The sequence below is a fragment of the Grus americana genome, chromosome 14 (assembly GCF_028858705.1).
Source record: "Grus americana isolate bGruAme1 chromosome 14, bGruAme1.mat, whole genome shotgun sequence".
In the NCBI taxonomy this organism is placed as follows: Eukaryota; Metazoa; Chordata; class Aves; order Gruiformes; family Gruidae; genus Grus; species Grus americana.
Window position 1 is genome coordinate 16,756,582 of NC_072865.1, and position 1,153,433 is coordinate 17,910,014.

A 1,153,433-nucleotide genomic window follows, 5' to 3' on the forward strand; every position below is an offset into this window, starting at 1 on the left:
GGTTAGATTTCTTCTAAAACAGGCACCAGAGGCAGCTAAATCAGAAATTCATTTAGGGCAATAGTACTGCTGCCGTTACGCAGTATGCACACTGTAGCACCACGAAGGCTCCTGCTCCGCACGTAACCGAGCATCCTTCCATAACCGAGCATCCTTCCACGGAGCGCGGGAGTGGGCAGCGCTGGCTCTAGCCGGCGAGTCCCTCGATGTTCACACGGTGCCCGTGGCATCTCTCTCGCACTGCCAGAGCCCTTCTCACCACCAACGGCCTGGTTCGCTTCCACGTGAACTAACACCTCTGCATCGTCTGGCGAGGGGCGCGCACCCAGCAGGTGCAGAGAAGGGGGAACGCAGAGGGATGCTCTTTTCCTCGGGCACCCCCCCGCCGCCTCTCGCTGCTCCCACTGCTGCCCAGGAATGCGCGCGGCTCTCCCCTTTCTCACGCACCGCATCCGTTCCCGGACGGACAGAAGGACAAATGAAAAGCGATCGCAGAGCACCGGGGCCCCCCGGCAGGAAAAAGGAACAACCCCTCCCCGTCGGGGAATCGAACCCCGGTCTCCCGCGTGACAGGCGGGGATACTCACCACTATACTAACGAGGAGCGGGAGCGGCTCCCACTAGCTCATTATTTGAGCGGGCCGGGGGAACACCCGCCCGCCCCACCCCGTTCCCCAGCCTGTTAATTAGCCGCTCTTGCTCCGTTAATGGGGAACACCGCCCCCCCCAAGCCTGTTAATTAGCCGCTCTTGCTCCGTTACTGATGCCCGCGCCGTGGCCGCCGGTTTCCCGTCCTGTCCCTCGGCTGCTCTCGCTGCAGGTCACAGCGGTTGCTCTGGCTGCAACGCTCCAGCCTTGGCAGCACCGAGAGGCCGCCCAAAATGCCGGGGTAGCGGCTACCCCGCCTCGGCCTCTCTCAGGTGTGCAAGCTCTGCTCACACCAGCTGCGTCAAGAGTGGAACCATCTGTGCTATTTCCAAAAGAGTGCTCACCACAAAACTTCTTGTGCAAGGGCCAAGCTCGGGCTTCAATATTTACCTTACAAACACACCCGCACACACATACTATGTCTGTAGGATATACGCTTTAAAGAACATGTAAGCTCAGCTCTAATACTTATTGCAGCAGTCTAAATCCAGAATCACTGCTCTGTTGCTATCAAAGCACATCAGGAGATTGCATTTATGTACGTAAGAACGCAATGCTGCATCGCATCCACTTCCACAGAAGAAGAATGTCAGAGTTTAAGATTCATCTCTAACAGCAAAAACTTAGCAGCAGCCTTCCAATACCTGAAGGGGCCTACAAAAAAGCTGAAGAGGGACTGTTTACAGGGGCATGGAGTGACAGGACAGGGGGTAATGGCTTTAAGCTGAAGGAGGGGATATTTAAATTAGGTATTAGAAAGGAATTCCTCCCTGTGAGGGTGGTGAGGCCCTGGCCCAGGTTGCCCAGAGAGGTTGTGGAGGCCCCATCCCTGGAAGTGTTCGAGGCCAGGTTGGATGGGGCTTTGGGCAACGTGGTCTAATGGAGGGTGTCCCTGCCCATGGGGCTTTAAGGTCCCCTTCAACCCAAACTATTCTGTGATTCTATGACAAAAACCCACATGGAGAGAGCATCTAGTGTCACTGTCATGGGCTACAGGCAAGAGGGGACTCCGACTTGTCCTGATCAACCGTACCCAGCTGTAGGTAGGGGAAACTGCCACACCGAGGCAGCGCCTGCAGAACCATGGGTGGGAAATGAGCCATTATTTTTGTGTCAAGGTTAATTTAGGGTTTGTTAGTTAATACAGAGGAAATGGACACAGAGCTGAAGCACAACCACAGCTAGCGTACTGTCACCAAACAGCTTAAAATTAATACTACATTAATTTCCCAGGCTGGAACATGCTGTGGAGTGTTGTGTAACCGTATCTGTGTACTAAGGGAGCCACCCACATACTGCAATGTTTGCCTAAAGCTCCTCTCTGTGTCTGGCAGCAGAGCTGTTTGCATTGGCAGCTCTCTGCCCCGCTTCTCCATGCAAGGTCCCAGCACAAGGGAGAAGAGCAGCTGAAAATGGAGAACTTGAAATCACACACCTTTTATGAGATCCCAAGAGGTCCTGTTCTCATCCCATCAGAGCAAAGAGCAGCCATATTCGGTGCGAAAGATGCTTATAACATCTACGATACATTCCTGGTGGAAGCTGAAAGTGATTTTTTTTTTTTTTTTTAAGACTGTCCCCTACCAGAACTTAATATCTATTTGTCTGAAGGTTTTTTTACTCCATCCTTCTCCATGTCATCAGTTTTCCTGTGGCAGCAGAATCAAACCCTAATCCTCAAAGGACATGAGAGCTGCAGGAGTGAAGTGTTTTCCTGTCTCACGGAGGTCTCAGTTTGAGCTGACAAACAAATACCCAAAATGCTAGAGACAGCCGGGGTGTTAACACAGAGGTAGTAATGGATTAATTGAGAAAAGCTGAAACACCTATGGCCTCTAGCTGTCATCAGTGCAACACCTCATGCAAATGATGGCTAAAGAGGCTGGCAGGCTTCTGAACTGATCCCATTTATAAGTTTATAAGGAAAAGGTCTCATGCTGTTGAAATTCGTCACCTTTCCTGGTAGATCAGAAGCTGATGTGAAGTAGTGCAGGACCTCTGGCCACAAGGCCCTGCCTGTGAGTCACCAACACCCATCAGAGAATGACTTTGGGAAGGGCAGCGGGTAATGTAAAGCAGACCAGTATCCAGAGGACAGTGAATGGTGACTCCCTTAAAAACTGACTGCCCTTAAATATCCCAAACTGAAAGATGAATCAACTGCAATCTTAAAATAAATACATTTCACAGCCAGAAGAGAGATCAAGTTATTAGATGTTGAACACTTGCAATTCCCCCATACCAACTTACAAAGTAGGGGGTCTTACTGACCACAGGGGTTTTGTTTGTTCGGGTTGTGGCTTTTTCCTCCCTTATCCTCTCCAGTAGGAACAGGTGTGCTCTACTCTTGGGGTATTTGTGCACACCATTAGCTCAGCAACGTCCCCTTCATGAAAGGTAAATCCTTTACTAAAGTCTCTGCTTAACCCAGGGACAAATGAGGAACAGCAAGATACTCGGTGGACAGAAGGAAGACAGACATCCACATGCAGGTTTGTGTTGTCCAGCCCCAGCCACATCAGAAGTCCCAGAGCTGGCTTCTAAACAGCAATTCAGCATTCCCCATACCCTGTGTGCAGCTCTCCAATGGTGACCTGAAAGGCCTGTCTTAAGTAGTAATGCCTTTTCCTCTTAGTTTTAAATTATTGATGTAAACCATTGTGTTTTCTACCCATTCCCTGGGAAAACTGTATTGTCTGCTATCAAATGACATCAGTAACTCTCAGCAGATAGCAAACCAGACCAAAGCCTGTGATATAAAAAGTACATGAACAGGTTACATCAGAGACAACTGGATAATTTGCATATCTGGACACATGTGGGTTATGAAAGTCTCACCACCTTTTGTATATTTAATATAGTCCCTCCAGAAAAGTGAGGAGGACACTGTGTTACTCACAGATTGCAGGCTGACCTCCAAGCTAGTAAGCAGCCATAAACCTGTAGATCCTGGTTAAGATTTTAAGAGATTCATCCATTGCAGAGTGTTCCTTAAGTGAAATGCAACTCCATGGAAATTAAACACAGAACTGAGCAAAGCCTCTCAGCTTTCCCTAGAAGAGTTTACACTTCTCCAGTGTATCCATCAGCCTGAGATGCTGAAACAAAATGTTCTTTCTAGTAAGAAAAGTTACAGACAGGTAGGTGATAGGACTGCTAGGGATTGTCCTGGAAAGAGGTATATCTACCCAAAATGAGAAAATGCAGAATGTTCTTGTTCCTGGTTTCCTGAGCTAACTGTTCGGAACATAAGGCCTCTGGCAGGACCTTGCCAGGGAAATCAAGTGAAGTGATAAGCTATAATAAATTGATCACAACAAAACAGTGATAAGGGGTTATAAACTCAAAAAAAAGTCAAATACTGCAGATGACATCAGTTCTGGGGTTAACAGGTAGCACTGCTTCCAGGTCAGTGACACTGACTTCGAGTACTTGTCAAAAGCAGTAAACTGCTGCAGCCAGTTCCTCCAGTGACATCTCTCTCCTACATCTCTGATGCCACCGACTTGGGTATTAGCTCTTTGCATTTGCTGTGCAAAGCACCTCTCCTTGCATGCCCTTGCTAGCAACACCTGCTGTCTTGCTGCCACCAGTCTCTGATAACCAATCTCGGGCCAAAACTCAGGGCCATTCACCTTGATACACTGGTGTCCTTCAGCAGAACCACCCCGTTTTGTTTGTTAAGTTCTGTGATCCCCAGTAACAAGAGACAGAAAAGGCTACAGCAGTTGGTACCGTGTTTGCCTCAGGTTCTCACTTCTAAGCTTTGTGGTGGGAGCGATGCATTCCCCACTGGAGAGGAAAACAGTTAAGGAGCCCTGGAGCTGGTGGGGCACACATGGTCTGTGGGACCAGACAGGCTCTGTCTGAGGGCAAGGATGGCAGGTCATGGCCACCAAGGAAGGTTCCTGATGACGGAAGAAAGGCAAATGTCACACTCACCCTCAGGAAGGTGTATGTGGGGTACTACAGGCTGGCCAGCTTCACCCCAGTGCCCAGGAAGGCTACGGAGCAAGTCTTGCAGTAAGACACATGCAGGCACACGAAGGACAAGGCAGTGACGAGAACAGCACGGCCTTACCAGGGGCAAATTGTGCCTGACCAACCCAATAGCTCTCTGTGACGACTGGCTCTGTAGCTAATGGAGGAGCATCAGATGCTGTTTATCCTGACTTCAGCAAGGCCTTTGACATCATCTCTCAGTTACCTTAGAGCCAAATTGGTGAAATACAGAGTGAACAGGTGGACAACAGGGTAGATGGAAAACTGGCTGAACCACCAAACTCAAAGGGCTATGACAAGCAGTACAGAAACTACTCAATTTAATTTGAAAGTAAATTTCTTAGGTGCTTACTCTGCCTTAATATCGCACAGGCTGCAGAGCCTTTACCTTTCAGGACTTGCAGAGTCTGGCGTTTGGCTATGAATCTTCACTCTTCATATTTCTTGCCCCTCAGTTGATGGAATGTATTTCATCATCTGCTTGAAATATGCTGTCATTTTGGATCTCTCTTCCATTCGGATTTCATCATGCAATAATCTGCTAGAACACTTCCCCTACTCATTGCTCAACGTGTAAGCTGCTTTAGGGAAAATAATTATATGTAAATCTCCTTTATAATTACATAAACAATGTAGAATGCTGCAATAAACCATGGCCAAAAGCTTCTCGCAATCAACACTGCTCAGCCAGAATCTAAAGGGTTGATAGTGTCTGTGCACCATGGACGTATCTGTCCTGTTAAAAAGTTGCTCATCAACTCCAGCATGCTTCTGAAACCTTAAGCACCCCAGTGCACATGTTCCCTTTCTACACAGCATAGCTTTATGTCTTCCCCAAGAAAGGCACCTTCAGGACATGAAGAGCTTTGCTGTGTCCTTGAAGAAAAATTTTTGCCTACAGAAAGTTGATACTGCTTCTTCTGTAACTGCTTACGACCCTGCCGTAACAACTACTCTCACCATTTCCCTTGCATCCAGCTTCCAGGGCCCACACCAGGAGACCGGGCCAGCCACAGTTACTGCAGCCTCCCGAAGGCGAGCTGCCCCGTGACCCTGTAAGGCCACAAAAGGAGCCACTGTTGCCAAATTAACTCTCTCATCTACGGACTTACAGGTTGCACAAAAATTCTCTCCCCATCCTGCCTGTGGAGGCAAAGCAACGCCAATCGCTCTGTAGCCCCAAATGATGCATCTCCCCGCAGCAGAGATGCTGGTGGTGCTGAGTCCCCAGGAAGCGGTGCTGTCTGCTCCCTCCAGACTGGAAACAGGAGAACGTGCTCAACCACCCAGGTACCTCCCACGCACTGTGCACGAGGTGACTGCTACTGCTCTACCCTTTTCGTGCTGTAGCCTGAAATGGCAGAAACTGGATATACTTATGGAATACCTGTCGACGGACAGAAATGCCTTTACAGCAGGGGGGTTCACTCTGGGAGAAAGGCAAACTTCATTTTCAATCTACAGCTCCAAAAAGAGAGATGTTACAAGGATTATTAAATTAGAGGTTTGCATTTCTGAGTCCAATAAAAATTCAAATACAGTTGTCTGGATAGTCTTACAGTAAGAGGAAGTCACTTGTTTCATACAAACATTTTTTTTAAAGCAGAGGCACAGATAAGATAGAACTAAACGAAGCTCACGCAGCTTACTGCACCCCAAGCTTGCACACAGGCTGCACCAGGAAGCAGTTGAGGACCACAGCTGAAATGCAAACCAGCTTCCACAAAAGGCTACTACAGTGCAAAGAAAGAAGATATTTCTGCATTAAAAAATGGCAAACCAAAAAAATCAACACCCCATAAATCTGTAAAGGATCTTGCTTTTCTTACAAGGTCATTTCCCCTAGGTAAAAAGAATCACTGTGGTGCAGCGCTCCCCTTTGCCAGACTCGATGCAACACAGAATGGAATTTTCAGGGTTTCACTTTGGCAGTTTAAAGCAAAGATTTGTAGTTTGGATGACTAAAGTATTTGTACGGTGAGGAACAGTCTGACACAGAATGCTTGTCACAAGATGCATTGCCAGCATGCTGTTGTTGCACAGACTTTATTCCTGACAACTTCTTGCTTGTTAGGCATTGAGTCAGAACAACTTCAGGACAATGTAATTTGGCTTTTCCAAAACATAAGCAAAGAACAATTCCAACAGAGGAGCAACTGCAGTTTATACATAACATACAGTTTATAAACAAAGTATTTTATTCAACAGGAAAATATCACTCTGAGTCACCTGTGTGCATGAATCAGCACATGCTCTCATATGAATTTGGAAGGCAAAAGCTTACAGTAGCCTCACGGCATGCTTACAACTTCACAACCACAAAACTAGCGTTCTTTAGGACATCAGAGGTTTTTAAAAACAGGACCTGAATCTAAGAACTGTGAAGTATAGGCTCTTATTAAATGAGAGGAAGAAAAGAGCATGAAAACCATACCAGCCATGCTTCCTTAGTATAAAATGTTATGCAACAACCCCCAGTATCAAGTACCACAGCATGTATGACACTCAAGGGAAAAAACCACACCCAGAAATCCCTCCCCCAAAACCCACAAATGTAGGCAAACAAGGAACAATCTCAAATTATTTATTAGGAAAAGACAAAGCACTGTTTCAACATTCATACAGAACAAATAGTAATAAAACCAGAAAAATAAACTGTAAAAAGTAGGCCCATCACAGAGGAGTTGGGTTATGACAAAGTAAATGAAATCCCAACTTCATTCATGCAAACAAGCAGTAAAGAATTATTTACAGTTTTGATGGGATGAATTACAGCATTGGCCATATTTGGACCCCAATCAAATTACTCAGTGACATATTAAAGGGATCTAATCTGTACATTCAATAATGAGAATCTATAAAAAGAAAAATAATTTAAACACTTTACAAGAGCTGTATTACAGATGGCATAAGGGTATCATTTACAAGAGCTGTATTAACAGGTGACACAAAGGTATTAATCAGTAATTTCTGAATAAAAATTTGTATCACGTATTTTTACATCACATCTTCAGTGTCTGAACAGTAAACAAGAAAGTGGAGACATAACGCAAGTGCAATGTAATAGAATAAGGCAACTTAACCAAATGGCTCTTCAGAGAACTTCCATCCTACAAGGGTTTACAATTTATAAATTTGCCTGTCCATTTTGCTAACTAAAACAAATATTTGAAGACAGCAATTGGTGATCAGAAGGCCTGCAGATGACAAGACAGTAGATAAAAATTAAATACTCATTTGTTAAAATGCCAAACTCGGGAATGTAAAAAAGTACAGATTATCAAAAGCCCTCTATATCCTATAACATCAACACACTAATTTTCATGTTCTAGATGTCATAATTTAATATGTCTCAAAATACTAATTCACTAGTCTTATAATTAAATTCTTTTGTAATGCATAATCTGTAAACTAATATATCCTCCTCCCAAAGCTTGTATTTACAATGTTCTTAAATTGATGCTAGAAGAATTGTGAAATGCTAGCAATTTATAGCAAAGATTAGCAACAGACACACCATATTCCAGTTTATTTTATAGGCAAGACTAATTAACACGTTTAACTTTTAAAATTATTTTTAACAGGTATTTTTGCATTTTCAACAACTTCCCCAAATGCTTACTGTAATGGCTGATTTTTTTGAAGTTTTAGCAGAGAACAAATGCCAATCATATTCTACTTGACATTATTTGTTTAAACAGCTACAATGACAAAACAAGATGAAGGATAACACTGAAATCCAGCAATGACAAGTCATCCGTATCATAACACACAACAGGAATGTTATGGGCCTTACAGAAAGCAGCAGAGGAAACCAAACCTGCCAGTGGCTTGCCACATTAACAAACACAGTCCACATATTGGAAAAAAAACAACAAAAAACAAAAACAAAAAAGGGAAACTTGAAATAAGGCCAAAACATTTTTGCTAATGATAAATTTTAAGTCTGTCAAAAGGACCAGTCCATAAATATTTTATTTACAATTTCTATTTAGAATCTTTATTTTCAACAAATGATTTAGCACCAGCAGGAATATGCAAAGTAGCATTACTGTGTTCCCCAGGCAGAAGACCTTGAGGCCAAATCTTGCTCATTTTAAGAGAATCATCTACTCAAGTAACTAAAGTGAGCAGGATTTGGCATTCAGATATGCAAACCTAGACTGCTGAAACATATTCCATTAGCACATTAATAATTACAAATATATTACAGCATCTTTTGAGATGTTTTCAGAAAACGTGTTTTTGAGAGTACTTAATATGCTTTACATGTGTGAAGTAAACAAAACTAATAAAACAGGCTTCTTTGCAGACTTTTTTAAACTTAAAGAATTAGTAATTTTATCACAGATGACAATACTGGTGATGTACTTTGGACTGTATCAGTAAAACTTAGAGAACGTAAGTAGGGAATTATCCCTCTATACTGTGATAAAGCTTTTTTTTTTTTTTATCTCCCATGGTCATGTCTGAGGACTTAATTCACCCATTTTACCCACAACAATTAAGTCTGCACTCTCTCACTGTGCGTTAACAGGAAATGGAAAAATTAATACAACCAAAACAGTAACTGTATGTGTCAAGCATGTTCCTAGTTCTGCACTGTGACCTACAGGTCCTTGGTCAAATACTTCTAATCTGACCCAGAGATTTTTGTTCACTTTTTAACCTAAACAAAGCTCTATTACATATTACATGTTTTCTAAGCCTACGTAATAATAAAACAAACAAAAAAAATAGGATGTAGAAAGCCCTGTTGCTAGGAAAACACCGACAAGGGAAAGAACTAATCTCATTACGCGTGCAAACGGACTCAGGATAAAAAGCTGACCACAACTAGCTCAACAGAACCGCGCTGACCTTCATCTCTGTTCTGATCTCAACTAAACAGTTTCCTCAGGATTACAGCCATCTAGTATCCAGAATGTGAACAGTGAAAGTGATATTTAAAAATAGGTCAAATGTAAATTTAGGCATTAACATAAGTTAACAACTGAATGTGTAAGACACCATCTAGTCTTTAAGCAGCACAGATTTGCTCTGGATAAGAGACACTTTAATTAGTTCCAAATGTTAAAATCCCACTGTTATTCTGAAATATTTAAAAATCAGAAGTTATTGCAACTTATCTGGAAGTAGGTATTTCCTGAAGACCTATACTGGATAGAGACAAAGAGTTAGGATTACAACTCTTAAAGGCAATTATAATCACCTCGTGTATACTACGAGCAACTCAAATGCAAGTAGGAATCTTGCTATACTACTGAAGCAATATTTAATCTGTTACGAGAAGCCAGAACGGAACTTTTCTTCTTAATATACAGGTTGAGAGTAAGTGGGACAGCATGGTCTCATATTCTTTCCATGTTGTCACTCTCAAATTATGAATGGAGGTGTTGGTAGAATCACAGAGGTGCTTGCTCGCAGAATACTAGAGAGATAGGGAAAGATCTTCAAAAGGCAGGTCAGACATCTGAACACCCTTTGAAAATCTCGACCAAATTATAAGTCAAAGTATATCAGTGCTGCTTCTCTCCGATCTGTTAAATTTATTGAGGCTTTACTGAAAAGAATGAAAAAGTACTTATACTTAAACCTCTGCTAGCTTCAGTAAAGAACGCTGATGATGCGTTCATTCCAGCTTGCTAAATATTCAAAATGTATTGTAGAAGTTCCCTTCTCATTCGAATTGCAGTTACCCTACGTAGAACTAGAAAGGTGACAGTGGTTAAGTTTAATAGCCATACCAAGTTGGAATAGCTTCATCTAAAAATGAACTTCTTTGGCCAAAAATAATCTGCACTTATCTGACTAAAAACTTGCATGATTTTTAGGGAGATATTGACACAATAAAACTGTGCGTAATACTTAAAAAGACCAAGCTGGAGGAATGAGACCAAGAAATGCAAAAGCATTACCCCAAGATAAGGACTACGAGAACAGGGAGCCAGAAACCTGATGCTATTTTCCTAGCATCTCTAGCTACACTGGATTGAAGAGATCACCTCCACGGCCAATAAAATTATCTGCCATTTTTCTGGTAAGCAACACTAGTTCGGAAACATCATGGGTAAGGTCCCAGTACCAGCAACATTGGCATTATATGAAAAAATTAAAAGGCACTCACATGGCTGATTGAGCTGAAAATTATTACACATTCAAAATGACCGTTACATTTTACTTTAGAAGAAGAACTATCACACAACTTTCCTCTAGAGAAGTGGTTCCACTTGAGAACAACAGTAGCCCATAGCGAACCCCAAGTTTTCTCTACTGTGGTACATCACGCTGAAGCAATTCATCCTAAAGCTGCTTCAACCAGTTCGCTTTGAGGAAAAGAAATTGTCAGGGTGAAAGTAAAAACAGAGACGATCAGGAAAAAGCAAGTTACTTCAGTGATTTGTAAAAAGAAACAAGCCTTTTCAACCTATTTAGAAGCAAATTTAGATGAAAAGACTTTAAGGCTTATATTGCAACTATTTGTGATGCCTAGCATTTCTACTGGTCGTAGAGTCAATCTTTGGAGACTCTAGTAACAAGTTCTAAGTTGAGAGAAAACAAGATGAAACCCAAAGATGTGGCTTAAATACAGGACCCCAGGCTTTACAGTAGGGCTTGAAAACTTCTCTGGTTGCTCTTGTAATGAAGTAACAATTGTGCTGATTAAACTAGCAAAAGAAAAGGAAGTCAATTTTTTTTAGAAGCTCAAGGGAAGTAAAATAGAGGTAGGGCATACTTTTTGATTCTCACAGTAGTTTCTATACAGTACAGCTATTCAAGAATTACTCCATTAATTTATTCTGTAACTCTGTACAATTTACTTTAAAAATGTATCTTAGGTCATATCAACTTCAAATGGTTTAAATTAACCATGGTCATTAGGTAATCATCTTCTACATGCGCTTCCGGTTAAATATACACGTAACTTCTAACCACTGCTTCAAAAGCAGCGCTCTCAGTATCACAAAATGAGAAGTGAAGTATCAATAAATATGGTCTAAAGGAACTGTTTCTAATCAAGCTGAGGTTTGTGTCTTAAAGTACCTCACTTTGCAAGAAAAATATGCAGTTGGTTTGCAAAATTTTCAGGAGGCTGTCAAAACATCCAAAAAATTAAGTTTTTACAAAGTTTTGTAACCAAATAAAGGTTACTTTCTATAGTCAATTATAATGCAAAAGAACATTACACAGCATTTATAAAGACATTCTATAAAAACCATATTCACTTATTTTCTGAAGTGCTCTGATTTAGCATTAGATCAGTTCAGCTGTGAGTGTAATTTTTGTTTGTTTTTTCATGTCTAAAATGAAACATCAAAGCAAGCAGAATAGAAACGTAATACCAGTACCAGGAAAACCAACAATAAATGGAACTGCATTTGCAATTGGCATTAGACTTAAAGAACCGGCTACTCTAAATTACTGTGCTCTTAAAGGACCACAGAAATTTGTTTTTAAAAACCTATGATGTTAGTATGGCGCTTCGAATTTTAAGAAAAGAGAAGACTGAAAATAGCACATAGAGGCTTCTAACACACTAGGTGGATGTGTCTGTGAATACAACACAGCCATGCTGTGGAATACTTGAGCGATCAGTTTTAAAAATACCTTAAAACCCAAGATATGAATGTGTTTAGTCTGGTTGCTCCTCGTGCACTTATACGAAATATTTAACATTAAAATGATATCATAAAGTTGGGTAGCTCTCTAGTCCACAAAGAGTCGTATAGCTAATGACTGTATAATATTCATACAAGTTTAAGATCCCATGCCCTGGCTTCAGGACTAAACTTATTACAATAATCACAGCTGTAAATTCTAAAAGTAGACAGAAAAACCCAAAGATCAGTTCCAGAGTACGGATTTTATCCCAAGGCCACAATTTGATGAATGGTTCCATATTGCAAGTGTACTAAATATTGGTCCATTTGGTGCTGCAATACAAACTCTGATGCTATCCTCAGCTTGCAAAAACAAACTTCCAAATCCAAAAGCAAGCTAACAACCTTTCGTTTTCAACATCTAAATAGATTCTAATCAACTCTTATAAAATTAAGGAATAATCACATTTTCACATTAGTAGGATGGGGCAGAAATTTTCCAAACCTCCACAGAAATGAGCCAAAGCATCAGAATTATAAGGTCCCATATTTAGTCTATTTTATAAGGATTTCTTCAATTTTGTGGTACCTTTACAAACAATGATGCATAACGTCAGAATTTATGAGACCAAAAAAAACCCAACCAGAAGGCATTTTGGAAGTCATGTCCTCAAAACAACCATCTCAACCCCAAAAGCCTGCTGTCATTAATCATTAAATTCTTTTCCAAATCCAACCAACGACAGAGGGGATCATCCCAAAATACCAGCTGCATCTTCAAATAAATGAAGAGAAGTGACTATCCTCACAAAAGCTTCAAAACATCAACTGCTTAATCTGCTGCTTTGGCTGATTTTTTGTGTTTCTATTCTTCCCACTGAAAATTAAAGGATTAATATTATTTCCACTACACATAAAAATAATTACTATTCTTACTGTGGGAAGAATTTGTCTACAGTTTCCTCATCTTGTAGATAGTACCTTACTGTTTTTAAAGTTGTTGTCTGTAAGCACAGATGGAAAATTGTGCTCATGATATAGTATAACTATGGAAAATAATTTTTCATTCATCAATTATGTACAAAACTGATGGGCCTAAAGCCTCAGGAGTAAACTTGCAGTATTTTCATGCTCAGCACTTAAAGATTTGGCATTCCTTCTTCTGGAAGCTTGTTTTCGGAGGATGTATTGCATATTAAAAGTTCAACACTGGCTACATTTACCAAAGAACATAAACGATATCCCCAAACAGTTCACTTTTCAATGCCCAACAGAGTGAAAACCCCTTCCTTATAATGGCAATATTCAGTAGCTAATCACTTCTTAAAAACAATTACAGAAAATCTGCTATTTTCTTCTCTCCTCCCCAGATTTAGTTCCCAATGCCATACACAAGCGTCATTCAGGTGGAAAAGAGTGCAGTGTAGTGACATCTGGTATCTCAACTGAAATTTGGCAGCCCAAGAAGAGCACCAACAGCTCCAAAGTATCCCTGTTCAAAACAAACAAAAAATATTTCAGGTTCAAGTAGGGTATTAAACTCTGCACCGATCACATTTCAATGACAACAAAGCATCTGGTAGATCAATGCTACAGAAAGAACACCATACACTTTTAATCTATAATCTTTCATAATAATTTTTTAAAGCTTGTGAAACAAACATTTTATCCTTATCTAGCTTAACTTTAGGAGATTTCACCCCAAGCCTCGCCATAAACTGCACCACTTTGAAGCCATGTATCAGTGACTCCTAAAGCCTGGAAATGAGGTTTAGTTTGTTTTTCCTAGAGGAGCTGCATATTTTGGTTGCCAAAGGATCTTCAATATCCATAGCAACACTATTCCTAAGGTACAAGTCAAAAATTTCTTAAATTACCTGCACCTTACATTTTTAAAGAATTGTGTCTAAGCTTCAACGTCATTTTTTTTGATCATATACTTAGCTGCATACAAAGAACCACGTTCTCCTGTTGTATTACGTCTCCCTCCTGGGGAAGCAAGATGCTCCCCCTCCCTTAAAACTATGAAATACAGAAGTATTTGAAATCTACACTTGACCAAACGTAAGAATTTAAAATTTACCCAAGAAAAATCTGCAGGGAGCAGAACTAACAAGGAACCATTCTGCTATTAGTGCAGACACTAGCACCAAGACAGACTACTGTCAGTCTCAGGATAAGCAATAAAGGAAAGAAGTTGTGAGAATTAACTGAAGGGGAACAGACATAATGCTGTAATATTTGCAGACCAACAAACTGAGGACAAAAATTGCCAGACCACTGCCAAGAAGCTACAAGGCTCCCAACTGTTGTCCCTGGAATTAATACTGGTTGCCTATATATTAGGTTTAGGTCAACACTCTCAGCATTACACACTGATTGAGATTGCAGAAGCTGCCCAAAAGCAGGTTAGTCTCAGAGCATAAAATTACTACAACTCTAAGGTGTATCTGTGATGATATGAAAGCAGTCTCAACTTTCAGGATGTTGCTCAAGCTCAGTTGAGAATAATGTAAGTATTCCAAAGGCCCATCTTTAGAACCCTCTGCAGTTTTTTGAAATACAATACTTACTATTGTTTCCACCCAAAACCAAGGAAAGACTGTTGAACCTTAGTGCAGAGCTTAATATTTTCTTGTCCCTCTCCATCTATAGCATGAACTGAGATACCCTGAAGTGAATGAAGTACTTCCCTGGCAGAGACACCTGTCCCCAGAGAACCAATACAGTATGGCTGCAGTGACCACGAAATGGTGGAATTCAGGATCCTCAGGGCAGTGAGGAGGGCATGCAGCAAGCTCACTACCTTGGACTTCAGCAGAGCAGACTTTGGCCTCTTCAGGGATCTGCTTGGTAGAATACCATGGGACAAAGCCCTGGAAGGAAGAAGAGGGGCCGAAGACAGCTGGCTAATATTCAAGGGTCACCTCCTCCAAGCTCAGGAGCGATGCATCCCAACAAAGAGGAAGTCAAGCAAAAACACCAAGAGGCCCCTGTGGATGAACAAGGAGCTCCTGGCCAAAGTCAAGCAAAAAAAGGAAGCCTACAGAGGGTGGAAGCAAGGACAGGTAGCCTGGGAGGAATACAGAGAAACCGTCCGAGCAGCCACGCATCAGGTTAGGAAAGCCAAAGCCCTGACAGAAATTAGTCTGGCCAGGGATGTCAAGGACAACAAGAAAAGCTTCTGTAGGTGTGTTAGTGATAAGAGGAGGACGAGGGAAAATGTGGGTCCCCTCCAGAATGAAACAGGTGACCTGGTTACCCAGGATACGGAGAAGGCTGAGGTACTCAACAACTTCTTTGCCTCAGCCTTCACTGGCAAATGCTTGAGCCACACTGCCCAGCTCACAGAAGGCAGGGACTGGGAGAATGCAGAGCCGCCCACTGTAGGAGAAGGTCAGGTTCGAGAATATCTAAGGAACCTGAAGGTGCACAAGTCCATGGGACCTGATGAGATGCATCCGCGGGTCTTGAGGGAACTGGCAGATGAAGTGGCCAGGCCACTTGCCATCATATTTGAGAAGTCCTGACAGTCTGGCGAAGTTCCCGCCGACCGGAAAAGGGGAAACATAACCCCCATCTTTAAGAAGGGGAAAAAGGAAGACCCAGGGAACTACAGGCCGGTCAGTCTCACCTCCGTACCTGGCAAGGTTATGGAGCAGACCCTCCTGGAGACTATGCTCAGGCACATGGAAAATAAGGAGGTGACTGGTGACAGTCAACATGGCTTCACTAAGGGCAAATCATGCCTGACAAACTTGGTGGCCTTCTATGATGGGGTTACAGCGTCGGTGGATAAGGGAAGGGCAAATGACGTCATCTACCTGGACTTGTGCAAGGCATTTGACACTGTCCCACACGACATCCTTGTCTCTAAATTGGAGAGACATGGATTCAACGGGTGGACCACTCAGTGGACAAGGAATTGGCTGGATGGTCGCACTCAAAGAGTTGTGGTCAACAGCTCAATGCCCAGGTGGAGAAGGGTGACGAGTGGCATTCCTCAGGGGTCGGTACTGGGACTAGCACTGGTCAACATCTTTGTCGGCGACATGGACAGTAGGATCGAGTGCACCCTCAGCAAGTTTGCCGACGACACCAAGCTGTGTGGTGTGGTCGACACGCTGGAGGGAAGGGATGCCATCCAGAGGGACCTTGACAGGCTGGAGAGGTGGGCCCATGCAAACCACATGAAGTTCAACAAGGCCAAGTGCAAGGTCCTGCACATGGGTCAGCGCAATCCCAAGCATGACTATAGGCTGGGCGAGGAATGGATTGAAAGCAGCCCTGAGGAGAAGGACTTGAGGGCATTGATTGATGAGAAGCTCAACATGAGCTGGCAGTGTGTGCTTGCAGCCCAGAAAGCCAACCACATCCTGGGCTGCATCAAAAGAGGCGTGACCAGCTCTGGTGAGACCCCACCTGGAGTACTGCGTCCAGCTCTGGGGGCCCCAGGACAGGGGAGACATGGAGCTGTTGGAGAGAGTCCAGAGGAGGCCACGAAGCTGATGGGAGGGATGGAGCACCTCTCCTATGAGGACAGGCTGAGAGAGTTGGGATTGTTCAGCCTGGAGAAAAGGCAGCTCCAGGGAGATCTAATTGCGGCCTTCCAGTACCTGAAGGGGCCTACAGGAAAGATGGTGAGGGACTGTTTATGAGGGAGTGTAGTGACAGGACAAGGGGTAATGGGTTTAAGCTGAAGGAGGGTCGATTTAGATTAGACGTTAGAAAGGAATTCTTTACTGTTAGAGTGGTGAGGCACTGGCACAGGTTGCCCAGAGAGGTTGTGGAGGCCCCATCCCTGGAAGTGTTCGAGGCCAGGTTGGACGAGGCTTCGGGCAACATGGTCTAGTGGAGGGTGTCCCTGCCTGTGGCAGGGGAGTTGTAACTAGATGATCTTTAAGGTCCCTTCCACCCCAAACCATTCTATGATTCTATGACAAACCTCTTATTTTCAACGGTTACTGAGTATTTGGTGTCTCAGGATATTACACACAAGAGCTACTCAATAAATACATTTCTGATTTATGGTAAAACAATACACACAGATAAATGAACTGCAGCTTACCTCATGTTCTAAGAACAAAGCCTTCAGCTGGCCTTTTGACCAGTAATCCAGTGCATATGCAAGAAGCTTCATTGACAAAGTATTCACACGTAAAAAATTACCAACAAACACAACTCTGTTTATTTTCTAAAAAGAAGAGAAAAACAGCAAAGGATTAAGTCTTTTCACTGTTCCACACAGCTTTGAAACGTCAACCTATGAAAGAACAGACTGTCTTGAGCAAGAAGAAAAACAACCCACAATTAAAACATGGTTCCAAAATTTAAAACGCAGCATACCTGGGCAAAAGGAAGAACCATACAACTCTCAAGAATTAACGGACTTAATTTACAGAGAAGTAGCATTTGTATTTCAAATTAAGTGACCATTTTCAGTAACTAAGCCAAAGAAACAGCCCCGTTAAAAGTGAAATTAAATGAAAAATACTTCTATTTGGTAGAGAAGACTCAATGCCTTCATAGCCCTGTACAATGCTGCTTGATCCATATGCAACAAGGCAGCACTGTAAAGAAGCCGAAGACAGTAAGACATAACAGATGCTCCTTTCATCTTCAGAACTCAATACACCTCAGTATAAGATTAGACTAAGACTTAAATACTAGAAGTGAGCTGTGAATATTAATGAAGTCAAATGTAAAAAAAGCAAAAACTGTTTAATTTTCCCCATTCACTGAAATAAATCCAACATTAAGTGGAAGCAACATTAAACACTGGTTTAATGATATAAGAGCAAGAACCAAAGAAAATTTAATTGTGTTAGTGCTTAACACAGTGCTTCAATAAGCGCTTAATTATGTTAGATGAATACACGTATCCAAGTTGCTACAAAAACTAGTATGACAATTCAACCTGTATTCAAATGACTAACATGCAACTGGTTTTCCCCATCTTGATTAGTTCACAGTGAAGACAAAACAAACACACTCTTAAGGCACCCAAACATAATTCTGTTGTATAGCAGGAAGCCAAAATAATTAATTCCATTTTCTGTTTCTACATTAGTTCAAGATACTAGTTTGTGGACCCCTATTAATCATTTCTTACGATTTGTAGTTCTGTGACATAGTTGGAATTAGACCAAAACCCATTGGAATAAAGCTAATTTGTGCTGTTTACAATTTTTGATTTGTATTCACTTACCCCCACCCTTAAATATAAATTGCATACGTTTGACTCAGACTATTAGTATGTACTTTCAGCTTCACCCTCATTTTACCTCTTTTTTTACCAAGCTTTCCCATAAAGCAAAAAAGTAAAAATTAATTCAATACCCACAAAATTAACTTTCTTCTCCAAGACAGACATGAAAGACAGAGAAGAAAATTGAGGGAGAACTTGCAATACTAAACCAAGAAAAATGTATTAGTCTGGTTCCTAAGCAAAACGAGGGTTGCTGCAGCCAGCAATGTTGTTGTTATTTCTGAGACTATCACATCCATAGATTTTAAGCAGAGCTCGAAATACAGTTACCCTTAGACTTCTCTAAGCAAGCTGTTACTGAACCTCACTTTATCCAGTTTGTTGACAATGAATGAGGAAATCCCTAGTGCTCAGACACCCGTATCTTCTATGCCTCAATTCAGTATTCTTCCATAGATTCTTAACTGTCTATGCTAATCATATTAAAACTGAATGCGTACTGGTTCTGTTTAGCAGAGCTTTGAGAAACAGAAGATGGCAGGAAATTGTCTCTGTATCAAGCAGTAAGAAGACAAGTGTCAAAACAATTTGAAGTCTCAAGAGTTGGTACAAATTAAAAATAATGCTTAACTAGAAAAGCAAAGCTTTCTATGAGCTTTAATCAGAAAATCATTTCAGCTTGAAGAAACTGCTGGAGGCCATCAGGTCCTATGCACTGCTCAAAGCGGGTCTTTCAGCAATTTCAAATATTTAAGTTCCTAAAGTCACATGTCTTGAAACTCTCCAAGGACACAGAGTCCACAGTCTCTAAGTCCATGTTTCAGGGCTTAACTACTCTTATTGTGAGCATCTTTTTTCCCTTACACCAATCAGTATCTTTGCTACAAGTTGTATCCATCACTTCTTGTTCTTCTGCTGTGCATGGCCGTACCTGGCAGTGTCTTCCCTGTAACCCTCTCTAGATAGTGACAGCCATTTCAGGCTTCAGCTTCTTCTTCAGGCTTAACCCAGATCCCTCAGTGTCTCCTCATACGTCAGGTGCTCCATGGCAGAGCTCTGTCTTGGTAACCTGTCTGTTCGACTTGTTCTAGTTCGTCAGTGTTTCACTTTTGGTGGTGGTGGTTGGGGAGGAGGGGGAAAGAGGTCATACCCAAAGTATCACCTCCTCTGACCTGCTGGCTATGTCCTTGCTAATGCATCTCAGTACAAGGTTAGCCTTCACCACTGCATGTGTACACTGCTGATTCATGTTCAGTTCAACTCGTCTGCCAGCACCCTCCTCTTTTCTGTAATGCTTCTCCCTAGCCAGTCTGTATCCCACCTTCTGCTTTTGCTGTGAGGATGTTATCTTGAAAGATCAAAGAACTCCTCTGGGCTCCTTATGCCATTAGGACAACCTCCCACAAGATCCTGATTCCTAAATCCCCCCAAACCAGAATCCTTTTCTACTCAAGTCCAACTAGAGTCTCCATTCTGCTACCTGCCTTCTTCACTTTCCTCAGAACCTTAAACTCTACCATTTCAAAGCTGTCACTGAAATCCATGACCAGGTCTTCACTCATGAATACCTGGTCCAGCAGCATGCTTGCCTACTCAGCCTGCCTAGCATTTGTGTCAGAAAATTGTCCCCACAACACTGAGAAGTATGGATTGCTTGTGATCTGCCATGTTACCCTTCCAATGGAGGCTGGGATAATCCCTCATGAGAACCAGGACTTACAGGTCCTCTGGTATCCCATGCTGCATGTGTTTTGTGTACAGAGACTTAAGTTGGGCCCACAACCATCCTGTTTTCACAAGGGGACTTCAAGTCCTTTCCTCACAACATCCTCTGCTCCCTCACTTATCTGCAGGCTTTGGGCTCCATTCCCTAACAAATCTAGTTTGAAGCCCTCCTTATCAGGCTACCCTCCTCATTGGCAAAGATATCTTTGCCCAGCTTCTCCAAAGACAGTCAAAATATTTTGAACCAATTCCTAGTTGTTTAATACTATGTGAATTTCTTCATTTCATTTGAGAACATACTAAAAGGTTTAAAATGGTACATCATTTCAGCAGTCATTTAATGTGAAACCAAATAATAGACCTCTAGATAGATCATTTCCTTGTCAGAAGTTTTTACCTCATTTACTGCACACATCCGAGCAATAGACCCAATGTTATTGGTGATGGTGACCAATATGGCTCTTGCAAGATCTTCTTTACTAACAGACTCTCTCTTCTCTTTGTAGATCATATTCCCAAAACTAGAACAGGAAAAATTTCCATTAAGTACAAAGTGATTCATGTGCATTTGAAGTAATTTCAGAATGTAGTTTTTATGCTATAAGAGAACTTACGTCTCATGTTTGTTCTTAAGAAGCTTCCTTTTTAAGTTTGTATTAAATACAGCAGTTTGACAACTGATAGCATGATGTGTGTATCTATTCCTTCACAGCAAACAGTCGATCTTGTTACAATAATGATGCCCAACAAAATATTTTTGTTTAGATTGGTGACTTCCATGAAGAAGCATCTACAGCAAAAAGTAGTCTTATTCTTAGGCAAGACTACTCTGCAAACCTGGTCACTGTAAATTAAGTCAATGCCTGTCTGGTGAATCCTCCAACTCCTCCTGCTTGCCTCCTCACTCCCCAGTATCTATCTAATCCTCTACTGTCAAAGTAGAAGTAAACCAGAGATAAGTTGAATCATTTTATGATGGGACACAACCCTCAAACAGAAAATAAACACCTGACAGACTGCTATTCAGGTTGTATAAATGAAGACTTCTAGATTAGAAGGACATCTCCATTACTATGCACAGTAGATAATATCTTAAGAAAAAAACAAGACAAGAATTCACAGCTATGCATGACATTTTACTACTAAGAACTCTGTGCCATAGCTAAGTCAGTTCGGAGAGCCAAAATCCTGATTATTGTAAAACTCAAATAGTCATTAAAGATCCTAAGGGTCTTAAAAAGTAAATGAGAACAAAAAGTATCCATATAGAGAGCGAGTTAAGATGTATTGACTAAAAGTGTAAAGTTTGCACACAGTAAAACCTCTCAGCATATGCTCTCTGAAGAGGCTTGGACTCAGCTGGCTGGAGAAGATTCAAGTCACTGTGAACTAAGACCTCTTACTACTGAGTAAGAGGAAAGATTCAACAAGCTGTCTTATGTACATGTTAGTTTCACTCCTAAAGTTTACTCTCCTTACATTTCTTAAGGGTAGAGAAGCTGTAACATCACCAATAATCTTCTCCAGTGAAAATAAAACTTGCAGCTATGACGAAAATCCTCTGTAATTGGCAGTAAAATACATTCATTCTCATGGTGCAAACTGTTTACGTTCAACAGCTTTCAGAGGTGAGAAAAGTAGTTAAAACATTATGCCAGGTGCCTGTACTGACACCCATGTATCAAAAAAAGAAGCAGTCATAAAAAAAAAAAAAGAAATACTACTGTAAGAGCAACAAAAATGCCTTCTACTCACATTCCCTCTGGACAACAGCCCTACTAAGACTCTAGAAGTCATAAAGCAATCTGCTTTGTTTTTCCTCTGCACTTTGTTCTTGCCACTCCTATCATCACCTCACATTCTCTCTGACTCACATAAAGCTGTGTATGACATACCACATGACATACCCAGCTAGCAGACACCTGCAGCTGCATGTGGCTTTAAATCTTCAGGAAAACTGAGTATATATATACTTTTACGATTAAACATAACTTGACTACAATATAAATATGCAAAAAGCAGTTTTCTTTGTATTAATAGTTTAAGTCTTGTTTTTGAAGCCCCCCCAAACCAGCAAAAGAACCAACAAAAAGATCTCTTGCTTACCTGGATGCTACAGCCCATCCTGGCAAGCCAAATCTTTCATAGTCTCCTCCGTAAATATCACGAACCAACTTGTCAGCATGCGTACTGTCTCCTTTGGATGCCATTTCCAGAGCTTCTTCAAAGCTTTCACAGCCCGTCAACAAACTGCATAAACCAAGAAAGGTCCCTCCTCCTAGACTAAGAAGAAAGAAAACTAGTTGCTTTTCAATAGTATTTCCTCACATCAAAGATTCTTATGTTTGACTAACAAAATAAACAAATAAAGCCCTCCAACTTAGATACCAAGCTGTCTGCTTTCTTGCGCAAGGTTCACTACACAAACAGCTGTCAATCAAGTTAACATTTTTATAAGTCACTTACAAGAAGATAACTACACAGTAAGAGCTAACAAAGAGTTATAACTCTCAAAACGTAATATGGAACACTTAATCAGTCTAGAACTCCCTAACTACCCACATCATGCCACTGACTCTGATCCTTGATCATTTTCTGTAAAATGTGTAGCTGTATTTATTCTTATGGAACAAGAGAAATACAAGTTCACCGAACACATCATCAAAATTTAAGACAAAACCTATAAAACTCATCACGGAGCACTTCTAGCACTCATTGATTGACAAAGAAATTACTGGCTAAATCTCCTCAATAACAGAACTATGGGTACGGGCTTCAACAAATGCAGCTGTAAATTAAAGATGAAATACTTTTCCATACTACAGAGTGAGGGAAAGGCAACTTAGGTTTTTAAGTTACCTTGTTCCAGTTACTCTTTTATAGTTGTCTTTGGAATGGACTGATAAAATACTGACTCCTGAACCAATGTTAACAACCAGCAATGGATATGGATCATCCAGGTTAAAAGGCATCTTTTGGCATCTCTCAGGATCTGAGGCATTTTCAAAATAATAGCACTCTGCCTGGCCATTGAAGCTGACAGAGTCTATATACAATAAGCCTTTGACAAGGCAGTCAAGCTCATCCAGTTTGTGCAGCTGGAGGTTTCCAATCTGTGTTAAAAAAGAAAAAAAAGACAGTGTCAACATGTTCTAACACCACTTAAATATGCTACAAATTTATGAGTATATTTGTACTGCTAACTTTAAGAAGCTATCTCAAGTGACTAATTCAGGTACTTCTATCCCACTATAGAGCCAACAAAAAATTCAGAGGTAAATTCTGAATAAATCAATTAGCAAATTACTCTGACTATAAATCTAGATCTCAGACTTGAATCAAGAACAGGCAGGCAGTATAAACATCTGCTTTGGTAAGCCCAAAGATAACTTTTGAGGTCCTAAGACATTAATCCACTGAAATTCAGCAACATTTTTCATCAATCCAAATCAAAAAAGGTCACCAAATACCCTCAAGGCCCCATCAAGCGTCATCATGGTGAAACTCACACATATGTACATCTTTTCAAGGTTTGTGGGTTTCCTTCCCCATCTAAGAAGTCAAACAGTCATTTCTAAGATATCAGCAGATAAAAACCTTAGATAAAAACCTCAGTGTCATGGTACACTATATCCTTGCAAATTTATTAATATTCCAAGGATCAAAAGAAAACCACAGGATGGAAATTCTATGGGACTTTAGGCTTCTTACAATTCTTCCTCAATTTTGCACATGACATTTAAGCTGCCATTCTCTCATAAAGCACAATTTTAGGGATGCTGTGGATTCCAGAAGACTGTAATTTCACACCATACTTAATCTAATTTAACTCTGGGCTTTCACAAAAAGCGTGATCACGGTCTCTCCCTTACTGTGGCAGGGAGTTCCAACAGTCAGAGTGTCCAATTAGGCAGCTAATCCAAGAAAAAGCACTCAGAGCCTATCTCCGAATCAGGTGAGACCACATTTAGAAAGCAGCCTGCAGTCAGATTACAAAGTTGCACAATCAGACCGGATTGCACACTGCTGACTGACATCGGTACCAGATCACAGCACTGCCAGCCCCCTCCTCTTCCCCCAGGTCCCTTCAGCTTTTCTTGCCATGGCACAGCTGTGAAGCTTCAGCGTTGAGCAGATCAGGGAACTGTTCCAACAGAAAATAGTTCTGTGGGGTTTTAGATAATGAATTAGTTCTGCTGTACAAATTGTGATCCTACCCCACAAACAGTTGTACCAGCTCAATGCAAGACTGCTTGTCTTTCCATTCCAGTGCCAGAGTTTTGAAACCAAACATTTTGTGCTATTCAAAATCTCCTTGTCTCTAGAAGCACAAGAGGTCTGTAGGCACTTAAGAACTAGGACATGTGCACACTGGATACTGTGATAAGATTCTCAGTTAGTAACAACTATCTTTGGATAGAAACTGCGTCTAAACAAGTGCTCAATTTTGACCATCAGAGTCAGAATACCTTGGGAAAATCCCAGACTGCTCTGCAGTTGAAAAAAGACTGAGATACCCGTTTTGTCATAGATCTCTAAACAATGCACTGAACTAAACTGATGAGGATAACCCCACCTGCAAACAACAAAAACCTATCATCAAAGAATGCTTAGGAAAGAAAATCCAAATTGAGACAAGCACCTCAGCAGTTTAAGCACATTTCTCATCAGCGAAAACACAGATTAGAAAATGGTTAACTCCCATAAAGGCATCCCGCAACTGACTGCATTAATGGCAGTTTCTAATTAGCTGCTAGCATTAGATCTTCATGTTTATTATGATGCTGTCACAAAGCATATTTCTAGATTATCATACTTAAGACTGAAAAAGAAATTACTAATTAATAATCTTTGAGCATTCCACAGTTTTTCAAAGTACTGCTTCTTTTAACCCATCATCAGCAATGCTTTTAGCATCAGCTTCAGTACGAGGAAAGATAGGCTACCTACTGTGCGAAAGTCTTCTTCAAACTTGTAAGCGCCACCACCAGTGGCACAGAGCACCGTATGTAGTGTTGAAAAGTTTTTATTTCTTCCCATTTGGATAAAAGTAGGCAAATCATGAGTTGGGAATCGAATAAAGTGCAAGTTTCCTCTTCGAGCAAAAATCGTTAAGTCTTTCAGCTCAAGGTGGACATCTCGAATGCCAGTGGATCCATAGGCTACATTGGAAGTCAGGTATTTGCGGATGCTTTTCAAGCTTTCAACTTCCTCCTGCTCCTCCTCTGCAGTGATATCAATAGGTTCAAAATATGCCAGTTTCACCAAAGTTCCCCCAATGTCCATGCCAAACCATGGAAAAGCTGTGAAGATACAAGAATTGATCGATTAGCTTTGTTAAAGAGCAAAAGCAATACATGTAACTTAAAACTCAATGCTATACTTTTCAACAAGACAGACATTAACAAAAATCCTCAGAGGAACAAAGAATTAGTACTCATTTCCATTCCATGACCTTAAATATCCCTCTGGCCATAGGAAAATGGAAAAATAAGCAACTGTATTTACACATTTAAATGCTGCCACATGTGCTCAGAAAGCCCAACTAAAAACTCCCCAAACCATATTGCATCTTTCATACCAACTCATAAACAAAATCCATTTTTTTTTTTTAAGAACAAAGGATTAAAATAACCTTAACTCCTAAGATAATAGTTTTGATATAGTTTAGCAATGCACACTTATGAAAAAGCAGGTTATATATTATAGCTGGGAACAATGGCAGGACGGGTATTCCTCCTTTAACAGTTATCTTTTGCTCACATAATAGGTTTTGTTTGAGGGAAGCATTAATTTATTTGCATGTGTTTTAAAAATTGAAACAGTTAAGAAGCCAAATTTATTGGGCTGAAGAGAGCTGCTCATGTATCCCTTGGAGTTACAAAGGGCTAACAAAAATTACTATTAAGAAGTACATGCAAGATAGAAAATGCATATTGCTGAATCTTAGTTCCTTTTTTTTTTAGCAATTTCTGTACTACAAAACAACAACACTAAAACACAAGTATTTTGTCTTTGTCACTTTTGTGGGATGACTGCAATTCCGAACAGGGATTTTACGGTTTATGTCATCTAGGACCATGATTTGAATATGCCTGTATCAATAAACCTTCCTAACAGTGTGTGGTGAAACAGAAACTCAGCAACCCTACAGCAAAGATAACATCTTCATCTGAAAGTTTCCCCACTGTCATCTCCCAGAAACAGTGTTTAAAACTTAATTTGTAAGTTTAAGAAAGATCCTGAACATCCAGCTGGTCCTATTTTTATTTCCTAATTGACTATCACATGCTGAGCTGTTTGTTTTGGTTTGGGTTTGTTTTGGGATTTTTTTTTTTTAATATTCTGTAGAGTTCCAATTTATTTCTTCAGATGCAATTCATATATTATAGAAGCATGACACTCAGGAACAAAACCGAGAAGATGTTAACATGTTCATCACGAGTAAGATGTAATTATCTTGATTTATAGTACCAGTGGGGATCTGTCCTTGAGAAGAATGGTCTACCAAAATATTTTAATGTATTTATTCAAGGCTGTCTGCATGCCGCTTCATTTATAACATGAAAAAGTTAAAAACTTAGAAGCAAAATTTAAAAAAAGAAAAGAAACTTAAAAGTTGCCTCAACTTTCAGGCATGGATGTCCAGAGAATGTTGTCCGATATTAACAAAAAAGATTGACTCAGTAACCTTACTCATATTGAAAAACAAAATTTAAATACAAGGATGAGTTCTGTGAGTAAAATCTAGCTCCAATCGGGAATAAAGAAGTTCTATAAACCTGATATCTGTTCTATAATGCTGAGATCTAAGCACAAGACTAAGCACAAGTCACATATGAATTGACTGTACAACTGCACACCCGACTTCTTTGTACTGTGACTCCAGACATAAGAAAATCTGTCATCTTACTGTGAGACTAGCTGATGATTTATTAAGAGATCTCACTAAGTTTCAGCCTCTTGTGGTAAACAATGTCACAAGACCAAAAACGAAGAAAGGAAGTTGATTCACCCAGCAGATCTGAAAGTGTCTGCAGGAGTCAATACAACCCATTCAGAATTTAAGGACACAGCAAGCCAAGCACTACCTAAAATACTTGGGATTCTTCCTGCTCAGTGGGCCTACTGAATAACTAGTATCTAGTCTTCCAACAAGAAACAGGGGGAAACAGCTGAAAGTTCAAGTGATGAGCTAAAGAAAGATTTGGTGCAAGTCATGCCTGTTTGTCAGAAAATCCACTGCATCCCATGCTAAATGATCCAAAAGACTTTTGCAAATACAGCATTAGTCACATCTCAGAATCTTAAGGCTTGTATACCGAGTAAAAAACAAGAACAGTTGAACTGTAAGGAAGTGTATTCCATAACTCAAATGAGAACATATTTTATCCTGAAAGATGGGATCATGCTGTACGATACCAGTTTTCTGGGTTGAGTGATCTTAACAGCAATTTAGAGATTTTGAGACTGACGAAATAGGTCAGTTTTCACCTCTGTGACAAACCCCAAGAAGTTTCACATTTTTCTGTTGAAAATTTGTCAAGATTTGGCTGGTAAGTACATTGCTCAAGTTTCATTTGCAAGGTGGAGGAGTTCTGACAAGTAACTGGGCCCACATACTGTTAACTTACCCCTTACACCAGCAACCCAGAAGAAGATATTACACAAGGATTCTTGTGTATGTAAGCCACTCTTGATTGATTTATATACAGGCGTAGCCAGGAAAATTAATGCCTTTTTTTTCCAAACACAGAAGGAGACACATATACACACAGGTATATATGGCAAGCGCACACTCAGTTGAACCGTAGCTGCAATTTTGGGACTGCAAGGATATGAGATTTATCTGTGCTTCAGCTACCTTTAAACATTAGAAATACATTGATTCTACAGAGTTAGAATGTAATTGTATGTGGACAGAACATGGAAACCTTGTGAAACCTCCTCCTATTGCTGCAGCCTTCAAATCAGTTTGCTTTGGGTGGATCTTGGCTCAGGATCCATCCTATCTGCATGCAGGAGGAATGGAGAAAACAGGAACCCATGTGCAAACACCAGATCCTCTTCCAATTACTGAAAAAGTTATTTCATTTGCAGGGTTAAAATAAAGCCATAGAGAGATTCGGGATGGAAGATTACTCAGAAAACATAGTATGGAGACCGTGCTCAACTTTCCTACAAGACTTCATCCCCAGAGGGCAGCCAGACTAATTGTGGCAATGGCTGAGGATGACACATCTACTTTACCTCATGCCATACAAGGAACCTGTGCATTACTTTACACCACATATATGAGCACTCTGCTTAAGGCGATGTTGCTACTCTGAGGCATGTTCCAAGCACAAGAGTTTTCGGTCTTACATATAGTATCTGCAGCACATATACCAGCATCTGCAGCTGGTATAGTCTCTAAAATCCATAAAAAACTTAATTGAGGCAGTCTTATATTCGAAAGCTGTCTTGGAACACAACAAAAATAGTACGGCACACACCTTGGGCTGAGGATATATGAATGATTCTATAAAAATTGTTTTGATACTCTTATCTGTGCATCTTTGAGTAAGAGATTTAGGAGCAGAATGATGGCAGCACAATCTTTTGGGAACAAAAAAAATCCCCAGATGTCAGCTTGATCCTTACAGCAGTCACAGCTAAAGAAATGTGCCTGGATGAGACCAATACCAACTATCATTCTGCAGCTTTAATTCATAAGGAGTCAATGCACCTGCATTAAAACTGGGCTTTTCCTGCAGCTCTATGGGGATTTGGTAATGAAAAGAGTTTTCTCAGTTCTTCATCTTTATAACTGCTCTTATTCCTAGGAAGACTTTACAAAAAGTGATGTACAGCTCAGAAGTATTCCTTGCTAAGAATTTAACTGCTATTCACAGATCAAATCCCAGTGCCTTGTCTTTTCAAAGTTCAGGTCCTCTCTGCAGAGGTCTGCTGCAATTTGAAAAAAAGAAAAGCAGGAATCAAGCTTTTACTCAACAAGCCCAATTGCCTTGGACAGACTACATAAAACTGCTTCAAAAACATGCATTCTGTTTTTAGGAAGTCAAGCCAGGCTCTATTTAAGAATACATAAAATACGTATTTTTACTATCTGAGAAGAGACAAATATGCAAAGTAGAACACAAATTGGGAAGTTAAAACCCATATGGTTTAACGGGATACTTCACACCAAATTGAACTGTTTCCAACAGGTCAGCAAGAGGAGTATCACAATATCCAATCTCTATAATTCCAAAGCCAGATTTCCTTTCACTCCCCAGCTGTGCCAGGAGCCACTATGATCCCTATGTAGACACAGGAACCAGGAACCTTTGCTATAAAGCAACAGATTGTTCCGTACATGCTGTGAAGATAGCTCTGAGAGGCAACCTGCTCAGAGTTTAAAAAATAATGATGTTTAAGAGGATTCTTTAGAATTGCTTCATGCAATGTAGAAAAGCACTTCTCACACCGCAAGAGTGCTCTCACAAGGTTCTGTGGTCAAGTAATGATGTAGCAGTTCTGACTAGTAAGAAAACCTGAGCTGAAAGCTGTTGGTTATTAAGTTGTTCTTTAGAATTACACAGAGGCGCCTCATTCTCTTGTATTTGCACTTCTCAAGTTCTTGGCGTACATAGTTTCCTGCAGCAATCTTAAGGTTACTTATATCTTATCACATAAGGTCTTTATATGCCAAAAGGAAATAATTAGAGTAAAAAGTCTCCCTCATGCCAATACAAGCACAAAGGTTGAAGTGTTTTCCTTTTCTATGGGTTCTGCTTCAGCAGAGCAGAGGTTCTCCACCCAGATCACATACTAGTATTTTGACTTTGTACACCTGTTCTGGATCCAAAGCTGCAGGAAGTACATACTTAAAGACTTAACTACTTCCCCCTTATTCAGCACAAGATTCCTCAGTTTAATGCTCTATTTGTATTTAGCTTTTAAAGACTGAGAAAGAGATTACTGGCAAACTCTTTTCTATGAATGTAACGACACATTTGAAACACAAACATCTTTAAAATACTTCCTTCTCACTTTAAGATAAAATAACAGTCTGGGTCAACCCTGCATTAAATTAACAAGAACTAACCTTCGAAGAAGAGCAGCTACCTCCTAATTCAAGCAGGGAGCTTGGCGCCATAAAAAAAAATACACAGCTGTCAGTGACAGCAGAGAACAGGCTACCAGATTTTGTCATCTTTGTAAGAAAGCTTATGTATTAAGATGTAAGACTGTTGCACTTCAAGTACAAACATGGCTTGCGTAACAACTGCCAAAGAGTGCTACAATTCATGATTCTATATTTGCTTAAAATACAAGAAAGTGATCATGAAATCACATGAAAACTTAAGTTTACTTCTGCCAGCACTGCAACAGTTCTTTATGAAAATATGCTGTATTATCAGTTCTGATGCACAAAACTTATCTTCTAATTCAGGTTAGTACTTAGTCTTTGATAACAAAACTAACCTTGATCCCATTCTTATCCAATTGCTGACAAGACAAACAAGTTAACTATATAAAAGGTACACTGAACTATTACACAGCTAGTGTTTATAAACACAGAAACTTAAATTAAATGTATCTCGCAGTTTCTCCCAATGCATTTTCCTCTATGTACATGCGTATATTATTAACACTTCCAGCATTTCCCTAAAACATCTGCATAGTAAAAATTAATGGTAAACTAACACCTACATCAGATAGCAGTCTAAAATAGCTAACGTGTCCGATGGGACAAGTTAAGAGAAAACACATCAAAGGTTGTTGAACTGCTAAATCATGTAGGATTAACCTGACGGCTAGGCAGCAAAGTGCCTTGCCTGTACCCATGTTACACGGGTGCGTGCCTATGAGCCTCTACAGAGCAAAACTGCACATCAAGTGTCCTTAGCCCTTGAGAAATCAGAGAGTTTCTCTGCTTAACTAGTTTTGTAACAGGTGTTTCATTCAAATATCCCAAGTCCAGCTCACAATAGATTTGGGCTGGACAGAATTAACACCCAAATTAAATGTATCTGACATGCACTGTCACATCCTCCCACTGCTCTCATGGGAAAACTTCCCCATCAAACTGTAAACTCACCACACTTTCCCACTCAGCCACCTCCAATCACGCTACAGAAAGGCCACGTTTACCAGTGGGAGGACAGGTGGTAATCGGCAATTACTCTTAACTGCTCTTCATTAGCTTTATCACATCTGCCAGTGGATACCATGTAAAGTTAATACAAGACAAAATATCACTGCTTTCATTTTCTCCCTCCTTGCTCATTCTGTTAATTTTGTTGACATTTCAGCAGCAATCTCTTTGGGGATAGGTGTTTTTATTACAGCGAGATACAGCATGTAGAGGCATAATCTAACACTTATAGATGCAAACACAGTATAAACTGTGCCTGGCTGTGTTAACCCATTATTAGAAATACCTTTTTCAACTGCAGTGAAATGACAGCCTTTAACATCTGCTATGGGCTAATAATCAGCTTCCAAGGACTAACAAGAAAAAACTAGGATACTGCAAGACTAAGTAGCAAGTTCTATGAACAGAAAAATCAATTTAAAAGAGATTCTCCAACAACCTAAATGGATTTTTCATCAATTTTACTACACAAATCCTGCTTGGGATCACTGTGTCCACAATGACTACATGTGTCTGTAGAATGACATTAGAGAAAATAAAATTTTCATCTTTTCTTTATATTGATACAGCATTCTGCAAATCTCTATTTTCATGATGTATTTTCATACATCAATGTGTCTCAATTCACCTCAAGGGAAATGCAAGCATTTGTTCTCAAACTAATTGTTATAAACAATTAAAAGAAACAAACTGTAAACAGTAGCATCCGCTGCATTATATTAGAAGTCTCTGCCTTTCCTTCAGCGGTTCATTACACTCCATAGCCAAGACGAAGAACCACCTCCCCCGAAGAGCACAGCACACTGGCACTTTGCTCCTTCCCCCGCCAACATGAAGAGCTCTCTCTGAACGAGTGGTTCCTGTCTTCCCTTTAGGCAGATCTCACGCAGTAGTAGTTCTGCAAGACTCTTTGCTCTCACGCATATCATCTCCACCCCAAAATAACCTTTGGAAGTTTCTCTTACAAGAGTCAGCCATTCTTCCCCATAGGCATTTCCTCAGAAGAGCTACCACAGAGCTGCTGCTTGAAAGGGTCCTCTGGAGGTCATCTAGTCCAGCCTCTCAGTCACACTAGCAGGAAAATTGCCAACACTAGATGAGGTCATCCGCAGCTTTGTCCAGCCAAGATTTGAAGACCTTTGAAGTTTTTCAAGAATCCTCCGAGGATGGAGACTCCAAAACCTCTCCAGCTTCCACCACTACACTAAGAACTTAGTACAAAGTTTTCCTAATTTGGATTTCTATTATCGTCCTTTAAAATGCCTATCACCTCCCATCACCTGCAAAAGACATTTAAATGGCCCTTTATGAGTCTTTTTCAAGACAGCCAATCTCAGAAGCCATGTTCTGTAAATTCAGCTGCATTTCTCACCATTTTTACAACAAAGTAGCAACGGCGCTGGCCAGGCTGAAGATTTGAAAGGGAGGACAGCACGAGTGTATTCACAACAGAAATTCTGACCTTGCTAGGTGTCTCCATTTTACCCTCACCTCTCTTATGACAGAGATGGCACTTGGTGCAATCATGCTTTCTTTCATGATGCTAAACATCACAGATAGAAGTACAGGTAGGCTAAAACAATCTTCTCAATTCCACTGTGCAGGCTGTTAGAACAGACTAATGACCCCTTGTTAAGGAATGATTAACCATTTTTCCTCTGCATCAAATTTGGCTCTAACACAGATGATTAAATATTCGCTTTGCCTAAGAGATGTATATCCACTCAACAATTGTATTGAAAAATGTCTACAATTGTCTTAGCCAAATAATTTGTAACTAGACAGTCTAAAAGTGGTATTGTGAGCCCAAGTCAGCTTTCAGGTCAATTGGAGCATATAAGACAATTGACAGCAGTATTTGCGCACCCAAGCCCCTAAACATCAATGACTTTTCCATCTTCAGTGTTTTTGAGGATCTGCTCTGCTTCGAACATCCAGCTGCTCTCCCACTTCAGTCAGTGTGACTAACCAGGAGCACAGATCTGCAGAATGAGTCTAAAGTTCATTACCTAAGAAACTTAGTACTATTATCTTTAAAAAAGTCACCAGCTTCAAAATATGTTAAAGAGTCAAGATGAAATAAACAACGTAGTTTAACACTGTATTCTTCCCCTCCACTGCTTATGCAGTTCCAATTGTTTTTGATTCCCATCATCAAACCAACAAAGTTCAGTTTTAAGAACCTGAAGAGTGCAACTACAACCTTAGCTCATTAAAGCAGTTAAAGCTTCTTGATAACATATGGCATTGTTATTTAAACATGACATTTAAATCCACCACTACAGAAAATGAGTCTTTGAGGCCCAGCAGAGACATTCCTGAAATTAGCAGTTTTCTGCAATACAAGCAGCCATACTCTCACCATTTCAAATTACCAAACCACTGTAACATCTCACAGCCAATTACTGCTTTGGAGTCTTGATATCGTTCCTTATATATCACACCAGGGAAAAAACTGCTGTCTGAACTGCACTCTTCATAAACATGATTACAGTCAATTCAGCAATTTCCACACACTGGCACTAATAAGAGGTGATGGCTAATTGTATGCTACAAGATGCATATTTAGGGTTTCCCTAGCACACCACAACAAACAAAGTATTTTCACAGCCAAACTCAATTTTCAAGTTCATAGCTATTTCTAGAGCTACACTAATAATACTTCCTGTGTTAAATACACGTTTAGTATTTTTCTTCTTGTTGGGCTGCTCAAACAATATAATTAAAGTATACATTTTTAATATATTGTCTTAGTTGTATGTTCTTCATTAGACAGGCATGTCTGAGAATAACAGAAGGCCTAGCTCTTTAGGACTAGCCATCTTTTCCATGTAGTAACTCACCCTGAAAATAAGTCTTTAAGTATGATGACCAAAAATAAATAGCCTCAGCACAGTAATGCCTGCACCCCTTCCAGCTAAGGTACACCTGTGTAAGTTTGACAGGTCTCCCTAGTGTGCTGACTTAAACAGTCACACTGGGGAAGCACTGCTTGTACGTAGGCTAACTTTACCCAATCCAATTCTTTCTTCCCATCAAAAAGTATCGGTAGTCTTAGACATTTTGTTCGTATTGACCTGAGTCTGAACCATGTTTGCGACCTCCACAACAAAGACGGTAATCCAAAAGAATAAATAGGAATAACTATTATTACAGCTGTGCTTAAAGAGGAGCACTCAGCACAGTTTAATGAAAGACTTGTACCCAAACATTAACAAATATCCTCTCTAAAAAAAATCAAAAGTTGATTAGCCCTTAAAAACCAAAACTGTAGCAACTGCAGCCCGCCTGCGCCGGTGTTCAGCACACTCATTAAGTGCCATCTTCATTAAAAACAGCGCCCACCCCCAAAAAAATCGATTATATTACTTTCTGTCCCAAGAGAAGCCCTCCCAGCGCAGACACAGGTCTATAAGATGACCTGAACCCCGAATCCCTAAAGGGATGCACGGGAGCGAGAAGAGGCTCGGAAGGCAGCTTCCAAATCCACAGCTCAGCACAACCTGCCGAACCAGCCCCCGGTGCCCCCGCGCCACGCCGGCTATGCACGCCGCCTCCCTCCGGCCCGCGCTGCGGCAGCCCGCGGCCTTACACGGCTTCTTGGCATCCTTGATCTTCATGGTGCGGCGGCGGCGGCCCGGTTCGCTTGCCGGCTGGGGCGGGCGGGGCGCTGCGCCGCGCTCGGGGTGGATCTCCTGCCCCTCGCCTGATGGGGCGGGAAGCGGCGGCAGCTCCTCGGGGCCGGCCCTCGGTCTCCTGATCCGCGGCCGGTGGGCGGCGGGCGCCCGCCTCCTCGGGAGCGGCGCTGGCAGCGCTCACCGCTACGCCCGGGGCCCCGGCAGGTGCTCGTCCAGCGGCGGCATCGGCTTTCGGACTGGGGCGGGGAGACGAGGCGGGAGGCGACGCGGCCCTCACGCCCGGCCCGGAGTGGCGGCCGCGTCCCGCTGCGAGGGGCCGGGCGTCAGCCCCGGGGCCGCCGCGTCGCGGAGGGCTGCCCTTCCCGCCGCCTCGGGGCACGGCAGCGGCCAGGGAGAGCGGCCCGGGGCGGCCGCTGGGGGCGGAGGCGCGGGGAGAGGCCCCGCTCGGGCGCGGCCGGCGCGCAGGGGCTGCCCGGCCGCCGCCGCGGCCCCTCTCGGCAGGAGGGCGGCCCCAGCCCCCTGCGGAGGCCCCGGCCGAGACGGACGCGGCGGCCTGACGCGAACCCCCTCCGGCACAAGATGGCGGCCGGCACCGGGGAGCCGCGGCCGCGCCACACAATGGGGCCGAGGCAGCGCAGCGGCTCCCGCCCGCTCCGCCGCATCCGCAGCGCTGCCCCCCGCCCCGTCACGGGACGGCGCGAGGCGCGCCGGGAGCCGCAGTCCGGCCCTGCCCGCGCGGCCGCGCTCTGCCTACAGCTCCCGGCGTGCCGCGCGGCGCCCTCCGCCCGCCGGTCACCCCACGGCCTCGCGCCAATCGGGAGCCGCCACCGCCGGGCGGGGGGCGGAGCCAAGGCAGCACGCGCGGGCGGAGGCGGCTGAGGAAGGCTGGGGCGCGCGGGCAAGCTTCTCCTGTCAGCCCTGAAGCGGCCGCCGCCCCTCCACCGCCCTGGGACGCGGCGGTTGCGTTGGTCGTGTGGGAGGGAGGCACGCAAAGAGGGGACAGGGCAAGAGCGGCCTGCGCTGCCGTGGCAGCTGCCATTGTGGAACCGGGGTCTCCGAGTAAGCGGGTGCCGGCCCAGAGTGTGCCCCTTGCGCGGCTCTTGAGGTACAAGTACCAATGAACGCTCTCTCAGTAAAGGAGCTGAAGTTTTTCATTTCCCCTGACCGGGACTGGAAGCGCTCCCGCAATTACACACCAGAGCTAGTTTAGGAAACTGCTCCTTTTATTTGCTGGTGCCTGGACTCCCAATAACTGCACGAATAACTTCAGTGCTCAGGAAGTTTTCCCTCGCAGCACGAGGACAGGCTGACATTTAATGCCCCGTTATGAGGGTTATGGAGAGTCTCCGTGCAGCGGGCAGCTGGAGGGAAGCCAGCTGACAATGGCAGGACATGGCGACATCTCTGACCTACTGCTCACAACTAACGAGTTTTCCAGCAATTTCCTTCCCACCCCTGTGGTTAAGTGCCATGTAATTCTAGATCAATTACTGTGACCTAGGATGGCTATAAAAGCTGTGGTCCAGAAGGAGGATTTGGGCATCAGCTCTGTCTTGGAAGCTGAAGCTTCCTGATGTGTCCAGAGTTATGCTTCAGCAAAAGTCTCTGTTGAAGCCACCCTTCGCAAACCGAGGAAAGACTAAATCCTCAGCTTCCTGGGCAAGTGGTTTACTTGCAAACCTATTGGGTAGAAACAGGAACCACAGTCTCTTCATCCTCCATTCCTCTGCCGCCCCTGAACACGTACCGAAAAGCCTTTTACCCCATACCAAGTGAGCTTTGCTTAGTCCAGAGCACACTACCTTCCTTCGGGAAAGGATTTTGGATATTGGATCCCAGAGGACAACAGTGTTTGCTTACAGTTCTACTACAAGGAAAGGTTTCAGATGTAGACCTGTCCTCGGTTCTGCTCAGTAGGTCCAGCAGAGCTTTGCCCCCCACACTGGTCACTTCTGTGCATGGCGGGGGAGCCCAGATGTCTCATTTTGGGTTTCTCTGTCTGCTTTGAGCACAAGTATTTTGTTTGGTCTCATTCTAAAACCTGTCATAAAAGGATTTCTTTTGCATCCAGAATCTTACATTAAAAAGAAGTGAAATTCTCTTGTGGATGCCGTCTTCCATTTATAATGTTTCCTTTCTTAAAGGAGACTTATTCTGAAGTCTTCTTAGTGTTTACTTATTGTTTACTTTAAAGGAAGTTGAGTATATTAACAAGGCTGCAGAACTTCTCTCTTCCTGTAAGCTATATGTAATTGTGGAAATTCCCATGTGTTATTCTTAAAAAGTGGAAATTTTGGTGTGGCTCTGTGGTTCCCCCTGCAACGTAGTTTACTATTAACATTTTAAACAACCATTTACATACATATTGGGGAATACAAGAATTTAGCTGCTACCTGTTAACTTGTGCCTGTTCACAAATATACACTGTGATCATAAGATACAGTCTTTAATTTCCTGCCTGTCACCAGAATATGCAGTGTGGAATGTTTAGTGTAAAATGAGCTATCCTGTCTGGCGCAGGCATCTCTGGTGGGCTTGGGGAAAACAGATCTGCAGTGAGATTTTTCAGTACTTTAATCCTGAGGCATTTTTTCCAGCGCCTGCACTCTGACTGTTTCCTACACACCTTCTAACGCTAGAGGAAATGAAATGCCATCTCTGGGAAGTGCCAGTAATAAACATTAAATGCAACCCAGAAAAACAAGAAAAACCTAGTCCACAGCCTGACAGCTGTCCAGTTCCTGCTCTCTTGAAACAGGCAGAAAACTTCCTGTCCCAGCCTTTCACTGAGGAAATTACAATTTTCCCTTGCCAGCAACGCAGATTCGGTGATTGCTTTCCTAGCCTCTGACTTCAGTCAGGGACAAAAAACAGATCTTTTGTACATGGGTTTCTTGGGAGCAAGTTCTGAATTTGAATACCCTGGATGCTCACTTTAAGCTATTTACCTAGCAAACCTTCTTCATTCATCTGCCTGTGTAAAAAAAATGGGAATAAGTAAAGGGCTCAGTGATAATTAATGAACTGAGGGCTGTTCAATTAAAAAACAACATCAGCAAAGCTGAAAGTTTGGTTTAAGCACTGCTTAACAAGAAGGTGAAATGCTTTAGCTAAACATCATTCCCAGCTAAGACAGAATATATGAAGAAAACAAGCTAAGCTCAACTCATAGCCATCTTTAGTCTGTCTCAGAGTAGAGGTTTACCTCAAACTATAAGTTTGGCCTGTGAGAGGCTCAGAACATTCCTTAATTTTCAGATCAAGTTGATTTATAGGTTATGAGCACTTTTAGATTGCAGTTATTTGTACATCAGCCAGCACGCTGCTTTGAATATCCCATAAGTAAGAATAAATAAATCTGAAGGTGAATGTATGAATGGCTATATAAATATGTGTGTGTATATATATTTATATAACCAATTCCAAGTGAAAGTTGTTAATGACTATCCTAAAGTACTCTACAGTATCTGTGTGGGATAAAATCATGTGAGGGATTCTATAGGAATGATATACTGGAAGGCAACAAATTTTTTTTTAAACCAGTGTTACTTACAAAGATGTTTTGGGGTGAGACAAAAATTGGTTTATTGCTATATTAGAATCTCATTTATTTATTGGTATGACCAACTTGATGTATCTGGATCTTAGTGTCTTAAACTATACTTTGGTATTTACCTCTACATACTAAAAAAAAAAAACAAACCCCAAACATAATATTTTAAAAAAACCAACCACCTCAACAATTTAACGAGTGGTTTACCCAGAAGAAACTAGGGTAGTTTAAGTGATGCAAAATATGGTGTATAACTAAGGAAGTTAAGCGCCTCTATAGTAGCTGCCTGTTGTGCATGTTCTTACCACATGCTAGGTTAAAGCGTGATAGTATCTGTGTGCTGCAAAGTCCCAACGTAAATTACCTTGTGGTATTTGGTTCCTGTAACCTTGCTCTGTATGGAAAGTGTCTAAGGCAGGGCTGAGTCATTTGTCACTAACAACCCTTCTCAGTGGAGGACCATGCCTTCAGTTGCTTCTCACTTCACAAAATTTCAGTTTCCTCAAGTGAAAAATCTCATGTTTATTGTGTGCCTTTTGTTATTTCTTCTGCCGTATTTTTAAGTTTCAGATGACACAATTTCAAGGGTGAGGCTGGGAATAGCCCTGCGCTGGACCAAAGCCTCTTCCTATTTTGCCAGGGTGGTGAAATCTCTACCTAAGTTTTGGCTTTTCTGTCTTTGCAGGAATTCATCCCCTGCGCTAGTGCAGGATCTGGGTCTCAGCAGGAGAGATAAGGCAGCAGGGCAGGATAAAGGTGCCAGTGCAGGAACATGGGACAGCAGTGTAGTGGTGCAGGATCAGGTTCACCTGTCCTCTGCAGGAGGCAAAGGAGCTGCCTGGTTAAATGCTGCTGGTAGAAGATTCAGAAGGTTTAGCTGGAAGACTGTGGACCACTGAGAATGTAACAGATCAATTCCTCGTGAGTTTTGAGCTATCCCCTGAGCACAAAAGCCATTGATCTTGTGGGACTCATTTAACTCTCTTTCCTCCCTTGCACACATCTCTGAGGTAGGATGTGTACTCTTTCTCCCTGTGTAAGACACAACAGTTGTAAAAGATTATTTTTAGGGAAAAGGAGTGATCCTTGTGCCATGGGGACAAGAGTCAAGGACAGTAGAAGGCAGCGTCATGCCCAGACTTCCTTGGGCATCACTTTACTTTGAATGCACAGAAGCCCTGGGAAAGGAGAAGGTCAAGAGATCATGTAGGAACAAGATGCAAAGCTATGCAAGTCCCACAGCAGCTTCTGTTCCTGCTGCTTGTGAGACTGTGGGATGCCCCTATGCGTCAGTTTAAGCTTCCTCATACTAATAAGTACTGCCTGTACCGTGTGCGTGTGCTCCCTGCATGCCCAGCCTGTACCGTGTGTGTGCTCCCTCCATGCCCAAGGAGTTTCTTGCTGCTGCAGGGAGCTCTGAGGGCTGAGGGTGCTTGGGGCAACAGCTGTGCTTTCTTGCATAGAGAAGAGGTATCAGGGCTGCAGGGCTGCGCACCTGCCAGCCTGGAATAGGGCCCTGCTGGGCAATGAACTCTGCAGGTACGCAGTGCTTGTGCCTCAGCACGTGTGAGCAAACGGCAGCAGAATTAGGGTAGAAATTGCAGAATCAGCTGTTATTCCCTAAGATGCTAGCTCCAAACTAACAGTAGTACCATCAACAGCAGCCTTGTGATGCTGCCGTCATGATACTGTCCTGAGGCTGCCACAGTGCGTAGGCACCAGCTGCCCCGTCCGCCAGCACTCGGAGCCATCGTCCTGCTGTGGAGGGATGGTGCCAAAGCAGTGTTGGACACCCTTGGGGCTCGGCAGGGTCATCCTCCTACTGCTGGTTCCTGCAGGTTCCTGGGGTGAACTGTGGGGCCCTGACCGCTGTGACCCCATGATGAGTTGCAGCTCCTGGGGACAGCAGGCACTCCTTTCCTCACAGGACCGATGTGAACAGCGCTAGGAAGTTGATGGCACAGGATCGATAAAACCTGAGAAATTATTATTTAAAATTCCCCAGAAAATCCACGTATCACATATACATACGGTCGTATGAGCAGCAGCTAAGAACTTTGGGCTTCTATAGTTTGGAGGAAAGGAGGCTGAGGGGTGACCTCATGGCTCTCTGCAGCTTCCTGGGGAGGGGGCGTGGAGAGGGAGGTGCTGAGCTCTCTGCCCTGGGATCCAGTGACAGGACACATGGGAACGGCTCAAAGCTGTGCCATGGGAGAGTCAGACTGGACGTGAGGAAATATTTCTTTACCGAGAGGGTGGTCACACACTGGAACAGGCTTCCTAGAGAGGGGGTCGATGCCCCAAGCCTGTCAGGGTTTGACAGGCATTTGGACAATGTCCTTAACAACGTGCTGTAACTTTTGGTCAGGCAGTTGGACTGGATGATTGGTGTAGCTCCCTGCCAACTGAAATAGTCCAGGCCAGTCTATGCCATGCCGTGCCGTGCCCCTTCCAGGCAGCCCGCCGAGCCGAGCGGGACCGGCCGCGCCCTGCAGCGCCACCTGCTGCCCGAGCCCGCGCAGCGCCGCGTCCGGCGCCGGAGGGCCTGGGGGGGCTGTTCTGGTCGTGGCGTTTGTCCGCGCTCGCTTTGTGGTTTAGATACCGTACCTGCAAGGGAGGAAACAAACCTCCGCCAGCTCAGCAGCGGGGGCGGGAGTAGAGGAGCCTCAGCCGGGGGCAGTGACTTGCCTGGAGATCCCGACACGGGTGGCCGAGGAACCCGCGTGCTGCAAAGCCACGAGCAATACAAGTAACTGTTGTGCGAGCCAGTTACTTCAGTAAGCAGCTATTTGAATTTTTGAATAGTTCCCGCTAGCTTTTTTAGTGGGCTCAGCTGGGTTTGCTTTAGGTGAAAATGCTACCATCTGCTACAATTATGTAATTAACCTTCATAGTTCAGGCTTAATGATGCTCATTAAGGTTGAGTGGTTTTATTGGCTGAGTGCTGTCACCAGTTTTGCATGGAATGGCAAAGGTACCTCTAAGGGCCGTGCTCTGAAGCATAATTAGCAATGTGTGAGCGTTACAGAGGGGCATGGGTGAGGAAGGGCTGAGGACTTGGTAGGAGCTTCATTTTACTCTGTGCTAAGGATGGAATGCAATGGGCAGAGGACGCCTGTCACAAATAACGCCCAGCTACAGCGGTGTGGCAGCAAATTTGGAAATTATGTGTGTCAGGACATCATGAGATTCCCTGTCATCCACTGTTGGCTGGGTGACTGCCACTTCCTCAGTCAGACCTCCTCTGATCCCAATTCCCAATATCGCTTCATTTATTTTGTCATTAGTTAATAAGTGTATTTTTGCTGCAGGCCTTTCTCAAACAGTTTAAAAAAAAAAAGCGGCAAATAAAGTATTTAATTGAAAAAAATGCCCAGGCTCAAAAACTATCTGGCTTAAGTCATCTGGGTGTGTAAGACTCCTAAAAGATTAGGTTGTGATGTCATAAAATATGTAACCACTGTTCATATTGTGTTTAACTACAGCCGTTCTCTGACTAGATTTTTCCAAGAGGAACGTGTCTAGTGCTCGCATCATTTTCTGTGAACCACCTCCCTGCTGCTCTCTATACTCATGTACTCTAAAAGGTCAGACTCAACAGCTCAAATACACATAGAAATAATCTGCATGACAACACAAGGTATGTGACAATCTTCCATAACCCAACAATTTATTTAAACTTACATCACAATGAGAATCTATTAATAAAATACATCAGTTCACACCAGTCTGCATTGCCATTTTTTTAAGGGTAAGCATCTTTCTTCACTTTATATTAAAACTTTATAGAGGTAAAAACTACTGCATTGTACCCACAGTTTTTGAAATCTATTGTAACATTAGGCAGGTTACAGAGGAACTTTCAGAGCTAATTATACTTCAGTTAACCGCACATTTTTGGCACATCTGAATTCTTTTTATTTTCTTCTTAACATAAAATAATGCTATAGCAATTCAGAGAATCATTGACATAAAGCATCACTATCCAATGGCAAGTGCTGCCTAAAAGCATACAAAAATTGCATCATTTGGTTACAAAACAGATATTCTTAGATCTTTATCCCAACACTTAACATGGAAGTGCTGCGACAGAAAGAAGCCAGGAACAGGGCCAGCCTTGCTGCATTGTTGCTGGTCACTTTGCTGCAAGGCTTTGCTTAAATAAATCCCAGAGTGATGTGCTAACACGATGTTGATGGCTTTTGCCTCGCCAGCCAATGTCATTCCTTTTAAAGCAGGCACGAGGCCACGAGTAAATGTCACCTTCTTTCTTGCACACGTTGCTGCTCGAGGGACAAGGTGACCACAGTTTGGGTGGCGTTGGAGAGGAGCCGTGTTTCTGCAGGCCCTGGCAGTTCAGTGGCCACAAATCATGCAGGAGAGCACACGGAGGGCTTGTAAGCCACTGCTCGGTCTGGGTTTCTTCTGCCTGGCATCACAGCAGCTGCTGCTTTGCAGATTAAAGTGTTCTAAGCAGGAATGGAACATTAATGGTAGTGGTGTGCCAGGCACATCTTTGCACAAGCGTCTGCAGTTACTTGCACAAATTTTTAAAACCTGCAGGTTGTGGGTTTGGGCGATTTTTGCTGTACACCACAAATTCCAGCTGCTCTGAGCGTCTGATGTTATACTCGAACTAAAAAGCAGCCCATAGCACTGGCATCCAGGGTTAGTTTTTCCCTGGCTCTTGAGCTGTACTGTTTCAATCAGATTTTGGCACATTAACTAGTGACTGTTTTATGTTCCACTGATTGCAGGCTCTACTGATACTTATTTTGCGAGACGGCTATTACATTGGTTATGTCCCTTCTGCTCAAGATGCTCTGGTAGTAACAAAGAAGCATGGATGAACTGCTGCAGTTAAGGAGATTGAAGTAGCAGAAGAATGCTACGCACGTTAGAGCTTTTTGGTTGCATGATGGCTAGATGGTCACTTTTCTTTAACGGGAAGTAAACATTTACACTTTTCATGGCAGGACTGCATTCTGTGCATCTTTCCAAAGCCCTAAGCAAAAAAAAAAAAGCTGTTTATTTGGTTCAGCTTTCCTTCCCATCCTTTGCTGAAGCCTCTGGTCTGAAATCTTTTTGGTGAGACCAGTGAGCTTTCCCAAAAGGAGCTTATGGCTGCTAGGAATCATCTCTGACTTCACCTCTCTTGGAGAAAGAGAAATTGAAGAAAGGACCATAGTACTTGCTATATTAGGGAAAGACGTTACGCTGATAATGAAACAGTTGTTGATGGGGATGTTTGAAATTTACAGTAAGAGAAACTTTAAGGTATCTATGGTACTCTTTGCACGTACTTGCTGACCCAAAAGGTAGCCCTGCCAAAAACCCTCCAAAAATCAAACTCACTCCCAGAGTCAATTTTTGCCTCACCTTCATAGTGAGAATTTATCCCTGCCTTGATTTCCATTTCCTTTGCAGCATTTGCTCTGAACGCAGCCAAAGCTAACGGGAGTCCTTTGGGAGACACAAGTGCAGGATATGAGAGAGTACCGAGGAAAAGCTTTGGCTGAATCGGTCAATCTGCACCAAAGGCGAGAACGGGATGGGCTGGAGCTGTGACGTCTCTCCCTGTGCAGAGAAGAGCGCTGCTAAGGTGGACACATGCGGCTGAATACCTTCACATGGATATAGTGCAACTTCTGCTCGTTTAAAAAGCTGTGGAAAAGTAGCCGACTGCTCGGTACCAGAGTGTGGATGAACAGGCAGCTACAGCCCAGCTGACACCTGTGGCTGAGGTGACAGTGGGAGTACAAGCCGCTCCATTGCAGGTACGTTCTGGCACCTGCAAGATTTTTCATGCTCTTTACAACCTTTGCAAGTTAAAGTGTCAAGGCGTGACAAACTATGTAGCAGTGCATTCCTTATATTTCATATACAAAAAAGGGCTCAAGGCTGGGAGCAAGAAGGCACAAACTTGGGAAATAACATAGCTGAGGAGTTTACACAAACGTTCTATGTCATTTATTAGGCATTACTTAGCACTTATTTCACATTTTGCCCCCAAATTTCCCAAAGCAACATATATTTCCCTACTTCCTTTCCCTTCGTCCCCTTCTTTTGGATAAAGCTGCCCGTGCTCTATAGATACAGTTGCTGAAGAATATATTGCAAACACAGATAAATACATCATACACAGCAAAAAATGTATTATAGTATTACAATAGTCAAATAATGTCGTTAGCCTTAAGCTACGGCAGTGCCTATGTGCTATAGGGAACCAGTTCAAGAACAGCAAGCGGAGCCACTGTACAGGAACAAAATGGTGTCGGCAGTGTTAGGCAGAGCAGGGGAGCAAGGGGGAGGCTTTCTCGGGGTGCCTGAGCAGGCGAGATGGCTGTCGGTCATGGGGATCCGCTCTGAGGAGACCCGCCCAGAGCCTCGGAGATTCTTCAGCCCGTATCAGTTCTGTGGCAGGTCCTTGGAACGCCTTTACATTTGTTCATTGTGCATACACATCGAGTCACCCCCACATTTCTCCTGTTAGGCTATGTTTTCTTTATATTTTTTTTTTAACTTTTAACTTTTTAATTTTTTTTTCTTACAACTGTTAAAAAAGTTTCATGGTAAAAATAACTCACTATATGATACATATGCCCAAAGTGGTGCGATACTTTATATAATAAAAGATGAAAATAGTCACTTTCCATAATAAAAATAAGTTCTATTTTTTGTTTATTTTACAATATACTTAATAATTCTTTTCTTCTTCTTCACTCTGCAAGTAAATAGGTCCCATTTTGATAGCACTTCTGAGTCGATTAAAGTGGCAAGAGACTGGAGAATGGCTTACAAGCATTTTGAGCAGCCGCATTCCACGTGTCTCTCCAGTTCTTCTGTGAAGGTGGAGCCATCCACGCACTGGAAGAAGTATTTCCGCCTTTTGCTCCGGAGAGGGACGCAGCACTGCCCGTTGCTGCAGCCGCCGCGGCACTCCAGGCGAGGTACTTTGGAGGCAGTGGCACACGACGTGTAGCCCTGCTGCTTACGGACCACTTCTCGAATTATCTCTCCTTGGCAGAGATTCTCTGGTAAGACAGCAGGGAAAAAAACCCCAAAAAACCAGTGGTAACTATTTTGCCAGATATTCCCCAAACATCAGCAGAGAGCCCTGTACTTGTAATGATACTCAAGGCAAACAGATGGCAGATGGCATGAGAAGGACCTTCATCTTTTACTGCTTTGTACCTGCCATCAAACCAGAGCTTGTGTTACACAAATGTGTAATATCCGGCACAAGGCAGAGGCCAAGCAGGCCTGCTGGCTTTGATCAGCAGTTCTGGAAGTGCTTTAATGAATGCTGAGTGTTGAATCCTGCAACACTCCTGCAAAATATGAATTACTTTTACTGTGTCTGCTTCTCAGGATTAAAGGTCAGCCTGCTCTGTGTGACATTAGCAATCTGGGATACCTGAAAATGTCTGTGCTGTTCTGCAGTCATGTTGCAGCAGCCAGATACATTTTGGTGAGGCTGTATATGTGTATAATTTGGAAAGTCTGTGGTTCATTCACAGGAAAGGCACAACCTAAATAAAAATAATACAAGCCAGCTCCTTCCTTCTGTACAGGAACAAAAAGAGGCAGAAGGGATGAAGTTAGAACTTGCTGAGTTTCCAGTGAGTCTTTTCAGGTCAGGGCAGAAAAGCTGGGCCCCTGCCCTCATAGGAAAGTCCAGCCTGACTTGTGGGATTTCCCAGGAAAGCCACCCAGCTGCACCAGAGAGAGCAGGCTGAGAATCTTTCCTGCCACTTCAGACGAGCAGTACTACCTGCTTCCAGTTCCTGCTCACGTCACCTACAGAAGCTGTTGGTATGCAGGGTAGGATCTCCTTTCCCAGCACTGCAATTAACTGATCACTGCTTGCTGAGGGTAAACCTCACAACAGCCTCTCCTTTAAAACATCCCACCAGAATCTTGGGAGCAACAAACCTTGAGGATTAAGAGAATAAAAGCCTTTGCTACACTTCTGCCTTTCCATACGTTTGGATAGTAGCTAGCTAGCTGTTGTACTGTTCTTTTCTCCTCCCTGTATTGCTCTGCAGAGGCTGACTTAGCTTTATCTTCTGCTATTTGCCATTTACCCCCAAGTACGAGTCACATGGAAGAGAGGTAAAAACGATGGCATAACCCAGAAGTGCAGCAGCCCTGGGCCCTCTGGCCAAGCATACCTCTGTCACAATGTTCTCCACTATAGTTAGGATCGCATTCGCAGTAGGGTTCCCCGTGCTCGGAAATTTTACACTGCCCGTGGTTGCATTTCAAAATCCTGCAGGGATTTGAGGAATTGCTCTTCTTGTCACAGTATGTGCCTGTGTAGCCCTCCATGCACTTACAGGTGTAAGCAACATTGGCCACCATGCACTTACCATGCAGACACCTGCAGAAAGAGAAGCATTTAGAGCTGGCCTGTGTTAGATGGGAAAGTTCCTTTTCCCAGGGATGTTTGCTTTTGGCATTTCTGCCCAATTTAATTCCAGGATACTAATCCAAAAACAGCGGTTCAGTGTCAAACACTCTGAAGAAACTGTGAGTTTTCAGTGAATACTGGATAAAGTTCAGAGAACACATTTAGAATTTGTGATCTTAACTGATCTCTTTGGAAAACATCAGGCTGCTCCGTGAGAATGGACCAACGCTTGGCATCCACACAAGACAGCTCACATTTACAGCATCAGCATGTGGAACTAAGTGCCAACAATCAAGCTGCATGCCCAGGCTTCCTTAGTGGAATTACTCTACAAATAATATCAGGTGATGAAAAACTGTGTGATAAATGAAGGTGCTTGTGGAAAAGCTATGCACAGACTTATTCACGGCAGTTGCAGTTGAAGGGTTCCCTGGCTCATGTGGTGTGCAGTGAGCTTTGGTATTTCTGAGTACCACAGGGAGGGGTGTGGATCCTTAGCAGGTTCTCTGACACCATCCCCACTTCTGGCACAGGGACAGACTTGAAATGGACTGAGGACAGGGAAGAAGGCAACACTGTCCAGCCACGGAAGAACTGCTTGGGGCTTATAAACCTTTGCTATATCTGGTCCTACTTGACATAAACCCATATCTTTATCTCACTTTCATTTATTTTCTTTCTGGTACTTTAAAATTGTTCCCTGCTTATGTTGAATCCTTGTGCATTTCATTTTTAAGCTTTGAACTAAAAAGCACAAATAATAAAAGAGGTTTCAGTCAGGTCAAGACATACAAAATACTGTAATACCTGGAGTCACAGTCTATATAAAGCAGTAATTTCTGCCCCGCTAACGAAAGGTGTGCTTGGATAGTAACTCTTGTTATCATCAACTACCTGTTCTTTACGTTTGCATGTCCTCACTGAGATTAATCTGTGAGTGTTGGGGCAGGCACCTGCCAGCAGGGCTCTGTGCTGCCCTGGACACAAAGGGCTTGACTTTAAGGAGACAACTCCAAAAAGCTGAAGTGATTTAATGAAAGGTGGGACAATATGCAAGCATTAAAAATACACACAGCTCCTTTCCTTAGCAAGGGGGCTACTTTCATGATTGCATCACCCTCCTTGGATTATGAGAGAAGCAATCCCTCATCTTGTAAACATCTGGAACTCCCTTATTTTTCTCTGTCCAACCACCACAGCTTGATGTTGGAAATTCAAGGAAACATTTGGGTCTCTGAGTGTTTCTTCACTTGGGTCTTCATGCCTTTGGTCTGTAAACTGTCAGGTGCTTCTCAACACCTTCCAGGGTTCAGTGCATTGCAGAGTTAGACCCAGAATGAAGTTTAAGATGGTACTTCTGCCAAGTTAAATTTCTGCCCTTAAGAGAGTGATTATTCACTGTGTCAATTTACCTGTCAAAAGTATGTGCTTGTGAAAAGCACACGGATAGCGCAACCAAAGCAGCTTCTAAAACAAAAGTACTTCCATCTGCTTATGAAACAGCACTGAACTCTGCAGACTGCTGCTCTGCGCTGGACCGTTTCCTTATGTACTCACCATAACTAAGCTATTCATCCAGCCTTTCTGATGGAGATGTGGTTATTGAACCTTTGAACTGTGAATGCTTTGCACTCATGTTCCCTTCACATGCAACTCCATGCTATCCTATAAACTTGCACTTTAAAGGGGTGTTTCAGAGTGTAATATTAAAGGCAGTTATTTGGGAAATTTAAAACTGTTCACATTGGAGTGCATAATGGTCTTCAGGGAATTAGTTTGAATACTGGATCCGACGCTGCAGAGAGCGTATCCCTACAACATGTACCTCCCGCTCGCAGGTAGCTCTGCTCTGGATAAGTGCAGGCACTCACCACCTCAGAGGTAACCCATACCCATTAACAGGAGTTTTTGTGTTTTAATGCGTAGAGTCACAGCTGAAAGCATGACCTGCAGTATTAACGCCTTAGCTCCTCCAGGACAAAGAGCTCATTTGGAGTGTGAGCAGCATCAGAACAAGAAGTGGAAGTTGGGAGTTGCCACGGATGCTGACTCACAACTGTCAATAATTTCATGTGGGAGCTCAGCACCTCCAAAAATAGTAGTTTTACAAGATGAAACACAAAATACGTATTAGCTGTAAAGCTTCCACCCTCCCATCAGCATTTCTTTGAGCTTACTTGTGGTTAAGACATGGGTCTCCCATTTCCTGGTCACACAGGGGGCCCATCCAGCCTGGGTGACATTCACAAATCACACTTGTTTTCTCTAGGGACCGGCAAATACCGTGCTTGCAGATGTTACAGGATTTGCAGCCAGGGAGGACTCCTAGTGACTGCTGTGGTAAATCCTTGAAATCCTGCAGCTCGTTATTGATGCGGACATCGTGAATACATCCATGAAAACCATTTGGTGTCTTATCTGCACCCTGGCGCAGTGAAGATAATCCAGTAGAGGTCGGGATCCCTTCAGATAAAAACAAAAAGGGAAGGCTTACTCACAGCTACAATGCTAGCACATAAATTATAATTGCCAACGTTTCTTTTGTCACAGCCCCTCATAATCTTTAAAGAATTAATTTGCATAGGACCTTTGTAAGGTAGCACAGTCTCGTTGTCCTCACTCTGGAAATGGAAAGAAACAAAAATAAAATCCCTTGCCCAAGCTTACGTAAGAAGTATATGACAAAAAAAAACAAGCCCTTTTTTTTCTTGGCCAATGGCTATGTGTTCTTGTCCTTAGATAATGCTCCTTCTGTCTATAGTTTAATAGCAATTATCTTTCTGAAAGATTTAAGAATGTCTTTACTTGCCAGCAGGCAGCTATCACCTCTGGGATACAGCAATAGTTAAGCTTTACCAGATCACAGTGCTGAGTGCACCCCGTCAAAACTAGTGCAGGAGAACTCGAGAGACAGGGAACAGCACTTCAGGAGGCCAGGCCGAGTCTTGGGGACAAGTATTCTCCATCTTGTTGAAGCACTTGGAAGAGTTCACAAGAGTTCATCTGATGGCCAGCAGATTCTTTTGGATGCTGTGTCAGGCTCTCCCCACTGACATCCGCTTGGGCTGTGTAGCTGCATAGGCAAGTGCTTCCATGTTCAACTGCATAAGGCCTCTGAATTTGCCATCCATAAGTAACTCCACTCTTAAAGATAGTTTTAAACCAAACCCAACATTTTTCTTTGTGCATTAGGAGGGAAGTTGATACACCAGGTATTTGGAGAGATGGACAAAATTGTGGGCACGTAGAGGCTCAGGTCTGCCTTAAAGTTTAGTGTAGGTTAGAAACAATTGCTGTGGGGTAATTTAATGAATTACTTTTTAACTAAACAGGCTGAAGTGGAAGGGCAGCTGGCATCCAGGGAAATGCTATGTGCAGAGAGGTGGCACATACAGAACATGAGAGTTTAGAAAGAAGCCAGAAGAAATATAATGGGCAATAAGTCCCCATGAGCCTATTGCTTCTGGTATCCAACAGTCCTTCATTTCAGGTCTCAGATTTGCCCTGTGAATGCATTTTGGTAGGTACCTTTTGAGAATTAGTATTGATCCACAATGCTCATCCACTACCAAACTTTTCCACATGATTACTTCCCAAGTTCCCTGTGTATAAATTGCTGTGGGGTTGGTATCTTTTATGCTGTGCTAGAGGAAGAAATTGTGATGGCCTCGCCAGCAGATTATCTTTGATGCATAATGCTCTTTAATAGCCTGTGACATTCTTAATAGGAGACAATTATAAAAGTTCAGTGCTGTACAAAACAAGATTAGCCAGTTTTCTGATTTACAAGGGCAATATTCAGGGTTCTTTTAGGAAAGTGTTATTAAAGGGAATTATTTACAAAAGGCTTGACCAGCACCAAGTGAAATTGTGTTTCTACTATTGGCTTCAATGATCTGGTTAGAAAAAGCCCAAAGACTTTCTATTATTGTTCTGTTGACTTGTGCATTTAGAATAGGCTGACTAAAAATTCAAGAACTCCATGTCACTGAAAAGGAGAAATTTCAACATTCAGTCCAGAATAGAGATGGGAGAGTTCTGGCAAAACCAAATCAATTGGGCAGACAGAGCACAGCCTTCATTCTCTCTCTCACATCCAGACACCTGATCAGTGGAATACTCATTCTTCTGGGCATCTGTTCCCCACCCACTTGGCCCCTCCTTCCCCCAAAATTCAGTGCTGAAAGGGAAAAACCTTCTTAACTGAAGTTTGGTCAGTTCTAGTATCTTTCTAATATTGAAGCTCTGGCTTCAGTTTCTAATGAGAAGGCTATTAGCCAAGAAGTTCTTAGTCAGCTTGTGTGTTGATATGGTTTGGAGGTTTTAATCTTTTTTGCTTCGGAGAAGACTTGTTAAAATCTCAAAGTCCAGAGCAACTCACTATACCTCCAATGTAGAGGGGTGTGTTGAGGCTGACAGAAGACTGTTTCTGGAGTTTTCCTAGGCTCTTGGGAGTCCCCTTGTCCACCACCAGGTTCAGAGTTTGATTCAGCATCACGAGTTCCACACTGTGAAACTGCCCATCGTTCACTGTTTCCACACTAAAAGAAAAAAGAGAATTAGAAGCTGACGTTAACAATGAACTGCCTCTGCTTCTGCGACACCCTATGTCCCTGTATTACACCTTGCAAGGCACAGCTCCCACTCCACACTCCTTTATGGTCACCAGGTTCTTGACATTTCCTCTAGCGTGAGCCTCCAAGGTACCAATTTAACCATTGCTGATGCCTGTGCAGGCAGTACCTACACAGATGTAACACTTGGCAGGACGGCTAATCAGGATAGTAGCTACTCTAGTTGTGTTTCCCAGGGCAGAAAAGCAAGGGTGTAGGTATGTGATATATTTGCTTTGGTGACAAAATTACTGAAAATCCCCAGTTCTGGGCTCTCAGCCACAGCTTGCTGCCCCTCTGTCACACTGCTTGGTGCCCATGCTGCAAGCCAGATCACTGAAATGACTTCTTATTGTACAGTTAAACTCAAATTATTTCACAGGGGTAGGGAGGGACTGCAGTTTGGGGCAAGAGACAGCAGGGGCCCCTGAAACTAGCATTTCCTCACAGCAGAAGTATCTTGTAACTCATGTGCAGAGGCATGAGGACAGGCTGAGTTACTTAAAGCCAGACAAGGAATTTGGGAGTTCTTGGCTTATGAATGACTGGGGTACTTTGCTCAATACAGTCCTACCTGAACACACGGAAAATGGACAAATTGCTGTTCCTCTTTGAGAAACATTTAGGTGTAGATTGAGACTTAAGAACAAGACAGCAGGAATTGTGTGGGGGACAGGGAGCAAGTAGCCATCGGAGCAGACAAGATATTAAAAGCACCGTGTATTTATTGCTCAGGTGTTTTGAACACTGATTTTTCAAATGCATGAAGCCTGCAGTGAGTCAGGTGACTCAACAGCTCTTTGCTAGGCTGCACCATGTACAGTCTTCACTTTCATCCTCAGTTCAGTCTCCCAGAAATTAAAAGATGCAATGGTACAATTCAATTTACATCACACTATATTTTTTTATTTTCAGGGCAACTTCAGCTCTCAAGCCTTTATGCTGCATGTTGAAATTCTCTAAAACAACTTGATAGCTTCATGCACTCCAAAAACAAGGAAAGGCAAGGGTGGGATTACCTGCTCTTGAGCAAAGAGGGTTTCAAATTAGGCTGGTAGTTATAGACGTGATGGAACTTTTCCACTGCTGCAGATGTAATTAAATGGTACAGCCTCTGCTCTGTATGCATGCAAACACCAATGCATAATGAGAATCTAATAGCAGTAGCGGTTACAGCCAAAATTAGACTGTGGGCTATGTAAACTGCCCACACGCCAGTGTTACCAACACATCTGAAGCTTGGCCTGCGAGCGCCCTTTTCCAAATTCCTCCCGGCAGGCTTGCTAGCTGGGTGGTGGTTTCTGTTACATAAGAATAAAGACAGAAAACACCAACTGTGGGATTTAGGCATCCTGAGATACTGCTTAGCCAACAATCTGGATTTGGGATTGCTGCACAAGTGGTAAATACCATATTAAAATGTAAAAGGTTAGTTCTAAGAATGGGTTTCCGCTCATTCAAATGGCCCAGAAGCTCAGCATCCACTCTCAGTAAGTTACAAAGTCATAGGTCAGGATCCTTTCAGGTGTTTTGTCAAGCTGCAATGTAGCCATCTCTGAGCTGTTTACCCAGATTTTCTTTACTGTCAGTGGAGAGGAACAGGCATGCTTAAGGAGTGACTCATTTTTAAGGATGAATCACCTTTAAGATGCACCCATCTCTCAACCTAGATGACATGCTGCCCATCTTTAGCGCCCACTCCTGAATAACTATGTGTAAGGCCATTGTAGCATGAAAATAGGACCTCAACTTCAGAAACAAATTACATTTACTTGGAAATTACCAGAATTCAGTTGCTCCTGGAAGAAGTTTCATTTTTATAGTGTTTTACAGTAGACCTGACATAACCAATTATACATGAGCAATGTCAGGCAGAAAGTCAGCATTGCAGCATTTCGGAGGATGCGCTTGTTTAGGATGAGCTGTTTCAGAACTGAGCTAATGTGCCTCTACAGTGCTGCTGTCCCCACAGGTTTTGGGGATGAATCACAAACACATGTGCCTTTAAAAGTTTACACAGGTTATGAGATGAGAGCAGTATATGAGCACCTTTACTGCGTGGTTTTATATAAACATGAGGTAAGCTAGTTCTGCCACAGAACAGCTCCTGGGAAAGTTCTGGCTGAACCGCTTGGCCTTGACCTGCAGGAAAGCAGCTGGGCTGCAGCTGCTGCCCATCCTCAGGACGGCAAGAGAGCCCCAGGGAGCCAGATCTCAAGAACCTGGAGCTGATGGCACCGTCTGAAGTGTTTTTAAGAAAAAAAATAAAGGCTTGACATTGTACAAAAATCCAGATCTAGTTGATCCAGTAGACAGTCTGGCTCTAAATACAGTTATATCAGGGCCACGGCCAGGGCAGTGAGTTTTGTGGGCCGGGATAAGAGGCTGAGGACTTCTGCTAGACTCGTTGCCAAAGGTGAGGTAGTGCATGCACCTCAGAAAAGCAAGCCTATCCTCACGGAACCGGAGTCCACTGCATTGGGGCCCACACCTCTAGCAGAAGACTTTATGGATTGACAACTCAAATAAGTTTGAAAACAGCTGCTCCAAACTTTCTGTTTAGATATTCTTGAATTCTGCTAAGTATCTGCCACATTACAAGAAACAGCTGTGTTACGGCAACACGCCGACTGGGTGATCCCTACGTACTCCCTGCATATCTAACTGTTGTGTCGCAATGCTTAATTCATACGGGTGAAGTACTCAGACTCCCAGCTGAAAGGTGCGAGATAAATGGAAATGCATATTTGTAATTGTCAGTCTACGCAGAAGTGCCAATGAAAGGAAGAAGCACAGCCAAAACCCATCGGCTCCGAGAGCTAAGCACCGAGGAGGTGGGACGGATGGCTGTACGACAGGGAGCCCTTCCCTGGTGGGATCAGTATCTGAAAAGCACACTGTTATCTGAAGAAGGCCAAGCTATGACCATTTGTCAGAGGACAACATTATCGCATCTGGCAGGGCTGGCTCTTCCTTGGGCCAGGATTTCACAGGCATTAATCCCCTACTCCTCCACAGCGTGTGCTTTTTCCAGATTATGCCTTGACTAACAGGCAAACAAAAGTCTGTGTGTCCCGGTGAAGGAAGCAGCCACCCCAAGCAGTGCTCACGCCTTTCAGCATCCCCAGGGCTGGTATTTTTATGGGAAGGGGAGTGAGAAGTCCCTGTCTGTAGGTACACGTGGATGAATGTTGCTCAGTTCTGACTCTTTCACTTTTTAACTTGGAATTAAAATCATCTATGCCTGGACTTTGGGAAACAAAGTAACTTACAGCCATCACCCAACACTGCAGTTTTGTAAAGCAGATAAAGCCAAAACAGGCAAAGCACTCATTTGCTTTTTGAGAGGGCACAAACGTACGATAGAAAAGCTGAATGTGGACAGCCAGGATGGCAGAAAATCCCCAGCCAGGAGGTACTTGTGTTAAAGGCCTTACTGCTGTTGCTGACAGAAAGATGTTAAGATGCCTTTGGATTGTGAGAGAGATGGAGACAACATTGGGGGAGAAACCAGTGATGAGAGAAATGCTGCACAAACTCTCCTCAGCGCCTCTTATGTAGCTGGGCCTTTAGGAGACTCAGCAATCGTCTGAGACAGTTGGAGACAGTGGCTTGGCTGGAGATGAAGGGAAGAAAGCCACAGACGCTGAACAGTGCATCACGACGCAGCTCGCAGCACAAACTTGCTGTGCTCGGCTTTTTTTCAAGGGGCCTCTTCCTGACCCAGCTCTCTGCAAAGGTTTTATTAAAATCTTAATTGAATTCTTATTGGGGATCAGGTGGTCCTACAGAGCTCTTCCTTGCGAAACAGCCCGTGGTGTGTAAATACCTGCCTCGGAATCAGGGGTTTACTGTGTTTCATCAGCAACCCCGCGCTGCAGGGCACCGTGCGCAGCCAGGGGCGCGGGGCTGCGAGCTATCAACCTGCCGGGTTGTCACGGGCAGCGGTGTGCAGAACACGGGCCGTGGGACCGAGCCCGGACCGCGGACGTGGAAACACGGGGCCGGGCTGCGCGGGGCCCCGCGGCCGAGGCTGAGCGGCGGGCGGGCACCAGAGGGCGATGGAGCATCGCGGAGCGGGGCGCTCGGCAACAGGCGGCGGGGCTGCGCCTTCCTCCCCGCGGCCCCGGAGGGATTCCTCCAGCTTCATTCACAGCCGAGCACGGCGCTCGCTTACTCACTCAGGATACCGAGTCAGAGGAGCTCCTATACGCTGATACGGCGGGTTTGTTTTGGCTCGCTGCTCAGGAGTTATTTACTGAAACAGATCTCGCCGTGTCACACACCTGACAGCTGGCTTGACATTACCCAACTCCTTTCTTTTGCAAAGGGGTTCATGCTTTATGGTTAAATCAAAAGAATATGTCTGAGCGCAGCAAGAGAGAGAGGAAAGGAACTGCAGAAAGAAGCCAAAGGGCTGCTAGGTTTGAGCCAACTGCTTTTCTCGGGGGCACTAGCAAACCAAGTCCCAGCTTTTGAGATTTTTCCAAGCTATTAAGACAGACAGTCATGAATTTTTAGCCAACTTCCAACTGCAGTATTCTGGGCCAACACTGCTGCATATTACATAGTTTATAATATATTCTTGTTGAAAAAAAGGGAGGAATTATGTTTGAAGTGTAAACATTTGAAGTGTAAGCAAGGATTTCAGGAATTTAATAATTAAACTTGCTAAAAAAGTAAGCAGTAAAAGGAATCAAAAGAACAGTTTCATATAACACAGAAAGATTCTTCAGGACCCAGGAATTGCTTCTCGTACTGTGATAAGCGGAAGGCGAGAGCCCGTCCTGTCAGACATTTCATAGTCTCTACAGGACCTTCGCTTGAGTCTTGTTACAAATTTGATGCTGAGAAACCATTTCCAAGAGTAATCACTTCTGGTCCCTCAAAGTACCCATCTTGAGGGAAAGGAAGTAACGCATGGTCAGACGCTGAGGGTCGGCGGGAGGATTTCTCTAGATCGGCAACGCAGCAAACAGATCCCAGTCGGAGCTGGCTGCCCCAGGAGCCCCCCGGGTGCCGAGGAGGGGCAGCTGCCGGCGCACACTGCCCTGCCTCCCTGGCAAAGGGGACGCACTTGCTGCTCCCCAACCAGCAGCACCCCTCACCTTTCTCTTACACTCATCTTTTCACAGTCGAGGCTACACGTCTTGCACGATCCATTGCATTGCTTTCATCAAGGTTACCCTCACTGAGAGCTGGCCATGGCGTCTGATCAAATTTGGCCAAAAGAAAGAGGAAAATACTGGGCACGTGAGGAGAGACCCTGGGTCCAGCACCTTCTGTTCCCTCTGTGCCCAGGTGGGAAGCTCGGAGCTGCCCTCACAGGGAAGGCTCTACAAAAATGTCATTAACATTTCATATCACAGGGAGCTGGCCTCATCTCTCAGAGCAATTCCAGCAAGATGAGAACGGACCCATTGCACAGGGCACTGCACACAGGCCATGGGCACAGCCTCTGCCGGCAGGCTTAGACTCCAGAATGCAAAGAAATGAAGGGAAAAGGATGTGTATTAAACACAGAACCCCAGGAAATATACGAAAGAACTAATTTCCACTCTCATTTTTGGTGTCTCTTCTTCCTCTTATATTTTCTTTCCCCTCTTCTCCAGCCCCGAGCACACACAGGTGTTACAATCAGTGCCTCCCCTTGCTCTAATACCCATGAGATTTAAAGCTGAGCCAATGTAAATATGCCAGTGAACAGAAATGCATTAAAGGATTAAAGCATTCAATTTGAACTTGCAAAATTTGGGCTTTGGCGTTAGTTTCTTTCACTGACGCGTAATATACCTTTAGTGTAGACAGCAGAGAACAGCAGGGCAGAGAAGTCAAAAACAAAAATAGCTTTAAGTATCACAGCAAACCATGTCACTGAGGAAATGTATAACCATCAATTATGCAAATGAGGACATCAATTCATTAGCTACAGTCTCCAGATTTTCCTGACCTCTGTCTTAATGGGGACATGCCTCATTTGAAGCACAGAACAAAGCAAACACAAGGATGGTAAGTGACTGGGGAGTGAAGGCCACGGGGAACACTGAACTTAGATAATCTTTGAAAACATTTGAAGTAGAAGAGAATAAGCAGAAATATATACCCAAAAGAGCTTACGGAGCGTACAAGACACGGGAAGAGCAGGCACCAGAGAAGAGGCACCAAAATCAAGAAAGACAACGTGAGAGGTGGAGGGAACTGCATTGAGGTGTTAGTGATTTGGGAGTTAAAATCTCATTCTGTGCCAGGCTGACTTCAGGTATCAGTGGTGATGGTTTTTCACCTTTCCAAGCTGCAGTTACCTCCTGCCCTTAGTTCCAGTTCTAATCAGTCCTTGGCCTAAAATAGATTTAAACTTCTCCATGGCAACAAAGGCAAAATCATAATTGGAGCAGTGTTTGTGCTACCTCTACAATAACACATCACTTCAAGCACTATCATCTTCAGAAGCCAAATAAAAACCACATGTTGAGAAAAAAGTATGAAAAATGCTAATGAAACACAAGACTAGGGAAATAAGAGGTGAAAGAGATACATTAAAACACTCAAGTTCACTTTCAGCTTAAAATATACTCTCTTTTGTTATGTTCAATCCTGTTTTACATGACTCAAGCGCTAGGTCTCCTAGGCTGAGAGCAGTCAACATTAAGATTTTTCTTCCTTGATACCTCCATTTTCATTTGCTTGGTTTTATACCTTTTCTCCTACTTACAACTCTGCAGACCACCCAAAAAACCATCTTTCTCTTCTTAGTGTTTACAGCCCTTAAACACTGGCAGCTGATCACCATATCTCCCCTAATGATCGTTTGGCCAGGCTATGCATATCTGATTTCCAGTCATAATTCCTGCAGCACCCCTGCCAACAGTGAAAGTTATTGTATTACAGCCCTTCTAAGGGAAAAGCAAGGACCTTTTTTATACCCCTGCAACATGCAATCCACACAATCCTGAGCCCCTTCCCCACATTATTCACAAGAGGGTCAGATTCACGGCCAGGGTAAATCCTCCTTGTTTGCAGTGAATTCTCACAGCGTCCCTGACATGGGCGAGAGGTCTGACACCTCCCTCCAACCCCACTGCTGGGGACCTGAAACCTGCACCCGTCTCCTACAGCATCTCTGCAGAGCTGAATACTTCATTCTGCCAACTGAGAGTTTGTTAAACGCAAGCGTAATAGCGGTGAAAATAGCTTGAGCAAACTCTTCAAGCCCAAGGCCTCTCCTGAATGACAGGTCACAGTGCTACTCCCTTCCCACCTTACTCCACCAGAACGAGTTTGCACATCATGGCACGCAGCGTATTGCGGTGCAACGAGCTATTGCATCTCGGTGTCTTTACTGTAACATGCCTCATATAAAATAACAAACCCAGTAAATACAGAGTGTAAAACCAATCACGTATAGATTTTGTAATGCTATTGGGACTCATTCAGTTGTCCTTAAAAACCCCGGACACCGCAAACAGCCCAGAGGAAGGCAAGCCCGGCACAGCAGCAGGGCCAGGGACAGCACCGAGTGCCACGTCCTCCCCAGCGCAGCGGCGGCGCTGCGTGTGCGCGGCTGTGACACACAGCAGGACAGGCAGCATCACAGCCCCCTGCCCCGCCAGGACTCGGAACAAACAAGGTGCTTGGGTTCACTTTTTAGCACTGGTATCAAACACTACTGAAAACAGCTCTGCCAGTCAACTGGATATCAAACCTCAGGTTCTGATGAGGAAATCCATCGAGTGTCTTCACAGTCATTTCATCAGGGGGAACACTTTACACCATCTAGCCCCTTTTCAGCTCTGGAAAATATGAAGCTATCTGCCATTTAGCAGCAGGGAGCAGGGCCACTGCAGAATACAATTAAAAGTGTTTCCAATTAGGACAGAGAAAAATGAGTTTATCTGAAATTGGAGGCTAAGCCCAAGAAAAAAAAAAAGCTGTGTCTATTTAGAAACCCGAGGCACAGTCAGGAAATGAGATTGTTTCCACCTCATCTGTGGCAACATACCTACAGTTGTATGCCTCCCCTTCCATAAAGATGAACAAAATCCACTGCTATTTGACAACCAGAAGAGCAGCTGCCATCCCCAGCTTTTCCAGGAGCACTGGGGCACGCTGGTGATTGCAGAGCTGTGGGTCACATCTCTATACTGGGAAGAAACACTGAAATAATTGTGCACAGAACCGTGCCGCACCTCCGTGATCACCCTCGGTGCCAGTTCTGCAGGCACTTCGCCCAACAGAGACTGTATCTATTGAATCCAGAGCCTGGCGCTTGGTATAAACGGGATCTAAATCTATCACACATGGTACACATCTAAACTTTGTGTTAGTCATCATGTTTACAAGAAATTTACAGGCAGAAAAAAATAAACATGTTTTATTAGCTTGCTACATGTTGTTGTAAGGCAAAACCCTCCCAATTCAAGACATGAGCCAGCCATTAGTGCATAGGAAGTTTATAAAGTCATTTTGACTGTGATTAGGTTTATTCCATCATTGTCTATTATGAGAATACTTCAACCTTCCTCTGATGTAATCAGTATTAACCAACTTTCGCAATATACTATTGGACTAACGACCTGTGGTATAGCAAGAAAATACCTTTTAAAATACATTTGCACACCTTTTTCCTAGTTCCTCACTGGAAACAGAGTTCAGCACGAGAGCGTGTTTCCAACAGGCAGAAACCAAACTGACTGCTCAGAAGGTGGATTAACATCAGCACTAATTTATGACGGCTCAGGAGCTGCCAGGACCACTCTCATGGTTTCACCGATGCTCTCACTAGAAGAAACAGTGAGGCCATGTTACGGACAAACTAATGACTGCATCAGGTTATCTGCTGGAGTGGAAGAAATCGTTCTTATTTCACAATTACTTTGGGTTTGGCTGGGCAGTTTTAAGGCTTGAACTGAACTGGCTAAAAGTTAACCCAGCTACTGACTTTAACAAATAGAGGGAATCCTTCATTTATAATGTGAGTTTCTGCATCCTCAGCAGCAATTTTCTTCTGAAAATAGAGCTACATTATTTTTAGTCATAGTCAAATCACTGTAGAGAACAACTTTTGGCTTCACCATTAATTTTTACAAAAACCCAAGACTACTTTGTACATGAAAACCAGCAAGTACCCGCAAGGCGCTGAGCTACTTCTTGAGTTCAGCAAACATCTTCCTTCCTGATGCTCTTGAAAATACTTTTGAATGGTTAACACCTCCACTGCGAAGTAAAATGTCATAACTGTGAAGGATTTGCTTTCCACCTTTAGGCTCTGAAGTGTTCAACAGAGTCAGGAGAGAGGAGCTGCATGGGGCCAGTACGCTGTGAAGTTAGACTCTAACTAGAGGCTGTACTCAGAGTATTTTACTACATTGATTCTTTTGGGGTCTCATTGTCTCCCCCTGCTTTTGTTTAGTTCTGAACTATCCCCATCTCATCACCTCTCATTTCTTCTTGCAATTAACACCGGCGTCTTGCTGACTTGAGTACCTTTTTTTTATTATTCTGTGCTGAAAGAAATAAGCATTGTAATGTTCCTGTATTAAAGTTATGTGTACACGTGTGCTGCACTCCTCTGTTCTGCATAACTCTTCCTGTAAGGCTGCCGATCAGCAAAGCAACCAGCGGGGATGGACACAGCGTATCTGCTCCAGCTTCCCTCCTGTCCCCTTCAGCTGGGAGAGAGCTGCTGGGAGATACAGGTGGAGCCGTGCAGAGGACAGGTAGGCAGGGACTAAAGTAACGGGGTACACACCAGCTTATGGGTGTCTGGTTTAGAAAACAACATCAAAACAATTTGCTTAACAAAATACACAGATTACTAACAATTTGCTTATATGTTGTCTATGTATTAAAGGCAGTGCAGTCTGCTTAAAAAATGATTTGGGAAGAGGAGGAGGAGGACTGTCTTCTGCCACCTGTTTGAAGTTGATTTGGGTCTGCAGCAGTGTTCTGATTTAAAAAAACCAAACAACCAGTGATAAAGGTGACAGTGATGGTGTAGATGGCCACATTCCTAGGCCAAAGGATACAAATAACATCTCTGCTTTAACTCCAAGTGTCCATAATACAAGTTAATTAAGAATTAGTTAAAATGGCACAAAACCCTGTGTGGCAGAGGAGCAGCTACTGAGGTTATTGCCTTTTCAGACTGTGGCATAAGTTCTCCAGAATTCAACGGTGAGCGCTGAGGGGAAGACAAAGCCAAGCATGCCTCTGCCTCAGTCGCGGGGCTGTGGGCAAGTCAGCAGCCTGAGCATCCTGGCAGCACCCGCGTGTACTGGGGCAGCCCGGCCTCTGTTGACAGGGGACATCAGAGCACAACTTAGACCCATAGCCCCAGATTTTAGGCCCTGAAGAAGGTGACCTGGGACTCAGAGAATGTAACTTCTATTTCTGTCACTACCACAGGGCGAGTGGCTTTAGATGACCTATTTCTAACCTCCCGTACCTGGTACACAGACATGCCAACTTGCTTTGTGAAAGGTTTTACCACCTTCTGATGAAACTTCTACTCTGCTCTGGTGAGACCCCACCTGGAGTACTGCGTCCAGCTCTGGGGGCCCCAGTACAGGGGAGACATGGAGCTGTTGGAGAGAGTCCAGAGGAAGCCATGAAGCTGACTGGAGGGATGGAGCACCTCTCCTATGAGGATGGGCTGGGAGAGTTGGGCTTGTTCAGCCTGGAGAAAAGGCGGCTCCGGGGAGATCTAATTGCGGCCTTCCAGTACCTGAAGGGGCCTACAGGAAAGATGGTGAGGGACTGTTTATCAGGGAGTACAGTGACAGGACAAGGGGTAATGGGTTTAAGCTGAAGGAGGGTCGATTTAGATTAGATGTCAGAAAGGAATTCTTCCCTGTGAGGGTGGTGAGGCACTGGCACAGGTTGCCCAGAGAGGTTGTGGAGGCCCCATCCCTGGAAGTGTTCGAGGCCAGGTTGGACGAGGCTTTGGGCAACGTGGTCTAGTGGAGGGTGTCCCTGCCCATGGCAGGGGGGTTGGAACTAGATGGGCTTTGAGGTCCCTTCTAACCCAAACCATTCTATGATTCTATGAAACATCTCACTCTGAAACACCCTACACGTATGTGTAAGGTTAGACATAAAGCTGTGGGTCTGCAGCACAGTGTTTCTGGGTACTCAGATATTACACTGAAAAGAATGAGCTGGGTGGAGGCAAGAAGAGAGCAAAGATATGAGAAACTACCATTCTTGCAAGAGATCCTGAAGAGATTTACAAAGAAAAAAATTAATTCAGCTTAACAAGATTTTGCCTGCCAAGTCCTCAGGCAGCCTGAAGGACAAAACTTTACCCTTCTTAAGGTTCACGTCAGCAGAAGAAAGTTTCTGATTTTCATGAAAGCAAATATTTGATTCTGAACCTAATGTTAAAAGTTAGATGATATTTTAAGGTCTTGGCCTTACATTTTCACTGTCCTACTACACAAAAATCCAAGAAAAACTAGGGAAACACGATGTTTGCAGTTTGACAAGAACTTACACACTTGTCTTTTTTGTCCCATTTGAATACCCCAGAGCCCTTTCTAAAGGCACAAAATAATTCATCTGTCCTTTGCCTTGGCTTATGCAAGATGTATAAGTACATTCAAATTTTACAACTTTTACTGTGCAGGTCAGAGATTAATACTGGTTTCTTTCCTTATATTTGATGCAAAATCCCTAAGGAGTACCTGAAAAAATAAGAGTGTGTGATAGAAAGAATAAAATGAATTGCAAATATGCAGAATTATTAAAAGCTCAGTGACGTCTCATGGAAATCTCTGAAAAACAGTCTATTTAGAGACCATCCAGAAGTATCAAACAGGAATCCCACCGGGGAGAGGCACAGCACCAGCTGCAGACTATGAAGGTATTAGGAAGAAAAGGACCAGTCATGCAGTGAGCTCTGCAAAGAGATTTGTGGTAAAAACTGAGTTTGACAAGCTCTAATAACGATCCCAAGAATAATTAATGCTTTCACTCCTCCAGCACATTCCTTCCTAGAAGGCAGTGAATTAATGGTGAAGCCTCACAGGCTTTTTGCAGATAAGCAATTACAGCTAAAGAGAGGCAATTACACAAAAATCCCATCTCCCGCATCTTTGGAAGATGTGGAAATTCTTCCATCACCAAAGCAACTGTTCAATCTCAGCACCAGAAGAGCAGAGGAGAAGTCTATGAGATCTGAGTAGAGGATCAAAGTCCTTGAGTACAACCAAGTTCAGTTCAGGAGCGGCACAGTCAGGAACCTGTTGTTGGAAACAAGTGCTGGTGGCCGTGGGCTGCTCCCCGGGCTCCGGCCACCACGGGCAGAGCCTGCGTGATGTGGAACGGCACGGGCAGTTCACACATGCACCCGGGGTAAGAGCCTTGTGCTGCTCCCCAGCCTGGAGGGAGAAGGAACCTCACCCTCCGGAGACCTGCAGCACATTTCTGAAACATGTTTTCTATTTTTTGTGCATTTCTGTACTTTTTGTGCACAGAGAACCAGATTTAATTTGTCATCCCACAGTCATCACGTATGAGGCAGATACAGTAAGAATTTAAGCTCCCTTACTTCAGGCCTTTTGCTTTAACCACAAGAACATCCATCTGTGCTACCTAAGAATTAGCCAGACCATGAGAACTGCATGATACAATCTATCTGTAAGAAATATTTTTAATCATGTAGCATTTTTGAAAACAGATTACACAAGGATACTTTTAAAAGGAATTAGAAGGTAATTTGGGTGTAGGCTCTGCAGAAAGACAAATACAATTAATTCTGTTTTCCTAACTGCCTCCTTTTTCACTGCTGTCAGGAAGCCTGCATGAAAACACATGATTTTACACCAATGATGTCTGCATCTTGCTCTTTACCAGATATGACAGTCTGTATGCAACATGGCAATCTGGGATCTCTGGAGGGAATTGCATCAGTAGTTTGTGTCAAATTTCTATTTTCCATTTCTATTAGGAAAGATTAATTTAGCATCCAAATCAATATGACTGTATAGTAGCATAAAACTTATCAGAAAAAAAAATTGCAGGTCAGGTCTTACCTCTGGTTCAAGGAACAGAGGAAGGAAAAGACACTGAAAATAGGAAGCTCTCCCTACAGAATACAGTTAAAGAGAGACCAGTATCAATGGCTGAATGCTGAAACTACAGAATTGCACACTCTTTGTTAATTCAAACATTTAACAATTGGAGCATGGTGGTAAATAAAAGCAGCACGCTCCTCATCAGTTGGTATCTTTAAATTAAGGCAGGGTAGCTGTGTAAAAGATTTACTTTATTTCAAGAACTCACTGTTGGCTCAGTACTATGTACTGGCATGGCATGGAAGAGTAAGTCTCACCAGTGCAGAAACCAGGAGGTCAATAAAGCCCTCAGAAACAGATTTCTGTTCTCATTTGAGCATCTGAAGAATAATTAAATAGAATAAAAGAAACAACACATAGGAATCCTACTTCAAAAATGGATCTTGTACAAGATGTTTACTATGATGCCCAGGAAACGGTTACTCTGCAGCTTACAAGCGAGGAGTTCCCATAAGAGACCAGTGAGCTTTTCTTTTAAAAGGGCGAGTTCAATCATTGCATATTCATGCATTAACTTGTATTTCTTTCTAACTTGATGATAAATGACAATGTATTTTAGGTACTCTTTTCCATCGGACATTTGCTGACCTTTATCTGACTAGAATGAAAGAAAAGTCCAATGTCAACTTTAACCTTTCTATCCAAACATACCATAGGAATGAATACATGTAAAGCAAATCTGAATGTACAGCGAGTTAATCTTGGGCTTTTCCAGACTAACTTTGTACTTAAATCTGCTCAAAGGAGCAAACGAGATACAGGAACAGGTCCACTCCCATAGCCAGACACAACCTGCCTTCACAGGGCAGATAAAATGAATTGCTCTTCCCGGCACGCCTGCAGTCTGCTGTTACACCACGTCCCTGCCCTCAGTCTCCTAGAAGAGTTTTGCCAAGTGAGCCCACCCGCAGAGCACACCACAGCAGCAAGTTCAGAGCTCACACACCCCGTGTCTGGTACAAACCTTCACCCTGGCTGGGGGAGAGTTCTGCAATGGAACCCACTGTGTCCTTCACCCTTCCAGCACCCTTCCACTGAATACTACTGCAAACTACCACCAAGTAGGTCTTACTCACTGCTGGCTTCCAAACCTGCCTGATGACAGGCTTTATCTTATCCCTACAGGGTACTACCTGTAGTAGTAGCCAAGTACTGTGCTAATTTTAGTGCTCTGAAGTACTGTTAATAAATCTTATCATGGAGACTGATGAAGAATTACAGATAATATGACTTGCCAATGACTTCCCACATCCCGTCATGGGAGTACCTGAAATAGCCAGCAAAACATCTCAGTTACAGCACAGGACCAGGTCAGTTATAGATTTCCTGCAGCTGTAGCTGGCACGGTTCCCACCAGGCAGCATTTTAAGGCCTCCTCCTCTTTTGGCAGACACTTCTGAGGAGAAACAAAAGCCAAAGCACTGCTCATCTCTTCCAAGAAGTGGATCCCTTTGGAGGATAGCAATGCCTGATATTGCCCATGAAAATTAATCTAATAGTCTTTCAAGAGAGCTTCTCAAAGGCAAACAGTCCACTTTTGCTGAGAATGAGATTTAAATGAGGCTTCTAAACAAGACAGCAAGGACTAGGCAATAGAGAAGGCAAACTCTTTTACCAACGGTGAGGCTAAAATTTGAATGTTTCAGGTTCTCCTAGTAACCTTATTTTTAATGAAAAATTGTAGAAGTTGCAGAAAAGAGTTCCCCAAATTCTTAAGGTTTAGGTAAAATGCATCACACTGAATCAGCTATTCATTTCATCAAAATGCAAGTGAGGAGATAACACAATTAAACATACAGATAAATTCATGGGGGGCAGTGCCAATGATCAAAGGACTTTCATTTCCCTGGAGAAAGCCTCTAAAACATCCAGAAGGTATTAGTGACACAACTTAGACATTATGGCCAATGCCTGAATAATAGAAATGATTGTCCATTGTCCAAGCTACCAAAGGAAATGGGGGAATTTCCATTATTTGGCATTTTCCAAACTTGGTGTCAAGCTGGAAGTTATATCTTAGCCACACAGAGTTTACGCCTAAGCAAAAAGTCAAACAGAATATACAGGCAGGTCAAACCAGATCCACTCACACCTTCTGCCCTTAAATCCTATGATTGTAAGCAGAGAAGCAGGTTTCCTCCCCCTTCCTCAGCCCTTAAGGAAAACAAGTCTTTTAATCTATTTAGAGGCCCTTTTTGACATTCTTTAGCTGCAGTTTTTCTCAATCAACCTAATCTTTTCCCATCAAGCTCCATGCTAATCCCATTTTGCTCCACTCCTTAAACTAATAAAAGATTAGAGTGACATTTCAGAAAGGGCATCGTATTAAGCAGCTTCTTTCCCATCTCAACAGATCACACAGTACAAAATGTAGTGAACAGGCCATTAATCCTATGCTAATGAGGTGTCAGTCTGAATGGAGACCTCCTCCTTGATCAATATGAAGGGCGCAGGAATAATGAGGACACTGCCGCTTGCCATCTCTGGCAACTTTGCCAGAAGGCAGCAGATCCATAAAGTGTTGTGATGGTGGCAACAGCTCTTGTCACCACACCGCTCTGCCCTTGACAACGGAGAGCAAGCATCCACACCGATCCGTCACCCCTTGTGCTGCCCGCACATAACAAGCTTTTCCCTATGTTCTAATTAGTGGCGTAAAACTGTTTAACAACTTCAGCTTCGCTCTAACATGAAATCAATTAAGATTAGGAGCCACACACAGAGAAATTTTTCACACCTTTCCAGCTGGTGAAAATCACGAACAAACTACTGTCTTCATTCCCACAGTGGACAAGTCATTGCTCCTCCTGGTGACATCCCTGCATTGGTATTATCCAATTTGCTTTTATACAGAAAGAATTTTCTCATTTCCCCTTAAAGAAAGCTCTGCACAGCTACCATACTCCTGAAAGACTCAAGTTTTACCAACTGCCAAGAAGACTTGCCAGAAAAAGTACAAGGCCCATCCTGGCTCGTGATACTTCGTGGCGTCCTTCAACTTGCTCTAACAGGATGCTCTTTCTTAAAGAGCGAGGGGGGCTGGGAAATCCAGCTCTTCTGCACGAAAACACGATGCCATGAAGCTGCACTGAACCTGAATGGGCCCCGTGTGGTCACAACAGCATGTTTACACAGAACAAACTGGAGCAACAGGCCTTAAAAATAATCAGAAGGGCGTTACGTGGGGAGAGGGCTGCTAGAGGAACAGTGGGAGACGTGAGCAGCACATCTCTCATTCCTAGAGAAACACCTCTGTGCATGGGTTTCACTTTTACATTTGCTTTTCTTTCTTGTGACTAATGAATAAAAACTGTGGGTTTGGTATCCCCAAAAGTCAAGTGTCTGAGGGTCAAATTGACCTACAGTTTACCATTGTAATTTGTGCTTTTTCATGGTTTGTGTCGTTACTACTGATATAGGTAAGAGTTCTTCCAAAGAGATTCACCTTGTAGAGGAATTCAGCCCTTCTGCCCCTATTTGACACAGTCTGATCCTGCAGTTGCACAGTCACTGTTCTGTCTTGGTACACTAAATTAATACTAAATATCAGCATCAGAGAAACTGATTACTTGGAACTATTTCAAGGACAACATTCAGCAGAAACTAAATCTTTACAGCAGATGAGAAAACACAACATTTTTCTGCCATCACAATAGGACACAGTATCACTGGTATTGCAAATAAATGCCAATTTTTGACCATGCAACCTCTAGCTAAGTCTTTAGTCTGATTTTCCTATCTAATTACATACATGAGAGAGATACAGTGAAGTAAAATAAAAGATTCTTCTCCCATGCACATTTCTTAGAAAAAACCTACCTCTCCGTCTTCCTTGGAAATCAACTGTCTTGGTAAGGCTTAGCTATTTACCTGTATACTGTGGTAGGTGGCGAATTCAGGGTGTCATAGATGAGCCTCACGTGTCCTTGGTACAACTCCAGAGCCAAAGGATCGTTGTCTCCTTTGTATAATAAGATGCCATTGTCCTTGTCCGTTGCTACCTGTGAAACATTAATAACCAGGTAAGGATGCTTGAGAATGATTAAAAAAGAAATAACCTTATATTAAAAATCAAACCAAAATCATATATGCAATTCAAATATGATTTAATAAATCATATATATGAACAACAATGAGAGCAAGAGCCACGAGACACAAAAAGGTCCTGGTGACATTGAGAGGGTCATACACAAGCAGGTCAGCCTCCCACTAAGGGATGGCTCCTTGTTTCAAATGAGAACTAGTTTTCAGGAAGTGAAAAGTGCAATTTATTTGATCCCTGTCAATAGACTGTTGCTGTATTTTTGGCGACACATGAATTTATTTCTCAGCTGCTACTCCAGCTCAAAGTGAAGGTTTAGAAAATCAACTCTGGCAGTAGAAGGAGTGTGTCACAATTATAAGCAAACAAATTTCAGCAGGTGCTGATCTGTTCATAGATTTTTTTATGAACACAAAGAAGGAAAGAAGGACCTGTCCCCACATCTAGCATAACCATGAATTATTCACTCTATCCAAGTTATTAGTAAGTCATGCTGAGTTCAAATGGGACATTTAAAGAGTCAGGAAGAATAGAGTAGCCCTCGTCCCTCTAGCTTTGATGTACATCAAGGAAAAAAAAAATCTTGAACACTGAAAAGACATGAACTCCACTTTCCCAGTCTGCAGCTCTCAAATGTCCCTGTAGTACAAAAGGGGGGGGAAAAAAAAAAAGAAGAAGAGACAAAATGCGATTTTTGGATACAACCTGCCTGCTATTTCAACAGTACATATTTCTTGGATTTCTTATTTTTTATAATGGCTGTTACATGCCAAAACTAAACAGTACATTTAAAAATCTGTCTGCATTTTTATATATATATATATTTTTAAATACTGTCATCCTTTCGCCCTGAAAAGATTTTTTTTCTTGAACACTTTTTAATAAGATTTCCTCTATCTGTTCTTAATAATCAATGTTGTATTCTAATTTTAATTCACTAGTGATTAATTACTGGATGCAAGAATAATACTCAGCCTGGGAAACAAGAAGCAAAGAGAAAGTCATCTGCATGTGCTTTTTATAATAATCAGTTTTATTTTGCAGGCTATGGCTGATGTAATGTGTTTTGTACATTTAAGAAGACAATGTCCAGATTTTCAGCTTTCAAGTCGACCTAAAGTACTTGGAGCCTTTGGGAGCCATGTTCTAGAGTGCCTATATTTTAGAGTGCCCATATTTTGGAATCTCTTTTGTGATATTAAATAAATGGGAATTTTGAAGAAAAACTGGAGTTTCAAATATACGTGAATCAGCTTCATTTTCATATGAACTGTATACTCAAGCCATTAAGGAAAAGATAAAGAAATATTACAGAATTTTCTCATTAGAATAAACTTTGCAGGAACCACCCTTTAAAAATCTATTTTAAATGTGGAAATTTGGTCCTTTTTCCCCATGTCTTGACATTTGTGTTTTAATTACAACCAAACTCTATCAAGTAAGTCTAGAATTTTAAATATTTCCAACTGTGGAATACAATCTCTTCAAACTGAGAAAATAAACGCAATAAAATAAACATAGAGGGATGATTTTTTCCTCTCACATCTTTTGAAATGTTATGCTTCACTTGTAGGATGAATCTACCATAGAAATATTAACACTGATTAACAATCAGTGGCCTAAGAAAGAGGTGTGTCACGTCATATATGTGCTCCACACAGCTCTTTATTAGAAAAAGTCTAAAGCTAGAAATTATTCCCTCATTTCCTTCGGGATATTAAGGGAAAAAAAAAGATCGATTTAATGCCTACTAGATTGTGAATGCAAATAACTACCAAATCACTTAAATGTCATATTGGACTAAGTATCCACAACCACAAAGATGGCAGCCTTAGACCTCAAACCAAATTTAAGTGTAACAACAGGACTGTAACAAAATCCCAGGCCTTTTATCTACTGAATGTTCACAGTAAGAGAGTAAGCAAAATATTGTGTGGCAAGGCCATTTAGAGCAGCCTCTTTTAATAAGTCTCCTAATATTAAGCATTAATTTCTACAGGATGAAACACAATGCTGGAAATCAGTAAGAAGACAGGGAGGTTTGCTGAATCACCTCTAGTGACATTGCCAGTCTGGGAATAAGAGAGTGGTGAGATTCTGGAGGCAGGATGTGTGTCCACAAAGGTACAGCGGTGCCTTAGTTGCTTCTTAATGTTTCAGTAATTTTAGAGCAGACAACTGGCTCACAAGTTGTCTCTGCCTTTGTCAGCATCTTGGCCACTAGAGTGTGTTCCTTCAGAATATAAAAATATATACGTGTATATGCATTATTGCTTAGAAGAGTACTGGGCTGGCAACTGATGTTCTGCGTGACGTACCTGGAGGGAGATGTTTGCTTGAGGGCGAATTTTGGCTGATGGCAGCTCCACATAGGAATCCTTCCCAACAAAGTTGACTGTGATGAGCTTCTCGCACTTCTGCCCAGCAAAGCCAGCGAGGCAGCGACAGACGGGCTCACTGTGCGCGACAATGCACTGGGCCCCGTTCTGGCACTCGTAGTTATCACATGGGCTCGTCTGGAGCAGAACCATCGGCGGAGGAGTTTCACAGAAAAGTCCGCTGTAGAAGGTAAAAGAAACAAGAAGCAGCCTCAATTAATGCCATTTTTTTAAGGAAGGAAACACTTTCAGATGCTGATGTTATACTATTACTGTGGTATAGTGACTCTGAGATTCAGCTACCATGTGCCTACTTCACTGTGTGAAAGCTGTCCAGAGAAGTGCTGCACAGAAATTCCCACAATCAGTCTGAACGAGCCAGTTCAAATACTGAAAGCAATTTGTGCTGCACTTTGCTGTGGTTATTTAGCTCTGCAAGGTACAGCAGTCTGTCTAAAATAGCTTTCATCTCACACTGTGCCGTGCAGACGTTCCCAGCAAAAACTGGGAGCCATTTAAGCTCAAAACATGAAATTTCCTCACCTGCTTTCCCAGCCATCCAGAAACACGCACCACTCCTCAGCCAAAAATCCCCATCCTAGGCTTTGTGACTTGAGTCTGCCTCTGCTGGTGGTAAGCAAGGGGAAAATCCTCTGCTTTTAGTGTTTCTTACAGCCTCCTCACTTGATTTACTGTATATCGGCAAGTGTGTCATCGACAGATGGGCAACTGCTAAAAAGTCTCAGAAGGAACACACTGATCCCATGCTATTTGATGGGCAGCTGCCATGAATTGGTTGTTTCTAACAGCATCAGGATCACCAGTTTTATTTTAGCTGAGTTTGTGGTTGGCAATGTCCTGGATCAGAAGAATGCAAAGGAAAGGAAGATCTCCCAGAGTCAGAGGTAACTGAAAACCAAATGCCAGATCTGAGGACTTGCGAACTCGAATCATAGTCAGATCTGGAGGAAAGCGCGGTGGTTTTGTCTGAACTATACGAGAGGCTGAGCAAAACCCACATGTTGGAACCTCTAATCTCTGAGGCTTGGGCCACATCTCCCAGGGGCAGCGATGGCTCAGTCCCCAGGCTGCCTTCCTGGATCTGGCACGGCTGCACGCTTCACAGGTTATTTGTCAGAATGACTCAGCTACACCGAAATATTGACACCAGCATAGAAGGAGCAGGGAAAAGGGAGAAAGTGCAAAAAGCTGCAGTCATCTTTCAGTGATGTCGTGTGTCAGACTAAACTGCAAAAAGTAAATGAAAAATCTCTGCCCGGTACACCCATGGTGTGTACACCCATTGTACACAATCAGCGGGTACTGCAGAGGGAGCGGGCCAGGCTCTCTGGCTGCGCACGGCATGCCCCTGCACCCATGCCCCAAATTTCTCATCGCAACCACTGTCCAAACCCAACAAACCCTTTTTGGACTGATGAGAGAACATAAATTCTTCACGTCGAGTTCTGTGACTGCTTGAAAATGTGTAGACAGTAAAATGATGAAAAATTGGTAGCTGGTGAGTAGGGAGCGTGCGTCAGGCTGTGCTGCGGGGAGGACCGTGGGGATAGCTGCAGCGAGGGCTGTGGGCTCAGGCTCCCGCACCATCTCTCTGTGTTACGCAGCGCTTGTCAGCACGGGGGCAGAGGGCTTGCCAGGAGAGGATTGTGGCAGAGCCATTCATGCAGTGAATAACCCATCAGCCCAGTCCTGGAACGGTGAAATCCCACTTGTCCCACTAGGAATTTCCTGCCATTCAGGGAGCACTTTATGGAATAATAGCACTCTTGTAAAAACAAAGCAAAAAAAAATGCCAAAACCCTCACTCCTCTCCAGTAAAGCAGGTGAGACTTGGAAACTCAGTGAATTTCTAGGCAACGTTCCTAGATACAATCAGAACAGAAACCCAAGCCGCTACCCTACAGTAAATAGTACTGATACAAGACGTGCAAGAACAGCAAATAAAGCAGCCACAACATACTCCAGACCAATCTTGCTTAGCCACAGAGACCAGAACCTGCTGCCTCTGTAACAGAAGGAAATGGAGATGACTGCTTTCCTTTTTGCATTTTCTCATGTGAAACTTTACACAGAGTACCACGGCTCTATCTTTAGCACTGTGTGGAATGAGAGCCCAACCCTCTCCCTGCCCCTGTTCTCCCAACACGCACCACCCTCCGGTCTGCCTCTGGGAAACACGAGAGAGAAATACACAACAAAATACGGACGGGCTAAATCCTGAACCACATCAAAAGCAATGGAGTTCCTCTGCTTTTCTATCACGTCTGAGAGAAGAGACACAGGGTTTTACACTACTACTTTTACAAAAGGCAAACTTGAAGAATGCCTTGAAAGACACAAACGTTCAGGATTTGCACCTGGGAGAAGGCTGGAAAAGCTCTCCTTTCCCCACAGCTGTTATACAGCATGGAACACCCTAACCAGCTGCCTAACTTTGCCCAAATCTGTATGTTGGCTTTGTACCTGGTGATGTGGGTATGGCAAACAAAAACCCATTACACAGGAATAAGCATGAGGAGGGGGAAAAACATGGCTGGGGATTTCCAAGGCCTAAAGCCCAGTGCTGCGCCAGCCTCTCGCCGCTGCCCGTGTGCACGCCCTGCAGGGACTGTCCTGCTCCGGCCCTGGCGTCACTTGGGGTTGGCTGTGCTCGTGTACATAAACATGCGGATGTTCCCTTCTGAGTCAGAACTTTTCAGGATAAATTGCATTTCAACACTTTTCTCCTTGCATTGCCCTAAACTTCCTTTATCCACCACAAGGATGGAGTGATGTTTCACAGCCAGCCTCCCCGCGCCCATCCAGCGCTGTGGTTAACAGGGACCCCTTATCCCCCTCACTGCCCGGGTGACACTTAGTGCTGTGAGTGGGCAGAGCCATAGGCCGTTAGTACTATCAGCAAAGGGTTTGGAGAGAAAGGGGGAGCAAAGCACTTCACGTCAGCCAAGTGGTTAATATCCTCTCCCAGAATAGCATAATCTTACATAGGGACAAGCCAATCTAGTCCTTTAGACACACGTATCTCAAAAGCGTAATCTGGCAGGCAATACTGTTGGCAATCAATAGACCCCATTTTCTTTGCTCGAGGACTATTCGGAGGAGACGTACCGGGTTGGTACAGTGTCCAGCCTGCTGTGGGCAGCAGCGGAAATGGGAGCACGGCAGGCAGCATGGTGTGGCGGAATAACTGTGCATGGGAAACGGTTATCTTTGCTCAGTCTGTTATGTTTCTCAATGTAAATTTGTTCTTGGGAACATTTCTTTGTGAATACACCTGAACTATGAATTAATTATAGACTAAGAGAACTTTCCCTTCCTGAGTGAGACCCTTTGCTGCAGCTTCTTGGCAGAGCCCCAGAGGCCACCCTGTTCCTCACGCAGTACCTTGGGGGGCACAGCACCACTCAGCAAGAGATGGTTTGGATTCCCCTTTCCAAAAAAACAAAGGAATTTTAAAAAATAGCAACAACCTCATGGGAAGACAGATACACAGAAAGCAATTCTTGCCAATTTAAGGTAGTTACTGCAGTAGCTGCCTACCGGCACAGCAGTCAGATCCAGCCAGAGCTGATGAGCTGAGGACACATCAGCGCCACGTCCCCATTGCTAGCCAGGCACCAAAGTGGACTGCCCGACTGGAACACTTTCCTATTCAAAGCCTGGTTTCGTTAAGTGTCTCATCTCTCTCTCCAGTGCAGGGCTTTGTGGCTGGCTAGCAAACATGTCAGGAGAGCCAGCAATGGGATCAAACTAGGATCGACCCCACAGATGGCTGTCACCCCTGGCCTGATGTCAGGTACAATTTGTTTTCCAGAGGTGACTAGCAGAAAGGAGCACTGCTGACCCAGCACATTAGCTTTGTTCTACCTAATGCCAACCATTTTGTTTTGTCTGTGAGCAACAACTAGAAAGCAGAAGGAAAGTCAGTGTAAATAATTCTAATTTCATGGAAGTTAAAAATAATAGTAATAAAAAAATCCATGTGACCCACAACAGCCTCGACTAACAGAAAGCAAATGTTGCAGGAAGCCAGTGTGTCTGTGCTTGGTGCTGCTTGGAAAGATTCCCTGAGCTCCCAGTACAGCTCCAGTGCAACCCTCCCTTGCCAGGAAACCCCTTCAGTGGGCGGCTTTACAAGTGCAGCTGCCCTGCTACTGGCATCGAGGAGAGACATTAGCAACAGTGTCTGGGAAGGCCTTTTCTTCTGTATTTTAAAATATTCTTAAAAATATATTTTTAGAAATAATTAGTACTATTTATTTCCCCAGCAGCGGAATGTGGAGCACAGCCTGACTTGCATAGCTTGGCCAAGTCCATTCTGCCTGGTTCAATCTCATTTATTTAAATAATCACTGCTGAGTTTCTTGCAGCAAACTATCCCAGTGGGGAACTCTGAAGCATCCACACAATGGAGGAACAGCGCTTTCTATCAAGTTCAGCAGCCTTAATGTGTGCTTCCCCGCTAGAGCAACATTTATCAGGACAACACTACTGCGAGGCTGATTGCTAGAGGGAAGGTTTGATAAGTTAGGTTTTCTCCGATGGGATTCACAAATCCTCAGAAATGTTTTCATCTACAGGGGGTAAATGAATGTTATTTTGGGAAGAAAACACTGAAAACTTTTCAGGAAGAAAGTGGATTATACAATTGCAAAAGGTTGCTGAGTGATAAGGAAAGGTGCTGCGTGGAGGACAACTACACATGAACAGCGAATAGGAAATGCTAAGATGGGAAAACAGGTGTGTGCATGTTGGTACTATCGCTTTTTGGGGCTGCCATCAGGGGGGCGTCATTGTGCATATGAGGCCCTACACTGTTAAGAATTACTGGAGTGCCATTGTTCAACTGTACGAGGATGTAAGTTTTAACATTCTTATTAACGTGTGACTCCAAGTGGCTTTGACGTACAGCATGGTGACAACCATAAAATTGTTGCAGGTCTATGCATTTATTACAACAGCGTAAGCTCCTGATAACCGGGTGGTCACTCAGCAAACTCACTGCTGAGAAATAATTCCTGATACTTAGCCAAAAAACTTTATTAATCATCATTTTAGGTCTCCTAGTTACCTGTCAGCCTACCCCTTGTGTTCTCTCCTTTTCATCAACACTTGCAGCCTTCAAATACTTGCAAAGTTATCTCCTTGCCGCACAGCCCAGTGCCTGAGGCACGCTTCGTGAACAGTTGAGTCTATAGCCCCGAACATCAGAAACCTGAACTCCATCAATCACCATCTTTGCAATTGCAATCTTAAGAGGGGAGAAAAAAATCAACCAGAACCCCCTTCAGAGCAGCAGGCCTTTAAACTACAGAAGGCTGGAGTCATGGAAAGAATAATAAGCAGATCATATTTTGTTAGCAGAATTTTAATCCTGAACTCAAACAAGATCAGGGACTATTCTGCATGGGGAACACAAGGGGCTTCAGCTTGCTCTCTGCCTTGGCAGACAGAGCCTGTTAGTGCCCTGTTTTTCATAGAATCATAGAATGGTTTGGGTTGGAAGGGACCTCAAAGATGATCTAGTTCCAACCCCCCTGTCACCAGCAGGGACACCCTCCACTAGACTAGGTTGCCCTAGACTAGGTTTTAGGTTTCTCCTAAAAGACCCTTGCTCCCTTGCATCTTGCACAGGAGATTTAGGGAGGTGCCATGGAGTAGTAAAAAACAAAAAACCAACCAACCAAACAAAAACCCCACAAAAAACCAAAAAAAACCCCCCAAAACCCCCCCATAAAAACAAAACAAAAAAAACCCCCGCAAGCAGGCAGGAAACCATGTTAATCCTGGCTCTGCTGCTATTGACAGGCAGCAGGATTACTTTGCTCACCCAAGTCTACCTTGGGCTATGAAGTGCTGTCTAAGCTAGTAGCAGAGTTTTGGAACTTTGTGTAGAAAGATGTTTCCTGTTCTTGGAGGACTTGTGGTGGAATAAAACCCCCTCATTTGAGCGAGGGAGCAGGCTGGGCTGTTCCAGGTTCTGCTCTTGAAGTCCCTGGTGTGAGATCAGCCAACCCAGGGCACTGCCCCAATTGCCAGTGGAGCAGCTTGGTACACAGGAAGGGACCCAGGCCAGCCTTCCACCTAGCCCTGCTGCTCCGCTCAACTGTGTCACAGCTCAAAACATCTCTGCCAAACACTGTGACCCTGCACTCCCGGGAAGAAAGTACCTCTCAGTCATCACTGCCTAGTACTGGCTACTGGCATGCCTTACAAATCAGAGGACCTGCAGCAGAAGTCTCCCGGTCACTACCATCTGATGACAGGCTCGAGTTACCCTTGACTCCAGATACGGCTTTGCAATCCCATTTCTCAACTCTAACAATTAGATAACACCGAGCATTTACAATTCCACTGTGGGACAGCCACTTGTTATCCTTGCCAGTCACCAATCTGCAAGATCCCTAAGGCCATCAAAGGGATTGAAGCAGAGAACGAAACACAGAGAAAAGGGTATGAATTTGAAATTCAGAGGATATCTGATATCCTGTAAATAACAAGTCTGATTCTGTGAAACCATGGGCTGACATTATGTTATAAATCAATGCCTATTCAGGGAAGTCTGTCTGCTTTGCAATAAAAATGTGTGTTGAGAGGGAAAAAATCCCAAAAACCAGCAAGGATGAAAGCAAGAAGAATGAAAACAGTTGCAGATACAAAGCAGAGAAAATGATTTATAAGTGATCATGCAATTTCTGCTTTGTCAAGACTGATCTTTTCAGGTACTCCTTCTTTGTCTCGTGTGTATTTCAAACACAGAAAAGGTTTAGCTGGAAGGAAGCCAGTATCCAGCCTCAGGCAATGATTAGTGAATCCATTTGGAGCAGCACACTTATCTTTGACAGACAGAGAGATTTCCAGGAGTCAGATATATTGGCAGCTGTCAGAATCAGAGACTGGAAATTTACAGCCCAAATTGTACTGAGCCCATCCACCAACAGGCACAGAGATACTGGCACAGAACCTTCAGACTCATGGTTTCGTGCAGCCAGGTCCGAGGGTTCATATATGTAATTTTATTATCCTTCACTCTCTCTCATGTATGCAGAGTTTTTCCCCATATAATTTATGTGAAGGTATTACCCAGTGTTTTACCAGGAAAGGCTGGGCAGGCAGGCAGGCAAACTAACGCAGCACTACACAAAAGGCAAATTGCTGTTTTCAAAGCAAGAATCATCAATCCCTTGTATTCAGTTAATTCGTTAAAACCTACTTCAGCTACAACATTTGAAGCACTGAGCCATTCATTCACGTAGGAATGACAGATCGATACCATACCTAGAGGCTGCTCAGCTCTGAGGATGAAAGCAATTAAAGAAAGCGCCCTGACACTATGTACAGAAGACAGTCCAGGGGAGGAGCTGAGTCTCACGTACCTGAAACCCTGAGGACAGACGCAGGTGTAGCCATTGACTGCATCTACGCAGACAGCTCCATGGCGACACTTATGGCCCACGCAGTCATCATCATCTATTTCACAGTGTTTTCCACTGTAACCCGGCAAGCACTCGCATCTGAAATACAAGAGATCGCTGTTAATAGCTTGTTTCAACATTCACAACAATAGCGCACACAGGCAGCCTAGCACCAATCTGATTTGAGATGGAAAGGTGTTAGCAATTATTCTTGGAAACATCAAGCACAATTCCTGCCATCAGAAATGCTCAAGTCCCTCCTGCCTGTCTGCAGCTGAGGTTCTGCAATCTGCTTAAATCCAAGCCGAGCAAAGCAATACCACACTACTGCTTTTCCTCAGTCAGGTCTGTGGAGAAGGGTGATCATATAGTGGTCTCAAAATTACGTTAAAGATGACAACACGTCCCCTAACCTTACAGACTCAAAGGGCAATATTCTGCAAGGGCAGTTGCTCTGGTGTCTCGGAGTATGATTTTGCCAATGTCTGCACACTGCTGAGTGTCTGAGGTTGGCCCTGTGCAGCTACACAGAGCACAGTAAGGTTCTACCTTCCAAATGGAAGCAATCTGCAAGCAAGTCATAAAACTCAGCCAATTTAAAGGAAAAGACCATCAGTTTTGAGATCACCACCTGTTTGTCATTCATTTGCAAGGCACAGCAAATGTTGCTGCAAACTATGGAAAGTTGTCTTTGAAGCCTGTCCCTTCCCGTGGTGACACTGGGACGAAGCATGTACCTCCTGCTACGGGGTAACACCACTCATAGGAGCCACACGATGGGATGCACCCAAACCTGCAGACATTGGCATTTTATTTTGTTTTATACAATTGTCAAGTTTCTTGTACGAAGGCTGCGTCAGCATTTCTGTTATAAGCCTTGCAGAAGTTTATAACCTGACAATAGAAAATGCATCCCAAAGTCTCTGACTTGGAACAGATCTTTTGGGATTTCTGAACAGCTTCTTTTTGAATCTATAGCGTAGACAATGCTTAGTCATGAACACGCTTTAGTCCATAAAACACGTTTTACTCTTCCCAGCTGGATGTTACTGCACATCTGGAAAACAAAAGGCGGATCACTTAAACCAAAACAAGGGAAGAGCTACAGTTAACTTCAGCAATAAAAAAAGAGGTCTGCGCTCTTGCTAGAGCCCCTTGTTTGGATGCAGCGTGCTTGCCACCAAGAGCTGGATGAGGAGAGACATCATAAAGTTGATGGAGGCGGCATCAGGAGAGAAACTGCTGCTCCACCAACCTATTCTGCTTGCCGCCTCCTCCTCCTACCTGCCAGCAGCCTGGTGGGGTACGTGCAGGAGGAAGCTCCTTGTGGAAACCCTCTTCAGAGGAACTGGACACATGGGAGCTGATGAGGAAAGATATTTCCACTTTCCAGGCAGCAGTCATTGTGCTGAATTTGGTTCCGAGAGACAGCATGTTTTGGCTCCTGGCTGCTCCCCAGCTCATCAGGGCAAGTGAGTTGGGAGAAACTTGCCAGAGCGCAACAGCAGGTCCTGTGTGTGCTAATGACCAGAGAAGGGCTGCCCCAGCATCAGGACTTCAGCAACCACCTAGCTCAAGCACTGAGACGAATGTGACCTTCAACCTCCATTTCAAAGCATGGCTTGTGACTGGCTAAAAAGGGAGGAAATAGGGCAAAGCCTATTAACCTGCAGGCTGTAGGATGGATAACGTTACGTAGATGCATATACTTTCTTTCTCCGTGCTCCCCATCGGAGAGGTCCCCGCCGTGACCCTCTGCAAGCCACAGGATGGTTGGTGTTCCAGCTCTGCACACCTGAATTGCTTTTTTACACCTTGGTGGCTCAGGGAATACTGTGATTAACATAACGGAGATAACAAAACAGAGCAAACCCAGAAAGTGTTCCTTCCCCAAACCATAAGAATCAGGCAACATTTTTTGGCAACATTTTAGCCAGACCTTCAAGCAAATAATGTCAATCAAAAGACTTTGTGGGGGGAATTGGCAGCATTTAATCCTGTTGCTTTTTATTGATCCCTGCAGTCCTAATATGAAGTGATGTAATAATGAACGATGTGCAGTTCCTTATTCAGGGCTGCCATGCATCAATTTTATGATGTGTATTGGCTATCTCAGTAATGACAGAACCACCACTTTTCTCTGCAGGGCTGTGTTAAATCAGCATTTTAAGCTGTCAGGTAATAATTCCAAGCTTTAGAATAATAAAGTATATTTATACCATGCTCCAACATCAATACAGTGAATGGAAAAACATGCTCCTTTCCTGAAGTTATATTTTAGAAGTCATTTAATTGTGTTAAATGGTATTTTTTTGTTGAGTTTTGTTTTGTTTTCTGGCATACAGAAAGCTACTCTTCTTCTATAGTAACAGCACAATAAAGCTGCGGAGGCTGGAAGTGAGGAAAGCCACCTGCAATTTTAGCTTAGAAAGCAAAGAGCTCTGTGCAGCCAAACACACACCGGAATAGTTCGGTTTGCTTCCAAGCTTGGCTTTCCCTTTAGAAACATGGAATTCCTTTTGGGTCAGTCATGGCGGAGCTCTTTGTGTGTCACATCTAGGCTGAAGCTACCAAAAATGCATGCCTGGAGTATAGCAGGTGAGAAACTCAGCCACGTGAGTGCCTCACCCAACCTCCTCCTGGAAACCCAAGGTCTCTGCCGTCAGGGAATGATGGCATGTCAGCTCCCTCCCTGTCCCACATTGTGCCAGCAAGTGACTGAGTATCAGCAAAAGTATGCAGTAAAAAAGGCAGCAAAGAAACTTTCATATTCAAATCCTGCTAAGAGTTATTTGTGCAATTAGATCAGTTATCTCATTTCCCAGTGACCATCTGACACCAGTACAGTTAAAATCATCTTTTCTGCTACAGCCCTGTAGTGATGGCAGCATTCCCAGTACTAGAGAGAGCCTAAAAACATGTCTAGTGGTATTTAAAAATGTTGGCCTATCCAAGGGGATTTGCATCTGCATGCACTCAATGTCTATTGTATTAAAGCCGTGAATCATGGCTTCTATTGCAGGGCCAGAATGGAATTTCCCTCCCCATACCAATAAATAACTTGGCTTCCTATTTTTTTTCCTGTCTTTGTCATCTTTTCCTCCCTCTGCAGAGCTGCAGATTGACTAGAGCTGAAGGCAGGACAGACAGACTGGTGTCCTTGCTGCTATGATATTCTTCGCTGGTGTCCCCTACTCACTTGCCCAGGGCACAAGCCTGACAAGTGGATGGTCAGCTCAGGAACAATCTGAATCCTGCCATTAATATTCCCACCTCTGTAAGCAGAGCACAGGACTGGTGCATGAGTCTGGCTCATTCCGCATGTGGCATTATACTGCGGCATTGCGTGCCAAATGTATGGTACATCACGGATCAGGAGATCAGACTGCTCCAGGGATCAGCAACAGCACAGGACCAGAAATGGTTGTGGTTTTCAATGAGACCCAGCAGCAACCACACATGACTGCAAAAGCTGCTGAGGGCTCTCAGCCCATTTCTGAATGGTTTGGTGCAACTAAAGTATGAAAGAAAAACCAATACTTGGACAAATCTACATTCAAGGCTGGGCAGGCTCCTTCACCTCTCAAGTCCGGCCTGCTAGAAAGCAAAATGGGACAGAAGTAGTAAAGAAATTCTGGATTTTTGTGTAGCATTTGGTGAATAGTGGGAAAATAACACAACAAACAGTAGTAGAAAATATTTACAAGTAGTTATTTAGGCTCCCATCAAGGGTTAATAGCACCACTGTGAAAAACACTCTTCTAGCAAGCAAGCAAGCAAGCAAAAGTGTCTTATTTACTGATTTTTTTTGGGGTAGTAGGTATGAAAATGCTTCCAGCAAGGGGAAGACCATTCAGGACCACAACTGTCTCCATCCCTTCATACATCTAGCAACATAAGGTAATTTGAGTTACAAGCCTTTGCCTCGTAACATGATGTAGCTGAATGATGGATTAACTAGGAATGAAAGCTGGAAAGAACAGCAGGGGCTATTTATGTACCAGTACACGTGTCCTTATCCAGTCCCTGTGCATCACTTCAGGAACTGTCCTAATAATTTAAGTTTCATCTTCCTCAAGAGTTGGAAACATTTCTGTGTGGTGGTTTTGCACCCAAAAGAAAGGCATGAGTTGTACAGACTGACTGTCTAGCACAGATTCAGCTGCCCTTGAGATAGTCAGCATCTCTGAAATTTTGGGTTCCTTCTTCTTAACTATCCCAAAATGTTCTATGTATTAGTTTACACTATTCTGACATGCTGGTTGCTTCACAGGTCACAATCCGAACCCAACTGCAAGTTACCAGGAAGACCAAAGAGTCCCACCGCAGCAACATGCTGGGTGTGCTGGGTGAGGGTGTCCCTCACAAAACCCCAGCTCTCCCTCCTAGGAGGGAATCAGCGAGCCCCCAGGATTGCATCACAGCTGTGAAAACAGCCTTAGTGGAAAGTGCAGAACACAGCTCACAGCTGCACAGAACTCTCTTGAATTTGTCTTCCTTTCTTACTTCTTTGATTCAAAGATCTTTTCTTGACAAGCTTTCCACAGAGCTTGACTTTTCAATTGACTGTCTCTATTCGCTAAATTGCTCTGAAATTCCCTCTTCAGACAAGTGATGAACGTTGCTACTGCGCGCCTCTCAAAACACCCCAACCTCCAAATCTCCAGATGTTGTACTGCCATTTAAAACATGAAGCTTTCCTTTGCCTCTGTGAAAGTCAGTGTCATTCCCAATACGTAAATGCAAACACAGGAGACTTCACAAAATCTCACATGAGCCAAGCGAGACTCGCCTCTGTAGCCAACAGAAGGCGGCGGCTCCCGAGTGAGAGCCGTCCAGTTCAGCTGTTTTCTGCTGCCACCCGGGTGAGGAAGGTGGGGAGAGGAGCCCCACTGCGATCAAGGCTGGCCTTGGCGAGCACAGCCCAAGACCATCAGCTATCCCAGAAGACAACAGCTAAAGTGGGAATACATCAGAAAACTGATCCCCAGCTTTATGCGCTGGCCACAAGTTTATCCTTCCTTTCTCAGTAGTTACAATGGGGACTGCATTTTAAACTCTAAGCCAGCACGGGTTGAGGAGAGCTGAGTTACATCTGTTAAGGCTCCTGTTATGCTGCTTGAATTGATGGATGCCCTAAGGCAAACGTAAGGAAACTGTCCTTAGTTTCTGATGCAGGATAAGGTACTTTGCAGAACTTCCAGAAGCACTCCTTTTGCCATGCTCTATTCCAGAATAATTTCTCTGCTCTGGGGGTACATCCATTATTTTCAAGAAAACCTTGAAAAAAACCAACCCAAACTTCTTCACTCTGAGGGTGACAGAGCACTGGAACAGGCTGCCCAGAGAGGTTGTGGAGTCTCCTTCTCTGCAGATATTCAAAACCCACCTGGACGCAATCCTGTGCAACCTGCTCTAGGTGATCCTGCTTTAGCAGGAGGGTTGGACTAGATGGTCTCCAGAGGTCCCTTCCAACCCCTACTGTTCTCTGATTCTGTGAAACCACAGAAAGCTAGAAAAGTATGTATGGTTGCATTAAAATTAAAACGTAACTGCATATAAAGTATATATAGTCTTGCACTATTTGCATTAATTTTGATGATTTCTACCCCAAACTCATTGCCAGTTCAACCTAGTCAAGCCAATGGATGTATCTGCCCAGTGTGTGGAGACCAACATACGCACACACTCACCTGGTTCCTTTGTCAAGGGGAAGGCATTTGGACTCATGTTGGCATGGATTTAGATCAGGAACACAGTGGTTAATCACCTCATCACACAGTTCACCTGAGGCAAAAGAAAAAGCAATAAAGCGGTTAACGCAACTTGGATAATCCTCAAGTAGCTCTAACCATGATGTTCAGGGATGGTGAATCTGCCTAAATGGAGACAGCTCAGTAGCTCAGCAGGAAGCGACAAGATTGCTTGTGAGGGCGCATGAGACTTCATTAAATTGGGCTCCTTTGACCTACAGTGACTGTACTGTTTCTGTCACACGAATTTGAAAGGCTGGTATCAAAAGCACTGACATATAAACTCCACTTGGAGACAGACTAAGGATCAAATGGGCAGTTCCTGACCCAGAACCTCTTATATCAAAGCAAGAAAGTGACACAAAAGTGAAGTTGCTCATTAAACCGTAACATTTTCACACTGAAACATATTTTAGCCGTAGTTAATACTCTGCCAAAGAAGCTGATTGGACATAATTCTGGAAAAGAACAACAACCCACAAACCCTTCCCCCCAAACCTCTGCAACTCTCAATAATAGGAACCAGCTTTAGGACTGCGTGCAATTATAAAACATTTACTATTTATAAGAAAAGTACTAGCTCTATTGTGCTCACAGGAGATGATGTCTTTTCAGAAAAAAACCCATCACATGTAAGCTCAGCTCAGCTGTTTCTAGGTATGGTGTGTTACATGCCATGCACCTCCCTGGATTTGTATAAATTGTAATAATTAATAGTTCTAGAATGTTCAAAACCAGATAGTTTATTTAAATACCACTGTTCTCTGAGTCCTAAATTATTAGGTCACACTTCAGTACCCCAGGATTTGAGATCCAGCCAAAGACCACAGAATCCCTTGCCTTCCCAAGAAACCAACAGAACCCTACCCCACACCTCCCAAAGCCTTGCAGGAAAAGCAAAGGTCAGGCACTCTCAACACGGAAACCCCCAAAAGCTACAGTCCCAAAGTCCCCTACACAGCTATACCAGAAGACCACATCTGTGGGGTTTCAAGGTTATGCATATTTTGTGTGCCTATACACGATACATACCATCACATGAACAACAAGCTATGTGGATGGTGTGGGAAGAGGGATGACGTGGGACGCACTGGTGGACTGGCAATGTTTTAGCAGTATTTTCATGAAGCTGCAGCTCCACCTGTCTTGTGAGAAACTCCATTTTCAAAAACCCTTACATTTCTAACTCTAGTGGCTACACAGAAACACTTGAAAGCACAAGCCAAGCAAAACACAAAGATCAAAATTTGAATGGAAATTGCAAATCAGAACTGTCCATCTTTTATCAGTCTTGTGACCTAGCAGGGATGACAGCACAATTTTAAGGCTGACTCTGGTGGAGACGGGTATGGTTTAAGTTGTTAACACCCCCAGCTCACTCCTTCAAGTGATTTCTCCAACATCTCCAGCCTCCCTACAGTACAAGCTACACAGCTCTTTATTTGACTCTTCATATTAGCATGGAAGTATAATATGTATTTGCAAAAATTACTCTTTTTTTTTTTCTTCCAAACATGAAACATCTAATATATTTGCTTTTGAGAGTTGTCAAGCATAAGTAAGAAAGAGGGGCAAGAATACAAGTTGTGCAGACATGAGAGAGGGTACTACCATTGTAAACCCTGCATTCATGTGGCACACATACCCTCCTGACTTTTAGTGGGCTGGGCTTGGCAATACCGGAGAAGTTTGGCATGGCAATCTGCAGTTGGACAGCTTGTTGTTCATAGTATCAGTCATAAGACAACCAATTCCATCTGGAGCCAAGGAATCCCAAGAAGTCACCACTATTAAATACTACCAAGTCTTTTTACAGCCCTGGACAAAGCTTGGGCATATGTAATGAATGTATCCAGCCCAAGAAGGAGGACATGCCAATGAAATCAAATGCTGCAAATCCATGGGAACCAGGGAAATAGATCATTCTCTGGACTTGAGGTTTGCCATTGTACTTTCTTCCTCCTCAAAAGCAACTAGAGATGTTCAAGTCTTACAAATATGAACACGGCTGTCATTGGGGACAGCTATTAACATATTTTTGAGGTGGCAGAACTGGAGATAGGTCTGCTTACTAAGCAATTCCCAAATTCACAGCCCACCAACCGTCCCAAATACTAACAAGCAAAGCAACGCCCTTGGCCTTTGGGCAGACATGAACACAAGCAGGTCAGAACTTGCTATGAGGTTTGGACAACTTGCCAGTTCATCCTCTTGGTATCCCTCATATCTCTTGTGTGCTACAAATCTTATGTGAAAATAAACATGAAAAAAAAGTAACTGGCTGGTGACATTAAAAGAACTCAATGATCTAAAGCTGGAAATATTTTTGGAAGACCATTTAATCATATAATAACTGAATACAGTGTGGATAGATGCCTTCAACTATCCTTTCACTAAAAATGGTCAATATATGCTTTTGAAGTTTCTATTTTTTTTTTTGTTGTTGTTGTTTTGAAGAGAAGGAAACAGGCTTTAAAAAAATAAGAACAGTTTCATAAACTCTCAAAGGAAATCATAATTCTTCTTAAAGTATTCTTCTCAAGTCTTGACAAGTGTTTAGAGATCCAGTAAAAATCTCCCCGAGTGTCAAATATTATGACTCACTGCATCATTCTGAAGGCACCACTATCAAAATGTAGGAGAATTCTAGGCTAGGTACCAAACATAGCATCCCCCCAAAATTATCATTTTTCATGCAAAACTTGGAACGTTTAAGGATCCTTCCTGTTATTTGTCCCATCTATCACTCATTAGGGAGCTCACTTGGGAATGCCTTGCAACTAGAGCAGCCTCATCTCAGGAAGAAAATTCTTGATACATTATTTCAGGCTCCACCAATGTTCACTAGATGTTGCAGAAAGCATGCCAGGGAAATAAAACACTTTGTGAAAAGCAAAACCCAAGGCACCAGCTACACAAAGACTTTCTCATATTTTATCCACTCAGAAAGTATCTGGGCCAAAAAATCTGCCCTCAGACCTGCGAGTGCAACTTTCATTGGCCTCTTTAATGTCAGTATTGGAGGAAAAATCTGATCCTGTTTTTTTGGAGTGACACAGGGCTGCTTCTCTGTGCAGCAATTAAAGGTCCAGTCCAAATTTCTCATTGGATAGCTATGTGAACCTAAAAACAAACTGGACATTAATATCAAGCCAACTTCTAGCAGCACTGATTCTCTTTGTGGAGGATATTTGATCATGCTAAAACAACAGAAAACTTCAGGGTAATGCTTTCCCAAATGTAGAAAAACAATCCAACCTCCCCCGTTTTCCTCTCTCCTATGTATTCTCAAATCAGAGCTCCAGTATGGGTACACAAGGGTTTCTGAACTGCTTATATAAAAGACAGGAAAATGACAACTGTATTCCTTTTCTAATCAGCTAAGCAATTTTTTTATCCCACATAATGTTTTTGTTTCATCAAGGCACACTCACTCTCATCAAAGCCGAAGAGAATAGATCAACATGCAATGCACCCCAATGAAGATTAAGACTATGATGTCAGCTTTACAAGAGGAAAACCACTTACACCATCAGATTTTACTTTTCATAGTAGCTGGAGGTATCAGGTCAATAATGTCCTGTGGTCTGTAGAACTGAGGTATGATATGAAGAGGGTACCTTTATAAAGAAAGGCACATCCTCAGCTGCGTAGGCACTGCATTTCAAACTTCTTAAGGTGGTAACGTGCTGGTAATTTGTGCTTGTTTAGGAGAAGCAAGCATTAGACAGATGAAGGAAGCAGTCTGATCTGCCACAAGAAATGCAACTTTCAGATTAGAACTAAGTCGTACTGACCAGTGGAATACTAACAGGTGGATCTCCCACTGATGCTGTCTCATGCATTTAAAAAAAAAAAAAAAAAGAAAATCCCAAAACAATAGAAAAGGTATTTTGCCCCTTTGAAACTACTCCCCTCATCCCCTTCAGCAGGATTGCTCATTGTTTTTCAAAAAAACACAGCAAAATATATTTTTTGTCTCATGCAACATTTTCCTGCTCTTATTTTTTCAGCAAAATCATGAATTTCATGGGGCTTTCCACATTCACTTTTCACAGGGCTCACTGCTTATGAAGAGCTGCCAAGAAACATGCTTAGGCTTTTCTGTAGCCTTCCACACGTCTCAGAACGAAGCCAAAACAACAATAGAGCAATAAAGATGACTTTTACACACAGTTTAATAATCATCTTTCTTTTTTCCGTTCTGTGCTGTCAAGAGAGCTATTTATTTCATGCCACATTAGACTTTTAAAACCAGGATCCAAGTTACACTATTTCTCCTTAATCGGTAAAAGAGATTGGATGCAGTAACAGTATTTTACTTATTTATCTCTAAGTAAAACTGCAGTTCTGAAAAGACAATCTAGACCACCAATTTGCAACCAATAAGTTCAATGATTTTTCTTTCGTTTCCTATGTCAGTTGGGTGATACTTTGCTCTCTCATTCTGGGTATTCATGAAATAATTGATTAAGCAACATAGAAAATATTCTCATCCTTAACGTGAGAGAAACTTTTGTAGGGCCTGGAAGACTAAAAGCAAAACTGCTGTCACGAATTTCACAATATTACTTGAGAAAAGGAAAGCTCTTACAGTGAAGAAAGGATGAAGAAAGCCTAGCCTTTATCCACAGAGCAAACTTTTACAGGCTGCACAGGGCGAAGTTATGTATTTGAGTGGTTATACAGCATGTTGCAATTTTCCAAACTTTGCCAGGTAAGTCAGAATGGAACTCTTCTCTTTACTGCTAATAAAGAGTACTGTACTGTTTTTCTCATAACAGACTACTCATTTTATATCTAATAACTTGTATCGGAAGAAATGGTTTTTGTATTGTGTTTTCCCCTTCTCTCTTTTCAGTTATTAAAATGAAGTCAGTGCCAATTGGAAATTTCAGGAGAACACAGAACCAAAAAATTGTTGGGTGGAACAGACATAGGATGTTCCTCCAATATACTAGTAGAGATGTTGCCAAGAAAAAAATTCAGTTAGGAATGTTGTTGATGTTTGATGAAAAAGATTTGAGGCTCATCTTAGAAAAATAATTTTTTTTCTTCCAAACTGTTTGAACTTGCGAGGAAGAAGAGAGAAACTCGGTCAAAATCCTTCAGTAGCAAATGCACTCAGCTGCCAGGTTGGATACCAAAACATAAAAGAAATTACCTGGAATGCACTGTAGCAGAATTCTATGACTGGATTATTAATTAAGTTTGCTCTTGCCTGATGAACACTGCCCACAATACTTAATAGGCAAAGAACTAAAAGTTACTTTATGCTTTTTATTCTGTTAATACTTTAAAAACTTCTATCTGAGTTTTCATGTATCAGGTTTTGGCCTATTAAGTGGAAACTTGAAGTTAGACTCCACATTGAGATTCCCAAAGTAGTTAGTTTTTCAGAATTAAGGAGCAATTATCTCTAATCTTGAGGTTAAACAAGGGGCTAACTGACTAAACAACAAGATCTGGGTAGAGAAATAATGATCCTTTCACGATTTCTGAATCTTGAACAAGGAATATATTCCAGTTCTACGCACTGCCAAAGTACAAAAAAATCATATTCAACATCACAAATGCCACAATGACACAGTATGTAGAACATGAACTAAACCAGACGATTTCCAGTGTTCTTACAAGGTGGAAACCTGCATATAGCATTATCCCTCAGAACCACTGTGTCTGGAATACATCCTAATTTTGCTGGACCCTCTACATTTTTGAGTGGTATTACTTCATATGGATGTTTTCCAATTATGTGATTTGTCTGGAATCTATTAGGGATCAGTTCAGTTATTTGCACAATCTAGTGCATCCAGCCACATCTGAGTTGCCATACATTTTCTAAGACGTCCTTTCAGGGCTGGCAGATAGGACCCCAGACATGCTGTAGACCCGTGCCTGTCTGAATGGGGGAATGGGGTTGCGGTCAGTTCACAACGCTTTGTCTCTGCCACTCCTTCCTCCTCACGCTGTTCCCCTGCTCCAGTGTGGGCTCCCTCCCATGGGATACAGTCCTTCATGAACTTCTGCAACGTAAGTCTTTCCCATGGGCTGCAGTTCTTCAAGAACTGCTCCAGCATAGGTCCTTTCCATGGGATACCATCCTTCAGAAACAAGACTGAAGTGACACAATTCCTGCCAGAAAACCTGCTCCTACATGGGGTCTCCATGGGCTGCAGCTTCTTTCAGGGCACATCCACTTGCTCCAGCATGGGGTCCTCCACAGGCTGCAGTGTGGATATCCGCTCTGACGTGGTTCTTCATGGGCTGCAGGGGGACAGCCTGCCTCAACTTGGTCTTCTTCATGGGCTGCAGGGGAATTTCTGCTCCAGCACCTGCAATACTGCTTCCCCCTTCTTCTTCACTGACCTTGGTGTCTGCATAGTTGCTTCTCTCACTTTTTTTCATCAGCATTGCCGATGGGCTCAGCTTTGGGCAGTGGCAGGTCTGACGGGAACAGCTCCTAATCAATTCTCACAGAAGCCACCCCTACGGCCCCCCCTCCTCCCCTGCTACCAAACCCTTGCACATAAACCCAATATGGCCCTTGAACAATACCTGATGTGCAGACAGATTTACTTACTTCCTACTGGCAGTTCTAACATGCCCATCGCTGTGGTGTCGGGGTGCTGAATACACTGAGTGTCCATAGGTGGATTCTGCTCATCCCGGCTTTATTAGTTATGCAGTACGTACCACCTGCCACTAAGCAGGTATGTAATGGGCTTGTGGTTAACTTCTAATCTGATGTGTTTCTTCACAAATTGGATTTAATGAATCATGAATCCCCTTTGTGGATGATATTCACTCCACCCATCCTTTAAGACAGTAGTGGCTGAGATTACATTTTCTTAGAGATACACTGTGGTCCTGGCAAACAAAGAGAAATTCTCCCTTATATCTGGTTCCCCAAACATGGCATATTACATTTTACAACTGGAGAAGAAGAAATCCTGGAGCCAAGAGCTCCAACATGAGAGGACACCCATACTGCGACTAAAGACAGGCTGCAGCACTGCCAGTTACTGTGCTATTTCCTTCTTCAGTCCCAGCACAATGAGATAAGAGAGTCCAATCTCATAGCAATGACATGTGGTTCTCTCTTAATGAAACAGGGCTGGTGGGCTCAGGCTCCTGAACAAAGCTAAAAACTTCCAACTCTTCCAGCACTTCTCATTCATAGTTATACAAAAGTGGGAAGTGTGGGTGCCTTTTTATTTTTTGCTCAGAAAGCAAACACTCTTCACATTTGCTAAGTAACTAAAACTGAGAAACTTCCATGTAAGGCAGAACTCCTTCAAATAAAAGGAAGAAACTACACCAAACTTTGACCACAATTTTCTCTGTCTCGAGGAAATTATGGCTTAAGTTCCAATGTTTTAAAAGAGGCTGATGGTTAAGCACTGTTTTAAGCCTCCAGTGTTTATTAGGTAGTCCAGATCCTCGTGGAACCACAAGGCTGAACCACGCTACCTAAAAACTTCCTGTTCCTATGTCAAACACATAGTTAAAAACAACCTACAGTGCACTGATCCACTTCAGCTTCGCTCAGCTGTCACTGGTGCCCATCTCAGGGATTGCTGCAAATCAGCCTCACAATGGTTAGCAATGGGAAGCGGGCTGGAGAGCTCCAGCAAAGAGTGTCAGCCACAAGTCACCACACAACTTCTTTCTTCCAGAGTTGTTTGGCTTGACTAAGTGCTTGGCTTTGGCCATGCAACATTGCCACAATCAGATACGCCAGAAGAAGGGACCATAATCACTAACAGTGAATAGTGCTCTGTCTAAAAGTAGCGTAACTGCAAAAGTCTCAGATACCATCTACCACAGGACACCACAAGGTCCCCTAAGGTAAAATAGATCTTAGCCTTCTCTTCAGAAATAGTTTCTAGCTTTTTTTTTTTTTAAGATTTTGTTTTCTGTGATACAAAGTGCTTACAGCTTTTTCCCAGGGAAACAAACTATTTTAAAACGCTTCCCCTCCTCCACACCATGGGATGCCATGTATTTTAGAAAAGACCTATTTTAGAAAAGCCACTGATTTTTTTTTTTTTTTTTTTTTTAGGTTTCAGAACAAAGAGGTGTGGCTATTTGCCACAGGCTTTTTAGGATCCTTAGCAAAAACTGAAATATTTCCTGATTTTTTTGTGTGTGTAAGCACTACATATTTCTGCTTCTGGCTAAAATCAAATAGATAGGAGGAAGGAAAAGTCACAGCAAACAAACTAAACTAAATAAACTAGCAAGTAAAACATAAAACCATTCAAAGTGCATAGTACGTGCTTGGCACAGCCCATTTGGTCCCTTAGGTATGTTTGGACACCTCTTCAAGTGACAGCACAGAGGATAGTGAGACTGAGAAGATCTCTCTTTGGAGGTATGAAATTCTATATTTGGATCTAGATCTATAAGCAAAACAGTGATGGTTCTCAAGAAGGTCTATGACAGTAGTGAAGAGAAAAAAGAAATGGAAGGGAAAAATTGTATGAATTTTGTCCCACATTTCTAAACCACAAAGGTAGGGAGACAGTGGAATGTTTATGTCAATAGCTGGAGACAGACCATGTTAAAGCCAAAACGACAAAAAGGAAAAGAACCGGGGTGACTGTTCTAATTCCTAGCTTCCTCTTTTGATGTTCCTATACATATGTTTCTTTTTGAAGAGGAGGAAAGCCTACAAAACCGTAAGGAGGAGCTGTAATCCATCAAGGGGTCCGACCAGGCTGTAAACCAGCCCGCGGACCGCGCAGGCTTTAGAGCTGGCTGGATTTTGGGTACATGATTATCCTGGAGGATAGACATGTTTATAATTTAGCTTCAGGATTAAAATAACCACTTGGGAAGAGGAAAAATAAGACATCAACTGACAATAAAAGCCATCAGGACTCTGCTACACAGCATGAGTATTAATTTGGTTACGTAAATACAGGCAACAAACATTGAAAACGTAGACTTTAGAGATGGTGAGGAAACCTGGTGGTGCAGGTAAGGGCTTGAGTCTTTTTTACGGCAGTCAGCTATCTGCCTACCCTCCCTCTCAGTTTTGTCGTCTTTAACTTACGTTTACCTAACTCAGAGAATCCATTTATATTTGCACATTGTTTTAAAGTTATTAGATGGAAAGGAACTAGGAAGGAGGTTATTCTGTGAGTGTGGGTTGGTTTTTGGTGTGGGTTTGTTTAAAATGAAAGTGAAATGGGGCTGGAGTGTGGGAAATTCCTTCCCTCAGCAGTCACTTAACAAATTGGCTATTTTTCATCCACTTTGAGTGGGGGAAAAGACTGTCAAAGAATTTTAAAGGAAAACACTGCAAAAAGTTATTAATTGAAGAAAGATCTTTGGCCTTCACTATTCCAACCAATGAAAGGAAAATTTATGCATCATTATTTGGGATATGGTTTCCTAAAAAGGCTACAACAAGTAAAACTAGGCAGACAGAAGATAAAGCAGGAAAATACTAAGGTATGGAAAAATCAAACCCTGGATACTGTAACTCTGTCAATAGTCAACATTTCCAACACATGCATTTTTAATTTGCATTTCATTTAGGAACATAAGATTTACTATCATGATTTAACCATTAGTCAACTAAACCAAGGGGGATCCTAAATACTTCTTACAGAACACCACACATACACGATCTTGGATCTTCTTCCTCCCTGTATGCAGACTCTTCTTTGTATTACAACATACATTTATTTCATCCATGCAGTGTTTACTGTAATATCATTGCAGTCTTATCAGACTACCTACTTCACAGTGCTACCAGAGCCTGCCTGCCTCTACAGTCGAGAAAAGAAGGAATCTGCAATAACTGAGCTGGGCATCTATAACCAACAGTCTGAATATTTCTTAAAACATCACAGATTATCAGCACAGAAACATCTAGTCTGATCTCCAGTGTAACAGAGACTGCTCCTAAATTAACTTGTGTTTTAACTACAGCATCTGCTGAGAAATCCAGTTTGTATCTAGAACCCACAACTCTTGTATAATTACACTGATAAAAATGTACAGTCTGGATTTGTTCAGCCACAAAGGCCAGCCAATGAACCTTTTAAAGAAATTCCTATTCTCCATACAGGCGTTTGTGAAGGGGTCAAAAAAAACCTCACAGCAAAACCAAATCTTGCTCTGTCTGCCCACTCTTTGTTAAGCCAAATAAGATTTTTCTTGAGATCTTCAAACCTATTCTCAATCCTCCAGTGTTTTTTTTTTATGTTTCACCTCTAATCCTCTTTCTCATCTCTCAACTTGCTCCTTGAATTCTGAACAACAGAACTAAGTACACTGTTTGGGCACAACACAAAGAGCTGTTACCTACATTGTCTGTCCTACTAGATACACCCTGTCTATAGCTATCACTGCCCTTTTAGGCAAAGTACCACACCGAGAGCTCATTGTTCCCCAGACTACTTCACTGAAAAACTGCTTCCCTGGAAAGTACCCTCCGTCATCCATTCTTTATTCCTATAAATATAGATAAAATCCATACACTTGACAACTCTGAAGCACACACAGTTTGCTAACACAGTGTTTAGCGCAGTCAGCACCTGAGAGGGATGCACAATTCTCACAACTGTAGCTCAAAGCACAATTCTGAGCACAGGAATAAGTATTCCTGACTCCTCCAGTGACCCGCTTTCTCACTGAAATGTTAGCATTCACTATTCTTAGCATCATCAACACAATATTAAAGTCATCTGCACCTACTTCTTTTTCTCCTTTTTTATAGATACTGCCATAGTAGCTTCAGGTATTGCTTCATTATGAAAAGAGAATACACAGAGATGCCCTGGATGTCACAGGAGACTTCAGTCAAACTCTTAGGTCAATAGAGCCCTCTCTTTTCAGGTCAGGCACACTAATCCTTTTAAAGTACTTCTTGTGCTTCCATGGCATTTCCTTAGCTGCTGTTCATTTAACCAAGCAACTTCAGATGATGCCCAATTTCTTGTGTTTGGATTCAACTCTTAGAGGACCCTGAAAACCATGACTCAGATTTGCTTGGCTTGTATGTAACTTTTGTTTGGCTGATGGCTTCAATTCTTCTAGCCATTTTACACTGGTCGCTGTCTTTCAGCTCTGAGGGGCCAGGTGTACCTCTGAGGGATATTTCAGCCCAGCCAGCTGCACTGCAGTGAGTCCTTCCAGGTGACTGATCAGGTTTGATGAAATACCCTCCTCCAAAATGGAGGCAAAGCAGGTTAAGGCAATTCTTTTATCACAGTTCACTAAACTCTTCCTATTTTTAAGCAACATGAACTATTGTAACCCTTCAGATTTCTAATTTAAGCCACGCCCCCATTTTTGCAAACTTTTTCACTTATGATTAATATTATAGTTTCCAGAAGTAGTTCCTGCTCTTCTTCAAAGATTCAGTCTGTTTCAACTGCAGTCAAAGCTATTGCCTGCACCGTGATAGCAAATGCTTATCATGTGGTATACACAATTGTGTGTATCTCACGTTGCAAAACTGGGGTCTAGTGTTTTACAAACTCCTACCAAAAAGCATAAGCACAGCACAGACAATATTCAGGTTAAACAAAAAGCTGGAAGTTGATTAAAAATATTTCAAAACTGATTCTGAAGTATCGTATGAGTTGTCTGGCCCCTATCCATACTGCCATTTGAAAAGAAATTCCAATCTAGCTCTTTACTACCTTTTTTTGTCTGAAAAAAAAATAAAGCTCTGCAATATGCCTGTGAAAAGGAAAGTGCATTTGCATATATACTGGATTCAGTTCCTTACTAGATATGTCTTTTCTTGGCTGGGCAAATATATTTCCTCTCATAAATGTAAAGACTCTGCCTCCTTGTATAGCGTTTTGTTTGAAACCACCCAAGAACAGCTCACATAAATAGTGCACAAGTAAGCACAATGGGCTCAACATCCTATAAGCAAAACTCTTTACTCTGCTCAACTGAAGTTTTTCAGTTTTTGGCAGAAAGACCATTTTAGAACTTCAATAAATGTACATTCAAGTCATAAGGCTTTTCTCAGCTAAAGATTTACATGGGCCTCCTTTGTATCCGCCACAAAAGTATTTTAAGAGTTTGGAAATTCTAGAAGCTTTCCTCCTGCCTTACTCAGCCACTCAAGCTTGATCCTCATTAAATCCCCTGACATGTAATATATTCCAGTGTACAAGAAGCCCTTCATTACTTCTCCATGCTTAGAAGGTAATAAACCCATTTCAAAGGATGGAAGTAGGAACTATTGCAGGTGTTTCCTTACCACTCCATGCTGAGCCAGGAAGGTCGTGCTAATGCAGTTTGAATGAGTCAACGGTATGCTCCAGTAAGGACTTGAGAAAAAGCATTTTTAGATTCAAGTTAGGAGGGTTTCTGCTCTTTGCAAGCAGGTTTAGGAAGGAATTTATCCGAAATGCAAGATGGGCGCTGGAGATACTAATTCCATTCCTAACTCAGTTACCAACTTCTGTCACCGCGGGCTTAGCAGGTGACTGCACATCTGCTGAGCTGGGCTAACTGCCATGGGTGCACTCTGACGACGACAACTGAGCCTACAGTTTCTTACACTGCCTTTGCTTCTCCGCTTGTGAAATGGAGATAATGAATTTAAACAGCACATTGTCAGGCTCATTTTATTTAATAAATGTGGACCTCTGAGATCTCAGGTGAAAGGCGTGTCCCAAAAGCTATTTTCCTACCATAATTTAAACAGGAACTATTTTTATTTTCCAAGATTCAGAACAGATGTATATCAGACTCAGCTCAGTACTGGGAATATTTCTGAAATTTATCTAGAGAATGTTCATGCACAACTATGAATTTCTCTGACACCTTAAACTTCAGTATTTTTTAATGTATTTTACCACGAAGCATCAGTATTTTGACTCAGAAAAGTGGCCATGTTTGTGAGCACGAGTACTGCAATATTGGTAGAACTACTTCCAGTAAGACAACCAGGTTGCTTTAAAATGGGACTAGATTCTTGGTTAATTATACACTCACGGACAAAGTAAACATGCAGTTGGACTCTTCTCTTCTGGCGCTGAAAGGACTCCTCATGGATTCCTGTTCTTTGGTTGTGGCCCATTCTTACCTGTGTAATTAGGAGGGCAGAGACAGACATAGTTGTTGATCCCATCCACACATGTAGAGTTATTCTCGCAGTCGTTATCTTCGCAGTCATCTGGGTTTATTTCACACCGCTCCCCCTCATACCCAAGGAGACACGAACAGCTTTGAAGAAAGTAAAAAATTAATAAAAGTTAGCATGGATCTGAAGGGGCAGGAGGTTTGAAGTATAAAACCGAAATTAAAACATATAAAAGTGAGTTGCTGGAACCAAATTCATCGCTGCTGTGAAGTACAGAGCACTTTAACCCTATGTGTTTGGTGAAGGATGCAGTCTGACATTTCATGGGGTCATGTAATTATTTACATCAGACATAAAAGCATCAGCAGGAGACAGCTCTGTTGTGCTTCTCTTTGCTTTCTTTGCTGATAACCCTAGCCCTGAACTGCAGTAAGCAACTCCAGGGCAGGAGAGTAAACACTCATCACAATATTCAAATCCTTGGCTTCTCTGTTAATGATTTTCTGCGTATGTGGATACTTGCCTACCAAGGACTGCACAATCATGGGGCAACTTGGCAGCTTTTAGATAGCTCACTCTCTTTAAAGAACAACGGCTTGAACTGAGTTTACAGACATGAACATTTTCTTCTCATTACCACTTTGTCACTTGTCCAAACAAGAAATGTTTGGGAATGATTGCTTTTACAAGTGCAGTAAGGTTTCAGTACTTCTGCAGCTCTTCCAATATCTATTTGTAGAAGAGCTGATGATGTCTAGATAATTCAACTAAAACACAAACAAACAATGGCAGAGCTAGTAATGGTTCTGTGAAGATGTGGACACTATTGAAGAATAACTGCACTAAATATTTTATCTCACAAGACTGTGATGTATGATCCCTAGAGGGAGTGTATGAAACTAAGTGGTTGAAGAATGACTTTAATTTTTTTCAATCTCCGCTTCCTCTCTAGATCTAGAAGTTATGGTTGCTACGAGAACCTTTATATTTTAAACTAGCTGTAAGTGATGAAGAGGTGGAGGCCACAGTTTCCTAAAAGAGAGTCTAAAAACATGTGTCAAGTGCTCCAGTCATTTCAGTGGCTTCTAAGAAGCCAGCAATGACATTTGAAGTGTCAGTATTGTGTGTGTGTGGAAGGGAAGGGCTGTTTCGAGTCCCAGTCCAAACTACGCATTCACTCAGCTGTTCATTTCCTTTCCCATGCAAGTTCTGGTGGCACAAAAAACCCCCTGAGCAAATGTAAAGCACTACTGATTGTTGAGGATGAAAACCACAAAGCACTAGAGCAGTCACACTAATTGCCATCCACTGCTTTCTGAAGCCAGGAGAATTTTCAATGCAGAGACAGCTGCAGGGGACTTTTTTCAGCTCAGATGATAGAAAAAGTGAACATGAGGCGGTTATCCTGCTTTACGTAGGTGTCATGGGGTTGAGGTGGGGAATGCCCTGGAGAAAGAGGAGATCTTCAGAATTTGTGAAGAAAACTGCAGCACTTTTGGGCTGGTTGCTCAACCAGCTTCTCTTTTTGCTACTCTTCTTCCTGTGTGCCACAGACTGAGCAGAGCGTGGGGACTCCCAAGGGAGGGATGGCACAGAGCTCCACCTGCATCCACCTTCAGTAGATCCTAGGTTGGACCCTGAGGATAAGGTCAGATTCCTCATGACATGGGCAACCTCAGAAACTAAGGGAATAACAAAGAGGAAGAAAAAAGGGTAGGGAATGTGTCTTGAGCCACCACAACAGTAAGATCTTCTAGATGCGTACAGAACAGGCATATAGGTCACATGCTAAACAGTCATCTTCATTCAGTTCTGCAGGGACCATTCACAGGTCGTGAGAGTTAGAAAACCTTCACCGTGAATAACCAAAACCAAACTGCTCAAATAAATCCAATTTAGGACACAATAAATCAATAAGAAATATTTTCTTTTCCTGTCTCAAGCTCAGTATTGCTAATAAAATATGTCCTCTTGCTGACCCTGCAATGATCTAGAGGATCACAGGAGACAGATAAGAAAGAAGAGCTGGCACACCATCTTTTGTGGCAATGCAAGTGTCAGGGAGGGGGTTAAAGACATCTAATTAAATACAGTGGCACATTCATCATGTCTCCCTTTTCGATTACAAAACCCCATTTTCAGGGGTTTATAACTCAGCCATAAAAATATGCTCCAGGCTGCAACTTGGCATCCAAGGTCTCAGTTTGGGAGCACAATTTTTTCTCTCCATTTAAAGAAAAGCAACAAGAGTGGCTTTGTGCTGGTTATTTTTATGTGAATGTAACACCATTTTCCTTCCACAAAAGGACTGGGACAGCTTGGATGTATGCAATTAAAAATGACATTATTAAATACTATCACAGTAATGGTTCAAGTCAGTAGAGTTACCATTAGTAACAATACATATGGGATTGTTAACATACAATTGCTCAGTATTAGGACACATTCCATACTGAAGGAAATGTCAGCATAATTGATGACATTTGGCTACTGGTCCCTATGTATTATAGGGAGTCTTTACATTATTGCTTACGTATGATTCTTTATTTTGATTTGCATTCAAATGTGCCAAATATGAGAACTGAAATTAAAAGATAAAACATACAATTTGGGACCCGGATTGAACCATATGTTGAAAGAGTTGCAGTTTGGGACTGTTTGTATGTATTTTCCCAGAAAAAGCTTAGAAGAAAAATGAAGTTTGCAGAGTGACTGGAAGGTCATCAAACTTGGGTTCCAGCTGACCGAGAGAGAAAATTAATTCCAGAGACAACGATGAAAACTTTGTACTGACTAAATAGTGAAGCAGTGTGAGACAGCATTTCGTTTGGACCTCGGAAACAATGGAGCCACGCAGGGAAGAACTATTTTCTAAGACATTGTGATTGCATAAAGGTCCAAATTCCCTACTCCTCCAGTTTGGAGATATTCTGTTAGCGTTGTGTTTTCCTAAAAATAAAGAACTAAATAAAACCCCATTATCTTCATGAAGGCGCAAGGGAACACTGAACTTAATGACAACATTTTGGGGGTAAACTTTTGGAGCTGCAGGATATTGACAATTTTATAAGTTTACTATATTCAAAATCATTTTTTTCATAAACTCTAATGAAACAGTTTATCATCTGTTTATTAAAATAGACATACATACAGTGTATCATGTTTCAAAAAAATCAACTGTTAAGCAGAGATAGTAAATTCTTTCAGGAATATTACAGTTTCTTGGTAAAGGAGCTTTTTACATCTACATCCCAATGGAGCAGCCTGTAATTCTGGAAGTGCAATGTTTTTCCTTGAACTAGACAGAATTAACACTAGGGAGTTAATCAGTTCCAGGATTTTACATTTATGAGGGAACTTAAAGTTTGTGGAAAATGCTAAAGAAAACGGTCTGGAAAATGGAGGGGGGTTTATATGGAGAAAAGTTAAAATAATCCAGAGACTTTGTTTCCCAACACTGTAGGTTATCAAAGATCAGGTGGTTGCTTATGGCTAGCTGAAGGAGAGCTGACAGCTCTGCCTCCTTTGTCAAAGTCTCACTTACAGGCATGCTAAATGACCAGGACATGTCTGATTGAGCATCTCATTTTACCAGTCTCAATAAGCACCTTTTTTGGCAATCTTTTGTCAAAGAAAACATTAGATTAGAATAGATTAGAATGAGCAATTCAAAGGGAGAAAAAACTTGATGTTTCTAATCCCCTGAGCCACACGATGTCCCTTAACTATTCTTTAACATGGAAGTAGTCCCTGAAAAAAAGAGAATGTGTAAATTACTCAGCATCGAAAAAGTGCAAGAATGAAAGATGCCAAGAAGGACTGAAGAACTCCAGCTGAACCTTTGCCCTTCAGCTGCCCCACCAGGACCTGCTATTACAACAAATCTGAGCGGCTCAGTCCCCTGCTGCTTCGAGTCCTTGTGGGTACCGGGCACAGCAGGCAAGTCAGGCTGGAACCTCAGTCATAACTATGGATTTCCTGTCTTTGCTTAGGGAACATCACCACCTTAACATTATTTAAAAGGTAATTTTCTTGTCTAAGACTACAGAAACTTGAGAGTTAAACTGCTTGGCATTTCATAAGGAGAGAGCTTTGGCTTAAGTTTCCTTTTTACAAGAGTAAAGATTTGACAAGTTTGGCAGCAGAGCTTGTGTATGAATATATTTCCCTAGGGAAGAGAATATACAGAAGATATAATTTCTTTTACAGGCCACACAACAGAAAAATCCAAGGAGGCCTCTCATGAAAATGTTTTTGACATCCACTTCCTCACAACATATAATCTAAGGCAACATTTTCCCATCTTGATGAACGCAATTTATATGCACGTAACTCTGACTGCTGCCATCCACTGGAGACAAAATTTCCCACCAAAAAAACCCCAAACCAACCAACCAAATTCAATCTCAAAATGTTTCTTTATCTCCCCCTTCACTGCCTGTTCCATCCCTACATCACATTTCTCTAAGACATGCCGAAGCCCCACGCTCTTGTTCTCCAGAGCAGCTGGGGCTATGGACTGCCTGAATTAAAAACATGGAGAGAAAACAGAGCAATGCATAAGCTGAACATTCAATTTTATGAAGCAAGATTTTGATGAGATATGGTTTTATGTGTCTTTTTATTAGACCAACTGAAACTATATAAATAACTATAAAAGCAGAAACCTTCCCTAAAAAGCCTAAAAAGTTGTTACGCAACAAAACCACCCCTGCAGTTTTGCAAAGGATCTCAAGAACGACGTCCATTTGGAACGGAGGCAAAGCCTCTGAAATTGTAAAATTCTTCACGAGAAAAATTCAGAAGTAGCTTTCATTTCAGGTCATTCAAAACTTTTTACTTTCTACCGTAGAACAAAACAAAAATGCTAAAGAAAAACCTGATCCAAAATATAAGCTGAAGCCTTTCATTCCAGTATTACGGATATTATAAAATGCTTTACTTGCATATTTTTAATATCAGCTAGATCTTTGAAAAATGAGTACTGAGTGACAGAAAACAGATATTCTAATATGGTACAATTTTGCTTTGGCACAAGCTTGAAAAAGCTATCTAAACAGTATTACATGAGGGTGACCAGAAGGGAACCCAAACCGAAGACCACCAGACCTTTAGTTCTCTAAAGCAGAAACCAAACTAGAACTTTTACTCCAAAAATTTCTGGGCTTGCTAAAATCTGAATCAAGAAGAGGTATATCAGATGACAAGAGCAGAGTAGTGGTTTCACCAAAATCTCGGAGGTCCTGTCCAGCAGCATGACCGTTTGCATGTGCTACGATCCGCAGAGTCTCCTCATCCTCTCCCACCACCATACACCAGCAAGACCCTCCAGATGCATCTCTACGCAGGAGATGCGCTCTTCTGCTCTGCTCAGGGCCTTGTCACAGCTGCTCATGCTGAGCTCTAAACTGCCCCTCATGGAAATATGGTCACATGTATTTTACTCCTATTCTCCATGTTGGAAAGCCTCAGATTGTTATTTGTAACAGCCTGAGAGCATCCCTTCATCCCCATCAACCTGCACGTTTCCATTGTGATATTGTCAGTGTCCCTCTGTGTCCAGCATGTGCCGGAGCTGTTTCTGTAAGGGAGGAATTCTTGAGGGTGGGCAGCACAGAGACAGAGAGAAGCTCTGAGGCATTTCTTTTGTTTTTTCTTCCCCACTCATCCCACCCGCAGAGCAAAATGGAAGCTCTTTTGTGCCTCATTTCCACTGGAGGGATTTGAGGAGTCAAAAAGAAGCCACAATGCTTTGCTGGAAATATAAAAAGCATCCTACCATTGGTAGGGGAACAGGAGGGGGGTGCTAAACTCCCACTGCACCTAAAGTCCTGTCAGTCACCCAAACTTACACCAGGCCCTTTCTTTTTTGAAAAAAATCCCATTTTCTGACGTAAGATGATATGGGTTTGCTGACTTGGTTAACCAACAGTTAACCTTAGTTGGAACAGTCTTAATCACAGCTGAAACTAAACTGGAATCAAACTGAAAAAAATGTACTGGTTTGATTCTCTGCTTACACCATTTATAAACCTTGCAATTCTGTGCCTCCCTCCAGCTGTTGCTGATAGGAAGCTATATATAGGAGAAGAAAAAGCAGCAGCCTCAGTAATATATAAAAGCTTTTAGAAGCAATGCTTTCATATATGCAACTGAAACAACAGCATGGTGTACTTTTGTTCATATTTTGTTGAAGAAATAGCATAAAAACTGAGGACCAATCGATGAAACTTCATCAGCTCTTTAAAAAAAAAAAATTCTATCAACTTTAATGACAACTAGGGGTCAAAGCCTCAAACTTGTATTTTCTTGGCTGTAAAGTAGTGCCTGTAGCTGCACAAATCTCCCAGTTTCCTCACAAAAATTTCTGGACTTCTCTGGGAGTATCCCCACCTACGCTACCTCTTTCTTATGTGGGAAACGTCCAGCTGTAAAGGTTACTCTCTTGCAGGCACAATGCCCAAGATGTGGCAATCTCTCCATGTTTTTTAATTCTTTCTTTAAAGTCTGTTTGTCTACAAGATTCTTCAGTATGAAAACATTTTGCATCTGGTTGTCAAGCAACAGATGCTTACTTTACAAATAGAAAAAAGGGTATATATGAGTTTGAAATACCCCAAGGAAAATTAGCATACAGATAACACAATGCAGATCAGGGAGACCACTCAAAATAGCTTTTAAAAGTATACTCCATTATGAGAAAATAAGGAGGCCTGATTCAGAGGAAACAATATGTCACCAGTGAAACCAGATTATTTTTTTTGTATGGTAAATAGAAGTGTCACATGCAGCAGCTTTCATAAAGTAGCCATTATAGTTCACTATTGCAAAGTAGAAACACATTTAATTTTATAATCTCATTTTAAAGGAGCTTTGTGTTACTACCTGAATCCATCTTTATTTGCCTCGGTGAGGTGGCAGGTTCCTCCATTCTGACACGGATTTTGAATGCAAGAATTAATGGGCACACTGCAGTCTCGACCCTATTTGGGAAAATGCAAAAGAAACAAGGTTAGTAAGACTCGTCATCTGAATCAATCTCTGCTGCTCCCTCACCCTACGTATGACACCACTTACAGGAGGTCTGTGGTCCTCAGAGCCATCACATCACCTAATGTTATTTATTGATGGACAGATATATTCATCACTCAGGTGAGAATTTGGGTAGCGCAACTGTTCTGACCAAGGGGCCTGGTGGGTATCTTGGTATCATTTCAGTTTCAAGATTTTAGTTAACTCTTTCATTTAACTGTTTTAAAGAAACAGGTGGTTTCATCATTACTCTAACACACTTTTATCTCTAATATTAGTTACAATGAAAAGAATTAATCATGACCAAAGGTAAGCAGAGGGCCACACACAGTCAGCACAAGACCACATAGAGTCAGCACTCATTCAACCGCATTTACCAAGCGCTCAGTTAAACACTGCAACAGTACACCATACTCCTTACTACGCATTGTCAAAACCTAAAGGGGGAAATTAACTTTTATTGTGGGAGCTGAGTTTGAATTTCTCTGCAGAACACACTGAATCCTTTTGAGATATCATCGTTGAATCAGTTCCCTTCTTAAAGGTTGCCCCAAAATATACATCAGTTCCAATTGAACTTCACTAGCTTGAACTACCTCTACTGTTACCAGCTGACTTTTTATTGGCTCTTGAAGGCATAGCCATATTTCTCTGATCTTTATATTCTGCTGATTAGAACAAGCTATTTGTAAATTTGACAGATACATCAAAGACTTTGGTCTGGCTTTTCAGTTACACAGTAGGGTGGAATAAAGACACCTGAAAGCCTCAGTGCTCAAGGGATCTGTGCAATCACAAGACGTTCAAGAAATCTCTCTACTCTTCCTACCAAAGATCACATTAGCAGTGGCCCTCTGCCAGCTCATCTACTGGAAAGCTAATACATGACTGCAATCAAGATAAGAACAGCATCTCAGGAGATACATTAATTCAGTCAAGGTTGCTGGTTTTTTTCACCTTGGTTTAAAAAACATTATTTACTTTGTATTTCAGAGAAATAACAATGGTATATCTATTTGTAAGTCTCTAAACAAAGAGGGCAGATGCCAGTCTGTGACATCAGTTTGTAACAGCTGTAACGTTGGTGTATTAGTATTAAACACTGTCCTACCACTGCCAACTTTCCTTGCTGACAACACTCATCAGAAGTCATTCCTTTCTCCACCTATTTTGCAACAGCTTCTGACCCTTTTCAGACTTTATGTACCTAGTGTGATGTACTAGAGCTGGGGACACTCAAATAGTTTCTATAGTCTCATATTTTTTATGATGGCTGTGTTGTCAAAATGATGCTTGACAGTGCTTTGCTTGCCTCAGGATGAATGCAGTGGGGTTAAAAAATGTCATAGAAAAGGACTACCAAAATTTTCAAGGAGATGGAGCTTTAGAAGAAGATACTATAAGGACTAGGACTCTTTAGTCTGGAGAAAAGAAAGCTGATGGGGGTGATATGATTGAGGTTTACAAAATCATGAAAGTGGTGAATGCAGAATTTGTCACACACTGAATCCCTCACCTGTAGAGGGACACTTACTGATGTTAGAAGATGAGCTTAATACAGATAAAACTTCTTCCAAACTATGAACTTCTGGGATGTTTTTGCCACAAGAGGTTGTGAAATCAGATAGTATAAAAGTCATTAGACAAATTCATGGACAATAGGTTCAAACCAGATATGAAAGGCACCAGGCAGACATCAACATCCCCAGTTGGATGATGGTGGGTGCTGGGAGAACTGGAGAGGGGTGGTGGCCAGGCTTGTATACTCTCCTCAAACAGTAAAGATTTCCTGCTGCCCCTGTGACACAGAGAATGCTGCAGTAAATGCACTACAGACCTATTATGGCATTTCTCATGTTCTTCTGTCAAAGTTGTTTGAAAAGCTTATTTGGTTCTCAACAAGGAGAACATTCCCTACCTTTTTTTCAAAAGAACCCAGCTGCTCCCTGAACCAAGACTATGTGGGTTTGTGCACTACAAGGGAACAGATCTCTCGGGAAAACCACACCAGGATGGGTTTGATCAGTTTGTCTATGGCTGCATGTTTGTATGGGAAATCTCGCTTTTGAGTGAAGAACAAATAGGCTGCTGACATCTTTCCAACCCTTGTTCATCATTGTCCACCTCTCTCTTAGATCCTACATTGATCAGAATTCCATGCCCAGCTCTTGACTGGTGTGCCCACTTCCAGCAAGGTGCCCAGCTTGGAGGTGGCAAGCCAGCAGAACAGGGCCTGTGCTGGGTCTGTGACAGCTCAAGCTCCATTCATGCTTTAAGTACTATATAAATAATCATAGCAATGTTAATTTAAAATTTTGTCTCTGGAGTGCTGATCTTGAAACTGGTGCAGCCTCAAGTAAGCTTAATCAAGGCATTTATAAACCCCAAACCAGCTTATAAATGTGAACTTTTCTAGAGAGTTCATTTGTTCTGGTCTCTCTACTCATGGCGCTAGGCTCTCCCATTCACCCGTCATACAGTTCAGTCCTCCAAATACTACTGAAGTCTTCAGGATTTTGTCAGGTAGGACATACTGCCATCGTACTGCGAGAACCACCGAGACACGCAGTAATTATACTTTCATCCAACACCACAGAGGAGCTTTGTTACAGAAATGGGAGACAAAGCTGTATTTCTTGAGGCTCTGTCCCCAGCATTCCCCAGGGAGAGGAGAAGCAGCTTTGCATTCTAAAATTTGTGCAAATACAAGGAAACAGGGACATCTTTTTCCTTGGTTGAATCAGAAGAGAAACATTTCCAAACAACAACAGAAAAACCTGGCCAACCCCCTGCCTCACTGTGAGCTCCTTCCCCCAACACAGCAGTGCAGGCAGCACGCAAAGACCTCACCCAAGACCTGGCAGAGAGGGTTTCTGCTTAATACATGCTGCGTTTGCCAAACAGCCTGTCCTTCTCCATTTGAAATCCTCAGCCCCCAAATGTCTCAGGGAAGAGCTGGGAAGGCGCCTAGGGAAGCTCACGCAGGTTTTATTTTGGCACCGTGTGGTCCGCAGCACTTCACGGATGTGAGCCATGCAGCATCAACACTAATCTGCTGCCACCATTCTGCAACATTACCTGTGTTTGTCCATCTGTGTGTGAATCCTGTGTGTTTACCACGTTATCCTAGTGAAGCTGGAAGATGCCATTTTTTATATTTCTAATATCACAAATACTTTTCCTTTGTCCCTGAAGAATTGACTATTTTATAGATACTTCACAAACATCAGTTATTTGTGTTTCATTTGAACTCTCCATCCCTCTGTCACTAAATATTAAACCCTTTGCAGCTAAGCATAGCAAGAAGCAAAGCAGAAACCACAGCACCTGCTTTTCTGAAGGTTTTGTCACAGTTGAACACCATGTACAACAGGCCCATCAATTCTACTGTAATTACTCAGATTATTTTGAATCTTCTTGTAAAAATTTAATAAAGAGAAATGTTAAAATGAGAGCAAGGCATTTTCAGTCTCTCTCACTGGCACATGAAATTTTTCATGACTTAGCTCTCATTTCTGTACTGAACATGGCTGAATTATTGGCTTCTTGGGCCTCAGGCACCATGGAAACCGATTAGTATGTGCTGCTGAATCAGACTTAATTACAACAACAAGTTGCTGTGTGGCTACAGGAAAATTAGAGTCTCTCTGACTCAGTTTACTCATTGTAATAAATAGGCAAACAGTATTTAATCTTTCTCTGAGGATTATCTTCTCTGAGTTGACTTTATCAATAGCACATTGAGAGCCCACAAAACAAGTACAATTTCTCTAACACAGAAGACTATGAAAAACGAAGACTTCTGAAAGGACAGAAGCTGCAGAAAATATTCGTACTAATAAATCTAGAGCAAAGCAAGGCCATTTTACTTCTGTACAAGACTGTCACTACCCAGAAGAGCTTAAAGACATTCTAGAAACATCTTTCAAATGAATAATGCAATTCTCTAGTCTCAATTTACAGTAAGACTGTTCTTACCAGAAAAATGGAATTGCTGTCAAGCATCACTAAAATGAATTTATCTGTGAGTTGGGAAAAACTCTTTGAATTACGTTCTCTGGAAATAACTGTTGTTATTTGTTCCACTACAAAGGAGAATATTGTATATTTGCTTCAAGACTAAAGAGTCTTTTAATAAAGTCTGAACCAGAAAAAGAGGTGCAGACTTTGTTTCAAGGACAGGCAGGAAGATATGACTGTCTCAGCAATTCACAGAAAGAGGATGAAGGTCCCTCTGTGGGCAATATTTTATTTCTAGAGCTTTTTTAAGCTGCAATAAATTTGTGTTTACTCTGATGCGAAAGCATCAGATCAAAACCACTCTTATATAATTTCTCTCATTTTCTGCAGGAGAGGAAAGGATTAGGCGTTGAAACATAAAATTTCTGCAACTAATGAGAAGATATATATGTTCAGAGTCCAGCTGTTTTTTTTAAATCTGAAGTACCTCAGCTGGTCCAGATTTTATCTGAGCTGCTCCAGCTCCATATTTCAGTGAATGAGAACAGAAACTATCCACCACACTTAGAAAGTGTCAGTTCTTCATTTCATACTCAACAGTAATTAAACATACTGGGCATGAGTGTTATATACAAGCTATTCCTCGGTACTGCTGTGCCAAATACTAGCCTTTACAAGTGTCCAAGACTGGAAAACATTACATCATGATTAGTAAAACACTCAAGAACAAGTAGCAAAAACTAATAAGGACCTTGACAGGAAGAACAAAGAATAATAGGAAAAAAAAAAGCACTCATTTGCTTGGACACTGTTTCAACCACTGCAGTGATTTTTTTTTTTTAATTAATTTTCACAAATTAGTATTGTCTATGGACTGAAAACTTCATTCAAGGTCACATGGCAGAGTTTTGAGCTCTGTCCATTTTAATGTGATCCTTCACCCCGTTTCTAACAGCAGCGGGCACAGATAAGAGGCAGCAGCATGGAGCTTGCCACAGGCACAAGGTAGAAACCTCCCGGTGTAGAAAACTATCGCTGCTGACTGCAGTAGAAGCGTGATCCAGCCAGTGATGAAGACACCTGCAGACAGGCAGAAGCTTATGCAACTTCAATGGTTTGTGAATAGGGAGACTTCTTTCCAGCTAATTAGAGCCTTGTTCAATGACTACAATGTTTTAAAGCATGCTGGAAAAATGAGCTATGCAAAAGAAATACCAAAGTTTGAGTTGTTAAAAATATACAATGTGTTCATAAATTTTATTTACATGGTATATGTAGAGAACAGATGGTAGTGTTCATGTGTTTAGTAAAAATACTAGACGGAGACAAATATAGTTGATAGAGACTTTAAATTAAGAACTAGGAAATTTTCATAAAGAACTTAATTTTCAAGCTCTAAATACAGCTAAAGCTTTTAGGGAAATCAGACAAAATTACCCGCTACAAAGACACTGTATTGCAAACCTAGTCCTTTGCATTCCTAATAGCAGAAGTAACCCATCCACATCCAACTCTCAGTCTCACAAACATTAATATACTTGTCTTATGGGTGTCCTGGTCAGAAGTAAATAAGCAATCATTGCATTACGGGAAAAGGCTAGGTAAATCTTCCACTTCACAATAGGCTTGAAGGAAAATTCACAGAAAGAGAAACTGAGACGTACACTGTGTTGTACAACTGTGTATTCAGGAATGTTATTCAAACTTACAAGTATCTGCCAGCTTTAAAATTTTAACCTCCTAATGTTGTGAAATTAAGAAAAAATGGACACTTACAGCCACTACGTATAGTTTTGCTCTGCTTCCACAGAGTTTGGGAAGTATTTTATTAAACAGTTTTCTGAGGTATGCCGATTGCTTGAGTGTTAAAAGAACGTCTGCATGTACCAGCGGGACTCACTCATACGTTCAGACCTGCAAAGTTCTGATAGCAGAATGAAGGGCTAAATGTGCTGTGTCAACAAGCCATGAGTCCTGATGCTTCAGATAAAAGAATGAGATGAGCTGGGATGAGAGGAGAGGGGGAAAAAACATCCCAAAATAACAGAAGACACAGACACTCAGCACAGAAAGATAATGCAGTTTAAACTCTTGAATGGATTTTTTACTTCAGTTTTGCTTCTTTCATGCTTAGTAAAATGAGAACTATGATCGAAGGTTTTCCTGAAGTTATGGCATACAGCTTTCCAATAAGGTATAAACTCATGCTCCGGTCTTTTAGCTAGTGGCATCTTTATCAGTGTCGTCTTTTGCCATTTGAAACCTCTATCCCTCTGTCATAGATAGTCAAAATTGGAGAGTAAATTGAAATATTCCCAGGGCAGGAAGGGAAAGAGATGTCTCATGAATAAAGTTTTATCACATAAACCTCAATTCCACTAGAAAATTAACCTAGGAAGTAAGAATGAGATATTCAGCAGTTTATCTGTATTAAATATATTTAGTAGCCATAAATACAAAGGAGAAACAAGAAGAATTTTGCACAATTGACCAAGGAAACACGATGCTATGAATTCAGCTACACAGCTAATACACCCAGTTACAAGTTTGGTAGGAAAAATTCTCTAAAGTTATATACATGATTGTATATTTCAGAGCCTTTCATTGCAAAGAAACCCAGTATTTGCCACAGTGAGATCATGAAAAGAAAAAGCTTTACGTGTACTGCAAATCTTAACACAAGTTATGAAAGTTAGCATGCCATCTTATGCTAATTACAGCATGATGGACTTGATGGACACCTCAGCCATCACTGCAAATACAGCTGCTCAGCTTTCTGAAGGGAATACTTGGTTATTAAATAGAGATGTTACAATCTGAGTGAAGAACAAAACTAACTTTAAAATATAAAATTAATCTAAATTCTTTTGCAGGAAGGGCTAAAAAAATATAGCATTGTAATTGCTCTACTATTATTTTACCAATGGAACCATTTGAAACTGATTTCCTAATTGATTGCACTGATACTAAGATATATGTAGACAGCTTACACACTTGTATCTATATACAGTCAGTAGATCCAGGTGATCCCTTGTTTATGCTCTTTCTGGCCATGGACATAATGGCTAAGCCTCAATCTGGAAAAGATGTAGAAGACACTCATTGGCAAGGTCAAACAACTACAGGAGCTGGCAGGGTGCACGTTAGATCCATCTGCTTAGGCATATATACAAATTATTTGGCAAGGTATCGATAATATCACAGTAGTTTTGGATCAGACTGCTTTTAGATTGCCAGGTGGAAGCTGAAAGATTTTGATCATCTGCTGTTCACAAAAAGGCTGTGACTCCTCCTTCTGAATGCAGACCTTGCCAGACATCCACGCCTCGGATGCCTCTAGGTTAGGGTACACACAGTGGTGATGAATTAACTATTTCTCTTTAGTCCTCTGCCCCAATGGGGTAATAAAAATGTTCCTTCTGAGGATTGCTGTTTACAAGCCTATTAACATGAAAAAGTAACTCATTTATCCATTTCTAGTTTTGAAAAAGTTTTAAAATAAATTTGAATTTACCTAGACAATTCTGATTTCTTTTTTTTAGTTCATTATCGTTGTTTATACAGCTGTACTTACATTGACACAACAATACAACAAAAAAGTTGCCGGCTGCTCACAACCATCATGAGAAATACTGTTTGCTAAATGGCATAGAAGCTAGATTATGAAAAGAAGATACATTGATATTGGTTTTCTTGCTGCCTCCCTCCCCATTAGGCTGATTTAACTCCCTCTGAAAACTTTCACAGTGTTAGTGTCTGTAAAAATACAGATAACAATTATTTATACCCCACCATCTTCAGCAGTGTATAGTTATCTTCTATGCCAGTCTAGCTTCATCTGGCATCTGATTAAACAATAATTGGGCATGGCAGCAGCACTTCTTAGTGACTTCCTTGTCCTTGTTAATAAATCACAATTGTCAATTTATAGCAAATTAGGCGAACTCTGCTCTCTTAAGCCTCATTTTATTTAAATCAGAAAGATTTATGATCCTCCAGGGTATAATACACCTTCCATTACCTCTGTAGCTAGTAATCAAGAATATGCCTGTCAAAGTCAAAGTGCAAGGATTCATCATATTATTTTTTAAAATCTCTGGTGGTTCTCCTATGAGTACGAAATTTAATTCTCAGCGGACATCTGAGGTTTATTTTGCAATTATATTAATTACCACGTAAATCCTGATTGTCCTTCTAAACCTCTCCTTACATAAGGACTTTGGGTTTCAATAGTCTTTTGGGCTTTTAATCAATGACAGAAGATACCTCATTTGTCTATCATGGAGTCAATTCATATAGCACATTGTATCTGTACTGGGTCCAGTGGTGCCAGACTGGATGGGGCAGGTGTTCTAGAGCTTCCAAGGTTACCTGATCAACTGTCTGATGCAGATCACTCTGTGAATGTTTTGAGAGATTTAGGAGAAAACTAGGGACACTGAAAATAGTTGATTTTGCCCAGGGTTGCCTCTGTACACAGAATCCAACCCAAAATATTTGATGTAAAAAAGACATTGAATATTTTATATGTAGTCTTGAATTCAACCAATATTCATGAATGAGAACAATGTTTTCATTACCCTCAAAACTCTTAAGGGCCTATTTATTTTCAAATACATGTTGCGGTGACAACAAAACTTTTCCTCTTAGGCTATCAAAAGCCAGTGGCTCTTTTTTAACTTGAACACTGTAGAGAAAGTTATAAAGACTGGGCATTTGTATAGAAAACACAATTCCTATTAATAAGAAATAAAAGAAAATATATTTGTTGTATTTTAAACTTATTGCTCAAGACAATTAACCTATGCCTAACACTTCAGCTACTGAACGCAGCCTGGATGAGAGGAGGGACACACCGCATGCAGGAATCCAGTGAAACCTAACATGAGACAGGGCTTATGTGATTAAAAAACCTCTCCAAAGCACTCACTACATTTCTGAAATAAATAGAGCTAAAGATGCTGGGACAGTCACAGTCCATTCAAAGAAACTTTTCCTGGTGTACCCCTGCCTGTTAAGGATGCAGGCTTTTGGTGTGGAACAGTTCTGTCCTGATAAAAGGTCTCACACCCAAATACGTGTTATATCAGCAAAAATGCCAGTATAATCTGTTTCGCTTGCGGAAGCTGTGTAAAGCTTCCCCTACAAGGCTTGCCAGCTCAGATACCAGCAACCCTTTCTGGCCTAAACCAAGTCTGTAATTTGATAGTGACAGGTAACGCAGGCGGGCAGTGATGTTTTCAGAAGCAAACATGCAAACGAATGTTTCAGACTACTAAAGAAATCAAACATGGCCACTCTGATAATGAGCAAGAGCACAACATTTATTTTAGAGGCACTCAGAAGTGCGAGGAAGGGACCCCTGAAGGGCCAAGGAGGCAGATGTCTGCCCTGCACCAGCTCAGCGTTGGAGCCTGACACTGTCAGCAAGGGAGTGCAGAGCGCTTTGGTACTTTACCCTGCAGGGTATGTGCACTTACCCTACAGAGTAATCTACTAATTCTCGAGCTAGTCTGGCCTTACAGAATTTCTGTTAACAGGGGAGAGTTTACTCTTACACAATAAATGAAGTTTTCTTTTCAGCTTAGTGTGCTTACAGTAACTTGCACCAATTCCATCATCCCCAAAGGAAAGGGGAAAATAAGGCAATTAACCTCCTAGGACAATCTCTGTTCATGTTCTTGGACAACAAAAGAAACCCAAAAGCCATATTGTCAAGTACAGTCAATGCCAAGAAAGCCTCAAGGATAACAGATGACGGACAATCACAAGAAAATCTAACAATAAGGATTTTCAGCTGTGACCAACTACTTCAACTGATTCAATTTTGTGGAAATGGTGGGATGCAGAAAATTAAGAGCTGGTTAAAGAGAACTTGATTAGGCAGAGTTATAGCAACCAGCAATCACCTGAAAGACAGACAAACCACAGAGGAAGAAAAATTATTATTTAGTGTAATAGGGCCAGGCAAACATAAGAACAAGAGCCTGAAATTCAGACTAAGCGCCAATAAAAACTTCTTCTTTACCCTGGGAAAAAAAAGATTGGAAGCCTGGTCTCTTAAGGCATTTAGAACTAGGCTAGGAAAACAGTAGTAAAAACAAAGCGGGGGGAATGATCCACATTGACAAAAGAATGAATACGACGGTGTGCACCTGTGGGTATGGCTTACTATTCACCTTAACTGCTCAGCTACTTCTCCTGATGCAGCACCGAACAAACAGAGCAAATGCCTGAAGCTGCTCAACATCTGCTTTCTTGCTGGCCAAACAAAAATGGAAACACTTCTTCAGAGTTGGCTTTATTGTTAAAGCCCTCATTAGGGCATGCCACAATACATTACTATGTTTTTTACAGGGCTTGCGGTGGGTGTATGCATGCCTACCACCTTCAGCCAGCAACTGTGGTGGTAATCCCTCCTTAAGCCTTTCATTTTTATGCTTTTCTAGATGTAAATCTCCATTTTCTTTAGACCTACTATAACAGAAAGGGCAACAAGAAAGAAACAAAAATCTGATTGATGCATAGTAAGTTTTAAGGAATAAGCATACACAGGAAAATACTGTGATTTCTGCAGGTTTTATCTGCCCTAGGAGCATTATATGAAATTATAAACACCTACTGCTGACACTCGTGTTTGCCCTAAAAATCCGTACATAAATATAGGTCTACTCATTTTACGTGGCCACCCATTATTTCTCATCCCTAGAGGCTTTCTGCTTTATTATATTCAGAGTTGAAAATGCTTCTTCGACATTCATTAATAAGTATTTAAAGTATGGTTAAAACAAACAAATACAAAATAAACCAGCCCAGATCACATAAACACACGCTCCAGGAGAATTTATCAGAATGAAAGTTCAAGGCAGAATCAGCTGCACTGATTTCTTCACACAAAAACTTGGCATTGAGCTTACATTCCACTGTCTGTCCCTCCGACCCTGACACTGGGAGAGGAAAAAGGCCAAGACAGAGTAACACGTGAAGGCAGAGATGTTTGCTCTCCTGTCTCACGTGGATGAGGGCAGGCTGGTTTAAGAGTTTCTTCCAATTTCTCCTCCTTTTGCAATTCCAACTCAGGGATTTATTTGTGCACTGACTGATGTATATGGGGACTTATATGCATATGTTAATAGATCCAAAGAAACAAAAGCATGGAGTTACATTTTCAAACAGTATTAGCCTAACAAACTAGGCACGGACTCTCACACAGCTGGCATGCATCAGCAGCCAAACTCTACACTCGGTTACATTCATGTAACCCCACCCAAATCAGCATAACTGAGAAACTGGTCCATTGGAATAAACTTGCACTGTCTTGGCCTTGAGCTGTAAGAGCTGGCCAGAATATCTGTACATGAGCAAACACTACCATATCTACGTTTTAAGATCAGTTCTATGTTGAATACTCCTAAACCAGCCATTTTTCTAGGATTCTGACAGATTATTATGTAACACTGCAGAAGTACATCTACATGGCAAATTGCAAATACAGCAAACGTCATTTGCCCGTGCTCCAAGCAAATGCAAGGCCATGTGCACCCCCATGAGCAGCACTGAGTCCGTGCTAATGGTATGGGGTCTGTACTGATACAACCTGCTTATTAACTCTGTGCTGAGCAGTCACAGCTTCTTCTGCTCAGCTACCTCTATCTGCTCAAGTGCCGGCACATTAGTTGTATCTGTGTACATGTGATAGACACAAATCCCGCATATCCCAGAGACACTTTGTTCTGAGATTCTCAATTTCTAACCCTGTTTTCAGGGACAAAAACCTGGCGCAGGGGGTGGGGAGGAGGAAAAGCCAAATTCCTCACAGAACTTTGGAGCCAGCTTCCTCACTAAATATCATTCTGGCTTCACTATAATGCCTCCCACCACAAGAGTCTGGCTGCAAAGAATTCTGTCTCTCCAAAGCCCAAGAGCTTTACCCAGGATTTTTCCAATCGTTATCTGTCATTCTGGATGACTGGTGAAATTGCTTGAACCCTCAAGATACGGCAGTGCTGCTAGAAAAGTCAGGACACTGGCTGAACTCAACAGGGAGGTGAATGGAGTTGGATAAAATTTACAGAGCAACTCTACCACAGACATGCATCAGCATCTGTTGCCTGACGCGTGGGCGATGTGCTCTACTGATTTTACCTATCTCCACTTTCCATTTCTGACAGCTTTTGGTAACAGCAGAACCCAGAGCTGACAAACATCCTTCATCCCAACAGCTCCGGCACCCATTTATCCGAGGAATCAAAGAGGCTGTGGCGATGCCTAGGTAAGTACTGCATTTCATATGCCAGGTTGGCAATGTTCTTTCTCTTCATATAAAGCACAGATGTATTTTAAACTCTCCTTCCTCCATTCTACAAATAACTCTTTTTGGAAGAAAGAAAATTATTCTCCTTCATTTGCTGTTACCTCAGTTTTAAGGAAAAAAAGTGTGAAAGACACAAAAATCAGCCAAAAAAGCCAAAAGGGCATTTTCAGAATACAGCAACAGCAAAGTACACCGAGCGCTGGTTTCACTCACCTTAGTTTTTACTACAGCTATTCAAGAAAATCCTTTCTCAATGGCTTATTGATTGCAAGTTTGATGATTCTCTTGAATTCTAACACCCATAGACTCGATTTTACAATATCAATGGGAATACATAAAAGCCACACACTGCAGGATAAATGAATTAGTACGGTACCGTTATCTATTTACCAGCCACCAGCTGCACTCACACACTTGCACTGCAGGTGGCCAGCAGCATTTAAAGCAGAAGAAAGCTTCATTTCTCTACTTGTAATCATACTTCACAATCTGAACCACACATATTATTTAAATAATCTTCCAAAGAATGCTATGGAGAAGAAAAAAAAAAGTATCACTGGATAATTACACCTATGTCTGTGTTTAATATGAAAACAGAAGTTCCATAACATTAAGAGACATTTCCTGCCAGCACTGGTGGCACCCCGGAGCTCTAGCTTGTGCAGCCTGCCAGTCGCCGTAGGTGGCACTCTCACACCATCTCCCAGTGTCTTTGGGGCTTTGTCCCCAAAGAACAACCAAAAAACCACTGTTTCAACCGTGGTTTATCTATAGCAAACACATTCATCACCCATTTTAAGGAAAGAGCAGCAGCAGCGAAGATAGCTATCAGCACATCGCCTTCCCATTCCTAAGTGAGCAATCTATATTTCTGTCATCAAACACAACTGCCTGGGCCCCTGGCCTCTCAGCTCAGGTGGTCCATGAGTTATCTCACTTTTACGTTTACTCAAACTCATCATGGGCAGCATTACACATTGCTAAGAGCCCCATAAGGTATACATTCAATCACAAAAACATTCCTGTGATCCTGAAAAATAAGAGACTGAGCCATCATCAATGAGACAGTGAAAAACAACGCTACAGCCTTTTGCGACTACAGTTAACTGGTAGAAATTCCTGATTCCATCAGGCACCAGTTGGGCAACTGGTAATTTAGGTGGCTTTCTGCTAATTGGCCTACTGGTTTTTTTTTTTCTGAAGATTAGCATGAGCAAAGGAACCCCAGAAAGCCATCTGTAACTGTCTGTCCCTTTCCAGGGAACACTGTAAAGCCAACAGCTCATTTGAATGAGCTTACATTTGAAAAAAGGGTGGGTTTTTCACTTTATTGATGCACTCTTCCACACAGGATTTCTTCAAAATCTACATCAAACAAGGAAAAACAAATGCTGAGAGGGCAGATTTAGGGCAATTTATCAAGGTCTGGGAAATAGCTTCCAGATGGATAGAGCTGTTTGGTGCTGGCTGGTGAGAAGGAAGCAAGGTATTGTTATTGAATTAGCATGAATCTCTGGTGGAGAACTGCGTGGTAGATAGAGTGCTCCTTTCATATGGTTTGCATTTGGACCTGTCAAATTTCATTTTTATTCAAAAACCTGTGGTAAAGACACGCAGTTCTTTTTTGCTTATTAAATTTCCACCAATTCTACCCGTACTGTTATCCAGTCAGTATTTTTAAACTCTGCTCCAAGTGCCATGCCTGGGTCTGTTTGCTCTTTGCCATGCTTGGATGGCAGCTTGGTGCTTAGGAGCACACGAGTGGGTTTAGGTTTGACGTTCACACACTGAATGCCACCTGAGGAAGTAGGTGAGAGGAGAAAAGCTGGATGCTCTATGAAATGTTTAAACTGAGTCACTTCAAGAGTTTATCAGAACCTAAGTAAAACTATGCATACTGAGGTCTAATGTACACTAGAAAGTGCTTGCTAATATAACTAAAGGATTATTCTTGATTATTCTTTTAACAAATCCTCCCTTTGTAAACGTGTCTTCTAGTGGTATAAATGCATCTATATTAGTGCATTTGCTAATACAGAAATATTATTAAAAAAAAGAATAAAAAAACAAGGAAAAAAAAATGCTCATAACAAACACATTTCTACTTTGAACTACCTGGATATCTGTTCCACAATATGTGGAAGACATACACAAAGACTTATGTATTTTCCTGCTAGTTTTGAAAACTTTTACTTTTCAAGTTATCCCAACAGTCACCTAGTTCCATCTGAAGAATTCAGCCTAGTTTGTGTTAAACGTCAAATAAAATGACTGTTCCATTAACCTGAGGAGATAAACAGCCACAGTTTCCCTCATTGCAAAGACAAATCAATTGTAACCAAGTAGTTAGTTTCAGTTGAATGAATTTTTGACAATGTGGTCTTATAAGATCCTAGAAAAGTTGCTGATTGATATGCCAATGGGTAGAAGAATTTTTAATGAGAGGAAATTTCCAATGGCTTTTTCAATTATTTAGGAGAGTTGTTATTATTCTTGAGCACCAAGCGTGGGGGCACTGGGGTGAAATAAGAGAAATGAGTTTTAAATCTTCCCTTTTCCAATGTTTCAGGGATCTACGACAATTATTCTGTTACCATTTGGGGTGTATCCTAGGCAAACAGAGAAGGGAAACAGTGATATCATCAGAACCAACTAATTCCTAAATCCTACCTGAAATGTAAGACATGTATACTTGTGCTTACATCCCACACGTATGTCTGGTTTTGCCTTTCTTTTTTTCCCCTATAGTTCTTACTACTCTGTGTTTTATGAGCATCTGCTTCAACTGACCACGACTCTTGTAAGAAATATCCAATGAGGCAAATAAAATCACAGTCTACAGGATGCAACCTACTTCTTTGGCCATAACATCCGATCCCCCTCAGGCTGTGAACAGATCATATGCCTCATTTATGACTTATACTTAATCCTTCAGCTACCAACTATTGAGTTAGGTTTCCAGTTATATCAAGTCTGAAACAAAGCCTTGGTAGCCTTAAGCTCTCATGATGCAGTGTTAACAATGGGAGTTACACATCACTACTGAAGAAATTGCATTCCTCAATGACACGATTCCGATTTTCAAATGTGTTATCAAGAATCTGACACCGCATACTCACAACGTTTGGCATCTACAGGATTTCACATTTGCAGATGACTCTATGGACTTTAATACTCAGAAATCAGAGGCAGCTGAGCTAGTGGTTGTGTTATCGCCTTTCTGCTGATCAGTCTGTGTGAGATGGATGTAAGCTAGCAAGTATCAATATTCTGTCATCGTGGACTAAACTGGCCCTTAATTCTCATCTGAATTGCCTCCCCTTTGGCCTGGCAGCCTAGGAAATGGTTATCTGGTTGCTGGAAAGAGAAAAGAAATGAAAAGGAAGGTAAAATCAACTTGCAATTTCATATGGATATCTACATCACAGAATCAGAGAGTGCCAAAGGTTAGAAGCAACCTCTGATCGAACCACCCTGCTGAAAGTAGGGTCGGCGACTGCAAGTTGCTCAGGAAGACCTGTATAGTCATGGCACAGAGAGAAAGAACACCTTTCCTGTTGCACAGGATAAAATTTGTAGTGGGGCGCAGTTGAAAGGTCACACACAATCTGCTTGAGTAAGGAATCTTTTGAGCTCAGTTGCCTGCAAAATTGACTTCTCATGGTACAACAATTAAGAAAACAGAAGGGATCTGTTCATGTAGTTCATTTGTAGTCATACCTTGAAGCCAAAAGGGCAAGTGCATTGATAAAACTCCACTGGATCGTTGTTGCATGTCCCATTGTTCTTACATGGATTGGAGAGGCAGGGGTTACACTTGGACACAACACTGATATCTACTGGCTCTGGAAAGGCAAAACACAGTGTATTAATAGAGAACTGGATTACAAAATTAATACTTCCCGTACTCACACATACATTTTTTCCTAATGCAGTATTCACCCTGTGTTGGCACAAACACACATGCCGTGGGTGCAACTTTACACAACAGCATTGGATTCCCAGGGATTAGAGAGATTTTAAGTACTTAAATCAAGTGCTAGGCAAGTCTCAATGATGCTTATATTCTCCTGGACGTGCAAATATCAGCTCTGAAAAAAACATGTTGGGAATCTCTGGAGAGTGGGCTTATATATATGGCTTTCAGCAATTTTTCCTTCTCTCAGTGCTGGAAATTCTGCAATAGCAACCCCTAGGGAACTATAACATGACAATTCTATGGCTGGTAACAAGAATGAAAGTGCAGATGCAACAGCAGAAATGAAAAACATGCATAAGAAAGATTTAGTTAGAGGCTTATGGGAATATTTAGGTGCAAAGTGTTCTACCATCCTTAATTCTAGCAGAGTTCAAAACTTATTTTCTTCCTGTTCTGCCCAGAAGAATGATTGATTATCAACATTCGACTATCTCAGCAAAATGCAACAAAGACAAATAAGCAAAGATGTAAATATATGCAGGTATATATACATGGCCATACTTAGACCATTTAATAAACCACATTTTTTAACAGAATTCTTCCAGAGAAGTAGTGATGTTTGTGGTGAGCAGGAAAATTAACACAGACCAAAACAATACTAAGTACTTTGAGGTACCAAGTCAATCAGTATTTTATTGTTGAGATTTTACAGAAAGCTAATTTAGACAGCTATATGTACAGTTAAAGAAATGGTGATTTTGAAGTGGCTAAATTTCAAATATTAGTGAGTTAACAGCTTTTACATGTAAAAAATAAAAACTAACACTTTAAAAGGCCTTAAATCAGGCAGCGAAGACTCTAAAATAATTTTATTTCATTTTTAAGGAAATACATTTTAAAATAACTTAAAATTGGTCTTGTGCTAATCAGAAGCAGGCACAGAGCTTCTGTTATTGCATGATAAATGATAAGAAGGAGTAAATTGTGAAACAGCCTGAAAGTGAAGAAAAGAAGCATATACTTGACGTTAGAGAGAAGGTGGAGCTGTAGAAGGATACCAAAACTAGGGATGAAAAAACCCCTTCCAGTCAAGGATTTGCTTTGGACCATCCTGTATGAGACATAAACCCTCACTATTAACTTTGAATACTCACACAGCACCAACAGGAGGTAAGAACATGACAGAAATGGGTACTGAGGAGTCTCAACTGAAAAGCACCTGCAACGTCAAGGCTATATCCTGATCCTGTACTGATGGTGGCATTATCAGGGCCACTGACTGCGGAGTACAACATGCAATGGTCTGTTAACAGGGCACAGTTGATTGCAGAGTGCAACGTGCAATAATGACGAAAAATACACAAGAAGTAACAAATCCAAAAAATGAAATAAAAGACTGTTGTTGTCCTCTTCTATCTTTGTATTTATGTCTAACTGAATGCCATACATGTTCTTAACTTGGAGTTAGGACAGCAAGAGGAAATAACATCTGGATTTCTGGCACTGCAGGGGGTAAAATGTGACATATCTGAGCCCCTTTTGTCTTGAAGGTAGAATATATGAAGAATATATGAAGGTAGCTCCTCGGAGAGCTCATGGAACACGCAGCAGTGCTGCTCTTCTAGATTTAGAGGTCAGTAAGCCAGATTTTGTTCTATTATTTATTTATTTCATAATACACACACGCTCATTTTCCATTTATTCCTATGGCATAGATCAAAGCTAACCAATGTAGGAGCTAATAAGAACAGCGTTAGTTCCTAGCAGTTAGGTAGTTCATTAGGTTGCCCTTGTGGATTTGATTTATAAATCGATATAGCAAAATGCCCTCAGCCCAGCGCATTCCTTTCCTCTACTGCATAACTAGGAGGGCAATTTAATAAAAAGCAGAGCTGAGTTTGCATGACTTGCACATTACATACTTTTTATTTTCTTAGCTCTGCTGAGACATAACCTTCTGTGCAGTCACAGACTAAAACCATAATTTTAACAAGACAAAGCTAAACACTACTTTATTTTAATGTAAAAGTTACTGGAGGTCACAGAGGACATCTATGCACTACCTTTATACAAGCATCTCCAGGTACCAAGCTCAGCACGGGCTGATTTCTGCAGTGATGACCCAGGCTTTTAGCAGGGCGGGAGTTTCAGCCCACCCTGAGCTCCATGTTAGCCGTACTTGAGCTAGGACTGAGTCTACACAGGCGGAAATACAGGCATATCCTTGGACATTGTGTGTCACCCCACAGACGGTCTCGCTCTTCTGCTGAAAGGCACGTGTCAAAGCTACAGCTCAGTGGCGAGAGGGGATGCAGCTGCAGGACAAACTGAGGCTGCACTGTACCCTGTCACAGGCCATGCACTTGGCTCCAGCCCGTGGGTAAACCTGCACATGACACTGTAATAAATCCTGTTGCTTTATCATAAAAGAGCATCACCGATGTCCAGACAGAATAGCACGAGGCATTGGATCTTGTACATGCACATGGGAAATGGGTTCAGTTGGACTACCAAATCATGCCTTGCTTTTTCAAAATACATCTATTGTGATGAGAAAAGGTCAATTTTGCTAGGGCCTGGAGCTTCCTGGAGTATACTGCCACTCGTCCAGACCATCAACAGTTTCTGCTTGTCCAAGGACCATCTCCAAATCAACGCTTTTTTCTCCTTTTCTATTCAGATAAAGGGAGTCATGGAGACAGCTGGGATAGTAGAAAGCTCACTAGATTTCTAGTGGACCAAACTAATATTTACATAAAAAAAATACAGCTGTTTTTAATTGTTTGGATCACAGGCCTTCTTATCTCTTGTCTAAGAGTTGCTTCCTCAGTTTTGAGAGGAAGTGAGCATAACTATTGATATATCACAGTTTCAGAATGAAGAAGTCATCTAGCTTCTCTTTCTGGATTAATTTTCAGACCCCGTTTAATATGTAAATACAAACATTTTCTTTGTTCCACTTTGTGTGAAGAAGTACATTATTTGGTATTTTTAGTATTTAGGGTATATTTATACTCCACATTTGAGACACTATTATAAAGTCTGTAGTTCTGATAATTATAGTCAGAGTTCTGATAGTTTTGAGACTGACATTTCAAAGTAATTAAATTATAAGGTTACAGTTATTAAAAATATTTCAAAGGCCATAAAATTCAGCTCAGGCTTGGGAACTTGTGTTCTAAACCCACCTCCACACCATCATTTGTTTGTTCAGCGGTTTAATCCCAGCCTCTATAAAATCATGCTGCCAAGCAGAACTGTAAATGTGCACGGCACTCTGAGAGACATAAAAACAGGCTTTATGCCCTCATTTCCATTTCTAAGAGAGGCTACTGACCCATCTTTTCCACCATAAATATAGCTTCGTCTTCACATACTTACTAGTAACTTAAGTGAACCTCCAAAACTTTTTTCACAATAAGAATATACAGGTATATCCTAATCTACAGTCAGCAATAAGCTACTTACTTTATCCACAAAAAAAGTGTGCTCCTTATCATTTGTCTATCTGTTCTCTAATGCAGCACGCTCCCTTCATTGACTACGCTTAATCATTAATAGCTGCACCTCAACCCTCTCCTGAATGAATGTACACTGTATTCAGACAGGAAACATTTTCCATAATTTACGGTTTCTGATACAGAGCTGATGAGGACAGTTTACAGATCTTCAAATGAAAATGTACTTTTGGTAAATATTTGCTTTCCAGAAGAATACTCAGTTTCTCAGTTTTCAAGTAAATGTACATAATAACTACAGTGCTCTATATTTTTAAACTAACCCTTATTTTACCAAAGTTTTCTGGGGTAGGTGGAAGGCCAAAACCAATTTATTTGCTCAAATAAGTTCTAACACCATGCTAGATGCTAACTTGCCTTTATATAATCTGGTGTGAGCAATAGGAATACTAATTCTTCTGAGGTTTGCTGGTTTTCCTTCCAGTGGTGCAGCTAACTGCACTTTGTGGAAGAACACTTGAAAATGCAACTTGAATGTAATGTGATGGTTCAGAACATGAAAGCCAAACCAACTCCTCCCCAAACTCACTTTAAAACCAAAGAGCTTCCAAGAGTATAAAAATAAAGCAGTGTGTATGAGGAAAAGCAACAGGACAGAACAGAGAGCCTCCCAGTTTGCTCCTACCCTTGCACTGGAAGTGGTGAGTCGGTGTTGTGAGCAGCAGCCTGTCCACCATGGCGTCAGGCCCGCCGCAGCGGGCTATCCCGGGCTCTTTGTACCCTGCCTTCACCCACTCGGAAAGCCAGCGGAGGTTGCAATCACAATGCAGAGGGTTGGTACCTAGAGCCCTGGTGGTGTAAAACAATTAACAACAGTTATTTTGGCTTGCAGCAAAGACAAATCCCTGATCTCATTGAGGCACATTTTATTTTATATTTTTACAGGAATGCTTTACTTCAAAATGTGGGAAAGATCTTCTGAGTATTCAGGAAGTCTTTAGGATTTATCTTTTCCAGTATTCCCACTCTTTTCCTTTTTTCCCATCATTAGTTAGGGAGGTTGTATAAATACCTAATAACAAATCACTTTTTCAAACAATAAATCATTTTTTCAAACAATTGTGCTTGAGCAGTGTCCCCTTGCCAGACATATTGCTTTCATCAAATTTATCACATTGCTTCTTTTATTTAAGTCTTTGGCCTTCATGGGCATATTCTAGCAGTGAATTGTGTAATTCAGTTTGAATCTGTTGACTCACGTTAATGTCTCCTCCCTAGATGAAACACGCACACAGAGGATATCTCTGTATTCAAAACTGCAGCCTGGTGTCTGCAAAGTTTGTTTATGGCTTTGAAAAGACATTTGCTGGTTAACCCATCACTTGAGTTAGGTCATATGGTTGAAGTAGATACATTCACATAGTGTAATTATAATTCACAGAACTTTTTCATTTATCATGGAGATCTATCCAAAAGAGAAAAAACCTTTTTACCTTAAATTAGGTGCTGCCTTAACTCATTTGTACTATTTTTTTCTCTTAAAGAAAGTGTCTTTTCAGGCAATCAGTCAATCGCAAAATCCAGACTTCAAAAAAGTCAGTTTAAAAACAATTTTTTGAAAGTGTGAAGAAATGCATGTTGGAAGTCTGAATTTATTTTGCTGAAAGTAGAATCATAGAATCATAGAATCATAGAATGGTTGGGGTTGGAAGGGACCTCAAAGATCATCTAGTTCCAACCCCCCTGAAGTAAATGTAAGGCTTTAGCTGTACATCACCTGATTTGCCTGGGAAGAAAATTAACTCAATAAAGACTAGCATAGGGAAGAGATACTAAAGAAACCAATAATCAAAATTAGGTTTTAGACTTTTCTATTTCTGCATTTTTACTATTTTTAAGATGGTATTTTAAACTCAAGCTTCTTTCAAATAAAAACATATCAGACAGGATATTAAGATAGAAACCTCAGTAAATTTGTTGATACATTTCTATTCGAGTGACTAATGAACCCACTGTGCCCTAGACAGATTCATAATGAGAGTTCATAGGTTCAAACCCTGTCTAGGGCTCATTCATCAAAATTAAATGTGTACTGCAGCACAGTATTAAAAAATATCCATCCATTCCTTCTGTAAATCCATTGCTTACAATGGAAAAAAACTACTGGGTTGACTTTTTGACCCTGTAACTGTGATCAGCTGGCTCACTTGTCCAAGGTCAAACAAAATGCAGCAGCGAAAGTTGGACCGAGGAATTAACTTTAGCATTGAGCAACTGCCACATATAAAATGGGAGTGGGAGGACAACGGAAAGCTAGTTACCGTGTTAATTAACCTTTATAAACTACATTAGAAATAAAGCTGCTTTATAGACACTAGAAATGATTACCAATAACATTGCTGTACAACTGCAGATGTATCACAGGTATCTTTCTCTTCTTTTGTTTGTGCTTTTGATTTTTTTTCTTCATTTCCAGGAACTATAGGGAATTCTTGTATTTTCATTCATGAGTTCTAACATACTCTCTCTTTTTCTTTGCCCATTATAGCAAAATATTTCCAGAAGGTAAAAATATTTTGTGCTGTAATGAAACACTACCATTTTCAAAATGATGTATGTGCAGATACTTCTGGTCAGACACTTTTTTTTTTTTTTTTTAGGCAACTTAGAATAGAATCAATTAAACTAACTCTACTCATAATAATGTGGACAAACAGAGGAAGGGACAGCTTATTTTTATAGGTAACAAACATAAATTTGAGTGAAGATGAGATGATTCAACAGGATTAGCAATCTGAGCAGTTTATCAAAACTATATTTGACAGGAATGCCTGCTGCACACAGCATCCATTACCAAGGGTTTCTTGGAGTCCTGGGAGGGCCAAGAGGTTCATTAGGTGAGGGCAGTTTGGGAAACTGAGCCAGTTACCGAGTTGTGCGTCAGTGACTGGTAAGGACAGCAAATGCAGGAACTGACCTAACTGAGGTCTCAGTTCTACCCCAACAGATTTTGGGTTATTTTTAAGTGCTAATACATGTCATCCTTCAGTAGTGCTGTAACATTTTTATCACTGCCCTGGGCTAGACAAGTTAGTAGAGTCATGGCTTAAATAGGTGATTATATGATTCAAGTAAATGAAGTAATAAATACTAAACAAAACGAGGGTGTCTAATACCATATACAAACCTCCCTTTGTCTTTAGTGAGGTATATCAGCTACAGAGTTTGTTATAATAGTTACATTACAACAATATGATGTTTACAATGTAAACGAAATTTGGCGAACATTTTCCTGTAGGCTTTAAACAGCCATGGAGAAAGTGATTGAAGTATCTAGATCTCAGTTTTGTTCTTCCAATTACAAACCAATTTAAAGCTATTACAAAAGACTCTGACTAAAATCGATAGTTTTGGCTACAGTACACAAATACTTCTTTGCAATTCTAAAGGTTAATTCGATGCCCTTCCTCTTCCCCCCACCCCAAACTGTACTGATGCCAAAGGCCCAGGCTTATCATCCTGCTCAACACCTTGGTAGTCAGCTTTCGCCAGCCATAACACCAATCCTACTCTTAGCCACACAGCTTGTAAATTGAACATAAAATTTTGTTCTCCCATGCATTACGAGTTTGATGAGTAGCACCCCCCTGTATGATTTTCTAAATTATTCCAAGTGCATGCTTTCTCCTTGAAGATCCATATATCAGGAAGAGCTCAGAATGAATTTATTTTCAATTATGTATGATTTTGTTTGAATAAGCACAGCTTTTTCTGGCATGTGAAGAGCAAAATCATTGTGGTTGCTAAAAGTTTCAGAATCCTCTTGAAGAAATTGGAGAGCACAATTGCACTGTAAAATTCAATTGTTCAACTGTGCAAATTACACCCCAGACAGGTCCTATTTATTTTATGGCTCCTATTTATTACTGTTCATTTGAGCTTTGTGTATTTTACATTTCTGGCAGCACATACATCTAAACAGATAGACGGCAGTGATTGTATTGGGCCAAAGGGGTCTTTATCACTCCCTAAGGTGAACGGTTTATCCAGGAAAATTGTATCTCCGCTTCATTTAAAGTAAACCCTGAGGAAAATCCAAACAAATGGGGCATGATACATTTATCTCTTGAGTTTTAAAATTACCCTCAGAAGCCAGATTCCCAGTATGCAAGGTGTCACCGTGCTTCCAAAAGGAGATACAGGGCTTCAGCACAGTCAGACTTTAATTCCAAAACAACATGTGAAATGACTTGACTTATACTGGGAATATGATGAAGAAATACCCTTTGTGCAAGACGAATATTTACTCTGACTTAGCTAGCAAGGTGTAAGCTTGAAACAGAGAAGGTTATTTCTCAGATGACGTTGAAATTGCCTAAGTTGCTCACATATGATTTCTGTCCCTACCAATCTGAGGAACTGAGACACTAAGCTGTTACACAGAAGTAAACAGTCCAAGGACATATTTGCTATCCAGAAAATACGTAAATACGAACTGAGCCTTGTGTTCAGGTAAGTGTTCTAGTGGGCATGTTTAAGGTTGCAAAGAGAGAAACAGAGATATAAAATCTATGTTAAATGCACACGTATCTGTTTGCACGTCTCGATGTGCATACATCAACATCAACTCGCATGCATGAGGGCAGCACCAGAGCAGAAGATATCCGTATGAACTTGTGAAACTAGTCACCTTACAAAACGACCAAGACATACCCAACCCTCTGATTACTTGAGGGCAGTAATCAAGAAACATGCTACACAAAATTACTTTTCCTTTACATCGATTGTCTAATAATATGCAGTATCACACATTATCTCAATAAAAAACCATTTTCTGTTCACTCCTTGGCACCAACTGTTACACTTCAGGTTTATTTTGTAACAATTGCAGCTATTTGTCTTTACAGTTCTTTCTTCAGCTGAACTGCATTTAAAAATATCCTGGACCTCCAGCAATACGACAGTAATTTCCTGAAATATCTAAAACTTCTAATAATTTTTGCAAATTATGGAATGAAGTATTAATGCTGTGAAATGGCCAGTTTCCATATGATTAAATATATATGCCTGAAGCAGTGATTCATCAACAAGTTTATATCCTGACAACATTTCAGTATGCAAAACATATGACACTTATTAAGCACAGAATTCACATTTGCTTAATATTTGCTCTTTGTGGGAGGTTTCCTGTCTCGCTCTCAGACCATAACACACTCTGCATTTCACACAGACAACGCTGAAAGAAAGCCTTAAACACAAAGTCCACAGAAAAGGAAACTGTCACACTTCTCATTTGGTTTTCCTTAAGAAAATATTTCAGTAACTAATAACAACAGGTTCTAGTATTTTTATTTCCTTTGAACAGATGTGCTATGAATATCCAGAGCAGAATATAGAAAGTGAGCAGGAAAAACCAAAAAGCTATACAATCTTGAATTCGTAATAATATTATTGGTTTATAAATCTGAAACAGTCAATCAAACAGGTGAACCAAGACAGAAGTACTTACAGATGGGACAGGGATACCAGGTCGTTGAAAGAACCTTCGGGAACACTGGAAATATCGTTTCCATGGAGTGTCCTAGAAGAGGGGAGAAGCAGGAAGGTATCACACCACAGTATTTTAGCTGCTCCCCACAAGTGAAGGAATTGGTGCTTAAGAAAGATATTTAATTTTATTTTATTTCTTTGAGAGTTTCTATGAGCTTCACAACTCACAAGCTTCCATGCTTTATTACTTCTACTTCTAGATGTTGACACTGAAAATAATTATACAATCGGAATTGTTGGTGACTAATGCTTTAAATTAAAAAGGTGACATACTATTTATGCTGTTAAAAGTATATTGATGACAAGCAGACCCTCACATACAGACCTGTATGCTTTTATAGAATCCCATTAGCTGGAAACATGGAAAAAACAGACGAGGGAAAATAGGAACTGTGGAAGTTAAATTAAATATTGACTTCAGAGAGAGCCGAGGAGAGAGCAAGGGTCCATGAGGGCAAATATATCTGCACTTTCACATTCTAGTTTCCCATTCTTACAGTAGGAAATACCTCTTTGTGTGGTATTTTAAAAATCCATTTGACAAATACAATTATGGTATCAAGGAAAATACTTGAAATTAGTTGGTTTAGGACATTATATATTCACCCTGCACAAAGAAACTACCATTTTTCTAGCAGAGTTTTCAGGATTCTTGTGAAAGGGTTCCTCACAGTTTCCAGAACAATTTAAGCAGCCACTTTATCTCTTTTCTAAGAAATACATTTATGTGTGTGTTACATAGGCAAGCATAAATGGAAAGATTTTTCTTGCAGCTTGTAGAGCGCAATACTTGTATTCAAAGAGTAAAAATCATTATTTGTGATAACTTTTGGTTTTCATTGCAATTGCAACTGAAGGCCCTGCTACAAAGTCACAACAAGAGGTTGTGACAGGCAGACAGAGAGGAAGAGCACTTCTTGCAGCACCAAGGCTATGATCAGACAGGAAAACATGCAGCAACAAAAGTGTGCAGGAGGGCGCAGGATGCTGGGGGTGATAACTGCATAAAAACCATCCAGAACATGCACCACAGAAGATACACAATCACGTGAGATTTTATTTTATAAATAAATAAAATCAGCTATCCAGCTGATGCACCCTCTGCCTCACTAGGTAATTATCTGGCAAAAAATAGCATAGAGAAAAATATTTATAGTTTATTGTAACTTTTCTAGTTTGCATGTCACTGAATATCAGTTTACTACTTTATAGTAACAGATAGAAAAAACTCATGGGAGGCCAATAGGAGCTGGATCTCATTAGCAGTTTCTTAAAAAAAAAGTTGGTAGAAAACTTGCAAGGAAAAGGGCATCAATATTTTAAAATTATATTTTCTTTTGCACTTCTCCCCTGAGCTCATTCAGTTATAGCAAACTGCTGTACTGTTTATGCCCTCTTTCCCAGGTCCAGGAATTACTGTCAGTGCTCCAGACATGGCAGAGGAAGGTGGAAAACAGAAACCTGCTGTGTGTCAGTTTTGTAGCAGCTCTTTCCCTTGAGTCATTTATTTTCTAATTTACCTGGTGATTTGCGGAACATAGCAATCACATCTTATTTTTTATTTTTGTGTCTGTACAGATGCTTGAAACAGTGCAGATTGAGTTTGTTTGAAACAAACCAAACAGCCCATGGATATACACAATAGCCCCAGATGAAAAGAAAAGCATCTCTTTTTGCACCCTTTCTTCCCTTTCTCCACCCCAACACCACTATAAGCTTCACCAGGATCTACATGATGCCTTATAACTCTTCTGAGTTCTACGTTTACATACTGCCTCACACCAGCACACCTAGCAAGGAAAGCCAAACTTGCCAGGGGAAGATACACCTTGTCCTGTCTCCCGTGAGCCTGGGTCCTGCCATGGGGCTGTGAGCTACGTGAGCATAAGCAATGTTACCACAATCACGTTTCACAGCTGCTCACTGCAGCAAAGTTTGCTCATTGTACTGCAAAGTTTTTCTACAGAGCATGAAACCACAAAAGCTACAGCAGAGTTATCCTGCTGGCATCTCTCTCCAGTTCTTGATGCAAGTATACCAAAAACTTCCCCTCCCAACATCCTGATTCTGCAATTTTCCTTTAAGCATACCTAGGTTTTGGCTATTAATAATAATATTTGGCCTATATAAGGATGGATCTCCAAGCAATTAATCTGAACAGGAACAGGAAATATATGAGCTCCCACACGGTAACACCAGAAAAAGCACACTCACTAATTCTATACAGAATGACCAACTGACTGAGACATACCCTACAGCTATTAAATAAGGAGTATTTTTGTTCATATGAGGATGCAAGATCAGGCCTGGTCAACAACTTGTCATCAAAATGTTCCCTCCTTCAATGGAATGAGCAAATTTAAATAAGCCGACATTCTTACGAGCTTATGAGCTTATATTCTGATCTTTTAAACTACTGAGAGATGAGCGATTCTCTCTGAATCAGCAGAACTTCTATTTATCTTCATGTTATATCAATTGTGTCTATTCTGTGAAGGGATGCATTTTCTTTTCTAAATGTCTTGGAAACTTCTTCCAAGAGAAGCTGAAGAATGACAAAGCCATTTATCTGTAAGAAGGTAAAACCATCAAAAATACAGAACCATTTGGAACAAATGGCTTGACTACGTATCTTAAACACTGAGGTATGTTTCATTGTCTGCCTTTTAATAAAAAAAATCACATCAGGCAGATCATCACCCATGCAGCTAAAATGAAATGATAAATGCTAAAAAACTTGAAACCCGACGTAATAAATAGTGGCAAGAGAATTCAACAGTGCAATAAAATCTTCTTCCTCTTGGATCAACAACAGGAACACATTTTTATACCATAAAATCTTATAAACAAATGGTCAAATAAATCTATAACATTTGGACAGTTAAAGCACACAGATTGATGTGTGTGTTCTCCCTCAAAAGCACAACTTCTAGGTATCCTCTTGTCTAAAAATTGGTAAACAGCTGGAGTATGAATTTAGGGTGATGGGGATCTCTTCCCAGAGCACAGAGTAACGAAACACTTGAATTCTTGAAATAAAAACTTTCTTCTCCATGTAATCTCAGTAACTTATTACTTTGTCTTCAGGTAAGGAAATGAACTAAACATATCCTTTTGGGTTGGGTTTTTCTGGTTGTTTGTTGGGGTTTTTTTACTAACTGTTCCTGCCTCCTTTGTTCTCATAACATTGGGTTACCATAGACACAAAGGGGATGCTTTTTCAGTAAACAATGATCTACCCTGTAAAGAGAGAAATGTGGCTAAAAGCTTGGCTGAGCTTACAAGGCCACATCCCATGGAGGACAAACACCTACGATGAACCCCAAAGGATGCCAAACCCTGCAGGAACCAACACAACTCAGATGACAGAGGAACTGGGAAGCCACAGTGTCACTGCTCAATGCTCGTAACAGCAGCACCTTTTACAGGTTTACTGGGTAAGTCATTCTGCAATGCAAAACCCAACCAACCAACCAACCAAAAAAAAAAAAACCCAAAACAAAGAAAGCCAAATAATATTCCTGTTCAGTCGATCCAATGCAGCATCCAACAATGAAAATATATTGCAAAAATTGGTTCCAAGGTTGTGCCTTAAGAGTGTTTGCGGCAGCTTTATCATCACACAGATTACTATGTGTGAGCTTTGAACTGCAGTAAATATCCATCAAGTTTCAGTAAAACTAGCACATCTCATGCTAGTAGAATTTTATAATTTTTTTCAAAAATATAACATGGAAATCTTTTTAGTGATCCGAGAAAGTATTTTTCTTTCTGGACTTTGCCTCTTAATTACATCAGGGCAAAATGTCAGAAGTTACAACATTGTCGCACAATAAAAATGGCCTTTAAAATAATCATTTCAGGTGTACCAGAGTTTTCTAATATTTATAATTGCTTTGTCTCAATCTCAGCTTTTAAAATCTGTTTACATTTAGCTAAGATGCTTTTAGCTAAGATACATTTAGCTAAAAGACTAGCTTTGGACCAAAAACCCTCAAAATAAAACCAAAACCATAATAGTTTTGGTGCAAAAAGCTACTGATACCAACTTTTGATTATTAAAAAAAATTCTGAAGACTCTATGTTGAAATTGCTCCCCAGCACATTGTGGCTGCCAGTATGGATACACCAGGTGAAGGCTGAAGATTAAAGGCCTGATTGTGTAAACACTGATATATATTCAGGCGTAAACATAAACATCTCGACTCTGCAGTTTTCTCAGTTGGGCTTGTGCTGAAAAGTGTAAGAGAGAGGACAGAACCAGATATCTGTCAAAGATCACCTTCATCATACATCTATGATTATTCTAATTTTCAAATACTTATTTACTTTATTTACTAGAGAGAGGCAAAAAGTAAAGAAAACATAAGGGATTTGGAAGACACAGAAGCCTGTATGAGAAGGGTCTGCTACCTTCAAAGGCATGCACAGCCAAAGGTAATGAGATCTCTACATTCTTTTTAGGAAAAAAAAAGTGGAAATTGTTTTGCTGATGTTTTCTCTTCTAAATTCCCCTGAGAATATGGATAATAAATAACTGACACTAACAGATTTCACACTGTCACTCGGAAGCCATTTTCTCTCTGGAGAATTGATTTTTAATAACAACATAGATGACATGTGGCAAAAGTTGTAGCTGATACCAGAGTTTTGTGGGCCATAATAAATCAAATCAATCTGGAGGCTTCCAAATGCATGAAGCAGAGGCAGAGATTCCCATTCAGGCTTCATTTCACTTGTGCTGCTCTGTGCAAGACAGGGAGGGCTTCTCCCTCGAAGGAGGAAGGTTTGTTTTTTTTTTCCAATTTGATTAGCAGATCAATTTAAAAAGCCAAAAGATAACAGTTGTTATTAAAATATTGCCCTTTGTTTCTGTCCATATGTGGTCTGCAAGAACAGAAGTGAAAAGACATATTGTAGCTATTGGAAAGAGTGAGGCATGATAGATCGACACTGTAATTCAGGGTAGAGAGTCCCAAACTAGCTTTAATCGAGCGAGCTTGCATATCAGAAGCAGGCCAGAAGACAGCTCCATATGGAATAATTTATTGGGCCATGAAACTGAATATATTCATCTGTGGCTGAATTTCAGGACTCATGTAACAGCTCAAATGTGACCATCCTGGTGTGCTAGAAATCAGAGTCCCAAGCCAAACTTAAAACAACAAATCCAAATCACGTATCTTTCTTGTTTTTAATAATGAAAACTCAGAATCTAAAGTTGTCTTGTAAGTTAGGAGGTTGAAACCTAGATCTCTATTTTACCACTCAAACCACAGTGAAAGTGCTTGGCCAAACAGGATTGCCTTATGGCTTCCACAGTTGCAGTACTGACCGTGTTGACACTGTAATTCCACACTTACAGAGTCAGCACACAGCAGCCATTGCTCTTTAAATTCACAGGAACTTCTGCATGTGAATGACATCTAACTTTTCAAAAAAATAGAAAATACTAATTTGAAGTTTCATAGCAATCAGGACATGTTCTCCAACTCCTCCGTCCTGACCTTCTAGTGTTCGAAGGTCCTCCTCCTGCAGCACACCAAATAATCTCATCACAGACGAGCTATTTATTTATTTGCTTTCAGTTTACTGGGCAAGTAATGAAGACCCACTTGTGTTGCTGGGCAGCAGGGAGGAAGATGGCTTCACCTTGTCCTGACAGCTGCACATGGGGTTATGTGTCCACCCAAACAACTGAGCAAATCTAACTCAGGGTTTGTTTCTCATGGGGCAGGTAGGGGAGTGAGAGACAGTAAATACGAGACTGAAGCAGGAGTCAGTCTAGCAGATGCCCAAGAAAAGCTGGGGGGGCTGCTTGCTGTAAGGAACAGGCCCATAGCCCACACTGTGAGACAATATAAAGAAGATGACTTTCAGAAGAGATTGTAAGCAAATTGTTCAATCCAGAAAGCTGCTCAAAGCAGCTACAGTGGAAAGAAAGAATGCAGAAAAGGATCTCCAAAGAAAGAAACCACACATGAACATCTCTGAGTGTGCCACCAGTCAACATGAAGTGAAATTTAATTCACAACTTAAAGACATTTGAGACAGGCATCTCAGCATTACTGGCACCCAGCCTCTGGCTTGACTTACTCATTGTTTTAGTGTTGGGACTTATAATGTCCCTTCAGATTGCATTCTTTTATGTAAAAACTTGCTGGCAGAAATATAAATTAATAGAAAATACTCTAGAAATGCACAAGTTTTCAGTAAAGACACTCTTGCTGAAGCATCCAAGGGAAACGTATGCTCTAAAATATGATCAAGTTTTTACAGACAACGAGAAAAGTCCTTTCCTGTAGGGCACCCAAACATTGTTCAAGCAGAAGAAACAAGCAGACTCTACGCTGTCTCCTGAAGGCCTGTTTTCATCATAGTTCTTGTCCCTGAACTATCAGAGAAAAGTCATTCATCCTGCAAATATGTAATTGCTTCTTTTCAAAGTTTAGCATTCACCTGCTCTATTCATTACCAGACATATTGCACCTAAGTACAAGTACATTGAAGCTAATTGTGTGAAAATATTTATGACTACTGGATCAAGTGAAAGCCATCTGCTCATTAAAAACCAACCTGCCATCAACAGCATTCTAATAAGCTGCAACTCAGCTGCATCGAAGTGGTAGTACTTACAGCACTCGAAGAGACCTGAGCCCATTGAACGCGTGGACTGGAATGCACCGAAGTCTATTATAACTCAAGATGCTGGGAAAATGAGGGAACAGAGTCACAACAATTGTATTTTCTTTGATCATTTCACTACCAGTTCAACCACAAAGAAGCATGGAAAGCCACATGCTTAAGTAACAAGATATATATTGTTCAACTAAGATGGTGTCTGAAAAGCAATTAAAACTGTTATCAAAACTTTGGACTACTTACAGTGTTGATAACTGAGTCATGTTGCTGAAGGTGTAATTGGCCAATACACTTATGCTGTTGTTGCTCAGATCACTGAAGAAACACACACAGAAAATATCATTTATATGTACGAATTGAGAAGTCTTTTTTTAAAGATTACATAACATCTGTACTGCAAAATGCCTGAAGCAATTGAAAAGTCACATATTACCAATTGATATAATATTTTCTAACCAACTTTGAATAAGCTCTAAAAGCAAAGCACATCAGACTCCCCTAAAAAGCCTCAGACTCAGAAATACTAAGGCATACTTCCAGCATATAGCATTCAAAAAAAAAAAAAAAAATCAGTGAATGCAAGCAAAATTCTTGAAGAAGGATAAATTAATAAATGATACAAGCACAGGTGAATTTACTGTTCCAGGTTGCTTTGCAATGTATTATATGAATACCATTTCCATATACTCTTCACATTGACACCTACTAGAATAAAATTTCATTTTTCATTAAAAAAAAGTCTTTTATGCTCAAACAGAACATTTTGTTTCACTGTTGCTCTCCCTTGAATAGGACACTCTTTTAAAACAGAGGATTCCAGTTTTCCCTCCACGTTGTTTTTGTCTGAGGTTGTTCTGCCCATTTGACTTGAGTATCTACACAGCCGATTCAAACAGCATTTGAAAATTTCTGATAAATTGTTCAGCCAAGAAATTTCACTCCTCTGTATTTCAGGGAGCAATTTACTGAACAAAGTCTGGTTATGTTTCTATCTGCATGACTGTTCATAGCAGAAACAGCTATGCAAATTTTCATTGCCTTAGCATTATAAATACTGCCTCACCTAGAACAAATTAATGCCGTCTCCTCTGTTAATGACCTTTACAACTTTGCACAGATAAATCTGCCAAGTGAAACTCTAGCAGCCTGCGTGAGAGTGTAGTCCTCTCACAGAGGCTGGAAGCTCCTGCACAGGAAGGGTCTTTGGTGCTCTCAGTCACCTCACTCTTTCTCCACCCTTTATGAACATTTATTGGCAGCAGTGGCCACTGTGAAATTCTTTTCAAATTCAAACTGCAGAAGGTTTTTGAGTTCTGTGGGTTTTTTTTTTCCCAAATACTAATTATTTATGTTCCACCTACAACATAGTGCAGAAAGAGTCATGTAATTTTCTTGACATTGAAACCACGTGTTTCTTACATCAGTGTCAGGTGTCTGAAGGTGGAGAGCCCCTTCGGCACAGCAGTCAGATGGTTTCCTTCCAAGTATCTGAAAAAAGTCAGATTTGACAATTACACAAACATGTTAGCAAGAACTCCTGTCACTCAATCTGCGCCAGGAATGAGGAAAATATAAAGTCAGTCACTAAGGAAATTATCTTTGATTCATTGCTCTGAAATTATAACAGTTTCTCCTTTACAAGTGAATTATCCCACATGCAAAGCAGGACAGTAGGTTATTGATTTATTCTTTTTTTAAGACTTGGAAGCGAACAAAGGATCTCTGGCGTACAGCAAACACAAATAACCATTTGGTTGTTCTATGACAGCAACTGAAGAGGGGGAGAAAAATTGTATGGCTTGTGCCCTGAACTTAAAGTTACCTTTAACAAGTTTCTATAAGAACGCTGAGTGCTGACTAACTCTGTTAGGAAAGTTTTTGTCTTTGCATGTAAGCTCCTTGTACAGCCAGTACAAGTTTGAAGCCACATTCATTACAGCAATTCCTACCAAGGTATATACACCTTCCTTACCTTTCCTTTGCCAAGCATGCTGCTACGGGAGGAAACCTTGGTACAAATTGAAGACCAAAGACCAAGTTCTCTTTGAATACAGGCTCCTCCTACAAGCACTAAGTGTATTTAATAAAATAGCTTGTCTTTCCAGGGTGGAAGTTGTTTGAGACACCACTGAATGTGTCTCTATTCAGACACATGCACAGTAGGGCTGAAGCCTTTTGGGATAATCCTATGTCCTCATACAAGGCATATAGTGCCTGTTTTTTGCAGTTTTTCTCCACTTAAGAAACATGAACATTCAGTAACCAAGGGAGAACCCCTGAACAAATATAATACTTTCCAAAAGTTTGCCCAGAAGAGAGCATGGGTACTCAAGACTCCACAGCTGACCTGTGGAGCAATGGGATGAGGGGCTTTTCCTGTTTATTATAAAATAATAGAGACAGAGCTGGAGTTATTTTCCTTAACCTTGGCTTTTGGGTGAAACTGCATCCCTGAAAGATACCAAAGTAATAAGGCTCCAATGGAAACTGTCCACTGTGGTGCCATGACACTGTCAAGATGATTCTCCAGCCATCTGCCAGAAGTGGTATCTACATGGGAAACAAACCCAACCTTCTCAGAAAGTACCATGTAGGAGGAAGGCATTTCTCCCTCCACAGGGGAGGACAAGAGATGAAATAATTCCCTTCCTTACAAGATACTTTGGGGGACTTAGTTCCTGAGGTAGACATGGGACAATGCAATTGATGTGGTATGTTTTGAAAGATAATCAAGTGTAGCGAGGAAATGCAGCCCACAGACACCAGAACACTCAATGTGTTGCCTCTACTGCTGAAAATATAATCCGATAATCATGTTAAGAATTTTTATCCCACACATACAATTTCCTTTTCTTTGGCAACAGACCTCTTTATTCTGCATTTACTATAGCAAACAACAATAATAATAGATTATTACTGTGCTGTATGTTCCCACTCTACATTAACTGTAACAACACAGAGATATTTGTGTAAACTGAATCCAAGAAAATTTTCCCACAACTTTATTTTTACATCATTTAAAAATAAAATCTATAAACACTAACAGAATTTCTTACATAATACATTTTATAACTGCCTGTGCTGGTTTTGGCTGGGATAGAGTTAATTTTCTTCGTAGTAGCAAGTACAGAGCTATGCTTTGGATTTGTACTGGAAACAGGGTTGATAAGAGGGATGGTTTTGTTCCTGCTGAACAGTGCTTGCACAGAGCCAAGGGCTTTCCTGCTCCTCACCCCACCCCACCAGCGAGTAGCTGGGGGTGCACAAGGAGTTGGGAGGGGACACAGCCGGGACAGCTGACCCCAATGACCATACGGATATCCCATACCATATGATGTCATGGTCAGCATATAAAGCTGGGGGAAGAAGGAGGAAGGGGGGGATGTTCAGAGTGATGTCATTTGCCTTCCCAAGTCACCGTTACTCATGATGGAGCCCTGCTGTCCTGGAGACAGCTGAACACCTGCCTGCGATGGGAAGTGGGGAATGAATTCCTTGGTTTGCTTTGCCTGCGCGTATGGCTTTTGCTTTACCTATTAAACTGTCTTCATCTCAATTCACAAGTTTTCTAACTTTTCCTCTTCCAATTCTCTCCCCTATCCAGCTGTGGGGAGAATGAGTGAGCAGCTGCACGGGGCTTAGCTGCTGGCTGAGCTTAAACTGTGACAGTGTCACATTTTTCCCCTCCCTTCTATTTCGACATAATGCCCTCTCACCATTTTCTGCTGCTTCAGCTCTCTCTTCAACTCAACTACTCCAACTAAACTACCCCAGCCCCATGGTTATCCATTCTGCCGGTGCACAGGATCACATCAAGGCAGAGTTACCTTAGAGCATGTGGTGGCGCTGACCTAGCTCCTGCTAGGATTAGGCTAGACAATCTGGACTACGGGCTTTTGAATTTGTAACAAAAGCAAAATCCTTCCTTAATGAAGAAACCTATTGAACAAATTATTCTCTCCATTCACAAAGATCACAAGCATCGAATGACAGTGTTGCACAGTAAACAGTTATCCCTTGCAAAGTAGTGACAGCTGCTCTGCTGACGCAGATTATCACAAACCGGAGTATGAGTTACACCACATTTACACCTCCCATGGATATTCATATTCAGCAAGTGTAAAGCCACTTCCTTCACTTTGACTAAATTTGTTATAAATTATTTTGAAAATGGAGTTCCTTGGTGAATTATCACCATACATTGTTATGTAGAAGATCCTCAGAATTCAGCTACATATGTTACTATTTAAACAGGGAAAATCATGTCTCATTTCCCCAAGTCATGGTCTGCTATGGCCACAGGAAGCTGCTGGGAGTCTGCGCCTTCTCTTTCATCCCAGAAAGTCACAAATCTTAAACCCATGCGTAAGGGTAGGTTAAGGTTCCAGTCTTTATTCCTAATGTAAAATCCAAAGAATTTCCAAAGGAAATCAAAAGCGGGTCATGTATTATGTATTTGGAAGCTATACATGATTTTATTTCAGGAAAGGAGACTCAGCTCGTGCAATGTGTTGAAATCTTCAGAAACAGATTTTCAGGATATTCTCTTGTTGATCCCAGTATGAAACACCCTGCAATTTGAACAACCTGATGGTGGCTAGCCAAGGTTTCTTCCCCATTTTGCCTTCTGGTGCAATCAAAAGTCAAGGGTGCACATTTTAATCCACTGCTTCATTATTCAGACTAATGTAGACATGCAGACCCCAGGAGCTAAACTCCTACAGAAGATCTGCTTTGAATAGCTTTGGATTTGTACTGCAAGCAATTTGAGGGTTATATATATGTGCTAGCAGAAAGCTGCAATACTTATACCAGTGGTATAATTTCTGAACAAACACCATTTTACATTGAAAAATTACCGATAATATACTTTTCACGCATGCATAAGAACAATTCACCGTTAAATCTTTCACCACATTGTAAAAAGAATGGCAGTATTTTCTAAGCAAAAGCCATTCATTTTGAAAGCACATTTAAGTGCAATGAATTTGAAATAACCAGAGCTTTTAGGGCATAAGAGCATGCCAAGAATCAGGGGGATCTGAGATGCAACATTTGAAGAAACTAATTCCTGCAGGTGAGCTGCTCCCCACCGCAGGCCAGGCCTCCATCAGAGCAGGGAGGGGATGTGGGGGCAGCAGCTCTGCACCTTGCTGGGCTGGAGACGATGCAAGAGAGCTGGAAGCTGGACACAGTGAATATTCCTGAGGGTGAAGGGGTAAAGCCCAGTTACAAAACTCTGTATATTTATGTATACGTATATATAAATTAAAAACCATGGATGAAGCTACAGATGCCCTGCTCAAAGACAAACCAGGCCATAACAGAATGATGTGGAGGAAAGACTGTATTTTCAATTCTTTTCAATCCTTAGCCAAAGGAAGATGATGTACATGGCATCTAGTGTGCAAAGGAATTCTGGCATGAATGAAAAAAATGTATGTCTAATTTTAATGTTCAGAGTCAGGTTAGTAAAATACAGCCAGAGTCAAGAGCGGGTGTCAGCTGCCTTAATGCAGACACACTAACTAGTATCCAAAACAACTTCATTTGCTTCCTAAAGTCTCTAGACTCTTTAGTTTAAATATCAGATTAGAAATTGTTTTTTACCCCATGAATGCTGCTGGGAATCCTGAAATCTCAGTGATGACTTGTAACCAACAAGCAATTACCTGAGCCAAAACTGAAAAAAACCCCAAAACATGTGTTGATGTTCTCAGAAAATGCCACCAACTACCCTCCAGTTCTGAAACATGACCAAGTGCTGGCAACAGGTAACTGTTGGGCCAGGATGGCTGGCGCTGCGGGGCATAGCCATGCCTTGCTCCGGTCCTGCACCAATCGTGCCGGCTCTCGGAGCCCAGTGCCTGCAGCAGCCCCGGGGCTCATCCAGCACCTTCCACACACGCTAACATCACATATAAAAAATTGAAAACTATGCATAAAAGATGACAGCTGTTCTTTTTCCAACTTGTCTATTTTTATACTGAAACCACTTGGATTGGAGGTGATATAACCAGCACAAGGTGCCAAAGCATCATGTAACGGTTTGAATCACTTGGAACCCTTTTTGTACTGAAATGTCTAGTCAGCCATGAAGTCAAGTTCACAGCGGCAATCTGTGCTAAAAGAAACTGGAGAGAGAAATCAGTTCTCAGGCAGTAATTGAAAAGGCATAAAACCTTTCCTTTAATTTCTTTAAATATTTCATATAGAATGTTACATTACAAAAAAAGATGACACTTGACAATTTTATGCAGCTCTAACATTAAATTATAGTCTAAATTTTAATGCAGATACTTAATATCCTAAAATTTTGAGGCAAGTTTCATTTCCTAAAAACAGTGGTCTAGAAGAGAATTGGTCTGTGAAAGATGAAACACCTGCAAAGCATGAATTTTAAGAGCTTCAATTACAGTTTCTTGAGAAGAAACAAAATTCAAGTATGGATCTAGGTACAAATCTGGATCTCCAATTTTCTTAAATTTTGGCAAATTTGGACTCTGGATTTTGCTGCATATGTATGTCAGACCACAACCTACAGGTCTGACACACAGCAGCGTGACTGCGTTTGAGAAAAAAGTGAAGGTCCTAAAGTTAAACTTACCTTTAGTCTCTATTAGTGATAGAGTCACCTTTCTGATATGTGCTCAAACTTCATCAATCATTGAACGCATTATTTGATGGTATTGATACTATTTACTTTTTCTAAACTATCAGATTTGAAATACAGATTTAAGTCCTCTATTTCAGCTGTTACTAAAATAGCCTTCTACAGAGCTATCCGTTCTCTCAATGGGAGAATTTTCCTCCTCAGTGAATTAAGCAGGCTGTAAAACCTTTTATGACACAGGACCATGTAAGCCTAAGCTTTGATCTAATTTGTTTCTCTCCTTTATTATCAAAGGAAAATTCACTGAAGTCTGTGTTAAGGGTCAGTGTATACAATAGTGCAGATTGCCAGACAAGCAAAAGCATTTGCACTCTCAAGCAGATGATTTTCATCAGATATCTCACTTCTGAGTTATCCCTTTGATCAACAGCAACATAGGCATACTGAAACATGGCACTAAATTGTTACAATATTCTACATGTATCAAAACTAACTGCTGAGAGCGTATTTATTACAACAATTTGCATGGACCAGGTACGAGCCACTATTTTTAGTCACGAGTCAAGAAAAATCACAAGTGCCTTGGAAGATGGAAAGGTGGGTTGAGATTGGTGGCAAATACCTCCACAAGTAGATGTGGTAGCAAATGTATGGGAAGCAATCGTCAAAATCATCTCGGCCACTGAAGATTCAGCTGACTCAAGGTGCCATGCTAAGGCCGAGGCAGCAACAGGCAGCAGACTAGGGGTGAGGAATAAAGAGCTAAAAGACAGGTCAGTGGGATCCCCCTGCTTGTAAGCAGGTCAGCGGCTTGTGTAAACTGTTGTGCCAAGTACTGAATGAGCTTGCAGGCTAAATGAACCTAACACACAGAACAAAAAAACACAAATGGGAGAGAGAAGGTTTGTGAGGAGAGAAAGAGAAATGGCAAAAGCAATGCAAATATTAATATGTATTAATACAACTGGAAAGAAAAATAATCACTAACAATGATATATGGATGCAGGTTTTCCTAACAATCCCATCAGTGCTATCATATAGCTCAGCATCATGACAACATTTGGAGTCTAGAGATGACATGATTAGTACATATTTATTCTAAAATACACCATGCTCATTATGTTACAGCTTATGCACACGCCATCCACATAATTGCCTCCAATGTTTTTCCCCAGTGCAAAATATTATTTGCTGTAGGTCCATAAAAGCAGCTGGATGCTGTCAGATAAGACTTTATTAGGAATAGACTATACTTCTGTGAAAAAAAGAAAAAACTAGTGTTCACACACTGAGGTAATATGTAAAAGGGAAAAGAGCATGGGAAACTTAGTTCAAACAGATTTTGGGGGGGGGAAAAAAGAAGAAGAAGAAGAAGAAGAAAAGGAAGGCCTAAAACACTAGGCAGCGGTGAGGCTAAGCTCCAAACTAGCTCATTGCATGAACACTTTACTTCTGAACATCTGGACTAGAAAGCTGAGTATGTTCAAAAAAATCAAGGCTTCTCTTCAGAGCAAGCAAACAGTGGGAAAAAATGTAGTCAGTATGTAAATATATTGCAAAGGAATTTGCAAGAAACAACATCGTATTTCCCTATTCCCAAGAAGCTGAAAGAAGGCTTGCCCATGATGACGGGGTTTTGTGAAGGAATAGCTGGGAAATCAAAATTTCTTGCATCATCATGCCTCTAAAAAGCCAGGAGACTTAGTGATCTTTTCAACTCTATTCTACATGGAAGCTTTCCCTGCCAAGGTAATCCCGCCTCCCAAGGGTGGTACAAACCAAACACGGGGATGTCTCCTGTCATTCCAAGCTCTAAATATGAAGGAGATAATGGTTTTCACATGTTTTGTCTATATACACATCCAAAACAGAGATTCAGGAAGAAAGTTGGAAGGAGTGAGCCTATGTCTCCAGTCCACCATGTAATAAAACACTGATGGTGATCTTTTTTGCTGAGCTAAGGTACAGTGAAATTTGACCCAGCAAAGGTAACGTTTCCCTATGTGCCTGTGCAAGAGGTATGTTCATTTTTGCACATTGCTATTTAATACATGCGGCAATGAAAGAATTCTTCTTTTAAGACTATTTTAAGACCTCTAAAAGAATTTAAAAGAACTTCTGAGAAGGCTATATTCAGCCATAACAGACTGGTTTATCTAGATACATGGCAGCTCTTTTTCTTGAACCATGTTGTATAAAAACACATTGCAGTTTAATAAAAACTACTGCAGCTAACATGCCTTCTCAATGAATATATCAGTAATGGAAGTTTATAAATGTCAGACTGGTGCATTCATAAAAATGCCACTAAAATGCTCCCCTGCATCATATCACAGTTCAGGCCTCCCGCAAGGAGGGAGCTGTGGGCTACCTCATTACGCCCTTGTCCTCTCCTTGGCATGCCCTCCATCCTTAGGGACCGTGGGTTTGTGCGAGTGCCTGGTGGGAGCACGGAGACCCCAGCACACTGCCCAGAGGTCTCTGACATGAGAGCGTGGAAGGGGAGAAAGGCAGCGCAGGCTGTGGTGACACAGGGGAAGGGGTTTTAATCTATCTGAGCACCTGTGACTGCGGTACCAATGAGAAAGGTGAAGGCATCGCTGCTCAGAGACTGCTGTGGCGCTCTCTAGCCATGCCAAAGCCGTGGTATCTTCTGCAGCTGGTTTCAAGTGCTAAACAGATATCCACTGCTACCACAGAAACAAAACAGCTTTAAGAAGATGTTCCAGCCTTAGGGCACAGTTCAAGGGATCTAGGACTGCCCTAGGGAAATGGGGGTATTTTGGTGTGAGGAGTGTAAATAGATTGAACAAGATAAATCTCTTTCACCCAGTGCCCAGAAATCTATTGGGTTCTCTCTGCCAAGTTTTAGCCGCCCTCAAAATGAGGCAAGAGATGGGGTTCCACAGGACATGCCACTTACCACAGCAGCAATGACAATTCTCAAACACAGAACAATAAAACTACTGAAGTTCACATTAGCAGCTTGGGACCTAGATGATACAGTTCCTTCTACATTATGGGCAACATCTTTATCTCAATTTGGAAACAGAAGGAAGGCAAGTAAGATTGATTATTATTTATTTATTTCATTCTTGTCACAGTTTCCACAAACACATGAAATTGCTAGCTTCGGTACCTGCAGCTCATCTTTTGGTACAGTTACAAATAAGGAGCTCAGTTTATGCTGGTTGAGAGGAGAGTGAGATCAGGGTTGAATTTTGAGACAGCTGGGACAGATTCAAGGTTATATTTGCAGAACATGAAATATTCAGAGCCAGCCAGCCCGTGGCTGACTGTGTTCTGCTGACACATTTCTGGATTGAAAGCAGAAAGCCGAACTAGAGGCTTGCACAGCCAAGATGCTCCTACTGAAGACGACAGTCACGTAAACTCCTATGAACTCAAATTGCTCAGTTCCAGGCTGAGCATTTGCCAAGAAATAGCTTAAGAAATATAGCAGTTTTCAAGAATGTGAGATTAATTTCACTCTTTTTCTGAAAGTTATGTCGTCAGCATATCAGATAGTATCAGTAAAACTCAATATGCAAAATTTAAACATAAAAATTCCTCATTGTGGCAGTGGAAATCAAAGTAACATCTGTGATATCTTATTGTTGGCAAGTCATATTTGAATGCAATGAAACCTGAACGAGAATAGCGCAGAAACCACCTTGCAGAATTTTTTATCACTCATGGCAATATATAAGGGAATGCAGGCCAGGACTTGACTTTTAATTCAAACCACTATTAACTATGCCCTGGTTAACAGTGTTCCAAGGATGTTAATTTCCACGTTAATTTGAGTTACCACATACACTTTCACCACACTCCTCAGTCAGCAACAGAGTCTTGTATTTGACTACAACACTGGTAAAAACAGTGCAAACCCCATTCTCCCACTGTGAAGGGAGTAAAAAGATATGTATCTCATTCATCAGCTGCCTTGTTACTAAACAGTAAAAATATACTAGATACTAAAAAATAGCAGAAGTAGATTTTAATTCATTACAAAATTCACTGAACATACCAACTAACTCAATCAATTACTTTCATAGAATCATAGAATCATAGAATGGGTTGGGTTGGAAGGGACCTCAAAGATCATCTAGTTCCAACCCCCCTGCCATGGGCAGGGACACCCTCCACTAGACCACGTTGCCCAAAGCCTCATCCAACCTGGACTTAAACACTTCCAGGGATGGGGCCTCCACAACCTCTCTGGGCAACCTGTGCCAGTGCCTCACCACTCTAACAGTAAAGAATTCCTTGCTAACATCTAATCTAAATCGACCCTCCTTCAGCTTAAACACATAGGTTGATGAGATTGTAACAAGTTTCAGTAACGACTCACCTGGGACAGATTTGAATGAGGACGTAAAGGGGAAAAGCTCAGTATTTCTACTGCCAACTGTTTAAGCCTAGAAATTCCACCAGTGTATTTTCTTTCCATGGAAAGAACCAAAGTCATAGCACAGGGCAGATGAAAAGACGACTAGAAAGATGGTTCTCAACTAGGATGAATTTACTTTACAATTTAATCTAATTATCTGTTATTTTAGCCATGTCATGAGGTTTGGAGAAAAGAATTCATTGTTTGTTTCCACCACTGGCTTTCATTTTTTTTAATCTCCTCAGAGCATAATTAGCTCACAGCTGCGTAAGTCAGGAACATATTTTCATCATCCTTTCAAACTGCCTGTTGTGAGCTTAGGCTTCTCAGAAGCACTACAGGATTACTGGATACTAATATATGCATTTGTTCCCTACACACAGAATTTATGAGTACTAGCGTAGATAAACTCTATTCCCATTACAGAGCAATGTATTCAGTCAAGGGACAAATAAGTATAAAAATTACAGTCAAAACATATGGAAAGCACCAACGCGCAAAACCCCCCGTCACTAAAGTCAAAGGCAAAATCCCCAAGGACCTACAAAGCCTCACTATGATGTAATTTCACGAACTTCTCATGAAAGGAGCTATGTAAAAGGTAACTTACAGCTCAGTCACATCTTTGGGAATTCCTTTTGGCAATATCCGCAGCCCTTTGTTGCTGCAGCGTACCACTGAGTCCACACAGGTACACTGGGAAGGACAAGGAGGTGAAAGCAAGCAGCTGCTTTCATCATTACCTGCAGAGGGAGAGAAACAGAATATTAGGAAGCCAGCATTACAGCCCACAGTCATGCACTTTGCAGACAACTGCTTATAAGGACCAAGGAGGGACATCCCTGAATCCATGGTAACCATCACAAGATTTTAAAGTAGATCCAATGCTTTGGATCAACCTGCTGTCGTGCAGGTTCTTTAGGTGACGTGGACAACAGTTCAAAACTGAATAGCAGTATTTTTAAATAAATATTTTTTTCTAAGGAGTATCTGCTTCTCTGTAATTTTGCAAATTACAGTAAAATCAGTTATGTGAATCCCAAATCCTCCCCCCATCCCCAATATACTAGCTGAAATGGAGAACTTGACCAGAACATTGCCCTTATATTCATCTAGACAGAAGATATTCACTATCTACTCCTTCAGGAAGATTTTGTTTAAATTCAGCTTTTAGACGATAATTTTTTACTTTTTAAAGTCAGCCTGGCACTTCATTTATCATCTCAGTTGTAAAACCTCATTGTCTTTGACAAGGATAACCAGGCAAACAACAAACTGAGCAGTATACTTCCAACTGCTGGTGATCCATCTGTGCTCACATAAAAATATCTACTTTCTCCAAAAATGGTTTCAAAGCTTCATAAACAGCAGATTAAATCTTGTAATTGAAGAACAATAGAGTTTCTGCAGAAGAAACCAACTCTTTGAAGTTAAGAACGTTAAAGCACGGATTTTCCCCAAAAGCAACAGGCTTTGCAAAACATAAGGCAAATGCATGCTACAGTATCATGATGTATATGAAAGGAAGCAGTTGCACATTCTCTAGATGACAGTGAGAGGAACCACAAAACTGTTTGTGAGTGCAGGCAGCCTGAGCTGACCAGCACAGAGACAAAGTGCTGCAATCCAAGAGTGCACACCCAGCTATCGTTATGTGCCGCCTTTTTTTTAAAAAAAAAAAAAAAACAACCTGATGCAAGGACTAATTGAGACAGATCTGTTTCTTTCTTCTCTCTGCTGGATGTACCCATGAGCACTGTGATTAAAGAATAAGACTGGAAGTCCTGATACAAGATAACAAAATTACTCATAAATGTACGGGTAGGAAATCATTTGTATTCAGAGGGATGGAGAAGCACGACCAGCCTACAGAACAGGGAAGATATTTTTTCTTTTTCTCCCCAGCTGAGCTTAATGAGCTTAATGACTGGAAACAAAATTCAAAGTCTTTCATAAACCTGCAGAAAAAGCATGTTTCTTCAGCATATTCAATTTTCCCCTATGTTCTGTGTCTTACTCCCTGCCACCATCTACCTTCCACTCACCATGGCTGGCTGAATGACTGTACAACAGAGAAAGCTCCCAAGCAAGGAATGTCATTTTGTGGACCAGGATTTTTTTTTTTCTCCCAAACTAAAAGTGAATTATTCTTTTATGACTAAACGTGGGTCCCTTGAGCTCTGAGCCAAAGGACCTGGGCCTGTTGCCAGATTGCTCGACTAGGACAGGAATCAATTTCTATTCTAGGTAGGAAACTTCTATCACTCTTATGGTCTCTTAAGAGGTATGACTAACTGCAGCTCCAGCATATCTGGTCTTAACAGGCAATCACAGCCTACAAGTCAAGTTAGCAGTGTATTCATCAGTCAGTTTTTCTCCTATTTTCTCCAAAATCTGCTGGATCAGAAGACAAAGAACTACCTGGAGAATGAAAGAAATGTCAGGATACATATTTTTTAAAACCTATCTGGACCCTGCAAAGCATTAAGCATTGCTGAGTCATTTTAAACAATATCTAAGGTTTTTTATTTCCCAGTAATTTATACCTGTTATTGGTGAAATGGAACAGTATTCAAAAGCAAAAGACTTTCCAAGCAAACACCATTCCCACTGGCTTGAGAGTGGTAACTAAGTGCATGAATAAGGAAGTGGGAGGAACGGCCAGGATTACATTAGGATTACACAAAACAGAGCAATTGTCTATAAGAAATTCATTTTTATATTTAGATGTAGATAGCAGAAATTCAGAATAAAAATAAACTCCTGATAGGGAAAAATGATCTTCAGCTCTAGATGGCTGTCTTCCTCATCACTAAACTGAAATGTTTACCATGGAGTATTGCTTGATAGAAAGGGAGGTCCTCACAGAGGTGCCGACATTATCATAAATGCCAAATCAAATTGGATTTTCTTACCATCGCAGGTGAAGTCCTGGACATCTACATCTTGGATTGGAATATCCTTTAAGAAAAAGGGTTTCAAGCAGCGTGGATTTCCACTGACAATTCTCTTCTTCCTCAACCATTTTCCCAGCCAGGCCAAGTGGCAGTTACAATTAAAAGAGTTAGCCAGCAAATTACTGAAACGGAACAAGACATAATTGCATCAAACATGAACATAGAGAAATACTGAAATAACTACAGAAAGATGATAAGTTCCAAGTCCAAGCTCTTTCCTGCCATCTGTTTCTGTGAGATCCTCCTCTGTTCTACAGATCAGGGAAGTTCTAGGCAGGTTTTATACTAGCAGTAGGGTTGCAATTAAAATATATATATGTGTATATTCTTATGCATAAAACAAAGTACTCACTACTACAACTATTATTTAGACAAACATCACTACCAGGGCTGTATTTATAGAGGATTTCAACCCAAGCTACAGCTGACACCCAAGTCTAAACTCACCTCACACACTGCACCCATGTAAGCATGATCTTCAATGTGATTACTCGGGGTAATGCCATGGAAAAGTTTAGCACTGCTAGCCCTTAGCACAGACCTACATGTGTCACACCTTTGTGTGCCGCCAAGCTGGCTTAGCACATTGTTCCTTGCCCCAGTATGCTCATGCTTTCTACTCGCCTGTGTTAAGACCCATACAAACCAGTGCCAGGTGGGAGCCACTGGCAACCTGAATTTTGGTTTCCTACTGAAATAGCAAGGATATCACTCTGTATGTACATATATAAAGCAGCACTGTCAAGTTGAGCCGCTTATGAAGCTTTCTAAGGACTGTATATCCGTAGTGAAAAGCATCTGCTCTACTGCCTTGTGAACTTTGAGAGCTCTGCCTCAAATCTTGCTGCAGCTCCCAAAATATCTTTCAAATCTAGTTGCAGCCTAGCTGTGGTATTGTGGTGTGCAGTACTCAAAGCAACCACACAATAGCTTCCGTGAGAGGGATGGATTCTTAACGTAGCTTGGGTTAGCAGCGTTTAAAAAAGGAAAGCCCTATCCATCCTGTGGTCAAGCATGAAAACATAGATGTATAGCAATTTCTCAGTGGAGCACCTGTAAAATAGTCAGTATAGAAAAGATATGATTCATTTCTATTTCTTAATAGGTTGTGATCCTTTGAATGACAGGAGTGTAAGGTGACAGTTATTTCTAAGCTAACTAGAAGTAGTGCTGAGAATCTTGGAAAAAAACTTTAGTTTTCTAGAGTCCTGTACTGAACTGCCTATCCATACCCATGTGTGTAAGCTTTTTTATGACTAAACTTCAGATGAAGAAAGAGGCTGATATCCCTGGTAAAAAAAGAAGGCTGACTATCTTATGTACGAAGACAGGGAGAATCAATAGCCTCAGTCTGAGGTTGCCTCATCGAAGAAAAATGAGCTGTCAGAGCCCCATGTATCGAAAATGAAGTATATAAACTAACATTGATGGAATTCTCACATCATATGTGAATATGTCCAAGAGTTACTATTTTGGTAGTACAAAAAAAAAAGACGATAATGAAATTTTTCTAAAGCATAGCATATCTTAAAGAAAAAAATTTCAAAGAAAAAGGCACTTCAAGTGCATGCATAGTAGCTGAAGACCTTGTAAGGCTTCACTTGCAACATCTATAAACCTGTAGTCAAAATCACATTAGGTTTTCAGCCAGGCTTTTTCTTCAGAAAACAATAGCACTGAAGACAAAAACATCCGGCACATTTGAGGTGTGGCAGGAAGAAAACAAACCCAAATAAATTCCTAAATTATATAGGTTCTAGGCCAACATCACATACGCACAATATGATTTACAGCTGCTCTCTGCATTGTAAAAAAAGCATACTTCAATCACTGCACTAGCCTGGAGCTCTGGGCGTGTAATTACATGTGGATCTAGCACAGACTATTGCACGTGGTGTAGAGGGAGAACTGGGGGAGAGGAGAAAAGTCAGCGTAATGTTCAATAATAAAAATAATCTACTGCACGCTGCCTAGGATTCAAAGGCAAGGCTAACTTGCTGTACAAAGGTGAGAAAACGAACAGGTTACATAGGGGCTTTCAGACAGAATGGGCAGAAAAGCACTGAAAGCATGACTCTAATCCTAGCTACTTTCCTTCTGAATGGTTTTCCATCTTCTTTAATCCATAATGGGACCACATGCAGGATGCCTTGTATATTTTCCATACTGACATACTTTGGCATGAACAGAGCATTTAAATCAAATGTTTAAACCTCCAGCGCTAAGTGAACCAATGCTTCAAAGGCCATTTGTTCCACTGATGGAAGAGAGTGAGATCATATTCACAGAACAACTTCCGTGACACAAATCCTTCAAATGAAATAATCCACAATTGGAAACAAACAGCAGGTGTATATAATCAGGTTTCTGGAAAACCAGCAGCTCTGAATGTAAAGAACATTTTGCACATTCAGAGAGCATCTTACTGGGATATATCAAAAACTTTCAGAAACATTCAAACGTTCACTCATCCAAACAGTAATTATCCCTTTCTACAGAGGAGAAGTTGCTTTGACTTAATGTGTTACTGCTCACTAGTGGAGCAGCAGTAACTATCCATAAACCCTCATTTTCTTCTTGCAAACATGGGTTAACATATGACCTAAAACTTATTAAATCATTGGATTAGAATTTGGACTACGCTTTTCTTAGGAACTAAGAAATAAATAAGTTGCTACATATAAAATTAATAAACAAATCTACTGTTCTGAAATTCAATAACTCTGGATAAAAAAAGGACAAATTTATCTTGTCACATATTACACGCATCCTCCTGCCACTTTAGCAACACACAAATTTTGTCCTTTGTCCAACTGCAGAGCAGTAATTTTTTGCTTTAATGTAGTATGAAGTTTATACATGTCCCTACATACATGTTCTTTCCATGGCAAGACTGTGAGGCAACTTTTGGAAAAAACATAAGATCACGGCTCTCTATAAAGCATCATGTGGGACAAGAGATTCCCTACTCCACTTGAAAAGCAATTGAAAGTCTGGAAAGACCAATTATTTGCAAAAGCTTTATTTTGGAATCTGGAGTGGAGTTCTCAAATCAGAAACAGTAACATCGGCCAGACAATGTTATTAAAATTCTTAATTAGTAATCAGAGTTCCTACATGTAAGATAGTGATTTAACCACTCAAACAGAAACAAAGCAACCAAGCTTTTAGCAAAGATGCTATACTAACGTTAAATTCAGAAGTGGTTACTCAAGGACACAGACATATTTTTAAAATCAAGGGGAAACAAAAGTCTTGAGGAAATAAATATGCATATCCTACTACAGGAGTCTCTTAAAAACTGCAGAGAAGCCATAGAATATGAACTACTTCAATGGATTCAAGTGACCTGTTAGAAAAACATGCTGAAACGTATCTGGATATTGTTGAAATTAGGTTGAAAATATATCCTGGAATTCATGTTAAGTTTATACTAGACTAGCTGCATGTCATTCTGATGAACCAGTTATCATTCTGGCATTAGCTCCAAGCAGCTATTGTAATATAATTCATGGAAAATCAGTGCTGCTTGCAAATATGCTCACGTGACTGTGTAAGGACTGAAAGACATGACTGAACTCTCTGTATGCAGAAGTGCAAGCACACTTCAAATTAGGATGCTACAGTACTTAGTTTGACTAGTAACAAAAAAAATCTGCTATTTTTTTACCAATAAGTTACAAAATAGATGTTCTGCCTCTACTGAAAACCATTAGTCAGGGCATTATTTTCAGAGCTGTCCGTGTTTTGATAATATCAATGAGGCTGACTCACAAAGCGTCATAACAAAAGAAGCAGTATTTTTTAGTGCTGTAAATATGCCAAGATAAAAATGGAAATGTTAAACTTTGTATGAATTTCTGGCTCACATTAATAGATGCAAAAATAAGTCATTACAATACCCGATTAACTCACAAAGAGTGGGTTGAACAGGAAAAGCAGTCATACTATGTGTCTTCAGTAGTGTTGTCATCTAATACATCCACCTACAATGGAGTACTGCTAGGAAATGAATACATCTGAATTTTGCATTTATATGTGAAATATCACCATGGCCTTAAACCAAGGTCTAAAGAAGTCAAAAGCACACCTCCTGTCTGTAGATCAAGCACAGAGTGAAAATGTGTCAAAGAAAAACTTTTTCATCAAGACACAGCTAGGACCCTGCCGTGACCAACACGATTACAAGTCAGTGCCAAAGGAATGCATTCTAATTAGCAGCAGCTTTAACTGCTGTTGCTAGAAATTGTAATAATCCTTATCCACAGCTGAAAGAAGAGGAAAATGGGCTATCTTCTAACAAAACATGACAAAGACGCTTCTATGCAGACAAGGTAGGGACTTTATAGACTGATTCAGACAGTCACATCTATTAAGGGATCCACTGAAGGAAGCACAGAGGGAAATGCATGAGAAGCAGCAGGCATTCCTTGCAGCACAGTGAAAACAAGCTTTCAGCGAGTACCACTCACTTTGACCAGTGACTTGAAAACAGTCAATAAAAATAATCTGGTTGTGTTTTTTTCTTTGTTCATCAACTTCAAGGAGGCTTTTGGGACTACAGAAAGTAAGTGGAAGAAAAGTCTGGGTTCTTTTTGCTGCATGGAGCTAATGTCGAAATGATAACTGATTTGCTGGTGAAAAGTTATAACAACAAAATGAAAGTGTGAGCAACAAAACAGCTGAGATTCAAAACTTCTTTCTTCCCTTAAACATGATGGGGAGAATGCTTTCAAAACCTGAAATGCAATAGCACCAATAGTTTATTTTGACTGGACAATTAGGATGCATTTTCAGGGCAGTGTGAAGGGAATTAAGCAGACAACTTCCATGGACAGCAACATCAGCGTCCCCATTCACAGCTGGAAACAGAGCAGACTTTCTTTCCATATTTATCAGTCTGTACTTTATTAAAATGGACACACTACAAAAAGTGTGTAAGAAGCAAGGGAAACACTTCAAAGAAGGATTGAGAAATATAAGAGAATTATCAGAAAAGCTTAGGTTGGGATTTTCAAATTCACATTCAGTAGGACTTGAGTATTTTGTCCTCTTAGGCTCTTCTGAAAATCTAAGCATTAGCTAGTAGATTTCTTCTCATATTTAACTAATTTAACTGAAATCCAAGAAAGCTGTTCTTACAAAATTAGACTGTACTGAAACTAAAGCAACTTCAGGGAGCTAAAGTGTATGATAAGCTATGCACTTCCGAATCTGCAGAGACTGTTTTACATTAACTTCTACTGTGCACTGCACTAGGCTATCACACGGCAAAACAAACACTCATCCTGCCTGAGGCTGGCAACCTCAAAGGTTTTTCAGCCACTCCAGCTGAAGCAATTCAAATGTTTTTCTAAATCACACCCTGAATCCTCCAAACCTGCGATTTCAGTAGGATGGGGTTTTCTTTCCCTAAATGAGATTTTACATATATTAACAATAAGTAGTTTGATTTTGAAACCCAAACATTGTCTTCTTAAAAGGAAAGCACAGAATAACAGCATCATGACATGTCTGTACCATAAAAAGATAACTTACATTGTAGACAAAGAAACTAATGTGCTGAAGGCTCCAGGGGTGATAGTGCTGATGTGATTGTCATACAGAGAAAGAAGCCTCACTGAGCTCAGTCCAGCAAAGGTGTCATTGTTTATACAGCTGATAGAGTTGCTCCTCAGCATCCTGCAAGGATTAAAACAGTGAATTAGGAACTACTGGGAGGGGGTATAATTTCAGGATAGGCAGTCCTTTATCTACGGCATCGACAGATGCTTTGGCAAGCCTGTACTCTATTTTTATTAATTGCTGAAGCACAACACAGCTATAGGAGGGCTAGATTCATGTAAACATTGTCTCGTGAATTTAATACACATTTCTACCACACAACATTAGAGGCTGATGGGAGCTCCACATCTGAAAGTAGTATGCAATTAAAATTATGAATAGTGGCAAACTTAAAATAAAAACTAAAGTCTTAATTTAATAAACATCTGAGACTAAGTGAAGATGTATTTCAGAGACCAGTTGAGAAAGACTGCCAGAAATGTGTGACAGTTACAATACTAGCTGCATTACTTCTACTCCTATCATGGATGTTTTTTGTAATCCACACTGCAAAAGCATGGAAGGAAACAGCATCCTCAGCAGAAATCAAGGAATAGCCTAGGAAAGATTTCCAGACTTAACACAAGCTCTGAAATGTCATTATAATCATTAATTGACAAGACAGAAAGCAGTAACCATCCTATAAAATGGTCTTTGCTCACTGCTTGTACCAGATGAATCAGTACTGTGTTTTGGAAGATACATCTCTCTGAGTTGTTATGGTAACAATGAACTCGATGATAAAGCCCAATTAATCTGAAAGACTGTACTATCTTGTTTCACTCCATAGCAAAAAGGCTCGTGTATTTGTTACACTGCATGCCAATCAACATCTGGGTCTGTAAACATCACTACACAGTTGTGATATTCCTACTTAGGTGAAAAATTATTCAGTAATTAAAGCATACTACCAAAAATCCACAAAATATATGCGGCTCACGATGCTGTTCCAGTGAATTGATCCTCCAAATTGAGGAGGCTTAATTCCTTGGTATCAAATTCATGCACTGAACAATGAAAATTCAGACTGCCTTAGAAGTCTGGATTTAAATCTCAGATTAGCATCCGCCAGTTGGGCATTTAGATGTTACATCAATAGATACTTGAAAAACACCAAAGACAGATTAGATATGGCTGGGAAGAAATTCACAGTGTAATCACAAACACTCAGTGTTTAAGACCTGAACATTATGTTGCTTTTGCATTACTGTTCTCTACACACAGTTACTATCACAGGCACTATGGCCTCCATTGTTTTGGTATTGCAACTGGGGTGAAACTATGTCAGAAAAGAGTCACAGGGCACAGACACACGCACCTTGCACATGGAGTACTAAGGTGCCTGAAAGCCAGGTCAAGACCACAAGCTCTGAAATGAATAGGGTAGTAAATATGAGAAGTAAGGCCCTTAGTGGCTTAGCAGTGGGAAACATTTTCTCAATTCTGTATATAAAGTATCAGGCAGTAGTACTGCAAGATGGGATGACTGAATTTGGATGCCAATATTTCTTGAACAGTGATTTATTACATTTCAGGAAACATACAGTCTTTTAGAAACTGGACCATGACCCTGTCCACTGTGGACACTCTGTAAAAGACCACAATTTTAATGCTCAAAGTCAATTAATGGACAGAAATATATATCCCTCAAGCTAAAACCTTTGGTTTCATATCATGGTTCACCATGCACTGCGTGCCCTTCCTGAAGGAAAACTTATACTTACAGATCCTCCTATCATGCTGTGTATATTTAGACTGCTTTATCAGCTAGGGGGAAATGTAGGTCAGGTCAGCAGGATAGCTTGAATGTTAAGCATCTTTTTATTAAAAAATGCTGAATTTTGTTTAGGAGCACTGCCACAGGCTGCTTTACAGTATAAAAATTAATTTAGTATCTATGGCCAGTATTTTCAAATCCCTTAGTAGAGTGCATACATTAAAGAACAGATGGCTGTAATCCACAAAAAAAAAATGTTAAAGGAACAGCAAAAGAAAAGTTCTGTATTTGCCATTACAGAGCAAAGTCTTTGAAGTAAAACTTGGATTTCTTTTTACACTTGAGTAAGGGCTGAATTAATTGTGCCATGATACTTTGCAACATAAGTATTTGCTGCTGATGAATAAATTGCAGGTTTTAAATTGCATTTTGATTCCTAGAGTCTATTTCCTGACAGCATCCACCTAGTCAAGTGCTTTCTTTCTACAGCAGGGAAGACTCTGCAAGAGAGGTATTTTTCCCGTACAGATCATACATGTCGTCTGGCACAAGCCTTTGCTGGCACCAGAAGCCTAGCCCCTGACTGCTTCTCAGGATGGTGGATGGGGTGGATTAGACACTATCTTGAAATCTTGTCGGTGATCCTTCTTCGAATATAATTTTTAACACGAAAATAAATTGTTAAGTACTATGAGTTTACGTGTAAGTGTTAGTTCTCAGAAATAAATTACAAAGGTTGTCTAAGCATAAAAGTAATATCAAACTGATTTCTTATGCATTTGGGCTCTATGCCTCCTTCACACTCTCCCCAACCACAACCACATTAATAGTATACTTACACATAATTTTTATGGTACTTGGTGTGGGCCAGAAAGAGGAGGCTGTGCCTGTGCTCGTGGCCTACTACACCTGGTGGAGAGTGGCCAGCTACTTTCTGTCAGCAGGACCTGTAACAGTTTGGTTATACCTGCCTTAAAGTTACTTAGCTGTACCTGTTTTAGTGGCAGCTATAACTCGAACCTTTCTTCTCTCCCTACCTGCTGATCTCATATAGTTTGTAGGAGATTAAAAATCTTTTTGGCTCCTAGCCTACTCTGAGGTTTGGTTTAAGCAGGCCAACAATTCCAGTTTGGGCGGAGGTGGAGTGGGAGGATGGACTAATAGATAGCAAACATTTTCCTACATGCCTTGTTTCTATAGTCAATAACAAAATAAAAGTATTAAATGATTAAAAGTGCCCAAATTTGAACCATGATAGTTTCCACATCACGTTACTCCTGAAATTATTGAAAACCTGTTTTTTCACAGAAATAGCAGATAAATCTCAAACCTATCCAGGACTAAAAATATATTGAAGACTTCGTTGCAGTGATACAAGACCCTGCCTTGGAGCCTGTTGTCTAGTAACAGATATTTTAGCAGGCGTTGCTGAACTTTAGTGCTCCCACTCAACTTACGGAGGAACAGAGAAAGACAGATCTTTGCACTTACAATGTCTTCAGCCCTGTAAGGCCTCTAAACATCCGTCCATGCACTGATTCCAGTTGATTCTCTGTCAGAATCAGTTCCTGCACTGCTGAAGCTCCGTCAAATGCACCTTCTCGGATCTCCTTGATCTTATTGTTGCTTAGATTTCTGGAAGGACACAACCAGTCACAATAAGAAAATTATTAGTGTTTTATTCCAAACATACGTCATCACACTGGAAGGAGGAAGACAGGAAGAATATGTGCCTTTTAGTGGTTATCTAGAGAGACATTCATTTAGCAAGGAGAGCATACAGAAGTTCAAAAATATACTTACTGTGCTTACAAATAGCTCCCCTTCACTCATCAAAACCACAATTATATCGGATACATCAAAAGTATTTAAATTAATGGAATTACCAGCTCTTACACCTCATGTCATTCTTGCTTATACAGGTCTTGCAATAAGTGGGGGGTTCTAACATCTGATTTATGTCCATGAAGTTATTGACCATGCTTGGGACTGGGTGCTCATCCGGCAAGAATCAGTTAATGTTCCTGCCATTGAAATAGGTACCACACACTGAAATATGGAGCACTTCTACTCAGTGTACCAGGGCCTTTACTCTTTTTAAACTCAACACTGGAGTAACATACAAAACTGTGTGACTGCATGTATTTGACACAAATTTTAATATGTGCACTCATGAACTCCCAGACACTTATATTTAACACCACCACACAAAATGAAATGAGTATCACTTAATTCTCAATTCACAGCTACTGCAATATACAGCATTATTTTCTAAATATTTACTCTGCCTATACAGTCTCAAGATGTTTGCTTACAGATCAACATTGGAAAACTTCAATCTACACAGTCAAATGAAGTTCTGATGAAAAGCAAAATTAATCTTTTGAATATTTCATATTTGTGAAAAACCCAGTGAATAGAAAACTTCTGAATGATAAAATGCCATTAGAGATACATAAAAGTAAATGACATTTAATTATTTAAAGAATTTATATAAAAGGCCTTATGCACATTAAAACGTTGGGCCTCAGTCCTTCAAGCATCTCCTATGCTGCCCTGTATAGATGATGATGAATAATCCTATTTGTTTAGATTTGACAGGAAACACTATTTTTTCTTTTAGTGTCTACAAAAAAAAGTAAAAGATATGCTCTTGCTCCCAAGAAGATGCCAAATTCCAACACTATTACTCATACTGAATAGCACTTTATTCCAGAAATGATCCCAGTGCACATGCAGCATCAGTAATAGTTTCAAAATCCAATTCCAGGTGATATAAAACAAATGACAAGGTATCAGATTAACACCTGGGCTACTCTCCTCAGAAGAACAGGCAATCTTGTTGGGATAAAAGTTGACAGAAGACATGGCAACAGGACAGCTTGGCCTCAGAGAGAAATAATGTGGGTCTTGCTCTTTGCAGAAGTCATCACATAATAAAAAAAGAAAAAAAAAAAGTTGAGTCTTGGAGATATGTTCCATGTGGGAAACTTGAGTACCCTGGTTTATGTCTGCTGAACAACTGTCAGATAGTGGGCCCTACAGCATGTGGCCCATCACCTCTTGTGCATTCTGTGATCAGAAAGAATAGAGTATGCCAGCAATCAGCCAAAAATAACATAAAAACATATAGAAATACTTACATGCAGATTTTGCTTTCCAGAAGTTTAGTACTTTGTGCTAACACGCACATGAAGAGTTTATGTTCAGTGTCAAAGCAAGTCAAGGAAGGATATTCTGGCATATGCATTTAATTTTGGGGCTCAGCTATTTCTCTAGTGGAAATGTTTATAGCTCAGCATCTCTTTCAAATGCTGGCATAAATAAATGCTCCCAATGATCCCTTTCCTGATAAAGATTATGCCGTGATGCATATTTGCACAAAAATACATTAATAAATAAGTAAATGTTTGTGGTGGGAAGGGAGGGTGAGTTACTATAATAAACAAAGACTTTGACTTTCAATTCACAGATTGCAAAGTGACCTATACTTGTAGTTCCAAAGTTTTATTAGTTAGGTTTTACCATCTAAAAGACATTTAGTCACATATATTAAAACATCGGTGCAATTTTAATGGATGATTAGATACTCAATGCAAAAAAGAGCAAATATTGGACAAAAAGGCTGGCCATAATTTGCAAAGGAATTGGAACCTTTATACAATCCAAACCATCTGACTTTTAATTGCTGCCAAAGAACTTTTGTAGATAGGGAACTTCACTCATTTGAGTTAATAATGCCTGATCATTTCAACAACACAAAATTACCCAAAAGTATGCTAGCGGTTTCGGAAGAAGCCAATTATATATACCTTTACCATGCACAAGATTTGAAAATCCACAATTAAATGCTATGATGAAATCAAAGCTCCAAGACAGAGAAAAGACAAGCTTTACAATAATAAGTAGGTAAAGATGACGTTGCCCTGCAATCCTACTTGGAGTATTGCCAAAGCAGATGTTCTGCCAACCTGGATTTCTTTATTTGTCTTCCTGAATTAAAGCTTCCCATATCAGAATGCAACAAAAAAAAGGTAGATAACAGCACTCATTCACTAAAATAAAAAGTATCCTCCTTAAAGTCTGACCTACTAGAATAATAAACATGAGAAATTACATGCTGTTCAGTCTAGAATTACCAGCAAAAATAATCAGCTGATACCAACCTTGAAAAATGAAAGCAGTGAAACTTTGGCCTGCTCTGCAACTCAGAGAGCTTTACTTCATCCTTCCCAGCACTAAAAGAATCTTTCTTATATGATCATAGCACTTGACAAGGAATTTATTTTTTTTTTAAATCAGAAAAAGACTTGTGATAGACTTTACGGCAAACTCCCATTACAGAAAAGCCCCATCCTCTTGCAATGCTAAGCTTCTATAAGGAATTCTTGAAATACTGGAAGACAGTGGAAAAGAAAATGAGTCTTGAGTATTTCCCAAGATACCTATGCCCTCTGGCAGGACCCAAATGGGAACCTATATTCCACCTGGTCATTCAGAAAGGTTATTGTTTCCATAAGGACTCCCTGATTTACCCTGGTGATAACATTCAATCCTATTTGCAGACTTTTATTTTGGGCAAGAGGTCAAAAGAAATTTTCAGAAAGCCTGGGTTTACTTTATGTGAGGCTGTGAATAGGAAATGATCTAAGAAACTATCAAGGTGACATTGTTTACACAGCTCACTTTTCAGTCAGATTTTATTTACTTTATGGCTAAAGTTTATAATAATATTATTTCTGTTGATCTTATAACTTCAACACAGAACAAGCTGGATTCTATTCAGACTTACCAGAACCATTCATCCTGCTCTACCTCCTGGGTCAGTTTTAACATTCCAGCATGCTATTCATCGCTGTGTTACCGACACACCTTCCCACAAGAACAACCACCAGAGCACAGTCCAACTGCAAAGGCTCTGCTTGGTCTCACCTTGAACCTTGTACTTTTATCATACAAACAGTCTGTTCGGGGTGGGGGGCATCTCCTAGACTATTTTGGTCTGTTGGTGATGTGTTTGGAATTTTTAAGTATATGTTAGGAGGAAAACCCCAATGCTGTTGCATTCTTCTGGAGGATGCTGAGAAGGTTTTACAGCTTTTACCAACAATCTGGCTGACTTTTATAGAGTGAGTTTTTCTCAGAAGCAGGATGGCACTGAAAGTCGTAAATACTACAGACAGACAGTGAGGTACACCGGATGACACTCCTACATTCATTCAGCAGAGCAGACTGATGGCTTCACTGGAAAACAAGGGAGGCACATGATGAGCCCAAATGCCATGTACCACAACACTCTCTACAATTATCATTTCCAGAAAATAAAGGCCGTTTCTGTATAACAAGTGACAGATGACTGCAACCTCAGCTGCCATGGCAAAATTTAGTCTCAGGGGAAAGAACAGCAGGTAACAGCTGTTTCCAAAGACACAAACTACTTTTACCTCCCCAGAAACTTGAGATTGTATTTTTTAAACTTACTTCTAGTATGCAAACTTTATCGTTATTCAATTTTATTTTGCACGTAAAATGTGCTAAATCCTGGGCTGACACTCCATACAATTCAATGTAGGAGAAATATTTAAGACAAATTAACCCCCAAAGGCAATTATATACTAGAGGTGGGGTTGGCAGTACCAGCCGTTGCCAAGACAGCCTGACACTTTCCTATTATAAGACCATATTTTACGTTGACTTTGCAACTTTCGCAAGATTTAACAGAATGAACTGTCAGATGCCCCTTTCAGGTTTTGAGGTAAGTATTTTTATTGTTCTTGTTCTCCAAGAAAAGAAGTCAGTCCTTCTCCCCAGCAGTGCACAAAGTATGGCACTTTATCCTTTTACTTTGAATATGAGCTCATTGTCACTTTTTTCTCTGCATAAACAGCTGCCAGGACCTCAGTGGGAATGGCCAGTCCCACTGATTTCCTGGAGGCACCGGGGAGTGAGCAGGCTCTGGAGCTGCAGCCTCTCCCGACGTGTCAGCATCCCATTTCAGCAAGCAAGTGTATCGCCCTGCTCCTGCTGAGTTAGGTATGCAGGGGGTTTTGGAGCTTGAACCTGTCTGCCATGGCCAGAAGACCCCTCCAGGCTCCCACTGCCATGGGAGTCCCCAAGCACTGGAGGGTTTTTTTCACTGATTAACAACTTGAGGTAGCCCCAGGGAGTCGTGGGGTCCGCAGTGTTTGCTTCATGCTGAATTTGGTAGTTGCTGCGAGCAAAGAACTGCTCCCTTCGACAAAAGTCAAAACCTTGCCTCTGTGAATGGTAGTGTCGCCTCTCACCCCTGCCTGATTCAAGATCTTGCTGTGTTGAGTGAGAAGATCTCCCATGGGCAAGATATTCTTCTGTGAAGGCAGAAGTTTCCAGCTGCCAGGGCTGGAGAGCAGCAGGTTTCTATCTCACACCCCCAAAACCCCAAGTCATGGAGCTGCTCTCACTCTCATGGAGCTCAGAAAGGCACCCTTGTATTTCTCCCGCATTTCACGCAGATTCACACTGATCTTTTCTAACCACCCTGCAAAATACTTTCTTGGAGCCTGAAAGTCACTGCAATGTGACTTTAGCTTTCAGAGACAAGTCCTACCTTTACACTTGCAAGATCAGGTGAGGTAATATGGTAAGAATGCAATGAAAGCAACACAGAGTTCAGGGTATTTTGCAAAACCCACTGGAGAACCCAGTAAATTACTTCTGGATCAAGTTAGATCTGTCTACAAGAATCTACATCAACCTTTTTATTCTACTGTAAAGAGCATTAGACATAAAGATGGATTAAAATTTAGGTTATGTAAATAGCATTATGTATATGGGATTTTGCAGCTAATCATTGAAGTTGATGTTTGGTTGTTTGGGTTTTTTTTAAAGGCATATGCAGACACATTAACCTTTTAAAAACTAGCAGGGTAATCTTAGCAATTTAATTCCTAAATAAAATGTGGCATAACTTTGCATTATGGATCTGTGACCTTTAAATTTCTCTATCAAGAATTCAATTTTCTTTCGCATCAAAATGTATTAAATCCTGGGCTGACACATCATACAATAAAGATGCAGCTTAGGAGGAATATTTACAGACAAATTACACCCTAAAAGCTAATTATATATTAGAGGTGGGGTTGGCAGCACCACCTATTGCAAAGGTGGTCTGAGACCATTTTTTTTAATGTTTACTTTATAACATTGGCAAGATTTAACAGAATGAACTGTCAGATGCTCCTTTCATTTTAAGAGGTAGATACTTTTTAGGGGTTTTTTTTGTTTTGTTGGTTTTTGGTTTTTTTTTTTAAACAAAAGAAGGAAGTTGACCTATTCCAGGAAGCAAAGCTAACCAATATACCATTTTTGTCATATCTCAAAACTCTGATAATCTTTTTGTGAAAAGCCCAAAGCACTCAAATACATTCTGATTTCAAATTTGTTAACTGGTGTCGTGGTTTAGGCCCAGCCGGTAGCTGGGTGCCACGCGGCCGCTCACTCACCCCTCCCCCAGCGGGATGGAAGAGGAGAAGTCTAACAAAAGGCTTGGGTCGAGATAAGGACAGGGGGAGATCACTCGCTAATTACCGTCAGGAGCAAAACAGACTGAATGTAGAGAGGAGATTCATCTAATTTATTACTAGGCAAAACAGAGTAGAGCAATGAGAAAATACAATCAAGTCTTAAAACACCTCCCCCCACCCCTCCCATCTTCTCGGGCTCAACTTCACTCCCGGCTTCAACCTCCTCCCCCCTCAGCGGCACAAGGGGGCAGGGAATGGGGGTTGCGGTCAGTTCAGCACACATTGTCTCTGCCGCTTCTTTGTCCTCAGAGGGAGGACTCCTCTCAACATTCCCCTGCTCCAACATGGAGTCTCTCCCACGGGCTACAGTCCTTCACGAACTGCTCCAGCGTAGTCTCTCCCACAGGGTGCAGACCTTCAGGAGCAGACTGCTCCAGCGTGGGGTCTCTCCCACAGGGTGCAGACCTTCAGGAGCAGACTGCTCCAGCGTGGGGTCCCTCCCACAGGGTCACAAGTCCTGCCAGCAAACCTGCCCTGGCGTGGGCTCCCCTCTTCGCGGGTCTACCGGTCCGGCCCGGACTTGCTCCAGCGTGGGCTTCCCACGGGCCACAGCCTCCTTCAGGTGCCTCCACCTGCTCCAGCGTGGGGTCCTCCACGGGCTGCAGGTGGAATCTCTACACCCCCTCATCCTTCCTCCATGGGCTGCAGGGGACAGCCTGCCTCACCATGGTTTTCACCACGGGCTGCAGGGGGATCTTTGCTCTGGTGTCTGGAGCACCTCCTCCCCCTCCTTCCTCACTGACCTTAGTGTCTGCAGAGTTTCTTACATCTTCTCGCTCCTCTCTCTGGTTGCAAAAACTTTAACTCCTTTGTTTTCCTTCTTAAATATGTTATCACAGAGGCGCTGATTGGCTTGGCCTTGGCCAGGGGCGGATCCATCTTGGAGCCGGCTGGCATTGGCTCTATCAGACACAGGGGAAGCTTCTAGCAACTTCTCACAGAAGCCACCCCTGTAGCCCCTCCCGCTACCAAAACCTTGCCACACAAAACCCAACACAACTGGTAACTACCATGTAGGTGTATTATTTAAAGGATACATCTTCCCTGTGAAAATCTGTTAGGATTTTGCTGAATACTTTGTCTTTAACAAAGAGATTTAAGATTCCTGCCACAATCCAAGGAGACTGCAAGACATGTTTTTTGGAAAATTTTAATTTTAGGAGCTAATTTACCAGCAGTTTTTCCACTTCAGATTCTTCTTTAGATGACATCTTCCAATGTGTCTCAGGACAGTGCAGGACTGTGCAAAGTTTGGGACTGGGCACATTTCTCTATCCAAGTATCTACTCTACCAATCCCAGGCAGTACTGAGAAGTAATGTCCTTGGCTGGATAGAGAGGGGGCCCCAGAGATCTGTGAAGGCTATAAAAACAGCTCAAGGCAATGCAGTGGGGTAACTGTGTGTGAGGGCTAGGAAGGGAGCCTGAGTGAGAAGAGCAGGAGTCAGTGGCTAGAGAGAGGTAGCAAGAATAGGGAAAGGACACTGGTCTTACACTGAGCCAAAACATGGTGAGAATAGAAACTGCACTCAATCAGGAGATGAGGAACCTCTGCAACAAGAGTCCAACTGAAAATTATTATGTGAATATATAATTAAAGACTATTTTCACATATAGACACTGGAGCAACCCTACTATGTCAATGCCAAATCTATGAGTACTTCCCTTTGGAAAGTATTAGAAAACCCAAGAGACTGCGATACGCAACAACACACATACAGACATGGACAACTGACAGAGCTTGAATGACAGAAGAACAAATGTGAGTGTACACCTAGAACACAAGTAAAATCTGAATGCTCCTTAAGGTCCAATTTACAGACCACCTCAGAGTGTTTATGTTATAAAACAAAGCTACACTTAAGCATAATGTAAGATGAGGAGGCACCAAACTGAAACACACATCAAGAGGAAGGAAGAGCTAATTCTTTTATCTCTGGAACTATGCTGGAGCTTTACTAGCCACGCTGGAAAGTAGTTTGTTTGTAAATTTCCTTGACAATCAGAGGGCAATCATTCAAATGCCCATTCAGATATCCAGATTCCAGATATTCAGATTCATTTCAGAAGAACAAGAATTACAGAGATTAAATACAGAAAAAAAAGAAAAAAAAGGTGATTTAGGTTAATGGCCTGCCACTGCGAAGCTCTGAACTGTTTTCTTAAGCCTAGGAAGCAATGCAATTTCCAGACAGATTCCTCCACCTGCTTTTTTCCTTTAACACTTGAACGGAAAAGGAATATGATGAGACAGAGTCAATATTGCCAATAAAATAACAGTAAAATTTCTTGTCCTGTATACACACTGAAAAATGGGGCTTTGATCAATATTCTTCCTCCTTGATTTAATTGCTTGATTTAAGCAGTAAGACTTAATGCAGAGCACGTGCATCACATTCCTGACACACACACAGAGCTGCCGCATTAGGACCATTAGCAGCAGCAATCCCATCCACTGTTATTTCCCTACATTTCCCTTCTTGCATGATGGAAAGAGGCCTATTAATTAGCAGAAGGATATGTAGTAAAGGCCAAATAAAAACACAGAAAGCAAGAGATGTTTGTTTGCTTATTTGTTTTTTCCTGGTAAATCCTTCCCTTCACAAAAATGGAACTAGGAGAATTAGAAAAAAGAAGTCTAATCTGGCTTTTTAAGGCTCAAGCCTTAAAAAGTAAGGTCATGGTTGAAATGGTGCTCTGCTTATATGAAAAAACACCCTTTTCAGAAAATCTCTTTATTCCAATTGAGATACTTCCTTACAACACCAGGTAGAACAAAAGAAATTAGCTCAACTATTAAGATTACCTAAAGAGCCTCTGCTTGGAGGCTGCCACTAAAAATCCATGAGAGACACTTTTATGAGGTGTAGGGCACAACTACTTCTTTTTGCTATCCGTTTGAACTGCACCTGTACGCCTCAGTTCTCATCGCCTGCCAAGAACAGAGTAGAAAGATTTTTTTGTTTCACAGGAAACAAACTCTTAAAAACCTCTCATAACTGTTTCATGCTGCAGTTATGCATAACAATACAGCCCTGTGAGGCATCCCTCCCACCTGAGTGATGGATGGAAACAGGAAGGGCAGCACCATAACTTGCCTACAGTAAGTTTTAAATAAAATGAAAGACATTATTCCAGCTATTACACCTCTCCAATTTTCAAAACATAAATCCTTAAGGTTTGATGAGGACAGATGCTTTAACTGTTTGTGTATACTTTTATATACCATGCATTTTTCATTCCCATTTACTATCTACTTATATAGACAACAAAGCACTTCAACAATGTCAACAACTTCTTTTAAGTGCGCTGTAGCTACAACTTATGGATCATTTATAAAATACGAGGTTAGTGTATATGATTAATTCCCCAAGTCTGATGGCCTGTACTTACACAAATACTACTCCCACTCCCAAACCTGCAGTGCTGCAGCTGAAACTCTTGCAGAAATAAAACTGACATAAGAATCCCACTACAGTTGTCTCCAAAACCCTTGAGATCTTATATGGCTTCAAATGGCTAGGAAGCTCCAGATGGCAGAAACCACATGCAATGAATGCAGAGTAGAAAGCCTGATTGGTTTCCCCAAATTACCTTGACTCTCACAATAAAATCTTACTAAAAGTAAACAGTTAGATGAGATATTAGCAATGGGGCCATAGGTTTAAAACTTTAAATAACTGCAGAAAGACCCATTTAGAATATTATCAGGAGGTATCTAACATATGATCCTCATTCCAAAATACAGCTCTTATTAAGTATGTACATTGTACAGTGCCAGAACTCAGGCTGTTACAGAATTATACAGATATATTCGAATGACTGATCTCTAAATTAGCTAATTGATTCTCCTCTCTAAAACAACAATGATCAAAAGAAGCTGTCTTGTAATTTATATCTTTCCTTTGACTATTTTAAACAATCACACTAGTTGGAGTCACACAATACATTCAGAAGACAAAACCAAAATGCTAAACTTTGTAGCCATCTCTAACAATAAGCATACATCTGAATAAATACTGGGACCGAATTCCCTTCAGTCTCCATGAGTCAAAGACTTTAAGAAATATAGCCTAAAGAATACTGAAATGTCAGCCTAGGGATCTTCATCTGTCACTATGGCTTAACCGGGCCTGTCCATCTAACAGGCAACTCATTCAGTTTCTTTAAATTCACATTAAAAAAGTGATTTCTGCTACTGCAGTACTAAACAATAAAAAAGAAAAAAATCACCCCTTCCTCCTTCCTTATAACCCAAGGCAGCATGTGTTCTAACAAGCAAGAGACTCAAACTTACATTTTTCTGAGGTTGGGCAATTTCTTGAAGAGTCCAATAGCTTCCAAAACAGAAATATCATTGTCATTCAAACGCCTGATAGGAACAAAGAGAAAGACATTTAATACTTAACAGATGTCTGTAGATATATCTCTGTGTCATACAGGGCTGCCACACAGAGAACTATGACCTTTGTTAAGCAAGACACTATCTGCCATCTCTCTCAGACTGCTAGAGTGAAAAGAGTTTAGGTTCGAAGGAAAGGGAATGAAACATTGAAGACTATTTACAGTAAAAGCTTAGGATGTCTTTATGAGTGTAATGCCAAAGGACAGTGTCAGAATGCCACCTTCTTTCAGTGCACAGGATATGGCATTATTAACGTTAACCATTAAAAAGCCTTGTTTGTGTGACTAAACCTCCCTCACGCATTCTGCTACAGAAGACACGCAATTGGAGGTGTGGTCCATGGGGATGTGATTTCAGATCCTTCCCCATCAAAGTCTACTGGTCTTCAAAATTAATGCAAAGGCCACTGTCTTGGCAGGTTTGGGATGCAAAATTCTTTCTCTGATCATATGTATCTCCATTTTTTTATGTAGAGACTTTGCTCTGTTTCTGGATGTCTGTTTCTCATATTTTTCTGTCTTAACTTTAGATCAACAATTTTTATGAGGGTTTAAATAGAATATCTTAAGTTCAATAGATAGAATACTAACACAAAAAGAGAAGTGTGTTTGAACAGGCTACTAATGTAACAAAAGAACAAGATTTTTAAGTTACTAGGTAATAAGCATGTTCTCACACTCTGTTTAGCAGTATATTATAATTCCTAAGAATCTCTAAAAGCAAATAAATTTCATAAAATCACTTACAGCTTAACAATACATTAGTTTTAGTGAGAGCCATTTCACCCAAGTAGCAGGCATTGCTGAGATGGAATGAGTTCCTGATCACAGACTTAGCTCAAAAGGATTAATCCCTGAAATAAAAATGACCAGATGCAAAGACAAAGAACTCAAAGGTAGAATGGAATCATAGAGCTTGGGCCATGTAACGGGTCAACACTTCAAGAAGATCGACCCAGGCAGTTGATGCACAGGGCCATTGCTCCTTTCTCATCCCCACAGTTGGCATGAATGACTAGGAAATAAGGGAGTTGTGGTGCTCCTTTGAAATAAAGTTAACTTCCCCTTTGTCACGCAGAGATTAAAGTAGAAGGTGCCTGAGTCCCTTTTACAGCCTTTAAAAACTAGGAAAAACAACATGCCCTGCTGAGCACATCCTGGAGAGCCAGCACTTACAGATCAGTAGTATATTCAGGCAGGTGACTGGGTAATCGGGTGAGTTTTTGGTTAGAACAGTCTACAATTGTTCCCTCGCAACGACACTTCTCAGGACAGACAAGGTCCATGAAACACTTCCCGGTGAATTTACTTCTGTAATCCTCTGACCCTGCAATAAAAGGAAAATATATTCAGCAAACAGCTCCTGATAACTGCAGCAATAAGAGATTTTATGGAATCTATTCTCAACATTGCCTCCTGTCAGCTCCCAGCTCTTGCACACAATTTTAATACTTGCCAAAGATTTTTGTTCAGCAATTTTTCATATTACTCCCAAATCTAGCCTCTGTATTTTCACTCTTCCCTTGATAGATTAATTCCTTGTCTAACAAGCCTACCTGTTAAGGTATTTTTTGAAGCACGTCTAATTAGCTGTTGGGTCTGCTTCAAAGGAGCTCAAAGTCACTTTTTCCCATTTGGAGCTTGGTCCAGCAACAAGGAAAAGGGATCTCATGAAAGCAGGAGCTATCAGGGGCATTCAAATGACAAAGGATTTTTAAAGATACAATTCAAAATTTTCAGACCTCAGCTATTAGAGTTATTTCTGAGATCAATTCTTTATGAGAGAACCTTGTCAGTTTTCCAACAATTAGATATCTTTATTAACTATGTTAAACAAACAGCAGAGGAAAGTAAAGCAGTTTAAATCATTTTCATTTTAATTAAGGAACGGGTAGACCATACTTAGTGAGAAGCACTCCCTAATGTACCATTATACCATGATTGCCAGACCTCTTTGACTAGGTTTTTGACCCGTTCTAATGAAATGCTTTTCCAATTAGGCTCAGTGAACTAATCTGTCCTTTTCAGGTTTGGTTTTTCTCTTTTAATAACAGCAGGTTGGAAACTTGATCTCTGTGCTTGAAGGAACCAGGAGTATTAATAAATGTGTATGTAAGCAAAGTGTTGCCAAGACCCTGCCGTGCAATACCTGCCCACTCACTTCATATTTCATAATGGAAGCACCAGAACTGTCTCGGGAACCTTGTGTAATGTCCAGTGATCATAACTACCAAGAAGTATTTTTTAACTTTTCCAGAGCTTTAAAAGTCAATTGCAAGGCTTTCTCAGGAATGATCTGAGCAAGTTCAGTTTTTAAGAACCTGAAAACATCAATAAAAATTTAAACCTGAGCTGAAATTTGGTTTTAGAGACTTGATGACATTCATCACCTGCGTCCCCTTCCCAGATTGATAAATATACCACCACTCATTTTATGACGGCATACTATTTTCTGTAAGAAAAAAAAAGTCACCTAACCCCACTATTATTTTAATTTATGTTACACATTACCTCCACAGGGTGATGCAGTGAAAGCAAGCAATTCTGCGGGCAATCTAACATTTTGATTCCATAGACATGCTTCAGTTTAGTTTTGTAAGTCCGAACTAGATTATGAGAAACATCACATACAGCTTTGTACGTTACCATTTCTGTGGTGCTAAACACTTTGCAGGTTATCATGCTTATTGTAAATTATACATCTAAAGTGAGACTTGGCTACCATTTTTTAGCTTGACAGCACAGAACTTAAAATATTAGGACCACTGGGCATTTTAAAGTAGTATAAAAATACACTCTAGGTCTTTCCCCACACCACCATCATTTAAACTCTATCCTTTCAAAAAAACCTCATCTGATTTCCAGTCCTAAAAATTCCATTCTTGGTAGTCAGGCTAAAATGTCAACTGATGAGTGTATCATAGCTTGATTACAAGAACATACAGCTATTCTTTCTTAGGTCTATGAGCCAGTACATTTGTTTGTTTATGTTTCCTTGGAAATAATGCCAAAGATGAACAGTTATCAGGACCAGAGTTTATTAAAACTGGTACAATTACAGTATGCCTTGAAAAACCCACAATTTTTTTCAGTGATCAGAAAGCGTCTTGGAAATTCCCAAATTAACCCTTGGAGGAGCACTTCTAAGTTTCATTGTAAAAACTTTTTTTGAAAGAGTAATCACAAACGTCATGAAGTTACACAGGGTAAAAATTTATTAAGTATAATTTTAGTTTACTGATGGATACAAGATTCATCTTCATATGGGAAAAAAGAAGGATGGGAATGTAAGTGGAATGCTTTATGAAGGAGAAAAAGTAGTATATAACATTAGCAGGTAAAAAAACAGTCTTTGGTTTTCTCTCAAGCTTTCTGGCAAAGTAAATAAAGAATATTTACCACATTCTGACTTAGCAGTCTCACTCTCTTGATGGCATACAACTTTTCACACTGCATCAGCTATAAGAAGTTGATCTTGCCTGGGCATCAGTCCACTGCTTCCATGCTTGCAGCAGGGAAAAGCCCTCTCAGCTCAGCAGGAGAGGAAGGCAACAAACATCACCTTTGTACTTTTCTTTTTTTTTTTTTCTTTTCTTTTTTTTCTTCTCAATGAGTTTAAATAAGAGTTATCCAGGTAAGCATTGAATCAAAAGTAATCAACAGTGTGTATATGGTCAGCAAGTACTCAGTCATCCGTTGGACTGTGACGCAGCAGGAATCACTTGCCAAAGACTAGATAAAATTTACTATTTGACCTGAGCCTTGAGATCACTTGGACAGGTGGCTGCTCTATTAAGATATTCCCATCTGGGATACTAATGTGAAATTCAGCCATCTGCTTGCAGAACTATTTAAGTGTGTATATCTATTTCTACACAACAGGGCTTTATCGGTGTACTACTGCAGGGTTCTGAGTGAACATGACAGGATGCACGTAGTACTTCTTGCATGCTATAAAATCACCTGTGGAAAGCCATGGAAAAGAGATGCAGGACAGGCACAGAAGAAACACTTGGCTTCATTTTACTATTTCAGGCTAACTGTTTGGTTATTTTATTATACCTGAAAGCGTGTGTGCACTGTAGCTGAGAACTCTGTGAAGCTTGGCTGAATTTAAAACATAACCTGGGAGTTTCTAGTAATTTCCAAAATTAAAAAGAAACAAGTTTGTTGTAAAATGAGCAGCCAAGGTAACAGCAAGGCCTGTGTTTAACTGAGGGCAACTGTGTTTATCTGAATTGCTAGTTACTCTGATAACATTTTAATTTCATGACCTATGTGACAACACTATCAAACAGGGCATTGCAATTCCTCAGTATCATAAAACAAACACACACGCCATTTTACAAAACAGCAGTACTGAGATAAAGAAACATCATATTTCCAAGTGCCCAAAATTTTTAGGTCCCTTTCTAATACCCACATGGAGAAATTAAGCAACAGAGGCAAATACTTTTGTATCCTGTTCTTCTTTTTAAGCATTGTTTAGCAAACCTGATTTCAGTTTTGAAAACAGCTTTGCCCAAAGGACTTAAAAGGAGTGCTGGATGATCTGTTCTGGAAAAAATCAAGCTGTCTCAACAGGGGGCTTGAATACTGACCTGATATATTAATTCTAGAAGAGATGGATCCAACTGCCTCAAATTTGGCACCAAGTTTTAGATCACTTGGTCTAAAACTTGGACAAAAAGCAGGAATCCTGACACTCAACTTCTTCATGACCACTTGATCACAATTTTCATAGGTTTTCAGGAAAAAAAGGAGGTACATTGTTTGTCATAATTTCACATTGGTAGTATTAATTCTTATCAGTAATTACAGAGAAAATCTAAGAATCTCAGACATCCTTCTTCTGATGGCTCCACAACAGATATATAACAAATTTGCTAGATTAGGCAGTATTTCCGTATAAGAAAACTTCTGTATGAGGCTCTCAAAGTCCTTTATGAATGGGTGTAGTTATCTCTGCTTTATGTAGGGGGGAAGTTAGGCAGAAGCATGTTAAAGACCTTATCTAAGGTGTCAAAGCTATAATGGCCCATTTGGCATGCCGACTCAGCTTTGTGCTCCCTACCTACAGGACAATACTGTTGTCATACAGGCTGTGTTACCCAAGTCACTTCAAGAGATAAAAGACAATGTTTTGCAGACTCTTCTAAAGTTCTTTTGCAGTATACTACTCATAATGAAATGCCAGCACATTAAGACTGCTCAGATCAAGTCCAAAGTTACGTTAAGTAGCAGGCATCTTATTACAGAAACGGCATCCAAAGTGTACCTCACATAGAACGACTCACTGGACAGCTCAAATAGAGAGATGTAGCTTACATTATTTATAAGATAAGAAGACAAAAATTATTTTTCATCTCTGTAGGTATTGCTGGAATCACCCTTGGATCATATTAATCAACAGGATGCCCAACTTCTTCATTCTAAGAGCAATTAAACAGATAAATTACTTAGAAATGGTTATTCTGCATGCAAGCCCTCTGAAAAATCTGTCACAAACATCACTAGCGCTCCCCCCTGCAGTGTCCAGGAGTATGGTTAAGCAACACTTCACCTTTTTCATTTTTCCTGTGAGAAAAGGGGAATCTCTCACCTTTTGATGCTTCTGAAAACAGCAGAAGTATCCCAGCATGCCATGCGGCAGGGAGTATGCAGCCTTCCATGGTGCTTGACAGAACCATGTTCAATTTGTATTGTTCTACCACATGGTTAAATCAAGCACAAAGGAAAACCCCATGAACAGCCAGAGTCAGAGTTAGGCAGCGCCAAAGAGAGAAGAGCGTTGAGAGGAAGCAGCATGGAGAAGCACAAGCTGAAGGTTCACGGAGACCTGCTCTCCACTCCACCCATGCAAAAAGGTGCTGGATACAAGAAGTCATCCTTTATGCTATAACTGCAGGAACACCCTGGAGCACAATCGGGGTTAGTGTACAAGAACAGAGCCCAGGTGAATTCAGAGACAGACTACGAAAGCACTGCAAACAGCTCCTTCCAGCAAGGATGTACAACTTCCATCACGTATTGAATGCCTGATCTACGCTGCTAGCTACTTCATTAGCTACTTACTCTCTCCTGGTGTCTCCTTCCAGTATAAATGACATTTTGGTTTGCTCCATTTATTTAAATGCAATATTAGAAATACTGAAGCTAATATTAACAATAGTAAACTCTGAGCTGATGGCCAAGCTCTGGCATTAAATGCTCCCCAAGCTCCCTTTGAGCTTGATTTCAGCTCCCAGAGGTCTTTCATGCTGGTGGCACTTACAGTGACAATCTATAATTACAACTACTTTGCTTTTTTTTTCCAACTGCACTTTACAGCAAGGTAGCACACCCATACTACTACAGACATATTAGGGCAAACAGGAGTATTTTGTTATTCTGTTTCTTGGCATAATATTTGTTGGGTTTTGCACATCATTTGCTGATGGGAGCATTCTCTCTTTCTGACATCCTGGATTATTTCAAACAGCTTTACTTCCTGTAACTCATTCCTGCAACTTTGACATATTATGAAGTTGGGCATTCAGTTTTGGCTTGACTGCTCCCACTGAAATAAAACTCCCATTGACTTTAATGTCTGCAGAGCTATGCCACGGAGAGTGCTTTTGAAAGTCTCATCTCAAATGTTCTTGCAGGCTTCATGACCAAGAGAGAAAGTGGCTGGCTGTCCTCTGCAACTGCTGAGAACATTTTGCTGGACTTCAGTGAAGGTCAATGCTTGTGTTTTTAAAAAAAAAAGAAAATCACTTTCCTTAGTAAGGGGTTTGCATTGCCCAAAGAACAAAGTCAGCATCAAGCAGATTATTCATTGCCTACATGGAGAACAATGCAAGTACTTGAGCAGAGATGACAGATAATACAGCAAGGGGCTCTGCTTCACCATTTTGCTATGAACCAGCATTATTACGCAGAAATTCAACACACAATTACGTGGGAACACCAGAAAATAAGTTCAGTGTTAACTTAGTCACCTCATACTGTGGGTTTGCGTAAAGCAATGAAAGTAAGACAATTTGATCTACTGTCTATCTTTACAATCTAAGAAAGAAACTAAAGCAGCTTTTTAGGGGAACCTAACACAATAAACCTTCAGTCCCCACGAGCTGCCAAACTAGCCAGAGTCCTAACTGATACAAAAACTAGATTATTAATTTTCTTTTGTGACTCATGCAACATGGGACAGAGAGGCATTAATTTTCTTCCATGATGCATTTAAAGTATGCATAACCCTGGAATCCACACCTCATTTATTTAGAAATTATACCTATAACTAGCATTTGTGCCAATAATTTTGTATGGCTCTAGTGAAGAAGGATGCAGAGTTCCATATCCTTATTCCAACACTGGTTTACTAATGCAGCAATTCTGGCACATGCTCTTCAAATAAATTCATCCACAGTACTCTGTTAAGCAATGAGAAGTAATAGTTCATATCTTCCAAAGACTTTTATATTATATGCTGTTTTTCAGTATTAAGTAGAATATCTGTAATAAACTCAGTAATTTCAGTGTCAATGAACTCTTTCAGTCCTACTGGAAACAACTCCAGTCAGAGCCCTGCAAACGTCTTCCTGAGAAACCCCGAGAGACTATTTTGAACAAGTCTCTATTCCTCTGCTGCACTAATTAAACATCACTTACAATAACCGCCTAAGCTAATCATCAACTACAGTGAACAAGAGGTACCAGCACACAAAGAAAAGTCTGCCAAAACCCTAATTTATGTCCCCAGAATACATAAGAGGTAAAATACTCCACAGGCATATTCTGGCCTTTCTGCTTGTTGCAGACTATTGCAAAAAATATGCAGGAATATAGCCTCCTCGGGTTTGGGTTTGGTTTTTTTTTTGACAAATAAAACAGATAAAAAACAGGGAAGCATACTATTTTGTAAATTACATTTGAAAAAAAAAAAATCCGTAAGTCTTTGGATGTACGTAAGATCATTCTGCATACATGTTTGTAAAAAAAACCCCAAAAAGTTGAAAAGGAACAATCATATCTCCAGATATTTGTCAGGTTTCATGAAAAACCCCACCCTTTTGATATACTCTATATCCAAGCAGCAGTGTACGGTTCGCTCTTAGTGTTAATTCACCTCCAGTAATCTGAAATCCGTTTGGTTTTCAGTCACTGAATCTGTAAGTTTGCTAAAAACTTGTATATAGGACTCTGTTTTTATCTGTCCCATCAAGCTGTAACACCTCAAGAGGCTGCCGCAGTCTCAGAATAGTCAGATGAAAACTTACTGTCCAGTTGCAGGCTCAAACATTCTTGCACAAGTTTTAGCTGACTAGCTCTCTTCATGCCAATATCTCTCCAATTATTTTCTTTATCCTATTCAAGTGACCGCTATACACACAAAAAAAGTGCTAACTTTGCATCTCTGGTAAATGCCACTCAGCTTAATCTCAGCGCACACAATGGCAATGTGAGAGAAGAGAACAAACTTTGTCCCACCTTAGTTTTTGAGGTATCTGAGCTTTCTGCCACAGCTAATGAAGATACCTCCAGAGGACAATCCAGATCTCAAGCAAGGAATCTCTATTGCTCTGTACTCCGCCTATACGGGGAATCTAGGATAACTATGCTGTTTGGATGCCAAAGTGATATGGATGCATCTGTGATTCAACATTCCTTCTCTATCTTTTCGTTGCATTTTTACTATAATTGCAAATAAGGATGCTGACTGATAACAAAGCAGTTCAGATATTTAGTTTTTTTGAAGACTATTTCAACTTAAAAATAAAACGAGGCACAGCCTTAAAATAGACATTTTAACTGGGACATGTCAATTTACTTTCTTACTAAGAACCATACTCTCTGCCAAACAGACCCACCTGCTCTATGTTAAGCTTATATGCTTCCCTGAGTTCCATTCTACCTACTTTCCCCCTAATGCAGGGCAGGAAACCTTCACCATAGTGTTCATCACAAGCTAGTGAAGGATTACAGTAACTAACACAAATATTAACATAAAGATCTGAATTGCTATCAAAGATTTGCAGAAAAGGGAGAGCTATAATCTGTATACAGTACAGAGGAGTTACTTTTTCAACAGAAACATTTCTACAGTAGAAGAGAATTTAGCTCCATTACTATTAGACATAGCAGTTGTGCTGTGATCTTTAATGACTTCAACTTCAGAAAAAATTCATGCAAACCAAAGCTCAAATACACTCAGTTACAGTGTATAGTGAAGACTTCAGGTTCATAATTTTGAATTTAGTCTAGGATTTAATCTGCAGGTGATTTATTGCTGTTAGACAAGCTTCCATTCAGATAGAATTATTCTTATCCACAACAAACACATATCCTCAGTTTCGCTATATTCAGAGAGTTTCTGAAGGTACTTTTGCTGAGTCTTTGTGTCTTTCAGGGGAAAAAAAGGTAGAACACACAGCGTTTAACTGAATAAAACCAAAACAAAACACACAAACAAACCCCAGAGAAAGAAATCCGCATGTAGTTAATCTTCCAATTGTCCAGATCATAGGCAATGTTTCATATTCCTTTCCTCACTCTGCTCTAAGCAACAACCCTGATGAGCAAAAGTGCTGGAGCTTGGCCTCAGACAAGATTTCCTGCAAACGTGACCAGGCCTAGAGCACCCTGTGCAGGACTGCCAATGCCCACCACTTTCACCTCCAGCACGGGCAAACCTACAAGCTGTCATGGCTTGGTGCCTCCACAGACAGGAGCTGCTGGAGACTAGCACGCTAAGGGCAGACATAATCGCGAATCCCTGAGCACGTGTCACTGCAGCACTGTAACAAGGCAGACAAGAGCAGGTGGAGATCAGCGCTTTTCATCAAACAGAAAATGCTAAGGGCAGGAATAGGAATACATAGTCTATAAATGGCTATTTGCTTTCTAAAAACGGAAGGAATTTGCAAAATTATTATCAGAGTGATTGGCAAATTCTGGGAACAACTATTTCAATCAGATAAATTATTTAAGATCTGGATTAAATTCATTTGCCTTTCATGACTTTTAAACACTGGTTGAGGAGTAACAATACATTGCACCTTTCATTTTGAGAATTCAAAGAGCTTAAATAGTGTTTACATGTCGCTAAGAGCAGAGAAGGGGATAAACTAGGCACACCAAGGGACAGGAAATGTGTGAACAGCTGTAGGGCCTGGACAAAAAGCCCTGATGTGCAGCCTGTGTTCTCCTGACTGGGAACACTCTGTCCATTGCAGTTCTATGCTTCTAAGGCTGAAACAACACAGAGGAGAGAGAAGTAAATTTCAGGTGATCACAAGTGGTAGGAACTCTGTCCAAAGTAGACAGGTAACCCAAGAAAGGTGAGTATGTATGAAGACAGAGGCTGGAAAAGACACATAAAAATTAGGAGGAAAACTGCAAATAGTAAGAAGAGGTTTTAACAAATGCCTTTGAAAATTATGAGTGAACAAACAGACACTACATTACTATCTAATAACAGGGGATAACACAAGAGATATGAAACTAGCCCTAAACATGCAAGCTCTGGATCCATAGGTACCACAGAGGTTGACTTTGATTTGGGTTGGGTTAACAAGAAACAGTGTCCAAAAAGGAGAGAATTGTGCTGGCAGATGGTTCATTGTCCTCCTCCTGTTATTTCCTGTGCTTTTGATTTGTACAGCACTATCTGGAAGTGAAGCAACTAATTAAAGTCAGTTAGATACAATGTATGCCTCAATGCAAGAGGAAGCAGCAAGACAGGTTTACTTCACAGTATTTCAAATAGTAACCTTATTTCTATGAATTAGAAGATAAAGAGCTTTTGTGGTGTGATGCTCGTAGATATACATATGCTTTGATCATTATCAGGAATGGTTTGTGTAGGTACAGCAGGTGGAACTTTCATTGCTTTTGAAATACATAATATACTGAAAAATGCAAACATATCACAGGCAAAAAAAGATATACAGCTGATACAAGGGCAGCTCTCTGCAAAAGCTATTTCATACATAGTGTCACACAGCAATCAAGTATCCTGCCAACTCTTGAGGTGACAATAAGCTACCACGGAGACAACACAATCTGCTCATAGATTCATTTCCCTTCCTCCTAAAGCCCAGCACTGCTTTAGAAAACAAAACTGCTGTGTAGTGAACTTAATCAAATGCTACTGGGCAGAAGATTTTTGTTAGACTTTTTTCCCCCTTGTTCCTACTAAGAATGGAGCCTCCAGTGACCTAAGGCTGGCAAGTACCACTGGATCCTTGGGTGCTCATAGTGGGCAGATGCAGCCAAAAGAAAATGATCATCAGAATTCCGCTATTGCCACTGAAAACGACAGTATTTCACTTTTCTAAACAGAGGAGAGAGAGAATTAGTCACAGTTTGTTCCTCCAGTTTCTCTTTCAAGAAAAACCTTTTTTAGTCTCAAAATCTATAGCTGTAGGGAGAGAGTTGAGCAAGGGGGGGGGGGCGGTATTATTATTATTATTTTGGTGCATCACATTAAATGGAAGGCAGAAAAACACAGGAAATAGTATCTATTGCAATCTGAGGCTTAAGCATATTCGACAGTATTTTCAACAGCTTTGTCTGTCTCACAGCCCCAGGCAAAAACATGCCCCTTTCCCTGCTGTTCCTTCATTTCATGCTATAATGCTTCCAATACTCCTTTTAAAAAGAATTATGCACATTATCTACCTGTTGCACAGAAACTCCTTCCTATGCCCACTCATAACCTTTGCAGATGTTGCTCCATCATTATCAGTAAAAGTTTGAGTCATTTGGTTCAGGGAGGAAATGGCATCTGGGAATAAATAGTGCCTCGATGGTGAATTGAAAAAAAAAGGCAAGTTCTTCTTGCTAAATACTAAAAGGATGGGGGGGAGCTGGAATAAAAACTGAAGGAAACAATATGCAGAATGAAGTTTTCTAGATCTGATTTTTTAAATTTTGGTTGTTTTGGGCTTGGTTTTTTTTGGTTTTGTTTTTTTTTTTTTACTATGCTGCATAGTTTTGTCTTCACGGTTTCAATTAATTAATCAAATACAGTTCTATTTAGCACATCTGCATCTCTGAATGTGTCCTCTTGACATTACCTTCTTGATGTTCCTCTACCATTTCAGACTGATGAATCTTCAAACATCTCACCTTTTCTTCCCCATTCCTGATAACCACTCCTCTTCTCCTATCCTCTTACAGAAAGCACTTCTCTTTCTTCTCTTCATTTACTGAACAATCACATTTTTTCTCATAACAGGTCTTTCACAACAGTCCCCTTTATGATACTTTGTAGAATCCAAACAAATGTGGAAAACACACAGATTGCTTCAGGACAACCTCAGAATTTTATGACTTCATAAATACTAGTCCTTTCTCTGATGTCCGAGTATGAAGCTCACCTAAGTTGAACTAGTTATGGGTGTGATCCTTACACTGGCTGAGTACCTCTACTCCCACAGAGCTCACACTTTCTGTACATCCTCATCACTTCTCAAAGGTAAAGACCAGGTGTCATGGTTTAACTACAGCCAGCAACTAAGCCCCACGCAGCCGCTCACTCGCTCCCCCCACAGCAGGGTAGGGGGGAGAACTGGAAGAGGAAAAGTGGGAAAACTCATGGGTTGAGATAAAGACAGTTTAATAGGTAAAGCAAAAGCTGCACACACAAGCAATGCAAGATAAGGAATCTAGTCACCACTTCCCATCGCAGGCAGGTGTTCAGCCATCTCCAGGACAGCAGGGCTCCATCATGAGTAATGGCGACTTGGGAAGGCAAATGCCATTACTCCGAATGCCCCCCCTTCCTCCTTCTTCCTCCAGCTTTATATGCTGACCATGACGTCATATGGTATGGGATATCCCTATGGTCATTGGGATCAGCTGTCCCAGCTTTGTCCCCTCCCAACTCCTTGTGCACCCCCAGCTACTCACTGGTGGGGTGGGGTGAGGAGCAGAAAAGCCTTTGGCTCTGTGCAAGCACTGTTCAGCAGGAACAAAAACATCCCTCTGTTATCAACACTGTTTCCAGCACAAATCCAAAGCATAGCTCCGTACTAGCTACTATGAAGAAAATTAACTCCATCCCAGCCAAAACCAGCACACCAGGTCAGGATAAAATCCCTCACATTAATTCCTTAACTAACCCCTCACATTCACCGCGTTTCCCCCCTACAAAACCATCTTTCTGCCCACTGACATGTACTAAATGTATTAAACAAACTACATGAAAATATCAGTATCCTGAAACAAGAACCCTTTGAGAAGAGAGATACGCATTTACAAAAGGATTTTAAATAAAAATTCTTTTCTCATGCACTGAGCAAAAGATGTAAAAACTAGACCAGGAGAATCCCACAGCCAGCAAGAACCCTGACAAGTTACTAAGCATTGCCATCCCAGTGGGACTGTACAGGCTCATCCCTGGATAACAAAAAGCACTACTCAATAGTCTGACTGTGAGTGATGAAGATTCATACCTCAGACTTTTCTGCACAGAGACGTGCTGCATTAAATCCTGGGATGAAACATATTCCTCAAAATGAAAACATGGAAAATTCCTGCTAAATGCCAAGTCTGAAGCAGCCATGATTCAAAGGGACAACATGAGCAGAACAGGTGCCAGGGATGCCTGTTCTCTGGATTGATTTACAAACTAAGATTCTTCTAAACAATTAGACGTCCCCCCTGTCTCATGTGAGCAGACAGTGAGTCAAGTTCAATATATGTCATCACCATCTGGAAACTCCACAGGCAAAGATACCTTCTCTATTGAGCTTTTGAATAGAATTAGTTTTCATCCAGCTGAAATCTTTGTTCTGAAGCTGTACTATCCCTGCTCTCTTCCTTCATAAGTCAGGTTTATGCTTTTTTCATGTGGTTTTGATATACTCGTAGAACTGGAGACCAAGGAAAAAACAGCCTAATGCCTCAAGGAAAGGACACCCAAGATAAGAACTCACACAAAGTATTATTCTCAACATCACTACGTACTGTGTTCTGCATGGTTGCTCTTCTTAGCTACAACCTTTCATAAATGATATCAGATGGTGTTTGCCTTATCCAATAGCCTGTACCATTGTCCAAGACGTGCATGCACATACATAACATTAATTTCTCTAGCTTATTAACAGAAGCAGAAGAAAATAACAATGGCAAATTTGGTACAGATTTATACTGATCTGTTTCTGCAGTCTACTTTCAAATTGTATTTATGCATTTTCATTTCTAATGTCTTTAAATATGAATATTACTGAATAATTATCTTGTTACTATTATGGACACAATCCAAAAACCTAGATAAAAGTATCTCATAATTTCAGTTCAGGTTATAAATTTTGTGGCTCGAGTCACAAGTGATTGAAGAATTTAACAAGCATGCCTAAGAAAACCTGACTGCAAATGAAGTTTATCTTTATTTTATTTTCCCCATAAAGAGAAGGTTTAGCTCAGCATATTGCTCACAGAAAAAGCACAACGGCTTGTTTCGGGCTGCTGCCATTCAGTTTCATGCAGCATCCCCATCAAGAGTCATTAATCTTTTACCACCAGGAACACAATTAATCATGTTGGTTGGTTGGGTTTTTTTTTTTCTTTCCAGAGGAAAAAGAAAAAATCATAGTAATTTTTATAGAAAACACTGCAAGGTACTCCATCAATAACAGTAATTTTTCTTCTCAATACACACTAATAGATTTGCTCACTGAAACCTGCTTGTCTTTACAGTATACAAAAATGCAGTAATCTAAAATACATATAACCAATAGAAAAAACACATGAAGAAGCAGTCTGCTCAGTTGTACTGTATAAGGCAATATATGTCCTTTTACTGATAGCTGGACCGTAAATCTTCAATGGATAGGGCTGAGAAAAAGGTGTTTATGTTACTTAGGAGGTTATTTTTAGGTGGAAACATTTTTCCATCTAGGTCAGAATGCAAAATCTTCACCTAAACTATGATGCAAGTTTTGATTCAAAACTTATTACAACCAAAAATCTTACCAACTTCGATGGCAGTTTTACCTGAATTAGTGCATGTTACTTGTGGACATAAAAAAAAAAAAAATCTATGAAAGTATGTGAATCAATGCCATCCCCTCACCTCCAGTTTCATTCACCTCCTAGGTCAGAAATGCCCACTGCCAGTTGTAGAAAAATCTCACTCACACTCTTTACATCTGAGAACTTACTTGAACTCAGCTCCCATTAAGGTCAACAAGAGTTCTGCCTGAATACAAATGATGATCCATCCACCTTCCACCCCTTCAAAATAAGGCATTTGCCACATGGATTCATATACATCTTCACTGTTTTACTCAGATGTTTTATAACCTAGTAATTCGTAAAAATTAAATGTCACAAGCTTTTCTCTTTTTTCTTTGTTTTTAAGTGACACACAGGAGACAGCTATAGACTGCCCTTTTTTTTTTTTTTCCTATTTTCTTCTTTTTTTTCTTTTTTAATCCATAAGGTAATTGGCTTTCTGGAGAACTAACAGAATTTTCCAAATTTAATTTTAAAAGATGCTCCATAATATCCATTATAGCAAACACTGTCCTGCAGATTCGATTAGGAGGCTCTCTGGACCTGCTTATTTCTGAATTGAAAGTGCAGTACAGCCTGGATAAATGAATTACCTGAGCAGCGGAACTTCTTGCTCTTGATCTGGCTGATTCGTTTGTTGGCAAGGCGACGCGGATTGCTGCATCGAGCGCCGCTGGTTTCTATCGGATTATCCTGCAGGTAATCAGCCAGCCACTTCAAATGGCAGTCGCACACAAATGGATTCTGAGCTAAATGTCTGCGAGAAGGATGGGATGTTTAATCAGAAGTGACCTGTGACACTGTACTCCATCACTGTTTTTCACAAACGCAAACCTGAAGAGTAGAGTAATTGAATAAGCTTCCAAAAACCCGGGCCTGGCAGAAAACACACAGAGCAGCACATGAATGGGAGAATTCTCTGAGCTATCGCATTTCATAGCTCATTAAGACTGCTGTAAGTCCTTTCACAGAGGAAACAAAAATTAAGATAGCAAACCTGCTTTAAAGGACACAGACCTCCTGTCTACAAAGTCCAATGTTTTCTCCTGAGAGCTTGTTATGCTGCCTTTTGAGAGAAATGCGCCTTTTTAGATGCACCTGACCTGAAGATCATTTTGTATCCTGGTTTAAAATAAATTTTATTGGCAAGCTCAGTTTCTTAGGGATTAAAATGTGAATTAGTAAAGTGCCTTGGATCTGTGGGCAAAACCAGACGTGATCGAGAGGTCTTTTCTCCAAAGTGAAATTGATATTTGCATATACTCATCATGCATAATAGTATACCCTTCTATGTATTTTTTCCTGGACCAAAAATTTTTACTTTTGAGACTGAACTGTTTATGCAAGGTAGATTTTGACTCTATCATTCATCAAAATTTGTGCAGCATATTTCCCACAAATTGGAAATACATATTATAGCATTGATTTTAACTGGATATTTAGACTTTGTTAACAGAAATCTGCTGGAGTGTCTTAGAGAGAAACAGCATTTCTCTGCTGCTCTTATGATTCATTCTGTTTGAAGAAGTTGAGCACTGTATCAGGAAAGTTTGTCAGGTCTTTCTCAGAGCCTGATTCTAATCTCAGTTAAGTTAACTTGCACCACTCCCTCTAACTTCCAAGGGAGCAGGACATGACTCTTCAATAACTGCCAAGTCAGTTTAAAAAAGAGACAGATGTTTAAATTTGGTTTGGACCAAAGGTGTAAAGGTGTAAAGTTACAGCCTCACAAGAACTCTGTTCTGTTACTGTTAGTGTGGTTTTTCCACCTGTAGGAACTTTTCTTTTCTGTTTGCAGTTATATTTATGAACTGTCACTTCACAGAATAAGTATAAAATACAACAGGGCAAGGGCTGTTGAGGACTGGGAAGTGAAAGCATACATAGCAGAAAGTGCCTGAAGAATCTAAAGATTACTGTTGTAGTAGAGCCCTTACTGGTGTGAAAGGTCCAAAGAACAAACAAGCATATAGAGACAGGATATGGGACTGGTTTTGCGGCTCCAGAAAAAAGGCAGACAATGGAAATCACTTGGAGTACTAAAAATGGGAGAATGAATCAAAACATTTCATGAAAAAGTGTCTCGGTGTGAAGCAAGAAGTCCATTCTAAGTAACAGCCACCAGCAGTGCCAATGAAACCCTATGGAAACAAAGGAGAATTTTTTATACCTTAAGGGTGTCACCTGTTTTTTAACTTGACAAATCTTATATACCTCTGTAAATGAACCTTCTCTGTTGCTCTTGTTTACATATATATCTATGTACATATATAGCATGTTGCAGCAGAAGAAAGCATGGTGAGGGGGGCAGGAGTGGGGCGGGTTGTACATGATTATTCTAATGCCTTAATGTTTTGTAGCAACATATACTGGCCAGATATCTGTTGGAAATTAAGATTGTGCTTGTGGCTGCTGAGGAGGTAGCAGGTACCCTGCTGCTAGAAATCATCTCTATTAGTTCATTTTTATGTGAATTAACACATTTATAAAACTAATTTGGCCAAAGCATTTCCAGTATTACAATATATATGTGTATACATACATTTCCAGTACAACAGTATGTGTTTGTATATACATCTATAATGTGCATATATATTCCAGTATGTGTATATATATGCATACACAGATATTTTTTAATACTGGAAATGCATATACTTACATACTACATAAACACACAAAGCCTTATATCTATATATGCACACACAAATATATATATATATATATATATAAACACACTTAGACAATATTGGGTGAGTTCTTCCTTGTTTTTCATTTCTATCAGGCTGCCAACTCCAGCTCCGAAGGAGTACTATTTACCTTATCATTTTACTCTCACAGCTTTAGGATAAAACTTTCTATAAAATATTGAGTCATTTCTACACTTTTGCTTCCAATTTTGCTTCTGATCCCTCTTCTCCTAGGGCCTCCCATTCAAAGACTCTCAGAAAATGTTCAGTGGATTTTCTTAATGGATCAAATAACACAACATATCCCTTCCCTTAAGTGGCATGTCAGCTGAAATATGGTTTCAGAAGTCAGGAACTGTACAGCAGGACTCAGACCCAGTAAGGAGAGATGCCAACTCCCAACTAGCACATTAAAAACTGTTAGGCAATGGTTTTAATAGAATCTGCTGTTCTTATATTGTACAGAGTCAAATTTATGTAGTATCTTCCCAACAAACATTATGAATTAATTACGCCGGGAGCTTAATGCACTTATGACATTTACGTCCCTATGGGCAGGCTGTACCGATAGCTGGCCGTGATGAATTTATGCAATACTACTTTTATTTCTGTCAGACAAGGAGGGGTTACCACCATGGGGTCTCTTCCAAATTGTCTTAACGTCAGATGTAAAGCCTGTGCAAAGACAGGCGACGTCTTTGGGGGAAAAAAGAGAGAGCTGTCATTTATGATGTGCCTGCGTACTCACAGAGTCTGGATCGATCGGAGAGGTGCAAAGAGCCCCTTGCTGATGGTCTGCAGTTTGTTGTCATAAAGAGATAGCAGTTTGAGATTATGCAGACCTTGGAACGTGTTTACCCTCAGGCAGTTGATCTTATTGGCATTGAGAAGCCTGAAAACAGAGGAAAGGTTTATAATTCATTAATCTTGAAATAATCAAATAAAGATAGACTGAACTTTGGGGTTAAATCTAAAAAAAATATTAATGCAGTCACCAAAGCCAACCCACATTTAAAGGTCTTCATTTGCCTGTTACATTAAAAAGGTGAAAAACCGCAGTCAACATTAGTACTCTCATAGCTGGGGAATATACAGACATATAACAGTGCTAGCTATCTTAAAATAATCAAAAGATATTGACAAGGCTGAGAAAAACAGTATATTGCAATTAGTATATGCTGTTGACTCAGTTCTCTTGGCCACAAAACTCTTGCTACTCTGTCAATGAGTTTGAAGGGCTAAACATTGCAACAATGGGGCTCTCTGAGGCACCACACTAACACTAAATCAGAAGACAAATGTGTTTATAGGTAAACAGGGAAAGACATCCTCCATTCCTCAGCAAGCAAATATGCCACCTTAAACACACCTCTAAGAGCACAGGGAGCTTCCCTTTTCAACAAAGTGCATGTACACCACTACAGACAACAGGGCAAGCTACCAGGGAAGAAATGCATGCTGCTTAGCTGCACATGCTTTTCTTTTGCTCCAAAAAACAACTTCAGAAGGTGTTTCCTCTGCATAGCACCTTGCCTTTGCATTGCTGAAACCTTTGGAACGTTGTACACTCGTTACAGCTCTCTGCTCCTACTGTCATTTTGGCAGAGCCTCACTACAGCAGTAAATGGCTACAGTAATTGTGATATGTAAAAGATGGACGCATGCTTGAGTAGAGCCCTTTTCTCAAGGGGAACAGGAGTGCAGTGCTTTGGAATGAGAGGGCGTCAGAGCAGAACTCACCTTCCTAGCCAACAGAAAAGTCGATATCAATTTACACAAATTTTCTTCTTTATATGTCGTGGAAAAAGAAGTTTGACATTAGATAAGAGAAAGTCTCATAGAAGGCAATGATGTATAAGTGAGGTTACATTTTTGCATGAACTAATAGCTAAAATAATTTTATGAAATCATAAGCAGCACTAGTATGACCCCTCTGTAACCTGTATTTCTGTGACTGATAATTATGTGACACCTAATCCACACTCCTGTTGACTCCACCAGAAGTAACCGGTAATTTTCGTATTAGGCTATAGGAACAGTTCTTCCCATGCATTCAGTATCTGAGATTTTGCTCCAACAGCAAACATGAACGTCATCTCTTACTACTTGCTTCTCATAGGCATTCGTGTGTCCAAGTCAAAGCAATCTTCATTCTCTCTCGTTTCTTGTGCATTATGCATTTCTCTTTCAAGCTTGTACATTATCTTTTCCATAAAGAACAGGTTAACAAGTTATTAGAAGACAGAATCAGCTACCGAGTTTTGAACAATATCCTAACATGCATTTAGGCATTACGAGTCCTTTGGTTTCTACCCCTTGTCCTTGTGCGCTGGTCCCACGTTGTTTTTAGGTAATGCACATTAGCTTAGATTGGTTGTTCCATGACAGAGACTTGGTATCTAAGTTATAGATGAAGAAAACTGAAAGCAAGTATGTAGTTCAATTTGTTTTGCTAGATACTATTTTTTTCTAATATTATAGCAATATTTTATGTTGCAAGTAACATAATATTTTATGTTGCAAGTACTTGTAACAAAGCACAAAGAAAAAATTAAAATAATCTCAGTGATAAGAGAATTTACAACTGAACTACAGTTGTATTTGTATACTTGTGGACAACCAGCAGCTCTTTTTGTGATGCTTAAGTGGTGCACACATAGCAGAGCTGTGTTGTGCAGATGCTATTCACTCCTGTGCAAAGAGTGGGCTTGAAGTCTAACCATCATTGATCCCACTTAATAATCCCTCAGAGCAAAGCTGACCTAGAACTGCAGTGAATTCACAGGATTTGAATTAATTCTCTGATTAGTTTCAACAAAACACAAATAAACCCAATGCTGGAAATCAGAATTTACAATGTGTTAAGTTTTTCTGGCATAAATTTTCAATTACTAGATTCATAGTGATATAATCTGTGACATTCCTGGAAGAGCCAAATACCAAAAATGAGAGAAACTGATGCTATATACAGGCACAAAGAGAGAGGCATACTCTCTCCTTTAAGCATCAGAGAAAGTAATTTGGAACAGGAAAGTGCTTGTGCAGACTGTTTAGAAGTGAGAATTCAGGTACTACACAGCTTTTCTGAGCTGACAACACCTATTCTGTGTATCATCTACACAAGATATGTGCAGTACCTAAATCTAAAGAGGACCAATAGCGTGCTCAAGAGTAACACAGATGTAGCCATACTTGGTGGATCATGAGTTAGATTAACGTCCTATTTCTAATAAGAATTGGGGCTGGGGGTGGGAAGTGAAAACCTGTGACAAAGCAGAATAAATAATCCCTAAAAATTTTTTCCTCCTCCTTACTGTGAGCTAGAGGATGACTTTTGGCTGAAGCATTAAGGTTTATATTCCTTTCAAAACTCTTGGTTATTTTAAAATATCCCCTGTATGGCTATTCCCCTACATAAATTCCAATTCTTTGCTTAATCTTCAAGGTCACAGCCTCCCTAACGGCATCTAATTATTATTTAGGTATACAGGGCTGGTCTCACATGGAGTTAAAAGTGGTTGTAAGAATTTTTTTTTTTTCTTTAAAATAACACAAAGGCAGATGAGAAAAATGTATTCTAGGAAGCAGAAACACTGATCTTCCTTAAACACTGAACCATGCTGTAGAACATACTAAGGGTTCCTTTTCATTGAACTCACACCAAAAGAAGGGACAATATTAAAAGCTGAGTTTTATTTTAGCAAGAACTACATGGTTTTTATTTTGCACCAATTTATGGTGAAAGTAAATTCCACTAATTTTCCTATTTTGTTATCGGCTTGATTGGATGAGATTTACACACTGCCTCCAGATGTGGTACAGCATTTAAAAGGAGGTTAAAAATTCAAGTAGAAATAAAACCGCCTGCTACCCAGAGGGATGATGGATTATTAACTCAAGTCTCCATTTTCATCCCTCTGGATATGTTAAAAACATGAAGAAATCTCTTGCAAGCCCAGGACCACCAGAGAATACAGGAGAATGGTTAAAGACCTTGTGGTTCACACGCCACTGAAAGCAATGAGCAGAGCAGTATTCCAATTCCATGAGCCCATTTCCTGAAAAAGTGAATTTGTCCACACACATTGAAATAATAACGTGTTTCAGCTAAGCCCTTTGAATGAATGTGTACTGAATTGGCACTGTAATTGTATCAGATGCTCATAAGCACCATCTGCATAATTAAGATGGTCCCATAATTGAATTATATGCCCAAGCACAGTTTCAAGTGATTAACATTTAAATAACATTTTGAACTCCAAACCCAAAATGACTGAAAAAATTGTTTTTTAAGAGCAAATGGGGATGTTTATATGGCTTTTACCCTTAGCAATGTTTGCACTTTCAGCTCAGTGAAGTAATCAAACTATCAGCAAATAACTACATAACTCTGAGAATGAAACAGCAGTCTAGCAACCTTAACGCATGCTGGAGACTGCAGGTTGATTTCTGTTGCTACAGGATGGACCAGAAAGCATCCTACATTAATGAGCCAAAATGAAAGTGTCAGGGAGAATAGCTGCACAGAGCCACTGGAAAACTTCTCCTTCTTTTCCACTAGCTTTGTGTTTTGACAGCAACGACAACATGATGAGAATGAAAATGTACGGCATCCCATGAGCTGGCTGGCACATCCCACATGCCAGACTCCACTGGGGAACACGAGAACTCACCAGAAAAAGGCAGATGAAAGACATAGGAGACTTGTAAGGGAGAGGAGAACTGAAGTTATTTGCACAGCTAACAGCAGAATACAAATTGAATATACATTACTTAATCAAAGGCTAATAGTCAAAGGCTTCACCTACATTCAAAGGCACTATAGGGCAGCAAAGAAAGGACTCTTGGCAGAAAGAATTCTTTAGGATATACAATACCTGTTACAAAATGTCAAAACTTTCTGGCATTCTTTTTCAGCATTTTCTCTTGAAACGTATAGGGAATCAAGCATCATCTTTGACTGAACACGAGTTATCACAGGAGAACAGCTGAAGTGCCAATATGGAAGTATCTAGTCAAGTACTCCATCATCCCAGCAGTCAATGGCAAGCAACGTCTAACGACAGAATTGTGTGTGCCCCTGATTACTTACTGGCAAAATAATTACATTAGGTTCCAGGAATGTTTTAAAATGGCCTGAAGTGTAGGGGAGCAGTCTGACTGCCTCTCACTGTGTCAAGATATTTAGACATCTATTAAAATTTACATTTTCTAATGTGATGACTGACCACTGAAGAGTCTGTCAGTGCTTTAATTGATAATAATCAGTATGAAATCACCATCATGCTTGCTTGAACCAGCTTCAAGTGTTTCTCCATGTTCAGGAAACTGGATGATGGGGATGAGAAATTCATTCAACGTAAATTAAAATGGAAAAGTCACAAGCTAATAATGAGTCAAGAAGGAAGCACAGAGCACAGTCTGACAGTCCTGTTTTGGAGAGATTTTAAAGGCCTCCTTTCATTCCTGATCCAAAAGACTGCAACTCTAGTTGAACACCATCCATAAAACAACCCTGTGGTATCCGTGTTACTACCTGGAGAATTATAAGCACGTGTTGTCATAGCATCTGGACTTCTGTTATTCAAAATTTAATATTGTCCAACTTATGCCTGCAGATAAGGTCACAGCCAATTTTAGGTAACCACATGATAACTCAGATGCACAGCAGAATAAACACATTTTCTCGACTCCCTGTGCTATCAGGGAGTTAGTTTCTCGTGTAATAATAGCTAGGAGAGTTTCTGTCAGGTAAGTCCGGCTTGGAGCACTGGCGTCAGAAGTGCTAATAAATTACACACTGACGTACAAACTAGTGGTTGGTTTTGGGAAGTTGCATGCAGATAGGTTACAGAAGTGACACAGAAAAGGCAGATGCTGTTGCAGTCTTTCATTAGTGCTTGACTATAATTGTATTTCTGTGTCTGGCAGATGCCACTCCCTCACTTTAACAGCAGTCATTGAGTTTTGTAATATTATCACAATAGCGGCCTATAATGCAGAAATCTGAAGGAAAAGAAGCTTCAGGCAAATGACTTGAAAATAATTCAAAAGCTATTAGAGAGGTCTGTGCAGAGAGTATTCTGTCCTGGACCAGAAGGACAAGGGTTGCACAGTATCTCTGCTGTAGCCAGAAATATTTTGAGTAATCAAGGGAAAAGGTTCATGAGTCAGTTTGCTAAGAATCACAGAACCCAGAAATTACATGGGTTGCAAAGGACCTCCAGAGATCATCTGGCTGAACGCCACTCAAAGCATGACCAATTTATAGATATTTAATGCAGATATTTGCTTTATCTCAGAAATAATTACTTCATCAGATCACAGGATAATTCCAAATGGCGGGAAGCTTGAGAGATCTCTTGTCTTGTTGCTTAGAGTTTTATTCAGTCTGGTCTTTAAAATCTTCAAGGACGGAGAAGGCACAACTTCTCTGGGCAGGCTCCTCCACTGCTTGACTTGTCACTGTGAAAATATTTCCCCTTACATATAGTCAGAAGGTCTCTTTTTTTAATGCCTGTTGTCTCTTCTCCCTGAGAAAAATGAACTCCTCCATGGAACAAGATTTTATACATCACTTAAAGCTCAGAAGATTGCTATGAGGAGGAGGAGGCACTACTGTGCTATAAAAGACTTGGAAATGGAAAGCTGTAATTTCTTTATTCTGGCACTCATATACTGTTTGCATCACTGTTTAATGATACTTATGTATATAACAGTGTAATGTATACAATACAAAATATTGGAATTGATGTACATTCTTTAGAGTAATTTTGTATTTTTGTTATTTTTTTTTTAAATACTTTGTATGAGTTTGTGCTTCACTGGATTTTCTTTGAGCTTCTAACAAGCTCCAAAAGTATACAATAAATAATTGGTAGATCCTATTTTAAGCTCTTAAGTACTGTGATTCAATCTACAATTACAAATCAACACAAGCACTTCAAACTTGGCAAATGTGCCATAGAGATATTTTCCAAGCCACCTCACCAGAAGAGCTATGGGAGTACCACATATCTCCTTATTCATCCAAGGAGAAACAGCATAAAAAGCAGGTTAAAAAGGAGAATTACTCAAAGCAAAATTTGAGTGGTTGAATTTTGGGAAGACTGATAATAGCAGTTTCTGAAAGCATACATGACTTGTCACTTCATACAAGTTTATTTTCAATAAAGGTCAGCTGAGGTTGTAAATATTAGACCTAGTTCCACTTTTAGCTCAGGTTAGACGATTGGATCTGGAAGTCTAATTTTTCACTACTTTTGAAGTTACTTTATCTGTCAATATGTCAAACCAGGCACCAATATGATTATTGGTCTTTTCCAACTACAATGTTGAGTTTTCACTAAGTATCAGACATTAGGAAAAGGAGGAGAAGGCTGTAAGCTTTTGGCTTCATTTTATGAGAGAGGAAGACAACAAACTTCTGATTTCAATATATATGTACCCCAGGTGTACATCTACCTTTAGCAACATCAAAACAGAGTCCACTATAAGGATTCTTTCTTGCCCAGTAAGCTATGGAGATCTCAACCTTAAGAAGCCTGAGCACTTGTATGATTAATAACTATGCAAAATAAATTTCCTCAAGGAAAATGATTTATTTAAAACTGATACTTGCCAGACATTTGAAAAATGAGATTTCATCCCCCTATATTATTTTGCTATACAATCTCCTTAAACTGTAGAGATTTTATGATACCTTCTTGTTCCAGGAAATAGAGCACTGTGAAGCACACAGTGTATAACTGTAATAAAAAGGCTCCAGGAATGTTTGTTTTAATATGGTTGCAGAGAGGAAAGGGTATTACTTAGATATGAAAACTACGGGTTAACAAACTTGGTGCCCACTATGCTCAGTCTTGAGCCACTTGACTCCTGGTTCCACTGCAGACTGGCTCTGCACATTTGCTCATTTGGGAGCAAGCAGAGCAACCGCCAGGTTTATCTGTCACAGGGCTGCTGAAAAAGAGCAAGCTGTGCAGTGTTACGTTGTGCCCCCTGCGCAGAGACTGGCAGACAGTTTGGCAAACTCAAGGGCTCCTGAAAGAGCTTGTCCACATTCCAGGCAAAAAGAAAGACAGGTGAGAAGGACATTTAAATATATTCCAGTTTCTTGACAGACTAAGGTTAACTTAAGGCCACCTGGACAGGAGTTCCAACTGGCCACAGCTAATGGTTACTTGAAAACTTCCACCTTAAACCGAAACCCCTTCCATTCTTTTGATACTCAAATGCAAGTTACACAAACAACAATAATTAATCAAACATTATTTCACAACTTGCATGGATTGTTGCCCCAATTAAATGAAAGTTTCAGTTTACTGAAAAAAAAAAAAAAAAAAAAAAAAGGATCAGACTCCAGTTATCCCTTTCTGGAAAACAATGTAGAGCTCTCTAAAATCCAAATTGACCTGAAATTCTCCAAAGACACTTGATCTTGTCTGCTGAAGAGTGTATGCAGAGAGGGTACAGTAGCTTTCTAGCATCCTCTCTCCTGGAAACTTCAAATGGGATAAAGAAAATGACATGGTCCAAGAAAAGCTTCTGTTCCACAGAACGGATGTGTAGTTGGACTTGTACAATAATGTTTGCTGCTGTGTTGGTTACAATTGCATGTTGAGGAAGACACAAGATTTGTGAAATAAGCAATTTAACAGAAATCCAATTGTGATTATTTATGTGGGGAATGTTAACTACTTAAGATAGGTAATTATAATGAAGACTTCAGAAGCAACATTTTAAATTAAACCAATTGGGTTTAAAAAAAACCACCCCAAAACACTACACACACAACACCACCCCCCTCAACAAAAAACCCTCTTTATTATTTAACCATGCCTGGTTATTTTCTTGCCAAATATAATATAATATTGGCTTACCCACCTCTGTCTTATATGACAGAAATGCAGAATTCTAATGCTAGCCAGGTGGTCTAAAACTTGTTCTGAATTCTCCATTTTCCATGCACCAAAGTCAAACGGGGCAGTTTAAGGTGCTGTCATGCCTGAGCTGAGCATTACTTTACCCAGCTACAGTGTTTCTGACATCAGTGGTACTGTCTGCAGATGTAAGGCACTTACACAAAACAATTCTGCCAGAATAAAAGCGGAATAATCTGGGCCTGTATTATGACAGTATATTTAAATAGAAGGATAATGACATTTCTCAGAAACTCTGTTAAGTCTTATCCAAAACAGTAAATAACAATATTATCTGCTCTGTAATTTCACAGTAATTATTTTTCCCTTCTAAATACAATCTCAACAATTTATACAGGACCCACAACAACTCCTTTTTTCTGATTGTGTACTGCCTTACCATAACACCAGTGTATTTTCAAAAATGCTCCAGCTCAAGCTTAGGAAATTATACTGACTACCAGGATACCTTAATCAGAGCGTTCTTATCAGTGTGTCTCCAGACTAATAAGAAGAAATCCAATCTAGAGTCCACTGAACACTAAATTACATCTAATCGTAGGGCACTCTTCCAACTGTTCAACAGCAGGTCTAAAACCAATGAATGCCATTTATTTTTTTGGTATCCATTAAAATACCACAAGCAATCCCATAATAGCTGCTTCAAAGCCACGATCAGAAAAGCGCACAGGCACTTGTTTGCATTTAAAGTATGATCCTTCAACGCTGTCCTTGCCAAGAACTACTTTATATTCAAATAATTTCAAGACGACCCTGAAAGGCTCCAGAGCCAAAATACTCTTGGAAACCCAAAATAGGGCAACTGACTTATTCTTCTCGGCTTGAGAATGTTTAAATGGTTGAAGTACCACACCTTGTAATGGTTCTCTGGCATATAGATTTTGCCTCCTTAACAAAAAGGCATCACTTGAGCTAATTGAAACTGGAAAATTACTGTATCTGGGCTTATATATGTAATTCACTGAAAGCCTGCACTACATGCACACAAGGACTGTAGTATAAAGATGTTGAAACCTACTTAATGCTTTATTGAAAAGTTCTAGACCCACATTTTATAGGACACCCTGTGAGCCACGTGTTGAGTGATTTTCTTCTACTGGGAAAGATCCTATCTGTAAAGTGTCTGGGGTCAGACAGAACAACTGTGTAACACTTCAAACTTGTAACCATAAAATATTTGGCGGGGGGGGGGCACGGAAGGCATTTGATAAAACTCAGATTGTTTTAACACACTTTCTTTCTCAGAGGTCAAAATGACAAGTTAAGTTTTAGCTCTCCTTTTGCTTGCAGTGTCTTCATTGTACCGAACACAACCCAAGTCTGACAATGACTAACACGCCAGTTATCTCAACATGTACTGAGTCCCAACTTCTGAGCACTTTCATGCTTAGCTGCCAGAAAATGTATGTGCAAAAGGTGAAGACAAAATAATTGGCTGTGTGCAGGAGGAGATGAACAGCTTCCCACTGTTGCAGCTCAAGGATTCTCATAACCAAACCCGATGTGCTCTTGCTCGTCCTCCACAACAGGGTGATCCATGTTTGCAAATAAGATCTTATGGATAAATTACATCTGAATAGTCCTTCACTTAACATATAAAGCAATTTCCACTATTTCATATTTTAGTTCTTTGACTTTGCTCATGGATCTCTAATCTAAATCTATACTTATTTTTATATTGCATGCAAGTGCAGCAAAGACTGTAATCAGTGTGACACATTCAATGGTAATAATGAACTTTTGGATATTCACTTCCAGTTATGTCAACACAGTCACAAAGACTTAAAATAACATGTCTAAAAGCTACTTTTTATTTTATATTTTATATAATTTATTGTTTGGGGGTGGAGGGTTGTGTGTGATATAAACCAGAATTGATTAATTTAGCATATATCACCTTTCTGAGTGCACCATCCATGACGGTAATCAGAACGTTAGGAATACATATTAAACTCACTTCACTTCTGCTCCCTCTACTGACTGGCTGAAATAGTAGCTGATTTCCTTCTCTGTGAAGAAGCTACTGGTTCCTAGTGTGATTATGGAGACAAGAGTGAGTGAAATTTGCCATTTCACATTTGGCTTATGAAATTTTTTATGCTACATTAATAAATACTGAAGAGAGTATGACATATATCTTACCCCGATCACGACTGTGTGTTAAATCACACATGGCATAAAATACTCAAATACACATAATAATCTAAAATAATTTCTCTTGCAACTGAGGCACATTTGGCATAAGAAGAATATGGAACTGAACATGGCTCGCAACAATAAAATCTTTCATTCTCTCATTTTGCTTGCAGGTGCTACACAGTAGCCCTCAATTGAGGATCTAAATATTCAATGACAAATGCTAAATGTGTAAAAACAATCGGATGGCATCCCCACCCGCACATCAGCCAATGACCAGATTTCCTTCCTTGGACTTCACCAAGTCTCTCATTTCCTCCCCACAGTTAAATCCTCTGTGTCTATTACCCATTATACACACTGTGCTACAAAACTGTTGGCACCTTCCTTTTGTTTTTCAGCCCTTGCTTCCCTCTTGCCTGACACAGAAACAATAGAAACAACAAACTAGCACATCCCCGTGAGTTTTCAGTGAAGGTGATTATATTAATGCCAGAAGCTGAAAAAAACAGTAAATCTAGCTAGTCTGTAAAATAAAGAGGAAGGGATCGTACTCACAGCAGCTGCAGAGACACAAGATCATCAAAAAGGCCCTGGGGAATCTCTGTGATCTTGTTTCCATAGAGCACTCTGAAAGATACAGGAAGACAAAATAAATCTTAAGTAACAGACCAGTTTAGTGTCCTCCCACATCTCTGCATTATCATCTTTATTGATCTTGTGCACCATGCCCAGGATCTGCGGGCATTTCATTTAACTACTGATCTCATTTTCTTTTCAGAGAGCACATGGTATTAAATGAGTCGTTATGATTCAGGCTTCGTCTGGTGTTGGAAAGCGTTTTTAATGTAGAAACTGGACATCATCCAAAAACTGTATCTGAAATATTTTTCATTCTGTTGAGGGATTTTTTTTCCACCCTTTTTAGAGATATTTTAACCATTGAAAGGTACATTGTCTGATGCAAAAACTTAGAATTCTGCTCAGTGATACTGAATTTAAAAGCCAGGGAGCACAAGCTGGTTGTAGATAAAATTTCATACAACTGAATCTCATAAGATATAATAATTGGCACGAAATGTGACACAGGCATCATTGGATGAAATAGTATGGCTTCACCAGCGCTGTTGCAATTTCAACTAGCTAAGATGAAGAAATTTAGCCTCAACTGGAAATAGACATATGTTTCAGAAACTCAAAAATAATTTAGGTATAGCTTAGTTACAAAAATAACCAAAGATTTAATAACACAAATGACAGTCACTGTATTTATTTAGTCAACCATAAATATGTATGACCTGATATCCATGATTCAGTTTTAATATTAAAAATACTTCCTTTTTTAATAGAAAAAATGTACATATAGTATCATCAGAAATTGAACTAAAGGGAAAAACTGACAAAACCACCGTTATGCTAAGATGTGTTACCTAGGGATCAGAGCAAAATCATATATGACAGGAACACCTGAATTTCAATCATGACTAAAGTATTTACTCATGTCATTTCTGTAAGTTAATAAAGTTTGTCAAAACCAGAAAGTGATTTAGGAGCTTGTAAGGGTCGTGGTAGAAGGGAAGAAAATTAGGCTCCCTCTGAAAATTTTATGCCTTACCTAAACATTTTAATAGACTTCAAATTGGGGAAAACAGTATATATGTAATTTCTATGCTCTACATAGGACATGGTAAATGGTTATAAACCAGCTCATGCCAAAACTTTGTTGCTCGTGTGTCACTAAACTGGTTAATTCTCTAATTTTTTAACATGGAATACTATGCTAGCAATGAATCAGTCATGTGAGGCTTGGACGCTGGCTGCAACCCTGGCTTACACTGTCTTTCAACATTTAAAATACTACGGTGAGTTGAACATAGTGAAAAACAAGCACTTAGCATGATGGACAATTTACAATACCCTCTGGCCTTCCCAGAGTATTGCCACTTCTGTTTACTCTTCATCAGTCATTGGAAGTGTACCACCTCTGTGGGAGAGTTCCCAGATCAGCTCATTTCTGAGCTTAAATAAAATGAATCTAAATAAAATAATACCACTTTGCTAAGAAAATCTAAACTTGAAACTTCATTTTTCATTACTTTTGTAGTTTAGTAGGAACCAAACTGCTACCCAAGAAACTAATGATCATCTAGTATTATATTTTCTCTAAACAAATGTAACATAATGTCTATTTATCTGTTGTGGAATCAGGAGGTTGGCTTTTAATGCGCTGCTGCATTTAGTGTTTTTTGTGAGTAATGAATGCTAGTACCGCTAAATTTATCTAATTGTTTCCCAATTTCAGCTGCAGAAGACGTACAATTTCCTACTTCAACAAAATTTCATGCAACATATGTAGATTTCTATACCCAAACCTAGATAGAAATGATGCCTGAACTTCGAAAGATCTAACAGGTCCATTTAGATAGCAGTTTCAAAATATGGGATAATATTCAAGTCACTAGAATTTCACTGGGCTCTAAAACAACATCCAAACGGCTGACTCTCAGATTTCTTTCTGAACAGAGTAACTAATGTGAGTGCTTGTATCAGGAAGCAAAAGCAAAACCTCGGTAAAGAAAATATTTATAAAAGTTTTAAATATTAAGTTAACGCCCACAGTTTCCACTCTTTCTCAACAACATTTCTTTAGCAAGTGCACCATCTGTATACAAAGGTTAGATGATAAGCTCTGTGATGTTAGATGAACATCTTCCTCAGTTTTGTGAAGTAGCAGGAGCACCAGTGCTGATCAGTAATGCAGAATACTATTGCATATAAGAAAGAGGTCAGAAGGTAAGCTTTACAAAATGCCCACAGAAAGAAGAAAATTGCTCCTCCTGACTAAGGGGTATTCTGGCTGTAGAGGTAAACACACTTATGTAAAAGTAAAACCTTAGAGAAATCTCAGCACTCACAGCCAGTGCAGTTGCTACTTATGGGACTACTAAATGCAAATAGCAAAATAAGACTCTTATTGGAGTAATTTTCCATTTACTTTAAATTTAAGAGTCAGAAGGTCATAGTGCAGTGTTCCACTGAATCTGAAATCTTGGATGTGTTTATACATCCTCTTTATCATTTTGAGCAAAATAAAACTGATTAAAATAGCTTATAAAACAAAACAAAGCTTCAATTTTTAGAAGCCATGAAAAGAAAATAAGCATTTTCAAACCTAATTGGGCTTATGTGCATGTGGCACATTAACATTCAAACAAATTAACAGCTAAACAAAAGTCAGTATGAGAGCTCAGGCACTTGTCTCTAATTCATATTCATGTTCAGCACTACACGGAGCCAAATTAGCTAATGCCATTGTCTGCCTGCCACACCAGAGCTGAAGTCAAATGGTCCTACAGAAAGAAGCAAAGAGGAGAGATACATAATGCATTGCATCTCATTTCCCGGGTTCCTTATTTCCATTTACTCTAATAGGAAGCACAGAAACTTTTGCTTTCCTCACAGTTCTCATTTTTTCCTGCATACTCATACCAACAACTATGAATATTGGTCAAGTTCTTGATCCAAGATGCTTTTGTTTTGAATGTACCAACTGCTGCACTCCTAATAGTACTACGAATGCATAAGCTTGCAGAAAAGACCGGCCAGGTTAGGTACACGCCATTATTGCAGCCACTTCTCTCTATGTCCTGCCATTCTGCCTATCTCACTAGCATGCACTGCAATGTTTCCAGAAGAGCAGCTTTGGGGGAAAAAGAAACCAAACAAAAAAATAAATTCAAAAAGGCCATATAACAGGAAACTCAGCCAAGTCAATTCAAGAACTCCATTTAAATCTGCAATGCTTTAAATTTTCGGAGATTTGCCTATGGCATTACAAGTTCTAAAAATGTATGTTCACTTGTATTCCTCACATATGTTGCAGGACATGCAGGTGTCCTGGCTCCTGTGCAAGCTTGGCAGAGGAACACAACCCGCTTTCTATCCCCTAGCACCTGGAATTTTAGACCCAAAATATTTTTTATTAAAAATACACTAACAAAGTTAATATTTAATAAAAATAAAATCAGCTCAGTAATGGCTGCCAATAGACAATGAATCAGTGAATCAGAACAACATTTATTAGGACACAAAAAAATTATTAAAATTTTTATTGTGTTCCTGATTATTCATTTGCTTCTCCACTTTGCTGGGAGACCAAGTTAGCCACAGGTCTGACAAATGCCATTTACTGTCAGGTGGAGAAGGTATTACCCTAAACATGATGTACATTTTGGGACATAGAGAAAAGTGAGCTATAGCTTAATTCTATATTCAAGATGCTAATCTTAAAAGTAGTAACTAGAGACTAAGTAAAAGCTGACTGAGACACCAGTAGGTGTCCTTTTTCTTACTGTTCCTTTCTTTCTCTTCTCACCGCACACGGGAGTCTCTTATACAAGGAAGGAAACCAATCCAAATGGAGAAAAGAACCATAAAGATGTGCAAACACACCAGACTTGCCAGTGCATGAATTTTATTCTTGTCTTTTCCACAAGGCAGGGATATCTAACACCAGACTGGCCAGTGCAAAGAATCATTCACTATATTTTTAACTCAAGCACACTTTTCTCAAATTTTTTGCAGGTAGCTTTCTAACATCAGAGAGTTGCTGGTATGGCAGAGGTGCAGCTGAGCTATCTGAGGGCTATATTCTTAGTGGCACATAGAGCCATCAGCTTGACAGCTAAATGCTTTCAGTATGGCCACAAACCACAATCTGCAGCTCTTCAAAATTACGTGGCAGACTGGCTCACAACTTGCAGCAGTTTTCAGGATGCCATCAACCTTCCAAACAATGGGAAGGACAACACACATAAAGCACAGACCCCTGGCTGCACTGCAAACATTGGAGGAGATCCCTGGAAGAAGAACCTTATTCAGCCGAAGAGTTATAATGGATCTGCAATAAGAAATTATACAAATATATAAAAGTCATAATGAGGAGTTATGTTTCTTCAGCCTGATTCTGGCATCATATTTTAATATTCTACCAAAAATGTATCTATTCCAAGACAGAATTAAATATTAAATTTCCAGTTAAACAACGAATTGTTACTACTAAACTTTGAGTTTTGTAGATTAATCCAACTGATGTTCTAAGTAGTTAAAAATAAAGATTAAACAGTGAAAATAATCACTGCATAGATTCATCTAAAAGCTTGGGACATACCAGACAAAGAAAGCACTGGAAGCACACATAGCACCAAGTATGTTATCTCGGGTGAGAATGTAATTAAAGCATGTAACAAACCTTCAGGGTCTTGAAACATAAAAGTCTCACTGATTCTTCATGTTCTCTAGACATTCTGACCTCTTGAACAATGTTAAAATTAAAGAATTTGCAGAGACTTTACCAACACATAGCCTTTCATATGCACTGAAATTTAGCATACCACCTTCTAAGGGTGTGAAACAGTAATTGCTGTGTTGTCTTTATTTTACAGTTGTCAGTCTACCTTGCAAATGTAGTTGTGGTTTAGCTGCTTCATTAAGTCAGATCCCACAATATAGAGATTTTTCCCCTGGCAGGTGACACAGAACTTTTGGAAGTATGAAAGCCTAGCACAGAATCTCTTACTCTAGACCATATGGTTTCCACCTAAGTGTTCCTTTATTTTGGCTTGGCTGAAACATTCTTACTGAAGTGTCAAATTTTGACTTTATGCAATGTCTTTTTCAGTCCTCAGAATGCTTTTAACTTTCCTTCAGACTGTGAAAACAATTCTTGCTAGGAAGAATTATATATCCCAAGCTATGTACAATGGCACAGGCTCAATAAGGATTCAAGTTTTCAAAAAAGGAGGAATTGATAGGGGTAAAAACAGCAATAAATTTCTAATATCTGAAAGAAACTTAGACATGTAATTTTTTTCCCTGCACTATTTCATATTTCTTCAGAACAAGTTAGGCTAAATAAATCACAGTAAAACTATCCAAAGTAATTTGTTACCTTAAAATAAGTTTGGCAGTTATTGCAATAGACAGTGTTTTATTGCAGATTTCAAATCAACATGAATGAACACCACATACATCATCACCCAGGAGATGATGGTCTAAATGGGACTGCTATGTCAAAATCTAAGCTGTCTCTTGTCTTTGTGCCCAGGCTGATCTAAGCTTTTAAATTGTTCACTAGCTTAATTCAGTATGTGAACAAAAGCAAAGGAATTCTCCCTCTGCAGTGGTCTAAAATTTGTTCATTCCGTTTTACACACTGAAGGCTTAGACTATTTTGTCATATCTCATAAAATGTCCCCAGACAGTGTGGATACAGCCTTCCAAACCTACATTTCTGGGAAGTTTACTGACCCCAAGAATACCATTTCTCTTTGATACTATTAACAATAACCAAATGCTGATACAATCCTCTCACTGATATTAGACAGATTTTGAGTTGATTAAATGAAAAAATAATTTACTTCAGAAAATGCATGCAGCAATCTTGAAAGATGAGACTACTCATAACTTAGCCCTCATGTTCTGTGCTGAGTTATTACCCTCTCCAACTCCAGTAAAGTGCAATTCTAACTATATAATGCAAACGCAATGTACTACAAATAGAGCATTTCTCAAACTTTAGCTTAAAATTAAGATAACACATTCTTTTGCAATCAACCAATTTTGCCACACTTCTCAATGCAAGGGTACTATTTGCTCTCATGTTTATATGGAAAGAAGTATTGGATGGCAAGACTAATCCCTCCAACACAAAAGCCATGGCTACATTACCATGGCTCACTCACATCTGTGCTGCTTACTGTGTTTTTAGATTCAAATCATTCTAATTATTTGTTTCTCATCTTGGATATGTCATATGGTCCCAAGTAACTGCAGTATCACTACATCTCACAGCCTTCAATGTATACACCCTTGTATCATCTCTTTGAGACAAATACTTCCATTTTTCAAGAGGGGAGACTTTGGTATAGACAAGCAATTTATTTGTCCAACAGCTATCACTGAAGTTACGCAACATAACTTCTTCCTCCCAAATCCCATAGTAGCATCTTTAATACTAAAGCCCCTTTTTCTCAGGCCTTGATCCACAACACCCTCCATTCTCCTCAATGGCTTTATAGTAAACTCTCCACAACCCTGTTTGCTCAAAACCAGAGGCTGGATCTTACTGTATCTTCAGTTTTGTCCATAAACAGCTTTGAAGTTTGGTTCATATCAAAAATATGCTAAGGATCTAAGCCCTAGTACCTAAATATTGAAAGGGAACTTCAGACACTGTAACAGAATTAAAACCACAGAACATACAGACCGAGAACTGACCAGTGACTCACAGTGCCACCTGCATGAGACAACGAGGGGAAAAGGCAAAGCCAGAAAACTCTGGGAAGAAGAAGAAAAAAATTCTTAAAGAATGATTCTGGTTCCTTAATTGTTGTCACAACCAGGGAAGAAAAAAAACAGTTATGTACATGCCCAAATATTTCTAATAAATATGGAGTAGAAATTCCTTTTCCCACACAGTCATTGTATGAATAGGGAACAAAATCCCACTGAAAATAGGTATGGAGAAAACATTTTTTTTTCCCTGTGTGTGGGCAATGGAGAGGTCTTGAGTCCTGACAAGAACAAGCTTGCCTTTCTTTTGCTAAATGCAGAGAAAACCTAAGGTAGAAATGGCTTATTTAAAGCGTTAAGATTTTGTGGCCTGTTTGACTCCTATAGGTGGATTTCTTGTTCGAGAAAATATATAGATTTAAAATAAAAACTTATGACCTGCTAGCACATGGATCACTTAGCACTTTTAAAAGACTTAAGTTTTATGCATTTTAGGGGAAACTGCTTCTGTAATAAACATTCCGGTGTTTTGAAAACTATAATACACCATTTTTTCTTCCATCTCAACATAGGTATGATAGGCAGAGTATGCTGAGAAACACTTCTGCCTGGAAACACTAACCTAAGTTAACTTCAGAAGAAAGCAGAGTAGCAACCCACTATATATAGGCCTCCATTAGCCAGCCAGACTAACAATGTTGGCTGTCTTCCAGACAAGCACTTTCACTCTCCTGGACCCATAGGGAGCTCTGCAATTGCATGCAAGCAGGGAGTAAAGGGAGGAGCAGAAAATGGGAATAATGCAGGGGGGAAAAAAAGCAAGGATTTTAGGCAGTACAGCAGTACTTCATTTTTAATGGAAACAAAGTTGCTTACTTTCATTTGTGCATTAATATTTTCCCCTCCTTTTTTTTGTTTTAACTCAGCTAGCTGAAAAGTCCAGCTGCTCTGTGCACAGATTAAACCTCAATGCTGTCTTATTAAAATGTATGCCACCAATCGCATTTGACTTACATATATGAAAAATAGAAGTTACTCTCAGCTGAGCTGAAGCATTGTATGCAGAGCAGCGTTCCTTCAGGGCATGCAGATGACTAAAGTTATTGGGGCCTCAGGCACCAAAAAGACGGAGCCAGTTAAAAGAGAAAACACTAGTAAGCAAACTGTCTTACTTCATTCCCACCTCCTTGTTCTTTCCCCTTTGGCAGTTTCATTGGGAGGGCTGGCACTTCAAAGGAGTCATCTTCTCTTGCACTTGTCTTTCTGCGGTTGACAGAACTGGACTGGTGGCTATTGCAGGGATCAGATGAAAGAAGATCCTCTACTTCTCAGAAGTAGAAACCTGGGGAAGGTTTCTTTAGAGAAACCCAGATTCTGCAGAACAGCAGATAATCTTGCTCCATAAGGATATCTAGGGCTCAGAAACTGAATCAACTACAGAAATGACCAGAAGGGAAAATCCTGCCAGAGGTCTGGGTGACAGGTCATGAAAGATCAGGGAACTAACTCTGGCCTATCAGCCATACGGAAAACATTTGTAAAATCTACCTGCAATGAACGGCAAGAGAAAAACCTTTCAAAAGAAAGTAAAAGCCAATGGCAAGCATAATGGACAACTGAACCTAGAAGAGGCTGACAATTTCAAGGTTGGAGTTGATACTGTCCTAGAAACCAGTCTGCCAAAGAGAGGGGAAACAGTGTTATAACAGCTTTGTGTGGCTGTGGTAGAAGGAAACTGAGGCAGAGATAAACACTGAACAAAGGAAAGACTGCTCAGAGGCAGTTCTCTTACTATAGCCCTTTCTGTGCTGCATCTCATCTCTCTGCTCTCTCTCTCCCTCCTTGTTACCTCTTGACATTAACTTAAGTACTGTTTTACCCACTTGGATATAAACATATTTAAACATAATTTAGTTAAAATACCGTTCTGGATGACTAGACAGAGAATATACAGTCATTTCACTTGCTTCTGTGTGTAAGTCAAATCACTATCAATTCTCACTCAGTTTATATTCTCATTTCCTCTCTGTCCACTCTGATGTGTTCTGTCCCACTCCCGGGCCACCTCGCGGGCATTTGAATTATCTATAAGCTAAAGCTGAATAACTTCTGACTTGGGAAGACAACCCCAGTAGAAATGTCTTGCCTGTCCAGCTTGCTCCTAGCCAGGAGGTTTGCTGAGACCAGAAAGCTGTAGCATTGCAGCATCAGCAGTAGTTTCATACTAAGCCAAAAGTGTAGTGTTCAGTAAATGTCATTCTCTTACTGAATCATTTCCAGAGAACATTGAGGAATTTGACCATTTCCACAGAATGTTGAATAACACTGCCCTAACTACTCAACAAGGTTTAGCAACACTTAATATATATTTCTGGCATTCTCCCAGTTGGATTCAGGGCACATCCTTCTGCATTCTGGCTCAGAAGTTTACTGCAACATATATGTTTAGTATTGAATAGCCTTCTAATATTAGCACTAGTGGACAAGTTATATAGGTTGTTAGAATTATCCAGTATTCAGAGAATAAAATATGGCAGCTTTTAGAAATAACTACACTCTTAAAAATCAAACTGTGTTATATGAACATTACTGAGCTAAATGTTTTAAAACTAGTTTAAAATTAACGCAGGTAAATATCATTCCAGTGGAGCTTACCCTCTTCTCTCAACCTGGGGCTCTTTCTAACACTCTATTCTGGTTCATTCTCCATATGCAGCTTCTGACCTTGTATCTCTTTTTACCCATTAAAAGCTCCACTGTTTTAGTAGTGCTGTGGGTAGCTAGGTTGAAATATAGATGCATTATATTCAACTTGGTGCTAAAATATTTTCTGTGTTCTATCAAGAGAAACAAATGGTTATCAAGAGATCTTACCTTCCTTTTATCTTCTGTATGAAGGCATATTTTAGTCCCTTTCCAGCTTAATAAAGTAGTAATTACAGCTAAGAAATATAAACATTTTCTTAAGAGCTTAGGTTCTTCCCTAACTAGTTCGGAAAAAACTTCCAAAACCAAATAAACCAAAAAACTCACAAGAGAGTGCAATCTCAGTTCTTTAATACAGAAGAAAAATTCAGTATGGAATCATTTTCCCTAAACTCCTCCCTGATTAACCCAACCAAAAAGTGTCTGAGCTATGATGAGGGTTTTGTGTGCCACAATGAGTTGGGGGCCACGAATTAGCCTGCAGGTGCACGTGCACAGTAGGTCAACTAATGCACTGGCTGTGAAGAAGTGAACAAGTCAGTAACCTTGGGGGTGTTCCATCTATAAAAGAACTTACTAGAGATGTGTAAACAGTTTCTCCTTCTAACCTTCATGACCAATTTTTCATTTACAAAAGATTAGATGCTTCACGCAAACTGGCAATTGCACACAGAAACATAAGTTCTCCCAGACAGCACATTATCGTTTTTATTTCTCTTACATGCAAGCTCTCCCCAAATGCCCATTCAGTTCTATTTTCTACTTACAATGAAATGAGAGATTTCAAGCCTTTGAATGCATCAGGCGCAATGTCAGATATTTGATTCTTGCTGATGTCTCTGTAAAGAGAAGGAAGGATTAAAAAAAAATTGTAAACAGGAATTTGATGAAAATATTGTAGCTGTAGTTTATTGGAAGAATATACTTGACACAAAAGCAGAACTAAAAGATCATATTACCTCAGAGCAATTGTGAACTATATAAGGACACAGATAGACAAATTTCAGGAATGATCAGAAAACATTAGTAAGTACAACAGGCCATAGCCTCAATAAATTGTCAGCTCCCCTGTTAATAAGGTCTTTCATTTTATGGACATTGAAACAAAGAATTTTACGAAGAGCTTTAAAGAACAGTGAGGTAGCCCATTGAATAAAAACTGTTAATAAAATCATCTTAAGAACTATTAATAATGGAAATCACATTGTGACTCTGTGGGGTGGCCCTCAAGCATAAGGAGCAACCTGCGACAAAGCAAAAAGGTTGTCTGAATACTTAAATGCAGGCATTGGAGGCTAACTTTATAACAGTACAGACGATAATATTTTGATTATAAGTGAAATGATAGATAAGGTAAAGAGAGGTTCTAAGGTAGTTGGAAAGTGCTGGCAGAACATGCATTAAGGAGGACAGTGGGATTAATGGTGTCAGCATGGTGTAGGCACCAGGGGAATGGCTTCTGAGGCAGCAAAACTGTGTTTGTCTAAGAGAAGAAACCTTGTGGTAAATGAGACGTAAAGATGAACATATTCATAAATACCAGAAATATGTAGTATAGTCAAACAAAATTCCCACCAAACCCCTAGGAAACTCCACTAAGGGTTAGTCTCAACTTATATGAAACAATAATTCTTAGGATGATAAAATTCTTCTGAAGAAAGACTTTTCCCACACCACCTCTCTTTAATACCAAAGGGAAAGGGGATGGGAAACAGACTACTCAGCCCACAATCCCAAAGCAGGCACCAGTGTCCCTGAGGAGTTTGGCACTGTACCAGTGATGTTTGGTTTTTAACAGCCTAGAGAAAACAAGCAGCACAAAATTCTATCATAACCTTGATCTGGTGAGGCAGGCGAGAAGTGAGTCAACACAGCACTGGCCAGTCTGCCTGGAGTTTTCAGACTCTAGGGAAAGCCTTCAAGCATCTAAATGGAAATCATGGACCTTTGAAGCCAGCAGCGCTGTGAGGAACACTCAGCATGTTGCAGACCCTGTCAGGGAGCCCCAGTGAGATTCCACCATCTCAGCTATGATGTGAGTGGAATTCAGTTACAGCCTGCTGTCATTTTCAAGGGAAAGTGTGTTCCTGGTTTAGAAAATACCCTTCAATTTTAATCATAACCAACCAAGTACACAAAGACAAATATAGACTACGCCACAATTTCTTTATACATGGAGCCAAATTTACTCCACTTGGGACCCAGATGCTCAGAACTGGGAGCCTTTATCATGACTGTCACTGCAATCCAATCTTTCTGTCAATCAGTTCAACCAGGTGCTTAGCTACAGGCAGAACTTTCAGCCACCTTGTTGCATTCACTGACAGTCAGTATCAGCTTGTATCAGTAATACAAAATCTTTTCACTGATAGCTGAAGCTGGAGTAATACAGTATTTCATGCACATCTTCACTGTTATTTCTGCTGAGGCACACGCTAAGGATCCCAGGCAGACCCTAATAAACATCACTTGAACAAGAACGTAGAAATCAGAAAGTAAGAAGGTTCTCCATTCTATACATGTTTCAAGCTACAAATTCTATTAGTTAAAATTTTACTGAAGTCCTCTAACTGTTTTCAAATCTAGCCACATAAAGTGGGATTTTCTTTCGTTCTTTTATAAGGCTCATGAAACAACTGCTCTGCAATCTACTGAGGTTTTCTATTACAACATTCTGCCTACAAGGACAGCATTCAGTGAACGTTTCTGGTTCTTCAGCTCAACTCACAGCAGCAAAATTTGTGACAACGAAAGTAGGAATACTTATTTTTATATAGGTTTTTGTGGAACTTGTTTAGACTGCCTGGTAGCATTTGCTGCTTTTTATCTAGTAATTCTCATGTAAGCAGAAGTCTGATGTGTATCTGTGTTATCTATTTATTGAGGAACATATTAAAGCCTATTACAATGACATGAAATCATGAGTTTGCTGAACAATGACAAGCATCTGAAAAGGGGCATCTAGTTTTTGAAACAAGTATTTCAGCACTATTTTATTGATTTGCTAAATTTGAACATTTCCATCCTTTCTCTCTCCACATGTCCGGACATTAATAAGTATATAACTAATGGTGTCTGAATGTGCATAAATGCCATGCTGGATGATGACACTCACTCACTTCATGCAGATGCACTACAATCAGCATTAGAAGATAATTAGACACATTATTTCCTTTCCATTAGAGCCCAAGCTCCACTGCTGTTGGATAAGGAGACTCCATCTCCTTCTGACTTGACTGAGGCAAAGAGATTCAATTATACCCTTGTGGTTTTGTTCCTTTCCTTTAGTCTGCTTTGGTAAGATCATCCAATTCTGTGCTTGATTTACATCAAGACAAAAAGATGTGGGTTTTTCTAACCTGCACAACTAAGTCGATTTAGATCACATAAGGCTCATTTTCATAGTTTTGGGTATCTCTGACTCACTCAGTGGGAAGGTAGCTCTTTAGCCAGAAATGTAATAAACTTACCAGGATTCCACCCAGGCAGGGAATACATTAGTCACCTCATACTAGTCTCCCTGCACCTCTGTCAGCACAGTAGAGATCTTCTTTCCAAAGGTAGTTTAACACACCTTGGAGGGTGACTGTGCTCAGTTACCCGGTAGGAACGTAAATTGTTTTTGACTTTGCACCAGGGGAGCAAGGATACCCTGTGAGTCACTCTATAACATATGACTGTATGGCTTAAATGTCTTTACTGTAAAAGGTTTTGAAACAAACCAGATTTATTTTTAGATGCAGCCAAATGCAAAACTATTAATAGCACTGGATAAATATTCTCTTTGTCGACTAACGTTATTAGAAACAGATTACTTGATTATCTCTAACATGTAAAATGAACTGTTCTCATTTGACAACAGTACTCAGCAAAAATCCATGTCATATATGGTTTAGTTTTTAGAAGCTGCTTAACAAAAGTAGCAATGCCACACAGCTACTGGGAAGACTGTGAAATCTCGATGTGTTTTCTGCTAATGTATGGTAAAATTAATTTGACAACATGAAATTCCACTACAATCGTCACAGCTAGAGAGGTACAATCACATCTTTCAAAGTGGCTCTATGTACTTGGCTCTTACTCTTGTGCTAGAAACTTGTTAGTTAAAAGCCTCAGAAAAGCAAAGACAAAATGGGAGGCACTGCCATAAACTTTGGAACTTGTAGGCTAGAAGTTACAGAACTATGGTACAAACACAACTGCTACATAAATGAATTCAAAATGGCATGTCTGGGCTTGGATACTTCATGCAATAATGACAACCACCATCTCTTGAGATGGGATGTATCTCCTTCAAGCCCCTCAAACCTCTTCTAAAGCCCTTGATTGAGGGCTAGCTACCCAGCTAGTACCTGTTACATTCATCCCAAAATCAGGTGAACCATCATCCCAGATTATATAATTCAACTGCATATTTGAATCCTACAGGAGCCAAATCTTCCTTCCGAGATAGATACATTTAGCTTCATGTAATTAATCGTGTGAGAAGGTGTGGGCAATTATGATGAAGTCCAAGACACAAAAGATTTCAGCTCCTTTGCTAAAACCCAATCACCAAAATAACTCTCCCACTCTGGAAGCTATTGAAGAGACATTCTAAACAGCAAACTTCAGCTAGATGCACATACAACACTTGAATTAATATACAGACATCTTCTGCTATCATCTTGACCTATCACTATCAAGTCATATAAAGATTATCTTGGACAACTGGCTCTTACCTAAAAGTTAATCTCAGTTATCCAATTATTTAAGAAAAGGAAACTGCATAATCTTGCAGGAAATACTCAGTAAACATTCAAAATACTGAGTGTGCTGCAAGTGAGCAGTCTATTATCTGTAACATTCTTGCATATTTATTCACCAGGAGAAAAATACAATCAAATTCACAATGTTATGCTAATACTATCCTCTGAATTATATCAAAGTAGTAGTAGTAATAATAATAATGTTCTTAATTTGTACCCTGGATAGGGCATCAATTAATTAAATCAATAATCTTCATGCTATTGCACTGCTCATTGAAATCAAAGTGACAAAAATTAAGAACGGCTGAAGACTTCAGTGATACCGAACATGTCCTTCCTCTATAAAGAAAAGGATGGATAATTCTTTTGTTTTAAGAGGTAGTCTTTTGATCAAAGTATATTTTTGTGTTAATGATACTAAGAATCTTGCCCACTGAGAAGATGATGTCAATCATCTCTTCAAATAGTGGAACAAATGTCCTCAATTAAACTTTATGTAACAACAGTGATGCCCAATTTAGAGTGTCACTGTCCAGCAGGAATAAAACTTTAACAAGGAGACAGGTTAATAAGCAAATGGCAAAACATCACATTTGTTATGGGATATTCTGCAGTCTGTCTATCCCAAGTTCTTCCACACAATGCTGTCACGTTAACTAAGCTCTGATACAGATCATCTGGCATAGTAACTCACTATTAACTATGAGTTCAGATCTCAATGAGTATGCCAATTATACTCCAGAAAGCTGTTAACACAACTTACTAATGGAATTCTGCTGTGAAATTCTAACATTAATCATTTCACATAGTAAGTGTTGCATTGGGTTGAGCAGCTAGTCAAGTTAAAGAACAGGTTTTTTGGTCAACTCCCATAAAACTAGAGCTCACCAATCATGAAAAATGAAAGGACAGTAAAACATTGCCAAAATCTAAAATTAGTCATACCTCAGAAAGAACTAAGTATGACTTTAATAATGAAAAAGTTACAAGTTAGGTCACTGAAAAGGGATCCATCATTTTTCACTGAAATTACCGTCTTGCTATCTAATACAGTACTTCTTTAAAAATACATACAGCTATATTGGAAGTGAGACAGAAGAATAGAGACTCTATAAGATTGATGATTTAACGTGTTAAATATTAAGATCCATATTTACAGCTCTTCAGCTCTAGGAACTTGATAAGTTTGGACTGGCAAACACAGTAATTTTACCTTTAAATCCGAAGGTACAGCACAAGCTCTTTTCTGGTTCCAAAAGCATTAGCTATCTATTAATCCAATGTCTTCTGTGAAATGAGCTGACAGTTTCTTAATTCCAGTAAGTATTGTTCACATCAGAAAACAAGAACTGTAATGGCACCTTTTTAGCAGTCTTAGCACTGAGCTACAAAGCCTGAATGACTTCTGGAAGTCACTGGTCCAGTGGTACCCATCAACATCTTGATACTATGGTGAAGCAGGAGTAACTTGTTTTACCATTGTCTGTATTGTTGTACCACTGTCACAACATCTCTCACATATCACTTAAAAATGAAAAGAAAGACTGACCATGGGGAATGAGAGTGCTGCGACAAATCACAATCTTTTTTTTAAATCCAAAGAGAAAACACAAGAGCTAATAAGGAAAGAATTGTCTGGGTATCTACTGGTGATTAAGAAACAGAGAAAACAAGCTCCAGCAAGTTTCTTTGTTTTCTTGTAAACAGTCAAACTATTTCAACATCAGGACATTGAATGCACTACAATAACAACAAAAAAATCTTAACTACTGCAAGAACATGCACTCCTGCTGTAACTAGGGTCAACTAAATTGAAGTGGTGCAAACACACACCAGAATGAGAGAAAAAAATAGAACTTAAAATCTTTTCCGAAGAAACAGATTTGAAGTTCAAACAGACTACCAACTAATTAGCTCACATCGTTTATAATAGGAAGTGAAATTAAGCATTATTAAGGATTTCATGCACTGTTAGGCATCCTGAACCAAATTCCATTGTTGCTTACACTTTGAAGAGATTATTTGTGCAATCCCCAGTGATTTCAACATGGAAATTGCCAATATGTTTTTAAAATAAAGATACTGAACTTCAAGCTAGAAGATTCATGATTGCTCTTGCACGTTGGTCTTATTAAAACTTACATTCTCTTAAGCTTCTTGTACTGGGTAAAAGCTCCAGGGGGGATGATTTTGATGAGGTTTTGTTCCAAACGTCTAAAAAAAACCAAATTAATATACACGTTAACTACACAATTATAGGACAGGAATAACATTAAACATGATAGTAGGTTTTTATATAAATACAAAACAATTTTATAGAGTTTTTATGCAAAACAGATTTTTCTTTTGAAAGTTACTAAATGGAGAAAATACTGAGAAAATAACTTAGAAAATAAAATAATCTCATTGATTACACTAAATCTGTATAGAAAAAAGTCACAGGCTATAGAAATTGCACCTTTAAAGCACATGGAATTAATAAAAAAATAGTAGGCATATTTTATTACTACTTAATCGAAGTTAATGTAGAAAATACAGATGCTTTCCTTTACTAGCTATTGTAAATAGAACGTAGATATCTAAACTGAAAGTTATGCTATGTTGTGACAGCTTAATAAGCAGATTAATAATATTATCAGAACAAGTCAGGAGCACCAATCTGTGAGAACATGCTGAAAACCAAAGTGGAATTCACTGCAATATGAATCCAGATTTTTTTTTTTTTTTTTTTTTTTGGGGGGGGGAGCAGGGGGGGAAGATTCTGTGTTAAAGCAGAGCAAAAAAGGACTGTATCTTCCTATTCTAACTACAAAATACTGAAGGTGTTTTAAAATATGGTCCAGACGACATAAAACGCTGTTGTTTTCATTTCTGAGATTTGGTTTGAAAGAAGTATTCTTTATGAAGTATCATAAATGCATGTATCACTAACATAAAATGTAAGCAGCTTTAAGATACAACATACAGTAACCATTAAGATTAATTTCTGTTCCTTCCCAGAAGTATTTTCAAGTCTTTGTCAGCAAGTTCCCCAAATTCGTGCTAAAAGGACTGTCGCCTTCTCAGATGAACCCTAAATATTCATCTCAATTAGAAATGTAAAAGTGGATGCCCATACAACAAATTCAAATGACCATGGCAGCTAAAACTCTACAATCAGAGCTGGAACCCAAGTAAAATTTGATTTTACCCAGCTCTAACTTATTATTCAAATGTTGTGCATTTTTTCCAAAAATCTCATAAAAAGAAACAGTTTCAATAGCAAAAATCTGTGGTGGGAAGTGGTTTAGAAACGAAATACAAAAACATACCGGAATGATGAAATGAATCATTCTAGTCATTTAGAGCTGCTGCAGCAATGCAGAGGGGAGAAAAAATTTTAAAACCAGGAATGGAGATAAAATGAGATGCAGGGAGAAGTAAATCACATTTTTTAAAGGACTTGGGAATAACGTAGAGAAAATGTGTAAGGCCCACCAGCTCACTACTGCACAGCGTATCCTTCAATAGACAAAAGAAAAATCCCCTTGAAAATAAGATATTTTGCCAGCTCAGTTATACTCTAAGCAGCTATTTAAGTCATGAATATTGTGATACTTACACAGTCAACTTGTACAGTCAATGTGCATGCACTCTTTTATTTCTGTAGCAGTCTATTTTAATGGTTGTGATCAGAGTTAATTCTATTCCTTGTTTTGTGATTTGAATTAGTGTCTGAGATTTCCCTTCCAGTTGGTCTAAATATAATGTGCTTCATTTCTGGCAAGTCCACAGTGAAATGCAAATTGCTGTAAGCTTCAGCACGCTACTATTGTTGGGTGTTTGTCACCAGAATTAGCAGTAGACATACTCTTCCCATAAAGGCTTTTTGTCAGCTTGCCAGTTTGGTGTGTAACTCCTCCCAAGTGTTTCTACGCAGACACTTCTAGGAACAAAAGAGGGCCCTGCCTGTCCAATTCCCTGCCTTATGGATGGAAATTGGGGGTACGCACATGCTGCACATCGGCGCAGCATAGCAGTCCTTACAGGGAAACTCAAATATAGTGATGGGGGGAAACACGGCCCCTTTTTATAATCACTTAAAATTCCAAAAGAATTTTAGTGACTCAGGGGTGGAAATATACACAGAAATTTTGCCCAAAGGGCAAAAAAAAGAATGGCCACAGATCCCAAGTAATAAGAAAAAATGAAATCTCTAGAAAAGGTGGAGAGGAATACAGAAAGAGTTGTTTCAGAGAGCTACCTTCTGAAGCAGTACTGAATTCTTCACCCTTTTCTACAAAATTTGCAGCAGATGGCCTGTACAGAAATAGATGGACAAGGCTGTTGTCATCTGCTGCTATATTTCACCTTAGCACCTTACATTTTTTTTGATTGTATGAAGCTCTTTGTAAATGAAGGACTAAAGACTACACATAACACATTATGCTTAGTGCACTACATTTTGCAGATGCTACCAGAGAAGCAACGAACAGTACCGTGCGTTCTCATCAGGGTGTGTTTGCAAGTGGATTCTAACTTGGGCACAAAATGCAGCTGATCTTGAGCATTAAATAAAGTACAGCATTAAATAAGCAAGTATTTTAAAAGTACAAAGTACTAATCTGATTTCTGTTCATTTCTTTCATAAATGCATGTTATAGATTGGCAGGCACAGGCTGAAAAACACAATGCAGTTACACATCTGAAATAGTGGAAAACAAATTATTTGTATTGTGCTTTCACCTCACCCGAGCTCATAAATGACATGTGAAGGACAGTACAGGATTAAAAATCTCTAGGAAACACTAGGTTTTGCCAGAAGGGGTGTTAGCAATTTCAAGGTGACGAAGGCTTAATTATAAACCAGTGTTATTCATGATATAATGGGAAACTGCTGCTAGAGGTGCCATCTTTCAAATAACGTGAAAAACAGAGTTCTTACCTAGTGTTGTAATTTTTTCTGCAAAAAGTTAAAAGATAATCTAAATTTTACGGCCACATTTTATTTCAGAGAAAATTACCCAGTTTACCTAAAGCACGACCTCTGGAAAACTGTATTTCTCATGGTCTATCCCTGCATACTATGAAGTGTTGTCATACACTATAAAACCACCTGTGCTAGTGCAAAGCAACATCAGTGACTTCATTTTTTTTTTTGTCCACCACCAGAATATACTATAAAATAATTTTATAACACATTTGAGAACTCTGTACAAGAGACACAGTCCTAAAGGGCTAAAATTTTGATAACTTGAACTACTACCCCCTACAATTAAAATTTCATACAACTCAAAATTTTCCGTGATTTTCTTCTAGTATTTCATAATAAGTTCTGTTTGAAAGACTCCACAAAAAGAATTCACAAAACTGATAAAATAAATTGGCCATGTTCAAACCTCTCAGGGGCTTTTGTTCCTCCTTTCCAACTACCCATGTCACTGTGCCATGTCGCCTGCTGCCAGCTGTATCGTTTAGATGAATTGAAGCATATCTCCCCCCTTCTGACAGGCAGCAATGCTCTGTCTGCCTCTCAAAGCTGTATTTTAGAGTCTTTGACAACAACATGAAAGGACAAGAACAATTTCCTTTCTCTTCTCTAACATATTATCAGAGATTGGAAAGTATGAGGGCCCAATAGATTCAGATGCATTTTTCTTGTAATAACATGATGTTAGACAGGATAAAGTCCTCCTTCTTCCCACTCTCTTTAAATGACTTCACAGCCATAAAAGCAAACATACCAGAGGAAAAAAAAACCACACAAACAAAACAAACAAACAAAAACAAATGGGGGGAAACTATGCAGTTAAATATGATAAACGATCCCAGAGTAAAGAATAAGCACTCAAATTCCCATGCTAATCCATCTGAAAGTTCACTGAGGTGCAAATCTTTTCATCATCTCCTCATCTGGCGCCTGTACTGCTCACATCCAGGATGGCAAAACACAAAGGATAAAAGCGCTGTCTAATGCAGCCTTGGTAGAGCTAGCTCACACTCTCAGGAGTGACGAAGCCATTTGTCTTGAAGAGTGATTCTCCCTGCAGAGTCGGGGAGACAGACGTATTAATTTGGGCCTCAACTATCTCTCTCTCATTCAGGAAAAGAAAGAATTTGTTATTTGGGTCTCTAATGGAGCAGTTTGCTAGCAATTTTCCCATTTCAAACACCGTCTCAGCTGCTAATGTGTAATGTTTTGTCAAGCTTACCTACCCATAACATAGACAAATCACTAGCTTAGAGAAAAAGAGAGTGAAGCATCAGTACTGATAATTCTTAGCTGTCAGATGAATAGAGCCTACAAATGAGACAGCCACGCTCTATTAACAGTGCCACCGAGCTCCTGCCTGAGACGTGTCAGAAACGTCCCTCTGCATTGGGCAGTCATGAACTTCCCTGCTGGGAGAGACGGAAAGCGAGCGAATGAGCCAGACTGCTCCCTGGATCACGTCGCTCTGCTCCCAGTGCTGGGGCTCTTTCGGGCTTGCATGACTCAGGCAGCCAATAACCAAAAGCAGTCTCCGAGAGAAAGCATAAGATCAGATTAGTGTGCAGCAGTAACCTGTAGCATGCTCACGTCTGGCAGGACGCATACCACCTGTGTGAAGGTTGTTGGGAAGGGCAAACCCCTCACTTTTCTCCTGCCCCATAAGCAGGGGTTTGCAGGGAGCTGGGTAAGGACTGTTTGGGAGAAATAAGCAGCATGTGTATCCCCCCACAGTAACAAAGCCCAGGGCTGGGGAGAATCATTTATATTGGGAAGGAGGAAACTTCTAGAGCACATAGCAATCAAGAGAGACACTGTTCCTCCTTGCCAAGGAGTGAGAACAACTGGATTATAAAAGCTACTTGGACCATTATATTACATTTATCTCATATTTTGGACTTACATATCTTATTGGACATTTTGGACTCTGATGCAGAAAAGTTCACAGATATATTTTCAGTATTTAAGAGGAATAAATCATACATAAAATCTGGTCATCTTACTAAAAATATAGGCTAAATCTGATCCCTGTTCCTGACCCCTTTCTTGCCTTTTTATTTGAAAAATAGGCTTTATTCCTACCATGCACAGCAGGTTTGGGGAGCTGCACTGAAGTATTTACCCAAAGACAGCCCTGGATAGGAGGCAACCTTGGAAGGAAGGAAGGAAGGAAGGAAGGAAGGAAGGAAGGAAGGAAGGAAGGAAGGAAGGAAGGAAGGAAGGAAGGAAGGAAGGAAGGAAGGAAGGAAGGAAGGAAGGAAGGAAGGAGGAAGGAAGGAAGGAAGGAGGGAGGGAGGGAGGGAGGGAGGGAGGGAGGGAGGGAGGGAGGGAGGGAGGAAGGAAGGAAGGAAGGAAGGAAGGAAGGAAGGAAGGAAGGAAGGAAGGAAGGAAGGAAGGAAGGAAGGAAGGAAGGAAGGAAGGAATGCTGCCCTGCAGTTACACAGTCAGAACCTGCAGCTTATTCTGCAGTGAAAAACGCAGAAGTCACAGTCATTGCCCTTTACACCGCAGCACTGCAACAGTGCACTTCTCTGCAAAGTGCAAGGCAAAAAACCTGCAGTCCTGTTGCTTCACAAAGTGTTTATGGATCTATATTACCAAGGAACAGTCTTTTTGCGGCTCTGTCGACCCTCAGTTCTCTGACAAGTAGAAAACAACGTGCTTTGGGATGGCAGGACATTCAGCATTTTAAATGTCTGTGCTTACTGCTTGTTCCAACAGTTAAACCTTCAATTTCTACCTCAGCCAAAGACTCTACCACCACTATAAAAACCCTAAACACATGTGGTTCTCCAAGACTTTTATACTGCTGCCTTTCATCGCAGTGCCTGAATGACTTCCAAATAAAATTAATAATACGTATTATAAATCCCTCTCATTGAGTCTGCTTTAGGAAGTGGAGAGCTGAGAGCCAGTAAATTGTCCGCCTATATTAATAAAAGGTGACAACTAGAGTTTCCCTTCATATTCTGACATTTGGTGGTGATTTTCAGAGTCTAGCTGTTGAGCTCCTGCTATAGATTTAAAAAGGACTGCTTCTTAACTATTCACCTAAAGGTAGATCTTCAACAGACAAAATTCTGTCAAGAACAGAGTGAGTTTTCAAAATAAATCTACCTAGGAAGCTACATAGATAATTCTACTCATCAAAAGACATATTTCAGGATGAAACCAGATGTTTTGATATGTTCCCTGATACCATGGTGTGTTCACCTAAAAGTAGTGCTAGTGATATTGGATTTTCTGGCATACCACAGTGAATTTAGTTTAAGCTGACACAACTCTGTAGTTGAGCATTTGGTCAGGTATCTGCTGGTAAACACTGAATTTGTAATGGCAGTCACATTATGAATCCACCAGCTCTGTTGTGGGATGTTAATTTTGCATCAAATGCGGTACAGACAAACAGGAAGACATCAGAGAAACCTCCAGACTGGTATTTTGCAAAACAGTTTTCGACATAACACCAATGTCTCTATCAACATAAACAGCCAGAATGCAGTAATATACTGCCAAACCTCAAGGTTTCTCCATCTACCACTGTGATATTCCACATTCCCAAGCAGAATTTTTGGCACTTCTCATCACCTTTCATTGTTTTCTCTTGCCAGTCTCATTCATTTATTCTCCTTGCTTCATCCTTGGAGCGAGGGTGCAGGCATCCACCGAGCATACTGCTGGTGCCTGAGCTCCCTCTCATGCAATGCCACAATTGCATGAACTGTTTGTGGGCTGTGCCCAGACGTAAAAGCAGGGCTTTCAAGTCAGCTTCCCTGTGAGCCATCATCAGTGGGGTACGATCAGCAAGGATGTTAAACAGAAGCTGTTTTGGGGTAGAATACAAAATCACATCTCCCCACTCTTCTAGACTAGACAGAGATAATTTCTCATCTCAGCAGATTTTATTGGGTCATATGGACTTGGGATTAGAGTTTGCAGGAAGATTTTATCTGTATACAGGCATGTGGCTGTCAACACAAATCCAGGAAAGAGAGTCATTAGGCTGGAGAGATTTGGCAATTTCCAACTCCCTACTGCTGAAATGCAGCCTAATTGCATACTTCATTCAACCAGCATGCACGTGTTGATGCATGTTTGTGTTTCTGAGATGCTCTGGCGTAGTAAACTCAGCAGAAACATGGATCCCACTCTTGGTGTTTCTGACACTCAGTGATTCCAGTTCAGTCCCAGTGATTCCAGTTCAGAAGGTTCCAAGGAGACCAGCTCACAAGGTGCTACGTAGCAGACGAGGTTCTTGCATTCACTTCAACAACGCAGAGTGAGAAGGCTCACTCAACCTTAGACCTCTGCTGAGCACTTTTTGTTGTTATTTATTGGTTTGGTTTGGGGGTGTGTGTTGGTTTTGTTTTATCTGAAGCGTGAAGTAGACACATGGTTTCTACAGTGCCTACTGGAAAGTAACAGCTGGTTACATGTCATAAATATAAACAAGGAGGAATGGTTTTTAACAAACCAAACTCTTGACGTTTGCTTTACTGAGAGTAAGTTTCTGTTCTGTTGGGTCCCAGAAAGACTAACAAATCATACTGCTATTTCCCTGTTACTTTAGTCAGTCAGTCCCGCCCAACCTCAGTTCGTTTCCAATCACTTCAAGAACCTTCCAGCCCTTTGGATCACTTTCCAAATTTTCTAACAATGCAATAACTAGCTCAGGCATCTGAGGATTTCAAGTTGGTTTGCATTATATTTGTCAACTTGTAACGCAAAAATGTATTTTTAGACTTAGTGGAAATGGAAGCAGTAACTGAGAGAAAGGAAAAAAAGTAACTGTTTAATCAGTAATTAACTTAATGTGAAGAGCTCTGTACATTCTGTAACACCTATTTTTAGCACACATTTACAAATACTGACAAGGGAAAGGTAAAACACAAGAAATAAGTAGGAAAATTAAATAGGTTTCTGATAGTTGAAGTTCTGTCACCTGTAATAATTTGTCAACAAAACAGATTCTGGAATTTGAACATAAACATTCCTCTTTACCTATTTTTTTTAGCAAAATAAACAGAAGAACATGTGTTAGCCAAAAGACATTTAGTGTTTCATGCAGTAAAAATATCTGATTAGTATATTTTATTTCAAAGTTATGATTTTATGCTCCCTATTTTATTTTCTGCAATTCCTTCTACACTTTCGTAATTAGCTTTCAGGATATATAAACTCATTATACATTACAACCTCCTCATTTTGGTTAGCAAAACAGGAGCTTTTGAGTGACATTTGTATTAGATAAAAAAGATACATGCCTTTTGGATCATACCATTAATTTTTATTAATAAGGCTAAATTTAGGTTCCTGCTGGACTAAAGTGACATCTCTGGAAAAAAAGAACATGCACCAAAAAAAGACCCAACCCAAACCCCCCAAACAACAACAACAACAAAAAACAACTAAAACAACCCCAACAACCCAAAGCCTACAAACCTTGTAAGGTTACTAACTCCTACACAACTTGACTGAGTAAAATCCACCTGCACATAACCTTTTTTTTTTTAAAATAGAAATTTCACAATTACAAAGAGGAGAGAAGGTAAAAATGATGCAGTCCAAATGAAAATTATCATGTGCATGAAATCTAGATTTATCAAAACAAAACCATCTTCTTATGCCTATAGGTGACATTAGTTATACTTAATTTTAGAAATAAAAGATGTAAGAAATAAATCCTGCCTTCATCTTACAGCAGAAACTCCCTGCCGTTACTGCTTGTTTCTAAAACTGTGAAACACACCTTTCTGTTTTCCTTAATCTGTCTCAGCACAGAAAACACCTTTATGCTTGACATTTCCCATATATTGATATTTTCTCTACTGACTCTCAATCTAAAATATTTCCTTTATTATTTCTTTATTATTTTTGTGTCTTGTCCTCCTAGAACAGAAGATTTTCTACACATTTTTGGCCTGACAATAGAAATCTCTTTTTCATGCAAGGAATGAATGACACAGTTTGCCTAGTGAGATCCAGAAAATAGTAGTCAAATTTGACATGTGAAGCTGTCCAGAGCCAATTTACAGCAGTGAATGAAAATCATATTATATGATTTAACTACAGGAGCCAACCTGATTCCCTAGCCAGAGAACTTGCCACCAGAGGCAATTATGGAACATTTATTACAGTATTCAAAAATACTCTGCTGGCTTCAGCTGCAGTATTTACTGGAAGCCTGGGAAAATTATTATAATTTTCTTTTAGGAGGAAGAACAATGTTAAATGCAGAACTGTCTTTCCTCTATCCCTAAAGTTTATAGTTTCTATACACTTATATTCTTGAAAAAAAGAAAAAACTCTTGCCTTTAAGAAGCTGAGAACTTCAAAGCCAATTGTTAATATACATGAAATTGTTATGGTGCAATTAATTTATAATTTATATAAGAAAGAATTAATTTTATAACAATAAATAGAGTTACCAGTGCTAATCTTTTTATAATAGCTTTTCTGACTTTATTTTAATCAGTGGAAAATTGATTTTGAATATACCAGTAATTTAAATGCCCAGAACTTGTTGATCACTTTCCTCAAATCACAAAAGCTTCATCAAGATTCATAACGGACATCCCAGCTCTCCTATAATACACACTCCTACAGGTACTGAAGAACAGAGAAGGTAATTTCTTCCCAAAAGAATCACTGAAGCAACAAAAGCAACACACTCATCTACACGTGTGTCTGCCATCCAGCAACACTGCCCAGAACAGTGGTAGTCTCATGAGAGCAATTGTCTAAGTATTATATTTGTCAGAAAAGCATTAATTGAAGGTGGAACAAGTCAAATATTACATTTCAAAGTGATTCTCTTGCAGAAAAGTAGATTCATTTTCATTTTGTCAGAACCACGAGAAAACCAACAGTTAAGTGCATTAGATTTTTTCCTTAGTACTCAAACTTGAGCATTTTTCCTAAGAGTAGAAATTAGGCACCAAAACCAAGTACTACTCATACTTAGAAAAATATCAGTCACCAATTCAACTATCTATAGTGAGAACGGTAAACTAAACCAACACAGAACAAGTGACTCAAAACTGACCTTAAGCCAAACCTAGATGCTGGTAGAAGGGCTGCCATCCTATTTTACTCTTACTCTGCTCAGAAGCCAGACGGGAAGCTGTGTTTATTATCTCACCAGATATGGGTGCCTCAGCAGCACTTTTCCTTGAGAGACTGTCAGTCTCTCTACTCTGTCTGGTGCAATTACATCAGCATTTAAACAAAAGGTCCTCATTTCTGATTTAGATACATCCTATCTAGCATTACTCTTGGTTTATACAATTATATTTCTCTTAATCTCACCAGACAGAGTATTGTAAAGGTTAAGTAACAGTGATAAAGTAAGCTTGATATGAAAAAGTACAGGTTTGAAATCTAAGATCAGTTTCAAGATCTAAGGATATACTTTAGATTCTGGAGTTTGATTTATAAGTCTGCAGATGATTGGGACTTGGCTTTTCAAAGTAATTAGCGTTGCACAGCACAACATGTTCAAAGCACAGCTTCTATTGACTTTTGCTGCAGCTGTAAGTCCTCAGCACTTCTGAATATCTCAGCTGAGTCAGCCAGAAACCGAGGATTACATCACTAGTGACCACCCATGCAAAGTTTGTGCAAGTCACTTGCCCAGAATCCATTAATAAAACCACTGGCAAGAAGAGATACAACCCAATTCTCTGAACAGCATTCATGAGATTATCTTCCCCACAGTCCCCATTTTAGAATTTTCCTGTTTCTGCAACAAATAAACAGATCCTATATACACAGGCTCCCCCACTACCCAACCCTGATGCATCCCTAGACATTAAGAAACTAATCCAGTTTTTAACAGCAACATGAGACTATGCTGTAATTAAAGTGCATACCACAACAAATATAAACAGCAGCACTGAATTAAGACTGCAGCTACAAACATTAGCTTTGGCATTTCCTTATTGTCCTGGTTTCAGCTGGGATAGAGTTAATTTTCTTCCTAGCAGCTGGTATAGTGTTGTGTTTTGATTTAAGATGCAAATAATATTGATAACACACTAATACGTTAGTTGTTGCAAGCAGTTGAGGACTTTCCAGCTTCTCCTACTGGCCTGCCAACAAGAAGGCAGGGGGCACCCAAGCAGCTGAGAGGGCACACAGACAGGACGGCTGACCCAAACTGGCCAAAGGGATATTCCATACCATATAACATCGTGCTCAGTATATAACTGAGGGAGCTGGCCAGGAGGCAGCGTGGCTCTGGAACTAGCTGAGCATCGGTGGTGAGAAATTGTGCTGTGCGTCACTTGTTTTGTATATATTATTATTATTATCTTCCTTTTTCTGGTCTATTAAAATGTCTTTATCTCATCCCACAAGTTTTACCTTTTTCTTTTAAATTCTTTTCCCCATCCCACTGGGGTGGGGTGAGTGAGCAAATGGCTGTGTGCTTGTTTCAGGCACCTGAAACAAACCCCGCCACTAATTTCTTCTTGTTTTTTATAATCTATTTAATTTTGTGGATTCAAAAACAAAAGCTGAAATAACTAATTCCATCAGAAGGAAACTCATGTGTAACAAGAGTACACCACCCAGACCTCTGCATTAATGTCTAACTGGAATAGCAGCAGTTAAAACAGTAAATCCCTGTGTAGTCTAATAATTAATCTCTGTGTAGATGGTCACTAGTGCACAGGGACAAAGATACACAAATTGTTGTTGGGTTTCTCAAGTACACAGTGACAAGGAAGGAAGACTGTGGAAGATACGTGTGTTTTCTGGTGGGAAAAGACTCCTCGGCTCCATCTTCACCTGCACCACTCTGTCCTGGCCTCGCAGCCTGCCCAGCCCCCATCCATGCCATCCAGCATCACAGCCCTCCTGCCACATCCCCAAAGCCCACCCTGCAGAGCTTGTGTCCCAGGCATACTACCAGTAATCTCAGGCCTTATCACCAAATATTCCTCACTTTCTCTGACTCATAGCACTTTTATCAAACTGTCTTGATTTCCTTTGTTCCCAGTCTTTCTCGTCATATGTTTTGTTGTTTTCTCATTTGAGTTCAGCCTTCTTTTCCCAACAGCTCCTGTACTGGGCCCAGCAACTCTTTATTCTCTCAAGTGTCTGTCCCAACCCATAATCCAGCCCGAAGCCCTAACAATTAATCAAGTCCTTCTTTTACACAATCTGAAGATTCTTCAGAGAAGCAGTGTCCAGTGCTAGTGCTGGTGCCAGTTGATGCTGCTCCAGCAGCGCAGGAGCCTGCCTGTCTCTGGGCACCACGGCGTGACACCCTCCACCATGCACTCTGGACCAGACAGGAGCGGGAGAGCCAGCCTTTGGGGGCTGTTCCCTGCTTTCACTCAGGAAGGTCTTACACAAACATTTATGAAACACAAAGGCAGAAGCAGTAGTCCCTGCGCTATTGTTTTAAGGTGTACAAAATTCTCAGACAGAAGCTGTCCAGAATTAATATCCTAAAATACAGCCTTGTTCACAGTGATAAATAAATTAAAAAAAAAAAAAAAAAGAAAAAAAAAAGAAGTAGATCCATCTGAGACAGACAAACAGCATGAAAAATTCATTCTAAAGAAGGGACAGAGGAAAAGTGAGGTGAGGTGGGGAAAAGATTAACAGGGAGTTACTGATCACTCTCCATAACTGGGAGGCATCACCCCAACCTGGCAGGCAGCATGTTGAAACTCTTTGAAACGCTACAGATAGGCCTAGCAACACCGTTACTCCCAGTGCCACACATTTGCAAGTGCAGGAAAGCTGTCCTTTCCCTGGCATAAACGCAACCAAACACTAATGATTGAGAATGGACAGACAGCACCAAAGCTCAGATCCATTCAGCCCAATGATGTGAGCCAACAACAGCTCAAACCACATGCTGAGTGAAAACTGCTGTTGTGGCACGTGTTTCTCACAAGACCCTTCCAAGCTCCCACAAGCTGCAGGGTAGTGACCCTCGCAGGCACAGCTGGTAGCTTTGGGTTTAATAGGTCTCCACTATATCCTGGCTTTGCTGCCATTATGGGCTGAGCTGGTATTCAGTCTGGCAGGCACTGGTTGTGAGGTTGTGATGAAGACTGATCAGAAAAACAGATTCTTTCGTGACTTTGTCTCCTGTTAGTTTGTAGGTCATCCCTCCCTCCCTATATCCCTCCAAGGTCAAGTCCATTCTTCATTCACACTGTGTTCTCTATTTATCTTGCATGCATTTTCTCCCACCCTTTCTAAATCAATGCAAACTTCTCCTTTTATTGCAGATGCTGTTCTAATGTAGTGAAATGACTATATCCTTCATTTACCAGCAAACCATCAAGCCATATTTGCTTTGGTATTTCTTTTTCAGTAAATGCCTCCAGGTGCTTAACGACTTTTGTTTTCATCCAAATATTCATGCAAAACTTTTCTGTGCTTATTCTCATGTGTTTCTCTATAACATACACTGTTCATTTTTCCTCTGAAAAAAAGCAGAACCACTTTGTAAGCAGAGAATCTTTTATAATATACAACACACTCTGTATTCCTCAGCTTCAATTTCCTGTAACTCATTTTTCCTCAGTCAATTTGGATGCTGATGTCAGCTCCCCACTGAACAAGAAGCTTTATAAAAAAATGAATTGCCTTCTGTACATTCTAGCTACCTGTTTTACGAAATTATAAAAAAGCAAGGCTGGGATACAGATTTCTAGCTTTCCTGAATTCCTTTATTTAATAATGAACATTCTTGCAATGAGGGCCTTCAGGATAATGCACCTCAGGGAGTAGCACAACAGACTTCCTAAGTCACATGTGGCAGAGGTCAGTAGCAAGGGAAAATTAGTGTCATATGATGCCTGTTTTATGCTCTGTGACAAGCGAGTTGCCTGTTTTGTGATATGTTTTTATCAACAAAAACAAATTTAGGACTTGTTGGCAGCTTTGTCAGAGAAGGTTCTGCCTACCCATGTTAATGAAGAAAGGCAGGAAAGCTGAGTAAAAGATCTTTAATTAATACTGAAACAGAGAGTGAAATGTAGGTCACCTTTAATAACCATGTTAGAGTAACAGCTGTGTGTTTCAGTTGTGTAGAACAGTTTTGTCAGTCAAGAGTTCTTCCTGGATACAATTTGACTTACAAAGAAATACTGAGTTAAGGGGAAATACAAGAACTAGAAAGCTGTAACTGAATGCAACTAATAACCAAGGAAAGGAACTTGGAAATGTCCCAAGTGGAACCGAGGAAGGCACAGCATTTTAATACTATCATATAAATATTATGAATGGACTAGAGTCTATAGGGGGAAATGTCTTTTAGTGGAATGAGTATATACAGTGCTAGATAGAAACATCTGAATGAAAAATACACCATCTCAAGTAATATCCCTTAGAATTCTACGTAAGAGCAGCCCAGCCATGTAGTTCATCAGTACCCCATATTCCATAGGAGGAATCTCATCTCTAGTAAGAGTTAGATCTCTTAAAGATGATGAGGATCAGATCATAGCATTAGAGTCCAGAAAGAAGTGTTCAGGCAGCAGCACTACATAGCCACCTTTTATACAGAGGGTCTGACTAAATGCCAACCATGGGAGATAAATCCCGAGGGAAAAAATCCCAACAGTACTGCTGTGAGAGCAAGAGATGTGGGTTGCAGCATATAGAGAGAGTTTACTTGACCCCATTGCTATAACATTACAGCAAATCAGTATTATTCTGCCCATCATATCAAATCAAAAGACAGTCGTCATTCCACATGTAGCTGGAACCAGACCTCTGGATGGATTTTATATTGAATAAGCCCAGAGCAGCCTCAGACAAACTGAATTTCTGAGCAGTATGACAGACTTCTGCATAAAGCAGAATGGCTCTCTTGGTCAAAGAAATTTGTTAGGAGTTTTCAGGGGAAACACTGTGGCAGCTTCTTCCATCTTTCCAGAAACATTTTTCTATGTGACTATATCCTTTACTCTATGTCAGAATATGTAATACTTTGCCCTTGGCTCTAAGGTTAATTGCTCTTTTTTACCAGTACTTTTACAAAATGAAAACATCATTTTACCAGTAGGAAAACCCGTATGCAAGTGATGTCACTTGCTAAAACTTATTCTGATAGAACTACTACAATTCCTTAATAGATATATTCCATAAAAATGAAATCTTCACAGGATCGATTCCCACAGAAAGTGAACAATAAATGTTTTCATGAGGGTTACACTCTGAAGTTCTGCAGAACTACTCCCACCTGAAGTGCCTGGGAATGGCAAAGGATATGTGCAGGATTAGATCTGCAATGTAAGAGGTCTATCTACAGACAAAGACTCAAGTAAATACTGCCTAAAATGCAAGAAGTCTGTCAGATCTAAATGATTAAACAGTGTGCTATGAGGTTTATGTGGTGTTCTATGGATCTAAAAGGTTTATAACCTCTAGGTTATAAAAATTTCTTAAAATGTTACATGCATCTTGACTTGCTATCTCATCGTCTAACTTAAAGGCTCTCCAAGTCTTCCTTCACTTTCTGCTCTCCTAAGGAGATCTTCTAAGTTGCTTTTACTACAGGTTACAAGAGCTAGGTTTGTGGACTGGAGTAACCAAAATGGAGACAGGACTTGGATACTCGATGCTTTTATAAACACATATGTTTATAAACATTGAATATGCTTAGTATGGCAAACACCATTTATATTTTCAGGATAATTTTAACCAACTTTCATGTTTCCATATACACGAAACGAACACAACCAATACATTCAGACCTTTGCCGGAAAGTGAGCAAGCAGGTAATGGGCATTCAGAACAGCTTGGACAAGAGTTTCTATTTCCTGTAAACATTTTTACATACTTTAGATACATTCTCAACAATATTAATTTTAAGATGCTGTCTATTCTTTGCATTTACTGAACTAATTTTTTCATTTCTAATATAACTTTTCCATGGAAATGCACAATCAAGCATAAGCTACCTCTAACTGTTATGCCAAGACAGCAATCCAAACAAATTTGAGGTGAATCTTAAATTACAAAAGCAACTGATAAAGTGACTTAGAGGAGTGGTGGTGTAGAGCAGATCACCAGCACACAATATAGCACATCATCTTCATGGGCCATAACTGTCACATTCCTGGCGTATCATAGTGGGCCAGGCTACATATGAGCAATTCAACTTATGCTTTATCCTAGTGAATTTTCCTATGTAGCAGTACTTCTGCAGCAGCGAAAAGCTGAATGAGTCCAGTGATTATACAAATATTTGAATCTATACTATGTAGACCGTAAAAGCTGGTTGAATGTCACTAACCTCTGAATGACAAGCACCTAAGCAGGAAAAGAACTGATCTGCATTCCCTATGACTAACCAAAAGCAACTTGGTTTAATGTAACAGTATTTCAGGACCAGAGTAGTATGAAGCCATGGACTCAAAACCAGATGATAACAATTGTAGTAAAGACAAACAAGCCTGTAAAACCAGCATCTGATTTCACAACATAAAAAAGTCACAAAAGTGTTAAAGAATTGGGAATAACAAAATGTGGGAGACAAGAAATAGAAAGTAAAATCTACAGGGACAACGCGTTCTGATGTCATACTTTACTTCATTACAAATGCATCCTGTCAAGCTAACAAGAAATCCCTTCATCTCTTGGGGAATTCACCAACTAAAAACAAAACAATTCTATTTTTTAAAAAAAAAAAGGATGGTGGATGGTGCATTTCCTTTTCCTGACAATAGAACTGTAATTCCAGATTTGTGAGATATAAACACAATCTGAACATAATACACCAAGACCTTCATCTTGCTTTGGGGTAGGGCAACTTCAAACAGTATCTTAATTTACACTAACGAATGGTTTGAGCCCTTAGATCAAAAGAAGTAAACTAAGAGGACAAGTACAATATACCTGATAACTGCTCAGAACACAGTTTTCAAAACACGTGCCTTTCTTCCACACAGGAGGCTGACATGGGCTAAAAATAGAGAGACATGGAAAAGAATGGTGCGTTACATTGGCACTTACATTTCCCAAATGTCCTCTGGTAGGTTAGCTGGAATTTCTGTTAAGCTCCTTCCTCGACAATCCACTACATTGTTGCTGCAGGTGCAGGCAGATGGGCAAGTGATGGAACTGGCACTGCACGATGGAGATTCAGACTGGGAACCTGAGACATGAAGAATGTTAAATGTTAGTTTTGAAAAATGATCGGCTGAGATTTTAACAACAAAATACATCAGCCACAGATCCTTTTACTATATTAAGTAATAATTTTACTATATTAAGTATTAATTTATTTGGATTCAGTGAATATAATGTGCTACAAATCAACTGCAGAGAAAATGTGTAAAAGATGACGGTGTTCTTACTCCTTCTCAGTCTCCACTCTATCAATCTCTCTCCCTCATGAACACTTCTTTGGTCCCCTCCATGATCAGCCATATCAATTTATTCAAAGATTTAAAAAATAAGCCTTGAGATCAAGCAGTATTTCCAAAAGTTATCTTTGCCTAGAAGTTTCCATTACACAAACACTCCTTGAGTATTTCTACGTACTGAGAGAAGACTGTCATCAAAGATGACTTACGTTTTTGAAGTGAGGTAACCTGTTATGGCATAAAGACTGGAAATATAAAGCTAGTTTTTTCAAGACAATACAGTAACTGGAAAAACAAAAAGAATTCAGAAAAATATGAGTTCAAACCTTCAAATCCTTGCTTAATCTAATAATTCCACTGAAAGACAAGAAGCTACTTACAGAGCAAAGCTTTAGCATAAAGATGTTGCTCTATATACATTTCTAGTCAATCCATTAGATTCAGGCTTAATTAAGTATCATTAAGGTTTTTTGAAACTGTAGCAATTATGTCAATTTTACTCAAATGGTTATGATTCTTATATTTAAAATTTTGAGATATATATACACACAGACACAGATAAAACTGTTTTGCTACACTAATTGATGTTATCAAGATGTAGCAGTTATTCACTTATTTATGGTGAGTCATATTTCCAAAATACATGTAACACAAGAAACCTCAAGTATCTTTTTGACTAGACACAGAGGGCTGAATGTGAAGGCTCGTGTTGGTAAGAAGTGACAAAATCACAATAGAAACAGGAAAAAATGGTATTTTTCTAGATTACAGTAGATTATAATCACAAAACATATTTGGTCTTTTGGTTGGAAAAATCAAATCATCATCATTGCCAAATCACAAATACATGTGAAAACATGGAAAACTATACACAAAGCTTTACATTCTTGGGGTTTGTCTTGGAAAAGACACATGATCGATACTTTCATAAATCATAACTGCAGGTGACAAAAAGTCAAAAAATAGTTGTTTGCATCAATTTGCAATCCAGTATCATGATGACAATTAAAATTTTATAACAATGGAACATTCTCATAAATTTTCTCTCTTGATTTATGACTACATACCCTCTGGTTTAGCCCTGAATTATGCACAAAGTGAACTCGTATAGCAAGCCTACGTATGTTCCTATGTTTTCAAACACATGTAAACGACAATGAAAAGCTAACATCAGAAAGGCATTCAGTGGAACCTCTAAGTATCATTATTTTGAAAAGCAGATACAGTTTGAAAAGATGTCAGCTGAAAGCTTCTACAGGCTGACTTTACACTTCCAGAGGGAGACCTCCTGGAAAGCAAAAGACAATTACTGCAAAATCATGCCTTCCATTAGAAAGGTATTGAATTCTGATGTGAATTAATTTCTGTTTGTCTGAATTTACCTTAGTTCAAGCAAGCTGTCAAACCCTTTAAATATTATTTTGTAGCCAGGGATGTCAGAACTGCATTATTTTAAAGTATATTGCCTAGTTTCAGGATAAGATCACCATTTCAACTGTGTATAAAATGTTGCCAAATTAAAGTATTGGGTTGGAAATTTTTTTTATTGGATCATCAGCTAACTGTCAGGACAGCAGGAAAAAAATGTGGGTTTCATAGCACTGTATGTGTTTTAAAGATAGCTTTCATCGATGCTAATCAGAGCTATGAGTGACTGTATTTTGGCAGACCAGACCTCAGAACTCCAGTTCAGGCATCCAGAAATTAGATTTTCAGAGGTAAGGACCATCTTGAAATAAATGGATCTCACAGGACATTTGTGGCATGGGTAGGAGTCAAATTCATTCTTTATGTGCGTGGGCAGCTGCTTTCATCATGACATGATCCTAATGATCCTTTCTCTTTGCTAAAATATCCTGTCTCATTTATAGTCCACTTTCCAACTTCTGTGACAGCTGCAGATAAGGAGTTTACCAGCAACAGTCTTTTATCTCAACACAGAGCTGGTTTCAGTACTAGAGCGGCTTCACCCTATGGAACCAACTGCGCAAAAAATCCACCATTAAAAAAATAATTTAATAATGTAATTAAAATCTAAATCCTAACACATATGGCCTAAACAATCAAATTCATATTTATCAGGCAACCTGAATTTTGAGTTGTTCCAGTTTCAAAATCTTATTAGACATTGTCTTAACAAAGTCTACATATGTGACCATGTGCTAATAAGTTGTAGCTATTTGAACTAAACAAACAAAAAAACCCTTCACTAATTAAATATGCGTAACAGGCAGGACAAGCAGCTCTCTTGAGTCTGTCTTCTGGCTATAGCAATGCAGGGCAGACATACCATCATTGTGAATTAATAGAATTCGTTCAAAATTAATGGTGCTTTGCCGCATATCACCAACAGCACTGCCAGCTCAGCCTTTCATGGAGTCTAATGTTTCTGTAAGATTTTAACTGTGACTGCTTCCAAAAGTAGCTTATATTGCTCCAAGATGCACACAGGCCTCTGTTATCTTTGCATAAGAACAAGAGGATTGTTCTTACAACCTGATCACATACATTTTACATTTTCTCTTTGTCTGCCTACATTGTGGTGCAATGCCCAAAACAAAATGAAGAATGAGGGAAGTGCAAACAAGCTATTGCAAGCTTTTAGGGACAGAGAGAAATTATCAAACTGGGAAGAAACACCTCAGAGCAATCCTTGCTCTCTGGGAGGCAAAAAGAAAGTTGGCAGCAAGGTCAAGTCTTCCACACACTCTTTATCATCACAGATCTGACGTGCTTTCTGAAGAGGCTTTGTAGCAAGGGGAAAACACATTGTGCACAGTTATAACACTACAAGGTATTCCTGTGGGTTCAAGAGGCAGTAATACACTCCCTTTGCATTAGGGCACAAGATCAAAAAACCCGACATACTGCCAGTTGGAGTTTTAAGAGTCTGTTCCTGACTCTACTGAATCTAAATCAACAGTGGAAGATTCAGTGGAAATCAGCTTGTTACCTCCACATTTTGTGTGACACAGCATTGCAGAATACTCTACACTACACTCTACACTAAAGGAATAGTTTGAAAGTAGGTTGTTATGTAAAGTCCTCTGAAAAGGGAGAGAAAAGACAGAAACACCAGTCTTCCTCGCACAAAAAGCAGGTAGCAGCAGTAACAAGGTGATAATTAATATCATACTACAGTTAAATATCGCGGAACTTTCCAGCAACTTTTTGAATGGAAAGGCCAAAAGGTAAGAAAGAACATTATTTGTGCTGCCCACTAAGTCTTTTGGATCCTCTCCAAACAAACACCTGATATATAGTTGAGTCCTTTTATTTACCCTGAATTTGGACCAGAAAGCATTTACCTGTGATTTTCCACTACAAAAGAGGAACTTTTATGTGAACAGAATTTTGATTTATGGGGCTAGTGAGTAAAACAAATAACCAATTAATTTACCAAGGAAGTACATGATGTCAAAATAGAGAGAGAAAGCAATATAATGTCCTTATTCTTAGCACAGATGCAACCGAAATAGGATGAAAAAATAACATCTCACACTGAAAGAAAGTAAAGTAAAAAGTAAAGAAAGAGGCTGACTTTGTGTGGACTCTATTTTCAACATATAATGAGTGATCAGTTTTCTCATTTCACTTAAAATAGGATGGAAAAAGGAGTATTTTTATAAACTTAATTTCTCATTATAAGCTTGAATTCTCTGAGTGCTCCAAAATCTCTGGTACTCCTGCCAGAATAGACTGATATTTATCAGAGTTGACTGATATTTAGTGCTCAGAGTAAAAATACTTTTGATTCCATGCTGAATACAGCCCATTATATTTGGTGATTTTCTTTCTTCTTCATGATCAAAAGTAGATCCAGACCGTAGATTTCTGAAAACTTTAATGAAATAAAAAGACTTTATGCATAAACTGTTACCATTATTATCAAATGCTTTTGCTTATGTTATTCCTTTGCAAAGAACAAAATACTGCATTACACACCCACACTCAGCAGGCATCTAGCACGTATTCCATCAGCTCTCACACAAATGTCATCTGTTAAGGTAAAGTTTTCTTGAATAATCCTATAAACAGAATTTCAAATCTGATTTGGATCTAACTGCTTCAATTAAATGAGTATCTATTGTTAGCTCCATTGCAGATCTATAGAATTAAAGCACAAAAAAATCCAAGACGGTTTAATCAGTTTAATGTTTGTATAGTTGTGGAGAGCTGGTAAAGAGAGGACTGGTCAAGAAAAGAAGTCTAAGTAGGCTATGGAATTTAAAGTTCTTAAAATTAAAATTTGGGTATGATTTTCATAGGTATGCAGAGTATAAGCATACAGATAGATGAAGGGCCCCAAGTCAATACAGTCTCTAAAGCAGGATATTTGACATCTAAAAATGAATTTTCCTTTTGCTGCCAATACTTCTTCAAAAGAAAAGACACAGGAAAAGCAAAAATATTTCAGAATTCTTGTTTGTGTCCTTCACAAGTGCAGTAAACTCCTTACAGAGTGAACGCAACAAAAGGAAATGGCCATGCACAAGCCAGCTGCATTTATATTCTCTCCCTTCTGAAGTTGTTCTTACTATCTGTCATCTTGTCATTTCAGATTTTTTCTTACACAGCAGCACTAGTTCACCATGTTAATTATATTTTTCTCTAAGAGATAAAAATCATCAACTCAATTATACATTTTGCTATAAAAAACTAACAAAATGTGGAAGCTAGGATAGGAACACAATTAACAAAATTACTATGCTTTTCGTGCCCGATGTAATGGAATGACAGCCTGAATGATTACAGTAGTTAATATCTGGCATACCATTAGCCTGCACCACTTTATTTTATAGTCTCAGACTATGGGTTAGGGGGAGAGAGGAGACAGGGGAGAGACTTAGGACCCAGCAGTTTACAGTGAAATTCAGTGCTTTTTTCAAATAAGCATCTTATTGGCCTCTAGCCTTTTAAGAGCAGCAAATAGACTGATACTACAATTAGAATAAAATGGTTATGGTGTATAAATGAACAGTTTAAATGTCACAGGCATTTAAAATAAATTTTACAATGACTAAATAAACCAAATAATCTCATTTGCACTGACACCCAATTACGGCACATTAAGTAGTGTGCTTTATTACCTCCGCACCTAACCAACTGCCTTTGCAGCCGTTCTTTTCCACCAGCAAAATGTTAGTTATTTGCAAAAAATATTAATGGATTTTAAGATAAATCTGACAGGATTTACCGGCTAAAAATTTGTGGTGATGCTAAATCATTTTAAATATAGCAGACATGAAATTATCGATCGATAAACAAAACACTACCAGTATTGCAGATTTGTGGATATATTATGACCTTTTGTGGTTTAATTAAATAACCCATTGGAACTTCTTACTATGCTAGACCATCTGAAATCAATTACTACTACAGGAGCTACAGTTTTCACAGTCATACAATCTCAAAAAGATACCTAAAGCAGATATATTGCTCCTGATTGGTGTTTGCATCCCAGTACTACAACACACTCCTGTGTGCACAGTTCTGCAGAGAGATATGGGCAAGTCAATCACACTAAATATGTGCAAAGTTAACATTCCTTATTGATGGCAAATATTCCACTAATGGAGAAAAATGTGTACAAATGCGTTTATTCTACAGGAATGTGCAGCAAATGGTTTATGCAAATATTTCCATCTATGGTTGTTCAACAGCTTTTTGCTGAGCACAGCATTAAGTATTTATGATTAGTGACTTGAGCCCCCAATTGATGATGTTAATACCATCAAGTTCATGATATGCAAAAATTTGCTAGTCATGAATATTCATTATTGGATTCAAGTTCACTGTTTTGCTAAACATTCCCAAACAGTAAATTTATCTGTTAAAAATTCGTGACACATGAACACAAATGTTCTGCAGGCAAAGTCAACATCAATTGGTTTACAAACAAATATTGAGGTATGAAAAAGGAAATACCCAATTGTAGTTTAAGGAAGGTCTAGTGTAATGAATGAAGCCTATTTTAATGTACAAAACTTACTTTGCATGTTTCAAAATATATCAGTAAAATAACACCATTGAAAATCAGACCTAACTTCCCATTGTTTTACCTAAAAGCACTAATATTGCAATTATTTAATTAACAGTAATAGCACCAAAATTGTATGGAACACTTCTAAACAAAATGGAAGAAAGCAGAACAAAGAAGCAGGCTCACCTGAGATCTAATAGGTAGATTTGCTCTTCTGAAGGATTAACAAAACAGAATCTGTGACACAAGTCCTTTCAAAACTATGACAAAGTTGTTTTTCTTTCAGAGAAACTATATTCCATTTAAGTCTTCCATAGGAGGGATTGAAAAGGTAGAGTTTGAACATCTCCTGTGCCCTATGCCCACTGTGAGCCTTTCTCCAGCCTTGTCAACACAGGCATTTTCTCCTAAAAGCAGCCAGAACTTTCTGACTATTGCACCATAAGGAAGGCTGTTAGCATGTCTTTGGTTCTGTGGGTTTGTATACTATTTGCTCTTCCAAAACAGGCTAAAGTCTAAAAAAATAATGCTACTAGATAGTCATAAGAGATGTAGTGCTTCTGCAGTTCAAACAGCATCTATGCACAGTAATGTCATTAAAACCAATTCCACAATTTGTATCAGCAGTCTGGAAGGTGCATACGAAATGACATTTAAAAATAGGTCCAGAAATAATACAGTGAACTTATAAATATATTCAAGCTTAAAAATGAAGAGGAAGACAAATTATTTAAGTGAAAGGATACCACCTGTACAAGGTTAAATGATAGATAACGGTCATGATCAATTGTAAGCCTATGAAGTGAGTGCAGTTCTGGAATGGTCTTCTGAACACGTTATCCATTAAAGAACCTGAACTGTTTCGCAACAAAGTTTGATAAAAGTCACGGAAGGGATGGGAATAGTTTAAGACTATGCTTTGAATCCCAGGGTTTGATTTGCTGGCATTTGAAGACGAGTTCTAAACACGACTTGATTTTGTTGGACTGCATGTTTGCCTTTGCTCCCTGTGTCCTGCCACAGCTAACACAGGACTTTTCCCTGCCTCAGCCCAAATGCTGGTCTCTTCAGGAAGAGGAGGAAGCTAGGATTCACTTCAGTCAGAAGCACTACAGCGTGGCACAGCTATTCAGAAGATGTCAGGCAGAATGTGACATTTCTCCTGATAAGGACACCTGAGGGGTCCAGCCTGGTCATGAGTTCACCCAACGGCCAGATCTGGAGTGAGGAAACACTTTTTTCCAGATGAATGGGCAAGGACTGAAGAGAGTGAGGAATCGTCCCCTTCCCAGAGCCACCTCAGAATTCCTTGGACCAAATTCTTTGGCATTTGGGACACACTAAGGAACGCAGGGCAATAGCAACCTTTCTCACCTTTTTCCTGAGACACGCTGAGGCTGCTGCCTTTGGTCTTTTGCAAGAGACCTCTGGTGCATTCAAGCTCTTTATGGTACCTGGAACTTTTAGAATAAAATTCTTACAGATCTTCTGAGCTAAACACATTTGCCTGCATTTACAAGGAGGCAGGAGATCCCTTCAGTTTTGGTACAGGGTATTTGTGCCCAGGCGCTGGCAGCGGGGCTGCAGGGGCCTCTCTGAGGAGAGGCTGGGGCTGCCCCGGGCCAGTTCTGGCCAGTTCCAGCTGGTTCCAGCCAGTTCCGGATGGTTCCAAGCAGCCCTGCTGCAGGCACAGCTGAGCGGGTCAGTGAAGCTGGTGGTACCTCTGTGAAAGTGTATTTGAGAAAGGGCAAAAAGGTGTCAGGCAGGAAGGAGTGAGGAAAAAAGTGTGAGAAACAGCTCTGCGAGCAGAGTCAGAGAACAAGAAAGGGGAGGAGGCGCTGGAGCAGATCTTGTTTTCTCCCTGAGGAAGCGGAGTGAGAGCAGCTGGGTGGGCGTCCGGCAGCTGGCCACTGTCCGCCCACCACAGTTTTAATGCAACTATATAACATCACTAAATTTCATTGGCAATAAAACAGAAATTCACATGAACCTGATATTGACTGAATGCAACTTTGTATTTGCCACCTATTCATTTATGGAATTCTGCAGTCATTTTATAAGCAGCTCTATGCTTTTTTTAATTACTCTTACTGAGTATCCATAAACATGTTGCCAATCATATACGTGGATCGAACAGAAGAAGTCTACAGATTTCATACAAAGGCTTGGCTACGTACTCCAAGTCAACCCTGTTCCTTCGTATTTAACACCGCCGCTCTCTGTGAACTAGCTCAGAGCAAGGCTGTGGTACTGAGCCGTGCCATGACAGACCACCATGATGCATTTCCGTTGTATACCAAAATATGACCAACTTACTAGGAATAAAACCAGCCACCGGTTTTGGACATTAACATAAAACCTAAGTACTTTATTATTCTTACAGCAACAGTTCAAAAGCTCAATGGCTGAATAATTACAGCCCAATTCACCATCATTAAAGCAGCATTAAAGAACTACACGCCCTGCTTTGGGGAAAAGAGAATGCCAGAACAAAGGTAATTATACTGAAAAGGTACGACATCATTTTCGGATAGTAAAAATAAACTTACAGTAATTCAAAGCAAATACTTGACGTTGGTCTTCAAAGAAATATTAAGTGCCTTAATAAATACATATTTATCCCTCAGACTTGCAAGATAGTCCCCCAAATAAAAAACACCATATGTGGCATCTTACATATGAAGCAATTCAAGAAGTAAATTCTTACAGTATGAAACAATGTAACTGCTAGTGCCAGAGCCAATTTAAAATTGTAAGAAGAAACTTAATGGAAACAGAAAACAAAGAAACTCTGATAAATAGCAATTAGTACCTCTCCAAACCTCCTATAGGGCGTCATTCAAGGAGCAACTACCAAATGCACAGTATTGAAACGTTTCCTTAGACCATGTATCAGTGTAAGTTTGTGGTAGCAAGTTATAATGGGAGGTAAAAATTCCATCAGAGTTCTACAAAAAGTTTCTAGAACCAAATTTAAAGCACAATTTTTACCAAAAAGCTTTAAAAGTCCTACAACGCTGAAAGTCCTGCATAAACTCCATCTTAAGAATACTTATTGAGTCTGTTGATGGTCACAAAAAGCATGAACCAACTTAACAGTGAGGAAAAATATATTATTTGTCTAATATGACTCACGGGTCACTCTTTTGGGAAGAGGTCAGAGTTCGGTGAAATGGTGAAGCTCACTTCCAGAAGCAATAAAACGGCTCTACAATGAGGATGTCCCACACGGCAGAAAGTGACCACTGACAGGCATAGAGAAAAAGGCCACTGCCTCCCACTTTGTTTATCCAGCTTCCTGTGGCCATTAAAGCTAAGGGGCATTAGCAGCCCTTCTCTGCATGAACTGGGATGGACTGCATGGAGAGAAACTGCTCTGCTCCCTCAGGAGCAATTGCTACTGCCCAGCACGAGCAAAATCTGCGTCATTAGCAAATAGTCCGCCCTCCTCTTTAGCTTCCAGGGAGCACCGATCTTCCCTGTTGGCAGTACCTCCACGTCCCATGTTGAAAGCAGCAGACCTGCTGCTAGTTATGCAGATATACTATTGCACAGTCTTTTAAATAGGAGCAGATGGGGGGAGTTCCTTTCCCCACACACTTTCTCTTTGGCATCTTCTGAATGTTCTCATTAAGATACTAAGCTTGAGGAGTGCTGTTTTATTAGTTACTCATTGTTGGTTTTCTCCTCAACAACATGCTATGAAGTTATTAGGAGAAAAATGGAGCAAGACAATCTACTGAATTTTGTGTTCTGGGCCAGAGAGTAACAGCTATGTTTTAAGACGGCTTGACCTCACCTAAAAAAATAAATCTGCTTCCTCATTAGGGCTTCCAGTGTGCATTAAGCAGCAGGAAGCTAACATATTTTCCTCTTTATTATACCTCAGCTGCAGTCTCACCATATGAATCAGAAACTCTAGATCTTCAACTGAGATTTGGATCAATCCACTATTTTCTTCAAATCAGTATCAGTTTATTTAGCCAGAAATCACTAGACACTTGGCTCTGGTAATGATTTCTCTCATGCATCAATTTCAGACTGAATTTTAACTTATTTAATCCAAATTATGCATCTTGATTTTCTTCAGGTTCATGTAGATCCTCTGAATGAGAACTGAAGATCAAGAACCAGAGAAAATGGTTTCTAATGAAAAAGAAAATGATGTATGAATCCAACTTCCTTCTCCACAATGCTTGTTTCATTATTAAAGAAAACTATCATAGAAAAGTACTTAAAATCACATATTTTACACTTAAACTTTGCTAAATTTCATATCGCAAGACATACAGGACAAATCAGCTCCAAATAATTTCCAGTATTTTAGAATCTGGTGCTTCTTACATGAGAACAGCATGAAATCATTAACTATTAGAAATATCAATCTCTGGTCCAGTCTAAGAAATCTCATCCAATCTTCATACTCCATTGTAAACGCTGTCCACTGTAAAATCCCTCAAGCTACTGGCCCAAACTATAACAAATCTGTATCAGCCCGCACCTTCAGAGTCAACACTGAGTCCTAACATACTGCCTCAGAATTGGCAGCAACAGCACAAGAGAAAAATCATCTTCCACCACCCTCCAAAATCAACCCGCAGGCTCTGCCTGCTTATCTACCAGATAGTCTCTCCGCAAGCACCCAGTCGAGAACTGATGGCATTGGTGTGAGCTGTTCTGACAGCAGCTAGCTGAGGACAGCAGTGGCTGAAGTATGCTACACGTCACAGTATGAGATACAATGCTCCTGAATGCATCTGCTTTATTCTTAGATACGCAGTTCAGATGCGTATTTATTTTCTCATGTATATACTTAGGAAAAACAGAATGATTCATCATTGTAAAAAAAATCCAAATGGGGTTGCTCAGTGGGTCCTGCACAGAGCTCTGAAGAGACCCAGGTGCTGCTGATGGTACAACTTCATGAACCCACTGCCTCAGTTTGCAAAGCTTTACAGCCACACTAATGCAGGTGAGAAACACATTATAACTTGACATAAATGATCAATATGTAGATTAATTTAAACTTCAGTAAAAGCAGATAGAAGAAAAACCAAAAAGCCATAATAAAACTTACATGAGAGGAAAATGAAATAAAATTACTATCCTGAGGAGGTCAGAGGAGGACAACAGACAGACAAATAGGCAGAGAGAGAGTGTGTGTTTGAGAGACAGGCTTAGAGTTAGAGAAAGAGAAGCCAGTTCAACAGTGAAACATCTGAACATGGGAAGGAAGCTGGGTTTGATCCAGGCAAAGACTGGAAGGCTCTAAGAGGTACCGAGCATAAGCCAGCACCCCCAGATGCTTCTCTGCTAGCTAAGGGAATATAGAAATAAACTTCCCAAGGATGAGAGTGCAGGTGGCATTTCAACTGACATTAAGTCTTTGCTTAGTGCACTGTTTCTCTTCTCATGGCAACATGACAGTGCATTGCAAGGTTATGGTGGAGAGGATAAATACATCATGCTACCTGCAGCACACCAACAGGGGTGCTTATCCTCGGGTGCCACACAATTTCCCTTTCTAGAGCATACTGACCTGTAGGAGACTGTCTCACCAAACACATCCTGGAGCTCAATAAGCGGCTCTGCAGGAGGAAGAGTCTGCTTGGAGATGTCTTTGGGAGCAGATGGCTCTAAGGCAAAGGCCCAGGAAGGCTGCTCTGTCAGGGGTGACTCTGGAGGAAAGACTCTTCTACGAGGAGGGGACAGCTTGCTGAAGAAGCCAGCCAGAAGGCTCTGGTGGGTGACAGGACTGCCAGCAGTATTCACTGCTCTCCCCTGATGGTGAGGGGCCATCCAGTTCCAACCCTGCTCAGTTCTGTTAATGACCTCTTCCCTGCCTCCTCAGCAACACAAATCCAATTAGACATATTTGCAAACCTTTCTCCAGGCAACTGTGCACTATTTAATCCTACAAATTTACCTATGGTTCTGAGCCAAATGCTCATGGGCATGAAGAAATGAAACCTGGAATAGCTCTTCCACTGCCTACAATTTGCCTACAAGTGCTGTTTGAATTAGCATTTTTATAATTTATGTGCACAAGCTGAACAACATTTTAGAAAGACTCTCAGTTTACACAAGTATATCTACATAACTCTGACTTCAGCAACATTATCTTGAGAGACTTTGCACCTAGTGCTTACAAACATCACTGTACAGGACTGGTAGCATAGTGTCCAGGATGAATCAAGCAACTGCGCTCCAGTTATGGCACTTCTCTATCAGTGGTTCACTTTTTCTTTTCCAACTTATGCTATTCCTTGATATGCAGCATTCAAAATTTGTTTCCAAAGGAACATTTGTCATAAAATTATAAAAAAACTCAACCCTATTTTTGCATAAAGAATAACCAGAAGTCAGCTTTTCAAGGATGTTTTTCTTCTTTCCCCAAATTATTTGATTGATTCTCCTCTTTCTGCTTTGAAGCATGCAAAGGCACAAGTTTTGAACTGGAGTGCTCTGATGAAACCATTTTACAGTGAGGAAAAGCTGGGTTTTCTTTTGCAGTGATGATATTCCCACTGCCATAAAAACACAAGTGCTTGAAATGTTGAGCCGATGTTTAAACAGAGTAGTTCACTACATTGTATTTTAGCTCTGTTAAAAACCTTTTCTCTTTTGGAATTCATAGTCTGCCCAGAAAACTCTGTTTAGATGAGTTCTGTCCACATTACATTTCTCATTCAGCAATTATGATCTCCTCTCCTGATTTGAACAATGCTTTTTCCTTCACTTCATCAAAAACCCAAATAGCTGAACTCATGTCCCATCTAAAACTCTTCATTTCATAAGAAAGAAATGCTGTGGTTACATCTTTGGTAAAATTAGATTGTGCTAATAGCTTAATTAATTTATCCATTTCTTTTATCCTTTCTCTCCAAGACTGTTAGACTTCTAAACTTTTCTTTTAGTTAAACTTCTGATGTAATTTATCAGCTATTCTGGGCATCCTCAAATCTGCACAACTGCATAGAAGCTGCTCAGCACTCTTGAAAACCATGTCACAAAAGTCACTGATGCCCAACTTCATTTTCCATGTGTCCATAAGATCTCCTGCACACCTCCAGGGCTAGGCATTAATTTACCACCCATGATACAGCTAAGGGGATCAAACCCTTATTCTCTAAGTACAACTGTTTCTCTCTGTCACGTGTAAATGAAACTATAGAAAAAAGGCATCCCTGAAAACATTTCTAGCACGAGCACTTGTACTGTATTTCTGCCAGTCAACCCCTGTATCAGGAGGATAAAGTTTCAGGGCTCACAGGCTGTAAGAGATAAAGAACACAATACTACAAGACTCACAATCTATCAAGACGAGGACTCTCATCCACTTCATAACAAGCTCCCTGTGTTACTTACCAATTGGCCTGCAAAACTGTCTCCAAACTTGTGTCTGGTATCTTCCTTTTTTTTTTTTTTTCCCCCACAGCATACACACTGCCATGCCTCTCTGCCAGATCTCTTCCTTTCAGCCAAATTCAGAGATTTCTTTTTCCAATTTTTCTCTATTTCTTTCTTTCTTTTTCTTCTTCTTTTAAGAAAATGCATTTCTATCACAAAAGAGCCAAGTGCGGTTCCAGAGACTTGATGAATAGGCCCAACATATAGACACATGGTTTTTGAGTTGGCCATGTATCATCAGCCTCATTTATCAGTGTGGAAACTTGTAGAACAGAGAAGTGCATTGGCTCCCTGAGAATCCTGTTTCAGTCCCTGGGATAAAATCTGCTCCTCCTGTTCTATAGTCCAATCATTTATCAACAGACTCAGATTAGCATTTTCTATTTCCTTTCTTTTGTACTCCAGTCAGCTGTAGAGCTCTTCCCTTGAGAAATACCAAATTATCCACGCTTAACTGATTTCTTATGTTGATATCATTGCCAATGCTAAAGTAGAAAAAATAATTTGAGAACTGAACGATTAACTGGAATCCAATAATTCTTATAAGCCTGAAAAAATTAACAATTTGATCTACTCCCACACAGTTTAGCAATGATAAAAACAAACAGGACTGCTACAGAACGGCATTCAAACACAACATAATAATTTTCCACTCACTGTTTTTATGTGAATATCAATATAAAGCCATCAGCTGATAGATAAATGAATAACTGGCATCATTACCAGAGCAGACAAAGTCCTTCTTCTGAACCTCTGCCACAAGAAAACCCCGCAGATTTACAGGCGCCAAGCAGAAGGTGAACTGCCCGATGGTGCGCCTCTGCCGCAGCCAGTCAGACAGCCAAGCCAGGTGGCAGTCGCAGTGCAGGAAGTTGGAGTGAAGCCGCCTACAAAAGACAGAACAACCCTAAAGTTATCAGTAGTTTTTTAAACAGAAGGCACAAACCAGAGCAATCAAGTACGAGTCAGCCTGGCTCGTCACTACAATCTCAGTAGGATCATTGCAGGTTAGTGGTTACGGTTGGGCCAGGTCTTGACTGTCTGCCATACAATAAACAAATGCCCACATATAAATTAGTGTTATCATTTATAAGGTCTTGCAAGAATGAAGTTAAGGAATTACCCACCTACAGGTAATCATGAGCTGGCCACTCGAGAGAAAAGAACATGCAGAATTTAAGATTCCTCCAAGTAATCCCTTTGCCTGTGATTCCACATCAGAAATAACTGTATGAATGTGATGTCGATGAGTGAATTCCAAGGATGGCTTGTCTAAACATGAGGACCAGACTGAAAACCAGGATGATAGGTGATTCTCCCCTCTTGTCTCTCCTTTGGAGAGAGAGAGAGAACGACCCCACACACCAGAGGCTATTGATACCTTGTATGTTCCTGTGCTGCCTGTACGAATTCACCAATGCTCTTTTTACAGGGGCAATTTAGCACAAGTGTGCAGGTTCTAGACAGAAATTTTCAACTCCTGATGAAGAAGGGGACCACGACAAAGTCATGCCACACAGCAGTGCCTGGGCTGTTCTTTGTAGTGGAAGATCTAGCCACACAGCTCTCTTCCCAGTCTGCTTCATGCCTGGCACTAGAGACTTGCAGAAGCATTATCACATTGCGGAGGGAAGTCTGCAAAATGATGATGTGTTCAGGGAGTGAATCTGGTAATTTTAATAGCTACCAAACTTTAGGTCAAAACAAAAAGCCCAGGACATTAATTATTTCATTCCTTGTAATGAGTCATACATTTGCAGTGCTATACCAAAGATGCAATGATAAACCAGATTGAAAATCCTGTCAGAAATGGTTAGACAAAGCATTATTCACTAGTATTACAGGCATTACATTTAAAAAAACCCACACAATTGGTGTGCACAGGATTTAGCCCTGTCCATCCACCAAAGAAATTAACTGTCTATCTGTGAGATCTTCATATCGCGCAATAGCAGAGCAGGTCAGCAGAGGCGTCTGGGCTGACAGCCCCCAGATTTGTATGTCTGGGGTGGGCAGTCACAGTAAAAGGCCGCAAATCTGGAACTGAGAGTTTATCCCATAGCGATGGAGGAGGCTAGTCTCTTGGGAGCACTGTAAAACGTAATTGTTTAGAAGAACACTAGAAGACCTGGGTTTTAGGGATTATGAAGCTATTTAATTGACACTGCAGTAAGTTAGATTTCTAGTAAAATGTTTTGTTATTATGAACCATTAATCTGTTGATTGAAAGAACAAATACAATTACAAAGAAAAGAGAACAATATAATCCAGCCAGAAAGTAAAACTTTGTTCTAACTTGGAGAGTAAGCATTTCATTTAAATCCTCAAACTATTATCCCCTCCCACCACAGCAGTCAACAACAATATTTAGAATCATCTTTTCATCTTTCAGGAACTGAAAGAGAGCTCATCCCATGCCATTCCCTGCATCCTCTGTATGGATGTAGGCAGGCAGGAGTAATATAACTGCAATTTCACAAAAAGGGGCAGCTTTCCAATTCTGTGAGGAGTTTTCTCCCCTCACTAAATTCATGTAGGTGGTTTCTGGGGTTTCCCATTTTAGGAGTGTGAACTGTCACCTCTTTGCCACCTCGCCTGCCTCAGCAGAGCCCTACCTTGTCATTTGCTCAAGTTTTTTGCATGGATATTCTACAGTTTGCTTTTGAGAGGAGACCATTTAGAGACCCTATCAAGCTTAACAAAGCAGCCTATTAGAAAGTATTTTTGATAATTATATTGATGAATATAGCCACGACAAGACTTTTCAAGGTACTTCAAAAGCATAATACACCAATTCCCTGTGAACGTGAAAAGTACTGAAGCAATTTTTCACCATTTTCAGTGTAGCCTTAAATAAAAAAATTAAAAGAAAGTATGTAATCACCTATCTCAGCAGTCACTCGCACAGGCAAAGACAACAGGACACTTACCATTAAGCAAATAGGCATGGGGAACATGCTTTAACATAAATAAAGCTGTTTCAAGCAAAGGAAAGCAGATCAATAAAAACTAATTCCTGTCACTTCCAATCAAGGCTAAAAGATCAATGAAACTTAGCAACAGAAAAGACAGTTAAATAAAAGAAGTTAGCACAGAACTGATTTTTTTTTAAGGAATTCTTCAAGTGCTTCAAACCTTACAAGCACTTTTCTCTTTTTTTTTTTTCAGTATTAGACTAAATTCTGAACAGAAGATATTCAGAAAGTATTGAGTAATATGTAGCTATGCAAACTTGTTTTATTAATAATTATAATTGTGGAAAGTGCTAAGATGGCTTGGGGATAGAAGAAGAATCTTTAATAGGAAAAAGAAATCATGAAATGCTGTTTGATTCCTGTATTTATCTTACATTAAATGCTATTTTGATGACTTTTCTGCCTCTGTTGAAACAGATGGAAGGAAATATAGAAAACTAAATCATTTTACTGTATTTCCACCTGTCTATGTAGGATTTTTTAATCCCTACATCGAACTGCTAAGAAGGGTACTGCGTCTTATTTGGCAGTCTTTGCAGACTGAAACATGCCACTTGATATTGCTGAAACTGCCTTTACAGAACACGAGGTGAATGAATACGAATGCAAGTTTGCAAAGGTGCCCTTTTAACCATAGACCCTAAATTAAATTTCCAGCAAATCCTTTTAGAGTGGGTCAGCATTCATGTTCTATAAAATGTGGCTCTCAGAATTCAATATAAAAGCTTCCCTTTATAAATCCTATTTATGACTTCCTTCCCTTTTTTTTTTTCTTTTTTATTTTTTTCCTTAATTACAGCAGAGGGGGATTAGTCAGTGTAAGTCTCCAGGGAGCTATATACAAAGCCATCTCCGAAATTAAACTAAAAGGAAAATGGCAGAAGGCATTGAGCTCTGGTAACAGACAAGACTGACTAATCTGAAGAAGCCAGGCAAATTTTCTGGACCACTGTGACTGAATGAGAAAAGGCAAAACTCCAGGAACCTTAACCCTACCTTTATCTTCTTTACCCATTCTCTTCTAAAAGACAAACATCTAATTTCCATTTAATTACTTACATTAAGGTCTATGAATGTCACCATTTTATGAGGAATGTAAATTTAAATCAGAGGCTAGACTTACATGGACTGACATGAGTAATTCTTCTTCAGTTCTGTTAACTTATCTAATATTATTTTACACATGTATATGTAGCATCCTTGAAGCATTTTATTTTTTCAATGCCATAGAAAATTTTCAGGCTAGCTACTATTTCTCTTTCTTTGCTTTCAGGACTAAATACATCTTGGTTGAGTTTGAGATTTTGGAGGAAAAAACAGTCTTTGTTTAAACATGACTTTTTCCTCAAGTTGTGTATTCCCTAAAGGAATTTAAAGGAATAGATTTTTTTTTTAAAGAAAATGGTTTTGGTAGGCTATGGCTAAATTATACAAATGCACACAGTCTAATTTCACAATCTTTGTATTTTGGTCTACTAAAGCCGATCAGAGCTTTTCTAGTGGAATGGTGTCTGCTGTAGAAAAATGGATTTGATGTAAGAGAAGCTTTTATAAAAAATGCATCAGAATGAGTGACATTTTGTTTCAGAAAGCATCTGGAAGAGAAGCTTTTTTCAAGTTCTTTAAAAAATTTCTTGTTTAATAAATTAGTATTCTGAATCTGAAAAGAAGAAACAGGATTTAAATGCAGGATGTTAACAAGATTAAATAATTTGATCCATCTGAGGAGTTTTCTCAATTTTGATGATATTCCAGCTTGGAACATATTTTCACATTACGGATTTTTCTCATGGGAAAAAATTTCCAGATTCAGTTCCCGTTAAATTCAAAATCAAACCTGAATCTTACTTAACCCTGGGTAAATCCAATGAACTCGCTGCCAGGGCCCCGAGGGCACCAGCAGCCTTCACAACCCTGCCTGGCCTCCCCAGCCCAGCCCTGGCCCAGGACCCCAGCGCAGCCCGGGGCTCCCAGCCCTGCCCCAGTGAGGCCATAGTGGTGCGGGTCTCCAGTCCTGCCCCAGCCCACCCCTGTGGCCACTGGCCCCCTCTGAGCAGGTCCCCACCCATGGGCTGATGTCCCTGTCCCCACAGAGGAGCCCGAGGCTGCCCCCACCACAGCCCTCGGTGTCAGGCTGCTTCACTGACCTCCTTGTGCAACAGAGTAGGGGGAAGAGACTAAAATAAGATTATCATAAAATGACAAATATCCACGGATTTGGCTTACACCATCATCTTTTTTTTGTTTCTGAAGATATTACTCACAGAGTCCTGATCTTTGGCATGTGATTGAAACTGGTAACAGGAATGCGGGTGATGTTGTTATTGTTGAGAGTACTGTTAAGAGGGGAAAAAAAAGAGAAAGAGAATAATTGATCAATTATTTACATTTCTTCACCAACACAGTATTTACAGAAACACTGCTAAAACTCTTGGTAATAAATCTGCCAGGCTGCAAGCAGTAAGACATGCTGACCGATACCTCAGACAATTTGTGACATATCATGAAAGATATTGTTAGGGCAAAGCAACCAACAGCTGCATAAAATGGATAAAGGTTATTATTTACCATGTCTGAGAACCAAGGAGCACAGGAGATGAGTTTTTATCAACTACTAGAACAGAGTCAGACTTTTTGGTTAAGCCACCACTTTGCTTGAAAACCTGGCGCAACTTGAGTGGAGGAACTTCAAACTCAAATGCCGCAACACGGAAGCTTTGCACTTAGAGCGCTCGTTCTCATGCAAAAAGAGAGCTGTTGACTCTCACAGGCTTGTTAACGCAGCCAGCTTACATGGACAGACAGCTCAAATTGCCCTTTTGAAAACACTCGCACGGGTACCCTTTCTTTGGTTTCCTTATGAAAAAATATATGGGTAGTGGAACAGACTGTAAGAAAACAGGTTGTGACCCAGGCATGTAACGATTTCTGCTGCTCTATCAAAGCAGAGCTTAAAGAGAAAATGACCTCAGCTGCTGGTAGGGACCCCCTTAGTGCTTCTTATGAAAAATGAACTGATTTGATTATCATCAGCTGAGTGTGCTGCTCCCATTTATGTTGCTCCTAATTATATCAATGACTCTCTAGCAAATTAGAGGCTATAAAGTTTATCAAGATGGCACAGGAAATGGAAAGCACTCCAACAGGGCATAATGGCCATGTTCCAAGTGCACCAAATACAGTAGCCCGGTTTGTCACGAGAATTGATGGGGCTGGTGATGGCTCCAGGTCCTGCTGCTGGCTGCAGCTGCCTATTTGAAAGGTGAGATGTCCATAGCAGCACCGCATAGAGCTACCTCTGCCTTGTACGAGGGCCACGGCACTCCACAGCATCACTTTGGTAGAAGATAGTGCTTTTGTGCGTTTGTGTACGTGTTGAAGAAAATACCTGCTGAAGCAACCCAAAGCCATGTTACTCTTTTCCCTGAACTATTTAGTTGTTCCAATGTTATGTATTTACATAGGACATTTAATCAAAAGCTCTTGAAGACACTTACAGATGTTAAGTAGCCCTCTTGGTCATCTGCCAATTTAAAAACATTTTTACAATTCTGCCTAGAAGTCCCTTGGCAAAACTATCGTCTACAACATCAGCAGATTAAAGCTAAATTAGATTACACCCTATTAAGACTGTTTTTCTGGTACATAGGAGGACACATAAGCATACTGGCAAAGCCAGGAGGTTGGAGGGTAACACCGCTGTGCGCAGGCACGCTCAGGAGAGGTGTGTGAGTGGGCTCTGACACTGGCAGCAGTGTGTTTGTGTTGCCGCTGCACCGCAGCCCAGCAGGACAGAACACGCCTGCTTTGTTACTAGGACCGTAGCTGGTATTTCAGCATAGCCCTGCACCAGATGGATGCACTATCGATCTGGAGCCAGCTTGGGGGCTGTCAACTTACCTATGACAGCAAACTGCACCAACAGAGCAAAATTACCTATCCTTTCCAAATGCATAAGCAGAGTGAGTTATGTTAATAAAAACAAAGTTTTGGAAATCTGGAGTCTGCATGTGAGATCTGTTCCCAGAGATCTGTGTCAGTCCAGTCACACACATTCGCAGACCAGGCTGATAAGAGCTGTAGGGCCTTAGTGCATCTTGGCTTAGAGTATAATATATAGTATTCATTCCAGACCCTCTAGAAAACTTGATGATGCCAAACATTGGACTAGAATCACATAGCTAAGTATTGGGATCAACAGGTATACAAAATTACGGGTTTGTGTATTCAATTTCTCAATATGCAAAGACTCAAACAGTCTATTATAAAATTAGGAGATAAGATGACGCGGAAAATCCTGTCAACTTCAGAAGTAAACCTGAAAGTAAGCTATCAGCCATGTCGTTTCATCAGCCGTGCATCACAATCTGCACACGCCACTGCTTCAGCTGGGAGTGAACGCAATGAGTATGAGAGTATTTCTGTAGTGCTGAAAAGCTCTACCTTGGAATTCCTGCTAATGTCACGATGACAACATAAATGTCCCACTGTGGCAGTTTATATGGCGCAAAATGAACTGCTTTGTCATATAATTGCTACTGCTTGAGTCCCTTATTTAGCCAGTGATGCAAACCAAAGTCTTTTGTGGACAGTTAGCCAATGTAAGCACGTACAACAATTTCAGAAAGTGAACAAAACCTCTTATAAGGGTGCATACATATATACATCAACACACTCATTCCTCAATATCTATATTTATTTGCTAGTTGCATTTGCACATGCATGTTGGGAAGTTCAAACAGGGCTCACAAATGGAATTTCTAGTTGCACCACTATTTGTTCTCTCTAAACATAAAAATATAATTCACCCTCTGCCTCAGTTGTCTGTTACATAAAAATGAGCTATGCACGTGGTTGGAAGATTTTAGGTATACACTTATAAATAAAAGCCACATGTAAAGTCAGCTCACAAAAATGAAATCACATCCATAGCTGATGTCTGAATAGGTCACGCATGGCACTGTAGGAGTCAATAGAAACCATAGGAATTCAAGGAAGACTTCCTATTGATTTCAAAAGGACATGGATTAGATTTAGGCAGAACAGGACGTGACAGCAAGCTTCCTCCTGCGCTAACTGAGGGTAGAGAACAAATCCCTGTCTCCCAGAGCAATTCTTCATCTGGATGTGGAAAGGTCAGCCTTTACTGTCTGATTTGATGATTCAAAAATATTTTTTAATTTCTTAAAATATTTCTGTTTAACAGACAAAGCATTATTCCAATCACACAGTATTTCTACTCACACTGTGTCAGATGAGAGTGGCTCAGGTTTTGCCCCTAATAAGCAAAAGTTTCCCATAATTCATCACTAAATATATAACCCTCCTTCTAAGAATCCTAAGTCAGTGCTGAATTAATATACTCCTTAAACACAAATTTCAGGGATAACTCTAGCAGATAGCTATTGCACAGATGACTTAGTAGCATACTATTTCATTGATATTTAAATGTTAACCATAATGAAGGCAATAAAACATCTATGATAACCTCAATTATTTCAGGACAAATAAGGCCAAACACTGCAAAGGGCACTAATTGACAGTGAACTGTCTGCATTACAGCCCACTCGTAGCTGCAGGAATTTAACCCTGCTGCTCTGGTTGTGCAGAGCACGCAGCTCCCACACAGCAAGAGGTCTTTGGCTTTTCAATGGGGACGATTTCAGGTAGAGGTGTGCTCCAGAGGCATTTTGCAAAGCTTTCTGTCATGCGCACAAAGCCTTCCCAGCAACGATTTTCAAGAGTATGTGATGGGTAAGCACACAATACAGTGACATTTTTAACACATTAAGGGGAAAAAATAAATTGTGCTCCAGTCAACTGCCAGCTGCTTCAAGACCCTGGTCTCATTTTGATCCAACTAAGATTCAAATCCATAGAAACAGATGCACAAACACCAGGAAGCTGTGAGAAGCAGAAAACTTCCAGAATCTTCTGACTCCTCCAACATTCGATGGGGAAACTTGTATTCTGCTGGTTTCTCCCCAGCCTTATACCTCCCACCTCTTCCAAAGCCCAATATACCCTTGTCCCTTGAAAAAGCACTGTCCTCTCATTTAGAAGTCCTCTCCCTGTAAACTGTTCACATCCAAAATGCTGAATCAGGAAACTAAGGTTATAGACAATATTATTTATGCCAGGAAACCTCCCACCTTGGGCCGTGATCCTTGTCAGATTTTGCCAGCTAAGCAGAAGCAGACTGCAGCAGTCCTAAGGATCCTCCAAGGACTACTTGGAAGACGCATAACGTGGGATCAGCAGTCTTCGAGGTGGTACATCCTCCGCTGGTATGAACTGTCATAGTCCCATTGACTTCAATTTACAACCCCAGAGGAACTGCTCTACTAACTCACTCCTCTGCCAGTTGCCCAAACTGGTTAGAGGCACGCATGGAGCTGCTTTCTTCTTTCAGAAGAATAAAGTTGATTTATAGCCCCTACTAATCAGATTTTTTTTTAAAGGAAAGAACGCTCACTCTGCAATCCTGTCACGATTTGAAAACAATCACCTATCTCCTTCCTCCAACTCCTTGTTCAAATTTAACTATGTGCAGTTGCATTTCTGTTCTCTTCTGACTTGCTCCAAATTCATGTGTACCACTGTAGTTCCCTGACAAGGAGCTGTTAATTCCAGACTCAATGTAATTACATTAAAATCTTTAACCTGTAGAAATTACTGTCATGTGTGTATTTTTTAAATAATATTTATGCATTATTCTTTACTCCTTTCTCCACCCTCTTAAACAGGAATACAGGTATTCAGGACTACAGGAGAGTCAGAAGAAAAATATACTCCTAATGCTAGAAGAAATCATACAACTTTTATGGAAAAAAAAGGAAGGGATTTAAATTTTGCACCCTACTATTAACACAAGTATTTTATTTTAAAAACTCAGGAACTCTAAGCATCCCTTCGTGTTCCTTGGACTAATTCAGAGAGCAGAAATCCCAGGCTGTCAGATCAATAGTCAAACACTCTCAATTCCGTAAATTACAGAGTACACAGATTTTGTTTCCCTTACTTGGAGTTCAATAAATGATATCATTAAAAGCATATCATGAATATCAGAATGCCTGGTGACTTATTCATCTGAAATAATAATACTTTCATTACAATATTCTGTTCCAGTTAAGTACTAGATATGAAGAAAATCTTCTGGCAATGATGCCAGAAAAAGTTAAGCAACATAACAGAATTATCTGAAATATTAACTATTTCATTTCTTCAATTAGTACTTCAGGAAGTACACTGTAAAATAGTAACTGTCTTAATGTTTTCCAGTCACATTTCAAGTGGGAAAATACATAGGAGGGTTGGGTTTTTTGTTAAACACATAACACTGATGACAATACCACCTGCTACATCCCAGCTTAAAAAAGTTATGGGATCCTGTTTTATCATTGGCAAAGGAAAAACCATTATGCAAATGTCTTTTTTTCTGAGTACAAGGCATTTTCATAATGTACGCAGATTACTAGCTACGCATCAGTACTACATCCACAGCGATGCTTCTTGTTTACAATCTGAATGGATTAAAATGAAAGGGGAAGGGGCGAACATGTGGTATGCTGAAGACATCCTTTGTTTTTTGATGGTAACAGAGACTGATTCTTTCACATTCCATTTCTGCAGCTGATTAGCACAAACAGCTAATCAAATTGAGAAATTATATGGTAGATTAAATTTTTGATTAACACTTTTCCCCAAGCCTTAATAAGCACCTATCATAGTTACTAGAGGTCTGCTGTGCTGGCCATTCAGGTTTTTGATACATGCCAGGCTGCTTTTGTGTCACATTTGGCTGATCACCGGACGTTGCAGCATTTGCAAAATTCTCAGTTAGAAAGAAATATTCAGACCCATTTACTGATAGGTAAATGAAGAGAGAGAGATCTGAAAAGGCACCAGCTCATTTATTATATTTCTAGGTTTGAATGCCTTTTACGTTTGGGCACTGGAGATTCTTTCCAGGCTTCTAACATAGATGATTTGATTCTGCAAACAACAGTCCTCATTTGGCAGCACATACTTCTATGTGTCTATGGGCTTTCGCTCTCAGTTAAGCAATGATGTTTCATTTCCTTTTCCCCACTGAAAATTCTCTAAATACCCCGTGGAAAGAGCAAGGTGCTGAGTTAGCTCACTCTGTGATAAACCTATATTTTGAAAGTGAGACTTGGAAACGGAGCAGAAAAGCAAATGGGCAAGGCTGGTGCGGAACAGCCGTATCGGGTGCTGCAGCACTGAGCGCTAACAAGTCTAACATTTCCTTCTGTCTCCTTCAATTACACCACTGCTTTATCACAGTCTGCTCGTTGGCTGTGTATGTAATCTGTGTGTTGTGTGTCCATAACACCATGTAATTGGGCCTAATGCAAGATTATTATCTATGTGCATGCAATGGATAGCTACAAATGGTGCATCTGCAGGCTTGTGACATTCCCAAGAGTGAATTACTGTCATACTCCCCGATTACAACTGCCACAGTTTCCAGGCTTCCTATCCCCAGTGCAACTATACATCCAGTAAATGAGACTGGAAAATTTATTAAGACTTAACCAAGACAGCTCCAAGCATAACTAAGCCTCTCATGTAAATAGTTTTGTTGATATGTTATTTCTGTTCAGAAGTGGGTGAACTGATTAAAAAAAAAAAAAAAAAAGATTGAGCAGCTCACTCCAAGTTGCCAGCGGAGCTCAGAAGGGGACACAACAGTCTGGCTCTGGAGGTCACAGAAAGACAACTTCTCCGAGACCCCAAAGCTTTGGGGGGCAATGGAGTGGTGGTAAATAAAAATATGCGAAGGGATCTTTTCACAGTGTACATGTGGACTGAAACTGTTGAACACATGCAAGATTGTGGCTGACCAGTACCTGAAGGGGCCTACAGGAAAGATGGTGAGGGACTGTTTATGAGGGAGTGTAGTGACAGGACAAGGGGTAATGGGTTTAAGCTGAAGGAGGATCCATTTAGATTAGATGTTAGAAAGGAATTCTTTACTGTTAGAGTGGTGAGGCACTGGCACAGGTTGCCCAGAGAGGTTGTGGAGGCCCCATCCCTGGAAGTGTTTAAGACCAGGTTGGATGAGGCTTTGGGCAACGTGGTCTAGTGGAGGGTGTCCCTGCCCACAGCAGGGGGTTGGAACTAGATGATCTTTGAGGTCCCTTCCAACCCAAACCATTCTATGATTAGACATCTCCATCGGTATTTATGAACACAAAGAGGAGGATATTGGGGTCTGTCTGAAATACTAGAGATGAAACATGAATTTGCATGACTGCATTAGCAGCAAAATTTAACACTAACAGTGACAGAACCGTAGACCTCTACGTTAGCAGTCATATCACTCTTAAACCTCTCTCAACTACAGAAAAAGTCATTGCAAAGGGAAAAGAAATTCTCCATTCCTTGTATTCAACAAGGGTTAAGCAAAGCAGTAACTGGTTAGAATTTCAGAAAGGGGAATTTTGATTATATATAGGGGAAATATTTCTTACAATAAGAACAGGAAAAATACAGCAAAGAGCTGCTACAGAGTGCGCAGCCATCAGCAGCGGAAGCCTGTAATAAGACTAAACAAATCCCTGGCACGAATAGCATGGGACTCTATGGTCTTGCCCTAGGGAGAGACTCAAGATGACAACTTCAGACCCCTTCCAGCCTTTACGTACCTCCTAATATAACTAACAGCAGGGGCATTTTACCAATTCGAAAAAAGTGAATCTAAATCTAAATCTATTTTTAGCAGTAAAGCCAAGACTTGAATTTTATATGCTGCCATAATTAATGTTTGTAATTAACTTTGAGATTGTAGGGTAAAAGGAGCTATATTTTCAATAGCTGTAAAACAGAGCTATTTTTCACACAGGTCAGAAGGAATTTGCATTAAATTAAATATTTACTGCTTCTCATGGCCTCTGATGAAAAAGCAAAATGGCTTTGGCACTCTATACCCCAGCTCTGAGCATGGTCCTCACCCTTGTCTTTGAAGGCCTCCAAGATTTGCTTGTTAGGCAAGGTCCAAAACCCAACTGGATCTCTTCAGAGTTTTGGTGAGTCCTGAGTGCCTCTTGTACTCAATCCTGTGATCTCTGCACAGATTGTTTAGCTTAAAGCCCGTAACTACCACGTGGGCATATAATGAAAGCAACTGATGCTGCACTGATTAATCCATTACTCTGAACTGTTAGGAAACATAATGATCTCACAAGGCGCCTTATTCACTGACATACAGCAGTACAGCTCTGATCTGACACCTCAAATTAGCAGCAAAAGCAATAACAGCTGGGGTTTTGTCTCAATATTTGTACCCAACTCTAAAGTGAGTTGGGACTATATATGTGCTATTTTTAAGCACAATGTTAGCCCAGGCAAATAATCTTCTAAATAGTCTCCAGGTGACATGTAAAATCCACTGAAATAAATAAAAACAACTAGCTGCCAATTTCTGTGGTTTCTGTTCTAGTATTAGTCTTTTGCCGATGTGTTCACAAATGTTCTCATCAGAGCAACGTGAGAGGCTCTAGCATTGTTAACTTGGGAAGCTGACATCAGAAACACGACTAGTCAGAGGAAAGAAAATGTTCTTTTTAGAAATGTATGAAAAAAATAAATAAGCTTAGTATGGAACTACGCACAAAATTGCCAGCAGCGTTTACTGCTACAATTGCCCATTCTGTGGCTGATTTTAATTTGCATATAACTGTCAGATTTTAACTATTTAAGCTCATTATAAAGGCCAGATGTTTATGGCAGATTCTTTTCTCCCCCTTGAAGGAGTGAGATTACTTTCAAAAACATCAGGCTTTGGGGAAACTGGGTTATTATAATAACAAATTCTTTGTTTAAAATCCCTGTTTTGTCACCCAGCAAGAACCAGGGTGATTACATTTGCCTATAGCGATAACTTTAGGGCATATTAACTTAAGTCCTGTAATTGCTGCATTAACTGTCCCTAGAGACTGGCTGTGCCTTGGCTGGAGTCTGTGGGCCTGGCGAGGTCAGGAGCTGAGGCTCAGAGCAGACGAGAGGGAAAGGCAGGACCTGCAGCTAAGAAAATGCTCGGGCAAGCTATCTCAGTAAAGAGATTGGGACTAGGAACCAGTGCAAATGGGTAAAAGAGGCCAGAAAAAAATCGTACGTGCCTGTACAATCAAAGATTGTATTGTCGTTTGTACATAAGCGGGACAAAAAGAAAAGATTCTGGTGACCAATGCTCAAACGTTTCCAATGTTACCTTTAGCCCGGCATTTATTTTGTATGTGCACGTACGTATCATTATGCCTGAATTTACTTATTTACATTGACATGCAAATAAATAAAATATGCTAAAACAAGATAAAGTAGAAAACAGAATAAAATAAAATAGGCCAAGCCAAGATAAGGTAAAATAACATATAATAAAGGTTATACAGAGAATGAGGGTAGACAATTCATTTAGGTTGTGGACTTTGTTAGATGTTAAGTCAAGAATGCCATTCTCATGGTCTTTCATGAAACGTCTTACCGCTTCCCCTTAAGGAAGTCTGCTCTTTCTGTATACAGAAAGACACATCTATTTTCCCACACGATCAAATCACCTCTATCAGCTGTACAAAATACAGGTATGAGTTGCACCTCTTAATTCTTTCTAACGCCTATGCCCGGTCAGAGTTTAAAAAGCTTTTTTTTTTTTTTTTTTAAGAGAAATTTCAATCAACTTTTTAGTCTTTTACATGACATTCTAATTCTAGGCAGAAAATACAAATTCAATTCAGCCTGAATGGAAATTTTAGTTGTAAAAGTATTGGTACAAAGACAAAAGAATGCAGACTGAAATTATTCTGCCACTGCTTTGTTTTTAAATTAAGGATTCTCCAATGAGTTATTTTGCTAAACTCAAAGATGGCACAGGAAACATTGCCTTTACTTTTTTTTGAATCGAGAAATTTTCTCACGTCTTTGCCCAAAGGCTACACATTTTTCAGTACACTCTACCAGGAATGACTGCTGTGGCTCTATGTCCCAATTACATCCATAATTTTCTGGAAGTATTTGGACTCAGAGAAATAAAAGTATTTCTGCAAACACCAAATAAATGTTTTATATCATCAGGGTGGTTTTGATGTTCCTCTATGGTACCCAGTTTCCGGGGCTGATACTATTGTCTAGAACCACTGGGAACAAGTCCAGTTATCATAATACCCAGACCAATGTCCACTGAAGTCAGTGCAAATCCTGTTGCTGATTTCAGCAGGGAGTGAATCTAGTCCCTGCAATCTATTTATTTAGGCACAGATTTTTACAGGAGCCACAGCGATCAAAAATATAATTGTATCCAATTTCAACTCACCTAGATTTTGGGTTGTAGATTCATTAAAAAAATCTCTTGTTCAATGAATTAATATAATTAAATTAATAACAGAATTATATTACTTTCATAGAAAATAATTGTTAAATAGATACAGAGGTTATACAGAGATGTCTCTTACTAAAAATGGCTCTTGGTGTTACCCAGCTGCATGCCTGTCAGGTACTGTAGTTTATGGATTCTGTGCTACACCTGCCAAAATCAATGGAAACTGGATTGGGTTCTCGATGCATACAGAGGTCTGAAAGCCCACGAGAGTGTGTTTATGGAAAGGATGAAAAAGAATCAACAATTCAGACTCAGATCATACAAACCTTAGCTTCAATGCATCAGAACTTCAGCAAAATTAAACGGTTTTTCAGGTTCCTGCCTGAACAGTTGTTTCTGGTTAGTCCTTTCTGAAGCTAAAGCAGTCTTATAGACATAATCCAATTCAAACTAACACAGTCCAACTCTCTAATTTGAAAGGAGCAAGCAACTTTTGCCATGTGTTCAGGCTAAAGGCATTTAATGATGGAGACTTCCAAGGTAAAAGGTTTCAGCATTCAGTCAGCTGAGCACAGTGGTTTCCTTACAGGACTCCACCAAAAGAAATTCTAAAGAAACTGATTAAATTTGGATCAGAAAGGAACAGTATCATTCTTCAAAACCATGTTTCAATTTGTCCCATCCTGAGTACACTGCAACCTTAATGCTCTAACCTTATGGTCAAAGCCTCTATTTTGATAGATTTCCCTACCATAAGAAACAAGTCCTTTAATATTTGTTGGTGTAACACACCCAGGAACAGAAAAGTCATTCCAAGTGAGAAATAGAAATTAGTTGTCTTTTCAGAGCTAGAGAAAGTGACAAAAACTAGACTTCTGCATCCATTAAAGGGACTATGTGGCAATAGTCAGTCTCTTTGGGACAGTCATTGTGCCAGCCCGTTGCCACTTCATCAGCTGCCGCAATGCGCCACTGCCTGAGGGACTGCGGATTCCTGCTAGTCCTACGTTGACCGCTAGGACCAAAGCAGGGACGAGCTGGCAAACCCCGTGTTTGCAGCGGACAGCTGCTTGGGAAGCATGAATACAACATTGAATGGAAATGGCACTGGCAGCAGTTTAGCCTGAGTGTCTGGGTGTCAGCGCACGAGGTTTTACAAAAGCCTTTTGGGAGGCAGGCGACTGGCATCCATGGAGAGCGGGCTGCCAGAACCCCTGGTTTCCATTTCCCTCCGACGGCAGACCAACCGGGTCCTGCAGGCAAAATAATGCCCCTTACTCCTCCTGCCAGAGCAGCCCCCTGATTTCAGGAGCCCGGTGTCTCAGCTGCCCCTCGGATCCCAAGGCCACTGGCATTCCCACTGGGAAAGGGCAGCCGGAAGAGATCTTTCCTAGCTCTGGCAACATGACAATGGGCACGGCGTGGCACGGAACTGCAAAGGCAATTCGCAACTTTTGACAGCAGAGGAAGGAAAAGAAGCAAATGCTTTAAAGAGGGAACTTTAAGTGGGAAGGAACTTTAAATGGGAGGGAACTCCCCAAAATGCAAGAAATGCAACCACATTTGTGGAATAATTTCATATTCAAACGGTATGTGATGTCCCTACCTCCAATTCATACATGCTGGAAATTAAGGCTAATATATAGGCTAATATAAATCCACATGAATGAAATAGGGAATGTGTGATATACACATTCTGTGAATTCAGACTTGCATGTATGAACAGCTGTTAAGGAAAAGTCACGTTTATAGAGGAAAGAAACGTTTTGAAAGAACAAAGACAACACGTAGCTCCTAGACAAGGGCAATTACGTGTTCCTTGGTGAAGCTGGAAAGGGATCTGCTTTCCATCAGGAATTAAACATTGAGTTTTTCTTTTAATAATACATTAGACAGCGTTTGTGTGCATCACACAAGAAAAAGGTCAATATGTTTAAAAAACCCTATCTTTCCAATTTTTAAATTTCTCCCAAACACCACCTGCCCATGAGAAGCAGCAATACCTGCTTATATTCATGCATGCGTATGCAATACAGCTAAGAAACCGTAACAATTTGAATAGCAAATACTCACAGTGTTTCATTTGCGTTCAGTCCACAGAGTGAAAAAGTGCAAAATAAAATACACACAGAAAAAAATTCGAAGCACTCATGATCTGTTCAGGAATATTCTACAAGCACAAGAAGTAGCTAAATAAAAGGAGTCAATTGTTCTCCATACACGGCTGTTTCTCTGTAACATCTGCATGCATACAAAATAAAATATAACTGCCATTGTGGATAGTCTGTCCTAACTGTTTCAGCCTAAGTATTAGCTGAAGTGCCTCACCTGTTTTCTAACACCCTAGCCGTGGACGGGAAGACGGTGTGTCTCGCAGATAAAATGGATCCAACCCTTTTAAGACATCACTGAAATTGCCCGAGGAGCCAGTAAGAAGCTCGGGTGCTCGCGGAGTGGACTACCCCCCTCCCCAGAGCCCGCCCAGCCCGCAACTGCCTTTTGCACCAACGAGGGCTTCTCAGCGGCCTTCAAGCATCGTCGCAGAGATGCTGCATTGCGGCAATTTATCGATCACGGTAGCCATGTCCAAAGCTGAAAGCCATGAACAAGGTCTGCTTTCCCACCCTCCCTTCTCCCAAAAAAGCACTTTTGGTGACAGGAACAATCTAAGATTCTAATGGCAAAAGATGTAAAAGCAAATCTAAATTACCAATCTGGTGAACAAAGACCTTGTTCAGTACATGCTCCTACATCCCTTTATCACTGCCACCAACCTGTCTTCTACAATGTTCTCTTCTATTTTACCCTCAAATAAATCCCAATCTCAGCCACAGTCTGGCACTAGCAAACCACAGATATCTCACACCACCTAGTACTGTGAAGACAAGAGGGATGCGAGCAATTTTTAAAAATTAATGGCACTACTGTTCGTTGTTTCCTTCAGTGGCTTTATGCAGCCATGTCACTTGATGTTCTTTCAACTGACCAAGCTATTTTCTGAGGTACCTCTAAAATACTCAAGAGCAACATGGCATATCACAGCAAAGGTTTCTGGATGACCTTACAGCATTTTAAAATTTGTTTCTAGGGACCTGCAGATGTCCTAAGCGTGGCCATCCGTCGGTCATACTAAAACAATGCATTCGGATTTTCACCTCAAAACAGAAACTTAAGAAATGTAATTCCACTTCAAAAGTATTGAACCAGTTAACATGAAATTGCTTCATTTATGATAACTAAATTAACATAGAAATTGTGATTATTTGGCTTCAAATTACTTTAAAATTGTTTCATACTTCCGCCTTTAAGGCAGCTCTTAAATTTTCTTTTTTCTTAAACACAGAACTGTATACACTACATAAAAAAAGTCTAATTTACACTAATCATATGCCTTTCTTTTCAAGGATCTAAAGATTATTTTTCCTGATTTAAACATACATGCTCTTTTCATGATATATACTTACACACATATATACTTACATTATAGGCATAACCTTGCGAACAGCAGGAAAAAGAGACACTACTTGATTTTTAGATCAGAAGAAGCTTTTACCTATGCATTTTTTTTCAGTGCAGATATAATTATCTACCTCACTTGCAAGCTAACTATCTCCATATTACTGTTTTGATTTCTAATTTACTACAGATACAACATTATTGTCCCAGCTACAAATATTGGATAATGCTAATAATAAGTAACGCCTAGTACCCTGATCCCAGTGGCTACTGTTTGAGGTTAAATATCTGACACAACACTTGAAGTGGCAGACCAACAATTCTGGTATAAAGAGCTCCCATGATAATTTTATTCTCTCTTTCCAGAGAAACCAGGCTTTTGAGTCCTCTCTTGTACAAAGGCTGGCTACAGCGCAGAGCCTTTGTCTATGTCGTTCTACCAGCACAGCAGAGGGACAAACGCAACCTCTGAAAAAGACAAAGCATTTCTATCCCTATAGTCATAAACAATAACTTTAATCGCACACAGAAAAAAAAGAAGGTAACCATTGTGCCTTTTGAAACATTTTTTTTTAAATCATCATTTTTTTGCTCTTGTGGGGACTGACCCCAAAGCAAGCAGGAGTTCCCACATTCACCTTCAGTTCTGGACCCCAGATGGTGTCACAGAAGGGCTGAGGACATCCAGGTATATTTGAGATTGATATCGATATCGCAGAAACCTGCGCCACACAGGTGTGACGCTTCCTCCCCCAGCCAAACAGGCCTTACTAATGCCGACAGGATTACACCCAGCTACCGTAATATCGTCATCCAGCTGCTTTGGGGAGTCACATAAACAATGAATTGCAAGCTATGGCATAAAATGACTACTCATCTACCTTGAACTTGTAACTTCCCCTCAGAACTCTGTCATCACTTCAACTTTATCTGCGAGGACTTTTATTCCCATCGTAGTCTTCAGCTCAGCTTTCAGTTAAAGTGTTGAGCTGCACGTCTGCGTTAAATATACTGTTGAGTGTCCTCTGGATTAAGTCGTTCACATTCATTTGACTTTCAACAGCCAAAATGCTTGTTCTACATCTTTTATATTACTGACGAAGAAACTATATTAGTCAAAGGGGAGGGAGGGCAGGTCACAAGATGAGCAAAGCATGCAAATGAAACAATTAATATCATGGGAGAGAAGGTTTGCCAGAAATCTCTGTGTCTTCTGGAGTTTTGACTTTGGAGTCTCTCAGAGCAGTGACTGCAGCACCAATAAAGGGCTTATACTATACAAGCCATAAACCCAAGCTTCCTCAAAAAACATATTGGTCAGTGATTCATGAAACTAATATTTCTAACCTGGCACTGCTCTTATCTTGGTAAGTTCTGCAGCCTGCACGGCTCCAGGCTATTCTTAAAGGGAAAAAAACCCTCCAACCTAATAGGAGCAGGAAAGGAGAATGAGCACAGCATTCAACTACTACATATGCTCCAGGAGAGGAAAAATCCATCTTTTCTAAATATGTAATACAATTAGGCATCCACACTGAGGATTGATAGAAATGTTCATCAATTTGCTGGGACATGCCTGAAATACTGCAGGATTAGCAAAATCATTGATCAATGAATTTATGCAAATGTATTCTCTCTATAAAGAGAGAGTTACATTACAGCATCAGTGATTTTCAGAGGCCCTCTCTTGCCCGCTCTTATTTTACCTCAGCTGCTCTTTGATATAAAGCCTGTCACCACGGTGCCATCTGGATAGTGTTCCTTTCACTATGCTGTACTTCCAACCTCACATTTTGTACTATGTTATAGAACAGAGGTTATCTCAGATTTCATTTCCATATCTTCAGCAATGACACCAGATCTCTCACCAACATGTATCAGCAAATAAAAACAATTCTTATCAAGCAACAATGTGAGCACCCCATCTTTCCTCCATCAATTCTTTATGCTAATTATGCACTTCATTTTACTAGGGTCCACTGGGGGTGCAGTACCTTTCTAAAAAGTTCTCCAGAAAAAGGCATTTCCGTACTTAATCGTATCTCCAACTGATTTATATAACAGAAACCTTGTAGTAACAGCAGCCAGGTTCTTCAGGAGCACTTCTCCTTCCCGTAAAGGCCTACAGCGATACAGGAGGCAGGAAGAATGGGAAGGGTATAAACTACAGCACAGTCTAATAAGCAATGGAGAAAAGAAAAATGGGAATTATCATTTGTCCGCTGATACCTCTCTACTCTGGGTGCACCATTTCTCCATTGCCAAACCGACTTTTGTTCTCCCTCTGGCAAAACTTGATTGCCTGAGACACAAGCTCCACACGGAAAACTGAGGGTACTCTTAGAAAAGCCAAACTCCTTGGTTTTCACCTAATTTCACCTAACTGGTAGATACTTCAATTACTCATATACTGCCAATGGTGGTTCCCTCCAGTTTTGTTTTTATGACAGGTATCATGTACATGCTGACTGATGAAATAACTAAAGATATTAAAATCATTTTATTCATTTACATACATTTGAGCTAACATATAGCCTTGGGTAAAAACAAACAAACCCCAATCATTTTAATTTTACTGTACTCAAGTATGAGTAAGTAAAACAGCTATGCAGAACATTTTGAATAGAAATCTCATTTTCATTACTGTATTTAGGTATTTTGGTATCAGTTATAGGAACACAATTTACAGAGTTCAAATTTGATCCTGATTGCCTCAACTGACCATAATTTCCAGCAAAATAGAGGAGGAAATCACATTTGTGTGGCATTTTCAGGCTTTCATTAAGCAATGACATCTCATATATTTAGAATTATGTCATGACTTTCGCTCCCTGCCTCTCCAGGTTGGGAAAGCAAATAAAAATCTTCTATCTAGTTAAGACATGCCCAGAATAGCATTTTGCAAATAAGTAAAACTGACTATATAACTGAATGCTCAGCATACAGAAGACCACCTTAGGAACAATTAAATCCTGACTGTAGCACAAAGTAACGAATTATGTTCAGAAAAGTTTGCTAGGACAAAAGGTAGTGTGTATTATAAGCACACACATCCATGACCTCTGTATCAGAAATTGCACAGATTACTATTTTTTTTTATGAAACAGAATCCTTTATAACAGGAACGTATTGGATTGAAAAAAGGAAAGCACGAATAACCCTATTCCAGCTGTAAAATGCTTGCAATGACTGGATGCACCAGTGTAGGGACGAACAGGGGATGCAGACCAGAACTGGTCTGACAGATTGCGCTGTGTCCCGCCGAACACGACTCGGCGCCAACTCACAGTTCGAAAGAAACCAGTGCCTGGCACTTGCAGCCGTGTGCTTTTCTGGGCGTTTGTGGTGGGGCAGGAAGAATAGTGAGGCACAAACATTTGGAGAGAAAAAGGTTACATATAAAACACTGATAGAACAATTTTAATTTCTAAGATTTCGGGGATGGTAGGGTGGTGCGTTTTCATTTACGTTTACATCTTACAATCTGAAAAACTAACTTTTTTATTTTTTTTTAAGATCAAATATGTCGGGCTCATTTGGAATTGAAGTTACAACTTAAAATTGCTGTGAACATTTGGGTGAGTGTACATGCACTTCTTCAGTATTACTTGTGAGTGAATTTTCCACACTAAAACACCCAGAGTTGAATGGCGTTTGTTGCTACAGACTCAATGACAGAGTCAGTGCTCATTCATTTCAAAAAGCAGGTGAAACTCAGGAAAGAGGATTTTCAGGCTGAGATACTACATGAAAGACCTACAACAATTAACATGACTAACAACAAAAAAAAAACCCAAATCATTCCGTACAAGCTCTGTACAGCAAGAATTCATTTACCTTCTTTAACAGAATACTATCCCCAGACCTCCTAGGATTAGCTCTTGGTATAAAATCTTTTTGGTTTCGGATTTTTTTTTTTTTTTTTTAACGGAAAATCTGCAATGAACAAAATGCGTTCAAGCTCCAGCCTCTCTGGCTATCATTATAAAATAGGAGGAAAAACAGCTTTTACAATATAAACCAAGGAAAACTCTCCACCTAAGTTGCCAACAGTGACTCGTAATTCTTTGTGTCCTGTCCACATGGCACAACTGCCATGTCACCACAGAGTTTTCAAGCTACCCCAGTGAGGGAAAACAATAATAGATAATTTAAAAGGGGTTTTTGCTAAATCGAGTTCTGTATCTTACTGAGAAATGGATCCTAAAATCACAAGTATTGTTCAGCACTTCCAGTCTATTGACAATAGCATGATCATTCACTCAATATTACCAGTTTATCCAGTTTGACTGGGCTTGTTGAACCACCTTGAAATTAATTCCTTTTAGTCGCGTATCCTAAGAGACTGAAGGTGAAATTCTAAGCTCTGAAAGAGTTTTATTTCCTATGCTTCATAATTTTAGACATTTGGAAATAAAGCTATGGACTAATTTCTAATCTACAAAGGATATGAACATCGTGTTGCCGCACACCATAAGGGATACTGGACATTTATTTTTTAGAATTCTTTGGGTTTTTTTTTTTTTAATAATCTTTAAACGTGTTTACAGCTACACTAATACATATTTCTCAATCATACTGTCATTGCCAGATATTGCCACAGGACATAACTAAAAATTAAGCAGAGCAGAAAACCTTCTCCTACTAGAAATGACACTTTAGTTAGTGAAATTTTCACACCAATTTTCTTTGGCTTTTCTATGCATTTCTATTCCAACAGGTCCTAAGTTAGTTAATAACTTTTTCATCCCTTTACAAATACATGCCCCTTTTACATTTCACGACTGTTTCAGGGGTTGCACACATCTTTCTGTGTCTCGGAATGCAAGACAAACCCACTGAAATATGTTTTATCGCCTTACTAAAAGGGGGAAAGGAAGTATGTCAACAAGAAAAATCCCTATTTTCTCAACAGATTAAACCAAAAACCTTTATGGGAAGCCATACAGGAAATCTGATGCACAAATGAACAGAAACCAGCCCCAATGCAAAACTACCGAGAAAGGATGTTTAAGTAAGCATGTCAGTTCTGCATGTAATTTCTCAGACCTTATCTTCACCTTGCTGGAGGCGCAAAGACAATCAACAGAAGGCACCAAAGCACTTTATACTTAGTATTTCTGCAGCTTTTTAACCCGAAACTCAGAGTCACCAGCAGCACCTGCATTACAGTCTACATAGTTCAGCTCATAGGATCAGGGACACCTTTTGGGACATTCGAAACACGGGAGCTCATAAAAGAAGTGACCAAAAGCCAGTGTTTGTACTGGGAGCCGCAGTCAGTGCCTTGGTCTGGTCCAGGCTTCGGCTGAAGTTAGCAACTCATTGCACCACATCAAGTACTGAAATTAGCCTCAAATATCAATCTTGTTTTCATCTCTGCCTCTGTGCTATTTGGTGGTACAGGAATGTATCAGTAACACAGAAAAAGAAAACAAAAGTAGTAAATGAAAACAGCAGAAATAAGTAACATGGATGATGGAGTGCTCTTCATTTTGAAGGATAACTGCACAACTTCTATTCCTACATCTGCCACATCACCAAGCTCCTTGCACTCATGTTGTTTGAGGAATTCAAGATGAATGAAAAGTGCAATCCAGAAACCAAAGTGCTTTTAAAGAAAGTGTTCTTAATTTATTTTTTGGGGTAATGCTAAGCGTTTTGTCTCTGCCCTGAGTTATCTACAGAATTTAGAATTCTGTAGACAGGCAGGTGTGCAGAGAAAAGATGCAGAAATGTAAATGTTTGATATCAGAAAGGTCACAAAATTTCAGTAAGGTAAGGAAGAAATACATTATTTGGTACCCCTGCAAACTGTTCAAATACATACTTAGATTAATTTTTGCCAGAATCATTAAATATTTTCTATATTTGCATTACAGGATAAAATATATCTGCATAAAATACATAGTAGGTCTGAAATGATGAAATTTGGTTTCACTTGTTAATATTCTTTGATGGTTCAAATCGCTTTAATTTTTTAACATTTATGACTTTTACAACTGAAGATATGATATTCTCTAGGGCATTAAGCAAATTTATTTTGATAGATTTAAATACTCAAACTTTCTTTGAAGAAGAACTTGGAAAAAAATTCAGATTAGGTTGGAAGTATAAAACTCACATTTTGTTACTGCAAGAAAAATACCTTTAGAAATAGATACTATCAATCTATTTTCTCATCTTTTAGAATTAAGAGTCATTTTTAGCATAGCAGTATGTCTGTGCTGATAATTAAAAATGTATTAAAGAACTGATTATGATGTATTTTACATATCCTCCTCTTCTCCCACCCACAAATAACTCGCATAGAATTAACCAATTCAAAGCAGAGAGGTAAATAAACATTAATTCAACATTTACTATATCCTGGGCAGAAGGAATGCATTCCCAGCAACTTTTTCAGAGCCTCCAGAACTTGGAATATTACAAAAAAGGCTCCATTTATTGTCCAGCCTATTTTAGTGAAAGTTATAGCACAGTCTACTGTCAGTGGAGGACTGATTCACTCTCTGTGGGTATGGAAAATCAATCCATCAAAAGAAAAAGAAGTCAATTTTATAGGACTTCATGATTTTTTTTCTTTCCTTCCTTTCTTTCACCATACAGGAGACTTCTCAATCTGACAGACAAGTAAAACTTTATAGTGGTAACACATTACTTTTCCTGAAAAGTGCTATTAATACAGAATTCAAACAATAGTCTTGACCCAGATAAGAAACTCTGCAAATACCTACTATTAGCTCAATAGGAGTGACACACACTATCTGATCAACATCAGCATCCCAGCCTGAAAGAGGGGGGCCAAAGGTGTCTCAGAGGACTGTGGCAGACCAACACGCAGAGCCACCACCCCCAGGTCCCTCAGAAAGCCGAACTTGCTTCTGCTGAAACTGATGGCAAAACTCCTTTGAGGATCAGTACAAAGCAGGTAGAGCTCTTGGGGAAGAATTCCCTATGTTATCACACGTGTATTCAAACCACTGTGGTGCGTGACACAGCACTGTCTATAAAGCCCATGGTTTTGCCTGTTCCAGAAGCCAAAGGCAATGTCTTGAGTCTGCTGAATCTCCAGGTGCCAGGGCTGTGTGAGGCAGGTGCTTACTGTAACCACCTACCATTTGCTGTTTCATAGCACGTAACTTAAGGGCAAGATTTTCAGCAGTCTGAGCAGGCCTTCCCTGCTGTATTTCAGTCTGTATGATTTCAGTGCTGGACCGGTATTAACTCCAGTTCAGATGTTGAGGGTCTGAATTTTGAAGGGGTCTCCCCCTGCTCTCTCTCCATTTTGGCTTAGGACTGTATGCTTTCACAAGTATTAACTCTTTCAGCTTTGCAGTATTAACTTTCAGCTAACAGGGAAAGCTTTATATCAGTTCATATAATCAAAACCTATTCCAGAAAAGGTCTCCAAGTGAACAAGTAACTGTTAGTAATAAGCAAATTATCTGCTCAGATACCTATTTCTGGGTAATATTGGATTTTACATTACAATGACAGTGCTCTAAATCTAACGTGCTTTTTCTCTGTTAGAGTCAACTTTCACTGTCAAATCCTTTTTTTTTCTTTTGTCTGTGCTGCAGCTTTAACAGCCGATGTGTAAAGTTTGTGGTACATGAAGAGCACAACGTGGTGTTATTTCAGCCCTCAGAGAAGGATCCTCCCCAAAAGCCAATGACTGCACTGAAAAGCCTGCCAAACGCCCGTCTCTCCTCCCTCTTACATACCAAACACCTTTTAAGCAGCTTTTTGTCTAGGGCAATTGTCAGATATCTCATAATATTGTTCCCCACGAACCTGTTACCCATCCGCTACTCAACATTACGCAGACCTGGCCAGGTTTCTGGCTGCAGAGCATACATCGGACGCACTTTGAATACTGCTGAACCCCATCTGTTCCACGCAGCAGCAAGCACGGCAATATCCCTGCTCCTCAGGAGCGGTAGCAGAGAAGTCGTCTATTGTGGTTTAATTAGCGGTAGCCCCCAGCCTGGGGGAAGTGTGAGATTTCACTTTGCTACCTACACGACCAGTCTGAGGTGGGAAGGAAGGATATTGAGCCCCCGGCTTCGCCCAGCACTGCAGCGTGGGGAGAGCCACCCCCCCGCCGCCCCAGCACAGCACCAAGTCAACTCACAGGATCTCCAGGTCGCGCAGGGCTCGGAAGGCTCCATCTTCGATGCAGCTGATCTGGTTGTTGTCCAGTTGCCTGCAGAAAGGAAGGGAGAGGATGAAGGCTGGCCGGTACGGGCAGATCTGCCTCGGAGTGCCAGGTTGGGGGCTTCCCTGTCACCGAGGTGTCCCTCCACCCCCTCGCAGCGCCTGCTCGCCACCCCGGCGCAGGGCTGCTCAGCTGCCACGCTGCTCCGGCTCTGCTCGCTGCTGTCTGACAGCGCTGCACGCTACCGCACACTGAAGCCTGTCAGGTCTCAGTAAATATTAATTGCGCCTTTTTTTTTTTTTTTTTTTAAAGGCAGAAGGGAGTAATTTCATTACATTAGGGCATCCAATCCATTATGAGCTTTTACCGTCATGTCACTGAAACAATTTCATTAAGCTAAAGGCCTGTAAATCATTGGAGGTCACTATGCTGCCCTCCGTGACCTCCCAGAATGCCTTTTTTTCTTTTACTGGAAGTTGGAGTCCTCTGTCCTGACAGTACTAAATCTCCAGGCTTTATCTGCCCAAGAGCTGTGAGAGTGCATAGGGAATATACCAATTCCAAATTAGACTCAACTAATCTAATTTTATAGTCTTTTTATTATTCTAAGCACCAAATGTCTGTGGTGGTTCGATGCCTCTCTGCATTGTTACTGGTCCCATCTGGTAGCCCGTTCTATTGAAAGATTTCTGACTAAATACAGATTCTCTCTAACTGCATCAGGGAGGGCAATCCAGTGACAGAAAGCATTATACACACGTACACTTAAGACACTATTTTGCTTCAAAATGTGTAATTTAATATTTGGATGGTGGAGTTCTCTCATTTGTCTCCCTGCATACGCAGGATTTAAGTATATTTTACAATATACGTGGATACAGCAGTACAGCTACATCTGTCTCTCTTGCTTCGAAAATTAAAGTTGTAAGTTGTAATTTAAAATTCAGTGATTATATTTTCGGACATCCGATCTCTTAAATTTTACACCTAGAGAAATAAAATTATGTATCTACCCACATGTAAGTACAATATCTGCATTTCATAAAAAAAAATAGATGCAGGCTCCCGACTCTATGTTGTACTGTCCTTTGCACAGCACAGACTTCAGATTTGGTGAGGCAGGGACCATTTGTCCTGTGTGTGTAAAGTATCATGAACAAAGACACCAAGATTGCATTGCAGTTTCTGGTTGCTATTAAAAACAATAAATATATACACAGAGAAAGCAAAAATATTACACCCCTGTATTATATATCTGCATACTTTTACCAACTTCTTTCCAATTATTTGCCATACCTAATTTTTGGTCTAAATAGACATTTGTCACAACTTACTTATTATATAGCAATAAAGCACAGACAGAGCAAATATTAATCTTTACACACCCCTTTAAAGATTGAGTTTGATCCACTAACATTGAGCATCTTGACTATGTATATATTTGAAGACTATGGGAAACTTATCCTCTATAACATAGTCTGGTCTCGATGAATATCATGCTTTTTATGATTTAAAGTGCATGAAAAACCATACGCACTATAAGGTCTACTAAAAAGCTTAGCAAGCATAAATCCCAGCTAAGGTTTCTCATAGCTCTCATAACTTTGGAGAACGTGCTGAATTTGGCAAAACTTCAGTGACATCTCCTATACTGACAGATACCGGGATGTACAATCATCCAAATAGATTTTTCTGTAGCATGAGCGTTCACGCATAGTATATATACTTATGTATATAAGTATATACATACATATTTATTTATGTTCTCTCAGTTTCTCCCACCACCTAGCAAAGATGCTAAAAACTATATATTTTTGACTGCTGGGAGGACCAGTGGCTGCTGAGTGGCTTTTTCCGAGATCCCTGTTTAATTGTGTGGGTTGTTAAAAATTTGTTGCTCAAACAGAAAGGATGGTGCCTTGCAGGAGGGATAAACTTCAAATGAGTTAAATATAATGCTCGTTGCATGACTAAGTACTTTACACTTCAGCTGGCTTTATTAAGCATAAAGTTGGCATGATGAAGAGAGAGCAGGCGCAACTTCAGAATCACCTCTCTCTTTTCTTCTATGGGAAGTACTATATATTGCCTATTTTTGAGTTATACTATAATATTGATTTTTCTGCCAAATACACTAAAATAAGCAAATAAACCCAGTGTGCTAGTCACAAAGTCTTCTGGTTAAAGGGCTTCATATGCTGTGTATTTTTTTTTACATGCTACTCTCACAGATTGATTTTTGTTGAAAAAGCATAACGACAATCTTGATCATATTTCTATAGGTTCAGTCACGCTAGTGCTAACAACCAAGCTTAGTCCATGTGACTAATCCACAGGACCACAGCAAGGGAAACCTCTAGATGCCCAGAAGACAGGCACTTAGCGGGACAGTCAGTAAACAGGGAAAATATTCGGTAGAGATACACCCTGATTCTGTGTGCCCCATAAACTAAACCTGCACAGTCTCTGGGAGATATCCACACCTTTAATGCTTCTTTGTAACAGAGCTCATGTCTCCTGATATCTATCATGCCAAAACATTCACAGCTGTGTTTAAGCATGAGAATGTCTTCTCAAAAGGAATAGAACTATTAGTTGTCTTAAAATTAGGCATGGCTGTTTTTAAGACCCTTCACCTCCCCATTTATTTCTCTCTGTGCAAAGATGGAAATTCTATTTCTTTGCATCTGTACAGCACCCTGGTGAGTGGTTAAGCAGAGACTAGAGATTTGAGAGTTTAAAGTCCAAATAACGTCTTCCTTCCAAGACAATGTGTTAGGTTAAAGTTTTGAGAAAACTTCAGGTAAAGCCTTAAAGAAAGGCAAAGCCAGGTGTTCAACACATACTTTTATACCCGTGAAGACAAAATAAAAATCCTGTGATGTGGGCTAGCAGCCAGATCACATACTCAATGTGGGTAAGCTGTGCGTGCAGCTCTTCAACATGCAGAATAGACATGTCTAACATTTCTTGGAAAGAACATCTTACCTGAATAAAACTAATCATATGCAGAGAAAAGTAAAAATTCAACTTAAAAAAAAAAAAAAAGAGAAACCCCCCCACTATTTCAGAACAGGTGGCACACACATTTCCTTGAGGAACATGCAACACTGCGCTCATTTCTTCACTGCTGCCTTCTGAACAGAGCCCTCGGTCACACTCAGAGCACTGCTACCTGAGGCACAGATCAGCTCCAGGCTTACAGGTAAATTTAAAAAATGGTCTCAGCCAGCAGAAGCATTTATTCAGACTTAAATGCCATCTCTATTTGTCAGTGTTCATACGCTTTCCAGAAGATCTTTTTCTCCTAAATATTACAAACAGGATGATATGCATGTAATGGTGTAATGTAATGGGGAAAAAAGGTCAGACAACACAAACTCAGATTTAAGACACAATTTTAAAATGCACAAAGTCACTTTTTATACCTCCATTTACTCCTGCCTTTTGAAGGAATGCAGCACTAAGCTCAGACTTCATCTAAAACTATTGATTCAACTGCCTCTGAAGAAAGTAAGGGCTCTCACACAGAAAAAGTGAGCCTCTGTATTTAAAAAAGGCTAAAGGATGAATAAAACCGCAATAACCAAGCTGTGTGAAATAGCCATACAATACACATGGCACATCGTAAGAGCTACAAGCCAAGGCATGAGCAAATAAACACCGTCAAACTCGGAACTTCCAAGTTTTTGCTAAGTTAGATAGATATCTAACTTTTATTTGGGTTAAAGTGTTTGGGTTGAATGCTGAATCTCTCACACCTTAGACACAATCCTCGGTGACATTGTCAGAAAGGGTTCTTGCTCCAACGTCAGTGAGCTCAGATCCCAGCCTGGGAAACCCAGCAGCTCGTGTGTGATTGAATTACCTACTCTGACCTCACCTAAGAGGCTCCAGGGATCCAAGATCTCCGTGACAGGCAATTAGCAACCAGACAGTACTAACAGATACAAAGAGCAATACCAGAAGATCTCAGAGAAAAAACACATGAGCAGGGAAAATATTGAATAGGTGTATGGGATTTAGGTGAAGTCTGACACAGACAAATGCTTATAAACAATGTGAGAATTTATAAAACTCTTTGGAGAAAAAGGCATCTTGCATATGGTAGAGCATATGGCATACATAATGCCATAGGTATTATTATAATCTGACTCTAACCATGACTCAAGAGCTAGTCTCAGTTTTTATTAAAAAGCAAGAAAATTACGTGACTAAATTATATGCAACTGATTGATCATTGTCTATCTTTAAAATTGATGTTTTAAAGAAAAGAACTGAGATGCAAATCACCTTTCTGTGAAATCAGAAATAACACTGCATCCTAATAGATTTATATCACTGGAATAGTCTGTGCTTTGGCCAAGACCCCGCTTTAACTGTTTAAAACACAATTCCCCTGACAGTGTGTAACTCCGGCTTATCCGCTTAGATTTGTACATTATCTATCATACATGAGAGTTAAATTTCAAATAACATTTGGAAGGAATAGGATTTTACAATGTTGGTATTATTTTGCCATTTGAAATAATCCTTTAAATACCAAGGCTTGGAGGTTTTGCTCACAACAATAAGGAATATTTAAGTTTTCAAATGCATTTGAGAGATAAAAATCCCCAGCAACAAAGCTGATGTAATTTTTATCATGCTACTAGATTTAAGGTTTTAAAAAAACAAAACCACAAAACTCTTCTAAAATACTGAAGAATTTAATTCATTTAGGGTGAAATTTTCCAAACTGAAATAATCTAATCTTTTACTAACATTACAACTTAGTTAATGTTTAAAACTCTCCATTTATATTTCTAGCAATGTTTCTTCATATTGTAACAACTAACCTGATCCCATATATAGGAGCTTTCAATATTTTTTCTGCAATTATCCATACTCACATTCATGAAGAAGAGGTCCTTCCAGTATCAACATTTCTCAATAATGAGCTATATAATCAGTGTTTTGTACATTATTTTTTTCAGTGAGGGGTTGGGTTTTTTTTCCATTTACAAACATTACCAAGGCCACTGCAGAGCTCAAGTATTAATCTGGTTTTTAATTATACTGTGACAGTAGTTTAATTACTATAACCTCTTTATATATTTTGTCCAGAATCTAGTTAAATATATAAATAAAAGCCTGTATTAACAAGTACTGTAATAAATACTTTTCAGATTTCTTTATTTCTCATATTTTACATGTTTAGTGTAAAAAGAAGTGTTAGAGTACTTGCATATTTGAGAAAGTTCTGCTGTTATAGATAGGAAATTACTACTGTTATAGATATCTACTGTTACAGAACCACAAGTAAGCAAGAGCTATTTCCTCTTTAATAAGACTTGCATATTTAACCAGAAGTATCCATATGAAAAGTATTGTATTACTTAAGAATTTAAAGGAATTTTCAATAGCCATTTCACAGGAAAGTAAATTCACTGTAACTTACTATGAAATTGTTTAAAGAAAAATAGATTTTGTTAATTACATCTCCACAAGAACATCAGTTTGGACATTTTTCCCAAACCTTGTCCAGTTTTTTTCTAATACAAACTGCTGGGTCTATGCCGTCACTTTCCTGTAAGTTTACAACCTTGTACTGAAACTCTTCAATAACCTGTAAGAATTAGAGAGACACTCTATAACATTCATTGTCCAGCCTCCAATCCAGTCCTTAATAACTTTGAGAATGTTAAAATTTCAAAGGAAAGTGACCCAAAACATCTATGTAAAATTTCTCACCTACCAAACTAAAGTCCTTATCCTTAAATTAAAGTGATAAGGAAGCACCACCAATGGTAACAGATGGTCCTTTGAACTAATACTAAATTGAATTAAACTGAAATAATATAAAGTTATTCCAAAGTAGCTTTTAATGCATTTTTCATGTTTAATGTTTACTCTATATTGATGCTTTACTGAAATCACTCTATAAGATCTTACTTCTATTAGAAAATTTAAAGAATTGATACATTAAATTCACCATTTAAATAATTCTCAAGTGGAGTAGATCGGTGGTGCAAAACACAAATGACAGAGCTGTTGTGATCAACCTGAAATCTCCCTCTGGGATTTTCACAAGTGTTCCAAAATTCCTTTTTTTGTTTGTTCCCTAAAGGTGTGGTTTTGCCAAAAGCTATGGTTGAAGCGTTGTGCAGAAAGAGCTCATCTGCATGAAATAATTGGGCACAGTCATATTCTCTGTCTTCAGTTTTCATACCCGACCTATGATGTTTTTAAATAAGGAGGGAGGGATATCTGATGTGGAGGGGAAGAGTTGCTTATAAATAATTACTCTGCAGACTATTCAAAAGTATTAAGTATTTACTGTAAGTTTTTTTATTACATTAACTCACAATTCAAAATGTTGCTGTCAAAAGATAGACATCATATTAGCTTAATGCAAAACTTAAGTGACAAATGAACAAGTAGACTACTGCTGCCTCTTCCCACAAGTATACATACACACAAACCCAAGATTTCCTTTCAATAAAGGGGATTTAGAACAATTTTTTTTTCTTTTTTTAACTCTCTCTGGTTGCTGATGTAACAAATAGTGCATACTAAGCACAGAAATGGCTGTCTCCATAGCAATTGGGCAGGTTTTGCGGTTTCCCTAGTTACTCTTGACTGATAACCATCTGTTGTTCTCCTCTGCCATAGCCCCAAAGGGGAAAAGGGGAAGAAATGAGGAAGATAAAACGGGTGTTAGAGAATATGAAAGTTATTTACTGTAGTGGTTTTTACGTTTTCAGAAGGTTTGCACTTACTTAAATCTTTGTTTTATTTATTGTTATTTTCACTTGACAGGTACCAAATACCACATGTAATGGAAAGTTCTAATTCCAAAATGTTACTAATCATTCACCTTATTAATAGGAAATCTTACCAGGAAATCATATTAGGAATATCAATAGGAAAACATATCAGTAGGGATATTACTATGAAACTGTGGAAAATCTGAAACGAAGGCACTTACATAGAAAAATATGCAGATATTTAATCTAAATAATTAGTAGAAATTTGTAATATACCAAGAGAATGGGGTAGAGGAAGTGCAGCAGGTTAATCCACCTGGCTGCTGCAGGTGGAATGGGATCACTAAGGAAATGCTCCTTGCCACCCTGACCTGCACTAAGGGCTGGAATTACCTCTGTTTACACGTTTGTGGTCGGCACTTCCATCAAACCTTGAGCCCTTTTCTCCCCTTCAGTGTGCCTGTGCGGTGCTCTGGGGGAGAAAGAGGTACAGCGCACCTGCAGGGACCAGGCTCCGCTGCCCGCATCCTTCCTCGAGGACAGCAGCACCGCAGAACTTGCACCACGGGGAGCCCCCGATGGCCCTGCTGCCGGAGGCACGTGTCAAGATGCGTATTATAAGCAAGGGCAACGTTTACATAGGCTCATGTACCATCATGGAATTACTTACATGGAACTAATAGCACATAAGTCATGCTAGTTTTGAAGGAAAAACAAATAAGCCTCCACAGGCTAGCTGTTATGGTAGAGCAATACAGCAGAACGCAAATGGGGTTTGGGTTTTTTCCTTAAAAACGATTCTGTGTGTATGTTCCCTGTAGTAACAAATTCATTACAGAACCAAAACTTAAAGACAGACACAGAATGCTTCATCCTTAATATTAAAATTTACATCAGTTGTCAGCTATCAAAGACAAAATTTGTTTGGAACTACCGGTATTTCTAAAATATGGCTTCAGTAGGCCAGAGCACTGCTAGAAACTCTATAGAGCGATGCAACAAGGCAGAGTTGTTGCTCTGCTGGTTCTTACGCACAACGCAGGACAGGAGACGATCTGGACACAGATGACACTCGTGCTGCCCCAAGGACACCACCCAAGGGCTTCCCCGGGGCTGCGCAGAGCTCACTGGGACAAGGGACTAAAGATGCCCACCTGTACTGCCAGGATAAAGGTGGGATGTAACAAAGCAAGGTGGTTATTTAACAAGGTTGCTTAGCAAAAATCTTATTAATTCTGGTGTTTCATTGTTTACACATTTTTATTATTAATAATTTACTAAATTCAGCTTTGAGAGGAAAACTCAGGCTCTCCTGCCTTTAAGAGGCTTAGACTTTTTCAGCTAACATGAAAATTGCATGACGAGATAGAGGCTGTGCCAGAGAGCAAATGCGATAGACCCTGACAATTAAGGGAAGGTAAATGCGCCCAAGGGCCAGACACCAGAAGCACCTCTTCTACACAGTTAGGGAGATGACAGAGCAAAAAGGAATCTTGACATTCGATCTCCAGACATGTGTCCCCTTTGAAATCACATATTACATTAGATTAATTCTATCACCCGCAGTCATACAATGACTTGATGTATGTTTTCTAGCTCTTAAGACAAAAATTAGGAGGAAATAATACCAAAATAGTAAATGCTGTGAATAAAGTCACAGCACTGTCAACCTTGTTACATGGTGGTAAATTTGGGCAAACCGTTCTTTTGGTTTGGTGACTTTTTTTTTTTTTTTTAATTAGAAAATTAACATCAATACCTACTGAACGAATACCCAAACAACTAACATCTTGCACTTATGAACTGTAGTATCTTAGTATAACACACCAATGATTTTTTCAATCAGATCCTGATTTCTTGGGGGTTTTTTGGGGGGTTGGGGTTTTTTTGGGTTTTTTGGACACAGTTGTATTCAGCTCCTCAACATCCAAGAAGTGCTAAAATAATAACTAAAACCCACAGTCACTGGAGCATAGTTAACGGGCACTACATATTTTAAGATGCTGCATTAGTTTTAAATCACTCTGAAACAGGTTCCCAGAGTTGATGCTCCTTAGCACAGGCTCACAAGCTTTTCTATGGGCAGAGAAAGAGTAGGCCATTTCACCTTTCAAACAGCTGTGGGCTCCGATTTTAGGATGAGTAAGTGGCACTCCAGATGATGAAAGGTCTGTGTGGGGTGCTGCTTCCAGGTTTGTTTCATTTTATTCATTTTCTCTTATACTGATCTGGCAACAGCAACTCACCTCTGAGACATGAAATTTAAATTATTCTAGTAATTCCCACTGTAAAACTGGCCACTGAAAAATAACCAATGAAAAATAAGTGGTTTCAATTACTTTAAGACAAGGAGCCATTTGGCTTAGTTACAGCTTTCTCTTGGTCACTGCCTACCTGTCTGGGCATTATCAGAGATTGTGTTTTTAACATGCAAATGCTCCTAAATGGCTGAGGTTCACATGCAGCTTCAAATTCTGACTCCTCACTCTGAATACAAGTTTCTCTGCTTTGCAGGTTTGTGACTTCTCAGGCCTCCTGAAAACGAGCAGCAGACTCACATACATCATATAACTATGCTCCTAAGGCTGTTGCCCTCTTACTGATATAAAACAAGGCCAGCAATGGATACTATAAAAACATTTGAGAATTGTTTTCCAGTCGTTGCTTCAATGCACATGCAATGTCCTGATCCTCTGTTTTTATGAGTTTTTATATTTGTCATTTCTTGGCATCACATCTCATTTTCTACGTCAGACGTGTGGTTGACTAGTAATCAATGCTAGATAAACATACGGGCGAGTTTAGATGAGTCGGTGCTAAGGGTGGGAAAGAGACCTTGCAATTCATCGTCAAGCTTCTGAGATTTTAAGGCATGTACATCAAACTTCATTCTCGCTACCGAAGGTAATGAATGCAAGTTCCACATCCAAATTCCCACAGGAATTACTTCTTATGGTTACAGCTCTGACTCTATACTTCATTGCCCCAAATTTCCTTGTTCGCTTATGTGATTTCAAAGAAATAAGTTAACATAACACATGCTTTGGATTTCTGCATTACCAAATTACGCTACAAAAGCTTTGATGAAGGGGTGAGTTCTTGCTGTATGCTGTTATATATTTATTGATATTTGTACTATGTTCATAAAAATAATACTCTGCAGTGTAGATCCTTCAGTGAAAAAGCAGTGACTGACCGTGGCTCCAGGACCGGAGAGTGCTGGGTCACTGTCTTACCCAGGAGCTAGGACGCTAGTGATGTGAAAGCACCTTTGTCACAAAGACCCCAAAACATTAGAAGATCATATCTGTAGGGAAGGGGTAAGCTGTGAGCAATTGCAGGATGGAAAACACTCGACTGGAGCCTGCTCTGGGCAATACACTGTACATACTGAGCTTTGACTGCTGAACTTTCACCAAACAGCCTTTTCCAAACTCATAACCTTTCGTTTCAAGAGATGTGAGTGGTGTCATGTCCTGTCTGGTGTATGATGAGGTCCTTGGGGGAGAAAACCCCATTTCTGTGTGGATTCAGAGCCTCGTGCAAGAGTCTTGAGCAGGCCAGCCTAAAGGTGACTTCTCATTATCAGCATTGCCAAAGTCCACTCACAGACATGAAATGTTTGTCAAGCAGTTATATATGAATTTGAAGACCTATCCATCTTCCTCCAGTAGTTATCCAGATTCAAGTTAATAATCTCATGACATAGTTCAAAAAGAAAATGTCACATGAACTATGCCTCTGTGACTTGTGTCCTCCTCTGCCATCTGCTCCTTTGCCCAAGTCTACACCATTTCCGGAACACTTGCAAAATTCACTTATGCTGTCAGTGAAACACCTGTGCATAACAAATGAAAACCCAAAACACTTAACAAGGCACCTACAGAACAAGGGGGGTTAGGAAAGAATAACTAGTTTCTATGCAGAAAAAAACCCCCACAACTTTAAAGAAAAGTCAATCAAAAGAAAACTCAGAAAAGATGGTAGGAAAAGAAAGCAAATAAAAGACCTGACATATTAAATGGGAACCAAAAATAACATTGCTCTTGGTCATCTTGGGACCTAGTAATTACATCAATTTTGAAATACAAGTGCTATGGAAATACACAGCAAACCAAATCACAGTTGACAAAAAAAAGTAATTTTGTTTTATTGTTTTCAAGCCAGCCAAATTCATGTCATCTGTGAAATGTTTATCACCCAGAGTAAGGACAGCAATCCATCCTGCAGATTTATGTTTACAAGCATTTTGGAGCAAATGTTCCAATTCGAACACCCATATGAACCATAAGCATCCAATATGTTTGGATTACTACATTCAGTTTTTGTTAGCAGATCTTTAACTTTCCGAACAATGTTTTATCAAATCAATGTGGCATTACTATATATCCTGCGGGAACAGGGCACAGAGCATATGTGACAACTCTTTCGCATATTCACCAGGGAGTGTTTCTTTCCACCTACATGAAACCATAGGTCTATTTCTTTTAATTCATAAAAGCAAATGGCATCCATCTATTTTTGGCATTTATGTGATTGCTGTAGTATTCGAGTCCCTCACCCTCTAATATAATTATTCATCCGCCCCGCAGATGCACAGCTGTCAGCAGCATAAGGAGGTTTTACAAAATTTCAGGAACTGAATGCAACACTTCCAGTTCCACTAACCCACATAATTTCTAAAATAAAATGTGATTCCCTAGCCTCAGGACGTGGAAAGTACCAACCTAAAACACCGAACAAGGAGAGTTTATATCAAAAGTGCTGAACACACTCACTGCAATTGTTACTGATAATGTTACTATTGTCACAGAGTACTTTTATAAAGATATAGGTAAAACATGTATCACAGCACTAATGTTTTACTGAATTGCAGTACTTGAAAGTAAAACTATCATCAAAACCCCTATTGGTACCTGGTATCATCATGTAAGCTTAGTTCTGGGTAGAATTTAAAAGCGGCCTAACAGGTGCTGAAGTCTCTCAGCTTTCCTTGTAGATCACTGCTCACTCGGAGAGATTAACTGCTGGACAAGGAATAACTTGACCCTGGATCTGAAACTTCACAGTTTAGAAATCCCAGTACCAGGGACAACCATAATCTCTAAGACAACATGCGCGGCAAAACCAGGATGATAGGTCACCCCCAAAGGGCTTTATTCCATCGTGTGGGAAACTCAAGTAAGGTAACTTAAAAATCTGTATTTATCTAGAAATGCAGGACTTCTAATGAATGGAAATGTGAAACAATTATACCATTTAAAACTGGTAAAAACAGCATCATGAAATAACTGCATCCCTAATTTAAAAAGAAAAAAAATAGATATAGATGGAAGATGGCTTATTATTAGAAAAATGGTTTGCATTATTAACTAATTTTTACACCTTACATCTAACATCAACAGGAAATATTGCAGAAGCAAGTTTATATACAGAATTTCCTAGAAGTTATAAACTTGAATAGTTTTCTCCGCAAATTGCTAAGTTTCTACTACTTTAAGAAAAATATTTCATTTTGAAATGAATAACATGAACCTTCACTTTAGACACTGTGATTTCTTAAATATAAATAGTTACATGTCTAAACTGTTCATTCACATTTACTTACTAGCCATCAAATAATAATTCTACAAGCCTTACAAAATTGAAGCCATTAACAAAGAATCTTAAAAGTTAACTTAATACCTAAAACTTTGAAACTTTCTTGTTAGGTGGTATTTTTTTTTTTTTTTCCTGACATTAGTCCATAAATATATTTGTAGCAGAGCCAGCTGCTTCCCCTGCCAGGATTGTCATAACTAAAAGGCAGTCATGTGCAAGAAAACTTTTACTCCCTAGTAGGATTAGGCAGCAAGTTTGGATCCAAAGAGCATACCAGTTACCTTCCCCAACCCTTTAAACAAAATCTCAAACATCTAATTCATACTGAAATGTGACAGCACTTAAATAAAATGGCCAGAGAAAAGCCCTGCCCCAAAGTTTTCTTTCTTGCAATCAAAGCAACAAATCTTTTGTAAGTAGGTAAAGAGGATACCTGCACAATTGGCTTCACAGTACATTTCTCCCATCCTTCTCAGCCATTCTCCAGAGAGTGCTGTTTGCCTAACTTATTGCCAAGAGCTTGCTGCTTATCCCCCCGCCTGGCCATTAACCCTTAATTAGGCTTTCCAGCTGCTCCACAAGAAGTGAGCGCGCCACGTCTTGTCTTTGCAAGGCAACAGGAGCTCGAGACAGAGAGCTAAAAACCAAACAAAACCCCACCACCGCCACCAAAACCCCCACCAAAACGGTTCAGATAACTGCGAGCCTCCTTTCTCAGTGAAGCATTCCAGGCGAACTGCTTGACCTCCTTGCAGCACTCATCTTCCTTATAAGACTGGTTTTAAAAGCAGGACCTAATCAATAGCTGATGCTGCATATGACCTGAGCTTAAGTATATAAATTAAATACAAAATAAAGCAGGTTGAAGGGTGAAACTCACATACAGGGCTACTGAGAGGTCACCAAAAAGTAGAAGGAAGAAGAAAAAAAGAAAAGAAAAAAATCTCATTTCGAAAGCCACTTTTTACACCAGAAACATCCATTTCCCACCAAATGTCATGACAAGCAATTTTTAACAAGTATGAAAAAGAATAATGTTTCGCTGCACAGAGAAGTAGCCTGGACGTGGTGATTCGTATGTTGTGTGCCTGGAAATGCAGCAAGAACTGCTTACAGGGATCTTAATGCAAACCATTTGCCTTAAATCTTGTGCACCACCTCACAGTTTCATACCATTAGCTTATCTGTTTAAATGAGTTAAATTCTGGGGTTTGGTCTATGGGGTTTTTTTGGACAAATATCATTCTATATTCCCGTATTAACTATCATGACTGCCTTATAGGCAATTTCTGACTGACAACATATTATATAGGCAGAATTATATAGGGAAATAATCTTGATCATTCTTGAAAGTCTCATGTTTCTTCAAAAGAACAATTAAGAAAACCTCACTTTCCCTACTAAAACAAAAGCCAGAAAGAAGAATTCCAAGTGAAAATAGCACTGTGGACAAGCTGTGTATGCATATTATCACAGTGTTACTGTACTACTGTTCAATGATTTGGAAAAATAACTCCAAAAAGAGCTTTAAAAAAAACCACAAAAGACTGGAGCAGAGGTTACTTGCACATGAAGATAGAATTCTCTCATTTGTTTCTTTGACATTTATGGGACTACCAAAGGGTAAACAAAAGCAAAATTAAATCCCACAGGCTTTTGGTAGGGAAAAAAGTGGAGGAAAATGATATTCAGTAGCAGAAATCAGTTGTACAAATGAGACCATCATCTAACAGCCCTTTCCAATGCTGCCATCGCACATTTGCCCGATGTCATCAGATCTTAAACAAAAGGGGTTTTATTCTTGCCTACCTCAAAGCTATTTTACTAAAGCCATTCTCAGATTTACACCTAGATAATCAACTTTACGCTATTTCTATTAATCCCATAACAGATATTTGAGTGCCTGAGGATTCCCTTTGTGCCTCACTTAAGCGTTAGATCCTTATTTTATATTGGAAGAAAACATTGCAGATTCAAGCAGAAACATGATTTTTTTAAAATAAAAGAAAATGAGGATCCTCCACAGGATCTTCTTAATACCTATGTAGAATTTACATGATCTGAGCTTCTTTTGAGGAAATTTTCAAATGATACAGCAATTTAGCTGTTTAAAAGGACTGTGTAACATCCCTTGCTGTATAAACACAGTGAACATATGTTCATATAAAACCAATTTATGATGAAAAGGCTGTAAAATACAATTATATCATTACACAGTTTAATTCTTTTTTCCTGCAAAAATGTTTTCCTTTCAAGGCATAACAATTTTGGATTGAACTGAATTGCAGGTGGCTTCATTTTCCTACAGCCACTTTATCTCATGGAGCCACCCAACTGCAAGATAGTGAAGCCTTATAACAAGCTGAATCACTGAATGGGAAACATAATCATTCCCTTCTGTGCTCTAAATGTGGCAAGAAACTATACAGGCTTTGTCATTGTCGTCATCGTCGTTTTAAATACCCGGTTCTGCTCTCTCACAGAAAGCTGCAGCTGAGTTGAGGACTGACAATAACCAAGCAGCAGCATTGCTGAGGTGGGGTCAAGGTGGGAGGACATCCATCTTATTTGGTGGTCAAGGAAGAGTGGTGCAGGAAATCTAGTCCCCCAGTCAATTACTGAAAATAATTTTTAAGCCTAAGTCATTGCCTTTTAGAGAAAACAAGAATCCATTTACTTACCTGTTTTGCACCAGTGTTTTCATCACTTTTTTTTTTTTAAACGAAGTTAGATTAATAATAATTGTCTTATCCAGAAAAAAGTGATGCAGTATTAATTAAGAACTGAGGAAGTTTTATTCACTTTAAAAGCTACAAGAAATCCAGGAACACTGTTGCCTATTTACAAATTGAAATATCAAAACTTAATCCCAGTGAACTGGTGAAACAACCTGAGACTCCAGAGACCCACAGTATCTCTGCCTTGAAAGCCAAAAAGCACATTGGTTCTTCAAAACAGACTCCGCGAGCAGGTCAGCATTCCCTGCAGATCCCCTCGCTGGAGGCAAGATTTCCATTTTGCACAGAACTGGTCCTGCCACTCAAGTCCCTGGGCAAAGCATGGCATTGCCACAGAACAAGCAGGCACTGCCCGACTCCTGCTCTCGTGCCAAAAGACTTTTTGTCTCTAGCTAAAAGACATGTGTTGCGCGGACTGAAGAGCTGAGCTGAAACACAGGAGGAGAAAAAAAAAGGTATGGTTTTAACTTTGTCCAGCTGGAAAGGTCAAGAGGAGAAGGCAAACTTTGTTCTGCTGGTGGACAGTATTTACAACCCCCATTTATGCATGGAGTCTGCACTAAAATGATATTGCTATGCTGTTTTGGCTAGAGACTGCGTACGCTGACCCCTGCGTGCCCAGCACAGCACCAGAATAATTCCATACAAAAGGTTTGCATTAAATGTAATGAAGCAAATGACAAAATCAATAAACCTGCAATGGTGTGGCTATCATAAAAATGATGTAAATTCAGGGTTCACAGTGGTTATGAAGCTATTTAGAATTATAATTAAAACCAGTACTACTTTTTTTTTCAGAATAAAAGCTCCTTTTGACAATCATAGATGAACGCTACAGGAAATTTTCAACAAATGCATTCGAAATTAAGGTATGGCACAAAGACAGCATAAATTATCCAAAGATAAACTGTAGGCATAGGTTAGCCTAAAAAAGTACAAAATAAAGAAAATTTTATTTTCATACTTTTTTAATTGATGTCACATCCCATTTTAATCAAACTTTTTATCAAAAGGACAGTAAGAATACCACATAGCCTTTTTGTAAATCATGGTATTTTCTGGAGTTTGTTTCTGTCAAAGAGACTTTTGTAAGACTATTAAAACAGAAAAGGGCCAAATCTGCTATTCATTACCCCTCATACAAAAGCAGTGCTGCAGCATGGGTGCTGCATCAAAATTTATCTATGCTTTATTAGCATAAAAGAATAATGAGCCCAGAAAGCACTGAGTGGAGCTCAGCGACACAAGCAAGCAGATAAGTAATCCCTGGAAATATCAATAGTCACCCTGACTTTTTGTAGCAGATTTCAAACCCCAGATAACAGATCCCATTCAAACTTCGGGGTGAGGTTTTCCTTTGTCAAGCTCTGGACATGGAGCTTGTGGTTTCATTTAAAAATTTACACCAATGTCACATTTAGGCAAGTGAATTATAGACAACTTAAATCTCTAGATTCCTGAAACTGGGTTTTAAACTATTTCCCACCTAATCAAACAGAAAATTCGCTACAAATGTTAAAAGTGACCATCAAAGCCTGCGGTTCTCACACCCAAATACAGAACTTTTTCAGTCTCCTATGCATACTGTTCACATGTTTTCCTGGTGGGAATGACACATCCATGTCACTCTGCAAAACCCCCACTGATGACCAAGTTACAGAGCTGCATTGCTAACAGCTGTAGGAGAAGCCCTCTTAGGCAGGAGAAGGCAATAAATTATGTAAAATAGCATGGGGAAGATCAAAACAGAATTTGAAGTAGATGGAAAAGATGACTTAGGTCAATATGGTACACTTGGTCTTTCTTGTCATCAGCATTTTACCATAAGAACAAGGAAAGTGCAGCCTTTAAATGGTGCTTGAAATACATTTCCAGAAAAGGAGAAAACAATTGGTATTTATGCTTGTCTTACTCCTACAAGAAATATTTAGAAATGTATAGTTTGCCCAAAAATTGATATTGAAAACAATATATACTGCAGTGGATACACTGAATACAGAAATTGGGTAAATCAAAATTATGTATAACCTTATTATGGAGGTAGTCAGCTCTGATTCACATCAGAAAAATGAAAATTATAAAAATACTACATGCCACCAACCACACATCCTCCTACTACTAAATACTGCTGGCTTATGTACTTCTATTTTATAGGTAGAGCACACTTAAGAGATATTTCAGCTTTTATTTATCTGACATTTTATTCAGGGGAAAGCAACCTTTAGAGTGAGGAAATCTGTTTCTCAGGAGTGATGGTTTGGCTTTTAATGAGTTGTCCGTGACAGATCCCTTGTGGCTAGTTGAGCCCACAACTACGGGCATCCATGAAACAAATCCTTCCTGAAATGCAACTGGACAGGAGAACAGGGCAGACATCCACTCTACTTAATGCAGATGTTTTCGTTTAAAAAAAAAAGAAAATCAGCAGTACATTTTCAATCTGTGAAATCAATCTCAAATGAAGTACAAGTGGTAGTTTAGCACATTCAACAGATTTAAGATCTGGTTAGTCCACCTGGTGTTTTATTTATTAGCAAGGGACATGGGAAAGGGGATTACATAAACCAAAATGTGTTTAAAAAATGCAAGTATAGTCTAATCACACTACCAAATATGACATACGTTTAAATACTTCATGAAATGGTTCTGGAGTTTTCCAGTATTTATCACATGTATTGCAGAATTTGCAGGTTATTGTAAGTCTGCACATGTTTCTGCCATTGCTCCCCGATGCATCTGGGACCATCCCAAGTTGTTCAGGAATAAAGCAGGGAAGCAGCATTCCCTTTAGCAGCTCTTCTCATAAAATACAGGAATATCCTGCAGGTTGGGACCAAACCCTGCAGTTCTCCATGTGAAGAGCTGACATAAGACTACTGCAGAGCATTTACAAAAATGTGCTATCAAGACAGAAATTTGCTCACTAGCTAGCAAGAGTACTGCTGAATTGGCATCTTTTAGCATCAGTGGACAGTGCCACTTTCTTGCCAAGAAGGTAATTTTGAATAATGACTACCCCTTATGATGTGAAAAGAGATATATGTACAGTTTCAGGATTGTAATGACACTTGAAAAACAGTATTTCTTGACAATCATGATAAACTGGTGGGGAGCAGAGCTATTTAGAAGGCACTGCCTATGTGTACCATACTCTAAAACAACGCAGAATTGACTCCTTATTCAAGACACTTTGCTCACCCTCAGCCATCCTGCACGAGGCTCTTCTGCGAGGGAAGGGATATAGACCTATATGTCCCTATAGACAGGGCACGCACCCTTGTGCCCAAGATGCTGCGCTTCAATTACCATCAGGCAGTACAGATGGCACAGGTGTTGCCTACCCTTCACTGCAGCACAAACAACAAGAAAAAAGGCTACACCTATTCACTGCAGGCAGAGAAGAAACTGCGATTAAAAGGATGTGGTCTCTGAATTAAAATTAAAGTTTTAATCTCTACATTGTTGCCTATGGCTGCAGCAGCTATGATGTTCCTGATGGAAATGGACAGGGCGAGCAGTAAGGCACCTTCAGCTGAGGGCTAATGAAAATAACATTCCTCTCTACACCTACCTATCTGCCTGCCAGAAGTCAGACTGCACAGCATTTAGGGTTTCTTGCTTTTTTCTCTGATTTTTACTATATAACAGACAAGAGAAATTATTTCAAAAGATCAGGGTAGGTAGATTTTAAAGGTTAGTGATTCAGCACCTGATACACTAGAAGAGAGAAAAGGCAAAGGGATGATATATGCCAAACTGTCCTTAGACAGTATAGCCTGCAGCAGTTTCCCAAGCAAAGCTGCGATACACAGCCCATCAGTCCCTGCAAAGGTGGGCCACGACTCTCAAGAGGCAAGCAAAGCAACCAACTTGGGTGCCACTTGGTGTGTTGGCCCTCCGCATGAGGCCAGTTGAAGATGTAAAGAAATAAACATTACTGCATCACAAAATGTCCACTGCTAAGACTCAGACACTCTGCTTGGTTTGTTTTGCATATCTCACCTTAAATGCATTCTGCATTGTGGAGGGAGCATGCATGTGCATTTCAATCAATCATATCTTTTTAATGAGTTAATTGTGAAATATATGCTTTTTGCATTTATTATAAGGGGTAGAACAGATGGCAAAAGCTCAAACTAATATATTCATAAAATTAACTTAGGCTGCAGGTGATGTTTCTCCATAGAAGGTGGTAAGTTGGTAATGTGTTATTTTAATGTTATAATAATGCTGCATTACAACGGAATTTCTAGGAAAGCACATGTGATGGCCACAGAGATCTCTCTTGAATTCATTATGGTCACTATCACAATGAATACCAATTACAGGAGATAGAAGGGAATACACTGCTGGAATACATTGAGTGCAGTGTGAATTTACTGATAAGGAGGAGGAGAATTATTGGCAAATTTTTAAGGTTGAAGTAATATCTTTTCACCCCCTAAAGAGTGCCAAAGTCTTGTCTCTAACGAGTATTTTCAAATAGCTCACTGTTTCAATACCTCTGACCTGTTTGTCAGCTCTGAAAACACTTAAGAATACCAGCTGAGATCAAAGCAACCTGAAATCTGTCCTCTCAGAGAAATTTATCCTTTCTTTAAATTTTCATGTATTCATATTAAAATATACTGTGCCTTTCATGCACATCATCAAATAGAGACATATATTGTTCAGTCTATTGAAAGATACATAAGGAAATACACAAGCCAACATGTGATAGTAAATTCTCCTCTAGCTATTTCATTGGTTTTATTTGAGGCCAACCACTGACTTCAGTAGACTTATTCCAGATTTTACACCAAACGAGTGGAAAATCTGGCCAACTGTTTATCTTCCTCCTTTTGTTTTATTTTACTGCAAACTGCAATAGTAACACTGAATACTGTACACAAATGTCAAGAAACTAAGGCCAGGAATTTCAGAGTGCTCCGGATAATAGCTTCCCTTGAGAACCCAGACTAAAGGAGTTAAGTTTTCTAGCGTAACATTTCATTAAGATATACTGCATATTTATGTACAGCAAATAATTCACAATCACTTGCTTTCTGCTAGTGAAATGGCTACACACAAATCAATCATTATTTCCTGGGGTTTATTCATTATTTTAACTTGACAGGTATGTTTAATTATTTCTGTTCTATGGCTGAATAGCAAAAACTACAAATATGCTCTGCAGTGCTGGTTGTGATGGATAAAAAAATGACATAGGAACATTTTTATATTTTGTGTAGGTGAATGCAAAATACTTCTCAACGTAAAGAGCAAATTCAGCTTTTTCCCAAATCTGAATGTGCAATCTAGATGTTTAATTTTTGTAAAAGTCACATGGATCAATGCTAATAGTAGATGCATGCAGAAAAAGTAAGAGTATCTTCCAGGAAAAGCCATTTAGCAAATAAGAAACTGAAACTAATAGTCACAATAATATTTTGCAGTACTCGCACAGGTTTGATTTTTTTACATGGCATAGGTAACGTAACCACTAGGAAAATAAATGTGTACTGACTTACAGATGCGTTAAATGTTACATATGTGCTGATGTATTTCTCATTTTTTAAAAAAATCTAAATGCTTAATTTCTTCCTCCAAAGGAAGATTTAGGGCTATAAAGAAGGATATGACCCACAATTTCCTAAGTGGCCCCAGGATGCAAGGAAAGCAGCTTGCAGGTCTAGTAGCATGAGCTATTATCTTATGCGCGGCTGAGAAATATTTAGATAGAAATGCAATGAGCCTGTATTATGATGACAGATGAATGTGTTAGTTTGTGTTTTTCTGAATCCCAATGCTACAAAATTCTATCTTATCGTCAAAGCCTACAAAAAGAAAAAGGCAGAAGCTGAATGTGCACAGAACTGAGTTCCAGTGAATTGAGAACATGAAATGGCAGCAACTCCTCACAGAAAAAGCGGTAACTGTGTCATTTCGCGTGGCTCTAGCTCTGTGTGGTGTTCAAACAGGGTGTCTGCACTGCCAGGTTGGCTCCCCCTCTGCTCTGCTGCTCTGTCCTTCTCCCCACGCATCCACACTGCATACGTACTCGTGTTTTCCTTTCAGTGAATTCGTTAGTTTCCTTGGCTGGGAGATGTTAATGTGAAAGAGAGGACCATGCACAGCAGAGCTTGAACCTTATAGATAGTATGGACGTGGGCCAGTTCCTACCACCCAGCCCTACTACCCAGCACTTACTCCTTGATGTGAGTCATGGAGGATGCATTGGCACAGACACTGCCACCACGTCTGTGCACTCTGTATATACATGAGATGTACGTTTGCACCCTCGCTGCTTACAGAAATAGCTTTTCCTTCAGTCTGAAAGGTGCAAAATAGGAATGGGTGACAAAGGAGCAAAGGCTTAGGGAAACACACAACCAGAGTCTTGCCATTTTAGTGTCAGACAGATTTCTGCTTGCTGATAAGTCTTGGGCTATTGATTTTCCTTACTGCAATGCTGCAAAACAAAGGAATAAACTTCTGTCAAGAGACGGCAAAAGGACACAGGGCAGCAACTTGCCAGGAAGAGTAATTCTTCGAAATCTATCCTGTGCATTTCTTATGGGGGAATGATCCCTGCAACACAAAAAGCCCCGACAGCACCACGCCTCCAAGAATCACGTTCCTACAATGCTTTGCGATCCTCACACAACATTGAGCTTCACAGTCCTGAAGAAAGCACAGCGAGGGGAAGAGCTGGGAGCATACTGCCGATAACCACAAACACCACCTTAAAAGAACAGTTGCTGCTGTTACAGGATCTTTGTTTGAGTCAACCTCTGCATATTCCTATTCTGGGAATCTGGCTGCCCTCGATAAGGTGGGCAGGCTCATTCAACAGAAACTGCAGGAATGCCTCACCAGAGAAACACTCATCTGAATGCCAAGATGTGATACAAGCTGGGTAAACATGCAGAAATCCAAGCAGCAGCTCTATATATTTTTATGATGGAAGGCCGTGGCTGACAGTGCTGAGTTAGCCCAAAGCTCAACAAGACCCAAATCCATATACTTTAATTCTTGAAATAAATGTGCTTACTTGGGGCTAGATTCCTGCAAGAAACATTTCCTGTTCTCTAAGTAATAAGTAACAGAAATTGAATACAGGTGCACACTGCAAGCTGGCCCTCTCTTGCCCCTGCTTGCTCAACTCTTTTAGAACCACTGAGTAGCATTTATGCATTTATTCTACAATATGTTCAAAGTGTCAGTTGACACTAAATTCCCATGTAAGTTCAGTGTTGGTAATGGACATTATGTGTTCGTGAAACTTTCTAAAAGCTGTATAATTATGTCTATATTTTAATTAGAAATAGACTAACTTATTCTTTGTGCGCAGATACTTCAATTTTATACTCAAAAATCAGAAAACACTTCATATGAAAATAATTCACACAACAAAATTTCCCCCACTTGGGAGTTTTAAAGCCTCACCTTGCCAGCCTCTGCTTTGGCTTTGTCTTGTGCAAAAACATTGGCATCCCTGACATTTAAAAGCTCTTCTTTAGCACAGCCCTTATGCAAGCCCATTTTCCTGGGCTCACTGCTCTGCTAAGAGAATGAGAACAGATAGAATGCTTTTGCCATTTAAAAAGAAAGGCATGGTGAAAAATATCCTGAAGCACTGCTTTCTATAACACTTTTTTTTTCTTTCCTATCATCTTAACATGTGTTTTTTTAAAGGACCAAAATCGTATTGGTACCAAGCCAGTTCTGCAGTCCTGGTGCTAGACGGACATCACCAAAGACTCTCATCACTTTGCACATGAAGCAGCACTTCTCTTAAATTCAGGAAATTTTTTTTTTTTTTTTACACCAGTACGCTCCAACCGGACACAGCCTGCCACTCTCTGTTGCTTACTGCTATGGCCATGCTGACACAGGGTACTTCTCACAGGGTTTCCAAATGGCACCCACTGTAATTTATATTAAGCCCTGAGGCTGCGTACTTCAGAGCTTGTATCCAAAAGGAATTCGTGCCCTGGCTTCCTGTATTGCATCAGCTTCTCTGCATTTTTTCCTGAGGGAAGCTTTCCAAGCTGCTGTTAAAGACAACATTCATCTGGAGACTTTCATGTGGTCTAGCACTTGCTGTGTCCCTATTATAATATCTACAAAGTTATTATTTTTGCCACCACATTTAGACACTTTATGTAGAAACGGGAAGAATTTGATGCCATGTTAAATGTCAAGCCATGAAAACAGAGACAATTCCATGCCAGCCTTTCCCTATATGAATTTTAAAGATAAATTGGAAAGGCTTGGGGAGTGTGAGAGAATATGTAGCTCTATTTCTTATGTCTAAAAGTCTCCAACATCCCTCAAAACATGCTTTATAAGATGGAAGAACTCTGAGATAGTACAATAAATCCACAAAGCGATACCCATAGAAATGGCCAACCCTGCTGCTATCATGTTAGCGCATATGTGTCAGAGAGTCACCAGGCGATTCACAGGGCAGGTGTTCGAACAGCTGAATGGCACTGAAAGGCAAAGACTCATTCTCCTCCTCCAGGTGCTTGAACACTCGCGCTCATTGGCATGGTCATTTCTGTGACTCAGAAGGGAGCAATTTGGCTGCCAAATCTAGACTAAGAATGGGAATTGGCATGTTTAAGCTTACTTCTTAAAGCTTTAAGAGCTTTAAATATTAACTTGGTTCAACTTGCATCACACCCTTACAGTTATTGCTGCAGAAATTTTAACGCGTTTCCAGCTGCAAGTTGGCTCAACATTTTGTCAAATTTTTCTCAGCAATTCATAGACCACTAGTCTGCATCTGGAAGCAACAGCCATCTGATCTAATGAACCACCCTGGATACACAATTCATCCATTTCTTACCAAGAAAAAATGGCTACAGATCTGACTGAAAAGTCTTCTTCTGCTATTTATCTAAACATTCAGTACTTGTGGCTCACATCAGCAATTCTATTAATTGGACTACTACGCTTTGTACTCCTGCTGAGTCGGAGGTTGGACTAGATGACCTCCAGAGGTCACTTCCAACCACAATTATTTTATGATTCTGTGATAACTTCAGTATTCCTGAAAGACAGAAGCAGTGGCTACAGGGAAGCATTTCTGATACTGTGTCTTTTAATAGATACTGCCTAACTTGACAGTCATGATTTTTTGTTAAAGCTTTACATCCCAACATTTAGAGTCCAACTCCAGTCATCCATCCCTTGATATCAGCTCCTGTAAAGGTGAGACCCTGGTTCCTCTTCTGCACTGAGACTGGGTGCATAAATCAAAGAACACCTGTGATTTTTCTGACAGCTTGCCAGAGATGAAATCAACTCTGAATGCAAACTTGGCTATTTTAAATGAAGTTAGACAACTAACAGTGAATTATAGCTGGGAAAGTTAGATTTGTCTGAAACAGAACACCATCTATTGTTCCTCCAGATTACACAAAGTAAGTAAAGTTGATGCTAACATAACAAAAAAGCCACACTTCTGTTTAAAATGCGCAAACTTCTTCCCACTATAAACTGTATTCTGCAATATTTTCCTGTATCTTAAAAAGTAGACCTGCTCACCTCTGATGCTCCTCCACCGAAGAGGAACATTAGAGTACAGGCTTAGACAAGTTTAACTGGCTCCTCAACACATGTTTTCTCAGGCTGACATTCAGGTAAAAAAGCCTTCATACATGAAAAGCTAAAGTCACTGTTGAATATACACGAAGTAAGTAACAAACCATTGAAGAAACAGAAGCTTAGCATGCTGAGACCCTGCAGAAACAGCTGTAAATGTTATAGGACGTGTAAAAGTCTTCACGTTCTGTCTGTCCCAAAGTCTCCAAAGGAACCTTGCACATTGCTCAGAGAGAGCAGGGGGCATCTCACAGTTCCTGTGCCTGTGTGTTCCACTTTGGGGGAAGTCCTGCTTTGGTCTTTTGCAGTACTGTCTCCCTTGCACGAACCCCAGTGATGTGATACTCCTTGCAACACAGCTTCACCAGAGAGAGTACATGATCTGGGCTTTGCCCTGGGATGCAGATGCGGCCATGCTCTGAGTCATGTGGACTGCCCTTAACAGTTTCCATGCTGCCTATGGAAAAAAATTTAGTCTGGAAGCTAAAGAGGTTGATCATTGGGGCAAGAAATGGAAACAGAGCACAGGTATATTGCAAGACTGTTCACAGAAAAATGCTTCTTTTTAGATCTCCTTCAGCTGATTCTTCTATGAAATAAACCAAAAAATCCACACTATTTATGTTATGCGTACAATATTTAACACAGTGGGGTATCAGATTTCAGCTCCTGGTGTGGTAACACAGTGGTAATTCTAATGGCTCAGAAACAGTTCCGGGGGTGGCTGCAAGTTTTCTCAGGACATCTGACTCTCTGCCAACTTGCTGGCTGCTATTTCCTTTTTCAATTCACCTTGTCTTGACTCTAATGATGCCAATGGTGTGTTAGTGTGTGGGTGCGCATAAAAAATACATTTCTGGTACGGAACATGTAAGCAGCCTCTAGCAGCTCTGGAAATATAGAGCTGAAAATCTTTTTTTCCACATATTTCAGACTGTATGTTATATAAAGTGGCTAGGACAGACTAACTTCATTAGCACAAACAGCAAAACCTGCTTTTCTCTCCTTAATGGCTGTTAAAAACTGTTGTAAATGTCAATACAGACTGTCAGAGCATGCATAGTTGATTTCCCACATTATCTTTTCATTTTCTGATATTTGTGCTCAACTACTGTGCCTGGGTGACACATTTTGCCACAGTTACTTCCCACCAAAGTGGTGGGACAGAAAATTTCATCTAAGGGAACTATTTCAATGTCAACCCCAAACTCTACCAGCTCTTTTCTTATGAATATCTTGCTTTAAGGCTTGGACCGTGATTTCACTGGATTTTGCAGGACAATACTGCCGGGAAGGGTAAAGCCTTTAATTATACTTTTTTTCTTTGCTCAAAACTTCCCCAGGTGTGTCGCACAGTGTACACGCGGACCAAAGTAGCACTGAGGTCCTTGACAATAACGTGCTGCACACAGCAGGGTCCACAGCTCCCTTCTGTGTTGCACAGAGCTAACCACACGGTACTCAAACAAATCCTAACAGCCAGATATAACCTAGGGAGAATGTTTTTCACCACAAATATTAATGAAGTCGTCACTTACAAGTTCTTCACATCAATGATTCCTCGAAAGGCCTTTCTAGGGATTCCTTTTATCTGGTTTTCACTCAGGTCTCTGAATAAGGGAAGAGAAAAAAATACATTGTGTTAACAAAGAGAACACATTTCTCAAATCTACATGAGATAACGGCACATAAACATGCTTGCAAAAGTAGATGTTTCTAGATTTGTTATACCACACGATGTTTTCAATTTTCTTTATCTCCTCTAGAGGTCTGTGGCATAAGTTGAAAAACCCAACAGAATTCGTGATACAAATGAGAGACCATCCAGGAAACATCACTCAAATGTGGTCATGATGCTGGCACAATGACATGACTTGCTGTCAGAGTACCTGCAGCCAAAGCTGACGCCTTGAAATTGCAACTCTGTAGTGTAAATGTAATTTTCTCACCATGCTCCTGCTTGTTTACCAACTGCAAAAATACTTGGCTACCCCTGCTCAGATGACAGCCCCTTATTTGAAATCAATATTCAGGAAAAACATGACAATCACTCTTTTACTAGTTTTGTAAATTTACATTGAAAAGATCTTGATCCACTGCATAAAAAACCCACTGCATTGCGTATCAATGGGAACAACAGAATTCTTAACCTTGTTTAAAAAAAACAAACCAAAAAATACAACAGCAGTTCAAAATGTCTTTCTAGTACTTAAAACATTACAAAAAGTTTCTATTTAAATCATTACATCTGCATTGCAAGTACAGGTAGAGCAAGAAGCACTGCAGGTTATGGTTTTCTGTTACAAAACCTGCATTCAGTTGCTTTTTCCTTTGATGCACTATAAGTATTTCCACTGGAATTTCCAAGTTCACAACCCCTTACCAGCACCAACGGAGGCAGGAAGGAGGGCATCAGGAATGGGAGGGAAACGGACACAAAATCAGAAAGCTGGGATGTTTTCAGGCTAAGGAAAAGCAGCACCGACAATGATTTCTTAACTGGTGCCCTGACAGCATGGAAAAGGAGGAGCAATTTCACTCTGGTTCAGGGTACAAAGTTGGGGGAAGAGAGAAGTGTAGGAAGATGAAAAGAAGGCAAAAGAGTGGGAAAGAAAAATGGAAGAAATAAGCAAACGGAGGAAATGGAAGGCACAGGGATAGTTGGAGAAAAGGACAAAGAAAGGTGGTATCACGGTGCAGGATATTACGCAGTGCATCATTTGGTGTGACTGTTCCTGTGCTACACAAGCCCAAGACTTTCTCCCATTTTCAGAAAGAAACTCTGACTTTCTAATGATTATTAAGATGGAATGGCAGTCATCCGTACTCACCACCAGATACTCTTTGCTGTAAGTACATTTTGTGTTGCAGCAAGCCTCCTTTCTAGTCTCCACCAAATTGGCTTTATCAAATGAGAGGCCAGAAATCAGAGCCTGTCACAAAAGCCCACAGTGACACTGTGGGTCAAGACCTGTTACGCAGGGCTTTCTTCTGCTTTCCATCAGGCAGATAGAAAAAAAAGGGGACTATGTCCTTGCCATGAGACTAATTCAATTTATACCAGTCATGCAGTCTACATCAAATTCTCAAAGTAGCCACAATTGTCCATTCAGACTATCACAAACAAAAATGTGCTGCTGGATACAAGTCTCTTTTTCAAGCCAGATTAAAATTCTTTGTGACCTTCACAATTTGTTTAACACTGATCCACACTCTGACCCTTCCTTCACCTCCCCTTTTTTTTGCCAGCAACAAAATATTAGTTCTTTAAAGACAGACCTTCAACCCAGACAAATGATCAGGCAACCCGAACGGAGAAGAGTCACAAGTAAAGTGTATTTCAGACCTGCAAGAAGGAAGTCTTAGGCTAAAGACTGATTTCATGGCAGGGAGTCACTTTGGTGTGACAGCAAGGCACAGCAGAGCTACAGACAATGGTGAAAGTGTGACAAAATGGCTTAGGAAGACAAAAATTAGTCAGGTCTGAAAGCAAGAGACACACAAAGTAGAACAAAAAGCACATGAAAAAGTAGAATTGTGTGATCAAATAAAACCATACTAAACCCACCAATACCTCAAGCTGCATTTGCCTGGTGTTGTATTGTGCATTATTTCAAATCAGGTTTGAAAATAAATTAGGTTTTCAAGTATTTTTTCTAATATTATTGTGGTCTAAAAGGGCTAATTTATATTTTTGCTTTCTGCTTTGTCTTTATGCTCAGCTCTCACTTGCAGTCAGGCAAAACCAGGGGACTGTAGGAAATTCATCCATTTTCTATGACAATCTTCTTGCAAATTGTATTAATTTTATTTTCCATTTAGGCACTCTCCTCTAGCTAACAATACTGCCTCTCTAAACCTCCAGGATCGTGGACTGATTTAATAAATATCTGTAGCGGTCCGAAGAACTGACAGCCTGCATGGCATTAGTGACGCAGCATGGAAGAATATTCACAACCACGTGCTTCATTTTCCGTAACTGCCTTCTCCCAATTACAATTCTCCCTTTTTGGAGACTGTTAGGAATAGTTTTCGTCTCTGCTTCCAAACACCGTGCCAAACTTTTGTTAAGCATCTTTCATAAGCAAGCAAACACCAATCTGGCTCAGCCCGTGCTCTCCACAAAATTTGCTCTATGGGAGCAGAACGCTGTTAACAAGCAACTTGTCTACGTAGTTTATCTTGAAGTTTTGGCTTTTCATTCCCTACTTCTCATAACAGACATAATGGGAAGCTCTTACTGACAGTATGTAAAATAACTATTAGTTATTAATAGTAACTGCATAAAATCAGATAAACCAATGTGAGGCCAAATCAAAACAAAGCCCTAAAAAACCAGACAGGAAAAACAGAATTGTGGTATTCAAGCAAAAAGAAACAATGTATCTGATGAAATATAAATTCTGATTACTAATACATTTCCTATTTCTAAGACAGAGGTTTCGAGTCATCTATTTCTGTAATGGAAGACAAGTCCAATGCCTGGGTGCATGATGGATCCTAAGGAGGAAATCTGAAAAATTCCAGCTTTAGAGAAACATAGACTTCCAAAAATCCTCACCCTAACAATGTTAGAGAGCTGACCAAAAGTTCTTGACCTAAGGACAAACTAAAATGTGCTAAGTCATCAGCAGCACCCTCCTTCATAAAGGTTCCTCTGTACAGAAAGCAGCAAGTCCAACAACAACAGAAATGTGTTCATTTGCATCCTGATAAAACAGGCATGTTGAACTAAAGGGATGTTTTTGGATTAAAGTATTCTTCCCGTTATTTTGATAAATACAGGCAAGTTCCATTCCAGTTCCACCTGCCACACAGCTTTCAAGCAGTGTGAATGGCACAGAGATTCTGCCACCAGGCACTGCCTACATAAAGTGCAGTCTCCTTTCGGAAGTGCCCCCTTGCCTCCTTCATAGCGGGGTCCCAGCTGACAGAAACACTCTTGAAAAGGCCTCAGCAGCAGATCACAGAGGAACCAACTAGGTGAAAAGCACAGCAGGCGACGATACTGGATACGTTCAACCAACAGCTTCCACAGCCAGCAGCGTGCGGTGAACGTCCCTAAGGAAACAGCAGTCTTGTTTCAGAGATGGACAAACAGAGCCACAGAGATATTAAAGACCTCTGACTTCAAGTTTGCACAGCTCAGAGACACAGGAGCTAACAAAATCCAGCAGCTGTGGCTCACGTGCCCTCACAGCACAGCAGACCACACGTTAGTCTAACCCAGACTCAAACAAGAGTTGGCACAAGTCAATAGATTTTTTTAGGTTTTATTTTAAGTTAACTAAAATGCTTTGGACACAGATTAACTCCCTCTGCAAGTACAATGTTGTTTTCCTGATCTTCAAATGTGTATTGCAAGAGCCTCACTGATAAAAGGATTGGAAAGGGGAAAAAAAACCCCAAACAACCCAAAACTGCCCATGTTTCTAAGTGCGTCTCCAGTCTTCACTATAATGCTGGTTTTAGCTTCCTGCTTTAATGCTGGTTACTGCATCCTAAGTGAAATTTCAACTATCTAACATAGCAATAAAATACATTAAGACTCTTTTTTTTTTTTTTTTTTTTAAATTTGCCAGTGAGGGAACATAATTAGTTAATTGGAACACAGGCCGTATTAACATTCATAAAATAAGAGTCTTCACTTGAACTTCAGTTCTAAAACATTAAAATAGCTACTTTAATACAACTTGCAAATTACAGTGGTAGTGAAAAGAAGATGCATTATATGAAAATAAAAAAATCAAACCTGATAGCATTATGCTTAGGTTGTCTCCCTTTTCAAAACAAAATAAAAAACTCTGAAAAAATACCTTTGTGTATTTACCAGTTCTATACAGATTCTAAAATTTAAAAAGACTATTTCTAAACAAAGAACTGCCTGAAAAGCAGCTTGATTAAGAAGTATTGAACACTACTCTTTTTTAATTTCTCCTGCTCAAATGGGCTAAAAGACAGACCACCATTCGGTGTTATCCAATAAAGAACTAGACTTGCCTTTAATGTCTGAAAAGTTTAATGCAAAGACTTAAAGAACTAGTCATCAAGAGCAAATGCTTCACAGGCAAACATGTATCTTTCCCAGTATGTTATTGTATGTTGATTCCATAATAAAACTCAGAGAGTTAACCGTTACCACATGGAACCAATGTTCAGCTAAAATGAAGGAATAAATCGAGAATAACTAACCTGATTCCTTCAGTTACCTTCTAGCTTATCCACAACTCCATTGCTTCTTGCAACAGGAGAGAAGAGCTCACAAACAACTCTTAGGTTAGCTGATACCAAACCGTAAAACGAACACTGATTGATTCAACTGTGTGTGGCTTGAAAGTGCAAAATAACCAATTGTTTCCCATCATCTCTTCCTGACACAATAATATTAGAAAGTTGATGTTGTTTAGTTTTATTCTGCAAAGCAAACAGCAGAAAGGTATGAATGCTGATTTTCAGAAAGAGTGTCAACTGCCACCAATGCTAGGAAATAAGTACTTTAACCACTAGCTTCACTCCAGGTGTAGCATGTGCACCTGAGAAAAATGAGAATTGGTTATCTATGATGGTAGCTTGTTTACATTCTTTTACCAAATCAGATTTCTGCATTAAAAACATTTCAGTCTTATCCATTTACCCAAATAAAGCCCCTACCCCAAAACAACACGTTGTTGAGGTTTTGTGCACTATGGAAGTTTAGTGACTATTCTTCAACCCAACATTTCTTTACAACCAGACTACACCCAGACTGAACTACTCTTCAAAAGTCACATACGTAACACAACCTGGTCACTGCAATTTGTGTCATTAGAATTAGTTTTAACTTGTACAATACGTTACACACAAACTCTATCCTACAATGTTTTACTGAATTAAATAACACAATTAAGGAGTTAAAGAGTAGCAGATGGGGGGAAATTAGAGAGTATAATCCAAAGAGAATAGGTATCTCTAAATAACACGTAATAAAAGATAAGCAAGTCAGTGAAGTGGGGAATGACACAAGTCAGCTTTATCATAGAGCAAGAGCTGGAGGGAAGATAACGTCTACAGACAGTGAAGGGAGAGGGCAAAGGGAGCAATGCTTACTAAGGGAAGGGTTTGCAAGACAACATAGGGTAATGTGTAAAGAGATAGAAAGACAAAGGGAAAAAAAGAAGTTTACTCAATTATAACTGTAAAAATCCCAGTTCAGAACATTAATATTCACAGTGTCTTTTTATTTTAACTAAAAGCTTGACGATCCCAAGGAAGCTTTGGTATCTACCAGAGTTTCTATTAGAATCCACAACGTTTTGCAATGCCTCAAACCCTGCTTAACCTCAAGTATGGCATAACCAGGCTCATAAAACCATCAGCAGCTTGGCTGCAGCACAGATTCCCTTCTAATTGCAACAATTTCTTCTTACCCATCAATACAATGTCCCTTCAAAGAAGTAAGCAATATTACAGTTTATCTGGTCACATCGACTTACGCAGCTCCAGCCACTCCTCAGGAAGCAGGGCAGAAGGATGCAGATCTGTCTCCTTTGCAGTAAGCATGCACTTGCCAAGGCTGCTGTGCCTTAAAAGTGTGTTAAGAAGCGTGAGCCAAGAGAGCCATCACCATGTTTGAGGTATGCAAGAGAGGGATCTGAATTACTTGCATGGTAAATGTGTCTGGAGTTGTAAGAGCCAGTATGCACAAGCTCAAGGATGCAGACATTGAAATCAGATAAAAAAAGACTCTATAAATATATTAAACCACTTTTTAAAAAATGTTTTTGTATCACATTAAGCTGACCTTTCCTTTACAGCAAAGAACAAAAGAATTTTTCCTGCTTTTCCAAAATTGTGTGGCAGTTTTTTAATGGTTAAAATCAATATTTAACATTTTTAACAGCTAAATAGTATTCTTTTCTAGGAGCTATTGTCCTAGTATTTCCCAAACAGTTCAATATTAGAGGTTTTCCTGTTCTATAGATGGATTAACAAATAATTGAGTTAGCTGTTGAGGACAATTCGGTAACTTTAAGCCTTGTAAATATGCAAGATAAATGCAAGATATTTATAATCTTCCAGGTGGGAAAAGCATTGAGCAAATCAGCTCACTACAATAGTAATAAGAACAAGCTGTGGCAAGTCTGACACTCACATCAGCACCTCTATACCCAGGAGGGGCCTTACGCACTCAGTGAAGCCATGGCTTCTCCCTTCCTGTATGTTCAGCATAAAAGACGGTACTGACCATAAAGTAGCAGTTATACCTCTCTGTCTAAAAGTAAAAATGGATAAGTCTTGCTGCTGATGGGCTACAAGGCAAGAGCTTAAGAACAATAGTATTGTATGGCATTTATTCTGTAGAAACTTGGCATCACTGCTGATTTTCTAAAAGGAAAAAATTTCTTCCTACTACTAATGCAATAAAAGTATAGATGTTGACAGCATCTGAGTTCTGCAAAACAAAAGCAGGTCCTATGGAAGTTTTGTACCCTGGACAATGCAAGGTGATTGTGTTTTTGCTAAATATAATACAGCTGGCTCTCAATTCATGCTCTGGGAAGTCACTGAGAAACTCTTTCTAGTTTTGTTTTGTTTGTTTTAAGGAAGGGAATTTAGCTCAAAAATTCCAATTAAAGCAGTCCTCTCTGCTTTCACACAGTCATGCACTACGGCACAAGTACTACTGCTACGCTTCCAGAAGATAAACACCATGATTTCTTTGTTGATCTGGTTCTGCTGTGAGGTGATAGATGCTAACTCTATACTTCTATTCTTCAACATTCACTCAAAGCTTCACGTAGCCTAATTAACCAAAGTCACATACACAAACTCTCCTTGTGAAGAACAAGACAGTGAACAGAGGTCAAGCTTAAAGACTGGGGAAGGGTGTTCAGTAAGCAATCAAAGAGGAAAAAGATCTCAGCAGTAGATAATTATTTTAGCATCACCTTCTGCCTTCTCCAAAGCCAAATTAAAAATCATCTGTTAATAAAGACCCTTCAAGAGATCCAACCTGCATGGACTTTGACAGATTCATGACTTCTGTCCTGACACAAGTAGAGGGATCCCTCAGTAAATGGCGAAGTCTTTCTAAATGCTTAAAAGAACAGAGGATGCACATTTGTGCAAGCTTCATAAGAGTTTTTTAAAATTTCTTAGTCACTTCAAATGAAAACCAAAAAATCCCTCTCTGTTTCACTAAATTAAACACAGTGCTACAACATTTGGCTGTCAATGCAACCAAGACAAAACCAGAACAAAATTTCATCTACCAGAATATCTCTTACAAGATTAGTAAATATTTTTATATTATTTTAAATGAACTGTAAAAATAATCTATGTGTCAATGCCCAATTAAATGCAACATTTGTCTTTATGACTTTTACAATTCTCCCTCTCTCCTCCTGCCATTTCCAAAATGCTGAGCAAATACTGATCAGACAGCATTTAGGAGACTTTTATTTTAAAACCACCCATCTTGAGATAGATCAGAGTTTTCATTTTAGAAAGCAGCATCTGTTTTGTCTTTTGGAACATACGCACAAAAATTAAATTTTACCTCAATGTCTTTATACTCAAGTTTGGATACGTCCAGGAGCAGGAATTGGAAAGTGACAGTGGACTCAGAGGAAACACTTGAAGAGAAGCACCCCTCCGGAAATACGATAAAGCTTCTCACTAATAAATGACAATAAGGCTTCTTTATTGGTTGTATTTAATGTATTTCTTCAGTGCTTTACAAAATGGAATCCACGTAATTAATTCTTCCTTTTTATAGAGGGGAAAATGATACACAATTAGAGGCAGTATGACTAGAGCAAGGTACTCTAACGGGGTGTGGGAAGAGACAAAAAAGACCCCTTGAAAGTCATATACATTAGGTACACCGTTTTATGAAATTTATATACTAAGTTTTACGGCATGTGGTGAGATGCACATGCTATTTCTCTGCTGGCGCGCCAAATTCTGACAATGTATTTAAGAGAGATTCATTTTGATAGAAAAATCTCTTTGACTGTGGAATAGAACTACTATGCATTTGCATCTGAATCCCTGACAAAACAAAGTAATCCCAATGTGATGTTGTTCCTATGCAATACCAAATTCTACCAATGCATTTCTATTACACTGTTCTCTGACCAAGTGAGATTACAACACAGAGACACTAAAATGATTTCGTAGGAGCAACATACACCTCAAAGAGGTAGGAGAGAAGCACTGACATCAGTGGAAAGAAATTAATCTTCCAGTGATTTTCCATTTTTGTAAATATTTGCCTGCTGCTAAACCAATGTGAATTCAAAAAGCTCTCACTGCTTATTAATGTTGATACTTTCTAAAGTGGAAATTCAGCTATATGGAAGGTCTTTAATTTTAAGCTACTAAAAAAAACCCCCACCACAATGTTTTTTATACTGTTGGCCTGTTTGTTTTATAATTTTGTCTGTTGAGCTGTACTGGAAAAAAATCCGATGCATTTTCAAATTCTAAAAATCAGTAGGCAATATTACCCTCCTCTGACCTCCACAGACCAAAAATGAACCCCTGTTTAAGCCCTGCCTGATCAATTAGCAAAAAGATATTTGCAGTTTATTGGTTATGTTTTTTTTTAAATATGGCGAGTTTTAATTTTAAGAGATAAATATGTGAAATCATAAATTCTGTAACATGAGCTACTAACCTGCACTGCCACTGCCTAACTGATCAACATCTGGACGAAGACTCATTCATTCTGGTTCACTTAACCATCACAAAGTAGAATGAAAATGTTGGTCATAATAGTATTTAATTCAGGCTGTGATCCTGTACTTTAGGTATGAAAATAGACTCTTTTTGTAGGAGTAAGTAGCAATTGCATGTGTAAAGTTCTAGGCTTTATTTTTTACGAACTTCTCCTGAAAGAGGCCAATTATTTAATTTGTTTGCATGATCACCGTAGGCATTTCTGTGGCTATATAAAAGTAATAAAAACTAAACAGAATCCATGGATAGTAAAAACAACTACAGTGACATCCCATTTATTCTAGTGAAGTAGAAATGAATTGCAAATTATTTGAATGCACTGCAGTGAGAAAAACAACATTCTGGTTATAGCTAAGCCCTGGTTATCTACAGGCTACTACTCTGTGGTAAAAAGTGTACCAGTGTAAGAGAGGCACACTGTTGCTTTAGCTGTCATAGAAGTTTTGCAAATAAATTATAATATTGGACCATTATAATATAATAGATATTATAATATCTATTGCAGTGATACTCAGCATTCTGTACTCCATTAACAGGTACTGAAGACAAAGGACGAAAGAGTTTTATGCATCTTGTCCCTTTTTTCTTTCATAACATTTCAGCTTCTATTTTTCTTCCACAACTTCACCTTTATATATCTTTCCTGCTATGAATCGTTTAGTCCCTGAAAGCCTCTGTGAAATGCTGCACATATAAGAAGATACAGTTCAGGCTCGTTTGTAGCCTTAACTCATTTTTCTATGTGGATATGACATCTAGATTTATTAAACCAAGATGTAATATCACAAAGTGGTTAATTCTATTGGGAATATTCATGCAAGATGTAACTGTTTAATACTAGTTTCTCCTTTTTACGGTAGGCTCCGTGAACCCACAAGCTATTCTATTCTTTCAGAGCAGGTCCACCCTGACCATTACAGCTGAATGATACCTACAAACCTCATTCTGGTACCTTATCCACACATACAAGAAAAGATTCACTGAAGCATAACCACATAATTTATTTTTTTTCAATGACTATCCAGGTAAGCAAAGCACCTTCAAGCATCCCACTCCATGCACAGAAAGTTTATCATTAAGTACTGCTATGCTTCAGAAAAAAAGCATCTAGATAGCAGATGGGTGCTTTAAATACAGAAAACAAAAATAAAGTATACTAGTAGAACAAACATGCTAACTAACCAAATATAGACCTAAACCTAAATTGCCTTTCAGCTAATGTGTACACAAAATGATAAATCCTCAAAAAAAAAAAAAAAGAAATTAAACTTGTAATCATGTCACTCAGCCTATTGAGTGTTTTGTTGTTTTAATACTTTGGCAGATCTCCTACCAATGAGCTAAAACCTTAGTGAAGATGAAGCTAAAATCAAGACAATTCACAAGAATTAACACTCTCCCTACAACTTCACTGCCGCTTACAAACGAGCCTGGCCTGAGCAAGTTACAAGCTGAGTTAAGCTCCTTGAAGCCAACCAAACACTGCATTATGAAAACCTCCAGATTCGACTTTGAAAACAAATTCAGTTTTTACCTCCAAACACCCAAAATACTCATAGGGAGATGTAGGCATGTGTGAATTGTTTACAGTAAGTCTCAAAGATTCTTGTGGCACATTTTGAGCATTATTCCTGAAGAAGACAAGGAAACAAGGGCACTACTCTGATTCATCAGCAAATGCCTTGCTTCAGCGATCTGCACAAGGATTTATTTGCATAAAGCCACTTCCAGAAATGAACTCGGCTTTCCTCTGACTCACTGTCAAGCATGTTGCTGAATTTCAGATTGACAATGTCAGCTCAGAAAATTAAATTAAATGTAAAAAAGCTGATAGCTGATGGGGGAGAGGGAGGAGGGCCTCCTGCACAACAGGCTCCAAAGGGAAGCAGCAAGAAGTCTACACATTGCTGTTTCATCATTGAAGCACTCTCAAATCAAAGAATATCAAATTCCAGAGTGATCTGATTTCATCACTGCTGGGAAGGATGATGACTGTCCACTACAGCTATGCAAGTCTGCAGAAGAAACTATGCATGAAGGCAACACTTGGTTTTCAATTATCCCAAACTTAAAGTTTCTTCAATTAATGACACTTTTGTTCAACTACTTTAGCAAGCTTTTGGAAAAAACCCAAACAATTAGCTAAGGAGTGTCATCTACATGTAGCACTAAACACAAAATTATTCACAGGAATGTTTTTGATGGTAAAGATATTCTGCTTTACTTTCAAAATACACTTGGAAAAAATTACATTCAAATGCAAAGGTAGGAGAACTCGCGTCACCCAGACAGTGGAAGCCTCTGTGTTTGCAGCTTCAGATGATGTATTACATTCAAATCACAATGAAAAGACAAACAAGGTAAGTGGTAATGGTATCTCACTGCTCCCCGCCCCGGCCCGGCACTGATCTGACTAAGCTTCTGACCAGGAAACTGGCATCCAGAATTATCATTCTCTTTTAAATAAAATCGATGCACACTACCAAAGTGAAAAAATAAATAAATAAAAAGTAACAACTCATAAGTAAACTGATTGCCCAAGAACACTGAAACTAGACATTGCGCAAGAACACTGAAACAGCCGTTGCCAGTAATGAACAAGGAGGCACGTTATCTTGCAAACTGCTCTACGTTACACAGTCACACGCAATTTAAAGACTATGATTTCGCCTTAAATCTTGTATTTGATACTATAAAATTTAAACCCTTTTCATATGACACAAACAGTTCTATCTTATCAAAACCCCCAAACTTAACTTCATTATAAAACTTCGAAAGTTTACATTCTGATATTATTTATTCACATCATTACTTCCAGATGTACATACAGAAAACCAACAACCACGAAGCAGAAACTAAGAGTCAGTCAGAAAAATACAACAATTTCTGCATCGCAGCTCCATACACAAAGGGTTTTGTTTGGTTCCAGAAAGTAATTCATGGTGGAATCTGGTTTTATCCCAGCTCAGATGCAATCACTTGCCCTTTCTTTGAACAGTTAATTTCTGGAAAGACAACTCTAAATACTGGGGAACTATGTGTAACTCAGAAAGTGGTTTTCTATCTAAACCTATCCCACCCTGTTAAATTTATATGATTATGCTATAGATTATATACAACTATAACACATATGGTTCCAATGTTGTTTCTAGCTTGCACTCTTTGTTCAGTCGTTCTAAATCATAGAACATAAGAATGATATAAAAGAAGAAAGGCAAAACAAATTCTGAATGGTACGGTTGGGATGCATTACCAACACTTTACCAAAGTAAGATACATGCTTTGATTAGTAATATTAGACATGAGCCAAAGTATATTTCTCCATATATGAAGCATATTTGGAAGTGTTAAACACACCAAATATATATGACTTTTTCAGAAGTTTCTATATTAATACAAAAATAGAAACAAACCCAAGTATTTTCACTAAATGCTGAAATGCTGATATTAGCTACTGGAAGACAAAATTCAGTATAAGACAGAGGAGACTATTCCTTCAGCTTTTCCACTGTGCCTGGTAATTAGAAATATTTTCACCAGTTGAAAATCATTCATCACAGGAAAATATCAGCGCCATTTTCCTGCAACAGCCCAGAACTACTACTACTGAATATTTTAATAATTTCTGTACATTAATCCATATACTACCTCCCTGTGCGTTTACATGATGATTTTGTTCAGTTCGTATGGTAGACAGCATCTCTCATAGAGAAGTTGGCAAAGAACAGGCTCATTGAAATCTTCCATTCCGATACTGACCCCAGGTTACGGTCATAAGACATTCAATAATCACTGCACGCTCAGCAACAACTGCTGTGCAGCTCAGCACATCTGAGTTTTTAAAAATGAGAAGGCCCAAATGACCACGCTTTAATCTCCTCAGTTTTAACTCATCACCTTCAAACCAACACTGAGAAGTGCAAGAGGGGAGCAGGAAGGAACCTAGGGCCGGCCAGCAAAGCTTGCGGGCAGGAACGCTCCGCTCTCCACCTTCACTGAGGGCTTTGGCACACAACTGCTCACCTCTGGACCAGAGGTGACAGCATTTTTAGCAATGTTGTGCTGCCCCTGACTAAACAGATGGTAACATATTTACACAGAACAAGTTCTAAGGTGACTGAATAACCTATTAGTACTGAATTAAGATTTTCTTTTCCTTGCATGCATCTCCTTTGGTTATCAAAGTCAGGCATTCTCTTAAGCTGCATTCTTATTTACAGAAACATTTTTCACTTTATTGTATTGAACTGGAGCCTTAAAATGCAGATAAAAGGTAGAATAAAGTGGTATCTGTGCACTGCAACGGTACCTGGAGGTACTGGCTTCCTTCAAATGCCAAACAACATCAATGCCACAAGGACAGTGGAATTTGTTTTTTCAGAGCAAAATTATGATGTGAATTTATGACTGAGAGTTACGATTACATTTCTTAGAGGAGTAGGTTCCCACAGTGGTCAGAAGTGACCCACTCATGTAGAAACCTCTCTCCCAGCTCTGAGTGGGTTGCAGCAGAGGCACGGCAGCATGGCCCCTGTGTGCTCCACCGTTCGTCCCCCTATCCATGGGGGCGGCTGCTGGAGCAGGCTGAAGAACAGTTGCCCTTTTGGCTGAAACATATAATACACTAGAACTAAACACGCTCATGAGTGGCCAAGTGATTTTAATGGTAATTTTAAAAAAATTCTTTAGAGTATTTTCTTCAAAAACAATATAGGTGGCCTCTGACCCTTCACTGTCACTGATAAACTCTTACTTGGCAGTTTCTCGTGCATGCTCCTTCTCTGGCAAGGCTGGAATGCAAAAATACCTACTTGACTGTGTCCAGTCCCGACCCAAAAGAAAGGATTTCCAATGTGTTTGTAGGAATGAAGAGAATAGTCACAGGTGCCAAACAGATCCAAGGGGGTGTTTTTTTGTTTGTTTTTTTTTTCTCTAACTTAATAAGCAAATCCTGCACAAGACACTTAGGAGCTTTCCGCACTGGGAGTTTCTGTGCATCTGAGACTTCCACATTGCAAGCATCTTTGCTAAGATAACATAAAATTTCAGAGCACATAGTTAATGTTCAAATGGCAGAATATATTGATTCTCTGCCCATCCCCTAGTATCTTAAGTTTACCCAGAAGACTATTTTATTTAATTAACTTGGTGCTTTATTAATATAAATATTCCGCTATTGATCATAAGAGAAGCTGACGCATGTTTGAGTCAGGCATACATCAGATCCATTTAATGGAGCTCCACTTAGAAGAGTAGTTGGCTCTAAATCAAGGTAAATGGTAGCAAGTGCTCCTTTGGGATGACAGGGCTTAGCTGAATCTATAACATTTTTACGGAGCTAGTTTTTCTAAAAGCAGAAAGCATATGGAAATTAGATATAAAAATGGTCTCTCCTTGCACGTATCAATTAAGCATGTCAATACCTTAATTAAATTGCTCAACTTAATGAGATTTATACCAATGAATATGTTTTATAGTTATAATAGCTTTTTTGGCTACTGTTCAAGATGTCAAATAAATTGTGAAAAGAGGATTAAAAAAGTAGTAATTGACATTCTGAACTGAAGCCAGTATTTTTTTCCCTAATTTTTTTCCTTCATTCATGTGATTTTGGAGAACATATAAATAAAGTAATGAACCCTGTAATAGCTTTGCTTTTAAAAATGTCTGTCTTTTCCAGTTCTAATCCTTCTTATCAAATTCTCTAAGTAGCACACCATTTGAATTAAGAAGCACTTCAACCTAAATGATTATAGGCCTTTTTCCCCTTTGAGGCTCACTACTATGCCTTTCCTCCAAGTAAAAAGGAAGCAAAACTTCTCTATCCAGACATGCAGTTACTATAAAGACTTCTGTATCAGACTACGTTAGCCTAACATCTCAATGTGCATGGATCTTACTCCACCAGCAATGGGGACTTTTACTCCCATCCTGGACTTGCTTCAATTTTATATCCACTGTCTCTGGTCAAGCAGAAATTTCCAAACTCTAGACCCTACCTGAAGAAGTTGTGTAGAAGTATCAGAAAATATATTTTGGAGAAGCAGCTCTTCCAGTCCTTTGATGCTTCACAGTGCTCTAACTTGCTATTGCAAGCATCATTAAAATAAATACATACATACTAAACCACTACTATTAAAACATATATATATATATATAAAAAGAAAGAAAGAAAGAAAAAAAAGAAAAAAAAGATAATTTGTTTGCAAGCTGCCACCCCAGGTCTCCCTGGCCTCACTAGTTTCCCAGTGAAAGGCAAATCTCAGAAATACCTGCTGTATTGGAAACTCCGGAATACTGAATCTCAATTTTGCAGGTTGCCAGCTCAGAAGTACAAAAAAATACAACACAGTCTTAGAACAAGACAGAACCAAAACAAGGGTCTCTTGCAGTCAGAAGGTTGGACAATTCTCATCTGGGGGTTAAAGGAAAGTGTTGGATGTTACCTTTCCTGGCATAAGTCCTGGCTCCATCCTGAATATACTTTTGCAACAAAGTCATTGCCTGTCTCAGTGATTCAGTTCTCTGGTATATGTCAAGGGACATGTGACTTTATGGATGAGAAGTACCTAACTCTCACGTCGAAATGCATATATATTGTCAAAAGAGAAGTGTTACAAAAGTGCCTTCCCTGTAATTGCTAGCAGACCCCCTCAGCAGCACTGCAGGTGACCAGACAACACAAAGCACCCTTTCCTGTGCCAAAAACAGACTAAGGAAAAACCTCTGTTCACGTGTGATTCTCACTATCATTGCCTAGTAACAAATACAGAAAAACTGAAGATAACAAAAATCATCCTGGGGGAGCTTCACATACAAAAAACCTAAATAAAATAGGAGCATTTATTATTCCTTCACTTTTTTTTTCAGCTGAACGATTTACTGAATTTTGTTTGAAAAATAATGTACAGCTTAAACATTTGAATAATTTAAATTTCAGGTTTCTATACATTACACTCCAGGTGGGAGATTTTGCCTGTAAATATTTCAAGCAAGTATTTATTTTACAGCCATTCTATGATCTGTACTGGGCATTGTAAAAACCCTTACTAAACTATACTTAAAAGGCAAGTATGACTTGACAATTGTCATTCAGAACTAAGAAATGTAGCAGCTATATGCTTTTTCACGTAAATCAAACATCTGGTCAGCTTCCCCAGACTTTGCCCACTCCAAAGTTACCAACAGTATTTTAAATGATACACTTAAACAACACAGAGATGCAATACAAGTGCTTTGACTTTATTTCTTGTCCTTATTAAATGTTTCTCTGTAATGCCAATCTAATTCTTCTCCTTTGTCAAACCATTAAATTGATTTCCTTAGCTGAATTCCATGGCAGCATCTTCTGTGACAGTGAAGGATAAACTCCTTGATATATATCAGTTTGTTAGGTTAAAAAAAATCCTAAGAATGATGACTGAAATGTCAGGAAAGAATAGCAGGAATAATTTATATAAGCCTGATCCTACCTCTCTCTGCTATTCTTACAAATATTGAAGATTTATACTGATTTTCAGTTGGTTAACACAAGCAGAATTTGCTGTCTTTACAGCAATGTTTTTCATATACTGAAGTACCATTATTTAAATAAAATAGAAAATAATTTCTTACTTGATTAGGGTACCCACTGTTTACTTCATATAGTTGAACTACAACCAATTGTTTTCTGTTGAAACTGCATTATTCCACTTCAATTGTTCAATTACATTCTGAACATCACAGCCAATCTTTTCAGTGTAGCTTTTTATCCTTTTACTGTGGTAGTTGACAGGTAAGGCTAAAGAAATACCAAACATGAATTCATCATACATTTCTAAATTTATATCTAATAAAATACATTTCAAGAAAAAATAACTCATTCCAGCAAGCTGACGGCCTAAATAAGATGTTACAATACACAAAAGTCAAAGTTTTTCCACTTGATTTATCTGCTGCAACCTCTCATTAGCAGAGTCTCTTCATTATATGTTTGTGAATGTGTGTAAATCCACAACCGGTTTACACCTAACCGGAAATCCGAGACCAACGTGTCAGAATTGGTGTCTTACACTGTTGCTAACTTTCAAGGTGAGTCTGCTTTCTCTGCAAATGAAGAGCAGCTTTGTGATATTCTTTTTCCCTAGTTAAATGCAAAATTTGACAGACGAGCAAAGCGTCATTAGATTTGTCAAGAGCAGCAACAGTTTGTGTGCTATGCTGTTGCTGGAGGCTTTGAGCTAGGGAATGAAAAAAATGACAACACTCTCACATACTATTTGCATATAATGCCATTCATGCTTATAAAGGAAAAAAGTTAATTCTTTTAACAGTTGACTTGAAGCACTAACATGCTATTTTAAATACTGGTTCCAAAACTGCGACCATGATGAATGTGTTCTCTTCTCAATATTCAGAATTGCTTTTTTTCCCCCTTTGTCTGCACTGATGACATTCAATTGGTTTCTTATCCCATGGTGCATTCGTGAAATATCTCCCCTCTTTCATTTATACCTAAATTTCATTCTCATGGTCATTCGTGAAACTGCAGATATAAGGGTAATATTTTTAACTTAACTAAAAACTATTAAAGTTTCACTTTTGACTTCATTTTACGTAAAAATGGCTGACAGATGTGACATCTCAATATATTGCTCTTAGGAGACAGCAGTATCTACATGATTATCAGAACTTTAATTTTTAGCTTTCCTAGGGAATGTCAGAACTCAAGAAATAAAGAAACAGAATATAACAAATTGATAGGTTATATGTAACTTTCAAACAGGCATTTATTTCCCAAGTTTTTCATTCACTAAAACTGAAAAGCGGCACTAGTTTCAGTTTAGGCAATACTAAGAAGCAAAGCTGAAACCCCCTGATAATTACTGAAGTGTTCCACATTTACGGAACAATGCAGGGGGCATTTGATTGGTGATGAGAGAGTAAATTTAATTTTTGTTCATGGTATTTGCTCTAAGCCAACTATAAAATATGTTGTGTTCTTCTTGGAAAAAGATGCACAGAGAGGGACATGTATTCAAAGAAAAGAAAACCATCTAATCAAAAGACCTTATGCAGGACCAGATCATCAGTCATCCTTAATAGGAAAGTCATATTAGACTATTTAAATGTTTGATTGATTAAACCTAAACATTTGAGAAAAAGATTGTTTTTACCTCAGTGTTAGTGAAACCTAAGATTTGGGCAGCTGACACCAAATCACAGAAACTATAGGATCAAAGCTGGAATGCCCTAATGAGCAGATTTTTTCATTACTAAAGAAGTTGCTCAGGACTTTTTTTTTTTTTTTTAAATAAAAAAGAAGCTGCAAGGGTTTTTTGACAACTCAGATGGCAGACATGATACTCAACTACTTAGATGTCGTAATATTTTAGGTCAGTATCTCAAAGGCAGCATTCTCTGGAAATGACAAATTGTAGGAAACACCAAAATACACTATCTTTCATGCAGGATGTCAGAAAATATTTTCTGGATAAGTTCTTCCAGTCCTTTGATGCTGCACAGTACTCTAATTTGCAATTGCAAGCATCAGCAATATATATAAAAAAAAAAAAACTAATCCACCTCTATTACTATTAAAACATACCTTCAAAAAAGAAAATGATATTCCATTTACAAGTTGCCTCCCAAGATCTCCCTGGCCTCCCAGTGCACCACCACTCATGCCACTCAACAACTTTGCTGCAGTAAACTTGAAATTAAGACCTCCAAATGGAACACTTCAATTTTATAAACAGAGAACAGGGTTAATTTACTTTAAAACGAGGCTTACAACACCTTCCAAAAGAAATAACGGTTCTTCAAATAAAACAGAAGTACTGCTTTAATTAGTTATTACTTTAAGCTTTACAAGATAAGGCGGAATATTTTAATGCCAAATTATTATTAAAAACATACCTTCCAAGGGAGAATAATTAGAGAATATGTATCTTTTTAATATACTTACATTTAAGATAATAAAGATGTTTCTTCAAATCTAAGCGTGCTATTATACAGAAGAGAAAGTCACTAATATACAAGTTGTTAGCATATAATGCTCTATTATTCTTTCACTTAACTAGTGTTCTGTAGGCTGAAATAGAAAACATATTACAAATATTGTCTAAAACTAAGAAAATATTTTTAATGTGCAACAGTAATACTAAATACTTTATTTTTAATCAAATCAGCTAAGATTAAATGAGCCAAGGATGCATACAGTCAATGTCTATCGGATAAGGAATTGACTTAATGCTTACTAATGTGAAAAGGAAGAAGGTTACCCAATATGCTCCACCTTTCTGGTGGGTCTGGTCACAGTTACTATACGTCAAAGAGTTTCTCCATGTACGACACAGGTATAACTCTTGCCTACCTGTGCCAAAGTGAAGTCCATTCTGTCCTACCATCACAACAGTAGCACAGCACATCTAAAACTTGGATAACATTTATTATTTTCCACTCCAAAGGGGAACTTTTAGCAGTTAAACCACAGTCAGAAGTGCAAGCCCAGCACTACTCAATTTGCATTAGAGCAGTGTATATCAGGGTACCTTAAAATTCAACATGTCATTTTTTCAGCATGCAATAAAGATGTTACAAAATACCAGACAGATACATCTAGTGGTTACCAGAGTCCTTTTTTCATGAGGTCCTGGTTATGAGCAAAAAAGATTTCCTGACATACTTTCGGCAGGCCTAAATTAAAAAAAAATTCAGCTCCTTCTGTGACAGAAGGCATTAAAAAAGTGCACCTAATTAAAAAAGGTTTTTAAGGCAGGTTGACCTGCCACATTCCACTTTGGTGGGGAAGAAGAGTTCAGCATTTGTGCTTCTTTCTGTCTCCTCACCCTTTCTTTCACACTGCTTATAAATCAACGAACAACTCTAAAGCAGGCGTAACATTTTCTAAAGGCAAGGCTGTCTCTCACTGTGGTCATAACGATAGAAACCTCCATGCGCTTCAGGCCTAGGTTAAAGATGATGTTCTTTAAGATCCTGAGCTTTGTTGTCTTAAGGACAGCTGAGGCTTAGGCAGCTTCATCCAGCTCCACTGCACACCAATAGACCGCTTTAAGCAGAGGCGCATCACATCACGAATGCTACAAAGCCTCCAAAAGAAATAGGAAACAATCCCCATGTCTTGGGAAAAGATCTTTTTGGTGATAGCTGCTGGAGAACATGGGACGGGTAACGTTTGCTGCTTGAGTGGTGGCAGCTTTTCTTTCCTCTCTCCCTCTTGTTTTGAAAGGGAAAAATATGAGTCTGTAGGGGATTCACAATTGCTTTTTCAGCTTGGTATAATGACAAAGGTTGGCAAGCCTCATTTCCAAAAGCAAACTTGCTTTTCTCAAGGAAATGGATGATTTTTCAGGTGACTTTAACTTTAAAAATAAGATTTATCCAAAATAACCTTGAAAACCTCCATCCTTTTGCCAAGATTGCCAGGGCTCAGTGAAATCTCAGCGGTCAACTTTTATTGTTTTTTATTTGCAATCTATTTTATTAAGCAAACAATGTACTTTCTAAAGTCTGAAAGCCCATCTTTATGGTTTTAATTTGCTGACAATGTCGATTGTTTGGGTGAATTTGTTAGGACTATGTATTTACCTAGTATTTTAGGATAAAGCAATTGTTGCTGAAGGTATTGTCTCTAAGCAAATATTATCCAAGTGGAGACAGGAGAAAGAAATAATTAAAGTCACTCAACTATGAAACTCATAACTTCCTTTGTTGTTCATAATTTAAGAGTGGTTTACATTCTCATGCTTAAGTTAGAGTTAGGTCCTTATCTCCTTTCAAGGAAGATTATACTGAAGTGTCATCTGGTCAGTATTCTTTGGAGTACATGCAGCTGTACATATATGCATTTTTAATAAACTGAAATTAAATTAGTGAAATTTTATGTTAGAAATATGTCATTATATGAGAAAGAAGAACAATATCAACACACACATGCCCTACATGCATACCAAACCTCACTGCCACATTAATAATTAATGAGAATAGGGAAGAAAATCAAGAGGATTAGAAATTCTCTCAGTTTGAATCCAACTATGATGACCAGTAAGAAATGCAATATTTTATTCTCAATGACCACTATCTTAGATTGAATGCCTGTAGCATAGAATATGCTTTTTTTTTTCCCCTGCTCTTTCATCATATATGAGTCAGCCTGATCATTGTCACTATCATTTTTAACTTAAGACATTGGGACTTCTCATTATAAGTAACTAAACAATGTAATGGGGCTGAAGAAGTCATAGAACCAAGCAGCCTATTTCATTTGCTTCTGATGTTCTCTGGGCTCTAACCAGCCTCGCATCCCACCACAGAGGAACAATAACAGTAACTAAGAGACCCACAGAGATGGCACTCTCAGTCCCACCCCACATTCTCAGACAGTGTCTATGTATTCCTCTCTGGTCACCTTTCCTTCCTTCCACCTCTTGTATGCTGCTTTGTTACGTTCGAGTTTTGTCAGAGACTCCTTGCTCCCTCTTGCCACCCTTTGCTTGAGTTGCTGCTCGTTGGGATGGACTAGTCGAGCTTGGAGATCCTTGAATCAACACATTGTGCTGCTGGTACACTAAATGTCACCCCGAGCCAGTCAAAACTTTTTGATTAACTGGAGTTTAAAACATGTTCATGTAAGGGCTCTCTAGAAACATTTTGTTGTATTTTATGTCTTGGCAATACCTCCTTATGGCAGCAGTCAACTAAACTCCTTATGTGACTAGGCAAATGGGGTTTGTCCTCTTTTCTGTAAAGAATTAGAAATTTTATGTTTTACCAATGAGAAGAGGGAGAAAAGGGAGAGGAGGGAAGAATGGAAATGGGAAAAGTGGGACTGCAACTCACTGTATATTGAAAATATTTCTCAAGCAGTCTCGCTGCTGTTAGTTATCACTACTTCCTTTTATCTTACGGGAACTACGAATGCAGTGACAGTACCATGGTATATCCCAACACAGCATGGAGCAGGGGACATGTTCTCATCTGTGTATATGCATCATTTACTGTACTCTCCACAAAGCATTACTGACTGCCCTTCATTACTGCTAATGGAATCTCAAGGTCAATGACCAGTCATAAATGTCCATTCTAAATAAAATGTATTGAAGACACCCTGCCCAATGTCTTTTACACAGGTTTCTGGTGAGACTAGAAGTGTCAAAAACCCATTTGACCTTTCAAGATAAAACATTATCAGCTGCATGGATTTAGATTTTAATCTTTTTCAATTAAGTGTACCCACTGAGATTATATATTTCCTGTGGGCTATTCACAGTTTGTGACATGTTTTATCAATATTCATTTTCTCCCCCCCATGCTCATAGTATTTCTCCCACGTGGTGGTCTCCTATCATGCATATGTATAAGGCCTCTGGTGGGAGTACTGGTATCATAACAGTGCTGTAACACTCTTTGGCATTTTGTTATTAAAAAAACATATCTTTTGTATGTTTAGTTTGCATGTCTCTCCCTTCTGGCACAGAACAGCTGTAAGTCATTAAGAATAACTCCACAGTCCTCATTGGCAGGATAATATGTTTGAATCCATAGATAAAGAAGAAAAAAGAACACCATGTGACAGAAAAGTAAAAAAAAAGCAACCAAGAAAAACCCCACAAACGAACAAAAAGATTCTCCCCTAACTCTTCTGCTCAGAAAGCTGCCGCACTGGATAGACTCGGAGCATCAGCAGTGATACAGCAGTGTGTCCTCTGCGCTAAGCAACATGGAAACTCATCCCAAGGTCCTAGCAAGCACTGATTTTGATCACATTCAAAATGAACTGCTGTCTCAAATATTTCATAGCTTTTTGTTATCACAGAGAGGAATTGATTTTCTGGAAGAGGGAGAAGAAGGAAGAACTGAACAGGTTGCCAAGACAGAACTATGTGTTGGTTTTCTCCACTTCACTGAAAATAAGTAATGTGAAAATAAATTTTTGTACCCGGTAGAAGGTGATATTGAGTAGCTATCAGATCTTCTCTTCAGAAGGAAGGGCCTTTTAATAACAAGTTGGCTTTAAACTCTGAAGAAGAGAAGCAGAGGTGTGACAAAGCACCAGACAATGGATCCTCTGATGGAGCACGAGGCCATTACAGCAGACAGCCAGTTCAAGAATAAATGAAGAAGGAAAATCTTAGCAATGGCAGAATAGACGATTAGAAAAAAAGACAGCTTAAAAAACCCCAAACCAAAATACTACAACTTCCACCCTTCCTCCCCCCAAAAAAAAACCAACCCAGAAAAAAAGAGGTACATCCTAGAATTACATGGGAAAAACCCCAATGCTATCTGCATTTCTGATAGGATGGTCAACCCCGCTGTAGGCCATTCATATGCTGACACATTACTTTATGTATCTATAAAAAGGGCGTAAGACTACACATGTAGTACTTTCCATGCTCTGACCATAGGATATACTTCTGGTATAGTTCTTTTTGCCCATTTGAAGGCCAAATAGCAATCTGCTAGCAGAGGTCACAACAGAGGGTGAGAGAACGCCTTGAAACAGCGATATTAGCTGACAACACAGAAGAGGAAAACTGTAAATGGACATTGAATTAAATATCATCTAGAATTGTTCCTGAATGCTCATCTGTCAAATTCTAGCCCTTCTGACAGAAGCTTTAACCAAACAAAATAACCCTTTTCTCATCATTGTAGTCACTACTTATACTTATTTACCCCAAGGTCAGTTAGTTCAGAGAGAATAATGAAGGTCCTGTTCCGGAACACATAACAACTGGGAATTAGAGGCCCTAGCACATTTGTGCTACTCAGTCTTTGATCATAGGTATACATATTTAATTTCGTATGACACTAGTCACTTCTGCATGAACATACGTTACATTCAGAAGTCTGACCAGTTTGAGTGATACTTCAAACATCAGCAACTGCATAAGGATTTATAACTTCCCCTAGAACATAAGTTATAGCACAGGGATTTACAACTTTTCCAAACAAGACTGAAACTTCTTTATTCATAATGCAGATCTGCAAAGTTCTTTCTAGTTTTGGGGGTTTTTTTCTTCAGTATAAGAAAGAAACTTCTTTTGACAGCAGAACGTACTGGATGATGTAAAAATACTGCATGCAAAAGTGGTTTGAAAATGTTGTTAAACATTTCATACATTGGATGGGAACATGTTAACAAGAGAACACAGAAACATTTTCGTTCGGCTAAGTAATTTTTACAGAGCAAGAACTAGTCATACTGAATATGCACCAGTCTGTTTAGGGTTAATTTTATAGGGTTTTTTCCAAGCATATTGTTTGTTTCAAATGAGCTACATTAGCCAGATGCCAAGCTGATACAATAAACAGCCATGCCAAATCTAATGAATTAAGAAAAAGAGAACCACATGAAGAAATTTTCACATGAAATCAGGTAATGACAGGAAAGAAAAAATAAGATATATTAATATAAGTTTAAAAAGTCCAGCATTCAAGTTGTAGAGAGATTCTAAACATGAGGACTGGTATATTGCTGCCTTTATCATAACTATGCATTTTACTCTAGTAAGTAAAAAATAATTTATTTTAACATGGAAGTACTGGGACTTTAAATAAATCCATACACAAGTAAATATTCCGGTCAAAGAATTCATTTTCAGTCGAAGGATCAGAATAAATGACAAGATTAATTAAAATTTTATCATACTGTTTCTTAGAACAAAATTTAGGATTTAACTACATTGCTCACATCAAACAGGCTTACAGAGGCTTCTTGAATACAGGCAAGAAAAGAGCAGAAAAGAGATGTCTGGGCTCATTACAGATACTAATGCAGTTTAATGACCAATTTTATTTTTTTTTTTTAAACAAGGTGAAAGTGATGTAGGAGTCCAACCGTGTTGCTAACAGAAGCTAAACGAACCGCAAAACGATAGAGTGTTGTGATGTGCATTATTAACCCAGTGCAAGATAAGCCTCTATCAAGAAAAGTATTAACGGTTCAGAAAAACTCACTACTCTTTCAGCTTCTGCTATCTGAAATTATTTGTATTTTCAATCCCTTTCCATACAGATTAGTTAGAAGTGGATAAGTACCTGAAAGAAAATAGCCAGTGAAACAATATATACAGTATATATTGCAAGGGGCAATATAGATTTTTTCATATATTGACTGCATAGCTGTTGTCTTTATGTGAAGACAGGCGGCTCTGCTGAATGTTACACTGATGTACCCTACTAGCTTGGGTTGATCCAATATGGGCTTTCGTCAGTCAACAGCCCTGCTGCCAGTATAGTAAAACTAAACGGGACCATCATTACCACCGCAGTAACCAATGCTTAGAATGAAACACTCGGCAAAAGGATAAATGTTACCATTAATGTATAACTTCCTACTGCTTTACAAGATGCAAGAGAACTTAAACTGCCCCAAAATCACCAAAACTCAGTCATATGAGCCCTTCACTGTATGTTACAACATTATTAGATGGTGACAAGATGATTAAAATTCAGGTCAGGATTGGATCAGCTCAGTAACACTAGCTCCCACATCTTCCCTCTACTTATAACATATGTGTGCAGGAATACATAAACATCATATTAACTATAAGATTATATATATAAATTATATATATTTCAAATGTTATCACTAAAACACAGACCGCATTTGATTAATTAGTTGCAGAAGCTCTAAAATACACATAATATATTCAAAATAAACACAGAACAGCTGCATTTCATGAAGGAGCAACCATTATTTAGGAAAACTAACAGTCCATTACCAACTTTGCAGGTTTAAGCCTAAAGGTGCTACAAAAGTTCAAATTATTACTATCATTGGAGAATAATTTTTTAAATCAAGAATAATGATACCATGTTATTGTAAGACTTCAGAGTAGACATAACTATGTCTATGTAAAAATTCAGCTCCGATGTACTGGAACAACTTGGTTATTCAGAATTTTGATTCCTAAACCATCCCTTTGTAATCAGGTTTCATGTATAAGAATCATTCAGGGTTTTTTCAGATTTCTTTTGGATTTTATAATACCAGGCAACTAAAATAATATGGGTTAGAAGGATATGTGCAGTTGTAGTGGGACAAAAATGTGTATCAGTTTGGCTCATGTACTGTATAACTACACCCAAAACCCCAAAAGCTTTTAAAATGAGTACGTATTTTGGAACTTGCAAACTTAGAAATCAACTAAAATATATTTTATATTTGCCAGAATGAAGCTTCTCTTTCACAGCATGGCTGATCTCCCAGCCTTTGACATTACTGTAAAAGCCCTATGAAGTTAAGCAGTGGCTGCGCAGTGCTGTAGTTTGAACAAACTCTTCTCTGTATTTAAGCGAACTTAGAAATTCTGTCTCTCAGAACACATAGCTCACACCTCAGCCTTAACCACTTTTGCAAGAATGGTTTTAAAAGTTAACGGAAGGTCTGTATGAAGTTTCTCTGTTAAAGATAATGTAACTTAGCAATGGCTTTGTCCTACATAATGGCACATATGATCGTTCAGAAGATTCATTTGAAAATTCCAATGGAATCACTTTTTTCAGTCCTAGCAAATCCATATCGCAAATGTCAGCCAACGATCCCACTGTAAAATGTTACCTGGTTTTCTCCAAGGGAGGCAGCCAAATTACCAATACACCATGCAGAAGTCACTGCTCTGAAATACCTTCTTAATCTGCAGTACCGCAACACTGATAATGAATTATATCATTTGTGGTTTTGATATTAGATGGAAGATAATAAAAAGTAAATTGTAGCACACAAAAGGAAAAAAGATATCTTCTCAAGGAGTAGATGATGTTTAAATTCAATACAGTAATAAAGACTACTTGTATAGCAAGCAGGCAAATCCCTAGTAAATATAACAAATGAATCCTGACATAAGTCCATTTAATATACTCTCTCACATATCTCTTTACTCATGCTCTTTCCACTAAAACTCCATTATCCCGATCAACTTTAACGTTACCTTATACTGAAACTACTGCTATGCCTTCCAGATAATTCTTAGGAATTGGGGATTTTGCACATCTGCCTCTCTGTTATTAAGGAATAAAACAGAAAACATTTTTAAAAGGTGACTCTAGAAATATTAAGGATTAAGCATAATCAAAACTGTACCCTTTAGCGTTTGAGAACACTACCTGGGGATGGCATGAAGCAAAATACAGGCACACCTTGTAGATCAAAGGTGCGTGTGAAAATACATGAACCTGTTTGGGAAAATGAAGGTGTAGAGTTCCTAAAGTAAATGGCCACCCTTCCTCTGTAAAAGACTATGTAAATATTATATAGAAGCTACATTACAAAGAAGTCTACTGAAGTAGAAACTGCCACCTTGCAAAACCCATGATCTTTACCCACGCCAACATCCTTTGTCTTAGTACCCTTTGCTCACAGAGAATATGAAGAAGCTACTGAATGCAAATGAGATGGATAGAACAAAATGACCTCAAGTTCAAATCCTATAAAATACCTCTAGCTACGTTTTTACAAGCTCTTCTTAGAGATATGTTTAATTAAAATAAAAGCATGATATATGCCAGTGTGGAAGGCTATTCTTATAACCAGAGTAGCAAAGAAATAACGACATAAAAGTTCCCCTTAAGAGAGTTATTTTAGAAAGGCACACAGATTACTGCATCTGCGGCTTGTGGCCAATTTATCATGTGCCTACTAATTTTTTCATGCTTCAAGCATCTTCCGTTTCAGGAAGAGTTTATGGAAAAAGATAGATATTTTTTCTAATCTTTTCTTCGCTGGGAGACAGAAAAAGGTATTATTCATGCTATCTTTTTGTTCTAAGGAAAATTTAAAAAGGAGAATCAGTACTTGAGCCTGCTGGACTTTAACTGATGTTCAATATGCTTGTAGTTAGAAAATACACATTTCTTATTTGCCAGGGCAGGCTTGACATGAAAAAAATATTATGGAATCATAGAATCATAGAATGGTTTGGGTTGGAAGGGACCTCAAAGCCCATCTAGTTCCAACCCCCCTGCCACGGGCACGGACACCCTCCACTAGACCACGTTGCCCAAAGCCCCATCCAACCTGGCCTTGAACACTGCCAGGGACGGGGCCTCCACAACCTGTGCCAGTGCCTCACCACTCTAACAGTAAAGAATTCCTTTCTAACATCTAATCTAAATCGACCCTCCTTCAGCTTAAACCCATTACCCCTTGTGCTGTCACTGCACTCCCTCATAAACAGTCCCTCACCATCCTTCCTGCAGGCCCATCAGGTACTGGAAGGCCACAATTAGACCTCCCCGGAGCCGCCTTTTCTCCAGGCTGAACAAGCCCAACTCTCTCAGCCTGTCCTCATAGGAGAAGTGCTCCAGCCCTCTGATCAGCTTCGTGGCCCTCCTCTGGACTCGCTCCCACAGCTCCATGTCTCTCCTGTCCTGGGGCCCCCAGAGCTGGACACAGTACTCCAGGTGGGGTCTCACCAGAGCAGAGTAGAGGGGCAGGATCCCCTCCCTCGACCTGCTGGTCACACCTCTTTTGATGCAGCCCAGGACACGGTTGGCTTTCTGGGCTGCAAGCGCACACTGCCAGCTCATGTTGAGCTTCTCATCAATCAACACCCTCAAGTCCTCCTCCTCAGGGCAAGGGGAAAACACCTTTACTTCCTAAAGGTGTTTGCAGAGGTAGTATATGCCACACCAGACATACCAGTAGCTGCTCCTTATCCAAACGCTGTGACAAATACAAAGCACACGAAAAAATGGAAGGACCCTCCGCCTCTTCGTGGTGATAGCAAAGTACTTCCCTGGCTGGATCCTAAACGCTTCAAGACACCTTTCTTTCATCTTTTTTATTGAGGGGAAAATGGAAGAAGATGGATTATATTAGCCATGTAAACGCTTACATAGATGCTAATTTTGTAGACAGAAAGTTAAGTTGAAAACCAAGTAATTTTCATCTATAACCTTCAACGTAGTAACATACTCTTTGGGATGGTAAGCAAGCTCCTCTCTGGTGTGTAGGATGGAAATGAAGGAAAGCCACAGTCAATGTAAACCAGCAGATTTTCCTCCAGCAGGGTTTGCAGGCCATGGGGCTCCTCCTCGCCTTCTCTCCCTGCAATATATTTTCAAGTCCTGACTTGGTCTGTCCTTATTTTGTATTCAGCAAAGAGTTTATTCTTTGCTGCTCCTTATGCCATCTGATTATTCAAGTCTCCTTATCTTTTGCGTGCCTTCAGGAAATCAGACTACAAATAACAGTCCCTTCACAAACACAGCAAGAAGGATTGCTTTACGAGACTATTATGGATTGCCAACTATTAGACATAGCTTTCCAAACAGGGGTGGCCCCTGACCCTCACAGCCCTGGCCACACAACAACCTTGCAGGGCTGTCACCACCTCTTGGCAGTAACTAATGTGCTGAAGTCACAGCTGGAGTTCACAGGTTTAAGCAGCCTCCTTTGCACAACATAATGATGTCCCACAGCAACTGCAGTGACGCATTGTTTAGAGCAATGCCTTTTAATACTATGAAAGATCATTGCAAAGGCATAGGTCTGAAACTCCCACTGAAACTTAATGAATACAGAGGTACTAATTAATAGCATACACAATGCAGCCTACTGCCAACCTCAGCATTCAGAATCTTTCCTTTGTGGTTTGTCAAAATTTCCAACTTGCTTTATGACAATTCTGACCTGCATAAATTTGTCACAACCACTGCACCTAGTTATGAGGCAGGTAAGCAAATGTTTTTCTGCAGTGATTACTTTCGGGGTGAGGACGGACACAGGGTGAGGTTCGTTTTTTCAACAGCAGCTGTGCTGCTCACTATTGCTGTCCCATCAGACATTACTGCCCCTACTGGAATGCCACCAGGGTGGTTCAGGTAAGCTCTTCCAGACCCATGGCCATTGAAATGAGCCAAATTAACCTTGCCATTATTTATACAGGTTAAGCTAACACTGCTGAATCAGGCAATAGACAAATGCCACGAACAGCTTAACCAGTAGACCCGAAAGCACCCCTGATGGGCATCTGGAAACAGACTTTGAGGTGAAGACTAAGCAAGGGTCATAAAATTGCTACAAAATTAGGATTTTTTTTTTTAAAGAAATCTTAGGCAATCAGCAGTAGTTATACAGCTGGTGGCTGGCTGAACACAGAAGGACCATTCCTGAACTGGCAGGCCAAGCTTCCCACTCTTCATCAAGGCCATAAAGCAATAAAAAATATTTAGAGGAGGACTCCTTAGAAAAACAAGCCTTCAGGGCAGGAGATATGGATGAACTCTGACTAGCAGCATGCTACTACAGTCTTAGGCCACGACATGACCTCAACACATGCTAGGATCATCAAACTTGGGGCAAAGTTTCAGAAGCCACGGTAAGAGCAAGGGCCAGCCCTCTGAGCCAATGCTGAACATGGATGTGTGTTTTTAAATTCAACTAGAGATTCCAGTTTCTCTCAGCAACTAAAGGCCAAGATATCTTTGCTCTCATCTAATCATACATGTTTCCTGCATGTATGGATGTCCACGTAGGCGTTCAGCTCTATAAATCAAGAAAGCAACAGAGAGTTGATGCTTAAAAATTTATCACATATGTTCTGTCAGTGATTCTTTGGGAATCCCCTTCTCTAAAAGCCAGATACATTTCAGACACATTTTTCCGGTTTGTATGGCCTTAGGAAACATACTCTAAAAACCTCAAGTACAACACATCATAGTACACAAGCACAGTATGTGTATGGCACTTGTGCTATTAACCTTGCTCAAGCCTGTACTTAAACATGTGCAGTAATTCAGAGATACTGATGCCTATTTCCAGGAAACATTCCAGGTCAAATTTTTCCTTTTAGTTAAATTTTGTCTTAGTAATTTGAAAAGGTTTTCTTCCACCACTTCTCATGGAGGCAAGTCTCAACTTTAATCCCCTACTATGGCACTGCTGCTACCAAAAAGACTTTGGAAAGTCACTCACCTCCTGCAAAATTCTTAATAAAGTATCAATATAAATATACATTTATACATCAATAAAAATGATATAATGGCTAGATTACATCAGTTAACTCAAAACAAGAATGTCTTCAAAGGCACCAAGGAAATAGATGCTTCTAATACAAGTTCTTTAACACTGCTGGCCTTAAAGCCTGACAGAATATTGATATAAATTGCATGTAATTAGCCTTATTAAAACCTATAGTACAATAAAGCTGGTAAATTAAAGAACTCACTACATTAACTGTCAAGTTATAACCCATACTTTTACAGAAGATTTCCTGGCCTGATACAATAATTTGACTGTGTACAGTCCTTGTCTTGCAGGAAGACAAGAATCTGTCCATAGAGGCAGTCTGTCATCAGTTTTATATCAGCTCCTTTCTGCTGCAAGGCAAAACACATGTATTGCACAAGATGCAAAGACTACCCCAGCAGAATAAAGTTAGTTTTTAAGCACCTTCCATGCTCAATGATATCTGAGAGGAGCCAAGAACATATAGAATAAAATTTTGAGCGCCAATGTGCATTGAAAAATGTATGTATACATTATCAGAAATTGAGATACAAGATTTTTCATGAGGAGAGGAATGCTGTCTCTCTCCCACATTTTGACAAATGAGCATCATTAGCTAGCAAGAAATCAAGAGAAACCTCTGTTGTTACAATTATTTTCTTTGCTCCCATGGGTATGACAGCTCCACACAGAACATCTCAAATATAGCAGTCAGTTTTCCCTTTCCCAATATCTAAATGTAACACTATTTCAAAGATCACCTGTGAACTTATTTATAACCAGCATGTGGCTTTTTATTTTTATTAAAAACATTTGAATAAAGAGGTGAAAAACAAAGCCTGGTTACAGATTCCAGTTGCGCACCACCTTTCCTGTCTTTTCCTTTTACATTTACCCTCCACGTCTTCCCTTTGAAGCAGGAGAAAGCACTCTTTCAGCGAAAGGAGAAGGAAGATGCAGCTTTCCATTCTTCTCTTCTCTAAGACAGCTTGGAAAGCAGGTGACTAGCATCAGACCTTCTGTTCTGTTTGAATGGGTTCAAAACCTGCCTTTTCCCATCAGAAGAGAGAGTCATCAACATCAAACTAGAGGCTCTGCTGGGGAAGGCAGTCTCTTCTCAGCCTCCCTCTTGAAGTTGTGCCATTGACAGAAAGAAAAATACACTTTCCAGAAAGATAGAATGAGAAAGAAGCAGGACTAAAGAGCAGTAGTTAAAAGAGTTGCCTGGAGGAAGGGAAACCTGGGTTGCCAATTCATGCTGTAAAGCTATTTATATGCTTTAACCAGTGACACACATGCAAAAGTAAAACGTGAAAGTGATCTCTTGGAGCAGAGAGTAGAAGCCAGTGGTTTCACAGACACTGGATTTAGCCCTCATCTCCCCACCACCACTATAATGATTTCATGCAACTGACTTTCAAGATGAATTGCTTCTGATTCATGCCTGCGTGAAGTCAGAGTAAACCACTTAATTAGATTAACTGATCTAATAAGCAGGGAGCTGCACAAAGATCTTAAAGCTCCAGTTTTCCTCCCCCAGGGACACCCTTCATACATGTGCCCAAAGGGACTTTTTATGATAATGACAAACAAATTCTCCCAAAGATGCACCCAAATCACCTCAGCAATAACCTCTCTAGAGGTCTTAAAATCCTTTAGCATCAATATTCAGCCTTAAAAAATAAAAAAATGAGCCAGTAACATGTATTAAAACATCAGATGTGTTTCACTGTATGTGAAGTACATAGTCCATTCCTTTAAATTACAACAAAAGACATTTCCTTCCCCTCCTTTGCCTGTTCCCTCTCTTTTTAAAGAGTAGGATAGGTCATGCTGCTTTTTCCTTAAGAAGCACACCAGATTTCCTGTCTTAAACACACTCTATAATTAACAACCAGCAAATAATGAGTACCCAGGATATATAAGTCTATTAGAGTGCTGGCAGTGCTAAAGACTCATGCTGTTTCACTGTGGGCTCCACTTGAAGAGGTGATTTATGGAGGACATTTTTTCATTAAGTAATAGCAAATGGTTTCCACCCTCACAGTACCCAGCAATCTTCTGGGAACAGAACAGCGATATTGAGTCCTTTTCTGGAGAGGAACATTTCAAGGACTTTGGCTAGAACATAAAACGACAATCATTTACTCAAGGTCAGGAAAAAATAAGGGCAAATACAACCAGAGGTTAAGCATGAGGCGCTTGGTTGCATAAAATGTGTCAGAGAAATAATACAATTGCTTTCAAAACTACCAAAGGCTGTAACTATACCTTGCAGAAATAAAGAGAGGGCCAGATTGTCACCAGATATCTCAAATTATCATTACTATTGCTACTTCTTCTATAGCCATTATTACCCCTAAACAGCTAAGCTCTTATTTCCCTTAATAACTCTAAATACTTGTACCTTGAGTGAATCATATAGAAAGCTCCACTATAAAGTGACAAAGCTTTGAGTTCTGCCTGTGTACCAGCTAATACCACAATAATATTGGTACCTAATCATTTCAATTATCAACTTCCTTCTCCCCGAGGAGTAGCCATACAGAAGAACAAAATATAATTACATTGGCACTCCTGCTATTGCACATCTACTTTCTCTGCAATTCTCCAGTGCTATTTACTACAAGACTGTGCCTGCTAATAGGGATTTCTCCAGTGTATGGACATGCAAGAAGCAAAATATCATAATTATAATACCTTGCCTTCCTAGGCAACTAAATTAAGGCATTCAGATATTCAATATAAACTTTATGACATTCATGGGAATTGTTCTTCACATATCATGGATACAGATGCCGAATGATAAATGACAGCACACCAAACTACTGGCAGAGGTATGGAAAGTACAATGGAGTCTTAGCTTCCAAAGATCCAACACTGATTTTCTCAAATCTTTTCTCCCCCTTGCATTAGTTAAAAAATACTGCCTACATTGAAAGAACTCACTTGAGGAGTCCAAATAGGTACATACAGCTACCAACACTGCTTAATTTTCTGAGCTGCCAAGAACAGATGTTGTTGTGACCTGGTCCCACAAAAGAGAAATACCAGGCTAAAAAATTCCCTCCATATATTAAATTCATTTAATACCCCTTTGTAGTATAATACAGTTTTTTCTTATGAATCAGTACAGTCTTACAATAAAGTATGACAACAGGACAGAAAATCTTATGTCCCAATGTAAGCCAAGGAGTGAGCTGAACACTGGAAAAGTGGTTTATTTCAAACACCCACCAGAGCCTTGAAAGAACGTCCCTCCCTCCCTATAATCCACCACAGCATGGCAAAGGGGAGAATGAAAACAGTGTGCAGGCAACACCAACACACAGAAGTACAGTTACATGGTTGTTCTTTGGCCAAGGACACGCACTTCTGCAGCACACACTGGAAACACAGGCAAAGATACAGATTCATCCCACTCCTGAAAGCACCATAAATTGGAAAGCACTGCTGTAGTGATCTGTGTTATACGCACACGATTTTCTCTCAACATACATAACAGTTGGCTATGTGCTTAATTTTTCCATTTAAATTGACTTTGTAATTGCCTGAACATGAGAGAAAAGCAAGTACAGAGCCCAACAATTTGTTCAGTCATCATCACTTTACTACTACTCTTAATTTCTTTCCTTCAGTACCTCATATAATGGAGGAGATTTTGCAAAAACTACAGCTTTGCTCTGGAACAAAAGCTGTTTCCTCAGAGGTCAAAAGAGCATGAATGCTTAGTTGTAATAAAAGAGGGGCTCTGCTTTCTGAGCTTGGTGAAGAGGGTGAAATCGGAGGCATTCCATATCTACACCTCACTTTGAGAGATGACAAGCAGTCCCCAGGGGCTCTCTGAAACACATGGCAGGCAGGGCTCCTCACGTGGGGCATGCCTGGGGGTTGCCTGGGAGATACCATGAATACGATGAATATATGCATTTTGTGGACGTTCTGATCCCAAGAGCTCTTCGACCAGTTCTGCACACTGAGTGTCACCTCCTGCCTTCTGGATACGATAACATAACCCTCGGAGCAGAGAAGCACTCTGCCTGTCATTGCTATAGCTGGGATTTGCTGTTGAAATCCAACAGGCCCAAATCACACAAAACACTTAGACGGTTATTATAAATCTTACATGGCAAAACACGCTTTCCATAATGTATCTGGGAAAACACTCCCAAAGTCTTCAGTGAGAATCTTAATCTATCTCTCTTAAAAACACAGAAACTGCTCTGTGTGCTCCCTAGGAAAAAAAGGAGCGTATTTGTCGTTGTCTTCTGCTCATTTTCCCACTTGAAAGGAGCCATATTTTCAAAAATCCAAAGGATTTTTGAATCCTAGAGGAGCCAAAAGATGTGCTACATACTATTTTTACTCACATGAAAGCCCTAGGCCCTCTAATATCACCTATATAACATGCTACGATGTGCCATGCACACAAGTCACCTCCCAGGAGCAGCATCAACAATCAGATAAAATCACACTACAGCAATTTTAACATTAATATTAATGTACACAGAGAGTTTACACAGGAACATGTTTCAAAAATAACAATGTTTCATAAATAATTCCTCATTTATTAACTAAAACTTTTGTTTAATGCCACCACCCTTTTCTGTCATCTCTCTACTCATGACATTTTCTCAAAATTTAATTGGTCACAACCTGTGCTTTTCCATGCATGGCAAGGGATACATTTTAGCTAACAAACAACAAATAAACCTTCCACCTGCCCAAATTTCTGTTCTCCTTAACACTAGAAATCCTCATGTTAAGTCATTTGATAGTTTGCTAAAGAGAAAAAGATATCTTTTTAAAGGTATACAAACTGCCCTGCAAAATAATCAGTTTGCAAAAGCAAATCTTTCAGTTTTATATTTATATTTTATATATAGTATTCATTAATACCCCGCCCTTAACAGTAATTTTTGTTATCTAAAACAGTCTGTGCTGCGCAGAAAAAAAGAAGCAAAAGGGTAGTTAGTACAACTACACACATTTATTTTATGGGAATCCATGCAGTACTCAGTGTTCCTTAAACTGGACAACTACAGATACAAGCAAGAGTTCAGAGTCTGCACTCCTTGTCTTATTTGCAACTGAATTCTATTAATCTTAATTACTTTAATTGATGATGTTTAAAGCTAAAGTGTAGATTAGAGGGAAAGCTCAGATGTTTCAGCGGTCCTATATCGCAATGCTGCCCTTGGGTTTTAAAAAGAAGGAAGGATTTGGAGAATTCATTTTTAGCCCAAGTTTTCAAAAACCCAAAAGCCTGGATTTCATCCTACCAGAAGAGTGCGCAATACTCATTTTACTTAAACAGGGAGATCCCTGCTTACAAAAGGCAACACCTTTCAAGATGAAGACTTCCATTTATACTGTTACTATAGTATAAATACTATTTGTATCATTAAGTATAAATACTATAATTAGCAGCCAAGTTAATAAGTGCTGCTTGTTAGTCTAACTATTAAAAAATGCAGCTTAACTAAAGTCTGTTGGAAAGTGTATTTCCATAGAGTTCCAATAAACCGTCTGCCTTCCCCACATTCACAGCTTAAGAATTTTCCTAATGTTTAGCAATATTGCAAAGGGTAGAAGAGGACGCAAAACATCATTTTGCAGCTGTCACATAATTCTTCAGCACTATCACTCCCTTCCACTCAACTTGATTCTGCTTAATGTTAAAGATGAAAAGAGCAAAACCATCCATTATTGCAGGTCTGGTTCAGCATCTCTACAATTTTAAGTACTTTTATGTAACACAAGTGCATGTAGGAAAAAGTTGGATTTGTTTCCACTTATGCTGATACATAAATATTTAAGGTCTTTTTCTCACTATTATTCTTGGGAGAAAGAAAACTACGAGTTTGACTGGGATCTATCTTTAGCAAGTGTTACTTGATGCGCAATCACTAAACAATATTTGAATTTTCACACAGGATGGAGCAGGCCCTCCAAGCAGAATGACAACATGTCATTTCATTGTGGGGCACTTTCCTTGGTGGTAGGAGATGTGCTTTAAAACTTGCTCAGTCACAAGCAGGTCTGATGTGCATGTCCCACGCCCTACATTAGTGCCCTGGCCACTTGACTTTTGCTTAAAAGGAAGAACTAGTCCGAAAAAATTCTGCTAAAAGGAAGTCAAATTCTCAAGTAGTTTCAGGTTTGCTATGTAATCTATCTAGTCTTCATGTATAGTATCTGAATAAATAATTTACACAATGCTACCTAATCAAGGACTCTGGTCAAGCAGAAGACACGTTAAGTTTAGTACTTCCCAGTATCTCAAGCATTTTTTTAGCTGTTTAGATACAAAGAATCCATCAGGTAAATAGAACTTACTACTGTTTGAAAGGGGTAGAATTTGTCAATAAGGGAATCCAGCTTACGTTGGAACAACGCTGGGTTTAAGCACTCTCATTCCAGGGAAATGAAAAGACAGTGTTATACCAAGTGCCAGGAGGAGCAAGGTAAAGAAAATTATAAATTCTCTCAGGGAGCCAAGTAACAATATTGGAAATCGTCACCACTGGTCTCTTTTTTCAGTATTCATCTGAGTATTATTGACCTGAAAAGATTAGTATGAACAAGGAGTTCAGACATGGCATCAAATGAGAGCTGTCAATACAGCACTGACTGTCCTCGCTGACTAATGCAGACACTGTATATGAGCTACAGAAAATCAAGAGATTGGTCACAGGAAAAGGCTGAAGATAGGAGGCTTTCACCATATCAACATAACTGACACAAAAATCACAAAAAAGGTCTTATTACTGTAAGAGAACTAACTCGATATTCACCAGGGGCTATACCGCTGAATCACCTGTACATTTCCAGCATGCTTAACAAGAGAACAGAAATAAATAATGACAGTGTCAGACATTTAGCTGGAGGTACAGGAATGGGTTGGTAAACTTGCAAACATTTGAATTGACCCTGAACAAGAGACAGCAAAACAAATGGTATTACACATAGTAAAACATGATCTGCAGCCTATGAACTCCTGGATTAAAAAGTCAAACTCTTACAGTGAGAAAACCAAATAAATATTAATATAATAGCTTGCTTTATCATATTAAAATCCACTGTAGCTTGCTCATTAACTACCAGTGGTCTAGTTCTTCAATTGTGTTGCCTCACCTATTTGTCATGCATAACAGCGTTTCTGTTGCCTCATTTCCTCTTTACCACCTTTAGGAAGGGACACAAAAATTACTTAATAGTTTATGTCATTTTCTAAAAATTGTCTATAGCTTAAGAACTAAAATCGTGGTATTAAATCTATGCTGGATGATAGAATGTTATATTCAATATATGCAAAGTTTAAAACTATACTGAATGAAAGCTGTTGGTATAAAAAAAATACAAACTCATGTCTCAAAGAAGTAAGTCTTAGTCTTGATCAAATCTATCGAGTTTTCTTTGTTATTTTAAGTAAAATAAAGATATGTCTCCTAAAGTAATTAGATGCTCCTAAAGTAATTAGATGCTTCAGAATACATGATTTTGAAGGACAATCTCTACAAACCAGGTAAATAGACTGCAAATCCCATTGACACCCCACAATCAACATACTTCCTCTTCCAAAAGTACCCCAAAAGTCCCTCATATAGAAAAATCATGGAAGGCCTTAATTCCATGCTTAGCAGTAACGGAAAAGTTTCATGAAAATGAAACTGCTGAGACACCAAAAAGGATTAAATAACATTCTTGGTAATAAAAAGTTACTTAATTCATTTCTTTGATTTCAGCATTTCAAGTTAAAAGTCTTTACTCTTCCAAAAAGTTTAGATTTCATATAAACACTACATTGTTAAATTGCCCTTTAGCTTTATTTCTTTATATCACTCTGCTAACTTCCAGTGAAATCTCATTAGAGATGGATTTTCCAGCAGTACAATATAGTTCAAACATTCAGCTGTGCAATGTATTTAATACAAGATCCACCCTATTAAACCAGATGATTAAAACATGTATGTATCCATTAGATTTTATGGCAAATCTGCTTTAAGACCTGCCGCGAAATCAGCAATGGAGTGAAACTTAGAACAGTTTTAGAACATGCTTTAATGGCTCCCCAGAAAGTAACCTTCTCTATACATCTGGCTGATGCTGGGCAGCCTGAGAGGATACCTGCCAGCAGGGCTCTGACGCTGGGTATCAGTGAAACAAAAGACAGCGATGCCTCTTCTGGAAACAGGCATATTCCCTACTCATTCATTACTTGGAAATTTAGGGAAGAGATTAACATAAAATTACTTCATTACTAACAAAAAAAAAAAAGGATAAATAAAAGACAAAGAAAGATTTTAAATGCACACAATTATACTCCAGTTTCAGACACACAGAAGTTGAGGGAAAAGTTACAGAAAAATAGCAAATACTATTGTAATGCAAAATACTACAGTAATTCATGCTAGGAACCAGTGAGGTCAAGTACCACATTAGATAGGAGAGTCTGTTCACTAAAGCTTTCCTTTACTGGTGGAAAATGTCTTTTCCACACATTTACAGATCACGCAGCATACCAATAGCTGTGAAATGCTGCCATCCAGTTTGTCCATCTAATACCTTTACCAGAAAAGTCTGGTTTCTCATAGAAATGAAAATTCCTCATGGAGATGGAAAGTCTACCCTCCTCATGGAGATGGAAAGTAGACAGGAAATTAACTGATATATAAAAGCTGGCATTCTGCACTCGAATCTACTACGGACAACCACCTCTTTCCTTGCAGAGTCCTGTTGGCCTGGGAAGAGCCAGGGAGAAGCAGAGCAAGTTTCCCTCCAGGCTTAAATCTCTACCCGACTCCCGCTCACCCAGCGGTGCAGCTGCTACGTTCCCCTTGACTACCCTATAGCACAGACTCGAGAGATAGCATTAAGATGACACGGCACAAAACAGCCAGAAAATTATATGACTTGAGGTCAAATACCTAGCCCAGGAGCAGGAGGGACACTCATCCTGTAGCTGCCTCCTGACAACAGCCTGGTTTTTAAACAAGCGCAAATGCATGTGCTACTATTAAGGTGAAAAGATCCTGCTCTGAATGCTTTGTAATCCATAGTCTTAAGACATCCAAATATGGTTATCCAAGACAGCATTTTATAATAAGAATAATAAAAGCTACTATCTGTTCTTCAGAAGAGAGGATTATATAAAAAAATATAATCATATTTTATATTCAGGACATAACAAATAGAATTCAGACTTTCAGCTGGCTGGGTAAGCAGCGAGCCGTAGTGACTCCATTGAGTAAAGTCCATTAAGTACATCCTCAAACAAAAACACCCCTGAAAACACTGCTGTCTTGAATAAGTGTAAGGTAATACTTTGTGTTTGCATGCAGAAGTGGTATTTTCCTATTGGCAACAATACTACTGTAGAATTTTAGATTTTTCTTAAGAAGCATTTTCAAAGGAGGTGGTTTTTTTAAGACGTTATTTTCTAAAAGCCAAAGGTGGTATCCGTTCATACGTAAAATATAACTAAGCCAAAATAAATGAGGAAAAATATGAAGACTGAAGCATGGTAAGAACTCTACTTGCAATTACTTTTTGTGATACAGCTAAAATTTAATTCAACAGATGACACAATGCGCACTTCAGAATGAAGGAGCTGCTTTTAACACAAGGATAATCTTTTGCATTCAGTAAAAGATTAAAACAAAACTAGTTTTCCATATCAACTACAAAGATTGACAATATAAATATGCCCCTCAATGGCTAAATCCAATTCTCACAACAAAAAGGCATATGCATTCATGTGCATTTTTTATTTTACAGCTAACAAGAAATCTGGTTATTAACCACCGATAACATTATGTAACGTCTGATATTCTGTGACCAAATATCTCTGAACATGATGAAAATTAAGTGATCTCAGTGGAAAACTTCTACCTTTCTCCCACTCTAGTAGATTAATCCAATTTTTCATTGTGTATTTTTAAAAGAAAAAATTAAATACCATATGTCATGATATTGTACATACCAAAACTGTTATTCTATATACTGAAAACTAAAGTGGCATGCAAACAGGAAAAAAAAGAAAAAACGTCTTATTTTCATGCCATTAGAGTAAGGTTGATACAGAGAGTTTTGAACCTTGCTTTACAATGCTTTTGCAAACTTAAAAAGCATCGTTGCTTTGAGGAAATAACTGGTACTGCACATGGGAGAAATGTCATGTGCACATGGGCTTCGACTCTGCAGTGCTCCTCTTCAGGGTTGAAAGATACTGAACATAACTAGAAGGAAAAGAACTGCTTTATAAAAAGTTGCTGTAAACTTCAGAGAAAACATGGCATTGAATAAAAATGCAAAAGGACAGGAAAAAGAATGTGAGCCACTGTTCCTTTAAGATAGGATACAAAAGGAGACATGCTACTTGTAGCAGGTAATTTCAACATGAATATTAATGTATGTTTTAAGAAAAAAAATACAAGGAATCCCAAATAGCTCCATAACGACAGATTTTTATCACTATGTACTAAAATATGAAACTTCTAATATACAAAAAGCATTTATGCATGCCTTAATAAGGTTTGCACATAGTGTCTGGGGAAAACAGTGCAAATTAATCATGTTGTAAGATGACACTGTCTAAGCATCCAACCCAGGAGCAACTAAAAACATTGCACAAAATAATTGCAGCATGTTCAAATCCTCATAAAAATATTTTAACATCAAGTAAATATTGCTGACAAGTTGAAGTTAAGAAGACTGAGCATAGGAATCAGGAAGATGTGACCTTACTCTTAAAGATTTAACTTTTTTTTTTTTATGTTGCCTTGGACAAACAATGTACCATCACCTATACCTTAGCTTAATCCTTCTCTGATAATGATCACATATGTCAATCACAAATACTGTATGTTATACACATATGCCATAAATACAGAGTAACGATTGTCAACATACTTCAAGAAACACAAAAGTATTATCAGCTTATGTAAAAAATTAATGCTATAGTAGCAGGGCAATAAAGTACATTATTATTTTTAATTAAACCAGAAAATATTCAGTTTTTAAGATGAAAAATGTTCATTGTAAAGATATAAAAGTTGAGGATAGGTGCAAAAGTACCTGGAATTCTGAGACCTCCCGAATACTGTTTTTCTTTGATTCACTCTTAAATTTACATATACCTATGCTAACCCTTCTTAATTTCAGTGAAGAAAGAATTAAGCTTCAAGTTTTCCTCCCTTGAAATAAAAGACTTGCAGAACTGAATTACAACCCCCTGAAAACAGAGATTTAATAGAACCATCAAAAGGACCACAGCTGCACTATTGGATACCACCCTAATTAATATTACATAATCCATACAACACATGTGATCAATTTAGAGGTCCCAGGCGGTTCTTAAGTGAATGAATGCAATTTGTAAGCTCTGATCTGTCACTTCCACTTAGAGCAGAAGTGTCTACATTTCATATTACATTGTAATGCATGCTGTAAGCCTGTATCAGAACTCCAATTACTCATATAATGATCGAGTTCTACGGACATAATTAGGAAATGGGGAAGACAGGATCCGTAAAATGATGAGATGATGGCAGAGAAAAGGTACGGAGAAAGGTAGGAAAAAAGTTACAAAAGGGTCAAGTGTAACCTGCTTGGAAAGGCTACAGTTATTGACCATTGGTTGGCACTGTGAGGAGGAATTTGTCAAAATGTGCTATATTTTAGAGTTATCTTCCATGAAGTGGAATAATGTAGCAGCTTAAGCTGTATACTTTAAAGGAACATTAGATGCTGAATCTGGGAAAACTTCAACAGAAAGCTTTCTGCATGTCTTATTTCCTACGCCTATTCTATTACAGAAGTTAAAAGGAAATACAGTTTCAGTACTTTAGCAATTCACCTAGTAAAAGACAAAATATGCATAAATTCAGTGCTGATTGGCTTTGATCAGGAAATGAATACTAAAGCATAAGCAAGAGCTGCACAGTAAATTTTATAAATTCCAAAATTTGAACTACTGAACTATAGCCCCATTTAGGAAGACTAAAAGGTTATGCTTAGTTAAGCTTGAAACCTGTCTCCGTAGTAGAAATTGGATAACTGAAATGTAATAGATCTGAAATCTTCCTAATAGGATAAGCTTCTGATTTAAAAAAAAACCCAAACCCTAAACAGATACAACAGGAATAGTTTCGTTTTTGCAAACTTAAATTAAACAACAAAGCAAGTGCTGAAGCACTTTTAAAACCTACTTAGAAATTGCCCCAGAAATTATACATAATTAAAAGTTTGAAAATGTCTAAATTTCCTAGAAAAGAAAGCTTACAAGCCATTGTTGCTAGTGAATAATCAAATCCAAACACTACCACCAAGGAGATCTCTAAGACAATTCCATTTTGTCCCCAGCCAGACTTCACATTCAAGTAACATTGTTTTGAATGAAAACCAGTTACAGCAGAAGTCTGGGAAGGAAGGTTGCGGGCTGGCAACCCTGGCTCTGATATGTGCACAAAAATCTTGTGTGTAGCTGTTAACCTTTTTTATAAGATGCTGAAACAATGAATGTAATTTTAAAATCCTTTAGTATTGCCTACAGAATAGTAAATCTTATCCAGAACTAAAATAAACCAGATTTAACATTTTAGAGTAAATATATATGAAAAAAGATACTATAATTACACTCACTAAATATGGCTCCAGATAATTATTATGCCGGCTTTCGTTGAAAGAAAAAAATAAAAATTAAAGAAGGGAAGAAAACCATTTTAGGAAGGGGAGGGGAAAAGCCACCAGGGCAGTGACGTTAGCAATGTTCCATTACATCCTTATTTAATTCTGTGGCAAAGATCCCATTGACTTCAATGAGAGTACGATTTGGCAGGAAAGAGACAAGCAGAATTAAATAGTTTCAAAACAATTTCAATACACTGTTTTCGTTTCTCAACTCTGACAAGCCCATTTCCTTTTTTTTTTTCTTTTTTTATTGTTGCTGTTGCAGTTCCTGTACTTCAATAGAGAAAGTGGTTCTTCGGCAGCCTCTGAAATGTTGGATTTTGTGCAGAGAAAACACACCAAGGCCCATCATGCATGGAAGATCATAATAATCAAAGCAAAAATGTATTTAGTGACAGTGTGGTTAATGTGAGTGAAGTGTAAAACTGGAAATGGAAATCTGCAGAGTCTGACTGGTGAATAACCACCATTGCTCATAATGTTTATGCTGATCCAAATTGGAAAACAAGAAGAGAGAAACAAAGGGGAAAAAAATGCAAGTGAAAAAACTGTGTGTTATGGAAGTATCAAACCTGCTGCGATGTAAATAACTGAAATGATTCCTAATGTCTAATATTTTTAAAAACAGATCTTTCAGAGAGAAGGCATAGCATTGCACCAACTATTACATGTAAAATGAACTCCAACGTTTCAAATACAGAAAGATTTAGGACGTTTCGTTACTCTAGAAAATGGACATTAACTACTGTGGCAACATATATGGTGATAGGCAGCAATTATAAAGACAAAATGGTCAGAGAAACACTTCTTTTCCACTACCCTGAATTATTTATTAGAAAAACCTTTCTCAAGGATGCACAAGACTTCCACCACACTGTTGAAGGTTTTTAATACTTTGCGTTATCCCACGCAATTAGTTACTTCACCACTGGGCCAGTGCAGAGTACTACAGGCAGCCACCCCACCACCCCGGCCCACAGGGGCTGTGCATCCCCAGCACTGGGCCTGTGCAGCGCAGGCGCCTCGCTCCCTTATGCTCAGCTCTATTCCACAGCTAATCTTTTTACAATGAACTTAATCCAGTTAACGGCAAAGAATGGCGAATGTCAGAGTAATTGGATAACAGCCTGAGATTCTGTAATTATTTCATTACGGCAGCAGACACTGTTTAAAGTGGGGGACGCCCACCAGCACTGATGGGCCATGGCAGCCCTTGGCCGCTCCCTGCCTGCGCTCCTGAGGGTGACCAGCGTAACGCCACTGGTGGCCTCACAAAAACTAAAACCGTATTTAGGACAAATTTAATTTGCATTATATTTTTGTCAACCACAAGCCAAGTAGCTTACCTTACCAGCTTTAGGATACTGCACAATATCCCAACAGACTTGTCTTTCCCACACGTTTTCTACAATCTCTTCAGCTTTGGTTCCTCAGCAGCCCTGGGACTGCCCAAGTTCACCTTCCCTCCTTTTTGTCCCTTTGCTGTCAGCTGTGTGCCCTCAGCAAAGAGGAGGGGAACGCCCTGGCTGCCATGCCAGGTGGGCCGGGGGCCAGCACCCTGCCAGGGCCCGGCACCTGAGAGAACGGGTTGGCGGGAAGGCATCCCGGGGAGAGGCAGCTCTGCTGTGGGGAGCAGCTGCCCCCACAGGGACACAGCTGCCAGGACAGCGGCTGCAAAGCCTCGGGCCCCGCTCTGCGCCACCCGGCCTCTGCTGAGAGAGGGAAGCACGCTGCCCTGTGTGGTACTGCCACGCTACACTTGGCCTTCTGAGGAGATCAGTACAGGGGAGTAAAGGCGGCCTGGGCACAGCCACGTACATGAGGTCCCACCTCAGACCTACCAGTTCTGTCAGAAGTTCAGTTCTGGGACACATGGACAGTGGGAGTATTTAAGAATGGAAAACAACACTTCTATTGAGGAGAAGAGTGTCATTTCAAACGTATAATAAAATACCCTGCGATATCTCCGTGGCTATCACCTAATACTCACCACAACGTTACCAGATGAAGTGCCCTGTCTCAGATCTCTACCAACACCTGCCTCTTTGCCACAGGCAGAGGTACACCAGGGCGATAAAGCCAGATGAGAGGTGTCTGATACTCACTCGTGTGGACCAACAGTGACACCTTGGGGAGAGAGAGGTGGGATGAGCAGAGCTTGCTCCCTTCCCTCAGGTATCCGGAGCAGCTGACCAGATCATCCGTAACCAACCACCCACCCTACACACCAGGCGTTCACTTCTTGGTGAGTTCTAACTCATTTTTGAAAAGTAAGGAACTTCTTAAATTTTAAGCTCTGGCTATCTATTCGTTGCCAGCAGATCTGAGCATCTTGTGTTCAACTGCGGAGCAGCATTGGCTTATGAGGAGCCAGTGAGGTCACCCAGCATGGTTTCATGCCCAAAGTCAGAAAAGCAGACAGATATTTGTATGCTTATGGTTGGTAATGCAAATTTTAAACTTTGCTTATAACAGGTGTAAGATTCTTTTCATGAAAACATTTATATTGTCTTAAAAGGAAATAAGGTGCCATGAGAGGAATTATAGCATCATTTTGGACTAAAAGAATAAGATTTTTAAAAGAAAGAATGAGATTTTTAAAGTTGTTTTGGGATTTAAAACTCCCCATGAAAAACTCTGTGGTTTGTATGAACTACAGAGTGAAAAAGCAAACTTAATGGTGCACTCAACAAAGGAATAAATGACATCCCACACTTTCTTCTTCCCTCCTCCCAATCTGCACCAGCCTCTCAACTCCCACACTTGACTTCTTGCCTCCCTTCTGAACAACCTGTCTCCCTGACCACAGTGTCACTATTTATTTATTCGCCCTTATCTTCAGGGCAAAGGGCTGGAGAGGGTTCCTGCCTGCACTGAATTATCCCTTGACTTTTCTCCACTGTGACAGAGGAAGCGAAGTGGCTTCAGCAGACTTGGAGGTGGGAATCTCAGCCACGGTGAGATTCCCTCCATGGTGCTGCTTTGGATGGTGCAGGCTGGGCACCAGGGTGGGGCAGCGGCAGGTTCTGTGGCCTTGCACACATTAGAAATAAAAAAAGAGAATGAGCAGTTCCAGTTAGTCACTGGCATTGCATCACTCTGTGGGTGGCCCTAATGATAAGGTCTAATTCTCAAAAAATAAACTGTAGATCTTGAACAACTATGTCAGCATTCCAATGAATTGCAGAGATACCTCTGATAACACATTGTCATCTCAAATGTTTATCCTGAGTTACTATAAATCTGATTAACAAAAATCATAGACAATTGCTCAATAGTAAGTTTACTTGACAACAGCAGTTTCCTTCTCTCTGACTTCATTTGCTGTCCATAGCTCAAAACTATGTTGTTTCAGGGCTTTTGCATAAAGCATTTGATTTTTTTTTTCCCTGTTCTCAAGTGAATACCAAATGGCTGTCAGGAGCCATTACTTTTTTTGACTCACACTCTTCTGGAGAATGTTTTTGTACAAGCACTTCAGAGAAGTGGCTCGTTACAATCCTGTAACAGTTTTTTTCCCTCCAACACCTATTTCCTCTCCCTTATATGACTATTCTGTTATTTCTTCTCTTTAGAAATACAGTATTCCATATACTCTTTCTAGACGAACTCATGAGATCAACACTTCAGGGCAGGTTCATGGCACTGCTCAAGTTGCATGACATGACATGACATGACATGACATAAGAAGGGATTTGAGCAGAACACCCCTCCAAGAGCAACAACCACAGCTACCTGACAGTGCTGCAGCCTCTCCCCTTCGCAGCCATGAGCTGGACACAGAGGAGAGGCGAGCCTGATCGCAGATGTGTAGGGCACACGGGGTTTGGGAAAGGATACACCATGGCATAGGGTCGAATATGAGCAAGAGAAGTGTGAGGAGGAAGCTACTGAACGATCGACGCTTACATACAGTAGGAAGTATCTGGCAGGTTCTGCTTCTTATTGCTGTAGCAGCAATGTGCAAAAGCCTTTCTTCCTCCTGAAAATCCTTTTCCTGTTTTAAGACTGCCTCTTCTATATACTTAAAGTTAGGAAGCAGAAACCAATGCAGGTAGTTGAAAAGCTTCCCAGACAGAACTGGTGATCTTATTTTGCATGAAGCAGTAATAGTAAGGAATCTTAAATCACTAATAGGAAAATTGACTGTTTCTGAAGCATGACTCAAAAATTTGAATTACTGAACGCACTTCATGTAATCAGTGTGGAGGAGATAGAATAAGGAAATCTACTTTAACAGTGTACCGATATACCCGTAGAAGTCACAAATTTCAGATCTCATTTCATCTTAGGAGAAGAGTACATCTCCGAAACAGTGACCACGTGGTTAGTCGTAACAGCAAATCAAACCATCACAGGCAAAAGCAACACCTAGCATACGCGCACAGACGAGTAAGCAGACATAATCTTGCTGCTCTCTACATCTCTTCTTGACAGCAACACTTCTCATGTACTGCAAGAATGAAATCCTGCTGCAGTCATGCTAACGGTACACAGTCATCTCAGCTAATCTAGCCAAACGCAAAGCTGAATCCTTCCTGATGGAAACCATCATGATATTTTTGCCTGTACCTTAGGATATTTCCCACTTGAATGCAAATAAAGGATACTGCCAACAAATCAAAACAAAAGATAGGAAGTATTTATGCCATGATAAGGATGGAGAGAATACATGTGAATGAAATGCTGAAGGTGAGTGCAACAACATCTGTCAGATAACAACCTTATAAGCTTCCTTACTAAATAAGGAAAGGACTGAACAACACCGTATAATAATCAGAACTGGAAATTCCATGCACTATTACAACGTATCCACTCCCTGTAAATTCAGAGTATACCTTTACAAACTAGCTTATTAAAAATATTTCCCTTTAATCATATATACAAAAGCCCATAAAGTAAGAGAAGTGTGGTGCAAACTCAGTGAACCAACCCTCCCAAACCATAAAAAAGAAGTATTTTTTTGCACAGTTACATGCAAAATTTACAGCTCTTACAACAGCCAGATGAATTTTTAATCTTTCACAGTCAGGATGTATTTGGACTCACTAGCCTGATTTGTTTTAATTATTAGGGAGTCCCAAAAAGCTATTGGTCATGGAAAAATCGAAAGTCCCCAAAATTTTCATCATTAATAATAAATGATCCAAACGCTATTACATTATTAAAGCTAGGAAGACTCACGAGATCAATAGAAAACAAACCCTAATGATCAAATACTGAATCACTAAATTCATAACTAGTGAAAAACAAAGCTTTCTGCAGGCATGGATCACTCCATACTGAATACACAAATTCAATAGTCTTTTGAAAAATTACATTTGTAAGGTAGAGTTGCATATGAAAAATAAATAAATTTTAAAAAGTATAAGGACTCCCCTGTTCCTACAGTTGATGAGAAAATAAGGTTTGTCCTTAAAACAGTCACCCTGTTGTCAACAGGTTTTACAGTGTTGTCAGGGCAGAGTACTGCATATCTGGGAGAGAAGACAAGCGATTTAAAGTCTTGGTCAGGTAGTCCATGGGAGCCACAAATCCACTGGAGCAAGAGTCATGGTTGACTTACGGCCTCGTGGGTGGCCTACATCTATCACATCTATCCACTTTGCCAGCATCGCTGGGCACTGCAGGTCAAGAAGCTGTTACACAGTAGAGAAAGAGAGGCGGCACACGCATGCATGTGTGTTTGCAGGGGTGCAGAGAAAGACAGGTCTAGTCTTAAGCCTTACAGGTTAATTGAATGGGATGAATTTTCAAATGCTTCCATGCACTTAGAAATTTAATTGGTTGTGAAATATGCTGAAGACTTTAAAAGTGTTCCTCGATATAAATACAATCATTTATTGTGAATTATGTTGGCAGTATCGTATTTTACTTTTATACAAAATGTTGGAAATGGTCTCTAAGAAATTTTAGTGAAGATGGATCGCTATTCTAAAAGGATGAAATGGACAAGGGGAAAAATAAATATAAGTAGAGGCCAGAGCCTGATATAGATGAAGTTAAAAAGAGAGACCTCATTTTTCTTTCCATCCTGAACATTACAGCTGTAACAGCTTTATTACTACAGCTTTATGTATGTTTACATTTTTTGCTGATTGTTGGCATTACAGCCACATCTGGTATCATTTTTCTTAACTTGCCTTATTACCATTTGTAATGTGTTTCCCCCCACTCCCTGAGCCTCTCAAGGATCAATCTTGCCTTGCCATTCCACCCCGTCTTGCCCTCCTACCTTCTCTTCTAAGTGTCATACTTTCTAAGACCTTCTTTCAAGAGGTAACAACAACATGAACAAATCTTTTTCCCTTTTTTTTTTTTTTTAAAAGTAAGGAAGAATGCAAATAGAAGGGCTGATTTGACAGCCTGACTGTTTGGCTGTGCTAGCTCCACTCTCATAACCCTAATTCCAGCTCCCACTCTGATCTGCTAGCCAAACAACATATTTAATTATATCATGCTGGTAGTACCAGGCCCAGCTAACTTTTGCTGGCAGCGTTTTCCTAAACTGATCCTATGGCCAATATCTCAGCTTCCACGGCTTAAAATAAATTTCAGGCTGCGGAGTACAAATTTATCACCTGGGAGACACCCCCCTCCTTCATTCAGCACTGAGTTATGGGGAAGCTGCTGTCCTCTGAAGCACGTCCACATCAAAGAAAAACTACAGGGCCTCCTTTCCTTCTTCCATGTTTCTAGTTGCAAGCAATTAACAATCTGTGACATTTGCACATTTTCACACTAATTGAGAACATGCAAAATAAACTTTTATTTTAAGTACAGTTTTAAAACCTGAGGGAATCTGCCACTCCTACTATTAATGAAAAACAAAGTGCTGGATTTTTTAGGGTTGGAGGAGTCAAATTTGTCATGATAATAGAATATATCTTCCTTACTGGCAAACAAAAAAAAATAGTTTAAACTTTCTCAGTTAATCAGAAAAAACTTGTTTCACACTAGCATTAATACATGAAATGAAATCTTATAGAGCAAAATGAAAATTATATAACTGCCAGAGAAATTGTCGGGGCAGAGCATGGGGAATGTTCCTATCACAAAGGCAACAAATCTAAATTTGGAAAATTTTATTTTACTAGTGTCCTTGTAGGCATCTAATAGATATTTATTCAGTTAAGAAAAAAGATATCTAGTTAAAGCTACTATGTATGAACAAAAAACTGCTAATGCTCTCTAGCGAGACTTAGAAAATGGGACACTTTCTTCTGGGATGGTTGTGGTACTGTCTAAAGAGAAGTCTTGTTGGGGTGGTCTCGCAGCTGTTAGAGAAGGTTGGATTTGGTGGCTAATGGATGAAATCATAGCATCAGCACATGAAATCAATAATCCCATCACAAAACCAGTGGAGACCAGTGACAAGTGACATTCCTCAGGGGTCGGTATTCAGACCAGAGCTGTTTAACATCTTTGTCGGTGACACGGACAGTGGGATCGAGCGCACCCTCTGCAAGTTTGCTGATAACACCATGCTGTGTGGCACGGTCGACACACTGGAGGGAAGGGATGCTATCCAGAGGGACCTTGACAGGCTTGAGAGGTAAGCCTGTGAGAACCTCATGAAGTTCAACAAGGCCAAGTGCAAGGTCCTGCACATGGGTCGGGGCAATCCCAAGCACAACTACAGGCTGGACAGAGAACAGACTGAGAACCTGAGGAGAAGGACTTAAGGGTGTGGGTTGATGAAAATTTCATCATAAGCCAGCAATGTGGAAGAAATTCTTCACTATGAGGGTGGTGAGACACTGAACAGGTTGCCCAGAGAAGTTCTGGATGCCCCATCCCTGGAAGTGTTCAAGGCCAGGTTGGATGGGGCTTTGAGCAACCTGGGCTAGTGGAAGGTGCCCCTGCCCATGGTGGGGGAGTTGGAGCTAGATGGGCTTTAAGGTCCCTTCCAACTCAAACCATTCTATGATTCTATGAAAACTAAGTATTTATATCACAGTGGAGGTTTGGTGTCTCAGTAAAGGGGAAGAACTCCACTGTGCAATAAGTACCAAGGAAAAGGACCCTGTTCCAAAGACATTCTCATACAAAGATGGACCCTGCTAAGGTAACAGTTACCAAGCTCAGAGTTTTGCAAGGACTTCAATGCCAACCTCCCCCATGAGCTGCCCATTACAGAAAATTTACTGAACATCGAGTGGGGCCATAAATTAAGAAAAAAATTTAACAACTGAAAAGTTAATAGTTTTGTTAATACATTTTGCTCTACTCTATCACAGTGTTTAAAGGTCAAATAATATAAATGTTTCTAGGGGTAATGAAAAACACAGGTGTGGTTCCTTACACAGATTTGCGAAAAACTGGCTATGTTTGAGGAAGTCTTGAAAGGTGGATAGAAGATGACTCCACCTGGGGAAGCTGCAGCATCTCCTTGTGTTCACGTCACAGTCAATAACTGCATTTTGGGGTTTTTTTTTTCCTCCAAAGTGTGGTAATTCCAATGCAGGAAATTACAAATGGAGAGATCTTTTCAGCACAGACTTGTTGACATTTAATCCCATTTGGAGTGCATTACATAAAGTTTTAACTCTGACACTCTATTTACTCCTGCCACTTAGAGGCACTCATGGTCTTTGAAAAGACGTGTCAGAACAGGCAGGTGGTTTTTATTTCATTTTGACATTTTAAGAAAAGGAAATTATGAGAATGACATTGTCTCCGGTAGTATGTATGGTTTCTAAAGTTGGACATGTGCTGCCAAAACATAACAGATTTCAAAGAATGATGCTTTTTTCTTCTTTATATACAACAATTACGCCTATTTGGTGAGAACCCAGCTCCGAGCATTTTCTTTTCCCTCCACAAACTATTATGGCTCTCAGCTACCTATGAAGAAACATTCTTTTTGGCACAATATATTGAAAAAGAAGGTGTAAAAAGCATAGTGTTTACTTCACTTTCCAGTGCCAAGGTTTAAAAAAAAAAAGTATGTTTTAAGAAAATGGCAACTGTGTACCTATGAAAGTTTTGCACTGGAACAAGCCTCTCAGCTATCTTTTCTGGATCAACTGTCCTTGGTGAAGCTCGGAGGGGACACGGCCAGGACAATCAACAAATGTTTGTAGACTCCTACAACATCTTCAGCTCCCTATTTTCTTCTCTGGACCTGCATACCTCCCACCTAGCAGCACTGAAATAGGTGCAAGCTCAGGCTATCAGTCTTGTGCTGCAGTGAAGTCACTTTAACTCTGGCTGTGATCATTTTCAACTGAGGCATTTCAGCAGGAAATTGAACATTCAAAGGTTTGTTGTATCGGTTTTGGTTTTGAGTGTAATACGTACGTTTATAGATAGGTATTATATACATGCTATACATAATACCTGGCACCCTTGCTAAAATGATTAAGAAAAAACCCAAGCAAGTGGAAGCCCTGCATGATTAGCTATTTCAAATAGCCTCCAAAAATTTTCAGTGCAGAAAAGGTGTTCTATGTAGAACAAAGAAAAATAATTTAAGGTTTTTGTAACTGCCTTTTTATCCAAAATGTATTTTCTCTTTTCTAACTCTGTAATAAGTTTTGTTTACACACAGAAATGAGAAATCATTGGCAGCTCTGGAAGAAAGTCATTATTTCAAATTAAGATAAAAATATGCATATAGTTGATCAAGAGGATGTATTTCCATTTCTCCTTTCTATCCTGTACTTATGTACCTGTAAACCTAGAGACCAATCAGTTTTCAAGAAAGTAATTAATAGTTTTTCAATAGCATATAAAATCACCAATACTGGGAACTCAAGTACATCATTTTCTGCCTCGGTTGATACAGGTAGCAAAGCCAGCCATACCATACAGGGGACACTTTGTAGGCCAGAAGCTGGAACTGGATGCTAAGAGTAAGATACATACGTTTGCAAGAAACATGTTCCATTTTTCAGGGTTCAAGTTTATGGCTTTCCCTTGACAGAAGGGAGATAGTATTAATTTTATTTAAATTGTTATAATTGACTGTGCGTTAGAGGGTCATTGGACCTCCAGATGTCCCTTCCAGCTTAAATTATTCTATAGTTCTAATTAAGATTGTTAGATATTTTTGTCTTTTCTAGCTTTCTAAATTTCAACACACAAAAATGATGTCAATTCTAACCTAAAATAAACATGGCTTTTTGTGACAGTTTAAGGATAAAGGTAAGACAAGGTTTCTTGACAGATAAAAATATTAATCATTAAACAAATTAGCATAGTCAGGAAAACAAGATAACTTGTCTGACCTGAAGAACGGTCTGCGTTCTCCAAAGCCTATCTACTTCTTCCAGCTCTACCAGTTAATCTAAAAATAACAAACTTAGGAATTTTTTTTAAGCCATACTGAAGGGATTTATTTCCAAGATCACACGTAAGAAAGCACAGTTGTACATGGCTGTGCTGAGCGGCTCTGGGTCAGCACAATCTCAAAACACCAGTGACTGAGCCACCAGCCCTGTTGCCAGCATCCAGCCCAGGCTCACCTGATCTTGCATTCAAATACTGAAGGCGCAAGCTCTGCTTAGTTTGAAACATCAAAAAAATCTCAGCTTGAATTGACATGGTTTCATGAGGCAGAAATTAAGAGACAAATCAAGTGAAATTTTTGAAACAATTGAGGAAATAGGAAAACAGGCTTTTCTCTATTCCCCGCCCCCCCCCCCCCCCCCCAAAACACACTACATTTAGAAAATTTAGAAAAGAAAATCCAGGTGTATTTAAAGAGAATTACAGTGAGTATGCAAACTAGTGATAGAGGAAAAGAATACAGAGGACCACCACCCTTGGGACAGTTCTCTCTCTGAGGTGGTTTAATGTCCCCTGCCTTGGCACAGGCGTCTCCAGAGATGGAGGAACTACAGTGCTACAGCTGAATGCAATCATTCAACTGGTGATGTAAAAATGTGCACAGTTCTGACCTCTTAAAACTTTTCGTCCCCTGTTGCTTTGTAGTAGATGCATGGTGGTATTTTTTGTTTTACTTTTAACAAAAATAAAGAGTTACCCAAAAAATGAGCAAAGACATTTTTTGGAAAGTCCAGTTATCATGAAATCTAGAAAGCCACTGCGGCTTACACTAACTGTGACAACTCTATAAAAGGCAACAGGTGTTGTAAATAAAAAAAGCTTGGCCTCAGTTCCACATGCCTTGATTATTTATTCTTATTTTCTGAATTAGTGTCTGGAGTTGGACAGATAAAGGAGTGGGACAGCAGACAATATAACTGGCTAGTGGTAATGACAGCTGTTATCCATATGCTGACAGGAGGACTTTGTTTATAGCAACTGGGACCAAAAATATGTTTTTTCTGTGAGTACCTAAGGATAGATAGGTAAGAATTATCGGTCCACTGAATAGGAAGTTTCTTACAACAGTCCCCATGGCAAAAGGAGGTCAAGCTGTTAAATGAGATACTGTATACATTTTCATTGGGAATATAAGAGTTCTTTTTTGGTTGGGTTTTTTGGGTTTTGGTTTTGGTTTTTTTTTTTTGAGGGGGAAATCTTTCATTTTATGGATTAAATGTTTTCAATGTCTTAATATTTGAATATTTGTGCACCCAGAGGTATATGAATATTGTACTGACACAGTCCCAACCAATCATGCACTCCAAAGAGCATGCCAAGTCTGCAAGGCATATTGAGCATGTTCGACAATGACATCATAATGGTTCCTGCAATGGGAAACATATGGCACCAATTCCTTGAATTCCCTAACCAAGACGCATAAAGCTTCATTCACCTCTGATCACTTCAGTGACAAAAATCAAAAGACATTAGGACCTAAAATAAAGAAAATAACCAAATCAGGGCACCTGAATTTCACACACTAATCCTATATTGGGATATACATTTTTTCAAAACCCCAGGTGTATCCTCAACTGATAAGTAGCATTAGTCTGAAATTCAGGATAACATTTTGAGTTCACTCCTGATGCAAAAATGTAAGGCGTGATCTGAAGTTGTTTATTACCAAGTGTGTCTCAGAAGGGATGACATTAAAGCAAACTCCTTTCTCCAATATAAACATACATATGTTCATTGAAATACTGAAAAATCTGGCAAAAGAATTCTATAAAAGCTAAGTTACCAGATGTAAGTGCTATTGTAGCTGCTACAGCTCCATGGAAGCACTTAATCATGCTGAGAAATAATGCCTCTTCCCTGGGAGCTGAAGTGCTATCTCCTTTGTCTTCCTGTGTGTTGTACACCCTCAGGAGCTATTCATCGTGTCTTCTGCTACTCATACTTGCTGCAGTTTGTATCCTTTCACATTCATCTTTGACAGAGTTCACGGGAATTGTGCTGTCAGTAGGGAGCCATACTAGATGGAGATAGAGACATATTTGAAATGGCAGAGAACGAATCCCTAACACCAAACTTTCTGTACCAAGGGTTTGCTACATCGTGTTTTGGAAAAGCTTATTCAAAGAAATTCATCCATGTCTCTGAGATGCAGAATTAGGCAATATGGAAGGGAAAAGTGTTTGCTGGCAAAAATGATGTATGAAAACAGCTTCCATGAATGTGGTCGGAGAATAAAATTCTCTCTTTGCCTGCTGAGAGAAATCACACATCTCTCAGAAAACTTTTAAAGCCTTTTTTTTTTTTTTTGTCTCTGAAATTTACAAAATACCTTCAGTTCAGACAGCATTTTTTACTACTACGACAAGAAGATATGTGATACTTCCACAGGCATCTTATCCAAGTTGAGAAGAAAATTCTCAAGACAACTTATTTGTTGTCAGGAAATGCACCTTAGTTCACTAGCACATAGATTTTACTTATTGATTTTCATGAACAAATTTCTATTTTACTTCAATGGAAGTAGCAGTATTGTTATTCCCACTTTATACATGAGATGAACACAAAGTGACTTATTCAGGAGAAAACCAGAAAAGAATAGACTAGGGCTAAAACCCAAGCTGTCAGAGTATTGGTTCAGTGTGCTGTCCCCAGAGAACTTATCAACATCTTACAGATTAGAAGGAAGGAATAAACACTGTTATAAAAAAAGGCAGAAAGCCACAACTTTCCACACTGATATTTCAAGCCTTTCTTTAACAAAGAAAAAAAATAAATCTGGTAGTTTTACTTGAAATTTAACTGCATTTGTTTAGAGTGTATAAACCGCTCTTGTACGAAGTATCATCCTGTATCATTCTAAATAAAAGCTCACTTGATTATTAAAAACGTGTAAACAAAATGAAAGTCAAAACCAGAAAAAAAATAAATCACACAGTCAATGTATCTTGGAATAGTCACTCTAATTTAAAAAATGTGTCATACAATTTCAGCTCCCCATATGTCACCTTCTATAGAAGGTCCAGACATGCTGAGAACACAGCCACTATTTCCCCGACTGCTGAACACGCTTTGTAGATACACGCACTTTTATGTCACAAAATAATGGTCTCTTCTTCAGTGACTATTATGAACCTGCATAGCAAATTTATTTTCAATGCCAGAAAGACAGAGCAGAAGAGAGGGCTAAACCAGAACTATCCAGCACAATGAGCTCATCTGCAGCGTCAGCAGATTGCAATGAAAATGCCGGTATCTGCAACAAATTAAAATCAAACAGGTGATCTCATGAAAACCTTTAAAACATTCTGAGATCACTCAGAAACCTTTTAAATATGTATCACACCTGTCTTTTTTACATATTGAGATGTATCTATATGGAGTCACTTTGCTCCATCTGGCCACCTCTTCTCAAAGGATTTGGAGGCCTGGGCAAGCACGTGTGGGTCTAGACAGAGGTGTAGTGGGAAGGTTCACATTATGCCTGCCTCCAGTTGGTTGGCTCTAGCCAGAGCTATAAAGATATATAGATCCAAATGCATACGTATATACACATACAATATATATGGTTTTTATATAGATTCATATGAAATGATGTCTTTAGAAAAGAAATTTAAAAACTTTTTTCAAAAGCTCTTTAAATAAAAATAAATCTCTCTGCTCTTCCTTGCTATTAAGGAATACACAATGAAAAAAACCATATGCATCTTTTCTTGAGGCACTTTAACAACTCCTCTCTCCTTTCTCTTTAGTTTTTTTCTTCAATGGTTTATGTATAGCTTCCCGTAAGAAAGAAAATACTATGAGACGAATGCTCACCTTCATATCTGGAAGCATGTTAACAGGATGCTTGTTCTCTTAGCTGTGGATGCTGCAGCTCCAAGTATGTTATCACTATAATTACAGTATTTATCCTGACAAGGAGCTTCCTTACTGGCAAATCAAAATGGTGCATAAATAATAAATGCTGGAGACTTCATCTTCTAGAGACATAGTGATTTATGGCCTGTTTTCTCACATGCTTTTCACTTTAGAAACACTTGGCATGTGGTTTTACGTAACCTGACATTTCTCAAGGACTCTGTTTAACCCTTGCTTTGGTTGGCCATATCTGACAAATAAAACATACTTCAGGGCTTTCTACTTTGAGTATTCATAGAATATTGACTAAAATATATACTCTAGTCATCAAAAAAATCTCTAACAGCACAATAAAAATACCAACTCAGAGAAATTTCCAGTTCTTCTGTTGAGCTTCATGCGATGAGGTGGTTTTGAGATTTTTTTTTTTTTAAATGAGAAAGATGAAGGTCATTCTTTAGTTCCTAAATACATAAGAAAGTTAAATAGCCCACAAAGTTTCTCCTTTTAACAGACAGTTTCACAGCAGAAAAAAGGAAGTCCTACTTTAGAAGACACTTTGGATGCATACACAAAACTGTAGGCATCATTAACTCTGATGCATGAGGCACACATTAGTGCTTCAGCCATAACAGCAGCTAATGACCCCGGATACTCTTCCTGAACCAATTGATATTGGTTCCTAATGGACAGAGACATAAGATCTGCTCGATTTCTCTTTAAAATTTCTTTGTGACAGATGGCACAGCCCTGGTTAACCATTAATCAATAAAGCATTTGAGGGGCCTCTTTTTTATGGAATAACTATTTATCAAAATTGCCAAGTCATTTAAACATACTAATAACAGTGTGGAAGTATGCTTGGAAGCTCAGTTCCACCTGGCTTGAGTGTTTCCTTTCATTTGTTTAGAGAAAAAAACCCCAAGAATCCCAAGGCAAGGGAGTTTTCTGACTTTATTAATGATTTTAACTTTTCTAGTGAATGACCAAAAAAATCCCACCTGAAAAATACTTAAAACAAACGTAGCTTATCAAGAACAAAAGATTTCCCCTTTCCCATATGTGATTCTTAAGTCAGAGACACACAGGCTAGATTTGAAAATTTCTCCAATATCAAGACTGCAGTTTTCTCTTGTTACTGAACAAGTTGAGAAGACAAACGTATGTTGTGGAAACCTTATGCAAGTTGTGAATGTGCATTCACCAACTGAACATACAGGAATAACATGGTTGACATGAGCCCTTGTAAAGTCTGACCCACCCATCATAAAGCAAGTACTTCAGGCACTAGTAGACATATCAAAGACAAACTGGACCAAATGTGTTTCTCCAGGGATCTTGAGGGGACCACACCATGGAAATGGCAACATATATTGTCCTGGTTAAAAATCATTCAGACATGGACAAGGCTTCCTAATCATGAGCTTCTGATCCATAATACCAGAGGAACATTCAAGATCAGGATCTAGGAAAGGATGGTTGATATGCAAACAGGATCTTGCTGGCAGCTCAGAAAGTCGATATATCTGAGCATCTACAGAAAAATCATAGAATCATAGAAGGGTTTGGGTTCAAAGTGACCTTGAAGATGATCTAGTTCCAACCCCCCTGCCATGGGCAGGGACACTCTCCACTAGACCAGGAATAATTGTATTTCACTGTCAACATATTCAGTCTAATTTTTTTTTCTAGCAATTCAAATTCCAAGTTGTGTCTTTCCATAGTGTTGGAATACAATGGAATTAAACCAAGGCTTTATTTCCTTATTGACTTGTCTAGATTTCATTTTGGATTTATTTTGGATGAGGAAGTCATGTAATTCATAGTCAGCATAACAACTTCCCATGGCAAATTAAAGCATTGTTTCAAGACACATTCACACCTTGACACATTATCTATTCAGAGTACTTTTGATGAAAATACCTGTCTATATCAAAAGATTTAGTAGGAAAGTATTTCTTTAAGAATTCAATTTATGTGTTTCTATGAAAGATTGCATTTTATATTAAATTCAGTCCTTGAAATACTGTAAGTACTGTATAGGCTATAGTTTCCACTCTGTAACTTCTAATATTAAATTAATATTTGTTTAGCAAAGTGTCTTAAAGGTGTAAGAATTCTCAAGTCTATAGCCCAAGCCAGCAGTCTAAAGAAAGAGTAGAACTGCAGTATAGTAGTTGGTAAATTACTTAACTAACACGATTTTAATCCCATGTCTAGCCTATTGCTCTCCTGACAGTCATCAGTGGGTGTAATATAAGGAAAATAAAATTTCAATTGTACACTTTTCAGCATTAACTTTTAAATTAAACCAAGATTTTAAAATAGATTTTTCTTTGTTTTCCCCTTAAATTTGCTGACGTCTTTAACTGAGACTAGCACTTTTCAAAGCAACACTAATGATTTCTGAAATATAGTAATGCAGTAATATATCTGTATGCTTTAGTTATAGCTACCTGATTTATCAAAATTGTCTCTATAACTATGCTATAGAACATTCCATAAACAATTAACTAGATTTAGTATTGTCATAGTTTAAAAATATAATTTGATGGGAACAATTTGCATGGAGTTATGAGACTGAATCAGGCAACCGATTATAACCAACACTAACAGAAGACAAATAAGACAAACTCTCTTAAAATGACTCATTATATTAGTAAGTTGTCCTGGTTTTAGCTGAGAGGGTTGATTTTCTTCATAGTAGCTAGTGTGAGGATATGTTTTGGATTTGTGCTGGAGACAGTGTTGATAATATAGAGATGTTTTTGTTCTATGGACTTATTGTTGAGCAGTGTTTACACAGGGCCAAGGCCTTTTCTGCTTCTTGCACTGCCCTGCCAGCGGGATGGCTGGGAGTGCACAAGAAGTTGGGAGGAGACAGACAGGACAGGTGACCCAAACTGACCAAAGGGATATTCCATACCATATGACGTCATGCTCAGTTTATAAGGAGCTTGGGGGGAAGAGAAGGGGGGGGCGGCGGCGTTCGGAGTGATGGCGTTTGTCTTCCCAAGTAACCGTTACGCGTGACAGGGCCCTGCTTCCCTGGAGATGGCTGAACACCTGCCTGCCCATGGGGAGTGGTGAATGAATTCCTTGCTTTGTTTTGCTTGTGCGCGCGGCTTTTGCTTTACCTATTATAATGTCTTTATCTCAACCTATGAGTTTTCTCACTTTAACTTTTCCAATTCTCTCCCCCATCCCGATGGCGGGGGGAGCGAGTGAGCGGCTGCGTGGTGCTTAGCTGCCGGCTGGGGTAAAACCACGACATAAGTGAATGATCATTTGCTGATGGCAAAAAAATAAACTGCTTAGTAATCAGAACTGTTAGGAAAAGCACCATATTCATAGAATGTTTTCAGATAGTACATCTATAAGAAAAGAGTGAAAAAGCCCTTAGTAATACAGACAAGTTTACAATGAATTAATAAAACAAAACAGCGCATGACTATTCTAGGCGGTAAGACCAAAACATCTAAGATTAAGTCAAGCTGATGGAGCTGTAAGTCTGGATAAAACAACTCACAGAAAATCACTTACATTAGCCATATACTGAATAGGCCTAAAAAGATGCAGGATAAAGAGGATGCAGAAGTCCATGTAATCACTGCTCAGTTTCTGGCTCCAGTAAAGAAGGATATTAGAACATGTAAATGTAACCAAATATCACTAGTCAAAGCATGGCTTTCCTTCTACTGGAAAACCATCTAGGTATTCATGGGATAACATTCTAACTGACACCTTCAGAAGAACTTTTTCCTTAGGGAGAGCTAGAAGTAGCCACATCAGACTAAGGGAAGGATTAAAGAATATCTGTAGGAAAGACGAATGTATTTTAACGTAACTAGAGAGGAGACACTAAAATCACCAGCTGGAAGCATTTTGACTTGGATGTTCCAAAGGGGACGGATATTGATTCCCTCAGATTGCTACGGAAACAGTTGCTTTCAAAAATTATAAAGGAATTATAAAGGGTGTTGGTGGAAGAGAAGCTCAACATGAGCTGGCAATGTGCCCTTGCAGCCCAGAAAGCCAACCGTGTCCTGGGCTGCATCAAAAGCAGCATGGCCAGCAGGTCAAGGGAGGAGATTCTCCCCCTCTACTCCACTCTCATGAGACTCCACCTGGACCTGCATCCAGGTCTGGGGTTCCCAGTACAAGACAGACATGAAGCTGTTGGAGTGAGTCCAGAGGAGGCCACAAAGATAGTCAGAGAGCTGGAGCACCTCTTCTATGAGGACAGGCTGAGAGAGTTGGGATTGTTCAGCATGGAGAAAAGAAAGCTCCGGGGAGACCTTACAGCAGCCTTCCAGTACCTGAAGGAGCCTACGAGAAAGGTGGAGGGGGACTGTTTATCAGGGATTGTAGTGGTAGGACAAGGGGCAATGGCTTTAAACTAAAAGAGGGGAGATTTAGATTAGATATTAGGAAGAAATTCTTCACTGTGAGGGTGGTGAGGCCCTGGCACAGGTTGCCCAGAGACGCTTTGGGTGCCCCGTCCCTGGCAGTGTTCAAGGCCAGGTTGAATGGGGCTTTGGGCAACGTGGTCTAGTGGAGGGTGTCCCTGCCCATGGCAGGGGGTTGGAACTAGATGGGCTTTGAGGTCCCTTCTAACCCAAACCATTCTATGATTCTAGTTTGAACAGGTGAAAAAAAATCTAGAGCAGAAGCCACAGAGGCAGAAATATATGAAGAGTCTGGAATGTACAGAGTCACAAAAGGCTTTAGTGAGCTGAAACCCCTGTTTCTTACAGTTGCCCACAGCAGATATCTAGAGAGAAGTTTACAAACAGGGCACACATGCAGTGATACTTATCCAGCCAACACACGTTTGCCAGTAAGAAATACATAAAATAAATAGTCCATTGACATCAACACTTCATTTAATTAGATTTAAGAATAAAAAGGAAATAGCAGAAACAAAGTAGATTATTTGGAAAGAGCTCTGAAGAGAAAGCTCTCACGAAGACACCCTGAACATTCCTTGTTCAACTCTTTTCCTTGCTCTTAGGGCACTCCCTACAATCCTATAAACAAGCAGTGAAAATCAGAATGTGTGAAGCACAGCTAAAATTTGCTTTAAAATACACTAGAAAACTAAGAGTTGGAGTTATTGTTTAAGGTGGATTTTGAGTTTATTGTCTGTATCATCTTCAGTTTACTCAGAACTAACCTATGTCAGTGAAATAATACCAATGCCAAATGAAAATGGCTGGAACCTTGGCTTTGAAACATTTATGGCAATATGCAGCAGCTGAAGCCACGCCAAAAGGTGTATCTTTTGCTTGGATAATTAATTCTGTTTACCACCCAGCCAAAATGAATTACCATATATTCATCCAGTGCAGAATATTTTCCCTCCTTCTTTTTTGCACTGGTACAAATCATAAATTTATTTCCAAAGGGATCCAGATGCAAACCTTCCACATTTCTGTAGGCAAAATAAACTACGACGTATGTTCTTCTTGGCAAATACAACATGCAAAAGGTGCCTGGAGATATGCTATACTGATTATGAGATATTATTGTGAGGTTTTATTATCCTTCTAAACAATAAAACAAGAAAAGAAACCAACATAAAAGCAAGCAGTTCTGCACCAGATGTAAGAATTTAATGCTATCCATCCCTGACTAGCATTTGGAACATGTGCTTCAAATATGAAACTTTTCTAGTCTCCCCAGGTGAGCAGTTGATCTTATCTTACAATTTCTGCTTCTTTTCAAACAGTGCACAGCACAACCCAGCAGCTGAGTGATCCTAAGAATGGTAAAGCTAAAAAAAAGGGGGGAGATTTTTTTTCTTCAACACCATGTTCCTAAAGTAAATATTACATTTGGAAGAAAAATTTCACACAGTATCAACTCAGAATCTTAGGAGGGAAAAAAAAGAGTATGGAATAGTCTGGGGCTTGTCCTCTCCCCATCCCTTTCTTTTTTAAGCCCTCTCTCCTATGATCCTTCTTGCAGTTAGCATAAAATCTTCACTCAGTCTTAAAATCCCAGAATTTAAAAATACTTTTTGATCACATATGGAGAAAAAGGCTTTCAAAGACATAGTAAAATGGTCAATCCAGAAGAATGGGGCCAAGCTTCTCTTCTTCAATAGGTCTGAACACATTTCTTGCAAACATCTAGTTCTAAAACTGGGGGGTTGATATCTCTGAAGGAGACATATACAAAGATAGCAACTTCCTACTATATTTATAGTGACTTTAACATAAACAAAATGATATGCAAATTCATGAAAAAAGAGCATTTCCTGGAAAAGTTTTTCAGATGGACAGTGTCTTTCCTTTATTAGATTCTCTTACATAACGTCTACCTTGAGGGAAGAAAAGCATCTGTAAAAAAAGTTATTTTAGAATCTCAGCTTATTATTTTCTTTGAAGTAGCCATGATGGAGACAGTTAAATGAAAGTAACATATACATGAACAAGTAGCAAATCAGCTTTCACTTGTGATAAATAAATTATGAAGATGTTTGTTCTCCTCAGCTGACATCTGTAAAGGCTTAACTGCTAAAAGGAGCATTTAGCTCACTTCAGAGAAATCTGAAGTATCCTGCTACTAAATTCTGTTTTCCAACTGGTTCTTATTTACAGTAGAGTTATTAAATATTTATTATAGCAGAAAGCAAGTATTTTCAGTTGTCCTAACTTGATGTTTTTCAGTGAAGTAATAGGTTGCTTAGATTTTTTATATGAACCTACAGTGTCATTGCCAAGAAGACGCAAACGAGCCTCCACCACTCGACAAGGCCTGTATACAAAAATACATTTGCCTGATTTTCTGACCATTTATTGGTTGACAGCTTGCTAAATGAGGAAGAGCAACACTACAATAATAGTTGACAGATGCTGTTTCCACTAACTTTCCAATTCCTTAAACCTTTCCAAAAAACACATGCAGAAACTGCTCTGCTTGTCTGTCGACTTTCGATTCCAAGCAGCGATGTTCTGATACCACTGGCCTATCAGTTTACATGGGATATTTGCACATTATTCAAATGCACATGAACCACAAATGACAGAAAGAACATTCAGCAGAACTACTTGTATTTCTCCTTACAAAACATACTACTTTGAAGTGACACCTGTAGAAGGTTTCTAGAACCTAAATTTAAAATATGAGCACAGTGTTAAATTACACTTGCCAAATAATCAAGTCTCTTCCATTTTCTGGCACCCGGCTATGAGAAAGTCCGCACCATCCCGTTTGTCATTCTGTGCTGATTTGTATCTTGTTCACATGGGTTTTTTTCATTTTATATGGGCTAGTCATATTGGAATGAAGGGTAAAAACGCTACTGTTGAAGAACACCTAACCTAGCCCATAGGTCTAAAACACTGGTGTTGATTTCTTATGAAGTGCCTCATCTATTAGCTTTCAATTTCATAAATGCCATACGACATAGAAGTCATGCTCTTAGTAATTAATGCCATTTGCACAAGCTTGTTGGCAAAATCTAAAACGTTTGCCTTTAGCAAAGATTTTTTCATTGCTCATGTGCTCTACCCTTTGAACTGGAACACTGGTAGATTTTTTACTATTTATTTGGAAGCCGTAAGCAAGAACGGATCCTAAACTGTATGCTCAAGCTCATGAGCTGTTGATGTCATTTCTTTCTAGTGAGTCACTGGAATTCAGTACAGAGAGATATGATTAATGTCCTTATGTCAGCTACCTAAATAGTGAGCTTGGAAAATAATACCAATTTTGGGGGATCCCAAACAAAACAAAACACCTTCCGTTTTGTATCATGTCTTTACCATAACTGAGAGATTTGCTTTTTTTGAGAGTCCAGACCTGTAAAAATCTTAATGCTCTAACAAAGAGAAGATGCCAGACTCACTATGCCAAACTTGAGATCACCAGTGAAACTGCAATGCCATGGGGAGGCTCTGCCCTTAAATGCAGCACATTACTAAGAGAAAGAATGCACAGCAGCTGAACTTGTGGAGAGGGTGATCTTCATTAAAACATCTCCACCCAGGCATAATTAGTGGTGTGAATTGCTGCAGCATGGGATAGAGTAAGTTTGAAGTTTCGGTGCCTTCTCCTCAAGTCTAGGACATACACAGGTACACTACCTGATACTCTCTTTGAATAAACAGATGGTTTTCTCCACCTCACTCACTGACTTAATTTTTCCTTCCACATTACCACCACATATAAAATCTCAGTAGTACCATACACAGAACTCACAGTCCAGGATAGGTAACTTTATCCTGCAGAGGGAGAAAAACTATCCTATAGGACATATATAGCATGAATGTTCTGACATTCAAAAAACTCTGACTTTTACATAGATGTTCCGTGCTGGCACATGAACCAGGACACGGGTCAACAAAAAAAGTAAAAATACAATGGAAATCTGGACAAACTCGACTGTTACTGTTATTCTCCACTGAAAAGCACAGAAAGAATATTTCTCATCCCATCCATTACTAGATAAGTGGCAAACAAAAAAGAAACAAAACAAAAAATCAAACAAGAATTTTTTTCCTTATTTCCCTCTTCTCATAGTGATACTGTAAGCACATGCATCACTGTGCTGCATTTCCTTTTCAGGCTATTCGAAATCCTTTCTTCTGGGGAAATGTTAATCATGGCCCAAAGGTAAACAAGGTTTATAGGTAACGTAGTTCCTTTGGGAAGGCAGGAAATAGTTTTTAATTTGATCTCTGGTATTCAGAGTTGGTGTGCAGACTACAGCAGAAAATGTCTCAGTGCTTACCTAAACAAGTAGTTCATAAAAAAAGGTCTGCAAGACTTAACACTCTATAGCTGCTCCACAGAACCCTTTTGAAGGGTAACATTTAGCACCTGATCTGTTCCATCTGGCTCTACTGATGTTTCATGAGAAAGCCTGAAGGATATTGTGGTCCCCCAGTTACTTTAATCATTGTTTAATTTCATTGGGCAAGACTTCAATGGTCTGACTGCTGTAGGTAGGCAATTATTAATTTTTAAACATTATTTATATAATGGGGGGTGGGGGAGATTATGTACCGGTATCTTAAGCACTTTACATATTTCTGTCACTGACTTGTTTCTGTTCGAAGCAGTCAGGGAAGAACAAGTAAAATGATTTCAGGATAAATCTAGAAGCATACTTGATTGCTTAATGGCCATGGTTACACAGTCTAAGATTTGGTAGTCTTCAACTTGCCATCAACCTCCAGTGCCAACATCACATGCATTAAGAACGCCCTCCTGCGCCAGACCTGTATCAACCCGTGCTACTCTGCTGAAAAATATTTCCTTAAGAGACAACAGCGAAGGGAGGGAAGCTGGCAATGTGTACCTCCCACAACTGAACACCAAAGTTATTTAAAAACGCCTAGCTTACACTGGGATTTTTAAATTCCTGAGACTTTAGCCTTCTGAAAAATATTTTGAGAGGAATACAAGGCAGAGCAGAAGCTAACCTATAAGCAAGAAAGCTGATCTAGGACAGAAAACAGATTTTCATATTTACTGTAAGTGACAGCTGGATGAATTACACAAATCATCTGTCTCTCTCCATTTCCTTCTATCCATCAGACTGTATTTATCCATCTCGTCTTCTGCCTATCTTCAGCTTTAGAAAATACATACAGTACAGTTTAAATTATTAATTTTCTGTTCAGTTCCTTCTAACACCAGTTTCAGTTCATTGACCTGTATAACTCATTGATTTAACTAATGCATTATCTACAACATTATGTATTATTAACTAAGTTAGGTCTCTTAAAACATTTCCATGACAATGTATCAAAATAACACACTCACATTTGTCCGGCATATAAAATGATTTCTTCCTTTTCATATCATCCTCAGAAAAAGTAAATTAAATAGACATTGCTCTGTTCCTGTAGCAGTGGCCAGATTAGCAACTGATACCCTAAATCTTGCTCTCCCTGAATAAACTGCAAATCTCTCAGACCCTGTATTCCCCCACCATAGGTGTTATTAATCAAAGTTTTCTGCCACACTGACATACACTAGTAAAAAATGTAAGGTCTCTGAGGATATAAAATGGTCTCAACTTTCACCAATTCCAAAAAGAAAGGCAAGAAGCATTTCATGCAAAGACTAAATAAAAGCCTTTTTCAGAGTCACAACAAATACAGAAATGCACTGAACCACTGCCAGGAAAAACGGCAAACTCTTTGCCCTCTCTCACCTAACTCAAATGTCTCGTACCTCCAGGGAAGGGAATCCCAGCCAACATCACATTCTATGTTTTCTGCAAAGTCATCACTGAATCTAATATGTAGGACTGCAACAGATTACAGAAGAAATGAGAACATCATTAGTAAAGCTATAAAAAGCTTGAGAAATTATGTGGGGTGATGCACTTTGGTAAAAACATTAAAGCTAACTTGTGTAGTTTGAAAAACACGGTTGATACCTGTAGCTTCGTTGCCTACTCATCCTTTCCTTTTTTGTATTAGAAAAGCTTCAACATTTTGTTCCACCAAGAGAGTAACTTATGTCAGTTAAACACTTGCCTGGGCTTTAGGAATAGTAAGAAGGAGCTGAGGACATCTTGCCGTACTGTGAGAGGGAAGGAAGGGTTGGGCCACTGCAGGGCTGGCACCTTCCAATAAAACCTGTGAGCATTTTGCTAATTAAATACTTGTTTTCCTAATGAAATCATTTGTTTTCATCAATCTTTTTTCTTGCTCTTTCAGGGGTTAATGTCAATAAAATTAAATTTCTTTGCAAAAAGCAAGCCAGAGGCTGCTAAGTTTTAGAGAAAGCTTTGTTCATTAATTTTCTGATATCTTTTCTCATGCAGCAACTCTGGCAATATGAAATTAATACCATCTTCACTTTTCAATCAATCATGTCCTGTTGGTCTGTTTCAACCTTCCTCCATTAAAAAAAGAAGAAACTTTTTTCCTTGGTTTTAGAATTTTAAGTCATAACTGAATAATCTTATTCCATCTGAAATCACAGAGCAGGGCAGCTGTGCTTCCAAAGGCTCTGAGTACATAGCTAGGAGCCCCACAGCCTTTGGGAAGGAGATACTGGAACAGGTTACTCACCAGAAATTTTCTTTTTAAAAATATACTGTAAGATTGAAATAATGCCACTTTACCATCTAAAAGCCTTAAAGGAAAGCACGTAGAAAGTATTAAAACCATTGAACTTCAATCTCTGCTGAAGATCAAAGTCATAATGTAATTCTTAAAATGTAGTAAGGCAAACCTGAATTCATCCTTTCACACAGGTAGGGAGCTGTGTTGACAGGGTATGGTGCCCTCTGCTGACGCTGATATCTCAGCCTGATAGTAACCACAACAGCAGCCACTCCATTAATTGTTTTTCTAGTTGCTTTAGGCAGAGAGGACGTGAATTGGTGTCCTTTTAAAAGAAGTTTTAATGGTCCAGATGCATGGCCCCGCATCGCTCGGTTGCCACGGAGCCTTGCGCACCTTGCTGCTTTCATGGTGAGAATGCGAGAAAGATGGAGATGGCAGGCATCAATCCTCCAGCGAGTCCTCACCAGTCCTCCTCACTTTCAGATGCTGCTGAGCAAAAGCAGATTAAAGCAGCCCAGTTCCAAGTACCAGGACAGAGCAGCCTATTTCTGGAGCAACGCTGGCCTCCTGCAGCTCCTTAGAGAAAGAACCACCCTGACTTGCTGTTGTACTGCCACTTCTTTTCTGCCAGCAAAACGCTGGGGCTCCTTCCCTGGTAATGAACTAGAATGAAGTCCCATTAAAGTACAGCACTGACAACTGATCGAATGCAGGGCTCACAGTTTTCATCCACTACTGAAATCTGGACAGACTCATTACTCACAGCCGCTACTGGCACCCGAGGTGAGAATTAAAGATAACAAAATCCAAAAGCCATGAAACAACGTATTTTTAAGCTCTTACTCTACAGATAATTCTGCTTCCTATGGCTAAATAAGCAAAATGCAAATGCCATATTCACGGTGTTAAACTGGCAGCTTCATTCGGACCTCATATTCTACAATGACTAGACTCTCATTCTCGAGAACAAACCGTTCCATTGCAGTAGGTTATAAAGGTTCCTATCAGCACTGACAACAAATAAATTTTCTGATATTTCATTTCTATATGCCCGGACTATCAAATAGAAAAAAAATTGCCAATTACATTCCATAAATAACATTTTTAACACTGACATTGTTAAATGTTGAAAGCATTTTATCAATTGCTTCAAAAATTTATTCCATACATGATTCCGGCTAGAACCTGTGAATGGCTCCATGTTCAAAAACTGGAACATCTCCTTTTAAAATTAGGTTCTCAGAACAAATAATCACAAATAAATTCTTTATTATTTGTCTTTGGGCATTTTCTAATTTGGATTAACATCTGTTCTTCACACAATTATTCACAGGAAGAATTTTAGTCTAAGAATATTTGTGTAAAGTGAACACCTCTTTTTTCTAACTCTCAAATTAAGGCTTCTACAACATCATGGTTGTACTTAAGAAAGGTATTCCACATGTATCCTTTGCCATATCAACCAGTTTAAAAAACTCTGTCATATGCTGTCTTGACCATTGGCAGAGTTAAAAATAGGATTCCAATATATTTTGATTTTGCTTCTCTAACTAGAACACTAAAATATGCAAGATAACTATTTCTCTGTATCATAATAAACATACAATTTTGCTATTAGAAATCTCACTCTGAACAAAATACAATGTCTATCTACCTACACTGCCTGAAAAAATTGACAGTACATGACAGATAATGATTTGGCTTGCCATGCCGAGGAGAAAACCAATGTGTCTAGCAAATAAACATATGAGATTCATTTAAAAAAAAAGCATATGCAAAACTGTTGTTAGATTCATCTTCTGTTATTGTAGGTTCTGTCAGTGAAGGAAGCAGCCTTGCTCTGTTAGATAAAACCCTGTCCTCACCTTGCCTTTTCCAGCTCCCGACCACGAGATGCTGTTTATTCCACCTAACAAAGCTCATAGGTAACGTTTGATTCAGATCTAGCAACAGAAATCTCTTTATCAACCCATCACAATACAATTTACATCGTTGGTTCATTTAGGTTTTTGTAAGCAGAATGCCACCCCCTCGCTCTCCAGTGATGACCAAAGCTCAACCTCAGCACATCTGTTGCGACATCAACACGTTGAGAAGAAACTAAGCTCAGGTCATGCCGGACACGCCTATACTTATTCTATGAGTCAGTGCCCACACGCTGCCATTTCGTACATCACACATTCTGGAGAAAGCTGGGTCCAACGTACCATCATTCAAATGTAATATGATATTTTCACCACCCAGTTTGTTAAAGAAAGGCTCTGGGATAAATGAAAGGTAAAATCCTTGGAAAAATAAATTCAAGTCTGTAAAATATTAGCCAATGTTTTCATAACTTTTCCAGCACCTATAGTTTCTAATAGATCAACTGTGACTATATAAAGCTACACGGAGAAGTCTGAGCGACAGAAATGGATGTATTGCAACTTTTCCTATAACACACAGATATCACATCCTCCAAACTTGCTGAAAAGTACTACTTTGCTTATAATTTGTATTTTATATACTTAAAGGTGAACCATAATGGGAAACTTTATATCAAGTTTTTCAGCTGTGTTATTTCAGGGAAATTTTTTGACCTCTGTAGTTGTGAAGGTATGAAAAAAAATGCGTATTTTTCCCATGTTAAAGCAATTGAAAGCATCTTTTTCATACTAGTAGCTCAAATACACAGTTAAAACTGAAATATTTTTCAGACAGTTCTCACAGAGAGCATAGGTTCACTGCTCACTATATATTCGCCACAGAAATATTCTAACTACTGAAAAAATTAACATCTCCAGTGACATTAAGTTACATACTATTTTTGTTTGTGTCTCTTTTCCAATTAAACTTTTGTTTGCACCAGGAAAATGTTTATCCTCTCCCTACCTTGCACTGTTGGCCATAGCTCCATCTCTTTCCTTCCCTAAGTTATTATTTACACTCTGCACTGCATTTTCCACTACTAGTATAAACACAAAACACTGTTTTTACAAAAATAATTTAAATCAAGTCCATGCAGAGGTTAACATGAAAGATCTGAAAGAAAAATTCAATGAAGAAAGCTAAGACTGACTGGATGGCTAAGAGTATTAGCAAAAATAAGGTCAGTCTCTCTGTACTTTCAAAACTTGCAGTTACCTTCTTCCATCCCAGCTGTCAAGAGCTCTTCAGCTTGCGATGAGAAGTCCAAGAAAGATAACGTGAGGGCTGAAGAGCCTGTTCCATGCAACACCTATTGCTCACAAACCTAATAGTCCTTGTTCAGCTATTGAACAAGCCCACAAACCATTTCTTCTATAATTTAAAGAAGAAATCACACTCTGAATATTATAGTTTGATTTCCATCATATTTACAGTGCTCAAGATGTGACGGGCACTGTAAATACTGTCACAAACACACGTGAACTCATACAAAGCAAAGCAACCATGCGTTTGATGTGGTTTCAGATCATGCTCTATACGTTGCCCTGATGAAGCTGAAAGGCCCCCTAAAGGAGACCAGCTTCTCTGTAAAAGCTTTACCTTTACATTTAAAACCTTGCTGAAGGTAAGGCATTTCTGTAGAAAAGGCTATTGCTTTTTTAATTTATTTTTTAATTTCAAATGGCGTATGGAAAAATCCCTAATTTTTGGGCCTAATTTACTTTTACACTAGGATCCCTCCACATTGCCAGAGAATTATGAAAGGGACTTAGTGAGAAAACTCCCTTTTAAGTAACTTTGTGAGGGACAAAGCAGGACAAAAGCCGACGGTAACAAGGGGCTAAAATTACATCCTAGCTTATGAAAATACGTTGCGAACATTTCTTCAGCTCTTCACAGTATTTGTAGGGTGCCTCAGGAATGCTGAGTCACTTGCTTTTGTTTCTCTCTTCAGAAAACCCGTGTGCTTCAGTGTGTTACCCAATTAATGACAGAAGTCCAGGCAGGGGAGCAGAATAAAATCTGCATGAAGGTTTTAATATTTTCAGCAATTTTGCTTGGCTTCTTTTGCTTTAAAAGAATTTAAGAAAAAAAGAAAACAAAAGACCCACTTTTTCTATTAGAAATAGGTTTTGATTTTGTCTGGATAATAAGAATTTATAGTCTTGGTGAAAGGCCCTGGAGACAGTCCTGGAGACTGCAGTCATTTATTTACTCATAGAACGAGCACAAACTATACGAGCACCTGCCCCAGGAGCCCAGTTAAATCCCCTTGGACCTGACCTGGAGAGACAACTGGCAGAGGTGAAGTAGGGTGCCTCGTTTCCCATTCCACCTGTGACTTTTTTCTTCTTTGAGAAAGAGAGAGAGCATGTGAAAAGGGAGTTTACCATCTAGCAACAGTTCAAAGAATTCTTCAGAAACGTGATTTGAAAGTGTGCCTGCTTTGAATGAAGGATCGGACCTCCTTGAGGTCGCTGATGTGCCTTTCGGTCTTTGTACTAAACAAACAGGTCACTGTGGAACCTTCAAAAAATGGGGGGAAAAATAGAATATGAATTCACACAGACAGACAGCAACTCAGAAATAATAGCTACATTCATGAGAATAGCAGTTACTATTTAGATTTATAGAGTGTGATGTACTAATGTGTATAATGAAGCAGACAATTTAATGACTCAGAGTGCTAAAAAGGGGGGAAAAATAAATCCACAGAAGTCACAAGTTTGATTTTCAAGATTAATGGGGATAAGCCAAACATTCCAGATGTTCTAATCCAGTGTTCTTGTCTCTATGCTACAGAAAATCACCTTTCCCAATGAAAAAACACCATCTTTCTTTCAACCTGCACTTTTGTTCCCATTACCATTCATGAATAGTCAATTTTCATCTATCTTCTGTTTCTTCCACTTACACTATCAAAATGAAGGAGTAAATGTACTCTGTATATAAAATATTTTAATAAAAGTCTCTCTGAAGACAAAATACTATAGAGGCATCCATAATATGTAATTATCAAGATGAAGCAAAACAGTATTTTTTTTCATAATTGCTGTTTAAATTATACAAAAATACTAGAATCAGTTCTAAAACTGCCATTGTCACCATTTTTCTTCTGCTGTAAAAACAGCACTATCACAGCTAAGTACGTGTTCTATTTACTGGACAAAATTTACTGTTCTAATTACTTGGACCTGTTACAGCTAATGGAAAATAAGAGTTATGGGATTTTGCTCTGAAGAGGAAAGCTGTTCAACAACAAGGTAACGGTAGGACGTAAAAGAGATTGAGGAATCTGATGAGTCTATGACTTGCTGTTACTATGGAAATCAGTGATTGTAACAAAATATTCACATTTATCATGTTCCCTAGAGGACTGACATCCCTAAATTAATTCTATTTTTAAATCCAAGATTTTGCTAATCTACTAATCCAATATTAACCACAAAAAAGTCACCTAGAAAGTCACAGAAGAGCCACACTTGTTCACGCATGCCTGATACACAAAGCTCAGGCTGCACAGCCAGTATCAAGCAGCACAGTTCCACTTCAGTTATTGCAAACCCATCACTACCTTCACTGAGCATCTGGACTCCAGTATACAAGGATGCTGAATTTGAGTTCCATGTTTTCAAAAAGAAAGGACTGTCCTCTCTGTTAATACTAGTAATTTTCGTTTTAGCGCTCAGAATAACGTGCTGCGTTAGCTATGCCCAGGTTTCCTAAAGCACCTTTTTGAAAAGGACTGGATAACAAACTGCATAAGCTGTGCAACCACACTGCAAGGCACTCAAACTCCCACACCTCCGCATTATCAGCAAAGCAAACAGAAGCGAACAGAACACGAACTGAACACAGGATACAGCAACCCGGAAGATTAAAAAGAAAGTAACCACTTCAACTCTTTCTAGTTTCAAGAGATGCCTGCTTAGAACTGAGCTTCTGGGAGGTGTGAAAATAATTTCTTAACCACTGTCAAGACTATACTTTGATTTTTGAGAGGTATCTAAGAATTTTCGTGCATGGCTACTTACAAGCCCTGCATTATTCTAATTCAGTCTCCAAAATACACTGTGACAAATCTGAAATTCATCTCCTTTCATGTTTGGTCCTTTCATAATACAAAAAAAACCAAAGTAAAAACTCTGAAGCCAAAAATAAGTTATATGAAAAGGCTTTTTACAGAAAGAGCACGGTAAACAGGCTTATGTAGGAAGCAGAATCTCAGAAGTGCTGTGAAGATCACAGATACGTGTCTCTGACGAGCAGAGACTGGTCGGTTTGTACTGACGGAGCTTCACGGCTGCTGGAGACAGCCTTGGGACAGAGGTCCTTAGGAGAGGCCTCAACACAGACCTGAATTTCAGACAGACCTTTAGGAAAGGACTCTGTTATTTTTCCTTTTGTATTTTGTTTCTAATGTTGCAGTTGGAAGGCCTACACCTTGTGCGTTGCTATAGTTTACTAACACACAGTGAGAAAAGAGATCTCAGCGTGACCTGCCGCCACGTTCCTTGGGAGTAACAACTTTTCACGCTGATGTTCAGGCCCACAGAGTGATTTATAATTAAAGCAGATTTTGGGGCTCCCAAGGGTTGAGGAGAGCTTTTTCCAGCGAAGCGCAGAGGCCTGAGTGGCTTGGCAAAGCCAACGTGTCAGGTCAGCGGTGCGGCACTTCCCCAGCAGCTGTAATCACTGCCACATGAGAAGCAGCCGGTTGGAGGGAGGAGGACAACTTCTATGATTTGAGAGCTAATTATGCATGTGGTTACCACATTTGAAACCCCACTCTGCTTCCCACATAACAATCATTCCCTGCTACAGAAAGTCACACGCCAGCTTTGGGTCTCCCGCCTCTGTCTACCCCAGTCAGATGGAATCCGGTGATGATGCGGAGCCAAGAATGTGCAAACAGCATGCCTGACTCTGCTTCTCATCTCCGCATTTCAACAGAGATGCTGAGAGATAAACAACTGTGCTCCCAAATGAGGACTATAACAAATACTTTGCAAGTACGTTATTGTCCCCAATTAAATAAAAATCCAACTCCATTTTTAAAAACCTTAAAATGCAAAATCCTGAACTGTGTTTTTCAGAAGAGCCATAAAAAACAGTTTAATCAGCTTCCAAATCAGATAAAGAAACCAGCCTTTATGAAATTATATGGAAGGGGGTCAGAGATTAAAAATCCTCTGCCTCTCATTATTAGACTTGAGATGACAGATTCATTCCAGAGGAGAGAAGAAAATACATTATCCCAAAACAGGATATGAAGTTCAGTCCCAGTAGATCAGTCTCTATTAAGTAAATTTATTGTCTAAACTTTTAGCTCTCCCCCCCCAAGCTGCTGCCCAAGAACTATCAGTATTAAATCCCCTTTCCTTCCCTCTCCAAGCCTACCCCCAACGCTCCCCAACAACTTTGCTCTCTGGTCTCATTCCCGCTAGGACTTTGATGGTGCATGAACCTCACAGAAAAACAAGAAGTGATGGGAGTAGAAGGGAATGGCTTACAACTGCAATCAACCAACTAATAAAACCATGCTGTGCTCTGAATTGTTAGGCAGAAGAGAAAAGCAGGATAAATGTTTTGCTTGCTTTAAACAACAGCAGAAAGCCTGGTGGTGAGCTCTTTTTGTGTGTTTGTGTGTGTGTGCCTAGTAACCACTTTGTAATTTGGATGCAGACATTGAAGAAAACCTTCAAAAGAGCTGTTTTAGTATGAGAGTACTTTCTGGGAAGAATTAAATGTACTATGTGAAGCTAGAAGGCACATCAAACAAAGAGCAACTCTATCCCCTTTTTGTTTACCAAGGCAGAAGCAATCTTCCATACAATGATACGTTTCTAATACACTGTTTAGTCTAAGTTTAGACTCCATGAAATTATTTGCAAAGACAGGGATTCCCAAAAAATTCCAGTAGAAACAGGCAGTTGTGCCCTCATCCTCCCTTTCCCTCCCTTTAATTGCATGAAATTTAATTGTATGATTTAATTCCTTGAAAGAGACACACTATGACAAAACCAAAACAACGACGAGAGAATGCACTGTCAGAGTGGTGCAGCTACAAATATTTCTTTAGGGGCTCTAAGATGGTTCCTTCACCAGGGAGGACAAATATTTCACAAAGATCAGAAATACAACATGCAATACTCTTAGAATCACTGATTGATTCAATTTGTAAGATTGCTCGTGTTGTCTTCCTTGAACAGTAAGTCATAAAAATGCCTGTCAGGTACTTAACCTCAGCCCTCTGCAGATTTTCACGTAGCAGAGCTGCGATGTACCATCTTTAGGCACAGAAAAAATTGCGCAGAGCTTGGTTTCACCCACAGAGCGTGCTGTCAGTTCGTCATTAAACTGAGGGCAGCACCATTCAGAGAGACTTTTTTATTGTTTTATCTGGAGATCTGTTGCAAATAATCAGTTCTATAATAAGATGTTTAAAGAGCTATCTCCACTTACAACTGTTGATTTTCACAGCATCTGCTACGAAATGCCATTCTTGGCTACGACTTGCCTTGCTGATGATGTACAGTCCCAAACTGCACAACTGTTTCTTTGCAAAGCCTCCTCTTATTTACTTTGGGGTTTTTCTGTTTCTCTTTAGACTCTGGGCGGAGAAGGCATGGGAATCACAAACAACACGTTTGGTGAGCCTTCACAGTACCCATGGTAAAGATAACCATTCCTAGCCATAAAAGTACTCTTGCTAAGACTACTTTTTCCTCAAATTGACTAATTCTAAGATTGTTACTCCCTTAAATACCTACCATTTCAGTTTACTGTATTTTCACAACGTACAATACACTACTTTTATTACTGAAATTTATTTCTAAAAAAAATTACTGTGGAACAAGTTCAGGTTAAAACAATAATTCAAGGAAGGAATCCTGCTGTATTTTCTATATAGCTTTGGGTTAGTTTTAAGCCATAACTTCTTTTTAATGTTTGCACTGATCTTTAATAGATGTAATGTTATCTCAATGACAGACACACAAGGTGTTACTCATAAGGGTTCACTGAAAATGAACCTAACACCACTCTCCAGAAAAAGAAAGCTCTGTATTCTTCTCATTGCACCTGAATGAAAATAAGAAGATATACGTACAGCGAAGCCTCAAGGTCTCCGGCCAGAAGCCTGCATAATCCATTATACGTATATTCAACTTCCCTTTCCCTGAAAATTCATTCTTCAAATGGTTAGGCATTTGTAAGGAACCGAAAATACATTTGTTTCTTTCGATTGATATTAGCCAGGCAGCAAGCCGCTTCCCTCTCTTTTGTGTACGCAAGCATCACTTTGAAAACAGGCTTGGAGTCGTCTGGAGAAAGAGTGGACGGGGCTACAAAGTAAACTCATCTACCAGACATCTGTAAATTACTCCCAATGCAATCTACAGGAGACGCTTACATCTGCATAGAAATATTTACGGGGACGTACAACAGGGGTGCGCACACACACCGAGCAAGCTCCAGCACTGCTCAGCAACCTCGTCACGGTCCTCTTAGCACGTTTCTGATTTCCTCCAATAAGCCTTACGCTCAATGGAAGAAGCTACATAGGCTCTACCCAGAGAAATTCCTGGGTATTCAGAGCACCGGGAGAATTGAACACATCTATTGTTAATGTAAATAAGATGACGTTAATATAGTTCTAAAGTAAGTTATCCAAATAGGATGCTTCCCCCAAAAGTCCTAAGGATACTGTCTGTCCCTGTCCAGACATATCCAGCAGTACCACACAGTTCTGACTGAACTAGAAAAAGGCTGAAATATTTATTTTTGTCAACTAAAAGAAGAATACTAAGAATCATCTACAGGAAAAGACAAAGCAGGACAGCAGTCCTAGTGCTTGCCTGACTCCTCCTGCACCTCCCAGAATCAAATCCCCCAGTCCTATTTCATGGCAGAATACATGAAAGGAATCATCATTTCCATTGAACACGAGCAAAAGAAACTAATTTTTCTTTGTACTATAAATAGTTGGCTAAACTGAACATTTAATGCAAGAATTCTCAGATTACAAGGGCAGGAGAAAGGAGAACAAATGCTAATGCTACTTAAGTCAAAATTCAGATGCACGACACAAACCTAAAACCCAGAAAGCGAAGGAGCATCTGTCCATAGATTTAGACCAGAATGGACTCCTGCATTCATGAAGTCTGATGTCTGGTACAACACAGACTAGACTTATCTACTACTAACTTTTATGAACTATTAATACTACAGTGCTTCTAGTCTGAGCCTTTAAAAAGGATATACATTCTATATTAAACACTCAATGATTATTCACACATGCAGGGTAAAGAGTGCATGATCACTGATATTTTTACGCTGTGCCCTCCAATGAGCGTTGCACCATGGTTCAGAGGTGGCCAGAAATATTAACTACATCGAAACTATGGAAAGCTTTAGTCTACCCAGGTTGAAATGTTTCGTTCACGGGACCGTCTGCTGTCGAAGGTGATATTGATATCAGTAGTATTACACCATCATTCAACCCAGCTGCTTGAAATAAAGCCAAGGACTTGATGCCATGTGAACATTACTAAAACCCAAACAGGATTTTCTGGGGAACTGCCACCATCACCCTGAGCAAAACCAAACAAACAGAAAAAACAAAACAAACCCCCACCAACCAAACCAAACTGCCACTCCAACAAAACGTCACTTTTAAATCAGTCGTTCTACCCTTTTCATTAGGCAAAACCTGATTTTACTGGCTCCTCTTGATCTTCACCTATTGTACCAGACTGCAACATACTGAAAAACAACAATACTTTAAAAGTGAGCTCAATTACAGCCAAAGTATTTAAGCTGACTCATTAACACACAGGAAGGTGCCCAGATATGACAAATTCACACACCTCTCTCCATTTAATCCCACGGGAAATGACGAGTGTACAAACACGGAAAGAAATTAATCAGAATTGTAATGCCTGGAGTTATTCATTGTTTCCCTACTCTTAAGCACAATCAGTCACTGAATTAGATACTCGTTTGAATTCCAAATGACTGATACGTTCTCAATGATACATACTGCACTGCCCCGAAAAAATGATCATAGTATAAAGTACAAAGTTTGCTACGTGTGAGTGTTCAAGCAAACATGCCATTCTAACGGGGTAATCTCCAGCACAAGCGTTCTTTCTAATTGTGTGCCTGTGCATTTGATACACTGACTCAGAACAGATAATCATCGTGTATTTGAGTAATTCTTTAAACAAAACTTCACAAAACACATGTAGACAACTGACGGAAAAAGTGAAATTTATTTTGGAAGTATACTCCAAAAAAAGAAGTTATCATCCTACTAGCTTTGGACTAAAAAAGAGTGCTAATTTCATAATGAAAGCCAAACATACTGAGAAGGCAAGACAGAAATCCTTACTGGGAAGGATTTCTTTAAAAATCAGTTTCTGAGTTCCGAATCTAATTAGTTCAGAAACTAATTTAAATCTCAGTGCACTATAAACCCAGATTCACTGGCCATTTCTCTGTTTCTCTCAGAATGAAAATGGCTTGTTTCAGAAGAGTCACAACAAAATAAGCAAAGGAAAATGTAAGGAAATCTCTTCATACAATAAAAATGGAGTGACTAATGTGGATGACTCAGTTAATTGCATGACTTTCTACTAAGTGTATTCACAGGGACAGAAATAACACTAAATCACAAGGAATATATGGGGAAATTATTTTGGACCAGTAAAAAAAGTTATGCCAGAACAAATGTCTGGGTCTCCAGAGCAGTATCTTCTTGTGCATACTGCAGCTAACAACGGCAGAAGTAGGGTCTCTGTCTCCTCCCACTCTTCACCCAAGACCCTAAAGGCATGGGATAATTCAGGTTGGAAGGGAAACCTGGACTGTCCCTAGGCTAAACCAGGGTCAGCTCTGAGGTCAGACCTGGATGCCCGTGGCTTTATCCAGCCCGGTCGTCAAAACCTCCAAGGGCAGAGACTGCACAACCCGTATGGGCAGCCTGGGGTCTGCTGCTCAGCTGCCTTCAAGGAAAACGAGTTTCTCCTTGTATCCAGATACCAAGATACAGGGTGTAACAGAGCAACGAAGCGTCCTGAAGATGAGTCTGGTTTTGTAGCAAAATTCGGAAGTCGGTTTTAAACTGAAAACATCACTTAACATCTAACGGCGTTTATGCTGTGTGGCCTACAGCAAGTTATTGGTATCTATCTTTTGTAGAAAACATCAAGGAAAGGTGCTCATGTGACAATTCGGGTGCCAGATCTGAATGGAAGCAATTTGGGATTGAGAACAGTTGGTGTAGTAATAAGAGCTGAATTAGCACTAATTTGGGTCTACTTGACCTCTTCACATGGCTTAATGGAGAGTACAAACCCCAGATCTGTGACGCACGTGAACAAGAAATATCCAGCGTGCACCCTAGGGATTCCAGGGCCACTGGGAATAGCAGAATTCCCTGAGGAGTATCATATCCTTGTCAGTCATTCAGAAACACGCACAATTCTGCACAAGCACGAAGGAGAAGGGGAAGGAAATTCAGGAGGATGTGGCTATTGCCATAGTACATACATATGTTTCTATATGTACTTCATATATAGTAAATATATTTGTATATATAATAAATATGATTAAATAGCATTCCAGTGTCCTTTACAAGTCTTTCAAGATGCTAAAATATCTGATACCCAAATGAATTATGAAGCAGCTCTTCTTTTTTCCCTTTAGTAGCTACTAAAACCTGGAAACATTCACCATTTTAGAATGTATAAAGTAATTAAAATACAGCAAGATACTAAAAAGCCATGACCATAAATCCACAATCCTCATAGCTGTTGCATTTGGCTGCGCATATTGCACTGTAAAATAATGAAATTGTGAACGTTATCATGAATTTGGTAACAAATGTAATTGTTTGTCTTAGAGAAAACTATTAGAGTGGTAACTGACTTTCTTGTCATCCCCGTTCTGTATTAAGCAAAAGAAAGAAAAAAATAAAATGCAATTGATGTAATGGTTTTTGCAACAAGTATCTAATTGATTTTTCTGCTGCTACTATAATTTACAAATAGTCCTATAGTAATTGTTTGGTTTAACTGAAAATATCACACAAATGCTCCTGTAGTGGTACTAATCGTGTCACATTTTAATTATAGAGAAATTATTTAAAGCTAGACAATGTATTCTATAAATGAAACACATCTTACAATAGAAAAACTAAAACGCACTAATACTACAGCAGGAAAATAATGCCAAATCATGTGTTTTAATTTTGGATGTCACTCTCGCCTCACTACAATTTAACAGAGCATCAGTAGGCAGTACAAATCGAGGACTGGATAGGCTCGGCACACTTTCAGCATACGTTCTTTCTTTCAGGTTTCAAGAGATGATTTTTATCGCTAATGCAGGCATGCATAATTGGAGCCCCCATCCATTTTGTTGCTTTTCCAAGAAAAGCCGTCTGATTGTACCATCATTCATTTCTTACTGAGATTTTTACAGGAGAAGTTGGGATAGCCTTCGTCCTTACCCAACTCTGTAGGAGACAGTGTCTATGACGAGTTAATAAAACCCTAAAGCAGCCGGTCCCTGTGTTCAGCCCCCTCAAGCCAGCACCATCCACCCAGCTGCCGGCTGTGCCGCCCTGCTCCGTGGGCCTGCCCAGGGAGCGCCCTGCTCTCCTGAGGGTAACGCTCAGTCCTCACCACCACCACCTCCCGTATTCGGGAGGAGATTATTCATTTTTAGGCTCAAGACATGAAGTATGTTCACAAACAATGGAAATTTCTAGTCAGTGACTGGAATACAGATCTTCAGAGAAACTTCTATCACAACCACATGAAGGAATTCTCTTTCTTAACCAAGAATTATATATTAACTGAATTCAACCTAGAAAACATTAGGTTTTGGTCTTCATGCAGAGAAGTATTGGTGTCTGGTTTCTTTCAATATTTATTTAGTGAGGCTATCACCATCACTGAAAGCAAAAAATAATACATTTCTGTTGGTTTTACCTCCATTTCTAGCACAGGGTGGTCCATGACACAACACGGGTAATGTACCATCTGATCAGCAATGACTACAAATGTTGGAGGCCACCTGTTAATTAGTAACACTTCTCACTTGTCAGCTATGAATCTCTCTCTACTGGAGCCCCTCTGGAAGGAGCAAGCTTGCTCCTGAGAGATGCAACATTTTGCATGGGAAAGACAGATGGTGTCTTTTCTATCAGAATCAGGTGGTGGTGATTATTTAGTTCTGCTTATTCTGTATTTCAAACGCTGTATTTGCTAATTCACTGTTAGGACCCAAAGACACCTAATTCAGGCACTTACGCTGCTGCTGTCGCAAGTGTATACATTCAAAAGAATGCTTTAAACAGATGATTTTGCTCCAAAAATCCCTGAAACATCAGTAGTGCGGCATGCATGCTCACACAGAAGTAAGCAGCTGAGCGAACACCACACTTGACACCGACCCGTGAAACGACCAAGTAACTGCTTGCGAGTCCAACAGAAAACTGTTGGCAATGACACGAGCAGACTTGCTATCGAAGCTTGGCTTGGCCTTTGAGTTCTATCATGTATTATGTCAAGAATGTCAACATCTTTCTAGTTTCATATTTCTCAATTTTTCAACTGAGCCAATAACATGAAAGAACATTAAATTTGCCAAACAACTGGGGCAATCCCAAGGAAAAATGATGATTGAGCCACAGGCTAACCACAGAGATTCATTTTTGTTTGTTTACCTTAAACACATCTAAGATCCTTCTCATGATACTTCGCTATAAACAAATAAGTTTTCCAACTGCATTATGTTTACAACAAAATCTTGACCCCTTATAGCCTATAATAATTGCAGTACTCTATAATAATTACAGTACTCCACCTTAACTTCTCAGAAGGGTAAGAAAATATAGCATCCAAGTGTGGACCACATTTGTGGAAAGCACCTGATATAAAACATGCTCAGCTCTGGTTCCACAAGTTTTTGGTTTTTTTTTTTTTTTTTTAAAGAACAAAACCCCTGGGTTTTTTGTATGCCAGATCTATTCCTCAATACACACTGGCATATGGTTGCACAGTCGAGCCAGCACAACACTGAGCAAAATGCCATGGAATGTGAAATCAGTGTCAAAATGACTTTCATGGCCCATGCGATCCATTTTTTATATTCAGAACCACATTTCATTTTTCCTTTAGGAAAAAAACCACGTAATTTAAAAAACATATTCCTGAAAGAAACCATTCTGGCAAACCACAACTTTCCTGACTCAGTTTTTTTAAAACCAAAGTATTGATGTTACACCTTTTTCAGATGGTGAGACAGATATAAAAATGCAAGAAAAGAGTTAAAAAAAAAAAATGTTTGTGAAAACAGCTCCACTTCTCTCAGGGAAAACCCTTCCAACACATCTGCCAATCTACTTACACAAGAAGAAGGTCAAAATCTTTAACAGGTGTGGAGAAAAAGACTTTATTAGATTATTCTGCACATTTTAGATTTTTTTAGAGATTCTTAAACACAGGAAGGTAAAGAATCGTCCCTGAACCCACTCTGGGATCCAATTTTCGGTTGCTTCACCAGCCTGGTAACTGATAGTGATTGAGACTAAAAGTTCTAAACTTTAGAACAAGGTCTGGCAGTGATTTTCAATAGCCAAGTGTGCTACAAGCAGTACTCAGTTTAATTGCTATTGAAAAATCCTTGGAAAAACTACATGGATTCTGGAATGATGTATTAGGATGTTAAAGCAATGTTATAGAATGTTTCTTCCAAGTAAAAACATACAACTTTTTTTTTTTTTTTTTTTTTTAAGAAAAGGTATTTCGTCAATACAGAGCATTTATTTTGCCAAACACAGACTTTAATCAAAAAGCTATCCTTTGGTATAGCTGTGGCTTCGTTACTGAATTAGCTCACTAGAAAGCAAGCATCACTGACACCTTGCAGCACTTGCAAGTGAAACACAGCAAATAGGAACATCAATGGAGGACAATCGATGTAAATCAAGTTTTCCCAATATTTTCTTGAAAGCGTAGCACAGGAAGGGAAGAGATTTGGTTGTTAAGGAGAAGGAGGATTGCTGAAAGAGTTATTGAACAAACAACTGTTTGTGTTTACTAAGACAAATAACTACTTCACATATGTTTTAACAAAGTCTAGTTGCATGCTAATTATACCCGTCCGTTTTGCATCAGCCATTTAACATTTTCTTCATTCACATCAGCATAGCAGGCCATAGATAATTCCTCATACTTCACCCACAAATATTAGAGATTACAGAAACCCGCATTGAAATTATTCAACGATTATCATTTCACTCCTCACTGAACATCTAGATTAGTGTTTTCATCTCCTCTACCTGATTAACAGCTAAATCAGCAAAGTCTAGACACACACTCACAGCCCTTGCAGTGCTGAGAAGTTGCCCTACAGCTATGCTCTCGCTTGCTGGTTTCTTTTGATAGCAGCGTGGCACCACAAGTTATCCCACCAAAGATCAACTTCTTGTATTTATATAGTCTTTCCCTTTTCAAGCCAAAGAGAAATGAAGTTGAAGGCAGCATCTACAGGACAAACCATAGTCACAGCCTTAAAGGATTAGAAGAAGCCATTGTTTTCATGTCAGACATGTTTTTATAATATAGACCATGTCTATTCTTGTTATTTCATTTTCATCATCACACCAGCTTTTCAGCAGTCAGCCGACCCTTTCCCACACCACAGTTTTAAAGGCTCATAAACATTATCTTTATTATATTAAGAGAGATTCAAAAATTTTAAAACAGATGTGAAGTCACTCCTGCCAAGAGCCTACACACAGTGTGATTCAATAGGATGTGGGTGCTGTAATGTACTCAAGTCATTCGAAAACTCTGAGCTCAACTTGCTGAACAATTATTTTCAACCTGGAAAACAAACGCTTAAAACAAATTAAGAGCTTCCATCTGCCTGGGACTACGAGCGATCCGATGACCTGACTATGGACGCTCCTCAAAGATGCTTCCATCAACAGCATCTGCGGACAAAGGAGCGATGAAAAACCACAGATGAATCTTTTTCTTTGCCTCTTAAAGAAGCTGTATAAGGCAGACAGCATCCATCACATCTGCCAGTGAAGAGAGACAACAGAAATTCCATCACTCACTGTGCGTAGCTTCAGGTTGGCCAAGTTTTTCCTTCATGCCACTAGCCGGCTCACAGGGGCTTAAATTACTGCTACGTACCTAACAGCCAGGAGCCCAGCACGACAGCTTTGCCGGGGCCGTGTGCTGCTCGGATTTCCCTTGCCTCCCTCCCCGGCATTTGCTGTAAGCTCTTTCCCTCGGCGCCACAGCTCCTGGAGCGCTCGTGGCTTTTTCTCCTCACCATTTGGGGCTCAGTCAACATTTTTCCCACAATGCAGAGTTGATGCATGTGGCATCAGTACTTCTTTTTCCATTTCCTCTTGGCAGCCAGTAGCTTTGGGTTTCTAACTTTTTAATGTAAAAATCTCTGTGTGGTGATATCCACAGGAGTTTTTCCTGCTTGTGTCTCTTGGAATTTACCACACTCATCTGCAGGCAGTCAGCTTAATGTTTGAAAAAGTTGAGAACTTGACACAAAACAAATACAGAGTAGTCTCAAGAAATAGCCTTTCCTTAGATAAGGCCAGTCTTGGCTGTTGGGTTGTTTTGTTGTTTTTTTAAATTTGCTCCAACACAATCCCACACCTCTTGTTAGTAGAGAGAGAACGTCTTTCAGTGGGTGTCCAGGAGAGGGGACCCACTATGGCTGATTCATTGGCAGGACTCTGGAGATAAAAGTACCACAGCTCCGCTTTGAGACACCTCGCTTGCAAGTGCAGTGGCACAAAGGGAAAGCGAAGAACAAGGAGTTAATGAGCGTCACGGTATCGAGTGTCCCACTTCAGAGGCCGTGATTCATCAGGACTGCCTCCTCAATAGGTACTCCAGCAAGGCTCCCCAGCTGCTGTGCCAAGACCTCACACCAGGACAAGCTGAGAACATAAAGGGTTATTATAGTCCTGTTCTTGTTGGCTACTTAGAGGTATTAAGCTCACAGTTCATCTTTTTAAGTGCTTATCTCTCCCCCATGTCACATTCCCCAGGTTTCCTCTTCCCACTACAGTCTAGTCTGCAGTTGCATTCAGGCAGTTGTGGCCACAAGTAAATGAAAGTAAAGGAAAAGGAACTATTTTGTCATTTCCACTATTTGTCTAATAGATAACACAGACAGCAGTGTAATAAGATGTGAACTCTTGTAAAGTGTTCCGTATATGCAGCTCTTAAATACTCTGAATGGCACCGAGCACAAGCAATCAAATCCTACGTGGTTTGAAGACTAGCGACAGCTCAGCAGTATTTGCCATCTGGACAGATAAAGCGAGGAAGTGAGCAGGAGCAGTTTCCAGGGTGTTTAGGTTGGCAGTGAGATGGCAACACGAGCCATCCTGTTTGCCAGGAGAGGGCAGGCAGTCCCACAGCCTTCTCCTCTGGAAGTTCCGCTGGAAATAAGAGGATCTGCACAACTGCAGGAACATCTGAACATAACACACCAAAAGCGAGCATAAATTCACTTACGAAACAAGATTTGCATTTGTAAGTAGACAACAGCTATTTCAAAAGGAAATATTGTCTAAAAATACAGTGTAAGCAATGCACTCTGCATAGTCATATACAGGCAATAAATGCACGGAGACGGACTACAGGAATTACACCGGGCCATGGAACAGGCATGTGTCCAGGTCAAGTACTCCCAGCTCAAGGGACCCCCGCTTCCCAGCTAACACCTCAAGTACTATGTTCATCAGTGAGGATTTTTACACAAGTTACAATGAAGAGGAAAACGCAAACACAAGTCCAGTATGTTAACTAGGATTAAAGTTACTTACTCACGTAGTGCAGACAAAACATACGCTTACTTCTGTACAACTAGTAGGTACCCAGGCAAATCTTACCCGTGAAAGAGCTTTAATTGTGTTGGAAGACAGAACCTGCTGGGCTCCCGTTTTCACTAGCATGTCACAAACAGGACCATACAGAGAAAGGGACCATACAGATCTCTTCTTCTGTACACTGCGGACAATACGGACACTAGTACTCATGATGCCTCACCAAGCAGCTGGCGCCTGAAGGCTACCATCAATGCTATGTATGACACTACTGCCCTCTCCTGGAAGCAGCTCAACTTCTACAATCAGCCTTCAACATTTTTTTCCTTCTAAAATTGGTAAAGATTTGAATTTTCCAAGCAACAGTATACAGATGGGATATTAGACTAATATTAAACAAGACGATAACAATGCAGTTATTTATAGGTTATTGTAACCAACGTTTTGTATTTCAGAAACAAAGATATAGTACTAGGAAGTTGATACAAACTTTCTCCAAAGCCAGCCAAAGAAACTTGCCTTTGGATCAGTCAGTATAACTTGAAACGCTTCAGCTAGGAAACTTCGATGCATACAAACCCATTAAAGCAGATGGTCTGCTCTACGGAGCACCCTCCAGATATCGGGCGACACTAAAAAGCAACTTTCATTTCTTATTTAAGACCAAAGTAAACAGCAATATAGAATCCCAATATAACAAACTCACTGTGTGAGTAGGGATGTGCCTGGAGCAAAATTTCCTAATTTTCCCGAAAATATGCATTTTGCTCTTTGGACTAATGCCATCTCTTTTTCTGTTGGCTCTGCCCCCTCAGGGCCACGCACTATTCAGCTCAATAACTGTAAGGTTCTCACTTGCAGGCAAATAGGAAGGAGTTTAATGAATCACAACATTTTGTTCATATTTTGCTTGGAGGAAGCATTTTCCATATTTTATCCCTCTTAGTGAAGTTCAGAGAAATTCCACCCAAACCCTGTATAACTGCTTTATTGAGACCAAAAGTTCACTGTCAAGTCCTAGGGTTTCCCTACCAACCAAAAAGAAAGAGAAAAGGGGGCAGGGAAAATAAATGCTTGTATGGAGAGAATTAACTAATGAGCTTGCTGAGGCTTACTTATATTCCTCCAGAGACCTATGAAGACCAAGGCTGTGAACGGTGCTTGCGCAGACGTACAATCATAGCTCACATGCTGTGGAATGCTCTTTCAACTATAAAAAAATTCTTTTGAAATTCCTTTTCAGTGATACGGGATTCATTGGAACTCAAATTCCCATTGCTGTTCAATGTCAAATGAAGAGAAAGATTCGTGGGAGAAAACAGAAGAGATTTGTGCGACAGAAAGTCTGACTTTCAGGGGGCCTGCCAGCAGAGTAACTGACACAGCCCTTGCCAATTGCTTTTATCATCTCAAGTGAAGGTTGGCAAAAATGGCAATCAATGCACAGATACTCGCTGTTGTTGCTTTGATTCCTCCGTTGCTCTTTCTTGGCACAAAGAACTGTAAGGGCTTGGGGGAGAGCTGGCAGTTTTGGTCCCCCCAGATGGCCACTCGAGAGAAGCATGGCCAAGGAGGCAAAATCATAGTTTGACTTCTAAACCGGGCACTGGGCTTATGGAAATAACTTTACAAAACGAGAGAGTCATTTCAAGAATAAGAGGTCCCTTATTTTGACTCTGTGGAGTTGAAAGAAAAGCTAGATGCAGCACAAATTTACTGAAAAACAACTGTACTACCTCTGCTAAAATGGGACGGTAAGGATGCAGAGATGTGTACAGTTTAACATGATTTTTTTTCATAAAGAATTTAATTTTCTAATTTTACTTATTTCAAACTTTTAATTAAATGTTCAGCAATGTGGGATTTTAAACAGAGGATATTAGCTTGAATACATGTTCATTTGTAATATAAAAGGGTCTTTCATTAATCCCTAATTAAATATTTCTCCACACTTAAATCAGCTAGACATTGAAATAAGAAAGAATGAAAAGACAAATAATTTCCAAGGAAGTGCTATATGCAGTTCAAGAAAGAAAAAAAAGTGTTCAGTTCTATTTTTCCTTCTTTTTTGCTCCTCTAATACCTTTTCTTCCCAGGCAACTGCTCCTGAATGCCCTGATGAACAATTTACTCTCGTTTCCAAAAGACATTAAAAATAAAACAAGGAGATTTGGCTACTTTAGAAATAGCTCCTCTCTCCACATTTACTAATATACTTTCAGAAAAAGACCTCAGACCGAAGGAGAAGAAAGGGCTAATGCAGATGTATGCGGAAAAAAATATAAAACCAAAGCTCTAGATAGGTGGAACAAAAGCTGCTGATGTTCACACAGAATTCATATATTAATTTTTATAAAAAGTAGTGCGAGTAAAGAAGCTAAAAGAGGTAGAGGAGTTTCCAGGAAATCTGTGTTACTAGTAATTTTTTTCAAGCATAGCTTTTCTTAATAAAAGCACAATAAGGGCAAATTACATTCAGTAGCAAAGAAGATTAAAATACCAACCCTTCTTTCGCATTTTTCCATCTTGCTTTTACCTCAACAGATCAAACAAACTACATTAACAGCATTACAAAGTTACCCGACAAACAAAAAGCATGAAAAAACATGTTCTAAAGAAAGACATTTTATATTTAGAGAACAGCTTAGCATATTAGTGGGATAAAGGAAAATCATTTTTGCACCAAATTTGATGCAAAGAAAATTCACAAGTATAAAACAAACAGTTTCATATTATAAAAATTAATGAGATGTGCAGACATCTTCAGCATGAGCCTCATCTCTCAACCTCTTTTCTTACTCGTTTTTTGGTTCTTTTTCCCTTACCAAACTTTGATCTTGTACTTGAGCTTGACGACACGGATGTTATTAACCAGCAAAGCAATCTGTGACTGCGGCTCCCCCCGTCCCGCTCGCGGGGGTGACAGAGAGGTGTAATGGCTGGAACCAGCCAGGCTGGCCGGGCCGCACCGCAGGCCTGAACCGGCTGCCTCTGCAAAAGCAGGTTAAGTAATTATGCTCTAAAGGAAAATATAATTTTGGATTTTGTCTTCTTTTTCAGGAAAATTTTCAAAATTAAATACGAAGCTGAGATCATCAGGAACTGAAAGTGTACAGTTGTTCTGGTTTTAATTGCAAATTACGTTCTTCAGTTCCTTCACCTGTCCATGGAAGAAAACTTGTGTTCAGATTCTGTGTTTCCTAGTCTGTCCCTCTTGAAGTTTGTCCAACTTCAGAGAGAGTTGCAAACAGCAGAGAAAAATAAGCCAAGTAAATTACCACTCCTGTCTTCTAAACAGGGAAAAAAAGGAAAAGCAGAAGCAAAGGCAGCGTATTTCTGTAACAGAAGTAAAAGCCCCTCTTCTCTTGGCCATGACTGCGTCCCTCCTGCCTGCCTGTTCTTGCTGTGTTAGCAAGCCAGACTCAAAGGAACTTTTTTCAGCAGTTGTAGCATTTAAAAAGTAGATTCCCTGTTGCTTAAGAAAACCGAGCTCTTGATATAGCCCTTTCCTAATTCTGGTCAGTTCTGAAGCTGGTCTCTTCCAGCTATCTCATCTAATTTTCTCTTAGAGGTGTCAGTCCCTCTGGGAGACGATCAGAAGCAACCGCTGTCCTCCCACGGAGCGAGGATACGGCAGGGTAAACTTGGTTTCCACAGAAAGCCACGTTACCAAAGGTAAATCAAAATCCTTACACAGCATTACACATACGCAATGTTTTCACAAACAGGTAGAGAAACATCAACTTTATTAAGTAATGTCTCGATTAAACAATATCCTATGCAGTACAAACTGCCTTGCCCAGCACGCAGCACACACGCGCACCCACGGGTGCCCGGCACAGAGAGGAGGCGGCTCTACACCACGCTCCCCCCACACAGGGAAATTCTCCTCCTCCGCCATTCATCTCCCTCCCCAGCCTCTTTTTTCCTGCGTCGCACTTCTTTTAATTTCTTTGTAGATTTCTAACGTGTTTTATTTAGTGGCTCGCACCCGGGCTGCCGTCACATCACCCACAGCTCCCAACACAAGACCAGAAAGGAAGGAGGCTGAACTCCCCCAAACCCACCCGAGCTCCGCGGCCCCACGGCAGAGTACTATTACAGGAAACACTTACTGGTAGCCGCGGTGTTGGATAATGCTGATTGACGAGCAATGACAGCACTTTCCAAAGTTTGGCGTACGTGGACATGCAACAAAAGTAGCATGAGACCGGGGAAGCACAGCAGCAATCACTGTTTAGAAATGAATTATCAGATAATTCTGCTATTTCCTGGGTTAGGGAGAATGTATGACTGTGTCCTGTAACTTAGCTTTAGTTAATATGCTCCATCTCTTACCTAAATTTAAATCTTTTGAAAGCCCCTTGAAATACAACCAGAGGTTGCACCAGAAGTCCAAGTCGTATATGGATTTTTCTGGGTATTTTTTAAAAATATCTGACATTGCTGTGCCAGCAGTAGCAACAGCAAGCACAGAAATAGAAGCGTGTAAGTAGATACAGGAAGAAAGCAGAAACATTGCAAAGGATGAAAACACAACAGTAATGGGAACCTTCCATTACCTCCATGGAAACTAGATAACGTCACATCAGGAGGCACTGCAAAGCCTACATCCAAGGATATGATTAGCAGCAGCCTCCCGGAGCAGCTAGGGCAGGAAGCCCACAAACAGAAAAGCAACAGTTCCCTGAACCTCGAGCACTGTGCGGTACCTGGGTAAATGTCAGCACGAGAACTGCTCTGCAGTACCGACCACTGCATACTCAAACGCAACATCCACGTAGGGACGCAAGAATGTAGCTTAGTGGAAGTTTTTTTTTTGTTTAACTTCAAGAGCAGAAACTGCAGGAAAGTAAGAAAAGTTTCTTAAATTCTTAAAAAGGAGTTAAAAGAGGCAGTTGACACACTAAACCCTTGGTGGGCAGCACAGAAACTAAAGACACCACACAGAAGACTCAGAGAAAATATCACTTATCAAAAAAAACTTTGGAAGGACCAAGAGAAAGCCATCGCAGCTGGAAAATATGGTGAAGGACACCACAAAAAAAGAAAACATATTTCAAAAGGCATCAAAAGCTCCAAACAGCACAGGAAGTATCATGAAGTCCAACAGGTCAAGTGTGAAAAGACAAAAATAGTTGGGGTTAAAAAACCCACAAACACACCACTTGCAAAAGAACTCACAGAAGACCTCAAAACAAGTAATATGCTCCTTTATCAAAAGTGAGAACCCTGTCAGAAAGCCTCAAGGACCACGAGATGATCAAAGCAAACAAGTAACGTTCAGAGATAACGCCAGAACAAAACTGGAAAAAGCTTTCTTTGTATCCATGCTCCTGCTGAAGGGAAGGTCTCATTCCAGGACACCTCTGTTTGGTGAATGCCACAGAAGCATCATTAGACTATGGAAGATATCAGCAAAGTGAACAGCAAGATACTGTCAGGATGAGAGGTTATCTACCTAAAATTCTACAGGGTCTCTAGGATTAAAAAGTCAAAGTCATGGAAACATCAGCTCAATAGCATTTTATTTTTTAAAAAAGGGAAGAGATATTAACAGGAGTAAAGCAAAACACAAAGAATGAGTCACTGTATCACCCTTTAAATCCCAGATGTGCTTTCCACCTCCAGTGCAACCTTTGGCATTGTTATTCTTGCTACAGAAAGGTCTGAAGAACACCTGGGGAAGATCCTACTGGTAGAACTGGGAAAGGTTCAGAGAAGGGCAACTCGGAAGAAACAGCTTCCCCATCGGAATGACGAAATAAGCCAGGACTATTTGAGACAGAAAAGAAGCAACCGAGAGGGAATACAATAGGGGTCTACAAATTCATGTGTGACAGACTGATAGGGTGCAAACATTCACTGCTTCTTATCCAAAGAGCTAGCTGCCATCAAACAAACCGAAGCCAGGGCAAAAATAAGCAGTGGAGGCAGTTCTTCAAACAGGGTGAAGCTGTGCCAACTTCGTGCTGAAATATATATAGTTGCAAAAGTTAACATGAATTCGAACAGAATTGTCATGGAATTATTATCAACTACGAAGACACTTGCTGCCTCGGATGCAAAAGGGCTGGAGACTGGCAGCGCAGGGCAGGGACTGTAGGCACTACATTCCTACTCGCCCCTTACACGCAGCTCCAGGCACGTAACAACCACAGGCAGAAATCCAATGTTGGGCTTGACAAACCACTGCCCTGATCTGATGTATTTTCATGTAACACTCATTAAGTTAGAGTGGAGTGGCTGCTGGTTCTTCACATACTTGACCAGGCAACCTCGGAAAAGGATTAAAAAAAAAAATAAATCTTAAAGCATCTGAGGCCTTGTCTATCTGCTCTGAAACATATTTCACACCAGAGGCTTAGTTAGTGAAGACTTATTACAAAGACTGCCCTACATTATCTGCTCCATCAAAGTTGGACAGAACTGTAACTTCAGTGTTCCTGTGATCCTGTTGCACTACAATGAAGCAATAGCAACAAGTGTCTAGAGAAAGTTAATCTTTATCCCAAGCCAAGTAATTTAGCACAAACTTCAAATCTATAGTTACACAAACACACCACACTCTTCCCTCCTTAGTTCTTACAAAACCCCCAACAGGGCTAACCAAATCTTGGGAGGAGATTCAGATAAAATCATGACCCAAAGATCACGTCTCACTTGCTCAGGATTCTTGGCTTTAACACATTGTATCCTCACTGTGACTATAGGCTTAGACACAGTGGTAGGAGACCGAGTTCATACGCATTATGAAACCTCATATGAAACCTCAGGACAACTAGGATTTTCAAGTACAAAAGGAGCCTGCATTTCCAATCTCTCTGATGCTCTTCACACCACATTTAAAGGTGAGTGGGATGAGGGAGGTGCACTCAAAGTGATGGCAAACGAAGACAGATTCTCCAAGTCAGAGAGAAGGGCAATATTTAATAGAGGAGAACACATCAAATGCAGTGAACAGAAGATGGTAGGACTGGCAAAGAACCCTATATGATGTGGTAGCCAAGTCCCATTATTTTTTAATGCCGTTTGGTTCCTCAGTTGCATCTGTAAATCCCATCCAAGGAGAACATGAAATACAGGAACAGAGGTAAAGTTGGAAGATTCTGGGAAGAAGAAACCAAAAATTGTGGTGACAACAGGTTCAGCCAAGTAAAGCAGATTTTAAGTTCAAGTGAAGGAGATTCAGCTTGACTGCACTTGAGATACTTAAAACAACTGATGCTTTAGATGAGAATTAGCTGAAAAGTATTTGTTGAATTTTATGTTGGACTTCAGAAAGAAAAAAGGTCTCAAAAATTTTTTAAAAATGAGTTAAAAGCTCACTCAACACATATTTCACTGTACTTAAAAAAAAAGAGAAAGAAAGAAAAAAAGAACTTCCTTTTTACACAGAGAAGTTGACCTCAGTCAACCCAATCCAGCTGGCTGGATTTTGACTGATAATATGCTTTGAATGACATCTTCCTGTGGGTTGTGTAACCCAGGATTGCCAAATTATTCTACTTCCAAATTGACACCACTAATACTTGAATTTCACTGCCCCAAATCAATGGAAAAGTGAAATGACAACACGAATAATTTCCTACCGTGAATGAGTATTGTGGGTTTTGGAAGCATTTCTTCCATATAAATCAACCTGGTGTGTTCTTACTCTCTTCCCTGCAAGTTCTTCTCAAGCCATACGTGCAATGGAGGTAACACCATTTCTTTGGAAACATCCTTGCAGCCAGGTGCAAGCCAATCTGCAACTCAGCTTACAAATTACTATTTGCCAAAAGCTTAGCACTGTGAGCACGCAGGAAAATACAGATCTGCCAAATGAACTGGACCGTAAGGTACAGGAGAACTGTGTGTGTCATTCAGTTTTCATTCCTTCTTTCTTTTGCAATTTAATTTCCTAAATTGTATGAGATGCATGAAAGGAAGTGCCAGAAACCTTACCCGTCTTTTAGGCAAGTGAGATGGAAAAATAACAAAAATACATATATATTCTTATACAGAAATTATTAAATATCCAAACCTTAATCCAAAATTTTCTACAGATCACCTTGAAATCATTTCATCATATCAAAGCAAAGGTGTAATTTTTGTTCTGCTTACAAAGATTTAGGAAATCTGGAGAAAGAACGTTTGAGTTACATTCAGCGGGGACCTACAAGACCACTGTGTGTACAGTGCACACTAATTTACACATTTACATACAGCGACTAGGAAAAAAGCAAGCAACTGAAAAGCTGACTGTATCTTTCTTCCCTAGTGCTGAGAAAATAGTTGGGTCTGGCTTTAGACCTGTGAATGCTCTGTCAAATCAATCAAAGGATTACTGGAATCAAAGACACTGGAGCTGAGCAGCACCAACAGGGGACTTCTTAAAGCCTCTTGCCAGATGTAACAAGAGTAAATATGAAAGGTTTAATATTCCAGGAATGAACTAGTGTCAAGTCTGCAACCAGTAAACACCCAATACCTCACCAGCCTCAGACGTACTGTGCGGACCAAGGAGCCTGCCCTCTCCCTGGAAGGCTTCTTCCACTGGAGTTATCACATCTTGCTCTCTGGGAGCGATTTCTCGCTCAAAAAGCCACAGCAGCCTGTAACTACCCCTTGCTTTAACAAAACTTCTAGCTTACAAACGTTAAGGACTGACTCATTTTTCCACTGCAAAATTCCATTTATTTGTTTCCTTCTTTCTTTCGCACTGTGGCTATCACGCTACTTTGAGCACAGTCTTGGTTTTCAGACTACCACCAGTACAAGGAAGAAAGGAGAAATGGGGCTGGCCCTGATGACCTCCCCACAGTTCCTTCCAACCTGAGTGACTCTGTGATCTCTTTAGTTTTGGTAGTGGCATCTAGATTTTGTGTTCTTATTCCAGTTAACAAATTAATTGCCTTTCAGCTCTCCGTCAGAGTCTGGGCTGACCCTCACTTTAACACCTATATTTTGCTTGGTTCCACACCAGTCCAGGCTCATCTCACCGTTACTGCTGTAAATCACTGACGCAGAACATCAACGGGTTAGACCTCTAACAAAGCAACAGGTTTAGTAGGCTTCGTATAAAATTTTCTTCATTTTTAAGCTTCTGCCCAAAGTAATGTTTTAAGCATGACAACTTCAAAAAAGAAAAATATTATGAGACAAAACAAAACAATAAAGCTTTCAAGAAAAGCATAGCTTGGCAAAAGATATCATTGATTTAATTGATACAGTTCTGGAAAAAAGCAAAAGGACTCAAGCCAGCAAGACGCTAACGTGCAAGCAGAAAGCTAGCAGCCCAACGACAGAATTGCTGTGCTTTTCACCAGCTGTAAGAGTGGCCTTCCTTGTTCATGGCCTGTTCTTCTAGTCTAAAATCTGAACTTCTCCTTTTCATTTAAATTAAATTACAGTCTCATTCAAATACTCAAGTCCCAAATAAAGACTTTAGAGTAAGCTAAAGTTGTATAAAGATTTTCATCACTCTACATCAAAGAGCTAACAAGATTTTCTCAACAGCGAAGCCATTTACCATTCAATCACAATTGGCACGCTACTATCAGTCCACAACCTATTCCCAGCACCTCTGCTACAGTTTGCAATTAACCCCTAGTAGTATAGGGTAATACTTAGAGCAGGGCAAAGGATGCATCATAACTGAATGCATACAAAAGGGAGGAGGGAGGCAGAAATGGCAGCAATTAATAATATAGGCATTTTTAAAGAAATCAAATACATTTTTAATACATTCTTAATGTATTCCTTAATCTCAGTCTTTGGAAGTCTTCTAGAACATGATCCCAGAGAACGGGGTGTGGGATTAGATAGTGCTGGCAGTCCTCACTGAGATCTGTTACCTGGGAGCACAGTGAGGTGAAATGCAGGCACCGTTTCGTGATACCACGACAAAATAGTTTATTTGCCTGTTACAGCTGGAGTAACACAAAACATGGCCTCGAAGAGCCTGCGGGGAGTAAGCTACACAGAGTCTACCACCTCCAGGGACTACGACCCCAGAGGTTTTGTGGACAGAGCTAACTGGGGCTCTAACACTTCCCTCAGAGTTTGCCATCGACTCCCTATCCCTTACCACCAAAGTACAGAAACCCTGCAATTTTCCTGTTTTAAGAAAAACTATTTCATAGTTACTTCTTTGTAAGCTACAGCCTAGTTCAGCCATTCCAATAAGCACTGAATCTCCTCAGTAAAAAATAAGAGCAACCAGATACTACACAGATTTCTTTTGATTGCTCTGTCATACCTGTAATTCAAAAAACATACGTCTCTTCCTTCTTTCAAACAGACCTTCCCCAGCTGGGAACGAGCTACTCAAACCTCCACCCGCTCACGTTCTCTCTCTGAAGGCTTCCTATGTATCACCAGTGACGATGACAAGCGAAGGAGAGACTACCTTGAAAGCTCCTGCTCATTACATCTTAGCTTTAATTATGGTCTATCATAACATTACATTGAGGCCCCATCTGTAAGGAAAGACAATAATTTTACTTAGTAACTGACACAACTGGGGGGGAAAAAGAAGCCACTTTCATCCTTCAAAGTATCTGAAGCTCAAAACTTGTGTGTTTCCCAGTGGTACCAGCTTCCTAGCTTCTCTTTTTAGACTATCACAGTTAAAACATAGTCATTCTTAAATAGGATAACATTAATCATTAGCTTTCGTACATATAAAAAAATATTTTCATTACTCTTCTAGTAGGAATATAAACATCATATACAACTGTGGGAGGAAAAGATTTAATACGGTATGCAGTCAGTGGTGCAGAAACCTGAACAATAACGCAAGAACAGCAGGGATAACAGCAGGGATCGATCTCTTTCCATACGACCTTCAAGCATTCCAGTTTCAGGAAGCGCCCTAATCATAACCCATATAATACTCTAGGAGTACAAAAGTGAGATTAGAAAGGATATACACAGGCTAGCATTAAATTTTGGTCTAAAATATGCTGGGATATCTACCATAAAAACAGTAACCATCAATTAGATTTACCACAAATGTCAAACATATGTTTAAGCCATACCAAATCCTATCATAACTGTATAAAAACTTGGGAGCAAACCAGTCCAATTTTATATAAAACTTAATTCACACGACTTGAGATGCTGCCTGAAAGAGCTTTGTAAAGGTACATCTTTACAGAAAGTTAACTGAAAGTATAACAAATTCCCCCAATCCCAACTTTAGAGTCCCTCTCTGGAGGGAAACCCCGTTTGCTCAGACAGAACCCGTGTGTTCTGGGGCCCGCAGGCTTTTTGCACTGGTGCGGGTAGATGCATCTTCCAGTGAGGCACTGCCGTACGCGAGGAGCAGCAGCTGTCAATCCAGAACGTAAAGCAGCATCGCAGGTTTATGTACAGACGCGCTGGTGTCGTTACGCCCACCTACTCGCTCATGGTCTCGAGGCCATGTAGTGCCCAATTTTATCTGTGCTTTTATTATCTGCCAAGCTGTGTTTTCTCTGGGTAAAAGTGAACTAATCCCGGTGATGTGTTATTCCAGTAATATTGCAAAACTGTTGCAAAAATGGCTCACAAAATACCCAAGTACTTTTATTAAGTTATTTGTGATAAAAATTTGAAAGTTGCAAGTCATCGGCATCGGCTGCTCATTTTTCTTCTTTTAGGAAGCATTAGCAGTATTTGGTTTCCATACCGTTCCCACTGCAAACCAGCTATTTTCTTTCTCAGTGCCAGATCCAACATTCCTTGCAGCCTTTGAGGATTAAGTCACTTTTACTCTTTAGCCCACACAGGAAAAATAAAACCAAATCTGTGCAGCAAGCCAAGCAATCAATATTTTAGATAAAGCTTTATGAATGGTGCAGAGAAGAAATAAAATGCAAAGTAAATTCCAATAATGCATTAACATCACGTTTAAAAGTTCTGATATTTGCACATTCATGTTTAGCAAATATTTCTCCTGGATACTCTTCCAATCCCACTTTGCAACTGATGTGAAATCCTGGTCTAGGAATCTCCTTTCCCAAGTCCCACAAATGGGGACTTGGCTTTGTGTATTGTTTATCAAAGATGATGATAATCACCTAAGAGTTCAACAGCATCAAATGTGGGGCGGAAAAATTATTAGTTAGACCTCTCAGAAAAAGTCTTATTATTGATTTTATAACATCTCATTCACCAAATTATTTTTCAACCTTGGCACATGTAAGCATTCAGGTTTTCAAGCTTTACATCCATTAGAACTTTAAAGCTTCATTTTTTCTTCCAAATGAAAGCTTTATTCATAAGTAATGATTTGATTCTTCATAATGAGAATTTTATGAAAACTACTTCTGTGAGATGAGAATTAAGATCACCAAATGGGTTTTAGCAATAACCCTCCTTTTCTACTCTAATGCCGTGAGAGTTGTGTGTAAATCTCACCGAGTTAACGTATGTCACACAGCCAGCGTTGGCAGCAGGATGGACTTTGAACCATAGGAGATGCTGTCCCCACCACACGTAAGCACCTGGTTGGCTTTTGCTCTTTCTTTCTTCCTCCTGTGGCCAGGAGTGGAAAATGACTGTCCTGTAGCTGCATTCCTGGCAAGATAGTGGGGATTATTTCTGAACTCAAGTGTATGATTTCATACATACGTATTGCAGCGTATGGGACTGCGATAACACAGTCACCTCTGCCTTTATTACGGGAGTCATCACATTAGGAACTCTGACTCTGGCTTCGTTACTCAGTATCACAGACGCTTTTCTCTATTTTTACTTGGAAATAATGACAACTTTACAGTTCTAACTACAAGACTGTTTCAACCGCACACAAACATACAATGTTAACATAGGATTCCGCAATTCTAAAGGCTCATTAATGGGATTATCAGAGTACAGACCATGTCTTGCAGCTTAGCACTTATGGCTTACCATTAACAGACTCCAATAAGTATTTATAAAAGAAACAAATAACAAACAAACCTCAGAGCACAGCAGTTCTGAGGGACCAGATATTGCTAATAATACTTACATTCAAATACTTCATAAAATGTTTTTCTATTATTATTCTAAGAGCCACACTCCAGAAACAAAACTTAACTCCATTTCATACCAACAGCACTTGCCAGGTGAAGAGCTCAAGAGCAGGCTGCACAGGAGATGCTGAGGCTGCTAAACTGCTATGAGAAACCAACACGTGCGGTGGCTGGGCAGCTGGAAGCCACCTCTGCTGCAGCTGAGATAGCGCCATGAAGCTATTGAGCAACGCGTCCTCGCTGGTCTGCCAAGGTGATCAGTAGGAACCTCTACCACAGTCGCTGCTCACTCATGTTTATCAGTCCAAGTTTCTAAACAATTTGGGTGGCTTGGCTTCAAAAGGAAATCATAAACAGATCCGTGTTTCTCTCTTATTTGAAGAGGAGAGGCTGCTCGCCTTTCCCACCGCCAAACTGAGCAACCTGCTCAGAAATAGGAAGGGAAGAAGCCTGGGACTGACGGGGGAGCAGGTGCAAGAACGGCTCAAACCAATTCCTGACCTTTGGTGAGGCTGAGTGATACCCCATTTTCACTGCAACAACTGTCTGAACCATGAGCACATTACTCGGCTCCGAGCAAAGCATGTGTTGCCAGAGCTGGTTCTTGTTGAATGTATTGCTCTAGCACTGCGAGAAGACAGGCTCAGAATGCTCAAGATTAAATGAAGCATTCTTGTACAGATACAGTTTGATGCAAGTATCTGGAGAAAGGGGGAAAGCAACACTCTTCCTCAAAAATCACTGAACCCAACTTTTGGAAATTGCCACTGCTACAACACGGATTACCAACTCAACAGATTTGTTGCCATATGCTCAGTGAATCACTGATCTCTTTAATAAGGCAGAGGACCTACTGGAAGCAGGAAGGGAAGAGGAAATGTACTCGTAAATCTTTTTTTTCCTCTCTACACTCATTTTAAAACCTTTTATTTCTGTTCGTGAAACTGGTTTCAGATTTAGTAATGACCATCTTTTGCTAGGACACCTAAACAGGAGCAAGCCTTTGTCTCGTAACTCTATTGTCAATGAAATTACCAACTGATATAAAAAAATTCTCTTCATACAAATGCTTTTGCATCTGATGACTGAAAAGACTAACACCGTAGAAACAACAAGATTCACAGACGCCACTACGCAGCATTTATAGAATGGTCCCAAACTAACCTACCATCTATAAGCTTTCAGTCTTCAAGCCTCATAAAAAGGAAAAAAGGTCTGTAAAACTGCCTTCGCTGTGTATAAAGCGTAGAAAGAGGCTACCAGAGGGGTGCAAATCCCACACTATCGCGTGGTGATGCTTGACCGTGGGCTACCACAGTGGCGTAATACCGAAATCTTTTGGAGAGGCCGCCGAAAGCGCTGCCACCACAGCCGAGCTGGTTAGGATGCGCTGCAGGATGTCGAAGGAGGTAGAAAACAGTTATTCAGAAAATAGAAAAGGCACACACATGATGGAATGATATTTAGATGCTTAAAAATGAGATTTGTATTAAAAAAGGAGAGCAAAGCAGCTGATGAAATCTGCTTGAGGCAGCGCTGCAGACGACTCAGCTGTGCTAAAAGGCCTGTGAGAGCTGCCGCTAGGATCTCAGCGAGTCTCCCCCAGCCCAGAAGTAATTCACATCCCGCCTTTGCTCAGCAGGTCCTGAGCTGGAAAGCCAAAACACGCTGCTGGACCCAAGTGTGCTCTACTGCTTGTAAGCCGCCAAGCACAAAGGTAGTTCCATAAATCACAACCTGCCCGGTAACTCAGAGGGAATATTCTGGCATTTAAACGCTTTAATGGTGTACGAGCGAAGATGTTGCTTGGCATTACCGCCATTTCAGACATCCCATCCTGAATTCAGGGAAGGCAGTATACACACTCGCCTCTAACCACTTTACAGTGCATATCCTCATTTACGTCTGAAAGGTTAATTTATTTGCCAGAACTTCTGGATAAGAATTCTGAAAATGATCATCTTTTTCCCCTCAGCAGAAATGCTTTGAGATGACTTAAAACTCATATAAGTAAAAAAAAATAATAAAATGCATTGCTCACTGAGTAACTACCATTCCCTGTATTTGTTCTACGTGTGCATCCATTAAAGCATCCAGACTCTGAAGTCTAAGAGGACCTTTAGAAAAATATTTCCCTGAAGACACGGGTGCAAATGGCCAAAACAAAGGGCTCTAGTCGAAATATTTAAATAAATGCGAAGTCACAAAACCCAAAACTTCATTCATCAAAGTTTTTTCTGTCAATTTGACAAAGGAGAATAAATAAATACGCCTTTACAGACTTAAGTATCGAATGCTGAATCATCCAGAAAATAAATGGCAATTTACAGGATATACATTATTACTCTAATAAGATGTTATAATGGTTTTCCATCAAATAAAGGACTGGTTTAGGTAAGAATGTACATGAATTTCTCTCATTATTTTCACTTCCACTCAGCATTTCCTTCTCCCAATCTGCCCCAATGTACTTTTACACACTGAAAAATTCTAAATTGATTTTTAAACCAAAAGAGTCCTCATCTTTAAAGTCGGTGTGAGATCAATACAGCTCACCTACTCCCATAAGTGGAAGAAGGGGAAAACAAACATCCACCACTTAGAGAAATAACACTCCTTTACTATTAAATATTTACTACTGGTATTCTAAGAGGCTTGCGAGCTGAACTGCAGTGGAAGGTGTTTTTTGTGACTGACTAGACAATGAAATATTTTCACTGACAGATACAGTACTTGCCATTAGAGATTTGTGTTGCAATAAAAACAAATGGCCCCCACTGGGTTTTGTTGGGGTTTTTGCTGTTGGGGTTTTTTTTGTTTGTTTCTTTTGCTTTGTTTTCCTCTGTTCTGGGTCTGTTTGTTTGTTTCTTTGTTTTGGGGGTTCTGTTTTGGTTTGGTTTTACTGTGCAGTGTCCTTTGTCTCCTCATTAATATCAACCCTGCGTTCACTACTGAATGCTTCACCAGCACTGGAACTTCAACCGCACACAACGTCACAAGGATTTCAGCGTGTATCGGAGCATGACTGCGGTTGGACGTCAAAGCTCAGGAGGTCTCTAGTCCAAGCTCATGCTTGGAGCAGGGTCAGCTCCAAGGTCCAGTTTGGTCTGGGAAACCTCCAAGCTGGGGGATTCTGCTGCCTCTCTGCGCAGGCTGTTCCAGCTCGGTTATCCTCACAGTGACGTTTTCTGTCCCTATGCTTGGTTCAGCTCTTGCCCCGTTCCAATGCACGACTGTTGTAGCTCATCCTCCGCCCACGTTCCCCAGCAAAGTCCCTGGCTCTGGCCCTTTGGGACTGGCAGGCTGTTGTCCGGCCCCTGAAGATGTCTGTTCTCCAGGCTGGACGAGGCATCATAGTTCTGCCTCCACTGGCAGGCTTCATTTTGAAGAAGAAAGTAGTACCAATCCTACACCTCACAAAGGCCAAGAGTAATGGAGTTCTTGTCCCCATTTGATACCTCCTTGCTAACACAGGCTGCACGTATAAGCTCGAAACCAGTACATTTATGGATTTAGGAAACCTGAGATCTGGGGATGCTACACAAAGCTTAGTGTTCTACTGTGCAAGTTTGGTGAGCGAACCAGAAACACAAATAAACCTCAAAGCCGTACGATCCCTAGAATATCTTCATTCCTTGTTGTTTCTGGAAAAAGCATAGCATGTTGGACTACTTTTTTTGGTTCATCATCTTTTTCTGTACCACGGACACCCGCTAAGAGACAATAAGCTCACTTGGTTGACGAGCCCCAAGTTAAAATGCTGACACTGATTTATGAAGCAGCAAGCCATGCAAAGAGTGAGACTGTCCCCTTGTGAATTTTCTCTTAAGCCATGGAAAAATATAATTATAAGGAATATATGTTAGTAGGAAACTGTGGTCTGATGGTTCAATTATTGCTTTTACTATGGCATGCTACCATAGCACATCATCGTATGCTGAAACTTCAGCAGGAGAATCAAAGTCATGTGACAGGTTTCATTTATACATTCTAATTATGCAATTAATAATCTTGATAGAACTGTTTTAGCAATCACAGCAGATATTTGCCATATGCACACCAGGGGATCACACAGAGAAGTTTGTAATCCTGCAGAAAACACCTTTCCCCTCTCTACAGAAAATACAGCAATCTGTGCGAAGGCCATTCCGTGTGGTCCGGGCAGGAGATGGCTACTGTAGAAACAACACGAGAGCTTCATGTCTCATTACAGCCAGTCGCCCACCTGAGATTCAAAGGAAATGACTCTTGCTCTTAGACGTCTCCAGGTTTCGGTACTTTAGTTACTGGTCAAAAACAAACATGAAAACACGGGAAGGCACAACCTTCTATTTTTAAATGTTGCTTGGAGCTGGTTTGAGCATCAGATGGAAGAACGCACTGAGCTCAGTAAGAAAAAAGGAAAATCGTAACCACGCTGCTTATGAAACTCAGCTGCTGACCTCATTTATTTGATAGGCAAACAACTACTTTTTGCACAGTTGAAAATAAATGTTGACACAGCAATGAAATTTTACCTGTGTATTACACAAACATAACCTCCAGCATAGGAGATATAAAGATCAAACTAACCTGGCTTTATCAAAGGTCAACAGGTAGTAATGTAGCACTAGAATGAGAAAAGCTGAGGTAGAAGCCAAGGCAGCAACAGGTAACTTTTAAATGAAGAGCCATTACTAAAAGAATACCCAGGTTTTGTTAAGAGTTTCATTAAAATTTACATCAACTACATCACAGGAAAGGTAAAAGCAGCTGAAAATTCTTTTCTGCAATTTCTTTTTAAACCAGAAGTACCTACAGGCTGTACTGAACCAAGCAGTGGCACTTGATTCAATTTGGCTTGAAAATCTTTTATCTTGGTACTAGAGAGCAGCAGCAGCAGAGCAGACAGCTGATCCTTCCAGACATATTTTGCAGGAGCTTTGCAACTTGCAGGTAGCGTGGTCTGGTCACTTGTGTGCATGTGATCCTCAAATCTGCACGTGCTCTATTGATAGAGTCCCTATAAGTATTATTTTATATACACTGCTAGATTGCACAGAGATATTTTAAAGATCATTCTGTTTAGGGAAATAACAAAGATATGATCATGAAATTATCTAAATAGATAATTATACACTCTCCAATTGATTCTAAATGGTAAGCATCCTAAATTAATGGGTCCTGAAACTTCCAACCACTGAAACAATTTCTTTGACCAATGGACATTTCAGCTAGTAATTCTGCAGCGTCCTAATTTAATGTATAACCAAAATGAATAAGCAGAGGAGACTGGAGGCAAGCACCAGTTAATCGCTCATTTAAGAAGAGCAAAATTACCACAAGCAACCAGACCAAAATCAAAAGCATGTTCATATATATACTGGCAGTAGAAATTATCCTAATATAGATCAGTTAGTTTGTGTGATGGGAAGTAATTTTTAGACGCTATACATTTTTAGATATCATACATTAAAAAAAAATAGATGTTGCAAGTAGCATAAGGATTGATTAAAGACATAGAAGGATCTCGGAGCAGAGAAATACCATCTTTCCAATAATAAATAAAAAATAATGAGACAAGTCAAGACAAATTCTGAGGAATGACTTGCTAAAGATATAAAAAGTACTATTATATTTATTCTCACAGATTGCAAAAGCAAGAAAACTGACAGAGAATTAAGGGGAGGGGGGAATGATGCAATATAGATGCAATAGGTTAAGGCTACAGCAGGAAAGTTAAGTATAAGTAATTACACTGGAGCTCAGCAAGTTCCCACTCTGGAGCTTTTCCTTAAACTAGGTGAGAGTCAGAGGAACTGTCAGAAACGAAAGAGGCAGGGGTAGAAGCTTTACAGCAAGTGATAAAATTCACAGAAAAATCACCTGGAATAGTGTCATTCAGAGAGCAGTTAGTTCTGACCCAAAGCGACAAATATCTTTCCGTGTGTTACCTCAGGATAAGCACCACGTTACTCTACCCAGCTGCTTTCGGGTCTTTGTAACCAGCACAAAATTTCTCCCTTAGCTACTACGGAGCAAGACCGACTTCAGCAGAAAACAAGTAGAAGGTGACGAATGCAAAGACAATATTCAGAAGCAGCTTAGAGGAGAAAAGATGGACTCATGAAATCTTCATATTCAATTACGATTCGTATTAGTCGGGATTAATAGACTTATATCTTGACTTATACGGTGCAGAGCTGCTAGCATGGCTTCTATCGAGTTCAGTCTTACCTCAAACTAAAAGAATTATTTGAAGCGGCCAACAAGTAAATTATTCAGGGTGACCTTGTTACAGCGTATTTTAATTTCTGAAAAGCTTTTTGCAAGGTCCTTCAAAGACACTTGCAAAGACTAAGTAGTCACGGGATAAACGGAAAGGCGCTCTGTGTGCATTAATAATATTAAAAAAGCAAGGCAGAGAAGATGGGAACAAACGGGCAGTTTTCACAGTGACGGGGAGTTCGCAGTATGGTTCCAAAGGCAGCTGGTGCTGCTCAGAGTATTCCTGACGTGAACAGAGTATGTGAGGCAACGACGTTTGCAGATGATTCGGATTTTTTCACTCTTGTAAAACCAAGTTAATTGCAAAGGGCAGCTGGAAGCCTCCCCGTACAAAGCGACTAAGGATAAAGCGAAAGATGCGTTTATCAAAGTTGAGAAATGCAATGTAACACACATCCAAAACCAAGATAATGATGAGAAAGCTCAGAAAGATGGAACGCTCTCTGAACAAGGACAGAGGCAGCTGTGGACTTCCATCTGGAAAAAAGCTGGAATGGATATATTGAAATTGCTTGAAACATTAAGCAGAAAACAAGAACAATTTTTTACCACTTCTCACAAGTGGAGAATTAATGTCAAATAAAATTACCAGGAAATGCACCTGAAACCAGAGAGATGTACTTTTTGATACAGCATTTAGTAGCGTGGAACTTCTTGCTGGAAGACCTTGTGAAGATAAAATTAAAAAAAATACTACTTGTTCTCTAAACCAGGAAGGAAAATATTTGTGGGGAAAAGAAGTATACCAATGATAATTAAAAACCCAAACCAAACCAATGAAACTTGCAGCTACTATTTGCCAATATGGAATATCTTCAGTATCGCGCTTGTGGATGCCGTAAAGCTAGCAGCCAGGTGAGCCCAGCGCTCCCTCGCCCCAGTCTGACACACGAAACACGTGGCACTCAGCTTGCCGGACCAGAATGATCTCTGGTCTGACCAGTTGGACAATGACTACAGTTTTGTTTGCTCAATAAAGCCTTAGCCACACAAATCATCCCTGATAGCAATATTTTAACAAGATCAATTCAGCAAAACAAAATAAAGTTCAAATCACTTGCTGATTACTGCATACTTTGAAACATAATTGAGGTTAAAACTTCAAAGTCAGCACTTGAAACAAGATTTTGTAAGTTTAGGCAAGTGTGTTTGAATGTTTTATTCTTTGAAACAGCTGTTCTTGAGATTGCCTACAGTTTTATTAACAAACCAAAACACATGAAGATTTAACCAAGCTAACATCTTTTCTGCTTATATTTTGTATGAAACACAAAGCCAGGACAAATCTCCAAGATTTTTCTCACCTGAAAATCACCTACACAGTGGATTTACAGGCAGAAGCCTCACATTCAAAAATCTGCTTTTTCATCACAGAATCATTGGGTTGGAAGAGACGTTAAAGCCCATCTAGTTCCAACCCCCCTGCTGCGGGCAGGGACACCCTCCACTAGCCCAGGTTCCCAAAACCCCATCCAGCTTGGCCTGGAACGTTTCCAGGGAGGGGGCATCCACAGCTTCTCTGGGCAACCTGGGCCAGTGCCTCACCATGTTTCTTTTGATGCGGTCCAGGACACAGTTGGCTTTCTGGGCTGCAAGCACACAGTGCCAGCTCATGGTGAGCTTCTCGTCCCCCAACACCCCCAAGTCCTTCTCCTCAGGGCTGCTCTCAATCCATTCCCTGCCCAGCCTGCAATTGGATTGCCCCAACCCACATGCAGGACCTTGCACTTTGCTTTATTGAACTTCATACGGTTTGCAGGGACCCACCTCTCCAGCCTGTCAAGGTCCCTCTGGATGGCATCCCTTCCCTCCAATGTGTCCATCGTGCCACACAGCTTGGTGTTGCTGGCAAACTTGCAGAGGGTGCACTTGATCCCACTGTCCATGTCACCGACAGAGATGTTAAACAGCGCTGGTCCCAAGACCAATCCCCAAGGAACACTTCTTGTCACTGGTCTCCACTTGGACGTTGAGCCGTTGACCACAACTCTGAGTGCAACCATCGGGCCAATTCCTTATCCAAGCGGTCCATCCATCGAATCCACGTCTCTCCAATTTAGAGACAAGGATGTTGCGCAGGACAGCATCAAATGCTCTGCACGAATCCAGGTAGATGATGTCAGTTGCTCTTCTTATCCACCAACACTGTATCCCCGTCGTAGAAGGCCACCGAGTTTGTCAGGCACGATTTGCCCTTAGTGAAGCCATGTCGGCTGTCACCCGTCACCTCCTTATTTTCCATGTGCCTGAGCACAGTTTCCAGGAGGGTCTGCTCCACGATCTTGCCAGGCATGGAGGTGAGACTGACCGGCCTGTAGTTCCCTGGGTCTTCCTTTTTCCCCCCTTTTTAAAAATGGGGGTTATGTTTCCCCTTTTCCAGTCAGTGCAAACTTCACTGAACTGCCAGGACTTCCCAAATACGACGGAGTGGTTTCGCAACTTCATCTGCCAGTTCTCTGAGGACACGTGGATGCATCTCATCAGGTCCCATGGACTTGTGCACCTTCAGGTTCCTTAGATATTCTCGAACCTGACCTTCTCCTACAGTGGGCGGCTCTGCATTCTCCCAGTCCCTGCCTTCTGTGACCTGGGCAGTGTGGCTGGAGCACTTGCCAGTGAAGACCGAGGCACAAAAGTTGCCGAGTACCTCAGCCTTCTCCATATCCTGGGTAACCAGGTCTCCCATTTCCTTCCAGAGAGGGCCCACATTTTCCCTGGTCTTCCTTTTATCACTGACATACCTACAGAAGCTTTTCATATTGCCCTTCATGTCCTTGGTTGGATTTAACTCATCACAATGGGATGAGTTATCCCAAATATTCTAGAACTGAATAAAATATAGATTCAAGGTTGAACTGTGAACCAAAGGAGACTCACTTTCCGGTTGAAGGTCACATGGGGCAGATGTTGTTACACCTTAGAAGTGCACATAAATCTCAGGATGTGGGGGAAAATGAGAATAAATGATTTTCCTATCAGTTTTTATTACAGCACCATTCTGATCTCTTGGATCTGAGGTACAAAGCTATCCATCATCACTGTAGCTTAAAAACTGTAAATTATACACCAAGACTCCAAGCAGCTAAAGATAAAAAGAGATAAAGATGATATTCAGATGGCAAAAGACTCGCCATACCACAAGTGAACAAGACGACAGATCAAATGCATACAAGGAAGACAGTTGAGAGACTTCTAAGGAAACAACAGACTCAGCCAGGTCAGCGTGACAGGAAGTGTGTTTAGCAGGTTAGCAGACGGCTGCAGACATGTTTTCATCAGGAAACACGTCAAGAAAGAATTTGAAGGGCAGATGTGGAGGAGCAAAAATGAAGGGCTCAGCAGGTGTTTACAGGGAATTCAATTCCTTCCCAGCATAAGGGAAGCAGGGGGGGGCGGGGGGGAACAACAACTTGTTTAAAAACTTCAAAACTGAAGGAGACGAAGTTTTGTATCACAAGCTAAGTGGGTGATGGATTGCACCCTCAGCTTTGAGGATGAGTTCCGGAACTGAAGACAAACAGCTTCTGCATCACACGCGTCCAGGGATTCCACCTCCCTGTCACGGCAAACAAATTGTTACGTGTGAAGCAACAGATTTTGAAAGTGACCTTTGCAGCAGCATCCTAGATTGACACCAGAAAGCAAAACTGTATTTTTCAACCCTAGAAAAAGGAATGATGCAATAATAAACATGGAAATCTCAGTCCGAATCAGTATTTATGAATGTGAATCTAAATAGAAGGGTGAATTTAGAAATAACGCACACAGATAATCATGCTCAAGGATATCACAGGCACAGCACCCAAGTCTTGTTTGCTCTTTTCTTTTGACTCGGTAACAGAGTCTATACATCCTGAGCATGTACTACTTACATTCTAGGCTCTTTAAAGAAGTAGGTCAGTAGCCTCCAAAACACTTTTTAAAATATTTTCAGATATTTGTCTTTTTAATCTGTACCTGAAGGATATTCTCACATACAGAATCAAAGCTGAACGCAGCTCATTATACCTTCCTACAGCTTGCAAAACTTGAGGATAGAGGTCTCTGGTTTCGTAATTAAAACTGAAAGATGAACCCTTTCTTTCTGGAGTCTCAACTCCCAGCTCCAATTTCAAACCGTTTACCTTGATGTTTATTAAAATCTCAACATGTCCAAAGTATTGAATTACTCAACACTCAGCAGCTGCTTGACCTCTCTCATTTAATCTCCTCCCTAGGTGAATACCCAAATTGAATTAAATGTTTACTAAATACGTGACTCAGGGTGGAAATCTATGCCAGTTCTGAGCCTTATGCTACAAAGGATGTTGTTGGTGACCAGCAAATAAGGAATTCAGTTTTCTTTACAACAGGCAGCTTTGCTGTAAGAAATATAAAACAACGTGCCAAATTCATGGCAGAACACGCAGAAGGGAAAATACTTCTAAGATGCTTAACAGATTCTCTTAGAACGTATTTAACTACTGTCTTTCTATGCTTTGTTATTTTGACTTTAGATTAGCACTCTTCAGTACAGCGATACCTATAACTTCAATAGCAGACCTTCCACAACGCACCAGCATCTTTACTCAGCCTGCCCCTGTTAAAGCGGCTCTCTCCAGGTCCTCGTGTTTTATACGGTTATGCATCCAATTAAGTCTCGAGACCTCTGCTTTTCTTTTAACCTTTGAAATGAAGAAATACCAGCTCTGTGAGCTTGTGATTCTTGAGTTTACCAGCTAATTTGCTTCATTTTATCTAAATCTATACCTTTAAACAGAAAACTTCAGAGATGATCTCAGCCATGCTTCCTTCCCATATGCTGAATCAACTCAGAGAGAGGAAAGTAATCCGGAGAGTTACTCTCACTGACAAGGTTCCTATAGCGTGTTCATTACATAGCAAAACTCAAGTCAGGAGAGCTTCCTTTTCGTTTGATTCGTTTCGCTGTTTGTGAGATCGCCTGCTAGCTGCTGCCGTCAGGAACGGCTGGGCCATACCTTTAGCTGCCCTTTGCTGTCCCCCGCTACACATCAGGGAACGGGAAATCCCTTACAATGCTACGTGCTCCTGGCAAAGCTTACCGAACGAGGCAAGACAGTGCTCGATCCAGGCCCATCTATATCAGACCTCTAACGCTGGACTGGGAGACCTTTTTTTATTATTTATTATTCCTGTGTTATTTTACACACATAATTTCTTATTTCTTTACGCTCTACATTGTCAATTGAAATACGCTACTTTTTTTTTTTCCCCCAAGACCGGCACTTGTGTCAAGTGTAAATACGTACAGTCATCCTACCACATCCTTACCCACTCCTCAACTGCCATTGCAAAGGAACCAGTAGCTACACCAAAAACAGACAAAAAGGAAGCTGCTGTTACAGGAGCAAGTCCAAATCTTAGACCACACACGTCTCCTCTGGCAGCTAACAACGAGCTACATGCTGCCGTCTATTAGGTCCTTTATTCTCTGTGTAGGCCAACGGCTGTTCTCAAATAAAAGCCATGGTACGACCCAATTTTATACCCTCAGACCAAATTAAATAACTGTTCTGCCCTCTGGTTTGTAAGCATTTCATGAGTATGAAAGCCATACTTGCAGTTGCTAGCCAAGTTAACATGTTTAGTGCCTTTCTCCAAATCAAATTACCAGCTAGCTTGCGTTCATCAGTAGCTTTATTTATAACATTGACGTATAAGTCATGGCAAAAACACTGAATAAAAAAATACAAGATGATAATAAAGCAAAAGTACACGCACACTAACTAAATTAAGTTTAACTGAAAATGGATCACCGACTTCAGAGAATTCATATGACAGCACCTCCCAGTCAAATATTAAGCATCCATTTGGTACACAGCATCCCAAAATTCTGTGAGAAAACTCACAGCTCCAGTCAGAGACCTGCTGAGCTCCTCTATGTTCCTGTTGCAGCACATTTTCTATTGATTAAATTTAAATTAACAAAGCAATGCCATTTACCCGACATGTAGCTTTCCAAGGAAATCACATGCCACATGAATTCTGAAATAAGATTAGGAATATAATAAATCAAGCTAACAAGAAGTCCAGTAAAATGTGGGCAAGAGGAAAAAATCTTGGAATTATTATACAGAAGTGCAGATGCCAAATTGCTTATACTAGAAGAGGAACAATTAAAGACATTGACAATTCTAGTAAACAAAATAGAGTTCAGTCACAGAATTAGGAGTCATTTGGAAGCACCTACTACATCAGAGCATCTTCATAATTCAGATCACTCCTAGCTCTGTTACCAAAATTATCCAAACCAAATAAATTAATTTCTCCACCTCAAAATGCCAGAGGGGAAGCATTTAGCTACCATTTTTCTAGCTATAGTATATATTGAACTTCTATTTCTCTCACTATCAAGCTGCTGGGTGGATAAGCGAGTACGTGCATTGAGAAAAATCCAACTGCCTTCCAGAATTTCTGAATCCACGGGGAATCCGGTATGGGGTGCTGCTCTGCAAGCCCTAGCAAGGCTTCTGTTCCTGGCGGCTCGCTCTGTCCTCTGACCCCTCTAAGTGCAGAAATCCTTATTCTTTCTCTAACTCTCCCTGCGTCTGGAAAACAAAATATTTAAGTCTGAGGCAAAGCTGGTCATGAACTTGAAAGAAGCCAGGACTATTAAATGTAAAGTTGAACAAACACATCTGTGTTACTTAAATAAAAACTTCACTCTTTGAACTACATTGATAAGTCTGTCAAAATGGCGCAAGAAATAATAAAACACACTGAATTTCAGATGCTTCCATTCAGAGGAAGCAGTAATTTCATGCACAGAGAATAAGCAGATTTAGAAATGGAGAGACTAAATCCCTCTGTATCATACTAGCAATTTATCTCAGCATAAATCACCACAACAGCAACTTTGTGTTTAATATATCATAACGATATTTAAAGGAAAACAATAACCCGTGGAATGAGATTTCAATATTGTAAACCAGGCTAATGTAGAGGTCAACAGTTCTCAGCAGCAGCAATTGCTAAAGTGACGCAAACAAATGTGCTTTCCTCTCAGACTGTATCAAAGGAACGACTTTTGCAAAACCAGTGCCCTGCCCACAGGCAGCAACCCCACGAGAGGCTGACCCCGCCAACCTCCTCAAGGACACTGGCAAAGCAAAACCCAGCGTTACTGGGGAGGGATGCAGAGCGCACCTAGGGAGAGACAAGAAAAACCAGGACGCACGAGGCAGGAGACAGCGCTGCAGCCCCACACGGCAGTGCCAGTACCTGACCTTCAGCTGCGGGCTCCTCGCAGTGCAGGGACAGCGTGCCGCAGGACAGCCAGGTCCCCAGTGCAGCCAGGCAGGATCCAGGCTGTGCATCAAACCTGTCCCAGACGTCGTTTTAGCGGAGCATAAGAGAGCGGGGCTCGCTGTGGTCTAATGAGTGAGCCCCAAGATGTCACATCCACCCTATCACCACACAGCGACCAAAAAGCCAGACAGAAGACATCACTTAATCCTATTCCTGTACATGTTTCCAAGCAAAACCAGCCAAACCATAATCTACATTCCACAGAAAAAAAAAAAAGAAAAAAAGAAAAAAAATTACCATCAGGTATCTGTCTCCTCTTCTGGAGCTGTGGCAAATGTAAGAACACACCACACCTCTCACATGGCAACATTATCTAAGCTGTCTGCAAAAGACATTAGGTATCAAAGCTAAAATACTTCTACATTTGAAGCAGTGACTAACTAAGCATATGCTAGATTATCCCACAATGCTTAAAACAGAGGAACAGACAGGGAGGCTTTAGACTTGCTAAATCCTCTGCTTGCTTCATCATAAATTACGCTCCAGGACACAGGCTGTTATAAATTGCCATTACCAACAGTCTTTTTCAAGCTATAACTTTTAAATCTAGTGGAGAATGGGCAAGAAGAAATCTCACATACTTAACTAAAGTATACATCCCAGATAATCCCACAAACCATTTCAGATTTGTAGAAGTCTTCTAGCAGTTTTCTGAAGTATGTTTAAGAATAACAAAGCTAAGCATGAAGCGGGAGCCAAAGGAAAATCAAGCAACACCACTTCAAGTTTTCTTTTCAAGACAAGCAGCAGGCACAGTAGTAAAAAGCACCCTGCGAGCTAACAGATAAACATAATCCAGCCCGGGGTCTGCAGCACGACCGCTAGCTGAGGTAAGAAGCGCCGAAGCGTCCCAGGGCTGCCCAAATGACGCTCTTCATTTGTCGAGCATGGGAAGACGCATCTTCATCAAAAGCGCATACAAACATTTCAGAACCCAACCCCATGGGCCAGGCCAGGGTCTCGCTGCAAACACATCATCTGTTACTTGCGACTGCACTAAATAACCCCGGGGGATACGTGCCCCGAGCTGAAGGAATAGCGGGAAAGCTTTACAAAGAAAACAGAGCTTTTATGACTTGGGCTACCAGGGATATTTAACAGCGCTTCCATCTGGCCTTACTTCACTTCTCATCTAGGCTTCATTTCACCCTAAGAGCACATGTGTAAGCCTTTCCACCACTTCTCTCTCTTCAGGCACCAAGAAATGCCTAATCCACTATCAACTGTGGTTTAAGTCAGAAGCTGCTGCTATATAAAGAAACCCGGAATTGAAGCTAAAAGTCCACATGGAATTAAGATGAGGGGAATTAATTGTTAAGGGCCAAAGAACAGCATTTGTCATGGGGAAAAGGCGACATAATCCAGACATTACGTGTACCTTGAATCACTCAAGTGACTTGCTACATGGACATCCCTTCCACTTCTGTTAATCCTATAGACTAGCAACACTCTGGGGACAAAAGCCTGCTCTTTATATGTGGTTGGAAGGTACCTATGGCATAGGAAATACCATTTCTGTGTAAAAAACACATCGAAATAGAGTCCACCTAAAGAGACCATACGTTGGTCTATCTTGGCAGACCAAAAGGACATCTCAAACATCTTTTCTCTTACACTGGCCACACGCAGATGGATCAGGAAGAGACAAAAGTAGAGCAAAGGAAGTTAGAATAAAGTCAAAGATTAGAGGGTCGGTATGAAGAACTACCATATACAAAGTGGTACAAAGATTGCAAAGATCAGAGCATCACAAAGCCAACAACAAAATTTTAATTTAACAGAAAGCGGCACAGCACCAAAGTGTTAGTAATCATGAAATAATTACAAAGTCAATTATTTTAACAAATTGCCCAGTAAATATGCAAAGCTATCAATGCATGAAATCTGTACACTCACTGTAAATAAGATGTTAGAAATTACTGGCTTTTAATTAAATTTATTCTGTAAATTTAATAAAATTCTTCTCCAAAAAAACCCCTACCTCTGCAAACATGGCAGTTTGCTGGAATTCCTTAAAACTGTTTAGCAGTATAACCATAACAAATTCAATACCTTTGCCAAACCTAAGCAAAATTGCTTTAAAGCAAATAGCGCTATTTCCAACTTCAGTAAACCCAGGAAGAGTTAAAAATCGTATGCCTCAGCGTTAGACCACCCAGCGTTAAACAACGCCCTATTTTCGGGAAATCCTTGTATAAAAATCTCATCAACGCTAATATGAAGAAGGCAGCAAACAAGTCCTTATGAATTTGTTTTGATAGCAACAGATCAGGACTGATTTTTGCAGGTTTGCGTCAAGGTGAGGACGCTCTAGAGCCCACGGCTGGTGAGGGTCGTTGGGGATCCACTCAGGTTAGCACTCTCCCCGTTGAATGAACTGTGCTTCTTTACAAGATTATCATTTTGCTCAAGAAATCTTCGACAACCCCAGAACAACCTGGCACCTCCCTAAAAAGTGTAAAGCCCCTCTGAAACAGGATCTACTAAAGCTCCCTATAAAGGGATGTATTTTATTAAGGATTTTTCCGCACGCGTATACTCCAAAGCTGAACACAGGGCTTTGTTTGCTCGGAGGAGGAGGTCAGAAATTAAGCGTTGGCCCAGGATGTGAATTCAGGTGCGCAGGTGACAAACCGTGATCTCCGACATGCCACAGTCTGGCCTCCTGTCCTGCACATCTCCAGCTGCAAGCATCTTGGTGACCGTCCTACGGGCACTGTGTGGCTGCTGTGGCCTCGGCGCGTTGCCAGGGCAACGCAGCAGCGGATGGGGATGCGGCAGGATGCGTGCGCTGACCGTGCAATCTGGGCAGGCAAAGGGGGAGGAATAACATGCTTGTAAACATGATGCTTTTCATTTCCATAGCAGCGCTTCAGTTTTGAGCTCGTACAATGCAGCAGGAGTTCAACGGTATGTGATACTCACATCTGGACACATCGTTATTCCTACGCCAGATTATAAATTCATTTTCCAATCACCATGGCAAGAACATGACTGCACTTTATAGTCAAATACTTTATAGGAAAACGTATATTCCAAACCTCAGTGAAAACAGGGTGGTTAAAATACAACACCAAAATATTTAGGCTGTTGCATAAGTTCAAACACATACAGTAGATTAAACACCGAATTCAGAGGCAGTTGGAAATTCCTAGAGGCATATCTAGGTACATCAAAGCTGCACTGCTTGCTCTTTACTCATTTCAATTCCTGTGCTACGCCGTGTTGGCGTCATAATGCATCTCGAAGGTGTTTGCTTTTTAACAGTTCAAATGAATTAGGATTGATTCATCGAGAGTAGGAAGAGCCCACAGCTAGACTGCATGCACCGAGATCTGCTGGTTACATACAGCAACCCTGCTGCAAGTCTCACAGCATTTGATGGCTTAAAACTTCAGTTTCGGGAGTCGTGAATTCACATTAAATTGTTGGCTTTCATTTTAAAAAAGATTCTAAGAGTGGTTGGTTTTTTACATGGAAAAACTGAAAATCGAACTAAATCATGAAAAAATAAAAGGAATGAGAAATAAAGGAAAAACACATTTTATTTTCAGTGCTTGACAAGCCAATTTTATGTCACTTCAATGAAATGGTAATTTTTCATTTTTAAAAAAGAGCGCTTATATACGAAGTGCTAGGAAATTCTGCAGCTGTTTTTCCTATCATTCTCCTTGAGATTCAGAATTCAGTTCCCTGCTAAGTTTGCCTCTAATGGGCTTTGAAATCCAGCAGCACGTTGATCACAAGCTCCCTCTCCTTAAGGCTTCTGTACACGGGAGCCACCGGCGCTGGAGCGGGAGCTGCATGCTGGGCGGCAGCGAAGCCGTGAGCACGCAGCCCCAGCCGCCGGCTTCAGAGGCCTAGCTGGGCCTGCCGCTGCTCTGCGAGGGGACGCCGTTGCAACGCGGGGCTGGCAAGAGCAGCACCGAGAACTTTCTAAACAAACCTAATATCCAAAAAAACCTAATCAAGGCACGGAACTAGTATTTAAGTTCAAGAGAAACCCAGTGGCAGCCTGGTTACTGAGAAACGTTGTCCATAGCCAGTAATTCCAAGGTTGGTTGGTTGTTTTGCAGACACACCAAATAGCCATTTTGTTCTAAACACTGAGATATACGTAAAGATTGCTTTCCAGGCTCACAGGGAAAGGTAACCCAGAAAACAGTCGCTGAATAACAGGCTACCGATGCAACGCTAGCAAGAATGCGCCGGAATTGCTCCCGTAATTATTTCAGGTTGAAGTTAACAGTTGTGGACTCCTTGGAAGCTGTCGGGGTGCTGAAGAGTCAGAAGATGTCCAGGACACAAGCATCGCCATCCCTCCCGGCGCCGCGCAGGCGCAGCCCCAATTCCTTTCTTACCAGGTCGCAGCACGGTGCTGGGTAGAAATGGGAACGTAGACAGCCATCGCTTTCTCACAAGTATTCAGAGCACAATGGCATAATTATGTCTAAAACACCTGCTGAATTGAACACTTTTTCAAACTAGGTTCTAATATCATTAAAAAACACAAAGTAAAAAAGTAAACATTCAGCATTGTTTAACATTAAACAGCTACCCACAAAAGAAGAAAAATTTTCATTATTATAGGAGCAAACTTGATTAAAGGAATTAAATCCTTAGAAGAGATAATTTCTAATGATTTCCAATAATTAAAAGTGTATTTTAAAGTCCAAAAGTTAGTTGTTTGTTTTAATGGGAGAGAGGCTTTAAAAACTCTGATTTATGTCCTTAAATGGAAGTTACTAAATGAAAAAATAACCCTCTCATAATAACAAATACCAATACTGATGCTGAAAAAAATCCATACTTCTAAAATTATAAAAATGTTTTTAAAACTCATGTAGCACAAGCAATGCCCAAGAGCCACTGGCACAAATGGAGAACGGACTGCAGAAATTCCCAGCTCCAAATTGTTGGGTTTGGGGGTTTACTTCCTTTTTAATACCAGTCATTTTAATGCCCATTTATAAATTCAACACATAATGATGAAAAGTAAAATAAATAAATCCTTCCACAGATGCCAGCAGTTGGTCCTGACACAAGTTACCCGCTCAAACAAGAGGAGATTCTTCAGAGCAAGGGAAGATCTTTCTGCCCCATCACCCAGACTTTCCAATCCGGAGGAGGAGAAATGAAACACAGACATTTTTTACTACGCATTTAAGTCCTCCTGGTCTTTCCAAGTTAAGTGGAGTTTAATATTTTCTCTGGACTGCCAAGTAACTCCTGTCAGAAAACCACATGCACTTCGACATAATAAGCAGCCTCTGCTCAAGATCTCTGCTCCGAGAAAGAATTACACACCTCACGCACGGGCAGGGTGGTCTGTCACATTAATGCTGAAGTCTTTTTGGCAGGGCAGAGAGCATGGACGAGTGCCTGGCGTGCAGATAAAAATAAAAATAAGAAAAAAGAAGAATTCTGCAGCACTTCCAGCACTTCATAGCCCAAAGCTAAAAACATTAAAAAGCCCCTCCCAAATAAACCCCCTCTCATCTTTTGTGTCTGCAAACCCCCACTCGCCCTGCTGAGTATCGTAAACATGTCTTTACTAAGCCACGTAAACCTGAGCGAATGCTGAACTCGAGATACTATTACTAATATTTGTGAGTGTAAAGCGAATATATAAAGCTTAACAAAAAAATCCAGCTGTGGAATATATCACAAACTGTCACATCGTGAAATCCTGGCTCGGTTGTCTCACCGTGGAGACACCCCCGCGCTGGGAAGCTGCCAGTTCACCGAGGGGTTTCCTGGTGGGGTCTGGCAGGACAGATCACCCAGGCAGGTGCCACAGGGTCCTTCGGCCGCCCTCCCTGCTCCGTCCCTACGGAACGGCTCTGACAGGCAAAGGCACGACCAGCCTCTGCCCTCAGCAGGTCGGGGCTCTCCAACACGCACCGCCAAACCCCCGCGTCCTGCCTGCTTTGCTGCCTGCCTTGTGAATGCCGTGATAGTCAAACGTGGTCAAAATAGCCCTTTCTGAATGCGTGCTGTCGTGCAACATTATCACATTCCCCTCAAACAAGGGGTCCAAATGAATAATGTATCTTCGTTGCAACTACTCTCACTGAGAGGCGGTATGAAACCAGGCTCGATTTCCTTTGCTTGCTGAACATGGAGGTGTTCGGATTAGATTCCATTTCAGAAGTTTACTTTTTCCTCTGAAATAAATGGATACTAGATGCTACTTAACTGCTTTTTTAAAATAAAAAAAATTAAAAAACCCAAAACAAAAAAAAAATCCAACCACCCACACAACACAACACCAAACCCAAACCAACCCACCAACAACAAACCACTTGCTTTCTTAAAAGATAAAATTAACATAAAATCCATTAATCGTAAGTGATAAAATGATTCAGGATACCAGGGGGCCAGGATGCAGCTGGGACCTACAACGTTAGACTGCTACAGAAGAGAAATTGCTGTTTACAGACTCTCACTAATAAGCTGTGATATTTGGATTTCAGTTTCTTTCAACACTTAAACAGAGGTTTCAGCCGAAGTGTGGTTGTTCGTCTGTCTGTATCCCACCACAGAAACCGGGTGACCTCATCCAGTTCTCTGCCCCAAACGACTGCAGCTTCTGCCTCCATCCCCTCCGTGGGCACGTGGGCAAGAGCGCTGTTGTAAAAGAGGCTGATGGGACTTCCTACAAAACACTGCTTCCAGTTCCTGTCACCACGCTGCTCGGGAAAGACCACGTGTAGGCCGCTAGAGAAAGCTGGGAACAGTGCCTTGCCTGAGGGAAAACTAAGAGATCATGACTCGACTGAGTAACCGGGGTTACATGAATTCAACAGCCATTTTGACACTCAACAGCAGAGGGTTTGTGTTAAGAGATCAGAACGTGTATCCTAAATTCTGTGGAATGATCAAAGAAAAATAGCAAGGGAAAAGAAAAGGCAGAACTAATTTCAAAGCCCACTGAAGGAGTGGGCACTCCCTACTGCTGCTGCTTTGCAAACCGCAGCTACACCAGTTCTGCCAAACGCTCCTCCCCATCATCTCGTGATGCCTGACCTCTTGCAGTTTTACCTTGCTCTGAACACCCGTATTTCCAGTCTCCTGCATGGATTTAGAGGATGCAATAATGCACAGCATCACCTGAATGATGAGAAAATTTCTCACAGAAAACCAGATTTTTTTTTAATTTTTTTTTTTTTTTTACCCTGTTACACTTCCAGGCAACCAAATCAGAAACTTTGAGCATCTTCCACTCATTTACATCTCTTAACTCAGACTCAACACTTACTTCTTGCATTTTTCAGTCAAAACCGTATAAAATGACATATTCTGATACATTATTCACAAGCGATATTTGGAGGAAGCAGCAGGCAATTGCATTATGGGACTAGGAGCTCTCTACACCATTTGGCTAAGAGAGCCAAGCACCCCCAGAAAAAGACTTTGCAGTAAGGCCGGAGAGAATTAGCCAGGGAAACGGGACTTCAACTTGATGCGGAAGAACTATTTGTCCAACCAGCTGTCCGAACCCCATGCCATTTAATTGGAGCTCATCAGAAATTTCCATATAAAACAAGGCTTTGTTAAAGAAAAAGGTAGCGGGTTGAGTTACAGACTTCTTGGTTTACAACACTGAGTTCAGGATATGGTTCTGGAGGCCCAGGCAGAGTCCCAATGGCATTGGAAGCCGGCTTAGGCGAGAGCAGGTCCTGGGGGTGCTGCCGCCTGTGGAGCTGCCCACTGACCCTGGCAGAACCTGGGACCTCCCAGCTCATCAGGCATTTTAAGAAGGTATTTTTGGATCAATCTGGAACATCACTTTTTAAGTACACTTCGTGCAGCATCTAAAAAAGTGTAATCAACCGTAACTGTGCGCTGTATTCTGTAATATCTGCTAATGCTTTCAGATAGCCTGGAGCCAGAGTAAGGGCTCCCCAGGAGACAATTCTAGCTGACCCCAGGGAAGCCCAGGCTACGGTAAGCAAAACCGGAGGAGGAACAGGAAAGGAGAGCACTCACCGCCTCTCAACATGAGGAACGCAATCAGAAAATATCAATCCAAAACTGGTTTTTAATGTATACGTAACAGAAAATAAAGCAACCTTACTTTCAAAACTAACAGATTGCCCATGCAACCATTTACTGTAAAATTGTGGACTCTGACTCAAAGTGCAGGAGGAAGAGTTCAACCGGTTTCTTTCAATGAGAAAACAAGTTCAGGCATTTGCACACATAACATTTTTATGACTGCTAACACACGGGAAACCCACCTGAATGTATAGACACATTGAAAAACCTGGGGTGATCACTTAAGCATTTGTCTATACGCAGTTGAGACTTCTTATTATTGATAACAGTTGAGATTTTTATCCATCCCATGCTACAGAAGGAAAAGACAAACAGGAAGAACAAACAATTACCCTTTAGTTCTCACTGCTTTTGTTGTGCACTCTGATATAGGAACCTTTCTATTTAGTTGCCTTTGTACCTCTATATTCCCTGGTAAAAAAATTACAGATACACTTCTGCAACCATCACTGGTTATTCACTGGCACTTTTACAAGTAGTGGAAGTACACATAACATTTTAATTAATCACATTCCTCTTACAGTTAAGAAATGGATGCTAGAAGCACATTCTACCCTATTTCCCAGAAACGTCCAGAATTTCCTAAAATATCCTCCAATATTACAGCAGTTAATTTTTTGCAGCCTTCTGGCCCTTATTGATCAAATAACAAAGCTGTGCTTTCCATTCTAAAATATGTTCCAACACAATTATTCATTTCTTATACAAATCCACTTTTTTTATATATATATGCAGTGAAGATAGTTGTATATATTAGTATTATATATGCATATTTTTATACAATTCTAATAGGACTGGGAGAAAGGAAATGATAACCTGCATCACACTGTCTCATGGCTCTGTTAAATAGGTAAGAATTATAAGCCTCTTGTGGAAACCTCCACAATTTGTAAAATCCCAGTGAGAACTGAAATTTCCTCAAACACTCCAGGAAATAAGCAGTCCAAGACAGTACTCCCCACTACTTCAGCAGAAAAAACAACGTCACAGTAAGACTTAACACAGTATTTCATATATATTTCCTACTGTTCTGTTCAAACCGCAATACCAAGAAGAGGTCAGAAGAGAATTATATAAAGGCTTTGTTATACTTTTATCAGCATTTCTAACAGGAGTACTTCTGTGCTGCACAAATGTTTTGATCTGGGCAAAGACAGCACCGTTATTTGGTTAGATTCTTGGATATTCTACATTTAACTTTTTTTTGACAGGAAGCCTCTGATCTGGCCAAACACTATTAAAATAAGCGGAGAGATCCAAATCCAACAACCAGGTGTTTTTTTCAGCTGCTGTTTGACTGCTGTATACACGAGCAGCTTACAGCTGGTTTCGTGTTGATCGTACGTCGGGCATCCCTTCCCAACACTCCCGGACTCTCCAACAGACTCTGACAAACGTTTCAGCTGCTGCTTCATCCGCTCCCGTTACGTTACACTTTTGCCGTTCTGTTGCACTGAGGAGCCTGTCCAAAAACTAGCACTAATATTTCATTTTTCAGTTCTTGTATTCCTGCATGAGAGCTCTATAAAAATGCATGACCACATGAACCTCCTCCACGAAAACAGGACCCATGCCACAGAACCCTTCTACCCTCTATTTTTTACAAATATTGATGCATTGAAGCAAATCAATGAATTATATTGTGATATCAATGCATTTTAGCTTTCTCCAAGTATACTAATACAAAGGGATAGATTATTACAGTCTAACAATCACATGAATACAGCAGAAGAGATTTTGTACTCAATACTCAACATTTCACAGCATCTAATTTTAGAAAAGAAAGAGGATAAAACCTTTCTCCTAGTGTGAGTATTGGTTTTCAAATCTATTCCTTCTTCTTCTATGCTTTATAAAAACCTCTTCAGATTTAGTTTCTTTATGTGACTTCTAAAAATAGGTCGACTGTAACTTTCTGCAATAGAAACAATAATAAAATGATTCTGCAGAGAGATGTATTATTTACTCTGCGTAAAGTTCCTCCAAAGAGGCTAAGAATATTGTGGTCCTGGTGCACCAGAGGAAATGACACTAAAATATTCTGAAGTCATCTAAAAATCAGTTATGAGAACGGTCTGCTGAAGCCCCTGTGAAGACAGTAGACATAAAGATTAAATAAATCAGAAGCAAGGAAGCCTCCTTCTTAAGTATGGTTTATGAAATAACAACAACAGCTTCTATCCAAATTCCAGGCTTGGGACATACGTGGGAATAAAATAAAGCTGCTTCAAGCTGGCCTCTGGCTGTGGTGGTGTCAGCTCAGTACTGCTGAGAACCCTCAACGTTCATTTACGCCAACAGGCTGGGACAGTTCTCAGAGCAGGACCAAGTGCTTTCACTGCTGGCCTCTTCACCACTCGGACACCAAACGCAGGGCGTTGCAGATGGTATGCTTGGTACCCCGTAAGAAACAACACGCTCATCCATGTGAAAAAACAGGACAGCTCTGATATTCAGCACCACAGTGCTTAGTTCTTTAAAAACAAGAACAAAATAAAACAAAAAAACCCCCACCAAAACCAACAGCCCTCTGACGTAGAAATCTGGGGCTGCGCACTGCCGTGCCCACCCCAGTTATGACTGTTCTGATCTGAAACAGTAGGTGAAAGATCTCCGCGACATAAGGACCGACTGAAAACACTTCCTTGGGAGGGGGGGGAGGAACTAAAAAAGAACTGGGTGGGGTTTTCCAGCCTAAAATGCAGTTGGTTCCCAGATTCAGGTGCTGTAAGTGCTGGTCTGGACTCCAAACTATTTCAAAACTATGTATCTCGGGTCTCTTGGAGACCTTGCCTAGATCACCACTACCAAATTTCTTGGCATAACAGAGATCAAAGTGCTTTATAACATCTGCTAATGCTCTTTGTGCTCTAATAATTTAAAGATGACAGTCTCAATTGCTCTCAAAAACTCCATTTAGTGTGTAGTTTGATACAAATTTACAGTCTATGTAAGAAAGAAAAACCCTACAAAAAATAAAAAAAATCTTGGCTGAAGAGTCTGTAGAAGTAAAAAAACCAAAACATCCAAAACCAGAAATTAAAAATAAAAAATAAAAAAACCCAATCAACCCTTGGCTGAAGATCCAAGGGAAGCAATGGATCTTAAACATGCAAGGGAAAACAAATCTCTTTTTATTATGGAAAATACAACTGGAGAGTTGACTAAAGAGTGTGAAATCAAATGTCAGTTAAGCAAAAGAGAATGCAGTGGAATGACTTCATTCCTTCTCATTTCATAAAGAAAATGTAAATATAGAGCAATTAATTTCTCAATAGAGAAATGTTCTTTTTATTGAAATGTTAAGCAGGGATTAAAGATACAATAGGTTATAACTCAATCCTTAGTTATGTTTGGTTTTCTTGAAGCATCATGGGATATTTTGGCAGGAGCAGTTTTTTTCTTGGTTACCTCCTCAAAAATCAGGTTCCTTTAATTATACACAGTTTTTGTCATTCAAAATAAATTCAGTTTATTACTGTCTTTTTAATTCTACTTGAAATACAGTTGAACAATACTCAGAAATAGCGAAAATCACAGCTTGAATTGCTAAACGGCACGTTCTCACAAAAGAGCTGAGGGTGTCAGAGGCCACACATTCAAAATCCTAATATTAAGATAGGCATCTGAGTCTTTGCACGGTTTACTTTTCTTTCTCTGAGAAAATACTCTCAGAAGTAAAGTTATACCCCATGCAACATCAACGATAATGCGAGCCTTTTCTGTAAAAAGCCCCTGTGCATCCAAGCAGGATTTAATGCCTGCGTTGAGCATGTATTGCTCTCCTGGCTGATCCCAACAAATAGCACTGCAAACCATTTGTGCGCCTCCAACCCAAGTAAACACATCAACAAACTGAGTAGAAAATAGTTCCCGTGAGTTTGCTGTTACCACAGAACATCAAACCAACCGACTGCTGACTGCAAACATCAAGCTGCCAAAGCAACCTTTTTTTTTTTTTCCCCTCCTGTTAAAATGGTCATGTAAAACCCACTTAGCAATATTTCACGAGCACGTTCAGGCCAGACAAAAGACGGGAGCGGGAATTTACGCAGGACACTTTAATTGAGTCGTTACAGTCAGAGCAAAAGGGCTGTTCGGAGACGCAGCGGGTACAGTCCGAGTCTCAGGCTCCCAGTGCGGTGAGTCAACACGCTACGCAGAACTGGGGCCTCCAGTTAAACACCTTCCAGGTTTTTGGGGGGTTTTGTTTTTTCTTTGGCTGGGACAGGTATGCACGCACACCACAGATGGACAGGCAGCGTCACCTGGGGCAGGAGAGACAGTTTTGCAAGCCGAACTGCTCTTGGCCCCGAGATGGACCACTGGTTCCCCCAGGCCTCTGTCGCAGACTGATACAGGGTGTCTCTGGGTAGGTGTGGTTTTATTTCACAGCCTCGTCAGCAACCCTTCAGTCCGGCTCCTGGAAAAACTCTTCCCACAGGGGAACTATCCAACTCTGAAAATGGACCAGCAGCTCATGCTCCTACCTTGTCATTTCAACTGGAAACACTGATTAGAGAAAGGCTTTAGATTAGAGATGGCAATCCAGAATAACTGAACACAAAAGTAAGTATTTTTTCCCTCAGACAAACCTCCATCTGTTCACTGGCAGGCCACGCTACAAGTTCAAGTCCAAACATCACTTCTGTTAAGAATGTCATCTTCACAAAACCTCCATCAGTCAAGTGAGTAAGACCAGTTCAGGATCTTTAATGTCATCCATCAAACAACTGTCAGCGTCTTTTCCTCTGAAAGGAGACTCTTAGGAGCACCGTAAGATGTTTCTCCAGGGGGTGTATTTATCAGGCGGGTGAAGAGACACCCAGCACCCCTCACACTGAACACTGCGGTTCCCCTCCGCCTCCGTATCCACACGCCAGCTTTAAGAAGATACGGAAGCGCAGCGGGACGTTGCCGACCCGCGTGTGGCCCAGGGGAGCCAGGGAGGTTCTCTGAGGAAGTGTAAGGCTTTCTTCGACGAGCACACGCCACGCAGCAGACGTGCTGCAGCCGAGAGGGACAGGGCAGTGCCAGGAGCCAGCGGGGAGTCCCGGCCCTGCGCTTTCCACCGCTGCTGCCCACCCCTGGACACAGCCCCTTTCTAGTACCTTTAACAGTTACTACTCAAGGCTGTTTCTTACCATTGCCTGCCTTAAGCAGCCGTGTTCAACGCAGATAAAAATTGCAATGTCCCAACCTCAGCATCATCCGCTCCCAAATCTGACGCATTTGTGAACAATTTCTGAATTAAATGGTTTCTAGAAGTCACGGCTCAGTTACTACTTTTTTGCCTAAAAGCCCCGTTAGTGAATCAAAAGTCAATTCGCTGTCACAAATACCTTCTGTGACTACAATTTTCTGGTACTTCAGTTATTGTGGTGGCTAAAATCAAACAAATCTCCTGTAATATCCTGCTAAAGGACTGGAGCTGCTTGGCAGAGTAGGCTGCTGCTTGGTGGCTTCATAATTACACTGCATTATTTGCAGACTCTTTTCTCTGAAAATTAATTTTAAGCCACACTAAGAGTGAAAACACTCACCAGCAAATTGCTGTCACAGTTGCATCATTACAAACATACAATTTTGTGATCAGAAGACAGGTGGTTCTCAAGCCAAATGACTTTGTTATTCCACTGTACAGAACGAAAGGATAGCCGACGTCAAAAGGACACTGAAACCGTTAATCTGAGCAAAGCCTGGGTAAGGAACGAGAAAACACATACATCCCAAAATAGTAAATGGGTGTACAGAAGGGAAGGTCAAAGCAAACAAGAAATAGATGGCAATAGTTCTCTGAAAGCCTTTCTATCAGACATAGATACCCACGAGGAAAACCAAAGCTCCATCTGCTTCAGGAACGTGTCTCGTCCGGTGGCCAGGAGCACTTGCCTCAGGTATTTCCCTCCAAGTATGGAGAACACGGAACACACTTGTCTCTGCGCTAAAGGTTAGATCTGAACTCCTATGATTAATAGCCCCTGACAAAGAGAACAGAGCCACCACGCTAGCATTTAGAAGGTAATAAAGAGACATACAGACCTAAGAAAGAGTTGAACAGCATATGACCTATTACATCACCTATCAGAGACATCCAACTAAACATCCAAAGAGAAAAGGAAGGTCAACTTGGACGCATTTCAGTTGTTGAAAATCCTAAGTAATCCTTTGGCTGTAAGCACAGTCCTAGTATGATGTTTTAAGGACAATATGAAAAATAATCGTCAGCTTTAGCAGCCATAGTTTGTGAAATACGGGAAATTACAAACTAATTTGACAGCAAAACAGACCAGGGACAAAGCCCAATACTTTGAATAAGATAATCCTATTTTCAGTTGCTTTTCTTTTTTGCAAAACAAGCTAAAAACTTCAGCAAAAGTGATTCTACAATTTCCCAGCAGGTTGTTAGAGAGAAATAGTTTGCCCATATGACGCATTCTTCAACAACTCTTTTGATATGAACCAGTGGGACCTGTGCAGCCAAAAGACCTGCGCACCTCCAGCACTAACAGAACCACATGAAGAAAGAGCACATATGCCATCAGTCATATTAACGGTGCACATTTATCTCTCCTTCCCCTCACCCCATCCAAGTTCATCCTCACGTTGGAATCCAGAGCATGAACTCTGAGAGAATCCCTGCCCCAGCGCCATCTTTTCTCTTTGCTTTTAAACTTAGCAAATACAAGAAATAGCCGAGCCTCAAAAAGATCTGGGCGTACACGTGTTCGCACATCTGTTTGGAGTTTGTCTGAGGAATGCTCTGAAGGCTGCGTGCACCGGGCAGTCTTTAGCCAAAGGCTGCTAAAACGAATACGATTTCTCCTATGAGTGATGTTTAGCTAGCGGGAGACACCCTGGTCCTCCTGCTCTCCTCTCCAGCACCCGAGCGCGCTGCGGCAGCGCCGGCTGGACAGGTGACACTCGCAAATAGGAAACACACTTCAGTTGCTCTTGTTCCAGCGATGGCTGCTCTGACAGATTACCTCTCGCTGTAGTTTGCAACCATACTGAATTCAAAAGAAATGTAAAGAAAAGAACGCCACGTGTCGAGATTTTCTGCATCTTTGGCAGAAATATTCAAACCTGCCTTTTTGTGTATGTGACAGTGTTTCCTAACTAGGCCACTCATTTTAATATGTTTTCACGTAACTAACACTAACCAGAAATTATGTAAAGCTCAGCTCTTCTTAATGCATGTAACATCAAAAAATGTGTCAGGTATCTCAACAACAATCTGTTGGGAATAGCAGAATCTATATATAGTTTAATATCTCCTGAGCTCAGATGCATATTAGCAGCCCGTTTTAGCTGTAGCTACCACAGGATTTATCATGCTGTCGTCAGAAAGTTTGCCCACTCTTTACATATTTGGAATTTTATCCATTATATATATATGATATGATGTTCAGGGAACACTGGGGGTTTTATACACAGTGTACACTCCATCACGTTCAACAACAGCAAGCTGCTTTAGTATTCCCTATTTCAAAGTTACAAGTCTAAAGAGCAAAATGTTACCCTTTCAGAAATGAATACTGACTTGGACTATTTTCACAGGACATCACTGAATAAATCTTGGAGCTGATTTACAGAGACATCCTTTCCACACAGCTCCTATCAAAAACAAGCAAAACCTAAGCCTGGTTTGGTCCACGCTGTTTATATTAATTTCCAGTTTGCATCACAAAAATAGATGATCTGTAATCATGGCCTGTCAGCTTGGTTCAACAAAATGAACATTTCTTTTAGTTTGAGTATACCTCCAGCATCTCTGTATATTGGTTTAATAAAACAGTAGTTAATCTAAATAAGAATGTTAGCCTTCTGTCTCAAAATAATACACCCAAGTTTCAGGAACGCTTAATTTTAGAAGCTATATGGATGATGAATGACACAAATATTTACAAGTTTCAAAATAAATTAAACTGGAAAAAAAATACTTTGCAACTGAGCTGTTTGATCCTCCTCACAGAGCCACAGTCTGTGGGTTCGTAGGAATACGCTTTCTCTCCGCACAAAACCTCCTTTCCCTCGACACTGTCATTTCCTGCGCTCTGAGACAGAAGATGAATGTTTAGTGCAGAGCATGACTGTGATTAAGCTCCCAGTGCATTCTTCATCTGTAGTCCAGCTGGTAGAGCATCTCCAGTGCTCCTCTCCTAGGGGATAAATCCCTAATTGATGTATAGAACTTTGCAGAAAGGTGTTGGATTGAAAACCTCAGAAGACCCTCCAAAACTTATGATCTCAATATGTTATCCCTTACTATGGATAAAAAGTGAAAAGTGGGCTGTGCCAAATCTCAGCAATTGTCTTCTACAGAAAAATGCATTAAAACAAAAAATTGAGATTGTATCTGTCTGTTATGTTTTGATATTGAATTCATAATTGAGAGAATTGTTTCTCTGAACTTTATGAAACAGCAAAATATGTTTTTATAAAGATAAAAAAAAACCACCTTGGTTTTCACCTCCTCTCCCTCAAACCCTCTGAAACAGGCACCACAGCCACATCCCCTCGTGCAAAACTCAGCAGTAACACACCAAAGCACAAGGAAGTTCTGTTTCTTTTCATGCCAGTATTTACCCTACCGCTCCACAAACAGAACTTTTACAAACTGGTAGCACTCAACTCTCCCATGTAACCATCACAGGGTGGCAGTAAGGAGTACTGAAGGCAGGGTGGACCTATTCTACTATTTCACAAAGCACAGGAGAAACAAGTCCCAGTTAAAGTTCTCAACCAGAAATTAGCTCATCCTATCTCCCAGAACTACAAGCCATTTACAGTCTCACATGAGTGGATTATAAATTACATTAAAATGTCAGTTTTCAAAAGCTGTATGGTTTTTAACCTGTGCTGCCCAAGTAGCACATTCCACAGCCAGGATATCAATCATCTACACAGCTGTCTGCGCTGAGGACAAAGGCTGCCCAAGTGCAAAGTGTCTCTCGTATCTCTGTGTGTCCAGGAAAAATTGAAGTCCCTTCTCAAAAAATCTCCCAAACATCTGCACATTCTCAACCTTGAACAAATGTTTTCCTTCTAGCAGTTGTGCCTGTCACATGCTCTTTCTTCTCTTGCTAGTTTGGCATCCTTGCAATTTCCACAGAGTCACAGGGTGGGTGACATTGGAAGATGACAGGTGGGTGACGCCTGGAGATGTAGTCCAACACCCTGCTCAAGTAGAGGCAGCTGCAGCATGTGGCTCAGGATCATGTCCAGTCAGATTTTGACTATTTCCAAGGTGATCTCCATCACCTCTCTGGGCAGCCTGTTCTGGTGTTCTACCACCCTTGCAGGTAAAAAATGGATTTTCTTGTTTCAATTCATGTCCTTTTCCTCTTGCTCTGTCACTGGTCACTACTGAGAAGAACCTGGCTCTGCCTTCCTTAGTCCCCCCATCAGGTATTTATACACACTGGTAAGATCCCCTGAGTTTTCTCTGCTCCAGACTTAACAGTCCCGTCTCTCTCAGCCTCTCCCCATGTGTCAGACACTCCAATCCTTTAATCAACCTCATGGCCCTTTGCTGGATTCACTCCAGTAAGTTCATACGTCTCCTGTACTGGGGACCTCAGCACTGGGCACGATGCATCGCACCACTGCTCAACAGAAGGTAAGGCTCACCTCCCACAACCTGCTGGCGATGCTCTGCCTAACGCAGCCCAGGGTGCTGCTGGCTGCCTGTGCCACGAGGGCATGTTGCTGGCTTACGGTCATCTTGTCCCCCAGGACCCTCAGGTCCTTTTCTGCAAAGCGGCTCTCCACCTGGCCAGTCCCCAGCATGTACTGGTGCAGGGGGTAGTTCCTCCCCAGGTGCAGGATGTTGCTGAGCTCCATGAACACGTTAGCCTATTTCTCCAGGCTGGCGAGGTCCCTTCAAAGAGTAGCAAAACCATCTGGTGTATCAAACACTCCTCTCAGTTCTGTATCTCAAAATTTTCACCTTCCGAATTTGGAGGCTACAGCAAAGTTAGATGCACAAACTAAGGGGACGTTCTGTTAAAGTAAATCCATAGTCTGCAGCTCAACATATTTCCTTTCCACACTACCAGAATGTCTTTCACAGAAATGAAAGATTTCCTTAAGCTTAAATTTGCTCATATAACCACTCAACTTCAGCGTAATCACTAGAATAAGTTTATGCTGAGAAGGCTCTCTTCAGGTCTAGCTTCCATCTGGGATTTTTGTTTTACATTTTCCAGTTGCCTGCAGAAGGAATATCTGTTACAGACACAGAAGAACTACATCTAGCAACACGCAGTTATTCAACTGACAGACTTCTGCTTTGCAGGGAAAAGGTTAGTGGTAATCCAGATAACATTTATTTTACGACTGGCTATAGTATATTCTACACAGAACACAAAGACTATCAGACACGCATTCCTATTCCCCAATTAAGCTCTATGAACTACCTTTAAAAACCAGGCAACTTGAAATTTCACTCATCCAGTCTTGATTTGCCCCCCTTCTCTATCACTAGTGTCTGTTAAAGCTGTCAAATATTCCCCTTCCTGGTGCTTCCTAACTTCACAAACTCCTGTCGTTTCTAATCTCCAACCAGGTCCCTTACATTTGCAGCCATGCATTGCTATACATACATAGACCTTACTTTTTAAGGTAAATTTATGCATTGCTGTCTTGCAAAAAAGTTTCCACATTTGCACGTGTCTCCTAAAGGGTCTACAATTCACAAGTTGGAAGTTTTCCTCCTTATACAAGCACGTATCCAAAGCTGCAGTACAGCAAGATTGCAGCCCAAGCTGGCAGCCCAAATCCCACTACGTAGCAGAGAATGCCCTATTTAATAAGCCACAAAAAAAAAAAAAAAATCTCATTTAAGCAATCCATAATGGTCAGCAAGATCACACAAATTACCAAATTGTTTCCAGCAATCCTGTATAACATGCAGCAGGAGTAAACTCCTGTGCTAGAATGCAGACAACTTTTCCAAATACTATTGCCTACAAAGTTTCTTCTTTTTTTTTTTCCTCTTCACACTGTCTTGTGTGGTTGCATAAAATCCTTCTGTGAAACTGAATCTAACACCCCTTCCATCCGCCCGTTAATTAAGGAAAAACAGAAAATGTGGAAAGATTGCATTATGTTAAAGCAGAATGTACCAGTTGTATAAGAGCCTTTGGAGAATTTCCAACTCTATTGAAACTTCCCTCTTTAGAGAAAGAAAAAAAAAAGGGGTCAGAAAAGGCCTAAATTACCTTTCTGATTATGGAAAGGCTTTACACAATTCACATCACACATTAAAAAAAAATCCTCAGAAGCTAAGCAAGGTTTCACAGGAGCCTGAAGCACTGTGAATTCATGAAAAATGAATTTAATCGTCAAAGCGGAGACTATGAAGAACTGTTCTACATAACAAAAAAGTTCTCAGCTGTATTATTAAAATCATTGCTTAAAAGATCAATTTATTTCAAAGAGTTGACTCCCTGCATTAGAAGTTATCAAAGACACATGATCTAAAAGGAGTCTTTATCAAACACAGTGCCCATCTGCTATAACTCCAACTCTGTTATAATCGCAATGCTTACGATCATTTTATGTATTTGTGGTTTTATTTTTTTATCTAAATGTAGACAAAAGATGGCTGCAAAGCCTGTTAAAGACAGAAAATGGCAGGGCTGATAATACCAACAAACAACTTCCCTAACTATAGTAATGTTCATATTTCTTTAAACTTTTGATATAAGCCGTCAGATCCCATTTAGTTCCCATTCTAAGCCAAAACCTGTAACCTGAAGCACACAAAATAAACCGTACGTACCCAACAGCTTTAATCAAAATACACTCTTCAACGGTTGCCGATAGGTTCCAGAAGACTAATACCAAACACGAAGGTAAGTCTGAAAGTGAAAAATCACTCCTCCCCTTGCCAGCAACAATTTCTCCCCCACACGGAAGGAAGCCTATGCTACATATGCCCATGCGTTCTGCGTGATGCTCGTGTGAGAATGAGAATAATTAGGGACTGAACCGGATTCTCTGCCTCTTCTCAGAAAGTATATAGAAAACCAAAGAATCAGAAGGTGTAAGAGCTTTGCTTCTTGGCTCCACACTTCTTTCGGCCCCCCTTCACTTCCTATGTTCTGCTGATAAGAGGTCAAATTAAAAAAAAAAAAAAAAAAAGAGAAAAAGAAAGAAAAAAGCCAAATTTAAACAATTATACCCAACTGAAAGAAGAAATAAAGGATCCACAAAAGGAAATAATTTTTTTTTCTCCTGTCTAGACCATAATCAGATTAATATAGACATTTGGCCTACAGATTCTGCTTATATATGTAATCTACACAACCAAGAAAAGCGACTTAATTTAAGTCCATGCTGCTTCACAGTATCTACCACATTTTCTGACTCCCCTTTAAAAAAGTCATCACTCAATATGATTTATGTGTCTCCAGTTTTCTCTCTCCTTTTAAAAGCACATCCAGTCACTAAGGCACTTGACAATGGACTGCCCAGCGCCTTTAATATCCCACCATCTGTATTTGCCTCCGCTTAGAAGATGCCATTCTGAGTCTACTGTTTCTGAAACACTGGGATAGAAATCTTTACAATGATGTTTTGGACCTATAAATAACAGAAGAGCCCCCCTTGCTGCTTCGCTAACTGCACTATCGCTTCCCAGTAACTATGGGAAACCAGAGGAAATCTGAACCCATTCATCAAAACAGAGAAAATACTCCTCCTTGCACGTAGGGAGACTGTGCCTGTAGTATCTGAAGCAGTAAACGGTGTGCCATTTCCCACTGTTACAATGTTAGATCATTTATTATACCTGCTGACAGCAAGCCAAAAACGAGTCAAAAAGGAAAACAACAGCGGCCCAAAATACTAATGATAGAAAGGAAGTGTCTTTATCCTTCCATCGACATTTCTGAAACAGAATAGCAAGCGTTTGCCATGACAATTCCTGCTATATATGTCGTGTAACGGGGACTAACTGTTAAACTGAAGTCTCCAATACACGACAACGTGCAATAATCTGTTTTGAAATAGAAGAGGCATATACTCAAAATGGCAACTCTAGTTTGATAAATTTAGGCTTACTAATTTGGAGATGTGTGCACAAATCTGTTTACTGTAGTATTTCAAGTTCCTAATAATTAGCTACAAGTGAAATGCTAGGAACGCAACAGTGACAAAAGACTGCAAAGTTTTTACATAATACGGTTTTAATTGCAATATAGGCCCTCAAATAAGTATGCAGAAGTGACAAGTGTTTAATATCTACTCATTTATAAAGAAATGTTCTCTAAAGTTTGTACTAAACAACAGCTCCTCCTCCAAATTTTACCAGCCTGTTTCTTCTGGTTCTCTGGTAGCTACTCTCTGAATTGGAAAGCTCCAATAAAGGCTGCCTTTATTTTAACATCTGTTATCAAAGTTTGCCAGCCATAATAATTGCAGTCATGCTCCAAAAATAAGGAAAGGAAAAATCAAAGGCTAACTCCTCATCCTCAATTTGCTACTACTACGGAAGACATCGCTTGGCTAAGTTACTACGGACAGTGCAATACTTTCTATTACGTTGTGAAATACCAGGGCATACTCTAGAAACGAAAATAAACAGCTGGACTATAAAGATCTCAAGCTAAACATACAGAGTGCTCAAATACTTCAAGATTCACGCCTTCACTGCTCAGTGGCTAAGAGTAACGATTGCAACCGCAGTGCCAGTGGCATTTTCTGCAGGACCGGCTGTCAGTATCCAGGTCCTGAGTTCTGCGGTCAGGAAGAGGAAAGCCTTTTATCTCACGTCACGGCATTTAATTCACAAATGCTGATGCAACAACCAGGTTAAGCATAAATCTGATTTCAAGTTAAATTAGAGCTTTGTTCAATTTAACTTCAGTTTTCAACTGGGAATAACAAAACTTAAAATTCATGCAAGATCACAGTTACTCCAAGTAAACAATTCACCTGGAATTTTACCAGCTCTTGAAACACAGGTGACCATTCCATAGCCTATTATTTGCAGACAGGAATTTTCACATGGAAATTAGAGACAAACGGGCTTGTAGGTAATAAATCTTTCATAATTTATAACAACTTTATAAGAAGCCAGGAGACAGAAGAACTAGTTAGCAAGACTCAGTTTGGTGACAGATCTTGTAATGTGGTCCTCATAATACTTGCACAATAGTTCATTGTATACCTGTTGTACATACTAAGTATGGTCAAGAAGGAAAAACAAGCCAAGTAAAATCACTATGCTTGTTGCTGTTGTGGACATCATGATGTGATTGGAAGACAGAAACATAGCAGACATCGCCAACTAAAATGCATAAAGCCACACCGATGGTAACTAGGTTGTTAGTACGTTCTGGATTTGTTTCTCACACAGTGCCCCTTTGGCTCAAGATTTACAAAAGTGCTTAAGTAAGGTAAAGGAAAAAAGTCACTTGCAAACAGCACTATCATTGACGGGTCCGGTCCTACAGTAGTGAGCATCATTCCTACATGGGTACACTAGAGCTCTGCAGGCAGAAAAACAAACAGCACAGAAAACCAAACAGTGCAGATCTGTAGCTCATACAAGGAGCCGAGCTTCCTAAGTCTTTAACTAGGAAATTATTAAAACCCAGCAATTTTTACCTCCAGAGGGTATCAGCCTTATCTGGGGGCTGAGCAGTGTTTTCTCTATTTGCTGCTTGTCACAATTACAAACATTCAGTAAGGAACTGGACCAGTCATGGTAATTTAGTATGAGATAAAGATCCATGCAGCCAGATGGTAGCTCACATTCTAACAGCTACAAATTGCTAAATTGGCATGGGAAATCAAGATACTTATCAATTCACTATTATTATTCCAGGTTTCTCATTCCTTCTCTATTTCTATCTTAACTATTTAAACCAACCTAGACAGGCATTTTAGCCCATGGTTGCTAATTTTCATAGCTAAAGCTCGTGCCAAACGTAGTGATCTAAGTTGGGACGGCAGTTTCAGACAATCTGAACACGTGCTGAACATGTACTGCTGCCAGGCTTAGCTGCTTTGTACTCACGAGGATATTCAGCCATTTCAACTACAGTCACCAACTTTAGACTACAAATGTAAACCTTTTGTCCATCATACGTACTAATGAGTTCAGAAAGTCTCTCCTTCGGTGACCTTTGTTTCTACTGCCCCAAAAATAATTCTCTCAGACATTCACGTTTCATATCCAAAGCACAAATATAAAAATTGATGCCACCACCATAGACAAAACCTCCCATTGTTTCATTTGAGTCACTGCTTAACTGAAAAACATATTTGACCAAGTCTGATGACCTCTTCCAGCACTAATCAAGGTAGAAGGAAAAGGTGGCTTGTTTGACCTTCCAAAAGCGTATCAACTTTATTTGGCCAGGACAGCTTTAAAAAAGCTATTTTGGTTTCCAAGGCCTAGACTTGTTGCACAGACTGGACATGTCTGCGCAGCGCCTGCATTAGTCTCTTTAAACGCTCAACTGAACAGGACAAGCTCGGAGGAGGAAATGAATTCACAACAGGGGATCCTCTAGTTGATTAACTTCACCCTCAGTGGTGGATGTCAGTCATGTTAATTGGAATCAATACACAGCAGTTAAGGGGGCACCGGGATAATCAGGCAGGGCAGAGCGACAGGCCCATCAGTTCTTAAAATAAGCTATCTGTTAACAACTTACAGTGGCACATGACAAACCTGCCCTGAAAAGGAATGCAAAGCATCTCTAAAACTCCAATTTAACACACACACACAAAAAAGATAATTTGGCAACACTTAGCTTACAATCTAGCAATAAAGGAAACAGCCATTACAAATTGAACCGATGTTAAACTGATCAAAGTAGTAAAATGAGAAATTAGGCTCCCAGAAAAGCTTATACGAAATCCTTGATCCAACTTCTACACAGAATAAAAAGAGAAGCTAAGGTCTTAAAATCCTGCCATAGATAATTTTAATTACGCCCAGCTGCCATTTTATTGTACACCTAAGGCTGAAAGTCAATGCACGATTTCAAAAGTGGTAACAAGTCACAAGATGAAAAAGGAATAAAATCCCAATGATTTTCTACTCTTTAAATGAGAAATCACTCGGGACGCCCAATAGAATAGTCACACCCAAAGCATTTCTTTCTCTCTCGCATCTACAGTCTAGCACCATGCCTTCTTCCTCCCACTTCACAACCCAGCACACTATCTTGATCTGGAAGGGCACCGTTGGCAATGTCTGATACATGGGGTGTTGGAACAGGACACATCTAAGTGTTCTGCCATACAGAGAAAAGTCTTTTGGATGGATCCCACCAGAAATCGCAGCAGAGGAACACAGTCCTGTCCGTAGCACCATCAGTTCCTCAAAACATGGCCTGGTACTGGCACACAGTCATGATACCCCAGATGTCAAACCCCGCTGCATAACCTCACATACAAAGTTGAGAAATCAGTTTCAATGCAATAGTAAGACAAATAATGCACCTGTAAGAAAATGTATCTTCATTCTTTTAGAATACAAAATACCACTGAATTTGAGCTTTGCAAGACAATTTTTTCTTAGCCTTTTAAATACAATACAATACAAAAGGGAGTAAATTAACCTTTGGCCAAAGGCTTTTGTATCTTTCCTCTACTCCTTTAGGGAGTGAAATGAATGCCAGATGTTTTATTGCAATGTCTTCATACTCTGAACTACAGCAAATATCTCCAAGACAGCATCAGGGTATTTTATTTATTATTACAAAGGCAGCAAATCATATTTAACAGATTTATGTAAAATCTATAGCCATCTACATACTATCATCCTTCCCATTAAACTTAACCTAGCCTAACCAATTAAGTGCACAGATTAAGATCACAGGTTTTTTCTTCCTCAGACCTACACAAAGGACTTTGTGAAATCTGTTTAAGCGCTTCAAGGCGGGAGGTTTTCTGTTTGCCTCCTTATTCATTAGAAAGTTTAACAAAAGGAAAGGAAATATGGGCATCCTATTCTTTATTGTCAATATCAACTGGTCATCCCCTCTGCAAATAAACACATTTTACAGAGCCCAAAATTGTTAAAAGAGGTTTTCAGTGAACAAAAGCAATGATTTCTCCTTCAAAATCACAGCTCTGCCTTCTGAGTTGCTGTCCTAAAATATTAATCCCATTATCGAGCAGGCCAGTCCTGCTGTTGTACATAATGGTGGCGTTCCATCCACCATAAGCTCACCTGGCTATCAAGGGAAGGAGAGACATTCAGTTTTCTAATGCAGAGAAAGCGGCTTTTTCAAGCTGTCAGGCTCAAAGCCATGAGCACATTGCAATGAATCCTTGTTTTAAATTAATTACAGATTCTGATATCTGATATCACTCTGTACTTTGAGAACTCTAAAAGCATAATTTCCCAGTTCACTGGGGTTATGCATCAATGTGTCCTCTGTTTCTGTAAAACTACGTATCAAAATATCAACCTTAGGAGATAAACCCAGTGCATGTGAAAGACATTCCAACCAAATATGGGACTACTTAGGGTTCTCAAGGCTTTTTTTAGGAAGTAATCTTCCCGCACCACTTTATGCAAAGCAGCAGATCTGGTGTTGAGGCTTTTTTAATCATACTATTTGCTTAATGTAAGGTACCTGTGTGTTTTTCTGAAAATGGTTCTATCTTCACTAAGAACGTGAACACAAAGAGTGGCAGAGGCCACGCAGGCCCAATACCCACAGAGAGTTACGCTATGTCCTCCTCAGAACAGGGTTTCCAGGCCCATATTACATGGTGTCTAGCCCAACGTCAAGTTTCTGAGTGCTCTGGCCAGAATAACCCACTGCATGACCTAGTGAAAGTCCATACTATCTCTTGACTTTCAGTTTCTTTGTATACAAAAACCACTAAAATTACCACACCCAACTGAGTACTTTCTAAAGTTTGTGATCTTCAAAAGAAATGTTGTACTTAATACGTATCTTACAAAAAAAAAGGTCTGTCCACACAGCAGCAATATCTGAATGTAAACCAGACATTACAGCACTGTGCTTCTTTGGGCACCTAGCTTAATTTCATTCATGTTCCCACATCAACTACCTCAACAACAGACAGAATCATCACTTGCCAAGAGAAGACTCAGATGTCAAACCAAGAGACTTGCCTACACAGGCTATATAATAGCACTGAAGGTACAGGGTATACTATAACACTGACTGGATTTCATCACCTCACTACACTCTTAAACTTCCAGCAAACAAAACAGATAGTTGGACGCTTCTCAAGCTTACTGTTATGTATTGGCATAACTGGTATGATTTTTTCCCTGGTTAAATGAAGTTGCTTTGGCTTCAGCAAGTAATCCTTTCAGACAAAATTCATATGCAAAAGTCTCAATATTCACATTATTTATTCTATTCTTTTAGTTTAATAACTGTTTTTATCAACTAATAGAAGTGATCTGGTAAGTTAAAATAGCTGGGCTGATATTGTTAGCACTCGTTTGGGTGAAAAGAACAAAAAAGTTCTCCTTTCCTCCTGTAGAAAGCTAACTTATTTTCTTATATTTCCCTAATTAACTTAATAGCTTCAGGCATTTCAGTGTAATAGGATCACATGCGAAGCACTACCCTAGATCCTATACCCTTTCTTTATTGCAGGGATCGGCAAAGCAAAGCATGACGATCAAGTGCAGCACCAAAATTCAAGTAGCATCCTCTATGGCAAGCAGGTTGAAATCCCTACAGCAGACGTGAGATCCTGGATGCAAACGGGACACTCCGCTGGTAAGAAAATCGAACGCCTTTACGTGAAAGCACCATCAGCCCTGTGCTGACTGGTGGCCACACTCACATTTTCAAGCTGCAGAACTCTGACCCACCCAATTTCCATTTATATATTGATGCGCTCAAACACGGAGCATTTTATTATTACGGCGAGTGCAAGTTTGACTGTTATATGCACAATGAAGATAAGTTAGTTCAAACAAAGTATAGTTTAACTCTTAATTGCATACATCTTGGCATAGTACTGAGACTGCCTAGGTCAGCATTACGGGTCTTGACCACATGTAGAGATGTGAAGAGACTTATGGGGTAAGCCGTCCCACGGCTCCTTGGGACTGGGAGAGTGAGAATTAGCTGTCATTACTGGCTGCAAACATTTAAATTACCTTGGGAACTGTTAAATGCCTCTAATTGATGGATGAAGCCTGTTTCTCCCAAGGCAAGGGCATTTGCACCTCTGGCCTATAATTGCATTGATGTTTCATTCTAGAAGAACTGAGCCTGTTGTTGACATAAGGAGTCACACAAAAGCAGTTAACTGAGAAATTCCTACTCTCAAAAAAAAGTTTGAAAAGCACACAATTAGATGAGCCATGTTTCTTATTAAGTGAATCCACACAGTACGAACAGTCGTTAATGTAAAGTACATTAAACATTTAATTGAAAATTGGCAAAGATGTTCCAAGTCATTTCCCATCCACAAAAGGCTGTAAACATGAATAAGGGCAGAGTCTCCTAGCAAGAGCGTACCTGAACGTGATGTTTCCTGGAATAACAGTAAGAGACCTGGCCCTAGCATCATGTGAGCAAACTGCCAAACGTGACTTAGTCAAAGTGTTGCTGCTGCTACACACTCTAACCAGGCAGTTTCTTCAGAGGTTCCACATAACAGAAGACTACATTTAATTCAAACTGAGCAACCTGAAAACCCACGATGTTACCTTTTTAATAAGATGAACACAGGACTGAGGTCTAAAGCTGAAAGGAACAAGACCCTTCTCAAAGGGCTTGAGAACTGTGGAGTTTTTTCCTAATTTATTTCCTTGAGACACAAAACATTTTTATTCAATACATATGGTACTCCATTCTTCACTGGAGTATCTAAATATTATCTTAATAAAAGCAATACAACTAAACCCAAACATGATTTTTTTGTAGTTCTTCTGAAATATATGAGAAACCAGCTAAAGTATGAAGAGCTGCAAAGTACAGGATTACGTGAGACTCAAGTGTATACAATTTGCACTCTTACAGATTACAGTGCATCAGCATTACAAAGATCACATGCCCTAAATTGCTCTTCTTTAAATTTCTTTTCATCTCAGCATTAATGTGTCAGCTACATATTTTAGACACAAAGTAAATCAATCAACAGGTAAGTATTGTTGGGATTTCAGGGCTTGTCTGTTGTCATTTCATTAAATCCCATCTTTAGTTCTTCTTTTGGGATTACAAAGTTTCTCTCAGTTATTTTTGCCTTACCCCAGTTAATACTGAAGCTAAACAGAAATAACACTGACAGTCCAGAATACAACAGACTCAGTCACACCACTATCAGTCTTCCTATACCCTCTTCTCCCCTGTCAGGATTACAAACCAAGTTTTACAGAAGGACAACTGCAAGGGATAGTGGTCTAGAAAGAAAAAATAAATACAGAAATTTCCTCAGTCAGGTAGGTAATAGGAGTTTGACAAAACAGTCTTCAGGGAAGGGTAAGGTACCTCTGAAAGTAAAAGTTGAACACATTCCTCAAAGAGGGAGTCCAGTAGGAAGAAGTGATGAGAAACAGCAATATTCCATGTAAAAAGCTAATTGGGACTGAGAGCTGGTAGGAGAGAACAGAGACTGAAGAAAGGCAGAAGCAGCAGCTCAAGCCTGTCTTCTGGTAAATGAATCCACAAATGCAAGACATCAGCATTCAGAATTCCAATCCTAAACTCAATTAACAATTCTTAGTAAAGAACAGGAAAATAGAGAAAACCTGCCTGCATGATTAACATCAGATAGCAGTTGGTCACCTTCCTGCACCCTCAGAAACTCAACAGGCTGACTTCATGCCTGCAAGACAGCACGGCTTCAGCACACACGCTGAGGCTTCGGTTCCTGCAAGGATGCTGGGGCAACACAAAGAGAACGGAGCAGCATCTCACACCAAATCCAGAGATTTTCCTACAAACGCTGAGAGGGGCTGGGGAGGTCAATTCCTGGTATGAGAGAAGCCAACTGCTGGAAACACAGGCTGGAGAACTGTCAGGCAAAGGAAAATCCTGTGCATGTGGCAAATGCAGTTTCTACAAGCTTTTGGTCTGACAAATCCTAGCTTAGACACCGTTTTTTTTCCCTGTGGATTAGTAAATCAGACAAATGCTTGCCCTATGACAATGACATCTAGGTTTGTTATCTCTAAATATTCTCAAAGTCTAGTCAGCCTGAAATAACATACATTAGGGTTGTATTCCCTTTAACACGCACATTTTCTCTGTGAAAGATGGATTGATGGCAAAAATTGATCTAGAGCATCCTAGGACTACTGCTGAAAAGTGTTTAAGTGCAATATCAGGATTAGGATCCCTTAGAGCCAAGACATGAATGTCTTGCAGAAGCTGCTCGGCCAAAACCACAATAATTACACTTCGTGCTTAAAGGAACTAAAAGAGAAAAACGATGCTATCAGATTACTGATACACTCATCATCCAGTCAAAACCAGATGCCTTCTGCTTACCTAGATGCAAAGACCTTAAAGAAGGTTAAAAAAACAAAAAAAGTTTTCAGTGTGGCTTAAGTAGTCACAGAATTCTTGCATGCACATCATTAATTTATTAGCTACAGCTCAACCACAACATTAACCGTTCATGTCTTTACCTGGTTATTCATGGCAACATGCAACTAAATATTAGATTTTACTCACTGCAGACTTTGATTTTTGTACTCGGCTGCTGCCAATTTAACAATGATGAGTTAGTTAAAAAGCAAGACACAGCAGGCCAAGCTGGACACAAAACAACAATCCACAACACTTTGAAATGATAACAGAGGAAAATGTTTAAAGTAGACAAAGGCAAGTGTCATTAAAACAGCCCCAAAAGCCATTTTATTTTTTTGAGTCAGATTGTGGCTCTTAAAGAGTAGAAATTTGCCTGACAAATATGGAATATATATCCTTTTCCAAATGACTGGTAAATTTGGGCCTACTAAATAACGAGAATGTTCAACGGCTGAATTCATATAAGTACCAAACAGCTAAACTCTTGGAAGTAGCAGTCGCTACGAAGGTGGGTATACACTGCAAATGACATTAAACCGCCGTTGTATCGAAAAGCCGATTGACAAAGAAGGTTGTTAACTCCAGTGCTTCAAAGCTTTCAATCACTTTTATATCAAACTGAAATATTTTAAATGAGTCGAGCATGGGGCTTTTTTGGTGGACGAGTGGGGTTTTTGTTGTTTTGGTTTTTTTAATCAGTCTACAATTCATTTTTATTCAAGTACTTCATATATTTATTATTCTTTAAAGGTAAAACTACTTATATTCACAATATATTTGCTTAAGAGTAACAAGCACTTTATTTTGGAAAGATCACCACTATCAATGGCAAAACTTAGGAGACAATGAAAATTGGAAGGGCTCAGCCTTACTACTACTTGACGTTCTTTAAATAGTTTTCTTGGTCCTACAAACACTTTCCTGGGGCAAGCAGGGGGTGGAATTTCTCATGCTATTTAAATACTTCAGTATTGATAATTTTAGGAGAATTGTTACCTTCCACTCCCTTCGATGCCCAACCCTGTTACACACTGCCTTGGACTTCTTGCTTTACACTAAAACCCACTTGCAGCCAAGCTGGATACGTATGGCACGCAAGAATTAGTGAGAGTATTGCATTGAAAGTTTTGTGCGATGTCTTGCATTGTAAATCTGAATCCCTGTCAGTGTTCAAATCTGTGAAATACAGAGGGAATTTAAATAACGATTCAGTTATGGGAGCAGGTGGTTGTTCAACTTGCTGAATGTTCATCCTGCTGTTAACAGCTTACACATTTATACTACAGTACATGAAACAGTAAAGCACTAGAAAGAATATAAGGTGTTAACAACCACTACAAAATATTTCTGTAAGGGTACATTTCCTCCATTTCCCATCAACATAAATTCTGACAACAAAAAACAATATTAATCCATGCATTCATTCATCTTTAGCATGTGCTTTTAATTTACACATTAATAGAAGGCTACATTTCATTATTGTTTTTCTTATTAGTGATTGAATCAATATTTCTGCCCCCTTGGAAGTGTCAATTCATTAGTTTCCTGAAGCTGATTAAGTTTATTCGGATATTTCAAAAGGAGCCCATATTCTATTTAAACAAACAGACAACACAGAACGCGCAGCTTCACAGAGACTTCATGGCACATCTGCATCTCCTTAAGCGGAATCACTTCATTAGCAGCATGGCCTTCCGTTCCCATCTAACAGGCTGAAGCAAGTTTACCCCACCAGTAATCACACCATACTGGTGGGTACTCAGGTACGCTCACATAACCGAAGATCATTTAAGTGGAAAAAACACACAAAGCCCATGGCAATGCAACAGTCCATATTCTGTCACCCAAAATAATTTTTTCTACCCCTTGCTGAAATGCACTGTATATTTATAACTATAGGTGCAAATTCTCCATAGTTATAAAGTCTTTGGTAGTATCAAGTAGCACGTAAATTGGCAAGCCTCTCAGATAACATACCAAAACACACAGGTTCATATTTAGTAACACAGTGTAAACACAGGGGTGTTGCTAATGCCTTTTTCATTCAAATATGAAAACCGATAACAAACGGTGGAAAAAACCCCTGACAGCAGCCTTTCTTACTAGTGCTCAACTGGTATTGTCAAAAAATAATGCAGACATATTTTGCAGCCAGAAAGCCTTTAGGCAGCAGCTTTACACCTAGGGGCACGCAGAGCTGTGCTGACAGATCTGTCTCATTGACCAAGGAAACTTTACGCTACGCTGAAATTCCTCTGCAGTTCTGAGAGTTAGGAAAGAAGGTGAAATACAAATTCACGATGATGGGAGGGATTGAGGACCTGATCCCTTTGGAAATAATTTGCAGCGGTTAGATATACTGTCCTTTTGCCCCAGCCAGTGATTAGAGCCCTGAGAGCAAAAATTATCACGGGAGTACTCCATAATCCCTTCCACTGCAAAGACAACTGGGTTTGGTCAAGTTCTCTTTATTGGCTGACTTTCCACTGAAGCACAGTAGGGAACACCGAAAAAGTCCTGCCTCCGCTGAGCCTGGCATGCAAAACAAATTGCAATGTCTTAATCATGATTGCTAAATTGGGGGCAGGGGGAGACTCAACAACAAAACATTCTTACTATGCTGTATTAGAAGAGCAGCAATGACTCTTTTTCCTTTCAGCACAAGATTTCCTATCAGTAACCTCTCAGAGAAGGCAATGAGGTGTACACTGCATTGCATTTGGGAACATATAGATACTATGGACTATTACACTGTGATTATTCATTCATCTCTTTGCAGACAATTTTTCACCTAGAATTCTACATTCAGGATTTCCAAGTTGGTTTTTTCTTTTTTTTTTTTTTTAAAGAATTTTCATAGATATCTAAATGAAAGTTAAACTAATTGAATTATTGCAGTTGTCAAGCAAATAGTAAGTGTAAATGATGAACAATATTCTTTAGTAACTTTGAAGCCCGGGAAATACGTGAAAGGCAGTTTATACAAACAACAGCTTCTGTAGCTGCATAAAGGGAGTGAAACAGCTGACAAAAACATATCACTTCTGTACTTTTGAATAATCTGTTTTGACAGTGTCACAGTAGAACACATACATTAGTGATTTCTCATTTGTATCAGCTTCACTGGTGGAGAATCAGAGTTAATTTCCTAACTAAAGAAAACCACATGCGTGTTTTACCACTTCCTGCCTTTTGGAAAAGCCTAAGTCTACCTACGATTCCCAGCTTATGAACCAACTTCACTGTTTCCTTTGGAAGATGACAGGAATCCACTAATGATGTTAATGACTACAAAGTTTTAAAAATTGAGACAATTACCTCTTTCAGTCTCTAAACAGGTAATCAGTTGTGACCAACTTTTCTCAATTTGCTAACAATCAGTAAGTCTTAACTAAACATTTAAAAGCATAAGGACTTCATTTAAAAGTTTAAGTTGAATCAGTATAAAACTTAAATGACACCATCTGTTCTTAGCAGACCACATTCTTTAAGTGTTGTAAGCAGAATGGAGCTGTATAGCTCATCAAAAAATAGAAAACTGCATGCTAAAATTAAGCAAATCTTTTCAAATTCAACTCCAGAAATATTCTGAAGCACCTTCTTAATCATTATCTACCACCAAAAGGCAACATGTTGATTCATTTAGTGACTATCGCATATAGAACCATAGAATCATTTAGGTTGGAAAAGACCTTTAAGATCACCAAGTCCAACCATTAACCTAGCACTGCCAAGCCCACCACTAAGCCATGTCCCTAAGCACCACATCTATGTGTCTTTTAAATACCTCCAGGGATGGTGACTCCACCACGTCTCTGGGCAGCCTGTTCCAGTGCTTGACAACCCTTTGGGTGAAGAATTTTTCCTAATACACGATCTAAACCTCCCCTGGCACAACTTGAGGCAGTTTCTTCTCATTCTATCACTCCTTACTTGGGAAAAGAGACCAACACCCACCTGGCTACAACCTCCTTTCAGGTAGCTGTAGAGAGCAATCAGGTCTCCCCTCAGTCTCCTTTTCTCCAGACTAAACAACCCCAGTTCCCTCAGCTGCTCCTCATCAGACTTGTATTCTAGACCCTTCACCACTTCATTGCCCTTCTCTGGACATGCTCCAGCACCTCAACGTCCTTCTTGTTGGACAAGGGGCCCAAAACTGAACATAGTACTCAAGGTACGGCCTCACCAGTGCCGAGTACAGGGGGACAATCACTGCCCTGGTCCTGCTGGCCACACTATTTCTGATACAAGCCAGGATGCTGTCGGCCTTCTTGGCCACCTGGGCACACAGCTGGTTCACATTCAGCTGGCTGTCAACTAACACCCCAGGTCCTTTTCCCCTGGGCAGCTTTCCAGCTACTCTTCCCCAAGGCTGTAGCATTGCATAGGGTTGTTGCGACAATTGTGCTAATGTATTTCTAGTAACAGTTTATTATTATCTTTTACAGCAGTAGCTGATTAAGTTCTAGTTGGGATTTGGCCCTTCTAATTTTCTCCCTATATAACCTCAGGACATCCTTGTAGTCCTCCTGAGCTACCTGCCCCTTCTTCCAAAGGCCATAAACTCTCCTTTTTATCCTGACTTGCCACCAAAGCTCTCTGTTCAGCAAGGCCAGTTGTCTTCCCCAATGGCTTGTCTTTCAACACATGGGGATGGCCTGCTCCTGTATCTTTAAGATTTCCTTCCTGAAGAATGTCCAGCCTTCCTGGACTCCTTTGCCCTTCAGGACTGGCTCCCAAGGGACTCTGCCAACCAGGCTCCTAAACAGGCCAAAATCTGCCCTCCAGCAGTCCCAGGTAGCAGTTCTGCTGAGCCCCCTCCTTACTTCTCCAAGAATCAAAAACTCTATCATTTAGTGATCACTATGTCCAAGACAGCCTCCGACCATCACATCACCCACAAGTCCTTCTCTGTTTGCAAACAACAGGTCCAGTGGGGTACCTTCCCTAGTTGGGTCACTCACCAGCTGTGTCAGGAAGTTCTCTTCCACATACTCCGGGAACCTCCTAGACTGTTTTCTTTCTCCAGGTATTGTATTTCCAGCAGGCATCTGGTAAGTTGAAGTCCTCCACAAGAACAAGGGCTAGCGATTGGGAGACTTCTCCCAGCTGCTTACAGACTATTTCATCTGCCTCTTCATCCTGGTTGGGTGGTCTATAACAGACTCCCACCATGATACCTGCCTTGCTGGCCTTCCCCCTGATTCTTGCCCACAAACACTCAACCCTATCATCACTATCATTAAGCTGTAGACAATCAAAACACTCCCTAACATACAGGGCCACTCCACCACCTCTTCTTCCTTGCCTGTCCCTCTGAAAAGTTTATAGCCATCCACTGCAGCACTCCAGTTGTGTGAGTCATCACACCATGTTTCCACAATGGGAACTGTATCGTAGTTTTCCTGCTGCACAACAGCTTCCAGCTCCTCCTGTTTGCTGCCCATGCTGTGTGCAGTTGTGTAGATGCACTTCAGTCAGGCTATTAATCCTGCCACCTTTTTGGAGGGAGAAGCCCTAAAAACTACACGACCATTCTCAGGCACTTCCGTGGTTTCTAACACATCAATAACTCTTGCGTCTTTCCGGCCACATGGATCTCCATCCTCTACATCCACTGAGATGGCAGACCGAAGGACATCGCTAGCACAACGTCCCTCATATTTGCACGCCGCCCCCAGGCTCATCTCTAGCAAGCCTGATTTTCCCCCTTTCCCCCTCCAAATCTAGTTTACAGCTCCTTCAACGTGCCCTGCTTTTTCAAGATGACATCCTTCATGTTGACATGACAAGGGGTAAGAAGTTAAGTTTTTCACAAACTAGAGACACGTTAACATCAACCATAGAAAAATAGATATACTAAAAATGAAAGTTGTGCATATTTGTACTACAGTTGCAATACAAAAACATGTGGCATATTCTATAACATTACAATTTGGTGTTTTGAAAAACAGTCCTGTCTAAACCACCTTGAAAACCAGCTGCAGCATATGTCCCACATGAAGTTGTCAGGAACTTGCATGCCTCCTCCATTATGGTGCAAACTCATATGCACACACCACAAACCATTCTTCTTCTACTCTAAGATTTTACTTAAATGAATATGGAAGTTCAAGTTCTAATACTAGCTAGACTCTTGTCTCACTAGTCAGACTAACTCTTCCATTATTCAGAGCACTTGCAGGGGAATACTTTAATTCCCTTTCCCTCTAGTATTTCTTTTCTTATTTACCAACTTTGCTGGAGAATGGTTTTGGGGGGAAGAAACCCCCAATCATTCTTTGCTAAAAGTTTGTTTCTAAAGACTGCCTGAACCACTCATCCCTCACCTGAAATCATCACGCTAAAGATTTGAACTCAACAGAGAATTTGCAGCTGATGATGATAGGAAGCAATGTACAAAACCCTGTCCCGATCTTTCGGTGTTTTAGTGAGAGTTTCTGAACAGAGTAAACGACATAAATCACGATTTAGAAGGCTGGGGTGAGAGGGGTGAAGATCGCAACACTCCCACTGGAGCACCGAAACATTCCAGGGTAGTTTGGGGTGACAGCAGGGGCAAGGGGCTGCAGGTGCAGTCTAATTCTAGTGACTCAGGAGACGAGTCACTTTATAAACCTTTGCTCTCACTCTGTCATCTGTAAAATTTGTAAAAAAGCCTAAGTGATTTTCAGTACAGTGTTAGGATACACACTACATCCCAGTTACAGCAGCTGTTATTTCTGCAAATGGAAAATGATCTGAAGACACATTTGAAATCTAGAAGTGGTTTGGTTTAGATTTATGAACCTACCTTACGTCACTCCAAGGCACTATTGCACTCACATGTATAAAGCTTTCCAGGAGCACAAAGTCTCAAAATAAATGAATAGTACAAAAATTTGTGCTATGAATGTGTATTTAATATCACAGCTTTGATACCAACTCAGCCAAATCACAGTTTGCAATGGTTTGGGTTTTTCCAAGTTGAGCCTTCTGAGTTTTCACCATATACTCATGCTGGAAAACCTCCCATACCAAAATTACGGAGAATACAATACAGACTTGAATCTATTCTAAATTCCTGTCACATTTACTATCATAAAGAACTGGACACTTAAAATACATCAACACCAGTACTCAATACCCACCTAATAACACTTTCTTTAGGCACATCAGAGAAACTGGATTAGGGAGAGGTTTATTAGCCTCAAGAAACCAGCACCAAATTTCCATCCAAACAGATCTTGACATTACAAAATCTCACAAAGAAATTATTCTCAGAAATTCTGCAGACTACACAAATTTAGTACCAACATGTTTAAGGGCCCCAATCTCAACCTTCAGGGTGGCAAGTCTGCACATGCACAGGCACGTGCAGAGAAAGAACAGTGACAGATGACCTGGGAAGCTTCAGGAACAGCTCTTGCACAGCTAAGATTATACCCCTTTTCCTGCTCTCACAACTTAGCTATGAAGCATCAGTTCCCTCCCCGTATCAACAAAAACCCTCCTTGCAACCTCAGACTGGTCTCTTCCACTGGACAAGAAATGAGCCCTCACTCAGTTACCATGTTTCTTTTACAAACATGATAATATATTATTGAACTCTTAGTAATGATCACACCAAGAAAAACCATTATCAGCTCCACTTCTGAAATACTTTTGATTTATCTAGGGTCTATTACATGAAAATAGAGTCATTTAATCTCTGCCTTGGTTTGCCATTCTGTAGCATACAAACTTCGGGAGCTGAGACTGAAAATTAATTCTTCCAAGCATTTTTGTTTCTCAGTTCTCATTCCAGTGAATCTGAAGGTATCTACTGCTATAGAAGAGTATTATATTCTCATTCAGAAATGGAAAAGAACAAATTTCATACTCATTACATCATTTTCAATGCTGGTACGCATATAATCTTTATAGATGACATTATTGATTTTCACTTTTGTTTTATAGAGAGGAAGACATTTAAGTTACTATCACTTCATTTGTAGAAAGGCTATAAAAGTGTCACAGTTTAACCCAGGCCAGTAACTAAGCACCATGCAGCCGCTCGCTCTCCCCGTCCCCTCAGGGGATGGGGAGGAAAATGGACAAAAAAACTCCTTGTGGGTTGAGATAAAGACAGTTTAATAGGATAACAAAGGAAGAGAATAACAATAATAGTAATAACAATAATAATATTATATAGGTAGATATAGATATAAAATACAAGTGAGGCACAAATGCAATTGCTCACCACACGTGGGAGGGAAAAACAACCCGAAGCCCAGTCTGTTTCTGGGCAGTGATCCTGCATCCTGGCTAGCTTCCCCAGTTATATCCGGAGCCTGGCATTACATGGCAGGGAATATCCCTTTGCCCAGTCTGGGTGAGCTGTCGTGGCTGTGCTCTCCCAGTTTCTTGTGCACCTGGCAGGGCGTGAGCATCTCAAAAGTCTCTGACATACTGTAAGCACTTCAACTACCTAGCACCAGCTAAAAACATCCCCGTGTTACCAACATTATTCTCATACTAAATCCAAAACACAGCACTATACCATCTACCAGAAAGACAGTTAACTCTGTCTCAGCTGAAAACAGGACAAAATGAGACACAAGTGAGATGCATTGTCTGGAAACTGCTAATGTGAGAATCAAAATGTGCTTAAATACTCAAATGCAATTATTTAGCTATGATTGTAATTAGCTACTTCGAAATCATAGTAATGAGCTAATGGAGTAGTACTCATGCAGAGGAAGTCAATGTGACTCTGTTACAAAGCTAATTAAAAGATAGTCTTTACAACGACCCATGAGGTTTTTTTTCCTTATTAGGTCACACAAACCAGTGAACTGTGCACTTGGAAAATTCCTGCCAGCCAGGCTGGGAAGCACCACCCCCCTTGTGCCTCTAAAACCACAATGAATTTTGCTTTAAGGGGAACCTTCTACTTCAACAAGAGACAGGAAAACGTTTTATTCTATTTTATGTGCGAACAGAATAAAAATAGGAGAGGTGTAATTAAGAGTAAAGACATACGCTGCACTCATGCTTACTTGCTGAACGTGTATGCCGCACTAACAATGAAGAGAAATGCCAAACAACTGGGTAAGTTAGAAGTTAGCCAACTCTTTCACCAGTACTTCAACGCTGCTCTTCCTCCAGCCCCAGTGGCTCATTCATACCGCTTTGCCAGCCAGAACGAAAATTTCAAGCAAGAAAACAACGTACAGTTGTTCACAATTTAACAATATTAACTTTACTGAAGCCTATAATGAATTATTTTAGTAATGACTTGTAATTGACCTGACAGATAAAGATTTATGGAAGATTCCACAAGAAAAGTAGAAGCAAATACCTGAGCAAAATTGCATTGCTATTTTGGGTTAGGGGGAAAGAAAAAAAAAAAGGGAAAAAAAAAAGAAAAAAGATGCCTAGAAGGAAAACACAGCTCCTAACACATTGGTTACAGCAACGAGCAGAATGATGAATGACTATGCTGTGCTGAAAGGGCACATGACAAGAGGATATTGTTCTCACCTGTGGACCTCTACTTCACTCAGATTTTAATGAAACATAGTCCTTTCAGTTCACTTACAAGTCTCAGCTCTTTACTCTCTGTACAAGACTTTAACATTTCTGTTCCCAGCATTTGTAGAACTACTGTTGACTGAAGAATTTATTACTCAATCCAGTTGACAGTATGCTGGAAACAGAAGAGATTTAGTCTGTCTTTATATACAGTCCCAACAACATCTCATTTTTACTCAGGAAATATTCATCATTTTCTAAAATGTCCCCCCTGCTCCTTTAGCTGCAACATGGCCAAGGAGTCAAAGAATAAAACTGTGCTACACATATAAAGAACACATACTTACTGAAAGGTTTTATTTAAAGCTTTTATTATAACTGTAGTCACAGCATGAAAAGTTCAGTATACCATCCCTAATGCAAAAATTCAATTTCAGGGCACAATAAACACTTTACACACCTCTCCTTTAAACTGCATTTAACAGACACATCTTTCTGCACCTATCAAAGCCCTAGCATCTCATGAGGACTCCTAATGTTTTGCTATTCTATTGCACTTGACAAATAAGCAACTGTCAGATAACCCAACAATCTACACATCGGTGTTTAACCACCCTCAAAGGTTGAAGGCAAAGATTAAAGACTGTAAAGTAAAAGTTGATTTAAGCCTTTCCTTAGTTTCTAATAAAAAAAAAAAAGAAGTAACATCTTTGATGCAACAAACACATCAACTGTTTATTTTAAAAATCTGTGCGGTGGTGTACAGTCAATTCCGTGCTACTCACAGAAGCAAACCCTTGCTTCCAGGTATCTCCCTGTATTCCAACGGAAAAGCTGCACCTCTGCAGCCATTTGCAGTGTTTCATGCTCAGTATTTCTTGACAACAGTCACAGTTTTTATTATACCAATAGTAGAGGTTCCAACTAAACTTTGTGTAAGACAAAGAGATGCTCTACACTGAAGTATTCAATAGAAGAATAGTAAATAATGATGCAACAACAATTATTAGTAAGAAATTTTTGCCTGTGACCACACAGCTAAATACCAGTAAATCTGTTACAAAAACAAGTTTTCTGAACCCCAGTGCAGTGCTTTGTATGGATTCAAGTTGCTTCCTACTTGATATTTAAGACTTATGACTCCTAATACACCTTACGTTGGTACTGGAAGGTGTAAGTACACCTTCGTGGTGGAAGCCAAGCATTTTCCATGATAAACTCCTGCTTTTAGAAGGTTAGAACTTCATTAAACCTAAAAGGTTAGGTTCAGACTCCAGCAATTCAGCTTTACCACAAAAAAATCAGATTGAAACGTTTTAGTTTGAGAACTGACATGGTACGCGTGATTATGATGCAGGTGCTAATGTGCAACTTTAAGTGATTCTTTTGAATTTAGTTTTTACTTTTTGAATAGAAAATAGAGTTCATTCTAAGTCACCAAATGAGTCATCTTTTCTCTCATCTGGAAACAACACAGTGACTTAATTAAAAGTGTGTGTGGTGGGGGAGGGTCTTCAACCATTATACTCATAGCTTTCTGGTTTTATATTTTAAAGCTCAAGACATTTGTTTTATTCTAACTGAAGCTTTTGGGGGCAGGGAGGCAGGAGATACAATTGAAAGACCAAGTTCTCAGTAGTGGTTAAAATACTTCCACCACTTACGTTAAAGTAGGTTTTCAAAAACCTTTTGCATACAACTGGAGATACTTAGAGTACAAGCTGTACTTTGCGATGGCCATGCTAGTTGATTCCTCACACAAAGGCCTTTACTTCAATGCTTACAACTCACCTAATATCAATAAATCCTCAGGAGGACAACCTGTATATAGTAGCTTTCAATTCACAGACCACTCATACAAAATATATGCCTACACTATAGATTCTCAGGTCATAACAATGATCGATATTAGATTTTTTTTCTAAATAAATACCCTAGTGATTTGGTACTTTATTTTTTATACCCCAAAGGCCTTAACATTACAGTGGGTAGCAATGCTAATGGCCCTACATCTGACAACATACAAACTGGGCAAAAAATCCTAGAGCAAAGGCAAGTGAAAGAAAATAATCTTCAGCTAAACGTACGCGATAAGAAAAGCAATAGATGTGATGGTGAAAACCTTTTTCCACAAAAGACTTCGCCACCAGTGATGCCTGTACTACAGTCATGGCCTAGTTTCTGATCAATCATCCTCTAAGTCATGTTTTACTTTCTCTTGAACATAAATCCAAAAACCTGATTTGAAAAGATGAGTTTTTGGGGAACACACTGGTTCTTAGGGTTCAAACCCCCATAACAAAATCTGACAATTGATACTCCCTTCTGATTTTTTTTTTAAAACCAATATTCACAAACACTAAGTACCTTAGCTTAAAAACTAATGGATTTTTAATTCAAACCATGTTAAATATTTGCCCATCACTAAAATAATGACACTCAAAGACTTAATATGTCAGTTCACACATTAAAAATGTAACGTATTTTTATGCTGCTACTGACCCCTTAAATCAATAATCTGAATTTAAGTCAATTGGAGGCACTGCTTTGTCTGTATGACACTTCTAGCATATGGAATAACTTTAGCAATTGAAAAATAAACCACAGGACAAAAAACTATCAGAAGCAAGACCATGCTCAAGATGATACATCACTTAAGCACATTTAAAGGCAGGATCAGGTATCAGACTTTTTCTTAACTGAGATTTATCTCCCTTGTTCTTTCCAGCATACTTTTAACTGCATATAGGACTACTTTGATTCAAATCAGGCAGTCTGACTGTTCCAAGGCAATGCTTTTAATTCCTCTTACATAATTAAATTCCAAAAGCTGGAGATGGAATTATATATACCATTTTTACGTGTCCTAGAACTTCTTAGGACTCCTATGCACCAAAAGGAAATGTGACAGGACATCACTCACTCTTAGCTTCTAGTTCCATTGAAATTATTGTGTTCCACTCAAAATTATTGTGTTCTTAATTAATTTTACTACAGAAGAAGTTATATATCTGAAGTCAAGTTTCCTGTGGACAATGAAACATCCTCTCTTGAAAATGACGGGGGGAAAAAATATTTACAAGATGTTCTGTATTAGAAAATCCTCAATGACTGCAGATTTAAAAATTACATTTAAAAAATATTAACATCATTTCTGAACTAAAACTCATGTGATCATATATTCACCACCACACTGGTGTCTTCCAATTTATGAAAAGCTTTTAAACATCGCAAAGTTTTCCCACATTCTGAACAACCAGCACCTCAATCCTGTAAACTCACTCAGTGCTTTCAGCAGTCTATATCCTCTACAGTCTTGAGTTTCCACATCAAATTGGCATGTGCTGTAGTCAAATTACTATCAACAGTAAAGCTAATGAAGCTATCAATATGAGCAATCCAAAACAAGCTTTGTGAGCAAGGCAGGAACTTACCCATGCATGACTGTTATTTTTCCTAATACAAAGTCATTCCAGAGCCTTGAAGCAGTTTCAGAGATTTAATCACTGAAACTGACTGCACTTTCATTTCAGATGGGTGTTACTTAGGAAAAAAAAAAGTTATATCTGTCTATCAATCTGGTATTCCAAATGAATTTTTTTTTTTTAAAACAGTCTCAAAAGTAATTATCTATGCCTTCCTAGCATAATTTGGAAACACTTCCTTATACTCAACCTCATAAAACTCTTTTCATGTTACTAAACCTGAATAACTGCTCTGTGCTGAAACCAGAGTTACAGCTCACTACAAAGCTTTTAAGCAACTGAACGGTATGAACTCAAAAATATTCTGACCTTTGTATTCTGTTGAGTTGAATAATTAGTGCTTTTCTTTTGGACCTATCCATATTATATAGTGTGTTTAAAAGGACAATGCTTTGGTCTACTTCATCAAAAGGTGAGCAGTTACTTATCTGTGACCGTAATTTCTCTTATTTCCACCAAAGCAAAACCATGGATGGATAATTCTGCAGTATGTTACCACCTCCAACATGCGCTCATGAAGGATCATTTCTTCTGCCATCCTCAGACAGGAAGCGTGTGACAAGGGGCTAGGCCCTTTTGTTTATCTACCTGTGGTGGTTTTGTTTAAGTGGAGAGGGGAGAATTGGGCCTGGCCTGCAGAAAATGTGTTCTCTTGTGCGTCTTGTCTTGGCTGCCGTATTCTGGTTCAGCTGGAACCTTCTAGAGAAAGTGCTGAGCCTTCTGTAGGAGGCGGCACAAATCTGGAGAACAAATAGAGATTAAAAGAATCCTGAAAGGACCATCTAAATCCTAACAACCCTGTCTAATGCAAAGAGTAAGGTGAAAAATCTACTATTGGAGCTGATAGAGGAGGAAACTTTTCTAAAGGACAAGAACAAGTTACATGACATTTGTGGAAAGGCAGGAGCTCTCCGACAGAACTAGTGAAGAAAAGGATTCACTCACCCGGGAGTAAGTAGTGACAGGAGGAAAATGCCTTGGTCTCAAAGTTAAATGGAGCTCTGGAAATAAGATTCCAGGGTATATTACTGGTTACATCAGTGAAACTTAGGGACACCTTTACAACATTTTGGACCAACCATGCAGATCTCCTGAGCAGCTGGCATTACCGTTATCATCAAGAGTAGAGGGGCAAATATCAGGACGACGATTTCTTCAGTTCTATAAACTGAAGGACACTAATATTTTCTGCCTTTAATTCATTCTTGGAAACACCACTGCAGAAAAGCATAATTTATTATCATGTCTACTACAATTACTTAGATGTTTCAATAATGGTTAAAAAAATATTATTTTTTTTTTTCTACTAAATGCATTCCTCAGTCATCAAAAAGTATCAAAAAAAAAACCCAAAAGAAAAAATCTGCGTTTAACAGTGAACTTGGATAGCATTGCTATGCTCAGCTTCAGAAGGAAACTTATATTATGGTGAAGCCTGACGATGTATGTGCACATGCAAATAATTTAGTCAGAATTTCATACCATCCCTTGCTAATCTATTACAGCTCCCAACAGAAAGTTTTCAAATTTGTGTACCAACCAGGGTACAGCGCTCCAGGTAGTGCCGCATCCCGGGCAGCGTGTGAAGGCAAACAGGGATACCTGCAGGAGCGTGTACCAGCCTCGCTGCTGGAAAAACACGCAGAGTTTTACAGGCTGCAAGAGCTAGCTACGTATATGCTGCACGTTATAAATTCTTTTACTGTTATGGAAATTCCTAATGCTGTGTGGCCTTGAGAACTAATATGATCCCCTTTCAAAGGCCTTTCTTCAGAGTTTCCAGCTCTGGCTTTTTCCTACCATCTTTCCCAGCTTTTCTGAATTCACCTTTGCAGAGCTGCAGCTTAGCCAGGACTTTAGGATGGGGTGGGGGGCACGAAGGAAGGAGTTCTCCCAGAGTAATGCATTCCATACATTTTACTCGAGTAATGGCACTGTAGTTTGGGTTTGGGTCTAATTCCCTTCCACCTCATTTAAAATATCAATTCTTAGTTATGTTAGTTCCTGCAGAAAACTCGCAATGTTTCATTGTTAATTCCCTCAACCCCCATTTCTCCTGAGCACCAAAGGGAAAAACCCTAACTAGCTGGGTTTAGTCACAGCTTTAATGTCTTGTGAATTCCTTCGGCTGTGTAATGCAAACCGAATATTTTATAAATAGCTTGGGAGAGGTTTCTCAGGTAGTAAAAACCACTGAGTGAAATTTAGATTTCTTTCTTTCTTGCCTCCCACCACCATTTTCTTCTTGTTCTCTCTGTTAAAAAGGTGATCGCTCCTTTAAAAGATCTGTTGTTTCATTACTATCTCCAGACACCCTGCTTGTGCACCAGAGCTGATTTCAAAGTACTTTAAAGAACAGACCCCAAGAAGAGACAAGATACATCAGACACATCGGCAGAAAGAGGTGCCAGTTCTGGGTGTCACAAATCCTGTGCCTGATTTCAAGCTGCTAAACAGCTGATATTTTAAAAGCTAAGAAGATGCTTCTCTAAATCACTACATTCCGATTCACAAATTTTTTTCCTTCTAAGACAATCTTCTTAAACCCAAAGCCAGGTAGATGATAGTATGTTAGTTCCTCTGAGGACTTAATAACAGGCTTTGAAAAATCTTAATTTTTAGATGTTTAGTGATTCATTTTTGGGAGGTTTCTGATCCTTGGTAAGTAACAGCATCTTTGTCCTCCACCCATACATACAAAAGAAGAAAGTTATATTACACTAACAAGCTCTATGAAAAATTACAAATAACAGAAAACACATACTGACCAAACAAACAAAAATCTCAAGAATTGCAAACCGTCATCTGAGTGCCCAGCACTACCTCAAAATAACAACATTGTATTAAAAAAAAACCTCCAAAAAGTTTAAGCATCCAAGATGCCACTGCTCTATTAAATGAGGTTTTTTACTTAGATTTTGCAGCATATTGATTTTAAATTAAGCCTACAGATTTTTTCCTACTGATATTTTCAAATGTCACGGATGATATCTCTGTAGATTCATAATTTGACCCATATACTGAGACACAATCAAACCTCAGGATGCACTTCTCTTCAGGTTAATTACTGTTTGCCAGTAAATTGCTTTTTAGCTGAAAAAGTGCTCAGAGGTTAAAAAGTCTTCAGGCATTAGGAGGTCACATCTTGCCTTGAAGTTAAAAAGGAAGGAAAAAAAAGAAAACAACACTCAGCTGGGCTATGAAATTCTCTCATTCTATCCCAGACACTAGACAATTATCTCAACCATGCAGTACAAAAATAGATGTTTTCAGTTGATTCAGCTTTAAACGAAGCACACCAAAGGTGCAGTACTGTAGTCACTGTCTGAACACGAGGCATTTCATGTGGTACGGTCTTGAGCCTGTTGTCACTCTCACTGGCTTGATGCTGCCTGTCTGCTTGCTTACCAGATGGATAACACCAAGGACATTTGCAGCCACCACCACCACCCACTTGCTGGTTTCTCAAACAAGAATTCTCAAGCTCCGTGCTGACTTGCTAATTGCCAGGGGGCAATGGCAGGCATAGGTTTTACACTCAAACCACAAAGAATTTCAGGCCACATTCAAACAACAAAGGGTCAGCCAGGTGTTGTTCCATACAAGAAAACAATTTTCTGGTTCTGAACTTTACCTTCTGCTCTCGAGTTCTCCCCAGGGATATCGTTTCTTTTTGATTCATTAGAAAAACTACCAATGGAAGGTAGAAGAGAAAAGAATAGAAGCCAATAGAGCTGTGTTAAAACAAAGAGATTATTCTTATCTATACACAGTAAACGTGAGCCAGGAAACTATAAATTCTTAATGAAAGTTTACTGTGTACCCTCAAATTCCTTTACAAAGTCAACAGGAAGCCTGTGTTAATCTATACAGACATTTATTCCTGCAACATATTTCTAAGGGAAGTAAAAAAATTTCTGACTGATCTATTTATTTGGAGAACGATCTTCCTGACATTGAATAATACAAAACTTTGGTATAACCTCAAAGTTCTTAACAGTAAACAAAAATTCTCCCCTTGGATCCAAAAATACTTTATAGTGCATTTGCACTGAGCAGAGTGTCCTTCGGGACTGATATTTTAAGTGTTGTTATAAAGTGTGTGTGTGTACGTATAAATATACACATGGTGTATTTGTGTATTTGAAAGTGAACTTTACTGTCTCTACAGAGGATCACTTCTGTGCAAGTACTCTAATACCGTCAAGGTAACAGAGAAATATTTGAGGTAACGAGTTTGGGATGGTAGACCATCTACCTTCCCAGAGATCATGATGTTACCTGCTAAGTAATTGTCAGACAACATGTTCGTATATAAAGCTTCATTTGTATGATTAAAGTAGTTATATTAGTATCAAAAAGACTGCATTCTCATATTTTTAGTCTGATTTGCGTCCAATTTTGTCCCAAGATAAAACAGTGAAAGGGTATTGGTTCTTCTACCTATAAATTTAGAGACGTTAATCCTAATGATGTAATATAGGCAAATTTAATTGTTTTATGTTTTAGCAAAGATTATAAAAAGATCACTGGAAACAGGAACATATTGCATCGCAGTACAAATCACCTCACTCGATTCAGGAAAAATCCTTAATGAATCTGACCCTAGTTACAAAAGGATAAAAACGTGTGCTTGTGTGTTGTATTTGCTCATCACACAGCAATCAACTTGCTGCTGGATGCCAGGAGCAGGCTTAGTCTGAGTTAACACAGTCGAGCCTCCACGTGAAGCTGTATCTGAAGCAAAGCAACTAACAGGAAATTGTTCTTGTGATCTCCTGCTCTTCAAAGCACCAGCCTCTCAAATCTGTTTATTGGTTCAAAGTTTAATTACCCATCTATACGCACTCAATCCGTGCACAGCGGGGAAGACAAAACACTGTCAAGATTGCCTTGAAGTATCCCAGGCTACTGGAGAACACAAAGCCTGTCTGATGGAGCCACCTCCTTGGGCAGGCCCACATTCCGTAGGTATTCCACGGATACCTAGGAACCCCTCCAACCCAGACACCATACTCCTCATCTTAAATCCATAAGATTTCTATAAAAATGAGAATGCCAGCTGATTATGTAACAAACACACCGAGGGAAAAGGATATTTTATGTATCGATAATCTGACCACCCTAAGAGCTCCCATACTAATTGCCAGGTTCTTAAGCTTCTGCCTCATTTGCCCTGGAAGGTTTTGCAAAGCAGCAACACTGGTTTCCTCTCTTCCCAGCAGTAGATGTTCAGTTCAGAAATTACTTGACAAAGTAACAGCATAATTTTATGTAGGAGAAATTATGAGCTTAAAATACTTGTATTGGACTAGCGAAATATTGTACCGATTATTTTGTGATAGACAACAATACTCCAATACCACAAACATGTTTTAGAGAATAAAAATATACTAAATGTTTGGAAAAACCCCAAGTACAGCTCAAAGTTTTTACAAAGTTTGTGTGAAGTCATACAATTCAACTGTGTTACAGCTGAGAAATGTTTTCAGATCTATAGAGAAATTAATCTAAAAAGTAGTAGCAAAAAGTTTAAGTTTACTAAAATGTTTGAGAATATATTTCCTGTATGAAAATGGATGAGGGTGAAAGAAGAAAAATCTCCAGATTCAAATTCCATAGAATCAGCCCAGAGAAAAGTAATTATTACTTTGATGGCATCAGCTCAGATTGATAAGAAATGAATAGCATGTCCCATATCTTATCAGCTGCTATTTTTAGGATTTTGATAGATCTGTAGTCAATTACCCAGAGCAAAGATAATGACTTCAAACCAAGCCCATATTTATGGAGCGATAAAAACAAATTTTCACATCACGATTGACAGAATTATTGCTGTGAGTTTACTCATCCTAAAACTGCATAAGGGCACCAAGGCTGTTAGCAGCTTCTCTGCAGAGATGTTTCCCTCTCCGACAATCATTACCTGGCTTCTGCAAAAGGCAGTAGAGGACTGTGGCAATAACGTACTGACCCAGGCATTTATAGGAGAGGTTCACTTAGTACTGGATCTCGCTACTGACAGTGAAGCAATTGCTATCTAGTTACCCTAGTCAAAAGACATGAAGGATGGAAAAAAAATTAATTACATAGTTCTTAGGGGCACTGATACACTGACTGGCACAACCAAATCCCATATGTAGAGCACTTATGCGCATCACGCTACACAATAAAAACCTGATTTTTTTCACAGACCTACTTGGAGTCTAAGACTCAAGTCACCAATTCTGGGAGCTAACTCAATTCCTTACACAAATAGGAAAAACAAAACTTTAGGGTGGGGAAGGAAGCTTTCTTAGCAGACTCTCAGTGTACTTGCCTATGTATCAAGTGACAGATCCAGAAAGCCTCTGACTCCCCCAAACTACCATCACATTTTGGGATTCCGTGTGAGGACAGGCAGCTGCATGAATCCTCAGAGTGAGCATGATGTCTATTAGTTTGCTAATGGAAAGAAACGCAGAAAACAACTGAGGCCAATTTAGTTGGACGTAGTTGTACCAAAAAAAAAATTAACTAGATAATCAAAACACTTTGACCAATACTGACTCCCACTGAATGAAGTCATAAACATAAGGACCGCAACACAGCACAAATATGGTATGCAGTCAAGTTACACGTGGTCTCAGCTGCACCACGGTGCTAAGGATCACAGGGCTTCACTCATGCATTTACTAAAGACCACAAATCGCCACAGTTTAAAACATACGTGGCATCAACGTTTAGCAGTCCCTGGCTTTCTTCCCCCTGGACACTCAATTATTACTGTCATTTACACACACACACAACAGTTTCTGCAGTCATCTAAAATAACCTCAAGATGTGCCTGAAGCTACTGCCTGCTGCGACAAGGGCGCATCGATGTACATCCACAGAAGTGAATGGATTGGTTCCCACGGAAAAGGGAGCAAAGTGTTACGTCTGATGCAACAGGCTTTCACACATGGTTTTACTTCTAATTTCTCATTCCGGTGGATTCCCATTTTGAGATTTAAGATGATTCAAATATTTTGTTTCATGTTTTAATTGTTTTTAATCAATTATAAATCAGTCCACTGATGCACCTAACTTTTTCAGAACCTGCAGGTGCACACCATCTCCTAGGTTTGACAACCAGAGATGAGCATGAGGTGCAGAAGCTGTAATTATTCAACAGCCATTGAAGCAGCCCTTAGGCCATAACGTTTGGGAGTCATAGCTAACAATGCAGAGGAAATACGCACCAGACTCAGATAGTTTAAGTCCTACTTCACTACCTGTTAAACTGCACTGTTAATGCACAAGTTGAAATGAAGCTAGTATACATTCATTCACATTTTAACAAGTGTCATTTCTGATTAGCCAACAGAGTTTACATTAAATAAGAACATATAAAAATCAAAAACCAGACAATTTTTTTTTCCAGTCTGTAGATGGTGTTTTAAAGTTATCAACTACATAAGCTCTGGGGGCTAAGGGAAAAAAAAAAATTAAGAGAGAGATAATTCATACTTATGAATGCAAAGGGAGGAAAGCAGGAGTGTTTTACACAATCGCATCCCAGAAAGGCTGCGTTCCTGCCTGAGAGAGCACACCTGCGCCACCGCTCTGCCGTGCAAGAGAAACTTGGTGCAGAAAAGGTCAAGAGGCAAGCTTGACACGCATACGAACACTGGAGGTAAACCAGAAAGCAATTTGCCACCTTTCCGGGGTTGTAGATTTTCTAAATTCATAGCATGCTTTGTCATCAATAAGGCCTGGAATAAAGACCAGACGCCAGGGTGAGTCAGTGCAGATAGCATTCTTTCCTTACAGATTTCCAATTTATAAACTAAACTTAGCACCTCAGAAATAAACTCTGCTACTGCCCAGGGAAAGCAGAAAAAGAGGTTGAAAGGTATTATGAAGTATAACTTATGATTTCACTTAATCGCCACTAAATTTACAGTTGGCAATTTCTGAGTACATTTACATATTTTTAAGCAACACACTATAAAGGTTAACTGCTTTGCAAAAGAACTGTCATTCAATGTATGGCCAACTTTTCATTGCTCTTTTGGAAGGAGAGAAGTATTTTACAGCGTCACTTTATTTAATCCGGCTATCAAAAACTTCTGTGGCAGTCCTACAATTTAAATCTTGCCAAGCTAAAACACAATTCTGGTATACTTTCAAGTAGCTTAAGAAATTGTGACATCTGCATTACAGACCATTTTTTTAAAAGAAACAAATTTTAAACAGCAAAAATTCTCAAGAGCAATCCATCATCTCGATTAGTAATTGAATAAACGTACAAACATATTGATACAACAGGAAAACGTCAGTGTTATAAAGCAACTAACAGGATGTAAAGCTCGTGCACGGAAACAGCTACCTGCACACTACAAACACACATCAAATAACCAGCTTTAAAAAAGATTCTAGAGTCCACTTCTTACCGCCATCTTGCTATTTTGTTTAAAAAACAGTAGATTTGGGGGGCCTTGGTTTCGTTCCAACATAAAACTACAGGCTTCTGACAGCAGGAAATTCATAATCCTTCCTTCGGAATCCCACAGAAACCAGAGAGCCTCACAATCCCCAGGCACCATCCCAGTCTCTGTCATTCCTGGTTCATTACTAAAGAGTACATTGCCAAAGAACTGTTAATTTTTTACTACTATTCCCCAATTTTGTAGCAAATAAATCTTCCTAGAGTCCACAGCTGTGAAAATAAAAATATATAAATACACCTGAAATATGAATGAAATTTCTAGAAGTGTTGTTCCTCTCTCACTATCCCGCCCACCAAAAAATGGAGGGGAAGACTGCTGCACCCCACTTAGCAGTTTGGTACCCTTTTTAACTCTTTTTTTTTCAGGGAGAAGACCATACTCCTACCCACCTCACTTCTAACAGTATTTCCTTTGAAATCGAAGAGGCAATCTGGACAGGGTAGAGCGGCTGCTGTATTTTGCTTTCTTCTTCAGCCGGAAGACTCAGCAGCCAACTGTGCGACCCAAGGATGAGCCAGCTGCATACATATTAGCACCTTTTCTGCAGGAGACATGAGTTCAGATTTATTTTGGAAGGGAGTCCTCAGTTACACCAATGAAAGACATTCCACGTATTTTTTGCTGAAACCATTTAGTTCTGACAGGTGCAAACAGTAAAATAAAGATGAGGGAAAAAGTTTTCTTCCAAGAGCCCATGTACACAGTCTTCAGAACAGGATAGAACTGACACTTCGGTGTTTTTATGATATTCCAGAGTCTACTTTGAATTATGAAATGACAGACTTTCATAACTTGTCACATATCCTGCTTCTCTAAGATCCTCTTCCAAAAATAACACTAGTCTTACTATATAACACTGCATTGTGCTTAATTCAGCTATTATACATGATGCTTTGAATTCCCATCATTCATTTTGCAGCCTTTAGCATCCAATTTGTTGAATTACTGTTCTGTACATAAGAGTTTTGCTCTCGCACTAGACACACTATGGGGGGAAAATAGATAACAGATAAGAGCTTTTTGTAATAATTTTCATTTCCAAAAGAAAAGTAACAGATAAAAGAAGTAATTCAAGATATTAATATGCTTATTCACTTTAAAAATATTTAAATACTGCTAAACTAATTTTAATTTATTCATCTTTCACACAATTTTAATTTTTTTTAAAAAAACTTAAGTCGTAAGGAACTATGCGTTCATTAAGCTTCAAGCATTTATTAAATCAATTAATGTTGGACTGAAAGTGTCTTGCACCCAGATTTCATCTCCACGGATAAATACAAATATCTGTTTATATTTCCAATTGTACTTAGTTCACATAGAAGGGATGGAATTGTTACTACACTGTATTTCATAATAAAGTTGCTAAAAGGTTTGGTCTACAAAAAACTTCATGCTTTCCTGCATAGACCAACAATTAAATTAAGCTAGCTGCTGTCTGCGATAATAAACAGCTGCAGTAGGTGTTTTATAAATAAAGAAAAGCTGCCTCTTGGAACTTTTTTTTTCCCCTCCTTTTTTCATAACTATGCCATTTCTGGTTCTAGAAGACAACTTTTTCATGTAATGCGCAGAAGCAGCCACCCTGAAGTCCTCCACACACCTCTCCTTTTTTTCCCCCCACGGGAGAGTGGTTAAACAGGGACTAGGTTGCCCGGGGAGGCTATGGAGGCTCCATCCTTGGAGAGGCTCAAAGCCTGACTGGACGTAGCCAGACGTAACCTGCTCCAGTTGGTCCTGCTTTGTGCAAGCAGGTTGGAGTACATCTCCAGGGGTCCCTGCCAACGGCAGCAATTCTCAGCTGCTGGATTTCAACATATTCTGATTGTCTTCCCATCCGCCCATATAACAATATTATTTTTCCTCCTGTCCTGCAAAAACATTATGGGACACAGGGAAAAAACACATTTCTTTTTCCTAATTTTATACTCCATTGAACATAGCAGTTTTCAAAACTAAATTCTAACTTTCACTGTACTTGCATTCTGCAAAGTGGAAATGAAGAGAACATTAAGAAAAGCAGAAAGGAGATGGAAAGAGCAGAGAAATATTCTGCGAAAAAAACAAAACCAACTCCAGCTGCTATGAAACACATCTCAGAAATTTGTGCTAGCACATGTCTGGAAGAGATGTGATATTCTCAATCATTCCTCTTCTGTTCCTTCAGGGAAAGCTCTCTGGACTACCATGGCCAATATGTCCTTCAGAAGATGGGGTTTTTTTCATTTCAGTTAAATAGAATCACACTGTTTGTCTCCACATAATGTGTTGCATCGTTCTACAAAATAGACCCACACAATAAACTCTCCAGTAGTCCACGTAGAAAATATTTTTGTCATCTTTGCTTGCTCTTAGCATATTAAGTGCAATCTAAGGTTAGAACAAAGCAATATTAAATCCTCACTGGTCCTACCACTGGGTTGTTTTAAAAGAGGAAAAAAAATTACAGTGTCCTACAGTTGATAATTCCCTCCATAGAGAATTGGAAATGAAGCTCAGAATGTTGGTCCTGACCTTCAAAAAGTTCCAGACTAATCCTGTATATCTTAAAAGTCTACATGTCATCCAACACTGCCGTCAACATCTTTGCTATTGTAGTAGATTGGAGCGCTCTCACTCCTTCAAACGGGAACAGGATCCCTGGTCATGAAACAAAGTCAGGACGGACGCTGAGCAGCAATCACTGTTGAATACAATGCACTCTATTGCTTAACATATATGATTTTGTTGTTTATAATATTCCTCACAGACACTTATATTAAACTGCTTGAAAACAGATGTTGGCAAATTAACAATTCAAAGTCTGATCTCTGTTTTCTCAATAAAAATGTGAAGATAAGCAGTCGTCTTAAAGACTGGCAGTTCAGATCAGACTTGCCCTTTAATTTACTTCAGTAAAGGTCCATACATGTCTATAAATTAAAAGAAAATTCCCTGATTTGATTTATTTCAGAAGTTTGGCCCTTCAACTTGACTTCAGAACCTAAGAGCCAAGAAACTGTTCCTTCACTCCAAGAGGATTTGGGTTCAAATCTTTTTTAAAATTTTTATTAAAAATGAGTAACTGAGTATAGGAAATTCCATAACTGAATACTCAGCCGAATGATAAATTTCCTTTTTATTACACTTCAGGAGGCAAAAAAGGAGTGCTGAATGCTAGCTGGATAACTTTGGCTCTAGAGTCAAGTGAAGCAAAATAGCATACATGGAAAATGAACACATATCCTAGCAATCTGTCAAGAAGAATTTAGAGCAGCTTGACACGGGCTGCTGAAGAGAGGCTGCAGGTAAGCTTATAGACTCTACCCTTTAGTAGCTCCTGGACTGTTACAAAAGCTGGTAGGCTGTTACCAACCCGCTGCGTTAAAATTGCTCTGTAGCAGCAGACTGACCAACCAGTATTTCTTCCAGACAACAACCAGTAATAGTTATTCGGAAGGAAAGTTGAAATAGGAGCAGGACAGAACTTTCACCTTATGAGTGGCACTCTTTTCGTCCATAATAGCTTTCTTAGAACTATAACTCAGGCTCAGCATCTTCAGAATAAGAAGCAGCAATGCATTTGAAGGTATTTCATGTTAAAAGCATTGCAATATCACCAGTCTGAGGTGTTACACAGAACAGTTCTGCCTCGCTGTTGCATTGTCTCTCTAAAGCTGATGGCACTACAGCCCAAATCAAATGTATTAAACTTTCGTATCCTGACAATCTTGACCAAGCTCACTTTTAAGTATCTAAATTAGTCAAGAATTACTCTTCACTCTCCTAAAATATTCAAACAAAACTATCAGCTACATCAAATACGCTTCTTATTCCAACTAGAATATGTCTAATAAAGTTCAACAGGTAACTATCACGGGTTAATTTATACAGTTCGACATAGAGTGACAATTTTGTCTTTGCTTTGAGTTTTTTGCTGATTTGCTACTGCACAGAATAATTAACAAAGGTGATAAAACCAGAAGAGAAACAAAATATGTAGAAAAACTAATGCTAGAAACAACCACCAATATGAAGCACACTATCAGCACATTCTGCAAGATACTTTCAATACATTAATCATATTCAGAGCAGTTACAGAATCTAAAAATAGAATAAGCTGTGCAATCATTCACATTTTTACTTCATTTCTAAGTATTCATTTTATTTATTTTTATATTCACAGTCCCAAATACAACACTGCACACCTTGCAATGTTATGTTCCTAAGACTGTTGTTTTGAGTGTTTTTGGTTTTTTTTTTTTTAAGAGTAACATATGGGATCTTTTTTCTTCTCTATGCCCTAGAAGTTCCTTTAAGTATCTCTGCTTTAAATGTTCGCTACAGTACAAGCATGAAATGCAGTGATTGAAGATCATTCCTTTTTTGCACTGGTAGCAAGAAAGATGTCAGGAATCTTTCACTGGAAGACATTTTTCACTTCCTACTCTGTACATTTGCTTGCTAAGAAGAAATTTTTGGGAGGAAATCCGAGTGTGACCACATCCGGGGATGCATATGTATCTGATGTTGTTTAGAAGAATATAGTATTCATCTCCTGCCAGAGCTTAAGATCTCATGTCATATTTAAGGGAAATATCAAATTGCATTTAAAAAAATGGCTAGAACATACAGCAAGAGTTTATTCCTCCAAATTATACCCTTGTAATGCCAGAAATAGTCTTCGCCTCCAACCACCCTTGCTTGGTGACTGAGCAATCAAGGCACAAACTATCAATGTTTGCAGCCTTTTTGTGTGTGCGGTTTCTGATGACTGGGAGTTTGGTTCCTTGCCCAACCACCTGGAAAGGAGACTAAAAACAAACGAATGTCTCCCAGATGTAGAGAGATGCAAAGCTCTGAGTAAGCCACTGACATGACAACTGGCAACCCAGTCTTTTAAAGAGCAATACGGCAATTTTACAGTCAAATCCTCCCAATTAAGCAGTTAGGGGAACTTCATCCATCCCAAAATATCAGTGCTAAAATAAGTGGAGAGGTTATTTCACTAGATTCGGAACATCTTTGTCCTGTCCAAAGCAGCTCTAAGAGCTCTGAGTACACATTTAGCAGCTCTACTCACTGGTCGCGCAACAGGCACAATGGTGGAAGAACAGGCTGGGTGGGAAGGGGACAGGAAGTCTGTAACAGCACTTTAGGGGTGCATTGCAAATATCCTCATCGTTCTCAGAGACAACGATGTCAAATACAGCAAAAGCTACTTAGGAATTTTTTTTTTCTTCCTAAAACCAGCTGCATAATTTATCCTCTTTCATCTTTACAACTCAAGATTCACCATTCCTACATTTTCTAGGATAAAACAACCAAGGGCGGGAGTGTACAGGGAGTAATTAATATCCAACAGCATAGCCAAGGGGGCAGTTCAAAACCCTTCAGGATGTTTTCCAGGATTTACTATAGATGATGTTCCTAACAGCACTATGCTAACTCCTGAGCACTGCTCCCAGTACCAAGTGTCTATTTTCCCGATGAAGAGTTCAAGTGAAGTAGCCGGTTACCGGTGAAGTAACCGGAGCACATAAAGTTATAAACAGAATGACTGTTCATGGATTACAGCATCAAGTAAAAAAAAAAAAAACCATTTGGTTTTATGTTATATAGCACTGAAAAAAGTTCTTACAAGAAACATCTGTCTCCTTCCTTATAATAAACAAAATCCATTTACAAAAGCCTTGGTTGCATAATGATTACACAAATCCAAGAATCATTTTGTCAAAAGCAGAAGAACAAAACACCCAAAGAATCCTCACTTGTAGGAAAACAAGCACAGAGATGCCTTTTTTTTTTTTTAGCATACCCTGCACAAGCTGTTTCCTTAAGCTGACACTGAACCGAGCAGTACTCGGCACAAGCAAGCGAGGCTGCTCTCCAGGGGCATCTCCCCCCCCGTGTTACCCCACTAGGGCATTTTAGATGGCATGCCTGGTTTTGGCTGGGATAGAGCTGCTGTTTGTCACAGTAGCAAGTACAGAGCTATGCTTTGGATTTGTGCTGGAAACAGGCTTGATAACAGAGGGATGTTTTGTTCCTGCTGAACAGTGCTTGCACAGAGCCAAAGGCTTTTCTGCTCCTCACCGCACCCCACCAGTGAGTAGCTGAGGGTGCACAAGGAGTTGGGAGGGGACACAGCCAGGACAGCTGATCCCAATGACCAAAGGGATATCCCATACCATGGGATACCATCCCATACCATGACCACGTCATGGTCAGCATATAAAGCTGGGGGAAGAAGGAGGAAGGGGGGGACATTCGGAGTGATGTCATTTGCCTTCCCAAGTTGCCGTTACTCCTGATGGAGCCCTGCTGTCCTGGAAACGGCTGAACACCTGCCTGTGGTGAGAAGTGGGGAATGAATTCCTGGGTTTGCTTTGCCTGCGCGTATGGCTTTTGCTTTACCTATTAAACTGTCTTCAACTCAACCCACGAGTTTTCTTCACGTGCCTACTAGCATACACTGAACAACACGTACTGACACAAACTACATTCTATGTTAATGCCTACTATATGGTATTTTACATCTTTTAAACAGAACTTCTAAAAATAACAAAAGCAATCCAGAACTACCCAATCGCCTAGTCCACAAGTCACGTGGCTAAGTCACGAGAGGAGAAAGCATCTTGTGTCTACCTGCAGATCTTTCGTCGTGTTCAGGCAAAATGATTTTATGCAAGTAAAATACTATACTCACATTACTCACTAAATAATCAAGCTGTTCTCTCTGCTTTTGCAATGACATCTATGTTCACTGGAGAGTGAGGAACTAGCCAGTCCACTAGCATGGATTTGAGGTTTGGGTTGGCTTTTTTGATAGGTTTCGGGGAGGGGGGTGGGTGGGGGTGTGTGTGTTTTAATCCATACTCTTGAAATTACATGAAAAGCCAACTTTCATGACCTTTAAAAGCCTGAATGGCAAGCTTAAGAGAATTCAATGCATTTTGAGCACTGTCTCCATGTATTCATAAAGTTGGATTTCTAATGACCAGATTACTTGATTTACAAGTTTCAGGATCCATTGTGTCTTAAGAATTGTCCTTTTTATGACAAAGCTGAATTCTTGGAGGACTGAAGTGCCCTACGCATATTCCGTTGGGATACATCTGATACTCAGCATCAGCAAGTAAAGATAAAACTCAGACATCAATCTGTGTCACAGAAACTCTCTCTGCTATGCTGCATGGTGCCGTCATCTCACAAAAATACTACATAAGTATAGTTGCAATGTCCACGCTTCTCCCAAACACAAGAATCCTCCAGCACAGAGCTAAAAGATTAGTATTTGAGATGCTCATACCTGACCTTTAAAAAAAAAAAAAAGAAAAAATAGGAGAATTATACTTTAAAATCAACTTACAACATCTCATAGAACTTTCTACTTCTCCTAACATTCACTCTTTCCCAAAAAAATCATTCGTTCAACAGATTTTTTTCATCATGTGCATGTTTTCTTACGTAGATTGCACATACTAATTCTCATGAAACAGCCGGAACGACTTATGAAGCAACGCAGCAAGAATGTACATCAGAATAGCAGTTTATATGCAAATATCTAAACTGGAAAGACATAAATTGTGTTTAGAAAGTGAAAAGACTTTAAAATATTTTCTTCAGGGATCATGCCTGCAGCAGTGCATGTCAAAAGTCCTAATTAACAGCTGGACAGATACTGCAATACCACAGAATAGCAAGATTCAAATTAAATAACAGTTGTGAAATAAAAGGAATGTTTACTTTGTAGCTGCTTCAATATTAGATTTATATCCGGCATCTACAAAGCCTACATATGCTTTCAAGCATACAACTAGAGCAGGTATTTGGGACTCCATCCTACATGCTGCCGAGCTGAACTCTAGGTGACATTTCAATTTCCATAAAACTTGGTAATCAAGAACTAAAATATGCTTATTTTATCAAAGGTAATGTGCATTGAAGAACTCAGAGATGTGTGAAATGCACAGACTGGAGCTGGTTTAAGCCACAACATGCACTAGTGAACCTTCTGCCAAATTTTATTTACCAAGAACACTGCTTGTTTGATTGCCTTGGCAATGACATTGGCTAAACATGATTTTGACATTCAGGGCCAAATTTGACAGCCATTAAATTGCAAAACAAATCAATTAATAGAAATCAGACTGGATAAGATTTATCCCAGAGACACTTTTACAAACATTTGATTTCAGTTAGTGATACGTCAGTTTACTCAAGTTAGAAACAAATTTCATACCATTTACATAAATTTTCTTCTTACAAACGATCTGTCTTTTACACATTGAAGTTGAAAGATGCCTTCAACAAGTGGGGGATTTGCTGGCGCAGGTCTGCGCCGACAGCTGATTGGTAGAATTTTCTACTAACTAATTAGTGGCATGTCCTATTTTCCTATAGATTTATAGCTTCTGATTAGGCTGGTTGTGGAATGCATTACAAAACAGCATCACATCTGAAGTTTGTTTTATTTTGGGCTAGCCTGTTACTCATTTTCAGATACAGAGATCCTCCTAAATAGAACGTAAAATGAAGGCTGTCATAAGTATAAACTTGTGTACAATCGAGTTCTATTACATGCTTTGATTACAGAAACAGAGGTCTTACCCCACAATTTTCCTGCTCAACTCAGACTGCCTATTTTATGCTCTTTACGTAGTTATTATTGCAACCACTGAAATTAAAACAAGACTGCCTTAGCGTTCAGTATAGTATTTTGGGGAGCTTCTTTTCTTCAGACTCAAATCTCACACACAAAATCCATCTTCCTTTCTTTGATAAATAATCTTTGCAAAATGCAATAGCAAAACCTGGGTAACGTTCACTGTCCAGTTTTGCAAATAAACTAGATTTCCTAGAGATCCCCCTTAAATTTTGATTGTTTAGTGAGATTTTGTTCCTCATCACAGCTTCGGATGAACGAGGTCAATCGTAGAGAAATTTAAGGCTATGAGAATTTACACAAACACGCCACTAACATAGCGAGCCGCAAACATCAGGCATCAGCTAACACTGCCACTGTGCCAAAGCAGAATAAATTAATATCTGCAAGTAAGTAACTTTTCCCAATACTAATCATAAAGCCAAAAGAGAAGTGCGCAAACATTTAAAAAAAAAAAGCATCCTCTGACTGTATAATCCTCCTGAGGCTTCCTGGCCACAGAATGCAGGATAACTGCATTCCTCCCATACCAATCCCTTGCTTGAAGAAATCAGGCCTGGAATCAGTTTCTGAAACTCATTTCACAGACCTGTTTTTCCCAAAGTTGAGAGAATAGACTGAAATTCAAAGAAATCGGCACATGCAAAAACCAGTGGATGTTCCTAATTAATCAATCGCTCCCTCAAAAGGTTTTAATGTCTTCCTATTTTAAAAGTAATTTTTTAAGTCTCTGTAGTTGCTAAAATATGATAATTTCACATGCATAGTACTAAAGGAACTTCTTTTTAGAAGTTATTAACTATTAAACAGTTCATAGTGGTTTAGCTGAAAAAGAATAAATGCGCACAGATAAAATGCATCTCCAAGACAGGAATTTCAATTCTGGAGGATCACATTTTACCCAGATCCACACAAAACAGACTATTGTCAATCGCAGAGGAAAAGCATGGTGGCTAACCACCTTATACAGGGGAAGATACATTGTAAAATTTTGTGGCAGAAGAAAACTCCATTTAGAAAAGAACTTGAAATATCAAGGACTAAACCATCCTTTTCCTTGGGGATCGGCTTTATGAAAAATGTCAGCGACATCTCACCTCACCAGATCTAATTTGCCTGAAATCAGCTTTCCCACTGCTTCATCACTGATGACACCTGAAACGGTGCCTATCACCACAGCGTCTGTGAATACCTTAAATATATCACTAGCAGATCCAAAGAAAGGTGTAATATCTGCAAAAGCAGATGGTGTAATAGGTCTGGCCAGTTGGATAAAAGCCCAGGTTTTCATACCTTAAAATCAATTGAAAGCTTGAGCAAAATGAATCCAGCAGCTTTCTGAATATGTCCAGATTTGTACTTCAGCATACTTTTTGCATGAGCAACCTTTCCTCACAGTCTGGAACAGTGCTTAACAAGATAAATGGAGAAAGCATGTTGCCATGTAATGAAAGTAAAACCAGAATCTAGAATACTATATGACGATGGTATATAACACATTAAAAAAAAAAAAAAAAAAGAGAGAGAGAATGAGGCATACTGCTTCAAAGGATAAAATATTCCCCCAAAATGTCACAGTTAAAATCAAAGGCAGAGCACATTTATGAAAGGAATTTTCCTGCGGCATGCTATTTGTCGTCCTACAACCTGTATGTTTTCTTCCACCACTTTACACTCAAAAGCCTCAAAGGACCATCCAGAGTAAACAGAGACCACATGTGAAAGCCTTTGTGACCTTTGATGCTATAATGGACTTTAATGTTCATCATTTAAGATACACCCTATAGCAGGGTTCCTTAGAGTGTATCAGCGCACCAATATTTCTAGCAGGAAGAGCCTCTCACAAGCATAAAAGAACTTAACACAAAAACTGGATTTATTTTTTTTTTTTTAATTATTTTCCTTAACGTTTGCAGTGGGACTGCTATCTAAAGTAGCTATTTTGACATAAACACCTGCTTTTTCAAGAAAAAAGGCTCTTAGAGAGGTGTTCATATAAACAGATTACACCAAAGAGGATTTCCTTATGTCATTGATTTCTCTGACCACATAATCACCTAAGGACTCAGTGTTAATTCTTCCATTTGACCACAAACAGAAACATGAAAATAATCTCCTTGTATCCTAAAGGACTGCTACAGAACTTTACACAGGAACACAAACCTGTTTGTAGCACCCAGAGACAAGTATTTAACATACAGTAGCCCCATGGGGAAGCCCGATATCCATCCCCCTACATTGCAATGTTCAACATTACAATTGGCAACAATTGTGCCCACCTACATTCACGCAATGGCTAAAACCAAATCTCACGCTCTAAGGCTTCAGTTGGTCATCTGGAAGAGAAGCAATATCTTTTCCTGCTCTTGAACCCCAATTAGATCCAATTTTTTTCTTATTTCTCCTTAATTTTTCACAGATTAGCCACAACTAATGACAGGATGACAGAGGGTGTAGCTCACTGCTTTAAGATCACAGGTGTGACTGGTTTTTTCCCCTCAGACCATCAGAGTAAACTTACTGCCGTAAAGAGAGTGGGCGTTGTTTCTGAATAATTTTTCCTGCCTGTAAAATAAGAATTGGACTATTCGTTCTAGCTCTTTCTGTAACTGAAGACATAACCAGTCCAAGGACAACGTAGCACTTTTTGCGCAGGTCTAAGACCTGGCAAACTGGTGTCGCACTGGTCTCTGCCTGTGGCACGCAGCTTCTCATGAGCAACAAAACATTTAGCTGCAGTAGCGTAGGGTTCAGTTAAGTGGGATCCACGTGAATTGTAACAGCATGGCATACACATAAATTGAAATAAAGATGGTGAAATAGTACCTCAGGGTCTCAGGCACCATAAAACTACAAAGCATTCAGATGCTGGAAGGTGTCTCTTGGGAGATGGTCATTCTCACAGAAGATTAGATTTATTCTATTACATTTCACGTCTCTTAGCATCATCTGAGCTTTTACAAGTCAGCCTGAAACGTGTATTCTGTTCTTTACAAGCTGCTGTCTTCACACAAAGATGTCTTCTGAATCCTGTTCCCATATTTTGATACTGCTCCCTTCAGTTATCAAATACTTCAAACATTTGCAGGCTAAAACCTTGACATTTAAATAGCATAAGTTTGATCACCCAAAGTAAAAACTACTCGAGCACAAAGTATCACTGCTTGGTTTTGTAGCTAATATTTCTTTATAACGTCATTTAAACTTGTTTTCCCGTTCAATGTAGTATTCTTAAATTTCTGAAACTTAAGGAACCATACAAATGTTTAATGAGAACAAAAAGATATGATGCAATTAATAAAAATACTTCGGTAATTGGATATTTGAATGATACCAAATTGAATTAGTTGCCGGTCTCAGTGATCTAAAGAAAAAGTAGTAGACTTTTTGAAGTGATGGCAAGAAAAGCAAGAGAGCCCTCCAGTCTATTTATTTTCTAAACCAACTTGAGGTACATTCACATGTAATTTACAAACTCAAATAACAAAATTAAACATTATTTGGTTCATAACAATTATCTCCTAACAAAAAGAAAAAAAAAAGATGGATGACATATTACACTGCAAATCTCCAAGCTAATTAAAAAAAGGAAGCAGATACTCAGCTCTAGCTGGACGTCTTTAACCATGGGTTTTGTAACTTTTCTTTGCTCACGCACACTTTTTAATTTCTGTCACCACTTCATGTTTACCCAGGCATCCTTCATCTTTTCTGGCCAACTTTTCTCTCTAGACTTCAGTATAAAGAACTTTGTTCCTTTAATCCCTGCCTCTGCCCTGCTCTCACCTGCCATTCAGAGTACGAGTTGGTATTCATGCCTACTACTGCATCATATCACACACTTTCAAATTGAAGCACCAAGGCAGGTTCTATTGCTAAAATGCTTAGCCTACAGATTCTTGATGTTATAATAACGCATATAAATACTTCCTTAAAACCCTTCTGCTGAAAGACAAAGAACATTTTTTTCTTTTAGCCAAACCAACTATACTTGGGATTTTTAACTACTGTTGGAATTACACTAAGATTTCTTTCAACTTGAACATATCTAAATAACCTGATTTTAGTTTTAAATTAAGGAAGCATCACTGCCAAAGCAGTAGCTATAATACTATCATAAATTTTATGAAATTCCTTGAACAACTTGTCATGAACGAAATAGAACACTATACATTTAAAAATTTTAGCTGCTTCTCACATTGCTGGAAATGTTTAAAATAAGGCTTTCTGGCAGAACCTTCCTTCAATACTAACTTCAGAACTGGAGTATTCTGTGCACAAAAGGAACATCCTACATTATATTAAACACAGAAACCACCCTGCGCTATGCCAACAAACTCAGCACTCTGCCATAACCTCTTTATCTCTTTTGAGTACCAACAGCATCTTTATGAAAAGTTTTTAGCATCTTTCATTCGTGTTCATAATATTAATTGACATTTGACATAGGAAGGTTATGGTCCTTCCAGGTAGAGAGTCAGATTTTATGACTGTGTGGATACTTTTTCCCTTAAACAATAAAGTACAACCATCGTATCTCTAAAATAGACTTAATTCTCTGCTAGTCCCCTCTCAATATAAGGCACTGAATTGCCACATTTTTAAGATATTGGTTTTCAAGAGTCCTTCCCACTCTACACCAACCTCTTCATCAACTGCAGGCAGCAGCTCCAGGAAATGTAATTACTGAACAGCCTTGTATGTTTTGTAACTTGAACCAAAGAGCTCTAGTCATCTAAATTCACCCTAACCAATCTTTAGCACAAGAAAACCTTCTAATTGGAGCCACTAAAAAAAGGGAAAGTCTCTTATTAAAAGGTAGACCACACAACAGGAAAAGGACAACACAGATGCTGAATTGGTTACAGTTATAGCATACTATTGATTGTCACACGTTGTAGGTTTTGTTTATTTTTTTAATAAAGTTTGTTAAACTTATGCTATTTCTCTGCTAGTCAGTATTTCTCTCATTATTTATGAGTTTCTTTGATTTAAAAAGATAGACCATACTTGGATGGCTAACAACAGGCATACTGAAAGTCAGGTATAAGAAAATCAACTGAAGACAGTATCACTAAGGTCGTCTTAACAATATGATCACAAAAGACACTAAACTTCAGCTTAAACATGTTAATTTGTTGCTATAAAAGAGATTAATCGGCTAGTGTGTACTACTAGTAAAGAACATTATAAAGACACGTGTGTGATATTTGTAGATGCCACTACAGCTACTAAGCAATTGTCACTATTTACACAAGTAGTACAGTCAGTGCAATGCTCAGGACAATCAACATGCCATGCTTAGACCACGGGCAGCTCAAATTCATACCTGTCTGCAAAACGTCACCTAAATTTACACTTTTTTCCTTGGTCTTTGCACTTTTCTGTCCTGTGGCCTTTCAGCGGCCACAGGAAATAGGACCTTGTAACATCTAAAAGAAATGGAGCTATGAAGTCAGGTTTTATGCCTGTAAACACCTTACTGCCTTGACGAACTCATCAATAGCCACGTGCGTACCTTATCCGAAGTTATAGTTCGATTTACAATCCAGCTCTTCAGGAACATACATCACCATCTTCCCTCTTCAGCTTTTTCCACGATTGAACTAGATACACCTACAGAGCTATGCAAGCGTATCACTCTCCAGCCAGCCTTCTGCATTCATCAAAGCGTTCTGCTGGATAGTTAACTGCATTCAAGGTTCTTCCCCTTAGCAAACTGTTTCTCTTGCTACAGCTGCCTTTCTCAACACGTTCAATACATAAGGCAAACGCATCTATTCAAACATCGTTGCCTTTTGACATTTCACTCACATGCCCGTACCTCAAGGACCTCTTGATGTTTTGTGTTGCACAGTAAGTTGTTGTCAAATGAGCTTCGGTCCAATCAGCAAAGTACAAAAAGGCTCATGCTCTTTTACACCTGTGTCAAGACACTGGTAAACATGGAAGACAGCAGCTGAGTGAAAAGATCACTGCATCAAGCGGAGGTGTTGCAATCAATGCGTGTTACAAATTAAACTCACCATGCCCATAATTACTGGGCTCTGCTTTTGCTGTCACTCTGCATTTCAGGTTATTCTCCAATTTGCTAAAGACTCACGACAGCAGACTTTTGACACTAGCACTTTCCAGGCTTCTTGCTTTTGAGAGTGCAATAGTCCTTCAAAACGTAAAAGATCTTGAACGTACAAAAATAAAAGGCTTGAAAAATACTATTTTACACACTCCAAAGAGTAGCATTTTGATATAATATGGTACCGTCTTTTAAAATTATGTTTGGCCAAAGTACTCAGTAGCACGATACAGAAATTATTTTTTTTAATTGGCAATGTAATATGTTAGATCACAGAATACTTCATTTTCTTCTTCTTTACTTCAAGTCCACAGACAGAAAGGAAAAGCTGTTAATTCTACAGCAACATTTAAAAAAAAAGTACTCTGGTGTTTTCCCTCAGAATGACCATAATTAGAATCATTTTGAATAGAAGAACTCTTGTGTTAAAAGCATTTTTCTGAAATAAAAGAACACTTAACAGAGACAAAAATGCTTCGGCTTTTATCCAAATAGCAGGTACTGCTTTCACTTCTTTGCAACCAACTGCTAGTGCCCTACAGCAGCAGCTACAACACCTACAGCTCTACTTTGGGGCAGCATCTTCTAACTGATGGTGTGTTCATATGTTGACTGACAACCAAATAAAGCTCATGATTCTGTGACAATTTTATTACTTCTTCATTTATAAACTAACAGGCTGGTTGGTCAGATCAACAGCTCAGTCCTCATTCATGTTTTTCACTCTGAAGTAATTACCACTTGGAAAAAAAATAATCTGTTCATCTCCCTGCAGCCTCAAACAGCAGAAACCTGGAGCAGGGCTATTTTCTCATGAACATCAAGTTTAGACTTCATTTGACACTGATCCAAAATGATCACAAGAAAGGAGAAAAACATACTTTCAATGGCAGAGTAACAGACTCAATGAAAATCAGACCCTTGTTTTATCTAGTTTACATGGCACTGGAAGGTCGGACTTCATACGTTAGCTTATACGTACCCATTACGGGAGAGTTACGCTGGAAAAGCAAGTTGTACGTACCATGCACACCTAAGGAAATGCCAATACACGTCCTCTCATCAACTATGTCACCCACAACTTCAACTCTAGCACAAAGCAAGAGAACATCAGTAGCTTTTTCAGCATCAGTTTCCAACAAAAAATACTAAATTTATCCTCTAACTAGCTTGACAATCACGCAACAACAAATCATCTTTTTTGCATGATTACACGCAAGAGCAGTTTAAAGATGACAGGACAGTCTGTGACAGCCTCAAAAGCATGCAACACCACCCAGAAAAACAAAGGCAAGATAGCTAATCAGTGAGGCCAGGAAAAGCTTATAGGACAAGATTATGATCAGATTGTAAAATTACTCCAGGTATAAACAGAGGACATCAACATGTGCCACAGGGATCTTCAGACATGCTTTGCAGCTTTGTTCTAGCAAGAATGTTTAATCTTAAGTTTATTAATGCAAAGGAAATGCAACATAATAATAAAAATAATAATATTAATAATAATAACAAGAGTTTTAATCTTCTGAGAGGTTTTTCAGCCCAGAGATCACCACAGTTTAAAACTGGACGGAACATGTAATGTTTTAAATGTTTAAACTTGTCTTCTGATGATCTGCTTAGATTTTAACACACTTAACAGTGTTATATCTTAAACTTTGTAAGTTGACTATTTTTTTTTTTCTATGCTGTGAGACTTTTGGGCTTTAAAAATACTTTCGAGTCTTTAGGAAAAGGTACTGAGAAATAATTCCCACCCACTTTTAGAAGTACGTAAAAGTGCCTTTCAGCAGGGGCCCTGCCTGCGTCCTGTGCAGTCCCAGGAACACCACTCCGCTCTCTCTGCACGGGCACTAAGCCACGAGCCAGCCCCACACACACTGCAAACACAAAGACGCTTGAACACAGCAGTTGTCTGGGAAAATGAAAAATTTTTCTCAGAAGTACCTTCTGTTTTACCCTTCGGAAGAAACCATAAGTAAAACAATGTTTTGCACATGCATTTTATACAGTTGTGCCCTGGCTTAACTCTACCGCAGGGATGCCCTAGAGCGCTCATCCTCCAACCGCCCCTTGCAGGCGCAGATCAGGCAGGTAGCCACAAGTCACGTGTGAACTCAACGCAAGGGCAAGATCCAACACGCCGTTCTAGAGCTACCAGTATCAAGTTGTAAAGAATCACGCCTTCCAGCTTTTATTGTGAGCATTCGGTGATAGCCCTTTATGCACTATAACGTATTGCATCTCACGGGTTTGGACGCCAAAGTGACAAAGTTTTACAGTCGCAGCAATCCTTTGCTACCTGACTGCGCCATTCTATCATACCACTCTGTGGTTTAGATAAAGGGTTCAGCTGATGTATTTGCCATTTAATCTAATGCTTCATCCAAATTTTCAAACCTGAATATATAATTTAGAACAGAAAATACAAATGGTGTTCTTTAGGGGGAGAAGGGAGTGTTTGTGTGGGATTATTTTTTGTTTAATATCTGCTTACAGATTCAGATACATCAGAATAGCTGCTGGAGAACAGTAGCGTTAATAAAAGGATGGTTTCCATGGAGAACAAAAAAGGTCAAATCATAATTTATTGATAAAAATTCAATTCTATCAATTAAGACTGATACACTCTTAAAAATAATAAAAAACCCCCTGGCATCTATGTCAATTGTTTATATTGCTTATAATTTGCAATTTGAAGGCAACATCTCAGATAAAAGCTGTCATGGAAATATATTTTTATTGCAAAGGAGATGTTGATGAGAAGATAAAGTAGGTGAAAAATAGCTAAAGGAGAGCTACATGTCATGCACTCATGGGGTGAGGTGTGCACACACAATTTAATTTCTGTAATTAAATGTCAGGTTACAAAAAGCAAGAATATAATTAGTTCAGCATAATTTAGTGCCATTCAGATGGAACTGGAGCCTGTGTACTCACCAAACAATTTGTACTAAAACAACACAAGCTGTTCAAACAAATTGACATTTTTAATTCCTACTTATAACAGACCTTTATTATCAGTTTCTGAGATGAGGATGTTTATTATGAATACAAAAATCCTTCAAAATACTTTGGGAAGGATGAATCTAGAAAATTCCAAAGCCATTTATCGCAAAATAATCAAGTCAAGATAACACTGTGATAATATGCATCCAGTTATTAGGATCACCTAAAGACAGGTAACACTACGTGGAAAAAAGGCAAATAATATGCTGACCTTAATAAATTAATAATGGAATTGGGTTACCCAAAACCTTCTACACTGAAAAGAGATTTGGGTATTCCTCCATATGGAGGTAGAAAAAAATAAGGGAAATCTGCTGGTCTTGATATTGTTCCAAATACCCCTCTTCTTGCATTATTAAAACTTCCTTCCCTCTAAGCCACTCAAGAACAGAATTTTTTCAACATTTAAATCCGAAGTATTTCTCTCGGTACTTGTAATTAATAGGAAGTACTTTTATAAGCATCTTTATGTTCACAGGAGATGCACTAAGTGCCAGTGGTCTTGAAATTCATCAATATCTGAAATCCTTACTCAAGAAAAAACCCCTCATCTTCAGGGGTAAGGATTCAGAGAAGAGAAAACCCACAACCCAAGCTTCAAGATGCACCCCTACAAAAGTGAAAGCTTGCTTAACTATTCTAAAATGTGACCAAGCTCGCATTTAACTGTTTTTAACTTTACTCAAAGCATTTCTGCATCAGAATATATTCCAAAATTTGCATTGATCCTACTTTAAAAAAAATAATCTTATTCTTCATCACAGTCAAAGCAAGTAATCCTGCATTTTATGCATTTGTCACTAATTATATTTGGAATCTGAATCATGTTACTGCCTAGTCTTAATCTCATTTAAGAAAAGATTAACCTTTCTTGACTTTTCACCACAGAATCAACTCTTGAGAATTACAATGTGAGAAGGGACACGTGACACTTGTGCATCCTGTGTCATTAAAGCACATTTCCAATTACATTGCCTGTATCAGACTATACAAACTATTTCCAAGAGAAAATTTCTGTATTTCATTATATTCTAATTAGAAAATATCAAAGGATGTGTCAGAACAGTCAGTTTCTCTATACAAGACAGAAGATGTTTTGATTGCAGAATACAAAGGAATTACTTCAACTTTACTGTAAGGGAAGATCCATAAACACTCTTGTAGCTGAGTAACTAAGAAGGTGAAAGTTGGCTAAAATGTTAAAAATAATTGAAAATATCTCTAGAGAAAGTGAGCAACGCTGACAGTGAACATGACTTAGCTGAATCAAGAAGAGTACTGTTCCCTTCCAGACTGATATTCCTGAGGGAGTCATCTGAAATGAGGCTTCCCATCTGACCGATACTTGGGTCCCAGATATATATTCATACATTTTGAATAACCCACAAAGGTTCTTAAGCTGCCTACTTCAAGGCTGAGTTCATTTTTTATTTTTAAGTATCTACATGGGGGAGCAATGTGAAGGAGTGTTGATAGCTTGAAACTGGTTACACAAGCATATTAATAAAAGGGAAGGAATTCTTCCAGAAAACAGTTCGCGCACAGATGTCGTAGCCTTGAATTTACAGGAAACCCATAATCATTGAAGAGGAGTGTTACAGAGAGCCACCAGCGGTCGGAATGTGAGATGGCGTACTGCTACTGATGGAGCTTGCTCAGACGATTGTACATTACAGGAAGGAACTGGTAAACCCCGTACTGTTAAACGCGTGGAAGTCAGCTTCCTCCTTGCTCACCGAGCTTCTCCTAAGAAGCAATCCCAGCAGCAGTACAAAACGCTTCATTCTAACTGTGTATCATGCAGACACTGAACACCAGGGCTTTGCAAAAATCATTGTTAAGAAACCTCTCCTTTAGAGCTGCACATCATACTTGCAGCCTGAAGAGATTAAGATATATATCCATATGCTTAAAAGGGACTTTGCGAAAGGCGCCTAAACACATACATGCAAAGTAAGGTAACCAGTTGTGTTTTGGACTCTCTCCCTGCCAAATACTTTCTTAAGCTAATATTGATATTTTAACCACAGCTCAAATTCTCTGACTGAAGTAAATATGCCTTTATAGTGGATTGCTTTTTCTGGACCTTTGCCACTCCAGACATTATCCTTCGTTAATGACAGAAATGGGACTTGCCCTTGTCAAGAAACTGCTTAAGAACACACATTCTGTTTTTTCTTTTTCTTTTTTTTGAACATAGAATATGGAAAACATTAACTTACTGAACTATACACAGCAAATATTCCTTTAAAAAATTAAACATTTTAACTTTTTAGTATGATTAATTCTCATCTTCAGGTATTTTTAAAGTATTATTCTTACATGTCCTTGAATTCAGACTTTATTTCATCTCTGCAGAGCTACCAAGAAGCAGAACTTGTCAGATAGTTATTTGATTTGTCCTGCTCCAGTGAGTGAAATGCATTATACCGCTGACTTTACAACACTGAGTGAAATGACATGTTTCTTGCACATTATGAAACTACATATCGATACTACGTACAGCCTTTACAGTGCCTTCACATACAGTGTCACTGGGATTCCTTCTTACTTCTTAATTTCAGCATTTCCCTTAAAAACTTATTATAAGTAAATCCTGATTAGCCTAACTGTAATTATAATACTAACATTATTATTATAATATAAAGACCCATTGTTTGTGGGTTTTCAGGTTTTTTTAAATATAGCTCTTTTTCCACTAACAAGAGTATGTCAGCTTTACTAACTGTCCGCAAACTGTGATTGCCCATGCAACCATTTAATCTCCAATAATTCAGACAGATACAATCACGGCTCGTCTGAGGTGACATCCTAACAATGCATCAGCAAAGAAAATCAAAGAGATCGTGGCTACAAGCAAGTCATGGGGATGCCAAGACAATCACAAGAGCTGTTAGAAAACCCTTGCAGGACCACTTTTCTTCAGTAGCCGTTATTACAGATTAACATTTAAAAGCCTAAAAACGAATAATAATTTTTCCTTCAGAGAACCACACAAAACAATACCTCATTCTTAAATTTCCCAAGTAGTTAAAAGAAGTCTGCTGCTGTTTCTTTAAAGACAGTTTGTACCATCATGTGTTTCAAATAGTGTCTTACTCTGTTTTTTATTATTAAAATTGGATGACAAAGATATGTCAGAAGCAGTTCCTATGACAATCATTACAAATAAGCAGAGTCATGAAGAGCAGACACTGAACTCCGGATGGGAGACAAATTCTTCTTCCATATATCCTCTATGATACAGAGGCAAGACCGCTCACTTGTGTTCATTTCAATTACTTGTATTTATCTTTTCCAGGTATGTAATACCAGGCAAGAAAACCAAACCATCATGTACTATACCGTACAAAGTCTAGGAGAGACCCGGTGAGATCTCCTAACTGTCAGCGGTTAACTGCCAACTCTATTTGGACAGGTTTGTGGAGTTGCAGGTAGTTCAGTTCAACTACGTTGCTGAAGGGGATTTGCAGTTGGAAAAAATCTACACACAGAAATTTCACAAGTAGACACAAACACTGAATTTCCATTCATTTTAAAAGTCCAAGATTCAGAATCTTCATGGAATTCACTGATGATTCTTTGAAAAAGGAGGAGAATAAAGAAAGCTCAATCTTTGCAATCCGTATGTACTCTCTCATTGCTCAGTTAATTTTCAAAAACGTGTATTGTGTATTTAAAGACCAATTAATGCACGGATTCTTAAAAGTGTTCATAAATTGCAGCATCCATAACTATAATAGGCAAGATTAAAAAAAAAATTAGGAAGATATATGTAGCATGGGGCTTGGGTGAGAGATAGTCATGCAGAGATTATTTTCCATTGTGGCTTTTTGGGTTTGGTGAGGGTTTTTGTTTTGATATGTGTTGGCTTTTGTATTGTTTTAATTTATTTGAATCGACTGTTGTAAACACAATACTGGATAAGTCAAGTCACTAGCCACTCCTGTTTCTACTGCATTATTTCTAATGGTTACTTAGAAACAACCTTTTGCAAATTACTAATTTTCATTTCAAAAAAGATGGGAAAGAACCATAATATAACTCATTCGTGTATCATTTTCTCCCTTACCTTTTGCTCCCTTCCACTCTTTCCCTCATAACCTACAGTGAAGTGAAAAAAACCTCAAAGTACTTCTATATTTTTGTTCATTCAATTACAATTTAAATTTCAAAGATACCAAATGAGAGTATTACATTCACAGTCCTCTGAGGAAAGAAAAGGCAGTTATTGAAACTATTCATATATGAATAGAGAATATCACTTAACTCAGCAAGCAGCCAAGCAATAGTTCAACGCACAGAAATTTCTTACATTCAAGTCCTGTTCCGCACATCAGATAGCCAGAACTTCCACTACACAGAAAATAAAACGTCATTACACAAACCGGGTAGGAAAGCATCACCTTCTGCATATCCAAACTTCCTGAACTCCATACTGTATTTCTAGATTTCATCACCTGAAGAAGGTCAGTCTCCACCTTAGAGACCTAAAACTTTTAATTAAGGGATCACTGGGGCTTTTGGTTTTTGGTTTTTTGGGTTTGGTTTTTTTTGGGGGGGGGAGGGGGAGGGAGAGGGAGAGGAGAAGAAAAAAGAGCAGAGATTTGGTTCGTCTGCAAAGAGGAGAAACTAGAACCAAGTTCTGCATTTACAGAAAAGTTTAAATAAAGATTCTATAAAACAATAGGATGTGTTATCAGATGGTTCTATTTGTGAAACAACAAAAAAGTAACAAAAATTAGCCTTCAATGGAATTCCAAATTCAGTTACAAACAAGTGCTGAATTCAGATAATAGGCAGTCCTACCTATTTCCTAAATCCAAGAGTTAGTTTCTCATTCAGACACAGATTCTCATTACCTAATTTTCAAGGTGACTTTCTTCCAGCTCTGACCTATATGCGAGTTCATCTGTGAATTAGTGTCAGGTTTTGAATTTCACTAACTTGTACAAACAAAAGATTTTTCATTACGGCTGAACTGATTCTGCAAAATCTTTTGAAATATCTTAGAATTAATCTTATTTCTGAATTTATAGAATTCTATAATAATTGTATTGGTAGAAACAAAGATAGGTAGCTTCACATAAACACTGACAAATATTTAGAAGTGTAAAAATTAGTTATGTGTTATTCACAACATATATCTGACTTCACAATTCAGATCTGTCAAATATCAGACATAGCTTTTGAAATATTCACAAGACTAACCGAGCAAAAAATTAAAAAAAAAAAGCAAAATCAATAAATTCAAATACACCCATTGCCTGACAATAGTAAAAAAGTTTTCTGAAGCAGTTACACACTCTAAGTTGTTCTTCGTGCTCCAGTGATTTATCCAAGGACAAGGAGGTTTTATACATCAATGTTTCAGGTGTCGCATAACCCAACAACTAACGTAAATTGAACACAATCAACTAAAGTGGCTGGTTTTCATTTCGGCTTGTGTGAGGTTACAGAGAAAGGTCCCAATCTTCTTAATGGGACTTGTCGGCACAGCTAAGCACACCAGCGGCTAAAACTCTGGCTAGAAGCTGATAGGACAGCAAGTAGAAAAGTGAATTTCTCTCACCAAAGAGAACAAAGAACAAAAACAGAATCAGGAAGAAAGAAAAGCCCAGAGGAACTAGCTGCTTATTACAACAAATTATATAATGAATATTGGTCTCCCAAATATGATTTATACTGCAAAATTCACTGATAAAACTGTGCTTGCCTACGTACGTCCAGATAACACGAGTTTTGAAGATTCAAAAGAACTCCCAACCCTAAAGGAGTTAGATAAACCCCCACACACATTCGTAGCTCTGCTATCAGAAAACAAACAAGCAAAACACCATTTCCCCTCCGTGCAACCCACTCCGTCTTCTCCACGTCTTCATTCTGTTTGTTAGGGGATGGGTAATCTTCTCAAACCTTGAACGCTGTTACGTCATGTCCAGCAACTCTTCCGACTGGCACGGAGGAGAACTGACAACAGCGAGTTGGTGGGCACTGGGTTGTTCCTGTTAATTGAATAAGAACTTGGCAATTTCCTCACTACTATGATATACTGCAAGTGTATCAAACAAGCAGCAGGAGCAATCTTCCATGGCAAAAAAAAAAAAAAAAGAAAAAAGGTTTAACTGTTTAAATGACAGCACCTCCTGCTGACAAGCAAAACAGCTGTTTATTTGTAGAAATTACCCATACCTAAACCAAGAAGTTTATATTTAGCTTAACAGGTATTATTTTATAGACTGTTCTCAATTACTTTGCTTTCATGTAATAAATCTTTTGAGAATTAAGATCTATTGCATCTGCAGTTTATCTAGTCACTATTTTCTGTTATTTCTTATATTTGAAACAGGATTTCTGATGTGTCTCTATTCTGTAGCTTAGAAATTGCAGCATATTTCTGACTACAGCTTCACATGTAGGTTACACAGCTGCCCTGTGCAACACAAACCAAGCAAGTAGCTGCAGTTACTACCTGCGATTAGACAGCCCAAAGTAACAAGTTTCACTTTATGGGATCAGCCACTCCTTTTTTAGCAAATCTGTTAAGGTTCAAATATCGTGACAACTTCTCAAACGCTGAAGTCAGGCTCTGGGATTTTTTTCCCCTGCCCGTTCCCCTCCTAGACGCAAAGAGGAGGCACAAACACATCCTGTCCTTAGGCAGATTCTGGAGCACGTAAAAATAAACAGCTTGAGCACCACATTTACCTTCCAAATAAATACCTCTACTCTCTTTATTTGGGAAAGATTTTTATGAAGTCAAAAGGTGACAGAAGTAGCAGCTTTTGTACAGGAAAGGAAGATGCACCAATCTAAGAGCCTTTAAAACCAGTCAAGGTAAAATACACTCACTTTTTTCTGCTCTCCATAATCAGCACGAGTTTGTGCATCTTTAAACATAATTATTTCGTGTGTAATCAGGCAGTTTTGTCCGAAGGTTACAATTATCATTGATTTGCTCTGAGCTCTAAATTATTCGTCCTATAGCGAGGCAGTTTCACAATTAGAAATTGTTGATCTATAGAAAAAGAGTAAGGCTAACTTACCGCTTAAAGGAAATTAGTTTTTAACATACTTTGTACTTCAAGAGAATGAAAAGTACATAGAATATTTATTCTTCTAATTTCTCAGATAGCTAACATAAGACAAATTTAACAGCTGGCTTCCTGCCTAAATAAGTACAAAAAATTTGTTTGGGTTTTTTGGCTAACTGGATTTTAAAAAGCCCAAAGGAAAACATACATAGGTTTCCAACAGCAAGTATTCAGAATATTTACATTACGTGGCTCCACGTCCCTACTCACCTCTCAGGAATGGTCATTAACCTACTGTTTCCACCTGAACTACCCCTGGATGCCACTATTTTACACCCATCTCTGCACTTGGCTGGCTTTGAACAGGAATAATTTTTCAACACAACAGTAAGCATTTGTTCAACACTTTACAGGACAAGCTCATTTCTCCTCATTGTTCGGCTGGCAGAGAAAAGATTTCATTGTCTACAGGCACCTGCAGAAATATTTTGTAACTGTAACTTGTACAGTTTTATCCAAATACTTCCCATTTTAAATTTCAGTGCAAACACAATCTGTCAGCTATTTAAAAAGGGCATATAGCCTATGCGTGGGTCAAACGGAAGTGTGGGTCACTGATTAGTGGCATAGACAAAACTCATTCTTATCTGTCCCTCTGATACTTCTGCAAACCAGTGAGAAGCTGAAGACCCAGGCTTTAAAGTCTGTCTGCCTTTTTAGGACAAGAAAAACCAAACAAACAGCTGTACACTTTTCTATTTAAAGACTGACTGAAGCCTTCTGCATCACAAGCTCACTAATAGCGTTAAATCCATTCTGAAGTAAAGCTGATGAGCAGTCCTCCTCCTAAAATGACAGTCAGAGATTTAATCTTATCTCCTTTTTAAGTTTATATTTACGTCTCTATTTCTCTGCGTAATCTCTTTTTGCAGCAAGCTAAGAGGGGTTTATATCACACAGTCTGTATCTAAAAATGCAGTGATTACCAATGTATTCTTCCATGGGATGAAATTACAATTTAAAAAATCATTTGCAGGAAAAAAACCAGCAAGTAGCACACTGTACATAGAATCTGTTTAATATGTGAATTCTACAGGTAATATAGAGAATAGACACATGAAAATAATTTTACATCAAATTATACAAAGTAAAATGGTAAGTTTATCTGGCCACAGATACTTAAAAATTAAGCAATCAAAATAAATGTCGCACACTCCTCTATCCAGAAGTGAGATATTATGGTAACTGCACCTTTGACTTAGCATTTCTATGGTAGGGTCAATGTATGCTTTATCTCAGAATCCAAATTAAACATTAGAAAAAAATAACAAACAAATATTACAACCAAGTCAAAGTTAGGATAAAAAACACTTAAAATGGAAATACAGAGATAACACTTACACACCCAATTGAAAGTACGTATTTCTTCCTCCTGAAAGACAGAAACCCTTATAGCTTACATCTTAACAGTAAGAAGAGGCTCCATGACAAAACAGCACTTTTCCTATTTAACTATTTTCCCATTTTCACATTTATATTTGGGAACATTTATAAAAACAGCTTAGCTCGAAGCTGTTAATAGCCAATATTCTAATACTTCTAAAACTATGTAAGCATTTCTTCATGTTAGTTTTGCAGCTTTCAAAAAATGCTATTTTAAATTTCCAAAGCAATAGAGGTTAATCCTTTAATCAGTCTGTTCAAACTCACATCTATGTTTATGATTTTGCAAAGATCAGTCTCCACTGAAAAGTCACCACCTCACCCCATACTTGAGTTGTGGAGCTTGAAGGAGTACCACATACCACTGGAGACTAAAATCTTGGCCCTAAATGTTACAACAATAGACGTGAAACATAACTGAGATGGAAATGCTCCACAGGGACTCCTGTCCATCTGCATGCGGTCAGCCCTACAAGCCAAAGCCAGGCAAGGAAAGTTCTACACAAAATTAACCTCTCCTGCCCAGTGTCATTCATTAGCCAAACCCCTGATGTATTTCCCAAGATTTTTCCCACACTTAACCAATACAGCCAGTTAGTTTATCTCTAATTTTACATCTACTGACAACTATTTTCTTATCTGCTGCAACAGTTCTGCTTCACAGGATTTTCCCAATGTGGACTGACGAATAGCATCACAAGGCTCATTCTCATTACCCGAAGACATCGAAAGGGACAAAGAAAACTATGAGCTTGCTAACTCTAATGTCGCAGAACATTTACTGAGACATAGGACATTGGCTCAGAAGCCTATCTTTGCTAGCAAAAAGCCAACTGAGAAGAAAAAACCCAAAACCTAAAGCAACAAGGAATTGACAAACCTATGGATTTTATTGACAGGTAGCCAAAAGATTTCCAAAGCTTGAAATGAGGATCTTGACTCAGCTCAGCTTCTCTCTGAGAAAACATTAGAGACAGGCTAAGACTTGGAACAATGCGTGTTACCTGCGTACACAAATGTTAGCACTGGACCAGTATACAATACCCAGATGAGTTTAATATACAATGGTCCACGTGGTGCGGTTGCATGCATATCATACTTGAACGGGAAAGCAAGTTTACGCTCTAATGTATCTATATGTAAACATGGAAAACGTGATTGTAAAATGAACTTCTGGTATTAAACCAAGTATGCTATTTTTTGTTGTTATTGTTAAGCCTATGTTCTGTTGAACTTGTATTATGCACATTCCTACTGCAAGAAATGTACTCCGTAAAGACAGGTATGACACTCAACTCCTGCCCAAATGCGAGTGTAAAGAGATTTTCAAAACGTAAAAGAGTTAAGACTAACCAACGTAAGAGTTACTAAGCTACATCGATAAAATCAAATCTAGAATTAACAGAGAGGCTGCTCTATTTCCCAAAACTTAGTCAATGATCTTATTAAAAATGTATTTCAAACCTTTCCTATAAAACCTGGATCACTTAGTGGGATTAAATATTATTGCACTCAGTTCTTTGCAAATTTTTACTCTAGTTACTAAATTTTCTGTTTGAAAATTAATTATCTTTATCAGGATTGATATGGAAGTAGATCATGAACTGCAACAAGCTGTACATGTTTCCAGAAGTGATTAGAAATTGTGAGCATTTGGAATGCCTACGCCGTGAACCGGGAGGGTTTGCAGGAGCAGTCTCGGAGGGACGCCGACAGCAAGCCTGCTGAGCAGCCCGACTGGCAGGTACTGCACGGTGCAACTACAATCCCAGCAAGGTAGCCACAGTGAAGTAAGAGGCAATATTTAAACAGAAGCAAGTTTTTCTTATTCTTAAGTGGCACACTCTGTTTTCTCCAGTCCAGTTCTGAGCCCAGCATGCAGTTTCATTAAAGGTGCAACATACAGCCTATCTCTCCCTCTGAGCTACAGTCACTCCTCCCCATTCTCCCTCTTGAAACTTTTCATTACTTTCAAGCCACGTATTTTCACATCAAGCACACCTCTCCGTCCAGCAACTGAACTTCAGTAATGTCAGTACTTTGAGACACATTGGTCTGCAAATTTAGCCTCACTTTTAAAAAGCAGCCAATAGCAAAGCCAGGTATGCTTTGCTATTAGAACAGCATGATCCGATCTCTGACAACACAAGTCTTGCCCATCAGGAGTTAAGACAGTTCTCTACGGATAAATTTCTGGAACATTAGCTTCTACGCTTCCAGAATGTTAATTGCCAGAAGACAGACCACACAGATCACAAAACGCAGTTAGACAGTTTTATAACTGTGCTAAATTTTGACAGGGACAATAAGTTCCCATATTTACGCATTTGCTTTATGATTTGATTTGTGCTGTTAAACTGTTGCCAAAGACAAGCCTGCTACATAGATCTTCTCATTCCTCCTTACCACCTCCAGGGACCCCAAGAACCAAGTCATCTTCAAAACACGCATGAGTACTTTACGTATGGAGATCTTCAAAGACAGAAGATTTCTTACCATATTCTTTGCACAACTTTCAACAGTTGTACATTTCCTTTTCACGGCTGAGTTGATGACAGGGAACAACATGCCAGTTTTTCCAGGCATGGAAAGATACTGAAAAGCACGCTTACACCGTTCACGCAGTTGTTATAGACCTAACTCTTCTTCCTATATGAGATCAAAATATTTCACACGCAGTACTACATGAAAATAATGTAATTAAAAACATACTTCAAAGTCATTGTGCACGCCAATCATTATGGTATTCATACATTTAAACTACAAATCTCTTTTACACATCTGGGCATTTTTATGCTTTCATCTTCTTTTAAGAATGCAGAAAACTCGGAGATATATTGCCAGGTGGCTCTGTTACCTCTCCATCCTTTGAAGGTAGTCCCATGATTCCTACCTGTTCTTTCCTTCACCCCCAAAAATTTGCCAGAAGCACCAGTATATCTTGTTATTGGTTACGCTGGAACATATTCATCACCACAGCATAGCACTGCCTCATCCTCTGACTCCAGTATGTGGCTACAAGTTCTTGTGGTGACCTCTTAATCCCTCCATTAAGATTTCTTCCGAAATACCTTTCAGATCCTGCATAGCACTCTACACAGGAGGAGGACACTGCTGACAATACAGCCCAGATCTGCATTTTATGCTTATCAGTTCCATTCACCCTTTAGCAATGAGACATGCCCCAAGTCCAGTCTCCTGCCAAACCAGAGACTCAGATGTCACTACAGGTGAACAACTTTATTTCACTGCAGCTCCAGGCTATTACTTCTTCTTCTAGTTTAACTACTTCTTAGTGAAAAGATTCTCATTTAGGAAATTTGTGTTTTTCTTGAGATAATACATAAATCTCACCCACTAACAACAGCCTAGTAGACTACTGATGGTACTTCAGCCTCATCTTGCAAAAATAGTGTATGAAAATCAACACAGATTCATTCTGAATACTTTTTGTACATTACACTTTCACAGGTTTGGGGGGGTTTATGCAACACAAATACATCGGTATTATCACTGCAAAGACTTAAAGCGTGCCCTCCAGCCAAGTGCTTCCTGCTTCATGTAAGCTCTCAGTTGGTCAGCAAATAGTCCTTCATTTAAAATGGGGGCTGTGGCAAACAAAATTCTGAGCTTCCACAGCAGCTATTGAGCTCTGTGTCACAAGTCATGGACGATAATGCTGCTTCTCATTGTTCTGTGCGGAAAAGCGGGGGAAGGACTGCTCTATGTGGGAAAGAACTCCAAGATCTAGACAGCGTTTGGCATAAGAGTCTGCAAACCTCTGCTCATTTACAATATTATTCTTGAAACGTTAAACAATAAGTGATCTGCAGTTGCTAAAGAAATAGGCTGGATAGATTAATTCAAACAATCAGATTAATACAACAAAGTATAATTACTGCGTGTAAATTGCAGGGACTCACTTTTAGGGTAAGTTTTCTGTAACTGTCACACGAGTAAAGAATGTGGAATTGTATTTACTGAAAGTTGAAACATGTAAGGAAATGAAAAATCAGAAAGATCAACTGGAAATGTCATTAGTATTGTGAGGGGAGGGAACAAGAAATAAATAAAAGAAAAGCAGTCATCAGAAAATAAATCACAGTACTATGTAAGGCCTGACACAGGCACTTTGGAAAGAGTTTGATCAGCATTTCTTCCAGTTGCAGTTCTGGCATAATCAGCCTTCACCATTTCAACTGCCCCTGCTGGGCTGGTGTGCTGGAAGTGCCTACGCATGTGATGGGGAAACAAGGCTGGATAACACAAGAGTTCACCCAGGTAAAAGGACTTCCCCCCCGTCAATTCCTCCCTCTGGCATCCATGCAGAGGGGCAGGTTCCACAATCAGACTGGCATCCTGATGCTCAGTAACCACAGCCACTAACAATTACCACAGAGCACCCAGACTGACGGTAAGGGCAGCGTGAACACAGTCATTTAGACTAAAACTTCAGATAAGGGAGAATGCCAGCGAGTCTGGAGCTCTGGCACCTCTTTGGGTCTGCTTAACAGAAAGCACCCACGCATTTCATTGTTTTTCAGGAAAGTGATCCAGAAAGAGCCTGCCAAACTCCTTACACAGTGGGTTCCTATGGTGAAACAAGCTGGTACAGTCAATCCAATCTGCAGCCTGTTCCTGGAGTAATTCAGAAGTATTAGAGAAATAGGGTGAGGGGTAAAAGTGGCAAGAACCTGGTGTCAGCCACCACCTGTCTCGGGGACGAGTGGCACAACCTCACTCTGCTTACACCTTTGCAAAATAGCTGTTCCAAGACCCGTGGCACTGTGGTTTGAGAAGCAACCACAGAACTGCAAAACAAAATGCCTCTGTTTACTTAACTGAGGTGAATGAATGAAGACGTTTGACTTGGAAAACTGGAATGTCCCAGAACCAGGAAACTTCTACTTGACTGCACTCACAAATCACAGCCACAGCAGGTCTGACCAATATAGCAGGTATTTACAACAGCTTGCCTCACACAAGAAAAATTCAATGCCTTTTAGTGTACTGAGAGTAGTTTCAGTTTCCTACTTTGCTTTTATCCCACAGTCATAATTAGTGTCCTTGAAGAATATACTTTTGATATTTTAAAAGAAAAATAGGGAAAAGTATTTTACCATTATTGCCTCAGTATGCCATACGATTTCTTTCACTTTAGGATTCAGAAAGTCACTTTAAAACCATTGTGGTATCACTAATACATGAAAACTACCCTTGCTGTAGGTAAATTTTATTAGACAAAAAAAAAAAAATCAGTGCTGATTTATGAGAGAATTCTTTTAATCCAAAGAAAAAGCAGCTGAGTAGCTATTAACTCTTCAGATTTCCTCAATATCTTCCAGTATTTAAATGCACTTGTCCCAGCCCTTCTCTGTCCCTATGCACTGCTTCAGAAGTCCATGTCAGCAGCATTAAAATGATGGCACCCTTGACACCAAAAAAGCAATCTGCTTTTTTGTTTTCTTTTTTTTTTTTCCTTTTCCTTTTTTAAACAAAGTATGGCAACAATTTGATAGCCCAGCAGTGTTTTGCCCTCCTGAACCCTGGCAATGACCCAGAGGATTTGCACTCTACCGCTAATCAGAAGTCTGGCTGTGGCCATTTCCCATGACATAGCTGAAATTCTCCAAAACTTGCCCTCTCAACTTCACTAGCCACACCATACTGAAACTATTTGCTGTATCCTTAGGCTGTCAATCACAACACCCATCCCCTACCCCTCAGATGCACCAGCAGTCTCCCATGGCCCACAGTGTCAGGGCTGCAAACCTTCCACACTTACTACTGACCTGCAATCAGAAGGAAAAACTCCCTCGGGGAAGCAGCTTCTTCTGCAGACCTGCTTTGAAAACTGCAGCAGTACAGCAGAAGTAGCAGGTGCTCTGATCTGACACACAATTAAAAGGAAACCAAACATTTTATTTTGAAACAAATATAAGAAATATACTCTGTGCACGTACTTAAATGATTTTTTTTTTTCAATTTCTATCTCAAGTTAATAAATTTAAGGCCTGTTTCCATTCAACAGCCTGGCTGCCATTCCAGGCTCACCTAACCTATCACACATTCTCTTCAGTGGTGCATGAAAATGGCTCTGATTTGTTTTATTCTTTTCTATTAATACCAGGAACCATGGGAAAGACACAATCCAATTTCTGATCCATGTATGTCTTTCTATTATGCCATAAAAACTGGTCAGTATTAGTAGCTTTGAAGAAAATTATACCAAAAATTAAAGTTGCTTAGATCACTCATTCAGGTTTCACCGTTTTAAGTTCATAGTGTTTAACCAAGAAATTCCATGACTTTTCAAGGCAAGGCACAGCTAAATCCTTTGCTTCCTGTCTATATACAGAGAGAGTAAGCACTGTATAAAATTAAGATTTACAACTGATGAAAAACCATCAGTACTTCAGGAAAAGGAATAATCACAATTCAGTCTTTTTAAAATTTACTTATTTTTCAACAATTTGAAATAATTCAAATAGCGTCTGATTTTCCTAACATTTCCATTAAAAACTAGAGGCAGCAATTTTTAAGCCTATGAAAGCTTTCATTCAACATCTCGCATCTCAATAGTTATTTATATAACATCCCAGTAATATAACAATCCCAACACTTTAATGAAATCTGCAATAGCATGCACATTAATGATGTGCTTTGGCTGTTACACTACACACAGTTTTCATTAGGCATTACACTTTCTTGAAAAACAGTATGAATGTCCATACTAAGAAATGGTTTCCAAGAGCAACTCAGCATCAGCACAACGTGAGCAATGGAAACAAGTAACTAAGAGGGTAAAACATATGCATACATGTGAAACAACCATCACACAAAGATGTCTGGATGCCTGTGGTGGTGCAGCCCCCCCAGGGCCACTTTGCAATCCCAGCACTGTGTTCTTTCTTGTCTTGGTTATGAGTGGAGTGAGTTGGGTTGATCAGGCACTCCCTAACCACACCTGAAACTCCTGCTGCCTGGATCCTAGCCTGATCTGGAAGGTACCAGAATAACTTGACGAAAACAAAAAAAAAAATCCCACTGACCAAAGTCAAGCATCTCGTGATCCTATAAATATTGAGCCTATATTGAACCCTTTGAGCTCTCCAGGATCGCAGCGGGCTGTGGTCCCATATCTCCCTCTGGCTGGGACACCTCTCGGGGTAGATTGTGCAAGGATTCAAAAATCATCTGCTGATAGATGCCGACAAAGGAAAAGGGTTCAGAGACCGTTTGCCGACAAATGCCAATGAAGGAAAAAGTGAGTAATTTACTACAAAGAGAAAAAAATCTTGATCATGGGTTAACCTCCATATCTGTGTTTGCATCTCTGTGTGTTGATTTGTATGTGATTGCGTTTAGAAAATTGTCATGTCTTGTGTGAACCTTGCCATTTTCAAATCTTTAAGTCGCAAAATTTTGATTATAACAAATTTTGTTGAATCTTTTAATTGACTGATAATTGAGTGTCATTAAATCTCTCAATTCAGTCTTGTGATTTATGATAATTGTGTTAGTAAATCTTAAATTGCTGCTACTTCAAAATTGTGTAAAATCAATTTGCAACAAATTGGCATAGTTGGCAGGATCCTAAATCACTATTTGGGACACTACCTAAAAAAAAAAAATTAAAAAAATCAACTCTTAACACCAGCACTATCTAACAGTAAACTAATCCGCACAAAGTTACTCAATTAAAAATGTCATCCAACTCTTTAGAACACAAGCCATGTAAATAATGCACTTACTTCAACAACTGAAAATTCCAATCAGGACACTGAGTCTTGCTCACCACATTCCAAAATTCTTTGCCCTTATCTGGTAATTCTTGGCCTTATTACCTGATAATTAGTATTTGCCAACATGACTTTAAAACCAGTCCAAGCACTCAACTGGTAGTTTCTGAAGAAATAGTTTTTCCGTGCAAGGATTTTGTTTGTCCAAGTTATTACCTAATACAGTTAGAAATGCCAAGCAGAACAACGTGTAGATTTACAGTAGATGGACTGTGCAGACAGGTAAATCAAATTTTGTGCAATGACATGCAATCGAATATGCAAGTATAAATGCACTTCTGCTCTTCTGACTCTTTGTAACTAGCTATATTTAGAACATGAGCTCCAAACCCTGTAAAAACAAAAGACAGTTTTTTTAATTTTAAATTGTCTGAGTTGGGTTTTTTGTTTGGTTGGGGGTTTTTTAACAGTCTCTTAGTAAAAGTTTTAAAAGGACTACATGTCTTCTCAAAGTTTTATATTGTTTTTTTTTATTGCTATTTTTTATTTCAGGTAGTTAAGTAATGCATGCTTTCATATTTACAGCATGACCCACAAACGTGGAGCTGCAGTAAACCAGCAGGCACTACCCCAGACCAGTAATAACGCGAATTTGCACTACACAGAGCCTCCTACTCAGAAAGCCAGCGGGCCCTTGACCTGGCTCCTACTGGTTATTACTTAGTTTGAAGACACCAGAATTGCAATACTAAAAAAAAAAAACCACTGCCGCAAGATGCTCCTGTGATTACCTCTTCCGGGCTGTCAGACCCTAATTCTGGCTACTGGGGTTTTTTTGTATATGGATTACTCTTTTGTCCACCAATATTTTTACATCCAGGCACAAATGAAATAAAAGCTACCAGTTTTTTCATACCTACATATAATCCGGGGGGGGGGGGGGGGGGGGAAGTCTTAATTGCCATAAGAAGTCTCTAAACATATTTTTAGTAAGTGATGATAGTTGACAGTAAGCCAAAAAACCATTACCCATCCTTTTATTTAAATACTAAAGTGCATTAGGGGTAATTCAAAGGAAATAAGGGCATTGCACTTCAAATGCCATTTCTACATTTTCCCTTACAAATTATAAAATGTATGACCCTAGGAAATGTTAAGTGATACTTAAATGTACTGTTTTCAATAATCAAAGCTACATGCTAAAGACTGGGATGCATGGACTCATGAAAAGAGATACTTGGTAAAATAAGGACTCACAAAATTATTTGCAACCCCTTCAAAGTAACCAAGTAAAGAATAATTTAAGAATTAAATAATTAAGGATAATTATGCTATCTGGAATTATTTAAGATAAAAATAACAGTGACTAGAGTTTCTGAAATAACCAACACTATTTTCAATAGCTAGTCATTCATATACTGACAAAACAACTTGTCTAAGATCTAACCCGGGTCTGTAATAGGGACATTGAATTCTGTGATGAATTGCAAGAAGAAAGCAAAACAGTTTTGTAAATGCAGTAGACCAGTTCAAACCTTCTTCCTTGTTTTCTGGTGTGTGTATGTTTGTTTGTTTTTAAAAACAACCAAAAAAACCAAACCACCCAAGGCAGTTCACATATATGCAGTGAAGAAAAGCAGAGGAACACAGCTGTCAACCATCCTGACAATTACCCACTTCCCTCTGCGGGGAGAAGTGCTACAGGGCTATGAGGCAATGCCTGACTTCAGCCTACGAATATGTCAAACGAGGAGCCAATACATAATATTAAATGGTTTTACTCAACTCACAAACTGACTTTGTCTTTTAGTATCACTTTACCTCAAGTTTCAAAACATGCATGCTGGCAATAATGTGTCTGTCTCCAAAACACCAAGGAATACACTTAAATAAGCATACGTGATATTAAAGATTACAGACTCAATATTTGTCTCTACAGGGTCATCCCAGCTCTGCCACTTCACCATCTTATTTTATATATCATTTGGGCCTATTTGTATCTGCTCGCCTTTCACTTCACTTACCATTCCAAATTATGGGCATAATTTTGTACTAGCTTAAAACATGTCTGAAATTCAGCATAACCCAGTGGACATTGAGGTAACATCTCCTTTTAACCATGCTTATGAAATAGTTGGGATTTTTATGTAATTTAAATAGACTGCTGACATTGTAGTAACATTACTTTACAGGCTGTTTGGAAATAAATTTGAGAATTAAATCAAGATCATCAGACTAAGATCAGAAAGAGAATAACAATATTTCTGTAGTTGCAACCTGAAACTAAGTTAATATCATTTATATTTGAAAGCTATGTTCTTAGATATTGTGACATTGAGACCAATTTGCCCTTCTTTCAAATTTAGCAATGGATACATACAGAAAAATGTCACAGAGTAGAACTGAAAATCTTGGCCAATTCAGTAATGTGTGTTCTGAAAAAACAAATTCAAACAATCATACTGTTTTCAATAATGACGATCCAATGGAGTTTGAAAAACTGCCTACTCAGGTTGATGTAGCCGTGGGCACCCAGGCTGCTGCCAGGAACTGAAACGGGCTGGTAGCCAACTTGCAGCTGCCATCTTCACTGCAAGACCCACACGAGAGGCTACAAGTTGTATGAGCAGTACCAACCCCAACATCCTTCTGGGGATTTCATGACTTTTCCTCCTGCACAAGGCAGAAAAACATGGGTCCTCCAGAAAAAAAAAGGAAATGTCTGCCCCCATAAGAACACTTGAAGCCTCTGTGCCAAGTCTGCTCTGAAAAGGCTCTCAGGAAGGAAAACTCTGAGGACATGATATAAGCCATCCACACTATACTCCCTTTTTTTATTTTTGTTTCTTTATTATTTTCTAGGAGAAACTGGGAAGCATCTACATGCATGTTACATAATAATCCCAACCAAACCTACTACGCAAGTCATTCTGTTTTTACAAGATGGTTTTATAGCAGAGCAGAATCGGGTCACATTCAGGAAAGGGACATAGCAAATAACTTTCTCCCACAATGAGATGTTACAAGATAAAATGTAAAAGTACTTAACACCAAGGCACATCCTACTCTGAAAAGAATACCAAAGCCAGCATTACAAGCAGATATGAACAGCACAATTTAGGGCAGGAGATAGCTAAAAATTACTTTCTTTAGCAGCAGTTCATCAATTCTGGCTCCTGCTGACTTTCAAATTTTGTGGGAGTTGAGAACCCTCATCTCACACTCCCGCAAGATCCTGGTGATAAGCGCAATCTCGCACCTCTTAGGCACACTATCTTCCAGCACCTACAAAAATCTTGTCTACTACATTTTATTTTTAATTTGGAATAGAAGGAGGAAAAGAAGAAAAAAAAATTAATCCCCCCCACAATCTAGTATCCCATCCACAGTAACTGCCAAACCTTGAACCAGCTAAAATCTTCTGAAGCCTTGCATTAAATACTGTAAATAATATAGTTAACCACAGAATATTTCAGGTTGTAGGGGACCTCCGGAGGTCACATGGTTCAACTTCCCACTCAAAGCATGGCCAGCTTCAAAGTTAGATGAGGTTAATATGTTCCATTCTTTCTTAAATGACAGCAGGAAAACCAGAAAAATCTCTTTCTACAGGAAAAAGAAACAAATGAGCTTGACAACATAATACTAAATATGAAATCCTTAAAATTCAGGCACATTAGTGGGGAAAAAAACCCCTAAACAATCCAGTGCCTGCTGATTCAAGACATGCCACTACCTCTGTTTCTGCAACTAATCCCCACAACCTGTACAGATGAAATAAGTTGTGTTCCATGGAAAGTTACTAAAACAAAAATAAAATTTAAAAAAAAAAATCAATCAAGTATCTAACTGTTGCACAATTCAAGAAGTGCAGTTTAAAGTTCTACAGGAGTACTGTCTGCTGGCTATTCAACTCAGCGGGCGTCTTCAGTGCAGACACCAACACCTCTAGCATGCCTAGCATTTGAACACTCACTGGTAACTGAAAGAACTTGTTTCAGTATGAATATCTGAAATTTTCATAGATAAAAATTGCTTCCCCAGAGTCTTTAACTGTTTTATCCTTTCAGGTCACCTTACTTAAGGGAGACGCCAGGCTGAAAGCCTAAAGAACAGCTTGCGTAGGCATTCTTCCTTCCAAACTGACATCCAAACACTAGTGTACTCACACACAGAAAAAGCTATAGAAACTCTGTACCTACTGAACTTCTTTTCTCATTTTTGAGACCAGGCTACAGAGTAACGCTAGAGTCAGAAGTCCTCGCTTTTCCATATATCTTAGTATGCTCAATGTGCCTTAAAGGAAGGGAGAAATCATTTTCTCCTTTTCATTTCATTATTTTCAAAGGAAAGGCTCTACGGAGTGAATTAAGAGATATAAAAAAAACCCAGACTGGTAACAAATAAGCCTCAATTTTTAAAGGTATATCATTTACACTTTCTGCAAAATTGTGTTTATTTACATACACAATTTACAAACTTTAACTGCAAATTTTAAAATCATCTAACTCATGTTTTTGCAAAGTTTGAGGTCAGACATGAGGCTTGTTGTAAGCCACTGCTATCCACAGGCCAATCTGGTGATTGGTTCTTTGTTCATGCACTTATTTAAACACAACAAAATTGGTTTACCTCATTAAATAAGAGCCAGAACAAACTGCAGCTGCAAGAGTGTGAGGTGGTCCTCATTTTTAAAAACTAGCAATGCCATTTGGGAAAAAAGAGTAACAAGCAGTGAAGAAAAATAATTCCCTTCAAGCAATTGAAATACCAGTTTTGAAGATAAAATAGTGAAAAACCTGAGGCCAGTAAAAAGAAACCTTGTTTTCTTTTGAAGTTCACCACCAACTGGGGCAAGTAGCATGTTGCATTCCCCAGGCTTATGGAAAATTTGTTTCCTGTCATGTCAGGAAAAAAAATACTATTATTGCTATGGTCCCTCCGGAGCCTGTAATTACTGATACATATAAATTACACTTTATCAAAATACTTGACAAACGTTGCCTTGAAAGTCAAAACTAAACAGTCTACCTGAGCAATGTTAGTCTAATTCTGTTCTCATTATAGAAAGCACTGGTAGAAATGGAAACACTGTACCACACACACGCATTTCCCCGTCCCATAACTGATACCAAGAAAAAACAACGGAGCTTCACTACATAGTAATTCCTTTAGGCGAGCCATTGCCTTCTGGGCACGGACGTGCCACTCCGTCCTCTCAATAAACCCTGCAGAATGACATTGCAAGATTTACATGTTTTATTGCAGCCAATCTTACTGCAATGCAAAGTCCTGGGACTGCGATTCCAAGCGTAGTTGTTGGCAGTCCTATAAGTACTTAATATAGCAGAAGAAATATGAGGCCTCTAGAGTGAAGGAAGGGAAGTTGTTTAAGTGAAGTACCTCCTACTGACCAACAAGTACCCAGATCAAATAGCAGACATTAGAACAGCTGCCACTTCTGGAGAAAAAGCTCAAGTGCTAACAAAAACTTAGCACAACATCCCATCAGCTTTGCTCCCAAGAAGGGAATTGTAAGGTATGGGGTCAATCGAGCAATTATTGGGAAAATGTAGGAAAGGATGGTATGAGTACACGACTCAAGAAAAAAAGCAAAAAAATCCCATTCTAATCCTTTCAAAGATACAGTTACCATGTGCATACACTACTTGTAGAAAAGTCAGTTCAGGGCTTGGAGACTGATAACATTCCGGTGCACTCAGCAACCTTCTTCACTTCCAGTGGTACAGAAAACGCATCGAGGCAGGAATGACCCAGCGATGATTATCAGAACTAACACAATAGGGAGTTCTATTGACATGATTGTGTGGTAGGAAACAAGATTATTCTCTCAACAAAAGAAACTAACTGTATAAGCATAACATTTGGTTTCATATTGGGTCACAGTTCATTAAGCATTGGCTTTGTATCTTGCATGAAAACCACTCAGAACATTAAATTTAACATTCCTTCATATATCAATAGGAACGTAGTAAATCCATATCAGCTGTTTCCTGAAGAAAAGCTTTCATAGATATGTCTCTAGTAACAGCTCATCAGGGAGTTTAACAGAACAAAGCAAAAGACAGGTACTTAATTCCAAATACGCTTTGCTCAATTTTTGCAATAGTATTTGCATTTTCATTGTAGAAAATCTCGAACTTCAACAGTGGCACTTACTGTATATTTGAATAATCTCACTAAGGTCCAAAGCATTATCTACGGGAAACATATTAAAAATCAGCTCGTGGACCTGTTACAACACAAGGTGTTATAAGCCTTTGTTTTCAGTACGTTACCTTGAGTTAAGAAATAAAAGCAGCTCAAAGGCACACCTCATATGACATCCTTCTCTTAGTCAGAAGAGTAAGATGATAATAAACCGCCCTTGCCAATCTATTCTTGTAGCACCATAACATTTAATGACTTGCACGAGTTATTTTAATTTTGTTTCATAAATAGTTTCTACTCTTGTAAGTTTTACAACGTGGGCTGCACTTGGGACATGAAACCGCATCAGACCCTAGATCAAATCCCTCCTGGTTCAGCTCCACGTTGACCCTTTTGACAGGCACACATACGCCTCAGGCTACAATCCCATGGCTTCTCTCAATTGATTTGAATCATAATTAAATCCGGGATCATTTATGATTGTATTTCAAAAGTTACCGTAGAGCATTTAAAAGTAATAGCAGTATTCATTTTGGTGACCTTTAAGTGTCTGAAATACTTTAAACAGGCATGCCCTATTATTCCTGTGAAACATATTGAAAAGTTCCAGAAGGCCTAGCTTAAGCTTCCCATTGTACACATTACAGATTTCAAGAATAAAACCAAATGAGAATTAAAATAAAAGAAGTGTTTGGTCTTGCATCATTTTACCCACAATAACCTTAACTCACAGGGCACTCTGAATACACAATAAATCTCTGCGGGTAAAGCTGAGATCTGCTGCTGTGAAACAGCAAACAGGAGAGCTAGATGCCAGAAAACTGATGATGGGAAATGGCCTTTTGTTTTTGAAGTCACTGATCGAAATCAAGACTTCATGTGCAGCGCTTCTAATTTAACCCTTGTTAGTACCTCTAGAACAACGATCATGTCCCCTGCTTCTACTATCCACTTGCACACCAAAAGAAACTCTCATTATTTGTAACGTATTTCCAAAGCATTTGAAAAGATTTCTGCAAGACAATGAATGTAAACTAATCTTTAACCTCAGGATGACAGCCTATTACGGAAAGCAATAGAAATATTTACATTATCATTATTATATTTTTCCTGTTACACAGATGAGGTGTCTGTGCTTCAGGTCACCGGTTCAATCTGTTCCTACACTCACCTTGTGTAAGGCAACGACCTCAAGTGTGAAAATAATGCTAAACACTCCCATTCTAATCTCCCATTCACCAAAAAAAGAAAGTTATATTTTTTATGCATTTTCTCCCAGCTGCAGTAGTGAAAATTTACAAGTGAATTTGCCACTGCTCATTCTAACTGGGGCCAGGACTCGAGCAGCTCCAGACCATTTACTAAACTGAACATTCAGCAAAGCACTTTTCAGCTCCTTTCAACGTACGGCCAATGGGGAAAGCGCAAAAAAAATTCACACGTGAATTAACCAATTAAAAGGAAGTTTTTAAACAAGAAAAGCAATATCCATATAGCAATAAATTATGTGCAAGTACACCATGATGTGCTGGCATTTGCAGACTAGCTCTAGCGGCGAGGCCAAAAAGCCATTTTAACAAAGCAAACGCAGTAAATCTGACTCTGACAAACTTAGAGCGCGCACAGTCAGACTAACAGGCTTATTCAGTTTCCAGAAAAGAAACTGCCTACAAACCATCAGGTCAGAATACCTACAATAATAATATACTTGCAGATATTACCTAACCATTCTCCGACTGCAATCTACACAGCCACTCAGTCCTCTGGTGAGTTTAACAAAAGCAGCCCATGGCTTCAGCAGACATAGCCGCTGCAGAGGCCACCAGCAACAATGCCTCCTCTCCTCGCCATCGCCACAAGTCAACCAGCGGAACCAGAACACAACGCTGCAGGGAGCGACAACGCTTCAGCTGGTGCTAACAGAAGCAAAAGACCCAAGTTCTCTAAGACTAATGTAAGAAAATGGGAAGCCAATAATGCCCACCCACAATTATTGTATTTTGAGAACCCTAATAGCTCCGTCATGTGAAAGCCATCATAACAAGAAGCTGAGTCACTGTGTTTTTCTTTCCCCCCCAGTTTTAACTTGTCACTCTAAACACAGAAGTTGAAGCCTGTTAAAAAAGATGCATTTCAGAACTGGCAGAGCATACATGACCACCCTCAGAAACCATGTCTCCAGCTATCTAGGTGATGACTAACCACGGAGTCCTGATCGAGTTGTCTTTGCTGCAGCTCACTCACAGCAGCAGAATAGTCTGTGGAAGTTCAGAAAAGCCTAATTTTGGTAAACACCTCCAGGATGTTCTCAAATATCCTCATTGTGGAGAAGTTAAAGTCTGACGGGAATTAATGTCTAATCAGATAAAGTGAGTATATACTGAATTTCATCAATATTCCTCTTTTGATACTAAATATTAGAATTTAAGCAGCATCAGAAAATATTTACGATAGCCCTGTTGATGCAAAGTCCTGGGCTGGACTTAGTAAGTTTACAAGGCTCCTATCCGTGTGAGGAAAATAAACTAAGCATTTTCCACAGCTCAGGACTGTGTTGAGCAGGCAGTAACAGTATAATAATTTTCAATACATTTGAAACTAGAATAAGTTTTGAGAGTGCTTTGAAAAACCCTACATTCAGGAAAACTGACACCCAGCAACGTGGTTAAGGCTACCATATAACATAGTGGCAAATTAATCTCACAAATTGGGAGCCTCCTGATTTCTTGAGCTGAATGCCAGCCAAAAGAACATGTCACCTTTCTAATAGCATAGGAAGAAACAGTGAAAATGCAAGGCAGTAGTTACTCAGCTAGCAGAGTAAACCAACTTATTTCCAGAGTAGACTTGTGCTTCATCTGGACCTGTGGTATTTCTTCTGGAAACAGAAGGTAGTTTGTGGCAAAGGATTATAAGTAGCTCAGTAATAAGATGACCTGATCCCAGAAGTTGGCAATAGATGTCGTCTTAGAAGAAAGACGCCACTAAAACCCAGAAGTAATTTTTGCAAAGAGCGCCCTTTCTTCTCCAATCATGCCTATTTCCCCTAAGAGGGGAAACAAGACATCTGCACAGTATAATTTGAAATAACCAATTTCACACAGGGGGAAAAAGTAGCATTGAGGAGGGAGCCTTCTGGCTTTTTGACATGTCTTGATTTTATTTCTACTCTCACAATAAAAAACCTGTTATTCATATTTTTTAAAATTGATCTTCTGCACTAATTGAGACAGGAAAAAAATCCTCAGACTGTCCAAATAAAATTGGTATATTTGTATTAAAAACAATTGCTATATAACATTATTTACAACCAGAGCCAAAAAGAAGATATAAAATGACTTCAGCTTGATAAATGGTGTAAATGTCATCCAGCTATCTGCAGCACAAGCCTCTGACCTAATGCACATCTTTCTCAAGCCAGAAGTGCACCCTAGAGACCAGCAAACACTTACTGTAATTATTTACTGTCTTCTAAAAAGACCTGCTGTGATCTATACACAGTAAAACTACAATTATTGGATGTGGATAAAACCACAAAAACACACTGTTACAGCCCATGCTATTTTGTCATGGCAACACCATAACTCAAACTCAAGTAACAATTGAATTGTCAGGATCCTGCTTTAATGTGAAATGATAATGGAGCTCTAAGTCAGCAGTCTGTGAGATCTTTCTTTCTAGAAAGAGAACAAACAGAAAAATAAAGGGGACACTAAGAAAATTTATGGACTGGTTGCTTTTCCAAACACAGCTTCTGATGACATCCCCGAGATAAAAGACTCTGAATTTGATCAGGACTCACGATTTGATACTTTGAGCTTGCTAAGGATCAGGCTGGAAAGGAGGGTTTACAAGTGACAGTTCTAGTAAGGCTTTCAGCAGCAAATTCTTGGCAAATCCTACAGATGTGAAATAACCTCCTAGCTACAATAAACATCTTGGCTACAAAGGCACTCAAAGAAAAGTAGACATTGGTAAAATATAATACACACTACACTTGTCAAATTCGAACCAGGAGTCACTGACTCGCCCGGGCCAACGGCTGGCTGCAGGCGCAGCGTGCAATAGCACGCCATAGTAGTGGACGGTGAATGCAGAAGTTCAGTGCACCTCCGTATTTGTGTTTAACAAGGTCAGCTTCATAAGTAAAACAGTAACTAAATAGTTCCAGCTACTCCTACTAGGAATTATCTAATGAAACTACTTACACAAAATCAAATATACACACTGCACAAATGCTAAAGGCATAAGGAAGCAGAAAATCAAGAAAAGAGATGGCAAATAGTAATGTTTAAAAATAAAAATAAAATCCAATTGATAAACAATTAAACAGACTACATAAATTTATTAGACACTGAAAACCTATCATTAAAATTGCTTCTAAGTATGCACTTCCACACAATAATACACATTTCTCACCAGCATCTTCAAAGTGTATACATTAAAGGATAAATCATTATTTGTAGGCAGTTTAAAAGTGGTTTTAACACCTAGCTCGGGGATAAAAATTGAGCAATAAAGGTATTAAAGCCAGCAAAAATAATAAAAATTTGCCTGAAAAGTCTTCAGAAGCATTTGGTATGTTTCGTGTGGTTTCCACGTGTGCACTTTCTTGTTTCTAATCTACCTTTTAAAAATGAACAACAAAGGTCAAACAGATACTCCATTTTTACTGGTGTTCCTACAGATATCATACTTACACTTATTTATGTGAGTGTATTAGTGTTATACATACCTTATCAGCCATTAATGTGCATTTATTGCACACTAAACTAGAAAACTTAGATGATCGAATACAAGGCATAAATGTGGTTATAAAAAGCAGATGAGATTCATATCAGTGCTTTAAATAAGTTATAAACAAAATGGGAGGTAAGTATTTTTCTTATTTCAGGAAAAAACCATTTTAAAAGTAAATTAAATAAAATCAGATAAACCACAATTTAAGTTACATGACAAATGACGGTGGATCAATGCAAGTTAAAGACGTGCTGCATATTATCCTCCTCCATCCTTCCAAAAGCAGCAGCTCTGTATAGAGGCAGATGCCAGATAATTCCTGACGACCATCAACCTAAAGGAAGAGCCTGATGTAGAGGGCTGAGCACAAGATTCCCTGGATCTGTATAGCAGTTAGCCAAGTAGCCCCTTTTCCCTGTTTGATTCTTTTTTCTTATTCCAGCTTTGAACATTGAAGTGATGTGTTTCCTTTCCCTGTTTGTTTCAGTGAGGTATTACCTAATAATGTTCGAGTAGCACTTTAAAAAGTAAAACATAACTACTGATAGTCACTGACTATCACTGACTACCTGTCACTAATGTTACCCTGGGAAACATTAATTTACAATTCAGAGATACATACATCAATGTGAAACTGTAAGACTTATGATAAAAATCTTACCTTTTCATGACCGAAATTGCACGACCTCAAGCTAAGAAATCAAATAAGAGCACCCGAGCTTTGTTGATAATATATTTACTGCAAAATGTTTGTCTAAAATTCAGTTTGCTTCACTACACATGAGTTATTTGCAATGACATATTGCATACATATGCAACAAAACAGTTTCCTATTTCTGCCTTAACATAAAGAAACACTTTTTTTTTTTTTTTTACTGTGAGGGTGACTGAACACCGGTACAGGCTGCCCAGGGAAGCTGTGCAACCACTGTTCTTGGAGACATTTGAAAGCCATCAGCACCAGTCTGCTCTAGGTGACCCTGCTTGAGCAGAGGGTTGGTTGGACAAGAGGACTTCCAGAGGTGCCTTCCAACCTCAACCATTTTGTGCTTCTGTTAAATTGAATATTGCCTCTTTTTAAGACTACTCACAGAATTTGCATTGTATGCTACAAGTACCTACCCATCATTACCACCCATCTGTCATAATCACCTTTCAAAATATTCCACTCTACAAGAAATAAAGCAGTCTCACTAATCCAGCTTTATTGACAAATCGATGCTACAAATACTTACACCATTTTAACAACAAGCAACATTTCATATAATGGTTATTCCTGATACTAAAAGGCTGCCCCATTTTATTAAAACAAATAATTTGTTTACAATATCTCCATTCTGTTGATCTTACTACTTTAATCTCCTTTGGAAATAGTTATAGGTGAATACGATGAAACATTGGGACATCCGTAACTACGAAGTTTAAAAACCTTGAGATTTAAAGGGTATTACGCATGCACAGCCACGCACCCGTTTTGTCTCTGCGTTCGGGATCCCGGGGCTCTGCTCTCACACCATGACGTTCAGCTTTAGCCTGAATTCTAGATTCCAATACTACTCTAAAGAGTAAACTACCTAATTTCAGAGTCTAATGGATACATCCACTAATCTGATACTTTTGGTATCAGATCTCAGTATCTTTAAGTTTCCAGAGTCTGCTTTACTTTGTCAAGTGACAACTAAGAGAGTCCATTAAAAGCGAGTAGACCCAACAAATGTTCCATGGCTATAAATTAAGTAGAGGTATTAAAGCTCTCACTGCAAGACTTGAGCTTAGAGTGCTTTTAAGAGGTTTTTTTCATCCACACAAAGGAACTTTACCTTGACTGCTTAGGGGTTGGCTTTAGGTATGGAAGTTATAACAATGAAAGAAATATATTCTTATATGTTGGGGTGTCTGGGGGTGGGAGGAGGTGTTCCCCCTCTTGGTTTGTTTCTAAAGATTTTTAAGTATCTCATGGACCACTAGCATACTTGGCCTTCAGTGAAAAGCAGATGCACTATGACCATTCTATATACCAGCTATGCACGAAGGAAACTCATGATTCCAGCATGCACAAAGCTATGTTTCAAAAATTTGGCCGATAAATTTCACAAGTTGTTTTGGACATTAGAATATAGTTATCTTGGGATCAAAACCTGGTTTTACAGCTGTTAAATTACATCTTTTCATTTAATATACTTTTTCAGTGCATTTAATCACTTGTATTGAGGTTAATATTACCTTTTTCTTTACGGCTAGATATTAGTAAATACTATCTGAAACTATACATAAAAACTTTGTTTCCATTTCTCGATTTATTAAAAGTGCCGTTTCCTTGACTCAATTTTCTCATTAAAAGTGCCTGCAGTTTGAATTATCAGATACTTATTTATCCCAGATAAAACATTTAAGAAGCTTTAAAACCTAGGAAATCAAGGCAGCAGAGCAATGGCAAACATTCCTTACTAGAGAATCCAATCAAGGGTTCATTCACCATCCAACTTAAACTTAAAACTCTTATCTAAACTAAAGCAAACAAAATCCAGGAGTCTCAAAGCCACCCTTTCGAAAAGAAAAGGCCCAAAATCTTATGAGAAACTCATTTTGTGGGACGTTTCACATTCCATCTGAGGTTTATTCCCCTATATATATATATATTCCTGCTTCTAATATCAACCAGATGTGACAACGAAGTCTAAGCAGCACTGTAAAAGATGCAAGGATATCCTGTAGCTCGGCATTTCAGGAGAGGGTTAGAGAAAAAAGGCCGAGGTACCTGGAGCTATGTGATTTATTGAGGAAGTACTTTTAATCTGAGAAGTATTCTAAATTAACTTTTATTAGTTATTAGCAAGACCGCATTTCAGTGAAAATGCACAGTGCCCTGACCTATGTACACTAAGGTGACAACCAAGGAAACCATCAGGGATGAGAGCATAGCTGTCCCAAACTAAGCAAACAGCATGCATAGGAAACAAGAAAAGAACCCAACATGGCCAAACAGGTTTGTTCTCTAGCTTTTCAAGCACATCATTGACAGGAAAGCTTAATGTTCTACATTTCAGCTTCCAGCAGCAACAGAACTGAAGAAACAGAACTATATTAAAACTTTGTTCCTGTAGTAAACTCACAGGCACATTTCAGCCCAGCTGACAGAACACAGAGAAGTCTTCGTGTTTGTTTGGCAACCTTTAACTATTCCTGAAACATTAACAGGTCTTCCCTGCAACCCTCCAGCGCACAAAATTCCTGCATGTTTAAGCAGGTCAGTCACTCCATCTCCACCAAATTCTATTAATGCTAATAAATATGCCCAACTTTCAGACTATTGTCAAGTTATGAAACTTCAAATGTCACCTTTGAGTTTAGTTTTCCATTTAAAAGGAATTAGTCTGGACCTTCATTAAAAAAGTTGTAGACTGTTAGGGTTCACCACATGCCTGCTAAAGAGAGCAGCTGTAAGAATCACTGCTGATTTCATCTGTATTTGCTACATGAACAAGCCTATGAGCTCTTCATTTTCAATGAATAAAGATCAAATTTTTCATTTTGGGCATACCACACAGCAATATTAGTTCTTAAAATTTTGCATCACTGGAGCTGTAGCAAGCTTAACAATTAAAATACTCAACTTTCTAATGTATCAGGATTATAACTATTAAAAAAGAATAAAATAATTGAATCATATCATAGCTTAGTAGCCCAGAGTCAACAATTTGAAAACATGCTAGCAGAAATAATATACCTATAGTATGGAAAACAAAAATTAAGATCAGTATTATCTACACTTTTTAATATTCACGTTAATTCACTCATCGTAAATTCCACAGAATCTACATCACGCATGTATCAGTCCCTCTTATCAATTTTTGGTTTACTTCTTTTATTCCCTTTCATCACTTTCTCAGCTCTGCTTTCTTCTGAAAAGGCCAGGTCAGAGCAGCTGCAGGAGAGGAATGCACGCACCGTGCCTCGTCACTGAAGCGTTTTACCCAGAAAGCCAGTTGTGAACACAGTAGACTGGCACTGCTGGATTTAAGACAAGACATAACAGAAGTACGAAAGAACAACTCTGAAATCTACTCTAGCAGTAGGACCAAGACAGTAACACACACAAAAAAGAAAGTAACCATCTTAGATGCATATTTTTATTTTTCCTCAAAGCATAAATACATATGTGTGTGCGTTTTTACAAATTCTGCATAGCAAATTTCTCATTCTTATCCCCATCACTGAAAAACATAAAACCAAATTGCATTTGGAACCACAACAGTTCACTTTGCTAAGATTTATTTACCTAAAATATTCACTATATTTATATAACACTTGTATCTTCAAGAGAAAAAGCAAGTTGCTACTGACAAACAGTGCTAAAGTGATCTAAAGCACTATTAAACAGTAAGCAAGACTTTGAATGAATGTCAGTGAAAGAAGACAAATGTTTTGACAGCATCCGTTGGGAGGCATTATAGAATACAGCATTCATATCAATCACTATTTTATATAATTTTATTACAGTCTTCATATTCTAAATCCAAAATTATTACCCTTTCTGTTAAGGACTATAATGTATCACGATCACAAGACCTACTAAAAAACACACACACTGGTATTGAAAAGCCTCAGTTACTTTCACTTAGTTTCTTTGTGCAAGGTCCCTTAAGACAGATGGCACACAAGTTATCAACACAGACAACCTCCCCTCGAAACCACAAATTACCAGAAAGTTCCTTTCCATCTAATCATAGCCATGTACAATGCGACCAACTCAGAGAGGAAGGTTCAACACGTTAAACTGGAATTTGTATTACTGGATACATGTAAACCGTATAAAAAAATTTTTTTTTACCTCAAAAGCATTGCTATTTCCTTAGACAACCAACCTACATGAAGCAACTCTTCTATGAGAGAGAAATACAACTGGCATCTTCTGGAGACCACATAATGATATCTGCAAGTAAATACCAGCTCACGCTTCATACTTAAGAGGAGTTTCAAGAAGCAGAATTTCAAAAACATGCAAAGAACATCAGGAAATATAATCAAATCACTCAGCCCTAGAAAATCCACTGAGCAAATATTTTCTAGTGCATTCAAAAGCTGTAACAAAGCTTGCAAAAACAAGTCCAACAAAGTTTTTCCAAGCAGATTTTGAGATTAAGAGACACCTTTAATTTGTCATTATTTACATTTATAATTTTTTTAATCTCTAGAAAAATGGCATTTACTCACTTGTACAGTTTTTCATGAGCAAGTTCAGGCAACAACAAAATTCGTTACATAAATTCTCCAAAACTGTATCAGTATCACTCCTTGCACAACACTGTTCAATTTGTCTGCTTTTAAAATATCAAAAATATTTTTTTAAATAGTCAGCTGATTCCAAAATTAATCTTCACCATCACCACATGTTTTGTATTTCCACAGGAAGAAAAAATTTACTGCACTGCCTGAATGGTTTGTTGCATATAGAGATATTAAAACAATTATAAAAAACCCGCATGGACATAGCAACTTTTCAGCAATCCTGTAGTAACATTACAATTTCACTAGCCAAATCATAAATCTTATTAGCTGGCCTTCCATACACAAACTCAAGCGTAAAAAAAGTTTTGCAATGTATCACATCTTTCAAAAAGACAGACTGAATCATGAGTTAACTTTGGCAGGATCTAGAAAGCAGTTTTAAACAGCTTTTGACTACTCTTTTAAAAAGGCAGATGACTCTTTCCTTGACAGTAACTGTGCAGGCACCTGCTCATCCATTTTATTTCTATTCACTTGGGTTTCTAAAATATGTTTAATAAATCACCCAGTCATTGTGCTAACACCACGCTCTTCCTTCCCCTCACCAAAAAAGTGCCAAGCTCATGTTAGTCTTTCTCTTACTGTTCAAACTGGTCTTGATGCCATCTAAACATCTTATGACACAGTTTTTATATTTCAAAGAGAGGAAAAACTCTTTATGTCTCCATATTTCATCATCTTCCTGACTGATGAGGCAGCAGCCCATAACTTTGTTGGTCTGCCTGGCAGTGCCTTGACTTAGTCAAAAAGATTTTTTTTTTTTACTTCTAAAAAAAAGTTATGACAACCTGTATTACATCAACATGCTCATTTTTAAATAAGAGTGTTCCATCTCTCTTTGTGGACATCTAGACTATGCTGGATATAAGAAGCTGGCACTTTTCATGGTTTCTATAACTCTACATAGAGAGTTGAAAATAATTCACCTTGAAGTCATCATGGTGAATATATGAGGAAGAGAAAAATTTTATGGTGTCTCTTCCCTATGATATTTACGCTCTACTGAATTACAACTGCACACACAACACATCATCCTAAGAACCCTTACTCTCTAGCAGTTCTAATATCACGAAAATTAAACTTCTCACCACAGTCAAAACAAAAAACGTGCAAATCTGTATAATAAGGAACATACAATAGAAACATAAATCAGATATACTTACAATCTAGTTAACTTCTGCGTGTTCTGAAAAAGCAGCTCTGGAAGAACTTGCAATTTATTCTTGTTCAGGCGCCTAAACAGTTACAGTAAGAATAAAAAAAATTAGATTGTCTTCCCGTTTAAGAAGCTTATTCTATTACACGTAAACAGATGAAGCTCTCATTGCATTAACCCTCACGCTATGAACTCCGCACAGCATGCGTTGTGTACGTTATTCATACACAGCCAAACAGATCATGCCCTCTGTAGACCACCTGCCTACATACTTGAGGCAGGGAGTCAAGTGACAGTCATCAGAAAGTTGGAATGCTTAAATATGGATGAGTACACAAATATATTTTTTAAATTTTCCTCTGGATGCCTACTAACAGTGAACCATGTGGCCCCCACGGTCAGCTCTCACTGCTCTGAGGAATAGTTACTGGGAGGCATCTGGATTTTCTCTCCTTCTAAAAAGATAGGCATAGTAAATTAAGTACCTTGACCAACCGAGATTATTTCCAGATTAGCTACTATTTCTAGAGTATAATACAAGAATTTTTTAAAAATAATTTTCTTAAAACTTCACTTTGAAAACATGAGCACTGTTGAAGAACATATGAACATGCAAGTAACCAGACAACTACATGGTGATTTGAAAAACAATCTTAACCTTTAAGATTCTTTCAGAAATATTTTAGAGAACTGCTTAATGTTTATACATTAGTCCATTTTACTCGCCATGAAAAGTTTTACGCTGATGACCACAACTTGTCAATTGTAAGAAGTCAACTGTTACAAGTTACTCCAGCCTAGTAGCTACAAAAAAGCGTAAGCTTCCTCTGCTTCATAAAATGCACAACAGCCCTGCCAAATCTAAAAGCAGATCCACTTACAAGAAACAATCTTTTTCTACAATCCTTTTTCTGTTAGCTGACAATAACAAGAGTCCCTTGCTTTCACAGTCCTAATGAATGTTATAACGAAGTTGACCTAAACTAATTACATACAACTCTGCTGATGACTTCTCATATATGTTCACATAAGCACCTGTATTTATGCCTCCTTTGTTCCCAATCTACCTTAAAAGTTAACTTTGAGAACAGATCTATTTTTGCTGGAGTTTTGATCTCAGAAGACAGCTGAAACTTTTAGAAACCTACTGATACTTAGCACCCACTATCTGGTTTCCAGTTTTCTTGCACACTGAGTAATTTCACTATTAGAATTCAAGAATTTTTTTGAATGGAAAAGCCTTCCTCAGAGATCAAACTAATGTTGTGGGGTTTTCATACAGCAGAGTTTTCAGATGGCTACCATATGAACGTGTCTGGCAAGATAAAGAGGTGATGGGGGAGAGGGGAATATTTACTTCTCCTTCTGACACCTAGAATAGATCAAAGGCTGCATTTGCAAGCTTGCTTACGGAGCCTAAACGTTATGCATTACGCATGTCGCATGCCAACTTCAGCAGATACAAAAATTGGTTATTTCCCAGTGCTTTCCCTGGCTAGCCAATGACATTTCTGAGGTAAATGACCAAACCAGTAAATGAAACACTAAGCAAGAACATGAGAGAGTAAGCGCTAGTTTCTGTTTGGGAAAGTACATGGCAAGATTTTAAACTGGATTCCTTTACCCATGTGAAATTTCACACTTTTATACCAAATTAAACTTGATCTTAATCTTGTTTACTTTAAGGTTGATACTAATGTGCTACTTAATCAATCCTCATCAAATTCACCTTGGTAGTTAAGCATGTTTATATTCTAGAATAGTTGATCTACTTAGCAGGATGAAAGACAATGAAAAAAATTACTTATGATAATACAGGGCTTAGCATTCCTCAGTTCCATCCTCATTCATCAAGATTACCACTAGTTCTTGAGAAGCACTAAATACGTTGAACTTATTTACCCATCAGAATGAAAAAGACCGCCCGTGAAATACATCTACTCCACAGAGTTGTCTAATGCTTATTACTGCGTCTGATCGCTATTGTAGCTCACAATGTACACGCAATTACCCACTGGCAATGTAAAGTCACCTGACTTATCTCAAAGCAATGTCCGAGGAATATGTTTTAAGAATATTCTTTGCTCTACTTGCAAGGATTTCACAAATGCTGAGTTTACGCTTATTGTTTTAAGCTACAGAAACTAAGCAAAAGCAGATTAAGTTTCTGGAATGGAAGGTTCCACACCAACAAGCAGACAAGAAAACGTATGTAATAACAACAAATTGTCTTTTCAAGGTCAGAAAGTGTGCAACCTGAAATGTCAAACAATTATTTACAACGTGCAGTGACAAACAACTTCTTAGAGGGAAAAAAAATATTTTTTTTTCCTTAACTTATTATCAAATTAATCCAGAAGATGAAATATGTTAAATGATTTCTTATTATTTGTATGGGCCAAAACTGCCCTACATGTGATGGATAAACGACCAAGTTCTTAGTTGCCCTTTTAAACTGTCTTAAGCATTTTAAGATTTCGTCCTGACGTTGCCTTGCTATTGATTTTCTTTCTAATATCACACGAAATAAATCCACACAAGGATGCTTTTGAAAGGCTCACTTTGTGACCTACTGCTCACCAGCACTAAACAGTTCATATTGGTCTAAATTTATTTAATATTTCTAACATTATATTGTTATAAATGAAGCGTCGGTCTTTTTATACCACAGCAGTAAGCAAGCCGAATCCATCTATGAAGATCAACAACTTAATGGCATTCTTCCTTTGCCTTAACTCACGTAAGCTTGATTTTCAGAGTAAGTCATCAAGACAGGTTAGTGCTCCTGCACTGTACTGCACATGAGACTGTCCTCAAAATACTGTAAGTACACACAGTACTCTGTCAGAAACCGAGCTTGCAGCTAGTAAGCCAAGGCTACGTTAGTAACCAATAACTAAGCAAATCTGAGGTAACCACAACCATTTGAAGAGTCCATGGCTACTGATGTCTTGGTTCAAGCTATGGAGCTCTGCAAACATCACCTCCATCACCTCCTAAGATTTACTTCAAGTGCGAATTTCTGCCAAAAGTCATTTTATTCAGTATTTGATTCTCTGGGGAACTCAGAGAATGAATAGGGTTTGGTTTCTCTTGAACATCACCTACTGTATTTAAATACCTCCTACTGCAATACTCACCTAAGTGTAAGACTAGATCACCTCATTTAAACTTAGACATACTGGATGTAGGATACATTTAACATGCTTATATTTATTATGTGCCAGAATGTCACCAATAGCCTAGGAAAAATCCCAATCACACTATTATTTCTCTCCCTGGGCTTGAGAGAAAGGCCGTTAAGAAAGTTCTCAATACACCAGTATCAAAGTACCAGACAGGATGTTTTTAAATCCTATAAAAGATATGTACAAGTGTTTAAAAATCATTTAATGAAAAGAATAAATGTTCTGAATGGTCGTTTATGAGCACCATTTCCTCCAGTTTGACAGAGAAGTGCCAAACATAAATGAAATGAAGTGGAATAGTTCCCAACACACCATTTGACAAGAACTTTGCTTTATCCTCATCTATCAGTAAGCTCTAGGACAAATAAGGAAACTTCAAGTGAAGCAAACATTAGGAATGCCAGCACAGGGCAGGGCAAGCTCTAATGCAGCTGCTCAGCCTCTGCTTTGAAGGAACACGTTGTGCAGCAGCCCCTTCGCACACAAAACGACCCAAAGAGCAGCACAGAAATTCCCTACGCTTGCCTAAACCTGTTACCTACGAGAGCCTTTCACCATCATGTTACTGCCTAAACCTTGTCCTGTTAGGTGTTTAATTCTAACTACAACAGTATTTCTGAGTTTGTAACAAATACCTTGGAAAAGCTGAAGTCATATACTATTACAATAAAATAAAAACGGTCTGCAAAAAGCTCATAAACAAAATGAGCCAAAATCTTGTAAAATTATTTTGTGGACACTGTTCTTGTGACTGCACTGTATTAACAAATACAGATATTGCTGATTTTAACTTAGTGACTTACTTAAAATAAAAATAACATCAAGATATATCTGGAAATTGGATTTAAAAGCCAAGCCATTTTTGCAACTGCAACTAGCTAACTACATGAAGGAATAACATGTTGGTTTTATGAAACCGAAGAGTAGACCAGATTTAAAGAAAATATCATTTATATTATCTCATGAGCAAAATCAGTCACATTTTGATAGTCACACCAAATCGTTTACATTGTCCAAACTGGGAACACCACCTGGGACTCACAGCACACCAACTAAAATCTTTGATCTGTCCTCTTCTCTCACGTTCAAAACCCATCCATCACGTAATCAGCACATATGTGTACACACACAACCACCACCATATCAGTACTGAGGTACACCCAGAGGAAGGAAGGGATCTGGGGTGCAGAGCCAGGCAAGATCTGGTCCAGGTTATTTCACCTGGGACTGATGGGTGAGAATGCAGCTGCCCAGTCTCTGAAGTATTTTGAACTGGATGTTTTACGGCTAGTAAGACCTGCAAAGTATTCCGGGTATTCAGAGCACTGGGCAGAATGATGCATAACCATCTAATGCCACAGAACAGATTAGCAACAGTGCTGGATCAGAAGCACCTCTGGATGTGCACAGCATCCAGGCCAGACTAATAAAACATCCTGGAAGCTGAAGGCAGTGCAGAGAGGCTCTCCAGGAGTCCCATCAGCTCTGGCAGTACCTGCATTAAGTCAAACTTATTAAGTCCGATTAGACACATGCTGACTGGTACAGTCAATCTCCATATGCTGCAACTCTCTCCACCTTCCAGATTACTTTAACCACTACTACGCATGGGAAATACAACTTTGCACATTCTGTTTTGTTAGTCTGCTCCTCAAGTCCCCACAAGCAACCCATAAAAGCTGCCCAACCACCAGCTGCGCACAATAGTTCTCAACACGTAAGCAACGCGCCTCCAGGAGTCCAAACGTCACCTAGGCATCCCCGTAAGAACACCTCACTAGCATAACGTCCTCTCGCTAGGCTCAAATGTATATTCACCTATGCTTCTGTTGGAAGATGTTTAGGAATCTGTAAATGCTAAAGGCTAAACCCTGTATTTCTGCATGCAGGAATTCACTACAGAAGTGAACTACTGTTTCATCTGAAACTGCTATAAATCACTGGCACACTTTTTGTAACTAAGGTTGCCTAGTAAACCGACAAATTCAGTCCAGTGTATAAGCTTATCTAGAGTTTAATTATGTTTGGATACAACAGGGTTTCATCCCCTTAAAATCCCTCATATAGAACCAGGTGTACAAGTGGTTCAACTCTTTTAATCACCTTATGCAGGAATACAGAATTAAAACTTCAGTGTATAAAGTGCTGGAGTATTGCAGGAGCAATGTTTAACATTATATATAATAATGTTGGTAACATCATATATATGCATAATATCCCTACCCACCACAACAGCTTTGAATGATAGCTTCATATAGTAAAACTTGAAACTTACTAGATGAGTTTTTAATAAAAGTAACTCCTTCCTTCAACACTGCAGACAGCAAGACACAACAGCATTATTTTCTAAGATACATACATACCTCAGGTTACTCGTTGGCTAGTATTGTGGCTATTGCATGACATGATTTTCAAGGCAGATAGAAAGTGACAGGCACGAAACAAAACAAATATAATGATAGGTTACCTCCAAGAAGATAACTAAATATACCTTTACAAGAAACTAGTGAGCTATGCACTGAGACAGACTCACCTGCTGTTAACAGCCTGGTTAAAAGGGCTACTTTCTGAAACAGTACTAAACTACTTAATGGACAGGAGAAAAAAAAAAAGACACAAGCAGCTTGGACAGAAAAGCTGCAAAAGAGATCAAGAGATCAGAAAACAAGTAAAAACATTTTTAAAAAAATAAGAACCAAGGGATGTGCCTGTTCTTCCCCAAATACAGCCAGAGTCTTCCACAGCATTGTCATGGACTGTATGTTGCAGCTAAAGTAACTCAAGATTTTTAAAGGTGCTGGGCTGCGAGTTGGACTCAAACACATAAAACCAACTATTTTTAACCATTCCTCTCCTTCCTAACCTCTTAACTCTACTTCACAGCAGCAATCTTAATTTGTTACTTATTTAGATCTGCCAAAGACTGTATCACAAGTATTAACTGCAGTTGGAACTGGAGTGAGAAGGCATTGGAGGCAAAAAAGGACTTTATTAGGGCCCAAACTGTTCAGAATAGTCATAAGCGACCTGAAAAGTTGGAGGTGTAGGGGATGGCAAAATTTGTTGGTGATACGAACTAAAGGCTGATTACAAAGTCCAGAAAGAACTAGGGGTATTTAGTGCCCAAAAGGCAAAATGACATATATAATTCCTTGCGGGTAAAATTTAACAGATATGCAAAGAAACAGATTAAGTTCATGCACACAACAGCAGTCTCCAACCTGAAAAACCACTTTTCAGGAAGTAGATCCATGAAAACATCAACTCACTGCTCTGTAGCATTTCATAAAGTGTTTCAAATTATTAGAAGAATAATAGATAATAATGTTATTTCTCTATGTAAATTCATGGTGCATCCACATGTCAAAGACTGAAAACTTTTGGAATTTCCACCTCAAAAAGGATCCCATGAGGTTCAGAGAAAGACAGCAAGGATGATCAGTTACAGAGCAGCTTCCACACTGGAACAACTCTGTAGACAGAGATTCCCCACAAGGAAAACAGCTGAGGGAGAATATGGTAAAGGTCAGTACAATTATGAAACAAGGGAAGGTGATAAGAAGCAGTTGTTCTAAGCTTTTGTAATACAAGAAAAAAAAAAACTCGGAAGTATCAAATGTTGTTGATGGTACCTTCAAATAATAAATGGAGTTAATCTTCCCCCACTACATGCAGTTAAATTGCTAACATTAGTTGGTAGTTTATGTGGGTATAGACGACAAACAACGAAGAAAAAATATTAAGTAATATTAATTACAAAAACCCAATGATGATTCAAGTGATCTCTGCCACAATATAATTTACACATTTGCTTTTTCTTCATTTGCTCTTCCTTAGAGACACAATACTGGCCTACTCATACTTTGGGTCTGAGCTAGAATGACCATTATCTTCTGGGCTTTTGGTACTTTTTTTCTGTTCATCAGGAAATAATTTAAATTCAGTACTAGAACTTTTAATTTATACTAAACAATACAAATGTAGATTTTAAGCCTCTGTTGAAAGCACTTCTGCAAAGTCTCTTTAGACTGAAATTTGCCCGCTGCATAAAGTCAATGTGTTCTCACTGTAAGGGTTAAAAAGACTATTTGAACATCACAGAGCAAAGATTCATAACTACAGCTGCAATCACAGGATAGGTATATGTGTGCATGTGTATACAGGCGTATGAATGCATATCCATCTATGTATATTTCTCTATGATCATTACTTCCTTCTCATTTTATTTCAGCCAAAGCCCTTGTGTCCCAACTCTGACACCCTCACATGACTCAAAGTAAGCTCTTTTGCTCCTCCGTTATATTGCGTGCTGACTTCTATTCTCATAGAATATGTAAATGTCTATACTTCACATCTTTGTGCTACAAACTGCCTTTTCTTGCTTTACAATTTAGATAGCCTAAAATGCAGAATTATAGGGTTTGTGACTTTTCAAAGTCACAAGGAGTATACACACAACATTGTCCTCCAGTGTATTATCATTTTCTTTAGAAAGGCCACATATTGCATCAAACTCACTGTTTCAACAAAGGACAAACATTCCCTCTTACTTCCCAAAAATATTTTGATCATATACATAACAAGTGCCAATTTCTCTGCTTCCTCCCTCAGCCTACCGCCCATTTGGGGGTTCCTGTGTCCTGAAGGCAAAGGGATAGAGGGAAACAACTTCAATGTCAATCATGGACTATCAAGGGCCCTTAAAAAAACAATGGAGAAAAAAGTTAACTGTGTAATTCCTACTTTCCTGGCTCCAACCAGGCTAATAATATTTCTTCCTCGGTCTGAAGCTGGGATAGGAGAGAAACCTAACTATTAAATTTCCCCTGACTTAAAAAACAGAGTAAGAAACAACCACTGGAGCTTGAAAAGAAACAATGCTAGCAGCCTAGAGCTAGGTTGAAGATGTTTATCAGGATCATTCTATTAAATAAATAGAGGGAAAGACCTACAGTCTGCAAGGATTATTTTTAACTTTATTATATTTTAGTTTTACTCCTTGCCTTAGCTTCTGAATAAGTTCTGGATGTGGAAAGTATCTCAATTTTGATAGGAAAAATTTTCAAGTTGTTTTCAAGCCAGAGGTCACGTTTTCCTGGAGGGGAAACTTTCTTTGGGGTACAGACTGCAGCTGCATCCCTCGTGTTTACACACTGGAAGGGTCACATCCAGTTCGGGTACTGTTGTCTCAAGAGTTTCACTCACAAGAAAAGCAAACAGGAGCTAAAGCTGATCTATATCAAAGGCATGATCAGAATAGATTGAAAAGAACAAGATGCATATGGAAGTGCAACTATAGCAAGAAGTCAGCCAGCAACTTCCCAGATCTTTACCCTTTCCACCACGGGAGACAGTCTGCAGTATGGTAAAATGACTGGGTTTTTTATCTACCACTTCAGCCACCTGTATTAAAGCCTTTACCTTGCTCAATTTGCAACCATTTTATCTTTTTTTCAAGAAGAATCTAACCAGATTCTTTGCTACTGCAAATCATGAAGGAGAAAGCCATTTCGACAATCATGCAGCATAATGGTCCTTATATGCAGAATATCCCTTCCTTCTCAAGGCTTGTATCACCACTGGAAGACTTCACAAAGTTCAGAAGAATTTCAGGGGTTTCAGAAGTCAAATAAACAAGTAAAAACATTTTAAATCTCAGATGCCTATGCATCCCTTAAACGATTTGGAAATTTGGAAACTGTTTAATGCAATCACATTCCTTCTTGGTATTTTTCAATTCATGTATCACTGTCTTTCTGTGAGTGAATGTATTTTTTTATAGTCTGCAATATAGCACAGGTGGGTTTATTATTTTTATAGTGGCTTCTCTCATTTATTTAGATACAAGGTGTACAAACACATGCCTAGTGTGCAGGGTAGCAACATCAACAGATCAGGAAAGGTCCTGGCTTCTAGTATAAGATCTCACAACAAAAAGCTCTTGTACGCATCTTCGCTTTCTATTTAAAATGTCTTGCGGCATTATATTTACGAATACTATTCCTGTATATTACTGAACACATGCCACCCAGAAATTTGATACATAGGCTACAACATTAATTGTCAGTTCTCTTTTTGAATATAGCAATTATCTAGCTTTAAGCCTATGAATGTGTGTGATACCCATTGGCCTCCAAATTCTGTCTGCTTTTCTACTAAGCATCAACAGCTTTACTACCAAATCAAAGTACTGCATATTTGTCATGAAATAAGTAGTACTCCATTCCTTCCCACACAAGTTCAACAACTTTCAAATTTGATTTGACATCTATAGTTGCATTGCTACCAATTATACGACTCATTCTCCAACAGAAGATTAAAATTACAGTGCTTTGAATTTTTTAAAACAGGTTGTTTTAAGGGAGTAGTCCTGGTACTCCAGCCTTTAATATCCAGAAATTATTGAAGTAACTTTGGGTTCACTCCCCAATTTGGTCATTTATTTTATTTCACACTCAAGCCATCTGGGGGTCTCATTTTGGGCAATAAACAAGCTAGCTTTTTTCTCCTTTGTTATTCAGAGCTCTATAGCATTGTCCTTGCAGAAGAGCCTCAGGGAACATGACGCAGTTGAAGTAGTTTCTAAGAGTTACTTTAGCGGAGAAGCAGTTACCTCACAAGCTTGGGTGTAACCAAGAAGCAATAAAAATGAATTAATGCATAACAGGAGACTCAGACAGAAAGACAGGAGTTATTGAACTCTAAGGAGTTACTAAGTTTTCTCTTTTAAGCAGCACTGACTTGGGAAACTGTAAAGCGGGAGCAGGCAATTTCATCCAATGGTTTCATCAGAAAATCCTATCAGCATCAAGAAATATGTTGCGGCCATTCGTGTAACTTCTTCCTTTGCTTTGTATCACTTCCTTTTTGTAAGGGAAAACAGTCAAGATGCAGCACTCATTAAAAAAGTCAACCCTGTCCGTTACTTTCTGTCAGCACCTTTTTATATTACTACAGTAGGAAATAAAGCTAGACGATGTATAATGGAATTTCAATAAGCTTGCTATGAGGGAGCTCAATACAACCATATTACAAGGATTATGGTGTGGCATAAATGAACTTCTTTATTTATGTGACACGTTAGTACAGAAGCTCTTCGAAAAACTGTAAGATAACACTGCATGTTGCTAAGGGACTGTGTTTTTGAAGGAAAACTGTTTACAACAGTTACAACTTTGAGATCCCTTATTACAAACATAGCAGACTGGGTGGTCCTGGCTCACATTTTCAAAGCTGTCAGAAGCAATAACCTTTATTAGCAACTTTTCAGTAGACTGAAAAAGATTATCTACCCTCTATCAGAACCAGAATACATTTCTTTGTACAAAGCAGCAGCATACAAACTTGGTAGCTCTATAACACTTTTTAAGTTTTCAATGTAAGAAACCATCCTTTTTTTTTTTTTTTTTTTCAGATCTCTTCATGTGAAAAAAATCTGATGTTAAAATGGAGGGTTGAGCCAGTATGTAAGCATTATACACAGATTTCCTCTGGCTAGGAACAAACTAGTAACATAGGCAAAAAAGTATGAGGAACAGGTTTTCAATGTTTTCCCAAAGCCAACGTGAAGAAACAAAAAAGGTCTAACAACATTCATGTATGCGTTAAAGACTGAGATCAATGCTCTACATCATACAGAAATGGACAGAGGTGCTAGTACCAACTTAACCAAGGAAGGGAATAGAGAATCTTAAGTATCAGAGAGCGCTTATTAATGACAATGTCAATAGCAAGAAAATCCTGTAAATCCAGAAATAGCAAGCAAAAGTACTTGGACAATCTCTTAAGTCAGTAGCTTATTTATAAACCCAGTTACATTAATGCAGGATGTTAGTTTATATCTGCCTTTCTCAGCCTTTAACATACAAGAATTTACATTTTCTATTAACTACCACTTGAATCCAAAAATCTTGATCAATAAACCCTCAAACACAAAGATGCTCTCTGCAGAATCTGCCTCTTAGTTTCTGCAATCCTTTAAAGTTCTTTCAAATCTAAAAAAAATTTAGGAATTCACACAAAATCTTCCAATTTTTGTATCTTCAAAACCCTAATACAGAATGAGAAGAAAATTAGTTACTTTGTCTTTATTCATCCACAGCCTACATGAAAACATAGGATCTTATCCAAGGAACATAAAGATTTATTGCAGTATCCATAAATGTCCACCATTTTTAATACTTCATCAATTGTTGTAAAGGCAGTAAGAGTAAAATAGACATGGTTAAACCATTTTCTTACACCAGAGAGTAATCTCTCCAGGTCAGGGCTGAAACCCTATGAAGAAAGAAGACAGTAAATTTTAGTGTGCACGTCTCCAAGCCGTGTTGCCCCTGCTGACGAGTCTTACAAGTTTATATCAAAGAAACCATTTCCAGAAGTCAGAAATAGCTATGAGTAATTAGCAAGAAAACTTGCAACTATTATTGCCATTTTTACCAGAAGAACTAGAACACTGTTCTTATTTGATCTGTTTTAATAACTAAATACCAGCCCAGCTCACCATGTCTCTCCATATATAGTAAAGAATGCTTCGGTGGCGATGCATTACTCCTTCCTCCTTGGGGCTATGCGCCAAGCAGAAGTATTAAAAACTGAAAACTAGCAGAATCATCTCCTGCCTGAAATCAAACTGGATGCTTAACAAAGGATGCATCCTCCAAAGCCAACAGAATGAGTATAAGGAAATGATTAAATGGAACAAAGAGTACACTGTACACCTGACTTAAATTTGAGAATGAAAAAGCAGCTCTTGTCACTGGTTTATCACAAGCCTGTGGGAATTGTCTATCACAACTCATTCAAAGGGCATTTTCTCACTAGGAAGCCACAAGGGGTAACCAGCCACAAAAATCCATTGTCATTAAAGCAGCTCTTATCTAAAAATTGAACGCGCCCAATTTCCGTGATAATTACCTCTGATCCGCTTCCACTTTCCCACAAGGTATCAAATGCTGGGGGTCAGTTTTTCTGAAGTGCTTCAGTACCTAGCAGTTCCCATTTCTCTCTTGTATTCCTAATATACTGCATCTCACCTATCCCACTCGGACTTCTCAAAAGACAAACATTAAAATGTATACGTAATATCCATAACATCTGCATGAACCCTAGAGCCCTCTCTTCTTCTTGTGACCCTCATGCTACAACACTTTGAGACAAAGAGAAAGATCTGGAGAAGAGATCAACTCCAAGCAACTGAGAATATAGTACTAACATAAAGTTAACTATAAGCCAACATGAATTAGTTTGTTCTGTTCTATGTGGAAGGCTGCAGCTCCAGGCGAGCTGCAATGTTCAATGGACACAGTTAAAATGGAGTTATGCCAGAGGAAAAGCAAGATCAAGACTGTACTGGTCTAACCAATGACAGAAAGGCTTTGAGACCTATACATTCATATCTTCTCCAAGAAAGAACTAAAAGATGTTAAGTACTTTGAATTCATCATCAACGTTTCACTCAGAAACAGGATTATTTAAGGATTGCTGTGCTCAACAGCATGAAATTCAGCCAATAACATGGTATTTCTAAGATGGCAAGCAGTATAATCCTTCTAATGTGAGGAAGCTCAAAGCAGCAAAACCCTTTTGATGAAATTATTTAAACTAAACAAAGTTCATCCAAATTATTCCAGACCAGTGATAGAGCAGTTCTTACCCAACAGTAGCACAGACCTTTAAGTATATCCTAGAGAAATGACTGCAAAATCTTTAAGTGTTTTGCTTAAGCAAATACTCCCATAAATCTTCATGAAGTATAAAAAACTGCTAAAATCAAACAAACAAGCCACAGAAAAGAATAATGTTTAAAACCTCTGATGTAATGTTCAATGTTGATCGGCTACTCCAACTGAATTATGGTTACATCGTAGTGGAAGTGTTGTTATTCCATTTGCTTTGTAACCATCGTTTTCAGAAGCTTAGGAATCCTGTGGTTACAGAACCTCTTGTCTACATCAATGAGACCCAAATTTGTTTTTGCATGAGTTCTTATGGGTCAGTGACCTACTATGAAAATGTTTTTGATGAAACCAGCTCGTTTATTATCATATTGTTAAAATAAACCTCTTTGTTTTGTAGCCCTGGTCAGATGTACTAATGCAAACCAAACCCAATTCACTCAAGCATGCATCCTGCTTTCTTGCTAGCTGCCCTTTGCCTCTCTCACACTTTTCCTGTGTTTGGATTCCTCCTGTGCAGACCGATTGACAGAGCTGCTAATGGCTTCCTCCAGAAAAGAGGTGCCAATTTCTTTTTTTTTTTTTAGTGTTTACAAAAGAAATAAAAGGTTCACTCTTGCATCATCAATAACAGAAAAAAAGTTTGGCTGTCCAGCAATGGCTGAGTAATATGTAACTATATAATTACGTGCTACAGACAGACATCGTAAACTATGAAATTTGAGGATATTGGTGCCCTCTGGGAGTCCACAGAACATAAACACAGTTATCGGGTACTATCATTTTCCCAAATGCATATACTCGATTAGAAGATATAACCACTACACATCTACAAATCCACACATCTTCAAAGAATCATTATAAGTGGTTTCTTATCACTACTGCAGTCATTGAGTAGTCTCCAAAGGGTAAAAAAGTGACAGTTACTGTATCATTTAAAATTTTATTCCAACAACTGTCCCATAAAAATAAACACAAAGAAATATAGAACCATAGAATCATTTAGGTTGGAAAAGACCTTTAAGATCACCAAGTCCAACCATTAACCTAGCACTGCCAAGCCCACCACTAAGCCATGTCCCTAAGCACCACATCTACACGTTTTTAAAATACCTCCAGGGATCGTGACTCCACCACTTCCCTGGGCAGCCTGTTCCAGTGCTTGACAACCCTTTCAGTGAAAAAACTTTTCCTAATACCCAATCTAAACCTCCCCTGGCACAATTTGAGGCTATTTCTCTTGTCCTATGTGACATCCTGTGAGATGTCTCCTATCACCTATAGTTCTTGTTTGCTTGACTTACTGACAAGAGAGAATGGGAAGGATTAATCTTTGAAGTAGTTTATCCCTATTACAGGCTTAAGAAATTTTTTGCTAAATAAAGATGGTCCAGCATAAACACAAATTTTTCAGGAAAGGTATACACCTGTTTTAAGCAGCAGGTAGTGCAGAGGACTCACAAACCAACCATCAGTTGATCAAGGCATGCACTTGTCCCTTTTTTACCTGTTCTTTCCATTTTATCTCCAGCTGTGTGCACAAGATCCGGCTCATATAAGGTATTTATCAATAGGAGAAGGCAAAGGATGAAATTTCTACTGTTTGTTTGTGCCATTCACATCAACTACAGTTCCAAAAAAGTGTCTTTCTGATATGTGAAGACACATACATTATCAAACCTACTGTTGATAGATATGGAGCAAGTTTTACCAATTTGACCATGATATTCTTTCCTGAACTAATCTGCAACTACTTTTTCAGTCCTGAAACTTCAAGCAGAGAAATCACAGAATCTTGTGGCAGACTGTCTGCCATATTTTTCATAGGGTAATAGAAAAGAACAAGGTAATTTTTACTTTTTTTCTCAAATGATCACAGGAAATATAAACTATTTCCAAGCATATAACCTGTATGCACATCAAGCAATGACTCATCTGTGTACAAAGACACAAATTACACATATTTCAATGCTTGAAATAATGCTTGACTATTTTCAATAAAAGCTAAAGTTATATGCCTTAAAATAAGGGGGGGGAAAAATCAACATCAAGATCCAAATTGTAGATGCCTCTCATCTGGGGTAACACCACGATCAGAGTACATTACATGGCTAAGCACTTCTGGTTTTCAAGTACGCAATGCCCCCAGAATGACACAGTATGCTTCCAAAAAAGCCCCAAATATAATTTTTTAATGTTAAAGTTTTTCTTACTCTTCTACAAGAGTCAAGTTTCCAGTGATGTTTCTAAAAATTATTTGACCTGACCTTTGCACAATGTGGCTCAAACTACTTAAATGCTTTGAAATAGAAATGCAGCCGGCTTTATTAACACACTAAACAGGAGACTGACTTTCTACATAGGCAAAATGCAGACTAGGTACGTCTCAGAATTACCAGGTTTTGCTTCTGCAAGTTGTTTCATGCTTATTATTTTTTCCACCACAGTTTTACTACACTAGCCATCTATACTAACACTTGAACCACTGATTCTCTAAAAAAAAAAAAAAAAAAAAGGCCACCAAAAAAACCCCCCAACCAACCACAAAACCAAAACCTACCTGTAAGTCCCTATTGGCATGAGAAGATAAACACTAATTCACCTTGAGATACTGAGACAGGGACATTGCAGAAGCATATATGTATTTAGTATGCTCACTACATTACAGAATTATATTATGTAATATCAAGTTCTAACCTTGAACAGAATATATATTGTTAGGATTTTAGTAGCTTGCAGCAAGAACACTTTGTGTGGCCTTTCTGAAAAATAATATGAATTCTTCAGTTTCAAAGTTATAGTGATACCTCAGCCCTGTGGTACACCTTTTGAAGAAAATTCACTGAGTTCTTATGAAGAACTACTGACCAAACTCGTGGCTACAGTTTTTATTACACAAATATTTTTTTTTTAACATGCATTGTCCTGCCTTGCACTTGGGACCAGACAGCTTTTCAGAGTTGCAAGAAGTTGCACCAGCATCCAAAGTGACCAACTGCTAGTTGTTAGAAAGCTTTCATGGACCAGGACCATAGCAATCAACATTACACACAGTTGGATTATGCTGTACCAGGTAACAGCAAAAGATTCTCAAGGAAAGGCTAAACTGGAAAGTTGCGCTAGATACGAAATCAACAAAATTCAAAGGGAAATTCATGCATTTTGGACTTCAAAGATGATCAACTCATCTTAAGATTTTAAGTACACTTCATTTTGGGGTGTGCATTTACTACTCACACTACACATGAAAGATGATTTATCATTACCGGGCAGTACCATTCTACTACAGCTGAAATAAAGTAACACTTTCCTGAAAATTTAATCTAAATAATAGGACATATTATTCACTATATATCTGCATGAAATAGTCCACACCTGAGTATTTTCCTTAGTCCTTAACTGTTGTGAGAAGCTTGACTCTATATGGAAATGTATGTACGGGAGATCTTCTAACATTCCTTTCCAACAAGAACAATTTTTTGGACCAATGGTTGCAGATTCCCCTCCCCCCAACAACAATTTTATATTGACTCTATATTTGAATTGTGGGAACAGCAGATAGAGGGTTCTTTTAAATTAAAAAAATCTTTCCTGACCATATCTGGTATGTCATTCACACAAACAACTAATGTTTCTCTAAATTACTGGCAGTTGAGTAAGAAAAAAATACATTCCAGTGAAATCTTCCAGAGCAGCCAGTGTACAGGATTGACAGATAAGCGAAGCATGTGAGCCATATCCTGGGAACATTTATTTTGGCTGTTTGAGCCAAGAGCAGCACATAAAACTGAATCAAAAGAATTACAAAATTAATGAGCTTCCTTCTTTCCTTCCAAGAATTAATAAGGTGAGATGTCAGCTTAAGCCAAGATGCGACTCAGTAAGATGTAGTACTTACATTCCCCACAATGATTCACTCAAGTGTACTATTCACACTCAAGCTGTCAATATCTATTTTACTATTTTATGTGTAGACACACACTCCCCCACATATACACCAAGAACTACCACTTTGTTGCTACTGTTCTTGTCCTGACTGATTGTAAATGTGGTACTGAGGCATCAACCACACAGCTAAATAATGCACCATTGGCATTTTGTATAGCAGTTTCCATCATATCTCATGAATAAAATTTGTACCTGTTGTTTTGTCTTCTTACTATAATTCACATTTCTCGGGGAAGCTAATGATTTTGCCTGGGTTTTTGTTAAACAAGTCTTATAGGAAAGTGGGATTCCTTATTGGTGACTTGACAGCATGAGGTTCTTAGTGGGGTGAAGGGCAGCTGGAAGTCCATTAAATACCTCTGCTCTGGACATGAAAAAGCAGTGGAACTTTCCAAAGTGTCTCAACCCTCTCTGTGAAAAGGACAGCATATCCCTAATACCTAAGTTGTAGGCAGCTAGGTCAGCAGAAGCAGAATAAGATTTAGAAAAGAGAATAAGTTTAGTTTCTAGCAACAGATGAAAAATCAGAGAACATCCAGAACTGGAACTGACTTACAGTCCACACCTAGATCAGTAACTTTTTTCCAACAGTGGCAATATGCAGGTGTATAAAGAAGCATAAGCACAGGGCAGGAATGTATGATACTCCTCTGCCAACTTCAGTAGCTTTCAATCTCTTTCAGCTAGACTTCTCAGCTGGATGAAGATTTTGCATATTTAGTGGCCCTGAATGGATCTCTTTCACAAACGTAGCCAGCCTTCTGATGGCCACCTGTGAACTTCCACTTTAGTCTTTTATGAGTTCCAACATTTTAGGATTTCCCTACACACACCCCTCCCCCATTCCCTGTTCTTCAACCCTAAATTGCATCTACTATACTATTTCACAGTCACTCAATCTCATAAGGTGCTTCTACAATTCCTCAGAGTGGGTATTTGAATTAAAACTGCCCATGAAGCAATTTCTGGAAGGCTATATAAGGGTGATGAGAGATGGAGTGATCTGGGTCTCAGCTGCTCTGCTAACAGAGTTAATCTTTATCATGCCAGTTATTTTACAGATAACTCCAACAGCACAAGGTAAATTCATACAAGTAGCTCTTTTAAGAAGGAAAGGACAAGGCTTGAGGGCTTGGCTCATAGTTTAGCCAGTTAAATGAGTCAAGCCAGTTCCAAAAAGTTTTGTCTGGCTGGAAATTATTCCTCTGGTTTGGAGGACTGGTGAATTTATCTACCAGTAGTTGGAAAGATTTAATGGAGAGCTCCAAGATCATATTCAGAGAAGAGACCATCAGCTTCATGAGTAAACACCCCAGGTTTAAAGAACTGCACAATACCACAGCACGATGCAACATATCACTGACAAATTTACACACAGCCTCAGCATATGAACACTTACAAACTCAACTTTTTTCTTTGTTTAGACATTGGAAATGAAGAGCTTTCACTTGGCTTCTGCCACACAGGACAAACTAGAACTCAAACACAGCTCTCATGATGTCATTTTGGGGCAGCCATTCTCTGAGACTATGACAAAAGGTAGAGAGACGAGGAGTATGATTTCTTGTACTCTGTAGAAAGAGTAAATGCATACTCCTCCAGAGTACAAATGGCATAGAGATTTAGTCTTCCTCTAGACTTCTGGTTCTGAGTCAGAAGCAGGATCAAACTGTGGAACTCTTTTTGTGCTACTCTATTTCTATCAGGATCAGAAAATTATGCAGATGAAGTACTTGCAATAATGTGGTCTACACTTAAGCAGTAAAAACTACATTATGGCTACTTGAAAGGGAAGACCCTTTCTCCAAAACACCACAATTCTTGAAGTAATAAGGCTCTACCCATGCAAGTTACACCAAACAGTCACTCCAAATAAATTCATGATTTTCCCATGTATTTTTCAGAGATATTGTCTGAAAGGGAAGCCTTGGGTCAAATCAAAATGGAGAGTAAAAAGGAATGGAAGTGACTCAAGTACCACTAGGAAGATTCTGTAGTTCAGCACGCTGCATTGTCCATGATTGTCCCATTGGCATCCAGGAATAAAACCACACCTCAGATAATCACACCCAAAACATTCCAACTCCTCGTGTTGGACTCCTCACAATGTAAACAGTCAGACATCCATTTGAAGGGCAATGCTAAACTTTTCTTGAAAATGCAAGGTAAAAGGCACTGCTTTTTCAGATGTTGGTTACAGGATTCCTTTTTTTAAAAAAAATGGAATAATTTCCTTAGACAATATGAGACAAACAATATTAACAATATTAATTAAATATTAAGCAACATCAATAAATATTGCCTGAACTTGCAGTCATAAGCCAATGCAGCAAGGAGCTTCATATTGCTAGCTCACAGATGCAGGCAGCACAAGAACTAAGTACTAGTTTATTCTTCAAATCAGGAGAACAAGAACACACCTGAAAGTGTCACAAACTGAATTTCAGGTTGTTATATTCTTTGCCAGCTCCTGCAAAGAGTGGTTAAGTTAACAACTGGTCTCTGTTAGAAAATGCTTTCCCCCATTTACAAAAGGTTACATCACTGACACACAGTCCGTGACCTGGGATTAGACAGCACAGCTTCATTTTACCCAATTGATGGTGGGTAGTTGCAGTAGTAGTTCTGCCCAGTATGAAAGATAAACTCAAGTTTTGACACATGCTACGCTCAGTTCCTCAGGAGTCAATGGGGGATGCTACTGTCTTTGGTATGAACGCAGAGAAATCCATCCCTCCCAAATGCAAAGACACCATAGCGTCAACCTACTTCTAGGAGCCCCAATTTTCCATTCACACCCTCCTTAGAGGAAAAGGTGAAGCGTAAAGAGCTGTCTTGGGACCAGAACACAGGCAAAGGTTATCGTTTCTCATTCCTAAAGCATCACCTGTTCCTGAGAAGTTCGGTAGCAAACTTGGTACTACACCAACTTACACATGGTAGTTTGAAAAGGAAGAGGGAAGTATGCAAGTAATAAAATTGATTAAATATTAGACCACAGCTCTAAATCCATTTTAGTGTCTCTTTGTTCTCCAGCATTTCCAGATAAGCATTTTATGATCACTGATTTCCAATTAGATATGTTATCCCTAATGTCATAGGGAAATGGAGACGCAAGACAATAAAGCTTTTTTCTGAAAGGTTACGTTCAAACTGTCTTACATATTTACAAATCCATATGGCTTCATAAATAAGTGTAGTATATGCAGTTCCAGAAAAACGTCTAAACTGCACACACTGCAAACCTTGTATAAACACTATAGATATGTCCATGCTGCCAAAGACTTGCAATAAGCTTTTGTTTACAACAGCAAAGAACTGTCCAATGCTTTTATTATTTTTGCCCACTACTCTGAAGCACTTAGCAATCTTTCCACTCAGCATGTTAATTATGGAAGACGCTTTTTGTATTACATGATTTATTTAAAGTCTGTTCAACCTCAATTTATGAAATCCAGATTGTGAAGCATCATGTAACAATGTATTCTTCTCCTTAGCATCTTTGGTCACTAACAGCAATTTTACAGTACACTATGCCAAATAAATATCTTAATCAAGGATTTAGGAAGCTGCTTACGAAGACTCAATGCACAGTAGCATCTCTGCAGTTAAAGGTCAAATAAAATTTCCAGTTTGACTTCTGACTTAACATGCACAAGACCAAAACCATACATGGATATGCTAGGGTTAAAATCTGGATTCTAGTTGTGTTTTTTTTTCCTTTCCCCCTCCTTTTTCTTTCTTAAAGCTAATTATTTTTAAATCTTTAAAAAGATTTGATTTGGCCATGCTTATACATTTCCCCCCCTCCTCTAAACAACAAAAATACATTTTTTAGTGTTTTCAGATGTTGAGATCTTTTATGCTAGCTAAAGACACTAATATGAGTAGAAAGAACCAGCCATCAGCCAAAGTCCAGTCTTTTGAAGATAATACAGCTACGTGACAATTTCTGGCAGTTGGCTGTAGAAAAGTCAGGATTGGTTGGTGTCTTATATCCTGCCTCATTTTTCACATAAATGTGTGACATACATCTGGCTCTGGAAGAAATTTCAGTTCATCTTTTAGGCCCACCAATATGCCTCTTTCTTCTTGATCCTCTTTGCACATGAAATTTCACAAGCATCCTAAAACGTATCCTAAAGTCATACATTGTGTTAATAGCAAAGCATACAGCTGAAATGCTAAAATTCAAAATCAATTTGAGTATAATACATTGTGCCAGTATAGCACCGTGTTCGTATGGGCATATGCACGCTACTTCAAGCCACAGAAAACAAAACTAGGAAAGAAGATCAGAGTCAGAGCTTTTACAGTTAACTCTTAGGAAAACACTGCAGAAGGGAACTAGACAAAAAGAACTGCAGTTTCTGAAACCTACTGTACACCAATGGGCACAGGTGTTGGCCTAAATTGTTACCCTGCTCTTGGCAAGGAGGGCAGGCTATCACAATTTACAATGGGCTCTGAAGTTTTAGCAGAGCATTTCCATAGCTTCTTAAACACTTACTGAACAGATGCGTACATCTGCCCTGCAAAGTCTATCATTCAACATCAATTAGGAGTACTTCTTAGAAAGAAGCACTTCAGAGCTAAAGGAAAGGCAATAGCTAGAGAAGCCTGGAAGAAGCTAACAAGCTCGAGAGGAGACATACTGACGTCGCTGGAGCACCTCAGACATACAAGGCACATTGAGACATAGCGTCTACAAGCTTTACAGTTTCTCCACTTCTGTACTACACTGCACAAGAGCACTGTTGGTTTGCCTGAGGCTCAACAGTGCAACAAGTAGAAGGCAGTATGCACCGATTGTATCTATTCATGTTCTCTCTTAACTGCTTGACTTTTCACAGTCGTCAGCTACCTCACGACTAATCTTTAGGTTTTGGAATAAAACTATAGAACCTTATTGGAATAAAACCACTAAAAACATACCTGGTTTTCCACTATGGTGAGTAGCAGTGGACATTCTCAAGAATTCTGAATCTTAGGACTCAGCAGAACAACTTATACCAAAACCATTGAATTTTGCTAAGAGGCAATGGTTAAAATTCCTGTGTATTTGGAAAGCTAAGTAAAAATCTGCCAAAGTCAGAAGTGGCTTCCGCCTTCCACATCACTTCATCGCCCAACTTTGTACTGTCTGTCATTGTAACATACCTTGCATTATGTGCTTCCTTCAACTGATATTCCCAGACTTTATTACACTAATATACCTTTTTGACAATATCCTGCTCTATATCTAAATAATGCCTTTAGATGCTCCACTGGTATTGTAAGCATTAATCTCACACATGCAAAAAAATTTAAAAAATAATTAAAAAATCTGAATAAAATCCAAATAACTGGAGAGCCATCACGACAGTGTTTTTGGCAGCAGTGGCTAACAGCTCTACAGACATTTTATTTTAAATTTACTTAGACTGTTATGCAGGACATTTCAAAGAATATTCTGCTAATTTACTCAGCTAATAATGATGGATTTGCTTCAATATCCAGACAAGTGAAAATGTACTGAGCTAAAATAATATTCACCTAATGTTAGGCCCTTTGAATGATTACCACGGGGTGGGGAGTGGAACAATATACTTCCACTGTTACTTTGAACGAAAGACCTTTATATATGGTATTTTGCCAGGAATAGAAATTACTCCTGTTTTTGAAAGTCTGACCCATTGCAGCTGCTTTGTTTAAAAAGTTAATGATTACTTTTGCATCCACTTCAATAGATCAAAAAAGAACATTATTCCAAAATTGAAGCAATATAAGCAATTTTTATTTGTTATTTGAAAGAAATTAAATGGAAAAAAGCCAGGTTTCTTTAAATTCAACCATCATACTTTCTTCATTAACATTTTGCAATGTTTGACAATACTTAATAAAATAGCTTTAATATTACCTAAAATGTTGCAATTTAGCCTTTATAAGTTAGGCCAAACTTTCCACAGTTCATTCTCCAAAACCTACTGACTCATAGCAAAAGAAACAGATTTATAGTTTTGTCCTAAAAATGATTTAAGCTAAAATACCAAAAAGTTGCAAGTTTCCAGGCCTCCCTTTCATACTACATTCATTTAGGAAATATTTTAATGACAGGCAATCCTAAAAGAGAAGCAGATATTCAGTATGTTTAACAGGCCAAGTTAAGAGTTCGCATAGGAAAAAAAAAGTAAAACTTTCAAACAACACATACTTAAACAGACACTATTAAAGATATCATATTTCTTAACTTCTGGTTTCACAAAATACATTATTTTCACTTGCTAACAGAGCAGGCTTTACAGAAAAACAACAGGCTTTAAGACAACACTCAAGTATCATTTCTGGTTACTAATAGCTAGCCCTTCTCCCAGATATTTTTTCAAAACTCATTTCGTAGTTTAACTAAATCTATCTTTATCTAGGGATATGAGAAATATATATACACACACACACGTACATATATATAGAAAATGAGTTTAAAACTAGGTCTTGGTAGTTTAGATACTGACTCTCAAAGACAACATGTAATGTCAACAAACTTTTCTACAGTGTCAGGCTACGCTTAATTTTGGAAAATTAAGCTGGTTATTTTTTACTGCCCAAGAAACGTGAAATAAATCAGCCACAGCAAAACTCCTGTCCTGAAAGTGCTTTCTAATTCAATATAGGTACCAGGAACTGAAAAAAATAGGTTATAATCAGAATTTAAAACTCATCTCCCTTACTGCCATAAATGGAGGTTTGTAATTCAAGACAAAAATCCCAAGAAAATTAATTTTAAAAGTTCAACGCACTAGTTAAACAACTTAAAGGCAAATCTAATCCTGAGATCATCTGAAACAGTTTTAGTACAGCATATGGTCAATATTCCAGACTTCTCTTGAACAACTGCTAGTAGGAATTTCACTCTTGAAAGCTGCTTTACAAAATATCAATTAGGGAATATCAAGTCCTACAACAAACGCTTTGCAGATAACTGAGTTAACAATCAAACATAAACCCCTTGCTGCTTCTTTTAACAAACAGGCATTCCAAACCAGCATGCAACTTTGTTCTAGCCACCTACCTCTAACAAGAAATAACTCCCAGAAGTGTTTCACAACTACAGAGATTTTGCTCTGCCCCCATCATAAGCAGACAAGATTAGCCTAGCTTCATGATAGTGCTAAACAGTACACCCAACAGAGTAGCAATTGGGCACAGCATTACTTCTGCACTTTTGGATATCTGAGTTCATACTCTTGCAGGGCCAGCAGTTTTCAATAAATCCGATTCCGGATTAAGAGACCTCTTACATTCACCTTTTTTAAAAAAAGGAATCTAACTGCTATCAAAAGCAGAGGAAAATCTAGAGTCTTTTCTCCACTAAGTCTAGCATGATACCCTGGAATTCACTGGTCTCAGTGGCATTATACAACTTCAAAAGGAAATTAAGTTAATCAGAAAATTAAGTCTAAAGGCAGTCTTAGAAATACTGTGGTTCTCAAAGGAGACAATTGCAACTTCCATTGGCATACATGTTTTTTATATATGTATAAATACTAAAATATACATTAAATATATATAACAATACGAAATTATTACACACAAATCTTTCTTTGCCTACATACCAATTTTAAGAGTTACCTAGATAATGTTCTTTTGATAATATTGTTAAGATTCTGGTGTCACTGGCAGTTCTGTTTTCTTGGCAAGCAATTGTACGTTTTATTTCAAGTATAAAGCTATCATGCAATATAAATTCAACTGTGTTTAAGAGCATACATTAATTTAGTCAGGTATCCATCGCTCTCTTTTGCTTAGAGAACGTTAATTTTATAATCATGAAATATTATGAATGACCATTAACAGTGAGGTAGAAAAACTGCAGATTTTCCATAAGTATATAAATAGAGATACTTACAGCCGTTCAAGTTGTTTTAGATCCTGAAACGCTCCACGTTCTATCACAGTAATTTGATTTTCTTCCAAGTGTCTGCAATTCCAGAAATACCAGTTAATTTTAAGACAACAGAATAAAAGAGTTTCCCCACTTCTCTTCACACATGCTACAAAATTGTTTGTCACAAAACTACCAATAACAGTTATAATTAGAGATTATTAAAAAAATCTGGACAAAACAGCACTGTTTCTCTTGGTCACTAAAACTGATTTAAAAATTGCCTCCTGACTGACAGATTTGTAAATGTTTTTGTTTCTAAACTTTTATAACCACAACTGTTATGCTCTGAAAGCATAGACCCTTGGTCTAGAGGCTGATTGTTACATCCTTAGTATATTACTCCTTACGTAATGTAATTGAGATAACTGATTCCTAGAGTCATAGCAGGCCCATGCAAACTTCGTGAAGTTCAACAAGGCCAAGTGCAAGGTCCAGCACGGGTCGGGGCAATCCCAAACACAGCTACAGGCTGTGCGGAGAATAGATTGAGAGCAACCTGAGGAGAAGGATTTGGGGGTGTTGGTTGATAAAAAGCTCAACATGAGCCGGCAATGTAGAAGAAATTCTTCCCTGTGAGGGTGGTGAGGCACTGAACAGGCTGCCCGGAGCAGTCGTGGATGCCCCATCCCTGGCAGTGTTCAAGGCCAGGCTGGATGGGGCTTTGAGCAACCTGGGCTAGTGGAGGGTGTCCCTGCCCATGGCAGGGGGGTTGGAACTAGATGGGCTTTGTGGTCCCTTCTAACCCAAACCATTCTATGATTCTGTGATTTTTTTTTTTTTTTTTTTTGTCCAGCCTTCATGTTCTGGAAAGATTTCAGGCTTGTCCCAGCATAAAGCATTTGTAAATAATCCAAAGTGGTTCAATCCCTCCAGAAATACAGCCACAGCAGCTCTGTGTGACAATCGTATACAGTCCTGCTGCATAACAGGGTGCAAAAACGTAAGGGAAAACTCCAGGTTTCCACTGTGTCTGATCCTGCTTTTCTTCACCCTCGAGACTGAGACAAGGATAAATTATGAGTAACAGAGACTGACTTCTCTTTGATTTACGCTGTGCAGGAAATGACTATTCATTTACACACCAGAAATGCTCTTTATAGGTAAGGCGGAAGCCAAGGAATAGTGATACCAACAGTCCCATTTAAGTCAACCTTTTCCTCTCTGTACTGCTTTCCAGCACACACCCTTTTTTTTTTTTTTTTTTTTTGCTTCTGTAAGAGCACTCAGATGCATGGACTAAATCTCTAGACTCTCTGAACATTTTATGTGGCTTCAGCTAAAACACAGAAAGGAAGAACTTAACACACAGTAAGTCAGGGCTCAGCCAAGACTAACTAGTGAAAACGCACTATTCTTGCCTGTTTCTCAGCAGACTCCTCCACACTCAATCCTACAAGGATACTCAGAGCTGTTCAACTGGATAGCAGTTGAGAAGACAGACAGCAAGAGAATATTCCACAGCTAAAATCACATATGAAGATCAAAAAATAGAATTAAAAACAGCAAACATGTGAACCAGAAGGGCATGTTCCTAAAACAAAGGGGAGGGAAAACTGCATGAGGAAAGGGGAAAAAGATTAAGTTAGTAGGGATAAAAGGAAAAAGAGGCACAAAGGACTATTTTCCATGTATGTTGTCAGTTTGAGACTGGAAGACTTTCTGTTGCACTATTCTACCAGTTTCGTTTCTGGATCACTTATTTGTTGTCCTCATTCTGATGTCTGAAAACAGGACTAAACTACTTTTCTAAGAACTCTGGGACAGGTTTCATGTTTCTGTGCTTCCCACTATACCCCCATCACACACGGGGGAAAAAAGGGAGGGAAAAAATAGGTTGTCAGTAATGTAGAATAGCCAGAATTATGAAAGCAGAAGAAAAAAATAAGAAAAATCTGAAGGACTTCTGGAGACCAAAAGTGTACAAAGTAAAAAAAGCTGCACAAAGTAAAATAAGAAAAACTGCAAACACATGCCCCCAGATATGTGGGGAGCACAGGAACATGGAGAACAGAGAAATACACAACAATGAACAAAAATGGGTATGTTAGCAGACAGTGAAATGGCATGTCTTGGATTTCAAACGGTCTCCATACATTGGAAGACAAAACCAATATAAAAATACTTTTTTTTTTTTTTAAATAGGTATATTCTGGTTTTATTCCTAATGACTTCTGTGGCAAACACCACACTGCTCAACGGCTGAACAAACATTTTACATAAACCTGTAATGAACACAGAACAAAAAAAAAATCATGTAAAGATGGTGGTTGCATGTTACACTTATTTGTAAGGACATTCAGTATAAAGGACTGCAGCAGCATTAGGCAGTGTCTGGCACTATAAAAAAACCAACCAAACCAAACCAACCACTGACATTAATGGTAGTATAGCACATGTATTTTAATAGACTTCCAAAACAGTATTGACAGTTGGGATGGAAGCCAAGGAAACCTAAACAACTCCACTGCTAAAGATGAGAGAAACATCCCAGGAACGAAAAGTCTTCCAATAGATTTGAAATGTTTTCTGAGTATATGACAACTTGTTCAAAAGTGCTAAGGTAGCAGGAGAAAAGACTTGCCTTTTCGTTGGCAGGATTCAATTAATTCATTGATTGAATTATCACTAAATAACTGTAACAGTTCAACAGTTGCAGTTTTAAGGAAGGATTTGAGTATTTTAGAAGATACTCAAAGGAAAACATTAACTGCAGAGAGCAATCTTAAGAATTACAGAAAGGATTTTTCCGAGGGTGCTGGTGAGATTACTTGTGTGTTTCTGAACTTCTGACAGCTGTTTGTTTCAGAAGGGGTCAGAGTGGTAAAACCAACCAGCCTCTGTCAGTGCTGGGAGCAACTCAAGATTAGATTTTTGTCTTGGTCATTAAAACTTGGAATTAAGTCCAACAGTTTAAAGTACTGCTAGTGAACTAGATGGCACGCACACACAGAACTTAGTCACTATTATGTAAATGGCACTTGATAAACAGAACTAGATATCAATTTTATTTTTTTTTTAAAGTAAAATCAGAAAGTTTAACTTTACCCATTGGTTACTGTTAACACAAATAACTACCTTTAATGTTTCAGAAACATTTTCAAATCAAAACATCTCAGCTGCTGCTTTTAAACATATCAATCTCAACATGTGCATGTATGCTCTCTCCATTAACATAGCAATGTTTCTCACTACCTAACTTGCAAAATTGCTTCACTACAGTAGCACTCACTGCCCAAATAGAAGCCCAGTGAAAGCAGAAACAAACATTACCTTTAAATGAGAGCTCCAGAAACACTAAGAACCTAAGAGCTTCGCTTCAACTAATTCAGTACATTACATGCAAAACTATTTTGTTTCTCTCACCTGCCTTTTCTTTTTTTTCCCCTCTCATACATGCCCAAATAATTCAGGGAAAACTGAATTCACTTTAAATAGAAGAACCCCTAACTCTTCCTGAAAGGACTGAAACAGCTTCAAAATCTCTTTATTGTTCTTTTAACCCAAGATTATTTTCTTAAGAAAAAAGGTCCATGTACAAATACTATAAATACCTATGAAGTAGTCCTAATTTTCACCATTAAATTAGTGGTGTCATTTGAGGTTCATAGAAGAGAAAATAGGAAGTCAGGAATGACAACTTCTGTAGACTGATGTTTCCCCTTTTGATGTTTGAGGCCCATTTAGAAGTCCAGTTAAGCTCTTGACTGATACTTTTAGATCAAGAGACAGCACCACCTAAAATTTTTGTATTTATTACTTCATATGAGTCTCAAAAAATTCCCAGGTTTCCTTGTGTACAACTTCTACAGCTATCAACTATCCTTAATCAAGTTCTGCTTAATCTTCTGCAAAAGCTCTATTAATGAGACTGTACCTTAAAGTGACCAAAATCTGAAAGTCCTATTTGCTAGTGTTTCAGTATAATTGATTTATGCATAAGTGATTGTAGAGTGGATCAAAATTATTACCACAGTATTTATTAAAAGCCAGTGAGAAACACAATTAACTAGCTCTGAAACTACATTCAGACTTTAACATGGAACTAAAATTTACTGTTTCACATCACAAGCTGTCCCAGTTGCATGGTTTAAAAGAATACTAATAACTGAATAACGTGCAGAAGTTAATAGCATTTCACCTCTAGAGTTACAGACACTCATAGTACTAGCACCCTAAAATAGTCTTGTAAAGAAAGACAAGTTTGGTGTTACACTCACAAGACACGGAGATTCTTCAGTCCTGTGAAGTCCGTCTTTGTGATTCTTGTGATATTATTTTTTTCTAGATCACTGCAAGGGAAAAAGAAAACAGCATTCAGACACTGTCACTGACATCCAAAATTCCGTTAGCAGAAAATATCTCCATCACTGGAGCATCTACCAGTCGCTCAAATTGTACAAACTAATGTTTCCATTAAAATCTCAAAAAGCAAGTCATCTGCCCTGATGCCTTTTGCCTCCTCCTCTGAGTATGCTGCTCTCAAGTTTCTTCCATTTTTATTTCTAGTATTGGTGCTCACTATATGCCTCTTTCTCCCTCAAGCCTACAATCTTCTAAGAGACAAAATATATTTAAGACCCAACTGGTATAATACAGCTGAAACAGAGTACTTGGCCCCAAAATGAAAATCAAACACTTGGGGTTATTCTAAACTGTAGCCTGCCACAGAAACTTAGGCTACATAGAGCCTGAGGAGAGAACAGCTTATTTTAGTGACTCCTGAGCATGGTCCTACCCAGGTGATTGGAAGATTTGCAAAGTTATAGAACAGCTTACTTTTTTTCAAGCATCCTAACTGGGCAGCCTCCTGATCCCAGCTTTTTGGAAGTGCTGGTTTTCAGAAGATAACATTAATCACACTGACCTGTTTCCCATGTGTGTTCACCCTTCACCAATTCCTACCTTCTGTCTCTAAACTCTCAGTTTCCTAACACCTCTGTTATATGCCAACATATTTTCCTCTTGCACTCTGTTTTAGTCTCTGCTAATTTATGCTCTAGATTTAAAATTAATAAGTAACTGGCATCTTTTCCACGACAAGGAAAACCCACTCTAACCAGACCTTGAGCTGCCCACTTTTCTGCAGCTTTCCTTTGGACTGAGCACACCAAAAACACAGAAGAATTTTGTGTCTAAACTTACATCTTAATAGAACAGACATCAAAATAAACCACTCTAGTTTGAGACAAATTCTATTTAATTCAAAGTTGAGTCAAATTAAAAACAAAGGAGTTTATAAACTAATCTTTCTTGCAAGACAGATCCTATACTTAAGGACAGCTAGTACACTACCTTTGGTGCCTTTAGAGTCACAACAAACCAAGAGTAAGCCCTTTTGTTTCCCAACATATAGAGTCTTTCCATCATTTCATTTCAAAAGAGCACACCATGTACCTGCCAGTGCTATAGGATTTGTGCTGCTCTTTTCTCCCCTCTAGACCTGCACTGCTAAGCACTCCTAAAGTTCTTGCAGTTGAGCATATTCCATTGTTGGGGGTTTGCTTGTTGGTTGGGTTTTTTTCTTTCCAAATTGTTCTGCCTGACCTGGTGTTAACCAACAGGGACAAGACACAGCTAGCCTTTCTCCCTGCTCTTTAGCCGTGCTTATTTTAACATAATAAGCAATAGGCACCAACTTACAATTAATAAAAACAGATATAGGCTCCATAATGTCACCAGAAATTTGTTCTGAGTGTCAGTTTCCTAGATACAAGAAGCCTTTTATGAAAAATACATTTTCTAGTATTGGAGTAAACTTTTTTCTTCTGAGTCACATTTTATGTCTACTAAAAGCTACTAAATGTCAAAAATAGAAGCCTTTGGGGTAACAGTTTTCATGCCAAAAAAGGGTTCAGTATTTTTCTAAAGATCATGAGATTGTAAACAATACGTTCTGACACATTTTTTTGTCTATTGCCATTGAATGAAAACAATCTAGCATGAAAAACTTGCATGAGGCTAGACATTCACTTTCTAACAGAGAACATAAGATCACAAATCCACAGCAGGAGGTAGAGGCTTTTGCTACGCAATTAATTTTTACTATAGTTCCTGCATTAATGTGCACGGGGATACACCTCTTTTATTCAGAAGGTTCAATTTCTCTCCCATTTCTAGTAAAATTCAACAACAAAAAATAAGATTACAGTATTATTTTTAAGTACATTTGGCAATCATCTGACACCTGCACAAACCTTGAACCTGAAATAATTTCTGAAAATCAGATGGCTGTTCTTAAGTGCTGTTTCAAGTTGATTATTTCTCTAGGCAAAAAAAAGGGAATTCAAGGAAGGGGTAGAAGTCAGAACTTCCAGGAATGCCCCAACTATCACATTTGTATTCTGAAAAATGCTATATAGATGGCTGTCTAGGATAGCTTCTAAGTGCCCAGCAAGTAATACTGAAAAAAAAAAAAAAAAAATGCAAAAGCACTTGAAGTGTTGAGACAGTTTAATCATTTGTAATCATTCTACACCATCCCGCAGGGAGAAAAGGTGCTCTCGGCTGGCACAATTTCCAGTAATTTTCCATCACACATGCAGTTCCATACAAGCCTTCCGGTACAGCTGCTACTTAGGCCAGTCTTCTTTCACCTCACATGAGATCCTATTAGTAGGACAGAACTCCTAAGACAGACGTGAGTGTTCAAGAATAAATGACTATTTCCTTTGAATCAAGATAATTTTTTTCTGCCAACATGAAGTAATAGTCTTCTAAGGCTTTAAATGAAAAGCAATTGTCATGGTAACAAATTCCATTTTTCTGTGTGAACCACATTATCAAATAAAGGCAGTTACATATTTTGAAGTTTAAGCTTGTTAAAAGGTACATTTTCAATATTCAGAGAAGAAACAGGACTTATCTTCCTAATATGAACACTATCCTCCACTTATCAAAAATGTAAATATTTAGATGAGTACAGGTAATTGTACTCACTCGTCTGAGGAAATAACTCTTCATGTTCCTAAACATACATAATTGTTTTTGCATGTGTTCCCTAAATCTCAGATGCAAACTGATATGTAATTAAGCTCCTTTTAAGGTCATTTTAATGTGCTGGTGCATTCATTTACTGGAATTAAAAAGATAAAAAACAAAGCCCAAACCCAACACAAAGAAGTAAACTCAATACAGTATGAGCCACTTCATAACTGAGAGTACTCTGGTACTTGTAAGCCTGCAATGATGATAGTGAAGCTCACAGTTCATATTGACAAAAACCCCAGCCTGTATATCTACAAGATTTGTGCCAGGGACACACCAGTTCCAGTTTAACATCTCCATCTTTTGCCACAGCAACTTAATTTGCCATACACAACAGGAAGAAAGAACAGATTAAGAGCTATTAAAAAAAAAAAAAAAACCAATCCAATCCCTAAAATTCAGACCAATAATTCTACACATTGTTCATAATGAGAACTTCTTTACTGAATTCTGCCATTAAAAATAGAAGCCATATAGGTATAGAATACATAATATTTTTTCATTTTTTTTTAAGCATTTGCATCAATCTCGTAGTGAATCTTTCTAAGGTATAAGACAGACATTAACAGGATTGAAGCAGTATATCAGATACAAAGTGCAGAAATAAGTGTTTTGTAATATTGAAATCTATTTCTGATTGTTATTGATAAAAGTCAGAATAACACTAATAAAATTCATAAATCATAAAATGGTTTAAAATCAGATAAACTTTTAAGAGTTAGTTTGTCCATCTTAGCACAGGGCACACTTAAATAATAGAAGAGAGACATTCTACCATCAGGAAACCATTTTCTTTAGCACAGATGAAAACCAAGGATAATAAGGAGATTGGGGGAGAAATCCCTCATTTCAGCTACATGAATCCTTGCTTGACTTATGTCAACTATATTTAAAAAAAGGTCCATTAAAGAAAAAAAACAAACCAAACCAAAACCACAAAACAACTACAGGGCACTTTCATTGCATGCACCATCCATTCTCTTCCATTTGTGTTTATCCTGTTGACTGAATTGTGCTTTTCTCCAGGAATACCTTTGAATCACTGCCTACATCTTTCAGATTTTCCAGCTTAATTTCCTCTTCTGTTCTCAGTTCAGTTCTTCCACCCTGGTGCATCATTAACTACTCACTGGTGCGCCAGGGTGACCTGATTGCAAGAAGCATTGGAAAGAATTAAGTCTGGAGTAAGCAACACATAAATAGCTTGTGGTTTACTTGCACGTTGTTTCCCATCTGCTTTTCAAGTCATTCCTTCAGAAGTTTTCCCTTGCCTGTATCTCGGAACAGGCACAGCATTAAGCCGGTTAGAATTGTCCAAGGCAGACAGGAGTCAGCTATGGTATACGGGGCAGCACAGTGTCATTGGCCTCACTTTTTGTCCATTTTGATAAACCTTAATTCTCAGCACAGCTTTACCCAGCTTGAACAGGTGCATGCAGAACTGCATTCCTGTCATATACATAGCAATCTCTCCACCACACCACCCCTCCTGCCCAGACTATGAGACCAATCCCACACATCAGCTCTATTCCTCTCAACTTTCAGCCCCAAAACCACTCCTGCTATTCAACATTCTTCCCCTGATGAAATCCACAGTTCTCTATTCGAAAAAAAGACTTTGACATTCCTTGATCAATACATATCTTGAGACTGCTTTTTCCTGTACTCCTGCAGATTGGCACAGCCTATATTGTATACATAACATCAATTATTCTATTAAACCCTTCTGAAGGTTAGTAGCCAAGTTGAAGGTTTCCACTTCTGCAAGTAAAATTACTTGGACAAATGTTCTACCTTTAAGAGAACTGTTCTTCATGGAGTTCACTTTCCTTAAACCATTTAGGATTTAATTGACAACTGCCACCTCTGTTTTAAAAAGTAGCATTTACCTTCTGAACATTTGCCTGTTCCAGCATGCTCTCCCTCAAGGCTTATCTGCCATTTGAAGAAAAACAGACTAAAACCTTGATGAACTACTATGTAACACTTCCTCCTCCCGTTCACAGTAGGTCTAACACTGCTGCAAAGCAGCAGATTGCCACAGGTTACCCCATTAGTCAATTAAACTTCAGGACTGTGAAGTTACCCAACTAATGCAGACATTAGTGGTTTACAGCTGGTGTTTGTGGGCAACATAATATTTTATGTTTCCTTTATAAAGTTTGGCAGCTGATTATGGGCTCACTAGTGGGTTTCAACTACAAAAAGCTAAACCTTAACATCTAATCTTGGTTGGCTTTCAAACACATCAGTGTTCATGAGAACTGTTGGAAGCAAACACAGCTTTGAATAGAAATCATCTGGGTCAAAGACATAGGGAAGATTATACTGTAAAGGTTAATTTAATTTATATTTAACTTCGACCAATACCTATGTGCAGATATAGTCATTGTACACAAAATTCTTATTGTGCACAATTCCTGCATTTTGCATAGTGTGTGGGGCCAAGCAGATCTTGGATCTTACTCGACACATCTATCTCACCACACATGTACATCAGCCAGCTACCACTTTATCATTTCACATTCAGATAATATTGTCTCATCATCTAAGACACTCCATTAAGGAATACAGGTCTCTTCTGGTGTGCCAGGAGCAAAGTTGATACCACTCACTTAAAGAAACTGAAACTGCCATTTATACCAGCTTTAGTAAAGCTTTTGGTATTAGGTCTCTCTGGTCAATCTATGGGGTTTTTTTTAGCATAAAATATGTTAAGGACAATGCAGGTGTCCTGGCAGCTTTGAGAAAACAGACATGGCAGGAATTATTTCAGTGGGAATAGAAACATGAATTGGACTAGAATGGTACAAGACATCATGAAAGTGAGTTCAGAAGAACTTTCCTCATAAACATATCCTGCTATGTTCTATTAACAATTTAATTAAATCCATATTTTGTAGATGTTGAAGATTAAGTCACGCAACATACACACTTATTACAAACAGGAATGTTCGGAGCAATTGGAGCAAATCCCGCTTCATAGCAAGAATTTCTCTATATTGCTTCATCTTTCATTCCTCTCTAAAGACAATCTAGTGAACTTAAGACAGACTTTTAAATATTTTAAAGCATCTCCAGCATTCTGTGGAGCATGCTGTTATACCTCTTCAAACAGCAGCAGAAGTGCACAGATTTCCTCTGTTAAATTACTTAAATTTCAGTTACAAATTATTCTGCTTAGCCACTCAACTTTTCTAAAACATCTGGACACTGCTCTTAGTCTCCATCCTCTTCCTTGGACTGTATAAAGTTTATGACTTGAGAAGTAAATCCACTTGCCACTCCGCACTATGCGCTTCTATCTTCTAGACTCACATACCTTGGCAAATATACACACTCATCTTAAGCCAGCTCTGAGCCTATACTTTAATGTACAAGACCAGAGCTGAGTTTGACAACACATCAGTACCACAATAAACATTACAACTCTTACAAAAGAGCCAATAAGAAAGGCAATCAGATGCTGAAGTCTTGCAACAATCTTCAAATCAGCAATTCAATACTTACATATAAATATTCTTATATAAAATTCAAATCCTTTTCTATACAAAGATGCAAAAATTCAGAAAAACACTACTAGATTGTAGCAAGGTCCTATTACTCAGAGGTCATTTTGCTACTTGCTGCACCCCCTGTGCATTGTAGTCTCCAAGATAATCCAAAGTCTGGGCCCTCATCATACTTGTGAGTCTTGAACATACCCAGGTGAACCCCTAACTTAATTCCTCAACTCTTTAAAACCCCTATAGTCTTGGAAATCAGCTGCCCATTTTGGAGCTAGCTCTGCTTGCCTAGCTGTGCTTTTCTAGGCACACAGAAGCCACAGTCAAAAGCCTTACTAAAGCATAAAAAACAGTTAGCTCTCAGTACAACTCCCAAATGGTTTTGTTTGGTTTTTAAGTCTGAAGCGTGGGCACTGTATTCTCCAACAAGGGATGTATAAAATTTGTATGTCACACAGAACACCACACTTAGGAATTAATGAAAATCTCCCTTCTCCCCTAAGAGCCAAACAGGTCAGGATACAGCACGCCATCTAGAACTCACATCAAAACAAACCTCAGCTAGGACACAATTCATGGAACTTCCCAAAGTTCATGAAGAACAGAAGAAAAACAATTTCCCCATAAATTTAAGAGCAACTGTTTTGAGGATATAACACACATTCTTTGTTATGATTAATTTGCAATACATTCCAAAGGATTTATTTTATATGATAAATCAACTTGACAGTAACATTTAAAATGTGGGAGCTAAAATTCAGGTGATAAGAATTGGATCCGGATTCATGAATCTAAAGAGTTACTGATATTTTTCATTAGCCCAATTCCTCCAAATAACTCAAGCAGCACACATTCTTGGGAAACAAGGCTTTTATTGTTTTGCCATTACACTGCTAAAGGACTTTGTCGATCCAAACCACCTGCTAGAATGACAGCTGAGTCATCCCTTTAAAATTTTTTTGTTTGATTTGTTTTCCCACTCCCCAATCACTGGGCAAGGTAACCATGAACACAAACACACATCTGAACTCGAGGAAACATGCATTTTTGCAGGTAAGTTAACCATTCACTTGGCTACCTACTGCACTCTAGAAGCTTAAAGCCATGAGGAATACCATCTTGATTTTTATGAAAGCTACCTGCAGGGTTAAAGGCAAAAGGTTGTTCACTAAAGCCCTCCTCTCTTTACAAGTACTTTTCTTTTTAGTTTGGGAACATGCTAACAACCATAATCATCAAAAGGAGAAAAATCCACTCTCGTGTACGAACGTATCCATAGAGTAGCTTTTGGTTACCCTTTGCAGTCTTTACACACACCCACTATCTGTTTGGTTATTTTAACCGTTTTCCAGGATTTCTGCTATGGACTTAATTTGTATTTAATGGGTATGGACTGCCACTAGCCTTTTAACCTTAAATGACTAATTCCCTACAGAGAGCGCTTGGCAATTCTCTTATGCCTTCAATCCAAGAACTTCAAAGTTACTATGATAAACTACTCAGTTATAACACTACCCTAAAACCCTCTGGCAGCACAATCTGCATATCTTCAGATTTAACATATTTCCATCTCAACTTTTGCAATGCAGGAAATAAAGTCCTGGGACTGAATTTTTATGAAATACATAAATTCCATTAGTTTCCAAATCACTTGGGCAAGTATGAATACCACTTGTAAAGAAAAAGACAAAAAACTTCAAAATCATGTTCAGCTGAAGTAATAATTTTTTTATGATGTTACGTTCCATCTCAATATAAGACTTTTTTTAAGCTATTTTTTCTCCTTAAAACAAACAGTTGACTTTGCAAAGGAGCATGAGATTTATATTTCTTTATTATTTTTTTACTTTTTTGCTGACTTCTAAGACTGGTACTTCTCCAAACATTTCACATCATCTAGTTCAATAGGAAAAAAAAAGTCCTCCACCTAGGAGGAAATAAGCCCATGCAACAATTACAGGTGGGGCACTGACTGACCGTGGAGTTGCTTTGCAGAAAAGGATCTTGGAGCCCCAGTGGGCCAAAAAACATCAGCAGTGTGCCCTTGCAGGAGTCAAAGCCACCCTTGACCAGACTGTCCTAGCAAGAGCATAGCCAGAAGGGCTTAAGGATTTGAAAGAATTGACCAATCTCTTGTATTCAGGATTTGTGACAGATCATCTGCAATACTGTATCCAGTTTCAGGCTCCCCAGTACAAGAAAGGCATTGATACACTGGAGACAGTGAAGTAAAGGGCCGCTGAGACCATCAGAAAGCTGCAGCATATGACATATGAACAGAAGCTGAGAGCTGGGCGTGTTGAACTTAAATAAGAGGTTAAAGGGAGATCTTACTGCAGTCTGTAACTACTTAGTAGGTAGGAGAATGTAGACCCCCTTCTCGGATCTGCAGTAAGATTAAGTCCTATGTGGAGACATATTAGTAGAGGAAAAAAAAATGAGCCCTGCCACAACCACCAGTTCTCAACAGGATTCAGAAATATTCTGCATAGCTTTAGTAAACAAGTACTGCACAGAATGTATTAACACACACATGATATTAGGATCCAGTAATTTTGATATTACCCATGTTAAACCAGAATAACAATAAACTTACATCCCAACATTCAATAATTTTTGTTGTTGTTGGATAGCACAGGCATGACACTAGATAGTTTCAGTCTCCAGAATAATTCAAGTAGTAATTAAATAGCCACACAATAGCTGGAATGTACATATTTCATGCTGCAGTCCATCATACTTCTGCAACACACCCACACGATACAGCTTTTAATTCAAAAATATTAGCTTGTTCCTTCTGATTACAGAAGGCTTTCAGGTATGACTCAGACTGTTTTCTTTCTGTCTGAACAACGAGAAAACTGATCTTAAAGGTTAAGTGCCCTAATTTTGTGAATAAGCTATCCATTCTTAAGCCCATTACAGAAGTGCTTGGTTAATAACCCACATTAAGTGTCAAAGTTATCTGGAATTGCTTGCAGGCAACGCATTTCTGTCCTCATAGTTATAAAAATAAGAAAAATTACTTGGCAAACTATAGGTGTTAAAAACACCAAGGAAAAAAATTACCTTTTGCAACTTGTGCAGTGACTGCGCTCCCCATTGAGCAGATTGCTGTTGAAAGTCATACCTTAGACCTGCAGAAAGCAGCACAATGGACCAAATAATTCAAGTACTCTGCTTCTTCCAAGGAAATACATGTTTGTCCTAGCTTGCAGGAACTCCTGACTAATTATTACAGTTTGCAGATTTTATTATATATAAAGGCAACGTTATGCTGGCAGATTAATGTTCTAACTACATTTTACACTCCCATGCCCTTCACCTTTGTACCCAAAGTTTTGTAGTTACTCTTGATGTGCTCCAGATCTCACTTGGTAGTGTCATCCATGCCCTTGTGAAAGACAAAGAGCCTGCAGGAAGAATAAAACAGGGCGAGAAGTTGTACTGACACAGTCTCATGGGCCAGTACACAAATACAAAGCTTACGAAACAAGTAGAAAGAGCTAACGTTTCGCCTACAGATGCAGAAACACACCGCCATTGGAATAACTGACATGGTGGGATAGCTCTTGTAGTCATATGCATATTTGGTGATGACTGAATACAGGGTTCTCAGTAAAGACAGGCAAGGAAGAGGATGAGGAGAGGCTGCCATTCACATGAAGGAACAGCTCAAATGTCTGGAGTTCCTCTATGGACCGGGCGAGAGTCCCATCGAGTGTGTAGGTCTGGATCAGAGGAGTAGTCACCAAAGGTGACATCGTGGTTGGAGTTTGTTATCAACCACCCACTCAGGGTGAAGGAGGGAACACCACTTTAAGCAATGGGAGAAAGTCTCCACATCACAGACACTGGTTCTTATGAAGAACTTTAATCTCCCTGGCATTTCTTGCAAAGGCAGCACAGGGGCAGGCCAACAAGTCAGGAGGTTTCCAGAAGGGGTCAGACATAGCTTCCTAAAATAGATGCTAGATGGGCCAACCATGAATTAAGTTTTCCTGATGTGCTACTCAGAAATGATGAAGCGGTTGGGGGTGAAATATTCAGTAGAATGCTTGGCTTCAGTGATCATGAAACAATGACTTTCAAAATGCTGAGGGGTGTGAGGAGGGTAGGTAGCAGAGTATAGACCCTGGACTTCAGGAAAGCAGAACACAATTTTGCAGAATTCTGAATTTTTTTCAGAATTCAGGGGATTGATGGGGGACATCCTGTGGGAAGCTGCCTAGAACACTCCATCCAGATACTGAGGAAAATGAGCAGGTATATCAGAATACCACACCTTGGCATAACAGGCATCTCAAGACTGAGCTCCAGTGCAGAAGAGAGGGTATGGTATGCAGGAGTACAGAAACATTGCCCAAACATTAAGTGATGGTATTGGGAAAGTCAAAGCTCAGCTAGAGTTCAAACTGACAAAGGTCATCAAGAAAAGCTTCTAGCAGTACATTAGCTATAAAAGAATAAGGAAGATGGTTTAGTGACAGACTGAGGTGCTCAATGCTTTCTTTGCATTAAGTCTTCACTGACACAACTGACACAGTCTCCCAAGTCTTTGTGTCTAAAGACAAGACTCAAGGAGGACTGGAACAACCAGTAGTGGCAGAGGATCAAATCAAGCATCTCTTAAGAAATTCTGATCCATGCAAACCTGTAGGAACAGATAGGATGCATCTGTTGGTGCAGAGAGATCTGGTTGATAAAGTGCAGCCTTGTCGTGACATCTGATACAGGTAATTATTACATGTGTCTTCAAAAAGGTTTAAAAGAATGATACAGCAAAGTGCAGGCTGGTCAGCATCAGCCTCATTTTGGTCCCTGAAAAAGTCAGTGCAAATACTATTGCAAGTAATTTCTGGGCACACAGAAGAGAAGATGACTGAAAACAGCCAACAGATTTACCAAAGTTAAATCAAGCTTGACCAACCTCACTGCGGGCTATGCCGAAGCAACATCTGTGGATTAAGGGAGAATAGTGCCTTTCTCAACTACTCAGGGAATACTGTGTCCGGTTTTGGGCACCTCAGTCCAAGAAAGATGCTCATAAATTTGAGCAAGTCCAGTAAAATACCACCAAAATGATCAAGGGACTTGGCTATGTAAGATGAGTCAGAGGAAGCTTAGCTTGTTTAGTCTGGAGAAGGGCAGGCTTTGGGTGACTGAAAAGCAGTCTTCCAATATCTACAGAGGGGTTACTCTGAAAACTGAGCAAGGCTCTTTACTGAGGTATGCAGCAAGAGAGATACAGTGATAATAAACTGAAATAGGGGAGATGCGAGCTGTTTATAAAAAAGAAAAAACCTTGTCACTATCAGGACAGTCAAGCTGCAGAACAGGCTGCATAAAGGTGCTGTGGCTTTCGAGACACAACTGGACAAATCCCTGTATAACCTGGTCTGAATTCCATGTTGACCCTGCTTTGAGCAGAGACTAGACTAGATGACCTCCAGAAGTCCTTTCCAACCTCAAGATTCTATGATTCTACATTTTCTACAAAGAAAAGAGTAAAACATTTGTTTGTTGGTTTCCATTCGGGGGAGGAGGGAGAGAGGGAAGGGGTTAGTAGAAAGCTTTAAATCTGAAGCAGAAAGAAAACTATAGCAAATGTTAAAATACAGTTGCTACAGAAACATGCTTTAATATGAAAAAGTCAGGACATGCACATTATAAAGAGAAAGAAGTACAGCACTGTGCCATGTTAGCTCAAGCATCATTTTCATTCATATAAAAAAACCAAAACAAAACCAGGTTAACAACTGCATATACAAAAACTTTTATTTTTTACTTATTTCTTTTCAGTTCTTGATTGTATTTAACCATTCCTACTTAACTCCTGTAACTGTAGCTCATCTTTCATATCCAACATGCACCAGCTGGTTGTATGGCCATTAGGTGGTTACATCAGTCCAGTAAACAAAGACCAAGAAGTTACACAGGTAGAAATCAATGTCAAACATTCTCCAGGCCATATTTTCACTGAACTACCAAGTGGACAATTTCATCAGAATATGAACAAATATGTGCCTGCGCTTCAATCTGCATCACTTCTGGACTTTAAAGGTTAGTGAATGTGAATTCATTTGGGTATCTCAAATAGGAATACCTTCTAAATCAATGTAAAATATAACCTCTGATAACTGAACTTCAGAAAAATCTTCTAAGAAGTATTAGCATTCTTCAGTTAATGTCATTACTACAATTTACAGCAAACACTTATACTTTCCCAACATTTTAATAATTTCTCTGATGTGTTTAATGCTGATTTAATACTAACGACTTCTAGAACAAAATGCAATAAAGTGAGAAACAAGGATTGACAAAATTTACTATTTTTCATGAGATTGCTTTTCACCCTGACTCTTCTGCACACTTTTTTTGTGTCAGTTTTGCTTTTTTTAATTCTATATACAATTAATTACAACAGGCTCATCCAGGGAAAAAAAAAAACAAAAAACATTGCATGTAAACTTCAGCAAAATTCACATTGCTTTATTCCACAGAGACAGTATGCAGGGTTTGCATTTAAGTGTCTATTTCACTTAACTATGTGGTACACGACTAACTTCACGACATAGTGAAGAAACTGCTATCTGTTTAAGTGCTCTTCACTAATACAGACAATTTGATGTTTAGGACTTGAAATATTTCACACCTGCTTCTGACTGCCGTAATTCTTGATGACTTGAGAAAAAAAAAGAAGTTCTACCAACCAAGCCTTGATTTCATCTCCTTGTTCACTTTCAGACATGCACAGACTAGAAACTCTTCCCAGGAGATTTTTCCTGGAAAGGTAATAGAGATCTTTGTGTTTGGGGGTTTTGTTGTTGTTCAGGGTTTGGTTTTTTTAATTTAACAAGTATCCAGTTTCACCAACTCTGTACTTTCCAAGAAGTACCACTCTGAGTGTGCACGTCTACCAGAGCCACTAAGGAGCAGATTAAGCCAAGAAGTTGCAGAAAAAGACGTAGGACAGTTTTAATATGTAAAATAAAATTTGGAAGGAAGTTGTGTATTGACTTGACCAAGTTAGCATCCAGATGTTACAACCACAAACAATCTTCTTCATTCTCAAGTAGATTCCTACCTTCCCCGTCCCTCCCAGTCCTCCTCCAACTTTTGGTTTTCAACAGTTGTCTCACTGGAGTGAAGTTGATTTCACAATGTTTGCTAAATGAACACAAAACTCAAGTTTTTCTAAACTAGACTTGGCACACATATTTGATGTTTCAAGTTACCACAACTACTCATGCTTACAAAACCACTTTGCACTAAGCCTATTATATACCTAAGAACTATGGAAGAACAGCCTTGGAAATACCTATACTATAAGATGAAGTTAATGTCAACAGGCAATAATTCATTTTCAACTTCTAAAAAACTTCATAAGCAATTAGCTAAAGAATTTCCCAGGTTAAAAAAAAAAAACCAAAAAACAAAACACAAAAAACCCCAAACAGCTCAAAAAAAAAAATCCATAAAACACTTTTGATTGCTCCTTATCTTTTGCTGCCCTTGCATATCTTATCTATTAAAACTCGCAACTCCAAAGGACAATTGGGCTGTTGCTTATACTTTCACATTCCTATCTGAGAAACTTATATCCAGATGTGTGTTTTCATCTCACTCTGAAGAACCACCCTTTGCCTTAGGGCTTTATTTCTCAATATCTACTTCCACTTCTGGAAAACAAGTTTTCTTTGCTCAAGAATTTTACTTCCGTGATTTGTTTCACCACTTTATCCTTGTCTGCAGCTTACCTCCCTACTGCATTTATTTAGGTATTTCAGAAATGCACAATTGCTTCCCTCTGCTATTCCCTTATAATGAGTTCTCTTTTTTTGCTCTCCAGCTATATTCTTAAAACACCAACTCTAACCAGCTCTACCACTTCAAAAGGATGAGACAGCTAGCCTCTTCTCATCACTCTACAACTATTTCAGAGAAGCTGGTGACCCAGAGGTTCCCACCACGCTAAGCGGTGCTGTAACCACTGTTACCCTCACCAAAGATGTTTCATCCAGGTTTTTCGGAAATCAGCATTTCAAAAAAATGTACTTAATATAACACGTCCGCAGTCTAAATAAAGCCATCACACAGATGAAAGATAAATCTGGGGAAAATCCATAAATTAAGGTCCCACTAAAAGTCCAGGCAAAACATACTTTGTGACTAACAGGACAGAACAAGACATTTGAACTGCTTTCAGAATGCAGCTTTTTCTAAGACTGTTTTAATGAAATGTTAGTGTCTCCGTATCTGTGGATGACCAGTACACACATATGCAGTGATTAATTTTAATGGGCTTGATGTCATGTGACCACAGCTGTTATATGACCTTTATATGCTACATATTATATACTAAAACAGAGAGAACAGGCACTCAAACCTTTGGCAGACAAGGATTCTGTGCTGTTGGCATTTTTCTTACTGTAAGAGGGGAAAAAAGCATTAATGTAAAGCTAAATTAGATTCTAACATGGAGCTCTGTGTAACAATGGAGAATTTATTTGGTCATCCATCTTTGACAAGGCAGCATGTCCCAAGGAACATGTTCATGAAATTCTAGGGAAACGGTTTCCACTTTAGGATGAGCTTTTTGGAATCTCTAAAGAAAAACCGAAGTTTGGAATTGGAATCTTTTCTACTTTGGGGCAAGTTGTTTGTGGCAAAAGCTTTTCCAAGTCAAGTTTTTGTATTAGGTCAGTATTACATAATATACAAAACTATATCTACTGCTAACGCTAATAACCATTTTTACCAGTCAGACAACCAAGTAGTACTTCAGATATTTTAGCAGCTTTTAAAGTTGAAGTACTCGTTATTCACCAGTGCATAACCAGAGAAAATGTCAGGGAAAACAATACATTAGGACAGTTTGGCTGAACTGACTTAAAACATTTAGTTTTCCTATGACCTGAGAAAGTGCATAAAGCTCACAACTCACTGTCCATACCTTTCGAAATTGTCAAATTTATTTATTAGGGTGCCATAACACCACGTGTCAGTAATACTTTACAATCTACTAATACATTTATTTTGTACAACTAATGCATTCCTTACCAACCACAGGAATAAAGGAAAAAACCAACTGAAAAAACAAGGACTAAGAAATAGTCCTCTAACTATTAGTATGCACAAGAATGCACCTTTGCCTCTGCTTTCAGCATGTTATTTTCATAATAGTTAAATGCTTATCTGTTGAAACATTTCACGAGAATGTTCATTCACATACTCTTCCCCTCCACTCCGCCACTTTCCCTCCAGTGAAGCGGCCAACCTTGACAGAATCTAGCTCTTGGAAAAAAAGAGTTTGGAGCCAGACATTAAAAACTGCATTTTATAGTGCTGTGATTTTTGGAGATCAGAACCTCAGATTCACCAATATGAAATGTATTACTGTTTCTGTTATCATGCCTGGGAGCACCCTTTCAATAGCTCCAGATTTCTTCATGTTAAGCATCGTGCAAACAAATAAGTCCCAAAGGGCTTTCAGCAAAGACAAAAAAAGCAAAGGGATGAAGACAAGCAGATGAAACAGTACTGATCGGTACAGCTGGCACTGTCCTCAACTCTGAAGTAGCCTAACTTACATATTTTTAACTGATATCATGACAATTACATTAAATTTAAAATTTTGCAAAGTGACCTTTCTTTTTTTTTAAATTAACACAGTTCCTCCCAAGCAAGAACATCAAAATGGAAGGGGAAAAAAAAAATTAAACATCTATCAGAAGTGGAGTTCATCACCATTCTCCACACACCTTCTACAAGCATGTTCACAGGCTGTTAAAATTGGTTAGTGATCTCCAAATCATTAACCTGCAGAGCAGTTTATCCCTCCACCTACACGAAGCCCTGGCTGAAATAGAACCACCAATCTTCTGTTTATGTAGACAGGAATGGCTGCAAAAATACACAGAGAAAGCATTCTGAAAAATTACAGGCAACTGATCTGTCTTGTTCTTTTGGGTGATTGCCCGTACATACAGTCACAGCATTATGTCAGTGCAGTCTCCCCACACAACAGAAGTGGGTTAAAGTCTCTCCAATTAAACTCCTAAATATAGCATCACTGCTAAAAGCCTTGCACCTCAAACTGGAACGAACACAGGTCCACATAGCAACCAGTGAGACATGAGCAATAAGAACACTATCTCCCAAAATTCTCAGCATTGCTTGGACTCCAAATACATTTAATAGGTGTTTGAGGTCCTTCATTAGCAACCTGATACTACTTGCACAAGGCTGATTCCTCACCATGCAACTGAAGTAGGAAGGCAGTCATACTGACCTCACTGTGCAAAGCACAGAGGGCTCTCCTATTAAGTCCCTTTGACATCAGAAGTTAAGAATCATTTCTGCAACAGCGTTGCCAGTTTTTAGGAAAGTATAGGTATGTCGTGGGTTGACCCTGGCCGGGCGCCAGGTGCCCACCAGAGCCGCTCTTTCACTCCCCTTGTTCACTAGACAGGGGAGAAAAAGTATAACAAAAAGCTTGTAGGTCAAGATAAGGACAGGGAGAGATCACTCTCTAATTATCGGCATGAGCAAAACAGACTGAAATTAGAGAGAAAATTTATCTAATTTATTACCAAGCAAAACAGAGTAGAGGAATGAGAAATAAAATCAAATCTTAAAACACCTCCCCCCACCCCTCCCATCTTCCTGGGCTCAACTTCACTCCTGGCTTCAACCTCCTCCCCCTTCAGCAGCACAGGGGGACGGGGAGTGGGGGTTACGGTCAGTTCATCACGTGGTGTCTCTGCCCCTTCTTCATCCTCAGGGTGGAGGACTCCTCTCATCGTTCCCCTGCTCCAGCATGGGGTCCCTCTCACGGGAGACAGTCCTCCATGGACTTCCCCGACGTGAGTCTCTCCCACGGGGTGCAGACCTTCAGGAGCAAACTGCTCCAGCATGGGGTCCCCCACGGGGTCACAAGTCCTGCCAGCAAACCTGCTCTGGCATGGGCTCCTCCCTCCACGGGTCCACAGGTCCTGCCAGGAGCTTGCTCCAGCGTGGGCTTCCCACAGGGCCACAGCCTCCTTCAGGTGCCTCCACCTGCTCCGGCGTGGGGTCCTCCACGGGCTGCAGGTGGAATCGCTACACCCCCTCACCCTTCCTCCATGGGCTGCAGGGGGACAGCCTGCTTCACCATGGCCTTCACCACGGGCTGCAGGGGGATCTCTGCTCTGGTGCCTGGAGCTCCTCCTCCCCCTCCTTCTGCACTGACCTTGGTGTCTGCAGAGTTTCTTACATCTTCTCACTCCTCTCTCCGGCTGCCAAAGCTCTAACTGGGTTGGGTTTTTTTTCCCTTCTTAAATATGTTATCACAGAGGCGCTGATTGGCTTGGCCTTGGCCAGCGGCAGGTCCATCTTGGTGCCGGCTGGCATTGGCTCTATCAGACACTGGGGAAGCTTCTAGCAGCTTCCACAGAAGCCACCCCTGTAGCCCCCCTCCACTACCAAAGCCTTGCCATGCAAACCCAACACAAGGTAGAAGTGAGTTGGTTGAGCAATACAAATTCTGAAATCAATTTAGAAGTAAATTTCAGATAGGTTTTGCAGATTGCTTGCTGGGAAGTCAAGACAAGACCAGCTTTAAACCACTAAGTTTTCTTCCTCATTTTAACTGAACTGATGTTTATTGAAACTGTCCCTTCATCAGTGACAGAAGAGGGAAGAACATAGCCATCGGTTAAAATGACCTCCACCTGAGAGACAATTAAATTAAGGTCTCAGAAAAAGAAGCAACTCACAGAGAGGTAAAAATCTAATTAAAAGCTCCAGAAATCTATCAGTCATAGGATTAAAAACATATATTGCAGCCAAACAGATGGTGTAAAACTGAAATACAAGACAAATTTATTCTGACAGAGACAACTGACAGACCAGATACAGTTGGGGTAAAAAAAAAAAAAAGAAAAAAAAAGCTGAAAGTAACTAGCAGAGAGGTAAGAATCAGCATCTTAAAGCTTCTTTCTACAGAGGTGGCCTAAACTCATCTAAAATTTACTCTGAGTACAAGATCACAGACCTGTTCCCCTTATGTAAATAGGTAGATAGATCTTTTACATATTTAGTACCATTAGATAAGACAGTCAGTTGCTTACAAGGCCATTTCTTAATGGGGAAGAACAAGTTCTTGCCACTCCTAAGACCCATTCAGGATTTTAAATGATATGTCTGACTGGACAACATTGAAAACAGATTTGAAAATAAACGGAGTATTACTGATCTCTGGAGAAAAGACTGAAAAAAAAATACTGAAAACGGAGTACTTTAGGCCATGTTGCAACCAGAATATTACTAGAACCCAGCCCTTTCTTATCCTGAAAACTACTTAAAAACAACCAAAAAGTCAAATTGATATAGCCTTACACTGGCAAGCAAAACATGTTAATGAACATAAAAGGGATGGGAGTGACAACAGCAGTCCCAAGCCAAAATCCATATATAATGCTATAATAATGCACTTGAATCAACAGGTGAGAAATTTGCTTTGTCTCAATGCGAAGAGGACAAACAACACTGCTTTGTCTTGCAGGAGCAAAAAATAAGCCAAACAGAAGAAGAGAAGCACCTTGTAGGGAGCTGTGGAACTACAAGACAGAGGATGTGCATGTTGATTCCTACAGCTGTCATCATCAAGCCTACACCCAAAAGTTGACTTTACTTAAAACTAGTACCTGATCTGCTAGCACTGAAGGAGCACACTTGCTCACAGTCACACTTTCTCCTCAGCCATAGGAGATCAACCATTGCTGAAAGGGGTTTCAGTCCTGAGCCACAGAAATTCTTTACCTGATCCAGTATCTGTCTGTAGTTGCAAAGAGCAAACAGGAGAAAGAACTGAGAGATACTAGGTTACTCATGAAGAACGTTCCACAACCTCTCCCTGAGGTTAACACAACATTTGAGATGTAGTATTACAAGAAACTAACTACAGAACAGTGAAGCTCACATCAAGACCAAAGTCCATCTGAGTATTTTGGGTTAACTTCAAAGGAAGAATCATCCCTTTAATCACAAAAAGAGTTTGCTACAGTCTAGTACCTCATAAGGCTGGAGGCACTTTTGAAGACAAGAGATGCTCCAGAACTTGCGAGTTCACAATCATTCTGAATTGGAAAGAGCTAGTTATGTTACCTCAGTAACAAGACTTAGTTATATTTTGTAAGTTCAAATTTAGAGAAAGAGAGGCAAGTAAGGAAAAAATAAAGAGATAAAGGAAATCAGGAATTTGGGGGTGGGGTGGGGGGTGTGATTTACTTCTTAATTAGATTTTAAAAAAATCCACCAATTAAAATTATTTCATTTGCATGAAACATTACTTGAATGGTCAACTGCAGTCCCCAGCCAAAGGAGAAAGAGCTCAATTCAAGTTCAGTCTTTGGAAAATTTATCCGAAGATTACACCACCCTTAGCAGGTGTAATATGCAAAAAACAAAGAACAATGCAATTGTAACTAGGAAAGGATCCTGACACATTTCAACTTTGAACTCAAAGGAAAACAGTTTTCCATTCATTTCTAGTGAATCAAGTGTAAGCCAACATAACTACAATGTTAACCAATGTCTTCTATTGGCCATCTTTGGTCAGGAATAATTAAATCTTCTAATCAAGAAAAAATGGATCCCACTAGACCACCACCAGACAAAAACCTATTCATTTTAAAAGATCAGCTGCAGCAACAGGCAGCCAAGGGGATCCAGAAAAATTAAGCCTCAAGTCATTTGAGCCATTAATTCCTGGGAGGGAACACATCCTGATTTAAGTCTTCTGAACAGTCTCTCCAGTAAACAAGCCCAATTCTTAACATGCAATGGCTGAAACTTACTCACTGAACATCCTTATTAGAACAAAGTCCTTTTCCCCTATCATCTTTATAGCTCCCCAAGTATCTTGTGAGATTTCTGTGGGAAAACCATTTTCTTCCTGCTCTGTGGAAGCTGAGGAATAGCCTAGATGCTACTGAAATGCAGACGACAACCCCAGGAGAGGGTTTTTTGTTCTAAACATAACTGGAAATGCTTGAATTAAAAAAATAAAAATGTTTGGCAATAACATTCCAAAAGGTTATTGATAGTATTCACTAAGAAGCTCAAATGACTTCATAGTAATCAATTTCAAGTGACAGTGTACAACACAAGGATTTTTGTATAAATTACTGTATGAAGACTATTAGGATTTACTTGGTTTTGGCCTCACAATCCATCTATACAGGTAAGCTATACTGACTTTGGTTCACATACACAAATTCCAGGGGGAAAAAAAGCAATACTCATTATCTGTATTTTAAGACTTCCTAAAAGGCAACAGCTGCTCTTTACAGAAGCAGCTTTTCTTTCACCTAATTCTTTTGCATGAATCAATACTCAGCTGCAAAAGTAAAAATATGAGAAAAGTGAATAGTCTTAGAGTAACTCATTAAAAAAATCTGCATTAAATAGTCCACTCCCTTTAAACTCAGAATCTAATCCAAATTTGCACAAAGAAGCACCGATGTGACAATGGCCACTATTTGCTTCTGTAGCTACCGAATTACAATAGCTAATTTCATCCTCCTTCCTGTTTCCATCACTTCAAAAGGAGGTAAGAAATTTAATAGGACAAGACTCTGATCGTACACAAGTGCACGTCAATGACCAGTCAAGCACAAGTAGTCAGCATTAAATTAGTAAAGGGAAGTATCCAAATTAAATTAAGCAACTCAGTCAAGTTTTCCCAGGATCAGTACCTCCAAGAGCAAGCTTTTTGAAGCCAAAGCCATGTATGTCTACTTATTGACACATGACCTAGGAGGAAAAAAAAAAAAAAAACAAACACCAAAGGCTCCATGCAAGGTTTTGGAGACTATTACTACACAAACAACAGAGCGGTAATCTCTAGTGGGAAGAATTCTAGACAAACAGAATGTCAACGTAAGAGTCAGTATAATTATATTTGCATGTGTTTACCATTGCGTTCTGCAGTAATATGGAAGCATTCAAGACAGGAGCTTAGATTTAACTTGGAGACAAAATTGAGGAAGTTGAAGACTTATTACAAGCCAGTGCAACTTCAGCAGCTACATGCACCTAGGCCAAAAACACCATAATAATATATTTGTATAACAGAAACCCCAGACCACATGAAAACTCCAGAGTAAGCAGATGACTAAGCTTCTAAATTGCACCTAAATGCGGACACACTCAATTTAGCTACTCAAAGCACAGAACAGATTAGTCTTGCAAGCTTTATCAATTTTGCAAGGTAAAGAATCCTTCAAAGTAAAAGACAAAGTAAAACAACGATTAACACAGGAGAGCTATCAATTAAACAAGATTCTAAGCCACCAAGTATAACTTCATCAAGAACTCAAACACAACTTAATTCTCCAAAGAAACTTTTATACATATATAATGTGCTGCTAACAGACAGAGAGATAACTAGACATGCATGGAAGGAAAAACACAAAGGTTCATGCTTCATATTCAAACAAAAAGCAGATATTGACCCAGGAGACTTCTGAGCAGTTTCCCTGTATCACTTGTTCCTTTCAGAGCTGAAGAATACAACTGTCAAGCAGGTGGCTTTGATCTGCTCACTGCTTTACACATCATCTCAAACTAAACTTGATTATCAGAATTATTAACTGTTATAAAAAGCCACATAATAATATTTTACATATATAGAAAACATTTCCACTGAAGAAAATTACATAAACAGAGAATCACATACAAGAACTGAAGCACTGCTAAGCAAACTCTGAACTAGAGGAATTTGATGAAGCTATCCTAAGGAACTTCTCAGAAAGGTAAAGTATTCAAGATTTTTATGGATGTATTTACCTATTCTTAATTTCTAAGCCCTAAATTTTGCTTCCTTTGTTAGTATAAAACATCCAATCAATTGCATAGCTTAAATAAAATAATCGCTGTGCCCACTCCCAAAAGTTAACTATTAAATTATTAGTTTTCTCCACAACACAAAAGGTCTATAAACTTCTATTTTTGGTAGGATGCTATGTTACTTAGCAAAGGTGGAACATATCAGTAAATACTAACAATGAGCCACAAGGTCAGCTATATCACCCTGCGCATATATACAAGGTCCTCTGTGGAGCATCACATCTTGCAATTTGGGAAAAGTCTTTCATGTCTAATTTCAAGTCTGTCTCTCCCTACGTGAGATGATGGCTATTCTGGGTGTTCCTTCTCTAGAACAAAGGTAAATGGAAGTTACTCCTTGGAAGCGACAAATATTTGTTTCACCGCTTATTTTCTCTAGACTGAATCATTTCTTTGTGCAGTGGTATACAGCATTCACCTCTTTTTAGCTCTTCACAAAACCTAACTGAGCAAAAGCTTCAATCTATACCACACAATTAGAAGACTATCATAGAATGTAATAACAAGGTAAACTGCAACACAAACCTAATACTACTTGCTATATTTGTAAAGCTACTATTAAAGATGAACATATGTAAAAACAGTTTAGGATAGTTTCTGTGATCACTGGTTAATCTGTGGATTCCCCTCAAGACAGAAATCACAGGTACAGTTCTTTACAAAAGCTACACCTTCAAAGCATTAAAAAAAGAAAAGAAAGCATGCATCACTTTTCTCATGAAGAATCACTTAAAACTCTGGTGATGCCTGTTTCTTGGGTTATCAGGAGACAATCACCAGTTCATTTAGTAGAACTTCTCAATAAGATTCCCCTCCCCAAAGAGATTTTCCATTTTTCCTTAATATTATATTTTCAGTTTTCCTGGGGTTTCATATTAACATGCATTTAAATAATATTTATCTTGGCTCCACTAGCCCAAACAATCTTTAACATTTGCCCAAACATAACTCTAAAAGCTTAGAGGCAAAATATTTTAAGTGGTGCCATTAGATCTCTTATTAAAGCCAAAAGTTTCCAATCTGAACAGGTATGCAGAATTTTTAGCTCAAGAGAATGCAGAAAGAAGTGAAGAAAGTGAAGACCTTTCCATAGTGTAAGAGTCTAAAATGTCACTTGGTGTGTGGCCATCAAGAAATTTGCTAAAATTATTTTCTCAACATATAAAAATTTCACTAAGATTAAAAATCTCTTTGACATTATTAATCGATCTGATTTTATTTACAAGTTCAAACTTGTTAAAGACTATACATCAACCCAGTGTTATGTCAGAAATAGTTACAGGTTGCCACAGACCACAGAGAAAAATAAGATACTCTGATATATCCAGTGGCTGACTGATGTTTCACCTATGAGCAGAATTTAGACTCTGAGGAATATAAAGTCTTTTCCTCTCTAATGCTTACATTAGAAAATTCAAGTTAGTGCAAATTTGAAGTGATTGATACAAGCTTTAAAACACAGTTGTAATGAAGACAACAGTGAACACTCTGAAAACAGTGAATGTCTCATGATGGACTAATAGAATAAAAAGTGAAGACAGTATTTAAAAATATGCAATAATGTGTTACTACATGATCCTCTGTATGCTACTTCCACCAGGTTTCAGTCACTGAATGCTCCAATAATACACTATTTAAAAAACCAAACCAACAAAACATCCAACACAGCTACGTTTCATATTTATCAGTATTATATCTCTGAGGTTAAATATTCAAACTGAATATTGTGAAACAGCTACTATTGTTCTTCATGCAACCACTAATCTAAAATTTAAATCTGTAAATAACACCAAAAGTTATCAGGACCAAGAGCACAGTGATCATTCTTTTTAACACTTAACATACCAATGCAAAAAAACCTTACTTTTTTGGCTTAGCTTCTTACAGAAGGCAAGGAAAGTTACCATCTCTATTAAGTACATTCTCACAAATGAAACCCAGTAACAAAATTAATTCAGTCTCCCTAGATTTAGGCAGTAACAAATTACCACTTGTAAATTCTTCTCAGGTGGCCAACTAACCTTGCATTTGTTTTGACCTGGAATTTAAAAGTTTAATTCTAGCCCTTGACTCTTATAATTGTGTGGAAGCACACCCTCACCAATGAAGCATACAAAACATTTGTGTTATCACACATACTTACTCTGGCTGGCTTGGTATACTACTTTGGTAGTGGTTTGTGGTGGGGTTTGTTGTTTTGGGGTTGGTTTTTCTTTGTCTCTAAACTGCCAGGTTGCTACCCATCACTTTTAGAGAGGACACAGTTTCATGCACAGAAGTTAAGGTCTCTGTAACACTGACATCTGAAAACTATTGTTCACACAGCTGGGGTTAAAAGGAAGGCTGATATGGCCACAAAGCATTAAAGATGGTAGAATACTGTAGTAGAAAATCTACATATTGCTATCATTTAGGAGCTCTCAGCATTATAAAATGCATTTAGAAACATTCAGGGTTTCTATAAAATGTCATTCTGGGACAGAACTTAGCCTTTAAGAGAACTCTATGCAGAAAGATTTTGTTTGCTTAGTAACCTCATGTAGATTGCTTTCTTGGAGGAAAAACTCAAAAGAGTTTGAAGTTTCCCCAACTCTATGACCCAAAAGGAAATAAAATACAAAGTCAGGCCAGACAATCTACAGCATTTGCTTACAAGTTCAAAAACATTTTAAGTTATCAGCTAATCCACATAACGCATAACTGACTGCACTTCCCTGAGGTCACCCATGGAGCCCAGCGCAGAGCCACACTGAAGCTCTGTTTAACATTCCATTCTGGACATCTTCATATCTAGCACCCGGCATTCTCTGAAACATGCCATATGCTATGCATTAAACAACGTCAGAGGTGCCGTGCTCTGCACCAAGCGAGTGCCAGAACCGTATCAAAGAACTGAAGTTTGCTTTCAGCTTTTTGCTTAGGAACTTGTTAAGCAAGTAAAGAGTCAACTAAAAAACTCCGAAGAACATATGATACAGAAGATTTACTACAAACACATTCATTACATTCTCCTGTGCTGAGGTTGGAAGCACCCTGCAAGATTACACTGCTATCATAAACCTTGAAATAGATTAAAATTAAATAATCAGCTCCCCCACAGCAGCTTAAGACAGAAATTAGAGGCTGATTTAATGTGACTTCTTATCCATTTGAATAAGTTTATGGCAGTAGTCGATTTTTCCATGGCGATGAAGTCACCATGCTGAGAAAGTAAGGAGAAACTGCTACCAGCCACCAGGTGAAAACATCCAGGTTTCTAATTGCATATGAAATTAGTGTTTGCATTGACAATGATTATTGCTGGGAGCACTCCAGGTAAAGCTCTAAACTCCATTACAAGCAAGTCACTGCAAAACCCAATCAGATGGTAACAGAAACTGAAAAAAACGTGAAACACTGAAACAGATTGTTTTTTTTAAAGCAAGAACAGCAGCAGGATAGCTGTAACTTCTGAAAAGCTCCTCCCCTTCCCTCCCGAAAACATCAATCCATGTTTGATTACTGTAACTGCTGTTAGTATGTACTCTGCACTGATAGGCAGGTGCTGAGAAACTCATCCCAGGTGCTTCCACAAGTACCTGAGGAGCCCTTAACGGTTTTTACTTACAGTCTCTCTGCATTCCTGGGAATATCCCTCGGTACAGTTTTGAGTCCTAGTCCGTGACAATCCACGTTGGAAGCAATACATGTACATTTATGCGGGCATCCTCCAACAGGCATCCAACTCATGGAGCTCCAAAAGCTCAAGATCATTCCAAGGCACAGAAACGCACTTCTTCCACCAGACAACATGGTTTCTTGATCCCTTCAGTGGGTATAAAAGTGTGCGCAAGCAGCCGGCCCTTAAAGATGAAATGCCTCTAAGAAGAAAGGGAAAAGAAAACAAGAGGCTCTTAGTACAGCCCAAGAGAACCCACCACTGCCATCATCGCCGGAGCACCAGCAAACCTTCAAAGGCGCCTGAAAAGGTTACGTTAGGTGGAAGAAGGTGGGGAATTGCCTTTCGGGCTCAGGTTTCTTTCTGTTATCTACGAACGGTACCAGAAGGCAGATAGTTTAACAGAGCTTGAGCCAGATGCGTCCTCAGATGAAAGAGAAACCGGGAGCGGAGATAAACACACACAAAACATCCATCAGAAGCGGCGGCAATCTCCAAAGCAGCCTCCTCCGCTCTGCATCGCCCCACCTGGGCCGGGCAGGTAACCCGCGGAGACGACCGGGAATTCAAAGCGACCCCGCCGCAAGCTCCTCAGGCGCTCCCTCCCGCCGCTCGGCTGCTGCCGCCGCGGGCCCGCACCCCCGCGCTGGCGGCCGGCGGAGCCGGGACCGGGGCTGCGGCGAAGGGCGGCGGAGGGGACGGAGGTGGCGGCGCTCCCGCCCGCTGCTGCGCTGGCCGCCGGCCGCCCGCTCTCCATTCACTGTGCATGGCAGCCGGGCGAGCGCCCGCGGCACGGTGCCACCCCTCCCCCCTCCCAAAATATCACCCGCAGCGCCCATTGGCTGCGGCGGCCCTGACGTCACCAAAGTGCTGAACTTTTGGAGCGGAGGGAGGGTGAAAGTTTGGGGGCCGCGCTGGCCCCGGCGGAGCGACGGGAGCTGCGGCGGAGAGGTGCTCGGCGGCACCCCGCGGCGCCGTCCGCGCCCGCCGCTGCGGCGGGGGGACGCGGTTCCCATTGCCGGGCAAGCCCACCCTCTCCCCCGGTTCGGGTTTCGGAAAGGAATGTGCGGGCTGCAGCACGGGAACCACCGCCCGGCGCTCCGGCGCTGCGTGAAACGGTCTCAAGTTTCCCCTCCGAGGGCAATGCACCTCCTTTTGTTTCCCGCGTTTCCACTCCCCGAGTACCCTCTGGCGGCGGAAGAAGGGCCTTCACCGGCCGGCCCCGCTCACCTTCCCCGGCCGAGCCCCGGACGCGGCGGCCGAGGCTACCGCGAGCAGCTCCGCGGCTCTGTACCTCAGTGGTGCCCCTGCTGCGCTTCCAGCTCTAAAATTCTCAACTTCGGCAAACTTGTCTGGAAATAAGACAAAGCAGGCTGCCTTCACACCGTTATGCCGTTCTGATTTCATGCAGCTCAGAACGTTTTAACTTAAGTGTACTAAAAAAAGCACACAGAAATGCGGCACACACTGAAAATTTGATAACATTTAGAGATTACTTAGGAAAGTGCAAGTCTTAGGAGACATACAAGGCAGCATTTTTTTTTAAAGGTAAGTCAGCCTATTAAAAGGAAGGTTCTCCCTGTAATACACCATACAGCTGGTATACGCACATCATAAAAACCTCTTTCAAAATACTTAGTCCCTTATTTTTCACACTTAATAGGTCAAAGGCACATTTATGCATAATATACTTGGGAACATAGATCATCTGTTCTTCATCTCCATCACAAACTCTTGGTCCATGACTGTGGAGTCCGCACTCTGTTCCTGCAGGTAGGGAAAGGTTTTTCTTTCCACAGCTCAACAAGGATCATGGCCAGCACTATCGTGAAACCCCCACACCTCCTCCAATGATTTGACAAGGCTAAGTTACATTAGGATTCAAGTTCTCAGGGTGTGCTCAAAACATGTTCTCAAGTTGTTTCTACGAACACAAAAATGTAGTATTTTAAGTGAAGAGCTTGTAAGAAAACACCACTGTAAGATGTTCACCATAAGATGTGGACATGGCATTCCAGTGTGCAGTAGCACATCTAAATACATGTTCATTTCTGGCAACATTCGCTTCATGTTTTGCTGACTGAAATTTGTCATTACCCAAGGCATTCCTGCCCCCCTTAAGAGTTAGTTTTGCTCAAACTAGTGAAACATCCCCCTTCACAGCCAGCAAAGCAGCTACTTATCTCCTGCCCTTCCCAGCAAGCAGATTTCACACTTTAGAGCACTTCCTTATGAAGAAAAATTTGCCAAAGAGCACAGGCAAGACCACAGGTTAACCTTCAGCTCTCCTGGTCTTTGTCTGAAAAAGCAATAAAGTGATTTTCTCCTTTGATAGTAAGTTATTTCCATGAGAAATTTCATTTGTATATAGAAACCATTTTGATCAAGCCTTAAGATTGAACCACTTGCATGACTAGACTCAAAGCCCAGTTAAATGGTCTTTATATAGCAGTATCCAATGTGACAGAAGGCTCAGTGACAAGTGACACAAGGGTTGAAAATGCACAGAGGGACTCAGCTGTCACCCCTTTAAGTGGCTGCTTTATGCTGCTTCAGAAAAGATTAGGAAATACTATTCTCCTACCTTTCCCAAATCTACAGAAAACAAAAGTTTGGGAAGGTATGTGTAATTCTGTCTGGATCCCCAGATGAACCTCTTTTCCTGGAGCAGGAAGCAGGGGAAGATGACTTTAACCTCCAGCACTAACAGCTGAAGTAAGGGGCAAAGCCACAACAAACGTCTCTCCAGCCTTACAGTACCCAAAGCAGCAATGATAACTTACAGGAGCTTGAACTCTACCCCTCTCCTTTAAATCTCTCAAGAGGGCAAAAGCAGAGACAGCTCCAGGCATGTCACTGACACTCATCACTATCTATTCTGAGGCAAGCACCCTCAATCAAGTGTTAGTCTACAAGAGATCAGCTCTTGAACAAGGAACAGCTGGTCCAGGCCAGACAAGGCAGAAATTACACTGCTTCGGAAGACAAAGTACTCTGAAAGCTCTGAAGTCTCCTCCACACACTCTGAAGGAATACATCCTTAGCTCATTCAAGCAGTGAAAATACTTTTGTTGGAACCTAACTTTCCTTGGTAGCCAGGCAACATCATTCCAAAGAAAGGTTTGGGTTTTTTCCTGTTATAGTTTACTAGCAAGCATGTTCCCAGCTGCAATGACAGCCATATAGAAAGGCATGCACACCTCACCTCAGGGTGGAAGTACAGAAGCTGTACAAAGTAAGTATGATTTAGATAATGCAACATCATAGCCTGATGTTTTGGGGTTTGTTTGGGTTTTTAAGTTATGTTTAGCTGTGATGAACTTAAAATTTTAAGAAATGCTAAAAAACCTCCCTACAACCTCTTCCACACTGCCATCCATGGTAGTCAGCATATTCCATGCTTCACTGCTAATCCCTCACAACAAAATTTCCCTGAAAAGGACAAGTGAACCACACAAAATGGCACGGGGAAATAAAAAAAAAAAGAGCCCAAAGTCAACCCTATCTTTGAAATGCACTTAATTATTATAAAAACTAAAGAGGCATGTTTTCTTACATTCTAGTTAAAATAGCTCTTGAAAGGAGATGGTCACATATTCTCAAGACACACCACAGTGAAGCAGAGTGTTGACTCTGCTGTTTTCTCTTCACACATCTACTATGGCTTCTGGCTCCCGGCAATTGCTAGAAGCTGGCAAACAAGTCACTATTTGCTCTTAGCATGGAGTTGGCAGAGGTCAGCCCAGCATGTGTTACACAAAACTGCTCAAAACAGCAGATTATGGAATAATCTGAACCTATAAAGTGCTTCCTATTTGTATTTATACTAATTTAAACAAGTTCTTTTTATGAAGTTATCTCAATCTGGACAGTTTTTATCCATACGTTTCCCTGGAGTAGTAGAAACTAGCAACATTTCCACATATGTAAAACTCCTTACAAACAAGATTATTATCAAAGGTGTGCTGTCTACTCAGCAGGGATTTAAATCTTGCCTGCTGCTTCTGCAATAATATAGTCCTTTCTCTTAGAAAATGAGTAGTTCACTGTATTTAGAACATCTATGCATCAATTTGGAAACTATTTAATACATAAATATTTTTATTCAATCTGTTTTCAAGTAAGAAAAAAAGTAGTTTTGCTTTTTTTCTCTCTTAGTACAGAAGAACATTTCCTAAATAGGTATTCAGAGTACATTTACATACAAGTAGTGCTGTCACCTAAGCAGTTCTGTAGCTGCCTTCTCTCTTGAACCTGCCATCAATACCCTCACTGACTCCACCACTACCTCCACCTTGTAATAGTACCCTTAGCACCACTTACAGGCTAGGAGAGCACGGAGTTCTGGGAGCACCAGGAAGACAGGGTGGTCACAACCAGAAGATCATGGCAGCTGCCTGGGGAGAAGTAAGTGAAAGAAAAATCACTTCTCTAGGCAATTTTGAACTTCCAACACCTTCTTCCCAAGACATGAAAGGACAACGAGTGTTTTAGAGTTAATTTCAAGCTACATTACATGGTGTGGTATGCATACCATCACCATATTTCTTGTCAGGGACTTCCTGGGCAGTTATGCATGCGCACACACTGTGTAGCAAGTGTGACATGTCTGAGAAACATAGGACTCACTGCACTTGTGCTGTCCATGTGGCCTGCACATGTGCAGTAAATTTGATGGCTCCCAAATGCTCATACTTTTTGCATGCACAATAGTCAGTTGTCTAGAGGCCTGATGGGAATTGCAGCAGGGCCTGGTCAGCTGGCTGAAGTCCTGAAATCTGAAAGTTTATGGGCAAAAAATAAGACCCATTTAAGGAATCCAAACATATGGTACTCTGCTCTTCAAGCAACAAGAGACCATCACAGAGCTGTATACTGCAGGACTACCTGCACAACAGAACAAGGCCTTCACCATCACCAGCAGTAACTAGGACCGTAGAGAGGAAATGATCGATCACTTCAAAGGCTTGAATCTTATCATTTAAGCCACAAGGCTCCCTGAACAGCTCCAAGAGGAGCTCTCAAGCACATCTACCACAGCACTTAATGCTTTGTCACATGATCAAGCTGAAGTGTGCATTTTAAACATGCTAAGTTCAAACTCCACCTAATTTTAAAGTCACTGATGCAATCATTTGGGAAGCAGTGACATATACCAAGTTAAATAAAGTATCTCAGTGCATTACCTAAAAAGGACATAGAGCTAACACTTGAGAACCCTGTCAATACTAAGGAATTTGAACTTGATTTTTATTAGAAGCTAGAAATAGAACATAGGTTTAATATGACAGATGTCAATATTGCCGCACCATTTCAGGGCACATAACATCTAAGCCCTTAGTTACGCTCTCCACAGCCAGTGCACGACCACCTATTTTAAAGGCAGGAAGGGTTCTGGCATCCCGCGTTGTGTCACGATGCCCTCTTGTGGCTGCTGGGCTCCCCGGGGTCCCATCCCGATACTCCTTTGCTGCCTTGGGGAGCTCTGTTGCACGGATTTCGTGCTCAGGGTTCACTAGCTATTGCACAAAGGTCATTTGTTAAATGCTCTTTGAACCTGTTAGATTTTAAAATGCATATGCAGATGTCGCCAAAACTGCGGTCAAAATAAACAGGAAGATGATAGCACCACAGAGAAGAAAAATAGATTCAATTGATGCTGAATCAGACTATGTTTTTCACTAATTTTCTCTGAGCCCTCAGAGGTTTAATGCCACAAGTTTCATAAAGATACTGGTATTTTCTACTCCCATTTCAAGAGTAAAATTAATTATAAATTAAACACTGAATATTGGCTTTTATAGAGATATTTTCATGTTAATTATTTTTGTTAACTAAGAAAACAATGCTTTGTTTTCTTTAAGAATGTGTTCAGCTGACCAAACGTTTTTACCTGTGCCTTTGTTTTTAAATATTATGCTTATTGAAATAAGCATTAGCTGCTCTTAAAATAGTCAAACTATAAAATGAAAACAACCATCAGACCTAAGACTACTAAAGGCTACTACTTGCTATGAAACAGTAGAGGGATTAGAAAGTCTAACAACTGAAGCTAACCTTATATTTCCCTCAAATAGAATAACAACGTGAATATTAGCAATCTGTACATCTCTACTCACAAATCCATTCCCATTTTGAGATGTGGTAATAAGGAAGATGACTCCATGCAAGAAAGCTTGTGTCACTGCACCACCTGGCATACCACAATTCACGATACAGTATGCAAAAAGACCAGTAATTTTGAGCAGCAAAGAATTTAAACAGGATTTCTTCCACTTAGAATGGGGCTCATATTTATAGTAATTATGTGGAACATCATGAATGAAACTTAATAAACCATCTATTTTCCAACAATTGCAGGTGTCCTTGAAATTTGCAATTACTTAATTCTGTCAGTTTAGTTCTAACAATTGATGGCATGGAATTTACCTGCTCCTTATTCTAGTTCCTAATATGTTATTGCTCAGGTAGTTGAAGTCAAACTAGGAAATAGCAGAAAGCTCAGTGACTAACATCCAAGAAGAGCTCATGCACCTTCACTGTTGCTGAAAACAATTTCAATTATAGCTTATAAAGAAACCAGAAAAGTAGTTCAGCTAAAAGCTTAATAAATTAAATTAGCTTCTTTTGTATTAGATTTGTATCACACAACAGAAACAACCTAGAAAGTATTCCAGATTATATTCCCTCTGCTACTTACTGCGCCATATATTCCATCACCTATAGAGTATTAACTATTGAGTTACCTTTGTCTTACACAGTTCCCATATGCATACAACTTTCTATTGCTTTCTTCTGCTTCCTACTCAGCATTTGAGGAAATACTAGAGAAGAGGAGAAAAAAAAGCAAAACAAGGCCTATTATTATATTCTTTTAGCGCACAAAAGCTACCTAATAGATGAACATTTTGTTCTTAAATTCAGGTCTGTACTGTAATCAATAAGAACATGCCTTGTACATAGCAGGCAATATTCAATACATTTCATTCTGTTTCCAGGATATATAAGCTTCTGTAAGAAAGTACTGAGTTAGTTGGAAAATCTGAATAATTTAAAAGATTTGTGGAATATATGAAAGGCTAAGGAGGCCACAGCACAGCGTATTTTCAGGCTTGAGGGTGTTACTTCTGATGCAAGGCATAGCAAGTTTCTGCAATGATTACAGGAGATACTGGAGTCTCAAAACGTGTAATCTGTGGCTTTCACTGCTGTATGAAACAGTAGTTCCTTGGCTTTATATTGGTTTGTTTCAGCCAGAATCTGACATGAAGTAAGTTTGAGGGATTCTGTATCAGAGGAAGTTTAGGGGATTTTTTATTATTATTCAAGACATAATAATTCCTATTTCATGGCTGTCTACACCAGCAGCTGTTAAAAAAAAAAATCAGTTAAAGGGGCACAGTCATAGCTACACTTCACCATCAAGTATTAAAACAGTCTAGAAATGCTGTTTTCATACACAAGGCATTACCAGTATCTGGTATAAGCATGCTTTCTCTTTGTACTTCAGCATACAGAATACTAAATCTTCACATATATGCAACAATGCACAGTAGTTTCAGTGGAGGAAAATTATTAATAATGGTACAATTTAGGAGAAAGATTAGTGGATGAATATGCTGAAGATGCACTGTAGTTTCTTACATTTAGCAGCTACTTGCACATAGTTCCAAAACAAAAGCTCCTATTGAATAAAGTTTTGCATTCAGAAAAAAGTCATATCCATTTTATCACCCCAGAAAGGTATTTGACAGGTAAACAGAGAAGGTGCCCAGAAAAACAAATTCAAACACAGGCTTCTAGCTCAGCCACTGAAGTGCATTAAATGCAAAAGTTTTCAGAGCAGTAGGCTCAGAAGTGAATACTTGGACAAGAGCTAACAATTCCATTAGTTTGAGACAAAGCAATCCTTTAGGTAGAGACTATCACCTTCATAACTTAAAAGAAATATTTAAAGTTTTCAAGATTTGGCTGGTTCCTCAGTTTGGAACCCAAGTCAGAAGGATGGGGCAATATATACCTATTACCCTAAACGAGGCATTTTCACATTGAAAAAATATTAATTACCTTATGCTGTCTTTGAGGACCAAGCTAACCTGAAAATCTTGGCAGCTTTGGAGAAAATAAAGCATTCAAAGCTGTTAATAGCGTCTGTATTTTGATTGAATATTATTAACACACATACAATGAGCAACACCATTGCCACAATGTGAAACATTTCATTATCTCAACTGTGGATTGTTCACATTGCTCAATGTGTCAGAATAGAACTGTCCTGTTTTGAAGCATAAGTAGCCTCCTAGAATTTTTCCTTCAAAGCTGCAGCAATAGAAGTAAAATATCATTTAGCATGTGCTGGTATCAGAGGTTCATGTCTTTATCTATTCACGATATAGTGGTTCCTCACCCCTGATGTTGGAAAGTTTTCAATAACGTTTCAGAAGTTTAAAAATACACTCAGCTTAAAGCTTCGGCAGCAGATCCCCATTATGTCAAAACACTAACATTAAAAAATTCTTTTGAATACAGAAAAGAAATATCTAGTGCTCAAAGCAGGAACCAGAAACCTGGATTTTGTTTCTGTATTACTTACAGGCTATGACCTTGGCAAGTCAGCCTTCTGGCCTCCATTTACTAGTTCATAAAGATTTATAATACACATAAGGTTATATAGCAGTCTGAGCTTTACAAAGTGTGTTTCAAGTATTATTTTCAGTCTAAGTTAAAGTCCTACATTAAATATCAAGAACTAGAAGTATTTTGTAAATATGCAATATTTTAATTCATGTGAACATTTTGTGGTCTTTGACATTAGAAATTTTTTTCCCCCCTTATGGGTGTCTTTCATGGATATGGTAATTGAAAGCAAAGTACTAGAGAGAATTTCATATTTTCCCTATAAGGGTTTACATACAGATGTATATTGATCTGGGTGGCTGTAGAATAGTACTCTTCAGTATCTACTCTGCATGCTGTATAAAAGGGATGCAAAGCCAAAAGAATGAAAGATCTGAAAACGTATGCAAAGCTTTTTAAGTAGAAAATTTAATATCTAGTTCATAAATTGTGGGTTGTTTGGGCTTCGCTAAATCACCCACCCCCACCCCCCCGGGAAAAAAAGTACAAGAATGTCACAGTGCAGCTGTAAACATCAGGACAATAAACTAACTGGCAGCAACAGACAGAGAGCAAAAAGGATTTGTCCAATTTTCTAGGTTGCAGCGGCTGTCTCGCACAGTTTCTTTCAAGCCAGTACTTGGAAAGAAAACTGCAAAACTTCATAATGGCTTACTACAAGGTACTTGGCATTGAAGTTTTCAGGCTTGATCTTTCACATGCTATAGAAGATTACTAAACTCCTTGGAATGAAAGCAGTCTTTATCCAATATGGTTACCAGTTGGAAAGCCAAATGCTGTTAATTTAATGAACTCAATGGTTACAAAAGCCTCAAAAGTGTTAGTTTGACACCTGCTTGTGCTTTCAGACACAAAGAATGATCTGCTCAGAGTTTTTTAGAATTTGAAAAGAGTTAAAACATTTTAAAATTACAAATGAAAGCCTTAAATGTTAACAACATTCCTCGTTCTAAAAAAGATAGTTATTTCTAGGCCAAACGCATTATTTGCCAATCTTCTTGTTGGTTATAATTGTCTTTTCTCAAGAGAAGTCACTTGAAATGGCCTAGAAACATTGTTTTCAAAGTGCAACTGTTTCCTTCAATCAACATGCAAACATATGGAAACAAAAGAACAAATTTAGAAAATAAAGCTTCTCTTTCTGGTGGCAACTCTTACAATTCATCTTGGTACTGGGGGGGGGGGGGGAGAACCATATCTCCTCCTGTCAGCCACTCTCAAATCTGTCAGACTTGTATAAGCATGCAACTATTGAAAACATGGCTTGAGTGCATTTGGGGGTCATAAGCTCCTAGTTATGTTCCACAAAAACAGTCCTGGGTGACTAAGCCATATACTTGTCTCACATCAAACAGAGAATATTTAAAAGTACAAAATAGGACAGGAGAAAGTGACAGAAGAATGAAGTAGCAAGGCTAGGAATCTAAATATCACATCCCAACAAAGGTCTAGTACATAGATGACACTACAAGAATGATATAATCATTGGTTCACTGTCCAAGTGGATCAATAGTCCAAGTTAAACTAATCCACTAATCCAGGAGTGTTACGATCAATCTCCAAATCCTGCAGTGCTGTGGGACACCAAGAGGGTAGAACACTTTTCAAATTATCATATGCCATGATCCTACCCTTGAAACACCTTTCAGAGATCTCCAAAAGATGCATCTATCATGCACCTAGCAGGCCTAGTTTCAAATACATTTTAACTCATGCACTCATGTATGACCTCATTCACTGTCACTGTGGAAGAAACAGCAGATAAATCCTGAAATTATATAACTATATGTGAACTCTCAAGATCTAATTCCTTTTTTCTATCATTTTCTTTGAGATGTACTAAACCATTTTATGATTCACGTTCAACAGTCTACTTTACAAATAGAATACAAATTACCAAAAAGAGTCCTTACATAATTAACCTTTTAATTCTTTACATTATTACTTTAAAATTGTCACTGAATGCAAAAATACCAATTTGACCTACAGTGACTCTAAACCTGGCTTCATATCCAGAATGATTTCTAAATTTGAGGTTTTATGCCTTAGAATAAATACCCACTATACATCATTTAAAAGAAGTCTAATGCTATTCTAGGTTACTTTTTCATTAGGAATAGTCTCATAAATTTACTTTATTCTCCCCTTTCTTTAAAAGGCCTTTTACTGGATCTTGTGCCTTCTTTACTGGAATATAATCATGTGCCTTTTAAGCACCAGGAAAAGCAAAATTCACACAGATGGACATCTTTTCCAAGATGCTATGCAGAAAATGTATTTGTCCTTTGCCAGAACATCATCCTCACAATTAAGGTCTGAAGACAGGAAATTATGATAAAGGTCATGCTTTAGTTTCTGTGTATGTTTAAAAATTAAAAAATGAAAATTTTTTTGCTGGAAAAACATAAAGAAAGGTAAGTTAGTTAATATAGTCCAGTAGGTTAGAATTAGCATTTGCTGGTTACTTTAAAGGTAGTATACATACACCCAACAGAACACCACCAATGAAGAAGTGATGCAAACAAAAAAACAAATGCAAATCATATACATGCAAAATTGGCAATACTAATATTGAAAATAATGAAGTTTGTACAGACTCACTGGACACTTTATCAAGATCTTTTTTTCCTAAGCCATAGTTCTATTATAAAGCAACCTTTCCCCCATTACTTTTATGCTGTAAATATTGAATTGACTTTTTAATAACAGTGGTCTATTTCAGTTGCTTTATGCAGATTGAGAGTAACTTCATGGACTTTGGTTTGGTTTGGGATTTTTGTTTTAAGTCAAGTAGTTTCCCAGTGATTTTCTGTGTTCATTACAAGATTGTTTAGCACTCTGAAAACTGAGGGCAACCTTGATATTATGGAATCATTTAAGCATGAAATGATTTTTATCCTAAAAAAATAAAAATCAAAGCCATCTATCTGTTCATCTGGTGCTGGTCAATCAAGTATAATCATATTGAAACTTAAAATTCAATAACCGCTAAATGTCTGGCAATAGCCTTATTCCTCCACAATCACTGTCAAGCATAAATATTCACAACTTTACCAATAATTATTTTCATTTGCATTGTTAGTCTGCTTTTTATTTATTCTTCTCTTTCATTTTATCTCAGCCACCGGGAATTTTAGTTACAGTTTGCAGGATTCATTGCACATGCCTCCCATACTATTATCCACAACTGTTTTGTGTTTTAGGGAACATCGCTCACCACTGATAAACAGCCAAACTAGGATACTATGCAGCTCCAGGATTAGGGTTGTTTGTGCCATAACAGCTTTGCCTTTATTCTGCACCAGGTGGTAAGTACAAAGTACCAGCTGGTCCACTTGTTCTTGATATTCAACCATCTGAAGTAGATATAATCAAGACAAGCGACTAAACAAGCATTAACCAGTTGAAGATCTGAGGGAACAATAGCAAGTTAGCTCTTAATCAGGGTAGAAAATCAAAAATATATGACCACAAAAAGGAAGCAATAAAGTTATTCTGTTACTACATTATAAGATGAACTAAGAAAGTAGAAAGTCATTGCTGTACAAAGCCTGGATTCCTGCTCACTATCAGCTTGAGTTTGATTAAGATTTCTCCGCCATTTAATTGTGACACAACTGCTTCCTTGTGCCAAATTTTAGGAAGTTATTTCAGGAATTAGGACAGAATTTGTCTTCTGTAAATATGTAACCTTGACTAGGTTCAAGTCCAGGCCATCAAGTGCAATTTTACCTGGCTAGTGTGAAATTTTTTGACAAGCTAATTATTAAAGTTGCATTTTTAGAAGCCAAAACAGCCAGGAGACTGATTTAGCAAATAGGCACACAAAGGCTTTTAAGTTCCAGTTGCAAGTCTAAGCTCTTCACTTCTCAATTTCACACAAAACATATGAATTTTTTTTGACCCAGCATTTTGGATATGAAATCTGTTCAGTATAATTAGGCAGAATAAACATGCAGGGGAAAAGGCTAACTCATAGAATAGAAGAGGGTGTTGTGTTCTTTTTTTTTTAATCAGAACAACATAGCCAGCTGGAATATTTATCTTGACTATAGTTATGATTGACATTACTGGTTATTTACACCTTAAGTCTATTCCTTAGAACACAAATCATTACTGCCAAAGTATAAAAGGCCAAGAACTCTGGCTCTTACTTTTCAATGTTATGCTATTGACTTCCATTATTACAGCTCAACATTACCTTTACTTGCCTTTCCCATGTCACTTTTCCAGCTTCCAGCTAACATCAACTCCTAAAATACGTGCAACATACATACTAATTTCAAAATTACACTTTAGACTAGACACATTCAAATTCCTATACAATCTGGTCACTATTAGGGCAATGGCTTTCTCTTAAGGATCCTTTTAGTCAAGCAAGATTGACCTGTTAATATCACAAACTTTCCTGCAGAGCCTAGCATTCACCATCTAATACCATCACATTTTTGTGGTGTCAGATTTACCATGTCTAGATAGAGACAATAGGAAGTATGCCTTTTGTAGGCATGTATATTTTAAAACAGCACTCAGGCAAGTTACACAGCAAGGTTTCCCTCACTGTGTGTTCACCTTTATCCTCACTGATGTTTAAGGTGCTCGCTATGTTCCCATTTTAGGACATCAATGCTAGTGCATCTCTGCATGCTCACTCACCAATTACTTGGTCAATCTATCTCCTGTAGCTAGGTCAGCCAGCACTATCACTGCCATTACCTACTTTACAAGCTCTGTATTTAAAGCCATTATCAAGTAAAAGATTCAACCCAAGGCAGTCAGGGGCTCACTTGCAGTTTTCCTTAGCTGACATTTATTAGTACCCAACTACGACAAGATGGTGTTTAGTTCTGGGCTATTGCCAATGTGTTGTTTCATCCTATAATGTCTGTGATTTGACTGATTTTTATGGAAAAGTTATTGAAGACTGGACTGAGTGGCAAAAAGAAAAAAGGGCTTCTGAAAACTCAGATGAAAGGCATACTGTTAGGACCATTTTGGAGATGCATGACAACTACAATGCCTTGCTCTAAATCATGATTTTCCTTAGAAGACATCAAATCCCTCAAAGAGAGCAAAATATTGCTGTACCAAAGTTACACATGAAAAAACAATTAGATGCAGAAGCTCACAGCAGAGGGCTTCTCATGCACAAACCTGTATACATGAACTAAAACTATGGTATTTTAAAATGGTATGAGTCAACAGTGTACCCAGGCTGCCAGGAAGGCCAACCATATCCTGGGGTGCATCAAGCACGGCATTGCAAGCCAGTCTAGGGAAGAGATTGTCCCACTCTACATTGCACTGGTGTGGCCTCACCTCGAGTACTGTGAGCAGGTTTGGGCGCCACAGTACAAAAAGGACATAAACTATTGGAGAGTGTCCAAAGGAGGGCAACGAAGATGGTGAAGGGTCTAGAGGGGAAGACATATGAAGAGAGGCTGAATTCCCTTGTTTTGTTCAGCCTAGAGAAGAGGAGACTGAGGGGAGACCTCATCACAGCCTACAGCTTCCTCACAAGGGGGAATGAGGGGGGAGGCGCTGATCTCCTCCCTCTGGTGACCAGTGATAGAACCCGAGGGAATGGAATGAAGCTGCGACAGGGGAGGTTTAGGTTGGATATTAGGAAAAGGTTCTTCACCGAGAGGGTGGTCGGGCATTGCAACGGGCTCCCCAGGGAAGTGGTCACAGCACCGAGCTTGACTGAGTTCAAGAAGCATCTGGATAACACTCTCAGTCATATGCTCTGATTCGGCTGGTCCTGTGTGGAGCCAGGAGTTGGACTGATGATCCTTATGGGTCCCTTCCAACTCAGGATATCCTATGATCCTAAAAAAAAATCATGGAGTTAACCATGCTGATACCATGCATTGCTGCCTCAAAGCCATTTTTTCATATTGGAAAATATGAAAAGCTATTCAGCATGGTACAGTTGGTATTTTCTTTTCATCTGACCTCCAGAACAGCTTTAAGCGTTGTAACATCTGACTCATTATTACATTTTGCCAGCTGCAATTTAGATTAAGTTACTGAAAATGACTCACAATAGAGCAGAGGGCCACAACAAATTTTCAACATCAATAAGGGTTGCGGCTCTGATCCAATCTGTACAGGTTTTTCTTCCCCCCCAACAGCTTCACGGCAGCCATCTTGAGATGCTGATAAGCTCCAAGAGATGAGCAAGATTGAATTCAATGCAAGTAGAGTTGGATTTTGACCTCTGAAGGTAACTTCAGTGCCTTATTCTATGCTGCTGCAAAACTAAATATCAAGTAGTTCATTATCCTCTGACTATATGGACAATTTGTCAACAAAAACATTAAATAAACTACAGATTTATCAGGAAATTTAAGGTCAGACTCAGGAACAAATCAATGTCATGACAATGATATCTTACTAAGTTACACCTGAACAAAAGAGGAAAATGGTATCTTTTTAAAAAAAATATTTATTATAGGTTTGTCCAGATCTTCAGAAATGGTTGCTTTATAGTTGGCTTTAGCAGTATATGCAAACTTAGTCATCTGTTACATCTCATTTATCCAAATTTAGCATTGGAATAGAGTAACTGTTGACCATTACAGAACCTTTCTGTTAGCAACACAAAACGAGAGAAGTTACCAAAGTTGAAGCTGTAGCAACTGTTAAGACTGTTAGGTCTTACACAGTGTGGTGGGTTGACCCTGGCTAGAGGCCAGGTGCCCACCAGAGCCGCTCTCTCACTCCCCTCATTCACTAAACAGGGGAGAAAAGGCACAACGAAATGCTTGCAGGTCGAGATAAGGACAGGGAGAGATCACTCTCTAATTATCGTCACGAGCAAAACAGACCAAACTTAGAGAGGGAATTCATCTGATTTATTACTAGGCAAAACAGAGTAGAGGAATGAGAAAATAAAATGAAATCTTAAAACACCTCCCCCCACCCCTCCCATCTTCCCGGGCTCAACTTCACTCCCAGCTTCAACCTTCCCCCCCTCAGCGGCACAGGGGGACGGGGAATGGGGGTTACGGTCAGTTCATCTCACGGTGTCTCTGCCGCTTCTTCATCCTCAGGGGGAGGACTCCTCTCATCGTTCCCCTGCTCCAGCATGGAGTCCCTCTCACGGGGTGCAGACCTTCAGGAGCAAACTGCTCCAGCATGGGGTCCCCCACGGGGTCACAAGTCCTGCCAGCAAACCTGCCCTGGCGTGGGCTCCCCTCTTCACGGGTCCACCGGTCCGGCCAGGAACTTGCTCCAGCGTGGGCTTCCCACAGGGCCACAGCCTCCTTCAGGTGCCTCCACCTGCTCCGGCGTGGGGTCCTCCACGGGCTGCAGGTGGAATCTCTACACCCCCTCATCCTTCCTCCATGGGCTGCAGGGGGACAGCCTGCTTCACCATGGTCTTCACCACGGGCTGCAGGGGGATCTCTGCTCCGGCGCCTGGAGCTCCGGCGCCTGGAGCTCCTCCTCCCCCTCCTTCTGCACTGACCTTGGTGTCTGCAGAGTTTCTTACATCTTCTCACTCCTCTCTCCGGCTGCAAAGGCTCTCTCTCTCTAAGTGTTTTTCTTCTTCTTAAATACGTTATCACAGAGGCGCTGATTGGCTTGGCCTTGGCCAGCGGCGGGCCCGTCTTAGAGCCGGCTGGCATTGGCTCTATCAGACACTGGGGAAGCTTCTAGCAGCTTCTCACAGAAGCCACCCCTGTAGCCCCCCCCCGCCACGCAAACCCAACACACACAGTACAGATGGTTTTTCCATATGTAAGATAACCATAATTAGCAGTAAATATTAAGAACAAGTAGAAAATGACAAAGAAATTACAGGGGTAAGAATATTTTCCTTGCATGAAAACCAGTTATAAGTGGAGGATTAAAGAACAACCAAATTTTTCAGTTTTCAGAAGCAGGCACAAACACTAAGGTTTTAGAAGGCTTACAGCACAACATAACCCCCAAATATTCTTCTAAAAAAATATCAAATTACTGCTCATGTACTTGAACTGGTAAGTAAGGAAAAGCACAGCCCCAGGGGGGAGGAAATAATCTTTTACACTGATATTGAGAAGAGATCTGACTCCCTGTCTGAGGACAAGAGCAAAACACCTGCACACACACATGCACACAGGAACATGAGAACAGAATTGAACAGAAGCCCCCAGAAAGTGTTATGACAAGTGGCAGATACAAGTGGCATCAACGAATCCAGTGAGACCACATTCCCACAATACAAAAGGCAAAACAGTGAAAGTAAGCTGTGACAATACAAATCTCTTCCACCAAGAAATGGTCCAAATACTTTTTCACTTCTGTTTGTTTGCACTGCAAAATGTTTGATATGAACACTTAAATGCAAGCCTATACATTTGTTTCTAGTGAACGCCAGAAAACCCCTACAGTGACATGCTGAGTTCACTTCAGGGGCAAGATGAATATTGTTACAACTTTCTCTCCCAGTATAATAAACAGGCACAAGGACCTGGTGAATTTGTTCGCGTACTGAGAACGCGCACACACACACATCTTAGAAGTTGTGCTCAAAGCATACAAAGTACTTTGCACACAAGAGTTAGTTGCAAGATAACCAAGAAATAGTGAATGGTGAATGTTCATAGAAGACTTTAAGCAGTAACCCTGCTCTGGACAGAGGCTGGATGAGATGGCATCAATTGCCTTGCCACTTATATTATTCTGATACTCTACAAGATCTTGTTAGCCTTTGGAGAAAACTCAAAGAGATAAATGAAAATTGAGCAGTATATTCAGTATGTACATAAATATTGAAGAGGAATCATCTAGACAGCAAGCGCGGGAGACATCATGGCTAAGCTCAGGATGCACTATATGGATTCTTTTTACTAGTCTAGCCATCATCTCCCCAAAAAAGAAGGAACTAGATGAATCCTCCCCTCAAATCTGGGCAACTGTGTGAAGTCTAGATTTATAATCAATGTTTGGAAACACTGTTCAACCATCTTATTAATGCTTGTTTAGCCCCATCTCAAAAAGCTTTGTAGAAAGAAGAACTTCAACTGTGTAAAACAATCTTCTGAAACCACTCCTCCAAGTTAATTTGCATTAGAACTGTAGGGATTTTTTTTTTTAACCCTAAAGTTTCTGGTGTTATCATCAAGGAAGAGACTTCTTGTTGAAAGTTATCACACATTGAAGTCTCATTTAAAATTCTCAAGCACCCTGGCAATAATGTAACTACTCCAAAAAAATCACAAAGAATGTTTTTGGAGAGTAGCACAGTTATGAAATGTAGTCTAAGAAGAATTTAACCATGATTAACTATGTTAAGCTGCATACTTTGAGTATTATTTGTGTATACAGATACAGAAATGCCCAGATTCTGTAAGCAGGCCTTCTGACCCATGCCACAGAATTATTGCCAAAATCTCTTCTGTGTTCTAGATCTGCTTAATAAAAATACTTCGGTTGTAATTATTGACTACTCGACTTTTTTCCCAGCTCTGAGACATTTTCATTAAACATCTTTAAAATCATTAACAAGTCTTACATCCACAAGATTGCCTTTATCCAGAATGCAAATACTTCTAAGAAGAAAAAAATTAAAATTTGTGGGGGGTTTTGTGGCTTCGGTTTTTTGGGGGTTTTTTGGCAGTAGTATTTTGCTTTGTTGTTTAACTATTAAAGTCATATTTTACTTCATTGAAGTTTCTTTATCATAATTTCAGTACCAGTTCAGTCTTCATCTGTCAAATTAAATGCATTACTACAAATCACTATTCAGATAATGAATACCAAAAGCATTCCTGAACAATGTATTTAAAGTTCATTGCATCTAAATTACTTGCTTCATAATTATGTTGACTTTAAAAATTTTAGGCTCAAACTAATGAATTCCTCCCTGTGCACACTATTTATTTTTACACATGAAAGGAACAAAACTTCAACCATTATTCATCTTAAAGTACTTTCCAAAATTGGATAACAATCACTTACCATGTCTACTGAATTGCAGAGAAAGTTATCACCCCATTTAATACAGCAACCAATATGTCTGCATAGTTATTTAAGCACCCATCAAGATTAGCTTTTGAAGCCTCCACGGATGGAAAAAGTCTAAGGTAGTTTTCACTACTTATAGCTAAACTACCTTTTAAATATTTACTGTTGAATTTATTCACTGTAAAAATCAAAGACCTTGGAGTAATTGTAAAAAAAAAAAATCACCACCTATGAGACTAGAAATCAATATCCTAACTAGATCTTTTCACACTTTCCACCAAGTTATTTTTGCCCAATACGATGAGGGAAAAAAAGCAGCAATATCAACTTATTGCTGAATTCATGCACTCACTGTCATGATAATGATAATTCTAATCTATTTTATTATACTTAGTACAGACTCTTTGTGGTCACAGTAATACAATATAAGAAATTTAAAATTAAGAAATTGAAAATTATTTTTCTTCACACGATAAGATCCAAGACATTGAGGAAACTAGATTAAAAGCACATGGCAGTTGGCTTTTTAAAGACTTATGGAAAGGAACAATAAGATACTAGCAGTAGTAAAAAAGAGCCACCCCTCTCCACAGATATTTAGCAATCCGTCAGAGGTTATCTCCAATGCTCGCTCAACTTAAGGAGAAAAATAATTGTTCAAAGCCCCTTTCAAATCCTGAGACCAACAGCTATTCTCACCACAACATAGGTCCCTCCCAGCTCCAGCTTGTTCCCTTTTTAGCATTTTGATTAGCACAAAATCCAGAAATGAATGCAGCATTTGACATGCTGCCAACAGCGTGTTTCTCTTCACTGCCTACATTTGCTAACTCTTTAGTCTTACTGCCACAAACCTTTTTGAGACTCAGTTCACTATACATGGCTCTCCATTCTGAATTTAGAAATTACAAGGTTAGTCATCACCCACTAAGGTACTGTTACAAAATTTCAGTTATGACACATTATGCAGCTATTGCTTATAGAGTGAGTGTACACACATGCCTATCTGTCTCTTGGAGCTTCAGAACTGCTCTGCCTTCGCAGCTCCTCTACATCTGCACAAATATTAACACAGTTCAGACCCAAAGCACTGTCTGTGTGTCATGAATTCAGATTTTACAAATCCACTTTTGGAACAGGAAATTTCTAGAAGTTAGCTGTAACAGCTCAATATGCTGAAATATACAGGCAAACTACTTTCCAGATGTAAGCAACTCAGTATCTTCCTACCAGAAGTATATGATTTGTGCTACTCTGTGCATCCCCATCTATAAAGCTTTAGCCTGCGGTCAGAAGAACATCACAGCTCCATAAGCACAAGCTTTTTGACTGAACGTCTTCTTACATCATTCCAGCTTCTTGAAGAGCAACACATTACAATAACACAGAGCTCTTCTACAGCCTTACATCATTTCATGTTCTAGGGATAACTGAAAAAAACATGATGCTATACTGCTTTAGTGCGTAAATGCTGTTTAAACCAAAATAATCTGTCCTGATGAAAGCTGCACAACAGGCAGCTGCCTTTTCACTTCTTACCTAGGTAGTACACCAATAAGGTTACAGACTCATCAAATGATCAGAGATACCTCAAAGTAAAGAGTTGGAATAACAGCACGCAGAATGACAAATTCAAGAAGCACGCAGCAGGAGTTTTGCACGTGGGTTCTCTGTGGCAGCTACCATTGAAAGAAAAAATCTATCCTACAAGGAGAGACCTTCAGAATGACATGATTCTTGCAGTTGAATAAGAGAGAACAGTTACTGAAAGGTCCAGCTTTAGTGCTAAATCCTGGCCCAGGATAAAATTAACTTACTATATTAAAGGCCACATATACCGTAGTAACAACTCCACCAAAACCAAATCATGATAATGACATTCTGAAAGAGAACATTTGTACCAGCTAAATATTGCCATGAGGTAACTGCTCTTGGGGAAAAAAAAAAATAAAATGTTATGGGAAGGTGTTTTCTTTCAAAACACTGAATTCAAAATAGATGAGATACATGCTACACATTCATTATTCACACACATCTTTCAGCATAGGCTCATGTCTTCAGATGTATTTACTTCTCCTGGTAAGTTTTTCTTATAAGGATAAGCTAGCTATTCAGTAGACCTTCACTTAATGACATTAAACTTGGCAGAGTAGGTGTTGGAAATTTCAAGGTAACAAAAGCACCTTTTTTATGATTATTAATAGTCCATATATACTCCTGTCAAATTAAGACATATCTGCTTGAATACGTGCAATGAACCCTCTGGAAACACGCAGATGGAGCTTTATTTTCTTCATAACTGGCCTTACTACCATGAATCTAACTGAAAATAAAGACAATAAGATTATTAATGTTGATTAATCAACAATCCCTGCTAATAATCAAGGAAGACATGGGAAAGCTTGAGGTAGCTAGCTAGCATGAAAGGATATCAAGCATGGAATTTACCTATCTATATTTAACAAGCTATTTATTAATGATTAATACACCTGAAAGACCTAACAGATCACTGTCATTGTTTTCAGCTGTTCCCACATAATATGCTTTAGAACTGGAGGATCTTGACCATCGTCCTGAGTCAGATCCCAAAGCATAATTCTAAGAGATATATCATAAAGTGCTTATCTGCTTACCATTCAGTAAACTAGAGGGAGAAGGAAGGAAAGATGTCCCAGTCACACAGCACAGAAGCTGTTTTCCAGTCACTTTATGCTTTACCTCAACTTAAAAATATGTTGGGTTTACATATAACATATTGTAAAAGAATGATAAAGCTAAGACAACACTACATTTCTCAGTGAGAGAGTCACATACCATAACTTTTCCTGAGCTCATCCCCTATAACCTTCAACTCTATTAAAAGCACTTCTCAAATGTTCCTCTAGAAATATTGTGAAAGCACAGACTTATCCGTGAAGTGACAAGTTCTTCTACAGCTCTTTAAGAGCCCCAAATTCTATTCCTTTCCACCTTACTGCCAGAACTTGGCAAGCCCAGTATAATCCAAACCCATGTAATGTCAAAACAAATACTTCACATTAACAAAAATTAAATATTTTTTTTGCTATGCTAGCTTCATCTGCATACCGTTCATGGTTTGACATCAGGAACGATACCACATTGAATTACATTCAAAGGAAAGCTTTAGCTTGCCCGTGAAAGTTTCACTGTGGTTCTGGATCAATGGCATTAGCGGGCCTCCTGCTCAGTCACCGAGCCATTGAGATACAATTAAGAATTGGGCCATGCCTTCCTCCTCTCCCACCTACCTTTCTTCACTACTTCGGTATTCAAACTGTTGGATTTGAGTAATCCTTCAGAGCAGTTGTAAAAGTTCATGCTGTAATACTCTCAAGCATAGTCCATGAAGTGCAGTCTGTAGCACAGAGAGCTCAAGTTGTAGTTACAACACAGCTAAGTATGCTACCAGAAATTACATGCTAGACTATCAGGAACCTTACCACAGAGCTATCAGTAATGTGTAAATTGCCCTGATTATTCACTGGTACCTGAAAAAATTTCCATCAGGGAAGAAAAACTAATACCAAAAGTGGTTGGGTTTGTTTGTTTTCTTCTAACTCATTTATAGTCAAGTTCATTTAATCAGAGATCTTTACAAGCTTCTGTGATTCTTTAAATTATTCTGTTGTTTGATCTTATTTATCTCAGTTCAAATTATGGCAAAGTTTCTGGATGCCATACTAACAACTCTACAAAATTATGATTAGTATTGTGCAAGCAGAAGGAAGACTTGCAGCTCTGATAAGCCTCAGAGAGACTCTTAGTTCAGCAAGCAATAAGCATGCTTACTTTTACAGGAAAGTACCTTGTGTTCTTAAAACACTTTATGGCAACCTGTCACCTTTCCTAAGAGACAACAGGAGTGCCATTAAAGCAACCGATATTAGGGGAAATACCCATTCTGGTTTTGACTCTCAAACCAAAGCAACTAATCAGAGTTGAAAGAGTCCTGCTTCTCTGGTCTGCTGCTATACAGCACCCTTTCATACTGCTTTTGGCCAACATAAGTTGGACCTGCTAATTCACTGTTACATTCCAAAACTGCCAAAAAAGAATTTTGGCTGCCAACAAAGAATTTTGTCATTTTGTCTTCATAAGCTTCCTAACCTGACTTTTTTTTCTTCCTGTTTCAGATATGAATTTTTTTGTATTCATAAATGAATGTTTGGCATGATCAAAACATGACTTGTATTTCTGATGAGACTTAAATACACATGAAATCTAAAACAATTGTTACAGACAACCCACAGACATATCAGAAAGACAAGACTGGGAAACATTCCAGAAACATCCCCATGAAGTATACAGAAAATACACGTTAACAGGATGAACGAGGGACACATTCGCTATAGAGAGGACAAACTTGTCAGAATATTTTCACTTTCCTTTTGAAGCCAGTTATTAAGCCACTAAGGTATCAGACTTCACCCCCTAAAACAGCTAATTCAAAACAAAATCATTGAGAAGTATGTTTAAATAGGAAATGTGTTTGCATTGTCTTCAGTTTTGTTATTGAAAAGAACTAAGAATAGGAAACATTTCTTATCTTGTATGTCTTAGCCTTTAACTACTTCTACACATCACACTAAGTCAAAATAACTATCTGAAATTCTAAGCCTCATACACTTCACAGGTAATTAGAATTCTCATTTTAGAAACAAAAAAAACTCACCCCAAACACCAAACCCCACACTATTCTCATGTTTCTTGTGCTACCGAAATAATGTGATCATTTATTAATGACACTATTGGAGAACACTCTTCAGGTAAAATTGTGCTAGGTGTTCCTTAAAAATATTAATCCCTTCCTGCACTGAAAAACATACTCAGTGTGCTTATCCAATCTTGACATTTTATGCTATGTAAATATTTAATAGAATCACTGGTGTCATTTATGGAGAGAAATACTCTGCATATGGAATTACATCTACATGAATTCTGAAGTATATCTTTAGGAGTCCATTGTATTTTTAAGGTTGTAATACAGTGAAGTTTCAGCTTAAAATTAAAACCAGTTGGATTACTGTAGACTGGAAGACACTTATAAAGTCAAGACTGTCATGTCACATTGCAGACCATGCACCAACCTTAATAAACTTCCAATGTTTTAGGTTTTAAATAGATTCTAATTAATTACTAGGGACAATAGCTTGTTTCGATTTTTTTCTAAATGTCTACTAACACCTAAATGAGTGATGGATCTTTCCATCAAAAAGGTTTATACAATAGTCTGGGTAAGAGAAATTATCCCAAAAGATCGTAGAAGAAAGTGATAGCAAGAGCTATTGCTTCAAGCTTATGAATAGTCATTCAACTCCTACTAGGAACATTATAAATTAGTGTCTCTTCCATCTGTAAGTATTCCATCTGAATAATGGACCTCTAATCAAAGTAAGGAATGAAAGAAGCTCCAGAAAAACTGGGCCTGAAATTCCTTTGGTTCCACACCAGATATTCTGGAACTAACAGTGAGGGAACACAACAAGTGGTGAGTTATCCAAAATACGACAATTAGAGGCATTGATATGTTCTGCATACTGTGAATATAGTTTTTGTGTGTCTGTACCTAATTCAGATGCCTGACAACCTGCTTTGTAATGAAATCCCACTTCTGTGCATGTGTCTGGCAGTCTCTACTTGGTAGCAAGAAATGAGATTTCCAGCACAATCTCTTACCCATCAGAATCTAATCTTTCCAATAACAAAATACATCCGATACAACCTACTGCATGCAAAGGTGATTGTTGACGGGCACAATCCCTCCAGATACATCTCTACCCATCACTTGGCTGAAACTATTTTGTTTTCAGACTAAGCCTGTGTAGCTGCCTGAGGGACAGACATTTCTTGCTTCACATCACGTCTGACAGATCTGCAGGTAGCTTCAACTGATTAACTTCCCAGAACCATGAACAGCTTTGTAAGATGGGTCCTGAATTAGAAGCAATGGCCATATACGTGCTGCACTTATATCATAGTCTAGCATTTCACACCTGTTAATAGTGACAGGAAGAAGCGATCACTGGCTGCTCCTCCCCTTTCTCTATTACAGTTAAAACATAACTATGTCTGAACTTCCTAAAAAGAATTCCAATAAAACCTGAGTTCCCTATACCCCAAGCCTTACTGCCATGCAATGATCATGTCTCTAATCCTACTGTGACAGAGACTATAGGTGGCACAAGGTATTTATAAGCTCCTCCAAACCTCTCTGCTTTCCACTTAGCACTAATTGATGAAATCATTCATTTGGTAGCATATTTTGGTCAGTAATCCAAAACAATCAAGCACTGACAGTTGAGCATCTCTCAGACTCCTATTTTCTATGTGTTATTAGTAAGTTTTCTTTTCAAATGTTTCAGCATTTGCATGTACATATAACTGGTCAAAACACTCTTTCTTTCCTAAACAGGAAGTAACTTTAAGATACCTAGCTTTCTTGTCAGCTTCAGTGAAGTTCTCGGATCATTACATTCCTCTAATTACCGATGAAGATGTTACTGGTACTTCTTGGTTAAAAAAACCCCACCTTGTTTCTTCCAAACTCCCTTTCCTTTCCGAGGAACTCCCAGAAAAGCCAGCTGGTGCTCACAAACTCTCACTAGTTATTTCAAGACAAATGTTTACTTCCTTTATGGAGTGCTAAAGTAGCACATCAGTGACAGTTTAATACCAGGACCAAAAGCAATTTCCTGTAGAAATCAAAAAAGAAACCTTGATTAAAACAATCAAGGCCCAATTTTGAGACACTAAGTTATTGGCTAAAACGCAGAAGTCTAGAATTGAGTTCTAATGTATTTTTTAGGTAACATTCTAGATTTCACTGAAGAGAAAAACGAAGTCTCTTAATTAACTACTTGAGAATTTAACTTCTATATTGCAGCTAAACAACACTTAGTGCTGATTCAGAGGTCAGCATGTTGGAGGTTTTTCTAACATTATGTTGTGAATAATCAATCTACTTCTCATTCTAAGAGAGAATTTTTGTTTTTCTTAATAGCCATGGAGCAATAATCATCACCTAATGTTAAAGATTTCTATTGCCCTATCTTTTACTATAATTGGAAATCTAAATTTGAGAACCTTCTCTTATCGAGCTTTGAGCTCATAAGCTACTACTCTAAGCCAGCTATAGGAAAGTTATGTTTCATGAGGATGGGGGGGAAAGACTGTTTTTTAGTGTAAGATGTTAACAAAGAATATATTTCTACTAAGGTATACCCAGCTTAAATATGATATCCTATAACTGATGTATACATACATTCCAGTCCATTTTCTCAATTCTGAGAGACTTCTCCTGTAGCAGTAATATATAAAGTAAGCCTGCATCCAAAAGTAGCTGCAAAACAGCATAGCTTGATTTTATATATATTCCAAGATAACAAATCTACAAAGTCAATAAATACAAAAGCACCCCAAAATATTAAACCCTAGAACCATTCACACTCACTATTTCTTCTGTGGCTTACTTGACAGTTTAAGGCTAACAGTTTCTGAGAAACTTTGATCCCCTGCCAGTTGCTTCCTTTTCCTCTGATACATGCAAGCTTGCTGCAACAATTTCCTTGGTATTCCAACACCTCCCCTTTTCTTAACTTGCCCACCTTTTTAGTTTCAGGCTTGCTTTGGGATATGCAGACCCTATATATATACATATATGCGCTTCTATTCTTGCTCTATAGCAAAACTATTTAGCCACCTTTTCTGATTCTTTCATGCATTTCATTTTAGAACTTAGTCAAGTCTTCCTCTTTTGTTCACCCTGAACATTACTTGGTTTTCATAAAGAGGGCAACACTAGGTGTATTCCTACTACATCCAGCAATATCATCCTACAAAGTCACAAGCTCACTTTGAAATGTTCTAATAAATGAAATAATTTAATATTTTGATATCTTTATTTCATTCATATTACCATATTGCCACTGTACCTAAAACAATTCCATTAAAATAGAACAAGACATTAAGTTATCTTCCTCTTTATTGCTCTCTTTTGTGATTTAGGATTTTATCAATTGATAGAACCAAATAAGAAAAGATAAACAGATTTAGGGGGTTTGGTTGGTTGGGTTTTTTTTAAACAAACAACTGAAGGTATGCCTAGATAGCTGTCTCTTATGGTCTCTGCTCAAGACAGTAAGGACTATATTAAAACTCTTTTCTCAAGCTGATCTTAACTTACCCATTTTCAGTTGGCCCAGTAATCAATTCTCTTCTACTCAATACAGGTTCCTCAAAATCCCAGGAAGTCAGAACTGACAGGATTACGTTTATGTTTACACTTGTAGACTGTTTTAGATAATTAGAATATTAGAGTAAAAAGCCATCAGGGAGAGTTTAAGGCTTCAAAACTTTTTGTTTTTTAAAGGTATTTTGTCCACATAGAATAAATTACAGATACTTCACAGATATGTGGACTAGGTTACCAATTGTGTCACTAACTACCAAAACTAGACAGTAACACATGGTTGGCAGCAAACATTTTAGGGGCCAGAAACCAATATATAGTGAGGGTTGAGAGCATTTAAAATTTAAACCTTAGTAGGGACCTAACAAGAAAAAAAAACCAATTAACTGTTATTCTACAGTGCCAATCTTGACCAAAGATAAGGAAGGTCCATTCTTTCAAAAGGCACCTTAATAGGATCACAGGTACGAGCACAGTATTCCATTCTGAGAACTTAACTACCAGGCAGATAATACAAGAAAACTCATCTAAATCCTCAAATAGCAACAAAAATGAGTTGGAGGAATAGCAAGTTATCCTGTAATCAGTTAAATAACTGACATATGTAAATAGGTAAACTTTGCTTACATTTGAACATGTAGGCTAATCAGTAACCAATAAATTGATTTCTAAGCACTTCTTCCTGCGGCCTCAGGACATGAGCTAATCCAGACTGAAAATAATTTTTAAAAGTCTAATAAACTCATTAGCTTGAAGTAAAAAAAAAGTCTTTCCTCATCACAAACAGCTGTACAAGTCACAACAAAGCAAGCATGTATGTTTTTCTAGAACTCTACAAATTCTGTTAGTAGGAAAAGATTTCAGGTAACCAAGCCTGTTAAACTCAATCTGCTCTCCCATTATCACATTTTATGGTGACAATTCACCTTTCATGGATTGTAGCTAAATTACATGCTACCAGGGAACATCTACTCCATATCCTTTAGTAAGACTATATGGAATAGACCTTCAAAACCATAAAACTGTAAAAGAAATTAGCTTCCCTGCAACATCATTTCATTCCTAGAAAGAATATTTTTAGAGATAAAGGAATTGCATGAAGGTAGGGGAGAATCTATCAAGATTCAGCCTGGGTATCAGATTGCAAACTACTAAGGCACAAAATATCCTTGAGAAACTTTACTTTGAATAGTAATTCCTATGGATTCTTCTCTTAGCTTTAGGATTTTGACCTTGCCACATATTGCTCAGCTAACCTTGTATTTTATTTATTACTATTTTTTAAAACTCCAGATAGTTCCAATATTATTCAGTGTAGTCATTTTTATCTTCATTCAATTATGTAACCAAATATATTCCATAAGCATGCAGCTGGCAACATCTGGGATTAAGTAAAAGAACACTGGAGAATAGTACTAAAATTAAAAATTAATCAGATAGCCTGGAAAAATATAATAGCTATTCAGAAGTGATGAGTCCAGATTCCTGCAGACCATTAAGCAGGAATTTAGGCAAAGTAAGGGAACAGTATTTAGGGGCAACAGTGGATTACAAATCCTGAGACAATACTCTTGAGAAAAACAGCAAAGGAACTAGCATGTTGCTGGAATACAGTCAGACACCTAAACCTGAATCTAGTCCAATCAAGCTTATTAGATAAATGAAAACCAGTCTTGAAGAGGGCAGAGAATGAGCAGAGGCATTAAAATAATCCTTCGGTAAGACTCAATGAGTTGGAGTGTAGTCTAATGTTAAAAAAGTTAAGGGGAGACAAACTTCAGTACACAAACAGGTAACACAAAGATAAGGAAACAAGTGTTTATTTCAGGAAAGAACAGAAGAGTTGCTTGTCTGCCTGGTGGCTAGAGAATTAACACTAGACCTGCAGTTACTCCCTGCTGCCACTGCAGCAAGAATTTCTTGTCTAATGTTAAGAAAAAAATTTCTAATATGGACAGTGAAACACTAATTTCCTCCAGTAGTTACTTATCACTAGGGAGCAATATTTAGGCTTACGATAAACAGCTTTGAAATAGTTTAGAAACAGAAAATCAGGCAAAGGCATAGAGTAGTCTATTCCAGCTCTGTGATACAATGCAACAGCTTCTATTAGTAAGAAATCCATAGCTTTAGCCAAGTCAGATTTATTATTATTCAGTAGACTACATTTGCCTTGTTCAGCAAATGTGAAATAAGCCACATGGTAATTTCTATTTCTGAAAGGTATTCTAGTTCTGATGAATTAAAGTTATCCTTATTCAAACATCAATACTTCAAAAGGTTTACCAATCAAAATTCAACTACATTTATCTGAAGAGTTTTAAAAAGTCCAAGTATTTGCCATATCTATGTAACATTTTATTAGCAAAGGCTTGCTATTGTCTGGTATTGCTGACTTCACACAGAACCTCTTTTAGAAAAAACATTTCAGCAATGGATTTCCTGATGAGTTTACATATTACAGTAGCCTGTCCTCAAAGTAAGTCATTTAAAGCCCTCCTGTTTAGTAGTGTGTTTCTAAAAAAAAAAAAGTACAAATGAAAAGAAAACCTGACAGTGGCTCCACAGAAAGGACTGCAACAAGTCAGACCTCCTAAACACCCACATGAAAACTAATTTGATGCCTGGTAGAGCAGAGGATGTAAACTGGCCATAAAGTACAGACCTTTTCTCAATTGGAGCTGTCCAAAATCTTTTGGGACTTTTTATTTTTTAGGGCCCTCCCATCAGATTTACAGTTGCAGTATTTGTACATCACACAGCGATTCTCTAGTCACAGTAGGCAGGTTAATAAAGCTAGCTCCAAAGTGTTATCCTTTTAGTCAAAAAACCTTGTTAGCTTAACTGCTTGACTTTTTTGACTTCAAAAATTAAAACAAAAATGAAACAACACTATGGCATCTCAGCTGGACAACTCATTGCATTGGGTTGGCAAATAGCAGCCAAAAGACCCAGTAGAGAAAAGGTCAAGGCTTGCAGAAAAACTTGAATTACTTATGATTGACTAAATTTGCTATTATGCAGACCCAGTGTGTGTTTTTTCCCTGTCTTGAATATATAGCTGGTAATGCTAACGAAAACCTGCAGTCACAGGAAACATATCAATGGGGGAAATCAGAAGCAAGCTACTACTCTCATCTGAATGATGAAGGGATTAAATATAATTTATTATCCTTGCCACTGGTAATATGTCAAATGGACAGTCTATCACTTTTTTAGAAGTTCCTTGTGAAGTTACTGTCAACATTTTTACATGGAATTAATGTTAAAATGTAACAGAGTGCTAATGGTGAATATTCCATGATTAATGGAATGTATGATTATGATTAATTTTATTAATGAAATTACTATTTTTTAGAATGTGACATGACAAAATCCTAACTTGTAGCCATTACATTTGTGCTACTACAACCTTCAATTTTTTTTTAAATAGTATTTCATAAGGACAGATTCATTTAACTTAACCAATTAAGATTTTTTCCTAGATCATGTCACTAAAGGGAATTTTGAAGTTAAAGACCACAAACTTAAAGGTTTCTTACTGAGACCAGTATGAATTTAGTAGAAATAAATTCTTAAATATATTTGTTTCAACTTAGACTAACTTAAAATACTGATTTGCCTCTTGCCAACTCATTTTTATTTATTGTTGTGGTAATAAATGTTCAATAATTCATTCTTAGTCTGCCTCTATAACATCCAGAGTATACTATCAAAGAGAAGATGAGAAAAATTGGCCAGCATTTGAAGTGGCCATGTATTTTTTATGACAATTTTTTGTGTTTGCATTTTAAGTTTAGAAAAACCTACCTAAACTTCTAGAGATAAAAGGTGGAAGCAGACCTCCCAAGTGGTACTGTGTACATTTAGGCTCAGCTGAAAAAAGTACAATCAAAGTTGAATAAAATATAGTCCAAAGCCACAGCTGCCCCATGTAGTTTTTACCTATGGAATTTGTGTTATACAAACTAATTTTGTATTTTCCTGGCACAGTTTCAAAGCAATTTTTCATCTATGGCAGATAACAAAACCTTAGACATGTAGTTTGTTCCTCCTGGGGTATTATTAAACATTGAAATTACAGTAGATGAAAAAACATCTGTTGTCCCTTAAGCAGAGCCTGGTTTTGCCATCAGAAATGGTTGAGTTTGGTTATTCTTTATGAATGTTTTACTTTCATGTTGTAATGTTCATTCCACAAAGTTTTAGTGCACCATTGACATCAATTATGATTGCAATAAAATCTTTTTTTGAGACAGAAGTTTGAAATGGAAGTTTGGCTCACCATTTGTTCAAAGTTTCGAGGCTCAGAACTTCAGAGAATATTGCCACAAAACTTTGTCACTGCCCGGAGGCAAGATTTCCTTTTTTGCATGAGCAAAATAAGAGAATGAGTAAAACCTTTGGATAAAGAACACAAAAAGATTTTGATGTATTTTTTAACTTAAATACTTCATTTAGCACTGTGTTGGGTTTGACAGTGAAATTGCTAGCTACCTATTCATATGGTCTATGAAATCCCAAGGTAAAGAATTTTGGTAATCTTGTGAAACTTCATCTGTATTACACTTTATGATCCATTCTACTATGCTAATAACTAATCTGCCAAATGGCAATAATCTTCCAGATTTACATCTTTGCTGGAATGACACACTGCCCATCATGCAAGTAAGGAAACTTATACATACTATGGCTATTCTGACATAGCAGAATGAACCGTTAATACCAGCCTTGGAAAGAACTGAATAATTTTCCATAATCATGGGAAAGTGAAAGCTAGGAAGCGATACATATCGGACAAGACCTTACAAAAACCTGTCAGTCTCTACAAAATCATTTCAGCTTCTTAGTAGTTTATAAAGTTTAAGTATGTATTATGAAGAATGGATAATACCACTGCAATAGTCAAATTCAATTAGTGCATCTATTGAAATTAATAATAATAATAATGAACTATTTCAAATTAGTTGCCATTTCTCACATGCCAAGTAGTGCAAAGAAACCAAGCTGTTTCTTCTCAGTCACCGTAACTCAGCATATACACCATTTAAAACTGACAGTGATTTCATGAAAACACCTTAACCTACAGTCCAGGTGAAAATTCTGAGATTCCAATTCATGCGGCAACATTGGTACATAGGAAAGAGCAGTATGTTTAAATGTTCTCTTGTATACCAAATTCAAGAGTGGATTAGTATACTGCTTTACAGAAGCATTCAACCTCTGCACGAGATGCTTAAAAATTGGATCTGAAGTAACTTTCAAGACAGTCAGCACCACCTATGCAGCTATGAGGTGCATTAGTATTTGGCAAAGTCCTGCCTATGGCATGGTTGGAGGTTAAAGTCCGTCCCCCCCCGGCCCCGTTTTTCCTTTCCCAAATGTAAATTTCATTTGCAACTTCCAGTCAATGAGAAGTTCTCAGTTGTAATGTTTTCACCCTGTTAAGTAAGCCCAGTAGTCCTTTGCTTTTCATCTGTGTAGGTCTATGTTAAATGAAATTTGATCAAATGCTGCCTTAGCTGCTTCACACTGTCTGGCCTCGGTTGGTGCCATTTAAATTGGCCATAGTTCAGGATCTTCCAGTCATTACAAGTAAGTCTTACAAAAGCATTTTTGCTTTCTATTTATCTTAAACTGATTGTAAGATTGGACTAGTGCAAGTGTTGAAGCACTGAACTATTTGACTTAAAAATTTAAAGGATGGAGATGAAGATTAGTTAACGATGTTTTTTCTGCTAGGGTAATATAAACAGATTAAATGGTTTGTCACTTTCTACTTCAATAAAGCCAATGATCTAAAATAATGCTAATATCAATATTCATTGGAGTACTAAACTGGCTTTTCAAAATATTGCTCATTTACAAAAAACTTTAAAAGCTCATAATTCTCACTGTTCTCTATTTGCTGTTATGTTCCATCTATTAAGCCACTGAGTCTTCCATTCCACAGAAGACAGAGCCGTATGCCATTCATATACAGCTATTCTACTAAAATAAATTTGGTTCCTACATAGCCAGCATGTCAGCTCTCATACAAGACAAGCATGCCGTGGCTGAGTTGTCAGACTCTGTGCCTGTATAGTTTTCTTGAAAGCTGCTAAGCATTTAACTTTCTACATAGGAAATTCTATATTCATGAAGTTAATTACAAACTTAACTCCCTCTGGACACCTATATACTTTTGCCGATCTACTTAACTAGTCCCAGATCCTCAAAGTTTATTTAGAGGTTTCACTCCCAATTGAGCAAAATATTTCAGTGTATATCTAGTCTTCCGCTGAGTTTGGCTTACATTTGGAGCCAAAAGCTGCATAACCACAGTTAATACAACACTGAGCCCAGCTAACATGCCCAAACTCTCAGCAGAATTTATTTGAATCCAGGTCTGTACTAACCACAGCTACATAACTTCCATTCAACACACCAGAGAGATTACAAGTGTCTGCTCAGAAAGCAAGCTGAGGGATATATTCACAACCGTCTTCAAATTAATTTCTGTGTTCTGGCTCATCCTATGGAAGTGCCTCTTTCCATTTACTACATAACTCACACTTCATATCTCCTGAATCATACTTAAATACTCATGCTTAAAAACACATATTGTGAAAGACCCAAACATAAGGTTGCCTCTGCCAGCCAAAGACCATGAAATATAAATGTATATAAAAACCTCAGTTTCGCAGATAATCTCTTCATTTTGTTAACTATTCAGCAGCCTTTGATTTAGCGGCTGAGATCCAATCCTAAAAAACCATGAAGCAAAACTGTTAGAGTAAATGGTGAAATTTTAGTACTGAAAATAGCATCACATATCTTTAAGTTTAGCAGCATTCATACTGAGCATGACTATACCACACCAGAACTGAGGAATGGAAAATGAAGGAGATCACGTATCTCATTAGTCAGTTTAGTGGGAAAGCAGCAGATTCTGACAGCAGAACACATTTTTTTTTACTTCCAATTGCAGCAGTCCACAAATAAAAACTTAAAACATCTAAAAGAACCATCACCAGAGGTTCAGAGGATGCACCTTGCTTCCCACTACTACTCCCAGAGAAATCTAAGTTGAAGACTTTTCTAAGACATATGATTTTTATTTTTTTTTTTAAGGAACAACTTATTTCGTTAGACCAGGTGCTTTTTTTGTTAAGCCATTTCCATTATCTACAGAGTTTTCCAGATTTAGAGACATTTAAGAAATTAAGTGTCTTTTACAAAATTAATCAGAAGACACCCTGGTTGAATTTTCTGCATCACTCAAACTTGGAAAGCCCTAGATAATAAAGTTTTAAGTATTTCAAGAAACCCTTTCACAGTGTGCCTGAGAGGGACAGTATTTTTAGTATTCAACACTACACACCACTGGAAGGCAAGGAATAAACATACTGTCTTCCTTCTAGTAATTGTCATGGCATTACATGTCTCTCCTGTAAATGCATCTTTTCTCTAAACAAAGACTTAAACAGAAGCATTAAGCACCTTCAAGAAAAGTATTTAAATAGATAATGTGGATGCTATGTTTTATTACGTGTCCCATCAGGGGTTACATTTATTTTCAGCCAGGCCTAGATGCTCCAGCCAGTGCAAACCAACCATGTGAGTCAATAGCACCTTTGAGCAACAACTAGAAAATTACACCTGTAATAAAGCTTGAGAGATTTGCCTCCTGTAATTGTCAAGCTACAATTCTTGCTGGTGGAGCTGTGCAGGCTCACTCCACATTACTATTCTTTGCGATATTCAGTTTAAAGAACCTGCAGTGGCGCTGAAGTAATGAGGGATCATAAGTGCAGTGACCTTAGTTCTTTTAATTGTGTCTGACCTAAAAGATAACAGAAGCCATTGTCATCAATACGACAATTATTATTCCCATTTTAAAATGGTTATGATTTATTACTGCAAGAACCTTAATCATAACAAAACTACATCTTTCCTTCATGTGGAAATAAAATATTGTTTCTATTAAAACAGGATCAGCCTCTCTGCTCAAAAAGAATTGCCTACAGCTATTAGCGTGACTTGGAGTCTGACCACTCTTTCTTCTCCACTCTGCAGTAAATAGCCATGGGATGTACGCCACACTCACTGGCAACATAACAGTGGTTTATTCTAAAGCCAATAGCAGGGCACTACAGAGCTACACACAGGAAGACAGCACTGCCAACTTAGCTACATTTCTGGTTTACTCTGGTTTGGACTCTTAACTTCATGCTGTCTACAAAAGCATCTTATTTCTTTATGATATTTCCTTTCATATATGATGAGGGTGGCATTAAGGCTTTTAAAATCCTGTTGCACAATAGCTTAACAGTGCAAACAAATATTTTTCATGTAAATAAGCTGCTTGTAAGCTGAACAAATTGCTCCAAATTACTCAGTTATCTGAAAGTAAAAACCAGCAATAAGTATTTTCTGTGCCAAAATAGAACACATGAAGAATGTGGGGAAGTTTGCCTTCCATCAATTCCTGCATGATGGTCTCCAAGTATCTTTAAGAAAATTATGTTCATCTTAGTTCCAAAGAAGTATCACCATATCAAATATACCATGACAGTAATATGGGCTTCAATTTATTCAAAGGTACTTTTCAGTTCTCAACTACTGAAGAACCTGCTTGCAGGGAAGCTTATTAGCTTATTGCAAGATTCTACTCCTGTTAAAAATCTCTTTCAACAGTACTGCCTATGGATGGTTTTTAGTACTAGATAGTCATCCAGAGAGAAGAATAGTGACACTTCACATTTGTGCTCACTGGAGATTGCTGAAAGGAGTGGAGCATGTGAAATTCGTAATCCTTATTGATTTCAATTCCTCCTCCTCCCCTCAGTTCAAAACTCTGCTCTTTTATATGATGAAAATTTCTTACAAAGTTGGACAAAACACCATCATGCTTTCCTGGTCCAGGAAATTCATTAACCCCACTGCATGGTCACTGTGCTTAACATGATTTTACAACACATTGGTTTTGCCTACTATGCGGAGACTTTCTAAGATGAACTCTACTGAAAACAGTAGTGACCCCCTAAACCCCTCATTATTTGTTTTCCCTTAAAGTCTTAACACTTGTAACACCGTTTACATATAGAAAAGTTTGAAAACCCAAATCACTTTTCAAACTGCTCATTTACAAATCCAAGAATAGCCAGAGTAAGTCACATTTCTCCATGTGACCTCAATACAGCATATTTTCCTTTAAAACAGTTAAATATTTTCATGTTAATATTGCACCAGCCACATGCTCTTAGCTGACCCCTGTAGTCATATCTTCCAGTTAAACATAGCACTGGACTAACTAGTCTTTAACTGATAACAATGCAACAGCAACAGGGTAGATGGCACAGGGTAACCACGAACCTATTATCTGTGGCTAAAGAATACACTATACTGCACTTTTTAGCCATCTCAAGCTTCATCTATCACTACTTTTATTTGCTTTCTGGTTTCAGAGACTTATTGGAAACTTCCTCTGCCCCAGAAATTTTTTACTGCTCAGATGTCAACCTACCTTCACAGGCAGACATTTCAGTTGTTAGCAGTGGCAGAATGTAGCTGAAAGCAGGCTTCCCAGAAGTATGGGGTACTGCAGTTCCCAGTCCTATCTCAGGAAATGACAGAGGAAAGCTTTTTTTTTCCCCCCCTAGATTTGACTGGAGAAATTAATTCACTTAGTCAAGCCTGTACTTATAACTAAGCTTGAGTCCTAAGCCGCAAAGTATTAAAACCTTATGTCCACATGCAAAATCCCCAGGAAACAAAACATTAGAGAACATCATAGGGGCAGCCTGAGACCCTTCTTTTTTGCAAGCAAAACAATAAATCACACAAATTCTGATAAGTGACTTGGTGACAATGCTCTCAGTTAATACCTCCCAGAACAAAGCAATTCCCAGCTTTGCCACAGCTTCTTTTCTTCAATAATATACAATTATGTGATGTTCCACGACTTTGTATCACTAGTGTAAAGGTTATGAAGGTTAGCTTAAGCCACAGATGCCAGAAGTGTAGCACTGATAGTTTCTGTTTCCCAGATAAAAATCAGTTTCTGGCTATAGAATGTATTTCTCCCATTTTGCTTCATCTGTGCAAAGCCACAGAAGACACTAAACCATCATTCAACTGCACCAGAAGAACATACATATAGATAACACTAATGTACAGGAAGGAAGGGAGAGAACACATCACTAAAATATATGCCTGGCTACAGGTGACACCCTCCCTGAACATGTGGAATAAAGTAAGGAAAAAAGTGTTCATCTGTTACACATAAACCATGAAGTAGTTGGCATTATTGACATTATTTGCATACATACAGACGAAGTTGCAGAGGACATACAGAAAGTATTCAATTCTCCTGCACAGCCTGGTTTTAATTCTGTTTGCCCTCTAGGTTCTGGGTGATTCCTCCCATTTTTAGCCTCATACTAAATTTGAGGATGAACAATACAGAATTTGAACAATTGTTGCCAAATCAATATTTGAAGTGAAAGTTAATGCAAACTAGAATATAACTGAAAACTAAGTAGATCTTTGCAAACCTACCTACAATTTCTTAAAACTCAGAGCTATTAACTGCAGCATAGTTACTACTAGAATTTCACCACTAGATGGCCTTATTTAAGTAATAACGAAGCATCATTAGTTATAAAGGCACATGAAGCAGCAGACAGCATGTACACATTACCCAAATTTCTTTTCTCAATATGCAAGATAATTTGACACCGATGCAAGGAGAGTTGCAACAGCACCACTCCACAAAGCAGATGTGCATTTTCACCAGCTCAAGTAGTTGGAAACCCCAGGGATTAAGTTTCATCTTCTGAACCCTTGAGCAGATCATAATCATATCATATGGCACAGAAGTTTGATCTCAGCTCTGCTAATGTCTAAAATGGTAGGATTCCTCTTTCAGACTTTGGTTCTGTGTGTCTGTTGTCAGTTATGATACAGCAAGACCTCAAGAAACCAGAGCTGGATCAATTTGTATTCTGATAAATCACAGTTTCTGATTCCCCAACACAAACATTTTGGGCTGTTCTTGACCTCCAGGTTATGTCAAAGTAATTTCTTAACCTACCTATCGTTTTCTGTTCCGTTTGAGTCACAGTTTATGTGCCTCATTATTTACCAGCAATATTATATCTTGAAGAGTAAATGAAAGAAACTTTAACCTTAACATCCAGAAACACAGAGCCTTTATCTTACTCTATAGTAGTACCAGTGCCCAGATGAGGGTAAAGAACTATGAATAAGAGCTCTGGTACAGACTAAACTCTGATAAAGTTGGAATTGCTAAGAAGAATAAAATTTGGAGATTTCTACCCAAGTAATTACAGGGTTGGGGGAGAAATCTAAGAACGTCATTCCCTGAAAGAAATATTCATGACAGTGCTTCTTAGGAACAGGATCTCAGCTACCAGAGTAAGGATTCTAAGAGCTGTTTTCTTGATGTGCATTTAATATATAGGAGGCTACATCTATGTTTCATTCAACCTATCCTCAATAGTGATCCCCAGTCACTAAGTCCCAGTTCTTTCTTAACTTTTACTTAGTATTTATTATTAAAAGCATTTTTCCCCCATTTACCATGAAATCATAAGGCTTCCAATTACTATGATACTTCCCAAATCTTTAAACCCAAATATTTGGTTACCCTTGCAGAACTCAGTGCAATAATACGAATAGTAACAGGCCACTTGAGGAGCCAGTACCTAACACTGTTTAAAAAAAAGCAGGAATTAGTGTGAAAAGGATGCTCCCCAACAGAAGGAGATTTTCTTTGTTTGCAGGAAGATGTTGGGGTTTTTTTTGTTTGCAAATTCATTCATAATTGAAATGATACAAATTAACACAACCACATCAGAAGTATAACCCCTGTATAAAATCCACCATAAAATAACATACCAGTAAAGAATATGGATCAGTAGAAAGCCTACTAGCTTAGTCTGAAAATTATTAAACTTAAATTAGCTTAGAGTTCATTCTGGTTTGGATTACTTTTGAAACACTTAAGTTTTTCTTAAAATTCCTAATGATATGATTTTAAGCATCTACCTGAAAATATTATACTCAGAAAAATAAATGAAAAAGATATTTTTTCTTATGAGTAGTTTTGACATCACATCACTTGATATACATAATAGACACAAAAATTGAGAATTAAGCTGTAAATCAGAAGCAATCCATTCACTATACAGGTGGAAATTTCAAGATAAAAACCACAAGAAACTGAAGTAATAAACAGCTTAAAAAGAAAGCTGTAAACTTCCAGTTGGGAGGCTATTAAAACATCTGAGTATGGAAATGGGCATAACTGCAGAAAATAACTTTTTCATTGCCTACCTTGCAGTGATATTTTGCAGATGCTTTCAACCACAAAAAAAAAAATATCTGCAACTTGTTCTTCTGCAGTCTTAATGTTATACAGAAAGGTTTAACTCCACCCCATTTTTCTTTGAAGTAAAACCCCACAATATCTCTGAAGCTACAAAGAAGGAGCAAATGGTTGAGTTTGCTTTTTTGATGGACTTGCAAAGTGAGGCAGGATAAAAATAATCTACAAAACCCTGAAATATGCAAGTTTGCCATTTCTCTGCTATCTTCCATCTCTGCTTAAAGAGCTACAAAATTTGTGAGTTTCAGCAGTCAAGTTACCTGGAATTTTTATGACATACTTGATTTAAATTGCTTAAAACATTTCTTCATTTTATTCTTATGCTCTAAGATGTGGCAATCCTGGATTTAAAGATAGAAAAAAATGGTGAAGTGAAAGTATCTTTGCTGGGCACTCAAATCTACAAAGACACAGTTCTTCCATCACTTGTAAGAAACCACAGCACGTACAAAGTGTAGTGAAACCTAGGATCTTCTCAAGTTCTATGAATCTGAGTGCCTTGACATTTCAACACCCCCCTCATCTCATCAGTGTTCTGGGCAGGTGAAAAAGAACATAGCTGGTTGCACCTAACATGACTGTGCTTCAAATACACTTTCTAAAAAAATGACCAAAGAGAAAGTTCAGCTTTCGATAACATAGCCCAACTCCCTAGAATTTGTTCAATTCACTGCTGGCAGTTATGTATGTATGGTTTAGAATCTGCTCAAGTTAGTTTTTCAACTTCTGCTAAGGAGTCCACCTACCCCTCTCATACAGTATTTTTCTGACATTTTTGTTATTTTATTAACTGCTACGCATTAAATTGGTAGACTGCAAGAAAACAAATAGACACAAAGATGAAACACAGCCAAAATTCTGGAAGACTGGCTAGTTTGAAGGTGATGAAGGAAGAGAGGATTGCAAATGACTTCTGCAGAGGAGCATAGCCAGAGCTCAGTGCTGAAATTCAAGGATATTGCTCAGAGCCATCAGCAGCAGACTCCCTGGAGGATCACTTGATCAGATACTTCTATTAAATGGGAGTTGCCAACGCTGTGTAATCATCACTACAGTGCATGTGGCAGGCAGAGTTCCTAAATACTTCCTTGAAAATTGACCAGTGTGCATTGGGTTTTGGTTGTGACTGAGAAAAATCAATTTCAGAAAAAATATTTGGGGGATACATGGGCACAATTTGCCCACAGAACATAAAATAAAATAGTCTTTTATATTTTACCCAATTGCTTGAACTCAGCAGCCATTGAGATTTACTTTCTCATTCCTTTTGATATGAAAAACCAGGCTTCACAGTCCACAAATTGCAGTACTAGTTACAGAGAACTTCTTCCTGTGATAACCTTTTTAAGCTCCAATTCGCATCAATTAAACCTAAAATGCTTCTAGATCAACACCATTTTTCACAAAAATAAAGCATATGTATTTGTTTTAGGCATGAAGATATATATTGCAACAGCTACACAGAAATTTCCAGCGTTAAATATTGTGTGGAAGCCTGAAAGTACAACAAGCACATCTACAGAAGGTGTCTAGGTTAGGAGGAGGAAAGGGAAAAGGAATATCTGTCAGCATGAGCACACGTGACAAGATGACAGGTTATGGAAGCTCAACTGTCTGTCCCTCCCATGAAGAACTTTCAGTTATGAGAATACAATGGTAGCAGTCAATGAAGCTCCATTTGCAGTTAACATCAGAAATTTACTGCATTATAATTGTGTACAATAGTTAATTCTTAAACAGTGAAAAAATATGTGTCTCTGCATTGTAATGCAAAGTATCCACTGTAGTCAATGGCACATTTGGGGACATAAAGACGACATTTAGGAGCCTACTGAGTGTACATAAGTCACATAAGATCTTTCGATTTTCTCAGAGCAAATCAGTCAACTCAAGTTTCTCAACATTAACTACAATATTCAGCTACTCTAAACAGCAGTAAAGACTGATAACTCAGTGCCCAGCATTCAGAGCACTCTGGTCAATTGGATCCATGTCTATTTTTGGAGTTAGTACAGATTTATTTCATCAATGGTATTCCAAGAATCATTGAAGGAGTTTCAGACTTCTGGGAAAAAGGCTTCATAACTTCTCAATATTAAACTATTATAAGTGAATTGCCTATATAGCTATGAATTAACTGCAATAAATGCAATGATCCACTAATGTTATGAAGAATATTGTCCCCCAGACTTGGGGGGAGGTTATGAATTATTTTTTGGACTCCTTTAAGTTAGGGAGGAGGGGAACAGTATCAGAAGACATTAAAATCATTAAGTTCCATAGAGTTATAGCTCCTATATATTTTTCTGTCCATCTGAATTAACTCTACCACACTTACTCAGCCTATATTCGAATTCCAGCAGTTAAAAGGTCCATCTTCATTGCTGTTAAAGAGTTTTACTGTAACATCAAACCACTCTTCTCCTGTGACGTTCCTGATCATCAAGCTATAAATGGCTATCCTAAGCAGAATTTTAGCTTTTTATTCCCATTCCTGTAGTTCACAGAAACTGAGAACAAAGCAAGCACTCCACATACCTCAGGTAAGTAACTTGGGGGGTTAAGGGGATGGAAGGATGATCCTGTGTTATGACACACCCTAACTCCAACTAACCTATGAGGTATACATTTTTCAAGTGTTTACATATGTTTTTATCAACTTTCACCTTTCAGATAAAAGAAAGTGTCCCCCTTCCCCAAAAAGGGCTGTGAGCTCAGAAAGAATGCGTAGAAAATAAGTTTCTGCCAACACAACATATTTCCATTCCAACTCTGAAAGCTACACACAACCTCTGAAGTCAGTGTATCAAAGCCAAAGAAAATTACTACTACTATCACTTTATTTGCCTGAAAAACCTCAGTTTCTTAGCATGGAAAGTGATGAGCACTGATAAAAACACTGCAAATTAGTCATGAACTCTCCCTAATAAACACAAAGAATTTATATTGTCTTATAGTTCCCTGTTTTTCACCAGCTCATATTCTTATGTGCAGTATCTATTTCACTGTAACAGACATTTGGAGGAAAAAAGTCTCCACCTGTGCTTGCACAGAGGTTCAACAAATACAAGTTAATCTTGTTAATGGTGTAGCAAATAAAAGGAGAAAGTTTTGCTCAGTCAATATCTAGTACAGAAATTTTACAACAGGGTCCAAGCCCTAACTTATTGTGTATCCAAACAAGATAAACAGTAGAAATGAAAAGAGTTGTTTATGTTGAAGACAAGAGTTTGCTAAAACACAAGACACTGAAGCCAGTGACTGCTTCTAACACTTCTGGAAACCAACTCTCAACAACTGCATTCTAGCAATACCATAGTCAATGGATCCATACAAGGGATAACATTTTGGTATTTGCAAAACTAACTTAAGTGATGACTGTTGTATAGTTTGCAGGGACTAAAACCTCATAAGAAACAATTGCAACTAATTCTTTAAAAATGCACATTATTTGTGCAGTTCTCTGACTCCGCATCAGAGCTGGTATACTTCCTATCTTAAATTAATAGCTAAAGAAGAGCTAATAGAATTAAACTATAACTCATTTAAGAGATGTAATATTTTTACCTACTGTAATATGCACAACCCTCAACTGTAGAGCAGAAGACACAAAGATAGCTTCCTATGTTTTAAGCCCAACATGTCTATCTTGTGTTTTTATGTTGGTGCCAACTAAGTGACAGAAGTAGCAAAGGGCATTAGAATAGATGACGCTATCACACCTATGAGGCTAAGTGGCTTTCACTGCTCCTTTCCCACACATTATGTGGGGTTTACCTTCTGTCTTCTACCACTGCTAAAAGAATTTCCTCTTTTTTACTTTTTTTTTTGAGGGGGAACAGATTTCCCACAGAGTATATTTTAACACCTTGAGATATACACTGACTTACTGTGTATTTAATATACCTAAATGCTGAACAGAAGTTAAAAAGGTGTGGCTTTAAAAAAATAAAGCTCATGGTAAGATCAGTTAACAGCCAATTCTTATGTAAAAAGTAACTACTGGAGCCAGTATGATGATTTCAATTATCCAACTGCTATCTGTCTGTGACTTCATCTGTTTAGATTTTATGTTTGATACTTATGGAAAAGCATGGACTTCTATCTTCCAAAAAATGATTCTTGAGTATTTTACAATACTCAATACAGTAGCTTTCAAAATAGAGGTATTCCTTCTTTTTTTATCTAACTTGCATTTAATTTGGTGACTGCAGCAATTCAAACACATTCTTCCATATCCAAGACCTCATACCTCCCTCTACCACTACTAGTTTCATCAGAAACCGAAAAGTCCTGGGAATTGAGTAAGTCAACACCCAGCTGGAGATTTCAGTTATGGGAATATCCATTCAACCATAGCTGGTAAATCTGCCTGGTCAGTTGTTGACAGGTTTTAGGTCAACACCTACTTTAACTGCTGTAAAAGTCTCATTATAGCCATGAGATTATACATATATAAAAAAATGAAAGCAGATGCTCTAACAGGTGTATTATTTCTGTCACTATCATCACTGGATAAATCTTTGGACTGTTATTCTGCAAATAGATTCTCATCATTACCATAAATGACCATCTCCTCTGAAAGCACAAGCCAACTTGTTTCATCTTGCAATGGAACTGACTAAGCTTGCTCCTGTTCAATTAGAGTCAGTTACAGGAGTGGTAAATCAAATAAATTTCTGTTTGGTTTTCATTACTTTTTAGAGATTTGAGTTAATTAAATTACCTATTATCAGAATGAACGAGACTCCTAAGGCTAAGATTTTATGAGTCATCTCACTTTCAACCCAGTGAGCCAAAAACTGCGGGGCCTACACATTGTTCCAACTAGGAAGATAATGGAGTCTAGCAACTTTGATGCCATCCTTTTCCTTTAGAATTATAGCGCACTATTGTATTTCCCTCAACACAGCAGAAATCAAAAAGGGCAATCTCTATTTATAGTTCCAAACCACTTCTAATAAGACCTTGAACCAGAAAGCTCTTTTACTTTATTTTTGGCAGTTAGAAGTGGTGGGAGGTAGGGATAGAAGGTCACACTGGAAAGCTTTGCTCAAGGTACATCTACAGGTTGCTTGATCCATCCTTGGGGCTCTTTTCTGCAGTAGTTCTTCCTGTTGATCTCATTTCTTTTGTTGATATAGTACCTCCCAGAAGGCAAGTCTCCCTCCCTCAAATTCCTTGAGGGCTCCACTCTCTGAGGTAGAGTCTCCTAATTGAAACATTCAAACACAGTTTTCTTCAGGGAGAGAAGCACACTAACAGCTTTTGGTGTTATATACGAATGTGTATAAAACCACAGAGCATCACAGTTTCCCTCTTATGCAGGATAAAAACCAGCTCAATTAAGATTTTTTTGGTACATGCACAGGACTTTTTACATGGATGAAGTTTCTGTTGTTGTAATTCCTGGCATGTTGCACAGGCACTATGGAAAGTAAGACAAGAATTTCACCAGTATTTCCCAGGTAAGAGTACCTAAGCCAGCAGTTGCTTTCAAAGAGAACTAAACCCAAGGATCCAAATCCATGCATCTAAATTAGCCAAACAGCCTGTTTCATTTCCTAAACATGTAATTACCCTAGAAGCAATACAGGTGAGAATGTCTTAGACATTGCTCTCAGGAGCATGAATGAGTGGCAGCTTAAATCTTATCTTAGTAACAGATATGTAGGACAAAAGGCAAAACACTTTTCCACTCCCCCTCTCACCACTGCTGGCCCCAGGGAAGAAACAGTGTCAATTCTATAAATTCCTGAAACCACTGAAATGAAGAAATCTCTACTAGACATCTGCAACCAGTTAGTAAAAACTGATCCACAAGAAAAAAGTGCCAGGCTCTCATGGATGATCGTCGTGTAGAAGTCACATGCTAGTTTCCATGACTACTTGTCTGTCATGCAATTAATACTCTCTAACATTCCATTTTTTACAATCATTTGGTGCTCAAAATCGGAAAAGTCAATGTCACTTGAAATTTACATTCTATAAGACACATTATAACTTGCAGAAACTTCGGCAAACTAAGGTTTACTACATCTCTTGGGCATTGAGTGACAACACTACATCTTTCTGCAGAGAAACCAGATCTTGAAATTGCTTATCTTTCCTTTGATTTTCTTAGCAATATTCTTTTAATTGTTTTCATTGTAAATAACATAGAAGATAAGAGTTCTGCTCCCCACTGGATGACTAAAGAAGCAGAGAATTTAAATGCTGAGCACATCCTAGAGCAATATCACCACTACAAGACTAAGTCTTCTAACAGTCCAGATCAGCTACAACATGGCACACTACTGCATAAAAATCCAGCAGTTGCCAAGTTACATCAAATTGTGTTACATGCACATCACAAAAAACAAGATCATCACTAGCCCTAACAGCTTCACTAAGTGCAAGATTAATTTCAATGGTCAAATTACAAAGTGATTCTGATCTGACACCATTGTGCTTTTCATAACTTTTAAGAGGTTTCTTTCCATTTGCCTTCATTCTGTATCTTCAAACTAGTTTCACATTTAAGTTTTAGCCCAAACCACAAAGGCCAGTAGTTTTCCCTAAGAAATCTGATTCTCAATCTTTTAATCCCAACAACTCCAGTAAAGCCACAGATCAAAATTTCAAGTAGTCCCAGTCAGAAGGGTTAAAGGAATATGAACATAGATTTTATTTATTTTTCAAATACAAGAATATTTGACCAGCTTTCAGTACAAATCAATTACTGGAATGTCAGGATCATCCAACACAATAGTATCACATGCATTTTATGACCATATTTTTAGCCAGATTTGCTAACTCTTATCAAAGATCAAGTTACTATACTTCAAACAAAAAAGTACATTTCCTAAGATCATAGAAGAGAGCACCCTCACAGAACTGTAGAATGGAAGAGCTGTATCCACTGTAGGATAACTTCAATTTCATCATTGGTTCCCTAGTAGAATTTTCTTTCTAGTTCTTGAAAGAGTTAATCCAATAAATAAGGAAATAAACCTGTTGATCCTATAGACTATACCTTATAATTATTGATATGATCCATATATCTGTAGTACCTAAGTTATAGGTCATTTCTGTGTTTTTCACATAGTTTATATTAATGGATAGTGAATTAAGCACTTCAAAGACTAGAATTGGCATGCAGATTTATTTACATCTCAAAGCACAGACTTTTATTAGGGGTTCACCTGGTCAGCTGCCCTGATACCTTGTACTTCGTGCATTATAACCCAACATGAGTGATGGTAAGAAGCATAGTTTTCTGCTATAGTCTTTGCCAGAACAACACTCCACAGTTCTGAAGAGAATTCTCCGTATACTTAAAAGTTGTGAAAAAGTAGACAAGCCCATTCAGTCTATGGTTCAGCCTGGCTTGCTACAGGTTAATAAGTGATCAGCTCAATGCTGACCTCCTGCTCCAAGATTTCTGCAGGCACATCAATTGTTCTGGTGAGCAAGAGCCTGAAGTGATTCAAGACATTATCTTTTCTGGAAGCTATTTCTCTTTATACAACCAGATACTCTCCAGTAGATACATAAAAATAAGTCTCAGGAAGCTATGTATGTAACAGGTCACAAAGCTTGATTTGCAGGCAGGCTCATGTGATATGAAGTAGCCACTCAAAACATATGTCCTCCAAGTATTCCAGAAAGTAAAAGGTTTCTTCTGTGGCTGGTCAATACAAGATTATCATCACAGGCCAAATGGGATCCCTGAAGCTGCCATTGCAACGTGAAGAATTCTCACGAGTATTAAGGCCTTTCAAGAAAGCAAACTGGGAAGAGAAACAATCACCTCATCACTTCAGTTTCATATCTTCTGTTTTATTTTAAGGCTTATAGTGAGGGCTTTCATGTGTCTGGGGAACTTCATGTTTGTTTAAGTTTCAAGTCTTAACATTCACTTAATAGAAACTATTTGTAAACTTACAGTGTTGCCATGTCCAATTTCTGTTTGTATTTGTTTCTCCAGCATTTTTCCTCCCTCCTGTGTTTATTTCTGCATTGACACATCAAGGGAGGGCCTGCTTTTGGCACACATCCTTCCCAAAACAAATTGTTTTATGTACAATTTCCTTTCATCAGAACCCCAACATACTAACAACTTGCTATATTGCATGCAACTGTATATCAGGGTTAAAAAAATGATGGGGGAAAAATAGGACACATGCTGAGGCAAGAAACATTAAAGGAAAACATTTCTCTGAATTAAAGCCCTCTTAGTGCAGTTGAAACACTATGCCCTAAGTTTTATTTCGTCCTTAGACAAGTTCAACCCTTGATTAAATCATATTTACAAATAATTTGGGATCAATCCTCCTGTCCTGGAAACAAGCAACAAGAAGTTTAAAGTAGAACACTTTTTTTTTTTTGGCAGGGGAGGTTGTTAAAAATTAAAGTTAGTAGAAGAGTCCAACTAAAGCAATTAGCTATTAACTCCTTCTCAAGTTTGCCTATGAACTGGGAAGTAAAACATACGGCAGTTTAAGCAAGTGTATTTTGGTATATTAGATAACATTGATCCAAGTCAAAACCCTCCACAAAGCCCAGTTAAATGTGTACATTAACTTCTACGACTATTTTCCACATACAGAGATTTGCAGATATTAACTAGAACAAACAACAAAATGAGCTTAGCACTTGACATTCAAAATTGAGATCTATTATTATTAAGTAATCTCTATTGTCTGATTTAATTGGTATTTGGCAAAAACATCTTTGGTAAGAGGTAATTGTCAAAAACATTTTCTTTCAGACCCTGATCTGAGAAAGTCCATGCTTAATTTAAAATTCTGTTCATTGTCAGCAAGTTCTGCACAGTAAGAATGACAGGCTTTATGCCAGCTAGATTATTTTGAAAAACTTATTTCTTAAGTAGTAATGCAATGTCAAATAAGCTGATGCTCATTATGAAATCAATGTTGTCACACAAGATTTACATGTATCCAAGCAGGTAGGAACTGCCCTCAAATATGCTTGCCTACATGTTTTACTATGCCAAAGACATTCACTGTGAACTATGAGCCAGTGCATATCAAACAGCTATGGAGAAGTAGGAAGTTTGTATGTGAAAAGTTCACTTTGCAATATAAGTAGTTTGTGCACCTCCCTCTGGTCAAGTGAGGTGATTCTCCCTCTCTACTCCACTCTTGGGAGACCCTACCTGGAGTACTGTGTCCAGCTCTGGGGTCCTCAGTAGAGGACAGACACGGACCTGTTGGAGTGAGTCCAGAGGAGGTCCCATCGACACCAATGTTTCCAAAGATTTCTTGGTGACTTTCCACTTTTAGACCAAAGTGACATTTGAACAATGTTCACACCAGTGTGCCAGGATAAGAGGAAAGCACAGGTTATCAAAATCAGCAAGATGTAAGGCAAGAGGCTATAAGCACTGCTCCCCACCACCCATGACTGAACTTTCTTCTTTATGTGAGAAGTCTGCCTCTTTATAAGACAAGGAATGAAGATGATGCATGTTTATGTCTACCTTTAACAATGTCTGGATAAAGTAATTTCATTCAGGAATATGACCATTTAGAAATATGGCTTAGTTTCAGGTCAACGTAACCTTACTAATTTTAACAAAGCAATTTAGTTTGAAGCATTTGGCTGAAACAGAAGACGCAGCACATATAGCCACTGTCTCACAATGGTCCTCCTCAGTGCCAAGAGTACAGTGTAGGTATGCTACAAGAAGAGTGCAATCCTTATATTAATAAGCCAAGTTTTATGTTATGACTCAGCAGTATTTAAGCCACAAAACTCCTTTTATACATATTCCCAATGCAGGAGAAGTTGGAAGAATTGGGGAAAAACCTCTGAAATATCAGAGCAAGCTTGGAAATGGACCAATGCAGCTAAAGGAAGGTTATGTAAAACAAACATTGTGAAGCACCTAGACATAAAACCAAGTTTAAATGAAATTCAGTCCTTTTTCTTTATGCAGTGAGCCATTTTCCTGAGATTGCAGATGACCAACAGATCATGTAGCTACATTTCATAAGCCTATCCATCCCATGTCTGGCCTCAACAGTCTTACAGGAGAATGGTCTAGTCAAAAATCTTCTCATAATTTTAAGCCAAAGTTAATCTATAGATAGTTTATACCCATGTGATGTAGAATTTATACACTTCTTCCCCCTCAAGTATTTGTAGGCAGCAGCCTTTACGCTCACTGATCAAGCTTCAGTTTAATCTGCTTAAAAACCCATATCAGGCTTTTGTGTCAATGGGTTATCTTGCACGCAAGACACAGCTAGACAGAACAAAGGGAAAGGTGGTGAGAAGCTGAAGAGATTTTGAATGGAAGCAGGACATTAATCAAACCAACCAGTTTTAGCATTTCCATCGTTTTTCAAGCAAAACGTTAGCTTCTCCCCACCATCAGTTTTCTTAATACAAATAAAATAAGGATGGTGGACTACAGAAAGAACATGAAACACGTCAAGTTGAAAGAAATAAAGGACTTGCGTAGTGCCATCACATCTTTAAAATATAATAATGTTAACAGACTTTGCTTAGGTTCTACAAGCATTGGTGGTCCTCTCATTACTCCTAACAGACAAATTTTTCCTTTTGATTTGCAAGGAAATTTAAGAACAGTGAAATAAGCATTTATCATAATGGTGCCATATATTATATCAATAATTCATATTTGCTGAAATCCAGTGGAAGTAAAAATGTGTTCTCATATTCTTTCCCTCATTTTTTAATTGTCTGCTGTTTCTTACAATATATTCTCACAGTGTTCAGATTACTGACTCTTAAAAACATAACAAGATTATAGCTTGTCATTATTAAGTAAGCCTTAATCATTTCAACTTATATTAACCTCTTTCTGCACTTGTTGTGACAGCTATATGCAGTAGCTGAGAGGCCAAATATTTAAGACTGGTAGGTCAGATATTAGCAAGATTTTAAACATACTGTACAGATATTAAACAACAGGTGAAAATAGGTTATAGTTCCTTCAGAGTTTAGTATTTGCAGAAGAACTGCAGGTATCTACTGCATAGCCTGGAAAAGGGGTACTGGGGAAAAAAAGTTTTAGAGGGACTATGTTATTCTTTAATTTTTGCTGAATAATCTCTCTGAAGTTTTGGTGATGCTAGCAAAACAGACTTAACAGCTATAACACACGGAATTATTTCCTCACTCAATTGCTTACTTGCAAATACTTTCTCCATGCACAAATCCACTCCTGAAACGTGGAATACACAGCAAGAAAGCTTGCTGTGAACAAATGTGATTAGAAGATGCTGACTTGTTGTTGTTTAAAGAAACTGCATTGTGGTACATGCGGTGTTTGACACTATTTGTTGAGTGCATCCAGTTTGGAACAGGAATTGAAGAACTGATGATAAATTCTTAGTACAGCTGTAGAATGAAGTATCTGTTACAATGTTAATACAATTCGCCACTATCCTCTTAGATGATCTTGTTACTTTTATCCTCATTTTTTCCCTACCCTACCATCTCTAGGCTACCTCTCCAGGCTCTGTATTACTCCTTACAATCTCTGCTTTAAATCACTGTCCTGCCCATATGTATGGCATTAATTTTGTATATGGCCAAGGCTTCAGTCTCACAAAACATAACTACTAGTACCTACCAACTCTGATGAAAGGATCATTCCACAATGGCAAATGGCTTTGGACCCCCCACTAACAGTAAAGAAAACTTGAAGGAATGAAAATTCAGGAGTTGGCAAACCTAATTAAGTTTTCATAAGATGGATAAGATCTTAAAAATTCATAAGCATTGGAACACTTCTATAGTACATGTTTGAGACCCCAATCACACTTGCCATGATTAAAGAGTCTGTGAAAGAAAACAAAACAAGAAAAAAAGAGAAAACCCACCCAGGCCCCTAGAGGATCAAGAGACATCTGCCAGTCAGTGCATCTCTGGCATTGAAAAAAAGATTTTGGTCTTACCTGATTTTGATTAAGCAAGATAAAGCTTCAAAAGCATAAGTACTGCTATCTATCAGGCCTTGACTTAAAACAAAAGTTCAAATGCACATGAGACCTTGTTGTCTCCAGACTGGGTTTCACCTACTACACAAGAATTGTTCTAGTCCCATGGGAGTTCATCACATTAAGAAATAATCAGGAACCAAGGATATGTTCTGAAAATTTGGGCAACTGGCAAATAAAGCTTGTTAAATATAACAGCAGTACAATCTCCAAGTTGTTAGTTACTATGCCATTTTCTCTGAATTTCACAAAAAGAGATCCAAGTGTGAAAACTAACATAGAAGCACAGAATGCAGGGATATCGATGCAACAAATTACTAAAGCAATATGAATGCAAGGTAAGTTCTCCTTTACAATACGGCTACTTATTTGATATTCCATACAAATATACCAGATGAACAGTGATAAGATAGGTGCTAGTGATGTTGCCTTCATATTTTTCTACTCTAACCCCTTCTCTATGATCACACACGCTTTTAAGTGAACCAGCTACAGAAACAGCCAACAAACATTTTTATTCAGTTCGGGATGTGGTAAACTGCCTGATCGGTTATTACACCTTAATTTTGCAATGCTAGCTTTTCAGTAACTTAGCAGCATACTATTGAGTACTGCTTTCAGAACCTGGAAGGGGTAATTTTTGCCAGAGGATAGTATTATGACTTCATTGCTGGAAGAAAATCTTTCATTGTTTAAGTTACTGGAAGATTTTCATAGAAGAAAAGGCAGAAGATAAGCTTTCAGCAGAATTTTCCATTCAGGCAGATATCCATATCTTTACCTGTCTTTGTCTAGAAATTACAGTTTGCCTCTGATTCACCTTTCAGCTCTTATAGTTGCATAGCTTGAAAAAAATTCATCCCATTAAGGACTTAAATCATTGAGAGCTCATAGGTGAAAAGACTTTAACCCTTTAAGATTATACCAGATCTGTTTCAGACTCAGCAAAGGATACTGGAAGTAGCATTGTGAACTGTCAAGACTAGACAGCTAGTCCTCTTGGGTAAAAGTCAGGATTGTTGCATCCTTAGAAAACGTGTTTAAGGATTCTAGGATGAAGATTCACATGAACTGGTACATCTACATGGCATGGGAAGAACTATGCAGAAATAATAGCTTAAGGCATCATTGTGCACTATTTAGCTACTGCTTTGTAGCAGTACTAGGGCCACCCTGGGTATTGATCTTCTGATTGAGCTATATTTACCCTAGCCCAGGAAACTAAGCTTCTCCTGAACCAGCACAGACACCACTACAGAAAGTGGAGTCAACAGAACAACTCTGGGAGATTCAGGATGAGCTCCATGCCAGCTGCTATAAAGGATCAAGGATTTTTTTGAACTCTTAGAAGGTATGTTTTAATCCAGCAATAGAGAAAAAATCAGCACTTGAAAAGTTTATTCTAGTAACAAAAGGAAATGCCTGAGACTAAAAACCCACTAGCTATGGTCTGACACAGATAAACTGATATAATGTTGAATGGTTTGCCAGGGTAACATTGTTCTCCTGTTCAAGTCACTACCAGAGTGAAATAAGATGCCAGCACTAGTACTTATGCCCAAAATTGTACATATTAACATTTTTGGTAGCATAAAAATTTAAGAAACATATACCTCTGTTATGCTTCTACTTGGAATTTCTTTTCTGCTGCAGTAGTATTAATAAATGACTGGACATCCCTCATCCAGTAGTAATTAATATTGCAGATCCAAGAACACACATATATTTCAATCAGTACATACAACAGCTTAAAGAACCTGAAATGCCAAGAAATTTATTTCAACTCAGTCACACATTATCAGTGATACCCACAAAAGTGTTTAGGCTAGTCTTCAGTCCTAGTGATTAGCTAGTCATAGTGTTAAGCAAGCTTTGGTACCACTTCTTAACCTGGTAATGAAATTGGAAGGCTCTTTTGCACATGCTGCAGCAAAAGCAGTTTCTGCATGTACCAGGAACTTGGCTTCTGTCAACTTAATCATAGACCATGTATCACATGAACACAAATTTGTTAAGTTGTTCAGTTCTGGAACAATTAAGTTTGATGAATCTGCCAGAAAAAAAATTAATTCCTCTTTTCAACCTTTCCCTGCCACTGCTTTAAAATATTCCCAACACACAGTGGTAAAGTCTTATTGTGAAAAGCAATACAGCAGAACCTGTCACACAAAAAGTCCAGCCAGGAGCAAAGGGAGACAGTGCCAGAGATAGGGCTGGAGATGAGGCTACAATACATGGCCAGGGGGTCCATGCAGGAGATAAGCTACCTACAGAATTGGGCTGAGGTCCTGCAGGAGGCAGTGCCAGAGACAGGCACTCCTATGATAAAGCTGAGGCAGGAACTGAAGGCCCTAGGCTGAGCTTAGATGAGGCACATGGGCAAGGTTATTGTGGGTCCCAGGTGAGGCTGGTCAGGACCATTGCAGCCTATTAGTGCCCTGAGGACCAGGATTTTCTTTATTAGTGCTTGAACCACCAAGCTGAACTATTTACTGAAATTCATAGCTTCAGTAAAAGAATCAGGCTGTAGAAGAGATTTGCTCTTCTATCAGTAATAGCCAGAGTTCCAGAACTACTTGTCAGATTCAGGATTTGTTAACATTCTAATTGTATTATCACAAAAAACATTTCAAACCAAACTTCAATCTAAATTTGACAGTAAGAAGGTCTAGTTCTCAAGTCTTACAGACTATCAAACATCAGCAACACCCCCACCCCTTCAAGTGTGGGAAAGCTGATGTAAGATACATGATTGAGTGAACTGATTTCCCTAATTGCAATAGATAAGTTAATTGGTTTAATAAACAGTGCATCAAAAAGGAAATACCAAGGCAAAACAAAACATGATTAAAGTCCTTTACCCCCCTGTTTATAATTCTCAGATTTCTTTGTAGAGAGCAATCTGCATAGAGAACTGCTTGAGTCCCAACCCCTCCTCACACATGGCAGGGCATATGTGAATTACCTATGCTGTGAGCCTGCCCTTGGCTCTCTTCCATTCTTATCCTTTCTTCCCACCAGATGTTCATAATCCCTTCCCTCTACCACCCATCCCATGTGTCTACCTAGAAGAGGCTGCTTTTCTCTTTTGGGCCTCAGCCATCAAGTTCTTTGGACAAGTGCTTACCAGCTCCTGAAAGAAAATCTGAGTACATTCTGTACATTTTCAGTTTACTTCTGTTACCTAGAGTGGATTCTTGAGGACTGCAAAAAGTCACTCAATTGGATGTCAGGGTATGCAAGCATTGTTGGGCAGGGTTATACAAGCACAACGGGAATGGCATTCACAGTTTAATGTCTGCTAGTAGAATTTTGGCTTTTATGCAGGCCCTTCTTTGCATCCCTCCAGAAGAAACACATTAGGCAACTCCACAAATTCAACACAAGTCCATGATTTCCTTTTACTTTGCTTACTTAACCCATTACATCAGGGAACATTTCCAAACCATCAGCATCTACAATATGGATTCAATATAGACACAGCCAGTTTTGTAGATTCAAGCAGCATCACCCCTAGAAAGTCCACCGCATACCTTGAAATCTAAAACCAGACTAGTTAACCAAGGCATAAAGACCTCATAATAGATTTCAAGCCTGATAATTTCTATGAACACATGCTGCAGCAATGATGTCACTGCTACAGCTCTCCGAAACACAAATATAAATGTATCCTTCAGGAGTGATCAGATGACACTATGAAACTAAGATAACTCTTAATTCTAAACACTAAAAACTCACAAATGTACAATGTAATTTTTTTTTTATCCAAGTTCTAAATCTTTGGTTTCCAACTCTTAAGTCCAGCTGCTTTGTGTAGGCAAATTCATGTGGCATTGCATTACATAACCTTGATCATTCAGAACACTATTCTGTCCCATGTTCAGCATTGTTGCTAACAAACTTTTACTCAAGAGCATTCAGAATAGTGCATATCCTCTATAGATCAGGCCCACCACTTCTGAAGACAGGATGTATGAAAGTTTATGAGCAGGTATATATTACCTCTTGCTGCAAAGTCTCACTGTAAAAGGCAAAACTGAAAAAGTTACATGACAGCAGTATCTTTCTACAGTAAAAACCAGAGTACAGATAGTGCTTATTATTTAATCACCAACATTGGAACTCCAACAGCTCACGGCCCACAGGAGTGTAATTAAAGGAATCATTATATTTCCTTTTGAGACTATCCCCACACACAGAGGTTAGGAAGTTGTAACAAAGCCTAAGAGCTTATTTATTGGTCAATACCACAAATGGTATGTTTCTATTAGGTTAACTGCTTTGCTATGTTTCCATTAAGGTTAACTCTACTGCAATTCTTCCTCTCCAGCTTTATCACAGATGTTCTTATTACTTCAGTAAACAACCGCAGTTTGAAATGTTGCCTTTTTCATTGCAAAAAATACATCTATGTAAGTGATATGAAAAAGAAATAGAGGATTTGAAGATATCTTTCCTGTCCATTACAGAAAATTCAAACACTGCATGAGGTTCTACATGCATCTGATTAAGTGTATAATACTTAATAACTCATTGTACACACTGTATCCATTTGGCAATCAGTACAAGTGGCTAGATTTGAGAAATACAAATTTGTGCAAGTATTTGCATTTGTCTAACAGTTTTGGTGGCCAATTTGGTGAGCAAATATAACTAAAACAGGTCAAATCCTCAACATGAAAAGCTTAAATTATTCCCCTTCTGGGAATAGGTATGTCAAAAGTTTCCCCAAATTAGTAACCAACTATAGGAGAACTGTCCAAAAGCTGCATTTGTTTTCCAAGATACTATTCAACTTGCAAGAGTTACCACAAGTTTTTCAGTTTAATAATGGCACACTGCATGTGCATCAATACTGGTAGAGACAAACAAAACGTATAAATCCTGCTATGGTTTAGACAAGGCAGACAGTAAATTGCTAAATGCTGTCAAGAGTCCATAGTTTCCATCCACGTACACTAACACTCACTCAGCTAACAATTTTTACTGTTAGAGACCTGACATTTAGAAACTTTAGGTTGACAGTTCTAGGTTTGGGGAAACTGCTCTTCATGTGCCACTTAAGTGGCAAGTATGTGTCCTCTCTACTCTTGTAAATCTTAGTTACAGTAGTCTCCCACTTCACTGAGGAAATGTAATGGAAGTTTTTCATAAATGTGACATTCTACAACACAAGTTTATCCAAAGACAGGACAATTTTCTTCCTAAAGTTGACAAGTAAACCCATGTGTGTCTAACAGGAATCTTAGAGCCTAAACATTTATAGTAAAAATGGACTTAATACACCCACTTGAAAAAATTTAAAAACTTCAAGCTTCGTAGGGCAAAGTAAATGGAAGTTGATCAGCAAATAGTGTATTCACATACCCTTTAAAGGACTAAACTGCAGGACTAGACTTCTTGTTTACTCCCATCACACTAAATCTGATTTCTTTTCTACCTGAGGATATATCCCAAGTCTTGTTGCAAAGTTATGCTCCACTTGCTGGGATCAATTCTTTATGCCCAAAAACCCAAGTGATTTGTTATATACCATTCAGGAAGATTCATCAACTAGATAACTAATTAGTTACAAGCAGAACTTTTACCTCCACAGAAACCAGTATAGAAATTGTTTCAGCTATTTACTGACTGGATGTGGCGCACAGCCTATGTCCCAACTGAAAGAATACTTTCACTTGTTAGTGAAGTAGATAAAAAGAAAAATTTAATATTAGTTACATAAACCACATTGTGACAATACATTTCCACCAAATAGAAGAAAATTAATATTACATTCCAACTTTCAGAAGTTAAAAGGTCTTCAGCACAAATATGTGTTGGAGAGGCATCATTTCTCAATGGCACAGCAACATAACAGCTTTATTTTTCACTGGAAACAAGTTATAATCCACATTCTCTAGGAAAGATCCATGAATCAGTGAAATTATCTCATCTACCACTATTTGGCAATAGCTATGAGGCAGATTACTAAAGGCAATGTTTTCCAGATGAAACAGACCTCTAATTAGGCATAAAGAGTACTTTTTTCTTCCTTTTTCAGAAAAGACTGCTGTGAGGCAAGACAACAGAAATGGCACCATCTGCTAATAATCCAATTAGAGAATTTCAAAGCAAAAGCTAAAAAAGCTAGCTGTTAGTGATTTATTTTTCTAAACATATTTTTCAATTACACCACATGTAGGTCCACATGCCTTCTAATTACATTCTACTTGGAAACTACAACAATTCATGGGATCAAGGAGAAATCACATCATAGGGTAATGCAAAACATGAGCTTTTCCCAGTTACATTGTTGTCTCCAATTGTGACAGAATACATCTATGGCTTTACCACTTTTTCTCATATTCCCCCATGATATGTGATAGTCAAACATGTCTCAGACATCACTTAGCAAAATATTCTCAGCAATGATCTAGGATAAACCAAGTGGGAAGAGAGGGTTTATGGTCATAATTATTATCAGATGCATAAAGACAATGCTAACTTGCCTACTGTGATTAAAAGCTCTGAAGGATTGTATTTAGAAAGCAATTGCTGCTTATCATTCAAGATTACTTGAACAGAGATGGGAACTTGGATAAGAGCGTTTAGGTGGGTGAAGTGTTTATCGATGCTAAACAACTCACCGGCTCTTGGCCTCTTGCTGGAGATAGCCAGGTTAAAGATAGCCAAAAAACCACACTAATGTTTGAATACGTCTCCAGAAGACACTGAACTTTGAGAAAAACACTTTTATACTACTTACAGGAGACACACAAATTAAATTACTTGCTCAAGGCCTCATAATAAGTATATGTATGAAGAACATACAGAATTAAACACATATCCTGAAGTATTAAGTTATGCTTCCTCCAATACCACAGCAACTCATTCTGTTATACGACTAGACAAGGCCAATGAATTAATATGGCCACACATGACATGGAACACGAACCACAGCAGTTAAGAGTGCCTAAGGATTAGAAACAGCCTATCTTAACAAGAACTGTGCTGAACCTTGCTAGACATTTTAGTTCTCATTCTACCCTCACGTCATCCTGTCTATGTTTTCACATCTGTCTCACAGCATGCTTAAAGAACTGTCACAGACCTATGCAGGCCAATATCAACTTCAGTAGGATGTAGCTGAAAACTCAATGTGGACATTTTTAGTTTCCTGAAATCAAAGGATCAGTTTCTGCCCTTCAGTGAATACACTATGCTTTATTGCTAAAGGAGGATGTACTGAAAGCAAGGAAAAGGACCCCATCGTCTCGGTTTGACACCTCCCCTCCATCATTTGATTAACTATTTTAGCAACTGATTCTTTGAGGAATACACAAAGATTTGATAAAATACATTGTGCTTCTTTGCATTCCTGGTACATAGTAGTCCATGAACATAGGCTTCATCTACAGAATAGATAAGCACAGCCAATTCTTTCTGCCTAACTTGCATTCTTAGTCATCCAATGTTGCAGTTCTTAAGAGCATATGTTCTCATACACACTAGACACTGTTACTCAACTAGAGGGTGAAGTTTCTCAAAACTGTGTCTAGTGCAGGAGCAGGCTGAGAAAGAAGAGTTTGATTTACTTGAGGCTTCAGGTTTCATCCTATCATCAATTGCAAACAAACATAATTCACAGTCAGCTGCATCCTGCATATCTGATTGCATACCCTATATCCTTTAAAAAAAATTACAAACACAGCATGCCTTACATAAGCACCCCACATAATATTGTTTTATGGAATAAAATTTTAGACACACCTTTTCAGAAAAAGGTTTTGATTGAAAGTTATTAGATAAAGCACAGTCACTTCATACAGAAAACTACCACAGCCAAATGAACACAAATTTTTGAAGTAAGCACTAGAGTCAATGGCCTGTTGAGAACAGTCTTGATGAAGGCTACCCACACTGCAGAGAATTTCTGAAAACTTCTGTTTGAATTATTCATTCAAATGAAGTTATCTACTATCTATAAGTAAATGGATCTACTGGAGGGAATTAAAACTAATGACTATGATAATAACCTAAACCTCTCTTAAGTAAGGACACTAAGCCTCTGTTACTCCATCCCACATGCAGGTCAGCTTGCACTGCAGATAGTGGTAACCAGCATTCTTCACCCATCGAGTCTTTTGGCAGGACTTCAATGTGATGTTACAAAAAAAAAAAAAGGAGCATGAAATAATTACACCTGGCTTTTTGTTACACCAGCTCCAAAGGAACATCACATCCAAGCAGAATGTGAAGCAGCATCCTATTTTAATCCAGGAGAGGTTTTTCCAAGCTGTACAGTTTTTGATCCAAAGCTGATTTTATGTCAAAAAGATCATAGAATCATAGAATGGGTTGGGTTGGAAGGGACCTCAAAGATCATCTAGTTCCAACCCCCCTGTCATGGGCAGGGACACCCTCCACTAGACCACGTTGCCCAAAGCCCCATCCAACCTGGCCTTAAACACTTCCAGGGATGGGGCCTCCACAACCTCTCTGGGCAACCTTTGCCAGTGCCTCACCACTCTAACAGTAAAGAATTCCTTGCTAACATCTAATCTAAATCGACCCTCCTTCAGCTTAAACCCATTACCCCTTGTGCTGTCACTACGCTCCCTCATAAACAGTCCCTCACCATCTTTCCTGCAGGCCCCCTTCAGGTACTGGAAGGCCGCAATTAGATCTCCCTGGAGCCGCCTTTTCTCCAGGCTGAACAAGCCCAACTCTCTCAGCCTGTCCTCATAGGAGAGGTGCTCCATCCCTCTGATCAGCTTCGTGGCCTCCTCTGGACTCCCTCCCACAGCTCCATGTCTCTCCTGTACTGGGGCCCCCAGAGCTGGACGCAGTACTCCAGGTGGGGTCTCACCAGAGCAGAGTAGAGGGCCAGGATCCCCTCCCTCGACCTGCTGGTCACACCTCTTTTGATGCAGCCCAGGATGTGGTTGGCTTCCTGGGCTGCAAGCGCACACTGCCAGCTCATGTTGAGCTTCCCATCAATCAATGCCCTCAAGTCCTTCTCCTCAGGGCTGCAAAGATCTGTTAAAAGAAGTATTTGTCTGGAAAAACTTCAATAGCTGCATGTTCTCCTGTAGCCAACAGCTGCTAAGCTGTAAATCATATGTTCACCATAACTACAGTAAGCCCAAATCTTTAATTTTTCCTCTCACTTTCCTTCCTCCAGATAAAAGCACAAAACATTAACAAAGTCTCAGTTAATGATCTTAGCATGGTTTTATTAGGCCTTCAGAAGAAGCAATCTGCAAGCTGAACATTTTCCTACAGTGTACTGAATACCTTGTTGGTGGCGTTATACAGCCATTTGAAAAAAAAATAGCACTGTGCATTTGAAAAAGTGTACCACATGCACACAACAGGTTTGAGTGTTGTTGGGGTTTTCTTTCCTGAAAAAATAGAAGAGGTGATAGCTCAGTTCTCTAATGAGCATTACATTACTTCAGGCACAGAGCAACCATTCACTACCATTATGCATGTGTGTTGCCATGCATGAAAGAACTGCAAAGTGCTTGCTGAGCCCCACACTGTCAGAGGGTCAGAAAGTCACTTGACTGATATTGAGTTGGTGGTTGTGCTGTAAAAGAAGCCACAGAGAGCCACAAATAACAACTCCCTGATACCTCACTTAACTTGCCAAGCCACTTAAGTGCTATGAGTTGACAAAAGTGTCTCAGTTTTCCTGAATTTTATAATTGTAGGGCAAATACTTCACTGTACAGCAGCTCTTGAAGAAGTGTCAAAGGCTGCACATGGGTCACTGTTGCACAAGAAATACCTAAATTCCCAAATCTGAGGACAACAGAAAAACTTGATAGCATTTGCTGCTCCAAACAGCTTGTGTTGTTCTGTAGAGACAGCTTTCAGGCTTTTTAAAACTTAGAAAGCTAAAATGAAACCTTTGGGGGATTAATCAACCCTCAATGTCACCCACTGTATGGGATCTATGAACAACACTATTTTCTTCTTCACTCACCTCCAGTACTCCTGCAGTGAAGCGGGGCACAAGTTTTGCTGGCAGCTTAAAGAAAATTTAGAACTTCACCACAGGGAGTCTGTGTTGTTTCTTTTTAACCTTAAGGCACCTCACTCATGCCTGACAATAGCTTACAGCTGTGCCATATCAAATGAAAGGCTATCTAAACCCATACCCTGTGTCTAACAGTAGCCAATAGTCGCCACCTGGAGTGGGTCCAATAAGACCATTCATGTAGTTAAACTAGTGTAGATATTTCAAAACCATCTTTAAATTGGTTCATTTAAAGCAGCACAAAGCTCAGTGCAGGCTAGCCTACTGTGCAACAGTAGGCAGGATAACATACCCTGAGTTTCATCACCTCCTTACCTAACAATATACCTTCATTGAATAACGTGCAACAAAAATACTGTGGAATTACATCCAAATATTCCTGAGTTGCTAAGCAATACATTTATTCAGTCAATCTGACCCCATGTTACTTTGTTTCTTTCCTATTCAGATAGTCTGGGCCAGAGGTTAATATACAGCTTCTTGCTCCTACCACTTGCTGAAGAAAAATCAAGGCTTGTCTAGATAGCATCAACACTACTGAGATAGTATCAAGACTGGAAGCAAAATGAATTGGACTGCTTTTTCATGTACTTCTGAATGCCCTCGTGAACTTGTTCCAAGTAGTTACAAGAATTCTTAGATTCTATGGTCCTTCACCCATGAAAAGGACTTACTTTCTTTTTTTATCTTATTAATACATAAGCTAAGTATTAAGCCATGCCCTGTGTGAAAGGTTATCACATCACAAGTAAATTTCAAAGTGATGAAAACCAAAACTTGGGCTCAGACTATTTTTGCATGTACCTGTCATTGTATTAAACTTGTCATTCCCAGCATCCCTAAGATTGCTTTCATTCTTTCCCAGGATCGAAGTATAGGCAACAGTTCCAATGGGTCCTAAGATTGATTTGTTGAGATTACTGACTATAGAGAACTTGTGTCCATGCCATATAACATAAATTGATAACCTTCAACACCCACCACAGCAAACTTTTAACAGTGTCCATTTCTAATACAATGCTCTAGTGCATCAAATAGCTAATGAGGAAAAACATGAACTGGGGAAGGCAGAGAGGTCTATTATGAAATGACCTGTACGAACAAGAAGCGGTTTATAGAGTAGGCAGCTACAAAAAAAAATATCAAGCTTGCATTACTTACAACCACAGTGTTGTAAGAAGTTCTGTGAAAACTAATGCCCTCCTAGTTGAATCTGTCAAATCCTTGAGAAACTGCAGTGCTCTATCAAGTATGAACAAACTATCTTTTCTGGGTTTAGTTTCTTTAACTTGGTCAAAATGGTTAAGACAGAACATGAACCTGTGGTTAGCAGACTTGATTACTACATTTGGAGATACTTAGAACTAAAAAGATATTCAAGTAAATCAGTCCAATCATATGAGGTGCAGATGAATCCTGTATGGATGAGAAAGTTACGACACCCAAGCAAAGCCTCTGACTCCTCACAAAATTCTAAACTGCTCACTGTTAGATATACAGTACGGATACTGAATGTTAAAAGCAATTTTGCATTTCAAGCAAGCTGTGTGGATTGAGCAACTGTCAGTCTTGTACCATTAGTATTTGGTTCTTCATTGTTCCTGTGGCCTTCTATTAAAAGAAAACCAAAGCAAACAAAAAGTCCCTTTTGAGTAGTTTATCCATAATGACATCACTCCTACCTACACTATAGTAAATAAACCACCTATCACCTTAATGAAGGAACTGGGACTTTTCATTTATCTTTTAATGTTTTGATAGATTTCTTCATGCAATAATAGTAATTTGTCAGTCAACCACCTTAACTTCAAAAGTTAAATGGCTTGGTCCTAATGTATAACCACTGAGATGAACATCTGACCTTATCCATTAGCAATTAATATTGAAAGAACATCAGGGGATAACTGATAGTGTGCTGGTACATATAAAAGTGGAAAGTCGATTGCTGAAAGATTAAGCAATAAGTAAGTTAAAGGAAGCAAACAAGTTACACTCAATGCAGTCCTTTTCTCCCAAATGGCAGTCAGACAACTTGATACTATTACATTGGGCAAGATGAAAGACATCTTCAACTCAAAACTGTGCTAAAAAGTCCTGAATCACAATAGTGTGCAAAACAGTTACTGTAGTTGTCTTTCTATAACCAGTGGACAGAAAGGCTCCTCCAGAGACTGACTTAGAGAACAAGTGCACTTTATAAACTGGGAATTCAAAGCATAAAAATTTGTCTAAATCAGTCTCTGAAGGAGCCCATCATTTTTAGATGGAACCCAAAGAGATTTACATCCCAAATGATTCCCCTGTTCTTGCATAGGAGCTTCTTTGGATAAAGCTAGTTAAATGAACAACTGCACACCCCACAAAGGTGAAGGGATTGAGCTACAGAAATATTTGGAATGTTTAATAGTGAAACATTGCATTCCTATTTATTTCTGAAAAAATACTGAAAAAATATCAAACAGCATCTTTATGGGATGGTTTCCTAATTCACATCAATTCTTTATAACTCAAATAGTTGAAATTTTGTGGGTTTAATGCTTGTGTGCCTGGACATTATCTGCCAGTTAGTCAAGCACATTGTGAAACGGTGGCAGAAAAGCAAGTCAGGAAACATTTTTTTAACTACTCGGCAGACGCGTCTCAATCTCGCCGGCGGGAAGCGGCATTGGAATAGGGAACCCCCGCAGCCTCGGAGGCAGCCCGGGGTAACGGCGGCCCGGGCCCGCAGCGCGGCGGGGAGACGGCCCCCCCTCGCGACCAGCGCCCAGCACCTGCAACACGGCCCGGCCCGGCCGCCTCATCGGGGGCGCCGCAGCTAACGGTTAGGTGGCAGTGTAAAACCTATCGACAAGAACGAGTTCCAGCTATGTTACCTCCGTGGTTTAAAAGGCACAGGCCCAGACATGAACTCGCACGTCGGCTCAAAGCTTTCATTACACTACATCTGGCAATGCTAGGTAAGATAACTTGGTATGGTACACTACTGAGTAACACCACAACACATTTTCTCTGCTACAAAATTAACTTTTATGTCCCCCTTAATGTTTTACCTAGACTCTTCCCTCTGAAGCCTGTTGTGTTTGAAATTAATCAGAGCATTACTCAGATTAGGCTTGCCTTGTTTGCTTCCAAATTTAACTTGTTTTTTCATGGCAACTATACTCCCACTCCTCACTTGAGCATGCAATATGCAGAGATATGAGGTCACAGTAAAATTTTAAGATCATGAAATATCTTCATGACATGACACTAAGACTGCATTTGATGGACAGCTATAATTTCTGCTTATAACATGTAGTTCTAAGGAAAAAGATATCTTTCTGAGCAGTTTATTCAGCTCATTTGCTGAGAAAATGAAATGGTGTGATAGCACAATATTTTAATGCAATCTATATATTTGGTATGTGATAAGAAAATATGCAATTGCATAATATTTACTTCAGGCTTTGACTTCTGTTTTCTGTAACTGGACTACAAAAGTAAAGCACAGCACACAAATCTCTGACAAAGATATACCTCAACTGGAGGTAAGAATAATAATTAAAAAAAAACAAAAACCCCAAGCAGCACAAGCCTACTGGATATCTAATATAGTTTCTACCACCTTGCTTGCACATTTAATATTGATCAATAAGTTGTTTTTAAAGAGGTATTTGTAAATATTTCATAAGAGGTATTGGTGAATATTTGATCAAAGATCAAATTCCACAGGAATTTTACTTAAACTAGAGCCATACCACTTTCTGTAGATGAGACAATCAATTACAGACTGTGAAGACAGCCAAGCTGTTGCTTTCTATGTTCACTGGGAAATATATGCATTTCACTTCCCTTTGTGAAAATCATTGTCTGAAAACTCATCACCAGTCCCAAGTAAACCCTTCAACTAGACTGGGATACAAATCCTGGCTTTCATTTGGAATCCCTAATTATACAGTACTTGAAAATCAGAAGTTACATTTCCCACCTTTAATGCTTACATGCAACCAACTATTGTACTGAAATCTGGACTGGACATTGACTGTCAGTATAAACTAATCCCTAACACTTTGGTACTTGTATAAACTAGTATTATGTAGGGCTGCAGCAAAATTTCAGAAGAGACAGCTTTAGCATGTTCAAGCTAACACCAAACACTTCAGCCCTCAGCTTGAAAAGCAGATACCACCACCATAAGTAAACGGCTCTGTGTGCATAGCTACAGTTAAAAGGAAGCGTAGCTATCTGTTAACCTTTTGGTAACACAACACACTTGAGGAAAAATGCAGAAATAGCAAGCTATTAAAAATATTAGTAAGAACTAGGCTTGCCAATACAGGCTTTATACTCAATGTAAGCACAGTATTTCCCAGCTTGATATTACAGTTATACCAGACCCATATATGCATTCTGGTCATCCCAAGTCATATCCCAAATGCCTACAAACTAAAGTACATGCCACTTATTTCAAATAGCTGTCTGTCAAGACCTGTGTTAAAGCAATAGAAGCTTCTGTACCTGAAAAAAAACCTCAGTGTAGCAAGTTATGAATGGTAACTTAAATATAAATTCTCCTCTCATTCATTCTCCACTATAAACTAATTGCTAATAATCTGAATGCCTTTCACTAACAAGTCTACTGTATTAAGTATGTTTTAGGTCCCTCTCCTCAGCAGTTCTACTCCCAAGAAAAACAAAAGTATTTTTCTAATGAAGGTAAAGTCAATCAGCTACTAATGGTTGCTTTCTGCACTGTACTTTTTAAACTTGCTTCACTCACCTGTAATTCCAGAAGCAAGATGACTATATGCAAAGACAAAGGAGGCGGCAGCTCTAAGAGCTAATGTGAGTTCTATGCTCCAGATTAGTTCCACATAACAGGCTAAAAAAAAAATTAAAAAAATGAGAAAACTACAAGTTGTCTAGCTGCCAAGATATGTCAGGATCTGAACAACTATACTAAAGGCTCGGATCTTCAGGACTCCTGAGGAGAGGCAGGTGCTCAACATCTAACTATTTCAAACACTTCACTTGTTTGAAGATGTCAGCCAAAGAGATTAAACCCAAAGTGTTCCAATTCATTTCAATTCATATTCTGTTGGAAGGACTATTAATTACATAAACATTTGCCAGTTCTCTGCCTAAAAATTAAGCACATTTGATTCTATTCCCCTGAAGGAAAAGTAGGAATAAAGTAACTCTATCATCACAAAGGTGTATAAGGAGTCAGCACAAGTGCTCTCAAATAAAATAAAACCTATGGTAAACAACTGACTCAGTGGATGAGTCTTCCTACTCCTCCCATTGTATTTAAAGTTTGCCTAAGGAAAAGCCTTAATTGGGGCTTGCATTCTCAAACTGGGAAGCAACTGCCAAAACAGTTTGTGCTAGATATTAAAAAAAATGTAAAAATTTCCACAGTACCTTATGTAAGTGATCCAAGATCAGGGGAGCTGTTAAATTTAAAGTAGGACCCAAGTAATACGCAACATCTAGGTAATTAACGTTGTTATTCTAGTTGGTAGTGTTCTGTACTTGTGTAATACAACAGGACAGAAGTGGGAATAATATATCTGATACCAATTTTGTGAAATTTTTACAGTGCAAGTGTAGCTGGTTCTATAGACCCATCCTATTCCCTCACTACAGGAAACAAAGCAATGGTCAAGAAAGCAATTGCTTAAATCTATACACTGTATTTCCAGAGGCGTGAATCTTTCAGAATTCAAGCCAAGTCTACGCAAAACTCTAACAGTTCAAAAGGTTTCTAATACACTGAACTTGAGCTAAAAAAACTTCAGTAATGTCATATATACAATATCATGTTCATAGCTGTTCTTTTATTAGAGTTTCATACTTTGTGCTGAGAAATTTATGAATTTGAGTTCAAGCGTCATTATACTTTTCATTAATTGTCTAGCTAATCCACAGCATTAGAAAACCTTGGAACCATAAGAGTACATTGAATTGAGAAAAAGCATAGGAGAGCCAAGAATTTCATTTTAGGATCATATATAATGATATAGTTAAAATCTGAAAGATCAGATTAGGCTGTCCATCTTCCAGAATTATGGCTAGAGACCAAGCTGAGCAATAAAATTAATGACAAGTAAGACAATAGCAGGGAGATGTAGCTCAAGATCTAATGCAAAGGTAACTGAAGTCATATATAAAACCCCTGGACTGAATTTTCCTGTTAAAGTATCAGGAAATTTAACTCTGTCTTTCTTCAGGCCTAAAATTTCTTACAGTCACTGAGCCTCAATAGAGTACAAATAGTGAATTAGAGAGCCAGAGCAGAGATTCATATATGAAATGCATAGTGTTTCTAAAGAAACCTTGCATGCTCAAATACAGGTTTTAAAAATCTTGTAGTCAAAACTAGAAAAACCCACAGTGAACAGCATATAACTAGGTAACAGATTGCAACACACAAAGGTCACACTGTCTTGCTAGTGAATTGCTTAAATGAATGTTGTCAACTGTAAGAGTTATGGTAAAATCTTATGTTAAAATCTGCTAAGTGTATAAAATAAACAACTGCAGCAGAAGGTATTAGGTAATGATGTCTGCCCTAATTAACTACATAACTTGCACACTCTCTCCGCCCCCAGAAGTGATGGGAGCTTTTCAATGAGCAGCTTCCAGGTCTGATAGTACAAGCAGCCAAATGAATCATCTCTTCATCTAAACCTGGCAATTGATTATGATTCTGCTTTTACATCTGACTTTAATTAGTTTTTGCTTTCAAAGTTGGTACACAGCATAGCATTCAATACCATTGAAACCCAAAGAGGCAACAAAGACTTAACCCCTTAAGAGCTGTTGGCAAAAGCTCTTGCCAGCTGAACAAAAATCTAGTAGCTCATTGTACAGGCCTGTTGCAAATATGTCTTTTCTAAATGCACTTTTTTGGAAGCACACTTATATACCAATAAAATCATGAGATCATTTAGAAGTAACCACTACTTTTTGCATAATAGTAGCTTTTGGGAACAGTCCTACTGCAGATCCTAGATTAAAAACAGTTTCAGTATAACTTTGGACACAAGGCTATCTGGCTTCAGAGAACAGTATTTCACAATTGAGCAAACTGCTAAAAAACTTGTTAGAGCTTAAGTTCACAAGAGTTGATACTAAAGACCCAGCTTGAGGTCTGTAAACATTAAAGCTTTACATCTTTGATTTTGATAACCTTGCCTTTTAATTCATTATGCAACTGAACAGACCTCAAGGCAACCTAAGTGCCTTACTTCCCTTGGAAGTGAGTTTTGCTATGCAATACTATTTATAAGATGACAAAAAAGTAATAATTGTTTAGTTTATGCAAGATGTACTTTTTTCCTCCTCTTTTCATACACTCTTGCAATGCCAAAGACAGATCAGAAAGACCACATGAGACTGAAGATCATGTTTTGGAACAAGTCAGTGGCAGATAAATTATTGTCTGATTAGCCACCTAAACCGTGAACAGTATTTGCGTGGGGGGGGTGTGTGTGTGTATATATGTAATGCTTTATGGCTGAATAACAGGTTTCTACTAGATTTAAGGTTATAGGAATCTTCTGTGTCAACACATAATTTAGAGAATCAAGAGATCTCTAGACAAGAGAATAAGCAAGGGTCAAGTATTGATTATGTGCAAAGACTTAGCAGAATTCTTAACTAAGAAAGTAGATAAAGATTTTTTTAAAAAATGACCAGTTACTGATTGGAATGTAGATTTTGTTGAGAGTGAAGAGGCTGATAGAATGCTGAAGGTAACTACAGAAAATTAAGAGATTAGAAATATTATTTCAACTGGTAATATCCAAAAGAGCCTTTATTCAAAAGGCTTTATGGAAACCTTTGGGAAGAAGCTTTTATAAAATTAAGATTTGGGTAAACCATCCCAGTTAATCCATTATTGATTGCTCTTGCAAGAATTACTATCCTGGGTATATAGGAACAACTAACATTACAATACTTTATAACATGCAAGTGTTAGCTTAGCAATGCAATTTTGCTTCTTATCCAAGTCCTAAATAATCACAGAATCATAGAATGGTTTGGGTTGGAAGGAACCTCAAAGATCATCTAGTTCCATCACACCCCTGCCATGGGGCGGGGGGGGGGGGGGGGGGGGGGGGGGGGGGGGAACAACACGGCACCCTCCACTAGACCACGTTGCCCAAAGCCCCATCCAAGCTGGCCTGGAACACTTCCAGGGACGGGGCAACCACAGCTTCTCTGGGCAACTTGTTCCAGTGCCTCACCAGGAAGAATTTCTTCCTAATATCTAACCTAAATCTCTCCTCTTTTAGTTTAAAGCCATTACCCCTTGTCCTGTCACTACAATCCCTGATAAATAGTCCCTCTCCAGCTTTCTTGTAGGCCCCTTTAGGTACTGGAAGGCTGCTGTAAGGTCTCCCCAGAGCATTCTCTTCTCCAAGCTGAACAACCCCAGCTCTCTCAGCCTGTCTGCATAGGAGAGGTGCTCCAGCCCTGTGATCAGCTTTGTGGCCTCCTCTGAACTTGCTTTAACAGCTCCAAGAAGCAGCTGTTCAATTTCACTCCAGTGTGATCAAAATTTGACACCTCGAAGGGAGCTGCACTCAGCAAGGTGAAAGGTGCAGCAAGCCTCATTGTATGCTGCAAGTATGAATAATTTAGTGAAAATAATAATTAGAGGTACATTTACAGCAAGTAAACTGTCAAATACTTCAATACTCACTCTAAGGTTAATCATACTTGCATGAAAATTTAAAGCAAAACACCTTCCATGAGATGAGGTAAATGCCCCAAGACAATATAATACTATGCTTTAAAGGAGAAGACTGCAGAGCCTGCCATCCTAGATGTCAGAAGACAACTAATGTAGTGTTCTTTGTAGCCATCACTTCCACCTCTGCAGAATCCATCTCTACTGTAATAAACTGCTGGATGGAACAAAACCAGTATTTTAAATCAGCCTGGTTCCAATGGGTTTGGCACAGATAAGCACCCCTTACTGGATGTCTAATACTCTTCTACTTCCAGAAGGAAAAAACCTCACTGGATAGTGTGTTATACTGATCAGCTGAGACAAACAGGCAAGCTAGATCAGTGGTGCCAGTCTACATTACAATAGAAGTATACCCTATTTGATTGTCTGAGCCCATGAAATCAGAAATTGAACTTAGTTGTAATCCAAGTAACTTACCTAGAGAAGTATCTGCTAATGAATAAGCACTTTTCAAAATATTCAGTAAAAACATGACTAAGTCCTATTTTTTTTTGCTCTGCAGGTTCCTACCTTAATGGGAAACAGTGAAAGAAGTTCTTTCCAGAACTCTAGACAACCTGCAATTCTATACAGCTTGATAAATCTAACTCAGAGGCTCTGATCTATGGAGATATTTACTCATACAAAAATCTGGTTCAGCTTTGGTTTAGTAAAACTCTTCCACTTCTGTTTGCTCTTCAAAGGAGTGAGCAAGTACATTAGCATGTCAAAAACTTAACTGTGAACAAATCTCTTCAACAGATAAGACAGAGTTTGATTTCATATAAAAGCTTGAACTTCACAGCATGTAGTTATTTTCTGCTACACCACACTGAATAAAACATTTTTTGAGAGTTGTGATTTACAAGTATTTTGTGTAAGCTAAATAAAGTCACAACATACTGCTCAGGGAAGTTACTATTCTACACATCTTGGATTTACAGAGAACAAAGATCCTGTATGGAAGAGCTTTGACCTTCCATTGTTAAAGCCTGAATTAAGTTAAAACATCATTAGGATACACAAATAAAAGGAAAAATTTCTAATAACTCTATATGGTATATAATAATTTAATGCAAAAAAACCACCACCTGCACTGTATTCTGATTTTCCACAAGTCATTTAAGTCTAAATGATATAGCAGTGAAGGTATAGCTTAAAAAAGGCATGATCCAGAAAAAGCATTATCTTTGTAATCAGTCATTCAAAGAACAGTTGTTATAGTTACACAGAACCTGACACTGTATTATCATTAAAACTAATGCAGCCTGAAGTGGTAATGTAAGTCATTTCACTGAGGAGCTACAGAAATCTTTTACTAATATTGTTGAAGAAGCAAGCAGGTAGGAACAGGAAAGAGAAGTGACCAAGTCCTTCAGCTGCAGCACAGGTTTATGCTGGCTTAAGTTGTTCACAGAACCACAGCACTAGCATCTTTACTCCCATCACCTCGGCTACTGACTATAACCTCATCTGGCAAACCAGTAAGAAAACCAAGTCTGCAAGTTCCGTGAAAATAAGCCACAAGTTGGAAGAGAAAGCATTACCATTGCTGCAGAAAACTATCTCTAGAGCTATACAAGAGTTTAATCCAAACATTTAAGAGAAAGCTTACAAGCCATCATAAAATAAATATACAGGAAACCTAGGTTCATTAATTTTGTTACTCATGCAAACAACACTGCTTTCTATTTGTAGCTGTCAACATTTAAAAGCATCCAAAAAAACCAAAAGAGAAAAACAACCCTGTGGACAGATGAAGCATCTGGGCTGCAGGCCAGATAATACAAATACAATCTTTGGATTGCCTTTATCAAACACGTCTTTTTAATATATGTACTTATATGAATTTTAAAAAGCAGGTTAAAAGATGGTTAGGCTGCTGAAGCTAAGGTGTGTTTCAAGAGCACCTTCAAAAATCAAGGATCTACACAGAAGGGGGACCCTCAACTAAAATGTTAAGGGGGCCTCAACTAGAAATGGTACCAGTTCTACTAATCCATCAACAAGAAATGGTACCAGTTCTACTAATCCATCTTGCCATATTGTCATAGCAGAGGCACAAGGGAGAAAAAACACTGTCTTCAACCTAAGGTCCAAAGCATGCTGAACTTCATTGTAATTTGAGCAAAATACATCTGCTCCAGCATCTAGCATAGATAATACACTCTGCAGCAAAATAATGGCATATTCAATGCTTTCTCCATTATTACATCTGTTTCCACAGCATTTTAACTGTAGTAAGACTTCAGGTGGAATTCTTTTGTACCACCTAACAGGCTACATTTTTTAAATCAACACAGAAAGTTTTAACTTCATGGGCATCAATGGGCTGTCTATGCAGAATTTTATTAAACAAAACTTCCCTCTGAAATTATTGAAAACTGAGTAGCACAGGACTACACAGGCAGAACACAGTCTTTCCCCTGTTCAACCTTGAATAATAAAATTGAATGAAATAAATTCTAAAGGCCAGGCACAAACCTGTCATAAAAACAGTTCATTTAAATAGTACCCAATATACAATAAACACAAAAATATTAAAAGGTACTACAATTGAAACTAAACAGTATGAATGCAAACATAATGAACAGAAGATATGCAAAAATATGTTAATGATAAAATACAAATAAGTTTTCAGGAGATATTGAAATAGAGTGGTACTTGTATTCTAGTTTTAGATTACTCATATAGGAAGTGGAGAAAGGTAAGGTCCAGTTCAGGAGTCAGCCTTTCTGTAGCAATCTGTCTCACTATTTCCTATACAGACTCAAGTTTCCTATACTGTGCATGTCAGGTCACACAATATGAATGGTTGTTCACTATTTTACCAGTTGAAATATCTTGTCTGTAACCACTGCTGACCACATTATCTCTTTTCATAATCCCTTTCTACGTAAAGCCATGCCTATCAGAAAAGTCAAAACCAGTAACTGCCTACCTTAACACTTCATCATAGTATCAAAACCATTGAGCTATGCACTTGGAGAAAGACAGTGACATCCAGTGGTTCATTACTTAGTCAGTGACATGTTTTAAAATAGCTATTTTCAGAAATATTTCCTAAGTCCTATTACTCATCTAAACATGATCATTTAAACCAAAGCCAGATCCCAGCTGCTCAAATCAGCACACAATTTAAAACAGACCCTGAGACATTATAAAGACACTCTGCATACACAGGGGGGAAAAAACCAGCAGGCTTATTGCAATCTTATATTGCTATTCTTTGATATGATCACTGTGAAAAAAATCTGTTAACACTTAAAATAAGAGTATTTGACCTCAAATGCCTAACAGAAGCTAGCTATGTTCTCATTGCTATGATCAAGAATAGTTATTTAATGAACACATGCATAAAAGTTTCTGCTAATTTGTAGGTCAAGTTTTATATGGGTATTTATATTATAGGAATAATAGTTGAATATATTAATTGTTGCTAAAGGAAAAGACCAAAACACCAAAAGCTTTTCACTGTGCTGCTTAATTATACTCGAAAAGGCAGCTTCAGTGCTTTATTTTGACCATGTGAGAAAGAGTGCAATACCTCTGTCACAGGACTGTTACCATGTTTGTAAGGTTTACTGAGATCATCAAGTTTAACCAGTAGCTTCAAAATATACAAATATGGTTTTTATGGATCTGGTACTACCCAAGATGAAAAAACAAGAAAAGCAATAAACAACTATTGCAAAAAATAATAAAAACTCAAGGAAACAGTGTTGAATCAACCTTTTGATAGTACTATTTCTCAGCCACACAAAGTACACTATCATGATAATCATTAGAGGACAGCCCAGGTAAACCACTAAATTTTAGCTTCAATCACTTTTTTTTCCTATTGCATTCATTTATGTTTTAACTTATCTTTCTTACTCTTCATTAGTGAGAATCTTTCAAGTAGAACTGCTACTTCCCTTCACACTGAACTAAAGAGCAGAAAATAGCACTCCAGTAGTTTGTCTTAAGACATTCTGTAATGGGGCAGACTCAGTCCACCAAAAATTTCTCCTGAGTGCTGAATAATATAACCATTTTGTTGCTTTCCTAATTCTGAGTTAATCCCTAGAAGAAAGCCTATATATTTTATGAAAAGAAAGTCTTAAAGTAGAAATGCAAGCCGTCCTGATCACTAACTGAAGCGTCATTGCTGCTGAGATATCCTATGCCAATTCGGGCAAATTCACACTGATATTTTCTAGTAAATGTTGCCCATGTTAAGACTTAGGCAAGAAAATATATGCAACTGGATATTGTACCATGACATCACAATTGGTATAAAATGATATTGGTTTTCTAAAGAGGTACATTAGAACCTAAAAAATTAAGACATAGCCACCTAAGTCTGAGTAGATGATCTAGGCTAAGTTTGGCTGAAGGAAGACTTTGTAAAGACTGGTACACTGCTTCACACTAAGCAACATAGAAAGCTTTGTGCACCACATATTTCAGGCCATTATGTAACTTATCTGTAGAAAAAAAATTAATTTTATTATTAAATCCACTATAATCATAAACACAAAGCAGCAAATATAGTTAAAGGCCACCTTTACTGAGGTATTTTGTGAGATCTTACACTCAAGATTAAACGGTTCTATTTTTGAGATACAGCATCAATATTTAACAATGAAATAAAAGTCAATTGTGTTTCGAATTTTAAAATTAGAACTAGATTCTAAGCTGTTGGTCTGCTAGTAAAGCTTATATCTGCTTTCTGGCAAGACTTCAACAGGTCAAGTCATTTTCAGTCTGCCAGTCCCAGAATGAAGCTATTCAGTTGCTGTGCAGTTCACACTTGTGAACTGTTAGGCAAGCAGGCAGCTGAAAATAAAATTAGTTGGTGCATAAAGTACCCAAAAAGTCCTCAAAACCAACAAACTTTTAGTTTCCTAATTCTCCATATGAGCAGGCAGATATCAAATACTGTTAACTGGGTTAACTTTTAAAACATCAATTTCTATCTGATTTATGCGGTCTCACATTACATTATACGTCTCTACAGTCAGAACAGGATGACTTAATCCCAAACAGTATCATGTAAGTGTTCTTAGAATAAGAAAACACTTATTAGTTTTACCTAATCAAGTATTGGAGTTTACCTTTTAAAGGGGATGAAAAGGGACAGGGACTAGCATTAAAAGCAATTTCAGAAGTATTTACTCTGACAAAGTAAAAAACTAGTTAAAAGCAGTCTTAAAATAAAAAAGCTAAAACTGAGAAAAGACACAAACAAGTATAGGTCAAATCACTATTCTTTCCTTCTAAAACCAGTAATAAATATACCACACTAAGCTTAAAAATATAGTGCTTCACAGTCCTGATCCTAACTGAATAATCTACAGTTTAAACTTTTAGTTTGTTGTAGAGCAATAAACTTCATTCAATAAAAATATGACTAAGTATGTCCCATGCATTCCCATATAAGTTTGCTACAAATTATTTGTCTTATATAGCTTATAATACTAGTTTTATACGTAACATGGGATCACATTTATAGCTTAATCTAGACTCTTTAGGGACAATCTCAGCTTGAACATTTCATGGTATTATTTTTAAACAATAGCAAACCTTAAAAGTAAAATACACTCCTTGAGCCCTTAAAAGTTTCTATACTGAACTATAACTCTTACGACTTATCACACTTTGTTTTCCTTTGTTTCATGTTCTTCTTTACTGTTGTACTAACTGGACAATCACTAATTAGTACTTTCAAAACTATTTGGTAGATGATAAATTGATGAAATAGAAATCAACAAGAAATCCAAGATGATGATGATACCATCTAATATTTTGAAACATTATATAATAATAAACAGGAAAGAGGCTATAACTTAACATATTCCATATAAATAAACACTACAAATTGTTAACAGTAAAGGTTAAAAAAAAAAACCCCAAACTTTTAGCTTTCCTAGTTACTTACACAGAACATCTAAACTGCCACAGCTTAGGGGTTTGGTTTTGGGTTTTTTTTTTTTTTTTCTTCTAAAATGGAGATGTTTTATAGTAGGCCTGACATGAGGTCCAGGTGAAAGCTAAATTGGTTTTGATAGCAAAACAGCTAATGACCTCCAGCTTGCAAAGCTGATTAAACTTTTTACTCCATTTGATTAGAAATACACAGAAACAGTGCTAAAATTATTGTCCAGAATGTAGCTGATTATCTGTATAAAAAGAAAATCTATCAAAATTCAAGATAATTACCCTGCCCAACTCTTTATTGAAAAAAATGCGGTCATGCAAATGAATTTGAAACATACCTTTTATCAAAATAAGGCTAGATTACTTCATTAGGTAACGTTTTCTCATTTATATTTAATAGCTGTTACCTGTTTTTCATAATACTTGTCTTTGATTATCACAAAGAAAACTTGTGCAATGGCAGTAAAGGAACACTGTCCCACTTGCACAGAGACTGCAAGCTGTAGAAGGAAGCAGTAATTAAGGGAGATACCCGCAAGGTGGTGCTGGTGATTGACGACAGCTGGGTAGCAAGCCAGGAAGGTATACATCTCCCCACACTGTTTCTCATGAATTTTAACGGAATGAGAAACTGGTTTGCAAAAGCTACGAGAACACCAGGTATATTAACTACCATAGCAGTAGGGATATTAGAAAGGAGATTACTGTATTAGGGAAGTTCTACTGTTAGTAAGTATATCTGAAAAAAATCATGAATTATAAAAATTTATATGTTGTTTCAGAAAATAGTAAAATGTTTGGGTTAGTGGTTATATACTTAGTGGTGTTAATGATAATGTCTATATATATTTTTACATTGCAAAATGTGGCTTTTAAATACTCATTTCATGCTGTTACTAAAATGTTTTCCTATTGAAGAGGAGAGTAGTATTTTAATAGTAAATTAACTATGTTAGTTCAATACATTGAATAAGAACTGGTATCAACTAATTAAATTCATAATATATGGAAAAAAGTAGAGGGGGTTCTAGAACCACCATTAAATTACAGATTGATAACAATGGATATCTGAATTCATACTGGATGTGAAGTTAAAGGGACTTGTCTAGGTACTGTTTAAAGAAGGAAAACTTAAAATTACTTTGAGTTATGGTACACTCCAGGTTCTATTACATGTTGATTTGGTAAACTTCTTATGAGATTGACTCAACTCTTGAGCTACCAGGTATAAACAAACAAAAAAATCAAACTCTTGAAGCTAATATCATAAAACTTGTATCATTATCTTGTTGTTGTTAGCAAAATCTTTTAATTGTGACTTTAACTATTGATATTTGGAAAACTTGAAAGGCACATCCAATTTGATAGTTTAAAAAAAACCACGTGAATCAGGATAAAGGAAAGAATAGTTTACAAGATGCTTGTTGAGTCATAATGTAAGTTTCTGCTGTAGCTTGGCTCTGAATTCACATATAGAAGGATGTATATTTTTATAATAACAAGGAAACTTATTGTGAGGCTCCTGACCCATTCAAGCAAGTAGTAAAAAAGTAACAAATCTAAATAAAAGTAACGGAAAGCTTTCATAAGGGAGCATCCGAAAGTTTGTATTCTGAAGAGGCTCTCACACCTACTTATTTGCCAAGTAATTGTGTGAAGCCACAGAAGGCTAGTTAAGGCTAGACTGGAAATAAAAATGCAAAACACATCTTTGTTTAGCTAAGGTGACTGAGATAGCAAGATGAAGTGATTTGGATGAGGTCAGTCACTAGTTTAGAGAGGATTAGAAACAGTATTTTACTGGCCCTCAATCTGTTGCTGTAATTAGTGAGCTACTTGAGTTCCTTGCAAAAGAACTTAGTATTACTGCTCTTGGAATTCACAGTAACAAATTTAAACATGTAGACTCGTGAATTCTATTAAATTGAAGGTGAAACTGCCTTATCTCAAAGGAAAAAAAAAAAAAAGCAGAACAGTTTAATGTTTACCAACTGAAAAAAGTGGAAAGGATGAAACTTGGGCTTTTATAAAGTTGCACTAGCAAATGAAGTAACACGGCTTTAAATAGTGCAAAATTAAGTGTTCTTACATAACAAAGAGCAAGAACATGGAAAAAACCCGCAGCAAACAAAAAAATAACTTAATGCTCCAACAACTTTTAATTATAATGAACCCTGGATCTGTTGTGCCAACATGACTTAGGTAGCTAGTAATCAGTTGCTTCTCAACAGGCTGCTATTACTCACTTGCTTCTTATAGCATTTGGGATGTTAAGCACAGTTAGTAAAACATTTGTCAGCTCATATGTTACACTAAGCAATTAGCAGGGAAAGACTAAGAAAGCTTTTAATGTCATTTGTTTTTATGTAGAGGAAAGCAACAGGCTTTCTCTTGGGGGGGATCCCCAACACATCTATTTGCTGTAATGACTCCATTACTTACATGGAATGCTTGCCTGCTAGCAGAGGTAAGCCTTACAAAACATGCTTTTACGTTTTTATACAGGGTCAGCAGTGCACAGACTTGATAAAGTTTAGTGATCTGAAATGTCAATAAACAAAAGTACACAAACTACATGCTTAGGAAACACTTATGCTTCAGTAACTACTGGATTTGTACAATCTCTATAGGAAAATAGCTGTAATCGAGGTCATAACCAGGAGAAAAGTTTGTAAGAGCAAATATATAGTTACAATGACAAGCTAGGGACTAAACCTGAACTGAAAAGAAACATGAAAAGTGAAAGGCTTCTCATACCTAAATGGGACAAAAGTATTTGTCTCCATATAGCTAAATTTACTATAAACAATGTCATTCTATGTTCTTCTACAACTCTTAAAAGAAAAATCTAGCTTCAAAGCTAAGTACAACTCAAGGAATCTGGCATATAGCCAAACTGTAAATAGTGGTATTAGGTAACTATTAAATATTTTATAACACCAGTGAATAATCTCGAAGCATTCTGACAAAATGGCCACTCCACTTGATAAATGTGTATTACAAATAACATATTAGCAACTGATGTGTGTATTTTCTATTCACAAGAAGTAGAGGTGATCTGTAAAATGGTATCCTAATTAGTGCCAACTCATAAAGGAAAAGAGAACTGTTCTGAAAATAATGGCATCTGTTAAATAATGAATTGGTTACTTTGTATCTAAGCTGAGAAAAATATTATGGAGTTTGCTATGCAAACCCAAAACATGTATTTCATGTATTAAATGTCAGCTGTTACACATGATTCTGGAACTGAGGGTAGGGGGAAACAGAAGCTATTTTAACTGTTCTAGGATCTAGCATGCTATGGCAGATCATTGATCTGGTGAAGTAATCACGTTAATACTTAGAATTTACAATGTATTTTACATTTTTTGCACCCTGTACTCAACTAACTGTCAGGAGAATTACATGGATTTGTTAATTAAGTCACTGTTATCCTTGTTTTAAAACAAGGGGGTTTAGCTGTGGGTATTTGGAGTAGTTAATCACACAGTGAATGCAGCAGAGTCAGGATTAGAACAAGATTCTCATTTCCGGTCCCTGTTGTAATCAACTTGGCATTCTTGCCTGTCTAGACCATTCTGTATTTAATTTTTAATCCCATTTCTATTGACATAAGCTAGACCCACACATTTTGATAGAAGAGTAGAAGTAGTATCATTTTGATAGAAGTAGTAGTAGTAGTTGTTTAATTGGCTTCCTCTGTAGAATTTTACACTGCATGCTTATTTTCCAAGCCCCTTTTTATCTTAAGACCTCTATTTCTGTCCTGGTTCCTCCAAATAGGATTGTTATCCTTGCATCTACTTACAACCTGGTGCTTGAATTTAACCTTGCATTACTTGAAGCATGTTTCTTTAAAGGCAGAATCTGCTTTAGTGTGTTTCTATGCAATAGCTTTTTTTAGATGTCACATTAGATATGAGAATAAACCTTCCATACGCACTGATGTGGTTAGAGAAAGTGCAAAAATAGATGCATCTTGCAAAACAGATTAAAAATTTAACCACTGCTTAAAAAGGAAAAATTACTCGGGCCTTCTTTTGGGGCAGGGAAAATGGCACATAGACAACTGTGCGTGGACTCAACCATCAGAACTGCATGGTGAAATGCTTCAGCTGAGGAATTTTGCTGCTCTTTGTGGATATTATTCAGATTTTCACTGGTTTAAGGAATCTATATGAATTCTGGACAACCTAATGCTATGAAATCCCTCCTTTGTGCAGAAAGTGAAGATGAGTAGAAACTAGAGCAAGCTAGGGAGAAAAATAGGAAGTTAGAAGTTTAGTTGAAAGTTATGCTACAAGCACTCTAACTTGCTGTATAGCTCTTGAAGTTTGGACAGTAAGCTCCATAGACTCTAAGGAAAAGTTTGCTTGAGTAAGATGATGGCGACTTTTCCTCAGGGGTAGGCAGCCTCAGCAGCCCCTGCTGAAGAAGGGGAGTTCCTGGATGAGGAAAGTGGGTGGTGGGACAAACCAAACATGGCATTCTGCAATCAAAAGCAAAACCTCTCCTGTAGAATACTGTGTGGGAGGAGCAGACTGCTCCTCTCCTCTTTTTTCTGTTGTTGTTTTCCTAGATAACACACAGCACTCTGTATACTTTGACTCTCATCACTTACTCTGTGTGCTTTGAGTGAGGTAGCATTGTCTGTGGCTGTGGAGCCAAGCATATCCGTTGCGCTTCGTCTGCCACGCTCTGGCTAGGTATGGTTGCAGAACCAGAGCTGAGCTACTAACTTCATCGCCTTCCCTTTGTTTTTGGGAAAATTTCCTCTGCGCAAACACCCTTCCACCCTGGCACCGCCTGGACACCTCCGTGTTATACTAATCTCAAAGGAGCGACTACGCTATAACGCGTAAGGGAGGAGCAGGGCGCTGACTGCCAAGCGCGGCGCCCCGCTGAAACACTTCTCCTCACAAGCGCCCCTCGCGCCCAGGCGCATGCGCTACCCCACTCGGCGGGCTGCGCGCGCGCGCTAGTGAGGCGATGAGCGGCAAAAGGAGCGGGCGGTGGCGGCTCTCGCGAGATCTGGGGCGGTATCGCGGAGGCGAGTTTGAACGGCGGGAGCGGCGCCGGGGCGGCCGTTGGGCGGAGGTACCGTGGTACCGCGCTGCGGGGGGCGCGGGTGCCGTGAGGGACGGGGGGACGACGGGACACTCCTCTCTGTGCGGCTCTCGGTGTCTCTTTGCTGCTCCTTGCCTGCAGAAGGGTGCTTTCAGCTGGCGGGGGTGGGGGGTGGGGGTGGAGAGGAGCTCCTGGCTCCCTCTACTCCTTTCGTGCCGCTGCCTCGGGGTCTGCCTCCGGGACTCGTGGCGTTCAGGCCCTTCCCCTCGCCGGGGCCGTGCTGCCAGCGTGTTCCCCTGTTGCCTCCAGCGAGAAAGGCTGTTTTCTCCCCGGCGGCCCCCGGAGGTGCTGCGTCAGGTGACGGGGGATGGGGGTGTCAGGCGTGTGTCCTCTGCCCCCCCGTCAAGGGCCGTTTTCCTGCAGAAGACAAACCCATCTGTAAGTCGTTGCCTGTATGCATTTATTATTTTACCTCCTGCCTGTTCGTACATAAGTACTACCTGCTTATGTTAAAACATTATTTTCAGGGTAGTTTACTTAACCTCGTGTATAATACTAAATTACAGGCAATTACTTCTTTGTATAACAATACAGCTTCATCCAGAATTGAAAATGGAAAGTTGAGGATGTCTCTGCTCTGCAAGGCGTATTGCTGTTTTTCCTAATTGTCGGCAAGGAACGTGTGAATAAGAAAACTATTTCTCTTTTCCTCCATACTTCAACTATAAAAATAAAGAAAACCCGAAGGTCTCGTAGGTTATATTATCCAGTAAAGGATTTATTAAGACCTCAGAGGTCTTGTATGTGGAACTTGTGGAGAGCATGCAAAGGAGATTGGAGAAGTAGGAGGGAACAAGACAAAATCCCCAAACAACCCTTAAAAATGATGTGTGTGCCAGAAGGTGACCCTGGGTGTAGCCTATTTACTTGCCCCTCAGGCCAGTTGCAGAGCATCTGGCCTTTGGCAACATTGCCTGATCTGGCTGTTTCTAAACTCTCTGACAGCTGCCTCAACTGAGAGTTGAATAAGATTTGCATTTCTATGGGATTTTAGTTTGTGATCTGCATTTTCATGAGACAGCCACAGGCGTTAAGCCTTTTCAGAAAAGGACTGCTATAAGGGCAGCTTATACTCATCTGGACTAGACAACTGTTGCTTTTATTATTTTTTTCTTCTTTTAAAGGTGGAATATGAGAATAAGGTCAAGAAAGTCTTAAATGGGCTTCTGAAGGTAAGTTAAAAATGCTAGTCAAATTTAACTTAGTAAGCTAGGAGCAATCAAATTGCTGTGTTGCGTCTATAGTGTTGTTTGATCAGAAAATAGTTATTTTTAAAACCCTTTTAAAATTTATGAAGTGAATAAGGATTAATTCATCTTCTTTACTAATGTAAAAAAAGCCAGAAGTTGCCTATATGCTTGTATTGCTACATTGTACTGTTAACACTTCATTACTAAATTGTACACAGTGTGTATGTCCTTGCACTAATAATAATATTGGTGATTCTTAGCTATAGGTATGCAAAATTCCTCTCTTGCACTGGCTTATTTTAGCATAAGCATGCAAAAACAGTATTTCAAGTATTGCAATAGTTAGATCTGAAAAACTGAAGTTTCAGAGCCTGACTGGATAAATTAGCATTATTCAAGTTTAACACATACAAAGATAAGTGATGGAAAATGTGAAAACCAGAACTTGATAATTTCTATCTTGTACCTCTGAAAGGAATTAGCATGTTGTTTTGCATGATGTACTTTTGCAGGTTACATTTTTTTTCTTTTATCAGAAGCTGGGTGACTCCATGGGGAGTTAGCCATGTTGAATAAAAGTTAGCAAAAAAAAAAAAAGGCATTACATTACAATAATGACTCTTAAAAATAGTCTCCTGTGTTGAGCTGCGAAATTTGCTCTTAAGACCAGCATCTTGCTAACATTCATCAGGGTAATATATGTGCCAGTAAGAAATGGCAGCAGCTAAATTGCTTATGTAAAAAGAAAAAGCACGGAGTAAGATCTTCAATCAAGAATTGCTTTAATCTTGAAATGATATAAAAATAATGAACACTGGCTTTGAAAAAATCAACTGCAGATTTTTTTTATTTCTATATCATTGTTACTGTATACTTTCTGAGAAAATTCGTGGCTTATGTTGTTCAGAAGCCTGAGTTGCTTAGCAATTTCTGTCTTAATAGGATTTTTGTGCTCTGCTGATTTAGTAGACTTGGGAGCAAGCAGTCATACAAGCTTATGGTGTTAGTTTGACTTGATTTTTATTTTTTTTAAATATTTTGTTTGTATGAATTTATTTTGACTAACTTTTTTGAAAAATTCACCTTTACTTGTGTCTTCTGTTGTGATACGAAGATAGAAATGGATGAATTTTCTAAAACATGGGATGAAGACGTGGTTATTAACAAATAGCTTACCTGCAGTAGCTGAAGTTTAAAATGGAAAACAGTCATGAAAGACTCTATTAAGCACTTAAAGTAAATAAATAAAAATCCCTGTGTTAAAATTCCATATATTTTAACAGGATTTCTATTTTTGATTCTTTCCTTCAAATACCTTTATCTATGTCTATATCCCACATAATGTTATCAGGAGTAAACTATCTGCTAATACAGCCACCTGTATGAATCTTAAGTGTTATTTGTGTACACAAGTAGCTATAGTTAGTGTGGCTTATTTATAATACCACACAAAACATTGTCAGCCATAGGCATAAAAGTGTTTTTACAAGCTTATTTCCTAACTGGGCTGGGTACACAGGAGTTGTTTTACTGCATGCTATTACTTAAGACATAGTCTGAAACAAGATGTTAATGAAATTTATGGAGGAATAGCTATTATTTTACTGTTCACAGGACTGTTTGTTCATGAGCTATCTTTTTTGTGTCTTGTATTAATGTAAAAATATATCCTTGTATCCTGATAAAGAAAGGAAATCCAATAACGTCTTTCAGATTAATTACTATAACTTACTGCAATGTCTTTTTTAATCATTTCTTGTGCAATGGTGAAGTAACAAAAGGAAGAAAAATGGAGACAGAGACCATTTTAAGTCTTAGACACCAACTGAAGGAAGCAGAGAATGAGCGAAGAAAGGCAGCACAATATGGCTTGCATTTATTGGAGTCCCAAAGTGAAGTTCAAAATCAGTTGGATCAAACACGCCGTGAATTGACTGAGAAAACTGAGGTGATGTTTTAAACTTTGAGTAAAAAAAAAAAAGTAAAGAACTTCATTATAGTTTAACTATTTTTTGAATGTCACAGGTGTTTTAAATGCTTTTTAGAGTCTAGATTAATTTTAATAAACTTTTTTGGTTTAAGTATTTGTAGAGGGGGCTTTTTATATCTGACCTAAGATAGCCAGCATGATTTTTATCTAATTGAGATGGCATTTCATAGCTAATTATGCATCAGATGTTCAATACTGTGTAAGATTAATTGCCTTTAATGTAAAATGAGTACTAAGTGCTAAAGTAAATTTGGTTTAGAGCATGTGTTTTGGGTATGTTTAGCAATTCATTCATGTTATGCTCTCCCTGCAAGCTTTGTATCACTTAGAGCTGTAAAAAGAATGCTAGCAGCAAGACTGTAAAATCGATTTCTTTAGTGAAGTTTTCAAATTTTCTAAATACCAAGGGATTCTGAATTTATTAGTACATTTCCTTACAGCTCAGAAAAGAGAGTAGTGTAGTGTTGAAATATAGAGGTATTATGTAGTCAACCAGTTTTCTTAGTAATGTTGCAAGAAAATTCCAATCAGGAAAATCTCTTCCACTTTTCCTAAACAATTTTGATGGTGGTTTGTCTTCAGTCAGCCCATGCTTCAGTTATACCATTTCTCTTCATTTAGTCTGCTTCTGGCTGTGTGTCCATCCCCTCTCTTGTGCTGGAGGGAAGATGTTTGTGGTTTTGTTGTAGCTTTTGTTTTGTTTTTTTTAACCAGCTGGAGAGTTGTAGCACCCTGCTATTCTGAATGAACCCAAAGAACTTATTTTGATCAGTTTGCTGTTAGTAAGCTTAGCGTAAGAGAGGCAGCTGGAAAGCACAAGTGATAAGGAAGGCAGGCCAGGATCATTCTGTTCTGCTGACAACCTGAGATGGTAGCTGCTGTGTTGTGAAGCTGCACCCATAGGTTGTAATCCTATGTTATAGGCTGGAGCAAAGTTATGAGCTAAGCTTCTGTGAACCAGATTAATTAGTAACTTGGAGTCCAAGGGCAGAGGGAAGGAACTGTGTGCTTTCATACCACAGAATAACATTTTGTGTGGGAACTATGGTTATCCGACAGATTCTTTTGAGTTTTTCAATCTGTGATTCTCCTCTTTAGAATGTGAGAGCCAAAGCAATTACTGTGAACACAAGTGTAAATTTTAACAGTAGACATGGGAATCTCTTTAGAAAAATCTGTGTATGCTTCTGTAAAAGTCTGTGTAGACATATCATGCCAGATCTCTGCCTTTCTTGGGTCTGGTCAGCTGTGCACTCCCAAACCTTTTCTGTGCACTGTCTTTATCTTTGAGTTAAAACTCTTGTCCTGTATATTTGAGAGCTAAGCCTGTCCTTGATAAGCTGCTGTCTGAACCACTGATGTCAATTTCCCACCTGACAGCTTTTAGTTTTATGTTCTTTTTTTAATTCTTGTTTGTGTTTTAACAGTTGGGTTTTTTTTTTTAAAAGGAAAATCCTGCATCTTTAGACTGATTTGGGTTTGGTATTTACCTTTTCTGCTTCCAAGACTCTCCTTTTCTATTTTTTTCTTCTCCTTAATTGCTAGCTGAATGGAGGAGTAAAATGAAGCTGCCCTTTATAATTAGCAAACACATACAATCAGGCATAGAGGAAAGCTGATTAAAAAGTCATTTGATGGGTTGATGGGATTTATTACAAAACAGTAGACAATTTAGATGTCTTTACCACATGTTGAACCCAACTGTTCTGCAATAGGGGAACACTTGTTGGACTGTAACAATTTTTAACATGATTGAGTTCTATGGAGATAGAAAGGACACATAAGCTCTCACTAAATTTTTTTGTTATGCTTGCAGAAAAGATGCATGAAAAGACTTGTGTTGGGTGCAAAGAAATACACAGTTTTCATGAAGAGACTATTACACCATCAAATGTCATAAAATTTCAGATCGGTTTTTGGCTGGTTGTTTGGGGTTTTTTTCAAACATGAGTATGATAGTTCCCTAATTGGGACTTCAACAAAAGGTTGAATGAGTGACAAGTTTTAGGCATTTAGCATCTTAGTTCTGAGCCTATACTTAGTACGTTGTTCCCCAAGCATTTATGAGTATTACATCTAGATTTATTAGTATGTTATTTCTTTCAGAAATTTGAACAAGAGAAATACTCTCTTCAAAGAGAAATTGAACTCAAGAATCGAATGTTGGAAAGCTTGAGTCTTGAATGTGATTCCCTTAAGCAACAGCAAAACATGCAACTGGATAAACAGAAAGAACAGCTTGCCAGAGTCTATGGACAAGAAATCGGTGACCTTAAAAACAAGGTTTGGCAACTAATATACAGCTAAATGGTTGCTAATAGCATTTTAAAGAATATATATTTAACTCATAATTGCACACTTAGTACCAAAACAAATCTAATAAATAGTTAAAATGTGTAGGAGCTTGTTTGTTTAGTTTTTAACAACTATCTGCTTGTTACATTGTGAATTACACTGTCTTTCAAAGCTTATTTTTAAAAGATAACTGTTAATTTGTATTTCTAAGACATTTTCTGTAATTAGAACAGAGTCAAAAGTATTGTGCTTTTCAAGAATTTATTATAAAATGGTACTACTTAGTTGTCAACTGTCTTTAAGTTGGAGAATCTGAAAGCAGAACTAGATGAAACCCGACTCTCAGAGAAGCAATTGAGACACAAAGTGGATCATCAGAAGGAAATAATTGCTGCCAAATCAGAGGAACTACGTATGATGTCTGAACGTGTACATGAGACCATGTCTTCAGAAATGCTCAGTCTTCAGATAGAACTCACTGAACTAGAAAGTGTGAAGGTATGTGACTAGTACTTAATTATTAGTTGGAAATAAAGTTGAAAATAAAATTCTGTGCTTTTGCTCATTTCATTTTTTTGGTGCTACAAGATATTTTTTTATTTAAAGTAATTAGTACTAACAAACCCATTTGTTTCACTTGGGCCTGCTTTTTTTTCAAATTGTTTTTAATAAACTTCTTATTTCATACTTGATTTTCTGTTTTGTTTAGGCCAATGTTGAAGAAAAGCTGAATGAACTGCAGTACAGTAAAGAACAATTAGAACTCATGAACAGTAACTTACGTAATCAGCTGGAGCGTCTGCAGGGGGAGAAAGAAGAGCGGGAAAAGGAAGTTGTTTCTTACTCTAATGCATTAGAGGTATTCTCTTAATTTTATTCAGCAGGGGTAGATAATCCCTGAATACCACAAGCTGCTGTGGTAGCTCTTCAGTGAAATCAGAGGAGCTTTGAGAGAGAAGTTGTGAGGAGGGAGGGAGGAAGAGAAGACGGCAGGGGGGCGGGGAAGGGTATTGACTAGTCATGCTTGGTATTGCCTGTTGCTAAATACTCTCTATATTGGTATTGTTTTGTGGAAGGCTGTGCATGGAGATGCTTTGTGTTGCAGTGTTCTGCCTCGTAACAGGGACTTCTCACAGGTCACCGATATTGTCATTTTTATTTCAAGTTCCTACTGAATGCCTTGGAAAACTTTGTACTGGGAAGTAGAGCATTTGTGACTAAGTAGCACAGCAAGGTTGTTAATCTCAATACCATTAATCCAATTGATAAACATCAGTGTTTTCCTTTAAAGGTTTTAGTTATGCTCTTGTCCTGAAGAGTGAGTGGAATATTAAGCCTTTTAGTGAAACAAAATTGGCTGTCTCTTACTGACCAGAACTGTATGCACAATTAAATACTGCAGTACAATATAAGCTGTGCTAAGGCATAGGAAATGAAAAAGAGTAAAACTATATGATTAAATTCATATATGCAGTATATCAGATGCTTAAATGACTAATATTCTCTCTGCTTTAATCTAGAAAGCTCGTGAAGCTAATCAAGAGCTTCAGGTTCAGCTGGATCATGCAGTGCAGCAATCTTTGGATCCTACAAGTAAAGGCAATTCTCTCTTTGCTGAGGTACAATTATGCCACAGATACCTGAGAATAGACTGAGTAGAGAAGAAATACTTCATAGGTTTTATTTCTTAATTACATTGAAAATATTAGGGTATCTGTACCTGATCTGGCCAGCATGAATCTCTGTTCCTCAAATACTACTTCAGTGTTGAAATGTCTAGGAACTGATCTATGGAAAACAATTTTTATGCACACTCCTGAAGTTGAGGAGTTAGTAAACGTAATGGAATCACTTAAAGTTACTTAGCTATCAAGATAGAAGATGGGACTGAGGGTTCATGACAGTTCTGTTTGCAGCTCTTAGAGCTAAGTAGTTCTGTTCAGCTGGTAAGCCTTCTTTAATGCAGAAGACAGTATGTGAAATATTAAAAGATGCTGATAAATGCTGTCTTTTAAAAACATACTGAAGACAGCTGGATGTCTGAGCATTTGGGAGGGTTTCTGAATTAGTTTTTCAATGAGAGTTCAGCTGCTGTTAAATGCATAGGAAGCTTTTTTGTTTTCTGGCAGCACCTACGGAATGGGTTGAAATGGTAGAGTCTTTTTTGTTGTTTTTTTTTTAAAACTATTCTGATGCCAATGGACAAAACATTCTATAGAAACACTGAAGTGTATGAAATGTTATTTTATTTTGATATTGAAAGTAAAATCTGTTGCACTTTACTGATTGGGCTTCAGCTGCTACAGCACTGTCTACTTGCTTTTATCTCAAAGGTAGCGCCTATTTTCAAGTACTGTTGCTGGGAAAGCAGTATTTGCAGAACCAGCATCAATTGCTAGGTAACATCTTGTACATCTTGTCATCCACGTGGCAATAAGTGTTATAATTTTCATAGTAATAATTGTTAACAATGTTCTGTAGGTGGAGGACCGTAGGGCAGAAATGGAACGACAGCTGATCAGTGTGAAAATAAAATATCAGTCACTACAAAAACAGCATGCATTCACTAGAGAACAGTTGCAAAGAATGAAGGTATGACCATTACTGTAATACTCCAGGGTTTCCTTGGGGTCTGATAAGGCAGTGTTTTAGTACAAAGGCTAGGGGATTTGATTATCTTTAAAACAGGATACAGTGGTCTGGGGGGAGGGAAATAGGAGAAAAACAAGTAGGATGTCATTGTGCTATTTTTGACTTTTATGGTACATCAGGATTTTTCTATTGCTACTAGTGTTATTGCTTTATCCTAGAACTCCAAGTTATACTGAAGGCACTGTGCTTACTTTGACGGTAGTTGTTACACGGATAACAGTAAAACACAACTCCTGTCAGTCAAACCAGCATTCGGTTTCTCTTGACAATTGCTTTTCTTACCTAATTCTCATACCATGTGAATCATTTGTGTATTAACTGTGGCTTGTCAGGAATGAATGTAAAGGGCAGGGTTGTACTCTGTCCTCTGATCACGCTTTTTTGCCTCTGGGTTGCTCTCTTGTTATTACACTTGTCTACATTTTTCTTGCTTTTCCCTATCTTTAGTGTGGGAATAAGTCATAACCTTTGTTGTAACTATTTAATTGAGACTACACTTCCATAGGATGGGAGCCTGCTGGTTAATACTGTTGAGAACTATTAGCAGAAGCTGATGTACAGGATAGTGTAAAGGGGATGCTGCAAAACTGCTAACTGTTTTCATGTTGGTCTTCTCATTTTCCAACACAAGAGTGGATCCTTTTATTTTGATCAAATACTTGATCATGGTGTTTGAGGAGACTGCTTAAACATCCAGAGTGATGATAGAGTAGCACTGAAGATACAGGTTTGTGTTACCTAGCTTTTGTGGAACAGTAAGTTGAAAATAGAGATAACTTTCTTAAAGGACAAGAAAAGAACTACTGATTCAGCAAAGGAATTCTCTTTTACTAAAATCTGACTTTGAGAGCTAAAGATTGAGTAAAATGATGGAATAGGATCAGTTTCTTCAGAAAGTTTTCTTCTTGTAATATGAGGGTGAGTCAGCCATACTGATTGAATGGTATAAGAATGTTTCTTAATACTACAGATTTTCACCAAGAACTGAGGCAAATTGGTATCCCTGTTCTGCTACTTAATGTTTTTATTTAGAATTTCAATTTGTACTTGTTTGTCCTCATAAAACTTCCTCCAGTATCAGTGTTGTAGATTAGTAGTCTTAGGACAGCTGTTTGGCTTCAGCTGCCATCTTAGATCGCTGTTAGGGTCTGCTCTGCTTTGTGTTGTGTTGAGGTGCTGTCTGTTAAAGCTCAAGTTATAGTTAACTGATCTCTTTGTTCAGCAGCTGATTCCCACAGTATAGGTAACTGTTGTTGCAGTGTAAGTTGTCAGAGTGTCTGAAAGTGGTATTTACTGGTGACTTCTGAAGATCTGATTCCTGAACAGAATGTAAGCAGTACTCCTGTGAAAGTCTTACCACATCTGATGTTTTTTCCACAGCCCACAGTATCCCTTCCAGTTTCTTAATGCTTTTGTTCTTTGTTTTTATGTAGATAGACTGCAATTCTGACAGGTAGCAAGTGGGATTTTAAGGTTAGATGTCTACGTGCTTGGGAAATGTAAGGATAGTTTTAGTCAGCCAGTGGGGGTCAGAATTTTGCCTCCCTTAAGTCCTGTAGAAGCTATGAGGAAGAGATAAATGATTGAATCTTTCTTTAGCTTCAATATTCCTTACTTTACATAGGAGACTCTGTAGGGTAAGTGCTCTTCTCTCGCTTTCTGTTAATCTGTAGATCAACTGAAACAACTTAGACCTTTCCCTATGATTTCTTGAAGTGTCCTACTGTGTTATATTGTCCATACTGACTAGACCAGTAAAAACACTACAGTTATCACTAATGCCCTGTTAAGTCTTGCCATTACTACATTTCATGTTGTTTCTCCACTTGTTTAAATGTCTGATGTATCACTAACTGAATGCGTTAAGGCTCTTGTACTATGATATTATTATGTCAACAGCGAAATCTGCTATATATGCAGGACTTTTCTTTGATAAACTTCTCCCTCTGTAATGACAAAGGATGTTTGTTTGCTTGAAAGGATGAGTTCCACTGAAGGAATAGGAGAAGCTGAAATTATTGGTTTAATATTACAGAAGGCAAACTTAGCGTTACCTATATCTCAGAATCAGAACTGCAAAAAAAGGGTTTTAAAGTCTCTGGTGAACTGGGGTGTCTCTTCCCAAGTGAGTTCTCAACAGATGCATTTTAACTCTGATTAAACAAGCCTGGACTGTAGTTTGGTTCTGGCTGACTTGGTGTTTACGGTTTGAATGTGAAATGTGTGTCTGTCCTTGAGAGTATATTTATAGGTTCCTTCGTCAATACGGAGACATATATGACACCTCGGGACTCCTCTGTTCAGTAAGTTTTCAGCTGTCCTAAAGACTTTTAGTGTCAACCTATGATGACAATTATGCAGACGATGTTGTGAAGACTACTGAGTTTAAGCATCCAGGGCACTTCTAAACTTGGGATTAGAATTAAAAGATTGAGTATCCTAACTGTTCTGGGTAAGAGGCTGAGATTTTCAGTCACTTAACCCAGTATTATTTGTGAGGATTTATTTATTTTCCTCTCTTCCAGCTGCAAATGGCTACGCTGCTACAGATGAAAGGCTCTCAGGCAGAATTTGAGCAGCTGGAACGCTTACAGTCGATGTTAGAACAAAAGAATGGTGAGATAGAAGATCTTCTTATGAAAGTGAGGCAGCTAGAAAAATTTAAGGTATGTGGAAGTAATTAAGTGGAAAAGTCATAATCAGCAGTTAAAACATGACAATAAGAAGCATTATGAAAACTATCTGAAGTCAGTGCTCAGGTTTGAAAAGGGATCTGAAGACTACTCATATCTTTATTTAACCAACAGCTGGAGAACATGTACTTCTGCAGTTCAGAGGAGCAGAAAATTCTATACCACCCAGCCCCTGGTTTGGAGAAACAATCTTTTCTGGGTTCCTGTGTCTAGCACCTTCATGCTTTACACAGTTACCTGTAGTGCTTAAATTCAGTATCTTGGTCAAAGTTCACTGAGCTATGACGCCTGATTTTTTTTCCTCTTAGACATAACTATTTCACATTTTTACTTTGTGTACTTAGGCTTTTTATTGGTTTTTAGTCTCTCAGCTATATTGGATTGCTTGAATATTCATTTCCTTAATCGTACAATCAGAGAATGGTTTAGGTTGGAAGGGACTTTAAAGATTATCTAGTTCCAACCCTCCTGCCATGGGCAGGGACACCCTCCACTAGCCCAGGTTGCCCAAAGCCCCATCCAACCTGGCCTTGAACACTTCCAGGGATGGGGCATCCTGTTCAGTGCCTCACCACCCTCATAGAGAAGGATTTCTTTCTAACATCTAATCTAATTCTATCTTCTTTTGGTTTAAAGCCATTACGCCTTGTCCTACCACTACACTCCCTGATAAACAGTCCCTCTCCAGCTTTTTTGTAGGCCCCTTCAGGTACTGGAAGGCTGCTGTAAGGTCTCCCCGGAGCCTTCTTTTTTCCAGGCTGAACAATCCCAACTCTCTCAGCCTGTGTGCATGGGAGAGGTGCTCCAGCCTCTTTGAGGCATCTTTGTGGCCTCCTCGGGACTCTCTCTAACAGCTCCGTGTCTCTCCTGTACTGGGGCCCCCGGAGCTGGACACAGAACTGCAGATGGGGCCTCACAAGAGCAGAGGGGCAGAATCCCCTCCCTTGACCTCCTGGTCACACTTGATGCAGCCCGGGACACTGTTGGCTTTCTGGGCTGCAATTGTGCGTTGCTGGCTTGTGTTGAGCTTCTCGTCCACCAACACCCCCAAGTCCTCCTTCTTAGAGCTGCTCTCAATCCATTCTCTGCCCAGCCTGTAGTCGTGTTTGGATTGCACCAACCCACATGCAGGACCTGGCACTTGGCTTTGTAGAGCTTCATGCTGTTTGCATGGGCCCACCTCTCCAGCCTGTCAAGGTCCCTCTGGATGGCATCCCTTCCCTCCAGCGTGTGGACCACACCACACAGCTTGGTGTCGTCGGCAAACTTGCTGAGGGTGCGCTTGATCCTGCTGTCCGTGTCGCTGACAAAGATGTTAAACAGTGCCAGTAATGCGTCTTAACTTTGCAGTTGAAGCATGCTGTTTTCTAAAACTGAATTGCTTAATCATGCTTGTAAAGCAATTTCTGTGGTCCTCTTCTGCAACTTGATAGTATCTTGTCAATATTCTGGAAGGTGAGAAATACATGAGAACACCTCTGTGCATTATTGTAATGTTACTGATGTTTGTGCGTATCGAGTGAAACACTGTAGCCTTTCTTACATACTCATGGGCTTGATTGACCCTTTCTTATGACAGTTTTGGAATGTAAGCTTAGGTGTGTTAGCTTATGCATTAGGATTATGCTTTCCAGGATAGTGACCTCTATTCTGCATTTAACCAAAGTGGCATAAAGCTAGGCTTAACCCATTTAAGTAAGCAACTGAGACAGCTTGATTGCTTTATGTGGTGGGTTGACCCTGGCTGGGGGCCAGGTGCCCACCAGAGCTGCTCTATCACTCCCTTCTTCAGTAAGGCAGGGAGGGGAGAAAGGAGGATGGAAGAAACAACCCCAAACTCGTGGGTTGAGATAAAGGCAGCTTAATGTAGCTAAAGCAAAAAGCCACGCATGGAAGCAAAGCAAAAGATTATTCTCTACTGCCCATCAGCAGGCGATGTCCGGCCACTTCCTGGGAAGTAGGGCTTCGGTATGTGTACCCCTTACTCTGGAAGACAAACATGGAAAAAAAACCCCAAAAAACCAAAAACGAATGCCCCTGCCCTGTTCCTCCCCCTATTCTCAGTTTCTTATTGCTGAGCAGACGTCATATGGTATGGAATATCCCTTTGGTCAGTTTGGGTCAGCTGTCCTAGCTGTGTCCCCTCCCAAGATGTTGCCTACCCCCAGCCTGCTGCTGGGGAAGAAGAAATGTTGGAAAGACAGCCTTGATGTGTGCTGGCACTGCTCAGTAGTAGCCAAAACACTGGTGTGTTATCAACAGTTTGCTAGCTACCAATACACAGCACAGCACTATGAGGGCTGCTGTGGGGAGAATTAACTCCATCTCAGCCAGACCCAATACACTTTACCAGTTTTGTCATGTCAGTATTTAGCGTTGTCTCTATGCCATAAATATGTAGTGTCAGGAAATTATTAAATTATTCAAATCACCAGCAAAAATACCTGTATAGTCAGTGACTGACAGAAGCCTGTGAGGTCTGTAGGACAGTATTAAATATGAGTGCTTGTTCAGAAAAAACCCACAAAAACCCCAAAAAACCAGAATGTCACATGTTACTGATGTATTTTATTGAAAGTTTATTGCATTTATGGCATCTTTACTATGAACCAACTTTCTCATCTAAAAGATGTAACTGATTTTGAGATTTTTGGCTATTGATTACTATGGCTTGTATTCCTTGCCTTTGGGGTCCAGCTACTGAAGATAGCCTAGAAATAAAGGCTGAAACAAATTCCCTGTGGGTTAACTATCCTGTATTTTCAAGTAAAAAGGAAGGTAACTGTTCTGCAATGCTATTTGAAAACCTTCTGGAGTTGAGAACTTGCTTTATTTCTTGTTCTTGCAGTGAATGAGCAAGAACAGTCAGTTTTGGTGCTGTTTGACATTTCTAATAAAGTACTCAGAGCAACTGAGATGTCTTGTATGTTTAAAGGCCTGTATGATCAGAATTCTCTATAGAAATGTACAGAAAAATTCACCTAAGGACTAAGCTAATGTGCTTCTCAAAGGTCACTATTTGACAAGCTGACATTTTTTCTTTACCAGACTTTATATGAGAGTATGGAAGAATCCAGAGCTAGCAGTAGCTCAAAAGGAGGAGAGTCTGAGGATGGCTACTATGCAGATTTATTGCAAATGAAACTTGACAACTCAAAGTATGTACTTAATGGTCTGAGGCCTAGAAGTTGGTTGTAGTCTGGTTATCTTCTAGTTACTTGTTTTTTATTCTCCCTTTTTTGTTTCTGTCTGTAGTCCACTGACTATGTGCAAATATGCTGCTTGTCTCATTTTCTAATGCTGTGGAATCATCCTATGTTCGTTATAGGACCGAGAGTTGGTTGGTTTGTCGTTTTACTTATTGTTGCAAAAGACAGCAGCAGAACTATTTTATACTATTGTTGCTTTCTTCTAAAACCGTTAATATTCCTGGATACAAGATAGTCGACAAATTAACTGGGAAGAGAAGTGTATGAAGCTTCTTAAAGTCTATAGGCTGTATATATTTCTCTTCTAAAGAGTCAGATAATAACACTTGAAATGTTTTATTGAACTGCTTAGTTGAGATGTGTTCTATAACTAGTGAATTCTGTATCTATTAATTAGAAAGCCTGGAGCATTTGGCCCCAGGACTGTTTGTAAGCCCTCAGATGAAAGTATTGCGCTTCCAGCAGGAGGCAATGATCTGCTGTGGGAAGTCCTGAGAAGTGTGTGACCTTGCTGTTGTTCCTATTAGGAGAAACTGGTGTGATTAGAGTACCTTAGGATTGCTGAGGACTCGTGATTCAGGGCTTATGATGTGGTAGTTAATGGGCTCTGAAACAGAGGCAAGGACATGCACTGAGTATTAGCATAATCATTTTCCTGTTGGTCACTTAAAGTAACACCTTTGTGTAAAGCTTCTATTGTCAGCTATAGAAGTAGTTGGTTATTAATTTATATATAGGCTATAAACCCTCTGTTGAAATAGTGAATTTGTAGGTTAGGGCAAGTGTCTCAAACCAGTTACATATGTGCGTATGCACTGTTCAGCATACAGCTTTGTTTAACGAGCATTATCTCTGGTGGCTAAACTCACTGCTCTGTCAAGTTCAAGTGAAAATTTTGATTGTACTGAGAGGTCTCTTTCATTTCCTACTAGTGTATAAATACAAATTTTGTGTGAAGTCACTGAATGCTTAGTTGACTTTGTATCTGCTGCTTTGCTAAAAAAACCCAAACAAACAAACAAAAAAAAAAACCCAAAAAAACCAAACCCCAAACCAACAACAACCATGTCTGAGTGACTGTATAATTTTCCTCCCACCCTAGCAAGGAAACGGAAACCTTGAAAAATGAGCTATCCTTGCAGCGGATGAAAGCTCTATATGAGAGCCAAAGGGTTCTGGAAGTTGAAAGGAAACTTTTCGCGAATGAGAGACATTTGCAAGCTTGTCAGAGTGAGAATATGAACTTGCGAGTTATGCTGGATGAGCTAAAAATGAAATACGAACCTGAAGGTAAATACTACTTTTCCATATGGGAACAAAAAAAATAAAATCTGGTCTTCTCAACCTTCACAAGTTGAAAGCCATTAAACAGGAAAACATTGGGTTAGTTCCAGATATAAACTTGATGTTTTAATGGCTGCCTCTCTGGTAATGGCCTGGTCCATAAACTGCTGAACTGAAATAATAAAGCCCTATCTTGCTGAAGGGCCTTACTTCAGTATGTATCCTGACATTAATTTCAGAAGACTAAAGAGCACAAATTACAGCATTCAGAGGCTTTAGAGTACAGCTAGATAACCAAAGTGAAGTAGGCAGGAACAACTTCTCAGGAGGTGCTTGTCATAACAGTAGCAGTATCTCTCTGTTGATGAGAAGTATCAGCTTTCTGAATGTAGGCAGCTGATGCACTTATCACAAAGCTTGTAAAGCATTTTGAAGAAAAATTGTTTAGTAGCTCAAGTTAATATGGATTAAGTTTGACAAGAGGCCCACCTGAAAAGCAGCTGATACCTGGGTATGTGCAGAAACAAGGGAGTTGTAGCCTGTGGTGGAAGATGAATGGGGAACCAGATGGGCAAATTGGTTTTGGTACTTGTCTACACCCAAAGGATTTAATGTTAAAATCTTAGTTGTGGAAGGTTACCTCAGCAGCCTCCAAAATGGAAATAAAATAATGGAGCATATTCGTGTAGTTCAGAGTAGCTAATTAAAAGCCTTGGTAAAAAGAGAGAGTGGATGGGGAGAAAGGTGGTTGTTGTTGTTTCTTTTTCAAGCTAACTTCTCCTGGGATGCTTACTTGCTGATACGGAAGGACGTTCTTTAAGGGATGTAAATTGTATAATAAGAATTATTCTAAGGTCTTTAGTCATGTGAAATGTTCTTTATTAGTTTTATTATGAACATGTTTGTGGACAAATTAACTCTAGCTTCACTTGTGTACAAAAAGTATATTCCTTTTTTTTTCTTAGAATTACTTAAAGGCACTAAAACTAAAAAGAAGAGGGAGAAGATTCCAGTGGACAGTACTTGTGAGTACTTGGACAGCAAAAATACTTCTGTAAAAGAAGCTGCTCACTCTCAATTGCCAAGTAAGGAAGAAACGAAGGTGACTTCCAAGAACTTGGAGCAAAGTGATGCTTCTCCAAAAAAACATGCTCTTGAAGCCCCGCCAATAAATATAGCTCTTCAAGCAATGCAAAAAGTAGTTGAACCTGAAAGAGAAAGAAAGAGAGTTAAAACTAAAGATGAGAATCATGATGCCTATACTTCATATAGCAGAAGTGGAAGTAGTTCCTTGACTTCAGCTGCCCCCAGGTCAGTGTCTGCTTCTGTCTATGGTCAAGGCAATCAGCACAGACCTGCATCTCTTTTCTTTCGCTGCATGAACTATGCTATCCACTTCTTTATCTGTTTCCTCAGTGTTGCATGCAGTGTAATTCCTCAGCTCCGGCTGCCAACATTGAACCTCTCAAAACCTTTTAGAAAGATTAAAATGATGACTAATGGCAAAGATTCTTGAAACTGTAACAATCTTTGAAATAACTTTCCCATTACTCGAAAATGTTTAAGGTGTGCAGATAGCATGACAGTTCACTTGGTTTGCTCTAACTTCAGAAACAGGACTGGCTTTTTGGTCCCTTCAAAGCTGCCACACAACTGTGTTACGTATCAAAGTAGCAGAGGCAATAGGTATCATGCTTCAGTCTCATACCTAAATTCAGCCCTCATCAACTTTCAGATTTAACTAAAAGCCTAAAAATTATTTAAATAAAGTAATTCTTAACCTGAATTGGGTTAACAGAACTTGCATTGTACAAGACAGTAGACAATTATGCTATTTGTGTTGCCAGACAACTGACTTCGATAATGTGGATGCATGATAACTAGAAACGCAACTGCTAAACTAAGATCAAGTTTTTCCCCTGAACTGAGAATTTAAGTTAGTTTTTGATAAATGGTGAAGTAACTTAGTACAATAATTGGCTCCAACTTTCTTATCTTGGTGAAAGGAATGCTGACTTTTTTCCGGCTGATGCTTTTGTATTCTATTCATGTTCTTAGTAAACATGTATTGGGAGTGTTTGGAGGGAGGAAAAAAAACTCTGGGATAATCTAGATGTTTTGACCTTACAACTTGCTTATGTCTGCTAGTAGAAAATAGTTTATTGAATCTAGAATGACAGCAGCTTCAAAGATGGATGGCCTAACACATGGAAATCTGTACAGTATATCTAAAATTAATGGTATTCAGAAGTAATTAGATTGATATTTTGACTCTTGGATCAATTATTCAAGGCTGCATTGGATGCAATTAACAGATTTAAAATAACCAAACAGTACAATCTTCTGAAAGTCTGGAGAGAATTATGGCAGAAGTAGCAGTTTAAGTAGCCCTGTCAAAACAAAATAGGCAGGGACTGTTGCTGAGGAGGAAAGATCAGGGAGGTCAAACATGGGTGGTGAAAGTTGGAAGAGTGGATCATTTAGTGATGGTATACTCCTAAAGGAACAGACAGTGTGTAACCTGGGAGTGAAAAGTTTAACTTATTTCCTCATATTCCTTTTGGAAAGGAAGGTAGAGTTTCTGCCAAAAGGAAGTTGTTGCAAACAGTTTATGTGAACTGCAGGGGTAAAACTACCAGAGAGGGAGTGAGGAGAGGAAATTCTTTTATGGGGTTGATGTTTGAAAACAGACCAGGTGGAAAAAGTGGAAGATGAAGTCACAGTTCAGGGGGAGGGTTCTAATCTTGCACCCGTTGCTGTTGGTTCAAACAAGGAATAAATAAAAACCACCAACACAACAACAACAAAATGCCACAACACTTGTATAAGCTTTAAAGTTGTCTTCAATGATGGTATGAACTTGTGAAAGGCAAATCCAGGCAGACAGTTCTGTTCATGTTTCCAATTGTGTTAATGAACTACTAAATCCCCAATTAATGATCTTAAGATAACATTGAGGATTTACTTGACATTGATCTGTTATGATTTATTATGAAATAAGAAGTCATGATAAAGTCAGAGTATTTAAGAGGTTGGGTTTCTAAACACTAAAAGATTCTCTGGACTGTTCTGCGATGGATGGGGCCAAACCCTATGTAGGAATACAGCTATGCAAAGGCACAAAAATATTGAGCAGGAATGTTGACCTGAAAATGGAGTTTGGGGGAGGAAAAAAATAATTGGCATATGCACGGTGGATAATCGTCAGTGTTTCACCTTGTGTTAAGTAAAATGTGATGCTCTGGCAGACAAGGTTACTGTGATTATTGGGGGTTATTTTTGTAACTGGAGTACTTCTTGTGCAATAATTAGCTCTGTCATTGTTAATCCATGCAATGTGGTAGTAAAAAGAGCCATAGTAACTGTGACAGGATTGCATGTTTCATTTCTAGAAAATGGTGTTTGAAAAGCTTTGTCATCTTAGCTTAGGAAGTGATGAAGAAGTGGTCAGAAGTGATCTGTATATACCCCTATGGGTGACAGACTTCCTTGAAGAGTCTTGTTAATGTGATTTAGCAAGGGAAAGCTAGATAACTTTGAACTAAGAGCATGCGTACATATCTGCAGTGCGTGTGTATATACTGACAAAAGTTTAAAGCAACTAAACATTGAAATACTTTTAGGTGAGTGGTGAGAACATAGTAGTTGAGACTAAAGATTTAAGTATTTAAGTCATTATTTTTAATTGTTAATTGCTATTGTAATTCAGGCAATGCAAAGGTTATAGGTAGCGATATCTGCTGTTAGGGCAGCTGGTCTATAAAAAGATACTTCTGTATTGAAATGTCTTTCTTCACTTCTGAAACTGAAATAGCAAATTCCAGCCCTTGCTGCCCAACATAATTTGCATTTAGATTTGAGGTTGGTTGACCTAAAGAAGGGCTTGCGTGCCTAGGAGTTTATTTGCTCGTTATTTAGTTAGATTACGTATACCAAACGTACCTCATTTGGACTCTGTTCAAACAGGAACAGGAAATGCCTGTAGCCGTTTGGCTCAGCAGGAGATCTGGGTAACTAATATTCTCTTTGGGGTTTTAGGCATGGCATTTGTCCTCAGGAAGTAAAGCTCCATCTGATCAGAGGAGTTGATCTTCCTCAAATGGGTAGAAGGAACCCTCGTTACGTCTTGTTTCTGGAGTCTACAGAGTCAAAACCTGATAGAATCATGTTATAGTTTCACAAGCATTATTTTTAGGTGGAAGAGTTTGACTGTCATCTCCTTTGTCTGATCAATCCATTTCCTCGTGCAAACACTTGATGGAAATACAGCACTGCTATAAGGGGCACTCTGTGAGCTGCCTTGCTATGAGGACTGTGGTGGGTTAATGGTGGCTCGCTGCAGCCAGCCACTCTCAACCCCCTTCAAGAGGATGGGGTGAAAATAAGATGGAAAAAGCAGGCCAACTAGAAGATACTAAGAATGAAGGAGGAAAAATCCTTTGCTTGGATTGCCTGTTCATTGTCATGTTAAAGCTCAATTATTTGAACTTACTGAATTTGACTGCCTGAATCTTCAGGCATTTCTGAGTACCTCACTGCCATAAACTAAGGTTTTCGTAAGTGAGGCAAATTATGGCAATCTATTGCTGATGCAGATAAAAGCTGTAACTAACTTAAGTGTAGCTTCCTAATGTGAAATGGCTCATTTCATCTTTGTAAGTCAGTGTTGGTCCTCTGATAAATTACTTCAGGCATTTGTTAACATAGATCTAGTCTGAGGAAGTTGGCTTACTTTATGCTGACTTGCATAAACATTTTGGTGGGCATTCAAAGCATACAAAGATGATTTTTTTCTCTCTCTTAATAGTTGTTTACTTTTATGAAACAATGTGATGTTTCTGATGTGAATTTGATTTCCAGACTTATTACACTATACACTAACAGAATTATCTAATACTGTAAAAGGGGAGTAGAAATCCAATTGTGCTGCTTTGGAACACTTAAGTCAGTTCAGTTTTCATTTGGCCTTCTGGTTTGAGTTCTTGCTTTGTTTTGTATATTTGTAGGGAATCCTTGTTGGAAATTTTGGCCACTAGAGTAATGTTTTTGGTGGTCTTGGACAGAGGTCTTTTCAAGGCAGAAGAGAGGAGGGACAAATGAGGAGAACCTACCCAGGGAACAGATGCATAGACACAAGTTATGCATCCCTAATTACAGCTGCGAGGGCAGCACAGACTGAACTGCAGACTAAACGCTAACCAGATGATGATTACTAAGAATATGCTTTTTCTCTTTCCCTGAATAATTGGTTGGTCTTGTCACCACATCATTATTTGGCTGCTTGCAGGTAGCAGCACATGTGCAGTGCAGGGCAGCTGGGGGAACTGACTATGAACAAAAAGTGGTTAGCATCAGAATTACAGGTGTGGACTTTCTACAGAGCAAGGGGTGGCTCAAACACTGCTGACCTAGGGGAGATGCACAGCAAAGCATATGTCTCTTTAGTCTAGAGAGAGTGCTGATAGGAAATCAAATGCAGACTGCTTGTGACAGAGAAGAAAAGTTTATTTGATGTATTTGTGTGTACAGACTGGGTGGTGGTTGCAGCAGGGAAAATGTGTAGTGACATTTCCCCAAATGTTCCTTTCATAGTTCTCACTTTCAGCTGTATCTCTCTATTGCAAATCAATCTCTAACGAGTGGGTAGCAGCTATTCTTGTTTGGAAAACCATCATTGAAAGCAGCTGTAGATTGTTGTGGGTTGCTCACTGGGGGCTCTTGAGACCACTAGAAATCCACAAAGTCACTAGAGAATTGCTTTAACAGATGTGATGAATCAGCATAGAATTTGTGTTGGTCTGTAAAGCCATGTTCAATTTGGAACTTCATTTGCCATAATTTGTTCTGCTGTGGAAATAATTGTATGTAATAGTCAATTGGTTGTGGGTGATTTGGCAGAGTAAATAGCACTATTTGTCAATTTGTTCTAGTGACACATTTGTATGTTTATTAAGTAACTCTTAAATAATCAAAACATCCAATTGTGCTCAGATGTCCAAATCTTGTTTTTTAACTTACCTCTTTAACAGCTGTGTAGCAGTTCTATTCCCATTTACATTCACAGTAGAATTAAAACGTGTCAGTGGACAAATGATGTAATTTATTGCCTGAAAATAATTTTTTTTCCAAAAACTTATTTTCAGTTGTTCAGGCATTAAGATAAAGGCAGAAGTAGTGCAGAGCTAGGTTGGAAACTAGTATATTGCTTTAAGTGTCATCCTTTTTTTGGTGGTGTTAAAGCAAAATGCTTGACTTCACATTTGCATTATGTTGCTGGGACTTTTCACTTGAAGTTGTGCTTTTGTGGACTTGATCTCCTTTATGTGCATGGCACAGTTATTGTTTTTTTTAAAGGCGAATCCCAACCAGTTAACACATTCAGTAACCTTTATTACAAAACACTTGAGCAGATGGGGGGAAGGCTATACTTTTAAGTGATGAAATGTGAATAGGACTGATATCAAAGTGCTTCATTTTAGTCTCATTTCATTCTTAAACACTGCTTGCTCTGTCTTTGCATATGGATGGTCTTGTATGCCGTTGGCTTGCTGATTTTGCTTAAAACTCTTATTTTTAGCCCTGATTTTTTATTAACTAAATATGTATTTAGAATGGTTGCTTTGCCTATAGGTTAACAGCTGAATCCAGATTTGAATCTATGGAAAAAGAAGATAAGAAGGAAAAAATCACGACTGAGAAGAAAACACAAAAGAAAAAATACACAACGTTGTATGTATCTTCTAAGCCAACTTCTGAAACGCAGTGTGCTCAGCAATAAAACTTACATTTGTGAAAGGAACCTGAACAATTTGGAGTCCTGCTTCAGCAGGAAATACTGAGTAAACTTGTGTCATACAGAAGTGTACAGGTTCCTAACTTAGACATTGATCTGCCTCGTTTTATGAAGAGTATGATCACATCAATGAGTTGCACTTTTGATATCTTAACTTCCTAGAGGGCACCCGTTAAGTTCCCTGGCAATGTGGCCCAAAGTGTTGCCTTGAATCTTGGTTAAGTTGCTAAACACGTGTTAATCATTATTTGTTTGAAGCACAGTGCTATTCTGAGAGAGGAGTACTTGATCCAGAAGCTTTATTATATGGTAAGACGGGTCAGCCCTGAGCAAGACAAACCAATGTTGATGCGGAACTCAACTAAGCCATGTGTTCCTGAATTTCTTCCAGTTCCTGGATTGAGAATTCTGACCGCTTTTCTCCCTAGTGCGTAATTGTTCAACTTTCAGACTGACCTGAGTGCAAAGGTGCATGTGAATCTTCTTATGCATTTTGTGGGGTAGTATTCTTTTGAAACTCTATAAATTCTTGTATTTATACTAATAATTAAAATAAACCTTTCTTTCTCTTCCTTTCTGAAATGTAGTCTATATTGCATTTGAGACAAAACATTTATCTAAAGCCGTCAGGTTTTTTGATTGAGAAGTGAGCTATTTTGTAGAAAGGATTTTGTGGTGGGTTTGTGGTTTGTTTTTTTTTTTTTAAAAAGTACCATTCAATAAAAGCTAAGAAATTGTAATATACGTGCTGTGTGTTGTTGTCATGTTTTTAGGAGACAAATCTTAACTTTCTGTACCTTTCTGATGCCACTTCATAAAGAATAATTTTGAGAATGTTTAAGCTAATGCCATTGATTTAAAAGGGGTTTTTTTTAGCATTTATATGGAAGTTCAAGATTTACTTCACGTATTATACTATGCTTTAAGCTCCCTCTAGTTGAATGGGTTAGCCACTTCGTAAGTAAAAGACTTAGTAGTTAAGATGAAAGCTCTTTGAAACTTTTCCTTTTAAATCTATTATGAAAAAAAAATCTTGAAAGAATCTTAAAACCCAGTGGGTTTTATATTTGACAGCTTGATCTGCTGTATGTTAACTTCCATTGCTACTTTGGAATCTAGGACTGCTAACATGCCTCTGTATTTAAACAGATGCGACTTCAAGTTCATGTCAGATACTACTGGTCAGCACCAAGAGATAGTAAAATAGTTTTTTATCTGTTGTTTTCTAGCTTTGGTCAGATCACTGTTTCATTTGGTAGCTCGGACTGTACTAGTGATGCTCACTGTAATTTTCCCACCACCCCACCAGAACTCTTCTAGATAATGGACAAACGTACTTTATAAATAGTGTCTTGAGTTCAGTCTTCTCTTGAAGAAAGAGAATGGGTTTTGTTACAGGTTGGCAGTGTGTGTGGGGAGACAATTTCTTGCAGACAAATGTGTAAGTAGCTAGCACTTTCTCCAAAAGCTGTATGTGCCCTTAGGAATCTGTTGAGTGTACTTGTCCAGGACAACTGCTTGGATATCCTTGTGTACAGTTGTGCCAGTTCAGAAGTGATGCCTAAATTTTAACTGACTGTGCACGCAGGTGGCTTTAGCTCAGTCACTCATTTCGACAAAAATTGAACTGTGATACTGTGAGTGATAACAGAAGTGACTAAAGATGTGGTAAAGCAAACTTGGAAGAGCAGATGTGGCTTCCTGCTTTCCAGTGCAGTTTGAACTTGTTACCAGTCCGTTTCTACCTAGTTAAACTTAGGCACAGCCTGATGGTGGCTGTTACTGTTGAACAAAACAATCCTAAATTCCTGTCTCAGATCAACAAAGTGATATGATTAGATTCTGTAGGAAATCTACTATCCATCCAAATTCTTCAGTCTCTTATTAATGAAGTCTGTGTAAGTGTTTCTTGTTAACTCTTAAGGCGTTCTGTGATACTACAGGAAGCTGACACATACCCCTGAAATTGCCAGCACACATGAACTTAACTAATACGACATTGAAGAAATCATGCTTTTTGTGCTACAAAATGTTAGAACATCTGTCTTTATGCAAATTGTACAAGTTAGCTTTGTTTACTGTACACTGAGATGCAAATAGCATAAAACTACTGAAGTACATAATTGTTCTAATTGGAGGAAAACATTTGGTAACTTGACATTGGATGTGGGTACTTTAAATGGGAGTACTGAACTGTAGATTGTTTACTAAGACAATTAATTATGTTGAGCTACTTGGCATATGAAATTTCTAAATGCTTTTCTATTGAAATAACCTGTTAATGCTACAAACCAAACCGGGATGTCATTTCAGCAAATGAATAAAGCTGCTTGGGTTATCTACCCCCAAAAAGTACTGCTCTACCTGTACTGCTCTAGTTTACTTAGATCATATTAGATAATACATGCTTCCAAATCTTTTGCAGAATTAGTATTTTACAAGATCTGGTTTTCTAGAATTGATAGCAGTATTAAAGGAGGCGAGAATTCTTTCCCTTCTTCCTCTGCCTCCCCCTCCAGCCCTCCCAAAAGGTAAGTTCTACCCATCAATTCCCTATGCAGGAAGATTTTTATCTTTTAGGGAAGCAAGGAATTTTCTACTTGCCTTTGAAGACCTTCTGCCTGTACAAAGACTTAAGGAAAAGAGGGTAAGGTATGTGAGGGTGACAAATAATTTCTGTCCACGATTTTCTGTGGAACAGTAATGTGGGATGGTAATTACACAAATAAACCTACAAATACTTGGAATAAAAACCTCCACTGACAAAGGGCATAACTATAATCCGCCTTAATTCTCTGGACTTTTGTTGGGGTTTGTTCTCTGCTGTAGGAACATGGGATTTTAGGGTTACCACACATGCCTTACTCTCTGGATGCATTTTCCTCTTAAAGCTGAAAAAAAGATTTTGTTGCTCAATCCACTTGTTAGAAATTATAGCTCAGACTTTCAGGTGCAGTCAGATGAGGAGTTTGTCTTGGCTAACTTAGGGGAAAGTGGTAGTAGGTGCTGGTAGCTAATGAGTTGCAAAAGCATCATCATGAAAGTATGACAGGAGGAAGCAACAGCAGCTGTGTGCAATGCTCAGAGCTGGGGGAGGGATGCAGATGGGAAGCAGCCAGGACCTCAGAATCCTGGGTTCTTGTCAGGGCATGGTAAGAAGGAGTACCAGCCCCGAGCTGCGTTTGGATGTATGGCGGTATTTAGACATTGTGTACTCTTTGCAGAAACATAGAAGACTCTGGGCATCAGAAAAGTATTGCAAATTGGATCCTGGTTTGGAGGTGAAACTTCTGTGTATCATTTCTTTGGATCATTTCATAGTATAGTAGTATTAATTAGGCTTATTAGACCTATATGATAAAACATATTTTAAATGAGTGCTAGAAAGGAACAATTTTCCTCAGGACTTTTGCATTACAGGGAAACATAATGAGGAAGAGTAATGTAGAACAAGAACACAAATGCAAGTCATGACCTTTAGGCCAAATAGTATGTGGGGAGGGCTGATTTGCTGCAGCAGGGATTCAGAGGAGTAAGGAGGACAGTTACCGCTGCTTAGGAAGTTATTACTCAAAATACACAGTAAACCAAAAGATTAAACGGTTCAGCCTCAATCTTTTTCTGGTGGATAAACAACATAAGTTGGATGTTCCATGGAAAAGAAAGATTTAGGAGCCTGAGACGAAGCAGATTGTCTGTAGAGGGAGATAACCTGAGTTGCTCAGACTCTAGCTCCCTTTAATAAACATAATGTGAATTTCAATGTTATTTTAGGGAGGGAAATAACTAGCAAAAAAAAAAACCAACCCCAAACCAAAAAAAAACAAAACCCAAAACTAGGTGGATCTTTTTGCCAAGTATGTAGATGTGGTTAAGATTGGGGCAATTCGAGCACATCCGTGGTAAAGTATAAGGTGGTTTTCCCCCAGAAATAGGAATCCGAATTCCATGTGCAATGAGGCAGACTGGCAGTCTGTGCTTCTCGTGATTGCTGGTAAAAATCAAGAACTGGCATGTCACGTGTTATCAAAAATATCCTGAGGGCTGTAGCACAGCACTGTTACACAGTTTTGATAAACAAGGATTGTTAAGTTGCAATATCCAGACGACAGGATTGTTGTGTGACTTTGTACTGAGCAGGAGATAAACAGTGAATCTTCTAAAGCATTTTGTTTGCTTGCTTGTTTTAAAAAAATAAAAAATTCCAAACTATAAAGAACATAAGGCAGGTAAGATACTCTTTCAATTAGGTACATTGTCCCTAACCCAAATTACAAGCAACTTGGCTGGATCTTTGCATATCCAAAATGTCGTTAGGTAAGTTAGTTCACACAGCAGTCTGTGTGAAAGTAAAGGCTGTAAATATGCAATAAATTAATTTTTGAAGTTTTGTCTTGACAATAAGTCTTTAGGAAAGTGCTGCTTTCTTTAGAGAAAAAAAGAGAACTTGTACTTTTTCCTCTGAAGGTAAAAATGACAGAAATATAAAGGAATGGATGCGATTTGAAATGTAGCTTTGTCCTCATTTCTCTTATGAGGGGTAGTCTATTATGAAAAAAAAAAAAAATCCCCATTCCAGGACAGCTTAGAAGGTCGTTTTTAAGATGTAGTGCCTTGTTGGAATCAAATCTTTAAAATCTGGTTTTGGCGTCATTTAAGAAGTAAGATGCCCTTCAGAACTGAGCTAACCCATGTCTTGAGGTTATTACTGTCCCTGGGCTTTGCACGCAGTAGCCTTCCAGCTTAGATCTTCGGTTTAGGGGTGGTGCAGGAGAGGACTTGGGGTGTTTTCTCTCCTTTCCTGCTTATGTGTTACAGCCAGTATCATGCAACAGAAACACCCAGTTTGGGATTCCCCTCCCCCATGACACTGGGGTACAGTATCTTGAGAAAAGAGGAAGGAAGCTCAGAACAGCAGCAAATCTCACAGAACCCTTGCAGCTGCCTCAGCCGCCTGCTAGTCCCTAGCGACAGCAGCTGGAAAACAGATCTTGCTTCCAGTGCCTGTGCGTGTTACCCATCTTCAAGTCTGCGCCCTGTAAATCTTGGTTTTCCTGGTGGTGGGTATCCTTCGGAACCTCACGGATTCATGTATGATGGCGAGATGGCACAAGACAGACAAGAGTGGCGTGGGTATGTAACTTTGTAAACTGCCATTTGAGTTGTCTTCATAACTTCTGAACAGGATGTGGGCAGGTGTTTTCTCTAGTGTGATAACACCCTCTGCTTTACCATGGTGGCTTAATGGAAATGATCAATTTTGTACAAAGTTTTAATATTTCGAGCAGAATGACAACAAGTTACACAAGTCTCAGCCTGGGAGATCTAACTTTTCCACCCCACCCTGCACACCTCCCCCACCCCCCCACCTTAAATCTTGAACTCTCACAGTAACGCAGCTTTTCCCATCTCAATACTTCAGAAGCAGATTGAGTAAGTAGTATGCTGTATAATAAGGAGTAGCTCAAAGTTATGGGGAACAAATGTAGGGGAAGGGGAATCCTGCAGTTGCTTCTGAGAGACTGTCACTTGAGGTTCGTGTTACAGAAAAACCTGTATGTGAGTTGGTAAGTAATACTTTTTGGAAGGAAAGTCATCTTCCAACATCAATTTTTCTTAAAATGAATAATGCTAACTTGCATAAAGGACTGAATTGCTGTTTAAAAAAACTTTAAAATTAGGAATCATAGTTGAAGCACTTGAAAGCAATGTCCTGCTGAAGTTAACTGCAGGTTCTCAGTAAAGATGATGGTTATCTTGTACTACTTACGTTTTATTTCACCTACTAGTTTAGAGTTATTAATCTGGAATCCCAAAATTCTTCTAAAAGACTTTTTTTTTATTTTAAGGAGGCCACAATATTTTGTGATATGCATTAAAACCAAAAAACCCCACCCAACTGGCTTCATGAAATAAAATGAATCATGAAGGAATTAATAAGAGGAAAAGAATGTCTTCCTGTTCAGCTTCCATGAGCAGCAGTGGTAGAATTGTGAAATTGAAGTAGCCTGTTCTGGTGGCGGTTTATATTACAAAATAAAGGGTGTAAATATTTTCTTTGTTTTGCAAATAGCAGAAAGTACTTCATTTCTGCACATGTTTTTCGGAACGCTATTGATTTTGGGGAAGATATGACTGGATTTGTTGGACGTGGTCTCTGTATCCCTAAACTAGCGATGGCTGTTATCTCACGTGTGGATAAAAGTACTAGATACGAATCAGTTATTCACAGGAATAATATAAAACAAGCTTCACTTGTAGCAGCTTTTTACAGGGAGCATTTTGGGTCAGGGTGAGTTTCATGTAATCACAAAAAAGGCTTGCTTTTCTTGCACTATAATTTTAACACTATGGCGGCCAAATAACCTAACTTGACATCAAGTGTGATATAGGCTAGCGAGGTTTTTCCACGTAGCCCTGCAGTGGACCAGCCTACGGGGTTTGACTGATGCACGTCCCCTGAAAGGCCCTCAAGTTGTCATCGGTCTGTCACTTGGCCAGCAGGCAGCCTGCCTTTGCTGTGTTTGCAGGGAGGTTCTGCCTGTCTGTAACTTCAGAGCAGGTATGATCACCGAGTATACAAAAAGCTAGTATGATATAGTAGTCTTGATGGTATTTAGAAGGTGCAACAAACCACATGTAACAAAACCGATCCTGTTAAATATGTTACTTCACAAACTAATGACAAGCCAGGGAAGTTTGTTTTCATGAATATAACAATGCATTTTGATTGAACAATTCACTGCACTATTTGACTTAAAATATGATATTCAGAACATGCAATTTTGTATAGCAGCCTTTTCTACCTCTAATCTAAGAATATTTATTTCAAAGTAGTAAACTTTTAACTGAGTCACTTATGAACACTTATTTTCATGCATAAAATGAAACCAAATAATAGAAAATAACATTTAATGGCAGTATTTTGATGCTGTTAAGTTTAAAATGCTATAGAGGCCGCACAAACTCAGTTGTTTTTAAAAACTCAGAAGGACTTGGTTTTATTTGATCTGGCAGTGGACCAGTGCTCTTGCCTTTCAAATACTGTCAACTCTAACAGCTATGGCACTCATTTCAGAGTATGTTCTATGTATAGCTCGTAAGGTGGTATCAGTGCAACCACTACTATGGACAGGTACCGCTTTCTGAAATGTGGTCTACTATAAACAGTGCTGCTTCTCCCACCTATCTCCCTGATAAGACTTGTCTCCTTCGGTCTGGTTATTTGGGCTTACAGCGGAGACTGGAATCTGATAGTACAACTTCTCATGTGCTGAAGACACATTTGGTTTACTCAAGTTAGTAGCTTCACTGAATACTCTGCAATCTGTTGTATCCCTGAGACTTGATGTTTCCAGGTGCCAACAGAGTGACCTGGAATGTGTGGACTAGGGGTTAGAACTCACTGAAAGACGAACTTGCTGTCAATAAGCATTTAGGACATCAGTGGTAGTTTTGTGTCAGGAAGAGTGAAGATGAGGGCAAAATAAAACTTTTTTTTTATTTGCAAGTTTTTAAAATTTGTTTCCTGCTGCAAATTAAGAAAAAGTCAGTTAGCACTCAACCTACTGTTGAGTTTAACTCAAAGAAGCGAACAGCCACTGTTTAAAAGAAATCCACAGAGAGCACGAATAATGAAAAGAGATTATCAAATGCACTGAATAGGAAATGGTGCAATTGACTATCTGTATCTTTAAGGAACTTTGCTAGTGTTTAAAAGCAGACAACAAATTTATCAAAGCTTTGATAAATTTCTTTTAAATAGGTAAAGGAAGTGATATATCCAGTTTGTGAAGCAGCAGATGGACTTCTACTTTCCACTCTAATTCTCAAAGATGATACCTTTTCTTCTGGATGCATTAAAAACCAAAAGTGAACCTAGTTAGCCACAAAGCAACTTGCTCAAGAACAAAGACTGTACAACCTTGTTGTGCAGGACTAATAACAGGGCAAATGAGGTTAGGCCCACTGTTCATAGAAATAATTTCTTAAGTTTTATGGCTGTGAGGCTTAAGGTAAATATTGAGTTTGCAAAATTTGTAGCTGGCAGATATCAGATCTTAGGGAATTGATCACACAAGCATTTCAAAGCTGGAAAATAACAGTAGCTCTTTAACATTGTCACACTTACTTTGAATAGACGTTTCCCTCTACTGTAGTGACCATAGCCATAACAGATTATTGCACTGCTCTACAAATTGTTTTAGATGTGTTCTCCATGCCCATGGAACTTCTCCTTGAAGAAAGGCAGGTATGACTGTGCTTTCCCATGGGAAGTCTGAACCAGAATATCCTCATTTCAGATCTAGAGTAGGTCACTGGGGAGAACTGACACCGCAGACATGGTGGTGCCTCCTTTACCCTGTGCTTGCTCCCCTGCTGTTCTAGGCTACAAGCATATAAGCGATTTTGATGTGAAAGAGAATCTGTGCAAGCTGTGTTATCATGTGTGGTAATAGTACTACCACTTGCTGTTTCTCTGCTCACCCCATGCCAGTCTGTTTTCTGGATTAAAGAAGTTTTTTTCTATTAAACATTGTATTATAAGACTCTCTATACTTGTACATAAAAAATCACAATCGTTGCAATATCTGTGGCTTAGTCTGTCACAAAGCAGAATAAGGAAAATGAGAAAAATAATTAAACGGACTTTCCAAGAGTAACAGAATACTAGTTATATAAGTACTCATAGATGTATAATTTTCTTGTGGGTTGTCTTCAATAGGGAGTGTTCCATTTCTGCTTTAGCACAATTGCTGTAAGTTAATAGATAATAACAAATTCAATAAGCTATAGTTTATACCCACGAGTTCCTTTTCTTAGCCAAGCTGTTGGCTCACAGTCCATTTTATTTTCCTTTATTTATCTTGGAAGCTAAATGTATTTGTTCTTCCACTATATAAGTTGGTGAGAATAGCGGGAGGATCTTTCACCCGGGGTAATGAAAAAAACCAAAATGCTCAAACAAAAACAAACCAACAAACCAAAAAAAATCCCCCCACACATATCACCACCAGTTGTCCTGTTCCATTCCCTGCCCCCCAAACCAAAACTAAACAAAAAAAAGAGAGAGAGGAAATAAAACCAAAGCACCCCAAAACCAAATCAATTGGGGAAATAGTCGCACTGAGGATTTAGGTTTGGAAGAGTGTTCAATGAGACTTTTGGAAGTTAAATAAATTTACACTCTTAGGAAAGCCATGGAGCAATGAGGCCTGGAGTACGAGGTATTGACAACTGTAGTCACAAATGAAGTGCTTTTTGAACTGATGCTCTGTTGTGTCTCGGGGAAAATAAGAAATACGGGCAAACTGAGTCTATTGAGACATAAATCTATGGAAGTTGACAAGCTTTTGCAATAATACAGACTGGAAACTTTTTGACCGTGTGGGGTTATTTTGTCTTCTGTGTTTACAGAAATCTTTGCTTTCAAGTCTGATGAATGATTCTCATGTTGAATTTCTAAGTCTTATTAGAAGCATGCCTGACACCTTCAGTTTCTGCTGATGAGCAGAGTTTCAGCTTGGGAGTGTTTGGCCCAGCCTTCTTTGGATGAGCAGTAGTATGCTGAGTGGATTTGGAAAACCACACAATCCCTTGGTTATGGTAGAAAGCAGGCTATGTGCCCACTCTTGTATTTTACTTCATTAAATAGGATACTCCAGAGAGCTGATATTCAGCTTTGCACTTGGAAACCATATTCCTGATTTTACACATGAAGCTTGTTCTTAGTCTTGAAGCATTCCCAGCACAAATGTATGCTACTTTCATGGATGATACAAGACAGAAAAGTCATGGTAGGCTAGTGGCTTGGGATGGCAATTTCCTAGTAATGTACTAGATGAAAAGTGTTCGTTTCCTTGAGGAAGCCATCACAGTTGTGAAAAAGTTACAAGCTGGTGCAATATTATGCTGGCATGTGAAGTTCAAGTGTCAGATTTACTCCTGTACTGTTGAATCTGAAAGTGGGTATTTGCTGATTTGAAGCATAAATTGGGGGAAGGAGAGGAGTGGGTGACTTCTTTGAAACTGCAGAAAAGTGTATGCTCAGCCTGAGTGCAGAGGGCTATGACCGGTTTGTCTGATTTCATCTGCTGAAAAAATGTATTTTACATCTCTGTGAAATCTAAATAGATCGAGCTGTAAGGGAGGCAGACCTTTCTTTAGGGTAGGGTGCCTACTCCATGAAATGCACCCCCTGAACCCAACAGACTGCTCTAGCTGCTTGGGAAACAAGCAGCAGTCTCATTAAGTATAGCTCACTGGAGAAGGCAAACTGAAGAAAGATGAAGCCAAAGCTGGAAAAGGAATCTCTCTAGCTACAATCTTTCATGAAAAGGAAAATATACAGTTAACTACTCTGTTCTTCATAAAGACTTCTAAGGAAAATGACCGTGCTACTAGTTTCTATGAAAAGGTAGAGTCAGAAACAGTATCTCGATACAACTAGTTGGGTATGTTAGAACTTCCTGGTTCTTATACTGGCTTTATTGTGTTTAAGAAGGCAAATAAGTAGCTCAAGTCAGCTAAAACCTCCACCTGGCCCCAAGGGTTAAGCACATGAAGAAATCTGTATTCAATTCTTAGCTGAGATAACAGCTTGTTATCTAAGAACTGGAGAGTTACCCTTTGCCAAGCATGATTTGCAGTAAATGAAATTTAGCCTCTAGCCCACCTTGAGCTTTGGTACATGTGTCTGACCTGTGAAATATTCATTAGAACTGCATCCATGTCATGTTCCTTACAGCACACTTCCTCTGTGAGATTTAAGGGGAGATCCTTAACTCAGAACACTAGAACACAAATGTTTTAGGTTTCTTTCTAGAAGTCAAGAAATTCTGTTAGTCTGCATAATATTTTCACGTGACGTTTGTCAGTGTCCTTGCCGAGTAATTTCGCACTATTTTCACCAGAAGAAAATGGTAACTGAACACAAAGAATTGATCTGTAAGGAAAGAATGGACTACTTTTATGTTACTACTCATAAAAGTAGAGCTGTAATATTTCAAAAATAAAATGGAATGGGATTCTTGCCAAGGCTATTCATTAGAAATTGTTTGAATATGCAAAACACTTCATGAGCTATTAAACAGACATCAGAGATAGTCCTCCCATTGTGGTAAAGTGAAATTAAGAGCTGGGTCAGCAAAGCTATCCCTTGGGAAAGTTTTTTCAAAGTCTGTTCAAGTGGAAAGTAGCCAAGGAAACCAGCTTGAAACATGGCTTTTTACTAAAAGGTGAGTCTTAAAAATGAAACAAGGTAATGCTTGTATTTGTTATAAAGAACAGGGCAGGGACTTCACATGAAGGAAAACAGGCAGGAAAGATAGGTAGAAAGATTAGGATAACAAATGGCTTCGGTGTTGCAGGTCTGTGGGATTTTCCTTGCTCACCAGTCCCATTGTGACTTACAGTCTAATTGTGAATCGCAAGAATTTAAAGTACACGAATACTGAGGAAATCCAGCTTTTTGAGGAAGGGGTTCTGTTACCTGGATTACTGTGAGTTTTCTAGAGAATTTTGTGTGTGAATGTTCCCAAATGAGGTAAAAAGTATGATTTTGTTTCCCAATTTTCATCTTCTAAATTGAGGACACGATAATTTAAATTATAAAATGTTAACTGTGCTTCTGTCTCAGTCTGTGGTTGTTTGAATTTTAACAGGAATCCTACTCTGAATAAAGAGTGACTGTTTCATTTACTTTGTCTTGGAATGTCAAAAGAAATGTCCTTTACAGATTTTCATTACTTTTGGAGAACATGTACACACCTATGTGGCTTAATGAAACAGGCTTCGTAGGCATGTGTATATTCAACAGTATACACACAAATATATTTAGTGGGGGGAATATGCATATCATATCCAACAACTCTGTCTTTAATAAATACACAGGAATTAAATGGAAAGATAGGAATTTTCTTCATGCTCATTTTTAGCTACTGGGATGGACACTGGTTGGTGTCTGCACTTATGCTCTGGGTGGCTGAATACGTGAGAGTGATAGCAGAATTAGACATGGAAGCTTCTTAGAGTAACTGTCCTTGCAGCATGTAGTGTTTAGTTGAACAAAAAAGGATTCATGGGAATGATGAGAATCACTTCCATCTTCCTGTGGTACAACTTAAAGCCCACTTGTACTTCAGCAGAGTTCAGTTTGGAAAATGTTTTATGTTACCAGTATGACCTGGTATTTCTTAGGCTTGCTTTCTGAAGCAGTATTGTTGTGGTGGTGTGCTGGCTTTCAGCTTATCTCCTGAGGGAGCTAAAACAAACACCTGGAATGTAAAGCAGTTTTGCACTGGGTTTTTTTATTTGTTTTTCTGTATGTCATATGTGTCCTGCTATAAAATTACCACTGAGGTGACAGTGAATTCTAAAAAGATAGCTTTTATTCTTTGCAGATCTGAGGGAAATTAGCTAACTGTATTCTCAATGAACTGTAAAGACCATATTTAGGAACGCTGTCTTAAGACTGGAGTTCCTGGGCATTCTCTGTGCCATTCTGGGAGAACCTGACAGCATCTTTGTACAGATGTGCTATTGATGGGAACCCCTTAGCCTGATGCTGGCTGCTGAGGAGGGCATAAGTTGTCCAAATCTCTCCCACTAATCTTATTGCCATGACATCAGTTGCTCCTGGGGTCAGTAATTGCTATTGGGAGTTAGAATGAACGCTGGGGTCTTGGAGGAGGCCACCTCCTGTGCGCTAAGGATACTGTCTCCTTTTGTGTTATGGCTGGGACAGCGGATGCCAGGGAGTGGAGTGGTAGAAAGTTCTTCAGAGTGACGTGAAGGGGCCTCTTTCTGCTGGCTAGAGAGTTTATTTAAAAACAAAGAAAACTCAAAAGAAATAAACAAAAAAATCCACCTCCAAAACTTGAGTATACTACCAAAAAACCTTTAAGTCCATACAGGACTTCTGAAGAGCGAAAGAAATAAAATACATGTTTCTGTGCACAAAACCCTGAAGATCTTGACAGAGTGGAGGAAAGGGAACCCTCCTCTTGACTGGTGAACTCTGAGGTGATACTTGTGATATAAGAGGGTCACAGTTTGTAAGAGACATGATATCAGTTACAGCTGGCAGAAGGTATAACTGGATAATAGTCAAATTTTCATTCACAGTTAATAATTCAAGAATTAGCAGATGTGATACACTGTCTGGTGCTGTAGATCATTCATCTGGATGTAGCTGATGGTTTTAGGCTGTTTGATTGCTTATAGATTTTTTTGCAATGGTATATGGGAGATAATTTCTTTTCATAAAATATCAGGATAGTTCTATAGCTTAAAACTTTGTAAAGGAATTTGTTAAACTCATCCTACCAAACAATCCAAATTCTACAGTAACATCTCATGAAGTTTCCACCTACTCATTTAGAAAAGTCTTAGCTGATATGGCCACTTCCTTTGTCAGTTTGTTACTGCACTTTTCATTATATTAATTGCTGTTAAATGAAGTTTTTAAGAGAGCAAAACCAATATGCAATGTGAATATATGACTCAGTAATTTGCATCTTATATTTTGAGACAAATACAACTGTGCATATTTTGAAATATAAAGTATATAATAGTTAACAGTAATCTTAATCTGTATAGACATTTCAGGAAAACAGTAAGAGTACACACATACCCCCACCAACACTCCGGTGCAACCATCTCTAAATGTCATGATAACTTCAAAGGGTTGTTTGCCATCTTCTGTTTTTTGAAATCTGTGTCAAGACTAATGAAAGGAAGCCAGTCAGAACATAACTACATATCTACTTGTGCACATTTACAATTTAAATTTAATTTTGTGTTGAGCAGCTCTCTGAGGAAATGTTTCCAAGATTCTCTTGAAAAAAATGGCTGAATCTGGACAGCAGAGCCTTACTTCAAAGTTTGGGGGTTTTTGTGGTGTGTTTTGTGTTTTTTCTTTTTTCCGCTCCTCCTTTATGTTTAATGATTCAAGCCCTGCTCTACCCGATCAGGAGGAGGAACTGGTAGGAAGGCCTCTTATTTTTGGTTCAATAAGCCTCTTTAATTAAACCTGAAATTCCTTCCAATTTCTGTTCCAGACATACAATGAATATAACGATGGCAAAAGAAACACAATTTATGTGACACTTGAAAAAGTGAGGAAGATGAATCTATTTAGCTTTACACTCCTATCTTAGGCATTTTCATGAAAGACAAATTAATTTGAGACTTTTAGATATAATGTTAAGTAACATGTGTCCCCAGTATACATTTTGGCCTAGCGGAGATGAATATCCTGTTTTAAAAGCCTGGAGCTGGGAGCAAAAGGAATGCAGGAATGAATATACTGGAGGCAGGCTCGGCTTTCTAGCTCAGTTTTCCCCTAGTCCAAAATACTGCAATTTTGGATGCTCTGTACGTGTGGTCATAAGAAAAGGAAGAAAACCCTGCCAACTGATATCCTTACTGCACAACAGAGGTCATGGTTAGTACCTAGGGTACTGTTCCTGCTTGTACAGTTTAATTGCGGTTTCAGGCTTACGTATTTTAATCAGTTTCCCGGTGTGATACTAGTTCCAATAACCACTTCTACTCTGTAATGCTATTGTAAAAGCCTATAACCAAACCTATGAAGAAAAAATATACAGAAACAAGTGCTTACCATAGCAGCCCACATCCTGTAGCCCTAGAATGTAAGAACTAGTAAAGAGTTTTCTTGAATTCTCTCTGAAAATTAGCTGTTTCTTAACCACATATAGATAAGCTTCTGATGAGAACACTTTTAAAATCTGCTGCTCCTGCGTCGCCATAAATTTCTGTAAACTGTGTACTTAAATTCTTAGTCAGACCAAGAGGCTAACAATTCTCCAGCACAATAAACATATATATTGAAGACCTGCATCTAAATAGATGCTGTTAAATCCTGTGGAGAGCAGTTATGAATAGCTTGTTTTCACACACATGCTGGTTTTTGGGGTTGTTTGGTTTGGTGGGGTTTTTTAGCACTGGCCATTTTCAACACCTTTGCATTTTCATAAGAAAAGAGATTAAGTAATGGTAACAGATGAAGTTTCTTGATGGAATTATGGTTCTGTGTGTTTTTTTCCAGTGTATGTATCCTAGTATCAGAATCTTAGTAACCATGTGTGGTTTTCAGTGTAACTTTAGTGTTTGGCTGTATTGAAAACCAGTATTTTTGTCCTTTAATTTTTCAGCTATATACAATTTCAAAGGTACAGGAATACCACAACTACCTCTACAGATTGGTGATGTGGTGCATATCTTGGAGTCCTGTGAAGGTAAGTCAGTTGCCTTCAGGCTATAAGTTTATCTGTGTGAGTAACTTTAATCCTCTTACTTCATAGCAATTCCCTGTGTTACATAAGTAATTTTTTAATGCTTGTATTTGTATGGTTGGTGGTGTTTTATTTTGAGGAAGAACCTAGTCATTTTCTGGAGACCCAAAATCAGAAATGTTACAGTATGTGTGGGTTTTTTGGGAAGCCATTACCAAATGAGGAAGTCATCAAGGTGAATTTAGAGTTTGTGAAGTTCGTGCCCACTTGTAATATACCTGATGGAAGTTACATTAGATTTGATTGAAGTTTTAATGGAATACACTTTTGCCTCTCAATTAAATATTGGTTGCTAGGAGATATTCAGCACCCTAGTCATACTATAGTATAAGATGGAAATCTAGTATGTCGAAATAGTTTTCAGAAACGTTTCTATTACGCTGACCTACACACTATCCAACTTGTTGAACATGCCAAACAGCAGAAGTCCAAGTATGTGGAGATAGCTCACCAACTGGCATAAGTGTACGATAAATGCAAGCAGTGGAAGAATAAGCAAACATAAAATTCTGTATATCTGTGAAGTTGAATTCATTGTCGATACTGTAGTGATAGTGTATTCCTCTGTACCTTCACAATCTTACTGAATTCTCTCCCAAGTCTGCCAGAACTACTTAAGCTTTTATTAGTATAACACAGTAAGGGTGAAATTATTATTACTAACTTAACAGTTGGTATCTGCAAATGTCATTGTAATAGTAATTTATTTTCAATCTGCGGTGATGTTCTTGATCAGGTAAGAGTTTAAAAAATTATGAAGTGCTTCAAGCTTGGCAAAATGTGTTGTAAAATTATCTTCTTTAGTCTACTTCCACTGTCTGTCAGCTGTATCTTATTACCTGTAGTTATGTTAAAGAGAAAGGCCAACTGCTGCATTATGCAGTTACAGAGACAGCTCAGTGTTGCAAGATACTTGCTATGTTGTGGTCGTAAGGCTGCAAAGAACATGAAGCTGTTTGAGCCCAGCCCATTCCACTTCATAGAGCTCTGGGTTGTTTTGCATGGAAACAAAGTATTTGAGAAGAACATCTGATAAACCATACCTCCAATGTTTTGGAGCATAGAAGCGTATTTTTTTCTTCTTCAGTGAAAATATTGATGTCGCTCATTAGACTACTAATCAACAGATGCATCTCTAAGTAATGAGTAATGATTCGTGTCCTCTCCTAAAAAATGAAAGGTCTGCATAATTCTTTAAGTCTCCATTCTAAACATTTTGGTAAAGAAAAAATACATTAGCAAAGCAGAAACCTCTTCATCCCTATATTGTCTTTGTTAATTGCAGAAACCGCATTTTAGGTTTCCGATTCCTGTGGTATATTTGTTGTCAGCCCAGCCTAGCAAGTTGAGTGGTGATGTTATGGAGTTATTTTTTTATCTAAAAGTCTTTTCTGAATCTGCCCTTAACGCACTATGTTATAGTTTGCTTTATGACATATGTTTGTCAATGAAGAAGTGGAATCTTTTGTATTGTGCAAGTAAGGAAGTTCTTATCTTATCAGCTATCTTAAAAATATGCTGCCAGCTGCAGCTGAAGAGTAACCAACAGTAACAGGTTTTTTCTGCGCTCGTTTTATGTTCTATTTTAGTTTGTTTTGCATACACAAAATATATTCACAGAACATACACATGCTGTCACAGCAAATGGCATGAAATAGATTTTACATGCTTTGTTAAAAATTGGAGACTGTGTGCAAATAATTCAGTTTTAGAAGTAAGTTGCAATTTTATTGTTGAGAAGATACTGGGAAAAAATCCCAGTGCTGAAAAGCTTGAAAAAAAAAAAAATCTGTCCCGAGTCTGTCTTTGAGGTCAGTGATTCTCCTGTGACTTTTAACATGACCTTTCTCACAGTATTGTTTGGGGTTTGGGATTTTTTTTTTTTAAACACTTTGGTTGCACGGCTGAAATACCTGTGCTGTGTTAGAAATGGTGAGAGAGAAAGTGATAGGGAAGAGATAATATCTGTTGCTGAAATTATAGTCAGAAAGTGCTTTCTTTGGAGTGAAATAGAAGAAGGATTCAACAGAGTTGAATACTGTTGCTGTGCAGGTAACGTTTCATGATGGAATGTGTGCACAGTGGACGTGGCTTCTGCTGTAATTTAGTAAGGTTGAACTCTTTGTTTTCTGTTCTTTGTAGAAGTTTATTGTGACTTAACTGGGATATAGATGTAACGAAGTCTGAATTAGTATTTTAACTGTCACTACTGCAATACTGCACTCTTTCAGGTTTCTAGTTATGAGTGGAGCAGGAGCCCCATGATAGCCCTTTGTTTTCTTGAGGTTCTAACTTGAAGCTAGGAAGCTGCTTATTTGAGTTGGGTCCAAAAGCTGTAATTTCTCATGGCAGAAAGATGACTTGCTCTTACAGTCAAGGACGCTGGATGTATAACAACCATGTACAGTAGTGGATTAATACTACGCCTAGAACACAATTGGAAGAGCTTCATGGACTATCCAGTATCATAAGCGACCTTGGTTGAGAAAGATACATGTGTGTTATATATTATGTTACAAAACAGCTTATCCTACCTTTATGTGTGTTATATTCTGTCTAAGATTATCTGTACTTACTATGGCTGTATAATCATACTTGCTAATGTGCAAGTCATGCTAAATATGCTTCCTGACATTCACTTTACTTTCATGTATGTATTTTTGAAGTAACTATTAATTTTTAACACACCCTATGCTAGATGGTTCTTATATGAAACAAAACCCTTGACTTGATTATGCATACTACTTTTTATATTTTTATATTACTTTTTATGCATATGTTCAGCATACTAAGTGCACTCCTCCTTCCTTTTAGATTGGTACAAGGGTTACCTAGTAAGACATAAAGGATCAGAGGTAAGATCATGCTATTCATTCCTATGAGACTATTTTTAAGGAATCAGCCTATGAAGTGGGTTTTGTAGTATCTCTTATCAGATAGTCCTATTCTGATCTCTGAAGCCGGTTATCTCCATTTGCTTTCCTTTGGAGATGAAATAAATGATCAACATTTATCCTGGACAATGTTAGTAAATATTAGAAGTGAGGACTGGGAGAAGCAGATCAATGAAGAAAAAATTACCGTGTTTTCAGGTTAACAGACTGATGAAGAGATTGTTTAAAATAACTTTTTGAATTAATTTGCTGCTAGATGTGTCTGTTTCTGCAGTTTTTTCTAAGGATTCTTTAGGCGACATTCAATATCAACAACTCCCATCAAGCTTAAATTCTTAAATATATCCCTAATGTACAAAAATAATATTAACCAAAAAAAGCCAGTATTCTTATACCTAAAGATGGAAAGCCACAAATTAATAGTTTTACCCTAGGTATGATGACTCCTGAATTAAGTAGTAAGAGAATTACTTTTTAGTTTCAAATGCACTTTTCTAGAAAAGAAAAGCATTTTGTGAAACTTGCTCTTAGTATCAGATCTTTTTAGGGAGCAGCATTGCAAAGGCATTTGAAGTTAAAGACTCATGCCTATATTACAGTAAAAATGTTTGGTGGAAGTTGCTTCTCTGTAGCCTGGAGAAAGAATGTACAAAACCTTCACAGCCACTTAAAAAGGATTATCTGGGGAGCAGAGGGACAGTTGTTGGCAAAGAATATGCCATCAGAAAAAATCAGAACAGTCATAAGTTGTCTGTTTCTCCTTTTTCTTATTTCGTATTCAGTGGCCTGTAGGTATTAGAAATAATTTGCATTAACTTAAAGCAACTGATTTGTGTCTTTTCAAACGGTATGTGATAGTAACATTTTAGTTTCCTTTTGGAAGTATTAGGTGCTTGATTTATTGTTTCACTTCATTGTTCGATGATTGCACATGCTAAAAGATGGAGGAATGAATAATTGTGATAATTATGCATAATTGTTTTCTCTAGACTTCAACCTGTTGTTTCTCCTATTCTATGAGCTCTAATACAACTGCATAGTACACCTTATTTGCTTGCTTCCATTTCTAGCTTGTCGTAGATGAGGTGGAAACCAGGCTAGTTCACAGATAGGTAGTTCGCAATCAGTTCTTGATGCAGCATAGTATTTCAGTGGAAGCTACCTGAAGTAGTTACTATCAGCTGGTTGATCTGCAATAATTGGGGTGGATATGAGAGAATGCCTAACCATCCTCCCATCCTGCCCAATACTACAACTGTGTCTTAAATACTCCTTTGACATTTCTTTTGGCTCAAAATGCTACTGCTGTTTATTTTAATTAATAATTCTAAAACTAAAAAGGGAAAATATTTACCTAAACTAACCACTTCCTATTAACCAATTCTTAATATCGCAAAAGGGCTTCAAGGTCAACATGCATAACGTTTTAAGGGGTATTATTAATTTCATATACTAAGATTTCACTAAATTTACTACAAATGGGACCTTCTGCTTTTACTTTGCTTCTTCATGGACTCTTTTGAACATAAATCTTAATGAAAAAATGTGGAAATGATAAGACATGATTGTGTTTTGATTAAGATCCAGTGCTAAAAGAAAATGGCTATAAAAGTTGAAATCTAATTCAGAGAAAGGCTTTGTAAAGTGTCACATATGGATGTCAGTTATTGAATACAGAAGAATCCAAGAAGAACCTAACTTAACACCAAGACTAAATTCACTAGGATTTGTGAGGATTGCCATGGATAGATTGATGGTCAAACATTCCTTTAGGATGACTTAAAACATTTCAACTGTTGTAGAGCAAGGACACATCACATTAGATCATTTTGTCTGGTGACCATTTAATTTCTACACAGGTCAATTAAAATAAATATTGAGAATGTCATGAAATCTGGTGCCTCCTTTGCTACATCTCGCTGGGCATCTTACTGCATGGCCCTAGGTAGTACAAAATGAGATCATCATCTCAACTGCAGTGATGCCACATACACCTAGGAGGCCTGAGAGTTTACAGCTTTACTAAGCGTGTCCCTTCTTTGTGTATTTCAAATGAAAGGCCATTCCTTTTTCTTAAAGCAATTTTAGTCTTATGCACAGTGTTCGTCATTCTTTATGCCTCAAAGTAAACTTTGAGTTTACTATCCTTCATGTCAATGGCTATTTTGTTATTAATCCTGAGTGATGTTCTCTCTTTCAACATTTCTTTCACTCGATGCAATGATCCTGTATCAGCATCTCTCCTTTGGTTTGATAATGAAGCTGATCTCTAAATTACACTACGTTTTGTTCCTAGAACGTGAAATGTAGGTGCTGATGTACACAGAAAATGTTTATTTACTGTATTTGAACTGTATGTACTGTTTTCTGGGGGAGTAGATGAGGGGAGGGGGGTGGAAGATGGTGTTTCTTATGAACAAATGTAATCCTATGCATTCTGTGTTTACAGAAATAAAGATACAGCAAAACTTCTATTACTTGCCTGTCAAACAGAATTGCATCTATCTGGACAGAAAACTAGATAGACAGCAGTTATAGATTATGTTTATAGTCATAGTTTTATGAAGAAAATTTGGTAGAACTAGGTTTTGGAAAGCTCTCATTTGTTACCTAAATGTTCTTCAATAATAAGTGTGGATTTTTATTATTTATTTTCTCCTTCACAGGGAATATTTCCAAAATCTTTCATCCACATCAAGGAAGTTACTGTTGAAAAGAAAAGGTATTGAATTTAACTGTTTTAATATATTAAGGATCTTGTCTGCTAAAGAATGAATTTTAAAGGCATTTATATGCCTTAAACACAGTAACAATAATATAAACCCATGAAACTCAGATACTCTTTTTCCTTTTCAATGTAATAAATTTCCTTCTCTTTCCTAGACATACGGAAAATACAATACCTGCTGAAATTCCTTTAGTTCAAGAAGTTACCACTACTCTCTGGGAATGGGGAAGCATCTGGAAACAGCTCTATGTGGTACGACATTTTTGCATGCTGTGTATGGCCTATTAATTAGTCCTATTTATGCATATTGAGACCTTGTTCAAATTAGTGTCTTTTAGATGCAGGGAAGGATATAGGAGGATTTAAGAAATTACTTCATCACTGCTTAGATGATTACCATTTTCTTCAATGGCTTTAAATTAAAAGGCTGACTTACTGCTGAGGAGTGCTGTAACTTCATGCCTATAGTTTCAGCCTTGAGTATCCTGTACACAATAAATTTTCCGTAATTGTTCTTTGTAGTAGTTTCAAGATAGGAGTATCAACCATAATTAAGATGTGTTTGATAAAGATTTACCATGTTGTTGAAATGCTAGAACAAAAGTTGTTCGAGGGCTACCAGTAGCATGTAGCTATTACCAACTGGCAATTTTCAGAAGTCAGTCTTTCTACTTTCAATATCATAACTTTACATTTCTTAAAGACATGTTTTTTTCCATCTTTGAAAAAATAGTTTTTTCTAGTGAGCACTTTTACCAATACATAAAAGTGCAATGAATATTCAGGGGTATTAGTGAAAATGGCCACTGCACTGCATCAGCATCTGTGTTCCCTGTGAGTAAGCAACCTGTAGTCATGGTGGTCTCTTGTATATGCTTGTAATGCCCACAGTGTAGTATAGAACCATAGAAGTTATTAATGAGTTTTTTGAAATTATCTTTTTATTTTCATTGGACCTGAAATATTTTTGTAGGCCTCAACTATCCTTCATGAAGAGACAAAACCTTTCTTATAATAATATATCTGTCCCTGGCCTACAAAACTCTGAGAGATAAAATTTTAATTTTTAAGAATAGAAGGCTATTTTTTTACATTTGCATGTTGTAACCCTACATTAATCCCTACTGATTCTAGTGACTTGTTGACAGCCAAAAAGTCATGAAGTGTTGACTGGAAAAGTATCAAAAAATGGTGAATTCTTTAGTACCTGAGTAGTCTCTTCTAACAGATTACCTGTTTCAACAACTTGCACTGACTGCTCTAGGATTCCAGCCATTGGATTTTGCTTTTTTCTCTGTTGGGGAAAATAAATCTTGAATATGGTGTAGTTTTTCCTCATTAATATATTTTCTGGATCATGCCACTTCTTAGTCTTCCTCTTGTTAAAGTCAACAATTAACACTTTCCTTGTTTCAGTGAATGACACTGGAACTGCTTTAGTGACTTCCATGCATTCTCTCACTTTTCTCTCAAATGTATTAATACCACAATCAATGTTGTTGTTGTTGGTCCCAGCATGCTCTTATCAGTATCTCATACAGAAGTAAATTGCTTTTATAACGTTTTTTCGTGATAACACTTAGTTAATGCCTTTTAAACCAGCACAATTAAATAAACCAAAAATAATGTAATTCCCTATCTCCATACAAACTGCCTAAATTTCATGTCATTTCTTTACTGTCACATGGGACATTCTGTCCTTAACAATTTGTAGGATGAGAGGAGGCAGGAAGCCAGGCTCTGTACTTTGTCTAATTCTTGCTCCTGCAATCATTTAACATTAAATACAACACATCCTTTAATTGTCAAGACCAATATTTCGCTTCGACTTGGAGCTTAAAACCTATTGTTTTCTTTTATCTTAGACAAATAACAAAGAGCGGTTCCAGCAGGTGCAATCTATGATGTATGACTTAATGGAGTGGCGGTCACAGCTTCTGTCTGGGACTTTGCCAAAAGATGAGCTCAAAGAACTCAAACAGAAAGTCACTTCCAAAATTGACTACGGTAACAAGTAAGTGGCCTACGTTGCTTCTGGAAAACAACGTTTTATTTTAAAGCACCCAGCTAGAACAGAGATGATGGTAAAGTTTTCCTGTTTGCAGTTTTGTAACTCATTAATGTGAGATGTAGCCATATTGAATCTTACTTTTCAAACTTCTCCCTGTTATTCCTGTGATAATAGTAGATACCATGTTGAGGCTTCTCATAGCAAATCACTTTCTCAAAACATTAATTTATTTGTGAATTATAGATATATGAACTTGTCAACTGTGAAGATTTGAGGTCAGATAACTGTACTTTTATACACATAAACATCAGTGTACTCGGGACCCAAAACTCATCCATCCTTCACAAACACAGCCTGCCTCTAGTAGTGTTATGCTACCACTTCAAAAGTGGTGCTGAGACACCTTAGTGTGGTGGATGAATAGCAAAAGTCTAAAAAGTCTGAAGTGTGCAGAGCCTTTGCTAAAGGCACCACACTACCACCCTACACCCACCCCTCCTCAATTTACTAGGGAATTTCCAGGCAGAACTCTGGTTTCGGTAATAGAAGTGAAACTACCAGGGATAGAGTAGTTACTTGACAAAATGGCTTGTCTGCTTCCTGCTAATGAAAAGTCAGAGCAACACAACACATTTTTGGCAAAAATGGAGTTATGTGGGGTCAAGCGGTGTTCCACCATCTGATAAAGGGAGACAGAGCTTGGCAAACAAATCTTTATAGTATTGGAATCTGCTTACAAACTGTATTTAGCTATTGCAAGTGACTGTGGTTATTGTGGCCTGAAGGCCTATAAGCAGCTGAAAGTTTTCAGCTACCTGTGGCTAGACATAAACAATGACCACGTAGTGTTATGAAACTCTTAACTTGTTCACTGTGATTTGGATGCGCAGATTTCTGTAAGAATACAATTTATTTGACTACATAGCGTAGCAGGATACGTGGACCTGAATAGTAACTCCAAGACAGATTTTACTTTGAATCTGATCAAAGAAGCAGGGCGGGGGGGGAGGGGAGCAGAAGAGAAGAAGGCTGGGGGGAGGAAGAGCACAAGGAAAAAAGGCATTAGTTGTATGAGACCAAAGGAGAACAGAACACAGTAGTTAGCTAAGTAACAGGACTGGGAGGGTGAGAGAGCAACATAAAAGCAGAAAGTAACAGGAAAAACCTACGCATCCTGATTATAAAGGTTATACGTTAAAAAGCAAGAGATGAAGTCTGCTTTAAGTCATTGAACGTGGTGAATCTGGTTTATGTGATAGACATTTAAATGCTTTGGTGACATTACTATAAAATGCTAAAATGCATAAATACCGTACAATAGCTTGAAAAGGAAATTGTGGGGTTTAGTTAAATTTTTCTTCAATTAAATACTGTTGCATGTATTTAAACTTACTTTATTGCTTTAAAACTTGAAGCAGCTCTTGTGTGTTACATTTCAAAGCTTTATTTTTATAGAAGGAAATAACCCTGCCATTGTGCCCTTTGTATTTTCACAGAATACTTGAGCTAGATCTAATAGTTAGAGATGAAGATGGAAATATCTTGGATCCAGATAAAACCAGTGTCATCAGTCTATTTCATGCACATGAAGAAGCAACTAATAAAATCATTGAACGAATTAAGGAGGAAATGGTAGGAACAACTGGCCAAACTTAATGCTTCCTTTGCTAAAATCAAAATGAAACCTCAGTACAATGGTTGAAGGATGTAACTTTTACTGTAAAAGTTGGTGGAAACTTTTGCCTCTGACTTTTAATTAAGAGTAGATTCACATTCATGTGTTATCAATATGGCTAAGCCTCAAACTGAGTTAGTAGCATTTGTGCACTGGATTCAGGCTGTGGGCTAGGCTTAAAGCCTGGGTCTAAAGCTGGTTTTCAATCCATTTTTGGATTCCTAAATGGAAATATATGTCCTTGTTCCATCTGTGGGCTACTCAATAGGCTGATTTGCATAATGAAGAGTTACATACTCGGAGCTCAGGCTGCAAGCTATGACTACTCAAAGCTCTTTTCTTTAGACGATCTTGTGACAATACTAGTTGTTTGCTGTATGTTGCTGTTGTTAGTCAATGGAGGTGAAGAGTTTAAGCTCACTAAAGAGGAACTCAGGTGAATTCAGCATTATCTTGTGGACACCAGAAGTTAGTGTGCCTAAGCAAAGCAGACAAATGCATAAATGTCATCTTTTAAAATGCAAAGCAAGTGACTATGCTTCCTTAACCTTTTTCTACATTAAATCTGTTGTAAGATATTGGGCTCTTCATTCATGAGAAAGTAAACAGTAATAAAGCAAGTTATAAAAAGTAATAAAGCATTTGACAAAAAAACAGTTGGGCTGTCATGACACTTCCATAATGCCCATGACAAATCACTGGAAAACACCTTATGACTTGTTCTCATCAGTGTCACTAAATAAATCTTGCTTCCCAGACATCAAAATGCAATTAACTGACAATATAAAGAACACTAAACTTGGTAGTCTGCAATAGACTGTTGTTTCTGAGTGGTTAAAATGGGATGTAGGTAGAATTTAGAGGTCTATTTTTAAGTCTGTGAACCTGCTCAGCTGTGTCCTGATCTCAGCATGTGTTATTTGTCTCCTCTTCAAAGAGGTGTATTTTGTTTTGCTAGTGTTCCTAGCATACTGAAACCCCATTATGATGTGGATAGTAGGCTTTCTGCTATATCCTGAATTCAAAAATCATGTCTTACAGACTTGTAGGCTTGCCTCTGTAGTGACAGTCTGATACTTTATCTCCTTTTTAGAAGTGGTGATAATATTTCACCCTTTATGTAATTGCCCAGTGGCTGAAGAACTGGCCTAAGACATGGAAGTCTTAGAATCACAGAATATTTCAAGTTGGAAGGGACCCATAAGGATTGAGTCCAACTCCCTTCTCCTGAAGCAGTATTGTGCTTTAAGCCCAGCTGGCAACTAAGGAGCACACAGCTACTTGCTCACTCCCCTGGTGGGATGGGGGGGAGAATCAGAAAAGTGAGAAAACTCATGGGTTGAGATAAAGACGGTTTAATAGGTAAAGCAAAAGCTGCGTAAATGCAAAGATTTTTCAAGAAAGGAAGGCTTCTGGAGGTGAAGGGAGGATAAACAGCTTAACTACTGTGTTCCTTGGAAATAAATGTGATATAAAGTAATCTCTGTTCCATTACTAAAAGGAGACACCTACCTGGAAAGGATATAATATGCTTCGAATTCATACAAAGGAAGTTCTTACTATGAGTAAGTCAGTCACATAAGTACTGCAACAGATTATTTTAAGGTGTCTCTGTAATCAGCTTTTTCATTATTTGCACACGGAGGTAGCTCCCTAGTCCGGGTGCAGTGTTTTGAAGAACCCAGTCTGAGCTTTTTATCTTCTTGCATACAGTGAAGGCTCTGGAGGGGAAGGTGAGATCTTCCATACCTATGTCATTACTGCGCCTTTTAACCTGCTAACTTTCTAGCTTCGTAGTAGAAAAGGATGTTGATACACCTGATGGAGCATTGCAGAGGGTCAGAAACTTACTTGCTAGTCATGTCTGCATTAAGCAATGTCTTTCAGATGTGTACACAGGGCAATGCTTAATTGCTGGAAAAACAAGTATTTTTATCCAAATTTCCTATGACTTTTTAAGATTAACTGGTGCATATGATAAAAACTGGAACTGCTTGTAGTATCCCACAGTTATAATTCATGGATCTAGCTAATGATTTTTCCTCCTTCTGAGTAGTCAAAGGATCAACCGGATTATGCATCATACTCCCGAATGTCTTCATCCCCTACCCACAGCCTATATGTCTTTGTGCGGAATTTTGTTTGCCGCATTGGAGAGGATGCAGAACTCTTCATGTCACTATATGATCCACAGAAATTAACAGTTATAAGGTAAGCTTGTTTTTTATTGCAAAAGAGTAGCAAAAAAAGGAGCTAGCCAAAATGAAGTAAAATAGTTCCCAACATGCTAGTAATACAGAGAATATATAAATGAAAGGATGAAAACAAAAAGGAAAGGGAAGGGTGGACAGATGTAGTTGTTGGCAGCTACTAAAGAATTCTAGGGTAAAGGATCCCAGATAGTTTGATAAGTAATTCCTGGATTGAACACTTGAGAATTTTGTAGAAGCCTAAGACCACTTCAGAGTTAAGAGATCGTTCTTGATGGGGAATGTTGTGGTGTCCGGAGTAAAGTGCTGAAACAGGGGGAAGGGGACAAAATGGGAGTAATTTAATTAAGATAAATTACGATTCTGTTGAGTATTCCTGTCAAACAGACTGGTAACCTTTCCTCCAAAAAAGGTCCCATTCTGTCTTACATTTGAGTTACTTTTCCAAATTTACTGATTGTATTTTGTATAGCATTATTCTTGTCTTTTTAGTCTAATATTAGATTTAAACAATTACCACAGACTATTGTCTGTTATGCAACCTTTGTTATGTACTGTGGTTTTTAATGTACTGTGAAAGGGAAGAATTTTTAAATCACATGACAATAACATATTTATCTTCAAAACAGTGAGAACTACTTGGTGAGATGGGGGAGTAGAGGCTTTCCAAAGGAAATTGATATGCTCAACAATCTTAAAGTAGTGTTCACGGTAAGTGTTTTCCAGTTTACCTTACTTTGTATTTGCAAACAGGATTGTCTCTTCTCTGTGGTAACTATCAGAACTCCTGAAGATTGAGCAAGATGAAGAAGGAAGCAGAAGTAATCTTAGAAACAGAGCAAGATGACCAGTCACTGAATGCTTTAAGGCATCGACAATGCTTCAGTAGTGACAATGCTTCAATGTCCCTTCTTCAAATCAATTTGCTGCCTCATATGTTTACAGATGATATTTTATATCTGCTGTACCTCTTGATTGCTACTATTTTCTCTATCTTACCTTACATTTTCTTTAAACTGTCAGATTTTTCATCCTTTCTGTGGGCTCAGTTGTTTGGTTTTGTTTGTTTTCCATTGATTACTGAGGCCCAACTTATTACTGGAGGTCCTGTTTAAATTTCACAACTTGGTTCTTCTCCAAATAATATTTCAATTCTGTTTTGTTTATATCTTAGGATCTTGGAAATAAAGACCTTAGTAGAGACAAAATTTATTTAGTTTGTCAAATAGTCCGAGTTGGAAGGATGGATCTCAAAGACAGTAACTCAAAGAAATACACACAAGGACTAAGGCGGCCTTTTGGAGTGGCAGGTAACTGATGTCTCCTTGTGCTTTATCTGAAGCAGGACCTTAGTGATGCTTGCTCACCTTGGACTGGAGAATCTCTACCAAGATGTGTCAGAATACAAAATAGCTATATCAACTATCTTCCATATGTAATTTTTTAAGTCTATAAAGACTGCACCTACATTAGCATTTTAGTTCAGGTCAGAAATGTGCTTTTGAATTTAATTTTCTAATAATTCATACTTAGTGCTATGCAGTGCAAACCAAAGCACAGTACCAGGGTATAATAACAGAATTTCTTGCAGATGAAATAAAACCAACAATTATGTCCCCAGAGCACCACCAATACACTCAAACCTGTATTCACAGCATTAGACCAAAACTAGACTGAAGTAATTCTCCCTTTACACAACACCATGTTTGTAGTGGGGACTTTGCACTAAATGTTCTGCCCCATAAATCTATCCCTATTAAGCTACACTGCTTGCTAGTGAAAAATCTATATTTAACTTGAGGTACAAGAACATTAACGCACATTATTCATAGATAAGATGAAATATTTTGCAATGCTATTATATGTTTTGATGATTTTTCTTTTACTCTTCTAGTTATGGATATTACAGATATCATAAAAGGAAAAGCAGAAAGTGATGAAGACAAGCAGCATTTCATTCCCTTTCACCCGTAAGATAGTCATAAATATCTTTTTTTATAGGCATGAATATTTCTACATCTCTTTGGCTGTACCAATCTGTGAAATGTTTCAAGAAAAAAGAGTTTTTCCTTTTAATAATTTTATGTTGCAATAGCACCAATTATTTAAGTATCCCTTTAAAAAGCATTTGAAGCTTGACAAGGGTTACATAGCATGTTAAATGAGTGTGTATTTTGACAGATGTGCTCCTTCAGACAGCTGGTACCATGCCCTATTTAATGAAAACCAAGTTCAATAGTTATACATACTCAACAGTAAGTTTTACAAGTATGGATAACTACTAGTTTGTGTGCTTAGTTCTGGTCTGAATTTGAAAAAAATCTGAGTAAAAATTGAGTTTCAGTTAAAAAGTAGTTGAATTGTCATACGTTAAAATAATGTTCAAAAGAAATGCCAGACTAGCTGCCTAAAAATGTGCTACTTGCAGATCAAATGCCAGTATTCACTGGAAACGTGTTTGTGCATTCTGCGTATCACTGCTGCTATGTACTATGGAGAATGAATTTAATTCTGAAAGACCCAAGTATGACACACTGGTTTATTATTTCACTTGTTCACAATTTGATCCAACATGTTTGTTGTGTGAGAATTTCTTTCCAATTTCAAAAGTAGCTGAAAAAAATTCAAAGTTCACTCATTTGTCAGGGAAAGTAGACTGGACTGGCATGTTGGTGAATGCATTCATGCTGTGTGTTCCTGCAAAATAAGCTTTCATATTGTCAGTCTGTCACAAAATGCTGTTAAGTTGTTGATTTAATCTTTTTCACTTCAGTGTACATATAAGCTTAATGTGAGTGGTCTGCAACTCGGAGTGAGAGATAATGAAATTACAGAATGTATCATAGTAAGGTCAAGTAGAGCAAAGAGGACTGAGGCTGGTTGTCATCTGTGTTCTGAATGGTGTTTGATACATCTAGCACTTCTAGTAGTCATTGTTTTTTTTCCTGCAGGGTAGTGGCAGAGAATGACTTTTTACACAGTCTCCTAAGCAAAGTCACTGCATCAAAAGGAGACAGTGGTGGACAAGGTAAAGTAGATTTTTTTTTTAAGTAACGAGGTCTTTCTGTGGAACTTCAATTTATATTGTTTACATTTTAGAGAAAGGCTTTTATGTTAGAGCTGTAGCACCACCATGGAGGTGGGTCAACGTTGAAGCTCAAAGTGAAGAATTGTGAGTTTGCTGCAGAATCTTGGAGAATATTTAAATTAGTAGCTACGATTTTGGATTATAGAGGTTTTACTTTCAGCTAAAGGAAGTGGGGGAAATGAATTCTTATCACTGTTTTGGTGGGTAGAAGGGGCAATCATCTGAAGTTTTTTTTTTTCTCCTTACCATAAATGTAATGTATTTTTTTTTTTCTTCTCTTACTAGGTCTCTGGGTAACTGTGAAAATGCTTGTTGGAGATGTGATTCAAACTAGGAAGGACTACCCACATCTTGTAGACAGAACCACAGTTGTTGCTAGAAAGCTAGGATTTCCTGAAATAATCATGCCAGGTAGGAGGTGCTTGCTTCTGTAATAGGAATAGATTTTTTCATTCCTGAGGTTAATGAGCATCAGCTGCAGCCTTATTTACTTATGTAATGGGTAACTCAGAGGCTCTTTAGAATTCACTCTTCATAGCAACTTTTATTCCAATATTAGAGGCTTATATAAAAGTCGTGAAATCCTTGGAAAGTATTTTCTAGTACTTAAATAGAAAAAATAAAATCAAGACAGTGAGGGATAATCCCAGCTCCTTGAACACAGTTTTCTTCTCTTATAAATAGATTATGGTGGATGCTTACTTGAATTTTAAATTAACCTTATTTTTATTGTAACTTATCACTGTCCTTTAATAATAATAAAGACATGAGTTTACAATATTTTGATTATTTGCGGGGAGGGGGGGAGATTTATGGTGAGATATTTTCCAAGTAATGTCACTCTCTGTCTGCAGTGCTTCTTTTTTAAAAACAGACAACCAACACACACCCCAACCCCTTCAATTCAAATCTCGATACTTCTTTTAAAATAAGTCATTAATTTGTTCACAGGACAAAATTAAAATATGAAGCTCCCTCTAGAAAGAGAGCTGTGTATTTGGGGAAAAATCAGTAATGGCATCATCGATCACCTCACCAGCAGGTGTCAGTGCAGGACGGGAATTGCTTCAAGTCACTTGGAGGACTCCCAGCTGGTTCCTTTCACATCATTTCATAATATCTTCTTAGCTAAGAATAACAGAGATAAAAAATTAAGTTCAGATAGAAAATAAGACATTTTTATTTGTTTCACTGTAGAAAAAGAGGTACTTTTGTGAAGTTCAGTTGACCCTATGCTCTCACAGCATTTTCATTGATTTTTAACCTTTCCATTTCTTTTTTTAGGAGATATAAGAAATGACATTTATATTACATTGCTGTATGGAGATTTTGATAAATACAATAAAACAACCCAAAGAAATGTGGAAGTGATAATGTGTGTCTGTGATGAAGAAGGAAAAGTGATGCCAGTAAGTTCTCTTTTATCTATGATGGACACAGAAACACGAGTTAAATTATAGAAGTAAGCCTTAAACTTATAAATTTTTATAAAATACCAAAAACTTGCAGTTCCCTCACTTGCGTCATCTTGTGACATCTTATGACTGATAAGTTTTATGATGTTTAAAGTAACGTATCTATTACAGTACTATAAATGTCTTGTGTAAAACTGTAATGAGAAATAACATTGAATGACCTATTTTAGCTGTGCCAAGGAACAACTGCTGTCTCTGACAGTTACTGCATTCTTACTCTATGTTTTTTCTCGTGGAAATTCCCAGAGGAATGCAATTTGTACATTAAAATGTTAGAAGTACCCTTTCTGCTATGTAACAAACCCTTAATTTGTGCCAGGAAGACTGTGTCATTGTCCCTTGAATGAAGCACGTGGCAAATAACTAAACTGAGGAGTGTGGATGCTGTACATGTGCAACCTAAATATTTACAGTGTCTTTTTGCTTATCTATTTCTGTTTTGAGGAATTTTTGTTTTTTCTTAGGGGTTTTAACACGAGTTCAGTATTCAGGGGGTTTTCTGGCCTTTTCCTTTACTTGTTCACTAAATCAGTACTGTGATCATGAGGGTGAAATCATAATGATGCTTCTTGACATAAAATAACGATGGAGTAACTCATTGTGGTTCATGACTTGCTGAAATCTGTTTATGAACTACAATTAACTGCTTGACCTAAAATGTAACTTTAAAGCTTGAACAAAGAAAATCCTAAACCCACGTAATGCTTAGAGTACACCCAACAAATTGTAACCCTGATTACAAAACGCTGCCTATAGCTATGAAAACACGTAACCACATGACTTGCACGTACAGCAGTTAAGTCTGTTGTGAAATCAACTTCAGCAACCTCTATTCTGTCTGTTCACAGATAATATGCTTAAAATACATATACCAAAGTATTCCTTGAAGAAATTAACCAATTGAAACACATTAAATCCTGTATTCCAATAATCATGTATGTTCAGTTCTGCAGATACATCCTTTCTCCAAATACTACAAGAAAGTAGATTTGTCCCTGTGTCTATGACCTGAAATGTATGTTCAAATCATGTCTGTTTTCTGTGGATAATATGCCTTAGACGTGTTTAAGCAACAATTTTGAGGAGTTAATTGCAATGCTGTTCAATGCAATAACAACAAAAAACTGTTTTTTCCTTTTAGCCTCCAAAAACTTTCAAACCCATGAATTTATATTAATGTTTCTAATTATCCATGAATCAAAGCAGGTTTATGTTCACTAAACAGGAAACTCATTGGCTCTGCTTAGGTATCAAACTAGTTTCAGCTGAAGAGCTAGCACCAGATTTACTGTTGCAAGTAAAAGGTCTTTTGTTCCAAGTGAATGTCACCAAATACATTCAAACAAGTTGGTGCAAAAACCTTGGAAAAAAAAAAATATCTCTATTCGGGCAGATGAGACATACCTTTCGGTAGTTAAATCACTCTGACCAGGCCTTACGAATCATCTTCAGGTATCAGCATCACACCCTTCTTGTCACAAGGCATCCTGGTGTTTAAAGCAGGCTTGTAAGACTCACCAGATTTTCAGCAGGAAAAATGCACCTTTGCAGTAGTTAGTGTAGCCTGTATAGGGTTAGTTTAATCTGTGTCTCCAGTAGAGAATTTAGTATGTTTGCTTCTTTCATGCACTTCAGCTTCAGGTCTGATGCTTGGTAAGGTGTTGGTGCAGCCCTGAGGAGGACTTGGGGATACTGATCGATGAGAAGCTCAACATGAGCTGGCAGTGTGCGCTTGCAGCCCAGAAAGCCAACCACATCCTGGGCTGCATCAAAAGAGGTGTGACCAGCAGGTCGAGGGAGGGGATCCTGCCCCTCTACTCTGCTCTGGTGAGACCCCACCTGGAGTACTGTGTCCAGCTCTGGGGGCCCCAGGACAGGAGAGACATGGAGCTGTGGGAGGGAGTCCAGAGGAGGCCACGAAGCTGATCAGAGGGCTGGAGCACCTCTCCTATGAGGACAGGCTGAGACAGTTGGGCTTGTTCAGCCTGGAGAAAAGGCGGCTCCGGGGAGATCTAATTGCGGCGTTCCAGTACCTGAAGGGGGCCTACAAGAAAGATGGTGAGGGACTGTTTATGAGGGAGCGTAGTGACAGCACAAGGGGTAATGGGTTTAAGCTGAAGGAGGGTCGATTTAGATTAGATGTTAGAAAGGAATTCTTTACTGTTAGAGTGGTGAGGCACTGGCACAGGTTGCCCAGAGAGGTTGTGGAGGCCCCATCCCTGGAAGTGTTTAAGGCCAGGTTGGATGAGGCTTTGGGCAACGTGGTCTAGTGGAGGGTGTCCCTGCCCGTGGCAGGGGGGTTGGAACTAGATGATCTTTGAGGTCCCTTCCAACCCAAACCATTCTATGATTCTATGATCTTACTTCTTCAATTATCAGCATTAGTAGTTGCTCTGCATGTACAATCCTCAACTGCAATCAGCCAGGAAAGATGGACGTAGGCCAAATATCTTCATAGATTCACTAAAACAATTCCTGGGTTACAAAAAATTTTGAACTTGATCAAAACTTCAAGTTCAATCTGTGCTATTTGTGATAGTCATTAGAGAATGGCAAACTCTAAATGTTGAAAAAATGCAGGAGGGCATACTATCGGTTATTCTCCAACATTTAGTTTGGAGGTCACCAAAGTGGCAGCCAAACACTTCCGAGATTCTGCTGGAATAATAGTATTTTAAAGTAAATGGAGAAACAAATGGAATAATAAAGCTAGATTATTTTTACTTTGTGTGTTTCTTGTACTAATTGAGATGATGCCTTGGTTACTTAAGTTCCTCAGTTTGAGAAGAGAAATTAAGTCTATATATGTTCATCACTCAGCTCTTCTTAAACCCTACTGTGTAACCCCTGTAAAATGCAATCTATGGGTAGGTCTGGTATAATTATGGAAAATGTTTATTTTCATTATGTTCAGAGGCTTGGAAAATGCAGTATCTTCATATTAATGCTTCCTCTCTGCTGCCTTCATTGTTGTTTAATTTTGAATGATGCCATATCCAAATTGAAACCTGCTTGTTAAAGACAGGCACCGTATGGCCTCTAGCTTTCATGGAGTGTCTCCAATCCCCAAAGGCTCCAAGCTGGGGCAGCCTCGTCCAAGCCGTGGGGCCTGTTACCCGGGGAAAGGTTTGCCTCAGCTCCCAGGCCGAGGCCAGGCGCCTCAGAGGCAGCAGCCGTCCCTTCTGCACTGCCCGCCCCGCGCCCCCCGCCCTGGCGGGTTTATGAGGACGCGGAGGCCCGGACCAGCGCCCTTACCTGGCTGGCGCTGGCCCAGCCCAGCTCCCGGGTGCCGCTGTGGAGCCGGGGACGCCGTGGCTGCGCGGCTGAGGGCGGGAAGCGAAGCTCGGGGGTGCCGCGGCCACCATGGCTCCGTAGCCCCGCGAGCGCCGCCTCGCAGGGGTAAAGCGGGAGGGGGCTCGCGCCAGGTGGCCAACGGTCGGTGGGTCTCGCGCGGGTCTCGGCGGGGCGCTGAGGTAAAGCTGCTGCCCTCAGCCGGGGGAGGCTCTCGTTCGGTACTTGCTCCTGTCCTTCATGTTGCTCAAGCCATAAAAACTTAACAGAAATTAATGAGTCGCTAAGCACTGTGTTTTGTCTTGTTTTTTTTTTTTTTTTTTTAATTTTTTCCCTTTCTTTTTGTAAGAATGCTGTTTGCTTGGGAGCAGGAGACAAACCCGTGAGTGAATATAGATCGGTTCTTTACTATCAGGTCAAACAGCCACGTTGGATGGAAACGTTAAAGGTATGGTGTAGATACTTTTGCTTTTTTCTCTTTGTTTTTTGGTACCTCCCACAGAACAGTTGCACAGCATCAGCTTTTTCTAAAAAATAACTTGATTCTGAATACAGCTAGAAGGATGGAGCCTTAGTCATACATTAGTTATTAGCGATACATGATTAGTGAGGCTTAAAATTTGGCCTAGAAAATTGTGTTAAGATTTTGTTTAGCAAAACAAATGAGGTCATCTTAGATAACTTCATGTCTTAACATGGCTCATCAAAGATGAAATATTGTGGTTAAACACTGGAGATGAGGAGCTTCAATTGCATAATTAAAAAAACCCAAACAAAACCAAAACAAAAGCCAAAACAAAACCTGCTACCACCACCCCCAAAATTACAATTTTAAAGAGGAAAAAACTGTCTTGGATTTCTTTAAGGACACACCAATAATTATCTAATCTAGCTTTAATGTCTTTGGAAAATATCCAGAAGTAATTCTTATAAAACATCCCAGGCTTGTTAGCAAGCATGACCTTTTTTTTTTTTTTGAAGACAGTATTGCCATGTATGACAAGCCCACGATTATTACATTAAGGTCTGTTGTTGAGATTGGGCAGGATAGGGAGGGAAAAGAAGTATAATTTGGAATGGAAGCTTATTTGTTGTTTTGAAAACATTGACCTATTTTGGTTTTTTTGCTTACTTGTACTAATTTTTTTTAAAAATTATCCTGTAATTCAGACTTTATACAGAATCATGAACAGTAGGTCCTTTTGAAAAGCGTAGTTAATGCGAAGGAGTGTTACGTAGTAAGATTTGTAAAGGGAAGTTGTGAATGAACACAAAAGGGTATAAGTCTTTAAAGTTTCATAACTATAAACTTGATAATATAAAAACTTGTGCTTTTTCTTATGCAGTTGGTCTTTTTTTATTGCATAGTTGTTACAATTAAATTTAAGAATAAAGCACTCACAAGTTCTTGGTATTCATCTCAAGGCTTTGAAACAATTTAATCACAAAATATACTTAAGTTATTTCGCTAGAATTTTCATACCTTTTTCACCTGTTTATTAAATTGGTCATCAATTTATGTATATGAAATGAAGTTTCATAGTGCAGAGGTGTTGCATAATTCTTTATGGTTAACAGGGTAAGCAATAAGACTGCGCTATACTTACTTTCTAACGTAAAAGCACCTGTGTGCTTTAACTCACTGGGTTTAGTGCTTCATGTCTTTAGTGGTGCTAGACTTTGAGCAATGTCTAACAGATAACTGCTCATTAGCCACTACTTCTGCTACTCTGATCAGGTTCAATAGTTTTAAATCTGTGAAAGGCATTGTGGGGCCAGCAGAAGTGGTGCTTGTTTATTCTAAAATAGGAGCTCATTACATGTGAAATCACCTTCCCCCTCTGCCCCCCATAAATTTATTGATTATTTTCTGATTTTACAAAAGGTAGCAGTCCCTATTGAAGACATGCAAAGGATACACCTGCGCTTCATGTTCAGACACAGGTCATCTCAAGAATGTAAGTAGGGAATTTTTACTTGAGTGAATTTTTAATACATTGATGGATAGCCAACTGAAAATATTTTGCTTTGCAGCTAAAGATAAAGGAGAAAAGAATTTTGCAATGGCCTACATAAGACTAATGAAGGAGGATGGAACAACGCTTCAAGATGGCACCCATGATTTGTTAGTCCTAAAGGTATTGGATCAATTTTTTTTCCTTTCTTTCCCCCACAAGACACCTTTTTTCACACCATTCTCTTTGACCACATTGTTTATTTTCTTTGTGCTAGATTAATTTTGTTATTCTATCAAAGGTAAATATTATGGTTCTCGTCTGAACAGAAAAAAATGTAACTTGTTCCATGGTTAGTAAACATTGGTCTAACTTTTAGTTAGAGATGTTATCTAAGCATAATGAGAGACGGTTACTCTTCCTGCTAGTTTTACTGAAGCTTGTGCTTTTGGCTTTCTGTAGTATAGAGGAAGCCATGCTAAAGCTTAGTACTTGGATGTGTACCATTATTCTTGCTGAAGGAGGGGGAAAAGTGTTGTTTTGATTTATTTAGAATCTCTGTCACATGAATAATCAGGGAATGTCATCTTAGGGAATTGGTTGTTTGAAACGACTCTGTGTAGTTACTCAGATACAAAAGAGAAAGCTTCAGGAATTTGATTTTGTATGTGAAGAACAGTTTTGGCTGGCCCTGATTGGACACAGGTAGCATTTTTGACTTTGTGAACTGAAGCAGGAAACAGATGTTTCAAGATTGTTTTTTGTTTGGGGTTTTTTTTTTCCTTCTCCTTGGAGAATTCTCTGTTGCAGGAACTAAGAACCAGATATCACTCTTAATACAGAAGAAATTTTACTTTAGGTATTTCTTAGTGGACTTTTCAGTAAACTAGTTTGCTGTAACATTAATGGCAAGTAGGATGCATAGAACTAAATCAAGATGTTTAAGTAGTCCAACAAAGATTAATGGCAGTGTATGGTTAGTTATCTTCTTTTCATTGTTACCAACATTAATAAATACGTAGGCGAGAAGGAAAATAATGATCACATTCTATGACTGTGTGGTTACTGTTGGTTATGAAATTCCATCTAATTCATTCCTGCATCAACCTGGTAATTTTTCCTTAAGTGACAGTATAGATGAGAAATGCTAAACTGAGTTGACCTAGTTTATGTTTGGGAGAAATAGACAGACTTTCTGACATATGTTTGCCTATTCTAGTATTAAACACAGTAATTCTAAGCTGTAAGTGTTTTACAGTCGTACATCTGGCCTCTCAAAATAAGTAATTTGAAAATCACGAAGTTTAAACAGTGTACTTTATTTTCACTGCCTTCAGGCATTGAATCTTTTTGAGAGGATTTTGGATCAAATTTTCAAGTCTCTTTCCCATTGTCTAAGTTGTCTCAAAAAGAAGTCGTCAAGATTATCTTCTGGTTACAGAAATTCTGAGAAATAATTATTTGGCAAGCCTGATACAGTCAATAAAAGTTAGTAATGCTGTCTATTTTGGTGCATAAGGATTTTGCCTGCTGTCTGTCTAGGTCTCTTTATAGTCAATTTTCAACCTTCTTGTTTGGTAGGAAGTCGAGGCTACACACCTACAGTCATGGAATCAGACAGAAACCCAAAACTTTAGAAAATCATTCTAGATTATGTTTTTGTCACTCGTTTTTTATGCACAATTGTAGACTGAGGGTCTGCAACTGAGTCACATCTGTCATGGCGTTGTAGCTTTAAGTGACAGAGCTCATAAACTCATTGGGGAATTTTTCTTGAGTAGTTTTGTTAAAGGAAAATAATGTTGTCTAAACAGTGAGAAATACAATTTTTATTGTCTTTGTCTACAAACTGCTTTCCTGTCCTGGGTATGAATCAAAAGTTGAGACACAAAAAACATCTGTGAGGGTTGCAGCATGCAACTTGATGAAATAGAGCAGGGAAAAATACCTGTTGGCTCTCTGGCTTTTGTACTGTTAATTCTACTGAAAAGCATAAATTCTGTAATATCTGTGTCAATTACTGCAGTATATTGTCTAACTTAAAATATGATCTTACCATGTCCTGATCTGTCCTGAAACTTTATACTAAAGATCCAGGTATTAAGTTATAATGGGCATACCAAAATAGTGCAGCTATTCTTTCCCTATTCAGTCCCATTTTCTATTCTTAAATTGTGTGCATATGTTGTAACTGTGTTGTTTATATCCTGCGTACAGCCTTCCAAGTGATGCTCAATAGTTTGTGTTCTGTAGCTATCGACATTTTAATGAGAAATCTGCTCTTGCTTTTACTCTGCCAGTGATGTCACCCTTCATAATTCCTTATTGCACCTTAAAACACATACTTTTATAATTTCCATGTAGTATTTTCCCTGCATGTTCATTGCAGCCTTTCTTGCTGACTAGCATCACTCTTGCTACAAGAGAGTAGCACAAACCATGCTGGGACTTGGGTATTCTTTATCCTTTAGTGCACGCATTTAGGTCCATAGAAACATAACTTTTTGTTATGTTTAATTTTAAATCCAGTGGTGTGAAATATGTCATAAACTGTATGTTGTTTTTCAGGGGGACAGTAAAAAAATGGAGGATGCTAGTGCTTACTTGACATTACCTTCTACGCGTCAACACACGGAAAATAAAGGAGCAACCATAGTCAGGAACTCAAGTATTATAGGGGGGCTTTCAGTAAGCTCACGAGATGCATTTTATATTTCAACTCTTGTTTGTTCTACAAAGTTAACTCAGAATGGTATGTATCTTCTAAACAGGTAGAAGTTTTGGAAAGAGGACTTTTGCACAAATGATGAATCATGTTTTAAATTTTTATGTCTGTCCACTTATTTTTTTTTATTAGTGGGCTTACTAGGTCTCTTGAAGTGGCGTATGAAGCCAGAGCTACTTCAGGAGAACCTCGAAAAACTGAAGATTGTGGATGGGGAGGAAGTTGTGAAGGTATATCTTTATATATTTATTCTTCATGTCCCTTCATGCCATGGTAGAAAAAGTGCTACATAGTTTCAAAAAGAAAAAGAAACTGGAGGGTCAGTTACAGTGAAGGTAGAAACTTAAAGAAGCCTGTCAATTATACTTTCTTTTACAACTGTCATTCAATGTAACGCATCATTCGGGATAAACATGAGCAAAGCACTTCATTAGAAGGAGCAAGGAAGCAGACACCTGGACAGGATTCTTCATAGTGTTAGCCATTTTTTTCTACTTGTTGCTCCCAAACATCTGTGGCATTAGCTGCTGCTAGGCTGTGGAGATTTGCCAGATTACTGGACAAATCTGCCTGCTTTCACTGGTAATTAATTTTTTAGGATCCTTTTCTGCTTTCTGTTGTTTTATTTTGCTGGAAAATTTGTGTGTGAATGGAGAATGCAATACCAAGAGTGGCATTTGAAGTCATTGCTGCTTTGGTCAGGTGCTTAGGTATATGTCATAGGTGAACTTTAATTTTGTGCATGTACAGAAAATTGTATTTAAAAACTTGATAGAATATGAAGGCAGTAACTGTAAAATATTTTCCACAGTCTCTGTTCAACTGTTTGCTTTTGTCTATCTGAAACATCATGAACAATTCCTCCTGCTTTCTTTACAGTTCTTAATATTAATTTACATCTTGGTATTAAAAAACCTCAACTGTATTATGTACTCAATGGAGTGCTTTGTTAATTTAATAATATGAATAAAAACATAGTAACTCCAGCATTCAGATTAGGAGTCTATTACATTTGTGTTACTCTTTAAATATAAGCATTAGATGCCTCTCTGGAGAGAAGGAGAAAGGAGAACTTAAAAAAAAAAAAAAAATACAAATTTAACCACACAAAGATTTGGTTCCCAAGTCACTGGGGTGCTTTCCTTCAATTTACAGTGGACTTTGAATCAGACCACAGAAGTATGAAGTGTGTTTTTAATCATCATGTATATGTGAGAATAGCAACTACTAATCTGTATCACTAAGGAACTAGGAATGCAGTTTTAAATAGTTATGTCACTTATATAATATTTTTAGCTTTACCATAAGCTTTGAGCTAAACGTATATTACTGATTGCTCATGTGTCTGAGGATGTAGGTTCTTAAAGAAACTAGAGCCTAAATCCTCAGAAATGTTTTCTGAATTTAAGTGATGTTTTTGTGGAGGCCTTTAAAATTCTGACTTGAGAGGAATCAAGTCTTCTATCTGAAAACAGGCTTGTGAGATTTTAAAGTTGAATTGGTTGCCAATTTGTCATTTCATGTTGTTGTATAGTTTCTCCAAGATACGCTGGATGCCCTGTTTAACATCATGATGGAACATTCCCACAGTAATGAGTATGACATCCTTGTCTTTGATGCACTGGTAAGACTCAGCACCAAAGCATTTTATTTGTCAAAGTCAAGAACCCTATGATTTTGAATGAGCTATCAGGTGGTTTATTTCAGGGAATTAATCTCAAAATCTCTACAGAACAGATGGAACATTACTATTTGACTGAAAAGCAAATTTCTTTAAAAACTCTTAAACAGTGGATTATCAAAAATATTTCAGAAGACTAATCTTTCAATTTAAAATATGACTTTATGTAAAATGCTAATTATGTCCATGTCTGTTTAGATATATATCATAGGACTCATTGCAGACCGTAAGTTTCAACATTTTAACACTGTTTTGGAAGCGTATATCCAACAGCATTTCAGTGCAACGTTGGCATACAAGTAAGTTTGTTTTCTCTTTTTTTTTTTTTTTCTCTCTCTAAACCTCCACCATCACATTAGAGAAAGGAAATCCTATTTGGACTTTGCTGATGTAATTAATGATGACTGTCTTGATGCTGCTGTTTGCTTATCTGGAGACAAACCTGCCTGTGACAGACACGTGTGATTATAAGTAGAGTTAATTGACAGATAGTTGATTGGGGGTTAAATGGTTCTTTAGCATTCATTTTCTCTTGTCTGGGTTTTGCTGTGTCTGAGCACTTCACCTGTATCCTGTCAAATTTGCTGAAAGATGCTTTGCTATAAAGCCTCTCCCTTTACATTCCTGGCCCTAATCTGAAATGCTTTAAGTGAGGACTTGAGGATGTCCTTAACCCATTTATATAGGTTTCCACGTGTTCTTTTACAGCAAACAAACTAATGGGGGAAAATTTTGTTTGGGAACTGTCAAGTTGTCATATGCAGTTCACAGTCTGATGTTGGACCAGGAGAGTTTCAGTGCAGTGAACTGCAATTGTCATATTTGTTACGTGGTCTGCTGTGACCTGGAGTCAGTATTGGTTACATGGTCATGCCAGTGGATAGGTGGACAGACTTTTGGTGGGGTTTTTTTATTTATTTTTGGAGCTTCCAGATAATGCCTGGATGGGAAGACATGTAATCGTAGAAGAGAATAAAAACTGTGGAGACATGGTATACAGTAAATTTAATACTGGATTCCTACTTTATTTTTAAAGCTTTTTGTAGATGATGGTCGGATAAAATCACTTTGAACTATGAAGAAAGATAACATCTTCAGTTAGCGCTGATCTTGGGGAAGTGTTATAACAGGATAGATGTATTTTTATTTATCTACCTGAGGTTTTGTTCTGGCAGCTTAATGGGGTGGCAGATTGAAGCAGAACTTTAATTTGGGATATGAATAATAGATGGAAGACCTTAGCTGAAGGTTTGGAATAGCTGAGGATATCTTGTAGTGTGTCCTGTGCTGAATTTGCATCAGTTCCAACTCAACAGGAAATGTCATGCAGATCGTGTGTTAGAGCATGAGTTTGCTAGAATTGAAAGGCAGTAGTGCACAGTCAATCCTTTCTCATATTTTAGGAAAGCTGAAGTTTGTATTATTGAGCTCAAAAAGCTCAAGTGCAAGCTATATGCTCTTTAATCCTTCTTCACTCCATATTTAATAAACATATGTAATTTAATGCTTTATATTATTGTGAAAGAAGAGAAGGCTGGGTATGGAACCTCTTAGGACAGCCTTATTTGCTTAAAATATTTCTAAGACTTAGCTGACTGGGAGTTTCTGATGATTTAATCAAAGTGGCAGAGGCAAAATAATGTTTGATTGTTCCCCTAATCATGAGTTTTCTTGGCATCATTGGTTCCATGCACATCATGGAAGATGCCCTCTGTTTCAAGAATCAGTTATGAAATAAATAGCTGTATGTGGCCTAACTCATAGTTAAGAGGGAGATACTGTGTCCCAGACTTACTACAACCATATATGATATGGTATTTTGGCCAAACTGTTAGATATTTATTCAGTTCCTGTATAGTCATCCATTTGTACATAGCTTTATAGAGTTCTGAGAGGACTTAACATTGACAGATGAGGGACATTTAGTGGACTGCCCGTGCATACAAGTTGGATAATTTTTTTTTTCAACTCAGTACAAAGCTGTGAATTCAAAGAAGCTATAACAAGGAGTAAAAGGAAACACACAATGGGTGTAGTGCCCAGAAGGCTGAGAGGCTGAAAGCCTGACATTTTGGTCCTGACATGTGAGTTAGGCTAGTACAGTGGGGCTGAGAACGTGTCTATTAGTTACACAGATAGAGATATGTATACACACACATATATCTCTATGTATCTATATCTGTATATATGTATTCTGTGCAGTAGTGAACAGTTCTTGAAGCTATTATTTGCATGTGAGTGTTCCAAATATCATAGTGATCACTTACTAATGTTTCATCAGTCCAGGTGGTGAACTGTTAAGTTTCATCAACAGGCAAGTGCTAGTTTGGGTTTTGTTGTTTTGTTTTGGTTGGTTGGTTTTGTTTGTCTACAGTAGCGGATAGTAGGTTGCCCTTTTTCTAGGGATGAAAGGAAAAAAACCCGACCACTCTTATTTTAGTTCTTATGGCTACATAAAGATAAATTTTACATCATTAGTATTGGTTTGTTTAAGATGAAACTGTAACTATAAACTAAGGGACTCCTTTTTAGATGAGCTTTTGCACTTTGTTAGTACGTTGTGTGTTTACCGAAAAATTGCCTTTGGATACAAGATGTTGCTGTGTACCAGAATATTGTACTATTTACACACAGTTAATTTAGAGCATGTATAGTGGTGTTTAATCACTGCTTAATGTAGGTAAGCAGGAATAATACTTTGTGTTACCTTGTGTATGTATATTATAAACTTCTGTAAAAGTGCTTCCAGGATTGCGTGAAGTTATGCTGCTGTTTTGAGATTTCAGGTTGTTTTTTTGCTTGTGCATTTAAGAATTTTCTCCTCATTTGTTTATACTGATAGAATTTGTGCAACACAAATGCAAAAATACATGTAGTATGTTTTGCTGTGTGTGCTTGACTAAGCATAAACACTTATTTGGAGTAGCCAAACCAGTTAGAAAAGCTAATTAAAAAAAAAAAAAAATTAAAACTGTTTTTTAACTTCAGGAAATTAATGAGTGTTCTGAAGACTTACTTGGATACCTCCAGCCGAGGGGAGCAATGCGAACCTATCCTAAGAACTCTGAAAGCACTGGAATATGTTTTCAAGTTCATCGTTAGATCAAGGACATTATTTTCACAGTAAGTACCCAGGATATTGCCATTTAACTGGCAGTGCAATATCAGAAACAGAAGTAGACCCAAGAAACAGAAAAAATTGATTCCAGGACAGAACTGTATTTTTCATTTTTACAAATAAGATAGAAAAGGTGGCAACTGGCCCAAAATATAGATATTGCTGAGATACTTTTTGGAGAGGGAATCTTCAAAAATCTACTTTCTGGTTCACAGTGTAAGTTCCAGAGACACATTTAGTGATAGCCGATTTCGAAGGGTGATTATTCTTTGCATCAGGTGATTTGGCCTAAGACCAATGGATGACCAAACATTGTGACAGATGGCTTGAAGCTGGATGCTTGTCCTTGAGATCATGGTGTTCAGCAGCTCAGACTGTGCATAGAACAAAATAATTTTCAGTAATCATTGCCCAACTGAATTTAGAGTTTCAGATCTCCAGTTAAGGAATTTGTAGTGAAGTCTAGTCAATGGATTAGATATGTATAGCTCAGCCAAACAGCTGAGGCATAATTTTTAAAGTGGTATTCAGGTTTAGGGAAAAAGGAGATGGGGAGAAGGAAAAAGCAGATGGAAGCTGGAAGGAGAAAAACTACACTATGGTAACTGTGTCCCCCACTTCCTCCCCTAGCCCTTAAGGACTCTCACCATATCCCACAGATCGGATCCACATTTTCTGTTTCTTCTCTTCTTCATCTTTTTATCCTTAGCTGGGTTCCCCCGATACTTGTTCTGTTATTCCTCTGCTACATGGCTGAAGATACAGTGACTAAAGATATGTGGTGATAAACTCAGGTAGACCGAGTGGCTGGCTGTTATGTCTGTGGTTGGCAGTCAACAGAACAGGAAGGTGTTCTGTTTCTGTCTTTTGCTCAGTGGCAGCTCTAATACAATTTTTCCTCTGTTATTCCACTGCCTGTCGAATTAAAAAAAAGAAATAGATTTATAGTTTTGTAAAATTGAGAATATTTTGGTTGAAGTAGGAGTAGATTCAGAAGTTATTTGCTGCTGGCAGATAGTCCCGTAGAAATATTCTTGTCTCTAGGATCTTACTGTTTATAGATGGATACAGATAAACAAGATGAGAAGCTGTATAAGGAAGGAGATGGTGCTCATGAGAATAGAATATAGCTAGTAGTTCAAAAGCTTTGTTTTAAATTTTTTTAATAGGTATCATGGGGAAAAAGGGACATTTAGAGTTTTGGAGAAGGCAGCATTGTATGGAGGATTATGGAAAATTTCTTGTATGGATGCAGGTCAGAAGGCAGGGTTTTGTTGCAAGGAGAACTTTGGTCTCCATTTTAATCCCTAGTATTGGGTGGCAGCAAGAACGTGTACATTGGACAGTCTGGTAAACTAGGTTATTGCAATATGTTGCATATTCAAGTGGTTAGCTATACATACCTACTCCTTTTATTTTTCACTATAAATGCCTTAACTGGAGGTCTGAAACTCTAAATTCAGTTGGACAATTATTATTATAGGCAATAATAGTTTTTGCAAATGGTAGCCTCGGGCAAAAATAACTGAACAATGAACAGTATGACCTGATACTGTGTATCCATCCACAGCTGTTGTGATCTGACTTTTCGCAGTCAATTTCCTATTGTCAGACTGGTCATGAAAAAGAATAAAAATTTGATTAATGTGTTTTCTTCCCATGACAAAAGTTAGGATTTACGATTAAAGTACTTTCAAGGGTTGAGATTAGCCTTTTTGGAGACAAATATTTTGAATTAATAGAGCTGAGACAGATCTTTAGATCATTCTCTCATTAATTTGATGGGCTGCTGAAGAAACTAAGACGCCTTGTTGAAAGGTAAGAGACATTATAAAGTGCAAATTGCATAGGAAAGAGGTGAATAATGACTTCTTATGTTAGACAAAAAATGGGAGACTTTTTTTATCTCGTTGTCAGGCAGATACATTGAAGATAACCAAGGTCCACTTTAATTTGCATTCATTCAGTCCTGTTGAAGCTATAGAGATGTAATGAAAGCAAAAAAAATTTTTTTTACTCCAGTCTGCTGATCTAAGGTTATGTCTTGCAGCTGTTTGTTCAGTGACTACGTTTTGTAGAAAGGTCACATATATTAGCCAAAAGTTTACATAATACAGACTCTGAAAACATGTATATATAAATTTTTTTTCCCCTCTAGATAATGTGTTGTATCTTGGGATTCCTTTCCAATAACATGACTTAAATCTCTTTGACAATCATTGACCTAAACAGTGCAGAGGCCATGGGCCTGCACAGTGTACCTCTCAGTGTTTTCCTTTCCTGCAAGCTTCTTGCCAGTCACTGCATGAATAGCAGTTTTGATTTTTTCCTTGCTGTAGACAGAAGTTCTTAATTGCTTTTAGTTCCCTTAAGAATTTAAGTTTCAAGTTGAAAAGAAAATCACATGACACTGGAATAAATGACTTAGTGAGATTTTTCTCATAGAGAAGGCAGTATATTGGGGGTGCAGCATTTAGTTCACAGTATCCTACACACATTTCAGGCTTCTCTTGTCACCTCGGCTTTTTTTTTTGGCTTCTTTTTCTTTCACTTTTGTCAGCCGTTTTGGTTAACTAATTTAACATGTCACCAGTGTGTTTTACTGTTTACGTAAGCAGTATTTAGTATTAATTGCTAGTATGAACAATACAGGAAAAATAATCTGAAATATTCAAACCCTAGGACAGGGAATGAAGAAATAATGGAGTCAGTTTAATTTAAATGCACTTTTAAACTTCTAAACATCAAGTAGAGACTTTTTTTTTTTCAAAATCAGACTGGTTAATGGGGACAATAAAAATAGCTATTTGAAAAAACTGTAAGTCAATTTGAAAGTGAAATGATTTTTTTGTAAGCTCAAATATTGGAAGTGTCATTCTTTAGAGGCTTTTAAAAAAAAATAGAAAATGCTTATATTGTGTTTAAGCTGAAGAATTTCTACACAATACAGTGACTAGCAGATATAGCCCATTGGTGAAATATCTCTGTACATAATATTGGATCAACTTAAAAATATATTTTTAAGGTAATGTTAAAGCTGATACATTTAGAACTATGAAACTTTCTGATTCTGAAAGGATAACCCAATGCATCTCTCAACAGATTATATGAAGGCAAAGAACAAATAGAATTTGAAGAATCTATGAGGAGACTCTTTGAATCCATCAACAACCTGATGAAAAGCCAACATAAAACTTCCATTTTGTTGCAGGTTGGTGTGTGCTTGGATACAAGTTGGTTTTGGTTTTATATATGGTTTTGATTTGTGGTATTTTTGGATTTGTTCTTTTTAAACTGAGGAAAGGACACTCTTAGGAAACTTATCCTTTGTGTCTCTCTTGTGATTCCCCTTTATTGGAAGACCAAGTTGTCTAACAAAGTTTGAAGCCTAGGTTGAAAAGGTCAGAAGATACACTTATATAATTTTATGAATGTAGCGAGTGAAAGAACCAAAACACATATGCTGGAATCTTTCAAGGAATCTAATGAAGTGAAGCCTTCAGTGGGAGCTGAATGTTTAATTCCTGAGTTTCTTAAGAGAATTCTAAACAAGGATCTTAGTTTGAAAAGTAAACTTTATAGTGTTAGCCTTTTGGTAGTACGTTATTTAAACAACTGAATATAGGATCAAGGTTTCCCATTCACATCAATGTTAGTTATTCTAACACTTTGGAATCTGATGTTTTAAGAAAACTAGAAAAGAAGGAGCTGTTAAGATCATTAATATCAAATAATTGGTATGTAGTTCTTTATTAAAACAGAAAAATATCAAGGCTTCCTATAAAGTAGAAAGCAGAAGATTTTATTGGACAACTGCAATATTGATTCTTATACATTATTATGAACTCTTGTATTTATTGGGCTTGACTTTTCCTCTGGTTTTTTGTTTTGATTCCTTTTGCTATGACATATACTAGAAGTGGAAGCCAGTGAAAAATTCTCTGTCATGAATAAATCCTCAGGTGGCTGATCCTGAGATTTGTATTATCTGACACTTTGCATGGAGTGTTAACGTGCAACTGCAAAAGTACTAAAAAAGTAAATACTACTTTACCATAATCATAGTATTATACAATTAATGTTCTAAATGCATTTGAAAATCATTCAGATCCTCTCTGTTGTTGTTGGATAATTCTGCAGAGGCCTTCCTGGGAATAGTTTGTACATTGAAAGACACTGCATCAGAAGCAGAAGAAACTTTGAAAGAAGGAAAAAAGTCTTTGCTATAAAGTAATACTAAGAAAGATAGTTTAGATGATAACGCTTGTTCTTGTGATACTTGTACTGTATTAATATGTGAATTAACAAATAGATCTTGGAGGCTTTAATGCTCTGCAGGAGAGGCACGTCAGGTCACTGCATGCCTCCCTGCCTTAATCTCAAAATGGTTGTGTGGGATTGTCCCTCTGTGTTTCCTCTAATGAGCAGGATAGTTCCTTCTTGATAGTGACAAGAAATAGTTGTAGAAGACTGTTTTGCTTGCTTAATTGTTCCTGAGATGCATTAATGGGTATGCAAGCAGCAACGCTGACTGAAAGGGCCTATGGGTGTGCTTAAAACCAGGTGGTACTGCAACACCAATGGGAGTGTGGCATTGGATGTACTGAGGAATGTTGATTGTACTGACTGTGATTCCCATATTTCAATATTTAATGCTAGTTCTTAATATTACACCTGTTTACCAAAAATATACTAATCTTCGCTGATGCTCTTAAGAACCTTGAAAACATGCCTGAACATCTCTTAGAAGGACTAAACAAAATATATCTATGCTAATTTTAGTGAGCATGTAAACATGTTTTAAAGATAGATCAGCTATTTAACTGTTACGCTTTGCTCAATACCAGCTTACACGTGAATATTTTTGTTTTCTAATGAGGGCTGTCAGTTGTGAAAAATGGATCATATTTATTCATAACCATGAAGCAAGTAGTGGGCTTTTAAGTATCTAAATCTGTGCCAGCTACTCTAAGTTTTCTTTTTACCAGGAACATTTCATGGCAGATCTGAGATACTAGTTTATATCATAACTTTGCTGTTGTCCCCACTACTGGTAAATCAGAGATGTGTTTCTGAAAGAAACTTACCAAGAGGTTGCTTTACAAACAGTAAATGAAAACTACTGCATTAATATTATAAAATTCCAGTAGGAGAGGCATGGAATGAGGTGTCCCACTGTAGTTTAGTTCCTGCTACTGGAAATAAGTTTATTGGGAGGAAAAAAATAAAGTTAAAAAAAAAAAAACCCAAAAACACCACTCCATCATAAACTCCATAGTCAATCATAGTAGCTTTCACAATGGACAATATGTATTTCTGTGCCTATTTGGAGGAGACTTGTATTATGAAACTTGAGACTCCTGCTCAGGTAGGTGGATACGAGTTGTCTACAATGGGCCAGAAAAATGGGCATAATTTCTGCATTGAGTGAGATGGGGCAGAAAGGGGTAGAAATAAATTCTTAAGTCTGCGTCTCTGCCTAAAACTGACACTGATTTCCATCCCCCCTGCTTCCATATTAACTTTTGGGATGAGAGTGATAGATGTTGTAGTAGTATAAAGTTAACTTTGCAGGGTAAGGGACAGGTGGTTATTCAGAGATACTACAATCACACAGGACTCCATAGGTGTTATAACTTTCATGCCCAGAGAGGAATGTTCACAGAGTCTATTGGAAAAAAAGACAAATAATCAGAATGTCAAAACAGCCTTAAACCAGTCACATTTGAAATTATCATTGATATGAATTAGAGTGGAACATTGGTAAGATCAATAGAATGAGTTTAAATTGATTAGACTCTGAAGATATCAGAGAGGAAAGTTTTAGGAGCCCTGAAGAAAGTTAAAGTAATTAAGTTTCTCAGGATACTGAAACTTAAAATGAACTTGTTTGCAGACCCTCGGAATTTGAATTCTTAACTCCTATTTCATCCTTGGTTGTCCAAATACCTATGAGGTTTAGCTTTGAAAGATTTAGAGAATTGTTTTGAAACCTGAAATGTCTGTTGGTCTCTGCTAATGATTTTTTTTTTAAACTTAGAACTCAGTATTTTAGTCAGTAGCAGTTTCCCAGTCGTTTTTACTGATAGCAATCAGACTTGTGCTGAATATTAATTCAGTGAGGGAAAGACTGGTTTTTTACAGGTCATATGAAACAGCCTAGTCAGTGCCAGAAGCACTTTATTGTTTCAATTTATCTTTATCATCTGAGTGATATCTTACTTCCTAATCTGTTACATGCTGTATAAGTTTACAAAAAGTTAAAAATCTAGCTTTTCAATATCTTGTTCTAAAGTTGGCTGAAGTGGATAGATGCTGTGACTTATTTTACTGCCTGAGCTTTGAGGAGAAGGGTAGATATCTGGTTCTGGTTTGCAGTACTGTTTATATAAGCTTTGAACAGCCGAAGATTGAATTGGTAAATTATTGTTGGTAAACTGGAAATTTACATGTAAATCCAAATTAGCCCTTTTTTTTTTTTTTTTTTTTTTTTTACTTCTGGAACTGGTGATGTTACCACTTGTTTAAAGATACAGACAGAATGCTTCTCAACTTAAGCATTGCATGAAGTCATTTTACTACAATTAGAATTATAATTTCATTATTCTAACTCTTCTGATTTCAAGCATTTCCTGATGTTTGATAGTAACCATATGAACCGGAGTGACCTGTTTTCAGGTCCTGGGATCTTACTTTGTAAAGAGATTGCTCCCTATAGGCAAGATTGGTAATGTTATAAATTCACTAGTACAAGTATCAGTGTGGAAGTGCAGGGCAAGGATTCCTCCTTTTTGGGAGACTTTCCACAGTTTTTTCTGGTAATTGTTTAAAACAATCATTTCAGCACTTATACTGACCTACTGGTGGTGGCACTGATCTTCCTAGATACTAGACTTAAACCTTATTTTAATTTATTTCGGCTGGGATGATGTTACAGCTCTGTTTCATCTATCAGTTACTTTTTTGTAGCCATTGCTGATATATTTTTGTAGCTTTTAGAGATAGTTTTTCCTAAAGTCTGTAGTTCTAAGAATAGACTTTTTTTAAATCTGGAAACCTGGAAATATATTTCCAGAACCTGCAAATAGTTTGGTCAAGGGAGAGTCTGGGGGTGAGGGGGAGTAGGGAGGTGTTAATACCTTCTTTTCTTTCTCTTAGCTCTCAGGGAAAAAACATCTTTTTCTGCAGATATGTTTTGTGTCTGTGTAAACCAACCTATATTTCTGGGGAATAAAATCTGATTATTTTTAAATTTCAGATTATGTGTTTTTTATAAGGTCATACTGTTGATGTCTGATTTGTAGTCTGTGTGCCCTTTCATTGACAAGCTTGCGCTCTCAACCTTAAATTACAATTCTAGCCCCATTTTCTTTTCCGAAACCTGTTCTGTCCCCCAATTGATACATTACGTTTGACCTATGGATGGTATTGTCTGTTGCAAATGGCACCTATACCCAGCTTGCTCTTAGGCACTGATTTTTAGAAAGTAGTACTCCCAATTTTATGCATACTTTCAGAAACCTTGTGTGACACATTCTTAAGGTTATGGAAACACAGGATTAAAAAATTGTCTGTGGCATTGAAAGTATGAAAACAAAGTAATATGAAGATGCTACCTTTTTCCTCTTGTTATTTCCCACACATTTTTGACCCATCCGTAGTACTACAGTGGATTCTAAGAACTTAAAACTGTACAGAGATGCATAGATTACTTAAAATAAGGCTAGAAAGGTACTGACAGTGATGCTTTGATTGTGGTGTACAATAGGGGATGCCATAGTAACTTGTTAAGGTTGCCTTGATGGCAAACAAAATTAGACTAACAAACAGAGCACCGGTGATTTCTTAGAACGTTCTTTTCATCCCATGGGTACTTGAATTTCATCAATATGTATAATGTAATGTTGCAAAAGAGACAACTAAGAAAATAAGCTTGGTCAGGAGTAAAGGTTAAAATAAATTTAACAGTATATTGTATACGTATGAAATAATTTTCTGCAGTGCTGTGAGTTTATCTATATCCCGCTTAAAAAATTGATCTCTAAGGTCTGAAGAATGCAGAACATCTTGTACTGCTTACTAGGAGATTTTTATGACTTAATTAAGGGCAGTGCTCAATTGTGTCCATAGTGCATCATTTGAAGCAATTAATGCAAATGAAACTTGGGAGTTTGAAAGAATGCAGGGGATATACTTGTTATTGTACTTCAGTTGGTACTACAGATCTGCAGAGAAATGGTAGTTATAGCCTTCTCATACAAGTGCAGAACAGGGAATATGTGGGAAGGCAGACAGCACAATAGGCCGAGTGTCAGTGGAGTACTGCTTGAAATATTTTGTGGCCCTATCCTTTATCAAATGTCCTTCGCAGTATCTGTGAATTCGTGTAAAATAAAATTCAAATACTGCTGTTGTACAGTATTTTCATATAGTATTTGTTGCGTAAAGAACAAGGAACACATTGCTGAAGTAAAGCTGTGGCTAGGACAAGTTTCTAGCCTATCACAGATATCTGTACCAGCATTTTAAATAGCCCCAGTTTTTCAGTCTTGTGTTTTTTAAAAAAAGAACTTTTTCCCCAACCTATTTTCAAGGAGCTAATAATGGCTAAGATCAGTAGAAGATACAACCTTTTTGTTAAAGTGGCAACAGCTTTTAAACACTCCTTTGACCTTCCCAGGATTGTGTATGAATGTGGGGATGAGATCTGCAGAGGAATTGCTTTATCTGAAGGCATCTTAAGCGAGCATTGAGCCAGTTCAAAATACTGCATACACCATTGCCACAGACTAAGTTCTTTCTTTTTGAATCAAGACCTGAATATTTCTCATTTAAAAAAAAAAAAAGCTGACTACTACAGTGGAAGGTCATAGAAAATAAATGATGGCTTTAAGATGTTTTAAGGTCTAAATGAGAGCCCTAAATGAGAGCCAAAGAAAAGTTGTGCTCTGATTGTGCATTCTTTTAAACTCACAAATTTTGGGGGATTTTTTACCATTTTTTGAATTAGTAGTTTACTCTAGGTTTAAATATTTTGTTTTACCTTATTGTATCTTAAATTACCTTATGCTGAATTTGAGACGTAAGTAGTCAAGAATTGTGTTCCATTGATTCCAGATTTACAGTCTTTTTAGACTTTCTATGATGTGTAGTGGTGGTTCATAATTAAAAATAACATTTGCTTGTAGTTAATTCAGTGATCACTTACTGTAGTTGAAAATATGTGCAGACTTCAGGGGCTACTTCTGTTTGGGCTTTTTTAAATTCATTTGGGTTTTGTGCTTTGCCAGTGTAAACCAGCAAGTTTATTGTTTTGTTACAGTCCCTATAAACAAATTACATAAAGCAAGAGTTACTCCTGTTTTCAAGGTGGGCAGTAAACTCCACTGTTCTGAGTGAAAAGAAATTGTGCAATTTCAGCATGCATTTATTGGATAATGTGCTTAATCAGTCCTGTAGCATACAGCATATTACCTGGAACAAAAGACCGTAAGTGTCTGTGTAATGCAAAGGTTTGGGATTTGTTTTAATTTTTTTACTAACCTAGGATGTATCATGGGTGGAACAGACCTATTATGAAAACCAGAGCTATATCAGTAATAGAAGACTTCAGATTACTGTAACTTAATTTTCAGCAGAATGTTAGTAGAAATTTACACTCTAAAACTGCACGATGAAGTAAAGCTGTTATTACCTTTGTAATTCTCATAATCTAGACCAAGAAGAAGCTGGTCAAACTTAAATGTTGTGAATTGATTCTCTTTACTATGGTTGGATGTATAGCAGCATGCTGTGGTGGGTTGACCCTGGCTGGAGGCCAAGTGCCCACCAGAGCTGCTCTATCACTTCCCCTCCTTAACTAGACAGGGGAGAAAAGGTACAACAAAACACTTGTGGGTTGAGATAAGGACAGGGAGAGATCACTCACCAATTATCGTCATGAGCAAAACAGACTGAAATTAGAGAAAAATTTATCTAATTTATTACCAAGCAAAACAGAGTAGAGAAATGAGAAATAAAACCAAATCTTAAAAGACTTCCCCCCACCCCTCCCATCTTCCTGGGCTCAACTTCACTCCCGGCTTCAACCTTCCCCCCCTCAGCGGCACAGGGGGATGGGGAATATGGGAGTTTTGGTCAGTTCATCACACGGTGTCTCTGCCCCTTCTTCCTCCTCAGGGTGGAGGACTCCTCTCATTCTTCCCCTGCTCCAGCGTGGGGTCCCTCTCATGGGAGACAGTTCCTCCATGGACTTCTCCAATGTGAGTCTCTCCCACGGGCTACAGTCCTTCACCAACTGCTCCAGTGTGGGTCTCTCCCACGGGGTGCCGACTTTCAGGAGCAGACTGCTCCAGCGTGGGTCCCCCACGGGGTCACAAGTCCTGCCAGCAAACCTGCTCTGGCGTGGACTCCTCTCTCCACGGGTCCACAGGTCCTGCCAGGAGCTTGCTCCAGCATGGGCTTCCCACAGGGCCACAGCCTCCTTCAGGTGCCTCCACCTGCTCCGGCGTGGGGTCCTCCACGGGCTGCAGGTGGAATCTCTACACCCCCTCATCCTTCCTCCATGGGCTGCAGGGGGACAGCCTGCTTCACCATGGTCTTCACCACGGGCTGCAGGGGGATCTCTGCTCCGGCGCCTGGAGCACCTCCTCCCCCTCCCCATCTGCACTGACCTTGGTGTCTGCAGAGTTTCTTACATCTTCTCACTCCTCTCTCTGGCTGCAAAAGCTCCCCCTAAGTTGTTTTTTCCCCTTCTTAAATATGTTATCACAGAGGCGCTGATTGGCTTGGCCTTGGCCAGCAGCAGGTCTATCTTGGAGCTGGCTGGCATTGGCTCTGTCGGACACGGGAGAAGCTTCTAGCAGCTTCTCACAGAAGTCACCCGTGTACTCCCCCCCACTACCAAAACCTTGCCACACAAACCCATTACACATGCAAACTTAATTGATATTATTATTTCTGTTATCTTCAGCAGAGATTAGCTACAGTGTTTTGTAAGAATGTTTGCACAATAACCATTGATGCTGTGGTCAGATAGGCAAAAATGTTTTTTTGGCAAGAAGACATTCTGGTTTTCATCTGAAATAAGAACAGCGAAAACAGCTAATTTGTTTTAGATAAATAACTATCCCTAGATGTTGTTTCTTTTGGCAATCAGTGCACAGATTGCACAGCATCTTTGTGCAGATTTGAACTTCCATGAAAAGGTCCTGCTGTAGGTGACCTATTGAAACAAGGAGATAGGAGGGAAGGAAGAGACTAATGTCCTGCTTCAGACCTATATCAATGTGGCCAGGTTCTCTTTTTTGACAGATTATGTAGCACTCCACCAAAAATACATTTAAAACTACAGAGTCTATTTTTGCTTGGTATTTCTTACAGCTCTCAGCCAAGAAGTATGGCATATCCTTTTGGATATGTAAAGTATTTGAGAAATACAAGCTTGTTAGTGGGAAGATAAGTCACGGGTCATTTTGTGAATGTAAAAATTGTTGCAGGCAGCTCTTAATATCTAAAGCATAAGTAGAGAAATGAGTGAACAGTGGCCCAGCAAATATTAAATATGTTTAACATTTTGCTTTTTATTGCAACTTTTTTCAGTATGTTTGCTTTCAAAAGGTATTACAGAGACTATATACTTTCAACCTACAAAGCAACTCTATGACACTGAGTACTGCAAGTTAGTTATTGAGGATGTTAGCCTTAAATGTTAGTGATGATTTTGAGCCTGAAAATTACCTGCTGAAGTATTCTTGTCCATGTAAGAATAGTAATGTGTATCTCTTCTTACCCTTGTCATTTTTAAGGTTTGATTATTCCACTACACTGTCAAAATATACCTCAGAAATCAATAGGATAAGATAAAATATCAGATAGCATAGCTGCAGATGGTTGGTTAGGGAGATGACACTCCATCTATTCCAGAAAGTGGAGCTTTGGGGTGGATAGATGACTGTTATCCTGACTTCTGCCTCCTGCATGGCACGCTTCTGGGATAGAATTGATACAAAGTATGATCAAAGAGCTCCTGCTTTGATCAGCACTTGGTTTACATATTTGCATCATAAAGACAGTCTTAGTGGTCTACAGAGAGAATATGATCCACTTGGTGCTATTGTATTTAAGTTCCTCTGCATATCCTCAGCATAAGAGCCCTTGTGTGACTAGTACTCTGTGGTGAAATTAATATTCAAATGTGATATAAAATTTCAGTCTGTGGAGAAGTCCAAATTTATCATTGTTTGTTTTGTGTGCATCTGTTTCAGTGGGGTGCTTTGTATTGTTTGTATGGTTATCTGCATGTACAGCATACAAAAAAAATTAACACAATCTATATGTATATGGGTACAGGTTGCTGCATTGAAGTACATACCGTCAGTTCTTCATGATGTTGAAATGGTCTTTGATGCCAGGTTACTGAGGTGAGCTGCTTTTGAACATTTAGTAGGTGTATTACATGGTGTATACAATGTAACGCTGCTGTAAACAATAAATTATTATTGATCAGTTTAAGTAAACAAAGCTATGCCACTTTGTACTGATCAAGACAATGGTGGAACTCTGGGCACACGTTTTTAATAGGGAGTTCTCATCTTACATAATGACAGAATTCATTATGAAGGCCAAATACTTGAGCAGTAACTTATTGAATAACATGAGCAAGTAGAACAATCTGTCTCTTTCTGTTTTTTCTTCTCTTCTTCTCTCCCTGCCTGCTGCGCCCCCCCCCGCCCCAGAATAAACCCTATGCTGGGAAATGAAATCTGATTTTAGCAGTTTGAAACAATCTATCTTTATTTGTCAGTTGTAGATAAATTGCCTCTACCACACACAAAAATATCTTTATTCCATTGAAAACTATGGAAAGTTATAAACATTTGTAAACATGACCAAAATTTAGTACATCCTCATCTTGTTTCTCTTGAAAGCTTTCTTTCTAACCTGCTACTGATCTCTTGTCAATGTTTGTGATATGGTAAATAGATCTAAGTCTTAAAAAGAAATAAATGTTGAGAAATATATGCTCTTTTGCTCTCTCTGTCTTTATTAACACATGATGAATTAATCTGTACAGTATTTATGATACTTTTCCTTTACATGCAGCCAACTACTATATGAATTTTACACTTGCATTCCACCAGTGAAACTGCAGAAGCAGAAAGTGCAGTCCATGAAGGAAATAGTACGCAGCAACCTTTTTAAAAAGCAAGGTAAATATAAAATGCCTTTAAGGCTTAAAATAAATAGGTGTGAAAATATTGACTAACTTATGTTTTGTGCAATTCTTGTGTGAAATTGAGTAAAACTAATACCGAGAGAGGTGAATGCCACAAGTCTGACCTCTGCAGTGGCTTCACCTCTTTCTACAAGATGGCTATTGTGCAAAGCATGATTTCTAGCCTGGAACAAGGGACAGGTGGGTCTCAGAGGAACAGTTTTTGTGTTTTTCCTATGCTCTTATGGTTAGAGGGATGGAGCTATATATATCCTTTTAACCCATTTGTAAGCTTTGTAGTGAAATAGGAATATGAAGTGAAGCCTTGTGAACACAACTTATGTCATAAGGCCTCTGCCTGGGCAGAGAGATAAAAAGGCTGATTGTGCTGCAGTGCAGCATCTCCATTTATAGGAATTATGATGTTTCTTAACCTTTATCAGAACTTAGTATCCTTCTCCACTCTTAGAACAGGAGTGATAAATGGTACTGAAATGTCTTTATTGGTCTTGTGCTTAGTTTTCCTTCATATTATCACAGAAAGGTAATTTTTGTTGAAGGAATCTTAGCAGAGAAGCCCAGTTTAACATGATTGACTTCATCTTCACTGTTAAGTGTTCTGCCTCCTGTCTTGTGGACTGGATGGCTTGCTTCTCTTCAGCATCTTACTGCTATGTAGAAGAACTCCAGAATTTTGAAAGGCAGATGAGCTATTCAGATGGACGACAACTTTGTCAGAATTTCAGTTTCTGACAAATTATAGATAATGATTCTAGGAACTTGACAGTACAACAGTGGTAGTAAATAATACTGAGCGTGAGTAGAGTGAGAGAGGATTGCTCTGCTCAGAAGAGTGATGCAGTTCTAACTAGCTAGGACAGATGAAAAAAATTGACATTATTTTAAGAATTGTATCTTAAATATATGGAAATGTATATTGTAAGCTATAACAATAATTAGCTATGTCTGTTATGTTTTGAGACCATATACACTTCCTGGTCAAAATCAAGAAAATAATGTAGTTGGTTTTATTGTTTAGGCTAAATTAGATAGTATTTTAATCTATGTTTATGTTAATGATTTAATGGTCATCAGCTGCGATTTTTTTAAACTATGTGTAAGACTCAAGGTTGCTGGAATCAGTGAACTTACATAGCTATAGCTTGGGTATCTGCAGGCGCAGATCCGTTTAGTTGATTTTCAGACAGATCTAATTCCATATTCACAATTCTTTCCAGTAGTTGAATGTATTTCTATTTTACAAGTACAGTCTGATATATCATTGTATTACTGGTTGCTTTTGCTGCTGCTGCTGCTTCTAAGATTAGAAGTCCCAGTCTTAGTTTTATCTCCACTTCTTGTGGCGAGTAGCATTTAGATCACAAGGGTCCTCTCACAAAACTAAAAGACTTTTGGGTTAAAATAATGCACTCTTGAACTCCTGATCTTACTAGAATTCAGTCAGTTACCTTGACTGTGTGATAGTATGATGCATTAGTTGCCAGTCAAATACTATTTTTCAGGAAGCAAAACTCATCTTTTTATCATTCTGTCTCATAATTTTAGAAGACAGAGAATAAGAACAGGCACTGCTGTGGAATAACAATGGTTCGATATTTTTTCTTTGAAGAAACTTACCTCATCGAAACATGTTTGTTATTGGTTCATGTATCAGGTGTGTTGGTCAGGACAACAGATCCCATGCTCATATAATAAACAATAAAGCTCTAATAAATGTCCATAAGGAAAATAGTTGAGCATGCAATAAACTGTGTGCTTCACAGTTCCATTGACTTGCATCTTTCTGCTCTTAGTGTATATCCCACAGCTCCTTTCTTCTATATCTATATATGCTCCAGAGGAGACAAGAGTGGGTTTTTGGAGTTCCAAAGATAAGTGGTTCTTGTTTCATGTGTTTAACAGGCCTTTGCTTTAGCTGCAGTCTGTTAATGCAAAATGTTTTGTAAAGCTTTTACTGCTTGCAGATAAATAATAATAGACAGCTGCCTGCTTGTAAATGCAGCTTGTCTGATGTCTTGAAATAGATAGCTGGTATATCATGGAAAAGTCTGCCTCAGAGTATGTTGTGAATCATAAAAAGAGTGTATGTTTTCTGTTTCTATATTTTTAAGGTAATAATGAATAAGAAATTTTGCTAAGAATATTTCTAATTCTGAGGCGCTTTTATGGAAACGACAAATGGTACTTTTTATATACTGCTGACCAGATAATCAATGCATCTTAATTTTTCCCAGACAGATAGTGGATTCATTTAGTCTTAAATTTGTAAATTAAAAACATAATGTCCAAACCCTTCCTGTGCTATTTTCTGCTAATATTAAATACTTGACAGCAAAACCAAGCAGCTAAGACCATAAACACATCATTATTTACTACTTAAAACATTTGCCAACCCGTCTGCTTTACACTGGATCATGTATGTCTGAGTGGTTCATTGTGATCCAAACTTGCACTAGTAATTGACAGTTAAAGTGTATGCACTTGATAATATGTAAAAACTAACAGTTAATTTATATGCTTATGGTGATTACATGTGCAAGATCTATCTTTAAAATGTTTTTACTGTAATACTTTGTATATAATTATTATGTAATAGTTAGATGCTGTCATTTTTAGAGGAGTCAGGGCAAATAATTGATCTTTTTTTAAATGTTAGTTTAAAATAATCATGGTCCTCTGAAGAAGCAGTTGTCCAAATTACAGAAATCAAGTAGATATAATTTAAAAATAAAGCTAATACATGCACAGTTTGTTTTAGCTTTATTATGACATATTGTTTTTAGCAATATCATGACAGTAGAGAATATTCTTGCGAACTAGAGAATATTCATTTAAAGATTTTGTACTTCGGTATTTGGATGCAGTGACAGAATAAAGCTGCTTATTGCTGTTATCGTAGAGTTTAAAATTTATACATACCTGAATCTGACAATTCCCCCCTCACCCCACCTTTTTTTCTTGTGGGGCAGGCAGGCATACCTTTTCACCGTCCTCAGTGCAACTCAGTCAGGGTCAAATAGACTCTTGGAAGTATAGTTTCCTTTCATGACACCATTCCATGACAAAGTTGTCATTCCTCTAACACTTAGTATGGCCAGCTAACAATGTTACTGTTGCCTCAGAGGTGTTACCCAAGTATCTGTTAGGGCATATAATCATCGTTTCTCTTTTGGGTGATGATCTTTATAACTTTCCTTTCACCCAACCTGCTCTTACATTGCTAATGGCAGAAAATCAGCCTTGGGATAACTGCAGGGTGTCTTATATCTAATTGATATTTTATTACTATTTGTGTTTTGTTTTCATATTGCTTGGATTTAACCTTCAAGTCGTAATTACTAAAAGGAAGAGTCCACAACATGTTTTAAGTGCAGCCACTGAAAATGTGAAAAGACCATACACAATTAAGTATCTCTGATATTATAGTAGTATGAAAAAGTTTCTGTACTATGCTATTATAATATTGTGCACAGAAAATAGCAAACAAGTCCTTTTTCTTGTGCAGTGCTGTGGTTTAAAATAGAAACTTCCAAGGACACTTTTATTGCTTTACATTAAATACAATTGATTCTAAAATTAATCGGGTAGAGAAAGAACTGTGTTTGCAGGGTGTAGACAACACCTGATTCATTACTCCAAGCAATGAGGTGGAAGGTAATTTACAAGAATGAAAGCATATGTAGTGTATCACAAAATAGGATGCAGCGTTGATAATTAAGGTAAGACTGCCAACAGTATCATTAACTAAAGTTCTCATTTATCTAGAACAGGTAGTATTTTTTTCTGCCATTAATATGGAATATATTTAACTGCATTGCTAATTACAATGAAATCTATTAATTTGTGCATGTTTCAGATTATCCATTTTTCCTCCAGGCTTTAGCATTTATCTTTTTCCATGTAGTTCTTTACCATTCCAGTTCAGTTCATTCACTTCCATATCCAATGGTATTGTCTTTATAATTTTATTGGATTTCATATATTGGTATTTCTTTACCCATTGATGTTCACAGCATTTTCTAAGGAAGCAGAATTGTGAAAATGTGTTTTCAAAAAAAAAAAATTTAAAAAGCCAGTGAAATTTGTTTTCATTAAACAAGTTACATGTGAATCTGAAGCTGAAAGCCTGGAGTTTAAGCTGAATTTATTGGTATGTATTCCCAGGCATTCAAAAGTTTTCACTGTAGACTGTCGTGGAGTAGAGTGCTTTCGTCAGATAGGATGCATGGTTGTGTTGACTGTTCCTGTAATTGATCTTCAAAAGCCTGACAGTGCTGCAACACTTGTACAAGCCTTTAAATTACATTGACAGATATTTTTTGCTGAGGCATTGATTTCTTGTTCCTACTCTGTAACTGTAATACAGCTTAGAAGGGGGTATGGCGGTTCAGGTGTTTGAGTGGGTGAATGTGGGAAGGCTGATGCTTTTAACTGCTTGTGCACTTTTGCTGTAATGTTTTGGAACATTCTAACCAGATATGTGAGCACATGCAGAGACGTTTATCCAGTTTTATCTTCAGACAATATTATGTCCTCCTTGATCAGAGGACAAGAAATCTTCTTAAACTTAATTTTTGACATTTTCCTTCAAGATCACTCGATAATTCATTATTTAAAAATATCAGAGGGAAAGAAATGGTCGTCTTCTGTATAAGCACCCCTAATGGGATTTCAAAGTCTCATTTATGATGTAAGAAGCTGTCTCCTGTCGTATATCTTTCCCTTTGTACAGTGGGATGTAATGGCTTATTCTCTCCCTCTTGTGAAATTCTCTGTCGGACCGGCCGAAGAAAAGTTTTGTTAGAATTGTCTCATTTCTATGTAAAGCTACTTTTGATGCATCGCTGTTGGTTTTGGTTTGGGGTTTTTTTTGGGGGGTGGGGGTGTGGTGTGTGTGGTGGTGTTGTTTTTTTTTTTTTCTTTTAGGGAACTTATTGCCAAAATTTGCTGACCATCTCTCCATTTTTGAGAGATCACCAGATTGACATAGCTGTTTACAAATTACATGCAATTTTTATTGTAGTTAGTGTTTCTGAGTTTTCAGTATTTGGGCCTAGAGTTTTAGTCTAAGCTGACCATGGAATATTCACTGACATTATGTTGAAATTTGTAAATCACTTAGCCTTAGGAGAATTGGTTGTTATTGGTGTGAAATAAATATAAAATGTATATAATAAAATGGGTATGTATTCACACTGCTACTTTTAACTTTGTATTCTCTAGAGGTCCACTCCTGATGAGGAGTTAGTGTTGCAGCAGAACACTCTGAGGTCTACTCCAAAGAATATAAACTCTAAGTAGGTCACACAGATGGTCACTGGCAGGGGTAGGAATAGAGTTTCAGTCTCTTGGCTCAAAATCCAGGTCCTCTGCTCACTGTGGCTGTAAACATAGCTACTGCCTGTTCAGCATATGCAAACCACTTGCTGATTTTGGAAGAACAGCATCAAAAGACATATGTTAGCAGTAAGGGTTAATTTGCCAGATGCCAGAAGAAATGCTGAGACTATAGTCATTTTTTTCTTCCTAACTGAAGAACTCTATCATACTGTTTAAACAGAATGGGTACTTGCACACACCCATAATTAGCCTGGTTTCCTAACATTCATGTGTACATTACTGAGTTTTGTTACCTGTGAAATATTGTGATTCTTTCATTTCACTGCTTGAAAAGTATTGGTAGGTCATGTGTTGGTGATCTAGCAGAGCACAGATTTAAGTCAGATCTGAGATTTATTCCTAAATTTTTGAGGTGCAGCTGAGGAAAACTGTCAATAGGTTGGTCCTGTGCTATGTGCTATTGTGTGTTACTAATTATATACAGGTTAAATGATGGCATATTTTGAGATAGATTATGATCTTAAATACTGTGATATTAAATTTAAGCAGAAAACAGTAAAATAAAATAGGTGAACTGTAGTATAGCATGTGTAATATAGCATGAAGTGAATGCAAATGTGTTTTGGTAATGTTATGTTTTTCTGTACGGTAGAACTTCAGCAATCTAAGATAGTTCTGCTGCATTCTCATGAACTTTTCTATCTGAAAAAAACCAGGAAGATAATGACTTTCATGTTCTTTGGAATTCTTTTTTCTAAAGCTTTGAATCTGTAATGTGGATTACGATCTGTCAGAAAATGCAGGTTTGTGTTGTATAATGCCTACATTTCACAAGGAATATAATGTTTGATTTTTTTTTTCTTTTAAAGATTCAGCTGTAAGTCCATGTTGTGATTGCAGATACATGCAAGTCAAGGTCAATTAAGAAAAATTTTAAAGTTAAAATGGTGGCGTATAATCAGCATCAAGTCTCTGTTCTCTCTTCTATGTAATCCAATTAAAGATTTAGAAAGAAGTGTATTGTTTTTAGCTTCAGGACTGTTGAGAAAAAAGTAGAAGGACCACTAACAATTTCTGATTAAGCATCTTTTAGTTTAATTATTATTACCAGAATTGAGTTCTTGATTTTAATTATTCTTGTAATTTTAGGTTGTATTCCTACTGACACAAATTCTTAAGTCAAAGTTTTGTTTTTCACTTTCTGTGATTGTTTTCCTGCAGTGTTTTCAACACAACTTCTCAAGGTTTTATAATGTTTGAATGTAAGAGATTGTTAATGTATTTGACTCTCTCATTTTTAGCTACTGAGAAAAAATTGAAAATACTCACTCATAAATTCCTTTAAAATGGTTCTCTATTGAAACACAAAATGTTTCCCGTGGATTCATTATTGAATTTTGTATTTAGCTTTGAAAAGATTAATTTAAGAAACTCACTCCAAGAGTAGATGGGGTTTTTTTCCTCCTTCCTTTTGTAATATGCAGTGGTGGTTTAGGGGTACATTACCTTTAAAGCATCACTTCAAACCCTGTATTAATTTTTTGTCAGTTTTATTCCTGCAATATTTCGATATGGATAAGGATGGCATATGTGTCTCTGTAGATATATATTTGCGTATATTTGTGATAAACACATGTGGATTAAAGCCATTTCTTCTGCTTATGGAGGAGTAGGTGACATGCTTGATATTGCTACTGGTAACTTTTTGCTAGACTTGACCCATTATGGCAGTTTTAGTTACATTTTTATCAAAATCTTGATATATGGAGGGAAATCTTTATCAAATTAGATGAGCTAGTTTTAGCAATAAACTCTCATGTGTAAAAACTGTGTTTACAGCTACTTCAAGTAGAAAAGAGAGAACGAAGACATTAGAGAAGTTGATATGAAGCTGTTACCTTAGCAAAATTTTGTGTATCAATTAAATGAAATGTGGAAACAGGAGTTAGAATTCATCAATATTCCATAATCCAAGAACAAGGCAAACTTTTAAATCTGCCAGAGAGGATATGCTGACAAGCATTCATGGCAGGCTGGCTGACTATAATGATTGCAAGCTGGAAAAGGCACTGAACACTTAAAGCGTTGTTTTGGCTACAGCAAGGATAGTGTTAGATGTTGCTCTTGCTGCCTTCGAATACATGGCGTTACTCAGCTCCTGGGAGGAGTGGACAAACTTGAACATATGCCTTGAAGTTGGGAAGTGGATGTATTCTGCAGTGTTATGCTTGGTAGCAGTGGTGTGCTGTGATGGTTAATGCTGTACCTGTTCTGTATCTAACTTCACTTGCTGATGCTTGCTTTGAATGGTCAGCAACACTGTTGGGTGCTGGCTTCACAGTAGCAGCCATTGTATTTCTCCTTTCTATGTTAGTACTAGATTCCAGGAGACAAAAAGAATTTGCACCTTACAGTGCCGTCAGAGTCTGTAGGTGACCTGTGGCACCTGCCCTTTCCGTGGCTGTTATCTAAACTGTGAAATTTGATTTTAGATTTAGCAATGAATAAAATATATACAGTTTTAAATCAATGACTTTTGGGCTCCCAACAAAGAGTTAAATGGCAAATAATGAAGAAGGAAGACATTTAATGGAAAGATGCCTGCAGTTGTGAACAGATGTCCGTTGTAAAGAAGCATGGTGCTTTAACTGAGCACTGGCTGCCATCAGAGGTCTCTCCTTGTTGAAATAATGTTGTTCACTGATTTTATTTTAAAGTCTTTGCTCTAAATCTGTATTCAGATGACACCTATGTCCTTATTAAATTGGCATGCCAGTTTTTAAGTGGGCATGAAGCCATCCTAACAGATGGATATGACTACAGGCATGCCAGGGAATCAAGAGTAGTGTTTCCGAAGGGAGACAAAAGTGGTGTTAAATCTTTATTACCATTTTGGCTGCACGTATGAGGCAGTCAGGAATTAAGCCTGTCTGTGATTTTTGCTGAAGGAGACCCAAATGTCTTTTTTAATGACATTATTGCATTAATGACTTGGAGTTTGAATTTCACTTAACTGGTACGGAAGAAATCATTAGATAGCTTCTGAAGGAGGATAAGGTGAATGGAGGGGTTAAAAAAACCCAACAACTAAAAAACCCAAACTCATGTATCTGGGCTTAATCTTTTACCAGAATGAATCTACCTGTCCTTATGAAGGAAGATGTTACAAGGGAACTTCTCTCTGAGAAGAGTGTTGGAATTCAGGGTTCGTAAATACATAGAACAATGCCTTTTGACAGACATTGATGAAATAAATGCAAGATGCTCAAACTGTATGTTAATGTCTTACGTGCTCAAATACAGTTTGAGGCAGCACATGTTTTATTCTGGTTTCTAGAAAAATAGCCAATCAAAACAGTTGTCTCTTCATGGGTTTGAACATTAAGAAAGAGTATATTTGTCTTTGGCAATCTTATCACATTATTTATCAAGCAAAAAGCCAGCTAGTACTTAAATAGGCATCTGCCTGCCCCGCATGTCTCTCCCTATCTGTCTTGAGCTTTCTTGGGGTACAGGGGGGAAATGTGTACGTGTGGATTGCTTAATCATAGAATCATTTGGGTTGGAAAAGACCCCAAATATCAAGCCCAACCGTAAACTTAAGACTGCCGAGTCCACCACATCCCTATGCACCATGTCTACACATCTTTTAAATACCTTCAGGGATGGTGACTCAACCACTTCCCTGGGCAGCCTGTTCCAGTGCTTGATAACCCTTGAGGCAGTTTCTTCTCATCCTATTGCTTGCTACTTGGGAAGAGAGACCAACACCCACCTGGGTAAAACCTCCTTTCAGGTAGCTGTAGAGAGCAATCAGGTCTCCCCTCAGTCTCCTTTTCTCCAGACTAAACAACCCCAGTTCCCTCAGCTGCTCCTCATCAGACTTGTATTCTAGACCCTTCACCAGCTTTGTTGCCCTTCTTTGGACACGCTCCAGCACTTCAATGTCCTTCTTGTTGTGAGGGGCCTGAAACTGAACACAGTACTTGAGGTGCAGCCTCACCAGTGCCGAGTACAGGGGGACAATCACTGCCCTAATCCTGCTAACCACACTATTTCTGATACAAGCCAGGATGCTGTTGGCCTTCTTGGCCACCTGGGCACACAGCTGGCTCATATTCAGCTGGCTGTTGACCAACACCCCCAGGTCCTTTTCCACCAGGGAGCTTTCAAGCCTGTAGCATTGCCTGGGGTTGTTGTGACCGAAGTGCAGGACCTGGCACTTGGCCTTGTTGAACCTGATACAGTTGCCTTGGCCCATCGATCCAGCCTGTCCAGATTCCTCTGTAGGGCCGTCCTACTGTCAAGCAGATTAACACTCCTGCCCAACTTGGTTTTGTCTGCAAACTGACTGAGGGGGCACTCATTACTGAGTCCAGATCATCAAATACTACAACAGAAAATTTTACTTTGGCTATTTCTTTTCTTGATTACCATCTTCCATGATTCTAATTTTTTTTTTCTCCTTTTTCCTAGCCAATGACTTGTTGATGCTCAAATGAGCACTTTGCTCATTTTGCTTACTTAACTTGTGCAATGATACCTTAATATTATAATCTGGGATTTATATACCTGTTCAATAAAATTTTCTTTGTCCCAAGAAAATTCATGTTTTGCATAATGTTTCAGTGAAATGATTTTAATGGGTTTTTTAAAGATCAGAAGGCATGACTACAGTTTTATGTTAATACTAGTCCATCTGCAGGCTCGGGCTGAGACCAGGGCTTCTTTGTTACAAATGCTAGTCTTTCCTTGTAACTATTGTAATTGTAAGTGTTCATCAGAAAATCTTGGAATTGTGTCCTCATATGGGATGACTTTAACTGGTAGGGATCTTAAAAAAATCTAATTAGTTTTCCTTTTCTAAGACTATTGTCTTTTGTTATGAATAAATGTCCTAGAAGTACATTATCTGAGTTGTTTACTACACACAAAATGAAGTAATTCTCCTGTATTGCCTTAACTAACAAGCTCATTTTATGTAGCAGCCAGTCACAAAATACAAGTATATAGCCTTAATCTAAACCAAAATAATTAACACAAAAAGTACAATTTGCTTATAAAAATATATTGAACAATTTTTCCACTAATTGCTATTGCAGGGTGGTGGTGTTGGTTTTGTGTGTTGTTTTTTTAAAAAAGGAAATAATATAGCTAAAGCTAGTTAAATGACCTTTGAATTTTCATGTAGCTTGACCCTTCAACATTGTTCACGTCTGAAAATGCACTGTAAATAATTGAGCAGCTGCATATGTTAAGTCCTTTTAATAGATTCTGTATGTATCAAATATGGATCAAATTTTAATTTATAATACAAAGTACAACTGGGAGTAATGAAGCTTGCAGAGTAATTAGCTCTTAAAACTGGGGGAGATCAGTTGTACCTTCTGCCTCTGTTGTCCTCAGTACAATAGGAAAATTTTGTATATGCAAGAAGCCTTGCTTTCTTAATGTTTAAGAACTATGGAATGGCTTTATGCGGAAGAAGTATGTCAAAAACTTATTTCTTTTACCAAAAAGACAGTCTCTGTACTTTTTACTAAGGACAGAGACTGGCCAGCCTGTTTGTTCCACCGCTTGGCTGTCTTCATGAGGAAGAAGTTTTTCATTATTTTCAATCTGAACTGCTTGTTTCAGTTGTGAGTCTTTTTTTTTTTTTCCTGATCCACTTTAAAATCTGATAAATGCATGCCATCTTTCAGTAACAGACTTGAAATCCACTGCAATCTCATTTTAATTTCTCTTTTACAACTTCGTAAACAAGTTCCTTGCATGTATCTTGCTGGGGTGATGTGCAGCTTCTATCTTAGCAGCATACGGACTGTATGGAGAAGTTAAGTCTGACAATTCTTTCAGCTCAGCTCTGTAGTGGGAATGAATGCTAATATGCTTATGGTCTTTTTCATAACCATCATGAAATGGAACTTGGTTAGCAATAAATGTTATGTCCAAAGGAAAAAAAAGTCTTAAATATTTTTGGAAAGGTCAGAACCCTGATGAATGAATCTCGAACTGATCATACTATGAGCTGTTTCCCCCCTGAATAACCCTAGACTGTTCAGGGACAGTTTCCACAGATTGCAATGAAAACAGACTTAAAGTTTGTTTTGTAGCTTTTTTCAAAAGTAGGTAGGTAATATTCTAATTTATAACTTATTTAATGACTGAATATAAAAACCCTTTATTTAAAAAAACCAAACAAAATATTACATTTCAGCAAGTTTTGAAGGTATTGCACATTTACTTTTAACGTTGCTAATGATGTTTCTTTGGTTTAGTTTTTGGTCAAGAAGCTAATGGCACTGCATTTGTTGCATTTGCTATTAGTTATTAGAAGAGGGTCATCAGAGCAAATCCAGAAAAAATTTTCTAATTATCAAATTACATCTCAGTTTCAGAAAACTGCATAATGTTTGATGTCTACATCTGGTGACTACATATCTGTCAGTATTGATGACCTTTGGAGGGGAGTTTTCCTCTGTCTCCGTGGTCACAAATCCACACTGAAGTGGTTTAGGAGTGTTAGTGTGCCCTGCTAGTAAGCTCTACTAAGTGCTTTATAAGTGCAGCTGTTTGGTTGCTGAATCAGAGGGGTAGTCTGTGGCCTGCATTAAGTGCAGGAAGCTTGTCTGTGTGCAGAATTGGTCACATAAATGAACTGTAAGCTGTGTGAAATTCCTTTTTATGCTGCTCTTTGAACAGATCTTGTGTTGATAAGTGTTCTTTTAACTACTGTTTTACTAGTCAGTTTGTAATTTAGTCACTGAGTAAGATTTCTCTTGTAGCTTGGAACAAGGGTTATAGAAAATCAGATAAATAGCTTTTTATTCATGTTGTGGCATTACCAAGAGTAGGGAGACTTTCTGAGACAAGAAATTATGCTGCCCCTTAGATGTGATTAAAAGCTTCTGGCTTTATATGGCTTGGAGCTGATACTTGAAATAAGAATAATCTGCATGGGTAGCCTCTGTTGCTTCATCTGCAAAATTCAGAAATTTGTAATCTACTTCCCATTCTTTTTCTCTCGTTCTTAGCCTCCGATCTTCCTGTACTAGCACCTTTATTTAGGGGATTCTGAGCACCTGGCTTGTTTTTAAATCACAGTGGATACAGTTTCAGCACGTCTCACACACCACTTGGTTATCAGTGTGTATGCTGCATGTCTGGGTAAAGGTGTTCTAAATCCTTCTTAAAAGAAAAAAAAGCAATCCACATTTTCATTTTTGTTTGCAATAATTAAGAAGTTTTCTAGTTTTGTTCAATTATGTTTTCAGAAACTGTGATATGTGGTATTGATAGAAAATAGTACCCAATTGGTGATACAGATAGTTTTCCAAAGAGTTAAGACTGACAAGAGTTTTAAGCAATAAGAAATCAGTTGAGTGGAAATGAGTAAGAACTTCAGCTGTCTGTGACTAGAATGTTTCTGTAGTTCTATACAAATTTTATTCTGAGGTGGAACCTTTGAAGCTACATTTAGCTCTGATGTCTTCCTAGGTTATTTTCATAAATATAATAAATATTCGAAGCATCTGCTCAGCATTATTCACACTGTTGTGCGGTACTCTGTTTAATTACATAGCACTGTACAGTAAGTTGCTACTTAAATCAGTAGCATTTATCAATTAAATTAGAAAAAAAAAATCTGTATCTTTTATTCCCAGGTAGGCAGTGCCTTCATTGAAGTTATTTCAAATTTGTGCATCTTGTTGTACCAACATTTACCATAAACACCTTTGTCTTAAGTCAATGTACATGCAAGATTGAAATGTAACTTAATATTTGTGTCAGCTTCCTTAGATTTAAATAAGGATGAATGTATGCGTAGCTTACTCACAGGCTTGATAGGCCTTTCCTTAGAGTTTTTTCTTTGTCTGCTTTCTTTTATGTGTTCTTAGAAGGTATGTTTCAAAATGATGCACATAGAACAATTCTATTGCTGTTTGTGTCTTATTTTCAGAAAGAAAAATTTAATAGGTGTAGTATTTTTCTTACATTAGAATCCTGTCACTACTTAAACATAGCTTATTTCCAGCTGCTTTGTACGTAAAGTGAACAATTTGTCCCTAAGTATTTGGGACAAGCTAAACAGCCTTCAGAATTTAACTGAAACAAATAATTTTGATCAGGAAGTTCTGTTTTTCATATATGAGAAATACTATTGACTTAGAGAAATGTCACACAAGTTTAAGAGTATCCCTGAGGCATGATTGGAAAATCAACAATTCCACATTGGAAGGGACTGTAGTTGTTAAAGTACATTGTGTTTCACTGTTTGGAGGAGGATTTATTTGCAGGTAGTATTTGATTTATATTTGTTAAGATAACTTGCTTTATTTCAGAATGCAGGGACATTCTGCTTCCTGTGATTACAAAAGAGCTGAAGGAGTTACTGGAACAGAAGGATGATCAGCAGGTCCTAGAGAAGAAGTACTGTATTGAATTACTCAATAGCATCCTGGAGGTTCTGAGCTGTCAAGACCCTGTAAGTATTGATGATGATGTAGATGGCCCAAGTCTGTAGTAAGCCCAAGCTGATTAGGTAGTAAATTATTGATGCCGATGAATCTCATTTAAATTTTTAATACAAGTCAGTGGCAAATTGAACTTTTCTCCGACTTTTCATAAACTTAAGTTAAAGGGCACTTGAGGTATTAAAGCTGAAGTATTGAAATCTATGCTATCTTTTTTTTTATTTCTCAATTTTATATTCTTTAAATAGTTAGCTGCTGTAAATCACCATATTATGAAAAGCAGTGAGGCTGCTTTGTTTTTTTCCTAGCAGAGGTTTAGGCATTTTTAGTTTTGACTGATAAAATTAAATGGAATAAATACTGAAATGAATTACAATTTTATGACGCCAAGCTGAGTGGTGCAGTTGACACGCCTGAGGGAAGGGATGCCATCCAGAGGGACCTGGACAAGCTTGAGAAATGGGCCCATGTGAACCTCATGAGGTTCAATGAGGCCAAGTACAAGGTCCTGCAGCTGGGTCAGGGCAATCTCAGGTATCAATAAAGGACTTGGGGGTGTTGGTGAATGAAAAGCTGGACGTAAGCTGGCAGTATGTGCTCGCAGCCCAGAAAGCCAACCGTATCCTGGGCTGCATAAAAAGCAGCGTGACCGGCAGGTTGAGTGGTGCTGGAGTGAGTCCAGAGGAGGCCACAAAGATGATCAGAGGGCTGTAGCACCTCACCTGTGAAGAAAGGCTGAGAGACTTGGGGTGGTTCAGCCTGGAGAAGAGAAGACTCTGGCGACACCTTAGAGCAGCCTTTCAGTAATTAAAGGGGGGCTTATGTGAAAGATAGGGACACACTTTTTAGTAGGGCCTGTAGCCATAGGACAAATTTAAACTAAAAGAGGGTAGATTCAAACTAGATATAAGGAAGATTTTTTTTTTTTTTTTTTTTTTTACCATGAGGGTGGTGAAACACTGGCACAGGTTTTCCAGAGAGGTGGTAGATGCGCCATCCCTGGAAACATTCAAGGTCAGGCTGGACAGGGCTCTGGGCAACCTGATCTAGTTGAAGATGTCTGTGCTCATTGCATGGGGGTTGGACAAGATGGTCTTTAAAGGTCCCTTCCAACCCAAACAATTCAATGATTCTATGATTATTCTAAGTGTTCAGAATAATTTTCAAATTGAATCTTATTTCTTTTATAAAAACCTTTGTAGTTCCTGAAATAAATGTTTTTCGTGTATAAATGTTGTACGGTTTCTGCTTTCAGTGATGTCTGATTACTCTTTATACTTCACTTTGAGTCTGTAGTATCTGTCTCAGGCTCCTGTAGTTTTGGAGCACTGTAGAAATTGTGATCTGGGTTTGCTTTTCTTATTTGAGAGAATATTGAATTGACTTTCTAGTCTCTCACTTTTCAATGAAGAGTAGGTTATTCAATGAAGTTTCACGATAATTTAAGGAACTAATTCTAAGAAAACCTCATAATTAATCACATTAGAAAAGTTGTAATTTCACCTATGAATACCTGCTGATTTCTCTTGAGCTATAGTTTTCTGATACCTGTGTTCAAACTTTGCAGCCTTTGGATAAAGGCAAGTCATCATTTTTGAAATTTTTTACTATGGATCCTTGAATCATTTTCTAGTAATGAAATGATGACAGCATGTTGCTTGGTTTCATAAAAATCTTTGAAAGCGAAGAGGCTTATCTTTTTGCACAGAGCAATCTTTTCATGTGTATTATGAGCTATTTTCCTCATTGTTTTAGATGTAAGCACTTCAGGGGGGATTAATAGAAGGTGATAGTTAAGAGGTATTGGAACACTTGAATAGCAAATGGAATTCGTAAGAGAAATGGTGAAAGCATGATAGGGCAAGGCAAAGAGTGAAGTTCTAAGTTTATAGGGCTATAATGTAAAGTAAACCAGTTTCATTACTGTATACTTTAAATGGTGAAAGACAGTTGCAAAGCAGGACGGGTTAATACTTTCTGCATGTGTACCACATAAATTAAGTTTATTTTCAAACTGAACAGTTGCTGTCCATAGTAACAGTAGCTGACATGTCAAGGACTTGTTAGTGCCTACTGAAAATATGGGTTTGTAGCTCATCTTTGCATGAGTGAGAACATTGCTATATGCAGAACATGAGCAAGTCAAACTCTTGTTGCTTGGTATGCATATATGTAGCCTCATGCAGTCTGAAGACTACTTTGTAGATTCTAACTTGTCCAGTTTCCAAGAGTAGGAACTGATATATCCAGAATGATGTAGAAATGTGATAGGCTGTTTGTCAGAGAAGAAACATTTGAAAATGTAGGTTTTTTTAAAAAGGCATCCCACTTTATTTCTCAAATTACTGTTTCTAAAGAAAAACACTCCTATGTCCTATTCATATTTTAAGTGTGACTGTTGGCACAAAACCAGTTACTAAGTAGAATTCTTGCTAATAAATATTTTTGTTCATTTTTTAAAATGGGTGTAAGTTTCATCTTCTTGGGGGGGGAAGAATTAGTGTAGATTGATTTATTTTCATTCCTCATTATATTACTAAAAGCATAAAGCTTGTCTGATGGAAGATAACCAATTTCTGAACGGATACATCTCCTATAGAAATATCCATAGAAATAAAGTATAAATGAAGTGCAAAGATGACTGACGAAAGTGTTTGACTAAATTCCATGTTTGAGAGGTTTGTAACTGCTGGGTTTGGACAGTTCTGTGAATGAGTTAATGTACATATGCCTCAAGGACCTTAAAAAAAAAAATTAGACAAATACTTTAGATTCCATTTGGGAGCATTTTAGTTGAAAACCACTTGGTTAGTGTGATGCTGCTGAGACCTTTTGAAAAGATCTCAATTTTTTTTCTTCAGATGTTCTCCCTTGATATTAAGCAAATGATTTAAAATCAAATGCACTTTATCATTGAGGAGAATTTAATCTTTAATAATAGGATTTGGTTGTTGTTGTTTGGGATTTTTTTCACCAATCAGTATGATGTGTATGTTTAAATACAGTTGGAGACCAGAGTTTTAATGGGTGATTGTACTCTTCACGGGTTTGGACTTCAGTCTTTTAACAATCCAATTAAAATGATGTAATTTGTGTAGAATGATGTTGTTTAAAAGCATGTAATGCATTCTGTGCTCTTACTCCTATTGAAGGAGATAGCCAGGCAAACCTTTTTGTATTAAGACCAACAATGGCTTTTTAGGCAACATGTAGCCCATTAGTCATTAAAAATTGCTGAGAATTTAAAACACATGCATTTAAAAAAAAAAAAAAAAGCAAACACATTCACATTTATTTAAAACAAGAGGCATTCTTCAGTAGCTTCTTTTAAGGAAAGTAACTTGTAAACTGGAGATTCTCTGTGAGATGTTTGGGTGGCAGTTATCTACAGATTGGGATGGTGGGATAGCTCCTATGACTGGAATGTTGGGATGGAAGGGTACAGGCTCTTTAGGAAGGACAGGCAGGGCAGACAAGGAGGGGGCGTTACCCTGTGTGTCAATGACCAGCTGGAGTGCATGGAGCTCCACCTGGGGATGGATGAGGAGCTGACGGAGAGCCTATGAGTCAGGATTAAAGGGAGAGCTGGGGCAGGGGACATCATAGCAGGGGTCTGCTACAGGCCACCTGACCAGGGGGACCGAGCAGATGAAGCCCTCTATAGGTGGATAGGAACAGTCTCACACTCACAAGCCCTGGGTCTTATGGGGGACTTCAACCACCCTGACATCTGCTGGAGGGACAACGCAGCTGAGTGCAAGCAATCCAGGAAGTTCCTGGAATGTGTTGATGATAACTTTCTCTTCCAAGTGATAGAGGAGCCCATGAGGAGAGGTGCCATGCTGGACATTATTCTCACCAATAAGGAGGGCCTGGTAGGGGGATGTCAAGCTCAAGGACAGCCTTGGCTGCAGTGACCACAAAATGATGGAATTCAGGATCCTCAGGGCAGTGAGGAGGGCGTGCAGCAAGCTCACTACCCTGGACTTCAGCAGAGCAGACTTTGGCCTCTTCAGGGATCTGCTTGGTAGAATACCATGGGACAAAGCCCTGGAAGGAAGAAGAGGGGCCAAAGACAGCTGGCTAATATTCAAGGGTCACCTCCTCCAAGCTCAGGAGCGATGCATCCCAACAAAGAGGAAGTCAAGCAAAAACACCAAGAGGCCCCTGTGGATGAACAAGGAGCTCCTGGGCAAAGTCAAACAAAAAAAGGAAGCCTACAGAGGGTGGAAGCAAGGACAGGTAGCCTGGGAGGAATACAGAGAAACTGTCTGAGCAGCCAGGGAGCAGGTTAGGAAAGCCAAAGCCTTGACAGAAATTAGTCTGGCCAGGGATGTCAAGGACAAGAAGAAAAGCTTCTGTAGGTATGTTAGTGATAAGAGGAGGACGAGGGAAAATGTGGGTCCCCTCCAGAATGAAACAGGTGACCTGGTTACCCAGGATACGGAGAAGGCTGAGGTACTCAACAACTTCTTTGCCTCAGCCTTCACTGGCAAATGCTTGAGCCACACTGCCCAGGTCACAGAAGGCAGGGACTGGGAGAATGCAGAATTGCCCACTGTAGGAGAAGATCAGGTTCGAGAATATCTAAGGAACCTGAAGGTGCACAAGTCCATGGGACCTGATGAGATGCATCCGCGGGTCTTGAGGGAACTGGTGGATGAAGTGGCCAGGCCACTCGCCATCATATTTGAGAAGTCCTGGCAGTCTGGTGAAGTTCCCGCCGACTGGAAGAGGGGAAACATAACCCCCATCTTTAAGAAGGGGAAAAAGGAAGACCCAGGGAACTACAGGCCGGTCAGTCTCACCTCCGTACCTGGCAAGATTATGGAGCAGACCCTCCTGGAGACTATGCTCAGGCACATGGAAAATAAGGAGGTGATTGGTGACAGCCAACACGGCTTTACTAGGGGCAAATCATGCCTGACAAACTTGGTGGCCTTCTGTGATGGGGTTACAGCGTCGGTGGATAAGGGAAGGGCAAATGACGTCATCTACCTGGACTTGTGCAAGGCATTTGACACTGTCCCACACGACATCCTTGTCTCTAAATTGGAGAGACATGGATTCAATGGATGGACCACTTGGTAGACAAGGAATTGGCTGGATGGTCGCACTCAAAGAGTTGTGGTCAACAGTTCAATGTCCAAGTGGAGAAGGGCGACGAGTGGTGTTCCTCAGGGGTCGGTACTGGGACCGGCACTGTTCAACATCTTTGTCGGCGACACGGACAGTAGGATCGAGTGCACCCTCAGCAAGTTTGCCGACGACACCAAGCTGTGTGGTGTGGTCCACACGCTGGAGGGAAGGGATGCCATCCAGAGGGACCTTGACAGGCTGGAGAGGTGGGCCCATGCGAACCACATGAAGTTCAACAAGGCCAAGTGCAAGGTCCTGCACATAGGTCAGTGCAATCCCAAGCATGACTATAGGCTGGGCGAGGAATGGATTGAAAGCAGCCCCGAGGAAAAGGACTTGGGGGTATTGATTGATGAGAGGCTCAACATGAGCCGGCAGTGTGTGCTTGCAGCCCAGAAAGCCAACCACATCCTGGGCTGCATCAAAAGAGGTGTGACCAGCAGGTCGAGGGAGGGGATCCTGGCCCTCTACTCTGCTCTGGTGAGACCCCACCTGGAGTACTGTGTCCAGCTCTGGGGGCCCCAGGACAGGAGAGACATGGAGCTGTGGGAGCGAGTCCAGAGGAGGGCCACGAAGCTGATCAGAGGGCTGGAGCACCTCTCCTATGAGGACAGGCTGAGGGAGTTGGGCTTGTTCAGCCTGGAGAAAAGGCGGCTCCGGGGAGATCTAATTGCGGCCTTCCAGTACCTGAAGGGGCCTAAAGGAAAGATGGTGAGGGACTGTTTATGAGGGAGTGCAGTGACAGGACAAGGGGTAATGGGTTTAAGCTGAAGGAGGGTCGATTTAGATTAGATGTTAGAAAGGAATTCTTTACTGTTAGAGTGGTGAGGCACTGGCCCAGGTTGCCCAGAGAGGTTGTGGAGGCCCCATCCCTGGAAGTGTTCAAGACCAGGTTGGATGGGGCTTTGGGCAACGTGGTCTAGTGGAGGGTGTCCCTGCCTGTGGCAGGGGAGTTGTAACTAGATGATCATTAAGGTCCCTTCCAACCCAAACCATTCGATGATCTAGAGAATTGCTTTAGTAATTAACCAAATAATTTCTTATGGGATTGCACTCAAATCTTAAGATTAATGCAATTTTCTATTGAACAATTCATTTCTTGTATCTCTTAGCATCTTTCTAAGAAAATGGATGATTTGACCTGCTGGAGGAGAAAACTTCAGGTGTTAGCAGCAGACTTACTTTACAATATTAATTGTAAGCTTAACTCTGTCTTGAAAACACCAACATCTCATCCATATTTCTTCTGGGTTTTTTTCCATCTCAATAGAGAAATCTGGTTTTGGATTAGTATTTAAAACTTTTTGTAAACCTAATTCTGATATTTTTGCTGTCGATTTATTTTGTGAGAATCACCAGAAGTAGAATATATACAAAGGACAGAAAAGAAGCAGCAGTAGTTGTTCTGTGTGGTCAAAATTTATGTTGTGAGGTAATCTTTGAAGTTGTTAAAGGAATTTTTGAAGAATTTATTTTCTTTGTCAAAGAAAAAGATATTGTGGTACTACCAGCTGCGCTCTACTGTTTTGCCCTACATCATTTGGTGAGTGGGAACATGTGAATCATCAGGTCCTTGTGTTCAAACACTGTTCTCTTCAGCTGCTGTCTAGCTGCTGGGTTTTGCAAGTAGCAAGCACATTAAGGACACTGGTTTATGGTAAGGACTTTATTTTTATGAATAGACATTGTTGGCATCTGGGTGAGATGCTTATGTTTGATTTTAAATTGCTTCCACAGCAAACAACTTTTGGACATAGAGGTCATTGTTTTGACTGATTCATGTCTAAAATTAGCTTCATAGCTTCAGACTGTGTGCTTTCAGCACCTGTGAAACACAGTTAAAGTTAAAGCTCAGAACTGCAAGTAAGTCATTGACGAAGATCATGGTGAAATCTGTGACTTTTTGTTTCTGTTTTAATTAAAAACACTTCCTTTTTCCCCTTCACAACAACTTTTATGCGTGCAGTCTGACAGCCTTTCATAAGGTGACTTTGTCTCTAATCTGACATATGTCCTATAGTTCAATATATACTGTATCAGAACAAGTTTTTATTTATAGTGCTTACATGATTAAATGTAACGGTAAATTCTTTCTCTTGGAATATAAAACAAAATCTTGGTTGAGACTACAGGTGGAAGTGAGATGTATAATCTTTTCCTGTTCTGTGCAGGAAGTCAATATTTGGCAGCAGCTGCATTTTAAGCTGTTAACTAGTAAACAAGTCTGGAAGGATTTTAGAATTGTATAGAAATTTGTGAAGCATTTGCCTAATGTATGGCAGATCTTAAGACTTTAGCAAAAGAGAATTTGAAAAGAATTTAGTCAGGGAACCCGTATGTTCTTTTAGTGCCTTAAGTTCTGCAGACATAATTTGCAGTCAGAACAATGCATGATTATTAACTATGTGATTTTAAAAAAAAGTTGAAATCTTTATCTTATTATGTGTGCTCTTTTTTTGAGTGTGTGTCAGAGGGGGAACACAATGTTGTAGAACTGGATGCGTAAGAGAGTGAGCATACTGGATCTGGTTGGTATAGAGTTCATTTTTTTTCTGGCAACCCGTATGGTGCTGTGTGTTAATTTGTGGCCAAAATAGTGTTGATAAGACACTAATGAAAACTTTTTACTTATTGTTGAGCCGTGCTTGCATAGTGTCAAGGCCTCTGTTTTGTGCTCTGCCCCATGCCAGGGAGTAGGCTGGAGTTGGGCAAGAGTTTGGGAGGGGACACAGCTGGGACAGCTGAAACAAATTGACAGAAGAGGTATCTCCAAGTGGATATCTCAAGTATAGGTTGTGTAACATTATAATTCTGAAGGAGCCATTCAGTTAGTCCATGTTTGTCACTGTCCAAATAAATGAGCACTCTGTCATATTCTGAAGTGCATGGTTGACTCTGAGACAACAGAATTACTTTAACTTTTGTCCCAACGCTGTTGAAGTTTAAATAAAACGTGAAAGCTAAATCAAACACCAACTGCTATTACCCTGCACAGATATTTTTAAAGAGAGTGAAATGTTGTTTGGTTTGGATTTTTTATTAACTAATCTGTGTGTAGCAATGTATGCCATGCATCCCATTAATTAATCTGAAGGCATTTGATTTCTGCGAGAGAACTTCCTACTGCTGACCTGCATACCGTGTATGAGCTCTGATTGTTTCATGCCTTGGTCACCTAGCAAATCCTTTTCAACAGTGAAGACAAGCATACAATTTGTTTGATGATCATTAAATGGAATAATACAATTCATGTTTTCCAAGGGACCATTTATACATGGTACAAGTTGTTAATTTAGCTTCTGAAAAGTCTTACGTTTAACCAAATGGACTGCAGCCAAATGGTGTTTTCCAGGTTTCACTGAGAAACATGTCATCCTTGTGAAGTTAAATAGGATCTAAGAAAATGCATGTTACAGTGGATTGCTAGATGGTCTTCTGAAGCTAGAAACTGTTAGTTAAAAACTGAAATTTTATGTATAGGCAACATGTGAAAACACTATTTTTTTCTTGTTAGCAATGTCAGTATTGAATGCCTAATTGTTTCTTAGCTTATCAAGAAGAGAAGTAGTCTCAGTTTCATAAAGAAACCGTTTTAATTAACTTGCCAACATTTCTCTGCAAATTCAAAGGCTTAGCAGAAAATAACCTTTGCATGCTTGAGCATATGTTACTTTTTTTCTAGGAGAGGTAAGTTTTATACTATTTGTAAATTCAGAATAGAGCTCATCTTTAATAAAGGAGTCATGGCTGAATGTTAAAACCACTATGTAATGTTCTGAACTGTTACTAATAATGGTACAGTATATACTGAAATGTGGAAAGAAGTAAAGCTAGATTATAAGAACCTTCACCTTTGAATTAAAAAAAAAAAAAAAGGCAAACTGATGAACAACTGACTTTCCCGTGCCAACGAAAGCGTGCATAGTGCTATGTAGTTTACAATGTTTAGCTGTTGGATTTTTTTGGGTTTTGGGTTTTTTTAATTACAGCGATAATCAATATTATAAGAACAGCTATGATTAATGGAAAGATCTTGAATCGTAACAGAGGCCAAATCATAGAATATTTCTTGCAGCACTGCAGATAAAAACTTGTCATCTCAGCTGGAATTATCTCTACATTTGGTATGGTAGCTGCATGGACAGTTCTAACCAGAAAGCTATTGAAGTGTTGCAGTGAGACATAGTATCTTTCCTGGGTGAAAATAAAATACTCTCTGCAAACTATGTGCTATGACTTTTAGTGCCTTTAGAGACTTTTGTCAGAAGGTAGCACTGCTATAGCAGGCAGCTTTGCATACCTTCAAATGAATATTAAGAAGTATCAGTAAAAAAAAAAAAAAAAAAAAAATCTCTGTACCATGTTTGCTTAGTTTAACGTGGCTTCCCCTTTAATGGTGCGCTTTATGCCTTGGCTGTGTAGGATATTTTGATAATGTCTGCATTAGCAAGGAATGTGCCACAACAGGAGCGGACCACTAGATTCATGAGGTTTGTTGTGGGGCTTCAAATGAATCTGTTGTACATGGCTTAGAGAGTTTACACCACGTAAGATATGGTCTGATACTTTGGTTCAAACTTCGCCATTATGCATGTATGTGGCTCAGTTTGCTGAAGGCAAATAGTTTAGTAACATGCTGGGGGACCTTATATTGGTATGGCCCAAACATTCATCAAGAACCTAATGTCTTTATTTCTAGCACTATCAAGGAGTTTCCAGTTTATCTCTATCTGGAATTAATCTAGTTCATGTGCAACAAAGCCACTTGGGCCAGTATATGGTAACTGGAAGTGATAACGGGGTTTGCCTCAAAATTGTTCTGAATCAAATTGATTATGTAGGCATAGTCATATAACTTCAAGGGGCTTGATTTATGCTTAAGATAAAGGTATACACATAAATGCTGTATTTATTTTTTGTAGTTACGGGGAGGAAGTTATAATGCAATTTCTCAATTTGAAATTGTATTTTCTAATTGATGTGAATAAGAAACAAAAAATTCAGGGACAGGGTGTATAATTATATAAATGTGTTGTGCTCTAGCTTGTTTTGCCTTTCCTCTACTGCTTTGTTAACTGGTAGCTTGATAAAATTACATGTTTTATGGCGGGCGGCTTGCCATAGGTCCTCTGCAGTCATAGGGTGCATTCTTTCAACAATCGAGAATGCTTGTTTGAAACAAAATGCTAAATTTTGATTGGTACCCCAATGCACAAGGGTAACAAATGTTCTACACTTTAAAGCAAATCTGGAGTTGGAGGAGATGGAAGAGAAAAGTGGCTTTGTGAAAGCACTCCAACAAATGTCTCTTCTGTGCAGCAACTGTCAGATGTAGTCTTTTTATAAATATAGGACTGTACCAGAGAAATTTAAAACAAAAAAAGGAAAACACAAATTATTCTGTGAATACAGTGTTCATTTATAGACTATAGTAACTTTTGACATGCTGTGACAGGCGAGAAGATAATTAATGCTTGTGTCATAGTTGAGGGACACAATAGGACTAAACGGTAATAGTAACTAAATGGCTAGATATGAGGAAGGTCTCTATTGCAAGGGATGCTGGCCTGTGTGGTTAATCAAAACAGGAGAAAGGAAGGAGACAATGTTGGATGTCTCAGAGGAAAAAGAGCAGTTTCTCCTGGGGTGGTGTTGGAGCTCAGCCACCTAAAATATTGTTAAGAAATCACCATGGCTTCTGTGATTGTGGCCTTCTTTCCATACTACATGTGACGGTAAAGAGGTGGCTTGTTTGGTGTAAGATTTTTTTTTTTCTATTAGAAATTTGTTTAGACGTTTTCTTTCTTTGATTGCTGCATGCTAGTTTCCAAAGTTGCGTAGTGATCGGAGTAAGGTCAGTGAAATTGATGAATATAAGGTGATACCCCTCTGTTCAGTGTTTTAAAATAAATAATCAAATGTCCTTTTGCAGACAACATGCCAGAGGTACTTATCATTTGATGAGACTTGGTGAATATTTGCTGTTGAGCTGCAAAGATCACTCAAAACTTGGTGCTGACTGGTGGTGAGTCTCTAGTGTAGTCTCAGTCAGCCAGATCGACCAGTTCTTTGGCGATGGGGCTAAAAGGCAGACCATCTTCAGTTTGTGCCCTCACAGAGCTGCAGACTGAAATGAAGATAACTTTTTCCTTTAATATTTATATACTTTCTGACTGCAAGCTAAGAATATTACTGAGCTCTAGACTACCCCAAAGGCCATTGACAAATGTGGAGAACTACTGTACAAATTGCCACAATTATTTGTTACTAAGGTAATGCTTTTAAGTTATAGGCTACTCAGTTACTGGGAAAACATGAGTTCCTTGAGTGTGGGATGGGAAGTGATTATTTGAAACAAAAACTGGTTATGGGATAGATAGAGCTAAAATTGGACTGTGCCACTTGAAATGAGTATTCCACTGGAATTGCTGGAACTAAGAAGCAGTATAAGCAAGAAGAATTAATGTTGCTGTTTCAATAGAGTGGTTATATTATACAACTTGAACTATCAATATGGAAATAATTGCTTTCTTCTTTCTTCTACAAGGTATATGGATTTAATACCAAAACGGTGTGTGTGTTGTGTTTTTTTGTTTTGTTTACAGGCATCAACTTATCACCATATTCAAGAAATAATGGTACAGTTATTACGCACAGTGAATAGAACTGTTATTACCATGGGACGAAGTGATCCCTTAATCGTGAGTAATATTTTAATGTATTTTTAATACTTTGAAAGTAATTTTATAGATATTCTGAAAAAATGCAAATATAATATTGTTGGCATCCTTGTTTGTGGACTATTTTAGATTGAAAATAAAAGGTCTAAAGCTTTACTCTTTTTCATTCAACTGTGCCACTGTAGTGTCTTTTGAAGTGTAGTTGGATACTGCAGTATTTGTGCATTTGTTAAAAAAACAAACACTAAATCTAAAGTTAATTGCTGTTTGCAAGAAGAATGTTTTATAAACCTGCATAAAAGGCACACTTTAACAGATTGAAAGTAGTGTTTCTACTAATCTAAAATAAAAGTGTCTGAGTAAAACTAAGAAAAAAAAGCTATTCTGAATAGCTTATATAAGTAATTGGTGGATGCTCTGTTTCTCCCAATTTTCCACATGCACTTTTTGGTGGGTTAGAGTGACTATGGAAGAGCTGCCATTCCTGGCTCTGTTTCTGAAGTGGGAAGATGATGCCCTGTGTGCATGGGGAAAATGTCTGAGGATGCACTGGCACAGAGAACTCACCTGAGATTTTTGTGGAGATTCCATGGTTTGATAGTTATATTCAAGGACAAATTCTGCAATTGATGCAGACTTAAGTACATATCTCACGAGCACTCCTTTTAATTTAGACTGTTTGTGAGAATGCAAGACAGTTGTGTTCAGCAGGAATTATGGAACTTGCCCTTCAGACTGTGCACTTAAGATGTATATTAATTGTTAGGCTTTAGAGATTACATTATTCTGCAAAATTGTGAGTAGCATTTACTTGATTGTTTGGCCACAAGAGGTATATTGCATATCTTTTAAAATGTGCTTTGTTTCCTTGCTCATTTCTGTTGGAAAACCAAAATAACAGTTTTAGATCATATGTTATCTCCTAATGATTAGTCTCATAATAATTGAATTTTGCAGTGGAGATATTTGCCAATGGTTGCTTCAACCTCCCCGGTGGTAGAGCTGCAAGTTTCAGAAATCATATCATTAACTGTTTATCAGAACTCCAGTCTGTTTTTATTCTGTGTGTAACCCTCTGGCATGTATGCATGGTCATAACAGGAAGAGATTTTGAATGAAGACCTAGTGAACCTTTCTGTTCTCTGCAGTGTTTGAAAATGTTTTCTGTACTTGCAAAGAAAGCATCACATGAGTGTCATGGATGATGTCATCAATCTATTAAGGAGTATTTCTGGATACCATAAACAGTAAATGAAGAAGCACAATGAAAATATAGTAATTCTACAAAAAGGATTCTTATTATTAGGAAATCTTAGGAAACCACTAGGAAATAAACTGGATACAATCAATTGAAATGGCTTGGAAAACCTGTTTGTTTTTCTTTGTGGTGGGTTTTTTTTCCCCCTCTCATCTGCTGTAATTTGTTCATCTGTTTTTACCTAAAAAGATCAAATCTAGTGTGAATTTTGAAATGCAGATGTCTGAATGCTAATATTACTAATAAGTGCCTATGCATATGGGTATATTGGGCACTTTAGAGGTTTTTCAAAGCAAAATTCCAATAAATTACAAGGAGTTTTCTAGAGGTGAAGCAAGACATCTGAGTAGTCTTTTACATGTGACATGTGAAGAAATTGTAATGAACAAAACAGTCTTTTGCATTCAGAAAGAACTGGCAAAATAGGCTTGTTTCATGTTCTGCATACTACATTTAACTCACTTGGTTAATTTGCAGGTTTGCTTGAAAAGTTCTTGGGGGGCCAAACTTGTTAAATCCCAAATGCTTCTTTTTTAAAAAAAATGAAGCAGATAGTCAGGAATTATGTCCTTCTGCAGAATGCTTAGGTGAGCTAGAGTTGCTGTAAGTATGGTGACTTCTGCAAGTACAGGTGGGACATATGGAATAGCTGCAGTCAGACTATGTAGTTGATGTTATATGGATATAAGTGACACTTCAAATTGGACTACATCTGCTATTTACTGTCAGGAGAACAGAAGGTTACTCTTTAGACTCTTAAATCTGTTACTCTGTTTCTGAATATTGCAAGTATTTCTATTACCCTCTGCTATGTAATTTTCTAGAATTTGAATATGGTATGAAAAATACTATGTTATACTAATAAAGGCAATGGTTACTGTTTACAAGACCTGTAATTCCTTGTAAGTTTACATGCCTTGCATCTGATAGAGAACTGGATTTTATTTACCTGAGCTTTTTGCTTTCTGGCAGGGATAGGCAGGTTAATTTTGATATTCAGGTTTCCTTTTCACAATCTTTTAGCTTGTTGGCAGAGGAGGAGTTAAAAGGATTTTGGGTTACAGTTGCCTTTATCTTTTCTTGCTACAATGCCAGTTGAACCTAAGGGTAGGTGCTGCCTTGCGCTCAGCCGGTAACAGCGTGCTGGGAGCTTTGTTCATGTGATAACTGGAAAGAGTCAGGCTGAGAAGGTGTTGGTGATGCAAAAGTAATTTGGCTCTCTGCAACTACTGCAGAGATTTACTTAAATGCCACTCTTGCCTTCATTGTGATGTTTTGGCAGGTGAACGCCCTAACAGCTGCTTCACTATTAAAAAAAGCCACCCTTGACTGTAGTTATAGAAGTGCTTCTAAACTTATAATAGAGAGGGACAAGTTTGTCTGAAATTGGCTATTCAAGATTTATCTGAATACTTTATGAAATTTAGAATTTTAAAGGGTGTTGTGATGCACTGAAGTGCTACTGCAGTAATTATAGAAGTAAAATGCATGTAGAATACAGAAGAACTTGTTGTCAGTATTGGCTTGATTAGGTAAACAAAAATACCGTAAATCCACCGTATACATTTTAAAGCTTTCCTTTGGTACTCCCAAACTTGATTTTGTTCACAGTATCATTTTAGCATGGTGAAAAGAGTGTAGTTATGCTACACAGAAAAATTTTTTAGACTATACATATAAAATACTGTGCAAATAAAGACCACGGAAAACAAGTGTGCTCTGTTAACCAAAACTAGTTGAGATAACATACTTTTGTAAAAAAAAAAAAACAAACCCAAAAACAACAAAACAACCCAAAAAACCAAAAAAAACCCAAACCACCAACTCTTTGGGGAAATAATGACCAGAGAAACCGTTTTGCAGAGCTGCTGTGGTTGGAGGACGATATATGCCAATACACATGATCTAGCTAAAAGTTACAGATTTTTTTTATTCAGTATTCAAATTGAAATCCTTTCTCTACCTAGGAAAGCTGCAGACTGATTTCTTGAAAGACCTATTTATTCATTTCCCATTAATTTTCCAAAGAACAATTGTTCACTTCCTTTGCAATCTAAATGTTGTTTGTTATTGACTCCTGAAACCTACGAAAAATATCTCATTTTCTTGCAAAAGATAACATCACATTTAAAGAACCTAGAAATTTACAAAACATACATTACATAATACATTTTATTAAGATGTTTTGTATCTAAGCTAGCATAATTACTGCCTTTTTTGCCAGTATAATTTTGGCTTTTTTGAAAAACCTGTAGTGCACAGAAGTATAAAAAGTCCTACATGAACTGCTGTTACATGACAGACAGAAATGAGTATTCATACATTCTGAATTTTTAAAGAAAGTTAGGTTGACTCCATAAAACAGCAATTTCAAATACAGTAATTTTGGAATATGCCATGTTCTGTATACTGTTTTATAAATAGCATATTGTAGCTGTCATTTAAATATGTCTTTCAGAGAAACCTACAGTATTTTGTATGCAAGTGCTGTCAAGTAGCTGTGGTTTTGGGGTTTTTTTTGTTATTGGTTTGTGTTTTAAAATTTTCTTTAAGAGCATGTCTGTATGTATTTCTAACGTTTATTTCCTACTCTGGGAGCTGGTTTTAGGCATTACACTGTAATTTTCTAAATCAGAGAAATTTTTATAGCCAGTAATATTATCTTCTACCAGTCCACCAATTTCTATTGCTTTTGCAATGTTCACATCGTAAATTGCATACTATGTATCTACTAATTTTTTTATTTCCTATATGAATTAATAATTAATTATTAAAATATTTTTAAAATATTAAACAATAGAACAAAACCTAATGCTTGTATATTACATTTTCACATAGTTTAGATTCTCCAATTATGTGTTACAAAGCTATTAATTTTTAGGTATTTTTGTGTTGCTAGGATAGACAAATTTCTACGTTAAATCTCAACAAAACATACAGGAACTAAGCAGTCTTACCCTCTTGCTGTGGCTGATGCGTACCATGACTGACACTTGCCAAAGTTACCTTTCAATGTAACAGATAGACTTTTGCTCCAATGTTGTCTTTAAAATTTTATGTAGAAAGCCTATTGTGTGTGACGTACTGTGGAGAAGACTGAGTGTAATAACTTCCATTTAGTAGGTGTAGTTTTATTGTGAAGCTATGATGCTTATTCTTTTGTAGGATTAATTTACTTCTGGCATACTTTTGCTTTATTTTCAGTTAAATTATTGCATGGTTTTTTGTTCGTGGTAGTCAGAGCCTCTGCAAGAAGGAGGGAGTTCTGTCTGTTTCAGATAAGCCTTTTGTTTGGATCTTAAATATATATTATAGAACTTGGCTGGCTCTTGCTACTGCTGCTGACCCAAAAAATCTTTTGTACTGAAGTCCTGAAGTAGAGAACTCGAGGAGCAACCTTTCTGAAGGACAGTGTTTTAGCAGCACTGTAATTTCATATTTTCTTTCAAGGAAAACAGATGTCTTGAAGGCGATGAAATTTAAAAAACACTGAACATAGGGTAGGGTGAAAGGCAAGTGAAGGTTCTTAAATTGCTACACTGGGAGCTGAGAGTTGGCTGGCCTAGATACCTTAAGTATTTCCCTACTGCCGTGTGCGCATATGTTAAAAAGAATTTCATATCCATGTATGGATAATTCATACTTTACTGATTGAGAGAGAATTGAAAAACAACTGACTGAGGAATATGGAAAACAAAAGCTAATTTTGACTGGGAGATTAAGGATTAAAAATTGTCTGCAGTTCTGAATTCCATCAAGATAAAACATTAAAATATAAGTCCTGTAACCATTTAAATCAATATATTTCAGTTTTTCAGAAGTATTGATGTTTGTTCAGGTCATAAGAAAGACTTAGAGCCTTACAACTATTTTTGGACTTTCTCAGACTAAATAGAGTAATTCTGTTCTTGCATAGTTTTACTCACCCCAGGAATTGATTGATGCTATGTGGCGAACCAAAATACTGTGGTTTGTTTAAATTGAATAATCTGGAGCCTTTGAATATATATTGAAGGCATAATATTAATTATGTATGCAAATCCAACATCAGCTTAAAATGAGCTTTTTTGTGCTTAGTAACTAAAAGAAAGATTGCTTTCATATAATAACAAATTATTGAAAATCAGTTCACTGCAGGAAAAAAATCAACCTTTACTGGTTTTGCTAGTGTTATGCCTATTTGTATTGCTTATTATTATACCGTTACCACAGAGAATATTAATCTTAATGTTATTTTAATACACAAGAAACATTTACACACTAATAAATCCTTCATTATATCAATTATAAAGACTAATGCTAAATAGGAATGCTATCAGCATATTAGCATAAGCAGTACATGTATTTGAGTGTAACGTGACATGTTCTGATGTGATAATTTAATTCTTACCTTTGTTATACCCACAAATTATTATTGAAGAGCTTTTCTGTCTCACTAAAGGCATCTTTTTTGCTAGTAGAAATTCACATAAGACTTTCCTTCTGAAAAGCTTCTAATGATAATTTTCTGCCTGTTGTTTCCATACTGACTGAACTTAACATGGAAATGTTTTTTAAAACTGTCAGACCTTTAGAATTTTGATAAATTAAGCCATGTCACATAGCATACTCTCTTCTAAATGAAGACTAGTTTTATTAGAAAACTTAGTTTTTCCAGACAAATTCTTCTGTCCAAAATTGGTTTTAATGTGTTTTCAAATGTGTAATTAACTCTAAGAATTCAAGGAACACAGAAGCGTACAAAAAGTGTACAGATATTTTTAACTAACATAGCACAATTAATACAATATGTTGTAGAAAAATAGGATCCAGGGGTTAATCTAGTCAATACCCTGGCACCATTTGAACTACTTAACCAGAATCACTTCTGAGAAAAGGTCTGCATTACATTCCACTAAACATAAAATGCATTATTTGGACTTTACTGTGTGCACTTTAAACTTTGGAAAACCTTTTCCCTTCTGCCCCCCGTATGAAAGGTGACCATATTTTCATCAGCAAAATAATAGTATCATCGATCCTAAATTAGATTACATTGGCATAGCTGGTAACTCGACTATTTTTGAAGGAAAGAAATAGCTACATTGACATGATAAAATCTTTTCAGCATATATAATTTTTTTATATAATACAGATAAGTGCATTAAATATTACTTTTCATGATCAATTTTGTGTCATGTATCGCCTTACTTTATATCTTAAGACCAGAAAAGCCCAGACCTTGGGATATTTTGATATTGTGATACAGGTCTTAAATGGACAAATCGGGCAATTGGTTTAGCAAGACAGTAGTAAAAGTGTTTATTCTCCTCTAGTCAGCAATTGCGTGATGACATTTGAGGCATTGTGTCCAGTTTTTTTCCAGGTAGATGAAAGACATGAACTTACTGGAGAGATCCACCGAGATCACTGTGGGCTGCAGCACATAACATGTGAAGAGAAGCAGTAAAAATTGGATTTGTTCAGTCTTTAAGAAGTGAAGGCTTAGGAGAGAGGTCTTATTATCTGTCTGATTCTTCTTGAAGGTGTATTTGGATAGGACAAGATGTACTGGACACAAGTTAGAACATAGGAAATTCAGGTTAGATGTTAGGAAAAAATTTGGAGCAGCTTGCCCCATGGGGTTATGGATTCTTGTGTTTGGAGATGCTCAGCACTGAAATTTACCTATAATTGGACCTTGCTTGAGCAGGCGGTTAAGACTAGAATTAATAAGATATTCTCTTGTTTTATCACTCTATGATTTTTTTCAGAGAAGTCTATTAAATGGCTGAAACTTCTAAATGGTTGCTTTTTAAATTGAACCAATAAAGGGGCAGGGTAAAACTTAACCTGAAATTCTTTTCTTGTTAAATATTAGATGACAGCAACAAAAATATTTCAGTGGGGATGTGAAATAATTTTAATTGTCTCCTTTGAGGAGAGATTTGTTTGAACGACATAGATTCCCCTGAATTTGTTCTTGATTATGTGGTTTGTTTAAAGATCACTGAAGTTCTTTTATTTTAGTCCATGTTGCTTATAAATAGCAAATGAAGACTGGGTGACACCCTTAGCTTTGTCTACCATTGTTTTTTAAAGTTGAGATTTAAACCTTGTTACTTTTGGAAAGTTGGAAAAAAAAAAAAAGTCTTTACAAAGCATATGAAAGTGTCCTTGGAAAAAATGAGAATCTTCCTTTTGAAAGAAACAGTTTCTTTTTGAAAATAGTATCTTTATGTGCCTTTATTCAGTGAGATGATTTAAGTAAATTAAATTCTTTTGATTTTTCAGACACTCTAATTAAGCATTCTTTAGCCTTGTGATTTTGTAATAGCACATTTTCGAGTATGTGCTCTCAAACCTCTTTCTGTTCTGGTGTCTTTTGAAATGTAAAAGGATCCATAAGGAAGTCAAATCCACCAGAAGCATTTTCTTTTCACCTTTTTTGTTTTTCTTCTTAACTCCTTCTCAGGAGCTGGGTGATCAGATGGCAGCTTCTGAGGTGAAGCTGGATCTTGCTCTGCATGATCCAGCGTTTTCAAAATCTCATGAAATCTTCCTTCTTGTTGTCTGAAGTCATATTCTACACTATGGAAAAATGAAGAGATTGAAGCTAGTAAGTGAGAAATTCCCTCTATAAAAAAACATGGGGAAAGGATGCTTACCTCATTAGACTAATTTGGCATCATTTAATATTAGAGCCTGGTTAAAACACAAGGCTGTATAGGTTGCTGCTTTGAAAATAAGTTCATCTCTTAATCTTTTCTGAGGGAAACCTTTTTCTTTATATGAGTTAACAACTCCAGCATTGTGCCCAAAAATGAAAATGTACTAGGATGACCTTTCAATGCATTTTATTCAATGCTCAGATTTTGATACTGTAATCTAACTCAGTCGTATGCTTGGCATGAATTCAAAACTCACATGCTTAACTTTGTTAAATATGAATGTGTCCCCCTAGGAGACCTGCTAGGACCAAAAATATACGAAATTAAGCAAATATGTAGGTCTTTGAGATAAGTGGTATTTGTTAGCAGAAAAGTAGAATGTAACTCATTTTCTCCACTGAAACCCATAATTGTTAATGATGTCAAATGAGAGCCAAGATGTTAATCAGATAAAAGCAGATATGTGCACACAAATGTAAAGTTCAAAAGAATCCATGTGGACAGTGATTAAGCCGTCTGATGCAACCATTACAGTTAAACAAAAACAAACAAAGAAAATAATCCAAAAACCAAATTATAAAGATGCAGCACTTTATGGTTTTTCTTTATTTCAACCATTTTTCTGGGCAGGAGAGTGGGACTTGTATCAGCTTTGTCTGCTGTGGAGGTTTTAGTAGGTGGAGGGGAGAGCAGAAAGGAGCCGGTTATATTTTCTGTAATGCAAGCTCTTTAGGAGGAAAAAAGGCATCATCAGAGGGATGTTGGGATATCACATTAAGGCCCTGAACCTGATTTGGGCACTGACTAGAAGAAATCTGTAAAATAAGTAAATACGCCTATCTTTAAACACTATTAATTGTGAATATTTGTATATAGACGTCCATAAACATTATGAATAATTTGTTAAAATTACCTAGAGGCTTATTTCCCTTATAATATGTTTTGGGTTTTTCAATGAAATAAAATAACTTAGCTGGCAAACAGAAAGCAAGAGGATTATTCTAATTTAGAAAAACTGGAGAAGGATCTCTAGACAGGGAGCAATACATCATAAATATAAAAGAAGTAGAAGAGAATGATATAAATGACAAATTTGAGCAGTGTCTCTTCAATTTTATCGGCTTATTGCTAAAACCACAACTTAATACTTTCAGTAGTTGTGAGTGCTGGAGAATGAAATGTTCAATTTATAGCATCTGCTCATGTTCCTTTTTTCTTCCCTTCTTCAAAGTTTCTAATTTAGCGTTGGAGAGATCATCTCTAGAGGCAAGAGGTCAATTCAGTATTCATTTAATACTGTTCTTTATATACAGAGATAACTGAGTGTTTTCGGTTGCTACTTCGATTTGTTTATTGTAATGCGAACATTTGTCTTACAAGATATAGATTGAAAATCCCATGTCATCTCACATAACCCTGCTGGATAGTTAGTGAAGTTAAATTTACAGCCACTATATACTGGTCACTGTTAGACCAAAAAGCTCTTTATTACTTTACAAATCAGTGTAATCCACACTTGGATTGATATGAGATTAGTATGTTGTTTGACTCAGGAACTGCTTAAAATGTGCATGATAAAGATGGCTCAGTGACAGTAACCCAACATTCTGCTTGTGTAGTGTTTGCATCACTGATGAGTTAGGCTCTTTAAGAGCAGGAAAATAGGGAGCAAGATGAAACACTTGATTCTATAATTAATGACAACAGTGATGCTATGTTAGTGGAAAAAATACTTGCATGGATTTTTTTATGGCTATATAAAACACAGGCATTGCATGGGTTTGTCTAGAGCAAAAACTGATAACAATTACTTCTTTCAGAATGTTGTCTAATTAATATGTTATGAACTTCAAATATTAGTTACTCAGAATGCTTTTACTTTCATGACCCATCTTATGGAACATGTCTGTAAAGTGAAAACTGTTATGTTTCCTTGCTGTCTCTAGTTTTGTCCTTTAAAACTAGAAACTCTCTAGAGGAGCTGTGCACTGTTGTACGTATTGTACTAATCATTGCACTGTAAGCCTCCAGGCACCATTATCATTATAAACTACCCAGTAGATCCAAAAGGCACATCAGTGTTTTGTTGCTGCTTCTGTTCTTTCCTTTAGATACTTGTGCATGTTGCTCAGGATCTTTCCTGTATTCAAACTGTGTAAACTAAAAATGCAGGGTAAGCATCATAATTTATGTACAAACTATCCTTTACCACAGGATGCCTTCTCTCTTCAGAAGAATAAACTCACCTCTTTTCCTGTTTAGTCCCATAAAAATACATAAAAATTGTTTGTTCAGAGACAATGACCAAGGGAAAGGAAATCTGTTTTGTCCTGGATCTTCCTTTTTATACAGGTTCTGTGCTGTTCGATAAGTCATGCAACTTCCTGGAGTATCCAGTGTACTGTGAAGATCAACTTTGTCTAGTTGTGATGTTTAATGTGTGACATCTCAATTACTTTGAGATTTCATTACCAGAGGTTTAGGACATCAATACTGAACTGAGTGGTATGTTGGACAATAGGTTCCAATGTTGTGTGCAACCCCGATATTGCCTAATGAGTTATTAAGCACTTAAATAAATTTGGCTCATGTAGAAAATGCAGTGTGAAAAACACTTATGTGTGGATATAGTCTATTCATTATATCCATAAAAATATTTCAAGTCATAGTGCTTACAAACCAGCAAAGCTAATGGTCTGCCATATTCTTCGAAATAAAGGAAAAGTTTTCTACCTAAAAGAGAAATTCTCTTGCACTTTATTTTTTTAAAGGTAAATATCTAAATATTTTAAATACTTATATAAATGTATATTTATATTTAAAGTAAAATATATATGTAAATATATCTAAATATGTAGATATTTAAACTTTAAAACCTCTGGAATACTAATATGTAGGAATTTTTTTGAAGAGGTAAAAAAATTCTAGGAGGTGTTTCAAATCAAGTTCCTAATTTTGCAGCATAATGGTTAACTTCAATACTTGATCTTCACAATCGACTGGCAAGTTCATTTTCCACTGAAGTCTTTTTAAAAAAATAAAACAGTACAGCACATCAGACATGTGATATGTATAGCAGGAAAACAAGCATGCGATTTAAGTAATTAGCTCATCAGCTGCAAAGTCCTTTAAGTAGAATCCCTCACAAAAAAGGAATGCAAAAAGACAGGATTAAAATAGCAGCATTATAATTTCTGCACTACCTTTGGTTTGAATACATATTCTCTACTTCTCCAAATTTTGACCATGCGCTCATCCTCCTCTTCATTCTCTTAAGTCTGCGGTGTATGGCAGCACTGGAAAGGATCTAAAATGGCGAAGTGTGAGCACCAGCTCCAATTATGCTGCATTTCTCTAGTATGTTACTAATATTCTATGAAGAGCCCAATGAGTCTTATAGACTCCAATAACTGAAGATGTGTTGCTTTCTGCTTCACAACTGAGGTTGCAGAGATTGGATAAAGTGTTCATAAATTGGTGGAAGCCCTAGAAAATCCCTTGCTGAGCAGACAAGCTACGTGTCCAAGACTTTGTACCTGCTAGCTTTTTGGTTAATGGCTGGCAAGCCAAAGAATCTTGCTGTGTGTTTATATAGACATAGCATTTGAAACTTATACCGCTTCAGGAACACAGTACTACAAAATTTTTTGGTCATAAGACTTGAACATAAACTGCAGTTTAAATTGCACTCCAATTGCACTCACTCAAAATAATAACAAATAAACATTTACTGAAGTGAGAAGTGTGGGGGGTTTGTTTTTGTTTTGTATATAAATATGAGCTGTAGCTATAGCTTACTGGCATTTGGAATATTGAGTGTTTATCTTTTCCAAGATCTAAATTTATTACAGAAATCTCAGCTTTAAAAATGTAAAACACAAAGGGGATTTCATCATCAGAAACAGCATCAAACATTTTCAAAGCATGCTAGCAATAATAATGTTCTGAAACGTTACTGGGAAATTTCTATTTGAATTCTCAGAAGTACAGTACCTCTTTCAGATAACACTAATATTGATTGTTTTCTACTTGGGAAAACAACCAACCTCACACATACCACTTTGTCTTTTGTTAAAAACTGGATTAATAGTAATCGAGAACTTTCAATAGCTGTGAGCAAAACATGGTATTGTACATTTGTGTGAGAGATACAGACAATACAGAATTGTATGAAGCAGTGAAGTACCTGTAAATGATACATGCAGTGTTCTGACAGGTGCTGCAGTTGTTGAGGTCTTGACCGGTGTGATAGAAGTTGCGCCTGTAATAGTAATTCATGTAATATGTATTTATAGATATATTAGCAGAACTCTGAATTTTTCATGAATACAATAATTCTGTTCACCACTTCTATTATCCTTACTAAAAATTCTAGTGTCAAATTCTAAACCAGAATGTTGCTTTAAAAAACCCAAACCCTATGTTGATTTATGTTTTTGTCCTGCATCTTTCCTACCTCCTGCTGTTAAGATTCTGATTGTTGGTTCTTGCATGAATACTTGTTATGAAAACATGTAGACATGCAACTGCTTCTTGTAAACACATTTTAAAGTATTTGAATATCCATGCTTTTGGAAAATCAATCTGATCTCTACCCTTATGTTTTTCATTCTTCCCCCTTTTCATGTTTCCTTACTTCAGTATAAACAAGTCAGATTTTTACTGCTGATAGTATACAAATTTGGAGTGTTGAGAAAACAAGAAAAGTGGCTTTGATACTTAACACCAACTAGAATTATTTTTATGATGGAGAGATCTGCATTAGAAACAGTTTGAGGTCAGTGGGTTGTTACATCTGAAGCATGCATAACACTTATATTTAATGAGTTTTATTTTAATTAGGGGAGCTCAATTGATACCAAAGTATTTTTCTGATTGCTTTTGGAATTAAAGTGGAGGCTCTTCACATGGATTGTTGTGTTACCTCCACAAGTACTTGGAATGTTCAGTTTTACTGCTAGATGATTCTAGCAAGACAGATTGAAGTTTATCATTGAATCTCAGTGTGAAACTTAAAGGTATCTGGCAAAATTTTTTATTTCGACCATGTTGTAACTGAACAGAAATGGACTATAAATATTGCTGAAGAATCTGACTGTGCTTTCACTGCATGTTAATTTGCAAACATAAATGAAACTTGTCCACTCTGTCATACGTAACTACATGCAGGGGAAAAAGGAGTGGGTATTTTTTTTCCTGTAGTTTCCTGAGGAACCATAGTTGGCATAGTTGGGTGGTAGTTGTACTAAACATACCAAAGACACGATTGCTATGCTTGACATATACTTAGATTTTTTTTTTTTTTATCTCTGCTCTCCTTTCCCCTCCACCCCTTGCCTTCAGATCTTACTTCTAAACCCAACTTCTGGGGTTTGGTGTTTTGTAAATTCTTTTTGCAGTTTTGTTATTGGTTTCTGTTGTGTCTAGGCTATTACAAAGTTGATGCTAGAAAATCGTATGGGCCTTTTGGTTAGAGAAAAATGACCAAGAACATCTATCTGAGAGAGGATAGTTGGAGCTGAATGGTGTGGGGAAAATGTCACATGAAATAAAAATTTATGCAGGCACAGTGGAAACTAACAGAAGTATTTTCATGCTAACAGCCAGATGGACATTACTGGTTAATGTTTCCAGATAAGAAAGGTAATCTGTACGGAGTAAAATTACTTGTTAACTTGATTGGTATTATTTTAATTTTTTTAATGAGTGTAATTTCTTATTTGGATTGTGAATTGGAGACTTATTAATCAGAAATGCAAGAATGTAATTTCAATTCCCTGAAAAAGTACTTCAAGAAAGAAAGAATTCTTCAAAATAGGTTTATTTTTCTTCAGAAGTTGTAAGGAAATCAGGATGTATAAAACTGTGGCTTCAGTTAGTTATATCCTGACAGTTTTTGCACAGCCATGCAAACCTTTTCTGTCTACGTGGGAACAAGCGCAAAGACCTGCCTGGTACTGAGTCACTTGAACGAGTTGGTGTCGTGTTCTGTGCTATTTCTGTGCAATTGAGCCTGCACAAAAATCACAACGCAGCCTTCTTTTTGTGATGTTTGCAGAGTTTGTGGAAATGTGGAAGATTATCAGATTTATTCTTTAATTGTAGTCAGTGAATACTATTAATACACATGATCTGATTTTAAAATGAAGGATGCAGTTTTATGCAAAAGTGATTATTCTAGATGCCTAAGCTAGCTATGCTAAGTATAAAAGTAAACGCATGATAACATAAGACTTCGTGTTGCGGTATCTTTAAAAAATAAAGTAAAATGGAACCTTTATTCTCTTGATACTTTGAAAGATTTATTTGTGGGTTTTTCAAAGAGAAAAATTATTTAATGGATATATTACACTATCATAAAACAGAACTTTAAAATGTATCCTAGATGTATTTACTGTAAGTAGGAGCTACTGTTAATGGTTGGAAAGCATTATTAGGCTATTCTAAAACCTGTTTTGAGCATAGAGATATTTAAAATTCTATTTTAACTTTGTCCTACAAAGCTGTCCAGACTTTAGACATTAGTTGCACTTATTGTATTATTATTATTTATAATGCGTAAATTATATTATGTAAGAAATGCTTGCAGCCTTGGCTAATAGTCACTATGAGAGCATATTAAAAATAAATACAGGTCTTGCATTCTTATGATAGTGCAGAAAGCAGTCATACTAAAGCTGGCATTCCAAAGTGAGTTCTTGCTAACAATCTTCATGTGCTCTATGTTCATGGTTTTAATCCCTTTTAAGCACCTACCTCCACCTCCGGTAAAATCTTCCTGATATATTGAAGCTCTTGAAGCTTACCTGGCATTGTGCTTGTTCCTATTCTTAAGACATTCCCTTTAAGCAGCTGTGGTGTTTGTGGTACCAAGAAACATAACTAGCAGTGTGGTCTCCAAATGTCTGCAGATGCAATGCTTTAGCCACTAATACTTTTGCTTGCTTATGAAGGCAGTAATAATTTATTAAACAGAAGCATGTTTTTGCTGATATAAACTGTTTCAGCAATAGGACTGCTTTGGCACTAAATGCATAGCTGACCTTACTAGTAAGAGATAGTTGGCTTGCCATAGGCTTCTATTAGACCACATTAGTACATTGGACTGTTGAGTTTTGTTGTTCAGCTGCAGACAGATTTTCGCTAGATGGAGACTGCCAACTCTCAGGTGTCAGAGGCTATGTATCTGACACCATAAATCTAAATAAAAAAAGGGAGTTGTTAAATTCTGTCTCACTGGATTTAGCAAAGGCAGTGTCACAGCTAAAGTCAAACTATGAAGAGACTTGCTTCTCTGCTGAGGCCCAAATACCAGAAAAAGGGCATAAAATACCAGTTTTGCAAACTCATCTTTAAATATCACAGGAAAGGGTTTTTTCCAGTAGCAGAGGTTAAAAGAATGCTAACATCTACTTTGCACTTCTGATGAATTACTGATATTAAAATGCACCATACCCTTCACTGAGGGCTCTGGATTTTTCCAGGTCTTGGATTACATTCAAAAGGACTTTAATCTTCTCCTGGTTCGACTGCAAGGATTCCTCTACAGATTGCAGCCTGCCTTGGAGGGCACAGAGTTCACCATGTGCCAAATGAATTTGATTTATTTCACTAATCTCTTTGTTGGTTTGTGGTTTTATTTCATTCCTTGGCAGATAAGACTTTATGTGAAATCCTTCTAAACAGCTGTTGCATTGGGAAACATCTGACTGGGTAGAACTTTTCTCGATTTCAGCATTACATGACAGAATAGATTTTGACGCATTACTGCTGGTCAATGACATTATTGTGTGATCGTCATTTGTTAATGTCACACAGCTGGAATCTGTTTTGTGCTCTCCTGCCTGTTGATAGTCTCTGAGGAAACAAGGAGATGAACTGTGATTTGATGGAGGTGATAATGGAGTAGTTTCCTTACTGCTTGCATCTTTGCTGGCTACAAGTAACTCAGAATCTGCTTCACAAGAGTCAGAATGAGGATTACATTCACTGCAGTTAGTAGAATTGCTTAGGCAAGGGTATGCTTTTTCAGAATTAGATGACAGCATGCTGTTTTCATTATTTTCATTGCTATTTATGACAGTAGAAGAATGCAGTGAATTGCTTAAATTCATGGTTGTGTCTGCATCCATGGAAACATTGCTGTCTTGTGGAAAACTCACATGTATGTATTCAGGCACCTGTGTAGAAACAGTTGTCTTCTCCGATACTGAGAAATCATCTGAGCGGACAGGTCCATTGCTTTGTGCTTTTGATGGTCTTTGACTTAAGTGACCATCCACCTCACTATTCCTAAATCCATCTTCCAAATTATTAGTTATTCGTAAGTAAGAGAGATCTGCAGACATAATGTCTTGTTCAGAAAGATTGCCGTTTACTTGGATAGAGTTTGCAGGCTCAGTTGGCATTTCTGTTAATGATTTGCTTACTGTCAGCTTTTTTTTTTTGAAAACCGGGAAGTGTTTCCTGAGGCTAGGAGATGTTTGTATGGCAATATTCCGAAGCCCCTTCTGAGCCCTTGGAAGAGATGGAGATTGATGTAGCAAAAAATTGTGATCCCTAAGTATTTCTGTTTTTCCAGTCGTGAATGCTCCATCTTGGGCAGGATTAGTATCCAGCTCTGTCTTTGTGTTCACACCATCATCCTTGAATCGAACTTGCTGAGATTTGGTCCTGCGGTGGTATGGCTGCCTCATAAAATCAGCTGAATCCAGACTGTTCCTCTTCAATAGCACTGGGCGCATTTTCATGTTTTGCTGGGCTGTTGAATCGCAATTTAAAGTCTGTAAGTAACGTGTTTCTTTGCGACCCATTTCATTTGTCATTTGAACTGTATGTTAAGATTGTTCCTAAGATACAAATGAATACCTAACTGTTGAAGAAGCTAAGCTTTTCATTCTTCTTGTTGTTATTACGTATACTTTTAACAGACATGCTCTCTTTAGGGATGCTCTTTGAAATTTAATTGCTGACTAGACTAAACACTAAAACAAAGAAATTAAATACCAAATTTAAGGAAATATTTCTTGTAGTTAGGGAATGCAGAAATCTTTGTGTTCTGAAGCTAACGTGATCTTTGTATTGCAAAATTGCAACAGCCCCATATGCTTACAGTGAACTAATTTAAAGGTCAGGTTGAGTCTATGGCTTTCCTTATGGCTCTTATTTGACAGTCAGCACTCCATTAGTGATCCAGCTTTTTCATGATGGACCAGTCACATATGTTTTATTTGTATGTTGTCTAAACAACAAACGTAACTTTTGGGGGCATTTTCATTTCTGATGCATAGTTTTACTGATGGAATGTATCCATTAATACCAAACTGAATCGCTTTCTTTAGAGAGAGTTTTTCTTCTTCAGCCATCTTTTTAATGTTGCAAATGAAACTAATCTTCCCAGACAGTTAAGCAAAATGTAACCGCTCCTGACCAGGCTGAAGTACAGCATCCAGTGGGTTTCAGTGAGAGAAGTTACTGATATGTAGTTGGTACTTCAGTTCATGCAAATACAAGGCCACTCATATCCAAGGGACTGTTTCATTTGGGGAAGTTCTGTAAATACTTTGGCATCAGAAGAATGGTCCAGACTGAATAACCAGCAAATGCAGAGTAACAGGAAATGTTTCCTGAAAGTAAAAAGACAACAGTTGTAGATGAACAAACTGCCAAACACTACAATTTTCTTCTGCTGTCTCCTAACAACTTTTCATCTCCAGTGGTTTTGTAACTTTGGCAGTGAGATACTTGTATTGAAACTGAAAAATGTTTTATAATTTTGAAGTGCCTAAAGTTTTCTTCATATGAAATACAAAACACCAAAATGGATATAAAATATTCAGAGTAGTAGTTTTCTCTTTGTGATCAGTACTCATGTGCAGGCCTGAATCTAGTCCCAAATATAGATCTTAAAACTTACATCTTCAGATTTGAAAATGGCTATTAAATCTTGTTATGGATGAAATAGCAAAAAACTGAACAATACAAATGTGAGCTCTTAATTTGGAGACAAGGTGACGTTTGAACAAAACTCAGAATTTTTAAAATTTTTTTGAGTTGCTCATTTCAAAGTGTTCAGTCTTGAGTACAAATCTTGGTCAAGGAAAAATAAATTTATTTTAAAATGCGATTAATGTAAACGGGACCTTTTCTGGGGAGATGAAATCTCTCCCATGCAGTATCAATTATTTGGGGATCAAGACTGAAACCAGCTGCACATACATGTAAAGTGTTCTGCTCAATTTGCATTCAGGAGACTGGCCTGTAAAGCTGTGGTTTGTCATGTTTGTCCAGAGCTCATCATGAAAAAACAACATTAAACATTTTGAGTGACCACTAAAACTTGCATTTCTGAAAACCAGGACAATAATATAGTCATAACGACAGTGTATTACATTAGGAAGACTGGAGGAAAGAGAACATATTTTACCATGGAGCCAGCTGTTATCAAAATTTTACTTGCAAGTATTTTAGTCTTTCAAGTGTAACATTAGCACTAATCTTTTTTGTACCTCCAAAAGTAAAGCTTCAGCCCATTTGTCAGGGCTGCTGCTTCAATTATGAGAATGTTTGCCACAGAGACTTTTTTTCATCGGTTAAGGCATAATGAGCATTGACCACTTTCAAGTTCTCTGTTTTTATCCTATAAAAACAGTATTATTAGTGAAATTTGAAGAGCTAATGAATTGTCGCTCCAAATGCAGATTATGGATGCATCCCCTGCATTTGGTATCAGGATGGCTCGTTTGTAACTTTGTGCTCAAGCATACACATGGATAGTTAAGAGTGAAGGCTTGAGCAGTGAATTGTTTCCTCTCTCCTGGAATACAAACCCATGTACTACGATGTGTTGACCGGTGGCACAAGAGGGTATGCGAAAAACGTAACAATGCATTGCTAATGATCATGTCATGTACTAGCGCTGCAGTAAGAAAATATAAACCCAGTAAAAGTGAAAACTAAGTCTTGCACTTCACCCATATGAGTAGACAGCTTCACATATGACTAATGATCACATAGGCCAAGACTAATCTTTTTGCTTGAACGTTTTTATGTCAAAATTTAAGTTACTTAGATAGAATTTTATTGGCAACCTTTCTGTTACAAATTTAGATTTGTTATGTCTTCCTGAGATAGGACATATAAGTGAGTTTATGCCATATATAGCTTGTTGAAATTATGTACGTTTAACTTCTATGCATTTAAGGCAGGACTCCTCACTCCAGGTTTCTACAGTGTCAAGCACGGTTTTGCTGTTTCTTACCCAAATAAGCAGTGTGATAGACTTCCTCTCAAATGTGAATTCTCCTATGCAAATCATTCCAGAGTAGTTTGGGCCAAAATTCAGTGTATATGATGAATAGTGCTGGATTTGAAGCAGATTTTAAGTCTTGAACTTCAAAACTCACTTATATGTACCTGTATATAAAATATCTTTTCTGTATTTTTAATAAGTTATGCTAAATCTGAAGCCAGCTGCTAGAATAGAATAGGGATAAGAGGAGAAATTTGTGCAAAATATGGGAAATATTCTGTGGGATTTTTAATAATTGAACATAGTTTGCTTTTAGGATTACAGTGATTTTTAAGACTGGAGCTGAATTCCCAGCACAGTGTTAATTTACTATTAATCCTGTTCCCTGTTAATTCACTGCTGGTTTCATTAGCCTTGCTACTTCCATTATCTTAATGTAGCTTTTACTTAAGCATTGCACAAACTCTACCATATTCAATTTACAAGAATTGATGAGTGCAGTGGGAAAGATCTTGTTGCAGAATATACCAGACTGTTATGTAGCCTCATGTAACATTTTGGCAATGCAATATAATTTAAGCAAAGTTATAATGTGATATTATTCTGTTATTAAGTTTTAGAAGAAAATGAGTGCCAGATTATTTCACTGCAGTGAGAAATGTTGTGTAAGATATCGAGGAAACTAATATGTACATTAATACCAAATTTTACTTTCGTGATATGCTAGCATGAAGTTGCTTAAATCACTGTATTGCTTGTTCACTGAAAACAAATATACACAATAAAAAAGTCAAACATTCTGCAAATAAAGTTCCAGTGCCAAGTAAGTTCTGAATTCTCATATTGTCCACTAATTACTGGAGGCTTTTTACAGTTATGTTTGAAAATTTATCCAAATATTGCAGTAGTGTTTTCCACTTCCCATCACAGCTGCTGTGCTCCAGGCAGATGGACTACTTGAAAAGTTATACTTGCTCAATTAAATTCAGAAAGCTTTAGAAATCTAATCCTTTGTGTTTTAAATAAAAGTAAAAAGCCCTTAAGGGTTTAAGGAGAGCTCTCTACTTTGGCTAGAGAATGCATGTGAACTAGATTCTTGCATTCCTAATTTGCAAATTGCTATTTTAATTCTGTGTGATTTTTAGCTACCTTGGCATCCACTGGTCTGAGCTTCATATGAAATGTTGTAATGAAAGTTTTGATGCTGTTATTTATATTAAGTCAAGCTAAAATGAAAAATATATAGACAGGAATGCTCAAATATTTGGATTGAAAACCCAAACTAGTGAATTTCCTTGAGTTGTAGGTGTCTGTTTAGATTAACAGATCAGTGTTACATTGCCAATTACTAAGCTTAAATAACATTTTCCCTTGCCCTGCTTACAATCCTTATTCTTTTCTGGCCCAGCAATTTACAGGTCTTGTTTTGCTCATTATTTCACATTGACTGAAGTATAAAAAATTCTAAGGATCTATTTTATAGAAATGCCTGCACTATATTAATTTAACATGTCGCTCATAACAAAAAGCATATGTCAGTTTTACATTTATGTCCTGTAATAATAATAATAACAGTTTTGGTAGGAGAAATTTACTGGGATTTAATGTCTACTAGGGTTCCACGATCTTGCATCCAGCTATCCAGCCTCTTCCTCTTCCTCTGTGTCCCACCGGTCCTCCGGAAGTACCTTGTGCCTTGGTGGTTTTGCTTAATTAGCTCTGTGGATTTGTTCCAGTCTCTTTATTCATTGGTTGTTGAAGCAAGTGGCCTATTAACTATTAATAGTTAATGCTATTTTTAAATGGTGCATATTTCATGCTTCTCTTTTTAATGTTTTGAGTATGTGAATCTGACTGACTGATAGATATCATCGCCTTTTTTTTCTTTTATGCTTGGCTTATACTGTTAAAGCAAATCTTGATTTTTTTTGAAGTCTGAACATGCTTTGTGTACACACTTCTTACTGGTGATATTTAATGTCCAGTGCAAATTTATTCTAGCTCTGGTGTAATAAGTGAATTGCCTGGAAAAGACTAAAGTGCAAAGCCTCCCACCTCAAACAACAATGGAACTGGTTTTCCAACCTCAAGACTGTGTTTTTGAGTTTGTAGAAATGCACACACAGTTTAGTTAGCCATCTAGGCAGAGGAAATTTGACCACAAGTGATAGGTGGTTTTGTTTGGTTTGTTTTTAAATTATTCTACCATCTTTCGTGCTTCCACCTTCCTGATATCTGGAAGAGTATCCAAAATATTTTTTTGTTCATATTTCAGTTTAAGGTCTGAAGCTGTGGGTAGAGGAGTGCAGCTGGTAAGGATAACTGGAGATTAAGGGAAACGGCATGAAGTGAAAAAGCATGTGGCAAAGGGCAGTGGGGATTTTGGAAGAGTGCAAATGTGCAAATCTGGTGATTCTGGGGGTTTTCTGCAGTTTGTGAAACATGTACATATTTGACATGGTTTTCAAACTCATTCATTTGCAGTTTGACACCTTAATTTTCCATTTTACTAGTTTGCTCAAAAAAAGGTGGTGTTTTTCCTTGTAGTGAAAGTGTGACATACATTTGTAGTATTTTGCTTTTCTCTTATGGTTGTGTTAAAGCCAGTATTTCTTGAAAAAGAAGTTTGGACAGACCCTCTTCAATAAATAAAGGAAGTCACTAGGCTAAAAGCATTTGTGAGGGATTTCAACAGGAAGATGGCTAGTGTAATTTACCTTGTACTTTTGAGCATCAGCACTTTCAACTTCCTGATTCACTCTGAACGTTTGCCACTTCCAGATGATCTATCTACCAAAGATTAAACAGCAGAGGAATTCAAGCATTATAGATACAACAATAGTTGACAGAGCTGTAATAACAGTAAGATAATATATTCAGATTGAGTTGTTTTCTGTACTGAGTTGTGTTTTATCCTGATAATAGAATTTTTCCGTGATAAGCAGCTAGATGGACATTTCTGTTTTAATGAGACATCTTGATTTATTTAAATATGGTTTGTGGTTGATAATAAACTGTTTCCTAGGTGGGAGAATCATGATACTCAGTTTCTAAGAAATTTGTGCGACGCTCACTTTCCCTTCATGTTGTAAATCTTTCCAATATTCCTAAACTATTGGCTGAACTCTGACTATTGCTTCTTAAAAAGAAAAATCAGTGTCTGAAATGAAACTTTTTTCATTAACAAGTATGAATTCGTTCTTGAAGCGCATTGGTTTGGATTTCAGTTGTCTTCATGTTCTATCTCTGTCAGGAACTTTGATAATAGATGTTGGCCAGCTATTTAATTAGCCATATCTCTACTTTTCGTAAAACTTCTGTTGGCTTTTTCCTAAAAATAATGAGAGATGTTGCGGATAAGTTTAGATATGCTTCTGAAATCACTGCAAACTAAAGTGAAATATACATCACCAGATAGCATGAAGAGCTAGAGATGATTGGAATTGGAAGAGACCATTGGAATTGGATGATGCTAAAATTTCTCTCCTTTCTCCTTTTCCTGCCCTTTTGTCACAATAATACAACCTTACCTGAACTGCATTGGCTTCCCCTTGCCCCCAAGTCTGAATGTAAACAACAGTTTGAATTTGTCTGTCTTCTCCCTCCATCTGCAGACCTGAGTCAAGTTTAGATGCTTTGCCTCCTTTCTTCTTTTCAGTGTGGTGCAAGTTTTAAAACATGCATGTTGGCAAAAATATGATGAGACAGATTGCTATGTATTTTTCTTTTGAGATGTAAAACATACAATTGGGATGAAAAATACTCTATCCAGAGTGGAAGCAATCTTTAAAATCTAAAAGTATAAAGCAATTTAATAATTTAGTGGGTCTGTAACTGTCCAAATTCTTAATTTTGCTATCCAAATTTTTCTTTGTTCAGTATTGTCTCAAAGGTAACCTCTAAAGCAATAATCACAGTAAGTCATTCTAGGATGAATTAAAATGAACATCTTACATTTTTATAACCTGAAAAACCTCAATGGAGTTTACAGTCCTATTTTCTGCAAACTTCCAAGTTCAATAAGGCGAGAAAGGAATTCATCACAGTCTGGTGGACTGCAGAATGGTTTTTAATAGTTTCACCTTTAATTTAAGGTAACCTTCATGTTTATTAGGAGGGTTTTGTATAGTAGCATCAAGTTATTGGGGGATTTTGAGAATCTGGAGTAGAATGATAATACCATTGCCTAAGCTATGTGTGGCATTCTCATGATGTGAGTAGCTTTAAAGATTGATTAATTAAGGCTGATACTTAATTGAAATCTTCTACCCTTTTGCCTCATTAAAACATTCCTGTGTTCTCCTCCTCCTAAAATGTCTATTAAGTATTTTTGAAATATTCATTTTCACTGTTGAATTAATCAGGGATAGATATTTTTTATTTTTTTTATATAACCTTATCAGTACATACTGCTAGGTTAATGTTTTGGGGAAAAATAAAAGTTGTAATTGAAGTTTTAATTTTATGAGGGGAGAATAAGATCAAACTGCTTCTGAGTAGTTATTTTCTCTGCATTTTTTTCCTGCATTGTCTCATGTTGCAAGGTATTCTCTAATGTTATCATAGACTTATTTTGAGTCAGAGCTTGGTTTGGATATTTATCAGGTTAATTTAAACTAACATCTCAGCTATTCTTGCTGTGTGAACCATTCCACATCCAGTTACATGTTTGTAGAGCATCTGTAGCATTGTTCCGCTCCACTCATTTCATGAGTGTCCTGACAACTCCCTAGGCTTCCCCAGTCTGAATTAGTGATGGAACATTTCCAGACTATGGAGTTGATAAATTGCTGCTCTTGGTTTTACCACAAATCTATAGGTCTGGAGTTGGTGCCATGTCTGCATTTGAAAAAAGCTGGCATTTAATTCTAATGTTCAATGAACAGCTGTAGCTGTAATAGGAACACTGCAATTAGGTTCTATCTTTCATCTGGCACTTTCACCAATTAGTTTCACAGTATAACAGTTTGCACATTGGATGTAACTGAAATTAATTTAATGTTTGTGGCAGTCCTTTAAAAAGTCCAAATCAATCTCAAAGAACCCCTGTGAAGGGCTGAACCACACATGAGAAATGAAGTTGTGAACTATGTTCATCATCATATGCAATGACTGGATATCTTGGGCCCAGACCACTGAATATCTCTTCAGCTGGATGCTATTAGCCACTGGGGTACAGAGCCTGCTGTTCAGGTTAGCATAACAATTCTGCTGGAAAGCTTTGCTCCAGAATTTGCTGGGACAGTACTATTAATTTCTGTCATATCTGAGAACATTTTTACTGGTTGTCAAAAGGGTTTGTGACAAAGGACAGACAAAAACATATCCCACTTTGCAGTTACCTGATGTACCAGTTATATTCTTTAGGATACAGACATAATTAGCAGTTCAGTTATTTTAACAGTCGTTAATAGTAGCAAACTGAACTTTGTCCCCCAGATTTTTATTAGGGTATCCTATCTTGAAAATTCCATAGATGTTTCTTTTATCTTTCAAGATTTCCTTTATTCATTATGATGTTGCTGAAGTACAGCTGTTTCTATGATTTGCTTTGGTTTGTTTCTTGGATTTAACTATTACAATTGACTTGTGTAGTACTTGCCCTGCTAATAATGTTACTGTAAGAATGGATTGTGAGAGTCCTCCAAGTAAATCTTTTAGGTTTTTTTTATTTCACTATTTGCATCTGTGCTGCCAAATATCCTCTATGTTACTGGCCCTCATTTCGACACAATCAAACAGATGACTGTTTGTTTCCATCTGTGTACCCTGGGTTTATGCCTAACACCTGGGCAAAGAGGTACCTGTATGAGCTCCCACTGGATCATTGAGGGTCCAGTCAAGCATTGCAGATGCAGCCACAGATTTCTGCTGACTCAAATTTATTTCTTTCTGGCCAGGACAGATGGTCTGGTGAAAAAAGCTCTGTTGTCAGGTGGTATCTTTATAACATAAGTAGAAACTGGGTGAGTTTCTTGGAGCTTTTAGAAAACATAAAGGAAGAGTGAAAAGAAATAAAAGGCAAAGTCAGAGATAACTTTTTTGGCCTCCTTTTGTATTGCTCTACATGAAAGCTTCACATTTTAATAATCATGCATAAAAAGCCAGTGCATCTGCCTTTACAGGCAAAATAGTGCATGTTCCCAAACCCTGCAAAATCCAGCCATGTACTGCTTTATTTTCCTTTATGTGGCCTCTTTAAATATAGTGTGAAGTTTTATGTTTCTGTAGTGGTTTTATTCACAATACCTCAGCTAATTTAATCTTTAAAAAGGTGGGTATATTTATTCAGTTAGAGCTTCAGGCTTAACTTCAAAATGTCAAAATGCTGAAATGGCAAAGTTTTAATGTTCAAAAGATTTATATAGTATCTTTCTGACAGCTTAGTTAAACGCTTTAAACTGTATCGCCTTTTCCTTGCCTTTTGAACGTACAGTATAAACAGTATGTACTGAACAGAGACAGTCACAAGCTTTATGTGCTAATGTTAACGTGAAACACTGTAGTCTAATTATTTTCCAATCACGACTTTTCTTCAACTTGCAAATGTCCAAAAACTTGTTGAGGATGTCAAAGACTCAAATGAGACTCAAGTTCTTCCTTTTATGAAGCTAACATTCAGAGGCAGCACATGGCGATCACAGGTATTTGCTGCTAGCAAAAACCATAGAGCAAGGACAGTCTGTCATGTAGTGAATGTCTTGGTATGCAAATCTTGATGATTTCACAAAATTTTCTTTCAGAATCTTGTTGATGCTGAAACAAAAATGTTTTCTCTCTTGAAAAAAACCAACAACCTTTAAGAGTAGAAGGAAGAAGTTTTACCAAACAGGTTTTAGATAGTCTTTTTGCACAAGGACATGAATGGAAATGCACTGAAAGTTAGAGATGAATGGCAAGTAGGCTTCTGAAGGGAGTATTTTCAGATCAAAATGGATGGGAGAAGCAAAGCCTATATAGTAAAAATAATCCTCCCAAAAAGCTGCAAATTTGCAGCTTATTATGATAGACAGGAAAAAGCTGGCAAAGAAAAGGAAAGATGAAGCTGCTAAGAGAGATTTTAAGTGACCTCTATGTACAGGGGACAATCATTGATCACAACAAGGAGTCTTATTGCTTTGGGTTCCACAGAATAAGGCAAAAAGCTATTTATGAAGGTAAATGTGTTTATTTTAAGAGATGAAATAATTTGCGTAGCATAGTTTGGTATCTGGAGCTTTCTCCAGTGCACAGGTTGCCTTGTGTAGTATTCTTCTCTTACTTGTTCTCATTGGCCAGTACACAGAATACTATGTTCTGATTGTGTGCACTGCCCCAGAAGAGTTCTGTGTGTATTACTGTACATGCTCAGATGTTCCCTACTGCAGTGGTTTTGGTAACGCTGAATGAACTTTGCCTGAGCTCCTAAGAAATGAGGACCTAAGAAGGCAACATGAACTTTTTTACAAATCCTGCTAGCAGGTTTTGTGAACCACCTCAAGGTGGGATCAAGGTGAAGGGAGAGAAGGGTATAATACAGATAATAATACGGGGTAGGATGTAAGCTTCTGACTTCAGAAACGGAACATTTCAGTGATGGAAGAGATAGCATTTTATCTCTGACTAATACTACAGCAAGATTTGAAAATTACTTCTGAGACTGGGTAGAGAAGATGCTGTGATATTTACTGTAGCAGAAAAATGGACTTAGCTAAGCAAGTTTTAGGAATGAAAATTGAGTGTGGTTTGGCAATACTTTGAGGTGATGCAATGCCATTCTGCATGAAGTGCTGAAGATGCACTGAAAGATAAAATAATGATGATCTTATTCTGAATATAATTTTCAGAACTATGGCACTTGAAATTCCTTTATTATACTCTAATAAAAATAAAAGTTCATCTCCTTTGAAGAGACGATACATTCCATTGACTGTTTCAGAATAAAAGACTTCATGGATTAGAAAACGTTTCTATCTCAGTATTTCTTTTGGAACATATGTTGGAAATTGTTAATACAGGACATAGGATACAATACATATTTTTCTCTTAAGTGAATAAATTCAGTCACATAAATATATAGTACACAAGATGGATGTTGGGGTTTTTTTGCAGTGTTAGTTTGCAAAGACAAGTGTACTTAAAACTGAGAAATTTCTCTTGAAGAAATGCTTGCATGCCTACAGGGAGATGGAGCTTACCCAATGTGACAGGTTGGTGAGCTGGAAAGTGTCCAAATAGCTGGTTCATAACACAATTTCAGTGCTCTTTCTCATACAAATCTGGTATTCTAGTATTTTCTTGGTAGTTGAAAAAAAGCTGGGAAGTACTTGATGTTTGTGTAAAAGTATGCATACGTATTACACCTTAGATTACTCTAAGTTTATATCAAGGCTTTATAAAATCTGAAGATATCTATGTCTACATGTAGATGTATAGGTGGCCTGTGCATAGGCAGATATGCACATCGGTGGGCGTATGAGAGAGCATGCTGCATTGCAGGCCTTAGTGGGTTGATTACAGATGTATTTGTTCATGAAACTTACCTTTTGAACTTTCTCTTTGGTTGTCTAGTTACAATAACTATGCCTATTGTAACAACCAAACTTAGTATTTTTCCTGAGTAGCAAACTTAAAGCAACACTTCCATGGTTCCTGTGGTGACAGTTTGCCACTCCCCACCACCTTTCTTCTCTGTGTCTTTTTTGTGAGACTGCTATAGGAAACATATGCCGTGTATTTAATAGGTGGTTTGGGGCACCTTTGTTCTGCTGTGCCCTACCTTACCTGACACTTCTGAGCTCTGGCTATTCTTCAGATGTCAGCTGCTCATATTAAGAAAAGATTTTTCTCCATGTATTGAGTGTGTGCGAGAGGGGGGAGGTGCTTCATTTTTTTTTCCTGCTAGTCTGCTATCCTTCTTGATATTTCAGTCCTATTTCATAGTGTCTGTTGTTTTTTCCAGTAGAGTATCAACAGTAACCAACAATGGCAACATCTGTTGATCTGTGTTTATTGTCTGAAATTTTGGGCTTAGTTACTCAAAATCTTAGTGCAGGTGAGGAAAAAGATGAAAAGTGTGATTTTACTCCCTTAGACTTCCAGAGGGTTAACCTTCCTTCATAATGTATGTGCTGAATTTCTTCTTCCTTTACAGTGTTTACCGCTCCTGTTTATTTCTGAACATAGGTAGTCTGCATCTTTTCTAGACAGAAGATGAAGAGACCAAAACTATCTAAAGTGTCTCATGATGATGAGACAAAAAATGGCACAGAATTAATTTCGTTACAGAATTCCCTTTTCAGTGCTTGGCTCACACAAATATTTTCAGGAGTTCTTTCAATATGGGCATCTTGTGTTATGCGTAGATCTGTAGGATTCTTTACATTCATATGTTGCCTGTGACATGCAGTGATAACTTTCACCTTTTAAAATGCATCACAGTGCAGTTAAGTAAGTATCTAACTGAAGCCACAAACCTGCATAGCGAGGGATAAACAATAAGGGCCCAGACTGTAGTTGTGAAATATTTCCATTTGTTTTAATTTTGTCAATGAATTATTCAGTTTGAATTCCATTCCATTGCATACAGAGAAAAGATACCTTTAGTTTCAATCATACTGATTTAGACAAATAGAAACCATTTATTTCCTTATTGGAATTATTTTATCTTCCTATAAGTAAAGCTCCTCTTTGAGGAAAAAGAAACATAATATTCACCTAGACTTTCATACACTGAACATGATTCTTCTGTCATTTGTGAGCTACAAAACTCTTTGATTTGAATGTATGTGCTCCACTCAAACTGAAATTCAAACACTAGCAAAATGATATTGCATGCTTTCTTGAATGTTAGTCGTTCATGAAAGGTTAGCGAGGATGGTTGTGTGCCTTGAGAAAGATATCCATGCAGTGTGCAGGAAGAATTTAAGTATGTAACAGGAAAAAGTTTGCAATCTTCTCTATCAGTGTTCTCAAGTTTTACAGAACACTACTGTTTTCATTGCTATGCTTCTGGATTTTGAGATCATACTAAAATTAATATATTTTCCTACAGTAACTATATATATTGGGAATGCCTGATCATATGACACCATCTACTTCAAGTTTGTGTAATTTTTCGTTGTGTGTATTTATGAATAAGCATTGGTCAATGTAACATATAATTTGATTATTGAAGACAATTTTTCTTTTTCTAGATAGACTGACTAGTACAGCAGCGTGCTCTAGGTGGGAATATAGGAATCTTGGATGAAGTCCTAATACTAGACACTGTGATTCCATTCAAAATATGTGGGCCACTGCATTAACAGTGCAGTTTAAGCCTGGGTGAGAGGTAGAGCGTTGTATCTTCCTGAAGAGCTCCCGTCTGACCTGAAAGTAGGATTTATAGGTCAGAATTGGCTGTCAATGAACCTGTTGAGAATAGGACTAGAACAACTGCGATTTGTCTTGTCGTGTCCAGTGAGAAGGCCCGGAGGATACTAGGGGCAAAGAGAGAAGTCCAGCATTAGGCCTGTATGGACAACGGGGGGAAAATAAATGTTGTCTGTGTTCCAAGACTCTGCTGTTAGCCTTCCTTGTTAAAATGGATGTGCAAACTGTAACTAGAGTGAACATTGTTACTCAAAAAAGAGTATTATGTATTTTGTGTATAGGCTTATATACTTGAATTTTCTGGACAGATTTGTTCTGAATTCCTGAAGTAGGAAGTTAGTTCATTAAGTGTTTTTAAAAGTATAGCTATATTTACTTTGTATCCATGCATGTCTTAGTATTTGATGGAGTGTTTCTTCCATTCCTGTCCACTTGGAGGGTGTGATACGCTCCTCATATTAGAGCTGTTAGGTGAATATGAAAGGAAGACTATGGGCGTAATACTGCTTTTGTACATTGAGAGATATTTCCTTTTTGAACTACAGATAAGTAGAATATAAGAGCTTTGAATTCCAGAAAAAAAGACTATTTCTATCCTAAACCATTTAAAAACAGAATAAAGGACTTGCTGAAGGCTGACTTCTACACTTGAGTTTTCATCCTTATTTAGTTTAAAAAAACAACTTTTGAGTGTACTTGCTGCAGCCTCTTTGCTTTCAGTTGGTTTCTGTATTCTGTATTTTAAATTAATCTATCACTTCAAAGTCAGAAGAATGACATGGCAAAGCTGAGTCCAAAAATACTTAGCAGTCTGCTATGCTGCAGCTATACATAATGCCTTGTAAGCATCGTGTTTTCAGTCGTGATCTTCAGGATGTCCATAACTTAAGGGGGTTTTTGCCACTTCAGTATGTGGGAGTATTCAGTAAATGTAGGGAGTCAATTGTTACTCTCATTTAATCACAAACCTTCTGGATATATTGGGAGACAGTGAGAGAAGACACCATGCCGGTTTCTTGCTGAAATACATTTTCCTATGGCTTCTGGGTTTCCTACAGAAATATTGAAGCCTATGTAGAAAGATTGTGCCAGATTTTATCATGGTAACAGGGCTGGAATTTAAAATCTGCATCTTGAGGCTTTTTTTACCTGTGTTCCTTCAAGCCAGTGAATGACATCAGAAATGCTAGTGGCAGTGTATTTCATCCTCATGAGATGTATTTTGTGTACTTAGCTGAATATACCTTGCTGTATCTCTTTCCAACTGCTGGTTTAGAAAAACATTTTCAGTGTGAGGGAATTGAATTATGGCAGTTTAGAGACTGAATTACAAGAAATTGGCTGACAGTAACTGCTGGGGAGACTGAAATTATGCTTATTGACTTTGGCAGGATATATGCAGAGAATGACATTTCCCATAAGCTCCCTACTTATGGTGCAAAAAACTGCAGGTGGAGAAAGAATGTAGGTTGAGATATAATGAGCTGGGTACTCCTCTGAGAAAATCTGGTATGAATTGTGATTATGGCTACTTATCAGTATCAGAGGAAACTTTTCTCAGGTTTTGTCATTCTACAGTATAGTCTGCTAAGACAGTCTAATGTATTGGCATGTCTTTTCTTTGAATGTTTGCAAAATGAAGCAGTGATATAATTGTCAATAAGGTTGGTAGTTTGGGTTCTTGCATGAATTCTGTTTCATTCTGTCCTCAACCTGCCATGAGCCAGAATTATCCATTCTTGGAGGGGTGCTGGTGAGAAGAGTAGAGCAAGAGAGAAACCTCTGGTTATTATGCGTTCCTGCTAGAAGTCATTTTATTTCAAAATACCCCAACCTGATGACATTGGAGAGTTCAATGGCATGTATTTTGAAGGATTACAATTAAAGACATGAGAATTACATGATAGAAAAGTCTTTGGGCATGCTTGTTCTCTTCCTTTGGCTTTGCATTTGCAAATTTTTAGGTCTATTTTATGTTGCCTGTAGTGTAGGCATTAGGGAAACTCAAAATTTCAGATTTTTACAATTTCCAAGAATTTGTTAAAACCATAACACTTAGTATCCTGACTGGCTGTTTAGCAGCACCAAGCTGCTGGATTACTAATAAATAATGGGAAGTGACAACACAGGTATATTTTTTTTTTTTTTTGCTTTTCTGCCATCCGGTCTCTTGTGCAGTACTTCTCTTTCAGTCCATGAGAAAGGTGGCAGGTTTAGTTTTGTTCATGAGCATTCTGAAGGCAATGCTTTTCAGTCATGTTTTCAGTCTGGTACACCAACTTATCCATAATTTTCTGTGACTTTACTCTGTAATTTTATAGACCACTTCCATCCTGTATATTTTAATGCTTTGTGGTTCAATGTTCCTTGTGAGGTGCACAGATTATTATGCAGAGCAGGTGCCTTTAAAATTGAATTGTAGCACCATTATTGCCTGACTACCTTTTCTAAAGGTAGAGAGAAGTTGCTTTTTAAAAGCCTGCTCTTTGTGAGGAGATTGTTTGTTTGAAAAAAGCCCACTTCAGTTAATTATTTGCAGCCTGAAAAATAATGTAGCCTTACAATTGCTCTCCAAGCTCTGCACCGCTCCCAATGTTAGGAGCCCCAGGCATTGAATTAAGCCTCTCTGCAGCTCATTCTTTGACAGACATACCAATTCTAAGTTACAGCATTATTGCCATGTGTAGCATTGTTTTAATATACTTATGGCTAAATATTGTTCTTTCTTCAATGCAATAGAATGACAAATTGGTCAAATCTGGTCCCACTGGAGCAAGACAAACAACTGGATGATTTGTTCTTCACACTATTCTTTTACTATTTTTCTTATTATTATTGCTGACTTCGTACAGGTTATGAGAGTTTAAAATTGTCTCAGTACTAACAGGTACTGAGGAATGTAGGAATATGGAGTGTTCAAAAAACCCAAACAAACCAGCATCAATTTTGTCCCTTGGCATTTAGAGAGAGAACGTGCTCATCTTCTTACCCAAAGCTTGTTCATTTGTCAATGCGGTAAGCTGGAAAAGGTCTGAGTTACATAGGGTCTGGATACTCAGCTGGAACCCAAATGCTCTTGATGACTCAAGTGCTGAGAGTGACATGTTAAAAAGAAACAAAAACTGGGAGGATAAATTTACAGTTTTTCTATCAACCTTGTACCTTGTTTGTGAACTAATTGCTTTTATCCTGATCCTGATAATATTCGCTATATCTTAATGTTAATTTTAAAACACCTACGTAAAGAAAATAAGACTCTGCAGTTAGAGGTTATTATTGAGATGTCACAATGTTCTAAAGTTAAGGACTGAGATTCAGTAGCTGTATGTCTTTTAGCACATTGTATAATTATGCATATAGAAGCAAAGAATCATGAAGTGGCTTTAGTGCCATGTAGAGAGATAATAAAATCAATATGTTTAAAAAGAAGCCAGCACAATGGCAGAAAAAAGTGAGATGATACTTTAGTATGTTGAGTTGGGGAAGAGAGATCTCAAAGCGTACTAAAGGATCATATATATACACACACACATATATATATCATGCTAGAGGCACTAGGAATCAACTGGATCTTGTGCCTAGTCTGTCCTGGAATGCCTCCAAAAAGCAGAGCTGCAATAATCTGGTTAAAAAACAAAACAAAACAAAACAAACAAAAAAAACCACCAACAACAACAACAACAAAAACCACCCAACCAAAACACAAAAGTGTAGATAAGCATTTCACTGTGCTCTTGGGAAATGTCATGCTTAACCTTGTTGAGTTTCTAAGAAGACAGAATATAAAGGATGGTAGGTCACCTTTTAATGATCTACTGATGTGGTCACTAAAGGAAAGATTAAGATCTGTGAAGGCACCAAGGGCTCTGAACCTTGCTGAAGAAATTAACAGCATGTCACCTCTCTGGGCAACATAAACAAACATCCCAGTGATGTTAAGGGCAAAACAAAAGCCTGTTTCTTTTACTTTTCTCATGTCAGGTATTTCTTAATATCTGTATCTTGTAACTGATTTTACAACTTGTATAAATTCAAATTGTATTTTTTAGCTAGCAAAGTTGTTATTAGATAGTCAGAGAAGTTAATCATTGATAGACATCTCTAATAAATCTGCACTGTCCTGAGCTGTGTGGCACTTGCTGGTCATTCAGTGTTGGGTTTTTTATTATTCAGTCTTCACTCAGGCTAGCATTTTGAAGAAGTCCAGAAATTATATGTGGGAATTGAAATAAGCATAACTTATTAAAACTGCATGGAAATAAGTATCCTCAAAAAATATTGTATTTTGAAATTAGATTTCCATGACTGAAGGCAGTAATCTTCAAAGGAGACAGGAAGATAGAATACATGTAGTAGGCTCTACAAATTACTAGAAAGTCCTGTTCTTCACACATTGTGAAATATTACTTAAAAAGTAATATGTGAGTTAATCTCATAAGTAAATGTATATTGCCTTAAAATCACTTTCCCTTTGCTTTCTGATGCTCTTTTCGGCATAAGAATGCAGAATGGCCCATGTAATTGAGTATTTTACATGATTGTACCATCCCTAGTGAGTTGGAGAAGAAAACAACAATCTCTGCTCTTAAGTGGCTCTACAGTATGTAATATTGCCTGCCGTGCTTCGGTGTCTCTGGAATAAAGAACAGCTTTCTTCTTATCTTTTTGTATCCCTGGGATGTTCTCCTAGGGTCTGTTATTGTGATGTCAGTAATTTTATAGAAGTTACTTCCTTTCTTCGTTATGCCATGCAAAGCAGTACGTTGCCTTAGTGACTCTACAGTGAGGTTATTGTCACAAAATTGTACTGGTTTTTATTTTAAACCATAATTTTATTGTTAAAGGCCTCCTTTGGAATAGCTTTAGGTTTAACTTAAGTAGCAGTCTGATTCAATGAAACTTTTGAAATGTATTCCTGCATTATTAACAAGACAGATAAAACATAAAGCATGTAGGCGTGGTTTCTTTGTCTCATTTCAGACATAACTGGGCATGCAATTTTTCCAATGTTTTCCAGATAAAGTTGAACAAGAAATCACATGAATACCTCATCTCAAAGTTGAGCAAGGCAGGCAGCCTAGAATCTGTTAGAGAAACTTGCATTATCTTATGTTAGCAAAAATAACTAGGTATGCATTTCAGTTTCATTTGGTTTTTTTGTCTTCTAAAATTAAAAAAACAAACACCACAACACTTAAAAAAAATAATTTGATAGAATTCACAAAACTGTTGCTGTGTGTAATCTGTCCATATTGCTATATCATTCTCCTAACTATAAGCCCAGAAAAAGCCTTATAAGGCTGTCTAACTGGCAGCCTAAAGGCATGTATATCCTTGTATAACAGGAATGACCTAGTTCAGTGGGAATATCCTCTCTTTTTTTTTAATTTCATATGTTGACAGAGATGTTTGTGTTCCTAGTATTTATTTGGTTTTGTAATAGCTTCCAGAAAACCATAGGATTCACATAATTATGTCTGGTGCAATAATTAAGATTTCTCTACCTGTTATCAGACTGCAAAAACTTACTTTCATTGCCTGTCCCCATGATGCTATGTAGGCCTGTACATTAGATTGTTTCCTCCTTCAGCGTGTCTTGAAATGCTGATGTGCCCCAAACCTGTGGGGGAGCAGCAGTGGTAAAGGAGGGAGAGCCAGCAACAGAGAAATGCATTTGAACAAGAGCTAGGTTTGGGAGGGTTTCAGCTGCTAAGAGTGGCCAGTGTAAACTACTCTGCCAGCCTGCTGTCCATATTCTACACATTGAAGAAAATATGTAAAATGTATATTAAAGTTTCTTTGCCATCAAAGAACCTCTTCCCTACATGGTGCTGTGAAATACTGAATAATATATTCTTGAATTCAATAGAATGCGAGTTCTTTTTCTCTCTCCTCCAAAATCCTGGTGACTATATTATTGGTTTCCTGTTTTCATGCTTGATTACTCTGTTCTTCCAGAGCATCTGTGACTTGAGCTGTACAACCTGCTAAGTCCAACCTAATGTCCTGGAACTCTTTAATTGCAGCACTGTCATTTAGATTTTTATGATAATCTGGAGGAGTAAGGGAGCTCCACTACTGTTCCTGTATTTCAAATTTGCTCCTTCTCTATTGTCTCGTTCATTTGGCATCATATTGATGCCATATATACAATATCCTTTCTCCTCATGTTTGATTGTCAATTCCTTTTTGTCTTTGCATTTTTTTTACAAATTATTTGTAATTAGTTCCTAAAATTATTTAAATATTTAAATATTTATTGTACTTAGCAATCTCAGATGTCAGGATGTTGTACCAAGGTAAGATTAAATAAAAGTCACTTTTATCTTACATGATTACAGTACCAATAAAAAAAAGATAAATGACCTTGATATAGTAGTAAATGCTTTTTTACAATGTTTTCTAAATATAAGAAATTCTGTAGGAAAGACTATAGCATCTTGTGCTGCCATCTTTTTTTTTTTTTTTTTAAGAAAAAAATATTCTACACTATTGAAATCCTGGCATGAAGCTCTGCAGTCCAGTAAGTTCTGGTTTAAGCTATAAAGTATTAGCAGTATCCTTTAAAATAAAAACTGGGCAGATCAAATTACTTTTTTTCTTCTTAATAAAACATGCCTTGAAAACCGATAATGATCTAAATGGGAAATTTGTTTCCAGTCCCCTTTGAAGTTAAATAAGAGCATGAGAATCACCCCTGGTTTCCCAAACTCTTTTCTTAATATAGTAAGGTTGCAACCATAATTCTGAGAGGGCTTTGTTTGAACAGGAACCGCACAATAGATCACAAGATACAGGTTTAGGAAGCTGTAATGTAATATTCTGCTCAATGGGTTTATGCTAACATAAATGAGAAAAGAATTTGTTGATAAAACATACCGTAATGATATTGTCAAGAGGTTAGTTCTCTTAAAATATCTTTAAAATCCTTTTGAATATGTGATGGTATAACACCTACTAAATGCTTGTTCTGTCCTTCAGTTCTATAGAGGCGATTGTATGGTATATTAATCACTAAATTAAAATGACAAAAAATTACTTCATAAACAAGTTCCTTTGTATCATTACAATGAAGTGCTATAATAAGGATGGTTCTACATACCATGACCTAATAAGCTTTTATGAACAGTTTTAGTAGTACAGTTCTGAAACTGCTATTAAATCTAATAGCATTAATACAGAAATGTAATTAGTGGAAGTGTAGGTTGCAATAGTTCTAATCATAATCTTTTTTTCCTGTATGTGGTGTTAGATATATACTGATGCTCCCCACACATTCTGTATTGCAGCAACTAGTCATAAAAATAAGAGCCTTGTAAGGCTGTTTAGGAGATACATACACTAAATATCAGAGGCATAAGAAATTATATTTTTCATATATGCTATTTCTCTGGCACTCTGACTCATTGATCAGGTCTGCTTATGAGTGTGATTCTGATTTTGTTTGGTTTTCTGCCAGGAAGGCAATTCCCTAACGTTTATCTACACTCATTATTGCTCTGTTTGCTAGGTTCAGGAGAAGGTGTTAGCGCCCTAGTTTGTTAGCAAGACAATCTAGTTAGATGAAATCCCAGTGTAGTGATAAGGAAAAATAAAAAAGGACTGCAAATAACCCTGAATATTTTGTCAGCAAAGCAACACAAAGTGTGTCTTTGGTGTATAGTTGTCATCCTCTGAAGCAGTTCATATGGTCAGATGACATGGCACTGCAAAATATTTTGATTTCATGTTAGCTAAAATAGTGGAAAAAATTTGAAAATCATTTTGAGTTTGGGAAGACCTATTGTAACACAATGCTGTTAAATTGATATTCACCATTTATTCTGGAGGAGGATTTATGTTTGGGATTTTTTTGTGTGAGATGAATTTCAGAATGAGGATATCATTTGTTGTCAGAAGGATTTAATGCCAAGGTAGTAGAGGTGTCGCCTTTGAGCGTACTTATGTGTGTTACAAATAAAAACCCCCACCACTGTGGGAAGTAAGGCCAGTGTTTTGTCATACACTTGTGTGACATTTTCTTCTGACGTGCCCAGTGGGAATGAGGGGAGAAGAGGGATGGAAAAAATGCACGTGAACTCTGAGTGGCCTATGTGGAACGGGAATTCCAGTTTTAGGATTCGGAGGCTCCTAGATTGCAGTTGTTGAGCAACTAAGGGACAATCTCACTACTGATGAAGCATAAGCATATTCCCTGATTTGGTTATTCAAAGAAATTTCTACTCCCATCTGCATCCTAGTTTTCTAGTAAGTACATAATAAATTCAGCTCTCACTGGGCTGGTGCAGAGTTATTAAAGGAGTATTCCTTATTCTGTGTTACTATGACTCAATCCCTCCAGAAGAGATTAGCATGTGCACAAATTATTGGTGCAGACAATGCTATTTTGGCCAGTTTCTCTCTATATTATCACAGTTTCAGGGTTCTTTGTTTCTGTGATATTATAACTGAAACTAAATCTACTGGGACATCTTGGAGGTGGCACTCCTTAAAAAGCCACACCTAAGAAGGATGCTTATTTGGCAGTAGTTTGCAGACCCATTAGAAGGTCATTCTGTAATGTTTTGAGTTTTATCCTTCGATGTTTATACCTGTGTTCCCATGGCGTTTTCTCCTTTCGCCAACTATTCTCTATGGTTTCTATTAACTAACTTATCTAAGATTCAATATGCAAAGCTCACTGTCTTAGATTATTTTTTTTTTTTGCTATGAACTTTCTTTTTTAGCCAGTTACTCTGCTAACCCCACTCCAAGATTTTTTTCATGTTTAAAAGTGGAGCCCATGATCACATAAAAATTAAAAACCTAATATAAGCCCATCTTGGATATAATTAAAATATTTTTCATATTTCACATACAAAATAAAACTGTTCCAACAGTTGCTAGTTACTCCTTTGGTTTTACTTTAAAACGAAAACACGATTTCTGTGCACTTTATCCCTGTTTTCATCTGTGGCAGAGTAGCAACTTGACAGAACAATATGAAGAAGTTCATATAAGCCCTTTCCACAGCCTAGCTGGCTTTAAAAGCGGTATAACATTTTATCCTGTCTAGGAGCTATGTAGTTAGAAAATTATATGAAATTGTATGCATGCTGTGTTACACTAACCAAGATTAATGTCAGTACATCTTCCTTCCATGATGAAAACTCCCCATTTATGTGGACTGGATGTATTTTACATCATTGTCTGTTGATATAGTATGAATTCTTTTTAAACTCTGTGGGTAAATTCATATCTATATGGGAGGAGCTCCTGTGTATATGCATGCTTGCATCTACTTCAATTCTTCTCTTTTCTCCTACTATAGCTGTGAAAAAGCAGACAGCAACATTAATTTAGTGAGAGTCCCTTTGCCATGGTAGTGTTGGTAAACAATGGAGTTAACAGGGCAGCTTCAGGGCAATTACATCTGCATCTCCATTTATTTCAACTGTTTTGTTAGCAGAATCCTGAGGATCCTTGTGAAAGGTTCAGGATGTTTTGGGAATTTTTTTGGTGCCCCTTCATATATTCATTGTCTAGGTCCTGGAAAAAGCTCTTTATAAACATGTGTGTAATTTCCTGAAGAACAAAGTGACAAGTTAACTTTTCTTTAAGGCACTCTGAGTGTGAAAGATTGCTTTAAAAGAAAAAGTTCTGGCTAAGTCAATGTGTATTTGCAGGGTATGCTGAGTTATGTCTTTTGGTTACCCTTCACCACCTCCACAGACCAGAACGGACCCTAGCTAGACAGCTTTCAATCCACAAGAACAGTAGTCAAAATAATTTTAAAATATGATGGTAAAGAGAAATTATTATTCTTTAAAAGAAGCTATAAATTCAACAGTAGCTTATTAACTTTTATCATTTCCAGTCTGGTTTTATTGTTCTTTTTACAAAATTGAACAGAGTACCTGTACAATGCTCTTAATGTGGAAAGGGACAAATGACAATCGTAACTGCCAAATTAAAAGCACTTAGCATACATTTAAAATATCAGGGAAAAGTACCAGGCTCCTCACATAAAAGTTTATCTGGTTGTTACAGCTGTTAAAAAAAGGAATAGTGATTTTAAAGAAATTTAATTTTGATTTCTCAGCAGCCTGGATCTTATGGCTTACTTAGCTATGCCTAAGTAAAAGGGCAGACTCTGACCTAGCAGATGGGTTATCAAACAGGTAAGGCATTGCTGATTTTATTTTCAGCCTAAGAGATGGCTGCATATTGGCGTTTGCAAATGTTTCAATACTGGATTACATGTACTTTGACAAAACCAATATTTATTCTTCAACAATAATGTCCGGTGCTAAATAGAGTTAAAGGTTTTTCCATTAATATCTTCATGATTTGGTAAGATTTTGATGGCCTGGTGACAAAAAACATTCTGGATTTGGAAGCTCAAGTGCAGCTGTGCTATTGCTGAAAAGAAATAATAAAATAAAATCCTACATAATTTACAATAAAATGTATTGGCAGATTCCTTAGAGATTGCTGTTAATTAATCCTAAATATACACAGTTGGTAGATTTGTTAGTGTAACGGATGCAAGTTGTTGGAAAAGTTATTTTTATTGGACCTTATTTTCTTTGTAAGATCAATTTAAAAGCAAGAGGAAAGTTTCTGGAACTATATGACTTTCAGCAGTTTAAGCAGAACAATTATGATAATGCTTTGTTTTAGCCATTCACAAATATATTAGTCTCATCTCTGATCGTGTAGTTGAAGTTTAATTTAATTTTTCTGTTTTCAGTGAGTGCAGCTAAAAAAGAACAAAATCAATTAAAGGATGACTTAGTTCTGGGAATACAGGAGGTGGCTCTGTTTAGTTTTAAGGAAATGAATTAGCATCCAAGGCATTAGTCTTCACAATATGTGTAAAATAAAAATATATGGCTTAGAAATAAAAGATGTTTCTGCACTTTAATGAACTTAAATTGTTCAGTTCTACCCTTTTCTCTTCAACGCAATTGTTGATCTCCCTTGCAGCCAGTGCGCTTTGCTTTGTAGTCCTGTATAGCTGGCAATCCCTCTGGGTTTTTTCTGCTGTTAACCATTATACCTCTGAGCAGGGGACAAGCTCCAGCTCAGCCCAGCCACTGTATCACTTCCTTCAAGTTCCCAGTTTGGTTTCCAGTCCTTTGAAATGCAAGAGACTGGCCAAGCTTTACTACAGTAAATAACCTGGGGATAACATAACATTTTTAATCTTATTCTTTGCTTGTTTTTTGTGTGTGTGCTGTCATTGTTTCTATGGAATACTGACTGCAACATCTTTAACATAGGAATGAGTGCACTGTAACACTTGCCAGGACAAGCCATGCTTTGCCAACTTGACTGATGGTCTGGTTTAGTGGCAACAGGGAAATGGAAAAAGACTTCAGATAGGAAATTTGTGAAATAAGCAGCCTGACGGCACTGGCAAACTTGGGATTCTTAATGGATATCGTATGTACCAGGGCAGGAAGTTTCTTCTGGCCTGTGAGACCAGCCTGGAAACTAGCTAAAGTAATTGTCACGAAGCAATTAGGGGATTGCAGAGATGCAGCATGAAGGTGCATAGATCCCTGCAGGCAAGCCTGGAAGATTTAATCTGATACAGCAGAGCTGAGATTGGGAGTGTGGGCAGCAGTGGTTAAGTGAGGAGGTGAAACAGCTGATTTTTTTTTTGGTAACTCTGCTCTGGGCAAGCTAGTTCAGTCTCCAAGTGATGATTGCTCGTTCCAAATGATTGCCTTCTCACTTCATACTAAATAATGTTATCCATAATTTATTTGTATGTACACCTTGAAGATGAACACAATGTTAATATTCTGGGAAAAGTAGTAAATTACACAACTATGTGTGAGCACAGACTTAAGTACAAGTTAAATCAATTACAGTAGAGTGTTCATGCTAGCCAGAGTCTGTAGTAGAAGTTCTGGAGTGGATTTATGGCACAAACCCAACCAAACAACAAAACCCAGGAGCAGCAAAAATGTTGCAAAGAATGAAAAATCTTCTTTTTGGAATATTGCTGGGAGATCAACATGAAAATTAAAAATAAATAAATAAAAATAGACGGCAAAGGAGCTATTCTATCTAAAAATCATGCTACTTTTGTCATACCATATACCATTGTCTTACTGTTTTTATCTATGTCTGAAAAAGTCTTAAATGAAATAATTTTGAAATTGCCTAATTCTAACTTGCCTGAAATTCTAAATTGTAACATCTCTTTAAGTCTTACACAGCAGCTGCTATTACTGTTTCGTTGTGTTATAAAATTGCCTTATATTTTTCCATCTGGTAGTCTGCTGGTTTTATAGTTGTATATCATTTTGGCTAAATCATATGAATGTAAAGAAAATGGTAGAACAAGACTAAACCAGCCCAGCATGTTCTCGGTCAGAAATCAAAAGCTGTCAGTAAGATGTAGAAACAGAATGCCTAAGCTTCTGTTCAGTCAGCTGTAAAAGACAAGAAGACAGAACCAATGAACTATATGAACGTATAAATGGAAAATTAAAAACTCAGACCTACCAAGAGTAGATGAATTTGATACTGTAAATTAATTATTAGTAAGATGCACTCATTGGCAAGCTAAAAGTCTGTGTGGATTAGGAGCTATTTCCCATTTCAGACGTACTCTACGCATCTGATGAATACTCTGTAGGCATAGCAGCCTATTCTGTGTTTACATTTTTGCACTTTTACAACTAGAAACAGTACAGTTTAGGACAGCACATGCATTGGCAGTGACATCTAATTCTGGAGAAGAAGCAGAACTACATTAGCAGCTCACTTCAAATTCTGCTTATTTTTTCATTTCAGAGAGCTGCTGTTTAGTGTTTGCATAATATGATAAAGATGTTGGTGCTATCCTCTACATATGCCACAGTTCTCAAGGTTTAGTATGGTTTTCTGAGGAACTGTGACTTCAAACCACGATGGTTCTTCATGGCATCACTGAGCATCTTTTATACTTTTCTGGTAATTATGTTGCTCTTTAGCTCATGACAGTAAATAGGTGTGATGACTCAATAATTCTGTAAAAACAGTATATTGGGAGGCCTTCTCAATTATGTGCTAGTGCTACAACATAAATATTGATGATTTTTAACATTAGATTGAATCAGTTGATGGGTTAGCTTTGCTTTAATTACATTAAAGATCACATATTTATCACTTTTCCTCCAGAAAGATTTTTACACTTGTTTCTGGACAAAAAAAAAAAAAAAAAAAAAAAAGTGAGAACTGTTTGGTCTGTAGAAATTCTTGGTCACCCTTTTTGTGCACCGTTTTTACAATTATTGTCACCAACATACGATGAGTTTGGAAACTTCTGGCTTAACCTGAAAGGGAGTTCAGAATTAAATCTAATCCACATAGTATGGTTCCTTCATGCACCACATAAATGTTGGATCTTCTGGATAAGATTCATTGATCAAATGTAAACCATCGTTAGTGAATATAGGGTTAGAGATTGTGAGGATGGTTGTGTGTAAAGGAGTCACCTTATATCAATTGTGAGGGAAAGTAAAAGGAGCATTTAAAACATCCAGTATTCTGCGAAAAAGGGGATGTAAAAATAACTACATCTTTGGCCTTCAGATGTCTTTGAATTATTAGGAATTATTCATGTTTCTATTTTGTCTGCTTTTTAATGATGTACATGTGGTTATATATTTACACTCAGGCTCTGTGTTGGTAAAGTTCTCTGTTAACGAGGATAAATGTTACTTAAGTGCCTACATGAGATAAATACCCTCCTTTGTCCTTCCAGAGGCACATCTGCATGAAGATTACCCACCCTACAGCCACTAAAATATTTCTTCTAGATCAGAATCAAAGTGTAGCTTCATTCTACGTTATTTCTGTTGCTGTTTTTCCAGTGCATTTGCTTTATTTATTCTTGTGGTGCTAGTATTATTTGAAGTTACTACGGCAACGTGTCACCATCTGCTATTATAAAGTATGCTGGGATTTAGTTGCTAGGTATTGAAGTTTGTCATCTTACTCATATGACCTTAATATTTTTCAGATGTTTCTTTTCCTCTATATGTTGCATCCACAGCTAATACGCACTTTAACAACAGGAGAAAAGATTCCGCATTCTTTCTGCCTGACCTTAGAAAGCCCGATTTGCCTTACAGAATACATCTGTGATCCCTTTTGATGTACTTTGTATATACTCAAAACAGCATTTTTTTTTACCTTAGCCACTATTTTGCAGTGTTTATACTAAAGCCAGCCAGCATTATAGTTCATTTAAATTTGATATTAGTTATGATTTTTTTAAGTGGGCAGGGAGTTTAAATGTTTCCTGAGACATTTTCTTCTCCGTCTCATTTTCATTTGACTATCTACTTACTTGTGTTCCTGATCCCAACAGAATGTTCATACTATCAATTTCCTTATTTCCTTACCCATCTTTTGAAAGACTGTCAGCCAATTGGTTAATTAAAAAATTGGAATTCTGTGCTGTTTCTGTTCTAGGTTCTTTTATATATAAATGGAAATGAATGTTTTTAAGCTGGAAAACATACATTTTATTAGATCTTTTCATACAGTGTATTCACATATTTTCTGTTAATTTTTCTGTTGGTATTCTCTCATCAGACAAGTATTTACTTTGATACATTTATTGTTTTTATACATTTGACCTAGTTCTAATCAATCTTTTCTGCTGTAATTCGTGGGATAAATGCTAACAAGCCTAAGCACAGCTGAAGGGACTTGTTAGGATTCTATCTGAAGAACTTCACCTTCTCTGCCACAACCTTTTTTTATGCTATTCAATCCCTACATGCAGTGCTTGACTTAATGAAATAAATTTTTGAGTCATAAGCATTAGACTGTTTTGTTTGTAGGCGGTGCTTGATTCTGAATTTCTTCTGTCCTTCCAGTGAGCATGCAGTCTGCTTTCAAAGTGTAATAGATCGTTCTGGTGGAGAACTTCCTGTATTTTCAAGCAGTTAATGCTCTTTGCATGTTCTAGTTAAGAGGTACTTAAACAGCATAGGAGAATTTAAGTGAATACATAGAGATTTTTGCATATTTGATCACAGCTCTTTAAAGTCCTATATTATACTTAGGTTCTACCAGTGAGAATGGTAATGCTGAGAGTGCATGAGTACTTCAAAGATCTGAGGCTGCATCTAAGAGGCGAATCTTTATTGCTGGCATTTGGGAATTAGGAGGGAGGGGCAAGCTTTTAACCTATAAAGAAGCTAGCAGTTAATTTCTAATAGTTGAGATCGCTAGCAAGAAAATTATTAAAGATCAAACAGTGTGTTTTTTCCTGTTTTACAGTTACATGGAAATGATGTAGGAAGTTTTTGAAGCAAACCAGCTTTACTAGCACCTTCTTTTTTCATGTATCATTCAGTCCCACTGATGTGAATTTGGTGGGTCTGGTGCGAGATACTGGCCAGCAATATGTGATCTTTGCTTATGGCTCTTTCCAGTAATCAAGGCATATCATCTGTTAATTTTAAAATCACCATACACAGTTACTAAGAAAAGGCATTCATGCTGTACCATAATCACATATATAGCTAGACACATTTTAGAAGTTGGTTTCAACAAAAGAATTAACCTTCTTAAAGTCTCTGTGCCTTTAAGCAACATAATAAATCTATTCAATGCTTGTGAAGAAATGCTGCTTATTTCAAGATTGTTTAACATGAGTATAGAAAGGCATTCTGTGGCAAATGTTTAACTACTAAAAATACAAGCTGTTTTTCAGGCACAATTCTCTAACTTCTGTCAGTTTTTTGGTTTTTTTTTTCCAAAATCAAGACATCAGGAAAAACTCCCCCCTCCCAATTTCATTACTGTATCCTTTGCAATTCATTATTTCTTTCAGCTATACATTTAACATCACAGAAAAGATTAGTCTGATCCATAACTGTGGAAGTGAACTACTACAGCAGGAAAACCAGCATTTCTTTAGAAGAGCATCAGTACCCGAGAACACACAATTCCTTACCTGAAAGCTGTTGGTTTACCTGCAGAAAATGTGTCTTCTTAGTCTTAAAAAGTAGGCAAGCCTCTCAACAGCACTAATGCTAGTCCAAAAGAAGGTATTATAGGTCCTTTAAATTGTAATTTTCACTGTTTATATGCAAGAAGTGTGCTGGGTCTGCTCACGAAGGAATAAATAAATAATTAAAAAAGGCAGTACAAACTGAACAGCGGCTAACATATGAAAGTAAAAGACCTCTAGTGGCCATAACCTGAAGTTAAAGAAGGTTTCCCAGCTCTAAATGGTAGACAAAATGGTTGGGTACAACAAACTGCAGCTGATACTTTGGCAATGTGTGCCTTTGTTGCCTTTCTGATGTAACAGAAGTATAAAGTGAATCAGAATTAAACAGAGAATTGGATCAGTACCAGGTGGAAATTCAATTCTGGTCAGAGAGGCTAGGGAGTCCTTTTTATCAATTCTAAACCAGAATGATGAAAAGATCAAAATAAATCTAGAAAATTATTTTGCATGCTCATCTACTTAGTCTCTTGTTTTAATAAAATCAAAGCACTTTAAAGCAGGTTCACTTTTAAAACAATAATTAACAGCAAATTATAAGGCATCAATAAGGAGGATTTTTCACTGTCTTAAAGGAAAACTGCAAACTATTAAGCTCACTATTATTGCTTGACAGATAAATGTCTTTGTTACTTTGAGTAAATTACAGTGAAAACCTAGGATTATAAATAATTTTATATCTGTTAGCATTTCTGCTTTAGGAATTGAGAAAATGTTTCCTTTTGAGGAAGTTTGAAAAGTTTTGAGAGATGAAAGTAAATAGTATTCAATAGATGTTTTACAGAGTTCTGTAATAGCTACTTAAATGCCTGCAGAATATGGAAAATATCCTTTCTTGCTGTATTTCTTCCTCTGAATAGCCTGTGTTTCTAGACTGATTAGAAAATTCTAATGCTAATATATTTTCTTCCTGTGAATTCTTCCTATTGGAAGAATCCTGGGCAACATCACATGCTTTTTAGGAGTCTTAAGGTAGTATTGAGTTGTACTTTATAAATAAAGTTTTCTTGTTACAATGTGTTTTTCCATGCAGTGTTTAATAAATGATGCAGCTTTCTCACCAAAGCCTACCCCTTGTCAGGGTAGATTCTGGATTATCCTTTGAGTTCCTAGTGTGTTTCTTTTATCTCGGCTTGCAAAAACTTGAATACTATTTAATTTTCACATCCATAAAAGGATTTATTAGGCATTTAGACTAGTTCAACGTTAGAAAGAATGCAATCCCCTCTCAAGTAATCTGCAAGTGTTTGATTTCTGTCCGGTTTTCTTTCAGAGTCATTTTGTGGCATGCATGACAGCGATCTTAAACCAGATGAACAACCAGCATTATTCAGTTTATATTGAAACTTTTCAGACAAGTTCAGAACTAGTGGTGAGTACAAAATAATCATGGAGGTGATAAATAATTCTAAGTATTCTATTTCCTGTGATAAAATCAGTAGTATTATTTTGGAGTATCTAGTCTGATTCTTCCTTGAATTAAGTCTGGTTTTGTATGTTTTCTGCCTCTGTGTCATTTTGTTGCCTCCCACTTCTAATGGTGACCTTGGACAATACTGTAATTAGAAATTTGGAAAGATGTAAATGTCACTGTTGTTGACCTTAGCACAAAAGTGGTAATATAATAATCATGAATAAGTATTGGGATCTTTGTGTTATACTGTTCTGAGGAGAAAAAAAACCTACAATGAAACAACAGCAAAACGAATCCTCAACTAACTGAACCCACCTTCCCTGCTTTGCCCATGGTGCTCCATTTCCACTTTTCATTTTCATGATTGAGTCTACTCCTGGTCCAGATAATATTGTAGGCTAAATGCAGTAAATGCCTTATTATTGCAACATATCAGTTTATGCCAGTCGTTTCTGGCATAATTTAACAATACTGGGGGTGTATTCTAGTTCGTACCTGTGGTCACAATGTTCTAGAAGGTTTCAGTAGCCCCATGTCTGTCTTTTTATACTCCCGAGGTAAGTCTGGATATTGCCAAAGGTTTTGGTTACACCATCTACAGTTTGTCCATGGGGGTGATATTTTTCACTTGCCAAGATTTGTCCATTTTCTTTTCTTTCTTCAAGTCAGAGTGGTGCCATAAATGAAATGTTAACAGATCAAATCTTGGGTTGCTTTTGCAATTCTTCATGTACTTTAGTTTACTTGAAAATGTAACAGTATTTTAACATAATTTCAGCTTCCAAGCAGATTGTGTACTTGGTCCTAGAAGTTTTAGTAATCCTTAAATTACTTCAACAGTTCTGCAGAGGAAAAAAAAATATTAAAAAAGCAAGGCATCAATATATTCAATGGGTTTTGCTGTTTGTGAAGGCATTGGTTTGTTGTCATCTTATTTTTTTCCATACCATAAGTATATGTCAATTGGTTTTCTGTAAGTAATATGAGAAGAAAGGATACTTCATGGAGAGTTGCTTGTGAGGTTTTAGTAATAAATGATGACGTTTCTGCTTGCTAGTTTTGCAGGCTTCTAGTGAATTACTTAGAAGTTCAAGAGAAAAACCACATATATGTGCTATACGTGAAACAGACCTGAAATGATTATGTTAATTTTATTTGTTAATTATACAGTGATCTCTAAATACTTCTAGGAAAAGAAATAGCGTTTGTTTTATTTGAAAACTTTGTCAGTGCCTTCAGTTTTCAATTTAGAATACTAAATTTGGACGAATTGGACCAAATAAAAAAATCCTATATTTTTCAGATCTATTAATTTTTTATTCATAGTGAGACTGTTTTGCTAATTAATAAAAAATTCAAGAGCTTTACTCCAAAATGCTATAACTTTTTCTTTCCATTCACTTATGGCTTATCTTTTCTTAAGAGCCCAATATAAATGACTTTTAGCTTTCATTTGGAATCTGAGACTGCTGTTTTACAGGACTTCAGTTCCAGTCTTGGGCTTACTGATACCACCAGGAATTTTTCCATTGACTTCACTGGGAGTAAAAGTGGACCCCTCCATCTTAGTTCTTTAATCACAGCAGGAACTTTGTGTTACACAGTCACAGACTTTACTGTATTTTATTCTTCTAGGACTTCTTGATGGAAACGTTCATAATGTTCAAAGATCTCATTGGAAAGAATGTTTACCCTTCAGATTGGATGGCAATGAGCATGGTGCAGAACAGGTAAAATGGGGCTAGAGGATCAGTGCTCACGTTCCACGTGCTTGTGAAAAGTGAACTTGTTTCATATCCTACAAAAAGTTTTACTCTGCAGTCTAAGATGATTATATCATTCCAGTTTGGTGAATACCAAGAAGGTCATAATCTGAAATAATTTACTGACAATACATTAAATAGCTGGCTGCCTGTGCTTTAAGTCCACTTACAATGGAAAAGGAAAAAAAAAAGTATTCAAGAGTAAAGTGGAAGCATGTAGTTGGTCTTCATGTTGACCGTCAACAGAAGCCAAACTGTAAATGCCTGTCGAATCTTAAATGTACAATTTCTGCACAGGGTTCAAATGTCCTCACTAATATGTCAGCAAGTTCATTGTGATGCAAGAGTTATCAAACACAATTTCCAAAATGATATGGTTGCTTGGATTGCTAAAAAGTCTGGTGATAAAGACCAAATCTCAATGTACTATTTGTAGGAGGAGGCTGGATCTGCAGTGCTTACTATAGCTTATATCATTGAGGAAATCTGTTGCTACGCTATGGATCATTTGTGGTTTCATTATGATTGATTACTTCAAACTCAGGCATATTGCCTCTGTAGATCAAGATGGCATCTAAGCAAAAGTTTGTGTAACCAATTTAATCATGCTCCCTATTTGCTCTATGAGAGCTTGCTATGAATAAGAAATCTTTGAGTACTCTTATAAAATTGAGTGAAGGAAATATTTTGTAGACATAAACTGTGCAGATTGTACACCTTTACCCACAGCTATAATCTGTCTGTTTTGGTGTCACCATAAACGATGGTGGGATAAACAACTATTGTTTACTGATCTCTGTTAAGCCACAGGACCACTGTTGTCTTGGTGTTAGGATTGCAAGTAGTGTAAGTGAAAGTTCACATCATTTCCATATCATGTGATACTGACTTGGAAAGAAAAGAGAAGTGATCTTTGTGCACCTCCATCATTGATAATGGGTTTAGACAGCTGCCTTGGCCAAGCACATCACAGATGGATTCTGTCAGAGTATCTTTGAAATATTGATTGTTTGAAAAGGAAGGAAATGTTCTTCCCTTAAGGTGTGGGGTTTGCTGTTTATTATGGGCATCAGTTAGAAGTGAATGGTTTGGGCACCAAGGAAAGTCCTGTATATAGGGTTCAGGATGGGCTATGTCAGGATTTATTCCTTAATAATTGTTTCTAGCCATTCTGAGGTACTGATTTTTTTCTTTTTGTGTCTCTAGTCTATAACAGAGGAAAGCAAGGGACAGTTGGACTGAGAAAGCAAAGTAAAACACATGGCTGCTCTAAACAAAGTTGTTACTTGATTCAATTTGTTTATTTGTGGAACATGGAGGTGGGGAAGAGTTTCCTCAAAATTTGAACCCATAGAGGTTTTACAAGCATCTGCATATGTAGAAGAAATTGAACAAGAAAGTAGCTCTGAGCATGTGACCACCTTACCTTGTGGATTTCTATTTTTGTTTGCTGGATTTCCTCTTCATACTTAGTGGAAATCATGGCTAAAAACCTCACTGAAAGGGATCTGGATTTGGGGAAAAAAATTAACTTAATTTACATTTTTATATTTATTTGTGTGTTACTTTCAGAGCTGAACTTATTCTTGCTCCTTGTTCTCAAAGAAACTCTTTGAGTTTATATGCTGGATTGGATCATGAAGTGAATATGGCTGGATTTCATTTTGGTTTGGGGTGTTTGGTTTTTTTTTTGAGCAAGACTTCTTTTGGTGAGGTGGAATTTGATCACATGTACTGTCATTATTTTAGTTTTGTAGAAATGGCAGTAACATTGAGTTTTCTAGAAGCCACAGAAAGACTAGTCTAATAATTAAGTCTCAAAGATGCATAGGTTCCAATTAACTTAAAGTCCACAGATACTGTTTATTTGAAATGTCAGAGTTATGTAATTTTACTCTTCCCATTTTACAATATTGAAAAGGAGAGAACAGAGGATACTTAATGAAGTTGATAATCTTCTGGGCGTTTGGTCTTGAGGAAAAGATTTGCTAAGAAAATTTACAACATTATGACATCAAATTTTGCTGTTGGATACATTTGCATCTTGGATTTGAATGGAATGATGTTAAATGAAAAGGTTTTCTTTTGTGTGTTCCATGATTCAAAGCAAAGATTATGGTTCTAGTGGGTAGTGATGATGGCAGTGAGGGCTCAGGTGCCTAAACCTGACTTTCTGTCACTCATGTACGCTAACGTTCATGCAGAGAGATGGCTGACCCCTCTTTTGAGGTGGGCAGATCCATGTATGCTGGTGGATGTCTTCATTCCTGGTATGATTTTGTAAATGATAGTGTTTTCATCCCACTTGTTTCTCTAAGCCAGTCTTTGGCCTATATAATTCAGTGCACATTCTTATGTTGCTGCTGTAGCAATTTGCAATTATTATGTAGCAAGGATTACTCTTTAAAAGTACCAGCTTAGTAGTAAAGTAACCTAACAGTCTTCTGTTGTATGCAAGCATATCAAACCCTTCATATGTAAAACTGTTTCTTTGATCTAGAAAATGCTGTTAACATCTGGATTATTCACAAGTGTAGGACTTTTTTTTACTCTGTAGGGGCAGGGGAAGTGTCAATCCTTGTTCACAGAACATGGTTTTGGGGCTTGGGGGTTCACCTGGTGGTACCTATGTTGCCTCAGTCACTGATAATAGAAGTTCATTTCTGGTACACTTGTTGATAATGCCTCCTAATGACTCTGAACTTTGTCCAGAGGCAGGCTTTATTGCTCTAAACCTTATCCTGCATTGGACAAGACAAATGAAAATATTTAAAGAAAAAAGTCAGCATTAACAAAAAAATACATTTAGAAACTATTTAACAGTGCTTCTGTAAACACATTGCTTGCTTTAATTGATTGGCACTGTTTCTCTACTCTTTGATTATGTTGCTGTTCCCAGGATTATATAAGGAAATGAGTTATCTATCTTATTTTAAGTCTCAATTTTATATTATATCAACAACTTGGAGGGAGCAATTTTGTTATCAATCGTTATAGAAATTTGGGTTTGTAGGTTTTTTGGTTTGTTTGTTTGTTTGTTTGTTTTGACGGGGCAAGTGTTCTATGAAATAAATTAAAGAATCATTTAGAATTCTAGATTTGTCTTATTAGCATGCTTTACTCCAAACCAGAGAAGTAGCAAAGAAAAAGTCACAAGGGGTCAGGCTGGAGGCTGTTATAATAGCAATGAGAAAATAAAATAAAAATAATTAAAAAAAAAAAAAACAAACACAAAAAGTGTTAGCATGGCTAAGGTTTTACATTGCCAATTCATCTATTCCGAGTAGGAGGCTACATGCAGGCCTTTTTACGCCCTGAGGGACATATTTTACCGTAAGAGTCTCCCCTTTCTGAATTTGCAAAAATATTAGTTACAGGCTGTAAGGCATGTCTATTGTGTAACCTAGCCAATGGCAGAATGTAGTTGGCACTTCTTCCCCACAGGCATTCAACAAAGCCTGACAGTTTCCCCCAGATGAGCACTTGTGTTCTGTATCTAGCAGGGAAAGTGGGCATTGGAGGAATTTTGCTGTAGGATATACTGCAGTATAGAAATGTCAAATCAGAGTACATTTAGTTGGAGGCAAAGGAAAGGAAAGATCTTAACTAGTACTGCAAGTTTGGTCCTGTTTGTGGGTAAAAGGTGTTCCTAATGAGCAGGACATGCTAATTACTCTTATACATAAAGACAGACATGTCGTATGTGCATGATATCAGAGATATTTTGACTAAATGTTAGATGTCTGGCATAGATAAGGGGAAAACAATGAGAGAATGACTTCTTATAAGGTCCTGGGAAATGTAATATTTTTTTTTCAGACAGAGATAGAGAGAGCATGCTCCATATGGGAAGGGAGGTGCCTCTGTCAAAAGGAAGGGAGAATGGACACGTTAATGTCCAGGAGAAACTGTGGTAGGAGAGTTGAAAGAATAGGAGTAGAAGCCTACTTGACTAAACTTACTTAGTCAAGCTTGCCTGTATCAGGATGGAATGATTTAACTCAAATTACTTTAAATTGCTATTATAAATAACTTGCTGTTTGCTTTCAAAGCATGTTCTGATTCCCAAAGCCCATTTGAAGGAGGCAGAGGCTGTGTGTACTAGTCTCACTGCACTGGGAGTATTTTATTAGCAACTGAGAATCAAAAAGTGGAATGAACTACTTTGTTGTTGTTCTGGGTTTTTTTCCCTTCTTCCATTAATAGCAAGATGGGAAGAGCAGTTTTTGTGGTGTGCTAGATGGTGCAGGACACTTTGGGAAATAGTAAAATCGTCATTGAGGTCATGAGGATATAATATCTGAGTTATTTTTGTGATCCTCCATGGTAGGATTAACAAAATTATCTTTTGTTCTAATGAAGGTTGCTTACTGCACACTTCTTACTAGTTGCTACTGCTTGTATGTGCACTTTATTCCTCTTAGGGTACTTAGACTATCGGCTATTAGCTTATTAAAAGCAGTAATTCCTAGGTACATGGCATTTGTGGGGAAATGCTTTGCTGGTTTAGGTAATACCATGTAGTCTGCTTATCTCTCAGCTGTTCATTATTTTAATTTAGAGGCATGTAATTCCTCCCAGGAAATTCCTGTACCTTATTGTCAACATGAAGGGCATAGGGAGTCAGATTCGCTGAATAAAAGAAATGGGTAGGGGTGTTAGCAACTAAAGGCAAGTATTCACATCCCTTCCTTTTGTTTCTCTGGGCTTTGAAATGGTAATTGCTCAGAGTTTGAAAGTACTTGATCTTATCATAATTAGTACCTGGAAACAGTTTTGATTGATGTCAAGTCTAAAGTGGCTTAGTAAGCACTTTGTGTGTCCATTTGAGAGGCTTTTTGAACCTTGTTGATGTTATATTGAGGTATTATTATTTAAGCTGAAGGATGGTAGATTTAGATTAGATATTAGCAAGAAATTCTTCCCGTGAGGGTGGTGAGGCACTGGCACAGGTTGCCCAGAGAGGTTGTGGAGGCCCCATCCCTGGAAGTGTTTAAGACCAGGTTGGACGGGGCTTTGGGCAACGTGGTCTAGTGGAGGGTGTCCCTGCCCGTGGCAGGGGCATTGGAATGAGATGGGCTTTGAGGTCCCTTCCTTCCAACCCAAACCATTCTATGATTTAAAAATAAAAGGAAGCAGTTTTTCACCAGTACATTTCAAGGTCAGATCCTATTTGCTGAAAAACTCATGTGAGCTAACACTGTACAGTATTTTCTGACACAGTAGTTTCTAAAATATGTTTTTATTATCTGTATAGCTGAGTGTTTTCAGACATCTGTTGGAGTTAAGTGTTCCCTAGCCCTTTTTAAGTATAACTTGAAAAGTTTAGCACTGCAGGTATTTGGCAAAACAGCTGGAAATGTTGCCAATTTTCTTTCATTATACATACTAAAAATAGCTGCTTATTTGCTGATGAACTGCTTTGTAACACCCTCAAGACCTGGTTCTCATGTAGCTCCCATGTTGTAGAAGCATTATTAATTCAGCCATATCTCATTATGACTTCAAATCAGTGCCACCTGCATCCCCAAGCACCTCACCATTTCTGACTGTGATGATCTATAGTTTCTGTTGGCATCATTAGGACCTGGCCAACCAGGGAAATGATGCAGAATAAGTTCATATTCATCACCTAGCAAGAGGCAGTAGGGATTTTTTTTTAAGAAAGGGACAACAGGGATTCTAGACTTAGGGTTTTTTCACAGATCATCTGTGAATGGCTCTGTTAAACATGACTTCTGAAAAACACTTTTTCCACACTATACAGAGGCATGTTTCTGAACAACTCTACCTTTGAATGGAAGTCTTTTCAGAAGAACTAGCTGCTAACACTCCTGTGAAACTTGACAAAACATTGCTTTGTGTTTTATGAGGAGATGTCATTTTTAAAGTTGTAGTCTCAATGTTTAAGTAACAAGTACACATAACAAATTCAGTGGCTGTTGGACTGCTTTTTCTTTTAAATTTTCTGAAGAGAGAACCTGAGCAGATGGTAGTCACAATTTAAGCACATTATTCAAGAATGGTATTTGTAATAGTTTGGGAGAGAAGGGAAACTGAACACAGTTGGCAGAAAGTAGGGAAATGTGTCTTAAGCAAGAAGCTTAAGTATTTATAGGAGAGATGCTACAAAATGTATTGCTACTACGAACTCCCTAGATTTCATAGAATCATAGAATATCTCAAGTTGGAAGGGGAAAAAAACCCAAACAAATTAATTCAAATATTAGAACTGCTTCTCAGTCTTCCCTCTACCTCTTGGTGGAAAAGAAAGCTTGACATATTTTCATGTTTTAGAAATATTGGAAGCTGTGATATATGTATTTGTTTCAGTGGGCATTGTGACTATTCACAGATACTAATGGATCTGACTGTACACAAGGTACACAAATTCAGTGGATAAGAGTACGTGTTATCTTTTACAGCTGGTGCTGTAATATTGTGTTGAATTTTTAACAATTATGATGAGATTTTAAAATGAAGAATATGAAAATAGGAAAAATAAACCCAACTCCTTAACTTTAATTCTTTGATTATTAATATGAAGTTTTGCTTTCATAAGAAATGTAGCAGAAAACTCAGATTTATTCTATCCAGCTATGCTTTAACAGATTGCTTAAAACATTGCCTGGCTCATTGTTGTATTGCAGAGAATAAGAAGGGGCATTTATTTATTCCTAAGGAAAAAAAAATACAAGTAGTTGAGGTAGTTATAAATCTTGTTTTTCAAAGATGTATTGGGAGTTCGGATTCACTTATGTAACTGCATTTGGATGACAGTGTTGCAGTTTGTGTTGCACAAATAAGGCAGAATTTAGAAGGCTGGTCTGCTGCATCCAAGTAACTCCTTTCTGTGATCTCATTTCCTCTGGCAACTTTTGACTGGCCTAGGCATACTGGACAGAAATGCAGTTGTTTTTCTTAAGGGCTTGAATTTTCAGGGGGTCAGAATGCATTTGCACCTAGGCTTATGGCATATTGCAGAACTTTGTCACTTTAATACACGAAAAAGTATTTTAAGCAACAAGTATAAATGTCTAATGAAAATATTGCTATGCACATGTGCACAAAAGGTTAAACAAAGTATTATAACAAGTTCACATAGTTTTACAGTTCAGTCACTGCTTTAATCATGTATAGTAATAAGATGTGTCCTTGGACAGTTTGTTTTTGCCACAAGACTAAAAATGTCCTTGCTGAAATGCAATTTCCCTGTTAGTATCAAGTCCCTTTCAGAGGCAAAAGACATCTTATTTACTTATTGTTTTTCTTGCTGGGGTATTTGGTACACAGTGTCTCAGTAATCTCAGATTTGTTATCTCCTTTCCATTAAATCTAGGTAACTGTTTCCTAGCTGTCTTTCCCAGTCCCTACAGAAGTCAGTACTTGTAAAAGGGCGAATGGCACAAGGTTAGTCCTGGGAAAACGGAATAAGGCAGATAAAGAGAAGAAGTGGTTGTTTCACTGTGGGTTGTAAATTTACTTCCATGGAGAGTTATGCTTCCAGCTGTGGCCGATACCTCTGACCAAGTCATTTAATGCTTTGCAGTCAGTTATAAGCCTAGCAGAGAACATCTCTCCCATCTGTAGGTGTCTGAGGCTGGTTGTTCCTGATGTAACTCTACTTTTCAATCGCTTGCATCTTTCTAGCACCAAATACTACGAGATGGTTATTCTGCACTAACTCTGCATGTTGCTCGTTGTTACTCATATTGTGGAATTGTCTGCTTACCAAGAATCTAAACAATTATGTGGTGATTGCAGCAGATCATCTGCTCAGCAAAACAGGCTATTGCATGTTGTGGTCGTTGTACACAGTGGATGTCTGTTATGTTTTGACAGCAGTCATTTAGTCTTTTATATAAAATGCAGAAAGAAAGCATGCTGTGGGATATTCCTTTCCCACGTCCACTGGACAGAATCTCATCTTTCTTGGTATCCACTGCTAGGATGCTCCTGCCTCTAGAGCATGAGGTCTCCTGAAATAAGAAAAGTCTTCAGTGGAGGGAACAACTCAACACAGAAAAACAACGTAGTAGTTTGATGTTTTCAGAAAGTCAGTATGATAAACTGTTATTTTTCCACATACAACTTTGACTTGAATATAGCAATCTCTAAGGTTCTTTGCTATGTGGCCTGTTATAAAATATTTTTCATGTTTTCAGGTATCTTAATTTTAGTAAAACATTTGTGGATTAAGACAATGAGTAGTATTTTCTACTCTGTAGAACATATGTGCAAGTAAAAAAACAATGAAGAGATTACCCACATAAACTGCTCTAAATATGTCACTACAGAAAAGACTGAACATACAAATTCAGCTTTCATAATTTTCATCAGGTGTTGTAAATGCTATTGAATAATCTTTGTGTGTTCCCCTTTCTGACAAGTAACTTTGGCCAGCACGTCAATATATTAAGAGAATTTTTGGAAATTAAATGTATGCAATTTTCTCATTTTTAACATTATTTTCATAATCTTGAACAGTAACATCACAAAATAACCCTGCTGGTGTGTTATGTATTTGCTGCATAATGATCTTTTTTCAAGTCATAATCTGCTGATTTAGTGCAGCTTCTTCTGTATTGATACAGTTTTGTCTGTAAAGTAGTAAGCTCAAGTGAGCAGCAATTAGACAAGAGGCAGATATATAGTTGTCTGTACTTGTAATTACAGATTGTACTTTTAGTTTCAGAAAAAGGTAGTCTTCCCTAAAACTAAAGACATTATGTATTCTATACAAAAGGTATTCACTTGGTAAATATTTTCAACAAGAATATCTGAAAAATCAAAAGTAAAATGTTAAAATATAACACAGGTATAGAGAAGGGATTTCAAATACAGAAAGCTTATATAACAGGGGGAAAGAAAAAGTGAAGCCCCAACAGTGCATTTTATCTTTAAAGTTTTATGGTGAAATTATGAATAAAATACAGAGCTACTTAACAAAAAAAAAAAAAAAAATCAACCCCAAAACAGCCCAAACCCCAGACATAGTGTTACCCAGTGTTATCTGTTAGTTTAATGTAATTCTCCAATTTTAATCCTTTGATGTGTAAAATAATAAAAGTATTTCTAGAAATATGCCCTAGAAGCATCTATGAAAATATGTTTACCAAAGTATCTGCACCATTCTTACATATATAGAAATGAAGAGTAAAAGTACAGATATTAGAGTAAGGGTAAATTGGTGAAAACCAAAAATCAGTGGAAGAATGGAGAAGTAATTTCACAACATCAATTCAAACTTCCTTCAAAAGTGAGGGCCATAAGAGTGTTTATTAGTGTATGACATCTTGATATAACCATGTTAAGTCATTACATTCATGCATACTGACTGAGTTTCAGCTTTGTATTTTACTCTCAGACTTGATCTAGCACCAAAGACACCATGTGATTTTTTTTTTTTTTAAATTCAGAATATTTTTACTCTGCAATTAGCTGGAATGCACAAAACAGGAGAGCAGACTGAAGCGAGAAGATACTCACAATATGAGGAAAATTATTGAAAATACCTTTCAAACTAAGTTACTTATATCAGAGTCCATTATGACAGCTTTTTGTATGCTTAGCTTTCAAGCTATGAATTTTCTTAAAGCCTGCTAAACATCACATTTTCAAAGGAGTATGGCAAAATATGTACCAAATATGCTGTTTTGAAAATGTATTTTGCTTCCTAAATGGGAGATAAGCAGTCTTTAAAACATTCTTTAGGTAGATGCCGAAGGAAAAGCTACATACAAAGAGAGTGTTGGCAAAGTCAAGAGATTTCAGGTGGAAACTCCAGTTGTATGGCATCAAACAAATTGCTCGTTCTTGTCTTTCTCTAGGTGTTGCTTTTGTACTGCTGTCAAATTACCTCTGATACATAATAGCATGTATTGAGTTTGTATGCTTGGCATAGCTATTCAAGGTAAATTTTCAAATAATACTAATAAAGAAAATTAATTGTACATAGCAAACAATTTATAATTGAGACAAGAAGCTGGATAGCAGTTATTTTTAAGCAGTTATTTTCTGACCATGCTTTTTGGATAGACTCTCTGGCCATACATTGAAAAATAATTTAGGAAAATTTAAAATTGCTTTATCATTAAAATTCAGTATGAACAGTACAAAAATTATTCTTCAGTACAGGGGAGAAATATGATTAAATTATACTACTTTCTTTGCACCACTGGCCATATTTTTCCAGTTACCATGGAAGTGGATTGTTTCCTAAGTGTTGCCATTATTGTGCTCTTAATAACTAGGTTTCACATAGCTACAAGGTTTTTCAATAGTGTTTCCATCTTGCATTGCCCTTCATTTCTAAATCAATGATAGCGTGCCACATTATTAGGAGATAATTTCTGCTGTTGCTTTGTAAAGATTTTTGTTATTATCTTTTCACCTGTTTTCTCAGGTTTTCTCCTGCTGCTCTTTTTTGGTCACTGAAATAGTGAATGTGTATTTTTAATCTCTCCTGTCACACTGATTGCTTGTCTGGTCCCTTCTGTGTATTTTATATCGTCCAGGTTTAGTTTATAATTGTTGATCCCGGTTTCAGTCATTGACAATGATCAGCATTTGGGATTGGGTTTGACCCACTTTGCTAGTCTCTATTTAACATGGCACCTTCTAGCTTTGCACACAAGAAGGAAGAGGAAAGATGACAGAAGCCTACAAGACAATCAGTTGACTTCAGCTGTTTTTCCTTTGTGCTTGCTTCATGTTAAAATACCTGTCAGGTGTCTTCTTCAAAGCATTTTATGAGGATGCTACTATCAAGTCAACATAAATTATATGGGAATATTATGTCAGCTCTGCTATTCCCTACTCCAGATTTCATATAATTGTCATACTGGCAAGACCATGCCTATGAGAACTCAGAAAAGATCTTCAAAATACTGGTCAGTGCATCTCCTAGGCTTTGACAGAACTCCCGTCATACTCCTCATCTGCTCAAGTAGAGGATTCACTGGTGAAAGTGCTGATTGATCAGCTGTGGAGATTACAAAAAAATGCCTGCCAACCTGAAGTTAGTGTAATTCCTTCTGACTTTAATATGTGAAACAAATTCTCTGAAGGAAAAGCACTTGGGGTTTGTCAGAAGAAGTTCTGAGTTTTAAAAGCTGTCCATGTCTTCACTGGTTTTCAGACATGATTTTAAGAAAACATATATTCCAGCATTTCAATGGTTTCTTTCAGTAAGAGCTTTCACAACAACACAGGAAATAATATTCTTTTAAAGCTTATCTCTATTTTTCTGTGTCTGAATATCCAGTAGAAATTTGTACTTGCTTAATCTTTTCCACCTGTCATTACATGAGTGTAATCACAGCTTTAGAAGACATAGCAAATGTAAGTTTGAGTTGATGCTCATAAATACCTAAGCAAATTAATTCAGCCTCCACCTCAGTATCTGGATTACTCATCTCAAAGTTGAAGCAGTGAACTCCCAAATTTTAGAGTCTCGTGATCTTGAAAAGATATTGAAGAGCATCGCACTGCTGCTGGACCCCTGCTTTGAAAGAATTCACGTGTAAGAGTCTGAGGAAAGGTCAATTCATGATTTTGGGAAGGTTTATAATTCTATACCTGATTTAGGCACCTTTTCCACAATAATTTTGTGGACCCAGAAGTGAAACTAGGTGCAGAAAAAGGCCAGCTTTTGCAGTGCCACCTAAGAACAGGCAATGCCAATTTAAGGTTTTTTGGGGTTGTTGGGCTTTTTATTATTTTATTTTTGTATTTTGGGGGGTTGGGTTTTGGGGTTTTTTACTGTAATCATCTCTTTGTTTTATGCTGGAGCATCAGCGAGGAGCTGATGCACTGATTCTAACTTGTTTGCTAAAAATAACTTGGAGTTCCAGATCTACATTTTAGGTTTATCACCTATTTGCACTTCAAAAGCAAGGACAATGTGCAGACCTGTTTTACTGTTAGTCATCATCTTCTAAGGAATAACCTTGAAATCCTAATTTGATTAACAACTTGTTTATGAATACAAAATTGTTTCTTTGATCCATCTGGTTTATGTTGTTTGAGGGAGAATCAGTTTGAAATCAAATTTTTATTTTAGGTTGATTTAAAAATTTTCAGTTTTGTCTGTCTTTATATATGTTACAGTACCATTCTATCCCTATTTGGAACATATACCTAAGTATTTGAAACTAAGTACAGTTGCACAGGATTCTATTAATTGGGCATTCTTTCCAGCCAAAATTGGAAAGAAATTTCTCTGACCATACAATAAAGCAAAGCAGAAGCAGCAGGAAATTTGAAAAGGTAAAGGAGGATGGCAGCAGTTGAACCATGGCTGACCTAAGCCAAAACCTTGCCTTTTTACACCCAGATTAAGCCCAGAGACTTTGGCCTTTGAAGATCATCCATAAATCTTCAGGCCAGAGAAATTGGTATGAACTGTAAATTAGAAGCATCAATCCCCATAAACTCAGGAAATATTGTGGACAAAGGAATTTGAACAATTTTAGATCACAATTATTTAAACTGATGAGAAATTAATTCCATATTAAGTAACTGTAGAAAAGTTATCATAATTAAACTTCCGAAAGAACGTATTTGTAGCCCTCTGTGATGATTAAAATTAAGGGAAAATGTGACAAGAGGAGTATGTTAAACCGAAAAATCACCTGATGATATTATCTGTATGAGAAATAAAGATCCTGTCCTTCGGTCAGTCTAGATCAGTCTAAACTTGCAAAGCAAAACTGAGCAGCAACTTCAGAGAAAAGGTAAGCTCCAATGATCTATTATAGAAGCAAGGGAAATTAAGTTATATTACACTGTGACAAGATAATGCCTTTCAGTAATTTTTCTCAATAACTTCTGAAGTCAGACAGTACATGCTGTGTTGTTCTGAGCTGTTTTGGGACATACTTTTTTACCATCTCTTTTCTGGCTGCATCTTCTCCGTTATGTCAGTTAGATTTGATAACCGATGTTATGAATAATCACATAAGGAATGATGACTTCTCCAATCGAATGACTTAAACGTTGCTCGAAGAGGAGTTAAGTTCTTTAAATAGGAGTATGCTCTCAGTAATAATTAAAATTATATTTTCTTGTTTTCATCAAAATCCGAAAGTGCTTTATAAAATATCTGTTTCGCTTCATACTTGTGGCTAGTTAATTGATACCCCTTTTTGGTGATAGGGGAGACTGAGGCGTATAGAAATGGAATCATTGAGGTAGGACAGCATGGCATTGGCAGGAGCCAGGAATAGTATTCAAACCTACTGCCAAAGTGACTTCCAATGACAGAAGTAGATACACCCTTTAGGCAAAATACAAATGCATGAAAATATTTGGAACTCGACAGCCTGGAAGTATTGCATGCTTCCTGCAAATGTGTCATTCCAGTATGTCAGATAAAAATATCTGTGAGAATGAAAGGGATATTCACAGAGATAGCTCACATATAATTATATTGTATAGAATTCTGTAAAAAAATTTAATATTATCAGTAATTTTTACTGAACATTAAATACCTCAGTATTTCTCAGGTGCCCTTGGGGCTTTTTAGGTATGGCTAACATTAAACCATAAGATCTTCACAAAAGTTTTAAAATATGTGAAAGAGATTTGCACTAATAAATTTCATGTGTGTCTAAGTTATGATTATTTTTACTGTGTTTTGCATGGTATTTCTGTGCTAAAAGACAAAGTACCTAAAAGTGTGGGATTTTTTTAATGTAAGACAAAATATTAGCACCATACCAGATTCTGCCCAAACAGGATATTTAGGTGACATGTTTCACCGTTGGTGCTGGAGAAGTGTGTAAATACACAGAACTTGTGAAATAAAAAATGTCTCAAAAATGGAGGACGCCCCCTCCTACCCCAACAAAAGACTTTGAAGGGAAATGCAACTCTCTGAGCAGCTGGAGCTGAAGAACTTGATTATGTGAGTTGGCATGAAATATACTTTGTAAATCAAAGGAGAATCTAAAGCAATATAGTTCTACAGAAAAGACATGACGCTAAAAAGGCCTTGACCCAAAACTCCTACTCAGAAGAGTAATGGGGATGCTGACAGACAGAATAACGTGGGTGTCCATGATTCTGCCTAGCTGTGTAAATTTTTTTGTGCTGTCTAAAGTAGACCATTCTTTTTAGAATCGCCTTTTCTTGCAAAATCTTTAACTGTTTGTGTCAAGCATCCAGCAGTTTTGTAGAGATAAATGTACCCGTCCGAGCAAAGCGTTAGGGAAGAATGTGTTTATTTTCTTGTGGGTAGTGTAGGGCAGCTTGCAGAGGAAATCGCATTTTCCAGAATACAAGCTGATCTCATAAAATGCTGAAAAGAAGGTACAATAGCCTGTTCAGACCAACCTAGGCTAAAATTGCAGTGCATACACAGGGCAATTCTGTGATTATACAGAGGTGGTTTAGGAGAGTGGTGATAGCCTGCAAGAACAATATTGAGCAAAATTAGGTTTCTTGAACTTGAGATGATTTGATGACACTCAGCTTTTCACAAATCAGACCCTTAATTCAGTTGGCAAGATTAGCTGAGCTAGTGTTAAATTAGATCAGACTATGCCCTAGACTATTGGAAAGCAGCTCATCTGAAAGTGTGGGCAACACAGCACCCTCAGAAGTCCGTTACTTTCCAATGCCACAGTTACTGTACTAGTTAAAACTGTAGTGTCCCTCCGATCATGTTAAAGAAAAGGGCTTGGCAAGATGTAACACCATGTATAAATTACTTTATTTACTTGATCACATCAACATTACAGCGGAATGTTACGTGGACGGAAAGAAAATATTCTTTACATTTTCATAAAGAATTTTTTCCTCCTGGAAAACCATAATCATAACAGAGGATTTCAATCTAGCTGGTCAAGTTGTTGCGGTAATGAAGAGCCTGCTTCTTTGGACTATTGCTTAGTGGTTAAATAGGATTCCCTGCCATAAGCTGCCAAAAGATGAACTTTTGCTTTACCTCCCTCATTAAGAAACTGAATTTAGCCCTTGCAAATTTTTTTTTTTTCAGTAGTGAGACTAAAATTCATTTCAGTGACTATTCTGTTTCTGGTAGTGGCTCATAAACGGCTGCCTAGGGAACAGTATAACAACAGAGCTGGGAAGAGTAGCACTTTGCTGTGTTATTCTAGTCTCCAGTGACCAATGACATTTAGTAGCCCTCCCTTCATTTTTGTCTTTGATGTGTCTAATCACTTTTGAGCCAGTATAAAAGTCAGGCATTCCCAGCCTCCTGTAGAAATGAGTTGCGTAGCTGAGCAAGACTAGCATAAAAACTGTCTCTTCTTGCTTATTTTGAATGCACATTCTGATTTTTTTCAGTGCTCTCCAATGCTTGTACGAAAAACAGTGAACAGTAAGTCTCTCATGGTACTTTTGATTTTATAGGTTCTACCATATGCCTCCTCAGTCACGTAGTGTCCCCTGATTAAAGAAACCAGGTCTCAGGCATAACCCATTAAATGGGTTTGATCATTTCTCTGTCACCATTATTTACTTGTTTTCTTCTCTCTTTTTTACTTTTTGTATTTGTTTATGTTTTTGAGATAGGAGGCCAGAACAGTAACGTATGGATATCCTGTAGTCTCACAATCTTTTGCTAATAATTCTAATTATTGAATCATTGCTTTTTCTGATGCTACTAAACACTGAGATGGTGGGGGTTTTATGGACCTGTTACAACTGTTTGATCTTTTTCCGGGTTGGTAATAGCTAGTTGATAGTCAGTCATTGGATTTGAATAGGTAGGATTGTTTTTTCCTTGTGTTCACCTCTTTCAGGTTGCAGTATGTTTGCACTCACAGTGTTTCCCATAGAAATATTTCAACTTAAAACTTTTAAAAATGTTACCTATGAAGCAGAGGAAAATGGATCATTTGTTTTCAAAATTGTAAATTGAATGAAAGTGAATTATTTAAATAAACTTTATAAATATTTAGAGATGCAATTGATTTTTGGTTTACAAATGCTGGAAAGTCAGACAAAGAAATGAGCTTTAGAAATGTGACTTAATCTTGCTGCATTAATAACAAGCATAAATAGGTGCTGCTTTTGAAGCTACAGGGATAATGTTCACACTCTTCCTCTTGGAAGAAATAACTGTACATTAACTCAGCTTTGAACGTGTTTTAAAATCAGCCTGAGGAGGAAGATGGGCAGAGGTGTCATCCTCCCCTCACCACCTGTGAGAAAACTGAAAAGTTGCAGATAATATCTTTTAAATGGAAAATGCAGTGGTAGCTCCTAACTAATAATAGAAGTACAAGGAACTCTTTTAGCTGTCAAACCCATGAGGAGGCGGCAATAACACTCTTGTAAATTATTCAGTTTTGTCACACAGAAGATAAAATTGTGTTTGAAAGAATTGCTCTCTCTGTTTTCTCAAGAAGGCAATGGAGCGTGCAGCAGAGGAAAAGAATTTATATTGTCTGAATTTTTCAATGGAGGTTAAGAAACTTTTTGACACTCATGCTTAATTTTTTTAAATTGTATAACAGACTATAAATAACACACCATTGCACAGAACGTCATCTGCTGTCTTCACGCATGTGTGAACTTTGCTTCTTCTAGTGCGTTCAGTGTTGAAATGTGTTTCAATCAATATCACACATGGTTGGAATAGATTCCCAGAGATTACATTCATTTCTCTGTATCATTGCTTTTCTTTTTTAGGGTGTTCTTGAGGGCCATCAACAAATTTGCAGAGACAATGAACCAGAAATTTCTGGAGAATATGAATTTTGAAGTCCAAGTAAGTGTTCAGGCTTTTTAGCTGAATTGAGGTGGTATGTGCAGGTATGATCATTCTGGTCGGTCAGAGCTCCTTCTGGTACTTTGTATCAAAATGACTGTTGATTTGAGTTTGGCAGGATTAGGCCACCTTTGATATGACATGAAAATTGTACTTGGATTATTTATGATAAGACACACAGAGTATTTTGTACATGGATTCTCTCAGAACTGGCTAGCAGAAAACTTTTTTTTCTTAGCCAGCCAAGTGTATTCAGAAAGGCAATCTTTGATGTAATGCATGTAGCCTTTACAATGTCAATGCTATGTATGTAGGGCAGAAAGAGCTTAACTTTCTTTGATTCCTAAAGTATTTAGCACTTAAAATTTATTTTTAGCTTGTAGTCTTCCCTGATAAGTCTATCTTTATTTATTTTCCTTCATTTTTAGTAGTTCTTTCTGAAATAATTTAAAATTACAGGGTTTTTTTTAGTCTGCTCAATATCATTCTTAATAACTGGTCATGCATTTTACCATACGTTTGGCTTGCTTCAGAAGAAAATGACAATGTCTGCAGTTTTCACATGCATTAAATTGTTATTAAAATGTAAATACAGTTTTAGAATCAGGATTTGTCACTAAATGCTGCTTGATTATGCTATGTGCTATAGATAGAAAACACACTAACAAAGTATAGTTTGAAAAATTATTCTATTTCACTCTATATTAACTGCAGTTGAGAGTAAATGTTTTAAGTTCAAAAATGCTTCATGATTACAAAACTCTAATCTGTTCATTAGATAATAACTTACTGACTCTAACCGTGAAGTTCAGAGAAAGTTCAGGGCTCTGCCTTCTTGATTTCTTGGGGTTTGTACTTTATGGTTAATCTCGCAACTTGCATTCTGGTTTAAGTGATTCTACTCTACTGCATGTGAATGTTGAGGGTTACTATGTTAAAAACTGTTTGGGTATTGGTGTCTCGGTCCTTAACATAAAATACCTCTGTCACAAACAGCTACAGAGCCATCATGTAAGTGGTTACACAGGAAGAGTTCAAAAGACAATAGTAAAAAGAAAGGTAAAACATTCAGTTCATACTCAGTTACAGTGGCCTCCAAGTATGAAATGTAGAGCTTTTTTCTCATTTATCTCAGTAAAAATTTTGTACCTTTGAAAGGTGTGACTTTACAAATGTATATATGTAGAATGTTAATTAAGACTTTTGAATCACGGGGAAAGATGTTTGTTCTGACAAAATTTCTTTTTAGTAAATATCCCAGCTGGAAACTCTCAAATCCTTGATGTATTTGTGACATAATGTCTCTTAGGCTATTTTAATTTATCAACAACAGATTCGTAACCTATCATTCCTGTAACACTTGATCATTTTTACTGCACAATGTGTCAGTAACTTTTAAAAGCAAATGAAGTACGCCTGGTGAACATCAGGATGTGTAGGCTACCAAAAACACGCAGCCTACTATAAAGACTGCGTCTCTCTCAAAATTTTATTAAGGTGTACGCTACCTCTTTCAAAAATTAAAGCAGCAGACTAAACCTGGAAATTTTATTTCAGATAAGTTTCCTGTGGCAATTCTGTGCATTTCAGAATGTTCTCAAACAACCAGGGACATTGTAGTTCAACGCTGAACCTTGTAGTTCAAGGGGATGTATTAATGCTTGCACGTTTATTCGTGACTTGTCACTTATCTGGAGGCTTTGAGTAAGCTAAACAACATTATAGTAAATAAGTAGTGGCATCTAAAGGATTGTGGTACCCTAATAGTTTTCACAAGACACTGAAAAATACAAGTCAGGGAGATAGTTACTTCCATGAATAAAAACTCTGAAAACCTTCTAACAGTACCCTAAATAGACCTATTAAAAAAGCTGCTGCTGGACTACAGAAGATCTGAATAATGCTAAGTATGTTGTCTAAGTTTTCTTAATTAAAAATTAAAATTTTATTTCACACTACTATCTATACATATTCAGATCAGTGATAGCTGAAGATTTTAATGTTTTAAAGGTTCTTCTATTTTTTTTTTTTTTAAAAAACCCTGTAAATCAGGGTCTTGCAACTGTTCAGACTGTGAAAACTTCTCTATACAATAGTTCACTTTACAGTTTCAGCATCTGGGGCTGTTATTCTTTTTAGATTTAATATTTGGTTTTCCTCAGTTGTTTTGGAGTATTTTTAAACAAACAAGTAATCCTTCTTTGTGCAGCTGTTGCAGTGCTTGTATGTTTTTATTGTAGCAATTAAGGTACCAACAGGCTAATATCATAAAGTAGCTTTTGTTTTCACAGCTGCTTTGCAAAAGAAAATTCTAAATCAAGCTCATTTCCATTATTATTTATCCATCGCTTCATTGTTAGGCTTTTTGGATACAGAATTGTGATGAGAAACTAAAGCAAAACTTTGAGGTGCAGTTTCCTTCAAAGGCGACCAAATCTTTGGGATTTCTTTGAGGTGTGTCTTATTTAAAAGAAATGTAGGAGTTTTAGAGAAACCCCAGGAGGAGATGGGTATGCGGGAAAGAGCCACAGTGCACACCAGTGGGGTTCCCTTTGGACTAGAATCAGCAGGCCAGGTCTTTACTACAGGAAATCTAGGATATGCTTCCTAGAACCAGAATTGAGGCAATCACATACCATGGAATGCAACTTAACCTCAAGTCTTTACATGGGGCTCCTTTTCAAATTCCAGAACAAAGATGTGATCTTGAAACGTGCTTCTGCTGTTGCTGAACCTGTGAGAGATTTTAGTTAGCTCGTTCAATGCGTTTTACAAATAACGTCCAGCTGTTTTACTTGATATGAATAAGTACTAGGAGTTGTGCATCTAAATTTAATCTAACTTTTAAAAGATATTGTATGCCTGTGTTACATAAGTAACTACTACAGATCTAAAACTGTTTATTCAAGGGCCAGTTATTTAGTATGCAGCAGCCTTCAGGCAATCTAGTCTCCTCTAAGGGGTATGTGTACTGCTGATTTTCTGGTTTCAAAGAAAAAGGGGTGAATAAAGTTCAGATTGCTACTGAGCTTATGCAGCAAGAAAAATGGCTCAAGAATTTGGAATCTAAACCAGAGGCAACTATCTTAATATTCCTGATGAAGGCTAATTTAAACTATAGAAATAGAATATATTGGGACAGGGAAAATAGAGATGCACATTGGTGAAGATTAAAAAAAAAAGTTACATCTTTAAGTTCGTTGTAAACAAGTGAATGATTTATACTGTTTGTAGGATGGTATTTTGAAATCTGATTATTAACAAATAGTTGAAGAAAAGTCTTAATTTAAAAATAAATTTTAAAAAGCAACTAAAGGACAGTGAAGTAGATCTGAGGATTTTTCACTTGGCTGAGAGATTGCATGAAAATATATAGCAGACAACCTAACCAAGCAAAACAAGTAGACTGTGAAGTAATTGATCAACTAAAAAAGGATGTTTTAAATCTAGACAAAAGCAATGAAGAAATTTTTGCTACTCTGTTGGAGCTTGTTAAATGGAGGAAAAAATGTTCCTGGCCTTTTTCTTGCTTTTTTTACTCAATATGTGATTCAGGCAGAAATGAATGAAGTGGTACCATTTAGGACCTGTGAAAGGATGTGCTATATCTGATGAACAACGGTTACAATCTTTAAGTTTGAAACTATGCATAAACTTAAAGCCATAGGTTCAATGATAAAGGTATTATATACCTCGGAGACAAATACCAAAACTATGCACAGTAGTGATGTACTGTTACATTTTTTGCTTTAGTGTGCAGTAAGTTTGGTTCACTGGGTCCATTTATATAGAGAGCCCTTTTTTAACTCCCAGTGTTTTGACACTCAGATTGTCATTGCAGTGGTCAGGCAGGAAGTGCCAGAGCTGCTGCTTGGGTTGAGAATCATTAATCATAGAGGTAATTAAATAGTCACCTGATGCCCGAGATTATATGCCTGCTGGGTGAGGAGGTGGTTTTCTCTGGGCATGTTTTGAGCTTTGCATGCAGAGTTGACAAGCTGGATGTATTCAGATGTACGTCAGTCACTCTCAGAAAATAAGCCACAGTTAGGTTTGCGTACAGTCAGTATTCGCCAATGTTATAATACAGCAAAAACTAGAACAATAAAGAAAGGACTAGCTAAAAACCATTTGTTACAGAATATTTACTACTGTGCTGATAAAAAAAGAATTGTTAGCTCCAGAGCAAATAATTTTACAGTAGAGAAGGGAATGGATTTTCATTAAAATAATCCCTGAAGCAAGAATGAATGAGGGCTCACAATATTCATGGTACCTTAAGCTTGTGAATGCATACAGTACCAACAGGGAGAGAATCCTACATAACATATTAATGTGTGTTCTTCAGTACTGAAATTAAACTGGAACATGAAGGTTTAATACACAGAAATCTGGAGTTTCAGTAGGAATTATTGGAATAGGTAAAAAACTTCCATATTTAGCAGTTTATTCATGTCTCTGTATTTGAAATAGGTTATTGACTTGCATTTGTTAGATATAAACAGAGTTGTGTATTGAAACAGATTATCTAGCAAGGCTAGGAAATATTTCTCACATAAAGATTCTAAAGAATGGATTCATCTGTCTGAAGCAGTTCAGCACGTCTTGCCTTGGGATATGGAGCTGGATTCGCTGACCTCTCAGGTTTCCGACCAGATAGATGTTCTATGTTTACAACTCGAAATAGTTCACTGAAGTTTAAATCATGTCACTGAAGGTTTGCAACTATGGAAAGTAAAATAGTTTAAGTATCTTTATTCAGAGTGAGCATATTAAGATAATGTAAGGGGATATATTGATGGTATACATGAAAAATATAGAAAATAAGTTGGGAAAGCAGGTGTGAGGTTAGGCTTTTTTCTGAAGACCATGATGATATATGTCTTAATGGTGTTTAGTTTTTTTCTCTGACTTTTGTTGTGTTTTGTGTCAAGAAAAACTCTTATCTGTGTAATTGCAAATTGCTTATATTTTCTCTTTTCCATCTTATTTTTTTTTTGTATTTGCTCTCAATGTTATACTTATTTTTAATAATATTCATGAGGATTCTCTTAACTGATTGTGGAACTGTCTCATCAGCCAGCCAGTATCCACAGTACTTGCCACAGATTGGTGCTTAATAGTCAGGATCAAGGATCGTGTTATGTAGTTGTAAGAGGATTTGTGCCTCTGGTTGTGGGTTGGCTTCGGTGTTTGGGTGCTTTTGCAGGGGCGGGGGGTGCTGTAGGGCTGGGCTGGCTCTTTTTCATTACCAGCTTCCACTACTAAAGACAATTTTGCTTTGGAAATACAACCATTGCAGGGGATTTCAGATGTGTTCAACATCAATTTTAAGGGAGACTGCAGTGTTGGCATTTTTGCTATACTGTATTGAGTAACAATTTTTTAAGAATTACCCAATTTCAAATGCAGAGGTCAGACAACCTGACCAGATCACTGCTTTGCAGCTCGGCTTTTGCAGGATAGCAGAAGAGACATACCATAATAATGTGTAAGTTCTGGATTTAGGGTGTATAAGTTGAGATGGGTTCTTCAGAAGAGACTTAACAAAAAAAAATTAAAAAATGCAGAATATATTTTGGAAAAAATGTTCCTTGAAAGTCACCCTGTTTTCTTGGGTTTAATTATAACAAAACCTTTGTGTGGTCTGCACTTACGCAATATATACATTCATGGTATCCTCAAAAAAAAGTCTCAGAAGTATATTTCATTTGTGGTAAATAGGACAATTCTGGGACTTTTCAGTACACTTCTTTTTTACCTTTTGTAGTAATTGTACTGTCTTATTCAATCAAAAAATGTTAATTTTGTCTGACTGAAAACTTCTGTGTTTCAAGACAAAACATTATATGCATACCTCAAGGGTGACCCCCAAGGTGTTAAATAATATCATGGGATAACACAGGTTTCCATAAGCAATTTAAATACTGTTACCCCAAAGAAAAAGTGTCTTTGTACACCTGTTTTTATTTTGTACTGAAGAACATCCAGCTAGTTGATTTGCCATTTATTTGATTCACAAGGATTTTTAAGGAAGCAAATATTTGACAGTAGTTAAATTTTGAAGCCGAATATTATCTGTCCACGTGAATATAGAGATGTAGGTGTGAAATAAAAAAAGTAAATTTGAATGTCAATTAACACTTTCTTTGTTGTTATATAGAAATACAATAATTAAATGACCTTTCTATTTACCAGACACGTCTTAACGGTTAGCAATTTCCTTGTTTTTTATGAATGCAGAACTAGGAAGGAAGGTTCTCTTCCCCCCCCCTCTTCTTTCCCCCCCCTCTTCTTTCCCCCCCCTCTTCTTTCCCCCCCCTCTTCTTTCCCCCCCCTCTTCTTTCCCCCCCCTCTTCTTTCCCCCCCCTCTTCTTTCCCCCCCCTCTTCTTTCCCCCCCCTCTTCTTTCCCCCCCCTCTTCTTTCCCCCCCCTCTTCTTTCCCCCCCCTCTTCTTTCCCCCCCCTCTTCTTTCCCCCCCCTCTTCTTTCCCCCCCCTCTTCTTTCCCCCCCCTCTTCTTTCCCCCCCCTCTTCTTTCCCCCCCCTCTTCTTTCCCCCCCCTCTTCTTTCCCCCCCCTCTTCTTTCCCCCCCCTCTTCTTTCCCCCCCCTCTTCTTTCCCCCCCCTCTTCTTTCCCCCCCCTCTTCTTTCCCCCCCCTCTTCTTTCCCCCCCCTCTTCTTTCCCCCCCCTCTTCTTTCCCCCCCCTCTTCTTTCCCCCCCCTCTTCTTTCCCCCCCCTCTTCTTCACCAGCAGAAATCCCTTTATCAACTTCCAAATCATGGTTTTTTTCCTTCATTTTATTTACTTTGAATGAAACATAAGCCAGTCTTCCATCAACAGAAAAATGAAGATAACAGTGTTTAATGGTTCACTTCAAAATTTCAGTTAAATTTTCCAGTGTGCACACTTACCTTTATAAAAACTATTTAGACCTTGTATGACTTTTTTTTTTTGGTTTGTGTTACTAGCCGATGTCATTAGCTAGGTGTCACCTTTGTGTAGGAGAACAGAGTCTTTTCACTCTGTCGTTACTGTCAACTCATGGCTCTATCAGCTTTGGTTTTAGAAACCTTGCTCCGTGTAGTAAGTATTTCCATTCAGCAACTTAACCCATCAGCACTGCAATGCACTCAGCATCCATTGCCACCCTTAATGCCACTTAATTCATTAAAATTACTTTTTTTGTGTTACATTGCTTTTATAATGTTTCTGACTGGAGATGGCAGCTTCTGACATATTCGGGACAGGGAAGAGTGAACAAATAGAAACCATTTTGTTGTGGTCAGGCGTAGCTATCACAGAGTTTCTAGTTTGGAAAATACAATGCTATTGATTCCTGTTCCTTCCTACCCTTCCCATCTGTGAGCAGTGATTTGTACAGGGCATTAGAAAGGATTATACTTCTAAATCTGTACTGTTAGAGCAATTATAATTTCATATTAATCATCTATATTCCTGCTACAGAATTTTATTATAAAAGGAATAGTCCACATTCCATCATAATGTCACTCTGATTTAAAAGAAAATTCTTCTTTTTCATCTTTTTCCTGTCTTTCTTGCATGCACTAGGCACCATTAATAACTCAGCAGTAATGAAATGTATTTTAGTATTACAAACAGAATTGCACAACTTATTTTTCATTTTAAATCTTCAGATAGAAACCCCAAAATCAGAAGTGTCATTGCATTACAAATATACAAGGGAAAAATAGGCACTATATTGTGCAAAAATGTATGTATGTGATAGACATTGTAGAAAACCCTACAAGATGGCTGATGCAGAAGTTAATAGATAATGCGACTGTTAGAAAATTTAGCTATCTGTATTAACTATACTAGCAATATTAGAAATATTATGTTTTTACATATTACATATTATATTGTGCATTTGAAAATCTCCAAACTTCAGAATTTACAGTTCATCTTTGATCCTTCTACCAACATATAGCAGAGTCTTAGTAGAGTGACCTATGGTAAGTAATTGATTTTTTTGATGTTCATCTGCAAATTTCTTTGAACTTTGGACTCATCACTCAGAATAGAAACACACAGGATAGAACTTATGTAAAATTTTGCGTACATGAAACTAATTCTTACTGGATTTCAGAGTGCCTTATTTTAGAGGTTTGGGATGTTTTCCAACATAGGAATGGTAGATGGCTGGAGTAGAAGCTATCTGCGAGTATTTTACTTAAGTTGCATCATTATACAAGAAGCATGTGACAAAACCAAGGAGAGAATGGGATTATGACATGAAAATCTTTAAAGACTAAAAGTGAACAAACCAGACTTTTGCTGGTTTATATAATGTGCTGTGTTTCTTCAAAGCTTCTGTAAACTTACTTTTATTAACCTGAAAATTTTCTACCCTTGTTCTGTCTTTTTGAAGTACATAACAATGCAAAGAAATTTTGGCAGAGGTCCCAAGGGATTTTCCTAATTCTTTACTTTGAGATCCTTAATATTCTCTCTTCCACCTCAAAGAAAACACTTCACCTGTCCTGAACCAGTCTGCATACCATAGGAATAATCCCTAAATATTGTGCTTGTAACTTCCAGAATTTATGAGTTGTAACTCTGAAAATTATATTTGTTAAGACTCCACTTAAACAGAATGCAATGCTTGCTTTACTTAATTTTTAATGTTTATCAGTTGGTGAGTTATTCTGAATTTTAGCCTTCACATTCCACTTAGACCTCTGTTTAGCAATTTATATTTTTGTAGTGTGATGTTCTAGAAGACAATTCAGAATAATTTTCATGAATGCTGGCTGAGAATTTTGAGACTGCATGTTGCAGCCGTGTGTGCTATCTTTTTTTCCTGTGGAGATTAATGGAAAAGTTAATATTCTGCCCTCTCCTCAATCAAATATATATATATTTTATTTTTTTTTAATTTTCTTTGAGCAGCATTTGTTTGGAAATTTTGTGCATATCCTTCTAATCACAACATGGAAATCTAAAGTAATTTATCTTCTCAGGAGCATCTAAGAAGTCATGATAAAATTTCAGTATCTGTGGTTGATCCAATTAAGCAATTTAGTTAAGATACAAGTTGTTATTCATTTATTTAAAATTGTTTGTACTCTAAAGGCTCACAAAAATAGTAACAAATAGATATTTATTTTGAATTATTTAGGTTTAAGTGATGAAGAAATGTATTCCAGTATGCGAAAGAGAACATTACTGGGGTAAAATCACATATTGACAATGTCATATATCCTGGAAATCAATGGATCATTTCTTAGAAATGTTATTGAAAGGTTCAAAAAGGTTATTTCTAGCTAACCTAGGTCAATAGCTGTGGTAACTACATATAGTTTGCAATCACGCATACATGCAGGAAGTTTGTAAGTGCCATTTTCCTACAAAATCAAAATAATCAACCCAGTATCTATCTGGAATGTATCATGTCTGCTGGTCTCAAGGGGCTGAGCTTGCTTTTACCTTTCAGCTTTTATTTCCAGAAAAAAAAAATTAAACAAAACTGTCATCTTGTCTGTTAGGTTTTATGAAATGCTAGAGTACATTTAGTATCTGCAATAATGTGTCAGAAATTCCAAAGTCTTCCAAAGACTTTGTATTTCTCCTACATTATCAAACAGGATTGAACAAAGCTGTCTGTAATGAAAACAATGGCTAGAATGTAGGCATTAGTGCAAGAGAGGCATTGATTTCAAAGGCTGCATGAAGGAGGCGGCAGAAGTGTTCACTTTTGGTACTTAACCTGAAAAATCATCCAGTTTTCCTCTTCTTCGTGAGATGGCTAGACATTTCTTACTAAATTGCTTCTACGTTTTCCAATAGGGCAGCTGTCACATTTTCTAGGGGAAAGGCACCTCATCTTTTCTGAATAAAATGGAATGAGACATCCTCTTAAATTCACTTAGCCCTGATAGAGAAACCCCCTCGCCATGCTCAGCCACCGCATTTTGAAGTGTTAAAACATAGTAAGCCAGCCTGGACCGTTACTGTCAGGTGTTGCATCTCAGCAGGAGTTTGCAATGAATAATTGGAACTAATTACAGAGAAGGGTCACCTCACAGCTCTAGCTTTGTCTCCCAGTACTCTGTCCCTAGCTGACAACTCGGCCCTGGAGTTCATGTCAACAAGCAGCAAAGCGTGCGTATTGTGCAAATCAGAGTATGAGAGCTCTGGTCCTCTGCTGTCACTGTCCTACTTCACTTCAGCCCTACTCATGCTAGATAACGGGATGTTCAAATGCAAAACATCTTGGCTTAAGAAAAAACGAAACAGGTCTCATAAGTGTATTTTTTTGCATTTAAAAAATCTGCTTCTATTGGCTTTTGCCATTTTTTACTTTTAGAGAGACTACTTTGCCTCGCAGGGTTTTAAAGTTAGTTTTGGTACTTAAAAGCTTGCAAGTCCTTATCTTGACTATGCTATTGAAATGCAAAGGATCGTATTTTTTTCAGCCGTCATAGGGTATTCTGAGGATGAAAGAAAATGTATTTTTATAAATAAGGATATTGAGTCTTTAGGGTGTGTCTCTGGCAAAGGTGGCATTCAACTAGGAATTAAGTGAATAAATAGACCATTAACTGTAGTAATAAAGTTTCATTCTTCTCCCCATAATCTACAACAATTTGAGAAACTTTCCATTTTACTGGTGTAATTGGCATTTGCAAAGTATATTCCCTGCACATCAATAAATACAGCTTCTCAAGGGACTCAAAACTCTAAATTGGTCAAATGAATCTTTTAAAATCTTTGGTAAGGGAGGAAAACAGGACTTTCAGGGCATAAATAACATTTATCCTGGGGAAAAATGCTCTGAATTAGTATGTACTGTTAGTATACTATCAAAAATTAGATATGATCATAATTCAAATGTTTGTATTATGGGGGGACAAAAAAGCTCCTGCCTTACTAGTGCTCATATTCAAATGTAGTTTTTAAAAAGGCTGTGATTGGTTTGGGTGAATTCAGAGCATCTTTGAACGGTGTAAATATGTAACAGATTAATAACTGTCTCCGGTGAAATGCTACTTGAGTCTGTGGATCTGCACCAGGGATAACTATGTTCTCTGGACTGTAAATACTTAAAGACAGAAACAGCCCTCCTAAGGGCTTTTAAATAAGCAAATCTGCTAAGGAGAGCTTTAGTTGGGCCTCGAAGGGAGGAATAAATCAAATGCAGGATCATGTTCACACTATAGACGTTTGAGAATTTTATTTATTATAGGAAAGGTCTCTCTTTTTGTGTATGGTTTTGTGTGTTGGTATCTATTTTTCCTGTATGTTTGTGCACAAGAGAGTTTTCCAGGTTATAAAGGACAGAGGTCACTTAAGTTTTTGATGAAACATTCTATTTCTAGGCTGCTTAGTGGGGATTCCCAATCCAGGGTTGTATTTCATCATACAAAATTAAGAGCTGTAATAACGTTTTATGGTTTTTTCCATCCTTTAAATTGCCACTGAATATGTTTTCTATTGCCTTTGTACTGTCTCACTGATACCTACCACGCATATTTTTAGATGCAGCTACATTTTTAAAAGAAGTGTCTAAAGCCATTGCTGACTGCTTAGAAGCTTCTGAAAATAGTATTTACTTCCTTGAATTTGTGTTTCCTAGTGAAGTTTCTTTTTTCCGTTTTCATCTCTAGCATGTGAGAGAAGTACTTCATTTGAATTGTCTGGAGAACAAGAAATTTGCTTTCAGAAACGAAGGGTTGTACACTGGAAATATAGGGGGTTTTATTCTAGTTCAAGTACTAACAGGAGTTATTTAGGGATGTATTTTGTCCTTATTTCAAGTAGGGAGCTCTTAAAATCTAGTGGAATTTCACACAAATCATTGTTGAATTAGAATCCAAAGAGAAAACAGTAGATGCCTTTTGAAGTAGTTCTCAAATACAGTGTAATTACACTGGATGCCTTTAGCTCCGAGTTGTTAAGATTCACTGGCAGGTAATGTATCTCGCTAGTCCTGCTATGGTTCGTGGTTTAATGTTGGTAGCTAATGAATCTCATATGAATCTTTTTTTAGCAATATTTATTCAGCTGCTGTGTTATTAAGAGCAAATGTGTAGTAGTGGTTATTAAAAATCATCTTTCTTGCTTTTCTGCTAATTGCGTAATACTAATGATGTACATCTTCGCATAATATAAAAATCTCATATTGCTTGCATCATTTGGTTTCATAAATTATTCAGCATTATGCTTAGTTTAATATTATTCCTGCTTTTCTCAAAACTGTTATAATTTCCTTTTATTCAATTTACAGCTGTGGAACAACTATTTTCATTTGGCTGTGGCTTTTATTACCCAAGATTCACTACAGCTAGAAAACTTTTCTCATGCAAAATACAACAAAATCCAGAGCAAGTAAGCAAAAATGTATACTTCAGCTTATGTCTTTAATTTTGTAGTAAAATGATGATAGTTAATGATAAAGATACTTTTCATATTTCTTTTTTTCTAGATATGGAGATATGAGACGTTTAATTGGCTTTGCTATCCGTGACATGTGGTACAAACTTGGTGAGTAGGCAAATGAACTTAATTGCAACTGAAGCACGTTGCTTGTTTCATTGAAAAACATCTGACATGAAGTGCTTTTGTAAATATTTCTGCTATTTGAACTTAAAATACGTTTTCACTCCGGTGATTAAGCTTGGAACTGACATGAGATACTGTTTGACTACTGCCTGTTTTTTTATTTGTAAGAGAACTCACAAACTTCTCTCAGATTTCAAAGATGGCTGAAATCAGATTTCAGAAACCTTATTTTGCTGAAATTGAGAACCAGATAAATTTTCCCTGAGAAGGTTACTGCTCAGTCTGAATCTACAGTTCCAGAAATCAGTAGGCTCAGCTTTGGAATCTGTTTGGATTAAAATTCAAAAATGTTTTTACATTTGTTGTGCAGCCACGTTCTGCTACTGCTCCTTTTAGAGTTCGTCATAGGGGCAACAATAATCTATTGTTCTATGAAAATATGTATTATAGAGGTTATTTGAAATATACAATGATGAGACCTATGATTATACTTTGAAATGCAAGCTGAATGTCAAATTTCAGACAGTTAATCATGAAAAGACTAGATTTCATCAGTTTATTAACAGAGAGAGGACAGAGAAAAAGGCTTTTACAACCATTCCGTCAGTTTAAAGTGATTGGTTGGGAGGGAGTGTGAAGGCAGAATTTATTCTGAACTAAATACCAAGTAGTCACAAGCAGAATATGAAGAATGTGAAGAACTGCATGACTACTCAATTTATTGATCTCGAGGATCTGCTAAGCAAAGTAACTGTGTACAGATGAACCAGGTTTTTATGGTCTGTGCATGATGTGAGTTGATTGCAGAATTTTCAATTTAAATTTTTAGGCAATTTTTAAAAAAGGTTTTATTTCAATTAGACTTTGCAGGAAAGTTTCTGTTGATGGAAGGATGTTATTTTTTTTCTGTGGGCTGATGAAGTCTCCAGTTTATGATTTGCGCCACATAGGCAATAACCCAATAATTAAGCAATTTTGTAGGATATTGTAGATGGTTTTTGTGATTGATTTTGAAGATGAACTTGAGCCTTAGCTTCTCTGAGGTGTGGAAGGATGCATCTTCTTTTCTCTTTCAATGAATGTTTTGTTACTTATGCAAAAATTCCAGCAAGGCATTGTCAAGATGTATTGATGGAAAAACTCACTCGGGAGAGTGAAGATTTTGAGGTGAATGGATAGCTATGTAATACGGGAATTTCTGTGGTTTTCCAAAATTACAGACCTAAAAGGTCTAATACATACAGATATTGGAAGTTATTCAGTCATTTTAAGATTCTTTTCAATCTTATTGACATTGCTGATTTAACTAGGATTAGTAATGATTTTAATCAACATGAGAGGAAGAAAAAAAATTATGTTGCATAAAACTGTTGAAGTTGTACTTCAGTTATGCTTGGAGTTACATTAGTGTGGCACCCATATGAGAGGAAAATCAGAATCAGATGATTTTTTAGTTATGGAACAAGTCTAGTCATATTTGTTTATGAGAATATTTTATCTCCTTACAAGCTTTAGGCAGTATTGACATTCTTACACAGGTCATTGTATTTTGATAGTGGTCTGCTCCACATATCACATTTTTCTTCCCAAAAAACAAGCAGCGTTTGGAGAACATCTTGAACCTGGTTGAGGTTTTTTCAAATTAGGATGTTCATTGACAGCTGATGTAACAATTGCACTACAAGATAATTTTGTCTGGTTTCAGGAGTTGTGCAGATAGTGTTTTTATTATTGCTTGCAATGTTTGATGCATTGGTTGGTTTGATTTATTGGTTGCAATGTTTGATGTTATTAGAGATGAAAGCAAGTAATGCTTTTCTCTTTTATAAGCTAGAAAGGTTACACCATGTGATATTGCCACGTGGCACGCTCTGCTGATAGAATTTGGGTGATTCTTAGGGTTATTACTCCAAGTATTTAAAAGGAGATGTCAAAAGCTGAAAAACTGAAATGTTCACTTGAAAATGTCAACTCAGCTGGCATATGTGCTTACTTCTGGCACTGAATTCTGGCATCTTAGAAGGACACTATATCCATTAACATGCTTTCAGCTTTTCAGAAGGAATAGAGATGACTAAGTTGTAAGACTACTAACAGAGACTAACACTGCTTTAAATGATTGCATATCCTAAATGTTTTCCTAAAAAAAAAAAAAAACCAACTTTTTTTTTTCCCCCTCTCCTCCCAAATATCCAATTTGCGTTTCTGTTTCAGGTCAGAATAAAATTTGCTTTATTCCGGGGATGGTTGGACCCATCTTGGAAATGACTCTTATTCCAGAAGTTGAACTACGAAAAGCCACAATCCCAATTTTCTTTGACATGATGCTGTGTGAATATCAAAGGACAGAAGAATTTAGAAAGGTAATTAAAAATAGTCTGTGTGAAAAATCATTAAAACGTCATGTGGTCACTTTATTTCTGGTAAATATTTGTTGTGTGGGCTTTACAGCTTACAGAAAGTAAAATCCAAAATATTAAGAACAAAAGGAAGAGTTCTCGTGCAAATGAGTGTAGGGTCGCCGGAGTGATTTTGTTGGACTTAAGTGAAACTTTCGTTACAATGACAGCAATAAGATGCTAGAATGGGGGCCCAGAGAGGTTGCAGGATCTTTATTAAAATTTTCAAAATTTTACTGAAAAGGTTTCTGAGCTACAAGACATAATGTTGAAGTCAGCCCTCGGTTAAGTAGGGGGTAGAGTTAAAAGACCTTCTAGGTATCCTCTCTAATCTAAATTTTTTATGATACTCCTTCCTTGTGACATAGATATTGATAAGCCAAAACTTCCAATTTTTAATACAGAATATCTGAAAGAAGCAGCAGTGAATAGTTAGTTAATTATTATCAGATTCCTCAGGAATCTTAACTTTTCTAAATATATATGGTGAGAAAAATAACCACTGTGAAGAACTGACATCCCTAAAATGTTTTCTACAGTTATTTTGAAAAGGATTTTTAAATCACAAGTATTAAATATTTTTGATTGATAGAATAGAAATAGGGATGGTGGGATAGGACATTTGGGAATGTAATCTATATCTCCTGCCACCGTTTGCTGTGTCTGCCTGGGCAGTGAGTATCTGTCTGTTTCTTTCCTAGCTGACTTTTCCATTCTCTGCTATCTCTTGGGCATGGACTTACACTCCATGGACAGACCTTACTTACATGGACTTGCCTTATTCAGTGTTTGCACACTGCCTTTCACAGTAAATTTTAGATTGGAGATTCAGGCTTTTTAGTTACACTAATAATTCATTGAGAACAATCTGTGTAATGGTAAGTGGCAAACAAAAGTAATAATTTTAGACTTTCATAGGAAAGTAAATATAAATGCCCAGCTATGTTTAATACTTTAAATCATGTGGGACATTTCTGTGTCAGCTACATGTGGAACAAACAAGCAGATGGAATTTCCATTTTGGTCTGTATTCCGCAGTGCAAAGCTTTTGGTTCAAGGCTAAGATTAAAACCTGCTTTGCTTCTGTGCATCTGTTCCCTCCATGTCCTAATAGTCCTGTATTTGCCTTCTTAAAAATGCTTTCCTGCTCTTGGCTTCTACTTTGTCTCTTGGGAGAGATGTACAGATCTGTACAGACCAAAAATCCTGAAAACTCATCAGTCATACTGACCGATTAACAAGAACAGCAGCTTAGGAGTCTGGAAGATGCCAGACACTTAGGTGACCCTTAAATCGCTTCTTATGCTAATATAAATAAGTTTCAGGTGATATTTTTTGAGTGCTGAGGAACAAGGACATTCATTTTATTGCAGCTTAAAAATAAGAGGTAATTTTTGTCAGATGGTACTAAAGCTATTTCATAATTGAGCAGTTGAGTCTCATTTGGTTTCTGATGTGCTGCTTGAGAAATTGTTATCACTTACTGGTCAAGAATTGTGGGGTTTATCTTCTCCTTTCCTATGGATGAGGTAATTAAGGTACATTTCTTAATGTTGCAACTGTAGGTTTGGTAATTCTGGTTTTTTTAAAAAAGTATTTTTAAAGGAAAGGCACACTAAGTTTTATTACTTACAGTTGTTACCATCTTAATTGGAAAAGGCAAAGAAATCATATGAATGGAAAAATATTTGATAAACATCTATACTTTTGCTAGTGGACAATTTTCATATACAAATTGACATTTAGTTTTATAAAGACTTAGTATAAAATTTTGAGAATCATAACATGTTATTTCAAGACTATCTTTGGCACTCAGGAGCATAGATAGACATTGAATTAAAACAAAATTCTGCTGAACTTTAAAAATAATTAAAATTTTAATTAAAATAATTAAAATAATTAAATTCTAATGAGGGGGGGGGGAAAGCACAAACAGATGTCTTTACTAGTTGAGTCAGTAGCAGCACTGGAACTATAGCTTTTCTGGTATCTGCCACATTATTTAATAAACTTTACCAAAAAGATAAATTTCATTAACTTGATGTCATACTGTGCTGAGACATCTGTGTGGCAGTGCTCTGTTCTGGGTGGACATACGTGTTACGTTGGTGCTAGCTCAAGAGGGTGCATCCTGCTTTATGCATACAATGTATGTGTGGTAAGGATATAAAGTTATTTAAATTTATCAAGCAGGAATTTTATTTTATTTAGCTATTTTTAGGAAACCAACTAATCTCAGAGAAAACAAAATTCCACCTCTGGTTATCTCAAGAATGACATACTATACATATATATATTTAATGGAATGGAATATATACGTAGGTGTGTGGCATACTAAGGCATTTTCTTCACGATGCTTCCTTTTACTTTGCACATATGACTTCCATTCACCCAGAAGAAATTTTATCTCTCATTGAAGATGTAGGGAGGAAGCCATTAATATCTACTAATTTTAGTCATCAAGGCTCTGTCTATCATTAGCTCAGAGAGCTAAGGATCTTGGAAGGGCAATTTATCCAACTTACATTCAGAGTCTGTGGACAGAATTATTCCTGCAAATATATCCCCTTCTCCTTCCCATATAAAGGGAAGCTAGTTGCCTATGTGTTGGACACATGATGTTAAAAGAATCTCACCCTCCAAATGTTGATAACCCATTTTTCCTCGAAAGATCAGGTTGTACATTTTATTAAGACTTCCCAAAGGAAGACACATCATCAAGCAACCTAGTACTGTTTATTCTAACTGATAATCTGAGGCTAAAAGATAGAAAAGGCTTACTTAAAACCGAAGCCAAATATAAAAGGTTAGCTCTTTGCAGACTAAATGAAAATATAATTGAAATAAACATGGATTCAAGTTACGTTAAGGATTTAACTTGGCTTAGGAAAGATTAATTCATCTGTGTTTATATTTTTGTTCAAATAAGTCATTCTGTTTCTGTGTAGTATTTTCAATTTAGTGTGTTTCATTGGTTCCACCAGTTGCTGAAGCCATCTGGGGAAGATTTCTATATTTGCTTTCCTTCCTGACTGTTGTTGGGCTGTGTCAGAAAATAGTGCTGACCGATGGTGTGCTCCTGGGCTTACATAGCTACGGGTATGGGTAGAGGATAGATCTTTACTCTTGGTGAACCTATTGGAGTCTCGTATTTTTCTGAGCTAATAGCTGTGAAAGGTTACTAAATGAGTAAATAAAGGTGTTCTCAGCAAGCTCCCCTGGCTCATGTAGTCATAATTGCTGTAAATACCCATATTTCTTACTCTCAGTTCTTGAAATTGTACTATGCATGAGGATTTCAGAAGGATGGGAGATCATCTCATTAGCAGAAACCAAGCTGGTATGGCTTGGTGCTTCAGACAGATCCATGTAGAAAAAAATGGAGATGTTTTGTGGTTTGGTATTGAAGTGTGTTCAGAGATGTAGAGATTTCTTGGATTTATTAGATAAGCAGGTGGTTTTAAAGCCAAATTGGTGCCAATGACAATTAGGCACACTCTGTTTAAGTTAGAGGAGAAATACCCTTTCAAGGGCTTAATTTTGGCACAGACATGTGAAAACTTTATTGTCTATTTCTGCCAGCTATTTTATATATTTTGGTTCAAGTAACTGGCTTCCCCCGCCCCAGCTTGTTGAGAAACTGCAGGAAAGATGCTTAGGAAGACTTTTTTGTTCATATCCAGCATCTGTGAAATTATTGCTTCTTAGAGCAGTAATCAATTCTCTACTTGCTGAATAAGTACTAGGAAGGATTTAAGAGGTGGATGATTTTTAACTGGTGCTTGACTTGCACTATATTCACAGATTTCTGTCTTACTGCAGTAAGTCCGCAGACTTCAGCTCTAGAAAAGGACTGGCTTGGATGTTTTTCCTTAATATTGCCCTGTCCTGAAACTGCCATGTACCTCTCTTACCCATGTTACTAATACACATATATACACTAATATACTACTAGACATACTACTTAAAGAAATTAATTCTGAGCCCTTTCAAATTCTTTCTTCAGCCTGGACCAGCCAGAGTAATTTTTCTTTTCTTTTTTCTGTTTCTCTATATTTCAATGATAGCTCTTTATTCTCTAGTATTGGTATAGTATGTACTGTTCCACTGGCAATGTTTAATTTGTATTCTAATTACAGAGAAAGAGCTGATACTAGAGCAGCAAAACCTGCAAGTAACAGGGCAATAATTGTTCTGGATCACAGGCTATTGGTACTCATAACAAACTAAAATTCTTTGTGGCCTCTAAAGAAAAAATAAGCTTCCCTCTTATTTGACAGTTCTATCAAAAAAATAATTAAGAAATAGTACTAATGTATTCACATTAAGCAATGACCTTTTATACGTAGGCATCTCACTGATAATCAAGAGCAATGTATTTTCTCAATGTTCCCCTTCATCCAGGCAGCAGAACATTTAAACTATTCTATGTTCATGTAAAACAGTGCTATTTGTCTTTTCATGAACATTACTTTCCTACTCAGCTTAAAATATGCTATACGTGGTGCTGAGCTGGAAAAATCGCCTGTTTATGCCATTGTATAGCATGTACACAACTTGTATCCACAGTCTTGTGTATCGCATTGACCCTCTGTGAAGTATTCAAATATTTCTGTTTGAAGCATATCTGTCTGGTGCTGCATTATAATCATACTAACGGTTTTGGTTTCTCATATTTACAGCTGTGGGTTTGTTGTTCTGACTTGGTCTGAGAAATAAGTGGTTGAAATTGCTCCTTCCTCCCTGCCCCTTCTAGAGAAGAGAGGAGTGTATCTGTATTGCCCAACTGTCTGCACCTAGCTTTTTGCTTTTTGTGTGATTAATGTAGCAGTTAGGCCGCTCAAGACACTGTTTCAAAGGTCCTTCAAAGAAGCAATGGCCCACTTCAGTCTTCTGTCTAAAGAGCGGTTTGCAGCATCGGGGTGATGCAGTAGATCTGGGGTTGGAGGCATGGCTTCCTGTTCTTTCATGATTACTGGTTGAGTAATCCTGCTAGTTCTTCTGCCTCAGTATGGAATTGTACTCGCAGCTGTGAGACAGTGAAACCCGAGATATTCTACAGTATGTGGGTACTACATGGGTAGTGAGCATGTGACATCTGTCAATTATCTTAAAACTTTAAATCTGAATAGAATGTGGAGGTGGTTTGGTTTTTTTAAGGTTGCTCTCAGGGATAGATCTAAGGATGTTTAAATAGAGATTTTTACATATTATGTAGCTTGTTTAAATAGAGATTTTTATATATTATGTAGCTTATAAATCTGTTCTTTAAGAAGCTGTTTTAACATAATTGCACTTACTGATTTTAGGGGTGAAATAATTTGATTGGTTTATATTCTGGAATAACTTTGATCTTTTGACCTTTGCTGGTCCTGGGTAGCCGTATCTGGAGAAAAATGGGGAATGCTTGGGCTTTGTTCTTGAAAAATTCTGAGTAATTTTTCTGGGTGGAGAGTTTTAATCATGACCTACTTCAAGGAAGTACATGTAGTAACATGTTTTCAGTTAGAATGTCATGTTCTCTACAACTGAAGGAATTGTCCCTTCCAAAACATGTCTGAAGATACGCATGACCTGCTTGGTGTTGTAAGGGGAAGAACTATTTTGTTACATGTAGCCGTGGCCTTGGCTTCTTCAGCTCAGGGCTGAACTTTTTGATGAGATATTTAAGTAAGGAAAAATATCTTGGATTGCAGTTAACTATGGTAGTACCACATATAAAATACTGTAGTAATTGTTTCTACCATGAAAGGCTTGAAGTTCTCTGCCTGGATGATCTGGATCCCAACCTGCCAAAGTTCGCAGTTAACACAGAAACACTCCAGGGAGAAAACAAAATTACTCATATACTACACGTTGTGTGAAAGAAAAAGTTGAAAACTTGCTGTATTAGTACAGTAGTCCATTTTCTGTCATTTTTACCCTGCTTTCGATAATTATATCTATGTAAAGCAACAGAGCTTTATTTCAATGCAGATCTCCCAGGTTTCTAATGCTTTTTCTCTGCTGCTTGATGGGTTAATGGCTTGTCTAGAACCTTGTGGTAGACCTTTCCCACCTCTTCTTGAAAATACTGTGCCAAGGTTTCTTTTACCTTAAGCTAGATCTCACTAGGACACAAATTTTTCTTTAGCTCCTGGAAAAGTCTCTTTTGACTTGCTTCCTGCTCTTCTCCAATGTCTTGTCTGCACTCTTCTGCGTGCTTCTCTCGCTAGCATGTGTGCTTGCTCTCAGAGCACGAGCAATCTTTCAGTTTTAGTATGTCTCTAGCTGAGTCATAGGGCAATAGAACAGACAACGTAAACACCCCTTTCCTTTCTGCCACCTCACTGCGCTATGTGTAACAATGTGAAACATTGAGTACTTCCATGAAATATTAGAAACAAAAAATGAAGATTAATTTTTTAGCACCTGAGTAATTTATTCATAGGATACTCAAAGATTTTAGTAGAAATCTTGGGGGGAAGGGATTGATACATGTTATGACTGCATAAAGAAGACATTGACAGCCACATTAGAAAAGTTTAAAAAAAGTGTTGGCATTAAAAACTTGTAATTCTCTAACTTTGCAGATTCTTTATAAATCTATAGCAAGTTACTTTCTCATATGATGATAGCTGAACATAAAACAATTAGTTGGATGAGAACAAAAACTACTATAGCTACACTAAGACTTTGAGAATCATGTATCACGCTTCCTTCCAAAGGGCAGACCCAAATGAAATGGAAGCTTAGTGAACGGGTATGTCCAGGCTTCGAGCAGTGCTAAAAGCCAGACATTGAATCAAGCTGATGAATCTTGGAATGCTTTATAAATTTTAGGGGTCTCGTATAGCAAGCCAAAAAGACATGTCAAAGAATGAAGAATCAAAATTATCAGGCAAGAGGCTTAGAAGCAATGAAGATATTCAGTGAAGGCTAAGGACAGAGCAAGGTCAAACTGACTTAGGTGCCCGAAGAGTATAAAAAGTATTCCCTTTGTACTTACAGCTAGGGACTGCTCATAGGAGAATGGCTCTGCCCTGACGGGGATTTCCATTGGTGCGAACTTGGTTTTGTGCTGAGTTTCCAACCTGCAGGTGCAAAAAGATACCTGCTTCTTCACAACATAATATTTGAAGCTTGGGGAAAATTATGGTAATGGGTTGTTTGCCTTTTAGTGCAGCATTTTAATATTAGTATTTATTTCTGATAAGCTTATTGAATTAAATTATTTTCTGCCATGCATTACTTTTGTATTACATTTATTTTAGTTTTCTGTTTTCTAAGATTGATATATCAGGTTATTTTAAAGCACTTTATTTTTTGAACACTTTATTTTTTTTAATTATTTCAGATCATGTCTGAAGGACAACACTATAGTTGTCTTAATACTTCCAGTAATTGTTGTCCTAGTACACCCAGTAATCTGATTCAAAATGCCTGGGTCTACACTGGACAATATTAATGGGGGTATATTTTCCTTGGAACACTCTCCCAGTAAATTTCCAACTGACTTAAGTTACTACTTTTTTTTTTTTTTTAATTTTCCACTGGTATTTTTCATTTTATATTGAGGAAAAAAAAAACACAAAAAGGCCTCATCTTTTGTATTTCTGTTACGAGTATGATACATAAATATCAACTATTTGAGGACATTTTTCTAACATGCAAATCTTAATGCTTTAAGGTGCTTGGAAAGGGAGGGAAAAATTCCACAAGGCTATGTATGTGTTATAGTTTCCATGGTTTTAATTTCCCAGACCTGAATGCAGTCTGCATAATATATGGTAAAGGCATTGCAAACTAATTACAAATTCCAATCTTAACATGTTAGATTGGAGTAACTCTTTCAAAATGATAAAGCAGTTTCCTGTGTATGATGTAGTGCAAAGGCTTAGGCATGACAAATTACAATTGTATATTTGTATCGCAATAGCACAATAACATTTTTAAAGAGGCTTTATAAAATTAACATATGATCTTGTAAAGTGCTGGGTTAAAATGCAGTCTAGTGTGTACTTCCATTTTCTTTAAGAGGTAATGGTATATTACTATGGTATATTAACAATATATTACCTAGAAATTCTCCAGAGACATTGCTGGAGTTTATTATACTTTAAAGATGTCAAGCTATTGTCATTGACAATTTGCATGCATATTTGTAATAACAGTTTTGCACGTTAGCATTAGTTTCCCAGAGAACTTTTTCTTTACCTGTGTGACAAACTTTGAAAATATCTTTTTCTAAATACTGTGGGATATTGTTCCCTTGGTTAATTATGTAAAACTACGTGAAGAGTATACAAGAGAGTGTTACAGGGTGTGACAGCAGCGGCAAGTAAATAATATAGGTAACATCTTCAGATACCCAGCTTCGAGAAATTTATTATAGGAATGGCTGAGCCCAGTAATTAGGTTGAAGTTTCAAGAGCGACTCTGCAGAGTGGGATGTAGTGCTTCTCTGTAAACTAGGTTTGGGATAAAAGGAAACCTAGAAGCCTTGGAGTTTTAAGAGTTGGCTGACTAGTGATAGCCAACAAGGTGTGACCAGTGGAGAAATATGAATGGGTTTTATCTCTTTGTATGCACACAGACTGCATAGATTCCTTTCCTATTCAGAGAGGGGAAAATGGTACTTTTTGACCTTACAAGTAGAGAAATAAGGCTGCTGATGGCTCCAAATGAAGCGGTGTCACAACTGTAGATAACATTGAAGAAATGATGCAGAGAGGGGGAATGAATTGTGTTTAACTACAAAAATAGCTTGTTTGCTGTCTTTGTTTATATGCCACTGTTTCCTAAAGACTAGACTTAACAACTAGCAATTAAATAAGGTATTGTATACTGTAAGATTGTTCATATTTTATCAGGGTGATAAAAGTGATTCTACTTACTCTGAAATTCTGCATTTCAAATTAGAAATGTTCTGTGAAGACCCATAATACAGATGCTGTAAGCCTGTTTTCTCAGGTTATTTTATCAGTTTGTACTAAGAAATAAGTATCTAAAGACAGTCAGATGTGCATTATTCAACTGGAATACACTCAAGCATTTAACCCTTGGGAATGTGTGATATAACTGTACAAAGGTATTCTTTTGATGCCATATTGAAATGTGTTTGACCTCTGGATATCTGCTCAGTGTTTTGATTTTTCTTTCTTTCTTAGTTTGAAAATGAAATAATTTTGAAGTTGGACCATGAGGTGGAAGGAGGACGTGGGGATGAACACTACATGCAGTTGTTTGAGTCCATGTAAGTAGTGCGTGAGAATAAATGCCTTCAGCATGTGTTTGTATCTTATTGTTCCCACTCCTCAAGTTCGTAACCTCACTTAAAAAGAAAATAATCTGAGCAGCTTTTTTTTATGAAGGGACTGGAAATAGCATACTGTTTCAGTAAACCTGGTTTGAATTGTAGTTTTCCTTACTGAAACTATTTTCCTGGTTGCTTTTCAGGATTTTGTGCTCCAGCTAAATTATGAAGAAATTATACTTAACCTGCATTTCTCTGTCCAACTTTGAAGCAAAGATAATCAAATATTCACCCCACTTTTTTGTCTTTCCCCATCTTTCTTTATAACTTTCCTTGGTTTTATTTCACACTAACAAGAAGGTATTTTAAAATGTCTTACTTGGTTTTCTTGATGTCTAGATTGGACTCTAAGAGGTTATTCTCTGAACTTACATAAGGTGACTATCCTGGAATGAGAATATTGTGAAGTGCTACCGTTAATAAAAATATTTTTATTTCTAGGAATCCCAAAGCCTGATAGAGCATCTGCTCCTCTTGTTGGCCACATTCAGTTTTATTCTCAGACTTAATAGCTGTGCCTTCACTCGTGGAAGGTTGCATGTGTGATGTATCGGGTGGTGGTGGAATCCTCACCCTGCCTCTGAGAACTTGTTCCTAGCTTTGTGCCTTAGACTGTAACAGCAGAAAGTACATTGCTCATCATACACGTTCTCAAGCATTGATAACCTTGATAGTTATTAAGTATAAAAATGCTGTAGCACTTCGGCTACCTGACAGAATTGATACAGGCTTTGTGACGTTGAGTGTGTATGTTTTTACTTTCTCAAAGCCTGCTACCTTGTATGTATGTACTGTATTTTTGTGTAGGGGGTACCAATCTTTGCAAAGTCACATCCCTCACCAGGTGGAGCATGCAATCTTTGTGAATACCACAAAAGAAAAAAGTCTACTTTCAGTGAAAACATAATTTTGTAAAAAATATTGAAATATATAATCAAATAATAATATGTAAATGTTATCTTATGTAAATAATATCTAGTTATGTTCTAATTAAATAGTAAATTTTAAAAGAAACATAATTTACATGTTCACTATGTTTGTTTAATTTCAGTCCTATGAGGAGGCAGATAAAATAGAGAGGCAGACTTGAAAAAAGTAAAAGTACTGACACTTTTTAAGCAATATAAAACTATTCTTTGAAACTGATACACTGGCAAGGATAGATAAAGTTTTAAAATTGTCTCTTTCACTTCCTAACATGCAATGGCTATGTAAACTGAGAGCAATAAACAAATTTTTCAATTTTGAACATATACTGTTTGTCTTCAAGTCTTAGGATAGCTAAGAGGTGACACAGAGATGTTCAGACTAGCTCTTGGTATGACCCAGAACAGGCCTGCACGTACATAGTTTTCTTAATCACACTGCTGCAAAGCCTAAACTGCGATGCCTGCCTTAACTGTCACTACAATTCATCATCTCTAATACTGGGGATTCAGCTGACATAGTGGACATTTATTGCAGTGCTAAACTTTCCTTGCTGCTAGTAAGTTTTTCTTCCAAATATCGATACTAAATCTTCCTTGCCTCAGTTTAAGCCAATTATTTCTTGGTTTACCCACAGGGGACATGAAGAATCATTTATTCTGTTTTTCTTTGCAGCAGCTTTTAATAAATTTGAAAGTTGCTGTCAAGTTTCCTTTGGTCTTCTCTTTAGGGTTAACAACCCTAGTATTTTGGTTTATCATATGGAGTGTTTTCTGGACATTCCTACAATGTCTACGTCTATTTTGAAATACTACATTGCCTTAAAGCTGGAGAGAGTATTCAAACTGAGACTTTATCAATGCAAAGAGAAAAGCTTCTTTCAGATCTTGTGCATGAAGTTCTTTGAAGTTTACTTTTTCTGAGCTGTGTAACATCGTTTGCTTGACTTGTTTGCAGTTTACTCTTGTGTTGAAATATGTTTCTAAAGAACTGGTGCCTATCCAGTTAAACCCCATCTTTCAGGAGTGCAGTTAAATAGTCTCATCAAACATACTACGTAGCATTTGATCTTCCTGCCTTTCCAAGGTACCCTTCTGTCTTTGACATATCTGGTTTTTTCCCTTGATACTGTCTCACGTTCTACAAGACTTCAAGATTTCCATATTTCTAAAGATGTCACTTCATAGTAAAATTAAATAAATAAATAATATTTTTTATTTATTAAAACTGAATAAATAAACCCAGTAAACTAATAGTTCAGCAGAAGTTAAACCACTGCCTTGCGTTTGTCCATAGTCCTACATGTTGCAATGTGCCATGGCGTGGCTATGACCTGTGGTAATGAATGCTGTCCTGGACAACACCAAGCAAGAGTTGGGATAACATGGAACAGATGAGAGGCTGTTGTCAGTAGGCAGAACAGACAAGGCTACCCTGGTTTGGGAAACGGAGGAGAATCTAGCTATATGAGTACAAGTTGTGCTAAGCCACTTGTCTTTGGGCTCAGAAAATGAATTCTGGCATGTTTTAGTTACTAATATATGCACAACACAAAATAGTGTTTGGAAGCTTCCGATTCCCCATTGTTGCAGTGGCTCATGTTATGCAGTTGTTTTCTTGAGCTTTATTGGAAATATTTTTTATTTTAAAACTTTTATTTTTTTTAAGGTCTGTTTAAAAATTCAAAGGTTTCTTGCTCCCTCCTGGGGAAAAAAAAATCTTCTAAAGTTTTATGGGTCCTTTTTATTGGGATTATTGTATAAAGATGAGCAGGACTTTTAAACTTTTTAAATCTTCCCTCATGAGGCACATATTCCTCTCTTCTGTTCATTTTGTAGTTCTCTGTGTACTCCAGTTCATCTTTAGTGACTGGAGTTATGTACTATATCCTGGTTGAGATCTAGCAATAGCTTGTGGTTTATGTCGATGTTTTTCTACTTGTGTTGGAAAGAAATGCGATGCCTTGGTGACTCACGTTCGTTTCACAGTCAAGAGATGTTCACAGATCTGCCTTGTTTGCTGTCACTCCAAGTGAACCTATGGCAAAAATTCATAATAGTCACTTAAACGGTGACTGTGCTTTCCTTTGTTAGCATCCTGTTTCTGACACCTACATATGTAAACTAACCCCATTTGTCCTGTACGGTACTCCAGTCCCCTATATGATTCTGAGGCTTTCTTATTTTCTTTTCCACAAATATCATTTAACATGCTTCAGCCTATTCTGTTGGTTGTCAAATCTTCAGAACCTTTAGTATTTAACGTTCCATTTACAGTATGTTTAATGTCATAATCCATGTTTCAGTAATTTATGTAAATATTTCGGTTATTGTTTCAGACTAGTCAGACAACAGCAATTAAAGTATTCTGGTTTTATCTGTTAGTCTTTGTCACATCTTGTTCTTTCAGACATGCATGTACACACTCTCTCTGTCTCAGCAAAATAACTATGTTGGATCTGTACAATCAAAGGAATAAACATTAGGTGCTGGGTTTACTTTGAGTTAGAACTTTGATACGGGGTACTTTGCTGAAGTTCCATTCTAGGCCAAAGCTTTGAGGATTTCTTTGCAGTTTAAGTTATTATGAATATGTATTTTCTGAAGAAAGTTTAAATAATTCTGAGGAGTAAAAAAATTATTTTTGCAATTAACTAAAACTTAATAATTTATAATGAAAAGTTAAAAATAATACTGTACTTAAAGATTAATGATGAATTATTAAGTGTATTTGCATATAAATTGAGTGCTGTTAATGAAACACTGAGAGGTCAGAATTAAGAATAATGTGACATTGGAACTGCTCAGCTTAAGCACACAGCATAGTGTCAGGGATAATTTTGCAATTGTTAGCTTGTTTTTATTATTTTCCTGTGAGATACACGGTGATTTTGATATGTTATTAATAGAATATGCCAAATATAGATGTAATTACTTTGTGCATTGTGGTGGGTTGACATTGGCTGGACACCAGGTGCCCACCAAGCTGCTCTATCGCTCCCCTCCTCAGCAGGATGGGGGGCGAGGCAGGAGAAAATAAGATGGAAAAGAACTCATGGGTCAAGATAAAGGCAGTTTAATGAAGCAAAAGCAAAGACCACACACTTAAGCAAAGGAAAACAAAAGATTTATTCTCTACTTCCCATCAGCAGGCAATGTCTAGCCACTTCCTGGGAAGCAGAGCTTCACTATGCGTAGCTGTTGCTCTGGAAGACAAACATTGTAATAATGAGTGCCCCCCCTTCTTCCTCCTTTCTCTTGGCTTTTATTGGTGAGCAGACATCATATGGTGTGGAATATCCTGTTGCTCAGTGACCTGGTTTCAGCTGAGATAGAGTTCATTCTCTTTCTAGTAGCTGATACAATTCTGTGGTTTGGATTTAGTATGAGAATAATGTTGATAACAGAGGGATGTTTTGTTCCTGCTGAGCAGTGCTTACACAGAGCCAAGGGCTTTCCTGCTTCTCACCCCACCCCACCAGCAAGCAGGCTGAGGGTGCACAAGGAGTTGGATGGGACACAGCCAGGACAGCTGACCCCAATGACTAAAGGGATATCCCATACCCTGTGACATCACGGTCAGCATATAAAGCTGGGGGAAGGAAGAGGAAGGGGGGTGATGTTCAGAGTGATGGCATTTGTCTTCCCAAGTCACCGTTATGCATGACGGAGCCCTGCTTTCCTGGAGATGGCAGAACACCTGCCTGCGATGGGAAGTGGGGAATGAATTCCTCGGTTTGCTTTGCCTGCGCGTACAGCTTTTGCTTTACCTATTAAACTGTCTTCATCTCAGCCCACGAGTTTTCTCACTTTTCCTCTCCCGTGGGGGAAGTGAGTGAGCTGCTGTGTGGGGCTGAGCTTCCAGCTGGGGTTAAACCACAACAGTCAGTTTGGTTCAGGTGCCCTGGCTACCTCCCCTCCCAAGATCTTGCCCACCCCCAGCCTACTTTATTAAAACAGCATGTGCTAATGTTTTGCTAATGTAAACTAGAATCTGATGATGATGTGTAACGCTTTCCTATATTTTTGTCAGAAGAGAACTAACTGCTTTTTTTGATCTGCAGAAAGTTTATTGTTTGGTTTTCTTATTTCTCAAAGGCAAATCGGTGATGTCTTGTTAGTAAATTGTAATTTATGTTAGTTTGAACTTTCTACTCACACCTAACTGTACAAAGAGGAGGAAATAACTGTTGCATTTTATGTTGTGTGATAACAGAGGGAAGTCAAGTCTAATGTTTATTGCAATAGCATGGCATTCCAGAGACCTGAGTTCTTTATGCCACGGATGCAGGTTGCTGCATTCTGAAATTAAAAACCTTGAATTTGAAGTAATTTTCAGACAGGACAAGTAAATATTTCATTTTTTTCTTTTGATTTATATCTCATCTGTCTTCTGGATATCTAAATTACCAACCCACGAAGCGGATTTCCAGTGCATTCTGCAGTTGTTTTAACCCTAATTCAGCATTTGCCTCCAGGTCCAAACAGTTTTTCAGCTGATGGGATGCTAATTTTCACAATATTGTAAAAACTTTTTTTTTTGTTTGCAGTCTTACAGAGTGTGCGCGTCAGTATCCCACCATTTCTCGATCGGTTGAAAATTTTGTCAACCTAGTTAAAGGCCTCTTGGAGAAACTGCTGGATTACCGAACTGTGATGAATGATGAAAGCAAGGACAACCGCATGAGCTGCACTGTGAACTTACTGGTATGTTCTCTCTTGTCATTCTTGTGTGAGAATGGAGAAGAGCTTTAGAATCTATTTACTAAAGGTGAAGGTAAATCTTCCTGGGGACAGGAGTGGTTAACAATGCTCAGTAGTGATTTAAATCACTAAGGCAGGAGATTTTTATGTCTATTTGCATGGATATATGCACAAACCTGAAAGTAACATCCACTCAGTTCATTGATTTTGCTTGTATGTTTTATCCACTCTGATTCCGTGGATAAATAAGGAAGTCTGCTCATACACCTTTACCTTTTGATAGGCTTAACGTAACAGTGGGCTTTTGCCAGAGTTGAGTTTTGCCAGAGAAACTAATCCACTTGCTGCTTAGCAACTCAACAGTTACGGGTTTTAAATCGGGGGAAGAAACCTGCAAGATACACCTTCAGTAAGGTGCCAAGAAGATTTGAGTCTCTGATCTGGTTCTAGGCCACCCAGTCTTTTTTTCTATTCATATTTTGTAATGAGGATATCGCAGAAATTCTTCTAAGCTGCAGAGGATCCTTCGTCAATTTTAAAGGTTGGAAAGAGAAGATGGTTAATATGTATTGCACTCACATACTCTCTGTTCCTCAGTAATCACTGTGCAATGTGGTATAAATTTCTGCAACTCTTCAGGAGGCAATTCTTGTCACATATTTTGCACAGCCTTAGCAACTTCTATACCTGCAGGAGTGTTATGGTGACAGAAATGGGCTTTATTCCTGGAATTAGTCCCTTCAGAGGTATTGCACAACAGTGTTACATATCAACTTCTATAAATACCAGTTTCTTTTCTGGCCATCAACTGTAGCCAGAGCATGTCGTTAATTATGTTAATGCATTTGGCTAACCATGTTTTCCTCTGCTCCAACAGAAAAACTTTCACTAATTATTTCATCAGTGAACTAGAAGTATACATGTGTATGTATAGTGCATACTAATAACTAATTGAAGTATTAATTGAAGCAGTAGTGCCAGGTTTAAACTTAAGATAGTCTGTAAATAATGTATCACTTATGCTATCCAACTAGCAAGAAAAGCAAAACCTCAGCATATGTATTTTTATCTTGTGTTTTAATAAAAGACTTAAGGAAATAACTTTTAAATGTTTGTGTCCCTAGAATTTCTACAAGCACATTAACCGGGAAGAGATGTATATCAGGTATGGCAGTTCTATTGGATCTGTTCTGAAGAGGGCAATAATATTACAAATTCTGTTTTTATTATTGTACTTGGATTTCTGTTACTTAACGTTAGTTTACTGTCCACAATGACTCTGTTGTAGCCCTGGCCTCATTTATATCCTTATTCCATTGTGTGCTTAGCCTTCAGAGATTTGGAATTTATCATATGTATTCAGCAGCAGCATTTTTTTCCCCAAGAATCAACTTTTAGTTGGTCAAATCATCCACCATTCATTGTCTATTGTTTCAAATAAAGAAAATGCAGCTAGATTTGAGGTTTGATGGAGGGTATAATGTACATTTAGAATGGCAGAAAAAACATTCCAGTTTTGTAGAATTGTGCAGTCTGCCAAGTCTCTTTAAATATGCAACACTACATGCAATGCAGAAGTACTAGTAAAACATTTTTCTGCAAGAGCTACAGCTATAATGGCAAATTCTCAGCAAATTCTTTCAGATGTGACATGGCCTTTTACTGTCTCCAAGGGTTTTCCATATGAGCTGCAGCAAAGTTTGCTGTTCAAAAGCTTACTATTTCCTGCCTCCCCTCTTGTTCTGCAAAATCTGCAGAACCACCTGCACCTCAGCCACTGCAGGTGGTTCTGCACCTCAGCCACTGCAGTCCAAAGCCCAGAACCTGAGCGGAAATGAGTACTGAAGGTGATTCAGAGCTAAACCTGGAGCTATGAGCTGGAGTGGCCAGGGAGAAACAGTGCTCCCTGTGCAGTCATTGCTGAGGGGGATGCGTTTTCAGCTGGAATGACACCTGGGAATGGCAATGCCTTGAACTGCTACAGCAAAGGGTCAGAGTTCCTATCTGCTGTTATGTCTAAGAGGATGGGATGCGCTTCTTTCTGGCTGCTGGAAAAGATGTGGCTTCACGTGATGGGCAGCGGTTGTGCTGGTAGCAGCAATGCTGCCCTAGGGATCAAGAACACTGGCAACATAGAACAACTCTTCTGCCCCTACCGCCTTCTAAGTTGTACAGGGACTTGCTTTGTCTTTCTGGGCTGGTATTTTCCGTTTTCTCCTTTACCTTGTGTTATCTGTTGTTCTTATGTCTATTTACACAGGAAATGTTTACATGCACTTGAAAGGCAGCTATCTATAGCAATAGGCCAGAAATAATGGACTCAGAGGTCTGACTTAGACCTTGAGTCTAGTAGTTCTTAGGGGGGGAGCTGACAGCAATTCACAGGAGGAGGTTAGTTACCTCCTCCTCCTCCTTTTGTGCAAAATGTTTCAGCATGCAAAGAACACAGAAAAGTCTGAACAAATGCACAAAGCTTTAACATGTCTGTGTCCTTAAAGACTCTTTGGGTAGTGACTGCATGACATCCATGAAGTTTCCATTATGGACTTTATCTAGAACTTTTTTGATACTCAGTATCACAGTCATGTCAATATCTATTCTAATTCTTCTTCTCTGCTCTAACAGATATTTGTATAAATTAAGAGATCTTCATTTAGATTGTGAGAATTACACGGAAGCAGCATATACCCTTCTACTCCATACGTGGCTCTTGAAGGTTAGATTTTCTAAACTCAATATATAAATAAGCTTTTGCAATTTTCAAATTTATAAATTAAAAAGTGATTGTCTTAATCTCCGATTTACTGCATATTAGTTACTTTTGTTAGGGATGTTCAAGTTTCCAGTTAAAAATACTGCAGTAGGTCACAAAAAATTAAGATTAATTGTCAAAATTGTATTTTCAATCGGTGATTAAAAGCTACATGTTGGTAAAACTAAATATTGTAGCAAAAATAGTTTTGCTTTATAGTGAGATCATTGTGTGCAAATTCTGAAGCCATTTAACTTGTGACTTTCATTTTGCAAATTTCTTACTATCCCAACCACAACAATGATGAAAATTAAACACAATTTTTTTCCAGCTATCACAGGGCAACACCTGACTTTTCATTTTAAATAATATGGATCATTCTGCCAAATTATGCTTGCTTTCTTTGTACCTGGCAATTATTTTTTCACTACAACTAATGTTTATTCTTATTGTAACTGACATTATCAGTAGAAGTGGTCAGTAAGATGCATTTCTTTTTCAAGGGAAAATTCAAAATGTAAATGTTCTTCAGCAAAACTTTGAGATTTCTTATGGAATTTCTTTTAGTGCAAAACCATATAAATTTGGCTTTTCACAGTGCTATTTTGCTTACACTTCATTTTCACTTTTCTGATCATACAAAAATATGAGGTATATTGTATGTATTGGTATAGGCAAAGATAATATATACAAATATTTTAATACCAAAAAAATCAAAACCAAATCGGTCAGGATGACACCACTGAAATAAAATGAACTAATTTTCAAACATAGATTTTTATCCAAAATTTTTGAGTCGGAGCAGGAAGGAACACAGGTTTTTAAAATGTTATGTCTAGTCCTGGTTATCACATGAAATACAGCACTAGTTTGAAGAGGTAATGAAAACATTTCCAGTTTCTTTGTGGAAGGGTAAAAAAGACTGGGGAAAAAAAACAGGAGAGCTCGGGGAACCAGATCTTGAGGGAGTGGGGCCATGTGTGTGAAATGTTGAATTCCCAAATCATATGGTGTGTTAATGTGTTTTTATTCTCAGTGGTCAGACGAACAGTGTGCACCCCAAGTCATGTCGACAGAGTTCCAGTGTTCACAGACCTATCGACACTTGAAAGAGAATTTGTATGAGAAGATCATAGAATACTTTGACAAAGGAAAGGTAGGTCTGTAGATTTCTTCCCCCTGCCAAATCTTTTTACTGTGTTCCTTTGTACAGTAGTATTTAATGAATATTCTCTGTATAAAACATTTGTGTAGGGAATCCTCTTTGAAATGTGGGTCAAGTAAAAATTGTGTCCTGAGGGCTTATTCACAGAGTATATCTGTTCTATATGAACATGTTCTTTCAATAACCACATTGAGGGGTAATGGTTTTTTACTGTCAGGCAGTAATAAAATAACAAAAAATGTTGAATGTACTATCCTTTACTAGGAAAAGACGACAGACTACATAAATTGCATTTCTAAACCATTCAGTCATTATCTCCCAACAAAACAGACAGTTCAAAATGGCCTTATTTCTTTCAGAGAAGTCTGAGAATTGTATCCCAAATTTAAAATGTAGTAGTTTGATGTTCAGTACCTGGGTTTAGTTCAGCTTCTCAAAAAAAAAAAAAAAGAAACAACTGTTAATAAAATTGCCTGTCAATACAATGACAGTAGAGCTGAGATTTTTGGAAATAAAGCAAAGGACTAGAAAGCAGGGAAAAAATCTGCAGTGCTGGATCATGAATCTTATGACCCAATAAGGCCTTTAAGTCATTGTGCCTTGTTCAGCTGTATCCAAAGGTATGAAAGGGCAAGGCAATTTATTACTACTTCTTGCAAAATAAAGGCATAACTCCCCCACAAAAATCCCTCCTATAATTCAGAAGGTAGAAAGTTTTTGGTGCTTCAGCACTGCACAGGAAAATGCAGCGCTATTTATAACTTCTCAAGTTTTTTTGTTGGCATCTGAAATAACTACAATGTACAGTCCCCACCCACTGTATCAGAATAATCAAATCCTCAGGAGTTCTGATCTACCTAGCATTCAGGTTCTCCTCAGACACAGCAAAGGAGGTTATCAGGCAGCTGAATGCAGCTGTCAGGTTCAGAACTGCCTAGCCTAGGAGTAGGTGGCACCATGTAAAAAAGGTCATAATGTGTGTGACCACCAGTGACCTTACATCGGTAGAGAATTATGCTTAGAAACCCCCTTTTGTCTCCTTTATTCTGAATAGATGAGAAGACTGATAGAATTTGAGAAACTCCCTGTCTCGAGGATATATCTGCTTTAAGACCACTTTTGTGCTATGTACATTAAGTGCCTATAGCAGATGAGAAAAAGTGTCCTAGTCTTTCCAATGCAGCTCTGTAATTCCTCACAGTAATTTTCAGAGGTAGCTATTAAGTTGTGTGGAAAGAAACAAGCTGCTACTCTGGGCAAGTGGCAATTTAAGTCTAAGCCTTGTAATCTTTTAGCTGTCCATATGCAAGGCTACCTATGATTATATATGCTTCTGAATTTCTTGTAAAATGAAGTGTTTTAGAGAGGCAGGTGTCATCCCCTCATACACTGCTCCTATGCTTGGGGTGTATTCTGGATGCTATGCACCTTAGTGATTTACTCTTCTTTTTCAATGTATCTGAAAGATTAGGTGATTTTTTTTATTATCTTATTGTAAGAATAAAGTAGGTTTACTTATTCCTTTCTATAATGAACCATAAAACACTTTTATTTTTTACATTAACCTGTTTTCCTAAAGTTTATGATTGCCTTGAGTCTTCCATTCTAAATGTGCAGTTAATAAATGACTGCAATTTAAAGATAGCATAATCAATAAAACTGTAGTTAAACAGCGATGCATTAAAAACTTGTTTGTTGGTACTGGATTTACTTTTTGAATATGTGGTCACATTACAGATGTGGGAAGAAGCCATATCTTTATGCAAAGAACTTGCAGAGCAGTATGAAAAGGAAGTTTTTGACTATGAACTTCTAAGTCAAAACCTGGTAAGATCATATACAGCTCTTCAAATTATTGCAGTCACAGAAATTAGTACTTTTGAGCTGTCAAATGATAGAGCTGCTTATGAGCTTTTTGTATACACCTGGGTTTTAATTGATTTGTCAAAGCATTGCTATCTTGTTGTAATGTTCCAGTGGTAGAGATTCATAAAGAACTGTTTGTTAAAGTTGCATGGACATCTGCTCATTGAGATATTTTGAAACTTTTATAGATGAGAGAAACACGTTCTCAATTAGCGCAATTTAAAGGACATGTATAAAAGAAATATAACAGGGTTTTGAGACCTTTGTGCTGCTTTAGGGTAGAAAAAACACCTGGATGCATTTCTTCCCTGAAATTTTTCTCTTTTAGGAACTCAAATCTTGACAAGCTTAAAGAATTCTGTCCTAACTGGGGACTGGGGAATTAATACATCACAAGGAATTAGAACCAGGTCCAAAGGCTAGGAGGAAGATCTTAAAGGAAGATAAATATTCAATTATTTGTTTTCATTAAAATTTAATTAGTCTAAAAAGAATCCCCTTCACCACATACCTTCTTTTTCCCCACCCCCAAGACTCCACACGTGCATGATCTTTAACAAATGTTAATAAATCCAATAGATATCCCTGAATCTTCCACAAAGAAACCATGGGAATCAAAACACGATGTTCTTGTGTTGTGTATAAAGCAAGCTTCTTTTCCTCTCAATGAATTCTGCTTTTATCATAAACTAAAAGATAAAGACAGTATTTTTGCCCATTCCATTTAAGTGGCAGTGTTGCGTGTCTCATAGATGTAACACAGGAAATAGAAATAGTAAACCTCTATGACACTTAGTATTTTATGGAAGACGTTGTTCGAGGCCCTTGACATGGTGTGTGCCCTTAGCATGATGCTAGGGCAAAAGCTTGAGTTGATCCACACCTAAGAAAACATCTGAGGTAGGGAGTTTTTCCAAATGTACTATTTCAGTAATGTTAAGTGTTTGAAGTGTAAAATGCGACTTTGGTGTTTGCTTTTTTCCTTTTCATGCTAGTAAATTAAGGGTAAGCTGATTCTGAGGTCAAATAATTGAAGTTGAAGCCATACACATTTAGCTATGTATTATATTTGCATATAAATGTAAACAATATTTAATGTACCACAGCAGCGTCATGTGCCATGTGCATGCTACCTGATTATTGCTGTAGCTTACCAACTGATACTTGATAACTCTTGCATATTCACTGATAGCTGTAGTACATAGTGCAGTACTACTGAAGAGGTCAAATAATAAATGGAAAAAAACCCTAAACAGAAGTAATTGTAATTGGTTTTGTTTTCAGATTCAACAAGCAAAGTTCTATGAAAACATCATGAAAATTCTGAGACCTAAACCAGACTATTTTGCTGTTGGGTATTATGGACAAGGATTCCCCACATTTCTAAGGGTAAGCCTGTTAAAATTCTTACTTTTTTCACCTATTTTCATATGCTTCTAAAATCATGACCCTACTCTATCATTGCAAGTGAGTCTCTGGGGATATTTGCCATGGATTTGGTTTTGCTTGGATGCAGGACTGTAGTCAGAATCTGAATTGTTGCTTGTAAGAATATGCATGAAATGTTTTCAGATGCGTTTAAGCTGATTCTTTCTCTTAAATGGTTGTGGGAATATATGCTAATATTACACCAAAGGAAGTGTGCACCTTTTGTTTCTGGTATTATAGAAGTATGCTGTTAAATGAAGGAAACTGAACTACAAATGAGCCCATTTGGGGTTGGACTGTATTGTAAATGAGGACATTTCATAACACAAGGAGAGGAAGCAGGCTAGAAGAACCCTATATATTGGTATTAGAAAGCTGTGAAACCTGGACCCGGAAAAGCAAATCCTTTTACTTGACAAGAAGAAAAGGAATTTCAGTACTTTTCTCACCTCCCATTCTGATTTTATTCTGCTTTACAGGAGCATCGTCAGTGATGATGCCAGTTTATCTTCATTCTGTCTAACAGCACAAAGTATTGTCTCTGGAGTCAGTGCTGCATTCCAGCACCTGGTCAAAGAGGTGTCTTGCTTTATAGTTAATGACTATTTGGAAAACAGTAACACTCATTCCAAAATTTGGAGACCCCATTGTATCTTTGTACTGATAAGCATGCATCTGTAAGTTCTGCCTCAGCATCAGACAGCCCAAGAAATCAGCTATTTATTCCTTGCAGAACAAAGTATTCATCTATCGTGGGAAGGAATATGAGAGGAGAGAGGATTTCCAGGCACAGCTGATGAGTCAGTTTCCCATTGCAGAGAAGATGAACACCACCTCAGCACCTGGAGAGGATGTGAAAAACTCTCCTGGTCAATGTATCCTTGAACACCTGGGAGATTACAGAATGAGGGCGGGTTGGGGAAACCTTGTTTTTACCAAGAGTTTATCTATGTGGAAGAATAATTTCCTAAAAAGGATGAAAGTTTATTAACGTGGCAGCTCAGTTTGCAGTTTTAATTATATGTCCTGTGTGTCTTTTATGTTTTGTTCCTAAGATGTTTGCTCCTGGTTTTCAAACAGTTCTAAGGAGCCTGTCTCTTTCAGTCATCATAGAATCATTTAGGTTGGAGAAGACCCTGAAGATTGAGTCCAGCCATAAACCTAGTCCACCACTAAACCATGTCCCTAAGTGCCATGTCTACACATCTTTTAAATACCTCCAGGATGGTGACTCAACCACTTCCCTGGGCAGCCTGTTCCAGTGCTTGACAACCCTTTCAGTGAAGAAAATGTATTCAAGTTCATACATGGTTTACCTTTATTTTCTTCAGATGGCAAACCTAGTGATGAACACCTGAATTGGCTAAGTTTAAAGCAGCAAATTGTCTATTATTGGCTATTATTCCTAGCTGTTGTGTCTTGATATTAAATTCATGTCTTCCTTGGACATTGTTCTGACTGGCATTTGTGTATCACATGTATTTCTTGGCAACATAAATATGCCTTATGTCACTCTCAGTAATTTTCCTAGGAAAATTAATTCACAAACATCATTAACCACCTTTTAGAATGCCTTAAATTATTCTTGTTTAAAAGTACTCTAACAGTTGCTTGCTCGCATTATCTTTTTTTCTTCATGTTCTGATTTAGATCATTACTGGCTGAGCAGATACGAGACCACCTCGCAGTATCAGACTTTTTGTTTTGCCATGTGTTGATTTTCCTTTATTAATTTTCAAGGTAATATTGTAACACTTCATGTGCTCTCTTGAGTATATTCTGATGGAACCAGCTGGAGGAGAAAAGGAATACTGTTTTCATTTCACATTGTTGGGACTGACACAGAGAGTATTACAAGCTTGTCTAAAATAGTACATTAAGCTTGAGAGCCACGCTCTCCTAGTTTGTCTTATGTCTTAACTAATGTTATTGGTTTTGAGATCATATGCTTCAGTCCTTTCTTAATGTAGAATTGGCTCAAGTCTATTTGCAACTAACAGGACATGCGCTGCGTATGTACTTAAGAAAAAGCTACGGAATCTAACCAGAGGGCATGAGTTTCAAATATACTGAAATATATAAGAATATGATATATTTACTTACAAACACAGTATTCAGATTAAAAAGTAATGCTTTCATAGAAAAAGGAAATGTCAGGTAAAAGGGCTGCTCAATTACAGATTACAAAGATGAAATACTAAACGTCATGACATTATGCATGTCTAAAGCTAGTGAAACTGTTAACATCAGATGTTGCTGATATTCTTTTTGTAAGTTGGCTTGGCCGTAAAATTTAATGAATGATTCTTTGTGATAAATTCAGCTACAGGTATTCAATATTCAGTAAATAATAAAAATATGCAGTTCAAAAGTAATATTAATATATATTCACTGGTTACTACTGGCACATTTTTCCTTTTTTGGCCAAGAAAGCTCCACAAATGAAACCCTGAACCCTGCAGATTTTTCATCAGGAAATGTCTTCTTTAATTATTTTTTTAGTTCCTCCACAGCCTACAGTATTTCATACTGATAGTTAATAACATGCCCTTAACTTTCACGATTTCAGATATCCAGTGTTTTACAGTGCAACCAGTCCTGGAGGAGCAACCTAAATTCAAAAATAAGGCAGTACCTGATCAAATTCTAAAGTAAGTGAATTTCTGTAATAGATAATGTAATGAAAGTCAGTCCATATTCCTAAACTGACAACCATTATTTTGTGAACTCACTTATTTGCCAATGAATCTTACAGCTTTTATTGTCTTAGTTTACTGGCATGTATTCCCCAGGAATTTCATGAAGGAACATCTACCCATCTCCCACGTAAGGAATAGCATCTGGTTACAGGGAGGGGAGGTGGAATCCATGCTTTGAGTCCAAACTATTGAGTTTTCAACACAGCTTCTTAGACAAGTGATGGAGAGAGGATTTTAGAGGTGGCTGGCAGTATGAGAATGATTGAGTTGAAGGCTTTTGTACAACAGACTCTTGTTTGTCTTGGCAAAGCACTTGATGGCAAAATGGTTTCCATTGATACTACGTTCAAAATTTTATAAAGGAGTAAAGGAAATGAATTGTCCAAAGTATTTTGAGAACAGACTGGCTAGTATTTCCAAACTCCTAACCCAATGTAGAACAGGTTGAACTTAATACATACTCCTAATTACGTGTTCTGACTGCATGTGAAAAGTGATGGTTCATTCTAATAGCTGATGCCAAAACTCCATACAGTACCTACTGGAATATTGGTTGACTTCAGGCTTGTGAGATTTTTGGCTCCAAATCCATCAGTATATAAATGGGGGACTACAAGAAAGATGGAGAGAGACTTTTTACCACGGCCTGTAGTGACAGGATGGGGGCAATGGTTTTAAACTGAAAGTGGGTAGATTTAGGTTGGTTATAAGGGAGAAATTCTTCCCTGTGAGGGTGGTGAGGCCCTGGCACAGGTTGCCCAGAGAAGCTGTGGATGCCCCATCCCTGGAAGTGTTCAAGGCCAGGTTGGATGGGGCTTTGGGCGACCTGGTGTAGTGGAGGATGTCCCTGCCCGTGGCAGGGGGTTGGAACTAGATGATCTTGTAACTTAAGGACAGCAAAAAGTACAAGCACCATCGGGAAAGGCAGGCCATATTTTCTCCCTATTCTTGTCAGTGCCTTGTGAAAGCACAAGGTGTCACTTCACTGTATCTCCCTAATTGCAACTGGTTGAAACAGGCAACTTAAGCTAAAATTTCTCCAGGTAAACTGAGGCGCCTGCATTTTTAATGCCAGAAAAGCTTTGCAATGCCTCTGCATTTAAACAAAAACTCAGACTAAACGCTTTAACAACATGCGTATTATGACTTTTCAAAACGAGACTGAAGATAGAAGGCTTCTTTTTATCGGCTGAGATGAATTCATTTCTAGCTGTTCCACAGCTGGATTCAAACCAGGTATCACCTTCTCTATAGAATCTTTACTGAAATTTCACTTGATTCAGAGTGGAAAAATAAGAATCACCTCCCCACATACACCAAAATAAATAAAGCAGATATAAGTACAGGCCTCATACTACAGGATTAAAAAAAATGACCAAAAAAACCACCAAAGCAAAAAACCCCGACCCAAAACAAACAACTGTGGTCCCAATTTCTACTAGAATTCATTTTTAAATCAGTAACTGCAAGACAGTTATAAATCTGGTCTTGTTCGACTAGATTTTAGTGTAGTACCAACCACATTGTGAACCTGTAACATTTTTATTTAGCAAAGTGCTCCACATAAAGTACAATCTCTTGTTGTATGGGAGATTTTGTAATTGTTTGTCTCAGCTGCAGAATTCAACCAAACTGCTAATTTCATCTGGTCTTAGAGATTTATTTTTATGAGTGTACTTTATTGGGCATTTAATTGTTAGTTACATTAGTTGATGGCAACGCATTTATTCTATGAAAGAGCTTCAAAATATCTGTCCTTTCAGATATTCAGATTTCAACTGTAAAGTGATCTGAGTCAGTATGGCACTATTTTCCACTTTCTTTTCCTTATTGATGAAGATAATCTTAGTAGTTTGGATCGGAAACCATAGGTTCCTATCAACTAACACAACAGAAGTTTGCTTAGCTCAGCTGTCTGAGGTGTCTCTGTTTATTTGTTTCTCTAGACTGCCAAAACATGGTTTGGTTTGACTGTAAGGTATTGCTGAGATTCGTTTTGCTCTGCAAAATTAGCTTTTACTTATAATGTCTTAAAATTGAATTCCTCTTTAAAACCAAAACTAAAAACCTAAATGAGAGATTTTTCTGTGGACAGCAAAATACTTAACCAAAACTGCAATCTCTGTTCTTTCAAATTAGCCAGTGCTAAAAGCCGAGTGGTTACGAGTTTAGTGGAAATATGTGCTCACATTGATTGAGAATGATTCATTAGCTAAATAGAATAGACTATAACATGAATTTGCAATAGATTTCTTTGCATTGATGTCCCCCTCTGCAAGTGTGTTTATATACATTTTCTTATCCATCGCAAGAAATTATTAATGGATTCAAATGTTTAGTTTCTTGAATAACTATTTTTCTGCATTGTGAGCAGAATTGTTAGACATGATTAAACTGATTTGGCATGCACCGTGGATGAAAAAACACATGTATTTCAGTCCATATATCTGCTCTGTTCAGTCAATTATTTTTAACAAAATGTACTCCTTTTGTATGCCATTATAAAGTTGGCAAACAGTGTGCATGCCACAGCAAGAATGCAGGAAAGTAAAAATCTTTTCTAGGTTTTAACATTAATCTGGGAGTTCTGGAATTTTTTTACCTGGAAATTACACCTAGTCACAAGCTGAAGCTTAATACTTGTAAAATACTGTGTGTTGACTCTGATTTATAGATAAAGTAGTTTTGTCTCCTGAGTTTTCAGTAAAGTGCTTTTTCTTCTGAGTAGTAAATTTTCTTTTAATTAAAAACTCAACTGATTCAAAATGAAATATTTAACTGCGATAACAAGATCCATAAATTTCTGAATTCTGTGTTTTAAAATACTCTTTTTTTAAAATCTTTCAGTTTTTATAAGTCCAACAATGTGCACCGGTTCCACTATTCAAGACCAGTCAGAAAAGGATCTGTGGACCCTGAAAATGAATTTGCTGTAAGTAAATCAATGACAGGGTGATGGAGGCAGTTCCAGTAGCTGTGACTGAATTTTGATCTAGATACTTTTGGTCTCAGATTACTCATTACAGACACTCTAATTTTAGGATCTGGTTTAAAAAAAAAAAAAAAAAAGGCAAGATTTCTCTATTTCAGCACTACTCCTATGTACTTACTCAATGGTACATTACTGTTTCGATTGCAGGTAAACATTATGTAGTTAAGTATGTTCAACGCATTTGTGTTAAGCAGTAACGTTTTCTGGTACAGATTTTCACTATGAAACAAGATGACATGTAAATAAATATCAAACGGTTTGCCTCTTGTAGTTTACGACACTTTTGTCAGCTGCCAGCTTGGCAGAGAGGTGTGTGTTGTCTGCTTTCATCAGTCCTGCGAAATCTTGACAGAGTACTACCTATGTCATTTTTATTCCCATGCAAGGCTGAGAAATAGTCTTCATTGTTCAAATATTCTAGGAAAACTGCAACACTATAATTTATTTCTCAGTGTCACGCATAAAAATGTGCTAAGTTTCTATATTTTAATTTTACAGATACCTGATATTTTATAGTTTGTCGTGAAAACCATACCATCCAATCTTTATGGCTAAAGCTGTGCTCTTGGGTGACTGATGGGAAAAGCCATTTTTTTTCAAAAATGTACAATTTCAGTTATGTTCGTGCTGATCAGTAAAGTCAACAATTTTGTGTAAGGAGCTTCTTACCTGCTCTTAAATTAAATGCTGCAGATGCAAACTCTACCCTGACATCCCAGCTTTGCACTGTATTATCAAGACTCATGATGCACATTGGCTTCCTTTGCAAACTGGAGAGTTTTGAACCTATTTATGAATATACATTTAATTGGCTTTACAAAAATTAAATGGTTAATGTTTTCATTGCTGACAACAATAGATTTATGCATACTTACTTCAGATGGGTGGAAATTTGGATAGTTGAACTATGTCTTCATTGCATTCATTATTATGTTTCTCAGTACTGGCACTTTAGATGAGCTGATATTGGTAAAATAAGGAGCAGTAGGGTAAGTGAACTACTGGCATTTTAAAATACCAAGAGCTAGTCTTGTTCAGAAGAGGAAAACGAAAGAGGAAAAAAACTAAGAATGCTGGCAAGTTGTTATAGGGCTATTACTGCTTTTAATTACAGGAATATGTTTTGAAAGTGGAAGGGGGAAGTATTATCTGGGTAGAGGGGAGAGTAGGTCATTTAGTCAGTCATTCAATCTGTAATGGCAAAAATAGGAATAGATACTAAAAAATTCAAGGGTAATTTTCTTTTTCGTCTGCTTTGTGCAGGCTTAGTGCCTGAAGATGACCTAATCTGAAATCAGAAAAATGATTTGTGCAAATTACTGTGCTAGATTCAGCTTGCAGTGTCCTTGCCTGCAAAAATGTGCATATGTTTTCCATCTACATTATTTTCACTCTGACATTTCAGAAGGCAGAAGAGATTAAAGTTTAAATCCTGAAGTATCATTTTCTCCCTGCTATGTTTTTTTAATAGTCTATGTGGATTGAGAGAACATCGTTTGTTACAGCATACAAACTTCCTGGAATTTTACGATGGTTTGAGGTTGTCTCCATGTCACAGGTGTGTATTAACATGCTAAGAACCCATAAAACATGTATCTACATGAATCCTCATGTACAAAATCATTTGCAAGTTTATCACACGAGGCTATTGTTCTTATTTTTGTACATACAAAACTGTTATTACTTATGTTTTATCTTTCTACTGCTAGGATCAATATATCTTACAAGATTATTTATAGTTTCAGGACCAAGTCCTAAGAGAATTGAACAAATCTGTGTTGGTTTGCTGAATTGTAAGAATGTTGTTCATATATGTGAAGTTTTATAAAACAAAAAAGACATTTTTATCTCTTTATAAACTTTAAAAGTCTTTTGTTTCTTTATAGACTACAATTAGTCCTTTAGAGAATGCTATTGAGACTATGTCCACAACAAATGAAAAAATTTTGATGATGATTAACCAGTACCAAAGTGATGAGAACCTTCCTATTAATCCACTTTCTATGCTTCTGAATGGAATTGTTGATCCAGCTGTTATGGGTGGCTTTGCTAAATATGAGAAGGTAAGAGCTTTTAAGTCAATGGAGAGAACATATTCAGATATATTACTTCATAATCCTCCTGCATCCTTTGTTCAAAGTGGCAGTGGAATGTGGGCTGGGAATATGAAAGCCATAACTCTACTGATTAAGAGAGCCTCATATCCTGGTCACATCTGTCTTTGAAAGCAGAAACTGGCAAACTAGAGTAACTGCAGCTCAATATTAATTGCAGTTATGAGGGTTTTCATATACATGTGAGACGAGATACCCCTTTTGTAATGAAATAGGCGCTCTCACATCAAAAGATTTGGTCTGGAGTAAATCAATCGGGTTTATCCTACAGTAGATCTGGAGTATTTAGATCTGGGTTATCAATTAAACCATTATCAGGTTTTCTCAGTAACTGCAGCCATTCTGCATAGCAGGTTTTGTTGTTAAAAAATGTGAATACAAATAAAAACTGTTCTGGCAATACATGGAAAATGGAATGTCTTGAGGAACTGAACTGTAGAAAATTTGTCCCTAAGACCACCTTGTGAAAGCGAGGCAGGAGAGAAAGCAGGAATGTTAAAAACTCATGTAAATTTAAATTCTAAATTATTAATTATTAAATTTTTTGATAAAAATGAATATGGCATTACCCCACCGCTGTAGAGCTCTATTATTTCTGCCTGCCATTTCCTGATGAAAAGCATGTGCCATGTTCAGTAGGCTCAGCATGTCAGATAGACTCAGATAGTGCTGAAAAGTTGCCATATATATATGTACAAACATAAGGTACATGCAGTACACATGACATATTCTGGAGGAGTATGACTTACGCTATGTTAATTTGAGAGTATCATTTGTTTAGATATTTGGCAGTCATGGACAAATAGCAACATTCTTTTGTACATGGGGATAAAACTTTTGGGTAGCAAAAGGCCATGTATATGCAATATCTTCTTCTGCTTATCTATGAAAGAGTTCAGTTTCTTTATTGTGTAACACTGGCTAATGTCAGTAAGTACGATGCTTGAATAAAATGATAATTTATCAATTTAAGTCATGATACTCCAAATTTGTGCCTTTTTAGTTTCAATGCAAGCTTAATAAAACAATATTTGGGTTTCATAGTAAAGGTCTCAAGCTCAGAAGCGTTGGATGAAGTCTGAATACCTTTTAACAAAGCAGAGAAACCTCAGTTCTCAACGGATATAAGAAGGAATTATCACTAGCAGCATCTGGTTAAGGAGCATGCATGTATCTCATTTGATGACCAATAGTCTGGTCACCAGCTGGAGTCAATGGAGTAATCACTGATTTCTTTACCTGTTGAAATGATGGACTGAATATTTTTTTTTTTTTTTTTTTTTTTTTTGTCTAAGGCTTTCTTTACAGAAGCATATATCAGAGACCATCCAGAGGATCAAGAAAAGCTTAATAGACTCAAAGATCTAATTGCTTGGCAGGTAACTTCTTACTGAGAGCAGTGATCTGAGGCTTCATCAGCTATTCCTTTTTTCTGTTCCTTTCTAGCGGGAGAACATAGCATTTAGATGATTGTGTCATTTTTACCATTTGTTTGGGGTTGGGTTTTGGGAGGTTTTTTGAGGGCTTTTTTGTTTTTGACTGTTTCCCCAAAGCAGGGAGTGGTAGAAGAATAAGATTCTTCTACAAACTTTCTGTGTAGCTCTCTGATGAATTCAGAGTATTTATTTGAAAAGGAGCTTATAGTAACATATTCTCTCTTAGACTAAACCTTCTGTTTCAGAGTATGTAAAAGGACTATCTATTTATTATTCTATTTTGATATTAATAGTTTCCCTTAAGTAGGAAACAGAGCTTCAACTCCTTCAATTTTAACGTGCCTAACAGGATTAGCATGTATTCCATTACTAACCCACTAAGATCACTGACCAAACAGCATAATTCCTTACCCTCTGATGTGGCATGTGTTGGATAAAACATTCTTGGGGATGTAAGCGATCCTGTCCTTCAGGTTTTTTTAAAATCTGTGCCTAAACTGGAGAAATGGCTCAACTACAACAATCACATCATATTTCCTGAGGAGTATCATCATTATAGTGCCTGTTAGGAGTTAGATGAAATGCTACTAGAATCAGGGGAATTACCCCTGTATCTCCTTACGTCGTAGGGAAAACAGTAGGCCAGAAAAGTACTTTGTAGAACACATCATTTGGAATGGTTTACCAAAAGCCACGTGTACTTGGCTACATTTATGGTTAAAAGGGCCAGGATTTCAAACTCAGGTTGTATTCCTGGAGGCAAAACTGAGAGCATGACAAAAGTCATAAGGACTTCATGAATTGCTGGGAAAACAAGTATTTGCAAATGTCAGAATTTCTCTTGGGAAGTAACTCCTTCCTAGAGGTGGGTGGGGTTTCCTTTTTTGGGTTTTTTTTCTGTTTTGTTTTGTTTTCATTAGAAACCTTAATGGAATGCTAGTTGCTTGCAGGAGTTATTTTCATGCTCAATAACCCTTCAAGACTGCTGCTACTTATCTTTTGTGGGACAATTAGCACGGAAGACTAGTAGTAAATATTTTTAAGCTATATCTCCCTAAGAAAACTGAAAATTCTGCCTATGCTAGCAGCAATGAGGTTATTTGGGTTTTTTATTTTTAGTGAACATATGATAAGCCAACCAACTGCAGAACCCTTTTGTCCTCAAAGAGAAGCATGCACCTATGGCGGTGGTAGGAGAAAAAAACTATTTTTGCTGAGATTCAAGGGGAAATGGCTCTTTTCATTGGCCTAAGCATTTGTTGTGATAATGGAGGGAAAAAAAACATGACCTCAGAAATTATCAATTCTATTTGCATTATCCAGTCCAGATAGAAATTATTGCCATCGATACATGGCAAAATGACTAAGAGAGAAGACGCACACACTTTTGCACATAGGTAGTTTGTTAAGAAACCACTAACTGCTAAGTCCTCTGAAATTTAGATGGTTTAAGTGAGGAAGAACTGTTTGCTGTGTAAATGAATGGGCACAGTAATTGCTATATGAAGGCATAATATAGTGATCTCCCTTTCAAGAGGGATGTTATGAAATAGTGTGAGTTAATCTGGAATTTTACTATCAGAAGTGAATGGCTCAAGATATATCTCATCATGTTCCATGTCTCATTCTTTGTACTAATGCACTAAAAAATTCTTCCTCATTGATTTAATCTTATGCCATCCATGAGAGGAGGGCTACAGTATCCTGCGCTGCATCAAAAGCAGCATGACCAGCAGGTCGAGGGAGGGGATCCTGCCCCTCTACTCCACTCTGGTGAGACCCCACCTGGAGTACTGCGTCCAGCTCTGGGGTCCTCAGCACAGGACAGACATGGAGCTGTTGGAGTTAGTCCAGAGGAGGCCACAAAGATGACCAGAGGGCTGGAGCACCTCTCCTATGCAGACAGGCTGAGAGTGTTGGGGTTGTTCAGCCTGGAGGAGAGAAGGCTCCAGGAAGACCTTATAGCAGCCTTCCAGTACCTAAACGGGGCTTATAAGAAAGATGGAGACTAACTTTTTAGTAGGGCCTCTAGTGATAGGACAAGGGGTAATGGTTTTAAACTAAAAGAGGGTAGATTAAAACTAGATATAAGGAAGAAATTCTTTACGCTGAGGGTGGTGAGACACTGGCACAGGTTTCCCAGAGAGTTGGTAGATGCCCCATCCCTGGAGACATTCAGGGTCAGGCTGGACGGGGCTCTTAGCAACCTGATCTAGTTGAAGATGTCCCTGCTCATTGCATGGGGGTTGGACAAGATGGCCTTTAAAGGTTCCTTCCAACCCAAACTATTCAATGATTCTATGATTCTATCTCTGTTTCATAAATGAGAAAGAGCAAGAATTAATCATTTATTGCTCTCTCAACCTTGAAATGAATCTTCCAAATAGTTTTAATGGATTTTTCTTGGCACTATTTTCTCAATGTATTTGAAGTTTCTTCCTGTTTCATTTTGATTCATCTCAGTTTGGTTTTTAGTTTGAGTCACCAAACTTTACAGCTTTCTCCTGTATCGTTGCCCACCACAGGCTCTGTATATGGTTGCTTTCTGACCATCAGAAGTACTCAGTGGATGTAGTGGTATAAATTGTCTGTAGTACCATTTGGCATTAGGAAATAAAGTGGTAATTTATATCTATCCCTGTAAATCCCTCTAAAGGGGACAAACAGGTCTCTCTAATAGATGGGTTTTAATACCATGTTTTTAACAGTTATATTGAAATTGAACTTCCATAAAACATGATCAGGTCAATAGGTGGACCAATGTATACAACATTAATAGTGTTTATAGGGTCAGAACACAAAAAGGAAGCATGGAATCTAAGTGGATTTTACAAGAAAGCCCCAAACATTAATGCAAAACAGTTAAAAGTCAATGGTAAAGTAGTTAGAAAAGGTTACTGGCAGAAGGGTAGCTAAAAGTATGTTGCACAAATCTCACAAATCACCTTCTTCAAAGACTGAAGAAAAATGGAATGTCTTTATATTTTAGAGAAGCACTACAAAGTTTCTCTTTGTGAATACGTTTATTATTAATTAAACAACATGTCAAAGTGTGCTGTCCATTATCTTTGAAGATAAGATTTGTTTTGTTTGCTTTCAACTGGCTATTATTACACTAATATAACAGCAGAGATGATAGTAGCTATATAATAGCAAAGGGGAAAGCATTGTAGGGAAGAAGGGTTAGAAAGGCACTATTACTATCATATTTGCTTCATTATAAATTTTTTTTCTCTTTTTTATTTGGTAAGCAAGCCACTTCTGACAAAGAAGAAGGATTTTTTTAAGAAATTCAAGCTGCCTCTGGTCATGGCTTGAGTTGTTCATTTGTCTTTTGAAGCATTATCTTACTGCATTTTTCGTGTGATGTGGGGAGTACAGAGGAAGTCTGCAGAGTAAAATCGAGGAGGAAGGAAGAGGTCACCTTCAGTAACCAGGCATTAACATATTAAATTGCTGCAGCAATTGTCAATGTGATCACAGGATTAAGTCCCCAGTAGATTCATTGAAACCTTTCCCAGTCATTTAATCCTCCATTTGGAAAGAAAAGAGTTTGAAACCACCTGCCTGGAATCTACTTGGATATTTTTTCATCCCTACCTTCTTTCTTGTAAACTATGGCAGGCACCTTCATAAGCAGGTGGACTAGTAGTCTAAGAATTTCTTAAACTCTCTCATGGTATGTTTAATCTCATAAGTGATTAATATTAAAATATGTAGAAGAGAGAAAACAGTCACTATGAGGCAGCCAACATTCTTCAAAAATTTACTGAGCAAGTCCATTTTTCCAGAGCCCTTTCCATCTTGTAGTTGCTGCTAAAAGCTGAGATCAACTGACAAATCTGTCTGCCAATTGCAGTAAGAGTGTCGCAGTTCACTTAGCAGATACTTTAAATGGAGCTAGAAGGGTTGTCAGACCCAGTTTAATATTCTAACTTTTTTCTTCTTTTTTTCCTTCTTCAAGATACCTTTCCTTGGGGCTGGAATTAAAATTCATGAAAGAAGAGTTTCTGATAATCTTCGTCCTTTCCATGACCGTATGGAGGAATGTTTCAAGCATTTAAAAGTTAAAGTGGAAAAACAATATGGAGCCAGAGAATTGGTATTGCTCTCCTTTTAACCTCTCCTGCCCTTTCTCATTACTTAATACACACCTTGTTCTTCTAAACAAAAACACATGCTAAACTTTTTTGGGTTTTGTGTGTTTTCTTGTGATCTGAAGGTAGTAAGACCTGAGTTTTATAGTAAGAGTTGGTTCAATTCTTTGATGTATCAAATATTCCTCGTTCTGGAAGATTTGGAGTATTTTATTATGTCTATTAAAATTGCAATTCTTTTCTGGCTTATTGAGAAAGTAAAAGCGAATTCTCGTGTTTCTCCTCTTTCTAATTTTTCTTAGTTGTTTAGGGCTTTGATCTGCAATTGATGTCTCCCTGTGCTAGCCACTTCCAGCTGTGTTGTAAGCAAAACTTATCATGTGTATAATACTATAAATGTTAGTTGAGACCAAACTGAAATATATGGGAATTGGAGGATATCTTCTCAACACAAATTTTCTCTCCAGACAATTCTTGAGTAAAATAGTCTATCTGAGCTTGTGCAGGCCAGCAAGAATGATACTGGCTGGTTTTGGGGATTAAACACCAGTTGCTCTAGAAATTATTTTATGTTGTTGCTTTCAGCATTGATGATTTTGTAAGAGGGTTTATTTCTTCTTTTATAGGGGAAAAAGTAGCAAGTTTCTAAACTAAATTTTGGATTTGTGCTGTGTTATGCACCAATATGATGAAAATTCTGTGTATTTATCTCAGTATGTTTTTCTTATTTTCAGTCCCATGCCTCCATCCTTGGCAATAATAGAGACTGTAATCCACAATTAGCAATCTTGTCTAATCCTTGAACCCTTCAGCGCTCTTACAGATCAGCACATAAAAAAACCAAGTAACCTATTTAAAATTTTGCAAGAACAGAGAATGTACTTTTTGAATGGCACTACTGCCGTTTTACCATATCTGACTCTCTAGTGGCTGGTCTGAGTTTTTTTATTAGAAGAAAAGAAAAGAAAAAAAAAAAGTTATGCAGCCCTTGTGTCTTTATCACAAGATTCTGGCCATTCAAAGGATGAGCAGCATGTAAACTCATTGCATGTAAACTCTGCAAAACACTTGAAAATTATTCTTGAAACTACAAATGTTTCCAAGTCTTCTGCTACACATCAGAGTCTTAGTGAGAAATGACATCAGAAGCAAAGTACTTGAGAATTTGGCATGTGAAATTATGCATAAATTTTTAATATTTTCTGGATAATCAGAACAAACCCCCGTACTCTAATATGAGAAGTTTTGTAGAAGTTATTCATATCCTGTTTATGGGACAGAAATTGAAGTAGGCTACAAAAGTAGTTTATGGTATGCACGCACTGGGAAATTCTCAAAAACCTGCCTCATATCATGACATGATGATATGATGAGCTAACTAGGGAGAGGCTTGCTTATCCCAGGAAATAAACAGAAAAAGAGAGAAGAGCTGACTGCACTCTACAATTTTAGATCCCAGAAGTCACCCCTGAAGAAAGAAGACAGTTCTAGTATTAGCCAAGAAATGTGATTTTTTTGTCCCTACCTTGTTAACAAGAGTAACAGGAAAGCATTTGGAAATAAGTCAGATAGATTGTTTCAGTTAACTTTGTACCAGACTGCAAAGCCTAAATAACCATCATCATCAAGCTGAATATTTCCATTGTGATAGCTAAATCTTCTTCAAGGAGATTTGGAGGGAAATCTCCTTTTTCTCATTCCACTGCAGAACATGCTCTACCTCATGCTTTCCAGACAGAGACGGTGCAGCATACTTGGCTTTGTGCAATATGGATACATGATGACCTGGAGAATCCTCTTGTTCTTCCTGTCTGGCTATTAGGGAAATAAACTTTCTCCAATATTTGCAAACATATAATTTAAAAAGGCTGCATTAATGTATAGAGATGGCAGAATCTGTTGTATTGAAGAAGCAGCATGATTAGTGTCTTGGAGCAAGGACTAACTAAATCTATTTGCTCAAGCAAGTACTTTAATGGCATGCCCCAGGTCTGTTCAAAATAAGATCAGCAGACACTGTTTATTTTAATTTTTTTTGCAAACATAAAATTAATTATGTCAATTGTAGTTTATTTAGCTACTTACTGTATCATTGAGTTTGAGAGGTCTTAGAGCGTATCCAGACAGAAGAGTCACAGTGATTAATGGTTGCAAATAACTTCTTTCATGGCAAATGTTAAAACAACTGTGCTATCTTCAAGACCTAGTGAGAAGGGATGAAATGAGGTTCACACAAAGTTGTTTGATAGAAAATGTTTCTCTTTTCCATCCTGTAGCCAGATTTTGATGACAAGAGAGTAGGACGGCCAAGATCCATGCTGAGATCCTATCGTCAGTTATCAGTTATTTCACTGACTTCCATGAATTCGGACTGCAGTACTCCAAACAAAATTGCCTCAGAAAGGTTGGTTACAAATACAATACAAATTTTCTTTCAGTCTTGGTTTTTAAACAGTTTTATGGGATGAAACTAAAAGATTGGAAAAAAAAAAAAAAAAAGGCATTCAAGGATAAAGACCACTAGCAGTCTCTTCACAGTATGCCAAAATTATTTTTAACTCTAGCTATCACTCTCTCCTGGCTTAAAGCTGTAGTATTTCAACCTTAGTAGACAAAATATGCTCAAGTCTCACTGAAAAAAGTTACATTTCATTTTTAGGAAACAAATATTTTATAATTTAAATGACATTTCAAACATAATACAAAGATCTGGGTTTTTTGCAAGTTTGTCTTTATACAGCTTTTAACTTAATTAGCATCCTTTTGCTTGTAAAAATTGGAGAGGAAGAGGAAAGCCTTTAAAAACTTACAAGTAAGGAGGCAAAGCCTGGAGTAATGTAAAATGTTTTGCCTAATATGCTTTCTTAACTGCAGCACTGGGAAACATAGATTTTTAAGTTTGAGAGAACAGTTATAGGTGTATTGTTTAGCTTTTTCATCCACAAATTGTTTTGATCACTTTATAAATTATCCTTTGGGCACACAGAACTTCTTCCCAAACAAGGCACATATGAAATTGATCTTGCTGAGCAGTGTTTGTGATTTTTTTTTTAAACACCTGATTTCCCTTTTCGAGTACTTCAATTTTAAACAGTAAAAAGTCCAAAAGTGTACGACCCTAACTTGGAAGTGTTTCTTCTTAAGATACCCCTCTGTTCTTGTATGTTCCTGCCCTTCAGCTTCCACTCAAGAAGGGTGTAGCACAGAAACATGATTTGTGGCATATCTGCCAGCCCCATGTCTCTGATAAAGCATGACTTCTACAGAACCAGACAACTATACTTAAGCAGCTAAATCAGGCGCCTACTTTTAATTCTTATGATGCCTATTTGTTTCTAGGAAGCACGAGACAACAAATTGACCATGCTACTTGCTTTAACAATTTTTGTTGTAAAATAAGTTCAGTCCTATGTTCAATGGGCTAATTACATCAGCAGAGGAGGGAGTAAAGCCAGCACCAATTTCATAATTTTTTAAAATGAAAACTAGCCCAATTTTTAAACTGTAAAAGTTAGAGGAAGAGAAGGATGGAGATTTTTTTTTTTTACACTGAATATGTGCATTGTTGTCCAATATGGTGAAATAAATAGGAGTATGCATTTAAAACATGAGAATAAATGGTAACTCTGTTCCACTGTTTTCAGCAACCAAAATAGCATGTCTTGCTTTCAGCACCATCACCATCGTGCATAACTTGCCATATGAGCTCTAACTCTATTTAGTTTAGCAGTTCTTAAGCTAATGCCCAAATCTTTAAAAAGGGATTTGCACTCATATTAATATTTTACATTCTTTGCAACACTTTAAGATGATGTCATACCTCCTGAAGGCATCTTATTTGTATCCACAGTTGCCAGCTGAAGCACATCATGTAATTTTTGCCAACAGTTTGCAAGGCTTATAGAAAGTCAAAGGAAAGGATGACCTGCATTTATATTTCATAGGGAAATGACGTCAGAATACCAGTGGCTTTTAAATTATCACTCAGCAACTTGTACTTTTTTCTTTTGCTCCTGCAGCTTTGATCTGGAAGTAGTGCTACCAAAGCCAGTAAAAGCAGAATCAGAGGAGACTGCTCTGCAAATTAATCCTCACCCTGAAGTAAAGATGAGAAGGTCCAAAAAAAGAACAAAAAGAAGCAGTGTGGTGTTTGCTGATGAGAAGACAGCACCTGACATTTCTATCTCCGACATGAAATGTGTATGTTACTGATTTAGAGTAGTATTTTATAATCCATAAAAGAGAGGACATTACTGCTTTGCTTAGGAAAAGAAAAATATATCACATAGGACTCTAGCTGTCATAAAGGGAAATATATGCAGGATGCAGAGATGATCTGCCCTGCCATGAATGAAACCTGCAAGATGCTGAGGAGGAAACAAATCAATGGAAAAATCAGAACATCTCTACTTGTTTATGATGACAGATAATATAGCCCTGAAGTTGCAAATTCTGAAGCTTGGTTAGCTTGCAATAGAGTACTATATTGGGAGGGTTAAGCTGCAGAGAGGCAATTGACTTTCCTGCAGAGAGGCAATTGACTGTGCTGACATTTCACGGCAGCTCCTTGCAGTCAGGGCTATTTCAAAAGTGATGAGCCCTGTACCTTTTGTACTTTGTTATGGAATGTGCAGCTGGTAGGAAATTGCAAGATTGCAAACAGTGTTCCTTAAATGGTGCCAGACTGAAGTTTGGAAGCACAGGCATCTCTCACTCCATAGATGATCTGAGTGCTTTTATTGCATTGCTAGATCATTAGAATGACTTACATAACTTATATTGCGCTTTTTCCCCCCCCTCTCTTTTTTTTTTTTTTTGGTAGTTTAATTCTCAGGAGGCTTTTCTTCTTTTAATATAAAAAGAAATAATATTTTTTTAAAAAAAGATGTCCTCTTGATACACAAGCCCTATCTAAATTAAAGGATCAGGCAATAACAGATTGTTGAATTACACAGAGAGCATAAGTCATTTGATAAAAAAGTTTTGGAGGAGTCATCAAAGGCAAAGTGAATTCAATATAAAGCTAAGATTCTTTTGGGAAACAAGGAGAAACTTGTGGAGGATTATGATTGTCTTAAACCATGTGTCCTTATACAAAAGAGAGATATAAAGCACAGTCATGCTCTGAGAAGCATTAATATACAAAAACAAGCAATACCTTTGTCTTTTGATTAAATTAGATAACACATACCCCTAACTGTGGGAATCTCACTATGTACTCAGTGACAGGATTTTCTTTTGCTTCAGAAAAATAGTGATAAGCCTTGCAGGAGCCGAGCTGGCTATGTTAATGCAATAGGAAAAAATGTTTTCAAAACTTTTTACATTGCAGATCAGAGTCAGAGCTGGCTGATGGTATTATTCCAAAGATATGGTAGGAAAACCATGCTACAGTTCCAGATTACAGAATCTCTTCTAGCTAGCTTTTTTAGAGTAATGCTTTTTTCTGTATGGAATTAAATGTATTTATCTAACTGTAAATCATCTGCCAAATTGTTACATGTTTTTAGCTAGTGTGTAATATTATATGTGGACCCAATTCTACTACTTCTAGTTACTTTTATTGTTTACTCCGCAAACAATTCCATAAAAAACTTGGGTTTGGCATGATAGTTTGTTTATTAATTATTTTCTTTTATGCTTTTCACAAAATACTATTTTGCTTAGATCTTTGTTGCTCATATCTCAGTTCATCATTAATGGCTTTTTTTTTAATTAAACAGCTGTCAAGGAAATACGAGTTCATGAGTGACACCAACCTCTCAGAACATGTAGTAGCACCTCAGAAAACATCTGTCCTCAAGCAGATGAGTTCTGTCAGTCGTTCTATGCCAACTATCCCAGGTAAGCTGCTTACAGTTAGGTAAGAGTTCTGCACTTCTTTATTGCTATGTTAAGATAATAACTCCAAGCAGAGCAGGTAGCTCTCTCTATGTGGCTCCATGCCTCTGAGACAAAGATTACAGTTTAAGTGTGTATTGTGTATGTGAGGCTGAACTGCTACTCCTGCTTGATAATACTGTGCTGCCTAGTGCGAACATGCAAATTCTAAAAGCGTTACTTCTGGAGCTCCAAATTTTGCTGCCTTGTATACTGGGGGCATTCCCCCTGCCTTGAAAGAGGCAAGGTTTATTCATTTTCCTTGCTTTGTAGGGACTCACTTGCAGAAGCAAGGGCATCTGCAGTCTGCCCTCAGAGCTGAGGGCAGCATTGGAAACAGGAAGAATTGCTCTGTACTTTGCTTCAGCAGATGAATATCCCCAAAGGTTGCCCCATAGTAGGGTTTCAACTTCTGCTTTTGATGTTAAAGAGGAATCTCATAAGCCTTCCTCAGCGAGAGGAAGGGGAAACAAGATAACATAACTGCTCCATAGAAAGATTGACAGTTGTGTGATAGGGAAGGGGAAAGTGTAACTGAAGGTGAAACTCATCTCTAGGCCAGGGTGTACAGGATATTTCAATATCCTTTACCCCCTACTTCTTCCATAGCACATCCCATTTCTTAGTCTGCACTATCCCTATCTTTCTAGATGCCTGTAACAGACATTTAGCACAACACAACAGACTGTCATGACCCACTACTTTTTCATGTATATATCTATTTTTTCTTATTTGACCAGATTGGTTCATTTTTTTTCACTATTCAGTTTCAAAGTAATGAAGTTGAGTGCTTCCCCATTACATATTTTTTGTATTCTAAGGATATAGTTAATTAAAAATGTCTCATTTCTTTCCAGTAATTGCAGTAGTTCATTATTTTGACTTCTGCTTTATCTTATACTCTCTCTCCTTTTTTTGGTTTTGTTTTGTGCAACCAATATGTTTCTATTCTAAGGATTAACTCTGTCCGTCAGCCCAGTGGCACCTGATGAAACAATTGCATCACATAGGTTGAGTCAGCCAGTGTTTCCTTCCACCTCAGATGGTGACAAGAAAACCTTGAAAAAAAAGAAAGTGAACCAGTTATTTAAAACAATGGTAAGTTATGTGTTTATGGGGAAAAAAGAAAGTGTTACCTCTTCAAACATTCTCTGCTCTGAAAATTAAGTAATTTTAAAATACCTTAAGATCGTAAGTCAAACTTCTTTTTTGTTTTTCTTCTCTCGTCAGAGAGAGGAGTGGAAGCTCTATGGGGAAACAAAAATTTGCCGCTGGCTGTGCTGTTTGGAGTAGGGATGTACATCTTTGTGGGTTTAAGAGGCTCAGTTGTGCGTTTCTGCATCTGTACCACAAGAGGTCTCATTTGACCTACTGATTTTCTCTGATTTGCTTTAGATAATATTAACAAAAGAGGAAAGCAATTACTACTTGTTTCATTTAATTAGGTCTAGCATCAGAGTAAGGTAAGCATAGCATATATGGCAAAACATGCACAATGTGAGACAATTGCTGATGTCAGAGATGCTTGCTTGAAAGTAGAAATTGGCTTACACTGGAGTCAATGTTGTTTAAAACAGGTTGCCTTTCTTTAGAGTAGGAAACCTTTCACTGATTTCTGTGCAAATTTCACAAAATCAAAATGATTGAAATTAATGTAGTGTTTTGAAAGTATGTATATTCAGTGCAGATATTAAGATTCAGAAGTTTTAAAGTTTTCCTATTTTTTCAGGTAGTGGGAGGATGACATTTAATGCAGATGCTGGTAGCTTCTGATATGCATACTGCATAAGCATTCTGTGACACTTGTTATTTTACATGTCAACTCTTTGATCTTTCAAAGCAAAGGTTGATTATTTTTTAAATAATTATTATTGTTATTTTTAATTTTTTCTGGTGAATAGATTTCATTTTCATCCATGAGTTTCTGCAGTCTTTTAAAAAAAATACAGATGGTGCCTTCAGTGACCATAGAGCAACATTTAGGAAAATCTGCATTTAAATGTGCTCATAATCTTATTTTTCTGGTATGAACAAGAATAACCTATTAATTTGAAGTCTGTGGGATTTCACTTATATTCAATTTATCACATACTTGTTCTTTTCAGACCCAGGAGTAACAGCATTTCAGCATGATCTCATCCACTCACGTTTAAACCTAAATAGCATATAAAATAAAGAGGACAAAATGTCCTTTTTTACAAGTCTGAGAAAGGACTGAATAAAGCCAACAGTCCATTTGTATAGTGCTTCACAGCATGACTGGAATCACGTGGACAGGTTTAAATACAGGTTTATGGTTTTGCAGAATAGAGAAATTAATTCAAACTATCCAGGATTTGGTCAACATCTTTTTTTCTCTAGGCACAGCTTAAGGCCACAAGCTAGTAATTAGTATACATATTACTGAATCCAATACAGTAGTCATTTTAACATATGGCACTCTGTTGTTCTTTTTTTGCAGCGGATTTCCAGAGTTCTAGAAGATGGAAAGCAGTCTGTGGAGCACCATTTCAAATCTTCATCTACAGATCTGTAATTCATTCCATTACAAGACCACTTCTCAACCGAAAATAATTATATATAAATACATATCCTATTTTGGACCACTGTCTCCTCTAAAGAAAGGCACTGATAACATAGATGGCTAATAGAGAATATGAACTATATTCATGGGCTCTGATAAGTTACTTGTGATACAGATACAGGAATAACATTTGAAGACAATACTAAAGGATGTGCCCACCAGGATATGGAACAAAAGTTTAGTGAGCCTCTGGTTATATAGATCAAAGGGCATTGTGTGTTCCTTGGTGACAAAACTTGTTCTGGGAAGAAAGATGTATTAAAAGGCCATCTACAATGGTTACTATATAATGTAAGTCAGATCCTATTCTTATCAAAGAGCACAGAAGTTATCGGTTTGTGTAGCTTGTATAGACACACTCCAGTTATCTTTAAACTATTGCGGGCAGTGTAGTCAAGGCAACAGATGGCTCAGCACAAAATAGCCACTGACAATTTACTCTGTGGCTGTAGCTGGATTTACAGTCCTCAGATCCTTCTGTTGCTCCCACCACACTGCTCTGTATCCTCCATCCTTCTCAGGGTGATGTCCATGACTGTGACACCATATGCCTGAATTTTTTTCAGAACAGTGGCTATTGTGTTGAAAACATCTGCAAAAGTTTATTTACACATGTACAAATTACATCCAGCAGTATGATAAACAAAAGCTGCATTTTTTGCTGTTCATCAATAAAATGTTAAAAGTTTATTTTATTTGCCTTGAACTTTTCTCCCTGAAATCTCTAGGTATCATCATATGTAAGGTAATAGTTTCTTGCTGACAGCAAATGGAATTCTACAAGTCCAAGTCTTCTGCTTTCAAAATTGATTTTCTGTGTCTCTCCAACTTATGAGGTAGAGTTGGAAGATAATGCCTTGTTGGCATGAAGCTAGACATCACTGCAGGTCAGCATCTCGGGGATTTTGTAACCTGTCAGTTCTTTCTAAAGGCAAGTATGGTATCCAAATGTAAAGGTTTGTAAAAGGCGAGTAACTGATTTGCTTCGCTCATACCTTTCTTTGACACCTACATAAACTTATGTAAATTAAGTAAAATATGACTGTATAGTGTTGTGGCTGGGAGAGACTGGCCTTGTTGCCATTTATATGGATATGTGAAAGACAAAGAGGTTAAAATTATTCCTTGCTGAGTGATTAAATCAATGGGGAGACATCTTCAGTTTGTTCTTAGCCTAACTATAAACACTTTTACGTTCAGCATGAATAATTTATTTAATGAATTTAGACTCTCTTTGCAAGTTGTCAGTGTGAAGCTGTTTTCTCACAGAAAACAATTGCTAATTATTTCTGTAGAAGTTTGAAATATTTGCCATTGGAACTGATACTGTGCCAAGAAATACTTTTCACTAGAATAACTATAGACAGCAAAACAAAACGGGTCCAGTATTAACACTAGCTACAGTATTTGTTGGCATGGATACCGATAGACTATTTGTTTCATTGGCTTTTCACAGCAACTTGATACTGCTTCTGAGGAAGCACAGAGGAAGAACAAGGCTTTTCTAGAAAAAAAGCTCAGTTTAATAGAGTAGGTTATCTGTGAGTGGGAGAAAGTGAAAGGCTGAGGGGTGCATGTTTAACATCTTGCTAACCTGGGAAGAACAGGGGAGGGTACCCAGGTTGTGCTTCAGTATTATTTGCAGATACATTGAAGAAATATTAGTATCACAAAATAAAAAGTATTTTTAAAGAAAAGGTTTGGTTTAGTGGGAAAAAATAAGAAAAGGATGATTTAGCAACTGTGTATTCTTTGTAAAGATACTTGTTAAAGGTTATCTTTTGCTTATTGTGCCTTGCAGCTTATGTTTTCATGTGAGAGTGGAATAAAAGAGGTTTAGCTCAAGCTGTTGTTATAAATTTTAATTAAAGTACCATGATTCAAAATAAAAAAGTACAAAGAATGGAAGGGAAGGAAGAGCCCAGAAACAAATACCAGGAAGGCAGCAGCACAATGTCCAAAGGAAGTTTGGTGTTGAGTGTTTAGCTGTTGGTTCCAGGTTCATGCTTGTGTTTTACTCAGGTTTTAGTGTAGTTTTTGAAGAAGAGTTTGGATTCGCACTTAATTTACAAAATATCAGCAAAAATCTTATTAGTTGTCCCACATCACAGATTGTCCTCTTCTTGCCAGCCCAGTTTTGGATCTTTTTCAAGCATGAAAACATGAAATCAACTCTGAGGAGAAAAGCAAAATTAACTAAGAAAAAAATAACAGCCAAGAACAGGGCATAGATGGAACTGGAATTGTAAGGATGTTTGGACAACAAGCTCCAGCCTTTCACAAGTTTCCGGAGACTGTGGATATTGACATTTAATCCAAATAAAGAATATAGTGTGAAGAACAAGTGATGCCCTGGGATAATAAAGTGCAAGTATGGCAATCTGGCAACATCTGTTTAAAAACATCAGTCAGCACTGATTATTGTCATTTCTGTTCACATGCTAAACAGACATTTAGTTCGCATATGCAGAGGAAGACCTACTCAGGTGGCACAGAACCTATGTATTTGACATTCTTCGAAGCGGAGCACAGAGGGCAGAAATTTACTCCAGGATAGGATCAGGCTTTCGCGGCTGTTCCAGGGAATTAATGAAGCAGGGGTAGCTTCACCTGTAATCTGCATAGCTCTACCACCTCTCACCACGCAAGGTCAGAAAAGCATTTCTGGACACAACAGTGTTTTCATGTGCTTTCTGTATCAGAGTTTATTTCACTTGTCTCAGACATTTCAAATAGTCTGGACAGTAACAGTCTGGCTTTCTGGATTGCATGGCACTAAGGTAATGATTGGGTAGAGTGAGTCCGTAATAAATAATTTGTTTAGCATGGGGTAGGAATTACTGCATGGGCAGCTAGGATTTTATGTGCTGACCTGTAGAGGGCTGTTACACTGCAACAATGTAAGATGCATTTTAGCTGCATGCCATCCATGTTCAGAAGATGGGAAACTGCTGGGGAAGTGAAGTGGACTTACATTATTTGACTCGATCAGTTTGAACATGAAGCCTCTTAGCAATTCAACCACTGATGGCTGGTAAATCCCACAGTATAATATATACCCAGAGTCATAATGAGATCTTACTCTTAATAATGAGTGTAAATTTCTGCTTCAGACTAGGATAAATCCGTAAGTATTTGATTGTACTTACAACTATACAGATTCTGAATCAAAGCTGCTCACTAATGTCACAGTATTACAACAGCTGTATCATGTCTGGCTGATTATAAAGAGATTTTTATTTCAGCCCAAGTAAGAGTAACGGAACCATCTTTGAAATAAGGATATAACTTAAATCACTAAAAGCTAGTCAAGCTCCAAAGTAGGTCTGTCCCACCCTGATCATGGGATGAGGGCCCTTTTCAACAAAAGCTGTTAAACATATTTTTAAAATAGCAAGGTAGGACAGAAGGTGGGTTGGTTTGTTATCAAATCCGTTTTCTGTTAAGTCAACTGAGGTCCAGGAGTTGTGCTTAAAGCAATCTAATCACGTAATTCTCTATGCTGACTTGCTCTTCCATTTTAAAGGATTTTAGCTTAATTCTCATGAAGGGACCAAAAGACACTGTTTTGTTCCAACTTCAGTGCAATGCTGCTTAACAGGTGAAACAATTATCCCAGAGACTGGTTCCATATATGCGGATGCCAATGGGAATCATCTAGACCTAGGGAATTCTGTTTAAAACAATAGCACAGGTCAGTTCTCCAGAGTGTAGAAAAATAAAAGGAATAACTTAGCCAAACACAGGATCCTTCTCATGTAGAAATCAAGAGAATTCAGCCAATTTAAAACCAAATTGTCTTTTACGTCATCCATTTTTTTTAAAGCCATTTCTGAGGAGGGAGAAAAAATAAACAATTTAAGGATCCTTTCCCTCATTAATTTTTGGAGGTGGATATGTCCATCTTGTTACATAAATCTTTTTTTTGAGAAATATGGAAGCCTTCATGAAAAAAGCTTGCAGCCATCTCCTATCCTGGATGCCTGAGTTGTCGCTAGTATTGTAGTATTTACTTATATTTCCCTCCCAGAACTGATTTCCTACTTGTGCATAGGCATTCAAGGTCCTTTTGAGAGGGAACATTGAGCAACATGCCGGGGGCTGCCCTCAGTTATAAGGACTTCAGCATGGGCAATATTTACTGCTATGGGGTGAGGAGAGTAGTTGTTCTTTATTGACTCAGTCTGTAATTTTCTATTCTGATTTGCTATCATGCTGGAGTGTGTGCTAAAGATTAACACTGTAAGTGAATAATTGCTCTGCAAACAAACCTCAGGTAGGCCATAGATTTCATAAACTATAAAACGTTAGATAAATTTAATCATGGTTTTAAAGTGAGGACAATTTGATCTGATTGGGTTTTGGATAGAATTATCCCTTTTCAGCGTAGCTTTTTTGTCTTCCAGGACAGCAGCAAGCTCCACTGTGCCATGACAGCCACTGTGAGTGTCTGTGCTTTAACAAACATCATTTCTGTGTTAATGATTATTTTTTTTCTTGAGTATTAGTGTGTGCTGCAGCTCCATATGCCTCATTTTGCATGTGGGTATTAAACCTGCATTTACTAACAGGTTAACGTGAGATGCATGAATGATCTCATTCATAGTTAATGCTTCATAGGCCTTCCCATTAGCTTGAATTAGTTCAGCTGATTGTAGATGGCTGTTGATGGTGTTACAATGGGTCTAAGTGGTGATTGATTCAAAAGGCACAGGAAAGGTGATGGGAGTCAGAAAACAGTCATTTATGGTACCTATGCCCTAAGTTGGCAGGTTGGCAGCCAAAAAAAAGAGACTTATCTAGGTGAAGGTAGTAGGAATTTTGCACTGTTGTAACTAGAAAAAGTCTAAAAAACCCTCCATGTCTGACAGGTATTTTGAGGGAAGATTTTCCCCAGAATGTTTGCTTATGTTTTTATATATAAGAAAACAGCCCTGGATAGCGTCGCTTTAGATGCAGTTCTTTTAGCCAGGGATATTGTATTTTATCATACAATAAAGCATGTTATGGCTGGATACCTGAATTCTACAAATACTGAGGAATGTGAAGTCTTTACTACATGACTTCAGTTGCTTTGACACACTCAGCAATACTTCAGCAGTGCTTTGACACAGTAGTAACAATGCACAATGCCTGAATTTGTAGAATCTTAACTGCATTTAGACTTCTTTCACAAGACAAGAAAACAGTACTATTGGAGATCAGTACTGGAAAACAAAAGAGCGAAGGACACAAACCTAAAAGAAAGACATAAGTCTCTAAACTTACCAGTATTTCTGCACAGAATTTCAAAGCAAATGAAGGATTGTAATATGAAAAATTTAAAAATGTTTACATATACCACTGGTTATTTTTATAGATCCCAGAATTATGACTCTAGATCTATGTACTATTGCTAAGGGGACAGTGATCATGCCAGTATAAAAACTTGTTGCTAAGTTATCGCTAGGGCAGATGGGGACTAATTCGATACATTTTCAAGAATTGTCACTAGGGGGAGGTAAGTAGTTGCAATACTTTGCCCATATAATAGAACTCAAATTACTGATCAGTCTACCCCGATACTGGGAAAACCAAAGTGGAGCAACTGGAAGTGCAAGAATTATTAACACTGTAAATCATCCTGTTCACAAGTTAGATGATCTTAGTTTACTGCAGTTAAACCCTGGTTACCTTATGTTTATCTATGACTGGGTGTGTCCATAGAGTAGTTCACTGTACTTATTTGTACCAATTCACTTATCAGTTTTAGTTGCTAATTAATTTTCCCCAAGTGTTTGTGTTGTGCAAGTACCAAAGGGTGTAGAACATTGTGAAGAAAACATTTAAAAAAAAAAAAAGGAAGTTATGTTTTCTGAAAAATCCTTGGTTCTAAAATGTCTTTTCAATGTGATCTCTATTTAAATTATGGAGCGGGAGAAGCTGATTCGTCCATACAAGCTGAAAGCTGACTGAAACAGAACTATTAGCATGTTACTATTTTTTGTTTGTATAAATTCTGTTGTGCATCTCATTGAAATGCACAAGGATTTGAAGGATTTTGGAAAGGTATACAGATTAATTTCCTTGGTAAACACATACAACACCTCATTTGATTTTAGCACCATTTATTTATAGTGTAAACAAACATTTAGTGGCAGGCAAAGAAGAATAAGCAGATAACCTGAAAGAGGCAATCATTTGAGGTCCCTTCCAACCCAAACCATTCTGTGATTCTATGATTTCAGCTGTGCGGAAGCTGGTAGCAGCAGCAAGGTTGTTAAAGTATGATTGATAGAAGTATCTATATTTGTACTAATTTCCTATAATTGAGAGACACCTCTGATTCTAACACGAGAGGAATTTGTTGCAGAATCTCTCCATGTCTGGTTTAGACTTGAGGTATCCTTCCGTTGCAGGGCTGAGCATGTCTGTGTATCTAAATGCAGCAGATTCCATGGCAGCTATAGGCCACCAAATGGAAGCTGTAGATTTCTCGTCTGCCTACAGCCTGACATGACTAATAGATGAGTCAGGGGACACCTAATCCCCTCTACCATATTATATGTTGGCAAGATGGTGGAAGGCCTTTGTTGAAGCAGGAGTTATGACTACTTTTATTATCATAGTTCACATGGTCAGAAAGCAGCTACTAGCCCTTACAAGGTTTTACAGTCTTCTAAAACCCCAGTTATAAAGTTGCTTTAAAAATCCACAACAGTTTTGTTCTGAAAGACTTAAAAAGTCTAAGGGCACTCTAGCATTGCAGCATGTGTGGCGCAGATCCAAATGATACTGTCTTTGCCATTAACTTAATGTTCAACTTGCATTTGTAGAAAAAAGCTCAGTTCCCTTGTTTTGCAATACTGTATTTTACATTTCCTATGCTTTTGTTAATGACCTTGAGATGACATTGTTTTGCCTGCTACACTTTGTTTCTTCTGATGGTGTCATTTATTTTGTGCATACACTGGGCAGGTGGTTATTGGAATAAGACATGAAGACTCCTACTAGTAACCTACTAGACAACTGAGAATATAGATAATTTGTCATTATGTGAGAATGTCTTATTGATGGATAGTGAATTGTTTCTGAATTCAGTGCATGAATTGTTTGAAACAAGGTGGGTTGCTTGGGATACTGAGTATTTTAAAAACAATTTCTCCTCCTCTTTGTGACCGCATGAATATCTTGCATGAACATTTCTTCAGCAAGGTGTTAAACTGATAATACACCAGGACTGGGGTTATACACAGTGTTAACAGTACAGCCTAAAGCTTCATATTTGTTAAAAATAGATCTCTGCACCATGGGATTATCTGGCAATATGTAACATGGTGTGGATCATTTTAATTTCTGACTAATTAGCTAAAGTACGTGATGCAGATTGCTTTATGTTGGCTGTATGAGGGACAAATGATATGCAGTATGTTATAAAGTTTGCCAGGATGAAGTTACTACTACAAAATTTTGAACCTGAGTCAGAGTGGATTTGTGCTATGTTGTACTTTGCATCATGCAGGCATGGTGCTTTTGATCTAAGTTCTCTAAAACTGTGGCAGTGTGGAACAGCACGATGACCTAAAGGTGCTTGTGAGATTAGTGGGTATCATGCTTTATTTTGCTTTACCGTTTCGAAAGATGCAGTCAAGAATGTAGTTGGGAGTATCTCAGCCAAAACATTACAAAAGTGTACAGAGTGTTTCCCATGTTATTCTCTACCTTTTGACCTCTACGGAGTGCTGGTGTGTGCACACTTCTCCCAAGTCACTGCATTTCAAAAACACTGAATGTATAGATTACTTTGGAGTATAAGTGCAAATGCTGAGGAATCCTTGTTTTAATTAAATTACTTTGAATTTTTCAAAATCCAAGATTTCAGACAATTTTGGTTTCCCTTGTAAAAGGACAGTCAGTGGGAAGAAAAATTACTGTTGGCTGGAGTAGAGGGGTACACAGGAGCTGACCTAAAAAACCTATGGAGAAGGATGGTTCTGCAGGGGTTTGGCCTCAACCTTGAAGATTTTGGAGCTTCACTTAAGAAACTGAGAGGATCAAATCTTCATCTAACACAAGAGTTGACAACGATCTTTGGGTTGACAACAATCTGTAGTTGATCAGGCTTCCCACTGGTAGAGACGTGCACTCAGGGCTTTACAGTACTGTACTGTAGTAAAAAGAAATGTTAAAAACATGACACATCCTGCCAACAAAAACCACACCAAACCTAATGCATTGTGACCTTTGGAAGTAATGCTCACTAAACTATGACGCCAGCATCAACCTCCATTTTATTTCTAGAGTTTTTCAGCCCTAAACATGATCTGTTAGCATAGCTTTGTCAGCATATCACCTTTTCCCAGCCTCTTTGTAAGCCTTGCTATGTTTCGTTCTTCTTTCTCCACTTCTGGGATTGCTGCCTTCTCCTTCCAGCCCTGCCAAGATAGGAGTCTCAGTGGTGAGGACCCCAGGGCAGTATTCCTAGCTAGACCAAATTAACTCCAGTTCTGACCAGCCCTGCTCAGCGTCACAGCTTGAGTAAAGTTTATTCTTTCCTTGCCACCTTTTGCCTGCATATGAGCATCAGCACCAGAACTGCTATGAGTAAACGCATATTGCAGCGATTCTCAAGCAGTAAGGTGTGCCCACAGTACTGACAAAGTACCATTTTTACTGACACTGTGTATGCTCTGATCTGAGTAAATCAGGCACAGTTAGTTGGAAGAAAAATGTTGCTGATCAGATCATGCATATGCTAGAAGTTGTGCCAGCACTCACATGCCAGGGAGGGATCAGACCTTTGCACTCTCTTTCAGAGTTCTGTGGGCAGAAGCCTGCAGTTGTCTCAGTACTTTACTGCTCTAAAGCAGTACTTGCCATTCTTCACCTCAGTCCTTGCTTTACTTAGTTCTGTGTGATACTTTGCTCAGATGTCACATCTAGGTAGGTCTGGTAGTAACGTGTTCTCGGGCAGCTGCAGAGCACAGCTAGGGGCTGACCTTGCTAAAATGCACTGCACCAAAACTTCATAAAGATTAATTTGCAGAGGAAGTTTACAACCTTCATCAGTCTCTGGTTGCAGAAGTAATATTTTTTTCCTTTGTCAAGCCTGGCATACTTTCAAAGCATGTATTCACTCAGCACCCACTTCAGTGTATTTTACCTGTAACTATCCATACACAGAACACCTCAGAATAAGTATTTAGATGCCACTTATCGAAGTCCATGATGCAGTCAGGTGAATTTTTACTTCTTGGGATAAATGAACCCTGAGCAGTAATAAATTTGCAAGTTTTTCTTGTTTTCAATGTCCGGGTTTGGTTTGGGTTTTTTTTTCCCCAAAAATGTAATTTGTTGAGAGGATCAAAAATTTACTTATTCTGGGTCTTAGTTTATTGTAAAAGCAACTCCTGGTTTTAGTCATTTGAGCATTTCTTAAACATTTTGTTCCGTTGACTCTTCTGTAAATAATAGGGTTTTTTAATTAGCAATATTTGTAACATTAATATTTGCAGGACTACAGATATACTTTTAAAATATATCTATATGTTATTAAGTTAATTAGGGAGCTGTAGGCAATGTTGCTTAAACAGCTTTTTGGATGTTTGTAACTCAGATTCTTATGGAGGAAAAAAATATTTCAGATAGCTTTCATGAGGAGGGGGAGGTACACTATTATTTCTTGAAAAATGAATCATCATTTGGTTTTGGTTTTGTGGTTTGGGGTTTTTTTTTTTGTCCAAGTCACCTTTTGCACAGCAGTTGTCAGTTAGAAAATAAGCCAGCACCACTACGTTCCGCTTAACTTTTGTCCGTTTAATGTGTATCTCTGCATAGGCTAGTTAGCATTTACAAACTCTGAACTCTGTCATTCAAATTAGAATAGCAACTTGTTTGTCCACAGTTGTAGTACAAATGATTTCATGTGCAGTGAGAGCATGCATTTTTTAAATGACAGCTCTATAGACGTATTTCTGAGCTGGCAAATTTGCTAGCTTGGTCATTCTGGACTCAATATTTCAGTTGTATTTCCAGTGAAAATTTTTTCATACCTTTCAAAGCAACAGTATCAACATGACATTGGTGAATCACTGCTGCTTTGGGAAGGGGGAAATCTTGGTGGTGCTGCAGCACAAAAGATTAAGTAAACTGATGAATGTGTGACAAAGCAAGAAAGTCTTTGGTACAGCCAGGAATTCAAATCTACAGGTCAAAACTCATGTTTCTGCAGAAATTATAGGACTACAGCTATTTTAAAGACCTTGTTGTACCAGGACTTTCTTTAATTGCATGGGTTATTAAAGCTGAGTCAAGTTCCAGATATATCTATGTGCCTTAAACATAAAAACCCATATGCAAATATCACTTCTGAAGGGAACTGCAACTATGCTTTTAACTACAGTGCAATCTTTTATGCAGTGACACAGTCGTAAGAACTATCCTCGTTCTGAGACAGGTGAGATGGCAGCTCTGCTTTTTCCTCCTTTGAAAGTGCAGGGTGCCATGCAACACAGTAAGTATTTTTCCAAGTCATAAAAGAGGTTTTTCCTTGTTGCTTAATTTTAAGGAATCAACTTTTACCTGTACAGATACAAATGAATTTATTGGAAATAAGCTGAAAAGAGCCGTGCTGAACACTGCCTCTTTCCTGTTTGGGAATTCTGCTAAGAGGTTTTATGAGCTCTCTGCGCCAATTCTGCAGCAAAGAGGAAGTAGCAAATAATGATTTCCCATCTCAGTTCACCAATTTAAGCTCTAAGAAAGGTTTGATGATTAAGCTTGAAATTTTTTTCTCACAAGATTAATCCTTACTTTAGGGAGTAATTCCATTTATATCAGTAAGATTACTCACGTGAGTAACCAGCTACAGAATTTGCCTGTAGTTCTGTGATTGCCTAGGGGGAAGTACAAACAACTCTGCAATTAAAATTATAGAAAGAAATGGAGGTCTGACCTTTTCTTTTCTTTTTTTCTTTTTTCTTTTTTTAAGTATATATGCCTACTGTTTCATTGATGAGTGACAATGGCTTTTGCATTCTTTTCTTTAAAAAGAAAGAAATACTAAATGCTAAAGCTTCACTGTGAAAGGTGGAAAGAGGAGGATCTCTGATGAGGGGTTTTAACTTCAAGGCACCTTAGGCTTTCTTTATGTGCATCACATTAGTGGAAAATTCCTTCATTCATTTAAGAAGATAAACAGTTGTAACTTTCAGGTTTGGTTGATGTGACATCAGTGACTGGCTGGGACTGCCAGCATTCCAAAAAGGATATCGTCCTCATCTGCAGCCACTCAGGGCTGTGGGGTGGAGCCTGCAGCACAAGCTGAAACATTTACAGGTGCATAAGTAGGTAGGGAAGGGCACGGGTGATGCACCTGTCTTAGGAAAGGAGCACTAGCACAGGTGTCATAACTTATCAGCTGCCTGTGTTAGAGCATGAGCTCCTTTGATCCACAAACACACTCTCCACCACGCTGCAGCCCGCAATTTCCAAATATTGGTCAAGAACCTCCAGAGATGAGTATCTACTATGAGAATTTTTTCCATCCACAGAACATCCCTAGTCCACAGCGACCGAGTACCTTTGAGACGACGGATTACAACACCACTCCCAATCCTTACCTCTGGCTAAATGGACCTTCCATTACCCCACCACCCTATCTCCCAGGATCCAATGCCAGTCCCTTCATTCCTCAGTCTTACGGGATGCAAAGGCAGCTCTTGCCTAACATGCATGGCTTGGGAGGAACGGACTTTGGCTGGCTTCCTCTCCCGTCCCAAGAAGAGCTTATGAAGCTGGTTAGACCACCTTACTCCTACTCTGCGCTTATCGCCATGGCTATCCATGGAGCGCCCGAAAAAAGGCTGACTCTCAGTCAGATCTACCAGTATGTGGCTGACAACTTCCCATTTTACAACAAAAGCAAAGCTGGCTGGCAGAACTCCATACGGCACAACTTGTCTCTCAACGACTGCTTCAAGAAGGTGCCCCGAGATGAAGATGATCCAGGTATAGCTCGCTCTCCCCCTCTTTTTACCCCCTTTAATTAAAACTGATAAATTTAAAAACGTTTAATACATTTTAAAGAGACGTAATAGCCTAGATACAGGACATACACATAGTAGCTCTTCTATTTTCGTAGGTCTGAACTAGAAGGCAGCTATGCATAGTTGAGGTCTGAATCAGTGTTGCTATTAAATCTCTGCAGGGAAGGGGATTCTTTACTGTAGTAGGTCTTCCTGAGAACTGATCAATGTGCTGAGCATGAGGCTCAACAAGCAGAGGAGCATTCAAAAACCAATTCTATGTAATGCATATGACTTATGTCAAACAACTGGGAATTAATGGAAAGGGGATAAAGCAAACTCAGATTTGTCAAAAAATTCCAGTAGCTTTAGGGAGTCAACAATAATTCTCAAAAGGAGAGCAGTCTGCTTTTATTTTGTTTGTTTCAAATAGCATTTTGCTTGGAATCACCCCTCCGCTGTTTCTAACCCCTTGGCTGATGTGTTGTCAGATTGTTCCTTTATTTATTGTTTTCTATTAATAGCTGTTAAGAACCATTGGGAACATATAAAACCATCCAGTTACGCTGCCACAGAGGGCCAAAAATCTGGTTCTGTCTCATGATAAACCTGTCCTACCCCACTGAATCTGTAGGAGCAGCCCAGTATGGGATTTGATTACTTTCTGCTGTAAATTCAGAGGACCAGCTATATGCTGTAAACCTCCTTCCCTCACCAAGAAAACAAAACAAAAAGTCCTCCCAGTGGCTCCACTTGTAGTCTTAACTGTTTGAAGAGTAAGGGCTAAAGGTTACAGCCCAAAACTTTACACTTTTTTCTAAATTCAACAGACTTCTGCTTTTGTGTGATTAAAAAATATGTATTTTTGTACATGCAATTGTTCTGTTTCTGTGAAATGAGAACAACATTGTAAAGCCTTAGATGACTACTCTTTTCTGTCTGTGCATATATTTTAAAATGAAAAATGTGCTTTTGTCCCCTTTGACAGGAAAAGGGAATTACTGGACCCTGGACCCGAACTGTGAAAAGATGTTTGACAATGGAAACTTTCGCAGGAAGAGGAAAAGGAAGTCTGACATTGGAGCTAGTGCTGCCACTCTTGCATCTGAGAAATCAGAGGATAGTGCCCTGACTGGCAGCCCCAAAGCTGTAGAGCATCAGGATATCTTGGAAAACTCATCACCTGGGACTGACAGTTCACCTGAGAAAGGATCTCCACCTCCATCTTCCAGTAGCCCGTGTCTCAGTAACTTCCTCTCCAGTATGACTGCATATGTTAACGGCTCTAACTCGGGGAGCCGCTCAGTGCCTTTGGGACTCAACTCTGAACCCATTGACAAAATGGGACAGAATATGGTAGGCTTTAATTCCTACTCTCCACTCTCTAATATCCCCAGTCATGGTGTGGGAGAGTGGTCCAATTCTATGCCTTCTAGCCACCTTGGCCACAGTAACTCTGTGCTCAACCAGTTTAACACCCATTTTTACAGTAGTATCAGCACAAATAACACGCTGTATTCCAGGGAAGGAACAGAGGTTTAAATGAAGGATTCTAAGACACTAAAGTATAGCTATTTATGAGAGGAAATGATCTGTGGGCAGATGATTAGCATTAGCCTGTTGTCTCTGGGACCCACACTGCATCTTACCTTCTGACAGCCACAAACTTGTTACTCATTATACTTATTCAAATCACAAACACTCCACATTTGGCAGCTCCACATAAAAAATCAGGGTTCATAACAGCAAGAATAGTGAAGAGCTCTCCTGAGACATTCCACTTGTATTGCTGCCAACCATGGTCCTCTACAGACATCCTTGAGAAGCTGCTGTTTGCCTTAGGCATGAAGCTTTTTCTGGCAAGGTACTAATATTACTATGCTTTTTAAAGTGCTAATAGAAAGGTGGTTGTATCTTTAAATATCCTCTCCTGCTGATATAGGCTGCCTGTACTAGACATGCTTAGCAAGGTCTTATTTGGCCAAAGCTATTCTGAGACACTGAAGGATCTATAATAAAAACTACTGTATAGTGAGTAACAACCAATACTTGAACGGTGAGTGCTGTCTTTGGTTTCCTCTCATACTAATGCATATGTTGTCTACATTTTGAGCCCCTTTCAGTCCCAAGGGGAATATGGCTGTGAAGCAAGCTAGCATCATCATGGACACAGCAGTAATTTTGAAACTGAAGGGAAGCATAACAAAAATATAATGGAATTGTCTTCTGCTGGTGCAGTTGTATCTTAATGTTTTCAATTCTAATTACAGGGACAATTGTTTTTTTTGCCTTACACATGCAAATCTATCCACATAAGGAAAACAAGATCTGTCCTGAATATATATATAAAATACATGTGTTTTCTGAGAAGAAAACACATTTGTTCTATCTTAACATTCTACAGGACTCATTTCTACTGAGTAAAGAATTTGAATAGAGGGAGGGAGGGAGTGAAGAAGAAAGGGAAGACAGAAAGCTTTAACCATCTCTGAGTTTTAATTCCAAAGGCTGGATCTTTCAAAGTATCAATTGCAGATATTGTAAAAAGTCCCTGTAATTTTTTTTTTTCATTTTGTAAAAGTCCATGCTGTTTGTCCATGTTTAAATATTAGAAATAATGCTTATTTTTCCTACACTCTAGCAACAAACAAAATTTCAAAATATATGTGAAGTTTTTTCAAACCAAGACTTGAATCAAGTTCCACATTTATGTAATGTCTCAAACTGGACACCTGCAGCACACATAGACAGCAAGTTTAACTGTTCATATCTGGGCACTGACCAGACTTTTGGAATGATAGAAAACTTAGTAATGCATTGTAATAGATACCGTTTTGTCTTGATTATTTTTTTAACTCTACATATAGTTTTGTTACGGGCCATCGCAGAACCATTTTTAATAAAGCATTTGTATAGAAGAGTGTGTACCTGTGCGTGTGTAATATACTGCTTATGTCTTTAAAAGTCTCCTTAATCGCTGACTTGAGCAATTTGCCTGAGGAAAGAGCAGTATAATAGTCACAGAAGGTCAGAGACCGAGATAGTGTATGTCTAGGCAATCAAAATTTGCATGCCTGAGGAATATAATTGGCTGCTATTATGCAAAATACTATCACTAAATAAAAATCATCCTTAGAGTTTCCCTGCTGGAGCTACATGGTGCTGATCACATAAAATTTCAGAAACCAGACTATATTTTCACATGCCAATTGGTCAGTATGACTGCAATCTTTTTTGCATTCTTCTTTATTATTTTATTTTTTATGTTTAAACTTTTTCACTCTCAAGGCTGCCCTAACTATTCATAGTTTTGTACCCACTCAGGTAAGTTCTCACTTGGGAGTTGAAACCTACCTACACCGCTAACATTGTTGTTTAAGAAAAAAGGTAAATGACCTTCTGGTGGTGTCCTTCTGCCATGACTGTAAGATTCTCTGAAGTCAGCATGTGCTGGGGACTAAGCTGTAATTCCTGTCCTCAGAACAGGAATTCCTGCCCTGCTGTAACAGCCCTTCCAAGAATCTCAGCCCAGTAGGTGGACCATAAATATGCCCTGCAACTCAGCAGCTGGCAGCATTTGTTATAGAGAGACTTGCTTGTGTGACAACAGAGGAACGCATTCAGTCAGCGCTGTCATATCTTGGATTCAGCAGACATAAAACAAACTGCCCAGAAATATAGATCCTGTGGAGTATGTAGTTCACGAAACTGAGAAGAAATTGATTTCTTTAGAGCTGAAATGGCAAATGTTCCATTGTGGACAAATGTGTGGGCAAAAGTGTAGGGGAAAATAAGGTGCGAATTATGCTAAGAATGATGTTGCTAAACAACAGCAGACATTAAAAAGCAACTCCTTTGTCACTCAGCATTTTGTTTGACTCTCCTCATTCTCAGTCCCAACTAATAAAAGGAAATCCATGCAGGTTTGCAAAAGGACAAGAGTTTGTGCCTCATTGCTTCCCCGATGCTGTCAACCAAATACCACTTCTGGCTTATGTGTAATGAGAAAGTGCTGCCAAAGTGCCAGTTCTTCACAGACAAAAGTATGTGTTCTAGAGGGTTCCCTTACCACGGAGATTAACTAGCTCCCCTGTGACCATTCAGCTGGCTTGACACATCAGCTCAGTTGATGAAGCGGCTGTTCAAAGAGGAGTGGAAAGATGACTGCATGCCATGTAATCCTATTTCTCCTCAAAACAGAGCTACTTTGTAAGAAAACAAATTAGGAGAACTCTTCTTCATCTGTATTTTTGTGTTTTTCAGAGAGAATTGGGTTTGATAACCAGCCATATTGATACCTTCCTGGAGCTACTGCATATCAGTCTAGCACCTGCAGGGAAACTTAACTACTGTTCCGACATGAGCAGCAGCACTGCTCTGTGGAAGGTAATGCTCCGATTCATGTACTTTACCAATATGGTAAGCATATGGCTTTTGGAGGGGAAAAGTCTGGGTTTTAGGGGTGGCTTTTTGCCTGCTGATCTTTACAGACCTATAGTCTGATTTACAAACATATTTACTGACTGATGCTGCTTGAAAAGAGAATTTGGGCTACAAGAACTGACTAGTTTTGTCTGCAAAAATTCTCAGTTGATTATTTCATTCTTATAGTGTTTTGTGTTGAGATGCAGCTATCTTCACATGACACTGTGTTCCATGACTGCAATTATTTGTTCCTCATTTAAATGTTGAATTAACTCTTAAAGGCTGCTCCCATCTTACCACAAACACATCCAGCCCTGAAGTGGTCAGAATAGGTTACTACTTGCTTTCCTTCTGCCATAGTAAAACTGCAAATATTTGAAGCCTTCACTGGCAGGCAGTGTGTCTTGACTAATTGTAAATGAGTAATGAGTTCCTACCTGTGTCTGAGTTACACTGCTGCTGAATCCCTGGGGCAGCTGCGCTGTCATTGACCTCGTTAAAAACACTTTCCCTGGGTTCCTATTACACAGTTTCCTGGTTCCGTGTCCTGGGTCTGCAGCAGCAGAGTCTGTGACTCTTCAGCCCGGGCTCTAGTACCAGGGAGGGTGTTGAAACCCAAACCGTGTTAGCAATTTGGGATTTCACAGCAGAGATCTGGGCAGCCAGGGCTCCCTTGTACCACAGCCTCAGGGTTGTGCCACGTAGTCGTGGGATCAGCTGCAAACCCTGGAGTCCTACAATACAAGGTGTTGCTTCAGCTGAGAACTTGGAACTTTCAGGCACCTTCATGCCCCAGCAGTCCAGGTAGAGCCTCATCTACATCTCAAGAAATTTTGCTAAACCTATTACACTCTGAACAAAATGTTTTGTAATCAACTATCTTTATTTCAAAAAAACCCCCACAAAACCCAACAATGACCAAACAAAACAAAAAAAACCCAAAACCACTAGATTTAAGGAAAATTAAGCCACAACAAGGTAACATAAATGTGAGACTCACTCATCTGCCAAATCCAAACCAGTTTGCTGATCAGATAATTGCAGGCAGCTTAGGAGAAGAGTACAGAGGAGCAACATTAGATGCAAAGTTTGCACTAGTGATGAGGACACAATGGAGAGCTGTTAGCAGGAATATCTGCTAAATCTCTTGTTACAGTCAACATGCAGGAAATGTAATTAATCTGCATGGCAATTTACTCTGTACTTCATATTTATTTTAAGGGCCAAGCTTGTTGTGGAGCTTTTTACTGGATTAGGCAAAGTAGTCAAAGATCATTCTAGGTTGTTATTTACTTTATTAATGGTAATGGTTTGCCTAGATTATGAATGCAGGGTTTAATATTCTCTTTGAAGCCACTGCTTCACTGTTGTGGCTGCATGTGACCTTTCCACCATTCATCACTCCCTCCTGTTGGTGGTCAGTGCCTTTCACATCCTGATAACTCTACCCACACAAATGCTGAAGTAATCATTTCTCACTTTGATTCAGTCAGAGTGAACCCAACTCAAGAAAAACGCTACTAAGACTTGCTAATGTTAACCTAAATAGTTTGTGCTGAATCAGTTTTGGGATGATTCTGATGAGAGACTTCAGTGTGCAGATGCATCATACTTTGTGACAGACTGCAGGGCTGGGGGACAGAACCTTCCCCATTTCATCAGTGGCAAGACACGGCCAGCACACATTAGCTGTCACTGTGAGACCATTTTGTAAGAAAGAGGAAAAATTTGATGTGGCTATTGCAAACTATGGTTGCTTTTTGTAAACAATGGGAGACTTCTAAATTACACACACCAAAAAAATCTAAAATGCTGCAGTCTCTTGATGCAGTGATGAACACTCAATGCTTGGTAAACAATTAGCGATATAAATGTCATTATTGTTTACCTAGTTTTCCAAATGTAGTATGACCTCCTTAGTTCTTTGCTCATGTATGAAAAAATATTAGAAGAAGAAAGTGCAGGACACTGTGCAAAATATCATAAAAAGAGTTTGCAAATATCTTAGGTTTCATTCACACCTGTCTTATAAAGCAAACATCTAAGACTGTAATATTCTTACAAAGTGGAAGAAGAGTAAATCTAGACCTCAAGGCTTAAAGATTTGTATGTAACTGTAAGATTCTGGAAAGCCTATCCTTCCAGATGATAAACTCATGAGATCTTAAGTGTTACTCCTTGTTCAAAGATGACACCAAGAGGTGCGGTGCAGGTATCTAAAAGAAAATCACATTCCAGTCCTGCCAGTATTTACTTCTCCAGTAAATAGCAGTGGGGACTTTGCCAGATACATTCTGAATTACAATGCACTAACCTTTCTCTCATGATGAGATGCATTATGAAATTCTTCACTGTTTAGTAGTGTCAATAGTTTCTTTGTTGCTTCATGTGAAAACATTCCCAGGTGGGGAAAATAATGAACTTCTTCCCATTAGGTTTGCCAATTCATAACACTGCCGGCTTATGGCACTTTACAGCAATCCTTACAACTCCTTCCAATGGATCCAAACAGCTGACCCAGAGCTATGTGATTTTTTTATTTTTTTTTGCCTAAGTACCCATAGCTTAAGATTTGTAAAGTATGAACCAAGAGCCTGCTGTAAGCTTCTCGTAACCTCTAGCTTTCCCTGCTTTAAGTGCTGGCGACTGCAATACTTTATTTTCTGTAGTCCTGGAGGTGTTGCTGTTAAGTACGTCTCGGTACTTGTCACGTGCTACAAACCTGCAGGGCTGTCAGTACCTGGACAGAAAGACACTTAATTTTTTCATATTCATGTTGTGTATCTAGTTGTAAGGTGGTAAGAACTTTCATGTACCCAAACAACCCTTCCTGAGTGGACTTCACAATATACTGCCTGCTGATATCCTGTGCAAATTAATTTTCAGAATACCTCTCTAAAACTAATTTTTGCTTGTCTTGTGTTGACTAAATTGCAGTACTAATTATGCTTTACCTCAGCTTGGTTTTGATTCTTTTTAAATCCTAAAAGCTTTCCTCTCCAAATCTCTTTGCAGCAAACTATGGTTTTAGCCTTTTGCAGCACATGATATCCATTGCTCTTTAAGAAGCAAGGCAGCAAATCAAGCCAATTCTAGAAGCAGCTAATCCTAATTTCTAACCTGCATGCTATTTATTTCCTATTTAAGTTGATTGGTAAAAAACTATTAATTGTTCCTTTGACAAAGATTCCTGATAAAATTTTAACTCATGGAGTTGTCTTGCACAGTACCAAGAATGCCAACTCCCCTCTATTTAAACTGAAACTGGAGAGCTCAGCTCCTCACCTGTTAAGCCAACACTGACTGACGGATGCTTCTCACCATGCAAAGTATACCACCACCACGTGGGCATTGGAACCTCTCTGAATGCTCCTTGGTTTCAGAAGGCCTCTGCAAGTACACAGTAGTTTGCTGAATTGGGGCCTAAGGCAGTGATTAACTAACGTTGGTTTTTCTGATTTTTCTTTTACAATGGTATTTGTACATACCATTCTAAAATGCTTCCTCACTCATTTTTCTCTGCTCAGAGAGATAAACACTGGGTTTTGTCAGAAATGACCATCAGATGAGAAAAAATTGAACCCGTTGCCTGCTAAGTCCTTACCAAATCTAGTGTTGGAAATGGTAGGTGGAAATCAGATACTTAATTTTCTATCTGTAGTAGCAGAAACCAGACAAATGGAGAGCTGAAGAATCTTTACAGATCTCTAAAGCACTTGTAGGGTGTGGGTGTATGCAGCAAAGCGCATTCAAAATCCTGTTTTACATTAATAAGGTCTTATTTTCAACTTCTTTTGCTCTTCCTTTTTCTGTTCCTGCTCCAGCAATTTTACAGCCACCAGCTTTTTAGTTTTACAATTTTATGTCTCCAGTTGATGTTAGGCATCTGATACTCTTAGCATGCCCATGAATCAAGCAGGCTATCTAACTGTTTTGATTTAAATTTTGATTTTGCCATCCAGAGGGACCTTGACAGGCTGGACAGGTGGGCCCATGCGAACTGCATGAAGTTCAACAAGGCCAAGTGCAAGGTCCTGCATGTGGGTCGGTGCAATCCCAAGCACGACTATAGGCTGGGTGAGGAATGGATTGAAAGCAGCCCTGAGGGAGAAGGACTTGGGGGTATTGATTGATGAGAAGCTCAACATGAGCCAGCAGCGTGCGCTTGCAGCCCAGAAAGCCAACCACATCCTGGGCTGCATCAAAAGAGGTGTGACCAGCAGGTCGAGGGAGGGGATCCTGCCCCTCTACTCTGCTCTGGTGAGACCCCACCTGGAGTACTGCGTCCAGCTCTGGGGGCCCCAGGACAGGAGAGACATGGAGCTGTGGGAGGGAGTCCAGAGGAGGGCCACGAAGCTGATGGGAGGGATGGAGCACCTCTCCTATGAGGACAGGCTGAGAGAGTTGGGATTGTTCAGCCTGGAGAAAAGGCAGCTCTGGGGAGATCTAATTGCGGCCTTCCAGTACCTGAAGGGGCCTGCAGGAAAGATGGTGAGGGACTGTTTATGAGGGAGTGTAGTGACAGGACAAGGGGTAATGGGTTTAAGCTGAAGAGGAGGGTCGATTTAGATTAGATGCTAGAAAGGAATTTTTTACTGTTAGAGTGGTGAGGCACTGGCACAGGTTGCCCAGAGAGGTTGTGGAGGCCCCATCCCTGGAAGTGTTCAAGACCAGGTTGGATGAGGCTTTGGGCAACGTGGTCTAGTGGAGGGTGTCCCTGCCCGCAGCAGGGGGTTGGAACTAGATGATCTTTAAGGTCCCTTCCAACCCAAACCATTCTATGATTCTATGAAATTAGTAGCACAAAAATCAAGCCAGAGTTGATCGGATCTTTTATCCCTTTTTTAAACTCAATAAACCTCATTTTTTAACCTATCATCATCACTGGAACAATCAAGAGAACAGCTGAATAGCATAAGCCTGAGTCAATTTTTAAGATTGGTGCATGAGTAAACATAAACATGCCAGAAAAAAAAAATGTTGAGGACATGCTGAATTACACCAGCATCTTTGTGGTTCAGGTCATGATCCTTATATTTTTTCTGAAATTATTTGTATCTGTCTCCCACCTGTACCTCTAATTGTTCTCATTATCTTACTGTTGATTTTTAGTCTCAGGTTTAGCAGTTGCTCACCTGCTCCTCATTTCAAAGCAGCAAAGCAGTTTCTAGTACATAGGCTCTTAGGTGGTGCTAGGAAATGAGTGCTTTCTATGCTGCACAATTACAACCTTTCTGTTAGAACAGATGTACCTGTGTTACTTGTAATCCCATGGAATCACACCTCTCTGACAACCATGGAAAAGGAGGTATTATAGGTATCTATTCTTTACTGGGTAAAAAAAGAATAGTGTGAGCAGATAGTGATGCAATCCTAAACTACTGGAATATAACCGAGCTCCTAATCATTTTGGTCCCAGTTAAGTCTGTGATCCATAGAATTGAATTGCCTATACTATCCTTGCCATATCTCAACTTTCCTTAACAGTATTCTGGCTCCCTGGATGGGTTTCCAAATATAGTTTAGAAGCTATGCTTACTAACATCATGTCCTTAAAATGTAACATGGCATTGCTTTCACCTGTGAAACGTCCATTTCATACCAGGTGCAACTGTAGTTCAATGGCAGATGAAGTGGGGAATGTGAATGATTTTAAATAAATATTATTGTGGGCATGTAGGATTGCTATAGTAGACTGAAACAGATCAGACCTGCAGCTAGTAGGGCAGCACAGTCACACAACAGCCAGAGTCAAAAGTCGCAAGGGAAAGTACAGGAGGCAGTGCAAAATCAGCTACCTCGGTTCATACAACCATAGAACCAGGCAGGAGGCTAGGAAATTCTGTATGCATGCATTTTGCTCTTAGGAAAATAAATACCTTATGCAGTGTAAACTGAGTGTATTTGAAATGGAAATGGTTGCCAAAATAAATAGTGAAGTCTGTCTACTGCACAGTTTCTTTATGTTGGGAGTGGTCCTTCATTTCTGCTAAATGTTTCAGAGGCAATCTGAAGGGAGCACCCTAACCCTAGGATGACAGAAGCTTTCTGTGCTTATGTCTTTTTAAATTTTTTTAAATGTGCTTTCACTTCATGACAAAGACTGCCAGCAATATTCTTCAAATGTTAGGTGTGCTTTGGTAGGGTAACTGCCCTGAACTGTTATTACTGCTCTCATTCAATCCTTTCCAAACAAAAATCTCTCCTGCTGCCTCCTACTTACTAGTGATAGTTACAGTAATCAGTTCCTCTTGCTTCTGTTCCTCTGACAGATTCCAGAAGATAAGTCAGGTAAGCAGACACTAAGCAAGAAGTAAACAGACCTAAACCTTGGCATGCTGATACTTGCCATGAAGAGCTGTCAGAAGCTCTGATGTAACTACGTGCCATTGTGTAGGTGACCTATGATATCAGCATGTCCAGCTGGACTGGTAACATGCTTTTACTCCTGCAATGCCACCAGTTGCAGAAGCAATCTGCTCAACATTGTAATGCCAAAAGTTTCATGAGAACTTTACACAGATAGTAGCTAATTATACATTGCCCAATAAATGAAGTGAGGTATGCTTCCAGGCAGCAGATTGAAAGAGAGGGGTATCATTTGTGTCACCAGAGCAAGCTTTTTATACTTATACATTCTGCATACAGGTTTATCGAGGACTCAGAATTTCCCTCTTGTCAGGATGTCCCACAAAGTAATGCAGGTGAGAACTGCTGAGTTTTATTTCTTTTTATTGCCTTTGTAGAGGTGTAGATTTGTTGTGGCAAATATCAGTAACACAGAACAGTTGGGTAATACTGATGTGCCTTACAGCTCAGTAGCTATTTTTTATGCTGTTTTTTGAACAATGTGTTCTGACATGAGCAGCCTATTGTTTGCTACTTCATGACAAGAGTTTTGTGTATGCAAACCTGCATGCAAATCAGGCTTAATTTATTACGTTTCCCTTCAATGAGAGTGGAGGGGAAAAAAACCAAACACCTTTTAGCTTCAGCAATACATTTTCCTATGAATAGGGCAGCTATTAAATGATTTATGGAAAGAATGCTAAGAATGCAAGAAGTGCAAAGAAGGTGGAGCAATATCTTTTTTTGTCAGCTGGGAACCTGGTTATTTAATGCTGATAATGCCATCTTCTAACTCAACTTAAACCATCATGCCCATAAGACGTACCTGCATTTCACTGTTTCACAAGTGGGCAAATCTCTAATTACAGATCTTACTCTTATTTTAAAAACAAAAAAAAGTTTAACACAATTCTTGCATGGACGCAGAAAGGATGCAGGGTTTGATATTTACTTAGTCTCCCTGTCTGTTGCTTTGTAGGCTTCTGTAGGGGACGGTGTGCCTTCAACTGCAAATGGGGGTATTCCAAGATCCTTCCCTACCCTAGGCCTGCCAGAACTGTGAACAGCCATATTTAGCTCAGGTCTGAGGACATCCCCTGGACCTGCTGTTTCATTTTGGCAGTGGGAACAAGTGTTCCTTGGCCAGATTGGGCATGGCTTTGGGATGCTCTAACTTCCTTAATCCCTGAATTTGCATGATGATTTCCCTCCTGTAGTGAAATAGGTAACATTTCCACAAAGGTGAGGTTTTTAGGGTTCTTTTTTTTGTTCAGATGCTATTACATAATTTAATAGAAAATCATATGGCTACAAAATTCTACAGGATAAGTTAAAATTAATACTAATAAGCTAGCCTTATCACAGACCTTACTTTGAGTTAAATTGGGTAGACCTACTTAAATGAGCAATAAGAGCAGCATTATTTTTCATTTAACTTTATTGGCTTGATTCCTATGCAATTCTATCAGGTTGAAAATACAAACACACATGCTAAATGAGAAACATATCTCTATGTGGACTGAATCACACTTGTAAAAGATGGTGAACAAACACGCATCCTGCATGCAAATGCAAATATTGAAAACTACCGATTTCAGGGATGCAACACAATCCTTACTATTTTCCATCAAATATTTGATCTCTTTGCCTCTCTATAACAGCAGAACTTTAGAGCAAAATTTATCTGATGCTTTTCTTGTCACCTCCAGAAAACTTACTGGGTTGCCACAGGGTTAGTCTTTTGTGTTCTAAAATCCCAGGTTCTCTGCTAGGACTAGAATGCCTATTTGTTTCTCTGAAAAAGTATCTCACTTTGCACTGAAAGCCATCTCCATTCATAGCACCCTGGTAGACAGCATAGAGTTACAGCTCTAACAGATGTTACATACTGAGAGTGTTTGAACTTGTATGTCATCTCACATACAACCTCATTAGTAAACAGGTGATCACTTCTTATTTGGTCTAAGTGTTAAGTTTTATTGATCTCAGATTTGTTCTAAGGAAAAATGCAAAGTTTACTAAACCTGAACATTTTTCCAGGACTACAAAATGGTCTTGTGCTCTGGTTGGAAGTGGCAAATATGAGCTAACTCTGACTAGTTATGGAGCAAGATACTCTTCAAATCTGAATTTATCTAATCCTGTCTCCATACACCTTAAGTAGACATGTGATAAGCAAGTGTGCAGAGCAGTCATTGTTTTCCTGGTATACCATGTGTATCTTTCAGGATTTTTAAACCACTTTGGTATAAAATGGATGACAACCTGTAATCTTCTCCCCACAAGCAAGGATAGGACAATGTAAGTCACCTGCAGGTTTGCTCGCCATGTTATTTCTTGTTTTCATATAGAATGTTATTTAAAGCAAATATTGTAAATTTATGCGATTTTGGATGTTAGTATTTATGCAAATAAACATGCAGTGAGGCACGGGCCTTTTATCCGCTGGCAACTTAGTAAGGTAGCCCTTAAATGTTTAAAGCCCTCAGACTACCATCAATTAGGATTTTTTTTTTTTCCTCTATTGAAGTGTATTTAACATTCCTAACTCTGCACAGAAGGGGAAAAATAAGTTCATAGCTATGGAAAAACCTGTTGATGATAACTAATAATAGGAAAATGAAGCAGCCAAGCAGGCTATGGATAGCATAGGCCAGGTTTACTTAAACAAAAGCGAAGTTAGAAATGCAGTGGTAGAAACAAGAACATTCTGGAACATGAGTGAAACAGAAGCCATCAGTTGTGGTCAAATTAATCCTTTAATACTGCTGTTATTTCCTTGTTGCCATGTGGGACAGGTGATGGCTGGAACAGCCTGTATTCCAAAATAACATCAACAAACATGAAAGAGGAAGGGCTAACCTAAACCCTGGAGTGCGAATTCAGAGCACCAATAAACAAACAAAAAGTCTGCAACTTGATAATTTTCCAAGTTTTTGTTTTAGACACAAATGACAGCATAAGTATATAACTGCCTCCTGTAATTTGTGAACATTAATGTTACAGTGGCTTCTGCATGACTTCTAGAGTTCCTTGGGTGGTTGGGGTGGTGTTATTCTTATCTATGTGATCCAACAGTAACTATCCACCATATTACTACATTTATTGAAATTATTCATTTGCTAACTAGTTTGGGCTTGCAGATTATATTTGGAAAGGACATTTTTCACCTAAAATTTAGAAAAAGGATTTATATTAGATTTTAGCAGACAGTTATATGTACAAAACACACAGGTCTGTGTACTGTGTGCAAAGAATTCTGCAAATATGTACAAGATCGATTTGAATCATATCAGGTAAAGCAGTTAAGCAAGTGCTAAACTTAAAGCATTCCTGAAGTTCTAAGCTTAAGCCCCTGTATATTGTCTCCAAGTTGTGCTTGTTGAACTCGGTGTTTTCCTGGTAAGGAAAAAAAAAATCCAAAACAAAGAACACACTTTATTATTACATTGTATTTTACCCTTATTACGTTCACTGTTTCACACATTCCTATAATAAGCTGGAGGATTTAATGGCGGGAGGAGTACTTTGGGGAGCAAGGGTGAGACTGAATAGGCAGGGGCTGGGAAAATAACTCAGGAACTCCTTAAGCTACTATTGCCACCAAGTCACAAAGTTTCATGCATACTCTCACATAATTCCCGGTAAATTCTGTATTTAGCTGAACTGCTCTATGGCACATTTTCCTCATATATTCCAAGAAAGAATATATGAAAATTTTAAGCTGTTTCAAGTTCTCAAATGTTTTAAAAATAGATGTGTGTTTGGGTAAGGGAGACAGGCTGCATTATGTAACTTTCAACATGGTCTACTTTGCTCACTACTTTTTCCCAAAGCTGATGAACAAAGGAGTACAATTTACACTGAATCAGGGTTTATACCTGATATCAGAACAGCTTATACTTTGTATTCACTCTGTGCATTGGGTCTTTTGCAAACTTTAACCGTGTAATGTAGATGCACACTTTGGTTGAAAAGGAGTTGTTGGAACTCCAGACTTGGCAGTTATTTTTAAGAGAATGGGATAATTACATTGATAGCATAAAGAAAATGAGCCATGCACAAATTAAAAATGAAAAATACATACATGTGTAATTAAATACAAAGAATGGAACAGCCCAGTGTTAAAGATTGCTCATGAAACTGCATCGGAGTTAGTTAAAAGGGCCAGAAGTTACTCCTGGAAGCATGCTTTTGCCAGTTGAGGGTTATTAGCTCCCAGTGTAGCTGAAGTTGCATTACAGACTTAAGGTAGACTTGTGAACTAAAGTGAACGTCTCTGCTTGCACTCCACACAGTAAAATACATTGACATCTACTGCTGTTGCCTAGAGTTTCTGCAGAATGTCTAGAGCCTGGGAGCATGTAGTGTTTCATTAACTGATATTTGTTGTAGAGTAAATCTAGCTGGAGTATGTCTGCTCCTGGTGCAATAATTCTATGGATTTCAGTTCAAATAGTACTCACACTTGAGGCACAGGCATAATTTGTCTAATATTGTAAAGAGCGACCTACTGAAAAATCTGCCAGAAGTTCCAGTTTTTAGAGTCTATTTCATTTTGAAACACTAAAAAATCAACTATTCACTTTTGAAATCTATTGTCAGTCTGTATTTTCTTGTTAGGAGAGAGTAGGCAGGAGGTATCATGAAACCATTACAACCATTCACCATACTCACACAATGCCGAAACAGAACTCTATGAACTCTATGTTGCTAGCTCAGTGAGCTTACCTGGTTCATGCAGGCAGCTAGCTGCTAGGCAGAATAACTATTCCTATGGAATCTTTAATTAGAAATTGAAAACACCAACTTGGCCATCCTGACCCCAACAGAACCAGCCCAACAGTCCAGTCTTTTACCTAGATACACAAGCTTTTCATTAATATCTTACAAATATTTGTATTTCTTTCTCTAGAAGAACTTGGCTGGCTTGTATTGAAGGAGACTGAAGTGAGAGATGTCCTGAACTTTGCAGCACAGGTCAATTAAGGTAAAGGAATCCACAAAAGTCCATCTGCGTGGTAAAACTGCAGTGAGAACAGTTAATCTCTCACAGCAATTACATAATTATGTAGATTGGCTTTACAAACTTGGTGCTTTGTCTGCTTTATACTTACACTTGAACATTGCTAATATGTGACAGAGAATAATTTTGTGTGTATTAAATGCAGTCTGATATTTTCCTTTGTGACCTGTGTACGTTTTCCTTCCAAAGCAAGGAAAATTCTTTATAAAATTGTCTTCATTAGGCTTCCCTGTGACATATCCGTTTCCTGCAAATTATGCATTTATTTGCATTTTCTTGATTTGAAAACTGAGGTTTGGAATGAATGAACATATCTGAGGTGAGGCAGTAAGTTGGCACAGCCTGCATGAATGAAGGTTGAAATTTAATGTGAGAATTAACAGGGTTTTTTCTTATAATATGGGTGTCTTTTTAACGGCCCAGATTGGGCTTCTCTTGTCTGTTCAATAGAGCAGCTTGGGAAAGTACCGGAAAATCTATCATTTTTCTGCTGCTAGCTGTCTAGAAGGATTCAAGGTCATCAACAGCAGAAGCCTAAGATTTCCCAGTCATCAGCCTAATTTGTAGGAACCATTGCACTTTATAGTAGTGTTTAACTAGATATAATGTAAAACTTAAGAGGAGCAAGATTTTGTTCTGAATTTATCAGAATTAGAAACAGAATAGTTCTGGGTCAGATTAACTTTCTATTAGCAGTACATAATAGTGTGGTCTATACGTGTGGTACATCAGGGTTTATATGGCATCACTAAGAGTAGCAGGATCGCAAGAGAACGACCTGCTAATATTAAAGTACTGTTTCTGCTTCACTCATGATTTGACTCAACATGTATGTTGAACAGAAATGAGACTGAAAGAAATTTACAGCTGAGATCTCTAAATTTGACATGTAATGCTAGCAGTCATTCTGAACAGTAAGTGTTCCTTCTGCAAAAGGTAAAGACATGCTGTGATTTGACTAACACTGCTCTGAAGGATTATCTCAATTTCAAAAGATATCACAGAAAACAATTCACTAATGCTATGGATTCTGCTTAGTAGTGGGTATATGTTCACTTGTACAATACCATTCTTCTGAAAAATTCAAAAATCATTCATTCATTTAAGCCTTTTAACTTTATTATGAACCCAGTATCTAAATGGTTTGCAGATCAACAGTCTAAAAGGAAGAATAGTTCTCAATGACTTTTTCAATTATCAAGGCTGTGCTAGAAATCTTGAAGAAGTTTCAAAATTGCAATGCCCACTTCTGATTGTGGGACCCCATTATCCCAAAACATATCCCCCAAGGCCATTTCTCCCATTTAAGAGTCCTTACAATCCCTTCCCCTTTAGTCTGTACAGCAGTGTTGTTGCCATGACAGCTGACAGATACAGAGAGGACAAGAAGGACATAGCATACCTGGGTTATTATGTGCTTGGTTAAAAATTGTAACACAATGCAGTTCCCTATACTGCAATCAAAGGTACTAGTAGAAACATCATCATCCTGCTTGGCCCTAAACTCTTTATTGTATTTGTGTGATTATATCCTACCGTATGTAATTATCTCCTTGGTGCAGCCCCCTAAAGAAAAAATAATCCCTCCTAACCTTTTTTGCAGAAAGGAGTTAACATGCATTTCCAGTGAACAGACCTACTTAAACTGAATTGTGATGGCTCTTTAAAGAATTACAACATCAGACTTTTAATTACAAAATATGCATATATATTTTAACCTCGTTATACAGATTTTTAGACTCAGCAGGAGCTGTTGTCTTTCTAACCTTCTGCATCTGTCATTATTTAGTTCGAAAGCACTCTTACAATGGACCAGGATTTAAACAGCACTGATCATTCTGCAGTTCCTCCTGATTAGTGCTGGTAAACAGGTGCACCCTGCACCTGCCTTGGGATAACAGGTGCACTTTGCAAGACATATAGTCTTTAATTCAACACATTTCACATAATAGTTGTATGATGAAAGCAGAAAAGCTACGGAATAGCTGAACCCTGTTAGGACATTCTTCACATGTTGATGATGCACATTTATAAAGAGATTTTTCACTGGCTGAGTTGGTGATACAAACAAAATTGCATTTGTAATTTCCCAGTGTCTATGGCATATAGTTCATGACTGCATTAATTCTGTTATCATGCAATTTCTAGCACTTCAGTAATAGAAGGTCACTTAAGTAATAACAAGTGAAGACACTGTACATTCAAATAAAATCACCTTTTATACCACTACAAACATAAATGGCACAAGAAATCTAAGAATCCAAGCACAAAAACACATGATCATGCATATTAATGATCTTAGAACATAGAAAATTAGTGAAGCATGCAAAAATATACACATTTCTAGTTACGCATTATTTGCATCATGAAAATCTCTTTATAAATCTCTAAAGTTGTGTTCTCAAATAATTTATTTCTGTTTAGATTCATTTTATCAGTTTAATATTGACTGAACAACCTAAAATCATTATTAAGTTAATATTTGTTCAGTTTTACTTTTTGTTTCCTTTCTTGAAATGGATTCTTCAGAAGACATTTGAATTGAAATTATTGTAGATTTTAAAGCCTTCTCATAATAGTATGCAAAGAAGCACATGATATCCCATCCCCATATGTACTGTTAATGAAAACATGTATGAAAAGTGGGTTCATAGTGTCCAGAGATACAAACAGAAGACCAAACCCTTGCACACCACTGCGACTGCAATACTGCTGTTAGCTTTTGGAGCTAAACTGGAAACAAAATTTGAAAGCCACTCAGGAAAGACACAAAATTCAACAGTAATGATTCTGATTCTTGTGCAATTTAAGGCTGAAATCAAATGCAAATATGTCTCATAAACGTGCCTTTCCCATTTGTCTGCATATGCTTTTTTTCCTGTAGGAAGCCCACACAGACATTCAAATTCAAGTTTTCACTGGTATTTTTTGAGAAACTAAATCAATAAATTTTATGTTACAATAGATGTGTTTTTTCTACGAATAAGTAGTTCAGATTTTTCCCCCAAGACTGTCGAGTGTATGTACACTTCCAGTGTATGATTTATTTCATTTTACTTGAACTTAAGAAATTACATAAGTGGTACAAAATATTAATGATATGAACAAGAAAACACAATCATATATTTTAGATACTCTGTTTCAAGTGTGATGTGACAGTACTGAAATTACCTTGTAAAATCCTGGGCAGTTGCAGACAATGTGGAGAAGGATCCATGCAGCAATAGCAGCTCTCTGTGGTTATGAATTCTGAATCTCTAGAAGGAAAAACAATGGGGAAAAATATCTGTTAACAGCCATTTAGGTAGAGACATTTTCAGGAAAAAGACACAACCCAGTAATCTACACAATAGAGAAAAGCAAAAATAGTGATTCTCATAACACTTCAGAAAAATGTCACATTCATTATAGAGTATGGGTATATAATAAGGCATTGAATGGAATATTATGAAAATGTATTATTTTAATTGTTTACATTTGCATCTTGCTGGAAAATGACCGAATAATTTTTTTAAAAAATTGTTTATAAACAATTATGTTAAAAAATACCCCACGAGTAATATCAGTGCTATTGAAAAGCAAACCAAAGAGTTTTACCCTAATTTCATGCATGTGTAAGTCACAGGTTCCTGCTATATGCAATAAAATTAGTAAAAGTGAGATCAGAATCAGGCCCAAAACACAATTCTTGGGGGAAAAAATTCATAGATCTATGTTTATAATATTTAGCAATAAAATTTACAGCCCTGTTATCTGCTAGCTATGCAAAAACACACACTTGTACAGGTGGAGTGTGCCACATGTTTATATGTAAACAAATGGCCTAATCCTGCCTTAGGGCACTGTAATGTTACAGCACACCAAGCTTCAGTGAGATAGCACTGGTTTTAGAGAAACCAGCCAGCACAGGAGAAAGTTAATTTGCCTAAACTACCTAGAGGCAATGCAAGGTGAAGTTCAGTCAAAGCTAAAGTTCACATATATAAACAGGCAGTTGACTAGGCAAAGAGTGGAGCCGAGTGAACGAGTAAAGCAGAAATCTGAGCTTGCCCAAATCATCTACATGGGAACTCTGTTTCAGGAGAGCTGCAATGAGCTTGCATAGCCTGCTGCCGGTGTGTCAATGCAGAACATATGCTCCATATTCCTTCCTCGGGGATCTCTATCATTGGTGACTTTTGTGCCGCTTTCCAGTAGTGAGGAGACGGTAAGCCTTGTCAGGCATGCTACTCTAATTTAGGAGATACTCTCTCTGGAGTCTCCCAAACAACATAAAGAGGTGAAGGTTGTAGAAGGTTCTGTGTTGGTCATACTCCGCTGAAAAGTTGTTTCAGGTTGTTCATTAAATGTGGAACATAGTTTATACTTCATATAGCATCCTGAAACTACATTTTTAATAGACAATGCTTCCAGTTACCTTTTCCAGTCACAGCTAGTAAGTTTGATAATGAAATTTAAATTAAAGATTTACTGGCAGTCAGGCAGTTTTTCTTGATATGGTTCATCTGGTACAGAGGAAACTGAGTCACATGAGCGTTACAATTCCTTGAAAGCCAGTTTGTGAAAGCTTGACAGGCTCTCAGCAGTCTGAGTTTGTCTTCGCTAGAGAGAAGGCTGTCTTTCTGCTATGAATTTGGAGATTGGCGTTGATCAGGTATCACTGTTGCTCCACAGCAAGCTGTAAGGGACTGTCACTAGGGGACAGGATGACATAAAGAACTATGAAGTTGCATCCTTTCTGCAGAGTGGACTTCTTCCTGTGCAGATGAAAGTAGCTTATGGCCTTACCCTGCACACAGTTAAGAGGCCTCAAAGCTTATATGAGAAGCTTTTTGTGGGGGTTGTAGAAAACTTCTGATTAAAAGCCCATATTTATTGTGAAAATTAGCCCTTTGGTAGAAGTTGTCAGACAAGCCAAGGTAATCTAGGCCTTAGTCAAAATAATAATTCTTTGCATGAGGCATCGCAAGCCTGTCTTCACTGTCGTAGAAAAGGAATAATTTGAGTCATTATGTATCTAAGATATGTGGTGCCCATGCAACAAGGTGCATTAGTTTGCTATAAAGAAAGAGATAATTTTATTCTTTGGTAAAACTTAAGGGTTTTTTGGTGATTTTGGTTGTTGTTGGTGGTGGTGGTTGTTGTTGGGTATTTTTCCTGGTATGGCTGACATCCTAGATGTAGCAATATAAACGACACACCATCTTTAGCTCTGAAAGCTTTTTTCCCAACAATATTAGAAGACACCTTTACCCAAAACCAGGACTAAAGAGGAGAAAAGGGTCATGAATTGTATTTATAAACAAGTTTTCAGGGCTCATTGTGTATGGCAATGGCTTTACTTAAAATGAGGTCATGATGTCAGTTCCATAGCGTAAAATTAAGTCTTAAGTGAAAAGACAAGTGCTTTTTTTTGGGGGGGGTTCTGTTTGTAGGATTAATTTTTCTGCTCTTGTTCAGCATACATGGTGGTGTAGTGGATTTTCTGTGTATCTGTAGTGCTGGCTTCTTCAAGGCAAATCAAAACTGGCCCAGTGTATGTCCAAGTTTCCGAAGTATTAATGACTCCTCTCCAATTTTTTTTTAGCCTAGCCAGTCTTTGGAACTCCTTTCCTCCACCACCAGTTACAGCAAGGCATAGAGGGACAAACCTAAAACTAAAGTCAATACAAATTTTACTGCACCATAGAAATGACATACATGTTGATAACTGCTAAACTGAAAGTAGTTGTTTTTTCTAATACATTACTCAATTTAGGTAGGGCAGAAACAGGTCAGTCTGGGTCTCTGCAAATGTTTGAGTTCTATGTGGGAATGCTGAAGGAAGACATTCATTTAAAAGATAAATAAATCAGTATTTCAGGAAAAGCACAGTCTGACTTTGAACTGTTTAGACCTAAACAACAGATGGTGAGACTGCTGCAGATCAGGCATAACAAGAAAGTTGGTGACTTCATCCTGGTACTTTGCACTGTTACGCTTTAAACCCAAGTGTCTTGCTGTTTCTATTTTAACTCTCATTTCTCCCAGTTCTCCAGCATTCAAAACATAGGTTATATTCTGTGTTTGTAATTCTACTACTGATATTATCAATCCATAAACAAAACACAATTGTTTCCTGAACAAAGGAGATGCCCTTCTTCCCATTTTGAAGATTTAAAAGTAGATTGCTATGCTTCCACACTGAGGCCAACCAAATACTCAGAAGACAATTCTGCATCACAAAACTGGAACTGTAAGCTAGAACCAAGGCATCACAGAGTCTCTCCTTCCTGTCTTTTCTACAGATGACTTGGATGGAAACATCTCCAGGGAGTTATTACAAAGAGATCTTTTAATCATCTTTTAGCCAGATTACTACAAAATAAGCTTTTCTTCTTTCTGCCATGCACGGGAACAACTCATGAGAGCTCAAAAACTGACTTTGCCTCAGTACTGAGTTTGGATCATTTATAGAGAGCAGTAGAGTAAGGACAATAAAGTATTAGTAATATTTCCACAATAGGTTCTTATTCAAGACACTTGTAAGCTTGCAATAGGTTGTCATCAAGTCTTCAGTAGAGAATAGATATGTTATGCTCCATAGTTTAAAAAAAACCACCACAAAAACAGAAAATTAAATAAATTAGGAATTATAGGGGAGGAAGATAATGACCAAAATTCAAGACATGAGCTGGTGGATTGGGATGGCAAGCAAAGGATGATGGGTGATGTGGATAGGAGAGACCTTGTAAAGAACGTTACAGGGTGGAACAGGGACCACATCAAGCATATGCATTTAAGACAGTGATCTTACAAGAAGATTATAAATTCTGTTATTGATATAGCTGGGAGATGAAACACTTGTTATTTCTGAGGAAAATCTGACCCCAAAAATTCCAGTCAATCATAACTGATTTGTATATGCATAGACACTGGAATTCCAAGAGTGCAGGGTTTTTTTCTAGATCTAATCTGTATTTCTTTTGCAGATAACCATAACTATTTTTATCAGTCCTGCTAGTCTCCTATAACTGACATTATTTAAAAATCAAAAGACGTGCAAATTTGTGGAAGATCTAAGCTGAGTTGCTTTTACAAACACGTAAATCATATTTCTTATATTTTTAGATACCACTACAAGTGCTGCTCACTTAGGAACTGAAATACGTAGTTAAAGCCAGTAAAACCTATTTAAGGATGTGTTCATTTGTGCCAAGTGTGTGATGTAATGAAAAGCAATCCTTTTATTAATGCTTCTTCATTATTTTTAATCTCTCCTTCATAGATACTGCACACTTAATCATTGCCTGTTAGCTATTATAAACAGCAAAACCACAGCTGGCTTTAAATTAAAATTGCTTCCTAGTTAGTGTTTATTGTACAGGAGCAGTCTCCTCCCTTGCAAACCTCACTTTTCCATTCAGATCCCTGTATTCATTTTTAATCAGTTTGTTCTCCAGTCAGTATTTCAACTGCAGCGCTCTTCCAGCAAGTTAGATTACAGCTGCTGAGTTAGTTGCTTTGGTTTGCGTGAAGCCCAAATGCTGAGGTTGTAATAAACACTGGTATAACAAAACTAGTGGACATTTCTTCATGAAATGGACAGCATGACAATGACGGAGTAAGACTAAGACTTGAAGGCTCTGGGAGTTGCTATGGTTTACCACAGCTTGCAGCTGTGAGAAATTCTTCCCCACGCTCAGAAGAAAGTATCTGTTTGGAAGATCTCCTTCTCATGTTCAAAGCCTACCAATCTGGTCTTTGGTTATGTCTTGTTTTCAAAAGCTTAGCAATTTTGTCACATTAAAAAAATATGAAGATCACATAAGAAAAACTCTGGCTCAAGTGAAGAAAGAGCAACTTAGGTTGTACTAAGATGAATCATTAAATTAATAAATTGACACAATTCATTCTAGGTTATGACAGAAAATGGCTGAAGCATTGCAAAGGCTGGAAAGTGCATGCTTTTTTCTTTTTTTTTTTTTTTTTTTTTTCTTGAGAGAGAAGGAAAGGAAAAACCAGCCAGCTAAACTGAACTGCAAGAAAAATCCTTTGACCGTGCCAGCAAATACATATCGTTCAAATGTGAAGAAACTTTAAAGTGAAAGTAACAGCTAACCTGAATTGTCAGGAAAAAAGGTCATGCCAAACCAGTCTGCCTGTCTTCTTTTTGACAGGGCACCATTACCATCGTAACAGAAACAGCTGTAACTGTCCCCTAACTGGACTGCAGCAAGCCTTTGGAGACCACAAGAACCGTGGAAGACAGACTTCACGCTTGGCTAGATGGAAATGAGGGCAGAGAGGTAAGATCTCACCTGAAACACTGGAAATCTTTAGGCACTGTTCTGCAGAGAGCAATGTTGAGAGATGCTGAACACTCAAAATACATATATACCATGTCTCCTCTCATAAATATAAAAATAAAATAACAAGAGTAGCAAACACCTAGAACAGATTTCCAGGAAGGTTCTGGTATCTCTGTCACTGTGGTTTCAAAGAAAAGTTTGACCAAGAGCTGTTAGCCATGACCTGGGTACTGTCCGTGCTGCCCAGAGCTGTGGAGGTTAACTGGTGTCCCCGAGGACGGACTCTGGTCCTGCTCCCTGCCCACTCCAGACACTAGTGGTCCCTGCAGTCACAGGAGGCCTAAAGCTTCCGTGGAAAATGAGCAGGCGACTGCCAATGCCGCGCGGCACAGCAGTGCCAGCCGTGCGCCTGGCCTGTCCCTCACCGAAGCCTCCGTCCTCCTCTCCAGTCAGCCGGGGCTGCCTTCTGCCCTCAGCCGGTGTTCCCGCCAACGGCCAGCGCGCGCCACCTCCCGACGGCCCCCTCGTTCCCCGCTCCCGGCCTGTGAGGGATTCCTGTCAGCTAGCCCGGGCGCTGCACTCCGGCCCGCCGCTGCCCCGGGACTCCCGAGTGCGCCCGCCGGCGCCGGTTTTGGAGCAGAAACGAAGCCAGCTGTAACTGTCCGAGCCTAGCTGCAGATACTGAGGTACAGAGCTAGCCCTGCCTTTCACCATGGTCTTAGGTGAGCCTTGTAGTGCCCCTGAAACCTCCACCTCTTAAAAACACACCTGTTGCATAGAATGCCTCAAACAATAGCGTGGTTATTCAATGTGGCGGTTCCTGGCTGGAGGGGAAAAAGAGCAAGTTGGAGGGAGGAAAAGAAAAAGATATTTGTCATGACTGGCACAACACTGGGCAAATTGTTCTGAATTATGCCTAAGCTGCATCTTCCTTCTGCAGCTGCACCTTCATTGCAGTTATTTCCTCACAGGTGGGTCAAGCTTCCTCCAGGCGCTATCCTCCCTCTTTTCACAAAACCCTTCCATTGGGAACTGCAAGCTCTGTGCTCCCTGAGGTGAATTTCAAGTTCGGCCAAGCCGTCGGTACTGCACCTGCATCATGCACTTTAGGCTACAGACTTGTACTGTTTTAATGTTACGCTGTTCCTACAAAATTAATGAAACATTTGAATTATTCACTGCTCACTTTTATAGAGCAGCAAGTGTGAGCAAAACCTGGTCTTTACTCTAATGGGCTTTAAGTGGAGTTTAGTAGTGCTTTTCAGGTGCAGCTACTGCTGTTAAATTCTTCTCAAACAAAAGTGCAGCGACTGTGTATCTCTGCTTTATAGAGCTCCTGGTTTGAATTTAGATTGAAAGTCTTGTGATGGTATCAACCAGCTTCATAGGCTGCAGAGACAGCTCTCAAAGCTTAGAAACCAGAAATAATTGAACACTTGTTAAATAGGAATCTCGGCTTGCACAATCCAGACATTTTGAAAACTAAGGAGTTTGAAACACTGTAGATATTAGTAAGGAATGTTTGCTGCCCTGAAAACAAACAAACAAAAAACCTCCACAATTCCTCATATTATACAGTAATGCCACCTACAGCACTGTGGTAAGGGTAAGATGGAGAGTCCTTTATTTCATAATATGGGAAAAAGAATCTTAAACCATATTTCCCTCTCTTGTACAGTTTAATGTTTCAAAAATTGCTAGCATGCAAATAGCAGTCATTATCTCACCTATGTGATTAGATCTTAATACACTTTCTACTAGAAAGGCATGAAGTTTCATACAGTACACTAGACATTTCTCATTTTTATGCAAGAAACCAAACTGAAATATTTTGAAATGCCATGTTACCACAATGTAATTTGCTATATAGGAAAGATCATGCCAGTGCCTGTACAAGGGCAGTGCTGCAAATCATTTTCTACTGTGATGATGAGCAGCAAGTACCAGTGTGTTCCTCTGTGTCTTAAATTGCCCTGAGGTATGGTAATATGGTATCTAACAAGAATAAACTATTTCAGGCTCCTTATTTGTTGCTAGGGCCAGTCTTTGAGACTGTGGAAAGATGATTCTCTGGATTTGGGGATGGGGGGGGGGGGGGAAAGGCCTTTAAATTCCATTAAGCTTCTGTAAAACTTTGCATTGCAAATTAGGACAAGACGTTGCAGACCTGGAAGTCTGCTATATTTCATTTCAGAAACTTTTAAATTAAAACATTTCAAATATTTTTGAAATGAAATGCAGTTTCTGAGCTCCAGGCTTAATTATTTCATAAACTCTTGTCCTTCTCTAAATTCTTAAAGCTAAACAAGCTTGGAGAAGCCTTGAGAACTGGAACTTCTGTGGTAATCCAGAGAGTTGAAGAATTCAAATATGGTGCTGTATTTATAAATTTATTATTCTCTACAGTCACTCTTTATATTCAGATAGGCATAAAGTTTGTGTATTGTGCCAAAAAGCAATGATACATGTATCAAAACAATACCATAGGATACATTTGTTTCATGTAAATAGAGATCAACAACTGTAATAGTGATTTAATCTCATTTGGGTGGGGATATGAGGGAAAGTGGAATGTGCATGCATATTGGAAGTGACATGAAAATGTTGTACGTATGTCAAGTCATACCCACCTCTTCTGCCAACCTCCTCGTGTTCAGAGACCGGGGCTGTCATGTAGTTGCCATAATGCTGAATACAGGCAGAGCAGGCTATGTGTGTTCACACCTGCTGTGAAGTAGGTTTTTTCAGTTACAAACCGAGTTACAGCTGCTGAGTGTGGTGAGCTCCCTTCCTTTAGGTGTAAAAGCAAGAGTCATTAAATAATATTTTGAAGAACTATTGTGGACATAATAAGACACTGTTGTCCAAAAGCACAGAGGTACATGGCAAAACTCAATGCAAAAAGTTTGCTTGATCTTGAGGGGTTGCCTTGAATTTTACTGCTTACAGCTGAATCTGTGATGGAAGAGACAGCAGACTGTGAGAAAAGCAGCTGCTTCTGAGCAGGTTGTGCTCGACTTCTGAGCTGTTTGGTTTTCCTGTATTCAAGGAAATGGGGTTTTATGGCACATAAGTTTTTCCTCCTAAAGTTAACAGTGAGGCATGGCTTAGATTTTGAAGCAAGGAGACAGGATTCCTGAAATATTTACATGTAGATGTTGTGCCTATATTTGTTTCTCAGGGCAAATGCAGCAGCATTTTTACTGTTGGTAGCCAAAAGTTTTTTAGACTACCTGCCAATCCTGGGGCGCTAAGCAGACTTCCAGTTCAGAGTCTTTATGACAATTCATAGAAAACAAATCTGAGCTGCAGTTTCCATCTGTCTGTACAGAAAAATAGAAAATTATAGAAAATATGTAAATGTCAAGAAAGTGAAGTGTTTGGGGGCTATTCTTGATGTTTTTTCCTCTTTTTCAGCCATTAACACATCTTTCCTTGCCCCAAATGACTGTAAGTTCCAGCAATTTATTTCATCCCCTGCACCCTTTAATCCTTTCTGCCCTTCTCCTTTTCTCTCCCCTGTGATAAAGGTATAGCCACACTCTAAAAGCAACCAGTGAGCAGAGAACAAACTGAGACCAAAACTTGAAAACTGGGGTTTATAAGTTATGAAAGAATAATAATACAGGAGCCTTCAGTCTCATGATTGTGATAGAGTAATTACTGGAAAAAGAATGCAAAGGCAAAAGAAAGGCTGAGACATCACCTGGAAAACAAAAAGCTTTAATATTATGGCTTTAAAAGGAGTTTCTGTGTGTAAGGCTTGAGATTTGCTATGGAATTCTTTCAGAACAAGTATTTAGTTTTAATTAGCAGGGTGGTATCTTGGTTAATGGCATTCTTTGAATTTTTCAGTGGCTGTGAAACGCTGAGGCCTTATTAAGGAAGAATATAGAGAGAAAGGGAACACGCTTTCCCAATTTCCCAAATTGAATGTTCCAAGCATACACATTCATGGTTTTCAACTTTAAAATATATTGTTAATTGAAAGAAAACAATGAATGGTTATGGAAATGCAGTGGCGCATTCAGGGGTGTAGCCCGTCTTCTCAGGTTGTGGATATGCTGTAAGCAGCATTACTTTGAGCTTTGCTACAGCTGTGCAGCTCCTTGTACACACTCTCCAGCTGATCTGAGAGTACTTTTTATGGGATTGTCATGGCTAGAACTACTTCATGCTTTTGTGAGTTTGTCAAACAGATAAGTAAAAGATACTTCTAAGCCAGCATAAAAGTGCTGTGCTTGTAGAGGCAACGGCGATTCATCTCATATTTTCAACTAACTTAGCTACTTAACAATACTTATATGACTCCAGTCTTCTTTTGGCAAATGGAGGATATTTGGTGTGAAGCAGAGACCTGCTACTACAGCGTGTAAGTATCTTATAAGGTCTCTATACATGAAATACATGTATAATGTTTAATAAGCTACACTGACTCTGACTGGTGATCCATCTAGGTCAGTATCCTGCCTCTAACGGTGGCCATAAGTGGCCAAGGGAAGAGCAGAAAGTCAGCAGTCTCCTTAAAGATCCTAAAGGAGTCTACATTTGATATGCAAAATACTCAAACCCCTCTAATTGTCCTCCATAAATCTGAACCAACTGCATGCTTAGCTGACTCCTAGTTCATGGTAATGCAAATATCGATATAATTCAAAACTACAGTCTTCTGGAATTAACAGATTAATCTGATTAAATGCATAAGAAATCATCTCATGTTACCCCTAACAGTAACACATTTAGTATTTGCATATGATTTGACTGAAGGTTGTCAAAGACATGCAAACTAGAGGTTGAGAAATAAAGTTTCTAAACAGTTAGAGATCTTGAAATATAAAAGGTGATATAGACTTGGTCTTTGCTGACACCCAAATTGCATTTACACTTTTCTCTTTTAGCTTCCCTCCCCAAGCTTTCGTAATCCCTTCAGAAAACCTTTTCAGACAGTTCATAGAGAACTTCCAGCATCACATTCCCTTAGTCCTCAGAAACAAACTTGTATCACTCATGAGATCTAGTTCTTATGTTATGTATACACCCAAAATACACACTGTAAACTGAATAAATAGCTCTATAACAAACTGTAAGTGGTCACAGATGGCACTGTAGTCTTAAAAGGGGTCATGCCTACTCTTTTTTTATTTTAATAGATAAATACTATATTCTATGGCTTATAATTTCAAGATGGTTCAAAAATTTAGTCACAGTGAATTCCAGTGAGAGATAACAGCCTAAAATACCCATTCCCCACAGTTAGCTTTTTTCCTTCCAGTGCTGTTTGTAACAATTGAGTTGGAAGTCTCTGTAACGTGTTCATGTTGGAATCCAGGCCTAGAAACAGAATTTTAAAATTAATTTTGATACTTGAAAAATGCTGTGACTTTCTATTAGGGAAAGCAGCATAAACAGAAAATAAAAAAAGGAAAAATACAGCAACAAATTGGACCTAACTGTCTAAAGCCTTGTTTGGCTTGTTTCTGTCTCCCCACCTACAAATTTAAATCTAATAAGCAATCTGCCCTTCTACTGCCAACCTAATCTCCCCTATTTCCATAAATATTTGCAGACACAAAAGCACTGAAATTACAAAATTATTAAAACTCAACAATGGGTTAACTAGCATCTGTACTGGAACATTAACTACAGGTACAGAAACAATTATTTCAATAAAAAGACTATTCCTTTATTCTTCTAGCCAAATAAATCCCGCTCTTTTATATGCCTAAATCAAGCTAGTCCTGCGCTATGGATGCATTCTTCATTTTCTGAACTAAGGCTGTAACTAATTTGCCAAATTGTGATTTTAGATACATTAAGCATTTAAAACCCATAGCAACTGGTGAAAACAGAATACCTTTAAAATCTGATTCTTGGTCTTTAACTGAAAAGTAAAACAGTACATAACCTGTTGAACTAGTCTAAATTTTTGCGGACAAAATTTGAAACATGCTTTTAGATTAAAGATACTCAGAGTTCTGACCAGAATAAATTCATACATTCACTGCTAGTTTAAAAAACAGGCCAATTAAAAGATTAGACTTTTCTTTGCTACCAGACTCTGTTCTCCTAAGCAGATATTCTCAGAGTACTCCTCAAGAGAAGGGACTCTTACCACTCCTTGGCAGAACCACTACGTAGAAAAAAAAAAAAACCTGAAAAAACAAAGTGCTCTCTTGTTCTTAGTAACTGTTAGACTAGATTTACAAGTATTGGAGAGTGACTGTTTGTAAAGCATTAGCTCAGCAAAACAAAGGAGCAATTATTTGATCGGCATAGCCCTCTTTCAACACAGTATAAAATACTTTCTGACTATTACATGAATATCTCCTGGTTTAGAGCACAAATCAAACTCAATACATTCACACTTTCAGCAAGTTATTCCCACAAGCCTGCTTGGGAAAGCTTCCCTTTGCTGGCATGCTGACTTTTCACTAAACTCTTCACAACCCCTGTTCCTCTGAGGGATTTTATTTTGTTTTGTTTTGGACAGAGCTGCTAGTTTAGCAGATCTACTTCCTGAAAGACTCTAATTAACCCAGTAATTCTACTTCCTTGTCCTGTCCATCTCTCTCGGAATGAGTGCATTTCAAAGGCTGTTAACCCCCTGTTTGCAGTGTGTTATATATGATTTCTGGTTTTGTATACAGTAATTGTGCTACCTATTTTCAGGAGCCTATGCTTTAGGAATACTGTGCTTTCATCAGAATGCTTCTGCAAAAGCAGTAACTTTTTGCTCAAGTTGGGACGGTAATGATACTATCCAGGAAGTGCTGAACAACATGCTGAATTCATCAGCTCAAGGATAGAATATTATGACTTTGACTAATTAAAAAAAAACAAAAGGAACTCCTGTGGCATTAGGCTCACTAAGTATGGTTGTAGGATGCAGAACGAGTACAGCTGCTTTTCTCCTGAAAGTGACAGCAAACTTTGCTAAGAACTTTGCAGTATCATGTCTGCAAACACAGTACAGATACCTGTGCGAATGATGCTTGGCTTAGTAGGGTTGATGCTTTCTTTTATAGTTTTGCCATTTATCTTTAAATGTGATTCAACCTCAGAGATTTTACAGAAGTTGTCTTTTTATGAGAAAGGCATTAAAAAAATCACTGAGGTTCCATGACATCAGCACTTGCACAATCAAGCTGGGTGTGGTGAAGCAGCCAGAGAAAAAGCATACAATGAGTAAATCCTGATATAAAACACATAGTCTTGAGCTCCTTTTGATTTTAGTATTTTTGTTAGTTTATAGATTCTATTTAAAGGTGCAGAAGCCAAACTGAACCCAAGTTTACATAACAGCTTGGCCAGGTTCCTGGGCTTCCTCATCTTCCCTGAGTCACATCTGTTCTGGATGCTTGTCTTGTCATCTACTTTTCTTGTAGATTTCAAGAGCAAGAGTTACCAATCAGCAAGATTAGAGCTATTAAATGTTGAGAAAGTAACTTTCATATGAATATGGTTTGCTATCATCCACTTAAACTGTTTTTTACTTCACTGGGATTCAAAATCATGATTAAGCTGCTGAAAACTCTCCTCTCACATATAACTTTTGCTTTTGGACTGGTGCATTAATAGTGAGTTAGGATTCAACACAATCTGTTACTTGAAGATCTTAAACTTTTTTTTCCCCCCCGTAGACTGTTACTATCTGAATTTAGCATTGAAACAGAAAGCTTGATGATTTCATCCTAAACCCACGGAAATCAGTAGAATTTTTCACAGGGCCTCACTAGTTGCAGGCCTGGTCATTATACATAGTTCAACATTTCCCTGAGATTTAGCAGCAAAGGTCAAAACTTAACCCTAAGTCTTCATCTGACCAAAGGGAATATTCCTCCAATCACTTTACAGTGGTTGTCTGGTGCCTAAGTAGCATAAGACCTAGATGTTTGTAACAAAGCTATTTGTTCAAATTGGTTGGAGTGGTGGTTCAGCCTTTCAGACTAAAGTTAGCTCTCTGCATATTTTTGCAAGCAATTCCTGGGTAATCGTGAAATACAGTGAGCCCTAGTTTTCCAGCTGTACAATCTGTGTGGGTTTTTTGAAGGAGGACAAGCTGTAGAATCTCCTTTATTATGGTCTTACCTTGTACAAGACCAACCTGTAATAATAAATGTCTGATATTTGTACTGTCCAAGTCAGTGTTTAAAACACTTAAGGGTATTGCTTTTTTAAATTGTTATATATTAATTTTCATACATTTTTATGGTGCTTATTATTTTATTACTGCCTAAGCAGCAGTGCTGTTGGATGGTTCTAAGCCATAGTAGCCGAAAGAGTGCCAGTGATGAAGACAAATACATTTGATGTAAGAAGTAGATGCAGCCTTGTATAGGGTATTTATTGCAGTGTTAAAATTTATGAATACAGTGTATTGTGCTTTTCTCAGAGAGGAAAACAGAAAGGTGGAAAGATTTGGAAATTTCTGTCGTTTGATTGTAAGGCTATAAGAAGACAGAATTCTCCAAAGGGAGAAACAAGTAGGGGTGGACTCTCCAAAGACACCGAGTGTGGTCAAAACCATCCTGAGAAAGGAGCTGTAGTCCCGTGCTGCTAGGCGAAGGCATCTATACTTTTTCCTTATATCGGTAGAACGCTGCGTTATGTCTTACAATGAGGTTGACCATAGCTTTACAAGAAAACAGGCTGAGTTACTCGGCTTTCACCTGTGTGTAAAATGGTAACATGGTTCCTGACATTTTACCAAGCAGCAGCCCATCTAAAAACAGGGTCTAGAAGGAAGAACATGTGTTTGCAGTCTCAGCTTTGAGTGGGGTTGGCTGCTGAGTACATCATTCTTGGCAAATTCCAGGAGGTATAGTATGGCTCTGGAGTCCTGGACCAGGATCATAGAAATCAGCATCAGCAAGTTAAGATGATGATCTCTTTTATTGTTTAACTAATAAAGTTCTTGCTAAGCTCCCTGTAGGAAAGGGAGAGATGCAGGGAAAGAAAGATTTCCTTACTCATAATTCAGTAATTAAGACACAGTTTTCAAATATGCTTGTCTAAACTTCAACGGTGCAGTACTAAGAAATTCTAGGAGATCAGGACACATTTGGGAAGCCAGAAGGATTCAGGGACTTGCGCATTAACAGAAAAGTCAGAAAATTTGAGTTTTGCTCCCTGACATCATAGATGATTTTCTTTTAGCAAGTCACTTGATGTTTCTGGGTTTTTTCAAATTAACAAGTTAGAGCTGGGCATTGTTTTCACTGTTTGCTGAGTATGTCTCACAACAGGATCCTGGTACTTTTAATGGATAGCGGGTTCTGCTACAATAATTTATACAAAATAAATTGATAAATACAGAATCTGGCCCAGCCTTTGGGCACCAAAAGGTAAAGTCAGATTGTTTGGACTCCTCTGTGCACATTCTTAGGAATTAGGTTTCAGGATGAATGAATCTATTCATCTCTCACAGCCCTTCAGATGCTACTGACCTATGGAACCTTCCAGTATCCTCTGAGACTTACAGGATGATGTTGATTAGCATGAAATATTTTTTTGTGAATACTTGTGCGTGCAGCATATGTTTTTAACATGCACTAAAATATTGCTATGGTTAAGTTGAAATGAGGAACAGGCATGCTGCACCATGTTGTTGTTTGCTGTGAAGTGATTTAACAAATGTTTGAACAGCTGTTGCTAAATAGACCCTGTTGATATAAGTGGTGGAATCATGAGAGCTGGTATTTTAGTTATTTACAGTGAAAAAGAATCAATCAATTTTCTGCTTGGGTAAAAAACTCTATATAAATGTAATAGAGAGTTAATGTAATTTATGTATAGTGATTTTTTTTAAAGATGCACATTTCTGATCTTCCAGAAGAGGTGATAGGGTTTTGGCTACTTCAGCAGTCAAGACAGAAAAATTGCCTTGGAGCGCAGTCAGGACAGTTGCTGATCTTTACATTACTTAACAAAGTTCTTTGAGTTCCAGACATGGACAGTCTCTGATCCATAATTCTAGGTGGACCAATGAAGCATCTGCCACAAAGATTGATCATGTGTAGCAAAAAAACCCCACTTCTGTAGACAGCACCATTTGCCATGGAAAGGTTCTGCTCTGCACTAATGTTCGCTGCCAATGAGTTTTAGTAGTAATGTGGTAGGGGAAAGAAATATAGTCTATATACAGTAATGAATGGTATTAAATGAACAGCTAGCATTCCTGGCATACCACAAACTCACCAAACAGGAAAAGAAAATAGGGGTAGAATATTTTAATCGTTTTTACTCCTAAAAATAGAAACAAGAGGTCCAGATCCCAAAGACTCCACTTGAACTTTCTGCTTGTGGTCTGACTTCTGATGATTTGTAAGGACAGATTTGACAGTGGACAGCCACTGTGACAGTGGGCAGCCAGTGATAGTGGAATCTGGGTTTTCAGCTTGCAGCAAGATGCACTGAATTTTAGTACGGTAATGAATTTTTTTGAAAGACTGAATGCTAATTTTGGTGCCTGAGTTGATCCTCTCTGAATATCTGATTACCAGGACTCAGGTTTGCCAGAGAAGACTCAAAAGGTTTAGTGGTGGCAAGCATGGTGAGTTGTTTGCAAGAAGTGCACGCTTATGGTTAGCAAACCTGAAAGTATTGGAGGTGTGTAGGGACAGTGGTAATGCATCCATCCTCTTCCCCTTAGTATGTTCCTTTGTACTGCTATTCTCACCAGGAACGGCAAGTGTAGAAGAGTCGTAGGAAATTAGTTGCTTTCTTATGGGTTTCATGGAAGGGAAAGATGAGGTGTGATGACAGGGAGCTGCTAGTGTTTATGCTGTACTACTTTGGATGATAAAGGAATTTAGCATCTGCAACGAAACACTTTTTTATATTTTGGGCTTCCCCCCCTTTTTGCACTACAATGTATTGCATTGCCCTGGCCTCTAAGCAGTTTCTCAGGCTTTTTATAAAGAAGAAAACATGTAGTGGAACATAATATTAACAAAAATGGCATACTGAGATATGCTTATTGCTAGACTTTTTTACAGGATTTTACAGGAAAGCAGTCCTTTCCAGAAGAGTAAAGAGTGACTGAGTTGCCTTTATTGCAAGGATGCTGTGTAACAATAAAACATTCAGTAAAGTTTATATTGCTGCTACCATAACTGAGGCACGATATTTAAATAAAAGAGCACTGCTTTTATGAGTGCACATGGTGATAGGAGTTATCAACCAAAAAGAAGAGTTTAACTGGATTTTATTTCTTCTCAAGTATAAAAGCTGTCAGATTAAGAGTAAGATGAAGCTCAAGAGTAAAATGAAGCAGTGGCTGTGGATGCAGAGGCATTGAGTTGCAGCTTCACTAGTGATATGCAATGTGTCTTCACAGTTATTCTGCTTTGGAGGGCAAGCCATCAGAACTTAATGCTTTGAATTAATTGAATTTATCTCAGAAGCCTAGAAAGAGACATAGCCAGGATATCCCCATGCTCATTGCCATGAAGGCAAGGCCATGGAGGATGTCAAGGTGGGCTTGAATATAGTCAGTAAGGAAGCTTGTGCTGCAAATCTGTTAATGGTATCCCACTTGGCTAGCTTAAAAAAAGTCTGTGTGTGCTCTTTTGTTACTCTTTTTGTAGTATAAATTCCAGATTGGAAACATAGTGAGATTTGATCTTTGACTTTATGGCTTTGACCATTGCCATTATCAATCTGTGTTAAAGATTTTTTAATTTTCTTTTAATGTTGCCAGTACAACCTTTTCTATTTCACCTTTTCTTTGATGACTATATTTAAGATAAGTTGTTTTAATGAACACTTGATCTTTCTAATAAGCCACAAAACTGGTCACCTAGACAATCAGTGGAGAAATCAGTAATATTAAGGTAAGTGGTGATGAGCATGTCTTGATGAACTTTAATGGTACCAATTTCAATAATTCTTTCACTGATAGATAAAAGCTGGCCTGCAGGTAATGAATCTGCCTTCAGGAAAAGATGAGAAGTAACAGACTGAAAAAACCAGTTGTCTTAATTATGGTAATTATGTTAATTTAGACTTTAAATAATAGGAAACTTGCACTTTATATATTTAATATTACAGTTAACTATGGGCATTAAGGAAAATGAGACTTCTCAGAGATACAGATTCAATCCAGCATTTCATGGAAGAAATTATAAAAACCTTTCTGGGAAAAACAGCAGTATGAAGAAATGAAATGTTGGGGCAAATGGGCTCTTACACCTACCTCTCTCACAACCATACAGTGTCTTAACCAGGGGAAGAAGGATCATATTTGCAGGTAAAGCACTGAAGCCTGTCTGGTTAGAGTAGCTGAGGACCTAATCTGTAGGTCCACTGAAAACTGTATCTTCCACTGATTCCACCTTCTGAACCAGTTGTCTTAGCTGCTACCCTATCAAGTGTGTGAATCTGAGAGTTATTGTACTGAATCTCCCTGGCAGGATTAGGGCAAGCTCAAGGCTATTTCCTTTAAAATCAAATTATGAACAGGCCTTTCTTTGCTGTGAAATGTCAAGTCTTTATGAATTCAGAAAGAAGAAAGTCATAATCCTGTGTGGCGCTCTATACCCAGATGTGACTAAGTATCCTCAAAATTATTGTCTTCCCTCTTCCATAGATAGTAATGATATTTGCTCAGCTAGTTTTGTTTGCTTTCCAAAGCTTTGTTCTCAAACCAAGCAAAATAATCTTCACATTCACATTTCTTCCCTGCACAAAACATAATGAATGTTTAACCATAATGTATAAATTCATTGGATACCTGACTTATTAAACCTAGCATATTCCATCCAGAAATCTTTATTTCCTCAGTGGAAAAATGGTCTTATTCTGTAGTTATAAAATAGACTTGAAAGACGTGTAGACACAGCGCTTAGGGACATGGTTTAGCAGTAGACTTGGTAGTGCTAGGTGAATGATTGGACTTGATGCTCTCAAGGGTCTTTTCCAACTTAAATGATTCTATGATAGGTAATAATGCCCTAGAGAAGTGTAGCCCTAATCCCCGCAAAACAAAAGCAGTTATTTGTGTATGCAATGTCCAGTTTCATAGAGTGAGAACTATGCTATGGTTGCATTTCTGCTATTCACTGAAAACATCCTTCATTACTCATTGACTTTTTGTTAAAGTTTGGGGGTTTTTTTAAGTTTAATTCCATTTTTACCTGGGCAAACAACTGTTTTCCAAGCATCAACTTCATACAAGATACTTTCTGCATATGACATTAAAAGATGGTAATTGTTAGCAGGTTTTTGCTCAAAATCACAGTAGGTAGGTAGCACCTCAGGTCCTAGGAATAAAGAAGCCAGGGGCTATAAAGAATGCTGTGGCTATTGAAAGGTGAAATCCAATTACCAGTGTCCCGCTAAGAGATTCCTGACTTAAGTTTCATTTTTGGATGCCTTGGCTGACCAATATGTTGTATCTGACCCTGCATATGAAATGACTTGTTATGGGAACACCAAAAACAAACAAAAGAAAGTTGAATTGCCTTTGTCACTCCTATGCTAAGAGCCAGACCATGTCTGAGGTTCATGCTGTACAGGAATTTAAACTCAGACTTATTCTATTGCTTTCAAAAACATTATTCCTGGAGGTAGCAAGTCTAACTGAAGGGGCAATACGTACTGACTCTAGAGAAAAGAATGCATGTGTCTGCAGTGCAATATGAAATACAAAGAAAATAAGTTTAAAACCAATTTGCTTTTCCAGCCTTGCCAGATGCACCAAGCAATTCACTCAGAATTTTTTTATGCAGTGAAAATGTGAGTGCTGGGCTATTTTAACAACAATGGTCCAGAAGTTTAAAAAAAAAAAAAAGAAAGAAAGAAAGAAAAAAAGGTGGCAAAACTGTATGCCATTATTCTCTGAAATGCTTTCAATAGCTGTCATGAGAAGGACAATGAGAACACTGAACCTGTGGCTCAATTAAGCAGGTACTTCATTCTAGGTATCTTGATATTTGATGCTATATTAGACAGACACATCTGGTAAGGAAAGAGAAGAGGAAATGTGAGAATCACAGCATTTGTTACTTTCAGGTTTGAAAGACTGTAACTTTTATAAGGTTTAAAGTAAGTAAAGTAAAATGTATGAATTGGAAATTGCTGGAAAAGACCCCGATTCATACATCTTTTAATTACTACCTAGATGGCCCACTGCACCACCACTCCAGTTGAATATCTCAGAATTATTCATTGATGTTATCCTCTCAACGATCCTATACAATACAGTCTAATTTTGTAAATGATGAACTAAAAAAGTATGTGATTTAAATTACCAAAGTCACAAAGCAAATCTAGGTTTAAGCCAGCAATTGACCAGGTACTCTGAGATCATGCTCCACCAGGGCAATGCCATGCAGGACATGTCCTGTACTTGTAGTGCCATTGACACCCACACTTCCAGTTAGGCTGGGTCATCCTTTCAGTAGAAAGGCAGCTTGAGACCTGCACTGCCTTTTTAGTGTCTTGCTTGGAAATGGATTTCATATTGCTCTGCTTTGGAGACAAATTGGTTTGGGTCAGGCTGTTTTCATAGTGGAGACAGGAGACACATGTCCTGCACTCTGTGCAGACTTTTCCACCTATCTTTGAACTAGCTAGTTCCAGCACTCTTAGCAATGTAACCATAGCACCATGAAGTACCAAACAGCTGGGGACTGCTTTCAAATACATCATTAATAGTGCCTGTGTTAATCTGGACTCACCCAGATGAGCTGCAGTTACTATAGCACGTATGCCCTCACAAATCATTTTTAGGGAGGGAGCTGAAACTACAGCAAACGAGGCTCAGATGCATGATCCGTTGTGCAAGAAAGCAGTAAGGAAGGTTTGTGCAGTGACTGAGCAGCTGCACAGCTGTGACGGTAGCATAGAATGTCATTAATTTAAATCTCTACCTGTACTGCAACCTTCAGCTACCACAGCAAGACCAATGTTGCTTTACATCTCTCTGCACCAACTGCTGCCTGATTCGCTGGCACTTTTTTGCCCGAGCAAACCCTGCGGTTCCCCTCAGAGGGCTTCTCCATCACAGCCAGCTGCTATCTATCTTAGTCTCTAATCTGGGCTATAAAGCAGGCCCATTTTCCAGGCAGTGTTTACTGAAAACACAGAAGCGTGCCTAGCTCCCTTAGCCATACCTCCTCCTTCCCTCCCACTCCCTGGCAGGCAGTATGGCTGTGGAGGTCAGGCTGCAGGACTCTCCTACTGCCTTTGAGAGAGCATGGAGTGAAATCACCAGCCCGTAAGACCATTAACCCTGACAGGTTTACAGTTACTTCCTCTGAGGTTCAGAGAGTTCATTATGCTTACAGCTAGTCAAAGTGGTTGACAGTAAAGCAAATAGTAACATGATCAAAATCTTCGTTAGAGAGAAAACTGGTGCACTAAAGGAAAGATTTGGGACAGGAGAACACAGTGCAAGATCAAGACTTTCAGGGAGATCGGTAATTTAAAAATGATATTTCTAAAAAAGCAGAAAAGAGCTAATGAAAAGGGTCAAAAACAAATAATAAGTTATAATTACGAGGTTGATGTTGCTAACATATGGCACTGGAGAGCTGAAAAGAAGAAACTGGATCTTGCTGTAGTGCTTAGTACTAGGAAATGTTCAAATCTTTAATGAAAAAGCACATTTGAAATGGTAACTTCCTTATTTTTGCTGCTGTAGATTAATTATGGCTAAGACCCAAATATTCTGTAGTTACACTCAATTTTCTGTAGGGATGCACTAAGTTTTGGAAAGTAGAAACCATCTGGTGCTGCCTCAGCAGCATTTTTGTCCCTATTTCCTGACAACTGGGATCATGGCAAGATAATTAGGGACTTTGCTAGAATAAAATATCTGTAGATTTCTTTGCAGCTTGTTCTGAACTAATCTACCCATTACTATCCATCTTGACAGGTGACCTGTCTTATTCTATGAGTGAGAAGAACTATATTCTTTGTTTATCCTTACTGCATGATCAGACCATCATCTGGTCTGGCATGTCCCAAATGGCACCTGTCATCAGCATATGTCATGCTGACTGTACTTGGCCACTTTTTATTACCTGGGACTTGAAGGGAGTAGAAAGTGGACTGTATGATTTTTTTTTCTTGATAACAGCTCCCTTTCTTGCCTGATGTTGTCACTAAAGCTCTATGGGCTGTTGAAACTGTATTGTAATGGGGCTATATTGAGCCTATGAAATGTAGGGTGGGCATTCATCTTTTAAAAGGGAGAATTCTAGGAGCCTACCCTACTCTTGTTAAAGCCAGTGGGCATCCCTGCATGTCAGTGGAAGTGAGATAAGATTTCAAATCACATCTTGGATTCTACATGTTTTTCTATGTGTCCAGAAATTTCAGTTATCTCCACTCCTGACTAGAGATCATGATAGCTGTTCGAATTTTTAGTCAAATAAGACAAATATACCTCCATTCTCTCTAGTTATATATTTATTCAGTAATCAACACTACTTTGAAGTTCACAAACTTGTTCTTTGTTTCTTTAAATGTTTGACTTAGAGGTTAGGAACCATGAGCTCAAATGGAGATGAAGAGCCACAAGAGGGGTCAGACTCTCAGACAGAAAGGCCAGGAGCTACTCCATAGTCCCACATGAATGCCAAAGCTGTTTTGCTTTACAGACCTGTCTGATGTCTGGTGTTTTAATATGCTTGGGCACTAGCAGGATATTTTTGCATATGGTACCATGTTTGTATTTACTATCCAATGTTTCTGGTAACAAATGATGAGACAATATATTTTCTGCTTAGCATTTTGTTCTCTTGTCAGCAGTTTAGCACAAGGGTGAATACTTACTCCAAAAAAAAAAAACCTTAGAATGTGTTCAACTGTGGCCTGTCACAACTTTATTCCTCTGTGTTGTGTTTCTTGGGCTGCAACGTGAATACAGACTAGTGCCTTGTCTGGGTTTCAGCTCTAAATTGCCCCAGTTAGGGAGTATCAAAGCTTTTAGACATGTCTGGCAACAAGGAAAAGAAAACCCACTGCCCTTCTGCATGACTAAAGGAAAAATCTGATAATCTGTTTTGATTTGGTATAGGTGTTAATAAAAGGCTCAGAGGAAGCTGAATGACAGCCACAGTGAAAGTTGTTATGAAAGTCCAGAATATGGACACTTTTTTAGTTGAGAGCAGCTAAGATAATTAAATATTGATCAAAATTTATATCAGAAGAACTAAGAAGTCTGGCTTTATGTACTGATTTATTAAAAAAAAAGATATTTAGAAGCAATATTAAGAAAAAGTAAAATTTTAAAAAGTAATTACATAAAAAAACAAGATCACCGATCTGGAAATAAACTAGTTGTGCTTAACTAGAAAGCAGTTGCCAAGAGGTTTATCCCATGAATTCTTTTTTATGCATTCTGTATTGGAAACTTATGCAATGTAGCTGAACAGTTTGTTCCTTTCTTGTCAGGACTTATCATAATAAATGCCAGGAGCTCGGATGTGTAGGGTTTTTATCGTCCCTAGGGTATCTTTCAGAATCAAGAACTTTTGGCAACTATTCTTTCCTTTCTGTTTGAAGCATCTTTAGAAGGATGAAACAGCAACATTTCACTTAAAGAACGAAATGTCTAGAATTTATTTCACTCCTATTACTAAAATGATTGGATCTTGAACAGAATGTTGAGAGAAAACTCATTTAACGTTCCTGTCAACTTTGATAACTTTTGCTTCTCCTGCTGGTCTCTTCTATTTCTTCTTTTTCTGGTTTACAGCATAATGAACCGATAGAGTCAGAACTACATTTTACTTGAGATAGAAGAAACTTAACAATTGGGCAGAGCAAGCTACAAAGCCCCACACCTCTGAAAATCAATTAACTGAGTAAATGGTCCAGTATTTGGTATTTTGATTTGGCTCAGTTGAACATTTGGCCACAATATCTGTGGAAGTCTTGGAAATGAAAATATATATGTTATAAATTGTATTGTTTGTATCCGATTTAATATTTCTGAAATAAGAAAAGAGCCATTTTGTGGTTTGGCTTTCTGTTGCATTTAAATTCAGGGGTATGCATGGACTTACTGTGCTCTTTGCAGAAGTTTATTTAATCATTAGAAAACTCTTTATTCAAAACGAAATCACAGGTACCTTCCTGGGAAAGGAGGTTATCTTCCACTTAACATTCAGTGTTTCTCATTGAAGTGAAGCATGAAACATATGGTTTGCCCTTGGTGTAGGATGATGAAAATACAGCAAAATGCTGACAGAAATTGAAAGCAATTTGTGAAATGGTTTGAAGTTTTATGAGGCATTGGTAATACTGTTAAATATTTTGTCAGTGTCTGCTCTTTAGAGATCACAATATGTTCTGAAACTTCTCTGACACACTAAGGTCTGTGGAACACTGTAAAGTCCACTGAGGTGGTGCTCACACACACAGCGGGCTGCTTACTGAGTGTGAACCTGGGCAAGGTGCAATAGCAAGCTGGGCATGGAGCTGGGCATCTGGAGTCATCAGGCCCTGCTGTGCTCTGTGCCTCTGTGGAATCCTCTTAGGCCCTGCTAAGCCTCCCTCCACTTAGAAACAACCTCCCCTAGCTTACAAGGGGCAAGAGCTGAATATCTTTTCTTCTCTGAAATCAGCTCTTTGCTTAGGAAGAGAAACATTTACTCATCTGATGGTGCACCTAAAGCAAAGTTGCATGATACGCAGATATTGATGCATATGTAGCATTTATTAGTGCAGGTAGGTGAGGAAGAGTTAACAGATTTTTCATTTCAATTTCTTTGAATAGTGCATTAGAGTGAGGATGCTCAAATCATTTTTGTATATATATTTTATTGTACAGTTTGTGTTTTATCCTGAGATATGCATTATTTCAATTTCAAGCTTTCAGATAAGCTCCAAGGAGAGAGTGCAGTTATTTAGAGGGGTGAAAAAGACAGATGAATTTGCTTTATATCTTTGCTGCTCAAAATGGTACTTAAAAAGTCAAACTGTGAAAAATGCCAATAATAGACTCTCTGCTCTGTTATTCAGAGGTAAAAGGTAAAAGATAAAAGATAAGCCTGCTGGCAACCAGAAACCTATTTCAGCAGCTTCTGAAGTGTGTCACAGACAAGTCTGCAAGGACATTTCGTAATATCACTGATAAAGATCATGTGGTATTGAACTGATTGGCAAACACGCAAACACAGACTGAACTTGTGTGTGTCATTGTGCATACGTATTCATCTAGATTTGTGAGCAAGTGGAAGGACAACTTTTCAAGAATTTTGTAGTAAAGAGGAGTTTATTGGTCATGAACTATTTTCCAATTGTTCTTTTATTTTGGCTGTTTTGCATTTTCAGTGTGTGAAAATTAATTAGATATTAGCAAAGATGTTTCTGACTCACCAGTACAGCCACTGCATGACACAGTAGCAAATAACTAACATTCCCAGCTTTAAGAGCTAAGACTGAATAGAGGTAAGGGTACAAAAGATGGTGCAGCAATTGTGCTTGACTTCCTTTTTCATTGTCAATTCCTTATTCTACAATCTGCATGTTGTTACTGGCTGCTGATTATCTTATTCAGTGGTTATTTCAAAATCAGCAAGCACGGATTTACTCTGAATCTAAACCCAATTATCAGTAATATAGGAGTGGATAGGATGGTGATGAGAGGTGCTTTCTCCATTCAAACAGTAGCTCCAGTCTCCCAGAGCTCGCCTTTAGTCCTCCTTAATGTTTTTAAGTTACCAGCCATTCTGCCCTCTTAGAAACACGGTGACACAAGGTACTATTGTGTTAGTAGTACCTTGGATGTAAATCCACCTGCTAAACTGCGTGGATGTAGACGTTCTTGACAATGCTTCCTCATTGCTAAGACAGAATAGACTTTCGCAGGAAAGTAGGATCAAAAGGAAGGAGAATAAAGCAGAGCAAGAAATGAATGGTTTGCTAAGAAAATCAACATAAAGTTTTAAAGTCTGAAAATAGCATATTCTACTTTTTTCCCTCCCTGGCACTCTTGTGAAGAGTCCTGTCAACTATGCCATTTAGTCTGTGACTGGCAGTGAAGCCAGTGCCATCATCACCAAGAATAGCCAAGAATTTGGACTAGTTTAAATTGAATATTTGTGGCATATCATAAAATAAAGGATAATTGGGATGCTGTTTGGGCAGAATTAGGTAAATCTGACAGCCCCCAATTAAGCTTTGTACAGGGGAGTAAGTGCCGTTGCCTGCATGTGATGGTGCTCTGATTTATGGAAAGAGGAACCCCTGTATGAAAGGAGAATCTTGGGCGCTGCCTCTGTTGTAAGCTCAGAAGCAGGGATGGCATATAGGGATCTGCACCTTAAGGGAAAGAAATAATTTCCCTGCTTTTTCAGCACCTTACATAGGTCCTGTCTGTGTCTTCAGCCCTGCCATCAAATTCAACTGCTAGGTCTTCTTTCAAAAAAGATTAGTGGAATCAATAATAGCTAAGTGCCCCTCTTGAAGTCAGATCTAAGATGCTAAATATGTCTGTCAGGATTTTCCTGGAGGAATGCAAATTTACAGTAAATGCAGCACTGAAAGCAGAAGCATTATTCTCTAATACATTTCTGCACAGGTCAGCAGATAAATCAGATACATTATGGAAGCCTGGCAGCAGAGATAGTCTGTCTGAGGCATTTTATTAATTTTCCAGGAATATAAATCAAGGTGATTTCATGTTGAATAAAGAATAAAATATTTTTGCTCTCATTTCCAGACTCTTAGTAATCATTAAGTGCAGTAAAAGGACTGTAAGAGAATTAGCTTTTTGAACCAGTATTCACCAATCCTGCTAACAGTGGGAATAGTCTTAGTGAGCAGTTTGTGAGAGAAAGATTTATATCTTTTCATTATAGGCAGATTTTGTAAGATTTTTAGCTTTATGGCCTGAATAGAAGCTTTGAGCCAGTTACTAAGAAAATAGTAGGACCGACTATGGTACATGAAGAGATGTACCACTGGAGCTCCTGGGCAAAGTCAAACAAAAAAAGGAAGCCTACAGAGGGTGGAAGCAAGGACAGGTAGCCTGGGAGGAATACAGAGAAACCGTCCAAGCAGCCACGCATCAGGTTAGGAAAGCCAAAGCCCTGACAGAAATTAGTCTGGCCAGGGATGTCAAGGACAACAAGAAAAGCTTCTGTAGGTGTGTTAGTGATAAGAGGAGGACGAGGGAAAATGTGGGTCCCTTCCAGAATAAAACAGGTGACCTGGTTACCCAGGATACGGAGAAGGCTGAGATACTCAACAACTTCTTTGCCTCAGCCTTCACTGGCAAATGCTTGAGCCACACTGCCCAGGTCACAGAAGGCAGGGACTGGGAGAACGCAGAGCCACCCACTGTAGGAGAAGGTCAGGTTCGAGAGTATCTAAGGAACCTGAAGGTGCACAAGTCCATGGGACCTGATGAGATGCATCCGCGGGTCTTGAGGGAACTGGTGGATGAAGTGGCCAGGCCACTCGCCATCATATTTGAGAAGTCCTGGCAGTCTGGCAAAGTTCCCACTGACTGGAAGAGGGGAAACATAACCCCCATTTTTAAGAAGGGGAAAAAGGAAGACCCAGGGAACTACAGGCCGGTCAGTCTCACCTCCGTACCTGGCAAGGTTATGGAGCAGACCCTCCTGGAGACTATGCTCAGGCACATGGAAAATAAGGAGGTGATTGGTGACAGCCAACACGGCTTTACTAGGGGCAAATCATGCCTGACAAACTTGGTAGCCTTCTATGATGGGGTTACAGCGTCGGTGGATAAGGGAAGGGCAAATGACGTCATCTACCTGGACTTGTGCAAGGCATTTGACACTGTCCCGCACGACATCCTTGTCTCTAAATTGGAGAGACATGGATTCAATGGATGGACCACTTGGTGGACAAGGAATTGGCTGGATGGTTGCACTCAAAGGGTTGTGGTCAATGGCTCAATGTCCAAGTGGAGAACGGTGACGAGTGGCGTTCCTCAGGGGTCGGTACTGGGACCGGCACTGGTCAACATCTTTGTCGGTGACATGGACAGTAGGATCGAGCGCACCCTCAGCAAGTTTGCAGACGACACCAAGCTGTGTGGTGTGGTCAACACGCTGGAGGGAAGGGATGCCATCCAGAGGGATGGAGAGGTGGGCCCGTGCGAACCGCATGAAGTTCAACAAGGCCAAGTGCAAGGTCCTGCACGTGGGTTGGTGCAATCCCAAGCACGACTATAGGCTGGGAATGGATTGAAAGCAGCCCCGAGGAGAAGGACTTGGGGGTATTGATTGATGAGAGGCTCAACATGAGCCGGCAGCGTGCGCTTGCAGCCCAGAAAGCCAACCACATCCTGGGCTGCATCAAAAGAGGTGTGACCAGCAGGTCGAGGGAGGGGATCCTGGCCCTCTACTCTGCTCTGGTGAGACCCCACCTGGAGTACTGCGTCCAGCTCTGGGGGCCCCAGTACAGGAGAGACATGGAGCTGTTGGAGGGAGTCCAGAGGAGGGCCACGAAGATGATCAGAGGGCTGGAGCACCTCTCCTGTGAGGACAGGCTGAGAGAGTTGGGCTTGTTCAGCCTGGAGAAAAGGCGGCTCCGGGGAGATCTAATTGCGGCCTTCCAGTACCTGAAGGGGGCCTACAGGAAAGATGGTGAGGGACTGTTTATGAGGGAGTGTAGTGACAGGACAAGGGGTAATGGGTTTAAGCTGAAGGAGGGTCGATTTAGATTAGATGTTAGAAAGGAATTCTTTACTGTTACAGTGGTGAGGCACTGGCCCAGGTTGCCCAGAGAGGCTGTGGAGGCCCCATCCCTGGAAGTGTTTAAGACCAGGTTGGACGAGGCTTTGGGCAACGTGGGCTAGTGGAGGGTGTCCCTGCCCGTGGCAGGGGGGTTGGAACTAGATTATCTTTGAGGTCCCTTCCAACCCAAACCATTCTATGATTCTATGATACAATACCTTAGAGAAATGGAGATGTGATTAGCTTCCAGGTCTCAGTGTTGAGTTTCTTCTGAATGGCATGTCATCTTGCACTTGCATGCATTTCAAGGGATCCCTTCTCGTCCTGTAAGATCAGCAGAGATGAGATGAGCAACAGCTTTTCAGACTTCAGACAGAAGGTAGATGTAAATGCAGATGATGATATATATTCAATACGTTCTAATTCTTCATAGTTCCACAAATCCAGACTACTGAGTCTGCAAAGCACACATTTGCTGTACAATGGTTTGATTTTTTTTCCTTGCTCTGAGTACCAGCTGAAAATAATCTGTTTAGCTTGGTCCCTGATCTGCAAAGGAGGCAGGGAAAGGTAAAGAGGGGGTAGCGCACTGCTGCAGTTGTGGAGTGTACCTCCTACAGGGTCCTCATCTCAAAGGCAAAAAGCTGAGAAGGTCCAGCAACTTTAAGCTAACAAGAGAACTGCTTGGCAGTCCTTCTTTGTCAGGAATCAGATGTTTGTGTACAGCTGTCTCAAGATTTAACATGCAGGTATGCCTCCTGTGCATAACCTTATCACCTGGCCCATCCTTAACTGAATGGAAATGTCCCATTCTGGAAGAGAATTACTTTTTCTGCTCTGCCTCAGCAGGGGCTACTCATTGTCCTGGCTAGTGGGAGGAATGAGAGAGATCATTTGCTTGTACGTCTAAGAGGAATGCTGTGCAACATCTGCAGAGAGAGGTAGGACAGGAGCTGGGATCCTGTTAGAATCTTCCAAGGGCTGGCAAAGCACTCCACAGCTTTCAATTTGAAGCAGTTGTCCTTCAGATCACTCAAAGACACAGTACTGTATCTAGGAAGCTATAAGGCTTCTTAGTCCTCCAAAAATCTAGCTAAGAATTGGTTGAAATATGAAAGGATGAAGTTATAAATTATTATTAGTTCTTGTGTCTTACTGTTGTTGTCAGAGTGTGAAATTTTCCTTGGATAGCCTTAGATGAATGTCTGTCCTTCACGTTCATGAAAATTTGCTGTAGCTTCAAACTGAAGATTATTTTTATGTCTGTTTTGGTTGTCATTCTGGTTCTTCATAACCTTTAACAGGTCTATGATTATTTGTTGTGTATCATCTCTCATCCAGAAGGGACTTCTTTTACAGTAAGACCACAAAGTTCTTCCCCAGAAAAAAAATATTAGGTTTTTTCTGTTAAGTGGGGGTAAGATAAGGAGGCAGAAAGTAATTAAAGCAGTTGATGGTGCTCAGCTTAAAAAAAAAAAACCACAAACAAACAAAACCCCAAAAACCACAACCATAACTTCCATCTTATTCTATAGGTGCTTAGGATTAAATATTTACTTTCATTCAAGGTGTTACAGTCTGAAACTTGTCTTTCTACAGCATCTAGTATGGTGGCATCCTGTTTCATGAGTGTTACTCCCAGATTCCATACCATAGGAATTTACATTATTAACAACAATAGTAATAATAACAGTGGTTTCAGGAGCAGGGTGCCCATGGAGCCATCCTATGACAATGGTTCATTGCTGAGTCTGACAGAAACATACTCACTGCTGAATTGCAAGCACAGCTATTGATAGCACCCTAGATGAAATTTAGGTATGTATATCTGAAAGCTTTAGCTAGAATAAAAACCTAGCATTGTTGGAAAAACAGTAATTGTATGATGCTATGGAAATGGACGTAGCAAGATAGGCTAATTGGACTGCCAACATACTGCACAGTGTGTGTGTGGTGTTACCTAAATGCTGAGTCATGCTTACTACATGCACATTCCTTTAACAATTTTGTAGTAAGAGCAGTCACATGCCCCTTAAAAAAAAAAAGTATTTGATTTTTAATAAGAGAAATTTTAATAATCTGCTACAATAAAACTGGCCTGCAAAGGTAAAATATATTCCATTGAAGACTCTTCAGTGCCACTTCACTGAAATTCCAGAGTGTGGCCACTTTTCCTGACTTGCCTTGTACCTGTGTCATCTTTAACAGAATATTCTGTTAACATTGCCAACACGGGCTCAATAAGGTAATAGGAAATTAATTTCATTGAAAATAAAAAAGCTATGAAATCTCAAGGAGAGCTTTATAAAGACCATACTGCCAGTAAGTCCTGGGAGGATGACTGGGAAATTAGAAATGTAGGACTTTCTCCAGAGAGACTTATCACAGTGCCTTTGGCTTTCTGAATTTGAAGCAAACCCATACTGTAAGAGAAAATGCAGGGAATGACTGGAACAGAATCAATGACTTGGCTAAATCACTTAAACCAACATTCCTCTTTCATGTTAGAGCAAAACAATGTTACAGCTTGAGCTATAATAAATTGCTGCTTAATAAGGCCGAAGTAAGTCATGTCTTTTCAGCTAATTCCTGTTCAGCTTCCCCAGCTATAAGACACTTATTAAAGAAAGTTTAGCAGCTGTACTGTTCTCTGAGGCATGACAAATCTTGATTAAGGTCACTATACTGGAGTCAATGAAGCTTAAACCTTGATATACTGGGACCCAGGGAGGGGCCAAACTAGCTTTAAACTCTACAGTGTCCTGCTGACCAATACACAGAGGACTGTTTATTTTGGACTCTGAAAAGCAGCTTGCCAAGCCTCCTGCCTATAAGATAAGCATCATATTATCTATGCCTATCTGCAAAGTTAAGAGCAGCAAGCAAAAAGCTGCGGTCACAGAAGAAAAGGGCAGCATAGTTTAAGCAACCTTTGAGGCTGAGCTTCTGGCACTCCTGCTTTTGAGAAAGAAGAGTGTCTGTGTAGGGGAACAGATCACCTGTAAGTTTTTTAGACTTCAGATGTTGGATTTGAGGAATACATTTCAGCTGCCTATTATACTTGCCATAATAGCTCTTAGGAAAGCTGTACCTCACAGTATTAGTTAAATCACCACTTGAAATATACTTGAATGTAACTTCATTAAAAGCGTTAATACAAGGTGATTAGCGATTGATGCAAATTGATCATGTAGTTGAGTCAAGTTCTACTCTGAACAACACAGGTAAAAATCTTAATAAATTAATTATCTTTCATGGACATAGTCTGCTCTTTCACTTATGTAACAGGACAAAGTTTTGACTACATGGACTTTTCTCTAGTTATTACAGAAATTACTGTTGAGCTCAGTATATAGACAAGTCACTGACATAATATTGTGCTAAATTGATTAGCGTTTAATATTTGCATTGTAGGGCTATTTCCACTGTTAATCAGAATGTTTCTCATTAGGCCTTGAATCTTAATTTTTATCTACAGCTTTTCTAAGCAAGAAGGCAGGTTTCTTGGAATAAATGTCTGATATTCCTGAACCAGACTCTGTACTCAACTATACAATATAACTCCATGGACAAGCAAAAATGAGTGGGAACGACACAAGTGGGGTTGTATTTCTTTATATGAGTATAACTGCTGGCAGTGCATCACTGACCAGCCTGACTTTATGGTGTTCTCCCTGCAGTTCATTAGCCCTGCTTCAAGTCTGCCTGTTCATATCATACCAACCTGCCTCCATCATGGATGTCAGAGTTGGAGAATTTTACCCTCTGTGATGTGTAAACCTTTCCACCCTTTGGGAGAGGATATTTCTCCAGCTGTCATGGGTGTTAGTGACTTGAAAGACGTTTCCAAGGAGCTGCGAGGAAGTAATTCAGATGTGTGAAGTTTCTGATGCCGATGGTTTTCAGCAGCTCTCTTGAGATCTAGGCTTTCCTGGGGCTGAAGGCCTCTCCTGTTATCTGAGTGGGGGAGCATGAGGCCAAAGAAGGAAGATCTGACATACTCCTAGAATTATTCTTTCCATTTGATTTTTACTTTTGGATTTTTCTGCAAAGAAATTATAACCTGGCCTGATTGTATCATTGTACCTGCCTCAATTTAATGCATTTATGTCTAGAATGAATAATAAATAATATTTTTTTTCCTGGATAAATTAACGTTTTTTCATCCTGAAACCTAAGAAATTACCAGGATTTGTTTGTTTGTTTTGTGAATGGTTTGGGTTGTAAGGCACCTTAAAGCCCATCCAATTCCAACCCCCCTGCTATGGGGAGGGGCACCCTTCACTAGCCCAGGTTGCCCAAAGGCCCATCCAACCTGCCCTAGAACACTTCCAGGGATGGGGCATCCACAGCTTCTCTGGGCAACCTGTGCCAGTGCCTCACCACCCTCACAGTGAAGAAACACCCTCACAGTTCTGTCACCTGCTAGGATATATCTTCTGTAATTGTTAACCTTTATTTTCACAGACAGATACAACTGCAAAGGCATTGAAATGAACAGGATATAGACAAAGGTAAAAATGGCATCCACAGCATGAGCACTGAACACATTTGTTAGTTGCACACAGACTGTTAGTATGTGCAGATTTTGCTCTTGGTTTTGTTTTTACTTTAATTAGTATGCATTCCTTTCCATTTTTAGTGTCTGTCTTAGAAGTATTGATTCCATTGTATATAAAGAGGTTTGAATAGTATCATGTCACTGAAAGGAATAAAACCTAGCACAAAGTTGGAATGCTAGCTGCTACAGATACAATGGTGTTGCAGTCACAGGATTAACTTGAGTTTTCATCCCTGCATCTTAAACATTAATATTTTTTCCATTTATTCTGGGATATGATGTATATGACTTTGAATGAGATCTGAAAAGTGGGGAAAAGGCTTCATGTAGAGTTTAATTTTTGCTTTTGCTCAGTTTCGTTTGCCAGTCCTTCCAACAAATGAAATATATTTAATTGCTTTTCTGTTTGTTTTCATTTTGTACTTATCCTGGAAAGTATTATAAAATCCATTCCTACAGGTAATGCACTGCTGTAAATGTTCTGATGAAAAGTATATAAAATATATTTTGATTTCTTCCTTGATAAGTGAAAACTTTTCTTATCTCTGATTATAAAACTTAAGATTAAAAAAAAACCCTGAAACATCAAGATTAATCTGGAAGAGATTTCATCTGTAGTGTAAGCCTAGAACCTCTTTCTGTAACTCCCACTCATCGGCTGCTATTGCAAAATATCTTAGCAAGGAAAGAAGGGATAGTAGCTGGACCAAAGCCACCTGAGCAAAAGACTGATTGGGAGATTGCAGTTATAGAATCAAGAATCAAGTAAAAACATTTTTTATGATTAATGAAGATTGGTTAATGAGTAACTGGCAAAGAACAGTTCACACCTCTGTATTGTGGTTATTTAGATGTAATTGACTTTAGTGAAATCACACGGCTATTGTATTTTATTTGTATAACCTTGTCTGATTTACTAAAAATCACTTGAGTGTTTTTATGAGTTTGTTTCTTTTTTTATTAAAGCAGAGAGGCTGACTCATTGTTCTTAATCCATCTGTACACAGGCAGCCTCTGATGTGTACAGCAGCATCCATATGTAGGGAAATGTTCAGAAAGAACAAGACTATATGTTTCTGTGAGTGTAAATGGCAGCAAATTCAGGCCTTTGGTGCCATGCTATGCATAACGAATTTATCTGACATATGTTCTCATTACAAATTGACTAGTGGTTCAATGTATTGTCTTGGGGTTATAGTATAAAAGTTCAAGGCACTGTTGGTCTTAAATGTCATTTAGAAGTTGAGTATTACTGCAGATAGCAATGTCAAAGCATGGCATTATGAAAGTAAAGATGTCTTCCTCCAGACTGTCAGCCTGCTAGGTGCTTGTGCATTTTGATTCGACCATACATTCTGAACTGCTGCAGAACAGTGTGTTCCTTGACAGCTTTTGTGAATGAGGTCTGCAGCAAAAGCAAATGCTTGTGATGGTTAGCTAGGTAACTTTCATCCTGGCTGTTCCTTTGCTCTTATATTATTTATTTTTTTTTTGCTGACATGCTGTTTTGACACGTAGAAGTCCACTAGATCATCTTACTTGCAAAAGTCATGAGTAGTTAGAGCTCATGACAACCTAGCAGTTCTGCAGCTGCAACTTGTAAGGCATATGGTCACATTCTCATGTCTTTACTGATCCAGCTACCCTGTATTTTGACTACAAATGAATTCCACCACAGATGGAGTTTCCCAGCTGTATCTATCTACATCCAAGCAAAAGCTAAAAAAGAAAGAAAGAAAAAAAAATTAAACAGATCTACCATAAAAAGATCAGGCAATTCAATTAGGAATTAATTTTTAAGTGCACATGGCAATAATCAAAGACATAATGCTTAAAGACATAATATAGAAGAGCTTCAAAACAATTAGCTTTGGTTTATTTCCTGGAAGAGAAAACTAATATTCTAAGCTGGTTTGGCAGACCTACGAATATTCTAATTTCACTCTCTCTTCCTTGATGTCTCCTCCTTCTTCTTCTTCTCCAAACATGTTAGAGGACTTAAGTTATTTCCAAGGACTCCAGTCTACTGTAAAACAGTAGACTTGCTTTTTGTTTTGTAATTTTGTTATCCACATATTTTATAAACAAAGCATAGTTGCATGTGGTTTGCTGGAGAAACCAAGCTTAAATTATCTCCCAATTATAGTCTAACATGAACAAAAGTTAATAGCCCAGTTCTTTTAGCCCAGACATGCACTGTTTTATACAAAGGATAGATTCTGTTGGCTAGAATTGACTTAAATGTGCCCTATATGTGAAATGTATCCTCTGTGTTCACAGGCTCATGAATATGTATTATGATAGGTCATAAAAGATATCACAGATCGTCATCTTTTCCTTTTTCTTTTCCATCTTCTTTCCTTGTAGTTTGCTGTCATTTCTTGCTATGCCATTTGTTTAATGTCTTGCACAGTCATCAGAATTGAAACATTTACACTACAAAGTACTGCCACACTATTGCTCCCATATAAACATATAGTAATATTAAATATGATTGCTAATAGACGAGTAGAATTGGAAAAGTAAGCCACTGTGTTAAAGTGTTGTGTATTATGAAGTAATGACATCCTCTATGCATAAAAGGTATTTTTCTTTTACGATACACTGGAAAGTTTCGGAAGAGCCTCATGTCACCTTCTGCAGTCATGGGTACATGAGTGTATGCTTTTCCAGTTAGGGATGTACCCAGAAAACATAGATGGAAACCCAAAAGTTAATGCATAGGTTTCACCAGAAAAAGTAGCTGTAATAAGCAGTCCCTCTGTATTTGATACTTCTGTTTCTTCTTTGTCAACAGTTCATATCTATCTAGGTGAGAAAAACAAGGTATTACTTCAAAAAATGTTATTCAAAGGAACTGTGTGGAGGTGAGCCAGACTGACCTTTTCCCTATTCATCACATAGTTTCCAGCTCCAGTCTGAATTTCATAATCTTTGCAGATATCTGGAAGATAGAAATAAAAATTTAAAACTCAAATCTCCCAGGAAAATACAGTAGTAATAGAGCTAACATTGTGAGAATCAGCAAAATACTGAAGCGAGCATTTTGAATATTGAAAAGTTCGTTGCTTAAGACACTTAAATGGTGATTGATTTTCCAGTGGTCAGACTCCTATAAACCATGTTAAATTGTGCATCCAAACTCTTTAAGCATGCAGAATAATCAAATATTTTTTAAGTTTTACAGTGATGTTGGCTAGTAACAGCAATAATAGATTTACCTGCCTTAGACAAGCAAAGAGAAGCTACAGCAGGCACAGTGACATAATTGCCTTAGGTCTTTGTAATTTTTTTGTTAGTCTAAAATCTAATACACTGATCTTTTTCCACGAGTATATTTAAGCTTTTTATGTAACAATTCAGGCACACAGTAACATAATTTCTGTGATCTGATATGAAGGAATTTCTTTAGCACTGACATTAGTAAACCAGGAACAGTTTGGTTTCAGTGGGAAATGTGGCAAAAATAGTTTAAAGATTGTTAAGGAATTGCTTTCTAATCGCTCCTAACTGTGTTTGTGTGCTAGAGATCATAGGAACTAAAAAGAAAGAGAATTGGTATTCTAGCATTTGTATTCATCTGGGATATTTTGTTTGCAGTCATAAGATCTTAAAACATCCCTGTAGAAAGAAACAACAAAATCAGTTATTATTTATTATTCTAGGAGCTGCAGCTGTCACTAACTTTCATTTAATAAATACTGTTCACAATAAACTTACACCGTTAGGGTGAACCTGCAGAATAGAGGGAAACTAAAAGATGACTTGAAGAATAATGAGCTTAGAGATTGCACATAAATTTATGTAAACAGCAAGCTGGACTAGTCTAGTTCTTACTAGAAAACACCTGTTTCAGGCTGGCAAATGTAGTATCTACTGGAGAGATATGAACTTAACTACCAAGCAGGCACAATTAACAACTCCTGCATTTTCCATATATCAGGAAATCTATTGCCAAGGTGTCTAAACCAAGAAACTGAAATTTGTGCTAACTGTAAGTTTGTGCTTACTGTAAGTGCCACGAGAACTGAAGAGTACCTGTTAGCACTGTTCTGTTTCTCTGATGTCCCACAGTTGTTTTTTGTTCAGCCCAGGCTATTCTCTGCTACTGTACTCATGTGGGCAAAGAAGGAAAAAGTGTGAATAAAGCTGGATATCGCTGAGAGACCTGCTCCCAAGTAGACCAGAGTAAAACTAATTTACCTGATGTATTTATAATTTGTGGTGAATTCATTACAGAGACTAATGAAGACATGTCAAATGATTTCTGATTTAAGAAACCAATTTGGAAGCTAGACTTTGAGGGGGAAAAAAAAAAAAAGTAATGCCTAATTCAGTACAGTATTCTGTATTATAGAGATTTCCGTGGTAATTTGTTCTTTGTAGACTGGTATGTGCAGACCTCCCTCAAGGACTGCTTGTCATCTCCTTTGTTATACTCAACTCTTAGAATAATTTTCCATAATTCCGCAGCACAAATGATTTGGTCATCAGCCAGGTACATCCTTCTGTGTAACCTAGAGTATACAACAATAGAGACACAAAGAGGATTACATTGGCCATCGGTGTCTCTACTGAGTTTAATAGATTGACCTCAGGGATTTTTTCCATTGGAGGAGATAAAGAAACTATATATGAATAGCAGGTTATTTGATCAGTAAAATGTTTTTAAAGTAGCCTGTACTTGATGGCTCCTTCAATCTTGGATTGATACCTCCACAGCTGCATCAACTGCATTTCTGTGATTTACTTTTCTTCCTTGGAAGTATGGTCAAAGCTTTAAATGTGGGGATGTGAGATTATAAAGGTTATGATTATTGTCTGCAGTAGTGCAGCTTTGCTGAAGAGAGTAGGTTGTATTTGTTAACAGTAGTTTAAGACCCGTTATCCCACCTAAACAGTGCCATCCTACCTTCTGGAGAGGTCCCCACAGGTAGCGTGCTGTAATTCTGCTTCATGGCACAAATTAGCAGAAGTGCAATGAATCTAAATGTTTGAATCCCTTAGGTACAGTATTGAGCTGTAAGCAGCTTCTGTCAGAACAGTGTCTGCAGAGTAGCTTGCTCTCAAGAGAGAAGACTGTCCCAAGAGAGCCATTAATAACATAACCCATAAACTAGGAGTGGGGAAAGAAAATGCCTGCTTAAGGGATAGTTAGGTACCTGGTAGGTTGTGCACTTACACACCCCTCATGTTACCCTATAACAAGATGAGCAAGTGAATGTGCTAGTGGCTATACATTTATGAAGGGTATATATGGCACATGCATGAGGAATTTCCTAATGCCTTACAGGCATTGAGCACATACTGTTGTGAGCACTATAACATAGCTATGAATGACAGGAATCAGTAGTGTTAAGCTGCTGTTGTTCCTACTACTATTCTGTGAAAACTAGCAACTGGATCAAGATTGCATTCTTATGTCTCAAAAGCATTCAAGCATCCGTCACACATTGCTTGTACTTCTTGCCACAAGCTGAATTTTGAATCAGAAACCAGATGGATGGTTTCAGATCTTACTTGAATCCACAATAGGCATCCAGTCTTACAGCAGAAATAAACTATTGCAAAGAAACCCAGTGCTTTAGGGGATTCTACATTATGTACAGGGTTAACAGGAAAGCAGCAGGCGTAATTTATGAGTAGTACAGGAGTTGCCAGAGCAGCAGAAATATTGTTTTCTTTCAATGATTAATGTGCTCAATAAAAGCGTAGCATCTGCTGCCAGTTTTCATTAACAAATACATGAAAAACAAACCCGCGTGGTAGGCAGTGTGTCTGGGGACAGCTTAAACAGGACTGAGCTGCTTTAGATTTCAGCTATTTTCTTTAGCACAACAGTGTGGAGCACTTTCTTGTTTATAGGATAAACACAAGGGATTGAAGTGATCTGTGTAGCACACAGGAGTGGTTGCCAACCCATAACATCGTGGAGAATGCAAAAATTCCATAGCTGCTGCCTTGGGAGTCACAGGCTACAATCTTCTTGCATGTTGGTTTCAGTGTAAATAACAGTTAAATCATCAGAACAGACAAGCTGCCAGTAAAACTTTGAATAAAGTATTAGTTAGTTCATATTCCTTCCTTCATAATACAAGTTCAGCAGACTCAGAGCTCAGGCCTTGTGTTGGTTCAGGAGAGGTGGTATTTCACACCACATTAATAGGGGTAATGCATAAATGTAAGGTTGCAAATGTGTGCTTTTTTAGATTCCTCTCAACCAACTAGGCTCTCTGAAATGCAGTAGATTTTTTTTAGCCTTATTTTCTATGGAAACATGATTTATTTGATCACGTTGTCTTTCTCTTCCACCTTTTGTCCTTATAACTTCTGAACCATATTGACCAGTTCCACCCTCTTTGACGAGGAGAAGAAAGGAAGGAGGGTTAACGTACAACAGTGTCTTACCATAATGGAAGTTCACAAAGCCTACTTACAGACATCACAGAATCCACACAGCAGAGAACCACTGTGAGTATGCCATCCTCTTGGAAGTTTTTATTAACAACTGCTGACTGAAATGAGTCCATGAAATTGTAAGAAGCCTGTCTTTCTCAGCTCTGGTACTGCTACAAGTGCTTTCCTTCATGCATATTTGAGAGTGAGGAGATCTCAGACTGGATGTAACTTTACATCTCTGACAAGACCTTCACTGAATCAGTCTCAGGATGTGTAACAATTGGAGTATTGCTTTCAGCATTTCTGGACAGTTGTTTCAGGCTTTTTTAAATAGAAAATTAGTGCTTTTAAACAAGCAGAGACTATTTCCAGCAATAATATAGCTGTCCTTCAGGCACATGGAAGCCTAACAATCTCAAGAGCCATATGTTTGCATATTTGCAAAATATAACTTATTAATTCATAGTGCAAAAACATGACAGAACAGCAAAAACATTTCAGTACTGAAAACAAAAGATACAAAACCATCATGACCTGAGGGAGGTAATGGAGCAGTCCCTGCAGATTATATGCTGAGGGTCAAGGATGGCTTTGGGCATCTAAGGTATTTATTCTTAAAACCTGATGAGTACTCTAAGCTTAATGGCAGTACAGAGAAACAGCTGTACCTTCAGCTGTACCTGTGAGCTATGCTGAAACCAAGGAAACCTTCCCCATAAATGTTAGATAGGAGACCAATTCATCTGCACTGCTGTTCCCATAAAATCAGCCTCCCCCAATTATCTCCTCTGCAAAGAGCAAAATATCTCCAGATAGAAGAGAATAAGCAAGATTTCAATAATCACAAAGGCTAAGCTGGCATGCATCAAAAAATACCAAATAAATGGCATTAGATTTACAAGTTTCCTGTACGTGACTTTGGTGCTTAGTACAAACTTGGTCCTCATGTAACTTGTAGTCACACACTGAAGAGAATTTGTGTTACTGAGAACAGAACCTAGTCATCAGTCATGATGTACTGTGACTATCATCACCATGCAAATGTGATTATTTGCTAATGAACAGGCATCCCTCTATACTTTAATTGCATCATGCTTTTCAATCTTATATTCTTTCTATGGTGATTATGTTCCATGTCTAGCATGAGTCATCAGACTCTTCAGGTATGTACAGTGTGTGCTATGCAGAATGATGCATTGAGCAGGTGTGGCAAAGGACAGGGCAGTTCAAGTAAAAGGAAATTGAAATGTATTTTCAAAGAGAATGTACAAATACCTTAGTGTTTGATTTCGAGGGTGGTGATTAATTGCAAACTGTAAGATAAGAACATACAGGACAAATAAGAGCAATAGCCGTTTGTTATATCATGTAGTAGATTCACCTCTGGTTTAAGCTGGCTTTTGGTGGTATGAACCAGAAAGCAGGGACTCCGGCAGTGTAAAGAGAAGCAAAAGCCTGAGCCCCCTCTCTTTGGTGAATTCTTGGGGCTGGCAAGCTGTACACAGAGGACACTGATTTCAGCAGTCTGTGTGGGCTGAGATTTTCTGGCACTTTCTGAGGCCATTAAAAATGTTGCCCCTATCAGAAATGATGGTAAAAATTAACATATGGCTTGCCCACATGAACGTGCAGATCATACCCATGCTTAAGTTGTTCCTACTCATTTACTTGTGTTTGGTTGTGCTAGAGAGCAAATCTTGTCTTGCGTGTGCGTTCTGAATTCAGGGAATACAGAGTGACTGTATTTAAACACTGAACTCAAATGCCGGCAATGTGATCTGCAGGCTCAGGAGGTGCAGCGTGTCATCAGACTTTGTCCAGTTTATACTTGAGCTACGCTAAAGAGCAAAAGAAATTTGGAGCTTTTACCTATTTCCCTTGTATTTATAAAATCATTATACACTTTGGTACAACTTACAGTTCCAGCTAAAAGCTGTAAAAGTTGCTATGTTCCAGGTCATAAATTGGGGTGAGATGCCAGTGCTGTGTGATGAGGCTTGCACAATACCCACGCAGCTTATATCTTACTCAGGGCTTTGCTATTAATTCCTCATTTTCATGAACACAAAATTCACATCCTGTTCTTTTTCCACTCTCTGAAGAACACCTGCCACAAGCAGAAATCTCTTTCTAGACGGTATAAAATTCCTCGAGATGTAATGCAGTGAAGCAAGATCATCTCTGAAATAAGGTTGTGTATTTCCCCATTACCCAGTGCCTCACACCACTGGAAAATGAAATGAGTTCTTGGCCTGAACGTTCCTGCTGTTATCTAACTCTTACTGCACTTCATGTCAATTATTAACATTAGCAATGATAGAAATCTTAACACATGTTAAGAAACAGGACTCCTACATAATTTTTGTTAATCTGTATTATTTTGCCCTATGATCTTTGTTTCGGAGCCTATCTTTCTCCATCTCCTTTTTCCACTGTGCTCTCACAATTGGAGTGGTTTGGGCTGATATATTGCTTTTGGTCTTTGGAGGACAGGGTGCCAAAGCTGTTTGCTATCTCTTTCACCCTCTAGCCAAAGATCATAGAATCACAGAATCTTTAAGGTTGGAAAAGACCTCTAGGATCATCAAGTCCAACTGTCAACCCAACACCACCGTATCTACTAGACCATGTCCCAAAGTGCCATGTCTACATGCTTTTTGAACACTTCCAGGGACGGTGACTCCACCACCTCTCTGGGGAGCCTGTTCCAATGTCTGACCACCCTTTCAGTGAGGAAATTTTTCCTAATATCCAACCTAAACCTCCCCTGGAGCAATTTGAGGCCATTTCCTCTTGTTCTGTCACTTGTTGCTTGGGAGAAGAGACCAATACCCACCTGGCTACAGCCTCCTTTCAGGTAGTTGTAGAGAGCAATCAGGTCTCCCCTCAGCCTCCTCTTCTTCAGACTAAACAACCCCTGTTCCCTTAGCCGCTCCTCGTAAGACTTGTACCCCAGACCCTGCACCAGCTTTGTTGCCCTTCTCTGGACATGCTCCAGCACCTCAATGTCCTTCTTGTGGTGAGGAGCCCAAAACTGAACACAGTACTCGAGGCATGGCCTCACCAGAGCTGAGTACAGAGAGACGATCACTCCCTACTCCTGCTGGCCACGCTATTCCTGATGCAAGCCAGGATGCTTTTGGCCTTCTTGGCCACCTGGGCACACTGCCGGGTCACGTTCAGCCGGCTGTCAACCACCACCCCCAGGTCCTTTTCCTCCAGGCAGCTTTCCAGCCACTCTGCCCCAAGCCTGTAGCATTGCCTGGGGTTGTTGTGACCGAAGTGCAGGACCCGGCACTTGGCCTTGTTAAACCTCATACAGTTGGCCTCAGCCCATCAATCCAGCCTGTCCAGAACCCTCTGCAGAGCCTTCCTACCCTCAAGCAGATCGACAGTCCCTCCCAACTTAGTGTCATCCACAAACTTACTGAGGGCATACTCGATCCCCTCATCCAGATCATTGATAAAGATATTAAACAAGACCAGCCCCAAGACTGAGCCCTGGGGAACACCACTTGTGGCCAGCTGCCAACTGGATTTAACTCCATTCACCACTACTCTCTTGTTCGTCATATATAAGCCTTCTCTTCAATAATACCACAAAGAATTTAATAGAAGACAGCAGACACCACTAACTGATTTATCTGAGCTCTCAAATCTGAACATATTTATATACATTAAGGAAGTCACTGAATATCTGCCTTAAGTGTGAAAAGTGCCTTTTTGTTGGTTCACTCAATGGTTTTTTTAGTGAATTTCAGACGCAGTGATGCTCCTTTGATTTTTCTCAAGGTAGTAAATAATGCAGTGTAAATCCTGCGAACTGCTAACAAAGTGACCACTCCAGTTATGTGAAGCGTGGGGTTGGGGGTGAGTGCAGATGGATGTACCGTTCTGGCACTTGGAATGAAGCACGAACATAAGGGGCTACTCTACTTCCAATGCAGGTTTGAAACAGGACATACTGACCAGAAAGTACTTAGGATTCTCCAGCTGGGAAGGCTGAACCTGTGTCTAGTCCCCAGGAAACACTAGTCTTGGTACAGCATATGTGTTGGGGCTGGAGGAAAAATGTGACTACAGATGTGTCTTACTGCTATTCCTTTTCAGAGGATAGAATTTTAAGCTTTGCCATCTGGCAAGTGTCAAAGCAGATTTCCATCTCCTTTAACATTCTCCAGGTTTGGGTTTTGGGGAAGAAATTCAGAGCGCCATAGCTTGCCTCTTGACAGCCTCACTTTCCCTGCCTTTCTCTAACAGAAAATGATTACACCCTGAGTCTGACTCAGAAGAAGTTTGGGGAGTGAAAGAAGTGCAGGCTTCTGAACAGGATAAATGATTATAGTATCCAGTACTGGGTAATCCCACCCACGTGTTTTATCACTACCATAATGTAATTGCATTTGTGCAAATGGTATCATATATGTCTCTTTTCTTTGTGTAATTGAATATTGCTAGGTACCTGGGTCAATAAAATATACAGATCAGATAGATAGAAAAAAAGATACCAGAAACTTTTACAGCTGAAATTTCCCCAGTTTCATGGAGCTGTATCAGCATTGCAGGTGTGAGCTAGTGATTTATTCTGAAGAGTCACAGCCTGTTACCTTTTCCCTTTTCCTTTCTGAACTAGAAAAAAGTTGCCAGGACTAATCCATAGATGTGAGTGTACTCATCCTCCTCTGCAAGAAAACTGGTCTCTGAATCAGAATTCTCAGAGAAGTCAGCCAGGGCTGTAGGTTGCATCTGTACAGGCCATACGTTACAGGAAGCAGTAGTGTTAAACAGTACCAGAATGAATCAGTGATCCAGGCATGTAGAAGTGCTACTTTTAAATTCCTAGGAATTATGCAATTGCAGAGCCCACTTGGATTAGGTCAGTCATTGGTATGTTCTGTCTTTTCAGCTGTGATTCAGTCTGGAAGCTTTTTGTGTTTGCTTTATTTCACATCAAATCACTTATTAAATGTGTAGAAACCTTGTAAAATCAAGAGCATCTAAATGGATTGTTATTTTAAATGCAGAAGTCTTAGAACAGATTCCCCCAATAAACTTTAGGAGAGCAGGACAAATTCCACTTGGAAAAAGAAGAGGCAGTGTTCGGTTCTGATAGACAAAATGAGCTAGAAAACCATCTGTTGAACACAGAACCTCAGAAGAGTAACTTGCTATTGCGTTTTCTTTTGTGTTAACTGTGGCTAGCTGCTGAACTACATAGCATGCAGGAGATAGAATATCTGCTACCACTTCCTTGAATCCTTTTTTGAATTCTGTGGTTTATGGAGCACTCCGTGTTTCAGTATGGCTGGAATTGGTATCTATCTTCACTGCGTTCCTTGGCCAAGGACTGAATGAAACTTACTCTGTTTAGGATGCTGTGCAATGCCAGATACCCTGGCTATGGTGTTGTTTCACAATGTGTTATTTTATGTTCACAGGCAGAGCAAAAATTGATTGCTAGATGTGAGCATGAGGCCAATGAGTGTGGTAGCTCTTCTTCCCCTGTAGCACTGCTTATCTCCAGCCAAGTCACAAACACAAAGTTGTCTTTAATAGGATTCTGATAGGGCACTAAATACATCTCACCCAGAGATGCGCATATCACCAGCACACTGGCCTCTAGGAGAGGTTTAGCACTTGCCCAAGTCTTGCCAACACAAATAACTGCAGTGGTTTTGTGCTGAATGTCTCCTGTTAGGATTGGCTTAGCCAGGGCATAGATAATTTGCTGCAAGATCAAAACACACAGTGCTAAGCACAAATAATTTTGGAAGAATTGATACATGTGGGATGGATATCAAGTATGAGATCCTGATTATATGAGAAATGTTGCTGATTATTCCATTGTGCAATCACTGGACACTTTTCTGATGCCAGGAGCAGTCCTTTGTGTTTCAAGTCAAATGCTTTCTCAGAAACAAACCCAAAACTAAGAAAAATATATCCTGCAAAGAAATCAGGAATAAATTAGTTTTTATTTTGCAATGTACCACAACTGGGAGAGAGAAAGATGTTGAGAAGCAGTGTTCATAAAAGTGCTGTTAAAAATTTTCTCCTTAGTACACAGGATTAATGATGAAACTAATCACACCAATTTGAAGAATAATTCTAGAAGGCATTCTTCTGGAATGAGAGGGGGTTTATTTTAGAAAATTCAACTGAAAAAATAAATTATCACAATATGTGAACTACTATGAGTTATGCAGTGATATACCAGTGTCAAAGCTCTTGGACAGATCACTGTGAGAATTACAGCAGATATACTACTTTAGTGAGCTGAAAAGTATGCTATTAAGACATATGGTATGTATTAGATTTCTATATAATATTGTAGTTGTGGTATTGGTCTATAGTAGCATGGGTGGATATGATCACCATTCTAAAATGAGGTACCTGAGATGCAGTCTTGTTTGTCTTGAACTGTTGCACAGAGATGGTAGAATTGGAGGTTGTACCTGCAGCTAACTCTCAAGTTTATTCCTCCTCCAAATCTTCAGAATACATACTAACATTGCCACCCCTAACTCATCAGTGCTATAAAAGGTATATGTGGTGACATGGTGAATTTCCAATAGACTTTAAGAAGTATTAAGGCCAGTGATTTGGGGGTTATTCATCTGGAATATAGTTATTATCTATCATCTGTGCTCATGCAAGAAGATTAAAATGGGACCAGGCAGAGAGAATTGTTACTGAAACATGTCATAGCATAAAAGAAACATGTTTAATTAAGCAAAACAGAGGCAGTGCAGGGGCTAGCAGATAATGTTGACAAAGAACCAAAAGATGTAAGTTGGCTAAGAATAAATCCGGGGTGAAATTTTTATAGAGGGTCAGTTAGAGCAAAGAAATTCTGAAATAGTCTTCCAAGAGAAGTAGTGAGAGGGAAAAACAATGTAAACTTAAGGTGGAGCATAATAGTTTTATGAAAGGACAAAATGATGCAGTGTGATAAAAGGCAACTATACTCAGTTACTCATGAGATCACCTTGCAGTTAGTGTTCCTATAATCCTAAATTTCTATGTACCATTTGAAAGCACAAACAGAATTATTACCACTCGCAGGCAAGAATTTCATTATCACAGAACTAGGCTGTTCCTTGCCCTAGACACAGTGCTATCACGATTTTCAACAGATTGCTTATAGTAGGTATTGATTAAGCAAGAACTGGCACGGAGGGCTATGCTGATGTAGCTGCTACAGCATATGGGACATATATCTGGAAACTGCAATCCTGCATCATCTGCTACTGAGTCATGTGGTGCTATATGGACAGCAGCAAAACAGGTGAGCTAATGACACTGCCATGGATTTACCTTTTTTTTTGCCTTTTTCTACAGTTAATGTTTGCAACAACCTTAATTCTGTGCTGTCATTAGAGCCTGCTGTTACGCTAGGTTATTGTTTTTGAAAGGTGATTCTTGAAATACTATGCTGCCCTCTTGAGGTTGCATAATATGTTTTGTGTTTGGGGGTTTTTAGCCCCTTACTGGAAAGAAGATGGTTTAATGAAAATTTGTTTCTTATGGAAATAAGCAGATTAGGCATGAGCATTTCAAAGCCATCTCTGGTTTTTTGGATGTTCCAAAAGGAACTGGGCATGCAAATCCTTGCAAATGTCTTTGTCTTAATTTCTCCACCTTAACTCCTCAAAAGATCTAGAGGATCATGTGCAGAAATGCCAGTGGCTGGGAGCAGAAATAGGGTTGTTCTATTTAGGTTTGAACACAGAAATAATTTGCAGCAATGGAGGAATCACGTTTCTAGTACTCTGGTGTTGACCAGTAGTCTTGCATGAGTTTGGTCCTGCTACTATCAGCAGTGGTAAGACGTACAGTGACTGATAAATCCTCTGCTGCAGAGATCTGGCTACCTAATAGTTTCTTCCAACTGTGTTGTCTCATTTGAAGTGATTGCTTAAGAGAACTAAATGTGTCTATATTGGCAAAATGAGGAATGCAAGTGGTTAGAACAAGTGCTGTAAAGCACGTGCAAAGTATAAGCACAGAGGAGGAAGACAGTGTGACAAAAATTGCCTCTGATAGTTTGGGGGGGGTTTAACATTAAAAAAAGGAAAGTTACTGGAGTGACTCTGTGTAATAGTCTCTCTCAAATAAATTGTTTAACATGAGACCAGATGGACAATGGTGGGAATACAGTTAGGTGAAGTAGATTGTCTAATTGCTCTTTTTTTATTCATTGCTCTGGGAATCAATTTATAGTACAGTGTGTTCATCAGAGACAAACAGACTGGAACAAAAGAGGAAGGAGCTGGTTAGGTCCCATGTGTTTCTGTGCCACTGTAAGGCTTGGATTTGACAGGATATGAGAAGACATTTTAGCCATCTGTCTTCTCCCCTTCTGCTCCACAGAGCCTGTGCCATTCCAAGGGGTTCCTAAAGATGAATGATAGCAGCTAGAAGCAGAGGTATGCTGGGAGTGATTTCTAGAGGCAGAAAGTTTGGCAGAGCTTCTGCTGCTTTGACTAGAGGCAAAGTTTTCCATTTGTCCATCTAGTTTTAGAGTATTTGCTGCTTGTCCCTGAGGGTTCCTTTCAAGCCTCAGCTGTGTTAACACGAGTGGGACTCAGAGCCAGTGCAATGTTTGGTGAAGCTTCTTTCAGACGGGCTACCATGCTTGGCAGACAACACTTTGTTGGCAATGAGGGTGGGAATGACTGGCAGTTGTAATAGCAATGCCAAAATGAATACTAGCCTTCGCCCTATAAATTTCCATTCCAGCTGCTCAAACAGGAATCATGGGTCCCTGTAGTGCATCTCTATTCTGCCCGCCTTGACTGGAAACTAGTAATTGTACTTCACTGAGCAAATATCCATGGAATGACTAATGCCAATGAACCTCAACACCATCCCCATTACAGGGATTAATGTTACTAAATGTAGGAGATGTATATATTTTTAATAACATATATAAGGAAAGCCAATGCCGTTTTCTGATATCCTCAAAAATTCCTGAAAAATAGGCAATGGTCTGTGTATTTTTTCAAGAGTAAATGTAAATGCTCCCTAGCCAGTCTTTTTGTATGCAAAATTTCCAGGCCCTCAGTACTGTATTTCCTCGTACATATTTTCAAGTATTCTTGTATTCTTTCTGTAATGGTTGGCACATATAATGAGTAAACACCACTAAAAATAAGAAAAAAGCCAAGTAAAAAATGAACTAGAAGTGTTTATAGCTGACTGAAAAAGAATGTCCTTTTTCACAGCTTGGCTGGTTGAAAGCCAAACATTTACATTCACTTTTAAATGATCAAATGCTTATTTCCAGATCAGGATATACCTGATAAGGCCAGCAACCATGCAAAAAACCCAACAAAACAACAAAACCCCAAAGACCTCAAGAGCTTGACAGAGTTTTATTTCAAGTATGGAGTAAGGTATTTATAAATAATTTGAAAAGCAGGACTGCTGACACAGAAAAAAATGGGTTTTTTTCTTGAAAATTAATCCTATTTACTGACACTGTTATTTTTCACAAACAAAAGGGTTTTTATGTAGAGAGCGCTTAACTGAGTACAATCTCTTTCCTTTCCCTAATGCAGAATAGGTATGCCTTGTTCCTCAAGGCAACGTGACACTTCAGCAACTTTCCTGGTCTGTTTACTGGAGAGAGGAGTAATAGATAAAAAGAATCATAGAGCCATAGAATCGTTTACATTGGAAAAGACCTTTAAGATCATCAAGTCGAACCGTTAACCTAGCACTGCAAAGTCCACCACTAAACCATGTCCCTAAGCACCACATCTATGTGTCTTTTAAATACCTCCAGGGATGGTGACTCAACCACTTCCCTGGGCAGCCTGTTCCAGTGATTGACAACCCTTTCGGTGAAGAATTTTTTCCTAATACTCAATCTAAACCTCCCCTGGCACAACCTGAGGCCATTTCCTCTTGCCCTACCACTTGATACTTGGGAGAAGAGACCAACACCCACCTGGCTACAACCTCTTCTCAGGTAGCTGTAGAGAGCAATCAGGTCTCCCCTCAGTCTCCTTTTCTCCAGACTAAGCAATCCCCTCAGCCACTCCTCATAAGACTTGTTTTCCAGACCCTTCACCAGCTTCGTTGCCCTTCTTTGGACAGGCTCCAGCACTTCAATGTCCTTGTAGGGAGGGGCCCAAAACTGAACACAGTACTTGAGATGCGGCCTCACCAGTGCCGAGTACAGGGAGACAATCACTTCCCTAGTCCTGCTAGCCATGCTGTTTCTGATACAAGAGGAAAGGAAGTTGAGGGGGCAGTAGAGCTATTAGTCCCTTTTTCTTGAAACACTGACATCACTGTGACAGAGGAGAAGATGGGACACATAGTGGGCATAAAAAGGCACTCTGAACCTGTTGCTAGTCCCGCTCCTATTGCATAATTTCTACCCTTCTCAATTACATCTGGGATACATCTTCACCATTACAGACTGTAGAATTTTTAGGGTAGGATTTGACTTTGACAAAGAGGGGCTTCAGTCTGAAAGAAGTCCTGAAGCATTAAATAGGTGTAGAGGAGGTGTCCCAGGCACTAAAATGCCTCCCTGCAGTCTTGAAGTTCCAGGTGCACAGCTTGTGTACCTCTAAGATTCAAGCAGGGACAGATTATTGTAATAGACCCTGTTTAGTCCCACTCTACTGCAGCCAGTCATGTTATGCTCAAGCTCCATCTTAAAGCTAACAAGGTTTTCACCCCTGCTATGTCTACTGGAGTGCTCACCCCTCATGTGAATTTCACATACTTTCTTCTAATTTCCAGACTTACTTTGCATAATCATTTTTAAGCCAATGTTCTCTTTGAGCTTACATGTCTTTTCTTCCTGCCTGCTGTTTGCTATAGATGTGCCTCTCTTCCTTTCAATCTTCACTTGCTAGGTTGAACAAGGAAGGATCTTTCAGCTATTCAGACAGTTTTCCCTAGTGGTCCTTCTCTGTTCATTGTCCCCACTGTGACTGTCTGGAACCATCCACAGCTATGTGATTTCCTATTTCATGAAACTAAAATTGGTAAGTGTTACATAATCATACAAATTAGACTCCTTAACCAACTATTAGAGAGATTTTTTCAGTGTCTGTCAGATGAGAAAAAGTTCAAAAGGGACAATGTACCACTGTATTTTATCCAAACACAGTGACCTGTAGGGCTGCTAAATTGTCAAAAAAGAATCTTGAACTTTTAATGTTATAATACCTGTCATCTGTAACAATTTCTGTAAAAACTGCCAATTCTGACAAAGAAGGTCAGCTCCAGGCTGCTGGAAAGTAGTGTAGATCCTTGGTGGATTTGTTCTGCCCATTCAGGACTCAGCCATGCCCAGAATATCTCCGGAGCAAGCAGCATCACTCCTCGTACGCAAATATGGTTTCTACAAGAATATAGCCACAGCATCCCAGACTGCACAAGCATACCTAACATCTGGGGTAAATATTCAGGAGCAGGAGACCTTGTCAGATACAATATTCTGCTTTTTGTAGTACAGATTTGAAAGTTATTTTCAAAATAATAAATTGTGACACATCTACAGTTCTGGTATAAGTTTTAATAATACTGTTGTAAACATGGCCAGAATGCAGAGCTTCTTTACGAGCAAAATTTCTTGAAGAATTCTCAGAAATAGAACTAGGGACATGATGAGAACTGGTAACAAATAGGAATTTTTAAAAATACTTCTCCTATGTTTTATGTCTCAGTGGCAGCTCAGTTCTCCAGAAATGTCTTCCTTTGAGACAAGGTATATGCAGAAAGATCAACGTGTAGCTTGATAAGCCAAAGGTACTCTTGATGACGTTTTGCCTGTAACGTCTAGAGCAGTGCTTTTCAGATTTTCTGTGGACCCCAAGATACTCCAAGTGAAAACTTGCTTAGACGTCTCATGTGCAAAGACTGTTGCAGAGCTATTGTTGCGATTCATGCACTTTTTGCACTTAGTTTATTGGTTTCCAGAAGTTCGTGGAAAGTGCTGTTGTAAAGTTCCTAGTTTTCCTTTTATTGTTGTCAAATTAACATTAAATAGGGACATTGCTCATGCATGCTTAGTTTTTAATATCTGCTGTTATCCTGGTGAAACGTCTGACATGAAACTGAAGCACACACTTAGTAGGAGCTGTAAAGTATCTCTAAAGTTGTGTGCTACATTTCATCTATTTTATTTCGTTAACCTCCATCTGTATCTTATTTCCCTGAACTAGTGTGTTACAGCCTTAACAAAGCTTTTGTATGTGGTAGAAAAATGCATCAGTAAACAAAAGCATCAGCTGTGATCTCAGCATCTATAAACTGTGCTGTTTTAGATATTCCTCTTCTTTTTAAACTGAAATTATACATAACATTCAATTTAATGACTGGGCCCAGTTCATTTTGCCTGCAGTCATAAGACCTTGAACTCTGACACTGTCTGATTTCAGGCTAAACAAGGTTGGTCTGGATCGGTACTAAACTGTGAAGAAACAGGAAATGACCTTCAGTAGTAACTTTTACTGCTGGTTCAGAGAGGACATATGATCGTTCAGTAAGGACACACTTTTTCCTGAGTTGGTACTGAACAAGGTGGGAGGCAAAGTGTTGTTATTAAAAATGCTGGCCAAAGTACAATTTCATCAAAAAATTACATATTCACTCTTGTTCTAAATGATAAGTAAGATCTTTCTATCCAAAACTAGAGAAATGTATCAGAATATGAAACAAATTATATGTAAAGTATTATTGTATTATTAGCTAGTAACAAGTTGTTTCTGTTGCAGAATTTGAGGAGTGTAAACAAAAAGAAATTTGATCTTGACAGAGCCAAATACATTTTTTTGATGAAATCTTATATAGAGATCCTATGAGAGGAAAATTCTGATTTTCAGCACAAGTCCTTCTGAAAGCACACATCTGCAAAGATGTATGCAGCTGAAAAGAAAATGTAATGTGACTTCACCAGATTATCTAGTCTTGTCCATGTTTTGGAGGCCTTACTGACAGAAGTGTCCATAGAGATTGTAGGTTTGAAAGCAGTCAGTATTACATTACTATAATTTCTTATGCAACTGCTTTTATGGCTTTGTTTAAGATATTTTACACTGCTATAGTAATCCTTAGATAAGTGTAATGAATATTAGTAAGTAATACAATTTGTCATCTCAGATTCTGTTTCTTGGCAATGGAGCATTTTGTTTTTCTTCGTTTCATTCTGAGGTGCTTCTGAAGTGGCACAACTCTAACCCTTTTAGATATCCAGATAGAGAGTTAAGGTCTGTTGTTTTATACGTAGACATGGAACCCCTATGTTTCAGACAGCTGAGACAAAAATGATAAAAGATGATGTACATAGCAAGTATTGTATGTTCTCCCTTAAGCTGTCATGGGCATCTTCCTTGCGAAGTAATAAAGAAAGTTCCTGAGGACCTCAACCACAAGCAAAAGATAGGAAGAACCAAAAGACACTTGCACAATCCAAAAAAAAGTCTGTCTTGGAAAGAAGTTTCTGTCTATGGAGGCAATTAGAGAAGTTGCTGAGAATATCTTGAATAGAGAACTTGCCCTATGGCTTCTTACTCGTTCCTGCCACACTGAGGCATGAGAGGAGTAGTTGTGAATTTCCATATAATAACTATTCTGTACATATATAATACTGTGTTGCTTTACTCTGAAAATTACTACAAATTGTACTTCCTTATCAATCAGATCTTCATGCTGTGCATATTCAGTTATAACTTCTTACTTTAAATGAAGAAAAAGGATTAAAGAGACATTGCTCCAAACATTAGTCCCGCTGACCCAACTCAGCTAAGAATTAGGGAGCTGGATTCATTTTCCATTACATCAGCTGCATTTCTTATGAGGTTCTAGATGGTGACATGTAAGCAGAGGCCCTCTCATCAGCGCAGAGGTGACAGAATCACTGCAGCCTGAAAATCTCTCCTGGTGTCGGTGCATCAGGATTAGAAAAAAATGATTAGAAAAAAATCATTTGAACTGACAGTTCACAAGACTGGAAAGTAAAGAGAAAAAAGTGTGTGTGACACGATTGTAGTAATGATTAAAGCACTTTAAGGACACTGTTTCAAACAGAAAATGTGTTGAGTGTAAAGACGACTAACAAACCTGATGCCTTTTCAAAATCTTGAAGAATTACATTATTGCATATTTTTTTCTCTTTCCTTCTAATTGACTCTCCATACAATTTTCCCCTCTGTGATTTTGAGTCAGCATTAGTTGACGTGACCTGCAGGATATGTAGTGGTCCTTAACTAAACAAATATAGATGGCCATCTAACCATAATTTTAAGTGAGCATTTGCAGTCATATAGATAATCCACTATACACCTCGGTATATTTGTTATTTGGACAAAATGGAACCTATTCACATTAAGATCAGGTTATCACTTAAAAGCTTTCTACTGTATAAAATTGTTTAAGCTTCATTATAAGTAAGATTTAAAGTTTTAAATTCAGGAAAATGTCTTGATAGCACGAGGGATTTCTCTTTAATCTTATGTTTCCAATATTAGATCATGATGAAACATCATCTGTATGTGACCTTCTGAAGGTCATGATGAAGAAAAGACTTTCAGGTTGTTTTGGTAACAAACATATCACCAACAATGGCAAAACAGGACAGACTGAACTTATAAACATTACATCAGACCTGTTGCTAGAGATAACATGTTTGCTAAACTTCTCAAAATGAGCTGATACCACAAGTCATCTTGTTCTGATCAGCACTAGGACTATTTCCTGTTAAGACTGGCTAACAGACTGGTATATTATTGCTTGCCCAAAATATTGAACTTACGAAGTGAAGCTATCTTTATTTTGTGTAAATAAGCACAGGCGTTCTCTCCTAGAAGGACAAAAAGGTTGCTAGCAAATGCAAATAATGGAAAATACCAGTATGCTAATGATAAAGACATCTGAAGTTAACCTGTTTTTAAGGAAATCTAATTATTACATTGATAAGTGCAAAATTTATACCTTTCAGTCTTTTCAAATAACATAATGTGTATATTTTGAATTCAGCAAAATTGGGCTTTGATATTTAAATAGGTTCTCTCATCATACTACAGGATCTATCTTAAATTTTGGAAGTTCAAAAAGCAGTAGACTTAGTACTCTCTGAAATAGGATAGAAGTTTGTTCGGGTTGTGAACCTGTTGTTGTTCATTGTCTTCTCAGAGATCACTTTGGGTTTTGGAAGTTTCCAGACGCCACGGAGAACAGTGCAGAGTCCACTTAATTAGGAGGGCAGGGATAAAAAGAAAGTGGAGAAATAAATGCATAAAACTAGGTCAGAGCACTTGCCTGCATATACAGAAGGAAATAACTTGAATTAGTAATGGTATTTTTGTAAAAATTTGTAAGTATTTAAAATTTTCTGTAGATCTTCAGGCTAATTTTCAGTGGACTATAAAGCCAGATTGTACTGTTACATCCCTGTATGGACCAATGATGAGTCTATGGGAACTAACGTAACTTGGCAAATAAAACAGCAATCCTGTTGCAAAAGTTCTTCCAGTTGCTGAACAGAAAAGGATGAGTATTTTGTATGAAGAAAAGTGTCGCCATTCCTTGCTTTTGGCACAGGTGGTAGCACACAGTTTAAATGCTCTTATTTGCTTTATCTTGGTTGGAATAGACTTGCATGGCAACCTTCTACACTAGAGCAGTTGAGCTTCTCGAGCATAGATCCACTGAGGGTCTCCCAGGTGACAGGCTGTGCTGCTGCAGAGCCCCACTTTGACAATGGCTCTGTTAGCAGAGAGAAACTCACAAAAAAACAGCTGACTTGTGGATAATTATTAGAGGGCAACTACTGCAAGTCAAACTGAATGGATCTTTTGATTTTTTTTACTTATACTGTATGCTGCAGACTGTTGGGATCCTGAGCCATCTTTGGATCAACTTATCTGGCACTGAAAATCTACTGACAAAGCAAAGACTAATTTACTGTGCTGAGAAGCAAGATAAAATTAGCTTTGTTCTCTGTGCTCTGTGGTTAGATTCTACCCACTACCTCAGACACCTCTACGTTAACACAAGTGACACTTTCAGTGTGCCTTTCCCTTGGTTTTGTTTCATAACTTGGAAGCTTTCTGAGGAAAAAATGTCATTGCTTGTCTAACAAGCAAAAAACATACTTCACATATTTCAGATGTACAAAGGTGCTACTGAACAAAATTACAAGCTAGTCATGAAATTTAGCACTATTGCTGCTGAAATTTATGTCATATCTCTTTATAATGCAATGTACAGCAGCTCTCCGTGGTGATAGCAGAGCTAGTTCTATTACGCAGCAAAGCAAATTAATACTTTGCATGAAGGCTCAAGTCGAAGTAGTCGATGGCTTGTGTGCAGAAGCTATTCTGTTATGTGATTAGGCAATACTGTAGCATCTAAGTGGAAACCTGAACACATACTCATATTTATTTTCAAATTTCAATTGGGACATTTTTGAAACCATTTGTTTTTAGGATCAGCATTATTAATATTTCTTATGCTACAAGACAACCCCATCTACACACAGAACAGATGACCTTTTCTAATAGTGTATGCTGAATATGTTAAATGGGTCATATTATTTATCTGCAACATAAAAATTCTAATGACCTTGAAAGAAAATTAAGATTATATCCAAGTTTATATTACCTAATCTTTGCTACTTATCAGCATTTTGTTCGTTTGTCTTAGGGGCTGCAAATTTAACCAAAATTTCCAATAAATATCTTTGAAACAGAGTTGAACTAAAACCAAGATAATTAATTTTATATCACAGGGCAGAACTCCTGAGTACTTTTGGAAATGTCAGTGGAATGTAAAGGAATTTTCAAATGAACTTTAAAGTGCTGTAAGCAAAATCTTGCCTTCTCAAGGACTTTTTGAGTCAGTTTTGATTTCTGTATCTATTTCTGCTTGTGAAGAATCATTAAAGAAAAAATATTTGCCAAAATTGCTTAGAAAGAACATGGGCTAAATTCATAGGGCTGAATTTGCACTTAAATCCAAATACATGGTTCTCTTTGAATCAGAGGAGAGCATAATTCAATCATGGTCTGTTGTTATGTAGTCTGAATATGTTGAGCAATTATATTTTTGTCTCCAATTGTCATGAGACTCTGACAAATGGAAGTATGTGCTGTATGTATGCAATCACAGACAACTAAAGTCTGCCTGAGGTTGCTTCTCTTCACCTTCAACGAAACAAATGGATTAATATAGAAGAGGAGGACATGAGGCAAAATGTTTACTTCCTAGTTGCTAGAAATGGCTCATTTAAGAAAAGTAACTAGTTTGAATTGTGTGGCCTTATAATGATTATCTGCAGCATTCTGTTGCCAAAGTCTGGTTTGGCAAAAGGTGTCAAGTTGTGAAGAAAGTTGTTTGGCATAATGAAAATAGGACACTTTTTTCCTCAGGGGTACATTTTCCATATTTATGGGGTTGATATACTTGTGATGAAATGACACCGCAATGGTCTTCCATGTTTCTAAAAAATCAAATAATTATTTGAATTCCCTTGTCTATATACAGAGTAGTATTTTTTTAAAAAATCCCTTTCCCTGTTAAAAGAATAGGCAAATAGCACCATCATTTTTTCCCTGCAACTAAGAATAATTACTGAGCAGAAATCTAGGCATATTGTCCTGGGTTTATAGCCAAACTCTGAGCTGCACGTTAGCACAAAGAACTACATAGCCATAAATCTTTAAAGTTGTTCCAAATTGATATCGCATATATATGACAATTAAGGTCGCACTTATCTGGCTGCTGATATGATCTGAAATCTCTTCTTCTTCCATTTCAGAATTCAAAGAAATAATGCAATAGTCTTGCAGTAAATCCACTGGGTAGAAAGGCTCCATTATTTCAATCACAAACAAATTAAATGCTTGTGCATTGTTGTATTAAAAAAAAACATTGCTGCATCTACAAAAAGGACATTCTTCTACGGTTCCTCCAGTTGACCATTTGTCCAAAAATGAGTAAAAATGTTTACAAAGGCAGTTGTATGTTACTTCCAAAGGCATCAGTGTTCAATCTCCACATTCTCATGGTGCACACATTTTATTAGTGACTGACTGACACATACAAACGCTAACTTGAATTTGTCAGTCCTTACAAGTATCCATTTCCTTTATTTAATTAAACATTATGTTCAGAAAAGACACAGTATTTGCATTTTAAATCCTATCATACTACTTAATCCATTTTTCTGGTGCTACATTTGCATTTAATTCAGGATTTGAATTATGCTCAACCTCATTGTTCCAAGTAATAGAGTTTATTAGTATGGATGTACACAATACTGCACATAATGAAAATGTGAGAAACAGAAAGCCAAACTGCAAAGCCAACAGTGGAGGAAAAAAAGACTAGCAATTCTCGGGGACTCCATTTTGGAAGGCCAATGTGTTTACAAAAAGCATCACTGAAGTTTCCCACAGTACTGAGAAGATCTGTCATCATTTCCTACTAATCAGACTAAGCCTGAAAAACACACTCTGTACATTTACAGAACTGGTGTTACGCTCCTTGACTAATTGAAAATGAAAATCTTCCATTCTCAGAAATGTTGCGGCTTTCTTTTCATATTTCCTACAATAAGATCAGACAAACTATCCTAGAACTTATCTTCAGTACCTTCAGGAAACACCTCTCACATTAATACAACTCTAATAAATCTTATGAGACTGCCTTCTCAATTGCTTATACGTGTGAGAGATTTTTGCCATTTGGTATTAAAAATAGGCTTTGTAAAATAGGAAGAGGAAGAAGAAAAATCTTTAAAAACTACCTAGAAATCAATTTCTTTCATTTAGTGAAAAATGAGACTAAAAATGAAACAAATGAGCTTTTGAAGTATTCTTAAACAGGAGGATATATTTTTAAGAACAAAGTAAGTAATCAGCAGATGTAGATCAGTATTTCTGTAAATAAAAATTAAGTGCTCATTTCTAGGTACATGGCTTAAGATTGAAGAGAATTTCCAGCTCTCTTATGCATCACTAAAATGTACAAGTAAAAACAACTTAATTGCTCATATAGCTTCATGCATTAGAAAACATTTATTAGCTAGAGCACAAAATGTGCATAACTGTTCTTTAAAAATAAATGTTTACTAGTCATTTCTTAGTCTATCCCCCCAATGCCACGGTGGTTTTGCTAAATTCCAGAATTACAAGTAGTAATGAAATTATTTTCTTGCTCCCCCCTTATCCTTCCCATGATTATCTAGTAGATTTAAAGCACTAATTAGACTGAAATATCTTAAGATTACTTTGCATTAGGAATATTCACCCTTGAAAATTATTTGTATGAAATAATTAAACTAAAAAAAAAATCACTTAAAAATAACTTTCCTGACTTGTACTCCAAACTCATCCACAATTCTTGTTGAAATAACTTTTCCATAGATTCAGCCAGTAAACCATATTGAAATGCCATATGATCACCTGTGTCATTGCATGATGCTATCCCAAGAAACGGGGCTTTCTCAAAGTGAGCTTCGTGGATCTCTGCTCTGGGATTTATACAATGCAATAAAAAATGACAAAAAACACAAATGCAAATATATTTAAAATATAATATTAGCATTGTCAACATGAAAGACTTTATTTACTGCACAGAAAAGAAAATATTCAGAATAGTGTGATTTGTTTCGGGGAATGCACAAAAAAGTTTCAACAACTAACACACAGTGTTTCTTTGCAAAATAGCCCTTTGCATGATGCTGAAGCTGAGATGTTTTTTGCCCACTGGTATCTATGTTCTTGTAAAAGAAGGTCATTAGCCTCTATTGTGACTGCTCCTTTTGGATTACCTGTCTTTGTCTTTACACAAGTCAAACAATAAATAAGGGTAGTCTGTTAATATAGATTAGAGGTTAAACTGTTATTTATCGTCACATTTTATGGAGAGATTCTGTAGAGACTGTTAGTGACCTTCTCTGCCTACAAAATAAGAGTCACGCATTTATCCCAGGCAATCCATTTGCAACAAAAAAGAAATTATAGTCTTCCTGAAGAGGTACAGGCATGCATACAGAAACTGAAGTAGAATGATAATCCTGATGAGGAACAGTTGCTGAGTTGAAATGCGTTGCAAATTCACATCATGTTATGTCTCTGAGCATATTAGATGAGGAAATAGTTGAGAAACAACAGATTTCCTCCTGCAATTTTAGAAGTCTTCTTTTAAACATCATCTGGGATTTGGATAGAGTTGAGCATGAGAAAAGTATATAGCATGCTTTCATTCCTTTGTGTTTACGTAGTAGAGAGTGCTATAAAAGTAAACAAGAAAAATTAACGTTCTCTTTCATGTGGTCCTTTAACTAGAAATAGCTGAAGAAAAATCAACATAACAGCCACCTACTTACTGTGCTTTAATCACATTAACAGCACCCCTTACGTTGGTTTGTGACAGTACTTCTGCAACATACCCTGAATCAGAACATACATCAGAAATAGGTCTGCAAGAGTTGCTATAACCTTGAAACCATGAAAGTACTTCCTGACTGCATATAGCATGAAAGTTGCTTGTTAGAATGAAAAGAAACTCCTTATCTGAACATCCTAAATTGTGAAGACGTCAGAAATCCAGGCTAAGCCTCCCATAATGCAAAAAAATGGAGAGGAGAGAGAAAGAGAAGACCTCATAAAAATGTAATTTTCTCTTGTATAAAGCAGCCACAGTCTTCTGCTTCCTCATCCAATCTATCAGGCCTGGACCTGACCAAATTCTGACCATTTAAAAAGCTTTAAAAGCCACTTCCTTCTGTAGCCCTCCCAGACTGCCTAGTTGTCACTTCACCTGTGACCACACCACAGCATTACAGACAGAAGTAAAGGAACCATAATGCCTCTTCGAAGAAGAAATTATATCCATCCAAGACATGGCCTTCTTTCCTAGCCTGACTTGTCAAAGTGTATGAAAAAATGCTCAGAGGCGGCAGCAAAGAAGCCTTACAGGCAGCTGGATAACTACTGGTAGTATAGCTCTGTATCACAGCAAAAGCAGAGTAGGGAAGGGAGTTCTCTACAGCCAAGTATTAAGTAGGTTAGAAGTGGTGGTGAAGAAGCTGTCTAACATTGCTTCTGCATTATGTCTTTGCAAAGGATTACACAACTGCATCGTTCCCTTGTAGTCCAGAACTAAACAATCTGCAGGACACTGGCTGGCTGCTCAGACTAACCGAGGTAAGTGGACAGTCGTTTTACTTATTCCATCTTCCTTGTTTCAAAAGCAAAATGCTTAGAAAGATTAAAATATTTTAAATGCTTGAAGAAGTAAGGTCATGGTTCACTTCCCAACTGATGTCTGGGCAAGTACCTCTGAAGTCTTCTGTGTTTAACTACTGAAGAAGCACTCTGATTAGTTTAACATACTCATTTATTCATCAGAGTAACCCCCAAATTCATTACATAAGACACATAGAGAAGTCATTACCCAATGCTTTCTTACAAATATCTTTACAAAAAGTATATGAAAAGCAGCCAGGAAACATAATAAGGGAAAGGAAGAAATTGTAGCATAAAAATAAGGCAACCACATTTTCCAGAAACTTCTGAAGTTCTCAGGAGGATGTTTATCTGGAAAAAAAATACTGCTGTAAAGGAGAGTAGGCTAGATCTGTGTGTACCAGCCACAAGCCTGGAGATAATATAAGGTAAGAAGAATGTGAGATAAGACTTCAGCTACTCAACAGCATTTTAGTAGTATGCTCCAGGTAACAACCTTGTTCTAGCTAAAAGTTTATTGAGTTTGATTGTGTTGTCCTTCTTGCAGCATGTACTCTGATTTGGAAAGAATATCTACACATTGGCAAGGTTTCAGTAGTCACATATTTCTGAGATAAATCATACTAAATCTAGTACTGATATTTTGTTTGTGAATGGATTGATATGAAATATGCCTTGCTCTTCATTTTTATAACTGCCTTCTTGGAAAATCCATCATTTTAATGACTGAAGTTTTTGTTTTTCCTCTCTTAGTCTTGGAAAAGACCAAAATCTCCAAAGGAATTCTTTTCATGATAGCACACTAGTTCAGATTTGTGCTTACTCTCGGTTTTAGACTCCCCAAAGCAGGATCTGCTGAATGTGTCCTAATTTTATGTTTAACATACAAAGGGTTTGTTACATCCTTGCATATCACTCTTACACTTTAAATTGAATCCTGTCTCCAAACACCTTCCAATGTCCCCCACAAATTTCTTGACAGTTCATCCTTTATATAGTTCATCCTTTATATATACACCTCTATTTCTGTCTGAAGTATCCGAGCATTTGTGAATTCCATCTCATTTTTCAAAAGTATATCTTAATTTAGTCAAACTGCAAGTCCTACACCTGACAAGATGTTGACTGAGGAATAAAGTAAGCAGAAATGCTTTAATGAAAGTGATACCTTCATCTAAAAGTGACAAAAGATTCAACATTTTTGTGAGATGTGTGAGGTTCTACATTTCATGTTAAATGGATGAGTTGTACAGTAACTTTTTTTTAGTGTAGAATAAGCGGTGATGGACGTTTAGTGAAACAGTGCCCCTTGCTGGGAGTTTTGTGGTATTGTTCCTGAGTATGTTGGTTTTGAAAGCTTATATGGAGATCAGTTTCTCATTTTAATGAGTTCGTTCCTGGAGGGAATATTAAACACATTACTGCTAACAATAAGCACCACCTTGCTTATGTCACTGAATTATTTTAGTACTGGCTGTCAAAAGAGGTGGATAAGATTGGGAACGAAAGGAAATAATGTTTTCGGTAACATTTTGGTATCCCCCATTCACAAGCATACGTGTTAGTTTTGTCAAAGTGTACATCTGTAAAACTGAGTCTCAAGTGGCAGTGTGGGCTTCTGCCCTCACTGTGCCACAGGAATCCACACTGCTTATCTCGTCAGCTCCCAAACAAGACCATTTTATGCCTGCCAGCTTGAGATTCAAGAGCTACAGTGAGTTCTCAGCTTGCAAATCACGAACAAGATACCACAGTACAAATGTTTCCTTGAAATAATTAATCCTATCGGTAATGCACAAGCTGGCGCAGAATCCAGTTTACATGCTGGTTTTGCAGGGAACAAAAAATAGGAAAAATCTACATTAATGAACAAAAAGCTGACATGATTCTAAATTTAAGCAAGGAACAATTTGTTGGGTGAGGAAGTATGCTCTTTATATAGTTCATTTCAGATGGTAGCCTTGCTTTAAAGGAGGTTTCATTTTGTCTTAGGTAGCTTGGATGCATTCATGTAAAGAGGTTTAAAAAGTATAATTAATTAACTTTTCCTGCTGTCACAAAAGACATTACCTACCTCTCATTTTTTCTTTCTTTCTTTATTGAGGACACAGAGGGAATAATCGCTATTGTGAGCATGTGTTGAAAAATGCAGAATACTGGAATAAATGGATGGCCTTTCTTACATAGGAGCATAATCCCTGAAGAAGTTTAAATCCATGAATCAAATAACCCCCTTTTTTTTTTCCTGTGTGAGAGTCACAGTGAGCCAGACTGCCATACTGTTTCTGGCCCAAAATCTCTTTGCTTCCATAGCTATCCACACCGTAGTATTAAAGTGAATAGTTTCAGATACAGTCAAATTAACAGCTAAGCAATTCAGTCCATAGTGCTTACATTTACTGGTCACACCATTAAGGCTTAGACAAATGAATAGGAACAATAGAATTACTAATTGTTAATACATCATATGTCGTGGCACATGTATTCCTGAGTAATGTGCATCATATTTTATTTACTCCCACATGCACAATGAAAACTCTGAATTTTTCAAACCCAGCAAGATCATTTGAAATATGACCTTAAGACTCACTTGTTCTGCTGTCCATATTATATCCATATCATAGTTAAATATGGAGTTTTTTCCTCAAATACATTTTATTATTCAGTTATTTCTAATATAGTTCAGCCTTTCTCTGACCTCAAATATGGAGTCACATTTTACTGGCAGGTTACCGCTACTAGTGCAGTTACTCAGATTGATTCCTTTTGAAAACAATTAAATGGATTGTTATTAGGCATATTAACCAGGTTACGGTTCACATTATGAGCTGTTTGCACTGTTCAAAATTTTTAGCCTTCTGACAGGTGTACAGAACTTTATTTAAAGTGACTGTATGTCACTTGTCCAGCTACTGTATCCTGTGGTCACGATGTTACTAGTGGCAGACTTGCTAGGCTCACAGACTTTGCAGATGAGCTATGAATGCATCACTGACTCATGCTCTTACCCACAATCTAGCTTCACCTTAGACTGAAGTACATTGGTAGGTAGAAATTTAAATTTCTTCTGCATCAGCTATAATATTTTATTTGTTCATTTTCAGGTTGCCTATTTGCAGCCAAGTAAAATCAAATCTAGGGAGCTTTTTAAACCAAGATTTGAGCTTCTGTATTCCAAGAGCTGTAAAGCTACACTACACAGAATGTTAAAGATGCTTCACTGCAGCCAATTCTGCTTCCCAGCAGCAAGGAAAGAGGGATTTAATCAGATGAGAATGGCTGGGCAAAGTGGTAAATCATGCAACGTTTCCCACAGTGGGCAATGCCAGTCTGATTAGGCACAGTATACATCAAAAACATTTAAAAGACCTAACGGACATATATTTTATTGCATCAGCAGTTGCCAACAAATCCTTGCTAATGCAATCAAAGTGTTGATGAACAATGGCCTGAAAGTTGCTTCTTGCAGCTTTTTCAAAAAGTGACCAAGGCCATGCTACTTATGCAGTAATGTTCACCTGCTGATAGATCTTTGTGTCAGAGAAACTTTTAAGAAGGAAGCAATAAAACAACCTTACATGAGTCATCTTTGTGAAGTAAGTTGACCTCCTTATTTTGGAATGACTACGTACTTGTATTTGTGATTATATTTATGGCACTTTTAATCTTTTTTTCCACTGGTACGGTTATCATGAACAAATGTATAATGGTTAGAAGATGGACTTCTTGAGAGTAAAACCAACAAGTAGGTAATAAAACACTGAGTGTCAGAGAATTGATGAATTTTTGCTTCACCAAAGGTTGAGCCGCAAGAGGGGCTAGGATTTGTTATATGTACACAATGCACATTGCTCTGATGAGATAAGATAATAAGTCAGCATGGGATTTAACATTTCTAAATTCCTCTCTTTACTGTTTTTTATACTTTTCTTAAACATTTACATTGAAAGTTCTTGTTAAAGGAAAAAGCTATAAAAAGCAGCTGCTGAAGCAACATAACGTAGGTGTTATAAAAAGCTTGGGTAGTAAAATGTCATCATTTTTCTCCAGAAAATAAATGCTCTCATGTCTTTCAGTGGAGACCCATTGCTTCCTTTAAGTAATAAAGTGGAGCCAGGAGAGCATGTGGCTAGTGAAAGGAAGTAAAAAAGTGATGAGCATAGAGCAGTGACACTGAAATGATCCTAAAGTTTAGTGATCAGTTGTTGGTATCAGCCATGCCAAAAATTACTATGCAAATTATTGAGGGATATATACCAGACTAGTGTAATTATCTAAGCAAAGCCTTTTTGTGCCGTGATACTTATGCTTCCTACTTTCCTTTTTTATTTTAGAGGCACATAGAGATTTAATAACTGTTCAGTTGCTGAAATGGCATAGCACTTCAGCCTCTAAAGGCCAAACTTCTTATTGTATTCAAATCTTCACTAATACAAAGCTAAAAAGAAAAATCTTGTACTTCTGTTTGAATACCATTTTTGTGCTCTCACAGATTTAGTTCCAGTTCTCCCACTCTGTAACCGAGACAGCTCCTTAGGGTCCCTCTAGGTCTCTCTTTTTGTAGGCAAAGCCCAGGCTGGCGTCTGGGTCCTGCTCTGGGTCCAGGGCTCCACTTTGAGATAGCAACTAGTTTCCATAACTTTTCAAGTCAAGAGATTTTGTGGCTTCTTGGACCATTTCCTAATTCAAGCAATAGCTTTTTTTTGGCCTCTCTCTCATCTATGCAAGAACAAGATAGGTTTGTTAAAAGTACAGCTGGGCTTGGGCCATTCTTAAAAGCATTAGTTATCCTGTGGCAATAGATGTTAATTGCCTCGCTGCTGTGTGATGTTTGCCTGGCTGTTACATTGTCTAGTCCTTGTGAAAAGGGTGTTTGTGTGAATCTTTCTGGTTTTGTGCTCTTTCTCTTCTCCCAAGAGACAGAAATGGACAAAAGTTATTAGAGCAAGATCTTTGTTAAATCATATTCAATCACTATCTGTAGTCATTGTGTGATTCCATTTAGAAAATAAAAATACAAACACATACACTGGAATCTGTAGTCTTGCATTCTGAAGAGAGGAAAGTTGCTGGGCAGGAAATGAATGTCTCAATGTCACAATGAATGAAGGAAATGAATGTCACTATCTTGATTTCTCAAGTTTGTGAAAAAAAAATCTGGTCTAATTGGAACAAAGTTCAAACCCTCAACCAAAAAATGAATGACTTGACAAATCACAACCCCCCCCCCCAAAAAAAAGGTGGAAAAGTGTTTATGTCAGAATAATGAAAACATTTACTTGTGTTACTTTACAGCTGGCAAATTGAGATTGGCTTTTGAAATTCAGATTCACAGGTGTTGATTCAATTTTATATATAATTTATATTTGGATCTGTGCTTTTTAACAGAATATGTAGGAAGAAAGTTTATTAAAACATGCTTGAACAGTTGTCCTGATTACCTGAAAAGAGAGGTGGCTGATTCACTTGCTATAATTATTTTCAATCTACAGTGGTGTTTTAAAAACAAACCTGCTATCAGTAAACATGCTTTTGTTTTATGTACTATTAAAGATATGTCCCATTATATATAGCCTGCCTACCAGCAGTTGGTTGTGGGGAAAGGCCTCAGCAGTATATCTTGGGAAGGTGAAGGGTGTAGAGCATGCAGAATGGAGTACATTGCAGAATACACTCATGAAAGAATTGCTTGGGAAACCTAAAAGGAGACTAGACATAAATCTGCAAAAATGTATAAAAAGGCATGATGGCACAGTCAGGGAGCTAGAAAATCTAATCTGAGGCACAGTAACCTCTGCAGTTCTGTAACAAAAACCTGCAGATTCATTACAATCACGAATATGGAGCCTGACCAGCAGTGAACAGTTTATTTTGTAGCTGCTCATTTTTTTAATAATCATCTCCATTGTAAGAGTGTAAATTCACAAGAAAATATCTTTGTGTGATACTAACTCACATGAAAATTACGGGAGGGATTATGTGAATAAAATACTGAGATCAGTTTGCTTAGAAAAAGTAAATATTTACACAGGTAAAGAAATTTTCAATCTCATAGGTTATTTATTTAGGGTTAGCTCTTATAATTTTCGGCAACAAAAAACCTGCAATATTCTGCATAAATCGACAATTAATGTCAGAATATTGTTACCATTTCTGTTTTACTTAATTTCAGTATATCTCATTTAACATTAGAAGGAAATTAATAGTGATTTACATGTCCCAGAGGTGTCAAAAGAGATATTAAGCAATATTAGGCATAAAGAAATAATTCCGCTTTATTTTCATTCCTTCTGCAGACTGCAGAGGAACAGTGTGAATGGATCAGGAAATTGGTGTAATACCTGTCAAGTAATGTTAAGTGTGAATGTCTATGAACTCTGAAAAGTTATATTAACTATTTTATATTTACTTCCTCAAGTGCTTGAGGAAGAAAGGAATAAAAAAAACCTACTGTCAAATTGGCTTGTAAAGATCCACTTTCCATTGGCCATTTTTATTTCCTTGGTGCATACAGAGCCTGATCCAGTGCTTTGTAAGTATGTTGTTTCTGGCTGAACCCACAATTCTTTGCTGCAAAGATCTTTCTGCATCTTCATTAAGAGCCAAGCAGAAAAGGGAGTAGCTTTGGACATGTAATTTCAGTCTTTGCAGCCACATCAGTGCCCAAGGATCTGCAAATGTTTGGGGGTACGCAACTCTAGTGGCGCACCCACTATTTTGTGATACGCTCTCTGCAAGGCTGAATGACAAACCCTATCCAAGCACAGAGTTGGGAGACATTGCTGCTACTGTTCATGGCTGTAACTGAGTGAGCTAATTTGGGGAAGCAAGCCTTGTCTGGATGCAGTATACATAGACCAAACAGCACCCTTTTATTTAAATACTATGTCGCACTTCTAGAAGGTATACCTGTGAAGTCAAGGGAGAAAACCTCACAATGTAACTTTATGGAGGTTCAGGAAAAGGACTTTTCTCCTGCTGAGGGGTAACTAAAGCATCTGCCTGGTCTGGAATAGGATATTTTGATTACAAGCATTCAGATAATATGCAATTCTGTAGAGGATCTAGACATTCTGGATTTTAGAGTATGAGTGATGAGGGCAGAAGGTTCAGTGTGAAGGTATGAATTCATTCTGGATTTGCTGAATCCCAAGAAAAAGCTTTTATTGATCCATATTGATGTCAGCTGTGTGGTGACTCCAGTAGACTTCAGCAGAAAATGTTTTTTGTAAGTCTACTGGAGTCACCACACAGCTGATGAGGTTACAGAAAGCAAAGAAGCAGTTGGTATGGCTAACGTGCCATAATTTGTGCCCAATGATGACTGGAATCTGTTTCTTACCCTCCTGGAATGATACACAGGTCCATCATGTGCAGGGAAAGAGGAAGGTGAGGGCTCTGTAAGGATGCCTGGATTCATAGGACAACTATATTGTCAGCTGTTAATAACTCTTGACAGCTTTATTCCATATTCCACTTTGTTAAATTTATATATGGTGTTATTTCTTATTCATACAATTTGCAAATGTTAGGACTGACTTCCTTTATTCAGAGCTAAAGCCAGCTCCTGCGTTATGTGTGGGAACTGGAAGCACCTTCCATTTCTTTGTGCCGTGATGCTCTTCCAGTGTGTGTCTGCAGCATGCATCAATCTGGTAACCAAATTACACGGTTCCTTTTCATGATTTATCTAGCTTCCAAACTTCTTGAGAAATGAGCATCATAAAAAAGGATTGTGAAACATTTCTGTGGTTAAATGTCAGTGCTAATATATCAGAATGCACAGAAATGGGCATTATGTATAACAATAAACATTTTGCTGCATTTAAATGTGCCTGATTTGTCATAAAATAGTTTCTCTGTGGTTCCAAAGATATCTAGTAGTGTCATAAAAGATTTCACCCATTTAGAGTTTACAGGAGAAATTATCAACTCTCAGACTGGTTTCCAGTCTTCCAAATTCCTATTTTTGTCTTTTTGAGGGGTTTTGGGTTCTTTTTTCTTTTCTTTGTACAGTTTGATGGTACATTTTAAATTACTTTTATTAGAGGAAAAAAAATGAAAGCAATGGTATTTATGTAAAATTAATCTGAACAGGAAAGACCCTGAAAAGAAGCATAATTTTAGCATTAATTTGTATTTAGTTTCTTAGCTATAAACCACGTGTAGTGAAGCAATGGGGAGAAGGCTCTTACTTCCCATTTTTGGAAACATGACTGATAACATTATAAAGAGATATGTAGTTGTTCAGTTTACATTTTAGTTTGCGCAGGAACCTCAAGAGAAGCCTTAACTTTGACATGAAGAAGCATTTGTTAAACACTATCTGCCTATTAATGCTCATCAGTGGAGTCTGAAATACTGGGAGGATGATATTATTATAATTTAATTGGCCTGAGAGCCAGACAGACTTCTGGGATGTTAATGAGTCCATTTATCCTTTGCAGGGAGTTGAAGCTTGATTAGACTTTTAAAGATCTCTTTCGTGTCTTATTTCAACTGTTTTTCATGTTGACATCCTTGTAAAACTAAACAATGATACGGCATACTTCATTGCTCATGATACATCCAGCAGTCAAAGCTAAGTTTTTCATCTTTGCTCCCATCCAACCTGCCAGGCCTCATACATGTTCATTCAGCTGGCACCTGCAGCTCAGTCACATTCATCATGCAGCAGCACAGTCTCTCTCTTCCTCAATGACCCCAGGTGCCAAATGCAAGAGAGAGGCAGAGGCCATTGTTGTTATTTATTTTCCACATCCTCCTCTGCTAAGTAATGTACATGGCATCTGATTCAGCTTACAGAGTTTCAGATATTGGGTCAGAAAAATGTTGAGAGTTGTATCTGCTGCAAGGCCAATGATATCCTAAGAGTGCATTAAGAGTGTGGCCAGCAGGTCAAGGGAGGTTCTCCTCCCCCTCTACTCTGCCCTGGTGAGGCCACATCTGGAATGTTGTGTCCAGTTCTGGGCTCCCCAGTACAAGAAAGACAGGGAACTACTGGAGAGAGTCCAGTGGAGGGCTACAAAGATGGTTAGGGGACTGGAGCATCTCTTGTATGAGGAAAGGCTAAGAGACCTGGGTCTGTTTAGTCTGGAGAAGACTGATCTTATAAATGCTTATAAATATCTAAAGGATGGATGTATAGAGGAAGGGGCCAGACTCTTCTCAGTGGTGCCCGGTGACAGGACAAGGGGCAATGGGCACAAACTGGAACACAGGAAGTCCCATCTGAACATGAGAAAAAACTTCGTTAGTCTGAGGGTGATCGAGCACTGGAACAGGCTGCCCAGAGAGGTTGTGGAGTCTCCTTCTCTGGAGATATTCAAAACCCGCTTGGACACCATTCAGTGTGCAACCTGGTCTAGGTGATCCTGCTTTACCAGGGGGGTTGGACTAGATGTTCTCCAGAGGTCCTTTCCAACACCTGCCAGTCTGTGATTCTGTGAATTTGTTCAGGTATGTTACCTTGCTTTCTCCACTTGTCACTTATCCAGTTCCTCTCTCTCTCGCTGAAAGTATTTTTTTATAAATATTGACTTTTATTTCTGTTAATACATTCTATTTTTATGCTCTGTTCTGCATATTTGTTTTCAAGCTAACATTCACATTCGTTCCTGTCCTAACGCATTTAACACAATGTGGCCATTGTCATACTCTGAGAAATCCCAGCCAGCACATGCAAATGTGGGGAGATGAGGCCTTAGTCCTTGATGTTAAGTTAGTTGCCACAAAATGATCACAACTAATAACTTGTTAACTTATGCCATAGTTATTTCAAAGCACTCTTGTTCATATTTGAAAAACTGTTAAACTCCAGTTGAAATAACTAATTTCACACATTCTCTCTTCTGATGAAAGAATCTGAACAAAATGCTAGTACTTCAGCTTACTTATTTGTTTCAGGAGATAATGCAACTTCATCCGTGTCTGCATGTACAATATGGCAGCTCATCCAGATAGACACGTGCTGATTTTTGTGCAGACACAGACACGGCCAGGATATGTAAATACGAGATTTTCCACAAGATAAAGGCAAAAACTGGGGTCAAATAATACCAACTTAGAGCTCGTTAGAGTCAGCAGTCCTCTAAACTTGATGCTATTTCCTAACTTCAATAAAGAAAACAACTTGGATGACAGATATGGGGCTTTTTTACACTATAAACAGAGATGAAACACAGCAAAGCACATTTGTGTCTGACGTAAGACCTGGAAGAGTTATTCATCAAAAGCTAACTTCAGTATGGGGAGAGGTCCTGTTCTCTCAGCTACCACTGTAGGCAGCAGAAAGGAACAGGCTTCCTTTGGGTTATCTGAATAAGCCTGAATTACCTGCTGGGGGTGGCTCTTTGAGGGATAATCACTCTGACAGTATAGAGCAAGCCTTGCATGAGTGGCTTTTATGAGTGTCTGTCTTCCTCTTGCTACATGCCTTCCCCCTAGGATTACAGTATCACCGAGTGGGAAGCTCATACAATATGCTATTATGGCAGTGGCATTAATTATCTGCCATCTATTACATCCTTGCCATTTTCACATTTGGACTAAATCACCAACCTTTTCAGCCAAGCATATTGCTGCTTTCAATTTACTTTTGCCTAATGCATTTTAATTGTGGGAAGGAGGGCCTCTAGTGGCTTTGCTTTTGTTGCTCTGTAGTTCTACCATTCCATTTTTCAGAGATTGTAACACTTACTGAGAGTGCATTATGTGGAACTTGTGACATGCTTGTATTTATACAGCACAAGTATCATTGCAAAAATTAAGTCTGTTGTGGTTTTTTATTCCAGACAGTCAGGGAAATGCCACAGTTGAACAGCTGAGACAGGAATTGTTTCAGGATCTTTTGTTGTGCCTCCTCCTGGCTATTTAATGAGTTAATAAAAAAGAAGTCTTAGGATAAAGCAACAAAAGTAATCAAGCCTGTCATTTCAAAATAATAATAGAATTTCCCTGAGCAGATTGTTATTCTTTTGTTCAATTCTCATTTCTATACCTCTAATGCTTACAGGGTGTTTAATGTAGTAATGTATTCAAGTTGGCAAATAAAAAATAATGCAGATAATTCCAATAGAAACAGCTAATAGAAGCTGTAATACCTACATTGTATCTCTAACTATTACAGTTTATTGTATTAAATGAATTTTATTAAGTGAAGAAGGGATAATTTGCAGTGTAGCAAGTGGAAACCTGACTTACTGATATCAGCATACTCCCTTATCTCTCTCTGCAGTATTTCAGGCAGTAAGCTGTTTACTGCTATGCAAATCTAGGGAGATAAAATGGTATGGTAAGAGATCTGTAAAAACTGAGCTATTAAGCAGTCAGCCATCTCAGTCAAAAGGGCTCAGCATTTTCCAAAAGGCAATCTGGAATCACTGGTTTCTTAGGATTCAGAGACAATTTCACAATTCCTTGCTTTATAAACTTACTTTCCTTGTGCAGATGAGAAAAATCTTACTGAACAGCACTTGGTATGTGAAAGGATATAGACAAATATATGTGAGCGTATATAAGAACTTGAAGCAGATATAGTTCTAATGCTCTAGATAGCTGCATGCTAAAGAGTAAACGTTCATAGTTGCTATGAAGTCCTGTGATGTTTCAATGCTTTTATTATGAATGGGAAAAATATATAACATTATCAGAAATCTCTTTTATTGTGAAATCCCCAAAGCATGAGGAATTCCTGAATGCTTTGTGAAAATCTTCGCCCCAACTCCCGGATGTATCTGAATTTGGCTTTAAAAAGCTCTGCAAGAAGTTGTGCTTCCAAATTCCATTGGCTCTGACTTTGTATGCCAAGCAGGGCTTCTGCTTTCATAAGCAGTTCTCCCGTTTCATGATATATGGACCAGAAACAAAGGAAAAATATTTGTGAATCTCCCAAAGTTCCATTACGCATTTACATTTATGATTAATTGCCCAAACTATCCCACCAGAACCTAATTGATATTTACAGTTTATCTCTTCAAAAATTCACCACCTAATCACCTGACTTGACTAAAACATTGAACAGCACAAATGTTATGTATGAAAGAGCTGCAGGAAACATGCCTTTATTTTTACGTAAGAGTTATTCATATTAACTAAGCAGTTTCAACAGACAATTCTGTCTGTACTAGCATTATACATGCACTTGTCTTCAAACATTGATTATTCTTTAGCATCCTATATAATTATCTTAAATACTACGTTTAAGAACTATGTAAAAGTTATAGTTTAAAACCTATTACTACATAAAAGAACTTTCCAGAACACCAAGCGGAGACCTTCCAGAGTATCTACAAAGCCTAAGCTTATGCTGTTTACTGTTTAAAAATATTTTTCAGAAAAATATTTCAGAGCAACAGGAAGCACTTTGTAGATTTCATGTTAGAATTTAAACTGTCTGTGCAAACAAGTGGAAGACAGGAACACCTGAGATGTTAAAACCTGATGTGCCATGAGCTTGAAAAACAGCACTGACCAGAAAAATACTTACTGGTCAAGCAACAGAAAGGAGCAGGGCTCTGTATAGAGATGTCCAGCTTCCATTCTGATGCCACTGTGTATTTTCTTAGTTCTTTGCCTGCTGTAGGGAAGGTGTTATAAGTAGATGCTTAGGCAGGCATTCTCATGTATCGCCTTCTGTAATCTGTTGCTGTTCAGGGTCTCCTTAAATGAAAATTGGTGTCTAAAATGGAAGGCAATGATATGTGCCTCTAAGTCTGATAATGGTTTGTATACAGCAATCAGCAAACTTAAGTGCAGACTTACTAAGTTAAGTGCAGGATTTTACATGGTCTGAACAGTTGTTTGGGTTTTTTTAATGTATGCATTTAATATAATCAGCTTCTTAGAGCAGCACAGACTTAATTACATAGGTTCTGTGAAATACTGTAATAGTTTTCATTCTGTAGGTAGAACACTACTGTTTTTAATGTTTTCTTAATCAAGTATTATTAAAACATTTTCAGAAAAGTGTATTATATGTTATATAATTTCTTGAAGTTATTTCCTCAAGTAAAGGAGTTTCACAACTCAATATACTATGTCACAAATATATATTTTAACTCCTCCTGGTTCATGAGCATGTAGTAAGGCGAGTCAGTTCACTTAGCAATCTTTTCTACCTGTCGCTCTTTGCCTCTACTAATTGGATTGTAAACTTTTCAAGTCTGGCTTTTGCTTTACTGTTTTGTACCATAATCTGGCCTCCAGCATTTACCAGCCTTCATTGGTTGTGTGTGCTCTACAGCTTATGAAATATATTATTTCATCAGAAATAACTCATATGTTGAGGTTGTGTGATTTTTGTGTGTGTGTGTTGGTTTGGTTTCTATTTGATTTTCCTTGCAATCTGGATTAACATTTTTTATACTCAGGCAATGGTAAAAAAGCAGTCCCTCTTTTCTTAGAGCTTTTTGTGTGAAAGTTTAATAACATACCTTGAAACTTCAAACTCTCTTATTAGATCCACTAGGAAATTTTTATGAAGGCTGAAGCTTTCAAAGTAACAGCAAATGGTTCTGTTTTCAGGAAAAGTTTATTTCCTTAGATCTCATCTCTTATGTATTGCAGTGTTTGTAAATATGATTTACTTAAAAGACAGATTCTATTAGTGTTTATTAAATCACTCAATTATTGTCTTTGAAGTTAATAGATTTTTTTCCTACTTCCCATTAGAACAATTTCTTTAAAATATTTCTGTAACCGTGAGATACAACATGAGATCATGGTCTCTTTTTACGTCATGTCTGATTATACAGGAAAATAAATTTGGATATGCTTTATTTTGAAATGCTTTTGTTCAGCAGTTCTGTATTTAATTGTTTTATTTTTGCCTGAAATTATATTCAAAGTAATTTTACTGCAGAGGTGAGGAAGGCAGTTCTGTAAAGTGATCTGCACTGGTTTTGGTGCTTCCTGGTTCACATCATAATCCTAAATTCATGACCTGAAATATATTTCTAGTCTTCCTGATGTTTTTCCTCCTTCCAGAACTGGTTTGGTGGTAATTTTGCCTTTATCTGAGATTCATAAGTGTGGTTAGACAGCGTCACCTTCACTAACCGAAAACGTTCTCAGAAAGACTTCAGGAGACAGCTGTTTTGTATGTTAAAGTAGCATACGCAGCCAGGTCAGCCCAGGATTAAAGAGAGTTACAATCAGCTTCACCTGCATGTCTCTCTGCACATAAACCTGTAGGTTAATTTCAGGCAAAGCTGAAACTGCAGCTCATAAATTGACATGCTGATATGAAATTGTTAGCAACACCTATGAGAACACTCCTCACGTAGAGGTGTAACTTGAATTAATAATTTAAATTATAAATTATTAATTTCAACTTTTCATTTTGAAATATTACCTTATAAAGAAATCCAGAAAGTATTTCATTTATGTTCCAAGTAAATTTGATTGTAGAAATTAAAAAAAAAAATCTTACACTCTTTTTTTCTTCTTAAAAGAAAATGCCTTGTACAATCAATCTTCTATGCTGTTGGTCATCTTGCTTGTTAACATCTCAAATTATTGAAGATTTTTTTTAGAAAGGCCTTACCTTTAAGAATGATTCTACTTGGTTTGTCCAATTAGTTCTGGCAACTCAGTTTATTGTTCATACTTTGAACCTTTTTCTGGTGGTTACAATATTCTACTTTTCTTTCTACAGTTAGTTCACAGATGAATGAATTTAAGTATGATGTGAGAGATTATTTATAGGGTGTGGAAAAAAAGACAGATGTAGAAAGTAAAATTCAGTATTTGAACAGAGGTCAATGAGGAACTGCCTCCCATGTCTCAAAAACCTCCCCATTACTCGATAATTCACTTCTCTTCAGGTCAGCGATATCTTTCCCTTTCCCTACTATCGCACTAGGATACTACACCTGTTTTTTTTTTCCTAGCAGTTTCTACAGTAAAGCAGATGCCTGTTTATCTTCATTATAACTTCCTCCGCTAACCCCATTCCTGGTAGCCATTGAAGCATTCTCCTTTACAGGTTAGTGAAGAAAATAACTTTTGCTGATACTAACACAAATGTTTTCAGGAACTTACTAGGCTACTGTTTTACTTTTTTGTACATATATTTTATATACACTTTTATATATTTTTTTATACACAGGAGATAGATAAAACCACCTTGCTGCATATTTTCTTTGTACACACCTATGCTCCGGTATTCTGCCAGCAAAATCACCAGCTTCTGGAAACCACGGGGGACTTTTTCCTTAGAGGTGTACAAAAAGGGCACAGCTAACTTGTTTGCATTGGAGTCCTTGCAAGACCGTACAAAGTGAAAGGCTCTAGTACAGGAATTAGTGCACGTGTAAAGTGTTTCCTGCTCTGCATTTCTCATCTTCAGAAAGCCCCACAATCTAAGCAGCATATCATGTTTTCTCTTTGAATCACAGTTTAATTGTGCCTGAACAGAAAACGCTATTCTGAGTTGCAATTTAGCTTCACCTGCAGTCACAAAACAATACATTTAGAATGCTTCATTTTAAAGAAGTTGTTTTGTGAAAGCACAACCCTGAAAAAGGCGGAGAATGGAAGAGTAAGTAAATGGCAGGCACCTGACTTCTCTGTCTGTCTGTCCTCTACAGCAAGTTCAAAATACAGATGAACGCTGAGTAGCAGGAAAAGTGGTTTGCAGCAAATTAACTAAAACTGCTGACAGCCATTCCCTTGCTTGGTGTTCCTGGCGTTTAGTACTACGGGGCACACACTGGGACAGAAATGAACAGTTCCCAACTCCAGGTCGTTGTTTAGCAGGTTTTGTTGATTTCAGCTCAAGCCAGATATGTGAATCTAAGGGCAAGCAATCATTGTTGCAGTCTAAATTGATAAATCAGTAGAGCAAAGGGCCTTTCTTGTCTTCCTTGAATTTAGGTTCATTATTTGATCTTTACTCATTATAAATTACTCTTACTCCATGTGAATTTAAATTGATGACAAAAAGGAACTGACTGCATATAAATTAGTTGCTGCAACTTGCAGTAAGTGCTCCAGAGCAGGGCCTCAAAGGACGAGAGGAAATCACCATTCAGCACTCCCCCGTTGACACCTCAGTCCTTTCTTCTCCATTTCTTTTTCAGGTTTTGCACCATTTGTGGTTACTTTTTACCTCCCACTCCAAAAATTACAACTCCTACAGGGCTTTTACAACCTGCTAACATTTCATGTGCTGGAAGAGGGACACATCATGGGGTTTTCCTTGCTGAGCAAAGCAGAATGCAGCAAAGCACAAGGGCTGCCTGTGCCCAGGGGTATGCGCTTTCTCCTGCCTGCATGGGCAGCTGCCTGCCCCAGGCCAGGGGAGCTGTTGGCAGCACCCGGGGGATCAGTGCCTCGAACTGGAGTGACCAGCTTGTTCTGCTGCCTGCAGGCAGGAAGCCATGGCTGCCAGACTGCGATAAGGGCAGGCTCCTTACCACTGGTGGGAAGGGCTGTGTTGCTGCCTGCCTGCAGGGCCCAGCAGCACCTGTGAGGTGCCGGGGGTCAGCCAGGCTGCAGTGTCCTCAGGGTATCTGGTGTTCTGCGAGTCCTTGGGCCTTCCGGTGAGGCACCCCTTCTGCTTGTTCAGGACAGCCTCTGGGAACGGGAAGGCCTCAAGCCTTGCGGGGCTCCCTCATCCCATGCTTCATGGTGGCCCTGGTGGACATCAGAGCTGGCACCCTCGTGAGCAGGCTTCATCCCCACCAGTGTGTGATCCCGCCCCCCTGCCCCACAGAGGGCTTTGCTCTCACTATAGGCCCTTTCTGGGGGAGTAAAAGAGGGGCATGTGCTTTTGGCTGCCCTTTTAGCCAAGAGCAGGGTCTTTTTCATTTCATTGCACCTTTTCAGAACACACACAGTACCAGGGTGAAATAACCCTTTTTCTTTTTTTTTTCCTTTTCAGTTTTGGAACAGCTTTCCAGTGATGTCATACACTTAAACTTGCGTGAGGGTATTGTAATATGTAAGGAGAGAAGAGCTGAGAGAATGGGGGAAGAGCAAGACCAGGGATTTGGTATTTAATCTCAGCTCTGTTACTGACCAGCAGACATTCAAGACTTGACTCTGTGCGCTTTAGCATCTCCTTCCATAAATTGATGATAGAAACCAATTGCAATGCCTTTTTAGATCTTTTATAAAGTTTTCAATTAAAAACCTACAACATTTTGTTTGAGGAATTCTTCATTACTGCTATAAGTATGCTTATTCACTATTAGCATTCCATGTTTTAAGTCCTAAAAAATTTCTCAAACACTGTCTCTAAAAGAAAGTAAAATGAATAAAAGCCAAGATTTTATTCTTCCTCAAGAAGAATTAAAACTATTCAATCCCTTAGACTACTTTCAAATAACACTAATGAAAACAAGGTCTAGTCATTATATTTATCAAATATTATATATTTTATATGAAATATATATATATATTATATTACTCCATAATAATTTAGGGTTTGTCCTTTTAGGATCTTTGGCCCTGGCTGATGACCTCAATGCAAAGCCACTGTCTGAAGGGAAGAGAGATGTAGAAAAAGAATCTACAACAAATGTATGTTCAATTTTTTGGTCATATTTCTCAACATGCTGAGGTGTTCTACATAGTGAGCGGTATTTATGAAGCACCCAGAGTTTTTCCAGATTTTATTTTTAGAATTTCTGAATGATAGAGAGCTTGTAACTAGGCCATAAAACATGATATGTGCAATTTTGTTTAATATTTTTTCTAAGAAAAAAAACTCCTCAAAAAGAATGTAGTATAAATTTAAACATTCAAATTAATTTCAAACACTTTCTAGTCTTAATTGTCTCCAGATTTTGATTGGGTTTTTTTAATTAAATGTTAAAGGAATGGAATATGATGTCCAAAATAAACCAAAAGATGTTGATTATAAAATAATTACCTATACAGACATAAATGTTCCTGGGCAGGTATTAACCGATTCATTGATATTCAGTGCTATTAGTGACATCATTGATTTCTTTTACGCACGTTAATGTCACAATAGCTCCATCTTGTGGTTAACTGAATATTACTTGACGATAAGGTCGAAAATGGAAAAAAGGAGAGGAAAGTTTGTAAAAACAAACAAACAAAAAGGAACAGAAAACAAAAATAAAGCCTGAGTGTTTAGCAGTTGGCTTCAGTAGTTGAAATTTGCCATATCTAAGTGGATAATTGTAAAAGGGGGGAGTTTTAGTTAAAATATTATTTATGAAAAAGAATTTTAAAAAATCATTATTATTATTATTATTATTATTATTATTAGCTGGATTACTGAGTTTCTGAATCATATATACACTGCCAGGTATGTTTTGTTTATGTATGTTTACAGGCATTCAAAAATGCTGCTGCTGATTGGCAGTTTAACCTTGAAGCTGCGATTAAAAATGTTGACAAAATGTCCAATGAGCTGAAGAAACTAAATGGTAATTCTGAGTTCACCATCCAGCTAAACAAGAAGCTGTTTAAGGCCTCATTTTAAAAAGTGTGCAGTTGTGAATGGTTTTCTATGTCATACAACTGGTTTTTAATCTAATGAAACAATACAGTTGCTCTTTTGTTTTGAAAAATGAATGCAACAGTAGTTATATAGAAATGGAATCAAGTTAGCTAACGGTGGAAACAATCTGTTGGGTAGTCAAAATCATTCCTTTGCAGGAACATAATAGTCTCCTAATGGAAATATTAACAGTATACTAATACCAAAATTTATTTAACTGTCTTGAAGTAACAAAATAAGGCAATCATCAAATTTTTGAAAGAGTTAATAGATGAACACTTCAAAAAGTGCTATATATAAATTGTGATTCACTTAGCATCTACCATTCAATAAATACAATGTGCTGTCCTTTGTCTTTCAGTGGAAAGCCAGCTACTGCTTTGTGACCTTATTTTGAATTTCAACCATCCTATGAAGGCCAAAAATTTAAGAGAAGCTGAAGAAAAAACTTGGAGTTTGACAGATTAAGTAATAATATCCATTTTCATGCATCGTCTTCTATTAATACTGCTTCACTTTGAACTGTAAAATGACAGTATGGTTTTCTGCACTTAGGTTCTTTTCATTTTAAACTGCAAATGTGGAGTGGAAAAATGCTATAAGTAGGTTATTGATTTTGAGAGGGGTTTTTTAACCCAGATTTGCCAAATTAAGCCCACTAGGCCTGGAAAGACTGATACAATTAACTAGAAAGGTCAGGAAACTGGGCATGAAGTTTTTCCAGGAAACTAGGCGTGAAATTTTTCGTATGTGGTTTTCTCCTTTTAAACAAAGACATACTGAAACAGTAACAAAAGATTTTTAGATTACTTTAAGTCCAGTCATTGCAGTCTTATCTCAGTTGTGCTCCAGAAAATGGGATAAGAAACAGCCAGTAAAGGAGGAACTGCAACTTGTCATTTGATCTGGCTTCCTCATTCTAAAAATGTTGCTGAGGAAGGAGGCCAAAGAGCAGATTACCTCAGGAAAACCGAAAGTACTTTCATTCTAGTTTCTATAGTGACTCTCTAATGCACCTAGCTACAAAAGAAAGGAGGAGTTAGCAGTCTAAATACTCTATCCTGAAATCTTCTTGACCCAAAATTTGAGTAGCCGGTATTTTTGTGTAGTTCATTACAATTAATAGTCAATCATACTTTACTTGTGGGCATGTTTGAATGTTGAGGTGTGGTTTTATTCATATACAAAATATATTTGCCTGAATAATCAAACCAAGATTTACTCTGCTGAAAAAAATATGTAGTGTTGCAATTTGTTATGCTGGTTTATGTTTTATTTTGCTTTCACTAATGAGATCATTTGAAACAAATAAAACACGATTCCATAGGAGGTATTTCTAGGTTGTCACTTTTCAAGGCAGTGCAACAGAATAGAATTACAACCTCCAGCTCACAGACTCAGTGGTAATATGGAGGATGTTGTTCTTAATTTTAGCACATTTTGAAAAACATACATTATAAATGACTTTTCTTTCACAAGATTAGTAGTGAGCTTTTAAAAAATATTGGGCTAGAAACAGGTTTTGTCAGCTGAAGAATTTTCACAATTTTTTTTTCATCTTTTTTTTTATTGATAGTTGCATGGAAATGAAATTCACTAACTTTGAATTCCAGCTCCTAGCTAAATATATTAGAAAGGAAGATAACATTTACAAAACATACATATTTAAAGTAAAACTGTTTGTGAAATCTGATTATCTTATCTGAGAATCTATATAGATTACACAAAGGTATTTATCTGCCTTGAATTTTGATTTGTGTTTCAAGTGATAGGCACACAAATGGCTTTAAAGGAGGAAAAGTGTGACAAAGTCTAACATAATTATCAAACCAAGGTCTTGTCAGAAAAAAAAAAGGTTACTAGAAAACCGAGGCAAAGAGTTGGACAAGTCCCACTTAACAAAGGAGATGGAAAACCTCGTGTTATAGTATGCTTCAGTGGTCCTCAGTTGCCACTTACATTTTTAGAACTGAGAATGTTACTGTTTTTCTTGAAAAAATACAGTAAAACCAGAAAGCAGTTGTATAAGAGGAACTAAGTTTAGCCTGGTTGTGTGTCTCTGCTTTCTAAGAGATTTGGGCGTGTTCTGCCAATTAAGAATCACATGATGATAATCTTGTTGATGTGTGTCTTATAAAAAAGTAGTTGCTTAATTGAGAGTCAGAAAGACGCAGCTGAAGAGAAAAGTTTGTTTCTGAGTGAAGTTAGAGGATCCTAGGAGATCCATGATTCCAATTTGGGGGCTAAGACATGCCGTCAGTGAATGGCAGAGAGAACATGGTATCTGTAGGTATTTTATTTTTCTAGAAAAGTGTGAACAAAGACAGTTTCATAGCTGAATAACACAGACATGGATCTCAACAGGCAGCTGCATATCCACGGTTGGGGTTTTTTTTCGGTGTCGCTGAAACTTGGGTGTCTTTAGGATCCAGGTTGGAGTCCCAGTCTTTTCGTAGAAGTGGCCATAGTTAGATTTCTTGGGAAGTGGATTGGGGGAAAAAATTGGGGTTTTATTGTCTTTTGTCTACTCCTAAACTTTGACAAGGTTTGGGTTTTCTCTGTATCACTTTAAATAACATAATTGCTGCTGCAGTTCTGATCTGAAAAATAGCTTCCTTTTCTTTTTCCTCCAGAGACTTGTATTGGTGTTTACTTCTGGATCTTCTGATTTGGCATGGAAATCATTTCAAGAAGATGTATGTTGGAAGATAAAGATTTCTCATGTACTGTATGATTAGTGGACAGTAATAAACACATTGTAGGAAAATCAGATTTAAAGAGTACTACATTTAAGGCATAATTTAAAAATAACATTGTCCTTTTTCCTTAAAATTAAAAGAATTTTTAATGAATTCATGATTTTAGTTTGCTGAAAAAGGAAATATCTTGAAGTTTCCAAACTTCAGTAGGCTTCAATACTATATGTAATCTTTGTTAAGGTCTCATTTAAATATGTCCTGCAGCATATTTTAACATGCACTGATTTCTTGAACCTCTGTCTTTTCCATCAATCAGAAGAAGAGGTGTTCTTTGGAAGTAATCAATGATATCTGCTACAGAAGAAAAATCCTGTGGGATGGAAAAAAGGAGAAGGCTATGGCAAAAATGTCAGAATTAGTAGTAGTTAGTAAACCAAAAAGTGGGGGTTTTTGAACCCTAAATATTTAGCTGTCTTACAAGATCCCATAAATACTATCAGATCAGCTGTTTTCATTCCTGCCATAATCTGTAGCTCAATAACTGTTAATCTAGTGTGTGTACAACCTACTGCAATGTTGTATAGTTAATTTAAGCAATCTAGGCCTGTTTAATACATGATGCTGTCATTCTGCTTGACATGATGATTGCACCTGAAAGTTCAAAAAGTTGAGTGATAAATTCAGAGAGTCCTGACTTGATGGGAACTGCAGTATGGGTGCTGACCTGTGTGTCTGGTGCCAGTAAATCCAACGCAGTACTGCTGGGCATAAGTAAAGCAGCAGTCTGGGAGCAAGGCAGTAAAGTTGGCAGATAAGGATTTGCTCTCAACTGTTTATTTCCCTTATCTTAGTGGGAAACAAACATTCCCTAAGCAGGTATATGGATCTCTAGTAGCTGTAGTCTAAGGCTATCCCTTCATTCCCTGAGTGTAAACAGGAGAATCTGATTTTACTTCCAGCAGTAACATATTCTATCAGGAATAACTCTAAGACAATTAGCAGAATTCCACTGGAGTAAAACAGCTGCCAGGTTAAGTAGCCTGACACTTAAGAATGAGACAGGAGATACCTTAAGATGAAAGGAAGTAGTGTGAAAAATACGTAGTACCTCTTTTCCTTTTAAGCCGGTTCCTAACACATATATGTGATTTTGCTCCTGATACCGAATCTGGATGTTGTATACCTTATCTCTGTACAACACCATCAGTACATATGGGTGAGTTGCAGTTTTTCTTGAGCTGTCTCTTACCAAGAATGTTCCATCCTGAAAGATGAAAAAATGAAAGATGACAAATGTATGTCACTTCTGGGTTTGATCAGCATAACAACCTTAGCTAGAGTACTCATGCTTTTAAGTGTTTTTTCTTTCTGAAATCTCTTTCCTCCTGGTAAGAGAAACTGCACAATTAGAGAGTTTACATCATTTCTCAAATGATTTATCTTTCAATTTGCTACTTAAAACTTTCCTGCCTGATACAAATGCAGATTTTTAAGGAAGGGAGGAATGGTGTTCTATGAGGGAGAGATTCCATTAAAGGAAGAAGTAAACTATCAAAGGCCAAGCCTCATGTCACTTTAGCCACAAGTTAATTTCTGATAAGTGCCAATCAAGGTTCTTATGCGATCTATTTACAGACAGCCTAAAATAATGATAGTGTCTGTGTAACTTTGGTAAAGGCAGTGATACTGTGTGTGTCTGTCTCACTGCTTTTCTTCATTTCAGATCTCATTTAACAAGTCTTCCATTGAAACACCCTTTCTTAAAGGCATTGAATGTGATCTCATCAGCTGGTCCTTAGTACAAGTCATTGAAATGCTATACATGTCATCTGCAGCTTATTGCATCTGCTGTGAAGCATCATAGAGTGAACAGATGTCCCACAGTGATGGGATACAATTTGGTTTATCTCCACACATGCAGTTAAGCCTGGGTTTCATCTGTTTGAATCTGTACTTCATTTTGCTGGTAAATATGGCCTAGAAAAGGGTGGGATTCATCTCATCTAACTCAAGCTACCTAAAACTTGGAATTTGCAAAAAATTCCTCACTGCTGACAGAGAACTATTTCCAGAGAACAAGTCACTCCTCCTCAGAGAGGCAAGGTGAAACCTCTTTCTGGAGACACAGAATTTGTTCTCTTGGACTGTGGAGAACAACAGCTTTCATGGCTGATTTATATTAGATGTGTAATTTTTATGTGGGTAAAGCTATTCAAGGTCAATCTCTCACTCTGAGTATCTATATTGGGGCTCTAACTTTACCCGTTATTCACCTTCACTCTTGCGTGTGACTGCAAGGACATCTAGCTAGGAAATGGTGAGAATCACCGACAATTTAAAGGGTACCTTGTTTATTTTTCGAAGAGCTGCTTCTGCTTCTGGCCGGCTAACATAAGCAACATACCATTCATCATTTAGTGAGTCCTGTGGTTTTTGTGAGAGAGAATAAAGGAGAAAGCTGTCAATGAATTACCTTGTGATGTTAACAACATACAAATAAGTAGAGAGAAGTTTGGATGTGAGGGATATTTGGGTTTACGTGGAGAATCTCTGCAGGTATGAGTTTCAGGGATTTCACTGGTATATATAACTGTACGGTAAGTGGCACTAAATGATTTTAAAATCATTTGCGCACTTTGAAAATTTGAAAATATTACAGACCTAGCTATAATATGTCTGCAAGTTAGCAAGGAAACCAGCTATCTCCAAATGTTTTCAGTAAAAGATTTTAAGTGACATTTTCTCTTTTGTCTGCCTGGAACACACATCCTTTGCCTTTGTTTCTCTGTTTGTGTTGGGTTTTTTTTAAATTATTTTATTTTTTCTTTTTTAACTATCATCTGAGACAATAATGCAGACTTCCTGTGAACATACCACATATGGTTGCCCAGCAGTGTTATCGCCAGGACTGCTTTGCTCTAAACTTGTCATATTTAAAGAAATGTGAAACAAAAATGCACTTAAAGGATATGATTTCTTTACTCACTAAGGTTTTGTGGAAGGAGAACTGAATATGTAATGCTAGTTGGAGGCAACTGTGCAAAACAAGTAATCCCACAAACAAGTATTTTTCTTATTTTGTTCTACTGGGGTTTTGCTATTGTTTTTCTTGGTGAAGACGAAATAAGGCACTACAGTTTGACACAGAAAAAGAAACTGAAAGCACCTACTAACATCCTGACAGTAACTACTAACTAGAAAAACAACTTTGAAAAATGTTCTCTCTCGAAATCAGAAAATTTGCTGTGTTTAGCAGTTACGGTTAATGCTTGTAATGTTTTGTACCTCATCTTCCTCCATGTTCATTTGGTGAACAGTCTGTCTGCTAGGAATTGGCAATGGAGGTCTTATGTCAGATGCACCTCGTGAAGGAGATCTGCTGGTGTTGCCTTCAAAGATATAGAAGTAGAAAATATGTTAAAAACCAGGAAAATAATTTAATCTCTGGAGTGCATACAGGGTGTACAATCTTGATTTTATGAGGCATGAAGAATTTATATCACTCTGATACTGAGACATTTTGAACTGATTTGAAATCAGATTTAGGCTGCTATAAGAGAATCAGGTTCTTTACATAAATTCATCCTTGGTGCACAGGGACTTTAACTGAACTCTTGCAGTTCAGGTGTCCTTAAAATCAGATGAACTTGAAATAGAAGTTACATCTTTTTAGCTTCTGTACCACAATTACTCAGTTGAGACCATCTCCAGTTTCTTTGAGACAGAAGTAACGTCGTCTTTTTCCATTCCTTGCCTTCTTAGCATGTAGAAACTAAAAAAAACTGTCACTGTGAGGCACTGGCAGCTCTTACCATATGCAAACAAGTATTTGCAAAGCAATTAATTTCTAAGCTGCTTTTATTTTTTACTTGTTATTACAAGATAAATATGCAGCATATTGCACACGGAAAGTGTTTTCTCCCTTTTTCAAGAGTATTACTATACCACAGTGACTTGCAGGTAGCATTGCTTAGTTCTCAGTAGTGTTAGCTATATTGAAGAAGATGCTTATATGAAGTTTTGACAATGGTTTAACTAGGCAGTAAGCCCAAACTACAAGGGAGAAAAAACATCTTAGATTCAGACTAAGCAAGTTCCTTTCAGGGAAAAAAAAAAAATAAAAAATATTTTAACTGCACTGAAACCACTTTTCAACCTTCAGTCATTTTTTGTAAAAAAAATGTAGGAATGCAGGATACAAACCTGGATGTAAGCGTGGTGGTAGTGAGCCACTTGAAGACAGGTTTCTAGCACTGGAGGTTTTTTAAAAGAAAAAAAAAAAAGGTAGTATAAGTATAAAATAGCAATACATCATTTCTGTGTTCTAAAGAATTGATCTGGACTTTGTGCCTATCTACAGTATGTGAGATCCTCTTGAGACCTATGAAGGATGAGGATATCCTTCTCTTTCTTTAGTTTTTCTTCTTTTTATGTAAGTAGATCTACCATTATGTTTACTTGAAGCTCAGTATCTGGGAATAAGGTAGAAGGAATCAGTAATGGGCCACCAAGATTTCTGTATCAGGATTAATGCAGAAACTGCTTCAGCTTGTGGAGTTTTCACAGGGAATGACTACTGTATTCCCCTGAAGCAGGAAGCACAGGCAACAGCTTGCTAGATGTTTCTTTCTGTGGGGTTCCACTTATAGAGTCATTTTCCTTGTGGCTTCTTTAACATTGTTGATGACAGTGCGGTTTCTCATCATTAATGTTGCAACTACGGATGTGGAGCTACTGGAAAGAGTCCAGTGAAGGGCCACTAACACGATAAGGGGCTGGAGAATCTCGCATATGAGGAAAGGCCGAGGGAGCTGGGTCTGGTTAGCCTGGAAAAGAGAAGCCTCAGGAGGGATCTTATTAATGTCTATAAATACCTGTAGGGAGAGCCAGGCTCTTTTCAGCGATGCCCAGAACTGATGGGACCACAGGCAATGGGCACAAACTGAAACACAGGAGGTTCCCTCTGAGCATCGGGAAACACTTTTTTACTGTGAGGGTGACTGAGCCCTGGAGCAGGTTGCTGAGAAAGGTTGTGGACTCTCCATTCTTGGAGAAATTCAAAAGCCATCTGGACATGGTGCTGGGCATCCTGCTCTAGGTGACCCTGCTTGAGCAGGGCAGTTGGACCAGATGACCTCCAGAGGTCCCTGCCAACCTCAACCGTTCTGTGACTCTGTGAGCTATGAGCTGACAGGGGCACAGAGCTCATACCCACAGCACCATTACACTTGCATGTGCCTGTGCTTTCCCTCCTCTGTTCATTTTTATGCTTTTTGTTAGAAAATCTGCAATTTCCTTTTATGGCCTGATCCCAGAACCCACATCCAAAACTTCTTCAAAATGAAGAGTCATGATTTTCTTTTTTTTAATGGGTTTGTTTTTTTTTTAATTTCTTCACCTAATTGGGAACAAACTGCCTGCATGCTTTTCCTTTACAGTTCATATTTCTCTTCTGCTTAAATGAACTGTACAAAAAGCTCTGGGATGAATATGTTAATTATGTTTGCAGAACAAAAACACCCTATCATGACTTGTGATTCACGGGAGAGAATCAGCCAAATGGGGGCCTCTGCTAGAGCAAAATTTCACAATACTGTTTGAATATAAGCAGAAGTGTTCATCGTAGGAATAGTTCATATTTGCATATGACCTTGCTATTGCTGCTGCAATATTTGTTCTACTGGGGTGTCAGCAGTTCCAGAGGATGATGGTAAATGGGAGGAATTAATCAAAGAGCAATTAAAAAAATACAGAGATTTGAAAATGTACTTCAGACCTAGACTCAAGGACTCCACTCTAATTCATCAAAGGCTAAGTCTGTTGCACACTACATCAGAAATCAAAATTTAATTAAGGGTTCCTTCATCTAGCAAATGAAGACATAACAATCTAATGTTGGAAATTGAAACAAGGTTTACAATAGTTTTAAACAGGAATTATTAACCATTAGAATAAAATTTAGTGAAAGGGTGGTGAAATTCATTCATATTCAACTCTAGACAACTAAGGTTGTGGGGGTTTTTTAAGTTTTGAAGCAATGTAGTTGCAGCTCTAGCACTTAGGCTCCTAGAGTGTGCAGAATCCTTTTAAAGAACCTCTTTGACCTACATCCTGCATAGTTTTGCAGGAGAAGATGATCCTTTCCCAAAAGGGCTTGTCATTCTTACAGATCCTGCAGGCAATGGGAGAGGTGTCTCAAGAATACAGAAGCATTGCACCATGTAGGCCCTAAAATACATCTTTGACATAAAACTGAGATTTGCATTTTTTTTCTTGGTTGCCTGATGTACACCATCTGCTTCACTGAATACAGAGCTTCAATTATATGAAGGATTCTCCTTGATAGTAGGAACAACACATATTAGCATACAGTGGAGGTAAGGGTATAGCCTGAAAAATAATGGACTGCTTCAAGTAGTTACCTCGTGTTCGCCTGAGAACCCTGTAGCCATATACATACTATTATTTGCTCAATTGCAAAGAGATCGAGATTCAAAAGGAATGACGCAGTAATGGGGAAGCAAACCTTTCTGCAGCAGGCATACTGTTGGATCCTGGCTTAGGTGGAGGCTTGACAGATTTGGCTGGGAATGTATTGGAGCTGTATGGGGGCAAAGATAGCTGTGGCACTGGTCTTTGGGGTGCAGCTGTGGAGAGAAAGAGAAGGAAACTTAAAACGTATGTGAGACATTCTTAAATGAGATAGAATGAAGAAATGCTGTCACATTACTGCTGTTTAATGAGATAAACCTAATGGAGTAAACTGTCTATAAAAAATCCTTGATGTGTTAGTTACAGATTGTAAACTCATATGGTCAACTGAGAACTTAAGTATTAAAATTAAAAATAACCTGGAGCAGCCTTGAGAAACATTTACATTTTCTAACTTCTGTTTTGGATAAGCCACAATTCAGATACCTTAACTGCAGTAGAGCTGACTGTGGTATGTAACCATGTAACCATGGTTCTCTGTTAGGTTGCTTCTAAATAGTGAATTTGAGGTTACCTTTTTGAACTTCATTTCTTTGTGAGATTTCTCCCATATCATCACAAACAACAGCATAAAATAAAACTCCCCAACTACTGGTAAGAGGGGTACAGATTAACTGCTCTTCTGCACAGCTTAAATAGCCCAATTCTTTAGGGAGTCTTAGAGGCAGTGATAATTTGTAGAGACTTGGCCAAATGCTCTGCTTCTGTTATGGCGTCACTTTACCAGCTTACTTAATTTTAGGAACCAGGATTCTGAAGTAATTTATAAATACTATTATTACATGAAACAAGTTCTGCTTCAGTTTGTTAGCATAAATAGCGTTACGCAGAAGGCTAGTACCAGCAGGGTTTGACTAAACATTTTGGTGAAAACTGGGAGGAAACCAGGTTTACGTGCCTCGCTGTTTGGTGCTGTGTGCAGATCACAAATCTCTAAAAGGTAATGTGTTTCAAAATAAGAAATCTTGCTTCTTGTAACTGGCTGACTGAAGGAAGCTATTAGCTATTGATTTCCTGTGCTTTGTGGCTTTGATATATAAATCTACGTGAGGTACTGCGTAAGCATTCTACAACCTCTCAAGATACCACCTGACTTTTTGAAATGGCTCTAAAGAAACAACTCTGCAAAATTTTTTTTTTTTTTTTTTTTTTTAGAACTAAGACAAAGAAAGACTTTAAGTTTTAAAAATCGCTGTAGAAATACTTACTGTCTTCTTCCTCCTGGGGAGCCAAAAGAAAATAAACATTAGCAACTTATTATAGCACAATTCTTAGGAATATTTTGCAAAACAAAAACCTGGAAGTTGGTGAATTTTGAGTATACAAGGACTCTAATATCTATCCCATCACCTTCAACTAAAATGCTGGGGTTTCTATTTTTCATGCAACACCAAATAATTTTTAAAGTTCCTATGTTAAGGTGCAGCAATTATTTACAAGTAAGCTGTGAGGTAGATGTCCCATAACGGAACTTGACCCAAAGTAGTTAGAAACTCTCAGCAGATGTAAACTTTCCTCATTCCTTAGGTATGTATAGGCTCTCAGAGTTATCTGAAAGTGAAATCCTTAGGTCAGCTTAAGCTGAAAAAACACCCCAAAACCCAAACCTGGGTTAGCAAAATCACTTCTCCCATGTCATAAAAAAATTCTGGCATTATTCTTTCTCTTATCTGAGATAAAGTACTCAGGGAATAAACTGAGCTTGACGTAGAACTGTTTAAAAAGAAACCATGTGCTATGAAAGATCCCTCAGTATTCATGATGATTGATAAAAGAAATGAGTTCACCTTTTTCAGACTTATTAGGTTATACAGGTACTTCATGTTACTGTAGTCCCTATACTTATAAATACTTGCTTTGAGACTATACTTACTTCATTTTTTTTGTGTGGTGGCCAACCCTGCCTGAAATGAAACATAGAAAACAGATCATGAATCATAGATGGAATATTATTCCTTTTGTGTGCATTAGGCCATATTTTCAACTAAGACATGAATTTATAGTAAGTTTTACAGACACAATGAATGCAGAAACAGTTTTTTCTTCATAAAAATATCTAAGATTCTAATTTTCACCCATAATCTAAGCATAAGCTAGTCCTTAGTCCATCTTGATTATATCAACAAGGAAGTTGTCTGATGAATTGATTGTAAGATTAGAGCTTAAAACAAGTTTTTACAATGATGAAACATTAGACTTCAAGTCTTGAACTCATTTGTAGTACTTAGCAACACTGCTGGAACACATGATAAGCCTTCCAGTATTTGTCTCTGATAAATAATCCTGGCTGATTAGCAGATCTCAATTACTTTCTTATTTTGTGTTAAGATCAGTCACACTGTTCAGCCCACAAGTTATCTAGAAAATGCTAGAGAATGATCTAGTGCTGCTAGAGAATGCTATTTGCTATTAAGAAGGAGTTTTACAGACTAATAAAGTCAATGGTAGGAAAGTAAAGCTTTCTTTTTCTAACATCCTAAAAACATAGCAACAGGATTGATGAAGGAATGTTCCCTAGAGCAAGAACTTGATCTGGTGGAAAAAACTTAGATCATATATCTCTTTATGCTATTTGGAAGTGAGTCATGCCCTACGTAACAGCTGTTTGAGATACGACTGGCGAGAGAGCTTTTTCTGCTTTCACTTTTCTGTAGCTCACAGCACATCCCATGCATATTCTTAGCGCAAAACTGTGATATCCACAGACACTGCTGTCATGCAGTAGCAGTGAATTATACTATCTTGTGTTGCTTATCCATATTTTTGTTAAATTTAATTTATCCTTTATTAAATTTCAATTAAATGAACACTTACTTTACAGGGGTTTGCTTCCTTGGAGGAGTAGGATTGCCTCTTTCATATCTGTCACTTGGTGGGACAGGAGGTTTTGGCATCATTGCTAGCTGTTCCCCCAGGGATCTAAGGCAGGAGCAAGATTATGAAGTAAAGGCAAAAAGCTGCTAACTATGAAATAACTGGGTAATACTGGCATCAAGAGTCTCATTTCCAGAGGCAAAACTCTTACCTTAGCTGCGAAGTCAGAGGCTGTAAAACAACAAGGAAGAGTTAAGAGGATGTGTATCAAAATAGGTGAAAATCAATAAGCACCAAACAAAGACCTTACCTTTTCAGGAAAGCCCGGCTTCCTCCCTGAAAATAGTAAAAGCTTACATTTAGAAAAAATTAAATTTAAGATAATGAATTAAGTTTTCTATGAAACAAAAAGTTTTGAATATCATTGAATGTGAATTTTGCAGATTGAAGCACTCGGCCTCCTGAAACGTAAGCCAGAAAAAGGTTTTGGCTTTGCAAGAGATGGCAAAGTTGCAATACCTCTTATTAAAGGAAAATTTAAAAATTTTCAAAGTGGCAAGTTTTACAATCATATTTTCTACGGTTCAACTTTGAATTGCTGGATACTCTTATGCTATTATGTACCAGATGAAAGTGTTCGGATAATAAATAAAAGTCATAGAGTAGTCTCGTTAGAGTCTCTGTAAAACATGGTATTCAGGTCTGAAACAAATGCCATATTTTTCCTATGGTTTTTTCAGTTCTCAGCATTCTTTTAAGTCTGGGTGCAAAATTACATATAGTAGTGTATGCAGAGTTCCGTTGGCTTTGTATGCAAAAGATATTTCCTCTTTTAACCTACTAATTATTCCCTTGTTCATTCACTTAAATATTACAGCAAACATTTATTGCACAGGGATCTCATAATGTCTTTCTGTTCAAGTAGTCCTGAGCTACGGTTGCCACTTTCCAGATACAATTTCTCTCCCTTTATAAGTACTGCTCACATTATTTATTCATAAACAGATCACCTTGTATGCGACTGGATTATGGTATGCTTGGTTGAGCCTTGCTCTTTTGCATGAATGATATTCAAACTGATAATTTTGAATAATTAAAAAAACCCCATTGATATTAGCATAAGCAAATACTGACCTGATGCTGGGCTTTCTCTTTCAAATGGGGGAGCAAGGCGATCCAGTGGGGGTTTTGTGCTTCTGTCTATAGAAGGAGCTGGGGCTAAACACAAAAGCTATGTAAGACAATTTGCTGGTATAGGTCAATATATCTTTATTTTGCATAGCCATGAACTGGTGTGAGATCATAGAATAACAAGTGAGGCATCTGTATGAACAGTGGAGGAGAGCGGAACTGAGGAGATATGGGCAAAAGGGAAGTGCTGTATAGCCTGTGTGAAAAGCTTTACATACAGAAAACCAGTGGTACTTACGTTTCAAAGGCTTGATATTTCTGTCTCTACTCAAGTCATTGTTGCTTGGCGGAGGAGGAAAAGCTGGCAGCTAAAACAAATATTTTACATGTGGTTAAAATGTGTCTTCATCTTCCTGTTTTAATTTTATTGTATTAACCCCACCACACCACATCTGCTAATCTTTGTCTCTGGTGCAGCACAAGGAATAGGTCTCTGCTCAGCACAGGAAGGATAGGAGCCATTAACGCTCCTGAAGAGTGATCTACATACATGCTTTTTTGTTAGATGCAGAACTGCCTCCATCTGTTTTGTCTCGCGAGGAATACTCTAATGGGGTGTTATCTTTGGGAAGGGCATGAGTCTTGTCAAAGGAAAGAAACAGGAGCTTCCACAATGCTGTCGTACCTTTGCCCCTTCATTGCGGCAGGTGTTGGTTTTGAAAACTGGTATTGAAATCAGTGGATGTAAATTTGAAGTTGAGAAATATGTATTAAGTCTGTGTTACTGACTGTTGCTGACTGAGGCAGGGGCAGAAAGGACTGGTTTTTGTTACTGGGAGAGCTGGGTCAAACAGCATTGTGTTGTCAGCAGCTGCAAAAGATGTTTGCATCCAAACCTAGATTTCTCCAGACAGATGCCTTCCCATGTTCATTCTTATTAAAAAAAACCAAAACCAACAGATGAGCAATTTAGGACAGCGGTACTGGGAACTCATGACACCTAAGACTGCTATGTGTTTTATATATACATGAACTATGACACTGGGTCAGACCAAAAGCCCCTCTATCACATCCTAAAACTACCTTTACTTGTGTACATGGGTGGGTCTAATGTCCATCTGTTACGGCACACAGCGAACCTACCGTGCCAGTTGTAAACAGTACAATAGCTTTCAGTTTTGATGTATTCACAGACAAAAAAAAAAAAAAAAAAAAAAAGGAAAAAAATCTGGGCCATCAGGGTTCTCATTATACAGTCCTTTATGCTTTTATGTGGTCTTAATTCAATGGACAATTGCTAGAAGTATAGCTTGGAAAGACTTGGCCTTTTTTTTTCTTTTACAAATATCACTACAGAAACAAAGAGGCATCTATTACAAATCTATAATTTATACAGGAGAGACATTCATAAGTCGGTACAAATTTCCAGTGTAAGAAACAGCCAAGTAATGTAAAATAAATCAATATATGTGTCCCATGAAATTTAATTGTTCCATGAAAAAATGGCCACCCTGTAACAGAGCTCAAATCTATTTTGATGTCTGAAATTCTTCCTCTACATACACTATCTGAATAAAAATGGCATTACACTTGGACTTCTAAGGTACTAGCAAAGGAAATAAGCGAAATATTAAGAAAGAAACATACAGAAGCACCTCTTCCCCCAAATGAGGCTGGTACTGGGGATGGGCCAGGTCGCTGGGGTGGTACTGGAGGCTGATGTGATGATCTAGTTGTTGGTGGTCTGTCTAAAGAAAAGAAAACCCCAAAACTAAACAACTACATGAACAGTTTGGTTATTTTATTCTCATTAGATCTTTATGAACAAGAGCCCTTGCAATAACCTGCGTACTTGAGATATCATAAAGACATTGTTTTAGTATTTAACGGACAGTTGCTTTATGATCAATGTTGTTTTGGGAGTTACAGGCTTGTCTGTCCCTTTGGTGGTGAGGTGACTCCATCTGCTAGTCTGTTGGCCCACACTATTTGTTTTCATTCACTGCAGTACAGTACTGTGTGAAACACCAGCCAGTCTAAATGGCAGTTTTGTACTCCCGTATTTCACTCCACAGCTGCAGGCTGCTGAAGAATCAGACATAAAAAAATGACAGACAGAGAAAACGGATCTCTTCCTTTTCCCAATTTTCACTACAGGTTTTTGCCACTGTTTTGACAACTTACTGTGTTCAAGGTTGCACTACTAAAGCTAATACAGTATGCACATACATTTAACTTCATGCAGATTCAAACCAAAGGCCAAATAATGCACACATCACACGAAACTAATCTTTAATCCAGCAGAGTTTTTCTGAGGTTGAAAATTTAGCTTTAAAAGTCACAAAGCCACTGACATGCAGTAAATCTGTGTCATTACATGTTGTTCATGAACTACACTGTTTACTTCAAGGAAAAACCTTCAGTATTTCATTATCAGCCACCTAAAATGTGGCTGACAATGTGTGAAAATATCCCTTACAAATTATTAATAGCACTTAATTTTTAATAATTACCTATATAATCTGTGTTGTTTGCAAGTGACTTGGCAGGAAATATGACATTGTGGTGTGCTTCATCATTATTGGATGGAGGTGGCTCATAGCCATCACTGTCATGTTCTGCTTCCTCAGGTTCTTCTGTTGGTGATTCATAGTCAGCTTCATCTTCCTTTTCCTGGTCATCATCAGGGCTTTCATAGTCATCATCATCTTCATCCTGGCAAACGTATGTAAAAGACAGATGTTGTAACAGGATACTAAACACTTCAGTGCAGTTTCATTTTGGCTTTCACTGTGGTATTTTTATCCTGGAGGATATCAGGTTTTTAAAACCAGTTTGAGTGAGAAAATGCTGAAATAAAATGGGGAAAGGTGGCAGCATTTTATTAATGCATACAGCACTCAACAGCTTAAGAAAGGAAAGGAGTATCATTTTATAACAGTAACTGCAGTGGAAAGTCAAGATAAGGTGATAGCTTATTGAAATGCACAGTGTCTTTGTTTTAGGTGACAGACAAGGCACCAGCAAACAATTCAGTGCTTCCTAGAAACGCATTGGAGCAGGAGTTGATGCCTGTTGATATTCATTCTTGCTTAATAGCAGGTACTTTACAGCTGCAACTCAATATTTAAAAATGCTTCAGAAAAAATGAGGTCTTTGATATGGGTCTTTGTGCCCTCCACTGACCAGATCCAAAACAGCTTTGTACAACTTGCAGGACCTAGTAAGATCACAGTGAAAATATGGTAGCGGTCATTGCACACATCTTCTGTGCAATCTGCCAAGGCCTACAAGAAAAAGAATATTCAATTTGTCATTGGTATCTTGGCTGAAAGTTCCAGACTAGCTCTGCATTGACATAGAGCCCCGGTGCTCTATAGGTGATTACTTTTACCTTTTGTGCTCCTAAAATAGCAGCAAATCTCCTACAAACTTAGCAGCGAGCGGTTCTTAAAAATCCCTCTCCATTTTTTGCAAAAAAACATTGGCACTGGTCAAGGTAAGAGATCTTCATAAACCCAGACTGTGCATCAGTCAGCTTATTCCTTTAGCTTGCTGAGTTGTGTATGCTTCATCTAATGACGTTTACCAGTGCATTTTCTGTGCCGAAAGGCAAAAGGAACTTTTGCAGTCTGGTTAGCTTCAAAAAATTAGATTCTTCAACAAATCAACTCCAGAGAATAACATGATAAGAATTTACAATTGAATAGCATAGCAACCTTTCCCTTACCAGCCACCTCTTTTAAGAGCTTGAAATAGGTAGATAACATTCAGCTAAGGTTTTGTGGAGACCTGGTCGTAGGCTGTGAGCTTCTACTTGAGCCAGTGATCTAGGATTGCCATTCTGAAACTCTGCCTTGCATTACCGGGGGATACTTTTATCTCAGTGAAGAAATTTGTATGCAGCTACTCCAGTCATTCATGCTCCTGCTTCTCTTTCTCCTCATCCTAGCACCACTGCCATTGCTCACTCCATCCGTGCTGCCCAAAGTAGATAATGCAAGAAATGATAGACCTTACAGAAGAGGTAATCCATTCACCCAGTAGGTTTTGTTAATCGTGATACTCACAAATGAAGACCAGTCACCGTCTTCTTGACTGTATCCTGCATAAAGAAGCATAACCACAGGCTTCTTAGCATGTACAACTTTAAACTATCAAGACATAACTTGGCAAAAAGGACACAACAAATCCCAGATCAGTTCTGAACCACAATACTGTGTCACAGGAACAAGGTAGGTCTTGTGCAGGCAGGCAGGCATGAAAGGTACGACTAACATTCTGATTCAAAACTAAGAGCTATCCTTGTATGAGATGAGATGTGTGCTGTCACTTCAAGTTTGTCCTACACTTCCAGTTTTAAATGTAATTTGAAGCAGAATGCTTTCAGAATGAGCACAGACTTTTAATCTATTTGTTTAATACTATTTTATCTTTCATATCAAAAGGGGTTTTTTAATTTCGGTAGGATTGGGGGAACATGGGAGCTTGCAGAAGTTTTAAGTGCTCATGGCTTGTAAGAAAATAATTGAAATAAAAATTCAGAAAATGGCAGACATCTAGAAGCTTACTTCTCTAATATGAGGTGCTGCTAGGCGTAGGGGCAGGGTGCAGAGGTGTTGGAACAGAAATATATAAGCACTGATACTATGTGTTGGATTAAAGAAAGTCAATTTGGGAATGCTCGTGCAAATGTCTCTGCTCTTGCCTTTCTTCATCATCTTTTCTATTTTAAAAATATTTTTTCTTACTTGTTCTCCTGTAACTACTCTTTATTCTTTTTGCAACTTCTTCGTGCTGTCATCTTTTCCTGTTTGTTGTTTTGGGTTTCCCCCCACCCCCCATTTACTCTGCCCTGCAAGGATTAACTTAATATTTGAATATTTTTTAACGCTTTTTGTTGTTAGAAACCATATGCCAGTACATACTTACCTGGATTTTCAGGAGATTTTTGTGTTTGGGCCCTACAACAAAGATACAAACAAATAAATTCCTTCCATTTGCAATTCTTAAATGTTTTAAACATACTAAATCTATTGCAAATAAAAGTAGTGGTTAGCTTTAACAGTAGAATGAAATTTATATAGGCGAGTTTAACTCCACCCAAAACGTCAAAACCACACTACTTCATGTTTCACACACAGGATCTAATGTAAACTAGAGTGTTTTGAAAAACATTCCAGTCAGTGAGGTCGAGTGTTTAGAAACAGGAGCACTCAGTAAATAAGTTTACCAGGGACCCCAGTCCTGAAAATAGAAATTTTCTTTACTAATTCCATTCAAGCTGCTGAAAGTCAAGTTCATAAATATTTGTAGGGTTGATAAATATTTTTATAGTTTTCAATTCTAGTTTTGAACTCTAGTGTATGCAAGGGTGTAAAATCATGTTATCGGATGACACTAAACCACGTTATATATACTAGACATAGATTTCACTGTATGTGAATATAAATTGTTCTTCTCATGCGATGTTCTTGCAATTTTTGCTCTTCTGCTACTGTAACAATATTATATTCAATGATAAGTCATAGAGTATTAAAAAGTGTAAGAATGTATTGGTCTGTGAAATGCTTTAATGATGATTTATCAACGCAATAATACATGCCTAGGCTTTGTAGCATTCCTAAAGATTAATTTACTCAAGTGGAAAATTGTATGAAATTTATATGTTACTTAATTCCAGACATGGCAGAAGTATCTAGGGTGTTTGTGGGCTCAGGCTTTGGTATTCTTAACAGATAATATTAACAAAACAGAATTTTATTTTATATAATTTCCAGGCTGTCCTTCTGACCCAGGTATTATTGATCAAATGGAAAACAGTCCAGAAAAGACATACCTGAAAGCTTTGAAAAAGAAAGCTGAATTGTTTTACTTACCATTTTGGAAAGAAAGATAGCTTCCCTTCATTTTTGTTTATTTCTTGACTTAATTTACTTACAATTCTATTTAAAAGAAACACAAAAACGGTTTAAAAAAAAATCCTTGAAACTTGCCAGTCATTTTCTTAGCTGCTTTTCCTCAATATTTACTAATATATAATATTTACTAAATTAAATCTTGTAATTCAGAACTATTATTTACTATGTGGTAAGAATATTGAATTTTTCATCTTATTGCAATGTTGCACTATAGCATATCCAATTGAAACTAGGTTTTTTTTCACATAGATAAAAACCAATATTGGTGGATCAAGTTTAAAAATAAACATTAAACCCAGCAAGCCTTAGAAACCTTGTGTGTGGTAGACAGCCCACACTAGAACACTGCTTTAAATACTGGCGATTGCATTTGTATTATTTTGCATGGAAAGAGCAGATCAGGCTTCAGGAAACAACTTCTAGCAAGGTTATGGTCGCAAAAGCAGGGACTGAATGTACCCTGTGTCTCCTCTCTATTCTTTTTGTCTCCCTCCCTCTGCAACAGAGGTATATCTAACCCAGAATCCCTCCAGTAAGGAAGGTGAAAAGGTTGATTTAATTCCATGTTATAACACATTTGCAGGGCAGAAATAGTCACGGAACATATGGCAACTGTAGCTGTATGTCTAGAGAGATTTTTTTCAAGTGGATGTGTTTGTCATCACTCATGCAGTTTTGTGTACAGCAGTAGGGTGAATAACAACAAATGAAATGCAATCTTGAGTAAAATTTCGTTCAGGAGCGTGCATTTATGCTGCTAATATTGCTGGCATCCACAGGCAGCACAAACAGCTGTGACTGAGAGTTTTTATATTGACTGACTCCCTGAGAACAACTCTGAGGTTACAGGACAGTCATGACTGAGATTAACCCAATCAAGTCCACTGAGAGCAACAGAATTCTGCTCTGCTAGTAATGAAGTTTGCCTCTATGATTATTTTGTTTCAAATGAAGTTTTTGTTTCAAAGAAAGCTTATGATGGGTCATGGTCTGATTCTTAATTCTCAATATTTCTTCTTGAGGAAAGTCCCACCATAAAGTCCTGTGACAACCAAAGCAAATTGGTTACATACACCTGGTTAAAAACATCCCATTTTACTTCTAGCTTATATTATTTAGGTCTATCAGGGACAGTAATTGTGGAAATAAAAGTAGTATGAAAAAAATGAAGAACTCAACATGTCTGTTTATCTCAGATTCTAAATTCAGTAAAATCTTAACTTTATGGTTTGTTAGTGCAGAATTCTTTTCCATACATCTTAGATCTGGTCAATCAAACTTTATATCAGTGTTACAAAATCTTTGTTTATGGCCAGGTAGTTACCACTCTATTTTGTTCTTCTTTCATGTCTTTTTCTGCTACTCAGCAATAATAATCCCGTTTTTTTCCACATGACCACATTTGTGCATGTCTTTCATGTCTAACTGCTTTTCTGGGCTGGGACTTGAGGAAGACAAGCTTTCAAGCAATCTTGCCCCTTATGAAATAGGCACATGCACAGATGTTAATAATTTTAGAAGGATTACAGCTGTCTAAATCTGGCATCATTACCCAAGCAAATTTATAAAGCCAGAAAAATGCAAAGTTATAGGCATAGGGACTCCTCTTGCTCTTCTTTTCCATGCAATCAACACTCTGCACAAGAAATTTCCTTCTGCTGCATGTGATAAGGAAGTTGCTGTGTGAATAATAAATTCCATGTGAAACATCAGGAAACGTTCCGGGGTGAACAGCGTACTGCATATACCAGTGCTTTGGTTGAGAAGTGGATTATGGAATTTGTGTGTGGCTTATTCTCTGTTGTAGAAGAGGTAGAGGAAGGATCTTTCATAATGTTGTTTTTATTTTCAGCTAAAGAAGTAAAATGAAGATCACTGGGTTTAGAGGGAATAATTCATTTACTTCAGGCTTCCATGGGTATGAATGAGACCTGAGTGTTTGGAAGCTTTCTGGACTAAACCTGGGCTGGCTGCTATGAGGATTTACACAAATTGGTTTTTGAGGAAAAACTGAAAGGGAAAAGTTGCTCATCTTATCTTGCTGCCAAAAAATTAATTGTTTGCTGCTTAAAATACAGTGTCTAATCTTTGTTTCAAGTTTATTTGACATGCTTCAAAGCATGAGGTTGTTAGAAGAAAGTGAAGTTTAGAATGGTAACACTTTACAAGCAACATTATTACAGAAGATGGGTACACTGAGCAGCTGAGTCTGTAGCCATGTGAGGAAGGAAGTACCAAAACCACACTGCTTTCTGAGTTGTGGGAGTGGATGATAGGAGAGGATAAGGCAACAGCACTTGCAGAAATGTTACTCAGACTTCTCTTTCTCTTTCTACCTCCTCCACCAGACGCTTAGCTTAAAACTGGCAGGAAATCGAAAATAAAAAACCCAACACACAACCAACCCCCAAAGTAGTACTCCAAAACTGGCTTCTGTTTGCTTAGCTGCAGATATTGTTGCCCTGAGTAGAATCCATTCTACCTGTATTGGGATAAAGGACTTAAGATGGGTGCGAGAGATGGCAGACAAAGTCCTTTAGGGCCAGGAAGTTGCACAGTCACTTATTGAACACTGTCAAAAGCAGAGTTTGTGATAAAGTCTTTGCTTTGGCCTTTGAGAAAAGTCTGTTGGGCAGATGCCACACTGTTGGCTTCAAAACTGAGTATCAGTTATGTTCTAAACCTTTCAACAACCTTTAGCATCTCACCTGAGAGAGCACGTATGCACACACATTCACCACGGCATACCTTTTTGAAAGAGAAGGGCGCTATCTGTTTCTTAATTTTTAGGTTTGCACTTTGACTCTTCTGAAAGTAGAATGACTTTCAGACTGTGTTTGTAGGCTCTGAACGCGCCCCATTCAGAACTCAGCACACGCACCCTGTTTGAACTGGCACATGCAATTATGTACTTTAGTGCAATGATGCTCTTTATTAATGGAAATTTTCACAAGTGCTATGGGATATGCCATAAGCTTTCTGACCAAGGTTGAAAATTTAAAACATCAGGTTTGCCAGCAACCTGCCACTGAGGATAGCCAAAGGGATCAACCACCTCTATTAGTACCTTGACTTATTGAAAACTTGGAAATGTTTTATCTCGAGATAGCAAACAATAAGAGTGGCAAAGACTAACTTCAGTGTTTAGATCCTGGTTCAGGTATCAACCAACCATCACTGCTCTTTTGAATGAGATCTTTGCTTTTTCTTGTTTATTAATTTTGACCACATTAAGTAAGGCACATTCCGTTGAATGCGCTTTAAAATATTTTGCAAGACTCACATTTGTTATCCACAAGTATAAATCTTTATGACCTTCTGTGACTGCCCATAGTCATAATGAGCTATAAGAAAACTCCATGTGTCCCTTAAGCTGTATATTGGCCTTTTGTTTCATTATATTTATTATCAAAATGTTAATTACACCCTCATGATTAGGTCTGAGTTTCATTTAGCACTTTAAGACAGATATTCAATGTCTGCTCTCTGTAAAATATACCATATCCCTTCCCTGTTTCACCAATGTACCACTTACTCTTTCAGGATGCAGTGTGTTGTTTATGAAGCTTCAGGTGTCTATGTTAACCTAGTGGTACTAATATTAACTTAAATGGTTTTCATAAAATATAGCAAGTACAAGAGTAATATGAATGAGCTCAACAAAAAACATAACACTATGGTTTTTAACAGTTTTTCATATTATTACAAAAATGCCAAGTGTTAAGCATAGTATGTGTTTAAATAAAAAAGGTTGCAACTGAGCTAAGCTATTAATAACTGAACAAATTGTTAGGTCAACCATAATGCTATCTCATTTGTGATAACCCAATCTCTAAAACTTATGCTCATGCCACAATTATTTATTTTCATTTCTCAGTAGGAATAGAGAGAAAATGTATGTGTTAGGTGTTTCTACCAATAGATTACTTGGCCCAAATGTTGCTGCTCCTTAAAGGTCTGTGGCAATGTGATAACTTTGGGATAATGGCTGAATGTCTCCTGGGCATAGATTTCCACTAAATCTGTGAACAAGTGAAGCAGGGAAAACCCTTTGTGGTCTGGAACCTGGAGGCTGGGTTCCACCACATGTAGTCATGCAGTATCAGGTCTTCAAAGATCATTCATCAGTGCCATAGCAGATCAATAGAGGTCACTGCAACAGACAGGCATATCTCTTTTCATAGAATGGCAACTATGCTATAATTCTTAACATATGGTTAGTATTCTTAAAAGTCATTTTTTACCAAGTGATTTAAAGCTGATACTCTGTATCTTCAAATAGAAACGTATATATTCAAGTAGAAATACTATGTGGTGGCATTTTCTATTTAGCTTGAAGAAGTGCCTGAAGCTCAGCATGCGTCCAAGTACTGCCTGTTGCACTGGAGCCTTAAACCAGTCCAAGACTCTCTTTTCACTCCCGCTTCCCTATGTCCACCCAGAGCAGGTCAGCTACAACACAGAACTGGCAAAGACCAAGTGGCTTTTTTCCACCTGCCTCTCGTGAAAGGAAAGGATGAAAGGGAAGTGGGGAGTGGAGGTGTACACTGCCTTTTGCTTTGGGACCTTGTGCCTGAGCTAGACCTTTGATTCTACTGTGCACAAGGCTTACATGTTAAATTAAAATACAGCATTAAGCAAAGTTAATTTTCTAAACTTCTCCCTAAGATTGCTTTAATAGCAACACAAGTGCAAAAGGACTCAGGGTTCCAAAGAATGACAGCATAATCAGTGTAGATATTCTGAATGAGAGTAAAAACTTCATATTTATCAGAGAAGCCCCAAATGGAATCATAGTTTCAAATTCGCAGGTATGTTTAAACGCCTGAAAAAGGAGGGTATTTGTGTTTCCAGTTGTCTAATGCTCTGATTGGCACAGCTTTATGCATAACTCAAAGATGAGGACAACTTCTGGGTATGATCTGTCACAAAGTTGGTCTTCATTCAGTCTTAATTTTCCATCCTCCACAAGATATCATGCCCCAAATGACATGTGGGGTAGATTTCCTTAACCATCCCAGTGAAGATCCCCCTGTATACAGGACCTCGGTGTTTCTGGCAGGCCTACAAGAACGTGGGCAAACAAACATGGGAATCTCTACTGGGGTAAATGGACTGCGGAGTTTGTTATGATCCCTCATGAAATCTATGTGTGGCCTATGCATATGCAGGTGCAGTGAATCCTGTGCCGACTTATGTCCATTTACCCTTTTGCTGCAAAAGGGTTGCCAGAATAAAACTTGCAGGACTGTCTGGATGCATCAGTCACTTTTATATGGTGCCCTTATCTATGTAAATTTTTTAGCAAAGTTTTCAGTAGAGTTCGGCCCTTTTAATGGAGAGTTTTAAAGATGTTATGAAGTATTTTCATTTTCAAAATAGTGTTTAAATCCTATTTTGGTATTTAAAAATAAGCCAAAAGAAGATTCATGAAGATGTGCACCTGTGATATGGCTGGTGGAGATTAACTTTCAAAATAATAATTCTGTTAATAACAACAGAAGATTGTAGAGTTTTTTTATGAATTTCAGGAACTGGCCTATCATACTTTGTAATGACAACTGTTACCTACTGAGACACTTAAAGATTCTTGTAAAAGTCACAGATTCATCCCCAAGTAATGACACAATTATACTCAAAACTTGATCAGTAGATTTGCTCAAACCTATATTTTTAGTAAAACCACATACCCAGCTCAGGAGGTCTGTAGGGATGTAGGCTGTGGTTTGCAGACCTTGTATAGTTGCTAGTGGTGGGTTCTGTTCTTGGTACATGTAGGTCAGCACAACCCTGCTAAAGGTGCTGGAGAACTTTCTTTCTTGTGTATGTACTTTTTATTCATTCCACTGGCCAACACTGTAAGTGTGATGCTTGCTATTTATATTAAGCATTTTTACAAAGTATGCTCAGATTTTAGCACTTGTTAAGTATCAGGTACTATAACTACAATATGCTAATGTGTATTTCAGCTTGTAGAAAAACTCTTCCTACTATGTGAGATTTGTATTATGATATAAAAGTAAGGCGTGAATGAGTTCTAGCAGAAGTCTAGTGGAGATTCTGAAGTAAAGAAATTAATGTAAAAAACCAGGCAGATTCTTCTACCCATTAATTTTATTCTGTTGGGTTTTGGAGGGTTGTTTGTTTGCTTGTTTTTAAATGGCAACCAGTTCTCTTTCCTATTAAAGCTCTAAATTCTTGTTTTAAACAGTGGCATTACATGGAGGACCCCACATCACACCAACCTTTTTCCATGTATATTCACAATATTCTAGTAAGTTGTTTCCCTGTTTGTAAGTGTGGAGAAAGCTGAGAACAAGGGCATTAGTTCCAGAACTTTCATTCAGATTTATTAATTTACTTATTTATTCAGTTCTTAAGGTTGTGCACCAAGCTTCACTCTTCTTTTAAAGCTCTTGATTTCAAGTTTTCTTCTTGTTGAGAAACCCAAAATATCTGACTAGAAAAGGCTGTTCACTTTCTGCTAGAGTGTTACAAGGTAAGCGGACTGTGAAAATTGAATTTTCAAAACATTTTTGAGATATCAATAGATTAGACGAGGAGATAGGAGCAATTCCACACTGGTAGATTTCATTTTAATTATTCACCTATATGACAATATCTCTTGTATGTGTGTCTTAGACCTTCCACTGACCACTTTTGACTCACGAATTTGAAAGGAAAACACCAAAAGTTCTCACAATTAGAACTTCAAACAAGGAGAACACAAGGCTATTTTGCCAAAGGACTGTTAAGGAGGGACAAATTATCAGAGAATTACAAGCAATGTGTTTTACAGTATGGTAAGATGAGTTTTTCACAGACAATCTGGTGTAACTGTGGGCCCTCAGTCTCAGTAACCATAGTTAAATGTTGCTTTTAATTGACAGTAAGTTCAAAAATACTGAGACATCGGGGCATCTTTTATTTTATAGCATCTGGACCCCCTTACTAATACGCATACACCTCCAGTCCCTATTATCAGGAAATTTATTGTGTGAAAATACAGATATGATCTTAAGAAACATGTCATGCCTGAGGCTTTCAAGTTCAAGTCCTTGCATATCTGATCCAAACAGAGGTATCCGCCTGCCCTCAGATCTAGCCACCAGCTTACCCATAAGCACATGAATGTGACAGACCACACAGGTATTTCAAAATTTTTCAGTATTTTTAGCTTCACCAAAACCTCTTACACAAGCTCTGATGTTTCAGAAAAGGTGAAGCAGACTGTATCTCCCGTAGCAAAAGCAAGATATACATAGAGGGAGTGAGTCTGGAACTGGGAAATGAGCAACAAACAAACAGCCGTGTTGGAACAACTTGAGTTCCTTTTTTTTTCCTTCCATACATTGTTTAGAAGACCACAAAGAGACACCTCGTGTCTCATGGTTAGGAATCTTCTAACTTCCAGCTTAAATATGTCCCAGATAACTCATAGCACAATAAAATCCTGCTTTTTTTCACCATGAAATATTAGAAGCAGGTAATTTCTCTGTTACTCAGTATTGACTTAATGAGATTATTGTTCTTCACTTAGTAACTTCTATGTAATTATGAAAGCTATTCAGATAAATTCAAAACTTTTTCAAGGCCTAATCCACAGGAGCTAAGGAAAGCTATATAACACTGAATCAAATGTTCCAGACTGATTTATCTTTAATACCTACCTAAAGGAAAAGCACATGATGAAAATTGCTTGGGCTCAACTGTTGTGTGCATACCGTCATTCTTTTTCTTTTGAGCTAAAGTCAACAGTTAAATAATACTTTGAAGGTAATACTCACAAAAAAAGTTTAACCTTTATGTAGCTGCTGTCAATCAAAGAATTTATGGATGAGGTCAGACAAATTTTTTGTATTATAACATTGTGCTTGAGCAGTCATGAAAACATTCCTTTTATTTTGGAACATTCTTCTTTTTCTCTCAGTACACTGCAATAAACAGGTCGCTAACTAATCACTCACAAATTATTTGCCTGATATTTACTGTGAGTTTTCTCTGCAGACCAGCTAAGATAATTTTTAATATTAATGGTTTGGCTTTACTTACGGCACTCTGAGTTTGGGAAATTTCTGAATATCATTTTCAGACATGTTCTGAAAGGAAACACATGGTATATATCACAAAATTGTCCATGGAACACCCTGTGACTTACAGAAGTTTGCATATTCAAAAATACAGCATGAAGTTTCAACTGTTAGCAATATAAAGTGCATAGAAAAGCCATGCAAGATAACAGCCTGCCCATCCCATGGCCCGTAGGAGAAGTGAACCCATTTTAATAAAAAAATCCTCTCTCTATTTTTTCTGTTTTGCTGGATGTTGGTTTTTACTTTATGTTGCTGCCAGTTGTATTAAACTAGCCAGGAGGTTAATAAACATCATGTGTATTTGTTTACATACAAAGGACTTCAACAAAATAATCACATCAAACTTCAAAGAGAAGTATTTCTGTAGGTAGAATGTTTTAGTGACAGCTTGTTAAAAAGATCTGTAAGGAGAAGTAAAATCTTAAACCAGCTCCTACCAGATGAGAGTTGGGTAAATTTGTTTGTTTACCAGCAGATGAGCCATTATTCCAGGATTAATTTCAAATTAATGGGACTCTGTGCAAAGATCATTTGTTTTTCTAATTTGGGTTCTAATCCAGGTCTTCGTTGGTGTTATATTGTCACATTGACATACAGGCAAGGTTAAAATCAATCCCTGCTCTGCTTTTAAAAAGAACTGGAAATAAAACCCTCTTCTGCAACAGCTTTCTCCCTAGAGATTGTCAGAGATATCTAAGCTAAAGCAGGTGAACAGGCAGTAAACCATTTTTAAGTCTTCTATTTACTTTTTTTTTCTTTTCATTCTCTTGCTTTCTGAATATTGCTTTTCATTGTGCATTGCCATCACCTAGCATACAGCAAAACATATCCTCCATGTATTTATTATTAAAGAAGTCTTGAGATACTATAATTCATCTCAGTGGACAGTGTCAAACAATTAATATAGAGCTACATCCTGGTAACGTCCAGTGCTACTGATTATGGGTGTGAGCTCAACAGAACATACATGGTCTGCTTGGAATCATCAGCAGTGACATTCTTCCTGGCAATTTTGGAATTATGCTTCTCCCAGTAAATATAAAAGGACAGAATATTTCAAATGCTTTTTTAAACACTTGCAGCTTTAAGGCAATGTGCAATGAAATGCCCTTTGTAAAGGACTGTTCTGGTAGGGACGGCAAACTTCTACCATAGATTCTGATTTTATGCTGTTGTGTTCTACATCTTTTTAGTATAGCTAAAAAATATGGTATTTAAGTGACTTCAGAAGCTAGATCTATTGAATTCCTTCATGTCTGCATAGTGAAATCAGGCAGAGTTGTGCATGATTGCAAAGTTTCAGGGTAAAACTGTAAGTTTTAAAATAGAGCACCATTTGCTGGAGTTTTGTGCTAAGAACATCACGGTGTATGTAAAATCACATGTTCTAGTGGAGATGTAGCTGGAAAACTCCTTGGACTTAAGAGCAGCCTTGGCAGCCTAACAAAAATCTTTCTAGACACTGGGATGGGGGGAGAGTATTTCTTCCCCCTTCAGCCATAATAAAGCAATTAGGTTGCAGATTACTCCTGACCTGAGCTGAGATTTGCTAAATCTTGAGAGCTTTACCCATGCTCCTGCAGAGAGAGTTGGCCCCTCTCTTCGTCCATCATGTGCAACTCCAAGTTTAGGACAAATTAGAGCATTATGAAAACTTTTGAGAAAGTGTTTTGTTTAGTTAATCACAAACTTTGCAAACTGTCTTTGGAATACGGATGGTAGTCTGGTTCTGTCTGTCTGTCTTACTGCTAACAGTAAGAAGTTTCCAATTACACGTTGGTTCAGAATGCTATCATTGATTTTTCAGGACAGAACAAATCCTATCTGTGTTTTCCAGCACTATTTTGCCTCTGGGAGTACTCACAGGCATAAAACACAGAAAAAATGTACTCCCGTTATGGAAATGTCCTGCAGGATTTACTGAAGAATCGTAATTTTTTCTAAAGACTTTTTAAGCTTCTCTCTGAAATTCTATTCTGGTGATAAACCTGACAAATATTATGGGTTTAAACTCTCACAAAAGGGCACTGTTGCCATTTTAAATATTGGAGAATTTTATTTGAATAAGTTACATGGAATCCCTCTGGTTTTATTCGTACTACATCTCAACTGGGCTTTCCGTGGGGTAGCCTGTAGATACAGAAAGGTGACTTTGAAACTAGGATGTTATTCTGATGAATAAGACAGCAATATTTTTGCAGTCAGGTTTACCGTATAGATCTGACAATAGATACAAAACCTGCAAAGACTCAGTCTTAACGGTTTCTTCTGTCCAAATGTAATTTGGCAGTTTCCAACAACTTACAAAATGTAAAAAGATATTTCTTGGAAAAACCATTCATGCAGAGAAGCGGGTTTTTTTTCAAGATTGTGTTGTACTCTAGAATATTCCACTTACAGTCTCCTTTTGTTGTTCTGTTTAACAGGTGAGCCTTGAACTTTTTTTGCATTATACAATTGACGACTAGGTCAAAAGCTTAAAAAAAAAGTCTCAGTAGACGTGAGCAGCTGCTTGCTTACTCAATAGAAAAACATCCTTTGAATCTACTAGGATGCTTCTGAAGAATTGCTGCACTCTGAGCTGTGTATTTACAGAAACACTCTGGTAATAATAAAAAATTATAAAAATTACTTAGGAATCACACATTTCTTCCTTTTGTTATTTGTACCTCACAAACTTCCAGAATTTCATAATGCTTCCAGAGCCAGAACTCCCACTCCAGCCACAGATCCTTAGTGCTTAAGCTAAGGAGAATCTCTTAGGGGTTAGTAGGATAAATCCTATGACATATATCTGAATAATTCTGACTCCACCCAGTAGGAGGGAGGTGTAATATCCTGTTCTGACAAAAGGTGTTTGAAAATTTTTATGTTGCATTTCAACGAAATGACAAAAATCTTGATACATTAAGACAAGTTAATAAAACATAAGGCTTTAGAAGAGGTATGCATAGACTTCCGCACTATGACTAATTACACAGATGATCAAAATGACTACTTTTGGGGAAAATAGAATAGGTAATATTTGGAAATAAAATGGAAGTAAAATGAAGTAATAATAAAAGCCCTTACACTTCCTCATGGATGTGTATTTAAGACCTGAAAACAGCCGCTATGTCAATGGAAGTTGTCAGCTTTTCTAAAGTTAAGCCAAGTTGTTGGTAAAGCCTGGAGCAATGTCGATTTAAACCCACTGGGCCTTTGCTTACTAGTTCTGGTGCTCTTAAAGTTCATTGATTTTGTGTATTGCTGCAGAAGAAATCTAATGTTAACTATAGAGGCACAAAATAGTGATTGTAATAGAAAGCTATAGTCATTCTGACCAGGTCCACGTCTTCTTTAGTAGGACAAGACTATTACTATGAATACATTATAAATGTGAGTTTTCTGTAGTTAGTATTTGAAAACAAGCACTTCCTATAAAGAGAGATGAATTCAAGAAAATACTGTGGTTTTATAACTTCCCTGTCACTTTAAAAAATACTAAAATACATGCATATTAAACAACATGCTTGGGTTCCCAGCATTCCATATTTAAAGCAAGATGTCTGGCTGGTTTTACCAAAGGCATTTACTTCTCATATTTATACCTCAGTAACCATCTGCGAGCTAAGGACTTTGCATCTGCCAATGCAAAGTAAGGAGTCAAAACAATCACTTGGTTGGAATTTTACAGGAAGGAGTTTTACAACTCTACTTACCAAAAACCTTTGTCCATTTATGCTGTGCTTTCTCACAACTTTCTCACAGTCCTTATACTTTAACTGTCAATGAAAAGAAGATGATTATTGCACCCTACATTATAAGAATGGATTAAGACACTTAGACATACAGCTAGCTTTGAGTAGATGCTTCGAGTTACCATTTTTAAGCTAGAAATATTTGGAAAATAGATAGTTGTGGTGCTGACTGGGATGAACTGTTGTGGAAGACAGGAAATACAGCAAAAACCTACTATCTTGGAATACCGAAGCCCTGATTCCAGGGTTTTGCTGAATTAATGTTGTGATTGAAAAGCTTCCTCTTCTGGATGGAAATTTTGCTTGTTAATCCTGGAAATTATCTATGATATTTGGAAAGCTTTTCCATGATATTATGTTTTACAGTAGCATCTAGGACAAAGGCATGCATTTTAGAAGTTGATCACATACATAAGAAAAGAAAGGTCCCGGTCCTACCAGGCAAAAATTTACCAGTAATTTGGGGGACTTAGGGAGGGAGGGAGGGAGGGAGGGAAGGAAGGAAGGAAGGAAGGAAGGAAGGAAGGAAGGAAGGAAGGAAGGAAGGAAGGAAGGAAGGAAGGAAGGAAGGAAGGAAGGAAGACACCTGAAAAACTAGCCACATTTAGCAAGACATGACTCTTAAAGATTTCCAGTGGGTGTCTTAAGTGTTTTTTTTTTATTTGAATAGTAATAGCATAATGTGAAAACACAGCTTATATTTTTGATCTGGGTAGAATGCTTTTTTTTCTGTTTCAAGTTGATCAAGTCCATACCAGAAGGAACCCAAAGAGTGGGCAAAGTGACTTTTTTAGAGCCTCCAAGACAGAAGAATGCCTCTGGTCCTGTCTGAAACTTTAGTTAGTGAAAGTTATGCAGACAAATGATCCAGTGGTGCTGGGATAATTCCCCCAAAGCAGAGAACACCTAATAGGGAGCATTATATCCTTTCTTAGTTCTATCCTATTTATTCATTTTAAGGAGTAATCTTGTAACTGGGTGTTACATGAGAACAGATCCTGAAAACATCTGAACAGCTGAGAGAATATTTTTAGGAGCCACCTTCAGTTACTCGTATGCAGAAACAGACCTACTCTGCTAAATATTTTAGCAGATTAAGACTTTTGTGCAGACTGAGGACTTAATCCTGTAAATAACGTCTCTTTCATATAGTGAGTGCTATCATGACATTACCAGCACAAGTCTGTATGCAGCAGTGAGCAACTGCTATACTCAGTAGGACACTTCAGTGTGACTGAGACCTAATCTCATTCTGAAAGTAATTGATGAAAAATACTGTTTAGCTCTTAAAAATAACCCTTGGGTTATTACAAATATGAACAGCTTTGCTTTTTCTAAAATAAATTTAAAGTCTTTAGACATAATTTGAAAGTTTAGTTCCTTATTGGTCCTTCCCTATTTTGAAGGCATGGTTTAAATTAACACAGACTTTAAGTTAACACACCTAGAACCATGTTATTACTGTTAAGTACGAAGAATTCTTATTTGACAGAAACTGAGGACTTTATTCATGCCAGTAATACGTCATAGTATTGTTACCTAAATTACTGATATTAAGCTGGCTGAATTTTGCTAATCTGAAGGTATAGGCTAACAATGAATTGGCAAAAATCTTACCACTGCCCTGTGTCATGACCAACCACTTCAGATGAGAGAAGATTTGAATGTGATTGTCCTTCGAAAATCATCCCACAATTATCTCAGTTTAGAAGGAAAAAAAAAATAAAAATTGCTTGTCCCTCTTGGACTTGAATCCTGGACTTTGAACATACGGCTGCAGGCAAAATATATTAGTCAGATGCAAATAAAGCAGTCCTAATGGTATGTGTGAGGGAAATTGTATGAGTTTATCTGGGGAGGAGATCTGGTCACTTGTGGCAGTTGCCCAGAGCTGGCTGACTTAGGCTGACATTATTGTTTTACACAGATGTCTCAGATGACTTGAAGTAGTTTTTTCCCCTAATTGACCTCCCCAAAAGTGGAATGCCAAGATTATCTTTATTATGAGGGGTATCTGGATCAGTAGAGGGGAGGTTCTCAAAAATTAATGTAACCAGGCCCAGGCAGTTATGACAGAACTTACAGTTAATCCTTTTATCACTGTTAAGAATATCATTATCAACTCTTTCAGAAAGCCATTTCCCCTCTTAGTCTCTTGGAAATGGTGATCCAAACCACCATGCACCAAAGTTCTAATGTTTTTTGTATTCGTCTGAAGCTGCCTGTTGATAATGAGCTCATCTGTTCCATCTCCAATTCTTCATTTCATTTTCCTGTGCCACTAACCCCTGCACCCTAAAATTAGAGGTTTGCAAGTAGTTGGCAGTTTCACTTCTCTGGAGATTTGGTAGACATAGACTTTGTGTTTGATCTGCTTATCTTTATTAGCTAGTTTTGCATTCTAGTATCAAACTTGCGTCAACTACCCAAAGAAAACTCTCATAGTGTTATAGGAGCCGTTGAAACAATAAATTTCGTATGATTTCAAAATGAAGCCCAAACTGTTCCAGGTTTTACAAGTCTAGTCTGACAGCTGTCTTGAAAATTAACCAGCTATGCTGGCATTACTTGCAAATCTTCCCAAATCTTCTGACTGATCTGAACGTTACATTCCAGACTGACAGTTTTGGACTCTGGGATGAACGTATTCAGTTGCAAAGCAGATGAAGCAGGCACTATCTCTGATGTGAGTTGAAAAATAAGCAATTTACAGAAAACACACAGAAATGAAATTTCAGTAAAATCAGCTTAGTTACACATTCCTGAGTGTTTACAAATGTGCCAGCTTTGCTTTGCAGAGGCTATATATTGGCAGTGAATTCCTGTATTGCCTTTCAAAGTATTTCTTCAGTGTGAAAACTCCTCTGCATTGTAAAATGAAATTTATAGATCATCACAAGTGAAAAAGGTGTCAAAAGAAACAGGAGTTCCTAGCTACTCACACAAGGTAATGTCAGAAAAAGTAACAGTGACAGGAAAAAAGGGGTAGCTAGTAATCTTGAGCCATGAGTTTTGCCCAAGAATTTTTAGAATAGGCAAATCAAACCAAAAGGTGAAAGGTTTTTCCAGCTGAGCCTAAAATAATCAGGAGTTTGTGTATCCACAACCGTGAAATTCCTGGCTGGGTTCTCATGGATGTGATTACCAAAGACATTCAGAGGCTCATTTGTGAACACTGAGCAATTTGAAAAAAACCACTCTCCTCTGAAAATCATTAAAGAAGACTTAGAAAATTTGTAATCTTCACACATTAATGCCTTTTACAGCTGTTAACATATATCAACATTTGTTGTAGTAAAGTGTATATTTCCTCTGAAAAGCCGTGAGTTTCTCTTAAACCCAATTTAAAACACACTTTCAAGATTCATTTATAGATTTCACTGGCAGGTTTAGCTCAGCTTCTTAATTGTCAGTGGTTTTGCTTTTAGTTTTGCAGCAAGGTTAGCCCATTATAAAACACGTACATTTAGCACAAACAATGTTACGGTAGTTTGCTCCTCCATCATACAAAGACAAAACACAGTTAAACTTACCATCCTAAAATATTCTGCTAAGTCATCTGCGTTCCATGTAACCACGTCTGAACGGTAGGGAATGTTTCGTAAATCCATCGTAACTTTTCTTCTCTAGGCAGTTAGAGAACGTTCATAGCAGTACTATTGATGACACAGCCATATATTCTCTGCGTGTGATCACCTCCAGTGTGTCCAGTAATTCCTTGCCTAATACCCAGCTGCTTCTGTTTAAGACTGTGTTGTTTTGGGTTTTTTTAATTTAGAACTATGTTGTTAGGACATCCAAGAGAGATACTGCTTCCTCTAACACAAAATGGTCTCTTCTCAGAAAAGTTGTCAGCTAGTCAGCCTTACCACTTCCTTTGTCTGAATATAAATAAGTAAACAAGGAAGCACAGCAAAGTGTTGAAAATTTTCTGCCTGCTACATATAAGTAAGCTCTTATGGACCCTATTTGCTTGTAATTTCATACATAAATATTTACATATTTACACATTCTGTACAGTATAAAAATATTGTCATATTTTGCATAGACAATATTGTCATATTCTGCATAGACGTTGCTTACTGCATCTGTGCAAGTCTAGCCCAGGCAAGCCCCCCTCCAAAGAAGAAAATGTTCACTTAAGAGAAACTTCCTCAACTTACCTCACTACCTAAAGTGTCACATTATCTTTCTTTGATTTGTACAACAATAAAAGGTTATTGTTGGAGTTGTACATAAGGAGGCATGCATGAATTAGGGATGGAATTACAGTCAGCATTCCTTCAAATAAGGAATCTCTCAGTGAAACTAAAAAATGGACAAGCTTAGATGAAAAATTATTACATTGTCATTGTTTCAGTGTTCCATTTTTCAGCTACCTCTAATGAGGGTTTTTGTGTCTGAAAAAGAATCCACAGAACCATAATATTACTACAGGGACATGATAGACTGCATCTGTCATGTATAGCCAATTCAGACACCATCCTATCGGTAGGTCCCTTTGGTGAGGCTACATTTAGTAACTCCAAATGTGCCCATTTTATTAAAAAAGCCAGCATGTCCATTCTCCCTCCTGTTATTGTGGAGCTTCCTCCCAAAGTTGTGCTGGTATGAATGCCCAAGGTCACTGTTCACATCTGCTCCAGCAGACTGCACAAAAGGTGCTATTTTGTGAGCTTCCTCTATTAGTAAGAGTAGATGCATAGTTCTGAAGCACTGGAAAGGAAAGTTTCTCTTCTTTCTAATGAAATGCATCACTCTTGTTATTTCTAGTCGTTGAAGACCTTCTAACCTTGGGTCTGTAATTTGCAAGTGCATTGCATATAAGTGCATGTATTTGAGATCATATCTACAAGTCTCTATAATATTGTGTATAAGAGCTTTCCTTTTGAAATTCAGTCTGGTTTAAAGTAGCTTACTTTTTCTGGAGAAATTTTGGTAAATGATAGCATGGTATTTAAAACTCTAAACTGCTGTAACAGCTGTTCTAAACAGTGTAGCATGTATCAAACACATGATATAGCTGTGGTTTATGGGTTCTTATTTGAAATGACCTGTATGAATCATCTGAGGCATGTACTGACGGTACCACAGAAATATCATCACCTCTTCATTGTAAATCTAGGTCTGGGGATGAAGTAGGACTAAATTAACTTGTGACAAACAATCCCCAAAGGAGAAGTTTTTTTGATGGTGTTTTATCAGCAGCGGTAAAGGAGAGATTACACAGCATACGTCTCAGACACCCAATCACACACCATGTCTTTCAACAGAGAACAAGTTTCTTGCAGTACAGAGACAGGAAGAAGCCTGTGCTATAACTTATAATTGTTCGTTCTATTACAGTATTTCATTACCTTCTAATCCAATTTCTATCCCAAATCCAGTGTAGCAGCTCCAATTTCAGTTGTGTTATTCCTTATTTGTATTAACGTAAAACTAATTAGTCTGGTCAAAGTTTATTCTGATGATGTTATAGAGGAATCATAGCATCACATTTATTCTGGTGCTGAGACAGAAGAAAAGCAGTCACCTTTAAAGTGAATCTCCTAGTCTAGAGAGCAACTAACACAGAAATTCTAACACATTTGTCTAATCATTATTATTTGCTTGGATCCTGTCTGTGTCACCGTGAGTACATTATAGCTACATGCGTATTTCATGCATTTTGCAAAACCCAGCTGCACATGTACTTGAGCTTTGTCTTTGTCTAGAACTTCTTTTGTAATGTGATAAACACATAGGATGTGGTGGCCAAGTGAGGCTTGCTGAGGATCACTTTGTATTTTCTACATTTGAATTTTCAGATACTCTGCTAGATTAGTCTTAACAATTTTAAATTGCATTTCCAACCTATGTGTATATTTGAACATATCAATGGAAAATGTTGTTCAGCTCGCAGATAACCATGCATGAGTCATGGCCTCCAGTCCCAATCAGACTGCAGAGAGTTGTTTTGAAAAATGCTTTTAAATGTCTGTCTGTGTGGCCCAGAAATGCAGTGTGGCAAATCCCATGTTCCACAAAAGGAAAATCTTGATCCTGGACAAAAGACTCCACATTATTTCCTCACTCTTTTAATGGTTCTCCTGTTCACTTTTCCAGTATTTTCCCACTTGTTTATTATTTCTTTTTCTCTCTTCAGAGTCGCTGTTGTTACCTCCAGAATTAGCATTTTCTCCCAGGTGCTTCTGTTGCCTCCAGTGTCCTCTGCTCAGACAGGCAATTCCAACACTGATGCTCACCAAGAAAGGAAATCAAGAGAAAGAAAAAAAGGAAAAAGTTGAATGTGCACACTTGTGCAAGCCCCCATGCCAGAATCTCTAGTCAGATTTGGGTAAGAACATAAGGGAGGATGTCTGGGAAGCAACCACATCTGATTTTTACAGAGGAAGACAGAAGCAGGGATAGCATTAGAGTGACACTCCTGACTGTCTGCTGGGAATGATCACATGCTTTGAATCTTAGTATTCAATCTTATATTGCAAGAAATGAAGACACAATAAGTAGGCAACACAAGATACATCTGTTCCATAATATAATTTGTTATATACTTCAGTTGGCAATCTTCCATGAAATGGATTTTAAGCTCTTAGGTTTTCAAATAATAGCAAATTAGAAATATTATCACATGCATGCCTTTTCCATTGTGACCCTTTTTTTTTTTTCCCCCTCTTTTTAAAGAATTAGGTCTTTTATAGTTGATGCCTGCAGTGATACAACCTTCATATAAAAAAAATGTGTCTCTTCAAATAACGGCTGCCAGTGGCACAGTTCTTTCAGATGTAGCGGTCGTCTGGTGACTGATCTTTGAAAATGTGAGAGTCTAACCATTTCAGGCACTGCAGGATGGAAATTCACACTGCCCACATTCTGCCGCCTTCAAAGAGCCTCAATATTTTCCATTTTCTCTCACCTTTCTGGTGGTCTGTCCTACAGCACCCTGTTTTAAGTGGAGCCAAGGGCTTACTTTGAACAGCTTTCAGAATGGCTTATTTTTCTAGAATAACTCAGTTTATGTGTCAATTTTCCTAGAGCAAAGAAAAAAAGTTCAAACTTCATAAGAATTTAGTCTTCATGTTCATCTCAGTCCCAAAGCAAAGTGGATCTTTATGCCATGTTTTTCTTTTGCCCTGCCCAACTTTGTTTTTAAAAGACTTGGGTGCTTTATTCCTTTTATCCTGGGACTATTTACCATTGCCAGCCTATATATACTTTCATTTTTACACCCTTTAAAAATCACCGTGGTATTGTTATATATTCTTTGCTGTCTTTAATAATCACTGAGCCACACTTTCTACTCCTCAAATGTTCTTATCCATTATTTCCTTAATTCTTGTAGTCAAGTGTTAACCTTGACTTTGCAATGTCTGTGCATTAATACAAGGTCCAACACTGAGTCTTTGCCAACTGAAAAAAGCTCTTTTCATAGAATCATAGAATCATAGAATGGTTTGGGTTGGAAGGGACCTCAAAGATCATCTAGTTCCAACCCCCCTGCCACGGGCAGGGACACCCTCCACTAGACCACGTTGCCCAAAGCCCCATCCAACCTGGCCTTAAACACTGCCAGGGATGGGGCCTCCACAACCTCTCTGGGCAACCTGGGCCAGTGCCTCACCACTCTAACAGTAAAGAATTCCTTTCTAACGTCTAATCTAAATCGACCCTCCTTCAGCTTAAACCCATTACCCCTTGTCCTGTCACTACACTCCCTCATAAACAGTCCCTCACCATCTTTCCTGCAGGCCCCCTTCAGGTACTGGAAGGCCGCAATTAGATCTCCCCGGAGCCACCTTTTCTCCAGGCTGAACAAGCCCAACTCTCTCAGCCTGTCCTCATAGGAGAGGTGCTCCAGCCCTCTGATCAGCTTCGTGGCCTCCTCTGGACTCCCTCCAACAGCTCCATGTCTCTTTTGTAGGAATGGAACTACGAGTCTTCCTCACCACCTAGTGGCTAAGTCACAGACCGGCACCAAACACTAACCAGTGACTGCTGTTTCCAAGAACAGGGTTGGACACTGAATTGCTGACACTAAACATTTCATACTTGGGTTATATATATGGCATTTCAGTGGGCCTAGCAGTCGAGGTAGATGCTAACCAGTCTACCAGCATATGAAATATGCATTTTGAATAAAACTGAGATTCTGGCTTGAAATCCAATTTCACACAAAAAAAAAAAAAAAAAATCTGCGTACTTTATGAACTCAACCCTCAGCAATTGTTTTCTTGTATGGAAGAAAAATGTGAATACTTGAAGAAGCCTATCTTCCATTGCTAGTGAATTGTGTTACTTTGAGTAAGTGGAAATATGGAGTTTAGGCAATTACAAAATCCCCGAAATCCTAAAATATAGCCACTAGAGTGCAGCTGAGCTCTATTCAGAAAACAGTGTCAAATACCTATTAAGGTGCTAAGAAAAAAAAAAGACAAGTAGTTAGAGGCCTTCTAGCAGGAGTACTGGTTTTTTTTCAGGTACGTATTTTGTTCTTCTGTTAGTGTCATAAGTCACTGTACTTTCAAAGCTGAAAGTGATGTTAAGCTGCAAGGAAGAGAAGCTTTCCCTGTAGTTGGGTAAAACACATGTAAGATATAGTTGCTTTTGATTTTTTTTTTTTTTGGTTGATAATATGGCTTTGAAAGGATCTTCCAGGAGTGCAAATGCAAGAGAAGACATTTGTGGAAAGCCTGAGAAGGGTTTGTCAGCAGTGCTCACCTTTGGAACGGGAAATCAGCGTGCGTGGGAGCTGTTATCCCTAGATGGCGCCGAAGTCCGAGGTATTCCCATCCAGTGCTTCAACAGTATGCTTTCATTCTGGGTTTTTTTTTTTTTGGGGGGGGGGGGGTTGGTTGTTTTTTTTTTCTGGTACGTGTTTGTTTAAAAAAAAAAAATTAAATCTGTTCAGCAAAGACAACTGAACAGTAAGAAAAAAAATCTGATTTTTATTTCATCAAAGTTTTTTAAACAACAATATTTCAGTTTTATCCAACTATTCTAACAGCTAAATAGATTATGATTATTTCAACTCAGCCCATTTTGTTATTGTTATCAAATGAATTATTGACACCAGTAAAAAGCTTATTGGGTCTGACAGATTATAAGTGACCGCTTTTTATTTAGGCAGGCAGTTGTTTTTTTAAGCTAAACAAAGCTAACTTTATAGAATTTGCAGAGTTTACACTGCTTTCAGCTCAGGTCAGTACTGGTTAACAGCATCGAATTTTGGTCATTGTACCCATCACAAGAAAGGCTTGACAACCCAATAAAGAAGAAAACACTTGCTGTTACATTCAAAGTCAAAATCTGGAGTGAATGTTGCAATTGCAGAGCATCCTGTCTATACACAAACTCAGAACTGGATTCCAATCCTGGTATATTTCAAATTCTCTAAATATTTAAACAGCTTACTGAACAATAAGAAAACCACTAGTGATTTTGCAATGCTGAGAAAAAGAAAAAAGCGTCAACAGCTTATACACTGATACGTGTTCATTTCAGACTTTCATGGGAAACATTTTTGTCTGTCTGAAAGTCTGCAAGAGTGAATTTCATGCCAGATCAGAAAACACGTTACTTGTGAGACCATTTTGATGAAAATAATGATATTTCAGCTTCTTAGTTACATTTGCAACCTAGTGGTGCTATTGGCGCTTTCTTTTACTCCTGCAGTGTTCCTAGCAGACAGAGCAAGAAGCTGGGAATGAGAAGAAATGCTTAGCATTCTCATCTTTGCAGCACACGTTTTTTCTCACAGGCAGAGAAGACACCATCCTATGAATGCCAGAACATTTCCTCCTCTACAGACTTCCTGATGGCTTCTGAACCAGTAGTTTAGATGCTTCTAAACCAGCATGGTCTGGAGGCACAGACATCTAGGAGGAGACATAAGCTGCTGCTAACCAACATAGTCTCAGGTATAGTTTTGTTTTTAGTGTTAGTTTTGTTTTCAGTACTTATATTCCTCCCTATGACTGGCTCAGAGTTTCCAAGGAGCTGAATTCTTGAACACCCCATGCTTTTCAAATTTTCAGTGTCACCTCATGTTCAAAACAAAGTATGTTTTTTTTTCTCATAAACAAACATTTTGCATATATTTTAATTTGTGTATGTGTATAGTACTATGAGTGGTCTTAGAAACCATTCTTTTTAATTCTCTGCCTTATTATGACGGAGGCTCAGCACCGATCAAAAGTAATTATCTGGTTGGGGCAGTCCTAACCAGTTAGATTTCTCATCCAAGATGTAGATTAAAGTCTTGGCAGTGTCAGAGTAGGATCTCACCTTGCTGCTTGTTGATAAGTGACACAATACATTCTGTCAGTAGGGACAGGAGTCCCATTGCCCAAAGCAGTGTAGGGGTGTGATTTGGGCTTCCTTCATTGGCTACAGTGGTGTAAAAGCTCAAAACTTCAGAAGGAATACCCGTGACCGCTGAACTTTCACACACACTAACAGACTGCATTAGCTGGTGCTGCAACTTCAAGACATGGTCCTTTCCCAGCCTCTGGGTTCTGTATTAGTGCTGCTCCTGCTTGTGCCAGCATAAGCAGTGTTGTGACCACATGAGGAAACAGGATCAGGGATTTGGCTGTATTAGCTAATCTAACAAAAAATAATGATGAAATGGTTAGTTTCAGACTGTACCTCTTCCCTGATAGGGCTTTGCTGTTTGACTCTGCAAGTGGTTATGCCTGCACAGAGTATAGCAAAGCAAGAAAATTTTTTGGCGCTGGGTCTGCGGGGAAGTCTGGGCTGTTTCTTTTGGCAGCAATGCCAGTTCAGACTGTACATTACATTCTAACACAGGCAAAGTGGATCGTCCAGAAAAAAGTGGGAACCGCCTTCATTTTTACTGCGTAGTTAATCTCATTTCACCATCTTGTTCTGGCTCATGGGGCATTCATGCCTTTTTATTTAGGATTTAAACTTACAGAATTAAAATCCTATTTCCCAGAGAAAGTTGAGCATTCTTTTATGTGCTTCTTACTTTTTGACTGTTATCCTCTGTATAATTTAATACAGTGCAGAATTTAGACTTTAGCTTCAGGTAATTTTATTATAAGTGACTTATAAATAACAAGCTGTGACACTGAAAGAAAGCTGAAGGCAAAGGCAAATACTGAAGTGTCTGAACTGTCTGCTACTTAGCACAGTAAGTGTTGAAAGTTTCCTACAACTGTCTATTTTTAACTATTCTGAAAACTCCCACTTGTTTCTCATCCCATATCACTTTTACTCTTAAGTTATTCAGATTCAGTAAAGAAAATTCTGCATTAAGGTCCTGAATGATTGTGTGAACTGCGTATATGATACCAAGCCTGTGAAGAAATAGAACTGTTCTTTATTATACTTATTTGTCTTTTATGTGGTGGTTTGGGGGTGGGGGGGTGGGGTGGGGTTGCTATAGAAAGGCACAGTTTGTCACTGATCTTAGATTCTGTGAACAGATTTTCTTTTTAGTGTCCATATACTGTCCTGCTGGGCACTTATGCTCACCACACTGGCTTGTGATGAAGTTCTGGTGATTAGAAAAGTCTCACATCCAGATGTTATTTCTGGCCTATGTGCTCTGGCTTGCAGGAATTCAGACATGAGAAGCTGGTTTGCCTTCAAAGGTAGTATCTCTTCATCCAAGGACCTTCTCTCTTGTTATGTTATATAGATTTGACTGTCTTCTACTGTCAGCCCATGCCTCTGCATTTGGAAATTAAAGAGAAGGCAAGCAAGCCCCATATTTGAAAAGATGCTTTCAGTCTTCCATACAGGGAGCTGCTGATCTCAAACAGTATTTATAAGCTAATAGATTTTCTAAGCCATTATGTTGCTCACAAATTAATCTGGCTCATGATATAGCATGTCTGGATGCAGAAGTAATGAGTGTCTATAGACAGACTGCAAGCACCTGCTCTGCCAGCAGAAGTCTCTCTTGTATGTCAGTCTGAAAGACTCAGCTCTACCTTTCATCCAGTTCTCACTTAGAGAAATTCTGTCCTTGAATCACTCAAGAGTATTTGTCCGTTCCTGTGTATCAGGGTCCTGAGGGCACTAACAGGCCCTAATGGTCCTGACTAACTTCACCTGCGACCTCCACCCACCCATGTTCTGGGTCTGTATTTAAGCTCAGCTCAGGACTCTACTAAGATATTTGTTGCTGAGAACTTTAATAGGCAGAGAAAGGTCTCCTCAGATAAGGTAATGGTTGCTTTCCAGTAAAAATTTTGTTTTCAAGCAAAAGTTTCTGCTTTCCTTTCTTCATTGCATCAGTCAGAGGCTTGAGATAGTACAGAAGTAGGGATAATGAATGTTTGAATTGCTCTAATTATAGCCATTTAAAGGTATGGGCTGCTCAGTGCTCTTATTTAGGTGGTCATGTTAATTTAGCATGGTCTTGAAAATGAATCACTTCTTAATGTTGGTAGTTTCTGGAGTGTGAACTTGAGGATAAGTTCCCTGATGCTGTTACAAAGTGTGTGTGGGACTGTTAGATGCTTTCTCTCTTACCTAGCATTTGCTTTGATTTAATGGTGTTGGGGAGCTGAACTAGTTCTCCTGTAGATAAGACGGACTGTAAGGAAGGAGTTATATGAATCTGGTTTCTTGCTGTGTAAGATGTATAAACAGCATATGGGAGCAAGATGACAGACATCAAGCATGCATCCTATGCAGCTGGGTGCACGCAAGCTGTGTGCTTGTGGTACAACTCCAACTGAGAAGCTATATTGCTATTTTAGCTGTCAGTCAAGCACAGGCTGTTAATTCCTGATGAGGAGTGGGACTCCATATCCCCTGTGCCACAACTGTGCAGCTACGACTGCTTTCTGATTGTAGTTTTCACTCTTCTAGCTGGTGTGGCTGTGGGAAGAAGGGCTGTACTTCTTCCCTTCTGTAGGCTGTAGACATACCTACTGTTACACCTGCAAGACCACTCTTACTGAATTTCTTATGTATTGTCCAATCTGATTAATCCAGACTGCTTGGATGTTTGTGCCAACTCCTGTTAAAGGTTGGCTTTGCAAATTTATATGTATGTACATCAGCTATGGGAAGTTTTTTTGCAGTGCCTCAATAAACAGGTGAATAAGGTGAATAAGGAACTTTAAATTTTTCATGCTGTTGTTGCTGCTGCTGCTGTTCTTAAGACCAGTCCAAGTGAGACTGGATGTGGTCAAGATACCTACTATGACCTGGTAGAACCAGGTACTCATTTACCTAGGCAGGTTTGTTCTTGCTTACTAGTTTGAGTGTTTAAAGGTCAGATGCAAGTTAAATGATTCTTGCAAAATGAGACACTGATATCTCTAATTAAAAGGGTAAATTTAAAACCCTTCTTAAAACTGTGAATAAAACTTCTTATGTGCGGGCTGAGACACATACCTCCTTTATTCCTTTGCACCAAAGCAAATGCCCTGTAAGTAAAATTCAGAGCAGTGTTGGGGCCATTCTTTTCCTCTCTATCTAGGCAATATACGGAAACTATCTCTTTTCATCCTTGTGTACTTCTGCAGCACCAGACTTACCTTTGTGCTATAATGGGTTCTGCGGTATGGATGCAGCCCTCCAGAGGATATCTGGTGAATTGATGGGGTTTTTGTCTTAATCCAACCAAGACAGAATCATTATTGATCAGCATGAAGTTCTGTAAAGAGATAAATATTGTGTTAAGGCTCCTGGAAATGGATCTGTATACAAATCTTGAATTTACTTGGCCTTTCCTTAGATGCCATTTCTAAAGTAAAATTGTTACTATTTACATGGAGATAAATATCTATAAACAGGAGGAAAGAGGGAATATCTTCCATGGCACACATCCCATGTAAACAGCCTGCTAAGCGAAGTGGTTGTGCTGCTCAGCCAAATAAACAGCTGCCAGTTGCAGACTGCTTGTGGATAATGTTGAGAATCTAACGGACAGCGTAGTTCCAGAACGTGCTTTGGCTGCCTGTGTTAGTGGGTGGACAGGTTAACAAGAGAAGCCATTTGTACAAAGGGAGCTCAGGTTCCCATTCGTGCTCAACACCAATCAGAGCGATGTTAATACAACTTCTGTCTGAATGCAACTGCACATATAATCACATTTGCTTTGCAGGAGAGTATGTATTGATTATAAATTAATAAAAATCAGTGATTTCTAGGTATTCTTAGCTTCAGGCTCCAGTTTCTTAAATCTCAACATTTATTGAGACAATTTTTGGTAAGTGCAGAAGTTCATTTTAAATAACTAAAAGCAATAGTGTGGTTCTGTGGCTGTGAAGCAAATCAAAGCTCTATTACCCCATGCTGGTTACAGAGCTCAGGTTAATGTCATTTCAGTCTATATGGAGGAGGAGCTGGTGTGTCTGTGTGGCGAAAGCAGCATGGTGGCATTGGTGGAGAAAATGTATGTGATGAGGGCAGCAAGGACACCCTGTCTGCTTGTTCAGTGTTTGTAGGGTTACTGAGGAAAAAGCTCCCAGGAGTAGTTCTCACAGGAGGAAGTGAAACTGGATTATGGGGGGTGGAACTGGAGGTGGTAAGCTCAGGGCCAGATCTGTTATGGAGGTATATGGCCAGTGATCTGCTGATATTTACCGGTTTTGAAGACAGACTCAGTGATTCTTCTGTGAGAAGAGGGACAAGTCCCTGACTGATGCAGAAACAAGGCATGACAGGCTCACCTTGTCTCCCTATAGGCTCTGCTATGGGATGAGATGTTTCAGCCTGAAGCCCCATGCAAAGCGGAAAGCTGCATGAAGTTCAGAAAAATGCAATTTGTTAGAAATGTGCCTTAATGACATAAGAAATACTTTCTTCAGAAAACATGAGAAACTCATACCCCATCTTCTTGGGGTAATATAAAATTATTGAACAGTGTACAGAGTCACTGGTTGCAGGGACAGGAAAATAGGGCACTTCTGAGGCAAATGTTTGCAAAATCATGAGCAGTAAGAAAGATGAGAGTATCAACTGCAGTCATTGAGGGTTCAAATCAGTTCAAATCTTCAGCTGAACATGATCTTTTCCAGTTCTCTTGAAATACTCCATCTTTACTTTAAGTGCTATATGTTGGTGTAAGTCTTTTGCTTATGAGTCACTGACAGGAGACAGAGGGCCTGATCCAAAGCCAGGTGGATGGCATGGAAAGACCCAGGCTGGGGCCTGATATGCACTTTGGCTAGAGCTAGGGTATATTTGCTTGCTATTAATAAAGGCGCTCTGTAGACTTTAAAAATACTTCCATTCCAGCAGCTAATACTATGTCCTGAATGCCTTCTGTTAAATTCATAGATAAGGATTGTAGCAAGAAATTCTTGGCAGGAGCAGGGTAGAAAAAGCACTGAGGTAGAGACTGGGCATGATCCACTTCAAATGTGGCCTTGGGTATTTATAGTTTGAAAGGGTTGATGAAAGGAAGAAAAATCACCTGAGACTTCTTAAATGGTAAGAATCGGTCCCAGGTGGGGAATATATAAAGAGAAGGCTGGGTGGGAAGGGGAAAAAAAGTTGATTATAGAATTAGAGGTGTTCATTTTACTGCAGCACTTGCTGGAAGTGGTACAAAATAATTTTGTTGTATTTTAAATGGGCACAGGCTTTGCGTGACTGTATTGCTTACAATGAGATGATACTTGCTATTTTTCTGGAGAGGAAGCCCAACAGGCAGCTATTAATTCTGTAATGTAACCTATGGGAGCAGTTTTACCATGGCTACAATGTGTTTCAAGGTAAGTATTTTTATTTATGAAAAAGTAGTAAGCAAGCTAAAACTGTGGGTAGGACTGGGAAAGAATTCAAATCATGTTGTAAGCATAGTGCTTTCTGAGGCAGAGTTAGTTATATTCATGTCTTGAGCCACAGCATTTCCATTTCCCTGTGTTTATTATACCAGAATTATTCATGAATTTACATCAGGTCTGAACACGGATCTTTGATAGAAAGATTTTCCCCTTCCTCTCTCAGCCAGGCACATCACCATTTTCTAAAGCAAACTGTTGGGAATGAGGTATGTATATTATAACTTTTCCTAATTTAATTATTTTTAAAGATTTTTTTCTGGAAAGCACTAAGTCACATTCTCTGAGTCTTGTAACAGAGAAAGCTAATTTGCTGAATAAGCTACTGGTCAGAAATCAGGTGATGGGGAATCTTGCACGGGGAATGTAAATGTCTGCATAACTGATGTTTTTCATTACACTTGTTTTTCCCTGCAAGCTCTGCATGCAAAGAGGAAACGCATTTAAAGTGTAGCAGGAAAGAAAACAGTGTCTATTTCCACCTAGACCACAATGATACTTTAAATATCTCCTTTACAGCTTTCTCTTACAGTACCGCTTTGCTGCAACTGAGAAATGGGCCTTACTGTAGCAGCTGCTTCTTAAAGGCACCCCAGATAACTTATGGAAAGGTCCTTCAGGAGTTACAGAAACTCTCAGGATCCCAAGATCCACAAAGCCCGCTACCTAATATTAGGTATTTCAGCCTGCTTAGACATGTTACATTTTTACCGGAGTACCTTGCATGTATACGAAGCACTGCTGTTCTTGTGCTGGCTGGAGTGTCATGAATTTGCATTCTTCACAGCTGCCTTGTGCAAAGCACGGTGAGACTAAGCACACAATGCTATATCCTTTTATAGACCTTGTAATATGTGTGACTAGCTAAGTTGAGAAGAGAAAGGAGGGTAATTTACATTTTACAAATGAGGGATTGAAAACTTCACTAGAGCAATTTAATTTTTTAGGACTGACTTGTCATCATAGACAACATCGTCCTGTGGGGGTGCAAGATCTGTTCCTTCAACCTTTCCCTTTTGCTAACACAAACATGTAGGTGTGGATGAACTGGAAGGTGCTTGGATGTTAGAGGGATGGGCATGGTATAGGAACCTGTATAGCCTAGAATATCAACAAGGTCACAGAGAAAGCATATAGTGGAGCAGCAGCTTTAATCCATGTAGTCTGAGTTCCAGACTAGTGCATTACCAGTCTTCCAGAATTTGGTAATAATTTAATCATTTGGCATAAAATGAATAATTTTGCAATACAGAGATGTTATTTAGTTATAGTATTTTCTGCACTGTGGTAGCATCCAATGCATATTTAGTCAGGCAGCTATTTTGCTATTACTACTTATTAAGAAAGGATTTCTTGTGTGGGCAAGGTGTTGCTGTGCATCCATTTAGTGCTACAGTGCCTGGCAACAGACTTATGAGAGCACAGGTAACAGTGTGGCTGTTACGATTTGCGTGAAGACACTGATATGCCCAGAGCAGCTAGTAAAGACAGATAGTGTAAAGATGACTTAGAGCCAGCTTTGTATAGTTATGGTTGTCTTTGGCTTAAGGGAAAACCAGTCTCTTCCCCCATTTGAGTCCTACTCTGCTGGTTTTATCATCTGTTATGATCTATGAATGAGACTTTGCTTTGAGTGGACATGAATTCAGTGTCAAGTCAGATGACTTGGAACCAACAGCCTTTGTTAGGCTGAATGCAATAAGACAGGCCCACTTCAGAAGTATTTTGAACCTGTTTATAGGTAGCTTCGGATGAGCTGTGTTTAAAATGAGTTGCAAGTGATGCACAATTCATGTAAATTTAACTTCATCCTTCACAAAAGAACAATTCTGAAAAGGAAAATATGGCAAAAAATTGAGTTAGATTTCCCACTGTTGAAAGCTTATGAACAGCAGTTAATGCAGTAAGCCTGATAATGAGGATGGAGCGTGGTGTTAGTGAGGCCTTGACATTAAAGGAAAAAAACCCAGATGATTCTATGGGACTGCAGTGTTGTGAACAAATGATCTATATTCAAAAGAAAGAATAGAGCAAACATTAAACTTTAATAGAATAATCTCAGGGGGAAGATTATTTTCATGCAGGTGAACATTTTTCTTATTAGCATAACACATGGTCACTTTTGTAACACGCATAATAATGTTGTTCATCATCCACTTGTTTTGTGTAAAGGTGAAGTCTCCTTGGAAGTATAGTCAAATAAACTAGCTTGCTATCCACTTTGGAATGCAATTCTCCCTGTGATGAGGGCATATTTGAGTTCTAGGCACTACTTCAATGCCAGTGGAAACTACACAGGTTTTTGAGTATTTGAAAGAAAGTATAGGGCTATTGCTTTCCATTAGCCACCTTTAGAGATTGGACATCCTTATGAAACATCTGTATGTACTCATCTTAATGTGTCCCTTGTGAGATAAATAGGATTCCTACCCTAAATGCAAAGCATGGAGAGTGATTTGTTCCCAAAATTTCCAAGCTGGGTACATGAAGTGAGGCACCTGATGTCTTAATGAGGAATTCTTATGTAGAGATGAGTGTTGGCAGGCACTGGCTTATTAAAGCTGCCTAGGAGTTGAGGCTCTATTTTGAATATTTCAGAGCCCCAGTGACTGCCAAAGTTGGTTATAACTTCAGATGTAATGTTGAGGTGCGTAGCTCTGGTAGTAGACCATGGATTGCATTGGGAGTCAGATTGTTGGGAGTTGGTCACTACTTCATTCTCCCAGCCTTTTCCCTTTCTGTACTGTTTCAGATGTGCTGCCTTAATTGGTGAGAAAGAAGAGGAATGGCTTTACAGGCTTAGTATAGTCTGCTATATGGATGGTCTCAATCACAGAATTAAAAATAAATATTGTTAAGTAGAAAGTTTAATAAAGAATTGATGAGCACTGAAGATGTAATTACTGGAGGCTGAAAATCACTTAAGATAGATAATATATGCTAGCTGATATCTGGGCCCCAGATGAAACTACATTCTGAAAGTTAAATATTTGTTGCAATGAAGTTTGTTCTGTGAATATTCTTTGCCCACTCCATGATCCAAATATCTTACCTTCCAGATTCTTAAGAATTTCATATTATGCCTAGAGGCAATAAGTTGTTGCAGTTTACGCTTTGCACTTGGTCCAGTGTTTGCTTTTTATCTATTCTCACACTTGTTCTTACGAGCAGCACGCTCACTACCTTTTCATACAGAATTTCTGCCTAACTCTACTCTTTCCTTACTCCCTCCTGCACTAGTAACCACTATTTTTTATAACTTAAAACTAAACCCAGTTCTACAAAGATGTGTTTATGCACAGCATAAACACAATCTGTATGTGAGTTTAAGCTTGATTTTGTCTGCTTTCTTTATGCAACTATTTTAGTTTCTTTAAAACCCAAGTACATTAAAGCAATGTTCTCTGGTTTGCAGTGAGAACACTGTACTTTCTCACCTCAGTACCTGTCATTCAAGCCTACCACAGGCCTCTTCCAAAAATGTTACAGACTTATTAGAGGAGGAAGGTGGGTAATCTAGTGATAGGAGCAGGAGACTAAACTTGGATGAAATCAGATAAACATCTTGAGCCTTTGATCGGTCATCTGTGAAATGGTTCTACTAATGTTCTCATCGTGGGAGGATTGAATTTCCAGGGAGGATTGAGCTCCCCGGCTCCTGCTGAATTTCCTCACTGAAACACTGAGTAACTCATGGAGATGCCTGGGACCTTGCTGGCTCTGATAATCAGCAGAAAGAACATGTAAAGAACACTCCATTACTACTCATTATTTTGGGAACACTAACATATAAATATGTATTTGTTGCAAATGTAGGCTATGTCTAATTCATTTATGAATGCCTTCAATTATGGCTGGTCATGTTGTATTCGGAGTTCAATTTTTGCATGTAGAAAAGAACCCACTGTGATTTCAAATGTAAATCAGCAGGATTTGTGCTCTTAACTTGGAAGCTTTCATAAATCCTATGCAGGAAGTCCATTTCCCATTCTCCCCTCTTAATACTGTAAATCATGGTCAAACTCTTCCAGTGTCCAGGTTTGTATCCTGAAGTAATGAAAACTGTATGGTCAGGTTTTTTGCAATTTTATTATGAACCTTACAATACTATTTTTTTCTCCTTTAAAACTCTAGTGTTTGGAATGTTTATATTTTTATAAAAAATAATTTCTGACCGTTGCAGTAGAGATGTGCATCCAAAGATCTCAAATAATAGAACCCGAATGCACGCTTAAAATGCACTTAAATATGTAAAAACTCATTTATGTAGCTTGCTGTTTGCTGGACTGAAGTCTTATGCAGTAACTCAGTATTACTCATTGTGGACTTCAGACTGAAAAATCTGCCTTGAAATGTATGATCCATGTTAAACATGCAAGTACAGACTGCTTAGTGTCTGGAATAGGAAAATGCTTCATTCTGTGTTATAAAACAACAACAACAAAAACCCACAAAAAACATGCCTCAGGCTTTAAACACTGAAAATACTAAGTACTGTCACTGTTCAGTGTTTTTGTCAGTTATTATGGTATCTCTCTTGTTGGTAGGTATTAACTGAAGACATTAAAAGCTATGGAGTATTTTATAACATAATCATTTTAATGAGGACATTCAGAAAAGTGGAAGCAAAGTATGAATAGTCGCTAAACATTTCTGAAATGTGAACCCTGTAGTTTGTTACTCATGGAGAAGTTATACAAATTTATACTCACTCCATTTTGTTTACTCATAAATTTATTGTGATGAGCCGAATCTTTTTCTAGGTTAAAATCAGATGTCTCTAATAGTAATGATTAGACACTATATACTGCTAACACTTAAACTGGTTCTAAAACCAGAGATGATTACTAGGCCTTGGTCCCTTGCTCAGTTTACTTATGTTCTCTTATTCCACTTGAGGACTTGGCATATTGTTTATCACGTCATTCAAAAATCACCTGGTTGATGACAGGAGACACAATTTAAAGTGAGCTTTAAAAAAATAAATAAATCCCTACTGACTGTGTAGGGGAGATGACTAACAATGCTTAGGGTTCTGATTTATAACTGGAGACAATGCCAAACTTCACTTGAACTGTGAAGTAAAGTGCATATTTTTTACGAACACCAGCCAGCATAAAAGAAGAATTTTAAACATCTACCAGCAGTAAGGTTGTCATAAAAAATTGCCTAATCTATCAAGTATGTACTGAAAAAAGTGAACACGTCAGCTAATCTTCTAAGGTGTATGTTTTTCTGCCAGTTTTTAAATGGTTGGAATACTTTCCTGATGGAAACAGTTGAAGCTTTGCGGTTTGTCTTTCCAAATTAAGATGGGCAAAGCAATCCTGTCCTGATTATTGTGTTCTGAGACTGAGACAGACTGCATGACTTTACAGGACTCTTTTTCTAGCTTCTGACTTATATGCTGATTCTCCTGATCACTAATTTGTCTTATCACAGTAGAAGTAACTACAATGTCTGTTACCTGTGTAGCTTGTGGGAACCATGTTGAGTGGCTCACAGTTTGTTTTCATTTTGTATAAATATTGACCCTCTTATAGCAAAGGAAATAACCTCTGCAGGGTTGTACTATGTATTGTACTAATAGATCAGCTCAAACAAAACTTAAAGGTTGCTGCCTAAGTACCTTTTTGATTACTGCAGTTATCTGTCTGTAAATATATAAAAATGCACCTATGAAGGAGAAGGTGTTTGAAATTAGGTTCATGGTTCAAGATGCCAGATGTAAAAGAATTGGCCTTCCATGGAGGCTTTGCACATTGGTACACATGTACTTGGGCACAATACTATTTTGTAACCACTGTAACACTTTTTCAGAATAACCATAGCTAGCAATAGTGTCTCATCAGCAAGGGTTATTTATAATGACACTAGACTGGAAGCAGACTTGCAGTAGGGATCCTCTAAGGAGGACTACAATGAGACAAATATGCTCTTCTACTAATAGCAGTAAAAGGGACTTGTGATTTTTCTCCTTTTAAAAGCCAAAGGTTTTTAGAAGACTCAAGGTTTCTATATCTAATTTTAAGTGATTGATATAGGAGTAAGCATGCAGTGATCTTAACATACTATGCAAGGGAAAGATACTGTGCCTGTAATAACAGCCTGTTGTTGCTAAGACAAAATAACGTACTGGAAATTTGCAAGTGAAATACTGAAATCAAATGAATTTGTGTAAGTAGTAATGAGCCTTTCCTTGTCAAATTCACTCACTCCTAATTATAATCCCAGCAAGACAGTAACAGGCTAGACTCAGCAGGTATGTTTTAGCTAATGGAAATTACTAGTCTACGCTTCCAGGAAAGGAAAGAACTTACTTTGGATGCTTTAATGGAAGTAGAAGAATATAAAGCTAGTAATACTTCAAAGTTGCTTGGCAGTCTCATGGACTGAAGTCACTTAGTATAGTCTGGTTTTTTCCCCATGTTGTGACTGTCTGTGCATCTAGCCTAAATTTAAGGCTCTACATTATAACCAGTTATAACAAGTTTAAATGAGTTTTCCTGGATTAGAACACCAAGTTCCCTTAAGAGGACCCAAATAAGCTGCATGTCACCACTATGGTATCAGGAATCTTGGCCCTTCTATCCACCCACTAAACAATTTAGGAACACACCTTGATATTAGCAGGTTCTGGGAGCTATAAATGGGGAATGATTTATCTTGAAATGAATCCATTAAAAAGGCTGCCAGTATTCTGGATGGAAATTAAAGCAATCATATGAAGTTCATTCTTTTTTTTTATTTCTTTAATATTAGCGTCTTGCACTAGTTAGATATTCAATGTATCGTGACTACTCTTGGTGACATTTCTAATTTATTTGTTCCAAGCAGTTTTTATCACTGTATGTTCAATTTAGTTTCAGCTATTTTGAAACTGAAAATGCTGATTAAAAAAATCAAACTCTCTGTGTATGACTTTGGATACTGGGTAATGCTACCTTTGTCCTGGTTCTTACAAAAATCAATAGAAAGGCCTGAGAACACTTAATTCAGAATGGGACTGAGCCTGTATATGTTTGTCCTTTAATTCTAAATTCTTTTTATTTAAAACAAGGTAAAATGACATAATCCTTTTACTCATTCAAGTATTACTAACAAAATTTAGTACATTTTGGCACTTGGAAATGGTGGGCAAGTTTGTTCAAATTATGCTTTTATTGGAATAGGGAAAGGTAAAGAAAATTTAATAAAAGTATAGATTAAATGTAACATAGTTCTTTTTCCAGGAATTACCTAGCATTATCTAAACATTTGCTATCCACTAAAACATGCCTTTTACTTTGCATGAAATCCCTGTTATTGCAAGTGAATATTTTAATTGTTTCTAATTGGAGGTATGATGCAGTTTTGAAGTCAGCTATAAACCTCCAATTAACTTGAAAGGGTTTCTGAAACAAATATATCTATGTCAGCCTATCTGGCTGATTTATGGCTGTCTCTGGCCTGTAATACCATGGTAACAAAGGCTGTTATGTACTACTTTTATCAATAGGTGGTACATAAAATTCCTTTTCCCTTGACATTATGAATGCAGACCCATAGCACTTTGGGGTGTGCAGTGGTAATGTTTGCCTGCATTCTACATTCTAAAGCAGTATATGGTTTCTCCTTATCTGAGGTATGGGTTCTCAGTTCAGGACTGCTGAGTAAAGAAGGAAACTGAAGAAGAGAGTAGGCAAATGAACATTTCACATCACAGTGCAAAACCCATTTGTTTTTTAATCATAACAACAGGAACTGTTTAACAAAGAATCCCAATATGGAGGGACAGCTGAAAGGGGCAGAGAGAAACAGTTGTACTCAAGTAAGGAAGGCACTATTTCAAAGACCAAGGGATAAAATTTATGAAGGAAAAGATAAAGCCAAGGGAATGACTTGCTGAGGGGGGGAAAAGGGATGAAAAGGTGATGATATCTTCAGAATAAATCTTTTGGAGTAGGGTTTAGACAGGAGCTTGTGGGTTAAGAGTCTGGAGACAGTAGTAATCGATGGATGCCCACCCTTTCTTCAGGAAAGAAACAGACAAAAAGCAATTGAAATCTGCATTTGTTTCCCTAGTCAGTGAGAGCTCTGCCAAACAGGGACTGCTCTTTTGTAAGATGACCTGTGAATAGCGTGGTTGTTCAGCTGTGCAGGTAGGTATTTGCTTAAAATTAATTTTAAAAAGGAACGCATCAATGAATCTTTTCCATTAATATGATTTACCTGTACTGGGGTATGTACATCACAGTAAACTATAAGGATTCCACTTGGGGAATTAAGGTTGGAATAATCATATTCAATAATGAATCAAGATGAACTGGCTTTTTCTCACCTATCTTCAGTCATCTGTTTTACCTAAACTTCAAGGTGGTATGTAGCAAATGGAGAGAGTGTGGCATCTTGTATCTGTTTGTTTCTTTACTCAATAGTCCTTGTCTAAAATGCAATTATCTGAAGATAGCTGGGTTCATTTGCCCTCTAGAAATGTGCAATTCTCTTCATGGACTTTCAAGGGGGTCAAGGTGACCCACTTAACCTGGAGGAATAAGGTTAAATGATGCAAATAGTCTAAGATCTTATTGCTCATCTTACAAAGAAGCAGCTTTAGTATTTTTGATTTTTTTAAATTTAGTTGTTGCAGTTTCAGAGATTTTTTTTTTACTTCAAAACTCTTGAGAGACGTGGTGGTATGGGGTTTTTGTTGCCAGTGCTTAAAGCATTAGTTTGAACTTAATAACAAACAAGTTGACTGAATTTAAGTCAGTTGTTTTTCCTGCATAAGCTTGGGGGTAGTCATACTAACCTAACTATTCCAGAAAAGAGTGAATGTATTGATCAGCCCAGAATGAGGTGAAAATTTTCTCTGAAATCCATAAGTTCTATACTTAATTCCACTTAGCTTCTTGAAAGGAGATCAACAGTGTGAATGTATTTTACTGTGCTAGATTGGCTCAAAGTATGTGTCTTTCACTCATAAATTTGCTATGTGCTTAGAGATGTATTAACAATCCTATGATCTAATAAACAGCTTCCCCTGCAGTGATGTCTCTTACAGTAATACACAGGAATGTGCGTTTTGTCGGGTGTTTGTGGGTAATAGAAATATACAGCTACTGAAGAACTGGACTAATGGGTGAATCTAGAGTGGATAAATCAGAAAAAAATGAGTGTTTTGTTTGAGCTGTGGGGTCAGTCCCTGCACCCTGTTCTATTTATGGCACAAAGTATCTAATTAGTACTCAGGAAGCCTATTGTTAGTCTTGCATTGCTACAAAGTTAGGGAGCGAGCCTCCCTATAGCTCCCAATTACTATGCTGATGCAAGCTATTGGCAAAAACCATTCTCATAGGAAGAGGAGTTGGCTGCAGAGCCAGTTCCCTGATGCAGTTTTATTTATTGATATGGGATGTTTAATTCCCTGTACACTGCAGGTCTTGAACAACAGTAGATAATATCCCTGTGCTTGTTCTCACACTCTTTCTGCAGCTGGCACTTTGCTTTGACATGTCCCCCTTTCACTCTGAAGGGGGAGCGACACTATGTGCAATATGTTATCATCGTAAGGGTCTCATGCAACGTCTCAGAAGTTGCACTCAAACTTCCAAATACATGAGGTACTTTGTGTGGCTTTGCCTAAGGTAGATGTGTTGTCCCACATTTAGGCTTCTTCCTGCTGTTTCTGTTGCACCGTGGTGTGAAGATGTGTAATTCCTTCCCACGGATAACTCTGCCAAAATACAAGACAGCAGTTACATCCCTACTTCCAAGCACCTTCCTTGCTTTTAATCACCCTACCTGTAGTTGCAAACAGAATTGCATAAACAACATAAATATTAACATCTTGCTACACTGTTTGGTTTTTTAGATTATAAAATCAAATCTGCTATTCCTTTTTGAAAACTAAATGTTAAATTCTAGAAAAAAGCAAAACCAATTTTGCCTTCCATGCTTGTCTATCTAGACTAGACTTTGATGAAATTGATACAACTTTCAAAAAATTGTCAGAAGAACCTACTTATAGGACTACCATGTTCCTAGTGTCCTGGCCATATCTAGTCCTATAGACTTTGTACGTGCTTCTGAAGCCTTCAGAGGGTCTTAGGTTTTTCCATTTTCTAGTAACTACAGTTTTTAGTATCTCTTATTCTAACAATCCCACTTTTGATTTCTTTCATATTGCACTCAGTTCTGGGATTTTTTTCTTTAATGTAATCATGTCTTCCCAAATGAATAATATTAGAAAATTAGATAACAGGAGCTAAATGTGGGAATTCCTCAGTACCTGTTATCATTAGTGTGATTTGGCAGTGTGCAGCAGAGTATGCAAAGACCAGCTGTTATCACAACTGATAGATTTAACTTGATCTGTATTGTCACCAAAAAAAGGTAAAGGTGAGACACTTAAGTGACATTGCATTCCAAAATTGTTTCTTTGTCTGCAGCTCAATTCCTTTCAGACAACTTCCCTGGGATTTATCATACTAGTTCTTTAGTGGTGCTTGAAAGCTTTTGCCTACAATATCATGGTACTCCCTGAATGAGCAGTGGAATCTTGAAAATAAGTGTACTTTGCATCCTGAAACATCCTCCCCCTCAGATCTGTCATATGATTGAGCCTCTCTAAGAGCCAAGTGGGAAATGGAACAAAGGAAATAATTGTCATTTTATAAATCTTCAGAGAACTGCTAAAAAGTCTTTGTAGTTTTTTTCTCTCACTCTTTTGTGATGATCTCTTACGCATGACACGTTGAAAACAATGATAGATTATAAATTCATACATAGGTTAAACAAAACTGGCAGAGTTTGGACAGGCTTGACAAATCCCTTCTCCTGCATAAGCATATATATCAGCATATATAGCTGATAAAGCAAATGATAGTCTGAAGCTTATAACACTCAGTATGGATAGTTATATCTTTATGTAGAAAATAACTTCATGTGCTGAGAGTTGTTTAAAAGTTGACTGTGGTCTGGTGCCAAAGCAAGGTGCAATTTGGCTCTGCTTCTGAAAGGGAAGAAAGTTCTTCATCTAAAACAGACTGCCACTGATTTCAAGGGAAGACAGTAGTTACCTCCACTGCTGCATCGTCTGAAAACACAACTAATATCTTCAGTGTGCTGGTTGAACTCACTTATAAGGCTTCTTCAGAAAGTAGTCATGCATTGGAAGTCAGCAGGGAACAAAGAATCTGAGCCTTATCCACTTGAATTACTATATAAAATGTTGAACCCCTGGCCTGATGTATAACAGCTCATTTTAAAGGAAACCACCTGACTATATTATAAATGTGAAGTTCACCCACTCTTCTCTATTTCTGCAATCTGGTTCCTTTATGTATGAGAACATGCTTTATAACATCCCAAAGAAGGATGTATGTTTTCTGTATTTAAGCTCAGGGCAGGAAGGATCACATTCACAGGTGAGTGAATTGCCTACACAGGACATCAGAATTAGAGTTCTGTTCTAAATTCTTACAGGAGGGTGACAGGATAATCTGCAAGTGCCAATTAAAATAAGACACATGTAAAAACAGAATGTTCTAAATCACAACTTGGAAGGAAGCACTATATTAATTTGGGGTGAAACACTGAATGAATTGACAGAATGTGACTTCTTTGCTACTTCAGCCTAAAACGTGTCCAGATCTGAATCTTTCTGTTCTTTAAAGTGTCTGGAATGAAAACCAAATCCAGAAACTACAATATGTGATGGTGGGGCACAGATCTGACAAACCAGTGGAAGTATCACCACAGAAGAGTTGACCCATTTTAATGAAAGGCTTCAATTTGCAATAGAATAACTAACTACCCTTAGACAACTAAATGTATTAATACAGCATAACCTGTTAGTTTTTCTCCCTTAAAATCAATATTTAGAACATTCAGTATTAGGCAGGGTGATATGCACAAATGCACCAAATCCTATTAACTTAAACATATAGGATTTCAGTACTTTAGGTATCTCTGGTCTATTGATGGGCCTTTAATTGGTGGTAACACATAATGCATCATGTGCTAAATTCTTTCTAAAATCTGCCATCTAGAGTAGGTGCCAAGAACTGCAAATTCTGGGCATAAGCTTTTTGAAAAATGTGTTACTACTGGGTTTTTAAATTAAAATGATGTTTAGAGAACCTGGACTAAAAGTAGGGTTTTTTAACTGGAGCTAAATCTTAATGCCATGAGTGAAAAATAATCTGGTTCAATGGGTGAAGCAATAAGCTTAATGTAGATATGACAGAGGCCTTATCTGAAACATGATGTGAATAAAAGTCTTAACATCCATTTATTTCTGACGTTTTGGCAGCACGTAATGAATACATAATCTAATGGTTTACCATTTATTTGTTTCTAAACACTTTTTCATATTCTTAGCAAAGCAGCATTTAGTTTCCTCTGAAATTGAGACTACGTTGTCTTAGCTTTAGTATAAAGAAGAATTAGTCCTGGATTTGGTCTGCTTTTAACAGGAGTGATAATTGAAGAAATGGGGGGGGGATGTGGGGTGTGTGTATGTGTGTTAAGATAGGAAATTGAGGTTGCTTTTCTACAATTCCCCCCTACCTTCTTGCAGCCATGTCTATTTAGACTGGTTGGCTCCTTGTAGCAGCAAGGTAGGCTTTATTTTCTCTACAGAGCCTCATGCACAGTTGAGTGCCATACTGAAAAGCTGCAGCAAAGCTTAAACAGATTTATTGACTACTACTGTAGTGACTTAGTCAAGAGCAACTTCTTCTTGCACAGTATTGCTTAGGGATGTCTTTGCAAACACTGCTTTCCAATGGTCTTTTGAAAAAGAATGATGTGGTAGACCCTGAGGAAATTAAGTTATGGACATATAATCTACAGATGAACATATGAATCAGACCAGCATATGTGAGTGTTTTTACACACTTTTAAAGGACTCAAGATCTGGAGTAGTGACCAAAATATAGTTAACCCCTCCACAGCATTTTTGTCTGGAAATTTATCTGCTTTTTCCTTTTGCTGGCCTTTTGATTTGATGCAAGCATCCGACATTGATTATTCTATGAGGAAGAACCTCTTGGACAGTCCTTCATCACTACATGAAAGCACAGGGAGGTGTGTGAGCTTCATCCAGGTGGACTGTAAAGGGCTCTACAAACCAATGTACCTGCTACACAGGAGAGAACGTATCAAAACTGCTACTTTCTAAGTAGAAAGGAAAAGGTCCTACATGATTAGGACCTGGATACCTTTCCTTCTGAAGAGATCTGAGAAGTTACAAGTCACCTAGAAACTTCACTGATACAGCCAGTTTACTTTGTAGTGTCACTTTTGTACTTAACAGAAATGGTGATAGTGGGAATCATCTTGGACTTACATTGGTAGAAATATTTATTTTCCCATACAGGGAGAGTTATCCTGGGATACAGTGTTTTAACTTCAGCAGGCTAGGCCTCTATACTGCAGCTATGTACTTAAGCACTTAAAGCTTATTGGAAATTTGTTTTTGATTCCATTGGAAACAATTTTACCTTTTCTCACTTCACGAGTTTTCCAATTGCAAGTCAGGGCAGCTGCAGTCAGTCACACCCCTTGGGTTGGTATGTATGAGTGGGTCCCATAGGATTCAGGCTGTAGAGACAGAAACTGAGAAACTCCAGAAGTAATAAGTGCCAGGTTTTTCTTTGTACCTGTTCAAAAAAGTGGATGTTGCTTGTAAGTGCTATTGATGTACAACTAGTATTCAATTTTGAAATTAAAAATGCATTCCCTGACTTTTAGAGTGCTTAACATCATGTTTGGGGCAAGAGGTATATTTACTATTGAAATTAAAGAAAATATTTGGGAGCAACTTGCCAGAGGCATGTTCTATTTGGTAAACATGGTTGGCTTAGACAACAAAAGCCATTGGCAAACCAAAACAGCTTGAGGTCAGTATGTTTTACCCTGCACAAACATGTATGTAAGAAAACTAAAATTCAACAGTCTGGGTTTAAACTGCTCTCGAGAGACCCAGAAAAGATAGGGTAAAAGAAGTGGCTAAATGCACAGGGTTAATTAGGCACAGATACACACAGTCTCAAGAAGTATATCGGAGTATCTTTCTTGATGAATTTACAGGAGGAGGAATATTCAGCAGGAAAAAAAATCTCAAGAGTTTTCAAGAGCACAGAAAAGACTTCTAATCCTTTCTTACAAGTATTTGTACCACGTCTTGTATCAAGTTTGCTTTGTTGAAATGAAAACTATTTGAAAACTAATTCTGCATTGGAAAAAAGCCCCTCTTTTCTATCTAAAGGAAAAGCGCTGCTAGAGAAGTAAAGGTAGGGCCAGCCTTAGTGAAGCTCAGACTTCTTGCAATCAGAAGACTTCCAGCAATTGTTTTTATACTAATTGCTTTGTCATTGTAAGTTTATCTCTGCCAGTTAATTATGTTTGGTATTTAGTCCAAAAGTTCCTGTCTCATTAATATTTTCATGCTTGGTAGCTGCTTTCAGATTTCAACCCACCTGCCTAGTTCAGCTGACCTAAAAGCTTGGTTATTGAATTAGGAAGACTATGACCACAAATTCCTATAGATCCAAACTAATTTGGCTTTGTTGTGGAAATATTGACATATTAATGTATTTCCTAGATTTTTAAACAAAAAGATAGGAGATGTCTGGCTGGCTTGACACAGATCACAGTGAAATTGCTATATAATTTATAGTAAGCCCATGCATTGTTCAGGTATGTTCCTGACAGTGTGATGCCTCAGGCTCAGTATAGATATGAGGAGTTAAGACCAAGGCAAATCCTTTGATATGTCATTGTAAGTCACTTATAAAAATAATATGATGGGGATTTTGGCTAGTAAGAAAGAACAAAGCAAATCTTTTGAGTGGTGGAAGTTTTTTTTCTTTTGGCTTTGAATTTTGAAACTCAGTGATTGACAAGCTTTGCCCATTGGTGCTGAATTTTGAACAGCACTGTTGCTTGTTCTTTGATGGATCTGATGGCTCCAGAAACCACCAACTTTTCCTTAATCCTGTTAGGTGTAAGAGCAAGGAGTAATCAAAACCATATTGCAGTTATTTCTACCTCTCTGGTTGTCTGGGAATGCATTTGTGCTATTCCATAGCAGTGACAACACTGAAACAGTAGCCTAAGGGCTAGCTGTGTACGCAATCTTAAAGACATAGAAGCTGAAACAGAAAATACATGTAAATGCTCTTCATTGACATTAGAATGCCAAACTGGGAAAACAGATTATTTTGTTAAGCAACTGTTTGACAGACTTCAGAGTTTCAAAGTAGACTCACAAAACATGGAAAGGCAGAAAAGGGGATTTGTAAAGGATAAGGAAAATCAAGGGAGAACAAATTTTTAAATAATCCACAAAAATAGTAAGTAGTATAGATGTCTGAGGATAGTAAAAGAACTGGGTCTACTGAGGCTTGGCCATTCATTTTGGAACCAAAAATAAAGAAAATTATCCTTTCTCTCTTCAGGCTGTTCTTTTTACAGTATCTAAAACTTCCTGAGCTCTTTTCACATTGCATCAGTAAAGTTCTCCCTAGCTCTTGTGGCTGTTCTTTCAGTCTATCTTCAAGTTGATTACACAGCTGCAGGAGAGCTAGGTATTCTATCAGGCTTCTCCTGCTGCTACACAGTCTGTCATTTTATTGCCTCTTTGATGAATCTCAACAGCTTTAATTGATTTTTAAAAATAGAAGTGGCAAAAATAAGATAAAATAGAAAACATATCACCCATTGCTTTTCCCGTATAGCATATTATAATTGACTTTCAGAGCAGCCAACAGCAATGCTTATGGAAGCAGTTCACCCAGCAATTTCTGAGTTGGAGCCTGCTTCTGCAACATGAACATTTTACCAAGGGCTAGGATGGGTTTTCTGTTACTCAACCATAAAGAGATGAGGGAACCAAGCTCTGTAGTCTGTGTTATGCAGAAAGTCAGGAGGGACTTCTCATTGTTGGTGAATGTGGTGCTCACCTAAGCACATACAAACAGTAAAGTCTAGATGATAATTATCATTTCATTTCCTTTTAACTGCTGAAACTGCTGTAGTTCTTAAAAATCTTACATGTTTCACCCAGCGTGAAGGGAGAATCTTTTCAATTCTTGGGTTCCATAGCCAGAAGAGATGCAGAATGATGGTTGAAATTGGTCAGCCTTTTTCTATTGACAGGCTTGTTGTTTGTCTTGATCTGTCACCGTAATTCCCATTACACAGTGGCAAGATGGGAAGGTTTATAATAAGGAAAAGCCTGTAGTGAATATGTTTTAAAGTGTAGGTGTATAAAATTAGCAAGATGCAATAGTCTCTGCTTTTGTCTCTGAGAACAGTAATGGGGTAAATTGAAATTTGACTAGAATTTCTTGAATTGAAAGTGTTTCTGATCTTTCAGAACTAGATTTGCCTGATAAATAGCTGCTTTTATACCTTTGTTCTAGCAGGGACCACCTGGATGGTACATGTGCAGTGGGAAGTGATACTGTATGACACTGGAATTGATGGCATAACACACAGTGGGAACAGCATATAATACCAATAAACACATTCTGAAAGACTGAGCTTCTCGAAATGAGAGAATAATGCAGAAGAAAACATTGTTTTGCTTTTAATTGTATAGGTAAGTTACAGTACTTAGTAATAAAATACTAAGGCACAAGAGGATGTCTTTTATTGCTCTAGTAATAGCTGCTTTGGGTGTTAGAGGTAACCTTGGACCATCACTTCCTCTTAGCTGATAATTAACTAGGAGGATCATTACAGCTTAGATTAAATTTACCAGCCTCAGAAAGCCTTGCAAATGAGATAAATGCAAGGTTGAAAAACACATTACTGCTCATGAGATGAGGTGGCCTTCTGCAGAATTTATTGGGCTGGGACTTAAGAGACATGACTGCTGTAGCTGCTCCAGGTAAAAATTTCTGTTCTTGCTGGCTATGCCACTTTGAGTTTAGTTACCCTCTTTCCTTCCAATCATTTATTTTACCTACTTACACCTTGGTCTGGCCCCATAGCAAAACTAATCTGATAGACAGTCCTGTTTGGGCTTCCAGCAATTAAGTATTTCTGTCATGATCTGTGAAGAATGGAGGGTGATCAAAGTGTATCTGCCATAAGCTAGCAGATGTAAGTAATCTTCAGGAAAGTTTTGCTTGCTTCCCATGTATACTTCTGGGGTCTGGTAAAGGCCTGGAAATGTAAAACTCTACAGAAATTTCTCCATGTTTCTCCTAATTCTCATAAGCTAGTGTAGAGTTGAAATAAAATCATGAATAAATCTCAGATGCAATAGGAGATGCACATATTTCTGGACCCCAGCTAGCCTGGCTAAACTTAGACTGGTATAATTCAGAATAGTGCTGATAAGCTTGTGCAATGCAGAGTTTATACTTTGTTTCAGATGGATTTCATTTAATTAGCTTTGAGAGAGAACAAAACAGCAACAAAAATTCCACACAATGAACAGTAATGTTCAGAACTGACAGCTTTTCCCCAACGTGCTGCCTTGATTCACAAGGTTCTTCAGTCAACAAGCTCTCTTACTCTGATTCCTGACCCAGTTGTCTTTAGACAAGTGTGCAAAGTTCACATTATGCTAAATTCATTCAGGTGATGAGTATGGGCTGATGTACAAAGGAACATCCCCTTAAAGACCATGTCAGGGCCTTGCAAAAATCCAGTGTGAAGGGTGGTTGTGGGATTGGCTGCTTTTATACACAAGTAATATTTGTGGTAGTGGTAAGGAGCATGGTGCCTAATAACTCAGACTACTGTTGCTGAGCATCCTCAGAAGAAAACAGATAATCATTCCACTCTCTCTTCTGAGTGCATTTTAGCTGCAATAGCTGGAGAACTATTTGGTGGATCATGGAGGAACTCATGGAAAAAATCAGTTATAGTTTACTTTCAAAATCTCACCAGGCACCTGTGTGCTGGAGTGCCTGAAAGTGTACATGTAAAATAAAGTAATGCAAAAGAAAAGTTGGGAAAAACTATCTTCAGTCCATGATCCCACTGACATATCACATTGCTGGGATGTTTGGAAAGTGATGCTGGTTTTCCATCACCTGTATCTAGTGACTGACTAGCTCTTTTCCTTAAAGTCTGTCTAGATCTAGTAGATAGTGGACTGTGATACAGGTTCTGTGACTTGCTGCTGCAAGGAACTGTCAGCCACTTGGCACCAATGCTCTTCATCTGGCAGCTAGGGAAAATACCATCTTTTTTTTGTCACTTACCTTTTTATTGTTTCCAAAGTATTCTGAGATCTAGTGATCAAAGTTCATTGGCTTAAACAATAAATTACAATGTTAAAATGCAGAGTAAATAAACAAAAAACAATTGAAAACTAGAGTAATAAAGCTTTACCATGCATTGGAATCAGAGAGGAGCAAAGGGCACATGTTATGTGGGGTTTATGAACAAAGGCTATTGATGGAGGAGTACTGCTTTTTGTACCATGTGTGCAGAAAAATGAGTTGCAGTAAGTAGAGAACAGTAGACTCCCTATCTTACTGTTTAAATATCAGGAATGAAACCCTACATTCATTCAAGACAATAGAGAGTTTGTCATTGTTAGCTGAGCCAGGACTTCTTCCCTTGATGTATTTTCCTAAAGCACTGTAGTTAAGAACATGTACTTGAAAAGGATCACGGGTAAAGCCAATTTGAATAATAGTTACTATTGAACTGCCCTTTTAATTAATGATTGACTTTTTTTTTAATGAATCTGAACTTCTGAATGCTGGGTATTTATAAACATTTGTGGATTTGCCCAAATGAACTGATTTCACCTGAGGGTAATTTACAGACTGTTTGTTTTTATTATACTGTACTCATACACATATGGTTAATCTGCTGATTCCAGGATATTATGTCTACTCTGCGTTTTGCTTATTGATGAATTTTAACCAAGATAATAGAACAATCATTTATATTTTTATTAGTGGAAATTTCAAGAATCATGGAAACATAAAAAAATTTTCACAAGTGTCTACAAATTCACAAATGATATAATCAAATTATTGTAGCCTGTACTGAATTTTATTGCTCTGTATCAATAACAGTCTCAGGGCTCTTCTTCACAAGGCAACTATGACACATTTCTTCAAATGGTAGCTGTGTCCAAAAGCCACTTATAGATTTCAATCTATTCGAGATTTGCCATTTAGTCATTATCAGAATCAGGCTGTGAGCAGCCACATTTGGGTGTTTGCATAAACTTACATCTGCTAAAACTGTAACTGGAAGAGGTATAAACATATTCACAAAATCAAACATATTTTGGTACACATTGCATTTTTCAAATCAAGAAAATATTTCCATTAGGGTTCAAATAACTTTTTTAACCTCAAAAAACTAGTGATTTTTTTCACTGAAACTATCATTTTATAAAATTGCCAAAATAACATAGGCATGTCCCCTTTAAGAGGAAAACAAAGAAAGCTGAAGAGTTGTTAAAGTTACATTTTTATCAATTGTTTTGGGTTGTGAAGCAAGAAAGACTGTTTACTTTCTCTTTTTTTTCCTTCAATCAGCTGAAACATGAGTTTTACATAGCTATTCCCTGAATTTACCTGAAGAAAGATAGTTTCAAAATTGCAGGTGAGTTTCATTCACTTAAATTGTGATTTTAATTGGGAAGGGGCTTAACTGTTTGCTCAAAAGATTCAGCACTTATTTTGTGCCTAAAGAAAGAAATAATGTTGAAGGCAAAAGATGATCAGTCAGGAAGTATGACCTGTACTTCCCTATCCTGCTTGACTTCATTTATGTAAGTTGTCTTGCTTTCACCAGAATTTATTTTTTGAACTAGAACAAGTTGTTATAGCTCATTAAAATGTATAAGTATATAATCTCTCTTGCTGCTTTGAGAAGTTCAGTGTTTGCTGCATAAATTAATGCACCTACGCCTCAAGAATGGACAGGATGCAAAAAGTAGTACAAGATTACTGACTTCAGAAAGAAGATTGGCTGGAGGTGCTTTGCTTTATAATGCCTGTGCCAAGCTAAAGACAGTTTGTCATAAAGCCATCAGGTGCCAAGTCATTAAACCTTATTTTATTGAGGAAAATAGATTCTTGGGATGCCAAAAATAAGTATGAGGTAGGTACATGTTATTAGACCAATTTCATAAGAAGATAAAAGAAATGGAAAGAGTATTTTCAATCAATTCTAAGGTAACTACTGCAATGTAAAGAAAGAACGAACTTTGTTTAGTCAAGGTATATACTAGGTCCAGACCAATGAATGCATTAGTGAAACAACTCAGTTGAGTGAAATCCTAGTATGTGAGGAATGGAGGGTGAAAGAAATGTATTTCTAATTTTCCCTGAAACTGAAATGCTGAGGAAATTTAATTTTGGAAGCTCCATGACATAGTGCCTCTGGAAGGAGCTATGCTCTCCTTACTGCCATAGTTGATCTTCCAAGTGATGTTCTCATCAGTGTTGTTTCATTTTTTTTTTCTGACCTACCCTACCAAGCCACTGAAGCACAGCTAACATATTAGCCATTTTCTTTCTCCTTCTTCACTCAGGGACAGCTCAAGATCATGCATGCTCTGATACTATTACAAATTAAAAACAAACGTGTGCATGCTTCCATGTCATTGGAGCTGAGAGGCATAAGAGCAACTATTGATTAAACACAAACACTGCCACCCTACAAATCTGGAGATCCCTTTGACAAATTATTGCCACCAAAGTGAAGGGAAGCATGGTTTTATTTTTATTTTTTCTTTTTCCTACTTTGGTCCTCTAATCACCTCTACCAAGGCTGACTTATCCATGGAGCTTACACACTTACTGATGAAAAGTAAATCTCTTGCCTTTGGACTAGACCAGTTTTTCTGGATGGCAGATGTCTTTCTGGGAAAAGCTGCCTTTGCCTCCTGTTAACCTATGTGCAAGGGCAAGATCATTACCAGCCTTTCCCCACTTCCAGCTTTACAAGCTGACTACAGTCGCTATGCTCAGTATATGCTGTTTGCCCTCCGAGAAGCTTTGTATTTGCCAAGTAGCATCTCTGTCCTTAGTTATGATTAAGTAAACTGTGATTGAGTTTGACAGAACAAAGGAAGAGTGTGTCTAACCCCCCTCCACAGCACAACTTTCCTGAGAATACAGGGCTAATATGAAAGTTAAGCAGGACCTCATTAAAATATGGACATCACCTCACTGCTGGGAGCATGGCAGCAAGTGTGCATTTCCTATGTTAAACCATCAAGTTTCTATCTACTGAGCAGAATTCACTTCCTGTGGAATATTTCTTTAGAGGCTGTGTATGGCTCTGCTTCTCCTATTGTTATTAATCTCCTACTGACACACATGTAGTAAGTGCAGACATAATGAAAGCTGAGACATGTCACTACAGTGTTTCCTGGACTCATAGCCAAGAGCTGTGAAACTGGGAACAGTGGCTAGATTTATGTTTTCTTTTTGACAGAAGCTCTGTGTAATTTTCAGGGATGTGATGCAGCAACCTTTTGCTTTAGACCTTGCATGTATTTAAATCTCTTCAAGAGTCTGAAAAAGTATCCAGTCTCATTCCAGTCTGACTTATGACGTCACCAGTATATTTTAGCAAGAGTGGCAAACTTACCTCAAGTCCATGGTTGGAATATCGTGAGTGCTGGAACTTCAGCCAATTTCTCTGCAGGAAGCTTCATGGCAAGTACTGTGCTTGGCTTGGAAAGAAGGATTTAAGTACTGGCCTCAGCCTCCTCTGTGGGGAAAAGCTGTCTGCACAGAACTCCAGGGAAGTCAATGTGGTTTTCTACAGGCAGAGATGAACCACCTGCTTGGAGAGACTTCCAAGTCCTAGGTGTCAGGCTGCTCCTGGGGAAAAAAAAAGTCAGAATTGTAACTTCAATTTACATGCACTCTGCCTATGTATGTCAGGACATCAGGCAAAAGGTTTTGTACCCAAACCTTGATTCTTTTAGTTTCTTATCTGCACTTTAAAAAGCCCATTTTAGTGTGTGTGCTTTTTCATAAACACCCTTTCTTCCCCTAGATTTCCTGTATAAATAAACAATTAGTCATGCTTGACAGATGGGATATTAAATAAACAGATGATCCAATTTGAGTGGACAGTTTGTGGAAAATACTGATGTGTTGCTATCTATAGACATTCCTCTCCAATGAGGAATGCTGCCTGAGTTTAGAGATAACTACTGTGCCATAAAAAACCAAGTTCTATAATGATGAGGAAATCTCCATGCAATGTTACTGAGGCTCTGACTGGTAATACTAACTGGAATTACAGAATGAATGAAAATGTAGTATGGCCATTATCTGCCTGGCAGCAATGCCAGAAACCAGTGGAGAAGATAATATCAGTGCTGGGATGCTGCTGCTGAAGTACTAGACTGGTACAAAGGAGATGTTGATTCTAAACTTGCTACTGCTTTGTTCTTGGTAATCATAGGCAAGTGAGTCCATCTGGTTATATGTCAATTTACCACATTTGAAAAACAGATATTAGTACAAACTTCCTTGGGAGTCCAAAGTATTTGGATTTCTATATGTGGAAAATGTTCAATATTAATGGTGGTATTACTGCAAATAATAATGGCATAGGATATGGCATGCTGAGAGCTCTACCCACACAGGCTAATTCTTCATTTTAAGTAGATCAATTTTCAAAGATATTCCTTGAAGTTATACTTTTCTTAGGGGCCAATAAAACTTTAATTCTTGATGTGTTAGGTTATCTCAAACCTAGAGGTAATTAGGACACAGCTAGTAGGAATGATTGCCTGTCCTTGCTAGATATGCTTCCAAACAGACAGATCATTGAAGTTTCATTTATGGTCTCTGAGACTGCTGTGCCTTTGGGAGTGCAATGAAGATGATACAGTATGTCTGTGACAACACTTCTGGACCTAAGAAACCACCTAGCACCTCTTCACTTCCATGTCTGGGTGAGACTCAGTGCATACAGTCTGTTACCATGCTGCTTTTCTCTGGGAAGTAGAGCTGGGAGCACAGGCTGGGCAGGAACCTGCAGCATGCTCCAGCCAAGTCTCCAGCTTTGACAATCAGGAACATAAAGGACCACCTGGCTCAAGATGAATATGTGGAGACTGAACACAATTTTCAGTGCAGGAGGAAAGATCCTACTCTTTCTTACTGGATTAATGTAATGGTGGATCACACCAATGTGGAAAATCTTCTTAAGAAAAAAAAAGTAAGGGAGTTTGAGAGGAGGTAGGTTCTGCAATGGCACAGTTCCCAACACCACAAAGAAAGGAGTGACTTGGATTATCCTTCTTAGGGTGACAACTTTCTGGCTTCTATGCAAAAGTCTTTCTGTAGCCAGATATAAGAATGGACCAGACCAAATACCCAACTAGTTGACAACTAGAGACTAGCTGTCTCCCATGATGCCAAGTAGCAGAAACTTAGGAAAAGAATATAAAAAATACAGTACCTCTGACAGTACCCAGGATTTATGATGGATCCCAGCCATCATCTCCTTTGCCTTTTTGGCAGCATGACGACAATGTCTGTGGGGATGAACTGAATAACGTGAATGCTATACCCTGACACCCTTGCCAGCAGTTAGCTCTGGAATTGCTCTTTCCAAACCTAATGTACCCACAGAAAAATAGGGATATTCCCTTTATGCTGGAGAGGGCTGTAAGAAAGCAGGGCATCCAAGTTCACAGTCTGTTTGTTCATACCTATTCCAGAGATTATTCTTGAGCATTTGCTGTGTGGTTTCAAGTTAAGGGATTAAACTTTCTCCTGATGCAAATAGGTTTAGCTGTCTTTGATGTCAGTGGAAACTGTACCGGCTGACCCCCTGGTTGAACTTAGCTCATGTGGGTCTTACATAGTCAGAATACTTTCACCTCTCACCCACCCACACTGTGATCCTGAATGGCAAATTAGGAAAGAACAATCTCCTACAATGCACTTTTATATCTGGCATGACAATTAACTTGTTATATAGTGTTCTCAGATTTTACATGCAGCAAATTAAACTAAGCCTCGGTGTAAGTGAACCAGTTACACTCCTGAATGCTGTGTAACTACTGTAGTCCCTTATTAAGCAAGCTGAAAAGCCATGTAAAATTAGAGGGCATATTCTGTATTATTTTGGAGTTTATTATAGCAAAGCCTTCAGGGAAAAATACTTTCACCTACATCACAACCTTTCTTTTGAATAACCTTACTTTTGTATGCTTTTCTACCTTTGACTGACCTCTTTATTCTTCTAGTAATATACAGAAATTTAATATGCAGTAGTATACAGAAATACTGTCTATACTCATCTTATTGTCTGAAATGGCCATTATAAAAAAGCTGAAACAGGCACATACTACCTTTGTTTCTCAGATATTTGGTCATTTACTGAATACTGTCTACATTTGCCTCCAACCAGAATAAGCTGCCTTTGTACTTTCCCACAGGTAACAGCAGTGAGTAATTTGAGGCCCTTCATGATGAGTATCTTCCATGCAGACTCATTCGTTCTTTGAGTGTTGATTCCTACCTCAAAACAGTTATAGCCAGTCCTGATTTTCTAACAGGCTGAACTTCAAGTAAGCAGCTCTGTGCTTTGTTATACTGGCCCTTGCAGCTGAGAAACATCTATAAAATTGTTTTCTTCCTGCCTTCAAACCTTTTTTGTTTTGTCTTCAATATTTTTTTAATAGGAACCATATTTTTTTTCTTTTTTCCCTAGGTTTGTGCTGCACCTAGCACAATGGAGTGCTGGAACTTCAGGAATGACTTTACTACAAATACTAAATATGTCCAAGTATTTTTTTTAGGATTATTGGTGTTGGGTGCTACATTCAGAGAGCCTTTCGGCTGCTGAAATTTCTGCTGGAAGACTGGCTAACTCCAGCTTTTCCTAAGCTACAGGGATACAAATCTCCACCACTCTACTGAACCTGCTGCACCTTTCATACAACCCTGTGGTTAAGATGATCCACTCCCCATACACTTCCGTACATTTTGTTCTTTTTGACAAATTTTTCCTTGTGTGGTGTGGGCCAAAAGAGGCAAATGGATGTCTGTGAAGAAATCTCATTCTCAGAGTAAAACAGGAGTGCCAGGAAGGCTTAAAGTGCTGTCTGGGATATGACACAGTTTCCTTCTCCCACTATGTAAGACCTCTCAGTTTCCATAACTTCCTTTAATATAGCTCCTAGCACTTGTTATGTCCATTGTCCTACATTTTCCCCCTCCCAAATTATATCATGAGGTGTGTATATATATAAAAGCAATTAAATATGCTGCAAACCTTTGATACAGAGATATACTAATGAACAACCTGCTGACTCCTTGATTTCCCTATTGACATTTTACTGCCTTATTACAATTTACTTTTTTCTTTTGAAGAATCACATTTCTAGCTTTGAATTGGATCTCTGGGAATAAAGGACAGCCTTGGAGATGGCTTCATGAAGGAGTTACTTAGCACTGCACTCTTCACAAATCTACCATTCATTTTGTGTAGTCAGCCAAGATTATCAAGCCAAGAATGGTCTAGAGAAAAGTGACTCTTGGCTTTTTCAACCCAGGCCTTGCTGCTGCCTTTCCCTCCCCTCCGTCTTCACACCACCCGGACCTGATTACCTTATTGGTTGGAAATCTCTGGTGTAGGGGGCAGAAATACTGTTTTAAACCTGAAACTTGTGCACCACTCTCTATTCAGCCATACGTTTCTAACAACGTTTAGGAATGTTTTTAATCTCTGCCTCAGTTTTGCATTCATGACCTTGGACTGAGGATCCTCATAAATGTAATAATCTGTGAAATGGAAAAGTCATATTATATATAATAAAGGATGTGAGCTGTGTGGAGGTGATGGCGTCAGGAACCACAAGACCTTTGGGTATTTGCCAAAATCCAGTTGGGGAAGGATTTGGAGGCAGCAGGAACCTGCCTGCTCCTCTCCTCTGCCTGCAGTGCCCTGAGGAGAGGGATGCAAAGGGCAGTGTCTGAGTGCTTGGCTGGCTGACTTGGGCTCTGCGGAGCATGATAAAGGAAAAAGCAAAGATTTATCAGAAACTTACAGAAAAATTTACCTGAAAGGTTGTGAAGAAGCACAACCCCAAGATGGAGGCTGGGGATGTCTGTGTGGGGCTGCCCTGGAGGCTTCTCCCCACCTCTGCCGGCCAGGGTCAGCCATCTTCCTGAGCTTGTACCTGCTTTCTACAGAACATTTCCTTTGATGTTTTTTGGAAGTTTTCAGCTGAGGACAATTAAATCTGAAAAAAACCTGAAATTGAGTGTTAGGGGTTAAGGCTAGAGGCAACTCGGGGGAAGTCAGTGGGCAGCAAAACATTCGATGCCTGATGGCTCAGCTCGGGAGTGACAGCCCAGGCACGAGCTTCACGGTGACCGCCACCGAAGTAAATTTGTCCGTACGTTTCTTTTTACATGCCGAAGTACCTTTTTCTGAGGTAAAAGGAGGCGGCGCGAAGCCTCTCCGGGCAGTGCTCCGCGGCTCCCGGCCTGAGGAGGACGTGAGCGGCGCGCGCGCGGCGGCGCCCGTCTGAGGGGAAGAGGAGGGGGGTGGCAGTCTGAGGGGAGGAAGAGGATGACGCTTCCAGCCGGGAGGGACAGATAGCCCCGAATTTTGCCTGAGAGGGGTGTAAGTTCTTCTGTAAAGCAGTTTAGTGAGTGAAGGGGATTATCCTTGTTACCTGAAGTGAAAAGCTGTGTGTTGCGCTTGTTTCTCAATGAGGGCAGAGGACTCAGCTGTTGCTGTTCGGTGACGACTGGCTCCGGGGGGCTTTGTTAGAGAGGGGGCCGATCAAGTCATCTAACGAGTGGCAGCTGGGTGTGAGCAGAAACCTGAGGTAATCTGCTTTGTAACTCACCCCGGGACAAGCAAATGCTGCATTTTGGGGCTTGTTAAAAAAACATCTGAGAGGACTTCAGCAGGAATTAAAGATGCCTGACTCTACCCAGTGCTCAGGTGGGGTCAGAAGCTCTGAGGCACCTCGACGTTGCTGCTTTATTCAAAGTATTCCAGGCACGCAGAAATAATAGACTGAACTGGAGAAATCAGAGCTGTGGCTGTTGCTAGGGGATAAACTCACAGTACAGTAAGAGGAAGCCTTATGATCATCGGGTGAGCACAACGTGAGATACTGTTCAAAAAGTAAAGGTCTGAAACAGTGCTGTGCTGCACAAGGTGTGAGCACAAGCCCCGTGGGCTCTTGAAGGCCGACTGATGCATTGAGCACATAAACACCTGATGCATCTAAGCTGGTAAAATTAAAAGAAAAGATACTCTTTCTAGGCGCAGCTTTGCTTTCCTACTTCTAACAGGTTTTACGGAGGAATACTCCAGCCTTCTATAGGCAAAGTGCAAGTACAGTGTTGGCAGTATCAAAAAAGTGTTATTTTCTGGTTCCCTTGGGCCCGATGAGAGTAAAATTGACAACTTAATTGAAATCAGCTGGAAAAGAGCCCCAAGAAAACGGTCTTCAAACGGCAGCTTCTTTTGTTTGCAGCAGTCACCACCCTGTGACTCCAGCATTAATTGCTGCATTACCAGTGCCCGGCGCGGCAGCTTGCAAAGCCTGGTGAAGCAAACCCCTCCTCCTTCCCTGCCTGGCTGAGGTGTTGGCCTGTGCTTAGCAACTTCCATCAGGGCATCGCGGCATGTGTGTGCAATCACAGCCGAGAGGCTGAAGGGGAGAGCTGTACCTTTAATGAAAAGGAGGTGCGAATTTCTCCTCTGCAATCTTTCTGAGTAGCGTCGGAGAGGCAAACCTCAGCGCAGAGGCTGGGGCTCGGCGTACGAGAGCAGAGTTTTGTGCATTGCACAAACTGATATCTTAACTTTGTAAAGGACTCGCTTTTTTTTTTTTTTTTTTGTTATTCCTGGACTTTGTAAGAGAGAAGAGCCTTTCTACCCGTTTGAACCATGAGCGGCTGTTCAAAGAGATGCAAGCATGGGATTGTCAAATTTGCTCAGACTATTTTTAAGCTCATCACAGGCACTCTAAGCAAAGGTAAGAGAAGGCATTTTAATTCATACTATGCTGTGCTGTTAGCCTGGGGGGGGGGGAGTTTTGTAGCCTTTAAGGAGGCTTGCGATAGAGTTTCAGAGGTGTTCTGGTTTAATTCTGGGAATTGGTTGCTCTGAAAGAAGTTGCTGTGTGCCGTGAAGACTGGAGCTGTGCTGTAAAGCCTTATGTAATTGTTTATAACTTATGTAGTTTGTAACCTGTGTTTGCCTATTTGCCATAGCCTGCAACTGTAGCAGGCTATTTCAGTGTCTTCAGAGATGTGTTTCTGAAAGCAATTGTGTAGCTTCAAAAATTTAAAGATTTTGTAGCTGTCAGTAATCAGTACTTCTCTGTGTCATTGTCTACTTCAGTGTTTCTGCTTGTTTGAAGCATGTGTGTACCTTGGTTCAAAATCTAGGTCGCTGCTTATCACATGCATTTGTGTACCTTTTGTTTATCTACGTTTTGCTTGTCACTTGCATGCCGTGTGCCTTCCCGTGCACGGGTGGAACAGTACCAAACTTATTTATGCTGTCCTCTTAACTAAAATCAAACAGTAAACAAAACAAATCCTCTATTCTTTGTAAATCTAGTAGTTCCTGTGAATGTGCACTGAGGTAAGTTGTTACCTTATTTTTGTTGGTTGTTCCTTTCATAATGATACTTCTCAGCACCACCTATGGCAGCTGATTAAATGAGTATTGGTGATCTGTTTGGGAACTCCAGACTATAGTAAACAATGTTATGCCTGACTGGTGTTTGCCTGTTGAAATGTGGACAATGTTTAGGTGACGATCAGACTTTTCCAAGTTTTGTGTGTGTTTGATTGGAGGTGGTGTGATTTTTGGAATTGATAACTCAGTTCAGATGAAATCGTTAGTGGAGAGATTTGTATAAGACTGAAGAGTCTCTGTTATGATGTGGTTGGGTTTTTTTAAAATACAAAGTCTGAAGCTTTTTTAAGGTGTTTATAGTCAAGGAGCAAAATAGAAGCATTTATTTTTTCAGATAAGTTTAGAATCCTTTGAGGCGTGTGGCTGTGTTGGCTGTCAGGAGCACATGTGTTCCTGCATGAATTTTAATGTTTAAGTTGTTTCTTAGGATAAACTGAAGCAGGCTGAGATGTCTTCTAAAATAGCAAATGTGAAAGTGCTAAGACCTGTTAAGTGTAGCTTCCTTTTGTAGAAACTAGGGAAACATTAAATCTGTCTCTCTAGGAAAAAAAAATATAGTTCTAAGACAAATTTCTCATATTAACCTTACTGGCTTTCAAAAGAAATCTGCACAAGAAAATGTCTGTTTCACATTAAGAATACTGGACAAGGTGATTTTTTTAAAATTAAGATTGCATCTTCTTGTATGTATTTTTTTTTTTCCACTTTTTGTCCTCTCTGTCATCTATATGCTGTCAAACACCAGCAGAAGGGAAGATTAAAAACTTGTACAAGTCTGTCACAGAAAAGAGCTGTCAGGTGTTGGTTATAATTAATGATTAATGCCAAGATGTCTCTTTAATATTAAAAACAAAAGAGAAATTCACAGAAGAAAATATAGCAAAAGAAATTACTTATCATGGCAGGAAAGAGACAGTAGTGGTAGGATGCTGTCTGCAAGACCTCTTCCTCTACAGCATGTCAGTGTGGTGTATTTGTGTACTGTATTTGTGCTTTTTTTCAGGAGATAATGGAACATAGATGTACACTGCTATATTCACAAGTGATCAACGATAAACTTTGTGCTGTTTGCTTGAGCTCCCTTTAAGACAAGTGGAAACCTGTGTTCTGGTAGTGTTTCCCCATGTGCTCATGCAGACCACTTGGTCTAATGGGGAGTTTTCAAGCAGTCCTTGTGCCTCTGCTGCTTGCCTTGCTTTGGCAAAGGGATACACCAACATTTTGGTCTGACAGTAGAATAGCACTGTACAGAGAGCTAGAACTGAGAGTATAAAATGTCCAAGGCTTGCTTACTTCCCTATGCTCCCCCCCTTTCTTCTGAAAGATGCCAATGTTGCGCTATCGTTGTCTTTGCAGCCAATGCAATGGTATCATATAGTTTTACCCCCGTCTTTCCTATGGCAATGTCTCATTTCAAGCTGCTTGGATTAGATAAGAGTGACTTCCTAAGATTCAAAGAATTTGAAACTCTGATAAACTTTTTTTTCCTGCTCTGCTGCTTGTGTTTTGAACTGGAAGAACCAGATTCAGGAAGGAATAAATCATGTAAATGAGTTTGCGTATATATCAAAGACCTGCTATAATTAAAATACATGTTTCCATATCATTACCTATGAAACTCATAACTAGAAAGAAAATTATTAGAAATCTTGCTCAGGAGTGTTGATGTAAAAAAAAAAAAAGTGTTGAAGTTTGTATGTTTATACTGGAGCTTCTTGTTTATTATTTCTTTTACTGAAACTTCTGCATGTAAAGCCAAGAAATAGAAACTGTTGTATATTGCTGTTGTTATGGGATTTTTAACTTACATTCTATATGTGCTCTTGAATATTCAAGCAATATCCCCGTGTTCTTCATCTCACTCCTGCCTCATTTCCTTCATACTGTTTAATGTTTTTTTATCTTTACTTTAAACACTTTTTACAAGGAAAAGCCTTTGTGAGGCACAAGATTCATTCTCTTATGCTTCCATCTTTCTGAGGGTTATTGCAGTGGGAAATATTCCACAGTCCAATGAGATGTAACCCTTAGCTGTGTTCTATGGCTTCTGCTTGTCTTAATAATAGCATTTTTCATTCCCTTTGATTATTTATGATAATAAAATGAGACTGACTGAACCGCAGCTATGTGGCCCTTCCTTTTGCAACAGGGTGTCATGAGAGAGCAGCCTCTCCTTACAGTCGGCAGTAAGGGAATAGGCATGCCTGATGCCACTGTGTGATCACCAGCCTGGTGGGTATGTTCTGATTTAAATCTGCAGCAAATCTACGAGGTTGTAAGCCAAGAAGTTCATAGCTGGTATCTCTGCAGAGCAAATTTTGCCAGCTGCCCTCTTAGTGCGTTCTTAATTGGAAAACCTTAGTAACAGAGCAGAGGACTCCGCAGCTGTGTGTGAAAGAAGACGTGCCTGGAGAAGTGTGCCCCTTTACAGCTAGTGGGAGCAGAATAACTCCCTTATTCTCCTTCATGGATTGGATGAGGGTCCAGCACCTGCAGGGAAGAGTCCAGAAAAGGTTCCTGGAAGCGAGTTAGCATGGTGATGGACAGTGTGTGAGCAGCATTGCCTTCACCAAAGTTACCTCACTGGGGGAGAGGAGGGGAAAAAAAAAAAGGTGTTGTGAGAGGTTTGGGTGTTCTTTCCTGTTACCTCTACTGCGGTATGTGAAATGGTAGTTCATCCTCCATGCCCTGGGAGCAATTGGGGTAGTAAGAATGAGTTTGTTTGGGGGGTTCCTATTGAGCAGAATGATTAAACAACAAGCATGTGTGTGTGAAGATATTGCTGATGTCATTAAAAACCTTGCTGAGTGACCAAAAATGAACCTGGAATGAGACGTCTTGGATTTCTATTAATGTGTTCTAATTATCAACACAAGAAAAGCAAGATTATTTTAGGGACCAACTCCTTCAAAATGTTCCTTTGCAAAAGCAGATAAGCCTCTGCAAATTAACTACCCTTTCACCTTTGTTCTCGAGCTGCCCCTCTTTTTAGTTGTGCTATTAAAATGCTTGCCAAAGGCTCTCATTTCTGTTTTCTTGCTTCTCCCATCTCTGTGTGATGCAATTCATCTGGAACTGGTAATTTGTCCACTTTTCATAGTTTTAATTGCCTAATTATCTGTTCCACTGCAGTGATAAAGTCTTCAAACATCTTGCTCTCCCCACAGCTTCCCCCACTAGAGAAGAAAAGTATTCTGAGTGTTTTACAGCAACATGGTCTGTCTTGCTGCTGCTTTGTGAATCCAAGTTACAGCTAGTCTTCTGAGATGTTATGTGAGATGGTAACGAAAGTGCATGATGCCTTTTAGTCGTACTCAGGCTCTGTCTCCTCTCAGTGGAAGTTAATCTTGTTCCTTTGGAGTATGCTGGTACTGCATTAGGTTTGTCTTCACGACTCCAGGCTCCAAAAATGCAAGGGTAGGGTGAATATTGCTAGATGCTCTAAAGACACAGTAAGGTTCATTGCAGTTGTTCAAGTGATACCAGGGTTCCTGCACCTGTGTGACATAGAAAAAGATATTTTGATTGTCCTGCTGCTGTGTAGTCCACCTTCACCCCTTGAATTCTGGCTACTGCCTTCAAATTTAGAGAAGCTGTGATTGAGAGGGCTCTTGTAAAAGCTCTTATGTGTCAGTTCTCTGTTTCATACTTTTCTGAGTGTTTTAAATGCTCTGTAATGAGGAAAGTCGTTACAGAAGCCAGGTGAATGATGTGCTTTTACAGAGTGGGGTTAGAGCTTGTCCATGTTTTCCAAATGGTCCTGAAAAGTGAGAGTTTCTGTACATAAAATGTTGGTGTAAAGCCCCAGTTAGAGAGGTGCTGCCACTATAAGGGGCAGATTAACTGTCTCCACTGTGCATCTTATAGAAGAGTCCCCAACTCCTGAAGCTTCACAGTTCAGTATGTGATCCCAACTCTACCTAGTGAAGCTCTCCAATTTCATTGCGTGGCTGGTAGAAACTCTTGTATGGTGTGTCTATGGGTTTTTTTGCTTTTTAAAACACCAGTATATCTAGTTATATTTTCTTCATTTGATGAATCCTTTGCATCTTTGAGCCACTAAGCAAAGTACAGCTGTTTAGCATGTTACATATTTGTATGTCTATGAAAAATGAACTGCTAATAAATCTATCTTTTTCCACAAATGCTGCACTACTTGAGCAACCTGTATATATGTACATGCATTCCACTTCTATCTTTCATCAGGAGCAAGATGGATTTTAAGAACTGAGAGTGAGAGGAAGTGGTAGTACTCTAATCTTCTTTTTAAAGCTCTTTATAAACCTCTGCTTGTAGAAAATAATACCACTGCAAACATATGTCTCTGTGTGTGCTAAAATTTATGAAGAACTTAATTGTGTGCAACGGTGTAGCCCCAACAAGAAAATATTTTCTTCCCTTCTGGGAAACTATTCAGGAACTATTTTTGAATGTTTTTTTGCAACACGCATGTGTATTATGTCATATCTGATAGCCAGGAATATTATAGAATCTTGGGAGTAGCTGGATATCATATCAGTGGGAAAACTAGCTTCTCTTCTAGCATCTAAGCTAATGATATTAGGTATAACACCTGCAATATTTCTACTCTGAACATGTTTGAAAAATACGAGGTTCATCAATTTAACTGTCCAGGTCTGTATTCAGGACTACAGGAATACACAGCTTCTCTTCACAGAGAAAATATGTATAGAATTTTTTTTTTTGCATAACTGATGGATTAATCTGCAGATTCTCTAATAAAAAACTACTTTATTGCTTTTTAAAATTATCAGGTTCTATAGCATTAGAACAACTTACAACAGTTTGGTATCCTATTGTGTATGTGGGATTTTTGGTTGGTTTTGGTGGTTTGTTTTCTGTTTGTTTTGGGTTTTTTCTTTTTTCTTTCCATAACCAGTGGGCTAGACAGGAATTATTCTGCTGTCAAATGGGCTAAGACATAACCATGCTGTAGCTCTACTGATATGTTAATTGATATGCTAATTTGCCACACAGGTTTTGTCATTTAAAATGGTGGAAAATGAACATGCCACAGTGTATTTTGACCTAATCAACCCTATTACTATCTACTAATGAATGCACTTAAGTGTAAATAATAACTTTTGAAGATGACTTGATGTTAGTGGATAGTAGCATGTATTAAATAATCCTGAAATTATCTTAAATTAGCATATGAATTGTAATTGTAAGATGTAGTTTTATCTCCAATAGCACAATACTCAAGGGTGACAATAAGGTAACACTTGTCTGTCTCTTCTGTGCTCAGAAACTAGTCTTGAGAGGCAAGTCAATTCTGTCTTGGGCTATATTCTGTATGTATTTTTATTAATTATTTGTGGTCTGTAGAGTGTTTTCAAATGTTGATCACCTTGCTGCTGGCAACAAAACATGCACTGGTGTTTCTGGTAAACATGCTGGGTACCTGGTAAAACTAACTGGTTTCTTGAGCAGGAATCCCATTGTTAGGGATGCAAATGAAATTCTGTCCTTACTTTTATTTATGATGGTATTTGTGGGATTCCTATTACTGGACCTTTGTTTTTGTTAATATGATTAGTAAAGCTCATAAATAGTAATGTAATGGAAAGCAGGCATGGGAATGTTTTACCTATGGCAGCATTTAAGCTCGTGATGTGATCGGAATGAATATTCATGGCCAACTTCTTCCACATTTGCACAGCTTTACTAAAAACCAATAGCATGCATATATAAATTGACTTTCACTTCTCAGCTGGCTTTAACTTCTAATTTCATTCTTTGTAATGACTGTTTCACAACATTTGGCTTGCAGGGCACGTGGGTCGAGTACACTTAATGCTGATAACTAGAAGTAAAGTAGTCTGAGGCTTAAAATAAGAGTGATTAATGTTTTCTTTTATAAATGGTAGACCTGGTGCAGTAGCCTTATATTAGAGTGAGAGAGAAACTGCTACCACAGGCTTGATGAGGTGCTCATCTTGTAAAGCCAAAAGAGAGTTTTGAGAGTGTAAAAATAAAACCTTGTTATATAATTTACGTAACTGCATCTAGCAGAAGTTGATACAGTTTTAGTCTATTACAACCTGAAAATTGTCCCAAGCATTTACAAATGTAGAAAAAAGCAAGTGTTTAACTTGCCTGCCTTTGAAATTTTGAGTGGCACCTTCAACTTTTAGGTAAATTTGTCTTTCAGATGTGTAATAATGGCATGATATTTTTCTAATGCTTTCTTTATGTTGTATGATATGAAGGTGGTGTGCCATTTGTGAATTCGTGTAGCTAGAAGATCAGATGTTTGTTTCCATATTATTTCAGCAAGATTCACATTTAAACTGAGTAATGGAAGACGTAATGAGCAAATACATCCATTGCGAAGGGAGTACGTACACACATGACTGTTTGACTCGCTGGAAAAGCAACCGTCTTATGCTGAAACTGCTTTCCTAATTTGGGCTATGAAGCATGTAGAAGGCTAAATCTAGAAGAATAGTAGATGATGTGGAAGCTCTCCAGCTCTGAACTTGACTGCTTTCTTCATCTTCTAGCTATGAAAAGATGTGCCAAAGCCGCTGGTAAGCGTGAGGAAAATCATGCGCGCTCCAAACAAACATTGTTGGTGCCCCAGTTCAAATCTGATTCCCAAAAAGCTTTACCCACGTCAACAGCCAAAGCCATGGAATTAGGGCAGGTAGGGGTGACCATCCTTCAGGGCTTTGGGTGGAGCTGTTCTGATGAAGCTGCTCCAGTTCATAGAGATGATTATATAGCAGTGGTGCAGATCTGGAACGCATGTGTGATTGATTGCACTGACTATGTGGGACTGCTCTGCCTTTTTCTACCCCTCTTGCAGCTTTCCTGTTAATCAGGCTGGGCTATTTTCCTCTTCTTTATGGGCTTCTGACTATTACACTTTCAAAATATCCACTGGATGACTGGGCACAGAGTGACTAGCAGGAGTGGACTTCAAGGTAAGGATCCAGAGAAGTGCATTACCTATTTGTGTCTGTGGATCCAGCTTTACTTACATTACATTCAGGTGAGTTCCTATGTAAGTAATGCAGTACTTTGCCTGAAATTGTTCTGTGATGTTTTCAGACCTTGCAATAAAGGTGTTGCCCTTCATCAGACAAATACAGATTTAAAAGTGTCTATGAGTTGGCTGTATTTCCACAGGATCTGGTGCTGAGGGTGACATGTTCTGGGTTTTTTTGGTCTATACCTTCAGAGTTTTGTTATAAATGCCACTTTATATATATATATATATATATATATATATATATAGCCTTATCTGTGGATTTTATTACCAAAATGTTGTATGCCTCAGGTGAATGTGTTGCATAATGCTTTGTAATTAAAGCAACAATTCACAGTAGTATCATGTACATTATCCAGTCTAAATTAGAAAGGTGTGCTAGCTACAAATGAAATTAATAATAGGCACCTGGGAAAACCACACTACTGGGAACATCAGTGTTTTTGCACGTTCAGTTAGAAAGATGATAATAGAGGATGATGTTTGGGGGGGGGTGTGTGTGATATTCCATTTAAATATGTGCTCCTAATGTGTGCTTTTTCTCTCTTCCCACTAGTTCACAAATAGACAACAGTTTTCATGATTTGTAAAGTAGTGCCAGTGGGGCTCAGAAGAGAGGACTGTGAAGGCCCTGTAATCTTGCTTCTGGTATCAATTAAGTGTCCTCTAGGGAAGTGCAGGGGAACCTTGTAATCCTGTGTGCCCTGTATTACCATGTTATGTAGGGAATTGGAGGAGAAAATGAGTAGATTAAAATCTTGATATCTGAATAGGTTATCTGTTGAAATATGCGCACTTTAACATAACTACTCACAAATATGAGCTGCTGTTACTTGGCAGTTTGAGTCTGCTTTAGTGATCATAGAGTAAATGATAAACAGTAGATTATGTGTCTTTTCGAGAATAATGAAATCATACATAGCAATGCTTAGTGAGGTACAGTCTGTTTTTTGCCTTTACATTCACAACACTTAATGATTACCCATGAAAAAGCACTATTACTACTGCACAGTAAAGCTAGTGATGATTTTCATTATCGTGAGCCTCTGATAGTCTATCAATATGCCAACAGTTGCATGAAGGTCCTGGAATAAACTGGGAATAAAAAGCGTGAGAGATTTTTATCATTTACATTTTGGTAAACACATTACTTCAGAGGAATAAACACGAGATGTTCTACATCAACATGCTTAGCCTAATACTATAAAATATGGCTCTTGTCACACCACCTTGAAGTAGTAAAACTGCAACTGACTGTTGATAAAATTGAATAAAAACCATCTGGATCCAGTTGAAGAGGAAGCCAACAGAAATGAAAAATGCATTTCCAAACATAAAACTGGGGGTGGGGGTGTGGCTAAGTAAATTTGAAGCTGACAGGCATAAAAAGTGAAATAGACTTCTCAATTTCCTATTTAAGGTCTGTTTGCTGTGATGTATTGATTCTTATAATTTTTTTTAATCCCATACCTGTCGCATCCTATGCATATGGGGAGTAGTAGTTCTTTAGGTTATGTGTTTTAGGGAAACCCATACATGTCAGGGAGTTTTTGTCTTGACTTTGAAAATGTTTGCAAGCTCCCCAATTGTTGAATTGTGTGTTTATGTTGATGCCCTGAAAGGAATTTTATCACTTGTTTCATGAGAAGCAATTTGAGATTCAATGAATAAAAGCATTGAATAAATGTAATCCATACTGCAGAGGTGGTAACTCAGGATGCTGCAGTGATTGTTATTGGCAGCATGGTGAGCTGTGATAAACTAGGGTCCTTTCAGTTTTCAAAAGGTCTCACTCATGCAATTGTAGCGATGCTAATCACTCCTTCAGAAACTGAAAAAAGTGCTGTTTGGATCAAGGGCTGGCATTTGAATTTATGGGGTAATACCTCCTGCTGTGCCCTGTGTTCATCTTAGAAATAATTCTGCTTGTTGTGAGATTTCTGGCTTCTCATGAATATAGGAAAACAGGAGAAACGTTTGCATTATGAACGTTACTTCTGCAAAATCACTATTATGAGCTGAACGTATTTGCAGTATTTCATGGAGAGGTAAAACATCAAGACCACAGACTGTCTTTTGAAGGCAGCTGTGATAAGCTGTGCATTTGTCTTTATAAGAGTAAGAAATGACAATATTAGACAAACTTATTTGACAATCTATAGTATACAAATAAATTTTATTAAAGCAAGAAAAAGGAAGCAAATAGCTAAGATTATTTTTAACAATCTCTGGGGTTTTTTAGGAAGTTGGGGGAGAGGGGAATTAAGCCTTAAATGCTTATTAAATAGTATTGTGTCTAACTCTCATGCAGCTGATGGCACAAGCAAGAAAATGTTATTTAAGCCAAGAATTGCTTCAGATGGTGTACAGCTAATCAGACTGTAAAGGGTGATGTGGACGTGATAACGTAGATTTGTAGGAAGTAATTCTGTATAGCAAAGATGGGATATGGAGAGCTGGAGCCTACTTGAAGCTTCTGTCTATCTTTGTTTTTTCCGAGACGCTCAGTGTGCTGCTAGTCTTACAGAGCCTAATTTAGCTTTATTTTAATGCTTTTGTAGGATCTCAGTTGGTTTAGTCTGTCTTTAGACTTACCTGGCTTTGCTATGCACTTGGTGTGTAACAAAAATAGGCATAAAAAGTGAGATGCAATACAAGTAAAGCAGGGGTGGGAGGCAGAAATGAACTTGATGTCTTCTGTTATGGTTTGGTTTGGATTTTCCATAGCACATCATCTGCAGGTTGGATAACCTCAGGTAACAGAAGAAACAATCTGTTGTTTTGTAGTAATCCTCATGTGCAAGGATGAGGCTCTGGATCCGCTTCTATAGAACAAAATCTTAAGCAAAAGTTCTTGTGGTTTCTATTTGTTTGTTTATAGTTGCTGTACCAAAAGCACCTTGTCATGCATAAAACTGTAAAGATTATTTGAGAACATTCACTTCAGGATTTACTTGTTCTGACTTGGCTTTCTAAATCCTGTTGAATTTTACAAGTTGGGGGGTAAATCCCTTTACAAGAAATCAGAAACAGAAGAAAGGTAACTTTCTAAAAGGCCATCTTTTTCTGTTATGCAGAAATACTTGCTTTGCACTTAATGACTCGATGTCATCTCTGGCAACACTATAGTAAGCCACAACCCCCATACTACTTGAATTATAACCAATTTTCAGGATAAGTTTTTTGACCGAGTTGTCTTAGAATCTATAGTGAACTTTACTGCTCAAGACTTCTATGTGAGAGTTTTACTTTTTTATTTAAAATGACTGAGACTTAGGAAACAACTCATCCTGTAAGTGAGCTTGTTATCTTCAGAGGAGTTAGTCCAGCAATGAATTTGGCATGCAATGTGTCTTTCCTGTGTTTTTGATCTGCTTTCCAAGGAAAATGCTCTGTGTACTTGCAGTGCTTTACATAAATAGCTGTAAGAAATTCTGTAAAATGACTGGTCAATAGCTGTAGCAACAAACAAGCCTAGTGGCAGAGCCTGGCATTTCTAGCATGCTCACAGTATCCTTCAGCCCAGCTAAATTCAACTAGCCTTTAGCTAGTTGAAGACCATCTGTGTTCTTTATTTTAATAATTTATCTGAGAATGACCTTATAGTTGATATTTTTCTGTGTTAAGGAGAGTAACCTGAATACAGACCAGTCTTTAAAACTTGAGAACTACAGTAGGTGGTGGTTCGTTGGTAATTATGAACTTATTCTTGGGCTATGTGTTTTCTGGTGTTGTCCTTCATGACAGCTGCACTTAAAGCTGGATGATATTATGTTATAAAGTCTGTTCCAGCAATAAATACTTGATATTATGGATCCATAGACATGTAGATACTTATTGGAGGCACACTTGTATTCCAATATTGGAGCATTGATTTGTCAAGTGAGGGTCTCTAAATTTAAAAATCTATGGTCTGATACCTAGCACTTGTGAAGTGGTACAGCTCTGTGCAGCAGTTAAGATCTGACCTTATTGTTTTGGTACTTGATGTCCTGCTAGAAAAGAAGTGCTACCCTTGGCAAAATTAACATGCCATTTCTGGGTGGTGAGGTTTTGTAAATTCTATCCTAGAAAAGCATAATATGCTTGATAAGTATGTATATTTCCCAAGTACAAGAATCTTGGGTTTACACTTAAAGAAATTACACTGTCCTTTTCGAGAGAAGACGACTTGAAAGTATTTTCATATCCTTTGCTCACTGTTAGAGGTCCTAAGGGATAGATGTCAGGCAATGTTTGAAAAACTGATCTCTCTTTAGGTGAATAATTTCATATGTCTAAATTGCAGGGTGTTTCTTAAATATCTTATCTTAGGAAGAAGAGTTTCTAGATTAATGTGAATATGATTCTGGTTCTTCCAAGCTTCTGTTTGGCTGACATTTCTGACCCTCTCCATGTAGAGTTATATAAAGTAGATTTGAAAAACCACACAAACACATTTTCATGGTAATGTGAAAATAATTTGTATACTTAATGCCACATGAAGAATCTGATGAATGCTCTCACTGAAGAAAATAAAATAAGACTTAGCATTATGTTTCAAAAACCTAATATATTCTCTAGAGTTGTTTCATGCTGCTGTCTGAAGTACAGTGTTTCATAAGATGAAATAAACTGGTGAATTGCACTTGAAAATTATAAAACTCAAAGTTAATTTCTTGTGGTAAATTCATGACCATTTGGGTTGGTTTAAATGTTCCAAATTAGCTGAAAATAATCCCAAAAGCCCAGTGAGGAGCTGCAGATGATGATGCAGTGAGCGGTGTACATGCTGGGGAAGACATCCTTTGGTTTAACATAGGGGTTTGGTTTTGTGGTTTGTGGGGTTTTTTTGTTTGGTTGAGGGTGGTGGTGTGGCGTGTGTGTGGCTTTTTGTGGGTTTGTTTGTGTTTGGTTTTTTTAATAAAGCCTTTGTTCTCTAGTTTGAAAGGAAAAAAATTCTGGTACACTTCAAGGAACACTGTAAATATTACACTGTGGCTGCAAGGCCTATAAGTGCTTACTTTATTAAAGAACAAGCTACCGTAAACACCCTTTACCTTTTAAGTAATGAGTGTGGAATAGAGCTAGGCGTGTGGTTCTACTAGCAGTGGTATAAAATGAGCTTTAGATTTGCAGCCCTTATTGTTGCTTGCTAGATTAAAGCAGGAGGTATCCAGCTCGTGGACATGGAGAAAATTTGAAAAATAGCACACAGAAAATGTTCCTGTTGAGCAAAACATGTTTAGGTATTGGATTCCTGTGTCCTTGCTTGTGAACTTGACTTTCAAGGGCCACATCTGGCAGAGATGAAGAGTTTAGTCAAATCTCTATTCTTTGCCTTCTAGCCAGGATACATTAAGCTGTATAAAGTGGTGAAGTAGCCAGAAGTCTCTTTGATTGCCTGCCAATTATCACCACTTTCTGATGTATGCAGTAAATCCTGTTTTCCTGTAAACAGAAATGCTTCCTTCCAGTCTGCTGAAGCACTTAACTGTACTTTTTCCATCTATTACCTTTCTCCTCCAGTTGTTCAGCAATAATTCAGCCCCATTTTTCCCTTTATCAGTTAACTGACAAAATGAGGAAAAAAAACCTAAAACATGAGAAATGGCCGATAAAAAAAAAAAAGGCATTTGTTTTCCTCCTTGCATAAGCCAAACCTGGCGACTTCCTCAGCTTGTGTCAAATGGTCCTCTCTGGGTTTAAATGAAGATGAAACATGTTAGTTCTGAAAGTGAATGGAATAAACTAGGCTATAAATAACTGAACTCTGGCTGTCTGAGCACCTTTTTCATCGCAGAGGCCCCCAATGTACACTTCAGGTCAAAAGAGTAAGGAAGAAAACCCCACTATAACATCTGTTTCCAAAATGTTGTATCCCATCTAAAAGCAATTACTTTCCAAGAGTCCACTTCTGATACCCTCTTCAAGGTAGAACATCCTTTGGTTTTAGACAGTCTAGTTCTTTATGTATTTATCACACTTTGTAACTGCTCCATCAGAAGCTGTTAGCTGTGTACAGCTTGAATAAATAAGCTCCCTGTCTGTGCACTGAACTGCTGGAGTGGTCCGGTTATCTTCCTGGATCAAACCAACTGTTTGCTCCTTAGAGTCTGACTTGGAAGTCACTTGGGAAGTCGAAAGAGAAAGTGAATTTCTGAAGGGGGTGGTGTGATGTCGTTCTGGTTAAGTCTTCCTATTAATTATTTTATTTCTGTAATTATTTGTATTTTTAGCTTAATTTTTAGACTTTTCTTTACCAAATTGGACTGAAACTTTGACATCTGGATCTTTGAGATACTTTTATTGGTGGTGTGTAAATAAAGTTCTCTGTGGCTTTTCTTGCTTTCATCTGTATATACTTTTGCAGTCAGTATCTTGTCTATTCCCATTGATATCCCTTTGTAAGGCTGCAGTAGTGCTGTAATGTAGTCCATGCTTTCATCCCCCATCCTACTTTATAAAAAGGTATTTCTAAGCAAGTTAAATAGGTATTATATTAGCACATTCTTTGACAAATGTTGATAGTAATCTCTTGGCAACAAATACTTGTACGTAGTACTAGTGCATATATAAAGCACCGAGTAGTTGGCGGTCAGATAAATTCAAAGCAAACTAAACTACTAGTACTGTATACACAAATAGCACTTGCAAGCTGATCCGTTCCTCTTTAGGAATTGAACTTGCTGATGTTGCTGTAGGAATGCCATGTGTTGTGCAAACCAAGAAGCAAAATCTGAGTTTACTTGCAATGGTTCTTTGTAAGAGGACAAAGGAAAGCAAGCGTCCAAGACCTCAGTTCCTGGGCCCTGAATTCTGAACTTGATGCCATAAATATAAAGAATTAAAAAAAATATATGGACATGTGGCTCTAAAACATCTTCTCATAGGCCAGCTTGCATTAAAAATCCTTTTATTTCACGGTGTTTGGCATTAATACAGAGCTGTAAATGCAGAGAATTAAGTTAAATTGAATTTGACTACTGCAATAATATAATTGAGTCCAGTAAAAAATGTTTCCTCCTTTTGCAAATATTGGCTTTTGTTAGCAGCCTTAAACCTCTTAGAACAATTCCTATTTACTTACCCAAGTAGCTAAGCAAGTTTTGGAAAACAAGCTGGTTTTAAAACTGTAGCTTCAACAAAGCAGATACCAAAATGTAGCCTTGTCTATGTAATCTAAGCTTCTTGGGCTGAAGCAGCTCTGGTACTGGGATCCAAGAACACTGATGTGTTTACAAGGACTCAGTGAAGTAGCATTAGAAGCTACTGTCTTGACGTATTTGAGGGGGAACTATAATGCAACAGATACAGATTTGGTAAGAGTTTATTTTAAAAGGTAGATGTGCTGTGCACCCAGACCTCTCTTTGCCTTCCTGTCCCTAAGCCATACAGGGTTGTAGAGAGGACATAACTTTTGGCATCAGACTGCTGGAGGAGAAGACTGCTGTGCAGCAGCTGGGAACATTCTCATGCCTAAGAAGACCCTGAAAAAACTGATGTCTTCGAGCAGGGATGGGGCAGCAGAGTGGGCTGCCAACACAACAGAAGGGTAGAACCGAGAAACAAGAGGCTCTGACTGCTCCTGAGTGCCTCTCATGGCAAGGGATGCTGCCCTTACTTTAGGACTTATTGGAAAAGAGAGAGAAACGACGACTGGAAATCTTGTGGTTGGCATTTGCTAAGCCTTTCTCTCTGCAGGCCCTGCATTGTGAGGGACTCTTATTTTCCACTTATCCACAAGGTCTCTTGGCATTCTCTCTGCTTTTTGCTTCTAATACTGATGTTACCAACAGGCTGCTGACACACTTCTTGATTTGAGCATCTCATATCACAAACATCTGCCATTTCATAATGTAGCACAATTATAATACTTACTAGGATGCAGATTACCAGGGCTAGAAATGCACTTGCCGGCAATCTTTCTGGTTTTCACTCCTCTTTCTAGTGTATGTAAACTGGTATAGGTATACCAGCCAATCAAAGTGGAAGTCATATGGGCTCTAAATGATAGAGTATGCTGTATGTATATCTGACATTGCAGTATTAGAAAGTAAAGAATGAAGTTGCGTAAAAACGAATGACTGTAAGCTTGAAAAGGCACAGAGAAGCCAGACTAAGAAATATTCTATGCAAGCAATTGTCATGGTACAACTGCACTACCATGCATCTTTTCTCTGCTCCAGTGTTACACTTATATTAAACAATGCATTACAGAGATCAAAGGGCTCCCCTATGTGTTTCTTAAGCAACAGCAACAAAAGCAACACCGAAAACCCCTGAACCTGTCCATGCCAAACTGAATTATGTGAAGCAGCTTTTAGGTAGGATTTTTATCCTCTGGAAGCAAGCTTGTTGGTCCATGTTCAGGAGGGGAATGCAGTTTCTATAGGCCAACAATCAGAGTTGTTTCCAGGTGATTTAGGAGCCCTAGTGAACTATAAAACAATTAAGATAAGCTACCTCTACTCTCCCTTCTGAAGTCCTTTGTGTATGTGTAAAAATGTTTTTTACAGCTTAAATCAACTGGCTTTTGTGTATGGAAGCACAGTAATGCAGGCTTCTCCATTCTGTTTTCTGTGTAGGAATTAAAGTTGGCATTTTTTTTCTGATGAGAGCAGCAATAGCATGGAATGGAATCTCAAAAAGGAGCTTTTTTTCTTTTTTGGTGCTGGTTTCAGGAGAATCCTCACAAATGGTTATGTTTTTTCTACCTTGTTTGCTGCAGTGTTATATCACACTGAAAATATTGCATTGTATCCTCAGAGTTTTTCAGTTTGCAAAATATTGACGTTTTTAATTTTCAATATCAATTTTGCAATTCCATGAGATGTTCATGCTATTAAAATTATAAAATGGATATTTCAGTTTTGAGATGCTGAAAGAGGTGGCTAGGGAAATGAAATAATTTAGGTGCTAGTGTTTACATTTTAATGGAGAAAACTCTGTCATAACTAAAGAATGGCTTAAATTTATGCTCAGTTTCAAGTCCTCTGTGTACAAAATTGTCTTGGTTGTTATCTTCCAGGTAAAGCATGAACGATAATTTCACTTCCTCATTATTCTCCATCCTTGAGTTTGAAATGGTGAAGCCCCATTTCTTATCTGTAACTTAAACTTCATATCAGCCTATATGTGTTTCCTTTCTAAATTCATTACTTTGTTAATTTATGCCCTTGCTTCTTGTTGAATTTCCAGTAATATAATATGAGAAAGCCAAGAAAACTGTCTGCTGGAGACATTTCTTTTAATGATTTTGTATTAGTGCTACTGTGCCCCTGCATAGTTCATTTGGTAAGAAGGCTTTATGGGAAAACCTATCTCTTGCCACTTGGCAGGGAAGATACAATGCTTAATTGTAAGGAGTATAGATTGTTTTTGTTTGCTGTATGTTAAGACCCAACTTACTCTTACATCAGTTAACTAAGAGAAGCACAAATTGAGTGACTCCCCTTTCCCACCTGCCCTAGGCTGCTCTCTTTGGAGCAATGCAGGATACAAGAGTACAGCACACCTTTTGGGTAGGGGGTTAGATGGCTAAGAGACCTATTGGCTCCGCATATCAAACTGGAGCAAACTTACTCAGTTCACTTAATGGCAATCTTCTCCCCACAACCTGTAGTTTGAGAGGGAGAGATTGATTTGGCATCAAAGGAGAACTTGGTGCTGTGTCTCACCTGATTCCAGAGTCACAGTCCTTCTAGAGCTCTGATTTCATAGTTAACTACTTGACAGTTTTGTTTTATCCTTTTGTGTGTTTTCTGTTAATGCATGAACAAGCAGCATTATTATCAACTTTTTTTTAAACTTTTAGTCATGACTACAAGTGGCTTACATGGAAATTCCTGCTTCAGTGCTATTCTCTCACCTACCAGATTTTGAATGAGTTAAAACTTCAGCCAATTTCACTGATAGTTTCTTCCCAGGAAGTATTTCTTCTTGTTAGATTTGAGCATTATCTGTATTTGAAGACAAAATTTCATAATGACAGTAACAGAAATAAGGATGACATCTCTCTTTTTTTAATGTCTGTCATAAATTAGGCTAAGTGAAAGGTGCCTGTCACTTTTTTCCTTCCTTTAAATGTGTGAAATACTGTAATGACTTGATCCATCACAGATGATGATGCTATGTTTTTTTTTTCTGCTGTAATTCAGAAATTTGTTTATGGATTGAAAGTTTTTAACAGAATGTCACAAATGTTACTGATAAGCCTTCATGTAAGACTTTGCATTTAGATTTCAGTCAGCTCAAAAATATATTTTAAAAATAAGAAAAATAAAAAGACTGCAAATAGCCAGGCTATTTAGTATTGGCTGCACTTAACTGTTGAAGTAAATCCATTACAGGTGCAGAATGAATTACATATGAATAAATATGTAGCAGACTTAGTGGATTCACATAGTGGTATGTTGGGCTAAAATCTACTGACTGTGGTGTAGCTGTGATTGTCCCCGAGATCTGTCATTGCGTGTACATAGGTATCAGCTGCAGCACTATTCCATTTTCAGATCAAAGTAACTTTTGGATTGGTTTGACCAGGTAATAAATGCCATTTCAACCTGCTGCACTGGAGGTTCAGGCCTGCAGCATGGCACCCTTCTGTGGAGACTGTGGAAGAGTAGTGTGCCAGTGAGACCTCTGGCATCCTGTCAGTCACATCATTGAATAGAGGCATAATTCTGAGCAGACTTGAGGATTCAAACAATAAAAGAACTTTCAATATTCAAGCTATGTATGAAAAGTTATTTGCACAGTGTAGTAAGAAAGAAAGAAAAAAATACTAGCTTGTTATGCTCATCTTTCCAATGGGGACCTCGTGGTCTCTGCATGAGGTTCCTTAGGCACTGTTGCAACAGGAAGATTTGAACAGCTAATGAAATCAAGAAACAAGAAGTTAATGACACTTTACTGAATTCATTAAACTTCAGAATAAACTTTGAGAGTATACCATCCTCACTCATCCAAAATGAAATGTCGTGAATGCAATTCTCATAAACATCCTAGTATCTTCAGTGATTTTAATGAAACCCTATCTCCTCCTTATGTAGTCATGCCTCCTGGGAGCTATTGGGAAGACAGCATTACTGGCTAAGTTCCTTTTGACACTGCATGTTGTTAAAAGGCCCTGCTTTTCTTACAGCCTGGCAGCTGCAGTGCTTGGGAAGTATTGTATTAGTGTGCCTATTGCCTGGCTTCCTGTAGCATGCCAACAGGAGATGGAAGAGAGGAGAAGTATACTTCTTCCTTAGTAACTCAGCCACTGACCAGGAGAACCTTCTGCTGCAGCTTAAGGTATCGAGGTTCTGCCTTTTCATGGGAAACAATATTTTTTAACCAGTATCTATTACTTGATGCATCTCTGACTGAATCCCTGAATGGTCAAGGTGAAAGAATTCTTGCTCCAGACCTGACTTTTGGGCAGGATGGAGTTGTCCATGTCAATGGATGCTCATTGCTATTCCTGTGCTGTCCAGCAAGTGCAAAAAGGACGCAGTGTTCTATATAAAAATGTTGTTGTTTTCCTATTATGCAAATAACAGATGCTGCAAGTTATACAGGCCAAAGAAATTATTCCAATTCACCTCTTAACACACTTTGATCTTTATCTGGTGTTATAGGCAATTATTTATATTCATAATATTTTTTAAAAAGCCCTATTCTAAAAAAAGCTTAAAATAATGTGAGAATACATGTCCTGTGGTTTGCAGCAATTCTCTTTCTATGAAAGTTTATCTGATATCACTAAGACTGTATTGCAATGTACACGTAATATACACTGTACAGACCTGGATTTTTTTAGACCTGAAAGACTTTCAAGTTGGTGATTTGAAAATATTGATGGTGAAAAGTTTGGTGCATGGGAAGCAATTTAACAACACTTGTGCTGTGAAGAGCACTCAATAAATACATGTCAGGATGGCTTATTACAGGCTGCTTTTCAGAATGAATTAAGAAGTAAATTGTGCAAGATACCAGCCAGAGCTGATGTCAGAAATGAAGGCTAATGGCTGCCTTTTTGTTACTGGGCTTTGTAAAGCATCATGTGTTTATCTAACAGATTAAGTTCTGCTTGGGTGCAGCCTTTGGTGAAGGGAGCTGACTAATGTCTGAATGAAATCTTTGCTCCAGTCTTGCACAGGACTTGATTGATTGCCTTTTCCTAGTCATCCATTTAATTAATAATAAATAATGTCTTCTGCTAATTTAAGCTAATTGAGTTTTTGGCAATATGTGCATATTGGGAAGAAGAGATCAGCAGGTCCTTACTTCCCTAATTAACCTACCTTAGGGTGAGAAATGAGGTGCTGTGTGAATGCAGAAATCCCTGGACTTCTGTAGAAAAATATTAACCGGGTTCTTAGTGGTAGTAGGTGTTTAAAGTCCATGCTGAATGCTAACCCTTCACTTGTGTTAAGTCTGTTGAATGCCATGACACCCTTCTATTAACTTAAGAGCTAGACTGGCCTAAAAATAACCTCATAAGGAAAATGCCGCTTTTCTGTCAGCCAGGTCCCAATGCTGAGGTGGGAGCCAGTGCCTGGATCAGAGGGAACGTCGCATGTGTAGGAAGAGTGGAGAGAAGCATCTGTCCCCTCAGGAAAATGTGTTAGATCAAATTAGCTGTAACACTGATTCAGCCATCAGAGTACTCCAGTGATCAGGCTTTTGGGTATTTTGTGAGATAACTTTCAACCTATTGATGTACTGAAGCATTTTAAGTACAGTTTCAGAACCAGGGATGATTCAGCAGCCTGACTGAGGTTAGTGCCCTCATTGACTCCTTTGTCAGGATTAGATAGGAATTGACTCTGAGGCCAAGATCTCTTGATTCTCAAGAGCACCATATGATCAAGCAATAGTTGTCTGCCAGTGTTTAAGAAATACAGGCTACGGAATATTAAAACAGTAGATTGTTCTTACAGTAGCTTTGATTTCTTGAGCAGAGGACTAGTAGGATGTAGTATATCTGAGATTTTTATGGGATGTGAAAATAGAAGATGGAGATGTTATGGCTTGCATTATGGAGGAAGAGGTTTATCGTAACTTTTCTTCCCAGACATAAAGTATATCAACTATTTGCTTAGAAAAGCGAAGTTTGGGGTGTGTTTTATTTGGGTTTTTTTGTTGCATACTGACTCTTCGCCCTAATGGTATTGCATAGGATTTTCTTTGATTCAGTGATATTTTTCCATAAATGCCTATCAGAAGATATATTACACTAAAAATTTAAACCCACGCAGCAATACCATGTTTCAAATGACACTGCAGAAATAATTCAGAACAGATTAGAAATGGAAGTTGAGATTTAATGTGGAAATAGTCATGATTAATGACAGGCTTCAAGGTTTGCTTCAGTGAAATGTGCATTTTAATTGGTTGAGTCTCATCATACATGGAACAGGTACAGTAGTTGTTGGCTCTCTTTTGGGGGAGAGCAAGGGAAATGACCTGAGTTGCAAAAGAAAAATAATGCTAATCATGTGGCAGGAGGCTGCATTACTGCACATTACTGTGTGTGACGCACACAGTTGACACCTCTCACTATTCAATAAGATGTTAGAGGAGTGTTTCACTGGCATTCATTAGTGTTATATTCAAAAGTGAATTGAAGTGAGGTAGGTCTGTTCTTCTTAAAATGCTAATATGTGGTTAAAAGCTATAAAAATGTAAACTATTATTTTCTGAATTCAGTGCAATAGGGTTTTTCTAACTTTAATTTGAACTGGCTAACGTTTTTCAAGTCAGACTTGTTGACCATTATCTCTTAAAGTCTTTTTTAAATGAGGAATAAAAGATCAGAGAGGCAAAGCTGGAAGAAATTTGGTATAATTTTTAAGTGTTAAATGATAAATTTCTACCAAGTTCCCCAAAGAATGGTCATGTGAAATACCAACTTCTCTCATTGCAGTTTTTCTTTTGTGTACCCCCTTTGGTCAGATATTTTCTTTGCATGCAGTTGAATGCTGTTGTAGATATCTTCCTTCAGAATTTATAGCCTAAATTTCCTTATGAAATGAATTGTGCAGGAGAGAAGTCATTGAAGTGAGAAAATGTGGAGAACAGAACAACAAATTGGTGCAAAAGCAAACCCCGCAAAAGAGAAAGATAAATTGGAGCAGAAAGAAGAAAATAAGTGCAAAAAAATAGATAGCCCCAGTCCCGCCTGCCTAGGGAAGGTGACACTCCCATTTGTTTCTGCCAAAGCTCCATATAAACAGAGAAGAAAAATCCTGCTATTTCTGTGATTAAAAACAAGTATTGAAATACAGGCTATGCTCTCTAATTTCTGATGAAAACTCAGCATTAGTTCAGCTTATCTCTTCAACTGTGTTCATGGTTTTAATGGAACTGGAGACCAAATTAATATTACTTAAGCCAAATGTGTCTTACAGCCCACTTGTAACTACTGCCAAAAGTGTTCTTTTTCCTTATTGTTTGCAGTTGCATGATGAGAGGTGCAGAGAGGCTGGGGAGGTGGATATGTGTGGACAGTAATCTGTGTAAATATGTTGTGTTGAAAGATTGCTGCTGGCAATATTCAAACGTTATTCTATCATATTCAAACAATAAGTATTACATTTATTACTACAGGTACAGATAAGGGATTCAAAAGTTTCAGTCTTAGTTGCATGCTAGCTGGATCTTGAGGCTCTTGGATCAGTCAGCAGACTAGTCCTGTGTCATCAGTTGAACAGACTGTTACTAATTTTTTTCTCGTTAAAAACCCAAAAAGACTGCTGAACATCAATTTGTGTTGTTTAGCCCTTAAATTTTATTTTGCCAGACTGCAGTATCTGTAGATCTCTCTGAAATATATGCTTTACTTTGATATTTCCATTTTGTCTTCATCAAATGTCGATATTTTTACTCACCATAAATATATTAAAGGCAATAAATACTCTTTATGTCAGTCAATTAGGCAGTGGATTTAATATTATGGTACAATGGGTAATACTGGATGCAGGTAAAGAAAAGTTAAAGAATTTACTAATAAACCAAGTATTATCTTTTTTTATTTGTTCAGAACTGCATGATTGTAAGATGGACTGAAGGAGGGTGGCCGTGTTAGGTGAAGGCATTTATTAAATAACAGGGTTCATGGTCCTATATGAAGAAAGAGGAGCAATAGCAGTATGAGAATAATGGGCTTCAAAAAAGAGATTTCGCCAAGCTTGGGAAGCTGATATGTAGTCTTCTGGGAAGATCGTATTAAGGAAGCTGGTCACTGCTGGAAAGGGCAGGCAGTGATCCTGATTGTATGGAAAGATAAGCACTGTAAGAGACTAATACAGATGAAATAGTGAAAGCATGTTGGGATAAGATCAGAAAGGCCAAGGTGCAAGATGAGTTGTAACAACTGGCAAGAGACTGAAGAGATGGCAATAAAAGTATCTAAAAATACACTGGAAATGAGAGGGACACCGGACAAGGATCATGAGTGCTGAGTGGCTCAGGGTTGAAGTAAACTGTTTTCTGAAGGCTAAAGGAAGAATCAGCCATTATGTGACCTGTTGCTTCACACAATTAATTGCCACAAGGAAAGAGAAGCACAGATGGGAACAATGGCTAAAAAATATTTAGGTAAGTCAGATTGAATCCATATTGCCTGATGAAAATCACTATTGAGGGCTATATCTGTGCAATCTTTTAGCTGTTAGAATTTATTTCTGATAATGGGAAACTTGGGAAGACTGATTACTGTATCCATAACATGGGGAAAAGAGAATGTATGGGCAAACCAACCTAACTTTACTGAACAGAAAGATAACAGAATAAAATATGGAAAAAAACTCCACCTGTCTGAGAGATGAGCCAACTCTGAAATAATTTCCTCTTCACCATTCTCTGCCCACCCAAAAAACAATACACCCTAGCTAGTCAGCTTTGTTTTGTCAAAAATCAAATGTGCAAAAACCCACAACAAACCAAACAAAAACCCCCCTACTTGTGCTTTCATTAGCAAAACTTTCCTCGTGGGAATGTTTGAAAAAGTAGATGCAGTGCTGCTTTATTAGTTTGGGTTTGGTTTTTTTTGAAACTACTATACCTGACATTTTATAACCAAAGTAAGAAAATATCATACAGATGAAAATAATATTAAAAATCCATTTAAAAAATCCTTGTATTTAAATACATCACCCAGATCTACTATCAGCTGAATCTGGTGATATATTGCTCTGGTTAGGTCTATGTAGTTGGGGACTCTGCTTTTTTACAGCTGGTGAGGTAAAATGACAGAAATTGGGATTAGGAGCACGACAGCTCTGTATAACTTTATAGAATAAGTGTTAATATTCAGTATCATCCAAAAATTAGTTGTATGCCAGGAGGGAGGTTAGAGATTGCTTTTCCTTCTGTTAGCAATGTCTGAGCTCTTACAACTAGCTTTCCAAAGTGCTTTTATCTGATTAGTTTGCTAGTGATAATTTTGCTCTCATTTTTCATCCTTTTCCTAACCTTTCCTTGTCACCAGCTTGTCAGTGATTATGTGGAGCATCTGGTGAGGTGTCTGGTGGGTTTATGTTTATGGGTTTAGGAGGTTTTAGTTTTGTTGGATTTTTTGTGCGTGTGTGTTTGCTTGGGGTGGGGGGTGTTTTTTGTTTTGTGTTTTCTTTTTTGGTATTGTATTTGTCGTTTTTTCCCCTAAACCGTGCTGCTTCCAGCAAAGTAAATCTCTTGTTCTGTTTTAGAGCTTTTCTCATTCTGTTACAAACTTGCTTCTAGATAGTTATGATATAGTCCCCCATGGGCAGGACTTGGGAGAAGGCACAACCACTTTGCAGTAACAACTTAAATGCGCACCAGTTTTTCTTGTATCTCCAGCTACTAGGAAGTATAAGGCAGATGTAGACTGCTAAATGCCTCTGGTCTCCTGTACAGAATCATTTCTTTAAACCACAGTGAGACACATGGGAATAGTCTCATGGAATTAATTGTGTGTCTTTTAGTCACTTAGCTCTTGAATGCTAGAAAAAGCATATATTCTTACAGCTGGGATTTGTACCTTCATTTTTCACAGTCAGATAAATTCTTAATTTCTGAATTCATATTTCTGACTACTGCAATCAGATGCCAGTGTCTGCTTTTGACATGGATTAGGTTGAGTTGAGAAGATGGGGGCAACAGAATTACACTTTATCTGTTGATTCTTCTTGTATTTAATTCATTTTTATCTTCTGAGAAATTATTTTTCTAGTCTTAATAGGCATCATATATTCCTGTACATTGCTATGATTTGAGATCAGAGGTGTCATCAGCTTGAGTCTTTAAATTTCTTTTTTTAACACTATGTTCTTGCAGAGTCTTGATATTTAAAAGCTGTATAAAATACTTGCTCTCAACACTGTCTCAGACACTTTAAATGTCAGCTGAATGGGTGATTTGCTGCATTTCCATGTAGATAAATTCTGCGCAAACATGAACCTAAAGAGTGCTGATTTTCAGAATATGAAATAATGGAACAAGCATGTTGTTAATCTTGTTCCAAAACAGCTACTGTAGGTTTTTATTCATAAGTTTTAATAACTCCTGCTTTCCAGTGAAGAACCAGCTGGGCATCAGATTTCCTGTATTGATCCATTCACTGAACTTTTAAAGACGCTGTGAGACTACAGGAGCTCTTCATTTATTAGGAATTTTTTCAAGTGGCTGGGGACTGTGAGAGCTTCAGTTATTAGGTGTCCCATGCTGACGACCCCATGTCTACACAGTGCAATCTGGAATTTGGATCCTCTTGTGCGTAGGGCACCCAGCCTACAGCCTGACATCAGCTGTGGCTCACTAAAGGAGCAGGCCGTGGCTGTGCCAGTTGTCCTGGTGGCCTGATGACTTCTTTCACAACATACAACTGGAAATGTCTATTATGTGACAAGAGATTTATATTTTTATGATTCACGTTGCCTGAAAAGTTCCCTTTTTTTTGTCTCCTTTAAAAACAAAACAACTACCACCACCCAAAAAAACCCAACTTCCTTTAAACTCTCCTAAATTGTCCATTCTCAAAACACTCACCTACAAATAGCAATACTAAGAGGCTTTTTTTGTCACTTGGGGTTTTTTGTTGACACTTTTAAAGGGTCTTCTATCTCTTATTTGCATTTTGTGCTCCTTCATTGTGACAGATTTGTGCAGTATTTTTTTTTTTTGTCTGAGAAAGCACATTTCTGAGAATGGAGTATACCGGTGAAGGTGTTAGATGACCATAGTCAGGACTATGGTTCTTGTATTTCTCTCAAAGATTTCCAGAACCTCCGCAGTGCTCATGTGCTCTTTAGTCCAGGCAAAATATTTTGATGCTTCTGAAAGCAGCTGGCTCTTAGGCACAGTGTTGTGTAGAGAATGTTTGGAAAAAAACCCCAACAAAACAAAACAATTTTGTCATGCAGGTTTTCTATGGTTTCTGACATTAAATGCATTTTAGCTGTTCTTGAGAACTAACTGAAATATTTAGGATTTTTAATAGCTTTAAGCAAACTTGATAACTGCCATTCTGAAACTAATTCATAACTTGTTAATAACACAGTCCATGACTCAAGCATGTTGCTGACTCTCTTTACATTAATTTGTTTATACTGTAGTAATATCTTCTGGTGAAGCATCTAATTTTTATCCTTTTGCATTAAGCCTCATTTTCTTGACTCCATTGCCTTAAATCCTGTTCTCAGCTTTGGTCTGCCTCACCAGTTCCATGTAATCTGTATCTCTCTTTGTAATCTCCATTCTGTTTGCAGATTTCTCTATTACTAGTTATATAGTGCATATATAAATGTCCTGGAAAAGCAGCTGATGTTTCAGCTATTAAAAAGACCAAATAGTTTTGTGGTTTTTCTGAACTCAATTTAGTATGTGATTTCTGGGAGGTAGATGTGACAAAGACTGGAATTTGATCATCTGCATTCAATCCCTCCTTGACCTATGGTAAAAATGCGGTGTTAGTCAGCAGCTCTGGCTTGAAGCTGTCACTGAGTCAATGAGTCAGCTATAAGGCAATGCTTCTGCTGAAATCAGCATATAACGGCACAGTTGACGCTTATTTCTCATCACTGTTGTAAAAGGGATGGCTTTTCCTGAGCTGGTGCCTCAGAACGCTGCAGGCTGAGCCACAGCATTGAGGAGCTTACATGCGTGGCCCACATCTGACTGAACCATATTTTAACACCTTTAAAAGCTCTCTTCATTGGTGCTATGTCATCGCTCTACTGAATGCGGCTGAGAAGGCAATGAATTATTTCCTGTCTACTAGTGAGGCATGAAGAACCACTAGTGAGGCATGAAGAACCATTTCAGTGGCTACAGAGGGGAACATTAGTAGCTATAAAAGGAACAATGGAGACTTTTCAAATTTTTATCTGTGGAAAGGCAGACTAAAACTTTTATAAGCTGTTTTTTTGAAAGCTTCTATTAATGTATATCTCTATACAGCTGCCTCAATGCTGTGTTCTGAATGAGTTGTTTGAGACAGAATTTCTCATACAGGTTTCATTTCTATTGTCACAGTCTGTCTGATAAAAGTGCATTTGCAGAAGGCTTAAACCCAAACCACCACCCCACTCCGCCAAAAACATCCATGCAAGTATTCCTTTAAAGGGTGGTTAGCTAGCCTTTCATGTCAAGTTCAAGGCAAAAAGTTTGATGTGATAAGGTTGGAACCGAAGGAAGAGGAATCTTGGTCAGCTGTTGCTGTGATGTCTGTGTCAGCAGTGAATCACCTCAATTCCCTCCTTTTAGGAGTTCAAGTCTCCCTTGGTTAGCCAGACATCTAGGTTTTGCAGTTTTAATTCTCCGGTTTTCCATCCATTGACAGATATGGATAAAAGGGTGTTGGTTCCACTACTCCTGTCACTGGCTTCAGGATCATAGAAAAAAACAACAGTATGTTTAAGTAAAGGCAGCAAACGTTTACTCACACAACAGTATCTCTATGTAACAAGTTTAATATATACTTTAAAGAAAAAAAAGTGCAGTAAGGGCAAAAACTCTGGTGCCAAAACTCTATAGACAGGCCAGTTAGTTTATTTACTCTCATTGTTTATCTGTTTCATCCTAGCTGTGTGTTTTATAGGCTGCATTAGGGACAGGCTTCATGTTATTCTGGGTATACAAGATTAAGCCATGGTTATGGGGACTTCCTCCCCACAAATCAGAGAGTAATTCAATTTCAAGGCCTGTCCAATCACTATCTTTATGTCAATCTATATAGCATAAGAATAATTAATTGGAGGCATTTGTTCATTGCAACTATTTCATGAGCCAAGAGGTGGTAATTATTTTCTGTAGACTAGGCTTAAAGTCTGGTCCTGTGGTTTCAGGTTGCCGAGGCTGACAGCCCTGTTGACTTAGGGGTCAGGTGATTATCAAGAGTAGTCTCCAAAAAGAAGTCAAGATATCTATCTTTATTTACTTTACAAATAAGCATGTCCAATGTTTTGAAATGTTCCAGCAGAGAGAGAATTATGTAGAATCAAACATGATTTTTTTGCTCAACCTCTATCTTTGAGGGTTTTTTGAGACACCTCTTTAATACATTGTACTGTCTCATTAAACTTTAAAGCATAGGAATGAAATTATTTAAAGACTATTCAGAAAGTTTATATAAGAATTACCTTGAGTTTGATTGGACTAAACAGCCTATATTTACTTCATTCAGGTTGTCTTGTTCCAAGTGTAGTACAAATACTTTACAAAAGAGATGGACCCTTGCAAACAACTTTCTCCCCTGCCCCCCATCTGTTAATATTAATCTCGTGTTATCTTTTTGCTAAAGTTGAAGTATTTTCAGGTGCTCTCTTTACTTGCTCTTGGTGCTGAATGCAGAATAACTTGTTCAGCATGCTGAGACTTTCTGAAAATCTGCCTGGAATTGTAAGAGGTAAGAAGTAGAAAGCACATCTTTTAAAAGTTGGCTTTCCTAGATAAACCAATTACAGTAACGCATATCTAGTAAACATAACATCAGATTTTTGTATTTATTATAGATAGAGGTATGTGATCAAAGAGAAAAGGGAACATAACTGCTGGTTTGGGCATGGCAGCGTGTGAATGTTTTTACCTGCATGACAGCTTAATTTCTGTGCAAATGTTGTATGACACTTCTAGGGAAAGAAGTGCATGGTGTAATGAGACTACTTGCATTTACTTAAGAGACGTATAGATATTTTTAGGAAACTTAGAAAGAACAGCTTGTCAGTCCTTCAACTTTGGCAAGATTTTTTTTTATTGCTATTTCTTCTCGTGGAGCATAATAATAAATAGATGCTTTTAAAATCTGTATTTCACTGACTATTTTACTGGAAGTTGAGGACAGCCACCACTGTCTGATCTTTGTTATCTTTTTCCTTTCTGTTAATGCTTTTGAGAGCGTGGAGAATTGGGGTCACTAAGGAGAAAAACATCTAATATTGCAGCTCTACAATATAACTTATATTCATCAAAGCTGACAATTCTTAGCAAAGCACAGTAAAAGAAACCTTGCTCCAGGAGAACTGAACAAAACCAAAAAACTCCTACATGCATTCTTGGCCTTTTTATTGTTTACAAATATTTAGAGGTGGGAAAAAAAGAGCATTTTGCAGATCCTATGATGTTCCCCTTGTGCCCTGGAACTTCTGAGATGATTCCCAATTTTAACGTCTGACCGAGAACAGCTATGTGCTTATACACCAAACTTGCTTCCTGCATGGGGTTTGTATGGCTGGCTTATGCCCTTTGTGCCAGCCATCAGCCCTTTTTATTGCAAACGAAGGATAGCCTCCTCCAATACTTATAATTATTTTTCTGAATTAAAATATTTTCTAACTTCAAGCCAGCTTGTAAATTTGGAGTCATCCAGTTAACCCTAAATGCTATTTTTTCTGTTATGAAAATAGCCAGAAGTAAAATACCTGAATTGTTTTGTATGGCTTCTGAATAGTAAATATGCTAAAGACCCCAAATTGGTTTTGTTAAGTTTTTCTTTTTTTATTAAAAAAAAGCCACAAAACAACAAAAACTATCCATCCAACCAACCAACCAAAGACATACCAGTTACTCAGTTGGAACATATTTTGTTGTCAAATGCAGTGGGCTTATGTAATGAGTGAGAAATCTTTGGAGACCAGATTCTTCTCTATGTTAACTGCCCTGTTGCTGCTTTGAGGACCAGGTAATAAAAGTAGCACCAGTTAGCAGGATTCTTGAATCAAAATTGTCAGGAGTAGCCAGAAGGTACCTGCTATTGTTTTTGTACATGAAGAACATGCTGGTGACTCGTGGGTGGCTTCTTAGCGAATCGGTATCCCAGAGGTTCCTCTTAAGCTGCCATTGTTGCTGCCTCATCAAAGTTGGAGAATGGTGACCTTACTAACAGCTCATGAAAGCTGAATCTACCTCACCCAAAAAAACAGCTTCCCAGTTATGGGATAAGCATCATTTTACAACCTTTTGCAATTGTGGGTTTGTTTTTTTGCCTAGGAGAAATGCTAGCTCCGTCAAGAATAGTGCTGGAGCTTTCGTTCTTTTCCATCTTCCAACAGTAGAGTCATCGTATCCAATCCTTATTTGGCATCAAGAAGAAAAACTACTCCTGAGAGTCTGTGCCCAGCACTTGAAAAATAGGGTTTTTAATAGGTTCAACAAAACAATATTATTCATATAGATATATAGATGGCCTGCACAACTAAAGTAAAATCTAATCTATCTAAGTCTAAAATCTATCCCTGTTCTTCCTGTGTTCCTTGCACATTCCAGTCAACTCAAGCACTATTACTGTGGTCTAAGCATCAATGCTGGTGATGGCTATTTGTAGTCAAACAGATTTCAAGTATGAATTTAATCTCCAGCTCCTTGTACTGCCACTTCCCTGGCAGGAAGAGAATCATCTACACTGCCTTGAGAAAGTGAGTTGTGTACATCTGTCACTGCAATGGTCACTGCTTGTATTGAAGCACTTCTTAAAGGAAGTGTTTTGCTGGATCTCAGAAAAATAGCATTTTATTTATCAGCTTTATTGTAGACTTGATGGTATAATCCAGTAATATTTAAAAAAAAAAAAAAAAAAGCCAAACAACTAAACCTCCCTAAAGGGTATATAGCTTCCTTGGGTGGTGCTGTAAGAAGCATAGAGAGTGTTATTAAAACTTCACTCTGTAGTGAATTACAACTTTTGCTGACGGAATAAGAATAGAAAAATGTTTACAAAAGTTCAGTAGTGATACAGCAACCTGGCACACTGTTAAAACACCTAGTTTCAACTTTAAAAGAAAGTGAGTGTGAAGGAAAAAGTGTATCTATGACTTTAACGTTAAACTTCCTCAGAACTGTAGAACATAACCAGCACTGTCTATATGGGCAAATCTTTACTGTCCCACATGACATCTTTGTCTCTAAATTGGAGAGACATGGATTTGATGGATGGACCACTAGGTGGATAAGGAATTGGCTGGATGGTCACACTTAGAGTTGTGGTCAACAACTTGATGTCTAAGTGGAGACTAGTGATGAGTGGCATTCTTCAGAGGTCAGTACTGGGACCAGCGCTGTTTAACATGTTTGTCAGTGACATGGGCGGTGAGATCGAGTGCACCCTCAGCAAGTTTGCCGACGACACCAAGCTGTGTGGTGTGGTCGACACGCTGGAGGGAAGGGATGTCATCCAGAGGGACCTTGACTGGCTGGAGAGGTGGGTGGGCCCGTGCGAACCATATGAAGTTCAACAAAGCCAAGTGTAAGGTCCTGCACATGGGTTGGCACAATCCCAAGCACAACTACAAGCTACACAGAGAATGGATTGAGAGCAACCTGAGGAGAAATACTTGGGGGTGTTGGTTGATGAAAAGCTCAACATGAGCCAGTGATGTGCACTTGCAGCCCAGAAAGCTAGCCGTATCCTGGGCTGCATCAAAAGCAGAGTGACCAACAGGTTGAGCGGGGGGATTCTCCCCCTCTGCTCTCATGAGACCCCACCTGGAGTACTGAGTCCAGCTCTGGGGTCTCCAGTACAAGACAGACATGGAGCTGTTGGAGCGAGTCCAGAGGAGACCATGAAGATGATCAGCGGGCTGCAGCACCTCTGCTGTGAGGACAGGCTGAGAGACTTGGGGTTGTTCAGCCTTAAATTTGTATGTAAGCCCTGAAATTTTCCTGTGAATGATAGCTACTAAGTGATCAGCTTTGTGATGAAAAAGCTTGTACTAGTTGTATTCCAAGTGCTAGTTAAATACAGCATGCAGGAAGTATCTTATGTTCCTTCTGTGTCCAGTAGCAATATGAAAATTGGCTGAGAGAAACAGAGTTATTTTCAGAAAACAGAAAATGTGTCTATATGTGCATCAGAGCATTCTGAAGAAGAGTCTTGGTGCTAGAAACAAACATGCCTCTATTGTGAACTATCTTTGTGCTAACCATGCAAACTTCTGTGGTGATGTTAGAGTACTGTATTTAGTAAAATGTTAGATTACTGTATTTAGTAAGATGATATGGATGTTTTCTACTATATAATCATATTCTTTATATCATGACTCCTTTTCCTTAACGGTTTTATAATATATGTAAATGGCAGGCAGGTAGCCTTCCTTGAGTGGTACGCTTGTTTCAAAGTAAAGCTAAGATTTGAGTCAAATACAAAAACTTACTTCCAATGTAAGTTTTTACTGTACCTTACATTTCATGCATTTCATTATATACAGTTTGTGTTAGATGTTTAGAGTGCAAACTTTGTAATGTCTGTGTGTATATTTTGTTTTCGGGTGGTTTTTCCCCTCCCCTTCCCCAAAAGCAGAGAGATCCATTAATACAAATATCTTTTTGGACCATAAAAAACCTTCTTTTCTTGACAGACGAATACGCCATGAATACATACTGTATCAGTAATGAAGTATATAAAGAGTGTGTCAACCAGTAATGATGTATATGGATCTGGCACCGACTGGTTTCAACCAGACAGAAAATTAGGACCCTGTCTAAAATGTGGAACAAGAGTTTAATACTCAACTTGAATTGTAGTTCTGTAAAGCAACTGTACCTCAGAAAACCAAAGGAAACAACAACAGATAGTAACTTGGTCTGTGTTCTTATGAGGTATTTTCAGGCATTCCTGGGAATCAATTTTATATTTTGTAACGGATTGCCATCCATAGTGGGTGCTGTTTGGTTTTTCGGAATGCCTGCCCTTGCATTGACATCTGGTATATTAAAAGTCACAAAATACAGGTAAAGACAGGCAGAACAAAGGCACTTGAATATCTTGCAACTATCTGTACTATTTATTTTTTACTGCCAAGCAGAAAGAATGGAAACATACTGACTAATTTTTACCAGAACAATAATCAGACATCCACCACTAAACATGAGTGTAGGCCAAAGGAAAGCAAAGAGGAGGCCTTTTGGGGGATAAAGTCTGCTAAAAATGACATTGGTCTGTGTTCCTCCTGGGTCATAGTAGCACGGGAAAGTCTGGTGTGTTTTGAAATTGCTTGCAATTGTTTCTATTCGTGCTTTAACTTCTTTAGAGTTCTCCGACTTGCCTGGGACGTACGAGCACTGGAATAAGAAATGAAAGTGATTCATTATAACATATACCCTAATACAGGATTTGTAGTTAAGTCAGATTGTCAATACTAGCATGTCTGTTTTACTCAAAATCTTCTGTGGTTTGACTAGTATCCCTGGAGATCATCTTGGTTTCCTTATGTCCATAACCAATTTGCCATGCTTCCTGTTTCTGTCAGTGTGTCTGTGCCCCCAGGTCGTAGGTTTACAGGTTGGAGTAGTGTTGTTGGCAACCAGTAATACATATGTGCTCAAAATAAAACTGCAGTCTTTAGGACTGTCACTTTATTATTACAGTGCCATGCTCGTATTCCTAACTGAACTTCTAGGCACCACCACAGCAGAAATGTGTTAGTTCTGCAGAAATTCAGAACTGGCTTGTTAGTGTGCTGGAACACAAAGGCGCTTCACTGTGCACCTCTGGTTGTAACTAGTAGAACAACAGGAAAGCATGGCTGTTGGAGGCTTCCTACTTGTCCTTGTAACACAGAACTATTTTGACCTGTAGTAATAAGGCAAAGTTATTTAGTTTTCAGTGGAAATACTATTTGACTTTGAAGCACTCATTTTCATTGTTGTTCTTAACACTTTATTTTCTGCAATATTATTTTGCATACATCATAATGCTGAGGTGTCTTAAGCTGGAAACTAGCCAAGGCAGAAAGGGGATGGTTCCTGACCTCTGAAGGCTTGTACTTGCAGTAACGCAAACAGTAGGTAGGAAATCAGCAAATCACCTCCTCTTGCAGTGAACAAGACTCTTTTGTTTCAATCTACAGTGGATAATTTCTGCTTTGCCACTTCATTGTATGTAGCTTTCCCTGAGATAGTCACTATAAAGATAGTCATGAGCTAGCAAAATTCTCTTCAGCTAAAGTGTCTTATTTCATCAGGTTTGCAGTGTGAAACTCTAATCTATGTAATTTCTTTAAGATGATGAGCACTTGTAGTCCAAGCATGTTTGGTTTGGATTCTGAAAGTGCTTCAGTCTTGGGTATCCAGGATCTGAATTTCACTTTGTCCCCTTTGAGAGTGCTGAGCTGAGGTAAGGCCTCTGAAATACTCATGGTTTTGGAACTGAAGTTAACCTGACCTTCCCTGGGACAGTGTACCTCTAGGAGCACTTCTGGTTGCAAGGGAGCAAGTCTAAAAACGTTGAGCTGTTTGCTGATTCCCAAGCAGAAATGCTGGCAGAAGCAGAAGGGTAACACCCTACTTTTTCCCCTTCCCCAATCTTTCACACATCTATAAAGCCAAATGAATACTGTGCACCCACATTTCTGTCCCACCCATGGTCTGCACTCATCTTCTAGGAAATAGATCCCTAAAAAGACTGACCAAGGGACCTCTACCACAATACCCAGCACCTCTGCTTTACACTGGTGCTTCCTACAGTGCTAGTGCCCTCTCCATGAGTCCAGGCTTCTGCTGCCATGCTGACCAGAAACAGTTCCAGACAAAACCAAAGACAAATGAGTTTTCTGGGTGATCACCTGGCAAAATTATTGATTTGTTTCTCCTTTCTAAAATGTGCATGTTTTATATATATATATTTTACATTTATATATTAAATGTTCAGTTGGTGTAATTGCTTAACAAATATTAACTTAATGTTTGATGTAACATTTAAAACAAAATCCAAAACTATGTAACTTCTGGAATATTTAAAAAGTGCCTTGGTCTAAGCACTGACATTAACATGTGAAAGATGAACAACTCCTACTCTTACTCAGCTGCTTGGTTTAGAAACAATCACCCCTTCTGCTCAAAGGCATTAGATAGCAGCAGAGAGCCATTATTCAATCTATGTTGCAAGTACCTTAGAATTTCTTTCCAGTGTATCTTCAGTTTGATACAGCATAACCTCTTGTCCTGAGGCTGTCACATTAACCCACACCTGTAGACATGGGTAAGGAAAGATATCCTCATCCTCTGAGCCTTTGCTGTTTGGGCTGAGAACTTTGTCCTTGATGTTGGCTTTGAGTACCTTGCACACAGTTTCTGCTGTCCAAACACTACAAAAACAAAACAAAAAGCATTGCTTTTAAATGTGTTAGCAGCGTCTGTTACGAGTTGCGTGCTGGAAGTGCATCTGTGTATGCCAGCTGTGGATGGGAGCATGGGTAGAGTTCATGGCTGCTCAATTGAGGTGCACTTTGCACACCCCAAATTGATGGCTGTGCCTGGAGAAGGGCTGCCATAGGCAAGCAGTGCAAGAAAAGTTTGTTTGTTTGTTAAACATTTTGTGGTTTGAAATTAGATTCTAACCCCATCTTTAATAAGCCTCAAGTGTTGTTCAAGAAAGAAAAATCGCTATGGATTTTAATGTTTGGTAGTAAATATTTGGAAGTGCAGTACGTTGGTAAAGCTTGACCTTATCTGAAATCTGGCTGCGAATAGTGGAGCTTTTGATCTCTCAGAAATATTTTTACTATTTTCATTCAATAATTCTCAGAACTCGGATCAGTTCCCATGTGTTTCTCCCCCTCTCTCCTTTTGTTTATTACATGGACCTTTTGCATGAATAAGAAGGATTTTGTCTGGCAAAAGTTCACTTTTTGTTGTTACTTACCACTTTTTCTCAAAAGTTAAACTTTTATTACTGATAACACAGTAAGCTTTTGCTTACAGCAGTACACTGTGGTAGCAAAAAAGTGAAGAAATAGTCTCACTCCAGATCTTAAGAAACTCATCTTTTTACATGCTATTGTCTTTTGTAATGTAATCAGCAGGCTGGAAAATACATAAAATGAATGCGAATTACTCTGAAAAACATTATCTTTAAAACAAACATTTTTGAGCTTAAAGGTGCTCTTAGCAAGAATAATGAGGTGGATGTACTTGCTTTCTCCATCAAAATGTTCAAGCATTTTAAACTGAGTTGCACTCTTTTTCTTTGGTTTTTTGTAAATTGATTTTCTGTGTGGAGGCAGAACTTACAAAACGAAATAAAAATGCAGGTAATAGTAACTTCTTCAGCGTTCGTTGTACTCTGCAACATTTGCTGTGGTAGGCTGGGCTGTTGAAGGTGCTAGTTTCTCATGATGGTTGATTTGGAAGTAAGATACAAATTCTCGGCTGAACAATTTTACCATGACTTCTGTTGCTCAAGTTTTTACAGTTTTATTAAAAACAACACACCCTCCTGCACATGAAAAAGATTTTTTTTTTTTTCTTTGCTTTGGCTAAGCTTTCTATTATCAAGATTTGATAAGCATGCTTGTTTGTTTTCTTTTTTATTTTACAAGTTTTCATTGTAAACGCTTTGGTTTAGTCTGTTCTCATTCTAGCCCTGAGGATGATTATTCCCTCTTTCTTGTGCTTTACCCATAAATGCCTGATGGCTTCTTCATTCACTTTTTTGTTTCTCTTTTCTTCTGTTTTAAATTCTTAAGAGCTCTTCAAGAACATATTGTTTGTTTATTGTACAACACACTAACATATATTTTGGCACTGTTTCACTAATTGTTTTTGCTGACATGGGTCTGTGTTCATAAATAAATGACTGTTATTACCTTTGAGTGTAGAATGGCACAATGGTGATCCCAATAAAAAAGTACATCATCATGGAACATGCGACCATTCCCAGTCCCAGGCACAGGGCTCTTGTCTCCCCTCGCTTCTGTGCAGTCACCAACTTTTTTCCCAACATCATTTAGAGTTGTGAAATCTGAACAATCTCTTTCTGGTACAAAAGAAAATACAGAAAGGAGAGGGAAAGCATGACTGTGATTGGCTACAGGCATTGCAGTTGTGGAACACGTTTCTGAAACATAATGTATCCCATGGAGGAACAGTCCTATTTTTGAAAAAAAAAAAAAAAAAAAAAAAAATTTAAAAACAAGTTACTGTGTTTTTTGTTATCTGTAGACTCCTTTTTCTACTTTCTTATATTTACCATATAGTACTTTGAAAAGTGTGTGTGTGTAGGCTAGGACTGGGGGTAGAAAAACCTGATTACTTTTGGGGAGAGTTCTGTTAACAGCCTGACTGTCCTCAGCCTTCATTCAGTCTATTTTATGTTGCTGCATCTCTGAAGTAAGAGATACTGTGGTGTGTATTGGTAAAGGCTGCATGAAGGGAAAATCCTACCACAGTACAATCCTTTTTACATTATGCATTTTCTTCTGGATTAGTCTGAAATGTGGTTGTCTTATTTCAAGAGAGCTGAAATGATTTAAAATTTAACATTTGAGATGCCCGGTTCTGACTTCTGCTTGTTTGGCCTTGTCCATTCAGGGATGCTCAAAACTTGATGTCCAACCAAATCGCAGAGAAAAGCTGCGTTTTCTAGACGGAAGTAGTATGTTGCCACCAAACATAATTGGACAGGATTATAAAACATAGCAGTTAGAACTGCTATTGTTTCACCATGAGCACCGAGTCAGGACTGCTGCTGGCACAAGTGGGAGAGTGCAAACTGTGAAGTGTTGGTGCAACATTGGGGGAACTCTCAGACAGAGCTGTCTGAACCTGAGCTTGGGAGTGACTGGCATTTCTCCCCCTCCAATCTTTTGCCAAGTAGCATTTTAAATTATCTTGCTAATTCTTTGATAAAGAGAATCTGAAAATAATTGCTGTGAAGCCATATGCCATTAAGTCAGCATGACTGATATATAGGATTAATAGATAAATGAACCATAACAGTTGCTGAGAGCTCAACCCATCACCAGTATCTGTTGCACTAACAGCTGTAACTGAAGGTTTCTGGGGTTTTGTTTTTTCACAAAAACATGGTGCAAGACATAGTTGTGGCAAATGATGAGACTGGCAAGATTTGTGTGGGGTTTTTTGGGAGAAAGGAAGAAAGCAGAGCAGAAGGAGAAAGAGAAAATATGTTACATATGTGCCGAACAGGTTTCAGTTGTCATGTGCAAGACAACGGTGCACAGCTTCATGTAGCAGCTGGTGTTTTCAGGATTTCAGCTTCAGGTGTGTGCAACTATTTAGTGTTTATTCTTACTGACTGCCTTCAGGATGGTATGGTCCCTGCTTAAATCCACCTGTGTTCAGCTAAGCAAGACTTAAGTTTTTTGATATGGTATAAGACAAACACAAGCTAAAGTTAGTGAATAAGCTATAGGCTGGCAGAGCTGGAGTGTTTCTGGGGGTGGGGCAGAACACTGAGTTTTGCAAAAGACAAGATAAAGACACTATCAGCTCTCGAAAGCAACACTCAGAGTATATTCATTCTTTCTTTCCTATTAGTTCTGGTTTTCACTGGTAAAAGTGTCTTATTTTGCTTAATGATCAAAGGAAAAAAGTATTTGAACATTGAAATGCTACTGGTTTTAGACTACCGTAACACCTGAATATTATTGTTATTACCAAAAATATAGAAGCATATGGATAGTAAAACAGCTTTGGTTGTTTAGCATAACTTGGAGCTAGTTACAGAATTGTTTAAATATATAATTTGAAGTTGATAGTATATAATATCAAAATGAAAGGCTGTTCTGAGGTGTCCCTATTAGCAAAAGGATTGTTGCTGGAATACTGAATTTAATCCAGTTTCAAATTTAATTCCCCTTTAAATAAAATATCAATATCCACTGTGAATATTGTATAGAGCATTTTGAAGGGAGTTGTTTTTCTGATGATCATATAGAATTCACTGGCACTGTAGGAAGCATCTTAAGTTGGAAATTGCCATAAGATGAGCCTTACCCGCTTACTGACATTTGACTTTAATACAGAATGTGAGCTAATGCCCTTAAATAAGGCCGTATTGTGTTTTTCTAAGTCTATGGGTCTATAAATAGAACATCTGGCATCAAGCACTGTCAGTGTGCTCACGCCATGCCTGCAGGCTTGTGTATAACCGTGCACAGAGGCACGTGCACCCCTCAAGGAAACTTGGGTAAATGTTGTTAGTGACTGTTCCTTGGAAACTTCTGTTCTTTCTTCTAGTTCTGTGGGGGGAAAGTGGAAACAGTATTTTCAAAAACAAAGAATTAAAAAATATTTTAAATAATGAAATGCTGTACATCACAGCACCTTAAGACCAACTGATACTAGACTGACCCTCCTTTACCTGTTGTGCAGCTTGGTCAGAGGGGAAAATGACATAAAGGAACATCATTGGTCCTGGAGCACGAGCCCTGAGACCATGTGGTACCTGAGTTGGCAGTTCGTCATAACACACTGGGAAGCTAACAACAGGCAAGTGAAAACCTGTGTTGTTAGCAAGAAATTCTTACATACAGTAACACTGATTAATCCTTAATTAGTTCTGTGGGAAAATGGAAAAGTGAAAGATTGGTACTGTCACCATGGCTTGTGGAAAGCTTCCTAGTACTGGCCTAGTATTGTTAATATCTTGAGTTTTAGATGAATCATAATGTTTACGTAGCTGTCCCAGTCATGCTGAGAAACACTGGGGTCATCAGACCCCTTGTTACATGGAAAACAAGAACTGTGGGACTATTAATCAAAGAATTAATAAGAAATGTAATTGCCCCATCAGTCTGCTTGAACGTCAGCCATATATGCAGCAGAAGTATCAGTAAACTCATCCTTCCTTAAATCATCTTAAATTGCCGGACTACCTCCTTAAGACACGTAAGGAATTAGTTTGTGTCAACTGGAAATTTTCACAAGTGGCCAAGAGGTTTCCCCAGCATTATGTGCAGTGTTGTTCCCCACCCTGACACCAGCTGGGCTGCCTGACTCTGGTTTTCTGTGTGGGCTGCTGGGTGATCCTTTTTGCTTCTGCTCCCCCAGTTCAGATGTCTGCTCCGCCCCAAAGCGAATAAGGACATATGAATTATGCAGAGAATGTTAACAAGAAAGATTGGTCTAAAAATATCTCACCGAGTGCTTCTATACACGTAAAAAATAACTGGCTAGGTCTTCAGATGCGGTAAATCAGAGATGCACATGTCACTGTTGTGTGGCTGCACCAGATTAGCTGTAAATGTGGTCCCTAAAACTGAAATACATACTTCCTGCTGTGGGTTTTTTATGCTTTAAAATTTAGAAGACCAGGAAAATCTGTAATGCTATTTCATGCCTGTGTGGAAGAGGAAAGCCAAGTCAGTGAAGGAAACCCTATGTGCATTTTTTCCATTCATCTATCAATATTCTTATGTTCTTGTGCTGAAAATCCTGCATTTTCTGGCTCTTGAGACAAAGGAATGCTGCATGCACATAGAAAAACATTTATTTGGAATTTTCCAATTGTTTAAAAGGTTTTTTTTTTTTCAGATTAAAAATTCTTCTTTTCTGTCTCCTAAGCTCTGTCAATGTATATTAGGAGGAATGTTGAAAGAGCTAAGTGTTTCCTCTGACGAAATCATTAAATCTTCGAAAAATGAAGCACTGCAGAGGACTGGATTGGCCCAGGAAGTCTCTGAGCGTATTTGAATTGGAAGATGTTGAAGTGTATAACGTGGGTTTTAGTCCAGCCTTCAAGAGCAAAGCTAAATGTATCTTTTGCAGTGAACATTGTGGGGTGCCTCCATAATTATTAGGAAAATATAAGCTCCAAATCTTTTCATAATGTTCCCTCTCCCTAATCTTCTTCTTCAGTCTAGTTAAATTATACAGTACATTAGCTGTGCAATTTCAATGTATAATCACTGCATTGACAGCTGCTGGTGATAATCCTAGGGATGCCATCTGCTCAGGTTTGGAACAGAGTCCCCTGTTTTGATTAGTAGACATGTTGGATACTCAGTGGGAAGTCTCTGCCGCCTCCTCCATCTCTCAAGGAGTTTCAGTGCTGTGGCCTCCGTGGTTTTGCGTGGAACCGCTCTCTTGGGCTATTCCAGGCTGCTCTTAACTTGAGTATGGCAGTATCAGTAGCACTGATGAATTCATCTCGCTTGCTGAAAAAAGGGTGATAAACCCTTCTCTCAAATTGTAGTTGGAATAAATATTAACAGTGAGCTACTTGGGTTTTTTGAGGTGGTTTATCCTATACCATATGGTGAATTTTCAGTGAGCATTTATATTGCTTTCAGATGAGCATCAAGTGCTAATACTACATCACACTGAGAAAAGCGATGCAAGTTATCTGCATGTCTAAAGCAATGACAAGACTATAAATAAGCCTGGACTCTTAGGTCTCTACTGCCACTGCATACAAAATAGCCACTTGCTTTCCCCTATCAAGTGCCAACTTAATAGTCACCTTGTTTTATTCTTAAAACACTTTATGTGTTGACAACAATAAAATTGCTGGCTTTGGGTATGTAAGAGGAGCATAGTATTCATCACCAGTTTATTGGCCAGGTACTTTGTGTGGGAACCAGAAGGCAACCCTAAGTTTTAGATCTATAAATATGAGTTCTGTATTGGTTATGCTACTGTGGCAGAGCTGCACAGCTTAATATTTACTATTGTCTCTGAGTGGATTTAGTTTGGTCACTCACACTTGCCTACCTGTTTCCATAAGTATTTTAACACTGCTTGGATTCCTCTTCCTTTCTGTTTCAATCTTGCCTTCATCCTTTTCTCATCTACTGACCCACCGCTTACACCCTGGGCAACAGACCTGAAGTCAAAACTACTTTTGTGTTGGTGCTTGCTTCCCCTCTCCCTGCCCTCCATTTCCTACTCTAGCATTTCTATGCAATCCTTGCTGGTAACAGGGGTGCTGGGGTCAGGGAATGCCAGTTTTGTTCATTGCAAGTAGGTAAGAACCCATTACTTAGCATTCTGTGCATCTGGTACCACAAATACCGTGTGCATTACAGAATAAAGTGATGCTGAACCTCAGTGGAAATGTGCACAGAAAAGAAGATTCTGCCATGTACTCATGCAGCTGTTTTGGAAACCTGAAGCAGAAATATTTTGAATGTGTAATGTGATACAACTACATTTATTTTATGAAATATGCTGTATCATTTTGCTTTATTAATGAAATCTTTACCTAATGTAACACTAGTGTGAATTAAAGAAGTTAGCTTTTTAGTTGAAGAACCTATGCAGTTGTTTAAGAGTAATTCTGTTAGCTTTTAAACATAGTGGTTCTTAAAAAAAAAAAAGTTACTTGCTCAGTTCAACAGTTCTGAAGTTTTTCTGGAGTACTTCTTTTGGATTCTGTGCAGTACAGTGCTGCACAGAATGAATCTATTTAAGGGTAGATTTCAGGGAAGCTTGAAAGAGTTCAAATGCTTCGTTCCTCTCTAACTTAGAGGTAGGCAAGCACAGACTGTAAAGGAATGCTGAACATCCAATGCCATGAAATGTCTAAGAGTAAAGGTGTATTCACTATTAAAATGAATAAAAGCTATCATCTTATACGGGCTGCAGACTTCTAAGATTCTGTTGTTTATTAAACAATTACTGCTACCTTTGCTAATAATTATGGAGAATTATCAGATTCCAGTTACAAAAGAAAAAAACAACTTTTCTGTAGCATGTGGGCTACCTGGGCTGTCCTCCATAGAGCTGCAGTTTTAGAAAGATTGCTGCTTCTAAAAACACTGTACTTTCCAAAACCCAAAGCTATTGCATGCTCCCAAGGAAAAGCAGTTGCTTACTTACTGGTTTTGATGAAATTCTTCTTTTTCTGATGGAAAAAACTTCTGTTAAATGACAGGGCTGGGATAGTAGTGGAACTTCGAGCTGAAAGAGATTTTTATTTTATTTTTTTCCTTTCCTGTACTTCTCTGGGTTTGTTTTGCTGTGGCTGAACTCCTAACTTAGTTCCCCTATTATGAAGCTTTCTGTAACCATAAATGGTAAGGTATGAGAGCACTGTCCTTTTTGAGATTAATTGCTGAAAACCAGGAAGCCACAATACTAACACCAATTACAGCTGAAGAGGCTGTTTTCTCATACCCTAGGGCCCCTTTACCACATATCCCAGTGGATTTGTCTTAAGGTATGGTCCTACTCCTTTTGCACGGTTTTTTTAGTTTAGAAATCCAATAGGTCTTTTGGGTAAGATTTAAGAAATTGACTGTATCAATGACCAGTGATACTGATTCTTAATTCTTAATACCTGAGCTATTAACAGCTGTGTGGGAATGCTTTGTTGCCACTAGTTTTGGTCAGTTTGGATGCAACAGATGTTAAAATTTTGACTGTACATCAGGACTCTCTAGATAGGGTCGAAAACATCCATCGTGCCACAGATATGAGTGTTCAGCATGTTCCTCTTGTCAAAAAACCAAGTCTGCTTCTGGGACATATAAACAGATGACTCCTAGTACAGAGCTTCAGAGAAGAGCTAATTTTTTTTGTTGTTGTTGGGTTTTTTTAGATAGGGAAACTCTTTTATTGGGAGATTAAAGGAACTGAAATGCTCAGAACATTAAGAGTTCTGAGCATTGTAAACAGGGGTAGGATCCCTCTACCGTGCTTTAGGTATCTAATAATTAGCTATTTCAGCTTAAGATGCTCTTCCAGGCTTGCTTTTGGTAAAAGATTTGAAGTTTGCATGTTCAGAGAGGTCATGCTGTCTGAAGATAACAGATGAATCTCCCCCAGAAGGACCTTTTCTATTATTAGTGATGCAGAAGAGAGCACACAAAGATAACTTGGATTTAGATAACTGTCTGTTAGACACTTAAAGCTAAGTAAGATGAAGCCTGCTACTATCATCTAGATTGGAAAGATTTATGATCACAGTCATTTTTTTTTAATATTTGAGAAGTGATGTAGCTAAATTTAAAGAATGGCATTTGAAGGTTGGAAAAAGAGCTTTCTGAACAAAAATTATTCCCACATAAAACACGATCTGGTTGAGTGGAGTTTTCTATCATTTTTTGATACTTAGGAAAAAAGACTGGATATTTCAAAGATGCAGGCTCCGGCTCAAGCAGAAGTCATGCTTTTAATGAGGAATTTATTAAAAGTGATTGGGCTGTGTGATTCAGGAGGCAAGGTAGAAAATAAGGTAACCCCTGCTGACTGAAATTCATGAATCTCCAACTCTGTCTCTTCTGCCTGCTCTCCTTAACTAATGATTAATACACATGGATCAATTTTTAACTGCTACACTAAGGAGCTCTACTGCAAAAATAACGCAGAACTTGTGGATTCCACAGGCAAAACAGAGATTACATTTTTAAAGTTCCTCAGTGTACTGAAGGAGGTGGTAATAGAGTGCTCAGGCTCAGTTTGAGGTGCACTGGTGATTTGTTTGAACAGACAGAAGCTATGCTCCAAGTCTGGTGCTACATATTACCTTTTCCTTGTTTCTTTTCTGCTCACATAAGCTCCAGACATGCAAGTCCAGGTGGCCACTGGCTCTCAGAGAACTAACCTAATAAAATAACATGGGTGTGCTAAAGGGAGGTGCTGTGCTGATATCCAATTCTAACCTTGGGATATTTTGATGTTCCACTGACCTGTACAGAGTGGTGTGTATATGTAAGAGCTGTGTCAATGGCAAGCCAAATAATGTTTGTTGTATTATAAGGTGTAATTTTGTATTATAGTCTAAAATAGCCTCTGTCTTAATAAAATCACATAGAATTTTTTTTTTTTTTTTGCAACTTGAGGGAAGGGAGGAAAAAGGAACAATCTGGTGATTGAAATCACTGTGTGCTTTTACCCTGGTGCTCCTTTTCCTTACAAGAGCTGCAGTGCTTGCTGCTCCTCTAGCATTGCTCACGGCTGTCATGGTGGGACACCATAAGCCCACTCATCCGCTTGCTCAAGGCAGAGTTTCCCTGGTATCGGAGGAGCATGGGACCAGCCTTAGCCTCTACATGAGGATCTTCTGTTGGGACAATAATTTTCTGCTTATTTGTAAGCTGCATAACTGGTGATGCACAGTTTCTCCTGGCCTTATGCTGACCCAGAGAGGGGGTGCAGGGCCACTGCTGGAAGGGCTGTTTCTGAGAGTGCTCTTTGAGTATGGGTGGCAGAACAAATCGAGGCTAGTTAAGGTCAGCTGGAGGTAAAGACAGTACCCCTGTTGGTCTAAGATCCTCTTGGAAATACTAGTTTCTTGCCAAGATAAAAACTTTGCAGGGACATTGGCCAAGCCTTGCTCGAGGTGCTGTTTTGATGTCTGATCCCTGACTGTAATTGAGAGAAGAAAAAGGGAAGACAAACAATGTCAGAGTAGGCTTTTCTGAACTTCAAATATTTTATTTTGAATCTGAACAACTTTTTTTTCAGCGTCTTGCTTCTGACTGTATTAAACCCTTTGGCTAAGGCCAAAATAAATTAAATTTGAGGGATAATTCCCCATGATTCTTTAAAAAACAAGCAATGCTTCAACTTGAAAATAAAAATGCCATGTCTAAGTTAGTGAAGTATCTACACTTAGAATTATCAGTTTCCAGAACTGCAAGAAGCTATCAGACAAATTAAAGATAACTAAGATAAATATTTCAGAGGAGTTATTTTCTCTAAGTGCTAGTGGAAGAAAAAATGTGGGAGAGAAGGCATGTGGCGCTGAAGGAGAAATTGTGTAAACATTAGCATGCAAGGGTTGTAGCTCTGTTTTGTAAATAAAAATATGAAGGAACTGTAGACATTACAGCAGTGGTAGGGGAAAAGTTTCCTGCATTTATTTGCTGTACTACTCTCAACCCTCCCAAGGAATCAGACTGACTTTGCTGTGATTCTGGAGCTTCAAGGAAGCTCAAGAGAGTCTGGTTTTGACCCTAAGTGCTACTGAAGTTTGTTGCTGTGACATCACATGAATTAGACTTATTTTGTGTTTGCAGGTGACCAGTTATGCATTGGGTTGTCCTATGTAACAGGTGCATCTTGCTGGAAGCCCTAGTCAGATTATCTAAGTAGTGTCTGTAGGCAAGCAGAAGTGATGTGAATTTGCAAGCTGTAAACTCTCTTTTTAACTCTAATGTAAAGAGCAGTTCAGGAGTTAAAAAAGAAAGAGCAGTATCTTTTAGCTGGTCGGAACTGCTTATTCCGTTTTTCTAAGCTGATCATCCTTAAGGGTTGTTTTCATGTTAGGGCATAAGAAAAACCTCAATGGCTGTGAGACAGAGCCAGTTTAATAAGTATTGCCATTTTATTTCCAGGACTTTCTGTAGCTTCTAAAGAATCAGTGAGCTGTGAAATGGGAACAGTTGTTTGGATCTTCAGAGTGCCCTGCAAAGTTATTAGCTCCCCCCCCTTCCTAATTGGAACATATTCATGGTGTCGTACATTGTCATTTTTAATGGGCATCATAAAGAGAAGCTGTGGCTCTTGAACAATGAACAGTCACATGTTAAAAATTATGCTAGTTAGAAGGAGGAGGATGTCCTAAATGTTGGCATGTCTAAATCAGACCCAGGCAAACTTTAGGAGTCAGCTGCTTCCTTTAAAGTAACTGAATTAACAAACTGTTGGACTTGCTGATAACTCACCAGTTTCATGAGGGCTGAGAGAGGCCTCAGAACTTGTCAACAGGTACGTAAGCAGGGATTTTGAATTGTTTGGCCTCCAACTTCACAGCGTGGTGGCTGTGTGCTTGTGATGATTCCCTGAGTGAAAGGTAGCTGTGCCACAACAGGCTTCCCTGCGATGTGTTGTACTGGTAGTAAGGCATAATGCTGTGGTAGGACTTCATTTCTCTCTGAAGTTACTGAGAACTCTCTTACTACTGTGTCTTGAAACTGAAGTTAGAGAGGATGCTTAACTGTTTTCTGGGTCCAGTCCTCTGTGGATGCATACTACCTAATTTCAGAGAATAAGTGCATGGTTTTCAATCAGAGAATAAGTGCATAGGATCTTTTCTCAGTTTGGATCTTGTATGTGTAATCAGTTCTTAACAATGTTATTCCAGATAGCGGAGCCAGCAGTATTTGAAGAAAAACAGCTACCACCACCAAAAAAATCCCACCCCAAAAAACCAAACCCAACAGCAAAAAAACCACACACATTCGTCGCATTGTATAGAACTTTCAATTGTGAATTTGAAGTGTTTTATAATGGGAGGTCATTTTTGTTTATCCTTGCTTTATAGATGAGTACAAGCAGATAACTGACTTTGCCTGGCAAGTGAGAGGCAATCAGATACTGGGTTTGCTGCGTTTCTGTACTGTGCTCTGTCCGCTTTGTAGTTGGAGTACAGGGGAGGCATGGAGGTTGCTCTGAGAGCACAGCCTCTTCCACCTTACTCCTTTTACCTGTCACAGTGACTTGTGCTATCTCACTGTTGTATGCTTAGCTGCGTTGACAGTAGCAAGCAAACCTGAAATAACAAATTTTCAGGCTAGGCAGGAACTGGTGTTGTCCTCTTTCAAACAAAAGTGTGTCTCAGGCATGTAATGTGTATCACATGCTGATGGGAACTTCAGGCAAAGACTGAGTAGTACCTGATTTCAGGTAAACAGAAGCTGCTAGGAACATAGACTTATGTTCAAGTTAACTACAACAAGGAGCAAATATAAGGCCTTTCCTAATCTTGCAAATTTAATATAGCAACTCTCTGATACAATATAGTATGAAATATAGTATACAGGTACCATGTACTTATGCTGGGAGACATAAGCATTGCCAAATAATCAGGGCAGATGCTTATCCAATTTAACATGGAGGCTGACTCTGGTAGTGTTGTTGCTAATGATTTCTGCTGTCATCTCTGAAGTTGATTTCTGCAGTGAACTAGGTAAATGTTTGCTGCTGACCCTTGTCTGTTCAGTGTTTGTACTGCATCTGAAAGAAGGGCTTTCAACTCCTCATCTGTAGAACAGGAGCAATATTTCCTTTCTTACTATCCTAAAGCCAAATATGTTAATGAAATGTAATTTTGTAATGGTAGGCACTTGGTATATTAGCTGAGTATAACTCAGTATATAGTCTGGCCAATGAAAGGAAAAATTTTTTTTCCCCCTGTATCGGATACTTCACCAAACTGACAAAATATAGACAGAAAAGAGGAGAAATGTAAAGAAGCTTTCACAAAATAAGCTATTTAGACATGACGGTCTGATGTTAAGTAAGTCTATAGGAATGTTATTTCTGAGCAGATGAGTAGAATTGCACAGTACTGTGTAACAGAAGACAGCAGAGAGTTGTTATGACTTTTTATTTTATGAAACTAAATACAGCTCCTGTATTTCTGTCTAACAAACCCCAGGCAGCAATATGGCTGTGTGCAGTCTAACAGGTTCTGGATATGTCAGACCTACTGGACGTGTGATTTGCAGACAGGCATCTTAAGCTAAGCAAATCCAGCATGTTCGGCATGATTTGATTTATTACCTTTAAGTTCTTTATTACATTAAGTTCTGGACATCAGACAGCCTGGTTATAGCAAGTCATATGGAAATGATAAAAACTTTTCCTTTTTTGCCTTGAGGGAAACATCTGTGTTTTGGGGAACCTGGATATTGATAGCTTGAGTACAAGGTGTGTACCGTAAGTATTGTTTTGTTGTTGCTTATAGAATAGTTTGGGTTGGAAGGGACCTCAAAGATCATCTAGTTCCAACCCCCCTGCCACGGGCAGGGACACCCTCCACTAGACCACGTTGCCCAAAGTCTCGTCCAACCTGGCCTTAAACACTTCCAGGGATGGGGCCTCCACAACCTCTCTGGGCAACCTGTGCCAGTGCCTCACCACTCTAACAGTAAAGAATTCCTTTCTAACATCTAATCTAAATCGACCCTCCTCTTCAGCTTAAACCCATTACCCCTTGTGCTGTCACTACACTCCCTCATAAACAGTCCCTCACCATCCTTCCTGCAGGCCCCTTCAGGTACTGGAAGGCCGCAATTAGATCTCCCCAGAGCTGCCTTTTCTCCAGGCTGAACAAGCCCAACTCCCTCAGCCTGTCCTCATAGGAGAGGTGCTCCAGCCCTCCAGTCAGCTCTGAGGCCCTCCTCTGGACTCCCTCCAACAGCTCCATGTCTCTCCTGTACTGGGGCCCCCAGAGCTGGACGCAGTACTCCAGGTGGGGTCTCACCAGAGCAGAGTAGAGGGCCAGGATCACCTCCCTCGACCTGCTGGTCACACCTCTTTTGATGCAGCCCAGGATGTGGTTGGCTTTCTGGGCTGCAAGCGCACGCTGCCGGCTCATGTTGAGCCTCTCATCAATCAATACCCCCAAGTCCTTCTCCTCGGGGCTGCTTTCAATCCATTCCTCGCCCAGCCTATAGTCGTGCTTGGGATTGCGCTGACCCACATGCAGGACCTTGCACTTGGCCTTGTTGAACTTCATGCGGTTCTCACGGGCCCACCTGTCCAGCCTGTCAAGGTCCCTCTGGATGGCATCCCTTCCCTCCAGCGTGTCGACCACACCACACAGCTTGGTGTCGTTGGCAAACTTGCTGAGGGTGCGCTTGATCCCACTGTCCGTGTCGCCGACAAAGATGTTAAACAGTGCCGGTCCCAGTACTGACCCCTGAGGAATGCCACTCGTCACCGTTCTCCACTTGGAAATTGAGCCATTGACCACAACCCTTTGAGTGCGACCATCCAGCCAATTCCTTGTCCACTGAGTGGTCCATCCATTGAATCCATGTCTCTCCAATTTAGAGACAAGGATGTTGTGTGGGACAGTGTCAAATGCCTTGCACAAGTCCAGGTAGATGACGTCAGTTGCCCTTCCCTTATCCACCGACGCTGTAACCCCATCATAGAAGGTCACCAAGTTTGTCAGACATGATTTGCCCCTAGTAAAGCAGTGTTGGCTGTCACCAGTCACCTCCTTATTTTCCATGTGCCTGAGCATAGTCTCCAGGAGGGTCTGCTCCATAATCTTGCCAGGCACGGAGGTGAGACTGACATTATCAAATAATGCTTTGAAATCAAGGCAGTTGGTATTGTTCGCATGAACTGCCTGTTGGAATCCCACAGCTGGAGGAGTGTATTGGTGCCTGCTATGATCCCTGATGCCATTGCTCCCTTTGCTGGGAACTCTGCCCTCTGATGTGCTGTTGCTGTCGTGAGCCCGGTGGTGTGAGGTGCTTCCTACCTCTTTGTCCATGCCCATGCCTGGACACCCATTATTGCTGTTACCCCTTTACTGCTCCTCCGATATTGGGAAAGAGGGACTGAGAGGGATTGCGCTAACCCTCAGCTTCCTATACTGCCAAAATACATGACACTGTTAACTCACTGCGGCAAGGCTGATACACTTATGAAGTCTCCAGAAGAGAGATACAAAACATAATGGTAGAAAGGGTGATGTTCCTTCTCTTTTTTTGGAATTAAATTGCTTAAAGGCAGGATTAAAGAAAAAATAAAAAATCAAATGGAAATAATTTGTTTCTATTCCACACCTGTTCTATATAGAAAAGTTTACCATTTGTTTTTTCTTTCTTTTCCCCAAAGTCAAATTGACATAAGGAATTAAAGTAAATCTTCTTTTCCTTAGCATTATTCTTTTGTTGCAGAAAGTTACTGTAAATGAGACTGTCATCTATAAATACCATTGATCTTGTGTTCCCTGAAGCAGTTAAATTTTCTTTTGGAGTGCAGTCCCAATATATAGGCATTTTATGTGCTTTCCTATACACTTTTCATGAAAGTAGCATGATTACTTTGAGCTCTTCCTTTTACCTGGGGAATTTTAATCCATTTCAAAGTAACATTGCCCCAGTAAGTTAATGGCAGATAAGTTTTAAGCTTATGGAGCAATTTCCACTGGCATTAAAAACTCATATGAGCCATTGGTAGCAGAGACTGTTAATTTTGGCAGTGTGAGAGGAAATCATGCAGGCTACTACTACAGCAATGTGGCGCTGGACTTCTGCAGACATGTGGCAGTTCTCAGCTGAAGAGAGCCTGACATATGTACCAGATCAGGGGAATGTAGTTTGTGATTTGTATTTTTGCAGATTCACTGGTTGAAGTACGCGTACTCTGTGCTGATGTAGAGAAACAAAAGCCTCAGCTGCCCTGTGTGTGGAAAATGGGAGGGGAGTGCTGGAGGGAGATGTGTGGCAGGTATTTGGTAGAGAGAATTGCTGAGAAATGGTCTTTTTCACACATCGGAAGCCCTGACTTCCAATCTTGACAGAATAGAGGCAGAAATAGAGGTAATTTTCAGACCTCTCTACCTTTTCTAACTGGTCATGCTTTGGGGTTGGCAGCACTTTTATTCTGTAATCTTGGTCTTTGTGCTTCTAGTACAATTTTTTGCTTGCTTTCTTTGTGAATAACTAAAGATTGAAATATCAACATGAGACACGGACACTGAGCAAGAGGAGCAGTTCTTCAGGGCAGGTGAAGATGAATGTTTATGTGATGCTTGGTCATTTCAGTGACACTTCTGTCCCCAGTTTTACTGCAGGGATGTCTTCTCTTGGGCCAGCACCTGGCACTGTAGTGTCCTGTTTCCCAGCAATTGTGGTGAAGCAAATGGTTCTTGTGCCTCATGGATGTGTTTGAATCTCAGAGAAAGCCAAGAAAGAGCTGATGGAAGTACCTAACACCCACATAGTCTACCACAGAGAGCAAAAAGGAGTTTTCAATGCGAATTTAAGTTTCCCAAAGAGAAAAGGGGAAGGAAAGCTGAGCAAAAGAAATTATTTAGGCTTCTAGGACATATATTCTATTGGATATATAGAGGGGCTATATTTGCACATGAACAATTCCTGCCATGAGATTTTCTCCCCACCAGGAAGGTTTGAGAGTATATCTGCATGGACTTGATTCAGCTTGTATAGCTTCAATTACACCACATTGGCTTTGCTTTCACTAATAAAAATTTGCTTCAATGTGTAAATTCTTCCTCCTCTCAATGATTATATATAAGTGTAGAGAAAATCAATTGAAACTTGATTTATTTTTGCCAGCCGTTTCAGACTGAGTTGTCAGTCTTCAAAGACGTGAATAAAATGTGTGCTGTTAGAGGAAATAACGCTAATTCTTTTTGTAGGGAGAAGAAACCAACAGGCCTTACTCTGTAGCTGTCAGCTTTCCTTACTTTAATTGTATATTTCTGCCTTGGCCCCTACTGTTATCACTGCTGGTTTTTAGTTTCTTGGTTTCTGTGTTATTGCTGCTGACCTTGCAGTGTTATGAGAAGGAATGGACTGATGAACCAAGATAGAAACCTGCAACTATTGGGAGGAATTTGATGTTTGTGCATACCATCTGCAGGAACTGGCTTTTGTAGAGGAAAAGAGGTTCTGCAATACAGGACGCTTTGCTAGAAGTGAAAGGAATGCATCCTTCTGTTAGGAGATATAATATGGTTTTCTGCCTGTTTTAAAAATACAGGTGGAAAGAAAGAATTACTGAACTGTCAGGGCCTAAATGTTTCAGTACGTCCTTTCTTTCAGGAAGGGATGTTCTGTTCTCCGGAGGGATGGACATATTTAACAAGCCTCTGAGAAGAACATCTGACCCAGGCTGTGGTGTGAATTGCTTTGCCCTGGTTTATCTTGTTCTTAACCACAAATGCAAGTGTGACTGCAATAAGGACATTCCTTCTATTCCTATAAATCCAGGTTGAATAACTTTTTCCGATCTCAAATGCAGTGAGTGCTGATGCTCGTATGGTTCATAGCCCTGTTTTACAGACTCAGTTACTTGCAATACAGAGGATTATGAAAGGGAAGACCTTTGTAGCTGAGCAGAGTCCCCTGTAAAATGAAATGTTTCTGTTACACTTAAAAATTTTGAGTACTTTGAGAACTGCATCCCAATAATGTGTATTTTGCTTGCAGAGGAAGGAAGCTGAATGCTAAAAAAAAATAAAGTTACTTTCTCTTATCCTTCTCATCCCCTTTTATATTTCATGGTACTGTAATTAGAGAGCAGTAAACAAGAATACATGAAAAAAGTTTCAGGTCATAGTTCTGATTTGCCTAAATCAGAGAAGATGTTGGAACCAAAAGCAATTTTAAGACAATTCCCTAACCTTGAGCTATAGAGTATGCTGGATTAAGTTATCCCTCCCAGTATCCCTAGGGGAGCTTTTCTGTGGTATGAAATAATTGGAGATGCCTTGGAGAAGAGACTAGAAATCTGCTAACCCAGCCTCAAGTCAGTGACCTTAGCTCAGAATATGAATGCTCTCTCTCTCTAGAGAGATTTCCCCCTTCCCAAAGCTCCAGCATGAATGAGAAATTGAGAGATGCTCATCTGTCAGATTCTTAAATGGAAAAGAATAGGAGGGTGTGTGCAGACTTAGAAAACTGCAAGACCTCTGACCAAAGCTTTGCTTTGAATTAAGAAAGAAAGATTTTTCTACTTGGCCTGGGGAAGTAAATCCAAATCAAACATTAGTTCAGCCTCCAAACTGAAATATCAACTGTTTGTATGGTGACTATTCTTAATAGAGTTTAAGAGGACTTATGAAACTGCAAATGTTTTATGTTAAATTTTTACTGGTCTTGAAACAAAGTTTCCATCCAAAACAAACTTGTAAACCCCAGCCGTTCATTAGTGAGCTTCATTAATGGTGCTGTGCATTTTAATAGGAACTTCTGAGACATTTGACAGGATTTGGAAACCTCTTGATGAAATACTATGGCTCGCTACTTCAGGGCATAAACACTGGCGATGTTTAATCTTTGTTATCTCTCTTTGTACTTGCTCAGCAGTTCTGTACTCCCCCTGGATTTCTTTGTTCTTAGCAAAATTATTTTATCCCTCTCAGGTTCTTTCGGGCTGTTGCTTTTCTCATTCAATTTCTAGGTGAATAAGCTTTCTTTCAAGCTAAAGGAAAGAAAAGGTGAAAACTACTTCCTGAACTTTGAATGTGTGTGATCAATTATGAAAAACCGCAGTGTTCATGGGGATGGTGTATGAAATATGGGTACTCTGCAGTAGTAGGCTTTGAATTGGGCCTCGAGTCAATGGTCTTGACTTTTAGATTTATTTTTTTTTGAGGGGGGTGGGGGAGTGTCTCTAACAATAGTTGGATTTTTAAAAAAAATTTTTTTTAAAAACATTAGCATACAAGGATGGGTGAAGAATACTAGGTAAAAAGCAAAATGTTGTTCCCTCTTGACTTTACAAGATGGAATTTTTTTATAACTTGACTTCAATGGCAAGAGGATCTGTGACAGCCTGTGCAGACCTTAAGTGCTGTTATTTAAAACTTGGTGTAAGCACCTGAAGCAAAATTTTGACAAATGCATGAATCTGTTACTGTAGTATTTCTTGCAGGTTTACTGAAAAGATGAAAAATACAGGGAACAAAGCCACAGTACTCAGTGGATCAATGTCTGTAGTGTCTCTTCTCCAACTACATGTGGATATGGGCATTTTCTTGTCTGGCAGAGAAGCTAAAGTAATGGTGAATGGTGACACAGGAGGGGATAGACTTAAGTGTCTGTGGTATACCATAGACATGATTTCATATATATGGCTAGAACTTGGCCCACTGCGCCCAGGTACTGATCCTAGGCATTCTTGATAAATAATTCTGTTACAGAACTGTGACTTAACAGTTTCATCTTGACAAAATAAATGAAGCCTGCTGTCTTGTTTTTGTGGGTGATAATGAAGTTCTCAAACCAAAAATAATCATCAAGTATTACTGTGTGAACTGTTTGAGGCTCATCAGACTCCTTATTAAAACAAGAGGTAATACTATATTTATATTTCTTCCCTTCCTCCACCTGGCTTTTGATGCAGGTGCTCTCCAAAAAGCTTAAAGATTGCTGGCACTGACATAGTAGGTGCAGGAAGTGTGATAAGCTTCCTGCATATGATTTAGGTTTTTTTTATCATGTACTAAATAACTGTGTGTATAAGGTGCCCTTTATACAAAGTGTTATCCATTTTGCATTTGTATTAACAAGATTAGATTCCTGCAGAGGTAACTATGACAGGATAATAGCTGCACATAGTTTATTCATCAAAATATTTTGGAAATAATTAAGGACATGCTAGCCAGAACCTCTTCAAAATCTGCACAAATTGGCAGGTGTCTATCCATGGGAACAGGCAAGAAAACTGGTCTGGATATTTTGCAGGGTTTGCAAACTTCTAGTAGGATTATAGAGCCAAGTTTGAGACATCAAAATGATTCATAAATTATTATAATGGCAACTAAGATAAAGGGACAGTTACAACCTGTATTCTTATTGTGTGCCTGTGATCAGAACGTGCAGCACATGTCTGCCTGTTGTTCACCTGATAAGACCTCTGTGATGCCCGCATAAGAAAATGGCATGACTTTCTCATATTGTGCCCTGTTGATTTCTTTCACAGGCCAAAACCCAAATGCATCCAAACTTTTGAAAATCTGAACTCTGGCTGTGCTCACTGAATTGGTGCTAGAGAGCCAAGATAGCACAGGGACTAGAACCATGTGCAGGCCAAGAATTTATGATGACAAAATACCCAGCTGCTCTAACATACTGCTTCATTTGCCTGCATTATGTTACCACCAGATATATCCTAGCCCCTTCCAGTTTCCTTATGTTCTACTTATAACAGGAGTGCTGAGACAATATTGTGTACCCTCAGCAGGTACTCTGAAAATTGAGGGGTTTCTAATTCCTACTATTTTCCTTTTTGCATGTAGAAAGGAAAACTGTTTCAAAGCATTGGCGAGCACGCTTCATGTAGTTAACTACTTCAGCTTTGAGTTCAATGATGTTGGGCTTATGTGTGCAAAAAAAGTCTATGCCAGACATTTTGTTTGGCACAACAGGCCGTAAGCTTTGTGCTAAATATTCTGATTTCCTTTAGTCCTCTATTGCTTTTGACATTACAAAGTTTTGGATAGCTCCAGATTCACACAGAGCCTGTAGGACTTGCTTCTGAGACTGAAGACAGCCTCCCAAGCCCCTCAAATGGAGATCTCCCACACTTTGTACCATCTCAGGAGTCACATTTTTGCCTGCCTTTGTTTGATTTCCTATCAATGCTTTGCTGTTTACAGTCAAAGTTCTGGCTTTTCTCAATATACTTCAGAGTCCGCAGAGCTTAGTAATGCAACTCTTCTAATGGCTTTGGACTGCTTTTATTTTGCTGCAGTTCTTCAGAAAAGCCTTTTTTAAAAAAAAGGGAAGGGGAAGGAGGGGGAGAGATTGACACTTTTCTTAGTGACAGCAGCCAACTTGAAAATAGACCAAATCTTGTGATGCTTTTCTTGAAAGTAACTTAGATGGAAAACAACCTGAGTTCTTTAGCATCTTCTCTTTTAAACAGCATCCTAGTGGGATGCTGAAAATACCAGAAAGAGTCTTGTAAGAGAAAGCATGAATTCTTGGGTTTGGTATGGGTTTAGACAATTTTTGGAAGTAACTTGTGTCTTATAGACACGAGTTACCAGCATGGGAAAGGCACTCTTATATTTAACATTATAGTTCAACAAAATAATACATGTGGTCAAATTGTGAAAGAGATGATGCCTCCAAGGCAGGACTGAGACAAGATATTGGTATGCACTACACCTACTGAGCCTGCCAATGGTCTTCAGTAAAGGTTTGCAGGTGAATATGCTGTGACACCTTTCTTTAATAGCAAATGTACTTAAACCTAAAGAGAATTAGTCTGCAGTTTACTAACCTGAGTGGTGAGGGATTATTTCCACAATGAAGTAATGCACATGTTGGTACTGTTACATCCACATCTTCTTTCTGATGACAACAGATTTCAAAATGGGGAAAGTGGTTTTTTTCTTCTACTAGAATCAGGTTTTGGGCCTTTTTTAATGCTTGAGTACGTGCCATGCTGAACCTAGCTGTTATGACTTGTAGCTATATGGGAACCAGAATGGCAGAGATGCAAGTGTTTTTCTCTTGTCCTTAAAGCCACTATCTGTTCTGCTGAGAAACAGAAAGAAGACCAAAGGAAAAAGAAAAATGGGAAAGAAGAGAAATTATGAGAAGAGTTTACTTGAAGAGGGAAATAGAGGATGATAAGAAAGATCAGAAGAAACGAGGAACAAATTCAGCTTCCTTTTTCATGCCTGTGACAGTTGGGGAGCTCAGTAATCATGACTCTGTGGGGATGATATTCAGCTAGGAAGATTAGTAACAGGAACCAAAATCTGTCATAAGGCATTGTTGAAAGCTGATGTTTCTGTAAGTATGTGTTCAGATCACACCCCACGCTGAGCTTTGCTTATCTCTAAGCCTGTGAATAGCTTTTGGAAATGGATGCGCTTTTTTATTTTTATTACCCAGTATACTGCAAAGAGATAGATAAGAAGCTGAAATACTTTAAAACTTCTTTGTCATCCATCACTCCATCTGCTTCAGGACTTAGCACGCATCCCTGATCCTTCTCTGCTTGTGCTGTAGAGCTAAACTTTATGGGATGCACTTGGTCTCATATTTCTTTAGAGTGAAGAACAGAGGCAACAGTGTGAATTCAGGAATTGTCTTGATATGTGTAACCTTTTAAATTTTGCTTCTTTCTTTGACCATTTCAAATGCAAGGCAAGCTGCCTGCTACGTATCTTGGTGGAAAGTCTTTCTACTACAAATATAGTCTGTGTAACAGCAGGATACCCATAGCTTTGGAGAGGTACCATTAGCTGGAAAAGGGAACCCAATTTTAAGGATTACTTGTGGGTAAACTGGAGATCGCATCTTTGCCCACAGTAAGTGGAACTGGTTTGTTGTACAGATGGCTAGTAACAGCAAATCCTAACTAACTTACACTGTTTGCTTTAAAGATCTATTTTTATTTTGAGAAAATAGTAAAGATGAATATAGGGAAAACACTTCCAAAATCGATTCAGGACAGAGATCTCTGAGTTTTGGAATTACTCTGAAGTGGTTTTTTATTATAATTTTTCCCCCTAATTCGACAATTGCAAAATACTACAATCTCCCGCCTCTCTCTTACTGACAACATTTCCCTGAGAAAATTACAGCCTTAGTTTTGAATTCCTCCTGGTTTGTAAGCATGTTCTTGACTTGCAGGATGAATTTTACTGAGCCAAACTGATGACTTTCATGGGGATAGCTGGAGCAGGGAATCAAAATACCAAGTTCATTGAGGGATGTTGACAGTATTTTTATCAATGGCTAAGAATGGCAAATCCTAAGTGGCTTAGAAACTAAGGTGGGATGATGAAAATAGACATGGACTGGCACACAGTATAGGAAGATTAGGATATTTGTTTATATCTTATATTTTGTATTTAGAGCAGCACAGAGCCTTTCATATTTTGGGAAGTATGGTATCTTTCTGTAAGCACAGCCAAGACTCTGGACGAGCATATGTACCTGACACAGACACGTTCTGTCCGTCAGTAATGGATTCAATTATGAAAAAACGATAACCAGAAATACTCCTTCGTCATAACCACCTGGACCAGTGATGAGCTGCTAAATGAAACCATGGCTAAATGCCACACGGGTTATAAATGACTGACATGGTCACTTGACTTAGTTATGGGATCTTAAACCTGGTTGGCTCATAACCGAGATGACGATTGTTTGATGTCTGGGATTAGCAGTGCTTTGATTAAAGAGTTGATTTATGAGAGGTAAAGGATTCTACATATTTGCTGAGACAGCTAGCAGTAAAGAAGATCAGAGAATCCACAATGTTTTCATTCCTTTTTAAAATAATTTTTTAATCTTTGAAAATGTATTATGTAAAGATTACAGAAAAGAGCATACAAGAAGATGGATTAGCTTGGCTGTAGCTGTATAAGGTATAGTGTAGTTCTGAATGTCTCCTTGCTTTCCTTTTGTAAAGTCATTGATTGGGGAGAAAGGAAAGATGGTGTAACTGTTGTAGGAATATGATTTGCACTGAACAGGATCAGTTGGTGGCTGTTACTTTTTGTGCTGAGAATGCTAAGCCATGAGGTTGTGCTAGCAGGGAAAATTCCCCAGAAACATTTATAAAACAATATTAGATTGTTCCCAGGCTTACAGGATGCTTGAAGAATGTCCAATGAGTTGGACTGCATGAAACCCTGGCAAGGCAGAAAACTGGTTTGCAGCCTCTTTGAGTCTCAAACGTAGTCTCAGATGGTACGGGGTCAAGGGAGTTGCTTCTGCAGTACCCCCTGTCCTGGGTCACAGCATGCTACGTGCAAGTCTGTACAGGCACAGAATGGTACCTGGAGTGAGAAAGGGGATGATGCTGAAGCAGCCTTGAGCTTGTCAGGCAGTGGTGGAGTCCTCTGTGCCTTTGCAGCTGCAGTCTGCTAAACCTCATCACCTGCCTTGATGGCCACTGCCCAGTTCAGAAAGTGGGGACGTAAGTATTCCTCCTGCCTCACTGACCCTGAGCACCAGTACAAAAAGGGCTGCTCGCGGAGCCCAGGTGAGCAAAGGTTACTCTTCTGGTCCCTGAGGCAGTAATAGTAGGTAGCTGTTAAAAACGATTAGGATGGAGCAGGCTTTGTGAAACAGCTCCACAGAACTGGGATAGCTTGGGTTTTGGGTTGGTGGGGGGTTTTTTATGATCATGTCTTTGATCCATTTGTTATGCACAAGATGTTAGCCTCTGTGCAAAGCAGTCATACTTCTAAAACTCCTTTTTGCTGATATGTAATAGAGAGGCATTTATATCACTTTTATTTTAGTCTGTCTGCCATCGGTCACTTCAGACATTAAGGAAAAGGGAGATTCTGAAAGTTAAGTTTATTTATAAATATTTTCAATCCTCACGTGCAAAATGGAGTCTGCAGAGTTTTGTCCCTTAATCTGTTTTATAACTTAGTTATATTTTTAATGGCCATTAATTTGTATTAATTAAATTCAGCAGTTTTAAAGAAATTATGTGTATACCTTTTTATTTCAAGAAGATGAATTTGCCTGTCAGTTAAGGTCAAAAAGCTTGCTCATTAAAGTTGCCTAATTAATGTTAATCAGAACACTTTTATGTTATTGTGACGCGCGGAAAACAGACTCCACAACCTGTGAAGTTGTAAAGTAGGTATGTTTATTCAGCGCTGGGCAGCACGGGGGGTCGTCCCACCAAAATCGTGCGCGCCTTGCAGCACTTCCCTTTGAGTTTTATATGATAGAATGTTACATATTCAAAAAGCACCTATACATATTCATGATCTTTCCGCGGAAAGGTGGTCTTATTACAATGAGTTCATTTCCATTGTCTCCGCCTTTAACTCCTCTCAGCTGCACACGCGCACTGCCTCTTGGTGGTCGGGGGCCGGGGTCTCAGGGATGAAGGCCGTATGTCTTCCTCACTGTGCACTTTTCACCTTCACCACAAAACTTACTCAGACCGGTTCCTAATTAGCAGAGAATCCTCCGTGTTCAATCCCTTCTGATTTACTACCTCCTTATCTTGTGATTGGTTACAAAAATGCAAGCAGAGCGAAGGGTCATCTTGACCCTTCCTTACGCTAGTTCTTGTTAAAACATCTTACGTAAGGGTTAAGATTACTAGATATGTGGCTTAAGCTAGTTAATGATCCTGCCATTTCCTTTAAGTGTTAGTTCTCTCTATCAATCCCCCCTTTTTCAAAAAGGTTAGTAAATTCTTTTACTACAGCTAATACAATGACTCTTTATCTAATACTTTCTCAAAATATTTATTTGATTCTAACCTTTGCCTTAGTTGATATTTCTTCCATTCGCTGTAAGAATTCCCCGTGTTTTGACAACACCCTAAAGCACATCGAACTACTACACACAGAGCTATAAGCAGAATCATAACCGTAATTGTCGTAACAAACAATTGTTTCAACCATGTCAAATTCGGTAACCAGGATGTTAATCTTTCCACTAAGTCACTAAACCCCCAAGATGTGTTATCTTGGGCCACTTCATGCAAGATTTTGGTTTTTTCCCAAATTTGAGATAAATCCTTTTCAAACCTTTTGTCTTGGTTAACATAGGTACAGCAATGTTCACCAATAACCGTACATAAACCTCCTTCTTTAGCAAAAAGCAAATCCAACCCCAGCCTGTTTTGGAGTGTCACCTGTTCTAGAGAAGAGATTTCCTTTTGTAGAGCCGTGAGCGCATCAGCTGTAGCATTATTAATAATTTCCATTGTAGCCGAAATGTTGACTAAGGCCTTTTCTAATTCACTAACCCCCAACCATGGGATAAACCACCTTGCAAAGCTATGAAAGCTGGTTGGTCTTTTTACTAAAGGGTTCCGTTTTCCCCGGGTTGGATGGGCCACGGGTTTCATATAAGTTCGTAATAGACCAAGTGTGCCTGAACTAGTTAAGTTTTGTACAATAGTAATGTTAGGAACTATAGTCCCTATAGCGCATTGACCTTTCCACCCTAAGGGCAATACTTTGTACCCCCACTTCCCACAGATCCAGTACCATCCCTGACCCACAGGGGTGGGCCAGCCTTTGGGAGTACTGCTGACGTGTCTTCGAGTCTGGTTGCTATTCCACATATTTGCACCTCCATACTTGATATAACTCGTGCAATTAGGGTAAGCCCCAACAAAACTTGTACTTCCACATTTTTTATCTGTGCTATTCCCTCCCATATTCTTTGTGGTGTTTTCCAGGTAGCACCTCTGGACACAAGGTACTTCTGTGGTCTCGTTCCAGAGTGTGCTTAAATCTATCTGCCACTCAAGATTCCTTTTTGGTATCTCTGTGTATTCGGTGAGGGGCATATTACTAAAGGCCTTGACTATCTGCGAAGAGTTGGGAAAACTGGTGGCGACCACCGGGTGGCCCTGTCCTATGTTTGTGGGCAATCGTGAGCAAATCCAGCAATCAGACCAGTTCATGGCATTAGCAATTTTGTCATGTAGCTGCAAAAAGGCATTATTCTCCCATGCCTCAAGTTCCCCTATTAGGCTTACAATCAGCGTCGTGACAAGGTAAGCTTTCCTTGCTGTACTTGCGTGACTCTCCATGGAGATTTAGGTGCCTTCTTCACACGGGAGTGGTGAATCCAGGCATTCTGTTCCTTAATCTTTATTGCTGTGAAGGATGTGAGGAGTACCTGGAACGGTCCTTCCCATTGTGGTTCCAGGGTCTTTTCTGTAAGAGACTTCACATATACATAATCTCCAGGTTGTATGTTATGTACAGGTCCATCCAAACCCCTGCTTCGAGTCCCAACCACATGTTTTTGAATTCTGCTGAGTTGTTTGCCTAATGCCACCATGTATGAAGTCATAATTTCCTCCCCGGCTTGTGTGGACATCCCTTTCTGTATTCCATAGGGTCGTCCATACAAAATTTCAAAAGGACTCAGTCCCTCTTTTGCTCTTGGCCTGGTTCGTATGCGCAAGAGAGCCAAAGGAAGAGACTGAGGCCAGGCCAAGTTAGTTTCCTGTCCCAATTTCACAATCTGCTGTTTGATTAAGTGGTTCATTTTTTCTACTTGGCCACTCGACTGAGGGCGATATGGGGTATGAAGCTGCCAATCTATACCCAAATGACAGCTAATTTGTTGTACTACTTTTGAGATGAAATGTGGTCCTCTGTCAGAAGATATGGTTGCCGGAACCCCAAAGCGTGGTATTATTTCTTGTATTAATGTTCTGGTTACCTCCCGAGCCTTGGCCGTCCTGGTAGGAAATGCCTCTGGCCAACCTGAAAAGGTATCAGTTAATACCAATAAATATCGATACCCCCCTTTTCTTGGGAGTTCTGAAAAATCAATCTGCCATTGTTGCCCAGGCCCGTTGCCTTTCCCAATTTGACCCATTTCTGGTTTAGGGGTATTCTTGGGATTAGTCTGGAGGCAAATATCGCACTGTTGAGTTACTTGTTTCACGGTGGTGTATAGATTCCTAGCTACAATCTCTCTAATCAGGTGTTTATATAGAGCTTCTGCCCCCCAATGCCTCTTCCTATGTTCTTCCCTTATCAGAGACCATGTTAGATAAGAGGGAATGATTAGTTTCCCTTGTGGGGTGAGAGCCCACCCCTCGTTATTATACGACCCTTCTAGGTCGATGATAAGCTTCTGATCTTCCTTAGTATATTTTGGCTTACCTTCTAGGGAGATTTGCCCATCAGGGACCAAGGCCCCCTCCGTATTTACCTCACCTTTAGCTGCTTGTTTTGCCTCTCTGTCCGCCAGCTCATTTCCTCTTTCCAATTCTGAGTTCACTTTCTGATGTGCCTTAATGTGCATGATCGCCACTTTCTCAGGGAGTTGGACTGCCTCCAACAGTTTCATGATCTCTTCTGCGTGCTTGATATTTTTGCCCTGTGAGTTCAATAATCCCCTCTCCTTCCAGATTGCTCCATGCGCATGTACGACTCCAAAGGCATATTTTGAGTCTGTATAGATATTTACAGCTTTGCCTTGGGCCAATTCCAAGGCACGGGTCAGAGCAATTATTTCCGCCTTCTGTGCAGAGGTACTCATGGGTAAAGGCCCTGACTCTATGATTTCTTGACTGGTGGTAATGGCATATCCGGCATGTCTTTTACCACTTAGGACGTAGCTGCTTCCATCCGTGAACCAGTTTTCCGTGTTCTCCATAGGACTGTCTCTCAGGTCTGAACGGCTGGAATATGTTGTTTCGATGGTCTCCAGGCAGTCATGATGCACTGGTTCCCCTGTGTTTCCACTGAGGAAAGAGGCTGGATTGACAATGTTAGTGACTATGATCTCCACATCATCCTGTTCTACCATTATAGCCTGGTATTTCAAGAATCTTTGTGGGGAAAGCCAGTGTCCACCTTTCGCTTCCAGTACTACAGATACTGTATGGGACACCAACACAGTCATTTTCTGGCCCAGGGTGAATTTTCGGGCTTCCTGGATGTTTAGTACTACAGCCGCGACTGCTCGCAGGCATCCAGGCCAACCTTTTGCAGTTGCATCCAATTGTTTAGAAAAGTAGGCAACTGCTCGTCGATACGGGCCCAGATCTTGTGCTAGTATTCCTAGGGCAATCCCCTGCTTCTCATGGGAAAAAAGGAAAAACGGTTTACTCACATCTGGGAGTCCCAAGGCTGGGGCCGACATGAGGGCCTTTTTTAGCAACTTGAAGGCCTGTATGGTCTCTTTATTCCATTTAAGGTGTTTTTGTTCAGTGGTTGTCAGTGCATACAGAGGTTTAACAAGCAGTCCATAGTTATAGATCCATAGTCGGCACCACCCAGTCATCCCCAGGAAGGTTCGTAACTCTTTCACTGTTTGTGGTCTCGGAGTTTGACATATTGTCTCTTTCCGGGTCTGTCCCAAAGTTCTTTGTCCAGCACTGATTTCATAGCCCAGATAAATCACCTTACGCTGCATCACTTGGGCCTTCTTCTTGGATACCCGATATCCCTGGAGCCCTAAAAAATTTAGCAGACTAACCGTCCAGGTCATACAAGCGTCCTCTGTTTTGGTTGCAATCAGGATATCGTCCACATATTGTAACAGTTTCCCTTCCTCAGGCGGGGCTTCCCAGGACTCAAGATCTTTTGCGAGTTGGTTACCAAATATAGTAGGACTGTTTTTGAACCCCTGTGGTAACACCGTCCAAGTAAGGTGAGTTTTACGCCCTCTTTTAGGATTTTCCCATTCAAATGCAAATATTTTCTGGCTGGATTTATGGAGAGGGAGGCAAAAGAAGGCATCCTTCAGGTCTAAAACAGTAAACCAGGTTAGTTCAGGTGTCAATACAGTCAGCAAGGTATATGGATTTGCCACTACCGGGTAGAGGTCTTCAGTTATTTTATTTATAGCCCGTAGGTCCTGAACCACCCGGTACGACCCATCGGGTTTACGGACAGGTAATATGGGAGTGTTAAAATCGGATTCACATTCCCTTAATAATCCTAGTTGTAAAAATTTTTCTATTACTGGTCGAATTCCCTCCCTGTCTTCCTTCCTCAGGGGGTACTGCTTGATTCTTACTGGCTGTCGTCCTTCTTTGAGTTTGACCTCCACAGGTGTAGCATTTTTTGCTTTTCCGGGCACATCAGTGGCCCAGACCCCGGGGTATACCTGGTTCGCAATTTCTTCGCTGATTTTTCCCTCTATAGGAACATTAGTTAGGGATAAGCTCATTATTTGGATATACTGTTGGTCATTCACCTCCAGAGTAATCTCTCCCTTTTCAAATTTAATTATCGCACCTAATTGTTCCAATAAATCTCTCCCCAACAGTGCTCTCGGGGAGTTGGGCATGTACAGAAATCTGTGGATGCCCCATTGTTTTCCCAATTTATATCTCAGAGGTTCACAAAAATATACCTTTTCACTTTGGCCAGTTGCCCCTTTCACCATGATATAGTCATTTCCCAGGGGCCTCAAAGCTTGGTTCAAGACCGAATACGTCGCCCCTGTGTCCACCAGAAATTCTACCTTCTTCTGCTTTTTCCCTAGCTTCATTATAACCAGTGGATCCGCTAGGGTGGATTCCCCAGGTCCCCGTCAGTCTTCCCTCAAATGAGCCATTATTCTTTCTTTCTGACTATTCCGCCCCTTCTCCTTATTTTTCCGCTTTTCCGGACAATCATCTTTCCAGTGTCCAAATCTTTTGCATAACGCACATTGATCTCTGCCTAATCGAGGCGGTCCTCGTCTGGGTTTTCTTTCCTCCTCCTCCCTGACGACCGCCACCACCCTTCTTTGTCCCCGTTTGTAATCTTCCTCTCTATTACTGAACACCCTCCACGCTTCATCCAGCAATACTTCCAGGTTCCTTCCTTCTGTGGGACGCAGCTTTTGGAGTTTGCGCCTAATATCTCCTGTAGACTGGCCCAAAAACAAAGAAACTAGTTGTTGCGTTCCTACCTCTGACCCAGGATCCAGCGGTGTGTTGCGGCGCATTACGTCCCTTAGTCGATCCAAGAATTCGGATGGTGACTCGGAAGGACCTTGTTTGATTGCATATAATGCCGACCAGTTTATAGTTTTGGGAATGGCCCTCTCCACTCCTTTTAAAATCCATCCCTGGTATGCCTTCAGTCTTTCCATATGCGTGGATCTGTTTGCATCCCATTTTGGATCTTGAAGGGGGAGATATTCTTTAACATCTCCTCCCGTAATTTTATAATGATCCTCAGCCAAATTCCCTGCAGTTTTTAAAATTAATTGCTTTTCCGTTTCAGTCATATATTCTAATAATAATTGTATGTCATTCCAGTCGGGGTTGTGTTGTTTTATAATAAACTGGAAATGTTTAGTTACATTTACCGGATCATTCCTGTAATCCTTAGCAACCCTTTTCCATGCTTCCAAATCAGTGGTGGAGAAAGGTACCTTAATTAACATCGTCCCACCGTCAGGCCCTACTGCTTCTCGGAGAGGTGCTTGTAAGACTGTTGGGGCAGACTTTTTCCTGATACGGGAGGATACAGGGCTTCCCGGGGGAGTGGAGGCTCCTTCCGAGTCCACATCCTGTTCCTGTGGTCGAGGGGGAGGCTTAAACAAATCAGTTAAATCTTGTTCTGATGCCAGGTGTATTTTATTTTTCCTAGTACATCTTTGCCCAATACTACATGCCGAGCAACACCGCCTCAGTTTACCTTTAAGTCCTTTGTTATTTTCCCGCTCTAGGGCAAGTACCATAGGGTCCTGTGGCGGCACCATTCCACAGTCCCTTTGCCACTCCGGATGGTTTCGGAGGGTGAAAAACATATCTGCATATGACACTTCATCCCATTTTCCTTCTCTCCTCAAAAACAGCATTAATTGCAACATAGTGTTGTAATCAATTGTTCCATTAAGTGGCCACCTGGCTCCATCTTCCAGCTTATAAAGCGGCCACCATTGATTGCAATATTTAATGAGGGTCTTCTTATTCTCTGTACCCCCAGTTCCAACAATATCCCTCCAGCGTGTCAATATGCAACCGAGGGGGCTTTTACTTAAGATATCCTTGTTCTGAGAGTTACCCATCTCTCTGTTTCTTTATCCTTATTTTCTAGGTCTTTTCTTGTTAGCTATTGTGCTTTGTTTTAATTTCCCAAAGTTCGAGCCCTAAACCACCAAAGGAGTGACTCTCTGTCCTACCACTTTGATCAGCCACACACCTTCCCCGATACTTAAGAGATTGACTAAACACTACGGCAGCCCAACCCAACTTACATATATATCATGGCCTTTACAAATTTTACAAACAGTCCAGGCGCTTTGTCCGTCTCTGGCCGTGTTCCTCGCGGAATCACGGAACCGCAAATCAGGACTCCCACTCGCTTCACAGCAGCGCTGTGTCTCAAAACACACATACATACACACAACAAACTTTTAACATACAATCCTCACTCCAGTTATTATCCCTCCAGCAGCTGCAAATATTATTCAAGTAGAGAGGCCCGCTTACCCTTCTCCTGCTTCTTATACAGTCATTAGCAGGTCCGTCCTGGCTCCCAATATTGGGATGCAGCGGTAACCTTGGATTCACTCGATCTACTCCCAAGATCGCTAGCGGCCGCTCTATCGGTCAGCGAATCCCCCTTTTCCTTAAGGTACAGGGTACCCTCCTCCCATACGGGGACTATGCCGTACGCCAGACGTCTCTGCGCGATTTACCAGCAGCCCCGGCCAAGCGCGGGCGTCCCCAGCGACTTACTGGCCCCCTTACTAAACATACCGTTTATCCGCAACTTCAGGAGGTCGTTGTCTACTCCCGTGGTGAGCGGCTGGAAGTGGAGGCTCCTCCGAGAAAAGTGCTCGGGGCGCGCCTAGGAGCGTCCGCTCCGCAGTCGATCCCGCAGCCGAGCAGAGTGTCTCCTGCCTGGCTCGCCAAAATGACGCGCGGAAAACAGACTCCACAACCTGTGAAGTTGTAAAGTAGGTATGTTTATTCAGCGCTGGGCAGCACGGGGGGTCGTCCCACCAAAATCGTGCGCGCCTTGCAGCACTTCCCTTTGAGTTTTATATGATAGAATGTTACATATTCAAAAAGCACCTATACATATTCATGATCTTTCCGCGGAAAGGTGGTCTTATTACAATGAGTTCATTTCCATTGTCTCCGCCTTTAACTCCTCTCAGCTGCACACGCGCACTGCCTCTTGGTGGTCGTGGGCCGGGGTCTCAGGGATGAAGGCCGTATGTCTTCCTCACTGTGCACTTTTCACCTTCACCACAAAACTTACTCAGACCGGTTCCTAATTAGCAGAGAATCCTCCGTGTTCAATCCCTTCTGATTTACTACCTCCTTATCTTGTGATTGGTTACAAAAATGCAAGCAGAGCGAAGGGTCATCTTGACCCTTCCTTACGCTAGTTCTTGTTAAAACATCTTACGTAAGGGTTAAGATTACTAGATATGTGGCTTAAGCTAGTTAATGATCCTGCCATTTCCTTTAAGTGTTAGTTCTCTCTATCAATTGCAGCTATCTTTTCTGTAAGATAGGTGTTGAAAGATGTCTTGGCATCATTTCTGTTTGCATTGTTTTCCTTTTTATTTGTTTTTTCCCCCATCTCATGGCTCTTTTTTCTTCCTCCTCTTAAACTAGCAAACATTGCTTTGCTTTATTGGTGATTGTGTTTTCCTGTAACATACCCTCCTCAAAGAGCACAGTGCTAATGGATACTAGCGACATAAAATCAGTCTTAGATGTGTAAACATCTGCTGTGCTCAGTAGATCTCACTTTAGTTTCTCTTGTTTTGTCCTTGTTTTCCATTTTACACTACTCATGTTTCCCCCAGGAAATGTTCTTTTTGTCACTTTTTTTGACACTAAGCCTCCTTGAGCAGGCTGTTCCATGTAACACATGAAGTTGTTATTTCTTTAATTCCCACAATTTGGACTTTTATGTGATGATTTTCATTCAGTGTAGATATGAGTAAGGAGGAAATTGTACTGTGAAAACACCAGGTCACTGTGGGACAAATGAGATGCAAAAGTTGTTGCCCCCTCAAATCTCGGAGATCTTTCTGCAGACTCTCTGACAAGGAAAGTATTTCAAACAAACCTCATCATGAAGGGGAGAAGACTGTGCAGTTTCTTGTAGTTAAAACATGGCTCACTGATCTCCTGAATGTACAAAATATACAGCTTTTGAAATTTGAAACTAGGTTATCCTCTGAATTGTGCAGATAATGCTTTCTTGTATAATGAAATTGTTTAATATTTTTGGGTTTGCTTGTTTTTAAGGTTGAGCTCTGTGTGATTTGATTCACACATTCTTAATTGCTGTTATTTTAACCATCTGTGTTACTTGAGAAAGATTTCTCAAGAAAATAGCCAGCTAGCCAGCATTTCTAAAATTAGCCTATCTAATTATATTGGCACTTTATTTCTAAGAATAGTTTATCTATTGAGGATCAAAGGAAGCAAAAATAGATATTTTTGCAGTGAAGTGTATGTCAGTATTTCTAAGTATGTCTGTGGAAACATGCCTAGCTTCCTTCCGCTGTCATTTTAAAGCAAATGAAAAGTCAGCAAATAAGTTGTTAGAAAGCAAGAATAATTGTAAAATATCAGTAGGGATAAGAGTTCAAGGAAGAAAGGAAGGAGTCCAGTTGCACAGAGGAGGAAAGGGTGATCAGTGAGTTCATGTATGGGGTGACCCATGGTCTTGCAGAGCAGAGTTTTGCTGCATGGCGTGGGCTCCATCACTTCCCTTTTTGTTTTGGAGTTGAACACAACTGATCCTATTCCATATAAGCAATGTTATCCCTATACTATGCGAGGATATGGTCCTTTATTTTTAAGGAAGCAGTAGTGCTTAATGATTGTAATGTAATGTACAGTCTTCCACTTTATACCAGCAGTATGCTGTGAGCAGCATTAGATTTTGCTTAACCTGTCCTTCATTTTTTTTAAATTGGGTTAGCCTTCAAAATTTTTGGAGAATACAAAATGGCAATGTACCTGCCCCCAAGCTAGGAGGTGTTGCTACTGGCTCAAGATGTGGTATGCTGTGTAGTAGAGCACCTGCAAAAAAAAAAAACAAACCCCAAAAAACAAAAACCAAACTATCCTAGCTAGACTTTGCTTTGCTTTACAACCAAAACAGTGCAGCTGCCTCAGTGAGGCACTGGGCCCAAATGGTTTAGTGCTGTGGAGTTTCAGGGCTTTTTAGTCGGGAAATAAAATCACAGCTAACAAGGCAGTGCTGGTGTTTTAGTATCTCCACAAGTAGAATCGATGAAGGATGAGTCTCTCTGCCATGTGCACTCAGAAGAGATAATATTGAGAGGATTACAAGCTTGCTTGAGAGTTTCCCAAGACTCCTTCAAGCAAAGACAGTCCTTCACAAAGATAGTAGAAAATGATTTTATTTATTATTTTTTCCCAATCTTAGTTTTCTAATATGCACATGGACATCCAAGTGTGTTTGATGTAGATTTATTTTCTTATTCAAGTACTTTTAGCAGGATCAATTTAAAATTCTGTATATGTTGCAAAACTTACCATCTTAAGCAATATTTAAGTATGTGTTGTTATTAAAAATGAAAGTTAAGAAATAACAAAAGCATAAATTTAGTATACATCTACCTTCAAAAGTAATAAAAGAATGAAAGAACAACCCTGCTATTATCTCTGACTCTTTTCATACCACTTTTTCTGAAGATGGTATAACTTGCTGTATTCTTATGGAAAACTTTTCCTTTTTGTAATCTGATTTTAATTTCTATGCATGACTTTATTGTACAAGAAGAAAATTTGAATATTGGACCTCTTCCCTAAAATCAACCAGATAAGAAAATTCTTGATACAGTTTATTTATGCCCTTTTAATTAAAACTTTTTGTCTTTAATGGAATTTCTGTACAGTTTCAATGTTGCAGTGCTATTCAGGATTAAAAGCACAGCATAGCATGCAACTGCGGGTACCCCCAGTGGGGTTCTCTATTCTTCCACCTGGTGAGGTCAGGGGTTGTTGTACATTTGTTAGTAGGAATTTGGTAACTGTCACCACAGCTTCCACAATGTAGTCAACAGTGCAACAGTACCAGCCAAACACAAATAGTGGTTTTCAGCTGGGAGTGTCCTGGCAGATGATAAAAGCAGAATTCCTTCTCCACCCATGGTTTGGAAGAGGCAAGTCATGAATGTGTTTGGGTTTGTTGTGTGTTTCTTTTCTTTTTGGTGTGTGGTTTTCTGTGGGTTGGTTTTTCTTTTTTTTTTCTTTCTTCCCAATTTTCTGGAAATGAAAGAAGTCATTAGGTGTTAAGGTGCAAGCTGTTCCGCAGCTTAGGTACTGAAAGCCTAGCACAGAGCTGGAAGAATAAGTTGTCTCTGACACTGTATCGATGTGTCAGTCCAATACATTTACATTCTCCTTTCTGTTTCTACATGGTATTAATCTGTCAAAATTATCCAGGTAAACTTACTCCCTGTGAGTGTTCCAGTTAGATGTCACAAGTGGTCTCCTTTAAAAAAAAAAAATAAAAAAAAAATTGCAGAATATGAGCAGTTTGCACTGTCTAACAAAAATGTACTTTTTGTTCAGACCCCGTCAAATGGTAATCTAGTCCTTCTGCTCCAAAACCAGGCTTTCTGGTAGCAGGGTTCTTCTCCATAGAAAGGAAAAAGCATTTTATTTCAGCTTCCACCTGGCTTTATGTGCTTGGATCAAAGAGACTCGTCAGCACACAGTATTGCCCTGGGATCGAAAGTTGTGCATGTGTTTATTTTTTAGGAGAGGAAGGGCAAACTGACTCCGGTGTCTGTCTTGTATCAGTTTTCTCCTTAGCTCATCTAGCAAACAACCTTCTGCTTTAGGAAATTCCTATTGGTGAAATATCTTGAAATTCTACCATGAAGATATACAGGCACTAGGAGTTTATGAACTGAAGTTACAGGTCTTCCTCTGCAGGTCAGAAGCTTTAGTACAGGTTGGTACGAATACTTACCATGCAATGAAAAGCTGGGGATGAGTTTGAACAGCAAACCATCTCACCATCCTGCACCTGTTTCAGCTGGTCTGCCTTATTTAATGAGAAACGCACAGATGTAGGCTGATGCAAACCCACATAAAATGAACTAATAAAACACTGGTTATAAAGGAGAAAAAAAAAATCCAGCTACTCAGTGGAAAACCGAATGCAAAGAGTCTCTTATCTGAGACTATTTGTACCCAGGGGACCGTGCAGCAGAGGCTACCGTTGCCTTGCTGTCATTTGGAGTGACGCCCAGCTCTGGTGCCTGGGGCTGCCCTGTGATTTGGGGATCCAGGTGTAAGGCACAGCAGGAAGAGTGAATGTGTGGCTGTATAGAGTAGATTAGGGTGTTTGCCCTTGGTAGGATTGGCTTAAAATGGATAGGACTTCAGAAGTAAGGACTTTTTCTCCATGTACTCCATTTTAATTTCAACAAATTGGCTGGCTTTCCCTCTTGTGCTTTGGGTTCTTTGCTCAGTTAAAAGAATTGAAAAGAAGAAGATATACTATCTACTGTTCTCTTGCTGAGTGACTAATGTCTCGAATTAATGCTTTAATGCTTAATACAATTTTTATAGTGATTACTTTTTCTGTATGAATTTTTAATTTAAAATTGCATTTTATATTGGTGCAAGAAAATTGAAAGCCAAATGTAAAATAAATAGATTAATTCTGCTTCTAAAACCAAGTGCTGAAAGTAAAAATTTACTCAAACATTGAGCTTGTATTCTGCTGATCAGCCTCACACTGAGGAAAAAAATCAGCAGCATGTGATTGGGTTTTTTTTTTTGAGAATGTGCTCGTTCCTCAGCTGAAGTCCTGTTGTCAGTTTGTGAGGACAAACCTCCATTAAGCCATGTTGCTCTGAAGCTCTGACATACATAATTGATAAGCAGCAAGTCTCATAAATATTTACTCAATTATAACTTAATTTTAATCTTATTAGTGTGTACCATTATCTGTTTCAGCTGCTTTTAAAACAGTATCTCCATCCTCTGAAAATGAAGTATTTAAATTTTAATATTACATCAGAATGGTAGTATAGCGTAGGCTAAATTAGCTTAAATCTCTTTGTGTTCAGATACTTTAAAACACTTTGTCTCTGCTTAAATTTGAACAGGATAATTGCTGGTCGAATGAATAAAAAGATACTTTGAATAAAAGCGGGAGGGGTGAATGGAAGCGTAATTGTGACTGACAATGTAGGGCATTGAGTGAAATCCCTTATTTCAAGCACTTGACGTGACACCTTGATATGATGGTATTGTACTGCACAAGGCAACTGAAAGTCAAGTTAAGTGTGAACAGAAGGGAAACTTTAAACTAGTAAGTGATGCTGCTTGAATGTAAGAAAGTGCAAGTAACCATGAAAAGTTGTAAAATAGAAGCATTTTTTTATTTTAGATTGTGGCTTATTTGCCCATCCTGAGAGTACGTTGCCTGGTCTCAAAGCTGTTGTTCGAATTTTGCTTTGCATTCTTTAAATTGGCTTCTTTCTTGATGTTAAACCAAGTAGCTGATCAACAGTAAATATAACTGAAGGTGCAAAGTTTGCATGTGTTGAGAATTATGCATAGAAGAGCATGCAATCTGGAGGATGCTGTAAATGACTTCTGTGGTTTTGCTTTGTGGGGATGTATTTACCCACTGAGATGTGACTATTTCTTCACCAGGCACTGAAGGCAGTAAAAAACTGCCATGTGGTCTTGTGCTTTTCAGAAGCTTGGCTTTAACATGATTAAAACTTTGACTAGTAACTTAAAACAGTAAATCTCAAATAGTATTTGAAAGGGACGGATGCTTTTTTTTTTTCCAGAAATAAGCCAAGCTATTGCTCAGCTACTGTTTTAAGTCAGTACTGTAAGATGTTGTTTGCAAGTGTTATCATTGCTTATTTACGCTTCTCTGTCCATATCTAAGGCATGTAAAGATCATCTTTGTTCTGCATTCCAAATATTTTTCTTTTAAAATGTCATCAAATCCTATGCCTTTGCATGCAGCAGTATACCTGAATTAAAAGCAAGCAGATCAATGCCTCTGAGCGGAAACATCAAAAGGGGATTACTTTAGTGTATTTAGTTTAATTTTTAAGCTTTCTAACCTATTTTTATTAATTAGACTTGTATTGTCCTATATAACTGTGTGTGTTTGTAGCAGAAGATGCAAACATAGCATGGGAGGTGTACCAACTAGTATGATTAGTGGAAGAGATGCGGTTAAGTGGGCTTTAGTGACTCCAGAGCCCTTGAGGAATTAAGCACAACTTCTACTGAGGTCCTGTTCTCCACCACCAGTCCTCTTGCTGCTGTCTATACAGGCTAATACAGAGTAAAGGTTGCTCTAATCAACCTATTGCACTGCATGCATAGCCTTTTTGGGCATAGACCTTTCATTTCCATCTCTCTATTCTGCTAAGTTATATGCATATTCAGTGCACAAAAGCAAACAGCTCAGACTGGGTCACTGTGTGGCACCTGAAGAAGGGCTGGTGTTGAGATAGAAATGCGTGTGGGTGGTTTTTCTCCCAACAATGTTGGATAGTCCAGTAAAACTTATGTTCTCCACAGGATGCTTGCTTCATTCTGTATGCTCAGCAAAAGTAGATGAAGTATTGTGTTAGCCCCTTTTCTAAGCATTAGCTTGCTCAGGAGTGGTATTTTTCACTGGAACTTGTGCATCGCCACAAACCAAGCTGAGGGAAGCGGTGCTGGTTATGAAATGGCTCTGACTGCTGGGGGAGTGACGGGAGAGGGCTGTGATGCACTGTCAGAGCCAGGCAGGGGAACACAGATAGGACTTGCATGTCTGGTCCAGCAACTGAGAATAGTGTGCTCTGCTTAGTAACAGTCACTCTTTTACAAAAAAGAGCAATCAGTCAAAATGCTTGATGTAGTTTTGGGTTGTTTTTTTTTTGTTTTGTTGGGGAAGTGCTCTGGTTTTTGGGGTTTGAAGTTTTGCATTGTTTTTTAACAAAAGCTATAAATGGAAGAGATGGTTGTAACAGGTCATCCCTGTGGGTGGATTGCATACGAGGGACGAGGAACAGCACAGCCCCTAAGTTCTCCTTCCTGCGTTCCTGGAAGGTGACACTGGCATCTGTCCCATCCATACCTGCTATGACTGCTGCAGGAGAGGGGGCACTTCTCTCAGAAATCAAAATTTACCCTGGAGTGATTCCTCTGACAGTTGTTTTGTGCAACTTATGCTGAGGAGAGTAGAGCCTTTTCTGTTGTTTTCCTTGTCCACCCCAATCACCGTGTAAGAGCAGTGAACAGACAATTCAAGTACATAGTATTTCCAGAACTGGGCTGATGTTGCTCTGGAACCATTCTATGATCTTATGGAAAGGAAGGGCAAAAGCAGTGAGGTGCAACTCTAACAAAAAGTGAGGCCCAGGCTGTTCTGCTAGGGGTGAACATGTTGAATTTGCAGTGCCGTTTGCAGTGCTGTTTGCAGCTGGGAAACATTTCTTGACTGGACCAATTTTGTTTGAGAGCTCAGCTGGATGTTGATTCTTGCATCATGTTCAGGAACTTGCAAGGTATACAGAATGTTACTGGTGTGGTTATTTCTCACAATCCTTGTCAAGAACCTTATCTGCTGTGAGGAGTCCATTGCATCAGTGCACATACGTAGTTTATTGGAACTGTACGATAGTGAAAGGCTTGTAGATATAAGGCTAGAAGGCTGTGACAGCAGTGAGGGGTTACAGCCAGGTTGCTCCCTGGTACTGTAATATGGGTTAGATATAGGATGCTTTCTCACCTGCAGAAATGGGGTAGCAGCTTCTCTGAACTATTATATTCCTTGATATGTCATTTGGTTACGAAAGATGCATTTTGGCTGAGGCAGGATAGAAAGGATGAATTCCACTGAGGTGTTAGCTGCCTTGTCCAGGTCTGTACAGTGCCTCAATGCAAGAAGCAGAGCTTGAACTTACTAAGCATTATCCTGTGCTCTCAGCAGCAGTTTCTTTGCTTCAAATGATGATTTATGTTTTACCCTGGGTTAGATACTGAGTTTTGTAAAGAACTTGTTGTTGAAGGCTGTGGAACTCATTAAATATACATTCAATTGACACATTCTTTTTTTTTTTTTTTCCCCATGGGTTATATTTGCTTTGGTATGTGAAACAGGTACTGTAACCATTTTGTAGGTTTTTTCCCAGGAGAAATAGTTTGGATTGTAATGTATTCATCCAAAACCACTTTTAACCTTTGAATGGATGTCCTTGACTAATCATTGCTAATTTTCATTAATATTGATAACTATAGATGACATTTTATGTTGATGGTACCACTCTGGAGTGAGATATCACATGTGTTCTATTCAAGGATTTTCTTTCCTGAATATTCAGCTACCATGTGATTCAATATCATTTAACTGTTAGAGATAAATTCTTCAATGCGTTCTCTACATCTATATTACTGTATTTTTAAAGCAGCCCGCCTTAAATATTTTCAGAATTAAGCTAATGTGGAGAAACTTGCCAAATTAATGCAGTGAGGCTAGGCATTTGACATACCACTGTAAAATACTGTAGCTTTGAAGTACAAGTTTGTGGCCACTGCATGAAAGATTCATGTAAACACGTACCTGGCAGTGTAGACAACTACAGCAGTCGTGTAAATCAGGGCAATGCATAAGAAGCTGCTTTCAGGCAAGTGTTCAATTGAATTCGCCACTGAACCATTTATTAAAGCTCCCAGTGTTGTGTTATAAATTTGTAGGATGAGGCAGCACTGCATTGTGCAGTTGATTTACTCGGACTACTTGTGAATACACCGGGTCTTTTCTTGTGCCTGAAACTGTTACAGGAGCCTTAGATTTTGTATTAGGCAATTAACCTACTTCTCAGCTACTGTGTACAGCAAATGTGCTATATACACCACTCGTTCATGCTTTTATTACTGTAGCTTCACTGTGACAGACCATGACATATTGCGTGTTGTATATTTTTCAGAAAATAAATCTCAAAAGACAAGATGGGAGAGGGAAAGTATTATTAGGTTTACTACAGGAGCTGAAATACAGTAGTAATAAATAACTCTTCTATTCTGACTTCCCAACAACAGGTCCACATATTGAGCTTGGACCTGATGTCTGACTTCTTTTGATTCAGAGCATCACTTCTAACAGTTTGTACTGTTGCACAGGCAAACCGTGTAGGGAAACCATTACTTTCCTGGTTGACAAAATAGGAGAGCTACTATAAGCTTATGGAGAGATACTGTATGCTTTTCAATATGCATCAGTTTAAAACATGTTGCAAAACAAAAATAAATGTTTGGTTGAATAATTTGACACAAGAAGTAAAACTTTCTATAGTTATGAAGAGAAAGTTATTTCAAAAAGAGAAATCAAATATTGCATTTTAAATATTACAAAATTTTATATCTTTCAAAAACTGCTCACATGTATGTGGCCAGAAAAATCAGTGGAATGAGCCCCTCATTAAATACTTAAATGTTGCCAAATCTGTGCCTTAAATGAGAGAGGCTATTGTGGAGGATAAGCCTCCTTGGGAAGTCTACTACTTGTAGGCAGACAAGCTATTCTGTCCTTGACCTTGATAAATCTCCAGTTGTTGCAGATGGAGATGCTGGATGTTTATAAGGGATGTTTTGGTTTGAAAGCACAAGACAGTTGTCATTCTCCAAGTTCAAAAGATCACAGAGGGGAGAGGTTTTATGCAGATGTGTCTAGAGTAGCACAAAAAACGTTGTGGTGGTCTGTTGTGGTTTAACCCCAGCTGCAGCAAAACAGCACCCAGCCACTCGCTTTCCCCCAGTGGGATGGGGGAGAGAATCAGAAGAGTAAAAAATAAGAAAATTCATGGGTTGAGATAAAGACAGTTTTAACAGATGAAGCAAAAGCCACACACACAAGCAAAGCAAACCAAGGAATTCATTTCCCGCTTTACACAGGCAGGCAGGTGTTCAGCCATCTCCGGGAAAGAATGGCTCTATCACATGTAACGGTGACTTGGGAAGACAAACGCCATCACTCCAAATGTCCCCCACTTCCTTCTTATTCCCCCAGCTTTATATGCTAAGCATGACATCATATGGTATGGGATTTGGTTGGTTGGGGTCAGCTGTCCCAGCTGTGTCCCCACCCAACTCCTTGTGCACCCCCAGCCTATGTGCTGCTGGGGTGGGGTGAGAAGCAGAAAAGGCCTTGACCCTGCTCAGCAATAACAAAAACATATCTATATTATCAGCATAGTTTCCAGCACAAATCTAAAGTGTAGCCCTGTACCAGCTACTATGAAGAAAATTAACTCCATCCCAGCCAAAACTAGCACATGGTCCTTCAGTGCAATTCCAGATGAAAAAGCACAGGAAGCCACAAGCAATGTTTAGGTTTAAGTTGGTAAAAGAGCGGATCTGTTTGCAAAATGAAAGCAGTTGCTGGGGCTCACTAAACACTGATGGCTAGCTGTGTTAGTTACTAGTGATACTTTGTTAACAATGATGGCTGCTGTGGTAATTGCTCTCAGTACCTGGCCTGAAAACACCCAATGAAGCTGAGCATTCCTCAGCAAGGTCTGATTTAGTGCCAGATCCAAGGAAGAATTATAATATGCTAAAAGTAGTGTATTCATTTGCAACCATAAAATGACTCCTTGTCTTCTGCTCAGCTCAGAGATGTATAAGCTCTAGAGCTGGGTACCACTGGGTTTCTGAGTTCCCTGGAGCATCTAGCGCTGCATTCCTGCATTCCCCTGTAAGCTCTGGCTTTCACAGGATGAAGCAGCTTAGTCTAAATGTGATCGGGGAGGAGGAATTTAGTCCTGTGTTGAGATTTTTGACCTTGTAAGTATTGTAACCAAATGCCTTTCATAGTTCTTGTCAGCTAGAAACTGCTACAAAAGACAACGAATATATAACATATCCATTATCAGAAGGCAGCTTTCTGAGGAGAGGAAGAAAGAGAGAAAAATATGTATTCATGATATAAATTGCTACAATAAAATGGTATTTGGTGTGGAAGGGGATGAGCATAATGCTCAAATATTGTGTAAGTCTGGGACTAGGTACTAAGCTATTTGATTCCAGTCCCCTAACAGTCTTGGTCATTATAAATTCTTACCTGTTTTCTATTCAGAAGATGTATTTATCTTTTTCTTTCTTTCCTTCTTTTCAGCTAATCTGTCACTCAGCAGGTTAAGACAGAAGCATAGTGGAGTAACTTTACAATATAGACACATTCTAGATTCACTTCAGTATAGACTATGGTTGCTTATTAAAAAGTTGAATTTGAAATGTCACCACACTTAGGGTTCAGAAAGACTGTCTGGTCTGTGCTGGTTTAAATAGATGCAGTGAACTCACTGGTACAAACTACAATTGATGTCACTTGAATATCTGGTCCAAAATTTGTAAGTGGTTAATATGCAGTTAGTACAATTAGAGAATGGCCATTGAAGAAATTGCAGCTACACTGTAAACAGATAGTTTTGGAAACTATTTGAAAACAGGATTTTGGTCTGGGTATACGGGAAATGTCAGTTATTTTAGTCAATCAGTTTTCACACTTTTTGTTCTTTGACCAGTATTTATTTTACTGCAAATGTGAAGAAACTGCATTATCACAAATAAAATAAGTCATGCTCAAATATTTCAAGTGGAACAATTCTATATGTAGTTTAATTTCATGCACTAATACTTTTCCTTTGAGACTGTCTGGAGTTTTCAAAACTTGTAAACTGGTGGGACTTTTCATTTCACTGATGTTATACCATAAAGAAGGTATAAAAACAGTGGCAAAGCCGTTCTGAAAGTAGGGTTCACAGATTAAATACACTAATTAGTTTTTTTTTCTTGCACCTATTGTAAGTTAAAAAGCTTTTGTGGAAAAAAATGCAGAAAACCCTTATTTAAATTTTGTGTATCTATGTATTGCAGAAAACTGGAAAGAATTTTCAGTAATAATTTAGGATGAGTACAAGATTTGCCCTTCCAACTTTCATATTTTGTGGTGAAAACTGTGAATCATCTCCTGTGTTCTTGGTATTTTTTTTTAATTAGTTACTTCCTTAATTAAAGCATTTAAATGAAAAGTGGTATTGGGTATTCAGTCTCTCCAGAGCTGTTTTTTGTGGGTTTTGATGGATTTGTTTTTTTAACAATTCTGTTTCTCAATGACAAACACCTTAAAAGAATGGAGGGCATTAAATGTGGACCAACTGGACTTTATAGATTTAGATTATGCTGGAGCCTGTAGAATTCAAACAACAAAAAGCAAGGGTCATTGGTAGGACCCAGTGGCCCTTTGTCATTTGGGAGCTCTGCATCCAAACCCATCTTTGTACCCTCTGTATCTAATCTCCTTCGAAGTTCACTCTTCACCCAGTCCTGCAAGCTGATGCAAACTATATGAGCAGCCAAGCACAAGGGACAAGCTTCCCCTTTGATACAATAACAGGGATGTAGTGTTTTCCTGTCATTCCTCTGTGTTGAATCCAAAGATCCTATGAGCACATTGCAAGTCAGGGATCTCTCCAGTTACTTGTTTTATTGCAGGGTTAATTTTGAGTCAAATCAGAAAGATACAGGATTTGTTGCCTGGCTTCTGTGATCTCTAGATTAAGAGAAGGCAAGTAGTAGGTTGTGATGTAGAGGGGAGAGGAAGGAGACTGGGTTTTGGTGTCTTGGACTGGCTCAAGGCTACACTTGTCACCAAACTTTGAGAGACTGGTCAAGCCTCAGTTCTTTTGGCTTCTGATAACTACATGCTTCATAGATTTCTGAATGAAAAGGAATGGGAAAAGATTGGTTCATTGGTACTAAGGAAATTTACATTTCAATATTCTTCAGTATTGCTTGCTTTCTGACATGTAACATTTCTTTTATTCACTGCAGCGGGCATGTACAGCTGCATATACAGCTTTTTATCTTTGTTAAATCCTAACTTTTTTGTTCCATTTTGGTTCTATTTTTGGAATGCATAAGGTCACTTTGGTACAGTAGGAGCTATTTAAAATCGTAATATTGATTGCATGTAGAAGTTAGATTGACTATAGTTCTTCAAGTATTCCCCAAGCACACAACGTACCACAAATAACCAAGGTTCAGCAAGTGAGTGTTAGAATAGTTCTTGCTGCATAAGAAGCATTTGGAAAAGAATACAAATTGCTGTTGTGTTCAACTCGGTGTGGTCATGATCTAAGGTCAAGAGATACTGAAAAAAGCCTCTTTTGTATTAGTTTGATGGATTAACTTCTACTGGAAATACAGGAAATAACATTCTGTGGAGCAAAATAAGGATTACAGAGAAAAAAGTATGTGTGGAAATGGCTGGGATCAGATTCCTTAAATATTTTTTTAAGGTTTCCTGTAGAACTCCATTGCATCAGATTATAGCCTTGATGACCTGTCAAGCTTTTTTCTGTTAGTGTCTCTTCTGCTGCCTTTCCAGATGCAAACAGGACCAGCTGGGGGTACAAAGGCTGTACAGAAGCCAAAGAAATTAAACCAGATTAGTATGCAGGCACATTTCTGAGATATTCCAGGGGATAACAATTCGGAGATAACTTTCTTTCAAAGGTGATTTTTTGTGGTGGTTTGGTGTTTTTTTTGTTTTTTTTTTTTTTTTGTTTTGTTTTTTTTTTGTTTTGTTTTTTTTTTCCAAAACTCAATCACAATTAAAAGCATCCTAGGAAGAAAAACAGCGATTTGAACAAATTATCTGCTTCCATGTTTTGAGCTACTGAAGTGAAGGAAGGGAAATTACTACAAGGATGGAAAAAGTAAAATGAAACTTTAAAGCCATGTCTAATAAATTAAATATTCTTCTAAAATCATATTGGACAACTTTAAGCAGAAATAGTTTAGAGGAAATTAGTGAGGGTAACAAATAATAGTATATATGTGGAGTTTTAACTGATCCATTCCTTGGAAGTAAAGCAGTTCCGCTCGTCTTGGTTTTTTGCACGCAAATATGTGTGCACCGACATGCATCAAAATATGTGAAAAAGATTCCAGACAGGCAAATGTTTAGGAGAAAGAAGTGCAGAGAGTGAAAGAATGAAGAAAGGGAGAAGGAAAGTGAAATGGCAAACTTTTAATCGGATTTAAATCTGAGCTCAGAAGAACATGTGTTTTATGTGCTGAGGAGGGGAGGAGTAGATGTCCTTTCACTTTCTTGGATTTGAGTCCCAGGAAAATGGAGTGTAAAGTTGCCCACACACTGCTGGGGATCACCTGTGTCACTGCTCCCCAAAGGCAGTTCTAGTTTGATACCACTTTCTGTGGTGGCAAGGAAAGGAGAACACTACCTAAAAATAGGCCTGGACACCAGACATCTGGAAAAATTACTGTCAGTTTGTTGTTGTTGCTGAGACCTCATATTCTTGTTGCAAAGACCTTTTTGGCTTACTAATTGTCACCAGCAATCTAAAGCATTCCCCTCTGCCACTTCCTCACTTCTTTCTGTCTTCAGAAAGTCTTCAACGGTTCAGGAATTTACATTTGTGCGTATAACAGGGATTCATCTAATTCAATACCCATGCACGCGCGGCACTGAGTTCAGCATTTAGAAATGCTTTTGACTTTCCAGAGTGTCAGAGGCCGTCAAGGAGGTAACAGTCTCCTGATTCCCTCCCAGATCTGCTGCTGCAGTTTCCAGATGTGTTTTGGCTCCTAATAAAGAGTTGCCAAGGAATAAAAATAGCTGAGGGGTGGGGGTTTTTTCCCCCTATCAACTTTCAGTTGAGAAGTTCAAGCCTGATAGGATAAATACCATACCTCTCCCATGCTCTACATTACAGTCAAAAATTAGTATGGGAGATGTAGATTAATTTGTCATTACCCATCAGCTGTGCATGCTGCTCTAGGGCCAGTGGACATTCAGCTTCTAATTGCAGCTTGTTTTGTTGTTCAGCTCAATTGTTTCCGCTGTCTTCAATAAAGTAAGCCTACTGAAAGCAAATTGTATCCTCATTAGGACTAATTAATAGTTGCCTTTTCCAAAGAGCTTCATGTGAGGCTTTGCACGGAGCAATAAACTGAAATATTATCCAACTGCAGACTTAATGTCAAACTTTGCAAAGGGAGCCAGATGCTATATAGAAATAGTTCTGCAGACCCTAGTACTTTCTTTGCGTTTTATACTCTTCCAAATGGCCATTGCTGCTTTCATTCTTTTTCCAGACTAGCAAAACTTGTAAAGTCTGGCGGATTGGATCCTGCCGCCCTGGAAATCAGGGGCAGTAGGAGCTGAAAACAGTCATTTTTCTTAAAACTGATTCTCATAACCTATTTCCTGAGGAAATTCTGTTCCAGGGTTGATTTGGCCTTTGGTGATAAGACTTATGATAACATTTATCTATCTGTACAGCTTGCTGAAGTACTGTCTTGTGGAAAGCCATCAAAATAACTTTTAGGTACTGAGAGCAGAGACAGTGAGAGATCAATTAGCTTTGCTCTGCTCTTTCAGGTCACACAAAACTTTATATCTTTTCATCACTGTTACTTTCTTTAAAGTTTAGTTAATGCCCGCTAGACAAAAATAGGTGGCAACCCAAATATGATACTGGCAGCTCCCATCTTCTAATAGACAAGGCACAGTAACTGGAGGAGGCCCATGTGAGTGACACTGGTAGGGACAAAGCCATCAAGCGCTATTCAGGCACCAGTTCTGCAGCATCAAGTCTCCCTGAGGGAGACTTTTTGTAGTTGCCACAGTCCCCCCTACCTGGGGTCCTTACTAGTGCCTTGGTTAATCCCCTCATCATTCCTTGGGCCACCAGCAAGGATGCAGATCCCACTGTCATTGCTATTGACTGTTGCTCTGAGAGCAGTGGGAGATGATGTGCTGTGCACAAAGCTTTTCTCTCATGTTTGTAAAATGAAATACTGGTTTATCTTCATTTAGAATGTTTTTGTTTTTCTAGATCCATGGTTTTATCTGATTTCAGATCAAATAAGGCCTACCTACATCCATCAGAGAGTGTATTCATTGTACAGGACAGAGAGAACTTTTTTTTTATTTACACTAATACAATTGTTTATCTGTTCTTGTTAAGAATCAGCTATGAACCTGGTACTCTGAAAGTCATGGGGCAGGATGTAGTACTTCTTCCAGGGGAGTTTGAATTTGTGGTTGTTTCTGATCTGACCTTCAGAATTAAATAATATGTCTGAATAAAAGAGAAATAACAGTGATGAGAAGTTCCTTACTGTGTCCTTTTGCCTGTCACCAAGTAACACCTTCATCTGCACACAGGTCCTTGGAAAGCCTTAGGATTGTAGGAGTGAGATACTGCTCACTGCTTTGCTCTTCCTGTTTCTTGCACTGGCTGGTGTAAAAGGCCCCTTTCAGATGCATGAAAACAACTTGGTGACATGGGCAGAAGGAATGCCAGGTGAACAGTCCTGCTCTTTAAACACTGGAGAGTTGCTGTGTTTAGCTTTCTCTTAGTGTTTCACAGGGACTGCGGGAATTGGGACTAACTGTGGATTTCAAAGTGCTGTCTGGCACAGGGAGTTCATGTGCCATCTGCATCCAGCGAGGACTGCCTGTGTTCTTGCATCGCTAAAGGAAAGCTAAACGAGTTGGGCATGGTTTAGCTGTACTGCTGATATAATCAAAATGTAGATCACTCAAGGATATTATCCATGGCTTAAAATTACATGCAACATTTTGTGAGTCCTTGGGAAGAGGGGGGAAAATGTGAGGACACTTCTGCATGGGATTCCCTGCTGCCCGCCGTGGATGGGCATGATGCCCTGTGGTTTTGTCCGTGCTGACAGCCAGGCAGTATCACTCTGAACGTGCTTCCAAGTTACACACCACACCTTTACTGAGAGCAAAATAGGAACAGATCGTGGTCTTGTGGCTTCTGTTGCCTTTTAATTCCTGAAACAAGTGGATGCTTGATTTTGAAGTTCATTGTTTCTAGCTCAAGAGAAAGCATGGTTTTTAAGATTAATGGCTCTCAAGGAAAAAGTACAAGGGAAATGGCAGTTTAAGGGAGGGGGAGGGGGGAAGTCAAGCTTTTTCTTCTCAATCTGGTATCTTTTCTAACTGAAGTGTCTCTCCTGAGCATTGCCGAAGGATGCTTAGGCCAAATTTCCAACCTCCTTGTATCTTATTAACTATTTTTGGCAAACACATTAATGAATGGCCGTGAAAGAGAGAAAAGGATATTTCGTTGGAGTTTGTGGATTACTGAGCTCTTGTGGAGAACCAGGGTTTAAGTAATCAAAATAACTCCTCTGATTATTCCTCATTGCATTAATTCTGGGATGCATTTCTGGTTTTGGTCCCAACTCCACCATGATTATGGAGATGTCATGATTAGGGCTGTGGAAAGGCTTTTTAGTTTCGCAGCTGTACCCAGGGTTGGCAAATGAGGAATCATTTTAGACGGGAATAAACATGTAAATTTTGTATTTTACTTGCCAAAAATAATGCTGGAAAATTTTTCTACTTTTAAAAGGAAATCTCCCTTTGCAGAATGAAGAGTTTTACTGTGGGCATGTATAGAATAAATGACAGAAATAAAGCAAAACATTTGAAAAGGGAGGTTAACAAATATTGCAGGGATTTGACAGCATACATTTAAGGTGGAGAGATACAAGTGCAATGAGAGATACTTTTGACTGCATGAACCCTCCTCTTTTACTTTTTAGAAAAGCCGAGAGCCAAAGCTTGCTAGGCACAAAGATGGGAGGCCATGTTCTCCCTATGTCCTTAGTTATTAAATGTGCTTTCGTATGACAAAGTAAGTCTTTGTCAGAACAGGGACTGGGACCCAGGTATCCCTTTTCCCAGGTTGGTGCCATGAAGGCAGTTACTTGTGCAAAATAGAGCTGAGTACAGGGCAAGGCACCACCAGCTCCTTGATGCGTATCTTCAGGCTGGTCCTAATGGCCAATGGGGCTGTTTCAGCTGGAACTTTGTATTCAATTTGACTTAAATTTGAGTGGTTTTGGAAAAATGAAGTTATATTTCTGTGGCGAAGGTAATAGTTACAGGAAAAAGTTTTCTTGGGTGTGAGCTAGCTGACCAAGTTATTACTGCTGTAATTTTGTAAAATGAGACAGGAAATGTCACTTCAACTGTAGTGTCTCGGGGAAACAAATTTGCTGTTATTTGCAACTGAGATGAATGCAAGAGTCTGCAAACCAGCAAATCTAGAATCTGTACATTCCTAAAGAAAATATATTACCACTTTTGTAATATGGGGGAATAAGTGACATCTATTTTCAGGATATGGTGAGCAAAAGTACTAGACAGCTCCCTGTTAGCATATTCTGTATGGTAAATATTTGAAGACTGTTTCCCCCAGCAGACAGAAGCTGTGCAGAGCAATTATCTGCGCTGCTGTGTGGTTTCTTCACAGTCTGTGTAGAAGTTTGCTTTGGTTTGGACTTTTTTTCTCCCTTGTTTTAAATACCCTGTCTGGAAAACATGAATAACAGTGTTGTAAACAAAAAAACCCATGTAACAGCTGGTGTCTGGATTGTGGCCCTTTTTCTAGTATGGCATTTAAATCCTGTCAGACTAGGGTGGAAAAGCAACATGGGGCTGACAGAAGTGACCCATGCAGTAGTGCACAGCCTGCAGAATAAGGCTGCAGAGAGGATTTACTTGGCTGTAGTACAGTGCATAGCTTTTGGGTGCCATCTACAGTTTTCACTAAGGAGCGTTTCAGCCCTGCAGCGCCCTGGAGTCCAAGCGACCATTGCCTCTCTCCACAGCTTGGGGTATTTGGTTTCCTTCCCACAGCTGGATGCTGCAAGCACTGCTGTGCTGCTGCTGAAATGCCAATATTAAGCCAATAGTCTAGGTCTTCTGTTGTGAAGCCTGATGTTGTAACACTTTTAACCACTGATTTAACCAGTCCCACTGCTTTACACCATCACCATATCATGGAAAGCAGAGACACTTTGAGCAGGAGCTAATATAATTTTAAAACTTTACGTTTACTTCTGGTGGTTCTGTAAAGCTGGAGTTTAAGCCTGCTGAGCTTGGTACAGTTTGATTCCCCCATAGACCCTATCACAGTGTGAAACTGGGCAAGTAGCTCCTGGAGTGGCAGATGTCTCCTGGTTTCATCTAGTTTTGCCTCTTGCATTTAACTGGAAAGTTAAGTTTTTCACATGACTGGACTGTTCATACCTTTCTCCATTGTGTGGATTTACTGATTTGTGACAATGACCAAACCTTGCCCTGTGTGGGGACATTAATGTAGCACCTCATCTCTGCTTACTTGTCTGTTTTCTTGATTTTGGAAGGTGATTGTTGTTTGGAGGATCACTTCTCTATCAAATATAGTTGAAACTGGCCAGCTGAGGCAAGAGATGTGGGATGAGGCAGTGCAATTGTATAAAGCTTGTTTCCTTAAGAAACTGGGCCAAAAACACTCCAGAGGTTTGCTTTTCTTTCCAAGCAACTCTAAGTATCATTTACAATAGGCTTAAGTTATCACTTTCAGGCATTAGCAGCCACATTGCTTACATAGTGCTGGCTTTCCCTCATATTTGCACAGGGAAAACTGTGACACGTAATGAGCCAAGCAGGATAGCTGTGCAGGAACTGCAGCTATGTGCTCGGCTCCCTGAGCCCCCACTGCTTGGGGGAAGTCTTGGGGAGCTGGAGCTGCACAGCAGGGGCTCGCTTGTCTTGCTTAGCCCTGCTGTAGCACTCTCTGCTGAAGTAGTTTTTAGTTAACCAGTGCCAAAAGGTTGACGGTCCCAGCAAACCTTAAATGTGGCCATATGTCTCCTATAACGCTGTTGCCTGAACTTCAGAAGGCAGAGTTTGCTTTTGGAAGTTGGCAGTAGCCACTCTTCTTGTTGGTTTGGCTATGGGAATTCTCCCAGTTCTTCCTGAGCTCCTGCCTTCATTTCCTGTAATGATCTGCATTCTTGGCCAGCTCATCTCACCCTCCTGAGAGGAATATTCTTTAATAGCAAGAGCTATCTATAGGTTCTAATGGAGATTAGCCCAGGGATCTAAACCATAGGGATTTATTTATTTAGGTTTATTGACACAGTTCCTTTGGAATTACCCTGTTCCAGCAAGGACACCTGAGAATTTCCCTCCCTTTGCTTGTGCTAAATCTAGTTCCTAAAAAAGCAGCTTGATAATTTAAATCAACAAATAGTCTCCATAGCCAAGCAATGAAATAGTTTGTCAAACATTTATACCCTAATTATAAATAATAATAATAATAATAAAGAAATGTGAGCAACTGAGTTGCATATCTTTCTTAAAAGAATACCAGCATATGTAGTATCATTTTCAGGAATTTGACATAAACGTGTTTTGAACTAATCCAAAATATTCTCTCTGTTTCTTATGGAGAAAACTAATCCAAACTAATCCAAAATATTCTCTCTGTTTCTTATGGAGAATATTTGCCAGGTACTCCATGGCATACTCCCAATGCATACGCAACACAGGAGCTTTTCACTCTGAAGTTGCTTTTCTGACAGTGCCTCCAGAGAGGGCAGGAGCTCCTTGGAGACAGGGACGTATCAAAGTGTTGGAGCATTATTACCAATAGTGTGGAAATAATTTTCACGTTCTTACTACACCACAGGACTTTTAATAGATGTTTCTGAGTAGGTAGTGATGTTTGTTGTATTTTGGTTTTGGGTTTTTTTCTCTTGCAAGTTATTAGCTTTGGTGTGGTGTCTTTTAACATGTCCTCCAAAGAAACTCCCTGTACTTCTGAAGAGATGGTATCTTAACATGAACACAACTGCAAGCTGTTGCCAACTGCAGTCTGTAATAAAAAGTGTTGTGTTATAATGAATGGATTTTATATTTAATACAGCCTTGGGGAAATTCTCCCCCTTTTGTGTATTTCTAAAGCTTATAATAATGTATCAGTGCAGAAAGAAAATGGTAATTATTAATCTGCTAAAATAATGTATCCCTTCAGCGACAGTAGGGAGTTTCAATATTCAGTTTCAATATTTCTTTGGGGAAAAATAGGAAAAGTGCTGAGGTTGCAGCATTTGGTTCTGGCTGAATACTCTGCCCTCAGCTAAGAGAAGT

At 38.7% G+C, this 1,153,433-nt stretch overlaps 9 protein-coding genes and 1 non-coding gene across 24 annotated transcripts in view; 4 read left to right on the forward strand and 6 right to left on the reverse strand.

The window, feature by feature from the left end:
- Positions 1-532: 532 nt before the first annotated feature.
- Positions 533-604, reverse strand: TRNAD-GUC (transfer RNA aspartic acid (anticodon GUC)). Its single transcript has one exon. It is a non-coding gene; the product is annotated as a tRNA-Asp (tRNA).
- Positions 605-7,220: 6,616 nt separating this feature from the next.
- Positions 7,221-35,056, reverse strand: PANK3 (pantothenate kinase 3). The gene is made up of 7 exons (XM_054841645.1): positions 34,920-35,056; positions 25,135-25,487; positions 23,044-23,297; positions 22,291-22,467; positions 20,582-20,705; positions 17,320-17,445; positions 7,221-13,743 (listed from the first exon to the last, which is right to left on the reverse strand). The coding sequence occupies exons 1-7, from the start codon at positions 34,945-34,947 to the stop codon at positions 13,693-13,695; spliced, it is 1,113 nt and encodes a 370-aa protein (XP_054697620.1). The 5' UTR covers positions 34,948-35,056; the 3' UTR covers positions 7,221-13,692.
- Positions 35,057-42,170: 7,114 nt separating this feature from the next.
- SLIT3 (slit guidance ligand 3) lies at positions 42,171-571,059 on the reverse strand. 4 transcript variants are annotated; one of them, XM_054841901.1, is made up of 37 exons: positions 570,814-571,059; positions 570,235-570,487; positions 544,461-544,532; positions 540,205-540,276; positions 515,514-515,585; positions 298,785-298,856; positions 272,541-272,612; positions 250,875-250,946; positions 246,359-246,522; positions 231,890-232,031; positions 215,077-215,148; positions 208,954-209,025; positions 198,746-198,817; positions 187,858-188,001; positions 185,016-185,179; positions 170,593-170,743; positions 169,310-169,384; positions 158,943-159,086; positions 155,669-155,812; positions 150,089-150,252; positions 147,784-147,916; positions 137,587-137,655; positions 136,411-136,482; positions 136,162-136,233; positions 129,485-129,556; positions 124,661-124,824; positions 120,319-120,443; positions 104,178-104,275; positions 97,296-97,435; positions 84,167-84,260; positions 78,435-78,572; positions 70,978-71,218; positions 68,488-68,618; positions 51,318-51,472; positions 49,109-49,394; positions 46,693-46,901; positions 42,171-45,552 (listed from the first exon to the last, which is right to left on the reverse strand). In XM_054841901.1, exons 2-37 carry the CDS (start codon positions 570,417-570,419, stop codon positions 45,314-45,316), a joined length of 4,563 nt encoding a protein of 1,520 aa, XP_054697876.1. In that variant the 5' UTR covers positions 570,420-570,487; positions 570,814-571,059; the 3' UTR covers positions 42,171-45,313. The 4 variants fall into 4 exon arrangements, with proteins under 4 accessions (XP_054697876.1, XP_054697875.1, XP_054697877.1 ...); XM_054841900.1 differs by having other exon boundaries at positions 570,235-571,059; XM_054841902.1 differs by lacking the exon at positions 46,693-46,901 and having other exon boundaries at positions 570,235-571,059.
- An 80,062-nt stretch (positions 571,060-651,121) lies between these two features.
- On the forward strand, positions 651,122-674,105 carry SPDL1 (spindle apparatus coiled-coil protein 1). Of its 7 annotated transcripts, none has more exons than XM_054841912.1 (13): positions 651,122-651,225; positions 652,380-652,427; positions 654,218-654,393; positions 656,542-656,718; positions 657,034-657,228; positions 657,440-657,589; positions 658,251-658,349; positions 659,212-659,322; positions 661,908-662,048; positions 665,124-665,233; positions 666,387-666,574; positions 667,534-667,879; positions 673,199-674,105. In XM_054841912.1, the coding sequence occupies exons 3-13, from the start codon at positions 654,235-654,237 to the stop codon at positions 673,344-673,346; spliced, it is 1,824 nt and encodes a 607-aa protein (XP_054697887.1). In that variant the 5' UTR covers positions 651,122-651,225; positions 652,380-652,427; positions 654,218-654,234; the 3' UTR covers positions 673,347-674,105. The 7 variants fall into 7 exon arrangements, with proteins under 7 accessions (XP_054697887.1, XP_054697886.1, XP_054697888.1 ...); XM_054841913.1 differs by having other exon boundaries at positions 651,155-651,633; XM_054841909.1 differs by lacking the exon at positions 673,199-674,105 and adding an exon at positions 651,505-651,633 and having other exon boundaries at positions 651,207-651,225; positions 667,534-673,185.
- A 4,164-nt stretch (positions 674,106-678,269) lies between these two features.
- DOCK2 (dedicator of cytokinesis 2) lies at positions 678,270-881,388 on the forward strand. Of its 4 annotated transcripts, XM_054841776.1 has the most exons (52): positions 678,270-678,494; positions 688,538-688,621; positions 691,493-691,533; positions 694,239-694,294; positions 694,456-694,552; positions 696,166-696,314; positions 697,808-697,943; positions 700,043-700,197; positions 700,826-700,907; positions 701,371-701,506; positions 702,091-702,166; positions 703,148-703,224; positions 703,570-703,695; positions 704,569-704,693; positions 708,400-708,498; positions 709,936-710,008; positions 710,085-710,188; positions 712,574-712,757; positions 712,863-712,960; positions 714,265-714,354; positions 714,610-714,710; positions 717,400-717,534; positions 720,632-720,740; positions 729,881-729,951; positions 730,634-730,740; positions 744,449-744,591; positions 756,325-756,420; positions 803,194-803,292; positions 804,970-805,064; positions 821,760-821,838; positions 834,087-834,187; positions 834,285-834,343; positions 836,576-836,724; positions 845,910-845,995; positions 851,532-851,688; positions 852,810-852,850; positions 854,311-854,401; positions 855,474-855,593; positions 857,340-857,429; positions 858,753-858,857; positions 859,630-859,771; positions 861,466-861,547; positions 864,443-864,527; positions 866,059-866,145; positions 866,474-866,650; positions 867,997-868,080; positions 872,102-872,239; positions 874,511-874,638; positions 876,254-876,434; positions 877,958-878,078; positions 879,070-879,212; positions 880,576-881,388. In XM_054841776.1, the coding sequence occupies exons 1-52, from the start codon at positions 678,455-678,457 to the stop codon at positions 880,648-880,650; spliced, it is 5,505 nt and encodes a 1,834-aa protein (XP_054697751.1). In that variant the 5' UTR covers positions 678,270-678,454; the 3' UTR covers positions 880,651-881,388. The 4 variants fall into 4 exon arrangements, 2 of the variants coding, with proteins under 2 accessions (XP_054697751.1, XP_054697752.1); XM_054841777.1 differs by lacking the exons at positions 859,630-859,771; positions 861,466-861,547; positions 864,443-864,527; ... (7 more) ...; positions 879,070-879,212; positions 880,576-881,388 and having other exon boundaries at positions 678,291-678,494; positions 855,474-855,597; XR_008579277.1 differs by lacking the exons at positions 821,760-821,838; positions 845,910-845,995; positions 851,532-851,688; ... (15 more) ...; positions 879,070-879,212; positions 880,576-881,388 and having other exon boundaries at positions 678,291-678,494; positions 836,576-836,655.
- Positions 687,001-802,013, reverse strand: INSYN2B (inhibitory synaptic factor family member 2B). 3 transcript variants are annotated; one of them, XR_008579279.1, is made up of 5 exons: positions 801,864-802,007; positions 771,763-773,933; positions 768,494-768,568; positions 704,321-704,412; positions 687,001-687,087 (listed from the first exon to the last, which is right to left on the reverse strand). XR_008579279.1 is itself a non-coding variant. In XM_054841778.1 (4 exons), exons 2-4 carry the CDS (start codon positions 773,130-773,132, stop codon positions 764,050-764,052), a joined length of 1,623 nt encoding a protein of 540 aa, XP_054697753.1. In that variant the 5' UTR covers positions 773,133-773,933; positions 801,864-802,013; the 3' UTR covers positions 762,328-764,049. The 3 variants fall into 3 exon arrangements, 2 of the variants coding, with proteins under 2 accessions (XP_054697753.1, XP_054697754.1); XM_054841778.1 differs by lacking the exons at positions 687,001-687,087; positions 704,321-704,412 and adding an exon at positions 762,328-764,227 and having other exon boundaries at positions 801,864-802,013; XM_054841779.1 differs by lacking the exons at positions 687,001-687,087; positions 704,321-704,412; positions 801,864-802,007 and adding exons at positions 762,328-764,227; positions 778,276-778,337.
- A 9,042-nt stretch (positions 881,389-890,430) lies between the features above and the next one.
- On the forward strand, positions 890,431-895,625 carry FOXI1 (forkhead box I1). Its single transcript, XM_054841791.1, has 2 exons — positions 890,431-892,686; positions 893,692-895,625. The coding sequence occupies exons 1-2, from the start codon at positions 892,113-892,115 to the stop codon at positions 894,243-894,245; spliced, it is 1,128 nt and encodes a 375-aa protein (XP_054697766.1). The 5' UTR covers positions 890,431-892,112; the 3' UTR covers positions 894,246-895,625.
- A 1,346-nt stretch (positions 895,626-896,971) lies between these two features.
- Positions 896,972-1,153,433, forward strand: part of KCNIP1 (potassium voltage-gated channel interacting protein 1) — a 615,599-nt gene continuing 359,137 nt past the window's right edge. The window contains exons 1-9 of the mRNA XM_054841792.1: positions 896,972-897,089; positions 908,392-908,466; positions 916,662-916,790; positions 950,367-950,489; positions 971,516-971,596; positions 989,082-989,164; positions 990,478-990,584; positions 1,056,288-1,056,354; positions 1,064,621-1,064,737. Of these exons, the coding sequence (XP_054697767.1) occupies positions 1,064,650-1,064,737 (88 nt within the window). The 5' untranslated portion in view covers positions 896,972-897,089; positions 908,392-908,466; positions 916,662-916,790; ... (4 more) ...; positions 1,056,288-1,056,354; positions 1,064,621-1,064,649. The remainder of the gene's footprint in view (positions 897,090-908,391; positions 908,467-916,661; positions 916,791-950,366; positions 950,490-971,515; positions 971,597-989,081; positions 989,165-990,477; positions 990,585-1,056,287; positions 1,056,355-1,064,620; positions 1,064,738-1,153,433) is intronic.
- LCP2 (lymphocyte cytosolic protein 2) lies at positions 990,792-1,024,836 on the reverse strand. Its single transcript, XM_054841780.1, has 21 exons — positions 1,024,540-1,024,836; positions 1,020,968-1,021,030; positions 1,017,226-1,017,272; positions 1,009,132-1,009,197; positions 1,008,185-1,008,216; positions 1,007,323-1,007,357; positions 1,005,766-1,005,967; positions 1,004,900-1,005,000; positions 1,003,551-1,003,620; positions 1,003,256-1,003,339; positions 1,002,432-1,002,457; positions 1,002,333-1,002,352; positions 1,002,122-1,002,226; positions 1,001,181-1,001,211; positions 1,000,516-1,000,528; positions 999,342-999,462; positions 997,019-997,068; positions 996,101-996,204; positions 995,162-995,239; positions 993,924-994,079; positions 990,792-993,185 (listed from the first exon to the last, which is right to left on the reverse strand). Exons 1-21 carry the CDS (start codon positions 1,024,615-1,024,617, stop codon positions 993,063-993,065), a joined length of 1,605 nt encoding a protein of 534 aa, XP_054697755.1. The 5' UTR covers positions 1,024,618-1,024,836; the 3' UTR covers positions 990,792-993,062.
- Positions 1,097,184-1,107,591, reverse strand: KCNMB1 (potassium calcium-activated channel subfamily M regulatory beta subunit 1). Its single transcript, XM_054841794.1, has 4 exons — positions 1,107,425-1,107,591; positions 1,101,448-1,101,617; positions 1,099,752-1,099,947; positions 1,097,184-1,097,923 (listed from the first exon to the last, which is right to left on the reverse strand). The coding sequence occupies exons 2-4, from the start codon at positions 1,101,585-1,101,587 to the stop codon at positions 1,097,654-1,097,656; spliced, it is 606 nt and encodes a 201-aa protein (XP_054697769.1). The 5' UTR covers positions 1,101,588-1,101,617; positions 1,107,425-1,107,591; the 3' UTR covers positions 1,097,184-1,097,653.

Bases quoted from the DNA above. Each gene is read 5' to 3' on its own strand.
- DOCK2 (XM_054841776.1), top strand. From the start codon at position 678,455: ATGATGGCGAGATGGCACAAGACAGACAAGAGTGGCGTGG. The intron at 700,198-700,825 runs GTAAGCTTGTTT...TCTTCAAAACAG, and splicing joins CAGAAATTAACAGTTATAAG to TGAGAACTACTTGGTGAGAT. The intron at 874,639-876,253 runs GTTGGTTACAAA...TTGCTCCTGCAG, and splicing joins AACAAAATTGCCTCAGAAAG to CTTTGATCTGGAAGTAGTGC.
- LCP2 (XM_054841780.1), bottom strand. From the start codon at position 1,024,617: ATGGATTTACGAAACATTCCCTACCGTTCAGACGTGGTTACATGGAAC. The intron at 1,017,273-1,020,967 runs GTAAGTAGAGTT...GTTTCCTTTCAG, and splicing joins TAAATGGACAAAGGTTTTTG to AACATGTCTGAAAATGATAT. The intron at 997,069-999,341 runs GTTTGCTTCCCC...AAAAACCTCCAG, and splicing joins AGTATGCCTGCTGCAGAAAG to TGCTAGAAACCTGTCTTCAA.
- SLIT3 (XM_054841901.1), bottom strand. From the start codon at position 570,419: ATGTTGTCTGGTGGAAGAAGTGCGTTTCTGTGCCTTGGAATGATCTTG. The intron at 272,613-298,784 runs GTAAGTGACGAC...TCCTTTCTGCAG, and splicing joins ATCATTGATGTGAAGAACTT to GCAACTGGACAACAACCAGA. The intron at 147,917-150,088 runs GTAAGAAAATCC...CTCCCTCTGCAG, and splicing joins CCAGGACTTCACCTGCGATG to GTAATGATGAAAGCAGCTGC.
- INSYN2B (XM_054841778.1), bottom strand. From the start codon at position 773,132: ATGACAAATGAAATGGGTCGCAAAGAAACACGTTACTTACAGACTTTA. The intron at 768,569-771,762 runs GTATGGTGCATT...TTACTATTACAG, and splicing joins TCCAGAGCCCTCAGTGAAGG to GCGCAACTTCTATCACACCG. The intron at 764,228-768,493 runs GTACTTCACTGC...ATTTTTCCATAG, and splicing joins ACTGCATGTATCATTTACAG to TGTAGAATATGACTTCAGAC.
- PANK3 (XM_054841645.1), bottom strand. From the start codon at position 34,947: ATGAAGATCAAGGATGCCAAGAAGCCGT. The intron at 22,468-23,043 runs GTAACTTAAAAA...CTTTCTTCTTAG, and splicing joins AAAAGAGTAACTGGAACAAG to TCTAGGAGGAGGGACCTTTC. The intron at 13,744-17,319 runs GTAAGCTGCAGT...TGTTTTGAACAG, and splicing joins CTTTGTTCTTAGAACATGAG to GGATACTTTGGAGCTGTTGG.
- KCNMB1 (XM_054841794.1), bottom strand. From the start codon at position 1,101,587: ATGATGTTGGGAAAAAAGTTGGTGACTGCACAGAAGCGAGGGGAGACA. The intron at 1,099,948-1,101,447 runs GTAATAACAGTC...TTGTTTTTGTAG, and splicing joins GTGCCATTCTACACTCAAAG to TGTTTGGACAGCAGAAACTG. The intron at 1,097,924-1,099,751 runs GTACTTGCAACA...TTCTTATTCCAG, and splicing joins CACTGGAAAGAAATTCTAAG to TGCTCGTACGTCCCAGGCAA.
- FOXI1 (XM_054841791.1), top strand. From the start codon at position 892,113: ATGAGCTCCTTTGATCCACAAACACACTCTCCACCACGCTGCAGCCCG. The intron at 892,687-893,691 runs GTATAGCTCGCT...CCCCTTTGACAG, and splicing joins CCGAGATGAAGATGATCCAG to GAAAAGGGAATTACTGGACC.
- SPDL1 (XM_054841911.1), top strand. From the start codon at position 654,235: ATGGAGACAGAGACCATTTTAAGTCTTAGACACCAACTGAAGGAAGCA. The intron at 657,229-657,439 runs GTATGTGACTAG...TGTTTTGTTTAG, and splicing joins CTGAACTAGAAAGTGTGAAG to GCCAATGTTGAAGAAAAGCT. The intron at 665,234-666,386 runs GTATGTACTTAA...CTCCCACCCTAG, and splicing joins ATGAAACTTGACAACTCAAA to CAAGGAAACGGAAACCTTGA.